The 1,067,662-nt window shown below is 36.7% G+C and overlaps 5 protein-coding genes, 1 long non-coding RNA gene, 3 other non-coding genes and 4 pseudogenes across 13 annotated transcripts; 9 read left to right on the forward strand and 4 right to left on the reverse strand.

Annotated features, from left to right (window-relative positions):
- The first annotated feature begins 88,439 nt into the window (after positions 1 to 88,439).
- Positions 88,440 to 132,647, forward strand: LOC143665189 (RNA-binding protein EWS-like; annotated as a pseudogene).
- Positions 132,648 to 132,768: 121 nt separating this feature from the next.
- Positions 132,769 to 135,300, forward strand: LOC143665190 (isoaspartyl peptidase/L-asparaginase pseudogene; annotated as a pseudogene).
- Positions 135,301 to 181,734: 46,434 nt separating this feature from the next.
- Positions 181,735 to 819,155, reverse strand: ADGRV1 (adhesion G protein-coupled receptor V1). Its single transcript, XM_077139161.1, has 90 exons — positions 818,978 to 819,155; positions 780,608 to 780,792; positions 778,515 to 778,664; positions 777,191 to 777,286; positions 774,872 to 774,976; positions 771,963 to 772,076; positions 769,659 to 770,224; positions 769,040 to 769,310; positions 768,329 to 768,658; positions 764,497 to 764,673; positions 762,152 to 762,375; positions 757,367 to 757,493; positions 757,083 to 757,268; positions 756,169 to 756,349; positions 755,435 to 755,598; positions 754,190 to 754,313; positions 752,842 to 753,108; positions 748,410 to 748,536; positions 747,571 to 747,788; positions 746,190 to 746,939; positions 742,596 to 742,969; positions 724,360 to 724,536; positions 708,406 to 708,586; positions 706,958 to 707,160; positions 699,501 to 699,630; positions 696,049 to 696,129; positions 694,473 to 694,612; positions 692,322 to 692,931; positions 688,982 to 689,197; positions 678,874 to 679,089; positions 677,931 to 678,175; positions 676,483 to 676,664; positions 674,858 to 675,669; positions 672,510 to 672,719; positions 665,360 to 665,490; positions 664,232 to 664,331; positions 663,296 to 663,475; positions 662,472 to 662,635; positions 660,367 to 660,460; positions 658,321 to 658,399; positions 658,074 to 658,212; positions 657,279 to 657,420; positions 653,833 to 654,095; positions 651,872 to 652,047; positions 650,962 to 651,086; positions 648,126 to 648,292; positions 647,888 to 648,034; positions 647,468 to 647,575; positions 637,631 to 637,895; positions 636,732 to 636,854; positions 629,932 to 630,154; positions 629,419 to 629,623; positions 626,481 to 626,627; positions 623,961 to 624,216; positions 622,336 to 622,538; positions 621,073 to 621,249; positions 620,529 to 620,711; positions 618,367 to 618,546; positions 614,814 to 614,978; positions 607,824 to 607,941; positions 605,958 to 606,078; positions 604,055 to 604,193; positions 603,719 to 603,904; positions 603,233 to 603,465; positions 600,635 to 600,783; positions 598,849 to 599,050; positions 598,136 to 598,355; positions 595,892 to 596,131; positions 594,625 to 594,774; positions 593,144 to 593,617; positions 587,239 to 587,382; positions 586,222 to 586,396; positions 583,750 to 583,885; positions 580,194 to 581,293; positions 574,975 to 575,086; positions 573,917 to 574,088; positions 568,287 to 568,529; positions 552,896 to 553,303; positions 542,476 to 542,660; positions 537,801 to 538,050; positions 537,050 to 537,189; positions 534,929 to 535,089; positions 527,688 to 527,788; positions 410,888 to 411,004; positions 393,257 to 393,435; positions 298,581 to 298,738; positions 272,574 to 272,695; positions 202,141 to 202,332; positions 199,568 to 199,745; positions 181,735 to 182,178 (listed from the first exon to the last, which is right to left on the reverse strand). The coding sequence occupies exons 1-90, from the start codon at positions 819,120 to 819,122 to the stop codon at positions 182,060 to 182,062; spliced, it is 19,050 nt and encodes a 6,349-aa protein (XP_076995276.1). The 5' UTR covers positions 819,123 to 819,155; the 3' UTR covers positions 181,735 to 182,059.
- Positions 337,598 to 337,704, forward strand: LOC143665859 (U6 spliceosomal RNA). The gene has a single exon (XR_013167254.1). It is a non-coding gene; the product is annotated as a U6 spliceosomal RNA (small nuclear RNA).
- A 14,783-nt stretch (positions 819,156 to 833,938) lies between the features above and the next one.
- LOC143665343 (uncharacterized) lies at positions 833,939 to 840,089 on the reverse strand. The gene is made up of 3 exons (XR_013166893.1): positions 839,956 to 840,089; positions 836,866 to 836,926; positions 833,939 to 834,128 (listed from the first exon to the last, which is right to left on the reverse strand). It is a non-coding gene; the product is annotated as an uncharacterized LOC143665343 (long non-coding RNA).
- Positions 840,090 to 846,866: 6,777 nt separating this feature from the next.
- On the forward strand, positions 846,867 to 846,970 carry LOC143665815 (U6 spliceosomal RNA). Its single transcript, XR_013167221.1, has one exon. It is a non-coding gene; the product is annotated as a U6 spliceosomal RNA (small nuclear RNA).
- A 10,863-nt stretch (positions 846,971 to 857,833) lies between these two features.
- LOC143665191 (solute carrier family 25 member 3 pseudogene) lies at positions 857,834 to 858,756 on the forward strand (annotated as a pseudogene).
- Positions 858,757 to 871,205: 12,449 nt separating this feature from the next.
- On the forward strand, positions 871,206 to 884,022 carry LYSMD3 (LysM domain containing 3). The gene is made up of 3 exons (XM_077139162.1): positions 871,206 to 871,503; positions 874,821 to 875,087; positions 879,978 to 884,022. The coding sequence occupies exons 2-3, from the start codon at positions 874,833 to 874,835 to the stop codon at positions 880,641 to 880,643; spliced, it is 921 nt and encodes a 306-aa protein (XP_076995277.1). The 5' UTR covers positions 871,206 to 871,503; positions 874,821 to 874,832; the 3' UTR covers positions 880,644 to 884,022.
- A 588-nt stretch (positions 884,023 to 884,610) lies between these two features.
- POLR3G (RNA polymerase III subunit G) lies at positions 884,611 to 930,713 on the reverse strand. Of its 5 annotated transcripts, XM_077139165.1 has the most exons (10): positions 930,586 to 930,603; positions 923,230 to 923,279; positions 919,447 to 919,595; positions 916,617 to 916,746; positions 915,832 to 915,921; positions 904,912 to 904,968; positions 903,144 to 903,194; positions 896,739 to 896,821; positions 892,989 to 893,135; positions 884,611 to 887,010 (listed from the first exon to the last, which is right to left on the reverse strand). In XM_077139165.1, exons 3-10 carry the CDS (start codon positions 919,561 to 919,563, stop codon positions 886,924 to 886,926), a joined length of 762 nt encoding a protein of 253 aa, XP_076995280.1. In that variant the 5' UTR covers positions 919,564 to 919,595; positions 923,230 to 923,279; positions 930,586 to 930,603; the 3' UTR covers positions 884,611 to 886,923. The 5 variants fall into 5 exon arrangements, with proteins under 5 accessions (XP_076995280.1, XP_076995281.1, XP_076995278.1 ...); XM_077139166.1 differs by lacking the exon at positions 923,230 to 923,279 and having other exon boundaries at positions 896,739 to 896,818; positions 930,586 to 930,713; XM_077139163.1 differs by lacking the exon at positions 923,230 to 923,279 and having other exon boundaries at positions 930,586 to 930,713.
- Positions 930,714 to 930,830: 117 nt separating this feature from the next.
- On the forward strand, positions 930,831 to 948,389 carry MBLAC2 (metallo-beta-lactamase domain containing 2). Its single transcript, XM_077139169.1, has 2 exons — positions 930,831 to 931,759; positions 944,953 to 948,389. The coding sequence occupies exons 1-2, from the start codon at positions 931,306 to 931,308 to the stop codon at positions 945,336 to 945,338; spliced, it is 840 nt and encodes a 279-aa protein (XP_076995284.1). The 5' UTR covers positions 930,831 to 931,305; the 3' UTR covers positions 945,339 to 948,389.
- Positions 948,390 to 951,785: 3,396 nt separating this feature from the next.
- On the forward strand, positions 951,786 to 951,892 carry LOC143665872 (U6 spliceosomal RNA). Its single transcript, XR_013167267.1, has one exon. It is a non-coding gene; the product is annotated as a U6 spliceosomal RNA (small nuclear RNA).
- Positions 951,893 to 955,122: 3,230 nt separating this feature from the next.
- LOC143665192 (SAM and SH3 domain-containing protein 1 pseudogene) lies at positions 955,123 to 957,283 on the reverse strand (annotated as a pseudogene).
- A 36,019-nt stretch (positions 957,284 to 993,302) lies between these two features.
- Positions 993,303 to 1,015,098, forward strand: CETN3 (centrin 3). The gene is made up of 5 exons (XM_077139170.1): positions 993,303 to 993,455; positions 995,272 to 995,407; positions 997,150 to 997,264; positions 1,003,147 to 1,003,338; positions 1,014,646 to 1,015,098. The coding sequence occupies exons 1-5, from the start codon at positions 993,439 to 993,441 to the stop codon at positions 1,014,687 to 1,014,689; spliced, it is 504 nt and encodes a 167-aa protein (XP_076995285.1). The 5' UTR covers positions 993,303 to 993,438; the 3' UTR covers positions 1,014,690 to 1,015,098.
- The last annotated feature ends 52,564 nt before the right edge of the window (positions 1,015,099 to 1,067,662 follow it).

Below are 1,067,662 nucleotides of genomic sequence, written 5' to 3' on the forward strand. Positions count from 1 at the left end.
CCCTCAAGAGATGTTTGACATTTTCTGCAGACATTTTTGGTTGTCATAACTTTGGAGGGCAGGGAGGGTTGCTACAGGGAGGTAGAGTCAGGGATGCTGCTAAACATTCCACAATCCATAGAATAGCCTCCCCCACAAAGAATTATCCCATCCAAAATGTTAGTAATGCCAAAGTTGAGAAACCCTGATAGAGACATATCTTTGTTTCTCCTTATTTCAAATATGCAATGTTATGCAAGAGGCCTTGGTACACAGAGAGAGAGAACAACTTAACACAAGCTCTGCCATCTGCACTACTGGAACCCTAGACTATGTCACAGTCAAGTCGTGCTCAGACTGTTGCAATAGCCTCCCTGCTTTGACTCTTGTCCCCCTCTACTCCACTCTCTATAGGGGCAGCTAGAGTGGTCTTAAATAACTGCCAGTTTCCCACAGCTGTTGTCCATGTGTTAAGGTCATTAGCCTATAAGAGTCTTCACCATTTGGCTCCTGCCTACCTTGTCAGCCTCACTCACTTTGAGTACCTGTTGCTTTCACCTCTAGCCATGATGGCCTTCTTTCAGTAGGTCAAATCACCATGATTCCTTCCACCTCAAAGCCTTCCAGCTTTGCCCCCACCCCCTATCCCTCTTTATCCCTTCTAACTTTCAGATCTAGTCTCACTTTTGGGAAGTCTTCCTAACCCATATTCACCAGATGTGATCAATCTGCTAAAAGCTCTTGTAACCCTCTATAAGTTTCCATCTTAATACTCTTCACAGTTCGCATTTATACACTTGTGTAATTTTTTTTCTTAATAAATGCCGTCTCTCCCAATTGACTATAAGCTCTGTGAGGGCAGGGTCGCCACATACATAATTTGCTTATTGTTGCCGCTCCAAATCTCAGCACGAATACCTGCTGTAGCAGCTCAATTAATATTATTAAATAAATAAATCCCAGATTTGCCTTCTGGGATAGTTAACACAATTGATGGGGGGTGGAATAAATGTCTCATGTTTGTTTATCTCTATACTTTAATGCATCCTTTTCTTATGTGTGGGGAAATAGGCTTAGTTTAAATGGGAAGAGTTGAGATAAAGTATGAAATTACTTTGCCTAATAAAAATAAGAATTTTAAGGTTCAGAGGTGAGAGGTGGCATAGAGGAAAGAGAGATCTGGGAACTCAAAAATATTAACTGGGGTGGGCCACGGTGGCTCAGCAGGTAAGAATGCTTGCCTGCCATGCCAGAGGACCTGGGTTCGATTTCCAGTGCCTGCCCATGTAAAATATAAAAAAATAAAATGTAAAAAATCTTAAAAAAAAAAATTAACTGGCCTCCATATGTTAAGGAGGTACAGAAATTCTCTGTGATGGAAGCTAACCATTGGATTTTAGGAGAGTGACAGTAACAATTTTAAAGTTGTTTCCTGTACTGCACAGCCCTTTATTGTTAATATATAAACTACAGTATTAGTTTGGGAAATGAGATAGAAAAAAAGACATCAGAAAGTAGCAGAGTCTGGGATCTCAACAGACACAGCAAATCGTACTCTCCAGATGCAAGCAGAATATTACTTTTACTGAAAAAAGTGGTGTGTCATTTAAATTTGAATTTGCCAGTCTTCCTAGCATTGTATATTAAACTGGTAACACTTTTCTGAGGATGTTTTTGGAGTGTAGTAATCATAGCAGAACATATGCTTTGCAATTTAACATTTTCTTATGTCAGCATGTCAAGTAACATAGCGTATTGTTAACTACATAGTTCATTAACTGTTTCAGAATGAGTTCCTCTCCCCACATTAATTCCATAGCACTTGGCACCAATCTCTGTTTTACATTTACTATGTGGTATTATAATTATATGCTCACATATCTGACTGTCCCACCATGATATGAGCAACTGAAGAACTAATGCCCTATTTTACTTGCTTCTGTATTGTTTGGTACAATGTCTGATGCATAGTAGGTGCTCAGTTAAAGTTATATTGAGAATTTGTGAATGAATACATGGATGGATGGATGGATGGGTGGATGGATGGATGGATTAATAATGGATCCAAGGGTACTGGTTTGAAGATGTTACATACCTCAAAAAAGCCATGTTCTTTTAATCCAATTTTGGGGGGCAGACCCTACTGTTGGGTGGGACTCCTTGATAGGTTATTTCCATGGAGATGTGACCTTATCCATTCAAGGTGGGTCTTAGTCCTTTCCTGGAGCCCTTTGTGAGAGAGAATTCAGAGCCAACACAGAGATCAGAAAGATGAAACCTAGGACACGCACATTTGGAGATGCTGAGAGAGCAGTTTGAAAGCAGAAGCTGGGAGAGAAGGACAGCAGACTATTGCCATGCACTTTCCCACGTGACAGAGAAACCCTGGATGTGATTGACCTTTTTTGAATGAAAATATTCTCTTGTTAATGACTTAATTTGGACATTTTCACAGCCTTAGAATTGTGACTTGTAACTTAATAAATCCTCTTTATAAAAGCCAATCCATTTCTGGTTTATTGCATTCTGACAGCTTTAGCAAACCTTAAACAGTTTTAAGGCTGGTTATCAGCAGTACATTGATTATATTCATGGCTGATCACAACTGCAGTCTGCCAAGGGGAGTGTTTCCTGCAATTAAAGACATTTAATCTAATTAGTTGAAGGCTTTAAAGGAGAAGTCAGAAGAGAGAATCTCTCTCTGCTTCAGCTAACCAGCCTCTCTGGGGGGTTCATTGAAGACTTCATTGGAGCAGTCAGCTTGCAGTCTGCGTTACTGAATTTGGACTCATGCATCACCACAGTTGCATGAGTCACTTTTATAAAATCTCAAAGTTACACATATCTCCTACTGGCTCTGTTTCCCTAGAGAACCCTAATATACCAAGGTTTGCCTGTCATCTTCATTTTTGGTATCTTTGAAGGCGGGACTGGGTCAGCTGTTTATTTTCACCTCATTCACGTATTAAGCATGTATTTCTTGAGTGCCTGCTGCATGCCAGGCACTATGCTGCTGCAGGAGATAAAGCAGAACAAAAAAAGAGAAAAGTCCCTGTCTAACAAAACTTAATATTTCTATTAGGAGGAAGACATTAATGAATAAACAAATGTCTTCAGATAAATGACTTCAAGTAGAAAAAGTGCACTGGAGAGAATAAAGCAGGGTCTTGTGAGCAGAGTGATTAGGCTGGAAGTGAGGGCACCCTGAGTGGGTAACATTCCAACCAAGATGGAGAATCAGTAGTGCAAAGATCAGAGGTGCAATTGTTACAGGCAGGAGTGGCTAGTGCTTGGCTTATTCAAGGAGCAAGAAAAAGGCCAGTGCACAACTGGGATGTGGTACACGAGAGGCGGTATGTTAGCACAGGAGGAGACAGAAGAGGTACTGCGATGTGGGCCATGCTAAGGGGTTTGGATTTTACTTTACTTACTTGCTGTAGGATACCTTTGGGTGGTTTTTAGAAGGGGAGTCAACTGATTTGAATTATGTTTTTTTTAATTGATAAATCTTCACACACACATACATTCCTTACATAGTGTGCAATCAGTGGCTCACAAAATTATCACATAGTTGTGTATTCATCCCCACGATCATTTTTCAGAACATTTGCATCACTGCAGAAAAAGAAATAAAAAGAAAAATGAAAAACTCATGAATACCATACATCTTACCCCTGCCTCTTATTGACTACTAGTATTTCCATCTAGCCAATTTATTTTACTCTTCCCCTCTTTTATTTGTTTATTTTTAATCCATATGTTTTATTCATCTGCCCATATCCTGGATAAAAGGAGCAACAGACGCAAGGTTTTCACAATCACAGAGTCCCATTGTAAAAATTATATCTTCATGCAATCGTCTTCAAGAATCAAGGCTACTGGGTCACAGATCAACAGTTTCAAGTACTTCCCTCCGGCCACTCCAATATACTATAAACTAAAAAAGGATATCTGCATATTACATACGAATAACCTCCAGGATAACCTCTTGACTCTGTTTGAAATCTCTCAGCCACTAAAACTTTATTTTGTCTCATTTCTCTCCTCCCCGTTTTGCTCAAGAAGGCTTTCTCAATCTCTTGATACTGGGTCCCAGCTGATCCTGCAATTTCTGTCCCACATTGCCAGGGAGATTTACACCACTGGAAGTCATGTCGCATGTAGGGGAGAGGGCAATGATTTCACCTGCTGAGTTGGCTTAGAAAGAGAGGCCACATCTGAGCCAAAAAAAGAGCTTCTCTGAGGGTGACTCGTAGGCCTAATTTTAAGTAGGTTTAGCCTATCTTTTGCAGGAATAAGTTTCATATGGGCAAACTCCAAGATTGAGGGCTCAGCCTGTTGATTTGGTTGTCCCTACTTCTTGCAAGTATATCAGAAATTCTCCAAATGGGGAAATTAAATATTTCCTCTTTCTCCCCAGTCCCCAAGCGGACCTTGCAAATTTTTCTTTATTCACTGCCCAAGTTACTCTGGGATATATTGAGGTATCACACTAACCTGGACAAAGCAACAAAATCTCACGCCCTATTCAAAATTCCGTGTACTTATGATGTTCAACTAAACTGACCATACAAGTCAAAATAGGAAATAAACTACTCAAAATATAAATTTTGCATGAAATATACATCTCTCCCTTTGGTCTTACACAAAAGTTGAAGTTTTAAAATATGGACAATATCATCCTATACTCTGTATTCTGATTTACCTTAGTCTTATCCAGATCAGCTTCATCCATTTATCTACTCAAAGTCTGATCACTTTTTCATCTCTTTAAACAGTTCCTGTATGGGTTACTGCTGACTTTCATAGCTTTAGAGCTCTAACTCTGAATCTCAGTTGTCACATAAATACTTGAAGTTTCTGCGAATCACCAGATTATAAACAAACAGCTCAGTATCTCAGAATTTAGAAACAACGTTACAACTTCTGAATATATGTGGCTGCTGTAAATCTAGGACCCTTTACAATAGGCCCCAACCTGATAATCCATGTTCTCAACTTCAGTTCACTGAGTTTCTATCTTATAGTTAGTCCATATGATTGAGTCATGATAATATTTGTCTTTCTTTCCTGACATTTCATTCAACATACAGTCCTTAAGGTTCATACAGCTAGTTGCATGCCTCACACCTTCATTCCTTCTTGCGGCCCCTCAGTAGTCCCTTCTATGTATACACCATAATTCCCTTCCATTCCTCAGTCATTGTATCTTTGGACCGTGTCCATCCATTGTGGATCTCGAACACTGCAGGCCATAAACACCAGTGTGCAAATGTCCATTAATGTCCCCACACTCACTCCCACACACCTACCCCAAGCCTCCTGTGGAACCAGCACACTGCCCTTCAAGGGACTGCACCTCTCAGTTTCCCTGCCAACAGGGCATAGGTACATCTCTTTCTCTGCATTTTCTCTAGCACTTGTTTCTTTCTTTTCATTTTTGAGCAGCTTTATTCACACATCATACAATCCAACCTAAGTGTATACACATGGTTCACCACCATAATCTATATTAAAACATTTCCTTTTATTCCACAAAGAATCCATACCCCTCCCCCATGAACCCTGCCTGTTGACATTTAGATTTGACACAAAATGCTTTGGTACATTCAGTGGAAGCATATTACAATGTTACTGTTGACTGTAGACCCAAGTTTGTATTGATTATACTACCTACTTTCAGCACCCTGCAATGCTGACATTTGTTCTCCCTCTTGCAAAAATGTTTTTTTATTTGTACATATAATCACCAATATTGTCCACTCTAGGCATTCCTAAACTATACTGTCTGTCTTTATTCTCCATCTTTCCTTTTGGCTTCATACGTGCTCCCAGCCCTTCTCCCTCAACCATACTCACGTGCAGCTTCATCCAGTGTACTTATATTATTGGGCTCCAAAGAGGTAGTATTGTGCTATCCATATCTGGATTTTTATAATCAATCCTGCTACACAATCTGTACCCTTGCTCAATATCTACCTTATTTCTATCGCTTGATAACCTGTGTTCTTAACTTCAATTCTCAAAGTTCACTCATTAATGTTAGTTCATATTAGAGAGACCATACATTATTTGTCCTTTTGTTTCTGGCTAATTTCACTCAGCATAATGTCCTCAAGGTTCACCCACGTTGTTATGTGCTTCATGACTTTGTTCTGTCTTACAGTTACATAATATTCCATCATATGTATATACCACAGCTTGTTTAGCCACTCATCCATTGATGGATATTTGGGTGTTTCCACCTCTTGGCAATCGTAAATAATGCTGCCATAAGCAGTGGTGTGCAAATGTCCATTTGTGTCCCTGCCCTCAGGTCCTCTGAATATATACCTAGTAATGGGACTGCTGGATCGCATGGCAATTCAATACTTAGCTTCCTGAGAAACATCAGAGTGCCTTCCAGAGCAGTTGTACCATTTTACATTCCCCACCAACACTGGATAAATTATGTCTTTCTTCAGATCCTCTTTAGCACATGTCATTTTCTGTTTTTTTTTTTTTTTATTATGGCCATTCTAGTGAGTGTTAGATGATATCTCATTGTGGTTTTGATATGCATTTCCTTAATAGCCAGGGAAGTTGAGCATCTTTTCAGGTGCCTTTTAGCTATTTGTATTTCTTCTTCTGAAAGGTGTCTTTAGTGTTTTTTGCCCATTTTTAAAATTAGGTTGTTTGCCTTTTTGTGGTTAAGTTGAAAAATCTCTTTACATAATCTGGATACTGAACTCTTATCTGATATGTGGTTTCCAAATATTGTCCCCCATTGTGTAGGCTGCCTATTTACTTTTTTTTCACAAAATTATTTGATGCACAAAAGTGTTTGATTTTGAGGAGTTTCCATTTATCTATATCTTTTTTTCAATGTTCTTGCTTTGGGTGTAAGATCTAGAAAACTGTCTCCTTTTACAAGATTTATAAGATATTTCCCTACATTTTCTTCTAAAAATTTTATAGCCTTAGCTCTAATGTTTAGGACTTTGATCCATTTTGAGTAAATTTTTGTCTAGGGTGTAAGACATGGATCCTCTTTCATTCTTTTGCATATGGATATCCAGTTCTCCAACCACCATTTATTGAAGAGGCTGCTCTGTCCCAGATGGGTTGGCTTGACTGCCTTATCAAAGATCAATTGCCCATACATGATAAGGTCTATTTCTGAACACTCTATTCAATTCCATTGGTCTGTATATCTATCTTTATGCCAGTATCATGATTTTTTGACCACTGTAGCTTTGTAATATGCTTTAAAGTTGGGTAATGTGAAAGCTTCTACTTCTTTTTTCTATCTCAAGATATTTTTAGCTATTCAGGACACACTTTCCTTCCAAATAAATTTGGTTATTGTTTTTCTGTTTCTGCAAGGTAAGTTGTTGGGATTTTAATTGATATTGCATTGGATCTATAAGTCAATTTGGGTAGAACTGACATCTTAACTATAGTTAGTCTTACAACCCATGAACACGGTTTGCCCTTTCATTTATTTAAGTCTTCCATGATTGCTTTTAGCAATTTCGTGTAGTTTTCTGTGTATAGATCTTTTGTATCCTTGGTTAAATTTATTCCTAAATATTTGATTCACTTGATTGCTATTGTAAATGGAATTTTTTTCTTGATTTCCTACTTAGATTATTCTTACTGGTGTATAGAAATACTACTGATTTTGGGACATTGTTTTTGTACCCTGCCACTTTGCTGTACTCACTTTTTAGCTCTAGCACCTTTGCTGTAGATTTTTCAGGATTTTCAACACTTGGTATCATATCATCTGCAAACAGTGAGAGTTTTAATTCTTCCTCTCCAATTTAAATGCCTTTTGTTTCTTTTTCTTGTCTAATTGCCCTGGCTAGAACTTCCACCACAATGTTGAATAATAATGGCGACAGTGGGCATCCTTGTCTTGTTCCTGATCTTAAAGTCTTTTCCTATTGAAGATGATGTTAGCTGTGGGTTTTTCATAAATTCCCTTTATCAGGTTGAGGAAGTTCTCGTTAATTGCTATTCTTTGAAGTGTTTTCATCAAGAAATGATGTTGAATTTTATCAAATGCTTTTTTGTGTGTCAATCAAGATGATCATGTTGTTTTTCTTCTTTGATTTGTTGATATGGTGTATTACATTAATTGATTTTCCTATGTTGAACTATCCTTGCATACCTGGAATGAATCCCACATGGTCTTAGTGTATGATTCTTTTAATGTGCTGCTGGATTCAATTTGCAAGTATTTTGCTAAGGATTTTTGCATCTATATTCATTAAAAAGACTGGTCTGTAATTTTCTTTTCTTGTAGTATCTTTGTGTGGCTTTGGTATTATTCTTCATAGAATGAGTTAAGTAGCTTTCCTTCCTCTTGAATTTTTTAGAAGAGTTTGTGCAGGATTGGTACTAATTCTTTCTTGAATACTTGCTAGAATTCACATGTGAAGCCATCTGGTCCTGGGACTTCTCTTTTTTGGAGGCTTCTTAATGACTGATTCAATCTCTTTACTTGTGATTGGTTTGTTGAGATCTTCTATTTCTTCTTGAATCAATGTTGGTTGTTCATGCCTTTCTAGTAAGTTGTCCATTTCATCCATGTTGTCTAGTTTATTAGCATACAGTTGCTCTTAAATCATTCCTGATTTTATTTATTTGCATCCTCTGTCCTTTTTTTTTTTTTGTCAACCTAGTTAAGGGTCCATCGATTTTATTGGTTTCCTCAAATAACCATTCTGCTTTTGCTGATTTTCTCAATTGTTTTCATGTTCTCAATTTCATTTATTTCTGCTCTAATCTTTATTTTTTGTTTCCTTTTGTTTGCTTTAGGATTAGTTTGTTTTTCTTTCTCTAGTTCTTCCCAGTGAACAGTTAATTCCTTGATTTTTGCTTTTTCTTTTTTTTTTAATATAGCCATTTAAGACAATAAATTTCCCTATTAACACTGCCTTTGCTGCATTCCATAAGTTTTGGTGTGTTGGGTTTTCATTTTCATTTGCCTTGAGATGTTTGCTGACTTCTCTTAAAATTTTTTCCCTGACCCACTAGTTGCTGAAGAGTGTATTGTTTACCTTTCATGTATTTGTGTATTTTCTGGCTCTCTGCCTGTTGTTGACTTCCAACTTAATTGCATTATGATCTGAGAAAGTGTTTTGTATGATTTCAATCTTTTTAAATTTATTGAGACTTCTTTGTGAACCAACATATGGTCTATCCTCGAGAATAATCCATGAGCACTTGAAAAAAATGTGTATCCTGCTGTTGTGGGGGGTATAATGTTCTATAAATGTCTAAGTCTAGTTCATTTATCATATTTTTCAAATTCTCTGTTTCTTTATTGATCCTCTATCTAGATGTTCTATCTATTGACGAGAGCAGAGAGTTGAAGTCTCCAACTTTCATGGAGAAGTGTCTGCTTCTCCCTTCAGTGTTGTCAGTGTGTGCCTCGTGTACTTTGTAGCGCTCTGGCTCAGTCCATAAATATTTATGATTGTCACATCTTGTTCAATTGTTCCTTTTATTACTACATAGTGCCCTTCTTTGTCTCTTTTAACTGTCTTACATTTGAAGTCTAACTTGTTGGATATTAGTATAGCTGCTTCTGCTTGATCTAGGTTTTAAAAATATCTCGTTGGCTGTCGTATGGAGAATAGATTAGAGGGGGGCAAGAGAAAAGGTGGGGATATAGCAGGCTACTACACTAGTCCAAGTGAGAAAGGATGGTAATGAGGACTGAAGGAAAGCAAAAAAAGAGGATGAAAGGTAGATTTTTGATGTAGAATAGATAGGACTTCCTGGTAGATTGGGTATGAGGTAGTAGAAAATGGATAAGTCCTTCACCCCTAGTTAGGTTGAACATTTTGTTTTTCTTTCTGACCCTTATTTTTATTCACAAATTTGGGGATGCCAGAATATATGCTGTATTGTGTTCTCTACTGCAAAATTGTTAAGAACTGGATTTATAAAGTCGATGAGACATAGTGAAAGAAGCAGCACCTGTTTTATAGTCTTAAAAGTGAAGTAAATTTACTGGTCTTGGCCAAGTCAATTTCTATATTTTAAAAATTGATACTATTCTTGAGTTTAGATTTAAAACATGCTTTATAATTGAGATTAAGGGTGCATGACTGTGAATTTGTATCGAAAGTTTTCTAGAAGTTAGTTTATGACTCCCTGATGTGATCCGAGCATCACAGCAGCGAATGAACTTTTTAAACTCTGCATATTCATTTTCAATGCCAATTACATGCTACAAATGCAATTTTCTAACCCACTACAATCAGCTGTGGCTTTGTAATTACGTCGCAAGCTAGATGTTACAAATCTTTTTTAGAAATACTTATTACCATCTTCTATTCTTTTATCTTCTGTTTAGAAACTTAGAGCCTATTTTTACATAAATTTTTTAACATTCACAGCTTTTAGTGAATGAAGTTGTAGGCAATAATGACATTTAAACATTAGCTTTTCAGGAATATTAAAGTTTACATTTGTGTTATGTTCTAGGCACGATTGAGCACAACAAAGGGAACTATTTGCTGTTATGAGGCACAAATAACCGAGACTAGGACTGAAGTAGAGATGAGACAGATGTATTTATTTTGCTGTGTAATGTGACTAGATGTGCTTAAAATGCAGCAGAAGCTGAGTCATGTCTTACATGGAGCTGGGGCACCAGTGAAAAATGGCTGTGTCTTATGATCATCTAACTGCTCGCTACAAAAGTTTGCATGCGATAGTGTATCTGTTCATCTATATTTTAAACAAGGGCTCCCTCAGCTCCAGGTCTATCTCTATACACTTTTTTTGGATGCATTTTATTATGCTCATCTTTCTTATCAGATGTGGAAACTGTTCCAGAAAGTTAGAGCAGATCTCAGGCCGAACCACAGGCCCAATAACCTGTCTTTTGCTGTTTACTTATAAATCAGGCTCTCTCTTGGAACAGGAATTGTTCTGCTGAAGGGACAAAATACTCCTAGGGCTGCCTGGCTTATAAGGATGAGATTAGGCTGGTCTCAACAATACAACCTGAGGAACAAACTTTTTGTACTTTTAAAATGGCGAGAATCAAAGGGGATTTATCAAGATACAAGATGCCGTAGAGAGAGAAATGGAATGCTATATTGGAAGAAGAAAGGAAAACTAAGAAAAGGGGACATTCCAAGTATTTTTGGTGGTTGTTCATTAGAGAAGTGATTTTGTAACATTTTTATGGGGGATTTTTATATCTTCCTCTTTTCCAGATTTGGAATGTGTCTTTCTGTAGTACAGGGAGTTACTGTAAATGCATAAGTCAATCTCTCTTCTTTTTGCTAAGAAAATTACCATTAAACACGCTGCTGCTGCTCCCTTATTTTGCACCATGTGAATGTTTAAATATTTTAAAATAAACATGTTTCGGCTGACTGCTGGGTGAGATTCACTACAGCCAGGAGGAACTCAGTGGAACTGTTCAAGGAGATCTGGTTAATATCCCCATGATTTATGCTTGTGGTAGAAATTGCACTAATATTTACACATACGGCATGGTTTGGGGGTAATGGCAAGGACTGATTGAAGTGGGAATTTGCACAGTCAATGCCCACTAATGAAAATAGCTTCAGTTCAGTGTCCTTTCCATAAGTATAATTAGATCCTTCAAATGACATGTTATTTTCACATTTTTACTCTTAAGCTGCAAACTTTTTTTTTCTTGTGTGAAAATCATTAAGGAGATAACAATAACCACTTGATAACTTCTAAAAAAGCTTAGTGGCGTTTCTTTTCTTTTCAATTAAAAATGAAAAAAAATGATTTTGTTGACAGTTATATTTAAAAGCTCAATAATGTGTTATCTTTATATTAACTGAGTAACATTGCATTACTTGGCTCTGTAAGCATTTGAACAAATTCTACTTTGGTGGAGGAGGAACTTCATACCAAAAGTTACACTGAAAATATGCTTGTGTTAAAGTCCCTGGAGATTTCTGTATTTAAATGATAATTGAGGCAGTGAGAAATCCCTATCACTGGGTTTGCCATGTTTTTACTTTTCCTTTTTTTTCCCTTTCCTTCTTCAATGGTTTTCTAACTTGTTCAGGAAGCACAACATCCTGGAAGTCAAAGTTCTCTTTACCACATTATAAAATGTGGATGATTTAATTCCGTTAAAAACCCTCCAATTAGTGCAAAAGACGTCTCTATATCAAGATGTAAATACCTACTTAGATTTGTAATCATTCATGGATTTATTCTGTTTATTTTTCACACTATTCCATTTAGGTGTTGTAAATCATACTCCCTTGATCTTATTTATCTAAATAAAACAGAAGTATTTCTTAGTTTTCATCTACGTCTGTTTCCATCTTTTCCTGATAATATTTATTTCCTACTTGTTCACTCACTTTTGTCCCCCGAAGATAAAATGAGAAAGCTGATGTTTCGTTTTGTTTTTTATATGCTGTATAGCAGGGGTCACACTTCATTCTTTTTCTATGTGAGACTCCCGTTATTGCAGCATCACTCGTTGAATTTTTGTTTGTTTTTGTTTGTTTGCTTGTTTTGTTTTGTTTGTTTTGGAGAGTGCATGGGCTGGGAATTGAACCTGGGTCTCCCACATGGCAGGTGAGGATTCCACCACTAAACTACCCTTGCACTCCCTCAAGGTGTGTCTTAATCCTCTTGCTGGAGAACTTTAAGAGGGAACCATTTTGGAAAAGCTTCAGAGCCAACACAGAGATGTTTGGAGATGCAGAAAGGAAACAGCCTTGGGGAAGCCATTTGAAATCAGAAGCCAGAGTATCAGCAGATGCCAGCCGCATGCCTTCCCAGCTACAGATGTTCCACATGCCATCTGCTATTCTTGAGTAAAGCTATCTCTCTCTGGATGCCTTAGTTTGGATACTTTCATGGCCTTAGAACTGCAAACTTGTAACTTAATAAACTCCCTTTATAAAAGCCAACCCATTTCTAGTATATGGTACACCAGCAGTTTTAGCGAATGAAAATAAGCAGGTTATGCAATCTTTCTGTGCCTCAGCTTTTTTATCTGTAAAGTAGAGATAACAGTTCATACCTTAGAAGGTTGGTACGAAGAATAAATGAGTTAAAAGCTGTAAAATATTGGAACAATGCATTCCATGTAGATGGTGCTGTAGAAGTACATGCCCATCATTATAATCAACACAGCAACCACGTACAGTGTCTACTCTGCGCCATGAACCCTTCTAAACATGCTACAAATATATACTGTGGCAATAAGTGACATGAAGAAAATAGAACTGAATAAGGGAAATAAGGAAAGACTGGAAATTGGTTCGGGGGTTCATGTAATACAGGTGGATGGGTGACATTTGAACAAAGATGTGACAAAAGCAGAGGATCAGATTATGTTGGTATCCAGAGAAAAGTTGATCCAGGCAGAGGGAACAGCATGGGGCTTCACATGGCCAGTTGTCTCCTGTCTCCTCCTCACTCCTACTATAATGTTCAATTTTCCTTTGCTTATCAATACTCGAGCCATATCGATTAAGGCCCATGCTGATTCAGTTTAGCCTCATCTTAATAGGATCTTAGAAGATCCTATTTACAAATGAGCTCACAACCCTAAAATGGGAGTTGAGACTTGAACATGTTTCTGCAGGGGACATTACTCAATCTATACAGGGATCACGGTCTGAGGTGAGGACAAAGGAAAGAAGGATCACATCAGGAAAAGCTTTGTAGGCTGTGATGAGTACTTTTATTTTAATTAGAACGTCTTAGTCTGAATAAAGGTAAAGGCCTCAGAAAAAATCCCTAATAAATTGCATCCTTCTTCCCCACCCAGGATTAAATAATTTGGGAAATACAATGAGAGATTTTTGTATAATTTTCCTTCCCCTCCATCCTTCATGTACTCCAAGCAGCAGAACAATTTGGGGCACAGAGTAGGCTCTCAGAAAAATACTTGATGAGCAAATGAAGAAATTTTGTTTTTAAAGTTACTGTGCTGGTTTGAAACTGTTAGCTACCCCAGAAAAGCCATGTTCTTTTCCTAATCCAAACTTGTTGGGGCAGACCTATTGTTCAGTGCAGAAACTTTGATTAGATTGATTTTCATGGAGATGTGGCACGCCCAGTTGATGAGATTGTTTCCATAGAGATGCAGCTCACCCAACTGTGGGTGTGACCTTTTGATTAGATGGAGATGTGATCCCACCCATTTAAAATGGGTCTTCATTAGTTTACTGGAGTCTTTAAGGGAGCTCATAGAGAAAGAAAGTTCAGAAGCAACAGAGACACAGATGCAGACATTTGGAAGTGCTTGGAGTGCTGACAGAGAAAGCAGACTCCTGGACGTGGACATTTGGAGGTGCAGAGTCCAGCAGAGCTTGCTATGTGCCATCCCATGAGATGCTAAGCAGGACAGAACCCAGAGGACTCCACAAGGGCTAAGAGAGCTGTGTAAAACCAGAAGCTGGGAGAGGATGCAGATGCCAGTCATGTGCCTTTCCATGTGACAGGGGAAACCCAGACACCATCTGACCCCTTCTTTGGAATCAAGGTATCGTTCTCTAGATGTCTTAGCTTGGACATTTTTGTGGCCTTAGAACTGTAAACTTGCACTGTAATAAATCCCCTTTATAAAAGCCAACACATTTCTGGTATATTGCATTCCAGTAGCATTAGCAAAGTAAAACAGTTACTACAGAAGCTAGAATATTAGCTTTATTATTGATAATGGTTCAATCGTTGGACATTGCTTGTGGTGAATTAGCCAAGTGAGCTTGGTTGATAATGAACCTCAATAATTGCAGAAGGATCAGTGTGTCACATGACTGGACAAGATTGCCTGGAGGAAGATCTACATAATGGAAGAGCAGAAGACAGCACCTGCTTTCTGGTGGCAGGCTCACTTCCAAGATGGTAGAGTGGCAAAGACTGATTTCCCTTCCCCTATTTATCAATCACATAGGGCAATCCATCTTCCCAGGAGCAGTCTTTGGACAAGGGTGTGCTTACGAACCCCTATCCTTCTGGAAACAGGGGAGAGGAAAAGGTATGTTTCTCTAATGAATGAGATGGGCACACACTGGAGAATCTTGGGCATAGAAGGAAATTCTCTGATTTAAATTTTAAAAGCATTTTTCCACAGGCCCCTCAAGGTCTCCTTTTCACTATAGCCTCTAAAAATAGATTCTAAGGGCTCTTCTTGGATGAGGACTGGAATTCCCCTTCTAGATTTTGGTAACCACTTCCTGTGCTCTGAGATACTACACCATTCCTTTTTTATTTCCCTGAAACCTGCCCTTGGCTGCTTTGTGAAGAAAAGATTACAGGATGGCAAATATAAAAGCAGATGTGGAGGAGGGGCCAAGATGGCGGCTTAGCAAGGGGCGTGTTTTAGTTCATCCTCCAGAACAACTACTAAATAACCAGAAACAGTACAGAACAGCTCCTGGAGCTACAACAGTGACCGAACACACAGCGTACCCCAGTCTGGACCAGCTGGACCAGCTACGACCCCCCCAGAACCGTGAGTTCCCCAAGCCATGGCAGCCAGCACCCAGTGCCCCTCCCCCACAGGCAGCTTCTCAGAGGGAAAGGAAAGAGACTCTAACAGTAGCAGGGACTGAGTCCAACCAAGCACCAATTGTGGCATTAATTAACAAATTCTGACTACTAAAAATAGGCTCCCAATCAGGCAAACCTGGTTAAGGCAGAGGTCACTTATTGGGCTAACCGAAAAAGAGGAAAGGGGATGAAACAGAGGTTTTTGTGGCTGTGTTTCTATGGAGGCTTGGCTGCCTCTGGATTCAGCAGCGGGACTACTCAGGCTGCAACTGCCCCAGGCATAGACAGAAACGGACTGCTTTCAGGGCTATCTCCCACCTGTGCCTTCCCCAGGGGAGAGGCAAAGCCCAACTCAGGTGGAATCCTTCTCTCAAGGAATTCAGAACCCAGGCTTCAGCAATTTGAAGCCATTAAAACCAGCCTACACCCTCTCTTCTGTCTCCACCATGCCCCCATCAGGGAGAGCCTTCCAAACTTAAAGGTGCCACAACATCTTTTGCTGGTGGGACCTGCAGGCAAACAAGTACCACATACTGGGAAGGATAAGAAAAACAGAGCCCAGAGACTTCACAGGAAAGTCTTTTAACCTGCTGGGTCTTACCCTCAGGGAAAACTGATGCAGGTGACTCCTTCCCCCTGATAGGAGTACAGTTTAGTCTGGGAAAACCTGGCTGGAGTCTATATTACCTATGTAGACCCTCCTAAGGGTAGGGAGGGAAAAAGCACCTTACAAGCAGGGCAAGAAACAAGAAAACAAGAACTGAAAAATTATCCTCTGTTAAACAAAACCTAAGCTGGAAGTCCAGAAAAAGCTGAACTAAAGGTCAAAGAACAGACAGACAACAAACTCATCTAGCAAGAAAACTCTAGGTGAGATAAGTGAAAGCAATCTCCAGAATAAACTAATTAAGGTAATTAAATGTCTAGATGCCAGCAAAAAATAACAAATCACACCAGGAAAATTGAAGATATGGCGCAGTCAAAGGAACAAACCAATAGTTCAAATGAGATACAGGAGCTGAAACAATTAATTCAGAATATATGAACAGACATGGAAAACCTCATCAAAAACAAAATCAATGAATTGAGGGAGGATATGAAGAAGGCAAGGAATGAACAAAAAGAAGAAATGGAAAGTCTGAAAAAACAAATCACAGAACTTATGGGAATGAAAGATACAGTAGAAGAGATGAAAAAAAAATGGAAACCTACAATGGTAGATTTCAAGAGACAGAGGTTAGGATTAGTGAACTGGAGGATGGAACATCTGAAATCCAAAAAGAAACAGAAACTATAGGGAAAAGAATGGAAAAATATGAGCAGGGACTCAGGGAATTGAATGATAATATGAAGCACACAAATATAAGTGTTGTGGTTGTCCCAGAAGGAGAAGAGAAGGGAAAAAGAGGAGAAAAACTAATGGAAGAAATTATCACTGAGAATTTCCAACTCTTATGAAAGACCTAAAATTACAGATCCAAGAAGTGCAGTGTACCCCAAAGAGAATAGATCCAAATAGATGTTCTCCAAGACACTTACTAGTCAGCATGTCAGAGGTCAAAGAGAAAGAGAGAATCTTGAAAGCAGTAAGAGAAAAGCAATTCATAACATACAAGGGAAACCAAATAAGACTATGTGTAGATTTCTCAGCAGAAACCATGGAGGCGAGAAGACAGTAGGATGATATATTTAAATTAATAAGGAGAAAAACTGCCAACCAAGAATTCTATACCCAGCAAAATTGTCCTTCAAAAATGAGGGAGAAATTAAAACATTTTCAGACAAAAAATCACTGAGAGAATTTGTGACCAAGAGACCAGCTCTGCAAGAAATACTAAAGGGAGCACTAGAGACAGATACAAAAAGACAGGAGAGAGGTGTGGAGAAGAGTGTAGAAAGAAGGAAAATTAGATATGACATATAAAATGCAAAAGGCAAAATGGTAGAAGAAAGTACTACCCATACAGTAATAACACTAAATGTTAATGGATCGAACTCTCCAATCAAAAGACATAGACTGGCAGAATGGATTAAAAAACAGGATTCTTCTATATGCTGTCTATAGGTAACACATCTTAGACCCAAAGATAAACATAGGTTGAAAGTGAAAGGTTGGGAAAAGATATTCCATACAAATAACAACCAGAAAAGAGCAGGAGTAGCTATACTAATATCCAACAAATTAGACTTCAAATGTAAAACAGTTAAAAGAGACAAAGAAGGATACTATGTACTAATAAAAGGAACAATTCAACATGAAGACACAACAATCACAAATATTTATGCACTGAACCAGAATGCCCCAAAATACATGAGGCAAACACTGAAAACACCGAAAAGGGAAATAGACACATCTACCATAATAGTTGGAGACTTCAATTCCCCACTCTCATCAATGGACAGAACATCTAGACAGAGGATCAATAAAGAAACAGGGAATTTGAATATTATAATAAAGAAGCTAGACTTAACAGACATTTATAGGACATTACACCTCACAACAGCAGAATACACCTTTTTCTCAAGTGCTCATGGATCATTCTCAAAGATAGACCATATGCTGGGTCACAAAGCAAGTCTTAACAAATTTAAAAAGATTGAAATCGTACACAAAACTTTCTCAGATCATAAAGGAATGAAGTTGGAAATCAATAATAGGCAGAGTGCCAGAAAATTCACAAATATGTGGAGGTTCAACAACACACTCTTAAACAGCCAGTGGGTCAAGGAAGAAATTACAAGAGAAATTAGTAAATATCTTGAGGTGAATGAATATGAAAACACAACATATCAAAACTTATGGGATGCAGCAAAGGCAGTGCTAAGAGGGAAATTTATTGCCCTAAAATGCCTATATCAAAAAGGAAGAAAGGGCAAAAATTCAGAAATTAACTGTCCATTTGGAAGAACTGGAGAAAGAGCAGCAAACTAACCCCAAAGCAAGCAAAAGGAAAGAAATAACAAAGATTAGAGCAGAAATAAATGAAATTGAGAACATGAAAACAATTGAGAAAATCAATAAAACCAGTAGTTGGTTCTATGAGAAAATCAATAAGATTGATGGGCCCTTAGCAAGCTTGACAAAAAGAAGAAGAGAGAGGACGCAAATAAATAAGATCAGAAATGGAAGAGGAGACATAACCACTGACCCCACAGAAACAAAGGAGGTAATAACAGGATACTATGAATAACTTTATGCTAATAAATGCAACAATGTAGATGAAATGGACAGCATCCTAGAAAGGCATGAACAACCAACTTTGACTCAAGAAGAAATAGATGACCTCAACAAACCAATCACAAGTAAAGAAATTGAATCAGTCATTCAAAAGCTTCCCAAAAAGAAAAGTCCAGGACCAGACGACTTCACATGTGAATTCTACCTAACATTCCACAAAGAATTAGTATCAATCCTGCTCAAACTCTTCAAAAAAATTGAAGTGGAGGGAAAGCTACCTAATTCATTCTATGAAGCCAACATCACCCTCACACCAACATGAGGTAAAGATATTACAAAAAAAGAAAACTACAGACCAATCTCTCTAATGAATATAGATGCAAAAATCCTCAACAAAATTCTAGCAAATCGAATCCAGCAACACATGTAAAGAATTATGCATCATGACCAAGTAGGATTCATCCCAGGTATGCAAGGATGGTTCAACATAAGAAAATCAATTAATGTAATACACCATATTGACAAATCAAAGCAGAAAAATCACATGATCATCTCAGTTGATGCAGAGAAGGCATTTGACAAAATTCAACATTCTTTCCTGTTGAAAACACTTCAAAGGATAGGAATACAAGAGAACTTCCTTAAAATGACAACGGGAACATATGAAAAACCTACAGCTAATATCATCCTCAATGGGGAAAAACTGAAAACTTTCCCCCTAATATCAGGAACAAGACAAGGATGTCCACTATCACCACTGTTATTCAACATCGTGTTGGAAGTTCTAGCCAGAGCAATTAGACAAGAAAAAGAAATACAAGGCATCAAAATTGGAAAGGAAGAAGTAAAACTATCACTGTTTGCAGATGATATGATACTATATGTCAAAAACCCTGAAAAATCCACAACAAAACTACTAGAGCTAATAAACGAGTACAGCAAAGTGGCAGGTTACAAGATCAACGTTCAAAAATCTGTAGTGTTTCTATACAGTAGTAATGAACAATCTGAGGGGGAAATCAAGAAACGAATTCCATTTACAATTGCAACTAAAAGAATAAAATACTTAGGAATACATTTAACTAAAGAGACAAAAGACCTATACAAAGAATACTACAAGAAACTGTTAAAAGAAATCACAGAAGACCTAAATAGATGGAAGGGCATATCATGTTCATGGATTGGAAGACTAAATACAGTTAAGATGTCAATTCTACCTAAATTGATTTACAGATTCCACACAATACCAATCAAAATCCCAACAACTTACTTTTCAGAAATAGAAAAACCAATAAGCAAATTTATCTGGAAGGGCAGGGTGCCCCGGATTGCTAAAATTATCTTGAGGAAAAAAAACGAAGCTGGAGGTCTCACACTGCCTGTCTTTAAGGCATATTATGAAGCCATAGTGGTCAAAACAGCATGGTACTGGCATAAAGATAGATATATTGACCAATGGAATCAAATAGAGTGCTCAGATATAGACCCTCTCATTTATGGAAATTTGATCTTTGATAAGGCAGTCAAGCCAACTCACCTGGGACAGAACAGTCTCTTCAATAAATGGTGCCTAGAGAACTGGATATCCATATGCAAAAGAATGAAAGAGGACCTATATCTCACACCCTATACAAAAGTTAACTCAAAATGGATCAAAGATCTAGACATTAGGTCTAAGACCATAAAACAGTTAGAGGAAAATGTAGGGAGATATCTTATAAATCTTATAATTGGAGGTGGTTTTATAGACCTTACACCTAAAGCAAGAGCACTGAAGAAAGAAAGAAATGGGAACTCCTCAAAATTAAACACTTTTGTGCATCAAAGAACTTCATCAAGAAAGTAAAAAGACAGCCTACACAATGGGAGACAATATTTGGAAACGACATATCAGATAAAGGTCTAGTATCCAGAATTTATAAAGAGATTGTTCAACTCAACAACAAAAGGACAGCCAATCCAATTACAAAATGGGAAAAAGACTTGAACAGACACTTCTCAGAAGAGGAAATACAAATGACCAAAAGGCACATGAAGAGATGCTCAACGTCCCTGGCCATTAGAGAAATGCAAATCAAAACTACAATGAGATATTGTCTCACACCCACCAGAATGGCCATTATCAACAAAACAGAAAATGACAAATGCTGGAGAGGATGTGGAGAAAGAGGCACACTTATTCACTATTGGTAGGAATGTCAAATGGTGCAACCGCTGTGGAAGGCAGTTTGGCAGTTCCTCAAAAAGCTAAATATAGAATTGCCATATGACCCAGCAATACCATTGCTAGGTGTCTACTTAGAGGACTTAAGGGCAAAGACACAAACGGACACTTGCACACCACTGTTTATAGCAGCATTATTTACAATTGCAAGGAGATGGAAACAGCCAAAATGTCCATCAACAGATGAGTGGCTAAACAAACTGTGGTGTATACGTACACCACATATGTACACCACAGATGGAATATTATGCAGCTTTAAGACAGAATAAACTTATGAAGTATGTAACAACATGGATGGACCTTGAGAACATTATGCTGAGTGAGACTAGCCAAAAACTAAAAGACAAATACTGTATGGTCTCACTGATATGAACTGACATTAGTGAATAAACTTGGAATATGTTATTGGTAACAGAGATCATCAGGAGACAGAAATAGGGTAAGACATTGGGTAATTGGAGCTGAAGGGATACAGACTGTGCAACAGGACTGGATACAAAAACTCAGAAATGGACAGCACAATACTACCTAACTGTAATATAATTATGTTAAAACACTGAATAAAGCTGTATGTGAGAATGATAAAGGGAGGAGGGCTGGGGACATAAATGAAATCAGAAAGAAAGATAGATGTTAAAGATTGAGATGGTATAATCTAAGAATGCCTAGAGTGTATAACAATAGTGAATGTTTTTGCATGAGGAAGAATAAAGGAATGTTATTATTGCAGGGTGCTGAAAATAGATCGTAATTAATATTTTAAAATGTCACCTTATGTGTGAGACTAAAGCAAAAAATGTTTATTTGTTACAAAATTTTTATTTTGACTAGAGCATTTCCTAATATAACTTACATAGATAGTTTGATTGAATGTCATAAGTACTTGGAATCTCAGGTAGGACATGAGATTTTGTTGGTTTGTCCAGAGTGATGCCCCGATGAATCCCAGAGTGATTTCATCAGTGAGTGGAAAAGTATTTGCAAGCCCCCTTCGGGGAATGGTGAGAGCAGGGAGAAATTCAACTTCTCCAAGTCGAATTCTTGATATTCTCACAAGCAGTGTGGACAACCAAAGCTACAGGCTGAGCCCCCAGTCTTGGGGCTTGTTCATATGAAACTTAACCCCACAAAAGATAGGTCAAGTCTACTTAAAATTTAGGCCTAAGAGTCACCCCCAATAGAGCCTCTTTTGTTGCTCAGATGTGGCCTCTCCCTCCAGCCAACATGACGAGCAGTCTCACCACCCTCCCCCTCTCTGCGTGGGACATGACTCCCAGGGATGTGGACCTTCCTGGCAACGTGGGACAGAGATCCTGGAATAAGCTGAGACTCAGCATGAAGGGATTGAGAAAAACCCTAGAATGAGCTGAGAATGAACATCAAGGGATTGAGAGAACCTTCTCGACCAAAGGGGGAAGAGTGAAATGAGACTAAGTGTCAATGGCTGAGAGATTCCAAACAGAGTTGAGAGGTTATCCTGGAGGTTATTCTTATGTATTAAGTAGATATCACCTTGTTGTTCAAGATGCAGTGGAGAGGCTGGAGGAAACTGCCTGAAAATGTAGAGCTGTGTTCTGGTAGCCATGTTTCTTGATGATGATTAAACAATGATATAGCTTTCACAATGTGACTCTATGAATGTGAAAACCTTGTGTCTGATGCTCCTTTTATCTACCATATCAACAAAAGAGTAGAACATATGGAATAAAAATAAATAATAGGGGGAATAAATGTTAAAATAAATTTAGTTTGAAATGCTAGTGTTAAATGAAAGCGAGAGGTAAGGGGTATGGTATGTATGATTTTTTTTCTTTATTATTGTTTTATTTCTTTTTTTGTTGTCTTTTTATTTCTTTTTCTAAATCGATGCAAATGTTCTAAGAAATGATGAATATGCAACTATGTGATGATATTAAGAATTACCGATTATATATGTAGAATGGAATGATATTTTTTTGTTTGTTGTTAATTTTTTGAATTAATTTAAAAAAAACGGAAAAAAAAATAAAAGCAGATGTGTTAGGAGCCTAATGCAAGAGTCCAGGTGAAGGACAATGTTGTTCTACAGTGGAGTGGTAACAATGGAGGTGGAGAGAAATGATCAGAGTAGGCATTTATTTTGAAGGAAGAGTCAACAGGATTCACTGATGCATTGGATATGAGCTTTAAGATTAAAAAGTATTTAAAAGGCTCCTCATTTTACAAATCTGTGAAACAGAAAGGTGCTATTTAGAGACCTAACAAAGAGGGAATTGACTGTGGTTTTTTTTTTTAGTGGCAGTAGGATATCCACCAAGAATTTGTAAGATTGCTTTAGCAAGTTTTCCGACTGGTAGTGTTCATCTCAAAACTGTTATTCCTAGTGCCTGTTCTGTGGTCTTCTGGGTTCCCCAATGATTTCTAGAATGTTGTAAATATCTCCACCCAAGGGGATGAATTTTAACCCACTTTAATTTAAAAAAGCAAACACTGTATATATGTCATGCAGCCATTTTAGGAGAGAAAGGGATCATTTTAAACCAAATTACCAAGGGATGTTCCAATTGCAAAATTCATAGTAACTACTGACCCACAGGATAAAACCTCCAAGTTTCTGAATAGTGTATCTTCTCACTGAATCCACTGGCCATAAAAACTTCAGACTGCTATGCTGCCATTTGTATCTGCTGAGCAAGTATGAGTAGCATGTTCAGTGGTATGCTGATTTTGTGTGTACATATGTGTATCTGAGTGTGTAGTGAAACAAAAATTGAAAAAATGTGAACCAAATTATTAGGATCATAGGGAACTTTTACTTTCTCTTTCTACTCATCCACATTCAAAGCTTTATGAAATAAACAGGCATTAGTTAAACTTTTTTTATTAGAGAAATTGTGGGTTTATGGAAAAAGTATGTATAATATACAGGACTCACATATACTGCCTAATTATTAACACTTTGCATTGGTGATGTGACCTATTTGTTCTAATTTATGAAAACACATTTTTATAATTGTACTATTTACTATAGTCCATAGTTTAACTTAGATTCATTGTTTGTGTTACACAGTTCCTTGAAAAATTTTTAAAATTTTATTCTAAGATATATATGACCTAACATTTCCCCTTTTAACCCACACTCAAGTATATAATTTGTACTAATTACAGTCACAATGTTGTACTACCATCATAATATCCATTAACAAAACATTTCCATTATCCCAAACAGAAACTCTATACATTACAAGCCTTAGCTTTTTATTTCCCCTCCTCTTCCCATCCACTCGTCAACTACAAGTTCACTTATTCTAATCACTTCATATCAGTGAGATCATACAATATTTGTCCTTCTGGCTTATTTCACTCAAAATAATTTTTTCAAGGTTCATCCATGTTGCTGTGTGTATCAGAACTTCATTCCTTTTTATGACTGAATGATATTCCATCCTGTACATAGATAACATCTCATTTTTTTATTCTTTGGTTGATAGAAAATTGGGCTGATTACTTCTTTTGACAATTGAGAATAATGCTACTATGAACATTGGTGTACAAATATCTGTTTGAGTTCTTACTTTCAATTCTTTTGGGTATATACCTAGAAGTGGAAATGCTGGGTTGTATGGTCATTTTGTTCTTAACTTTCTGAAAAACTGTGAAACTGACTTCCGCAGTGGTGGCACCATTTTACATTCCCATGAAAAGTGAGCAGGTGTTCCTATTTCTCTACATTCTCTCCAATACTTGTAGTTTTCCAACTATTTAATAGTATCTATTGTAGTGGGTGTGAAATGATATCTCATTGTGGTTTTTGCTTGTTTTTTAATAAATGGTCAGGTACAAGGAAATGAACCCAGGTCTCTGGCATGGCAGGAGAGAACTGTGCCAGTGAGCCACCGTGGCCCGCCCCTCACTGTGGTTTTGGCTTGCATTTTTCTAATGGCTAACGATGTTAAGCATGTTTCCATGGGCCATTGGCCCATTTGGATTTCTTCTTTGAAGAAATGTTTGCAAATGCTGTTAGAAATGCAATATACCAGAAGTCACTTTTATAAAGGAAATTTATTAAGTTGCTAGGCCATAAAAATGTCTAAACCAAGTCATCCAGGAATAGATACCTTGATGCAAGGACAACTGATGGGTCCAGAACACCTCTGTCAGCTGGGAAGGCACGTGGCTGGTGTCTGCTAGTTATTTGGCTTCTGGTTTCAAACTTTCTCTGGGCATATTTTCTTTCTGTATCTCCAAATCTCTCTCTCTGTCAGCTCTTAAGCTTTTCCCAAAATGATTCCGTCTTAAAGGACTCCAGTTAGTGACCCACCTAGAATGGGTAAAGACACATCTCCTGGAAGCCACTTGTGCAGGTTTGAAAAGGTTTATGTACCCTAGAAAAGCCATGTCCTAATCTTAATTCCATTGTGTGGGAACAACAGTTTCTTCTAATCCCCATTCAGCACTATAGGTTGGAAATTTGATTAAGTTATCTCCAAGGCAGGGAGATATGACTCAATGAATTGTGAGTATTAAACTTGATGAGGAAGAGACATGTCTCCACCCATTCTATGTGGATCTTGATTAGTTTACTGGATCCTGTAAAAGAGGAACCATTTTGGAGAAAGTGGGGAGATTCTGAGAGAGCAGAAATCAACATAGCCACAAGAAGCAGAGAGTATACCAGTCAGTGACCTTTGGTCCTGAAGAAGGAAAATGCCTCCTGGGGAGCTTCATGGAGTAGGAGGCCTGGAGAGGAAGCTAGCCGATAATACCATGTCTTTCCAGATGAGAGAGAAACCCTGAACTTCATCGGCCTTCTTGAATCAATGTATCCTTCCCTGGATGCCTGAGACTGGACATATATATAGACTTGCTTTAACTGGGACATTTTCACAGCTTTAGAACTGTAGACTTGTAACTTAGTAAATTCCCCTTTTTAGATGCCATTCTGTTTCTGGTATATTGCAGTCCACCAGCTCGCAAGCTAGAACACCACCTAATCAAAGGTCGTACCCCCATTTGGGTGGGTCAAATCTCCATGGAGACAACCTATTCAAAAGGTCTCATCCTCAACAGGAGATCTGCCCCCACAAGATAAGATTAAGAAAAAGAACATGGCTTGTCTGGGGTACATAGCAACTTCAAAGCAGCACAAATGGTCTTTGCCTTCTTGTTACAATCAATTGGTCAGAAATATGAGGATTGATTTCTGAACTGTCAATTCAACTCCATTTGTTTACTCTCTGTTCTTATGCCAGTGCATTGCTGTTTTGACCACTGTGACTTTTTAATAAGTTTCAATATAGAGAAGTGTGAATACCCCTGCTTCATTCTCCTTTTTCAAGATGGTTTTGACTATTTGGGGGTCCTTACCCTTCCATATACATTTTATCATTGGCTTTTCCATTCTGCAAAGACAGTTGTCGGAATTTTATTCATATTGCATTAACTCCGTAAATTGCTTTATGTAGAGAATTGACATTGTCACAATATTTAGTCTTCTAATACATCAACATGGAATGCCTTTCCATTTATTTAGGTCTTCTCTGAATTCTTTTAGCAATGTTTTAAAGTTTTCGGGGTACAGGCCCTTCACATTTTTGGTTATATTTATTCCCAGATATTTGATTCTTTTAGTTGCACTTGTAAGTGTATTTTCCCCTTGATTTCTTCTACCAATTGTTCATTACTATTGTATATATGCACTACTGGTTTTCAGCATTAATATTTGTCCCCTGCCACTTTGCTGAATTCATTTATTAATTCTAGGTGCTTTGTTGAGGATTTTAAAAGATTTTTGTATATAAGATCATGTCATCTGCATATAGGTAAAATTTCACTTCTTCCTTTCAAATACAGTTCCTTTATTTCTTTTTCTTACCTAATTGCTTTGACTAGAGCTTCCAGCACAATATTGAATAACAGTGGTGATGGTGGGCATCCTTCTATCGTTGCTGATTTTAGAGGGGAAGTTTTCAGACTTTCGCCATTAAGTGTCATTTTAGTGGTGGGTTTTTTATATATGCCTTTTATCATATTGAGGAAATTTCCTTTGATTTTGAGTTTTCTAAATGATTTTATCAAGAAAAGGTGCTCAATTTTGGCAAACACCCTTTCTATGTCAACTGAGATGAGCTAGTGGTTTATTCCCTTCATTTTGTTAATGTGGTGTACTGGCTAATAGATGTTCTGATATTGAACCTTGTGTGCCTCAGATAAATCCCACTTGATCCTGGTGTATACTTCTTTAAATGTACCATTAGATTTGGTGTATGGATATTGTGTTGAGGATTTTTGCATCTATAAATATGAGATATTGATGTGTAATTTTCTTTTCTTGTGGTATGTCTATCTGGCTTTGGTATGAGGGTGATGTTGGCCTCAGAATGAATTAGAGAGTGTTCTCTCTTCATCACTTTTTTAGAAGAATTTGAGCAGGATTGGGGTTAATAATTCTTGGAATGTTTGGTAAAATTCCCCCTGTGAAGCCATCTCATCCTGGACTTCTCTTTGTTGGGAGGTTTGCGATCATCTCTTTATTAGTTATTGGTTTATAAAGATTTATTTCTTCTTGAGTCAGTATAGGAAGTTTGTGTGTTTCTAGGAATTTGTTTATTTCATCCAGGTTATCTAATTTTTGGTTTACAGTTGTTCATAGTATCCTCTTATACTCTTTTTTTTTGTTTCAATGGGATCTGGAGTAATCTCCTTTGCATTTCTGATTTTAGTTATTTTGTTCTTCTCTCTATCTTTCTTCATGAGTCTAGCTCAAGGTTGACTCATTTTATTGATCTTTTCAAAGAGCTAAATTTAATTTGTTGCTTCTCTCTATTGTTTTGTAATTCTCTATTTCATTTATCTGCACTCCAATCTTTATCGCCTTTCTCCTGCTGGCTTTGGGTTTAGTTTGCTGTTCTTTTTGCAGTTCTTCTTAGTTGTGAGGTTATGTCTCTGCTTTGAAATCTTTAGCTTTTTTAATGTAAGCATTCAAAGCCATGAGTTTCTCTCTCAAAGCTGCCATTGCTGCATCCCTTTTGTTTTGGTACGTTGTATTTTCATGTTCATTCACCTCAAAATATTCACTCATTTCACTTGTGATTTCTTCTTTAACCCATTGTTTATTTAAGAATATGATGTTTCATTTCCACATAGTTATGAATTTCCCATTTCTTCATTTTTGTTACTGATTTTTAGCTGCATTCCATTGTAGTCAGAGAAGATACTTTGTATGATTTCTACATTTTGAATTTATTGAATCTTGTATTTTACCTTAACATATAGTATATTCTGGTGAAGGATCTATGTGCTCTTCAAAGGAACATGTCCTGTATTGTTGGATGACATGTTCTGCATGTGTCTATTGTCTCTAGTTGCTATAGGGTATTGCTCAATTCTTCTATTTCCTTGCTTATCTTCTGTCTAGATGTTCTAACTATTATTGAAAGTGACATATTAAAGTCTACTATCAATATAGAACCATCTACTTCTCCCTTCAAATCCATCAGTATTTTCTTCATATATTTTGAGGCTGCGCTATTAGGTACATATATATCTATAATTGTTTCATCTTCTCATTGAAAATACCCCTTTATCAATATAAAAAGACTGTCTTTTACCCTTGTAACAGTTTTTGAAATAAAGTCTATTTTACCTGATATTTGGATAGCTACCTCAGCTCTCTTTCTGTTACTACATGCATGGTATATTGTTTCCCACCCTTTTATTTTCAAACTACTATGTCTTTGAATATAAGGTGAGTCTCTTGTAAATAGCATAAAATTTGGTCATTTTAAAAAATTCATTCTGTCAATCTCTGTAGTAATGTCCTCCTTTTCATTTCTGATTTTAGTTATTTTGTTCTTCTCTCTATCTTTCTTCATGAGTCAAGCTCAAGATTCATTCATTTTATTGATCTTTTCAAAGAGCCAAATTTCAGTCTTGGCTGGATAGTTAATCCAAAAAAATTTTAAAACTATTCATAATGTAGCATTTTCCTTTGTCATTTTGCTATTTAATCTTTATAAGTCTTATTCTTTTTGACCTTCAATTCTTCCATTAAGGTCTTTCATATTTATTTTATTTGGCATTGTACATATTAAGTCATTTCTTATCTCTATCTGGATGTAATTTTATATATTTTCATTATGGTTACCATGTGGTTAAAATTTAACATCCTAAATCCATATCAACCATATTAGGTTTGATCTGAATGTGACTTCATTAGTATACCCATACACTATTCTTATTCCTCTCCATCCCCCCACCATTTTTTGTATTGGAACAAATTATATCTTTGAACATTGTCCAAACTATAAATTTGGACAAAACTATAAATTTAACATTACTTTCTTAAACATCAATATATTTTCATTTATGCTTTTCCTTTTATTCAATTTTCTTCATGTTTGTCTTTATTTTATCACTAATCTACCCATACACTGGATAAAGGGGTTGTCAGTCACAAGGCTTTCAAAATCACACTGTCACAAGGTAAAAGCTGTATAGTTATACAATCATTATCAAATTTCAAGGCTACTGGATTACAGTGCAACAATTTCAGGTACTTCCTTTTGGTTATTCTAATTCATTAGAAACTAATAAATAAATAAATACATAAATAAATAAAAACTATATAATGAGCCAGTGGTCATAATCATTTGTTAAATTCTAACTTCTTAGTTACAATTCCTCCATCTCATTTGATCATTTTCTTAATCACTAGAGATATCTGGGAAATGGCCATTCTAACTTCTTCATGCTGAAAAAGGGGTGTGCTGGTTTGAAACTACTATGTGTTCCAGAAAAGCCATGTCCTTTAAATCTCATTCAATATTTTTTTATTGTTTCCATGGAGACATGACCCATCCAATTGTGGGTGGTAACTTTTTATTAGATGGTTTCCATGGAGATATGTCTCCACCCATTCAAGGTGGATTGCTTGCTGGAGCCCTTTAAAAGGGAACCATTCTGTGAAAAGCTTTAGAGCCACAAGAACTACCAGAACCAACAGAACCAGCAGAATGGACAGAGCCCCAGGAAAGCCACTGAAGAGAAAGCTAGCAGATCTCACCATGTGCCTGTCCAGCTGAGAGAGAAACCCTGAACATCATTGACCTTCTTGCAAGGTGTCTTTCCCTGGATGCCTTAGATTGGACGTTTTTACAGACTTGCTGTAATTTGGGCATTTTCATGGCCTTAGAACTGTAAACTTGCAACTTGATAAATCCCCCTTTTTAAAAGACATTTCATTTTGGAATATCACATTCTGGCAGTTTACAAACTAGAACAAGTGGTGTTGACATTATGGGATAGAGGAATGAAACCTGGAGAGACTGGTACCTCTGGGTTTCAGGGCTTATCTGGCACAGGAGCAATTTGGAGGCTTTAAGTTTCTGAAAAATTAAACTTAATTAGTAGAACTTTTACAGAGTCTTAGATAGAGCCTAGGGTATACTTCAGCATTTTTAAGGATACTGTTTCATCACTACATTTTATGCATTTGCATTTTAGCATCTTTAGGAAGTAAGAAGTAGAGTTACATACCAAAAAATATATAATGCAATAATATTGGCTATTGCATTTACCCAAGTGGTTACCTTTACCAGAGGTCTTTATTCCTTTATTCCACTTTAACCATTGTCTAGTGACCTTTCCATTCAGTCAGAACTCCCTTTAATATTTCTTGTAGGGCAGGTACAGTGGTGATGAACTCCCTCAGCTTTTGTTTATCTTGTAAGGTCTTACTCTCTCTCTCATTTTTTTTTTTAATTTTTTTATTAATCAAAAAAAAGAAAAGAAATTAACACAACATTTAGAAATCATTCCATTCTACAAATGCACTCAGTAATTCTTAGTATCATCACATAGATGTATGATCATCATTTCTTAGTACATTTGCATCGATTTAGGAAAAGAACTAGCAAAACAGCAGAAAAAGATATAGAATGTTAATATAGAGAAGAGAATTAAAATAATAATACTAATAATATATATATATATAAAGGAAAAAGAAAAAAACAAAAACAAAAGATACAAACACACAAACAAACAAACAAAAAACCATATTTCAGGTGCAGCTTCATTCAGTGTTCCAACCTAGTTACATTACACTTAGGTATTATTGTGCTGTCCATTTTTGAGTTTTTGTATCTAGTCCTGTTGCACAGTCTGTATCCCTTCAGCTCCAATTACCCATTATCTTACCCTGTTTCTAACTCCTGCTGGTCTCTGTTACCAATGATATATTCCAAGCTGATTCTCGAATGTTGGTTCACATCAGTGAGACCTTACAGTATTTGTCCTTTAGTTTTGGGCTAGACTCACTCAGCATAATGTTCTCTAGGTCCATCCATGTTATTACATGCTTCATAAGTTTAGTCTGTCTTAAAGCTGCATAATATTCCATCGTAGGTATATGCCACAGTTTGTTTAGCCACTCGTCTGTTGATGAACATTTTGGCTGTTTCCATCTCTTTGCAATTGTAGATAATGCTGCTATAAACACTGGTGTGCAAATGTCCGTCTGTGTCTTTGCCCTTAAGTCCCTTGAGTAGATACCTAGCAGTGGTATTGCTGGGTCGTAATCCATTCTGCCATTCTATGTCTTTTGATTGGGAAATTCAGTCCATTAATTTTTAGTATTATTACTGTTTGGATAATATTTTCCTCTAACATTTTGGCTTTTGTATTATATATATCATATCTGATTTTCCTTCTTTCTACACTTTACTCCATACCTCTCTCTTCTGTCTTTTCGTATCTGACTCTAGTGCTCCCTTCAGTATTTCTTGCAGAGCTGGTCTCTTGGTCACAAATTCTCTCAGTGACTTTTTGTCTATAAATGTTTTAATTTCTCCTTCATTTTTGAAGGACAATTTTGCTGGATATAGGAGTCTTGGTTGGCAGTTTTTCTCTTTTAGTAATTTAAATATATCATCCCACTGTCTTCTAGCTTCCATGGTTTCTGCTGAGAAATCTACACATAGTCTTATTGGGTTTCCCTTGTATGTGACAGATTGTTTTTCTCTTGCTGCTTTCAAGATCCTCTCTTTCTCTTTGACCTCTGACATTCTAACTAGTAAGTGTCTTGGAGAATGCCTATTTGGGTCTATTCTCTTTGGGGTGCGCTGCACTTCTTGGATCTGCAAATTTAGGTCTTTCATAAGAGTTGGGAAATTTTCAGTGATAATTTCTTCCATTAGTTTTTCTCCTCCTTTTCCCTTCTCTTCTCCTTCTGGGACACCCACAACACGTATATTTGTGCGCTTCATATTGTCATTCAGTTCCCTGATCCCCTGCTCAAGTTTTTCCATTCTTTTCCCTATAGTTTCTGTTTCTTTTTGGAATTCAGATGTTCCATCCTCCAGTTCACTAATTGTAGCTTCTGTCTCTTTAGATCTAACATTGTAGGTATCCATTGTTTTTTCCATTTTTTCTTCTTTGTCCTTCACTCCCATAAGTTCTGAGATTTGTTTTTTCAGATTTTCTATTTCTTCTTTTTGTTCAGCCCATGTCTTCTTCATGTCCTCCCTCAATTTATTGATTTGGTTTTTGAAGAGTTTTTCCATTTCTGTTCGTATATTCAGCATTAGTTGTCTCAGCTCCTGTATCTCATTTGAACTATTGGTTTGTTCCTTTGACTGGGCCATATCTTCAATTTTCCGAGCGTCATCCATTATTTTCTGCTGGTGTCTGGGCATTTGATCAGATTTCCCTGGGTGTGGGACCCAGCTGGTTGAAAGGTTTTTCTGTGAAATCTCTGGGCTCTGTTTTTCTTTTCCTGCCCAGTAGGTGGCGCTCGTGGTGCTCGTCTGTCGGCGGGGCCCACCAGTAAAAGATGCTGTGGCTCCTTTAACTCGCCAATCCGAATCTCGCAGTCGGCCCGGGAAACTGCGCGTGGAGGCGGGGGTTGCTGGCCGCCGTGGCTTGGGGGAGTGCCGGTCCAAATTGCCCAGCTGGCCCGAGACACCAAGCGTGCCGGGAGGGCCCCACTATCCAACGTTCCCAGTTAGACCGGGGAGCCACGTGCATGGAGGGGACCCCAGTTGCCAGCCGCCCCGGCGGCCGGGAAAACGCGCGCCCCTCGGGTATCTCACCGCAGCAGATTCTCCCTGCCCGTTCAGCTGTTCCAGAATGGGGTACGCTGTCTTTTTGGTCTCTGTCGTGACTCCGGGAGCTGTTTCGTATTGTTTCTGTTTCTTTAGTTGCTTTTCTGGAGAAGGAACTAAGACCTGCGCGTCTTACTGAGCCGCCATCTTCTCCGGAAGTCTCTCTCATTTTTGAAAGAAAGTCTTGTCAGATATAAAATTCTTGGTTGGAAGTTGTTTTCTTTCAGCACTTTGAGTATTTCATCCTACTACTTTCTTGTCTCCATGGTTTCTGATGAGAAATCAGAACTTAATCTAATTGGGACTCCTTTATACATGAAAAATCTTGTTTGTCTTGCAGCTTTCAGAACTCTTTCCTTGTACATTGCATTTGACAGTTTGATCAGTTGGTGATGGCCCATATTTTTCTTTAAGTTTATCCTGTTTAGTGTTCTCTGAGCTTCTTGGATGCACATATTCATGCGTTTTGCCAAGTTTGGTAAGTTTTCTTCTTTATTCCTTTGAATGCTCCTTCTTCTTCTTTTTCTCTTTTTTTTTTCCCCCTTTAGGGAATCCCATAATGCATGTATTGGTATTTCTTAGGCTATTTTCACATTTTATAATTCTGTATTCTTTCTGTTCCTCAGCCTAATTCATTTCAATTTTCCTCACTTCAAGTTCACTGATTCTATCTTCTACCAGCTCCAATGGGCTTTTGAATGCCTCCTGAGAATTTTTCATTTTAGTTAATATGGTCTTCAATTCTAGTAGTTCTGTTTGGTTACTTTTTATAATTTCCTGTCTTTATTGAGATTTTTCATATTGTTCATTCATTATTTTCCTGATCCCTTTTAGTTCTATCTTTGTATTTTCCTTCATCTTTTGAGTATATTCAAGATCTTTTTTTTTTAAGTCTTTGCTATTTCCACAACATGAAATTGATATTCTCTGTATTTTTATCTTCCTCCTTTGGATGGGCCATCATTTCCTATTTCTCTGATTTATAATCTCTTTTTTTCTTTGCATACTGCAAATTTTACTATTTTAAAATGTTAAATCTGGGCTTATTCCCTAAGATATCTGTTTCTTGATTCTGTAACCAGCTGGTGATGTGATAGAGATTTTTCTTGACTGTCAGGAGCTAACAGATCCAAGCAAGCCTAAGCAAAGATCACTTTTCACCATTTTTGCAAATTGACTTTGTGTAGGCTAGTGCTCTCCATCAGAGTTCTGCCCTCCTTTTAAGAAGGTCAGTCCAAGGTGAATGCCTGTATCTTGTACTGGGTTTGTGCTTGCTAGTAGAGTTCCTTAGGAGTTCCCCTTTTTACAAGACTTTGAATGCTCCTTCTGCTTCTCATTTGGCAGAATTCTCCTTCTTCAGGGTGTTCCACTGCTGGAGTTAAAGCAGGTAAGCCTTTGCCCCAGGCCATCCACCTCAATTGTTCCTTATACTGCCTTTGTTGGCTCAAGTTACTTTTGCCTGGAGGGAAAATTCTGGGATGGGGCTGAGGGGGTTGTGGGGGGGGGGGCATGCTGGAAAGGAATTTCCCATGTCAGTCTTTCAAATAGAACAAAGCCAGGGACCTATAAGGAGCTCTAGCTGACTCCAAAGTGCCCTGGGGAGGAGCGGAGCAAAGAGCCCGGAAGGGCGTCAGAGGTTTCTTCACAGCATCACAAATCTGTGCTTTCTTGGCTCAGCCCTTGCCCAGCTAATGCTGACCTTCAACTATCTTCTGCAGCTCTGAGGATACATACAGTTTTTAAGTCTCCTCTTTCAACCTTCTTTGGTGTACTTTGGAACAATGACTATACTTAGAGCTGGGGCCCCAGTAATCCAAAGTAGATAATCAAAAGTAGTTATCAACAATTGTTCCCCACTCTCCTTAGATTTGGGGGAAGTGGATTTTTTTTTTTTTTTTTAAAGAGAGAGGGAGGAAAGGAAGGAAAGACAGAGAAGGAAGGAAGGGAGGAAGAAAGGGAAACATCTTTAAACATTTTCTTGTTTTATTATATTTTGTTTGTTTGTTTGTTTTTTACATGGGCTGGGGCTGGGAATCGAACCGGGGTCCTCCGGCATGGCAGGCAAGCACTCTTGCCCGCTGAGCCACCGCGGCCCGCCCGGGAAGTGGATTTTTATATCCCTCTCTGGCACCAGTAAGCTAGGGCAGTGGCCAGACCCCAATGCTGCCTGCCTCAAGAGTGAGGGATAGATTATGGTAACAGTGTACAGAGAAAGCAATTTAGCTATAGTACATAATTTACCAGCCTCTTCCTCCTGATATCCCCTGGATGTTGTACAGTGTTCTGCTGGACTCCAGAGTTTTGAAACCATTGATTCAGATAGTTCCTGACTGCTTAATCATTGTTCTGGTAGAGGGACCTCTTCTGCCACTTCTTCCTGTGCCATTTTCCCATACTCCTTGAGTATTAGTTTTAGAAACAGTTTCTACTCTGATATTGCACCCTGTTTAAGTTTGCTAATGCTGCTGAAATGCAGTATAACAGAAATGGGTTGACTTTTATAAGGGGTTTTATTAAGTGGCAAACTTACAATTCTAAGGCCATAAAAATGTCCAAACTAAGGCATTCAGAGAAGATACCTTGACTGAAGAAAGGTCAATGAGGTCCAGAATACCTCTGTTGTCTGGGAAGTTGTGTGGCTGGCATCTCCTGGTCCTTTGGCTTCCTGTTTTAAACAGCTTCCCAGGGGCGTTTGCTTTCTGCATCTCCAAATATTTCTATGTTAGCTCTGAAGCTTTTTCCAAAATGGTTCCCATTTAAAGTGCTCTAGTAAGCAGATTAAGATACACCTTGAATAGATAGAGTCAGATCTCCATGGAAACCACTTAATCAAAAGGTCCACCCCCAATTGGGTGGGTCGCATCTCCATGGAAACAACTTAATAAAATGTCCCACCCTAAACCATAGGAACTGCTCCCACGAGACTGGATTAGGAAAAAGAGCATGGCTTTTCTGGGGTACACAACAGTGCAAACCAGCACACGCCCCTATACTGGGCTTACTTGACCATCAATTTAAAGTAATTACATACGCATGCACACACACACGTTTCACTTTCAAAGAAATCCATACATACACTACTTCATTCTTCTTCGTAGCACACATTGCAACCTGAAATTATATTATGTGTTTATTGTTTAATTCCATCAGTAAACTTTCAGTTCCCTAAGAAATGGTCCTTTCCTACCTTGTTCACTCTTCCAGTGTCTGGAATAGTGCCTGGCACTTAGAAGGTGCTTAATGTAATAAATGTTTGTTAATTAGCACACACTTATTGTATTTTAAAGGTCTTGGGTAGCTGAGAGACGTCTTTGTAGGCAACTCTGAAAAGTTTTATATCATGTGTAGGAATATAAATTGATATATATTTTCTAAAGAGAAAGTTTACCATATATTTAAAAACAACACTTAAGAAAGATCATGACCTTTGATTCAGAAACACCCCCTTCTAGCCTTAATAAAAGACTCAGTCGAATATTTATGTATAAAGGTGTCTTTGTAACATTTATACAACAGTATGAAGAAAGGGTTTGGTTGAAAGTATTGTGAAAAAGCCATAAAATAACTGAGTGTTACATAAATTAAATTGCTGTACAAAGAAGTGTCTTACCTATTACTATTTTAAGACAGCAAAGTAGCATGCATAATTCCTGACATATGGGAACCCATTAGCATCCTAACTTGTGAGGCTGTTTTGATAATTACAGTGAGATGTGTTGCCTTAATAACAAGAATTTATTGGCTCATGGTTTGGAGGGCCAGAAGTCCAAAATCTGGCATTGGCAAGGCCATGCTTTCTCCATAAAATCTGTACATCTGTTGCTGGTTTGCTGCAATCTTTGGGGCTGTTGGTTGTATCTTTACCTCCCAAGACATGGCAATTTCTCCCCTTGTACCTGCTTGTATTTTTTTGTTAAAGCTGCTAGAATGTAATATAACAGAAATGGAATGGCTTTTTAAAAGGGAATTTATTAAATTGTAAGTTTACAGTTCTTAGGCTATAAGAATGTCCAAACTAAAGTATCTAGGGATAGATATCTTGACTTGAGAAAGGCCAATAGGTCCAAGAACACCTCTGTCAGCTGGGAAAGCATGTGCCTGGCATCTGCTGGGGTCTTTGACTTTTCGTTTCAAACAGCTTCTTAGGGGCATTTTCCTTCTGCATCTCCAAACGTCTGGGTCTTGTGCGCATCTGCTCCCTGTTGGTACTCAAAGCATCTATGCTTCCTCCAAAATGTTTCCGCTTTTAAAGAACTCCAATAAACTAATCAAGACCTGCCTTGAGTGGGCAGAGTCACATCTCCAGCTAATCAAAAATGCACACCCACAATTGAGTGGATCAATCTCCATGGAAACAATCCAGTCAGAGGTTTCCATTGTAACATGACATGGCTTTTCTGGAGTACATAATAGTTTCAAACTGCCACACTGCTCTTCCAGTTTCCCCTGACTTTTGGCTTCTTCTCATGTGTGGCCTTCTATGAATAACTGTCCAAATTTCTTCTGCTTATGCAGGACTTCAGTAACAACGATTCAGGAACACACTGATTGGGTTGGGCCACACCTCAACCAAAAATAACATCTTCAAAAGCTCCCATTTACACATGTGTTCACACTCACCAGAACACAGATTAAAATTAAGAATATGTCTTTCCTTCAGGCACATACATCAACCTCCCACAATTGGGAAGTGTGCATGCCAGAATATTAACTGTGGTTATCATATGGGTTGTGAGGTAATAGATGCTTCAGTGTTTCTTCTTTGCTCTTATCTACCCATTTTAAAATGCTTATAGAAAATTCACAGAACCAAGGAGAGTGAGTTGTTTTTTTGTTTGTTTCATTTTAAAATAGTCTTAAAAGTTATTGTAAGCAATCCAAAATTGATTTCCTAAGGACTTGCAAAGGCAGTATATCTCAAAGAGGAAAAAAGAAAAATCAGCAAGTGACTTAGAATTGCAAAAAGGTCTGAATATGTTCACTCTCTCCTTATTCCAGTTACCCAACATTTATCTCAAGAGGAAATTTCTCTCTGGACTCCATTATCCTTGAGTGGAATCTGCAGAGGTTGGAGGCAAGTGGAGAGCTCCTCTTTCAAATTCAAATAAGAAAATGCCATTAAGAAACTTTGTATGGACAGGACTAACTGACCTAAACTGTGAGAAAATACAGTGTCCTTGCTCACTGGTGTCTATACTGATGTAGCACAGGAAATTCTCATCAGGAAAGTTTTGAGGCATGAGTGTGAAGGGTGACATACTAGAGACGAAGAGTGGAGTTGGACAGTACAGTTTACTTCCTTAATCTAAACCAGGGGTTTGCAAAGAAAAGTGAGCTGAAGATCCAATTGGTCCTGCAGTCATATTAAACACTTACAGTGCTTGAAGCTTTTAAAATTTTGTTTCAGGCTTAGCACCTTGCAACTAACCCAATTCACAAATTTTAATTATCTTTCCCTGCAGATAGAATTTTTTATTCTTGTATTGGAAATATCCTTAGATTCTTACTTGAAAGCTGATCAGTGTAGTCAAAGTATCCAGAGAAGACAGTTTTTTAGTGACTGATATGAAAGTGTTGTGCTGCTAAATTTTAATAATGGCAACTTCCACAATTCTCAGGAAATAGCTACTGGTTAGGATTTCCTCCCAGGCTTCTTTCTTAACTTTGTTCTGCTACTGTATATCTGCCAGGGACAAAAACAAAGAAACAGACAGTAGCAAACCAGTGTTGAGGGAAAAGTCCAAACAAAACAATTACCTCCCATGCTGGCAAGGTAGGCATAGTTCGTGCAGGACCTTAATTGCCAGGATAAACAATTCTGACTTTATCCTGAAGATAACCTGGAAAATTTGACATGGAGATATCAGAATAGAAAACTGTATATTCGACAAATTTAAAATTCTCTTAAAATCAGCCCGTAACTTTCAGAAACAGGACCTATTGATGAGTTAATTTCAAAGATGAATCTCCAGGTTTGGGGCATGTGATCATGCCTATCAAACAATTTCTGTCAGTCTCCAGATTAGTAATGGGTGACTTGGCATCCTGGCTGACGGACGGGCTGACTAGAAAAAGTGTGTGTCATCTCAGAGACCAGCACAGAACCCCAGGGCGATGTGATTTGTTGCTTACAAAAAGAAGGCCTCCCAACAGCATCCCGTCCTTTGCCTGCTGAGTCATCCTGCTCTGGTAGCTATTTAAACAGAAGCCTCCAGCAGACACACAATCAACACTCAACGCAGACAATGCCCAGACCTCCAGAAATCATGTGTCCAGCTTGGATTCCCCAAGACAAGCTCAATTTTAAAAGAGCTTCCATTCTCTTTCCCCCCTATGGTCAGACTTTGAATTCTGACCTCTGGCTTCTTTCCTCAGAGCAAATCTATCCAACCAAAACTTCTATGGGACCTTGGCACCAAGAGGCCACCGATTCCTGTTTCAAGTTTTCTCACGGCCACAATGATTCTTTGTCAGCAGACAGTGTCTGGGGACCTGTTATAGGACCAGGCACTGAGCTACTGAAAACTGTTGGTTACAGGATGAATAAGACACATTCCTTGCCTTGGGGAGCTCACAGTCCAGTGGAAAACACAAGCGGGTGACCAGGTAACCACAATATATGATGTGATGGCTCTGAGATAGGTAAGTACAAGATGATGCTTTGGACCTGAATTTTTATTTGGGTACCACTACTCTTCTCTAAACTGGCACCACCCTCTGTTTATGATCACCTGGAAGGAATTGAAGGGACAGGGAAGTTGTTAAACAGAGATAGAAGAATGGCTATTTTAGAGGTGCTTCTCAACCAAACCTCACTTCTCCACTTGTCTGCCAGCCATTGCCCTGTTTGACCTGTGTCCTCATAGCTAGTCCATCTGGCAGTGAGAGCTGTTTGTGGTTCTTTTCCCTGTCTGTGCTGTAGGTGCTCCCTTAAGTGTGTCAGATGAGGACTGCTTTCATATTTGGCTATCATCTAACAGTCACAACTGTCTTGCCCAGAAGATCTGGCTTTGGCTTTAGAGCCTACTTCCTGGCTGGACTTCTCCCCGACTCTAGTAAGGAACTTTACTTGCCATTTGGTATCACATGTGATGCAGGTGCTGTTGATGAAATTGTGGATGTAAGTGACGCCTTTGGGAAGGATGAGACTTCACATGCCCACGTGGTTGTTGTGTCCAAAGGCTGTTCCTTTCTTCTGAAAGAAAGGTACTGTAAATAAACAGGAAGGGCAGTAGTTTTAAAGATCAAATATGAGCTAGGAGCTCGTAAGGCACTATGTAAAAGCTTTATTTAGTTCTCCAAATAATATCATCTTTGGGTTAAAATCCCATTTTATAGAATGAGGAAGTTATGGCTCAGAGAGGCTAGGAGACTTTCTAAGGCCACATAGCTCTACACATTTTTGTTGAGCTTGAATTTGAGCCGAGGTCTATGTAACTGTGAATCTTGTGTACTTTAAACTATGAAACTATCTTACAGATGGAGCTATGGAATATTAACATGGCATTGAGGTTTCAGAATCCACTCTGATGATCAGTCTTCTAAGAATGTTTATACTATAGGGCATTTAGGTTGAGTTCTGAAATATGCTGCAAATCTGAACAAAGTAGAACAGAAGGAAGCAGCAAACATACAGTAAAATCTGGTTCATCAGATGAAAATCTGGTTACATTTGTTTACATTCCTAGAACCTCTGAAACTGAAGAATTAAACACACATAGGGAAGCGGATGAGGGGGAAATATGCCTGTTTTTATGACTTGTTGATATCTGTGGGGTTTTTCCTTAAGCCTCAAAACAATTTACAGCATTGCCAGCAGCATTCAGTACATTCAGAACAGGATCATTTCACCCACAGCTGAGCGAGGGCCACGCTTGGGCCAGACCTGAGATGGCCTTCCAGCAGACATGCCAGGCAGCAAGCCGGGGTCAGTGAACATAAACGAGAGAGCTTGGCCATTTAAAGCAACACAGTTTATGTCAGTGTGATCTGATTGCTTCCACTAGAAATAGGGCAGATTTGGGTCCAGAGAGCTAGGGGCCTTAAGGACCCCAGTGAAATCAGACTGTGACTTTTCTTTCAATCCCTTCTGAGAATATGGCCCTGTGATGAAATAATGTAGCTTGGATTCATTCCCGTTTTCCTTTATTTCCCACTCCCTTCTTGCCTCCTCATAGTTAATTTTCTTTTTTGTTAAACACAACTAAACTAAACAGGATATATCATATGACAGACTGAGATGAATTTACTGTTGGGAATAGGGAAAAAGTATAGGATGGAGAAATAGATCTTTTTCGCCTCTCACGACTGTGATTCATTTCTGACTCAAAAGGAAGTGTGCCACCTACTGAATCACAAAAACCACTTCCTGTAGCTGTTTGGTTTCTTCTAAAGGGGCATCAGGCCAAATACTACCCTGCCCCTGACCCTGACTGGCTCCTCAGAGCCAAGGCGTTCACAGCTTGAGATGGTTTGGCCTCAGGCGCTTGAGAGCACTATATATTAAATTACAAGTGTTTTGTTTCCTAGCAAGGAGTCTTCAGCAACATGGAAAAGAGCATGTGTTATTTGAAAGCTAAGTGTATTATTACTCAACCTGAATATCCTTACTTTTTCATAAGGTATGTATTCTGATGACCACTCCTTCTGAATGTGATGGTTTGTGTTTTCCTGATGACAACTTAGTCTGTCAAATGGCATTAACCAGATAAGACTTCAAGAGTACTATTAAATTATGAAAGCAACACTAGATTTTATCCATTCGTTCAACATATTTTTTTTAGCACATAACTTATTACCATGCATGGTGCTAAGTGGGATTTGGGAATACAGTGACCAATAAACTCCAGAGGCTGACCTCATGGTGCTTATGTTCTATACCGCACAGAAATCAGACTCACCCTCCAGAGGTAGAGGTCATGCTTTGTTCATCATATGACCCCAGGATCTAGCACAGGGGCTTGCACATAGGAGCCCTTCAATACTTGTTAAATAAATATAGGAAGGAAGGGAAAGGAAGGTGGGAGGGAGGAGGGAGAGAGGGATAGAAGTGGTAAGAGGGAGGGACAAAGGGAAGAGAGAAGAGAGGGGAAGGGAGGGAAGAAAAGTGCCCTCATCATCTATTTTGTTGAATTTACAAGTAAAGACCAAAGCATCAAATCATTTGTTCTCTTCTATAATGATAATTCATTAGACTCAAGTTTTCAGCTCCAAGGTGGGCTCTCAACAAGGGAAATTCTGGAATGATAGAGGCACTCCCTGAGACAGGTCAATGTTAGAAGTCCTGAGAATCCCTTTTAAGGGGAAAGGGCTCTGTGTTCCCCTCCTCAGAATGGCTCAGAGTTCCTAATGATAGAAATCTATTATCCCTTCAGTTGACCATGCCCAACAGATGTGCCAAAGAATGACTACAAGTCTGTATAATACTGAGCAAGTTGTTTACCCCCCCATAGAAGAGTTGTGAGGATTCAATGAAACTTGACACCCAGTAGGCTCCTTGCAAATAGAAGCCATCACTATCACTACTTCTGTTATTGTCAACACCACCACTGCCTTTACTACGATGACTTACATTGCAGCTAATAAGACCTGCAGTTTTTTCCAGAATGTGACTAGCGGTCTTAAGCTCCATGGTAGGAATCAGTGGCTCAGTGTGTCTCAGCCTCTCTCAACCCATCCTCTCTTTTTGACAATCATAGACATGTTATATTGACCTCCAGTTGAAAAACCTGTCAAGAAGATATTGTCATGTTTAATGTATGAGAACAATATTTTTCCCAAACATAAAATTACAGTATTGAAAGCTTTAAAAAAATTGTGTAATCCTAATATATAGGTTATCTTGCCCCTGACCTAAGGCTGTTTTCTACACATTTAACTTAAAGAAGAAGATTTAAAAAAAACTAGAGGAAGAAAAAGACAAAAAGGAGGAAGGAGATGAAAAGAAGCAGGAAAAGAAGCAATGGAAAGAAAAATTGCCACCCAAATCACTGATGAGTGTTGGAGGTTTTGATGAAATTTTCTTAAGTACTGCCAAAACGTTTATATTATACCTCACACCACAATTACTTACTATCTTGTTTAAACCTTAACCATGTCCCTCAGAGTTCCACTTTCTATAGAAGCTCCAATATCTCCCTTCATATAGATCCTTCCTTACTTTCTTCCCCTCTATCCTCCACATTACCCTGGAGTCTGTCTTTCTGTTTTAAAAAAGGTCAATTTAACGTCCTCTCAGCTGCCCCAGTCCTCCCCACCTATCATATCATTTGGCTCATTAAGGTTGGGCAGCTAAACTCTAACAGAAGTTTTCAAAATCTAGGCATCATAATAATTATTAGGCCAAGAATTCTGATAGCGATGATAGCAAGCAAATAAATTAGTTCACAGTGGAGTTTCAGAATCCCAAGAATATTTTAAAATGTCATCTCCGTGCACAGTTTTGTTATTTGTTGTGAGTTGAATGGTATCCCATGAAAGGACGTGTTCAAGCCTAACTCCTGATCCGTTCAGATGACCTTATTTGGAAACACAGTCTTTGAAGATGTTATTAGTTAAGATATGGTCCGACTGGGTGAGAATGCACCTTAATCCAATAGGACTGGTGCCCTTAACAGAAGGGGAGAGCTAGACACATGCAGACAGACAGAGGGAACGATGTGGTGAATGAGATGGAGTCCCCGTGGATATCTGGCACGCCACCGCCAGAAGCCAGGAGAGAGGCACGGAACAGATTCTTCACTACAGACTTCAGAGAAGCAGGACCCTGCCAACACCATGACTTTAAACTTCTAGCCTCCAAATCTGTGAGACAATAAATTTCTGTTGCTTTAAGAAACAGAAAGTTACCCAGTTTTTGTACCTTGTTATGGCAATCCAGAGAGATTGCTTTTGTTTGTTCATTCATGTGTCTGAGGTGCTATCAGAGTACCTGGGATAGAATAAATGGTCAATAAATATTTTACTGAATAAGTAAGTTAGCTTGAGAGTTAATATTTCAAGTAAAAAATTAGCCTTATTCTTTCCACATTTTTCTTTTAAGCATTCAGTGTGAAACAGCCGTATTTTTATCTGCAGGAAAGAATACAATTTTCTGTCATCTTTCATTATGTCACTTTAGGTCAGATGTCACAGAAAATTATATTGAACTCTTGACCAATCTATCTATTTTTTTCCATTGGAATATTGGCCCAAGTAGGAAATAACATCAAGGAAAAAATTTTTGGCACAAAAATGTCCTCTCTAAATCCTTGTGTGTTTGGTTTTAGTTTTGCCTTAGTGACTAGAGGCCATTTCAATCCACTGAAGCACAGATTCCAAATTTTCAACATGGTTTTCTTGAGTACTGACTGAGAGCCAAGAATGAGACAATGACACAACATCACCACACACACACACACACGCGCGCGCGCGCACACACACACACACACACACACACACACACACACCAGTCCAGGGCATATTCTGGTGATTTGCAAGCATAACCCCAACTAATATTTACTTTCAAAGTCATATTGTCTTTTTCCTTCCTAACTGACCCACTGCCTAGATACCTAGCCAGTTCTCCAGAACTTTTTGTCCAATACACTGGTCAGTGTTTTCCAGACTCAAGACATCATAATTGAATCAGGTATTAACTAAAGATAAGTACCCTCTTCTTTCTTGCTTCCTTTAAAACTTTAATTTCAATATCATCAGGACTGGACCAATCACTATAATGTAAAGTAATTATTGAAGAAACATGCCTGTTTTGTTTTGACTTTTGAAGAAAAGGAACTAAATACATGTAGCAGCCCCAAGAGAATTGTGTTCGATGGGGTACAGGGGCAGTACCTAAAAAAAGGGTGGCATACAGGACAGCCAAAAGCACAGGCACCCATGACAAGTAATTTGGACCCCAGATTTGGATGAGAACCAACTCTGCTATGAGATTTTGGACAAGCCACTTAATCTCAGCAGTGGCATAGAGACATCGATATTTGCATACTTATTTTCTGAATCACTTTACTAATGCTAACTATATCTGTTGTTTCATGAGCCTATAACTCCTCAAATAGTCTTTTTCTATCATAATCAAGTTCTCTAGCATTGGTAGAGATGTTTACCTGGTGGTTTTGGCTTTTCTAATCCTGGTAGGGAAGAAAAAATTATTTGAAAAGAGATCACGATTCAATCACCAATATATATTTTAATATATATATTTTTTTATTTGGATGTAGTAACTTCCCTGATAATAATAGATGCTCACATTGGTTAAGCTCTTATTATATGCCAAGCCCTTTTTATGCAATACCTTATATAATCCTCACAGTAATCCTTAGTGACAGGGTTTTGACTATAAATTACAGAAAACACAACTCCCACTGACTAAACAATAGGGACATTTGTTGATATACATAATAATTGGTTGATGAATCCAAGTGGCTCCACATTCCGCCAGGTTCCTAGGTTCTGTGTGTCCTGTTATCCAGTGCTGTATCCCTTCTAATGTCATTTGCCCTCTATTGGTAGGATGGCTGTCAGAAGGAAATTTGCTTTCTTATTTATGTATAGTAGGGGAGAGAGGGTACCCTGCACTCCAATAATAAAGAAATGAAAAGAGAAAATCCTTCTCCTCATGATTGGCCTAACTTGAGTTGGCTGCTCATCTTTGAAACATTAGCTGTGGCGTGGGGGTGGGGGGAGCAGATCCTGTTATATAATTGACTAGGGTGCCTCTTCCTGAGCCCGGAGAAATAGGATTATCTTGATTGATTTGAATGAATTAGGATTTAGTTCCAGAGCTGGGGCAATTCCCTGAACCACATTGCTTGTTATACAATGAAAGAGGGATGAATTGAGTTTTGAGAGGCCAACTACAATGTGCCCTACAAGTAAATACTGCTAATTCCTATTTTTGCAGATGAGGAAATGGAGACAGGGAAGGGGTAAATAATTCGCCCCAACTCCCAATTGAACCTAGGCAGTCTATCTCCATTCTAACAATTTAAATAATTCCTGCAGGCATTTGGTGAAATCTTATGATGTAGAAGAGGAAATCCAAAATAAGAGGAGGGGGGGTTCATTGAAAGACCACAGCACTAGGCATCAAGAGATTAAGATTCCAATCTTGCCTCTTCCACTTACTAGCTGTATGTCTTCTTTGAAAATGGGAATATTAAAACCTACTTGGTGGAGTAGCAGTAAGTATTAAAATAGAGATGCTCACAGAGTCATGTAGAAGAGTGTTTCTCAAAGTGACATCACCTGGGAACTTATCTAGAGAGGCAAACACTCAGGCGCCACCCCAGACCCACTCATTCAGGAACAGGAGGAGGGACCCAGCAATAAGTCCTTTAACAAGTCCTCCAGGTGATTCTGATGCCTGTTAAAATTTGAGAACCTCTGGTCTAATACATGCCTCATAATAAGATTATTTGCTGTTCTAGTTCAAAAGACAACGAACACATTGACTTCTCTCTTCAGGAGTTCCAGAGATCTAGAAAAAGAAAGACAAAAGTTCTTTCATCCAGGACCATACTGATTAATAAATATTCTGATCAAGGCTGAATGTGCCTTGAGAGCACTTAAGAGATTGAACTTATTTCCAACAAGATGAATTTCAGAAGGCTTTATAATTAGATGAGAAAGAGAAAGAAAAAAATTAGGAACGATAGGGTTGTCCAGACAAACTTCCAGTGATTACTGCCAATTTGTTTCTGGAAAGTTACCTTAAAATATATCAGTACAAACAAATTAGAGACCTTATAATGTATTGAAACAAAAAACCCATTGAAAGTCAGAAAACAAGAAGTTTAGTCTTGATGTTACACTTAGCAGCTGGCCCTCACTGTCCTATCATTAAAAAGGACAGAGTATGGTCTAGATCCCTGGCTCTTTACCAAGGTAAATAGGTGGAGCCAGGGCATGTGTAGACCTAGAGATTCCACAGAGGAATGCCAGCATAGGCTGTTTTAGAAGCACTGGACTAAATGGTCTCTAAACTGTGACTGTAGTATAAATAATAATCAAATGTAACACATGAAGGAAACATGTTATTAAAATCTATAAGCCAATCTCTGCTTTTTTTGTTTGTTGGTTTTTGGCGCAACACCTCTGAAAATGCTCCAGTACCTGAACATCGAATTAATCAAAGGGAAACATCTGTAATATGTAGCAACTAAAATGTCACCTTCCCTGCAGGGATCACAAAGTCCTTGGCAATCACTTCCATACCAGACTAGTGAGTATTGTTCTCATTTTCCAGATGGATAAACAGAGGCAACATGAGGATAAAGGCTCTGCTCAGTGGCAAACATTTCAGTCACTGAATGAGACACAATGGATGTCAGTCTTCTCATCTCCTCAACAATAAAGACCTTTCAAGCTCTTGCTGTCAACAAGAAATTTTGGAAAGATTACACAGGCTGAAAAGGCATATATATATATATATATATATATATATATATATATATATATATATACATATGGAAAACATCTACAAATAGGAGGAAAAATCAATCTGAAGCTGAGTATCTAACCTTGCTGACTCTTTTAACAGTAGAGTCAGAAGGAAAGTAAAATTTTTGTAAGAAGAGTCTGAAAGAAAGTAAATTAAATATATCTAATTATCAAGTGCTACTTTTACACAGTAAAACAAGGGCAGAATTACTCTTCAAGTGGTAATTCATATCTCTTGATTAATTGCATGATTGAGTCATTCATTTGTTCAAGAAATACTTGTTGAGTGCCTTCTATGAGCCAAGCACTCAACTCTGTACTGGAAATACAACAATAACCAAGGCAGAAAATAAAAATAATAATAATAGCTAAAATAGTAGGTACTAAGAATTGCTGAATAAAGTGCTTATGTGAATCTCAGTGTGAACTCTTTTTTGGGTTGTATCCATTGACTATAATTTAACAACTAATCTACCTTGAAATTCTTCAGTTTCAGAGCTCTCTGACAGAAGAAGCTGTTGGGTCTGCCTCTTGCTGGCCATTCATCAATGAGAAAGGACTTATGTTTACTCTCATTGTAAAGGTATCAGGACAGACAGCATTGTGATTTTTATTCTGTGGCTTTTAAATTACTAGAACCAATTCTTTTAAACTTTTCTTCTTTGTAATACTGAAGTAATATGCAACATAAAATAAACATCATCTTAATATTACTTTAAAACAAACAAACAAAAAAAACCACACTGTTCCTTTCAACTGTGCTTGAGATGGAGTAAGACAAAAGACAAAAGCAATTTATGAAGAACTTTGAATGGTAAGTTCATTCCATATACATATATAAATATATAAAGAGTAAATGCTTTGGGGGGCTTAAAAATAAACATCTCTATTAGTCTTTTTTAATGTCAACTTACTCACCCTGATGATGCCCTCAAGATATTAGGAAATCTTTTGAGTCAAAAAATAAGGAGGGAGTGTTTTGAAGGGTAGAGTGATGCAATATTCCTAAGTGTGTAGGATTTCACAATTTGTTTTTCAATATGTTTTGACTTCCAAAAAGGCAGACACTCATATGTGAACAAGCACATGACCTACATTTTAAAATACTAGAAACAAAAATCACAGTATTAAAATATATATATTTTAAACAAACAAAAAAATCACAGTATTTCAAATATATGCACATATATGTATTCATATTCTTTGAGGGCAGGCTGGCTGGAAGTTCCACCTCTTCCATAAATATCCTCTGACAAATTTACTAACTTTCTTCATTTGAATACAGGAAACATAAACAAAGTCCAGTGAGAAAACTTTATATCTTCTCCAAGGTCAAAGTTGGATCAAGTACAGAGAAATTCATTTGTCCTTACTCTACAGTGTTCATCATGCTTGTATTCAATATGCTTATGAATGCAAATCTCAAAGTTAGTAAAAAGATGCAGCAAATTCTCAGAAATAGAAAGCCAACTGATTAAATTGTAAAGGTGTAAAAGCATTGTGACTGACCCCTTATAGTCCCAGAATTAAAATTTAAACTCTATGTCTTCATGTTAAGAAAAAGAGTAATTATAAATAAGAAAAAAGAAGAAACAGGTTCTGTTCTTTCAAGTTCTGTTGGGGATTGACTCATGACCCCCCACAAAAGGCAGGGGTGTAACCCCTGGTCCTGTGGGTGTGAACCCATTTGTGTGTAGGACCTTTGAAGATGCTATTATTAGTTAAGGTATACCCAAAATGAATGAGGATGGGCCTCAATGCAATATAGATGAAGCCCTTATAACAAAGGCAATTGGACACAGTAAAAAAGCCATGGAGAGTGGGGTGCGAGGGTAGTTCAGTGGTAGAATTCTCGCCTGCCATGCGGGAGACCCGGGTTCAATTGCCGGTCCATGCACTTCCCAAAACAAACAGCAACAACAAAAAACAAGCAAACAAAAATTCATCAAATTGTGCTGCAATAATGGGATACTCGCATGGAAAAAGAATGAAATGTGACCCTGCCAAACAGAATACAAAAAAAAAAAAAGCCATGGAGAGAAGCCAGAAGCCAGGAGCAACTGAAAGACAAAGGACAGGGGTATCACCATGTGATGGGAAAACCAAGGAACCCAAGAATTTTTGTTCAGTCAGAATTCTACCTGCCCCTTCTAGCCTCTGAAGCTGTGAGCCAATAAATTCTGGTTATTAGGCCAATCCATTGTGTGGGATTTGTCATAGCAGCCTGGAAACAAAGACATGTTCCACCAGTCCAAACATACAAAAGACTTTCTGGGGGCTCTTATCAGTTAAATTACTTACTCTTCCCAAGGTTTCTGTTTGCTTTCCACCTTTGGTTGAACATTTCTGGTACATAGATGTCTCAGTGAGGAAGACAGAAAAAAATTAAAGTCATGAAAGGGCATTAGGAGTAGCAGTGATAAAATATAATTGTCTGGAAATGACAGACTTGGAGGTAGATTGGTCAAATGAAATGCGTACTTGGTTTGACATCAGGAGATGGTTGGAGTTTCTATCCATTGGGCATTTATTTTGTGCCCGTTAACTAGTTTATTTAACTTTTCTGTGATTCCTGATTTTTACAACGAGGCTAAAAGAGATGAAGACATGGATGCATTTTTTAAATAAATTTAAAGTAAAACTTATCAATTAAATATAAAGTGGAATGAATATATTTTCTGAGAATAAAATGTAAATTGAACATTTTGTCAGAGCCAGAAGCAAGACCTTGAGACAATCTTTGTTATTCTAAGATTCTTCATGGTCTGTTTTCTCAAAATTCTTAGATTCTTCTCAGCTTTACTGTATCACATTGTATCAGTGGGTACCACAAACATATTTAATTACTTTAAATCATAGTCAACTCTTTCCTATAGATTAAGAATTATTCTACCATATCCCTGTAACCTAATCCCACAACATTTTAGATCCCATGCATTCAACAGTATAGAAAAGATGCCACCACATTTGAATTTGCTACAATGTTATGATAAATCACTATAGTAACAACCTATTATAAGAAGGTTTAAGCCTCATAGAGCAGGTATGGTATTAAAAATAAAATCCCACCTCCCCCTAAAACTCTCCCTTGACGTCATTATTTTCCAGTTAAATGTTGCAGATGTTCTTTTCATATCTTGCTTGTCTAAAGTGTAAAAGTACACTTTACAAGTGCACAATCATTACCAGGTAGTAATTTAAGCAAAGGAAGAAATCTGTCTGGGTGATTAACTTCTAAGCAAGGACTGAATCACAGAAGGTAGGTCTCTAGTGTATCCTTTGGTCCAGAAAGTAGGAGGCTGGTGGTCCAGTGAGCCAGGAATTGCCTGGCAGCATCAACATACTGGCTGTTGCACAGGGTAGGTTGAATTTTTTGGCTTTTGCTCCTGAACCAAAAGTTCAAGTGTGAAAACCAAGACTGAAGCCTCTCCTCTGCTGGAGCCAGGATACCCCCAGTTCAGCCAGAAGTTAGTTTGAGGGTGGAGTGAACCAGCATTCCAGGAGTGGCACATGTCAGCAGGAGGTATGCCAGGGCTGTGTCCCAACTGCAGAGCTGGGCTTGCCACACATCCTTCATTTCATTAATATACTGGATTTCTGGGTGACTGGGAAGAGACACTACTGAAACAGAATCAAAAAGTGGCTTACATGCTGAATCTATTATCTCAGTTTGGGGAGGCACACATTGGCTAAGAGCCAGGCCATGGCCTGTAGATTTTGGATCTCCTTCTCCACAGTGTTCCTGAAAGCTTTTCCTGTACCCTATGGTTTCATCTTTTGTAAAAAATAAAAGGCCCATGTTTGTCCCTGACTTCTCTTCCATAATCAAATGCTTTCTATAGCAGTGGCTCCCATGCATGACTCTCTATATCAGAATGAAGAAAATACCTCCCGACCTACCCTTCCGATGTGTCCCACTCTTTTATAAGGCTGGTATTTGATGTTCTTTTTAATAAACACATATTTTAAAAAGTAATAATAAACCACAATTACAGACTGTGCTCTTGAAAAAAATTAGAACAGCACTGAATTGTATAAATGGAAGGTCAAAAGCCTCCCTCCCCAACCTTAGGCTCCCCTGCTCTCTGGAGGTAATTGCTATTAACATTTTGGTGTGTGTTTTCTGGACTTTTTCTAATCACATGTAAATATATAGATACATAGATGTGGCTATGAGTTTGTGCGTGTTTTGGTTTTGGTTTGTTTTCACAAAAATGGGGCCACAATGTCTTCTTTATCTGCTGAAATGTGTATGGGACAGCCATTGGAGAGTGTGCCCAGTGTCATTTGCTTCCTTATCCCCTCTGCCTGGGACTTGCTCTGTGGTTTGGCTCTGGGCGATCTCATGGCAGAGGAGAGCTTTCTCGGTGGGCAGCGGTGGCCCAGCAGGCAGAGTTCTCGCCTGCCATGCTGGAGACCCGGGTTCGATTCTCAGTGCCTGCCTATGCGAAAAAACACAAACAGAACAAAAAAACAGAGGAGAGCTTTCTGGTGTATCTGCAGCAGGGTCAGGGCGCCTGCACAAAGAACATCTGGTTTTCAGATACAAGTTATGCAGCCAAGACTCAGGTACTTGCATTTCAGAGCCTTGCACAGTCCAGCATCCAGGTCCATTCACCCAGCTCCTAGTAGCATGTGAGTGAATTTGTGATACATGACTCAGCTGAAAATTTGAATGATTTACCTGCAATGAAATTGGAATGCAACTTCCCAGTGGCTAAAATTTTATGGTTCACATTTGCACTGCTGTCAGCACAAAAGACAGTTGTGATGTGTGTGGAAAACAGTAGCCTAATTAGCTGTTCACAAACAGAGTGCTTTTCACTCATGTTAATTACTTTTCTGTTTAAAAAAAGTATAATGGCAAATCATAAACGTGTAGGATGTTCGTTCCATTTCATTAGCAGGTAATATGCCTTGAATATTGGCAAAAAGGGAATAAAAGACACACTCATATTTATGGGAAAGTTGAGATTAAGTGGCTCTCATGGAACACAATTATTAAAAAATCATATTCACACACAAATACACAGATCTCTGTAGAGAAATATTGTGAAATCCTATTTTGAGATAAGTTCTGAGATTTTGTTTTCCTACATTTCTCTTGTTTTCCCACAGCAATCAGTAGGTTAGTGGAATAGATTGCCCTGTGAGGAGGGAGTACACAGACTAGAGTGAAAAAGTAAATCGAAGTGGATGGAGTCACTCTGAAAGCCCAACCTAGAAGAGACGAAAAGTGTTTTGCTTTGTTTTTAAGCTCTATAAGACTAATAGCCTGAAAGATCCAGAGCACCAAGTTTCTATCATAAACTACAGAGTAAGGAAAATGTCTAGTTTTCCCATAACCAAGAAAGGAGATGAAGTTTCTCCAGCTCAAAGGAGGGAGAGATTCAGAGGGAGACCCGACTGGTGCCTCCACGCTGCCCATGTCCCAGAGATCAGGCAATAGAAACCTCAAAAAGACTTAAGACTAGAGACAGAATGTATCAGGGTTTTTTGTCTCTATTCTCAGTGACCAGCCAGGGGAGACTGTAAGGCAATGAAACAGCAATGGATGAGGGAGGATCTGAGGTGGGCAGAGCTGAAGCACTCTTACCCCAGCAGAGAGCAAGAGAACACCTCTCAGATCCCGCTGTTGTGAAGAGGAGCACTGGTACGGCTGAAGCCAGGGAACCCAAGGGAGCCTGGGTAGTAGGGGGAGGACGCAGATGTCTGGACCTGACATCCAGAGTATGCAGGATGTGAGCAGCAGCTGTGGAGGCCATGGGGGTGGGGGACCGGTTCAACTTCAACAGAATCTAGCAGGGCTAGAGGATGATTGAAAGGCCAAAGGCTCCATTCCCTCCCTCACCTTCTCCCCCTGCTATGCCATCCCCCGGAGAAAGGAAAGCCAAGACAGAGAGTGCACAACCCTGAGTTAGGTGAGAATTCCCTAAAAGAGATTGAGTGTTCAACTGGCAAGAAGAACTTTCCTATTGGCAGCAAAACTGAGGGCTCCTGAGCAAGGCTAAGGTCAGTTGTAGAGAAACAAAGCTACATGATAGCACACCTGAGTCTGTGTTTTTCATTTTCATGCCCACTATGTATGTGCACACATATATACATGCACACATGACTAAACTATTGTTTGTGTGTCCTTTTTCACATCCCAGGCCCTGGAGGCAAACAGACCTGGATGTGATTCTTGGCTCATCCACTGAGCTGGCAAACTACTTAATCCACGACTCTGCTTCTATAGACTGGGAATAATCATCATGCCTCGTAGAATTATTGTGAGGATTAAATGAGATACAGAGCTTAGTCCTTAATAAGTGTTACTTACTATGATCATGAGACTAATAATAAATATTGTCATTGTGTGTTTGCTCATTTGACTATGAGTCTGAACTTTTGAATCAGACTTAATTTTCTATTTTACACATAGTATGGCACAGCTACCAATATTGTAAATGCTTACAGGCTAAGGGGACATTCATGCACATATAGGGTTCTAATGTCAGAATTTAAGACACACCCCTTTTTACCTTTTTTTATGTTAGTTTATTTAATTTTGAGAATTTACTCTTGGGGGGGGGATTCGTGCCTCTAGATCTGTAGACATTAGTCAAAAGGTAAAATCCCTTTTGAGCCAGGATAGAAATATAAATTTTAAATAGGGATTTAAACCTACCCGACCTCCCCCATTACATAGGTGGCAAGATGGCAGGTGGTCCGAGATTTCCTGTTGGCTGAGCTCATCAGAGCTTAAACCTAGCACTCACTGATGGGCACAGCTGCATGCACGGCATCGCATCCAAGGCTCTTGTAGGAGATTCAACCATGTAGTTGTTTTATTAATGCAAGCAAGAGCCCTTATTAATGCCAAAAGACAATTTGGAGTAGAGTTTGTAGACTACAACATTTTATTTGGGACACCAAAGTAGTTTTGCTGCAGCAAAGGAAGCCAGATCACTTGGAAGAACAGAAGCAGCTTCAAGCCTTAGGGATGGCAAACAATTTTTATAGGAAAAAAAAATAAGTTACCTGATTCCTGTTAATTGGATGAGGGTGTGCCCATCTTACAGGGGTGGGTTTGGGGCAGGTCAGCTTTGTTTTGCATTGGGCTAAATGTAATGAGCTAGGGGCGTGGTTGGTTATCTGGGTCAGTTGCCTAAGTGGAGATTCCAAAGTTCAAAAGATATCAAGAGGAAACTCAAGAGGGAGCCCAAAGAGGAAGTAGGACATGGATTTGTTTGTTTTATTTACTTATTTATTTTGCTCTGAGGGGTCTCCAGGGCTTTCTCTATATAATTTTACCAATAATAACCATATACTTACTGTATTTCAACATTTCTGATGTGATAGCAATATCTACCAAAACGTGTCTGGAGCTTCCTTCAGATCTGAGGGATTTCAGTAGACAAAACATCCAAGATGCCTCACCATCCCAATGGCCTAAATGCCACACTTCTTCTTATTCAAGGGTGGGTGGGCAATCCTGGTCCCACCCCCTCCCACCTCCTAATTCTATCAAAATGCAAAACCTGCAGGAACTCCTGGCTCTAAGTAATAAAGCAGCACAGCCTTCAGTTACAGTGGTCTCTGTTGTATTCAATTAAAAAAAAAAGGCCAAAAGCCTTTGGTTTCTGGATGACCTCAAAGAAAGCATTTAGTCTCTTAGAACTTTCCCTCTGGAAAGGAGGGCTAATGATATGCCAGTTTGCCTCAAAGGGGTATATGTAAAGCTAAAAGATTGCATGTTAAAGGAATCTATGCACTATGCAAATACTGTGATTATCATTAACTAGCACTGGTTTTATTCACGTGAATCTGTTTTGTTTTTTTTTTTAATTTGTATTGTTCACTACAGCCATTCCCTATATTAATGTAAAGTGTGAGTATCAGCATTTTAACTAGATAAGGCATCTAGATTTTATTCAAGAGTGACCTTTAGTTCATCTGGGTCTTTGAGCCTTTCACCTCCAGAGCCTGGAAAAAAACACCCTTTACCATGAGAAAGTTAGTTCTGTCCTAGGGAATACAGAGACTAGAGGCTGCAGGCATGGCCAGATGAAAGACAATTGACACCAAAATCCAGATGGCCAGCTGAATTAGGCTGCCCTCACATACTTCTTTCAGTACATCTGATTATCACATCAAAAAAAAAAAAATTAAGTTGCATGTAGGTCAGCATTTGGCAAATACTGTAGCGAATAGAACTGTTTTTCTCACAATTACTAAAAAGAAAAAAATGTTCCTTCACATACACTTGTTTTCAGACTACCAACAAATTCCTATATTTTTCAGAACTCATCTAGAAATTTCGAAGACTCGTTCTCCCATCATACTTACAAAAGCATATGCTGCGCGTATACTTGTAGAAGAAACACAAAGTTGCAAGTGATCATTTTTAACTCTAAAGGCAATTCTCAGACACTGGAAGCCATGGGAAAGAGTCTGGTTTTCGGCCATTCCTCAGGCTTCCTCAGGGTCTGTTGAACTGCCGAGGAGACTTGAACAAGCCCTAGTCTCAGTGCTTTGGTCTGTCTGTGGTAGATTTCAGAGTAGCTCTACGCATGTCTTGATTTGGGACAAGTGATTAGATCATCACCTTCATCAGGTTTCTAATGCGGACTCCTCCTTTAGATAATGTTTCTTTCTCACAGAGGGCCCTTGGAAAGGCCCTCATTCCCTTAAAAGCTATCCTCCCTGACTTAGGACCTGAGAGATAAGAAGGCCAGACCAAGTGGAGTCAAAGCCCGCTTGGCCACAGGATGCCGGCAAGAATATTTCCTAGAGCTCAGAGCATCCAAGGACAAAGACGGTTCTGCTATGCCCTAGAATTCCTCTCTCTTGACTTTATTCCATAAATTAGACTACAAACTCCTGAAGGCAGGAGATCATGGCTTTTCTTTTATGCATTTCATGGGCATCTGATATAGCTCCTTTGTGGGCTAAACCTTCAGATTCTCCTTCCCTGAGGAAGCTTGGGCTCTGATTTTTCAAATCATAATTTGAACTGCAGGCAGGGAGCCTTGTGCATTCTTTCTCAGAGATGTGAACCACATTGCTAGCACTTGATCTGATCGGGAGAATATATTTTATGTTCTTCCATTTTTTCTCATAAGCTGCCTATAAAGACACCCCTTTTAGCCCTGTATGTTCCCACATTTATGTTCTGGAATCTTTATTGGGCTTTTGCTTGGAATTGATGAGCATAGCAATACTTGAAAAAAAATTTCTAAATTAGAGGATAAACTAATTTATTTATTCAACAAACACAATCTACTATATTTGCTCTCAAACTACATTCGATACTGATGAACCTAAAACAACGCAACAGTCCCATTCTGAATATTCCTTGATACATTAGATACCTGAAGTACTGGTTTTGGAATCCAATTCCTCGATGTGGAATTCTGGTCTAGCCATGGTCTGTTTCTCTATAAAAGGAAGAATGAAATAAGGCTGGGTAGCATTATGGTTAAGTCCTTAGGCTTTACAGTTAGCCAGTCTGGACTCCAATTCTATTTCACTACTTACTAGTTGAGTACCCTTGGACAAGTTACTTAAACTTCTTATTTCCTAGATCCTTTATTTGCAAAAATGGGAATAATACCACCTCCCTCATAAATTTATTGTTTCAAGGATAAAATAAAAGAATGCCTATAAAGTGCTTAGTATAGAGTCTGTCTCATAACAATATTCAATAAACTACAGTTTTGTTTTTTTTTTAAAAAAAAAGAATCCTGAAAGAACTTTTGGGATAATAAGGTAGAAACCTCAAACCTCTTCATTTTTTTTCAAATGAGAAAGTGGAAATCCAGAAGCTAAAGATCTGTCCACTTCTATTTCCATGGCTACCCAAAGTTACTGAGCCAATGTGTTTGTGGTATGTAGTATCAAAGCTTTTTTTAAAAATGTATTTAATTTCTCTTTGAAGTTCTCTGAGTTCTGGATTCTCTGCTTTGTTTTTTTGGGGGGGGGGTATATTCATCATCATGATCATTTCTTAGAACATTTGCATCAATTCAGAAAAAGAAATAAAAAGAAAATAGGAAAAAATGTATACATACCATATCTCTTACCCCTCCCTTTCACTGATCACTAGCATTTCAATCTACTAATTTTATTTTAACATTTGTCCCCCCTATTATTTACTTTAAATCCATATGTTTTAGTTATCTGTCCATTCTGTAGATAAAAGGAGCATCAGACACAAGGTTTTCACAATCACACTGTGAAAGTCACACTGTGAAAGCTGTATCATTATACAATCAGCTTCAAAAAACAAGGCTACTGGAACACAGCTCTACATTTTCAGGCAGTTCCTTTCAGCCTCTCCATTACACCTTAACTAAAAAAGGTGATATCTATATTATGCATAAGAAGAACCTCCAGGATAACCTCTTGACTCAGTTTGGAATCTTTCTGCCATTGACACTTTGTCTCATTCGCTCTTCCCCTTTTCGGTTAAGAAGTTTTTCTCAATTCCCTGATGCTGAGTCCCAGCTCATTCCAGAATTTCTGTCCCACATTGCCAGGAAGGTCACACCCTTGGGAGTCATGTCCCATGTAGAGAGGTGGAGGGCAGTGAGTTAGCTTGTCATGTTGGCTGAGAGAGAGGCCACATCTGAGCAACAAAAGAGGTTCTCTTGGGGGTGACTCTTGAGCTTAATTTCAAGCAGGCTTAGCCTATCCTTTGTGGAGATAAATTTCATATGAACAAACCCCAATTTGGGGGGCTCAGCCTATTGCATTGGCTGTCCCCACTGCTTGTGAGAATATCAAGAATTCTCCACTTGGGGAACTTGAATTTTCCCCCTTTCTCACCATTCCCCCAAGGGGACTGTGCTGGTTTGAAAGGAAATATGCCCCTAGAAAAGCCATGTTTTAATCAAAATCCCATTTCATAAGGGTAGAATAATCCCTATTCAATACTGTATGTTTGAAACTGTGATCAGATCATCTCCTTGGATGATGTGATTTAGTCAAGAGTGGTTGTTAAACTGGATTAGGTGATGAAGTGTCTCCACCCATTTGCGTGGGTCTTGATTGGTTTATTGGAGTCCTATGAAAGAGAAAACATGTTGGAGAATGGGAGATTCAGAGAGAGCAGAGTAGAACGACAGAGCCACGAGAAGCAGAGTTCACCAGCCAGTAGCCTCTGGAGATGAAGAAGGAAAATGCCTCCCCGGGATCTTCATGAAACAGGAAGCCTGGAGAAGAAGCTAGCAGATGAGGCTGTGTTTGCCACGTACCCTTCCAGATGAGAGAGGAACCCTGAACTTCATTGGCCTTCTTGAACCAAGGTATCTTTTCCTGGATACCTTAGATTGAACATTTCTATAGACTTGTTTTAACTGGGACATTTTCTTGGCCTTGGAACTGTAAACTGGCATCTGGTTAAATTCCCCTTTTTAAAAGACATTCTGTTTCTGGTATATTGCATTCTGGCAGCTAGCAAACTAGAACAGGGACTTTGCAAATGCTTTTTTATTCACTCTTCAAATGACTCTGGGATATACTGGGGCATCACTCTGGACAAACCTACAAAATCTCATGTCTTACTCAAGGTTCCATGTAGTACCAAAGCTCTTATCAGTTCTGTGATCTGGGCAGAGTACTTCCTCTTCATGACTTAACCTCCTACTTACCAAATATATGGGATATTAAGCTAGGTGATCATCAAATTTCTGTTCATGTAAAAATGCCAATGATTATATTGTTATTTATTAAGCCCTTCATATGTCGCACGCATACTGCTAGGATTCTGTGGTGCTACAATTTATACACAGGAACCAGTTCCTAGTCTCAAAAGGTCTCTAGTTCAGTTGAAGAGACATTTATATAGACATTTGTGAGACATGTTAAACCATTGGTGATAATCACATGACATTGCCAAAGTTCAAGTGTCAAAAGGACTGGACACAGACAACGAATATGTGTTATGTGATCCTGAAGACAGTGAGGACCGCTTGGCTTGGGGCATTAGTATGGCTACATAGAGAAAGCAGGACTTTATCTAAAGCCTTACAATTTGAGTAGGATTTGGATACACAGATAAAAGCGGGGAAGGCATATGTTCCTTGTAACAGCCTGCACACAAGTACAGGGGTAGAGATAAGCACCATTATGTGTGGAGTGCTCACTTAAGCACTGCCTGAATCATTTCTTGCATCTTAGTCTTCTCAGTGTGAACTTCTATTTTCACAAGTGGCAGTGGTGCTTATGAGTGTGTGTGTGCGCACGCGCCTGCACATGTGCATATATCCACACTCATGGGTCAGAACTCTTAACTTGAAACAGTGACCAAGGAAACAATATGAAGACCTTGTGACTCCCCAGGTGCTCCAAACCCAGAAAGGTACATGTTATCTTGACTCCTTTTGTTATTCTCTTTCACACCAATTCATTAACTTTTTCTGGCACTTCCTCATCCAACATATCTAGGATCTGTCCATTTCTATTTCTATGGCTACTTTCCTGCCCCAACATCCCCTGTACCTAAGCTCTAGGCTCACCAATTCCTTTCCTATCTCCTGTGATCCATTCTCCACGCATCAGTCCATATACTTTTCTAATAATGTAAATCAAATCATGGAACTCACTGCTGAAAACTTTTCAGTGACTGCCAATTTTGCTAAGAATATAATTCAAACTCTTTGCCATGACTTTCAAGGCTCTGCAGGACCTGGGCCCCTACCTGACAGACAACATGGCATGCTGGTCTTCCCTTCTTTTTCTGTTTGAACAGGCCAAGATGCTTCCAGACACATGGTCTTTGTGCTTGCAGAGCCCTTTGCTTGAGATATGAAGTCCCCTGCTTTGTGCAGCCTTCCTACCATACAAAATTCAGCTTAAATGTCACCTCCTCAGAGAGGTCTTTTTTGATTTCACTATCCAAACAATTTCTCTCTCAGCTATTCTCTAAGATGTCACCCTATGAATTTTTCTTTCTAGCATTTATTGACTTTAAATTTTTAAATATTTGTTTTCCCTATCAGAACATAAGCTCTATAATCAGGGCCTTGGCTATGTTGTCCATTGTTCTAGTAGTGAAGATTGCTGAGATTATTGAATGACTTTATAAAATGAAATAAATTAAAAACCATCAAAGCAAATAAAATTTCCTCATGAAATTTTACTGGAGTGACCACATTCACCTCCTGGTTCCGTAAATCAGAATGACTTCATTCTTTCTTTTGGGGTAATTAAAATTATATATATATATTTTATTAAAGAGAATGACCATCACCTCTCATGAGTAGGTATTTATATTTCTAGTGTTAATCAGTGGGACACATGGGTCTATACATCCCCTTTCAATTACACTCACCTTCAGTATGGTAATATTACTTATAGAACCACTAGTAAACTGTCTTCACTTCTGTCTACTCCCGAATATTGAAGTTTAACCTCAGTAGCTAACCATTCACTCATCTCAAGCCTCCATGTATCTCTAGGCCCTCTATATTCTGTACTATAAACCTCTGATTTTATCTTCACCATTGTCACAAAAGTGGAATCATACACTATCTACCCTTTTGTGTCTGGCTTATTTCACTCAGCATTATGACCTCAAGACTCATCATTTTGTCATGTGCTTCAGGACGTCATTTCGTCTTACTGCCGTATAATAGCCCATCATCTGTATATACCACATTTTGCTAATCCACTCGTCTATTGATGGGCACTTGGATTGTTTCCATCTTTTGGCGATTGCGAATAATGCTGCTATGAACATCGGTGTGCAAATCTCAGTTTGTGTCACTGCGTTCAGCTCTTCTGGGTATAATCCAAGTAGTGGTATTGCCAGGTCATAGGGCAACTCAATATTTAGTTTCCTAAGAAACCACCAGACTGTCTTCCACAGCAGCTGTACCATTATACATTCCCACAGGCAGTGCATAACTGTCCCAATTTCTCCACATCCTCTCCAACATTTGTAGTTTCCTGTTTGTTTAATAGCAGCTATTCTTATAGGTGTGAGGTGCTTTCTCATTGTAGTCTTAATCTGCATTTCCCTTGTAGCTAACGAGAATGATCATCTCTTAATGTGTTTTTTAGCCACCTGTACTTACTCTTCAGAAAAATTAGAATCAGGCAGTTTTTTAAGCATCAAATGATAATGTATATACATAGTTAAATTTTAAAATATTTTATAAGAGAATAATTTGGCACTTTTTTTCAAAAACTAGCACATTAAATATATTTCGTGTTTACCAATAGGTTAAATATCTCAAATTCCATTTCTGGCTCATACTACTCATTTTGCTTTTCTGAACTTACACCGCTTCTCACATTTTCATATCTCCTCATTTTATCTCAGTTTGGTGAATTGCTCTCCCTTTTAACAACCGAGAAGTCATGCTTCTTCGTAACCCGGTGAGTCAGTTCAACCTCTAAATACTTCAGTCTCCATTTCTGCAATAAAAACAATCAAATATAAGAACATCGAAGGTCTAGTGTTGTCTCACATACATGCAGTGATGAAGAGAAATATAATTTTCTTGAGGAAGTAGAACTGGCAATAGGTGGCACAACAAGTTCTTAAGACCCAGTGTCTCTGTCTTAATCGGCCTCAAACTGTCACTAAATAATTATCCCATCTGTACCATGACTATCTCAGTGACTGGCTATACTAATGATAGAATGCCTGTTATCAACTTTCAATAAGATGTAATCATTGCCATTTTGTAAGACCAACTAAATATGATTTGTACTTCATTAGGACAGCTTATCTGTTATCTAAGGTACAGAACCACACAGGCCTGGCTGCCATATTCTTTGATACCCACATCAAATTATTAGCAAATTGACCTTCAGTCTTTAGAAGAATTTGGTTACTAGAGAAGCTTATTGGACAAAATAGGTCAAACCAGAGCTACTATTTGCTTTTTTACTAATAAACAGCAAAGCGGAACTGCGCTAACTCATTTTCAGTGGCCCAGCATTCACAGCTACAACTGTAGCCACATTATAATTTTAGACCCCAAAAGCAGAGTGACGATTTGATGCATACTTTTCAACACATATTTTATTAATGCATTCTTCCTGTGCTTCATTAAAAAAATTGGAAACTACAAAAAGATCAGCATGTTACTCCCCTGCCAGGAAAGGAGGGGGGGGGAATCAAAATAAAAAGAAAAACCCAGCAACACGAAAGAAAAGCAAGGGCCAACTGAAATCTCGGTTTTGAGGAAACACATGGGATTAAGGCATCCGCCCAAGCGCCGTGACCAGCCGTGACGCGTGACTCTTCCCCTCGGCGGAGAAAGCTGCGTGTCAGCGGGCTCGCCGTGCGTGCAGGCACGCGTGCGACCGCGGAGTCCCTGGTGGGAGCAGGAGGCCCCGCCGGCCTCCCGGCGCAGGGGACGGTCTTCCAGGAAGCCGCGGAGCTCGGCTGACGGAGCGGCGGCGGGCGGGAACCTCGGCCGCCTGCGCCGCACGTAGCGCCGAGCGTGACTCAGCGCTGACTCAGCCGCCGCGCTGCCCGCGGGCTTCCCAGCCGTCAGCTGCCGCCGCGCCGCCTGCGGGGGGGACTCGCTCGGAAGGCTGCGCAGCCACACGCGCGTTAGCTCAGGTCTTTTCCTGCACGGCCGACCAATCTGTCGCTTTAGAACGACTTGGGAGGAGGACAGATTTTACTGCCTTAGCTTCCCGACCCAGCAGGGAACGGTTTGCTTGGTTTTCTTTGCCTTTACGAGTTCAATTCGTTCAGCAGAAGCTTGTTTGAACCAGCCTCTGACACCGTCCTTCCTTGAGGACTTACGTAGAACCCCGACTCAGATTTTGCTTCTGTTGCGCCAAGTTCCCGTCTTATTTTAGTCCCAGATTTTGTGAGATTAACTTTTTCAGTATGTTTGATAACTAACCTTGGCACAAGCCCATAATTGTAGTGACGCAAATCAGGTTAGAACTTGGCATCTTGTGCGGGCATGAAGTGACTTACTGTAAAAACCAGGGAAGGCTTCATAAGGACGCTCTTATCTGCCATCTCAGTTGCTGATTAGATGCCATGTTCACTTTCAGTCTGTCACTACCCGTCAGAGGATCCTGTACTGACCGTTAAAATCGGCCTATCTGAGCCCTCATGCTCATTTCTTCCTCCTCAAGAGCGCAGTATGAAGTCGGGTGGTTTTCTCCAACGGAGGGGCGGGTGGAGAGGAGGGGGCAGCTGCGTGGAAATCGCGGGGGGGTGTTCGATAAAAATGCAGATTCTTACCCCCCACTCCAAACTACAGGCTCAGAATGTCCTGGGGTGGGGCCCAGATATCAACCTTATTAACCAGCCTATCAGTGGTTCGTGTGTACCCTTAAATTTGAAAACTACTAGCAAGAGGATGAAGATGTGAGATTACAGTCTACCGTGTAGACTCTAGGATAAATCCTTTTAATTCAGAGCACCTGGTGCTAACATTGATTTTGAAGTTCTGATGCAGGACAATCATATTTCTAAATTTGCGTATCTAATGTGTTTGGTTTAACTGTTTATATATATATGTGTATATATATATGTATATATATATTTCTTTTTATTTAGAAGTGTGTGTATAAAATAATATGAAGACCCTATAAAGTATTTTTTTCTTTTCAGAGTAGTATTTTCCAAACCAGACTTTGTATCAGAATTACCTATACAGCTTTAAAAACCTCAGATTTCTCCCCCAGATTCCCGGGATAAGGAGACTTTCTCAAGGTGGAGCCCAAGAATTGGAATTTTGAAAAGCTCCTAGTTCGTAGAACTTTGCAAGTCACCCCTAATTCCAAGTAGAGTAGAAATGATTATGGTGTTCACTCATTGTTTAGTCTGCAATGCTTTCCTCTGAAATCAGTATTTAAAAATTAAGATTGAAAGTGACCACATAAATACCAGTTTTCTGTTATCTTGACAAATTCATTTCTCTAGAAAGTTCAAAATTTATGTTTTCTTGATCTTTTGGGGGGGATGTGAGTGGGAAAAATATGGGAGTCTTTTTTGAGGTTTCCCTTAGTTTTTGCCCCTTGAATAATTTACTTGCTTACTTCTTTTCTTCTCATTTCACTTGATAAATTTTCTAAACTTCCTCTGAGCAAAAAAAAAAAAAAAAAAAAAAAAAGCCTAGATTTGACGTAGGCCTGACATAGATGCCTTAGTGCTGACTCGCATAGCTTCACTTTTCTGGATATGGTCCATGGACCAGCAGTGCTGCCAGCACCTGGAAGCTTGTTAGAAATGCAGACTCTCGGGCCTCACTTAGAGCTATTGAATCCACATCTATACTTGAGCAAGATCCCTACGTGATTTGTGTGCATATTGCAATTTGGCAAGCACTGTCATACAGTAATAAGAAGAGTTAAAATCTTGGGCTGTTGGGGGAAAGAAGAAGCAACATGAGTTGGGGCAATTTGGAGATTTTTTTCCTCAATAAGAAATGTAGGATGTGAAAAATAATATTAGAATAAACATCTTCAAAAATTAATCTGATAACAATTTCTAAAATAATTATGACATTCTTTCCCATTCTTTCCCAGTGCTGTTATTTCGCACTTTTTATCTTATATTTATCTTATATTTTCTCAGCTAGATGGTGAACTCTTTTCAAGGGCAGCCTTCTTTGCACCCCTTATAACATGGTGCTAAGTTTATAGTAAGAATTCAGTAGCTACTTATCATAGTATTCAGTCTATGACTTGGCAGATATACAATATCTCACATGTTTTAATCTGTCTATGGTAAAAAAAAAAAAAAGCAGGACAAAATTCTACAAAGGAGTAGTTTGACTATAAAAATTGAGCCCTAAAATAAAGAAAAAATGCTGGCAAAAATTATAAACACATTGACAGGACAACTAAAAATATTTTAGGACTAGGATAAGAACTTGAAAGAAATACTTATAATCTCAGAAGATGATCAGAGTAGACCCGAAAGGCAATTCCTCGGTATTAATGCCTTTTTTTAAAGCTCTTGAGAATTTGTGATGAGTATCTGTTTTCCTTTGGCTGGCATTCAATCTCCCTCTTTCCTTTGAGAAACCTCTCTTTTTCCTCATCAGCATTTCCATGTAGGACTTTCCATCCACAGGGCTTTCCTTTACCCCTCCCCCCAAGTGGGAAACACATACAACTCTTTATCCTATGTCTTGGGTATCTAAATCTGGAGTAGAGTCTCAAAAACACAGAATGTGGTTAAAGCTGAGTCATGTCAAAGATAGTATTCAAAGACACGGTTTAGTTTCTATTACTCGAGCAGATACCGTGAAATGAGTCAACTTGAACAATGGGAATGTATTAGTTTAGAGTTTTGAGGCTGAACTCCAAATTAAGGCATCATCAAGGTGGTGTTTTCTCCTCAAAGACTGTGGAGTTCAGGAGCTGGCTGCAGGTGATCCTGGGGCCCTTAGCTTGTCACATGGCAAAGGCACATGGTGGAGTCTCCTGATTCCAGGATCAGCTTGTGCTCCCGTGCTTTTTCTCTCTCTGAATTCCAGTCCGCTTATAAAGAACTCCAGTAATAGGTTTAAGACTCATCCTGATTGAGATGGGTCGCACGCTAATTGAAGTAGCCTCATCAGAAGGACCTGCTTCCAATGGGTTTACACTTAATTTAAGAGTATGTTTTTCTGAGGGGATATATATATCTCCACACCACAGACACCACCCAGGATTTTTTGTTTGTTTTTACCTGTAAGACCACCTGAGCAGCCCTGGTTGCTGTCTTCCTTAGGTCCCAATGAACTCTTCCTTTTGTTCTACTCAAGTATATCTTTCCTTATCTTATTAATTATTTTATTTTATTTTTTTGCTTTTTGTAGTTTAAACTTTTTTTTGAAATTTTTTTTTATTAATCAAAAAAAAGAAAGGAAATTAACACAACATTTAGAAATCATTCCATTCTACACATGCACTCAGTAATTCTTAGTATCATCACATAGATGTATGATCATCATTTCTTAGTACATTTGCATCGATTTAGGAAAAGAACTAGCAAAACAGCAGAAAAAGATATAGAATGTTAATATAGAGAAGAGAATTAAAATAATAATACTAATAAAAATATATATATATAAAGGAAAAAGAAAAAACAAAAACAAAAGATACAATCACACAAGCAAACAAACAAAAAACCATATTTCAGGTGCAGCTTCATTCAGTGTTCCAACCTAGTTACATTACACTTAGGTATTATTATGCTGTCCATTTTTGAGTTTTTGTATCTAGTCCTGTTGCACAGTCTGTATCCCTTCAGCTCCAATTACCCATTATCTTACCCTGTTTCTAACTCCTGCTGGTCTCTGTTACCAATGATATATTCCAAGCTGATTCTCGAATGTCAGTTCACATCAGTGGGACCATACAGTATTTGTCCTTCAGTTTTGGGCTAGACTCACTCAGCATAATGTTCTCTAGGTCCATCCATGTTATTACATGCTTCATAAGTTTAGTCTGTCTTAAAGCTGCATAATATTCCATCGTATGTATATACCACAGTTTGTTTAGCCACTCATCTGTTGATGGACATTTTGGCTGTTTCCATCTCTTTGCAATTGTAGATAATGCTGCTATAAACACTGCTGTGCAAATGTCCGTCTGTGTCTTTGCCCTTAAGTCCTTTGAGTAGATACCTAGCAGTGGTATTGCTGGGTCGTAATCCATTCTGCCATTCTATGTCTTTTGATTGGGAAATTCAGTCCATTAACTTTTAGTGTTATTACTGTTTGGATAATATTTTCCTCTAACATTTTGGCTTTTGTATTACATATATCATATCTGATTTTCCTTCTTTCTACACTTTACTCCATACCTCTCTCTTCTGTCTTTTCGTATCTGACTCTAGTGCTCCCTTTAGTATTTCTTGCAGAGCTGGTCTCTTGGTCACAAATTCTCTCAGTGACTTTTTGTCTATAAATGTTTTAATTTCTCCTTCATTTTTGAAGGACAATTTTGCTGGATATAGGAGTCTTGGTTGGCAGTTTTTCTCTTTTAGTAATTTAAATATATCATCCCACTGTCTTCTAGCTTCCATGGTTTCTGCTGAGAAATCTACATATAGTCTTATTGGGTTTCCCTTGTATGTGACAGATTGTTTTTCTCTTGCTGCTTTCAAGATCCTCTCTTTCTCTTTGACCTCTGACATTCTAACTAGTAAATGTCTTGGAGAACGCCTATTTGGGTCTATTCTCTTTGGGGTGCGCTGTACTTCTTGGATCTGTAAATTTAGGTCTTTCATAAGAGTTGGGAAATTTTCAGTGATAATTTCTTCCATTAGTTTTTCTCCTCCTTTTCCCTTCTCTTCTCCTTCTGGGACACCCACAACACGTATATTTGTGCGCTTCATATTGTCATTCAGTTCCCTGATCCCCTGCTCAAGTTTTTCCATTCTTTTCCCTATAGTTTCTGTTTCTTTTTGGGATTCAGATGTTCTATCCTCCAGTTCACTAATTGTAGCTTCTGTCTCTTTAGATCTACCATTGTAGGTATCCATTGTTTTTTCCATTTTTTCTTCTTTGTCCTTCACTCCCATAAGTTCTGTGATTTGTTTTTTCAGATTTTCTATTTCTTCTTTTTGTTCAGCCCATGTCTTCTTCATGTCCTCCCTCAATTTATTGATTTGGTTTTTGAAGAGTTTTTCCATTTCTGTTCGTATATTCAGCATTAGTTGTCTCAGCTCCTGTATCTCATTTGAACTATTGGTTTGTTCCTTTGACTGGGCCATATCTTCAATTTTCCGAGCATCATCCATTATTTTCTGCTGGTGTCTGGGCATTTGATCAGATTTCTCTGGGTGTGGGACCCAGCTGGTTGAAAGGTTTTTCTGTGAAATCTCTGGGCTCTGTTTTTCTTTTCCTGCCCAGTAGGTGGCACTCGTGGCGCTCGTCTGTCGGCGGGGCCCACCAGTAAAAGATGCTGTGGCTCCTTTAACTCGCCAGTCCGAATCTCGCAGTCGGCCCGGGAAACCGCGCTTGGAGGCGGGGGTCGCTGGCCGCCGTGGCTTGGGGGAGTGCCGGTCCAAATTGCCCAGCTGGCCCGAGACACCAAGCGTGCTGGGAGGGCCCCGCTATCCAACGTTCCCAGTCAGACCGGGGAGCCATGTGCGTGGAGGGGACCCCAGTCGCCAGCCGCCCCGGCTGAGAAAACGCGCGCCCCTCGGGTATCTCACCGCAGCGGATTCCCCCTGCCCGTTCAGCCGTTCCAGAATGGGGTACGCTGTCTTTTTGGTCTCTGTCGTGACTCCGGGAGCTGTTTCGTATTGTTTCTGTTTCTTTAGTTGCTTTTCTGGAGGAGGAACTAAGACCTGCGCGTCTTACTCAGCCGCCATCTTCTCTGGAAGTCCCCAGTTTAAACTTTTTAATGTTTATTTTATTTTACTTTTTATTTTTACACTGTTTTTAAATTACTTTAGTGTATTTCATTTTAAATTGTATTTTATGGGGCCAGTAGCCCCAGGTGGTTTCTGTTGCTTACAACAAAGGAAATCTAAGTGCTACAAAAATATTGATGGGAAGAGCACACATTGCCTACAGCTTCCCCACTCAGACAACCTGAAATAGTAGTCTGCATTCATGATAAACAGAATATGTACTCTTCAACTATAACAAAGCTCTTTTCAGTATGTTTCATCTGATTTTACAGCTAGCATTAGTGTACTTTAAGCTGAGTCATTCTTCCTTTCACGAACCACCCAAATTGCCTGAGGGCACCAAGAGGGAACCACTCTTTTATGCTATTTTTGGACACTAGTAATCTTTATGTTGTCTCCAATTCCTTTGGGTTGCCTTCATGATATTTGCAATATTAAGGAGATTAAAGAAAAGTGCTTCACATTTTCTAATTAGAGTTAATTTACCAAGAGGTAATTGACAACAGAGTCCCTATTCTGCCAGGTTGAATGTGATTCTTTCTGTATAAGCAAAGAAAGAAGTTTAGTCTGAAGTTGTCATATTGACCAACACTAAATGTGTCTTTTTTTTTCCTTCCAGTTCTACTGATAAAATCTAATTTGACCAAGCTACATCACCTCCTCCAAATCCTTACTCTTATCTCTCACCAGTCTTCGTCCCTTAGCATGCTTAAGCAAATGGTTGCAAGGTGGATGTGATTTCTTTGATTGGAGTGTTAGGGAGACTAAAGAGAATAAGCCCCAAAAGTAGTTGTTTTTGAATTGCAGTGAATCACAAATGTCTTGGTAAGGACTTTGTACTTAACTGAAATATAATTCTTTAATAGTTTTTGACCAAGGTAAAGGAAGTTACATTTATCAATGCATGGGCCTGGGACTACATTATCCATCGATTTCCTGCTTATGATGAATGAAGATTTAGCTCTCTTACACCAAATCTGACTTTAAAATATCTAAGCTTCAAAAGATTTTTTTCTAGTCAATGACGGACAATATGAATTCTCATTTTGTTAGAAGAGGGTTTATGTCCCCCATCTTTCTTTTCACTTTTGAAATTTTTCCCTTTTGAAATTCTGTCATCTGTATGTTTTCTTTTACCTTATTGAGATTGACAAGATTTGCATAACTATTTTGGATTTGTCTAGAAGTTGACACTGAAAGTTGAAAATTTATAGTCATATAAACACAGTGAGAGTAGTGTTGGTATCAGAGAAACTATTGTGATGCAGTTAGATATCATTATCCACAACCTATTGCTTTTCCTAGAATTTCTGTCCTTATTTATTTATTTATTTTTGCATCATTATCTCCCACAATTTCTTTAAAAAAAATCTCTAACATACTATTTGGTACATGGAAACATCTGTTTCTAGGAGATTTCCAGTCTCTGGTACCCTCCTCCTCTTTGATGCAGTGCTCGCTAGGCTGCTGCACAACTATCACTCAGACTTCTTGGCTTCCAAGTCAGTATTGGAGCCACTGTTGTCTACTATCTTTGCGCCTCATCGTATTCCCTCCATACTCAAATATCTTTTAAAGACAGATGGCCTGGGAAACAAATTGACTAAATTCTTGTTTACCTGAAAATGTTTTTCTTCCTTCTGTATATTTTTATATTTAACTGATATTTAAGCTGCTTATAGAATTTTCCTTCAAAAACTTCGATAGCATTGCTTCCTTATCTTTTTTGGGGGTGGGGGGGTGGGTGCATGGTTCAGCAATCGAACCTGGGTCTCCCGCATGGCAGGGGAGCATCTTATCACTGAACCATCACCCGTGCATCCCATCTTTTTATACTCTTAGCACTGCAGATGGGAAATCTAATGAACGACTGAATCTCAATCCTTTCTACTCCTCCCTCCCCACAATGCTTTCAATCAACTGTCTTTATTCTGAGATTTCTGTAATTTCCTAGTGTTGTGGGCATTTTCCCATTTGTTCTGCTCATCACTTAAAAACTCTCAGCTTGAAGGCTGGCTGGCCGTTTAACTCGTTAATCATTTCCTTTCCTCCATTCTCTCTGTCCTCCCTTTCTGGGACTACTATTAATAAGATCTTGGCACTCTAGCTGAAATCTCTATTTTTCTTAGAGTTAATCTTATATTTTCTGTTTTCTTGATTTTTTTGCCCAATTTTTTTGAGTTACATCCTTGATTTTATCTTCCAGTCCTATTGACATTTTCATTTGGCAATTATATTTTTAATTTCCAAGGATTCTTATGATCTAATTGTTCTTTTATTAGAAAATCCTATATGCTTGAATTTCTCTGATAAACTTATTAGATTGTTTTTAAAGTTCTGTTCACCAGAAAGACCCACTGGGTGCTCTCTGTGTTGTTCAAGGCAAGTCAAACTGACAGGCTTTGATTTAAGATACATACACCCTTAGGTCCTCAAAATCTGGAATGGTTTTACTCTAGGGTGTTAACAACCAGACTGCCACTCACTGCTATAGTTTTCCCCAGACAGTGTCTGCAATGCCTCTAGGTAAGTTTCTTTGGATGGGGACAAATGTGTGATTGTCAGATGTTCCGAGCTGGGTGGCTGGTAGGAGGAAGAGGTGGGTGGGGCTTGCTTCTCTGTGGTCCGTTGTTCTCTTTAGGACCTTCACTTTTACGGGATGTTGTAGTTCCACCTCTACTACCCAGTACCCTTTCCTCAGAGACTCTGGTTGTTCCAAGTATGCAGACTTCTGCATTTTCCTAGGGAGCGCTCAGAAAGTATAGATTCTTGGGTCTTATCTAAGAACCCTGATGCAGCACCTCTGAGATGGTGCCCAGATATCTGTATTTTTTTTTTTAACCTCTCCTGGCTCATACATGCATCCAGGTTTGCTAACCACCAAGTAGTTAGAAGTGATTTGAGAAAGAAGTGACTATGCAAGACAAAGCAGAGGTAGGATCTTTATGACTTGGCAGTTGATTAGATGTGGGGAGAAGGAAGAGGCTGGAATAAAAAGTATCTACTAGTTTTCAAGCCTGAGTGATTCCAAGAAATGAGAGTACTATTAGCATAAATAGGAAAGTGGTAAGGAGCAGTAGGTTTTACTTCCTTCTTGATTTTTTTTTCTATGAGTCACTGTAATAAATACCATATTCATAAAATATTAATGAAATGCCTCTTTTAAAACTAATAAGGTAATTATTAATAATAGGTAATATTTATATTCCTAAAGTGATCTCTAAGGAGAATAAGGTTAGGTTATAATAAGATGATAAATACATAGATGTATAAAATGAATAAATATGTTTTCAGGCCGGAAAGCTAGAATTTAGAGGCATAAGCTAAATAATTTATTTTTAACAATTTATGAAAGTAATTAAAAGATTTACATAAAGCATTCCAATCCTGAATGTGAACATGCTATTGGTAGGGAAAAAATTCCTTTTTTTCAATAAAATGTCCTAATTTCTTAAGAAAATAATAGCAAAGTTTCAGATATACAGTAGCTCTCATCCTGACTCATTACACCTGAACACAAATACAAAAAAGACAATGGTCTCTGCAATACTTTATAAGTTTTATAGCCTTACTAAAATATTGCTGTTCACATAGTTCAATTTCTATTAATAGAACAGCCTGATGACTCATTTTGTACATTTAGAGCCTAATGAGAATATTCAGATCTGCAATAGCAGGTATAATCATTAATATTTCCTTCTCATTAAAACACATTCCTTTTTGCAAATAGTTCTTTTTTAAACTTAAGTTATTATTTACATACAATACTTTTCATGCTTTTTAATGCCTATTTCTGTGAATTTTCAGAAACACATGCAGTCATGTAACCAACACCAAAATGAAGATACAGAACAGTTCCATCACTCCCCCAAGTTCCCTCCAGACCTCTTTATAGTTCCTTCCTACCTTTACTTCCAGCCCCTGGCTGTCAATGAGCTGTTTCTGTCTCTATAGTTTTGCCTTTTCCAGAAATGCCATACAAATGAGTTTGTATGTTTGGTTTCTTTCACTTAGCTTAATACAGTTCTGATTCATCCATCTTGTTGCATATATCAGTAGTTCATTCCTTTTTTTACTTTTGATAATATTCCATTGTGTGACCAAACCACTGTTAGTTTATCCAGAGATTGATATTTAGCCATTTATTAATAACTTAATTTTGTAGAAGAGATTGGTTTCATGATTGTAAACTTGTATATTTACTAAGAAGGGAAAAAAAATAAGTAATTTCCTTTGTTCCTTGAATTCATTAGTTAGTTTAGATTCCTTTGGTTATGTATTTGATACAATTATTTTAAAAATTTTATTTTTCATATAATGGAGGAAACTATATTTCTTCAATTCTATAATTGCGGCTATGCATTTGAAGCATGTGTTGTGATTCTAATGGTTTACTCTACCTAGAAAGGGAATGAAACATATGAATAACACCAGATAATATTTTGCTTAAATTTCTGAAGGTAAGTGCTTTTAGAAGACCCTACCCAACTTTGAAATGGCTCACTTCCCATTTAAACCCTATTAATCTTTTACCCCATGGAGGCAACAGGTGGTTTAGAAAATAGCCAATAGAGAGACAATTCTTGTCCTTCAGGATCAGTGCCAATGGAAAAAAGTGACCTGAAATACAGATCTCAGGCCTGACATGATGAAAATCTAATGCCACAGCTGTTGTCTCTCAGAGCTGTCACTCAACATGTTTTAATTCACAGTTTTGATTTAATCTTTTCTAAATACAGGCCTGGATAAATACAGAACAAGATAACAAGAGTTCCCAGCAAAGTAGGCAGGCTGGTATTAGTACAGTCCTCTTACACCTCCTCCCCAGCCATTTGGGCTTTATTTTCTGTGATGATTACCTCTCCAGGATGCTACTTTTTAGGTTATGGAATGTTGAACTTTCCCAGCTAGTAAGCCTAACAGGAATCATAGAGTTTTTGATTTCAGGGTGATTTCTTTACCTCTCTTATGCCAACTAGAATGCTTTTACCAGCATTTTAAGTTGTGACACGCTGTAGAGTTGGGTTTGTGGGCATGCACAGAGCTGTGAAATATTTAAATTGCCCAACTTGCTTGTTCCCAGCTGAGGTTGAATGAGGTGATGCCCTGACTCCTTGTTTCAGCTCTCTTACTGTAAACAAGTGTCCTTTCCACAGTGTATTTAGTGCCAGGCTTTTTGCATTTGGGAATTTTTTGTTGGTGATTTTACTGTTTAAAACCCTCGCCAGATGTAGCGCTGAGTACTGTCTAGTGTTCCTACATGCTGCAAGGCTGGGATGTGCAGGCATGAGTTATAGTGCTGTTGTCCATGACTTCAAAGTTAATTAATCAGCAAAACATATTAAATAATGTGTCTTTAAACAGAAACACAAGTAAAACAAGGTTATATATTGGTTGGTTGACAAAAACTTTGTGACTAGAAACTCCAGGCGCTGAACTCTGCCTTTTCCCATTACTCTTTTCCTGAATTATGTGTTCACCTTGATTTTATGGACGTAAGTACTGTGAGTAACATGAATCCACTGTACATGATATAGGGCATTTCTTTCCCCCACAAAACCACCTTAATGTCCCTTTTCAGTCAATCCTCCCTCCATCCCCAACTCCTATTATTTTCCATCCTAATAGATTAGTTTTGCCTCTTCTATTAACAGTATGTGTTCTTTAGGATCTGGTTTTTATTAAGCACACATATTTTGAGATTCATCAATAATGTCAAATGTGTCTGTGACCCACTCTTTTTTTTTTCTGAGTACTATCCCATGGTATAACCATATCATAATTCATTTATTCACTTGTCTATTGACTGACATTTGAGTTGTATCCACTTTGGGGTTATCACAAATAAAGCTGCTATAGACATTTGTATATAAGTATTTGTGCAGTATTCATTTCTCTTGCACAATTATCTAGGAGCAAATGAATGAGTTGTATGGTTAAGTTTATGTCTAATCTTTTAAGCAACTGTGAAACTCTTTTCTAGAGTGCTTGTATCATTTCACATTTCCGCCAATACTATATGAGCATTCAAATTGCTTCATATCCTCTACAACATTTGATTTTGTCAGGTTTTTAAAAATAATTTTAGCCTTCTGGTGGGTTTGTCGAAGTATTTTCACTGTGATTTCAGTTTTTAGTTTCTTGAAGATTAAATACATTGAACATTATTTCATGGCTCTCTGTATATCTTGTTTTGTAAAATATCTGTTCATATCTTTTTTTCAATTTCGTGTTCAATTTTGTCTTCTAATTATAGAGTTGTAGGAGTTTTTAATACAGGTGCTTTATACAGAACAAATATTTCCTCCCTGTGGTTTGCAATTTCATTTTCTTAAAGGTATCTTTCAAAGAGCCAAAGTTTTAAATTTGAATAAATTCAATTTATCAATTTCTTTCCTTTGTGATTTGTGGTTCTTGTGCCTTGAGAAATCATTGCTTGTGCCAAGTTGCATTTATTTCCTTTATGTTTTCTTCTAGAAATTTGTGTCTTTAGCACTTATATTCAAGTCTGTGATCAATTTCTCATTCTTTCTTTCTTTCTTTCTTTTATTCCATAATTTTAGGTTTTTATTTCTAGCTGCTCTAAGGTACTGGAGGCTAAAAGAAATATCAGTATAATGATTCCACACTCATACCCATTTGTTAAACCCTACCTTCTCTGTATAACCACCTGTATACTCCACCATCACCTTTAATCTTTCTCCCATTCTTTAGGGGTAATTAAGTTTCCTTTTACAGTGTAGGGTAAGAGTTGAGGTTCATTTGTTTTCTATTTGAATATCCAGTTCCATTGTTGTTGTTCCAGCACCATTTAGTAAAAAGATAAACTTCACTGAAAATTAGTTGATGATACATATTTGGGCCCATTTTTTAATAACTGTTTTTTAGGTTACTTTATCAATCTACATGTGTGTTCTCTGGTCAAAAACATACTATCTGAATTACTCTAGCTTTGCAATAAAATTTTTAAATCTGTCAATAGAAGTCTTCCAAATTTGTGCTTCTTCTATAAATTTTTTCGAGATCCTTTACAACTTCATATAAATTTTAGAACTGACTTGTCCATGTCTTCAAAAAAGTCTGCTGCAATATTGGCTGTGATTGCACCAAATCTATTTTAGGAGAATTTCTGTCTTAATAATATTGAGTCTACCAATCTATGAATGTGGCATATATCTCCATTTACTTAGTCTTTTAAAATCCCTCTCATCAATGTTTTATAAATTTTAAAGTGTGTGTCTACACATTTTGTTAAATTTAGTTCTCATGTTTGGGGTATTATTGTAAATGTAAATGTTTCTCTGTTTCACTTCCAATTGTTTGTGGCTAGTATGTAGAAATGTGATTGATTTTTAAATATTGGTCTTGTGTTCTACCACTTTGCTTAATTTATTTATCCTAGTCATTTATTTGTGGATTCCTTAAAATTTTCTAGTTATGCTTCACATTGTTTGTAAGTAAGACTATTTTACTTCTCTCCCCCCAAATTTGTTTGCCTTTTATTTATTTTTCTTGCCTCATCTCAATGGCTAAGACCACCAGTACATGTTGAACAGATGTGGAAAGAGCAGATGTTCTTGCAGTGAAGAAAATATTCATATTTCACTATTAAGTATGAAACTGGTAGGTTTTTCATAAATATCCTTTACCAAATTGAATGTGTCCCCTTCTGTTCTGTTTGCTGAGTTTTATCATGATGAGGTATTGTAATTTTGTCAAATGTCTTTTCTGTATCTATTGAAAAGATCATATTATTTTTATTTATTGTATTAATGTGATGAATTACATTGATTGATTTTGAATATTAAACCAACCTGAATTTCTCAGGTTAATCATTCTTGGTCATGTGGTACTATCCTCTTTAAACATTGCAGAAGTTTGTCTGCTAATAGTTCGTTAAAGGCTTTTCTTTGTCTGTGTTTAGAAAAGTTATTGATCTGCAGTTTTCATTTCTCACGATGTCTGTCTGATTTTAGAACTGGTATAATACTGGTCTTGTAAAATGTGCTAAGAATTGTTTGCTCCTCTTGTATTTTTTCATGGGTTTGTGTAGTATTGTTATTATTTCTTTACTGAATATTTGATAAAATTCACTGGTAAAGACATCTGGCTCTGGAAATTTCTTTTATGGAGAAATTTAAAAATTTGAGTTAAATATCTGTACTGCATGTTTGACTATTCAGAAATTGAGTTTTCTTTTGCTAGATTTGATAATTTATGTCTTTCAAGGAATTTGGGTACTTAACTAATGATTGGATTGATTGGCATAAAGTTTGGTTATGATATTCTCTTATCATTTAAATATCTATAGGATCTGTAATGGTATTTCTTCTTTCATTCCTCATATTAGTAAATTTGGTCTTCTCTTTCCTTTGATCAATCCAGCTAGTGGATTATCAATTGTATAATTTTTTCAAGGAAGATTTTAATTTCATTGATTTTCTTAATCATTATTTGTCTCCTTTCTAGTTCTTCAATTTCCACTCATTTTCAATATTGCCTTCCACTTGCTTTGGGTTTAATTTATTCTTCTTATTCTTTATTCTAAAATTGATTTTAGATCCTCTTTTTTTCTAGTGTAAGCATTTGTAACTATAAATTTAACTCTAAACACTGATTTAGCTCCATCCCACCAACTGCGTAACATTGCGTATTCTTTATCTTACACTTCAACATAATTTTTAATTTTCTTTGTGATTTCTTATTTGACCTGTGGATTATATAGGAACATTTTTTGTAATTTCCAAATATTTTTGGTTTAACTTGATATTTTGATTCAAATTTAATTCCACTGTAGGCAAAGAATATACTTTCTGACTGTTTTATGGCTCAACATGTGGGCTATTTTGGTAAAAATTCGACATATACTTGAAAATAATCCTTTCTGGAGTCATCCTAGTACTAAATAAATGTTAATTAGGTTGCGTTTCAGTGAATGTCATTCAGATTTTCCATATTGATACCAATTTTCTGCCTGCATCTTCTATCAATTTCTCAGAACTGTTTTTGAATATTCAGCTATTTTTGTAGATTTATGTTCTTCCCCTTTGTTTTATCAGTTTTTGCAATGCTGTCCTTTGAAGCTTTTTTTAAAGTTTATATATTATTATGATTGTTATATCTTCCTGATGTTGTGACTGTTTTATCATCATGAAGTGTTTTCCTTTGTTCGCTAGCAATATTTCTTAAATTGTTAGTTTTATCTAATATTAATATGGCCATTTTACTATGCTTACTGCATATGTGGTATATATTTTACCCTTCTATTACTTTCAATATACTTGCTTCTTTGTATTTAAAATGAATCTCCCATAGACAGCAGACAGCATATAATTGGGCCTTGTTTACTTTATCCAGTCTGACAGCCTCTGCCTTTGATTGGAAAGTTGAGTCCCTTTATAATAACAGTAATTATTGTTACGGTTGGATTTAGGTCTGTCATTTTGTTATTTATTTTATATTTATCTCATGTCCTTTTTGTTCCTCTGTTCTGCCTTTCCTGCTTTCTTTTGTGTTAAATTGTTTTCAGTATTTTATTTTAGTCGCTCTGCTCATTTTTTAGTTATATTTCTTTGCTCTAAGGATTATAATACATATAATTTATCACAATCTACTTAAAGTTAAAAGATACTTCCTAATAACTTTGGGTAAAACAACTTCAGGTAGAATATAGAAACATTGTAACAATATAATTCCATTTTATCCCCCAATCTTTGTGTTAGTAGTGTCATATATATATTGCATCTATGTTATAAACCCGACAACAAAGTCTTATAATTTTTGCTTTAAGTAGTCATGTATTTTTGTGGGGGGGTGGGGTGCATGGTCCAGGAATCAAACCCAGGTCTCCCACATGAAAGGTGGGCATTCTAACCACAGTCGTGTATTTTTGAGATCAATAAAGTAAAGAAAGTTATATTGTGTGAGTGTAAATATATATATATATATGCATATACACTTGCATGTACATATATTTTCCATTTCCACAGCCTGCCTGCCTTCCCTTGCTTCTTTTTTTTCCTAGTTTCCAGTTATCATTTGTGCAGTTTCGTGGTTAGACAAAGAGTTGGGTAAAACTTTTAATCAGGGCTCACACTCTTTGTGCTTCCCCCCTCTTCAAATTTCTGTTTCTCTGTCACCTCTTGTCAATAAGGCGTCAGCTTTCCGTCTACTAATTTGCATTCAAAATGGGAATAAACTCGGTCATAAAAGCATCAAAGTCATAAATCTCGCCAGGCCTGTTTTGTCTCTCAAAGGTAAAGTCCTCTCTCATTCTGTCTGATCGGGCTGTCTTGCTCATCCATAGTTTAGCAGTAAGCGAGGGATGTGGGTACAGCTCATAGTCAGAATTTGGATCTTAATACTTCTGTGGTTATCTTGCTTCTAGGGTTTCTTTCTAAAATTTCAGCTGCTATGCCAGATTTGTACTTTGTCTTTCCTATCGGTAAAACTAGGTTTCACCCCATGAGCTTTGGGCACTGAAGACCTTTCTCAGGGGAAAAAAGCCACAAATTTCCAGTTCTTACCTGTTTCTGTTGCAGTCTTTCACAAGTAAACTGCCCGTGGTTTGTGTCTTTGAATAATTGTTCAGAATAAATATTTTGTCCAGTTTTATTATTATCTGCCAGAGAGTTCACCAGACCTCTTCACATTGCAAGCCAGAAACTGGAGTCCTTGACTTTTCATATTTGACTTTATAGTCACATATTGGAATTAATTTCTCATGTGCATGTTTTCTAAAGATCGTTTAGGCTATTTTCTTTATAAGGATACAGTATAATATTTTCTTTGATATTCCTCAAATGCTTTATTTCATTCTAAATATTCATTCTATATTTCATTCTAAATAAATACTCATTCTGTTTATTTATGATATATTTTCTGTGTGCTATGGACTTGGATATGAAGATGCATAAGACAAGGCTTCAAGTACTTGTTTAATGAGGGAAAATGACAAATAATGGAGTAAGTATTTTGAATTCATCTTGGTATTACCCTAGCAGAAGTAACAGCATGATATGGACTACAGTGGATATAGGGAGTAAGATTTCAGAGGGGTCAGGGAAAGTCTTTACAAGAATAAGTGATTGTGATGGTTTGGAACTGTATATACCCCAGGAAAAACATGTTCTTAAAGTTAATCCTTCTTGTGGATGTGAGCTCATTGAAAGTGGAATATTTTGATGAGGTTACTTTGGTTAATGCATAGCCCACCTACATTAGGATGAGTCTTAATCTTATTACTGTAGTCCTTTATAAGAGAAGGAAATTCAGATAAATAAAGAGAGGAAGCCACACGAAGCAAGAAGCTGAAACAGAACCAGGAAGAGAAGAAAGAGACCAGAAGATGCATCCGTGTTCTTTCCATGTGAAAGAGGATCCAAGGATTGCCAGTAGCCAGCCCCAGAATGCCACAGTCTACTGGTGAAAGCATCGCCTTGATTTGGACTTTCTTTTTAACTCAAAACTGTTATCTAAAAAATTCCCTTTGTTTAAGCCAACCCATTTCATGGTATTTGCTTAAGCAGTCTAGGAAACTAAAACAGATACTTGAGCTGAGTCCTCGAAGATAAGTAAATGTTGGCCTACTCTTAAGCAGTTTGGGTGAATTCCTTTCTTTATAAATTTCTAAAAAAAAAAAATATGGTCTCTAAATTAGGTAACCATTTTTGGAGTTCATATCACCAAATTAAATCAGTCTGAATAGAAAGTAAATGATTATTTATTGAAAGCTACTATATTCCAGGCATTATGCTGTTGAGATTTACATATTTAATTTTATTTAATCCAACTACTCTTTGAGATATGTATTATTAGCCCCATTGTAGAAAAAATAAAACTAAACTAATTTTCAACTTCCTAACATCAGGCACCTAGTAAGTTATATATGTACATTCCTTAGCCAAACATTTTTGAGAACCAGCTCTGTACCAGGCACTGTTTTAAGTACTGACTGTACGAAAGTAAACAAAATATTGCCTGCCATGCCCGAGGACCTGGGTTCAATTCCCGGTGCCTATGTGAAAAAAAAAAAAAAAAAAAGTAAACAAAATAATCCTTAGCCTTTGGACTTATATTCTAATGAGGGAAAATAGACCAAAAAAACCTAATAAATAAATGCAAATATATGTATCTGTTGGGACTAAGTGCTACAGAGAAAAATGAAAAAGTGCAAGGATGTGGTGGGTTGTAGAGAAAAGCCAGAGAGGGCCTCTTGGATAAGAAGACATTTGAATTGAGACCTGGCTAAAGTGAGGGAACATGGCATGAAAATATCTGTGGGAACAGAATTCAGAAGGCAAAGGGAAAAAATAGCTTGTTCAAACGTGTATTCCTTGATGTATGTTTTCATTTATAAGCTGCCAGAACGCGATATACCAGAAATGGAATGACTTTTAAAAAGGGGATTTGTTAAGTTGCATGTTTACAGTTCTAAGGCCAGGAAAATGTCCAAACTAAGGCACCCAGGGAAAGATACTTTGGTTCAAGAAGGCCAATGACGTTAGGGTTTCTCTCGCAGCTGGAAAGGCACATGATGACCTCTGCTCACTTTCTCTCTTGGCTTCTTCAATGGCTTCTTTGAGGGCATTATCTTTATGCATCTCCAAAGGTTTGTGGCTGTGTGAGCTTTGTTGGCTCTAAAGCTTTTTCAAAATGATTCCCTCCTAAAAGGCTCCAGTAAGCAACCCCATCTTGAATGGGTAGAGACACATTTCCATGGAAACCATCTAATCAAAGGTTATCAGCCACATTTGGGTGGGTCACATCTCCATGGAAACAATGAAACAGATTCTACGCAGTAATATTGAACGAGGATTAAAGGATATGACTTTTCTGGGGTACATGATACCTTCAAACCAGTGTTGTGCATTTGAGGAATATCAAGCAAGTGGGGCTGCAGAGTGAGAGTGAGTACATTAAAGTTCTGAGTATATAAAACTACTTAGTCTACAAAATAACTAATAACTGAATAAAATGAGAAATACAAGAGTACCATGAAATATGAGATGAAGAACTATTAGCTAGTACTACTATTTAAAAAGCTAGAAATTCAATATCCAGATAAATGTATGACCCTTTGGGTCAAATCCAATGAGTGAGGGACTAGGACCGTGGTCTACTGATTCTAATTCTAGCCTAAGTATACTTTTTAGTAAGTTACTGACTGGTTCAAGGTTGCCCATCCTCTGCCTGTTTTAATGGAAAGCATCAAATATCAATACCTATAATGCCCATGACCAACATCCTGGAACACCAATAGATGAGAAGAAGAAGATTCAATATAACATCAGCAGATTTAGTCCATCAAATGATAGCTGAATGAAATACAAAGGACAAGGAAGAACCAGTTTCTGAGATGTCTTTATGACCTGTATCAGTTATCCTAAATATTTTGAAGCATCCAATGCTGTTATAGTTGCATAGATTTCCTTTCTACTGATTTTATATTGCCAAAAATGTGTTCAAATATATGTGGAATATTTTAGAAATTCACATAAAATGAGGATCTGCTAGTACATGTAAACTAAGCTGGTTTGGGGGCCTGTAATTTTTCGTTCTATGATGCTGAGCACATGGCATGATAATCACATTTGCCCTAAAATTAAAAAAATAAAAATAAAAGGGAGTCAGTGGATGACAGAATTTATATGTGCCAAGACATTTAAGTTGTGTTGGTTATTTTATTCTATTGTAAATATTTTGCATGTGTCCAGAGCAAGCATCAGTAATTAGGTCATAATGGTTTCTTGTCAGTCATAAACACAACAGCTGTGTATCTGGAAAGATTAAAGACAACTAGATTGTTCAATTCCGGAAGCATTATTTACCGAGCTAAGATGATTAGCAAGACTCAATATTTACTTGATATGGCATAAACATACTTTATTAAATATTAAGTATTTGAAAGTAGATTAAAATTTGAGGAAGGAAGCTTTCATGAAATTTTGAGGAGAAATAAGGTAGAACTGTTTTTTTCCAAGACTGCAGTTTTAACTTTCTTTATAGTGCCTAACAGTTTGCCATGTGCAATTGAATACTTGATATTTTTTTGTAATCAACCGTGATTCAATATATCTATACACACATATCTATTTTAGTATTGAATTTTATTTTACTGGATGTTCCTTGAAACTATTCAGAAGGTAGTTTTCAGTTTTATTTCGATTTTACAAAGGTATATTTAAATGTGATACGATTAATTAAAAATCACAAGTAGCAGAATGAGTGCTAGAACGGGGGATTCATTAATTTTGTATTTACATATCAGAAGCCCTAGACTGTCTCTGTTTCTGGGCTGTTCTTTTGGCAGGATGAATTAAGCTATATCTGTGCTTGCAGTTGGGGTGTTTTAGAGTGTCCAAATGCACACTTTGTATGTGTATAATTTGAAGGTGGGAAAGATCACCTTTCCCAGATAAAATCCAGGCATTTAAAAGCAAACAGTGTCATGATTCATCTAATTTTGGAACATTTGAATAGGCAGAATAAATAAACCGATAAATAAAATAATAAAGTTTCTTAGTGACTTTTCTCATTTTTGAGGCTCATTACACATCACGTTCATTCTGCTAACAATTTTGGAAAACTTACTAACCAGGAGAAATGTGGAATACGGAATTTAATGCGGTACCATAAGTTAACATTATGTAGCAAATTTCAATAAAATTCACTTAAAATTTGAGAAGATAAGCCCATTTGGAAAATTCTCTCATTCATTTAATTCACAAGGCCCTTGAACATCTATTTTATGTCCATTGATGATCTAGGGTGATGAGGGAGAAATTAGAAATAAAATGAAATGTTCTTTGCTTCTAATTCTTAGTGACTGTTTTGATGCAAGTTGGCAGAAATAAGCTTTAGGTGTGTCTTGATATATTTCTTAGAGAACTAAAGAAACTTTGTAAAATTCTCACAACCCTTTTGTAAGAATGAATGGGATGAATGAACAATACTGAAAACATTTGCTGCAAGCTGGAATTTTTTTTATTCGGTCGGTGACGATTTGATGTATTTGTTTGAAACACCTCAGTTTAGAAGAATCTTAACCAGCCAGGAGACCTTTGTGAACTTCTTTAGCCTCAGAAAGGGAAAATAATATTGATTTTGCTTACTGGTAGTGCCAAGAAACACACTAGATGATGCCTGTGCAAGTGTGTACCAAGTCCGTCAATTTCATTTGCATATGTATGTATATTTCCAGGGTACCAAAGATTGGCCAAGAGTTTAAATCCAGCCATTAAATTTTAAGAAAACAATTGAAAAACGAAATTTGATTAGTTCAACCTTGTTACACATTCTGCCCAGTCGTCTTGCCTATTTCCTACATCATCGAAACTGCTTCGTCTCAGTGTTCTTTAGAAGGAAAAAAAGAACGATTATCTTTTCATGCCCTGTCTTTGGTGAAATTTAGAGACGATCATCAGACCCAAAGATTTCTTATAGGTAGTCTTTCCTCATAGACATTATGCTGAATACCAACTGTGTTTCAATTAAACAATTATTTATTGTGCAAGTTTAAGGTGTGAGTCACTGTGACAAACATGGAAGGAAACACATAAACATAAATATTATTCTATTTTTAATGGCTCGACCCTTATAAGCAAGCAGAGATAATTATAGAACTAAACTCTATTGAGTTGATTTTACACTATTAAGATGTACCTGAGGTTTTATTTTATCTTTAAAAATAGATGGGGAACTATAAGAAAATATAGCTTTAGAGCTTGCTCAAATGTCTATACCATAAAAAAAGAAATACAGGAATTTAGTATATAGAGAAATATATTTTCGTGAAATTAGATTAAAAAACACATTATTGGAACATTCTTCTATTGAATTCAAAATATAAAAGAAATTATGTGTAGAATAATTCACGTTTAGGACCCAAAACATGGGAGCTTTTCTGAGTCAAACTTAGAAATACAAAAACTGCTATAAGAGTGAGCAACAAGTTTGTAAAATTTTGAAACCCAAATAGGAGTTTCTACAATCTTCCCAAATCTGTGCAAACTACCCCATTTAAAAAGATATCTTATTTTCAGACATTTCATATATCCTACTATTGTAGCTTCTGGAATGCATGCTGTAATAACGAAAATAATGGAAAAGGAGGAGTAGCCTTCTGGGTAAAGATGAAGGAGTGAATGCATGCATATATTTTTGCTACCTTTCTATAATCTCATCAAAATGACAGAAAAAGTGATTTTAAAAGAGACAGAAACTCATAAAAACAAAGGGCAGAAGAGGAGTCAATTCAAGAAAAAGTTAGAAACTAAAAGGCAGGCAAACAGGAGTGGTAATTACATCTATTAAAACTTGAGAAAGCAACTCTGCAGAAAGCCGAGACGAAAATTTGTTTCAGATTTTCTAAACGCTCAAAAACGTGTTGGGTACTAGGTGCTTTTCAAGTGAAGGAAGTGCAAGGCTGTAAGAGGAGCATGAGTTGAAAGTGTTTAGAAGATACAGTTAGACACCCCTCTCCCTCAGTTCTTTCTCAGCTTTGATTAATGGATCAATTCTGGTCCCACCTGGGACAGGAGCTTGCAGGTTTTCTCTGGAGACCATCTTTCAAAAGGGGTGTGCTAAACAAAGAGGTTAGGGACAATGTGGGAACAACAGTGGGATTAACAATAATTTCAGTATTTACAGGTCTGGCTCTGTTGTGGTGATGTCATTTTACTTTCCTGTTGTTCCTCCTACTCATAGTGGCTTAATTTGTTGTGTTTTGAGATTTTTCATTCTGCATTCTTGTTCCTTAGAAATGTATTTATGAAAATATTTTGAGACCCAGGCTTAAGCATCTACAAATTTTTGTCCCTGTTACCTAGGGACACTATCAAATCCAGGGCCACTTTCATGGATATTTTTAGCATGGGCATTTTGAGTCATAAAGAGTAAATTCTGACCCTAAACCCAGGTTGAGGACTGGCTTGAGATTATATATTATCAAGGAAGGCTTTACAACCTCATCCAAAGCTAAGGTCAAGGAATGTGTGTTTCATTGCTATTTCTCTTGTTCTTAGTTGTCCCATTGGAGGAAACAATTTTTTTTTTGATGGGGAAAAGTCTTAAATAAGAATTAGTACCCTAAATGAGTCTGCGTTTGTCTTTTATCCCTCACAGTAACCCACTAAATTTGAAGCTATAGACCCCCTAGAACTACTAAATCCTCTCGCCCGTCTTTACTCCCACTCCTTATGGTAATTACTGATTTCAAAACTACCTTGCTCACGTTTTCCACTCATGTTGTCTCATTGTGTTTGGACTCTGATAATTCATTTATTTATTTTTTCAGCTTAATTATGTATTTAAAAAAACACTTTTATACCTTTTTAGCAGTGTTTTATGGGAATTTCAGGGCTGAGAGAAATTATGCAGCGTTTACTCAGAGACATTCTCGAAACTAGAAGGAAGGTAATCTGTTTATATGAGCTGGGGAATCCTTTCCATAGGTTTTGAGGGGGAGGCAATTACTTTTCACCTATAAAGTCTTAGATTAGAAAGTGTAAAAACATGACTATCAAAAGGTAAATACTTTGGAAAATCTTGGTGATTGTATTAGTCTGGACATGTTAAGCTATCTCAATTGCTTAGCACAAGAAAGTGTTATTTCCTTTCATTACATTAATGTGTAATGTTCACATTCCAGTTCTTTATGGAACAGGCAGTTCTCCTCAGTGGCTTTCCTCCAAGCTACAGCTTGGTAGCCTGGACTCCTTTCCACTTGAACTTCTGATTTCCAGTGGTATTGTAAAAGCAAAGAAACACCTGTAGATTGGGATATTTTTAAGGGCCACTCTTCTGCTCATGTTTCCTTGGTCAGATTTCAGTTCCAACCTAACTCCATCGGAGTCGGAGAAATGTATCTGAGGAATATGCATAAATATTATTTGGTGATTACAGCATTATCTATGTAACTGATAATCACGCTGGGTAGATACTAGACCTGAAAAATGTAAATTTGTGAAATAAACAAAATCGCTCCATGATGATGTTTTGAGAATTATTGGGGTTAGAATTAGATGGATTTGGGGGGTTTCCCTTTCTGGGAGTTGTGAACAGACTTGGTTAAGCATTAAACCCGACCCTCAATATTTTCTCTAGGTTTTTTTTTTGTGTGTGTGTGTGTGTATAATCTATTATCATATCTTCTGAATACACCTTGCTTTCTTTCACTTTGTAATCAGTTGTGTTTCTTGTTCTCCTTACTTGGAATTTCCTGCTATATACTGTTTCCTCGCCTAATAAATTGTGATCTTCACAAGCACACATGTTATCTTTTCTCTAGAGAATTCTTGCAGCCCCCTAAAAAGAATTACTCTTTGTTTTTTCTCTATACTTTCAAATATTTTTGTTGTGTTACTTGCTTATATCACTGGGGTCCTCATACTCAACACATACATAGAATTAGGGCAAGAGCATATTGGGAGTGAAAACTGTAAGTTATTGTGCTCAATCTCCATAATGTAGGACAGTCCCAGACACATGGACGGTGCTCAGTGAATGTTTGTGGCTCAGCCACAAAATTTTACTTCACACACATAGTAAAATTGTGTAGTTCAGCCCAAGATTCAAGGAGATTAACCAACTCCTTGTTCTACACCACAGCCCTGTTCCATGGTCCACATTAGTGTGAGTTTGATCACTTTAGTTATAAGGAAAAGACAGGAGTTGATCTCTAACTGTAATAAGCTTTATCTCTACAGAGAGATATAAAATGCACCTAAATACACATATACAAATATGCAGAGAAATTACAATTGACTTTATAAGTTGAGTATTTATTAAGCAGAAAGTAAGGAAATATGGAGTTGACTTGGAGAAAAGGAAAGCTATGATTGCGGTGATTATACATAGGCAATTGTAGCAGTATACCCAGCCTGGCTGTCCTCATTCACCCTTTAGCCACATGACAAAACATTCACTCTCTCGTTGGCAGCTGCAACATTTTTAGCAGCCTTGAAGTCCAGACATGCACACATTTAGATCCTCAATGCTGCTCCTGATTGACAGCCCTTAAGGTAGAAATCTCTAGAAATTTAATCATTTATGAGTCTAATGTCTCATCAGAAAACACTGGAAGGCAAAAGGTATTGGTCCTTGTGGTTGTTTGAAGCTATATGCACCCCCCAAAAAACATGTTTTTAAATATAGTTGTTTCTATGAGTATCATCAACCCATTGTAAGTAGAATCTTTTGATGAGGCTATTTCAGTCAAGGTTTGACCCATCTCATTCAGGATGGGACATAATCCTATTAGTAGAGTCCTTTATAAAGACAATGAATGCAGAGAGAAGGGGAAAAGCTTTGGAAGCCAGAAGCTGAAAGCAATGAAACCCAAAAAAGAAGGGAGAGACCATCAGATGCTGCTATGTGCCTTCCTATGTGTCAGAAGAGCCAAGGATCACTTGGAGATATTCTCCAAGAAGAAAGCATCTTCTTGTTGCTGCATTGATGTGGACATTTTCCCACCTCAACTGTGAGTGAATAAATTCCTATTTTTAACCCCACCCATTTCATGGTATTTTCTTTAAGCTGTCTAAGAAACTAAAGCAGATTTTCATTTCAGGAGAGTGGGGTGCTGCTATTGCAAATGCAAAAAATGTGGAGATTGCTTTGGGTTTGGGTAATGGGTAGAGATTGTAAGAATTGTGTAAAGCTTGACAGAGAAAGCCTAAATTGCTTTGAAGAGATTGTAGAAATATGGATGCTAAAGGTATTTCTGTTGAGGCCTTAGAGGAAAATGATGAATGTCTTGGAAACTGGAAGAAAGTTGATCCTTGTTGTAAAGTGGCAGAAAATTTGGCAAAACTGAGTTCTGATATCAGATGGAAGACAGACTTTGAAAGTGATGGGCTGGAATATTTAGTTGACGAGAGTTCCAAGCTAAATGTGAAAAGTAAAGTCTGGTTTTCCTTGCAGATCATAGTAAAATGTGAAAGTAAAGGGATAAGCTGAGAACTGAAATCCTGGGCACAAAGAAACCATTTACTGATAGTTTGGAAAAATCTGACCTTTTGGAAAGCAGGACCCCAGAGGAAAGTGTTACATGTGAGAGGTTAACTGAACAGAGATCCAATCAGCCAAGTCAGGATTGGATGTTTAGGTATGCAGCAAGGATCTGTGGAAAGTCCTGCTGTCTGAGGGATTGGACCCCTGTGTACTACATGCAAAACCAGCAGGCTTTTTATGAGATATGTATGCATGGAACTCTGCTAGTCTGGGGTAAAAGGGACAGATTGAATGAAAAATCATTTTGAGGGCAGAACCATAGAATCAGAGGTCTGGAGCAAAGACATCTCCTTGGGTGAACAGCATGTAGGTGGAATGGAGGAATATGCCATGGAGCTTGGAGAGGGCAGGGCTTTTACCCTGATGCTCAGAAAGAGTACCACTAACCCAATTTTCTCATATGCCTGGGGTATTGTGGAGAGTCTGTCCACCACCATGGTGCTTGGAGTCTTGATTTCAGCTACCATCTCAATATCTGAAGAGGAACCTTTACCTCAGTGTTCAGGCAGAGCACGGTTGCTGTGCAAGCACTTGAAAAGGATGCGGCTGCCATTTCATCAGGTTTAGGGGACAAAACATTGTTCCATAAATGACTCTTAGGCCTTCACATCTAATGGAATATTGTCTGCAGAGTTTTGGAATTTCTTGGGTCCCATTATCCATGTTTTCATTTCCAATTTCTTCCTGTGGGAATGGGAACATTTATCCTATGCTTGTCCCGCCTTTGTATATTGGAAGCAGATAACTTGTTCTCTGGATGTGCTCCAGAGAACACATCTGTTGTGTACCCCAGAAAAGCCATAATCTTTAATCCTCATTCAATGTTGTTGGATGGGATATTTTGTATTAAGTAGTTTCCATGGAGATGTGACCCACCCAATTGTGGACCTTTTGATTAGATGGTTTCTATGGAGATATATCTCTACACATTCAAGGTGGGGTTGCTTACTGCAGTCTTTTAAGAGGGACCCATTTGGAAATGGCTGACATAGAGACCTTTGGAGATGAAAAAAGAAAACACCCTCGGGAAAGCTGTTTGAAATGAGAAGCCAAAGATGTCAGCAGATGTGAGCTATAGCCCTTCCCAGTTGACAGAGGTATTCCAGACTCATTGGACTTTCTTAAACCAAGGTATCTTACCCTGAATGTCATACTTTGGACATTTTTATAGCCTTAGGACTGTAAACTTATAACTTAATAAATACCCCTTTTAAAAGCTGTTACATTTCTGGTTGTGCCAGTTTGAAGCTATTATTTACCCCAGAAAAGTCATGTCCTTTAATCCTCATTCAATACTGCTGGATGGGATTTTTTTTATTGTTTCCATGGAGATGTGACCCACCCAACTGTGGGTGGGAGCTTTTGATTAGATCATTTCCATGGAGATGTGTCTCCCCCCATTCAAGGTGGGGTTGCTTACTAGAGCCCTTTAAGAGGGAACCATTTTTGAAACAGCCACCAGAAGTGACAGAGCCCACAGAACCAAAAGAGCTCACACAGCCAGAGACCTTCGTAGACACATAAAGAAAACACCTCTGGGGAAGCTGTTGAAGAAGCCATGAGAGAAGGCTAACAGATGTTGCCATGTGCCTTTCCAGCTGACAGAGGTATTCTGGAATCATTGGTCTTTCTTAAATCAAGGTGTCTTTCCCTGGATGCCTTAGTTTGGACATTTGCATGGCCCTAGAACTGTATACCTGCAACTTAATAAATTTCCTTTTAAAAGCCATTCCCTTTCTGGCATAGTGCATTCTGACAGCTTTTGCAAACTAAAACACTGGTATATGGCATTCCAACAGCTTTAGCAAACTAATGCACTGGGTTTCAGAGGTCCACAGATGGAGAAGAATTGTGCCTCAGGTCAGACTATCCCTATAACTGACTTGGGTAAGACTTTGTACTAAGCATTGTTACTGAAATGACTTAAGCTTTGGGGATGTTGTGATCGAATGAATGCAATCTTATCTGGAAAGAACATGTCTTTTTGCAGTCCAAAAAGTGGAGTGCAGTGGTTTGAAGCTCTGTGTACTCCAGAAAAACTAGTTCTTAAATCTATTCCATCCTGTGGGTGTCAGCTCAATGTAAGTAGGATCTTTTGATGAATCTACCTCAGTCAAAGTTTAACCTGCCTCATTCAGGGTGGGACTTAATCTTATTACTGGAATGCTTTATCAACACAGTGAATAAAGAGAAAGAGAGAAAAAGCCATGGAAGCCAGAAGCTGTAGGCAAAAAAAAACCCAAAAGAGAAGGGAGAGACCCGTAGATGCTGCTCTGTGCCTTGCCATGAGGCACTGGAGCCAATGATCGTGAGCAGCTGGTCCCTGGGAAGAAAGCATCTCCTTGATGATGCCTTGATTTGAATATTGTTTGGCCTCAACTGTGAATGAATAAATGTCCATTTTTTTAACCTGATGCATTTCTTGGTATTTTCTTGTAGGAAACTAAAGCAATCCTTTTTCCAGACAATATCTTTCCACTACATTCTTCTACCATACAGCTTTGAAATTATATGCTGCTAAAAAAATGAGATTTTTTTTAACCAAATAAGGGAATCTCAATTCTAATGTTAACTTCTTTTTCAATTACCCCAAGTAACAAGGAAGAGTACTCCCATGTTTGGAGTCATAGAGGTGAAGTTACATACTAGAAAAACAACTATTTTTCTATGGAGGAGTTGACCTGACTGAAGGAAAATAAGTGCATATATTTTTGTTTTTCCTTCTTATTTGTACAACTTAGCAGAGTACAACAAGTTTGTAGGTATGAAACTTCTGTCCACTGTGTCTGATACCTGCTCCACTAAATCACCCATTATTTTCCTAGTTTCCATCCCTAGGCACACTTTTATATTTCCTGTTCTACCTACTATTCCAATAATGCCAATCCTAACTGTGCTGGTTTGAAACTGTGATGTACTAGAGAAAAGCTATTTTCTTTTAATTCTAAACCAATTTTGTGGAGGCAGTCCTATTGTAGTGTGGTATCTTTTTTTAAAATTTTTTATTAATTTTAAAAAAATTACAAGAATGAAACACATTCTTAATATATGCTCATTCCATTCTACATGGGTGGTATCTTTTAATTAGGTTGTTTCCATGGAGATGTGATCCTGCCCATTCAAGATGGTTCTTAATTAGTTTCCTGGAGTCCTGAAAGGAGCTCATAGACAGAGAAAGAGGTCAGAAATGATATAGAGAGCAGAAAGATAAAACCAGACCCAGATGTTTGGAGATACAGAAGGGAAGCCCACTAGCAGAAGCCAGAATAACCCATAGAAGCTGAGAGAGCCATTTTGAAACCATCCCAGGAGGGCCAGTAGACTTCACTATGTGCCTTTCCATGTGACAGAGAAACCAGATGCTACCTTTCCTCCAAGAAGTTATCCTCTTTTTGGTGCCCTAATTTGGATATTTTCACAGCCTTAGCAGTATAAGTTGCACCTTAATAAATCCCCTTTATAGAAGCTAATCCATTTCTGGTATATTGCATTCCAGCAGCTTTAGCAAACTGAAACACTAACCAATCCCCCTGCTGTTTGTCTCTGCCCTGCTATTGAATGCTTTGAATAGATTCCCAAAGAGCAAACATATCAGTTGCTGTAGTGGTGGTAGTGGTGTGTGTATATGTGGTTTGGATGGGGTGCAAATCATGTTACATAACTGCTTCTTTCCATTCCATGTTCTCCAGTAATGATGAGACATCAAAAGTTAATATCTGGGGATTAAAAAAAAACAAACCCACAAACTTGAATAATGAATTTCCATTTCCAGTAATGGAAAGCTAGTGGCTCAGACTAAACTTCCTATTGGGTATAAATAGAAAAGCTGAAAAAAAAAACTACTTGAAGAGATAGTTAAAAATTACAACAAGATCTGGAAGAAAATAGAGGTATACAACTTTACTGCCCTATACTTGAGGCTGCTTTTTCCCTAGAGGCATTTGAAAATTCCAGAAGTTCATCTCAAAGGCTCAGAAAATGCTTCATACTTCTGAAAGTCTATTGAGGCTGGTATCTAAATTGAAGTGCAGGCCACCATAAGTAGGCTTCTGATAAAACTCTTTACACATGGATTTGGGACTCCAAAGAGCTATAACCTAGACATAAGGATGAAGTGGAAGCAGACTGCCCATCTCAGGGACTGTAGCCCAACTCCAGATTAATTTAATCCCTGAAATTGTATTAAGTGTTTTTAGATTGCTAGAGCCCCCAAGTGCCTGACAGAAGTAAATGCAAATTTTTTCTGGAAAAAAATAATATTATCTTAAGTCTTAAATTATGTCTGCAAATAATTTTTAAATAACAGGATCTGACCCACAATAGAAAATAATCAGGACCCTGAGAAGACAAAACTTTATGATAAATAAATAAAATAAGTCTCAGAAGGACTTCAGAAATTAGACTCATTAAACACAGATTTTTAAATACAATGCTTACTATATTCCAAGAGATAAACAAAAAATTTTGAGAACATAACTAACTGTAAACAACTAAATAAGCCACAACAGATTTGAAAAAGGACCAAAGAGAAGAACTGGAAGTGAAAAATGCAGTGACTGAAATTAAGAACGCAATGAGTGGGTTTTAAAGCAGATTAAACAGGGCCTTCTGGAAAGATAGCAGAGTAAAATAGACTGGATTCCCCTGCTCCATAGGACATGATAAGGGGCGAGATAAAAATGACCAGGGCTGCAGTCCCAGAGGGTGAGTGATTGAAGAAAGTCTCCAGTATTTCATAAGGAGGAGGGAGATGGGGAGATCAGAAGGGGGACAGAAGCGGGGTCTGATTGGCTGTGAGCCCTGCTGGGGGTGGATGGTGGCATATGGGGAAGTACAGATCTGAGGGAACTGACCATCCCTCCATTGCAACTTGCCCCAGCTGCTGGCTGGGGAAGTGTCCTCTAGTGCTGCCATAGCCAGCAGTGCCCACGGGGAACCTGGAAGAGTGCCTAGCCATCCATCATGAAAAGTCATGCCCCCAGATTGCTTGGCTGGCTGCACATAGCCCTCCCATAGGGCACGGTGAATGCCAGATGTTCTAGATTGCTAGCTGCCGGAAAGCAACACACCAGAGATGGATTGGCTTTTAATAAAAGGGGATTTATTTTGTTAGTTCTTCAGAGGAAAGGCAGCTAATGTTCATCTGAGGTTCTTTCTTATGTGGGAAGGCTCAGGGTAATCTCTGCTGGCCTTCTCTCCAGGCCTCTGGGTTCCAACAACTTTCCTCAGAGTGACTCCTTTCTGCATCTCCAAAGGCCTGGGCTGAGCTGCAAGTGCTGAGATGAGGTATGCTGAGCTGCTTGGGCTGTACTATGTTGAGCTCTCTCATTTAAGCACCAGCCAATTAAGTCAAATGTCACTCATTGCAGCAGACACGCCTCCTAGCCGACTGCAGATGTAATTAGCAACAGATGAGGTTCATGTACCATTGGCTCATGTCTGCAGCAACAGAACTAGGTGCCTTCACCTGGCCAAGTTGACAACTGAATCTAACTACCACAGCAGATTTGCCAGGCACTAGGTGCCGCAGGTCAGCTGCTTACCTGGGGACTGCAATTGGTTCCCCTGTCCCGCCACTGCGTGCCAGGAGCTACCCCCCACATTGCATGCCATCTTCTCAGCAGGTCACTGCAATTGGAGAGGGGTTGCCCTGAGAGGAGGAGGTTCCTCAGGAGTACCACTTTCTGGGAAAAAGCAGTAAATGCAGTCTGCCAAACTCCTTAACCGCTTAGGTTTTAAATATATATATATATTCTTTTTTCTTTTTATGTTTTAAAATTATCATTATTTGTATATTTTTTATATTATTATTTTTTACTTTCTTCTTTTTATTTGTTTATTTTTATTTTCACTCCCTTCTCTGGGCACCGGTCTGAGTTCATCCCCAATATATCTTAGGTATCTCCTTCTGACTTTGGGGCCTGCCACTGTTGAGGTGTGTTTTATTTTATTTTCTTATTTATTTACTTTTTGGTGCAGGCAGGTAATTGAGCCTGGATGTCCTGTGTGGTGGACAGGTGTTCTGTCACTGGAATACCTATTCATTCCCTCCCTCCACCTTTTAATAGAGTCTCAAGTAGAATTGTACCCCCTACATGAGATCCACGCTTTGGTATGGTGGGGAATTACTGACAAACCAAATGCAAAAGGGAACTTTCAATGCAAAACCAGATAAATATAAAACTTTAGACAAGTGAAGCAAACCAATTTGCAAAGTAACCTTATTAAGATAACCAAATACTCTGAACACAACAGAAAATCACAAAGCATATGAAGATACAAGTGGAAATGGCCCTGCCAAATGACCAAATCAAAACACTGGAGGGGACACAGAATACAGACCAATATTTATATTTATAGAAAAATAAAAGACATCAGGAAGACACTAGAAGAGCATGAAGAAGAATTAAAAAGATTAAACAGAAAAATGGCAGATCTATAATAGAGATGAAAGATACAGTAGACCAAATTAGAAATATACTAGAGACATACAGTAGTAGATTTGAAGAAGCAGAAGGAAGAATAAGTGAGTTAGAAGACAGAACAATTGAACTAGAGCACATAAAAGAACAAATGGCAAAAAAGATGGAAAAAATGGAACTGGATCTTAGGGAAATGATGGACAACAAAAGGCAAGCAAATGTAAGATTCATTGGTGTACTGGTTTGAAAAGAAATATGCCCCCTAGAAAAGTCATGTTTTAATCAAAATATCATTTCATAAAGGTAAAATAATCTCTATTCAATACTGTATGTTTGAAATTGTAATCAGATCATCTCCCTGGATGATGTGATTTAGTCAAGAGTGGTTGTTAAACTGGATTAAGGGATGACATGTGTCCACCCATTTGGGTGGGTCTTGATTGGTTAATTGGAGTCCTGTAGAAGAGGAAATATTTTGGAGAATGGGAGATTCAGAGAGAGCAGCACCACGAAGCAGAGTCCACCAGCCAGTGACCTTTGGAGATAAAGAAGGAAAACACCTCCCGGGGAGCTTCATGAAACAGGAAGCCTGGAGACAAAGCTAGCAGATGACGCTGTGTTTGTCATGTGCCCTTCCAGCCAAGAGAGAAGCCCTGACTGTGTTCACCATGTGCCTTCTCACTTGAGAGAGAAACCCTGAACTTCATCGGCCTTGAACCAAGGTATCTTTCCCTGGATGGATGTCTTAGATTGGACATTTCTATAGACTTGTTTTAATTGGGACATTTTCTCAGCCTTAGAACTATAAACTAGCAACTCATTAAGTTCCCCCTTTTAGAGTCCATTCCGTTTCTAGTATATTGCGTTCTGGCAGCTAGCAAACTAGAACAATTGGTGTCTCTTCTGTTGAAGAGAAGCAGAAAGTCCTGAAAGCAGCATGAGAAAAGTGGTCTGCTATATCCAAGGGAAAACACATAAGGTGAGTTCAGACTACACAGCAGGCACCATGGAGGCAAGAAGGTAGTGGTATGATATATCTAAGTTCCTGAAAGAGAAAGGCTTCTAGTCAAGAATTCTTTATCCAGCCAAGCTGTCCTTCGAAATTGAAGAACAGATTAAAAACTTCAAAAACAAAGACTGAGAGAACAAGTCAGCCACAGACCTGCCCTACAAGATGTATTAAAGGAAATCCTGTCTGCTGAAAAAAAAACCATAAGAGGGAGGTCTGGAGGAGGCACAGAATTGAAGAGTACTAGTAAGAGTAATTTAAAGAATAAAAGAGAGGGAAGAGAATAAAAGATCTGACAAATAAAAACTAAAGGATAAGATGGTAGATTCAAGTACTGATTTTACAGTAATAACTTTGCATGTTGATTACTAAACTCACCAATTAAAAGATACAGATTGGCAAAATGGCAAAATAAAACCCATCTATATGCTGTTTATAAGAGACTCATCTTAGACCTAAGAACACAAACAGATTAAAAGTGAAAAGATGGAAAAAGATCTATGCAACTGTAACCAAAGAAAAGCAGAAGTAACTATGCTAATATCAGAAAAATAGACTTTCAATGTAAAGACATCATAAGAGACAAAGAAGGACCCCACATATTAATAAAAGGGTCAATTTACCAAAAGGAAATAACAGTCATAAATGTTTATGTTCCCAATTAAGGAACCCCGAAGTACATGAGGCAAACACTGGCAAAACTGAGAGGAGATATAGAGGTTTCAACAGTAATAGTGGGAGACTTCAATACATCACTCTCCTCTATAGATAGAACAACTAGACAGAGGATCAACAAATAGAGAATCAGATTGGCTTCATTTGAATCTCTAATTAAGACCTAATTTCTTTTCAATTACTTTAACCGTTATTGTATATAGCTATGCTATCTTTCAGGGCTGAGTACTCCATTTCTGGGTCTTTGGTGTCACAGAGTTTCCAAAAGTTCCAGGGAAGTACCTGTTGATACACTTATAGCTCAGTGTCTCAGAATCTACAGATATACTTACAACTTCAGAATAGGTGTGGCTGCTATAAAGGCTTACAGTCTAAACTATTTTCTTTTAAGGTTTATTCAGTGCCTCTTGACACCCTTCCTTTTTTGGACCTACACTAGATTGCATCATATAAATGTATGACAGTTCGCCATTCTGCTTCTCCATCTATTGGGCATCATTGACAACATCCAAAATAAGCAAACCACATCTTACAGTCTCCTCACTTGGTACAATCAGCAGCACTCTCAATTTTAGACAGTTTTCATTGGTCCTTAGAGGCAAAGAAGTGACAAACATGGCCTCACCAAATATCAAATCAAAATTACCCCTTATCAATTCACCCCCCATCCCCAGTTGTGCCAATCTGGCTTGGATTAAAGTAAGTCAGAATGCGGAGTAAAAGATTATAGGGTATATACTCTAGACTTTCACTTACTGTATGAGATCAAAGGCAGAGAGGTTTATTATGTCTAAAACTGAAATTTTCTATAACACACAATCTAAACCAAGGCCTGGATAGCTCATTTAAACAACCCAAACTTCTGTACAGATGGGTATGAAGTCTTGTAATTCTGTATAGCTTAATGTAATGCCAGAATACATCTCAGACTATGGTGGGCTGATAATTAAAAAAAAATAAAGTATCGGTAGAGTCCCTTGAGGGTCCAAAGGAAAACAAAAAGGAACTATTAAACATTCCCATCTGGGAAACCCCACATACCCTCTCAACAACTGGGGACTCCTAATAAGCCAAACCCTTGATTTTAAAGCGTGCCCTTATGAAACTTATTATTTTTTTTTTGTATGCTGTATGGCAGGATAACACTTCATTATTTTTCCATGTGAGTATCCTGTTATTGCAGCACCGTTTTTCTGAATTTTTGTTTGTTTGTTTTGCTTGTTTTGGGGGATGTGCATAGTCTGGGACTTGAACCCAGGTCTCTTTCATGGCAGGTAAGAATTGTACCGCTCCAATTACCCAATATCTTACCCTATTTCTAGGGTAATTGGAGCTGAAGGGATACAGACTGTGCAACAGAACTGAATACAAAAACTCAGAAATGGACAGCACAATACTACCTAACTGTAATACAAGTATGTTAAAACACTGAATGAAGCTGCATGTGAGAATGATAGAGGGAGGAGGGCTGGGGACATAAATGAAATCAGAAAAAAGATAGATGTTAAAGATTGAGATGGTATAATCTAGGAATGTCTAGAGTATATAATAATAGCGACTAAATGTACAAATTTTAAAAATGTTTCTGCATGAGGAAGAACAAAGGAATGACATTATTGCAGGGTGCTTAAAATAGATGGTAATTAATATTTTAAAATGTCACCTTATGTGTGAGACTAAAGTAAAAACTGTTTATTTGTTACAAAATTTATATTTTGACTAGTGCATTTCCTAATATAACTTATGTAGACAGTTTGATTGAACACCATAAGTACTTGGAATCTCAGGTAGCACATGAGATTTTGTTGGTTTGTCCAGAGTGATGCCCCGATGAATCCCAGAGTGATTCGATCAGTGAGTGGAAAAGTATTTGCAAAGCCCCAAATGGTGAGAACGGGGAGAAATTCAACTTTCCCAAGTTGAATTCTTGATATTCTCACAAGCAGTGTGGACAGCCAAAGCTATAGGCAGAGCCCCCAGTCTTGGGGTTTGTTCATATGAAACTTAACCCCACAAAGGATAGGTCAAGTCTACTTAAAATTTAGGCCTAAGAGTCACCCCCAAGAGAGCCTCTTTTGTTGCTCAGATGTGGCCTCTCTCTCCAAAAAAAAAAAGGAATTGTACTGCTGAACTACTCTTACACCAAGATTATCAGGTAATTACTTCCCCCTGTCTTTTAGTGTGGACACTGCTTGTTAACATGAAAAAGTCAGAATGGGCACTGCCTAGAGATCCCTATAGATTGGGAAAAGGATCGAAGGAGAAGGAGGAGTTATAACAGAGAAAATAGGATTTAACAAATGAGTATGATTGCTGAATCATTATATTGATATTTCTTTTAGCCTCCAGTATTTTGGAGCAGCTAGAAAGAAAAATCTGAAATAGTGGAATGGTAACCCATAAAAATTCTGAAATGTGTTCTGTAGCTACTTGTTGAAATTTGTGGTTTTTTCTTTGGAAGTTATGGTTTTTTCTTTATTTTCTTTGTATATTTTTTATATTTCACAACAAAAAAATATTTTTAAAAAGATTAAACACAATAAAAGAGATTATCTATGATCTTTATTACAGAATGGGAAAAATATGCAGCTAAATCATAAACCAGAAAAATGCCAGACAAAAGGAAGGGAGAAATTTAGAGATCATAGTGGGACTTTAAAAGCAGAGGAGAGTGAAAATGAAGCAGCTGCACTATTTGAAGAAATAGTGGCTGAGAATTTCCCAAAGTTGTCACAGAATGATAAGTCTAGATTCAATAACAAAAATGTCATATTCATGAATTGGAAAACTCAGTACTGCAAAGAGGTCAGTTTTCTCAAACTGATCTATAGATTTCATGAAATGTTAATCAAAACCCCAAAACTGTTTGTGTGTGTGTATATATATGTGTGTGTGTAACTTGAAAACTGAGTCTATAATTAATGGAAATGCAAAAGGTAGAGAGCAAATAAGACACTACTTGAAAAATAAGGCAGTGCCCACCTTCCATGCAAGAGACCCGGGTTCGATTCCCAGACCATGTACCCCCCCAAAAAACAAAGAAAGTAAGGCAGAACTTCTACCACATGCCATAAAGAGAAAACACAGAGTAAGAAGGACGAACCTTCAAAACATCAACATTATGGAGTAGGTAAAATAAGAAAATCATTCAATGGAAAATTTTGGAGGAACAATCTCTGATATATATGCTATGTTCAATTAAGTACTTATAAAATGATTTAAATTTGGAGTTAAAAAAATCTGTTTTGGCTCTAGACTTGTTATATGTCACAAAAATTTCTTTCTTTCCACATGTGTGAAAACAGGTAATAATTCTAGAATCAGTAGAGAAAACATCTTTAAAACCAAAACCATTATCATTATTATTAAACTCAGTTTCCTTTGGGATAAAGGCAATAAGAATTTTAAGTAGTGACCCTGACAGAAAATTTGGGCCATTTAATGAGAAAAGTTTTCAAAATGATTGTTTGGATGACAGGCAAATTAAAATTAAATGAAAAATTTTTCCTCCATTTTCACCAAATTCTTTAAGAGACATGTAGATGGAAATAGAACAAATTTAAACTTACCTAATGCATAATGGGAAACCAAAAATTTTGTGTTTTGGTCTACTTCCAATTCATAGTTGAAGTAACTAATGGTTGAACTGAGAGTATCGCCCATGTATCTTTAATAACTATAATGTTGATGAACAAATATTTTCTGAATAGCTTCTTCAATACCAGCTCAGCATATGCACCATTTTGCATGGATGTATTGTTTACGCTTGTATGTTTCTATCAGTGACTTCTTGTTCAAAGGCCACTATAAACTATTTTCTTCCAAGCATGTACAGGGAATGCAGCTGGAAGATCATGATTAACACAGCTGTACAATGACAAAAATGACAAAAATAGTTTCTACTTGTGATTTCTTGCATTATTTGTATGCATAACATGAAACTTACTGCATTGCGTAATATTTTGGTGGTTTAAACAATTTCTAAATTTAGTTTTCCAGGCTTGTTAAAACACTCAATATTGGAGATTTTGCATAAAATCCCAAAATAGCTCATTTTAAGTTATTTTCAAGCAAAACACATTTTTTTCCTCCTTCAACAATAAAAATAGCCCAAAGGTCATTATGATTAAATATTGCTATGTTTATAATATTTTTATGTTAATCATGTGCTGACCAGCTGATAGCAAAACTGGCTAGTATTTTTGTATAGAGATGCCAAGAACAAAATTTCATAAGATCTTTACCTCTTAATAAAAAATAGCAGTGAATTACTGATTTAGAGTGAATTTGGTGGTACAAGTATCAGGAATTTGTAATTCAAATAAATGTTTAGTTCTATATTGAGAAATAAATCTTTAGTTCTTTCTTTTATGGTTTAAAATTATCATTAATAACCATTATTTTGAATGAAAAAGAAGACTGGACCTTATTAGTTGTTTTGTTTATAAACTAGTTTCCAAATGCAAATTTCTTGTTAATCTTCTCAAGTACAACCCCAAAAGCTGCCTTAAAAAGCAATCAAATGATTTTCATAGCTCAAATTTTCTGTGCCTTCCAGTGGGATGCAAAGGAATATGTTCTGTCTGGGTGTGCTGGAGCTGGTGCAAAGCACTCGTGAGAACCAATTGTAAACATCTTTTTCCAACTCCATGCTTAGATAATTTGAAACCAGCCATGACAGGAATAGTTGCACCACAGAAATCAGCAAACACTACAAATCAGCCCTCCCCCCACTCCTTGCCCTCCACCTCCCCTCCACCCCACTCCAACCCCTCCCCACCTGCAGTTATTTACCAAGACACCAGGACATTTGGGGAAGAAAAAAGGAAACATGGATGTGATTGTAACTATAGAAAGGCTGTGGAATTGGAACAAGGAGTTTAAAGTGACTTGTCAGGTTTAGAATGGGGAAACATTATTCAAAATGTCATGTATTTGAAGAATTTTTACTCTCTTATAAGATGAGATTGCTAGGAAATGAGTATCTAAGTTCCTTGGTTCTAGTCTGTTCCACGCTACCCTTATTTGAAACAAGAGCAGTCTTCTGTAGAACCTCAGCGAATTGGAGTGTGAAGAGCCAAAATACCCTCAGAGCTCTTGGTGCAGACCGGTCAGGATTATTATTAGGATACCTCACCTTTAATACGTAATTTGATGTGTTATATACAAAATATAGAACCATATATTCCACATATAATATAATTCTGTAGGGCATCCTTTCATATATATATATATATATATGAATGCCCTATATATATTTATTTATATAAATATTAATAAATAGACATACATTCAAACATGTGAAATCACCATGTTAGTCAGAACATAGATGGTCCTATTCTGGTTATTATCAATTTATTGTTAAAAAATAATCCCTATCCTCTTTCTTGGCTAACTTTTTCTTCATTGCACTTAACACCATTTGACACACTCTATTTTTTCAGACTCTTTATAGTGTTTATTTCCATCCACTGGAATGTACCATTGTTTGCAGATGGGGCTTTTTCTGTTCTCTTCTTTATTCCCAATGCTATGTCCTTATCATGGATGGGCACATGTCAGGTAATCAATGAATATCTGTGAGTTAATGGATTATATATGAGCATTGGCTGAGAAGTTCCAATGATTGAGAATTTTCAGGATTCAATTCTGCTTGAATTTTCACAGTAAACATTCAAAACTCAGAAAGAGAGAGTTAAGACATACTTGACAGAAAAAAAAATCATTTGTCTCTAACTCACTAAGCATGGAAGTTGGTTAATACATTGAAAGAATGCTTCAGATTCCATGTCCCAGCTTAGCATTAAGAATTAAGAAAACATCTTACTTGCATTTTGAGCTAATAAGAAATGGTAACTTTCCACAGAATCAGGTGAATCCATGATTCAAAGATCTGATTTCAAGGACCAAATTCAGTTATCCCTAAAAGTCCCAGATATAGAACACTTTTCAACAATGAAATGAAAGAGAATGGTTTCCGGAATTCCCTCTCTTGGAGATGTCCATTCTTACTGAGACTTTCTTTAAAAATATGAAAAGGTAGCCTTAGGAAAATTTACATTCCAGCATAGAAATGCTTTTCTTTTCAATAATATCCTGTATTTAGTTATCCTTACAGTTCCTTACAATTTTGATCCACTGTGGAAACAGGTTAAAGGGAAACTGGTAATTAATTAGTACATAAGAGTAAGATAGTGGGAAGTTTATCAACCAGGACAAAGTCATATTATCCAGATTTATGATATATCATATTAAAATCCATGAGAAAATGCTCTATTTTTTTTCACTTGGCTCTGATTATGCAAATTTGATTAACTTAATCATAAATTAAGCTATACTTCTATCTATTCTACTTATATGGTATTTTTAAAAGCAATTTATCTCATTGTATTTGTGTATGTATGTGTATAGGGTTGAAATTACTCCATTATCAATAAAAGTCTCCATCTGACCATGAGCTTCTTGGAGGGCAATGACTGTCATCCGTGACATATAGCATGGATCTAAGACCATAAATATGTCTTGGTAAATATTTGTGGAGTAAATATTTCATAACTGATTTTAAATTTGTGTCCCTGAAACTAGCCCTATAACTCTGAATGCAGAGGTAGACTGGATAGTTTGGACCCTAAATGCCATTTTCTTTGTTGTTGTTGTTATTTTGGTCTGCCTACCTCTAGATAAATTATTTTATTTTCAGCTCATATAGCTATTCATGTCTTCTAATATCTCACAAACACTATATGTTTTTGAAAACTGTTTGGTCCAGACTGCTTGATCCATATTTGATAATACTACTTCAACCCTCCCAGGTTCTTCTCTTTCTGCTTCTCCTTTCTCTGGGCTAATTATTTGCTAGACCTAAATTCCTCAGCTCCTGTTTCCAACCTCCTTTTTCCATTTTGCAGTGAGCACTACCTCAGAGTTCCTACACAATGCAGTTAGAAATGTAAAAATTTACTTATATATTTCTACCTGTTACTCTATTCATAGGCACACTGATTTCATGTAAGTTTCTCACAGGTAATTATTTATTGACTTTCATGTAAGTTTCTCACAGGTAATTATTTATTGACTTACTAGTATGTCTTACATATGGAGATTTTCTCCAACTAAGTTCAGCTTTTTCACCCATTTATCCCTTCAGGAAGTTTATTTCCAATGTGTTCTTTATTTCTATTCTTCATAGAGCTCCCTTTATTTTTTGTTTGCTCTATGAGAGGAATGTAGAATCAGGAGCCAACAAAGGAAATAGAAATGTACAAAATAGGGTTTCTAATACAAGTATCCATGTGACCTTTAAGAAGACTCCAAGCCCAATTGGCTGAAAAGTTTTCTGTGAGCAAAGCATTTCCCCAAGGTCACGAGAGTTCAAAGAACACAGCAAACTTTGAGGAGCATGCCAATGAATTTTGCAAAAGTTGTTTTTGTGTGTGTGTGAAGACACAGGGTTTGGCTGGTCATACTGGTCTCCAGATGGTCACAGGATACAGCCAGTAATGACCATGGAACATCCTGAAACAGATTATTAGTTTAATCAGGCAACATAGTCTCATTTGTTTGCTTGTAAGGGAGAATTTGTCAAATATTTTGACTCTGTTCTCCATCTTCCCTACTACCACCCCAAGCTAAGTGACCATTGGTTTTCAGCCAGATTATTGTAATGGCTTCCAAACTAGACTCTTTAACAATCTTGGTTCTTTCTGAAATCTATTCACACTGAAGCCAGAGATAATTTTAAAACCTAATTTGAATTTTTGTCACTTCCAGCCTTAGAAATTTCCTTGGCTTACTATTATAGTTAGGATAGGACATAAAAATCTTTACCATGTCCTCCAAAGCCTTGTTTGATTGGGCCCCTACCTCCTTCATCAGTCAACTCTTATGTTGCTCTCCCTTTGACCCATTGCTCCAGCCACACTAAACTTCCATGGTCCACCAAAGCACTGAACGCCTTCTTATCTTAGGGTCCTTGCTATGTGCTCTTCCCTCTCCCTGGAATATTCTCTTCCTTCAAAATTCAGAGCTATAGCTATTATTCTAGACATTTCTTTAGGGTGTTAGGAGGCAGCAGACATTAGTTACCTGGGTCAGGCTATTGAGGTCACATGAGAGAGGCAATTCTCAGACCTGAAGATGAGTAAGCTTTCATAGCAGACACATGAGACAAAAGTGTAATCCCAGCAGAAAGAATAGAATAAACAAAAATATGGAAGGCAAAAACCATTTGGTATAAAAATAATGATGTCATTTGTTAACATAAAGAAAGGCAGCTGAGGAGCAAATTTTGAGAGAAAGATGAACTCTGCTGAGGACAAATTGAGCTTGAATTCCTTGGGATCACACGATGAAGATAGAGACTCGGCAACTAGGTATATAGGAAAGGATATGGGCTAGAAATGTAAAAGGCAGAGAAAGATATATAGATCCAGGAGTTAGCAGAAGAAATTTCCAAGGAGAACACTGCATAGTCATCATAAAAGAAACACCAGTATTTACATAGCAGGCACCAATAAAGAAGATAAAGAGAGAAGTTGGATGTCTCTGGAAACAACAGAGGCAAGTGTTCCAAGAAGGAAATAGTCCACAGTCTAAAGGCAACAGATTATTTAATTAATTAAGTGAGAACTAAGAGGACCTCAAAGGGTTTGGCAATAGGAAAGTCCAATGAGTTTTTACAAGAAAATGTGAGAAACTGAGATATAAGGAAGTGCAGCGAGAAATTAAAGATAGGTCTTTTGTGGAGCTTGGCTGTGAAAAAACAAAGAAGGATAGAAGAATATGGAATCAGCTTTGAGGTGAATGCCAAACTAATGAAATGTTTTATCTACATTTTTGATAGTAGACAAAACCAAATCAGTTTTATAGGAAGAAGGAGGGAGGGGTTGAAAATTACAGTATTTGAAGAAATAACTTATGAAAAAAAGATATCGCAAGAGAGAGTAGGGGTTCAGCATTTGAGCCAAGAAGGGTTAACACTTAGGAGAAGAGGGAACTCTGAGAAGAAAAGGGAAGAAAAGAGGAAAGAGTCATGGGTTGGGTCCACATATCTTCCTGCAATTTTCTTCTGTGAAGTAAGGGATGTGGTTGACTGCTAAGAGGTTAGAGGACGTAAAAGGTAGCTAATTGCTTTGTTGCTGTATTTGACCATGCAAAATCATCCGAAGGATTGCATGTTTTATACATCAAGGGTTCAGGGTTATGAGGACTTGCTCCACACATGAAATAACACAGGCAAGGCTGTGACATCTCTGCAATGTGTACATATTCCTGACCTGGCCCAAGAATAGTGATGCAAGACAAGAGGAGGGGGTGAGAAGGACAAGGGCGGGAAAGCAGCTAAGACAGCGTGTGTGATAGTTTGTAAATGGGAACCTCCAACAGACACAGCAACTCATTCTTCTTTGGCTTTGGCCTCAACACAGCCTCCTTCTTGCCTTGAGAGTGCATTTTAGAATCAGCCACAGTTCTAAGCACTTTCTGATAATGCTTGACTTTACCTCCCATTTGAGCTTTTAAACATTTTCAAATAACCACTTAAGTTTGAGGGGTGTGAGAAGTTTTGGGGGATGAGTAGCATAGGGAATTTTATAATGAACAGCCATGCCATCTCTATAGAATAGCACCTCAAATATTTTCCTTTTTCTCTGATATTATTTAGCATATATTTGACATGTACATTTGATTTAAATTAATAGATTTTATCTGTGGGTAATTCTTTACTCCATATGTATGTGAACAGCTCATTCTCTCCTTCTATTTGCAGAGGTGCTAAAACTTTATTCAAATGTAACATAGTTTAAAATTTCAGTTTTTTTAAATGTTGCCTTTCCCCCCCTTCTCTCTAACTTTTTACCTTTGCTTGGTGTTTCCCCGCTGAGTTAACAGTATTGTGGGTGCCAGGTAACTGCTGGATAAATACTTGAGGATAACTACTATATAAATACCTGCTGATTGACTGGCCTGAATCCCAAAACAAGATCTTCAGTCACAGGATCAAATCAAGGAGAACACATTGCCATCTTAAACCTGTCTTCCCGGTAACTTCAAGCCACCGTCCTGGACTGGGTACTGTTTGAAGAGCAGACAGCTTTGCAGCATTGCTCCCGGGGAGTGGGGTAGGTTGTGCTATTGTTAACAGCATAGGAGGAAGAACTTACTAAAGTACAGAAATCTCTAGCTGGGGATTTCTTTGCCTCCAGCTGTAGTCTATAATTAGACTGTCAACCTTTAGAATCACAGGTACATATTTTTTTTATCATATAAAACATATACTTTTTTTAACTTCAGTTTCATTATTGGTAACAAAAATTCTTTTAAGACAAAGCCAATGGATTAAAGTGACAACCATAGGAAGAGAGATTGGTTAAGGTAATTATAGTTGAACACTTTTTTTTCTTAGTCCCTTGAAAAGAATATCGTGGGTGTTTCTCCCCATAAGTAGTAAGCTGAGGACTTTTCCTTCGTACATATTTCTGGCAAAGCCACGCTACCTATTGCTCTGCGGTATTGTATTTTTTTACACACTATTTGAATTAGAATATTATGATTTTCCTTCGAAAGTTTTTATTATTCATTTTTAATATGAGTTTAAAAAATATTTGCTTATCATTTCAAGTGAAATGTTTTTTTGGACCATATGTGACTTTTTCAAAACCAATGTCTGGAGGAACAGACTTTTTCTATAGGAATTCTCAGTCAGTCATTCGATAATTTACTCAATAAAGAGCTGATGAGGACCTAATAAGCACTAGGATACAAACAGTACACAAGACAGACGAAGACCTTGCCCTCGTGGAGTTTATCTTCCACTGGGAAAACATTAAGATGAACAAGTGAAATGACAAATCTATAACACAATCCCGGGTGGGGTTAGCACTGTGAAGGAGAATAAAACGTGGTTAAAGAATTGCGTGAGGGGGCAGCAGTGGGGTAGGGTAGACAGGATGATCAGAGAAGAGCCTTGCAAAGAGAGGACTTTATGCAGAAATCAGAACGAAGTGAGAGAGAGAGTGACATGGAGAAGCAGATCCAGGCAGAGGGGAAAGCCAGTGCACAGCCCGGGCTGGGAAGGGGCTGAGGATGGTGTGTTTAAGGAACATCACGAGGGCCAGTGTGCCTGGTGCAGAGTGGCCGAGCAGGGAGTGTGGTCACAGGCAAGGGAGGGTCTTGTTAGGCCTTTTGGGCAACAGTGGGAGTTCCGGATTTCATTCCACATGTGAAGGAAATCCTTGGAAAATCTTCAGTGGAAAATGTTCTGATCTAATTTCAGTTTTGAAAAGGTCACTTTTTTTAGACAATAACAGGGGAAGAGTTCAGACAGGGAAACTAGTTATAGGTCTAAAGCATCGATTCAAGTGAGTGATGACAGAGGCTTGCAACAGGATGACAATGGTGGAAACTGGGACAATATGTAGTTGGGCCATATTTTGAAAGGAGAGTTGCAAGGATTTGCTGGAAGTGGGTGGATGAAGGAATGAGAGGAAGTGAGGAGGACCAGACCTAGGTCTTGGGTCTGAGCAATAGGGTACATAGTGGCATCATAAACTAAGATAGGGAGAACTGGGAGAAGAAAGGAGTCTGGTGGGACAATTGAGTTGTTATTGTGGACACGTTAAGCTTGAGATGCCTATTAGACATTCATAGTAATTTGGAATAGGTAGTTAGATGAAATTCAATTTGTGAAATTTTGACTCACAACCAACTTTCTTAAAAGCATCTATTTCAGGGAGGCTACTTATTACTTAGTTATAAGCAATTGAGATGAACTCTAGTTGAATTTGGTAGAACAATAACATATTGGGTTTCTCACAGGATCATTGGGAGAGATGAAAAAACCACACTTTGACTTAAGTAATTAAGGAAATCTCCCCCCAAACATCCCAAACCAGAACTGGCTCTGAGAAGGAAGCCGCTAAATATACTTTTGAATGATTTTGTCCCTGGTTGGGCTTTAACTACTAACATTTTGGTTTTCATACTGTCTGGAGATCATCCAGCCTCCAAGTGGTAGATTGATTATATTGGACTCCTTTAATCATGGAGGGTACAATTATTTGTTCTCAATGGGATAGGTAATTAGACAATTATTCTGTATTTGGATTTTCTTTCCCTGTCCACTGTGCTTTTGCCAGCATCACCATTTATAAACTTACTAAATGTTGTATTCTTCATCATAAAGGACATATAACATAGCTTCTCATCAAGAAACTTATTTTTATGGTGAAAGAAGTACGAAAATGGACTAGGGTTCATGGAAGTACTGTTCTTACTATGTAACTCATCATCCAAAAACAATTGGTCTTATAGAAATTTGGAATGGCATACCACATATTCAGTTCTGCTGCCATCCAGAATATAACACTCAATGAAGTTGGGACGCTGTGAAGTTGGAATGCTTTCTCTAAGATGTGGTATATACTCTGAGTTTGTGACTAGTTTATGGTATTGATATTTCCATAGCCAGAATACATGAGACTAATGGTCAAGAGGTAGAACTGGGAGGGGCACCTCCTGCTCATTCACCTCTTGGCTCCCTCCCAATATTTTTGCATCACACTCTAGTCCTTTTTAGATTCTACTTGTTTAGACATCTTAGTAGTCATGGGAGAACCAACAAAGTTCTCCAAATTCCAAGAAGACTCAAGAAAAGTCTGGTTTAATTGAATTGGAAGCTGAAATTGCCATGTGTCTACTTCAAGTTCTGAAACCACGGGATGAATAGCTAAAAAAAAAAAAAAAAAAAGGTATTATGGTATGCTTCCTGGAATGATTGATCCTAGCTATAATGGGAAACAGCATTGTTGCTGTGGGTTTAAGAAGGGTATTAATGGAAACCCAATGACCCTCTAGGGAGCCTTGTAGTACTAACATGTCCAGTGGTAAAAGTTAAAGGAAATCCATAGCAAACGAGTACAGAAAGGATACAAAGGTGTCAGCTTTCTCAGGGTTGACAGTATGGGTAAATCCAGGAGGTTGAGAAATCTTGACTGAGGGAAAAAGGGACATGAAATGTACAGCAGAGGAGGCGAGTCATCACTACCAACTATAGCCCCAAGGTGCATTGCAGAAATAAAGGTGATAGCATCTATTAATATTTTATTAACATTTTAAAGGACTGTCCTACTTTTTTCTCTCCATTTTCCTATCATTTATATAGTGTAAATTAGTGGTGGCTAATTTCATGTTCTAGTTTATATAGCTTATAGAATATCAAGACAAGACCCTGGCACAACTCCAGGAGAATTGGGTGTCTTCCAGAAAGCCCAAATTGTCAGTGTGGATAAGAGTTAAGCTTTATATGGGGAGGGGTAGTTATTCTGGTGAAGTGGAAACATTTCTTCTGGAGCTTTAAGTATGGGGAGAAGCTCATAACCCTGAGTGAATAGTCAAAGTAAAGCTATAAAGCTTAGCTTATAGTGAACATTTGTGATTCATTTCACACTTGTGAACCCCTTGTTATATGTTGGGAATTCCCTGTTTATGAGTCTTGATGTAGGTCAAAGAGTGTTTATCATTAGAGAAGCAGAACATGCTACTACATGCTACTGCAGTTAGTAGCTTCCCTTGAAGATAGAATACTCTCATGTGACTTCAGTTCAGAGCTGGACTTTAACCAAGGAGTTAGTGATATGAGAAAACAAGAGTAGGGTGTCATTGATCTGACAAGATGGTGGTGGCAATGACAGCAATTATTTCTTTATGAAAAACAGGTCTAAGCAACCAAATCAATCGGCCAAACCCTCAATCTTGAGGTTTGTCCCTATAAAACTTATTTCTGCAAAGGATAGGCTAAGCCTTCTTAAAATTAGGCTTGAGAGTCACCCCAGAGAACCTCTCTTGTTGCTCACATGTGGCCTCTCTCTCTTTAAACCAACTCAGAGGTGAAGTCACTGCCCTCCCTCTTACGTGGGACATGACTTTCAGGGGTGTAAAATCTCCTGGCAACTGGGACAGAAATCCCAAGAGGAGCTGGGACTCAGCATCAAGGGACTGAGAAAGCCTTCTTGACCAAAAGGGCAAAGAGAAATGAGACAAAATAAAGTTTCAGAGGTTATCCTGGAGGTTATTCTTATACATTGTATAGATATTCTTTTTTAGTTTCTGGTGTATTGGAGTGGCTGGAGGAAAGTACCTAAAACTGTTGAGCTTGTTTCATTAATCTTGATTCTTGAAGACGATTATATAAAGATATAATATCTACAATGTGACTTTTTGATTGGGAAAAACTTGCGTCCGCTGGTCCTTTTATTCAGGGTATGGACAGATGAGTAAAAAAAGGGATAAAAAAATAGATAATAGGGGAGACAAAGGGTGAAATAAATTGGATAGATTGGAATTCTGGTGGTCAATGAGAGGGAGGTGAAAATATGGTATGTATGAGTTTTTTCTTTTTATTTCTTTTCTGGAAGAAATGCAAATGTTTTAAAAACTGATCATGGTGAGGAATGTACAACTATGTGATGATATTGTGAGCCATTGATCATACACCATGTATGGAGTATATGTGTATGAAGATTTCTCAATAAAACTATTCAAAGTATATATAAAAAAATTAAAGACAAGCAAACAAGTCTAAGACTTAATTTAGGTCTTTTTTTACCTGGATTCTTAGTCTAAAATTGCACTCTCCAACCTTCTCAATAGGAGAAGTACCCAGTATCCTTTTAATAAATTCCTTTTTGTTTAGCTCAGCCAGAGTTGGCTTCTGTTGCAAGAAACCAAGAGCCCCGACTAATACAGCATCTGTTGAGGTACTTCCCAACACTTGCTACTGTACTGAATCCTTTTTAAAAAGTATTTCCATTCTGGACTTCCTATTTAAAAATACTTTAATCTAAAGCAAAATGCACTGGTTAAGTCTGTGCAGCTTTAGCTCAGGTAAAATTATAATATTCATCAACTTTAAAATATTAAAAAGTACATATATGCTTCATCATTACTTCCAGCAACTCTTATGTTGAGAATTGCCAGGCTGAGAGAACGAAATGCACATGATGCCATGAAGCTTCATTAATTCACATGAATGGGAGAATGGACTGTGTGCATCAGTGAAAGATACCCATTTTTAAAGCAACAAGGTTTTATAATTTCCAAATATTCACAGCAAGTCACCGTGTCTAAATACCAACAAAGCATTACTAGAATTGCTAGAAATCTATTGGAAATTATAAAAAAATCTGCCAAGCTAGGTTTGTAGACTAGATGACCACATAATCAAATTTTGTTTTGTTGTAAGGGACCTGTATAATACAGGGTTCATTCTATTTCAGATGCTAGAAACTCAATTCAAACTGGCTTGAGTTTAAAAGGGAATGTGTTGGCTCACAGAACTGTGAAATCCAGGGTTAGTCTGGCTTCAGGCATCGCTGGATGTAGGGGCTAAAAGTCGTGTCAGAGCTCAGTCTACATCTTTCCACTGTTTGGCTGTGCTTTCCTCTGGTGGTAAGATGGCTGCCAGAAGTTCTGGGCCTGTATCTTATCCTTTCCACAGTCCTGTTAAGAAAAGAAGCTGCCCGTCCCCCCATCCCCTGCCACCCCACCTGCTCCAGCAGTTCCTAGAAAGTCTTAGGTCTGCTTCAAACTTACCCAGCAGGGACAGTGCATCCATTCTTGGTCAGTGAGACAAAGGACACTGAATGGCTACATCAGGATCACATGGCCACCGCGGAAAAGCCAAACATCATTTCTGCTCTATTCAAATCTCACAGAAGTGGGGGGGAGAGGGAGCTCCCGAAGAATATTGGGACGATATTAGCAGGAGGAGGAGGAACGGGATGCTGGCCAGGCAGAAATAACAACCTTTTCACTGGAGAGCCTTCAGTTCTGAGTATCCAGCTGGTACATAAAGCTCCTCGATGACATCACTGATTTTTGTCAAACTTCTACTTATATACTCCGTGAGTTGATATATTTTCTTTCTCACTTGGCAACCTATTCTGGTTTTGGACAGCAATGAGTATTAAAAGTGCTTCCTCACATTGAATTAAAACGTGCTTCCTTGGATTTCAAAAGCATCTGTCCATGCTGTGTTCTCTGGAGCACAGACTCCACCTCTCTCACTTGAAAATGACACCCCTTCAAGTGCTTGCAGTCACATAGCATGCAAATTATGCTTCCCATCCAGTATTCTTATTTTTCTCACTCTGACAAGTTTCCTAGAATTTCATTGTCTGGGACACTTTTCCCCAAGACATTTTCTGGTGATGTCCCTTTTACAAGGGTATCATGATAGCTGACTTCTTTAATGTCTTGGGGAAATAAATATAACAACAAGAAAACAAAATTATACCATGAAGCATAGGCTATGCTCTTTGCTAACCATGACCTATCTTCCTGTAAGCAAAAATAGCAATAGAAGTAGCAATTCATAGGAAAGGAAGGCACAATAGACCTGCTTCCTATTTTGTCATGAATACAGTGACTACAGTCTAGTTCACCTAGGACAGTTGTAAATTCTGCCTTTTGTCCTGGTATAATCATTAATGGTGCCCCTTTCACTTACAAAACAGTATTTTGGTCACGCTATTCTTGACCCACCATCTGTACAATTGCGTTCATGTTTTGAAATCTATTGCGGCACAAGTTCTGGCTCTATGCCAGAGGTGCGAAAACCTACACTATGTCCAAGTTTTGGGATTTCACCCAGGCAAAATGTGCTAGTGGAGCCTCGGAGTTTCCATATTGGGCAAATACGTTCTTTTGGTTGATTAACGTTGGGTAACTGTGTTAGTTAGATTCAGTTGTCAACTTGGCCAGGTGAGCATACCTAGTCTTGTTGCTGCGGACATAAGCCAATGGTATGCGAACCTCATCTGTTGCTAATTACATCTGCAGTCGGCTAGGAGGCGTGTCTGCTTCAATGAGTGACGTTTGACTTAATTGGCTGGTGCTTAAATGAGAGAGCGCAAGGTAGCACAGCCTAGCAGCTCGGCATTCCTCATCTCAGCACTCGCAGCTCAGCCCGGGCCTTTGGAGATGCAGAAAGAAGTCACCCTGGGGAAAGTTGTTGGAACCCAGGGGCCTGGAGAGAAGGCCAGCAGAGACCATCTTGTGCCTTCCACGTAAGAAAGAGCCTCAGTGGAAAGTTAGCTGCCTTTCCTCTGAAGAACCAACAAAATAAATCCCCTTTTATTAAAAGCCAATCCGTCTCTGTGTGTTGCATTCCGGCAGCTAGCAAACTAGAACAGTAACAATGCTTCAAAACTTCATCTACATATTTCAGTCATTCAGAGCACAGTGTGGCATTTGGTAATGTTCTGTGCTTCCTTACTTTCCTTATATGCCTTCTTTTAGATTGATTATATTTAAATTTCCACTTTTCTCATCTACTAGTTTGATAAACATGCATTCCTTTATTAGTCTTTTGGTAGTTTCCCTAGAGATTCCAACATATGCATCCTTGACTGATCAAATTCTAATATGTAGCACTTTTATGACTGAATAATTATTATTTAATACGAGCAACATTCATCAAAATATTTACCATTCCCTCTTGCATCTTCTAGGGTCCATCTCGGATCATTTTCCTTTGAGGATTAGCTTGAATTAGCAGTTCCTGTATCACTCGCAGTAGAATTCTCTCCACATAATTGCTTTGAACTTCATAGATCACTATGAAAAAAAAGCTGCTGGCTTTTAACTAAATTCTCCCCCTCACCCTTCAAATGTAGGAGAACTTAAATTGTACTTTTGTCATCTCATTTTCTGTATGCTGTAATTAGTCTAAGTGAAATGTGCATACAATATGGGAAGTGTTAGGCATTTTGATACCTGTTTCTAGGTGATTCCTAAACATATTGATATGCAACTACACCGTCTTGTTGAAAACTCAGGATGATGCCGACGAGTTAGCACAATACTTCTCCAGAATCTGCTCAGAATTCAGGGAGATAGCTGAACTCTCATTCTTATTTCTGATCACGGTGCTTTTACTTAGCGGTCCACATTATTTTACCCTTTCGGTTATTATACGCATTCTTGGTTCCTGCAATCCTCATAGTTAACTAAAACTTATAGGCCTTTTTCACAAAACCGACTGAAGGGCCAGATATTCCCTGGGTATAAATGTGTGCTGGATTGTGAATCTCTTGAGAGATGATGTTTTATTTGATTTTGTATTCTTAGACATTAGCTAAGTCCCAGGTCTCTAGTAGATATTTAATACATAGTTATTGAATAAGGGGGTGAATAAATCCAATTATTTTGTTTTAAGCTTAAGCACAAGCACTACATTTGTCCTTAGAATGTACTCACATAACTGGCACATTTATGATTTTTATCATGCTCTTTTTTTTTTTTTTTTTTTTTTGCATGAGCAGGCACCAGGAATTGAACCCAGGTCTTCAGGATGGCAGGTGAAAATTCTGCCTGCTGAGCCACTGGCACATGGCCCCATATGTGATTTTTAAAAAGTGACATGGTTTTGTGCCTAGAAAAAGTTCTCTAATTATTTTTCAAAATGGGCCTACCATTTCTTAGTGCTTTGAAAGATTTATTATCAATTTTTAGCTAACAGAGGCCAAACAACTGAAATTTAATTGTAAAAAGTCGACTAAGACTATCCATGTGCTTATCACAGAGTTTTACAGATGGTAAATATTTTTAAAATATTTGTTGAATCAAGATTCTCTTCAAAATATTTAGTTATGACATATATAGGTGATTGATAATGCTAAAAAAGATGCTGAATAAAATGAATTAAACAGATTTGGCATTAATGCCTATAAACTTAGTGTCATTTTAAATGTGGAATACACAAAAAATTGTTAAATAATATGCTTAGAGAAAGGTGCAGTCTGAGTCATAGAACTGTAGCCAGAAAGTTCTCAGAACCTGCTTAGTTCAACCCATTCTTTTTGCTTAGGAGGAAACTTGGATCAGAAAGAATAAACTTCTATTCCAAGGTAACATCGTTAGTTACTTACAGAAACAGCTATGGAACTCAGATTTTTAGCCCTTAAGTACAGGGCTTTTTATTTTCTGTTTACTGGGTTATTCTATCTTTATTGGGTTATTCAGGAAACCATTTTAAAAATCTTTTTTTTTGTTTTGAAAGAAAAAATGTCGTTCAACTGATTGATATTTCAATGGCTTTATTTTTCTGAATGACTCTTGAGGAGTGCTGTAAATTGAATAGGACAGCATTCCAATCGTGAGCTTTATCTATAGAAGTTGTAGAGGAGAAAGCAGGCTGAGTGGGTGATATATAGTCTGGCCAGATAATTTGTCACTGAAACCAAGACACTCTTGAGTGTGAGAGAGGGTGATCTCAACAATTATGCTGGAGCAACAGGGATAAACCAGGATTATCCCTGACAAATCAGGATATATAGTTATGCTAGCCAAATGTGCACTTAATTTGTAATCGATTGCTTCCTGATTGGGAGCTGTGGGCACAAATTCTGATATCGAAGTTGTAGGTTATGTTGTGCTTGCTCATCAAGTATGCACCCTAAATAATAAACAACTTCCAAGATTTGGATTTAATCCAAGCAGATTATACAGCTAGAATTTATCCAATTATAAAATACACATCTACTATATCATTTGGGGACAACAGGGTTAGTAACTACAACACGAATCAGGTTTCAAGTAGGTTGGGAAAAGTACAAGTTGTTTGAGACACATCACCCCCTCTCCAACCCCATTACTAGTCATGAAAGCAAGGGGAGTGTTTTTGTTTTCTTCTTGACTTGGGTCACATTCCATTGTGGGGTGATGCAAGAGTTTTAACCAAGCATAGAATGGTAATGAGCACTTTGGGAGATCCAGTTCTGAAACCTTGCCTTCGGTCACACGCAAATAGCTCTTAGAATCTAAAACGCGTGGAATCATTTGATTTGTAAGGTTAACTGCACACCTGTTTACTTTTGGCATATTTTCTAATAGTTTCAACTGGAAAAACAAAGAGAAGGTTATGGTCCACTTGTCCAAAAACAACAACAACAAAAAGATATAGGGTCATGAGTCTTCCAGTATTTTTCCTATCACATCAGCATACAGTGGCAGGAGAGCCGCTGTAACTCTCCTCTGCAGACCGCTGGGGCCTCTTGACTATTACTCAGAGCCAGCAGCTCACAATTTAACTGCACATTAGAATTACGGGAAAGTCCCCCTTTTAGAAATCCTAAAGCACAGGCTGCACCTTGGATCAAGTAAATCATCATCTCTGATGGTGGAGCCCAGGCATCAGTATCTTTTTTTTTCCTCCATGGGCAGGCACTGGGAATCGAACCTGGGTCCTCTGGTATGGCAAGCAAGCATTCTTGCCTGCTGAGCCACCGTGACCCACCCGACATCAGTATCTTTAAAACACTACAGGTATTCTAATGTACAGTCAATGTTAAGAACCTTTACAGTTGTCTCAGATCCATCCGCAGCTCTGGAATTGCTTTAAGACTGATTTAAAGAACTTTAGCCCAATGCTCTGAGGAGTCTGGAGAATTCAAAATCAAGTCACAAAATTTGTCTGTCTTACCAGTTCCCAAACTGAGTTTCTAGAGTATCAGGCTAAAATCTTTAAAAGAGGAAGAGCAGATGCAAGGGTAGTTCAGTGGTAGAATTCTAGCCTGCCATGCAGGAGACCTGGGTTCGATTCCACGCACTTCCCCCAAAACAAACAAACAAGAAAAACAAACAAAAACCCAACAAGTGGGTCTGCAGTAATGGAATATTCACATGGAAAACTAATGAAATGTGACCCTGCCATACAGCATTAAAAAAAAAAAAAAGAGGAAGAATTAGCTTTGGATTTAGGCAAGCTTTATTTAAAAATCAGGATTGAGGATGGTGCACTGGTGGCTCAGTGGCAGAATTCCTGCCTGCCATGCCGGAGACCCGGGTTCAATTCCCACTGCCTCCCCATGCGGGGAAAATAGAAAAAAAAATCAGGATTGGGTATTAAATTATCTGTGTGGCATTGGATAAGTGACTTATCTTCCCTGAGCTTCAGCTTTAAAATGAACCAAAACATCTGTTGCTGGGTTGCTGCTGTTGCTTGCTTAGCTAATGAAACCAAACTCCACCCCGACTTAACTAGCTCTGGAAGTTTCCACTTCTAGAAATAATTAGTTACCAGTCATGATAATCTGATATTCTACCACGTTCGTTTGGATTTCTCCTCAATGACTGTCATCTCCCCTGCCACCAGCTCCGTGGTCAGATCTTCCTCATCTTACTTTCCACGCACAGGTACATTTGTACACTGCCCCAGCGGACAGATAGCTTCTGCCATCTGACCACTGGTAGGTTCCAGAATTTTTCCCTCAATGTCACTTACACCTATTGCCCATAAGCACATAGATTGCGCAGCCAGTTCCAGCCATCTGACTAGTGCATGTTTACTTATTCAACCAATACTTATTGGGCATCTCCAAATCCACCCGCTGAGGCTCTGCGCTCACCGCGAACTTCCTGCAGAGCAGGGGGAGGTGGACAGCAGCGGAAATGGGGGTGACAGCGAGGACGTTCCACACGCGAACCATCGCTGCATCCTAGGTTCTCGTCAACGCTTAATTTACTTTAATGCCACAAGATAGGATCGTTTTAAGAGAAAAAATATTTTCATGCTTTTTTTTTCAGCGAGGAGGGGCTGGAGAGAAAAACATTATTGCCCGTATTAAGGTATTTTGGATACTTGCGTTTTGCTCTCCATGAAAGGAAAGGTTTGATTATTAACTTTTAAATAATTTTTCAAGGCTCATTTCCTACTCTTTGGCGTACTGTAAAGACAATTTCAACTATATTTTGGGGTCATCTTATTGAACCAAAAATGAACTCCATACTTTCCCTCAGGAACAATTCAGCGAGTTCTATGGTAAAGGTGTCCTGGGGGCTCTGTAAGAAGTTATTGATCTGGCCCCATCTTTCAATTTCTATAAAGAACTTGCAGGTATATGAGCGAACTAGTGATAGAGAGAAAAGGAATTTGGTTTCTTTTTTCATCAATATAACTTATGGAACAATCAGTAAGGATGTTATTTAAGGTACCCTTCTATTTCCATGACTGTGCCTATGAATCTGACTCTCTCCTCTGTGTATTTCTAATTCTTCCCTGTGTTTTCCCTGGCTGTCAGCAGCTTCAAATTATATACCAGAGGGGTGAAATGATGCTCTTGCAAGAGGCAATCGGGAAGTAGTACATGGCACGTGGGGGCAGTGGTGGTGACGCCACGACAAACAGGAGGACCACTATTATTTCGGCATTTTATAGAATTCAGAAGCAATTTACTGCCTCCTGTGTACTCTACTCATGATCTGTTAACCTTGATATTGCTCAGTGTGCTTTGTGGTGGCCAGGGCCGGCTTAGGAAAAGTGACAATGGAGAATATGGTTAGGTTCAGTAAATCTATCCCTTCCCCTTCACAAACCATTCTGTATCTGTCTCCTTGTGCTGGTTTCCTAGGGTGCCCTCTGCTGGGTCCCAAGTTCTTCTGACTCTGGGAAATAGATCATGCCCCAACTCTCCTTAAAAACTTGCCATTCTGTGCCACATGCCATCAAAAACCTAGTGTTTGCTTTCTAAGCTGACAGTCCAGGTAAAAGACTCCACATCAGTGTGTAACGTGCTTTGTTGTGCAGATGGGAAAGCCCAGCTCCTACAGATCACCTAAGTGTACTCTTCAACGGTGACTTTATGGAGATAAAGCCTCTACTTAGCGTCCCACTTATTGGTGAGTAATGGTGGGGATGGAAGCCAGGCATCCAGGGAAGACTATGTTCTGATAAATCAAAGGGAAAAAATATTTTCCAACAGGCAGGACCTTGTGGTTCTCTCAAATTGCTCATTGTGGGCAGTTGTCTACTCTGTCTATCTATATGGCTAATCCTCATGCAGGTAATTTTCACCCTGTCAGCAGGAAGAAAATGAACAACATTGTTTGCCTCTAAGTTTTTATGAAGAATGCCTTGAGCTCTTTGGAGGATATATAATAACAAGTAACTATGTAGCATTGTTTTGTGGATGAGCTTATGCATGAGATGTGGGTAGGGTGTACACTGGTTGGCATATTCTCTGCTGCGCTATGTGCTTTCTCGTCTACTAAAATCAGTTGGGCAATCCCTGTCTGTGAGCATGTTTCTCAAAAATGGATAAGAGCCAGTCTTCATAAGAGGAACCTTTATGAAAGCAGCTCCAGAGGATATTTCCACTGTTGAAGATTTTGAAGATCTACCGAAAGACGAATTTAGTTGAAAACAAAATTGCTTTCTTTTGGCTTCCACTTAACCCCTTGAACATCAGGGACACTTGGGCTCCAGTTAGAATTAAACTCATTGATCCTCTCCATCCTCTTGATTTTCTATTTTTAACTCCCTCCTTTCCTGCTTGGAAAGAGGAATTCCTTTCCCATTTTTTTCTCTCTCCAACTCTTGACCATCTTTACCTTGAAGACGAGAGGCCAGGAAGGAGAAAAGAGGAGGAAAGGGAAATTGCCAGAGCCACTTGGACACATATAAGACAGGGACTGGCATATATTAAAAAACAACATGGAGGGCATGAAAATATAAATACGTTTTTAGAAACAGCCCATTCATTAAATTCACTGAATTTTAAGAAGCTTTCTCCTGGCTTGACAGCTTTTATATGTAACAAATAATAAAGCTTATTACTCTCTGTGAAATTTAACTTTATGTAATGTTTTACTTGATGAAACACTTCTCTCGTTTGATCCGCTTCAGTCATACCAGCTAGATTTTAAAGTTAGATGATTTTCATTGAACTGAGAGAGAAAGAATTACAGATGAGGAATAAAGGTCTAGCTTAGTCACTAAATTGATATAGAATAAGCCATACATAAGAGTCATGTCTTCATATCATAAAAAATCTTCAATATGTTGTCAGGTCTGAGCTAAAAATGCTGCAATTTAGGCTCGGGTAGTTTTTATGAAGCAGTGGGGCACAATTGATTTAAATGCACCTGATCAAGGCAGGCAACATATTTGCCTTAAAAAAGACCTTCGGTGTGTTCCGCTACCTGCATTCGTGTGAGAATGGGAAAGATGCAGCTTACTATGAACTGGCCGAGGAACCTCGCTCCAGCTCTGGTGCTCACTGGCTAGCCATATGAGTTTGAATAGGTCAGAATAAGTCTGAAGGTAAATTTTCTCACCTTTATAAAATATGAAATCCTTTCTTCAAACAAAGCCACGATATGCATATTACAAGAGAGCAGACTGCCCAGATCAGGTGGGCTGGGGGTGGGCTGACAAGACCAGAATACACTGCCACCTGCGCCTCTTCCGACTGGCCCCCTCCTCTCCACCTTCACCCCTGGACATGTCCATGAACTCCTGGGGCTTTGCTGGGCATCCTGGAAACCCCTGGACCACGCAATCTCCACAGTACTTTCAAACTCATAAATTCTACAGTGCTATGAAGTCTTCAATGAAAGAAGGAGGGAAAATGGTCTGTCGTTTACTACAGTTAGTGTTTATGAAGACTCTCTGATGACTGTGAGATGATTAACAGGATGGGAAATCAGATTTCTATTGAAGCTGCCATTTTAATTGCTAGAAACTATTGTTTCTTGGAAAGAGAAGATGCCTTTATCCCTGCCCCACCCCAAATTAAGGCATTTCTTTTAATTATAGTCATCCATACTTTTCTGTATATCTTCTCCCAGCATTTATCACAATTCAAGTTTTGTGAATGATTTTCATTTAAGTTGTTTCATATGTATCTTCCCTACAAATATAGGCTCTGTGAAGGTAGGGACTTTATCTTTCTGTTCTCTACAACATTCCCTGTATTGAGCATGGTATCTTCCATGTGTACATAAAAAATGTATTGTCTGAATGAGTGAATAAATTATCTATCTATCTATCTATCTATCTATCTATCTATCTATCTATATACATGAGGCTAGAATTGATAGTATATTCTCTCTACTCACTCTTTTGGTCCACCCATTACTCTAGTGTAAGGTAACAATTTTAAAGGTAACAATTTCTTTAAATAAAAAAATATAATTTAAGAGTAACATTGGCCTCTTACAAGTTTGCTTTTAGCCTTTCTTTTAATGCACAGATAAAGAGTTTATTTTCTCTGTTTCCTTTCCAAACATTTATCACTCTCCTGTAATATTAAAGAAATATCTAAGAGTTAGATTGAAAAGATATTAGTATTCAATGGCATTCCTTGATTTACCTGAGTAACACTGTTCTTTGAGATATACTTCTAAGTTTTGTAAAACACAATGGGCTGACCTTTTTTAAAGCTCTAATTTAAAATAAATTATGGATGAGTATCAGTAGAAATAGTTCAATAAATTTTCTTATTGAGGTTTTTCTCTGGTCAGTGGTTGTAGTTGATATCATTGATTTTACACTAAAACCAAAGCAAAGATGTGGTTGCACTTGAAATATTTGATTTTTACACTATAAGCAAAGTGTGTGTGTGTGTGTGTGTGTGCATGTGGGCATTAGCAGAGGCTAACTTACTAAAGATTTCCCTTGCCTATAATGCTTTTGTCAATTCAGATATTAAATTGAAGGCTCCTCATCAGACTTCTACATCTTCTAAGACCATGATTAATTTTTTCCAGAGGCTATTCTACCCCATGAAGAACAATCCAGAACTTTAAACCATTCTACAGAGAATTAATTTCCAATCTCTTAATAATCCCTCCTGTTCTCTGAATCTCTCCAGGTTCAGAGAACATGGACCTTTATTTTATGGGTTATTGTTCTAGCCTGCTCAGTGCTGAGAATTGTTAGATCTGTTATCTTTCATTCACTCAAGCATTCAACAGCTATGGGTCAGGCCTGTGGTAGGCATTGGTGATAGAAATAAAAAAACAGTGCCAAGGCAGCAGAGACTGAATGACTGTTCACCAACACCATTTTTTCTTCTTAGGTGCACAGCTAAATCCCTCTTATAACCAGGTGTGCCCATATGCCCAAGGCCAAAGGCATCTGAGTAGGGGTAAGGTGTGACACTAGCAACCCTGGCCCTCAAACTTCCTTCCCCTTCTTCAAGTTAACCATGTGTTGAAACTGGCTGAGCCACAAGGTGGAACTTGGGACTCAGATTCATGCTTGGGGTAGAGCCACAATTAGGAACATCTGTTTGAGCGTCATATGGATAAGAAATATTGTGTTATCTACTTGGATGTATGAGTTTATCTCCTACAATAGCTAGGATTACTCTAATTAATATGCTGCACTCAAAATCAAATAGGAAGATGGATTAAAAACAAACAAAAGAGGGTGGTGCAATGGTGGTTCAGTGGCAGAATTCTCGCCTGCCATGCCGGTGACCTGGGTTTGATTCCTGGTGCCTGTCCATGTAAAAGAAAAAATTCAAAAGAACTAACATGCTTTCATGGTGGTAAAATGTGCTCTGATCCAGGTGCAGAGGATGACTTAGGGATAGAAGAAATGATATCTGAACTGAGTTTTGAAGGTTGAGTAAAAGTCAGGCTAACTGGGTGAAGAGTTTTCAGGAGAATTGCATAATCCAAGATACCCAGGTAAGAGGTAGCAATTTCAAAGGATTAAAAGAAGTTCAAAAGGATAGAATATTGACGTACTTTGGGGAGAATGTGAGACAGAGGTCTAGAGATGTGAAGGAAGAGCTTGATGATGAAGAACAGATAGGCACCAGCCAGGGGCAAATGGGGGCAGAAGTCAGAAAAGAGCATTCCGGGCAAAGCCCAGAGTTAGGAAAGAGCACAGTAAATACTAGAAATTAAATCTAAATTAGTAGAGCTGGAGTGAAGTGAGAGTGGAAGGTGAAACTGGAATGATAAGTAAAGACCAGATGACAGGAAGATGCTCGCTCTCTCTACCTTGTTAATAAAGATAACATACTGCCTTTGAGGAGTTTACAGCAAGGGAGTAATGGATCATATTTTTAGTTTAGGAATATTCCTCTGGCAGGAAGCCATGTGAAAGGCAGATTAGGGTTTATGTAGTCTCTTAAATATAGTTTTTTAAAAATTTTATTTAAAATAGAAAAAAATTTAACTGAGATGAGATTTCCCATTGAATTCCACCTTGTCATTTGGTAAGTGATAATGGCTTCAATGCAAATGGGTAATTATATAGATGCATTGATTAGGAAAAATTGAAAGTAGAGAAGTGAGTTAGGAAGCAATTGATAGTATTAGCTAGGGCAGGGTCAAAGAAAAGACGGAAGAGAGAATGAATTCAAGAAATAGTTTAAACAGTAAAGAGGGGACCTTAGGTGGAAGCAAACAGAAATGACCTAAATTCTTTGTCTTGGATAAACAGGAGACAGTGATGTTCTTTACTCAAGAAGGACCCAAGACATAGGAAGAAGAGCTTTTTGGGAAAAGAAGAGTTTGGTTTTTTGAATGCTGATTGTAAGATGACCAAGATACATACAAGCGGAGATGATGAGATGACAAACTCTCATTTGGAAAGAAATTCAGGCTCCAGCTCACAAAGATCAGAAAAGGAGAAGACAAATTGTAGAGGATCATCAGTGTAAAGAGATTGCAGAAAAACCCTGAATGAAAGCCAGGTGAGTAGAAAGAAAGGAGGGCCAGATATGGAAGCCTATGGGACACATATTTCAACCCCACCAGATAAAAGAAATAAAAGAAGAGAGTAATGAAGTAGGAGGATAACAATTTGAGAATAAGGCTGAGAGTCCAGGACAGAGCAATCACAGCAGGTGATCAAGTACTTCAAATTCTGCAGTAGTGAGGACCAGAAGAGGCTCCCATATTTGCTAACAGAGAAGTCCTTCGGGACTTTATGAGAAGTTAGTGTTGGAATGGAGTTCACATTATGGTGAGTGCGAGAAAGGCATAGATGTGCAGGCATCAAATGTCACTGCTCTCTCTAGAAGTTTTGCAATAAGACTGGAGATGGAACGAAATGCAGGATATAGGAAAGACTCCCTTAGGACGAAGAGACATTTGAAAATGTCTATAAGGATTGGGGATGGCTGCAAGAAAGAGGAAGGCATTGAAGATGAAAAAGCCTGGGGATAATAAAGAGTGACGCAAAGTCTTTAATGAGCTCTGTGGGTCAACTTGGCTAGGCCATGGTGTCCAGTTGTTTGACCACACACTAGCCTAGATGTTGCTGTAAAGGTATTTTGTAGAAGTGATTAGCAATTACTATCTGTTGACTTTAAGTAAAGGAGATTATCTTTGATTTCGGTAATCACTTAAAGGCCTTAAGAGCAAACAAAACAAAACAAAAAAGAGGTTTCTCAGAGAAGAAATTCTGCCTCAAGATTGTAACATAAGAAATCCTGCCTGAATTTCTAGCCTACATCTATCCTGTTGGTTCTGTTTCCCTAGAGAACCCTGACTGATTGGAGCTGTGCGGTATAAATGAGGCCTTTGTTTTCTTTGCTCAAAATTGTTTTGCACCTTCTAGAACTTTGGCTCTGAAATGCATCCATTTCTAACTACAGGTTCTAAGAGGAAGTGCCATCTGCTCTAATTCATTCTGTAAGGTTTAGAGATAATGGGATCACTAGGGTAAAAACTGAACAAGGGAAAATACTTCCTAGGAAGAGAGGTGTAAACTCAGCCTATGTATTAAATATTGATTTATTGACTACACCACAGTCATCTGAAAAAGAACATAATTTCAATAATTTGAAGTTAAATGAGCTACATATGGAGAAATTAATGTTGAAAAGTTTGGCTTAGAGGCCAAATATCAGTTTTTTTCTGTTTTCTACAATTGTACTCAGATTCCCAAAGATATGTATCTGAGGCATGAAGCAAGGTGTGATTTTACTTGCTTGTTTGTTTTATGAATTAATGGTGAAAAAATAAGTATCTCTTTAAGGGAAAAATAATTCTTTTTAGACTATCTGTTGGTGCATGTTACTTCATTCTTACTTTCCAATGTGTTTTCCAAGAGCCTTTCATTTTTATAATTAATAATTTAAAAAAGAAACCGGGTTATTTTCAATATCACTAGCTTTCTGTGTCATTTCAGTCAAGTTGATAAATTAAATAATTTTTTTTTTCAATTTTGTCTCTACTCTACTTAAAAGAGGATTTGTGCTATCTACCTGCTTTCCTAGACTAAACAGTTAATGAGATGGTTTTTATTCTACTTCTGAATGCTTGCGAGAACAAGAGGTGACAAGCAACTTTGAGTCAGATAATTCAAGTTGGAATCCCAGTTCAGCCTTACACTGAAACCTAGGTTCCCAATTTGTACGATAGGAATAATAAATATACTTCCTCACTGGGCTATTGTGAGATAATTTCTGTGGCGAAAAAGTCCTGTGCAAGGTTAATTCAGACTTCCATCAGTTTTCAAACAAGTAACGTGTTAATAGCCTTAATCGACTTGGAAGAATAAAACGTCATTTCTGCAGACAGTGTCTGCGTATCTGTCTGTCTGTCTATCTATCTATCTATCTATCTATCTATCTATCTATCTATCATCTATCTATCTATATCTATCTATCTATCAAAGAAAATTTTCACTACATAAACAACAAAAATTAACCAGCAGCAGGAGAGAAAGTGGCATCCACAGATTACAATACCCACAGCCAAGCTGCAGCCCAGCAGGGAGGGCTATGGTGCTTACACTGCCCACCTCACATAAAGATACGCACAGACCATCCAGGCATATGGCAATAAAGTTATGGAACTGATGGACAGTCCACTCATGTCAGCTACATCCAGGCTCAGACCACTGCGACGTACGGGGCAGACCACCCATGCAACTTCTTATTGACAGCCTCCTACTGGGTATACTACTCCAGATGCCCATCAGGCTCCCAGCCAGGGGTCCAGGGGTATGGCACCAGTGCTTATGATACCACCACTGCTATCGTCACTGCCACCCAGGCCTCATATGTAGCGCATCCTGCCCACGGCACTCAGCCTACTTTCCTGACCTATGGGGAGCAGCCAGCAGCCAACTCCACCTGCAAGATGGCGGGATGGCAGCAAGCCTGCGAGACTAGTGGACCTTAGTCCAGCACAGGGGGTTACAACCAGCCTAGCCAAGGATACGGAGAGAGTAACTGCAGAGATCTTCAGGTACCGGGGAGCTACCCCATGCAGCCAGTCACCGCACCGCCATTCTATTCTCCCACCAGCTCTTCCTCCACACAGCTGGCTAGTTACAATCAGAGCAGTTACTCTCAGCATTATGCTGATGGGCAGCTGAGCTCCTGCAGTCAACACAGCAGCTATGGGCAGCAGCTTCCCAATAAATACATGTCGGTGTTAGTTGATTTTATTTTCTTATTGCTTTTTATTCTTCATTATTTCCTGCTTTCTACTTACTTGGATGCTTATTTTGCTCTTATTTTTATATCTAGGAATGTTATATTTTAATTGGAAGGTTTTTTTTTCTTTTTGTATTACAAAAATACCAGTGCATTTAAAAATCAAAGGTGTTTTATATTTGATGAATTAATATTATATTTGATGAAATAATATTATTTTTGCAATACTAGATTTACAGAGATATTTTTGAAAAATATCACATCCTTATTGGTTCAAAGACATGGGTATAATTTCCCTAAAGCTCAAAAGAAGCACAAAAAACCTTAAGAAAACAATATTTTAAAAATAAATTAAAATGCTCGAAGTATATAAACAGGTAATACAGATGATTATTTAACATAAGAAAAGATGCAGATCAAATTATAAAATGGCAAATAAAACATATTTTCTTTCATTACTTAGATCTTCAAAATAAAAAGAGATCAACAAAACCTACCATTGGCAATTATGAGGAGAAAATACATATTCTTACATACTTCTGGTGTATTTTTAAAAAATATTTATCCATACATAAAATATCCAGTTCATTGGATCCAGGAGTTCGAATTATTAATCTACTTAGCATATATTTCAGAATTTACCATTAGGACAATGACTGCAGAAGTGTGAGTTGATGTCATCCTTAGGATAACAATGGTGATGTTGTATTTAATAGTAAAAAATCACAAATCACTCAAGTGCCTATTAGTTGAAGTCTTGTTAAATAATTAGATTACATCTGAACAATGGGAAATTTGGATGTAGATATGAATAAAGATTTTTGGAAGTATTTCCACAACCTATTTTTGAGTGGAAAAGTGAGCTATAGATAAGAGTGCAATAGCATCATCTTATTTATATAAAATGTATGCTTAGATGTATATGCAAATAGATGCATATTTCTGAAGTAATGTTCTGCAAAATGCCAAGATTATGACTGGGTGGTGAGATTTAAAGTGATTGTTACTTGTTTTCTTGTACTTTTTCATATTTTTGTTTATGCATTGAAAAACAATAAACAATTTAGGAAAAAAACTTGTAATTTTGAATAAAAATGCATGATAACCACGTGGAGGTGAACTCTCATATGTCAGCAGCAGGTGCTGGAATTTAATATTGATTTCTTTCAAGTCTCTACAGTTGCATGATTCCATTTCTCTGAGCAGGGTTAACTCAGAGATAAAAAGTCCTTTGTGGAATGTCTGTTTGCCCTCATCGTTTTCTGCTACCCATACAGCAAAGTGTTTATTAAAAAGTTTTAGTGATTTCCAACTGCTCACTGCAGTGGGTCTAAAACTTTGGTGTTCATCAGAACCACCCAGAACTTGGTAAAATGACAAAAGAATGGACTCCACCCTGGGAATTCTGATAGGGTATTTTACTCATTTTTTATTGTTTGGTTTACTTTTTAATGTTTGCATTGAGAAGTCTTCTTACATGTGTGGCCCATACACAGTGTACAATTAATGGCTCACGATGTCATCACATAGTTGTGTATTTCTGATACAGTACTTTTAACTATTACCTATTAAAGTCCACATATCACTGGCAGGAGAATATAAAAAGTGCTCTTAATCAAAAAGGCCCTTGTAAATATTACTCCAACTTTTGCATCCAATTAAAATGCCCAATATCCTCTAGCCAAAGTTTTCTCCCCACTTTCTTCCAAATACATGATGCTTATTTTCCCTGCTGTGCTTTACTTCAGTGAAATTACATTGTGTAAACTTCTGTCTCACTGTTTTTGTTTGTTTGTTTTTTCTGCTTAGTTAACTTTTTGCCTAACCTCTAAGGTCCTACCTCTATACCTGAAATTTCTCAGATAACTCCAACCAACATTAAATGAGTTTTTGAATTTTCTATATGATGGATTTTGAATTTCTTTATAAGCATCACTGTTTATTTAACTGCTTTATCTGTGTATGCATTGCCTCTCACATAATATCCCTGAAATGTGGTTTATATCTCTTTGGTGGGTCTCACAGTTTTCAAATTTTTGCTTTATACATAGAAATAGAAATACACAATGCATTTCTGTACAAAACTTTAACTGAATTTTCTTGCCCGTTAGTCCAAGCTTTAAGATTGAATATGATAAAGATAGTTGCCTCCAGGACTTCAAGGTCATGGTTAGATTGGCCAAAGCACAGCTGCCTGAATACCAGTTCGGTGGAGTAGCCAGAAGATTATCTGTATTTGTCAGGATTATCATGCTGGCTGCTGCAAGAAACAAACCCCTAAAATCTCTCTGGGTTTCATACAATAAAGATAGATATTTCTCTTTTACATCCTGGTTTGGTGTCAATCTGGTGGTCTTCCACCATCTTATATGAATACCAATGTACCAAATGCCTCCTACGTCACTGAGGCAGGGGAAGAGTTGTAAGGTTAGGGTGTTTTTAAGCAGCCAGACATAGAAGTGACTTATGTTTCTTCTGTTCTCATCCCATTTGCAGAGTTAGTCACATGGCACGGATCTAACTGTGAGAGAGGCTGGGGAATGCGGAAAGCACGTGGATATTTGTTGTGCAGTAATAGTCGCTATCCTCTAGTTCAAAACCACCTTTCTTTTCTTTTTTTTTTTTTTTTCAAACTAAAACTGGGGGTGGAGAAGCTTTAGCAATTTCCCATTATAGCCCCTTTAAGACCGAGAGCATTAGCAATGTTCACTTTCTACATCAGTGGGTTCCCTACACAAAACGTGTAGAAGGAAATAGAGAAAGAGTGGCAATGAGGGGATATAATCATAGGGTCTGAGCTATATAGATTCTATCTCAATAGCATATTCTATCTTATGCATTTGAGACCTCCTTAAGGTTTTGTGGAGATTCACTAGGAGTGCAAAGGCTGGTGTAGAATTCTAGATTTTGATGCTGTGCTGGTTTGAAATTGTTATGTCCCCCAGAAAAGCCATGTTCCTAGAATCCTAATTCAATATTGTAAGGCGGAACCTTTGATTAGGTTGTTTCCTTGGAGATGTGACCCACCCAATGTGGATTAGAACTTTTGATTAGATGGAGATGAGACTTTCTGCCCTTCAAGGTGGGTCTTAATTAGTTTACTAGGCTCTTTAAGAGAGCTCCCGGATTGGGAAACAGCTCAGAGCCCAAATAAACAGAGAAGCTTGGAGATGCAGAAAGAAAATGCCCCCTGGGAAGCTGTTTGAAACCAGAAGCCAAAGGACCGGCAGACACCAGCCACGTGTCTTCCCTGCTGACAGAGGTGCTCCAGATGCCATTGGCCTCTCTTGAGTCAAGGTGTCTTTCTCTAGATGCCTTAATTTGGACATTTTTATGGCCTTAGAAGTGTACATTTATAACTTAATAAATCCTTCTATAAAAGTCAACCATTTTTGGTACATTGCGGTCTGTCAGCATTAGCACGCTAAAGCAGATGCCATTGTCCATGCCTGCTAGCTATCCCAGAACAGGAGCAGCAGCCAATGAATCTGGGCTTCTGGCTCAATATTCTCTCACTCTTGAAATGAGAGGGGCCACATTGACCCTGGAAAAGTGATTAGAAATTGGCTTGCTACTCACTTAACATGGAAGGGGCAGGGGTGCAAGAGTAATTCAGTGGTAGAATTCTCGCCTACCATGTGGGAGACCCAGGTTTGATTCCCAGTCCACGCACTTCCCAAAAAAACAAACACATAAGCACAAACAAACAAAAATTTAACAAATGGTACTGCAATAATGGAATACACATGGAGAAATAATGAAATGTTACCCCACCATACAGCATACAAAAAAAAATGAAAAGGGATACTTGTCTTCAGTTATCTGGATTGAGAAATAAGACTGGACAGGTACAAGCATCCAGCAAAAAAAAAAAAGAAATATTTTTCAGGCTTTTGTGGTCCTCAGAAGGAAAAACAGATCCTGAAAGTACTACTGTGTAACACATACCCTGGGAAGAGTGTAGAATATTAATATCTAAACCTCACTGCAGCCTCATTGTAGCCTCATTTTAACTTGTTCCCCAAAGTATGGTCTCAAAATTAAGCAGGATAAGTCAGCCTATTTGCAATTTTGCTTGGTTGGGGAATTTAAATAATTTAAAACTAACTGGTTTAATTTTAAGTTTGCTTTAGAACCACTCTGTTATGTAGTCGAGTGAAGGGATAGGCAGCTGGCGGGTGTCTGCAATTGCTCTCCAAGCAGTACTTACCATCATGATATAACCTTTCACTTACAGCAGGTGTCTCTGAGGAGCTCCAGCACCAGAATTCTGCTTGGCGAGTGGAAACACGGCCCTTTAATGTGCCCAGTGCATTGAGGGATGATAGAAACATAACTGTGAGGATTGGTAACCCTTTTATGATATGGTTATCACATTATCTCTATTGTTATAATAGCATATCATTGGCTACCACTCATCAATAGATTTTTGTGGCTCAGAGTCATCTAATAAATTGTGGCAAATGAAATTTTAGTCTCTTTGGAAAACTGACTAATCCTACAGCCTGTGGAACTGCTCTCTTTACATTTGTACCTTGGCTTTTTTTCAGAGACAGCAAATGTGTATTATAGGGAAACTGACAGAGGAAGAAAACGAGGTGCCACAGCCTAGAAGCTGTTCTTTTGTAGTTACTGTTCAGGACTTGAATCAGATTCAAAACCTTAGTAATTTCTTTCCCATGCCAAACAAACTCACTACTTTTTTTTCATGTTGGAAATTAGAACTCTGCACAGTGCCCAGATTAGCAAGGGGAATATTTCCAGTCCCTCCACAGATGATTTTTTTTTTTACTTTCTCATGGAGTAGGAATACTCCGGTAGTTTCTTTTCTTTTTTTTTTTCAATTATATGCTCTGTTTATTGTCCATTCCCCACAGTAGTAGGAGAGCTCCACAAGGGTAGGGATTTTTGTTTTATTCAATACTGGATCCCCAGCTCCTAAAGCAGTACCTGGCTCAAAAATATCCAGCACCCAACAGGATAAAAGTCACATTGTCCGGCACCCAATAAAAAATTCCTCAGGGTGCCCTAGGGGCAAGACACCCACCAACTCCCAGGGGTTCTGGCTTTCCCCAGCAGCTGTTAGGAGGGTCTGGGGGACAGAGCTCTGAAGTACAGGGTGGAGCCAACTTTGTATGGTTTGTAACCTTTTGTTAAAACCTGGACATTCTATATTTTAATGTGTTATCACTGCAATTTTGACTCTGAGTCAGCTGTTCCTTAAGCTTGAATTCAGCTAGTGCTATGACAAGCTTTCCTTGAATGCTAGGAGATAAAAAAAAAAAAAGAAGAAGAAGAAGAAGCAGAGGAAGGAGGGGGAGGAGCAACACCCCACCTTTCCAAGAGTTTGCAGGTTGACCTGTGCCAGTGCTGCTCTTCCTGGCTTATCCGTACATTGACCTTGGAGAATCGCTCCAGGACAGAGAGTTGAAGCCTCCCAGGTCCTTTCTACAGGTATGGCTTATCTAGAATGTGTGTACTCCTCAGAATTCCCCCCTTTACACATGAGTGAATGTCCCTTCTTGTCCAGGAAACCATTTCCTCACAGTCCTGGGCATTGCACTGCAGGTCCCAGAGCCAGCAGTCTGACCCCAGGCAGCACAACTAAATGCTTTCCCACAGTGATCTGTAGGAGAGTCTGTGAGGTTTCTTTTATATGCAGGGCAAGTGCTGGGATGATGAGTCCCTCAGGCCCCCACCAGACAGCCTGGGCCAGACATGTTCCCAGTATGCGCCTAAGGGTTACTCTGCTCCATTCGGAAACTCAAGGTCCCTGTGAGCCTGAGGGCTGGCGGCCAGCCAGGGTGCCTTGAGAGCCTACCATTTTCAAGTTATCTTTTCCTTGATTTGGCTCTCACCCTGTGACTATAGTCCTTTAGCTGTTTTCTGCAGCTTTGAGAAAGATGTGTCTCCCAGTTTTTGCTAATTGTTCAAAGCTGCTGTGAGTGATGGCACCCTGGAGTTTCTCACTCCGCCATCTAGATTGGGGCAGTCTGGTGGGGCAAATTTTGGCCAATAAGAGAGAGGAGGTAGGAAAGACCTAGCAGATAAGTTACTCACCCCTTCTCTCCCACAACAAGACAGTTCCTAAATGCAGTAAGCGCAGAGTCTCTCTAGAAGAATCCCAAGTAACAAGTTGTGTCTCTGTGGAGCTGTGGCCAGTCCAGAAATGCACCATCTTACATCGGCCTTCCCTCCTTTCCTGCCTCTGGTAGTTTCTTAATTGATTTCCTTGTTCCTCATTAGATCCCTTCAATTTATTTTTGACAGAGAGAGATTTTTGAAAAATCTGAATAAGATTATATCACTTCCCTGCCCTGTTCAAAATCCTCCAGTGACTTCCCATCACATTTAGAAAAAAACATACCAAAGACTTCAAGTTTTCATGTGATGCCGACCATTCTTTCTATTCCTAGTTGCTTCTTGGCTCACTGCTTTCTTGCCATCTGGAATCTCTAGCTATTCCTCAGGTATATCAAGCTCACTTCTTCTTCAGGGCCTTTGCAATTACTCCCTCCTCCGTCAGGAACACGTTCCAGATTTTTGAATGGCTTACACTCTGTTTTCATTTTTCGTCTTCTCATTTGCCACCTTCTTTTTTTTTTCTTCCCCCCTATTATTTATTTTTATTCCATATGTTCTACTCATCTGTTGACAAGGTAGACAAAAGTAGCATCAGACACAAGGTTTTCACAATCACACAGTCACGTTGTGAAAGCTTTATCATTATACAATCATCATCAAGAAACATGGCTACTGGAACACAGCTCTACATTTTCAGGTAGTTCCCTCTAGTCTCTTCATTACATCTTGAATAACAAGGTGATATCTACTTAATGCGTAAGAATAACTTCTAGGATAACATCTTGACTCTGTTTGGAATCTCCCAGCCATTGACACTTTGTCTCATTTTACTCTTCCCCCTTTTGGTTGAGGAGGTTTCCTCAATCCCTTGATGTTGAGTCTCAGCTCATTCCAGGATTTCTGTCCCACGTTGCCAGGAAGGTCCACACCCCTGGGAGTCATGTCCCACGTAGACAGGGGGAGGGTGGTGAGTTTGCTTGTTGTGTTGGCTGGAGAGAAAGACCACATCTGAGCAACAAAAGAAGTTTTCTTGGGGGTGACTCTTAGGCCTAATTTTAAGTAGGCTTGACTTATCCTTTGTGGGGTTAAGTTTCATATGAACAAACCCCAAGACTGGGGGCTCAGCCTATAGCTTTGGTTGTCCCCACTACTTATGAGAATATCAAGAATTCAACTTGGGAGGTTGAATTTTCTCCCGTTCTCACCATTCCCCGAAGGGGACTTTTCATTTGCCACCTTTTTGAGGAGCTCCCCAGGTCTACATCTTCCCTAACTGTTTTTTTACTCTGATTAATTTATCTACTTTTTCTGCAAAGCCACTTCATAGATGGAACCGTTTCTTTTTCCCTATACATTCCTAGGGACTAGCATGGTGGCTGGCACAGAGTGAGTGTTCAATTAACATTTATTACAAAAAATAAATGGAAGCCAGCCTTGCCCTTGGGCTAGAGGGAGTGGTCACCAGTCACGTGGTTCTAACCAACCACTGAGCCTTCAAAAATATCGACACTGATGTGAGAGAAGGAGCTGGGACCCCGCTTGAAAATGATTCCAGGTTCAATGCACGTTGTGGTTCTGGGTGCATGTAAATGGTGAAGTTGAAATGGGTGCTAGTGCCATTAATGGAAAACATCTGTCCACAGGGGCAGTATCTGCAGTCCCCTGTATGGTAAATCCCATCAAAGCTGTGCATCTTTCTGACTGACCAAGGTGCAGCCAAATTTGCAGCTGCCATGGGGAGGCCAGAGAATGCTCTGAGCAATACCAGAGCAACTAGTAACAGAGAGAAACAAAGAGTTCCTGGAAAAAGAGAAGCTTGAGAAAGGTGTTAAATAATCAGGCTGTCAAAAAAAACTTGAGAATCGTGCATACTGTTTCCTTGGACTGTGAAGGAAAGGTAGTTTGCAACCTCTCAGGGGTATCATTAATAAATTGTTGGCTCAGTTGGTGATTCACCATGTTCAGCTTGTGGAGCGTCTCGCTGGCACCATTTCAACCACAGGGTATGGAGAAAGCATCCTGAGAGTGAATCTGGGCAGACTCATACTTTTCCCCACCGAACAAGGAAAGACATTAGAAGTGACTGCTATCTGTTATTGGGCAGTATGAAATCAAGACTTAAAGGTTTAGGTGGTGTCAACTTAGTGAACAAAACAAGAAACTGGGCAGAAAACTGAACCTTGGCATGGCCCTGGCAGCTGCGAAGGATGGCACTCTGGAACTGATGGTGACGAAACTACCACCACCAACCTGCCCTAAGCCCATGGGAGATCGTATTCTAGATGTTGGCGTGGAGAGAAAGTGCAGTTTCCTGGTGTGGAGAATAACTTCGTCAATTAGATCTAGAAACAGAAAAAATATGCCATCTGTCACTCATTTTGTTGCCTTGTCAGTGAATATCTGAATGATTGATTGAGGAATGGGTTTCGATGTGGTAAGACAGATGCTGGTATTGAGATAAAAAATAAGACCACTGAATATGATAAATTCTTTTATCATAAAGTAAGTGAGCCTTTCTCCTGAACAGTCCTCATTGTGTAGGATCAGAGAGAAGAAATGATACAATCTTGACATGACAGAAACTGCCTTGGTTCAGGGGGTACCTTTTTGGAATCTGGAAACCCAGAGCAATGACAGAGTCTGTGGGCTTGAAAGGCTCAGGCATCCAGAGGAGACCCGTGCTCCCAGGGGTCTCTTGGTTGCAGACTTTCCAACAGGACCCAGGGAAGGGCACAAGGTGGGAAGGAAATAATCCAACGGAAGTTTCTGAAAGTAAGACGGGAGTAGCAGCAGAATTGCTAATGGAGAAGTCCAAATGACCTTCCCAATGTCATGTGTTCATTTTGAGTCAGGGAAAATTATCGTGATAATTATCAGGTAAAATAATGAAAATCCTTTAAGGGAGCTGCTCCTTCATCTATGAGAAGATAAATTGATTTTTCTAAAAAAGTTCAAGTCATCTTAACAAATGTAGATATGTTTCCAGAAGCTCCTTGAGATGTGGGGACAAAGAGTCGTAGTGGAGACGGGCAGGCTCCACAGTGTTCCTGGAAGTCTGAGGAGTTTTCTGCTCACCTTGATCACACAGTGTCCTCACCATGGCAAGAGGGACAGCTTCTGCCTGTCACACACCCTCTGGGTCCTCATTTAGTGAGTAACCAGTCCTGTGACCTCTCCAGCCATCCAAAGGGCAGGGAGGAGCCAGTGGATGAGGAGATGACACAGGGATTGAATGCATTCTCACACAGTCCCGAAGTTTGGGATTTCCCCCTCCTACGGAATTGGGTGTTTGTATAATGTGGTCATCGTGGTGAAGAAAGCAATTTCCTTGGTAGAGAGTATTCCTGTTTGTCTCTCTTTATACTGGAAATAGCATTTCTGCTTGTGACGTATTTGAGTTTTTAGTTTGTCAGAGCTAACCTTCTCTCTGAAAAGAAATTGCTTAACTTTAAATTCCATGTGCCACTAATAAAATATATTTTGAAAGACAAAAAGAAAAAGGAAAACTATCCACATGCCAGTGACTCCCAAAATTATATTCCCATCTTAGTCCTCTCTTCTGAGTTCTAGATCTTTATACCATACTGCCTGCTCAATATCCCCATTTTGCTGTATCATAGACATGTCAAACTAGCAAAATTGAGCTCTTAATCTGTCCCTTGAAACCCGTATCTTCTCCCATGTTTCCCTTTGTATATATTAGTGGTTCAAGAGAAATCCGTTGTCACCTTTAATCTTTCTCTCCCCGCCTTACAGTTAGTTAAATCCTATTAGTTCTATTTCTAAAATACATCCTGACTCTGTCCTCTTTCCCACATCTCTACCCCTGCCATCCTTGTCCAAAACACTGCTGTCTGAGCTACATCTTCCAATGCCTCTTTACCACATTCATTCTTGGCACACCCATCCCCATCTGTTCTCCAAGAAGCAGCCCGAGTGATGCTGGGTATTTATTTTAATAACAATAGTGTACCAGTCCTGTTGGCCCATGAAGGTAAACAAACCAAACATGAGTTTTGCCCCCCATTCCCCAGAGTTTTAAAAATGAGATATCTTCCTGTGATGTCCCTCTTCAAAAATCCTTCAAAATAAGTCCTCGCCCTCGGAATATGATCCAGTCTCTTCAACCTGGCCGCCATTGCCTCAATGGCCTGGCACTGCCTACCTCTCCAGTGTCAGCGTGAGTTGCTCTCTTCCCCTGAGCTCTGGCTGCAAAGGCCCAGCAGCCCCTTGCTCCTACCACTCCCTTTGGCCCCTCAGGGTTTTCATATGGGATTTCCCCTGTCTAGGAAGATGTTTTCTCTGCTCTTGTCTGGAGTAATCCCTGCTTGTTTTGGCCTCGGCTTAAATGTCACTACTGAAAGAAACACCTAGTCCAAATTAGATCCCTCCAATACATTCTTCTCACAGCATTTACACATTGTCTTCACAGGACTTTATCACAGTTGGGAGTTTACAGATTTGTCTCAAGTTGCTTAATAGCTGATGCTGCTATTAGATTATAATCTTCTGCGATTTCAAAAGCTGCATCTGTTTTGCTCACTGCCAAAACAGACTCTGCTGGGAAGAGTAACTGGCACACAGTGGACATTCAATACTCATCTATTTATTTATTATTATAAACATTTATTATTGTCATAAAGTAAGTGGAAAAGCACCCAACATGCTTTTAACTGTGGTCCCTTGAGAAGTCTAAAAGAAAACATACTGACAGTTTGCTCCAAAATGTGCACCATGATATGTTCTAGTATACCAAAACTGCCAGAGTGCAACACACCAGAGATGGATTGGCTTTTAATAAAAGGGGATTTATTTAGTTAACAATGTATACTTCTTCAGAGGAAAGGCAGCTAACCCTCAACTGAGGTTCTTTCTTACGTGGGAAGGCACAGGGTGATCTCTGCTGGCCTTCTCTCCAGGCCTCTGGGTTCCAGCAACTTTCCCCAGGGTGACTGCTTTCTGCATCTCCAAAGGCCTGGGCTGAGCTGCTAGTGCTGAGATGAGATATGCTGAGCTGCATGAGCTGTGTCACGTTTAGCTCTCTCATTTAAGCATCCAGCCAATTAAATCAAACACCATTGATTACAGCAGGCATGCCTCCTATCCGACTGCAGATATAATCATCAACAGATGAGCTTCATATGTCATTGGCTCCTGTCCACAGCAATAGAACTAGACACCTTCGCCTGGCCAAGTTGACACCTGAACCTAACTATTACAATGAGTGAGAAAAGAGAGGAGTGTTTCATCCAGGCCTTTCATTGAAATTGTGAGGTTTTCTCCTCAAGAATAAACCTTTTCTGTAAATAGTATGATAGAATCATGTTTTCCTGAAGGGAATTCACTTGCTTTTGATAATATGTGTCAGTGATTGTTTATTTGCAAATCACAACTTTTAAATCTATTCTTCATAATAAACTGCCAATTTATTAATGAAATGCTGAGATTTCATTATCAAAGTGAAATACTGTGTCTTACTGTCTTTATAAAGGCATGAAGACAAATATCTTTTATCCTATTATTCAGTTATTCTTAGTCCAAACTACTATGACATATGCTAAAGCACCTGTGTTGGTTTGAAAGGATGTATGTACCCTAGAAAAGTCATGTTTTAATCTAAATCCCATTTCATAAAGTTGGAATAATCCCTATTCAATACAGTAGGTTTGAATCTGTAATTAGATCATCTCCCTGGAGATGTAACCCAATCAAGAGTGGTTGTTAAGATGGATTAGGGGTGATGTGTCTCCACCCATTTGGGTGGGTCTTGATTAGTTTTTGAAGTCCTATAAAAGAGAAAACATTTTGGAGAATAAGAGATTCAGAGAGAGCAGAGCAAACGACACAGTCATGAGAAGAGAGAGCCCACAAGCCAGTGACCTTCGGAGATGAGGAAGAAAAATGCCTCCCGGGGAGCTTCATGAAACAGGAAGCCAGGAGAGAAAGTAGCAGATGACACCTTGCTTGCCATGTGCCCTTCCAGATGAGAGAGAAACCTTGAACATCATCGGCCTTCTTGAACCAAGTTATCTTTCTCTGATGCCTTCAATTGGACATTTCTATAGACTTGCTTTAATTGGGACATTATCTCGACTTTGGACTGTAAAGCAACTTATTAAATTCCCCTTTTTAAAAGCCATTCCATTTCTGGTATATTGCATTCAGGTAGCTAGTAAACTAGAACAGATTTTGGTATTGGAGAGTGGGGTGCTGCTGCTGCAGTTTGCAAATACCAAACATGTTGAAATGGCTTTTTAAATGGATAAGGGGAAGATTTTGGAAGAGTTTTGAGGAGCTTAATGGAGAATGCCTGGAATGCTTTGAAGAGACTCTTGGTAGAAATGTGAACTCTAAAGATACCACTGACCAGGCTCTAGCCAGAAATGAGATGTGTGTCATTACAGACTGGAAGGAAGGCGATCCTTGTTTTAAAATGACAGATAATCTGGCAAAGTTGACTAGTGGCTTTGGCTGGAAGGCAGATTTTAAAAGCCATGAACTTGGATATTTAGCAGAAGAGATCTCTAAATTAAATGTGGAAAGTGCAGCCTGGTTTCTCCTCATAGCTTATAGTGAAATGAGACAGGAAAGAGATAAGCTGAGAACTGAACTCTTGGGTACTAAGAAAGCAGAAATTGATGTTCTGGAAAATTCTGGGCTTCCAGGAGGGGAGACCCCAAAGAATGGTGCCCCATGTGAAGATTTGGCTAAATGTGGAACCAGCCAGCCATTTCAGAGAAAGCCAAGATGGGACATGGAATTATCTAGGAAGGATTCATGGAAACTCCTTATGTCTGATGGGCATGATCCAAAGCTACTGCATAGAAAGCCAACGAGAGTGCTGTGGGACCTGTATAAACAGAGCTGCTGCCAGTTTGGACTGGGGGGTTCAGAGAAGGGACACATTGGAGGAAAAATAACTTCAGAGGCAAAACTATGGAGGCCGGAGTCTGAAGTCAAGAAGCCTCGGGCTAGGAGAGCGGACGCACCCAAGCATGTGGAGAGGGTGAGTTTGCTCCAAAGGCAGAGGATGGGCCTCCCACCTCATTGCCATGGAAGAGTCATGCCGCCTCAGGCCTTGGAGAGAGTGAAGCACATTCCTTGGAGTTTGGGGAGAGCCTGGCTGCCACCACATGGTGGGGTTGAGCGTGTGCCCCGGAGATGGCAGAGAGCCTGGGTGCAGCCCCGATCCTTGGAGAGGCTGGAGCCGAGAAAAAGGTGGTCTCCCCAGTGTCCCCCAAGGTTGTATTTGGAGAGAGGCAGTCCTCTGCATAGGCCCTTGGAAAGGATGGGACTGCTGCTTTCTAAAGCCCGAAGACAAACCACTCTCAGACTTTCAAATTGAATGGACTTTGCCCTGCAGGTTTTCGAAACTGCTTGGGTCCTTTGACCCCTGTGTTCCTTCCTCCCTGTGGAAATGGGTATATGTATCCTATGAATGTTCCTCTTTTGTATGTTGGCAGCAAATAATTTGTTTTGCAGTCCAGAGCCAGAGGAGAACCTTGCCTTAGAACAGACCATGCCTGTAACTAACTTTGATAGGAGTTTGTATTGTTTCTAACTTTGTATTTCATTTGTATTGCTACTGAAATGGTTTAGGGTTGCTGATATTGTTATGAAATTAATGTATTTTGCATATGGGAAAAACATGTCTCTTTTAGGGTCCAGAGGGTGGAATGTGCAGGTTTGAAAGGATGTATGTACCCTAGAAAAGTCATGTTTTAATCTAAATCCCATTTCATAAAGGCAGAATAATCCCTATTCAATGCAGTAGATTTGAATCTGTAACTAGATCATCTCCCTGGAGATGTAACCCAATCAAGAGTGGGTGTTAAACTGGATTAGAGGAGATGTGTCTCCACCCATTTGGGTAGGTCTTGATTAGTTTCTGAAGTCCCATAAAAGAGGAAACATTTTAGAGAATAAGAGATTCAGAGAGAGCAGAGCAGAACGACATAGCCACAAGAAGTAGAGAACCCACAAGCTCTTCCTTTGGAGATGAGGAAGGAAAATGCCTCCCAGGGAGCTTCATGAAACAGGAAGCCAGGAGAGAAAGTAGCAGATGACACCTTGCTCGCCATGTGCCCTTCCAGCCAAGAGAGAAACTGTGGCTGTGTTCGCCACGCATCTTTCCAGATGAGAGAGAAACCCTGAATATCATCGGCCTTCTTGAACCAAGGTATCTTTCTCTGGATGCCTTTGATTGGACATTTCTACAGACTTGCTTTAATTGGGACATTATCTTGGCCTTAGACTGTAAACTAGCAACTCATTAAATTCCCCTTTTTAAAAGCTATTCCGTTTCTGGTATATTGCATTCTGGTAGCTAGAAAACTAGAACAGCACCTTTGACACAGACTTTTTTTTTTTTTTTTTTTGCATACCATGAGCCATTGACAGATTTTTTTTTCCAGCATGGGCAGGCTCCGGGAAATGAACCCAGGTTTCCCGCATGGCAGGCGAGAATTCTGCCACTGAGCCACCATTGCACCACCCTGACATGGATTTTTAAAGCCCAAAATGTTGTTTTGTTTTAATAATAACTATTATTATTACTAATGACCACAAAGACCTCAACTTTCAATCCAGGCTTTTTTTTTTTTTTTTCCCAAAATACAAAGTAGCCAATCACAATAGGAGACTGTTTTAGAACCAATCGATTTTAACTGATCAAATTGAGTTGAAGGTCAAAACAAAGAAAGCATCTTCTGGCTTATGAGTTGCAATTTATACAAGGCTGAAGGGGTGAGCCCGGCCAGCTGACTGATTTTGTAGAGTCTATGGGCTAAGAACGGTTTTACATGTTTTCAATGGTTGAAAAGCAATTCACAGAAAAATAATATTTAATGACATTTGAAAATAATGTGAAATACAAATTTTGGGGTCTCTAAATAGAGTTTTATTAGAACGCTGCCATGCCTGTTCATTTACATGTTGTTTACCACCCACTTTGACACTAAAATGACAACAAAGACTTGCAAAGCCTAAAATATTGAGTGTCCGGACTTGTATAGAGAAATGTTTCTGACTTTCATCTAGGTAATGACTCTTCAAACTTTTTTGACTATTATCCTCAGGAATAAATTTAATGCTGAGAACTGTGTATCCACACAGATACTTAAAATTTTTTTCACAAAACAACTTCTATTATGTATAATGTACTCTGTTGTGTTCTGTTCTATTCTATTTCTTCTTTTCCCCTATTTAAATTTTTCTTTCACATTTTAAAATTAGATCTATTGTAAGTTAACAGAAAAATCATGCAGAAGGTACAGAGTTCCTGTACCCCTCCACACACACAGATTTCTCTATTGCTACCACTCTACATTAGTGTGGTATCTTCGTTATAACTGATGAAATATAATTACACTGCTCACTATGCTCCATAATTTACATTAGGGTTCACTGTTCTTGTTGTACATTTCTCTTTTTTTTTTCCAGACTTTTTATTCTGGTAGCATATATACAACCAAATGCCCCCTCTTAACCACATCTAAATATACAATTCGGCAATGTTAATTACACTCACAAGTTGTGCTACGCTCACCACTGTTCATACCAAAACTTTCTTGTCACTCCAAACAGAAACTCAGCACCAATGAAGAATTGCGTCCCTATTCCCTCCCCCCACCATTCTATTTCATTTAAAAATTATATATATATAGGAATGGGCAGGCACCGGGACTCCAACCCGGGTCTCTGGTATGGCAGGCGAGAACTCTGCCAGCTAAGCCACCGTGGCCCTTAAAAATGATATATTTTTAACCGTATTTCTGATCTGACCCACTAATGATTGCTATTGACAGTTGGAAAATTAACATATCTGCCTCAGGTTCGAATTGGATTTGGACCTGCAAGGGCAAAGTTTGAAATGGTAAAAAATAAAACGTAACCAGAGTTTAAGGCCATTTCTTCCTTATGGCAGATTCTACCTGTAGGAGGGCACCCAGCAGCCAAATAGAGTCATTGTATTTGGGGGGATCTAATAGGAGTGACTTCAAAATGCCAAGCCGAACCAGCCACCTACACTGGATTTAATGGTGGCCTGGCCCGCCCTCCCTCCGGTGCTCCAGGGGATCCCCTTACCCAGCTTAACCTAATCTCAACCTTTGCACCTGGGTCCAGACCCAACTGACTTCTAGGAATTGGTTTCCAGGCCCTGCTGCTGTCTACGTGATTGGAAACATCCGCGTGTTTAGAACCTGAAGCCCTCTGATGGGTTTCATCGCCATGAGATCAAAGGCAGAGTTTCTGCATTTTCTCTGGTTGCTGAGTCGGAGGCTTCCCGGGGACAGGGTGAGTCACAGAGGGGCCGGGGCGGGATGAGGTCGCCAGCAACCTACACAAACTCCTTGGCAACTGGAATGTTGGATGGAAAGTTTTCCCTCTGCAATTTCCTCAGGCCTCTTCTAAAGTTTAAACTATTTGTGTTCGCACAGCATTTCCAAATGCTGGCTTTATCCTCCACTGACCTGAGCAATTCTATTTGATGCTGTTGTTAACTTTTTAAGTGCCAGGAAGAGGCCGCGATACTTGGTTTAGGTTTCTGTTTTGTTTTGTTCTTGTTTTTGATGGGAGTACAGGATGTAGGAGTAGAGGCACTGGAATTAGAAGTTGGCACTGATGGGAATTTAATCAAATAACAATAGTTAAAGACGAGAGTCTTAAAAGCCATCCCTTTCTTTTCTTTTCCACAAGTCCCTTCCAAACAAATAAATGAACAAGAAAAATAAAAACAAAAAAAAAATCTAATGTAAAAAGACCACATCTTAACCTCTCTAGAGACGTTTTCAGAGTTCTCTTGAATTTTATTGCTGCTCTCAGTCCCTCCGGTGAGAGAAAGTTCTTTCTAGGACAGTGGCTCTCAAAGTGGGTTCCCTACCTAGGAGACTCAACTTCACCTGAGAACTTGGTAGGAATGCAGATTGCTTGGCCTCAGCCCAGACCTACTGAATCAGAAGCTCTGGGGTGGGGCCCACAACCCATCTCAGGTGATTCTTAGGTTCCCTAAAATTTGAGGACCTCTATTCTAGGAAATAACTCAATTCACACCAGCTACACTTTAAACTGGTCTCAAAGACTTGTTGATCTGCTTTGGAAAACAGCTAGTTACTATCCCCAACTGTCTTTGAAAAAAAGTTGGCCTTGTGAAAGAGGATTCTTAACCTGAACATGGATAAAAACATAGACTTTTTATGTCTACCACGGTACTTTTCCAATAAGAGCATAACAATTTGTATAAACATCACCAAGCCTCATTCATCCCGAGTGACCTTGTGGGTTGGCCACCTTTTGTTGAAGATGATGTTCTCCAATGGAAATGAATCTGTCAAACAGAAGAGAACACTTTGCTCTCATTTTGCAGTTGGATTATAACTTGTATTCAATAAATTAGATACATAAACATCCATCTGGAAAGAATTAAATGCCTTCAATTATTGAGAAGTTCACCTGTCAAAATTCAGTTAGCACAAAGAAACCTCTGCTCCTTCAAGTAGTGCTTTAAAAGCTAAAGGATAGAGACTTTGGAACAATGGTTGAATAGAGTAACTCAAGATTAGCCCTGCTTCACAGAAAAGTTAGAGAAGGGACAGGAGGGCAACGGAGGTGGCAATTCAGGAGTGCAGCTGACCTGGGAGAGCCTTCTGCACACAACGGGGCAGCCCTGGTTGCAGAGGCCAAGGAACTGAGAGGCAGAAAGCTGGAGCCTGGAGTGGAGGCACGGAGCTGTGGAGCTTGCGGGAGTGCACAGATGGGAGCCCGGGACTAGGAAGTAAGCCAGACCACGTTCCTTGGGTGCACTACCCTCACCAGTGCGGCCCTGTGACCTGCGACTCACCCCACACCCCACGCACCTGAGCCCCATCACCTGCTCCCATTCCCTGTGCTCCAGCCACCCCCACCCCACCAGCCCCCATTGCACGTATCTGCCCCTCGCCCCCACCCCAAGTGCAGACCAACCCACCTCTCCTACACCCCTCCCAAGCACTACTTCCCCTTCCCTGTTCCCTGCAGGCTGTTGCCAGTGTATAAAAGCTACAGGCACTAACCTCCATACCTACGCTACCCATGCCCACTTCCCCCCATAGTGTTGCTAACCTCACTCCACCCTGCCTGAGCTCTGCACATCCATTTATGGCACTCCCAGGCTCATGCATGTGTGTGGGCCCCCAATCACATCATTTAGCTCTGGGAATTGCACTTTATAGCAATCCTAGAACTGCTCAAGTATACAGCCCTGAGCCACATTTCTGCACAGCTGGGTGACATCTGCCCCCAATCCACAAAGGCATAATGCTGACCTGCTATGCATGCTCCATGCTCCATACATGTGCACAAAGGGCCCCGTGCCTTAGACCAGTGCACACCAGGGTTACCCCCCAGACCCATGCACCCAAACAGCTACATCCTCCCTGGCTGCTAGGCACCCATGTTCACAAGCATCAGTGTAACATCCCCAACCTGCACCTATACCTGCCCTGAAACAAATCACCACACTTAGTGCCCCACCCTGTGCCCTGTTCCCTGCTGTAAAACCATCCCACAAACACAAGGCCTTAGACTACTGAAAGAAATCAACTCCCAAAGTAAATCAATCAAGATGTTTACATGCCATGAAGGCAGCAGAAAATCATTAAGCATATCACAATGCAGACAGATATAGCCCTGCCTAATGATCAAATCAAAATACCAGAGGAGACAGACATTGGAACAACTAATCAAAGAGGTTCATACAACTTTACTTAATAAAATAAGTGGGAAATCAAATGACATAAGGAGATCAAGAAGACAGCAGAAGAGTGTAAAGAAGAATTTGAAAGAATAAATAGAAAAATAGCAGATATCACATATCTGTTGACCAAATAAAAAACATAATAGAGGCACACAACACCAGATTTGAAGAGACAGAAGAAAGAATAAGTGATATAGAGGACAGGATAGTTGACTTCAAAGATTCAAAACTGCAAATGACAAAAAGACGGATAAAACTGAATGGGAACTCAGGGAAATGATAGACTAAATAAAGCACATAAACATAAGAATCATTGGTGTCCCAGAAAGAGAAGAGAGAAATAAAGGTCTAGGAAGAGTAGTTGAGGATAAAATAGGGGAAAACTTTCCAACCCTCATAAAAGACATAAATATACAAGTCAAAGAAGCCAAGAATTCCAAACAGAAAAAATCCAAATAGGCCTTCCCCAAGGCACATACTAATCAGTCTGTCAAATGTTGAGGAGAAGCAGAAAATCCTGAAAATGGCAAGAGAAAGAAACAATATACCACATATAATGGAAATCAAATAAGACTGAGTTCATACTACTCAACTAGCATCCTGGAGATGAGAAGGCAGTGGTATGATATATTCAAGATCCTGAAAGAGAAAGACTTCCAGCCAAGAATTCTGTACCCAGCCAAATTGTCCTTTAAAACTGAGGGAGAGATTAAAGTTTTCACAGAGAAGAAGTCCTGAAAGAATTTGTCAACAAGAGACTGGCCCTACAAGAAATACTAAACAGAGTTCTGCTGGCTGAAAAAAATAACAGGAAAGGGAGGTCTGGAGGAGGTCACAGAATTGAAGAGTACCAGTAAGGGAAATTTAAACAATACAAAGAGAAAGGAAAAGTATATGTAGATCAGACAAATACGATAAAAAAGATAAGATGGTGGATTCAAGAAATACCTTTTCAGTAATAACCGAACGTTAATGAACTAAACTTACCAATTAAAAGATACAGATTGGCAGAATGGATTAAGAAACATAATCCAGCTATATGCTGATTATAAGAGACTCATCTTAGACACGAGAATACAAATAGATTGAAAGTGAAAGGATGAAAAAAGATCTTCCACACAAGTTGTAACCAAGAGAAAGCAGGACAAAATAGACTTTAAATGTAAAGGCATCATAAGAGACAAAGAAGGACACTATGTAATAATTAAAAGGTCAGTTCACTAAGAAGATATAACAGTCATAAATGTTTATGCTCCCAATCAAGGAGCTACAAAGTACATGAGATAGACATTGGCAAAACTGAAGGAAGCAATAAATGTTTCAACAGTAATAGTAGGAGACTCCAATACACCACTCTCCTCTATAGATAGAACAACCAGACAGAAAATCAATAAGAAAATAGAAAAGTTAAATAACTTGATAAATGAATTAGATCTAACAGACATATATAGGTCATTGCACCCCAAAGCCCAGGTTATACATTCTTCTCTAGTGCTCACGGAACATCCTCCAGGATAGAGCATATGCTGGGGCACAAAATAGGTCTTTATAAATGCAAAACCACTGAAATTATCCAGAGCACTTTCTCTGATCACAATAGGATGAAACTGTATCTCAATAACCAATGAAGAATGAGAACATTCAGAAATATATGGAGATTAAATAACACACTCTTAAACAACGAGTGGGTCAAAGAAGAAATTGCTCGAGAAATCAGTAGCCATCTGGAGATGAATGAAAATGAGAATACAACTTATCAGAACTTATGGGGTGTGATTAAAGGCTGTGCTGCAAGGGCAATTTATTGCCCTAAATGCCTATATTAAAAAACAAGAAATAGCAAAAATCAAGGACTTAACAGGACACCTGGAGGAACTCAAGAAAGTACAACAAACTATCCCCAAAGCAAATGGAAGAAGAGAAATAACAAATATTAAAGCATATATAAAAGAATGGGAGAACAAAAGAACCATAGAAAGAATCAATAAAACCAAAAGTAGGTTCTTTGAGAAAATCAATAAAATGGATGGGCCACTAGCAAGACTCACAAAGAAAATAAGAGAGAGGTTGCAAATAAGCAAAATAAAAAATGAGAAGGGGTGCATTACCACAGACCCTGAAGAAATAAAAGAAATCATGAGAGACTACTATGAACAGCTAAACACCAACAAACTAGACAACTTAGATGAAATGGACAGATTCCTGAAGACACACAAACAAGCTACACTGATTCAGGAAGAAATGGAAGATCTCAACAAACCAATCACAAGTAAAGAGATTCAGTCATAAAAATCTTCCTACAAAGAAAAGCCTAGGGCCAGATGGCTTCACAGGGGAATTTATCAAACATTCCATAAAGAACTAACACCAATCCTGCTCAAACTTTTCCAAAAATTTGAGGGAAAAGAAAATCTACCTAACTCATTTTATGAAGCTGTTCTAGTTTGCTAGATGCCAGAATGCAACATACATTTATTTTGGGGATTTATTTTGTTAGTTCTTCAGAGGAAAGGCAGCTAACTTTCAACTGAGGTTCTTTCTTACATAGGAAGGCACAGGATGGTCTCTGCTGGCCTTCTCTCCAGGCCTCTGGGTTCCAACAACTTTCCCTGGGGTGATTTCTTTCTGCATCTCCAAAGGCCTGGGCTGAGCTGCGAGTGCTGAGATGAGGTGTGCTGAGCTGCTTGGGATGTGCTACGTCGAGCTCTCTCATTTCAGCACCAGCCAATTAAGTCAAACATCATTCATTGCAGCAGGCACACCTCCTAGTCAACTGCAGATGTAATCAGCAACAGATGAGGTTCATGTACCATTAGCTCATGTCCACAGCAACAGAACTAGGTGTCTTCACCTGGCCAAGTTGACAACTGAATCTAACTCCCACAGAAGATAATATCATTTTAATACCAAAACTGGGTAAAGATGCTATAAGAAAGGAAAACTACAGGCCGATCTCCCTAATGAACATAGGTGCAAAAATTCTCAATAAAATATTAACAAATCAAATCCAACAGCACATCAAAAGAATTATACAGCATGACCAAGTGGGGTTTATACCAGGAATGCAAGGATGGTTCAACACAAGAAAATCAATTAATGTATTACAGTACATTAACAAATCCAAAGGGAAAAATCACATGATCATCTTGATTGATGCTGAAAAAGGATTTGGCAAAATTCAGTATCCTTTTCTGATAAAAACACTCCAAAAGATAGGAATCAAAGGTAACTACCTCAATATGATAAAGGGAATATATGGAAACCAATAGCCAGCATCATACTCAATGGAGAGAGAGACGGAAAGCTTTCCCCTTAAGATCAAGTACAAGACAAAGATGGCCACTGTCACCATTATTATTCAACATTGTGCTAGAGGTTCTAGCTAGAGCAATCAGGCAGGACAAAGAAATAAAAGACATCCAAATTAGAAAGGAAGAAGTAAAACTCTAATTATTTATAGATGATATGATACTATACTTGGAAGATCCTAAGAAATCTACAGCAAAGTTACTTGAGCTAATACACAAATTCAGCAAGGTGGTGGCATATAAAATTAATGTGCAAAAAATCAGTAACATTTCTATACACAAGCAATGACCTAGCTGAGGAATCAGTTAAGGAAAAAATTCCATTCAGAATAACAACTAAAAGAATCAAATACTTAGGAATGAACTTAACTAGAGATGTAAAGGACTTGTACACAGAAAAGTAACATAATATTGCTAAAAAAAAATCAAGAGATCTAAATAGGAGGAAAGACATTCCCTGCTCATGGATAGGAAAGCTAAATATATTTAAGATGTCAATTCTTCCCAAATTGATCTACAGACTCAACACAGTACCAATCAAGATTCCAACAACCTACTTTGCAGTTTTGGAAAAGCTAACTACCAAATTCATCTGGAAGGAAAAGAGACCCCAAATAGCTAAAAGCATCCTAAAATAAAAGAACAAAGTGGGAGGATTAATACTCCCTGACTTTAAAACTTATTATAAAGCCACAGTGGTCAAAACAGCATGGTACTGGCACAAAGATAGAAGCATTGACCAATGGAATCGAATCAAGAGTGCAGAAATAGACACCAAAACTATGGTCAACTGATTTTTGAAAGGGCCCCCAAATAGTCTGAACTATGACAAAATAGTCTTTTCTTTCTTTTTTTTTTTTTTTTTAAGGAAAGACAGAGAGAAGGAAGGAAGGATAGAAGGAAGGAAGGAAGGAAGAAAGGGAAACATCTTTAAACATTTTCTTGTTTTATTGTATTCTGTTTCTCCGTTTTTGTTACATGGGCTGGGGCCGGGAATCGAACCGAGGTCCTCCGGCATAGCAGGCAAGCACTTTGCCCGCTGAGCCACCGCGGCCCGCCCCGTCTTTTCAATAATTGGGCATGAAAGAACTGGATATCAATAGCCAAGAGAATGAAAAAGGATCCCTATCTTACATCCTACACAAAAATTAACTCAAAGTGGACCAAACACCTAAATATAAGAACTAGTAACATAAAGCTTCTAGAAGAAAATGAAGGGAAACATCTTCAAGACCTAGTAATAGGAGGTAGCTTCCTAAACTTTACACCCAAAGCACAAGCAACAAAAGAAGAAATAGATAAATGGGAAGTCCTCATAATCAAATGCTTCTGTACCTCAAAAGATTTTGTCAAAAAGATGAAGAGGCAGCCAACTCAATGGGAGAACATATTTGGAAATCACATATCAGAGAAAGGTTTGATTTTCTGTATATACAAAGAAATCATACAACTCAACAACAGAAGAACAAAAACCCAATTATAAAATGGGCTAAAGATATGAATAGGCATTTTTTCTGAAGAGCAAATACAGATGGCTCAAAAGCACATGAAGTGATACTCCTTTTCATTGGCTATAAGGGAAATGCAGATCAAGACTACAATGAGATACCACCTCATACCTATAAGAATGGCTGCTATTAAACAAACAGGAAACTATAAATTTTGGAGAGGATGTGAAGAAGCTGGGACACTTATGCGTTGCTGGTGGGAATGTATAATGGCACAGCCACTATGGTAGACTGGTGGTTCCTTAGGAAACTAAATATCGAGTTGCCCTATGACCCAGCAATAGCACTACTTAGTATATACCCAGAAGAGCTTAAAGCAATGACACAAACAGAAATTTTCACACCGATGCTCATAACAGCATTATTCACAATCACCAAAAGATGGAAACAAATCAAATGCCCATCAACAGAGGAGTAGATCAACAAAATGTGGTATATACACATGATGGAATATTATGCAGCAGTAAGACAAAATGATGTCCTGAAGCACATGACAAGATGGATGAGCCTTGAGGACATAATGCGGAGCAAAATTAGCAAGATACAAAAGGATAGATACTGTATGATCCCACTTTTATGACCAGCATACAGGTATAATCAGAGGCTTATAATTCAGAATATAGGGGACTTAGAGATTCATAAAATCTGGAGATGGGTGAACCGTTAGCTAATGGGGTTGAACTCTAAGGAATAGTAAGGGAATAGATAAGGAATAGATAGGAATGAAGGTGATTCTCTAGTGGGTCTAGAAGTAATATTACTATATTGAAGATAAACAAGATGAAAGGGGAAGTATAGACCTACATGTCCCAATGATTCACACTAAAATATGAATTAGTTCTTGTAGGAATTACTTCAAAGATATGATTCTTGTATAAAGAGTGTTTAAATCCAGGGTACTGGGGGAAAACTGTGATTGCAGGCTATGAGCTATGTTCAAAAGGAAACCATCAGCAGTACCACAGCAACAGCAAAGGTAAATAATGGGGGGAGGGACAAGAGTTAAGAGGAGATTTAGATTTCCTATTTGGTAAGGGTGTGTTTATTGGTTTTCTTTCTCTTGGGAACAATGAAATTATCTAAAATTGAGAATGCTGATGGACTGTGGACTTTGGGCCTTCTATATAATGCCTGATGAATGCAGGTGGCTGAAGGATGCACTGATGGAGAAGTAAATTGGCGAACAATGGTGTATACTTATGACCAAAGGTTGGGTTGCTACAAAAAGGAACAAAGTCGTGAGGCATACAATGATGTGAATGAACATGTGGGACATTTGGTGAGACAAAATAAGCCAGAAATGAAAGAACAACAATGGTATGGTAACCTTTAGAAAATGGTTATAAGAAAACAGGGGCCTAGATGTAAGCTTTTAGAGCAGACACTTTAAGTCTGGAGTGGTGATTATTATTTCTGGATTTTGAGAGGCTATTATATATATATATATAACCTGATATTTAGATATAAGAATGAAGCTGAATAGGTTGGGGTAAAAGTAAATAGGGGTAAGGAAGACAGTGCCTATATTTTAGAACCACACATACTCTTTGGGACCAATGGAAGAAAGGTTTATTTGATGTAGAACTGAAATTTTATGTATTGCATAATCTAATTCAACCTATCTGTATAGCTCATTTGAACAACTGAAACACAGGAAGCACAGAATAAGAAAGAGGTCCTTTAATCCTGTATAGATTATTGTACTGTCTGGAAACATCCTAGACTATATTAAGCAGATAATCAAAAAGTAATGGCAAAGTCCCCTGAGGGATGGGAGAAAGAATATGGAACTATTAAACCTTACCATCAGAGAATCCCCTGATACTATTTCAAACTTTAGGGATACCCAAATCAAAAGACCATGCCCTCGATCATGAGGCTTTCTCTTGCGAAGCTTATGTAGGTAGCAGAGAAGCTTAGACTACCTATAGGCATGCTTCTGGAGAACTTTTTTTGTTGCTCAGAAGTAGCCTCAGTCTCTCTAAGCCCAACTCTGCAAGTGAAATCATTGCCCTCCCCCCTACGTGGAACATGACATCCAGGGGTGAAAGTCTCCCTGGCAACGTGGGAGATGACTCCCAGGGATGAATCCAGACCTGGCACCGCGGAATCAACAATTCCATCCTGACCAAAAGGGGGAAAAGAAGTGTAATGAATATAAAATATCAGTGGCAGAGAGAGAGTTCAAATAGAATCGAGAGGCTACTCTGTGGATTGCTCTTATGCAAGCTTCAATTAGACCTTGCTACCTATCATAACATGCCCACCCCCAACCAGGACCATTCCAGCCAATCCTAAAGAACACCTAGGACAATATATAAGATGCCACAAAGGTTCCAGGCACTAGAGTAACTTTCCAGAAACCTACAACCTCCAGATGGGTCCCTGGTTCAGATAAATCCTGAAACCTACCCAGCCTCTCCAGAACGTCAGATAGTTCCATCTCCCTACCCGGTATTAGTGACAGACCTTTCCAATATCAAAAATTTAGAATTGCCATAGCCCAGACAACCCTAAAGAGAGGTGTGGAAAGATCAAAGGTGGTGGTGGAGTTATAATAGAAGATAGGATTTAACAAATGAATATGAATGCTAAATCATTAACTTGATATCTTTTTTAGTCTCCAGTATTTTAGAGCAGCTAGAAGTAAAAACCTAAAATAGTGAAATTGTATCCATGTCAAACTCTGAAATATGTTCTACAACTAATTGTGGTGCTGCGCTTTGAAATTTATGGGGTTTTTTTTATATATGTTATTTTTCACAAAAAAAAGAAGGAAAAAAGTCGAGCAGCTAGAAAGAAAAATATGAGAGGATCGTATGCTAGCCCATGACAAAGTCTGGAATCTGTAGTTGAAGAGTGCTTTGAAAACTATTGCGTTCTTATTTCTTTGCTTTTTATATATGTTGTACTATATAGTAACAAAGTTAAAATTAAAAAAAAAAAAGTGTGCCAATTTGAATCTATGGTGGACCCCAGAAAAACCAAGTCCTTTAATCTTCGTTCAATATTGCTGGGTGGGAGCATTTTGATTGTTTCCATGGAGATGTGACCCACCCAATTGTTGGTGGTAACTTTTGATCAGATGATTTCCATGGAGGTGTGTCTCCACCTATTGAAGGTGTTGCTGACTGGAATCCTTTAAAAGAAGAAGCATTTTGGAGAGAGAACCTTTTGCAGAGCCACGAGAAAGCCAGCAGACACCACCATGTTTGCCATTTGCCCTTCCAGCTGAGAGAGAAACCCTGAACTTCATAGGCCTTCTTGAACCAAGGTATCTTTCTCTGGATGCCTTAAGTTGGACATTTCTATAGACTTGTTTCAATTGGGACATTTTCTTGGCCTTAGAACTGTAAACTAGCAACTTATTAAATTCCCCTTTTTAAAAGCCATTCTGTTTCTGGTATGTTGCATTCCGGCCCCTAGCAAACTAGAACAAAAGGTTAAAGGATAAGCCAATATACATACAAATGCAAATGCACACAGAGTAAAAGATACATTTGCCCATCGAAACATAAAAATATGACTAGTGGGAATTTCTAAATAAAGTAAAGATCTAAAGTTAAGATTAAGCCTGGCACTTCTACAGGCCCTTGATAGATTTGAGTTTACACACACATGTTTTAAGTGTTGCTAAAAAATAAAAAAATAAAAAATATATGCAAAAGCAAAAAGACTAGAGGCAAATGAGTGGTTTTCCATTTAGAAAGAGCTTTTTAAAATAAAAGGTAAATTTGAGTAATATTTTAAACAAAAGACCTCACTTAATTTAGTGAAAACCAGAAAGAGGAAATTCTAATTAGAGGGAATTTCTTTCTCTTAAAATTTACATGTCACCCGTCCACCCATCCAGCCATCCATTTATTAGTAAGTCTGTCATTTCTTCATTTCTTTTTGTCACCTCCTCATGCTTTCAGGTCTCCTTGCCGCAGGGATCCAAAATCATTGAAGGGGATGAGAGTCTCACTTATAATTATTGACCACCAACGAAACACAAAAGGTTTGGTAGTTTAACAAGCTGTGTGATCATGAACAAGTTATTGAAGTTCTCAAGAGCCAGTTATTTTTGTTTCTGCAACAATAATTGTAATACTTCTTTTGGCTGGTTCTTGATACCTACACATTATATCAGTGTGATTTCCCCTATATAAAGTGGAACATAGTGGAGAAAAACAGCAAACATTTATTTGGGTATTTTGTTTTGTTTTGCAAACTTGATATCAATATGCCATTTTTTTTTCATTTATTCTATATATCTTTTAAATTCAAGATATCCAAAAAGGGCGGGCCGCGGTGGCTCAGCGGGCAAGAGTGCTTGCCTGCTATGCCGGAGGACCTCGGTTCGATTCCCGGCCCCAGCCCATGTAAAAAACAAACAAACAAACAAAATATAATAAAACAAGAAAATGTTTAAAGATGTTTCCCTTTCTTCCTCCCTTCCTTCCTTCTATCCTTCCTTCTCTGTCTTTCCTTCCCTTCCTCCCTTTAAAAAAAAAAAAAAAAAAAAAAAAAAAAAAAAAGATATCCAAAAAGAAGTCAATCCTTCACCCAACAACGGTTCTCTTTTTCTTACGGTGCCATATTTTCCCATTGATAAACATATCTCTTGTCCTACTTACAACCCGACACATCCAAAAAATATTGCAGGCCTACTGTTTCTTCCTTTGTCACATCTTCCTTATCCTGTCTTTCCCACTGCCTCATTATCTTGTTTCAGGATCATTGTAATGGTCTCTTATATAGGTTTCCTACTTTTTTTTTCTTGTATGCTGTAAGGTGAGGGTCACATTTCATTTTCCATATGAGTATCCCCTTATTGCAGCATCATTTGTTGAATTTTTTTTTTGTTTGGTTTTTCATTTGTTTGCTTATTTGTTTTGTTTTGGGGAAGTGCATGGGCTGGAAATCAAACCCAGGTCTCTGGCGTGACAGATGAGAATTCTACCACTGAACTACCCTTGCAACCCTAGTTTTCCTACTTTTATATTTTATTCAGTCTAGTCTTGACAGTGTAGGGGTTAATCAGACTAGCACTAAAACTATACTACATGGGTTTGACTCTTAGCTCGACCTCTTTACAGTTCCATGAACTTGGGCAAGCTATTTCAACTCAACTTCCATTTCTTTATGGAAAAAGGGGATGGCAAAAGTAGCTATTTCACATACAGTTCTTTTGAAGATTGAATAATAAATGAGATGTAAAATACTTATAGTACCCAGTACAGAGCAAGCACTACACAAATGTTAGCTGCCATGACTTTATCTATCGCCTTATTAATCTTACTAAAGTATATTTTATCATGGCATTCTCCACTCAAATTCAGAATGGTCTTCCTAATGCCATCAAGTTAAATTTCAGACCAGAATGTTCATAAATAGTTAATGGCTTAATTGGAGAGCAGGGAATCTAGTAATTCCTGAAAGTAGTGCCCGGACCTCAGGCGACCATGTCAACTAATACAAGAAAAGGAAGTGATTATCTGGGCCCACATAGAGCGGGATGGGGGAGATACATCAAGAACACCTCACAGTATAGGTTGGAGGGTCTGTGTGTCAGAAATCCTCTCCATTTCTTGTGGATGCTGTGTCATCTTTGCTTCTAGTTGACCATTGCTTAAACCTCTGAATTCCCCAGTTCCAGGTCCCCCAATTTCTGCCCCTTATCACAACTGTCTACGTGGTTTATTATACTTTACCTAGTTCTGAAGGATTTGAGAAAACTTATAAAAATGTGCACAGGAGAAAAAAATGATAACGTTAAAAAAAATAAAAAATATATTTTCAAATGGAGACAAAGGGACCGTCTTAAAATCTGCAATGCTCAATTTCCTCATTTCTTTGTTTAAATTAGGCCCAATATAATGCATCTATCTATCTATCTATAGCTATCTATCATTTCTACCTCTGCATCTCTCTCTATAAAAACTAGAGAGGCAGCTGAGGCATGGGGTGAGGCTGGTACTTTCAGGTACTCATGGTTCTAAACAGTGAGGCCATTGCATCTGGAAAATTTTAGGGGAAACTAGTATTGCTAGGGGCCAGAACACAATATACCAGAAACAGAATAGCTTTTAAAAAGGGGAATTTAATAAGTTGCTAATTTACAGTTCTAAGGCCGAGAAAATGTCCCAATTGAAACAAGTCTATAGAAACGTCCAATTTAAGGCACCCAGAGAAAGATACCTTGGTTCAAGAAGGCTGATGAATTTTAGGGTTTCTCTCTCAGCTGGAAGGGCACATGGAGACACTTTTTCAAGATCTACTTTTAAGTCGTTCATGCTAAACCTAATGCCTTTGAATAAATGTTGTCCAGTGGGAAGGACTGCAGGCATATTGAAGTAGTCTTCTGGAGGATTCACAGAAATCTAGATAAGTGGAAAACCTACATCTCAGTTTTACAGAAGTAAAGTATGTGATGAGTTTCAAAACAGATCAGATGAGATTTGAAATGCAGGATTATTTTCAAGAAAGTGAAACAAATTTACTTGTCAATATAAAAATATAAGTGAACAAAATATCCTTACCTCACTCTGGTGAGAAAAAAAGAAAATTTGAAGAGCAGAGAAAAGCTGTTTCAAATATTCAGTTATGGGTGCATGGGTGGTTCTCTGCCTTCCATGTGGGAGATTCGGGTTTGATTCCTGGACCATGCACCACCCTACTCCCCCCCAAAAAATTCACTAATGTGTAGGTTGACAATATGTCTTGTTTTGCCTTGGACAATCCAGGTTTACATCTGCTGTCCTGAAGTGATAGTAGTACACTCTTTCAATCTTAAAATTATACTAATTTAGATGATAAATTATATGTTCATCCTATCTTGCTATATACAATTAGATGAACATTTTCTACATTGACTCATTAAAATGTTTATTTGTCTAATTTGCAAAAACAGACTTGTAAGTAAAACTACTTGCTCCAGTTTACCATTACCTTTCTAAATCAATGCTGCTTCTAGGAGGTTTGGGGGCTCCCCAACTTAGTTTTACCTAAAATAATAATTCTGCTTGGATTTAGAACTTCCAGTGTCTGGTAGGAATTTTCATTGAGTACTTTCTAGTTGATAAACCACCTAGAAATGGCCTCTGGGAAAGTTAAGAGACTCTGGCAGGAGCACAGGGCAACTGGGAACATGAGGTCAAGCATTGATATAGGAATTAAGGGGAGTGTATTAATTTCCTGCAAGTCTCTTTGACAAATCCTAGAGAGACCAATATATTCAGAGGTCACAAATCAACTGAGAAGATTAACTAAATCCTTAAGTTAATGCTAATGATCCTGCTCCCAAATTATCCTTTTAAAAAAAAAAGAAGTCTTTGGCAGGCCACAGTGGCTCAGCAGGCAGAGTTCTCCCCGGGTTCGGGTTCGAGTCCCCTGATTCCCGGTGCCCGCCCACGTAAAAAAAAAAAAGGAAATAAAGGAAAAGTCTTTCCAAGTCCTTATAACTTTAATCTCTTCCCCATTCATGGTTGTCTAGATAAGCACTAGAGACTTCTAGCTGGTTTCAGGAGACATCTTACAGGTATATAACTGCATAGATTAGGGAAACAATCTTTGCTCTTTTTTTTTTTTGCATGGGCAGGCACTGGGAAACGAACCCAGGTCCCTGGAATGGCAGGAGAGAACTCTGCCACCAAGTCATCATCACAATGCCCAATCCTTTCTCTTTAGACGATGACTACAGTGATAGCTCTAATTCATGTTACCAGTTCCTCTCTGTGATTTTTACATGAGATAATTAACATGAAATTGCATTAGAAAACTATTAAAATGTGAAATAAAGGTAGGGAATTTTTTTTTTTTTAGTCAAGGTTTCAAGCCAATTTGGATGAACACCATCCTTCCTTTTTTCTTAGACCTCCTATACACCTTAATGAATGAGATAATGCAAGTGATTATACGAGATGTCACGTGAGAATATCGCGAAGAAGGTAAGCAAATGGAAGACATTATGATGGCTACAATTTCCCATATCTGAATCCTCCAGATTTCTTAGGGTGCTCAGCCCAGGATAGTGGTGTTGAGAGTGTGACTGCAACCAGTTGGACGCCGGGAGATGACGTTGACTATCCTGCTCTTCAACTAAGTGGGTGGGAGGTGGGGCAAGCGTTGCTGCAAGGTTGATGCGTTCACTTCTCGCTCTTTCTCAGGCTTGTCCAGGCAGTCAGGTGAACCAGCCAATGTCTTCTGGAAAAGGTTGGGGAGGGGGCAGCGGGGGAAGGGTGTTGGGTCAGAAATGAATCCTTGTCCTGTAGACCTTGCTTTTTCATCCTCCTTGAACAGCAATTTCAAGTCAACTCGGGTTGTACTTGTCTTATTTGACTTCAACATTCATGCTTCTAAGACATTGAACTTCTTGTTCCAGAAGCCCAAGAGGCAAGTAAAAAGGGGGAAAAAATCAAGAGAGAAAAGGAAGTTGCAGCTGAAAGAAAACTAGAAAAGAATCAAGAGGAAAAAGGGAAAAATATGGAAATGAAAATTACTATTGCACAAAGAGCTGAATTATTCTGGGTTTCAGTTTCTTCTGTAACATAGGAATAATAATACTATGTACCTTTTAGAGAGTTGGGATGATTCCATAAGATAGGGTATATAAAGGACATGAAACAGTGTCCTGCATATTGCTGGTGATCAAGAAATGTTATCTGTTATTGTCATTATAGAAAAGAAACTAAAGAGGGGGCAGTGGGGGTGTTAGAAATAGTTTTTAAAAAACAAAACAAAATAGTTACATTTGAATGTCTATCTTTGGCCAAAGATAGTGGGAATTTTTTGGTAAGTAACCCATAATCTCTGCCCTTGTGGAAACATATGGTAGAAATGATCTTATCTTTGCCCTTTGATCACCATCCTTGGTATCTATAAGCCAAGTAGGAGGTGAATGTGTTCAGATTGGTTTCCTCTGGACCCCGGCTATGAACTGGTGACTCCTGTGTGTGTGTGTGGCCATGGGTTTTTTATCATCCTTGATTTACTTTTCAATAAAAATGAAATGACTCATCGAATAATTCAGGGCTGTTTGCAATGGAAATAATTAGAAAGTAGCCAGAGATGCCTCATGGGGTTGGACTGATCTCACTGAAGAGTCACGCCCTGAGTCTCAAGAGTTGCTTGGTGCCAAGCCTGAGCAGCTGCCACCTGGATTCTGGATTCAGCCAGTTTGATTTTGGACAGTGTAAGAGGCAATAACTAGAAAAAGATAGATCATAAAAGGCCTTAAGAAGCCTTTTTCGACTACAAGTGTGAGTTTTCAAAATTACCCTGTTTTCAGTGAGCTCAGTTCCACCCAAAGGAGAGAAATGACTTTGTTAAATCTCTGCATTTCGGAAATAAGGAAGAAGGAAGCTGGTGACTTTCTCTGTACCCTGCGGTTCAGTGTTCACTTGATGCAGTCAATAGTCTAGACATAAGCTCAGTCATGACTTATTCAAGACACTCCAGGTCTTCCCTATGGTGCATCTCTGAGAGTCCCTCTCTGGTTTCTTGAATCCCTGCTTTTTCCCCAGCTAAGAAGAATTCTGTGTCCCCTTAGTTGCAGTCTAGCAATAGAAAGAGATGCAAGTGGAGTCCAGGACATTCTCTCTCTGTCAATTAAGGAAGAGTTAGAAATAGGGAATATAGTTTTCATATATCAGATAATGCTAAATTTTACCTTAGTCCTGTAATCCTGGAAAACATCAAAAGTTAAGAAATCTCCCCCACCCTTTAGATTCCCAAAAATGGCTTATTGCAAAGAACCACTCTTCTCCATATGACTGAGGTAAGACTCAGGGATGCCCCTTGTTTACCTATGACAAGGTCAGGCACAGGCCATTCAAATTCTCATTCTTTGCCTCATACATTTTTAGCTGAATTGCTTGTCCCCACTGGTCGATTGCAACAAAATGCTTATTAACCAAACTTTGGTTAAGCTTCCTTCCTCTTGACCTCTGAATTTTAAGTGTAAAACAGGCTGTGTCCATGGAAAATATTCCCAGATCTATTATCTGAGCATGTGAATTCATCCCACTTCACTATGGAGAAGCCTACAGTGTGATGAACTGAGGTCTCTTGCCAACAGCATTGTGAGTGAGCCACTTTGGAAGTGGATTCTCCAGTTCTGTTCAAGCCTTTCAGATAACTTCAGCCCTGGCTGATAGCTTGAGAGAACCCTCATGAGATTCTCTGAGCCAGAAGCTCCCAACTGAACTCCTTTCTGATCCCTGATCTTCAAAAACTGTGTGAGTTAGTAAATATTTGTTTTTTTAACTGCAACATTTTGGTGCCATTTGTTATGCAGCAATAGCTAACTAATATAATGATCCATAATTCCTAGCCTCCATTAGATTTTTTTTTTTTTAGCATGGGCAGGCACCAGGAATCGAACTCAGGTTCCCAGAATGGCAGGCGAGAACTCTGCTCTGAGCCACTGTGGCCTGCCCTCCATTAGTTTTTTGATGTAGTTGGAGAAGCAGGTTACATTTACATAAAAACAAAAACTATGAAAAGCTTTAAATTTTCTATGAAATGAACAGGGCTTCTGCCTAGTAGAATTCTAGAGGATGACATTCACAGCCTGTCTTTGTAAATCAAGTGCCCTGAAGCTATAGAATTCAGACCCTGTATGGCTGTACAGAATGGAGGAAGATGTATATCTATGTCTGTATCTATGCCTGTGTCTACTCTCTATATCTCTATCTCTATCTATATCCATATCCCAAAAAGTGCACACTAAAAACTTGTGAGGAACATTTAAAGAAGAAATAGAAGTATAAGAGCTTGAAGAACCGATTAGAATTTGGATATGTAGAGCATTCTAGGTCCTAGTAAGACAATTGTACAAGATATATTCATGATATAATAAAGTGACTGGTTTATTATAATAAATATGACAAGTTGAATCTATATTCAAATTCATAGATTTATTTAACAAGCAGACATCTCATATAGGGAAGATGTAAAAAATGAGACTAGACAGGTGGATTAATTACACTCAGTTATTATTCTAGGTAATGGTATACCATTGATGATTTAAATGAGATTTTATTTACATCTGTAGGTAGTGGTGCACCTAGGATGATTTGAATAATGGTCAGCATGGAAATGGAATATATGTTGGATAATAGATATACTGGAATATTATGATATTATAGTAATAATCTAAAAGTAAAATACTAAGAGCTTAAACTAAGGCAATGTAAATTAAGAGCTTAAACTAAGGCAATGAAAATTAAGGAGTAGATTTAAATGACATTGTCAAAGGAGAATGTCTACCCATTGACAATTTATTAGATAGAGGGACTGAGGAATAGGGAAGAATAAAATTTTATTTAACATATTTTTATTTAGGCAACTGGGATTAAATTTACCTCTGGCAAAAATAAAGAATATAAGAGAGGAAATGAAAATTAGATGCTCATAGGGAATGTTTGGATATTTCATTTCATCTGTGTTCGAATTGAATTATCCAATTGGAAACAACCAATTGGAACAACCAGCAGGAAGCTGTAGACATAGTCCTGGAATTTGATAGAAAAGAAAAATCTCAAGATCTAACCTTGATATAGTCTCATAGCCATGAGATATCTGAGGAAGTCAATGATGGAACTGGGTCATTAACATGGACCTTCAAGTAACACATTGAGGTTGCATGTACTATGCTACCAAAGCAACCAGTTAGATTAATAAGGATTTCAATTGAAGTAGTTGATTTATCATTGTCAAGCTTACTTTTCTAGGCTTTAATGTTAACATTTTTCTTGCTATTTTAAATTGCCATATATTGTCTTTTCTTTGATCTGTAAAAGCAGTAGATTTCTAATCAGACTTGAATGAAATGATCCAGCCCCCCTGCCACAGTTGATTATATTAGAGATTGAAAACCTGGTTCATATTGAAACACCTGAGATTCATTTTCAAGAATTCAAGATTGGGTCTTAGTATCGGACCTATTTTTGGCAGCCATTTTCTTCTGTGAACTTGGAAGCTCAGATATTTAAGAGTGAACAAGAGAGAGAGGTTCCATGATGCACCTGTAATTGTGTAATACGTTGTTAATTGCCTCTTATTACTAAAGCTGTTATAAGTGGAGCTTTTCTACAACCAGAAGAATCCAACCATCATACCATTCATGATTTTACAGTTTAGACAATGAACACTAAAAATGACTTGAACTTTGCCTGTTGCATATTATAGTAAGATCTCAATGGCAAAACATCTATTCTTTTGCAATTTAATGATTTTCTTTTTCCTAAATTGAACAACTTTCCAGAGAAATGGCACAAGTAATAAACAACATCTGTCTAACTCATGTTATTGGTTATTTGTGTGAAAATTTGTCTTATTACTCACAGAAGAATTTTTTTTTTTTACCCTTTGGAAAAGGGTAATCTATGATTTCCCATAAAAAATGTTTAACTTACAATTGGAGGTGGTTTTATGGACCCTAAACCTAAAGCAAGAGCACTGAAGAAAGAAAGAAATAAATGGGAGCTCCTCAAAATTAAACACTTTTGTGCATCAAAGAACTTCATCAAGAAAGTAGAAAGACAGCCTACACAATGGGAGATAATATTTGGAAACGACATATCAGATAAAGGTCTAGTATCCAGAATTTATAAAGAGATTGTCCAACTCAACAACAAAAAGACAGCCAACCCAATTACAAAATGGGAAAAAGACTTGAACAGACACGTCTCAGAAGAGGAAATACAAATGGCCAAAAGGCACATGAAGAGATGCTCAATGTCCCTGGCTATTAGAGAAATGCAAATTAAAACCACAATGAGATATCATCTCACACCCACCAGAATGGCCATTATCAACAAAACAGAAAATGACAAGTGCTGGAGAGGATGCAGAGAAAGAGGCACACTTATCCACTGTTGGTGGGAATGTCAAATGGTACAACCACTGTGGAAGGCAGTTTGGTGGTTCCTCAAAAAACTGAATATAGAATTGCCATATGACCCAGCAATACCATTGCTAGGTATCTACTCAAAGGACTTAAGGGCAAAGACACAAACGGACATTTGCACACCAATGTTTATAGCAGCATTATTTACAATTGCAAAGAGATGGAAACAGCCAAAATGTCCATCAACAGACGAGTGGCTAAACAAACTGTGGTATATACATACAATGGAATATTATGCAGCTTTAAGACAGAATAAACTTATGAAGCATGTAATAACATGGATGGACCTAGAGAACATTATGCTGAGTGAGTCTAGCCAAAAACTAAAGGACAAATACTGTATGGTCCCACTGATGTGAACGGACATTCGAGAATAAACTTGGAATATGTCATTGGTAACAGAGACCAGCAGGAGTTAGAAACAGGGTAAGATAATGGGTAATTGGAGCTGAAGGGATACAGACTATGCAACAAGACTAGATACAAAAACTCAAAAATGGACAGCACAATAATACCTAATTGTAAAGTAATCATGTTAAAACACTGAATGAAGCTGCATCTGAGCTATAGGTTTTTCTTTTGTTTGTCTGTTTGTTTGTTTGTTTGTGTCTTTTTTTTCTTTTTCCTTTTTTTTTACTATTATTATTATTTTTATTTTTTTCTCTATATTAACATTCTATATCTTTTTCTGTTGTTTTGCTAGTTCTTTTCCTAAATCGATGCAAATGTACTAAGAAATGATGATCATGCATCTATGTGATGATGTTAAGAATTACTGATTGCATATGTAGAATGGAATGATTTCTAAATGTTGTGTTAATTTCTTTTTTTTTCTTTAATTAATAAAAAAATGTTTATTCTGATCTAAGTTGTTTCATCACCATTAATTATCACACCTATTATTACCCTTATAAGTCAGAAAAATCTGAACTGGCATAAAGCTTTAGAATAATTTTCACTAAAAAAGTTTCTATAGAAATTTAAATCAAAAGCACTGTTAGATTTCCTTAAGTCAATGATGAGTTATTGATAAAAGCTTTAAGACAATACAGGTATAAAAGATTTGAAAAAAGCTATAACATGACCTATAAGCAAAATGTATTATTATTAAGTTCAGTGGGAATATTTTATTTTGCTATATATGGTAACTTAGATGCATTCATGTAAAAACTAATAAATTCAGTGATACTGCTTTCTATTATTTTTTTTCCAGCAATGATCTGGATGATTTTGTATTCCAGAAGAGCATGTAAAGTCTTTTCGTTTTGGGCTTATTTTTTCTGTTTCTGGGGTGGGGGAAAGTATCTGGTTTAGTGACATCTAGTGCAGAGATTGTTTTTCAGAATATTTTATCTCATCTTTTGAGTCATTGGTTTTTCAGATACAATTGTTATGAATAATCTAAGTTCATATTTCAGCTTCTCTCTCTTCTAGACTTTTCTTTCTTGTAGACATTCATTATTGTGTTTCTCACATCTAATATTAATGGCTATTAATAATTTCTTGTGATAATCAGTGATTATTCTATTGGCTTATTTCCTCCTTGATTTTTATTCCTTACTAAGATGGAAAGGTTTAGCCAATTCTAGGCAAGGATATTAGCTATGGAAGCATTAGATCCTTGCCTGGAATTTGACGTCAAGGAATGAGATTTGGCAGGGGGGCTATACTGGGATTTTAGGGGAGAATAAGTTATGTGGGTTAAAATGATAATGACAGAGAGGTAATGTCAGGCAGTGCGGATGGCAGAGTGGGTAAGTTTGTAAAAAGGAATGAACATGTAAAATATGCACTGGATAAATGTTTTTCACTTCAAGTGGCGTGATTGTAGAGAGAATTGGGAGAGTCCCTCTGTGTGGTAGAGACTGTTGGTGTCCAACTGTATCCTCTCCTTCCTGGCACACAGCTCAACACATTTTCTAAGCCCTCTTGTATTTACCTACGGTCACATAACTGAGTTCTGGTCAATATTCTAGTTCTGATCACAACAAAAACTTGAAAGCTTCCACACTCCTCTCTTTCCTAGTGCACAGAGCGAGAAGGGAAGTAGTCTGAGGGCTGAAAAGATGGCGCACCAGAGGATGGAAGCTGCTGGGATTCCTGAGTCACTGCTGGGGGTGGGTGTGGGGGCAGGGAGGTACACTGGACCTTGCATAGTAAGAAGTAATCTTGCATTATTAGTAAGCCATTGGAACAGTTTTTTATACTAGCTGGTATTAACTACCCTGATTAACATGTGACATCTCTTTGGTTCTGATTTTTTTTCTTTGATATCATCAAGGTAAGGGAGTAAAGAAAGCAACACAGAAGCGGGAAAATTTTACTCAGGAGAGAAAATTAGTGGGGACAGGAGAACAGGGATGGCATTAGGCATGGAGGGCCTCAAAAGATAGGAAACACTTTGTGGGTGGACTAACCTGATTTTGGAACTGAACAGCACACCTCTAAATGTGCCTCCATTTGTATAAAATATGTGGCCACATACTTTTAACAACTACAATTAGAAGAGCATGCCAGCACTTATTTTTTTATAACTTTAAATGAAGCACAATAAATTAAGTTTGTTGGAAATTATAAAAAAGGAAAATTCAGATCTCAACAGTCAAGTTCTTAACTATAAAGAAAGAATTTTTAAAAGTGCTGAAGCCTGTTACCTGTATTTCAAAATAACACAGGAAGAAATAGGAGAGGCCTGAAGCCCTGAGCTTGCTGCGTGGAGGGCTGCCGCGTTGACAGGTCTCGTATGTGGGGAATGTTCGGTTTGTGGGGAATGTTTGGTTTGCGGGCAATTAAATATGAAACCCAGAGAAAGTAGCAGGAGAGGACTGATTTATCCCTTTGCCTTTTCGTACTGAAATATATAGTCACTTAGAAGTCAGTCTCTATTCAACAACAACAAAAAGTTAGTGACTGGATTTGGAACAGGTATTTGACATTACAGAGCATTTGGAGGTAAAATGAAATGCTAAAAATTCCTTGGAAGTACAGCTTTTTTTTTTCTGAAACATGGAATCAGTCCAAAAGTCTGAAATAATAGCCCAAATGATCACTCTTCCATGAATGATTCCTTTGAGGCAATCAAATGTATGTCACTATGTTTAATAAATGCTACTGTTGTGGCACCCACTATTGGATAAAAGTGTTCCTTGTTCTTCTATGACCTGCAGGTGTAAGATCTTTCCCCTTCTTTTCTGAGCCTTTCTTATTAGGCTGAGAGGTAAGTGTGAGAGTTGGTAAGTGTGGTCCCGAGGCTCTTCCATGCACAGCTCCACTGGACAGGAGGCTCGTGTGTCCGAATCGCTGAGATCACCAATATCTTCAAAGCAGCTCACGTGAGTGCATTGCTTCTACCCGCTGCAGGGAGCGGGGCCCTCAGACTCTACAGACCTCACCGGGCACAACTGTTTGACTAGAGTTTGAGCAAAACAAACAGATGTATTAAAAACAACCTGTGCTAAACCCAGCGCTTCAATCACTTCCATCAAACTATGCATTTTCGTCTGCTTTCAAAGGTAGCGCACGTTCTCTGCAGAAAAATGCCAGAAAAGCCAAAGGAAATTGGAAAGTAAATTACACTCTTTTTGTTTGTGTTTTGTTTCTGAAAGTAAGTTTTATGTAGTTAATAAACTCTTTATTAAGTAAGAGTTTAAATATATTACATAACATTAAAACTGAAGGGGGGGGTGCCACGGTGGCTCAGCAGGCAAGAATGCTTGCCTGCCATGCCAGAGGACCCGGGTTCAGTGCCCGGTGCCTACCCACGTAAAAAAAAAAAAAAAAAAAAACTGACGGGGGAAAGAAAACCCCAAAACCAGTTTTTCTCAACATGGCATTGGTCAGCTGTTGCTTATAAAATGCAAGCGCTCCACCTAGCTACATGCCCAGCACATCAGTCTAAAATCTGTTCTCTTGTCACAAGTTGAACTATGGGATAGAAGGTTTGCCTGGCATTCTGGTGGCTCTTCGTTTGGACAACTCTTAGCTAAGATATTATGCCTGGGCAAAAAGAACAAAAATCTTGGTGGTAAGCCAGACGTCTCATCATCTCACTAGAGGGCAAGTGGCCTCTCCACGCTCTGTCCATCTGGTCAGCTTGGCGACACACCAGTTCCTTCTTTTGCTACCCAAATCCTCCCTTCTCGTGGAACCGCTGCGGTGGCTGTCTTACCCCATCTTTTCTCAGCTCCACCAAGGCCTGGTCAGGTGGTGACATTCTCTCAGGACAGGGAACTCTGCAGCGGGAGGGCCAAGCACAGCTGCCTGCGATCTTGGGATTCTGGGCGTGGCTGAAACATTGCATTATTGCTTTGTTTCAGGCTGGACACTGCCAGGTGTCTCTGCTTGACCTCTGTTTAAATGAGGGACGTGAAGACTAGCCAGCATGGCTCTTTTCAGTTTACTTTATGAAGGAGTTAGGGGACTCCGGGTTAAACACAGACCCCAAATGGTTACACTGTACAAGCTGTGAGGTTTTTAAACTTGTAACGAGGGACAGAGGGGAAATTTTCTAGTCATAGCAAGGAAATCCTCACTTAGGTGTTAGTGAGCCACTAGAGCTTAAACCCATGACCCTCAGCAGCCCGTCCTTAGCCTGTCCAGTTCTTGCGCTGGTGACCCCATCGCTGAATCACTTCTCCATCTTCTGGATGCTCAATTACAGAACCAGTGCAGGCAAATTCCCTCTTAAACGCCTACCTACGCTAGTTTCTTTGTATCGTAGTCAGCGATCCCCTGGACGGTGGTCAGGGTCTTTCTGCCGTGTCTCTGTTAAATTCTTCTGTGGATAAGACTCCTTATTCCCAGCGGGAAGCAGGCCATCATCCGTACTTTCATTAGCAAAGGGGTAGAAAGAGTGGAGGTTCTGGATAGCGGACATGCGGTACGATTCCTTTTCCTCTGTGGAAACGGCCTGCGGAGGGCGATGGTGGCCGGAGAAGGCGGGCAGCGGGGAGAAGGCGGGCAGCGGGGAGAAGGCGGGCAGCGGGGAGAAGGCGGGCAGCGGGGACGGAGCGCTGGAAGCGAGGGGGCCCGAGCCGGACTCGGAGCTCAGGGGCGGCTCAGCGAGTGGGTTGTAATTACACTCACGAGCATATATGTGTGTAGTAGTGTTGCTGTGAATGTGTAAGTGTAAGGTTATGTATGTTTATTTATATTCTAAATATAAGCATAGCATTTAATATAAATATATATAATTTTAATGTATCTTCACAATATATGAAATGTATATTATACATTTTATTGCTATATAAAATATGTACAACACATGAATATAGGTATATAATTTATTATGTATCTGCATAAATGAATATCTATTATAATGCATTATACATATTTTTGTTACCTGTAAACTTTGAATTATATTATAAAAGTTATCTCATTTAATCCCTAATATTTTTAAGGAACAGTCGAAATATTCTCTTTCAAGTGAATTCACAAAAGTTTCCTTCCTACTATTTATTTTATCCTCCAAAAATTTTGCACCATGAAAGAGCATCTATACTGTGTAATCTTCTAATCGTATCACTGTTACATTTTTGTTTAAAATAAATGACGGTCTCTTCTTTGAAATAAAGCTTTTGCATTATTAGGGAGAACTGAACTCAAACTCATCGACATCATCAAAAGGGGGTTTATTAAAGTGTTTTATCACGAGTACCTCTGTGCGTGCTATGAGCAAATGTAACGCTATTGGAGGTCCTTGTGGAGGCCTTATTTTTAAAAGTCTCCCTGATTTGGGAATGAACTTAATTGTTTGGGTCACTGTCGATGAATCTTTTATGGTCCTTCAAGGTTCGCTCCTTGCCAGAGGTGAATCAGTGGTCTCTCTGCTTTTCCCATAATGAAAATAATAGATGATAAAACATTTTAATAGTTTCCTATTTCATCAGAAACCTTGGCACTTTGAAAATCTATTTATAAAGAACATGCACATAAGTCACTTCTAAGTATGTGATGACATGCTGAGCTTGATTTTTACTCTGCCTTGAAGCAGGCAGAGTGTGAGCAACTCCTTTTCCTGCTTCTGGTTACACAGTTTGGTCCTAAAGCAGAAAGCAACATTGTTTACTCCAAAGGCCATGCAGGGTCTTGGGTTGTACAGACTATACAGCATGACACCCGGAGCCAAGCTGATGAAATGCATGACATTGATTATATTTCCAATTGCGTTTGTCCGCTCTGAAGGTCTAAGTAATCAGCAACCATGCCTAGGAGGTGTGGATTCTAAGAGAACAACAAATCACTGAAGTTAAATGGCTTGTCATCTTCACAGAGTTTCTAAATTGTGGTCAGAGTTTTATTTATTGCAATCTAAATCCTGTGAAGAATGGCTCTTCTCTAAGAAGAAGAAAACTGGCCAAATAATGTAAATACCAGAAAATGAAGGAAACGGTAGCTGTAGATGGACAACCTTGAATTCCAGAAATGGAATTTGAGCAAAATAAAATAATCTACTGAATTCTGCCTATATGTAGAGACTACTATAGGTTGGATGAGATAGGGGCATATAATGTCAATCCCAGTAGCCAGAAACCAAGATTATTTAATAGTATGTGCTTGGGTGATAGGAAATAAAAACTCTCTGTGAACCCATGAAGCAGTATCCGCTTGGGTTTGCTTCCATGGAATCATGGCATGCTAAATTTAATGGAATTTCAGAAAATGTTTAGTGTTTGCAAAGGAAGCTTCCCAGAGTATGCAATTATTTATTGAATTGTTAATTATTTAACAAATAATTCTGTCTCTTGGTAAAATCACCTTTAAATAAACTAGCAGATATTCATCTAGATTTGTAATACAATTTTCGAATTTTGTAACAATGCTTTTGTGTTTGAGATTTGTCAAGTATTTTTACAGCTTATATCTTTGACTCTCTGACAAATAAATATTTGAATTGCAAAACAGCAACAAGAACAACAAGAACATCTCTTCTTTTATTTTTAAGTCTTGTTCAATTCCTACTCTGTTTCTAATAAGTGCATCTTTTTGTGACCCTTTAAAATATAGTTTCTGAACTTGAGTAGGATCCATTTCTTTTATTATTAGCTCTTAATTATAAAACCATTATGACGGTCCATTATATATTCTACACATATTTTTTCAGTTGTGGAGTCCAGAATTAGTCATATTTATTTGTATAAGTTCCTTTGTTTCATATCCAGGAAAGTAATTTCCTTTACAGGGGTTCAGAGCGATCAGCGATCATAGTCTACCAGTCTGAATATCAAAGAAAACAGAGCACCATATAAATAAAATAATTTTTGAGTCCATTATAAGTCAATTTTTGGACTTAATTCCTAAAACCTACTTCAGACTACTTTAATTTTTAGGTTTTGTTTTATTTCCACTGGGGAGAGAGAGAGAGATTGGGATGTGGAATGGGGAGAGGGGAGGCAGAGAGCAAGAGGTGACGAAATCCACCTGAGCTTTGGCTATGGAGAGAACAAATGGTTTGTCCTATTCTGCTTGTTGGCTCTATCTTGTATCAAAATAATAATTCCCCGACACACAGGAAAACACTTTCTTTTGGCTTTGCCACAAAAACAAACTGCATCAAGAACATTTAACCATTGAGTTTGTCTCTCTACTTCATCTATGATGAAAATATATTTACTTTGTTGGTTAAATCCTAGAAGTCAGGAGATACCAACTGCTTTCCACCTCTCTTAAGGTAGGAACAGAGCTAATTTTATGATGCTTTTCTAAATACATCGAATGTATAACCCATGTTTCAGCACTTGATGGGCAGATGATAGGAGGGAATTGTGTGAAACAAAAATAATCTGATATTTGCTGCTCAAAAGTGGAAGAGATGTGTATAGGAAATACCTCTGGGAGAGGAGGAGAATATGCTGGTAATTTTGGCTCTTTACTAATGATCTGACTGGGGTCGGCCCTCAGAAATGAGCTTTCCCCAGACTTCTAGTATTTCCAAGCACCCGATGCATGTCTGCGGGTGTTGGCCTGGGGATGCCTGGAAGAGGGAAGGAGACATTCTCACTCTGTGCTGTGCATCGCCAAACACAGGTTCTCTGAGCACAGAGGACTCACCAGGGATATTTTAGTGTGGCTGAATTCTCTAACAGTGCCTATACTCCAGTAGCTTTTTCAATCTCAGTATCAAAATCTTTGGGTTAAAGAGTAACTAAATTGGGGTTTCAGTCCTAACCAAATCCTGAATAATGAGATAAAAACAGAAGGAAAACATTATCTTCATCACTCCACGTGCCCTCTCTGGCTCTACCCATGCTATGGTGCGTGAGCTCATATGTCATATCCAGCAACTAGGTCTTTATCATACGGTGACTAGGGTTCTGGGGGGAATTGGCTAAGCATCTTTCATCTTAATTTTTGTGATATCTCTTTTATCCTTCTGATGAGTAGATAGATGCACTTCATCTTAATAAAATTAATCTTTCATCAAAATCTTTATTTATTATCAGACTTCCCAAAAGAGAGTGGAAAATATGACATACTTTATTTAGAAATAAGATTTTACTGTAATTTTTCAGAAATTCTTTCTTTTACAAAATAAGTGTTCCTTTATGAGGAAAAAGGGGAAAGGGTCAGTAAAAAGAAAAAAAAAAAAGAGAAGGGATAATTGGAGATGAAGGGATACAGACTGTACAACGGGACTGGATATAAAAACTCAGAAATGGACAGCACAATACTACCCAATTGTAATGCAATTATGTTAAAACACTGAATGAAGCTGCATGTGAGGTATAGGTTTTTTGTTTTTGTTTTTTTTGTTTTTTTCTTTCTATTATTGTTTTAATTCTTATTCTGTTGTCTTTTTATTTCTTTTTCTAAATCGATGCAAATGTACTAAGAAATGATGAAAAAAAAAAAAAAGAATAAAAGTCAAAGATCCAACATTTTCTTTGCTATGTGAGCAGTCTTTCAAGGGAGATTATGATTTTAAAAATGCTTCTTTTTCTCTTTCTAAGTAGTGTATTCTGCTCTACTTGACAGAGATCTTACATGTGGGAACCAAAGATGCATTCAAATAAAATACTTTCATTTTGAATGAATGGTCATTATCAGAAAAGTAGAAAATGACAAGTGCTGGAGAGGATGTGGAGAAAGAGGCACATTTATCCACTATTGGAGGGAATGGAAAATGATACAACTGCTTTGGAAGGCTGTTTGACAGTTCTTTAGGAACTAAGTAGAGAATTGTCATGTGATCCATCAATCCCATTACTAGGTATATATTCAGGGTAACTGAAGGCAAGGACAGAAACGGATATTTGCACACCAAAGTTCCTAGCAGTATTATTTATGATTGTCAAGAGATGGAAGCAGCCCAAAGGTCCATCAACAGGCGAGTGGCTAAACAAGCTGTGATACATATATACGTTGGAATATTATGCAGCTGTAAGACAGAATAAAGTCATGTAGCATGTAGCAACATGAATGAGTCTAAAGGACAGTATGCTGAGTGAAATTAGCCAGAAACAGGAGGCCAGATACTGTATGGTCTCACTAATATGAACTACCATTAATGAGTGAACTTTGAGAGTTAAAGTTGAGAACACTGATTTTATCAGGAGATAGAGAGTAGAGATTGGGCATTTGCTGCTGAAAGAACACAGAATGTGCAACAGGACTGACTGTAGAAATTCAGAAATGGGTAGCACAATACTACCTGATTGTAGCCCAATAATATAAGTACACTGAATAAAGCTGAATGTGAGTATGACTGTGGGAGAAGGGCTGGGGCGCGTATGAAACCAGTAGGAAAGATAGAGGATAAAGACTGAGACGGTATAACTTAGAGTTGCCTAGAGTGGACAGTGATGGTGATTAAACATACAAATATAAAAACATTTTTGCATGAGGGTGAACAAATGAATGTCAACATTGCAGGGTGTTGGAAGGTGTCGAAAATGGGTGGTGACAGGAAAAAGGACAATCAATGCAAGCTAGGGTCTATAGAAAACAATAACAGTGTAATATGCTTCCACCGAATGTAATAAAGGCATTATGCCAAGACTAAATGTCAGCAATAGGGGACGGGGTTGAGGGGGGGGCAGTAGTATGGATTCTTTGCAGAAGAAAGGAAATATTTTCATATAGATTATGGTGGTGAAGGTGTGGCTATTTACTTAGGTTGGATTGTATGATGTGCGAATAAAACTCTTTAAAAATGAACAGAGAGAAACAAGTGGAAGAGAAAATGCAGAGAAACAGATGTCGCTATTCACTGTTGGTAGAGAAGCTGAGAGGTGCAGCCCTTTGGAGGGCAGTGTGGTGGCTCCACAGGAGGCTGGGAGTGGGTCTGCCATATGATCCTGAAACCCCATTGCTAGGTTTATACCTGAAGGAACTGAGAGTAGGGACATGAATGGACATTTGCACATGGGTGTTTATGGCAGCAGTGTTCCAGATTCACAATGGATGGAGGTGGCCTAAACAGTACAACGAGTGAGGAATGGAAGTGGGAACTGTGGTATATATATATACAATGGACTGCTGAGAGGCTGCAAGGAGGAATGAAGTTGTGAGGCAAACAACTAGGTGAATGAACCTTAAGGACTGTATATTGAATGAAATGGCAAAATCAAAAAGACAAATATCATGCCTCACTCATATGGACTAACTATAATGCACAAACTTGGTGAATTGAGTCAAGAGCCTAGGTTATCTGGTTGGGGCCTCTTTTAGTTTGCTAGCTGCTGGAATGCAACATACCAGAGACAGATTGGCATTCAATAAAAGGGGATTTATTTAATTAATGTATAGTTCTTCAGAAGAAAAGCAGCTAACTTTCAACTGAGGTTCTTTCTTACATGGGAAGGCATAGGGCAATCTCTGCTGGCCTTCTCTCCAGGCCTCTGGGTTCCAACAACTTCCCCCGGGGTGATTCCTTTCTGCATCTCCAAAGGCCAGGGCTGAGCTGCCAGTGTTGAAATGAGGTATATTGAAGCTGCTTGGGCTGTGCTCTGTTGAACTTTCTCATTTAAGCACCAGCCAATTAAATCAAACATCATTCATTGCAGCAGGCACGCCTCCTAGCTGACTGCAGATGTAATGAGCAACAGATGATGTTCACATGCCATTGGCTCATGTCCACAGCAATAGAACTAGGCACCTTCACCTGGCCAACTTGACACCTGAATCTAACTACTGCAGGGCCTACTGTAAAGTGTCCTAGATTGTAAGCTCTTACAGCACTCACATATATTCAGGAGCTATAAGTGTTATTTCTAAAATCTGAGATACTTAGCTGTTTGTATTCAACCAGGTTGTTCCCAGAAACTTTGGGTATTTATGTGACACCTAAGACTGAGAGTTAGAGCTCTGAAGCTATGAAAATCAGAATTACACCACATAGGAACTTTTTAAAAAGCTGAAAAAGTGATCAGACTTTGAGTAGAGATATGAATGAAGCTGATCTGGATAGGACTAGGGTAAATCAGAATACAGGGTAAAGGATGATATCATCCATATTTTAAAACTTCAACTTCTGTGTGAGACCAAAGGGAGAGATGTTTATTTGATGAAAAATTTATATTTTTGGTAGTGTATTACATAATTTAACTTACATGGTCCATTTAGTTGAACACCATAAATACATGGAATCTTAAATAGGGAATGAGATCTTATTTGTTTGTACAGGTTAGTGTGATGTCCTGATATGTCTCAGAGTAATGTGGGCACTGAATAAAAAAGAATTTGCAAAATCCCCTTGGGGGACTGGAGAGAAAGCAGGAAATATTAAATTTCCCCATTTTAGAAATTCCTGATAGTCTCATAAGCAATGGGACAACGAAATCAATAGGCTGAGCCCTCGATCTTGGGGTTCATCTCTATGAAACTTAGTCCTGCAAAGAGAAGCTAGGCCTGCTTATAATTATGCCTAAGAGTCACCCCCAGAGAACCTTTTTTGTTGCTCAGATGTGGTCTCTCTAAGCCAAATTGGCAGGTGAACTCACTGCTCTCCCCCCTACATGGAACATGACTCCCAGGAGTGTAAATCTCCCTGGCAATGTAGGACAGAAGTCCCAGGATGAGCCAGGACCCAGCATCAAGAGAAAACCTTCTTGACCAAAAGGGGAAAGAGAGAAATGAGACAAAATAGGTTTCAGTGGCTGAGAGATTTCAAACAGAGTCAAGATGTTATCCTGGAGGTTATTCTTATGCATTACATAGATATCCCTTTTTAGTTTATGGTATATTGCCATGGCTGGAGGGAAGTACCTGAAACTGTTGAGCTGTGTTCCAGTAGCCTTGATTCTTAAAGATGATTGTATAATGATATAGCTTCTAAAATGTGACTGTGTGATTGTGAAAACCTTGTATCTGATGCTTCTTTTATCTAGGAAATGGACAGATGAGTGAAAAAAAAGAATAAAAAATAAATATATAATAAGGGAGATAAAGGATAAAAAATTGAGTAGATTGAAATACTGGTGGTTTATGAGAGGGAGGGGTAAAGGGTATGGAATGTATGAGTTTTTTTCTTTTTTCTTTTTTGCTTCTTTTTCTGAAGCGATGCAAATGTTCTGAAAATGATCATGGTGATGAATACACAACTATGTGATGATAGGGGAAACTACCCATTTACTATTTAATATTTGTGAATTATTGACAGTGTACAACATTCAAGAAAGGAATCAAGGTGTCACTGATAGTTCTTCAGCATCTTGTGTCCAGAAGTTTCCCTTTCTAATTTGTGTTGGTGCTCATACCCACTCTTACAAGTTTTTCATTAAATGATCGATGCTTCCCTCCAATAACATGACAAAAGTCTTCAAAATGATTTTGATGGATGTTGGAAGGATATAAACCTTGGGGCAAGATGATGGGCATGAATTGCCATTTTAAGATACCTTTTAATCATGCATTGCAAATTGTCATTGGAATGTGTTATCATTGTGATTTTCCTGCTCTAATTCTCAGAAGTAGTCTTAGTCTGTCTCTCGGTCTCTCACACACACACTTATTAAATCATGCTCCAAAGTATATAAAAAACATGCTTCTGGAGTGATTTGTATGTGTCTCTTTCCATCATTAGTGTTACCAAAAAAAAAAATGCTACCATACATTCCTTAATTTAAAAAAAATCAAATTGTGATTTTTGCTTATAGATTTCTAAAGGCTAATGACAGACAAAAAGTATAGTTTGATCATGATTTCTCACAGATAAGGGAACTCAAGTTTAAGCAGGATCGTAGGTCTTCCCACAGGACTGAAATACTATTTCATGTAATGAAAAGTGGTGAGAATTTCCTTGATGTGTGCCATTTATAGAGATTTCAGCTCTAATGCTGCTGCTCATGGCACGGAGTATTGTTAGACCCAGCTGCTGAGTCCATTGCAGGGGCCACACTGGGAGTTGTATGAAGTTGAACTGAAGCCTCTTGTAGAACTAATCCTCAAAGACAATCTATGGCTACAGTATTTCAGTATTTGATAACCACATTGCAGTGTTGTAGATGATAGGGAGCAAGGCTATTCTCTATTTTTGGTCCTGAAATTTTATAATCTACTTTGATAAAATGTTTATTAACCATAAATCAATGATACTAAAGCATTAATAATATTTGAAATATCAATTTTTAAGAATTATTTTCTTCATTAACCCCTTGTTCTCTCCATTGTAGTAAACTCCCAATTAAGGTGGTCACAGAACTTGTCAAGGTGATTCGAATAGTTACAGATTATTATTTTTTTAAAGAATATTTCTTTAGGAGTATTGTGGATGTATTCATTGTCTGTGCTGGATAGCAGGTCTTATAGTTTGATAAAGTATCTGGGGTTTTCTAAATTTTTGGAAAGGTGTGTTTGGTTTGCCATTATAATGTTGAAATTGTTTTTATGGAGTAAAAGAGTAGGTGAGATGAACTGAATAAAAATAAAATCAATGTACTGATTAAATCAACATGAATATCACCGATCTGAGTTGTATTTTATTTGACCAGTCAGTCAAAAGTCTTAGAAGATATTTAAGATAACAGATGAGTTTCATAGCTTCAGTCACTTGGTCCAATCTTTAAATGTTACTCATGGACCTATGTCTTATATCCTGCTTGGGGAGACTGGGTTCGTGTCAGTAACAATAAATTCACATTGAATAAAAGAAGGCTCTTTGTCCTTTTTTCTGAAGTCTTCAGACCAAGGTCAAGCTGTATGTGGGAGAGCCACTCTGGAGTCCAGCCCCTTGAGAACATCAGCACCACCTACTTATCTGATAGAGACCTTCTTCCAGTGGCTTTTAGGAAGGATCTTAAGTACAGGTAAACACCTGGTGAAACTGTCTTGGCCCTCCATTCCTGAATTGCACTTTCTATTTTTTCCAGTCATACCCCCATTATGTATCTAAACATCTCTGGTCAGATTTGTTGACATGGAGATGGTTGATGAAACAGAAAACACCCGAAGGGATTGAAACCAACTCAAAACTAAAGTTCTAGAGTGAAACTTTATGTCTTGCTTACTAAGGTTTTCGTTTGCATGGTGTCTTGAATCTTGTTAGTAGGAGTTCGTCAAGCTCCACGGCCATCCCATCTCCTAACTGCTTTGCACTTATACTCAAATTAGGAGACATCCTTTCTTTACCATTTCAGAAAGACAAAAGTTGAAAAAAAAAACTTAAAAGAGGAAATAAATACCAGGGGGTAAAAATACAAAATAAAACTCAGAAGCAAAGACTCTGCTGCCCAGGAAAATGGTAGGTGCCCATTGACAGAGGAAAGAAAATGAAGGAAAAGAGATTAACCTCACAGAAAGACAAAAACCACAGGAGATCTGTTACAGTCCCAGCTTTCAGTTTTCATTTCGGACGCTCTGATTTGATTTGTTTCTTCCTAGATAGTAGAATATTTCCCTGGCAGATGTCCCATTTTAATCTACATTGGGAGGAAACAGGTTGGCAAAATATTGCTGCTATTGGAAAATGAAGCTTATTTGTGTTAGCACTGTGGTTTCTGGAAACCTTGGTTTTAGCGTCCAATATTTTAAAAAAGTCATCCTGAGCAGTGGCAGGGGGTCCTTTTGATCCCTTGAATTATCAAGCCAGTGCTTAGGATAGCAATAACAGTCCAATAACCTGAGGGGATAAAGGTGTCCACTATTGATCATGTTTTTTTTGCCAGGTTTTCCCAAATTCTGACAACACATAGAATCTAAAATAACTACAGTAATTGCCTTTGCAATTATCTCTGCTGTAAAAGTTAGCAATGAATCTGACTTGTGGATTCCACATGGTGAAATCTTATGTTTCTATAATCATTACCTAAGCCCAGATTTATTAAAATCCATTAACAATTTTAGAATGCATGTCAATTTCAAAGTTTTCATCTTCAATTTTTCAAATCAATTTCTTCTCTTCTCTCTTGGAATAGACTGCAGCCCAGTGCTGTAGGTTGAGACCACTAACCTGTTTGTTATTCCAGGTAAATTCAGTCTTATTAGCACCATTTCTTAAATTCCTAGAAGGGATTATAACTCCATCAAAGATGAAGCCCTTTTTTTTTTTTATGTTTTTAGATTTTATCATGCTGTTTTTGTTTTCTACCTGCAATGACAATCCAGTAATCAAACTCAATACAGGTGGGAGGGAATGGGGTGTGGGGAGGACTCACAGGAGGAAGAGAAGAAAGGCATTTTTAAATTTATTGTGGTAAATAGCACCTTAGGTTTGTGCAAATGTAAAGCCATACTTAGTGATGCTAGAGCAGTTGGAATGTTTTACTTATGGCTCTTAGGGGTATTACTAACAGAACACAATTTTCTTTTGGCTATAATTTTTCTAATTTTAATTTTTTCTTGGGATACCATACCGATTGTCTCAAAAATATTTAAGAATTCCAAAATAAAAAGCCAAAAAGGCTTCCTCAGGACAAACTTGCTCTGTTCCTAATGATTTTTCTGGAGCCATCGTCAATGAAATCATCAAGAACATAACAGTGTTTGTTCTGGGATAGACTTTCTGATTTCTCATTCCAAGACAAAGAAAGACTGAAAAATCCAAACCAAGAAATATTTCTTCAAAACATATTCTGTACTGTTCAGAGTGATAATCTTCTTGGCCGTGCTAAAATGCTTGACAGAGTTATTTTTAACTGAGGACAGAACACTCATTCTGAAAAATGTTCTGATCCTTAATTTTATACTGAGCAAAAATATATTTTGATGAAAGACTATCTAACTGCAGTACCCTCATCAGCATTCTGGTGCAGAATCATCAACAGATAATAAATTTTATGGTTTTGTAACCAAGAAATTAGGATTTAAGGGATGATTATGATTACTGAATCATTATATAGATACTTCTTTTTGCTTTTGGTATATTGGAGTAGGAAGAAATCTCTAAAATGTAATCCAGCTGCCTTAATCCCTAATAGTAATTGTATGACCTTTATCTTCTGTCCCTGTGATTGCAAAAACCTTGGGACTAACCTTCATTTGTACCCAATTATCCATTTTCCAAAAACTTTAGTCTTGTAATCACTAAAGACAGCCCTTAATGTTTATTAATGAAGGGTCTTGGTTCAGCCCAGGACTAACCCACCCCAAGTCCAAAGTTATCTTAAAAACTGTCATGGTCAGGGACATGTATCAACTTGGCCAAGTGGTGGTACCTGTTTATCTGGTTGGGCAAGTGCTGGCCTGTCTGTTGCAATGAGGACATTTCCTAGAATTAGATCATGAGCATGTCAGCTATCCACAGCTGATTCCATTTGTAATCAGCCAAAGGGGAGTGTCTTCTACAATGAGTGATGCTTAATCTAATCACAGGAAGCCTTTTAAGGAGGACTCAGGGGAGACAGTTTCCATTCCTGCTTCGGTTGGTGAGCCTCTCCTGTGGAGTTCATCCAGACCCTCCATTGGAGTTGCTGGCTTCACAGCCTGCCCTGTGGATTTTGGACTCTGCATTCCTGTGGTCACGTGAGACACTTTTATAAATTTTATATTTGCAAGTGTTCCCTGTTGATTCTGTTTCTCTAGAGAACCCTAACTAATGCAATACTGAGACTGGAACTAACCAAGGTGAACCTGCCTGACATGTGCAGAAGTTTAGACCTTAACTTACAAGTCACCTATACTTCATTCCACTATTTTCTTACATATGTTCTCTTAGCATGTAATCAATCTGCACATGCTCAATAATTATATCCCCTCTAATTGCAAAATTTGGGACCGCTGTGTTCATTATCCTAAACCTTGCCCATCTTTTTCACTAACAAAAGTATCAGAATTACTGCTTCTTGGGGAGATAGATTTGGGGCCAATAGGCCATCTGATCTCCTACTATGTGCCTAGTAATAAACTTTTTCTCTCTTTGAAACCCTGGTGTCTCTGGAATTGGTTATTGAGTGGTCAGGCAAAAGAATATCTGGCCTTTGTCCAGTAACAGTTTTAGGAATTAACATCTAGATGCATTACAGTCTAGAATCTAGCTCACCGGTAGCAATACTTGAAGAAACAGGGTGCCTTATGACATCTAGATACAGAATTCGGAAGGTCTTAGTGGCTGGTTGCATGGCTGAGAGCTATCCTCGGGTGGTCATGGTTGTACCACAAAATGATCCACCTCATTTTCCAACGCAGCCTTGTAATGTAGCAGAACCCTCCTCTCCCCAACTTGGGTGGTACATAGGCATTATCTGGATAAGAGATTTGTATTCTTTTTTTTTAAATATTATTATTATTATTTTGAGATGTGCATTCTTAACATCACCATCTGGACAGATTCTAGAACCACCTGGAAAATACGCTTAAAATGCAAATGTTAGCATGTGCTCTCTGAGGTTCTTTCTACCCTTTTCTTTCCTATAATCTAAAGGTTTTAGAAATTACACTTAAAAGCTTTATTTATATCAGTTAAGACTTAGGTTAAAAAAAGAACATGTATGTGGTTGAGAATGAGTATTAAATGGTGTGCATTACTAGCTTTGGTTTACAAACAAGTATTCTTCACTTGGAATCAATAAGCCCAACATGAGACCTACATAAATCATGACATCACTCTGGCTTTAATAGTCTGTAGAGGACCCATGATTTGAAAGTTATCTTTTTCTTGCAAGCATTAAATTGATTGTCACGATTTCTCAAAAGCTTTGAGAAGCGGGAATATAGTCAACATACGTAGGTTCATTTTTTACTTTTATGCTCATGCACAACATTTCCTCATAAATAATAAGCCTGGTTGACATTAAACAGATTCTATTGTTTTTATTGATTGTTAATATTACTTTTATTAAACATGTTAGCCATGCAGGATGATCAAAAAAACAACTAATAGTCTTGGAATATGTACATCCTATAACTGATATAAATCAATGCAGTCTTTCATTATAGCAGTGGATTTTCAAGTTGTATAAAGATAAGTAACTTATATTCCAAATATAACAATCACTTCTGGGTTAACCATCTAGTATAATTCATAGACTCCTATTACATGACTGCATGTACTTAACAGAGTTTTAGCACAAGAGCCAATACAAATACGAAAATATTCTTAGGCTAATGGTAAATGAAGAGCTAGAGGTGGGTGTCAGCAATGGGTATCCTCCTAAGTTCTACAATCTGGGAATCAGTCAAAGTGCCTCCCTCCTGGCTGCCTTGACCAGATTCATTATCACTGACATTGAGGCCAGCACCTACAAGAGAAAAAGAAAAATAATCATCACAAAGCCTCAAATGGTTAGTGTGGCGAATTCTTCGAAAGCCAATACCTATTGAAGTCTATGAAATTAGTAAAAAATGAGCAATACATTTAGAATACATATTATAAAACCACAAGTTATAAAACTATATTTTAAATTCCCTTTGGTATGTTTTTTAAGTATTAATTTCTAAAGACAAATTTGAGTTCTCAATCTTTTTGTTTGTTTGTTTGTTTCCCTGTGGTTGAAAAGTGTAGCCTACTCTTAAGAACAGCATCTGTCAGCATCTGGGGGATTTATCACAATACAAAATCAGGCAGGTTATTAGAATTTTTCGACGGGGGTGTAGCATGTACAATTAGAAAGCATACAAGTCCTAACCCACATGCACCATATCGAGAAGGCGCACGGGCCAAGACTCAGCGTTGGACAGTGATCTGAAAAGAAATGCCGGCACGTGAGAACACCCTGGCGTCATATCAGCACCCTGAAGGCACTGGCTCTGACCAAGGGAGATCTAATCATGAGATAAAAATAACCGTGTAACACGAGGCCAAAACAGAGAATCCTACAAAGCTAGCTGTTATTACTACATACAGTGCCCAGAATCTCTGTTTTGAAGATGCTCCACCATTCATTGCTTTTTTCATGACTCAGAATAACTCAGAAAACTTAAAACTATGCTAGAGTAACACCTTGTTCTTTCCTTCTCTAATGTGTGGAATACAAGCTCTCATGCTATTTCTCTCTCTCTCTCTCTCTCTCTCTCTCTCTCTCTCTCTCTCATACACACACACACACACACTCACACTCACACTCACATGCATGCACACACACAAACAGAATGGGGAGGTGGTCACAGACAGTCCTGCTTTGAACGTTCAAAGATTTCAGTTCCCAGCTCCTTCCCCTCTCCTGGACACTAGATTCTGCAAACAAAGAGGAAAATTGAAAACAATTGCCTGGGCAGCTGAGACTTTCCTTTCTGGCTGAGAAGTAGGATAGGTGATTGTGCAGAATTGCTATGGGAAAATGTGAATTACCTTCCTCTTAGCCTATTTGGAGATGGAAGCAGGAACCGCTAAAGATCTTCTAGTCAAATCCAGTGGTCCCTGCTGAGACTCTATTCTCACACCCTCTGTTAAAGGCTGCTGTTGAAACCCAACTTCCTTCTTCCTTCCTTTGCTTCTATGACACTGCACTTGCCCATTGCATCTTCTGATCTGCTGCCTTTTTCCAAAGCTCTTCTGCTTTCTCTTGCACCTCCTCCTACTGCCTAACCACCGGAGGCCTTCTCTTCAACCCTGTTTCAAGACCACAGGATGTGACCCTTGCTCACTCTCTAGCTTAATGTCTCACTAGCATTTCTGAGCTCAGGATGCAAAACTGCTTATCACTGCCTTTTCACACCATATTATTATGCTGGCACGTCTGCCTTGGATGCTCTTCTCATTCCCCACCTCCTGGATCTGGCTGCCTCCGCTCTTCCTATAAATATCAACTCAGGCATCACTACTGCTACCCGAGGAAGCATGGTGATTATCCTTCTAAATTCCTTACTCCCCCACTGGATTATGTCTTTCCTATCTTTGTGTCTCCTAGCTCATAGGAGAGTGCCCAGTACACCGTGGGTGTTCAGTAAATGTTTGTTGAACTATAGTCTGATCTTAATTCTTGAAAATGCCTTATCCATCTTTATTGCCCGTCCCACTCCTCTGGTCTCTTTTGCACTTCACTGCCCTCTCCTCATCAAGAACGAATATCAAGTGTGCACAGGTAGTCCTATGGTAGAATTGGACTGCCACGTGGGAGTCCTGGGTTTGATTCCCAGCCCTTGCACCAAACAAACAAAAAACAACAGCCCACAAAAGAACAAACATCAGTTCCTCTTGCCAATTGCATTGTGTCTGAAACCACCTGCTTTGACTTTTTAGACACTCCCTATCTGGCTCTACTCTACCAAATAGACATAATTTCAATCTTTCCCCATTGGAGAACTTTTTCTTAAACTGAGCAGAGTTCTCACTCTGAGTATTTCATTTTAATTCCAGCCTGACTGCCTTCCTGCCATTCCATCAAGGCCCATTTCCATTTGCTTTCACAAATATTTCTTTCACCATTCTGGTAAAGAGGGAGCAGGGGGGATATAATATCTGATACACACAAAAGAAAAATCCCAGTTTATACCTGGAAAAAATCATTAATCACACTCACATTTCTCTCAAAAATTGTGCTGGTATGGATGAGAAATAATATGGTAACACTATATATAAAGTGTACATGTAGCTTATGAAGCAAAATGATTACAAATACCCATAACTCTTTCCCCAAATTAAGAATTAGAATATCATCAATGACAATTTTTTTTTTTAAATTCAGTAGTCAAAATCTTTATGTTACATTTAACATAAAAAATCAGATTTCTGCTTTCTCTTGAAAAGTCAAGAGAAGACTGAACAATACTGGGGCTACATTTCTGCATGGCAAAAATAAAAACAGTGAAAGCATGGACTAGGAACCACCCTCCAGTTTGCCACTGTTTCCACCAGCCCTCTTGAATTAATTATATTTGCCTTGGCCCTGAAGATAACTATGGAATCGGCCACCATGCCTTAAAACGACAAAGGGCCCTCGCGTCTCTGCCCAGGAAAGCACAGAAGCAGGGGAGCTGTCCTTCTCGAAAGAACCTCAGCGGGGAGTGAAATAGTGGGCACTCTGAAACCCACTGAGACCCTGTGGCTTGTAGCAGCTGGAGCTGGAGTAGGAGCCAAAGGGCTGAGTAACAAAGTTGTTCGAAGGGATCAATTAGGGAGAAGCAGGGAGGATCCTATGGTGAACATCAGAGAGGAGTGGGGCTAACCAACCTAACTAGTACCAACTCCCACTAAAGTCAGTGTCTGATTGCTCCAAATCCCACTGAGAACACCATAACAAAGCCAGTTTGATGACCAGTGGGATAAAGCATACTAGAAAGACAAGTCCTGTGCTGAAAGCCTGCAGACTAGACTGCAAGGGACCAGAGCAAACAGGTTGGGAGGTTTAATGTGAAGTGCAGTTTCACAAGTAAGTGGGTGTAACCAGCTAGTTTAGTAGCCCAGGGCCCTGTGAGAAGTAAGCAAGCTCTTGATACAGCGTTCCCTTGAGTCACTACAACTATGTAACTCATCTCACCCTCCTTCCCAATTTCTTCCCAGTGGAAATAAGCACTTAATATCCAAATGCTCATTCCTCAGTGAGACTCAGAAAGGGCACAAGAACGACATGGCAGAATTGGTAGCAGAACCCAGGTCTGGGCAGATTTGGGAGTCTCTGTGGAATTTGGTCAAGAGGGTACGTTCAGCAAGTATTCTGATTTTATGAAAGGTGTTTCTTGTGCTTAAATTTTAAGTCCAAAATTCAAGAAAAATCCAGCAACTGGGATGGTAGTAACTCCCTATTGTGGAAGACAGAGCAAGAAATCACAAAGGAACTAGAGGTAATAACTTATATTCATGCTGAGCCTCAGCTTTTCTCAATATTTAACATGTATTAGTTAGGGAAAGGGTGGCGATTACCTCCATTTCTACACACACAGGGACTCAGGGAGGATCAGAGGTGTTGAATGACTTGCCCACGACACACAACAAAGAGGTCACAGAATGAAGACATTTATTCTGCCTTCTGACACCAATTATAGAGTGTTTTCTTCCATGATACACTGTTACTGGACAAAGGCTGTGGATTCTTTTGCCTGACACACTCAATAATCAATTCCTGAGACACTGGTGTTTCAAAGAGACAGAGTTTATTACTAGGCACATAGTAGGAGAGGAGATGACCTGTCGGCCCAAAATCTGTCTCCCCAAACTGCAGTAATTCTGATAGTTTTATTAGAGAAAAGATGGGCAGGATTTAGGACAATGAGTACAATGGCCCCAGATGATGTAGAGGGGATCTAATCATTGAGCACGTGGAGACTGATTACATGCTTAGTCAGAGTGTGTGTAAGAAAATGGTGGAATGAGGTATCAGCGACTTGTAGGTTAAGGTCGAAGCTACTACCCATGTCAGGCAGGCCTACTTTGGTTAGATCCTGTCTCAGTTATCAAGATTACTTTGGATTTGGGGAGGGTTAGTTCTGGGCTGAGCCAAGACCCTTCATTAATAAACATTCGGGGCTGTGTCTTTAGTGATTACAAGACTCTATAGTTTTTGAAAATTGGATAATTGGGTGCAAATGAAGGTTTGTCCCAAGGTTTTTACAATCACAGGGACAGAAGATAAAGGCTATATAATCACTATCAGAGATCAAGGCAGCTGGATTACAATTTAGAGGTTTCAGGTATTTCCCTCTGTCTACCCCAATATACCAGAAAGCAAAAAGGAATATGTATATAATGATTCAGTAATCAAAATCATCCCTTAAAGGTGCAGCTTTAATTGTATCACTTCCTTGTCTCTGAGGCGTCATGTGTTCAACTTTGTCAATAGAATAAATTTCAAATTCCTTGCACATATTTAAGTGCCCCCCATCCCATCTCATTCCATAGCCATGGTGCGGTGAACATTGGAGAGTTACAGAATTTAACTTTAAGAGCATTTAAAATTGGTTTTAAGTATAACAACAAAGTGACCCCAACAAGTAACTCCTAACATATACTGAACATAAACTTTGGTGAACACTGTACTAGATGCTCTACATAGATAATCTTTAATCCCCACAAAAACTTGTAAGCAGATTATAATATTCCTTATATGATATATGAGAAAGCTGGGAGGTTAAACTTGCTGAAAATCATAGAGCTGGTAGAATACAGAACTAGGATTTCAACTCAGGGCACTCTCCCCAAGCATTTTTTTTTAATATGGCCTTTTAAAAATAACATGGATATGGAAGTCATATTCCCTTCCTTTTTATGAGAAAAAAATTTTTGCAGTCTTTCAAAATTTCACTTTCCCCCTTTGATTCCCACTTAACTTTGTTTAATACACTGGGTTGCAGAGGTTCTTGATGTTCCATGAGTGATTGTGGATTGCATGTGATATCTCTGGAAAAGGAATTTATCAATGAGTCTTCGAGGAGTTAGAGTACTTTGGACCTTGATTCTGAATGCTTTCATTTGTGTTCAAGGGCCAGTCATTCTTTTTCTTCCTACTGAAAAAGGAAAGCATGTGTAGATTTCCAGTGGGGAAATGTTTGCCTCTTTGCTGTTGGCCTGAGGGTAAACTAAGGAAGCTGAGGAACTGGGGGTAATGGAGAATCCAGTCAGTCGGTCTGGGACAAGCACCGTGTAAAGAAAGACCCTGTTTCTAAGCCTAATATACTCCATGCTTGACATTTTCTAGAACCGGTCAAGTTTGGTTCAACATAAAAATGCCACTTCTTATTAGGAATGTAATGACTCCCTACCATCTGTCTCTCACCCTTGGTGCAGACTGAGTCCCTGTTCTAGTTATCTCAGTCCCAACACCCCTTCCAGAAAGGGGAGGCTGTCCCAAGGTGACTGCTCTCATTCTCCGATACTTCTGGTTGGGGACACTGATGCTACATTAGAAAGGTCTATTAAAGAAAAAATAAAAACTAATAATAACCAGGACACCACTAGTCTGGATCTGAGTGTCTTATTTTCCTGTGGAAACACTGATGTACTTCAAGAAAAACTAATTGAAGGACATTATGTCCTATTTTTAGAGTGAAATGTGGATTCTCATAGAAGGACATATTATTTTTAAAAAATAAAAAAAAATTCAATAGTCTTTTCTTTCTGTTTTTTTTTTAAGAACTCAAAATGGCTAAAATTCACATGGAAACAGAAGTCCCCAGCTGCCTATAGGGCCAGTGCATTCAATTTTATGACAAACTACTTTAATATACTTGCCTTTGTCGTTACTTCGAAATATGAAAAAGGCAACACCGACAACAACAGACTCAAAAACATTGTCTCCTTCACTGCATACTTCAACTGTAGCCATTAAATATGACCTTGGTCCCTGCTGACATATTTGCAAATGCTGGTAAAGAAGCGATGATGTTTTCCAATACTAAAGTGGGCTACCTGCTCTTTCTTTCTTAGAGGTCTAGTCTTTCTCACATATGAGGCTCTTAATGTAATTAGAGAATATCTTAGCTAAAAAGAGTGTCGTGCCTCCTGTTTGCCCCTTAGAGCAATGTCATTCTGACAATGAATTCCCTCTACTGCACCAAAGTAAAGGTATTCTACCTAATGAATTAATAGAAACATTTTAATATACACTTGAATATCTCAACATTATTGCCGACTGAAAGATGATGAGTTTGGAGAGAGATTACAAGGGCACAGGGAATGGTATCAAGAGAAAAATCTACTTAGCCCCCCTTCCTGTAACCTCTCAGTTTATCTATCCATCCATCCATCCATCCATCCATCCATCCATCCATCCATCCATCCATCCATCCATCCATCCATCCATCCATCCATCCATCCATCCATCCATCCATCCATCCATGCTTCCTTCCATCTATCCATTCACTTACCCACCCATCCACCCATCCAACCTATATGGAATATCAACTGAAGTGCCCTGTACTGTTCCATAACCAGAGTTACAGAGATGAGTCCTAGTAATCTTGCACAACATAAGCCTTGGCCCAGCACTAGCCCTGCTTACTATTTCAACATGTTCATTTGGCCAACCATTCCTGTTCTGTGCATGAATAGATCATAATTCACAATCTTGCAACTTACCTGCTTACTTGTGACTTACTAACCTCTGCCTGGGCTGTTTTATATTCTCTGACATGTATTTCGATACGCTACTTATGGGAAGAAAATACATAGGACAAATCTGATGTACAGGTGATGCAGTTAAAGGACAAAAAAAGAAATCGCTCCCCACCTGGTCCTACCAATAGTGCCTCAAGTCCCACAACTAAAGGATGCTTTTTTTTTTTCTCACCTTGAAGGTTTAGGTCCCTAAGAGTTTTCTATTAAAATATAAAAACCACAGTAATGTCTTTCTATCTATCACCTACAATTGTAGAATACTTTATTATGAATGGTTCTAAAGGTAAAAAGAGAGGGTTAAAAAGGACTGTCGCATGCTAAGGGCCAATTTTTACCTTAAATTTCATGTTCCCTAAGATCAGCTTTGGATCTAAAAGCTGGGAGGCCCTTCAGTAAGCCTGGGACACGAGGGAAACCTGTGGCTGACGGTTATAAACATTCCTGGTGTATACCAAAGGGAAATTCTCAGGTCTACTGTAGAAATTGTCATCTGAGAACAAAAAATCTTCTTAAGGTGTGATATTTAAGAAGAGAAAAATAGGAGTTACCTAGTCTAGTTGTTACAGTTGCAATGTGGTTAAGTGATTTGGCTAACACCAGTGGTTAGCCATAGCTGACTGCCCTACCTCATAATCTAATGCTAAAAATGCTCCAGTTCAGTGGCTCTGCGGTTCTTAAGGCATGGGAGGCAGAAGGTTTCAAATCAGAATTCCCTTAACTTGTAGTACAGGAACCTTCCCCAAGGGGTAAAAGGTAGTACGTCAGGCACAGCTTTAAGGAAATACATTTCCAGATTTTTCATTTTCGTATGCACTCTTTCTCAATCTTCATCTGTCTCAGAAAACACCTTTGAAACCCTTTCACAACTACCCTTCTCACTCTCATGCATCTTACTATGATGCTCTGCCCCAGGGATTCAAAGCTCTGGTATTCCAATCTAAAGGACACTCCAAATATGGGTATCATAACTGAAAAAGTGGGTGAATCCAACAATTGGGTAACATGCCCCTTTATACCTCAGATGTTTCTTATCCTTTGCTTTTGACAAAATTGAAAAAAGCAGTTTGAAGGAATCAATTGTTTGATTAGGAGGCAGTCCTAGTGTGGACTGCCATCTTTCCCTGGGATGCTAAATACATCGTGTGCTGAGGACCAGGCATGTTGGGCTGGTGGGATAAAACACAATCTCCCTGTAGACAAGGGGACGGCCGGCACAGTCATTCCCCTGTTGCCTTGAGCATATGTAAATTTCCACTGGAGACTGATTCTGGTGGGCATGACATCAAGCTTCCTCTTCTTCCCCCACCTCCGGGGGTGTACGGGTCCCTGGTGGGGAGGGGACAGGGTTTCTCCACTGTGGCACATAAACAAAAGAGAAGGATGCTGCCCACAGAACATCTCCCTGTGTTGGCCACCAACTGAGACCCCCTGGCTAAAGGGAACTGATGACCAGTAGTGAAGTTGACCTTGCTTTGTTTCTTCTCTATGCAAGTAAAATGTCTCGTCAGAGCTGTTCTGGTGACCTGTAATTGGAATGGATTAACACCTAAGAGGTGTCTTTCCTTGTGACCAACATTAAAAATAAGTTTTGATGGTAGCTCTCTATGTGACTTCATTTTATTTTGAAAGGAGTGGTATCACTGAACAAAAACTCTCTCTGTAGTGGATTAAAATACGAACATATCTCTCATTAAGAAGAGGAGTTCTACTTTTCTATCTTTGACTTGCTTTGACAAGTAACATTGTACACAAAGTTTTTGTCACTTGTTGCTCTGAGGTGACCATATAAGGAAGCCTGGGGCTAGTTTCCTCAAAGATGAAAGGCCAACTGGAGAGAAAGGCTTCCTGACAGCCAGGACCGATTGCTAGATACGTGAGTGAAGCCATCTTAGACCACCCAAGGATTCCAGCTGCCAGATGACCTCAGCTACACAAGTGAGCCCAAGTGATACCAACAGAATAACCACCCAGCTAAACCCATCCTACCGAGTTATGAACAAAGACATGGATTTTGTTTTAAGCCACTAAATTTTGAGTTGATTTTCTGTAGAGTAATGGATAACTCTCACACTTTTCATTTATCTACTTATATAAACAAGTTTTCTTAGCACTTACATCTTCAAAATAATTGTATTAGTTTGCTAGACTGCCCAAAGCAATACACCAGAAATGGGTTGGCTTTTACAATGGGGATTTATTAACTTAGAAACATTAAGTTCTGAGCCTGTGAAAATGTCCAAATGAAGACATCATCAAGACAATACCTTCTCCTGAAGATTGGCTGCTGGCAATCCTGGACTCCTCTATCACATGGCAAGGTACATAGTGACATCTGCTGGTCTCTCATCTCTCCCTGGTTTCCTTGCTTTCAGTGTTTTGCTTCATTGGCTTTCCTCTTTGTCTGAATTTCATTCTCTTATAAAGGACTCCAACGAGAGGATTAAGACCTACTTCGAATGAGGTGAGTCACATCTGAAGATCCTACTCACCTAAAGATCCTACTTACAACGGGTCCACACTCACGGGGTGGATTAACTTTAAGAATTCCTACTTTTCTGGGGTATATACAGCCTCAAACTACCACAATAATAAAAATACTAAAAAAGGAAGTAATGCTAAACTCTTTCTTATTAAATCAAGAGATTATATACACCATGGATACATGAATTATTTGGGAAAACAAAACTCAGCCTTACTCTTCTCCTGATAAGATTCTTCTTCATTTTTGATAACTATTTATCAATATTTAATATTTTTTATTAATTTTTATTCAACTGTAGACTAATAATGATGATAACGGAGAAGAAATTGTTAACGCTTTAGAGCCTTATGGTCACAGAAAAAAATACGTTTCAATTTATATACATGTTTTGTTTCTAAGAAGTATGAATGGGTAAAAATAAAATGACTTTTAAGCACAAAATATATTACATTAGTAAAATTCTGTGGAAAGTAGAGTAGAAATGTACATTCAAGAAGAAAACAGAATGATGTAACATTTCCATTTGTAAAAAAAGCTTGTTCATGTATTTTTTAAATGCATAATTGTAGGTATCAAATCGCTATGGTATTTAGACTCCTTTGGATTAATTTGAAAGAATAATGTAAAACTTTTATCTTAAAACACCAAAATTTATAATACAGTCGAAATTACATTACTTGGTACTATTTCAACTTAAGATGCTTAATTAAAACTTCAGATGTTTACTTAAATACACGCAAAGGGACACATAGATTTTCAAAGTTGTTCAAAGTTGTTCAGATACAAAAGACTTGGAAGACATGTTACTCTGAGTACATGACTTGGAGGGGGCCATAGATAAGACATTGAAACAGATCAAGGCTTGCAAATTTAGATGTCCACAGGAGCCAGAGAAACAAGCCTGGAGGGCACTAGACAAACTGGAGAAGTCATATCCTGACTGAAGGGCAGCCGTTACTCAACTCCAGCCAAATTAGCATTAAGCTAGATTTCAAGCACTCTGTGGTTACACATTTCAAGAAATTCTGGATTTTTATGCAATATCTCTAAATCTAAATGTTGGCTCAAAAAAATGTTAAGACACAATGTGGGTCAAACAAAGTACACTGCTGGGCTGAATCTGTCCTATGGGTCAAGTGAAAAATCTGCTGTAGATGCAACAGCAAGTGGACTGCTCCCTTTGATTTGACCATATGCTACAATGTAAAATGTCTCAAGGGATGGTGCTTGATTATTATAATATCTTTTCTAAAAATACAGGGAAGCAATGCTAGAGTCTGTTATTTTGGTCTTTCAAAGTATTTATTTCCTACTGATCTTAGTGAACTCTCAGGAATGCTGACTATATCTATAAGTGAGCCATTCCACACATTCCTAAACTGAATACATTTAATACTTGTTATATATTTAGGACCCAGATCTAATTTGATTATGCTAAAAGAATTCATTTTAGCATTGACCAGTGTTATAAGCTACAACAACAACTGACAATATTATTATAGTGCTGGGGACATACTCTATCCTTTTCAGTCCTAACACTCACCAACGATGTATGCAGCTGACCAATTCCTCCTTCAGAAAACCCTCTTCTCTCTCGATTTCTCTTTCTGACCATGTTACGCTTTCCTCTGTGGGATTCTCTTCTATTCATTCCTTAAACGTAGGTATTATCTAGACTTCTCTTTCTGTTTCCCTTCCTCTCCTCCCCTCCCTTTCTTCGCTATTTTTTTCCTCTTCTTTCTCCTTCCATTCTCCCAGATCACATTATTCATACTGAGCTTTGAATATACTCTCTGAGCTACTTCAATCTCAATTATTACCCCTGCCCTGATCTTTTGCTGAAGACCCGAACTAGAATATTTAGAAGTCTGCTAGTTATTTTCGCAATGGTATCCCACCAGGCCTAAAGATCAATATGTCCAAATCCAAACTCATTAATGATCTCCCCAAACAAACAACAAACATTCTATTCTCTTAGTCATCCAGGACAGATGCATGAGCTTTTGCTGATTGTCTCCTCAATATTCCTCTTGAGTTCATCTCATTTTCATTTCCACTGCCCTGATCTGAGGCCTTAACCTCATTCTCTTGGACCTAATAACTCCCCAGCCTCCCTCATCTTGCCTATAAATTTATTCCTCATACTTTCATAAGAGTTATTTTGCCTCAAAAAACAGTGGGAACAGGCCATTCCTCGCCTCCTCTGCCATGGGTTTACTATGTCCTATAAAAATCCCAACCTTCTGTAACATCCAAAAAGCATTTTTAAATTAATTAATTTTTTTTCCAAACGGCATTTTAATGTTATGCAAAGCATTAGTAAGCATCTCCCCGGAAATGAATCTATCAGCAGGTGAGTTCAGGAAACACCAGGTTAAATCATGTAAGGTGGGCTTCTTTATGCTTAGACTTTTCAGAGCCACTAAATGTTAATAGGAAGTGTGAATCTCTGCACTTTCCAAATACGTTTGGCCAAGGAGTACTCTCACTGAGGAATAATCATGCATATTTAAAGGGAAGTTTTCACTGAACCCCAGTTGGGAAACTATAGAGAATCATTAACAATGCAGGTAAACTACCTACTTGACCTTTCTTCTGCTGCCTCATCCACAGTCTGCCTCTGAACACTCCACTGCTTGATCTCTTTCACAGACCATGCTCCTGCAAGCCTCTGAGTTTTGGCTAAATCTTTTCCCACTATCTAGGAATGCCCTTCCCTATATCCTTTACCTAGTTAAAACCTAGACATACCTTCAAGGATCAACTGATTTTTAAAAAAATTTCCTTGATCTTCTCAATATCTAATAGCAACGTCCACTACTATTTTACTCTTCCTTATGTTATGCGTGGTTGAATGTCTATTCCTTCCCCCCAAAACTGATTTCATTTATTCATTCATCCATTTATTCGCTATTCAACAATATCTACCAAAAGGTTAACAAGTGCCAAGTTCTTTTCTTGAGTATAGGGATACGTTCTCACTCATTTCATTAGGATTTGCTGTACGTAACAAAATGCTTGAGAAGCAGTATGGCATACTGGTTGAGAGGACAGACTCAGGAGGCAGTCCACCTATATTTGTTTTGTGCTACCAACATTTCCTTATCATGTGACTTTGGGAATATTACATAACTCCCTTGTAAATAAGCATAATAATTGTTCTTATCTCTTAGGCTGCTGTGAGGAGTAAATGAATTAATACCTCTAGTTAGGGAGTGCCAGGCATTTAGTAAGCTCTTGCAATGGTTAGATTCTGGTGTCAACTTGGCCAAGTGATGAGGCCCAGTTGTCTGGTCAGCAAGCACTGGTCTGACAGTTGCTGCAAGGATATTTCCTGGCTGGTTGACAAACCAGAAAGCTGGTGTTCTAGTTTGCTAGCTGACAGAATGCAAAACACCAGAGATGGATTGGCTTTTAATAAAAGGGGATTTATTTTGTTGGTTCTTCAGAGGAAAGGCAGCTAACTTTCCACTGAGATTCTTTCTTACGTGGAAGGCACAGGATGGTCTCTGCTGGTCTTCTCTCCAGGCCCCTGGGTTCCAACAACTTTCCCCGGGGTGACTTCCTTCTGCATCGCCAAAGGCCTGAGATGAGGAATGCCGAGCTGCTTAGCTGTGCTACGTTGCAATCTCTCATTTAAGCACCAGCCAATTAAGTCTAATGTCACTCATTGCAGCAGACACACCTCCTAGCCGACTGCAGATGTAATTAGCAACAGATGAGGTTCACATACCATTGGCTTATGTCCGCAGCAACAAGATTGGGTATGCTCACCTGGCCAAGTTGACAACTGAATCTAACTAACACAGCTGGGTTATTAAATCATCAGTCAGTTGATTGTATCTGTGGCTGATTACAGCTGTGCTCAACTAAGGCATGTCTCCCATGGTGAGCTAAATCAGTAGAAGACTTTTAAGGAAGAAGAGACTCATTTACTGCTTCTTCAGTCAGCGAGCCTCTTCTGTGGAGTTTGTGCACAACTTCATCAGAGCCACCAGTGTCACAGTCTGCCCTACGATTTCTGGACTCTTCCATTCCCACAGTTGCATGAGACACCTTTATAAATCTTATATTTACAGATCTCTCCGGTTGGTTCTGTTTCTCTAGAGAACTCTGAATAACATAGCATTCAATAAATATTAGATCCTTCTATGTGTTCAATATATATAAATGCCTAAATGAATCAGGCAGCACAGGATTTTTCACAGAGATGATATTTGAACTTCACAGAACTAGAAGCAAGGAAACGTCCTTTGATCTAATTGTTCTGTGAGAATTTATGCCTAAAGGTAAGTAAGTCAGGATTCTGACTTTTCTAGTTTCAGGACATGAAATTTTTATGAGTGGGGCATAAGACTTTCATCATGATACTTCCCTATTTTAAACTCTGTTGAGTTCCTCTTTGCCTTTAGGATAGTGTCCAAAGATCTCAACTGCTCTTCCATCGTTGCCTCTCATAGGGAATGACCAGCCTGAAAAACGACCCTATCCTGCTCTACCTCTTCATGTCACACATGTTACAAGAATCTGACCCTACAAGGAGTGGCATGTGGTTTTCCAGCACTGGAGGGTGAGCTGGATGGGCCAATCAGCCTGCAGGTAAAAATCACTTGTCCACATCAGCTTTATCAGTAAACTTGAGATATTTTGATTTCTCTTAATTGGTTCTGGAATCAGATGGGGAACAGGAGTCTCACTTATGGTGGCCCCCAAACATCATCTCATGCCTCTGTACCACTGCTCATGCATATTTCCTCTGCCTCCTTCCTGCTCTTCACACTCTGACCACCTAGAAAATACAGTATCATCTTTCAAGACTCAGTACATCATTAGTTTCTCATTTTGAAGCGGTTCTTAACTATGTACATCCGTACCTTGAAAATACTTGTGTCATCCCACTTTCATCTCTTTATTACCCACTACGTCTCTCCCAAACTCTTAAGTTCTTTCTGGGTGGGGATGGTGCTTTATGTGTTTCTCTATCCATAGACCTTAAGACTGTGCTGTGGGAGACAATTTTTCTATGTTCATCTTGTGAGCAGAGGAGGTGCTGATTTCCTTTGTTCTAAACTATCTTTAAGGATGTTTTATAGCAAATAGCCTTGGAAGACAGTGTCTCCCTCCAGATCAGAGTGCTAATTTTCTTACTGCCAGTACAGTAATGCTTTTCTCTTTAGCAAATCTCTAAAGCAAACCTCTTTTGCTTTACTTACTGTCTCTTATAAGAAAATTGGGTTCCCTAGACTCAGGGCCCTCAGCTATGCTATAAGTTGTCTATATGTGCAGCATCAACCAGGGCCCCTTGTGTCACCCCCAAGAGACTTAGAGGGTAAAGGGAATCAATGTAAACAAGAAACTCAAGTTGCTTGCTATGATAAGAGTAATAAAATCCTTCGTCTCTGATGCATGACTCTGCCAGCAACCATGAAAACATGGCAGGCTAACTTATTAGCTTGAAATTGGGTAAAATCTCAGACCTTTCACACTTCTTAAAAAGTGACTAGAACATAGAAATCATTCAATTGATGTATTAATTCAATCACTTGAAAATAAAATCTATTTTGAAGCTAAAAAGTAATGAATTCTATTTGTAGTCTAGTGTTCATCATGTATTTGTAATAAATGTGTAAATGTCATATATTTATTAATCGAAAGGTAGAATTATGGCTGCTTTTTATCATACCTATCCTGTTTTAACTTTTGAATATAGATAACAGAAGAACACTGGGAATAATAGACTTATTGAACTTAAGAGCAGAAGTCCTAGATTTGATTCCTGGCTCTAACACTCACTAGCTGTAGGATCTGGTCAAGTAACTTTTGCATTCTCAGAATCAGATGCTTCTGTGTAAAAGCAAGAGCTAGACTAGAGCAGCAATGGCTAAGAGATTTTACTTCAACTGCAGTTGCAATTGATGGGGTGTGGCTACCTGGAGCACCACTTGAGAGGAGCACTGTGTCTCTGTGCAGGAGGAACTAGACTGCTGTTTAGATAGGAGCATTTTTTCAAGGGATTGGAGAGGCAAGTGGTGACAGCTAGCTAAGAGTCTGCCATCACTGGATGTGATGGTCTTTAATCAATCTTCCTTTCAGCTAGCATTATATGAATGTATCATGCAGTGATTGTGGTAGTGGTTAGAAATATGGGTTCAATTTTCAGAAGAATCTATTTTTTTTTTAATTAAAAATCCAAACTGAGCACCTGCAACGGTTAAGACATTGCACTGAACTTTATAGAGCCCAAAAAAGATGAATGAAAGAGTTCCTGCTAGGATGCCATAGTTCTGTGGGTAGTATAATATACATGGGAGAAACAGACTCACTAGATGTCCATCGGGCATTTACACTATGTAGATTATAAAAAATGTAAATTTGGTTGGGAGAACCCTATGTAAAAAGTAAATGCAATGTGCACTAAATATTTCATTGACTTCCCATTGGCACAGATAATAATTTTGCAGTATTCATGTGTATTGGAAATGGAAGGAATACTAAAAGTATATGATACGCCAATATATCTGGTATGCAACACTCAGCCTTGCAGAAATAAGATAAGAATACTTGGATTATTTGGTAAATCCCCATTTGCCTTTATTCTTCTCGTTTGATTACCTTTTCCTCAACTTTTGAACTAAACCCTGGGAATTCATGCTAGAATGACGATTTATATCAATGTCTAAATCAAATGAAGGAACATAGTAATCTACATTGAATATCAGTGTGAAAGAAGATGCCTAAAAATGTGCATCACAATGAATATTTTAAAATAAATCATAAGCAAAAGCAAAACATATGAACTAAAAAAAGCATAATGTCATTAGCTGATAATATAATGACAATTTAATTACTACAAATTTCAAAGAAAAGTATATTACTTTGAAGTATTTAGAAACTCATGAAAGAGAAGATGACATTACAATAAACTATGTCAAAAATAAACAAGAAAAAGAAAAATTACATATTTGATAATAAAAATTACTTTATTTTCAATATTTAAATAATGCTTTTGATAAATGATAATATGCTATCAATCCAGGTATCTTTTAGATATTAGAAAGAATAATATGCCATAATTGCAGGAGCACATAGCTTTCCATGGGGGTGGGTTTATGTCTTTTATGTGCCTTAGCATATTTCCAAGCACATGTGCTGCTGATTTAGGGCCTTTAGGACTACATTCCTCTCATTGTGAAGAACTATCCATTAGGTCTACTCATTGAAGGTGGCTGAATATTGTGGTCTTCTGAAGCTGTATGTACCCCAGAAGAAAAGTTGTTCTTAAATCTAACCCATTCCTGTACATGTAAACCCACTGTAAATAGACTCTTGGTAAGGCTACTTCAGTTAAGTTGTGACTCATGTCATTCAAGATGGAACCTAATTCTATTACTGGAGTCCTTTATAAATAGAAAGAATGGAGAGAGAGAGAGAGAAAGCTAAAGTAGTAGAAAGCTGAAACCAAGAAAACACAGAAGAGAAGGGAGAGACCAGCAGATACTACCGTGTGCCTTGCCATCTGATAGAGGGGCCAAGGATTGCCGGAAGCAGGTCTTCAGGAAGAAAGCATTCCCTTGATGAGCTCTGGATTTGGACATTTTCTTGACTTCAAACTGTAAGCTAATAAATTTCCATTGCTTAAAGCTGAACTATTTCATGGTATTTGCTTTAAGCAGTCTAGGAAATGACAACAGATTTAGAGGCCCACCCAATGAAATACTATGTGATAGTACTTTGAAAACTGGCAAGCTATACAATGCCCATCATGTTGCCCTTAAAAGTTTCTGCTTAGAAGATGCTTCATAAGAAGGTCTCTTTAGCAGGTTAGAAGCAAAATTCCCTCAGAGAGATAGATGTCTATTAGATTGTCTTACATTGAAATTTTCTCAATAGCATCTGGGTGTCCTATTAAGAGTTCAGGACAGAAATATTTACATTTAGCTACATTATATATTTTTCTTAATAAAAAGTTGTAAATTATTTTTAGGTTTTGTTTTATTTGGTGTTGAGATCAAAATATCCTGGCTGGAATTAGAAATGGAGCATGAGAATCAAGATGTGCTGAGATGCCTGCACTGTACATGACTTCACGGGGAGAAGACATAACACGCTGCACAGCAAGAGAGTCTACCTCTAATGAGGTTTGTGCATTCATACGTACCAGTTTTTAATGCAAAAATCAAATCATCAAACTCCTGCGACTCTTCATCGGCAACCAGTGAACCCTGGCCATATCCTCCGGAAGAAGGGAATGTGGCGCCATTTTGTGGACTTGGCTTCAAGTCAGGACTGGCCTGACTGGCTTGTTGGAAAGACGCTCTCTCCCAGTCAGGTGGCACCTTTTTGGGTAGGGTGGGGTTAAAGGAAATCATAATAGGAATGTATGAATATTCACTTTGAAAACTATATAAACAATTTACCTCTGACTCTCATTACAAAAATCTAGAGTAAAGGCTGTTGAACTGTTAAACATTAAGACGTTTAATTTTATTTGTGTTCCATTCAAAAGTGTGTCTCTCCATGACATGATCTAATCTGGTGATTTTAAACAATTTCTCTATTAGGCTTACTTGTAAATTTCTGTGCTATTGTGTGTGGCGAAGGAAACTAATTTTTTTTAACTCAATGGGTACAGTTTATTTTGTGTGTGTGTGCATATTGTGTATAAAGACAGTGCCTAAAAAAAATGTAAGAATTGGTGAGAAATCCTCCTAATCCTTGGTCAAAAATACAACATAGGATTTAAAATATAGTAGAGATTGATCAGGACATAGTGAATTGAAAAAAATGAATTGTTTCATACCGTTATAAGTTCCTCCTTTTTTGACTGAATGGTTAAAAATAATCTTATCCTGAAATGATAGGATGTATGCACTTCCTTTTAGGTTACTGGTAAGCAAGCCTAATCCTTCCTTTCCCATCCTTCCCTTTCTATGCATGGCTTTTCAGAATGTCTGACAGTCCCTCGCTGACAGCTGGAGCAAAGCCAATTGTGCACCTCTGAGGAATGCAAAGCACATGTTAGGGGATGCCATTGTGCAACACCCACGACGAATGCTTAAGCAGTGGCTCAGACCCAGGAAACAGACGATCACAGCTGTTCTCTCTCAATGTAAGGTTTTCTGAGATAGTGCAGACATGTCTCATACTGAGAAAAGTGACCTGGAGTCTTTAGAAATAAACCTGAGAGGAGAAGATAAAACCTGGAAAAATTTGAGTAAGAAGTTGAATATCTAGAGCAGCACCGTCCAATTGAACTTTCTACAATGACACACATATTTTATATCTGTGCTTTCCGATAGGGAGCTCCTGGAGACATGTGGCTATTGAGCACTTGAAATGTGGCAGGTGTGACAGAGGAACTGAACTTTTAAAATTATTACATTTTAACTCGTTTGAGTTTAAATATTCACATGTGGCTAACGGCTATTGTATAGGGCAGTTCAGATCTAGATATTGCTATAGTGGTTGAACTTTCAAAAAAAAAATTATTTTTTAAGATTCACTCCTGGGTTGCTACTCCTAAAAACATCCTTGTTTCTGTTGGCACCAACTGTGATTTTAAAATAATTCAATTTAACAGACTTTGGGGATCTAGACATGGCACTAGATTTCCAAACATTTAAGGTTGCTAAAGACATGTCCTGACTTTTAAATCCTGTACTTGATTTGTGATCATAATATCAACCTGGCATGTATAAAATTACTCTCTACATGGCTATGGAGTATAAAAATAATATCTCGGGCAAGTATCTGTATCTCTCTATTTATCTATCTAGTAAATATGTGTCTACCTAGCCAACATCTATTATCAAGCTATAAACTGTTTCCTTTCCAGACAGATGTTCCTTGATTTGCTTCCATTTTCCAGAATGCAGAAACAAAAATACTCCTCCTCTTGACTACATAACACAGATAGGACGATATGACTATATAAGATATGGTAGGCAAGCACATCTCAGGCAGTGCAGAAATTGTCAGGGACTTTGTATTACCATCTCTTCCTACCCAAATACCTTCAGGTACATTGTAAAATATAAGTGGTGGTCCCAGTGTTATGGGTAGCATGAGTGACAGGCCACTGGTAAAGTTATTTAAACAGACAAATCCAAATGATGTGGATAGAAGGCAGAGAGCAGTGGGAAGTAAATTTTATAGAGGAAATCCTGGCTGATTTTCCACTAGTGCTGCTGAAGCACTGTTTGGGGCCTTTGTTCTGAAATATTTTCTGGCATTTAAATTAAAAGGAATTTCCCTGAGTGAAAACTGGGATTGAATTAGCACATTGGGATGGTGAAAAAAGAGCTACAAAAGTAATTTTAGGAATACCAGTTTTTTAAAAATCACTTCTTAGGCAGATAAAGTCACTGCCATGACACATTAAGAAGATTTTGAAGACAGCGTCCAATTATTCTCTTTCTGTCTCATTTTCCAGTACAAACTGCTGGACCATATAATGAACCAGGCAGAGAAGAAAAAAGGAAGTAAATTCAGGTGTGATATCAAGTTAAGGAAATCAAATACCATAGATCATAGTATCTCAGAATAGGAAAAGGATTTAAAAGTTGGCTAGTGCCATTTATCTTGGCCCCTTTATAAGGTAGAGAGGCTGTCAATGTGTATGTGTGTGGGAGGGAGAGCCAGCTAGAGAAAGAGATAGGGATGGGGAGAAACAGGAGATGAGAGAGGGAGGGTGGGGGGGGGGGAGAGAGAGAAAGTGCAAGAACGAGGTACCTCCTCCATAGCGCTGATGAGATTTTGGGTGGACTTGCTGATCTCCCCTCCAGCGGGAGGCATTCCCCTCCCAGGCGTGAAGAAGGCAGTGCTGGGTCCCGGGTGTCCATTCATTTCCACTGTATAGCTGGCCTTCATGGGGCAGCATGTCTGGTTGTGTAGAATGAAGTAAACCACAAAAACATAGAGTCCCTGCAAAAGAAAAGAGCGCCAGCATGTCAAAGAAAGTCTAGGTAGAATGGCTGAAGACTAAACACAGTAAAATCAACATAGCTGATTTTTACAAGTGCTGCAAATTCTATCCAAAGCCAAGTATTATATGCTAGGAGACCAGCAGGAGGTCACTGTACATTTGAGGATATAACAAAAAAGTTAGTCAATGTCATTTAAGCAAACTGCTCTCTCACAAACAAATCAATTTTTTCTTAGTTAAAACATAAGTGCAATCTAGGCCAAATAATAATGAAAACTGAACTGCAGTTGAATTGAAAATGTAGGTTTTAGTTTCAGAAAGCAAATCTCTTATCTTCCAAAAACTTACACTCTTTTCCCATCTATGTCAACTATTCTCATTTTTTGTTAGCAAAGTGGTTGAAGTAGGATCCCATTTTATTTTTAACTTTAATCCAGTTGTAAATTTCAGGAAGGGCTACACTGATTTCATTTACGTATCTCACCTACTTATCTCATTTAGAAACAGAATCATTATGTGGGGGCTTTGAGGAATCCTAGGGATTGCTTAATACTTAGCATGTTCAATAAGTGTCATCCTGTGCCTCCCTAAAGACTTGCTGGCCCTTTAAATTCTTTCACAACCACATCAAACTCTTGACAATTGCTCTGCTTCCGTCACACATAGCAAGTCAAATTTCATACTGTGTTCCGGACACTGCCTACACTGGCTCTCCTTCATCATTTCTACAAGGGATCTACTGTATACTTCTAGCGGCGCCTCAGTAAAGCTTGGTAATTTTGACCTTTACAGCCATTCAAGAAAATGCATTAAACTGTGCCTTTTGTATCTCCTATTCCTGGTGTTTAAGTTTTGGAAGCAAATAAGAATCTCCTTAGTTTCTAAAATACTTAAATTAATCTTCTAAAATAAAAGCAAGGCATAGTTTACTAGAAGAAGAGTTAACATTAACATTTTTTAGAAAACACAAATAAGTGTATTCATTTTGTGAAATCTGCATTCTCCCCTGTATTCTAACATTTCTAGAAGTATAGGAGCAATGAAACACTTGTGGGCCTGAAACTTAACAACTGTTGGTATAAATAGTAAAAAGTCTATTAGAAAAAAACTCAGGATTTAAAAATTACAAGGAACTTTTACTATAAAGTGGAATTAGAGGACGCTCTGGATGAGATGCATTAGCACTGGAATACCGGTACAGATTTGGCCTTTCTCCCCTTTCTACTGGAATGACCTCTTATTGTTTGGCCTCTAGTCCAAATAATCCCCAAATATGTTTTAAAATCAGTAGTTCATCTGTTAAAATATTTTTAAATGAAAGTGTTCTAGTTATGATATAAAATTAGTTACAGAAACTTTTCCTTTTGAATCAGGGTTTTGTGGTTTGTTTGTTTGTTTTGGAAATAACCTTAATACTCTAAATAATGCAGAGCAATACAATTAATTTCACGTGCAAATGATATTGTGAATGTTAGCAGAAACAAAAGCTTCCTGAAAACACACATACAACTTCCAAAATTGTTCTTGTACAACTAATTTTTCACATGGGTATGACCTAATTTCGTTGGCCACGGTAATAGACAAAACAGGAAAAAAAAATTCAACTGTCCGCCTTAAAAATTGTGTATCGCTGATTTATTTCAGGATTTTTTTTCCCTAAGGATTGTGAACTGATAGGGTAAATAGCTAGATCAAGAAACAATAACCATGCTTTGAATCCATCTCTAAGGACTTATTTGTTAAAACAGTACATTCGCTCGTTTGTTTTTATATCTAGCCTTTTGTGCTTCAGGAAAGGAACCGCCTGCTGAAAATCACTTGCGTGTGAAAGCCGCATGAGTTTTTTTTTTTTTTTTTTTTTTCTTAAAAGCATAGAAATATACAGTAAATACTCTGAATCTTTTAGATGTGCCCCAGGAAACATAAACACTCCCAAGTGGAAAGAAAGGAATGTTTAAATGCAGATTGAATGACATTTGCCTGTGCCCAGACCAAGTTGGGCAAATATATAAAAAGGACCTTCATTATCTAAAGTATTCAGCTGTGGAGGTTTCTGACCTCAGAGTAATAACAAGTCCCCATTCCAGTCCTGCATGACAAATCTCAGGCTCTCCTTTTCGTGCGGGTCTGTGAAAGAACTTGCAAAAAGAATCCAGACTTTTTGTTTTTTAATGCAATACTGTTGAACACCCATCATGTGCCCTACCCGGCACTAGATGCAGGAATAAAACACTTGGCTGTCTTTTTAAAGTTAGTGACAAATACAATATTCTGCAACATAATACAGGTTGACTATTTTAGGAGTAGGAGGCATATAATCCATCTGTCCTTCCTATTTTTCACCTGGTAAGGGCTCACTGAGAAGAGAATTCCTTCTTTCTTTCCATGCATTGCTGTTTTATTTTGTTGGTTTTCCTGTTACAGTCATGAAAAATGCTTTCAAAGATCTTTGGTTAGACGCTATTCGTATTGATTATGCTGAGTAAGGTCACTTCTGTACTTCTTTCTTTTGTAATTTTTATTGTGATAATATATATACAACATAAAAATTTCTCATTTTAACCGCTTTGAAGTATACAATTTATTAATATTGATTTACTCACAATGTTGTACTAACATCACCACCATCCATTACCAAACCTTTCCCTCACCCCACACAGAAACTCTGTAGCCATTCAGCATGGACTCTGTCCCCCACTCCCTCACTACTCCCACTTCCTGGCAAGTGCTAACGTACTTTTCTTCTTTTTTTCTTCGTGCTCCTCGGACTGAATAATTTCAATTGTCTTATCTTCAAGTTCATGGATTTGGGCCAGCTCCAATCTGCTATCGAACCTCTCTACGGAATTTTTAATTTCTGTTATGGTGGTTTTCAGCTGTGTTTGGATCCTTTTCATAATTTCCATCTCTCTAATGAAATTCTCTTTGTGTTATTTCACTGTGTTCCTGCTATACTTTAGTTCTTTGCCTATGCTTTCCTTTAACTCTTTGAAAATATTTAGGGACATGTTTTACAATCTTTGTCTGGTATGTCCAGGTGTGGCCCTCCTAATTGATGGTTTCTATTGCTTTAAACTTCTCCTTTGCCTAGACCATCACTTCCTGTTTCTTTTCATGTTTTGAAATCTTTTGTTAAACCTGGACTCATTTTGATACTTTAGAGGTGTTATTGCTGTAATTTAGACTCTGAGGCATCTGTTCCTCAAGCTTGTATCCAACTAGCGTTATACAATAGAGCTTTCCTTGAATGCCAGGAGATAACAAAATAATAATAAAAATGATAAAATAAAAAAGAGAAGGAAGTAAAAAGAACACATCTTTCCCAGTCTTTGCTGACTGCACTGCAAGTGCTCAGGAGCTTATCTATACAATAAGTTTAGAGAACAGCTCCAGGCCAAAGTTTACCAGCCTCTCTGACCCTTTCTGTAAAGCTGTCTTGTCTTAGGCATGCACATGTGGCCCTAGGAATGCCCCTCCCTACCCCTTTACATGGATTTGAATGTTCCCTCTTTTCTAGGAAGCAGTTTCCTCATGGTCCCAGGTACTGTATGTCCTACAGCCAGCAATCCCTGCCCCCAGGCAGCCATGAGTCACTTGCTCTCCCGCAGTGTTCCGCAGGAGACCTCTACACAGTGGTCTTCTACATGCAGGGCAAGTTCTGGGAGGACCGGACCCTCAGGGCACCACCAGACAGACTGAGCCAGACATACATCTCCCAGTATGTGTTTCAAGTTACTCTGCTCTCTCTGGAACTGGAACTAGGGAGCCATACTGAGAATGTGGGCTGGCTCCACGTGAAAGTGGTGAGGGGACCACCAGGCAACTGTGAGATCCTACCGCTTTTATGATTTTTTTTCTTGATTTGGTGCTCGCCCTGTTACTGTAATTTTTTAACTTTTCTGAAACTTTGAGGAAGGTATTTTTACCAGTTCTTGCTGATTGTTCAATGCTTCTGTTGGGGGATGGAGCCTGAAGCTTCTCCATCTTCATTGGGGCAGGCCTTCATTTCTTTTTATGGCTAACTAATAAATTGTTGTGTATGTGCTGATTTGAAACTGTTAATGTACCCCAGAAAAGCCATGTCCATTTGATCCAATCTTGTGGGGGCAGGCCTATTGTTGGGTGGGCATTTTGATTACGTTTTTTCCTAATGGAGATGTGACCTTGCCAATGTAGGGTGGGTTTTGGTCAGGTTACTCAGGTCTTTTAGGAGGGAGACATTTTGGAGAAAGCACAGACGCTTAGAGAACCGACACAGAAAGCTGCCGATGCAGAAGCTCAAGAGAAAGCTGTGAAATCAGAAGATGAAAGAAACACAGCCCAGGAGTGAAGGGTCAGGACATGGCAGCCATGGACCTTCCCATGGGACTGAGAAACCCTGAGAAAAATCAGCCTTTCCTGAGTGAAGGCATCTTCTGGTTGATGCCTCAAGTTGGACATTTTCATGGCCTTAGAACTATAGATTTGTAATTGAATAAATCCCCTTTGTAAAAGCCAATACATTTCTGGTATATTGTATTCCAGCAGCATTAGCAAATAGAAATAGTATGTATATCCTTTCATCTGCTGATGGACACTTGGGTTACTTCCACCCTTGACTATTGTGAATAATGCTATGTACAGTGGTGTACAAATATCTTTTTGAGTTCCTGCTTTCAATTCTTTTGGGTATATATCTAGAAGTGGGTTTGTTTAGTTATATAGTAGTTCAAGGAACTTCAAACTCTTTTCCACAGCAGCTGCACCATTTTACATTGCCACTGAGAATGTTCTAAGGTTCCTGCTTCTCTGAATCTCTCTTAGTACTTGTTATTTTCAATTTTTAAAATAATAGCCATTTAGTGGGTATGAAGTGGTACTCCATTGTGGTTTTGATTTGCATTTCCCTAGTGGCTAATGGTGGGGAGCACCTTTTCACATGCTTATTGGCCATTTATATTTCTTTTTTTGAGAAATGTCTGTTCAAGTTTCTGCTGGTTTGAAACTGTTATGTACCCCAGACAAGACATGTTCTCCTAATCCAATCTCATGGGGACATATCTATTGCTGGGTGGGACCTTCTGGTTAAACTGTTTCCATGGAGATGTAACTCTGCCCATTCAAGGTGGGTTTTAATCTGCTTACTAGAGTCCTTTAAGAGAGCTGAGAGAATTTAGAGAAGCTAAAAAAGAAAATGGCCCCAGAGAAACATAGAGAGGACTCACAGATGCTTGGAGACAGAAAATGCTGGGAGATGCTACGCTAAGAGATGAAATCCAGTGTTTGTCCCAGAGAAGCTCAGTTAAATATTTTCTCCCTTTCTGTAGACTGTCTTTTCACTTTCTTGAAAATTTCCTTTGATGCACACAAGTTTTTCATTTTGAAGAAATCCATTTATCTGTTTTTTTCCTTAGTTGCTCATGCTTTTCATGTAAAGTCTAAAATTCCATTGCCTAATACAAAGTCCTGAAGATATTTCCCTGTTTTTTTCTGATAGTTTTTATAACTTTATCTCATATTTAGGTTGCTGATTCATTTTGAATTAATTTTTATATGTGTTATAAGGTCAGGAGTCCACTTTGATTCTTGTGTATGTGGAGATCCAGTTTTCTCAGCATTTGAAGACACTATTCTTTTCCCATTGAGTGAGCTTGGCACTCTGTCAGAAGATATGAAGGTTTGTTTATTTCTGAACTCGATTCTACTTCTTTGTTCTATATATCTGTTCTTGTGCTAGTACCACACTGTTTTGATTACTATAGTTTTGTAATATGCTTTTAAATTGGGAAGTGTGAGTCCTACAATTTTTCTCTTGCTTTTTCAAGATGGTTTTATCTCTTTGGTCTGCATTTTTTTTGACTCAAGGATTTAGATTTTTTAGCAAACATTTAGTTACACATAAAAGAGACCATAGTAGTCTAAAGCATTAATGCATACCCTTAAAATGTAATACTATCAAAGAATTAAATGAATGCAGAAGATTTTGGCTGCTTATGTCAATAATTTTATCTCATCCATATGATATGGGAAAAGAATCAACATTACCATTTCGCAAATTTCATTGAGACATGTTGGCAGAGGAGAAGAGGGTAAAACACGAAGGTGAACAGACTGCCTCTGAAAGAAGAGTTGTCTCCACATTGATTTGGATAACTCATCTGAAACTTGAGGATGACTCTTCTGAGGATTGTGTGGTAAGGCAGGGTAAGCCTTATAAGACGTGTGTTTTGGTTGCTAAAACTGCCGGAATGCAATATACCAGAAATGGATTGTTCTGTAAATTGGGATTTATTAGTTTATAAATTTATAGTTCTAAGGCCATGAAAATGTCCAAATTAAGCACTAAGAGGAAGATACTTTCTCTGAGGAAAGGTTGCTGGCATCTGGGGTTCCTCTGTCATGTGGGAAGGTACATGGTGATGTCTGCTGGTCCTTTTCTCCTGGGATTTGGTTTCAATGACTCTCTCAGCTCCTCTGGGTCCTTTTCTGTTTCTCCTGGAGGCATTTTTTTTTCCTAATTTCTCAGGGCTTTAACTATATTTTATCCTCTTCACAAAACACTCCAGTAAAGGATTAAGACTGACCTTGAACGGGCTGGGTCACATCTCAATTGAAATAGTCTAACCAAAATGTACCACCCACAGCAGGTCTGCCCCCACAAGAATGGATTAAAAGAACAGGATCTTTTCTGGGGTATATAACAGATTTAAACCAGCACAACTTGTAACAAGATTTCAAAAGAGAGTGTAAAACCCAGGTATTTCAATAATAATTGCACAAAAGGGGCCTAGTCAGCTCCCACTTTTGTTTCTACTCTCCCACCCATTTTTCCTTCAGGTACAGGTAAGTGATTAAAATATTAAATGCATTCAGTGGACCCACTTAACAGCTGGTCAGGCTCATTCCTTTAATTTTACCTATCTCTGAATAAAGGGAAACATTAAAGTTCAGTTGTTTCCCCATGTTCAGAATGCTGCCCTGTATTCACAGGCTATTTGAGTTAGTGTGACTGATTTCATACTATTTTCTCTACCAATGAGCAACTGCAAATCCATACTGAAAAAGCTCTCAGGAATCCTGAGTTAAATGTGTTGAGCACCTGAGTTACGGATTCCACTAAAGCCTCAATATCTGATATTTATGTTTGGTTCTGGCAAAGAGTTTGACCAATGATATATTACAAAAATATACAGGTGATAGTGCTGATCCTGTCATAAAAAAAACCAAGTAAAGAAGTGAATCAATCCAGATGTTAACATGTAAATTCTACAATGCAATAGAGTAGCTTTCAACAAAATGTTTTGAGGAATCAAAGCGTTGACATCTGTGGGCAATGAGGGACTGGTGGAAGGCAGCTGATACCACAGGCACCACATAGATCCCTGTCGGCTGTGAGACTTGATCCACAACTGTGCTATAAGTAGCCAGAAGTGACTATGGATTAGGCATGTCATGAATTTGAGGGTCTGGAGAGAAAGGAAGAGATTTTTGCTAATAGAAAATTCCAATGAATTGACTTTCAGGGGTGTAAATTTCCCTGGCAAAGTGGGACAGAAATCCCACGACCTGGCATCAAGGAATTGAGAAAGCCTTGTTGACCAAAAGGGGGAGGAGAGAAATGAGACAAAATAAAGTTTCAGTGGCTGACAGATTTCAGAGTTGAGAGGTTATCCTGGAGGTTGTTCTTACTCATTATATAGATATCCCCTTTTTAGTTTATGGTGTATTAGAGTGGCTAGAGGGAAGTACCTGAAACTGTTGAGCTATGTTCCAGTAGCCTTGATTATATAATGATATGATTATATAATAATATAGCTTTTACAATGTGACTGTGTGATTGTGAAAACCTTGTGTCTGATGCTCCTTTTATCCAGAGTATGGACAGATGGGCAAAAAAATAAGGATAAAAAATAAATAAATAATAAGGGGGGATAAGGCATAAAATAAATAGGATAGATTAAAATACTAGTGGTCAATGAGAGGGAAGGGTAAGGGGTATGGGATGTATGAGTTTTTTCTTTTTATTTCTTTTTCTGGAGTGAAGTAAATGTTCCAAAACTGATCACGGTGATGAATATGCAACTATGTGATGATATTGTGAGCCACTGATTGTCCACCATGTATGGAATGTGTGTGAAGATATGTCAATAAAAACATTTCTTTAAAAATTCCAATGAATTAAGATAAAAAAGACAGAAAAATGAAAAGAGTTAGAAAAATAAATAGTAAGAAAGTTACTCAAAGGTTGGCAATGATATCCCTGAATTTACAAATCAATAAGAAGAACTAAAGATGAATAAAAAGATGTAATACAAAAAAAGTTCCCTAAAAAAAATTATCTACAAGAAAAAAAAAAGAAAGCATAAAATCATGTACAGGGAAATTTTGATATAGAGAGGTAGAAATAATTTTTTTAATGTCCTTTATACTTAATGACTTGCTTATTTTTTCTGGTATTCTTCATTCCTTCCTGTAGAATTAGGTTTCTCTCATATCATTTCACTTCACCCTATACAACTTCTTCTTTTTTTTTTTTCAGTATTTTTATTGACAAAACAAAACAACATTCAAACACGAACATTCTTAACATATGTACAACATCCTTGGTGTACAATCAATGGCTCAAAATATCATCACATACTTATACAACTTCTTTCGGCATTCTTTGTTGTAGGTTTTTTTTTTTTTTTTTGCTGGAAATGAGTTCTTTCAGCTTTTGTCCCCCTGAAAATGTCTGTCTTATCACCATCATTTTAGAAAGATATTTTCACTGGTATAGAAATCCAAATTGACAGGAGCTCTTTTGGAGCAGGAAGGGTGGACTCTGACTTCCAGTTGATGGATCTCCGATGTATGGGTGTTCCTATTCTTTTTCATATGTTTAAAATTCTAAATATGAAGATGTTAAAATAATATGAATTAATGATGTTTTTAAAAATAAAGGTAAAATATGCAATTTCAAAGTCTCCAGGACTACGTTACGCCATAGCTCATAATTCAGAAATAGTTTATAATTCAGAAATAGTCAGTGGAGTCACACAACAGGTGACCCAATCAAAACCACCAATCTTGAAATTAAATCTAAGGAAGTTCAGGCAAAAAAGCAGGAAAAGGGACTTAGATTGGAGGAATGAAAACCTTCATTAAAAATAGGCTTTCTTTAGCTTCAAATTTACAAATTTGAGATTCGAAAAAATAATATTTCCCATTCAATTATCTCCTTGAAAGTAGAAACCATGTCCAGTTCACTGTTGTGTTATTTAGTTTTTAGTGCAGTGTCTGGAACAAAGTGGGAGCTTACAAAATATGTGTTAATTAAGAGAATGTGGCTTTAAAATTTTGTCTGTGGGTGAGAATAGGATGGGGAAAGGAACAGACATGGGTGTGAGGCCTGTTTTTATTTTAGTGTTCTAGTTTTCTTATGACTTTTGTAGTTACGTAATTCAGTAGTTGTTCAATAAAACTTTTGTTTCAGGCTTGTCTTTTTGTTTCATGTGTTATACGGGCCAAGACTCTTTTCATCAGAGGAGGCCTTCACTCCTGGCATGGGTCTCTGTTCTTGGGGTTGTAACTCGGGTGGGGAGGTTACTTTGTGCAGAGGCCTCAGGTGACGTCCTGGGCTTTATCAGTGGTATCTCTGGCTGGGACTGGGTTTGTACCCCCTTCTGCTTCTTGTGGCTACTTTTCCTTTAAAAAGCAATGCAGCTTTCTGAGTTGGTTCCCTCCTTGGCAAATGCCCAGGGAGTCACTGTGCTATCTTGTTTCTGGCTTCTGCACTGCTCTTGAGCTGCTGACCACTGTTTTTGTATCGTGAATCACCAGTAACTTACCAGCAAAGACAATGGATTGCTTGCCAGTAAATAATTGAAAAGTCAAATACAGCATTTATGCTTTTGTACACTTTTCAGGTGTGAGAAGAGTGTGAATTTCATCTTTAATTGCATCACATTTTTTCACTAATTCTTATTTTTTGCATTTAAAGCTACTTTTTGTTAATGCCCTTCTTTAGAATAAGACCCCACAATCTAATGTGTGCATTAAGTGTATAAAAATGAAAACTTTGATAGCTGTATATTGGCCAACACAACTGAAACACTAAGAAATCTATGAGAACAATTATAGCCTAAATCCTTTTTGAAATATTTGGATTAGGTAATTGCCTGTTATTCAACGTGAGTTTAAGTCATGTTCTTCTATAATTCCTTATTAATTTAAAGGACACTATCTCTTTAGAATAGAGTCAGTAAAAGTACAACTGACTTAGTATGCGGGTTTCAGACATGTTTAAGACTAAAATATCCAGGTAACAGCCTTCATTTTTAATGTTTGGGCTTAGGTAGAGGTCTATTCAAACCTTTACATTCCATATGTTTTTATCATGAATATTCAGTTTATGGGCATGATATTTTTCCTTTTACACAGCTAAGGTTTCTATTTGCAGTAAGAACATTTTCCTCTGTGTGTCACTTTTGGACAAAGGAAACATTTGGTGACAGTTCTCTTTGTGATAAATACTCATAAATTAAAAGACAATTATTAGGTCATGTATCCAGATGAGATCCTGATTCCTACAGCCTTTCTTTTTTGGTCTTGTTCTACAGTGCTTCATCGCTGAGACTTTTAATGTTCTTCAGATTTTTGATAAGTCTCAAAGAACGGGACAGTAGTCAGTGCTGACACCTACTTATCAGGAGCCAGACTATTTCTGACTAGATAGAAGGAATTGCAAATTAATTTTTTTTAAGCTATAAGATTCCAAACTTCATTACCCTTCAACAAGCCTGATTTTGAGAGTTTCTAGACTAGAAAATTTTCAGAAGTACAAATCAGGTTGCAGGGTAGGACTAAAGGGTATGGAAGATTGGAGAAGGTCATAACAGTATTGAGATGGAACTAAACAATGTAGAACAGGTTTGGAATCTGAGAAAATACATATATTTTAAGTTTCTAATGAAAAATGGAGAAAAGGAATACAGTTGGTGTGAACTTTGAATAAGAAATAAATTGAAATGATAAAACTACCAAACTCTGTGATTATTTAAATCTTATTATATCTGTAAATACTTTTAAACACAGTCTTTTTCGGTATCCTTTAAAATACCTTCTGAAAACAATGTCTTTCTTGAACATTTAGTGTTCAGGTATCTCAGTTAACCACTCTATGGATTAAGCATAATTATTTGGACAATTGTAGGTGACCAACAAAATAGTGCTGCTGATGGTGATAAGGGAAACTTGGATGGCTAAGTGCCAATAAAAATAACAGAAGAGAAGGAATCACTTTTCTGTGGGAAGCTAAATTGAATTCCATGCATTTTCAAGTGAAATCATGTAAAACATTTTGAGTACTAGACTGAGGATCAGGAGAGAAGGCAGGGAAGAGATAAACTGTGGAAACTAATTGGGTAAGGGTAAAGGCTGAAGCCATATGGGTGTGTGATTTTTTAAAGAAAGACACCATATAGAGAAAAAATCTGAGTGTTTAGGATTAAACACAGTTGGGGGGACATGAACAAGAAGAGGAACAAGTGGAGTAAACAAGGAATAACTCTCTAATCATCCAGTTTAGATAAGAGGAAAACCACAACTGTATCAGGGAAGCCAAGAGAAGATTCAATTCCAGACATTGGAATTGGTCCGCTTTTGCAAAAAACAGACATCAGGAGAAGAAGGAATGAAAAGAAGCATTTGCTTATTTCAAATGTAATTAATGTCTTTGGAAAAAAACAATTACAATAGAGTGGTAAGAATAAATGGAAATATATAATCAATAATCCTGTTAAACAAAAATTATTATTAGGTTAAAGGAATCACAGCTTGATAACTATAAAATAACATAGGATGGGAGAATTTTACTCCATCTACCCCATCTGCTGCATTCATTATTTTTCTTATTCAGAGCAAAAGACTGCATACAGCACAGGGTTCGATTCATTTAAACTATCAATTACATCAGGGGTTACATTTGAAGACAGACAGATAATGAATACACATTTCATGTTTTACATGCTCTGTGATGCAATGCTAATGTGGACATGTCTTCCTGTAAAATTTACAACCTTTCTCTCAGCAAGGATCCTTCTGGAGATGCCAAACTTTTGTATACTTGACTTATACCTGCCCTACAAGGTGCTGGAGTCAGTCACGCAGCCAGTCAAACACACATTTCTATTAGACTCTCAAATACTTCATATCACTTTTTTTTCCTTTTAAAAGGAAATTATAATCTACTGAACTTTTAATAAACTATTCATTTTATCATAATGTGGTTAATTAAATATCAAGGATGATCTAAACAAAAATGTTCAAAAATATATGTGCATGAATCAATTCCAAAACAATGAAAGAGCCTGTGTATGTTTTTATAGAAATGTGGAACTCAACACGCTATGCTTTCCTGCACTGAAATGCCTGCACACGTATAAACTATGCACTGAGGATATAAAAAAAGAGGTTTATCATTACAATTGGCAAAACTGACAAACTCTGGGGAGTCTCTCAGCAGAAAAAGATTCCTTTGAAGTATCATACTTCTTTGGAACCTGCACTTAAAGAGTTGAGATATTATAGCATCAAAATAGAAATTTAAAAATTCTGGGTATTAAAAGCTGCATGTCTATTGTCAAAATATAATTTGTTGAACAAAGATATTATATGTAACAGGTATAAAAAGAAAGGTGGGTGGGGGCAGGGGGCATAAGAACAGTGTATTTGTATGCTACTGAAGATAAGTATATATCAAATCAAATACAATTGTTATTGATTTAGTATGTTAAATTTTAACACCATGGTAACTACACAGAAAAATATCTGAAAAATATATTCAGAATGAAATGAGAAGGGATTAAAAATGGAACAATACAAAAAATATGCAAGTAGGTATTAACAGAAAAAAATGAGGGCCAAAAAGGGTGTAAGGTATATAAAGACAAACTAGCAAATTGGCAGAAGAAAGCCCTGCATTATCATAGTTACTGTAAATGTAAATGGAATAAATTCTTCATTCAAAAGACAGATGGGCAGAATGGGTAAAAAAGCATGACCCAACCATACGCTGTTTACAAGAGACTCACCTTAAATTCAAAGACATAAGTAGGTTGAAAGTGAAAGGTTGGAAAAATATAGCATGCAAGTAGTAACCAAAAGAGAGTCAAGATCACTATACTAATATCAGAAAAAGTGAATGTTAAGTCAAAAACTGTTTGAGGGTCATTTATATACTGATAAAGGGGGTCAAGTCAATAAGGAGACATAACAACTATAAATATACATGAACTTAATTACAAAGTCCAACAATATATAAGCAAATACTAACAGGTTTGAAGGGAGAAACAGAGAGTTCCACATTAATAGTAAGAGATTTCAATGCACATCTTTAAAAATGGATAGATGAATGAATATTACAACAATAAGGAAACAGAAGACTTGAATGATGCTCTAAACCAGCTAAACCTAGCAGACATTTTTCAACACTTCACCCAGTAGCAGCAGAATATACATTCTTTTCTAGTGCACATGGTACGTTCTCCAGGATAGGCCTTATCAGTCATAAAATGTCTTATTAAATTAGAAAATATTGAAATTATACAATATATCTTCTTCATCCGCAATGGAACCAAACAAGAATAAAAAACAAAATGAGAATTGAAAATTCACAAATATTTGGAAATTAAAAAACATATTCTTTTACAACAAATAAGTCAAAGAAGAAATCACAAGGAAAATTAGGAAATATCTTGAGGTGAATGAAAATGAAAACAAAACAACAAAAATGGGATATAACAAAAGCAGTCTGAGAAGGGAATTTATAGTTTCCAATGCCTAAATTAAAAAAAGAAAGATTTCAAGTCAGATATCTAAACTTAAAGTTGGAGGATCTAGAAAAACAGAGCAAAATAAACCCAAAGCAAGAAAGAGGAAGGAAATCACTAAGTTCAGAGCAGAAATAAATGTAACAGAAAATAAAAAAAAAACCATAGAATCAACAAACCAAAAGTTGGTTCTTTGAAAAAGATCAATAAAATTGACAAATCTTATCTAAACTGACAAAGGAAAAAAGAGAAAGGGCAAAAAATAACTAAAATCAGGAATGAAAAGGGAGACTTTACTACCAACCCCAAAGAAATAAAAAGAACTACAAGAGAATACTATGAACAACTGTACACCAAAAAATTAGATATCCTAGATGCAATGGACAAATTCCTCAAAAGACACAAACTACCTACACTGACTGACGATGAAATAGAAGATATCAACAAGCCAAAAACTAGTAAAGAGGTTGAAGCAGAAATAGAAAATGTCCCAACAAAAAACAGCTCAGGACCAAATGGGTTTATATTTAAACTTTAACAAATATACCAGGAAGAATTAACACCAATCTTGCTCAGACTCTCAAAAAACTGAAAAGGAGAGATGACTCCATGATTCATTTTATGAGGCCAACATCACCCTTACTAAAGCCAGATAAAGATGACACAAGAGAAGAAATTACAGACCTATATCCCTAATGAAAACAGCTGCAAAAATCCTCAACAAATATTGGCAAACTGAATAACAACTGTACATTAAAAGAAATGTACACCATGGTCAAGTGGTACACATGGTCAAGTGGTTCAACATAATAAAATCAATGTAATTCAACATATTTACAGAATGAAGGGGGGAAATAACCACATGACCACCTCGACTGAAGCAGAAAAAGCATCTGACAAAATCCAGTACCTTTTCTTAATAAAAACTTTAAAAAAAATAGGAATAGAAGGAAACTTCCTCAAAATGATAAAGGGCATTTTTGAAAAATCCACAGCTAACATCATACTTATTGGGGAAAGATGAAAGATTTCCCTCTAAGATGAGGAGCAAAAAAAGGATACCTGCCCACTGTCACCACTGTTGTTCAACATGGTACTGGAAATTCTGTCTAGAGCAATTAGGTGAGAGAAAGAAATAAAACGCATCTAAGTTGGAAAGAAAAAAGTAAAACTTTCTCTGTTTATAGCTGACATGATCCTATATGCAAAAATCCTAAAAAATCCTCCCAAAAGATACTGAAATGATTAAACAAATTCAGCAAAGTAGTGGGGTACAAAATCAACATGCAAAAATCAGTAGTGTTTCTATATACTAGTAATGAACAATCTGAAAAAGAAATCAAGAAAAAATTCCATTTACAATAAGAACTAAAAGAGTCAAATGTCTAGGAATATGCTTACCCAAGGATTTAAAGGACTTGACTTGTTCACAGAAACTAGAAAACACTGCTAAAAGAAACCAAAGAAAACCTAATTTAAGTGGAGGGGCATTCTGTGTTCATGGATCAGAGGACTAAATATTGTTAAGATGTCAAGTCTATCCAAAGCAATTTATAGATAAAGTGCAATCTCAATCAAGATTCCAATAGCCTTCTTTGAAGAAATGGAAAAGCCAATTATCAAATTTATATGGAAGGGTAAGGGGCCCTGAAGTTCCAAAGACATTTTGAAAAAGAAGAATGGAATTAGATGACTCACATGTCCTGGTCTTAAAAGCTCTTATAAAGTCACAGTAATTAAAACAGCACAGTACTGGCACAAGAACAGACATAGACCAATGGAACTGAATTGATAGTTCAGAAATCAACTCTGACATTTATGGCCAACTGATTTCTGACAAGGGTGCCAAATGCATTCAATTGGGAAAGTAGAGTCTCTTCAACAAATGGTGCTGGGAAAACTGATGACCATATGCTAAAGAATGAAGGTGGACCCCTTCCTCACATCACAGGAAAATCAACTCAAAATAGATCAAAGACCTAAACATCAAAACAGAACTATAAAACTCCTAGAAGAAAGCATAGGGAAGAAGCATCTTCAAGTTCTTATATTAGGTAGTGGTTTCTTAGACTTTATACTCAAAATACAAACAACCACAAATAGATAAGATCTCATCAACATTAAAACTTTTGTTCATCAAAGGACTTTAACACGAAAGTGAAAAGACAAGGGATATTAAACCCTTATCAGAAACCACATATCCAATAAAGGTTTATATCCAGAATTCATTAAGAAATCTTACAACTCAACAAGACCAACAAGACACTTAAAGAATAAGCAAAATAGTTGAATAGCTATTTCTCCAAAAATATGCAAATGGCCAAAAGCACTTGGAAAAATATTCAACATCATTAGCCATTAGAGAAATCACAATGAAATCACTGTTTCATACCCACTACAATGACTATAATCAGAGGTCAGATGACAAAAAGTATTGGGAAGGATTTATAGAAATAGGAAAACTCATTAATTGTTAATGGGAATGCAGCTACTAGTGAAGACAGTTTGGCAGTTCCTCAGAAAGTAATTATATAATCTGGTGATCCCACTTCTAGTATATACCCAAAAGGATCGAAAACAAGGACTCGAACAGATATTTGCACATATCATGTTCATAGAGGCATTATTCATAGTGGATAAATAAAATGTGTTATATACATACAATGGAATAATATTCATCAATAAAAAGGAATGAAATTCTAATACATGTAACAACAAGGATGAACCTTGAAGATATCATGTTGAGTGAAATAAGCCAGATGCAAAAGGCCAAATATTGTATGATTTCAGTTATATAAAATAAGTAGAATAAGAAAATTTCTAGAGTAAGAAACTAAATCAAGGTTACCAGGGGATGGGGTGAGGCTAAGGAATGGGAAGTTAAGGCTTAAAATGTACAGAGTTCCTTTTTGGAACAATGGAAAAGTTTTGGTAGTGGATGGTGGTGACAGTAGCAAAGCATTGTGAATGTAATTAACAGCACTATAATTATATACTTGAATGTGGTTAAAAGGGAAATGTTTAGGTGGAATGTGTTACTCCAGTAAAAATTTAAAGCAGAGAGTCCAAGATGGCAGCTTAGTGAGGAGTGGAGTCTAGTTTGTCCTCCAGAGCAGCTAGTAAATAGCCAGGAACAGTACAGAATAACTGCCGGGGCCACATCAGTGACCAGACACACAGAGTTCACCAGTCTGGACAAGCTGGATTGGCTGCAAGCCCACCCAGAACTGTGAGTCCCCCAAGCCATGGAGGCTGGCACCGCTCCCCCACAGGTTCCTTCCCAGAGGGGAAGGGAAAGAGACTTTACTAACAACAAGGGGCTGAGCTCAACCAAGCTCCAATTGTGGAATCAATTAACAAATTCTGACTATTTTTAGTAGTCCAGTTCAGCTGAACCTCCAATAAAAGCTAAGGTTGCTGGGTTTTGCCCTGGTCAGAGGGGGCAGGGCTGATGGAAAAAGAAAAAAACAAAACAAAGCAAAAGAAAAACACTTTTTTTTTTGGATGGGACAGCACAAAATACTTGAAAAGGTCTGGGGCTGAAGGAAAGAGGGGGACACATAGGACATGGAGATACATAGAGCAATGTACCAAATTAAGCTCTTGATTCCCAAACCTGAGGAATGGGGCTCCTACACTGAAAAGGATTTTTTTTTCTTTTCTGTGGCTGGGTTATAATAAGCTTGACTGCTCTTACATACAACTGCAAGGCCTCTCAGGCTCCAACCACCCCAGGCAAAGGCAAATTAAGCTTGTCCGAGAGAAAAAGAGGCTGGTCAGGTGAAAGGAATTAATTGACTGGAGGCTGTGCCTTCCCCATGACAGGGATGGGGCCCAGCTCAGGTGGAATCCCTTCCTCAAGGAATTCAGACTCCAGGGTCTGGAAAACTGAAGTGATTAAAGCCAGCCTATAACTTCTTCTCTGTCTCAACCATGCCCCCAGCCGGGAGAGTCTGCTGAAGTTAAAGATGAAGTTAAAGGCCTCAACCTCAGGAAAAATTAAGGCAGGTGACTCTTTCCTCCTGAGAAGAGGCCAGTCTGATCTGGGAAAATCGGACTGAGGTCTATGATACTTAAGTAGACCCTCCTGAGGGGTTAAAAAAAGGCACCATACAGGCAGGGCAAGAAACAAGAAAACAAGAACTGAAAAATTCTGATCTGCTAAACAAAACCTAAGCTAGAGGTCTAGAATAAGATGAACTGAATGTCAAAGAACAGATAGTCAACAAAGTCATCCAGCATAAAAATCTTAGATAAAAAACTGAAAACAATCTCCAGAATAAACTAGTTAAGGAAATTAAATGTCTAGATGCCAGCAGAAAATAATGAATCATACTAGGAAAACTGATGATACAGCCCAATCAAAGGAACAAACCAACAATTTAAATGAGATACAGGAGTTGAAACAATTAATTCAGGAAGTTTGAACAGACATGGAAAATCTCATCAAAAATCAAATCAAAGAATTGAAGGAGGATATAAAGAAGGCAAGGGATGAACAAAAAGAAGAAATCAAAAGTCTGAAAAAATAAATCACAGAACTTATGGGAATGAAAGGCACAGTAGAAGAGATGAAAAAAAAATGGAAACCTACAATGTTAGATTTCAAGAGGCAGAAGATAAGATTAGTGAACTGGAGGACAGGACATGTGAATTCTGAGCAAAAGAAAATATAAGGAAAAGAATGAAAAACCATGAACAGGGACTCAGGGAATTGAATGACAACATGAAGTGCATGAAAATACATGTTGTGGGTGCCCCAGAAGGAGAAAAGAAGGGAAAAGGAGGAGAAAAACTAATGGAGGAAATTATCACTGAAAATTTCCCAACTCTTATGAAAGATTTAAAATTACAGATGCAAGAAGTGCAGAGTACCACAGGCAGAATAGATCCAAACAGACATACTCCAAGACACTTACTAATCAGAATATCAGATGTCAAAGAGAAAGAGAGAATTCTGAAAGCAGCAAGAGGAAAGCAGTCCATCACATTCAAGGGAAGCCCAATAAGACTATGCATAGATTTCTCAGCAGAAACCATGAAGGAGAGAAGACAGTGGTATGATATATTTAAGATACTAAAAGAGAAAAACTGCCAACCAAGAATTCTATATCCAGCAAAATTGTCCTTCAAAAATGAGGGGGAAATTAAAACATTTTCAGGCAAAAAAATCACTAAGAGAATATGTGACCAAGAGATTGGTTCTGCAAGAAATACTAAAGGGAGCACTATAGACAGATAGGAAAAGACAGCAGAGAGAAGTGTGGAGAAGAGTATAGAAATGAAGATTATCAGTAAAGATAAAAAGAAGAAAAATTAGATATAACATATAAAATCCAAAAGGCAAAATGGTAGAACAAAGTACTACCCTTACAGTAATAACACCAAATGTTAATGGTTTAGACTCCTGAATGAAAAAATAAAGACTGGAGGGTTGGATTAAAAAACAGGACCCATCTGTGTGCTGTTTACAGGAGACACATTTTAGACCCAAGGATAACCACAGGTTGAAAGTGAAAGGTTTGGAAAAGATATTTAATGCAAACAACAATCAGAAAACAGCAGGAGTAGCTATACTAATATTCAACAAATTAGACTTCAAATGTAAAACAGTTAAAAGAGACAAAGAGGGACATTATGTATTAATAAATGGAACAATTCAACAAGAAGACAGAACAATCATAAATATTTATACAATGAGCCTGAGTGCTCTAAAATACATGAGGTAAACACTGAAAAGAGAAATAGACACATCTACCATAATAGCTGGAGACTTCAATTCCCCACTCTCATCAATGGACAGAAAATCTAGACAGAGGATCAATAAAGAAACAGAGAATTTGAATAATAAATGAACTAGGCTTAACAGACATTTATAGAACATTACACTGCACTACAGCAGGATACACCTTTTTCTCAAGTGCTCATGGATCATTCTCAAAGATAGACCATTTGCTGGGTCAGAAAGCAAGTCTCAATAAATTTAAAAAGATTGAAATCATACAAAACACTTTCTCAGATCATAAAGGAATGAAGTTGGAGATCAATAATAGGCAGAGGGCCAGAAAATTCATAAATATATGGAGGCTCAACAACACACTCTTAAGCAACCAGTGGGCCAAGGAAGAAATTACAAGAGAAATCAGTAAATATCTTGAGGCAAATGAAAATGAAAACACAACATATCAAAATTCATGGGATGCAGCAAAGGCAGTGCTAATAGGAAAATTTATTGCCCTAAATGCCTATATCAAAAAAGAAGAAAGCGCAAAAATCAAGGAATTAACTGTCCAGTGGGAAGAACTGGAGAAAGAACAGCAAACTAACCCCAAAGCAAGCAAAAGGAAAGAAATAATGAAGAGTAGAGCAGAAATAAATGAAACTGAGAACATGAAAACAAATGAGAAAATCAACAAAACCAGAAGTTGGTTCTATGAGAAAATCAATAAGATTGATGGACCCAAGGATGACAAAAAGAAGAAGGGAGAGGATGCAAATAATAAAATAAAAAATGGAAGAGGAAACATAACGACTGACTCCACTGAAATAAAGGGGGTAATGAGAGGATTCTATGAACAACTTTATGCTAATAAACTAGACAATGTAGATGAAATGGACAACTTCCTAGAAAGGCATGAACAACCAACAGTGACTCGAGAAGAAATAGATGACCTCAAAAACCAATCACAAGTCAAGAAATTGAATCAATCATTAAGAGGCTCCCAGAAAAGAAAAGTCCAGGACCAGTTGGCTTAACAAGAATTCTCACAAACATTCAAGAAAGAATTACTGCCAATCCTTCTCAAACTTATCAAAAAAATTGAAGAAGAGGGAAGGCTACCTAACTCATTCTATGAAGCTAATATCACCCTCATACCAAAGCCAGACAAGATACTACAATAAAATAAAATTGCAGACCAATCTCTCTAATGAATACAGATGCAAAAATCCTCAACAAAATTCTTGTAAATCAAATCCAGCAGCACATTAAAAAAATTATACACCATGACCAAGTAGGATTCATCCCAGGTATGCAAGGATGGCCCAACATAAGAAAATCAATTAATGTAATATACCATATCAATAAATCAAAGGATAAAAACCACATGATCATCTCAATTGATGCAGAAAAGGCATGTGACAAAATGCAACATCCTTTCCTGTTGAAAACACATCAAAAGATAGAAATAGAAGGGAACTTACTCAACATGATAAAGGGAATACATGCAAAACCCACAGGTAACATCATCCTCAATGGGGGAAAACTGAAAACTTTCCCACTAAGATGAAGAACAAGATAAGAGGCCCACTGTTATTCAACATTGTGTTGGAAGTTCTAGCCAGAACAATTAGACAAGAAAAAGAAATACAAGGCGTCAAAATTGGAAAGGAAGAAGTAAAACTCTCACTGTTTGCAAATGGTATGATACTATAGTCAAAAACCCCCAAAATTCCACAGCAAAACTACTAGAGCCAACAAATGAGTACAGCAAAGTGGCACGTTACAAGGTCAACACTCAAAAATCTGCAGTGTTTCTGTACACTAGTAATGAACAATCTGAGGGGGAAATCAAGAAAAAAAATTCCATTTACAATTGCCACCAAAAAAATAAAATATTTAGGAATAAATAACTAAGGATACAAAATTCCTCTACAGAAAAAACTACAAGAAATTTCTAAACAAAATCACAGAACACTTAAATAAATGGGAGGGCATACCAGGTTCATGGATTGGAAGACTAAATATACTTAAGATGTCAATTCTATCTAAATTGATTTATAGATTCAATGCAATACCAATTAAAATCCCAAAAACTTACTTTTCAGAAATAGAAAAACCAATAACCAAATTTATCTAGAAGGGCAGGCTGCCCTGAATAACTAAAAATATCCTGAGAAAGAAAAATGGAGTTGGAGGTCTTACACCACCTAGGTTTAAGGTGTATCATGAAGCTACAGTAGTCAAAACAGCATGGTACTGGCATAAAGAAAGATATACTGACCAATGGAATCGAATAGAGTGTTCAGATACAGATGCTCTCATCTATGGACAACTGATTTTTGATAAGACAGTCAAGCCAATTCACCTGGGACAGAACAGTCTCTTCAATAAATGGTGCCTGGAGAACTGGATATCCACATGCAAAAGAATGTAAGAGGATCCATATCTCACACCCTATACAAAATTTAACTAAAATGGATCAAAGACTTAAACATTAGATCTAAGACCATAAAACTTTTAGAAGAAAATGTAGGGAAATATCTTATAAATCTTATAATAGCAGGTGGTGTCCTAGACCTTTCACCCAAAGCACAAGCATTGAAGAAAGAAATAGATAAATGGGCACTCCTCAAAATGAAACACTTTTGTGCATCAAAGAACTTTGTCAAGAAAGTAAAAAGACACCCTACACAATGGAAGACAATATTTGAAAACAATATATCAGATAAGGGTCTAGTATCCAGAATATATAAAGAGATTGTTCAACTCAACAACAAAAAGACAAGCAACCTAATTACAAAATGGGGAAAAGACATGAACAGACACTTCTCAGAAGAGGAAATACAAATGGCTAAGAGGCACATGAAAAGATTCTCAACTTCTCTGGCTATTAGGAAAATGCAAATCAAAACCACAATGAGATTCAATTCCCGGTGCCTGCCCATGCGGAAAAAAAAAAAAAAAAAGCACAATGAGATAACATCTCACACCCACTAGAATGGCCATTATCAATAAAACAGAAAATGACAAGTGCTGGAGAGGATGTGGAGAAAGAGGTACACTTATCCACTGTTGGTGGGAATGTAAAATGGTACAACTGCCATGGAAGGCAGTTTGGCAGTTCCTCAGGAAGCTAAGTAAAGAATTAGCATATGATCCGGCAATACCACTGCTATTCAGAGCACATGAGGGCAAGGACACAAATGGACATTTGCACACCAATGTTTATAGTAGCATTATCTACAATTGCCAAGAGATGGAAACAACCCAAATGTCCATCAATAGATGAGTGGCTAAACAAGCTGTGATATATACATATGATGGAATATTATGCAGCTATAAGACAGAACAAAGTTATGAAGTATGTAACAACATGGACGGACATTAAGGACATTATGCTGAGTGAGATTAGTCAGAAACAAAAGGACAAATACTGTATGGTCTCACTGATCAGAACTAACAATGAATGAATTGGAGAAGTTCAGTTAAGAATAGAGGCCATCAAGAGATAGAAAATAGGGTAATTGGAGCTGAAGGGATACAGATTGTGCAACAGGACTGATTGCAAAAATTCAGAAATGGATAGCACAATACTACCTAATTATAGCACAATAATGTTAGTATTCTGAATGAAGCTGATTGATAGAGGAAGGAGGGCTGGGGACACAAATGAAATCAGAAGGGAAGATAGACGATAAAGACTGAGATGGTATAATTTAGGAATGCCTACAGTGTACAATGATAATGACTAAATGTATAAATTAAAAATGTTTTTGCATGAGGAAGAAAAAGGAATGCCAATATTGCAGGGTGCTGAAAATAGATGGTGATTCATATTTTAAAACTTTAACTTATGTGTGAGACTAACGCAAAAAATGTTTATTTGGTACAAAATTAATATTTTGACTAGTGCATTTCCTAATATAACTTATATGGACAATTTAATTGAACACCATAAGTGCATGGAACCTTGAATAGAGCATGAGACTTTGTAGGTTTGTCCAGAGTGATGCCCTGACAAATCCCAGAGTGATTTGAACGTGAATAAAAAAAAAATTTGCAAAGTCCCCTTGGGGGAATGGCAAGAAAGAGGGAAAATTCAACTTCCCCATTTGGAGAATGCCTGATATTCTCACAAGCAGTGAGGACACCCAAATCAATAGGCCAAGTCCTCAATCTTGGGGTTTGTTCACATGAAACTTATCCCCGTTAAGTTACTTAAAATTAGGCCTACTTTAGGCCTAAGAGTCACCTGCAGAGAACCTCCTGTTGCTTAGATGTGGCCTATCTCTCAGCCAACATGGCAAACAAACTCACTGTCCTCCCCCTCTCTACATGGGACATGACTCCCAGGGATGTAAATCTCCCTGGCAATGTGCGACAGAAATCCTAGAATGAGCTGGGACTCAGCATCAAGGGATTGAGAAAACCTTCTTGACCGAAAGGGGGAAGAGAGAAATGAGACAAAATAAAGTGTCAGTGGCTGCGAGATTTCAGAGTTGAGAGGTTATCTTAGAGGTTATTCCTATGCATTTTATAGATATCCCCTTTTTAGTTTAAGGTGTATTAGAGAGGCTAGAGGGAAGTGCCTGAAACTGTAGAGTTGTGTTCCAGTAGCCACATTTCTTGAAGATGAATGTATAGTGATATAGTTTTGTAATGTGACTATGTGATTGTGCAAACCTTTTGTCTGATGCTCTTTTTATCTACAATATTGACAGATGAGTAAAAAATATGGATTAAAAATAAATAATAAGGGAAACAAATGTTAAAATAAATTGAGCAGATTGAAATACTAGTGAACAATGAAAGGGGCTGGTAAGGGGTATAGAAAAAAGTAGAGGTATCAAAGGTTAAAAATCTATTGAGTAGATGGAAATACTAGTGGTCACTGAGAGGGAGGGGCAAGTGGTATGGTATGTGTGAGTTTTTTCTTTTTTCTTCTTTTTCTGGAGTGATGAAAATGTTCTAAAACATGATCATGGTGATGAATGTACTACTATGTGATGATATTGTGAGCCTTTGATTGTCCACCATACATGGAATGTTTGTATGTTAAGAATGTTATGTTTATATGCTCTTTTGGTTTGATAATATAAAATAAATTTTTAAAAATTATGTTAAAGAGATGTTGGAAGGTAGCATGTGTGTAGTTGTTGATTAATCGTAGAGATAATAAGAGAACACAGTAATTGGAAGGGGGCACAGTAGGAGTTCTGCAGAGATGATAACACTTTATTTCTTGATCTGGGTGCTGGTTACACAGATATATTCAATTTATGAAAATTCCAACAAGGAGTTATATTTTAAAAGTGTACCCCTTTCTCCATGCATTTTAAAATCCAATTTTTAAGCCCAAACACCCCTAAAGAGAGGGATAGAAAGACCAAAGGTAATGGTGGAGTTGTACAGAGAAGATAGGATTTAATGTATGGAGATGATTGCTGAATCATTAAATTGATATCTCTTTTCGTTTCCATTATCTTAGAGAAAGTAGAGGTAAAAACCTAAAATTGTGAAATTGTAACCCATGCAAAACTCTGAAATCTGTTCTACAACTAATTGTGGTGCTGTGCTTTGAAATTTATTGCTTTTTTTGTATATTTGTTATTTTTCACAATATAGAAAAAAAGTCGATTGTGATGATAAAAAAATATTTATGCATTCTAGCCTCCTATATTCTGGAGTAGCTAGAAGGCAAAATCTGAGATGATGGTATGGTAGCCCATGACAAACTCTGGGATCTGTCCTTAACTACTTGTTGAAGAATGTTTTGAAAACTATTGCTTTTTTCTTCCTTTACTTTATATATATTGTTATATTATACAACAAAAAAGTTTTAAAAAATGTAAAACATAAAAACATACAGAAAATAGAAGAGCGTATGTACTAGTTTGGAGCTGTTTTGTATTTCAGAAAAGTTTTGTTCTAATTCATTCAATATTGTGGGGTGTGATTTTTGATTAGGTTGTTTCCATGGAGATGTAACAAACCAAACTGTGGGTGTGACCTTTTTATTAGATGGAGATGTGATCCCACCCATTCAAGGTGGGTCTTGATTAGTTTACTGTAATCCTTTTAAAAGAGGAACATTTTGGAGAGAGCTCAGAGCTAACACAGAAGACATTTGGAGATGCAGAAGATGCAGAGCCCAGGAGACGTTATGACGTGCCTTTCCATGAGATGCTAAGCAAACCAGAACCTGGAGAGAGCCAATGGAAGCTAAGAGAAGAAATTCAGAGTTGCCCCAGAGAAGCTAAGAAAGGACTAGCAGATGCCAGCCATGCCTGGATGCCATCTGGCCCTTTCTTGAATCAAGGTATCTTTCTCTGGATGTCTAAGTTTGGAGATTTCTATGGCCTTACAACTGTAACCTTGTAACTTAACGCACCCCCTTTATAAAAGCCATTCCATTTCTGGTATATTGCATTCTGGAACCTTTAGCAAACTAAACAGTGTACAACATAAACAGTGACTGCTAATGTAAAATTATAAAAATGTTCTTCCAACAATTGTAATAAATGTACCACACTAAAGCAAAATGTTAATAATAGGATGGTATATGGGAACTCTATATTATGCATGACTTTTTGGTAAAACTACAACTTCTTTTAAAAAACTAAAAAATTAAATCAAACTTTACAAATATTATTTGTCATTATTTTGAAATACTCTTTTTGATGATTAAACAGCTGTTTAGTAGAGCCAAATAATTTAATATCTTTTTATCTCAGTTTTTGTAATCACTGAATAAAGGCACTAGGATTTCTTTGGGGATGCTCTAGCAAAACTCTAAAAATCTATAGATAATTTTAAAAAGTAAAAATTTCAAAGCAACCCAAGTTCATTGTTCATTTTTTTTTCAAAAGAAAGAAAATAAAATACAGAGAAGCCAAATAAAAATTTTATACCAAATGTTAAAACTTAGAAAGAACCAATCTGTATTGGATATGAACTTTCTAAAAACTACAATTTCTAGAGACTTCCCCGCCACCCAACCCATTAATTATATATGGACACAATTTTCTATGTAAGCACTGCTTTGGAATAAGAGCCGACAGTTGGATTTACAGTTGGGGAATAGCTAAAGTAACCTCACATCATGGTTTGCCTGTAAGTCTTGGTTTATCCTGGGATTCCTGTAATTTTACTAACATCATCCCTTTATACTCAAGCTCAATGCCAATATATTATATGGTCAATTTAGCAATTGCCCTCCAAAGGCGTAGCATCATGGAAGCTAGCCTCTTTAAAAAAGCATATATATCAATTTTACCCTAATAAAAATCCAGATTGGAACCAGCCAGCCTTCCTACATGAAGATGATAACGCAATTTGAATTCTCTCCTAACAATCTTCCATTCATTCAGATAATAAATAATAGCTAAGTGTCTACCTGTTAGTAGATTGTGGGTATCACATGGGCAGTGAACAGAACAGGCATGGGCATGCCTCCAGAGCACTTCATGCCCATTTGCATGGTCTAACCTTAGAGCTCTTAGGAGTTGCTTTGGCTCCTTGAACTTCAAATCACTGTCTGGAGGGGAAATCAGTAAGGTGAGCCCAGCGACAGGTCTTCCATAAATTTGGTGATACCCCTTCCAAGTATTTTATTTTTCTTTGACAAATGATGCTATGTATTATTCTTCAAAAGTTGTTGAGCATCTATTATACATAAAATGATGTAAAAGACATGATACCTGCTTCAAAGAATTTATACTAGGTGAAAAATCTGAGGCACATGAATAAAGTCAAGCCCTGTGGCCTAGAGTGCTTGCTACGATGTGGGCTCATGCTCTCCAACTTCTTCCTAAACAGAAAAAAACTCACCTTTGCCAAAAGAGGATAAGTTTCACATGTGGGCATGTGTCTCTCCTCTTGTGATGGAAGTCAAAGCAAAAAACGTACTATTTTTCATGTGCTTTTGCCATAGCCAACCTTGTCAGAACTCAGTTATTCTATGTATTATACTGGTAGCAAAGGATACAATTTCTAGTAGTGACTCTTTTAATTACAAAGGCCACAAATCATTTTCCTTTCTTTTTTAAAGATACATTTTTAAATAGAGCACTTCTTTTACCTTTGACTAAAACAAACAAGTCAATAAAATTAGTATTACCCTATTTTATATTTGGAGTCCAAGGACATTCCTCATTATTTTCTGCTCTTTAAGGAAATGGAGCGATTCATTTCTTGTAATTGATGATTTAATTTAAAATCTAAACAAGGATGATAGTCTAGTCCTAAACTTAATTTTCTTCATGGCTTGTAATACTTTTCTTAGAACGAGTGGGATTTACAGTCAGATATTTTGGACTGAATCTCAGCCCTGCTACTTGGTGAATATTTTTACATTGAACTCTAGCTTATATATGTGAATCTCAGGTTTTCCATTTGTAAAATGGAGATGTCAATACCATTTATCTCTATCTCCACAGATCATTATTAAGTGCAAATAAAATAAATGTAAGTTATACATTTGTAAGCTATAATTGTGCTTTAAAAATATAAGGTAGCGTGCATGGGTGGCTGAGTGGTAGAATGCTCACCTTACATGTGGGAGACCTGGGTTTGATTTCTGGACCATGCATCCCTCCCCCCAAGAAAAAAAAAAAAAAAATATATATATATATATATAATGTTGTTTTTATTGCTACAAAAGATTTGCATATAGTCTCATCTTTAACTTATTTAATTTTTTATATATCACATTTCTAGCAGTTGAGGTAGCTTGCCACAAGGTTGTCTTCGAATAAATAACGTATCACTATACGACCAAGCAGAAAATTTCACACGGCTAAGAACTACTTCTTTCTAGAACTGGCAAAGAATGCAAATCAAGGTGCTGTTAAAGCTTCAGTGTAATTCTAAACACAATTCTTGACCATCTTCCTTAAGGTATCAGCAGCTCTTTTTTTTCACTGCTGTGTTTTTTTCTTGAGTCATTTTTAAAAATGGAGATTAATGCTTTAATGGTTCCCTGAGACCTTTAGAGTAGAGACAACAGTTTTATAACTTGGCTAATAAAGCCTTCTGTGGTTTGGTTCTCATCTGTCCCCAATTCCTGCCTCTGACTCCATACTTCAGATACACTGAAGCAGGCAGGCACTTTGTATCCCCCAAATGTGTCATGCTTTCTTTCAAGTTTGCCCTATGGACCTGGTGTGTCTTTTGCTCTTTTTTCTCCCCTATCCTGGCTAGTCCTACTTATTAATTATCAGCTTCCTCTAGGGGGTTGAGAAATCTTCTTCGTCACTCTGCCACCCGGACTTGGTTAGAAAACCCAACTCTATGCACTTGCATTCTTCTACAGCACTTACTATGCTCTATGATAACTGCCAGTTTTCCTGTTGGTCTCCTACATTACTTAGACTTCATAAAGGAAGACAAATGAATTTCTTCACTTAGGGCAAGAGGGATTTACTGTCAGATATATTGGACTGAATCTCAACCCTGCTACTTGGTAAATATTTTTACACTGAACTCTAGCTTACTTATGTGAACCTCAGTTTTTCCATTTGTAAAACGGAGATGTCACGGTGCCCTACAAATAGGAAGTTTTGCATAAACGTATGCTGAGTGAATAAATAAGTGCACCAAGTTTCCAAAAGCCTGTATTACCTGTGGCCTAGAAAATGAAGACAAGAAAAACCAGTATCTCTTTTTAAATTCTGTAGTTTGTTCTGACTCTTCGATGACCTTTATACACAGAGGCATGTTCAGCTTCCACGCCTGAAGGGCTCACTCTTAACTAAGAAATGGGTCTTGTATCATCTATGTCATTTCCTTAGTACATCTTTCCAGAAATTTGGAAGACTTAAATTGGGCTGATTTTTGTTGTTTCTTTTTTTTTGGTAGCTGTGCTGGTTTGAAACTGTTATGTACCCTAGAAAAGCCATGTTCTTCTAATTCAATCTTGTTAGGGCAGACTATTGTGGGTAGGACCTTTGATTAGGTTATTTCCATGGCGATGCGGCCCCACCCATTCAAAGTGGGTCTTAATTAATTTACTGGAGTCCTTAGAAGAACTCATAGAGAGTAAGCTCAGAGCCCACACAGAGAACAGAGAAATGAAACCAAGGTACAGACTTTCAGAAATGCTAGGCTAAGGGATGAAGCACAGAGTCTGTCCCAGGGTAGCTAAGTGAGGCCCCACAGACACTTCCAGAGAAAGTCACTGGAACAGAAGCTGAGAGAGCCATTTGAAACCAGAAGTCAGGAAAGAAGGATGGCAGACATCACCATGTGCCTTCCCATGTGACACAGAAACTCCAGATGCCATTGACCTTTCTTCAGAATCAAGGTATCTTTCTCTAGATGCCTTAGTTTGGATATTTTTAAGGCCTTAGAACTGTAAACTTGTAACTTAAATAATTCCCTTTGTAGAAGCCAATCCATTCCTGGTATACTACACACCGGCAGCTTTAGCAAACCAAAACAGTAGCTATTCCAGTGACTGAGGTGCCAAGCAAGTTAAGGATGTGAGGGTATATAATCACAAACTTCTAGGACAGCTAACTTGGAAAGAAATAAAACCTAGAGTGAGAGGGGATGAAAGGCATGGTATGAGAAAGGCAATAAAAGCTAAACTGTTTTTTTAAATGTGTGTGTGTTTAAAGTCCTTCCAGCAGTGTTTATAAAAGAATGCCACATGTCATGGTCAGGTTCATGTGTCAACTTGGCCAAGTGGTGGTTGGGCAAGTGCTGGCGTGTCTGTTGAGATGAGGACATTTCATAGAATTAAATCATGAGCATGTCAGCTGCATCCACAGCTGATTCCATTTGTAATCAGCCAAAGGGGGGTGCCTTCTACAATGAGTGACGCTCAGTCTAATCATTGAAGGCCTTATAAGGAGGGTTCAGAATAGACAGGCTCTTCCTCTTTCGGCTGGTGAGACTCTCCTGTGGAGTTCATCCAGACCCTCCATTGGAATCGTTGGCTTCACAGCCTACTCTGTGGATTTTGGACTCTGCGTTCCTGTGGTCACGTGAGACACTTTTATAAATTTCATATTTGTGAGTGTTCCCTGTTGATTCTGTTTCTCTAAAGAATCCTAACACACCACATTTTAACCATTCTGAACATAACTTTAATTTAAATATATGAGGCAACAGCAACATTTAAAAAGACAATTTGCTAAAATTAAGGAGTCAAACACTAAACTCCAAATTTTGGTTTCCTTTATGCAGTTTTGAAAATGTTTTATGCAGAGAGTGATTTACATATTGATTTCAAATTTTACCATCCTTATATGAGAATATATATTTTACAGAATTATTCTCACCTATAAAACCATTTTTTAGAGAGAATTAAAATGTGGAATTTATAAGACAAAGAAATGAAATCCTCATAGTCTATGAAAATTTAATCTTTTTTTAAACTTTTAAAATTGTTAATACAATATGTATATAAAAAGAAAAGAAAGCAATGATTTTCAAAGTACACTTCAACAAATAGATACAGAACAGATTTCAGAGTTTGTTAAGGGTTACCATTCCACTATTTCAGACTTTTCCTTCTAGTTGCTCCAAAACACTGGAGGCGAGGAGAAAATTTTTGCATGTGTGAAAAATAATATATATACAAAAAAAAAACCCAATAAATTTGAAAGCACATCACAACAATTAGTTGTAGAACAGATTTCAGAGTTTGGTATGGGTTACAATTCTACCATTTTAGGTTTTTACTTCTAGCTGCTCTAAGATACTGGAGACTAAAAGAATAGCAATATAATGATTCAGCACTCACACTCATTTGTTAAACCCTACCTTCTCTGTATAACTCCATTATCATTTTTGATCCTTCTCCCACTCTTTAGGGGTATTTGGGCTATGTTCATTCTAACTTTTTCTTGTTGGAAGAGGCTATTGGTAATATGGGATGGGGGGATAGAACGATTTGATGTTCAGGAGAGGCTGGCTCCTCTGCCTTTCTGGACTTGTCTGGTCCAGGGACCCATCTGGTGGCTGTAGGTTTCTGGAATATTACCCTAGTGCATGCAATCTTTGTAGAAGCTTATACGATGTCTAAGGTGTTCTTTAGGATTGGTTGGAATGGTTTTGGTTGGAGTTTGGCAAGTTATGGTAGGTAGCAATGTCTAACTGAAGCTTGTGTAAGAGTGACCTCCAGAGTAGCCTCTCAACTCTATTTGAACTCTCTCAGCCACTGATAACTTATTTGTTACACTTCTTTTCCCCCTTTTGGTCAGGATGGCACTGTTGATCCCATGGTGCCTGGGCCAGGCTCATCCCTGAGAATCATCTGCCATGACACCAGGGAGACATTCACCCCTGGATGTCATGTCCTATGGAGAGGGGAGGGCAATAATTTCACTTGAAGAGTTGGGCTTAGAGAAAGTGAGGCTACATCTGAGCAATGAAAGAGGTCCTCCAGAAGAAACTCTTAGGTACAGCTATAGGTAGGCTGAGCTTCTCCACTACATACATAAACTTCACAAGAGCAAGCCTCAAGAACAAGGGTTTGGCCTATTGATTTGGGTGTCCCTAATGTGTGACATAATATCAGGGGTTTCTCTAGTGGTAGAGTTTGAAAATTTAATCTTAATAATGTAAGGAAACATTCTAGTTGTATGAGGAAATGTGTGTACAATTAACTTTAACTACTTTTAATATGTTACCTGTTATTGGTAAATAATAGTGAATCTATGGCAAAAGGATGATTGTTACCCTTTATATGAAATTTCCATTGATAAAAAGGTGTGGACATAGGGAAACAGAGGCTATATTCCTTTGAGATATGTTACATGAGGCAAAGAGCTTGATCTGTGCTTGACTAATTTTCCTCTGAGATATCAGATACTTTTCTCCCTAGTTTACACTCTGTTTCCTCTTCCCTACATATTTTACACTTTTGTGTGAAATTAATAGGTTGAAATATTAGTAATTTGTTCTTCTTCATTTAATAAATCTTTAATATATGAGGTTGAAGTTAGTGGCACACAGCTTTTAATTTTATATTTTATTTTTCTACAGTCAGTCCCAGTTTAGGTAAAGGTTGCACTCTTGGTGTCACAAGCAGAGTCACTGCCTAATAGAGAGTAGGTACATACTTTAAATAAGTTGAGTGTTAGAGTTTACCACTGTATAAAAGCTGACAAATAAAGTGCTGAATTAAAAACATACTTATGGTGTTAGTTTTATGTGTCAATTTAGCTAGGCTACAGTACGTAGTTATTTAATCAAATAATACAGATGTTGGTGTGAAGGTGCCTTGTGGATGTGGTTAACATCAACAATCAGTTGACTTTAAGTAAAGGAAATTAACCTTCATAATATGGGTGGGCCTCATCTAACCAGTAGAAAACTTTAGATAAAACAATTGAGGTTTCCCAGAGAAGAAGATATTCTGTCTTGAGACTGCAGCATCAAATCCTGCCAGTTCCAACCTGCCAGCCTATCTTATGGACTCAGAACTCACCAGTCTCTGAAATTGTGGGAGCCAATTCCTTAAACTTCTTCAAGTGGGTGTATTATACTAGTTCTTTTTCTCTGAAGAATGCTGGCTGATAAAATACTCATTGATTTGAATAGTTAATCAGACAAAGTCAATGGGATTCCCAGAAATTAAAAAATATAAGAACTAGCACTCAAAAGAGTACAGGTACTTTACTGCAAAAGTAGGAACTTTGGAAACATTATCACTCAAACCTATGAGGTAGGAATTATCATCCCTATGCACAGTCATGGAGAGGAAAATTCAGAGGACCTTGGCAACTTCCTCTAGTACACAGTTCTCCTCACCAGGCTTGGAAGCCAGGGTATGAAATGGCTGGAAGTACAGGTGTTTGTGGTCAAAGACGAGAATGCTATCATTGATGTTTGAGCAGTGAAGTTGTTCAGGGTAACAGCAAGTTCAAAGGTGGGACCAGGAATGTGGGTATTTGGAGAGGGCCAGGAGCTGAGAGGCCAGGGTGTAGAATGGGTCATCTCAAGGTATGCGAGTCACTAGAATGGCTCCAGACACCCCCTGATGACCTACTTTCTCTCCTCCCTCAGCCCCGAGTTCAATCTAACACCAAGTCCAATCAAGTTCATCTCCAAATTATGTCTTGAACCTTTGCCTCATCTCCAGATTCATTGTTAATATGCTAGTCAAAATACCACCATCTCACACTTTCACCAAGACAAAAATTTCTGTTATCAATTCACCCTCTTCTCTTCACCCTTGATTCCTACAATAATTCTCCAAAATAGAAGATGTAACTTCACCTCTCATAACACTTTAATGCTTAACACTGATGTTAAGAAAAAGGAGCAAATTCCTAACATGGCTCATAAGCCTTTGCACGACTTGGATTCAACCCACATTTCCAAGCTCACCTCTGGAAGCCTCCCTCATTCTCCCTATCCAGCTACACTAATCATGCCAAGCGCCCCACCTGGCAGCCTTTGCACTTTTATTCAATCATTCCATGAGTATTTATTACCCAGGTAGTATGGTCAGACACCGAACTGAGTGCTACTCTCTCACATGCTGTTTCCCTGCACTGGAACAATCTCCGAAAAGGCATAATTCCTCTTGGGCCTGATACAATTTACTCAGCCTCTGCTCTCAATCCTCAGCAATCTTCCCCATTAAATGATATTCTTCTGTTTATGCTTCACAGCATCCTATACTGTTCTTTCGTTGAACTTATCATGGTTAGTAACTGTTTTAACTATCAAAACTTTCCTGTGCTGCTTTGGCATCCATTGGACTTTGGCTAAGCCACTCGCCTCAGCACTGACCTTTGGCTACATCTGTGACCACCACCCACACTACCCACACACCTTGCCCCAAACCCACAGCTGGTCCCAAAGGAGAAGCTAACCACCCCCACTGCCCCAGTCCTTTTACTCTTTCATGTGAGTTTGCTTTGAGCTAACCATTCCTTGACTCCCATGGGGAATCTACTAACCTCCACCGCTGGACCACAGTAAAGGCGCAAGCCCACGGGGTCCCTCTCACTCTGCTTGTGTGCTCACCAACTGCTGACTGAGCTCACCACCCAACCCATCGTGCTTCCCGTAGCCCCCTCCTGACACTCTCTTCTCTCTCCAGGACCTGTCTTGTGAGGAAGAAATAATCTTTTTGATGCATAATGGAAATGGTTTCTCATTGGGTCACAGCTGACTTACACCCAGACCAAATTTAAATCCAACTTTACTAAATTGAAACAGTGACAATTTTGCATGACTATATGATTAAAATCTGCCTCCCACGGTAGAATGTGGACTTTGTGAGCTTATGCACGCTGTTTGAGACCATTCCCCTTTTGTGCACTACTGTACTCTCAGGGGACTTAAAATAAACAAGTGCCTTTAAATGAGAAAATGATGAGATGAACTACGTGTTGAAATCTTTTCAGAAATAACCTAAAATATTATTTGAAAATGTGTTGCTAATGGAGGCCACAAAAACTCAAACTTAGTAATTTAAAAGGGCCTTTTTATTAAAGCAACATTAATCTACAAAGGAAATAGTTGAAATAAACATATTATATAATGATAAAACATTCAGAAAACCAATGATAAATGGTCATTTAGGTAGTTAATGAAAGAGACAAAATTGTGAAAATTTCTTCATCACAAACTAGTGAACTAGGACTTATTTCTTAAAGTCCTATTCCAGTTTTTTTAATTTAAAAATACACCAGGCCCTCTCTCCTGTCAAATGTAGAGAAAGATGCTTTATCAGATGACTTCAGCTGGAAGGAAATATGCCTTTTGAGCATTTTTTTCTTATTTAATTTTGCACTCACTATAGAATTTGGACCATCTCTGGGTTGAACTTCCTAATGCCAATCTTACTTCAAAACCAGGGAGGCCGCAGAGGTGTGCGGGGTCCCCAGGCCTGCAGCTAAGAGCGCTGGATGCTACTGCCAGCTCAGCCTTTAAACAGTGCTGCCAACTCAGGGTCCTGATTCCCTCATCTGCAAATCCAAGATGTGTTGTTGATGGATTATATCAAAGCAAGTTTAATTTTTTTAAAATAGTTCAGAACTTAGTTGCAGAACTTAGATTTTTGTCTCCTGGCGTTTATCACTACGAAGGTTAAGCAAATTTACGTTCTGTAGACAGCTCGTCCATTTCTTCAAGCCAGGCATAAATCCCATTGTAAATTAATACATCATGAATATTTAAACAGTGAATCCGTTTCCTGGAGCCTGGTCAAAATTGAGTTTTTGATCCTGCAAAGCTAAGGATCAAACTTTGATTTATGAGATATAGGCAATCTCTAAAATATACTGAGAGAAAACAAATCAGCAATACCACATGCTACCGTTCATTAAAATACGGGTACATCTGATAAGGGCAAGTGATTATAGAATTCATAGGCAGAGAAGAGTTCTAATACTTTCCAAAATGATTTCTAATTTAGCCTGGCTGATGGCCTGCATGGCAGAGAATGTTGGGGGCGGGCGGCGGGGGGGGGCATCGTGTAGAATAAATAAATAGATCATTAATAATGAGCTTTGCTCTTCTTGCTCCATATATCATATTTATACATCTTAGAGAAGAAAGAGCACCTCTAATAAATGTCAACTATATTTGTTTATAAACAAAGGGAATGAGTTCCAGAGTTAGTTCTAACCCACAAATGCAACAAGTAAAACATTCAACATATATCCGCCTAAATAATTTTGATCTTATAACACCCACAACAGTATGCTTCAGCTGCTTGGTCCAAAGAAAATTAAATACTTTAAACCTAGACTTTTCCTAGTTTAGGTTGATTATTGTTTTTCCTCATCTATTCTATGGCTACTGGTTTTAATTATACAAATCTTGTTTCATTTTTCCAACATTAAAGAATCCTTGCCTCACTGTTTTTATAATAAACCTCTAAGAACTATGAGGGGATATTTATTTCTTAGTGAAAACTGTCCTTTTAGATTTGCCTCCCAACCGAACAATGGTGTTAATTCAGGTGTTAAATATTGGGAACACAGAGACCATTCTGGATTAGCCTGGTTATCATCAGCTTGCTGCAAAATCAACAAAATGTGCCTTCCTGTCTTTACCCTTTTCCAGGGTGTGTGTGTGTGTGTGTGTGTGTGCGTGTGTGTGTGGTGTATCACATGCTTTTAAAGGAAGATGATGAAAATGAAAACATCTCCATTAAAATGTTTAACAAAATATGTAACACCTAAAATCTTTGCATGTACTACCTATGGTATATGTACCACACTTTAGGAAAACACTGAATTCCCAAATCTTTGGATTTTTCCAGTGATGACAAGGAGATCTGTAGAGTTGTAATAATTTTCTCCAGCACCAGACAACTAGGCTAGTTTGCTATTATTTATCTTACCAACACTAACACATCTCCATTCATCAGAGTGGCTCTTCAAACCATTTTGTAGGTATTGTGCTGGGTATTTTAATAAAATAGAGTTTATTATTTACAACAATTCTGCAGATTTGGGACTACAGACATGTTCTAGTTTGTTAGCTGCTGGAATGCAATATACCAGAAATGGAATGGCTTTTCAAAAGGGGAATTTAATAAGTTGCTAGTTTACAGTTTTAAGGCTGAGAAAATGTCCCAATTAAACAAGTCTATAGATATGACCAATCTAAGGCATCCAGGGAAAGATACTTTGGTTCAAGATGGCCAATGAAGTTCAGGGTTTCTCTCTCATCTGGAAAGGCACGTGGCGAACATGGCATCATCTGCTAGCTTTCTCTCCTGGCTTCCTGTTTCATGAAGCTCCCTGGGAGGCATTTTCCTTCTACATCTCCAAAGGTCCCTGGCCGGTAGACTCTCTGCTTCTCATGGCTATGTTGTTGTGCTCTCTCAGAATCTTCTCCTTTCTACAAAATGTTTCCTCTTTTATAGGATTCCAGTAAAGTAATCAAGACCCACCTGGAATGAGTGGAGACACACCTCTACCTAATCCAGCTTAACAACCACTCTTGATTCAGTCACATCTCCAGGGAGATGATCTAATTAAAATTGCAAACATACAGTACTGAATAGGGATTAGAAAAAATGGCTGCCTTTACAAAATGGGATTAGAATTAAAACATGGCTTTTCTAGGGTACATACATCCTTCCAAACCAGCACAAGCCATATCGCTGTGTATTAAAACTGATAAAAATAGTTTATCAACTTGCCCAAGTGCACAAGAGCCAATATAGGAGGAAGCCAAGACTGGCTGACTTTAGAGCCTGCACTCTTTCCATTCATTACATATGAAAAGGTTGCCTTACAGACCTAAATTCATATTTCAATGTATTTTTGTCCTATGAATAGCTAATGTATCAAAGAATATCAATATAAGGAATTATGAAAACTCTGAACAACTTTATGACACTGAATGGCTCAATTCAAAGTAGAATGGCTGCAAAATTTCCTGCATTTCTCAACCAATGGAAATAGCCGAAAGTGAAAATGGAAAAAGCAGGAAGCCAAGGCATCTTCCAGGATCATGTGCTAAAGTAACCAGAGAAGAAGATCAGCAAGGTCTCTAAGACAGACTTAAAAAATCTTCATGTAGCACTTTACAATTAATAGGAATCACAAAGATTTACTTAAATAGGCCATATGTTTTCCAATGAGTTCACTATAAGTCCAAAATGAATACTGTTGATTGTTCAAAATTAGAATACTTAGCAGCATGGTTAGATTTTAGAATATATTGTAGAGTAATACTATGAGAGGTCATGAGGAATTCTGAAGACCTATAGAGCTAGAATCCTAGTGGGCTCAAGAAACAGAGTGACTGCATTTAGGAATGAGTTTAAAGGCTGTTTAGGTTGTGAATCAACAGCACGATGGTCTGTTGATTTTGAAAGCATCTCAAATTTGTATTATGAAAACCAAAAAGGCTTAAACATGGTTCAGGCCAAGTACTGATATCTCCTGTGAAGTTAACAACCTGATTTTCCTCCTCTGTTCACTTTTCATTGGCCATCCTGAAAGATCCATTGCCCACTGGCAAAGCTGCAGAAATCCCAAGTCTCTGAGTACCGTCTCCAAATTGGAGATCTCATCACTGTCTTCTCCCTTCTCTTTTGTTTCTTATAAATAAGGACAGTCCAGCAACATAGATTTTTAGATTACAAATTCAAGGAATAATAGCAAACAGCTCTGATTGGTGATAGGCTGCCTTCTGGGTGACAGCCAGCTCGTCTGACCTGAGGGAGTTTATAAAGTGTCAATTCATAGCATGCATAGGAAAGCACGCAAAGGTGGTTTTTGTCCAGGATATTGGGAGGTAAAATCAGGTGTTCACCCATATTACCTGGTTACCCTAGTTCTGAAAACAAAGAATTACAGTTTGCAGATCTGATATCTGGTTGCTGTGCAAGGTGTCTTGGGCTAGAAACTAAAAGTTATAAAATGGTGTGCTGCTTGTTGACTCTGCTTGGACACACATCCATTCAAACTCCAGATATTTCTCCTGTTGCTTCCACCCCTCCCTGCTCCCCACTCTTTTACATACAGAAGTGGCCCACAAATGACAGAGCCAAGTCACAGAACAAATCCTGTTTCCAGTTCAATTCTAACATAGATTAAGTCATATCTTGGAATTCTTCCACCGAAAAAACTTACAAGAAGGAAAGCAACTTTTCAAAGCATAGCAAAATAAACATTTGCTCCATGACTTACTGGATTTGGCACAAGGAAAATAAGCACTTCCAGTAAACTTAGTGAGTTAACGGAGGCACCGACTTCACCTTCCTGGTTGCTCAAGGCCACCAGACTACTCTGGGAAGGTGACCTCACTTGTACTTCTAACCCAACACCAAGTCTATTATTTTAGGCAAAAGATGTAACCTTCAGTTGCTTTAGTTCCTTTAAGTGGGACAATGCTGCCGGCTATTATTGCGGTTCTTAAGGAAAATGTTAGATGATTAAGTTCTTTTAATATAAACACTGTTTTGGTAGTACACACTGGAAAATTATGAAACATGTAAATAATTTGAAAATGTCAGTTTGGAATGAGGTGCTAAAACTTGCTTGTCATTTCAAGAGACTTTCCTAAATTGAGGGGATTCATGGGAAGGGAGTAGAGACACTGGAAATTTTAAGTAAGAGATTTAATTCAGCAAGAATTTACTGAGGATCTTGTGCCAGCCCTGTAATTAAGCTTTACAGGCTGTGCAAGCAGTACAAAAGGACTGGGAGAGTAGATCTTCAGGGAACTAGTTAGGGAGCAGCCCCAGGCAGTGTAGGCTGAAGTGCCAAATGACTGAAAATATGGGATACAATGACATGGGGGTTAGCAGCTGAAGAGATTACTGTAAACTAGTGAGGATACAGGAAACTTCAAGAAAGTCCTACATTTGAAGCTTGCTCCTTAAGGAAGATAAGATTTTGGGAAAAATTTAAAAGAAGATAGGATTATAGATGGACATAACACCATGGTCAAAGGCAAGGAGCTGGGAATGCAGTAAAATCCCTCCATATTGTGTATGACCACAGTCAGTGTATTTATTCATTCCAGCCAATATTTCCCAACCTGAAAGTATGGTACTTTCCATACTTTGTTGATCTGATTATCATGAAATCTCTTCCACAAAAAGCAGTTATTCAAAAAAAATTTAGAGAATTATTTAAGGCCATTTAATTCTCTTTTTCTCTCTCTCTTTTTTTAAGAAAAACCATAAAGTAGCTATTCTTTACTGAGTGCTTACTATGTGCTAGGCACTGGGCTAAGCACTTTACATGTGTGGCTTCGTTTGCTGGGACTCATGGATGGCACTGTACCTGGAATTCACACTTAGGCTGGTCTGATTCTAAATCATTAACTTTGCAATGTCATTTACCAAGATGGATTCCGTAGGTACCTTAGGGATTTTCAATGCATTCTCATGGATCAGGATATTTACCCTAACAATTCTCGTCATGATGTGATGCTCCAGATGACAGCTTTTACTACTTTCTAACTTTACTCTTGATCCTTACAGGAGATATATCAATTACTACTTCTGTTGCAAACGGTAGTTTGCATTACCCACCCAAAGTGAATGATATGCCCTTTCAGAGATCAGTGTTTGCATGTCATGGAAGCAGCCCATGGCCTAAAACACTATCTTGATAAATTTAGGGCGCTTCAATGGCTGCGCTTCACTACTGCTGTAAGATTCAGGGGAGGTGAATCCTAGAGTTGGGAAAATCTGTAATAGAGAATAGAGAGAAATTTAGATTATTTTCCTCCCCTGTTCAGTTTTCATTGGCCATCCTGAAAGATGCATTGCCCACTGGCAAAGCTGCAGAAATCCCAAATCTCTGAGGTACCGTCTCCAAATTGAAGATCTCATCACTGTCTTCTCCCTTCTCTTTTGTTTCTTATAAATAAGGACAGTCCAACAACATAGATTTTTAGATTACATTATTGCATTAAATAATTAAAATGTCTTCAGAAATCAGTTATAAAAATACTAATCATACAAATTCGAATGTGAGAAAGAATTACAGAAAACTTCACAGTTTTCTTTTCATGTAGTTTCCATGAACTAAACCAGTTCTTTTAGAATCTGCTTCCTGACTCTGTAACTAAAATGCTCAAGTTTGTTATGAATGGATTTTTAAAGGAGAATTTCTAGGTCTTATGATGACTTATTTTTGTTCCATCTATCATTTTTTCTACTCCATTATGCTAACTTTCAGTGTCTTGACTGGCAAGTTAAAAGTTTTTATTAACCACGATATTAAAGTCACCACTGGGACTCTTTATTTGACCAGATCCATATGTATCTTCTTTTGCTGGAAAGTAAATTCCAAGAAGACAGGTATTTTTGTCTATATCACAGTTAGTTTGGTAATGATATAATTTTAATTTCCTTTCGATGCAATGGTACTAGACTGGCCCAAACTTAAAATCAAATCTTACATAAGGAATCTGTCATGGTCAGGTTCATGTGTCAGCTTGGCCAAGTAGTGGTACCTGTTTGTCTGGTTGGGCAAGTGCTGGTCTGTCTGTTGCAACGAGGACATTTCATAGAATTAGATCATGATCACGTTAGCTGCATCCACAGCTGATTCCATTTGTAATCAGCCAAGGGGAGTGTCTTCTGCAATGAGTGATGCTCAATCTAATCACTGGAAGCTGTTTAAGGAGGATTCAGAAGAGACAGGCCCTCTTCCTGCTTCAGCTGATGAGCCTCTCCTGAGGAGTTTGTCCAGACCCTCCATTGGAATCATCAGCTTCACAGCCTGCCCTGCGGATTTTGGACTCTGCATTCCCACGGTCACGTGAGACACTTTTATAAATTTTATATTTGTGAGTGTTCCCTGTTGATTCTGTTTCTCTAGAGGACCCTAACTAATACAGAATCTAATATAAATCTCACTCAATTGTGAGAGAAAAACAAAGAAAACTGTTTTGTTTAATTGTGGTGCTTCTGGATAGACAAACTGAAATGTATTAAAAATATATGCAATAGGAAATTTTAGGGTAAAGGCCAAAAGATAGAACAAAAGATATATTCCCTTTTTAATATTAATAATGCAATGAAATTCACTAATGGCTATTTAAAAATAATACATATAGAAAAAATTCAATTCAAAATAATAAGTTTGGGAATTAGATAAGGAAGTAAAAGCAACTGAGATGGACATGGAGATACTCCCTTACTTCATTCTAGATGTGGTCATTCATTGCCTACTTGATGACATTCCGTGACCACTCTATTTAAAATTGCAACCACCTCCCCACCTCTCACTCTCCTGAACCTTGGCACTTATCACCTTTCCAACATGCTGCACAATCTACTTACTTATAATGTTTATTTGTATTGTTTGTCCAGACTCCAAACACCCCTCCCATCCCTAATGTAAAGTTTTTCACTAATTTATGCAAAATACATAAAATATTTCTTGGAATATAGTAGATTGATTAATTAATTAATTAAAATTAGGTATCTTCTAGTGCTAACTACAGTTAACCCATAGCTCAGGATATGGAGTCATAATTACAAGACAATTCAGAAAACAGGGTTTAGTAAAGCAGGAATGGTGTAAAACTGGGAATTATAATAATAACATAACAATAAATAACACTGACCATGTTGCTTACCATGTACAATCATTCTTTTAAATGCTTTACATATTATCTCACTCAATCCTTACAACTCTGTGAGATAGGTATCATTATCATTCTTACTTTATTGATGAGGAAACTGAGGCAAAGGATGTTAAGTACCTGTGCAAGAGCACAGAAATAGTAGAGGCAGAGCCAGGATTTGAACCCAGGAAGTGTGGCGAAGAGCTTGTGCCTACTATCCCCACTCTTTGGAAGGTTAGATGAACAAGGCAAATGTTTTCACATATTCACTTTCTCTCCAGGAGTAAGAGACGAGGGTCAGATGTCTAGGAAACCTTCTTTAAATGCCAGTAACTTGGGGCAAGGGACATATCCAGAACCAACACTGAGAAATCTTTAATTAATTGACTGAGACCTCAGCCAAAAAACCCAAACAAACCCAAAAACAAAAAACACAAGTTAGTGGGGTATGGGGGAGGACAGGCAAGACAAGGAAAAAGATAGGGAAGCCTAGTGGGGAGCTACTAAAACAAGCTTTTCCTAATTCTATTTTTAAAATGTCACTACTGCTGGAGACCTGGGTTTGATTCCTGGTTCCTGCCCATGCAAAAAAAAAGCAAAGTCACTACGATATGCTCTATCAGTGACAAGAACAACCATACCCTAGCCTACAGTTTGCCAGACTACTTTCAGCCTTTGAAGTAGGATTACAAGGTATAATTCAACAGAAATTTATGACTTAACACTAATATTAATATTACTATCCTTTTATTATTTTCACAAAGAAGGGTATGCGGTAGTAATGCATTAAGATTAGATCCATCAGTGCTAATAACTAACATTGGTTATGAGAAAGTTACCTTGAACAAAGAGTGCTTTCTCTTTCTCTAATCATGCACTTGTGCAGTGTGTGTGTGTGTGTGTGTGTGCAGTTGTCCATCCAGTTATAAAAAGGAGCTGACTTCTCTGTTGGAAGAGCAGGTCCCTGGCTACTATTTGGTAAATGCCATTATGAAATGTACTCATTAAAGGAATTTTATTTCCATAGCTATATCCTGTTCTAGATATCTAAGATCAAAACAGTGTAAGGAAAAAATTGATACCCCACCAGCCAAGGCAGCAAATTATATTCCACATACACTTCTATGTACACATATAGAGTAATCACAAATAACTGTTGTTGTCAAAACAAATTTTCTCCTTGTCGTTTTCAACGAAAGGCTCAGAAAGAAGAGGAAAGTCCCCCAAAGTAATTAATTTTATTGCAACTTAATCTCCTTTCAGAGCCACCAAAAACATTTCTAGACTTAATTTTCCCAGTAAATAAAACACTTCTGAAGTTCAATAACAAGTTAATGGTCCAAGATGGGGGTCTTTTACTCTTTAAACCATAGTGACCTTTATAGAAGCCAAAGAATATTTGACATTTTGCTGAAAATAAGGAAACATAATTTAGCAATTTTCAACCAATTGCTGCACGCTACAGCTTCAGAGTTGCTCAACTCTTTCCAGACACAAATATCTTACAGGCATGCTTCATATTCTTTTTAAAATCACAAATAAATAAAGAAGAATTTTAATTAGAAGGGTCTGCATTTCATATTTAGCTGATGTCATCCTCTCCTCTCCGGGAAAAAAATCTATTAAAAAAAGCAAACAAACCAAGAAACACAAGACACAGATGACATGGGGCATGTAGGACTTGTTTTTGCCCCAAATGCCATGCTGATTTCTAAATTGCAGCTTGGACAAGGCCAAAACATGCCAGCCCTGACCTATGTGTTCAGACTCTTAGACCAACCCTCACATTGTAAAGAAGAAGCACACGCATGAGCTCAGGGGCTGATGTTTCTTTTGACTTGCCCCTTGTTTTCATCTGCTCACATGACCTTTTCCTCCACTTCGAATAAAAATAGTTTGTTTCTCCACCACAGCCACTGGGCCACTGGCATGACTTCTCTTTTTGGTGAAGATTTCCAACAGCCTGGTGTATGGATGGGCACATTCATAGAACAAGGAAGAAAAGAAGAAGCACTGAGCATTTCCTATGATTCAGCATCTTTACGCTTGGTTTTGATGGCTTTTTTCTTATTTAGGGTTGAAGATTGGGAATAAGAAATGTTCCTTTACACTCCTCACTCTACGCCTATTTTATCTCTTTCATCTCCCATAGCATCTCACCTCCTTCCGCAAAGACACATCACACATTATCAAGCACAAATGAGAGGATTCTGGCCTGAGTTATATGCATTTCCTTTCCCCTATATTTTGAGGATAAGGGGATCTGTGCCTGTCCCAGGAGCTATAGGTCTGCACTCAGCTGAGCCCTGTAATTTGTCCTTGTCTTGAATGGGCCCAGAATGTCCAGTTCCTCCCTCCTCCCTTCTTAAATCAGCCATGGACTTGAGGCCACAAGAGGGAATGGATCATCCTGAGGTCACCCTGGGACTGGGGTTTGTTCCAGATTATGTTTAGAAAAGGGGTCCAAGAGTTCTAAAAATGATTATGATTATTTTTTGCTTTGTTTTGTGTTGTTTAATGTTCAGTGAGAAAAATGTAAAAAGGGAGACAAAGCCAGAAAAGCCCCACCCTACCTAAATGTCAGGGACTGAGAGATTCCAGAGTTGAGCGGTTATCCTGGAGGTTATTCTTACGCATTATACAGATATCATCTTTTTAGTTAAGGTGTAATGGAAAGGCTGGAGGGAAGTGCCTGAAAATGTAGAGCTGTGTTCCAGTAGCCCTGTTTCTTGAAGATGATTGTATAATGATACAGCGTTCGCAATGTGACTGTGTGATTGTGAAAAAACCTTGTGTTTGATGCTTCTTTTATCTACCTTATGGACAGATGAGTAAAACATATGGAATAAAAATAAGCAAATAATAGGGGAACGATTGTTAAAATAAATTTAGTAGATTGAAATGCTAGTGATCCTCTGTTTTCTTTTTATTTCTTTTTCTGAACTGAAACAAATGTTCTAAGAAATTATCTTGATGATAACTATGTAACTATGTGATGAAAAAAAGAATGTTCACATTGTATGTTGGTTGGTTTTATTCATAAAAACTAAAAACAAAAAGCCCCACCCCCCTTCCACGTGGATTACAGTGGGGGTTGGGGGACTTTCCTTTGTGACAAAACCTCTAGGGAGCGCCTACTAGGAAAACCAGAAGATGCAAACTGGCAGCTAAAACACTGTCAGCCAACAGGTTTTGATTGGCTTACACGGTGTTTAAAGGTTGCCTTTAAATAGTTGCCAACATTAACAAATTAGGGGCTTTCACATAAAAATCTGGTTTCTGGCTTCTCTAGAAAAATCTGAAGATCTGGCTGACACTGGTTCTGCTTCCTGTCTAGCAAACACCTAACTCTGAGCCAAGGAGCTGCTGCCCCCTTTAGACAAGGCATGCTCGGCTTCAGTTCTTCACCAAGGTTTTCAACCCAGCTCTTCCAGGCCCAGGAGACTCTGGCATTCTGCTACTTATGGTGCAAGGAAGTAATCAAGTAAATATACTTGGTGTAAGTACTATGTCCTTGCCAATAGATGTTTTGCAGGATTCAGCTCTTGCTAGTCTCTCACCTTTTCCACTCCCATTTCTACTTTCCTCTTTTTGCTGCCAGGAGGCTGCCAAGGGACTTTAGTAAGAACCATTTATCCTTCGCCAAAAGGGTCAGAAGGCTACGTAAAACCAAAGTGCCACTGCTTCTGCTGCCCTTGTATCTGCAAATCCGATTGCTACTTTGGCTGGAAAGGACTTTTATTGGTGAGGTCCTGTAGATACAGAACTTAAACTTCAGCCAAGTATTTGCTAATATAAAGATATAAAGTCAGGGGTGCGAGGTTAGTTTAGTGGTAGAGTTCTTGCCTGCTATGCCAGAGACCCAGGTTTGATTCCTGGCCCATGCACTTCTCAAAATAAACAAACCAACAAAAACAAAACAAACAAGACTTCAACAAATGGTGCTGCAATAATGGGCTACTCACATGGAAAAAGAATGAAATGTGACCCCCACCATACAGCATACAAAAAAAGATATAAAGTCATGGAGAGAGAGGGAAAGAGAGTCTGAGAGCCAAAGAAGAAGTGTTGTGGGTGGTTTTATTTTATTTCTTCATAAAATGATAAAATTGGGCAAGATGGCTGGAGTCAAGAAAAAAAGTGCACTGAAACTTTTTTTCCACTTTAACCTGAAATAATGGAGACAACATTTAGATTCCATGTTCAGTACAATTGCCAGTTCTACTTATAAAATAGCAGAGGTTAGCTTTTGGTAACACGCAGCATGAGGGCCACTGCAGGGCTAGGTGATAAGTTGGTAAAAAGGAGGCAAAAGACAATTAGGAGTGATTTTCAAAGTGCTTCAGGGCCTGCAGCTGTAAGTCTCCTGTTGACTTCACAGCAGTGTTGTGGTTACATTTCTCTCATTCACACAGCTCCAAAAACATAAGCAATCAACGCTTGGCAGACTTCAGGATTGTGCCTGTGAGGATTCTTTACAGCACCTGCCATCATTAACTGCTACTACGAATGCCACTGGCATTCTGAAATGGCCCAAATCTGATGTTTCATTATTTATTTCACCTTTTCTGGTTTGGAAAATTTACCGGGTCTTCTAACACAAAAGATTTTACTTACTGAACACTCTTGAGCATTGTTTGGTTTTTTAATGGCGTAGTGGGTCCTTGTGGGCTGAAGGCTTGCTCTCTGAGGGCACACGGCACGGTTATCCTTAGGACACTAATAGCCCTCAGTGTATGATAATGGCCAAGAGAAAGCGAAAGGAGGAGAACAGTAGGATGAAATAGAAAACAGATGCTGCAAGGAAAAGAAAAATAAGAACTTCCAGCTGATGAAATAGTGACAGAGTGAAAAACAAGAAAATTGCCAGTGATTTTAGATGGGTACAGAGTCAAATTCAGAGAGCCCCACGATGGAACCATTCTCTATGCCTTAAGAATTAGCTAAGGCTCTTTCACTTGCATGTCTATTTCTCTGGCACCTTAAACTGCAAAAGTTCCTGGGGATTCAATTCAATTGGTTCTCAGCACAGTAGGAGGTGCTGTGGATGTGAGATGCTTGGAAGATTTATGGGTCATGGCCTATGCTCTCAAAAAAGATGACACTCTGAATTATAATTTTATTTTCTGTACATTTACATATCATTCAATTATGTAAATTCCTTTCATGGTGCTTGGAGCTCATACTCAGTCGATGACAGAGGGAGGAGCCAGAGCATTCATCATGGTTCTGTGTTCCAGCAAAACAGACTCCCTGGTAAGCGCCTGTCTTTGTCTAATGGAACTTGAGAGGCCCAGATTAAATATTTGTGGTCGTTAAGCTATTTTTAAGCACCTCAAATTATTTTAATAGCTCATAATAATAGGACCCTTTGGGGGATTGAATCAGGTTCCTTTCAAAAGACATGTTCAAATCTTAATCTACGTTCCTGTTAGTGTGAACCCATTTGTAAATAAAATTTTGGAAGATGCTATTGTAAGTTTAAGTGTAGGCTCATTTGTCTTCATAGAAGATCCTGTTTAGATGAGGCCTGTTTAGGTGGGTGGACTCTGATCCATAGGACTGGCGGCCTCACGAGAGGGGGAGGTTGGACACAGTCAATGGAAATGAGCACAACAGACATAAGGAAAGGCAGGCTGCCATCGGACAGAGGACAGCCATCACCAGAAAGCTACTGACTCTGGGAGAAAGAGTGGCCTTGCTGGCATCCTAGTCTCCAAACTGTGAGTCAACAAAGTCTTGCTCTTGAACCAACCTGCTGTATGGTATTTGTCATAGCAGCTCTGACATACTAAGACAGGCACAAAGGCTTAGGTCTTATCACCTCTTCCCTCCAAGTCCTTTTCAGTGCTATTCCCTACTATGCTCCGACATAAACTTCATTCCAGCCAAAGATAACTATATTCTCTTCCACCAAATGCCACTGCCCATCCTTTTTCCTATTTGAAGAACCCAAATTTCTTCTTCTTCAGACCCATCCAAATTTTGCATCCTCTGAAGCCTCGCTCAAGGACCACATCTTTCTCGAAGCTATCTCTTACTTTTCTAGACCTCCCTATAAACATCTCTAATTATTATTTTATTGTTATTATTAATAATAACAATAATATATGTAATTGCTGAGAATAATTTCAAATAATGCTAGACAACTGCTACTGCCACAATAAGGGTAGCTCCTATTTTCTAAGTACTCATCCAGCTATACACACTTGCCATTTCTTTACAAATATTATGTTACTCAGTTCTCCCAACCACGCTAATGTAGGTTCTACCATTATCATCATCACCACTTTTTAGAGGGAGAACTGAAGGGTAGAGCAATTAAGTAACTCTCCCAATGATACCTAGTAAGTGATGGACAATTCTTGTCAGTTTCATCCATTTGGTATTTGTGCTGGTTTGAATCTATTATATAATGCAAAAAAGCCCATGTTCTTTTAATAGATCCCCCTGGGTGCAGACCCATTGTGGTTGCTTAGGTTGTTTCCATAGAGAAATGACCCAGCCCATTCAAGGTGGGTCTTAATCACCTTACTGGAGCTCTTTATGAAAGGACAAAAGGCAGAGACATTTTGGAAAGAAGTCAGAGAAAAATGCCCCAGAAGAAGTGAGAAGGACCCACAGGAGCTGAGAGAGCCCAGGAGAAAGGACAAGCAAACATCGCCATGTGCCTGCCCATGTGAGAAAGGAACCCCAGATACTAGCAGCCTTTCCTCAGAGAAGGTATCTCCCTCTTGATGCCTTAATTCAGACATTTTCATGCCTTAGAACTGTAAATTTGTTAATTAATAAATCCCCTTTGTAAAAGGTGATCCATTTCTGGAACATTGCATTCCAGCAGCTCTAGCAAACCAAAACAGTATTTAATTATGTATCTATCATTTGTGTCTCATGAATGGCTATTTAGCCTTGTCTATCTCTGATCATGTATTCATCCTTTCATTTGACAAATATTTACTGAACATTTACCACATTCCACGGGATATTTTAGGTCCTAGGAATGCATAGTGAACAAAACAGACAAAAAAAAAAATCCCTACCTTTATGGAATTTACAATCTAGTAGGAGAGAGAGATAATGACAAGGTAAGTAAGTAAATTACAAACGATATTAGGTAATGATGCATTCTAAGGAGAAAGAATGAAGCAGGAAAGAGAATATAATTTGGGGTGGGGGTAAGGTACTGTAATTGAAATTTTAGTAGCCAGGGAAGGCCCTGGTGAGAGGGTGATTTTTGTCTTCAAGTCTGAAGCTGGGAGAAGTAAGAATGGGAATGTATGTAGAAAAAGCCTATGGAAGGTTTCCAGCTCATGAGCGACATGATCTGCCCTGTGATTTTAACAGGATCACTCTGGTTGCTCCCTTAAGAATAAATTCCTGGGGGCAAAAGTAGAAGCAGAAAGGACAAGTAGGAGATTGTCTTGTGAGATGTAATACTGGCTTAGATCATCTGATGGTAATAAAGTCAATTTATGGATATAATTTCAAAGGAAATGCTGACAGGATTTTCTGATGACTGGGGTATAAGAGAAAGTGTGGAAGCAAGGAAATGCCACCGTTTTTGACCTGAGCAAGTGGTAGAAGGGAGCTACTGTTAACTTAGATGGGGAAGACGGAAGGTGGGTCAGGTTTTGGGGCAGGGAAACCAGGAACTTAGTTTTAGAGAAGTGAGGTGCCTATTATTAATGGTATTGTTAAGAAGGCAGTTGTACATAAGGCCCTGTAATTCAGGGGAAAGCCAGGCTGAAGATATATTGGGGATCATTAGCATACAAATAGTATTTAAAATACAAGTCTAGATGAGCGTGAATGTAGATAGAGAAGAGGATGTAGGAATGGCCCTGGGGTAATCAAGATTTAGAGATAGAGAAGATAAGGAAGAATCAGCAAGAGAATTAGAACGCATGATTGGAACATTATGAAAACAAAGCTATAACAACAAATAGGTGTGTGAGCCACTTTGTAAGCCAAGCAATGGACATTTTTCAATGTAGAGAGGGAGTAACTTCCTGAGATGTAGAATGAGAGGTAGTCATTGAATTATGCAGCATAGAGGTCATGTACCTTGAGAAGACATATTTTGACGGAGCAAATCCTAAATGGAGTGAGAAAAAGGGAGAATGGAAGAGAAGAAATCAGAGAAAGCAAATTTAAAAATTCTTTCCTGGAATTTGGCTCAAAAGGAAGAGGAAAAATTGAATGTTGTTGGTAGAGAAAGTGGGGTAGAAAGTAGGGGGTTTTCCTTTCTTGTTTTAAGATGGCAGGAATGATTATGACTTTTATCTTGACAAGTAAGTTCACTGAACATTCAATTATTGAGCTATATTATGTAAGGTGTCAGATCGTAAGAAGGCAAGAGAATAGAGATACTGTGTTCGTGTTTACATTTGCACAATTCTTATTAAAAGAAGGAAAGATGCACATGGGATAGTATTCTGTTGTAGCGGAACTGGCATTCTACATCTTGCAAGTTTCAATTATCCCCAAGCATCCCTCATTTGAAATAGACATAGTATCAACCAGGGCCAGACACTTTTTGTTGAAGCTTACTAAAAGGAGGTCAAATTGCTACACCAGCACCATTCATGTTAGAAGGCTTTCCATTTATCAGAGTCATGAATAACTGTCTAATAGGGAGGACAATCCCTTAAAGGCAAGTAAGGAATCTCTTATAGATATCGAGAGAGAGGTGACAAGGGAATGTGGCCTGTTGGACATCTGTTCAGGCTGTGAATCTACTGATATGCTATTGTATCTATCTGAGCAGGAAAGAAGAGGATCTGTCCTAATGCAGACTGCACAGACCCCACCCCTCAGTTTGGCATTGCAAAATGTTTTCTGTGCATCTTATGGACTCTGTGAAGTCCATGGGCTTGTACCATTTAGCGGATACTCCATGTTAGAAAACTGCCTGCCGGGTTGAGAACTCTAGAAGAAAGAAGCTTTGGGTTGGGGTGCCAAGCAGAGTGAAAGAAGTCTAGCTGAGCCAATCACTACCTCATGGAACTGACCAGTGGGAATATCCCATGGAACCCTCTAAAGGATGGACATTTACCTATTGGTTGCTCACTTGTCTCCCAGAAGGAACAGGAACTTACTCAGTCTCATCCAGGAACGCAGACACCCAGTGGGGGAGGAAGGGTAGTCAGGTACACCAACCAATTTAATCAGTTTTAATGCACTAGGTCCTTGTCTTCTTCCTCATCCCAACCTCAATAACCTGCAAGAGTTTATTCTTGAAGTAAATAAGGAAGAACATTTCAGATCAGCCAACACTTAATTCCACACCAAATACTCTGAATCTGGCTTCAATTTGTGTTCCTGTGCTGACTAGGGAGGAAGAAGTGAGATTTAAATTGAACCCAGGTCTCCCACACGGCAGGCGGACATTCTACCACTGAACCACCCGTGCGTCCAGACATTAAAAGTTTAAACTGCACTGAACCTTAACAACTGAATATGACCAAGAGCTACATCATCTACTCAAAACATTAATAAGGTATGTGAAAGGGAGATCAGATAGGCTTTAGTTGAAAGCCGTGACTGAGAGAAACAAAAGCATTGTAAGTTGTTAACCTCACTGCATGGAGACTCCTCACGAAATCATGCACATGTATATACCTTTACCTCTTGTCACAAATCTAAAACTATAAATGAATACATTACATGCTCAGTTACTGTCCAATAAAAAAATATGGAGCAAAGTTATTCAAATATTTTAAATGTTGTGTTAAGGTGCCTGATTTTAGTAAAAAGCACAACGGGGGCTTCAAGTACAAAATGTACTCTTCTGTTATTCCTGTGACTGATATTTCATTGTTCTAGGAGACTTATGAAATACCTGAGATTGAGCAAAGAGAAGCTTAGAAAGTTCCTATGCATGACAAAAGAAGAGTGATATCCCAGAGATCTCTGAGACCAGTGGTTGTTTGCTAGGAAACCTGGGTTTAGTTTCCAGACTAAGCCCTTAATAGCCTACTGCTACTCTAGAGGTTTGCCTCTTAGATCTCAGTTTTGCAGTATGAAATAAAATGATAACAGAGAACATGTGTACTGGCAAAAACTATGAAAAGAATGAATGACAAAATCAAGGTTTATAAAGCCTTTTGGTTTCTCACACAAAACATTATTCATTTTTATAAAGTTTTAGAATAGAAAAAGTTCCAAAGTTAGGCAAGACATTGTCTGATTCTATTCATTTTATAGGTGAAGAAATTCCAGCCTGATGCTTGGTCAAGGTCACACAATTAGAGTGACTGTTCTGTTCTTTCTAATTTTTAGTTCAATGCTTTCTTTGTTCATGGGTCATCATGACCCATAAGTACCCCTCCTTTCACAGGTGATTCGTACATATCCGTTTATATTTAGGTTGTATAGTAATAAAATTTTATTTCCTTTTACAACAAACAGTGTTCTAAAACATTCACTGGCCCTCAATGTAAAGAAATAGGAATAGCAGAAATTTGAAAAAGAAAAATGCATTAATGACTTTATATGTCAGCACCTCCAGACCTGGTTCCTCATCTGTAAAATAAAGTCATTGATCCAAGATCACTAAGGTAGCGAGAATCTGGTAGAATGATAAAAATACTTTTGGTGTATCCACACGAATCAAGAATGGCTTACGTCATTGTAAGTAAAGGAGCAAAAAGGCAATACATGTTAAAGGAGGTAATAATTCAGTGAAGCAGAAAACAAAGAAAAAGATAAGGCAGGAGCTGGTGGCTGCTACAAATGGAAGAAGGGAATTATAAGAAGTGGGGGTACCAGTGGAGAGAAGTACAGGATCTCTGGGAATTCTGGACACAGAGAATGTGAGTTGAGAGGTCTTCAGAAGAAGGAATGTATAAGCGAAAGAACAGGGCTGGAATGAATTCTATAGATGTGAGAGACAGTGACTATGGTCAAGGAGGATTCCTGGAAAATTCCCATTGGCAGGCAGAAGGGGTGAGCACTGACCTAAGCATACTGTGACAGAACCAGCCCCTTTCCCTTCTTCTTCCTTATAGGCCAGCAAAGGGAGGGAGACATAGGAAGAGTGTTAGCTGGCATCAAGCTCAGAGGAGTATATAATTTTACATTCACACTGACTAATGAACCCACTTGGTGATTCAAACAGAGCCAGATTTCAATCAGATTTTATATTTGGTTTCTATTTACTTTCACATTAAAATCGTGCATTCCACGCCTGAGAGAGAAGCATAATGACAGTATTAATATGATCGTATATTATTTTATAGCGATGAAGGGCTAACAAAATGTGGTTTTGGTAGAGATGACCTTTCTCTTTCTCTGACTCTACCTTCCTTAATAAAATGATTGATTTAGATGTTTTAGTGGCATTAAAAAACAAGCAAACAAATGTGGATTCTGTCCAAAAATAAAGTATGAAATTACAGTTTACTAAAAGAAATCTGCCAGTTACAAAACACAGTGGTTTTCACCATTTAGGCATCAATAACTACGTATTGAAGCCTGGAAGAAGTGACTTTACCAATAATTTTACAAGCACATCTTTTTAAAACTAAGAAAAATGTGGGTGATAAATACAGTAAGTTCAAGAAACTTGGAGCATTGATTCAGAGGCAGGCATTCTTTAAGAAATATCTTGAATTTGAAGATCATGTTTGTGTCATGCTACTTTAACATTTTCCTGATAATTTAATTTTTTTAATGGTTCATGACAACATTACTCTCAAAAGCCAGAAACTATAAACAATTCAAATGCCCATCAAGAGCAGAATCCTGTGTTGTGCATTTGGACAATGCACTGCCACATGCAACAATGTGGGTGAATCCCAGTAACACAATGCTAAGCAAAGGGTGTATACAGGATATGAGTAATATAAAACATTTTAAAAAACAGGACAAAACTCATCTGCAGCCTTAGAAGTCAGGATAGTGGCTATCAGTGGGGAGAAAGAAAGGAGGGGTGCTCCCTAGGAGGGGTGTGAGGCGGCTGGGATATTTTTTACTTGATTCTGATCATTTAATTTTGAAGTGAGGCTCATGGGTAAAAACCAGAACCATGACGGGCTTGGATCTAATTCTACAATTGTTAACTGGAATCCGTTGATCTTCATTGACTTGTAACATATCATTTCATTTTACTAAAAATTGTACTCACAGCTACATTGCCAACGATGAGAGACATTCATAACACTTTATCTTAGGCCAATATGCATTTGGAAATAAAAAATGTATTTTCTTGGATATTTCCTCAAAATACTGAGACTGGTTAGGAAGTAAACAAATATGCAAGTAGAAAAGATTCAAGTAAATATGAAAAATTTCTGCAGTTTTTTTCTGTAATGGCTACTTAATTGGCTTATTTGGGAGAAGAAAGCAAACCTTTAAAATATGATGAATGAGAGTCACTGAATAAATGAACACCTAAGGCTATTACAGAGAGTTAAATTTCGTGAAAGTATCTCATAGGAATATAACATGATATTTCCACTGGGGAGATTACTTTTAAATTTATTTTAAGCATGCATATCTCTGAAAGAAAAACATTATTAAATATATTATTATTAATAATATGAAATTATTAACTCACTACTAATACAAGTGTTATTATAATAAAAAAAAGGAGATTCCTCACAGAATCAGAAAAACCTAAAATTTTCTTATTTGAGGTGAGCAATGAAAAGGCAGGCATCCCTGAACAACTTTCCTTTTCTTTTTATAGTGATTCTTTATGAAAAGTAGCTAAATTAAAATTATGTCTTTGTAATTAGGTAACATTTACAAGTGGTATAAAATTCATTCATTTAGTAAGACTAGAGCTCCTCCAACTCATTTCAAATAGTTAAAAATAATAAATACTACATGATTAATTACTCTGTCAAGATTTGAGGGGGGAAATATTTGGGGTTTTTTTGGTAAATAAAAAATGATGGGTGAATTTATTCTATTTTAATTTGCCTATAAATCTTCATTAAACATTTCAGCACTGTGAAAAAAATTCCTTTTAGAAACTTCATTTTAACAGATGATCAGGTCACTAATACATATCTATTAGGGGTCATACAATTCTAGTAAATGCTTTCCTCGCCATTTCACTTGAGATTCTCCAACTTTTGCTAGTGCTGAAGATGAAGAAGGATATTTATGATAAGAAAACAAAACTTCAGTGTAAAATGCTGCAGCCACTTCAACAAGAGGTTGCATATGCATATGAAGAAGAGAGAAAGCAGAATTGCAGACAACTTCTTATGCAGCAGTTTCCTCACTTCTTTTTAGGAGATGCAGACATGTTTCGGACAATTGCTCCCTGCATTAAATACTGCTGGTGGATCCAAAATTTCCATTCTCTTCTTTGCAATTTGATCATTTCAGCTGGCTTCTCTAGCTCTAGTTACTGTTAACTTTATGTCTTTGTCTTTACACAGCACTGATCAATTAAGAGGAGAAAAGTAGTCAGAGACTTCCAGTGTTTTCCTAGAAATGTTAACAGCACTGTGGATTTGCTGCCATGTTTTAATTCAGTTGATAACCATTGAAAAATATGTATTACTGGTAGCATTAACAGCACAATTCATGGATGTGATAGGGTTAGGGGTTTTGAAAACCCATTTCACTTAGTCTGTTTGGAGACGATTTAACTTAATGTAAATGGCCTTTGGAGCTCCTCTAAAGGCATCTTCCTAGATGTGTACTATTGCATGCGTCATGCAATCCATTGCTTGATTTCTTATAGCATTGTTTTAGTCTTTAATTGGGTCTCATATGTAATTTTTCTACCCAATAAGGTCTATCTTGTATTTTATAAGGTGGAGTAGGTAACTGGTCTAGATGGGAGGCAGTACAGTATAGCAGATAAAAGCATAGGCTTTGGAGGCCAAAAGGATATGAAATGTGTGATCATGGACAAGTTATTTAACCTCTACTATTCATTTTTTTTGTAATTAAAATGAAGATAAAAATAGGAATTCAGGATTAAATGAAAAATATAAAGAGGAAACCAATTACTATTATTTATTGATTACATGGTTGGTGAGAAAGGCCCCATATCCTTTCACTGCAAAAAAAGCCCATCTTTTGACTCAGAGCACTGACAAACTGTCAAAATGAAGATATCTAGAGAATAATATAAGAATTATTATCATCTATTAACACCTTACTCCACATTAACGTGATTTGCTATAGTAAAGACCATAATCTTGAAAAGAAGCGTAAACTTTGTTGACAGAAAGAAAAGGAAATGCTACTGCTGAAGGCAACAGATCCAACTAGAACATCATTGCAGAGCATGTGGGCAATTGGGGGCATCCAATCTCTTAGAAAAGAAGGCAGGATGGGGGAACAGTGAGAGATGGGGAGAAAAAGCAAGGTGAATGCAAGGAAGTCATAGACACACCATCACCTTTACACTTGTTTTTTTGGATCTCTTCTTGCATTTCATTTTTCTCAGTGCTTACCAATATCTTGAGCAAGCAGTGAGAGTTTGCTAACTTGGTGTGTTGCTCAAGATAATTTACATTAAGACTGACCAAAATACAGAACTAGGGAACTGAAGGATGTAGGATAACTTGAGGGGATCATATTCCTTTGTGGTATCCCCAGTCTAATCTGGCCCCAAATTTTCCATGACCTAGAGTATTAATCCCTCTTTCAAATTAGGAATAAAAATCCTTATTACAATAAACAAGATCATCAGAATTTTAAATATTAAAGCAATAAGCCAAGGATTTAAGGTGTTTTCAGACTGTATTAAGTGGGAGTTATGAGACAAAGTACAACTTTATTGTAGAGTAGGGTGTTTAGTTACCAGTGTAGCCTCTTGTACCAGACTGTGAGATAAAAATTTCAGCTCCACTTTTCAGTAACCTTGAACAAAAGACTTCAAGTCCCCATCCCTCAGTTTCTTCACCTGTAAAACTGGGCTAATAAATAGAGATGCTATGATGATTAAATCATATATGTAAGGTGTATGGAACTATACTTCCCTCAAAGTAACAAGTCGGTAAATGCTGTCATAATAGTATTAAACTTTGTAAATTCTAAGGCATTAGGATGAGGAAACATATTACTGAGCTGTAGGCATAAAGAAAATTATTTTGATTAGGCAAATAGGGGTAACTGGAGGATATTGGTAAAATAAGAAAACGTTGCTTAACATCAAAAGTGCTCTAGGATAAAAAGGAATCACTTAGCACAGGATCTAAAAACTACAGGCATTAAAGCTGCCGTAAACAGGTGGCACCTGCTATATCAAACCGCTGCCCGCCCGCTCTCTCAATAACAATTTGCAACTAGCCCAGAAAGAGACTGATCTTTGGGGGAAACTATTAAAACAGATGAGCAGTTATTGAAATACGTTAATCTTTATAAATGAAAGCCAACAGAACAATATTTCATATGTTAATTATGCTTATTTATACATTTTAATGGATTTTGCTTTTTTTAAAGCATTTTAATTCAGTGAAAAATTTTAATTCAGCACGTATTTGTTGACTAGCTACTACAAGCACTGCCTTCTGTAAGGGACTGTGAGAGAAATCATATATGAGAGGTTTTGTGATCTCCCAGCATTGGATAACCTATCGGAAGAACTGATTATAGTTTATGGAATCCCAGAGCCTCAGATCCTAAGTGTGGGACCTTGCCTAAGTTACTTTACTTCGCTAAGCTTTTCTCTCCATGTGTAAAATGGAAAGAATAACAGTCTGGGACCTACACTGTAGGGTTGTCGCAAGGATTAAATGAACTAAGCACAAATTCACATAATAAGTACCGTGTAAGGATGAATTGCGGTTTTTATTATATTTTGAGCATTGGAGCACAGGTCTAATCTATACATACCTGAACATATTCTAGGTACTTAATATTCTTAAATGACTGATCAAATGAAAAGAAGATTTCTAACATTATGATATTGACTCAAACAATAAATTAAATATATATATATAAAACCTTCATTGTGTTTTTCCTATTTCAAACTTTCTACAACAAATATTTTATTATTAAGTTTTATAATTGATTTTACAATGGAAAATATTCTGATAACTCTAATTCTTTTTTCCCTAAATATTACATTTTTCCTGCAAGTCTTTTCAAATGACTATCCTAATATTCTACTTTAACGATCTTACTATTTTTTATAATTTCAGCAGTTAATTTTTTCCTTGGATAGATGGTACTTACTATGCAGCACTCTTCCTGTCTTTGAATACCCAGTTCCAACAACTCACATAGAAAAAGCTCCTGAAAATCTTTAAGAAGGTAATTAACTGACCATAATTTTACCAATTTTCTTTCTAAGTATCATATGTCAAATCAAATATTATTTATTACTTAGGGCAGTTGACCCCCTTTTCACAATACTTGACGCTAAACCCACTTTATAATGAGAATTTCCAATCTGACCGAGTCTGCAGTGTTTCTTACAAATGTTCCAAAGCATTATTTATCAAGCAAAGGACAAAATACCACTAAGAAATTTTATGTCTATGTCACATTTATTAGTATCTATACTTTGGGTCCTTGTTAACAAATAAGATCACTGAATTGTCAGCTCACTGAATGTCACCTGTGACATCATCAGGGTTCTGAACAGACCAAATAATCAGCAATTAGAGAAATGCTGCTAACTGATTTCAGAGAAACACGAGGAAGATTTGAGGTTCAGAGGTGTTCTTCATGGGAAGATAATCTTAAATTAAATGCGTATGCAATTATGGTGTCATATTACTATGTTCAGGGGAAAAGCAGTTAATGTTGCTATATATATATTATGTGCTAAAAATTTTAATATATCTTTTCAGTTAATTTCCATGGTTACTTTATAAGGTAAACACCGTTATGTCCATTTCAGAGATGTTAAATAACTTGCCTAAGATCACAAAGCTAAAAATTAGCAAGACAGGATTTGTATTCCAGCTACTTTCTACTCTTGATTTCATTCTATTTCTTAAACTAAAGAGAACATTACTTAAAATATTTGTAATATTTTATTTGTAAGAGAAGCAGGGATGTGAAATTAATTCATTCAGAAGGATGAAAGACAGAATTTCCAGGATATGCCTATTTAACGAGGTTAAAAAAAAAGAGTTAAATGTATATTTAAAATCATTCCACTTAACTTTTAGTTCACTTTTTTTTTTTTTATCTATATTCTGAGGGCAGACCTTATTCCTGGAGTAGCAACCTTTTGGAACATGTTCCTTCAGGTGTCCTTAGTCTGTTTTATTTCTACTGGATTATTAAATAGGCATGTGGTCATTCTGTAGCCAGAATATAATTTCTAAATCTCAATTAGAGTCTAAGTGTTGGATACTAGACTCTAAACTTTCATTTGGATTCTTCTTCTCTTATATATTTTTGTGATATGCAAACGTTTTAGTTTGTAAAAGCTGCTGGAATGTAATATACCAGAAACAGAACAGCTTTTAAAAAGGGAATTTATTAAGTTCACAGTTCTAAGGCAGTGAAAATGTCCAAATTAAGGCATTCAGAGAAGATACCTTAACTCCAAAGAAAGGGCAGATGAAGTTCAGGGTTTCTATCTCAGTTGGGAGGGCACATGGCCCATGTCTGCTAGCTTTCTCTCCTCATTTCATAAGGCTTCCCTGATAGGCATTTTCCTTCTGCATCTCCAAAGGTCTCTGTTGTCTCAAGCTTCTTCCTAAATGGTTCCTTCTTAAAGGGCTCCAGTGAGCAACCCCACCCTCAACGGTTAGAGACACATCTCCATGGAAACCATCTAATCAAAAGTTACCGTCCACAATTGGGTGGGTGACATCTCCATGGAAACAATCAAAAAGATACCACCCAGCAATATTGAATGAGGATTAAAGGACATGGCTTTCTTGGGGTACATAGCAGCTTCAAACTGGCACAGCAAGGCAGAAAGTAACCTAAAAATGTTGCATGCATAGGCGTGCAGTGTGCCAGGAGCACCTAGCACGGTGTCGACATCCTAAAAGGTGTCCACTAACTATGTGATGAATTTCAGTGGCTCTTATTATCTTAATTTATTAATAAGCATTTGATGTATATTTAAAACATGTTAGATATTTGTTGAAATAAATTTATCGAGACTTTTACACCTGGCTTTGATGGAACAGTTTATATTAGATTAAGCCTTCCACTGAATACAGCTATAAAATAAGATAAAATACTTCAGACACACACATGCAGTAACAAAAACAACAACAATAAAAACAAGAAAACAGCAGCTGGAAGGCCTCAGAAAGTAATTAAGAGAGGGTCAAGATTCTAGAGAGAAGAAAAACTGATTGAGGTGAGCCCTACATTTCCTGCTGCTCGTTCTCTTTGGGGGCCTCTTCTGATTCAAGGTAAGATGCCTAGAAGCTGAACACAAAGTTGCCATCTGGTAGATGCAGCCATCTGACAAGACTGGGGGGACAAGACGTAAGGTTTGAGGCTAACAAGGCAGCCAGAACTTGAGGAGACGAGATTCCAGAGGAAAAGGAAACTCTTGAGGCATCTGCCATTTCTAAATCTGCATGTGTATGAGGTGAAAGGAAAAGAAACTAAGCAGAAAGCATCTGCTAAGATACTAAAAAGCTAAGTGGAGAATCCAGCAATCGAAAGTGCTTGGGAGATGAAAAAATGAAGTCCAGAGACTATCAACGAGGGGATCCCAGAAAGTACAAAAGGCTCTCTGTTGAGTCTGCCGGGCCCCTTGAACAAATCCTCAGTAAGTCTTTAGAAGAAGAAGCAATCATAAACAGATTAACCCTCAAAAGCCTGAAACCCAGTTTCTTTTCATCAGATCAAGGTGATCTGTTCATACTCTGTTTGCTTATCAAAAGAAAATTAATATTTTCTAGCAGAAGAAATTCAAACTTATTTTTCAGCGGAGTTTGCATACAGGCTGCCAGCTCATGCAGTATTTGCTTCTGTCATCTGCATTCAAGCACTTTTAGAAGTCTTTATTCTCCAGTTCTTCCACAGTTCCCACCAATCCCTATAGGCTCACACACAATAAGTCCATTTCACCCATATCAATTATTTGATTGAACCTAAATGCATTCACTATATATTTTAAAGCAGGTGAACACCTATGACAGATATTTGATGTAAACTGAGAATTGTGATGGCAGTGTGGAGGGAGCTTTTGGGTGTGCATGAAGGGCATGAGTGGATGAGATCACTTCCAGGAGAACCAGGGAAGGAGAAGGTCTGAAGACTAAATTTACAATCTGATCTCTTCTGCCTCTCATTTGTCTAATATTGTTCCACTCCTGAGACCAACAATTCTTTGTGAATGCTCTGCATTTGTGAAATGATATGTAGCTTGCAAATTATATTCACATACATATATTTTTACAAGATCCTTAGAGCAAAACTAGGGCAAGAATCAACACCTCTGTTTGGAAAGTAGACGGTTACAGCTTACAGCCATTAAAGCACTTAGTAGAATTGAGGTTGTCTGACTTAATTGTACGCTCAAGCTACAATACCTGGAAGACCAACATAGCAGAATATTACAGTAAAATATGTATAAAAAAACATTTACCTAAAATGTATCCCCCTCATAAATTTAAGTAATACAAAAGATAAGATCCTAGAAAAATTTATCAACCGATGCAAAGGCAAAGAATCTGACTGACCAGGTGAAGACTTCCCCCCCATGTTACTGCTTTCCATATTGTTCCAAAACGATTTTAAAGAGGATGTATGACTCTTGCTTACTCTAATTCCTGTAGGTTTGTTATTTCAAGTAGAGAGTGTGATAGATCTTTTCATAGGTAAAATAAAATCCTATACAGCCCAAGAAAAGTATGGCATAGGGTTAAAATGCAAAAAAAAAAAAAAAAAGTAGAAATAGACATAGAAAAAAACTCTATAAGTGGAAAACTATGGATAAGAAACTAAAAAACTGAATGGATTATGGCAGGGGAAATGGAGGCACTTGTTTTGGAAGGATGAAGCCAGATGTCAAGGGGTAGAGTCTGTTCAAACCCCTCATTCCTAAAACTGTATTCATGGAAGATATTTACTGGCAGTTCAAACCTCTACTCTGTTAAGAGAACCAAGTTCAAACAAAAGTGAAAATCCTGCAGTTCCCTCAACAACAAAAAGACAAATGAGCCAAATAAAAAAATGGGCAAAGGACTTGAACAGACACTTCTCCAAAGAAGATAAATAAATGGCCAAAAAGCACATGAAAAGATGCCAAACATCACTGCTTATCAGGAAAATGCAAATCAAAACTCAGTGAGAACAAATAAAAAAAAATTTTTAATTAAAAAGAAAACTCAGTGAGATAACACTTCACACTCACTAGGTTGGCTACAATCAAAAACAAAACAGGAAATAATAAATATTGGTGAGCACAAGGAGAAAAAGGAACTCTTAAACATTCTGGTAGCACTGTTGAATAGTGAAGCCACCATGGAAATGAGTTTGGGGGTTCCTCAGAAATTGAAAACAGAATTTCCATATGGCCTGGCAATCTCAGCTCTTGGTACATACCCCAAAGAATTGAAAACAGGGACTCAAACATATTTTTACACCAATGTTTAGGGCAGCATTATTAATAATAGCCAAAAGGTGGAAGCAACTTAAGTGTCCATCAGTGGGTGAATGGATAAACAAATGTGCTATATGCATACATTGGAATATTACTCAGTTGTGAAAAGGAATGAAGTTAGGGTGGATGCAGTAATGGGGATGAACTTTGATGACATCATGATGAGCAAAATAAGCCAGACACACAAAAAATACGGATATATGATCACCCTTAAATGAAATACCTAGAAGAACCAAACTTCATAGAGACAGATAGTGGTTAATAGTTTACCAAGGGCAAGAAAAGTGGGGCAGGAAGAGGAAATGATAGATTAATGGGTGAGAAGTTTCTGTTTGAGGAGATGAAAAGGAGGGGAAGTAGATGTCAGTGATGGTTGTACAGCACTGTGAATATAATAACACTACTGAATTTTGTACTTGAATGTGGTTAAAATGGGAAATTTTGTGTTCTATATTGGTTACTGCAATAAAAAGTAAAAAAAAAAAAAGTGTGTTTATAAATATATATTAGCTCTCTAGAACTTTTGGAGACGATTAAAGCAAGACATTTTTCTCTACCAAAACTGCATCAACAAAGTCATTTTGATTTTCAAAGAAAAAAAATTCCCCTGTAGTCTGTCAACAGGCTAATAAGGAGCCAATATTAGACACTCGTTTATTGTCAAATGGAGTAAGAAGTTTATTGCATGAAAACATAGAGATGTTCCGTCAGCCCAGATGCTACTGAACGCGGGGCAGAATGGCACAGTTTGAATGAGACAATTTAAATGCACTTTGTAGTCTTTGCTTCTGTGTATTTTTGTTGTAAACTTATAGAAAGGTTCAGGGATGTTTCAGAGAGCACATAAGGCATTCATTAGTCTCTCTGAATCTCACTCTACAAAACAAGTGTACCCATTTATTTAATTTTTTTTTTTTTTTTTACTGAACTTGATATAGGTCTGGGATAAATCAGTGATAGAGTCCCAATATCCCCTGGCTTCTACATGTTTATTCCAGGATTTTCTGGGAAGACTGCTTTTCCACTCTGCATGAATAGTTCATGTGCTAGTCTCCAATGGAAACAAAGCGCCATTTCTTATTCCTGTTGGCTGTTGGAAAGCAGTGGGAAAGGGAGTGCCTTGAAACAATTAGTCCTCTGTAACTGATTATTTAACAATGTGTATTTCCCAAGAGCTGTTTATCCTCAAAAGGAAGCAGCCAACATTAAATATGTACTGTGTCTAAGCACACACCTGCAAAGGACCCTCTGGGTGCTAAATGGGATTCTCACAGAAGGTAATTAAAGGGGGAATTATTAGTTGCTCCGACTGTTCACTTGGAATGGTCTCTGGACCTTTTCATTAGCAAAGAAATATGTCCCATTTCTTATGATACATCAAAAATCATTTTCCTTTGGGAAAATCTTTTCATAAAGATAACTTCAGTTTTAAAGCTGAATTTCAACACATATCAACAAGCGCTGCCACAGAAAACACTGAAGGAGGGAAGGAAAGAGGGGAGGGAGGGAAGGAAAGAGGGTAGGAATGAGTAAAGAAAAGAGGGATGCAGGGAAGGAAGGAGAGAGAGAGAGAAAGGAAGGAAGGAAAGAAGGGAGGGAAAGAAGACATAGAAAGAAAGCAAGAAAGAAAGGGGGAAAAGAAAGAAAAGCTATTTTTCTGTCTAAAGCAAATGCTTTATGTTTTCAAAGCACTCTGGTGGCCACCAAAGACAGAAGAAACTGTTCTCACCTTTAAGTAATTTATTTCCCTGTTATTTAGAAGCTTAAAACATGGGGCTAGGAATGAAAATGATTTTAACAAGCTGATCCTTCCATTTGAATACAGGCTATATATTTTTAGCTACAAATTCCATGTTGTGACTCCTTTCCCTGAAATAGGGAATGATTCAAGAGCTGCCATGGAACATCTCAAGACCAGATGCTTGTATAAACGAACATGTTCAAGTCAGTTATAGGGAGATGCTCAAAAAGCACTCTGGAAAGGCAGTCTTATAACTGACATACAGAGAAGTGCCATTTTCCAGTACGATGTAAAGTTCTGCTCCTTGCCAACTTATGCATTCCAAGAAGAATGCATTTTCTTTCCAAAAGTTTCTTCTGTGTATATGTCCCAAAATTCATCATCTAGCATTTCTAAGAAGCTCATGCTTCTGACTGCTGGTTACCCTCATTATCTTAATGGGATTCTCTACATGTAAAAAAAAAAAAGAAAAAAAAAAGCCAGTAAAATTTTGCCAGAGTAAACGGGCTTTCTCAACCCAGGATGAAAACCTGAAGTACATGCTATATGTCAGTTTGAGGTTGAATGGCTCAAGTTAAAAAAAGAAAAATAGTTCAGAACATAATTACAACTAGGAGTGATACACAAAAATATTTAACTACTAGTGTAGCATACACACTGACCAATTAGAATGGCTGCAGGTCTAGCCGTGGAGGAGTCCTGACAGCTCCCTGCCTGGCCAGGCACTGCCCTTTCCAGGGGAAGCTAGGGTAGAGGCCTGAATGGCTGGGAACCTCCAGTCTGGCACACATGCAAGGGGTTGGAAAGTAGATATTTCAATAGTTTAACAATTGGAAGCACCTTACCAGTGCTGACCAGTTCAGTATCAGGCCTGGTGATTACCCCCATCCATCATTATACAGATTTGGATATGCCTTGTACTAAACAAATTCAGAAATCTGTGATCCATAAATATTAGCATGAATCCACTTAGAAATGACAAACTCAACTCATTCACTTTTTAAAATAGAGGTTATTAGACTCATGGGGGTTAAAAAAATATTAACATCATCCTTTATGAATTCCTTGTGGACAGTATAGAGACATTATATGATGGATCCCCAAGATATGCGTGATAAACTGCTGTTACACTGAAGATGCTTCCTAGTAGTTTGCCAGTAGTTGCTCTTGGCCTTGTCCAAACTTCTATCAATGACCAAGATAATTTAGAAATTACGTTATGGTGCACATCTGTCGCTATTACCTATCTAGTGCCATTCTCCTGCTGCTGGTGAGAGAATTCTTTCTTTCAGAATACGGAGTTTTTGCAGAAACTTCTACCACTTCCACAACAGCTTCTGACACCAACTGCAAACTTTGTAATAACTCAATTCAATTCAATTCTGACTTTACCCAGAGTCAGGCCAGATTTCACAGGTTCCTCACTCAGATATCTGTCACAAGTGTGGGGACCCAGGCATTGTGACCAATTGGCTACAAATTCCAGGGTTCCCACCTCCCACTCAGGTTTGATAATTCACCAGAATGATTCACAGAACTCACTAAAAGCACTATTCTTATGACTATAGATTTATTATAGCAAAAGGATATGAATAAAAAGTCAAAAGCAGAGATGCATAGGACAAGGTCTGGTAAGATCTCAAATGCAAGCTTCCATGTCCTCTCTAAGTGGGATCAGAAGGTGTCCTCTTCTTGGCACAATAGTAATGTATTTTCTCAATGATGGTAGCTCATTGTGGTATCCAGTGTCCCAAGTTTATGTGGGGCTTCATTATATAGGTATGATTAATGGAATCAATTTCTACATGGTTGAAATCAATCTGCAGCACCCTCTTTCCCTCCCAGAGGTAAGGGAGGTGGGCTGATACAACATGCCCAAAAGCCCCAACTACCCAATCACACGATTGTTTTTTCCAGTATATCCAGTCCCCGCCCTAAGGCTACACTTATGGCCAGCCCTGCCCTATAACTATCAGGTATGGTCCTGGGCCAACCACAAAACAAAAACACTCCTAACAGGGAATTCCAAAGATACAGAATTTGCTTTCCCAGAAACTGGAGGCAAAGACCAACCAAGCTTTTCATTATTCTACATAGAGGGAATTCCATTCCCTGTGGTTTTTGTGAGATCAGTTTCACTTTTTCCACCACTGGAGTTTGCTCATGACACAGGCCTGACCAGTAGAGCTGTCACCTTGTGACTGGTTCCTGGAAAGGATGTGTTTCTACTTGGGGCAATTCAAGTCCTCCATGGGATTTCTCTATTGAGGAATGAGCTCTTTTCCTGTTGGCAGGGGTTGAGGGTGGTGCTAGTGGTGACTACCAAGTTAGAGAGCTTGATCAGCAAATAGATACACAGAGGCCCAAGGCCACTGAAATCTGGGGATTGTCTACCAAGAGAGGACAAAACTGCTTTTTTTTTTTTTTGAAGTTTCAGAAATCAGAATTTTTCACTTGACATCAAGTGCACCGAAGAGAAGTTACAAAAACAGTAGTATCATGAACCTGCTGACAAGTTAATGAGAAGCTGCTGGAATCAGAAAATTCTCAAGAAATGAACTTAAAGAACATTTTCACTTTCATTCTCTATATTCTGCTCACCCTCAACACACAACAGTAAAAATTTCTTTAAACAAGTAAGATATAAATAATAAGGATAGAGCAATAAGAATTTGAGCAGAAGCATAGAAGCTCTTGGAAATAAAGTTTCTGTATCCCTAGGAAGATTATTAATTGATAAAAATATTAATTGACTTACTTAGAATGATTTTTTTTTTCTACCTCACTTCTGCATTTATATTGTGCTTTACAAAGAATTTCGTATACATTTTCTGAAATGTTCAAATGTATCCCAGGTTTGGTAACCCAACTTTGGAACTTCAGGAAGAGATCAAGAAATTCCTGAGAATATTTCAAGTGACCAAGATTTTCTTTGAAATGCATGAAGTAATAAATATCAAAATACTAGGATATTATAGATACATATGCCTTCCACTCATCAGTCTCAGAGTATCTAAAACATAATAATCTGGATAAAAAGTGAGGGAGTAAGCAACGATACTTCTGAGCAAAACACAGCAGACAAGCATAAGACACATAATATGTTTTTGTGGTCACCAATGTTAACCAAAGCCAGTAAAAATACCTAAAACCCCATGGATCAGCATTCCCAATGGCATAATCCATAACTCATAATTCAACTCACCAGCTTTGCTGCACATTCCCTTACAACCCTGCTCCATTTTGACTAAAGGTGCCAGTGCCCAGCCATTCACCCATGCCAGGCATTTCCAGTGGCTCTGCTTTCTCACTCCCAACATTCCTATACTTAATTGGCTAACCAAGTTATGCTAATATTATCTGTATATCTCTCAAACCTGCTGCCTACGGTCTATTCCCAGGCACACTGCCTGAACATCTGCAGTCCGGAATGCGAATAGCTTCCTAGCCTTTCTTTCTGCCTAAGGCTGCTCTTGTTTTCAATATGTCCCCCTAAACATTTCTAATTATCCTTCTAAAAAGTAGGCAAGAGCATGTCACTTCCATCCTAATAAAATTAAATAAACAAAACAAAACAAAAACCCAACTTTGCCTAAAGGCTGAAAGTAAAGGTCTGGATCTTGGTGAAATGGCACTTGAGTTAACCTTACTCTTTCTCTCATCTCCCACCACTTCCTTTTTAACTGCAAAATTGTCCTTCCCCTCTCCCAACCCTATGCTTATTAGAATATAGGCAATAGTAAATACTTTCTCTTTTTGCAGCATATGCTAATACTGTTTCCTCCGCATGAGATACCTGTCTCTACCCATACACTCATCATTTATTTAATAAACACTGAAGAGTACCTGTTTCAGGTATTACAAATGCAGGAGCTGGACAGGTGAAATAAACAAGTGAAGTACATCGGGTGTAACTTGGGGTCATATGTCCCATCTAAAGGGGATGGCATCTACTCAGGATTTGAAAGCAATTTTGTGAAATTATTATTATTATTAATAATTATATTAAATAATATTAGCAATAATTATTATTACTTGTGAAGTACTGCTTTTAAAGAAAAGCCAGGGATCCAGATTTTTATGTAAAGTGTCTCAATTTTAAAAGTTGACAGCCAATATTTCAAAAATCTAAAACACTGTGCTATGTATCATTGCGTGTTAGCAAAAAAAAAGACAACCACCGGCTGTCATTTTGGACCTCGGTCCTATTTCCACTAGCCCTTCAGAATTCAAAGGTGACTAAGCCAGGGCCGCTGACTGGTGGCCTACCTTTGGGACTCAGATCAAATGCCAGCACAGGCAGGATTAGACAGCCTCTTCACACAGCTTTCATAGCATTTTGCTTACCTGGCACCTGCCATAGTATATTATTATAATTAATTGTTTATTTACTCTCCTGAGTCATCAGATCCTAGAGGAATAGGGCTGTCACTTTCATCCTTTTATTGGCTGTACTAGCACACTGCCTGGCAGGTAGTGGTGCCAAATTATGCCTCTATCTATAAAGAGAATATGTCAATTTAATTCCAAACTTTTAAGTTATATTATTGTATTTTTTTCCCCTCTTAAATTTATATGAGTCTTTGATTAGGCACCCTCATGTAAGCTATTATCTCAATAAAGAATTGAACTTCTAAAAGGCAAACCTAAATATGCTTTCTTTTGGACATTTTTTAGTTGTATGCTATAATCCTATATTATATATATATATATATATATTTTTTTTTTTTTTCCCCCATACTTGTTCCCTGTAAGAAGGTGGTCAAATAAGATTGCTTAGTGGTACCCTTGGTAAATTCACAAAATTATTTTAGTCTAGGACATACTTTTTCACTTTGAAAAATAAGGAAAATATGTTTGTTACATTTGTTAATTTCAGGGTGCAGATTTTTGTCCATTTAACAAAAGCACTAAAATACACAGCTTTCACTTCCGCTACAGTTTCAAAATTTCTAGTTATGCTATCTAAGCACTCTCATAAAACTAATTTAAACTAGGCCCTGTTGGACTTGGGGGATGTCAGTCATTTTTCAATGAGTCAAAACACTCTCATTTCACTAAGTACTCGTCTTAAGAGTGGACTGCTTGAATCTCAATTTATCTGATTTCTAGACATAACCTGGTTCCAAATATGTGCATAGGGGCTACACTGCTGCCATCTCCAAAGCTTATAGACATCAATCCTGCTGCAAAAGAACTATATTTCTGAAGTTACTTGGATGTTATCAAAATGAAGGGAAGTAAATATTTTTTGTCTTTCCAAATATCTGTATAATGAGCAAGTTAGAACCCAAGCCATAGTTCAGCTAGCCCCCAATCACTTTATTCCACAACACTGCCTGATATTATTGTGTGCAGAGACTCATCCAAGAGTGGATGGACACTTGAATCCTTCACATTGCAACTCCATGTTTTGTGTTCCGTAGGACAAAGACGTTGTCAGTAACTAAACGATGTCTTACCTGCAGACTGTTGAAAATGACAAAGAGGATCAACATCCAGAAGTGTCTGTAAGCCATGTGCAGGCCTCCCCAAAGCCATGTCATTGAAATCAGGGCAAAGAGATATAAAACCAATGGAATTTCTAGAAATCATAAAAAAAATAAGAATTTTTGAGATTCAGAATACTGCATAGCCACACATACACACCAAATTATTTATGGCTGCTTTCTTATGATACTCTCTATGCCTAAGTATCCGTTCTGGAAGAAGAACCTTGGAAATCCCTTTCCTATGCCAGAAAAGAGAAGGCACATTGCCGAGTCCACATTCCTTCTCTTTTGCAAATAGGTTTGCTAATAGGCTAGGGGGATGGGGAAGGATGAGGACGTCCTCTCCTAGACTACCACCTGCTGGACGGTTCAGGAAATACTACAAACGACTAGAAATAAAACTACACTTTGATCTCAGTGAAAGAATGGCTGGGGAAATCTCCTTAAAATAGTGCTCCATGAGGCAATGGCAGCAGAACTGTGGTCCTGATATTAGGATATTCCCACCCGGAATATTTTAAAACAGAAATGATCTAAAAACGATTTTTTTTTGCCTAATGGAAAAACAGGTCCTCATCTCATTTTTTGGACTGAAAAGACACCTGAATTTATAGCTAAGGCTATGAGCCAAGATAAAGTCACTGATTCACTACTATGAACACTAGCTTATACTACTCTATTTTCCCAAGCAATTGGCTTCATTTTCAGAACATATTTCTTCAAAAAATTACCTTTTTTAATTTGTGTATTTGGGATTTTCTTTCTTATATGTTTTCAAATAGTAATTTAAAAAGAGGATTTTAATATTTAAATGACACGTTATGTAAGATTGAGAAAGTGAATCAGATCTTTCCAAGCTGTTGGACGGCCATGCCACTGACAACTCTCAAGATATATCTCAAAGTCCATATTTACCCACCATCAACAATTAACACACAAAATCCACATGCACTGTGAAAATTGAACAGTTAAATAAAACTTCGGCAATTTAAAAATTTTACCTTATTTTGAAACAATCTCAAACTTACAGAAAAGTTGCAAGGGTGGCACAACAAACTTTTTTTTTCCTGAACCATTTGAAAGTAGCCAACTCGATCTCACAGCCACCCCTGAATGTGTATTTCCTATAAAGATATTCTCCTACATAAATGTACTATAACCATCAAGTCAGGAAATGAGCACTGATGCATTACTACTAAATCAGATTCCATTTAAGATTCATCAGTAATCCCAGTATTTTCCATTGTAGCAGCAGGAACCAGTTCAGAATCACTCTTTGCATAGGTATGCCATGTTTCTGTAGTCCTTTTGAGTTCCAAAGGTTTCCTCGTTGTGTACTTGACTTTCATGAACCTGAGACTTTTGAAGATTACCGTTCAGTTTTTCTAGTAGAGAATCTTAAATTTGGGTTTTGCCTCATGTGTTCTCAGGATCAGATTTAGATGATAAGCTTTGGCAGAGATATCACAAAAGTGATGCTGTGTTCTTCTTCTTGTCCTTTGCTGGGCGGCACAAGATAAAATTTGTTCTCTTATTTATGACACTCATTTTTGTTTCTTGATTAAGATATTGGGGCTGCATGGATTTTCCACTGTAAAGTTGCATTTTTTCCCTTTGTAATTTAAAAGTATCTTACAAAGCATTACTCTGAAACTATGTAAGTACCCTTTTCTTGTTGCTGGACAAAGGTAGTAGATTCTTTTGTCCGACACACTCAATAACTAATTCCTGAGACACTGGGGTTTCAAAGAGAGAAAGAGTTTATGACTAGGTGTGTAACAGGAGAGCAGATGGCCTATCGGCCCAAAATCCATCCCACCAAACTACAGGAATTCTGTTAGTGCTATTAGTGAAAAAGATGGGCAGGGCTTAGGATAATGAGCACAGTGGCCCCAACTGATGCAATTAGAGGTGATCTGATGACTGAGCATGTGCAGATTGATTACCTGCCTAGTCACAGAATGTATATAGGAAACTGGAGGAATGAGGTCTAGGTGACTTATAGGTTAAAGTCTAAGCCTCAGACATGTCAGGCAGGCCCAGTTTGGTTAGATCCAGTCTTGGTTATCAAGATAACTTTGGATTTGGGTGGATTAGTTCTGGACTGACCCAAGACCCTCCATTAATAAACATTCGGGGCTGTCTTTGGTGATTACAAGTCTCTAGAGTTGAAGAACTGGATAACTGAGTATAAACGAAGGTGAGTCACAAGGTTTTTTTTATAATCACAGGGGCGGAAGATAAAGGCGATACGATCACTATCAGAGATCAAGGCAGCTGGATCACAATTTAGAGATTTCAAGCATTTCTCGCTTGTCTACTCCAATATACCAGAAAGCAAAAAGGAATATCTATCTAATGATTCAGTAATCAAAATCATCCCTTAAATCCTAAGTTCTCAGTTACATTCTTACCAAATGTTGGATTTAATAATTTATTTTTATAATATGGGTGGATTCCTATCTTATTTAATGGGTTACAATCTACTGCTATCATTACTCATTTCGATGCTCAAAACTGTCCTAGGTTTGGTGAGTGGGAACCCCTTCACGATGGTTTCTGTCCCTCTTGATACGTCCCCATCATTCTGTGAGCACTTTTTTTGCTTTTTTCTTTAGCCCAACAGATGTTCCAAAATCATTTTGTACTTTGCCCTGCCCCAGTCCTGCGGTCTTTCAGGGGAGAATGTTATATACAAGCCAGGGTCGGCGCACTAGGTGTTACCGTGAGGCCCTCACAGTAGACAGAGTCAGGGCATGGATTACGCGCACATACGAATGCACACACATCTATATGTCTATAGTTTTATATGATGAAAACTACTACTTCACACCAATACTTCTAATCCTCATCCAACACCGCAGGCTTAATTCTAGTTTCCTCCCTTTCTGTATTTGTTATTCTCATCTCTGTTGGTAAAAAAATCTATTTCTCATTAATATATTTACCTATTTCATCATCGCCTCTGTAGGTAACCAGTCCCTCACTGCTGTCACCCCTTCCCCTGCCCAGATGCCCTACTCAGCCCACTCAGGCTGTCACCGCTTCTGCTGGGGCTGCATCCCAGCCTCACCCCACTGCCCGCTTCACAGGATTGGGTTCTGACAGCCTATGCCAGACCCCGTCCCTGGAGGTGCATACTTCTGTGCCAACTAATAGCTTTAGGGTGAGATTGTCCAAGAAGGGAAAAGAAAGAACAGGAACAAAAAGGAAAGAAAGGGAAGAGGATGGGGGAAGAGGATGAGGCAATCTGAGTATTTTTAGAGAAGAAAGAAGGCTTAAGAAGGAGACTGTGCTGATATCTTGTTCAGATATACCCTTCATAGAAAAATATTCAAATTATCTGAGTTCTTATTATAACTGCAAAAAGAAAACCAGAATAGCATAAGGAATAGTTTATATAGATGAATAATTTCTTGGTCATTGATGCCTTGCAGCAAGACAAGAGATTATATATTAAGATTTATTTAATATTATAAAACTTCAGTTAGGCTTAACAAAATCATACAATATGATAAAGGGTCGCAAGGCTCATTTTTACTTCAGATCAGATACATTAATAAATGAAAACTGCTTAAACCATGCTCACAAAAGTTTTCAAAGATTAGGTATCAAGTCTGGCAATTACATTCTTTGCTCTGTGTGAAGTACAAACATCTATTTATAGCTTTGTGCAGCGTACAAAAGGACCGCACTCTTTGTATGAACGACTAGGAACTGATCTTTCAAAATCTGGCCTCTCTGTTCCCCTAAGTGCCTAGGGCCAAGCATACCAAAAGCAAGTGCTGTGTGCTGAGACAGCCCAGTGGGGAAGCAGCAGAGCCCTTGGGAACTCGGCCGAAAGTGTGGTAGTTTGGCAAACCAGCTCAGAACCTCTGCAAGGAAAAAAGCCGGTCATAAATAATGCCGTGCTCTGAGCAATAGACCCCAGGCTGGTTCTCTAGTACTGCAACAATGATGAAGATGTGATTTCAGATGGGAAAAACATATCCAGAGGCACATCGAGATTTTTATGAGCTGGAAGCTTTTACAACTTGCAGAGGCTTTTTTAAAAGTGCAAAAACATAATTAGGTACAGGATCTTGGAAGGGGTCCATGCAAGCAAGAGGCCCTGAAACTTAAGCTTCATCAGCTTTATGGTAAATCCTGCTCTCTGAAGGTGTGTCATCCTTTTGGGGGCCTAGTGTAACCCTGACCAAAATAGGAAGGGGTGGCGGGAAGGTGTGAGTGGATGTGGGTGAGTGACAGTGAGGAGCGTCGCTGTGTAACAGGTGCTGTGAATTCCATTTGGCAAATTGAAAATCAATGCGCCATTTAATGCAAATCATTTCAGTTTCATATTTCCTCAAGTTGTCAGTTCATATTTGGTGAACTACTAGTAAACTTCTCTGTTGTCTGTACAAGTCAGCATTTATCAAAGCAGACATCTATAATTGGCAATCTTAGAAACTTCTGTTTAGAGTGAATTAGTTAAAAGAAAACAGAATCTTTTTAATGTTCTCAATAAAAAAAAAAAAAACCTTAAAAGCATACTATTGAGCCCAAGGAATAAGGGGGGTCTATATAAAAGACTATGCTAAGAAAATTAAGCTTATGTCAGGATGAAGTTCCTCTACTGGGAGAAACAGTGAAATCATCAAAGTACTTAATTTAAATACTTAAATTAGCAAGGAGTCACTAATGTGGAAAACAAAGTAGTTTGAAAAGGTGTTAGTGAAAGAAATTTCTTGTGGAAAAGAGAAAAGAAAGGCAAGTGTCTATGCCATTTAGTGTGGCTGTCATTAAGAAAGACTACTAACGGGCTTGAGGAGACTCCATGGAGAATACATAACATCTCTTTATTTTTAGTAGAAAATATGATTTCAATGATGTTAATTGCCCCTTTTAAAGAAAGCCTAGTGTTGTTTTATTTATTTTCTTTGAAATTGAAGACTTGGCTTTATTACTATGTACGAATGACAACAATAATGGCTTTATAATGGAAATCACACTATTTACATGAGGCGGAAATTTATTCTGTGTTTACAATCGTCTAAAGTACTTGCTTTAATGTTACCTCACTGACCTACTGATTTTAACAATTTGGGATGTGCTACTAAAACAAACTGTCATCAGTGTAAAACAAGGAACATAACTGAAATAATGTATGGGCCTATTTCCAACAACAGGAATGTATTATTTTTTTAATTAGAAAAAGGGTAAATTGTGAAAAAAAAAGGTATCATGAGGCCTTATTTTTAAAACATGGACCTTTATTCTAAAATTAACAGACTGAGACAAAGAAGTTTCAGTGATCTGATCTACTGGGTAAGGAAACACCAATTGCATTCCTGAGCTTTCTTAACAAAGGATCATACATGTATGTATGACCATCTATCAACGTACACAGCTAATAAATTGAAAGTCACATAGGATAACAATGAGGCATATACTTTACAGAACTGCCAAATCAGCATCAAGATACCGTGGGCAAAACAGGTAACAACAAAGTTTATGGACTAGGTTTGCAAATTATTCAATGAGACATGCCATACTACCCCCAGCTAGCTTGATTTCCTAAGATTTAGTCATCAGTTCTATATTTGGTTCCACACTGCAGAATTTCCTTTTGACCTCATTATTTTCCCAACACATTCCCAAGGGAATTCTTGAAAACCACTCTAAGTCCTATGGATCCTGTCACCAATGTCAGTTGCAAACGCTTGTTGCAGCACGTTGGATTTTGCACATCTCAGAACTTCATTATATTTCAGGTTCTTCCTGAATTTAGGCCTTCCTTCCTAAATTCATAATCTCTAGCATCACTTTCCTTCAATGAACAGTTCAGGGCCAACAACTTCCAAATCTGCATTTCCATCTCTCCTGAACTCCAGACCTTTAATTCCAGTGGCCTAGGGTCCCCAAAGCATCTCAAACTCAATTCATTCCAAGATGAATCAAGTATCCTTCTTCTCAAGCTTTCTCTTCCTTCTGAGTACTAGTTCACCATCCACATGGTACAGTTTATCTCAGTACCTTGTTTTCCCTCATATGCTATACTACAGAGGCCCACAATTCTTAACTCTTTTATCTCCTAAATTCCTCTCAAGTTTGTTCTTTCAGTCCTTCCCAGGACAATGCTTTTATCAATGTCTCCACATCTTCTAAGGAGACCATTCTGACAGCTTCTTAGCTGGGGGTCTCTGTTGCGTCCCCCACTGCAGCCAGAGGTATCTTCCCCTGCTCCAACCCAGAGATACCTTTTTAAAAGATATGCATGAGAAAATAGATATGCACAGATGCATTTGTGTCTGTGTATGCCCACAAAATACCTGTATGGGTGTGTGTATATCTTCATGTCTGATAATATCATTTAATGGCTAAAATTCCTTTAACTGGCTTAAGATAAACCTCACCACCCGTCCTCAGTCCTCAGCCTATCTTCCAGCTGATGCTCTCCATGCTTCGAGGAGCCCTGAGCGCTGTGTTCCTTTCCTGCCTCGGTCTTTGTTACTACTTGTAACATGCCTGTCTCCTTCATTAGAGGTTATTAAGTACACTGACTCAACTCTATCTTATTTATCTTATCTTTATATTCTGGTATAGGTCAGGTACTTAATTACTGTTTGTTAAATAAAAGAATTGTTGATGTGACTTGGAACGCCTTCCTTTTGCTGCTACTCTTGTCTGAAGGTTTGGATTTCTCTTTAGAGAAGCCCTAGGTGTTGAAAGCCCCGAGGAGAGTGCATTTCAGAGGAAAGAGAATTTGCACAATAGCAGTGCTTCTGCAGTACACTGGTCCTTTAAGGTGATCTGTGGAGGAAAAGAAATGTTCTGTGACAGTCTTGTAAACTAGGTCAGAGCTTCAGAGTTATATCTGCATCCTGCTTCAAGATTCCTACTGTGTGACCTTAACCAAACTACTTAGCCTCTCTGTGCCATAATTCCCAGTCGATAAAACATAAAGGACTAATCTGTGCATCAATTTGATGAGGATTTATTGATGCTGTTAGGACAAACGCAATGTTCTTTATTGAACAGCTACTGTGCTAAGTGTTGGAAGTCAAGTGGTTTGTCAAAGCGCCGGCAGCGTCCAACCTTGCAGGGGCACCCTCCAGCGGAGATCATTTACATAAAACACTTAGCACCAGGCCTGGCACAAAGCACGTGCTCAGTGAGTGTTAACCATTATCCTCCCCTTCCTCCTCCTCCTTCTCAACGTCATCATGAGTTTCCGTCAAGTCACAGAAGCACATGGCTACCCTCTTGTATATTCAAAGCTCGAAAATATCACATAATAAAGAAATATGTTTAACCTTTTTTTTCTTTTGCATGGGCAAGCACCGGGAATCAAACCCGGGTCTCTGGCATAGCAGGCGAGAACTCTGCCTGCTGAGAGCCACCGTTGCACCGTCCAGTTTAGCTTTTTTAATACCAGAATTTCCCAAACTTATTTGGCTATGGAACCCTTTTGTTTATTCTGACATAGCTGAAGGTCACACCTTTAGAAGGGCTGCTCTTGAGTGTGCGACTCTAAGTTCTACCTCCCCCGAACTGCCACTGAAAACTTCCTATTACAAATGGGCCTCTCAGAATCTTCTACTCCCCTCCTGCCTCTTTTCTCATTCATTTTCTTCACAGCACTGATCAACGTGCAATATACTATATAATTTACATATTTGTTCATCATTTACTCCCCTACTAGCATGTGAGCCACATGAATGCATTAAATAAGAATACAGGATTGAGCCTTACTTATCATGGTAAGGGCTCAGTACATTAGTTGAATGAATAAATATAAATCTTACTGGACTGGCTAAGCGGATATGCTATAGTTAAGGGTAAACAAGTGCTAAGCTGTAACCCCACTATGCCCTTCATTACCTCGTTGAAGAACTGGGGAAGGTGGAAGGAAAGAAATGGACTTCACAGCCAGGATGACGCAGGGCTGTAGGGGCAATGATAAGGAGCTTTGGTTGGTGACTCGCAGGCAAAGCTGCCGATGAGTATCATTCCCATGGACAAATACACTTCCCTAGATTTGTTTATTTTTCAATGGTAAGGAAAAAGGGAGGAAGGGAGGAAAAGTATGAGAGTGAGACCAAAGCCCTACCATTTCCCAGAATCAACCCCCTTTATCCAGAACTTGGTAGACCTATGTCAATTCCAGGGCCACGGAGGAGTTTAATCTACTTTATAGAACTGGCTTTCAAACTTTTTTGACCACAAACCACAGTCAGAAATGCAATTTACATGTGAGTCACTCAATCTTCAGAGAAAAGTTATATGAAGCACTAAATTAATATATAGCACACTTTGATCTATTCCCCCCCATCCCATCTCACCCCTCTTAAAATGTGCTGGCAATGGGACTCACCAGTGTGCTGTGACTCAAAGTTTGTAAATCACTGCTCTAGAAGGTAATTTATGTAGCTGGAAGGATATCTCAGGTGGAAAGGCAGGCAGGAAACAAAACCACTTCCTTCTGACATGGATCTACCCTGACCCTTTCTAATATATGAAGGATTCAAGCCAAATTTGGAAGCAACTGTGCAGGTGAGGTATTGGATCTGCAGGCAGGGAGGTGAGTCAATACTGGCCTACGGTTTATTTTCCAGGGGCAAATTCTTCGTGCAAGCAAATTCTCACTGGAGTCTCAAGGTCTGCTGAGAAAGCTAAACAGTCATACTTTGTCAAAAGATTACTTAGGGCTTTCCCCAGTGCTACAGGACAATCCAGTGTCAGGCCTTCTTTGAGTGTGGTTTATTGGGACTGAAAAAAAATTGATGCAAGCCTAGAATTATGGTCTTGCCTTGCAAAAGCTATATATAATTTTCAATTTGTAGGCTATAATTTTGAATCTAAGGAGAATAACTAAGTTAGATGAGACATACCCACATGGACCTGCCACTAACTGCTATTAGAATAATTCCACTTGAACCATGTACTTCAAAGTTGCCAGATAATATCATACTCAGGGGCCTGAAAGTAGGCCTGTGACTTTTAAGGAAAAGGTCAAATGATCTGTTTTCATCTTGTACTGAGAAATATTTTAGAACTATGGGAAAGGGGATTATTTTTGGGTTCACAGCCTATATAGTAATTTTCTACACATTTCATAAATGTTCCAAAAAAGGATATTATGACAAAAGCTTTTAGAAGATCAGAGTTCTAAAATAAGCATGAAGTCAGCCAACTAACAATTGAAGACTAAGCCTAACCTAGTTTTTATTTTTTTGACTACATTACCAGTTACTCACCAGTTAAAGAGCTCAAAACACTCATCTCCAGGCATGCTCAGGCACCTAATAACAATTTTCAACACACTTAGCTTTTATAATGCAATGAAAATATACAATGTACCCTTTAACCTGCTTACATGTATGTTTTGAATCTTACTAGATGGTCTTATAATTTTTGTAAATTAGTTTACTGTTTTACTATGCATTTGGCTGCAAATAACCTACTGACAATATGACAGTCATATAATCATTACTATTTAATTGGTTCAAACACAACACTCTAGTCTTTTGAGTCTATATCTCCAATGTCTCCAAAAAAATGAACACTAAAGATAACTCACTGTGCACAAGGAAACGTTTTTAAGAGGGTGTTAGATAATGTCAGTTTCCAGAGCTGTTTTCTGGTAGACCCTGTGTGCCTCCATCCAGGTCTTGATGTCTCCATGCCAGCTTGCCCCAATGCATACTTTGTGTCCTTAGGTGGGTTTCCTACCCATCACAATAAAAAACTGTAACACAAATTTAACATTTTATTTAACTTTTTTTTCTCAATCTCTTTTGCCATGTCACTCTTCTTAAAGGTCTACTTGAGCTAAACTCTTTGGTTCTACTCGGTCAGTGTGACTAACTGCAACTCTTCTTGCAACAGCTATCAGATTATCAAGGCATCATTTGCTCTAAGAAATATTGTACTTCCCCAAAGTTTTAAGGATGTTACGTATAATCTGCTGTTAAGTAAATTCATCTGTAAATAACAGAAAGCTGATACCAAACACATGGATAGCCATTTTTGAGCACAAAGCAGTCTGATATCTGTGTTATATAAAGGGTTATCATCATCCATTTAAACAATGGCACAGGACCCACAGGTGTAGCAGGAACTTTTAAGCATATGAGACTGAACTAATATCTCTCATTCTTACAAACAACCTTGGATCAAACTATTACTGAGAAAAGAAAGGGACATAATTATGTTAAGGAAGAAAGGCAATCCCTGGATTGAATGCCATGTGTATGATCTTAGGGAGAAGATATGTGTCTATAAAAAATAATAAACTATACTGACAGCATTTGTATATTAGTCATTAAAGTATTTTCAGCCAATGATAGACCACTAACATTTTCGTTCTCTATTTGTTAATGTCATACATATAGACCTTAAAATTCATGAGATTTAACTTTCATTTTTTCTCTTTTTTCTTCTCTTGCATGTGGAATCCAAATTGTTAATGGTTGGACTGGTTCACAGGTGTCAGTTATTATTAGCAAATGTGAGGTAGATGCTACAGCTTATTTTTACCCTAAGCTCAAAACTATAAGTTTCCACTTTTTTTTTTTTTTAATTTACCAGGTGCAGTTTATCCAGTTACAAGGATTGTGAAACATACTTGCAAAAAACAATTTTTTTCATGGTGACAAAGCAGCTTTAATATAGCTATAGATGAAGTATTTATTTGCAGATACTCTGGTATTAGGGGAAAAAAGAGCTGGGGGAGGGGAACCATCATACTTCATGGTGATTGTATAATTATATAAGGATCAAATATTGCTCATTTCAATTACTTGTTAATTTACAGCCATATCGATTTATACCGCTTTTATAAAACTTTACAATAGGGGTTTTAAATAGCTATTCAGCACTTTAGTCCTTCCTGTGACCCAATTTCTACTTCTTCCTTGGAATTGATACATCCTAATTATAAATCATATTATTTCCTTTCTTGAAAGTTATTTATTCCAAATTTTATAATTTGCTTCTGTCAAAACTAATTAAAAGAAAATTATCTGTTTTGAGTATGGGCCCACAGTCAGTTAAATAAAGAAAAACAACATCCATGCATTGAAGTTAAAAAACATGACTGGGGAAGGAAGATACAGAATTTATTCATAAAAGAGATAGAATAGCAGAAGTGTGTATTCTGGAGCCTCAGGAATGGAGGACCATTCTAAATTTGTGACCTTGAGCAAGTTACTTAATTGTACGGAGACTCAATTTCATCATCTACACTAATTATATACAATATTAGTACCTCCCAAATGAAGTTTTGTGCATTCAATGAGGATTCTGTTTCTTGAAGATGATTGCATAATGATAAAGCTTTCACAATGTGACTATGTGATCGTGAAAACCTTTTATCTACCTTATGGACAGATGAGTAAAACATATGGATTAAAAATAAATAAATAATAGGGGGAACAAATGTTAAAATAAATTTAGTAGATTGAAATGCTAGTGATCAATGAAAGGGAAGGGTAAAGGGTATGGTATGTATGAATTTTTTTTCTTTTTTCTTTTGATTTCTTTTTCTGAATTGATGCAAATATTCTAAGAAATGATCATGATGATGAATATACAACTATGGGATGATATGAGTTATTGATTATATATCAAGAATGAATGATCATATGGTAAGAATGTTCATGTTTATATATTGTTATGTTTAAAGAATATATAAATTAATTAATTAAAAAAGATTACAAGACAAAGAAGGAAAGAGAAATTATGGCTCATCCAAAGGAACAAGATAAAAATCTAGAAACCATCATGGAAGAAGACCAATTTTGGACTTAGTGGACAAAGAATTTAAAATAATGATCCTTCCTCAATATGCTCAGGGAGGGAAAGGAAAACACAGAAAAAGAACTAAAGGATTTGTGGAAAACAATGAATGAACAAAATGGGAGTCTCTTTGAGATTCTCATTAGAAACGACACAGAAATACTGGAGTTACAGAACACAATAACTGAAATGAAATACTCTCTAAATGGTTTCAACAGCTGACTGGAGGTAGCAGGAGGAAGAATCTGTGATCTCAAAGACAAGACAATTCAAATAATTCAGGCTGAGGAGCAGAAGAAAAAAGAATATAAAAAGGGAATCGAACGTAAACGACCTTGAGACCATCAAACGTGAGGTTCAACATCATTAACTTTAGGGAAATACAAATCAAAACCAAAATTAGACACTATTTCATTTCCATTAGAATGGCTGCTATTAAGGAAATGGGAAATAACAAGTACAGGAGAGGATGTAGAGAAATAGGAACCGTCAGTCATTGGTGGGAATGTAAAATAGTGCAACTGCTGTGGATGACAGAAAGCTTGGTGGTTCTTCAGAAAGATAAGTATAGAATTACCATATGACCTGGCAATTTTCTAGGTACATACCCCCAAGAATTACCATATGACCTGGCAATTTTCTAGGTACATACCCCCAAGAATTACCATACGACCTGGCAATTTTCTAGGCACATACCCCCAAAATTTAAAGCAAGGACTCAAATAGATATTTGCACACTGATGTTCACATCAGCACTATTAACAATTGCCAAAAGTTGGAAGCAACCTAAGTGCCATCAAGTGATAAATGGATAAACAATGTGGTATATATATTTACAACGGAACATATTCAGCTGTAATAATAAGGACTGAAGTTCTGATTCATGCAACAACAGGGATGAACCTTGAAGACATCACTTTGAATGAAATAAGCCAGACACAAAGGGATAAATATTGTATGACCTCAATGATACAAAATTAGAATAAGAAAACTCTTAGAGTCAGAAACTAGAATACGTGTTACTGGGGCCCATAGTGGGGAATAGGCAGGTCATGCTGAAATTGTACAGAGTTTCCATGTGGGCTCGTGGAGAGTAATGGATGGTGGTGATGACAGCACAACACAGCGTATATAACTAGCTGCACTGAATTACATATTTGTATGTAAAGGGGGATATTTTAAGTTGTATATGTGTTACAAGGATAAAAATTAAAACAGCGAAAACAACATAGGTCTGTACAACACAAACAATGAACCCTATTGTAAATGATTATTACTATGGTTAATAGAATTATAAAAATGTTCTTTCATCAGTTGTAACAAATGTACTACAATAATGCAAGCTGTTAATAGTAACAGTAGGGTCATTTATGGGGACTCTGTATTTTATGCATGATTAGTCTATAAACCTACAATTACTCTAATAAAAAAGAAGCATCAATTAAAGATACTCCAAAGGATTTCTGAGGAGTAGAGATGAACCAGTTCAGGTGACTTAGAATAAATTTGTATCTATTACAGAGTAGCACTAATTGGTAAAAAGAAGAGAGCTGTGCAGCATAGGCAGGACTGGGGATTGGTACAGTTTGTTAAGGAAGAAGCCAAAATGGCAAGGAAATTAAGGGAGCTAGGGGAAATATTCCTAAAATATCCAATTACAGGATCCCAGTGGGATTCTGCAAGGACAGTGAAGGGTCACAAGGAGGTTAAATAACAAGGAGGAGAAAGGAACTGGGAGAGGTTGTGTTCAGACTGAGTTGTGCAGAGGAAAATGCTGACATAGGATGAGGGTATATTATGAAAAATGGTAACCACTGTAATATGAATAAGCAAAAGACATTGATTTAAAAAAAAGAAAAAAAATTTAGGCAGGGAAATAGTGGGCTTGAAGTGCTGGAAGGAACAAAAATACTTTTGATGTCCTATTAGTTGGATGGAGTGGCCTCTTGGAACTGGTTACAAGGAAAGTAATATTTTATGAGGCGGGCCATGTTAGTTATGGTCAGGCAATGAAGGAGTAATTGTGGGAAAGGATCCGGCCAAGGATGTCGCTGGTCCAGTGAAATTCAGACATCACCTTTGACATGGTGTAAATTTCTTCTGCTAGAAATTTTTTGTATATAGAAAACTAGATATTGTAAAGCCATTTTCCTTTAGTCAGCATTCTAAGTTTTATAACATATAAACTATTAATTATGGCAATATGACCAAACACATTGTTGCAACTATAATTTTTCAAAGAAATTTATGACTCAAGTATTAATCTCCCATATTACTTGGCCCCACTTCCTATTTCCCCAGACACAGCCACTTTATTTTTCTTTATTTCTGGGTCTTCCTTTTAATATTGCACCAGTTGAATAATATTACAATGCTATCACACCGACTATTGTTTTGTGACTAAATATAATTTTTAAAGTACCGTAAGGCACTGAATCATAAATTGGAAACTAATTTCAATAATGAGAATGGCCAATAAATAATGCATGTAAGAAGTTGCAAATCAAAAATGGAATTTATACCTCAAAACTTGGAATTCGGCTGAACGGAGAGCCATGGTGCATGACAGGTTCACAACGTTGAGGCCAATTGATCTGACTCAGTGACCCAGGTCAAAAGGTTGTTCAGTGTCATAAATATTTCAAGATAAAACAGCTCTTAAAATCAGATTTTTCCACCCTATCGCCAAATTTTATATGCTATTCTTTGGCAATGTTTTGAATACAAATTCTAGAGAGACATATTTTAAAAAATTGGACTTTATTTTCATCAGCCAAGAGTTGAGTGAAAACTTCAGTCATGCATAAAATAAAAAAAGAGAATGAGCATTTAGCTCAAGGCAATAAAACTGAGCAACTGTTTTAGGTAGGTTTCAAAGCAGTAGAAAGCAATTCCTTACTGATAATTTTTTCCAGGACAAATAATGTAGGATCTGGCAGGAGAAAAGTCCTTTAAAGAAGCAGGGTATGCCAAGAACACTAAAATTTAAGCTTTCTATTAATTTGGAGAAAAACTGCAAGGAACCATATGGGTAACTCATTGAGCTTAGGTACGAAAATCATAAACAACTGGGAATATTTCACTGCCTTTCTGGTCAGTGATGCTGAGGGATGGCAATAGCATGCAGATGTCAACAAGAGATACCAACCACAAGAAGGTCAAAGAGAGTACAACGTAGTTGGGCAAAAATTCAACTGGGATCCTCTCAGACATTGGTTTTAAATGCACACCACACTAACCAGACTTTCACTAATAACCTGCTGAGCCATATTCCTGAAGGGTAGCACATTCATTTCAACTTCATTCTCCTTCCCCTAATTCTGTAAGAGAAGAATTCAATCAGTGAGAACGCACTCAGTTGTGTTGTTTAATTCCAGACTTAGAAATCATGTCAAATTCAGGCAATAGCACATACTTCATTATGTCTGGGACATATAGAAGGTTTATATGGGGGAAGTGGTGGGAGGTGGGCAGTGGGGACGGGTCAGCAGGGTATACATTGCATACAGTGTATAAGAAGGACTTTGTATACATTGTTTTGGAATTTGCCATGGGATGATTTTGATAGTGTGATCAATTTTGCCTTTCATTATGCTTCAATGTGGAATGGGGACAGACAAGAGCCAAAGAATCTCAGTCTCAAGACTGTGGCAGTAGTCTAAGAGTTGAAATGATGGGGGATAAAAACCTGGGTAGTGATCATGAAAAAAGAAAGAGGAGGGCATATGGAGAGATATTTATGAAGTATCCAGAATAAAGGAGTTAAGAATCTAACCATGTTTTGCACCAATCACATAAGAGTTAAAAAGAGTTATGTTAATAAAAATTCAACACGAATACTTAGCATATTTTCAAAGGAGGGTACTAAATACTTTATATGCATTGCCATTTAATCCTTCAAACAACCTATATATTTAAGTATTATTGTGAGGGAAATAAGGTATGATTCAGTACCATAGAGAGAATCTTCGTTTTTTCCAATCTTTCTTGGAAATCAGATGATGGAGGAATACTTTTCCAGCCCAGATCACTTCAAATTTCTTCTGGAAGTAAAGTCTAATAATTATTTTTATGGAATTAAAGTTTTCTAGTTTAATTCAATCTTTATGTGTTATGATCAATAAAAGTTTCGGTAACCTAAAATAACTAAAACTGGTGAAATGTTCGTGCAAATAGTACTGGTAGCTCTGGAGAGCTTGTGAGTGGGTCCAATTCCTTTTCCACAATTTAACAGCTTTGTGAATTTTGGACACAAAATTCTTTTCTTTGATTTTCTTATCTGACTACAGAAAAATAATACCTACTGCATAGTGTTCTTGTTAAAATTAACTGGGATAACACATACAAAACGCTGTGCCCAGGGCACAGCATGAGGTGAATAGTGATTGTAGCAGTGATGATGGTGATGATGGCTATGGTGACAATACCCAGGGCATGGGGCTGTGAGGGTGGCTCAGTGGTGGAACTCTCACCTGCCACATGGAGACCGGGTTCCATTCTTGGTCTATGCGCTTCCCAAACAAACAAACAAACAAACAAAAATTCAACAAATGGTGCTCCAGTAATGGGATACTCACATGGAAAAATAATGAAATGTGACCCCACCATACAGCGTGCAAAAATAATAATAATAATGATAAAGAAATAACCAGGGCCCAAGTAAATTCACACCTGCTGCATATATGCAGTTCCTGCCCTTTCTTTTTTCTTTCAACCCTGCAATATCCAGGTTCTCTGTCCTCTGCCCACCTAGAAAACAAATCTAAATCGAACGTAACAGCTTAGTACTGAAACAGCCTGACCAGGGAACTACCTGTGTTCTCATCAGTATCCAGCTGAGATGAGATAAAAGGCAGCTCACTAAGGTAAAGATCATCAGGAAATCTGAATTCTAGAAAGGCCGGCTCTGCCCCAAATCATCAGTTCCTTTTCTTCTCTGTTTGCATGTGTAAATCCAAGGTTTAAATAGAAATTTAAGCTTTCTCTCAACTCCACGATTTTATTTTTTACTCTTCTTGTGGATGTGCAAAGGCTAAGGAAACTGCGGATCTTATTGTTCTCAGAATTTTTAATGTAGCAGTAACAAATCTCCAAAGCTTTCAAAACCAATAATTAAGACAATGAATGAATACACACCGTCTCTCAAGCTCAAAGACTTCCAAGTTTTAATCTTTGAAAACTGAAGTCACAGACATAAGTCTAAGCATAGATCTAACATACAAAATGTCTCTTGAAATAATTAAATAATAATACCTGAATAAATGAATAATTTGCCCACCACTACAGGCAAACAAGGGAAGTTTGTTGGAATCTCTGCTCAAGTGGAAGAGATTGCTCATTGTATGGTGGGAAGCTCTGGGGTTTCCCTTAGGTCCCTAGGCATTGTTTTTTATTTTCTTTTCAGCAATGGAAATTTAGGAGTACACTGCAAACAAGAAGCTTACTGCCAAGGACATGTGAAACCTGTTATGCTGGTCATTTTGGATTCTATTCAAGTATGTTATGTTAAGAGGTAAGATCACTTTTACTTGGTTTAAGCTGAAACTTCAATTTTTGCTTTGGGGAAAGAATGATCTTCTATTTTTCCACTTTTATTTATATACCCTGTATGTTTCTGCAAACAGTAAAATTTAAAATGACAATGACATACTTACAATTATGATGTGAGAATAATGAGGACCCTCGAATCAGAGTGTTTCAATTATTGATTGCTATGTAATAGACCATCCCAAAATTTAGTGGCTTAAAATAAGACTTTATTATTTTTCACAATTCTGCAATCTGGGCTGGGGAGTATGTCTGCTCTGTGTGATGCCTACTGGGGCTGTGATGTAGATGAGGGCTTCTTTGCTCACATGTCTGGAAGTAGAGCTGGGATGCCCAAATCACCTGGAGCAGGGCAAGCAGCTGTCTCCCCGGGGCCTCTCCACATGGCCAGCTTGGGATTCCTCTTATCATGGTGGTCTCAGGGTAACTGGATTTCTTACATGGTAGCTGGCTTCCAGGAGACAGGAAGCTGAAATTGCTAGCCTCTTGAAGGCTAGACCCATTATAGGACAGCATCACTTCTGTGTCATATCTTAGTGGCCTAAGTAAGTTCAAAGCCAGCCCAGATTTAAAAGGAAGGGAAACAGAATCCACAGCTTGACAAAGGAAAGGGAGGGAAATATTTGATGGTGGCCTCCTTTGGGAGACTATAACACAGTGTATTCTATTTACCAGGAGCGCTTCCCTCTTCCTCTTTCTTTTTTTTAATTCAATGAATTTATTTAAACTTTATTTGAAATTTTAAATATCAGAGGATGTAATTTAGAATATAATATTTGTTATAACAAGTTTCCGTTGATTTTCATAAGAGCACTGGCATCTTAAATTATATTATGGCTTGCTGTTCACTTCACAGATGAAGAAATGGAGCCTCAGATGATATGGAAGTGTTTGCCCTCAAATACGCTGCAGAGTAGAGGCTGGAGACATTACAGAATCAGCAGATCCCAAGTATCTCAGATTCACATCACACACTGCTAGCTAGATCAAGCCTCCTTTTAATTTTTATCTAGCATATTGAAACTTACATGTGGGACTTTTATAAAAGAAGGATTTGCAAGCAACCTACTTCCTCTTTTTATTCAAATTAATTTTCTTTCCTTGATCCATGAATCATTCCTCACAGAAGGACTGCCTGATGAATCAGAAAGGAGCCAGTAAATTCTAATGAGCCTAAAGGGAGAGACAAGCTTATCATCGCCAGAGATCAAAACCAAACCCTAAAATTACAGGCTTTGTTAAAACGCTGCTTGAGACACAGAAATTCAGTTCAAGGAACATACCTTTACATGACTCATTCTCACTGCACATCCACCCCATTGAAGGGAGGGGGAGGCCAGTGAATCTCATTAGGAGCCACAGACCTTCAAAAACTATGGTTCCCAGCGGTCAGGCAGTAAAAGAGCCACAAAACCCAGTGTCAGAGCTGCCTCTGGCCACTCTCACAGAGGCAGGGACTCAATGGTGGCCACCTTCGGAAAAGTAAAGCATAGACTGTCTTTAATTTTCTCGGAGCTCTTTTCTCACCCCCCACCCCCTCTTCCTTTGGATTCCAGTGAGTTTATTCGAACTCTATTTGAAATTAAGGAATGTCAGGAACAAAGAAGTCACTCAAAATGTAGGGCGTAAAGGGACTGAAATCTTAATGTTAATTGTATCCAATAATCAAATTTGTTAATGTAAAGTTGATCCTGCTGTCAGGCACATGTAATCTGCACAAGGGAGAGATTAGTTTGAAGAACACTTCTGTAGAAATCATGGAAAATTCGGGGCCTAATGAAAATGACCACTGACAGTTCAAATATGCTAACTAACTGCATCCGCTCACTGAACTTAACATTTCAGGGTAAATAAATAATCCTAATTATTCTACTCATTTATAAAGATCAACAGCTTGGCTATATTAAAACTAGAAATTGATTGTTCTTCTCATAACACTTCTTACTTATTATAAAAAGTGATATATATATAAGCAAATAAAAAAAATCCTTGGCAACATCTGACCCAAAATACTCAAGATTGAGCATTATTCGTAAAAGTAGGAAACTGTATATTTTTGTAAGAAAAGAGGATTTTGTGCTTGTGATTTAATTGATCTACTTGAAAATATATTTCTCATGATACTATTTAATATATCTAAAAATGCTCATCCACTTCAAAAATGCAGTGCAAAATATAACTAAATTATAAACCAGCTGAGACACCTTAGGAGCAAGGGGCTGCTTTTGCAGGCTTGGAACTTCAGAGTGCTAAGCCAGATCTTGGGAGTAATTAGAAGCAACCTCCTTCTCAGGTATTGAGTGCATGAAATATGTTATTTTTTACAAAAAAGAAAAAAAAAGTTGATAGTGATGATAAAAGAATATCATGCCTTCTAGCCCACTATATTCTGGAGCAGCTAGAAGGCAAAATCTGAGATGATGGTATGGTAGCCCATGACAAACTCTGGGATCTTCTTGTAACTATTTGTTGAAGAGTGCTTTGAAAACTATTGCTTTTTTCTTTCTTTGCTTTGTATATATGTTATATTATACTTTATTATACATCAAAAAAGTCAAAAAAAAAAAAAAAGAGTGCCAGAAACTGTAAAAAGTATTACAGGAAAGGAGAAAGGGGCTGAATGTTGCCTTTTAAGCTGAGATTTTCAGAATACTTAGCTTCATCTGTTTGTCCCACAGAGTCTGGACACCTGAGTGGGGCTTATGCCACTTATAATAACAATATAGAATATTAGAAGCCAAGAAAAGGTGCTTAATGTCCACTTTTTTGTAATATATAGACATGGAAACTTTCAAAACATAATTTTATGCTTTGCTTTTTAGCAACTAGACCTCTCAGCATCGACCCTCTTTTTTGGAATGTAGTTATTTATTTTACATGTAGATATGTTACCTTTTTAACTGTGGAAAATTCTAAATCATTACCTCTTTGAATCTTACTTTTCTTCCATTCCTTCTATTTTCTTTTCTGGAAATTGATCTATTCTCATGTGACTTAGATTTGTCCAGATTTTCTCTTTTCTGTATGCTTCCTTGGTGAATTCCTTAACCCAACCTTCAGATTCTAATTCATTAATTTCTCCTCTCTGTTGCTCATCTAGAGTTGATTTCATATATTAAGATATTTTCAATTAGTTCATGGATTAGTGTCCTAGGGTTACCATAACAAATTGGGTGGCTTAAAACAAGAGAAATGTTTTTCCTCACAGTTCTGGAGGCCGAAGGTAAAATCCAGTTGTCGGCAGGACTGGTTCCTTCTGGAGGTTCTGAGGAAGAATCTGTTCTATGCTTCTTTTCTAACTTCCAGCAGCTACTGGCAATCCTTGGTGCTCCTTGATTTTCAGATGCATCACTCCAATCTTGCCGCTGTTTTCGTGTGGCCTTCTCCCTGGTGTGTCTGTGCATCTAAATAATTTCTGCCTCTCTTAAGGACGATGATCATTGGATTATGGCCACTATAATACAGTACGATCTCATCCTAACTTGACTGCATCCGCAAGACCCTAATTCCAAATAAGCCCACATTTCACAAGTACCAGGGATTAAGACTTGAATAAAAAATATATATATATATATTTTTTTGGGGGGGGAGGTATAATTCAACCCACAATGCTATATTTTTTATTTTTAGGATTTCTAAAATTATTTTCCTTTTATACTTGTCTGCTTTTATTTTATTTATATCCTTTAAAAAATATGTTTACATATTTTTAATGGATGTATCTTCCTTTATATCTGAGGTTGGGTAGCAAGCTTTTCCTGTAAAGAGCCAGATAGTAACTGTGTTAGGCTTTGGAAGTCATATGGTCACTGCTGCAACTATTCAATTCTGAAATGTAAAAGCAGCCATAGGCTGCTGTAAATGAATGAGTGTGGCTGGGTTCCAAACATATTTAGAAAATGGTCCACTGCAGACATTCTAGGAAACAGTTTAACATTTCCTCAAAATGTTTAACATAGTTACCATATAAGCCAGCTAGGTATATATCCATGAGAAATGAAAACACATGTTCATACAAAAACTTGTTACATGAATGCCCATAATAATATCCACAGTAGTCAAAAGATGAAAACAGCCCAACGCCCATCAACTGATGAATGGATAAACAAAATATAGAATTTCCATGCAATGGAATATTATATAGCAATAAAAAGGAACAAGTTACTTTTCTATGCTACAACATGGATGGATCTTGAAAATGTTATGCTAAGTGAAGGAAGCCAGACACAAAAGACCATTGTGGTTGTTTGGAGTTATGTTTCCCAGAAAAACACTCTCTCAATCCATTCCAGTGGGTATGAATCCATTGGAAATAGTTACCTATGGATGAGGTTACTTCAGTTAAGGTGTGGCCCAATTCAATCAGGATGGGCCAATTCCCTTATAGGGAAGGTCACAGAGAAAGAGGCCACTGGGAACAGCCTGAAGCTAAAGTCAATGGAACCCAGAAGAGAAAGAAGAAGACACTTTCATGTGCATTAGTATGTGACAGAAAAGCCAAGGAACTCCAAAGATTGCCAGCCAGCCAGAAGATACCTACTTCAGGACAAAGCAAGCTTTCTAGCCTCAGAAACCATGAGCCAATACATTCCTGTTGTTAAGCCAACTCAATTGTAATGGTATTCGTTTTAGCTGCCAATAAACTAAAACAATCATATATTGTATTATCTCATCTTATATGAAAAGTCCAGAATAGGCAATTCTATAGAGACAGAAAGCAGATTAATTGCTTCCAGGAGCTGAGGGGAAAAGATAATGTGGAGTGACTGCTAATGGGTATAACGTTTCTTTTTGGGATGATGAAATGTTCTAAAATGAGATTATGGTGATAGTTACACAGCTGTGTAAATATAGCAAAAATCACTGAACCGAACACATTAAAGAAGCGAGTTTTATGGTATATAAACTATATCTCAATAAAACTGTTGATAAATAAATAACTAAAAGTGGGGCAAAAAAAATATGGGGGTGCCTCATGGTACTGTAGTTTCCCTGCTTTATATCTTTGAGTATCTTAACATGTTTACTCAAAGTTATTTTCAGATCATTGCATTAAATTTTTTTTCCTGGATTTAATTCATCTTTTTGATTGCTCTTTTTGGGTCCTTCTTGATTTTCCTCCTGCATTTGGGCGTTTCATATTGCAGCTAATCTTGAGTAGAAGCGTGTTTCTTTGCTTGTTCTCTCTCTGGCTATCTCTTCCTATCTAATGGTTTTGTGGTTGCCTGAGCTCAGATCCTCCTGTGGCTTCCTGTCTCCCATGGTGACATCAGAGATATGGCAGATATGGTCTGTGAACTCTAGAGAGCTTGACCCAGATACTTGCAGAGATACTTTGTCTATTTTCTCATTGGCTCCCAGACTGATATAAGCCAAAGACCCAGGCTACTGTAGCAGCTTTTCTTTTCTTTCAGGTTCCTTTCATGAAGTAGCCATTGCTTTGGCCTACTCACCTTGGATAGGATCTGTTAGTCCTTGTTTCACCAACACAGTAGTTGAGATCCTTCACCATCCACCTGCTAATGGACCCAGCACACTTTGTGTTTCCACTCTATTCCTGATCCACTGAGATGTTCATCTTGTTTTTATCATTATCTTGTCATATCTTGTCTATAACTGCTATGTACATTGAGTGGGACAGTGGGCAAAACACGAACTTATGGTATCATCTTGACTGGATACCTTACCAGTGCAATGAAATTTTAGAAGAAAGATTCAGAGAGAACATCAGCAACCCCAGGGTAGAGGAGATAAGCATTTGTTCTAGAAGTTTTGAATTTGAAGTAAGCTGAGCACATTCAAGTGGAAGTGATTTACATAGTGACATAGTTTCAAATAAAATATGGAAGACAAAGTTAGAGGTTAAAGCTTGAGATGTAGATTTGGGAATCTTAGAAGTCAAAAAGAAGAACAGAGTCCTAATAATAATAACTTTCAAATGGATATATACAATCAGATCAAGTCTATAAATCACACAATTTTGACTTTTGATGATATAGTAGATTCTTCTTCTTAAAGCTATATTTAGCTTGGGTATCCATACCTACAATTAAAAGTTTTTATGATGCATTGCATGAATATTAACCCATTCATTTATTCAACAAATATTAATTATGCTCCTGTTATCCACTGAGCAGTTTACAAGGCCCTGGGGATATAGAGATGAATAAGAAATAGTACTTGCCTTCAAAGAATGCATAATTTATTAAGGGAATCAAACACACACATATCAAAACAAGTCACCATCCCATTATAAGGCAAATGTTAATAATGGTACAGGTACAAAGTGCTTTTAAGGCATGGATGAGGGAATGTGTGATTCTTTGTGTTGTAGTATATAAAGAGGGATTCCAAAAGTTTCAGAGGAAGGGCATATTGGGCGCTTCCAGAATTTCAGTAAAGGAATGAATGATACCTTTTTGTAAGTGGGATCTGGTGGACTTGTGTTTTCAAGCACACCATTTTTACTTAGGTTATGCTTTATTTCTAACAGCTTTGGGAGAGCTGATGGAGATTTTTATAGGTGGGTGATAAACTCCTTTCACCTCTTGCGTACCCAAATTTTCCCAAATCAGTTCTGAGCACAAGTTTTTTCTAATTAATGATAAGGAATATGTTACATTCAAAGAGGGTTTATTACATGAGCAAAGACTGACAGTATTGGGCAATTTTAGTAAAGAATGAATAAATAGAATCATGTGGTCAGAATGTAGGATAAACAATAACTAAGCTGGAGGTAGAAAGATGGTTTGGGGTGGACTGTGGTGACTACTGCATTGAAGGATAAAGAAACTAAACTTTTCTTTTGGGCATTGAGAAAGACCTTGAATGGTTTTAAGGCTGGAGAGCTAGGGGATCAAATTTATATTTTAAATATATATATATAGACACTTGAGATAATGAAATGGAGAAAAAAGGACTAGAGCTAGAGGTAACAATCCTGCAAGAGTCCAGATATGAGATAATGACAATTAGACTGAATTGTCATGGGAGTAGAGAATTAAAATACTGTAAATAATTTTTGTAAATCTAAATTACCTAACTTAGGCAAATATAAATTGGAAAAACAAAAAGAGAGTAATGCCTCAATTAATACTTCATTTCAAGAGCGCTTTCCCTAGTTGAAATACAAATGTGCTGGAACTTTTAGCATTATGTTCAATGCTTGAGGGCTATATTTTGCAGTTAATAGGATATTGTTTTACCTTCTGTATCAAGAGACAAAATTGGTTATTTGGGAATGCAAAGGATTACCCCACAATATTAGGGATCCTTATGCTATCACAACTGAAAATATGCAAACCCTGGCACTTTGACTTTGCATATAAAACAAAACAAATCTTGCCATTTAGGGAAAGAAGAGAGCAACCCTTCCCTCTAAAGGAGAATATGCACTGTAATAAAAGGAATCCTAAGTAGAATAAAAAGCATAGCTTCTGAATAAAAATCTATGTTCCATGTAAAAATAGGATTTCTATATTGAATATTGCTTTCTAATTGAAGAATTTAAAATTCATCTAACCTTATATAATATTTCTTCCTATACAATGACAGAATGCTAAATAAGGGAGAAAAAGAGAATAGTTGGCTAAAACAATAGCTGACAAACGACTCTACGAACTAATATTAAGTAAGTCTCTTGTCCTTATACCATGAGGAAAATTCTTTTCTCATCTTGCCTGATTCAGTTCAGGGTCTTAGAGGGCTTGTCTTACATTAGGGTGACTCTTTTCATTACAGCGTTAGTGATAGTATCTATTGGGCCTCTAATAATATATTAGCCTTATTCTAGGGAATTCATAAACGGTATTGGAATCTGAAAGGGACTTAACAATGGAAGAATTCCACTAAGACGATCATTCATGTAGCTTCAGATTTGTAAAAGGTTAGGAAAGAGAGATTCATCTCCACTGGCCCAGTAGGGATCTCTACCCCCAGCTCATATGATTCTCCTTGGAACCCCACTCAGGCATACATTTTAGAGTTTTTTCTATGCAGGTGTGTGGTTATTGTTCCACTTAAGAAAATTCCCAAGAGGCTCTAACCTAACAATAACAACAAAAAAAATGAATCAGATCATAAAAACCTGTGCTAAGTATGATTCAAAGGGAAAAAATGAGCTGCAGTGAAAGCCAATTTGAGCTGGAAAGATCTGTACTCTTAAGTAAGCAGACATGTGCAGCCACTTATGAAGCTGTCTGATTACATATGTTTTTAAACATCTGTCAGCAGAATCAGAATTCCACATGCAAAATATAGCACTCAGAAGCATTGTGGAGGTTTGTTTAACTCTAAAGAAGTTTCAGAATCTGAAAGAAATGAACAGATTTCACCAGGTGAACACAGGTTGGCATTGCTTGAGTTGAAGAAAGCTTGGGAAGTAGCTCCCAAAGGCTGTGACTCATTTACTTGGATATTAATATCTTAAAGACAAAGTTGGAACCAGCATTAAAGCTTAGGGAGACCTGAAGAAAGACAGATGTCAGAAAGTCCCCAAAAGCAAGAGAAGTTAGAAATCTACAGCTGAACTTGTAGCTTCAGAACTGAAAGCTGAGCCTAACCCCACTCCTTTATAAAAAATATTCAGTGACATTTCCCCACCATTAAAAGCTTCCCATCTCCAAAGTGCAAATGCAATTCCTTTCAAACCTGCAGCATTTGTTCTTCCTCTGAAGACATCATCATATGCTTTCCACTGTGGCTTCACCTGGTAGGCATGGATGAACACCACAAATACCACCACAAGGCACATTAAAGGGATGAGGGCAGCAGTGAACAAAGCTGCATAGATGTTTGGGATGAAACACCTGAAAGAGAGAAGAGAAAGGGTAACTCAGACACCTTCAATACCAATGTTTCTAAACTCAGAATGTATTTTACTACTTTATACTAGCTCTTTGTATCTAGATGTTGGCAAAAGCAAATTTTTGATCTGCCAAATTGAAGCTTTGTTTCAGTAGAGGCTACATGATGAAATCTAGCCTACTGCTTCACAAAGTAGGCTCCATGGAACATTAACTTTTTTGAGATGCTCACAAAAATGTTTAAAAGCTTTTGGCTAAAAAAAGTTAGGGAAATTCATGCTATATACACCTTGTGCAGATTTAGGGTACCTATTTATCATTAAAAAGTTTATGGAAAGTCATGAATTCTGGAATCAGACTGCCTGGTACTGAATCCCAGCATCACAACTAAACAAACTAATAACTTTAGGTACATTTCTTCGTTGCTCTGTACCTTTCATCATCTTTACAATCAGGGTTATAACAGTATCCACAAGAAAGGTAAGTTGTAAAGATTAACTGAAATAAACCATATAAAGTACTTAATTTTCAAAAACTTATCATTTCTAGATTTAAATGACAATTGGACCCTGTTCTATTTGCCACCCCCCCCCCACACACACACACAGCACACACACACAAAGCGTCATGCAATAGAACTAGTGTCCTAGTGTCCTCTGGAAAACACTTTAGGAATCACTGATCTACTCATATCCACATTATTTTTCCAGTCATTTCAGTTGGTGAATTCTGGAGTAACCTAAGCCTCCTTTCCATTTCCTTCCACATTTTAAGTCCCAAAGAAAAAGAATGCTTTGTGGCCATGGAAAGAGGGTGGAGTTTTACTGTGCTTGGTCAAAGGTTGATCTTGCTTGCCCAAGCCCCTCTTGACCCCTCTGGGTCCTCAGGGTAGGGAAAACAAGGCAGATCAACTCCTGCATAGGAAGGGGTCAGGCTTCCCCAGTTTTTTTCTCTCTCCATTTGGATTTTTTTCCCAAGGATGAGTCTCATGGAGGAAATAAATGAGGAGGGATCATGAAATTATTAGGAAGCTAATAAGAAGTCATTACTTTGCCTTCTTTTCCAGCTCCACCTTTTTTGGCCTACGTTTCCCTTGAGGACCACATAAGGTAAGATATTGTTTGAAAGTAAATTTGAGGACTCCTACGGCTCCATTCTGATATCACCCACAACTTTTTTTTATTGTTTAGTGGTTGAGATGGTTAGGTTTTGTGTCAACTTGGCCAATGATTATGCCCAGGTGTCTGGTCAGGAAAGTACTGGTCTGACTGTTGCTGCAAGAATATTTCATGGTTGGTTAATTAAATCACCAGTCAGTTAATTGCATCTGTGGCTGATTACATCTGCGATCAACTAAGGCATGTCTCCCACAATGAGATAATCCAATCAGTTGAAGGCTTTTAAGGAAGAAGAGAGACTCACTCCTTCTTTAGCCAGCAAGTCTCTCTATGGAGACCCTCTCTAAGGATCTTCATCAGAGCCACCAGCTTCACAGCCCGCGCATGGATCTTGGACTCTTCCATTCCTACGCTTGTGTGAGACACTTTTATAAATCTCATATTTACAGATATCTCCTGTTGGTTCTGTTTCTCTAGAGAACCCTGACTAACACCATGGTTGGCAGTTTTGTCATTCCTAAGCTATACATTTTCCCAAGAGCCTTCTATTCTCGTGAAAATGAAGAAGAGTTTTCCAATTTGAAGCCCTACTGCACAATTGAATCTATTACTTCTGGAGTTTATCTAGAATCATGGAATCTAAGGTAAATTTACATTTTGTAAAATCTCTTTTGTAACACTGATAGTTCAAAGAAAATGGTTTTAAGAGGTATAAATGGAAATTTGCACTCATGAGTTGTAAATCCTTTTGTCCCTTAATTGAAGTCTTCCACAAGAACCTTACAATGGAGGACTTCTACGCAGGTTCTCAACATCTAAAACTGTGACTCTGAGGTAATCTTATAAAGGACATCGCATAGATTTTAAAAACATAATACTCTTAATGAAAAGACAACTTAATAGCGAACAGTGTCTCTTTTCAAATATTTTCTTTCAAAACTTCTTTCTCCATTTAAAAATACATAATAGTTGATGACAATAAATCCATAAATAATGGATTTTGAAGAAAACATAAACACATCACACTGTTTAGAAGGAAATCTCAAAACCCATAATCTGGGTAGTCAAGGGAAGCTAACTTTCTTGGTTTGGGAAAACAGTGCCTCACCTTCATATTTAAAAAGAGACATTATTAAAGGCCTTCCTTAGAAATTATTTCTAATTAATATGATCTGCTAAATGTATTCCTCACATAAACAAGACTCATTTCAAGAGATATTTTATCACACACTACATTTGCAAAGAGATGCCAGACTTATGAATTTCCTGGCTTTTAGGATTTAATTTGGACAGTATAATGCCTAAATCCTTCCTTGTATACTCATCAGTATGCAGTGACACCTCATCTTCCAGGTAAAAGGCCTGTGGCTAAAACGGGGAAGAATTAACATCCTTGATTGTAAGTATATTTCTGCACTAAAAATAGTGGTTGCATTGACTACTTATTATTATTAATTACATTGGGTTTAGATGATCTGTTGTTTTTATCTGGATTATGGATTGATTGGCATTGCAGTGCTTAGACCAATTCAAATTCTGGCAAAGGAATATACACACAGGCTTCACTGCTTCATTTTTACCCTGAAAAATGTCATCAAAATTCAATTCCGGGCTGTAAAATCTTGAAAAAGAGTAAGAACAGGGTTGGAGGATTCACACTTTCCAATTTCAAACTGTATTAAAAGTAACAGTAACCAAAATAGTGTAATACTGGCACAAAGATAGACAGATCAGTGGGACAGAATTAAAAGTACAGAAATAGACCCACACATCTATGGCTACTTTAATTAGTTTTTGAGCAGGGTGCTAGTATATGCTGTGGTTTTGGGAAAATTGGATATACACATGCAGAAAAATGCAATTATACTCCTATCTCACACCATAAACAAAATGAACTCAAAATGGATCAAGGATTAAATATAAAAGATGAAGCTATAGAACTCTTAGAATATAACATTGGGACACGTTTTCATGACCTGGGATTCGGCAATAGATTCTTAGATATGATATCAAAAAAGCACCAGTAATAAAATAAACAATAGATAGATTTGATTTTATCAAAATTAAAAATCTTTTTGCATGGAAGGAAATTATCAAGAAAATGAAAAAATAACCTGAAAAAATAAAATGAAGAAAACAGTTTCAAAATATATCATATTAATATCCAGAATATATCAAGAGCTTTTACCATGCACAACAAAACCCAAACAATCTAATTTAAAAATAGGCAAAAAAGCTTGAATAGATGTTTCTCCAAAGATATACAAATGGCCAATAAGCACAAGCAAAGATCTCAGCATCATTAAGCATTAAAGAAATACAAACTGAAACCACAATGAGAAACCACTGTACACTTACAGTGATGACAATTATTAAAATAAAAAGAAAGAAAAAAAATTAAAGTGTTGGAGATTGCAGAGAAACTGGAACTCTAGCGTGTTGTTGGTAGGAATGTAAAATGATGTAGCCACTGTAGAAAGCAATATAGTGGTTTCTTGAAAAGTTAAATAAAGAATTATCTGACCCAGCAATCCCATTTCTAGGTATATACCCGAAGAGAGTGAAAATGGTCAAAGGTACTTGTACATTAATGTTTATAGCAGTATTATTCAAAATAGGTAAAAGCTAGAAACATTCCAAGTATCCATCAACAAATGAATGGATAAACAAAATGTGGTACGTGTACACAATGGAATATTATTTGGCCATAAGAAAAAAATGAAGTTCTGAGACATACTGCAACATGGAAGAACCTTAAAAATATTATAACTGGTGAAATAAGCAAGATGTATAAAGACAAAAATTTTTTGATACCATGTATAAGAGATGACTAGAAGATTTCTGCAAATTTGCAGAAATAGAAAACAGATTAGAGGTTACCATGAGAGGAGAGATTGGGGGAGGGGGTGGGAAGAATGTTTGTTAAAACAAACAAACAAACCTAATAGATATTACTCTAAGTTTCTGAACCACATTTCTGAATGGGATTCCTATTGATGCATAGTAAAATTTCCTACATCTAATTAAATATGCTCAAGATACATGAACCATGTCCTTCCCTTACAAAGAAATAAAAACAAACAAGAAAGATACCTCATGAAACAGAATTTCTTTCAGTCCAACTGATTAAAATGTACAGTACATCCAGGCAGTTTGAGGATGAGCTCACACAGAAGTGATGGGGGGATTAGGAAATTGTGAATATCATGTTAGGATAGTTTCTGAAATAAGACCGGGAACAAATTCTTGGAAAAAGTGAATGCAATGAAAGAAATGAGTAGACTGAACACTATACTTACACTAGGACCAGGGAAGTAGTTGATTAATGTATTGGCAACTATTGCTTCAAGAACAGAGCTGGCAGACACCAGAAGATGAGACAAAGGCCATGTGGATTTGATTTCTTAAAAAGGGCAAGGAAAGTGTGCTCCTTCTCATTACCAGTTCATACAGCTTCAGAGTACTCCAGCGACTCCTCTCTCTTCTTTTTTTGCAGGGGCAGGTACCAGGAATCGAAGCTGGGTCTCCAGCATGACAGATGAGAATTCCACCACTGAGCCACTGTCGCACTGTCCCCGCCTCTCTTTTTGTGTTTAATACTCTTTTGGGTTCCTGCAATCATCTAACTAACATTTTATGTTTCCTTTTTAACTTTCATGGGTAAATTTTCTTTTTTATTATAACCCATAGACAATCCTAATTTATTTCAAAATCTTGTCAGGACTTTGGTCATTTCAGCCACATGAAACAAGTAAATGCTGCTTCATTACTTTCAGGTTTTTCTCCGCCAGGTTTACCCTTGGAACACTGATGGTGTTGTGCCTCTTTCTAATTCAAAAAGACGATTACCTTTCCTAGGTAGCCCTTTATTCTTACTGAAGTATTTTCACTTGCATGGCCTAACTTGATTTTCAAACTTTTGTGCTGGTGGTTTAGGGTAGTGCAGTTTCTTTATTACCATACAAAATCAGCATGAGAAGGAGTTCAGAGGCAGAGTCTAGTAGAGACAAAAGCTTCCTCTTAGAAGTGCTGAAAATATTGGAAGGGACGCTGGGTACTTTTTGTACATGAGATTGTGATTTAAGTCCATTTGAATTATATTTTAAAGAACAAGGTGACCTAGCAAGCAGGAGGACTTGAAGAAATCCAGGCGGCTGACACTAGGTTACATCTGGGCTACAGAGGTAATGAAAAAACCTCGGTAATGAAAGAGAAGTAAATGTTTGTTTCTATGGTCATCTTGTAAGTACTTCTCAACAAGACAATGCTAATAGTTATGATTCATAGACTCATGTCTACCCTGATGTGGGTTCCTTAGCACTTCCTTAATGGTGGGATTTATATCAATCTGCCTTTGTTGCTTCAATCAACTTTTTCTTCTCCATATGAGAACTCATGGTGAAGTCTTATTTTAATTGAGGAGTAAAGAGGATGGTCTGTTGGTTTCATTCTTTAACTTTATTTAATGTATAACTGCATTAGTTTGCAAGCTGCCAGAATGTGACATAATTTTTAAAAAGGGAATTTAATAAGTTATAAGTTTATAGTTTTAAGTCTATAAACATGTCTGAACTAAGACATTGAGGGAAAGATACCTTAATTCAAGGAAGGCTGATGGGTTAGGGACACCTCTGTCAGCTGGGGAGTCACATGGCTTGCATCTGCTGGTTCCTTCCTCCTGGGCTCCATTGCTTTCAGCCTCTGTTTCTGTGGGGGTTCCTCATTCTGCTTTTCCAGGGTTGGTTTTCATCTCTTGGCTTCCCTTTGCTCTCTCCAGGTTCTGGCTTGTTTAACATCTCGCGGTGACGTGTGCTGGGCTCGAGGCATCTCCAAACATCTGTGTCTCTGTTCTCCAGGTGTCAACTTCTATGTCAGCTCTTTCTCTCTCTGTTGGCTCTGAGGCTTCTATTGTTTCTGAGTTTTCTCCAAAATGTTTCCCCTTTTAAAGACTCTAGGAAACTAATCAAGAGCCACCTGGAATGGGTGGAGCCACATCTCATCAAATCAACAGATCACACCCACAGTTGGGTGTGCCACGTCTCTGTGGAGATTAGCTAATCAAAAGTTGCATGCTATGCTATTGAATCAGGATTAAAAGAAATACCTGAGCCTACAAGGTTGGCTGAGGATTAAAACATGACTTTTCTAGGGTACATAATACTTTCAAATTGGCATAATGATCAATCAATAATTGCTCATCTTTTATTGCAAACTGGTTTCTACTTTGTATAGAAATATATCTGTTTATTGGTGTTATTGTTTGAAACAGATGTTCTTCATTATGTTGATATTTTTCATTTATAAATAAAATCTAATGTTTATGATTTCAATATTTCTTTCTTTTTGTCTCCAATTTACCTTCTCCAAAGTGATGCTCTTAGCACACATTTTTAATTTATTTAAGAATGTATGCGTGTATTGACATATGTATATGTGCATATGTATGCATGTGTATATGGATATGTGCATTTATTTTCTGGTCCATCCAAAATGGCAGGAGCAATTCAGAGAAACATTTTAAGTACATTATTTTTTTTAATGACTAATTTATGAAGACATCAGAGTGAAGGAAAATAATAAGTTTGGGTCTACTGGTTTCAAAGAAGGAAAATATATTCTAAATTCCATTTTCTATTGCAGTGAATATAGCCGTTTTCATGCTAAAGGGATTCAATTTAATTGTAAAACAAGCATTTTTCTTTAAGTTTAAACTTTAAACAAGAACAATTCTAAGATTAAATTGCAGATGTGCCCTACAAAATGAAATGGAACATTAAGATTTATATATGGATTTAGCAAGGGAGAAGACGGAGGGGACAAAGTATTTTCTTAAACTGAATTAGCTGGACAATTAAGACTATTTGAAATACTTCTACTACTATAAGCAACAAATATTTCTTACATGCTAGGCATGAAACTCAATCCTTACATACATAATCACACATAATCATCACAACAGTCCACTTAGTCCCATTGTACCTTTGGGAAAAGTGACATTTAAATTATACAAGGTAAACTTAGTAGCAGCAAAAATGGGCTCAATCTCCTTCACAGCTGCCTCCACGATTCTAAAATTATTTCCACAGTTCCAGCAAAGATGTATTAGTTTTGAAGGGTAAAGATGCTAGCATTCTCCTTGAGGACAAGGGCTGTAACGTTTTCTTTGTACTATTCTTCCTAGTGCTTTGCACGACCAGATACTTAAAAATGTTTATTGATTTAACTGGTTTTTAGCAGTCTTTGAAAACTACTCACTTGAAAAAACAGGCATAAATATTCTGTATTTCATGCGTGCTCAGTTCAATCAAAATCCATCAACCAATATTTGGTTATCTATCAGATATTAGAATATAGTGCTGGACAAGGAAGGGGATATAAAGATGCCTACAGGGCCATGGTGGTTCAGCAGGCAGAGTTCTCACCTGCCATGCCAGAGACCAGGGTTTGTTTCCAGGTGCTTGGCCATGCGAAAAAAAAAAAAAGATGCCTACAACATGGTCCCTTCTATCAAGGAGATTGTATTTACAATAAAAGCACACACTTCAGTATCTAGTCTTTGACCCAAAGTGTGGTTCTGATATCAGCAGCATCAGTACCACTTGGGAGTTTATTAAGGATTCAGAATCTCAGACTCACCCAAGATTGCCTGAATCAGAATTCCCTGGTGTTTCTTGTCCATATAAGTTAGCCTAATGTAATTTAAAAATTAACTAATTATCTTTATATGTCTTTGACAGTGACTGTAAGGGATTATATGTTCCCCAGAGCAACAGACACCAAGATTTCACAGCACATGATGGTCACAGCAGCCTGAAGAACCGGTGAGATGATGATATTGTGAGTCATTGATTGTATACCATGTATGGAATGTCTATGTGTGAAGATTTCTCAGTAAAAATATTTTTAAAAAAGAACTGGTGAGAAAGAAAAGCATCAGGAAACACAGTGGAGATGTAGAGATCTTTGATGTTTGCAAGCTTGGGATAAGCAATGGGAGAGTTCACATTGCAGAAGAGGGACCGTTCTAACAATGAAGTGAGAGGACATAAACCAACCTGCAGATTGGTGGATGAAGATGGGAACGGTAGCGTTGGGGTGTAGGTGGGAGGTAAATATTCAGTTCCACTTGAAGGGACCATGTTTCTGTAAATGTGAATGCAATCAATTTATGCCACAGTTTACTGTATTGCTCAAGGCTTCTGGAAAAGGCAATCCCATATGTTATTCTATCTTCAAATCCCAATCCACAGGTGACTAGTTCTGAGATGGATACCTGAACCAAAGACACTCATTCTTCTGGCTTCCACCTGACAACTGGTGACCCGGCTCAAAAAGTTGAGCTGAACTAATCAGCTTTTCTCTCTTGAGAATCTGCCAGTGGTAGGCACTAGAGTTACTGTAAAGTTAGGGGAGGAGAAAGAAGTGGGGAATGGAGAGGAGGAGAGCTTAGAAGTTCAGAACAACCCAGATGTGAAAGATATTCTGTGGTTCCTGTGAGGTGAAGAGTGTGGCCTGGTTTCCAGCATTCTAATTCCAGGTCCTGGGAGGTCCAGCTATACCTCATTTCCTGCTTTTGAATGCCCATGAACATCCCATTGGTGGTTTTCTGTTTTTGTTGTTGTTATTTGTTTGTTTAGACTCTCCTTTACTTCAAGTGGGTTTAATGGGTCTTTAGATGCAACTATAAAGGTCATAGCAAATACATAGCTAATGAGCAAGTGCAAATAATAAAGAGAGAAAGAGGGAGGAACACAACCTGTACTGGACTTCAAAATGCATTGCTCTTGAAGATATAGTTGGATGTCTCTATCAAGTCTCCTTGTTTTAGACTCTGGTTAGTGTTTCTAACACTGTGCATTGACACCTGCCTCAGAAGGAAGCCAAAGAATCAAAGGATAAGGGTCAAGCTAACTTTTAACTACTTAAATATGTGTCCAGATGCTTTTATTATTTAAAAAGATTGAGCAAAGAAAAAATGTGGACATATCAGAAGACTGTTTCACCTACATAAAAAAGAGAAGATATTTTAATTGTTTGAATTAAACTAAAAATTTGGAGTCAGATATATTATCTCTACTAAAACACACCATCATATTGTATGTAACTAATACTTGATGACTATGCATGAGCTGCCAGTATACTTGGCTTATTAAAAAGGTAAGGTATATTTACAGATAAATCACAATGATGAATAATGAACTCAAAGTTTTAATAAGTCAGAGATCATTGATGAGAAGTGCCTGAAAATCATAATAGCCTAAATTATTTTATTTTTCCTTTTCCCAAGAAACTCAAATATGAGCAGTCTGTTCCCTGAACAGTTTGATTATATTGTTACAATCATGCTATTGGACAGTGGCTTGAAAACTTTGATCTGGATGGGTTTTGGTGAACCAAGGCCCCTTCAGAAATTAATCAGAACAAGGTCGGGATGACTCCTTTTTTTTTTCTTTTGCATGTACTAGTGCTCCGTGTTCTCATAAAACAAAATCATTTGGTACTGGAAAATGTTATTGTGCTAGAAAATTCAAAGATGCCCTGTCTTTAACTCTTGCCTGTGAATGGATGGCTGGTTTTCTGACTAATTATATCAACTGTATCTGAACATACTACAGGTATTTGCAGTATTGAATGTGGGAACACAAGATTAATGCCTGCCCAAAATATTCCATCTTTTTGCCCCCTCTATCTGACTTCACTGATAGTACCTGTAGACAAAGGGCCTCAGAGAACAACTAATATTAACAAAGTGACTTCAGATGAGTCTGTGCTTCATCGGACAGTTAAGATGCAGAAATTTCTAATCTTCATTTAACATTAAAGATGCAAGTTTTATGCTTTATTTTTAAAATTTGTTATTTCAAGAAACTCAAAACATTTAGGAATAGTTCAGAAGAAAGTGGGGCAAGCTTTCACATTCGCATGAATGTTATTTCCTTTTCCTGATGAAGAATTCATAGGCTTTGAAGAATTCTCTTCCCAAACACTCTTATAAGACTTCTACAGTCTTCATTCATAACCCATGAAAAATACGAGAAAGGTAGAAGTGTCGGTGTTTGCCTGCAAAGGTCTCACTGTGGGCCACTTTATTATGGATGTAGTTGTTTTGAGTGGCTCTGACAAGTATAAAAATGCTGAGCGCAATGGTGAAGACTTCTTGAAGGGGCAAAGATCACTTTGAAGCAGGATGCCTCAATTTTTAATTATCTACCACATTTTACAGAAAAGCAGCTGTGTCACACTGTCCTGGAGATCAGGCCCACTGATTCCTCTCATTTCATGTGAAATTTGCAAGTACTCTAAGAAAAAACTTCCAAAAAAAAGCCCTGCAAAGGTAAATGCTCAGTTATCCCATACCTTGTGCCATATACAGTCAAGTTAGCATTTAACAATTTAATTGCAATAACTGATGTTCTTAAATGTTGGCTTAAATTTATTAAGCAATTGTTCATTGAAGTTACTCATACTGTTTAAAATATACTATGCACTTCTTTGCACTATTGTAAAATTTAGTTCTTAAAATCCTAGAACTAATAGGTTAAACTTTCAACTATTAAAACCAGGTGAGGATAAAGCCAATAGGTAAGTGATTTTCTAGCAAGCATTTTAAATTCACTAATTTCAGTTGTAGATAATACAGTTTTTGCTAAACTTTAATCCCCAGCTGTTTTCCAGTCCATTTCCTAAATTTTATAGAGAACATATTTAAGGATGTTTGTCTTTACCAAGTAATGGATTAGCATGTCAAAAATGTGTTTTAAAAAATCGAAACTATTTTAATATGCTCATACTTGGTCGTTGCTAGGTTGGCCTATGAAACTATTATTAATTAGTATTTAGTGAACATTTTAAAATTAGAGTAATAGCTGGTAACTTAAAAAATGTAAAAGATATGACTCCTCTCTTTAAAAATATACTATAACAATAAGGAACATATAAAATCCCATTATATAACGTCAACATGTGAGGCATCTCTATTAAATGTTCAAAGGGCTAGGAAATATGGGCAAAAATAACTGGGGAAGGCTTGTAATAGAGTTCCTGGGTTAATTTCAGGAAAGGAAAGTAAAACTGGAAGTAAAGGAGATGGAGGTCAAAATTCCATCCACCCTACAGGAAATCTTCAATTTTGGGAAGAAATAATACATTTCATTTTCCTTAAAGCTTCGAAATCTTAAGCAGTATATCACAATTATATAAAGTGATTTTTTAAAAATGTTTATGTAAAGAAGTTTCTCAGAAGAAAAGGATGTTCTAGATATGTGAGGGCATATACGTTGGGGAAAAGACAAAGTGGGATGAAGTCTTTTTTTATTAGAGAAGCTATAGGTTTACAGAAGCAGCATTTATAAAGCAGACAGTTCCCAGCTACCCCTCAGCACCCACCCACAGTTTTATCTATCATTAGCACTTTGCATTAGTATGGTACACTTATTAAAATCGGCGAAACAATATTCTAATTATAGTATTGACTAAAGTCCATAGTTTACACTCGGATTCACTGTGTTGTATAGTTGTACGCTTTTTAAGAAATTTTTATTCTGATAACGTATGTACGAACAAATTTCCCCCCTTTTAATCATATCTAAACATATATTTCCTGATGTCAATTACATAAACATTGTTGTGCTACCATTACCACTATCCATTACCAAAACTTTTTCATCACCCCAACAAGATCTAACCTGTATAAAAAGAAGATAGCACAGTGTAGACAGGGCAGTGTGAACTTCCATCATCTTTCATGTGTTGGGGAAAGTGCTGAGCTGTATGTGTCAGTGATGGAAAAATTTTTCATGAAAGAGGTGGAATCTGAAACCTGCTTATCCCCCTCTCAATTCCTAACTAACCAGCAGATGGTTAATGCAACTCAGTTATGCAAATAACTGTGTTTGAGTGAGGGGAAAAAGGAGAACTTTCCTTTTGCAGCTTTTCCCCATGACTCATGTGTGTTTCTGGAAAACCTGTTATTGCAACTTGGTTCATAGGCAGACCGATCTTTCCAATTTAAAAAGCCCAGTTAATTGTGGGCTATTCAAAATGAAGTAGGTAATACTCAAGCAAGTCCAACAATACATGGTGTTCTAGTTTGTTAAGCTGCTGAAAGCAGATACCAAAAAAATGTGTTGGCTTTAACTATGGGAATCTGTTATTTTACAAGCTTGCAGTTTTGAAGCCATGAAAACGTCCCAATCAAAGCATCGTCAAGATGATGCTTTCTTCCTGAAGACCAGCTGCTGGCAATCCTGGACTCCTCTGTCACGTGGCAAGGCACGTGGTAGTGTCTGCTGGTCTCTCCCTTCTCTTCTGGGTTTCACTGCTTTCAGCAACTTGCTTCTGCGGCTTTCCCTCTCTTTGTTTGAATTTCATTCTCAAATACAGTAAGAAGATGACAACCTGCCCTGAATGAGGTAGGTCATATCTTAAGATCCTACTCATGAAAAGATCCTCCCTACAAGGAGTCCACACCCACAGGAATGGATTACCTTTAAGAACATACTTTTCTGGCAAACACACAGCTTGAAAACATCACACATGGTCATACTACCACAGACCGATGAACTAGTCTGGCCCCAAGTGTCAGCAGCAGTAGACAAGGAATTGTTGCTTCAGGGGCTTCTTAAAGAATTTGGGAATTGGCATTGGCAGTTTCTCATCTCTTGCACTCCTGAATCGCCACATTCTCCTACTCTACCAAAGCTTCCAAAGAGAGGACACAGGGAAAAGAATGATTTGTGATGGTTTCTAGAAGGGAGAGTGTTTTTAGCATCTTAGATGCCTGAATGCTGGATTGGGTGGCCGCTGGAAGATTCCAATGATGACCAAGAAAGCAGGGCATTTTGAATATCCCCATCTAACCTGAGCTGCCCTTTAGAAAGATAACAGCACTTCCTCCCTTCATTAAAGCAAAATGAAACAAAGATCTTCATAGAACTGTAGAGGTAGAAGAGGTAGTAGAGGTCATCCTGTCCTCTCACTAATTTCATAGTTGAAGAAATTAAGGTACAAGAGCTTCTGAGGCTTGCCCAGAACTCCATAGCCCAAACTCTAAATGAGGCTCCAAAGAATAAGCCAGATCCAACAGAAAATCATGTAATTTTTTTTTTTAGGTCATATTCTGACCATAATTTAAAATACCCTTTATAGGAAGTGTCCCAATTGTTTTACTTTACTTTGCATATGAATTCCTAGGGTTTAGGTAGCTATTGAATAAATCACAGAATGAAACTCTAAATACATGTTTCTGAGCATATTACTCAACAATACTCAATAGTGATAACCAAGCAACTTAAACCATATTTATTCATACTGTGAAACAGTTCTTAACGATACTATTAAAATTTTTGCAGGTTATAAGAATCCATTCAAAAGAACAAATTGCATTTGGTTAGAGAATAAATAAGGATATGAACATAGGACAATAAATCCAAAATGGCATTCAGCCATTCATAAGACCCCTTCCATCCATGGCCATATCTTCCGCTCCCCCCACCAATGGACTTCATTTGAATCAATATTTTATTATAAGGAATTTATTTTTGTCAACAGGATGTTCCTGTTATTTTCAGGTCCTGCAGTTTCAACAGGATTTCAGGGCAATGAAATGAAATGGGAACAGTAGAGTAATATTAATTTCTGGGCATGCTTATAAATGTGCAAGACAAATCCACACAGATGCTTTAAACAATTTAAGGTTGTCTCCTTCATGAACTTTCTGAATTTCTTTCATTTTTAAAAAATATAATGATCTAATATTCAGTAAAAATTTTGGCTGAAATTCTTTTTTTTTTTTTTTTTTTTTTTTTTTATTTTATTTTTTTAAAGAGGGAGGAAGGGAAGGAAAGACAGAGAAAGAAGGAAGGATGGAAGGAAGGAAGTGAGGAAGAAAGGGAAACATTTTTAAACATTTTCTTGTTTTATTATATTTTGTTTGTTTGTTTGTTTTTTACATGGGCTGGGGCCGGGAATCGAACCGGGGTCCTCCGGCACGGCAGGCAAGCACTCTTGCCCGCTGAGCCACCGCGGCCCGCCCTTGGCTGAAATTCTTAACTTCTTTATTGTTGCTGAATTTACTAACTTTAGAGCTGGGCTGGCTATTGTCTTCACAATGGTACACATTTGCTTTTTCCTTCTTTTTCTCTTTCTCTTCAAATAAAAATAGCATGTGCCACAAAATCGAAATAATTTTTTAAAGACCCTGAAAATTCAAGAGTATGATATGCATGTAATCTGGAAAGATATCAAGTACCTTTTCAAATGAGAAATTCTTAAAATCAGAGCTGTTCATAACTCATTTGGAGGCCTGTCACTCAGGTGTGCAGAGAAAAGTAAGGAGAAATCATCTCCTCTAAATCAATCAGACATTTGCTTCAAGATTCTGCTGCTGTTATCATCAAGAACATAGACTGGGTTTGATTGTGGGCGGAAATACACCAAAACCCTACGTCTGGCACATAATAAATTAAAGACAGGAAGAACGTGATGATGTCATAAAACAGTGAGAACTCAAAATGCTTACACATGTGAACTCTAAATCAACTAGGTGTGACTTTGAACCCTGGCACTGTTATTTAATAGCTGTGTGACTCTGGGTGGGTTATGCTACTTCTCTGATCCTCAGTATCCTCATTTTTAAAACAGGAATAAAATATTTTTTTCCCATGTTTGCTGTGAGGAATAAATGGACAGGTGTAACCCAATACATGAGAGCTGTTATTATCCATAACTTTAGCATTTGCTTTGGTTTAATTACTCTGTTGAAACATTGTAATGTCTTCTCATGTGTAGATATTACCCATGGCATTTAATTGTACTCATATTCTATTTCACATGATACTCAAATACTTGGTGATTACCATTGATCTTTGCAACAGTAAACCTATCAGAGGTCTTAATCCACAAAGTCATCATAATCTCTGGGATGGTCAATTTTACAGGTCAGTTTAGCTAGATTATGCTGTACAGTTTGGTTAGATAAGGGCCTACTTGTTATGGTGGGTATATTCCATAAAAGGGAATAACATCTACAACCAGTTCCCCTTGCAAAAAGGAGATTACTTTACAGAATGCGGGTGGGCCTCATCTAATCAGTTAAAAGTCTTAACAGCAAGAACTGAAGGTTTCAGAGGTCAGAAGAATCTCTGCCTCAGAACTTCAACATCCACTCTTAAGAGGATATCCAGCCTGCCTGCTTCCCCTGGGGAATTCAGAGAACTCAGGAATTCAACATCATCTTTACCGAAGAGTCCAGCTTGCAGCCTGTCCTACAGAGGTTGGACTTGTCAAACTCCCATGACCCTCACGATCATGTCAGCCAATTCCTTATAATATATTTCCTAATATATCTATGTCTATATCTGCATCTGTCTGTCTGTGTGTCTGTGTGCCTATACTCTATCTATCTATATATGTATCCTGCTGGTTCTGTGTGTCTGCAGAATCCTGCAACTGCTAAACCAGGGTCTCATACCATTTATTAGAAAAGCATGCATTTTCTTCACAGCACTCACAGCAGTGACTTAATTGTGAACGTTCTGGATCAATGTTGAGTCATTTGAAAGCAAGAAAGACACAATTTTTTTTTAAAATGCACGTTTAATCTCCATTTGGTTCTGCCAGGTAACCCAAAATACCTACACTAAATCCTGGTTTTGCGAGCATAGAAAGATGAGGTGGCAATTAAATTTTCATGTTGGGATATAGATTACTTAACTCTTCAGGGGTGTATTTCCCTGGCTGCTGTTTTGGAAAGTAGGGGCACACAGTGGTCTCTACTACTATGGCTTAGCTCCAGTTTTCAAAGCTACTTACTGTATTTAGAATTCTGAAGAAATATGCTAAGAAAGAAATGATATGAGAATCGAGGGTGACATCTGTATCTTAAAAGACCTGATGTAAAAATGATTTGCACAGTCTTTGGAGAGCTGCATCCCCTTTCCCAGACAATGGCAAAGAAAGGACAATGCTGAAAAATTTCTCAGCTTTGTTTCCTGTTGGCCCAGGAATCATCTGTGCTGTTAAAAAGGGAAACAAGGTTTGAGATTTTCAGGAAGACTGCATAATTATGATTAATCTTTGTTTCTCTGGGGCTATAAAACATTCAAGGCCAAAGATTTGTGTATGTGCCTTGGATGCATGGGGTTGAGATGGGGGTGGTACAGAATTAATGATGACAAAAAGTTAAAATACAGGCTCAACTGGCCCAAAGTTACAAAGACTGTGTATTTTATTAATTTTAGGAGCAGGGTCTAGAGAGTAAGAGAGACATGTTTTAAAACCCCCCCCAATACAGTTCACATGGGGATAATTATAGAGGAAAAACCAATACAGCTACCATATAAGAATTTCAAAAGAACCTCAGACAACCCAGAAATCACAGCTACATCAGGAAGGAAGCAGTTACTGAATGAGTGTTCTCTTCTCAGGAACTTTCAATCCAATGAAAATGATAAGGCTTGACCCATACTACCAAAGCTGAGTAGAGGAGAGTGAGGCTTGGGAAGTGCAAACGGGTGAAAAAGTTCACCACCTTCTGAAAAATTCCCCTTTCCTTTATTAGCCTGTGACTAACCAAAACCTAACAACTTAAGAAAGCACTAATATTGCATAAAAGTAACAATATCGAAGAATCAGTATTTCCATGGGGCAAAAGAGGCCTTTAATGGGTTCTCCCCTACCCCAAGTCTTTCAACTTAAAGCCATACTTTAATAATAAATAAAAATTTCAAATAAATTATAGCTGTAATATGACATACACATCTTTAACCAGACATAAGATAGTGAAGAAGCTTTCTGGATGACACCACATAGATTCTCCTGCTAGCCCAACAGCAGTATGGCCATCAGCACGCAGGTATCCCTGTAACAAAATCTCCTTTTTATTAGTGCTATTAACAAAAACAGAGCACACAGCACTATAATCCATTTAATAAATGCTATTACAATGCAATTTTTGAAATTTAGATTCTAAAATGGATCTTTTTTAGGAGGAAAGTTAAAAATATATATATAGACTTGCAGATTATCATGCAAGCTAAAATCAGATGTACCCCAGACACAAGGAAAATATTAATATTTGCTTAGAGTTCCAAGTGGAACACTGTATCTGCCCTTCCTTGAGAGTAAAGAGAGAGAGAGAGAGAGAGAGAGAGAGAGAGAGAGAGAGAGAGAAAGGAAGGAAGGAAGGAAGGAAGGAAGGAAGGAAGGAGGGAAGGAGGGACGGAAGAAAAAGAAAGAAACGTTCTATGGTTGGGTGCAATCATTATCAAGACAGTGCCAAGATACAGGTCACATAAATCACTAGTACTTCTCATATATGGTTAGGTAAAGCATTTAGAATATCTTTCCATCTTTGATATGAAAGAAGTTTTTATAAACCAAACATCAGACCAAATGATTACAACATCATAATGAGATTCTCACTGTTGTAAAAAAAATTCACTTATAAAAACAAGGATACTGAGTTTCATTTTCAAAAGCAGAATATTTTTAAAATACACATTTAATCAGAATCCTCCAGTTCATGGTTTGAAGTTCATTATTAGAAAGTCAGTTTGTCCATTTCTGGATACCAAATGGCTCTCTCAAAGTTTTTGGATTCCATACCCCATGCCAGATATTGCATTACCTACTTTTGGATATATATTTAACTAAATATTCATGAGAAATCCATAAAACAAGCATCATTACCTCCATGATTCATTCTTTCAGTCAATGAATTTTTACTGAGCATCAGTGAACAATAATGACAAAAGAAAAAAAAAGCTCTTGTCCTCCTGGAGCTTACACTCTCTTAGATTCTGTTCTTTTTGAAATTATTTTCAATCCTTTTTTGTCCTGAAGCTAAATTATTAGAAAGACATTCAGAAAAAGTGCAACATCCTCTTAAAGCACTGCTGGAATCTAACACAAACATTTGAGAGACAGAAAATATGCCAAATACACATAAATATATACTGTATCTGATGTGATAATGTCATAATAGAAAATAAAGTAGATAAGGTCACTCTGAAGAGGTGAGAATTGTCAATTTTATGTTATATGGTCAGAGAGGTATAAAGTCCCATATTAAGAGGCAAAATTGAAATTTTTTATGACCAAATCAGTGAAGTAGACCTTTGATATCTACCAGAAAAAATGAAAAATACAGCAAATTAATACTCCATGTTCTTATGAACATGCTATTAAAATAAAACAAATGTTGCACAACTTTCTGGTAAGCTACTCCAGACCCCAGGGCTCTTTGAGACACTAGCCTCTATAGGAGCTCCATAAAGTCCACTTTATTTATTTATTTATTTTTAACTTTTTAAATTGTATAATATAACATTTATACAAAGCAAAGAAATAAAAAAGCAATAGTTTTCAAAGCACTCTTAGTAGTTACAGGACAGATACCAGAGTTTTTCATGGGCTACCACACAGTAATCTCAAATTTTTCCTTCTAGCTACTAAAAACATTGAAGGCTAGAAGGAATAAATATTTTTTATTGTTACAATTGACTTTTTTTCTTTTTTGTGAAAGATAACATATATACAAAAAAGCAATAAATTTCAAAGCACAGTGAAACAATTAATTGTAGAACAGATTTCAGAGTTTGGTATGGGTTATAATTCCACAATTTTAGATTTTTACTTCTATCTACTCTAAGATACTAGAGATTAAAAGAAATACCAATATAATGATTCAGCAATCATACTCATTTGTTAAATCCTACCTTCTCTGTATAACTCCAACATCACTTTTGATTCTTCTCCCACTCTTCAGGGGTAATTGAGCTATGCCCATTCCAACTTTTTCATGTTGGAAGGAGCTGTCAATAATATGGAGTAGGGAGATGGGATCAGCTGATGTTCTGGAGAGCCTGGCTCCTCTACATTTCAGGACTTATCTGGTCCAGGGACCCATCTAGAGGCTGTAGGTTTCTGGAAAGTTACCCTAGTGCATGGAACCTTTTGTAGAATCTTACATATTGTCATAGGTGTTCTTTAGGATTGGCTGGGATGGCTTTGGTTGGGATTTGGGAAGTTATGATAGGTAGAAATATCTAACTGAAGCTTGTGTAAGAGTGACCTCCAGAGTAGCGTCTCAACTCTATTTGAACTCTCTTAGCCGTTGATAACTTATTTGTTACACCTTCTTCTCCTTGTTTTGGTCAGGAAGGCATTGTTGACCCCATGGTGCCAGATTCATCTCCCACACCACCAGGGAGACTTTCACCCTTGGATGGCATGTCCCACATAGTGGGGAGGGCAATGATTTCACTTGCAGAGTTGGACTTGGAGAGAGAGAGGCCACATCTGAGCAACAAAAGAGGTCCCCCAGAAGTAACTCTTAGGCATGCCTATAAGAAGGCTAAATTTTTCTACTACGTACATAGCTTCACAAGAGCAAGCCTTAAGATCAAGGGCCTGGCTTATTGATTTAGGTATTCCTAATATTTGACACAGTATCAGGGGTTTCCCCGGTGGTAAGTTTAATAGTTTCATATTTTTTCATTCCTTGAGGGACTTTGCCAATACTTTTTGATTATCTGCTTAATATATTCTAGGATGTCTCCAGGTATTACATTAAACTATACAGGATTAAAGGCTCTCATTCTTATTCTGGGCTCCTTGTGTTTGGATTGTTTAAATGAGCTATGCAGACAGGTTGAGTTACATTATGTGCTACCAAAATTTTTGATTCCAGACAAAGTAAACCTTTCTTTCTTTGGTCTCAAAGATTAGGTGAGGTTCTAAAATATAGACAATGTCTTCCTTACCCCTGTGCTCTGAATTACCTCAATCCCAAACTGATCAGCTTCGTTCTTATCTCTAAATACCAGGTTAAATATATATAAAACAGCCTCTCAAAATCCAGAAATAATAATTACCACTCTAAATGCGACTGCTATAAGAGCTTACAATCTAGGCCCGTGTTTTCTTATAAGCATTTTCTAAAAGAGACCATACAATAATTGCTCCTTTGTTTCTGGCTTATTTGGCCTCACCAAGTGTCCCTACAGTCCACTTTAAAAGCTGTCGTGCGTCCCTATCCACCAACCTGATCTAATGACATTAGTATGATCCTAAGTAATTTGGGTGGCTAACATTTACTCAAGTCCTTGTAGGCAGTTTTCATGTAACTCTGTAACACCAGAGCAAGTTACATTTTATTGTCCCCATTTACAGGTTAGGAAACTTAAAAAAGATCAAGTGTCTCACTTTAGGTCATGTAGCTGATAGCAGAACCAGGGTTCTGTGGACCCAAGTTTTTTTACTCTAAATCCTGAGCTCTTCCCACCATACCGTAAGTCCAGTCCTTGAACTTGATATTTTTAGACTATATCCAGCATAATGAATAAAAACAACAACAACAACAAAAGAAACATGCTATTGCTCTAAAAACTTAATGCTAATTCTGAAATGGCACAATACCACCCAAGGAATAGTTACCCAACCAGGAAAAATATCCTATCCTTTTATCTCTAAAACTTAAAGAGCCTCATTGTCACAGTATCTACCCAAATAGGTTATGGTTAATTACTTTTCTATTCCATTATCGGCAGGATCTGTGGGGGAATCTGGAATTCTCCCTGGCAGACCAGTACATGACTCATGTCAGTGGAAAAACTATATTTGGATATCTGACGAGGCTGTAGATTTTTATGAGGTGTTCCTAGACCTCATATATTGTATTATTATTCCCAAACACCCAGTTATTTCTTTTATCTAAAGCAGCCTCCTTTCAAAAATAATCAAACACCAGTGATTGACTTAGAATTTGGCTGAGGCTGACTTTTTTTTTCTATCTTATTGAAACCATTTCATATGATTATAGTCATCCCTTAAATTCCAGTATTTGCCTAAACCAGCTATTCAGTAATTACCCTAATTAACAGAATTTATGATTCTGAGTATGTATCAGCAATTTTCCATGTGTGACCATTTAAGTGTTATTTGTGTAATTATTCAACTTTATCTATTCCAAATGGGCTCCCTAGTTCCAAGGAGACCACCATAAGGAAAGTACATAATTCAAACTTTTAAAAGTGCTGGAGTAATTTGCTTTGATTTTAAGGGTGAAAATTCCAGCCAGTCTAGACTTCATAATCTCCTCAAAAAAAAAAATGGAAGAAATGTTATACATCATCAAACAATGCATTTAAATAGAATATTAGGTCTGACAAATCCATAAGCGAACCTATAAATTTTGAGAATCACACCCAGGAATCACTGAATATTTGGAAATATATGAGTTTGCAAAAACTTGAAAATCCTAAGCATTCCACTTTCTAGAAAAATCCATTTTCTACCCTTTACTGCCATTTCAATGATATATATCATCATCATCACCTCAAAAAGTCATCTTGGAATAAATGGAAATAATTACAGTACACATTAATATTAATTTTGAATATATTATGTCACTATTTCCTTTATTTATTGTGCCAAATCAACTACCTTATGAACATCAAAACAGAAAAAAATCCCCCCCAATTTAATTTACCTCCTACATTCTTCACTGATGAGCCACCAACTAATCTCACAGTTTGGTGAGAAGGATTGCATTGTCACCTTATGCTTTCAAATAGGTCACAAGTTGAGGATAATTTAATTATTTTCTATTAAGGCTTATGGAGATTAGACCAGAGGTATCTAATGTTAACTGTAAGGTAAGTGAAACAGGTTTAATAGTCTAGTTATTATAAGGGCTCTAAATCATATCACTCTTTAAAATATACTTCGATATAGTAGTTAGCAATCAATTCAGAGCAGTGGTCTAGCATTATTTTTATTTTATTTTTTTATGGAAAAAGAGAATGTACTAGATAGACTGTAATGTGAATATACCACCAAGCCTGGGTTATTGAATAACGAGGTTACAACTCAGTCACTTCTGTCCAGCTGGGGATGGCTTACTAAGTAAGCCTGAGGAGCAGCAGGCAAAATTCCTGAAGTAAAATAATCCTTTATTAGTGTTGCCTAAATACTGCTGATGTAAATAAGCTGTGAATTTTTTTTTCATTTTATAAATCATTTTTTAAAAGTACATCGAATTATAATGATCATAAAGGAAATAAACGTGATGAAGAAAGCAAAAAAAAAGCACATGGACTAGGGCGGGCCATGGTGGCTCAGCAGGCAGCTTTCTCACCTGCCATGCTGGAAACATGGGTTCGTTTCCCGGTGTCTGCCCATGCAAAACATAAATAATAAATAAATAACAATAACAACAAAATACTTAGAAAAAAAAAGTACATCGACCAGATTTGCTTTGAAATTTATTGCATTTGTGTACACATGTTATTTTTCACACACAAGAAAAATTGTGATAACAAATGCACAGCTATATGACGATGCTGTGAACCACTGATTGTACACTGTGTATGAATACATGGTATGTGAATAGATAATAAATCAATAAAAAATTTCTGGAAAAAAATAGTACATAGACCAGGTTTTAAGTGGAAGTTTTGGTCTAGACTCTAAGGTATCTGATATCAAAATAAGTTCAGAAGACAGAAAACCTTATGGAACTTGTAAAACAATGTGGCTTAGAACAGGCTAAATATCACTTAAAACCTTCATATATCATGGGTACTTAACAGTCAGGGGAGGGAGAAATGAAAACATGTGGAAAGGGTTGTTTTTTGTTTTTTAAAAAAGAGAGAAAGCTGTTATTGGGTGTGTAGTTGCTTCACACTAGATGTGACCTCTGAAGGTGGGGAGAAATGAAAGTTCTGCTATGACTTCCATTTGAAAAATCTAAATGGTGAGACACAAACTGGGCTTGCTACTCTCCATTGGACTAGAAGTGTTCAGAGGTTTGCTAAGGTTTTATCTAGACGCAGAGCACTTCCTCTTTTGATCCAATTATAAAGAAACAGTGAGTGGCACAAAAACAACAGTGTTGTTTTATCAGTGGATCCTATGAATCTTAACATGTTAGTAACACGTGGAGGGGGTAAACCTGATAGCTATGGTTAATAGTCAGAAACAAATAGCCTTATTTATCAGATCGGTCGGTGTACATCAGAGACCATTGTTTAGTTTCACACAAGGTGCTTAGTGTGGAACTAAGCATATTTGGCGATACTAACTTACCACTATAAGCTTGTAGGGTATTGCATGGTTTACAAAAAGCACTTTCACCCACATTACTTACCCTTCTAGATAGGAAGGGTTGATATTATTACCCGTCTTATGAAGAAAATTAAATTGTTTGGCTAAGAAACCTGCCCACAGTTGTTAGATGATGAAACTAGAGTGAAAATCCAGATTTTATACAAGATCAGTGTTATTTTGTGGCCAACAAATATTGATAGATGAGGTCTAGGATGGGTCGTGTTCATATCGAATTCTATTGAAAAGTGGTTTGGCCACAGGCCCATATATTTTTTGGTTGCTTGACTTTGATTTCCATGAAACTCTTACTTTATCCTTAAAAGAGTATCTCCTTTTATAGATTTAGCTGCAGAGGATTCTTTTAGGTCTGACCATAAGAGCTGTAACTAAATATACTCATTAATAATACACTGCATTTAAAAATATATATATATATATATGCACTTGCCAATGTACTAAAATGTATGTCTAGTATTCACTGGAAAACTTTAACAGACAGGTGCAGAAATTTAGTCAAAGAAAGGTGATATTTACACTTGTAAGGGATCAATAAACTTACAATACACATTCTGACCATCGCTGATCCCTGGTTGGAACCATCTGTGTGGCCTTCCTGCCATGCTGTTTTGTCCATTTTTATATTTTCTCCTGCTACGGTTCATGTATGCGATGTCTACTCTTTCTACCACTCTACTAGTAAAATGCTTTTCATCCTTTAATGCCTGGCTAAAGCATCACTCTCTTCTCAAGTCCTTCTCTGACTGTTTCCTCTTACAATGATCTTTCACTATCTCAACTTCTATAGCACTAATGATTAACTGATTGGTGCTGATCTCTTATTGTTTTTCTGCCTGAATTTTCCAAACAGATCATGAGCTTTTCAAAAACAGGGCTTCAGTTTCTGCATTTTTGTATCCTACTCAATACTAAATATATTGGCATATGATAAAGGCTCAAGAAACATTTGTTCTTTGATCTTTATGGTGCTGTCAGTCTGTATTTAAATGAGAGTCAATTTATTTTTATTTGAAAATATTGAAATAACAATATCAAAGCAAGTGCAATTCTAATGGTGGGTTTGGTGGTCTCTTATTTACTTGACATCCCATTTTTACTTAACCTGCTTAGGTAAGATTAAAGTGCCTTTGATTTTTTTCCCCTTTCTTTTTACCTTGTGATATGGTCCAAAGCAATGGCTTTAACTACAATTCCTTGTTGAATTATTCAGAATAGAAAATGAGAAAATACTTGAAAAAGTAATACTGAGAAAAAAGGGACATACTAAGTGATTGCTACTTAAACTGACTCTTTCTTTACCAGTAATAGAAAGTATTGCCATCTTTATGTGTACAGAAATGTCTTATCTTTTTTAAAAAAATTTTATTAAAGTCTGGAAATAGTGATAAGGTTGCACATTATTGTCAATGGACTTAAAGTCAAAGACTATTCACTTAAAATGGTTACAATGATTCTATGTTATGTATATTTCAACACAAGTAAAACTACATCAAATTTTTTAAGTAAATTGAAAAAAATTTTATTAATAAAACCAATCAACATACAACACGAACATACTTAACATATGGACATTCCATACTTGGTGTGCATTCAGTGACTCACAATATCATATAGTTGTATATTCATCACCATGATCATTTCTTAGACATTTACAACACTCCAGAAAAAGAAATAAAAAGAAAAAACTCACACATACCATACCCCTTATCCCATCCTCTCATTGATCACTAGTATTTCCCTCTACCCAATTTATTTTAACATTTGTTCCCCCTATTATCTATTTATTTTTAATCACATGTTTTACTCATTTGTCCATACCATAGATAAAAGAAGCATCAGAACAAGGTTTTCACAATCACACAGTCACTTTGCAAAAGCTATATCATTATATAGTCATCTTCAAGAAACATGGCTACTGGAACACAGCTCTACAGTTTCAGGTACTTGCCTCTAGCTTCTATAAGACACCTTAAACTAAAAAGGGGTTGTCTATATAATGGGTAAGAATAACCTCCAGGATCACCTCTTGTCTCTATTTGAAATCTCTCAGCCACTGACACTTTATTTTGTCTTATTTCTCTCTTCCCCCTTTCATTCGAGAAGGTTTTCTCAATCCCTTGATTCTGAGCCCCAGCTCATTCTAGGATTTCTGTCCCACATTGCCGGGGAGGTTTACACCCCTGGGAGTCATGTCTTAGAGAGGGGGAGGGCAGTGAGCTTGCTTGCCATGTTGGCTGAGAGAAAGGCCATATCTGAACAGCAAAAGAGGTTCTCTGGGGGTGTCTCTTAGGCTTAATTTTAAATAGGCTAAGCCTATCCTTTGCAGGGATAAGTTTCATATAAACAAACCCCAAGATTGAGGGTTCGGCCTATTGATTTTGTTGTCCTCATTGCTTGCGAAAATATGAGGCCTTCTCCAAATGGGGAAGTTCAATTTTCCCTCTTTTTCATCATTCCCCCAAGGGGACTTTGCAAATACTTTTTTATTCACTGTTCAAATCTTGTCATTTAATTTGTACTACTTTTCTTTTCCTCTTTCAAGTGTATGCTAAACTTAATGGATATTAAAAACAAAATGGACTTTGATAAAATAAACTAGAGGGTCAGAATTATGCTGTGAATCCTGTAGCTACTCGAGTGTTGGCTGTGAACTTAATGTTTTTCATGTTTTGCAATCACAACCTAAAACCTAAAAATGAAATGATCTAATTTATTTTGGAGTAATTGTGATTATTTTGGGCTCTAGGGAATTCTGATAGAAAGATCCATGTACCTATAGAAATGCATTCTGGTGTAAATATCTTTTTTTTTCTTTTATTAAAGAAGCTCTGGGTTTACAGAACAATCATGAATAAAATGCCAGATTCCCATATACTGCCCCTATTATTATTGCCTTGCTTTGATATGGAAAATTTGTTACAAATGATGAAAGCACACTTTAATAATTGCACTATTAAATATAGTCCGTAGTTTAACTTAGGGGTCACTATTTGTGTAGGGCAGCACCATGAAATTTTTAAAGTTTTTATTGTTAGCATACAGCCTAATATCTTCCTTTAAATCACATTCAGATATGTTTTTCATTGCCGTTATTTATATTCACAATTTGTGCTACCATTTCCATCATACATCACCAAAACATTTCCATCATACATTGCCAAAACATTTCCATTGTTCCAAATAGGAATTCTGTACATTTTATGCCTTTACTTCCCGTTCCCTATCCCCACCCTAACCCCTGGTAACCTGTATCCTAGATTCTGACTCTATGAGTTTGCTTATTCTAATTATTTCATATGAGTGATATCACATATTATTTGTCTTTTTGTGTCTGGCTTGTTTCACTCAACATATTGCCTTCAAAGTTCATCCATGTTCACATCTGTACCTTGGGTATAAAGTCTATAAATTTAGACTTTTAATAAGCAAATTCAAAGACTGCTGAGGTCTCTAAAATCTAACAAGATTTTATTCACTCTTTAAAACCTTATAAAATATATATTTGACTCACAGAAAAGTTGCAAAAATAGTTCAGAGATCTAATACACTCTTCATCCAGCTTCCTCTAATGTTAATGTGTTAGTATTTCATTCCTTTTATTGGTTGAATGATATTCCACTGTATGTATATACCACATTTTATTTTTCCATTCATCAGTAATACTTGAGCTGCTTCCAGCTTTTGGCAATTGTGACTAATGTTGCTATGCACATTAGTTTGCAAATATCTATTTGAGTTCCTGGTTTTAATTCTTCTGGTTATATACCTAGTAGAGGGATTGCCGGGCCACATGGTAATTCTATAGTTAGTTTTCCGAGGAACCACCAAACTGTCTTCCATGGCAGCTATACCATTTTACATTGATACCAGCAATAAATGAGTGCTATTTCTCAGCATTCTCTGCAACACTTGTAATTCTCCATTTGTTAATAGCAGCCATTGTAATGGGTGAAATGGTATCTCCTTGTGATTTTGATTATCATTTTCCTAGCCTGATGGTTAATGACATTGAGCATCGTTTCATGTGCTTTATGGCCATTTGTATAAATATTTTTGGAGAGATGTATGCTCAAGCCTTTTCCTATTTTTTAATTTGATTGTTTTTCTTTTTGTTGCTAAGTTGAAGGATTTCTTTATGTATTCTGGGTAGTAAAGCCTTATCAAATATGTGGTTTCCAAATATTTTCTCCCACTGTAAAGGCTGCCATTTTAATTTCATGATAAAGTCATTGAAGAAACAAAAATTTTTAATTTTGATGAGGTCCCACTTATTTATTTTTCTTTTGTTGCTTGTGCTTTGGATGTAAAGTCTAAGAAACCCCTGCCCAACAAGGTCCTGAAGATGCATATTTCTTATTTCTTCTAGGAGTTGATTTGATAGTCCTGGCTCTTATATTTTAACTCCTTGACCCTCTTTGAGTTGATTTTTTTGTAAGCATGAGGTAAGAGTCCTCTTTTTTTTTTTTTTTTTTTTGGCAACTCTATTTTTGCAAATCTGTTCTTTGCAAATCTATTTTTGATAAGGGATCAAAGACCACACAATTGGGAAAGAATAGTGTCTTCAACAAATGGTGCTGGGAAGACTAAATAATTTTTTATAATAATTTCTTCATTCCTTCATTCATTAGTTCATTCACAAGATATTTGTTGAGTCTTTGTTCTGAATATACCAGACACCGTTGTAGACTCTAGGGATATAGCACTACACAAAATGCCTCATTAGATAACATTTTTTTTGAGCAAATAGACAGTAAAAAAGATAAGTTAAATAAAAAGCATAATAGTAAGTAATGACCAGAGCTATAAAGAAAAATAAAGCAGAGAACAGCATAGAGTTAAACAGATGATCAATCAACAAAGGCCTTTTTGGATAGTGATATTTGTGAACAGACCTTAATGAAGTGAGAAAGCATGGCATGTGGATGTCTGAAAAAACATTCAAGACAGAAGGAACAGGAAGTACAAAACCTCTGAGACAAGAACAGCTATAAAAATATCCAAATGTAAGTATTGCTTACTAAGCGCTAGGTACTCTTCTAAGTAATTCTTGCAGTAACTCAATCTTCACAGAAACCCTAAGAGGTAAATATAAGCATTATAAAAACGGGGGTCCAAGGCAAGGAGAGGTTAAATAAGTTGTTCAAGGTTAGTCCTTGGGAAGACAGAGACTTGAGTTTGAACACAAACAGTCAACTGGATTCCAGAGCTCTTCTCTAACCACCTACTACACTGCTTCTCTGTACAAGGAGGCTGCTGTGGCTGGGCACTGAAGCAGCCTTATGAAAGTTGTACAAAGAAGGTTGCAAAACTTCCTTATGAAAGTGGAAGCATGAATTGCTATAACTTTAAACAGTATTACCACTGAGATTCAAGGATATTAGCTTTAATTAATTAAAAAAGGCTGATCAACTTGAACCAATATAACACTTAGTAAAACCATATCTGGCATAGAGATTCTTTTAGCAGAGTAACAGTGAGGGATTTGTTTCCAGGCTACGGACATATCTGCTGTATGATAGCTAAAAACACACTTTAGTTTCACTTCTTTGTTTACATCTGAAATAATGAGGTAGAGATGGGACTTTGATGCCTTTTGTCATAAGACAAGAGCTACATCTGGCTTTCCCAGATGGTGAATAGGAAATTGCAGGTACACAGTGAACTGTGGATAAAGCAACCAAACTAGGCTCAGGCTGCTGCTGAACAAACATTAATAAAAATGCTTGGGGTTAATACCGGCTTTAACTATAGCTTGTTTGTTCTCATGGGATGGGGAAAAAAGCAAGAAATAAAGTTTTAAGGAACTCAATAAAGAGTTGGAGCAAAGCAGTGAACCCTTACAGCGCTGTGAATCACATCTAAAACCATCATGGAGGCTGCTTTCTAGTGTGTCTGCCATTTGTGGGTCTATAAGTTCAAAAATGTTAAAGCTCTAACATACATAACTTTGGAACTGCATAAGGGAAACAGGACAGAGGTTGTTTGCTAAGGTGTAAGGCATTATTTTTTAAAGACTACTATATTTTCTAATATTGGAATTTTATTCAGATTACATTTTCCTGATTTAATATTTAAAGACAGGTCTCTGAAGTGTGATGGGATAAAAACCAAAATGCATCATGCTTAAGCAATGTAGCATTTGTATTAAAGTAAGTGGTAGTGGAATGTCTTGTGGTATCTAAATAGATAATTCTGGCCCAACAGCAAATGAAGAAAAACAGTTCACTTTATGGCTAAGTAAGAAAGCTGTTACTTTGATAAACGAAATGTACTGATACGTATAATTTATTTTCTTTCATGGTGACTCCAAATGGGATGATTCCTTGATTAAAAAAAAAAAAATTACTTAAAAAAGGCCAAAGATTTTCTGCAGTAAAGTGCTACCTTTTCATAATGCAGTAACCATTCAACTGATTTCACGGAAATTCAGGGAGGGTATCGTAGTTTGAAGTTGTTACTTACACCAGAAAAAGTCATGTTATTTTAATTCATTCCTATGGGTGTAGACCTACGGTAGGTGGGACCTTTCGATTCGGTTATTTCAATTGAGATGTGGCCCACCTCATTTAAGATAGCTCTTAATCTTCTGACTAGAGTCCTTTATAAGAGAATGAAGGATTGAGAAAACAGAGGAAATTCCGAGACACTTGTGGTGAAAACCCTCAGAGAAGTGAGAGGACCCACAGAAGTTCAGAGAGAAAGCCACTGGAACCAAGCTGAAAGCAATGAAACCTGGGAGTGAAGTACCAGCAGACACTGGTCATGTGCTTTCTCATGTGACAGAGGTGCCCCAGATGCCAGCAGCCTGTCTTCAGAGTCCAGGTATCATCCTGTGATGCCTTGAGTTAGACATTTTCATGGCCTAAGAACTTAAATTGTGAGTTATTTAATTCCTATTGTAAAAGCCAGTACATTTCTGGTATACTGCACTCTGGCAGGTTTAGCAAATCGAAACACAGGGTTGTGGAGATCTGTTTTGAATTGAATAAGTGTATTTTCCTGGCCCAGTGGCATATGGATTAGAGTAATTAGATTGCATGTAAATCATTAAAGCTAAGAGCCTCAAGCTTAACATATCTGAAGAAGTTCAGTATCCAAATTTCTTCATCTGTAACAATGCCCCCTAATAGAAAACTAATTTTACTAACATCATCTAAATTCTCCTCTAATCAGAGACTTTCCTTATATGTTAGGCAAAGGAAAGCAAACACATAAAGCATGTGCTTAGTTGCATATATGTGGAATTTATTTTCATAACATCATGAAAAAGAAAATTGCAAATCAATTAAGTCTCATGATGGTATTAAGCAGAGATTATATTAAGCAATTGAACCTGATATTTTACGATATGACATGACATCCAAACACTTTCTTCTAGCAACAGGAAATTTTCCTCTTTCAAGTAGGTTTTAATCCAGGTTCTGCCATGAAGAGGTTATTTCATATTGAGCAAGTCACTTAACATACTTAGGCTTCAATTTCATTATCACTTATATAATAAAATGAGTAGAGGGCGGGCCGCGGTGGCTCAGTGGGCAAGAGTGCTTGCCTGCCGTGCCGGAGGACCCCGGTTCGATTCCCGGCCCCAGCCCATGTAAAAAATAAAAAAAACAAACAAACGAAATATAATAAAACAAGAAAATGTTTAAAAATGTTTCCCTTTCTTCCTCCCTTCCTTCCTTCTCTGTCTTTCCTTCCTTTCCTCCCTCTAGAAAAAAAAAAAAATAATAAAATAAAAAAAAAAATAAAATGAGTAGAGAAGAAGAGAAGGTTGGGTAGAAGATGGTCCTTAAGTTTCTTTGCTGAATCCAAATTGTATTGCTCAATTCCATTCTGACCTGGATTCAATATTGAGTCAACTAATAAAGGCACTATGACCATGTGCTTTGTTTGTTTGTTTGCTGTATGATGAGGGTGATATTTCATTTTTTTCCATGCGAGTATCCCATTATTGCAGCACCATTTGTTGAAATTTGGGGGGGTGGGAAGGGAAGTAGTGCAGGGGCCAGAAAGAGAACCCAGGTCTCCTGCATGGCGTCAAGAATTCTATCACTGAACTACCCTCGCATCCCCAACCGTGTGCATTTTATTCAGTGTAACTGATATTAACAAACTCCTTTCTCTCATAATTACTGCTAAAATGAACTCTTAGTTGGTGATAATAATAGATGGAGACAATGGCCCAGATGATCCAAAATTGCAGAACAATGGAAATTATTTATATCAGTATGTATGTCAATAATTGATTTGGATTAAAAGTACATCCAGCTTTTACACTGAAAACACAGTAGCCAGGAAGTTGGCAGCCTAGAAGTCTACTGTGTATGATGATACCACCAGCACAAATATATCGTCCTGTCTATTCACAAATAACATTCCATCACATATAATTAAGAATTGGGTACATATATGAATTCTCAGCAACATGCATTCACCCAGCAAATATTTTGGAGTATATTATGTTCCAGCCTCTGAGATGCAAATTTGCCCAACATGTGATTCCTGCCCACATGAAGCCTATCATCTACCTTATCACTCTTCTTTTAATTAGTATAGTGCCTACCCCAACCAGACACATGAGAAAGACCTATATTTTAAACAATCCAAGAGAAGGCTCACAAATCACTCCAAAAGTTTATACCTCCAATTGAGAGAAAATGCCACTATCTCAAATCCAAATATTTCATGGTGCTGCTTGAATCTCTTTTATTGTTTTCTCTTAAGTACAGCTGCAGAGAGAAACATGGTGACTTTTTCTGAATTAGACCCATACATGTTAAAGTAGTAAATTGCTATTTTACTACTGCAATAATTTCACTTCTTTTATCTTCTTCAAAAGGGTTTATTTTGCATAGAAAAAGTACTACATACATATTTATTGGATTTTTAAATTTTATTTTCTAACCATTACTCATCTATGTGGAATGCTTCTGAATGCTTTCCATTTGTTTTTGGTCTTTTTCTTTAGCTAAAGAGTTCCAACTTGGATGCAAGGATTCAATTTAAAGTAGTAAAATAAGAAAATCAAATCATCATTCCCATATTCTACAGTTTTTTTTTAAATATACAATTCAGTGGATTTTGGTTTATTTATAGTTGTACAACCAAAATCTAATTACGGGACGTTTTTGTCATCCCCCAAAGAAACCCTGAAGTAAGCCAGTCCTCATTCCACCCCTGACAACCCACCAACCCCTGACAACCACCAATCTACTGTTTGTCTCCATGGATTTGCCTGTTCTGGGTAGTTCATATAAATTGAAACATATAATATGGGGCCTTTGTGACTGACTTCTTTCACTTAGCCTTATGTCTTCAGCATTCATCCGTGTCACAGCTTGTGTCAGAGCTTTGTACCTTTTTATTGTGATAAGTTGGTTCTTTTGGCTATATGGTCCAGGTCTCAAACTTCAAAAAGCTAAGAGTCTTCGAGAGACTAGGCAAACCTGTACCTGGTCTGGTTCACCTAGGGTTGACCTCTGAGGTTCTTTGGTTTCAACCCTCTGGATAAAAAGTTCTCTCCATCTGGCTTTCCTGATAGCGAAGAGGTAGCCAGGGCCCCAGGGTTGGGGCTGGCCCCAACCCTCTGCCCAGCTCACCTCTTCAGCTAGGTGGAGCTGTTCTAGGATGGAAGGTGCACCTTCTCCACAGAACGCTACATTTTCCTTCTGTCCTGGAGGGGAGGACCATTCATTCATTCCTTCATCCATTGTTCATTTTTTTCTCCATATTTTTTTACTCACCTGTCCATACCCTGGATAAAAGTAGCATCAGGCACAAGTTTTTCACAATCACACAGTCACATGTGAAAACTATATCATTATATAATTGTCTTCAAGAATCAAGGCTACCGAAACACAGCTCAACAGTTTCAGGTACTTCCCTCCAGACATTCCACTACACCATAAACTAAAAAGGGATATCTACGCAATGCATAAGAATAACCTCCAGGATAATCTCTCGACTCTGTTTGAAATCTCTCAGCTACTGAAACTTACTTTGTCTCATTTCTCTCTTCCCCCTTTTGGTCAAGGGGGCTTTCTCAATCTCATGATGCTGGACCCAGACTCATTCTGGGAGTTCTGTCCCATGTTGCCAGGAAGATTTACACCCCTGTGAGTCATGTCCTATGTAGAGGGGAGGGCAGTGAGTTCACCTGCCAAGTTGACTTAGAGACAGAGGCCACGTCTAAGCAATAAATGAGCTTCTCTGGAGGTGACTGTTAGGCATAATTATAAGTAGGCTTAGACTATCCTTTGTAGGAATAAGTTTCATAAGGGCGAACCCCAAGATTGAGGGCTCAGCCTATTGATTTGGTTGTCCCCATACATAAATAGTTGCTTTTTATCCTTGTATTTCCTTGTTTTTAAAGCTCTGGTACCTACTGATTCACAAGCAACACACTATAGTTTTATCCATCTTCTATTTGCATTTTTACATAGATACTTCTTCTTGGATCTATGTGCCTGGTCTTAATTTTCCAGATCTGCTATTCTATAATCACCCTTATTGAAATCATTCTATGGCATCTCAGGATTTTTCCAATTTATCTATCTAAAGTGGATATTTACTGTTTGTTAGCTTACAAGCCCACACATCATCCTTTTCTTATGTTCTGAAATCACATCCCTCTTTTCCTGTGGAGAACAGATACACAGTTCTGTTAGGCTTGCCAAGGGAAGCACGAGACCCAGGTTGGACAGTCAATGCTTCATTTTCTGGCTATAGTGATTGGTTCAGAAATGGATACATGATTCAAACTGTCCCAGCGTCTTCCTTCTTTTGGTGTTGGGAAAGAGACACACTATTCTTTTGGGAAGCCAGAAGCACTGCATAGGCCAGGAGTTGTCAGTGAGTGGCCTATTTTTCTGCCTCCTGGAGAGAGCCTGCCCAATAGTAAAAGAAACAGAGGAACCCAGAGATGAGTCAGAGAGCAAGGCAGATCCCTGATAATATCTTTTGTATCCAGAGATGCTGGAATCCTACCCTGCTCCTTACTTACATGAGCCTTATTTTTCTTATTCTGGTTTGAGCTGGATTTTTGTCAACTGCATTTTACAAAGGCCAAGAAGATGCTCTCCGTAGGTTAGTTCACTGATCCTAAGGAATACGTAAATATTGGAACTTCAGGCTCGACACACACTTGACATCGTTGAATATCTACTATATATTCAGAAAGTCTACAGGTAGTAAGACAACCTGAGAAAAGGACAGATGCCTCATTAGAATGAACACATTGAGAATTCAGGGAGCATTAATGATGGCATTATATATTAACTGAAATCACAGTTTGAAAGGGAGCATACTGCTAGGAAAATTTGGGGTGTATTTTTTTTTTTTAACCAATGATAGCAAAAGAGCATTTTTTTCTTTAATGAATTCAAACAAAAAAGAGCTGTATATTGAGGTTAGAAGGTACGTGTGACATCTCAATCCGCTACAGCTCATCTTTCATCTCCACCAAAGTCGGTTCTTAGAGCTCTGGAGAGAATCAGGTTCCCTATGTGTATATATCTAAAATGCTTGCTGTCACTGAAATAGAAGCAAATTTACGAGATAAATCCCTAAGAGGCTAGTTAATTCTTCCTAGGCACTCTTCCTGCACAGTTGCCCATGCCAGAAATCTGAGAATTATCCTTGAGTTTCTTTTTCTCCCTCAAAACCAAATTAATCACCAAAGCCTGACAACTATTTTACAAATGTTTTTGAATCCATTCATTTCTCTTTTTCTACACTGCCCCCATCTATGATGCAGATCACTACCACCTCTTGCCAGGCCTATGGCCATAAAGTCATGACTTTACTGCCTGCATCCACCCCCCTCCCCTACAACCTTTCTCCTACACAGCAATCGGGGGTCATTTAAATATGCAAATATAACCAAGTCATTCTCTTTCTCAGTGGTTTTGCATTGTTATCTGACTCTAGTCCTAAATCCAATCTGGCTCCTATTTATCTTAATCTGTTCTAGTTAACCTGACCTTTCCTAGTTCCTCCAAAAATCCAGGCTCCTCTCTTTTACTTCTTCCAGTACAAGTCTTTACTTTTTTCCTGGAAGGAAAGCCTTCTTTCCACAAAGAATGTTTTATTTCCTACACTTAACCTGATAACTTCTATTACTCTTATTAGGCCTTGTTACCTTCTTTGACCTCATAAACTAGATCAAGTCCCTCTAATATATAATTTCAGAAATCCTGTTGATTTCTTATGGCAGAATTGATCGAAATTGTAAATTATTTTCAGGCTTATTTGTTTAATGGGAGCTTTACTATCACTAGCATTAGACTAAGTTTCCTAAAAGCAAGCACTATGCTTATATACATTCTTTTCACATCCCTTCTATTATAGTGAAGATAATAAGTAATACTGCCTTCCCAGCCCCCACATATGACATTATCTTTCACTCCTAATTTCAGTGAACAAGTGTTGGGACACAGTTCTCCAAGGGTCTCTGCATATCTTGTGAGCAGAGGTACTGACAACTTTTGCTCTGGACTATCTTTTCAAGAAAGTATAGACAGCTGTGGAAAAGAGAGAGTACTTCCTTCTGGAGCAGTGCATCCACAGTACAGTATAATAAAGATAATGGGTTCCTCCAGTGCAAAAGTCAGATAGGTTTTCTTGTGTTTTATCATAGAAGATTGAGTTTTTCTAAGCTTGGAAATTCTCTGCATCTTATTTGTTGGAAGCAGAAGGAATATTTCTGCACATCAGTGCAGTGCCCCATATGGAATTGAAATTCTCCCCATTTTTACTTTGAAGTAATATTCAGATCAGATCCTTGATTCATATTTCTGATGCTGCCTTAGTCAAAGACACTGTCCACTTAAAAATTTCTGTTCCTCTTATTTCAGGCCACCCAACACTGATTTCCTTTTTATAAGGTGAATAAAGTTTAGTGGGCAGAAATTCCTAATCAACTGAGTTTTGTGATAACTTGATTTTATTTATGCATACTAGAATACAAAAATTTTTAAAACTTTGCATTTGACATTTTGTGGAGTGCTCTTAAGAACATGGAAACAATGATTGCTTTCTGACCCCTAAATCTTTCAAAATGGATCTGGAGATCAAGTACACAACAGACCTGAAGGTTACCCAAGCACTTTGCTGAGGCTTGGGAAAACAAACCATTACATTCAATCAAATAAGATCTAGTTTACAAATTGTAAATAGGTTAAAATTTGTGTAATAAACTCATGGAAGAAACTGTGCTTAAACAAATGACAGGACAACCCAAGCTAACCAGAAAATGTGAAGAGATGATTCAAGAAGTATAACTTATCACAGCAGATTATTAAAACAAATTAATCTGCTTTGTTTTCGAAAAGGATGCCTTCCAGAACTATTAATTATCAACCGCCCCATTCTTCTGAGGTCACCAATGCATATAATGGTTTTGAGAGCTTGGCCTGATTCCCCATCATTGGAAAGGCGGGGAAAACAGTGTCATCATCAGTATCTCCACTGAAACTGAATTGCTCTGACTTCTTGTTTCCCTGATTTTTCCACTCTGTATCTAGCTTCTTTTAGGTATTTTCTTCTCTCTGTCCCTATCAACTCAAATATCAAACAGACACCATTTGTTTTTTGGGGGGTCTGGTCAAATTCTACAAGGATAAGGCAGGGTGAAAAGCAGGAAAAAAAGTGTAATGGGTGACAACTCTGCTTGACATCTTTATTTTTAAAGCCCCCTGTCATCTGCAACATAGGGACTTTCTCAATGGCCATGTTTAGCAGACTAGCCCTGCCCTTTTCCCATCATCTAAGCCCACCATATGTTCTCTGTCTGCCACCCTCTTCTCTGTCCTTAGCTCTCATTTCCTCCCTCTCATGCTGCCCCTGGAAAGGAACCAAATTTTTCTTATTTTCTTTTCAAGAGCAATTCAACTTTCCCTTGGTTCCACCTTTTCTTTCTCTTGAGACTCATGTTTTACTTACAAATGACCTAATTTGCTTTAACAGATTTAAATAGTGTTATTTTCTTCCCCAACATGTTTTAGAATCATTTAATAACTTTTTGCTTGACTCCAATTTGCAAAAATGGTTTAATACTACTCATGGTGGTTTTGTTAGCTGATAAAGTTTTCAGGAGTGTAGTTCTTATGATTGGCAAGCTATTATTATTTGATATTTGTATTATTTAGTAGCTTTATTGAATAAGATCAAATCTAATAACACACCTGAGCCAATATGCATAAGCAAAAGAAATTCAAAAATATGTTGCATTTTTTATCAAGTTGAGAAGCCAAAATAGCTTGGGTGTCAAGATCATAGAAGTGTTGATACATTTGCTTTGACTACTTTTAAATCTGGGCTCTGTCACTTACTTGCTCTGTGATCTTGAACAAGTAACTCTGCTCTTCAATTTACTTATTTGGAACATCCAATAATAATAATACCTACCACATATGGATACTATAAACAATCAGTGAGTTAACATATGTAATACTCTTAGAACGTTGGTCATGTTAAAAAAGCACTATATACACATGTTGGCTGAGATTCATAACCTCACACCATGTACATTATCTCAAGGAGTTGAGAACAAAACATCAGGTACAGAAGGATGCTGACAGGTGTAGATTTAGATTAAGTATTACAACTATTTGACATTAAAAATATACTTAATGAGGGGCGGTGCAGTAGTGGAATAGTAGCAGAATCTCGCCTGCCATGCCAAAGATCCGGGTTCGATTCCTAGAGCCTGCCCATGTCACAAAAATGAGGAAATCACTACGTTTAAATTTATTCTAATATACTCAAAATAAATTTAAAATATTCAAAAGGAGGTAAGGTAAATGCCCTTAAAGAATTATTAATATTTACTTTTTTACTGGATCCTTGGAAAATCCAATAAAGGCTATATTCCATCTTCAAAAACTATGTTAACACAACAGTGCCTTGCATAGGGGCTTCGCAATGCCCACAAATTCCATCCATGTACTCCAGGTAAAGATGGAGTCAGTACCTGACTTTAGAGTTTCTAGCAGGAAATAAGATGCAAAAACTACAAACAAAAAACACAAACATTTTGAGGATTAGAAAACATAGATGACCTCATGGTCAAGAACTCTGAGATCTGAAATTTTACTTTAGTAATTTGAATTCGAGAGTGGATTAAAATAAAGAGGGTTTGTCCAAGGACTTTTAAAATGGTTTAACATTATCGATATAATCTTATTAACAAAGAAAGCAGAAATATCACCTTGTAATTAAAAGAGCATGGTGTTGGTACAGGATAAACAAATGGAAGAAAAGAGAGAGCCTAGAAACTTCCACACACATGACCGGGAATTTAGTACATGACAAATAAATGGGGGAAGAATAAATTGTTCCATGAATTGCACCGAGACATTGGTTATCATTTAAAACAACAGATCTCTGCTCAACACCACTCACAAAAATACATAGCAAATAAATTAAATATCAAGATGTAAAAGGAAAAATTTTAAAGGTTTTAGAATTTTTAGAATATAAGAACTATAATAATGGAGAAGATAAGGATTTTTTAAGAAAGGCATAAAAACACAAGGTTTAAAGGAAAACTTTGGTTAATATGACTGCATCAGACTTAAACACTTCATTTGACATAGACCTTAAAAGATAAAGAACAGTGCTTGCTTCGGCGGCACATATACTAAAATTGGAACGATACAGAGAAGATTAGCATGGCCCCTGCGCAAGGATGACACGCAAATTCGTGAAGCGTTCCATATTTTTAAAACTGTTAAAAGAAATCACAGAAGACCTAAATAGATGGAACGGCATACCGTGTTAATGGATTGGAAGACTAAATATAGTTAAGATGTCAATCCTACCTAAATTGATTTACAGATTCAATGCAATACCAATCAAAATCCCAACAACTTATTTTTCAGAAATAGAAAAACCAATAAGCAAATTTATCTGGAAGGGCAGGGTGCCCCGAATTGCTAAAAACATCTTGAGGAAAAAAAACGAAGCTGGAGGTCTCGCGCTGCCTGACTTTAAGGCATATTATGAAGCCACAGTGGTCAAAACAGCATGGTATTGGCATAAAGATAGATATATCGACCAATGGAATCGAATAGAGTGCTCAGATATAGACCCTCTCATCTATGGACATTTGATCTTTCATAAGGCAGTCAAGCCAACTCACCTGGGACAGAACAGTCTCTTCAATAAATGGTGCCTAGAGAACTGGATATCCATATGCAAAAGAATGAAAGAAGACCCATCTCTCACACCCTATACAAAAGTTAACTCAAAATGGATCAAAGATCTAAACATTAGGTCTAAGACCATAAAACAGTTAGAGGAAAATGTAGGGAGATATCTTATGGATCTTACAACTGGAGGCGGTTTTATGGACCTTAAACCTAAAGCAAGAACACTGAAGAAGGAAATAAATAAATGGGAGCTCCTCAAAATTAAACACTTTTGTGCATCAAAGAACTTCATCAAGAAAGTAGAAAGACAGCCTACACAATGGGAGACAATATTTGGAAATGATATATCAGATAAAGGTCTAGTATCCAGAATTTATAAAGAGATTGTCCAAATCAACAACAAAAAGACAGCCAACCCAATTACAAAATGGGAAAAAGACCTGAACAGACACCTATCAGAAGAGGAAATACAAATGGCCAAAAGGCACATGAAGAGATGCTCAATGTCCCTGGCCATTAGAGAAATGCAAATCAAAACCACAATGAGATATCATCTCACACCCACCAGAATGGCCATTATCAACAAAACAGAAAATGACAAGTGCTGGAGAGGATGCGGAGAAAGAGGCACACTTATCCACTGTTGGCGGGAATGTCAAATGGTGCAACCACTGTAGAAGGCAGTTTGGCGGTTCCTCAAAAAGCTGAATATAGAATTGCCATACGACCTAGCAATACCATTGCTGGGAATCTACTCAAAGGACTTAAGGGCAAAGACACAAATGGACATTTGCACACCAGTGTTTATAGCAGCATTATTTACAATTGCAAAGAGATGGAAACAGCCGAAATCTCCATCAACAGAAGAGTGGCTAAACAAACTGTGGTATATACATACGATGGAATACTATGCAGCTTTAAGACAGGATAAACTTATGAAGCATGTAATAACATGGATGGACCTAGAGAACATTATGCTGAGTGAGTCTAGCCAAAAACTAAAGGACAAATACTGTATGGTCCCACTGATGTGAACCGACATTCGAGAATAAATTTGGAATATGTCATTGGTAACAGAGTCCAGCAGGAGGTAGAAACAGGGTAAGATAATGGGCAATTGGAGTTGAAGGGATACAGACGGTGTAACAGGACTAGATACAAAAACTCAAAAATGGACAGCACAATAATACCTAATTGTAAAGTAATCATGTTAAAACACTGAATGAAGCTGCATCTGAGCTATAGGTTTTTGTTTTGTTTTGTTTTGTTTTGATTTTACTGTTATTACTTTTATTTTTTTCTCTATATTAACATTCTATATCTTTTTCGATTGTGTTGCTAGTTCTTCTAAACCGATGCAAATGTACTAAGAAATGATGATCATGCATCTATGTGATGATGTTAAGAATTACTGATTGCATATGTAGAATGGTATGATTTCTAAATGTTGGGTTAATTTCTTTTTTTCCATTAATTAAAAAAAAAAAAAGAGAAGGGGTAATTGGAGCTGAAGGGATACAGACTGTACAACGGGACTGGATATAAAAACTCAGAAATGGACAGCACAATACTACCTAATTGTAATGCAATTATGTTAAGACACTGAATGAAGCTGCATGTGAGGTATAGGTTTTTTTTTTTTCTTTTTCTTTCTATTATCGTTTTAATTCTTATTCTGTTGTCTTTTTATTTCTTTTTCTAAATCGATGCAAATGTACTAAGAAATGATGAATATGCAACTATGTGATGATGTTAAGAATTACTGATTGTACATGTAGAATGGAATGATTTCTAATTGTTTTGTTAATTCTTTTTTTAATTAATAAAAAAAGATAAAGAACAGACTAGAAGTAGATATTTATAACATATTTAATCAACAAATGATTATCACGAAAAATATTCTAAAAAACTATAAATTAATAAAAAAAAGAAACAACGTATTAGAAAAATGGGCAATGAATGGAAATGTCAAAGCACGAAGTGTTGGTGAAGCCATGGGCCTCCGGCATGGCTGGGAAGAGTATGACTGTGTGGGGCGAATATTTTGGAGAGTTATTTGTCAATTTCTACTCATGTTTCAGGTATCCCTATATGAAGTCTAGTGAGTTCACTTCTAGTTCTCTATTTCAGAGAAACTTTTGCAAATATGCATATGGAATTGTGTTCATGAGTTATCCTTTGTAACAACGAAAATTTCAGGAAATCTACATATCTATCTATTGATACTAATAAATTACAGAAATAAGTTGTATTGTATTCATACCTTAGCATACAGACTAGCAGTTAAAATGAGTGAACTAAAGGTGCATGTTTCATCTTGCAATAACCTCTAACATTACATTCAGTTAACAAGCAAATTGCAGGAAGATAGGTATATTTACAGAAATTAATATTCTATATAGTGCACAAAGAGTATAACAACATGGATGGGGAAGATATACACTGATCTTCATAATATAAAGAAGGGGAAAGGATAGTTAAATTGTACGTATGATACATTTGTTTTAAAAATCTAAAGCAAAAACTATTCATGTGCTCACTTGTTGGATTTTGGCTCGCTCATGTTTGATGACATGGTATGCCTGCTGGAACAGATTGTGTCTAGAGAGGTTGGTCCTTGATGACAGAAAGTCTTATCCTGGAGCAGGGAGATGGCATGACCCAATGACTATGAAGGATCTAGTTTGCTGGGTAAAGTTGGTTGTGTACAAACGGGTGCTGTTACTGGAAGCATACACTTAAGAGTAGGGTAATAAGCCAGGTCAGAGAGAAAAAGGATAAAATGAAAGAATATTAAAATGGACTTTATGGATAGCAAGACCAGCTTTAAAATCTTTTTTAAATATGGCCACAAGCAAATAAGCAATCAATCAAGAAGGAACAGTGAAACAGATCTCAGTAAGTGTTATTTTCCTGTACAAACTAGCATTGTTAATTGAAGCCAAACTTGGCTCTGTTTGGTACTCTAGGCGTTATGGGTCAGGTCCTCTATCTGGATTTATAGGTAGGACTGGGTTTAAATGAGACAGAATAGTAGAGTTGGTTCATAGTTGTAAGGCTCTTGGTAGGAATCCTTTCCTATACTGTGATCCAGATGGCCTCAAACAGATTCAGAAGAATCTATAGATATACTATAAATCAATCTTTTCTGCTACTTTTTATATGAAATGAAAATGGAAAGAAGTTAAAATTCAGCCATTCATTGGTTTAGGGAATTTAAAAAAGAAAAAAACGAAAACTAAAAAACAACTAGACCTGAGTAGCAAGTGGGTATCTTATGTCCTCTGGCATTCAAAGCCTGCTACTTAAGAATTACTGATTAAGGAAATAAATCCCCTTAACAACAAAAGATAGTCTGCTAGTTTGGTCAAGCTTAGAAACCAATAGGCTTTTAAAAAGTTCATGGTAAGATTTAGTGTTTGCACCACCCACAATATTGTCAATCAATTAGACTTACTATTGTACAACACAGGAAAAAGCAATGTTCCTTGTTTATCTTTGGCTGCTGTTTACTTTTAGCTCTGCTGTGGGAAAAAGAACTCAAACAATGCTTAGCTTTTCCTTAATGAGATCTTGATTAGACAGTCTGGATCAATGTGTAAAGCACAGTGATACTAGAGCAGGAGAGTAAAAATAAAATCTCAGACACCCTCTTCCTTGCAAGCAAACTGTCAAGTCATTCCTGTTTGTCTACAGCATAGCAGCAGAGCCCATGTGACTCCAGTGATGTCCCTATTTCTACCACATGCTGCCCCAACTAGCCCAATGGACTTGGCTTGTCCTTGATGCACATCTCATCCTCTTTCCATATTCTGGGCTGGTCTTGCCCTGCTCCTAAATAAGGAAATGCACCTATTGAATCTCAACTTCTCAGCATTACAAATTAACTAGGATCATCAAAATGGGTATCATAGAGAATTTCAGGATTTAATCTATAAAGTTTTAACCTAGGTTCTTCGATTTGATTTGAGGTGCCCAAGAACTCCCTGATTTATGCGTGAGCTCTTCTAAACAGACAGTGTTCCTAGCTTTTATTAGATTACCAAAAGGATGAGGTGGCTGATTTAGTCTACTGCTTACTTTATGGGTTGGAAAAGGAAGAATCTAGAGATTGTTCCAATTTCCCAGTTAGACAGCTTGTTAATGGCAGAGCAAGGACTAGTTTCTGGTAGTGTGGACTTCAGGTCCTCATCACAAGGTAAGGGCTGAAGTTAACCAGTCTTGATGGAAAAATGAATTCTTACTGATATCTAATGACTTTTATTGGAGGCCCTCAGTGTTTTCATTTCTGTTACCTGCCAGGCCTTTTCTGGCACGCCCCTAAAATCCACTCACAGCACAAACAGCTGTGCCACCTATGAGTTCAGGAATGCTCAAGTTCAAAGTGCTATTAAACCTCCCTGAGAGCATCAATAATGAGCATTTCCCGCTATAAATTCAAATTCAAGCAGGTACTAATTCGAAGTCATCCCTCGCTGATAATGTATACTTATTTCCCTCTAATTCTCAACACCAGTCTTGAAGTTTCCCACTATTCAGGATTTATGATGGAATGTAGGGAAAAGGAAGTGTACCAAGATGAAAACAAAACAAAACAGTATTTCATAATTAAACTTCACGATATTTTAAAAGTGTTTGATTAAGATTTATAGAACAAAGCAGTCAAATGATCTTTGCTTTTTTTTTTTAAATGCATTCTTTATGCCTTGTTCAGAAGAAATATTTTGCATTTCCTTTGCTGGCATCACATCTATTCTTCTTTAAAGTATTTGCAAGCATTTTATCTTGCCTGTAAGAAGGTACAGAAAGTTTCATAAAGGTTAGCAGAACTGTGTGCCGTGGTTTAAAGCACTGATCCAGAAGCAGGTTCCAACTCCAGCTAAGCCCCTGGCTAGCTGTGTGACCATGTACTAACTTTATGTAATTACCCTGGGCTTCAGTTTTCTCATTTCTAAAATGAGGAGAATGATAATAATAATATGTACTTCATAAACTCTAAGCAATGGAAACTCATAGTAAGCAACTGATAGAAAGCACTGAAGTATTATCATTAGATGGAAATTTCATAGTTATCATCTTATCAATGCACTATGTCCAGCTCTTCAAACTTGTCTCCTCTGCCTTGTTTAGAACCAAAGAGCTAAGCAATAAAACCTGCTGGGTTTTCTATGTACCAGGGCTTTATATTTAAAAGTAATTTCCAGAGTTCCCAGACCACAGTGGATCAACAATACTAAAACAGCTTTGGTTCAATTTCATATTTGGGCTATCAATGGAGACAACTTGAAAAAATGCAATGGCTCATCATGGAAATGAAAATCTGTGATTCTGTGCTCTCTTATAACTGTTGCTAGTTAGTGGTGGCCCTGGTTCCCAAGCTGCCTTTGGGAACATGCTGCAACAGGTGAGGGAAAGAGTACTGGCTTTGTCTTTTGCCAATGGCAGTTCATTGAGAGATCAGTTAAAGCAAACCATCTTATCTGACAGCTTTCCTTCCCTCAATGTCTCTCAGAACAGGAAAAAAAAAATCCTAGATATTCAAAACTAATTATCTATTTCTCCAATTTTATGTCCACAAACATCACTGATTTTCACACTAACTCCCATGTTCTTTTGGGTATTTATGGATCAGGTTTGATAATTTGTATTAAAATGCTTAACTATCTGGTTTAGGAAAGATATGGCCTCAAAACTTTTCCTCTGCCTTTAGGTAACATTATTGCTTCTGCAATATGCTAGTTCCTGACTTTGCCCCTGAACAACTGTGTGATTTTTATGCAAGTTATTTACAGTGTGCAAAGAGGTGGAAGTGGGGGAAAGGGTTAAATGGAAGAACTGAACAACAGAATAACAAGGGACTATTAGAGAGAGAAGAGAATTACGTAGAATGGGAGTTGTACTGTAATTTAATTTAGGGGGTCTTTTACTTTGATGGATCAAGTATGGTCTCAAGGTTGCCAAGGCACCTCAGAGAAGCTTGCCACAAGCAATCAACTTTCCTAATCTAATGGGAGCACAAAAAACTGCAGTTTATAACCCAGAAGCAGCAATGGAAACTCTAATGTCTTTTACGTTGGCACCATTCCCAGGGAAGTCAATGGGGAGACCCACTAGCTATGAACACCCTTCTGTGCAAATTGAGGCATTTCATTTGACGGAATATTTTTGCCAAGGCTCTTGCATCAAGTTACTGAAATCTTAGTAGATGTAAATGGTCACATTGGCCACTTAGGCTGGTAAGAAATTTAAAGGACAAGTGTCCTTTTGAAAGGAAAGATTTAACCTCTTTAGCCCAATATAATAAGCAGTATTATATGGAAAATTCCTGTTATAGTTTGTATCTAGAAGAACAAACTGATTTTTCTTTAAACCAGAAATAAAAGATTTTAGTTAGTGGAAACTAGTACCTTCCCTTATGAAATATGCATACATTCTGAGGTATTTTCTACGGATTGGGAATTTCACTTGATATCTTTTAATTATTTTTTGTGGCTCAGCTTTAAAAATGTGTATGGAAAATGCATGAGATGTCGAGTGCTGCTTTCACCTAAATCCTGAGAGAGAAACAAATCAGTGCTGATTTACAGAGGGTGCAAACAAGGGTTTAATGTTCTCAAATCCTAAATTCTGGCAGAGTAAAGAGAGTAATTAATGGAGCAGTACCTTAAACCATATTAATCTACTAATAATTCAGGGAATACAGAGACTGGTTCCCTTTTAAAACAGGGTATTATTAAAATGAACTTTCTTTCTTCCCCCAGGCAAAAAAAAAAAAAAGCTCAAACCTTCAATTTCATTACCTTCTTCTCTGTCTTGAATCATCAGGTATTAGACAAAAGTGGGAGCACAATGGAGGAACTGATTAAAATCACCAGGAGAGTAAACGAGACAAAGTAATGGTACAGGCCTGAGAGGCTGCAGTGGAGGACGCAGGTCTGGTTGCAGATTAGAAACAGCTGGAGAGAGGGTAGACCATACACCTGTCTGCACCCCAGGCTCCAGGCCCAGAAAGTCAGATCATATTTAGGATGGGGCCCATTCATCAGTACTTAAAAAGAAAAAAAAAGCCTCCCAGGTGATTTGAATGTGTCGTAAGGCGTAAGAATCACTGGCCTATAAAATAAAAACAAAATAAAGGGATATGCTTTAATTTGCATTATTGTGAATAGTTCCTGCCTATTATATATTAAATATTACATTTAGACCCTAAACATAAACAAATTCTATTTAAAGAATTTTAGTGGCAGACGAAATAGTATTAGAGACAAATTAGTATTTTCTCTATTTTCAAAAAAGGAAATGGAGCTTGCTCGTAGCCCCAGGAAGAAGCACTGCTAGGGCCCTCGGTGTCCTGCCCGCCAAGGCACCCCGGGAGCGTAGGATGGCCGAGGATCCTTTTGGCATTATGAGATAGACATCATGGGGGTGGGGGCTAGAAACTGTATTCCCAAACCAGAAAGCAGTAACAACTGAGTTTAACCCAGCATTCTGGTAACCAGATCTGAAACAGCTCAGGGAGATTAACCTTAATTCAAAACCAAACAAAAGATAAGGAGAGGCAGAAAAGTATCCACCTAGGAGACTCCCGGCGCCCACACTCGCCCTTCCTTCCCTCTCCCTCACCATACCACAAAGGCAAAAAATGGGAAAGAAGCAGAATAGAATGAGTAAAGAAGGTGAAGAGGCTGAGCCTGAAGAATCTGTGGTGGGAAAAGTATAGGACTGATGTGTAGTGAATGGGAAGTATTTCCTGAAGTGGAAGAGATTTACAGGTGCTGACAATACTTGGGAGCCTGAAGAAAATTTAGATTGCCAAGAGTTAACTGAAGTATCTTAATTCTCAATAAGCCAGTAAAGGAAGATGGTACAAAAAGACAATCTTTATATGACAGTGAATCTGATGGCAGCAAATCAAAGAAGAAAAAAGATGCTGCTGACAAACCAAGAGGCTTGGCCAGCAGTCTTGATTCTGAAGACATAATTGGTGCCACAGACAGCAGTGGAAATTAATGTTTTTTGTGAAATGGAGAAGTTCAGATGAGGCAGATGTGGGGCTGGCAAAAGAGGCAAACATGAAGTGTCCTCAAATTGTAATTGTTTTTTATGAAGAGAGACTAACTTGGCATTCTTGTCCAAAAGATGACAAGAATGCTCTGCATTGCTCCTTATATGTAGGAGTGTGTCTGTGTATGTATAAGATCTGGGTCTTGGTTTTTTTAATTTATTAGTGTGAAGAATAACTACTTTCTAATGGAAATCAAGTGTGATTTTTGTTTTAAAGTAGTAGTATTGGGGGAGTGATTAGTTTTTTTTGTTTTTTGTTTTTGCATCAATATCACTGGTTACTTTGAAGAAATAAGAGCTTTATGTAGTTACTTCATTTATCAGACAGAACATTTGATACCACGGTATAGTATTTCCTTTGCATGAGAAGAGCTTTTCTAAATGTGGGAAAAATTTTCATAGTCACTACTGAATCAGAACTTGTGTTTAACCCATAAATGCCTAAGGACCATTCTGGCCATTCTGTCTTTTGTTTTGTTTATTTGTGTGTGTATATATAAATGCATATGTAATTCTTTTTTTATTAATTAAAAAAAGAATTAACAAAACAATTAGAAATCATTCCATTCTACATGTACAATCAGTAATTCTTAATAACATCACATAGTTGCATATTCATCATTTCTTAGTACATTTGCATCGATTTAGAAAAAGAAATAAAAAGACAACAGAATAAGAATTAAAACGATAAAAGAAAAAAAAAAACCTATACCTCACATGCAGCTTCATTCAGCGTTTTAACATAATTGCATTACAATTGGGTAGTATTGTGCTGTCCATTTCTGAGTTTTTATATCCAGTCCCGTTGTACAGTCTGTATCCCTTCAGCTCCAATTATCCCTTCTCTTTTTTTTTTTTTTAATTAACGGAAAAAAAGAAATTAACCCAACATTTAGAAATCATTGCATATGTAATTTTTATTTTTAGCTATTTATTATTTTTTTACATCCATCAAGAACAAAATTATTCAAGACAAAAATTACAATTCACAACCATGGATAAGCCCACTGAGCAAACCAAGAAATCATAAGTTAAACTGAAAATTTTCCCCAAGTCATAAGCTTTCAAATCAAGTGGAAGATTTAGTAATTGATTGGAAAATTTAAATATAATAGAAATAATTTAAGTGACATAATTTAAAGCACCCAGATCAAAATCCGTGTCTAGTTCTATAGTCAAATAAATGCAAATTGTTTGCAAAACTCCAAGAGGAAAATCTACCACAACCAAAAATCTCCCCACCCAGATGAGAAAACAAGATAAATACTGTTGTGTTTTCATTAGTCAAGCAAGGCTGAGTTAAATGGTATTTAAAAGTTCCTTTCTAGAGAGCCATTCCTTTATGGAAAGATGAAATCATGCTGTATTGATTAAAAAGGTCATGATTTATGGAAACCTAGTCAGATGGTTAGCGATGTCGCAGTTTAGGACCTGTTGCCATAAATCGGTAAACAGACTTTTGTAATCTAAGCTATTAACCTGCATGCTTTTCCTTTACCCCCAATGCATTCCTTACATGTAGGCAAAATCTTTTTAGTACTTGGGTTACTGGTTCTGCAGAAGCCAAGAAAATAACTTTGTAGTAATCAGAATGTCATCCAACTGCACATTGTTTATTGTAAACACTGCTGAAGAGTGTTCAATAAAAAGTTTTATATTCCTTAACAAAAAGATAATAAGAAGACCCTTAGGCCTTTTACTTTGAACATAAAACAAAAGTGGTTTCTCTGGTACCAGGTCCTTGCTATTTCATTCTCCTGCAAACCTATGCAAGGTCTTTATCACCAGGACCTCCTAAGTGATTGCCTGGGCTCTGTTATCCCATCCCTAATTCAAGCTGTGAACATCTGCAGATGAAAGCTTATGCTCAGAGTATGTAGCACTTACATTTATCCACCCACTTACTCTTGATTTAGCCACACATTACAGTGTTTTTAGTCACAAGAGTGTATTTTAATATTTAAACACTGGCTCTGTTAACAGCAAAACGAACACATACATTTGCTTATAAAGGACAGTTTCAGTTTAAGCATCAATTCCCCCTTTAATCATTAGATCTTCAAGTTTATCTGTGGGCTCTTCAAGGGAAAAATAAATCATTTCTACTTTGACCTATGCAAAAACGAAGTAAGACCTGAGGCAACTGGGAGCTTAAAAATTATAATCCACAGGATTCCAAATTTCCTTTCAAAGTCCCTAGAACTTCACACCTAAATTAAGTGATTTTTAGCTCTTCTGTCTCCTTTAAATGTAGCACCTTAAAATAGTAATACAGAAAGCTGTAGGCTAAAATTATAACTTATAATCCTGTTGAAACAAATTCATCCCTCACTTGAAGGGAAAATAAATTACTGTATTCATCCCCTCAAAATTGTTTCCCCACAAATAATCAAATTTATCTGTGACCCACTACGTGCTCATAATTGGGGATGGGGCTCCACAAACCCCACATGGTCAAACACTTGAAGGATTTACAAGCCTGTAAATGGGTGATAGCCATTTCAAGAAAATGCACTTCAGGCCAAACTCTTAGCCATCTGTGTTTAGCCTTTATTACAGAGGTTCCACAAAATAAGAACACAAATGTAATCAGGACTTAGGAAACTACATAGAAGCTTTTCTTCCTATAAATCTGAAGCACAGGGTGGGTATCCTATACTAAGACTCTAAATCAAATCTTTTAGTCAAATACTATTTTCTGCCTATTTTCATGGCCACAAACATGTTTTGAGGAGTCAATAAAGGATTTTTGCAGCTTAGCTATTCAACTTTACCATAATGGTAAATTTTGTGGTTCCTCCCCCTTGTGTTCCCAGGACATGCTACAACCAGGAGGAATGTGGCTAACTTTAAATCCTGCTTCAGCACAAATATTATGTTTACTTGGCTATAAATTCTACTCATAGACCTGTCTTCATAGAACCTAGACTGTACTGATTACACACACACACACACACACAAACACACACACACACGGTGGTAGCACCTGCTATTATGGGTCAGATGGAAAAGGCTAGAACACAGACAATGATTATGAATTTTAACTAGTCCATAGTGAAATTGTTTTGAGGGTTGTGATTAGTGAATTGACAATTTCACTGTTTATTCCAATTTCAAAATGTTTTCGAATTACGTGCTATATCAGCTATCTGCATGATTGTAGAATCCCTTGTTACTATATTCATACCCTAATTGTCATCTTTGCTCACTGAAGAGTACGCTGATAGCTGTGCTGCCCAATCTCCCAGGGAGGCAGTCATTTAAAAATTGACCTTCATTGGCTCTTCCTTCAATCTATGATATTCTTGCTCACATGAAGCAGCGAGGCCTGAATTCCAAATGCTTCAGCTGTTCCCAATGCAGATAATATAAGCTTTCTATTATCTATTTTATTTTACAAAATAAAATTCAGATCTATCTGGGTATTTTCTGAAAAGCCTGGACAAGGATCACTGTGGGTCTATGTCCATGCCAGATGCAAAGACTTAGGGATGCGACCAGATTACATCTACCTGCTGCCATCTTTTGAGGATAGGCGGTATGATTTATTCTCATATCAGTTATGTATTTCCATGGTAAACATGCACATGAAAGCTGGTGACATCGAACAGGACTATTTCATTTCAGGAAATGTGAAAGATAAGCAATCTCTAGCCTGATTCTTGGTGTGGGCTTAATTAGGTCTTATTTTTTCATGTGCACAGAAATTACTAGTCTCTGTTTTGATTTCCCCAACTAATATGAATAAAGCTGGGTTCATTAAAGCATTTGATCAGTCACTCAAATTGGATTTTCTGTATTTAACTTGGTAAATTCAACGTCATGAGGAAATTCAGAGAAAAACAATGCCACCAAGGGAAAAATAGTAGACCTTGGCTAGAGTTCAAGTCATATACTGTGCACCGATGAATGAAACCAACAACCTTATGTCTTTTCTACATCACAGCCTTTCAAAAATGTCAGTTGTGACAGTTGTTACTGACATTCTTAAAGTGAAACAAAAATGAGGCTAGCTAAAATATTTTCCTTCTACAATTGAAAATAAGTCCCAACAATAAGTTAACTGACTTAAAATAATTGCTCTTAGGGATCCAAATCATTGATCTGTGTCTGTTCATGATATGGAAATATTTGCTTTATATTTACATAAAAGTTTGAGAATATATAGAAAAGGCTCAAAAGAAAATGCAAATTCTCACTTGCATCCTAGGGTATTGGTGACAATAATTAATACATAAAAGATAAGTAAAATGTATTAAATGAAATTAACAATAAAATATTAGTTTATTTTAATTAATAAATAAAACCTTGTAGTATTTCAAAGTTAAACATTATTTATTTCCAACTAAGTCATATTCAATACAAATATTTCTTTCGTTTGAATTGTGATACAAGTAGTTCAAGAGCTAACTCACACCCAAAGTTAATACCTTGTTAATAATATTCCAGAAATTTAGATGTGAGTGCAATGGCCTTCAGTAGGTTTAATGTCCTTTAAAATGTTTCCTGGCTGGTTCACTCCTCTTCCCAGTGTCTCCAGCATCTCATTTCTGTCAAGCCCCTATGCTTCCAACCTAAATGCCTCACATTCCTTAGCTTTGCAGCCCTCCTGATGGACACGCACAATGGCAATGGGTCTGTCACACACGCTTAGCTCTGTCTCACAGCTTGCAAATGCCAGAATGGATTCCACACATGGCATGATGGATGGAACACAGACTCAAACCGGAGTCAGAGACCTGATTACAGTTATTCCCCAGTTATTTTTTAAGCAAGTCACTAAATATTCCCAAACTAGACTCTTAGCTGCAAATTTAGGGTAATAATACTTCATATACGGTGACTCTCAAGTGGGGCAATGCACATAAAGTTCTTTCCAAAAGTCAAGGTCACATACAAATAGAAGCTGTCTAGCAGATTCGGTTCTGTGATTAGATGATTAGGTAATGCACGCCATGGTCTAGAGGGCTAAAAGATAGAGCAGGAAACATGTTGGATTCCTAGTCCCATTCCTTGGGATCTTGGCCAGTTTACAAAAGCACGCATCTGCGGCAGCCTGACAAGAATGATTATTGGAATCTGTCCAGGAAAAACATAAACTAGCTAACATGATACAGGTTGTAGGGACATTTGCAATCTATGGGGGAAAAAAAAACAACACAGCCACCCTGCCATAACCTAAGCCATATAAAGTCATATACTACAGAAACATTATTATTTTCTCTAATACTTTCTGACACATGACATACTTTGATCACTAAGGCCTAGAAAGGCCCATTTATTTGGTGAGAATTTTGAGAGGAGGAAATAGCTAAACAAATGAATGAGGAAATGCAGAGGGGAATTGAATTTTTCTCTCTTTATATATATTTAAATAGTTTTGATGAATCTAAAGAGCTAACATCTGAAGAACTGAAAATAATTTTTAAGAGCTATTTTATTTGAATGGCATCGATCACTGAGAACCCTAGAATTTTTCTAATTAAAAAAAAAACAAAAACATTTCCTAGTCACCAGACTTCTATAAAAAGGGGAGGGATCCAGTAGAATCATTTTCAATTTTCCCCAACAAAACAAACAAATTAATGGCATAGGTAGGTCCAGGATTAAAGACAATGGTCAAGCTAGCACATCTCGATGTGGTACCATTAACCAAAAGAACAGAATAACAATCTTATCACTGGTCTCAATTTGAGCTGAAGTATACCATACTTATCAAATATTTTAGGACCATAAGAGATAGTTAAAATGATTGTTGCTACAGATAGTTTATCATCACCAGATCACCAAATAAATGTACAGGGCAACCAGAAGGGTGAATGTCAATAAGCTACTCCCCTCACCTTTCCTAACCCCTAGGATTACATTCATATAAATTTGACATATTATTTAGCTATTATGTCAAACCTATGTAATAGGCACAGAAACTAGATTGCCCATATTTATTCCCTCTTCTTCTGGTAACAGTAGTTCAGAATTTTTTTTGAGATGCATGTGATTTGGCCTTAGTCTCACTGATCTAACTGTCCCTTGCTACAGGGGTGGCCCTATGACTTGGACAATCAATGATAGCTACTGTTTGTCCTCAGCGATAAGGGCAGGGATGGACATTGACTCAATGAAGCCAATGAGGCAGATATCTAGAACTTGGGTTGGAACTCTTGGAAGTTCTTTCATCTGGATTGTTAGGTTGAAAGGATGAGAGTCTGAAGCTGCCAGCCAGCATATTGTCACTCAAGGGAAGCATCTTGCAATGGTGAAATGCTCAATGAATGCTACACCATTCATTCAACCATAGTATGGTGAACAGTCAGGATCCTATGACATTTTGAACCCCTGGATTCAGCAAAGCCTGAAGCCAGTAATTCATAGATAATTAACTTACATAGCTTTAAGGTTTATGCCATGCCAGTTTGCACTGGGTTTCTGTCATTTGCATTAGCATTCTGAGCAATATAAATTTGCTTCACAAAATATTGTTGCTGTCTTTTTTTTTTTTAATCAGTTTAAATGTGCTCTAGGACACCTTTTAGAAGATCTAAAAGTTCCCTTTCACACCTACAAACCCAGAGCAAAAACTATTTGAGGTCAAGATATTGAGTAACATAAATCTCAACTTTTCTTTCAACACCTTTCTTGAAGAGGCTCTGCCAAAAATTCTATTCTGCTATGCTGCTCTGTAAAACTCCCCTATCTAGTTTACTGAAGGCATCTCCCATGGAATCTCTGGCTAGGTCCTAGGACAGCCGAAAGAACTGTTGCAGACACTCAGCTGACTAAACGTCTGGAGCTTCCATTAACTCCAAGTATTTAGGGGCAGGGAGGCTGGCAGAGTATGAACTTGCATTTAAGGGAGCCCACTGGCATGAGGAATCTGTGCAGGACATGCAAATCTCACAACAGACAAGGTCAGAAAGGGAAAGAGAAGCTAGAATAGGTTTGCAGGAAAGATTCTGTTTTCCCTTTCAGCACCAGGTTGTCTGAGGTCTCTATATATTGTTTTCTTTTTCTAAATGGATATGAAAGACTTAGGTTGTATATGGTAAAAACCTGATACAGCAGATCATGAATATCTTCAATATTATAAGTTTGTTTTACATTGTCTTGCAGTATATCATTTACATTGGGTACTTCTGAACATGTAATAACTACAATTTTATTTCTATTAACAATGTGGTTATACTGATTGATAGGAGATTCTTTTCCTTCTAGGTTGAGAATGTTCAAATTTAAATTTGAATTAGAATTACCTGAAGACTTGCTAAAAGTGCTGACTCCCAAGGCTTAAACTAGACTAAGTATCAGAATCTCTGGAGGTAGACCCTAGGAGTCAATTTTCAAGTAGCTAATCCAATTTATCTGACACACTGTGATACACTGTGCTGGGGGGGGGAAAAATTCAAGTCCAACTGTATTTTAAAATTCTAATTAAAAATTGACACTGCTTGTGCCACATCTACAACTTGATGCTTTTTAACATAAAATCCTATTTATCAAGAGCCATAGACTGAAAAAGAGCCTGTAATATTGCTCTGCCTGGTTGTTTTCTCTGAAATCACCCCTTGTATTCATGCCATGGAAGGATAAAGTGTCCCTGACTCACTGCTGAAGTGGCGGCACAATATGAACAAACAGTTTTAGTTCTACTTCAGATAGCAAAGCAAAAGACCTTTCATACGAGTGCACTGATACATTTCAATTTGAAAATTTATCATGGATTCTTGTGCTTATTTTCTACTCTAATTTTTAATATGGATTAACAGAAAAGTGCCTGACATATTTAATCTTTATGCCAGAACACAGTTGCCCATTGTAGTCTAAATGTAGTTCACAGGGTTTTGTAGCTGGTCTATCAGCATTACAGAAGAGAATACTACCTCCTAATTAAATTTCAAAAAGAGAGATGCGTCCAAATTGAAAGTTTAGAAACAGGAGATAGAAGAAGTCTATGAGCCATATATTTCCATTCTGAAAGATATACTGGCAATAAATCATGTTTAAAATGGTGTATCCGTTCTTATGGACTGCTAAGTACCCTTTAGTGCAATGCAACAATAGTTTCATAAATGGTTCTCCCACCAGAACTCCTACAACTATATCCTTAATATCCCTGGGTCTTACAATCATATGACATCACATCAAAGTACTCTTCTCTGTTCCTCTGTTCTCCCTTCATCTTGTCGTTTTCATCCCCAAACCATCTCTCTTTTTACTGCCATGTACATTAATAGCAGAGACTATTTCCATTAGTGCATCTCCAAAATTTGCCAGAGTGCTTGGTACATAAAAGGTCCTTAATAAATATTTATTGAATGAATAAATGAATGAATAAGTGGACTAAATGACTTTCTCTTCTTTGGCCACACTGTCTTTTATTTTGTCTTAACTTTACCCCCTCTATCTACTCTAGTTGCAGTGGACAAGAGAAATCTCTCATTTTTATCTGTCACCACAAGACACGTAAAAAATCATCACCTGGCCTTTGGCAGACTCTTAGGATTGCATGTCTGCTTCTTCTACTAATGATCTTGGAGGATGGAGAATGTTTTTTACAGAATACTGGGCAGCATCTTCCTTGAAAGTCCAAAGGTTTTCTCTTATTTAGTTAGTGATCAGCTTAAGGAAATTCAGCTAGAAAAAGAGAGCAAGAAAGTAGTCTTGATTCATGGATGTGGGAACTTCTCTCTGGGTTTGTGTGTGTATGCATGTAAGACTCTCAGGGGCTTGAAAGAATGATGGCTAGAGTGTGTAAGAGCAAGAACCTTTCAGGATCTGGCAATTTCTGAAGAAATTCCCACCTCACAATGCCTGGCACCAAAAGGAAAATCAGTAAATCTTTGTTGAACAAATGACCAAATAAATTTTTGTTATGGATTGACTTATATCAGACAATTAAAGGTTAATCAAATACTACCAACAAGTGCAGATTTGAACATAAATATTTATATAATACATATTTTAAACATCTGCAAACATACTTTAGCACAGATCCTATCTCAGGAAGGAACTGATTGTATTTAGTTTTCCATTGTAACCTCAGTATCCAGGGTAGCACTTGACACACAGTAAGTGAAGAAAGTAAAAAGGAGTGAAAACCTATATAACTGAAGATACAAATAAAAGTGTTTTAATAAACAGCTATTCAGAGGTGAAAGAGACCACCTATGATGAAAATGAAGCAAGACGAGAAAGTCATGGAGTTTAAGCTGAACCCCACAGCATATACAAGATTTTAGCAGACAGGGAGTTGGGAAGAAGAACTGAAGGTGAAACAAGTGGCATGAGAGAACAGATTGGAAAGGGAAGTGTGCGTTGCACAAAGGGAATACTATCAAGCATTCCAACTAGACGGAATGAACGCAATGTCTAACAGCTATAGACCACACCGAAAAGTTACCCAGGGACTTCGGAAGTTAGGCTATGAGAAATCAAATTTCATTTAGGAATAAGCAGGAAACTGCCATTTGATGAACGGCACAGAGGAGGTTAGACTAACTTGGTCTTAATGTGAAGAACAAATGAAGTGTGTGGCAAGCTATTCTAACAGTTTGTATTTCAGTATTTCAGACTATGAATTTAAGTGGCAGTAATAGGATTGGGAAGAATAGGTCAGATATAGATATACACAAAAGGAAAAATAAAAGGTGGAAGGATTTTATTAGATGTGAAGAGTAGAGAGTGGGGAATGGAGGTAAGTTCAGATGTTTGGGAGAATTCTCAGCATTGAAGGCTCATTTCCCAGGGAGAGAAGTGTTTTGATGTAAATGGCTAAATCAGTTAATTGCTATTACTATCAATGAAATTAATTCCAAGCTAATAAAGTCGCTTTATTAGATGAGAATCCACAAGCTAGTACTGCTTCCCCCCCCTCCTTGTTTTACCAAATTGAAACAGGAAAGGTCTTTGCAAATGGAAAGCAAAGCCTCAATAAAAAGAAATTGGTAAAGATAAGATGATAGTGAAAGGAAGAATGGAAAACTTAAAGCCACAATTTTCTAGTTTAGGAATATTGAATATTTACAAAATAGACTAATAAACTATTACATACGAAGATTCTGCAGGAGTAAATATTAGGAATTCTCCTAGGATCTAGGCAGTGGTGTTTGATGCCACTTAGTGTGATGATGACTAAATGAGGAAATAAAGCTATGGATGAAAGGGAAATGGACACAGGACTGTGAAGAGAAGCTGAATCCAAGAAATCAGAAAAGAACTACAAATGACGTGTTCTTCATGACAAAAATGTTCAAATTCATTTCTCTTCCTCAGAAACAAATGAAGTGGTAACATAATTTAGTGAAGACTCCTATTTTGGAGTAACAAAGAGTTAGATATTTGTAACAATGTAACAAAGAATTAGATATTTGCCAATTATTAACTATAGTCCATAGCTTACATTAGGTGTATTTTTCTGAATATGACACTATATTATTCTTTTATCAGTGTAACAAAGGTATCACACTATGCAAAGTGTGACCAATAGGGGAACATTGCATTTTTAACGTGACTTTTCTTGTAAAACTACAACATGTATGATTCCATTTACATAAAATAGAAATATAAATAAAACCATAGTGACAGAAATAAGTTAGTAGTTATGTGGAGATTGGGAAGGATAGAGGGATTTAAAGATGACTGCTAAGGGGTGTGGGTTTTCCTTTTTTGGTGAATGAAAATGGTCTAAAATTGATTGTGATGATGAATGTACAACTCTGTGAACATATTGAACACTAATGATTGTCCACTTGGGATGGAGTGTATGGTATATTAATATATCAATAAAATTGCTTTAAAAATTTTTTTAAAAATTCCACGTGAACAGATATGTGAACTGATTTTCTGGTTTCCAAATGTTTTAAGACCAGAAAAAACTGAACTTAGGATTCAAAAATATGTCTGTACAGGCCAAACAAGAGTCAATGAAAAGTGTCTGAAGGAACGTCAGATCTCTGTGAACAAGATTTGTGTTTCAACACGGCCTTTGTATACAATCAAACATTTCCTTTCTTTCAGAAGATGGAGAGATATGAGGTCATATTTAGAGAGTTCTTTTGATCTGCCCCAGGAACTGCATGAAACCACTGCTTCTCAGAAACACTGAATGTGCTCATTATTCATGACTTAGGAAGCCTGTGTGTCATACTTTATTTAACTTTCATGTATCACCATTCATTTTGTTTCCCTACTAGCATATACTTCCTTAACACACTCATTTTTTAGTAACTCACGTTTAAAGACTGTTGTGTGTGTTACCTATGATAGTCTAACTTTTATGAATGAGATGCTAAGATGATGATAAGAATATTTCCATGGTGGCCCTGATTAGTCAAAATCTATTTGCTTCTGTCTTGCCTTAATAGTTACTCAGAAATTAAAGCAAGGGGTAATGTTTTAGAAATCCATGAAAAATATACCTATAATTCTGTACCTGTGCTTAATTTATCTAAACATATTTAAATGTATGGTCTAAAGTTTCTGATGCTTTTAGTTTCTCTTCGTCCTTGACTCCAAATACCTTAGAAGGGCCCTGATAGAATGTTCTGAAATCCATCCAATTTATTGTAGTAAGCAGTGTGGCACTACTTAATAAACACATATTATAAAACTTTGGTTCGTGGCATGACTGATTTGCCTTTCTTATGCCATTATACAAGGGGAAAAAACCTAAAATATGATTCTTAAATTAAAGCTATACTCAAAGTTATAGCTTTTCAAAAGCAACAGAAGAAAAAATAAACCGGACATCAAAATTAAAAACTTTTGGGCATCAAAGGACATTATCAAGAAAGTGAAAAGACAACAAACAGAATATGAGAAAATATTTGGAAACCACATGTCTGGTAAGGTCTTAATATCCAGAACTTCTACAAATAAATAACAAAGATCAACAATCCAGTTTAAAAAAAATGGGCTAAGGAGTAGAATAGACATTTCTCCAAAGACGACATATAAATGGCATGGAAAATGCTCAACATGATAATCCACTAGGGAAACGCAAATTAAAATCACACAGTAAACTGGTGCAGCTTCTGTAGAAAACACTTTATTTGTTTGTTCCCCCAAATATTATACATAGAACTACCATATGGTCTGGCAATCCCACTTCTAAGTGTATTATATCCCAAAGAATTGAAACCAGGGACTTGAACAGATATCTACACACAAATGTTCATGGCAGCATTACTCACAATAGCCAAAAGGTAGAAGCCACCCAAGTGTCTATCATCAGATGAATGTATAAACAAAATGTGGTATATATATATACATACACACAATGAAATATTACTCAACCTTAGGAAGCTGCATGACTGTAGTACATGTTTCTACATGGATGAACCTTGAATACATTATGCTGAATGAAATAAGTCAGACACAAAGGGACACATGTTGTATGATTCCAATTATTTGTAATAGCTGGAATATACAAATTCATAGAGACAGGAAGTAGAGCGTAGGTTAGCAGGAGCTGGGGGTAAGTAGGAGGAATGGGGGGTTAAAATGTAATGGGTATAGGGATTTTTTGGGGGGGTGATGGAAAAATTCTGGAAATGGATGGTGATGGGAGTAGCACAACAATGCAAATGTGATTAATCCCCCAGAATGGTACTGGAAGTAACTGAGATGGGAAAGTTTATGTTGTATATATCCTTTCACAATACAAAAAAGAGCAACTCAAGAAATAATGACAAACTCAATATATGATCATGGGCTAGATCTAATCATGTGAAGAAAAACAGGCCAAAAGGACATTATTGAGGCCCATGAAAAAAATGGAATATGGACTGGAAGCTTTTTCATCAATGTTAAATAACTATACGTAAGGTGGTTCCATAAGTGAATATCCTTATTCCTAGGAAATGTACATGGAAGTAGTATGTGCTCAAGGAGTATGCTGTATATAACCTACTATCGAATATTTAGAAAATAGATAGAATGATAGATAGACAGATAGACAGTTGGATGGATTGGTGGAAAAAGCTACAGTTTTAAAAAAGAAAATCTTCACTTTTCATTATCTGTCACAGAACAAAAGCAAACAGAGCAGTGAACACTTAGATGAAAAAAAATCATTCTAAAATCTCCCAGGAATATCTTATTTTGCATGAATGCAGGCAGTAAGCCATTTGGGGACCGCCATCATTGTATGATTGCCTTGTTTCATTTCAGTTCTCTTCAACAAGACCAGTAAGTTCAAGCTGGGGACTTGTTACCTGACTGCAATGCTGGGCTAGGAAAAACCTTATTAAACCTAATCAAAGGAAATGTTGACAATTTTGGATAACACATCTATTCTTTTTATCCCCTCCTCGAAGAAACAGAGATTTTGATAGTTGAAGGTCACAGTTGCTCCCTTTCATATCATATCTATACAAGAAAAGAAGTCACATTTGATCAATAGTTTTAGCATCACTCTAAATATGATTTGCCCCATAGACTACACATTTTGAGGATTTTATGATTGAAAGAGATAGCAGGTCATATACAAATGCAACAAATTATCTGAGGCTAACACAATTAGAGGTTTACTACCAACAACATTTTTTTTCTAGAATACTCTTACAGTGATTATTATATGTCAACAATCACTTCCAAGGAGCTACAGGCAGTGCTCTGTTAGATCTGGGCTTTATTCAAATTCATGAGAAACAATTGTTAAATTTCAGGAATTTTGTGGTTCAGTTGTTAAAACACAGCCATTAACAAAAAAAAATTATACAGACATAATTAAATGAATTATATTAAAAAGCAAAAGTAATATACACAAAACGTACCTCTTCCTAATTACTTTACTACAGAATACTATCACCCATGCATTTATTGGGAAATACAATATAATGATATGCTATTGTGTTTTTCATTCTAACTTTGTGTTCAGTGATGCTGTACTGGTAGGTTGAAATCAGCCATAGTGGAAGCATTTACTACATGAAAATGCACTAATATTACAAATTTGTTCACTCTCTCTAAAAGTTGATTTTTAAACATTTAGCAACACACCACTGGCAAGCAAATGATTCCAGGATCACAAAGAAGAATAAGACCTTGCCTTCACTGAAATTATTATCTAATTCAGAGACAGTAAATATTTAACTAAATGTCGTAAAAATGAAAAAAATTGTGGTTAAAACTGTCACAGAATAAAAGAGATGAAATTAATTTTTCTTGAAGTGCTCAAAGAAGGTCTCATAGAATGAACCACCTTTGAACTAGGCCTTGAATGTACAGTAAAAATTTATTCAGCAGAGAAAGATAGAAATGCTTTTATATTTAGGACAAAAGGTGAAGTATGAAAAACGTTGGCATGTTCTGGAAATGGCCAATAACTGAATATGTCTAAAGCAATGTCTCTCACATCTTTCCACTTAGAACCATCAATGACAAAGAGGAATGAATGGAAATCTGAAGTTTACTTCTGGTAATCTGAAGTTGTTGCTTGAAAAGGTCTACCATTAAGATGAAATTTTTAAAATTCTTGTATTTCACCCTAAAAATTCATAGAAATTTTCCATTATCTTTCTGAAACATTTTTACTTGTGATAGGGTTCTGGCCCCCTCACCATTTTTTTTTTCTTTTTGGCCTCTCCATTAACGGGGTAAAAGTCTTTTAGTACATCAAATGATCTATCTAAAGCTATGAGGGAAAATCAGTATTATCAAGGAAAAGTTAGGATTTCTTCTATACACTTTGCTTTGACTGTAAGGATCTATTAATAACCTCCTAGAATAGAGATAGAATTGGACACCCATGACAGGGGCAGCAGGAAAAAGAGACAGAAAAAGAAGTCGTCAGGGAGAGATCATGGGAGGAAAACACTAAGCACTGAATGCTACACTATAGGTAAAGAAATGCTTTCCATCATCTTCTGGATTACAAATATATTCATGATAAGGTGCGTGTCAGGGTCAGATTTATGCGTCAACTTGGCCAGGAGGTGGTACCCGTTTGTCTGGTTGGGCGAGTGTGGGCCTGTCTTTCGCTATGAGGACATTTCATAGAATTAAATCATGATCATGTCGGCTATATCCACAGCTAATTCCATTTGTAATCAGCCATGGAGAGTGTCTTCTGCAATGAGTGATGCTTAATTTAATTACTGGAAGACTTTTAAGAAGGATTCAAAAGGGACAGGTTCTCTTCCTGCTTCAGCCAGTAAGCCTCTCCCGTGGAGTTTGTCCAGACCCTCCATGGGAATCACCAGCTTCACAGCCTTCCCTACAGATTTTGGACTCTATGTTCCCACAGTTATGTGACACACATTTATAAATTTTGTGTTTATGAATAGTTCCTGTTGATTCTGTTTCTCTGGAGAACCCTAATACAATTTGGTATACCAGGAGTGGTTCTTAAGAAAACAGAATCTTAAAAATGGGTTTTTATGAATGGTTTTCTAAACTGACTGGACTCAAAGGCACTAAAGACACTGATTCCCACAACCAGAATGACATTGACAATCCATGGAATGAGTTGGCAAAAGAGATAGTCAAAATAACACCATTCGATTCTTCTAATGCTTCGCTTGTGTGAAGCCAGGCTCTGGGGATAATGTTTTGACACCTTTACAGAGTTTTGTGAAAACAGTAAGTATAGAGATGCTGGCTGGTTGTTGTTAGATACACTGTATACATTAATGAGTGAAAGGGATGGGCTTAAGGCTTCAAACAAGAAGCTTAAGCGCCGTCTGACAGATGTAGACTTTTTTTGTCAGTGTCCTGAAGGAAAATCTTATTTCCTGTGGCCATAGACTTGAGATCTCTGAAAATCAGACTCAGAATCTTATTATTAGAGTAGCAACTTTACAACATAAACTGAAATCTCAATCTTGCATGGTGTCTGCCATTAAAGTGAAGGCATTGATTGGAAAGGAGTGGGACCCTGAAAAATGGGATGGCGAGATATGGATTGATGATGTTGGTGGAGAGGTTGAAACCCGAGGTCATGCTGAGTCTTCTCTAGATAACCCTGCAATAGTGTGCCCTGAGGACATAGCTGCCCCACCTCCAGTCTGCCTTGAGGAGTTGGCCACCCAACCTCTACCTGAAGGGATTAGCCCCAGAGTGATTAATCCTGTCTCACCAGATGAAACTGCAAATGAATGCCCTGAAGCAAATTGCTTGGAAGATACTTCTAATTCTTTTCATGACCCACCCCCACCACCCCTCATTTCTTCCAGACCTATAACTAGACTAAAGCCCAACAGGCCCCTAAAGGTGAGGTACAAAGTATCACACATGAGGAGGTACGTTATACTCCAAAAGAACTGTGTGAGTTTTTCAATTTATATAGACAGAAATCAGCGGAATATGTGTGGCAATGGATTTTAAGGGTGTGGGATAATGGTGGGAGGAATATAAGGCTGGATCAGGCTGAACTTATTGATATGGGCCCACTAAACAGAGACTCTGCATTTAATGTTATAGCTCAAGGGGTTAGAAAAGGCATTAACAATTTGGATAGTTGGCTGAAACATGAATCAAAAAATGGCCGACATTACTTGAGGTTGAAATGCCAGAACTGCCCTGGTATAATGTAGATGAGGGGATCCAGAGGCTTAGAAAGATTGGAATGTTAGAGTGGATTTATCATGCAAAGCCTGCTCTTACACCTCAGGAATGTCCAGAGGATGCACTTTTTACCAGAACAGTGAGAAATAAATTTGTGAGACTAGCGCCATCACCTCTGAAGAACTCTGCAGTTGCACTTCTCTGTAGGTCAGACATTACTGTAGGAAGTGCTGTCACAGGGAATCCTTAAACACAATAGGGATGACTGGATCCCGAGTTGGCAGAAGCCAGGTGGCAGCACTTAATTGCCAAAGACAGGGTGGATGTGGCTATTATAATAGACAGCAAACTCAAAGCAGGAGCCAAATAATCTAACTCAGAGAGATTTATGGCATTGGCTAGTAAATCATCACCTAGAAATACAATAGATGGGCAGTCTACTAAATTCTTGTTCAAGCTATATAAAAAAAAGAGTTCTAGGTCAAGTGAACAGAATCTGACTTGAATTACAAAAACACAAAGTCATGGCTCCTTAGTCAATTTCCAGACTTGAGATAGTTTACAGACCCAGAGCCCCTCGGATGAAGTGGAGGCCAGGTCCCTTTGGGGGAGAACCCTGTTACACTGACACAAATCTATACTATTAATCTTCCTCCAAGCCTACCCCAAGGAAACTGACAGCCTTTTACCAGGGTAACTGTGCATTGGGGAAAAGGAAATGATCAGATATTTTGGGGATTATTAGACACTGGTTCAGAAGTGACATTAATTCCAGGGGACCCAAAAGGTCACTCTGGTCCACCAGTCAGAGTGGGGGCTTATGGAGGTCAGGTGATGGATGGAGTTTTAGCTCAGGTCCATCTCACAGTGGGTCCAGTGGGGTCCCAGACCCATTCTGTAGTTATTTCCCCAGTTCTGGAATGTGTAATTGGGATAGACATACTGAGCAACTGGCAGAATCCCCACACTGGCTCTCTAATTCGTGCAGTGAAGGTTATTATGGTGGGAAAAGCCAAGTGGAAGCCACTAGAACTGCCCCTACCTAGAAAAATAGTAAATCAGAAGCAATGCCAGATTCCTGGAGGGATTGCAGAGATCACTGCTACTCTTAAGGACTTGAACAATGCAGGGATAGTGATTCCCATCACACCCCCATTCAACTCTCCTATTTGGCCTGTGCAGAAAACAGACGAGTCTTGGAGAATGACAGTGGATTACTGTAAATTCAACAAGGTGGTAACTCCAATTGCAGCTGCTGTTCCAGATGTGGTATCATTGCTTGAGCAAATCAATACATCCCCTGGTACCTGGTATGCAACTATTGATGTGGCAAATGCTTTTTTCTCAATAGCTATTAGTAAGGACTACTAAAAACAGTTAGCTTTCAGCTGGCAAGGTCAGCAATATACTTTCACTGTCCTACCTCAGGGGTATATCAATTCTCCAGCCCTATGTCATAATCTTGTCCACAGGAAACTTGATCATTTCTCCCTCCCACAAGACATCACGCTGGTCCATTATATTGATGATTTCAAGTTGATTGGACCTAAAACTGAATGCTTAACCTTGGGCCACCAAGTTACCATAAGACCCAAGTTGCTTATCATGAGCTGGGTGTTGTCTGACCCACCAAGCCATAATGTTGGGCATGCATAGCAGCACTCTATCATAAAATGGAAATGGTATGTACAAGATAGGGCCAGAACATGTCCTGAAGGCACAATAAGTTGCATGAGGAAGTGGTCCAAATGCCCATGGTCTCCACTCCTGCCACATTACTTTTTCTTTCCCAGACCAGAGCTATGGCCTCTTGGGGAGTTCCTTAAAGTGAATTGACTGAGGAAGAGAAAATTCAGGCCTGGTTTACAGATGGTTCAGCAAGATATGCAGGTACCACCCGAAAGTGGACAGCTGTAGCACTACAATCCCTTTCTAGGGTGTCCTTGAAGGACAGTAGTGAGAGAAAATCCTTCCAGTGGGCAAACTTTGAGTAGTGTACCTGGTTGTTCATTTTGCTTGGAAGGAGAACTGGTCAGAGGTGTCTTTGTATACTGACTCATGGGCTGTTGCTAAAGGTCTGGCTGGATGGTCAGGGACTTGGAAAGACCATAATTGGAAAACTGGTGACAAGGAGGTCTGGGGAAGAGGTATGTGGATAGAGCTTTCTGAGTGGGCTAAAAACATGAAGATATTCGTCCTATATGAATGCGCACCAGAGGGTGACTTAAGGAGAGGGAAATTTTAATAATCAAATGGATAAGATGACCCGTTCTGTGGATTCCAGTCAGCCTCTTTCCCCAGCAACCCCTGTCATTGCCCAATGGACTCATGAACAAAGTGGCCTTCATGGTAGGAATGGAGATTATGCATGGGCTCAGCAACATGGACTTCTACTCACGAAGGCTGACCTGGCTACAGCCACTGCTGAGTGCCCAATCTGCCAGCAGCAAAGACCCCCACTCAGTCCCCGATATGGCACTATTCCCTGAGATGACCAGCCAGCTACATGGTGGCAGGTTGATTACACTGACCACCCCCTTCATGGAAGAGGCAGCGATTTGTTCTAAGTGGAAGAGACACAAACTCTGGATATGGGTTTGCTTTCCCTGCATGCAATGTTTCTGCCAAAACTATCATCCGTGGGTTTACAGAATGCCTTATCCATCATCATGGTATTCCACACAGCATTGTTCTGATCAGAACACACTTCACAGCAAATGAAGTGCGGGAATGGGCACATGTTCATGGAATTCTCTGGTTTACCATGTTCCCTATCATCCAGAAGCAGCTGGATTGATAGAACGGTGGAATGGTCTTTTGAAAACTCAATTATGGTGCCAACTAGGTGGCAATACCTTGAAGGACTGGGGTAATGTTCTCCAGGAAGTTGTGTATGCTACCAGACAAAGAACCACAGGCAGATGAAGGGCTTGCTGAGGGTAAAGGGAACATGGAGTGAGTAGTGGAAGAAGGTAGTGATAAATATGAACTATGACCACGTGATCAGTTACAGAAATGAGGACTGTAATGCTGTTTTCTTCATGTAATACTATTTAAATTGTAAGATACCAAGTTTAAGAATGAATATTACCCAAGGATTTACCCCCTATTCTGGAGAGATTTAATGTGTTTCCAGTTATATGCAGGACAGTTGAATATTGTTAGGTGAGGAAAAAAATGCGTCTTTTATTGTTTTCTATTTAGAAATTAGGTATGGTTTAAGGTGATGAGTATAGCTGCCAAGTTGACAAGGGGTGGACTGTCATGGTCAGGGTCATGAGTCAATTTGGCCAGGTAGTGGTACCTGTTTGTCTGGTTGGGCAAGTGCTGGCCTGTCTTTTGCTATGAGGACATTTCACAGAATTAAATCATGAGCACCTCAGCTACATTCACAGCTGATTCCATTTGTAATCAGCCAAGGGAAGTGTCTTCTGCAATGAATGATGCTTAACCTAATCACTGGAAGCCTTTTAAGGAGGATTCAGAAGAAGCAGACTCTCTTCGTGCTTTGGCCAGTGAGCCTCTCCTGTGTTCATTCGGATCCCCCATGGAATCATCAGCTTCACAGCCTGCTATACAGATTTTGGACTCTATGTTCTCATGGTTACATGAGACACTTTAATAAATTTTATATTTTTGAATATTTCCTGTTGATTCTGTTGCTCTAGAGAACACTACCTAATACAGTGCCCTAGAGTGTGGTCTTTCTCATAATGAAGCAGAGGTTGATCTACCATGAAGCTAATGAAGCTTATGCTTCAGGGTCACTCCACTGCATTGGTCTCATCTAATATGGTCACAAGGATTTCTGTAAAATTTAAAAATTCTGATTGAAATCAGCTAAGACTAATGTTTTTCCAATTCCAAATTCCCTCTGTCATACTTCCTCTTGTCTGGAATGACTGGCAACTTTGGGGTGTGGCTAAGGGCAAGTTCAGGGGGAGATACATTTTGCTAGAGTGTGGAGGATACAAACTGAGGTGTTTTGCAGTCACTTCCACTTATAGCTAAATTATTGCTTGAAATCACCCAGTTTACCACCTCACTGGGCATCAATGACTTGGACAGAGGTTATATGGCAATATGAAATTGTCCTCCTCACTCCAGCCACAGAAGAATGGTGGAGGGGAAACAGAATTTGAAATGTACATAGACAGAAGCTGTCTGTGGAAAATGCTTCTAATTATCAGATGTATAAAACTATAAGTGATGAATTTGGTTCTCATTGACCCATATTTCTTTTCTGTCAAGAATATATAGATATAGAAATGTAGAAATGCACTATATATTCATTTTTAATGAAAAATCACATGGAATAGAATTTATGAGAATTCTGTTTTTGTTGTACTTAAACCTGTAGCAGTAATACAAACGGGGAGATCATCTGCATGAACAAATTCCAATCAAACTTGCTATAGGAAATATTCATTAATCATTTCAGTTTCTCTATAAAAAATATTACCAAATGATATCAGGCAAAGAGGTGATCAAAGACTATACAGACAAAAATTATAGGAAAATATTATAGAGGTCTGTAAGACAAAAATGAAACTATTATGTTATATTTTAGGATTCTGAGTTTGTGGTATTTGTCAGCCTTGTAAATGCAAATTCGTTGTGTGTTTTTCTCTCTTTGTAAATTAATATCCATTTTTGTACCTTATTTTGTATTTATAATTTTGAATCCTTTTTCTTTAGGTCGGTCCCCAAATCATACAAGCTTCAGGCCCCTCTAAACCGGCTCTTTCCCTTTAAGGCTTTGTATATGCATACTGATTCAGATGTCACAGGGCATACATTATAGATTTAATATAAAAATAATATTTCAACTTATTTACAGGGTGAACTACTTTTTTTTTTCTACTCCAGATATTTAAGTTAAATAAAATTTCCAGGAAGATTAGCCATGTCTATTCTGTGGCTTTATGATTGTGGAGCACTCTACAAGTACCCTAGTTTGAAAGCTATAGATTCAGTGCTTAGCATGCCTGACTACTGAGAGCTGGAAAAATATAAGTTGGGGCCAAAGCCCTAAAGGCACTGCCAGCTGTCTGTGGGAGTTTGGTACCTTAGGAGTAGCAGAAGGGTTTTAGAATGAACTTGGTGATGGTTTAAAGGAAGGACTAAACTTGGGGGTAAATTATATAACTGAGTTTGAGGTTTTTGCAAAAAGACTTGGTAAAAGTCCATGAGGACCCAATTGAATTAGGCCTCACTGTAAGAATGGACAGGATGGAACAGGTTTCAAATGTTATCAAAATTATCAATGGCTCTTGTGACTAACAGGATGTTGAAAGCAGGCAACAGGGGACTACTAAACATGACTCCCAATTTTCTAGCTGGAGCACCTAGAGGAGTACAAGAGGTGATAAAGTTGGAGAATGCAACATAAGCAGATGTTTAATAACATAAATAATGACAAACAAATTGAAACCGTTGCTTCAAAAAAAGTTTTAAAACAAATTAAAAATATATTCAAAGAGTATTAAATTTTCTTCTTTATATGAATACCACTTGCGTTATGTTTCACCCTTGGGAGAAGTCAATTTTTAGATTATCAGTTATGATCTCGGCGAGTCTTTAGCAGCAACCAGGATCTTAAAGCAAACTAGTCAGGCAAACGGTACTTACTGAGCATTCATCCTGAAACCAGCATAGATAAGCTAAAAAGCTTAAAATGAATTCTGAGAAAATATATGAAGGATCCACCTTTAGTATAGGAATTGAATGTAGTATATTGCATTTAAAGGCAATTATTAAAAACGTATAACCAGTAGGTTCAAGGTCTATAAAAGAGAACCAAATTATAAAACATCCACGGGAGAGGAACTTAAATAACTTTTATTCAATGTTTGACATTCCCAGTTCTCCTTTTTGTTTTGTTATATTTTTGGACATTTGAAAAAAAAGGATTATTTTCCCTAAGATTTTTTTACAGACAAGGTCCTGCTTCATTCAATGGCCATCTACATGATGTCATTTGACATCCTCCTAACTTTTATGACAATTCTCCTCCTGCCCTTGTTTTCCAGCATTTGTCTTTAGTTTTAGAATTCAAAACCAACTATTAAACCAATACTTTTTAGATATACCTATTTACCAAACAACACAACTACATCTACTCCATATTTCACTATTTTGTCCTTAGGAAAATCATGAGAGAATCTGTCAAAGATCAAAATGTCTACAGCATTCTCCATTTTAAGCACCTTAAAAAGGAAACTGGTATAATACTGTGTGTTACCTTTTAGTTTATCACCACTTACCTTTTGCAAGTGCTGCTAAGGAATCAATTTAATAAGATATTTTAGGAATTTTTTCAAGACCAGGAGGATTCAGAATCCAATTTATGAAATTGAGGGACAGTATTGAATTGCTTTCTATTTGTCCAACTCTCCTGCAATTCACATTCCTCAATGTTTGGCTATTGAGTTTTCTCATACTTACATATTATCACTGATGCAGGAAGAGAAATGCAAATATATGTAGAACATCTAAATGTTCTCTTAATCAGCACAGAACTTTAAGTTTCTTACCAGTAGCTCATTCCTGTTATTTTTCCTCTAAAGATTCATTTTATTTGGCAGAGAATATTAAAACAAAATAGGATTTAACCATTTCTTCTTTTTCTAATATTATAAACCCTTCCTGTAGTAGTGGTTCTCTCCACTGCTGAGTGCATTTTAATGTACATGCACTTTAAACTGCCTCTCCATCCCTCCAGTTATTAATCACTTCCAGCAAGTCTCACTTCATTTTTGGTCTAAGCTTTCCTTCTTCTGTAATCAGCTATTCCCTTTATGTTAACAATACTCTCCTACTTTCTTTTATTACATCCTTCTAACGTGGGAGACACCTGAGAGAACACACATAGCTTTATTGATTTTGATGACTGTCTCCCTTTTCTCACTGATTAGAATGAATTTCAACCATTCTAACTGAGTTTAATTTTTTGAAACTTTCTTTTTTCTTGCATTATCTTTCCTTTCAGAGTCTCTGTTCACTAAACGTCATTCACTAATTTCAGAGTTGGTCATCCTAAATTTTATAGTGCAGTGATATCGGATTATATTTAGGATTCCCTCCTTGTTTGTCAAGGGCTGCATGAGACAAGTACTGTTTTCTCCTGGGGTCTATACCATTTCTATTTCTAGAAATGAACAGAATTATGTCAAGCAGCTTGCTTCACTGCTTCCTCAACCTCCTAAGAAATTTTAAGATACTCAAATTAAATTTTATTAGGGACTCTGTTTTAAGCAGAATAGGATTTCCATTGTGTGTCTATCTGAGAACAGATAAGGATCAGTGGACAAGTTAAAGAGAATGGGTTTGAATACCGGCTGTTATACATAATTGTTGTGACCTGGTACCATAATTTCCCATAAAGAAAGAAATGATCCAATTGTTCACACTGCATTCATTCAGCTAAGCAGAGCTAAGATTGATATCACCCAGAAAATGAGCAGTCCTCAGGAATTTCTTTCTGAGGGCCCATCAGTACTAATACCTTTAGACACTGTTACAGAGCCTGAAACTCACCAAATCTACAGGAGCAGCAGAAACATGGGATGCTGTTCAGGTTAGTGCACAGTACTCTGGGAGGTATGGTTCTAAGGAAAGATCCATTAGGTGAATATAGAGATAAGAAAAATCTTGGTAGCTGTGGCTATTGGGGGTTGATATTTTCATGCATCTCATTGGTTTAAAGTGTGGGTTATGGAGGTAGATGAAAATGCTACCTCTTCCTACAGACCTTCAGTGGATGAATCCTTATTAATTACTTTAATTACACTACTACTATGTACAAATATAAAGTTACACTTTACATGTGAAAAGGAGATTCAATTAAGAACGGAATGACCAGAGCCAAAAATCATATCCTCATGTAATGGCCAACACAAAGCCCCATAAAGTTCTCATTCTAGGATGAATTTAAAAAAAAAAAAATTTAATTAACATGGAATACAAGAAAAAAGATGAAACCCTGAGAATCTAAAGAAGATGATGGTTTTGAAAATTATTTGGGGGCCAGAACAAAGTTTAGAAAATTGCTTGGAATCCTGAATACAACAAAAACAAAGTTGAAAGAAAAGAAGCAAAATAAAGTCTAGACAAAGTTTTCTAAGTGAGCTAACAAAGGGGAAAAGGAATGTGAAAAAATGTGGTAACAACTGAAATCTGCCTTGGAAGTTGTAATGCACAGAAAAGCAATGCAGAAGTCTGAACACCTGACATGGCAGACATGAGCAAAGCTGTGACAGGATGTACAGAGAAAGTCAGAATTGAAAATTGACCAAAAGTATGATTATTCTAAGCATGGAAGATAGTTTGGTAATACATTGTAAACTTTGGTATCTATGATCTTAGAAATGAATGGAAAAGTAGCAAATAAAATGTGCAACACTGGACAATGTAACAGAACACTTCATGTCTTTAGAAACAAGGGCCCATCACATACCACATAAGAGTATAGAAAAAAAATAGTTATAACTATACGTCACCCAAAATTTTAGATTATAGAAACAAAAATTTTAAAGATCTGCAAGCATCCAAAAAAGTGGAAAAAAGTTACTTAAATGGAAAATATTACTAGATTAATCTTAAATTTTTTCTCTATAGCATGACATCCCTCTGATAATAATACAATATTTTCTGAGTTCTTATAGTAAAAATAATATCAAGAAAAAATAAGAAATGATTTAATACCATAGGAAATAAAGTAAATACAGCATGTGATTGAATTAGTGATGTGTAGGTAAAGTTTGAGGGAAAAATCACTAAGAGAAAGGAAATTAGGGAGACCATAATGTACATGTGAGAAAGACAAACAAAATCCAATAATTATACAATAAAGAGCATCCTGCAGATAAAACAGAATAAAAGAGCATTTACAGATGTAATTGAAGAGATTTTAAATAAAGGAAAAAAATAAACCCTCATAGTGAAAGAACATACTGATCTTGGAATGTGCAAGAATTTTCTAAACATAAAATAATAGAAGAAAAATATAGGAAACTACGGATAGAATTTACAGCAATTTAAAAATGTAAATCACAACCTTGGACAAATATTTTCATCAATTACTACAAGAGGTAGAAATTGATTTTAGTTTCTTAGGCTTCTCAAAGCAAATTCCATGAAATAGGGTGGATTAAACAATGGGAATTTATTTGTTCATGATTTCGAGGCTGGCAAAATGCACAAATGAAGATATCATCAAAGTGATGCTTTCTTCCTGAAGATTGGTGATCTTTGGCTTCTCTGTCACAAGGCCAGGCACATGTGGTCTTTTCCTTCTCCGGCAGATTTCATTATTTTTGCTTCTTGCTTCCTTGGCTTTCTCTTTCCCAAGCTGAATTTCATTCACTTATAGAGCACTCTAATAATAGGATTAACACCCATCCTGATTGAGGTGGGTCACACCTGAATTGAAGTGGCCTTGGCAAAAGGTCATAGATAGAATGGATTCATACCTACAGGAATGGATTAAATTTAAGAACATGTTTTTTCTGGGATACTCACAGCTTCAAACCATCACAATTAACCTTAATAGGAAGAAAGCTTTCACAAATCAAAAATAAAAATTGAAAATGAACAAACAATATGAACTATTTATGAGAAGTACAAATGGCCCATATGCATTAAAAAATACTCTGGTCTCACCAAAGAGACTGCAATAAAACCAGTAACATACCAGCACATTGATCTATTAAAATCATAAAGCTAATAAAAATGGCAATCTAGACTGGCAATGTTGCTGCTAAGAGACCAGTAGTCTTAAAAATGTTGTTATGACTGTAAATTTTTAACCTTTCTGGAGGACAGTTTAGCAGTTTCAATATTTCTAAAAATTTCCTATCTTCAACCCTGTAATTTCATTCCAAGGAATCTGTAATGTGGAAATATGACATAACACATGCACTGCAGGCTTTTTAAATACTAAAAATTGGCATGGGGCAACTTACATATCCAGCACTAGGGGATAGTAAAATACATAGTGATAAATTTTATCTTGGGATAGGATACTGTGAATCCATATACAAAGTGATAGAGGTTTACTTGACAACAATATAACACTAAGTGAAACAGGCAGGGGGTAAAACTGTGATCCTGAACTTGAAATACAAAGGCAAAAAAAACCAGACATAAACAGAGGCACATCAATGATGAGAAGTGCTTATTTTTGAATTAGAGGGATTGATCTTTTACTTTTTAAAGTATATTTCCTCTACTTTCCTAAATTCTAAAACACATACTGATTACTTTTATAAGGATAAGAGAATATTATTATATGAACAAAATAGCGGGTAGCTCCTCTGCTCATGAGAAGCTAAAGTAAAAAATACCAAAAATCAACTGTTAGAAAATCCCGTAGAGCCAGGAATGGTTTTCTTACATTGTACTAAGTATCCTGCTTGACAAACTGTTTATATTTGTGTGCACTTCCTTTCTCATTAGAGGTGTCTTCAACAGAACTTCCTCTATAAATAACTGCTATGTTTCCTGAGCAAATACATTTGACCATTTGTGGCTGTATAAACTTTGTCAGTTTTCCAAATGAGACATTTTGAGAGATTGCAAAATACCTTGAATACAGAGTTTCTGAATGAAAGCTAAATAAATTTTTCATTTTATTCCTAAAAATATTCATGTAAAATAAGCCAAATGAAATGTAATCTTGTAAGCATCTCTATCACTACAACTCCACTTCCTGCAGTTTTAAAATAGTACTCTGCCTGTATTCTGTCTGATACTTCAAATGCCTATCTTTTTAGCACCTTGCATTATAAAATAATCATTCATCTTCCTGATTCTGACTTAATAAGTTAGGATGAACACAGACTGAGGTTCCATGCATGCTTTCACCGTTTTGACCTCAGTAAATCACTTTAAATGTTTTCGTGTTAACTATACTATTATTGTATTTAGTAACTGAACTAGCAAGCAAAATATTTAAAACAGTTCTTTGAAGCAATTTGATTTCACATAAAAGCTCATCTCATATATTAAAAATGTAAATTTTCCTTAAAAACAGCTAGAACACAGATGTGTTAATGGAGAAATAAAAATTCAAGGGAGACAACTGCTAATAGCCCTATTATAGTCCATCTCACCTCCAAAACAAAATAAAAACAAAAAAACAAAAGGACAAAGAAATGCTCTTCACATCAATGAAAAACAATAGCAAAGAATCAGAAAAATTAATACAAGGACACGAACAAGCAATTCGCAAAATAAGACATCAAAATGCTAAATGAACCTATGCAAAGATATTCAAACTCAGGGTTTTTATCAGGGTAAAGGATATCATGTATTTAGTATAGTATCTGGTACACAGCAAATGGAGCTGTTAAAACATAACTAATAATTAAAGAAATGAAAACTTTAATTATATAAGTATATATATGCACATATGCATTAACATATTATCACATTGGCAAACATTGAAACATCTTATGATTCCCAAAGTTTACCAGAATGTGAAGAAACAGGCTCTGTCACAATTTGTGATTTGTGTGTATTTTCTTTTTAGAAAATATTTTGGCAATATCTTTTAAAGTAAGAAAAAAAATCTGTATATAAGCATCCTTTGAGAGCTTCCACTCCAAAATTAATTCAACAGAAAATATTAACACATTCCGGGAAGATGGCTGGATAGGATAGTTCGAGTTCACCCCTGCTCCAAAGAACAGGTAGAGAAGGGACAGAAAAAAGACCGGGAGAGCAATTTCAGGGTGTAAGTGACCTGGGAAGGTCTTCTACACCACATAGGGAGGCCCTGGTTGAAAAAGCAGAAATACTGAGCTCCAGGGAACCAGAGACCAGCCAGCTAGTGCAAACAGCCTGTACTTCCATTTCCAGATGGCCGGGAGCCGACGGGAGGGCACGGACAGGAGGACGGGGACTAGGAAGGAAGCCAAGCCCCATTCTTTGAACGCGCTACCCTCACGCTTGCCACTCCTGCCCCGCGACCGGCGACTCCTCTACACCCCACACACTGGAACCCTGTCACCGGCACCCCCAATGCGCTCTAAGCTTCCCTGCCCCAACCCCCCTCCTCACGCATCACCTGTGCCACACAACTGTCCCGCACATGCGCACAAGCCTGTCCCAGCTATCTACCTCTCCCGCACAAGCGTGCAGTCTTACCTCACCCCACCCCTCCAGCAACCCGCTTACCAGTGGCCAGCCCTTTGACCCCCATCTCCCTCACCCTACCCCTGCGCATCAGGGCTGCAGGTGCTCACCTTCATACCTAGGCCACACCTGCACCCAGCCCATACAGTTGCTTACCCCCCATTGCGCCCCCTGACTCATGCTATGCCCCCTCAGCTTTGGAGAAGCGCTGACCTGCACATCTAGGCCACAACCACCCCCAGCCCACACAGGCACAATCCCACTCCAGAGCTCTGCACACGTGTGCATAAGGGCCCCACCCCACAGACTTGTGCACACCAGGGACCTGCCCTCCAGATGTATGCACCAGCCCAGCCACATCCTCCCTATAGGGTGTGAGCCTCTTGACCCTCGCATCCCACCCCCCCTACCCTGCCCACCCGTGCCCCACCCCACAGCACAGGTGACCTCTCCCACACCTGCCAGGTGCTCTTGGGCACATCTGTAATAAATAACCTCTGCCCTGCACAAGCAGGCACCTCTACTCCCACCCCCATATCTGTGGACTCAAGCCAGTGCATTGCCCACCCCTCTTCACCCACCACTGACACATGTCCCACAGCCTCCCTGACATGTGCCCCGCCCCAACACACTCATGCATTCGCATCCCAGCCCCGTGGACTCCTCCTCCTACATGACAACACATCCATGCCCCAACTTCCCTGTGCCCTGACTTCTATGCCCTGATCCCACATCCTGACACACACGACCCACATACTTCACACACCCACCTGCATCCTGCCCTCATACCAGCCTCAGCACATCCATTCAGCCCCCCAAGTCTGACTCCTGCCTAGCCCCATCTCTGTGTACCCCATGCCTCACCTTGCTCCTGCACTGCAAGGCTGCCTGAGCTGCACCTCACACCTATGGCCCCTGCACTGCACAGCCACAACCCCATGATCCACACCCAGTGCTCACGGGCACCAGTGGAGAGTCCCCAACCCGTGCATATATCCGCACTGCAACCTGTGACCAGACTGTTGTGCCCCTTCCCACACCCTGCATCCTGCTCCATGCCCACCCCAGAAATACAAAGCTTTAGACTACTGAAGGAAATCAGAGGGGGCAGGGATAACGGAGCAAGAAAAAAAAAACAGACTTTTTTTGATCAGACAGCACAAAATACTTGAAAGGACCTGGGCCCTGAAGGAAAAGAGGGGGCACATAGGACCTGGAGATACACAGAGCAATGTATCAACTTAAGCTCTTGACTGGCAAGCCTGAGGAATGGGGGTCTTGCTCTGAAAAGGATTCTTTTTTCTTTTCTTTTTTGTGGCTGTGTTTCTATGGTTTGACTGCTCTTTGGATACAGCTGCAAGGCTTCTCAGGCTCCAACTGCCCCGGGTATGGGCAGAATTAAGCTTGTTTGAGAGTTTGTCTGGAGGCTGTGCCTTCCCCAGGAGAGGGGTGGGGCCAGCTCAGGTGGAATCCCTCCTTCAAGGAATTCAGACCCCAGGGTCTGGAAAACTGAAGTGATTAAAACCAGTTTACAATCTCTCCTCTGTCTCAACCACACCCCCAGCAGGGAGAGTCTGGTACCATTTTACCTTATGGTGGTGGGACCTGCAGGCAGACAAGCGCCACATACTGGGCAGGATAGGAAAAACACAGACTCCAGAGGCTGCATAGGAAAGTTTTTCAACCAGCTGCTGTCTCACACTCAGGGAAAACTGAGGCAGGTGACTCTTTCCTACTGAGAAGAGGCGAGTTTCATCTGGGAAAATCTGACTGGGGTCTGTAATACCTAAGTAGACCCTCCTAAGGGAAGAAAAAAAAAGGCACCACACAGGCAGGGCAAGAAACAAGAAAACAGGAACTGAAAAATCATGATTTGTTACACAAAACCTAAGCTTAAGGTCTAGAAAAAGCTGAACTGAATGTTAAAGAACAGATAGACAACAAAGTCATCCAGCAAGAAAATCCTAGGTAATCTCCAGAATAAACTAATTAAGGAAATTAAATGTCTAGATGCCAGCAAAAGATAATGAATCATACCAGGAAAATTGAAGAGATGGCCCAGTCAAAGGAACAAGCCAACAATTCAAATGAGATATAGGAGTTGAAATATTCAGAATGTTTGAACAGACATGGAATACCTCATCAAAAATTTTATGCACCGAGCCAGAGCGCTCCAAAATACAAGAGGCAAACACAGAAAACACTGAAAAGAGAAATATACACATCTACCATAATAGTTGGAGAGTTCAATTCTCCACTCTCATCAATGAACAGAACATCTAGGCAGAGGATCAATAAAGAAACAGAGAGTTTGAATAATACAATAAATGAACTAGACTTAACAGATATTTATAGAACATTACACCCCACAACAACAGGATATAACTTTTTCTCAAGTGCTCATGCATAATTCTCAAGGATAGACCACATGCTGGGTCACAGAGCAAGTCTTAATAAATTTAAAAAGATTGAAATCATATAAAACACTTTCTCAGATCATAAAGGGATGAAGTTGGAAATCAATAATAGGCAGAGGGCCAGAAAATTCATAAGTATACGGAGGCTCAACAACACACTCTTAAACAACCAGTGGGCCAATGAAGAAATTAAAGAGAAATCAGTAAATATCTTGAGGCAAATGAAAATGAAAACACAACATATCAAAATTTATGGGATGGGAGGAGGGGCCAAGATGATGGCTTAGCAATGTGCGCATTTTAGTTCGTCCTCCAGAACAACTACTAAATAATCAGAAACAGTACAGAACAGCTCCCGGAGCCACGTCAGTGACCAGACACATGGCATACCCAACTCTGGAACAGGTGGACGGGCGGCCGGCACCCGGCACCCCTCCCCCACAGGCGGCTTCCCAGAGGGAAAGGAAAGAGACTCTAAACCTGGTCAAGGTGGAGTTCACTCATTGGGCGCACGGAAAAAGAGGAAAGGGGAGGAAACCGAGGTTTCAGTGGCTGTGTTTCTATGGAGACTTGGCAGCCTCTGGATTCAGCGGCGGGACTTCTCGGGCTGCAACTGCCCCAGGCATAGGCAGAACCGGGCTGCTTTCAGGGCCGTCTCCCACCTGTGCCTTCCCCAGGGGAGGGGTGAAGCCCAACTCAGGTGGAATCCCTCTCTCAAGGAATTCAGACCCCAGGGCTTGGCAAGTTGAAGCCGTTAAAACCAGCCGACAACCTCTCCTCTGTCTCCACCACGCCCCCAACAGGGAGAGTCTTCCAAAGTTAAAAGTGCTGCAACATCTTTTGCTGGTGGGAGACGCAGGCAGACATGCCACATACTGGGCAGGATAAGAAAAACAGAGCCCAGAGACTTCACAGGAAAGCCTTTTAACCTGCTGGTTCTCACCCTAAGGGAAAACTGACACAGGTGACTCCTTCCCCCTGATAGGGGGCCAGTTTAGTCCAGGAAAACCTGGCTGGAGTCTCTATAATACCTACATAGACCCTCCTAAGGGTGGGGAGGGAAAAGGTACCATATAAGCAGGGCAAGAAACAAGAAAACAAGAACTGAAAAATTACCCTCTGTTAAACAAAACCTAAGCTAGAGGTCTGGAAAAAGCTGAACTTAAGGTTAAAGAACAGATAGACAACAAATTCATCTAGCAAGAAAACCCTAGGTAAGAGAAGTGAAAGCAATCTCCAGAATAAACTAATTAAGGTAATTAAATGTCTAGACGCCAGCAAAAAATAAATCACACCAGGAAAATTGAAGATAGGGCCCAGTCAAAGGAACAAACCAATAATTCAAATGAGATACAAGAGCTGAAACAACTAATTCAGAATACACTAACAGCCATGAAAACCTCATCAAAAACCAAATCAATGAATTGAGGGAGGATATGAAGAAGGCAAGGAATGAACAAAAAGAAGAAATGGAAAGTCTGAAAAAACAAATCACGGAACTTATGGGAATGAAAGGTACAGTAGAAGAGATGAAAAAAACAACGGAAACCTACAATGGTAGATTTCAAGAGACAGAGGTTAGGATTAGTGAACTGGAGGATGGAACATCTGAAATCCAACAAGATATAAAAACTATAGGGAAAAAAATGGAAAAATATGAGCAGGGACTCAGGGAACTGAAGGATAATATGAAGCGCACAAATATACATGTTGTGGGTGTCCTGGAAGGAGAAGAGAAGGAAAAAGGAGGAGAAAAACTAATGGAAGAAATTATCACTGAAAATTTCCCAACTCTTATGAAAGACCTAAAATTACAGATCCAAGAAGTGCAGCATATCACAAAGAGAATAGATCCAAATAGACGTTCTCCAAGACACTTACTAGTCATAATGTCAGAGGTCAAAGAGAAAGAGAGGATCTTGAAAACAGCAAGAGAAAAGCAATCCGTCACATACAAGGGAAACCCAATAAGATTATGTGTGGATTTCCCAGCAGAGATCATGGAGGCGAGAAGACAGTGGGATGATCTATTTAAATTACTAAAAGAGAAAAACTGCCAACCAAGAATTCTATATCCAGCAAAATTGTCCTTCAAAAATGAGGGAGAAATTAAAACATTTTCAGGCAAAAAATCACTGAAAGAATTTGTGACCAAGAGACCAGCTCTGCAAGAAATACTAAAGGGAGCACTAGAGTCAGATACGAAAAGACAGAAGAGAGGTGTGGAGAAGAGTGTAGAAAGAAGGAAAATTAGATATGACATATGCAATACAAAAGGAAAAATGGTAGAGGAAAGTACTACCTAAACAATAATAACACTAAATGTTAATGGATTAAACTCCCCAATCAAAAGACATAGACTGGAAGAATGGATTAAAAAACAGGATCCTTCTATATGCTGTATACAGGAAACACATCTTAGACCCAAACATAAACATAGGTTGAAAATGAAAGGTTGGGAAAAGATATTTCATGCAAATAACAACCAGAAAAGAGCAGGAGTAGCTATATTAATATCCAACAAATTAGATTTCAAATGTAAAACAGTTAAAAGAGACAAAGAAGGATACTGTGTACTAATAAAAGGAACAATTCGACATGAAGATATAACAATCCTAAATATTTATGCACCGAACCAGAATGCCCCAAAATACATGAGGGAAACACTGGAAACACTGAAAAGGGAAATAGACATATCTACCATAATAGTTGGAGACTTCAATTCCCCTCTCTCATCAATGGACAGAACATCTAGACAGAGGATCAATAAAGAAACAGAGAATTTGAATATTACAGTAAATGAGCTAGACTTAACAGACATTTATAGGACATTACACCCCACAACAGCAGGATACACCTTTTTCTCAAGTGCTCATGGATCATTCTCAAAGATAGACCATATGCTGGGTCACAAAGCAAGTCTCAACAAATTTAAAAAGATTGAAATCATACAGAACACTTTCTCAGCTCATAAGGGAATGAAGTTGGAAATCAATAATAGGCAAATCACCAGAAAACTCACAAATATGTGGAGGCTCAACAACACACTCTTAAACAACCAGTGGGTCAAGGAAGAAATTACAAGAGAAATCAGTAAATATCTTGAGGCGAATGAAAATGAAAATACAACATATCAAAACTTATGGGATGCAGCAAAGGCAGTGCTAAGAGGGAAATTTATTGCCCTAAATGCCTATATCAAAAAAGAAGAAAAGGCAAAAATACAGGAATTAACTGTCCACTTGGAAGAACTGGAGAAAAAACAGCAAGCTAACCCCAAAGCAAGCAAAAGGAAAGAAATAACAAAGATTAGAGCAGAAATAAATGAAATTGAGAACATGAAAACAATTGAGAAAATCAATAAAACCAGAACTTGGTTCTATGAGAAAATCAATAAGATTGATGGGCCCTTAGCAAGATTGACAAAAAGAAGTAGAGAGAGGACGCAAATAAATAGGATCAGAAATGGAAGAGGAGACATAATCACTGACCTCACAGAAATAAAGGAGGTAATAACAGGATACTATGAACAACTTTATGCCAATAAATACAACAATGTAGTTGAAACAGACAACTTCCTAGAAAGGCATGAACAACCAAATTTGACTCAAGATGAAATAGATGACCTCAACAAACCAATCACAAGTAAAGAAATTGAATCAGTCATTAAAAAACTTCCCAAAAAGAAAAGTCCAGGACCAGACGGCTTCACATGTGAATTCTACCAAACATTCCAGAAAGAATTAGTACCAATCCTGCTCAAACTCTTCAAAAAAAATTGAAGTGGAGGGAAAGCTACCTAATTGATTCTATGAAGCCAACATCACCCTCATACCAAAACCAGGCAAAGATATTACATAAAAAGAAAACTACAGACCAGTATCTCTAATGAATATAGATGTAAAAATCCTCAACAAAATTATAGCAAATCAAATCCAGTAACACATTAAAAGAATTATACATCATGACCAAGTAAGATTCATCCCAGGTATGCAAGGATGGTTCAACATAAGAAAATCAATTAATGTAATACACCATATCAACAAATCAAAGCAGAAAAATCACATGATCATCTGAATTGATGCAGAGAAGGCATTTGACAAGATTCAACATCCTTTCCTGTTGAAAACACCTCAAAGGATAGGAATACAAGGGAATTTCCTTAAAATGATAAAGGGAATATATAAAAAAACCACAGCTAATATCGTCCTCAATGGGGAAAAACTGAAAACTTTCCCCCTAAGATCAGGAACAAGACAAGGATGTCCACTATCACCACTGTTATTCAACATTGTGTTGGAAGTTCTAGCCAGAGCAATTAGACAAGAAAAAGAAATACAAGGCATCAAAATTGGAAAGGAAGAAGAAAAACTATCACTGTTTGCAGATGATATGATACTATATGTCGAAAACCCTGAAAAATCCACAGCAAAACTACTAGAGCTAATAAACGAGTACAGCAAAGTGGCAGGTTACAAGATCAACATTCAAAAATCTGTAGTGTTTCTATACACCAGTAATGAACAATCTGAGGGGGAAATCAAGAAACGAATTCCATTTACAATTGCAACTAAAAGAATAAAATACTTAGGAATACATTTAACTAAAGAGACAAAAGACCTATACAAAGAATACTACAAGAAACTGTTAAAAGAAATCACAGAAGACCTAAATAGATGGAAGAGCATACTGTGTTCATGGATTGGAAGACTAAATATAGTTAAGATGTCAAATCTACCTAAATTGATTTACAGATTCAATGCAATACCAATCAAAATCCCAACAACTTACTTTTCAGAAATAGAAAAACCAATAAGCAAATTTATCTGGAAGGGCAGGGTGCCCTGAATTGCTAAAAGTATCTTGAGGAAAAAAAAGAAGCTGGAGGTCTCATGCTGCCTGACTTTAAGGCATATTATGAAGCCACAGTGGTCAAAACAGCATGGAACTGGCATAAAGATAGATATATTGACCAATGGAATCGAATAGAGTGTTCAGATATAGACCCTCTCATCTATGGACATTTGATGTTTGATAAGGCAGTCAAGCCAACTCACCTGGGACAGAACAGTCTCTTCAATAAATGGTGCCTAGAGAACTGGATATCCATATGCAAAAGAATGAAAGAGGACCTGTATCTCACACCCTATTCAAAAGTTAACTCAAAATGGATCAAAGATCTAAATATCAGGTCTAAGACCATAAAACAGTTAGAGGAAAATGTAGGGAAATATCTTATAAATCTTATAATTGGAGGCGGTTTTATAGACCTTACACCTAAAGCAAGAGCCCTGAAGAAAGAAATAAATAAATGGGAAACACTTTTGTGCATCAAAGAACTTCATCAAGAAAGTAGAAAGACAGCCTACACAATGGGAGACAATATTTGGAAACGACATATCAGATAAAGGTCTAGTATCCAGAATTTATAAAGAGATTGTTCAACTCAACAACAAAAAGACAGCCAACTCAATTACAAAATGGGAAAAAGACTTGAACAGACACCTCTCAGAAGAGGAAATACAAATGGCCAAAAGGCACATGAAGAGATGCTCAATGTCCCTGGCCATTAGAGAAATGCAAATCAAAACCACAATGAGATATCATCTCACACCCACCAGAATGGCCATTATCAACAAAACAGAAAATGACAAGTGCTGGAGAGGATGCGGTGAAAGAGGCACACTTATCCACTGTTGGTGGGAATGTCAAATGGTGCAACCACTGTGGAAGGCTGTTTGGCAGTTCCTCAAAAAGCTGAATATAGAATTGCCATATGACCCAGCAATACCATTGCTAGGTATCTACTCAGAGGACATAAGGCAAAGACACAAACGGATATTTGCACACCAATGTTTATAGCAGCATTATTTACAATTGCAAGGAGATGGAAACAGCCAAAATGTCCATCAACAGAGGAGTGGCTAAACAAACTATGGTATATACATACGATGGAATATTATGCAGCTTTAAGACAGAATAAACTTAACTGTAGTATGTAACAACATGGATGGACCTTGAGAACATTATGCTGAGTGAGACTTGCCAAAAACTAAAGGACAAATACTGTATGATCTAATTGATATGAACTGACATTAGTAAATAAACTTGGAATATTTTGTTCATAACAAAGACCATCAGGAGATAGAAATAGGGTAAGATATTGGGTAATTGGAGCTGAAGGGATACAGACTGTGCAACAGGACTGGATACAAAAACTCAGAAATGGACAGGACAATACTACCTAACTGTAAGCTAATTATGTTAAAACACTGAATGAAGCTGCATGTGAGAATGATAGAGGGAGGAGGGCTGGGGACATAAATGAAATCAGAAAGAAAGATAGATGTTAAAGACTAAGATGGTATAATCTAGGCATGCCTAGAATGTATAATAATAATAGTGAAATGTACAAGGTACAATTTTTAAAATGTTTTTGAATGAGGAAGAACAAAGGAATGTCATTTTTGCAGGGTACTGGAAATAGATGGTAATTAATATTTTAAAATGTCACCTTCTGTGTGAGACTAAAGCAAAAAATTTTATTTGTTACAAAATTTGTAGTTTGACTAGTGCATTTCCTAATATAACTTATGTAGATAGTTTGATTGAACGCCATAAGTACTTGGAATGTCAGGTAGGCCATGAGATTTTGCTGGTTTGTCCAGAGTGATGCCTCGATGAATCCCAGAGTGATTCGATCAGTGAGTGGAAAAGTATCTGCAAAGCCCCCTTCGGGGAATGGTGAGAACGGGGAGAAATTCAACTTCCCCAAGTTGAATTCTTGATATTCTCACAAGCAGTGTGGACAACCAAAGCTATAGGCAGAGCCCCCAATCTTGGGGTTTGTTCATATGAAACTTAACCCCACAAAGGATAGGTCAAGTCTACTTAGAATTTAGGCCTAAGAGTCACCCCCAAGAGAGCCTCTTTTGTTGCTCAGATGTGGCTCCACTCTCCAGCCAACACAACGAGCAGTCTCACCACCCTACCCCTCTCTACATGGGACATGACTCCCAGGGGTGTGGACCTTCCTGGCAACGTGGGACAGAGATCTTGGAATGAACAGAGACTCAGCATCAAGGTATTGAGAAAAACCCTAGAATGAGCTGAGACTTAGCATCAAGGGATTGAGAAAACCTTCTTGATCAAAAGGGGGAAGAGGGAAATGAGACAAAGTGTCAATGGCTGAGAGATTCCAAACAGAGTGGAGAGGTTATCCTGGAGGTTATACTTATGCATCAAGTAGATATCATCTTGTTATTCAAGATGTAATGGAGAGGGTGGAGGGAACTGCCTGAAAATATAGAACTGTGTTCCAGTAGCCACGTTTCTTGAGGATGATTGAATAATGATACAGCTTTCACAATGTGACCATGTGATTGTGAAAACCTTGTGTCTGATGCTCCTTTTATCTACCTTGTCAACAAAGGAGTAGAACATATGGAATAAAAATAAATAATAGGGGAAATAAATGCTAAAACAAATTTAGTTTAAATGCTAGTGATCAATGAAAGCAAGGGGTAAGGGGTATGGTAGGTGTATTAGTTAGGGTTCTCTAGAGAAACAGAACCAACAGGGAACACTTGCAAATATAAAATTTATGAAAGTGTCTCACGTAACCGTAGGAACGCAGAGTCCAAAATCCACAGGGCAGGCTGCGAAGCCGATGACTCCAATGGATGGCCTGGACGAACTCCACAGGAGAAGCTCACCAGCCAAAGCAGGAATGCAACCTGTCTCCTCTGAGTCCTCCTTAAAAGGCTTCCCATGATTGGATTTAGCATCACTAATTGCAGAAGACACTCCCCTTTGGCTGATTACAAATGGAATCAGCTGTGGATGTAGCTGATGTGATCATGACCTAATCCTATGAAATGTCCTCATTGCAACAGACAGGCCAGCGCTTGCCTAATCAGATGAACAGGTACCACAACTTGGCCAAGTTGACACCTGTCCCTAACCATGACAGTAGGTATAATCTTTTCTTTTTTTTTTCTTTCCTGTGTTCGTTTTATTTCTTTTTCTATTGTCTTTTTATTTCTTTTTCTGAATTGATGCAAATGTTCTAAGAAATGATGAATATGCAACTAAGTGATGACATTGTGAATTACTGATTATGTATGTTGTTTTATTTTGTTTCTTTATTTTTTTAATTAATAAATAAATTTTAAAAATTTATGGTATGCAGCAAAGGCAGTGCTAAGAGGGAAATATATTGCCTTAAATGCCTACATCAAAAAAAGAAGAAAGAGCAAAAATCAAGAAATTAACTGTCCACTTGGAAGAACTAGAGAAAGAACAGCAAACTAATCCCAAAGCAAGCAAAAGGAAAGAAATAATGAAGATTAGAGCAGAAATAAATGAAATTGAGAACATGAAAACAATCGAGAAAATCAACAAAACCAGAAGTTGGTTCTATGAGAAAATAAAATTGATAGATCCTTAGTGAGGGTGACAAAAAGAAAAGAAAGGATGCAAATAAATCAGAAATGGAAGAGGAGACATAACCACAGACCCCACAGAAATAAAGGAGGTAATGAGAGGATACTATGAACAACTTTATACTAAGAAATTAGACAATGTAGATGAAATAGACAACTTCCTAGAAAGGCATGAACAACCAACACTGACTTGAGAAGAAATAGACCTTAACAAACCAATCACATGTAAAGAAACTGAATTAGTCATTAGGAAGCTCCCAGAAAAGAAAAGTCCAGGACCAGATGGCTTCACATGTGAATTGTAACAAACATTTAATAAAGAATAAGTACCAAACCTACTCAAGCTCTTCAGAAAAACTGAAGAGAAGGGAAGGCTACCTAACTCATTCTATGAAACCAACATCACCCTCATACCAAAGCCAGACAAAGATACTATAAGAAAAGAAAATTACAGACCAATCTCTCCAATGAACATAGACCAATTTCTCAACAAAGTTCTTGTAAATCAAATCCAGCAGCACATTAAAAGAATTATACACCATGACCAAGTAGGATTCATCTCAGGTATGCAAGGATGGTTCAACATAAGAAAATCAATTAATGGAAATCAACACACCAACAAATCAAAGCGAAAGAAACACATGATCACTTCAATTGATGCAGAAAATGCATTTGACAAAATTCAACATTCTTTCTTGCTGAAAACACTTCAAAGGCTAGGAATAGGAACTTCCTTAAAATGATAAAGGGAATATATGAAAAACTCACAGCTAATATCATCCTCAATGGGAAAAAAACTGAAAACTTTCCTCCTAAGATCAGGAACAAGATAAGGATGTTCACTATCACCATTGTTATTCAACATTGTGCTGGAAGTTCAAGTCAGAGCAATTAGACAAGAAAAAGAAATACAAGGCATCAAAATTGGAAAGAAGAAGTAAAACTCTCATTGTTTGCAAATGATAAGATACTATTTGTCGAATACCCCGAAAAAGTCACAACAAAACTACTAGAGCTAATAAATGAGTACAGCAAAGTGGCAGGTTATAAGGTCAACACTCAAAAATCTGTAGTGTTTCTATACACTAATAATGAGCAATGTGAAGGGGAAATCAAGAAAAAAAAATCCATTCACAATTGCAACCAAAAGAATGAAACATTTAGGAATAACTTTAACTAAAGAGACAAAAGACCTCTCACAGAAAACTACAAGAAATTGTGAAAAGAAATCACAGAAAACCTAAATAAATGGAAGGGCATACTGTGTTCATGGATTGGAAGACTAAATATAGTTAAGATGTCAATTCTACTTAAATTGATTTATAGATTCAATGCAATACCAATTAAAATCCCAAAAACTTTTTAGAAATAGAAAAAAAAAACAATAAGCTAATTTATCTGGAAGGACAGGGTGCCCTGAATAGCTAAAAATATCCTGAGAGAGAAAATGAAGTTGGAGGTCTCACACTACCTGATCTTAAGGCATACTACAAAGCTACAGTGTTCAAAACAGCATGGTACTGGCATAAAGATAGATATACTGACTAATGGAATTGAACAGAGTGTTCAGATATAGACCCTCTTATCTATGGACAATTAATCTTTGATAAGGCAGTCAAGCCAACTCACCTGGGACAGAACAGTCTCTCCAATAAATGGTCCTTGGAGAACTGGATATCCACATGCAAAAGAATGAAAGAGGATCCATATCTCACATGCTATACAAAATTTAACTCAAAATAGATCAAAGACCTAAATATTAGATCTGTGACCATAAAACATTTAGAAGAAAATGTAGGGAAATATCTTATAAATCTTATAATAGGAGGCAGTTTCCTAGAACTTAAACCCAAAGCATGAGCAATGAAGAAATAAATAAATAAATGGGAACTCCTCAGAATGAAACACTTTTGTGCATCAAAGAACTTTGTCAAGAAAGTAAAAAGACAGTCTACACAATGGCTACACAGTATTTGGAAATGATATATCAGGTAAGGGTCTAGTGTCCAGAATATATAAAGAGATTGTTCAACTCAACAACAAAAAGACAAACAACCTAATTACAAAATGGGTAAAAGACATGAACAGACACTTCTCAGAAGAGGAAATACAAATGGCTAAAAGGCACATGAAAAGATGCTCAACTTCCCTGGCTATTAGGGAAATGCAATCAAAATCACAATGAGATATCATCACACACCTACCAGAATGGCCATTATCAGTAAAACAGAAAGCAAGTGCTGGAGAGGATGTGGAGAAAGAGGAACACTTATCCACTGTTGGTGGGAATATAAAATGGTATAACTACTGTGGAAGGCAGTTTGGTAGTTCCTCAGGAAGCTAAGTATAGAATTGCCAAATGATCCGGCAATCCCATTGCTAGGTAACTAATCAGAGAACATGAAGGCAAGGACACAAAATGACATTTGCACACCAATGTTTATAGCACCATTATTTACAATTTTCAAGAGATGGAAACAGCTGAAATGTACATCAACAGACGAGTGACTAACCAAGCTGTGGTATATACATATGATGGAATATTAGGCAGCTGTAAGACAGAATAAAGTTATGAAGTATGTAACAACATAAATGGACCTTAAGGACATTATGCTGAATGAGATTAGCCAGAAACAAAAGGACAAATACTGTATAGTCTCACTGATATGAACTAACATTGATGAATGAATTGGAGAATTTCAGTTAAGAACAGAGGACACCAAGAGATAGAAATAGGGTAGATTTTGGGTAATTGGGGCTGAAGGGATACAGATTGTGCAACAGGACTGATTGTAAAACTTCAGAAATGGATAGACTAATGCTACCTAACCATAATACAATAATGTTAGTACACTGAATGAAGCTGAATGTGAGAATGATAGAGGAAGGAGGGCTGGGGTGGGACACAGATGAAATCAGAAGGAAAGATAGATGATAAAGACTGAGATGGTATAATCTAGAAATGCCTAGAGTGTACAATGATAGTGACTAAATGTATAAATTAAAAAATGTTTTTTGCATGAGGAAGAACAAAGGGGTGTCAATACTGCAGGTATTAAAAATAGATGGTAATTCATATTTTAAAACTTTAACTTATACGTGAGACTAAAGAAAAAAATGTTTATTTGGTACAAAATTTTTATTTTGACTAGTGCATTTCCTAATATAACTGATGTGGACAGTTTAATTGAACACCATAAGTACATGGAACCTTGAGTAGGCCATGAGATTTTGTAGGTTTGTCCAGGGTGATGCCCAGATAATTCTCAGAGTGATTTGAACAGTGAATAAAAAAGTATTTGAAAGTCCCTTGGGGGAATGGTGAGAAAGGGAGAAAATTCAACTTCCCCATGTGGAGAGTTCCTGATATTCTCACAAGCAGTGGGGACAACCAAAGCAACAGGCAGAGCCCTCAGTGTTGGGGTTTGTTCATATGAAGCATATCCTTGCAAAGGACAGGCTAAGCCTACTTAAAATAAGGCCTAAGAGTCACCCCTAGAGAACCTCTTTTCTTGCTCAGATATGGCCTCTCCCTCTCAGTCAATATGACAAGCAAACTCACTGCCCTCCCCCTCTCTATGTGGGACATGACTCCCAGGGGCGTGGACCTTCCTGGCAATGTGGGACAGAAATCCTGGAATGAGCTGGAACTCAGCATCCAGGGATTGAGAAAACCTTCTCGACCAAAAGGAGAAAGAGTAAACTGAGACAAAATAAAGTGTCAATGGCTGAGAGATTCCAAACAGAGTTGAGAAGTTATCCTGGAGGTTATTCTTATGCATTATATAGATAGCACCTTGTTAGTTAAGGTATATTGGAGAGGCTGCAGGGAAGTGCCTGAAAATGTAGAGCTGTGTTCCAGTAGCCATGTTTCTTGAAGACGATTGTATAATGATAAAACTTTCACAATGTGACTGTGTGATTGTGAAAACCTTGTGTCTGATGCTCCTTTTATCTACAGTATGAACAGATGAGTAAAACGTATGGATTAAAAATAAATAATGGGGGAACAAATGTTAAAAAAAAGTCAATTCTATCCAAACTATCTACAGATTCAACGCACAACATTGTAGCATAGCATTGTGAATATAATTAACACCATTGAATTATAGAGGCTAAAATGGGAAAATTTTAAATTGTGTATATGTCAGCACAATAAAAAAAGGTAAACAAATTCTTATCATATTTCTCTTACAGAGCTTTTATTTCTATCTACTTCCAATTAAAGTATACAGACTTGTCCTCTATATTACCAGCACTTTTCCTAACATCGCTAGCAAAATTAGCTACTGAATTCAACAAGTATATAATAATTGTATTTTAAATATGCATGGAACATGTATCAATATTAACCCTATGCTGTGCCAGAAAGCTAGTGTCAGCAAATTTCAAAGAACTGAAATCATATAGATACATGCCTTAACCAAAGTGAAATTAGTTCAAAATTAATACCAACAGATAAATTAAAAAGTCAAAAAGTTTGTAAATTAAGCAGTACATCTATAAATGACCCATAGATCAAGGACAGAATCACAATGGAAATTAGAAAACATTTTTTTAACTGAATTATTGTGAATCATATATTAGAAAGAAGACTGAAAATCAATTATTTAAGTATCCATTGCAGGAAATTAGGAAAAGAAAAAAATAAAGTCCAGACAGTAAAGGTAAATTTTCAAAAAGATGGATGTAGAAATTAATTTTTTTAAAAAAGTGTAAATAGCGAGTATCTATAAAATCATAAGTTGTTTTGGGGAAAGAACAATAATATTGATAAACCCTCAGTGAGAGAAAGAGAGAGAGAGAGAGAATATAGAGAAGACATGAATTACCAACATCAAGATTAAAAATGGATACATCATTACAGATCTTAGAAACATTAAAAAATTTGAAGTCAGAGAAATTCAAAGAAAAAAATTTGTAAAACTGACATAGGAAGAAATAGAAATAGAAAATATGAAGTTTACATTTTAAGAAAACGGGACTGTAATTAAAGGCTATCCCACAAAGAAAGCCTAAACCATCGGCCAAAACGCCCTTTTGAAGCCTTCCAAAATATTAAAGATTAAATACCTCTGAATTTGCAAACTTCTTCAGTTAATAGGAAAAGAAGGATTACTTCCTAACTCTTTTATGAAATCAATATGCACTTATTTCAAAATTTTCCAAAAAAACTTACATAATAACAACCAGTGTATGCTATCTCTCCAGAGATCTATTTAGATATGCAAATTCACTAAAAGGCCATTTATTATAACTATGAAGTAAACACTACATAACAGAGGTGCTGCTATGTCAACAACCATGAAACTTGTCATTACAGGGCAGGCCACAGTAGCTCAGCAGGCAAGAATGCTCGCCTGCCATGCCAGAGGACACGGGTTCAATTCCCGGTGCCTGCCCATGTTAAAAAAAAAGAAAACTTGTCATTACCTCTAGAGAAATATCATGTTTTAAAATAATGGTATAAGTATAGTATATAATATATATAAGATACCAGTTTATATCCATATGTTGGAATTGAAATGATACTGAGAAATAGTGTAGAAAAAATTGAAAACTGGAATAAATTCACATTGGGTGATGATTTATAATTATTCTACATGAATGCTGGAGGAAAGCATCCTATAACACATATTTTTGATACAATAATTTATTAACATTAAAATAAGGTAAAGAAATATATACCGTATTTGATATTGCGCTTATTACAATTTAGCTAGTCCTAGAGGACTTTTTGTGAAATCTGAAGCAAGCAACTATTTTAAGAGTGAGTTGATCAGGACTTTCATATATAATAGTTCATTTGTCCTTTTAAATATCCTTTTGGAAACACCAGGAAAGAGTCTTCTCTAACTAACATCATGCTAATCTGGTCCCATTTATCAAGGCTGGGTGAGCACCGTGTAAAGCTAAATTGCTGCCAAATAAGTTCTGTCTTGCCAGGGAGCTCAGGAAAGGAATGGGCTGCTGGCCACCAGGGCATGCCTCATGGTTACTTAGTATTTGACAAAGAATGATGCAGAAATTAATCCTGGCGGCCCAAGATTTGAATTTATGCCAGTGGTAGTAAAATGTAACAAGTCAAAATGTAATTCTGAAAAGACAGGATTATTCTTTTCTAAGAGATTATAGGCCTTATAGATTTTTATATGAAAAAATTTATTAAACTACTTTGAAGTAATGATTATGATACAATCTTCTTGAATCCCAATAAAAAGATGAAATTGCTATACATATATGATATCAAAGTGTCTATGTGTCTGTGTGTGCATGTGAGACACAGTAAGTCTTGTTTGGCTGAGTGTGCTATAGATAGGGGTCTGTGATTGCCGGTGTGTGAGATACATGTGCAAATATCAATAACAAACATTTACTAAGTAAATAATGGATAAAAGAACTAATCAGAGATGATAAATAGTATTAAATTAACTTATGGTTATGTAGTACTTTTACTTTCAAAGATTTTACATATCTATTAACTATTTTTAAATTTTTTTTCTTTTTGTTTTTTGCATGGGCAGGCACCGAGAATCGAAGCCAGGTCTCCAGCATGGCAGGCGAGAATTCTACCGGCTGAGCCACTGAGGCCCACTCTATTAAGTAATTTTTAAAGCAATTTTATTGAGATAAATTCACATACTGAACAATCCACCTAAAGTGTACAACCAATAATTTCTAATAAATTCACAGAGTTCTGCATGCATCACCACAATCAATTCTAGAATATTTTCACACTCAAGAAAGTTTCCTACAGTTTACAGTCCCATGCTTCATCCTTTGGTCTATTAACTAATGCTTATCCCTACAATAAAGCCATGAGGCCATTAGGAAATATTGTCCTTATAAGATTGTGAATGCACTATTTTTTTTTCACCTAGAATGCTACTTTTTCTCTAATCTTCATTAGATGGTTGTGTTATTATTACAAAAGGTGTTTTCTGCATGTGGAGTGAATAAAAGAGGTTGAGTTGTTCCCCAAATTATAAGATACCAGATTCAGGATTAAGTCATGTATGCATGTGTGTGTGGATGCAAAATAATATATAAATTGACCTTGTCTCTTTCCCATGTACTTTTTCAGATACTCTCCATTCACTTGATATTATTTTTTGAGATTTAGGGATCCTATGGATGATGGTGACTGCCACTTCCACCCACCCAACAGATTCCTTAAATAATGTCCCACACCCCAATTTTTTTTTCACTTATGCTATTCCTTATCAAAATTTTTATAGTGCCCAAATTTTGCTAGGTATTATTGTTTATCTCAACTGAATAAACTAAATTATACCAAGGTACACACTCCTGTAAACTGTTTGATACACTAACTCACTAAGAAAATAGCATGTGTAAAAGGAACTTGAGAGGCAATTGTTTCTTACTGAAAGACAGTGTTAAGAGGAAGGAGAGCTTCAGGCAGTGTGCCAGGTGAGTAAAATCTTCCTGTGATACTCCTGAAATCACACCTCTTGGTACCGCTTCCACCATCTACTCATAAAGCAGCCAAGATACGAGAAGTCTAACAAGGCAATGTGTTTTGCCAGGATGTACTTACAGGTCACCGTGGATGAGCCCATAGATCTGCTGCATGCTCTGATGATAGAAGCCTCTTAAAACGACTATGAGGAGAATGACCACAAGGGCTGGCAGTCCCCAGCTCAGAAGGAAGAACAGCAGATATCGCCTTTCTGTGTGTTCATCGTTCATCACCAGCACATACCAGAAATTCACCGACTAAGGAAGGAAACAGGACATAAAATCACAGCCTCTGGTTAATGCTATAGGATACAAACTCACCTGGCTTAAACATAAAGTTACTGAGAAACAAAGGGCTAAGATCAATTTAATAATTATAGTATTCATTGAATTTTTTTTAGTTCATTCATTCATTCATCCATTCATTCATTCCTTCATACATTCAAGAAAGTCGGGATGCCCCCAAAGTTTGAAAGCATAAAGTAATACTTAGTTTATTTTACTTAATTTTCTTTTACTTAATCTTGGTCACAATCTGTGATTGTTTTGGTAAATGTATTTTTGAGGAAAATTATACTAATATTCAAACCTATTTCCCATGTGGACAACTTCAAGATAATAATGAAGTAAACAGCCTAGTTTCTAGACTTTTTGGACAAGCTTTACTTGTTGAGAACCTATCATATGCCAAACAGTGTTCTAGAAAATAGGGACATTAAGTGCGACAACAGCTCCAATCTAATTCCCTAAAGAGATCTAGCCAAGTAAACAGAAAATGATCAAACTAAGAAAAGTACTATGATGGAGTAGGTTTTGTGATCCAGTCTTCTTTCAAGTTGATACTATCTCCTTTTTGTTCATTCGCCTGACACACATTCATGGAGTACTTACTAAAATTTCAGCGGCCAGTCTAGGTGTCAGAGATACAGTAGCGCAACAGATGAGGGCGGTATCTACTCTCTTGATTCTAAACTAGTAGGAAACTAATAATTAAAGAAAAATTAATTAATTAATTAATCTATATCATATACCTATGTTATCTTATAAAAAATTTAAAAAGGACAAGTGTACAGAGAGTGAGGAACTGAAGCAGTGTTATGGTTAACTTGAAATCCTATATCTATCTTGTTTCTCAGCTACATTTAGACCTTTCTAATGAGGAAAACTTCTGTTTATCATTCAGGACAGGAGTAACACTGATGCCATGCAGCACATATTCCATGCGGTAATACCTATTCACTAGAGCAATCCCTCTTCTCAATTTGGCATGGTGGAAAGACTGTCAGTTCAAATGAATTACAAATGAATTATAATTTATGCTTTTAATATGTATTAACAAGATAACCTTGGGCAAATAACAACCTTACCAGAGTTGCAGTTTCCTCATGTGGAAATGAGGTTGTTGTAAAGAGAAAATGAGACATCACAGGTAAAGTACTGAGCTCAAAGTCACCACTGGAAAATGTTGCCATCTCCCTTAAATCCCTTAATAGCATGTGGGACAGTGTAAAAGCCAAAGGATAACAGCTAGTGTTGATAAAATGGCAAACCTTTCAATGTGAAAAGTAAGCATGCCTAGTGTTTGTGGAAAGGCTTTTAGGCCTTGTTTACTGAAGTTCCTGACATAGATTCTATCTAGACGAAATAAGCCTTGAGGGATTAGTATTGGGCTATCCCTGGGGAAGGATAAAAATGTTTGACTATTTGGAGATTTTTATGCCTGGATTTTATTTCCTGTTGGTAGTCCTTATCTCCAAGTACATCTGCTTATAGTTATAATTATGAAGCATGTTCTGAGTTGTTGTTTATATCAGTTTATTCCACCTCCTTTTAAAACATTTTTTGGTTCAAAAAGCCTCCCTCCCCCTTCTATAATTACTACAGTTCACAGACCTAAACAGCTGGGATTGCATCAAGTGTCTGGTGCTGAAGTGATCAGTACTCCTGTCCACACTGGACAAAAGTGGTGGGTTCTCTGGCTTATGTGTTCAAATGACCAATTGCTGAGACACTAGGCTTTCAGAGAGAAAGGGTTTATTGCTCAGCATGAATGGGAGATCAGATGCCTATCGGCCTAATAATCTGTCTCCGATGGGTTATATGCTTAGTCACGGAACCTAAGGAAGAAAATGATGGCATTCATATGATGGCATGATCTTTAGTATTATAATGAGGTCTAGGTCACTTATATAAAGTCTAAGCTACTGCACATGTCAGGAGGGCCCATTTTGGTTAGATCCAGCTTCGGTTATCAAGATAACTCTGGAATTGGGGGTAGGGATGGGGTTAGTTCTGGGCTGACCCAAGGCCCTCCATTAAAAACATTAGGCGCTGTCTTTAGTGTTCATAAGACTCTAAAGTTGAAAAAATGAATAGAAGGGGTACAAGTGAATTCCAAGGTTTTTACACTTACAAGGGCACAAGATAAAGGCTATACAATCACTATCAGAGCTCAAGGCAGCTGGATTACAGTTCAGAGATTTCAGGCATTCCCCTCTGTCTATTCTAATATACCAGAAAGTTAAAAAGGAATATCTATATAATGATTCAGTAATCATAATCATCCCCTGAATCCTAACTTCTCAGTTACACTGTTAGAGGATGAAAATTCACACAAAGTAAGAACCATTGATTAACACAGTTCCAAAATAAAATGACTAATTATTTATTTTAGATACATGTTTGTGTACATATGTATCACATGGTAACTCAGCGGTGCAGTACGTAGAAGAATCAGAACAGAGAGTACAGATTGATAAATGACTTCTAAATTGATTCATCATGATAAAGATCAGGACATTTCCAAAATGTCTGCTTTTACACAGATGGACATTAGTTCCAATTGGTCAGAATCACTGAACCTTTCATCAACTGTCTGACCTTTACCATAGGCACAGATAAGAGTGAGACATGTGAAATTGGTTTGTTAGATTTATAGGCTAATGATTCTGCTCCAAACAGCTCAAGGCACAGTGTTGCTGAATTCTTAAATACTCAGTTAAGAAAAACAAACTCCAAAAGTCATAGGCATTTGTCCATATATTTTTAAAAAATCCTTTTCTTCTTAAAAGAAACCAGTCACCGAGGAACACTCTAAGGACGTTATTTCCTTAAAATGTATACTTAAGTATTTTAATATAGTATGGTCAGCACATTTTGGGATATATACCTGGCTCATGAGATCCCTTCTCTTAACACTGTCCCCACATGGCATACAGGGTGGGCTCAGTAGCACCAAGTGTTCTCATGATCTTGCTCCTTGTGGCCACAGCTAATTTGATCAGGGGGAGAAACCTGCTTCAGGCTGGGACAATCATCTATCTCTGAATTCCTTGAAGTTCAGTGGTAATCAATCTGAGTTTGTTAATGGCAAAGAGAGGACATATAAATGCTAGTGGTAGGACAGCCTCAGGCACACTGAAGAGAGAAAGTGTAGAGAATAGGAATGGACAGACACGGCTTTCCATTCTTGCTCACAGTCCCTTGTAAGATCCAACTGCATACAGCTGTTCTTGGATTCAATGAGTGGGCCATATACTTATAATAGATTCCTTTTATTGTCTGTATGTTTGCTTAAACTAGCTCAAAAAAATTTCTCTTACTTGCAACCAAAAAACCTTACTGAAGCACTGCTACACTGAAGCAATGGGTTTAAAACTTCCAATTACTGCCATGCTCTAAGCAAACAGAAAATGGTACAACATTTGATTATATTCTTTTCCCTGAAATCAAGGCTCTTTCTTTGTAACCTACAAACAACAGTAATAAGACCATTATGTTTGCACAACAATTTTATGTTGACACATATGCATCATATATGATCTGTCTGTTTGTGTGTTTACCCAATGTTGGAACTAATACAAGTACGAGAACTCAGTACATGCAATAACCAAACACGCTTCTTCTGACTGAGCATGGCTTATCATTCATTCAGTCTGTCTTACATTTTTTTGCTAAAGACTAGGTATGAACTGGAAAATTTAATACCAAGATCCCTATTTATATTTCTCAACTTTAAAAATGTTAGGGCCATTTTATAAACTATTACAAGATCAGCCATCATTGCTAAGTAGTCACATTATATTTTTAGCCAAATTGTCATTATACCAAAATTTAAACAACTATATTAATCCACGTTGACTGTTTCTACAATTTAGATGTACTTAGAATATAAACGTTTCCTAGAACGAGGTTCTTCAAACTGATTCGCTGTTCTGAAGGTAAATCTAAAAGGATTCAAAAATACTTTCAGCATTAGAAACCCTCAAATTAACCACTGAAAGGGACAAGTGAATATAATGGTTTGCTGTAAAGTTACTACCTAGTCAAATTTTAAAAATCAACTCTAACCATTGGCATATTTGAACAACCACCTGCTATTTTGTATTGAAGAATGTTTAAGAATTAGTGAAGATGATATATTTGAATTTGCACATTTATCACAATTACCAGCATTTCAAGATTGCCTGGGTGTCTATAACTGAAGTAATTAAAATCCCATTTCAAAAATGGGAAGAAAACTACTTACTGATATTATTTAAAACTTCCTGGCATCAACAAAATCTACAGAAATATAGGAAAGGAAGGTTTACAAAGCCACATATACACACACACACTCAAAATAAATTGCCAGGTGAATAATGAATAAATGTTTATAATAAAGTGAAGAGTGAAGAGTATAAATAATGATTTTTTTTAATTATACAATTTGAAAAGACATGATGATTACCAATTTGACTGGAGTTTTTGACATGGCTGTGCATTGATGAACTGTATGTTTGGGTTCCTTCTCTGGTATAAGGAGAAGTTAAACTATGCTACTAATTTCTTGACTAACATCTTGAGATTCAGTTATCCTAGATATTAACACCCTTAAATAAAAACATTAATGACCTGACAGTATAGGCTACAAATTTTTGAATTGGTACAAACCATACAAGTCATCTGACCGTGCCCTCTTATTTGGAAATGAGGAATCTGAGACAGTGAAGAGAAAAACATAGCTTTATCATCTATTTAGTTACAGATCCTGGAGTAGAACAAAGTGCCTTTTGTGAGGAATGATTACATTTAATGTTGGTTTCCATAGAAATTCACATGAATATTGGAATATTATTTGCATGGCATCTTTTTTTGTTATTTTCCCTCACTCACTTTATATGCTAGCAGAGATGTATTTCTCTGTAAAGTCTAGAGATAACCCTTTCTCTAAATCTATCTTGTTTTCTGCTCAATTATATGAAAACTTATAAAGGTTTATCAGAAGATTAATGGCTGAAATTTAATTGTGGCTGTGGCAGATGAATTTCTATAGACCTCATAGGACCTAGTAAAATGTTTCACATATTCTTATTGAGAAATGGCAATGAATGAAGATGCTCCCAATTTGCTTTGAGTATTTAACATTTTTATTGATTTTAACTTTCAATTTATAATTTGGTCTAGTTTCTGAGTTTATTCATTTTTATATTTTATTGTTTCAGAACGAATTTTAGAATACTTAATAATTTGATTTGATTTGACAGGACTTCTAAAGAAGAGAGACAGGAGCTGACCTTAAATATGCTAAATGAAATAGTTTAGCTGAAGAAGAATAAAACCAATAATCACTGGGTGATAAATGAAAGTTCCACATCACTAAGGCTATATCTCATTCAATCAAGACAACAGCTCTCCTAATTTTACTATGAATTCTTTTTACACATTAGGAAACTGAGAATAGGAAAAGTATCTTTTCTAGAATTAGTATTTCAAGATGTCGGAATTTAAAATGATTCTGATTAAGAAACAAACAAACCAACTAAGAAAGTCATACATAATTCAGGTCAAATATAGGTAGATATAAACAAAAAAGATCTATCTGTAAGCATTTTTAATTACATTCCTACATAGACATGTCAATCTCTGTGTGTGTGTGTGTGTGTCTGTCTGTCTGTCTATCTATCTATCTATCTATCTATCTATCTATCTATCTATCTATTTACGTATCTATCTTTCTTTCTTATTCCTTTGTTAAAGAAGTCGTGGATTAACAGAATAATCATGCATAAAATACAGGATTCCTATATGCCACCCCACTACTTGCACTTCGTACTGGTGTGGAACATTTGTTACAATTAATGACAGCACATTTTGATAATTATATGAATAACTAAATTCCATGGTTTAAATTAGGGTCCACTATGTAGTGTACCGCCATGAATGTTTTTTTAAATTTTTATTTTGTTACCATATATTATATAATCTAGCATTTCACCTTTTAATCATATTCAGATACATATTTTAGAATTGTTAATTGCATTCCCAATATTGTGCTACCATTGCCACCATCCATTACCAAAACATCTCCAGCTTTCCAAATAGGAACCATGTACATTTTCATGGCTTTACAGTCGCATTCCCTATCCCCTCCCACCCCGCCACGGTCCCCCAGTAACCTATACTGTAGAGTCTGACTCTGAGTTTGCATATTCTAATAGTTTCAAATCAGAAAGATAATATAATAATTGTCCCTTTGCTCTGGTTTAGTTCACCCAACATGATGTCTTCAAGGTACATCCAACTTGTTGTACATATCTGGACTTCATTCCTTTTTATGGCTGAATAACATTCCATTGTGTTTATATTCCACATTTTATTTATCCATTCATCAGCTGATGGACACTTGGGTTTCTTCCTTCTTTTGGAAATTGAGAATAATGTTGCTGTGAACACTGATGGGCAACTACCCGTTTGAGTACCAACTTTCAATTCTTTTGGGAATATACTTATTAGAGGGATTGCCAGGTTATATGGTAATTCTATGCTTAGCTTTCTGAGGAACTGTCAAACTGTCTTCCATAATGGCTGCACCATTTTACATTGCCACCAGCAAAAAATGAGTGTTACTATTTCTTTGCATCCTCTCCAACACTTATTTTGTTTCTTTTTTTTAATAAAAAACACTCTAATGGGCATGAAATGGTATCACATTGTGGTTCTGATTTGTGGTTCTTGATGTTGCACATCTTTTCATGCTTTCTGGCCATTTGTACATCTTCCTTGGAGAGATATGTTTTTTAATTGGGTTGTTTGTCTTTTTGTTGTTACATCAAATGACTTCTTTATACATACTGGATATTAATCCTTTATCAGATATGTGGTTTCTGAATATTTTCTCCCATTGACTAGGTTGTCTTTTTAATTTTTTGATAAAGTCCGTTGAGAAATATTGTACATTATATGTCCCTAAACCTAGATTTATCATTATTTTTTATGCATCTGAATTTTAGCAGCTGTAGGAAGTAAGGAGTAGAATCACATATAATACCAAATGCTCTAGTTTACTAGCTGGCTGAATGCAATATATCAGGAATGGAATGGCATTTTAAAAGGGGAATTGAATAAGTTGCTAGTTTATAGTTCTAAGGCTGTGAAATTGTCCAAATCAAAAGAAGGCTATAGAAACATCCTATCTAAGGTATCCAGGGAAAGATACCTTGGTTCAAGAAGGCCAATGACATTCAGCATTTCTCTCTCAGCTGGAAGGGCACATGGCAAACATGGCTGCGCCTGCTAGCTTTCTCTCCAGGGCTCTTGCTTCCTAAAGCTCCCCAGGGGCATTTTCCTTCTTCATCTCCAAAGGTCTCTGGCTGTTGGACTCTGGTACTCTCGTCATTCTGTCGTGGTTCTGTGGCTCTCTCCTTGTTCTCAAAAGGAACTCTCTGCTTTTTGTTGAGATGTTGTTCTGAAGCTTTCTCCAAAATACTTCTTCTTTTATAGGATTCCAGAATCCTAATCAAGACCCATGAATGGGTGGAAACACATCTCCAACTAATCATGCTTAATACCCACAAGTGATTGAGTCATATTTCCATGGAGATAACCCAATCAAGTTTCCAACCTATAGTACTGGATAGGGATTAGAAAAAAACCATTTTCTCCCACAAGATTGATTAGAATTAAAACATGGCTTTTCTAGGGTACATAAATCCTTTCAAACCAGCACACCATACAAAACAATAATGGCATAAAATTACCCAAATAGTTGCCTTTACCACTACCATCTAGTGTACTTTAATCCCAATTTGGAGATCTTCTTTTGTATTGCTCATAGGGCAGGTCTAGCAGTGATGAACTCTCTCAGATTTTGTTTATCTGAGAATATTTTAATCTTTCCATCATTTTTTTTACAAGCTTAAAACAAGACAAGGTCATTATCTAACAATTCTAAACATCAGAAGTCCAAAAGCAGCTTCACTGAGCTGGTGTTGGCAGAAATGTTCCTTCTGGAGGTTTTAGGTGTTAATCTGTTTCCTTGTCTTTTCCAGCTTCCAGTGGGACCTGCATTAGTTTGGCTTGTGGCCCTTAAGTCGTTCTTCAAGCCTTTCTCCCCCTCTCTCTTATAATGACTCTTGTGATTACATTGGGTTCTTGCGGCTTTCAGAATTCTCTTGTCTTTTTTTTTTTTTTTTAACTTTTTGTATTGTACAGTATAACCTATATACAAAGCAAAGAAATAAAAAAACAATAATTTTCAAAGCACTCTTCAACAAGTAGCTACAGAACAGATCCCAGAGTTTGTCACGGGCTACCATACGATCCCCTCATATTTTTCCTTCTAGCTGCTCCAGAATATAGGAGGCTAGTCTCTCATTGTCTTTTGCATTTGATAGTGTAATTAATATATGATGGGGTGCAATTTTATGTTCATCCTGTTTAATGTTCTCTGAGCTTCTTGGATGTGCATATTCACATCTTTTGCTAAGTTAGGGAAGTTTTCTGTCATTATTTCTTTAACTATTCCTTCTGCCACTTTCTCTCCTTCTGAGACTTCCAAAATGCATCTATTGGTGTGCTTGATGGTGTCCCATAGCTGTCTTAGAATATTTTCACTTTTAATATTTCTTTTTTCTTTCTTCCTCAGCCTAACTCATTGCCAAGTATCTTGTCTTCAAGTTCACTGATTCTTTCTTCTGCCAGCTCTATTCTGCTCCTAAAAACCTCCTGGGCATTTTTCATTTCAGTTATTGTGGGCTTCTGTTTGGTTCCTTTTAAATTTTTCTGATTCTTTATTTACACTCATATTGTTCACTTATTCTTTTCCTGATATCCTTCAATTCTTTCTATGTACCTTCTTTCATCTCCATCAGAATTTTTAAGATTTTTTTTTAACTCTTTGCTTGATATGCCCATATTCTTGTCTTCTTTGTTGGTGTTTTCTGTGTTTTTTTCCTCTTCCATTTGATGGGCCATTATTTCCTATTTCTTTGTATCATGTACTTTTGTTGCACACTGTACATTTTAATATCTTAAAATGTTAATTCTAAAGATATCTGCTTCCTGTTTTGTACCCAGCTGGTGATAAGACAGTGATTTTCTTGAGCTTCAGCTCTCCTATCAGAAAGTTCTTCCCAAGCCAAATGCACTGTTCAGTGTTTTCCATGTCTTTTTGGACCTCTGTCTTATCCTAGGCTTTTGCTTATTAGTTGTTTTGGAGTTCCGCTGTTTATAGGAGTTTAATTGTCCTCCTGTTTCCCAGCAAACAAACCTCCCTTTCTCTGGTATCTGAAGCTGACAGGCCTTTGTCCCATACTGTCTACTGGTACAGATTTTTACACTCCTTTCATTGTCTTATGCCGTTTTTGTCCGGAGGGCAAATTCTTGGAGGATGGTCACCTTAGAGAAGGCTTTCACGAAATGGTCTTTCCAAGTCAAAAGACAGCCAGGAACTAACAAAGAGAACACACACCAGCTTGAAAGTGCCCTGTGGAGGGAGTCAGAAAGGGTGCCAAAATTCCCCCAGTGGTTCCCCAAAGCTGAGCCTTCTTGGCCTACCCAGTAAATGCAGCCCTTTGGCTAACTTTCCCCCACAGCCCTGAGGAAACCCTAGGTCTTTAAATCTTCACCATCTCTGCTCCTGTCTGGGGAGGGTTGAAACAATGGCTGCTGCTGCCTTTGTCCTGGGTGGGGTTGAAACTACGGCTGCCCTCCAAACTGGTGACCCAGCTATCCAAACTCACTGATCACAAGCCATGATCGGTGACTGGCCATGCACACCCCTGTTTTTGGAGAAGAGGATTTCTATGCCTTTTCTGTTAGCAGCAGCTAAGCAGGAACTGGACTCCCTGGCAGCCTGCCATGCGAGTAGGGGATGGGCATCAGTAGCTGCCATGTGGATTGAGCAATTTATAGTTCTTTACTGTAATTTATCAGCCTCGTCTTCCTGCTCTTCCCTGTATGCTATACAGTGTTCTTCTGGCCTCTGGAGTTTCAAACTATTTGAGTCAGTTAATTCCTGCCTGTTTAATAGTTGTTTTTGGAGAGAGGACTGAGTCCTGGAGTTCCCTCTCTGCCATCTTCCCTGGATGTCCTGTGGCTATGTTTACAGATCATTTTCAGTGACTATTATTTTCCAAATGCCCACATAGGAAAATTGATGACATATCTTGTTTAATTATTTTTTTAAATATTTTTATTGACTGTCCTTCAAGAATTTGTCACACATATGCAGTCCATACATGGTGTACAATCATGGCTCACAATATCATCACATAGCTGTGTATTTGTCACCATGACCATTTTAGAATATTTGCATCACGCCAGAAAAAGAAATAAAAAGAAAAAAGAAAAACGCATACATCCTATACCATTTACTCCTCCTTTCATTGACCACTGATATTTTAATCTACCCAATTTATTCTACTCCTTATCCCCCCTATTATTTATCTAGTTTTTATCCATATATTTTTACTCATCTGTCCATACCCTGGATAAAAGGAGCTTCAAACACAATATTTTCACAATCACACATCATATTATAAAAGCTATATTGCTATATAATCATCTTCAAGAATCAAGGCTATTGGAATACTGCTCTACAGCTTCAGGTACTTCCCTCCAGTCACTCCAATACACCATAAACTAAAAAGGGATAACTATATAATGCATAAGAATAATCTCCAGGATAACCTCTTGACTTGAAATCTCTCAGCCACTGAAACTTTGTTTCATCTCATTTCTCTCTTCCCTCTTTTGGACAAGAAGCCTTTCTCAATCCCTTGATGCCAGGTCCTGGTTCATTCTGGGCAGCCTGCTCCTCGTTGCCAGGGAGATTTATACCCCTGCGAGACATATATCATGCAGGGGGGAAGGCAGTGAGTTCATCTGCCTAGTTTAGAGAGTTGTTTAATTGTTTTGATTTTCACAGATCATAATTGTGACTCCATATGCTCCCTAAACACAAATTCCTTAGTTTACTCAAATATTTTCATATAATGCATATTAGCATATTTGTAGAATATAAAGGAGAAATTTCCTTTCTTTTTTTTAAATAAAAGTTTAAAACAGGCTATTTGAGCTCCATATATTTTCACTGTATGTGTCCAGGTTGCTGTTTAATATTTGGAAATTGTTTCACCAGAAACCTTGGCCTGATTTGCAGCATTAACTTTAGTCAGAGATCACAGCTGCTATTAATTTTGCCCATTACCATACATTCTTAGTCACTCATTTCAGATGAAGAGTCTAAGAAATGTTACCACATGTCCTTGGTCCAATTATCCTCCCTCTTTCTTGACATTTATTACATGAAATAAATTGCAAAGCTTTTTCGAGAATTTGAGAATTCAGTATTTCCTGGGTATGTCATTTTTATCTTGGTAATCACCAATCTGTTGTCCTTAATACCTTTGATGTCCTGAAAATCAATCAATGATGAAAGAACAGTGCTAATTTTAGGATTTCCCTTCCTGTTTCTATGCCTGAGCGCTAAGTAGCCTTTCTACCAAGGAATAACACGTGCATTTCCTTCTTAGCCTTATCATATGGAGAAATTAAGGTACAAGATGTGAATGCTCAAGTACAAATTTGAAGATGATTTCTATCCTTTTTCTGCCAACTTAGTAAAAGTTTTCCAAGTAAGCTTTAGTTTCAAAATAAAACATTATATTTTGAATTAAGTTTATCCCTGGGGTGAAATGAACAGATTGCAAGGGCAATCCAAGGTTTGGGTATTTTTCATAACTGAAACAGATTGCTACATAACTGTTTTAACTCGGTGGCAGGAAATGATCATAAAGCTGGGCCAAACGAATACGCAGGCAAATTATGCTTCCATTTACCTATATTCTATACTAGAGTCCCAAATAATTGTGATTTATTTTCCTTCGTGGATTAACCCAAAGTCTGGCAGTTCAACTGGTATCATGTTTTACATAAACATTAATAGTAAAGGCATAATTTCTAAGAATTTATTCTATAGATACTCTATGAGTAAACTGAGCATAAGGACATTGAGAGAAAAAAATTATAACCCAAAAGCAAATGGATTTAAACAGAATTTCATCAATAAGAGACCATTCAAATAAATTATGGAATAATCATATTTAATATATTAGGCAACTATTAGAAAAACACAATATATAAATATGCATACCCAAAATATTTATACACAATATGTATAACTAGATACACACACAAGAATACATATACGGCCTTGTTTATAAATTTATAAATATTTGTATATTCATGGCATATATCTGGAGGTATATACAGGAAGCCATTAACAGTGTTTACCTCTGGGAATTGGGCTGAGGATAGCACAGAGGGTGGAGAGTGTGTGAAACAGGAAGAAAGGGATGCAGTTTCCATTTCTTATTCTCTGCAGTGTTTGATTATATTATTCTATTTCTAAAATGAAAGCAAACGAAAATGGAAAGAGGAAATGAAACTAGAATAACAACTACCATTTAAAAAAAAAAAAAAAAAACAGAAGAAACCAGCATAAGAGAGTAAGGATGTCACAAGATTTTAAATTCTCACGGTCAATCTTTCTTAAAGTAGATATGACCCTGCTGTTTTAAAGAAATGGAAAATGGGTGCAATAATTATACGGAATGATCTTACATGAAGAGGGTGCAGAAACATAATATCCACAGCCAAAGAAGAATTTGTGAGTTGTTGGTTTAAAAAAAAAAAAACCACTACAAAATAAACAAATAACTTGTTCCTATATTCCCATCAAGTGCTGCATGGTTTTCCTCTCGAAGAAAGAGGAAACCTGGAAAAACCCGAGTCAAGGCCCTCAGTTATAGAAGTTCATAGGCAATGTGTGTGCTATAGGAAAGAGGTTAGAGGTTATCTGCCTTGCTAAGACTCTGCTGCTAGGGACGGCCTCAATCAAAAGTCAGTCTTCTCTTTCAACTATAAAAAACTGATTTTCTGTTGTAAAAGGATGTAAATTACATGGAAAAGCAAAGCACTCCAAACGTTTCAAAATACATGAACTTTTAGCCACAAATACTTTCTTAACCAATAATATGAGCAAATATGTATAGAGTGCTCAATCTGTCAGGAACCATTCCAAATTCTTCCCATGAATTAACTCATTTTTATCCTCCCACAATCCTCAAAGAGGAACTGTTATTATAAACCTCATTTTACAGATAAGAAAATCAAGGCTCAGGAGGTTATGTAATTCCTTTCTAATACATTTTTCTTTAGCAATTCTAAAATACAATCTAACTTTGCTATCAGGGCTTAAAAGTATATGATAAAAAAGTAGGGTGGGTAATGGTGGCTCAGTGGCAGACTTCTCGCCTGCCATGCCGGAGACCCAGGTTTGATTCCCAGTGCCTGACCATGTAAAAAGAAAAAAAAAAAGTAATCATTTGCACTTACATAAAGTTATTTAAATGTTTTTATTCTAGGGACTGGAGATATGGTACAGATCAAAATAAACTAATAATTCTGACACACTTAACACAATGATTAAAAGCTAATGTTTAACTTATTATAATTGTTAACTACACATATTGCCAGTCTTTCCTACACTCCTATGAAATATGAAGTGGTATTATTAAGGCATTAATATTCCTTCACGTTTTTCTACTCAATTTGACTAACAGCGTTGTCTAACAGTAGTTTTTTCTTCTACATTGTGCTCTAAAAATGGATTCTAATAAAAAAGATTTCAGTACTTTTCTAGTTTGCTAGCTGCCAGAATGCAATACACCAGAAACGAATGGCTTTTAAAAACGGAAATTTAATAAGTTGCTAGTGTACTGTTCTAAGGCCGAGAAAATGTTCCAATTAAACAAGTCTATAGAAATGTCCAATCACAGGCATCCAGGGAAAGATATTTTGATTCAAGAAGGTTGATGAAGTTCAGGGTTTCTCTCTCAAGTGAAAAGGCACATGGTGAACACGGTCAGAGTTTCTCTCTTGGCTGGAAGGACACATGGTGAACACGGTGTCATCTGCTAGCTTTCTCTCCTGACTTCCTGTTTCATGAAGCTCCCCCAGGAGGTGTTTTCCTTCTTCATCTCCAAAGGTCCCTGGCTGGTGAACTCTGCTTCATGGGGCTACAGCATTCTCTGCTCTCTCCAAATCTCTAAAATGTTTCCTTTTTTATAGGATTTCAGCAAACTAATCAAGACCCACCCAAATGAGTGGAGACACACCTCCTCTAATCCATTTTAACAACCACTCTTGATTGGGTTGCATCTCCAGGGAGATGATCTAATTACAGATTCAAACGTACAGTATTGAATAGGGATTATTTTGCCTTTATGAAATGGGATTTTGATTAAAACGTGACTTTTCTAGGGTCCGTACATCCTTTCAAACCAGCACAAGCAGATAGGTTTAATGCATTTTATTATTCCTATTTTATAAATGGGAAAACATAGGTTGATAAGGCAACAACTTCAGACCACAAAGCAACTCATTGAAAGTAATGTACCTAGAATTCAGAAGTTACTGAACTTTTCTTTGTGGTCACACCACAAACCATGAAAAATGTGTGGTGTGCCATGTGAAACATGTTAGATGTCACTGATACTTTAAACAGGTTTCCTAAACCATTAGCCATTCAAAACTCTAATTAGTTTAAATGTACATCAGCTGCAATTATTTTTCACTAAAGACTGGAAGAAGAGATATAGAATAAACCAATATCCATTAAGTTGGGTGAAATTTTATATGTCATCTTGTCTAAGCCTCTTCCGAAGCAGAGAAACATCTCAAACATGTTTGAAAGTTGGTCATTTCTGTCTGAGTATATTTCAGTGATTGGATGATCTCTACTTTTAGAATACAGCCTCTTTAACTTTGACAGTTTTATTGGCTGTAAAAGTTCTTAAGCTGAGTCAAAATTTGATTCCCTCATTTTTGACACATCTGTTGTAGTTTGGCTACACGAAATTATACAGCCCACCCTTTCTTCCCTGCAGCAGCCTCTCCAGTATTTGTAAACAACCATCACATCTCCGTAAATCCTTTCCAGGTTGGCTATTTCCAACTGTCTCAAAGTTTCCTATAGGAATTTTTCTGACTTCTCATTGGCACATTAATTTTTTCCTGCTGAAATATGATCCATTCATTAAAGTGGTTACAAATGCCCAAGGTAGTCTGAACAGTGTAGATTACAATGAAAGCAGGGCTACCTCTTACACTTATTACTGTAGCCTATGTATGGGTTGTTTCTGTAGTTGCTGTAATTGCTATTTTTAAGCAAATCTGGTCACACATTTGATTCCTACTGAGTTTATGCTAAACTAAAATGTCAAGTCTTTCACATAAATTTCTACCAGATAATGTTTCCTTGACTCTACTTTTCAATCCATCACAGTATAGCTTCTTTTTTTTTTTTTTTTTTTTTTTTATTGATTCTACCAGGAATCTTAGGATGGGCAGCTAGCTCTTTTAGCTATCCTCTCGGCTCTGCATCATCTGGATATCTGATATGTTGGTTTCCTGTGTTTTCATCCAAGTCATTAATCAAAAACTTTGAATAGTTCAGGGACATGGACAAAAACCTTCAGCACATCACTAGGGCAGACAGAGAAAAGCATACATAGGGTACACATAAAAAAAGGTCAGCTTAGATGAGCTCCTAAAGAATTTTGCAGAGAGGAAATCTAGTAAATGCTATCTTAATTTCATTAGATATTTAAGTTTTATGTTATATGGCTTAGATTTATTTTTACTTTTCAAATGCTTGGTAGGGGAGGAAGTTGGAAAACATCATATATTTTCCATAATTAGAGCTGCTCAAGGAGCTGTAAAACAATAATCTCCATGTATAGACTTACAAACAGGGCTTGGAGAGTGTAAATAATGTGCCTAAGGTTACAAAGTGAGTGGTAGAGTCAGAATTCAAACACAGATCCTGGGGGTGCACCAATTGTTCCAACAAGCATAATTAATTCAATAGCTCAGCTCTCTTCTCCTGTAATCCCCAACATTATCATATCATGACTGGGAAAATATTCATTCTTTGAGTCTATCTGATATTTTCTCATAACAATACCACTTGACTTTCTTTTTCCTTTTACCATCATTTCAATATAGCTACATAGCGCAAGTTCCATATCATTCTTTTTTTTTTTTTTTTTTTTTTTTTTTTTTTTTTTAGAAGGAAGGAAGGAAGGAAGAAAGGGAAACATCTCCAAACATTTTCTTGCTTTATTGTATTTTGTTTTTCCGTTTTTGTTACATGGGCTGGGGCCGGGAATCGAACCGAGGTCCTCCGGCATAGCAGGCAAGCACTTTGCCCGCTGAGCCACCGCGGCCCGCCCCATATCATTCTTATATATACAAGTGTGTCAATGCATTTGTCTACATAAAATGGTTTATGTGTGTATTCAGAAGCACATATGAAATCATTTCTATTGTATAAAAGATTTCACAATAGCATCATACGGAAAACATCATTTTCAATTTTATCAGACACCTTTTCATGAGCCATTAGCAATATTAATTACACTAAAGTGGGTTCAGCGCTCACATTAGCCTCTTTATCAAGTCAATCAGCATAGGACAATACAAAGAAAAGCCAGAAGAGTTCACACCTCTCTTCCAATATTTACTGGAGTTCCTCAGAAGACCGCGCTAGGTCTTTTCTGGTTTCACTCTATGCTGTTCCCAGGTGATCTATTTCAAAGCAATGGCTCCTTCTCAACTGTATGCCAACAGTTCTCTAACATATTTTTAGAGCATAAGCCTCCCTTCTGAGCTTCAGCCCTTCGAATCCCATTTCTCTCCAACTTCCCACTGGTGGTCTCACAGGCACTTGACACTCAGCACATCCTCCACAAGCTTGCCATCTTTCCCCTTTCCCAGTGATCGTTATTTCAGTCAACAAAGCCATCATTCACACAGATGACCATGCCAGAAACCTTTTACATTTTCTACAACCAATCTCCATATTCTGTTGTTCTACTGTAAATAAAATCTCAAAAGCTGTCCAGTTCACTTTGCCTCCACTGCCACCTCTCTAGGTCAATCACTACTTTGTACTCTCCCCTGGATAGAGCTAAAAGGCATTTACTTTTCCCGGCACCTTAATCCATCTCATTTTTTTCTATCTCTCATTTACTATAAACTGGGAGATCTTTTTAAAAACCAAATTTGATCATGTCATTCCCGTGTGTGAAATATTTCTATGATTTCCCCTAGAAAAACATACAAATTTCTTACTGTGCCTTATAAAGCTCATACTATAAGCCTAATCTCCTGTCACCACCTTACTCTATTTCTCTCATTTCCTCAAAATCACTAAGCTTTCTAATGTTGTACAGCCTTTCTTGCACTGATCTCTTGGGAATACCGCGATGGATATGTGGGACTACTTCCATTTCAGTATAAAGAATATCAGACACTTGGACCATTCCACCCGGGTTCATAGGAGGTTGAAGAGGTAGGGGAAGGAAGGGAAAAGAGTACCAACCTGAATGAGCATCCAACTGAACTGGCAAAGATACAGGTAATGTGTGATAGCAGCCACAGCCGAGCAGCTCTCATCAGTGAGCTGGGGACTTGCATACGCAGACACCAGAAACACAACCTGTGAAAAACAAATACTTCTGTTATAAATCATGTTAAAATCAATGAAGAATATTAAGATAACAAACTGTTTTCTCATATGAATTTATGATTCAGTGACTGAAAGGCAAATATATTGATTTGTTGCCCAAATTGATTTGACTAAAAATTGCAATGCATAGATTTTTATGACTCTAAGAAACAAGGAATGATATGAAATTATGCTACGTGTTGCTTTGACCTGTCAAGAAGAAATTCTCAATGTAAATTCTGTTCAAATCATTGCTGAACAAAAGCATATGAAATATATTTATTTTAGCTAAGGAGAGAAAGAGAAAATAGTACTGAAACAATATTCAACAGATTAAATATTAGCTTAAGTAAAAGCTAATGGGAGAGGAAAAAAAGACAAGCAAACATTCTGATTTTGCCATCATCTTCATCTTCTTATATATAATAACAAATAACATATTTAACAAAAGAGACATACTAAATTAAAACTTCAAATCCTATGATTACCATAATTCTTGGATTGGATTTTATTTACACTGCCTTCGAGTCTTTATTCAAATGTCACTTCCTCAAAGAGGACCTTGACCACTCTATTTAAAACAGCACCCCCCCTTTCTTCTCTCCTTCCCACACACACAACTTCCTGACCTTATTTTGCCTTTTAAAAATATAGCATTTAAAACCTTATGCTCTGTAATTTGCTTATTTATGATTTTTTTGTTGTTCTTAATACCACCTACTAGAATGTAATCCTGCAAAGTCAGGATTTTGATGGTTTTACACACTGTTGTATCTCAGGCACTTAGTTCAGTGCCTTGGCACACAGTTGGTACTTACTAAATACTTGTTGAACAAATGAATAAGAGAATGAAGTGAAATACTCTTGTGATTTCTATCAACTGGTGTTTTCTCAAAATCATGGCCACTGTGTCAATTCCATAATAAAAAGTGTAGATGGCAAGGAAAAATTTGGAGCAATAATAGTATTGTACTATAATCGCAAAATAAGTAAGCACTCTCTTTCTTAAGGTCAAGGATCGAATCGATTGGACTTATATTTTCCAAGGCTATCACTGTGCCTGGCATACACACGTACTCAATAAATGTTTGCTGAAAGAATGAATGCTTGCTTCCAAAACAAGACAGAAAGGTGTTGCAAGGAGAAAACTGGGTGACTTATGTCTCAAAACCCATGAAATTTTAAAAAGGAAACATGCGTTTAATGTTCAATTTTTTTTAAAATGGATAATGTGCTTGAAAAAAAATCAAAGCTATGGTACAAAACATCTTTTGTTTTCAAATTAATATGCCCTGCCCTAAACCTCTGTTGTCTCAAAGATGAATCACTCATTCTCCTGGAGGATTTCTCCCCAAGAATATTTATAGGATGTTGTGTTGGTTTGAAAGGATGTATGGACCCTAGAAAAGCCATGTTTTAATCTAAATCCCATTTCATAAAGGCAGAATAATCCCTATTCAATACTGTATGTTTGAAACTGTAATCAGATCATCTCCCTGGAGGTATGATTTAATCAAGAGTGGTTGTTAAACTGAATTAGGTGATGACATGTCTCCACCCATTTGGGTGGGTCTTGATAAGTTTCTGGAGTCCTACAAAAGAGGAAATTAAAGATGCTACTCCAGTGATTAGATTGAGCATCACTCATTACAGAAGACATTTCCCTTGGCTGATTACAAATGGAATTAGCTGTGGATGCAGCTGAAGTGGTCATGATTTAATTCTATGAAATGTCCTCATTGCAACAGACACTTGCCCAAGCAGACAAACAGGTACCACCACTTGGCCAAGTTGACACATGAACCTGACCATGACAGATGTTATCACTGTGTTGAATTTGCCAGAATCTTGAATGAGGTACTGCAGGTTCCTAACATCTCTATTTTTCAGGGGAAAACTCATCTTAACCAGCCTTCTTAGTAAATTATGTAAGAACCAGAATGCTAATTTATAAATTTATAATAATATGTATCTCATACCATTCTAAAGTGATTTTTCCTATAGGGAATTATGTACTGAGTGCATCCTATACCAGATGTGGAGGATGGAGGGGGAAATATCCTTTTTTCTTTTTCTAATTTTGGGCTCTGAAGAAAATCACTTACCCTGTGGGTTTATCTCATTGGTAGTAGAAAGCAATAGTAAGTAGTAGAAGGAAGTTGGAATTGATACACTCCAAAGTCCCTTCCTATCTCCAAGATTCTAGGATTATTTTAAAATGAGAAAACATTTCTTATTATCTTTTTGCTTATTTGGAACATTTATAATGTATGCTATCAAAAAGGACGAGTGCCACCATTTAAAGCAGAAACCAGAAATGCACGTCATTATTTTCTAACAATCAGTACAAATGATTTGCCTGAAAAAATAAAGTCAACAAATTCACTTTCCAAAATACACCACAAATACCTTTTAAAACATGCTTAGATTTTCCCTGACTTTAACTTCCAACTAACTTCTTCCTTTTTTTTTTTTTTTACATGGGCAGGCAACGGGAATCGAACCCGGGTCCTCTGCATGGAAGGCAAGCATTCTTGTCTGCTGAGCCACCATGGCCCGCCCCTAACTTCTGAATACTGGCATATTATTGGTTAAATATTTAACCTTCTTAAGTTCAACAAACATTCAGTGAACAACTTCTAGGCACGGAAATGATGCCTTAAAAGATGCTGGAAACATAGAATTATGTAATTTGGCCAAAAAAGATACCATTTTAAAATTTTACATCCTTTCTTTTAGCAAAGTGGCATCTATTTCAGTAAAGTCTTTTCTTTTAGCAAAGTGGTATCTATTTCAGTAAAGAGTGTGTGAAGTTTATTTTGCAGTTCTGTTTTAATCAACTTCGCCAGTTTGCTATGTAAAATAATTGTGTTTACTATGTGATGATGTGGTGAGCCATTGATCATACACCATACACGGAATGTTTAAGAATGTTCATGTTTGTATGCTGTTTTGGCTTGATAATACAAAATAAATTAAATTTTAAAAAATAACTAATTCAAATAGTATTTGAATAAGCACAGTTTTTAGCTTTCTCTTAAAACATTTGTAAATTGCATTGTAATTTAAATAATTATTTTTTTCAATATGTTTTCTCTGACGTAATGAAATCATTAAGTTGTTTAAAGCTGTATTTACTTTCAGAATGTGGTTTTGAGCTTTCAAAAATTTTTGCATCTCTTTGGATGATTTTTTTTAATGACGTAAGTTGTAGGTTTACAGAAAAATCATGCATAAAATACTGAGTTCCCATATAACATCCTATTATAAACACCTTCCATTAGTGTGGTATATTTGTTACAATTCCTGAAAGAACATTGTTATAATTGTACTATTAATTATAAAGCATCGTTTACATTAGAGCTCAATATTTATGTTGTAAGTCACTGGTTTTTTGTTTTTTTTTTTTTGGCTTGTTTTATTTAAATTCTAATCTAGCAGCATATTCGCAACCTAAAGTGTCCCCTTTTAAACACATTCACAAACATAGGTCAGTGTTGCTAAATATACTCAATGTCTTTCTGCCTTCACCACAATCTATTACCAAAACTTTTTCAACAACGCAAATAGAAACTTTGTACAATTTTAAACACAAACTCCCCATTCCCTAACCATACTACAGAACTGGTAATCTATTCTCTAGTTTCTGAATATATAAATTCACTTATTCTAATTGTTTCATATCAATGAGATCATACAATATCTGCCCTTTTGGATCTGGCTCATTTCACTCAACATGATTTCTTCAAGGTTGATCACTTTTGTCACAGATACTACAACTTCATTCCTTTTCATAACTGAATATTATTCTCCTCATGTATATACCACATTTTGTTTATCCACTTATTGCCTGATGGCCACTTGAGTTTCTTCCATCTTTTGTCAATACTGAATAATTGGTGTGCTAATAGCTGCTTGAATCCCTGTCTTAATTCTTTTGGGTTTATATCGAGAAGTAGAATTCAGGGTCATGTGCCAATTCCATACCTAAACTTCTGAGCAAATGCCAAACTGTCTTCCACAGTGGCTGCAACATCTTACGCACCCACCAACAATGAACTAGTGGTTCTGTTTTTCCACATTCTCTCCAACACTCGTAATTTTCCATTTTTTAAATAGTAGCCATTCTAGTCAGTATGGAAGGTTATCTCATAGTGGTTTGGATTTGCCCTTTCCTAATGGTGATAATGTTGGACATCTTTTCATGTGGTTTTTTTTTTTTTTTTTTTGTCCATTTGTATATCTTCCTTGGAGAAATGGTTATTTAATTCTTTAATTGGCTTGTTTTTTTGCGTTGAATTGTAAGACTTTATTATATTTCTGGATATTAAACCCTCAGCAGATATGTGGTTTCTGTTAAGGGTTTAATATATCCCTTGCCTTTTTACTTTCATAATAAAGTCCTTTGATGCACAAACACTTTTAATTTTGTGAGGTCCCACTTATGTTATTTTTTTCTTTTTTGCTCATACTTCTGGCGAAACATCTAAGAAACTATTGCCTAACAGAAGGTCCTGAAGATGCTTCCATGTTTTCTTCTAAGAGTTTTATAGTTCTGGTTCTTATATTTAGGTTTTTGATCCATTTTCAGTAGATTTTTATATATGGAGTGAAGTAGGGGTCCACTTTCATAATTTTCCATGTGGGCATCCAGTTTTCTAGCACCATTTGTTGACTAGACTATTCTTTCCCAACTGAGTAGAATTGGCATCATTCTCAAAAATCAGTGGACCATAAATGGGAGGGTAATTTCTGAAATCTCACATTAATTCTATTGGTCTATATGTCTATCACATTGCGAGTGACATGTTGTTTTTTTAAAACAATTTTACTGAGAAATCTTCATACACATACAGTTCCATATATAGCGTGCAATCAATGCTTCAAAATTTCATCACCATGATAATTTTTAGAATATGTGCATTAGTCCAGAAAAAGAAATAAAAAGAAAAAAAAAGAATTGATATTTCCCATAGCCCTTACCCCTTCCTCACATTGACCACTAGTATTTCAATCTACCCAATTTTTTTTTACCCCTTATCTCCTCCCCCTATTTTTTTTTTTTTTTTTGGCATGGGCAGGCACTGGGAATCGAACCTGAGTCTCCAGCATGGCAGGCAAGAATTCTGCCACCATCGCACCACCCCCACCCCATTTTAAATGTATTTTTCATCCTTATTTTTTTTACTCATTTGTCCACACCCTGGATAAAAGGAGCATCAGACACATGGTTTTCACGATCACATGGTCACACTGTAAAAGCCATATAGTTATACAACCATCTTCAGGAATCCAGGATACTGGAACACTATACAACACTACACACAGGTTGAATAGTTTCAGGTACTTCCCTCAAGCCACTTCAAATACACCATAAATTAAAAAGGGATAACTACATAATGTGTAAGAATAATCTCAAGGATAACCTCTCGACTCTGAAATCTCTCAGCCAGTAAACTTCATTTTTTCTCATTTCTCTATTTTCCCTTTTGGTCAAGAAGATTTTGTCCCACATTCACAAGGAGGTTTATACCCCTGGAAGTCATGTCCCATGTAGGAGGGAGAGCAGTGAGTTCACCTGGTGAGTTGGTTGAGAGAGGCTACATCTGAGCAAAAAACAAGGTTCTCTGGTGGTGACTCTTAGGCATTATTATAAGTAGGCTCAGCTTCTCCTTTGCAGGAATAAGTTCCATAGGGTTGAACCACAAGATTTAGGCCCCAGTCTATTGAATTGTTGTTGCCACTGCTTGTGAGAATATCAGGAATTATCCAGATGGGGGAATTCAATATTTCCTTTTTTCTCCCCAGGCCCCCAAGGGGACTCCGAAAATACTTTTTTATTCTCTGATTAAATTACTCTGTGATATACCAGGGCATCACACTAACCTGCATAAACCAACAAAATCTCACACATTATTCAAGATTCCATGCAATTATAATGTTTGATTCAACTGACCATAAAAGTTAAATTTGATAATGCACTACCCTAAATATAAATTTTGCACTAAATAAATATCTCTCCCTTTGGTCTCACACAGAAGTTGAAGTTTGAAAATATGGACCATATCATCCTTTACTCTGTACTCTGATTTACCTTAGTCTATTCAGATCAGCTTCCTTCATACCTCTAGTAGAAGTCTGATTCATTTTTCAACTTTTTAAACAGTTACTGCAAGGGATAATGCTGACTTTCATAGATTCAGAGCTCTAACACTGAGTCTCAGATGTCAAATCAAAAGCCGAGTTTCAGGGGACGACCAGGTTATTCACAAATAGCTCAGTATATCAGAATTTAGAAATACCAGTTACAACTCCTGAATATACGTGACTGCTGAAAGAGCTTAAAATCTAGGATGCTTTACAATAAGCCCCAGTCTGATACCCCATGCTCTTGACTTCAATTCACTGAATTTGTATATTACAGTTAGTCCATATGAATGGGGCATGATATACTTGTCTTTTTGTTTCTGACATTTCCTTCAAACTGTCCTCAAAGTTCATTCACCTAGTTGGACACCTCACAACTTCATTCTTTCTTGTGGCCAATCAGTAGTCCATTTTATGTATATATCAGTTCCGCCTTTCATTCCTCAGTTGATATACCATTAGGCCACCTCCCTCCATTGAGAATCATGAATACAGCCGCCATAACACCAGTGTGCAAACGTCCATTCAGTCCCCACTCTCAGTTCCTCCAGGTATATACCATGCAACAGAGATGCAGAATCACATGGCAACCCCAGGCCTAGCCTCCTACAGAACCACCACACTGCCCTCCCAAGGGGTTGCACTTTTCAACTTCCATAGCCACAGTGAATAGATAAATTTCTTTCTCTACATTTTCTCTAGCATTTGCTTCCCTCTGTTCATTTTTAAAGTTTTATTCATACATCCTACAATCCAATGTAAATAGACATACCTTCACCACCATAGTCTATATGAAGTTCTTTCCTTTTCTTCTGCAAAGAATATATACCCCTCTTCTATGCTCCCTGCTTGACATTTAGTTTTGACATAATTTCTTTGTAACATTCAGTGGAAGCATATTACAGCTTTAGTATTAACTATAGACCCTAGCTTGCATTGGTTGTATTTTTTCCTGTGTACCATCCATTTTCAACATCTTGTAATGTTGACATCCATTTGTTCTCCCTCATGCAAATACATTTTTATGGTTATACATTTAATCACAATCACTGTCTACTTTAGGCATTCCTAAGTTATACCATCTTAGTGTTTATACTCTATCTTTCCTTATGGTGTCATATGTGCCCTTAGCCCTTCTCCCTCAATCATGCTCACATTCAGTTTCATTCAGCGTACTTACATTATTTTGCTACCATACAATAGTACTATCTTATCCATTTCTGAATTTTTATAATCAGTTCAGTTGTACATTCTGAATGCCTTCAGCACAAAAGCCCTCTCTACCCTATTTCTATCTCTTGATAACCTGTGTTCTTTCTTTCAACTCTCAAAGTTCACTCATTAATGTTAGTTCATATCAGTGAGACCATTACAGTATTTGTCCTTTTGTTTCTGGCTAACTTCATTCAGCATAATGTCCTCAAGTTTCAACCATGTTATTACATGCTTCATTACTTTATGTTGTCTTACAGCTGCATAATATTCCACCATGTGTATATAACACAGCTTGTTTAGTCACTTGTCGAGTGACGGATATTTGGTCTACTTCTATCTCTTGGCAATCTTGAATAATGCTGCTATAAACATAGGCATGAAAATGTCTGTTTGTGTCCTTGCCTTCATTTCCTCTGAATATATACCTAGTGTATTAGTTAGCATTCTCTAGAGAAACAGAATCAACAGGAAACACTCACAAACATAAAATTTATAAAACTGTCTCACATAAATGTGGGAACACAGAGTCCTAAATTCACAGGGCAGGCTGTGAAGCCAATGATAATTATGGAGGGTCTGGACGAATTCCACAAGAGAGGCTCGCCAGCCGAAGCAGGAAGAGAGCCTGTCTCTTCTGAATCCTCCTTAAAAGGCTTTCCGCGATTAGATTAAGCACCACTCATTGCAGAAGACACTCTCCTTGGCTGACTGCAAATGGAATCAGCTGTGGATGCAGCTGAGATGATCATGATTTAATTCTATGAAATGTCCTCATTGCAAAAGACAGGCCAGCACTTGCCCAACCAGACAAACAGGTACCACTACTTGGCCAAGTTGACACATGAACCTGAGTATGACACCCAGTAATGGGATTCCTGGTTCATATGGCAATTGTATATTTAGCTTCCTGAGAAACTGCCAGACTGCCTTCAAGAGTGATTGCACCATTTTATATTCCCACCAACAGTGGACAAGTGTACCTCTTTCTCTGCATCCTCTCCAGCACGTGTCATTTTCTGTTTTTTTCATAATGCCCATGCTAGTGGTTGTGAAATGATATCTCTTTGTGGTTTTGATGTGCATTTCCCTAATAGCCAGTGATGTTGAGCATCTTTTCATGTGCCCTTTAGGCATTTGTATTTCTTCTTCTGAAAAGTGTCTGTTCGTGGCTTTTGCCCATTTTTTATTAGGCTGTTTGTCTTTTTGTTGGTGAATTGTTGAATCTCTTCATATATTCTGGATAATAAACCCTTATGCAGTATGTGGTTTCCAAGTACTGTCTTCCATTGTGTAGGCTGCCTTTTTACTCCCGTAACAAAGTTTTTTGATGCACAGAAGTGTTTAGTTTTGAAGAGATCCCATTTATCTATTTCTTTTTTTATTGCTCATGTTTTTGCTTTAAGGTCTAGGAAGTCATCTCCTATCGCGAGATTTATAAGATATGTGCCTACATTTTCTTCTAAAAAAATTAAGAATTATGATCTTAATTCTAATGTTTAGGTCTTTGAGCCATTTTGAGTTAATTTTTATATAGGGTGTGAGATACGGATCCTCTTTCATTCTTTTGCAAATGCATATGCAGTTTTTGAAACACCATTTATTGAAGAGGCTTCTCTGTCCCAGAAGGGTTGGCTTGACCATTTTATCAAATATCAAATTGTCTGTAGATGAGAGAGTATATTTCTGAACACTCAATTCAATTCCATTGGGCAGTATAACGATCTTTATTCTAGTACCATGCTGTTTTGAACACTGTAGCTTTGTAATGTGCTTTAAAGCCAGGTAGTATGAGACCTCCCACTTCATTTTTTGTTCTCAAAATATTTCTAGCTATTTGGGGTACCCTGCCCTTCCAAACAAATTTGGTTATTGCTTTTTCTACTGCTGCAAAGTAAGTTTTTTGGATTTTAATGGTGTTGCATTGACTCTATTAACCAATTTGGGTAGAATTGATATCTTAACTATATTTGGCCTTCTAATCATGAGCATGGCATCATCCTTCCATTTATTTAGGTCTTCCATGAATTCTTTTTAGCGATTTCTTGTAGTTTTCTGTCTTTTGTGTCTTTAGTCAAGTTTATTCCTAAATATTTGATTCTTTTGTTTGGAATTGTAGAGGGAATTTTTTTCTTGATTTTCTCCTCAGACTGCTGACTAGTGTATAAAACACTACTGATTTTGGCATGTTGTTCTTTCACCTGCCACTTTGCTGTACTCATTTATTAGCTCTAAAAACTCTGTGGTAGATTTTTCTGGATTTTCAACATGTAATATCATATCATCTGCAAACACTGAAAGTATTAGCTCTTTCTTTCCAATCTGGATGTCTTGTATTTCTTTTTCTTAACTAACTGCTCTGGCTAGAACTTCCAACAAAATGTTGAATAACAATGGTGACAGTGGGCATCCTTGTCTTGTTCCTGATCTTACAGGGAAAGCTTTTCAGTCTTTCCCCTTTGAGGATGATGTTAGCTGTGAGTTTTTCATATATCTCTTTTATCAAGAGGAAGTTCCCTTCTATCCCTATCCTTTGAAGTGTTTTTTTTATCAATGAATGACATTGCATTTTGTCAAATGCCTTTTCTGCATCAATTGAGACGATCATGTGGTTTTTCTGATTTTACTTATTGATATGGTGTATAACATTAATTGATTTACCTGTGTTGAATCACACTTGCATACCTTAATAAAATACACTTGGTCATAGCATATAGTTCTTTTAATGTGCTACTGGATTCAATTTGCAAGTATTTTGTTGAGGATTTTTCAGTCTATACTCATTAAAGAGGTTGGTCTGTGATTTTCTTTTCTTGTAGTATTTTTGCTTGGCTATAGTGTTAGGGTGATTTTGGCTTCATAATACGAGTTAGGCAGTTTTCCCTCCTTTTTTTGAAGTATTTGAGCAGGACTGGTACTAATTTCTTCTTGAATACTTGGTAGAATTCACATGCAAAGCCATCAGTTCCTGGACTTTTCTTTTTGGAAGCTTCTTGATGACTGATTCAATTTCTTCACTTGTAATTGGTTTGCTGAGGTTGTATTTCTTCTTGAGTCAATGTAAGTTGTTCATGTCTTTCTAGGAAGTTATCCATTTCATCTATGTTGTCTAGTTTATTAGCATATATTTGCTCATAATATTCTCTCATTACATCATTTCTTATGCAGGGTCAAAGGCTATGTTCCCTCTTCCATTTCTGATTTTATTTATTTGCCTCCTCTCTTTCTCTCTTTTTCATCAGACCAGCTAAGGGTCCACTGATTTTATTGATTTTTCTCAAAGAACCAACTTCTGGTTTTATTGATTTTCTCAATTGTTTTCACATTCTCTATTCCATTTATTTCTGCTCTAACATTTGTCATTTCTTTCCTTTTGTTTTCTTTGGAGTTAGTTTGCTGTTTTTCTCTGGTTCTTCCAAGAAAACAGTTAATTCCTCAATTTTTGCTCTTTTTTTTCCTTCTTTTTTAATATAGGCATTTAAGGCAATAAATTTCCATCTCAACACTGCCTCTGCTGCATCCCATAAATTTTGATATGCTGTGTTTTCATTTTCATTTGCCTGGAGATATTTACTGATTTCTCTTGCAATTTATTTCTTGGCCCACTTGTTGTTTAAGAGCATGTATTTAGCCTCCACATATTTGTGAATTTTCTGGCCCTCTGCCTCTTGTTGATTTCCAACTTCTTTCCATTATCATCTGAGAAAGGGCTTTGCACAATTTCAATCTTTTTAAATTTAGAGACTTGTTTTGTGACCCAGCATACGGTCTATCCTTGAGAATCATGCATGAGTACTTGAGAAAAGTACTGATGTTGTGCGGTGTAATGTCCTGTTATGCCTGTTAGGTGTAGTGCATTTATCATAATATTCAAAATCTGTTTCCTTGTTGATCCTCTGTCTAGATGTTCTATCCATTGATGTGCGTGGGGAATTGAAGTCTCCAACTATTATGGTAGAGATGCCTACTTTTTCCTTCAGTGTTGTCAGTGTTTGCCTCATGTAGGTAGGGGCACTATGGCTTGGTGCATAAATATTTATGATTTTCATGCCTTCTTGTTGAATTGTTCCTTTTATTAATACAGTGTCTTTCTTTCTCTAATTGTTTTACAATTGAAATCTAAATTGTTGGATATTATTATACCTACCTCTGCTCTTTTCTGGTTATTGCTTGCATGAAATATCTTTTTCCAACCTTTCACTTTAAACCTTCTTTTGTCCGCAGATCTAAAGTGAGTTTCCTATAGACAGCATAAAGATGGTTCTTGGTTTTTAATCCATCTGACTGTATGTCTTTTGAATGGGGAGTTTAATCCATTAATGTTTAATGCTATTACTGTAAAGGCAGGACTTTCTTCTACCATTTTGCCTTTGGGTTATATATGTCAAATCTATTTTTTTTTCTTTTTACCTTTATTGATAGTCTTTGTTTCTACAGTATTTTCCAGACCTCTCTCTCCTGTCTTTTCCTATCTTCCTGTAGTGCTACCTTTAGTATTTCTTGCAGAGCCAGCTTCTTGGTCACAAATTCTCTCAATGACTGTCTGAAGATATTTTAATCTCTCCCTCTCTTTTTTTTTTTTTTTTTTTGCATGGGCAGATACCAGGAATCAAACCCGGGTGTCTGGCATGGCAGGTGAGAGCTCTGCCTACTAAGCCAGCACAGCCTGCCCTCCCTGTTATTTCTGAAAGACAATTTTGCTGGGTATAGAATTTTTGGTTGATAGTCTTTCTGTTTCAGAATTCTAAATACCTCATACCACTGTTTTCTTGCCTCCATGGTTTCTGCTGAGAAATCCACATATTGCCTTATCAAGCTTCCCTTCTATGTGACAGTTTGCTTTACTCTACCTGCTTCCAAAATTCTCTCTTTCTCTGACATTTGATAATTTTATTAGTAAGTGTCTTGGAGTAGGTCTATTTGGCTCTATTCTGTTTGAGACATACTGTGCTTCTTGGATCTATCATTTTATGTCTTTCATAGAGATAGGAAGTTTTCAGTGATTATTTCCTCCATTATTACTCTTTCTGCTTCTTCTCCCTTCTCTTCTTCTTCTGGGAAACCCATAATATGTATATTCATATGCTTCGTGTCGTCATTCAATTCCCTGAGAACCTGCTCATATTTTTCCATTTTTTTCCCTATATTTCCTTTTGGGTGTTGGATTTCAGATGTTCTATCCTCTAGTTACCAATCTTTTCTTCTGCCTCTTCAAATCCATTCTTGCAGGTCTCCATTGTTTTGTTTTGTTTTTCATCTCTTCTATTGTGCCTTTCATTCTCATAAGTTCTGCAAATTTTTTTTCAGTCTTTCAAGTTTTTCTTTATGTTTGCCCAATGCCTTCATCAATCCTCAACTCATTGATTTGATTTTTGATGAGATTTTTCACGTCTGTTTGAACATCCTGGATTAGTTTTTTCAACTACTCTATCTCATTTGAAATGTTGGTTTGTTCCTTTGACTGGACCATATCTTTGATTTTTCTAGTAGATGTTATTTTTTGCTAGTGATTAGGCATTGAATTCCTTAATTAGTTTATTCTGGAGGTTGTTTTGACTCTTTTACTTAAGGTTTTCTTGTTGGATGGCTTTGTTCTCTATCTGTTCTTTGGCATTCAGTTTAACCTATTTTAGACTCCTAGCATAGGTTCTGTTTAACTCATCACAATTTTTCAGTTTTTATTTTTCTGTTTCTTGCCCTGTATAGATGGAGACTTTTTTAGAGGAGGGTCTTCTTAGATATTACCAACCCCAGTCAGATTTTCCCACATTGGACAGGTTCATGTCTCAGAAAGAGAGAGTAGCCAGTATCAAGTTTCCTCGAGGATGAGTTCCAACAGGTTATAAAACTTTCCTACGAAGCCTCTAGACTCTGCTTTTCCTATCTTGCCCAGCATTTGGTGCTTGTCTGCCCACAGCTTCCCACCAGCTTAAAGTGATGTGGTGCCTTTAATTTCAGCAGCCTCTACCTTCTAGATACATTGTTGATATGGAGGCTGAGGTAGTAGGCTTTGGCTCTTTCTGTTTTCTAGCCCCTGGTGCCTGAATTCCCTGAAGGAGGGACTCCACTTGAGCTAGGGCCTGCCTCCTTTCTTGGGGAAGATACATTCTTTAGGGAATCCTCCCCATCCACCTGTCTATTTACTTTGTCTTTCAGACATCCTTAATTCTGCCCTTGCCTGGAGCAGTGCTGAAGCCTGAGAGTGCTCACAGTTCTATCCAATGAGCTATAAAGAAGTTAAAAAAAGAAAGTCTTTTCAGAGCCAGATCCATGCTTCTGGAGTTTTCCAGTCAAGAGCTAGAGGTGGTACATAGCGCTGTCTCTCCAGGTTCTGTGTGCCACCTTTAATTGGGGTCCAGCCCTTTTCCAGGATTTTGTGCTGCCCAACTCAAAAAGCCTCTGGTTTTTATTTTTTTCTGTCAGTCCCACTCCCTCTCTGCTGGGGTGAAATCTCCTGGCTCCTTTAGTACTTACTTCAGTCTATCTGTGCTTGAGGCCTGTTTCAGCAGCCAGAATTTGTTAATTAGTTCCACCATTGGAGCTTGGCTGAGCTAACACCTTGCTACTAGTAATGGCTGTTTTCTTTTCCCTTGAGGAACCAGCCTGCTATACTCATGGGGGAGGGTCACCGGCATTTGTGGCTTGGGAGACTTACAGTTCTGTGTGAGATCTTAGCCATTCCACACATTCCAGACTGGTGTACAAGGCATGTCTGGTCATTGAGGTTCCCCAGCAGTTGTTCCAAACAGTTTCTGGCAATTTAATAACTGCTCTGGAGTATGAGCTAAATTCCACACCTCTATACCACCATCTTGCCCACCTCCATATCATGCTATTTTGATTACTGTGGCTTTGTAATATGTTTTAAGATGGGAAATGTGAGTTCTCCAATGTCATTCTTCTTTTTCAATATGGCTTTGCCTATTAGGGACTCCTTACTTTTACAAATAAAATGGATGATTAACTTACCCATTTTTGCCAAGAAGGTTGTTGGAAATTTTATTGGTATTGCACTGAATTTTTAAATTGCTTTGGGTATAAATGGCACTTTAATGATATTTAGTCTTCCAACCCATGAACCCAGAATTTATTTAGGTCTTTGTGGTGGTTTGGAACAGTATGTACCCCAGCAACTCATGTTCATAAAGTAAGCAATTTCTATGGGTGTAAACCTATATTAAGTAGGATGCTTTGATGAGGTTACTTCAGTTAAGGTGTAGCCATTGATGGGTCTTACTCTCTCATAAAGGAGTCCTTTATAAAAGAATGAAATTTAGACAAAGAGAGAACATCATGGAAGCAAGAAACAGAAATCAACAAAACGCAGAATAGAAGGGAGAGACTTCAAATGCCTCTGTATGCTTTGCCATATGGCAGAGGATGCTTTGCCATTTGGCAGAGGAGCCAAGGATCCTTGGCAGCTGGTCTTCAGGAAGAAAGCATCGTCTTGATGATGCTTTGCTTTGGATATTTTTTTCGACTTCAAAACTGCAAGCTGGGGGTGCAAAGGCAGCTGGAGTGGTAGAATTCTTGCCTGCCATGCTGGAGTCACAAGTTTGATTCTTAGCCCATGCACTACTCCTTACCCTCCCCCCCCCCCAAAAAAAAGTGTTAGGTAATAAATTCCCATTGTGGAAGCCAACATATTTCATACCTCCTTTGAGCAGCCTAGGAAACTAAAACTGTCTTCTTCGATTTCTTTTAGCAATATTTTGTATTTTTCAGTGTACAAGTCCTTCACATCCTTGGTTAGATTTATTCCTAGATATTTGACTCTTTTTGGTTGGTAATGTGTTTTTTATTTCTTCTTCAGATTGTTTTTTACTAATGTACATAAACACTAGTGATTTTGGCATGCTGATCTTTTACCCCACACTTTGCTGAATTTGTTTATTGTGTCAGTTGCTTCGTGGTGGATTTTTCAGGATTTTCTGTACATAGAATCATGCCACCTTCAAATAGGGAAAACCCCACTTCATTCAGTTTTGATGATTTTTTTTTTCTCTTGTCTAATTGCTCTAGCTAGAACTCCCACTATGATGCTGAACAGCAGTGGTGACCATGGGCATCCTTGTCTTGTTCCTGATCTTAGAGGGAAAGCTTTCAGTCTTTCACCATTGAATAAGATGTTAACTGTGTGAGAATCAATTAATTTGAAGCAGCATGGAACAAAGGACTACATGCACTAGGTCACATAAGTTACACAACAGGGCATCCAGGAGGGAGTGAAAGTATATTTCAAAGAAAGTAGAGGGGCTTTTACTCAAACTCCTGTAAAATCTAAAGTACAGAATTCCTAAGGCCACCAGCAACCACAAGCCCAGGTAAAGAAGCCGGTTCAGAGGTTCCACATAGGCTTAGATAAGAATTATTCTCTAAGTATTTTATACATAGGCAATTATGTCATTTCGGAATAAAGGCCTTTTACTTCTTCTTTTCTGATCACAATGGCTTTAATTTCTTTTACTTGTCCCATGGCACTTGCTAGAACTTCTGGTACAATATTGAATAGAGGTGGTGAGAAGAAATAGCCTTGTCTTACTTCTGATCTTAGAGGGAAGGCACTTTTCGCCATGAGTATGATGCTAGCTATGTTTTTGGAGATACCCTTTATCAAGTTGAGAAAGTTCCCTTCTATTCCTACTTTTCTGGAAGTTTGTCAAAAATGGATCTTAGCTTTGGTCAAATACAATTATTCTACTGAGAATACTATATATTTTATTCCTCTTTTAATTTTATTAATATGGTAAATTACATTGATTTTTAAAAATATTAAGCCAACTTTGCATTCCTGGCATAATGACCACTTAATCATAATGTATCATTCCTTTGTTTTGCTAAGATTTTATTAAGACTGTTTGCATCTATGTTCATGAGGGACATTGTTGTAGTTTTCTTATAGTTTTCCCCCCTCATTTTGGCATTTTCCCCCTCCTTCTGGCTTCACAGAATGAGTTAGGAATTATTCTTTTCAATTTTCTGGAAACTTCTGTGTAGAATTTGTATTGTTTTCCTTAAATATTTTATATAATTCACCAGAAAAACCATTTAGGACTAGAGTTTTCTTAGTGGGAAAGTTTAACTACAAATTAAATTTCTTTAATAGATATGAAGCTGTTCAGGTTCTCTATCTCTTCTTGTTTCCTTGAACAAACTTTGGTAGTTATGCCTTTAAAGAAATGTGTTAATTTCATTAAAGTGGCAAATTTACTGATATGAAGTTGTTAATAATACTACTTTTATTATTCTTTTATTACCTGAAGACTCTGTAGTGATGTCACCCTCTCTTTTTTCATATTGGTAAATTTTTATCAATTAGTCTAGCTAGAGGTTTATAATTTTAGTGATCTCAAAGAATCTTAATTTCATTAATTTTATCTATTGTTTTATTTTTTTTAACTTAGTGATTTCTCTCTTGCTCTTTACTATTTCTTTACTATTCTGTATTTTGAGTTTAATTTTTTCTTATTTTTCTGAGGTCATAGTTTTGAGACCTTACATCTTTTTGTAATACAGACATTTAGTTCTACAAATTTCCTCTTAATACTGCTTTAGTAATACCTCACAAATTTTGATATGCTGTGTTTTCATTTTCATTCAATTCAAAATACTTTCAATTTTTCCAACTGATTTAGTTTTGATCAGTGGATTATTTGGAAGTGTGATAGCTACTTTCCAAATATTTGGAGATTTTCCAGAGACTTCCTGTTGTTGATTTATAATTAAATTTATTGTGGTCAAGACAAACTCTTTATGAATTGAATTATTCTGGACATACTGGCCTATGCTACATGTTCCCTTGATAAGAATGTGTATTCCACTTTGAGTGGAGTGTTCTATCAGGATCAATTAGTCAAGCTGGATGAGAGTGTTTTTAAAATCTTCTATACCTTACTGATTTTCTTTTCATTTTTTCCGTTACTGAGAGAGCATTCTTGAAAATCCTAAAGAGCCACTAAAATAATTTTTTTAAAAAAAGAGATAACTAACAGTCCACAAAGGAGGTAAGCGAAGTCAGAAAAACAATCCCAAAGAAGGCTGTTAAAGAGTAAAAAAAAAAAATGGAACAAAGAATTTATGGAATAAATAAAAAACAAATAGCAAGATAATATACTTAAGCCCTGGCACCAAAATAACATCAAATGCAAGTGATCTAAATGTACCACTTAAAATGAGGAGATGGCCAAATTTAATAAAAAAAAAAAAAAAGAAAAGAAAAGAAAACAAGACCCAATTGTACACTACCTAAAAGAAATACTCTCTTTCTTTTGGAATCCCTAATTACACATATATTAGACCCTTAATTTCCGCCCCCACACCTCACTAATGCTTTGTTGATTTGATTCTCTCTTTCCTTTGTCTTTCATTTGGATATATTGTTTATTCTTCAAACTCACTGTTTTTTAATTCTGCAATTTTTAATCTTCTCTTAATCCCATCCAGTGTATTTTTCATCTAATGTATTGTAGCGTTCATTTCTAAAAATCATTTGTTCTTTGTTTTAATATCTTCCATGTCTCTACTGAACTTTTGAACAATGGAATCATCTATAATAATTGTTTTATGATTAGTGTGCCTAATCTAATATCTGTGTTAGTTCTGTGTCATTTTTGATTTACTGATTTATCACGTAATAATGGGTCATATATTCCTGTGCATTTTTGCATGTCTGGTAATTTTTTATTGTATGTATTTTATCTCTTTGCATCCTGGATTTTTGGATCCCTATAAATATTTTTGAGCTTTGTCCTATGATGTGCTTAGAAGAAGCTTGATCTTTTTCAATTATTGCTGCTAAGATTTGTCAGGCAGGATTATAGGGACTACAGCAGTGCTCAGCCTACTTCTAATTATTCCCCGCTACTGAGGCAAGAGCCTTCTGTGTACTCTACCGAATTAGTTGTAAATCTTGAGGTTTTTCAGTATAAATGGTAGAGGGAGGCACTACTCTTGGCCTTGGGTAGAAAATTGGCATTGTTCTCTTTTATCCTTTCAGGCAATTATTTGGTCATAGGTTTCTTCACATGCACAGGCTAATCAGTACTCAGCTGAATATTACGAACTCTCTGTACATCTCCTGAGTTTACTCCATGCACGTATCTCTTCTCCAGTATTGTGTCCTGCAAATTGTAGCTATCTTGGTCTTCTCAGACTCTCATCTTTATCTTTTCATCTCTGTGAATCTGATGGGAAGTACCTGAGTTTCTTCTCCTTGTGTCACAACCTGGAAAATCTTATAAGGCAGTATTCCATGGCAATTGTTGGGATCACCTCATTTATTTTCTATTCTTTAGGGATCACTTATCTTTCATTGCCTGATGTCCAGTATCTTAAAAACTGCTTTTTTTTCCCTATGTTTTTCCATTTTGGGGTTGTTTCATGTGGGTGGGTAAGTCTGGTTCCTGTTATTCCACGTTGGCTTGAAGTAGAAATCCAGTAGGCATTTAAAACTTTTTATATTATTATATTGTTATTATATATTTTTCCTTAATGAAAATATTACATTATTATGGTGCTATATTTCGAGTTTAACTAGTGAGGACTTAAATATAAATCATCCATATATTCATAATTTGTTCTGTCAATTTTTATAGCTCATACTTTCTACTCCATTTGGGTTCTTTTAACCACAAGAAGTTTTGTCCTCTCTTCTTTCAAAGTCAGCTGATGGGTAAACTATTTTATACATTAGTTTCAATGATGAAGGCAAGATATTTCGAACTTAACAAAAGTTATAAAATGCGAAGCTCTAAATTATCTTTGTTATTTGTAAATCATTTATGTCTAGAGAATCCCTTCCAGTAGAAAATAGTTGTGTAACTTTAATCTGATGCTGAAGACAAAGATACCTTTGCATGGGGTTGATTCGCTGGCCAATGTCACATTGCCAATGATCATGGTATTTCAAATGGAATGACATTTCCTCAAGACTAATGCATTCTGTGCCGACAATCTCCCCCCTCTGCCCTTTTAAAAAAATCTTTTTATCAGCACTATCTATGCAACCTTTAAGTGTTTATTTAATGAGACAATAAAAACTGAGGGCTTTATAAAAATTTTAAACATATCAATAAAATTTAGTGATAATCTTCAATTATCTATGCAACAGGGTAGAAGCAGAAAATGGAAAAGTAACTCTAAGAAAAGGCTACCAATTTTTCTCCTGCTTGAGTATGTTCAAAGGAGATTGCCTAGAGCATGTTCTATGAACAAAGCACTTGGAATAAAGTCATACTTAATTTCATGTATCTTTCCCTTCATTGGCTTGGGACCACATAACATGTTTACCACAATTTTTTCCTGAGTTAATATCTTTTTCACTATGTCTTTTTTTTTTTTTTTTTTTTTCTGGCATGGCCAGGCTCTGGGAATCGAACCCAGCTCTCTGGCATGGCAGGTGAGAATTCTGCCACTGAGGCATCAATGCACCACCCCATTGGTGCTTTCACTCTATCCTTTAAGAGAATATTTAAATTTCAGAAAATATTCTGTTGATACTGAATCTTAACTTTCACTATTATTAATAACATCTTACTTATAGCTATTTACACTGATTTCACACAGCTATTCATTTTTTCCTATATTGGCTAGAAAACTAAATACTCAGCTAACCCTCCTGTGGTCTTCATGTCAGGGCAAGAAAAATCTAATATGCTTACTTTCATGAATTTCTTTCTTTCTTCTTAATCTTAAACAAATCCCTATTTCCTATATATTTTTTACTTTGGTTGCTATTACTTAAAATGTGCAGAATCAAAGGAAAAGACCCTTGAATGCTAAACTGAGTTTGTGTCTGAAGGTCTTAGGTGTGTCAGGGAGGTATGTTACGCAATGCAGTCGTTTTTGGCTACTACTGAATTCCACAAACTGGTCTGAACAGGTTTTTATAATTATTACTGTTTTACAATTGCCATGGTAAAAATACAATACAAAAATCATCAACATAGTTATAGTTTTCAAACAGCACATTCTGTATATTGCCTGTTTTTAGTATATTGTTGTCCCTGCTGCTGCAAATAACAGAGGACACAAATCTATGCCTGCTAAATATTAGTGACAACATTAAGTATGTTTCTTGTTTCCTCATCACATCTAACAACTTAAATATACAAACATACACCATGAAGTAAATCAGTGTCTATTACTTAGAGTCAGAGGCAGGTAAGGATTGGGGGCATTCTTTTGGATAATACATGTGCAGAGTTAGATTAAGGTATTTGGCTAATAAAATAAATTCATCAATTAAAACTTGCCAATTATCATTTAAAAAATCCTTAAGGCTTTGGTAAAGTATTTAAGAATTTGGGATATCTACCACGCACAGATAAAGACATTTAAAAGCTTCATTCTATAAGACAACAGTAGTTGAATTTGTCAAAAGCAAAAATCTCTTAGCTCAACTTCAGAATTTTTATTGAGGTAGTCTATTGTCTTTTATTTCTTCTCTTTTCTTTAAAAAGTCATTTTTTCCTTAAGAAGCAGCTCCTTGCTTGTGAGTCATTTACTAACACCAAGAGTAGTCTTTTTCACTAGGTACACAGCAAAGAAACAATAACATTTTTATCAGTAGTAACAAGCAGAACAAAAATGATAATTACAGTTATTATGTGCCAGATACTTGGCTAAATGTCCTGTAAACATTATTTTATCTTATCCTTAAATAACCCATGTGATTTAGAGATCACTGCCTCCAATTTATACATAAAGAAACCAAGGCTTAAGTAAAGTAAATGAAGTTCCCCAGGTCATAGAACTAAGAAGTGGCAGAGCCCGGACTTCAGCAAGTCTGTTGAATTCAAAGCTTTTGCTCTCAACCACTTCTAATACTCAAAATAACCATTTATAATGCTCTTATACACCCAGAAGGTGGCTTAGGCTACACGCTTCCTATTATCGTAGGAGGTTTTCTAGGAAGCATGTAAATCCTTCCATTTGAAGGAAGAAGAACTGGGTTATATTTAAATAAAAAATAGATGGTTTACAGCTGAAATATCAAGATCATTTGGATATTATAAAGGTTAGCTGAATGTTTACATATAGATTTAGATTTTCAAAGTCACTTTTCTCATTTCTTCGAAGACTGAGTTTAGAAATACTGATGGTTAAAGAAAATCATTTAGCTCTGAGGTGGCCACAAGTGAAGTCTTCACAGTAGGGTTTGCATTTCACTACTTTCCCAAGGAACTGGGTCATGACTCAGAAACTCAGGTTATGGACAATGCTGTTGGTATTCAAGAACTGACTTGGAATAAAGTCATGCTCCTCTTTCCATTTTATTTTGGCAGTGAACACATGGCTAGAATCTGGTGTATGATCACCAGAATTCAGACCGGTGCAGGCACTTCAAAGTTGTGTGACAAGTTTATTTGAAAACTGCCATTTTTTTTTTTTTTTTTTGCTCCATAAATCATTAGTTTGGAATATTTTGGTACTACTTATCATGGGATTCCTTGGACTTAAAATAAACAAGACTATACCTGAAAAGGAAATCTTATTGAGTACAATTTAAGGAAAACTGAGCAATTTAAATACAATTCTACACAAACCTAGCTATAGTGTTCATTAACTCAAAGGCCATAATCCAATTTTACCATGCAGATTTTCCAAAATTTTTCACATTTTCTGCATGACAATGTAAAGAAATCAATATGCTCTAAATCCAGGATCTGGAGAGAGCCAAAGGAAGCCAAGAGATGAAAGCCAGTCCCAGAGAAGCAAAGGGAGGAACTTCCACAGGAGCTGAGGCTGAAGGCACTGGAGCCCAGTAGCAAAGGACCAGTGTACCTTCCCAGCTGACAGAGGCGTTGCAGATGTATCAGCCTTCCTTTGAATTAAGGCATCTTTTCCTGGATGATTAGTTTGGACATCTCCATAGGTTATTATTGTAAACTTGTAACTTATTAAATCCCCCTTTTTAAAAGTCATTCCATTTCTGGTATATGGCATTCGGCAGCTTTTGGTGTGCTCCAAAAGAGGCAGTTATTAAATTACTAGTTCCGCTTTTTCATATCTTTTTCGTTATTAAAAAAGTAAATTATCACTTGTATATGATATATTACGACACCTGTTAATCCACATTGATCCAAAATTAATTGAACACATATATATAAGTCAAGGCATTAGGAAAGTTGCTTTACACAAACTTTTTTCTTTAATCACTGTCCCTCTCAACCCCCAAACAGGCTTTTTACTTTTACTAAATGGGAAAGTATTAAAAAAATACTGGGAAAACAGATTTCTTTTCAGTGCCATCAGATGTCTGGTTCTTGAGAACGTGCTAAAGACATTTATTCTTTGGAACTGAAGTGTTGCGAGAGTCTCAACTTTTCAAATCCCCTCCTCACTTTAAAAAAAAACAAAAACAGTATAACAATATGGTACTGTGATTACAATCATGTGCTTTAGAGTCAGAACGCTTAAGTTCAATCCTGGCTCCATTATTCATTACTTGTATGAATTTGGGAAAATTATTTAACCCTCTGCCTTTTCTTCCCTTCTCTGCATAGGATTAAAAGTACTAATAAGTGTGACTCCTAAGGACAATGTCATAAATAAAGCGTGGATAATTTGTTCAATGTGGTAAAATTTATCACATGAAATTGAATACGTTGATAAGCAGCTAGCAAGTGAAGACCCCATTTATTTCCAACTGGCAAATAACTTGGAGCTCAATAAAAGCATATTTTAAAGAAAGATAGTATTCTGTCTTTCCTGAGTTTCTAAGATTTTGATGAGTTGGAACTGTGTTTAATTTTGTATGACTACTTTTGGAGTAGAAACATTACCATGTTTCTTAATTGTTAAGAGTCTGAATTATCTGAGTAGGTCAGTTAAAACAAAGAAAGAAAGAAACAACAGATTGCAGTAAAAATGGAATAGTTCCTCTGAGAAGATTCAGTATCCCTGGAAGTGAAGAAGTGATCACATGAATTCCAGAATTGTCCTAAAATTTTGAGTATTGTGGGTACATAGGGTAATGTTCTGACTTAGATACATGGGAAGGGGAGTTATCAACATTTACAGGATTCCTAACATGCAGTAAGCTTACTGTGGTTTCTATAGAGAAATTATTTCATGTTAATCATTATAGGAGTCCTACAAGGTTATTATTCCTGTATGATAGCTGAGGAAACAGAAACTCAGAAAAATCACAACTAGCCAATGACAGTGCTCAGATTGGGCTTATTGACTCTAATTCAATTCTTTTTGCCATTCTCTGCTGCTTATATGCTGTGCTATGAAAACTGCTGAAATCTAGGTAAGGGCTGCCATTAATTTTTTGAATGTGGAGACAGAATTGAGATTTGCCATATGGTTTTCAAGTATATTTCTGTTACTATATACTTGGTCAAAGCTGATTAATGACTTTCACTAAAGAGTCAAAAGATTTGTTCTTTTCAACAAATATATTTCATTAAACTCCTTTTCAATTGTTTTAGACTGATGCTAAAATTTATATTCATGAATTGATAAAATAGATGACACAATAAAATTTTTTTAAATATAAAATTTTCTAATATAGATAATTCAGTAGCACATAGGAAATAACATAAGAAAGCGGGACAAATCAATTTAAAATAAATCAAGAGAACATAAAAGTTCATCCCTACATCTAAATGGTAGAAATTTGAAGGGAGATTTGGGCATTTTCCACTTATTATTATCTGCACAAAGAGTTCACCTGAATTTAGGTCCCAAAGGAGAAAATCTGGGGCCATAATTAAACTAGCCGAGTATCTACAGGATAGATGTTAATTAACTTTCAAATTTCTATCTGTGCTATATACTCAGAATCAGCCTCTTTGTTTTATTTTATACACATATCAACTTGTATTCTTCTGGGATATAAAATACTATTTGGAGTAAAACTAGGACCTTTGGAGGCTGAATTGTACTTTGACCATATTACATACCTTGGATATATATACATATAGCTAAATCTTCCAGCAACTTCTTGTGTCCAGAAACTCTCCAAAACTCAATGTGGCACAGCTTTCCACACACCCCAGTCTTTCTGGAGCTCAACTCCATAGCACAAATGAGTTTTAGCATAAATATATCACCACTGGACAGCAAGTAGCAATGAAAATTAAAAGGATCAAAGATAATAAATGGTGTATCATGACTGACCAGAAGGAAAAGAACGTGCCAACTACCTATTGATGTCCATAAATAGTTAGCTGTTTTGAATGAAAGTGAAGAACCTCTGGAGAAGTGGCAGGAAGCAAAAGAAAGGCTGAGAGAAAACAGATGAGATGGAGCAGGCAGCAACTGGCAGCAGAGATTAGAAGTGGAGACACTATTTTAGAGGGAGTGATAGCCAGTATGAAAAACAGAAAGAAACCATTTTAAAAAGGTCACTGTAGACTATGGGCAACTGTCACTCCTTAGTGTAATGGAGTTTTGGACCTCCACGTAAAATGTTCAGTAACTTCAATTCTATTTAGAAATTTCAGTCCTGAATAAATGCAGATAACAGGTTTTCAGTATTGCCATTGATGTGTCTGAGAGCATTACAGCAATTATCGATCATCTGGATAAATCAAGATAGCTTTGTAAACAGCATAATTTATATTCTTAAAAATAGCTCCAACTCCATGTAACTTGGATTCAATGAATTTTCAGTTGCGATTGTAAACATCTGTAGGCAGGAAACATGCCTTGGTTATTGATATATCCCTGACATGTAGCACATTAACTGGTATCTAGTAAAAATTTAATAAATATTTGTCACAAAAAACATTTGTTGTACAAGATACTAACTCACTTGGAAATATTTCTAAGTCTGTGATTTAGAAATTAAATTTGAATTGGAGACCTGTTATATTGCTTGTACCATTAAAAGTCATCTGCTTTAAAAATTATTATTATGTGTCAACTACCCTTAGCCCTAGTTTCTAATAAAAAAGAAATTGCATTAACTTATGTGAGATGCTAATTTTTATAAGTAAGCAGTGAGAAGACTAAAATTTTATTTTAGTCACTAGACTGTTTGCTTGAAATATGTAATGATCAGATGGCACTAAATTTAAAACCTAAACAGGATTACAAGGGAATGTTTAAAATCATACTGTTTTCAAGGACTCAATAATTATAGAATATTTTTCATTCTTTCCTCAGTAAAGCGAGAGTACAATCTCTTTAGAATTTTGCGTCTGTGCTGGTTTGAAAGGAAGTATGTCCCCTAGAAAAGTCATGTTTTAATCAAAATATCATTTTGTAAAGGTAGAATAATCTCTATTCAATACTCTATGCTTGAATCTGTAATCAGATCATCTCCCTGGATGATGTGATTTAGTCAAGAATGTTTGTTAAACTGGATTAAGGGATGACATGTCTCCACCCATTTGGATGGGTCTTGATTGGTTTATTGGAGTCCTATAAAAGAGGAAATATTTTGGAGAATGAGAGATTTAGAGAGAGCAGAACAACATAGCTACGAGAAGCAGAGTCCACCAGCTAGCGACCTTTGGAGATGAAGGAAAATGCCTCCCAGGGAGCTTCATGAAACAGGAAGCCAGGAGATGAAGCTAGCCAGGAGATGAAGCTAGCAGATGACACTGTGTTTGCTGTGTGCCCTTCCAGATGCGAGAGGAACCCTGACTGTGTTCATCATGAGCCTTTTCAGCTGAGAGAGAAACTCTGAACTTCATTGACCTTCTTGAACTAGGGTATCTTTCCCCAGATGCCTTAGATTGGACATTTCTATAAACTTGTCCTAATTGGGACATTTTCTCGGCCTTGGAACTGTAAACTAGCAACTCATTAAATTCCCCTTTTTAAAAGTCGTTCCGTTTCTGGTATATTGCATTTTGGCAGTTAGCAAACTAGAACAGTGTCCTTTTAAAAATAACCCAAACTCCGTTTCCCCAATTCAGGGTTCGAAAACCAGAAGTTTCATGATCTCTCTACTGCCCAATTAAATAAGTTCTTATGTAGCAGGCAGAGAGTACATAGCAGTGAGGTGGGCTCTCTGAAAGACATTAGGTTCAGAATAAACGTTCTCTACTTGGGAAGAGTGGGCCATCTAGGTATGAAGATGAGCTGATGCTGCACCAATGCCTGGGTCACACACAAGCATCCCTCTCTCCTTTTGTTTCTATATGTCTTACCTACAAACTGTACAAAGTAATTTTTGCTTTAGAAAGTAGGAATGAGGATATAAAAGAAGAGTGAGGCTTATCTCTGCTGATGGCATTAAAATGAAATATTCAGTATTAATTATTATATTCAATTAAGCCATATAGGAAGAATGAGAGATATAGAAAACATAAATTTATAAACTGACTATGTTTTAATCAGAGACACATACTCAAATATACCCACTCCCTATAAGCCCTCAAACTGAAGTTTCTGTCCTCTCCATCTTAAGTGCCTCTACCAGCCTAGTTTTCTGTATCTCAGTCCATGGCTCCAAGATCTATTTGGTTATTCAAGGCCTCGACTCCTTTCTCTTCTTTACCTGGCACAATTAGTTCTCAAATCCTTTCAGCTCGACTTGTTTAAATGTCTCTTCAGTATGTCCATTACCCACCCACTCTCTTTCCATTACTATCTCTCAAGTGGACTACTTTCTCTTCAGACACTACGCCCAGGGATGTAATTAATTTATTATTAATCATTATATCTTGAAAGTAGGAATGATAAGATGCTCATTTTGGTCCAGGATAAAAACACATGAATGTTAAAATGCTACATGAAATTTCATGTACTCATTACTACATTTCTCATTGAAATGACGATCATACTTTAATGGATATATCCTAGTTCTCCTACATTCAGAGACATTCAATTGTTAAGATGTTGATAGGGATGATGAACCAAGCATTGAATAAAGTTGATGTTTAACAAAGCATTATTCTGGAAATGATTTATCAAAATTGAGAAAAGGCATCCTTCTTTTGTCAAAGAAACTCCACATCAGAGCCCTGTGTACACTACAGATGGACTTTCAGTCAGTGGAAGACAATTTATTTTAAAATGAGAAGCCTAGGCTAGTTGAAAGCTGAAGTCCCTTACCATAGGACTCTAAAATTCTATGACTTTTTGTTTCCTTCTAGATTTTCATTCAAAAGCGTCTTTGATTACTTGGGACAGACTCTAAACCAAAACCAGCTGTTATATTCAAAGCCATCCTTTTAATGCAAAAGACCCATACAGAATTTCTCTGCAATAGTGGAAGGATGTCCTCCCTCCTTTCTTCACTATCTGAACTTATGATCACATCACTCTTTAAGTAAACTATTCCAGGACACTGCTATTCCATTTATTACCACCGCTATCTACGCTGTTTACTGCTTCTCACTAATTTCCTATTCATTTTTTAAATTTAATTTTTATATTCACTAAAAGGAACACTTCTACCTGGTTGTTAAAATCAAATAGCTTCATTAGGTTTAGTGACCAGTTGCTCTCATGGCTTGCTGCACAGCTCTCATCTGAGGACTTCCCTTTGCCATCATCTTATGGATTCCTTTTTTTGTCTCCCTATGCATGTGCTTCCTGGATTCTCTTTCTTTTCATATTTTTCCCCTCCTTCTTTAGCAGAAACACATTTCTAGTGGGTACTCGATATAAGGCATATGAGAGATAATTTTCTGATATCTTGCATGACTGGAAATCTCCCTGAGGTGAATGGTAGTTTAGCTGGGAATATAATTCTATGATAAAAATTATTTACGGTCAGAATTTTGAAGTCATTTTTCCACTGCCTTCTAGTATTACTGTGAAGTCTGACACCCATATTATTCCTGATACTTCATATGTGACCTTTGTTTCTCTTTTTTTCTTTTGTATGTGTGTAGCTAGAGAAACTCATAGATTGTCTTTTTATTCATAATATTTTGAAATTTCATGATGATTTGTGCCTTGTCTTTTTGCTTATTTATTGTTGGACCGATTTTGGATTCACTATGCACCTATAGCTTTTACATAGCATGGTCTTCAATTCTCGGAAACTTTATTTTATTATTTCTTTGATAATTTTTTCATCTTCTAAATCTCCTATTAGCCAGATTGTTGGACTCCTGGTCTGACTCTTTAATTTCTAAATATTTTCTCTTTTACTTACTATCTTCTATTCTCCATTTATCGCCCCAGGACACCTGTAAGAAAAATGTTTGTTCTTTAATGTTTTATGAAAGTTGCTTTATTGACACCTAACGCTCATAAGGTAGGGTGCAATAATCCTAAACCACCACCGAGGTCAAACACAGAACATTTCTGGCACCCCAGAAGGTTCGCTTGTGACCATTCCCAGTCAACACCCACATGCTGAAGGTGATCACCATCTAAACCTGTACACTTGTTTCGTTTTTCCTTGAATTTATGCATGTGGAATCATATAGTATGTACTATTTTGTGTCTGCATTATTTCTCTTAACAAATCTATGAGATTCACTTAGCTTGTTGCATATAGCAGTACTTCACCCTTTTTTTGTTGTTGTCGTGTGTGATGTGTATTCCTTTGAATGAATACAACAAAATTTATCCATTCTATTTCTGATGAATATTTTGGTTGTTCAAATTTGGGGTTATTATGAATAAAGCTGCAAAAAGCATTTTGCAAAAACATTCACATGCTTATCTTCTAGTGGACACTTCTCAGGAGTGATGAGTCACAGGATAGGTATGTGTTTACATATTTCATAGACATTCCTGCTAGTAACACTTGGATTTGTCAGGTTGCTCGTTCTAAAAAGTTTAATCTTTCTGGTCGGTGAAGAGTTGTATATCATCGTGGCTCACATTCAGTTTTCAGTCTATTTTAATCTAGGTTCCATGGTTACCAAGGGCCAAATGCCGAGACTATTTTTCAGTCCTCATCCTCTGTTTATTATTCTATATTATCGAGCTGTCCTCCTTTTTTACACTTGCTTGGTTATGGCTCTCCTTCTTATAGAAAAAATTTCCAGGCTTTGAAATCAAAGAGTTCTAGGTTTCTGCAACACCCTCCCATTGAAGTCTCTCACCAAGGCCCTCTCCATTTGTCAAGTCCATGTGGTGGCACACTCCTCAGGGACACAGGACCCCACTGGCTCTGAAGACCTGTCCTGCCTACTTGGTTGTGAAATGAGTGGGCATGACTACCACTCAGTTCTTGTCCTGCCAGCTTCCCAGACACTGGGGACTAAAACTTTTTCTCTCCCTGTGGGAGTTATTAGTTTAGAATACTAAAAATATAAAAAGAAGAATCTGTCTCTAGGATAGGAAGTATTCAATATTGGCCTCATATTATTTTGCTTTATATTCCCAGCATTTAAACAGGACCTGGAAATATGCTGAACTGCTGACATCTAATTTTTATTCAACATCATAACTACGATAATGTTGGTGATATTTCTAGCAAGAAAAATGCCATGGACCATGGCAATAGCCATTTTTTTTATAATCACCAATTGCAGTAGCCTAAAATATTAATATATTAGTTATTTCCCATTTTGACCATTTCATCTTTCCTTTTCAATTATAAGCATTTAAGAAGTTTGGAACACCATTTTAAAATACAGGCATTCTCGAAATTAAGGCAACCAAAATGTTTAATTAAAAGGACTATTTTCTCAAGAGTAGAATTAAATGGATCTCTTTCTTCCTGACAACATTTAAAGACCCCACGGAGGATGCTTCAGCAACATCATGTGATAAAACTATAAAACCTGGTGAGAAATGTCCAACAGTTTGTGAATTAAATAATTCAAGCTGATAAACTTCCATGAGAAATAACTGTCTTACCCTTTCTTAAATTGAAAGGAAATGCATAATATTATAGTCTAAGCCCTAGGAAATAAAATTGCTTGATGTAAAAATGTGTTTTTTGCTTTTTTTTTTTTTTTGCATCAATCAATTTGAACATAAACCTGAAAGCTGTTTGGATTGTATTTAGATTTTGGGTCTAGTTTTCATTATATATAGTGTATTTACTGCAAAATCCAGAATAAGTGCTTATTACACTTAAAACTTCAAACTATCCGAATTTAATTGTCTCTTTAATCTTTAATCTCTTTCTCCTCAACATTAGGCAAACTAATTGGTATTCCAAAGACCTGAGTTTATTTTTTTCTTCTCCTTGAAGTAGAACATAGGTGAAAGATAAAGCAGTTTAAATTTATTTTTAAGCCATATATGTATAAAACATTCCAATGTCCAAGGCTCTAATTCACAGACCAAATTGGAATCACTAGCATTTATGGAAAGGATCGAATCACATATTATCAGAACTGCAAACCCTACCTTTAGGGTCAGCGATTCCAACCTTATCATTTCATCAACAAAGAAAATTAGTACAGGGGAAAGGATATGATTTACTCACTGAATAAATCCTTTTTTGCTTGTTTGTTTTTTTGTTTTACAATCCACAAGTATTTTATTTTATTTTATTTTATTTTTTACCTGGGTAGGTACTGGGAATTGAACCCAGGTCCTCTGGAATGGCAGGCAAGCACTCTTGCCTGCTGAGCCACCTTGGCCCACCCAGTATTTTATTTTTTTACACCTCTCATGCCATGAATTCATAGGGAATAGGCTCCAGAAGCTCAGGCTCCTTCCCATTGGTTCTCACAGACTGCTCTGTGTGCAGCAGGCTGGCGCATCCATTGAACCCAGGGATCTTTCTCTGTCGGCTTTCCTTTTTTTTTCTGATCATTTCCCTTTACACGCATCAGGAAGCGATCTCGGCTCTTAGAGTGCTTAATATGCTCAATATGCACATTAATCCCCTTGGCAAGAATCTTGCCCTTCCCTTGTTTACAGCCATACCCATGACATGCTGGGTAACGCTGTAGACCCTTCCAGATTTGCATGGTAACATTTGTGGGCCATTCCTTTCCAACAGTACCCATTCCCTTGATGTCTACAATATCACCTTTCTTGTAGATTTGCATGTATGTGGCTAGAGGAAAAACTCCATGTTTCCTGGAAGGCCAAGAAAACAGAGTGGTTGCCTCTCCTCTTTCCCTTTGTGTTCCTCATTTTGGCGAATTACTGCAAGATGGTGGTTCCGGCCGAAAGGACTGAATAAATACTTTTTAATTAGCTTCTAGATATAAAAAAATACTCAGGCACTGGGTATACAGTAATTAATATAACAGACATGATGTGTGCCCTCACAGAATTTCTATGCTAGGATGACAAATCAAAAAACTAATACGTAACTCTAAATAGGGTAAGTATAATAAAGAAGAGAATTAAAGCGAGGCCTCTCCCTTGGATGGGAATGTCATGGAAGACCTCTCCATGGAAGTGACACTTCAGCTGTGATCTTAAGGACAAAAAATGAGTCAGATACATAAGAGATTTTGCAGAGCAAGGGAACAGCATGTGCCATGGTCCAGGGGTGGGGAAGAGCTTGTCAAGTTTAAGAAGCTGTCTTGGATTTGTCCAAGGTCACAGGCCAATAAGTAGCAGAATCGGAACTTGGTAACAAATCCCAGATTTTATATTATAAGGCCAGGGGCTAAAGGTTTTCCCACTATGTCCCAGATTTCAGAATATAGAATAAACCACTCAACCAACACCTCACTGTTGAATTTTCTGGGCAATTGCAAAGTGAAGTGTGGCTAGAGACAGGTGGTACAAATATATTTCTGACAGAGGACATTTTTATAAGCGATGGGAGAAGAGTAGCATATAACAGTTACTCTATAATCTGCATGCCTAGACAAAGCACCTTAAAAAACACAACAAACGAAAAAACACCATACTCAAGGGCCAGTTTAACCAATCACCGAGTCTGGTTGATTATTTTTTGAATAATTTTTTCCCCCTGTTTGGGCAAGAGGCAAAAAGATTTCCCAGAGTCCACAGTTTAGTCTTTCCTGTTGAAAATCACCTATTGAGATTTTTAGCCATTGTAATGACATTTCTAAAATATTCATCTCTCTGGCCTGTCTGAAAAAACTCCAAGGCTCACATTTTCCTACACCATTTGTGGTTGAAGTATGATGGGCTAAAATCAGCCTCCAGATGTTTTGCTTGATCTGCTCAGTGTATTAAAAGTCCAGAAATTTCACGCAAAAGTTCAGAGATTCGATCTCTCTTGAGAAATAAGAAACCCTGGCCACAGGAATGATTATTCGGAGCTGAATAATAGTTTCCACTTATAAAGTGCACGTATTCATCAGCCACTATGCCATCCCTGCCCCCCACCAGTTCCTAGAGCCTCTGTTAAAAAGTTTATCTGGCTTTTTTGTAGGCATTTGGGTTTTTGAGCCCTGATCTACATGGATATAGTTTAAATTTTTCAATATGACTCCACTCTATGTACACTCTAACTTTTTATTAGTCTCAAATTCAGAACCCTACTATTAATTTGGAAAACTCCTCCATCTTCCATAAAATGCTTTATATTTCTTCCCCTCTTCTCACCAATCACCAATTTTCTACCCCTCGTTCATGGGACAACTTATATTATGGCTTTTTCTCCAAATACACTTTTCCAACTATTTTTCCCTGTACTAACCTAACTCTCTTATTGACTCTGCCACTTAAGAGTTTTCTTAATTGAATGAATGCTGCCTAGCATTCCTAGTTAATTCCAGGTACATAGGGTTCCCCAAAGATTATAGGAGCCTCATAAACCTCTTTGTCATCTCATTAGCACTTAGCACCAACAATGCATATGCTTAGCTTTCATAAAATGTTTGATGAATCAATAATATCAATGAGTCATCGCCAAAGAAAGGTTGGCTTGCTATTAATTCTAATTATTCTCTTTTGGATCAGCTGGTCTTTTTGTTTCACTCTCTTATTTCTGGACAATTCTTTGCTCTATGGGTGCATACCAAAGAGTGGGGAGAATAAAAAAGAGTATGGTGGGTGGGCCACGGTGGCTCAGCAGGCAGGAATGCTTGCCTGCAATGCCAGAGGACCCGGGTTCAAGGACCCGGGTTCGATTCCTGGTGCCTGCCCATGTAAAAAAAAAAAAAAAAAAGAGAGAGTATGGTTTTCTTATGAATTGATTTAATTTAAGGGTTGGGGGGAAGGAAGTTTGAAACCCAAAGGCTAAAATAAAATTACTGGATTATCCAGGCTGTCTGTGCCCACAATTAGCTGTGAAAAATTTAAAATTAATTGCATCATCACATTTTGACTTCCGAAGCAAAATGAGTTAATACTGGGTGGCTTCTACTAAATGACATGCCGAGATAAAATATCAACTTAGCTAAGGGTTTTATTTCACATGGACCTGAATTTAGATTATTCCTGTTCTTTATGAAAGTCTGCCTTGAAGTTGCTGAATTCTTAAATTCCTAAGTATGCCTGCACGTGAAGTGCTCGGATAAGGCAGTTCTCCCAGTTCTGTCTCCATTCCCTGTGTTTCACTCGGGGATCTGGGCTGGCAGTGACTTTTAGATGGAAACCATCTAGCAGGTTTTAAACTGTTTTGAATGGCTGCTTGGTCATAGTAAAACCCAAAATTAATGAGATGGAACTGATTTGAAAATGATGAGTTTGAAACCTAACAGAAGTCCCATATCTATCCTCTTACCCACTCTATTTAATTCATTCCTGAAGGTTATTTTCATTTTTCAAAATAGCTATTTGTATTGTAAATTTTTACAAGACTGAGCACACACTATCAGCCAATTTCATTTCCTTTACTTAAAAAAAATCTTTGGTTATTTCAATCCCCACAGAGGATTATAAGTGATTTCTTTGCTTTTTGTTGATTTAGAACAAATGGAAGTTCCTTATGCACAATCTTCAATATTGCAATTAGACGTCACGTTGAAGTGAAGTTTTATTTGCTTTTTTTTGATGGTGATATTTGCTTAAACTATTTTAAAGAAGTGCTTTTACTTTCATTATCTTACTCTGAATTCTTTATAAGCAGGTTTCTTTTTTATTTCTCTCTTAGGAAACGTTCAAAACTAAGGATGCTATTTTGCCAGTAGCTACATTCTTCTGCATTAAAAGAAAAAAAATAGGCAAAACCCAGGGGACAAAATGCAGAAGCCTCTGCTGTTACACAAATGGCTATTTCTGTGTCTCTTTTATAGTGGAATAAGAGTTTGTGAGAACATTGTGCCAATGAGGATGCATTCAAGTGAGTGCCTCTAAATAGCCTTTAGAGTGAACCACTGAAATGAGGCACTGGCTGAATGTAATTCCCGTCTGAGCACTCCTCTTCTCTGCTGGTCCCACCTCTTCTCTCCTTGTCCTTACTAACTAGTGCCAGTTCAAACTGGCTAGCTCCAGTCTTTGCAGCATCCTTCCTCTCTTTCTCTGAGCTTTTGCTCCATTTAGAACAGAATACGGTTTATAGCTTCCATGGAGCTAGTAAAATTAACCCACAGACTGCAAAACACCGTTGCATATTTTTCAGCAACCTACTGATGACTTAGTTATCTGAAAAGGCTATTTTTAATCTAAAGCAAGTATAACTGTATATCACCTACTTATTATTATATATATATTTGTATTTCATCTTCTCTTCTGGTTCTGGTAGGTCAGTGCTTTTATTCCTCAGATAACTGTAAGTCATTCTCTAAAATTGTTCTGTTCACCGATTATAGGGTCATATTGAAATATTTACATAGAGAATTAGAAAAGAATCCAAGAAAAGTTAATCCAAGTATCCTGTCTTTTTCTGCCTTTCCACAGACAAAGCAGTTTGGTGTATATAAAATGTGAGTTTATCTGTATGTATGTTTACAGTAAAATAGAGCATGTGCTGAAACTCAGCCAATTCACCTGTGTATTTTCCTTTGACTATAATGGACAAGCCTGGAATAAGAAGCTTCATCATAAAAATCATGGATGACTCATAAATTCAGAACAAGTGCCAACTATATCCTGCCTTTCAACTTATCTTGGGTTCTTGGAGAAAACTAGAAAATGACCAGATAATGTATTTTCCCTTTGTGGAAAAGTTTGAACGCAAATGCGCTTCCACATTTCACAAAATAAAAGCAAATCATATTTTGGATATGGTAGAATCAGATTCATATCCAAGCCTCAAAAGACAGTCAGTGGAGATTTATAGGTTCTTAGACTATTTACATTCCTTCCCTTTTGCTGTTCTGCTAGTTTGCAATAAATACTTGGAGCTATTTACATGAACAGATCTTAAGAGAAAAAAAGTTTACCACGGCAATTTGAAGGCCGAAAGAAAAAAGAATACCAAGTTATTTGCCTGGTGAATACGTCATTTCTCGACTGCATGAAGAAGTGATGTGAGATGGCAGGGTTTTCTGCCTGTCTGGGGAACTCCAAAATGATATCAGCTATAAATAGGTCCAATCTCTCTTAAACTTTATGGAAAAAGATTATCATCTCCTATTCATGAGCTCACACAAAAATGGTCTAATTTATGGGGCTTTTGTAAGAACCACATGAGCTCAGCATGGCAAAGTGCTTAAAAATCTGGATGTCATATTCAATTCAAGTATTATTATTTTAAAATCAAGTGAAAGGAAATGCTACTCTTTACTGTAGAACACAATATCTAAGTTTCCACTGAAAAGTTGATTAATTCTAAATATTATTCCCAGGTGAACAAGAAAGTTTTACTCCATTATCATCACCAATTTTTTTCCATATGTGCTTTCATAGCACTTTATATCCCTGTAGTTGAGAGCATTATTCACAGTAACATTAATCCATAGTATTTTTATAAAGCAGAAAACAATTCAAATTGCATGGAAAGAAGGCAGTGAGCCTAGAATGGAATCCACATTTCCTGACCTTCAGTTTAGTAGGCCGTCTGTTAAGCCCTGGTATTTGAATAATGAACTCAAATCAACCTAATCCTCATTGCTTAAAAACTCATTAATCATAGCAGAAATCAGAACAAAATGAGTCGGTCAATGAAAACTAATACCCTAAAACTGCTTTAAGTGTCATTTTCACACAGCTATCTAATTAATGAAACTCTAATCCACATCTTGTACTTCATTAAAAATGGGCCCCTTCTTTGATCATTATATTTTAACATGTAATTTTGAGGCTCAAAATGACAATATGCTTTTATTTCATTTCTTGGTTTAACTTTCATTTCTAAGCTGGAAGTCTTGGCCACATGGTTTCCTAAAACTGGCCCAGTTGATTTACAGCCAAATCAATATTCTCCTGGATTCATTTTTTAAAAAAATCCATAACTACAGCACTAGAATAACTGATAGTCTTCTGCTTGCATAGATTTTCTATCAAAAATGTAGAGAAACAAACATGTACAGATATGGTTAGTATATGTTTCGTGTCAATTTTCCCTTGCACATAACAAGAAGAATTCAGGAATGTATATCATTCCTGGGTTTAAGATAATAACAACAGATCCTAGAATTAATAACTGCATTTCCCATACCAATATTGTACATCATAAATAATCCTCAAATTGTTACTTTCTTCAGTGTTTCAACAATTAATAAAAACCTTACCCAATCAAAGCTATTATTAAAAATAAGCTAGCATAATGTTCCAAGATGATAGAGATTTTATATGATTTATCTGCTGTCCTATATTCAGGGTATAGTACAGTGTTCAGCATATAGTAGGCATTCAATAAAATATTCATTGCGTGAAAAAGAGTACACACACCCAGAACCTAAGGGGGGTAAAAATAGCAGTTAGAGTCAATACAATAAAACATTTTCATGAATGTGACATCAAACATAAATCAAGACATTGGGCAGGGACTGAAGAGGTGATCATGTGGGCTAAGGGTCTGAAACTATACTATGACAGCAGAAATTTTGGCTTCTGTTGGATACAAAGGAATATAAAGCATTTAATAGGTGATGGTGGACTGCGAATAGTATGCCCTGATACCTCCTCAACTCAGCTTCCAGAAAAACAGGCGGGAAAAGTTTTTGCCAACTAATGCCGAGGTTGTATCTTAAGGAGCTGGAGGACTGGGAAAACAAGCTTTCTGACCAGAAATTAAGCCAAGTCCTCCTCTGGCTCCATAACTGAATTGACTTTATCACCAATAGTACTTTAGATGAATGTGATAGGTTGAATTACAAGCCCCAGAAAATCCATTTCTGTGGGTATAAACCCATTGAAAATAGGAACTTTTGAAGATGTCATTTGGGTTGAGGTGTGGCCAACTGAATCAGGTTGAGCTTTAATCTGTATTACTGGAGTCCTTGTAAGCAAAATGAAATTCAGGTATAGGGAGAGAATGTCCTGTGGAGGAACAGAAACTGGATGTCAAGAAAATCTGAATCTAAAAGAGAAAGGAGATGCCATTGTGTGTATATCCATGTAATGGAAAAGTCAAGGACCCAAGGATCACCAGCATCCAGTCCCAGAATGCCCCAGCCTTCTGAAAGAAAGTACTGCCTTGCTTAAGACTTGATTTTAGACTTCTTAGTGTCTCAAAACCATGAGCCAGTCAATTCCCATTGTTTAAGACAACCCATTATATGTTATTTGTTTTAGTAGCTGGGAAATTATCACAAGGAGTAACTTAGAAATTTTATGAGTCTGGGTTCCCAGATAGGGGCTCTAAGTTCTGGGTGGAAACTACCGCAAAACTATTAAAACAGAGAGTTTATGGAGGGAAGAAAAGAGAGAAGCGAAGAAGGAAAAGAAAGCAAAAAATCTGCCACTCAAAATAAGTCAGCCATCCAATATTTCAAACCACATGAATAAATCTAATGCAAAGAAAAGGCAATCAATAAACTCAACAATTTGAACACAAATGCACTGCACATGAAGCTAATTTTATGAAAAAATATGACAAAGACCTGAAATAAGTATGTTGACAATGGCCTGAGATTAATGAAGACAAAATTAAGAATAAAAAGACCAAGAGTATATAAAGTAAAATAATTGGAAATGAAACAAGAATAGATCAGTATAAAAGACAAAAACCTTGAAAATTTAAAATGCAGTTATTGAAATTAAAAGATGCTATAAATATTAGACTGGGATTAGCCAAAGAGTGAATTAATGGAAAAAAAAAACAATAAAACTGAGGTGCTCACCAAAATGCAGTATAGAAAGACAAAGGTAAAAACTGTGAAAAAGTATTTAAGATATATGAAAGTATCCCAACATATTCTTTCCAGAGAAAGAAAATGGAAGGAATAGTTAAAAAAAGACCCTGAAGAGACCACTTGATGAGAATTTTCCCAGATTAAAGATAAACAGCATGAGTTGTTAGGTTGAAAATGCCCTCCAAGAACTAAGCTGAAGAATTAGGCATAAATTTAGACTTAGATACATTATAATGATACCTCAGAATCTTAAAAACTACCAGAGGGAAAAAATACAAATCACCAACACTAGAATCTCACTAGCTGCCACAGATGCTAACAGAAAAAAAATGATATTTTCAAGGTGCTGAGGGAAAATATTTTATACCCAAACTATTATTCTAACTAGGGAGAAATAAAGACATTTCATAAATACCAAGACAAAGATAGCTGGCACCAACATATTTACTAACAGATTCATTAAGTAAATTCTTCTGGAGAAAGGAAATTAAATTCAGAAAGACATACTATACAAGAAGCAATGGTATAAATAAAAAAAGTAACCATATATTCAATACCTCTATCTATTTATTGAAAAAAATGATAAATTATTGTCAAAAAAATCTATGCAGAAATACAGTAAAATTGAGAACCTTGCTAGATTTAGGAGGAGGATAAAAATAATGAATAACTCTAGGCAATGTTAAAAATTTTTACAATTAAATATATGTTTGTATGTCAAGATTTACAATATAATTAAATATATATGTTAAAATTTGAGTAAACATTAATATTATCCATAATTTCCAACTTATCAAAGTAAAATTGCAAAAGGAAATTATGAATTCAACACAACATAGGGAAAGAAAAAAATAGAAAATTTAAAAAATGGTAAACAGAAAACATGAAATGATGCAGTAGTTGTTCACCCAATACATCAGTAATCACAATAATCTACATAGATTAAAGCCATTCATTAAGAAATAGAGATTATCTGGTTTGATAAAAAATCAAATTATATATTGCTTACAAGAATCACATCTAAAACAAAAACATACAAGAAGCTAAAAATAAAATATGAAAAAAGATATATAATACAAATATACAAATACTAAAAAATTGAAGAGGCGGGAACACTCCCTAATTGATTCTATGAGGCCAATATTACCCTCATACCAAAGCCATATAAAGATACTGCAAAAAAAAAAAATTACAGACCAATACTCCTTATGAATATAGATGCAAAAATCCTCAACAAATTACAGGGAAACTGAATCCAACAGAACATTAAAAGAATTGTACACCATGGTCAATTGGAATTTATTCCAAGTATACAAGGGGGGTTCAACATAAAGATGTCATTGATATAATACACCACATCAACAGAACAAATGGAAAAAAAAATACATAGTCATCTCAACTAGTGCAAGAAAAGGCATTTGCAAAATCCAGTACCCCTTCTTGATAAAACATTTAGAAAACTAGGAATAGAAAGAACTTCCTCAGCATGATAAAGGGCATATATGAAAAACCTACTTCAAGCATACTCATGGTAAAGGACTAGAAGCTTTCCCTCTAGGATCAGGAACAAGACAAAGATGCTGTCAACTTTGTGACAACACATATTCGAAGATGTAGTCAGAGCAATTAGGCAAGAAAAATAAATAAAAGGCACCAAAGTTGTAAAGGAAGAATTAAAATGTCCCTACTGCAGATGACTTGATCTTATATACTAAAAATCTTGAAAAATCCAAAACAAAGCTAATTAACAAATTCAACAAATGGGCAGGGTAAAAGATCAACATAAAAAAAAAATCAGTAGTGTTTCCAAACACTAGTAATGAAGAAGAAATCAAGGGAAAAATTCATTTACGATAGCAACTAAAAGAATCAAATTTCTAGGAATAAATTTAACCAAGGATGCAAAGGACTTGAAAACAGAAAATTGTAAAACCTTGCTAAAAGAAATCAAAGAAGACCTAAATAATGGAAGGACATTCCAAGGTCATGGATTAGAAGATGGAATGTTATTAAGAGGTTTCTACCCAAAAGGATTTAGAGATTCAATAAAATCCCAATAAAAATTCCAACACCCTTATTTGAATAAAGGGAAGTGCCAATTATCAAATTTATATGGGAGGATAAAGGGCCCCAAATAGCCAAAGCCATCTTGAAAAAGAAGAACAAGGTTGGAAGCCTCACTCTTCAGTATCTTAAAACTTATTATGAAGCCACAATAATCAAAAGAGCATGGTACTAAAATTTATATTTTGACTAGGGCATTTCCTAATATAACTTCTGTAGATAGTTTGATTGAACGCTATAAGTACTTGGAATCTCAGGTAGGACATGAGATTTTGCTGGTTTGTCCAGAGTGACGTCCTGATTAATCCCAGAGTGATTCGATCAGTGAGTGGAAAAGTATTTGCAAAGCCTCCTTTGGGGAATGGTGAGAATTGGGAGAAATTCAACTTCCCCAAGTTGATTTCTTGATATTCTCACAAGCAGTGTGGACAACTAAAGCTGTAGGCTGAGCCCCCAATCTTGGGGTTTGTTCATATGAAACTTAACCCCACAAAGGATAGGTCAAGTCTACTTAAAATTTAGGCCTAAGAGTCACCCCCCAAGAGAGCCTCTTTTGTTGCTCAGATGAGGCCTCTCTCTCCAGCCAACACAACAAGCAATCTCACTACCCGTCCCCTGTCTATGTGGGACATGACTCCCAGGGGTGTGGACCTTCCTGGCAACATGGGAAAGAAATCCTAGAATGAGCTGAGACTCAGCATCAAGGGATTGAGAAAAACCCTAGAATGAGCTGAGACTTAGCATCAAGGGATTGAGAAAACCTTCTCGACCAAAAGGGGGAAGAGTGAAATGAGACAAAATGGCAATGGCTGAGAGATTTCAAACAGAGTCGAGAGATTATCCTGGAGGTTATTCTTACACATTAAGTAGATATCACCTTGTTATTCAAGATGTAATGGAGAGGCTGGAGGGAACTGCCTGAAAATGTAGAGCTATGTTCCAGCAGTCATGTTTCTTGAGGATGATTGAATAATGATATAGCTTTCACAATGTGACTGTGTGATTGTGAAAACCTTGTGTCTGATGCTCCTTTTATCTACCTTGTCAACAAACGAGTAGAACGTATAGAATAAAAATAAATAATAGGGGGGAAAATGCTAAAATAAATTTAGTTTGAAATGCTAGTGACCAATGAAAGTGAGGAGTGAGGGGTAAGGGGTATGGTAGGTATAATCTTTTTTTTTTCTTTTCTGTTTTTGTTTTATTTCTTTTTCTGAATTGATGCAAATGTTCTAAGAAATGATGAATATGCAACTAAGTGATGATATTGTGAATTACTGATTATACATGTCGGTGTTTTATTTGGTTTGTTAAATTTTTTTAATTAATACATAAATTTTAAAAAAAGAGCATGGTACTGGCACAAGAACAGACAGAGATCAACAGAATTTTTTTTTTTTGGGGGGGGGTGCTTAGGTCTGGGAATTGAACCCAGGTCTCCCACATGGCAGGTGCGTATTCTATCACTGAACCTCCCATGCACCCTTTAACCATCACATTTTATGGCCAAATGATTTTTGACAAGGGGGCAGAGATTCATTAGGAAAGAATGTCTCTTAAACGAATATAGCTGGGAAACTAGATGTCCATATGCAAAAGTATGAGGGTGGAACCCTATCTCTCATTATATACAAAATTCAACTCAGAATGGAACAAAGACCTAAATATAAGAACCAGAACTAGAAAACAGCTAGAAGAAAACACAGGAAAGCATTTTCAGGACCTTGTGTTAGGCAATGGTTTCTTAGACTTTATACCCAAAGCACAAGCAAAAAAAGAAAAAACTAGATAAATGGGACATCATCAAAATTAAAAACTTTTGTGCATCAGTGGACATTATCATCAAAGTAAGAAGACAACCTACACAATGGGATAAAATATTTGGAAACCACATATCCAATAAGGATTTAATACCCAGAATATATAAAGGAATCATAACTCAATAACAAAATAAAATTAACCCAATTTAAAAGTAGGCAAAAGACTTGAATAGACATTTCTTCAAAGAAGATAAACAAACGGCCAAAAAACACATGAAAAGTTCTCAACATCATTAGTTATTAGTGTAATGAAAATTGCAAAACTGCAATAAGATATCATTTCACTAACACTATAATGACTACACTAAGAAAACAGAAAATTACAAGTGTTGGAGAGGATGTGGAAAAATAGGAACACACTCATTCATTATTGTGGAAATATAAAATGGTGCAGCTGCTGTGGAAGCCAGTTTGGTTAAGTATGGAATCACAATACGATTCTAGAATTATACTGCTGTTGTATATACCCAAAAGAATTGACAATAGGGACTCAAACAGATTTTTGCACACCAACGTTTTTAGTGATATTAATCACCATCACAAGAAAATGGAAGCAACCCAAGTGTTCATTAACAGATGAAACAGATTAACAAAATGTGGTATATACATACAGTGGAATATTATTCAGCCATATAAAGGAATGAAGTTCTGATACATGTGACAACATGAGACTTGAAGAGACCACAATGAGTAAATTAAGCTAGATACAAAAGAAAAATCATTATATGTGTCAGTGGTATGAAATAATTAGAATAGGTAATGAAATTGAGTAAGATATTAGAGTATAGGTTTCTAGGTTCCAGGTGGGGTGAGGGAATGAGCTTCTATTTGGGCAGACTGTAAAGTCTTAGTAATGGATGATGGCTGATAGTAGCACAACATTGTGAATGTAATTAATTTTAAACACTGAATTATTTATGTGACTATGGTTAATAGAGGAAATGTTAGGTTTATATATGTTACTAGAATAAAAAAATTTTAAAACCTGTAAGACTATAAAACATAGTGAACCCTATCATAAACAATGGACTATAATTAATAGCACAATTATAAAAATGTTCTCTCATGAATTGTAGTAAATATATTACACTAATGCAAGGTATTAATTAATGGGGTATATTTTATGCATGACTTTTCAGTAAACCTACAACTTCTTTAGCAGGAAAAAAAAGGAGATAGTGGTAAATATTCAACAATAAGGGAAGTTTTAGAACACTGATTCATCAAGCACATATAAATTAGTAAGAATAGAAAAGATTTAAGCTACTTAATACATCTGAGAGAGAATAATTTACAAGAAGAATCTCCAAAATTTGTCTATGTAGTGGGTACCCCTATAATTTCAACAAATATTTTTAAAATGTCATACATACTATCTTTTCTGACTCAATTCAATTAAAATAGAAATCAATAATAAATAGCAGTAAACCAAAAAACAACATTTCTCTAAAATCTAAAAATGTATATCTTGGTTTGCTAAATGCTGCTGGAATGCAACATACCAGAAATGGAATGGCTTTTATTTTTTTTATTTTGGGGGAGGTACATGGTCCAGAAATTGAACCTGGGTCTCCCAAATGGCAGGCAGGACTGAACTACACTTGCACTGCCCTGGAATGGCTTTTTAAAAGGGACTTTATTATGTTACAAGTTTATAGTCCTAAGGCCATAAAAATGTTCAAACTAAGGCATCCAGAAAAAGATATCATGATTCAGGAAAGGCTGATGTCTGTCATATGGGAAAGCACGTGGCTGGTGTCTGTTGGTTTTTGTTCCCGGTTCCACTGCTTTCAGCTTCTGACTCCACTGGTTTTCTCTCTAAGCATCTGTGGGCCTTCGCTTAGCTCCTCCAGGACACAACTCTGGTTTGCTTAGTGTCTCATGGGAAGGCACACGGTGACATCTGCTTGGCTCTGCATCTCCAATAGTCTGTGTTAAGGCATCTGCTCTCTCTGTCAGCACTCCAAGCATCTCCAAATGTCTGTATCTTTTTCAGCTCTGGAGTAACTGTGTAGCTTCTGTCGGCTCTCTCAGCTCTTGGTGTCTCCTGGGTTTTTGCAATTCCAAATGTCTGTGCCTGTGTCTGCATCTGAGGTTTCTCCAAAATGCTTCCCCTTCTAAAGGATTCCAGTAAACTAACCAAGAGCACCTTAAATGGGCAGAGTCTCATCTCCATCTAATCAAAAGGTCACACCCAAAATTAAGTGGATCAATCTCCATGTAAACAATCTAATCAAAGGTTCTACCCTACAATATTGAGTCCACATTAAAGGACTTGGCTTTTCTGGGGTATACAACACTTTCAAACCAGCATAATATGTTCCTATGACATCAGTGAATTTATTTACAAAACAAACTGATAATTAACAGTTTAATTCAAGAACACAGTAAAGATAAAAAAAGTAATCTAAGTTAGATAGAAGGATAAAATATTTTCCAAAAAAAAAAAAAAAAAAAAATACGCCAGCAAAACCATAGCTTGTTCTTTGAAAATAAAACCTTGAGAAAGGCTGATCAAAATAAAAGGAAATAAAAACAGTATGGGTGATAAAATGTGACAGATTTTATAGACACCACAGGTATTACTTGAAGAATCATAAACACAGAAAACTATTTTATATTAACAAATTTGAAAATTAGAGCTATACATGTAGATATAGATTTGGGCATAGATAGAGAGTGAGCATGTGTGTGTGAGAGAGAAAGAACACCAAAATTGATGCAAGAAAACAGACATAAAATAAAGAATGGAATTATCCAGTAATCATTAACTAAATTGAATCCACAATCAAAATTACCCTGGCACAAAAGGAATCAAAGAGGTTATTTGGAAGAACACAGAACAGGCTTTACTCACCACTAAGAGCAATAGGATAGAAAGTCTAGGGTAAATCATCATCACCTAGAAAAGCTTTTAAAAATTCAAATTGCCAGGTCTCATCATGGTAGATTCTATTTCAAAATTTTACCATACATGTATTTCGAATAAGCATTCAGGTGATTCTAAGAGAGTTGGCCCTTTGACCACATTCTAAGCAACAATGCTTCCAGATATAACATATAATGGATATGTATCTGGAAAACTCAGTTCAACTTCCTAAATGTGAAAGCAATTACTACAGGTATGTGTACTAGGGTAAAGGTACTTTAAACTTATAGTGTCCATGGACTCGAAAACAAAACAAAATAAAACAAAACAGCACTATTAGAAAATCACATGCCTATTTTCTAAGGCTTTCTTTTCTACTGAAAATATAAACTATGAATTCCCTATGTTACAAGAACATTATCAAGCTCTTCTCGCTATATTAGAGAGAAAATCTGGCCCAAATATGTGACCAACCCCTCCTACCAGTCAGATGAGGAGGAGTGGGGGTAGTGTGCAGAATTTGGGAGTGGACTGTAGTGAGGAGATGAAAAAAAGAACCACAACTACTCACTCCTGGCCGTAAGCCACCTCAACTGCTAATGTATTTGATCATTTTTCTATATTTCCTATGACATAAAAAAGGCTGAAAGTCAAAATCTATAGAATAAGTGAAATCGTTAATTTCTGGTTTGATAAGCACTAGAGCTAAAAATTCTAATTTCCCAGCTAGAAGGCCTTGAAATTTACTGACAGAATCTGGAAGGCTTTCCTGTCTAAGTGGACATACTTAACATTTTCTCTCATTCAGCGTTTATTTCTCTCCTTCACTATAACTGGCACTATCCTAAATGCCAGAGGTTAAAAGAATACAAAACAAAACCCTATGAAATCATGGTCCTTGTTATCTCAAGGACCCAGCAATTCTAAGTACGTAACAGCCATTCAGAAGGTGATCTGATACCAGGTCATAAGAGTCAGAATAAAGAACATGTTACAAAATACAGTGGGAGTGTAGAAGAGGGGCCTCCTATGATGGGAGAAGTCAGGAGCTAAGGGCAGGCTTCTCAGAGGAGCTGATAGTTGAGATAAGTCTGAAAGAATAAGTAGTAGTTTACTAGACTTAGAAGTCTAAGAATTCTATTATTTCAGAATAAACATTCTGAAACAACCAAAGTTTCTCCCCTTCTGAATTTTCTCATGCCTTCTAACCTCTCCTGACTTGTCCATCAAGAGTTTGAGCAGCATTAATTGCCTAGAGAAGTCATGATAAGGCAAAATGGAGATAGCTAAGTGGTCAAAGATCTGGAAGAATATTGAGCAGGGGCTAACCTTTCCAACTTATACTAGAACAGATCTACAGAACTATGAGGTGGGAAGCGAAGAGATGGAGAGGAAAGTGAAGAAATAAGAGGATATCAGGGAGAGGCTATGCCAACTCCCAGGGGGGAAGAATAGAAAGAAATCCCAGACAGGTTTGGGGATATGAGGTCAGCGGGAATCTATGCCCACTTTTCTGGGAGTAGGTTCTAGAAAGAAATGCCTACAAACTTTGCATAGGCAATTGGACCTGACACAAGTTCCGCAGGCACAATGGGGTTGCAAGAAGGAAATGATTCTCATCTTGCTGCAGGAGCAGAAGCAAACCCCTTAGCCACACCCCCACCCTCACCCACCCACCCACTGTGGGTACCCGAGCAGTTGAATGCCAAACACCTCAGTGATGCCAGAAAGTATGGAAGCACCAGTGAATGAGCACTGTTGGTCAGACTTAGGAGCTGCCATCTACCTCTCAAGATGATTTCTTATTACAAAAGTCCCCAAGAACCTAGGTATAGCCACAAAAAAAGGACCAACAGAGACCAAGAATTGACAGGCTGTTTCCACCACCCAGAAGAATGGTGCTCTATTCAGCTATGATCAAATTGAGCCGCATTCTTCCCTTACCTCTGTGTGGACTGAGAGTCACACACTCTCCAAGGGACAATCCAGGCAGTAGGGACCTAAATAAAACATAACCAGTACAGAAGGGTATGGTATAGCAAGCAGTTATGGTGGTCTAAACACAGAAAGAATGCAACTAAATAGTGAAGCCTCCTGAAAGCTGAAGTCCAAGAGATCTACCTTCAAATTGAAGTTTCTAAGAACCATTACAGGTTATGGTGGAGTGTGCAGACAAAGAAATACAGAACTGTGTTGAGAAAGATAACTAATGTGGAAAAGGTATTTGACAGAGAAGACAGAAAACTGAACGAACAGACATTGGAACGACTCTTGTAAGAGCCATAATTTTGATTGGGTGAAATACACATTTTTTTTTTAACCTAAAGATCACCTTCTGAATGAATAAGGTCCATAAAGCCTTACTCACTGTCATCAAGGATAGAAGGAAGAAATAGAGAGCTGGAGAACTAAATGGATTTATCATCCATTTAGTTCATTTAATCATCAGAACAAGTTGATACATAGGTCCCATGGTCCCCGCACATTAAGGTGAGGGCCCCAGCAAAATGAAGGAAATTCCCCAAATTTATGCAGAGCTACAGTCCTTGCCTAGACAACTGCAGAAACTACTTTAACTATTTTCCTTCTTTTAACCTGGATCCATATAGTTGTTGTTTCTTGTTTTTTGTTTTTGTAACTTTTTTCAATTGTATAGTATAACATATATACAAAGCAAAGAAATAAAAAAGCAATAGTTTCCAAAGCACTCTGTAACAAGTGATTTTGCAGGACAGATCCCAGAGTTTGTCATAGGCTACCATACGATTCTCTCATATTTTCCTTCTAGCTGCTCCAGAATATAGGAGGTCCATATAGTTTTAAATGCAATTCACAAGCTAAACCGGATTAGCTTGTGATTTGCTAATTTGCACACTCTTCTGTGCAAATCCTAGCAGTCATTTTCCATCTCATTTGGAGAAAAATCCTACTGGGCCCTGCATGGCTTCCTTGTTTCCTTCAGCTCTTCTGTGCAAATGATACCTTCTCAGAGAGAATTCCCTTGACCTCCCTATATAAAACAGCTCTGCGTCTACCACTCTCAATCCTCTTAAAACTGCTGTATTCTTTTTCATTGTACTTAAGCCCAACCTAAGATATATATTAACTTTTTTGTTTATGATGCAAGACCTTTCCTTGCTAAATGTAAGCACTAGGAGAAAAAGGATTCTGTCTGTATATTCCCTGCTATATCCACAATCTAGAACAGGGCCTGGAGTATGTTAGGCATCCAGGAAGTGAATGAATTGATGGAGTCAGAAGTCTGATCTAAAAATGTGAAAAATTACGGTTTTGGAGTAAACCAACATGCCTATTTGAAGTGCAGTTCAAAAGTTCAGATATCTGTTGATAACAGAAATTTTAAACTACCTAAAAACCGGATAGCGGTATTACTTACCACCCCTAAAATGCAGTGTGATTCTTTCTGGCATCACTAATAACTTCAGCCCAATTTTATGGTGTAATTATGTGGCGCCTGCACATCAGTGTGTGACCAGCAAGGACAATATCGCCTTTCGTGTGCTACAAGGAAAACGTGCTCTTTGTAATCTTGTCGCTCTCATCTACATGTATACACACATACCACGCATAAATCATATTTGCTTTCTGCAACATTGCATTTCCTTATAACTTAATATCCCCAATTATTCACAACCGAAATGTACTTAGGAATTTACAGGTTTTCACCTATGAGGAAAAAAATATTGTGCATGCACTAGTTTAGAAGTATTAGTAGACTTTTTCATGAATATTTGGCATCAGAGAAAAAATTTCTGATAAATTAAATATATCTCTCTATAAAAAAGTACCTAGTAAAATAGGTATCAATCTAAACATTTATAAGTTTTATTTTTACTGTTTTTTACAAAAATAAGTCCACCAGCAAATAGAAGCTGGGTGTAAAAACCTTCAGCTTAAAATTAAAAAAATAAAATAAAATAAAAAAGGAAAGGCAAGCAAACGCCTGAAGGATTTATTGGGAGAAGGCTTCCGTGTGCTCTGAGAAAGAGAGCTTGGAAACAGTGCCTCCTAGCGGGAAGGCTTAATGTAGACGTGATGAGATGGAAAAGTACCTTTTACATGAAAATGAAATGGGATATTTGGGAAATCATACTCCTAACAAACACACATTCACAGCCTTGCAAACTCATTTCCTAGCAAGTCCCACTTCCTTGAATTTTCTCACCTGTTAAAATGATTACATACAGATTGATCCACAAGGAAACTAAGCTAAACTATCCAACAGTGCTTGAGTAATCCCTTCTAGTGAGTGGAAAATTTATAACAATTTATGTGGATGCGGCGAAGGGAAACCAAACAAAGGCGAAGTTAAGACATAGAGTTGTTCATAGACGGCCTCTTTGGGCCTCTGTTCCTATGGGTCATTCACTTCTGACCATTCAAATTGTAATTAAGGTGCTTTGTTTTTTGTTTTTGTAATTAAGTTTTAAGATTCAGGTGCCCAGATTTAGATCAACAACAAATTGCCATTGATTTTTCTCTAGGTCAATATAGAGCAAAGGGTTATTAGGCATATGCCTGACCAGAGATGACTATCCCTGTTCACCAGCTGAAAACACCACTAACCATGTTGCAGAATGACTAACATGTGAAGTAGGAATGGGCAATTATTAAGATAATTAAGATATTTGTCTTAGGAAATTGTACTGGCAATTTTAATTACAAGTTAATTAAATTATACTTTACTTTCCATAGTTGATTTTAGTCATTTATTTAAAATATGGCTAATAAATAATCATAAAAAAAGTTAGCTTTAATTAAAATTTGTGATTTTTAAAAGATTTGCTGATTTTTAAGGTAGGGTTGAATTACTTTTAGGAAAGTAAACAGTGGCCATCAACAGGAGAACTTAACTAACTTAAAAGAAATCTGATTTATAGAAGCTATTGAATGCATCTAGCTCCATTAGGATAAGTGAATAACTTATTGGATAATTGAACCCTCCGACATCACCCTTTTGCTCTAAACTTTCACTGTCTTCTCATCAATGGCAAAATTACAAGCTTAGATATCAGCCCTTGATGACTAAGTTGTGGCTGACCATTCTAGTTTGATGCGTACTACTTCCAAATATTGCTTTACACTCCGATCATCTGAAACTGCTGTTTGATCCTCTTTCCCCCTATACACCTGACATATTCTGTCAGAGCTACCTACTTTTACCAATACTACTCACTCTACCTGGACACACTGCCACCAGTATTTCCTCTCCCCTTCCTCCCTTGCTTCACTGACTGAAAGTCTACTAATCCTTCAGTACTCAGCTTGGGTGTCATCTATTCCAAGTCACTTTGGAGGAACTAAGTGGCCCCTTCTCTGAGCTCTCAAGACACACATTTATAACTTGTATCCTAGCACTGGCACACTGCTACTAAATCATCTGTTTGAGCTTCTCTTCCTCAAAGTCAGCCTTAGTTCCCAGCATGGTGGACACTCCAGAGGGGACAATGCAAATCTTTATTAACCTGAGTAGCCTATATTATTAGATTCTCACACTGTGATATTTCTCTAAAACTTAGGTAAAAATGGTTGATATTGCACCGAAACGACAATACTTCCTCATTCCTACTAAATGGAGCCAGTTTTTCCTTATATATTTTAATTAATATTTTAGAATTTACTTAATAGTGTATAATAAGTACAGAACAAAGTTGATTAGGACAATAAACAAGTATTCTGCACGAAAAAAAAAAAAAAAAGAGAGAGAGAGAGAACTATGGCTCCCATGCAGAAACTTAGAATCCTATGTGAATTTACAAACACCTCTCTAATATTTAAAAATTTTAAAACTGACTAACACCAAAACACTGAAGGTATGAAGTTCAGGATTACCCCATTCAGCAACTGTTAAAAAAGCTGAAAAAGTGATCAGACTTCATCTAGAGATATGAATGAAGCTGATCTGGATAGGACTAAGGTAAATCAGAATACTGGTAAACGATGATATGGCGCATATTTTTAAACTTCAACCTCTGTGCAAGATCAAAGGGAGAGAGATTTATTTGGTGCAAAATTTGTATTTTGGGTAGCACATTATCTAATCTAATTTGTATGGTCACTTTATTTGTATACCAGAATTACATGGAACCTTGAATAGGCATGGGATATTGTGCGTTTGTAACAGGTTAGTGCGATGCCCTGATATATCCCAGAGTAATTTGGGGACAGAATGAAAATGTATTTGCAAAGTCCTCTTGGGGGATTGGGGAGAAAGGAGGAAATATTAAACTTCTGTATTTGGGGAATTCCTGATATTCTCACAAGCAGTGGGAACAACCAATTCAAAAGGCTGATCTCTCAATCCTGGGGCTCACTCACCTCTATGAAGTTTGTTTCTGTGAAAGAGAACCTAAGCCTACCGATAACTATGCCTAAGAGCACCTCTTTTGTTGCTCAGATGTGGCCTCTCTCACTAAGCCAACTTGGCAGGTGAACTTGCTGTCCTTTTCCCTATGTGGGACATGACTCCCAGGGGAGTAAATCTCTCTGGCAATGTGGGACCTGACTCCCAGAGATGAGCTGGGGCCTGGCATAAGGTAAGAAAACCTTCTTGACCAAAAGGGAGAAGAGAGAAAAGGCAGAAAGTAAAATCTCAGTGGCTGAGAAATTTCAGAGTTGAGAGGATATCCTGGAGGTTATTTTTATGCCTTATATAGATATCCCTTTTTAGTTTATGGTGTATTGGAGTGGCTAGAGGGAAGCACTTGAAATTGTTGAGCTGTGTTCCAGTAGCTTTGAGTCTTGAAGAAGACTGTATAACTGTTCAGCTTTTACAATATGACCTTATGATTATGAAAACCTTGTGTCTAGTGCTCTTTTTATCCAGGGTATGGACAGATGAGTAAAAAATGATAAGGTTAAAAAACAGATAGTAAGGGGAAATAAAGGATAAAAATTGGGTAGATTGAAATACTGTGGGTCAATGAGAGGGGTATGGTATATATGAGTTCTTTTTTTCCTCTTTTTATTCTTTTTTTGGAGTGAAGCAAATATTCCAAGAATGATCATGGTGAAGAATACACAAATATGTGATGATAATACGAGCCACCGATTGTATTATATGGTTGGACGCTACGTATGCAGATGTTTCTCAACAACAAAAAAAATCGGCTAGCACCATTTGACCACTTTTTATTTGCATAAAAATACACACACACTCAGACACAAAGCAATATTTTATTTACACGAATTCACACATCAAATACTGAGTTTTAAAAATCCATGTATAAAGCTACAAGGACAATGAAAAAGCACTATCATTTGGTCATTATGAATTCGAGATTAGGAAAGAATGTTCCTAGTCAATTAAGTCCATAGTGAAAACAATTCAAATTAAAAAAAAAAAAAGTTGGCATTCTTATCCATTATGTCTGTTTATTTTCTCATTCAGAGAATGCCAAAATGACCCATCACATGCCTCTGGCAACATACTTGTTTTGTTAGACCAACCTGGGCGATTAATATCTGCATCAATATTTCTAACAAGGGAGTCAGACATCCGACCCTGTAACTCAGGAAGCCGCTGCATCAAGAGTCACCCCAGGATGAGCCTTTCAAAAGTAATATAAAGATATGTGTTCCTTTCCCAAAGCTTTTTCCACACAGACCATCTTAAATAAAGAGAAAACAACAACAAATCAAAAATCTTGACCGGTCAGGTCACTCATTAATAAAACTGGAAAGTCCAAACCTACTGCTGTGATTAGTACACGGTTTAAATACAGATGAATCACTTAAATTTCTTCTGTGTAAAGTAGAATGTGAATGAACAAATAAAGTAAAATATAAATGGAAATACAGATACTCCTCAAAAAAAAAAAAAAAAGATTTTTTAACGTTTTTGAAGTCCATGGTCATCAACCTATTTTTCTTAACATTTTACAGGAAAAAACTATATATGTATTAGTCAACAAGTTGAATATTCTCAATACAGTAATACCCATATTAAGCCAACTGATAATAAAAGCTCTTTTATTATCAGGGAAGATTTTTCCTTATCAGAAATGACAAATAAAAAGAGCAGCGCTAATAGTTCCTTTTAAACTTCCAGACTGTTCTACGGATATATTCTAGTAAGATAGATAAATTTTAAATTATGCTTCTCTGCACACATTCCTTTTAAAGAAAACAATGCCTTTTACATTGATTTCATGGGAAATCTGCAACTTGTAATGGAACTTTATAGCATGTATTAAGGATTAGAGGTAGTGTCTGCAGTTAAAAAGATAATCCTTGATTTATATACACAGGAATAAAAAAAAAATCCCTAAAAGTGTACATTTACCTACTAGGTCTTACTGTACTATTTGTTTATGAAATTATCATTTTAGCTAATGGTACCATTCTAGGCATAACAAAAATTTATAAGCATAAGCTCTAATTATTCTTTCTCACTTGTGATGCATACATATAAAGCTCACAGTTGAAAAGGATATGGCCTGGGAGAGGCAAAAAAAAATGCTTCTATTCCTCATGGAGATATATAATGTGATTGTTTCAGTGCTGAAAACACCCAAATTCCAAACATGATTTCCAATAAGACCAATATCCCCCAGAGAAGACAAGATAAAGTACAAATAATTCCCTCCATATAAGTATTCTCTGAAAGCCCCTCTGTAGCAGGTGCTTTGTGGAAGTTTTCGAGGACCCACAATAAACAAGATGCAGTTACCACAGGAGCAACTTACAGTCTACAAGAGACAATCCACCAAGAAGCCACTATCCCTAATGGGGTAAATATTGTTTCTAAAGCCTGAGCACCAGCAGTGGAGTTGCAAATGCAGATTCTGACTCAGCAGGTCGGGCTGGGCCCCACGCTGTGTGCGTTTAGTAGGCTCCCAGCTGATGCAGCCCCCACTCTGAGGAGCAAAGACAGAAAATACAGGGCAGCACAGGGCAAGCAGCAATTAATGTGTCCTCAGTGGAAGGTTTTCTAGGAAAGTTACTGAGAGGAGTGGGCAATTGTACACGATAAAGAAGAGAGAGCTTTGGGCACATTAGACTTCAGAAACAACAAAACACCAGCTGTGAAAGGATAAGTGACAGTGAGCTACTGAGAGTGCTGAATGCATGACAGGAGGCAGGTCAGGGAAATATCTTGAGGACAGGCCACAAGTCTTCTTCTGTCACGTTCCACAGAGTCTCACAGGGTTTATCTTGTAGGCATTTTAGAGACCCCCCCTAGAGATACTCAATTTTTTCATTTTCCTTAAGGGAAATGATGGAACACCAATATTAGAAAGATAATTCTGACCACAGCATAGGGAATGGATTGGAAGAAGTAACTGGAACCAGGTAAAAGATGATTTAAATTGATTATGCAAGAGATGTTGAAGTCTCAGACTACAGCAGTGACATGGAAGAGAAGGACCCGAAAGATATTAAGGAAACTACACGTAGCACAAACAGCAGGCAGTCCACAAAAATCCAGTCTCCTGAGCGGTCCTGGTATGGACTTATGGTTAGGGGGTGGCTGCCCATTTAGGAACAGTGTTTCTTAGATCCCCTTGCAGCCAGTAGAGTGTGGACGGAAGTAATGTGAACTTAGGCCTTCCTTAAGCGGAAATTCTTTACTCTGGACTTCCGCTGTTCCCTCTCTCACTAATAAGGGCCTTGGAAGTCCATATGTTGAAGATGGAAGAGTCGTTACAGTCTGAGGCCCTAAATGGCTGCACGAAGTGCAGCTGTCCATTTCCCTGGGATACTTCCCTCAGAGTGCTTATGATACAAAAATAAAACAAAATTCCCCAGGTGTAAGTGTGCATATGTGTGCCTTGTTATTTATCTTTTTTCTAGCAGCTTAGTTTTTACTTTTAGATCCTAGAAGATTTAGTTACTTAGCAGTTGTGAAGCATAAAGAAAACTGGATTTTAAAATGACTCTAAATTTAACTGCACGTACCACAGAGTTGATGATGTGCCATTATCTGCATTAAAGTAAAGTAGAAGAAACTGCAGGGCAGGGGAGAAGATAATGAGCTCACTTTTTAAGGAATGAAGTTTGTGGAACCTGTAGGATATCTTGCTCGAGATAGTTAAGTTTTAGACAAACTAGCCTGGCAGTCTGAAGGCATTTAGCTGGGGAATGCACAGGGAGAGGCTTGCAGTAAGAAGAGAAAGCAGTGAATTACAGAAACTGGGAAGCAAAACCACTGGCAGATTAGGGCCCAACCAAAGAAAATGAGGAGGGGAGGAGAGGGACTTAGTACAAAAGCAAGAAAGATTATGTCACAGAGGTTAAAAAAGAAAATGTTGGGCAAATCTCACATGACAACTTCAAGTGAAAAAGCAAAAACGGTTGCTAAAGAACACATATACTCTATCATTTATATAAAGGTTAAAAATATAAAAACATGACATATTGCTCAGGAGTGCACACGTATATGGGAAGAGTGTAAAAATGCATGGGAATGGTAAAATATCAAATTTTAGAAACTGGCTATAGAACTGTTCGGGTAGGGAGGAACATACAGGGAACTTTAACTCATTTTTTTAAGTTTATACTTTTTCATAATAAAAATTTGAAAATAAAATGAAAAAAGGAAAGAGAAAGTTTCACAAGGTTGGATACAGTACACAATATCAGAGGAAGATGAGAATGGAGAAACAATTGGATTTGGTAGGCAGCAGTTATTGACATTTATGAGAGGAATTTAAGCAAATGGTAGGTGCAAAAGAACTAAGGTTAGGTTTTTTTCACCATTTTTACATTTTAAATGTTTATGCTATTTGTGCTGAAATAGTCACTTTATGGGAAATTATGTAATTGCTTTATAATGAGGGAAAAATTCTGTTTCTGAAGTAATTAGAGAAACAGATACTAACGGGATTACAACTTCTATAATTCATCTAATAAAATATAGATTCCTTGATTAGCTTAGTACAGGTTCATTATTGGAATGAACTATTAAATGTTAATTGTTCTCCACTAGCATATTAAAAACAACTCAAGTCTGATAAAATTATATAAACTCCAGCAAGCAGCTGAATTTTAAAAAGTAAGTAAAAACTGACACTGAAGGGAAAAGTCTTTTTTCATTTAAGAAGCCAAAAATATTTTCAAGAGTACTGCAAAATATTTCTTTTTTCAAAATATTTTTCTGACTTATTCTAAGCAATACTAAAAAATAGTAGTGAAAAGCACTTGATGAGATCTCAAGCTATTATTTTTATTTCCTTTAAGGGAACTAAATTCTTAAACTAAACCTCACCTGAATCACAGATAAATGCATTAAATAATCATAGCATGCTTTTTCAATAAAAGAGATTACCTTAAATAAAAATTTTAATTTTTCTAACTAGTTATTTTTCCTCTCATTTAAAATTACAAAATCGCTCCAATGAGAACCCAACTTTATTTTCTCTCATGAACCTAAATTTTAATCTTTAATTTCACCTACCTACCATCTCTTCAATCATTAGAAATACTGCTATTATGACTGTGCAAGTCTCTGTTTTTCACCTATTGTTTGGGAAGACAGAGAAGCTGCTGAGAGCCATTTACGAGAGAGGAACAAGGGTACAGATTTGGGTAAAAAATAAATTGTACGACAAAAGGTGTTCTGAGGCCCTGTGTGACTTTATGGTTCTAACTAGGAGTGACAAGAGGAACACTATTGGTGAACAATCTTATAAACTAGCCAGAGGTTTGGGTTTGATATCTGGGGAAGTGGGTAGTTCTCATGTTTTATGTGCAGCCAGAAAGCCTTCGTTAGTAGGCAAATGGAAAGAAAAATGGTTTTAGAGAACCATAACCCAAAAGCTATGTAGGAAATAATGGGCTTTCAATTAGCTTTAAAAGGTATAGGTGGAATTCTGTAATAATTGCAGGATGTTTCTTCAAAGCTCTATGCTGCTATAGCCAAAAGGCTAAGCAAAAACCAGTGTACTAGAACCAGCCCAGAGAGGAAAAGTTCTTATGCTTGTACAAAGCCAATGCGCTGTAACACCCGAATCACTCAAATAAAATGATCTAGGGAATAGAACAGGTGTTTCAGTAACTGCCTCATAAAGTTAGGCCTCAGGAATCAAGAGGAAAAGGTGAGTGAGAACAGGATCAAATTCTATAAAATCATAAATATGGATGGGATGAGCACAAATGAGCCTGAGTACAAGGGCTCATTTTAAAATTTTAAGGGCCCACTTCAAAATAAACATAATTTAGTTTTTCTTTTAAAATAAAAGATAGCAAATTAGGGGGTGGGTAGCTTATAATATGGCAGATAAATGGGGTAATGGGAAAAAATGGATCTACAGAAATTAATGAAGTGTTATTACAAGTAAGGAATGATGACTATACCGGGAAATGTATCTTCTCTTCTTAAAGAGAAGAGAACCTAACAACCTAACAAAGTAGATTGTGACTAGTGTGTTTAGACACAATATATTTCCCAACGTCCCTATCAGAAATAGATGCAGCAGGCAGGATGGCCCAGTAGTATGACTTAGGGCCAGATTAATTAGATCCTGGCTTGAAAAGACTGTGAATTCCTAAACTGAAAAGAAAAACAATTGAAGGAGCATTTAAGAAAAATCTCTCTGACTGGTAATATATACCACCAGATGCGGTATATATATATTACTTATATACATATATTCCACTAAGAAGTGAAGAGAGGGAGGTCTTGATTGTAATAGTGTTGGAAACGGAAGCAGAAAAAAAATGGTTCAAAAATCATTGTGGAGTGAAAAATACCAGGGAGGAGAGACTACCATGTGCCAGATACCATACAGAAAGATTTATATACAGATATTTTCTTTAATCCCCACAACAACACTGCAAATTTCTTATTATCTACATTTTTTTTTTTAACATGGGCAGGCACTGGGAATCAAACCCCGGTCCTCTGGCATGGCAGGCAAGCACTCTGCCTGCTGAGTCACCGTGGCCCACTCTGTTGTTATCTACATTTTAAACACAAGAAGACTAAGGTGCAGAGACCTTAAATAACTTAGCTGTCCAAAGTCACAAAAACAGTAAGTAATAGGGTGGGATTTCAAACTCAGACGTACATTCAAAATCTATAGCCGTTCCACTCTTCCTTGCCATCTACTTCTCCTACAGAATTTGGTGACTCATGAAGATTAAAGAGATAAAATCACTGAATATAGCCGAAGCCTGAAGCTAGTGCTGTGAATGTCGATAAAATAGAACTGGCCCCTGGGAAATGGATGTTTAAATCATTTCTCTCTGGTTCTGGGCTTTCATTTACTCTAGTGGAATTGATCTGTCATAAAATCATTGCAGGGCAGGCCACGGTGGCTCAGCAGGCAGAGTTCTCACCTGCCAAACAAGACGCATCGTGTCCCGGTGCCTGCCCATGCAAAAAAATAATAATAATAAAAATAAATAAATAAAATAAAATCATTGCAGGCTTCCTGAAAGTCAAAGGAGGCTTCCTGAGGGTCATTAGAAGCAGAGCTGGTCCAAAACTCTGAAACTATATTCTAAGAATTTGCACCTTCCATGGCCACCAGATTGGACTGATCCAGCTTCCAAACCACAGGAACTGTGAGAACCAAATGGCCTGAGAAAGTCTATTTAGATATTCACTTACAGGGGTTGGAAGGACAGATGCTAGGATCTTATACTCCTGGGTCAAATTCAAGCTCCTCTCTTTACAGTCTGCGTAAACTTGGATTAGGTACTTCTCCCCTCCAAGCTCAGTTTCCTCTTCTGAAACATGAAACAATGAAATGTAACTCCCCAAGGGCTATAGTAAAGTTTGAATAAAAGAAGGCAGAAAAAGCCCTCAGTATAATAAGCACTTTACAAATGCTTCTCCAGAAATGATGATGGTGATGATGGTGAAGGCGATGATGATGATGTTATCGAAAATGATGGTGGAAGACCGAAAAGAGGAGTTCAATTTAAAAATGCAGAGATATTCTCTGAATATCTGAATTTCTGGGGTTTTGTTAGCCAATAGCTTGCTCTCTCCTTGCTACCAAGTTTCTATAGTCAAGAAATAATAACTGACGCAAGATGAGACTCTCTAGCTGATTTATTTTTTTAAACAAAGAAGCTGGTTCTCTCAATTATAGGGTTTCTCAGACTTGAAACTGACTTCCTCAGCAGTTAGTCAGATTCAGAGCTTAAAATAGACCTTAAGAATGTGAAGCAGGTAACATCTGTTGATTTTATTTTGATTCACTGCTATTCTGTTTGCCTATTTGGCATAAGCCATAGTAGTTAATTTTTATCCATTCTTGGTTACTGTAGTTAATTTACATCAAAAAAATTTGTTGGTAATTATTTAGGTCACTTTTATATTTGAATAATCGACCTCTAACTATCTGAGTATAGACAGTACTATACAGACATTCTTTTTTTAGGGCAGAAAACAATGAAGATTTATAATGTTTTTAGTAAATGATAATTGCCAATTCCAGGAAAGTTGTGGTGAAACAGGCACTCACTGCTGATAATACTGTGATTGCTACATCTCTTATGAAAGCAATGTGGCAACCATGAGCAGCAAGGTTTGTTCATTCTGTTTGATTTGGTCTGGAAATGATTCAACAAAAATCAAATGATACTGCACCATTGTTCTTTTACGGACTTAAACATGAACAGTCGACATTAAAAGAATGATTTACTTGTGATAAAGCAATTCATGGACATTGTAATGAAAAATGTGAAGACTATGAAGAAGTATTGAAAATATCTGCTGTAAAGTTAAGTGGAATAGAATACATAAAGAGAATATAAAATATTATAACACACTGTGGTTGATACTATGTAAAACACTGGTTCTTCACCCTGGCTGTAAATCAGGTCACTTGCAAAACTTTCTAAAAATTCAGATGCCTAGGCCCCACTGCAAAGAGGTCTGATCAACTGATCTAGAGTTGTCTACAGTTTGGTGATGAGATTATCAATAATTTAAATTTCTGTAAATTTTGTTCAGTGTAACTATATTAACAATCCAAAAACACCTTCAAATTCTTACATCACAGTCATTAAGTCACATAGTTATTGAAGCAACACTTCAATTGAAATGAAAAATTGTTATATTAAATCCACATTTAAAACGATTGTCATTTCCTTATTAAACAGAGCCTTGGTTTCAATTAATTCACTGGAATAGGACTCTGGAAGAAAATAAAGGTTAGATTGTGGATACTCCAAACACTCAGTGGGAAACCAGATGTAACCTCCATCCAAATATCCTCCAGGTTTCTCACACTCTCCAGCCCTGGTGCTAGTTCATGCCCATTAAAAACTTTCTTGAAAGACTGACAGGCCAAGACTCTCGGCCCACATCCATCTATCCCTGACATTTCAAATATAAGAGGATCAAAAACTTTCATGGGCTTGAAAGTACGAACAAATAATGCTGTTACGTATGGCCTTGGCAACGAAGTCTAAATATTTCTACAGGTGAATTAGTCAACGTTGAATTATTAATTATGCGTATACTCATGAGCAGAGCCAACCCACTTGCTCTCTGCTGCTATTAACTCGGGGGCTCCTAAGGACAAGGCACGCCCACAAGGCACAGCACAAAACCTGGGATCAGGAGGCCGAGCTCCTCCTCCCCAGAATATCCCTTGGGGAGGGTCCTCCCCCCAAGGGCCGCCAACAGCTCCTGGTTGGCAGCAATTTAATAACAAGGACTAATTTTAGACCTGGACGTGTTTTTTACTTTTACTTTGTTCCCACCCACTTTTCTACCAATCTCCCAGTCAACATGAATTTCTGCAGAGTGCACTTGCATTTCAAAAAGAGTTTAGCCTTCAGACACAATGGTCAAGCAAACAAATAAGGTCATGGACCTTGTTATGCTCTGTTCATGTGGCTCTTCCTCAGATTTCCGACCAAAGACCACAGAGATTAATAAGTGATATTAAAGTTACAGGAATAAACAACCACTGAAATCGCAAACCAAACTCCAATCACTCCACACATCTCATAATAATTTTAGTATCAGTGTCCTTTACACTGGAATTTTGATTAATTTTAATTTATTTTTTGCTTTTAGATGATAATGTACCCTATAACAAAATGGTGATTAAAGTTTTCCTAAACTACCTCTGAACTTTGTATTATGTTTTCTAAGATGACTTTAAGAATACTACCTTAGAAAGTTAGCATATTCTAGGTAAAAATGATCACAACTTAAAAATAAATATTTAAAAGAAAGTTTAAATATATTTGTAACGTCTTATAAAAATAACTGGAAACAAATATAACAACAATGATTTATTCTAGAAGTGAAGATAGAGATAATTATCATATTCTTTGCAATTTTCTGTTAACTGTTAAATTTCTCAAAGTTAAAAAATGGAAAGAAAGAAAAAGGAAAAGTTATAAACACAACAACTCATCCAGTTTTGAAGGAAACACAGAGGCAGAGACCATAAAATCTTTATTCATAAATGTTCCAATACTAAGAGAACTTGAAGGTAATTTAAATATATTCTGCTGTGATCCATGACTACCATTAATTACAAAAGTTTTCATGACTGATTGTTTTTGTTGTTGTTAATGAATAAACTTAGATGGTAATTTATAGGTCTGTTTAAAGATCATTAACCACTTGCCCTATAAACTTAATGAAAAGGTTCTAGCAGTTGCTGGTAAGTGAAAATCAGTGAGAAATGGGGTAAATAAGATTTTTATTAAATGTTAATTTTTAGATTAAAAGATCACACAGCATTTACAAACTTTTACTTATACAATTTTAACTAATACACTTCTTACATAGATCTGTATTAATTTAGCTAATTTTCAAACTCTTTCACTCTGGAGCTAAGAACAATGCAATTTATTTCCACTGAAACAATTGTGTGTGACATTAGACAAATGAAATAACTCATCTGAGCCATAGTTTTATCATTTTTAAAATAGGGACAAAAACAGCACCTCATTCAAAGTTTTTGTTACAAAGAGTAAATGTTATAGTCTCCATGGAAGGTTTAGCATGGTAACTGGCATAAGGGAAGAACTCAAATGCTAGTGTTATTATTCAGTTCAGCCTGGCTCCATTCCTGTAGCCCCACTTCACTATTATTTGTCCATTTGGTAAGAGAGTCTTATGAAAACTTAAAGATTCATGACATGACAAAATATTTACTATGGCATGAAATGCACCTGCAAAAAGATTTGTGACGCTGAGACTGGCAAGGTATCTTGTATCTATGAGCAACTAATTATAATTACTTTCAAATAAAATGAACACATGGATATTGAAGATGCCTTTTCTCTGTCTCCCTATAGACACTCTCATGGAACTCCTTTCAGAATAAGATTTTGTACTTTGGGACTATATTAAGAGAAAGACTCTGCAGTGGGGAGAGATGCATGTCTTGTGGCAAAACGACCGTCTATGCCCAGAGTTGAAACTCTAAATAGAGGATACCTAAGCTTCCTCATCAAGTTTAAATTCCTTGCAATGGAGAAAAAATAAAACTTGGATGATATTTTAAAAATTATATTGTAATCTTAATACTATTAAAGGCATTTTACCATTCCAATTGCATATTAATAATTGAATTTTAAAATATTTTACGCTACCACTTTTAAAAGTAAAATTTCTATTAGAACTAATGGGTTAGAATTTTCACTTAAGATATATATCAGGATATTTGTAGTAAAAAGTGTAGAAATTTAAGTTTATCAGTAGTGAAATTCATCAAAGTGCTGATTCCCTGACTGCCACTGCAATGGCTGCCTCTGTGAGAGATGATACATCCATACCAAAGTTGAACAAGAATAAATGCAGAGCACTGCTTTTATTACCTGCCTTCGATAATAACTAACTGATTACTGAGAAGGCATTGGGCTTTCATTTCATGGCATAATGTACATAACTGCTTGGGGCCCCACAGTACCAATGCAAAAATCACAAATGGTTGGTTAAGTCTCTACATTGAGACTTTTAAAGGTACAAATGCCTGTATATTTTATTAACATAGAACAGGGGTTAAGCAAGGTGAATTAACACAGTGGTTGGACATGGGCTCTGAAGCAAAACTATCTGCACTCAGATCCCTGCTGAGCAGCTTTATAGAGGGTTGACTGCAGGAACACTACTTAAATCCTTTGTGCATCAATGTCTTCAACTGTAAAATGGTAATAATAACTACCTACTCATATGGGGAGTGGCCATGTTTAAATATGTTAGATATATATATGTAAAGGGCTTTGAACAGTTCCTGATTAATAAACCCTTCATATGCATTTCTAATAATAAATTTGTGAATACTCCTATCCCTTCAAAACTTGTAGGACTTGCCTCACCTCTGACTTAGAGTTCGTTTTTGAACTCTCTCATTCAAATCAATCTAAAAAATGGTTTTTAAAGGCCTGCAACGTTTTTCCAGCTTTGCTTTTCCTGCAGGGCTAGGGAGAAAGAAAATATTTTTCAAATCAAAATCTCAAAATCTCAAATTTCTACTGTAGAAAAATAAATTTTGACAAAATAGGTTTGAAAACTGGACCTTTTTAATGTTGAGCAAAAGATGATGCTGGCAGGGGGTCAAAAGCAGTGCTTGGTATTGTCATGTAGAATACCAAAGGCCAGTCAAGCCTCAAGTCCAGATCCTCCTACCCAGTTTCTTTTTCTCTTCCTCCTTTCCCTTCCTTCATTATAAGAGGACTTGGGATGAGCACTGCAAAAGACTTTCTGCTTTCCAATGCTGATCTTTTTGGGAATGCAATTATCTCTTTAAACACCAATCTTAATAAGGTTACCTCTGCTCCAGTAATTATAATGACAATAATAACAGCTTTTACTTATGAAATACTATGCATCAGGTACCTTGCTGGGGATTTTACATATTTTACCACATTTTATGCTCATAACAATTCTATAAGATTGACTCAATGTAACTAGCAGAGCCAAGATTTGAACATAGGTAGCTGGACTGCAGACTCGCCACACTGATTGCTTCATTGCTGCTCAAAAAAGAACTTCGATACTATTCCCTTACGTCCCCTGAGTAAGGATTCCTCAACCTCAGCTACTGCAAGAAATTCTTGTGGAGTTGAGACATTCCCATTTTAATTAAATTCCTAGAGAACAAGGGAAAAAAATCTATGACATTGTCTCTGATTCAAAAAGTCTATACTTTCTTGATGATGCAGGATACTAGAGGTCAATGCAAAAAAACAATAAAGGGGTAGATTAAAATAAAATTAAAATTATATTAAAAGTTTAAAGTTTAATATTTCTTATTTTAAATTCAACAGCACTAATTTTAAAACCACTGATATAAAGAAATGAGACATTTCAAGGAAAACTTCTTTTGTGACTCATGTTATATATTCCATATTAATAAAAGTTTGCCATAAATTTTAGGGAAGGAACAAAGGAAAGGAAGTCTTATCCTGGAGGAGAAACAATTGCATGAAAGTACAGTCTTAAAAACGGTACTACATATGCAGGGCAAGAATCAGATGAAATTACAGGCCATACTAAGAAGTAGGAAGACATGCCTCAATCAAGAGCAAAAATTAAAAATTCAGAGCATACACAGAAGTTGGAACAACTAAACAAAAAGTCCAAACAAACATCCTAAATCAATTCCAGGAGATGAAAGAAAATATGGATATAGAGCTAAAGGATATTAAGAAGACAATGTGTGAACATAAAGAAGAATTTGAAAATTAAAAAAAAAAACATAATACTTAGATTGTAAGCTCTTATAGCAGTCACATTTAGTCCAGAGTGGCAATTATTTCTAGATTTTGAGAGGCTATTTTACATATGTATACCCTGGTATTTACAGATAAGAATGAAGGGGTTAAGGTAATTCAGAATACAGAGGTAAAGAAATTGTCTGCATTTTAGAACTTCACCTACTCTATGAAACCAAAGGAAGAAAGGTTTACATCGTTCAGAACTTGAACTTTCTGTAGCACATAATCCAACTCAACCTGCTGGATAGATCAGTTAAACAATCCAAACACAGGGATCCCAGAATAAGAATGAGGGCCTTTAATCCTGTATAGCACAATGTAATACCTGAATATATCCCAGAGTATATTAAGCAGATAATCAAAAATATTGGCAAAGTTCCTTGAGGGATGGGAGAAAAAACATGGAACTATTAAACTTTACCACTGGGGAAACCCCTGACACTGTGTCAAACATTAGGGACACCCAAATCAATAGGCCAAGCCCTTGATCTTAAGGCTTGCTCTTGTGAAGCTTACATATGTAGCAGAGAAGCTTAGCCTGCCTAAAGGTATGCTTAAGTGTCACCTCTGGAAGACATGTTTTGTTGCCCAGGTGTAGCCTCTCTCTCTCTCACCCAACTCTACAAGTGAAATCATTATCCTCCCCCCTATGTGGCACATGACATTCAGGGATGAAAGTCTCCCTGGAGGTGTGGGAGATGATTCCCAGGGTGAGCCTGGCCCTGGCACCATGAGATCAACGATGTCATCCTAACCAAAAGAGGGAAAAGAAATGTAACAAATAAGGTTTCAGTGGCTGAGAGAGTTCAAATAGAGTCGAGAGGCTACTCTGGAGTTCATTCTCATGCAAGCTTCAGTTAGACATTGCTACTTATCATAACTTGCCAAACCTCAACCAAAACCATTCCTGCCAATCCTAAAGAACATCTAGGACAGTATAAAAGATTCTGCAAAGTTCCATGCACTAGGGTAACTTTCCAGAAACTTACAACCTCCAGAAGGGTCCCTAGACCAGATAAGTCCTGAGATGCAGAGGGGCCAGGCTCTTCAGAACATCAACTAATTCTATCCCCCATCCTATATTATCAATAGTCCCTTCCAGCACAAAAAAGCTAGAATGGGCATAGCCCAAATACCCATAAAGGGTGGGAGAAAGACCAAAGGTGATGGTGGAGTTATAAAGAGAAGGCAGTGTTTAACAAATGAGTAGAATTATTGAATCATTATATTGATGTTTCTTTTAATCTCCAGTGTCTTGGAGCAGCTGGAAATAAAAACCTAAAAATGTGCAATTGTAGCCCATATCAAACTCTGAAATCTGTTCTACAAGTAATTGTTGTAATTTGCTGTGAAATTTATTGCTTTTTGTATATATGTTATTTTTCACAAAAAAGGAAAAAAGTGATTGTGATGATAAACGCATGGCTATATGATGATATTGTGAACCACTGATTGTACACTTTGGAGGATTGCATGGTATGTGAATAAATAATATATATCAGTAAAAAAATAAATAAGAAGAAAAATAAGAAATTTAGGGGACTCTAAACCATGAAAAGATTATGGGACAAAGTTGCTATATTTAAAAATGAATAAGTAGTAAGTCATAATAAATAAGAAAATCAAACACAAGTTTGAATTTCCTCATGATATCATGCCAGTATTTCTTTTAGGTTGGTATTATAACTTTATTACAATAATGCTATAGGTTAATAGAAACAGCAAAGAACCAAAGAATTAAAATGTAAGCTATGTAAAATCTCAACTAAAACCCAAAAGTGTGTAATGTGTCCTTCACCAGCTAACTAAAAGTCAAAGAAAGACAAGACACCCACTATAAAAAAGTACTGCAAAATAATTGGCAAAAAAATAAAAAATAACAGAAATTATGGGGATGAAAGTCATAATAAAAGGAGTTAAAATATACTAGAGGCATAAAAATTCAGATTTAAATAGGCAGAAGAAAGAACCAGCCAAGTAGAAGACAAGACAATTGAAATCATACAGTCAGAAGAACAGCTAGAGAAAAAATTTAGAAATAAATGAATAGTGCGTCAGATATATGAATTACAGCATGAATCATCCAAACATACACATCATGGGTAAGCTAAAAGGAGAAAAGAAGGGAAAAGGGGAAGAATGAATATTTGAGGAAAAAATGGCCCCAAATTTCCAAACTGTTATGAAAAACATGAATATACATGTTGAAGAAGTGCAAACGACTCCAAATATAATAAATCCTAAGAGACCTACTCCATGACACATATAACTAGAATGTCAAATGCCAATGATAAGCAATTTGCAAAATTTTCTTTTTGAAAAAGAAAAGCAATTTATCACATACAGATCTTTAATAAGACTAAGTGCCAATTTCTCATTGGAAACCACGGAGGTAAGAAGCCAGTGATTATATTTCAGGTATTCAGAGGGAAAAGCTGCCTACCAAAAACTGTCCTTCAAAAATGAGGGAAGTGTTTTAAAATATTCACAGGTAAACAGAAACAGTGTTTCTCACCAAAACATCTGCCCTACAAGAACTACTAAAGGGAGTTCTGAAGCTTGAAAGGAAAAGATAGGTGAGAGTGGCTTAGAGCAGTATGAAGAAATGAGTATCTTCAGTAAAGGTAACTGAAAGGGTAAATGCAAAACCCAATAGTACTGTATTATCAATATACAATTCTACTCTTTAATTCCTATGAGTTGAAATAAAGTTGAACAAGAATGGGGCATACTTTCTGATAATGACAGGCAAAGTGTAAAGAGGGACAGTGTGACAAAAAATATGTATAAAAAGGGGAAACAGAGGAATATGGGAGCAGAGAGCACGTATGTTGTTGAAACTGAGTTGGTATATTTCAGATTAATAGGTTATAGGCATAGATTATGTACCACAAACCCCAGGGTAACCACAAAGAAAGTATTTAAAAATATACAGAAACAGAAATGAGAAAGGGATCAGCTGTATGAATCATAAAAGATTAACTATACGAAAAAAGAAATTGCAATAACGGATGACACAATAAGACATGACATATAAAAAACAAAAGACAAAACAGGAGAAGTTCTTTATGGTGATAACAATGAAAGTTAATGGGTTAAACTCCCAAGGTACAGATTGGCAGGATGGATTTATAAAGCACCATCTAACAATATGTTGATTACAAAAGACTCACCTGAGACCCAAAGACACAAAGAGGTTGAAAGTGAAATGACAGAAAAGAATAATCCATGCAATTAGTAAAAGAAAATTTCTTTTATGAGCTGGGGTAGCTATACTAATATCGGAAAAACAGATTTTAAGTCAAAAGCTGCTACAAAAGATAAAGAAGGACACTATATATTAATAAAAGGGTCAATCCACCATAAAGAAAGAGCAAACATAAATATTTATGTACCTAACCACAGTGCCCTAAAATACATGATTCAAACACTGGCAACACTGAAGGTAGAAACAGTTCTACAATAATAGCTACAGACTTCAATACACCACTCTCATAAATGGATAGAACATCTAGACAGAAGATCAATAAGGAAACAGAGAACTTCCCAATAATGAAAGGACCAGGAACAGATAGTTTTACAAGTGAATTAATTTCAAAGTTCTTCAAACTCTTCTAAAAATCGAATAGGAACAATCACTACCTAACTCACTCTATGAGGCTAATATCACCCTAACACAGACCAGTTCCTCTTATGAATATAGATGCAGAATATATAGAAAAATCCTACAACTCAACAATAAAAAGACAAACAACCTAATAAAAAATGGGCAAACACTTAGACGTGTCTCCAAAAAAGGATATACAAATGATAAAAAGCACAGGAAAAGAGGTTCGACATAATTAGTTATTAGGGAAATGCAAAACCACACTGAGAAACCACCTCACACCCACTAGAATGTGTTAGAATGGCTACAAAATTGTAAGTCTTGGAGAGGCTGTGGAGAAAAAGGAACATTCACTCATTATTGGTGGAATGTAAAATGGTGCAGATGCTGTGGAAGACCATTTGGCAGTTCTTCAGAAAGCTAAGTATAGAATTACCACAGGACTCAGAAATCCCTCTACTAGGTGCATGCTCAAAAGAATGGAAAGCAGGGATTTGAACAGATACTTGCACAGTAATGCTCACAGTGGCATTATTCATAATTGCCAAATGAAGGAAGCAACCCAAGTGTTCAGCTACCAAAGAATGGATAAACAAAATGTGGTATATACATACAATGGTATACATATGTTTTTTTCATACAATGGGATATTATTCACCATTGAAAAGGAATGAAGGGGTGGCCATGGTGGCTCAGCAGGTGGGGTTCTTGCCTGCCATGCTGGAGACCTGGATTCGATTCCTGGTGCCTGCCCATGCAAAAAAAAAAGAGGGACTGAAGTTCTGATTCGTGCAAAACCACGGATGAACCCTGAAGAAATTCAGTTTAGTAAAGGACAGATATTCTATGATCTCACTGACATAAAATAATTCGAATAAGCAAACTCATAGAGTTAGACTCTTGAATACAGGTTGCCAGAGACTGAGTCGGATGTAGGGAATGGAGAATAAATGTTTAAATTGTACAGAACTTCTATTTGAGTCGATTACAAAATTTTGGCTATAGATGGTGATGGTAGCACAATATTGTGGGTGTAATTAACAGCACTTATCTTACATATGAATGTGGTTTTAAAAGGGAAATTTTAGATCATATATACAATACTAGAATAAAAATTATGAGATGAAACAGGACTGTACAACACAGTAAACCCTATTGTAGATAATGGACTATGGTTAATAAGGACAATCACTAAAAACATCCTTTCGTGAATTATAACAAATGTACAACACTAATGCAAGGTGTTAATAATAAAGTGGTATATGAAGGAAAAATATACCTTAACATAAACTGTGCAGTATATAGTTAATAGTACAATTATAATATTCTTTCATCAACTGTAACAAAGGTGCCACACTAATGCAAAGTGTTAATAACAGAGGGGAAGTTATACGGGAATGTTAAATTTTCTACATAATTTTTCTGTAAACTTATAGCTTCTCTCATTACAATAAATAAATATAAATAAATAAATAAATAAATTATAAATAAATATATAATTAAGCTGCCCTGAATTATGCAGTCCTCTAGTTATGATGAGCAGGAAAGTACCAGCCATTCAAGAACTCAGTCCTGCAGTGCTCTTCTGCTGCTCATCTGATAATGCTTTTTTAAACCGAAACGAACAGGAATGAACATAATGATCAGCACAGAGAGCAAGCCAAAAGGCTTACTTCTCTGCCCAAGATTACACTACACAAAGCAAAACTCAGATGCCTAATACTCTTTTCAGTTAGAAAAGAACTTACCAATGCCTTACTCTCTCAAGGAAGAGAATAAACACATGTAGTTCAGGAAAAAACCATAATCAGTGTACGATTATAATTGGATTGCTATCATACTATAACAAATGTCCACTAACACACCCAAGGCTCTGTGAAACAGGTATTTACAAAAAGGCAGTAGATTGAGGCATAAGAGCACAGATTTTGGACAAGCCCGCCTGGATGAATATTTCAGCTGTATCACTTACTAGTTGTGGGACATCTGGCAATTACTAACCTCCTCATGTTTCAGTTTTATCATCTATTAAATAGAGATATAGAGGGGTAGAATTCTCACCTGCCATGTGGGAGACCAGGGTTCGATTCCCTGCCCATGCACTTCCCAAACAAACAAGCAAACAAACAAATGAAAAACCAAACAAAAACTCAACAAATGGTCCTGTGATAAGGGGATGATACTCACATGGAAAAGGAATGAAATGTGACCCCTGCCATACAGCATAAAAGGCAAAAAAAAAAAAAAAAATAGTGATACAGGGATATCTATGTCAAAGAATCGTAATAAGGGTCAAATCAGTTAGTAACAAGTTGAACTACATGAAATTTCCATTTTTATAGGCAAAATATCATCAAATATGAGCAATTTCACATGATTTAATAGAAAACAGTGAAAGCGCTTATCAGTGCCAGGCACAGGGTAAGTGGTAGAAGGGTAACAGTCATTATTATTATTATTATTATTTTTATTTTTATTTTTATTATTACATCTCAGCACACTATAGGATGAATGAAAAAAATTACCTTAAGCTAAAATAAACTTTATTTCCCTTCCAGGTAAACTATTATGCAAGCCAATATGGTGGACCAATTTTTACTTTTCTACTGAAAATATTACTAGAACAAATCCCAAACAAACCTTTTAATGAACTCTGAAAAAAACAAAGGTAAATGCTCATGTATTCAGCATGTGAGGCCTGGAAGGGAATGTTCGGTTCAGAAGACAAGCTGGTGCTTCCTAATGCTTACAGAACATGAAAGCATTCAAAAGCTAGATGCCTAGTCGTGTGTCTGAAAGGCTCACTTCACTATGCATACATGAAAGTTCAGACCTAAGTTAAAAATAGAATTCTTATTATTCTGTCTACTCCCACTTCCTGAAGAATCTCACCTAAAAATAGAGCCATGCCAACCTTACAAACATAATTACTTTTCCTTGGTAAATCCATTAAAATGTGCTCAAGATATTGCATGTCTCTCTTAAAATTTATTTACTTGGTTTATTTGAAAAATGGAAAGAAAATAAATTAATCAGAACTCTATTTTTCAGTGTTTAATGATATGATCACTACTTAGTGGACCATCTCAGATTGGGTTAATATTATCAACCTTTCTTTTATGAGTTGCAAAGTTCAAATATCTGACCAAATTTGTAATATGAATAGACAGGAACACCTTCAAATAAGATTTAGTTGCAAGAACCATATTGGTAAAGGTGCAATATTTTTGAAACTCTTAAAGTATAAAAGTATCAATTCCCATAAAAGATTAGACTTCAGTTAGTTTCTCGTTATTAAAGAGAAAATAAAATCTTGAGATTTAAAATTTAGTTTTGGGCGGTGCAACAGTGGCTCAGTGGCAGAGTTCTCGCCTTCCATGCAGGAGACCTGGGTTTGATTCTCAGTGCCTGCCCATGCAAAAAAAAATTTTAATTCACATAAAACATATTTAATATTCAGGATAATGAATGAAAGACTATTTAATTTTCCTACAGTACTAAGTTCTTTCCTAAAAAATATTTTCAGAGATAGGATGTAAAATGAGAATTTAGCCATTATATTAATGGTGCTCCCTATTCAATCTTTTCAGGATAAATTTGAGGACATTCTAAATCCATTTTCTCACTCCTAGATTGAAACCACCTCCCGCTGGGAGTATTTGTGCTCTCCAAGTATTAGCAACCAGATGACCTCAGACCTTGATTATGGAAAAAATAACAATCATGTGCCCAAAATATGAACATTGTTTATGTGTAAGGTATATACTAATATTTCCAGTATATTCTAAAGTAGGTACATGTATGAATTTTTATTAATTCATATACTTTGCTCTGAGTGTGTATAAGGAAGAATTTCAGCATGAATAGTAGCTTCAATCTGCACCTTCTTGGAAGAATTATTTTCAAGATATTTGATCATTTTGTGGATGTTTAATTATAAAAGAGTCTGCAAATTTAGGTACAACTTAACTGCAATACCTTAAATATGCTGCAAATGAATAAACAAGTAAGGTCCCCACTGCCACCATTCCGTATCATGGAGTTTATTCTCCTTCCTCTAGAAACTTGTTAGCAAACTTGATATATGACCATCTAGCATATGGAATGACTTGGGTCAATCCATACACTAAATATTTATATTTTACATTTATTTTATTATTTTAAATACTTGTGGTTTTCATTTCTTTTGTGCTTTAACTATTTGGATTATTTTTTAAAACTTTAAGACAAAACACATTGAAGTTATTATGATACTTTCATTCCACACGCCTATAGATCATCTTGCACACCTCTGAAGGCAAGCCCCCGACTCTGAAAACCACAGTCCCAGAAAATGAAACATAAACTCTTCGACTCATATTACCTTTCACAGGCCTATCCCACTTATCTAGCTGTACTTTTCTGTATTTCCACAAGTGAGTACCGCATGGCAAGCAAACTGGTTGTTATGACATAACAAGCATCTATGCAGAACATTCTCTGGTTGGGAATTTAGTCTATATAGTATGTTGGCACTCAGTAGTCAGGAAGCCAGATATACTTACAAGACAAGTTCTGAAACAGAACAGCAAACCAGGAAGCGCAGCCAGGCAGAAATTAGAGCATATAGTTCATAGGAGTTCAGAGACAAAAGGTAGAAAAGAAAAATAGAAGACAGAGCCCCAAGGCATAATGGCAAAGCTTTGGGAATGGTCAAAAGGTCAAGCAGTCAGGAAAGGAGATCCACGAGGGTTGGTGAACGGAGAAGGAAACAGATGTGAGGTCCAAACAACAAAGCAATTTAATACTGAGGCAATTTTCTGTTATGGCCAGGAAGTTTCTTACACGTTTCCTACTGGATACTTTCCCAGAACTTGGCTAGTCTGACCCTGTGCATAGCAGCAGGCATTGGAGTGAAGAGGGGGGACCAAGGGAAATATTCCTCACCCTAAAGAACAAGGCTTTCCATAGTCTGGACCTCTGCTATGACACTTCCATTCTCTTGGAATATCCTACTTTCCTATTCATCATTCTAAATCACACTCAGATCTTACCTCCCCTCCTTAGTTCTTTAACAACCTCAATTCAAAATTCTCCGAACTCCCTAGCAAGTATTCGTTCCCCTGAGCATTTTAACACAATTATGTGCAGTTCCTTGCACTTATTATTATTATTATTATTATTGAATTTCATGCATCAGCTTCCTCAAATAAATTCCAAGTTATTTAGAGAGCTGTGGATTCATGTACACTTATTTTTTTTTTAGTAGTGAATGCTTCTTATATGTTTGAGAATTCCCTGAACACTATGATATGACCCTTTACCCAGACAAATGCACCAAAAGGCATGTGCACAAAATGTAGCATATAATTATACAATTTCAGGTGGTTCAGAGACCATCACTTTAGCCCAACTTCTTTAACAAAGATATCCCAATAAGACCTGAAGCAATTTTTATTGTTTGGGAAAAGGTTTTTCACTGTTTTTTGTTAATAGGATGGGAATGTTCTTTGAGCAACATTATATTTAAAAACTAGTAATGGAGTGACTCAAATATTAACTTCTTCTTGCTTTTATTGTTTTCAGTGTGAATGACCCAAACTTGGCCCTTCATTCCTTTCAGAATTATTTTTATATAATTAGTTAGATGCATTATATGTTCACACACTTCTAAAGATCCTTATTAGAGAAAATAATTAGGAGCTTGGCAAATTGTAGCAGCTTTCCAATAATAATATCACTTCCTCTTCCTCCTCCTCCTCCTCCTCCTGGTCATCAGTTATGAGCATTTCCTAAGGGCCAAGTGCTCTGAATATATTAGCTTATTTAAAGTTCACAACAATCCCATGAAGTTAGTGTCATTGTGTTCTCTAGTTCACAGATAAGGAATTGAGGAACAGAGAACTTGAGAAATTTATTCAAGGTCACAGAGATGGTAAGTAGAGGAACCAGGATTGAAGCACAGACAGCTACTTGCCTCCTGAACTTGGAGTTAATTATGAGCTCTTCCTGTACCTACGACCCACATGCAAAATGTTTTAGAGACTCTTGAGACTGTCATCATGTCATTCTCTCCCTGCATGCACATGCTGCTTCTCTTTATGAAGAGTATACATCCCCTCTTCTTGAATCTGGACTTGCTTCATATCTCATTCTTCATAAAAGAATGCTTCGTAAATGCTTCGTAAAAAAGCATTTCCTAAGGGCTAAATAGCAGAAATTATGTTCTAGGACTTCCAAGGATAATCATAAGAAGCTGTGACCCCTTGGGTCTCCTGAAGCACTCATTCTCAGAACTCAGCTGCCAAGAGGAAGAAGGGCAACCCACTTGCAGTGATCATGTAGGGCCTCTGGCCCACAGCTGAGCTCCCAGCTGCCAGCCCACAGTAAGTCCTGGCCATGTGAGTGAGACATCTTGGCCATTTACGTAAGCCAACCTGAACCTCCAGCCCACTGGTATTCAGATGACAGCTGCCCCAGTCAACTTCTGAATGTGACCACGTGCGAGGCATCAAGTGATAAATGACAGAATCAGGAGAGATATTAAGTCATTGTTTAAAGCAACTACTTTAGGGTAGTTCACTATGTAGTAGTAGATAAGCAGAACATTGAAGACAGTCCTTTTTGTGAGTTTTTTTTTTTTTCAATATTTCAAACAATTTGCTTTCCCCTGTCCTCTTGAGGAAAACACTGAAAATCATTGTTGTTGTTTTTCTCTTTCTCTGCCTTAAAAGATCTGGTCTTTATGTTGTATTTTCTTCTTGAGCTGATATATTACAAATCTTATCCCTAAATTGCTGCAGAGACAGCATTTCAACTTAGCAAATGATAAACGAGATAAGTGCTTCTCAATATTGCCTTTTTAACTGCTTTAAGCTGGGCTAGTGATTAGAGTTGGTTATTATTTTTGTTAAGGCTAAAGACAAAATGTACTGGGAAATGCAATGACAAAAAAGAAATCCTTTTCTGTCACCATTTACTCTGTACCTTCTGGTACAACTGGAAAGAAGTGAAAACTTAACTATTGGTAAATATCATAAGTTTAAATAAAAAGAAAAGTTAATTTACCTTACAGTAAAATAATATATACCATTGATTTCAAAGTAAAGGTGAGTGAAAAAAGACTTCTGTACCAAAATAGAATAGATACAGATTTCATCACTTACATGAAATATAATGGATCAGAATAGGGAATACTGAACACAATTTATGAAACACAGATTATTACTCACTTACAAGGTGGATTAATATTCATTTATTAATTTATCCACAAATTCCATGAACACTTATATGTGCCTACTATTGAACACCCAGCAGAAAGAGAAGGGATTAGACATAAGTAAAACACTATCTCTGCCTTAGAAAACCTCAAAGAATAGAAAATACTTAACAATCTCCTAGTCAAGTCCAGAAAGATTACTGAGTAGAAATTTGTCAGGCAAAGAAAGGAGAGAAATTGCAACAGGCAACAGGATCCACAAAGGCAAAGATGTAAGATAAGTGGAGTATAAGGCTAGGGACAGGAGAAGGCATGAGAAGGGGGAAGGATGGAAGACGGGACTGAATAGCTTGGTGCCAGAGTATACGCTGAGTTAAGGAGTTCGGACTTCATCTTAGAGGCAATGATGAAATATGGTTAGTTTTAAAGTAGCAAATTAGTAAATTAGGTTGGAGTCGGCAAAGAAAATTAGTATTTATTAAGTTGTGATTATTTAACCAGGGACTTTTATAAAAAAATATTTTTACTGAGAAATATCCACACACAGAGAGTCCAACTGTGTTATATCAATGACTCACAATATCATCATGATGATCATTTTAAGAACATTTGCATCTCTCTAGAAAAAGAAATAAAAAGAACTCATACATCCCATACCCCTTACCCCATCCTCTCATTTCAATCTAACCAATTTTTACCCTTTACCTCTCCCTGTTATTTATTTTTTTTAATCCTCATTTTTTTTTCACTCATCTGTCCATACCCTGGATAAAAGGAACATTAGACACAGGTTTTTACAATCACGTTGTCGTACATAAAAACTATATAGCTATATAGTCTTCAAGAATCAAGGCTATTCACCAAGGACTTTGCTTTTTAATTTTATTTTTTAAATACCAAAAAACACCAAACAAATGCAAACATTCCTATTCTGATCATTCCATTCTACGTATATAATCAGTAATTCACAATATCATCACATAGTTGCATATTCATCATCATGATCATTTCTTGGAACATTCACATCTATTCAGAAAAAGAAATAAAACAAAAATAGGAAAAAAAATCATACATACCATACCCCTTACCCCTCCCTTTCATTGATCACTAGCCTTTGAAACTACATTTATTTTAACATTTGCTTCCCCTATTATTTATTTTTATTCCATATGTTCTACTCATCTTTTTACAAGGTGGATAAAAGGAGCATCAGACACAACATTTTCACAATCACACAGTCATACTGTGAAAGCTATATCATTATATAATCATCTTTAAGAAACATGGCTACTGAAACATAGGCAATTTCCTCCTGCCTCTCCATTACATCTTGATTAACAAGGTGATACCTACTTAATGCATAAGAATAATCTCCAGGATAACCTCTTAACTCTGTTTGGAATCTCTCAACCATTGACACTTTGTCTCATTTCACTCTTCCCCCTTTTGGTCAATAAGGTTTTCTCAATCCCTTGATGCTGAGTTTCAGTTCATTGTAGGATTTCTGTCCCACATTGCAAGGAAGGTCCATACCCATGGGAGTCATGTCCCACATAGACAGGGGGAGGGTGGTAAGTTTGCTTGTTGTGTTGGCTGGAGAGAGAGGCCACATCTGAGCAATAAAAGAGGCTCTCATGGAGGTGACTCTTAGGCCTATTTTTAAGTAGACTTGACCTATCCTTTGTGGTTTAAGCTTCATATGATCGAACCCCAAGACTGGGGACTCAGCCTATAGCTTTGGTTGTCCACACTGCTTGTGAGAATATCAAGAATTCAACTTGGGGAAATTGAATTTTCCCCCGTTCTCACCATTCCCCGAAGAGGACTTTGCAAGTATATTTTTATTCACTGTTCAAAACACTCTGGGATTTATTGGGGCATCACTCTGGACAAACCAACAAAATCTCATGTTCTACTCAAGGTTCCATGTACTTATTCACCAGGGACTTTTAATAAGACAATTGCTAATATGTAGGCTTATTCTTTTGTTTCTATTTAGTTTTAAAAGTCTGTTGATTTCCAAACTATCTTTGAGAAAAATTCAAAATACACACGCCATTAGGTTGAAAAGAGAAATATCAATAGTGGCACTGTTTATTTTATTAGTAATGATGTGCATAATGGCTAATTTTCACATTAATTATTATTTGGACTATTTACTAGTTACATTTATTAGACGTATAACTTTAAAAAGTTGGCAATTAAGTCTTACCTGGATTATCATCTGAGAATTATTGATCACAAGCAAAAGTCACCTGCTGAGAAGTTTAGAAGGTCCCGATGTGCATCTCCAAATTATTTGAGAAAATTACTTAGTTTCTTATTCAAGTAATTCACATTTTCATGGATTGTGAATCTACCAATTCACCCTTTTTTTACATTAAAAAGACGGAAATGAAAAAAATAAAATGAACATTGATCCACTTGTGTATTGCTTTAAAGTACATTCTAATTACTTTGTAAAGTATATCTGACAAATGATCCACAGTACATAGCATGTTCCAAACAAAATATCACTATTCAAAAGACTAGTGGAAGTTACCTAAGTAAAAGAAAATATTTCTATCATGTAAACTTGTGCAGAGCTAGTAGAAATTTCCCTGTTGAAGGAGATAAACATTACTCAACACTTTTTTAAAAAGTCAACTTTGGTATATATTATAAAACAAACAAGGAATTTATCTCCATCTGAAATCTTGCATGCATGATATTATACTTTCATGGAACTATTCTGAAGTAATGACTTTCAAATGAATACAGGAAGAATGTTATTAAAAAGAACAAAGATTGGGAAATATACTGTAGTGCGTAATCCTGCAGTGGGGAAAGGAATAGATGCTTATGATCTAATAGGATTTTTCCATTCTTAATTGGTTGATCTTAGACACAAATAAATCATTCTTGGTTTCTAAAAGTCCATCGTGATGCTAAAAGGAAATTAATTCCCCTGGCTAAACACGGTTCATAAAAACATGTTATTAAAGTCAACTAAATGAAAACTGTAGATTTATTACTACAATGGGATGCAATTTTTCCTTAACATAAGGGACTTTTCCATCTCTTTCCAAATTGTTTCTAACGCAAAGGTGACTTTCCGGTATAGGGAAACAGGGAGCCCCTGGTTGCAGAATGGTAAAGATCTGATGGTGACATAAAGAAGATCTTAGTAACCTTAGAGTGGTAAAGAGGCCAGCACTTAACAAATGAAGACACAAAGTTGCCTACTGAATAAAAACTGGGTCTCCTAAAAGATACCAGTATTGTCACCTAAATTTGGGCAGATAAAAGATGGATTAATTATAAAACCAGACATTATATTAGAACCAAAATGTTACCATATTAAAAAATATTTATTTAGAACCTAATTGCACAAATAGAAGGCAGGAATTGCTTTCTAGGTGTTAAAATCTAACACCTAGAAATCATGGAATTAAAACTTGCAGGGCAAATACATGAATGGAAATAAAAGCATTAGTAGTTTTAGAATAAGAGGTAGATACAATGGAGCAAGGAGGCAACATATGTAACTGAACTGAGGACAGAATTAACTATGGAAATTCTTCCACTCAACTGAATAAACTATGTGGAAATAGTTTGGTCTTTGATCAATCAGAAGAGTTCTCTGAAAGAACAAAGGATTTCAAAATCTGTTAGAAAGTTCACAGAACAGGTATGGTCTGGAAGCTTCCAAAGATCGGTGATGACAGAAAGGAGAGAAATGAGAATCAACTGAGTAATGAAGTACGGCTCAAAGTTGATTTCATAAAGGAAAGATAATTGGTGTGTTGAAGAAAACAAATCAGTAAAGATTAAGTTATTTCAAACCAGGAGTCTTCCTTGTCTCTTCCCACATCAGCAGCAAATATTACTGTCTTTACCTTCAAAATACAATGCAAATCACAAACATCTTTTTGTCACTACTCCTACACAAATTCAAGCCACCACCATCTTTCACCTGGACTCCTATAAAGGCCTCTCAAGTGTTTCTTTCCTTCCACAGTGCCACAATGTCCTTCCACTTCTATCCTTCGGCCCACAGCAGCCAAATCTTTATGGTGACTTCTCATCACACTTACAATAAAGCTCAAGTTGTTCCTCATAAGCTTCTCTCACTAAATTCATCTCTAAGTTTCTCTCTCCAAATTCATCTCTTTCCATTCTCTCTCTTGCTTTCTCTGGTCCAGCCATAATGGACTTCCCACTGGTTCTCTAAGTAAATCTCAGTTAATGGCTATTCCATGAAATATTCAGAGCTGACCATGTACAGACACTTTTCTTCTTTTTAGGTAAGGGAACTGGCTATTGAATTTAATGACAGGAATTTATATTTGAGAAAAAAAAAAACCCACGGTGATTTACCTGATGACAAAACAAAAAACACAGTACAATAAAAGTATTTCCAGATTCGTTTTTAAGATTATAACAGCAAACATTTGCTGCTCTACAGACAGCTAGATACATAGCATCAGCCTGTGGCTGTGGGTGATATGTTTCTTCTGAAGAATGAGATCTATTCACCAATGTTACATGTGTGGGAAAAGATCGGGGGAGAAACAATGGAAAAAGAGAAACAGGGAGGGAGATGTGTTGCTGGTGCCAAAATGCTTCTCAGAATAGCTGTGGTAAGTAGAAGAGAAAGGGCCCTGTGTGAATTCCAAGGCATGGGTGGTAAGGGTCCCAGAGCCAGCACGTATCCTCATCAGCACAGGTGGCTGCCTCATAGACCTTACCACCATGCCCAGAGGTGGCAGTTGAGTAAGAAATATATAGATTGCCAATCTCTATATCCTTTTCTGACATGTATGTCACATAATGAACTTCTCATGTACTTTTGTTTCTTTGTGGCTAAAGCAAATGCCATGCAGTGGGTTGGCTTAAATGATGGGAGTTTATTGGCTCATGGTTTTGAGGCTAGGAGAATTCAAATCTTCTTCTAGAAGATGGTGATCTAAAGCTGGCTGCCAGTGACCCTGGTTCTTGGCTTCTCTGTCACATGGCAATGCATATGGTGGCCTCTCCTGACCTCTCCCAGATTCTGTTGACTTCCAGCTCCTGGTTGCTCCCTCCATGTCTCTCTCTGTGTATCTTAATGCCATCATGTTAAAAAGGACTCCAGTAATAGGATTAAGACCCATCCTCATCCATTTGGGTCACACCTTAACTGAATTTACCACATCAAAACGTCTTACTTATGATAGGTTCACACACACACAAATGGATTAAGATTAAGAATATATTTTTCTGGGATGCATAGCTCCAATCCACCACACTATGAAAACAATATGAGAATACATTATTTTAATACATTATTTTGACGGGATACTGCATATTTTGAGCAAGGAAGAAACTGACATCATTTAAACACCAATTAAGTGCCAAAGTGCTGACTCTATAGCTTATCTCATTGAAATAATCTATTTTATACTTTTAATGTGTATTTGTTTACATATTACAGCCATAGCATGGATTAAATATCATTTGGGAAGCAAACCAAGGAGCCAAAACACTAATAAAAAAAAAATGAGGGGCGGGCCGCGGTGGCTCAGCGGGCAAAGTGCTTGCCTGCCATGCCGGAGGACCTCGGTTCGATTCCCGGCCCCAGCCCATGTAAAAAACAAACAAACAAACAAAATACAATAAAACAAGAAAATGTTTAAAGATGTTTCCCTTTCTTCCTTCCTTCCTTCCTTCTCTCTGTCTTTCCTTCCCTTCCTCCCTCTTTAAAAAAAAAAAAAAAAAAAAAAATGAGTTCTAAACATGAGTATGAATGAATTGCTCATATGCACAAGTACAAATCAGAGTCGATAATTGTGTAAATTGAGTAAAATTCAAAATAGGTTCACACTCATTACAAGGGGAGGGGTCTCGGGTGTAAAAGGATGGAGGCAATGGAAATGATTCGCAACTGGGGTTATCATGCCACACTGGAAGGACAGATGTATTTTCCAATGCAGTCCAGCTGAATACTTGATCATAGTTACTCCTTCCTTCCACTGGCCTCAGAGCTGGGAAAGATACACCTCCCTAGCCTGGTAGGATCAGGTCTAAGACGAATTCCACTGCCTCCACTATTTATGAACATTCACAAGTTAACCCACTAAAAGGACTTGTGGCCATGCCTTTATTCTATGACAACCCCTCTGAAATTAATTGATGACAATAATTTCCACATGGGCCTAGTGACCAGAGAGAAGCCCAACTGGAAACACTGGAGCTCCTGATTTGGAGGAAGTCCAATGTCTTTGGCACAAAGTGACTAGAATTTGCAAAATGGAGATCATTACAGCTCCTATACAAAAAGACAGTAAAACCTTTAAGGCTGGGAGAGATTAGATGAAGGAGAAATTCTTCATATAAAGAAGAAACTTTCTACAGGATAAGAAATGGTGGTGGGTAAGGGAAAGAATGCAACCTGAAAACAAATATGCCAAAAATTAACGGTGATTTTTTACTGGGTAATGGCAGTATGGAAAGTGTTGTTTTGTTTCTCTGTATTTTTTTTTGCATGTTTTAATTTCTTAAAAAAAAAATACAGTGTTGCAGTAGGGAAGTCCATGTCTTTACGTCTCTGTTTCCAAACAATTTCTCCTTTTAAGACAAGGATCACATATTCAAATGCCTAAAAAGCAAGGCAGCTAATTTAAGTGAAAGAAGCCCTCTGGATATAAGCTATATCAAACCAGAGAGCATATCCTCATAGCAAGCTGCAGCTGCTGCTCAGTGCCAGCCTATAGCTGTCACTAAGAAAAGCAAGCTCCACTGTTTCAAATTTTGAATTTTTTTACACTGTTAATCTGTATTTTGTGTAAAATTTCCTGATTTTTAAATCTTGGAAATGAATTAAATTAAAAAAAAAAAGATAACTCATTGAGGGGCCAAACAAAACATAACTGCAAGTTCCCTGTGGCCCAAGGGGAGAGTAACCATCTAATTTATCACCCAAACAAGGTTACTTTTGAGAGTTAAAGGAGGCATTATTAATAACTAAGCTAGGACAAAAGTTTCACATCAGGATTGTCCCAGGAAAATTGGTAGAATGGTCACTGGTCATATTTTATATCTGCTTAGATTTTTAAAATCTGATCAATAAAAGTTATTTTTTTTCACACACCTTTCATTTCCTTCTCTGCCATGTGGTCACAGTGGAGTCACATTTTATGATGATGAAGACAGGAATGTGTGGCTATCAGTTCTATAGTCAATGTCAAAGATGGAATAGCAAGTGGTCAAAATCACCCCTGAAAATCCTTTAAGTTGCCAAAAAAATACCAGGTATGTATCAGTTTATATGTTTAAGTATACAGACTTACATGCTCATTAAAGTTGGAGAAGCACAGATCATGATCAAAGAAAGGAATAACTGTAATCTATATACATAAAACTGGGCATTCAAAAATGTCTTTAAGAGAACTATTAAATTCCTATCTAAATGGAGGATGGGTAGAAAATTTTAAAGTATTATTTTTTGCCAGTAAAGCTTATTTAATTCTATTTATTGTTCACCTTCTATTACATGCTAAAGATTAAACAAGACAGTGTAGTAAAATCTAAAATGGGGGATACGTAGTATAATTCTACCAAAATAGTATATGAAATAAGTATGTTTCATTCTTATGTTGCGTATTTAACATGAAATTTTTGGTGTGCAAAAGTCCAAGGATTAGGTGACTAAAAGAAAGGAAACCAGAGAAATCAGTTAGGACAGGTCCTCACAGTAAGAACTTTTTCTCCTAAGGAACTAGCCCAGGTAGGCAGGAGGCAAGGCTGATGAGGCACATTAGGTGGTGGGGGAATATTAGCTGGCCCCAAACCATCAGGCTCTAATGGAATACTCCTCACTCTTATCAGAGTGCTCATATGAGGTAGAATGGACAGGGTGGAGAGGATGGGGCAGATGGAAAGTGAGAGTCTGGAAGGGATATGAGGTTGGGAAGACAGACCCAGAGAAAACCAGTAAGACCATCCAAAGAAAGGAGAAAAATACAAAGTGTCTGGAGTAGAAGGACTAGTGGTAGAGTGAAAAGAAAGAGGTTGCACAAGGCAGAGAGAAGAATGTCAGAAGTCATATATTAGATGGGGGTTGAGGTCAAGGTTTGGATTCGGCTGGCAAAAAAAGGTGCCCAGGAATCTAACCCTGGGAAAACAAGTTGGAATGCAGGCTCCGGTCCAGGAAGAGGCCCACTATTAACAGGTTTGAGATTTGGCCAGGTTGTTCCAAACTAGTTGCTTTTGGCCAGATAGGGGATGTTTACCTATTAAGGGCCAGATGGGGTAAAGAACATAACCCCAGAGTGGTACGTAGGGTGATCTGTTCCTTAGGTAGACAGAGACCAGAAACACTGTTCCAAAGGCCTGGGGCCAACCTGGAGCAAAACAGCGTATCATCATTGTACATTGTACAAAGCTGTGTTTAATCTGCCAGTGAGCCTCATAATCTATTTTAGCTAAAATTAGGTATCCAGGAATTTCAACTGTTTCATTTACTTTGCAAACAGTGCATGATCATGAAACTTCCAAAAAAAAAGAAACAGTTTTGTAGAAGCAAATTTTTTCTTTGTCACATGTGACCCCTGGACTTTATAGTTACATAAAAAAAGACAGGGAGCAGCAGAATCCATTTTAATCTTTAACCATACTGATTTCAAAGAATCAGTGACACCATCTTCAATTCCTCTGGTTCAGTTACTTTTAACCAGTTACCAGCATTTAAACTTATTCAAGCATGCCTGAAAATCAAACACATTGAAAACATTAACCTATTAATCTGTGCAACTTTTTATTCAGAAGGATAGTAGTTCAGTATACTAAATCAAGGTCCACATTTACTATGGAAGTGAGGCTATGGTGATGACTCGAGCATTTACAAACCTAATTTCTATAATCAATGTGAACTGTAGGCACTAAACTGAAATATGTTCACTGATTAAGGCTATGGAATGAACATTGAGGTCTAAAAAATGGTGATTCAACTGTCAAGGTCCTCTGCTTCTTGGCCCAGGCCTAGTAATTGGGGTAATCAGAGAACCTTATGCTCTAGTTCTGGACAGAAAGCATTATCCGTTATTTTTTATTTTCTGGCAAAGGCTCTTCTGCACTAAATATTCAAACCTGATAAAAGGAGATCAACTTGAAATTTACATTACACTTTATGGTGCTTTTAGAAATTGATACATATAAATGTACCTCCATGCGTATGAAACTTGAAACATTTGCAAAAGTAATACTGCACATGCCTACAAAGAAGAGTTTTTCTTAGTGGACATGTCGAGCAATTTCACTCACCAGAAAGCTTTTATTTTACTCTTAAGATCCTGCTGAGCCTCGTGGGAACTGGATAAAAGCAAAGGCAATCAAACCTGGGAAAAGTCAGGTTAAGCACAACAGACCTGGGTGACAAGGAAGGAACACTCTAACCTCATCCACACACTACGGTCCTGGGGTTTTGTCAGTTGTGGGGAGCACTGAATCCCCTTTTCCCTCTCCTGCAGTGGTAAGTAATGAGTATGCTGTTCCTTCCACACATACTCTCAAGGAAAGGCAAAAGAGAACAAATGCTTTCTTGCCTGTCACTTCAAGAAAGTCCAACAAAAGGCAAAACAATAGTGCTCAAAACAGGAAAAGCGGGGTGTTTAAAAGGATAAAGTCAATAAATGTAGGCATTATAAATCCTCATGTTCTGGGATATGCTAAAAAAAGGAATACAAATGTTATTCCCCCACCCCTTTCTTTCTTTTCTGCTAACTGCACATGAGTAAGAGCTATTCTTTTTTCCAAGTTGACTCAGTCCTGGCTTGATAACTGAAACAGTAGAATGCAGAAACCCTAACTCCTTTTTGAAGTACAAAAAAGGTGAAATCTTGCCTATTAACAAAAATTAATATTTATAGAGACACAGTGCTAAGCTTGCTGCACCTCACTGTCTCTTCATTTAATGAATTTAATTCTTAAATATGTGTATATTATATACATATATATCTAAACGCATACGTCAATATCCCAAATACTTTGTTCATTATGAAACAGGCACAAAATTAGCAAGTGGAAAGTAGGAGTAAAAGATCTAGATCTCCTGAATCCCATACAAGATTAAATATGAACAATGCTTTTATCCTACTTTTCCTTCAGTAGGTTAACATTTCTTCATCTGGACTAAATTAATTTATAAAATTAAATTCTAATGTATATAATACATATATAATTAAATGGCAAAAAAAAGACTTTAAAGGTGCTAAACTTTATGCTAGTGACGCTCTGGTCTCAATTTTATTTCACCAAGCTGGGACATTTTCCTCTCTAAAATATATATACAAACAACCAAACAGCAAGGAGACTCAGTGAGAAGCAGCTATTTCAAAGTAAAAAGTATATGCATATATGAAAGAAACCACCTACTGTTAATACAGAAATGCTCAAGTTTCATAATTTGCTATAGATTAGGTCAGTGCCTTTTGAACTTCACCGCCCACACCGGGTGCTGGTCATCTTGACAATAAGATCCAGTCATAGGTACACTCCCCCCAGCCCTGGCTGTCCCCTCCTTATACAATTAATGTTATTTTGCATTAGTCCAATAACAAGGAATTCATGACAGGATTATTTTCCATGAATAAATATTTTTTTCCTTAAGAAATCCCAGTGTTTACTGTTTCACTCACATTATTTTATTTATATAAATTTCCTTTCTATTATATGTATGTTTAACCATGAAAATGAACCACATAATCCATTACAATGCTCGACTAGGGAATTCAGTCAGGGACCAAACAACCAAATAGATAATGTTGTTCTATTATCTACAACAGAACAAATTGTTTTCTATTTGATTTTTAAGAATGCATCCAAAGTCTTAAACAGTGAGCAACAAATAATTCACAGTAAAATAAGATTTGTCTGTTTTAAAATTTGGTTATTGCAGGCTAAACTTGAAAGACTGAGAAACATAAAGAGATGTTTTTTTTTTCCCTTAGACTCTGAAAGTTCTGAGAAAAGAACTTCAGATCTACTGTATTAAACTAATTTATGATAGTTTAGAAAACAACATTTACACAGTCCAATGATATGTATTTTTCAACTGCAGTAAAACCCAGTTAGCCTGACCGTTTTGATAGCTGACCCCACCTCAGAGGCTGGAGCTCAAGTCCTTATCAGCAGCCCCATCCGCAGTACAGAGCTAGGGTGCAAGACAGCACATCTCACTCTAGTGGATGGCACAAATCCACAGACAAACAACTTCCAGCCGAAAATATCTGTACGACATTAATAAATAAATGAAGTTCACAACTAAAGCAAAGCTGTGGATTCTACATATCTTTTTGATATGTTACTCTTGACTGCTTGCTTACAAATAAGATCCTGGCTATAAGCCCCATGTTACAATGCACCTCCTAAAAAGCAGACTCAGCAAATTAAAAGTTATTTCAATGTTAAGAGGTCAAAATAATGATTTTCTCATCGGTTAGTTCTCTATCCTGAAATTTACTTTGCTGAAAAAGAGGCGGATAGTCTATGTATTTGTTAAACTCAGGAAAAGAGAAGAGAAACGGTAATTTTTCTTCTTTATTAGAGAAGTTGTGGGTTTATAGAACAATCATGCATAAAAGACAGGATTCCCATTCACTACCCTATTATTAACACTTTGCATTGGTGTAGAGCATTTGTAACAATTTGTCCCATCCCTCCAGTTACCTTCCAATTACTTTTTTTTTTTTACCATATACTTTGCACTATCTAAATCTGTGCATCTGTAAACATGGCTTCCTGGTGGATATTAGAAACTCAATGAATACTGAACAAGTTAATGAATGATTAAAAAGGACCTAATAAAAGCATTTTGATCTAAAGATAAGATTTAAGAAATAAGACATGGCTCCTTAATATTGACATTCCTCATTTACCAAAATTTACCTTGAAGAAGCTCAAAGTAAAGATCAAATTAGATTCCACATCGATTCTTAGGAATAGACACCAGGTGCCCTGGGGTCTGCCATCTGCTGTGTCCATGCTTGGGTAAGCCTGTGCCAGTTAAACTCAGGGAACCTGCTGCAGTCTGGGAAGACAATGTACCTTGCAGAGTCAGTGACTGCTGTGCTCTTAAGCAGGTCATGAAATATGAGTTAAATAAAGAGTTATCTTGGGAACAGAATAGTCAAACTATTAAGTGGCCCATTGGTGTCAGTGAGCAGACAAAATATTTAAGGTCTATTGAAACAATGAGGAAAAGTCTTCAACTTACCAAGCAAAGGCAAATTATTTCACTACTTATTTCATATGATGCTCTGTTTTGGGGTGGAGTTAAAATGAATCAAACTGTGCAAGGACTCCTGATGTTTTATAAAGTGATCTTCATAAGAGCAGATGATGAGGAAGTGGGATAGGGATGTGAAAACAATAATGAAATCAAATGTAAACCTGGAAGTTTGGAGGAGGTTTGAGAATGATACAAATGTTTGCCAAAAGTTCAGCTTTAGAATATGTTGCTTCTACCTTGGGAACAGCATGTGCTATAGGGAGGGGCAAAATTATTTTACTGCCAGATTTTTTGCTGCTGTGCTCAATTTAGTTTTCATTGTTTGCATTTGGGGGCTTATTTTGAGTTACATATCTATTACTGCTAATATGTGAGAACATCTATTAATATTTTGTATCTTTATTAGAATTTAACTGTAAGCTATAATTTAGCTTTAGATGATCTCTTAAAAGCATGCTGAATTTCTAAGTAGGATTTATTTTTACACTCAAATACTCTTCTTTATATTTTCCCAAAACTGGTTTTCAAAGCAACATTAAGAAGTAATTTTTAAAATATTGGGAAAACATTGAAAAGTTTAAAAATATAATAACAGTTTTCAAAATGAGCAACTTTTGCTACTTGCAGGGTTTGGGAAAAACAAATATTGTATTAGCTAACCTTCCTTAATTTAATGTTTATTATTGATCACTTCTGGGTAGATTCTTTTATAACATTGTAAAGGTTTAGTCTCATAAATACTTATATATATTTATAATAAAAAGAAAGCGCAAAAGGCCCAAACCCACCAGATTTAGCAAACATTTTTTGAAATAGAGAGTACTCCTAAAAGGAATGCATCATTATAATTCCCAATTCCTGGCAGAAATTGGGTTCTTTTTTTAAAAAAATATTCAACAAGTTTCAAGCCTCTCGTGTAATGAGCCCATGATATTAGGCAGATGGACACTGCTAAAGTGAATTCCTAAAGTAGTAAAAAATACTTTGACTTTAATTGTAGTAGCTCAGACATATTGTGGTAGCCAGCCATCAATATGGCCCCCAGTGATCTCTTTCTGGTACATCCTATTAGAGTCTCTTCCCACATTGAACCATAGCTGATTGGTGTGACCAACAGAATATTAGAGATGAGAGGAAATGTAACTTCCAAGACTCAGCTGTCAAAGACAACGTGGCTTCTGTCTCAGTCATGGTCCTTCTCTCTTGTATCACTCTCTTTGGGGGAAGGCAGCTACTATACTGAGCAGTTCTATGCAAGATCCACATGGCAAGGAACTGACGCCATTTGACAATAGAGCCAACAAGGAATTGAGGCTTTAGCCAATGGTCACATGCGTAAACAAACTTGGAAATAGAATGTTTAGCCCCACTCAAGCTTTCAGATAACTACAGCCTGGTCAATATAGTGACTACAGTTTAATGAGACAGCTTGGGCCAGAACCACCCAGCCAAATCACTCCTGGATTCCTGATACTCAGAAACTTTATAAAATAATAAAGTTTGTTGTTTTAAGCTGCTAAATTTTGGAATAATTTGTCATACAGCAATAGAAAGTTAATACAAATATACATTCATAACCCACATGTCCTTGTTACCCCATCTTGGCCAGAAGCAGAAGTCAATCAGGCAAGTTATGATTAAAGAGTATGGTTACAAATTAGGTATGCTAAGAACATTTATTAAGTTTATTAAGTATGCATGGGTATATAAAAACTATTTATAATTGGTATATCACAATTATATACTGGGTGGGAACGGTTCCTTGCAGTTTTAATGAAAATAGTTAACATGCAGAAATGCATACAATTCTAAAAAATGCAAACTAATATTTGTGACATAAAGCAGATTATTTTTAGGGGATGGGGCTAGACAGGAGGAACAAATTACAAATGGGTAAAAAAAAATTTGAGGGATGATAGATAGGTTCACTATCTTGACTGCTATTGCTTTTACAGGTGTATGCATATTTCAAAACAATTTAAATATGTATTGTTTATTATTTTTCAATTATACTTCAGTAAAGCCATTTTTAAGGAACTATCTGATTAATGCAGCCACAATTACCAAGATCCCCAACTTACCAAATCTGAATGATATTGGACTGTTACTTTAAGATCTGGGAAGTTAAAAGACCAATTATTCTATTCTTATTAACATTGAAATGGTCTCACAAGCTATCACACCATTAGGCGCAACAATTTCAATCAAGAGTACTAAAACAGTCAAGTGGGAAATCATCTCAAAACAACAAAAATTTATCCTATGAAACATGTTAAAAATATGAAAGAAACCTGATTTCATGTTCACATGCATTCATGATCTCTTTATAGAACTGAGAAAGTGGGCACTTCAAATCAAGGGAGCTAAATCTATAACCAACGATTTTTAAGTCCATGTAAAATCCTATGACACTTTCTCCAAAAATCCATGATGTAGAGTTGATGTCACCTTTTCTGGAAATTTCACATTCATCTTTTAAATTGTAAAATCAAATGGATAAAATTTAAGGTGAGAAGATTTCTGGGGAAGATGGCAGAGGAGAGAGCTCCTGGACTCAGCCCTTCCACCAAAACAACTACTGAACAGGGAGGAACCATTCGATGCAACTATTTTGAAACTCCAGAGAGCAGAAGAACACCGTACAGCATATGTGGAAGAGCAGAAGGAAGAGGCAGACCAATTCAGGTAAAGAACTGTAGATTTCTCTCTCCACGTGGTGGCTACTGGTGCTGATACCCCATTCTCACAGCAGGCCACCACAGGGTCCAGTCCCTGGCTAGCTACTAAGTGACAGAAAGGGACATAAAAATACTCCTTTTGGGCAGGCAACGGTGGCTCAGTGGCAGAGTTCTCACCTGCCATGCTGGAGACTCGGGTTCGATTTCTGATTCCTGGAGCCTGCCCAGGCAAAAACAAACAAACAAACAAAAAACCACTTTTCTTGTGCATGATTTAAATGTGTACTTATCATCTCCCCTAAAAATACTTCTTTCCAGGAAAGAAGTGTGTGCATGATCAATCACTAATCACAGCTTCTGACTGAAGTATTTGGAACACTGGGTCCTAGCTTTGAGGTCACCTATTGTTTCAAACCTCCCTGGACAAAGGGGTTGACAGCCACTGTTTCATTCTTGCCCTGACAAAGGCACTGGCAGACTTGCTTTGGCCCTCATCAGATAGGGGCAGAGGCAGTGGACATTTGAAAAAGCAATGCTTTCTCAGGACTGCCAGACACAGTTCTCTGAAAGCCTACATTTGCTGAGCAGGCCAGGAAAGCTCAGCTTTACGAAGCTATCAGAGAAGCTTTGAGCATTTTCCCGACCCCCTCCACAGGACACTTTGGAGTCAGCTGTGCCCCTTTCATGAGTCCCTGGCCCTGGGATGGCTGGGAAAGACCAACTTCGGAAAGTCCTCTGGGTTAACCCTCCTCCAGAATGAAAGGAGTGTAAAAATCCACACAAGTGGAGAGTGTGGGACAAAGGCCTGCTGGCTTCAAACACCTGGAAGAGAGCTTTGTCCCCTGAAAAAGAGAGGGGACAACCAAACTTTTGTAAATAGCAGTATGCCAAACTGAGAAGGAAAAGTCCAGGACAAGACAGAGGCACAGAAAGACAAGAAAAACCCTGCACGCTACATTTGCCTTGGGCACAGCTTCCTGATAGGGGGCCTGATGCTCAAGTAAATCTCTGTCTTATCACCAGCTGGTTACAAAATCAAGAAAACAGACATTCCTCCAAGTAAATCCCAGAGTTAATATTTTAAAATATTAAAATGTATAGTGCACAAAAAAAGACTGCAAGACAAGCAAAGAAATAGGAAATGATGGTCCATGCAAAGGAAAAGGATAAAAATACAGAAAATACCAGCAAAGACAAGAATACGGACATACCAAGCAAAGCCCTAAAAAAGTTCTTAAAAGTGCTCAAGGAGATGAAGGAGAGTACAGAGAAAGAACTAAAGGATATCAGGAAAACAATGAGTGAAGAATATTAGAGTGTAAGTAGAGCGATAGAAATTCTAAAAAGGAATGAAATGCTATAGGTATGCCGAAGAGTTACTTCTGGAGGACCACTTTCATTGCTCAGATGTGGCCTCTCTCTCTCTAAGCCCAACTCTATAAGTGAAATCATTGCCCTTCCCCCTACGTGGGACATGACATCCAGAGGTAAAAGCACTGTGGGATCAACAATGGCATGCTGACCAAAAGGAGGGAAAAGAAGTATAACAAATAAGATATCAGTGGCTGGGAGAGTTCAGATAGAGTGGAGAGACTACTCTGAAAGTCACTCTTACATGAACTTCAGTTAGACATTGCCACTTACCATAACTTGCCAAACCCCAACCAACCCTAAAGAACACCTAGGGTAGTATATAAGATTCTACAAAAGTTCCACACACTAGGGTAACTTTTCAGAAACCTACAACCTCCAGATGGGTCCCTGGACCAGATAAGTCCTGAAACTTAGAGGAGCTAGCCTCTCTAGAACATCAACTAGTTCCATCCCCCTATTCCATATTATTGACAGCCTCTTTCAATATGAAAAAGTTAGAATGGGCATAGCCCAAATACCATTAGAGAGTAGGAGAAAGATCAAAAGTGATGGTGGAATTATACAGAGAAGATAGGGTTTAACAAATGAGTATGATTGCTGAATCATTATACTGATATTTCTTTTAGTCTCTAGGATCTTAGAGCAGCTAGAAGTAAAAACATAAAATTATGGAATTGTAACCCATACCAAACTCGGAAATCTGTTCTACAACTAACTGTTGTGATGTGCATTGAAATTTATCATTTTTTTGTATATATGTTATTTTTCACAAAAAAAGAATATATAGGAGAAACAACAAAATATAAAAACAAACAAACAAAAGTAATAAAACAGAACTACTGGAGTTTAAACCATAATAAGTGAAATGAAAAATGCTCAGGAAGGTTTCAAGAACAGATTGAAGCTGGCAGAAAATGGATTCAGTGACCTTGAAGACAAGACACTTGAGGTAAATAAAGCTGAGGAACAAAAAGAAAAATATAAATATATTAAACATGAAAATAGCTTAAGACAGCTATGGGACACCACCAAGCACACCAATATGCACATTATGGGAGGTCTGGAAAGAGAAGAAAGAAAGGGCAAGAAGGAATAGTCAAAGAAATAATGACAGAAAACTTCCCAAAGTTAGCAAAGGACGTGAATATGCACATCCAAGAAGTTCAGAGAATACCAAACAGGATAAACATGAGGAAAAATACACCCCAACAGATATTGATTACACTATTAAATGCAAAGCACAATGAGAGAGTTCTAAAAGCTGCAACATGTTATGTGCAAGGGATTCTCAAATAGATTGAGAACTGATTTCTCATCAGAAACCATGGAAGCAAGGAGGCAGAAGTTGAAATATTTAAAGGCACTGAAGGAAAACGACTGCCAACCAAGAATTTTATATCCAGTGAGGCTCTCTCTCAAAAATGGTGGAAAGAGTAAGACAGTCTCAAATAAGCAAAAGTTGAGGGAGTTCATCACCACTAGATCTGCCCCACAAACAATGCTAAAAGGAGTTTTTAAGGGTTGAAATGAAAGGACACTAGACAGTGGTTTAAAGCAGCATAAAGAAAAAAAGATCTGAGGTAAAGGTAACCATTTGGGTAATTATAAATGCCAGTATGATTGTATTTTATTGTTTGGTATGTAAGTCTACTTCTCACAGGTGCTAAAATGCAAATGCAAAAAAAGTAATGATAAATCTAATATTTGGGACATACAATACACAAAGATATAAGTAATAAAAAGTATAAAAGAATGCTGGTGGGGGGAGCAGAGGGGTACAGGAATAGTACATATTCAAACTATTGAAGTTCAGTTGATATCAAACCAAATATAATTATTATATATTTAGGACATTTAATTTTAGCTCCATGGTAACCTTAAAAAAAACAGATTAAAAATATATCCAGGTAGAAATGAGAAGGAATTTAGTATGTTGTGACATAAAAAAGCAAACAAACATAAAAGCAGGATTTAACAGGAGTGAGGGACAAAAAAGTTGTAAGACTTAACAAAGGCTAAATAGCAAAATGGCAGAAGACAGTCCCATTATCAGTAGACACTTTAATTATAAAAGAATTAAACTCTCCAGTCAAAAGGCAAAGACTGGAAGGATGGAACAAAAAGCATGACACAACTATATGCTGTCTGAAAAAGACTCACCTTGAAGTCAAAGACACAAGTAGGCTGAGGGTGAAAGGATGGAAGAAATATATACCATGCAAGTCTGGTATATATTGACCAGACAAACAAAAGTGCTGGGATGGCTATACCAATATCGGACATAACAGACTTTAAGCAAAAACTTTACAAGGGACAAAAACGGTTATTACATACTGATAAAGGGGACAATTCAGCAGGAAGATTAACAATTATAAATATATATATGCACCTAACAATAGAGTCCCAAAATATATGAAGTAAATATTGACAGATTTGAAGGGAGAAACTGATGGATCTACATTAGTAGTAGGAGATTTTAAGACCCCACTCTCAATAATAGAGCATCTAGTTAGAATATCAAGAAGGTCATAGAAGACTTAAATGATACCCTAAAACAACTAGATCTAACATATATAGAAAAATGCACCCGACAGAAACAGAATACACATTCTTCTCAAGTGCACATGGATCATTCTCCACGACAGACCATTTATTTGGTCACAAAATAAGTCTCAATAAATCCAAAAATATTGAAATCATACAATGTATATTCTCCAACCACAATGGAATGAAGCTAGAAATTAATAACAGAGGGAGAAAGGGAAAATTCAGAATACATGTAAGTTAAACAACATACTCTTCAACAACCAATGAGCTAAAAGGAAATCACGAGTGAAATTAGGAAATATCTTAAGGAGAATGAAAATAAACATACAACATACCAAAACTTATAGGATTCAGTGAAGGCAGTGCTGAGAGGGAAATTTATAGCCCTCTTTGTTTGTTACATTAACAAAGAAGAAAGACTTCAAATCAGAGACTTAACCTCAAAACTAGAAGAACTAGAAAAAGAAGAGCAAACTAAATCTAAATGAGCTGAAGGAAGAAAATAAAAAGGGAGGTGATAAACGAAAAAAAGAAAACAATAGAAAAAGTCAACAAAACCAAAAGTTGGTTCTTTGAAAAGATCAATAAAATTGACAAACCTTTAGCCAGAATCTTTTGAATCTGAATAAATAAAATGTTACTGATATACCTAGGCCTTATTTTCCCATTCCATTCCTGCTTCTCCCTCCAAAAATAAACAGTGTCTTGAAGTTGAGGAGTTTCTTTATATTTTAATTTTACAGGCTTATATCCAGTATTACATATTTTGTTTTGAACAAAGGATAGTAAATGATAATTCCCAGAAAGGTCAATTAAAAAAAAAAAGATTTTCAATGTCACTCCTTAGGAAGGAATGCAAATAAAATAATAGAGAGATATCCTGTCATCCATTAGACCAAAAAAAAAAAAAAAATTAAAAGATAAATAACAAAGATGAGGGCAAACAGGAGGACACTGAATGGTAGGAGTGTAAATCAGTAAAATGTCTTTAAAAAACAATTTAGCAATTTTTTTATAAAGTTGAAGACAATCTCATGTTATGACTTAAAAATCCCCTGTCTAGGTATTTACTGAAGAGAAAGTGTCACATATGTAAAAAGATAATATTAATAAATATATCATCAACACTTGTACAGTGCCTCTTAGATACTAGATACTATTCTAAGGCCTTCACAGGTTTTTACTCAATTTTCCCATAGATACTTCCTACAAAACAAGCCCATTTTGCAGATGAGTGAACTGAGACACAGAAACTTATGACTTGCCAAAATCACATAATAGTGATAGAACCATCAACCCAAGCAATCCAGCTCTGGAGTCTTTTTCGTTAGTCGCTATGTAGTACACTGAAGTATTCTGTGTGAGAGCAAAAGTGTGGAAATAATCCAAGAGCTCATCAGGAGAGGAAGAAATATCCAGTAGTATATTCATACAGCACAGCACAGCACAGCCTTTAAAATGCATAAGCCAAACCTGCATACAGTAGCTTGTGATCATTTTGAAAACTTAACATGGAATACATAGTCAAGTTGCAAAAATATTTGCACTATGATACTTAAAATCTTCTTTATGATTTATTTCCAATAGTCAAAATAGCTAGAGTAATCTTAGACTATATAAATAAAAATATAGACCCAAGAGCAAAGAAAGGGATCCTTTTCTTTCCCCTGGGGTTAAGGACTAACAACACCTAGAACAGTGTGTCAATTCTGGGAACTGTAAGTTAGGTGTGAGACTGATCAGCTAGACTGGGTCTAGGAGGGAGCAGCTGGAACAATGAAGGATTTTGTGGCTGTTTGGAGCATGCATGCAAAGACCCTTAAATGAGGGAATAAATCTGCTGTGTGCAAGAAAGGAAAAGGGTCTCCATCATTCCTCTCTCTAGACTTCCCATCAAGTTTGTGGGCACACACTTAGAACAGGACTTACCTTTAATTGATAACAACCATCCTTATACAAAACATAGAAACCTATGTTTTAATAAAACAAAAACATCTATTTTTACATAATCAAAAAGGTGAACAAATGTTGAAAAACAAAACCGCATAGTTTTCACATTTTATAGTCTTAGAAGATATGTTGGCCAAGGAATTTCTCTTCTACTGAAACAAATGAACAACAACAAAAATTCCCCTTAAGAATAAATATTTAAGAGGATATTCTAGTACCAAAAACAACACTCTCTGTACACAGTCACCATATTGGTGTCTTCCTTGTCCCCCAAATGAGCATTTTCTGTGTAATGAATGAAGGATGGCCTCCCAAGAGACCACGATGACATCAGTTCATCTAGGACATCAGCTCCACAGAACAGGGCTACTCTTTATGGAAAAGCAATTAATATTTTAAAATGAGTATGTTGAGAAAAGACAAAACTCATAAAGACATCTTTAAACCTCAAGAAGTTAAACTTACACACATTGCTTACATGTTATTTTTTCATGGAAACTTAAAGGGCAAATAAGTGGGGGTATATGAAATGTTAATTACTCTTAATCTTAGCTATTGAAAATGCCCTAGGTTTGGGTGTGGCACCCCTTTTTGAAAGACTTTTTGGCACTCCACCTGTGCTATGATTTCTTTCCAACATTGGACACACCTTGTTCAAAAGACAAATGACTCATATGACTCACATCTTGGGATGTGATATTCAACATTTCACTTGCCAATGATGTTAATGATATCCCAGATGTAGCCACAGTTTCTGTTATGAAAATAATATTAGATGGAGGATTAAAACTATGGCTTCTATATTTCACTACAGTAAGTTCTGCAGGAATAGTAAAAATACACCATAAAGAGTATCAGATAAGGTAATGAGGATAAAGGCCACAGAGGGATTGTGAAAAGTGTGCCAATATCAATAAATGTTACTCAATATTTGTACCACTTAACAAAAATAAGGCACCCATAAAAGGTGAAAATGCCCAGATAAGAGAGAAGAAAACAAAGGCAACTAATATAAATGTTAACTAATCAAATCATACTATAATGATAAAAATACCAAGTGACACATAATATCCAACATCAAATACCTTACTAATTTTTATTGAAAAAGATTAAGAGAGTTTTTTTCCCCATCAGAGTTCCTAGACACATTTATGTATGTTTTAATATAACATTCCAAGTTTTGTCAAGGATATATTTTTGTTTCTTTCTAAGCACCCTAACCAATACAAGAGATAGTAATATATATTTAATTCATTATTCACTCATTCTTTCAAAAAAATTTTGTGAATACCTATGATGTTATAGCCTGAAGATGCAAATATGAGAAAAGATCCTTTTCAGTGTTTTACGAGCTTATAGTGCAGCAATGAGACAGAAACTTAAACCAGTATTTCTACTTAACAATGAAATAATGCTATCATACAGTTACAAGGGGGTTAGTTTTCTCTTGGGGTTTACACTTCCTTATGAGGAAAAAATAAATATATTTTAGTATTACCCAGTCTTGATAGTCAAGAAAAATAATAATAATCCAACAGATCTCATGTATATTGAATTGTGATAATGCATTGATTTTCCATGCATATATGATTTTAAAAGAATCCCAGGGGGAAGAAAATACTTACACTCAAAATGATGGGATTTTAAGAACAAAAATCAAGAGTTAAAGAATATTTCCTGGTTTTATTTGCTTTTATAACCTCCCTCAAGTCAGAGTATGTAGGGGACTGCCTATATTGTACCTGAATCTAAGGTCAATCTATGTACTTTTCCCACATAGATGAAAAAAAAAATAGTTTTTGTGCCTGGAATGCTGACTTAAAAAAAAATGTGGTACAAAAATCCCACTGTGAATTATGCAACTAAAGGAAGTGAGTGTTGGCTAGTTAATATTGTTGAATATGTGCATATAAATGAGAGATGAAGGATAGGATAAAGTGGAGTTGAATTATTACAACTCTAGTTTAGGTTTTAGTTTTTAGGGTTCCACTTTCAAAACCATAGTTTTTTTAAAAAAATCTTACCCAAATTCTATTTCCCATCTACTAGTTTTTTGGCACTACATTAAAAATGTAAACAAACAAAACTTAAGAAGTCATTTCATAAATATGTCTTGTGTGCTTATTATTACTAACTAGACACTGTGCTAGGAAGAGTATACAGTGGTGATTAAAATAGCCACAGTTCCTGCCCCTAGGGAGTGTATAGCCTCCGAAAAGAAACAGAAATAAACAAGTAACCACAAAACGTCAATTACTATAGAGAAAAGGAAAGACAAACAGAGATAATATTGTGTGCTGGGTAGGACGGAGTGTTAAATAGAGTTAAACAGAGTAAAGAGGGAAGGCCTCCCTGAGAAGGTGACAGTTAACCTGATCCCTGAATTGAAAGAAGTAATATGCAATGTGAAGAGGGAAGGACTAGGGAGAAGAGCATTCCAAGCAGAGGTAACTGCGCCTAAAGAGATTCCATGGCAGGGACCTTCAGGGAACCAAGAGAAAGCCGGTGTGGCTGGAGCAAGGGAGTCCTGGGGCCACGGAGAGGAGACTGGACAGATGGACTGCAGCTGGCCATGCAGTCTTCAGGATGTTAAGAAGTTTTAGATGAATTTGAAGAACAACAGGAAGCCATTAAAAGATTTCAATAGAGGACACGCATAGCATTTTTAAAAGATACTGGCTTCCAAATGTAGAACAAATTCAAAGGCAGTTAGAGAGGTAAGGGAAGCAGACCAATCAGGGGCCTCTTTCAGAATGCATATAAGACACGATGGTGGGTTGGACAAAAGATAATGGATGGATTTGGAAAGAAGTAGATGGCATTATTTGGAGTCATGACATAATTTGGAGGAAGTATCACCAAACCTTGCTGACAGACTGGATAAAGTGACTAAGGCAAAGGGAAGGATGGAGAATGCTTCAGAAATACCTTGAATGATGGTCCAGATTGCTGAGATATGGAAGACTGTGAGAGGAACAGGTTTGTAAGGGACATTAAAAATTCTGTTTGTACATGTTAAGTTAGAGATTTCTCTAAGATGACCAAGAAGAGTTGTCAAGGGGAAACAAAGTATACAAGACCAGAGCTTCAAAGACATATATTTACAAGTTGTGAGCATATAAATGGTATTTACATCTATGGCTAATGATGAGATCATTAATGGAGTGTGTATGGAGCAATATTTCTATAATTTTAGTATGTAGAAAAATTGCCTGAGGAGTTTCTGGTTCAGTAGGTTTGTGGTGGGGCTTTGAAACCATATTTTTATTAAACTCCCCAGGTGAAATTCACCCAAGTACCATTTTGTAAATACTACTGTAGAGACAGAAAAAAAAATATTAATGAGCCCAGTAATGGGCCAGGAAACTCTAAGAGTTGATAGCTGACCCGAAAAGGAGGAGTTTGAAAATCTGGAACCAGAATCCAAGCAGGACTCTGCCATTTCTACGATCATCAAGGAAAACAGAAGGTATCTTATCATTAGTTATTACAAGCAAGAATTTAGTCAAAGAGCTCCTTTTAGAAAGTTCCTATAACATAGTACCAAGAACAGGCCTTCAGAACAAAAAACTGTGTCAAAGGAATCACTCCTGTTCAATGAATTTGTTGTCACTGTAAGAAAAAAAATGGTGTACAAAAGCTGAAATAGCACTGCTGGTGCCTTCTAAGTTGAACCACTTATATTGCTATACCCAAATCAGGAGAGGGTATCATGGGATTAGTACTGGCCATATTGAAGTGAATGAGATCTTGACCAACACACTTCATATTACTGAGACAGGAAATGTATTTACACCACTCCTCCTCGTTCTATGTAGCTAGCTAGTATTTAAGCTCTTTAAACACTAAGCTAAGAAAACTAGAGTCAGACAAATTATGAGGCTGATCCATTTCTATCACCTTCTCTTACCTTATGTTTTCTTACCAACTCCTTTCCTAGCATTCCTTCTCCAAACTTTTCTAACTGCTTAAAACTGCCACCCACCATTCAGTCCTCACTTTGTGTCAGACAAACCAAAATTGTCTCCATTGGTTACCTCTCAAAGCCTGTTATATCTCACCTAGGCTTAGTTGATCCATAAAATTATTACATGCTGATGGGTTTGCTATCGCTCATAAATTTTAATTTTAACAGGGAACTTACCTGGAGAAAAACTTTAATTTGAAGGAGTGAAGCTATGTTTGAACATTTCTATGTCATGTTAAAGATGATATAAGTCTGGAGGAGATAACTTTAACAATCCTCAATCAACACCCTGCAGATTGCCATTTATTTCACCTGTCAAGTCTTGACAGACAGTTTAGGAAGATTTTGAATTAACCAGCTAGGAGCAAGTAAACCTTTATAAAGATTGCCAAGAGATTATAAATTGCTTCAGAAAGCTGATTTCACATTATGTGATAGCTGAAAGAAGTCTTGAACAACAAACAAGTACAAATATGAGTCTGCCTTATAAAAATGTATACAGAGCCAAAAATTTAATTTAATAGAGAAGCTAATCTCTTTGCTTCTTTGAAAAAAATCTGCAGTTTTCTCCCATACATGAATTTTAGAAGTTCTTCCACTCTTTAGTAAAAGTTGCTTTATTTTTTAAAGCTTAAAGATGAAAATGTCTCACATTTTATATTTGGTGCCTCTTCTTTCCAATCTCTTATTATTTTCCTTATGCCTATTATTTTTCTAGATTCATTTTCCATAATTTGTATTTAAATACTTCAGGAACTGTGGATAATTTCTGAGCATCCCTTACATACTGTACCCAATCTTTACTTTTTGTTGTGATCTTCTGGTCAAAGTCCCCTCTCTTGAGTACTCAATGGGATGAATTTTATGGAAAAATACAAGGTTTAAAAAAAAAAAACACCTTCCTATGACTTTTAATTAAGGTTTGTGAACAGCCAAGGCTATTAAATGGTAGAACATTTAATGAGTGCTTAAGTAATATTAGCAGCCCAATAATTAGACCTCTTCCCCCCACACACACACAAAAAAGTCAAAGTAACAGTCATAATTTCCGGCAACACTGGTTACAGGTGCTCTGGTTCAGCTGTTTTGTTTTCTTTTTCCTTCCCCCTTAACTTGAGTAAGCCAGAAATAATGAGCAAATGTGAACCCTTCCTGGAACACATCATTTAATTTCTTCTCAAAAAAGACAGAAATACTAAATTATAATTGCACAGGGCATATCCAACAGTTTCCTGGCAAGGTATTGAGATAGAATTCAAGAAATACAAAATATTTCATCAATTATGAACTAAGGATGAGATATACAATGAAGTTTCTTTCATAGGTATTTACCTTTATGGTCTGATTTTGATAAATGCAGCCCAAAATATTATCTAGCATTTCCCCAAAGAGCTAATGCAGTAGATATCACAATCTTAAGCATGCCAGACAAAACAATGGAGTCTATAGAGAAGTTGTTGGTCAAGGATGGGTTGATGAGAAAATGTCATTGCAAAACCCTGTCCACTTTTAAATGCAAGCTTACTTATGAGGGAAAGAGGCTACTAAAACAACAACAACAAAATATGAGATTCCTATGGTATCCTGACATATTGCCAAAACACTAACATGATGGGATTGTGGCTGCTGTTGATATGAGTTAACAACTTGCTTTTGTAAGTTAGTAATTGCATAATGCTCAGGAAAGCTGAGCTAACAGGTGGTTCCAGGATGGACTTATTTGTGACCTCTTCTGATCATGCCACTACTCTAACAGAAAACTTCCAATGCCTAAAAAGTAAAGCCTCAAATCTAAATAAAGCTTTCGAGGTCCCTCATAAATTGTTCTGAATTTGTCTTTCCAAGCTTTTGACCCAACACCTTAATTCAAAGACAATGTATATCATTCACAACATCCTACTCTGGGGCTCCTTAAGTACGTCCTCTACTTTGCTAAACCCAAGAGTCATGATATATTTTATTTACTCACTTAATGCATTCTCTCCACTGACAGGTACCCTTCAACCCTGACAGTTCAAATTTCAACTTTCTGACTAAAACCTCCAGAAATTCCAAGAAAAGGGTAAAGGAGCTACTACATACAGCACATATCTATATACAATGGCACACATTAATGCACACATTTGTATGTACAGCATAGCGATCAAAAAAGAATCAGATACACATGGGTCCAAATCTTAGTCCTTCTGCTTAATAGCTATGTTACTTTGGGCATATCTGGTTATATTCTGTGAGACTCATTTTACTTAGCTGTAAAATGAAGATAATAATGCCCACCTGTAGCACCGTTGTGACAATGAAATAAAGAGACATATATAAAGTATTGGGTATATGGATCAAAAAGAATACTATCATTACTAATTCCACTGCCTCTGTAAGAATCACAAAATGAAATGAAAAAAAAGAAAATTTCTGAAAATTACTACTTAAAAATTTATTTTAATTCAATTAAATTTCAAAACTTTAATATATACCAAGTAAAATAAAAGGATAAAACTAAATCAAAGCAACACAATTTAATAATCAAAATTGACGAACAAGGCTAAATCTTGGAAGGAAGTGAAGAATCTGCTTTGATGAGATGAATCAGTATCTCCATAATCAAAATAACTTCATATCACATATTTTAAAAGTTAAAAAAACCTAACAAAACGTTCTATTTTACCCCCATGTCATTCTTCTTTGTTTTTCTGAATAAATATTTCTTGTTCTTTTCTTTTTAAATCTTCTTTCAGATCTACAACTTAACTTATTTCCTGATCCTTCTCTTGCTTTCAAAATGTACATGGACCACTTCTCAAATGTATATGATAAATGGGTTTACTTGTGAGTACCAGAACTTTTTGCTCTTGTGGATTCCAAAATAATTTCTGGAAAGATGGTATGAGGAGGCCAGCTTGGATTCCACACCTGAGTAGAGAACCCATGGAGTGAGGCTAAAATCATCACCCATCTTTTGCTGTAATGTTCCCCTCCCTTCTCCTGCCATGCAGACTGGGAGTCCAGGAACAAACCTTTGTTCCAAACATGTCTGAGTCTCATTTCCATGACATTTTCCCCATGAAATTTTCTACCTGAAAGCTGAAGTAGGCTTAACATAGAGTGATGAATTACTCACATACAGTCAGCCAATGATTTCTCCTACCATTTGTTTCAATTTGTCCACAAAAGGAGATTTAACACAATCAAATAGAGTCCTTACCCTAAAAGACTGAAGTAGGGAAATAAATGTAAACGTGCAATAGAGAATGTGTGACAACTATACTCACTATGTAGATTATTTCACGCTCCTCTCTTTCCCCATTTCACATCTGGATAACTCTCTCCAGCATTTCCTAGACTATAATCTTATTGAGGCCAGGTGCTGACTACACTGGGGTTTGATATCAGTTTGTTTATTCTTTAATTTCTCATTGAATTTATAAATGACTGCAAACACAGAGGTATTTATTATATATACGCCTTTGACTTCTTATAATTCCCCCCAAAGGAGCAGTATGAAAATGAGGTTCAGAATAAGACTCTAACATTTAAGACTAGACCCTAAATAACTCTTTCAGGAAACTCTATATTTTTAAAAACTTATTCAAAACAGCATTCCAAAGCTGTTCTAGACCACTTACTTTAGTCTTCTAATTCCATTTTAAGTGGTAAACAATCTTTTCTTCAAGTTGCTTCCTCTTTCCTGGCCATCACTGACGCAGGCTACAGCGAGAGGACAGGCCTCTAAGGATTAGCAGTGTGCATTATACGTAACTTGGCAGCCACTTGGAAAACGCCAAAGAGAGTAAATCAAATATCAGCCACTGATTGTGAAGCTGAATTGCTTCCTCTTTTCCAGTTTCTCACAAAACTGTTTGAATTCAGCTTCCCTTCTCCCTAACAGCAGCCAATTCTGACGGAAGTCTATTCTCTCAGGCTTGCTTCTATTTAGGAGAAATTTTTTATATTGTTGTACTCAAGCCTATTAATAACCTAGAAAAGAGCTGTATGTGCTGAATTTCTAAACAACAACATAAATATTTTCCTGAGGTATTTTGAATGTATTTCTTTATGCTCTGAAATTTATCTCTACCTCAAGAGTATGAATTCAACAGTAAATTCACAAAATGTCACAGAAAATATAAACAGGACGTATTTCCTAGTTATACAGTCAGGATTATCAAAATTTCATAAGTCTATGTTTTCCTGAATTTTGTTTTTTATCTTAATGCACAGTTAATGTTCCAGTTTCTAAACAGTATCACCATTAAAAAAAAAATCTGAAACCCACTGACATCTTACACAAGGGAGGTGTCTGAATTTCTATGAGCAGTTGTGTAATAACTTTGGCTTTCTCAGATTAAACCAGTCAACACGTTTCTCAGAAAAATGTTTATTAGACATGAAAATGCATTTATGGAACCAAAATTCTCATCCTAGAAAAATCTACAAGAAATTTCTGTGTGCCGTTATTCCCCGACATCAGTTGAGCTCAACTCTCGAAATTATTCTCCCTTTTTCCCAGGTCTGCACCAGCAGTAGGTCCCCTCGACTCATCACCAACCCTTAACCAGTTGAACCACCACTGAAGCCAACATAGAACAATGTTTTTTGCATCACTAATCCTGCCAGACACAGCCCATTCCTCTTCCTTTACTAATGTCTGTGTTTTAATTATATAGAGATTCTACCTGGTGAGAAGGCTTCTTTCAAGACAGCTTAAGCATTCTCATCTTTATAAAGATTTTGCTGACCGCACTTCTCACGCTGAGTAGAATTAATAACTCCCTCTTTTATGTTTCCGCTGTATGCTGCACAGATTTCTAACATATGCTTTTAACACTCGACTGCATTCATGCATTTATATGTTTATCCCCATTGTGGTGGACTGTAAATTGCTTGAGGGTACGAACTATGTCTTATCTTTATGTCTGCAGTTCCTAGCAAACAGCCTGATACATTACATATGACATTAAATATTTTCTGAACAGGAATACTGAATAACTATTATATACGATGAGATAAATTTAAATTGTGCCTCCACAAAAATTTCAGAAAAGGTCTTCTTCTTGTTACCTGGAGAATAAATAAAATTTTCTGTTACCCTGAATAAAGACTCAAACAAGAGGTGATATTCAGAATTGCCTGCCCTCATCTGGCCTTTCCATATTCACACGATTCTTCAATAATAACCCTGACAAACGTTTTCAAAAAAGCAACTGCTAATCCTTAAGAGTTTAAGGTTGCTCAGGTGTGGGTTATTGTACAATATACAGCTGTATTTTAGGGGTCTCTCAAGTACCTAATGGGTTAACAGTAATGATGACAAGGAGCTAAGTTAAAGCACCATCAATCTAGGTACCCTGACTTCCTCAGGTTAATCTCAGATTCCTCCGGACTTTGTACCTCTCTGGGGTAAGAAACTGTGTAAGCAATGCCTACACACCTATATTTGTGTGCTTGTGAATGCTAATATTGCCCTTCATATATATATATATAGAACATATTTCTACACAGATTTGAGACAGCAAGAAAATTAACCAACACTTTCACTTTTTATCTATAGCTTTCCAAATTGCAAAACAGCCCTCCTTAAGTGCAAATATTTTTATTTTTTATTTTTTAATTTTTATGGGGAGGGAATGGGGTTTTGTGATTATCATATCTCATGAACCCAGTTATTTTCAAAATAGACAATCTTTTTTTTTTAGCTGGAGACCCAGGAGATGAACTCGGGTCTCCGGCATGGCAGGCAAGAACTCTGCCACTGAGCCACCGTGGCCCGCCCCAAAATAGGCATTCTAATGAATGCCTTCAGCTACTCATGAGTTAAAAAGGTTTTGGAGGTGTAGTTTTAAACATAATAAACTCAGAAACCAAAAGTGGTTTCATCATAATTATAAACACAACTTACATATGGTAAGATTGCTCGTTATGTCTAGACACATTGCAGTATGTTGTGGTATTTCATTTCAGCCCCAATTCTAACACGCTATCAAAATGAAAGCCTTATAACTTATATCCTTACTTTAATGGCCTATATTAATTACTTTGGCACTACAGACACTTCGCAGTTAATTATTTATTAGATAGTTACTATAATTAGTCATTATCTGTCTTGAACACTGCCCTCAGTGTTACTAAAAAAATTTATTGCCATGATAACCATGTGGAATATAGGAAGATCTTACTTAGGAAAACTTGTTCTGCGTCCTTCAGTGGTTGTCTCATTTCTAGGGCTGCTTTCAGTAAGAAGTTACTAAAACTGCTAAGCCGCATCCTTATGCCCACACCATGTTTACAAGCTTCAGGAACCTTAACATCTGTCATCCAGTTCACTTGCAGAAGGATCTACGTGAACTCAGAAAGCTGGGTTCCAGGAGTCTGCCTCCTCCCTCCATTCTACCTCTCCCGCCCGCCATTCTGCCGCCCTCGCCATCCACTTCTAAGGACTTTTGAAGGAGGCAGAGCCATATACAGAGGCTACAGGAGGAGCAAGCATTTTCCTGAAATTTCCAATCAGAATTAGAATGTGATTTAACATGAAGAAAAATAACAAAGTACAGTTACAATCCACAATAGTCTCAGTCTTACCAAGGGATAAATGGGCTTTGGTAGTTAACCTGTGATCTTAATTTCCCTTTGCAATTTCTTTTTTTTTTTCTGAAAAAACAAATTATGAATTGGACTTGTTTTCATTATAAACTAAGATTCATAATGCAATTTGTTTATAAGACAGAGCACTTCAACATCACACTTCTCTAAGAATATTAGTAATCTATTTGGCATAATTCTACTTTTTTTAAGAAATGAGGATATAGGAAGTTTTTATTTTCATGAGAAAATGGTGATAGGTAAATTTTAGATTTCCCAAAATGTTATTTAGGGGAAAGTTCCTTTATCCTCAATTTCCTTTATCCTCATTCTTTCTTTCATTTACTTAACCAGTTTTTTGAAAATCTAACGTGTACCAAAACGCTTCTTGTGGGTGCTAGAAGCATAGGAATGAATAAGAGAGCCAATCCCTGATCTGATGAGCTTTCATTCTAAGAAAAGTAAGAGAGGGGGAAGGGGACAGAATATAATAAATAAACAAGATAATTCAGATATTAACATATGATATGAAGTATACATAACAGTGATGTGATATTTCAGGGTAAGGGGACTACTCGGTGAGGCTGCTCTCAGGAAGGGAAGACGGAGCTGAACGTGAATGAAAAAATGAATATAGGGGATGAGAAAAACACTGGGGGTGGAGCAGTCCAGGATTAGGATTAACTAGAACACAGGACCCAGAGCAAGAGGGCACTGAGCATGCTTATGGAACTGAAAAGTGTCCAGTGTGGCTAGTGTGAGGGAATGAGGGTAGGCGGTAAGAGATGAGTTCAGGGGGCAGGCAGAGACCCATCTGGAAGGGCCTGTTGGACTAGGTCAGGATTTCCTCTTTCATGTGCAATAGGAAGTCCCTGAAGGGTTTTAGGCAGGCAATGGCCTGACTTAATTTAGTCTTTAAAAGGACCACTAGGGGCTACTGAGAAGACAGCTGATTATACAGAAAGGGGTCAGAGTAAAACCACGGAGAGTTGTTTGGAGGATATTAGAGAAGAGAAGTGGCTTGGACAAACATGATAATCTTGATAATTGAGAGTAAGGGACACACTAAGGATATACTCCAGGAGCTGGGAGAAAACACATTAAATTCTCAAATATGGTTAGCTCTATGCATGTATTTTTAAAAAATGAATTCTTACCAAAAAGTTTTGAAAGTATGCAAAAATAGCAAGTTTACACTCAGAGGTCAATTTTCATTTAACTTTGATTTCTGTATTCTAGAAAGGCGGAGGGCATAAAGGGGGCAGAGTCCCTTTCAGAGTACCTTTCAAATCCAGAGATCTGGGTTTGCATTGGAATTTCTCAGTTTCCAGGCCCCAAGCCCCAGAGAATCACTTGCACATGCCATCATGCATAGATGAAATTTGTCCATGACATGTACTTGATCGTTGATAAGTGACATGCAAATATTTCAGTTTGGCAATAACAAAAATAACAAAACACCATGCCTGAAAACAAGTCCCTCCCCATCCCTGGCAGCACACAGAGTATATTTTCCTGGGGGGGCAGGGTGAGGGGTGTATATCCTAATGAGATAGGCAAGAAGGCAGATCTAGGCTACACGCAGCCAACAAGCCCACAGGAAAGGATGTTTTCTTTTTATGGCTGTTGTTATTTTGGTTCTCTTATTTATCTTTTGGCAGGTATTTGATATTAATAACAACAACAAAAATTTCTTTTCCATCAGGTACTTAAAGCTTGGCTAGGCAGATAACTGCATATAAGATATTCTATTCACAAAGGAAAAAAGCAGCTAAATCTCAGGGGATACAATTCCCAGGACATAAATATATACACATTTAAAAATCAATTTCGTGGCCTACTCATTGAAAAGTTTCACAAAAGAAAGCAAAATTGCAGAAAAAATTTAAAAAGAGACTGAAGAGAGGCCTACTAGTACACTAACAGAGTAAATGTTAAATCTGTCTGCAAAAGACCATGCTCTCATGCTCTAAGGAAAGCAGGGAGAAACACAGAGCTACACATTGACCACTGAGAATTCTGGGGTCTGTGGTCACTGGCTCTAGAGCTGATGCTTACATGATATGGGAGCTAGGGAGAGTGACATAACCTTTTCATGTCTCAGATTTGTGTAACAGAGACAAATGTTCTGTGGATTACACGGAATTTTGCATATCAAATGCTTATCATAGTCTCTGTCAGTATTGTGTGTCCCACTAAATAAATATCTCTCTATTTTAAAATATATGCCTATCTCAGATTTCAAATGTATGTGTACAAACATGCACAAGCTCATACTCTGTTATACATGCACTCTGATACAGATCTTAAGGTTCTAACAATCCAACACAAGCAAGATGGACACAAACACTTAGAAAATACCTCATTTGAAAACTATGAGCAAAGCAAAATTAATGAGTGTTAACAGATAATGAAGACCAACAGAAAAGCTTTTGTGGGGCAGTAGGGTGAGAGGTCTGGTAGCAGGCTTGAGAAACTGGCCTATTTGGAAAGGGTGAGGCTGAAAACTCGCCACCTCCCTTGCAGTTGATTCAAGAAATCCTCAAGAACAGGAAAGGAGGTTTTGGTTCTCCAGAAAGCAATCAGAAATGTTAAACTCAGAACAAAATCCAAAGGGACTCTTGCATGTTGCACGGCAGTAGTTATCACCCTTGCTCCCTCCCCACCCCTCACTCCTTTTTCTCCCTCCTCCTTCCCCAGCACTCATGACGCACCTACTTTATACCAGGCCATGTTCCCTGCCTTTTAAACATGATCTGCTATCCTCTTAAAAACTTTGCAAGGCAGGCATTCTTATTATTTTCCCAACGAGAAACCTGCAGCTTAGGGATGTTACCCCATTTGTGCTTCTAATTCCAAAACTAAGGCTCTTCCCCCTACACTCTATATTTATTACTTTTTTTCTACACAGCTACTTACTAAATATTCATAAAAAAAAGTTTTTCTCAAATGCTGGAGTTTTCCCGGTTAGAGACATCAAAGTAAGTCTTTTAAAAGTCAAGGATAGTTTATGTTTTCTGAGGCTGTAACAGAAGATTCCAAACTGGTATTTTCTGGTAAAGGCTGGATTTGCCTCACAAATTTTCCCAGTAACAAAAGCCATGTTGCAAACAAGAGAATGTCACTGTAGCCTCATTCAGAATATTACTCACTCTTTCTGTTGCTTTGCCACTTCAGCACTTGGGAAAGTTTGAATTTCCCAGTAGTGTGACCATGATACTATTTTTATGTCTTCAGCATCCACTTATTTTCAGTTTAGTGAGAACAGTCTATGATTGAGCTGAATTGTGAAAACTTGCTTTAAAAAAAGGGAGCTGGATTTTATTATTGAAAGATTTTAAGAAAGACAAATTTGATATATGAAGGAAATTGCATACTCAAATAAGAAAGCAAAAATAAAATACATTCTTCTTTTAAAATTCAACACTTTGATCAATATTTAAGTTTAACTCCATTATGAAAAAAAAAAACGTAATTCCTCAGAGCACAATAACATAATATTTTTGGTGGTAGAAGGGATCGTCAAATTATATGATAATCACAAAGTTGCCTTGTGACTGATTGTAAATTCACATGAAGTTCAATAATAATATAAAAAATATAAGGTCATCACAGAAACTTGGGTTCAACAAATGGGGGAAAAGCAAAAGCTAGAACTCTAACTTTTTCCTGGATGAAACAGGACTAGGCTAGATATACTAGCACACCACTTGCCCTGGGCATAAAAATATTCAAAGCAATAAAAAATTATAAATAAAAATATGGAACAAAGAGACAGTTTACTAATTTCTCTTACTTTTCCATTTGACTTCTATAAGAGGCTGTCTTTTCAAGAAAAGGAAACCACATTTTGATGGAGAGGGTGTGTGTGGGTAGGAGAGGAGGAGACCTGCCTCTTCAGTCTTGGTGGAGTTCAACTTACCCTCAGCAAGCCTGCTATGATTACAGCTATGCTTAGAGATCTCCCTGTCCCCCCAAGGACCCCCTTTTTTCACTGCCAAACTTCTCTCGAGTGTGGTCTGAGACAATCTCTTCCATTTTCTCCCCCCCCCCCCATTCACTCCATAACCTTTTATGTCTAATTTTCATCATCACTCTGTAAGGTTTCCATGAATCTTGTTATCAAATTTGAGGACTACTTTCCCACTGAAGGCCAATCTCTCCCTTGGGACACCCTTTTTTTCCCTCTTCTTGTCTTCAAAACTTTCACTATGCTTTATTTCTCTCCTTTCAATGAGCCTCCTCATTCCTTACAAGACAGTGTTTAAATACATGGGTTTTGGAGTCAGGAAAACTTGGGTTTGAGTCTTTGTCCCTTCACTTTCTACCTATAAGGGTTAGGGCAAGCAACTGAACCTCTCTGAGTCACATTTTTTCCATCTATAAAATGGGGATGATAATATCATCCTCCCTCAACTGGTCCTTATAAGGAGTAAATTAGGCAACACATGCAAAGCACTTAGCCCAGAATGCCAGGCTTTTGGCAAGCCCTTTTAGCTATGCACAATCTTTATTCAAAGGTTCTCTCAACATCCTGTCTCAGGGAACCTATTTTATAATGTCAAGACCTCCAATTTTAAGACAATAACATCTAGATCTCTATTAAATAGAGATCCTATTAAAATTTTAAGTTCTTGATGTCCAAAGCACTTATCCCCCTCCGTCCATTAAATCCTCCAGTCTTTCCCTAAGTCAAATGAAATCATCAATTTTTAGTCACCTTAAAGTTGTTTTTTTTTATCTTTTAGTGATAGATACAGTAAATGTTATCAGTTCTGCATTTGTGAGGCAGCTGAGCATAGTGGTTAACAGTGAAGACTGGAGCTTGGTTGCTTGTGGTCAAACACCAGTTCCATCACTCAGCACTATGTGACCTAGAGAAAGTTATTTAAACTTTCTTCTTTCGATTTCCTCATTTGTATTATAGGAATAATATTGGTACCTACACATCATAAGTCACTTAGGACGATTAAATGACAATATTTATAAACTGAATTGAACAGCATCTAACATTTAGGAAATGCTAAATTAATACTTATTAAGTAAAATAAAATTTGTAACTTTTTTTATTGATTTAAAGAGATCAGGGGTGAACTGCAAAACTTACATAAAACAAAACAGGGTGGTTTTATTAGTTCTTATTTCTTCCTTTGAAATTCATAGCCACTAACATTGCCCAAGCTCACAACTCAATAGAAGATGATGGTAACAGCCGCCCACACTGCCTCCCTAAATGGATCTCCCTAATTCTTGCCTCCCCTCTCCTCTGCTTTAATGCATTTCTCATTTAACCCCGCCTTGCCAGATAATTCCTCAAAAACCCTCATTTCATCCTGTAATTTTGTGGGCTAACTCCATTGGCGACTCAGTGACTCCCTACAGTTCTCAGACATTATGCAATGTTCTCACCTGAAGCCTTATTTATTTCTCTACACACATCTCCAGGTCTCACCCAGCTGAACTCTGTCAGGTGCACTGCCCAGGAATCGAACCCAGGTCTCTGGCATGGAAGGCGAGCATTCTACCACTGAACCACCCGTGCACCCTGTCAGATGCACTCTTATCTCCATGTCCTTATACTGGTTCTTCTCCCTACGAACAATGTGCCACATTCTAACTCTTCAAATCTTACACACCTTTCACCAGCCAGTTCACATTCCACTTCCTCTATGGATCAGCCTTTTCAGACTGAGGCTCAGCCACACTAAAAGAGATCTTCATACAGGGACCATGAGGTCACTGTTTTTGAATTTCATGTTTCACGTATGCATGTCTTGCTTGCTGCTTCTCATTGCACAATCTCAACACTGTGTATACGGTAGATGCTGTAGGGGTGAGTGGATTGACGGCTGAATGAAGTTTCTGACCAGGCTAAGAAGGACTTGTATGAGTTTTATTTTGTTTTAGCTTGATTCGGTTTTACTTTACCACTGGATGATGGAATGGGCATTTGTAGTCACGAGTTTGATAACATGTTTGCCCATATTGATGAGCATAACTAAAGCAGGAGTCAAATAACCTAATAAATTCAAGTTAAATATATTCATATCTGTGTGCAGAATGTTCTTTATTCACTTTCAAAAAATTAATATTTACATGAAAAAAGATACAGTTAAATAGCTCAGACTTTTTTTTTTTACAAAGAATATAAATAAAAACTTTATATGCTCAATATCACTAAAGCAAGGACATTAACAACAAGTTCTATATAGGAAAAAAAGAAATTTGGGGTGAGGGGGTGGAACTGGCTATATATCTTTCTAGTGGTTTATTTTACATTCAGAAATTACACCGAGACCTTCTGCAAAGTGTGAAATGCCTTGAGAAAGACCAGAGAAAAAGCATGGTCTACACTTTGCATTATACATTAATTTGCCTGCCTCAGGACTTTTCCCTTTCTAGGTAATCCAGGGGGGAAAAACAAAAAGGAAAAGCAGAAAAAGCAGCAGCACAAATTTATCTTAAGGAGGAAAAGGTAAATAATTTAATTAATGGAATATATATACAAGTTTTCACAGAAAGGAAAATGTCAATTATATAACATATAATAATAATAGTAATAAACTACAGCATAAGTGGAGGTCACAACAACAACCAGAGATGTGTTTGGGTCATAGTATAGCTAACCCAACATCTTAACAAGCAGGAACTAGAAACCCATTCTAGAATTCAGTGTCTGAATTTTAACAAGAAGCTAATATCGAAGTTTAGGAAACGTTTTTTTAAACCTTTTACATCTGCACTAACATAATTATAAAACATTCTACTAAATGTGACCCTTTGTGCTTCTCAAGTTTCCAATCTTCAAAGCAAGATCCAATTTTGAAACTTGTATTTAAACTCAGTAACAAAAGTATAAATAACAAAGGATATTCCGGTTAATAAGTGATTAGCCAAACTAATGGAAAGTCTGTTCTGATTAAAGAACATCTTACAATCTTTCTTAATTTGTTCAATTGATAAAAATTATGAGAGACATGTTTTCAGTTCCTAAGCACAGAATAAGTTCTTGAGTTGGCACTATCAACAAACTTGGGAGCTCCTGGGAGAGAAACAAGGCCCTGTGGTAGCAGCAGGAGCTAGCGTTTGGGAGCTCGCACATGGTTTCTGGCCTTGGTCATGTGTTGTCAATGATTCTCAAAGATTCTCAAAGAGGCTACTTGCTCAAAACAAGAATGTCATAAATTCCAGATTTAATCAGAATATTTTGGCAAGGATGTTTGAGTAGGAGCCTATGTGGGAAACAAGTAAATGCAAAATGATTTATCCTATTTGCTCAGGAAACTGAGCAAAATACAACTGACACCCCAAATACTGCTAAGTTCCAGAGAATTGTCCTCCAAATTTTAAGGCAATTTCCTTTTCCTGTCTTAAGAAGAAGGCTTATGTAACTGAAATGCCTGCATATCCAGTGATCCCCCAAAACTTAAGTTTAGTATTTCAAATTTTCAAATATTCACAATGTCATCTGAATTTAGGCAATATAAAGTTAGGTGGTAAATTTAAGATTTTTAAATACATATTTTTTAGACACAATTGCCCTTTAGATTTAGGAAATGTGTTTTAAAGCAAATAAACAAAAAGAAAACAGAAGAAAAAAACAATTATTTCCTCCTTGCTAAATATTATTAATCAGATTAAATGCAGTTCTATCTTATCATCATGTTTTCTATGCAGAAACTTCTGATCTTTTTTTAGATTTGGAGAATTGCTTTTCCTGATAGAACCCCGAGAACTGAGAACCCTGAACTGCAAACTTGCTCTTTGTCCTAGTTGTTTACCAGTCTTATCAGAGCATACACAAGTTGGCAATGTGTTTCCAAGATAAAAATCCCAAAGATATAATTAGATGTTTTTACCAGAAATATCACCCAATGCCATGAAAATTTTTATGTTTTTCGTTTTCTACTTGAACTAACGGTCCCACAATTTCTTGCCATTTAATCATCTTATTTATAGATAAGTCAGATCAACTGACTTGGCATTGAAGAAAATAACATAGTTTTTTTGATAAACAATATTGAAAGGACAAATCTCATCTAAAAACTTCTGTGGCATTTCAATAAACACATTACCCTGTATCAGTAACAAACTCCTTGAAGGTCATCATAACAAAAATATAATGAAGAAAATAAATGTTAGGTCCTCAATTTAAATGTAAATGATAACTGATGGAAAGAAACATCCCAAACCAATGATGTACGAGATTTCTTATGGCACGTTACTGATGCATCTACTTCATTTCTGAACAGAGGAGATGAAAAGACAAATGTAGGAAAGCACAAATGTGTTCATGTTTGTTACAGACTAACACTCTCTAGCCTAGGCAAAGAAATGCTGTGAAAGTATCTTTCAAACATTCTAATGAACTCCGTCTTTGACAGAGAATGACAACCAGTTTTGCAAAAAGAAATCTTCTACTGCCTCCTGTTGGTCAATGTTTCTCAAATATATGAGCATGGCATACACTATTAAAGCAGAGTCTTTTGACTTCTAAAGCAGAAACAAACTCTAGATTTTCATCTGTCCTCTCCATTTATAATTAAACTCTGCAGGTAGAGAAACACGGCTGAATTTGACCATATTTTGCCCAACTGCTGCCTCACTGACCTCGGTTATATCACACTGCTTAGAAAGGAAGTCAGGGCATATCACCTTTCCATTCCTCCTTTCTTCACAATAGCCATTCAACTTGGTCCTAGGTCAGTAATAAAGATTTGGAACAGAATGGGGTTGGCAGAAGCCTAAAGCTGAAGTCAAAAGCTTTGGGATGTGTCTTTACTAGGAACACAGCTCCCTCAACCCCCATTGCAAATTATTCACAACTCAAACATAAGAACAGAAAGAAGTTTCACTCACTCAACTAAAGAAACACAAAGAAACACACGTCAAGCCCCTAATTTTGAAGATTTCCTTATAGGAAATCTAAACTCAACATAAAATTGATGGAAGATCCCAAATGAGAGATCCAAACTGGAACTAGAATAACCTCTATTGACAAGACTCTGGAATTATACACATGACTTAAAATTCAGAAAATGTAGGCCCAAGCATCTGCAGTCAGCTTCATTTCTTTTCTTTGGAGGGAAAGAGTTAAAAAGGCTTTGCTACAATATTTTAGGGAGGCAATTATTCCCTTTAGTTTATGGGCATTTGTAAAATCATAGTCACTAAGTATTCTATTTTCAGAAAACAGTACTTTATCAACAATATATCAATTCTTCTGGCCACAAATAAGGTAAAGGAATTATATTTAGTTATATTGTCTCACAAGTCATAAACTAAATGATTTTTAATGCCACATTGTATTGTATATGCTGAAGATATATCAAAGAACATGGATTTGACCAACCATTTTCTCCAAAATTAATATTGAGCACAATGTGAATCAGAAGGCAAGGCTCCAACGTGTAAATCCTGGCTCTTTCTTACACACCCCTAAGACATGAGGAAATTTGTCTGCTAGGACGCTGAAGAGTCGTCTGTAATTCTACAGTGCTATAATTAAGTCTTAACAAATTCTGCTGCCAAAAAAATCACCCAAGTGGGTGGCAAATACAGCCAAGAAAACTCTAATTATGGAAGGCAGGTTTTCTAAGATCTTGCATACAAGAAGCAAAAGCAAGATCAGACACTAAGACAGGTTACCAAGGCAGTACAAATAGTCTTATTAAATTCAATGGAAACACCTTTTTGGTAACAGCTTTAACTCTCTTAGTACAAAGGTAGTTTACTTATACATTTTGCTCAAGGATCATAAAAGAAGAAACATGAACACCCCATGAGAAGTGGGAATGCTGGAACTCTCCTACCTGTGTTCCTAAACTGGTTGCCATCATGTGAATCAGAAGTTTAGCTGCAAACATGGAGTACCTGGCACAGAAGATATGGGAAAGAACAACCAGGCAAAGACCTGTAGGAACAAAAGCAATATCCATGTGTGGTTTTATGATCCATGAACAGGCAAACAGTATCACACCGAGAATCTCTAGGACATCTAAGCACACAGGGCCTGTAGCTTGCCTATGAGAAAGATTTTCATTTACTCCATTTTATATAACATAAAAATCTACACACTTATCAATTAAGTCCAAAGGATAACTTCAAACTTTAAAATATCTACACATTCACTTCCCTGCTAAAGCTAAATTACAAATGAAGGAGATTAATAATTTTCATTAAGCATTTGGTTTTCTATGTTGAAGTCAAGTTTTACCGTTTAAGAAAAGCACAAAATTCTATCTAATTTTCTAAGAATAGGTGACAAAACTAGAAAGAGATATTCAGGTAGGTGTATATTTTCAAACATAAAGTTGTGAATGAAGCTACCAAAATCCAGGTTTGGTAATTACCCCTTATCTACTAGGAATAGTTATATAATTACAACAGTGGTAATTATGAATTTTAAAGGCAAGCTCATGCAACCAGGTGCCAAAACCAAGGCCAAATGTGTTCCTTCGCCCTGCAATTACTTTTAACCTAAAGATCTACATTTCTAAATGGTACAAAGAAATTTATTATCTTTAAACCTGCTTGATGTCACCTATAAACATTACTTCAAGGGAATGATTAGAATGTCAGCGCTAAACCACAAACCTTTTATCTTGCAATTCACATAAATTTCTTCTAAGGCTAAGTTTGAAACTCTGAGTATATACATAGTTTTTAAATATTTCCTGCCTTTTACATTTTAAATGTGCTGCCTACAGGGAAAAAAAATCATTGATAAGCCATTTGTTTTCTTTTCACTTAAGTCTTTTGCTTCCAAGTCTCACCCTCAATAATTATTTTATCTAAGAATTATCAAAACATAACATCAATCAACATGTGTATTTTGCCTTGCCATGTACTTAGCATACATTACATCAATTACTTATATCAATGTCTCCTCGATACACAGGAGACACATGCAGTTAACAGTTTGTTTTCTTCCATTACCTTCTTGGATGTTGGGAAACAGTTAAAGTAGTATGATGGCATAAGTGGACTAGGTATCTTGAAAATGCCCACATGGGGCCTAATGGCTAATTTTATGTAAAAATGCCTCATGATTCCTTTGAAAAAAACTTTCAATCATGCCTTCAGATTTTAATAAGGTAGATAAAACTCCACATAGGAAAGGAGGGTTTGCATTCATTAATCAAGACTTTCAGCTTAGAAATTTGGCCAAGAAATCTGGGGCAATGCATTTTTAGAAATTCTGCCAGGGAGTGTTCTGGGTCAAGTGTGTAGGGCCTGGGGTTGCCTCCAAAGTCCATCCACACGTGGACACAGGATCTTCAGAAACTGCAGAGTCTTGCCCACTTCTGAACCTTTACTTAGTCTAAAAACTATTGTCGTGCTGATGCTCAGCCCTCACTAAGGTATGCTTTGAGCTCACTGGGACGGTCAACACCAGCTTTTACTGAAGGTTTAAGTGGGTGTGTGAGTGTGTGTGTTGTGTGCCTGTGTGAACAGAACATACTGACTTAAAAGCTTCATTGTAAGTTTACTGTGACAGATGATAATATGTGAAGAAAAGGGATAAGTGTTGGACAAGGGAGAAATACAAATGGTTCAACTTTCTTCTAATTCACAAAAGAGCTTATTCATAGGCATTTCTCTTAACTTGGTAATCCCCTTCATACTTCTGTTTCATGATATAAACTTAATACACGATATAAACTTGACCAGCTCAGAAACATCTAATTAATGAAATTAAGCTTCAATTAAAATGCTAGCATGACACCTGGCGGCAGTGCAAAGCTAGTGGCAAGAAAATGGGCTACAGCCTGTTGGCCTACAGCTAAGGTGTGATGGATCTTTAGATGCAATCTGTATTGAGAGGAGAAGAATATTGCTAAAAATCTCAAGCAGGCTGTGCTCCCAGCCAAGGGAAGCTCATCTTGCCTTAGGCCACATGCTGAATATTTAAGATTTAAAGAAATTTAAATTTACTATAGCTACCAAGCTTCTAAAACATTAGATGTTAATTTTTTAAAAATTTTCTTAGCTGAAATTGCATAGCCAGATTGGGCATAGATGATTTAAATGTACAAGTCAAATCTTATCAAAATGTTAAAAAAAATCTTAATATAATGAAAATTTGCAAATCACAGTATACAAAATCTTGTAACTACAAATAGAACAGTTTAAAAAAAAAAAAGAATAACAATTACAGGTATTACCTAAAGTTATACTCTAAGTGGCTTTTAAAAAATTGATTCCTTGGCAATTTTATAGACAAAACAATCAGCTAATTGAGAATTTTTTCCTTTATCTTTTCTCCTAGCAGTATGTAGATTACAGACTCAGTTGGAAAAGAACAATTAATTAATTCACTGGCATGAATGACTTTTCTACAAGATTCAAAAGCAAGAAGATAAATTGCCCTTAATAAAATGATAATCTTTGGTTTTAATAAAAAGTGTGAAGAACTGCTAGATTATTTTGCTTATATCAACCTTGGCCAAAGATCTTATCTACAATATTTGAATCTTTATGTGTGTATATATATATAAATCATTTTGCATATGAATATGCATATTTAGTAAATACTTCTGTTGTTTCACATCACTTCAGAACGGCATACTTTCCAAATAACTAAAGTTCACCCTTTCATAAATATTTTCCCATGAAAATTTATTTATATCTGCCTTCTTGGCAGATAAATCCAAACAAAATCATATTACCATGAGATCATTACTAAACCAGTTATTAGCTTTTTAGCTTAACTGTTTTTTCTAACTCACCACCTATTATCTCTCCTTTTTATTGATCATCACTATTTAGTCCTATATTCCTGCACTGTTCCCTCAGGAAAATGCTACTAATAAGCTGAGTGCAAGAAAATAAAATAGTCAACTCCAAAAGGTCTCCAGGTTGAATAAAAGCAATTATGATTCTAAAGCACTTTACAGTACACCAGTTCTATGTAGCTGGTAAGGATTTATTCCAGAGGGATGCAGTTGCCAAGAGACCTGCCCCTAGTGAGCCAGGGTGTTAAATCTGCACTGTCTAATGCAACAGCCACAAGCCACGTGTGGCTATTAAAATTGTAAGTTTAATCAATGAAAACGAAATAAATTACAAATTCAGTTCCTCCAGCCATATTTCTAGATCCCAAGAAATGCTGTGGTCAAGGACTACTATACTGGACAGTACAGGACACTGCCGTCATCACAGGAAGCTCTTTTGGACAGTGCTGTATAAAATTTGTGAATGAAAGCAAGGAGTATGCTACATTCCAGAAGAATTTTAGCAATGGTAAAAATAAAAAGGCTTGGCACTTGAATATGAACTTTATTATATAGGCACAAGGACATTTTATTATCGGAGGGTGTCAGATCAACACTGTATATTCATTATTTATTCATTCAATAAATAGTTATTGAAAACTACTATGTGTCAGGGGCTATATTAGGCATTGGAGATTCTCACTGCTCTCCTACTACTTATTTCTCTGTACTTCTATCCTTATCTTCTTCCAGGGAGTGACTGCTTTATGCCCAGTTATAGGACATGATTTTGGTCAAAGAGACATAAAAAGAGGACGCATTCTAGGTGACTTTCAGGAAAGTTTTCATGGCTCTTAAAACAGAACTCAAATAAATGCTTTTCTCTTGGCAAGCCTAGACATTGTTGTGTATGTGATGCTTGGAGCTGCTATAACCATCTCAAGAACATATAAGAACATGGCTGAGGATAAAAGAACAAAAAAAAATCTTTGAAGATAGCAAAACCGAAAAATGAAAAGAACCTGGACCCGTGATGATATCAATGAAGTGATGAACCAATCACCCTTTGAGCTAAATCCCCCTTCTTAAAGCATTTTGTGTTTTCTGTTACTTGCACCCAAACTCATCCGAAATAAAAACCTATATAAACATAGCTACAGAAATCCAGTACTTTTGTGTCCAAATTAAAACTAAGCTCTCCAACTTATTTATCATCTACAATTATTCCTTCAAACTGCTTCTTTTTTTAAAGTTCTTAGGTGATTTTTTCTATTCTTCTTGTGAATAACTTTGATAGACGTTAGAAGATAGAAGACAGAACTTTGATAGAACTCCCCATAATCATAATAACTGCCTTAGGACAGTGAATATGAACTTGATATTTTTGGAAGAACTTGCTGCAAACTTTTAGACAATATCTTTAAAACTGATTTTGAAATGAATGGGTGGCATATGGCAAAGTTATTTTCTTCTGGAAAAACTATCAGAATCTCAGTTTATAAAATATAAAAGGCACAATTAGAATATTCTTGCAGTTTGATAAATCTTGTACCAAAGATTAAATATGCTTCAAAGGACTTTGAATTGTGCTGATTTACCTGTTCTGTATGCCCTATTTTATAGATGATTATTACTTGTTATTTACTATAAAATTGACATTATGTTGTCATACAAACACAATAATCTACTAAGAGTAACTAAAGCCATTAGCCATTTAAAAAGAGATGCTTTAGTTTGATTAATGTGTTAAAGGATTTCTCAACCATAACAGAAAACAACTAAACAAACAAAAAGACCCAAGTGAAGCAAACATGAGACTGAAGCCCCAGCTTGAATTTCAGCTTTAAAACCACTCCCAGGCTAGGAGACTCATTTCCCAAGAGCATCAAACATGACCAAGTTCGTTTTATTGATGTTAAAACTGAAAATGAGAGATGGAGTGTTACAGAGTCTCATTAAGGTCATATGATCTTAGGAATAGCATTCAGGGTCAAAACTGGGATGGATCCAATTCAAATTCTGTCTTTGATAGGACAACATCAAAAAAGTTAAGGGTAGGTAAAATAGTCTGACATTGACTTTCGAATAGTAATGTGTACCTAAAACCATGCTAAGTTTTCTTAACTGTTATATGATAAAATTATGGCATTAGCACCTTAAGTTATTTAAGTTGTATTTTCCCCAAGTCATCTTTGAAGTGAGTTCCATAATGTTAAACCCTAAAGCATAGAGTAATACTTTACTTGTTCTCTTGTCCCATCATTTTAGCCTCAAGGAATGGTCTCAGTTTAATTTTCTGGTATTTGAATATTTTATAGGTCATTGGTATATTTCATATTTCTTAGCTGAGGATATAACCAAATTTTTTAGGCTGGTGCCTACTGTGCACATTTTATTTTAGTTGTTCTATCTAATATACCATGGTACCCAGAATTGCAAGCTAGAATTTGTACAGATATATTTGTTATCCATCCTGAATTTAAAAAAAAAAAACGTTAAATTCCTATCTAATCATATGTTACCACAGTTCATGTAAAGAGTTAGATTGTTACCAAATTCAGAGGGATACTTGCTGTGGTCTGATCTAAATTATAGAATATATATACATGAAACATGCACAAAATTCTCTTTTCTGGTTCCTGGGATCCCATCAGAGCAATAGGCACTCAACTTCCCTTAAAGCTGAAACAAAGACACAAAACAAGCCTTCGTGTCTCCTGATCTACAAAACATACATGTAGGTAATAATATGTTATGGACAGAGGGGGAATAAATCATTTCCAAATGACCTCAAATCATGAGTAATAAAAGCAGATACAGTTTTTGAGTTATTGATTCTCACTTGGGCAAATCTATGCATCCTTTCCTAGAGTGAGTTGCATAAAATACATATTCAGTAATGATTCTACTTGGAAACACTATGTAGTCCTACTCATTTTCTGTAATGTCAGGATAATTTTGTATTTATGTTCAGTATTTGGAACAAGCAAGAAGTTTTTTGTATGTCATAGCAGAACTTAAATTTATGTCTCTATGGAAACATTGTAAAATGACTTCTAGATTTCATCTCAACCTTGTATCTTCTGGCTTTATTTCATCATTCTATGAAATTTCTGGATTCATTAAATATATTAACATTAAAGAAAAACAGGATATATTATCTGATTTTGGAATTATAAGGGTCTAAGAAGATCTATTATGTCAAGAAATGTCATCCTTAATGAAAGATATTATTAAGAATAAGAACTTATTGACTTTTGCTATTGAATCTAAGTATAGGTTCTGAATTAAGAGACATTAAGGAAAATGTATAACTTTATAAAGTGAGACTACATTGGAAAGATTTTAACAGCCAAAACAAAGCACAGTAATTAATTACTTTCTAATACATAAAGATTACTAGAGGGGCTGTTTACACACCAAATAAAAAAGCCATATATTCAATGACAATTACACATGGAGATAAAAATACCATTAAAGCGGAATATCAGAAATTTCTGAGTTAATATACCTATTACTCTATTAGGTAGATATAATTATTAACTATATTTTGTTGCTGAGGAAACAGAACTTCAGAGAACTAAGTAATGTACTCCAGGTCCCAAAAGCAGTTAATGGCAAAACCAGAATTTGAACCCCGGCAATCTTGCTCCACAGTTCCTCCTTTTAGCCATTACCCAATACCCAGTTCTCTCTATCACACATTGGTCATAGAAGCTAACAGTGGAACTATAATCAGGGAATGGAATAGGTGAGATTGGGGGATAAAAATATAGTTTAAGGAATTCTCAGATCCCAACCATGTAATTAATCCAGGAAATGAAAATAATTCTGCAGATATGCTCAGGTTAAATAGTTGGACAGACATTAATACAATTCAAGTTTCTAGAAAAGGGGTCCAGATGCAGAGGGTGAAAGGCAGAAATTGCTAACATGGTAGTTGGCATATTTAGATGAATAAAAATTTACAATACAAATCAATCCATAGGTTAGTAATTTGTTTTGGTTTTTTGATAATACTACATACAATGTTTTGTAAGTATTATCTCACATAATCCTGACATTCCAACTCCAGAACCTGCCCTCCGAACCACGGCACTCTGAACTGCATCTTTCCTGTTACCCTGCTTCTGTCCCACACCGTGTTTCTCCCCCTTGTGAACTGGAAGTATGTCTTGTTCTTCACCATATTCTCAGTACAAAGTTGACCCTCAATAAACATTTGCATTAACTTAATGAATTAAGACAATGGGAAAGTGCATATATTAAAGGACTATGGCAAACAGACATTCATTATAATAATTTAAAATTATTGACTCAAAAATACTGCAACTGACCTGAGATACATATAAATCCAGAAGAGAAAAAGGCTTCATTGTATGAAGACAAGTTGTCAGTCTGGGCGTAGGTAGCGTAAACAGACATGTGAGAACAGGCACATTCCACGTAGCCTGAAGTGTCCTCAACCACTTTGCAAAACTGACTGTCAGACAACCAGCTAGGGCAAAAACACAATCATCAGTATTCCTTTTTTATCAGTACTTAAGGTGTTATGATGTTTTCTAAAAGAAAAAATAAGTTGTTGAACTGAAGTGTTCTTCACTCAAGACTTAGATGACATTTTCAATAACACTGTAGAGAATATATTGTCCAGGATACGACATGACAAATACCACAAGACACTTTAAGCAGCAGCCTAAATATTAACCTAACCTGCCAGAACATTCCAGGTAATGAAGAAGCTGGTCCTCTCAACATAGCAGCACCAGCCACTTCCTAATTTTAAGCAAACACATCCCAAAGTTTTCAATAGAAGCATTCTTCTAACATTAAAAACATTTCTAATGATGGTGTTCTAGTTTGCTAGCTGCCAGAATGCAACACACCAGAGATGGACTGGCTTTCAATAAAAGGGGATTTATTTAGTTAACATATAGTTCTTCAGGGAAAGGCAGCTAACTTCCACTGAGGTTCTTTCTTACATGGGAAGGCACAGGGCAATCTCTGCTGGCCTTTTCTCCAGACCTCTGGGTTCCAGCAACTTTCCCTGGGGTGATTCCTTTCTGCATCTCCAAAGGCCTGGGCTGAACTTCGAGTACTGAGATGAGGTATGCTGAGCTGCTTTGGCTGTGCCATGTTGAGCTCTTTCATTTAAGCACCAGCCAATTAAATCAAACATCTTTCATTGCAGCAGGCACACCTCCTAGCCAATTGCAGATGTAATCAGCAACAGATGAGGTTCACATGCCATTGGCTCATGTCCACAGCAATAGAACTAGGCACCTTCACCTAGGCAAGCTGACACCTGAATCTAACTACCACAGATGGACATAGACATTATAAATGTAATGCTCCCTTCCTCATTTTTCATGACTCGTCATAGTTTGAATCATTTCCCTTTTCTTTTTGTACTTTGGAGCCATTTAACCTTAAATGTACCAGGGTTCTTTCAAGAGTTTCCTTCAATAAGATTTAACCAATATAGCACAAAAACCTTATAATTATAGCAAAGACAGTCTCACATGTCAAAACTTCTGAGCATTGTTCAGTGACTATTGGTTGATGATGTTCTTTTTAGTGTCTTGTGAGTCCCTTAATTTTCTAAGCACATAAAATTTGCTAAAGCAAACTGCAGACTCAAGCTTGAAACATTCATTATAAATTAGAAAAGGAGAATTGCAGTATACCTGCATATCAGGTTTAACATTGGTCATAGGCATTAGGAATTTCCACTAAAAATTATTTCTTCACAAAAAGGGAGACCCACTGGCATCCGAGTGTTTTGAAGGGCAGTTGTCTCCCCAGCCAAGCTGCTAAGCCTATTTAGAACTGTAGTTTGTGGCTGAAACTCAGTAATAAACAGAATCTGGTGCCTGAATCTTGAACCTAGATCCCTTCGGCCAATAAGGACCAAGCTCTGAGTAAGGATAACTGCTCAGGAACCTGGGGTCATAGACCAAGGAGATTCAAGGAAAGAATGACTCTCGTCTTCCAATTCCTGTGCATGGCTATAATCCCAAAATGCACTTCAAGCCATAAATGGACTTAAGAGTTAAACATCCATGCTCATCCTTCTAAACACAGAGCATCAACTCAAGAACCACAAGCCCAGCTGAAGGGATAAAAAAAAGAAATTTCCTTTCCTGTCCAACAAATTAACTGATAACTTCAGAAGAGTTATCTGAATTGCATAGGTAATTGGATAGAATTACCTCCTGTGAAAATAATAATCATAAAGAAATAATGTGTTTCACACATTTGAATCACATGACTGCATTTGCCATCTGAACAACGCTAGACCATTCCCTATACTTCTCCCTATTCTTTATGGTAGATACTTGTTTCCAGTCTAAAGTCTCACTTGAGGCCACCATTTATGCTTGGTACAAAAAATTGGGCTTAATGGTACTGGAAAGGAGAAGAAGCAGATTATGATTATTAAAATTACTATGAAGTACCTTGCAGCATCTTGATTCCAAAGAAGACACAGAGATGTCTGAGGCACAATTCTAGGCTCTGCCGAATAAATCCTGTAGTGAACCTCATTGTTGTCAGTCAGAGGTTGTGAGCTCTGACCTTTCACACTCAAAGATAATACCTATGCATCAAAAAGAAAAGAAATTTCAATGAAATTTTCTAATTAGTGTTATGAGTGCATCTACCATTCTGAACTTTGTTTTCCCAGTCACTATAGTCACTGGTTTACAAACACTATTATTAGCTAGTTTACTTATGAATGTAGGGCTCTGACAGGACTTTCATGGTAGACGAGCCACCATCATCTCAATCAATCAGCTGTCTTCAACTGACAGTTGTCACTTTGAGTATAATTGATTGACTTCATCATAAGTGAAGTATATACAAAATATCATATTGATTTTTACTTTCCCCTCTCTTATATATGTTTTATTCAATAAAACACGAAGGAAATAACTTCCAACCATTTTTTTTTTTTAAGATGGGCAGGCACCGGGAATCTAAGCCAGGTCTCCGGCATGGCAGGTGAGAATTCTGCCTGCTGAGCCACCGTCGCACCACCCCCAACTATTTTATAAACTAAACATTCTACAAGTAGTTCATAAAGATGGAATTTGCTTCATAGTCAGTTCACCGTGTGTAGCACTAACCACAAATCTGATCATTCTGAGGAGTACACCTGCTGAGGAAAAGTCAGATTTCAACTACATAATTCTTTAAATGATAGCTTACCTTATTTTTCAGAGCAAGAAGCTTGTTTTCAGTTATAAACCACTGCTGGCTGCTATACTCTGTAAATTGGACAAATTTACACGCACTTTCCCCAGCCATCGTTTCTGCACTGGGGACATCTAGCAGCCTCTCGGGTACTCGAATATAATCACCATCTTTTCCTTCAAACTTGTGCCCATTGATTTGCTGGGGATACCAGTGAAGAGCCAATATTGACAAATATGGACAACTGTCAAAGATGGTTTTGCTTCTACAACAGAAAAGCAAAAACTCTGTGAATGCATATGCGTATGTATACGTGTGTCCACTCATATTTCTTAAAGTATATTACACTGGGGTTCTATTTTCTATGTATAACAGTAATTCTATTAACCAAGAATCATTAGAAAGAATGTGCTTTCAGTTCTGTTATGATTGTCATGATTTTTACAGAGTTCTCTGTATTTTCTTGCTTGATCCTCCTTGTAGCCTAAAACATGAATTTCTGAAAGGTGTTTCAAGGATATCAGATATAATTTGTGACCATAAAATGTATTCTCCTAGTTTGGCCACATTAATACTGGTTGCAATAAGCTGAGGAAAGGGTGTCACCCCTTTCTAACTCACCAGAGTACTGCTCATCTACATGCATGACTGATTAAAGAAACTGTCTTGAATGGTGATCTTTATTTCTACGATGATTATTTTAATGATCTCCTAGGCATAAGAGCCTGTACTTAGAAAAGTTGCTTCCAACCCTCATTGTTTGTTAACATCACTTGAAAGTTTGTTTAAAAAGATAGATTTTGAGATCACGCCCAGATTTACTACATCAGAATTCTTGTGTGGGGAGTGGGAACAGGGTAGGTCTTGGAATCTGTATTTTTAACCAGTCCCCCAGGATAAATCAATGCAACTTGTCTGTGAACTCACCAGGCTGAGAACAGTGAAGAGATACAAAGAAGAACCAGAACTGAAACCTCACTGAAAAGCTTTATTGTTAGGTTAGAATTATGCATTAAAGGTTAAAAGTTATATGGACCATGATGTAAAGACTAAGACCATGGATCTACCTTGTCAAGACCCCCTTACCTGGGGAATGGAACAGGGAATTTTAAATTGAAGGGCTAACTTCTTCCTCTAGCTATGCCCCCTCACTAAAAAGTCTTGTTCATGATTTTACCGTATTTGATTAGTGAATTCAAAAGTCTTTCTTTAATCCAGCCATTCATCCAGGGCTCTGGCCCCTGTATCCAAGCCTCCCACTAAGACATCTCAATCTGTACGGGCTACAGGCACCTCCACATCTGCTTGTCAAAAGCTCAGCTCTTAATCTCCTCATGCAACCTCCCACATCTTCACTGGTAACTCTCAGCCTAATAGCTGCCAGGCAGACCCCAACTGGGTCCCAATGTGGATGACCTCAGAGACATGGCTACACACTTTTTCTGTACTCCCCAGGGTTCTGCTGAGGTTTAGTCCATTCAGTGCCATTGTGGACTCGATTACCTTGGCAAACTGAGAGTACACCACACGCACAGTGACTCTACCCAAGCTTGACATGAGTGTGACACCACCTGACCCCACTTACTTGCTGATACTTCTGTTTCCCCTGACACCTTACCCTCTTATATCCAAGTCCTCCCACTGCACTCATCTTGAATAAGCCCACAATCCTCCTTAAACTGAAGGTAAAAATAAAAAACAACACACATTAACAAGTAGACTGACACACTATAAAACCACAGCAACCAACCTTTGCTGGGCCCACAATGTCACTTAACATTGTGGCTTCCAACCACATGGCTTCCAAGTGGTTATTCAAGACTCCATCACTTTTCCATCTCCCTACTCAACTCTCAAATCCTTCACTCTCAGCAGAGGCCCCTAAATACTTCCTAAGTCAATGTAAAAATAATGTATATCAGAATGATCAACGTATATCAGAATGATCAAGAATTTTCTAAGAAACCTGTCTTGTTCTCTCTCTTACATCCTATGTTAAAATTGTCACTAAGGTATTAACTTCACCACCTAATTATTTTCAGGGTACCACCATCCTACTCCTCCACTGTCCCTGCCTTAGTTTCAGCCCTCATTGTCTCTTGCTTGAACAATTATCCTCTATGTAGCCTTCATATCTCTTGCTTTGTCCTATTTTCTAACCTTAAACACTCTCTCCAACAGCATGTCTCTAAGATTCTAAGTTTAATTCTTTCATATATATCCAAACATACACACACACACACACACACACACACACACACTACCTAGCGTAAAAGCCATTCTTGATAGACTTGCAGGCTAAAGCCTTAGGGGTACTGAAGTCCAGTCTCTGAAGTAAAGAATATTAATCCCTTCAGCCATTTCCCTTGCTCCCTTTCTTCTCCACCACTCTACATCATACTCAATGTTCAGTCTCTAAGACATTGATGATCTCTTCAATAGACCATTCTCCTCTTGCCTGTTTGCCTTCAGGAAACACATGCTATTTCCTCCTCCTGATCAAAGGGAAGGAAGGCTATGGAAAGGAATCTCATGGAAGACAGCATATTGATTTGTTCCTTCATTCTATTCATTTATTTACAACATAACCAGTTGAGAAACTACTATGTACCAGACACTATTTTAGACTTCAAAAATATACTGGGCAATAAGTCAGAAAAGGCCACTCTTCTTGTGGATCTTATACTCTGTTGAGTTCTCCCTCAGCCTTTCAAGGCACAGATATGGAAACCAACATTAAGAGAAGGATAGATGGTTCCTGTATAAGACAAATTTGATATCCTAATAACCATAAGGAACAAAAGGGAGAGGAATGGGATTATGGGGAATTCAAAGCGATATACTATTTGATTTCCTTGATGAACATAGTTGAACATAGTTCAAGAGAGAAAAATAAGAGAGTGTTTCTATACATGTTTGTACTGTGCCTTCAGTTTAAACTTATTTCAAATAAAGAACTGATGAATTTACAAGCTTCTGGAGACATAATAAAAGAATAGAGGGATCGAAACTTGTAATTACTGGCTTCAGATTCACATTTAGGAACAGAAGCAAGTACTAGAGAAGGTGTCTTGTGAAAGGGCATGCGGGGTTTTCCGATTCTTTGTTCACGCTCCTCCTTGAGGAAACTTCAATCCCCAGGATGCATTCATCAGAGTTAAAGGAATACAGTGTTAGGCGATGATGATTTTGCACCTTAACTTCATGTCACACTCTGGTACTAGCATGGAATGAAAGCATGGGGCACTGCAGCCATGGGTCTGGGGTGGAGATATTGTTACAGTGAAAATGGTGACAATCTCTTGAGTACGTAGCATGGTGAGCAGTAGAGGCTGTGGAGTCAAGCAGGTTTAGGATCGAATTCAGATCTCACCATGGACGAATGGTGTATCTCTTGACAGGTAGTGCACGATCCCTGTCTTGGTTCATGTATTTGTAAACAAGAATAATAAAGCCCTAAGCCTCACCATGAGTGACTACCTGAAAAAGTCACTGTAATCATGAAATAATGCATGCACAACTTTGGACCAGGATTAGATTGAACTATATGAAACTGCCAATAGCACACATTTTTTGACCTACAAAAAGAGGCACCTTCATATAGTTTGATGTAACACAACAGAACTACAGTCTAGGTACTGTTGATATTGGCTGTCTCATTATTCTTTTTCTGATGTCTTGTTCTCACTTATAACCATTTTACATCTGCACTGACTCTTTAAACTTCCCATGTTTTGTGCCCTAAGAACTAATGTTACAAGTATTACAAATCCAACTGGTTTTTAATTAACCTGTTAAGAGTTCATAAAGGGTTCCCTAAATGAATAGATGAGTTAAATTATTATTATACTGTATTTTTAAAATTTATTCTTCAAAACGTCTCTGAATTTCAGGGTGACTTGAATGCATGATAACAATATACATTAAAGGAATAAATAATGAACTTCATAGAAATTTATACAAACATTCTTAACCAGAAACTTCCTATTAAATAATAATCATTAACTTTAAAATAACATGGATTACTCTGTGAGAACTGGGGGAGAATTTCAATCCACAGCCATGTTTTATTATCAGACATTTTTATATCCAGCAAAATAGAAATAAAATATTTTCAAGTCTTTCTACTGCATGTATCCAACTTATCTTATGAACATAATTTGCAAAAATGTGGCATCTGAAGAATATTAACATGCACTTATAAAATTATACAGTTTTAATTACAAACATTAACCATATTTTATTTTTTCCTTTTCATCTTGATAGCTTTCTGTTATGAACCTCCAGCCATGAAACAACTGATTTAAAGACAAACAGTATTCTGAGAGCTACCTCCAAATGGGTGAAACTGAACTCCAGGGGGGAAGTACAATTAACAGCACATCAAAACACTCCTAAAGTTGTAATCATTTTCCTTTTTCATCTATCAGGATATATTTCATACTCATAATATAAATAAGAATAACCAATGAAGCCTTTCTTATTTTTAAAAGACACAGCAAAATGAGGAATGTATTGTTACCAGTTTAAGTTTATTTTTCTTGGTGTAGCTGCTGTGCTTTCTTCGAATAATTAAACTCATATTATCCAATAGGTACAATGCATTGATTTGCATAATTTTTAATTACACCATCATTTGCATTACATGGCACTTTGTAAACATACTGCTGTTATATTAAAAGATACTTACTTTTCACCAGGTGAGCCACAAGTAACTCCAGTCAGGAGAGAAAAGGCAAAATTCTCAATTACTTCAGAAAAGTCACTGAATCCTCTTGTATCTTTACGCTTTGGGTTAATGAGAGCACAGAGAATTTCATAGAAAAGATTTCGGCTTTCGATACTGAATACTTGATTTTTTCCTTCAACGGTTATCTAGAACAAAATCCAAGGGTGAATATATATCATCCTTTACAATAAACCTCTTAAAATACATGCATTGTTACATAATATGTATTCTTCATTAACAGTTCTTAAAGTTAAAAAAAAAAAAAAAAAGATGAACCTGTGAAGAATTTAAGAGAAAATTAGAATCAAAATTATCTTTTAAGTACATGCAATTGTACTAGAAAGGCATAAATGCTCATTTACTAAAGAAAAGCTTAATTACAGAACTATTTCCTATATAATTATTAGATTAAGCCTAATATGTTTGCATGGATCGCCTAATTTGAACCACAGTAAATAATATCATAAATCAAAATTAATCCCACTTTTACATCCACCCAAGAACTCTTGTTCTTTTAGCCAACAACTAAGGAAATGAATATCTCAAGAATATTTGTCAATAACAGACATAAGATTTTTCTTGATTCTCTTTTTCAGTGAACAGAAGTCATCATATGCCACTACATTTCTGAAGCATCAAATGAGAAAATCCCTTCCAAACAAGTACAGTCCAGAGTTCCGGGCACTCTTGTCCTTATCAGTGAATACAACTCCTCCTACCAGAGGAAATGGATTATTTGGGAAGCAAGAGGAGTAGGAGAAAAACATAGCTTTGTAATTCATTTTTTTTTTCTTTGCCAGCATGATGTGGACCAAATCTTTACTGCTGGCTAAGCTTGAGAGTGAAGCCATGGATGTACTATTTGATAACATGTTTTTATTATAGTCCCTGTTGATTCTACAATACCCAAATTCATCATCACTCACTGTGCCCCACCCACCAAGACACATGAGCACTGTTTGTGTAACTTGCACATACACTAATGAACTTAACCTTGTAATGATTTGTCTGTTTCTCCTACTAGATGAACTCTTTGAGGAAGTAGTCCATGCTGCCCCTAAAAAAATTTTTTTGTAGCCCTGTAATCTAGTACAGTGCCAACCTCAGAGCAAAACTGCAGATATGAATTTCTAAAAGTACCCTTCTCTAAGACAGTAAGAAGGAATGAGAAATAATCCACAGGGAAAATATGATAAAAGGTACAGAGTAAAAATCTTAACAGGAACAATTACAACCAAGCAGTGAACAGGCCACTAAGTATAGAAGCAAACAAACTGAATGCATTAAATGGAAAAGAAGCTCAAGAAAATCTCCCAGAACTCTGAGCAAAGATAACAAGTAAGGCAAAACCATAAAATCCAATAAGTATATAAAAGAACAGTTAGAAGAAAAAGATAGCGTAGCTGCTTGACAAGCTAAATACTACTCATGTCTAAAAATATAGAGACTGGCTTTATACCACTGAAAATTGGGAAAAGAGATACCATCAGATGTATCTTTTTTTTTTTTTTTTTTTTTTTTTTTTTTTTTTAAAGGAAAGACAGAGAGAAGGAAGGAAGGATAGAAGAAAGGGAAACATTTTTAAACATTTTCTTGTTTTATTGTATTCTGTTTCTCCGTTTTTGTTACATGGGCTGGGGCCGGGAGTCGAACCGAGGTCCTCCGGCATAGCAGGCAAGCACTTTGCCCGCTGAGCCACCGCGGCCCACCCCCATCAGATGTATCTTGCTAATTTTTTTTAACTTTATTTCAAGAGTTAAATATATATATCCACCAGAAACCAGACTGGAAAAAAAAATTGCTAAAAGACAAGCAAAAATTCCGTTAGACCACTTTTCTGCAAACAAAATGCCAGAAGACAGCAGAGCTAATATGAACAGAGTTTTCAGGATTAAAAGTTGTAATTCAAGAATTCTAGAGCTATTCAACCTTTCATTCATATTCAAAAGCAACAGAAAGTTTCTGTTAGTAAAGCACCCACAAATAAACAAAAAGCCTATTTCTATATAATACTTGGTTTGTATGAGTACTGTTCCCAGCATGTAATATTAACTTTTCTAATCCTCACAACAACCTTGTGAGAAAAGTACTATCATCTTTGTTTTGTTTCCAGATGAGGACACTGATGCAGAAAGAAGATGACTGACTCGTCTGGGGGTTCAGAGCTTGTAAATCAACAAGCAAGGGAGGTGCTTGGGGCAGCCATCCTGCACTGCCACCCAGCATTCCCCACATGTTCACCCTAAAATAACAGATTCACCAATTGTAGGACAAATCAATCAAATTTATTGCAAGCATGAAATACAAAAGCAACCAATAAAATATAGAGTTCAGTCTAAATTATCGTTAAGGTGGTTATAGCAAAAGTCAATTGTATGTTTCCAGGTGCCTGCCCATGCAAAAAAAAAAAAAAGTCAAATGTAAAAACAATTCTTAGAAAATAAGATCTTTAATACGAAATAAAAAGTATATAGGGTGGGCCACAGTGGCTCAGCAAGGAGAATTCTTGCCTGCCATGCCAGAGACCCAGGTTCTATTCCCAGTGCCTGACCATGCAAAAAAAAAAAAAAAAGTATACGATAAAAAGAAATGCGGGAGAACCGGTTGGATTCCCGGACCATGCACCCCACCCCAGCCCCAAAAAAGAAAGAGTCAGACTGATTCTAAAAGGCCATTTTACATAAACAACAGTAAAGAACCCAGAAAATTATAAAAATTGGTTTGCAAAAAAATAGAAAACCTATAGCGAACCATGCAAAAAAATGAAAGAGCCATGAGGACAGAAGAAAAGGAGAAGAAAAGAAGAAAAGGAGACCTTTCAGAGGGAAGACCCTTCAAACTTTCACAGAATCCTTGAACCCTGTCAAATATTCCAGAGCACAGGTTAGAGGCAACACCTTTTCACTCGTGTTTTACCAAGGTTAAATAATTCTGAAACCAACCTGGTAAAATTAAAAGTTAGCATATCAAATCCAGCAGGGTCTTAAAATATTGATATTATTATTAAGGAAATCAACAGCTTTTAAAATAATTGTCATTGCAGCATGCCTGGAAATGTGGGGATAAGAATATCATGCCACAATAAAGTGCTGCCCAAACCCACAGCTGATATGTTCCCAAACACCTTTACAGTTAGTTATTTAAAACTATTGCTCCTTTAAACATAGTATTTGTATTCTGAACATAAATAAGTAGTCATTTTTAGTGTGCATAATAGTATTTTCTAAGATTTAGTCAGGTCTTCCTATAAACAAAAAAATGATGTAGATAAGATTCTATTTCAAAGACCTGAGAATCTTTGGTAGAAAATAAAAAATAAATATGAAACAATTTTATTTAAATACAGGACCTCATAGAATGAAGTTCAATCAGTACTTGGAAGTGCTGTTCTGCACTCCTGAATCTGAAAATATCTTCCAGAGTATATTAATTACATAGGGCATAGATCCATGATAGCCCCAAAAAAGTATTGGTCACCCAGTTAGATCTGAATTACAGATAAATAATAATTTTTTAGTATAAATTTACCCCAATTAATGTGTACAAAAAATATTTTTACTTAACAGTGTTTAGGATATACATATACTGAAAAACTTATTCCTTATATATTTGAAATTCACTTAACTGGGCATCTATATATGCTTTTATATATTGCTTATCCTCACAACAATGTGTATCTGTACGTAACTATCTGCATTTTCAGTGCCTATTTCATTATTCTCTTGTCCTCATCATTATAAATACATCTAAAACACATGATACAATTATAGAACAATAAAAGTCAGTTACCCAAATCACCAGATTGCAGTGTTCATGTCTGTGTGCCAGCTTAAGTGCATGAATCAGGTGCCCAACATAGCATGTGCTTAATAGTCTGCATTCCTGTGGGTGCGAACTCATGGCAGATAGGACCTCTTGAAGATGTTATTTCTAGTTAAGGTTTGGTCAAACTGAATCAGTCTCTCTTAATCCATGCTACTGCAGGCCTTATAAAGAGAAGAAACTGGAAGCCAGAAGTTGGAGAAGGCCAAAGGAAGAGGCCAAAAGTCAGTAGAAACTAGAAGAGTAGACACAAAGAGAGAGGGATGCCAGGTGACAGGAAGCAGAGATGCAAGCCAAGGAACCCCAAAGTTTGTCTCAAACCAGCACCAAAACAACTAGTCTTTAGGGAGAAAGCATCATCCTGTCAAAACCTTGATTGTGGACTTCTTCTGCCCTCAAAACCATGAAACAATAAATGCTTGTTGCTTAAGCCAAACCAGTTTGAGCTATTTGTGATAGCAGATCTGGCAAACTAAGGCAAAGCACATTTGAAAACAGTACTTGAGAGACAATTCAACATAAAACTTTTCAAAACATTTCAGTGACAATACCTGATTTGAAAATAAGAGCAAAGAAGACTTCAGGTGGAATATGATAATAATTTTCTTTAAGAATTCAAATGTGATATTATATTGATTTTGTAATATTTTATAACATTTGAAATGATTCTATTCCCCAAATAATTCCAGGTTATTTATCATATATATATAATAATATACAAATAATATATAAATAATAAATATACAAATCAAAATAGTTACTCAAAAAAGTTAACTACATCTTCCCATAGGAGTTTCATAATTCAGTTTTGTTATTCATAATAGAACCAATAAAAATAGTAGAGATGTACTACTTGACAACTCTACTTAAATAAGTGTTGACTCTCAACCAGTAATATGTAGCTCTTTTAGACACTTACTAAGAAAAAAAAAAAACAGCAGAACTTCCTTATATCATCTCTAAATCTTGCAAAACAAATTTCTTTTTTCTACCATAGAATGTAGTTTTTATACAGTCTACAACCATACCTTCTTGCCATTGTCCTATGCCATTTTTATACTTAGAAAATTAAAGAAACAATATTTTTGGCAAGTGAGTTTCTATCTTTAGAAATTTCTAAACATAAAATAGCCATCATTTCACTTTACAAGTTTTATAAGCCATTTAGCAAAGCCTCCTCTTCCTGGCTATATACTTTAAAATCTTCTGCTCTTCCCTAGGCATTGCATTTTAAGAGATGACATAGGAAGTAAAATAAGCATGAAAATCTGAAGCCTTGATAAACAGTTTATTCAAAGGTCACTATATATATAGACTCTAGCAGTCATAAATTTGTATGTATGTACTCAGAATTTTTCATATTTGTATGCAAATATGTTGATAAGAAATATATTGATAAGAAAGCCCAATTAACTCCCCCCATGAGTGTCTTTTCTTTAGTGATTATTATTATTATTATTTACTTTTTTTTTTGCATGGGCAGGCACCAGGAATCGAACCTGGGTCTGCAGCAGGGCACGTGAGAATTCTGTCTGCTGAGCCATTGTCGCACCACCCTATCCTTTTTTTTAAGTGGCAAATTTTATTGAGATATACTCACATACCATACAATCCATCCAAAATATACAATCAGTATCTCACAGAATCATCACCTAGCTGTGCATGCATTATAACAGCCAATTTTAGATCATTCTCATTACTCCAAAAAGAAAAATAGACATTAAAGAAGAAAACCCCAAACAACTTTACTCCTTATCTCTTCCTCTATTACTGACCCCTAGTGGTGCAGTACATTTGTTATTGTTGATGAATGAATATTAAGGTACTACTGTTAATTATAGTCTGATGCTTGTAATAGGAACTTTTCCTCCATATACTATTCTATTAGTAATTCTTTGTACAGCTGTCACATATTTGTACTTGTTCCTGAAATAATTTATTTATATTTATATTTATATTTATAGTGCTAATTATAAACGAGGCCCACCACAAGGTTCACAGCATTATACAATTCCATATTGTAACCTCTGCTTCCTACTGGTGACATACAACCCCTCTCAAATAAATTCACCTACAATTCAGCACTATTACTTATAGCCCAAACAACGAGCTACCCTCACCTCCATCCATTTCCAAACATTTAAGTTCACCCTTATTAAAAACTTCTTGAGCGTTTGATAAAATTCCCCTGTGAAGTCAGAGATTGACTGATTCAATACCTTTTACTTCTGATCTTTTTTTTGAGATCTTCCATTTCTTCTTGACTCGGGATAGGTTGTTTGTGTGTTTCTATGGAATTGCCCATTTCATCTGTGTTGCCTAGTTTGTTGGTATATAGTTGTCCATAGTATCTTCTTATGATTTTTTTTTATTTATCCGGGGTCCTCTCATTTTTTATTTTATCTATTTTCATCTTCTCTCTCTCTGACTTTGTCAGTCTAGTTAAGAGTTTGTAGATCTTATTGATCCTCCCAAAGAACCAACTTCGATTCTATTATTCTATTGATTTTTTTGTTCTCTATTTCATTTATTTTTGCTTTTATCTCTAGCTTTTTTTCTTCTATTTGCTTTGGGATTAGTTTGCTGCTCTTTCTCTAGTTTCTTCAGTTGTTTAGTTAGGTCTTTGGTTTTAGCTCTTTCTTACTCTTCAATGTAGGCATTTAAGTTATAAATTTCTCTTTCGGCATCACCTTTACTGCATCTCAAAAGTTTTGATACGTTCTGGTTTCATTTGCTTATGCTGCCAAAATTCAATATACCAGAAATGGAATGCCTTTATAAAGCGGATTTTTTAAGTTACAAGTTTACAGTTCTAAGGTGTTCTAAGGCTTTGAAAATGTCCAAACTAAGGCATCCAGAAACAGATACCCTTGTCAGCTGGGAAGTATGTAGCTCACATCTGAGGTCCTTGCTCCAGGTTCATTGCTTTGTGCTTCTGATTCCAGTGGCTTCCTCTCTTAAACATTTGAGGGCTCTCACTTAGCTACTCCAGGGCAAAACTGCAGGCTTCATTTCTAGCTTAGCATCTCCCAGGGCCAGAGATTTCTTCTCTTTAGGTCTGGTTATTTCTGTAAGTTCTAGCAGAGCACTGAGACTTTCTCTGTTTCAATCTCCAAATATCTGTGTCTGGGTCAGCTCTGAACTCTTTTCCTCTCCATGAGCTTTGTTAAAGACTCCAGTTAGCTAATTAAGACCCACCCTGAGTGAGCAGAGTCACATTTCCACCTTATCCAAAGGTCATACTGGCAATTGGGTGTGTCACATCTTCATGGAAACAACGTAATCAAGCGGTCCCACCGTACAATATTGGATCAAGATTAAAAGAACATGGCTCTCCCCCCAAGATTGGATAAGGATGAAAAGAACATGACTTTTCTGGGGTACATAACAGTTTCAAACCAGCACATGTTGTATTCTCGTTTTCATTTGTCTCAAGATACTTACATATCTCTCTTTCGTTTTCTTCTTTAACCCACTGATTGTTTAAGACTGTGTTGTTTAACCTCCATATATTTGTGAAAATTCCAGTTCTCTGGTAGTTACATTTCCAGCTTCATTCCATTATGATCAGAGAAAGTGTTTTGAATAATTTCAATTTTTTTTATTTATTAAAACCTGTTTTGTGCCCCAGCATATATTCTATCCTGGAGAATGTTCCATGAGCAGTTGAGAGGACTCTATATATGTCTGTTAGGTCTAATTCATTTATTGTATTATTTAGGTTCCCTATTTCCTTATCGATCTTCTGGATACGTTCTGTCTATTGAAGAGAGTGGTGTGTTGAAGTCTCCTACTATTATTGCATTAAAGTCTAGTATTCCAATCAGTTTTAGGTGCATATATACTTATGATTCTGGGTGAATTACCCCTTTTATTAATATACAGTGTCCTCTTTGTCTCATAATAGTTTTTCATTTAAAGTCTATTTATCTGATATTATTACAGTTACTCCATCTTTTTTTTTTTTTTTTTTTTTTTTTTTTGGGCTATTGCTTGCATGGAATATCTTTTCCCATCACTTGCTTTCAACCTATTTGCATCTTTGGGTCTAAAAGTAGTCTTTTATATCCCTTGGCTTTTATTTGTCAGATCTAGTATTTTTCTTTTTTTATCCTTTTAGTTATCCTTACTGATAACCATTATTTCTATACTCTCCTCCAAGCCTCTATTTTCTGTCTTTTTTTTTTCCAGCCAGCAGAACTCTCTTTAGTATTTCTTGCAGGGCAGGTCTCTCGTTAAATTCTCTCAGCATTTATTTATTTGCAAAAATTTTAAACTCTCCCTCACTTTTGAAGGACAACTTTGCAGGATAAAAAATTCTTGGGAGGCAATTTTTCTCATTCAGAATCTTAAGTATATCATGCCACTGTTTTCTTGCCTCCATGGTGCTTGATGAGTAGTCAGCACTTAGTCACATATGGCTTCTCTTATATGTGGTGAATCACTTCTCTTGATGCTTTCAGGATTCTCTCCCTCTCGTCAGAACTTGACAGTCTGATTAGTTGATGAGTTGGCATGGATCTATTTGGATTTATTCTATTTGGAGTATGTTGGGGGCTACTTTGATTTCTATATTTATTTCTTTTATAAGGACTGGGACATTTTCTGCAATTATATCCTCAAATAATCTTCCTGGACTTTTACTCTTCTCTTCTCAGACAGCTATGATTCTTATATTTGTGCATTTCATGTGTCATCATTTCCTTGAGATCCATTTCACATTTTTCCATTTTTTCAACATTTGTCCTTTTGTGCATTCAAGTTCAGTTGCTCTGTCCTCTAGTTCGTTTATTCTTTCTTCTGCTTCTTCATATCTGCTATTGTGTGTCTCTAGTATATTTTTTATTTGATCTACAGGATCTTTCATTTACATAAGACCTACTTTTCTACTCATTCTCCCAAAGTCTTCTTTATGCTCTCCTAGCATCTTATTCATATTGTTCATCTCTTTAAACTTCTCCTTGAAGTTACTTAGATTTGTTTGAACATTTTTGATTGATTGTCCCAAATTCAGTGTCTCCATTGACTTTCTGATTGGCTCAGTCATACCTTCTCATTTCTTCATGTACCTTGTGATATTCTGCTTGTTTCTTGGTGTTGTTTATCTTGATAAGATTATTCTGAAAACTGGTTTCCCTCTCTTGTTTAAGATTTTATTGTTGCTTGGGTTATCATTAAAGGTCTCTTTTTTTGGCATTTGTTTTGTCAGTAATTCCCAGCCAAACCAGAGCCAGGATCTCACACAGAGGGTACAACTGCTTTAGGAGGGCTCTTAGAGTCTGGGTAAAAAAGCAGCTTTCCAGACTGTACTTTCCCAGTCTTCTCAGCAGAAAACACTCTCAGACCAGCTATTCCGCACAACCTTGCCTCTCCCTAACTGCAGCAGCTGCTGGACAGGATGCAGACCAGGATAAAGTCCAGTTCAAGGCTGCGGACCCCAGAGAGTTGCAGTCTCTAAACTATTATCTCAGGTCTGATCTGCTTCTCCTTCTTTTCCTGAGGAGGGGCCTTCTGTCTTTTCCAGGTCCTCGCAGGCTGCCAGTTCCAGAGTTGGGATATGAACATTGTGCACAATAGTGAAGACTTCGCTTGTGGGTACAATGGAGCTGGTGGTTCCCAGACTCAGTGTAGAAAGAATCTTGGATGCGGGCCTGAGAAGGTCCAACTTAAGTGGCCGAGGTGAGCATTGTGATTCACTGGCCGGCAAGACCCAAGCTCTTACAAAGCCACAGCCTCAGGGATGGGGGGAGAGGGCCTGGCACTCCAATGCAACTCCCTCCCTTGCCCCGCATCTCCATTCATGAAGCAGCTAAGCCATGAGCGCCCTGGTCCCACATGCAGAGAGGATCAAACTGTGGGACCCAGAAGGTCTCCCTTCCAGGTGACTATTCTTTTCAGATATCTTCTTTCATTTATCATTCTTAGGATTTCAGGTCTTATTTAATTCCGTCATTTGTAAAAGTGTAAATAAGTAAGTATGTGAGAAATAGAACCTGGTTGGTCCAAGTCCATACAAATTTGAAGACCTGAAATCATTTGTTCTTCTTTTCCTGTGAAAGACCTTCTTTTCTGTGGAAGCTTTCACTGCCCAGGAGGAGCAGTGAATCAGCAGAGAGCAACAGTTTCCATTTCATGGCATTTAAGCTGGAAAGGATGGGTAGGTGATCTAGTCCAAGTCCTCTTTTTATAGATTCAAAAACTGAGGTGCAAACCCCAAAGTTAATCAGCCAGTTTCTGGTAAATCAAAGGGAGCTTTTAGCTTTGACATCTAGTGCTTCTTTTCAGATACTGGACTGTCCTTACTGCTGTGGTAAGCACAGCAAGATGAGGTTAAGCATGGTTCCCTGAGCTAAAGATAGATTTCCAAACATGCACCAGTCACATTCAAGCAAAGTACAGTGTCAGGTAGGATGAAACCCATTCTTAGGTTCATAAATTTAATTCCATCATAATTCCATTATAACTAATAGTATAACTGACTGTGGATGTTTTTTGTTTTATTCCTTTAATTTATGAAATTTTGCAAAATTGGCTGCATACAGCTGGAGGGATCACTTACCTTGTCTATTAAATGCAGCACAGCGCTGAGCTGTTCATCTGTGTTCTCAGTAGCCACTTTCAGGTTAATGTCATGAAGCACTCTGCTAAGGATGGCATCATCCAAGGGCTGGTGCAACCAATCCGCAAGCCCCCAAACTGCCTGAGAAGCTGAGTCAGAGACAAGAGTGATGTTGGCAGTGCCATACACTCTGTCAATTCTGGCACCACCTCTTGGGTCAAAAAGCACAATCTGGAATCGTTTAGGAAATGGATTTAAAGACCCTGCCTCTGGGGTTAGGATGATATCCAATACGGAGTTTCTCTGGCCGGGTTCAAAGACCAATGTGCCTTCAGTTCTCGCAAAATCCTTCCCAGAAATAGCTGGAGATATGAGAGTACGGCCAATTGTTTCAGCACTCCTCAACTCCTAGAAATAAAAGATATCATTTAAATGCATGTATAAACACTTCTAATCTTGTCCTTAAAAAAAAGTTACCTTGAACAAATTCCATTTCCCTTAAACAGTCACTGTTTAATGGTTAATAACACTATTATTAAAATATAGGGTTTTGGGTTTTCTAATCTCCTAAAATACAAACATACACAGAGAGAGAGAGAGAGAGAGAGAGTGCGTGATAAGATTAGAAAAGGTAACTGCCTTTAGGAGAGAATAACAAAGAAATGATAATCCAAGATCAGAGAACATACCAAGCAAATAAATTAGAAAAGAAACATCATTATAGAATTTCTCCAACTGTGAATACAATAAAAACTGTGCCTTAAACACAAAATACAATGATCGAAGAAAAAAAGGAAATATCTACATTTTCATTCTCATCTAGGATTTTTTTTGTTTCTGTATTTTTGTAATTGGTAGGGAGTAGGGAAGAGGCAGAGAAGAAGGAGGAGAAAGTGGAAAAAATTGATCTCTTGTTATTTATACCTAGATACCGAAATATCCTAAGGGATAAGGTCCTAGAAATATATACCCCCTCATTTCTTCAAATTCTTCAAATTAGGGTTATCAAAAATGTTATTTTGAAGCACATAGGAATGTGCATGCATTTATCACTGAGACAACAAATAATGAACTCATGGTTTCAACCAGGTGATATGCTGACTGGGGTGAATAGCAGAATACCTACACTTATGGAACTTACTGCTCTGTGGAAGATTTAGACATTATAAAGGCTTCAGATAATCTTCTATGAAGATGAGATTTATGAAGAAAAATGAAACTGGGTAAGCAATTGCAGGGTGATGGTAAGGTAACTATTCCAGATAGAGCTGGTGATAGAGGGTCAATGGGATATTTGAACAGAGGCCACAGTGAAGGAAGGGAACAGGCCATGTATGGATCTGGAAGGAAATATTTTAGGCAGAGGAAATAGCAATTTCAAAGGCTGTGTGATGGAAACCATCTTGAAATGTTAGAGGTAGAACCAGAAGGCCAGAGTGACCAGACTTAGGCCAAGAGTAGCAGAAAGATAGGAAGAGTTCGTATCTTGTACTCCATTACTCTAAGTGTAGCAGGAAAGCACCACAGGAATTGAGCAGGTGAATGTCACATTTTATTTTACATTTTCATGAGTGCTCTGGCTATTGCATTTAGTTAGGATGTAGCAGGGAATGAGCATGGAGGCAGGCAGAACAGATAAATGGCTTTTTCATTAACACATGCAAAAAATAATGGTGGCTTGGAATAGCCTATGACTGGGAAGAGTCTGCTCCATTCAGATAGAGAATAGATTCTGAACGCAGAGTCTGCAGGACTTTCTGATTTTGGGTGGGGAGGAAGAGAAGAATGTTCAGTTTGCCTGAGAAACTGATGAACGGCAGAAAACTGGGGGAAGTATTAGGAGAGAAATCAAGAGTTACTTATCATACATGTTAAATTCAAGGTGCCTTTTAGACATTCAAATAAAGATACCAAGTAGGAGCAATGAGACATACAAGTCTGGATGAAGGGAATGCATTAAGGTAAGAGATGAAAATTTAGGAGTTAATGGCTTACAGATGATAATTTAAAAAATCCATCAAAGAGTTTTCACAGTTCTGAATGACCTTACCTGAGGAGTGAGTCTTGATGAATTCCAACATTTACTCTCAAAAAGAGACAAGATATGTGACAGGAAGGAGCTGTCAGTGAGGTAAGAGGAAGCAGGAAAATGTGGTGCTCCAGAATCCCAGAGCAGCATATTCGGGAAGAAGGAAATCATTACTTGTGTTAAAAACTAAAACATCTATGAAGGTGAGAGCATTTTCAGTGCAATGGTGGAACAAAAACCCTTACAGAGAGGATTTAAACAGAATAGTATTATAATAACAGCCCTAGGGCAGATTAGATAGCCTGAATAACCCTCTAATTGGCATGACTAAACATGCTGGATAAAATATCAAAAACACATTTAAAATGCATTGCTCACTTGCAAAGAAAGAAGGGAACTCACGGGCCAAAACAAGAAATGAGAACAGTGACTCTGGTAATAAGTGAGCATCAAAGAGTTTTCACTCTAAACATTTCTGCTGAACCCTAGTCATGTGGATCTTCTCTGTCATGACAAGAGACATGTTGTGCAGGAGATAAAACCTAGATCCTGTCCAATGTAGGGAGTCTCATTAGAGAGCCTGAGTCAAGAGCTACGCTCTCAGAAAAGGAAAGAAGAACAATAAGAAAACATTCCTGCTCAACCTCAGTCCAGAGTAAAAGAGAAAAAATAATCTCCCTTGAAAATCTGCAAAGGCAGACTGGCCTTCATACAGGTCTATGGTCTAAAATCACACCACCTGACAGAGAAGTTTTGAGTAGACAATTTAATTTAAAGTCACCTGGTGCTGCCATCAAGTGACAGGCAAAAGCAATAGCTCTGGAAAAGTACAACTTAATTCAGTCTCAAAAACTTTCCACAGATAAAGTCCTCAAAAAAAAAAAAAAAGAAGCAATTTCTACTACAAAAACTGACAAAATAACAAGGCGCAATGGGTGACAGAGAGAAAGAAAAAAAAGGGAGAATCAGGCCTGCAAACAATTCACTTATATAAACAAACCATATTTAACATATTTAAAGTAACAAAGAAGCTGCTATAACATAATAGTAGTGAAAAAATGGATTAGAGATTGTGCTAGAGACAAGTGAGCGGAAATAAGTACCTTGGAAAAACAGGACTGAACAAATTATTGAGAAGGTAGTACAGGGATTAAAAAAAGAATTAAAGTAAAAAGAAAACCCAGACAGGAGGGATCAATTGAGAAGTTCCAACAAATACATAATCAGCATTCTAGAAAGAAGAGTTATGCTGGGTAGGAGGTAATAGGCAATATTTGAAGAAAGAGTGGCTAACAATTTTCAAGAAATTATTGATAGGCAGTAATCCTCAGACCTAGGATGTCCCCCAAATCCCTCATAGCAGAAATTAAGAGAGAAAAAAGGCGTAAAGAGTATAGAATATCAAAGATAAAATAAGATCTTGAAAGGAGCAAAGAGAGGAAAAAACTATGATTTGCACAGAAACTGCAATTAGTTTAGCATTTCACAACTCACCAGCAATGAATGCCCAGAGAAGTAAAACCATATCTTCAATATAATGAGAGAAAATAACTGTCAACCTAAAACTATATATATCTAGTCAATCAACCTCTAAGGAGCAAAGTTAGAAAAAAAAATAGAATTTCAGAAAAATAAACAACATATGATCTCTCTAAAGGAAATTCTGAACTATATACTTTATGCAAAAGGAATATACCTAATAGATGGAAATATAAGATGCAAGAAGAACAATGAGTAAAAATATTTGTACATATGTATATAAATCTAAGAAAACATTGGCCATATAAAGCAATAAGACTGTCTAATTTGGGAGATTAGAAAACATTTCAGAACAAAAATACTGGATGATGAAAGCCTGAAAAGGAAAGGGGTCATTACAGTTCAAGTATTTTTAAGGTACATACGTTTTTCAGTAAGGTAAATAAATTGATTGACATACTTTATAACTTTAGAATGCAAGTAAAAATAGCTATGTTAATCAACAAAAGAGGCAGTTAGTGCAATAACTTACAAATTAATAAAGAGAAACATGGATGTGAAAATGAAAAACTACCTAATCAGTTCATTATTTATTAAACAGTTAGAGGATGTCAATTATGTGTCAGGAATTTTTCTAAGTTCTGGAGAAAGTGTGAAACTAGCAGACAAAAATTGTTACCCTCAGTTTAAAGAAAAGCAAGAAAAGAAGACAACACACACACACACACACACATCCCTATACACAAATCAAACAATTAAAGAAAAACAAGAAACGAAATATTTAGAAAGCATAAAAAGATATGAGAAATAAATCAAATCAAATATATCAGTAATCACAATCAATAGAAATAGAATACAGCAATTAAAAAACAAATATTGCCAGACCAAAAATTAAAAAATCCAGCTGTACATTGCTTCTGTGTATCTTGCATCATATATCATGCATATAAATGAGGATATAGAAAAGTTGAAAGTTAAATGGTGAAAAAAGATATATGAGGGAAATAATAACCAAAGGAAAGCTAACATAGCTATAGAATACCAAAGTAGACTTTCACTTAAAAGACTTTTCATGAGATAACAAGATCATTAACTAAAGAGAAAAATTCAAGTTTGCTGGAACATATAATAATTTTTAAACATGAATATTCCTAATAGCAAAATATATAAAGCCAAAATTTCATAGAATTTAGAGACTAAATTTATAATGACCCTATCATCCTGACCTTCCTTGAGTATTTAATGGATCAAGCTGACCCACTCACCTCCCAAATCTCTACGGTTACAGAAGAATTAACATCTCAATTAATGAGCTTAACATAATAAACATTTCTCAGTCTTTTTCATGACATGGAATTAATAGAAATGATATGATTTGCATGATGCACTGGGGTAAATGCCCTGAGAGCTGACACCGTTACATCTCAGCACAACTATACCCATTTGGGAAGAAATGATCATACAGAATATTCAGACCATTGTACCCAACAGTTCTGATATACGCATACTTTGGGTGGCAGTGGGGGGGTAGTTATCATATGAGCGTTTACAAAAACTGACCATGGACTAAGTTATAAAAGAAAATCTCAAAAAATGTTAAAACAATTATCCTACCACAAGTCAATTAAAATAGAAATAGATAAATCCTCAATATATTTAGGAAATATAAACTATATATCTAAAAATGGATTGAATTGAAAAAAAATCAGAGTAGATATTAAAAATATTCAGAACTTGATTTAATGTATTAAAACTTACACAATGCAGCTGAAGCTAAGACGTATAGTGATAGACTTCAATCTTCACATTAGAAAAGCACAGTTAAGATAAACATTAAATTGGGTGGATAGAAAAGAAGAGCTGCTCTTTAAGAAGACTAATGAAATACAGAAACATTTAACACAATTAATGAGAAAGAAATTGAATTATGAGATATAAACAATATTAGGAATGAAAAAGGAACATAATTTCAGATGCTACAGAGATGAAATAAATGAAGAAGATTTTATACCAGTTCATTTTAAGGCTTAGATCAAATGGAAAAATCCCAGAAAAATACAATGAACCAAAACTTATTCATGAATAGAAAACTGTATGGTCCTATAATCAATAAAATAATTGAATCAGTAGTTAAAAATATTCCCATAAAATCACCAGAAACATATAAAAAGATGTACATGGATTAGTAATCAGATATGCAAATGACAAACATAATTAGATACCATTTCAGACCAACCAAATTAGTACGTGTTAAAGAGCTAAAAATTGTTGCTAAGGAATATAGAATAGTAGATATTCTCATCCTCTCATTAAAGGAGTTTAGATTAGAACAACTACTTTGGAAAACATTTCACCAGTATCTAGCAAAGTTAGGCATGCATATATTCAATAACAAAGCAATCTTTCCTTCCATAGCTCTAGTTTTTTTATATCAACGACCTTAGAGAAAGTCTTCTACTTAGGTACTGAGAGATGTTTATGAGAAAATTTGACTTTAGAATGGATAAATTAAAATATCTGTTGGAATAATATGGAACAGTAAAAGTGAAACAACTACAACTGCACACATCAACAAGGTGTTTCTCAAAAATATATTATTGAGCAAAAGGCATGCCACAGAACAGTACAATTGGAATATTCTCATTTGCAAAAATTGCAAAACAGGTAAACCCAAACAACATATTGTTTAGAAATACATGAATGGGTGGTTAAACTATAAATTAAAGAAATGAAAAATTAAACATGAAATCCAGGACAGAGGTTACATAAAAGATGGGGAGAATCAAGGGAAACATGAGACGACATCAGAGATGGTGGCTAGTTCTAAGATCCTGGTAAAGTCAGATTTCTGGTGGTTTTATTGCTATTCTTTAAACTTCTTATGTACATTTTGGCCTCTATTTTCTAGTATGATTTATTTCACAATTCAAGCAGAGTTAGTTCAGGTTATGAAAGGACAGAAAGTCAACAGGGTTTTTTAGAAAGTAGGAAAAAATGAAAGGAAAGCTTTTTTAGAAGGAAGGAAAAAAGGAAAAGGAGAGAAAATGGTAGAAAATGGAACAGCCAAAATGTTTTGTGTCTACGCAATACAGGTAATGAATGTAAGCAACAAGTAATATGCAATTTAAAAGTGACAAGAAAAATCAATATAAAAAAGTCTTTGACTAATAAAGCATCAGTGGCAGACAGAGTTTGATAGAGTTGAGAGGCTACTCTGGAGCTTGCTCTTATGCAAACTTCAGTTAGACCTTGCTACCTATTATAATCTGCCAACCCCCAACCAGGACCATGCCAGCCAATCCTAAAAAATACGTGGGGCAACATATAAGACTCCACACAGGTTCCAAGCACTAGAGTAACTTTCCAGAAACTTACAACCTCCAGATGGGTTCCTGGACCAGATAAGTTCTGGAGGGTCCACCCTCTCCAGAACATAAGATAGTTCCATCTCCCCACCCCATATTATTGACAGACCCTTCCAACATGAAAAAATTACAATGGCCATAGCCCAAACACCCTTAAAGAGAAGAGAAGAAAGATCAAAGGTGATGGTGGCATTATAAAGAGAAGATAGAATTTAGCAAATGAATATGAATGCTGAATCATTAAATTGATTTCTCTTTTAGTCTCCAGTATCTTAGAGCAGCTAGAAGTAAAAATCTAAAATTGTGAAACTGTAACCCATGCCAAACTCTAAAATATGTTCTCCAACTATGTGGTACTGTTCCTTGAAATTTATTGCTTTTTTGTATATATGTTAGTTTTCACAAAAAAGAAAAAAGTCGATTGCAATGATAAAAAGTATTTATTTCTTCTAGCCCTCTATATTCTGGAACAGCTATAAGGAAAAATCTGAGAGGATCATATGGTAGTCCATGACAAACTCTGGAATCTGTCCTGTAACTACTTGTTGAAGAGTGCTTTGAAAATTATTGCTTTTTTCTTTCTTTGCTTTGTATGTATGTTATACACTAAAAAAAGTTAAAAAAAAAAAAAAAGCCTTTGAATAAAATAGGTAGCATAAGAATAAGAAGGAAAATACAACTTCTTTTTTAATTGGTATGCTTTGGCCTACTACACACATATGCAGATGAAAGCATCTGGAATCAAGTTTAAAAATTGCTTTAAATACTGGTATATTTAATTTAAAAATGATTGGAGTAGGTTAAGGTTATTTTTTTAAATCTCAAATATTAAGGACCAGAAATTTCTTCTTAACTTTTTGTCATGTATTCTTTGATAAAAGGGAATTTATCTAAGACCACAAAACTTACTTATGCATATGGGAAAAGTGGTCTATCGAAAGTTATGTATGTGATAAATACTGATTTAACTGCTTTATTAAAATATATTTAAAGTAAAATAAAAATCAATTTGTAGTAACAGAATAGTAATTTGCTAATTAATTTCTCATCTTTGCCATCTACTGGAAAAGAGAGTAAAGTGTCCTGTCTTCTAGTAAGGTGTTTAGCATTTGGAGAGACAAAAATGCATAGGAAATTAAAAAAAGATGCACAGGAAGAGAAGCAACAGAAAAAAAAATTAAACTGCCAGAAGGGACAAAATTTTTATGTATAAATTTTTTTAGTTAAATCTTTAATTTTGAGATAATTTGCAGATTCACACGCAGTTGTAAGAAACAATAAAAAGGACTCATGCACTTTTTATCCAATACACCCCAATAGCAATACCTTGCAAAACTATTATAATATCACAATGACGATATTGACATTGATACAATCAATATACAGAACATTTTCACCACCCCAAAGATTCCTAGTTTTGTCCCTTAATAGCCACACCACATCCCCTTCCCATGGCCCAATCCCTTCTTAATCTCTTGTAACCGATTTCATCTCCACTTCTATAATCTTGTAATTTCAAGAATGTTCTGTAAGGTATTAATGATATGGGAACTCTGTATTTTCTGCCGAGTTTTCTGCAAATCTACAACTTCTCTAATAACAAAAGAAGAAAGCAACTTTTAAAAAAGAATGACGTGAATAAAATCATACAGTATATAACCTTTTGGGATTGGCTATTTTCATGTAGCATAATTCTCTGGAGATTACTCCAGGTTCTTGTATCAATAGTTTACTCCTTTTTATTACTAAATAGTATTCCATGGCATGGATATAGCATACTTTGTTTAACCATTCACCCATCAGAGAACATCTCAGTTGTTTCCAGTATGGGGCTTTTTAAAAACTGTATAAACATTGGTGTACAGATTTTTGTGTGACTCTGGAATAAATGCCCAGGAATACAATTGCTGGGTCACATAGCAGTTGCATGTTTAAACTTTTAAGAAAATACTCAAATGTTTTCCAGAGGAACTGTTCCATCTTACAGCATGTAAGTATCCAGTCTCTACAAATCCTCACCAGCATTTGGTACTGTGTCACTATGATTTATTTCAGTCATTCTGATGATTTCAAAGTGATATCTCATTTCAATTTCCCTAAAGAATAATCATGTTGAGAAGCTTATGTGTTTATTAGCCATATGTGTCCTCTTCATGTCTTCTGTCCATATTCTAAATGGATATATTTATGGTTGAGTTTTGAGAATTCATTATGTATTTTAGATATTAGTTCTCTGTCAGATATGTGGTTTTCTAGTATTTTCTCCCAAATGGTGGCTTCTCTTTTCACCATTGTAATAGGGTCCTTCCCAGAGCAAAAGTTTTTAATCCTGATGAAATCTAATTTATCATTTTTTCCTTTTGATGACTGTGCTTTTATTGTCTAAGGATTCTCTAAACCTAGCCCTAGATCCTAAAGATTTTCTTCTATTTTAATTCTACTAGTTTACACATTTACATTTCCCCTTTAAATATGTGATCTAGTCTGAGTTAATTTTTGTGTAAAGTGTGAGACTTAGGTTGAGGGTTTTTGTTTGTTTGTTTGTTTTGCCTATGAATGTCCAAATGCTCCAGCACCATTGGAATTCTGATCTTCAAAACTGTAAGATGACAAATTTCTGTTGTTTTACTCCACTAAGTTTGTGTTAATTTACTACAGCAGCAACAGGAAACTAATATACTCTTCAAAGTGGTATACAAGTTTAATACAATTCCTGTTAAAATCTCTGCAAAAATTGTGTAGATACATTGTATAGATATATACACAAGATTTTTCTAAAATTTATTTGCAAAAGCAAAGGAACATGTTTCAAAAACAATTTTGAAAATGAAGATAAAATTGAAGGAGTCAGTTTATCCAGAATCAAGACTTTTGATTTATCTACAATAAGTGTGATTTGAGCAGAGTAATGGACATATAGATCAATGAACAGAATGGAGATCCTAGAAACAAACCCACACAAGTAGGCCCCATTAATGTTTGCAAAAGCAAAAAGCATTTAAGTGGAGGAACAATAGCTTTTTTTTAAACAAATGGTGCTAGGAAATATTATCTGTCTTCTATTTTCTAGAATTTGTGTTAATTCTTCTTAAACGGTTTGCTAGAATTCTACAGTGAAACAATCTGGACCTGAAGATTTCTATTTTGAGAATTTTTAAATTATCAAATCAATGTCCTTAATTGGAATAGATTCATTTAAATTATCTATTTCATGTTGGATGAGTTCTGATAGTTTATGTTTTATGAAAAACTTTTCCATTTCCTCTAAGTTGTGAAATTTATATGTGTGGAGTTGTTTTTTGACTTCCTTTATTATATCCTTTTGATATCTGCACGGTATCTCCTGTTTCATTCTTGATACTGGTAATACGTGTCTTCTCACCTTTTTGTCTCTGTCAGCCCTGACAGAGGGTTATGAATTTTATTCATATTTACAAAGAACCAGCACTTTGGTTTAATTATTTTCTCTACTGTTTTTACATTTCCAACTTCGCTGAGTTATGCTTTTATCTTTGTTAGTTCTTTCCTTTTGCTTGCTTTGGGTTCATTTTTCTTTCTTTTTTCTGGATACCTGAGGTAAAAACTTAGATTACTAATTTGAAAATTTTCCTCTTTTGTAGTATATGTATTTAGTGCTAAAGAGTTTCCTCTCAGCACTGCTTTAGCTGTTTTCCACAAGTTTTGATATGCTTTATTTTCACTTTCATTCAGTTTAATGAATTTTTATTCCCTTTGAGCTGTCTTCTTTGGCTCATGGATTATTTAGAAATGGGTTGTTTGTTCTTCAAGAATTTGGAGATTTTTCTGATATCTTTTTGTAATTGATTTCTAGTTTGATTCCACTGTAGTCAGAAAATACTGTATGAATTCAATTCTTTCAAATTTTTTGAGGTTTGTTTTATGTCCCTGGACACTGTCCATCTTGGTATATACTCCATGTGCTCTTGAAAATAATGTATTTTCTGCTGTTGTTAGGTGAAGTGTCGTAGAAGTACATTAGATCCTGTTGGTGGTGATGTTGAGATTTTCCATATCCTTGCTAATTTTCTGTCTAATTGTTGTATAAATTTTTGAGAGGAATCCTCAACTATAATGGAGAATTTCTCCTTTCAGTTATATCTATTTCTGAAGCTCTGTTGTTTGGTGCATATTTAGGTTTGTTATGACTTCTTGGCATATTGAACCTATTATCATTACGTGATGTCATTATCTCTCGTAATTTTATTTGCTCTGACATCATTTTGTATAGTATTAATATAGTTACTCCTGCTTTATTTTTTATAACATTTGCATATTTTCCCATCCTTTTACCTTGAACCTGTGTATATTGTGATATTAGAAGTGAGTTTTGTATAGACAGCATTTTTAAATTCACTCTGCCGAACTGCTTTTCAATGAGTACTTGGTTCATTTACATTTACTGTAATTACTTATATGCTGGCTTTAAACTGCCATTTTTACCTTTTTTATTTATTCTCTGTTTCATTTAAATTTTTTTAACTCTAATAATTTATATTTGAAACAGAAGATAATTTTAATTTATATTAATATTGTAAAAATCTCTTATAATTATTTAATTTTATAATTGGTCAGGTATTATTTTCTAAAAATCTAGGAAATAAATCACTACTAGAAATTGAACTATTATCTTTCATTCTATTTCCTTAAAATTTCAACAAAATATTAATTTATTTTCTCAAAACAAATAAAACTTGAATTTTAACTCAGTCTAGAAAGATGCACTAAGCCCTCTGACACTGAAGATGGTATACAATCGTAAAAAATTAAAATGTATCCACTTCAATGCAAAAACATTGTATGTTTGATGGTATCGCTTGGTAAAGGTTTTCTAGTGTTTTTTCTAGGTATTGTATACAATACAACTTATTATATGTCATGTGTATATCATACACACATAACTTATCACATCTACTGGTCTCATCATTTCACCAGTTCCTGTGATGTCTAGAAAGTTTAGCTTTCTTTATGTCTCTTTACCCTCTATCACTGTAGTATGATTTTTTAAATATATCCACTACCTATATTTGAGAACCATATCAGTGTTATAATTTTTGCTTCAAAGATCAAATATAATTTAGAAAACTCAAAAAGATAAGGGATGTCTACTGTGTATTTACCCATATTTTTGTTAATTGTGTTTCTTCTTCCTTCCTGATGTCCCAGGTTTCCTTTCTTATTTTCTCTCTGTTTAGACAACTTCCTTTAGCCATTCATCTTAGGGTACGCCTGCTGGTGACAAATTCTCCTAGTTTTTCCTTTATTCCCGAAGGGTATTTTTGTTGGATTTTGGATTCTAGGCTGACAGTATTTTCTTTCATCACTTGAAAAATGTCATGCCACGTCCTCCTGGCCTCCATACTTTCTGCTAAGAAATTTGCTGCCTAATAGTTTTTCTCCTGAAATTAAGGTGTCATTTTTCTCTTATTGCTTTCAAATTTTCTCTTTGCCTTTAATTTTTGGAAGTTTGACTATGATTTGTATTAATGGATTTCTTTTGGTCTATCCTTTTTTGGGGGGGTTCATTCAGCTTCTTGAATCTGTAGGTTTACATCTTTTCCCAAATTTGGGGAGTTTTCAGCCATTATTTTTTCAAGTACTTTTCAGTCATCCTTTCTTTCTTTTTTACTTTGGGCCACTGATACTCAAAGGTTATATATTTTATTATAGCACCACAGGTCCCTGAGGTCCTGTTCATTTTTTTCTCAGTCTATTTTCTCTGTTATTCAGATTGTTTAATTTCTATTGTTTTATCTTCAAGGCCACTGATTCTTCCTCTAGCTCTTCATTCTGCTGCTGATCCCATATGTTCAGTTTATTTCATATATTGTAGTTCTCAGTCGTAAAATTTCTATTTGGCTCTTCTTTATGTCTTCTGTTTCTTTTTGAGATTTCAATTTCTTTGCTGCAACTTTCAATTTTTTTTTCATTTCTTTCAAGTATGTTTGTAATTGTTAAAGCATTTTTATGATGGCTGCTTTAAAGTCTGTCAGATAATCTAACATCTCTGTTGTCTTGGTGCTGGTATTTATCGATTGCCTTTCTTCATTCCCTTTGCAGTCTTCCTGGTTATTGGAATGACAAGTGTTTTTTTATTGAAATCTGAACATTTTGCATATTATATCATGAAACTCTGGATCTTATTCAAACTTTGCTTTAGAAAACTTCTTCTGACATGACTCCAGTAGGACAAGGGGTGGGTGTACAAGTGGGTTTTTCCACTCGGTCTCTACTGATACTGAAGATTGATGAGGTTCCTTGTTACTCAAATGCAGGAGTGGGAACTGTGGCTCCCCACTAGGCCTACACTAATATTTCCCTGACCAGGTGGGTTGAGACTCCCTCACTGCTGCTCCCCACATGGCCTCCATTCACACCATGATGAGGGCATGGCCTGATTACCATCAAGCCACGCAGAAAGTCTGACTTTCCAGGAAGCATCCTCTGACATCACCCCAGAGGGTTTTTGGAGTCCCTGGCAAAGGTGAGGGTTTAGGCTCCCAACTCTGTCTTTGCTGGCATGTGTAGAAGTGGTGCTGCAATTGTTTGTGTGGTGTTTAGTTAGAGTAGAACAGTTATTTTGTAAAACTTCTCTTTCTTGGCTAGCCCTTTTCTGGTCCTTTGACTAGAGAAGACAGGTTTTTGGGGGGTATTTCTATCTGTTCCCATTGACATGTCTGGGCTGCTGCTGCTTCAGGTTCATGTCTGGGATATGAGGCAAAGAGAAGCCCGAGGGAATTCACCACCCATCTCAGTCTTTGGGTCCCTTATTCCCTAACTGCTTTGCTTTTTTTCTCTCTATCTTTCAGTGTCTCCTTATGTTAACTTTATATACAACATCTAAGGTGTTCATTTGTAATTAGAAGAAGGTATAGAGAAAGGTATGTCTACTCCATTTTCACAGAAGCAGAAATGTTCTGTATTTTATAAATCTTCAGTTTCCATTCTTCACTTCCATTCCTTTTATAAAATGTTATGGTATTTAAGGCACTGTCACTAATACTTTTTGTTATGTCTATACTTACAGGGTAGAATGGCAAACTGGAAAACTATGAAAATATATGTTCCATAAATAAGTGTCTTTTATGAATTACATGATAGTGACAACATGTGATTTGCAAGGATCATTTATGAATAATCTATAAAGACTGTAAATGAATACGATAGAGATGTTGACATTCTTCAGTGTCTTTTAGTTCCCTTGTCATGAGTGTATGAACCAGTTTAAACTGTGCCTCAAATCCCTTTATCATCTGTTCATCTTCAGTTCCCTTTCTTTCACTCTACCAAGCAGTAAACATATGATGATATATATTTAATGGAAAAAGAGGAATAATTAAGCACTTTTTTTTTATTCATTTCTCTTCCTATCTTAAGAACTCAGTACAAAAAAATGAAAATCTCCCACTGTGAACCCAATACTTCTCATTGCATTCATACCACCCCTAGGCCATTTAAAATGGAGTTTATTTTTAGGATTTCATATAATAGAGAGATTTTTCATGTGTTTGCTGAGCTGTGGACTCTGTCAAACTGGCAAGCTTTTCTGCTTGGCGAGCTCCCAAGACAGATTACTATCCACAGCTCTAGACCCAACTTCCCACCCCTCAGGTGGTTGCTCTAGAATATTGGCCATATATATGTTATATTTTATGCATAGAATGTTCTACTTATTGGAGTCACCCAGTAATGACACACCAAGCATTTAAATAGGACTTTGCAACAAAATTTTATAACCTTGAGGCCTAAAGAGTGTCAGAGTTGGAATTTTGAAATTTTAAGTTTCCTGGAATTATATGATTCAAGGTTAAAAAGAGAAGGAGCTAAGGTGGGCAAGCTCCAATTCCCACAATGTGCTTCAAGCAGATCAGACACACCTTTTTTTCCTTATTATGTTAGGGTTTTGCTATCAAAACAATGTATGAAAAATGCCACAAGTCCAGAATTTGATCACTTAATGTCATGTAGACTTGATTTACTGGGTCATTAGATACTCAACAGTTCCGTCCCTTTCCGACGCTGTCACTTGATAGGATGGATTGTGAAAAAAGAGGCAGTGGGATCAAATCAACTTATGGCTTTGAAAGAATATACAGATCAGTTAGTGTTTGCAGTACTGAGAATATAAATTTCCAACTAGTTCAGGTATATTAACCCTAAAAAAATCCTTACTTCTACCTCTACTCTTATACAATTACATCTGAAAAATTTTAACTCTCTAGACATTTTCTAGAACAGATTTATGTAAGACAATTCACTGTGTATAATCAACTTCATCAATGAACAAATAGAAAAACTAGCATTCTGAAACATGTTCTATGTGTTCTTGATAGGTGAAAAATTAAACTGCTTAAAGGATAACTATCAATATAAATAAATATAATTTCAATTCCCATGATATCTTCAGAAAAATGAAGTATCAACTATTCTTTGTTTCATTACCCTTGCTTTAGTTAAGTAAGAAAACCTTCATGTGTATTAATAGGCATTCCATGCTTACCTGAGTACTGAAGTTTACAGACATCATGAGTCCTGTCCCAAAATCTCTAGCCACCTGCAAACTGATGAAAGTGGCCTTTTTATGAACGACGGCTAGCCGAGAACCCACAGAAAAATATATGAGGCTCTGAGATTCATCACTCTGCAAGATTTTAATCTTGGCAAATCTGGCACTGCTGTTTATTGCTGCTCCAGAGGTTACTTCATAAAGTTCCACAAAAAAATGCATTTCAACTTGAGGAATCTGATATTGGTAAAAAATACAGAAAAAGGGTAAGCTATGAGTAACGTATTTCTCATTTTAATTATGATATTAACAAATGATATGATTCATAAATATAATTACAGAAATATTCATCTAGAAATACATTCTATATAATTATAGAATTAAAGTCTTATGCTGTTACCATGATATTTATTTTTTCAATCTCTCCCTAAGAAACACTTTCACATTCTCTGTGAGCTTCTTACTAGAAAACCTATGTTAGTAGACAAGCTACGTGTCCTTTAATAGACAAAAGATAAAATCTAGTATATTTGTACAGTGAAATACTATTTAATAGTTTAAAAAGAATGAACTAGTTTGATATTTTTCAACAGATGGATCTCAGAAACATGATTATGAGTGACAAAAAGCAAGTTGCATAAACGATATGTACAGTATGACACCATAAATGTAAAGTTAAAAATGACACAAAGCATACTATGTATTGTTAATGGATATATATTCACATAAAGATTTTTAAAAACCTGATGACAGCAGTTGTCTTAGGTGGAAGGAGCAGAGTGAAGAGAGGGAAATGTCTGTAGCTAGAGAATGACCCTGAGGATAAGGGAAATGGGAGCTTCAACTTTGTAAAGTTTTATTGCTAGTTCTTTACATATAAAGGATTTAAAATAAATATGACTAAATACTGCTAAAGGTTAATTCTGTAAGTTTTTGAATTTTAGGAAATTTAGAAAAATACATAATCAAATAAAGCTAAATTTAATCTGCACATTATAGTCTGCTCATATGTTACCTTGGTTCTTTCTCAATAATGTCAAATAATTTTTTTTCTAAAGTCCAAATTCAATTTTATAATACACTGTTAATCACCTGTTTTTACTAATTATTCACTCTTACACAATAATCTAAAAATCTTAGCAGTATTGTTAGTATTCCTAGCATCTCCCAAAGAAGCTAAGCTGGTGTATTTTTTAACTGTGTGTTTCTTTGTCTAATCTGATATAATGTATCATCTTTATCTGTCGGCAAGGGCTTTATATATCATCTGTTCTGTGATCATTTTATCAATCATCATGTTATGAAATAATACAACAAACCCTTTAATACTATGCAAAAATAAGTTGTATCTGAGTCGCACAGTAAATGGACTTTCATCTCCTTTTGTGGTCTGAAGAAATGTGGTTAGCTTTCCTATAGTATGTATCATTCTTTACTTTTGCTGATCATCTGTCAAAATGATCAGACATATTTTAATGTTTATTAAAATATAGAGATAAAATATAGAGATTAAAATATTAAAATATAGAGATAAATATATTCTTCCTACTTTTTAGAAATAAAATTTAGCAAATATGATAAACTAAAACACAAGTAAAGTATGTGGGCAAGTATATTCAAGAGCTATTACTCATTAATGGCCAGGTGAGCTTGAATTCACAATAGGTCTTTTAAACTAAAAAATTCAGCATAATACATTTCCAACGAAGACTCATATCTTTATTTTCCAGTAAAAAAAAAAATCCTTTTCATTGTGATGATGATGAGAACAATACTTACAAGCACTTACAGTCAAAAGAATATGTTACAAATCTAAGTAAAGAACCTTCTAAAATTGCACAGTGTACAGATGGATGCCAACACAAAATTAGAATAGAGACAAAGGAATTTTTCAGACTTAAAAAGAAATGCTCAGTTCAAACAATATGCCTGAAGTATATTGGGAAACCAAGACTCACAGATCATGTCTGAATCTCTCTAGACTCTTAAACATGACTGCAGACCTCACAAGAACCCATTTTATGTGTAGCTGCCAGCAAGTTCTTTGCCTGGTATGCTCAGAAGCTCTTTAGAATGATCTTTTACCCTATATAATATGAAATGTTTCTTCCTATGCCCAGAGTTGCTCAAAAGCAAAAAAAAAAGATCAATAATAAACAATATCTAACTTATTTAATTAAAAAAAATATTTGGCACAAATGCTCAAACAATGTTTAGTTTCAATACATTTTCTGGGTTAGCACATGCTTCCTAATTCCTAGTTTTGAATATTTGGCTAATACAAACAATAAATAAAGGAGCAGAAGGGAGAATGAACTAGACTTCAACAGAAGGAATTCTAATCTTGGCAAAATAATTGCCTAGGCCAAATTACCTAAATTCTTTGCATCTTGAAAATGAAAGTACTTAATAGCTTTAGAGATGGTCATAGTCAAAACAGACTAGAAAACCATTTAGATTGAGGGTCTTGAGTTTAGGAGACACCACCATTAATCAGTGCTGTGACTTTGTGGGGGGGAGCTGGTAATGACTTCCACTAGCGAGGACAAAGTCCCTGAATTCCCTCAAACTCAATTCCCATCCATTTGGAATGACAGTAATTCCAGCCATCTTGTATGAAAACTAACTCCTTACCAACACTTGTTCCTCTCCATTCATTATCTCACTTACTCTGCTCATAGCCTTATTATTAATTGCATTTCACCTGGTAAACTCAGGAAGGTTAAGCAACTTGTCCAGTGTAATTGGTGGCATAGCTAAATTAGTGATATAGCTAAAAATTGAACCCAGTTCTTATTGACATTTGAGTTCAAACTCTTAACCACTATACTGCCTCCCAGAATAAATTTGATATAATTGAAACCCTTCTTTTAATGAAAATAATGATGGTTCTTGGGTCAAAAGTCTAGGAATTGTTGTCCTGCTCTGCTTCTATCTCCAAATAATCTCTCAAAGGCCATTTCAGAACACAGTCGCACAGTCAATCTTATTTACATCTCTGGGTCTTGATTTATTAAACACAAAAAGAAGGATTTGAACTAGATAAGTAAAACATTTTTTCTAGCCATAAAATTTCTGATGTTACAATGCACATTAGAAGCTCACAGTATTTTGTAAAAATGCATATTGTTTCATTCTTATAAGAATATAATCTTCCTTTTCCCCTCTTTCTAAATTTCCTCTTACTGAAACTAGAATGTGTATTGTTCTCGACTATATCTTACCTTTTAACAGCTGGGAAAACAATGAGAGCAAAATACCTTGAAAATTGGCTGCTTCTCACCATGAAGAAGAAAATAACTGACTTGAACATTACATTAAAAAGAGATAGGAGGTGAGACCAAATTCTTTCTCTTGCCTAACAGAAACTACCTAGATAGCTCAGTAGCATTTCCTTGATAGGAAAATGGATTTATACAATTAACATCCCATGTACTGCCTATCGTTCTCTCCCCGCTTAGTGATGATAGCTTTAGCACTGAGGAATTTCTTGCAAGGAAGACAAGTTCAGAGAAGCAGCCTCTTCTCAATTCCACCTAAACCCTAATTTTCTTATTTCCTTTTTTTTCAGCTTGTCCAAGTCCATTCCACTCAGACCTTCACACACTTTCCTACAGGTAAAGTTACTTGAAAATAATATTAAAGCACAACTTCTCTTTCAGGATCTTTTTTTTTCAACATAAACCCCATGTGAAATGTAAATATATACACATTGACATAGAAAAAAGTCTGAAATGATATACATTCTTGAATAACGGAATTTGACTGTACTTTATGCTAGTATATATTTTTCTTATTTTTGTAAAATATGTACAATGTATATGTCTGAATTCATAAGTAGAAAAATTAGGATTTTTGTAAATGTAAAGTAACTTCCTGTTTTTAGATGGCACCTATCAATCTCTTTGATCACTTTAGAAAGTACAATGTATACCGAGCTACTTTTTCACCTACTTTTTAAAAATTTTTACAAATAAACACTTCCCTTTTTACCTCCCCATTCCCCACATTCCCGGTAACTTTTAATTTATGTTCTACCTCTGCAAATTTGCTATCTCCAGCCATCTCTTATAGGTGATATCATACAATTTTTGTCCTTATGTGCCATGGTTGTTTCACTGAACACAATGCTTTCAAGGTTCTTCCTTGAAAGAAGAGATGGTATTAATTCTTTAAATGCTTCACAGAAATCACCAATGATTTCTAGTTTAGTCCTGGAACTCTCTTTGGTGGAGGTTTTTTGATTGTTGTTTCAATCTCTGTACCTGTTATAGGTTTGTTGATATTTTCTATTCCTTCTTGAGTCAATATGGGTAATTAATATATTTCTAGTTTAATTTTTCCATTTCTTTTACATAATCAAGTTTGTTGTACAATTGTTCATCGTATTCTCTAATAATCCTTTTTATTTCTAAAAGGTCAGTAGTGATACCAGCATTTTCTTCTCTGATTTTAGTTATTTGCATCTTTTCTCTTTTTTTCCTTTGTCAGTCTAGCTAAAGGTTTGTCAATTTCATTGATTTTTTTCAAAGAACTAACCTTTTGTTTGTTTATTCTTTCAATTGACTTTCTGCTTTCTATTTCATGTATCTCCACTCTAATCTAAACTTAATTATTTCCTTTCTTCTGCTTCGTGTTTACTTTGATCTTTTATTTTTTAGTTCCTCAATATGTAAAGTTAGGTTTTTAAATTGAGACCCTTCTTCTTTTTTCAACTATAGGCATTCATAGCTATAAATTTCCATTTGAACACTGTCCTTACATAAGTTCCACCTGAACTTTTGTATCCCATACGTTTTGGTTTATTGTGTCTTTGTTTACATTTGTCTCTAAGAATTTTCCCATTTTTCTTGTAGTTTCTTTAACCCACTGGTTGTTTAAGAGTATACTATTTAATTTCTATACTTTTTATTTTTCAGTTTTTGTTCTTTTGTTGATTTCTAGCTTTATTCCATTGTGCTCAGAGAGGTTACTTTTATGATTTCAATATTTCAAGATTTCTTTAGACTTCCCTAGTGTTGTAAAATATGTCTATCCTAGAGAATGATCCATATGCATTTGAAAAGTGTTTACTTCACCATTGTTGGGTGAAGTGCTCTAGATGTTTGGTAGATCTAGCTGGTTATGGTTGATTTGGGTCCTCTATTTTCTAACAGATCCTCTGTTTATCATTTATCATATAACATTCCTCCTGGCCCAAGGGCTCCCTGTGTGAATGATCCTTTGAGTCATTTTCACTCAAGTTACACTGAACATTTAGTATTTTTAGTATTCAACTTTTTGTATCCATAAGTTTGAAATTTCTCTCATTCATTATTCATAAATAAGTGGGAGTTCAGGTTTTGATCCATCAAAGAGTCTCAGAGGCTATGCTTGATGGGCCACTTATTTCACTTAAATGAAATGATTTATCCACGCAAGAAAAGGATAAAACTGATTTGCTTATTTATAAAAATTCATACTATAATATATTCTAAGTCTGAAGTCTGTTGTCCAGCAAAGAGATTTAGACATTATGGCTAGACAAAATACAATCTGGGTACGTTGCAATGAAGTATTTTTAAAATTACTGATTATAGCAGAATCTAATTAGAAGCTGATAATTCCATCTCATCATTTCTTACCTTGTCTGGCTTGAGCTCAATGGTGAGGAAGCACTTAGTTTGCCCTGTCATGCAAGTTGTGGTTCCTGACACAGAGACGAGCTCGTCTATCAGGCTCACGCCATCCTTCTGCAGCACGACGGCCGTTCTGTTCAATGTGGCTCTCCAAAGGACCGTGACATCTTCAAAGGACCTAGGAACAAATCAAGCCCATGTAAATGCAGTGATGTAGTGTGTTGTCACTCTTAGTTTCATTGTCCCTCTTTGTCCAAAATATAACACTTACCTTACCACTAATAAGGCTGAAAATGACCAATTCATCTCACTGTGGATAACAGAATTATTAGTGGCCTTAGAACTCTAAGGCCTAGAGTTTGCACACCATTCTTTGACCATACACTATTCAATACTGAAGATGCATTAATTGAACTAGTATGTATAAGGAACTGGAAAACAAAAAATCCATATTTCCTGCCTATTATATACCATAAATGTGAAAATAAAAATTACAGAGAATGCTTGCCTTCCAGTAAATGTTTCCTGTATCTCTTTTAAAATTCTTCTTCTAAAGGAAAAATGCTGAAAATGGTAATTTTAAAGATAAAGTTGGCATATATTTTCAAAGACTATTTGGGCCCCAGATGGAAAAAGTAGTATACACACATGTACATGAGTATGCACCATAGTGCATTACGTGATGAGCATACAAAATACCTGAATGATAAAAATATTAAGTTGAAAGTAAACTTCAGTATTCCAAATCTACCTCACATAAAATGGCTGCATATGCAAAGTGATTAGAGAACAGTAAAAACGATGAGCTAATGACCTACATCCTAATAATCTGACATTTTATAGTACTCTATGAAACATAAAATGCTGAAGGTAACCCCAAGTCATGATCTTAAATCAAATGTGTTAAATAACAAATTAAAATATAGAACTGACCACTAAAAACACTAAATTCCACTATAGCTTCTTCCATCAATATTTCATCCTGCTTCTATCATTTCACGAATTCAAATTAGATAACTGAAGGGACACACAGAACGGTACATCCTCCACATATGTACACGTACCTGTTTGGTTGCCTTGTGACAATAAGGCGCAGTTTCCTTTTATCAGCACCCAGTTCTAGGCCACTCCAAGACTCCTCATTAAATCCTAAAATGCCGTTCTGAAGATCACTCCCTGAAAAGAGAGATGGAGACTGCAATATATTTAAGAATCTAAAAGGTTTCCAATGCTTTACTAATCTCTCCAGTTTAGAAGACACAAAGGTGATATGGAAGATTGAATTATGTATCCCAACAAAAGACAGGTTCTTAATCTTAATCTGCATTCCTGTGGGTGGGAACCCACTTGTAATTAGGGCCCTTTGATCCTCTAGAGACCCTACCTATCAGGTGTGGCCAAACCGAATCAGGGGGCGCTTTAATCTGTACTCCTGGAGGCCACACAAAGATAAGGTCAGAGGAAGAAGACATAGAAGCCATCATTCAGAGAAAGACAAAGGAGACCAAGGACACTGACATTTAATGGAACCAGGGATGCAAGTCAAAGAACCTCAAGGATTGGGGCAAGCCATCATCAGAATGCTAACATCTCTGAGAGAAGGTATGGCCATACTAACACCTTGGTTTTGGACCTCTGGCCTCTCAAATCATAAGCCAATCAATTCCTGTTTTAAGGTATTTGTTATAGCAGCTCTGGGAAACTGCAACAGGTGAGATATTCACATTTGATGTGCATAAGTGTGGGAAGGGGAGGGCACATACTGATGGTACTTGGCATTTTATACATGTTTATCTGTTTTTGGTCTGTATCTTCCTATAGAATATAAGTTCTACCAGAGTGGCAACAGTTTTATTCACTGCTGTATTTCTTGCACCAAGAGCAGTACCCTACATATTGTGTTTAATATATACATGAAAGAAATGAACTACAAATAACAAATTAACCTTCCTACAAGACTTAATCAAAATACTATTTATGCTACATATTAGGTTATTTGTCACAGGGAAAACAGTAGAACAATTAAGAAACTCCTGAGTATTTCTGTGTATCAGAAACTCTTCTGAGTAACACTCAAGACTGTAGGAATTTAATATTAAAAAATGTGTTTCAGGGGACAACCAAATCAATAGGCTGAGCCCTTGATCTTGGGGTTAACCCCTATGAAACTTATTCCTGCAAAGGATAAGCTAAGCCTACTTTTAATTATGCCTAATAGTCACCCCCAGAAACCCTCTTTTGTTGCTCAGATGTGGCCTCTCTCTCTCTAAGCCAACTCAGCAGGTGAACTCAGTGCCCTCCCCCACCTAAGCAAGACATGACCTCCAAGGGTGTTAATCTCCCTGGCAACATGGCAAAGAACTCTTGGGATGAGCTGGGACTCGGAATCACAGGACTGAGAAAGGCTTCTTGACCAAAAGGGGAAAGAAAGAAATGACACAAAATAAAGTTTCAGTGACTGAGAGATTTCAGAGCTGAAAGGTTATCCTGGAGGTTATATATTATATAGATACCCCTTTTTAGTTTATGGTATATTGGAGTATCTGGAGGGAAGTATCTGAAACTGCTGAGCTGTGCATTTCAGTAGCTTTGATTCCTGAAGATGATTGTATAACGATATAGCTTTTATCATGTGACTGTGTGATTATGAACACCTTGGGTCTGATGTTCCCTTTATCCAGGGTATGGAAAGATGAGTAAAAAAAAAATGGATCAAAAATGAATATGAGGGGGGATAAAGGATAAAAAAAAATTGGGTAGATGGAAATACTAGTGATCAATGAGAGGGAGGGGTAAGGGGTTTGGTACACATGAGTTTTTTCTTTTTTTTTATTTATTTTTCTGCAGTGATGTAAATCTTCTAAAATTGATCATGGTGTGATATGTGAGCCACTGAACATGCACCATGTATGGACTATATGTGTGTGAAGATTTCTCAATAAAAAGTATGTTTTTAAGTGTGTTTGTAAAGTGGAAAAAATTAGAGCTCATACTACACTGAAATAACTAAATAACCACAAAGTCCAGACCAGCACATAAGCCATCTTCTCAGACTAGAAAAATCCAGTGTACAGTTCCTGCTGGTTTCTGTTTCTGAATGGCACAGCCTTTCAAAGGGATCCTAGAAGCTATGACCCCAAAGCAATCAGAAGTTAAGAAAAAAACACTTTTCCCCATCACTCATATCTGATTCCTGAGACTCCAAGGAGACAGAACTTACAAAGTTAAGAACATGGCAAGGATAAGAAAACAAAGAAACATTTCACTGTCCATACGGAGGAAAGCTAACAGTTACCAGTCCTGGGTCTATTTCTCAGATCTGAAGTGTGAGCAAATATAAAGACAGTTGATTAACGATATATAAGGACCATATTTGTCCCAGTGTCTCATGTGGGTTTTGTCTCCAACATATTGGCAACCCTCATCTTCACCAATTAATCACCGTCACCACTTCTTGGTCCTGTATCAGAACCTGAAGTCAACTCTTTCTCTTCTGCAGCAATTATTCTTCTATTTGCCCTGGGTAGGAATTTGGTCTCTCCAAGTAAATTATTAGCTTCTCACAAGCAGAGCTTTTATTTACTTTTCTAATCACAACTAGTTTAAATTAAAATAATACTTCCCTTGCCACATCCACAATAATAAATTTGATGTCAAACTTCTAAAACAATGCTTTGAGACTACTAGTTTGCAAATGATCAAAAACCAAACTAAATAAACTCTTCCCTGATTTATTTTAATAGTTTCTTCTAAAATCTAAATGTGAAAAGATCATATAGATTAAAGATAAGAGGAATCTGCAAAATAAAATTTAAACAGAATAATCAGTTTAAAAAGACAGGTGGAAAGGAGATGAAAGGAATATTCACAGGCAGATTAAGGAAAAGTGTTTTACTTAGAGTTTCATGACTACATGAATGTGCCAAGTATGTTGTAAGGTAAGTTACACCATGTGACGTTAAGAGTTGTGTATGATAAGGAGTCAATCACTTGCCTTTTGTGGATGATCAGTTCACCTTAGGTAGGGAAGGCAAATGCGAGAGGACCTGGTAAGGATCTCACAGTCCTTAGCTGGGGGGATACTTGTCTGGTGAACTATTTTCAGAGCTAATATGCAGGTAGGCTTTGGATGCCATACCATACTGACAGACAAAATATGGAAGCACTTCCACTCAAGTTGGCACACATGTGCTGTCCTAAAGCCCTAAAGAGCCCTCTGCTACTCTCCGGACCAGCAACACAAGAGTTCCCCATTATCCAGTAACTCATGGGGCAATGCCTTGTGTGGTAAAGACCCTCCAGCATCCATTTATTTATGCCCGTGACAAATCAAGCTTGTCCTGCCTGGTCATAGTCAAATAATTGCAATAGAAGGTCCATGTCATGAAATAGGAGGCAGGGGTGATACTGAGTACCAAAATATTTATTTTGATAGAAATCTGTAGATGGCATTAAGTCAGCATGAATCAAAATCAGTAAATAACTTGTATAGTATAATTAAAATTTAAAATACTCAAACTGTAGGAATAGGAATAAATGACATCAATTATGATCAATGTACATTTATGGGGTAACATTCATTTGCTGATGCTTGATATGAAGGTAAGCTAAATGATTGCAAAATCATAACTGAACTGTAATTGAATGGCTAAAACAAAAATTCTAGGAACCATGAAATTCTAAAATCATATAAAGGTGTTTATTCTAAATTTATTTTTATAGAAAAGGAAAATAAGGCACAGACACTGAATGATTTGTTCAAAGTCTCCCAATTAATGACTGATCTGGCTTGAAAACAGGGTTGTGACATGTAGGGCTCTTTCCACTACACTGTTCTATCATAGTGTCACCTGAAAACTCTAAAACACTATATAAACTCATGAATCAATGTTTATTTGCTCAGAGTATGTGAGAATCATGAGATGGCATTTTCACTACTCTTATTAGTGTAATTTATTTTCAAGCTATGCTATACTACTTAAGGAAATATAGTATAATTTCAGAGGAAAACTGTGTGCCAGTTTGAAAATATTATGTACCCCAGAAAAGCCATGTTTTAATATTGATGCGATATTGTAGGAGAAGCCATTTCTTTTAATCATGATTCAGTACTATAGGTTGGAAATTTGATTAGATTATCTCCACGAAGATGTGATACATCTGATTGTGGGTGTGACTTTCTATTCAATGGAGATATGACTCCACTCATTCCAGGTAGGTCCTGATTAGTTTACTGGAATCCTTTAAGAGAAGAGACATTTTGAAGATAGTCTACAGAAAAGACAGAGCCAACAGAGAGGGAAAGAGTTACACAGATGTTGGAGCCCAGCAGACATTGCCATGGGATGCTAAGCAAGCTGGAACTTGGGGAGAGCCACGAGAAGCTGAGAGATGAAAGCCAGCCCTGGAGAAGCAACGTGAGGAACCCCCACGGGAGCAGAGGCTGAAAGCAAAGGAATCCAGGAGCAAGGGACCAGTAGATGCTGGTATGACCCAGCTGATAGAGGTGGTCCTGACCCACCAACCTTTCTTGAGTTAAGGTATCTGTCCCTGGGTGCCTTAGTTTGAACATTTTTATAGGCTTAGAACTATAAACGTGTAACTTCTTAAATTCTATTTTTAAAAGCCATTCCATTTTGGTATATTGCATTCCAGAAGCTTTCAAACCAAAACAAATTGCAAATTATCATCAAATGATTTTAAGATAAGATTTATGGGGAAGTCCTAAAAATAATTGAATTTTTAATTTAGAGAAAAAGCTGAGAAAGGACATGACAGAACAATGGATATATAAGCAGCATTAAGTCAATAGCAGAAGACAAAAGAGTTTTAATATTGCATAATAGATACAAAGAATTTCTTAGCAATGATAAGTTTGATTTTAGGATGGATTATTAAAAGTGGTTGGGAAATTTAGAAGAGGGTTTCAACAAAGGATAGACTATCCTATGTTTAAATGATCAAATTAAATATTTTCCCCTAAAGAACAATAGATTAAAATATTTTTAAGGTTTTCCCTATATTGTATAAATATAGATTTCTAGATTGTGTAATCAGCTCTGGATTCTGACATTTACTGTCCATGAAATTCTAGCCTGGAACCTCAGCACAACATTGTTAGTTCACGTTATGGGTCAAGGCACAAGAAGAAAACATATTTTAATGAATTTCTGTGAATAGTTCAAGTAATTCACCCTTTTAAATTAAATTTAAGTCAGATGTATTTTAGTTCAAATTCTATATCACAAAAGTACAGTCTCACCTCCATCACTTAAAGATATACCTGCAATAATAATCATGGCAAAAGCTGCAAATCCAGTGTCATCCTTTCCTTTCACAATCTGTGCTCCACCTTGAGGGTCTGTGAGAAACACAAAGAAGAATTCCTGTCCTTCAGGCTGATCGTCATCCAAAATGTGAACTGATATTCTGCGTTCTCTTTCTCCATCTAGAAACGTAAGGACAAGAGTTTGTTCTTTGAAGTCTTCTTCTTCAGTTGCCCATGTAAAGTTGGAAATTTCATAGATATCTTGAAAAGGCAATATATCGGGTTCCTTCTGAGCACATCTTTCTCCAAAGGTTTTAACTGTTATGCTGACGTTGCCAGTAAACCCACCAGTTCTTCGTATAAGAACTTCTGCAGTATTGAGTGTGTCATTTTTCATCTCCTCTTCTACGTAAACAATGGGTGGCCCAAGACTAAACGTTCCATAAATGGAAGCATCAGCAGTTAGAGTGTCCACATAAGGCTTCTCAGACATGGTAGATGTACTAGGAAGGGTGACAAGTTTCTCAGGAATGGCAGATAAAACAGCTGCCTCAGTAACAACAGCAACCATTTCAGTTGACTGTGGAATGGCAGTTGTCTTGGTTGTGTTAAGTTGCGTGGTGAAAGCAGATTCTACAGGAATGAGAGTTATGTCTACTGCTGCCGTTGTCTTGGGGAAAGAAACATCCATTCCTACCAGGTCATCATTATCCAGTATTGTGATCACTGCAACACTGAAATCTAAATTCAAGCGTGGTCTCCAATTGGCATCATGTTTTTGTAACCCGCTAATTTCCACAGAGGTTAGATTGATGTAAAAAAATTCTTCTATCTCAGGAAACTGATCATTAATTATAGTTATTTCAAAATCAGTCTCAGTTTGGAATTTTTTAAAAAGCAGTTCCCCATTCTGAACAGGCTCAAAGTCTTCGAGTGGTTTTGCACTTCCTGCAGTGGTCTGATATGAAACTTTAATAAGGTCACTGTGGAACCCAAAAAGTCTTTGCACATGTAACCTGATCACCTGCGTGTCCTCTGACACTACGACATTTCTTGAACCGGGGGAAAATTGAAAGACTCCCATTGGTTCAATTTCAGCAACGGTGAAACCTGATCTGGGGGGAGAAAAAGTTAAACCATGAAAGAACTGGTAAAATCAGGAAAAGCACTGTAGAGACTCATCTCTCACATATTTAAGACGTTGCTCGCAAAGACAACATGTGAAAATGGCATGCCCTTTCAAATACCTCAAAACCCTACTTACTTATTGATGAGAAAACCAGAGCACAAGAAACGTAAGAACAGAAGCTGCATCTGCAGGTTATGGGACCTAACAAGTAAAGATTTCATAGGTCTCTGGTCTGCTTGTCAGGTCAACCCAGAGCAGCCCTGAAGTGTCTGAAACATCAGGCTCTCTCTTATGTACCAAAACCTTTGTGATGTTGGACCTTTCCAGCTTCCTTACCTACCAGGTAGAAATAGTCGTCCCTATGAGGAGGCAGTAATGGGACAAAAGTAGCTAAAGACTTTATAAATGAATCGAAATTAACATCCACGACTGAACAATTTATCTTTAGCTCTTTCCTATGGATTTTTGCCATGAGTTACTTGTTATGTCAGAGGTTACAATCGCTGGGCCATCAGCCTAATCCAGACCACAGGCATATTTTCTTTGGCTAACTGGAAAAAAAAATGTGAGTTTCAATCTAAATTTGAACACCTTTATGGAGAGCCAGGCCCCATAACTCTTGTCAAACACATCACTCAGCACATAGCCTAGTGGTTAAGAACACAGAGGGATCAGGCGGGCTGGGTTCAAATCACAGCCTCAACCCTTATTACCTGTAGGACACTGGATTTGTTATATAATCTGTATCTCTGTGTTTCTTCATCTGTAAAGTGGGACTAACAATATATCTACTTCATAAGCTCCTTCTAATGGAGAGTCCATTAGGGTATATATAAATTAAAATAGTGGCCGCGGACACTATAAAACTGTTAGTTCTTATTTCTGTTGTTAAAGGTATTTGAATTTGTGATGCTGAAGTATGTTCTGTGGCCCAACAGTTTTTTAAAGTTATATGTACAACATAAAACCATATCCTCCCTACCCCTATTCCCCACACAAATACATATACAAACAGATGTGAGCACAGGCTGGTTTGGCCCACACAGTTTTCCTATTCCACAAATAAGTCAAGTGAAGAACAGTGAGAGCAGGAATTTCCCCAAAGCTACACACTGAGGAAATGGCAGAGCTGGGACTCAGTCTGCCCTCTGCCACTCTGCTCTGCTCATCCTGGGCAGAGGGAAACCTCTTATCAACTAATTTTTTTCTCTCAATTCCTATCAGTTTTCTATCTAGTTCAATGACCCCTTGTTAACATGCTCTATATTTCCCTTTTCAGAAAGCAATAAAACTGAAAAATAAACCCTCTAAATTATGCAAATAAACAGAGGGTAATAGTTAAAAATATAAGGGCTAGAGACAAAAGTCTTGTGTTGGAACCTATCTCTTTCACTTACTAGCTATGTGTTCTTGGAAAACTTATTTAACTTCCCTGTGCTTTAGATTCTTTATCTGTAAAATGAGATACTAACAGTGCCTATAGGAGGCATGGATTAGTTGCTGCTGCTGCTGTTTTTGTTCTTGTTTTTTTTCCAGTGGCCCATAATACAGTAACCCATGGCTCCGTAAAAGCAGGGTTCTCAAATTAGTTTCTATAATATGTAACGTATACCCGCACAAAGTCCACCTAAAGGCACGTGTGCAAAAACCCGCCCATTCGTAGATAACGGTACTGCAGATCAGCCTTGCTTCAATTCAGGAAGCAGCAAGAGCAATGAAGCTTGATACAGAATGTTGAAATTGCCGTAAACATCAATTCTATGATTTTTCTATTGTCATATTATTTCATTAAAACCATCATTTTAAAATCTAAATTCCTCAAAACATAACTTCTAATAAATACTTTTGAATAGGCTCAAGACAAAAGGAGATAATAGTTTAATAGTTTATTTATATAAGTTGAAGGAAAAAAAGAGATTCACAGTGTTGCTGCCTGGGACCTCTTTTACTGCAAATAAACTGGTTTTGATACAAAGTTGTTATAGATATACCACAAAATAGAATAAAATTAAGTTAAACTCAAAAGAACTCTTGGTTTAAACAAATAACATTATCACCCTACCATGATGTCTTATTCTTACTCTCAATCACTTGGGAAAGCAGGTATTTTCCAACTTCTTCCTCAGGAGATAGCCCTCTTTAAAACTAAGTGCACCTGCTATGGTGTCTTATCGGAAAGGCTATCCCAGGACAATCCTCTTGAGTTAGAGGTCCGGATACCATCTCTTTAAGCCCAGCAGTGGATGCAACTCCAATGAAAGTCAGCTTCCCTAAACCATGTCTTTGGAAGGCAGGTCATGTGTTGCTGACCCCATCTTGCAGTAAAAACTGCTTTTGCAACTACTTTGAGGAAAGCTATCCTCCTGACTTTTTCCTGACTTGACCCATCCTTTCCAGGTTCCTACTCCAGGAACCCCTTGGGTGGCGTTGGGTGGCTCTTACCGAAGGCGAGCTCCGCCGGGGGCAGCGCTGTGCACGCCAGACAAGTGAGTAACAAAGGTCTCGGGGCGTCCGGGGCTCGGAAAAGCCCGCAGCAAAATTCCTTTACTTCGCTCACCATGAGAAAATGAAAGGTTCCCTGAAAGGAAACATGAAAAGGAAAAGACGGGGTATTATCGCCTAGTTCTTAAATTAGGATTCAAGTCATTAAACTGTAGTGTGATATTCTCTCCTCTAAAATTACCTTCCAGTCTATAAAGAGCAAAACAGACAAAAAACGGCGATGGTAGTGGTGGTGGTAATGAAAGTTTTAGACGCTCCCTAGGCCAGGACAACTCTTGCCTTCAACCTTCCTCTTCCTTTCTCACTTTCCTTTTTCCTTTTCTGACTCAACTTCGAAATCCAGTAACGGAAGGAGAACAGTGTAAGGCAGGCCTCGGTTTGACTTTTGGCCCCTGCATATTCTTTAGACATGCATATTCAAATAACACGGGGTGAAATATCATAATCTATGCTTTTTACTTTAAATTACTTTTAAAAATCATGTACAGTTCCAGTAGCCTGGATTCTTGAAGACGATTGTATGAAGATGCGACATTTACAATGTGACTGTGTGATTCTGAGAACTTTGTGTCTAATGCTCCTTATACCCAGGGTATGGACAGATGAGTAAAAAATATGGATAAAAGCAAATAAATAAACAACGGTGGGGATAAAGGGTAAAATAAATTGGGTAGATGGAAACACCAGTGGTCAATGAGAAAGTGGAGTAAGGTGTATGGTATGTATGAGTTTTTTCTTTTTATTTCTTTTTTGTGGAGTAATGTAAATGTTCTAAAAAGTGATCATGGTGATGAATACATAATGATGCGATGATATTGTGAGCCATTAATTGTTCACCATGTATAGAAAATATGTGCGTGAAGATTTTTTCAATTAAAAAAATTTTTTAATAAATTAAATAAATAAATCATACAAAAAATCATGTATGTATGATGGAATGTTAATAATTGTTAAATCTAGTCAATGAGTAAAAAAGTGCTCATTGTACATTATAATTCCTTAACCTTTATGGTTATAGTCGAAAATGTTTATTATAAAAAAATAGATTAAAAAAACTGAAAAACGGTGGCTCAGTGGCAGAGTTCTTGCCTGCCATGCCGGAGACCTGAGTTTGATTCCCTGCCCATGCAAAAAAAAAAAAAAACCCAAACTGAAAAAAACCTCCTTGAAGATACTGATGATCAATTCTTGTTATTTTAGTATGATTGACTTATTAATAAATTGACCAAAGCTTTGGAAGACTAATTTTATATATAAGCCTAAACTCACATATGTACTCATATAGAACATTTCCGCAAACAGATTTTTTACAGACCTAGCAAGTGGTTACTTTTTCAAAAAAGAAAGAAAAGCTACTAAATTATATGGAACTGTATATATATCACCCAAAGTGACAGAAGGGGGAAGGGAGTTAAAGATAAGAAGGGTTTCTGAGGAAGAAAGGCCTAGAAAATAGACAGAAAAGATAATTACATACCTTTAAATAAGGGACATGCGAAAAGGAAAACAAAGAGTCAGAGTTTGATACATTCAGAGAGGGGTGCCCATTAGTGGTTAAAAAAAACCCAGTATCCAAGTCAGTTCTAGTGCTGTGGCATCTCTCAGTTGAGCATCTAAACTCAAACTGTATCTATTAGTAGGAATCCTGTTGGGATAGAAACTGGCATGACAATGTTGTCATCTCCACTGTTCCGAGCTGAACCATATCTTCTAAAGGACTGCAGATTCCAATCCTTATTATCTCTCAGTGATACTAAGACTTGAGAAAAATGAAAATCAATCCATCCTCACTGAAAGACTGAGTCTCTGAGCCCATGATGCAGGTTCATTAGATTTATTACTGAAGTCCAGTGACCAACAGGACATTGAATCAAGGAGGGGAACCTCACCGTTTCTGAGTCCCCTGGAAAGTCCTTTATAAAGTAGCATCACCTCAATTTGTACTGGAGCTTTCTGTGACGTGGTAGAGGGCAGACATCAAATATTTGTGTCTTACTAACTCTCCAATAATTAATGGTACAATTCAAAACTCAAGCAGATGACGTAAAGCCTGCTCTACTGTCTGAAATGTTCAGATGAACATGTAAATTTATCCAAAGTGGTATCTTATTATTATTGCATAAACTGAATAAGGTTTTCTAGAACTACTTTTAACAAATTCCTAATGCGTAGATAGAGCAGTCTGCTTAGTGATCACTATTCTGGGGTGAGGTATTAAGTTTTTAATTTGACCAAACAATGTTTCTCTGATTCTCACCAAGCAGCCTGTACTGATCAGCCTCCCTGATGCCTCAAACTCTGGGAGCACTGTACTAAAGGACAACCATTTCCGTGTCCACCATAAACATGCCCGAGGAGTTAGTGCTCCTTCACGTTCCACAGGGCTGACTTTAGTAAAAAACTACCACTCACCCAATTTTGGTGTCATGTTACCGACAACAACGAATTCAGAGGCTTCTAACCCTGGAGCATATCCAGCAGTCCAGGCAACTATGAGAGAACCGTATGTTCCTCTCCTCGAAATTACAATTTCACTTGTTCCAGCAGTAACGTCCCTAAGTCGAAAAGCGGTAGATACAAATCCAACCTAAAGGAAAAACAGGCTTAGAGTGTTTTATTTCTCTCTCAAGTTTCCTATGTTCTGAAAAAGCGGATTAAATATGAACTTTCTCTCTTCATAAAACACATTTTCTTTGTTTAAAAAAATATTCAATTAAAGAGAAATGTTTGACATGATATCTGAGAGTTGAAAATTTATTCTATTTTATAATGCAGATAATAGTTTTGAACCTTCATTTATTAGCAAAATGTAATCCTCTGATTGAACAATATCTCAAAGAGATAAGTTGTGCTTATTTTATAAATGAAGTGATTTATTATTATAATATCTAAAAAGAAGTCAACTTTCAGTTCTAGACAAATCAGATTATGGAAAGACCAATGAACAAGCAGATTAAAATGCCATTTTAAAAATCATTTTATTTAACCATAATTCAATTTATCTCTTTGCAGAAACTTAGCAGGGTAAATTGAAGTCCTAAAAATAAAGACAAAAATTCACATACTTGAATGAAAAAGACTGAAATGCTAACTGATGTTTCACTCTAATTGTAATTATTTAAAGTAAAATATCTCAATAGTTAGTCTTTGCTATCAAGAAATGATCTGGAAATTAAAAATTCTTTACCTTACATTCAGATTCTGTAAGATATAATTTTTGTAAAACTTCAAAAGGAAACATTTTTCTATTGAAAGTTGAAAACTGACTAATTATTTTCATATAATGTATTCCTAAAGTTTACTTTCATATTAACAGGGTTATTTAGATTGAAGGAAATAGCTAATCTTATAATTCTAAAACACTCAGTCTTTCCTATAAATGCTGCCCTCTAGTGGCTCGCTAGGAATACAACACCCAGGATCAATTACCTGAGAATTGGCAGCTGTCTCAGGGACAGGAAGGACAGCTGACTTTGCTTCCTGGAGAATCTGTGGCATTCCATAGACAGGTCCCCTAACAAGCCTCACAGTCACCAGTTGCAAAATTATTTTAGAGTCTAGTAACAGGAAGACCTACAAAGAAAGTACCAATGATGCTTTTAATGGTAAGAAATGATTTTCAGAGAAAAATACAAACTTTGAAATGAGCTGTTGGCTCATTGCCTTTAAGTCTCAAAACATTCTCATTAATATATGCTCTGTCCCCTTACTTTAAGAAAAATGAGCATGAAGACTGTGGGGTGCAGAGTGGTGGTGGTAGCTTATAAGAAAATAAAATTCGCAAATTATCCAAATTACCCAAATGGCATCAAGAAAGATAGGAATAATAGAAACAGTATTAGAGCTTATGTATCAAGTTTTCATGCATCAACTATTAGGGATCATGTATCAAGAACATCCTGGAGAATAGTGCCAATTCCTGAAACCTGGCAAAAAACATTTTCCTCTTCATCAAGTAATAAATAATAGCACTGTGATATTTACTCAAAATGTATAATGAATTAGGAGTTCTAATTATTTGAACATTTGAATAAATAAAAAATTACTCAGCACCATGCAAAATATTACCAAGTTTTAAAGTTTTAGAGTCAAAATTTGTTTCCTACATATTTCCCCTGATTTTTATCAGAGGATAAAAATCCTAAAAGTTCCGTTTGAAACTTAGAATACATTTTCCATTGAAACGTTATTATTGATAATGAATTATTAAGACCCCAAGTTATCCCATAACCTAGAACATCAATAAACACTCTGTTCATCTTCACTGGCTGTAGAAGCAACCATTTCTGTGGAGTTCCTAATTCTTTTAAATATAATGTACTTAAAAATACATCATTTCCCAATGTGCAAAATATGTAGGCTAGCAGGTGCAAACACTGGGCAACATGAAAGAAACGAATGTTTCATTCATTCACTGGATCACTGTCCATTTCAATTGACATTCATTGAGTATGAACCACAGGCCAAGTGATAAGAAAACAGAAATAAATTATGATAGCCTAATTTCAACCATGTGTGCCTGCTTCTCCTAGAAGCATGTGCTCCTTCCACCTGCTGGTCACTGCCTAGACAGTTAAGGAGCTTTTATCCACATTCCCAAAGACAGAAGGACCAGGCATTGGCTTAAAGCCCGCGGTCATTCACGCCTTCCCGCCAGGCACTCTGCCCTTGGGCCTGCCATCTCAGCTCTCCCAGCACACACGGACTTGCCTGAAGTGGCACCTTCCTATGGTAAAGTAATTAAACACCGAGTGGAACATGAGTAACAGCAGATTTGAGGAGAAGCTGGTTTACCTACATAAGAAAGTGGGGAGACAGAAACTTCTGATTTAATTTACAAAGGCAACTGGGAGGTTTTAGGAGTCGGTCACGTTCTGCCACTTCTCTGTTCAGGTCTGCATCACCAATGCGACTATATTTCTCATCATTCTTGAAGGCACGTGCCCATAACACTCTGGGCACACGCCCAACATTGCTTTTCCACATTGTTTCATAATTGGCTGTCAATGGGTCTGTCTCTGGGACTACACAAGGAACAACCTGATGACAGGAAATGTATCTTAGCCAACTTCACACCTGCCACATGGTAAGTGCTCAATAAAAGCTTAAGTGATCCGATTGCAAATGTAAAATCCCTCTCACATTCCGACTTAATTTTTTTTAAGCTTATATTTCTTTGTTCCTTAGCATACCAGTGATTCTTATCACCAGTGTGCGTCTCATCTACAAAGCCACTTGTTAACAGGGGTGGAAACAGTTTACACCTCCACGTCCTTATGTTAAACCAAAATCAGGGTCTTCTAGTTCACAGAGCCCAAGGGACCCTTGCCCTGTTCAAAGACCCACTTGAAGGTTAGAACAAGGTGGTTAGAAACAACGAGGCTTTGATGTCCTTCTCTGGGCGGGGGGCGTCCTGCTGGAAGTTTTAACTTTTACCTAGGAGGGTGGAAGTGAGAGAACTGTATGTCAACCTGGTAACTAATCTCCCTCATTTCAAAGAGCAATGCGTTCTATCCATTGTGGGAGGGAGAGGAATGCTCAGAAAATCCTATGCTGGACTTATGCACATGTCACACCTTGCCTGGAAACAGTTATCTCGGAAGACTGCTCACACTGGTCCTTCCTACAGCACCTAACCGTCTGTGTGCAACCTCACACCTCGCACCCTGGTGTGAGAGAAGGAGAAGGAGCCCAAGCAAATTGAAAGCGTTTAATGGAAAAAGTTAAAGTAAGCAAACCAGACGAAGCTTTCATTTATGTCTAAGCCAGAAAACTTTTGTATTCTTTACTGAAAATAGATAGAAGTCATAAAAATAATTTTTAAAAGTTCAGAGGAGACATTAAGTATTTCATAGATGGTAATTCAAATAGTTACTAGGACTTCTATGGATCTTCTTAAGCTACACCACTAAGCTTTTAAAGCAAAATGAAAAAAAAACCTATCGTCCTTCAAAATGTCCTGAGATGACATTTAAAGAGACAATCTCAGAGCCAAGCAGATCAAGAGTCTTATTTCACGCAATGTAAATCACATTTGTTGGTTTTCCTTTGTGTAGTCTAGAGTAATTTTGTACTACCCACTTTGCTTACTTAGTAAAATAATAGAATACTACTAATAACTAACAGAATAGAAAAATAATCTAATCTTCACAGTGGCAAGTCTTATTGCCAAATGAAATGTTCCTATAATATGACTCAAATTTATTCCTAGAAATGTTAAAGGAATATTCCCAATGGCTCATTGGCAGAGATATAACTTGAATGTGCTAAAATGGCGCTATATACAGGGGCATGGAAAAATGTTTCAAGTTACAGAATTTCAGCATACTCTTTTTTTAAATCCTTTAAATTTGTAAACAAGACTTAATACAATGGTATTCTGGTTTACTTAATCCACCTCTCATTTTCTCAGATCTGTACTCTTTATTCCAGTCTTAGGAATTTATGGATATAGATATTGGAGGCTAGAAATGGATAAATTAGAGCCACGGCATTGCATCAGTTTCCAAAAGGACTAGAGTGTCATAGGAATAGCCAAAGAACTCCTGTCTCACTAAGAGGCCTCCATTTTTCTATTTAATTAAATAACAATAGAAGTAAAGACCCTGAAGGTACATAAGAGATCAAACACGCCCCAGAGCAGACACAGTTAGTGTCCTATGCTTGCTGTACACACTGCTGCATATTCATACATGTGGATGAAGAGGTCTACATTCTATCAGCGGTAAGTTTCTATGAAACTAAGATCATTAGTTTATTGAATATGCTAAACTCAGCGGAATCCAAATGGGAAACTCCTTAACTTTTTTTCTGCTACTGTTTTGCAGGGTTTCTATCCATTAACCTTTGACAATGTTGTGGGAGATCACAAAGCTTTCAGTCACTTTCAAGAATTTCAATGGTCCAAGCCATATAAATCAAAATTCCAATTTCCTCAATTTTTGAAAGCTTCCCTGTTTATATCAGTTCTTGCTTGATCCATGGCTCAGAATCTACAAAGGGAAAGGGGTCACAATCCAATTTTTCAGTACTCCTCCAGCACCCCATTTTGACCTTTCCACCAATCTTCTGACATTTCCAGGTTTGGGGCAAGGGACTGTAACTTTGAGAAAGAAGGTCAAAAGGCTTGCCTCACTGCTGTAGTTCTTTCTTGGCTAACACTGGCTGACTACCATGCCTCCATTAATGGCAAGTCCCCAGATGTCTGACTTTTTATGTAACAGATTTAGGATCTCCTTGGAAGCTTCTAAAGAATTCTACTCTTCACTATTTCTTGGCATGGATGATATACTCTCGTATGACTTTTAAACCCTCTCCTAGCTTCACAATCCAAAGTTCTCAAGATAACTCCAATCTGGCTACCCTCTGAGGCAACCTATCTTAACCGTGACGTAATTAAGCCCAATGCCAAAATGTGTCCAGTGAATGAAATGTCAACTTGTCTCCTATGCATATAGAAGGATATTAGTTGTGTACAACTCTTGGGAGAATTGCAGAAAGTAGTCACTCAAATCATGATCTGTGGTTCACTGTGAAAGGCTGCAGGCATTTATGTACTTGACCCACAGGAAATCCATACATTCTTGTCACACCCATCCCAAATACCGGAAGAGCAGCCCACTACCCTCGCCTCATCATCCCAAAAATCATAATCAATTTCCTATATTCCAAACTCCAAGGGCAGAAGCAGGTACCCACTTGTGTGTTTAAGAGCCAAACCCACTGCACCATTCTTTGGTAGCAGCACAAGGATGCCTATAAATTTTGCTCTTCCACAAATATCAGGCTGAAAATAAGATACAAATCTGTATTTTTTCTGGTGGTGAATTTTTGTTTTGTTTTGTTTTGTTTTTAACATTCCCCCATTTCTAAGACCAATTCTACTTTTTTACTCAGCTTGGATAGGAGGAAGGAACAAACCATTCTCTCCTCTCCAACAAGTAGAAAAAAAAATCTAAAACACATTTCTCCTCAGCTTAGATTGCTGATACCAACTTTGAATTTCTTTTCATATCTTAGATATATATAGACTAGAAGAGGTGATGGTGAGACAGCCATGAGTTCTACTATCTTTAATGAATCCAGTATAGATACATTATTATCTATTTATTGACTGTGGGGCAGTTATTATAGCTTATAGGTTTAGCTTTGGGATTCAGCTGAAAATGAGAAATAATATGAAAAGCCCAAATGAACATGCACTTTTACAAAAAATTCCTGACAGAGTTAAGAGATATTAAAAGGATAAAGTAGAATAAAGAGGAATTAAAAAAATCAGGAAACTCCCTTATTTCATTAATGACTGTGCACACAAAACAGGTTAGCTTGCTGATACTCGACATTCCTCTGCAATTGTGAATAAGAAAGTTACATGAAAATTCAATTCACTCAATTCAATACTGTCAATATAATACATAGTAACAGTAATGTTATTCCTCTTGATGTTACACAATAACTGACAGTATAAGAATTATCTCGATGGTTATAAAAAAAATTAGAACTGATCTTACTCCAGCAATGAAGGACCCATTAGGTAACAATAAAACGGAACTCTGGAAAAAGAAAATTTGAGCTATTAGTTCTTTCTAGGATCCCATAAGATTTCTAACAAAACTTGTAGCTACTTTTTAATGAATTCAATATTGCTTTAAACATAAGCTAAAACATGTATTAGCTTACAGAAGGAAAAAACTGACTAAAATTAGAATAAATTTCCTAAAGCTATCTAGGTTTTATATATCCATTTATATGCAAGTAGCTGGATGCCTACCACCATTATTATAGTTTAATTATATCAACAGAAAAGCAAATTTAGCATTGATTTAAGGAAGTAATATAACACCATTCTAAATCTGAAGAGGAATAATTAAGAGCCCAGATTTCAGACTTTGTCCCTTGGGTGTGAATTCCAGTTCTGCCACAATCTCAGACCAGTTACTTTACCTCTATGTGCCTTTGTTTCCACATGTAAGAAAATAAGGATATTAGAAGTTATCTGTTAAAGTGGTCGTGAGGATTAAATGATTCTATAGGTATGTATATGTAAGTGTATATATGCGTATCTCACTTGAAACAGTTCACTTCACTTACAAGTACTAAATATTTGCTGCTATTTAGACAAAAATATTTTATCTGCAAATAGAAACATACTTATTCATTTGCAATCTGTAAATATTTCATTCAGTGCCCATATTACCCAATAACTGCTTTGCATTTCCTAAGGTACTTTTCATTTTGCATTTAAATATCTGAGTAATCTTTTAAACGAATCATGAGGTAAAACTCTCATGGAGTTTTACCGGAATGATCAGAAAACTGAAGAAATGTTACCAACCTGATTCTTTACTGGTACTATGTCGACTACATATTTGACACCATCTTTGAGTACCAGCTGCCTCTCTGCATTTTCAGTAACAACTGGCTGTTCTTTATGGTCAGATGATATTTGAAATCCAACAGCCACATCTCCAAATGTTCCAGCAAGTCGGGTTACATTAATTTGGATGTATCTAGTAAGGTTCTTTCCAACAAGTATTGACTGGTGATCTGAATACAAGGCAAATACACCATGTGGGTCATCATTTGCAGAAACAGAGAACCAGGTGATACATCTTTCTGGATCCAGGTCCGCTCCTCCCTCTACAGAAACAAGTTGGATCATATAATCTTTTTCAATCTCAGGTATATCATCTGATATCAAATGAACATCAAAGCTCACTTCACTCTCTCCGTCAGCAATGATAAAAAATCCTTTCGTGGAAAGGAAGTCTCCGGTGATATCAAACTTGCTACTTAATTCCCAGTAAACCTAAAATAAAAAGAAAAAAATCAAAATTAAATAATTCAGTATACTGAATTAAAATCCTTTAAATTTTGGTTTCCTCTGTAATACGCAGAAAAAGAAATTTTAATTGTGTATCATATTTGAAGTGAAACTTTCCAAGCACAAGTCAGTTTGGAAATTACATGAAGTCTTCCAGGCTGTCACACCTAATTTGCAGGACATGATTAGAAATCGCATTATTTCATCTGCTTCTAAAATAAAAACAGAATTTGAGGAGAAAAAGAAGAGCATTTTGATTTTAAAATGCTAGTCCCACAAATGCATTCATCAGTGATCCATGAATGGGCAATTTTGAAGATAAAAAATAAGTAGATTCTCTGATGACTTATATCAGAATAGGTCTTAGTTTGTTTTTAAAGAAAAGGAAATGTCTCCGAGATTTCATGACAAGATTTCTTTTCTGAGAATTTTTGACCTCCAAATCATGAAGTTTCAGCTGAAGAAGTACTAGCTAATCTCCAAGGAAGATAGATAAATATTCACATAAATTTCACAAAATTATTTTGTAGCAAACAAATTACCTTGATCTGTTAGCTGAGTATCTATACGACGTCCCAAAACATTTACACTCAAATGTAACCACCTAAAAAGCAGTTACCACAGGGAAAAATTCTACTGAGGATAAAGGCTTAAGGAATATATTGAACGATCCATCGAATCATTGAGAGGCTTAATAGGAAAGTTTCATGTTATAGCAAATAATGAAATACGAAATAGTTCAGTGATATAATTCACAATTAAGTGCGAGGAATACTCATGGTCTACACGTAGCTGAATGTAATGAAGCAGCTGGGGGTTCATACTGCCTGGGGATTCCAAAGGGGCTTATGGGAAGCCTCTCAGCTTCACTGAAAACTCATAGAACCTCAGTTTATCAGAAATGTCCTTTAACCAGGACACCAGGGTTTCTCTGTCACATTTGTTAGGCAAATTGTTACTCTGCTTAGTAAAATCAAAAAGAGAAACGATACCATAATTTCTCCTAAGAGGCCCTTGACTCTTTTGACAAAGAAAGTAATGCTCAGAGGCCCTTCTGAGGCCAGTGGCTCTGAATAGGTCTTCTTGGATAAGGATTCAGGAGCAAACTGAACAACGCCATTTGGATTGCCAAACTTCTGAATCTAAAAAACATAAAGATAGCCAAGTGAAAAGCACATCTGACAACCATGGATGAAATTACAGTAAATAAGACATTAAAACACAGATAAGCTAAGGAAACTAAAGATGCATAAAAATAACACCTGCCTATATTCTACTGTAGTAGACCGAAGATGTCCCCCAATTTAGACATGTTCTTAATCTTAACCCACATTCCTGTGGTGTGAGCTCATTGTAACTTACAACCTCAAGATGTCACCAAGGTGCGGTGCAACTGAATGAGAGTGGGTCTTAATCCCTACTGCTGGGGGCCTTACACAGAGAAGAAATGAAGCCAGAAGTTGGGGAAGGCCACACAAGAAGAGGCCGGAATTCCGTGGAATACGGAAGAACCACACAAGGAGAGAGAGACATCACCATGCGATGAGAGGCAGAGATGCAAGCCAAGGAGCTCCGAGGATTACTAGAACACGACAGACTTCGGGGTGTAGCACTGCCTTGAGTTTGGAACTCTAGCCTTCCAAATCAGGAGCCATTAAATTCCTACTGGGAAGCCAACCCAACCCATTGTGTGCTATTTGTCATAACAGTCTGGCCAACTAAAACATCTACTAGCTACCCCATTTCTTAAAGCCTTCTTTATTACCCTGACCGTTGTCTAAAACAAATACGTTGCTATTCCCCATGAATAATGGGAATAAGTGTCCAAAAAACCACACCTTGCAGAATTGCAGAGGAACAATACTTTCGTGTCTGAATTTAATCTTCAGCTCACGTTTGCTTCATTTAATCAGTTAATTTTAGCCAACATTTCCTATTAGCCATTATACCTCCTCCCTACAAGTGCCAAATAGCAACAAATAACAGGCCCCACAGATCAAACTTTTTCAAACATTGTAAAAATAAGCAGTATTAAATGTATTAAATGTATTAAAACTTTTTTAAAAACTTATCATTAATCAGATTATGTAATGAAGTAATACAACGTAGTAAGTTCGCTCTTCAGAATTATTATGGTTTCATTTGGTTTTATAATTTTTAGTTCATCTTAAGTCTAATATGGTTTCAAGAAATGTAAATATATTTCCCGATATATCCTTTAGACCCAAAATTTTGTTGTAAAAACAAAGTTAGGCTTACTATTAACGTGACTTCTTTAGCTCTGGAGTCTAATTTAGCTTTTCCTTTCACAAGTTTAAGTTTAATAATGAAAGTTTCTTCAATTTCAGCTTCTTCATGAGGATAGATAGTGAGAATTATGGTTCTCAGTCCACCTTCTCCCTCTCCAAAATAGATGAGCCCGCTCACAGGATCTGCAAAGTCACCATTCCGTGGCGGCACGGCCTCCAGGGAATTGGGTCCTACTATCTCCCAGTTCACCTGCAGGGTTTTAACAGACGTTAGTTTTAAAAAAAAAAAATTATTGGTGAATATGTAGTATTTATATATTCATATATATGAAATTATTCTGGGATATATCCAGAAAGTCCTGATTCATCAAATCATTTATATTTTTGCTAAAATGAATTATAATTGCAAATATAAACTACACCCCTATGGAATATCAGTTTTCATGAATAAAATTATCTTAAAAGAAGAAAACTATTAATACTTGATCATTTGCCATTACTAGAGGATGACAAAAATATAACAGGTAATATATACATATTAGAGAAATAAATATATATATATGTGTAGTACAACACTATCCTACTGAGTATACAGGTTCTGCCCATTAAAACCTATCTGAAGAAGACAATAAAATGATGTAAAAAGTCTGCTGGGTGTACAGTCCCTTCTAAATATACTTAAATAAATTCCTAATATAAAATGAACAGAAATTTTCATAAATTTTTATGAGAAACAATGTTTTCTATTATAATAACCATAATAATATTGTTTCTGCAATTTAAAATTGTATAGTTTCCATACAATCTTACGAAGAAATAAAATTGGCCACTTCTCTTGCAACTTACTCGACCTTGCATCAGCATTGGACAGACCTGACCACTTCCTTCTTGGAACACTGTCCAGTGTTCTTGGCTTACATGATACTCTGTCTTCTTAGTTTTCCTCCTTTGCTTCTCAGTCTTATTGCTAGTTCCCACTCCTCTGATCCCTAAATACTGGGAGCTCATGGCTCAGTTCTGTGCCCTTCACATCTCTATCTTTGCTCCTTAATCCCCATGGTTTCACAGGCCTCCTTATGTGTCAACACCTTCCAAATGTGGATCTGAAACTTTGGCCACCCAACATGCATGCATATCCACCTCCCACTTGACCCTTCCATCGGGATGTCTGACAGATATCTCAAATGAACACAGCCAAAACAGAACTGCAAGTTTCTACATCTCAGTTAAAAGCAATACAACTGAATGCATTGCTCAAGCTGAATTTCTAGGAGCTAGCCTTGATTCCTCTCTTCCCCTGAGCCTCTACTTTGAGGCCAATAAATTTTCCTCCAAAGCATGCTCCATGCCTATTCATTTCTTGCCCTCTCCATCCTCACCATTCTCTTGACTGTCCCCCTTGCTTCAATCCTGGCATCTTGACAATCCATTTTCCTTACAGCAGCCACAAATGGACTGTTTAAAGTGCCTATACAGTAACACAATTCCTCTGCTTAAAACTCTCACATGGCATTCTATCTTCCCTTGGTATAAAACATTAACTTGGCTTAGGAGGCGCCGTGTGACCCACAGGTGTTGCCCAGTTTGATCACTCTTATTGCCCAGTCCGACTTATCTGGGCCACGATCCCCTCACCTCTACGTCCCCCACCACAGGGACCTCTCAGACCTCAAACATGCCAAGCTTGTGCCTCTGCACTGCCTAAATCCTCTTTCTTCTGACAGCGACATGATCATCCTTTTCTCCTCATCGAGTGTTCAGCTTCAATGCCGCCCTCCCCACCCAATCTAAAGTAGCCAGCGGGTCACTCACTAGCAGGTCTCTAGATTTCACATTCCAGCAGAGCGCTTATTGTCATAAGATAGGTTTTTTTATTCGTTTAAATGTTTACTGTACAGATTTTCCAACTGGAACGAAAACTCTATGAGAAGAGAGTATGAAGTCTGCCTTTTCCACCAGTGTTTACCCAGGGGCCTAGAACAGGGTATTCGTAATTTGTTGTCCTCAACAAATACTTACTGAATTAATGCATTTCACCAGGATCACTAATTTAATTTCCATCTTTCACTCCAGAGCACCATTAGGACAGATGTATGCCTCACACATTTTTATCTAGTCCATAGGAAACAGAATCTACTTTATATCAACTTGGGAATTAATAAATACTTATTGACTGTAACTAAACAAATAAACGTGGGGAATACGAAAATCCAGCGCCATAGTCTGTGTACCAAAAATTATTTTTAAAATCTACCTGAATCTCTCCCAAGAGTCTTCCAGTCCTCTCCAGCACCAAGGATAGAATCATTGTCGAATCAGGGTTCGGAAGAGAAATTTTGCTTTGATTGAGAAATCTCAGAACACCAAAGGGAGACTCACTCCTGGCAATCGTGATTCTGCTCACTAGGTGGCGCCCAAGGACTGCTCCACCAGTAGCGCCCGCCAGCAGAATTTCAATAGGCTCCTCAAATTCACTGCAGAGCAAGGAGTAATTTAAACATATTAAAATGCTTCTAAAATCCAAGTAGCTAGTCATTTTCCAAATGGGTCATGCATATTCAAGGCACAGTAGTCATACGTCAAGTGGTAAGAAGAGGGTGCTCAGCTAAAAGCATCAATATCAAAATCAATATTATATAACCTGAAAGAGTTAATACACTTTCCTCTTCTCTTTTTAATTAACTTAAATGCGTTAAGAAAGTGAACTGAAAGGAGACATCCACACTCTGTTTAGACTTCTTCAAATCTAAAACAACCAAAATGATCATTCCCTCTAATTGAAAAAAAGTGATATGTGTCACCACAAATGGTCTCTCAGACTCACTCCAAAAGTTATTTTTGCTTCTCAATGGGTACATGCATTATCCAAGAGTCTATTATCAAACAACACGTATATAAGGATTAGATCACAATATTTATGCTTTAGATTTGCTCCTAGTATTTCCTGTTATCACAGAATATTATTACCTTTCATTGTCATCAATAATGGAGATATTTATAAAACTCAAGTTCTGCCCATGCTGGAAAGTGACTGAACTGCCATGCAGTAGGTAATCAATACCGCCAGCAGCGGCAGCGGAGCCCCGAGAGCGGACATCAGCTGTCACGTGGCCGTAGGTCCCTTGCAGTCTCACCACTGGAATCACGATCATCCCGACATCTTCCTCCACTGCAACAGGAATTTGGAATTAACTGGTAAGCCAGATAAAGCAACTGTTACAAGAGTTCAGAAAAATTAAATGACAATTAAATATGATAGCTCAGTGTAAGCACTCAAATGTTTCCACAGTTCATTCATCATTTAAGAACAATGATAAGTGAAAATTTCATGACTGATGTTTTTGGAGGAAAATAGTTTATCAAAAGCTGGAATTTATAGTGGGCTAAATTAGAATTTAAATAACCTATTTAGTCATTAGCATAGACATTCTTCTTCTGTATTTTACATATAAATAAATGACCTTTGTTTTCAATGATAATGCAAGATGGATAAGAAAAGCACTAAAATATGTGTACCCAAAGGAAACCATTCTGTTTTGCTTCTATCAATGTTTAGTTGATATATATGAAATAAGATATTAATAAATGAGCTTTGTTATTTATATCATATAAATGTTTAAAAGTCTAGAGACAAATACCATTTTATTACTTTTCCAGCTCTTATAAAATCAACTTGTGAATTTCAATATGCATGTTCAATATTTTATTTCAACTTAAAAATTCTTTTCGAAAATATATTTCTTACTAACCTCTCACATTAAAAAATATTTAATAAAGTTCACATTAACTACCATATGATAACACTGAACTTACATTGTAAGTGTAAATATGCTTTGTCCAAAGTTCCCCTAAGATAGATGGTCAAACGGAAATCAGTTAAAAGGAAAAAAAAAAAAAATCCAAGGTCTTATTTCTTTATCAATGCAAAAATGCAACACAAGCATTTACTAGCTTTAGAATGAAGTTCACAAAATGATGTCTTCCTTGACTTTACCCATAAAGTCAATACAAATCAATTCATAAAACAATTTTTGAAGATTTTTTTAAATGGCTAGATATTCAGAATTTTAACAATGAAGCCAAAGAATTAACTGACAATAAGAAGATAACATGTTTATTTTTAAAGGTTTATTCATATTCTGCCTTTAAGTATAATCATATTCTAGAAAGGCGGTCACTTTTTTCTACCTAGGAGAGAAGATGGCCATGTATTCTGCATTGTATAGCAGGAGTGAAGAACTGGCCATAACAGGCAAGCTGCTCTTAAGCTTTCAATAAAGCAAGATCAAGGATCCAACTAACCCTGCATTTGTGGTTCAGGAAAATAACTAATTTCAAAGGGGATTATTTATTAGAAAGTAAATATTCCTTGATTTCTAATCTCAAAGGAAATTAAATACTTAACACGTCAGAAAGATTTTTTATTTCAATGTTTGAAACAGAAAGCTTTTGAGTACCCTAAAGTTAAAGAAACTTTTTATCTAGATTACCTTATTCCTTAACCATTCAGCTTTGTCATACAAAAATAAGGCTCATCACTGACCAAACAACTCAAAACATATTTTAAACATAAATATATAAAACATACAAGAATGTTTTATCACAAAATTACAAGAATGTAAATTTTAAGTCTATCTACTGAACCTAGAAAACTTACACACGGGAAATTCAAACTGACAAAGTCATGTTCAGGTACTTTGTAATTCAGAAAATGGTGGTAAACTTACTCATAAGTAAGGGCAACTGAGCCTACCTTCAAAGGCAGTATATCTTGGGTCAAATTCAATGATGCCCTCTGCATTATCATTTTTCATTATTACGATTCGAACAGTAGAGATATTTCCTATTTCAGGAGGTTGATCTACCTGAAGTCCATTTTCTTGGATGGTAAAATCATACCCTCTTGCAAAGTCACAGAAAAATAAAAATAAAATAAAAGGATTATGTAATTGCTTAGCATGAACTGAAAGATCCTCTGTCCTCCTATAACAACTGTATTAGACCTTTTCTTCCTTATAAATAGGTTCCCAACACTAAGATATCTTTTTTATTTTTGGAAATGAAGTTTGAAAGTGATTTTTTGTGTTGCTTCTAATTAGCACTGTCCTCATGAAATGAAATTAATACATAGTTACTCAACTTGGGCAACGGGAAGATAATAAAACTGTTAAGGTGGGGAAGAAGCTGTGATAAAGAAAACCCAGGCATACGTTAATACCTACTTCGGTCCTGGGCCGAGGAAGGGAAGATCCATTAAAGCAGAGGTGCTCAAAGACAACAAGCCAGCCAGGTTTGAAATGGATAGTTTCAGGTTGAGAGAGTTACTTTAATGCAATAATGGGTGTCATTCCACTAATGAAATTTCAAACCAAACCATCCAGATTGGAGAAAATACATTAATTTCTGAAGAAACCAGTTACAATCAGTGTTTCTATTCTCTAAAAAAGGGGGTTCATTTATATGTCTAAAACCACATTTCTGCAAATTTTCTATATTGATATTATTCCCATAAACAAAAAGTTTTGACTTCCAGGATTTTATACCGCTCTTTCATTCCTAAAGCTTAAAAATGATATAAAAGTCATTTTAGTATTTCCTTCAATTCCCAAATTCTATTTACTCTGTATTTATACACTACCCACTTTCAAAAGGTCAGAAACTGATTAAAATGAGAAAACTGGGGACTTAGCTATTCCATGATAGGAGTAACTGCTATCAGGATTCTGAGATGGGCTGTTGATTAACAGATTATGATAACTGAATATCAAAGCACAAATTTTCTCTAAGACACTAAATGAAATGTGTTTATTAAAGAAAGCTTTGAAGTGTAACATTATATAAGAATGCAAAAACATTTTATGCACAAGAAGTTTTTTTTTCAGGCATATACAAAGGCAAACATGATTCTTGCTGAAGGCCCCACCTGCCCTCTGTAAATTAACGATGCAGACGTGCTTTTAGGATGGCTCAACCTGCAGTCTGAAAGTGAGCCGGAGGTGTCTGCCGCCCTTGTCAACAGGCCTGCCCTGACCACGCCAGAGGATGACAGGGGATCAATACAGTCAGTTACCGGTCTTCCGTGGAAACACAGTATGTATTAAATGGCCAAATATCTCTGGAATTTACTTCCCATTTTAAACTGCTATTAACACCACCACACTGGGTGAATTCATAGCACAGAAAGATTTTTTTAAATGTTTTCACTAGTTTTACATTGGGGCATTTTATTTCCTAATATTTGTTTAGCCCAGGATTTGAAAATCTGTGATTGTGCTAATAATTCCTTTCACATCTTTCTGAAAACTTTCTAAAGCAACAGATTCCTTCAAAATGATAGTATTTCACTTCTTATGCAGAAACTGGATATCGTCTTAAAGGATTTTGAAGCATCCTTTAGCTTCCATGCAAAATGCTAGAGAAAATAAGCAGATCCTCTGACAGAATGTGCCTATATAACATTACTTTTTCTGGGTAATGCATAGATTTTAGTTTTTGGAGCAGTTTTAGGTTTTCAGAAGACTTGATCAGAAAGTACAGATAGCTCCCACATGGCCCTCCTTCCCTCACACAGTTTCCCCTACTGTTAACATCTTGCATTATAGTATGGTACATTTGTATTAGTATGTATGTATTGTATTTGTATTAATATGGTACAATTGCAAACCAAGACCAGTACATTACATTAGGATTCACTCTTTGTTATACAGTTCTATGAGCGCTGACGAGTGCATGACATCATGTGTTCACCATCACGGTATCATTCTGAACAGTTTCACTGCCTTAAAAATTCCCAGTATTACACCTTTCCATCATCACTCCCTCCCTGTGAACCCCTGGCAACCTCTGACCTTTTTTTTTTTTTTAATTTTAGTAACATATATACAACCTAAAATTTTCCTCTTTAACCACATTCAGATATAGAATTCAGTTGTGTTAATTACAGTCACAGTGCTATGCAGCTATCACCATCATCCATTTCCACAACTTTTCCATCCCCCCAAACAGAAATTCTGTACCAATTAGGCTTTAACTCCCCCTTCCCTAGACCTCTCCAGCCCCTGGTAACCTGTGTTTGGTTTCTACCTCTATGAATTTGCTTATTCTGAATAAGAAACATGCTTTTAACGTTGGGGAGGTAATTTTATTTTGGAAAATGGAAAAAAGCAATGAAACTTAGCCTTTGTCACAATTTCCCTACTATGCTCTGTGATAAGAAATATAAATCTGAGAAAGAACAGGGAAGGAACCGTTTTACAGTCCAACATCAATCGCTACACGATTGAGTGTTTCTCTTTCTTTCCTTCTTTCTTTCCCTTCTGTTTTCATTTTTCCGATATTCTTTCTCCTTTACCTTCCTTGGAGTTCCACCTTCTTAATTGACAGGGAAAATTCCTCAAAGCCTTCAGGAAGGTTGTCATCAAGTATTTCGACGTGCAAACTTTTTGCCATTTCCCTTGGTTCAAAAAGGAGTTCCCCAGCGACAGCGGTGAAATCCAAACCTGCTTCTGCCGAGCCGCTCACGGTCTCATACCAGACTCTCACGTGGCCAAAATATCCGCCGGCACGAATGACCGTGATGTTAATCTATGAAAAAAACATGTTCCATATTTGATTTGAATGTTTAATCTACCAGACGCCATTTAATTTTTTGTCTCAACTTAAAAGATTCTGTTCACCAAGATTATGTTTAAAATAATATGTAAAAACCATGATGTGAGGAGCAAACAGACTCATTTTGTGATAACCTTGGAATATGACCAAGAACATACATTTTAAAGATACTTCACAATATCAAGACAAAAACTGTATCTAAGATCTTGAGCATTTCACACTTTACCCTTTGTGCTTCTTCTGACACTTGAACTTGCTCCTGTGAAAAGGCAAATCGGCCATAGGGAAAGTCACTGGCCGCCACTGTGATATTGGCAGTCCTGCTGGAGTCACTCAGAATTCCTTCCTCACTGACTGCAGTGAGTTGAAACTCATAGAAACACTTTTCCTCGGGAATGTCATCATTCAAAGCCTAGAGAGGGACAAAATGAGCCATTAATAATAGAATCTATAAATTTTAAAGAAAAATATTTATCACCCAAACAACTAACGTCATATTAGCTCCCCCTCTCACCACCCACACACACATACAGGGCATGATAGAAACCCTTATCGTCGATACCTGTATTAATACAACAGCCGCAGACTGTCCATCTTGCATTGTCAGTTTTCCTGATGTTTCTGCAAATTCCCCCACTGAAGGAGGGACTATCCGCCAGAACACTGCGACTTCCCCCAAAGTCCCCGGGCCACGAACAAGGCTACAACAACACACACACATATGTTGAATTCATTTCTATGGAAGGAATTTTTCCAAAATATTTTGCCTTTCAACAATAAACAATTTCCATTTATTTCAAGAATATTTGTGCTTTTAAATAGCATCAACTACAAACAGAGAAAGGTATTATAATTCCAAGACCGTTACATCCAAAGTACTAAGATAGTGTAAATATATATTGACAAGAAGACTGACAAAATTTCACACTAAAAGTGGATGGCTCATCTTTCATTGCTCAGATGTGGTCTCTCTCTCTCTCTGTCCAACTCTGCAAGGAAAAGCATTACCCTCCCCTCTATGTGAGACATGACATCCAGAGTGAAAGTCTCCCTGGCAACATGAGACATGACTCCCAGGGATGAGCCTGGCCCTGTCTCCATAGGATCAACAATGCCTTTCTGACCAAAAGGGGGAAAAGAAATGTAATGAAAGAAGGTATCAGTAGCCAAGGGCGTTCAAATAGAGTCAAGAGGCTATTCTGGAGGGTAATCTTATGCAAGCTTTGGCTAGGATATTCGTAATTGCCACGGTTTGCCAAACCCCAACTAACATCATTCCTGTTGACCCAAAAGAACACCCAGGGCTCTATCTGAGATCCTAGAAAAGTTTCATACACTGAGTTTACTTTCCAGGAACCTATAACCTCAGATGGTTCCTAGGCCAGATAAGTCCTGAGGCCCAGAGAGGCCAGCCTCTCCCAGAACATCAACTAGTTCTACCCCCCTAAACCATATCATCATCACCTCTTTACAACATGAAAGAGTTAGAATGGGCATAGCCCAAATACCCCTAATGATTGGGAGAAGATCAATGGAGATGGAAGAATTATAATGGAGAAGTTAGGATTTAACAATGAGTATGATTTTTGAATCATTATATTGATATTTCTTTTAGTCTCCAGTATCTTAGAGCTGCTAGAAGGAAAAACCTGAAAATGTGGGACCGTAACCCATATCAAACTTTAAAATGTGTTTTATAACTATTTATTAAAATGGACTTTAAAATATATTGTTTGTTGGTATATATGTTATATTTCACAATAAAAAATGTTTTAAAAAGTGAATGGTTCAAAGTAATAAAAAGAAGCATTTATAGACGTTTTACAGAACACACAAGGTACAAAATATAAACAGGTTAATAAAGTATTCTAAAGAACAGTAAATATTTCATACATGTTTATATTAATGGAAAAACAACAACAAAAAGATAAAGTATTAAAGTCAAATCCAGCTACTTCATTGATATTTGATGTCCCATTTCTCATGAGAAAATTGAGGGAAACAAACTTGCCTATGGTCATACTAATTCAGTTACATTGTAGGCCCCAATTTCAAAACTTAGAATCATCAAATGTTTGATTCAGATTATTTTCTTCAGAATTACTTTGTACTTAAGACAAGCTTCGCAGAAATAAGTAAAGCTCTTATTAGCACATTTAGTAACAGAATGGGACCTAAAGCATAGACCTTCCAATCTTATTTCACTGTTCTTTCCTCTGCACAAAGCACCCAGGGAGTCAGAAGCTTCCACACAATCCCACTTTAAGGTAAGTAAAGGCATATTTTCAATTTCTGCCAGTAATTTGTTTTACATTACCAACCACAAGATGCTAACAATATATAAAATGATAATTTGATAATTATGTAACTATTGAGAATAATGTATTTAAGGCAGTAATATGCTGATTATTTAAGTAAAACTCCATAAACCCCCACCTAGGTAAAAAAAAATTGGATGACTTTACCTAATTATAGCAGTGCCATTGTATTCTGTTGAGGGCTCCCCAATGAGGACATGCTGAGATGACGGAGCTATCCCAACTTCTGATGCTCCCTTATGTCCCCGAATGATTATTGATGCACTACCTAAATTGAAGATGATACATACCACCTTTATAGCAAATAAGCAAATGCACTTAGTATATACCAGGCAATTTTCCAAGCTCTTTATATCTACTAGCCCATTTAATCCTCATGGCAATCATGCAAATTATGTACTCACGTTACCCCCAGTTTACTAATGAGGACACTTGAGGCAAGGCGACTGAAGACACAGAGGCAACTCTTTCATCCAAGATCACACTTAAGTAATGCTTAACAAAAGGCACAAGAGAAAGTGGGCACAATGTCCCTCCTCCTCACATGATAAGCAAGTACTTTATCATTGGCATTAATTCACTTCTGAGCTAACAATGTCGCAGCTCAGTGTCAACTTGCATCACAAAAGCAAGAAGTCCTGGAGGTATTTTTAACTTTCTAACTCTACTACTTGTCTTACCTTACTACAAGCATTTATAAAAATGTGTCAAATATTCCTAGAATTTTCTTATAATTAAAAGCATATAAACAAAATGGAAATAAAAACTATGCCAAGTAATTTGAGGACTTTTCCAACACTACATTGCATTGTTCCTATTCTGTTAGACAGAAATATATTTTGAATTATACTTTTGATATTGATTTTGATTTTCCTTGACCATATATTTATGTTCTTGTGTCTAGTGAGTCTATATAATATCAGCTCTGTAATTTTAATGTGATTTGGACAACTGAGCTATTTTAAGACCTACAGAGGAATATGGAGCAATGATGTGATTCCCTGATAGGCTTGATGGGAAGTAGTCATATAAAAATGGAGAAACTATAAACTACCCCAGGTATATATGGTGATTATCTCCACAATTTTGACAATTTCCTTGGCCATAGAATTCTGCTTTTGGCCACAGACCTCTAGATAGGAAGGAGTGCTTAGTTGCAAAAAAGACATTTAGCAGTCACCAACCCCTCATAACAAAACTTCTGGGTCAATTTTTTTTGCATGCTTATTATTATTTATAGTACATTAAGATCTTTTAGAACCATTTATTCTTTCTCTACAGATTCAAGAAACAGATTATCATATGGACCATAGGCAAATGTGAATTATTATGCCTATTGCTGAAGGTCAAAATATCTAAGAAATTACTTTCAGATGAAAATAGATATAGATAGGCTAAGCATTATACATAATAAAATGCTGCTTTTAAATAACTTTTTATTACAAAAACAATATGTGACTACTGTTAATATGCTTAAAAATACATGTAACTAAAGATCACTATTAACATTTCAAGTAAATAATTCCAAACACATGTATACCAGACACGAATGGGATTATACTGAATATGATGCTATGATCCTGCTTTAGCATTAGAATTATCCATCTAATTCAGTGTTCTTTATTTTTAATGTAATTAAGGTTTCCTCTGTCACTCATTTTGAATGGTTACATAGAATTCTGTCATATTTAACCAGTCTCTTGCTGTCGGACCATTTAAGAATCTTCATATTTTATTGTATAAACATTACTACAAAGAACATCTTTATTTTAAAAAGAATTGCAATGCTAAGCAGTATGAAATCTTTGACCAAAGACCTAAAACACGGCATATTGTAATTTTTAAAATTTGTTACCTACAATATAGGTGGAAAATGACACTGTTGTGTTTTAATTTGATAATATACACACATTTCAGGAGTTATAAAACCTAACACTGGTTATCTTTGTAACTATTGGCTATATTTTTCTGAGGATCTACTTTTTAATCTCCCAAAAGGTGAATTTCTCTTACCTTTCACTGGGGATATTTCTACCTTATCAACTGCTGTCAGCTGAATGATGAAATGCCTGTCCCCCTCCAACACAGGGCCTTGAAGTGTGTGCAATAAAATGGTCTTCTGGAACTCGGTCTACATTAAATCAGAGTAACAACAAATTTTCCGGATGGACCAAAGCATAATTTTGAATCTTCTTATTAGCAGAATCATGTTTACATCCATAGTCATTTTTTAAAAAGTGTGACCTTTTTGTTCTTTAGAATTATGGGCTGCTTCTAGAGAAAATTATTATAATAAAGATTAGCTCTGACTATAAATCTCATTTAGGCTCTTAATGAAAAAAAAATTTTAATTTTACCTTTTACCCTACATTTACCAAAAATTGTCAACCACGGGAAGTATAAGCTCTTCAAGAGGGCTAAATGGCGAGGGCATAATGCAAATGGGACAAAGGTCACAGGTTCAAAACTTTTACAGGACCGTTAGCTCCATTCAAAGGAGAAAACACTGTACAGATGGGCTTGGATGACCCACTGCTCATCGTCACTGGAGACCCAACTCATCCTCTGTCTTGCTGATGCGAGGTCAGTGACAGCACCTCCCTGGTTAACAAAAAAGCATCGGAATGCAGCTTAATGGGGCTTAACTCATACAAAGAATTTTCTTTTTCCACCCAAAACCTGGTATTTTGTACACATCTTTTTTTTTTTTAACCTGAATCTGTTTTTTTATTTTTCTACATGGGCAGGCACTGGGAAGCAAACCAGGGTCTCCGCAATAGCAGGCGAGAACTCTGCCTTCTGAGCCACCATGGCCCACCCTACCTGAATCTTTTAAATTCTGTTTTGCTTCATTTTCACATAGGTCCTACTTGGTTTCTTGCCAAATTCATTACTAGTTATTTTATACTTTCTCCCCATTGCACATTGTTCTCATTATTGCTAAATTAGGGCAAAGGCACTGATTTCATTTTTCATTTCAAATTTTTTTTTGGATCCCAGATACACCGAGTTCGGACTGCTCCTTTTCCTGTGGGTAGCACCATTTTCACTGGACGACAACCGGCTTGTCTCTTTTTCCTTTTTCTTTTTTTCAAGAATTGTGACTTTTATTTGACTTGTTCCCAGACTTTATGTAAGTGCTTTTATTCTTTTTAACCCTCCTTTTCTACATCTGAAAGTGGAATTCCTCAAGGATCTCCAAAGGTCTTTGTCACTTGTACCTATTTCCTCATAAACTACCCCAAAACTTCATGGCTGTAAACAACAAATATTTACTAATTCATAGTTTCTCTAGGTCAAGAATCCAGGTGTGGTTTAGTGGGTGCCTCTGGCTCAAGGTCCCTCATGAGGTCCTTCAAGCTGTCTGCTGGGGATGCATTGTCATTTGAAGGCTTAATTGGAAAAGATCAGCTTCCAAGCTCACCCACGTGAGCAGGCTTCAGCTTCTCAAGCAGATTGATAGACTGAGGGCCTCAGTTCCTTAGGGGTTGTTGCCACGTGGTGCTTCCCCACAGGGAGCTCACAATGTGGCAGCTCGCTTCTGCCTGTGTGAGTCACCTGGAGGTGGAAGAGTTCTTCTCGCCTGTCATGATCACCAAGTACTTCAATAAATTGCTTGTGCTGCCGCACGGCCCGCCAACCTGGGGCCCAGCCAGTGTGCTCCATGCCAAGTTCATCTCACAAGTCACCAGCTCGCACCAAGCTGCTATGCCCATGGTGCTCACACAGCCACATGCATTTCCTTTTATTTATTATTATTTTGATCGCTTCTCAGCCTTTTGGCTAAGATCAAATCTCTTTGAACATGGAATCATTTATTTCCCTTAAAATTCAGAACAATTATTATTATCCTACAAAACAACAGTGTAAAGCAGCTGTTTAGGAAATACCATTATAGACTATCTCAGGAAAATATAAATATAAATTGTTTCCTAATGTTCTAAATTGAAAACTCTTTAATTTTTAACTACATAATATAAAAAAAGTTGAGGTAGCAACCTGTCATTTCATTAGACATTTTCTAAATAACAATGATTTTATAAAGAACTTTCTAAATATCAGGAAGTTGGTTACCTTCCTCATAAATATTATTTACTGTAATTCTCGCAATTTCCTGTTTGTATTTAGCATTGTTATCCTAATTTTGCAATTAGGAAACTAAATGTGAGAGAAATTAATGAATTTTCCTAAAGTCACATGGTATTAAATGGTGCAAGGAAGATTTGAATTAAGGACTGGCTAGCTATAAAAACCTGTACACTTTTAATTTTTCAGTGGCTATTTCCAGATTTGTAAGGCTGAAAAGACCCTAGAATGACACAAATGGAAGTGACGGACAATATCTATGACAGCAGACATTCTGGAAAGGGGAACCAGAGAGAATGGAATACTAAGCAAGAAATGTGGAATACAGAAGGAGATAATATGTTTCAGAACTATAAAACTGAGGGTGAAACAGTGTGCCCATGAAGAGGTGATGATCGATAGTATTGAATAATGAGGGGAATCCACAGAAAGGAAAATATGTACCCACTTTCTTAATAAAGTAGATTTTGTTTACTATGAAAAAAAGATTAAGATAGATTGTAACATAAAAAGAGCAAGTTACAGAACAGATTGCAGCGTAAAATTCCGTTTGTGTAAGAATAAAATACACACGCTTGAATATGCATGAAAATTTTTGGATGAATATATAAAAAACTTTCAGTGGTAGCTACCTCTGAGATATAGGAATGGGAGAACAAGGAGGATCCTGAGGTATTTGCATTTTTATTTGACATCTTTCTATATTTGAAGTTTTTACCATGAACATACATATTTGCATAACAGATTAAAACAAAAAGACAGGCTAGAGACTTCTGAGTTAAGTTAGGTAAATTGTGTCTTCTTCAAATACACATTTCAGTTAGGTAACATTTCAGTTAGGTAAATTGTGTCTCCTTCAAATACACAAGTAGACACCATAAATGGTCTAACTGTCAACAACAATAGGAGCGAAAGATAAAAGAAAGTTTCTAAAATCTAGGATGAATTTCTGCTAATAGAGGAATCAATTTGGGGTAGACTAAACAACGCATACCCATTACACTCCATGACACCAAATAACAAGGAGAAACACAGAAGAGATGTGATCCAGTCACTTGACTTTTCTGAATTCCAAGCCACAGAAACTGCAATGATCAAGCTATCCAGCTGCCACCCAACAAAAGAGCTATTGTATTCTCATTGGCTTTTTCCCCTCCACATCAATTCAGAGTTTACAACTTTCAAAAGGCAGACAGTGTAAGGGATGGGAAGCTATACTGTATCAGAGTTATAAATTTCTCATGAGTACATTTAGTAAAATGTGAGGCAGGAAATACACATTTTCCTAGAAGCCCTTTTGAAATTAAAAGAAAAATGCAGACGTTGTAAAATAGGAATATGGTACTATGAAGAGAGAACAACTTGAGTGAAGAGAGACACTGAAGTAATGCTCTCTGAAATTAAAAATCTCAACGAAAAAGTGCAATTTCAGAAATGAAATGTCCATAGAAATCAATAAACAGCAGAATTCAAACTGCAGAAATTTTTATCAGTGATGCATGGGACAAACTGTAGTGTTTTATCAGAATGCAAAAGAAAAGGAAAAGATGAAATGACATGTGCCTGCTGAATAGAGCCACCCTATCCAGGGCCTTCCCGGCATTTTTCGCATCCAATGACTGGTCAACACAAAAATACAAAAAAAATGACTCTTGCTCCCACTCAGGAAAGCTCTAACGAATCAATCCATCTTCAAACAAACTTTTGTGGCATTTTAAGATGGCATCATGCCTTGACTTCACCCCTGCCTAATCCTGCTTGTTTCCCATAGGAAATCTCGATCCCAAGAGCATTCCCTAAAAAGTCTCCTGACATTAATCTCCACCTCAAAAGCTTCTCCTTAGGAAAGACAACCTGCAATACTCACTGATTTATCACCTGCAGACCATTTATCATTCATCAGTCAAGAAGAATTGTATATTCCTATAAATTAGAATGGAGATTAAGATCTTCTGCATGACAGTAGAAATAGGAAAAACTTCACCCTCTTACCAGGGTAGGACTGAAAAGAACATGTAGGAGACTGTCCCTGTAACTGGAGCAGTGGGGACACCACAGTCACTTACGTTTTGAGGCAGTGCGTGATACCATTATACCATGAAGCTATGGTGCAGCCAGGGAGGGGGTCCTAGGTGGAACAGCTCCTGTACGGCAGCATTCCTATTGTCAATCTGAGCACTAAGATGCTATGAGAATGGAGCTTGGGAATAGAGGTCCACCAGTCTGTTTCTGTTGGAAGGGATACTACTAGCTATGATCAGGACAAGGAGAAGACTGCAGACATCATCAAAACCAAATAAGAAGCCTTAGAAACATATGTAGTTCAGAGATGGATATACAAGAACAATGGCGTTTTTATGCAACTGGACATGATATGTGGCAGGTCACTGACCAAAGAACTAGATGGAGAAGGTAGAATTCGGAAAGTGAGAAATTCATCCCGCCTGATGAAGCACACTGAAAAAGGATGACCTTACTCCCGAGAGAAAAGATGATACTGTCTTCCATTTGGCCTGGATGTAATGCTCATAATTAGAAACCTGGGAAGTGGAGTTGGTAATTACATACCGGTATCAGAAATCATTGCTAATTATCACTACAGAAAGTCTTTATAGAAAGTTGAGGACGATTTCCAAATTCCACTCTTATGTCAGTCAGATGAGAATTTTCCAGAGCATGGTTAGGAAATACAACTTAGATGTTTGAGTGTCCAATTATCAGAATCTGAGAAATGAGTAGACAAACATCTGAGACATCTACCTGGTTTAGGGTCATTAATGTACTCTCACCAACACCTCAAGAATGGTGGTAGAATGTTTAAGTAGTGAACATATTGCCAGATGGCATCTCCAATTTATCTCTTAATGATTTGTCAGAAAGATTGGGAAAAAGGATTTGTCCCCGTGCTGAGATTGGTGCAGAAATCTCTAGAGAGGGGTCATGAGACTCCAAAAAGAGTAGAAATGGCCCATGTAGCATTGGGATTACATGGTCTTTAAAAGTTTGGTGGAATTTCTTTGGAAAACCATCTGAGGAGCTTTTTCCTTCTTCTTTAATTTTTTTTTCTATTTCTTTTATAGAAATATACCTGTTAAGATTTTCTGAATCTACTACGGTCAATTTAATATGGGTTTTAAAATGTATTTGCCTAGATTTTTACAAAGCAATCCCTTACAATTTCCAATATTTCCTCCATTTTAATGGTTATTTCCTTCTTGTGCTATTTTATTTTGTAAGGTTATTTTTATCAGTTTTTAATTTCAGACAACAGTACATTTATTTATTTTTCAATTCTACTGCTTTTCTTTTTTCTAATTAATTGCCTTCTGCTTTCATTTTCATTCATTCAGGAAGGATTTGTACATGACTCTAAAAGCAAAAGTCATAAAGTGATTGAAAAGTTTGGACTCTCTTTTCTTCTATTTGGTCTACTTGTCTATCCCAGAGCCAATATCACACTGTCTTATTTACCTTAGTGACATACTGTCTTAAATTTGGTTAGGCAAGTCCAACTACCACATTGTTCTTTAAGAGTTTCTGGTTAGCCTTGGTTTTTACATTTCCATATACAAGTTAGGATCAATTTGTCAATTCTCTTCTACACCTCACTGCCCTCCCCTTCCCAAAAAAGACTGTGAGTCTGATTTGGGATTATATTGGTAAATATCACTTGATTCTGGTTAGGTTGGGCTTATTCCCAGTGAAACTCTGTGCTCAGCTTAATTGAACATGGTGTCCTGTCTTCTCCCAGTTCTTTCATCTTTTAAAGTTGGCCAAGGAAGGGGAGGTGGGGGAGAAAGCTGAATGGATAACAGCAGACATCAAAACTACATCCTCAAAAAGGTTTGGTTGATACTCCAGATAAAGTCCTCATGGTTAATGTTGGTAAGTTCATAAATAAATAAATTATTTATGATCGTTCTACAGGGCTTTGGACAGAGGTAGTATTCTCAGGAGTCATAAGAAACCAATTTCTGGGGTAAAGAGATCTTAGCCTCTTTCAATGGTGTGCTTCCCTTTACTTGTTATCACTGTGGGAGGCTGGGACACAGATGGATTATAATGTGCCTTCCATTGTTATTTATTCATTTATTTTGAAATCATCTACAGAAGAATATGTTTTCAATGCAATTGTAGAAAAACAAAACACATAAAATTATAACCTAGATAAATAGAAATAGGATGTGGAAGCCATGATGTTTTATATAATTATTTAAAAACGAACATTATATTAAAAGGAATCCATGAAAATCCCTCATAGAAAAAAGAAATTCAGAAAATATAATCAGTTTAATAATTTCTCAATTATGATTTTGGAAAATCTTCAGAGTAACGAATCTTTATCAGACAATATCATAAGGGGAAAAAATATATATATATATATATCCTTAACAAAAAGTAGTGAGTAAATAAACAGGCAATAGCCTCCATCTATCCCTATAATAATGCCATAGCATTTCATAAGATATCCAGTAGACTATAATAGCAAATATTACATTGTAAATTGAAGCTTGCAGAGCTAGACCACTGTAAGGTAAATAAGATATACACAAACACACAAACACACAGATCTCATCATATAAGCTACACCATTATCATTTATTTTGATTCAGATTTTTGGGGTGGTGAAGCATATCAAAATGTTGAGTTACGTAACTAATTTTGCCCTCAATGAAAAGAGGAAATGAGAGAAAGGCAGTTTTGATGGTGGGATGGAAGAAGGGTCTGAATTAGAGAATCCAATTTCAAATATGTAAGGGTTTTATTTTGTATTTTTCATCACAGGGCATATGGATTTCAAAAAAATTGCAGACCTCCTGAGTTCCATCATATGAATTCATAAGTACCATTACAAGAAAGAAAATTAAACAAAGACAAATCAGAAAAAAACAACAGAAGTCATGATGCTGACTATACCTCATCAAAATGAAGTGTCCCGTTCAAAGGCTTGAGCTTATTTTTAGCCATTTCATCTATGGTCCATTGAAGTTGGACAGCTCCTTTTCCTTCAGGGGACCGGACAACAGTTAATGTCACATATGAATCAGGGTCATCGGTTATAAGGGATTCATCAACTATTACCTGAAAGAAAGAAACTCCAGTAAGGTGAAAAAAAGACTAGAAGAAGCAAACATGAATTTATTGCTATTTAAAATGACTTCAAATTTGCATTTAGAACTCTGTTTATGACATGTTACAATCATGTGGCAGAAAAAGGGCTTATGTTCACCAAACCCCATTTCCTTTTTGTTCTAGATGCTCAGGTAGATGATATTTTCTAGCCCTTCTTTCACTTTAGGTCGAGTATGTGGCCAATTTCTGGCAGAAGTGATGTCTGCCACTAACATGTTGGCAGTAAACTCCATGCACAGTTTTACACACTCCGTCTTTCCCCATCTTCTTGCTGAATGAGTGCACTCCAAGGACCTAGAAGGCCTAGAGGAGGACAGTGCCACAACAGGGAAGGGGATGGGCCCCTGAGTTGCCACTTACAGAAGAGATGCCCAAGAAAGGTTTCCAACCAGGAACACTGGCATAAGATCTGTGGTATCCCAATTTAGACACTTTCTTAATTTTTAGTCACATTCCTATGGTGTGAACCCACTGTAAACAGGACCTCTTGATGATGTAATTCTTAGTTAAGGTGTGAGCCAAGTGAATGAGGGTTGGCCTTAACCCACATTACAGGAAACTTCATTGAGAAAAGACCACAGGGGGAAGTGGGAAGTCAGTGTAAACCAGTAGTGCAGAGAGAAATGAGAGGGCATCATCATGTGATAGAAAAGTCAAAGAGCCCCACCTAATGCCTATAGTCAGCCCCAGAATGCTGCTGCCTTCAGAGAAAAAAGCAAGCCCTGCCAATATCTAGATTTAAGACTTCTTTTAGTCTCAAAACCACAAGCCAGTAAGTTGCCAACGTTTAAACCAAACCAACATGTGGTATTGGTGATAACAGCTCTAGCAAACTAAGACAAGAGCCTTGCATGAGGAAGAAATAAATTTTTGCTGTGTTAAGGAACTGACAATTAGGGGTTCTTTGCTATAGATTTTAGGTTTCCTGCCTAAACTGGCCTCTAAATTATCTACAGTTTGCTACCTTTAACAAGTACAAATTCCAAAGAGGTTGTATTAACCTGACATGAAGAGAGAAGATTCAATGTGTCAATTTACATGTTCTGTTCCTTTTTCACCCAAGACCCTGTTTCAATTGAATTATATTTATTGATTCTGTGAAGCACAGTCCAAATTGAACCTATATTGACAACCTCCTATGTAAACACAAAATATAACACAATGCTTTCTATTTTCAAGATAGACAGAAGTTGAACAAATATGCAATGCAATAATGTTTTGATCTCTTTCCCTAAAATTTTGCAGAGATTTGGAGACAACTAATATTTATTGAGTTCATAGCTGCTGTGTGCCAATTTTGTCATATACTTTATCTTCTTAAAGCATCACAGAAACTCTAAGAAGTATCTCTGCTATCTAGACCAGATATATATATACATATATGGAGAGAGAAGAAGAGCCTGGGTTCTAACAGGTTTATGACTCCATGCCTCATGCTGTTCACACCACCTCCTCTGAGACCAGATAAATTTTATAAGAAAGAAACAAAAGAAAAGATTAGTTTTGAACATACTAATCTGTATATATATCATATTTGTTTCCATGTATATTTTAATTTAGGTTTCAAACATAGATTTTCATGTCCTATCCAACCATTCTCTACATTGCCCTCATGAGTAGGTTTGTCTATTTCGACAGATTTATATTAACAACATTTTCTCAATGTTTTCAGGTTTGTATTTAATCTCAGGGTCACCAAATAATGTCAACAGAATGTTCATTGTGTGTACAACACAGAATATCAAAATAAACTTCAGGTTATGAAGAGAATTTTGCAATAAGAAAAAGATATGTTATGAGGAAGGCAGTCACAAAGAGTTGAGCAACAAACTATTAATACTATCAACAATAAAAACAGCATTTGAGGGTGGTGTGATGGTGGTTCAGTGGCAAAGATCTCACCTGCCATGCCAAAGACCTGGGTTCAATTCCTGGTGCCTACTCATGTTAAAAAAAAAAAATAGCAATTGATACCCATCGAGAATAAAGCTCAGTTATAAGTGTTTTACCTATGTTAAATTTACCCCTGATAACATTGGTTCTGATGAGGAATAGTAACACAGAAATTAAGTAATCTAAATCATGTTTATGCTGTAAAACAAATGGGAAACCAGAACAAGAGTGCTTAATCTAGATTTAGAACACACAAACATAACAACAGCAGTTAAGTTAAAATGAATAAACAAAAATTATATTTGAATAGTAATGTAGGAAGCTCTTCAATTTCCCTAACAGTGAGAAGAGAAGCTTATAAACACATTGTCCAACAGCCAGTCTAAAGACCAAGGCCAGAAGTTAAGAGCAAAACACTGTCATAAAAGTTGCTGGGTGGTGCACTGGTAGTTCAGTGGTTAGACTGCCTGCCTTCCACGTGGGAGACCTAGGTTTGATTCTCAGACCATGCACATCACCCCCCCAAAAAAATTGCTGAGTACGTAGGAAATTATTTAAATATTTTTATGCCTATTTCATCTTGGAGTTTACTTTGAAAGGGAAAGTCAAAATAAATAGGATATAATCATCACATAACAAAAATTATGATATAGTTTATGATGCTGTATTTTATTTCTAAGACATAGAAATGATTTATTACCAATCACTAAACCTGAAGATTTAACTCCAATAACTGGTTAAATTTTCTTTCTACTTCAGTGGTTGAAACAATAATAACTGGTCTCCCTCCAGCAGGTCTTAGACATAGACAGCCTATAAGAAGTAAATCAAAGAGGGAGAAGAAATATAAAGAAACACATGACCTGGAGTGACTGCAGTGTTTTAATCATTATAAGATACAGTACAACAAAGGTGAGTAATATAAATCCCTCTCCAGCTAAACCCATCCTGGGGTAAAACACCCAGTTCATGAAAGAATTCTGCTTGGCAAGTAGATGGTAGTCTGGAAGTTGGGCAGGCAAAGAATAGAAGGTATGGGCAAACAAACAAGCGAGAAACACTTTACCTTTTAAATCTTGGTCCACTAGACTCAATAAATAGGAATTTGTTCCCCTTTGTAATTGCAAGAGCTCTCATTACTATTAGGTGTGGGTATAGCTTAGAAGAGGAGTAAACTTGGCCCTAATTCACTAATCAACTCAAAATACACTCCAGAAAAGAAGCATAAATGAAGGGTAATGAAGAGTTTCAAAACAGAATTGAGGGCCGGCCACGGTGGCTCAGCAGGCAAGAATGTTTGTCTGCCATGCTAGAGGACCCGGGTTCGATTCCTGCTGCCTGCCCATGTTAAAAAAAAAATTTAAACAGAATTGAAAGACACTTTTCTACTAAAAACTTTGCAAAATTAGCTTTTGGGAACGTGCCCCTTATATATTTAACTTACAGTCGTTTCTTCAAATCCGAATACTCCAAATGGAGAATCGTTTTGTGGAATAGCCACAGTTACCACAACATCTTTGCCAAGTCTGCCACCTCCAGTCGCGTTGATTAAGGAAATATTGAATGTCTCCCTGAGTTCAAATTCAGCATCATCGATTATGCTGAGTTCCATCACTGCAGTAACCTATGAAAGAACAAAAGAAGGAAGGAAAGAAGCAAGAAAGGGAGGAAAGGCAGAAGGGAGAGAGCAAAGAAGAGAGTGGGGAAGGAAGGAGAGAGGGAAGGAAGAAAGGAAAGAAGGAAAGAAATAACTGTCATAATTTTTTAACATATAAAGCTTTTTTTAGTTGAAATTTAGAAACATCATACCAAAGAGCAAAGCAGATTTTTTTTGGTCTGCTATGTTCACCATAATATTTTAAGGTCATATATATTCTATAGCACTTCAAAGTCAGAAATTTATAAAGTCTATTATTTTCATGAGAAAGGAAACCGTAATAAAATAAAATACAGTATTATTCATAATGCATAAAAAATGACTCATCCTTGTACAAAAATTCTTAAAATGCTAGGCAGTGTTCTAACATTGTATAGGCAGAAATGTTAACACGCTTGGTATTAATATCACATGGATATAAAATGGCACCAAAAAATTACCATCATGTACTTCAATTAAAAAAGAATTGTATCAGTTTCAAAAAATGTAGAGAAAATGAGAGGGAGAGAGAAAACTCATTTGTTGTTCTTACATGTTTATGATCAGAACTTAGTTTAAGTTAATACAGCTTTTGCTAAATATTTTATAACTTATAGATAAATAAAACTTTGTCCGGCTTATGATTTCACTATTGGTCATAAAAATATCCTAGCTGAATCTCTATATTTCAAATATTTTCTGTATCCCAGAAGAAAATTTAGGTATTTTGACACAAACTTTTACCAAAAAATTACGTTCTTCTACCTAAATCTACCTGACTTTAAGTTAACAAGGGGGCAAAAGTGAGAAATCTGGATGCCACACTCAGAATGGCAGAAACCTGAACAAAATCAAATGCTAAAATGGGAGCAATTCAAATCTGTCCTATAAAATTCAGAATACCTTTTGTATAGGAACTGAACTTTACAAAGGGTGATGATCCTAATGATGTTGGTAAATGAAAGGACCTCAACTTCATACCTGGAATAAAATGCTGATAATATAATTGAACTTAGGAGGCTACTCCTATGAAAACTCAGCTTTTGTTTTTAACAAAAAAATCTCATTAACGTGCATTCTCCCTCATTTCATGAGGCAATGCTTCAAAGTTCTAAATTTGTTAAAACACTCATGGTTTCAAAAATATTAGCAATAATAGATCCTTATGTATAAGAAAATCTAGATTGGTATAGTTATTTATGAACAGTATTTACTGTTATCCCAGTAGTCTAATAAATTGAAGCACACTGTGCAAATCTGGCAAAGCAAAATCAGACTAACCATAGGTAGATACTGCCATTTCAAATTACTGACATATTTTTGCTTTTTTCACATGCTTTTTCTCGTTCAATATAAAAAATTATGAAAACAACTTATTCTTATACATTGCAAAATGCCCAGTTTGCAAAACTTAAAATTCTTGGGGAATATTTTATCATTTTAAAGATTGGTTGGCCCAAATCTAGAATGTCATGTTTTCAATTTTTCCATTTTAATTATATAAAATTCTTTAAGAATATTTTGCATTTTCTATTATTTGAATCTTTTCTTAATCATAAAGGAAGTTTGGGGTACTGAATAATAAATGTGCATACTTTTACCAGATTCTAAATTTAAAATATCTGTATTTATGAGCATTACAAAATAAATAGAATAAAAATTTTAGGTAAAATTCACAGGAACAGTCTAGCTCATCAGGTAGTTTCTACATGTTTAGGTATCTCTAAGTCAATTATCGTTCCTTTCTCTAATGTCCATTTTAAATAAAACCAAGTGGGGAAGTTTAGAAAAGGCAGAGATTTTGTCTTTTAATATTCTCTTTCAATGCTCATTAATGAACTTTAACTAATAATGTTTCTGTTTGGAGTATTTCAAGTGATTTAGCAATCACTAATGCACATTCATTGATAGATGCTGATGAAATATTTCAAGTCAGTCATCAAATGCTTAGGTTTTCATGACTAGCATACTTGTCCATCTGCAAATTCAAGAATCCCATGAGATGGCGTGAAGTCCTCCAGGCCAGCACTGAGTGGGGTTGCTTTCCAATGAACATTCGCCACCCCAAAGCTTCCAGCCAGCCGGACCACAGGAACTCGTAGAGCATTCAAGGGTGGAGGCATCTCATAGGCACTAACAACTCCATCAATGTCCTTTATGTTGAAAAGCAAGACAAAAGCAGCAACTATTGTTAAGTGATCACTTTCTAACTTCATTACTTTTACACTACTCATATTTCTTATACCTCACCATTCAAAGTGATATAAATATGCACAACAGGTCTTCAAAACTCTTATAATTCAAATTTAATAAAAATAAACTTGTTTAATCCCTTGGTTTAACTAAAAGAAAACTAAGAATTCATCTATAACACAAATCTGGTTACTTTTCTATTTATAAATACATACAAGAAGAGCTCATTATTTTGTAGAAAAAGAATGATACTATAAAACACCAGCTAATCAGCAGGGACAAGCCTCTACATAACTATAAATATATAAAAGTTCATCTCACTCTGGTCACATGGAACTTAAAAATTCCATTGGGATCATCATTTTCTTCTATCATTATCTCAGCTATTTCCATCCCAGGCCTCTGCACACTTGGCTGTTCTGCAGAGAAGTCAGAGTTTACCAGATGTACCTCGGTGATATTGACAATAAATCTTTCCTCCAACTCAGGAGCATCATCCTATGGGGGGAGGCAGGGGAAAGGTGTTTTAGTTTTCAAGAGATATAAATTTGCATTAGAAATCTGATTTTTTTTCAGTAAGGAATAACTGCCTTCAGGAACAGGCAGTGCTGTCACACAAAAAAATATTACGTTATATTTTAATATATTTCCACTGACAACTTCAGAACCTTATAGGATATTCAAGTTTACTGGTGATGCCTTAGTGGAATCCTGATACTCTTATCAAGTTACATATATTTAAAAACTATCCCACAATTTTGGTCATATTCTATTGTATAAGTTTCACATATATAATATTCCAAAAGAAATTTAAGACAAACTGGTAAATGCTACAAATATTTTAAAAGTGAAAGCTCTAGATTTGCGAACCTAGATGTTAAGCCTATTTTTTAATTTTTTGTTTTTATTTATTTTTGAATAGGTAATAAACAATTTCAAAAGATAAAAGGAATGTATGATAAAATGAAGGGAAGCATCCTTTCTGCTCCATTCCTCACACTTTTCTTAGGTTGTCCTCCTCAGAAGCTACCATCTTTACCACCTTCGGTTTCTTGTACATCATTACAGGTATAGCCATTCATTCATATTCTCCCTTTCCCCATCCCCCCTTTCTCTACACACACACACAAACACACACACATACACAAACTATCAAAAGACAAATCTCAACTCAATCAATCTTAGCATAAATGAAAATCCTCACCTATCAAATGAATAGTGAATATTTCCAGATTGTGTTGGGGTATTTCATTCATTTGGTTGTTAATTTAAAACAGATAATCAGTCAAAATACTAGTGGATCCAATCAGACATATACCCAACCCAAATTCGCATGCTTCAAAGTTTATTCATCAATATTTCAGTCTCAAAAAATAAATATTAATATTTGATACACTTGCATATTTTAGAGCCAGATATTAAATATTTAATTTGGGGGTGGAAAATTAAAGGACATATTTTTATTTTTGTTTGAGAGCATCTTTGTTTAAGATTTTATTTTCCTTTAAGAGCATCAAATCAAATTTTTACCTTTAAGTCTGTTTACCTTTATTTTACAACATATTCACTACAGCCTAGACTTACCGGCAAAATGGCAATCTTGGCGAATGTTTCTTTCATGTTTTCTTTCATTATTATTGTTGTTTCTTGTAGTACATAGTCTTCACTTTCAGTAGCTTGATTACTGATGTGCAGTAAGAAGCTGGGTTGAGCCATCAAGTGAATGGCAATATCCCCAAATAGTCCTTTATCTCGAACAATTTGCAATTGAAGGAGGGTGACATTCTCTGGAAAAGAAACATGACTAAGCAAATAAGCTTCGCTATTTGCTGTCATTGCTGTATTGAGTTTAAGGAGAAATGTCCTGACTATTCCTTTGAGACAATTACAGAAAGGGTGGTAAGACAATTTATTACTCTCAAGGAATAGTTTATGCCTTGTCTCCCTAGTCCCTAAGTTATGATGAGAATCATCTTCACCTCCTAGCATTATATCCCAGTTCCAATCCCTTATTTCTGGCTCTTTAACGTAACTTCCACTGTTGCATGTCATACACTTTAACAGAAATTACAGAAAATCTAATGAAAGGGAATATATGCAGGTTCAGCAGAGGTGCTGATTACAAATGCTCAGAAGCTTCTTCAAAACTGGAAAATTAAACATGCAAAGCCATCGTTTATATTTAATCATTAGAAAAGCGATTTTGTTCCTCTAGTGAGCTATCATAAATTATATCACAGCACTTATTTTTTATTCCATTTGTTAGATTTTAAATTTTATTTGCCATATAATATGAAAAGCTACATGTGCCTTTTAATCTCCCCCTACTGTTCTGTGAGGTCCTATAACCAAAGACCAAGTCTTTGTTTCCAGAGCACCCAGCACAAGTGCCAGCACTTACTAGGTGCTCCCAAAATGCCTGTTGAATGAATACATGAACAGATCATTTTACTATAAATGCACTGTCTCTATTCCCATCTATATGGGTAGATAAAGCCTCCTATGCATAATTACATGTCATTTTCTCCATCAACTATTTAAATGAATGGTCTTCTGAAGCAGAAAATCCATGTTATTATCCAAAATTTTAGAACTTTCGCATAATGTATTCTAATAAACACATATTATATATAATCTGTTGTTCAAATAAGTCAAATGACCTTTATACAATATGGGCTATTTATTCTATAGTTTATATGAATATTCTAGTGAAGATTCTAGCACTAGCCTAAAGGAAATAGGGACTGACCACTGTACACATCACAGGAAAAACTATTCAAATTCAAGCTTCAGGTTAAACAGTAAATACTTTGAATACCATGTGCATTTCACTATGTTGCCCATACTTCCCTGTAACCATTGAAAATCTATTATAGAGAGGAAATCCAAGTGAGGAAAGAGATCAGATAAAGGAGGATGAAAAAGAGAAAGGAGAATAAAAAGCAATCACCTCTACTGCAATAGCCTACCAAAATTTTAGTATTTCAGTTATGACAGTTCTGTCTCAAAAAGTCTTTCCTATAGCATTGCTGTTAAGTGATTATGTGATTTAAAATGTAACAAAGATAAACAAAAAGTAAAAGGGATTGTGCATGACCTGTCAAGATGAAAAAGTCACATGAAAAGAAACTCTTTATTCTTTGCAGGTATTAGAATTAAAGTATCCAATAAAACTTAATAGAATCTGGGAAATATTTAATAGGAATTACCTTCGGGTTCTGCTACTCTATTGAAGAGAGACCCAGCATGCCAGCCCACCAAGCCGTAGGGTGAATCATTAGGTAGAGTAGTTATCACAGATGTTTTCCTTTTCTGATCTATAGCAGCACCTTTTGATGGGTCCTTAACCCCTTCTGTGGTAATTCGTGCGAGTGTTACAATCACCACCTCTGACAACTCTGGTTCATCGTCAGCCAGAACCGTCAGAGTGATGGTAGACAGTGCCTGGCCTTCAGAAAATGAAATCTAAAATGTTAAAGAAGGAAATTTTAATTTAATTGGCAATTATCACTGAATAGTAAGAATATCAAAAGTTTAATTTTTAAAATAATGGCCACAACTTTAAAAACAAGAGATATTCAAGAAGCATACTATGACTTTACAAGTGAATGAAATGTTTTTCATACTGGAAGTGGAAAGTTGTTAAAAAAAAAAAGAGAGAGAGAGAGAAAATTAAACCATTTCTGAAACTTAAGTTAATAGATTATGGAGCCAAATTGTCATATCCTGAAGCCTATATTCCATTTTAATATTGAGTACATAGTCTGTCTCTGGGAATCTCAAAGTCCAAATTCACATATAAAGAGCTATAAAAGTCAAAGAAGGTGGCATGCTAGCTTAAACATTTTTCTCTGCAAAGCTTTCGGCAGCATTGCTATATCCTTTGGACAAACTGAATAGCTGTATCGTTCAACAATAAATCAACCAATATAAATATATAGAGAAATATAAGAAAGAGATACAAATTGGAGAGAGCATCTCTCTGCTCTGGTTTAAAATGTTTCCATGTGTTTTCAATGTCAAATCCAAATTGTCTAAACAGCATCTCAGGCTTTTTCTGACAGGACTTCTGTGTGCTTCTTGAATGTCATTTCCCACAGTTCCCAACCTCATACCCAATTCTCCAAAAATACAGGTACAAACTATTTACAGTTACCCAAACTATCACTGCAAACTGATGCCTCCAGTGCTGATCCTCACCCTCCCACCTAGAGAAGGCACTTGAGGAGCAGAACTCAAGAGCTTTGTTAATAAAATCTGGGATCAGCAAACTATGCCAAATCCAGCAAGTTGCTCATTTTCATAAATGAAATTTTACAGAAACAAGCCAAGCTCATTGGATTACAAATGGCCACTGTAAGACTACAAAGGCAGAGTCGAGTATGTGTGAAAGAGAACTTATGGATCATAGAGCCTAACATATCTACTATCTAGCCTTCTACAGAAAAAGCTTATTAATCCCTGAATAAAATAATTTATTCTCCCAATAGTCTATACTGATGATACTATTATGCACTCAAATTAGAAACAATTCTGATTATGTTTATATTGAGATCTTAAATTTTTGGGAAAAATATAATAATTCAGAATACAGAGAACCTGTCTTTATCTGAGGCAATTCTATGAGAGGTCTGTTACACGAACTCTTCAGGGAATCACTCAGATAAGATGCACAGATTAATCTCAATGCAAGCCACAGAGAAAATCCATCTTCCAACCAGGTACTAAATACTCCCCAAACCCTCCTTTTTGCGAGTCATTTACTTCTTTGCCTTATTCTGACTCCATTGTTGAGCATGAATTCCAATTTTATACAACCTTTCCACGTGGATATCATGATCCTCTGCCCAGACCCCTTCTCGGGGTTGATGTACCCACTTTCACCTTCTGGAATAAATGTTTCTCTGTTGCTCATTAAAAATCACATTCAGTGGCAGTGAACCGCCTCACCAGGATTATGCTCCACCCAGAGTGCGGCCTGAGGTCAAGGATGGTTAATAAGGAGTATGAGGGCCCAGCTCCCTCGCTCTAAGTCCGCAGACCTCCGAAGGACCACCTCGGTTTCAGAAATTCCCCAGAGGGTCGACCTCAGTGCACTGGCCTGGGGACCAGCTTCTCCCTCTGCATATTCTCACCTTCCAATAAACCTTCTGTCCACAACCCTACATGTCAGAGTTTGTGTAAAGGAAACAAGTTTCACCACTCCTCAACTGTGACCTACTTTTTTCATAAGTCTGGCTATATTATACAGAATTATTGCCTATTTACTGCTTCTTTTTTTAACCCAAATCTTGATCACCACATTTCTATCTCCAATTTGATAGGTTTTATCTTTCCTGACCATGCAATATCCCCACAATTTGGCCAACCAATGTATTAAACCTCAAAAGGGATGACTTTTTTTTTGGCATGGACAGGCTCTGGGAATTGATTCTGCGTCTCTGGCATGGCAGGTGAGAATTCTGCCACTGAGCCACCACTGCATTGCCCAAAAAGATGACTTTTATTACAGATAATTTTGGCATTATAGAAAAAAAGGAGGACTAATCACCACAATAAAACTCAATTTAAATTGTACCCCTCTCTACGGTGATTAGAGTCACTGTAGAAAGCCTGTGTTTACATGGTCAAACTCAAACACTTCATCTCTAAGGCAGGCATTGGTCCCATGCAGCAACAGCAGCCACTATTTAAAAGTGATTCTCTCATAATTTTTGAAAATTACATACCACTCCTGAGGAAGGAAATATATCATTAATACTTCCATCAGCTTCCCAAGCTACCGTGACATGACCGTATGATCCTCTTAAACGCTCAACATTCAAGGTTACTAGGCTGTCTTGCTCCATTTCTTCTACTTGTTTATACAAGGAATTCTGGAAAATGCACAGAAACACACATGGGGTTATCTGAAATTACCTAAGCAGACTTTATTTAATATTATTACTCATTCACAAACTTCAGAGGACTACACAATATGATACATTAAGTGAAAAACAACAGTTACATTTATAGGATTTTATTTTTAAACATGCATGTTTAGATAAGCAAATGACTGAGTTAAAGAAAAAGCAAACGCTAATTTTTATTTTGTCTTAATACTTTCCTATATTTTTCAAATTTTCTTCAATGAACTTATTTTTATACTCAGCAAAAATATGCTTTTTAAAAAAATAGCATACTTAACATGTAAAAAGCATATTATTATGGAAAGGACACATATAGTGTCAGAAGAACTAGGTTCTACCCCAGTGTAACCTCTGGATGTTCCTCCAGGTCTTTGCTTCTGTTTGTAAAATAAGAGTTTTTCCTACATGGTCTTCAAATCCCATCCAAATCTAACAATGCTCGTGAGAATCAGGACGCTCCTTCCTACACTGCAAATGTCTCATCCTTAAATCCATACCCTCTGAAAGGCTTCTACTGCTGTTCCCACTGAAGGTGTCCCATCCTTAGCTCTGGGCCTTTCAGACTGTTGTTCTTGCCAAAACAGAAAACAACAACAACCTTTCCCATACGTTAGAATTTCTTACTTTCTTCTTGTTCTCACCTATGTTTCCTAGTCTCTTCCTCTTTTTCCAAACTGACTGCTATCTCTGCGTGATTAAAACATTCTTCACCGGATACTTATAAATCTCCTGCCAGCTATTTAAAGTAGTTTTCCTACTTTAAATCAATACTTCAAAGAATCCCATCTTATACAACACCCCTGGGTCTCTCCATAGGCAATAGGGCAAAAACAAAGAGTATATTTTCTTTGAAATCCTTCCAGTAAGATTTATCTTGTCTTTTTAGTATGGTGATCTGAAGAGAAAGTCCCTCATTAATTTCTTAATGCTTATGAAAGCTTCTATTTTGAATGCTAATTTGAATAGAGATCCTATCTTATAACGCTATTTTTCACAGTATTTTAACACATTTTTACGGATGTGATATAGTAATAAAATCTTGCTCAAAGCAATCAAACATCCTTTTAGAAAATGACTTGATTCTAAAATATGCATATAATTTATTCACAAAAGACAATGTCTTGCAAAAGAGAAGTATCTCTGTGACTCTATGCCGCCCATAACGGGGGTTGGTAGCATGAGGATTTAATGCATCCAGAAAATATTCAAGAAACTTTCAATATCTATTAACTGTCTTCTTGGAAGTAGGTTTCCCAGGCTCAAGAGGCCTGAATTGAGGAATTCTACTGAAGGGACTGAATGAACACAGGATTCTCTCTATTGCCAAAGATTAAACCATCATCATATCATGTCTATAGAACAACTTTGGAACAAGCTTCATACAGAGACGCCTGGTTAACGGGCTTAAACAGCTGATAGACAGAGCGTGCTCTCCATCCACAGCAAGAGCTTGAGGCGAGAAGATGAACGTGAGCCACAGAGCACATGGGTCCTTCCCCAGGGGCCCCAGTGCCACCCTACATACTTGTATGGGATCCTGAGCGGGTCATGGGGGTGTTCTCTTCCCTCCTTGTATAATGCCAGGCACCAGCTCTGTGCTGGGCACTTGTCTGAGTGCAGGGACAAAGCTGTGGCAAAGTAGTATCCCAGGTCTCATACTCGGCTTCACACTCACTCATCCTTCTTCAGGGAACTTGTAATCGCCTGGTTTTTCTATTCTATGTGTCTTTTTTTCCAAAACTTAAACATACCAGAAGAATAAGGCAGGATAAGAGAATGAAAAATGATGAGGAGGATTTGCTATTTTAAAGCAGGGAAGGTCTTTTTGATAAGGTGATTATTTGAGCAGAGACCTGCTCAATGAGGTGAGGAAAGATGTCAGTGAGTATCAAGTGGGAACAGAGGTCCTCTTCTTTCTTTCTAACCCACCTCCACACAGTTCTTCTGTCTGGGAACTCCACTATTCTAACTATCCTATATGGCAGCCACTGGACACATGTGCTATGAAGCACTGAAATAGGACTAATCATTAAGTATAAAATGTACACTAGAGTTTGAAGACAAACTATGAAAAAGAATGTGAAATATCTCATCAATAATTATTATGTTGCTATAGCTATAACTCTAGTTAAGAAATTATGATGCACTTTGCAAATAGGAATAAATGATACAATATGGATGGCTATTCTTTTGCTCACTGGTAAAAGCATATGAAGTCTGGGGATGGGAGATGTGGACCCAGGAAGATCTGAATGGTTCTCTTTCCTCAAGAAAAAGCATTTGCATATGTACAATACAGATACAAACATCTCTCTCTCTCTATCTCTTTCTCTGAATAGACAGAAATAACAAAGGAATAACAGGAAAATAATACATCTCTATATGATGTGGAATGTGCTTCATAAGTGTCCTCTAGTAATTGGGCTAGCAACAAAACCAAACTCCTCGTTTGGTACAAGTCTTGGCCAAGACCAACTGGTACCATTTCGAATTCAATAACATAAAAAGGAATCAGTACAGAAAATGATTAGGGCAAGTTGACCAAGAGGGTCCAGTTAGTCTCGCAGTGTCAGGCTGTAATTCACATGACATGAGCATTCACCTTGGAAAGCTGAGAAGAATGAGAAGCGGGGAAAGGGACTGCAGAGAGACTTAAGATAGTCAAAGTATGACTCACTGAGTCCTGATAACAGCTAATACACAAATGCAATAAATAAATAATTCTGACTTCTCAGTGTGAGATCTTCAGTATAATTACCTGAGCAAACACAACAACGCCGTGGGCGTCGTCGTTAGACAGAATGGTGATTGTCACACAACCATTACTACCAATCTCTGCTCCTCCCTTGGGATTTTTAAGCTGTACTTTGAAGGATTCTTCTTCTTCTGGAACTATATCATCAAGGATATTTACTGCTATAATAGCTTCTCTGTCTCCAGGTTCAAATATCAGTTCACCTGAACTAGCATAAGAAGCATATATAAATTAAGTCAACTTCAACAAATCATAGCAGACTATTTATGAATTCTTACTATATTGATTAATATTAAGGTTTGGGAAAATCACATTTCATAAAAAAATTTTAATCTAAAATGTCCATATAATACTGATTAATTTGGTAGACATTAGAAATATGGATAATAATCAAATTTCTGGCTTATCAGTAGCCCTTGTATTTTTTTCTTTGTCACTAAATAAAGATTTAGAAATCAAGTGGCATACAAAATCATGACAAGCATAAACGCATTTCCCATCTACTGTGGAGCCTACCTAGGAATAAAGTCAGACTGGCTGGAGATGTAGGCCAGTTCATATACGTGTGAGTGGGAAGCTCCTGTCAGAGCAATTAAATTCTTGCTTGAATTAAGAGACTTCACTGTAAGAGAAGCTGCATCATAAGCAGAAGGTGCTCCAAGAACAAAAGAGAATTTATTCAGCTCGGAATTCCAGCAGTAAAGAGCAGACCCATGTTGGCCAATAAAAAGTATATGGCCTGCAGGAAGGAAAGAAAAAGAAAATGAAATTAAATATAGCCACCTCACACTCCCTACTAAGTGATTTTGCATTACAAGCAAAACCCTTACAACTCCCATAGTCGCATTTTGATTTCTGAGGTAACTCAATATACTTCAATATCAAAAACAATCGAGTATATAAAATAATCTTTGAATGATGTGGAATGGTCATGCCATCATTATAATATACCTACAATCCTTTTAACAGAAAAGAAATCACTGGCTCATAAAAACCCTAATGTATTTTTGTCAAATATTTATATATTGGATAGCATGGCAGGATATTTTTTAAACTGAAAAATACCCATAAACCTTCAATCAAACGTTTCATTCTGTATTTTCCCTTCTAATTATCATCATATGAATTTATAATTGCTTACTATGAAGTGAAACTATAAAATATTCTTAATTAAAAATGTTGTTTTTTGACATCGAAATTTCAACTTTAATGCATAAAAAATAATCTATAGAACTAACCTACAAAATATAATTAATAATTTCCCTACACTGGATGTCTACAGTTGTTTTTCTTTTAATTTTTCAATATTAAGATGAATTATAGAAACAGACTGTCTTCTCTTTAAATGTTTTCACTTGACAGTTACTTAAGGGTGGTGAAGTAGACCATGGAATATAAACAATTTTATGACTCTTGAAGTATACTCTGCCAATACTCTTATAAGTGTCACTAGGAAACCACGTTTTTAATATTTCAAAGCAATAGTACATATTTGTGTCTACAGAGGTTAGGAAGAACAGAGGTTTGCTACATTGCATATACCACTAAACAATCTTCAGACTTAAAACTCTGGACAAAATGAGAAAACATAAAGAAATATGTAATAAATTCCAGTTCTTACAGAAACACAGAGGAACTTAAAGATATCAAATAAGAATAATTAGGTATCAAAATAGCACATAAACCAGAAACCCTGAGTGTCTTTAAAAGTTTAGCCCACATTTTATAGGAGAAAACCCTACATCCTTATTCTCACATATCAATTACTACTGATCATGTTTATAGTAATTAATATAAATACTATTGCTGTTTAGTAAATACAATTAAAGCTAAAGACTGTCAAGAAAAGTGTTGCTATTAATTAACTTTTGTTTTTAAATGATCATATATTTTTCATAAAGCTTTATAAAACTGGAGGCACTCAATAAACAGCAAACTCCTAAGACGGATCATGGCATCTCTCATGTTTAACTGATTTCACAAACTCAATCAAAATCGCAAGCTAAAGATAATTAATCATAAAGCAAATCAATTTAACAAATGAGTACAGATACAGAGAAGTCCTAGGACTAAGTGTTAACAGCAAGAATTCCCACCATTAGAGATATGGAATATAAGAAGGAATGAGGAGGAGATAGAACAGACAGAGAGGGCTTCATAGGAAATAATGTCCTGGGGAGAGAACTGAGTTTCAGAGCAAGGGGTGAAGGGAAGATCCATTGAGATACAATGGATCTGTTCCACATGGCAAAATGGAAGGGTTTAGGGAGTCTGGAGGTGAAAATTGGGCATCATATATATAATACATAGGGGGATGAAAGCCTCTTTATCCCCAGGGGTCCTGAGCTTCTTATGGTGACTACACAGTGATGAAGGGAGTGATGGGCTTAAGGTAGATGGTTTCCAAAGGAGACAGCTTTGGTGAAGCTGAGAGCGTTGGGTAGAAAGAGGGAGGAGGTGGGGAGGAAGGTGTAAGTGTCTTTCCTGCAATAGACAGAGTTAGATCAAATGAGTTAAAGAAAGGATTAGAAGAAGTCTTGGAACATAGTAAATGTTAGATAAAGATTTCCATATTTTCTGACTCCTTTGCCCAGATCTTCTATCTGCCCTTTAAAAAGTGGAATTCCGGGCGGGCCACGGTGGCTCAGCAGGCAAGAATGCTTGCCTGCCATGCCAGAGGACCCAGGTTCGTTTCCCGGTGCCTGCCCATGTAAAAAATAAAAAATAAACTAAAAAAAAAAAAGTGGAATTCCACATGGCTCTAGATCTCTTCTCTCACAGTACCTGGTCTCTTTCTAGACAGTTTCATTTCTGCCAGCATTAAAATGACCCTCTGCACTTAAGAATCTGCAATTTCTATCTGCATTCTTGGACTCTCCTCCAAGCTCCAACCAGTATCTCTTCATATCTGCAAATGGATGATTCAAAAAGCATCTCAAATTTTACATATCTCAACCAAGCTCATTATATCCACCCCCACCTCCACCCCCACCCCACAAAAGCCTGGGCCTCTCCTAGCGACCACTGTGATAGTTATGGAACCACCATCCATCCATTCATTGCAAAAACTAGGGCTCATCCTTGACATTCTCTCTCTCACCTACCCCATATCTAATCAATAATCAACTCCTGTTGATTTTACCTGATAGACATCTTCTGAATCAATCTATTCTCTACTTCCGTTACTCTCCACCTGTATCACCTACCATTTTCTAAACTTCACTATCCAACATAATTAGCCTGAAATATGACAATAGCCTCCTAATTTGTCTTAGGGCATCTTCTCTTACCAGCCTGTAAGCTTTTCTCTCCACAGCAGCAGCCAGAGTTCCCTTTATAAAACACAAGCACACACATGGCATGCACACACACATAGCGTCTCTCTGTTTCTCTCTTTCTCCATCTTCTAATCACCTACTCATAGAAGGCACATCACTACTTTAGGATCAAGACATAATCCTTTAATCTCTATCTTGACTACCTGCTGATTTTATCTTCAGCTAGAAGTTGTGCCACTCTTCCCTCTACCTATGTGTGGGCCACAACAGCCTCTTCCAGGTCTTCCCCTAAGAGCACGTGCTCAAGCTCACCACTTAACCCTTTTGGACATACTTTCCCTTTATCTGGAGACTGTCCCATGCTCAACTCTACTTCATTAGCTATGACTCAACCTACAGATCAATTTAAGTGATCCTTCCTTAAGATCCTTTAAAGCTTCCTGTGCCCTCCTTAAACCAGGTCAAGTCTTCAACATCCTGTGTTTGAGAGTACCTTATTCCATTCCTTCAACTAGAAACTTATTTGTGTGATTTTATACTTAATGTCCCTCTCTTCCTTGCTACATATGAAACTTCTTCGGAGCAGAGAATGAATATATCTGATTTGCCTACCCTTGCTTCCCTCAGGGTCTAGCATCATGCTTGACACATAATTGGCAGTTAAAAACATCTATTAAATAATAAAGGAGTGGAGGGAGAAGGGAAAGATAAATTTATATGGCCTTGTAGTCTTTTTCATAATCATTTTGCCTCTTCCATTTTAAGAATTCAGTCACCCCCAACAATCTCTGTCAAGTCCTTCACCAGAATAAATATGCGATCATCACAGTCACGGCTCCGATCTAATACTTTAATAACACATTTGACACATTCAAAATAAGAACGTGCTTGAATATTATTTAATGCATAATTTCAGCCTTCAGTAGATCTATAATAAGCCATTCTAAATAATTACCTATAATCTTTTCAGACTTCTACAACCTCAAGTCACAGAAACAAAAGAAATAAAGAGACCTCACAATGGGTCCTGTAATAATCCTCTGGCAGAATTTTTCAGAAATTCTTTTGGAACATGTGCCTATTATATGTTTAAAAAAAAACTTTAAAGGGAATTCTATAACCCCAATTAATGGCCCATTCAGACAGCACTTGTCATCATTAAAAACATTCATTAGGCAACTATTTTAAAGAATAACAAGCAACTCAAGTAGATTCAGTTAGTCACTTGAAAACTTGTGGTATAAGAGAAACTAAAATGGGTATAAACAGCACAAAATTAAAGGTCAAGCAGACAAAAACTAAACAAAACACACAATAAAAGATACATAATTTATTCAGGAAATCATTAAGTGAATGAAAAGAATGTCAATGGAGCAGAATATCATAGGATAACCTCACAAATTCATGGCTTGTCAGAGCATTGCCAGAAGTTATTTCAGAAGCTGAGCCCACATTAGACAGGTGCAGGACTCCAGCATGGAGTGAACCTTGCATGAAAGCCAGAAAACATTATAATAGTTCAGGTGAGAAGTGGTCAGAGAATGTGATATGGATGTAAGGTTGAGGGAGAAGGAGTAGGAAATATGGCAACATGAACAACAATGAGATAAACTATTTAAAAAAATGAGAGAAAATAAATAAATAAATATGAAAAAAAAAGATGAGAGAAAATTAACCTCCAGTTCCTGGTCAGCAATTATTGGGGACTTAGCTGTGACAGTACCTGAATGGTACAATGTCTGATAGAGAAAGCAGCGGCTGGGTACCTAAGAGAAACAATTGAAGAAGAGATTCCTGTATTTGGGCTAATCCTCCACTCTTCTCAATATTATTTACTTTTTAGTTTTATTAATCTTCATGAATTCAACTATCTGGACACATCAGTGCCTCCAAAAGCTAAACTTCTGGTTCTGATTCTCTGCTGATTTTAGTTCCACATCTTTAACTTTAACTTAAATTCTTTAACTATCTGCAAATGCTTACATCATCTCCAACCAAAGATACCTATAACCAAAAAAACTCATCATATTTCCCACTTAAGTCATTTCCCCACATCCTTTTATAATTTCGATAGTACTCTCCTCCCAATTTTCAACGTGTGATAACCTCTGCTCCCTATGTTGAAACATTCATGAAATCCTGTTGACTCATTTTTTCTCACTTCTCTTGCATACAAAACTTCCTTTCCATTGCTACTGCTGCCACTCCAGATCGGGACCTCCTTTACATCTTGCCTGGGCACTGCACCCAGTGTATTCTATGCATCAAAGTTAAGAAGAGTTTTAAAATGTGCATTTGATCATCACTTGCCCTTGAAATGCCTCAGTAGTGCTCAGAGTGGTGAGAGACCCCTGAGAGACCTTGAGATTCCTTTAGGAGGCCTGCAAGGTCAAAACTATTTTCATAATAATACTAATATCTTCCATGTCTATTTCACTCTCATCCTGGTAACATAGAGGCTCCATGATTGGTAACATAACAACTAACTGATTGCAGAAGCAGACACGAGAATTCAGATATCTTCAATCAAACCAGACAAGAGACTGGCAAAAATAAAAATCAGTGCCACTCTTCTCACAACGGTTTTTGTTTTAGAAAGAGTTATTTTTCATAAGCCATAAAGTATTTAAGTTCATGTTCACTGTTGTTATTTTTAAAGGAAATACTAAATAAATGTCTTTTAAATGTCTCAGTTTTAATTTCTAACATAATAAATATCTTTAGATATAATACACCCAAATAAATATTGAACAGAGTGAAAAGTTCCTGAGACCAGGATATTTGGAAATCACCACAGTCCTTCTCTGTGACTCCAGACTTAGCACCACTCATTCCTCATCAGATTCTCTGTCCCACTACTCCACTCCGCTAATTGCGCCCATGGGGCCATGACACTGCTTTCTCCTTGGCTAGCACCTTGCCCCCAGCTCAAAATATTTCCATCCTCTATCAGTCGAAATCATACCAGTCAGTCAAGGTAAAGCTCAAGCTTTCCTCCTAGGCCTCTTGACCACTCCAATTTAAAATTATCTTCCCCTTCTCTGAAATTTTCCTTTCACAGAGCAAATAGTATTGGTACTCCATCTTGAATTATCATCTCATTATTTTTTTCCTGTTACTCCAACCAGGGTAAAGAATTCTTTATAACTTTAAAGTAGCGTCTTGAATACAATATTCAATTAATAAATGTTTGCTGTTTCATTCACACTGTAAAGAAGCAAGGAAATAAAACCAGAAACAGTTTTGTATCTCAATTTAAACGTATGACTTCGGCTCACTCGGACTCCTGCTAAACCACGCAGGCCTGGCTTCCAGGTTCCTTTCAGTGCTTTGGCAGGGAACACCACGTCCCCAGGTCACGCACCTTCACTGCACTGTCCACTTTCCACCTGAACAGCAGCCCGGTGGGCTCCCCACACCGACGGGTCCTTCTTTTCCTTACTACGCTTGCCCATCCAAGTGCTTCCTCATCAACCTTGAACTAACCCTGCAGCTTCCAGAACCATTAACCCTTGGGCTCTCACTAACAGACTTTGTTCCTGAAACCAAAGTGATTTAAAATATTGTTTATGCTTCTGATGTGTGTAGAAAAGTACAGAGAACCAAGAAAGGATTTCAAATGGGAAGAAGTCTGGGAGGATCAAGGGCAGCAGAGCTCTCACAAGCATTTTCTGACTCTTCTTTTGAACTTTTAAATGCAAATTACGTGCTATCACTTATAAATACTTTCATTTTTTAAAAATATAAACTTAATGTTACTCATCTTCCTCCAGACAAAACAAATACAGTATTTTTCTCTATTCCTCTATTTTCCTATATTTATTCATTTTAATTACTCTCAAGCAAAATGCTCATTTAAAAAGTACATTAACCTTTGAAAGTCAAGAATTTCTGGAAGGATTATTATTTTAAAAGTTATTGAGTTTTACATTCCTATTAAATATCTGGTGACTGGCAATGTGACTTGACATCTGATTCAATCAGAATAATATCATTCTATCTCCCCACACTGTTGGTTAAAAATTTAAAAGCTCTTACCTATTCCTGAGGCTGGTGTGAAGGAATGGACCTTGTTAACAGTAGTAAAATTTAGGGATTGAAAATATCTGAAAGAGGTGTGTCCTGTCTCCCAGATGAAAATATTGATTAAATTCTGAATGCCTGCAATAATGGAATAAAGTCAAATCTGAAGGTAAACGTTATAGAAAAAAATGACAAAATTACACAGTAAAACCATGTAAACATCAAACTTAATTTAAAGCAAACAAATATAATAGAAAATTCTTCAGCATTCATTTACTTAAAAAATACAAATGTAACTTAGTAGGAAGCACTTCAAAAGTCTTTTTCAATATGCCATGTAAAGTATATGCATGGCTAGTCACAAAACATGACCTCAAGTTTAAGAAAGAACAGCAATAAAATGTTTCATTAAGTTTTGGGAATACTGAAATTTTACCTATAAAGTTCCACTAAGCAGAAATAAGCATATTTGTATTCAGAGTATATTTTTAAACAAATATTACTTTCATTTAATATTATTATTTGATAAGTCTTACCAAACATTGCTAAACACTATTTATTACTACCATAAATTATCCACTGCACCCCAAGTATACCTATATGAAAAGTTACCTATTTTCACTCTAGGTGTAAAATCTTCATAGATCTTTCCCCTTTACCCGCCAACTCCAATTTCATTTTAATATAACTTTAAAGTGGTGATTCAAAACACCACAAGATTGTATGAATAAAGATTTATATATATTTTTTCCCCTAAACCCATTTCTAGCTGACAACCAATCTTGTCACCCATCAAGAAATATTTTATGGGTTAGTCAAAATATTACCGCCAAACCATTTGCATGTGACACATACTATACAAGTGGTAGATCATTTGCCAATCACTATATATTGCAATATCTCTATTTTCTCACCTGGAAATACATTTTTGGCAAAAATTAAGTAAACATCATCGCCTGAAGTCAAAGCCTCAACTTGGGTTGTCTCACTGACTGGCACCTCTTGAGAGTGAATGAACTCACTGCCAGACCATCTGAATAAAAGGGAATTCAGCCTGGTATGAGCCTGGGAAACAGCTAAGAACACGGAGCCTCCTCTGGTGAACAAGGTCATACTCAGCACACCTCGAAGAGGGAGTTTTTGATGCAACACGAAGCTTCCTCCATTCCACCTGAAGACCTGTAGGAAATGGCCAAATACAAAGCCTTTTACCACCAGGAATTTAGCACATGTGAGAATTGAAGTAACATCATGATTTTATGCTTATGGACCTTTTTATATAGTTAGGAGGATAATTTCATAAATGAAAAATATCAAACCCAAGGCTCTCTCTCTTGCTCTCTTCCTCTTTTTCTGTGTTTGAGCGCACAAGCATACACACAGAATATGTGAAAGAAATGTTATTTGAAAATCAATCCATTTCAAATATACATCCTGATAGAAATCAGTGAGAACAGGGCAAAATAAAGGCCAAAGACAGGAGAAAATTGATTCAAAATTTATTTAAATATGAACAACTTAGAATTTCTAATACTGTAATATCATTACCCACTAATCAAGAAATAAAACATAAAGAGAAACACCCAATCTTTTTTACTCTCTAAGGGGGGAATGCATAAAAAGTTTCAGGGTGGATATTCAGGTATTTAAAATTCAGAATCTACTTGGTTATTCATACAAACCAGAAATTTCAGAAAGATTTATATTTATTCACTCAATACTTGAGAACCTTATATAAGCAATGAATGTAATGGTCTCTCTCCTTAAGGATCTTTTAATTATCAGGAAAAGACAAACAACAAACAGACCAATGGCTGAATAAATGTATAGCTATAAATTGAGATAAGTGTTGAAGATAACAATTAGGATGTGTGATAGAGAAATATGAGTGTATTTTGGAATTCACGTTGAAAGGAATGAAATGGGCCAAATTTCAAAGGCAGAAAGAATTCTGCATATCCTGAATGAACACTGGTCCAAGTAATTAGCAGGAAGTTGGTAGTGCTCAGAGAGCGAAGAGAGAGAAGACTATAGAAGTAATATCTGACGTACCCTTAGGGTGACCATATAATTTATCACCCAAAAAAAATCCAGATCACTTTAGAGGATGAAAGAAGCCAACAAGCATAATTCAGTACTGTCCTGAATAAATCAGCTGATATGGTACCACACTTGTAATCCATATTGAATCATTTAGAATTTATTCTGAGTATAATTGGAAATAACTGAATAGTTTTAAACTGAAGAATACCAGGAGCCAATTAATATTTTAAAAATATTACTCAAGGGGGCCAAGATGGCGGCTTAGTAAGGTATGCGCGTCTTAGTTCCTCCTCCAGAGCAACTACTAGGTGAACAGAAACAGTGCAGAACAGCTCCCGGGGCCACGGCAGGGAATAGACAGACAGCGTACCCCAGTCTGGACTGGCTAGACTGACTGCGAGACTCTGCTGCGGTGAGATCCCCGAGCGGCACGCGACCCCCCGAGCTGCGGTAGCTGGCAGCCGGAGCTCCTCCCTCCCTCATTCCTGGGCCGGCTGACAGTCTCGGAGAGGCAAGTTTCCCAAGCCGCGGCAGCCGGCGCCCCTCTTTTGCGGACGGCTTCCTGGACCAGCTACGAGTCTTGGATCAGAGGGCTACCCAAGCCACGGTGGCCGGTAACCAGCGGCCCTCCTCCGGGGGCGGCTTCCTGGTCCGGTGGCGAGTTCCCCAGGCCACAGCGGCCGGCGCCTGACGCCCCTACCCCGCGGGTGGCTTCCTGGTCCGGTGGTAAGTTCCCCAGGCCGCGGCGGCTGGTGAATGACGCCCCTCCCCCGCGGGAGGCTTCCTGGTCCGGTGGTGAGTTCCCCGGGCCGCGGCGGCCGGCGACCGGTGCCCCTCCAGGGAGAGGAGGGAATTTCCGACAGTGGCAGGGACTGGGTCCAACCAAACACCAATAGGGGCATTAATAAATGAGCCACAGGGTCCTCTCAAGCCGCGGCAGCTGGCGACCCCACCACACACGGCCCCCCAGACCAACTGAGAGAATTGGATCAGAAATCCCCAGGCCGCGGAGAACAGTGACCGGGGGGGGATCCCTTCCAAACACGTGAGACAAACGTGTGCCAAGAGTGCCACCTACTGGGCAGGATAAGAAAAACAAAACCCAGAGATTTCACAGAAAAATCTTCCAAACGGTTGGGTCCAACACCCAGGGAAATCTGACTAAATGGCCAGACGCCAGCAGAAGATAACGGACCAGGCTCAGAAGTTTGAAAATATGGCCTAGTCAAAGGAACAAACCAAGAGTTCAAATGAGATACAGGAGCTGAGACAACTAATGCTGAATATGCGAACAGAAATGGAAAACCTCTTCAAAAACGAAATCGATAAATTGAGGCAGGACATGAAGAAGACATGGGCTGAACAAAAACAATAGAAAAACTGAAAAAACAAATCACAGAACTTATGGAAGTGAAGGATAAAGTAGAAAAGATGGAAAAAACAATGGATACCTACAATGATAGATTTAAAGAGACAGAAGATAGAATTAGTGATTTGGAGGATGGAACATCTGAATTCCAAAAAGAAACAGAAACTATCGGGAAAAGAATGGAAAAATTTGAACAGGGTATCAGGGAACTCAAGGACATTATGAACCGCACAAATATACATGTTGTGGGTGTCCCAGAAGGAGAAGAGAAGGGAAAAGAAGGAGAAAAACTAATGGAAGAAATTATCACTGAAAATTTCCCAACTCTTATGAAAGACCTAAAATTACAGATCCAAGAAGTGCAGTGCACCCCAAAGAGATTAGACCCAAATAGGCGTTCTCCAAGACACTTGCTAGTTAGAATGTCAGAGGTCAAAGAGAAAGGGAGGATCTTGAAAGCAGCAAGAGAAAAACAATTCATCACATACAAGGGAAACCCAATAAGACTATGTGTAGATTTCTCAGCAGAAACCATGGAAGCTAGAAGACAGTGGGATGATATATTTAAATTACTAAAAGAGAAAAACTGACTCCTATATCCAGCAAAATGTCCTTCAAAAATGAGGGAGAAATTAAATCATTCTCAGACAAAAAGTCACTGAGAGAATCTGTGACCAAGAGACCAGCTCTGCAAGAAATACTAAAGGGAGCACTAGAGTCACATACGAAAAGAAAGAAGAGAGAGGTATGGAGAAGAGTGTAGAAAGAAGGAAAGTCAGATATGAGATATATAATACAAAAGGCAAAATGGTAGAGGAAAATATTATCCAAACAGTAATAACACTGAATGTTAATGGACTGAATTCCCCAATCAAAAGACATAGACTGGCAGAATGGATTCAAAAACAGGATCCTTCTATATGCTGTCTACAGGAAACACATCTTAGACCCAAAGATGAACATAGGTTGAAAGTGAAAGGTTGGGAAAAGATATTTCATGCAAATAACAACCAGAAAAGAGCAAGAGTGGCTATACTAATATCCAACAAATTAGACTTCAAAATAAAACAGTTAAAAGAGACAAAGAAGGATACTATCTCCTAATAAAAGGAACAATTAAACAAGAAGACATAACAATCATAAATATTTATGCACTGAATCAGAATGCCCCACAATACGTGAGGAATACACTGCAAACACTGAAAAGGGAAATAGACTCATATACCATAATAGTTGGAGACTTCAATTCACCACTCTCATCAATGGACAGAACATCTAGACAGAGGATCAATAAAGAAATAGAGAATCTGAATATTACTATAAATGAGCTAGACTTAACAGACATTTATAGGACATTACATCCCACAATAGCAGGATACACCTTTTTCTCAAGTGCTCATGGATCATTCTCAAAGATAGACCATATGCTGGGTCACAAAGCAAGTCTTAACAAATTTAAAAAGATTGAAATCATGCACAACACTTTCTCGGATCATAAAGGAATGAAGTTTGAAATCAATAATAGGCAGAGTGCCAGAAAATTCACAAATACATGGAGGCTCAACAACACACTCTTAAACAACGAGTGGGTCAAAGAAGAAATTGCAAGAGAAATTAGCAAATACCTTGAGGTGAATGAAAATGAAAACAAAACATATCAAAACTTATGGGACGCAGCAAAGGCAGTGCTAAGAGGGAAATTTATTGCCCTAAATGCCTATATCAGAAAAGAAGAAAAGGCAAAAATGCAGGAATTAACTGTCCACTTGGAAGAACTGAAGAAAGAACAGCAAACTAATCCCAAAGAAAGCAAAAGGAAAGAAATAACAAAGATTAGAGCAGAAATAAATGAAATTGAAAACATGAAAACCTTAGAGAAAATCAATAAGACCAGAAGTTGGTTCTATGAGAAAATCAATAAGATTGATGGGCCCTTAGCAAGATTGACAAAAAGAAGAAGAAAGAGGATGCAAATAAACAAGATCAGAAATGGAAGAGGAAACATAACCACTGACCTCACAGAAATAAAGGAGGTAATAACAGGATACTATGAACAACTTTACGCTAATAAATACAACAATTTAGATGAAATGGACGGGTTCCTGGAAAGACATGAACAACCAACTTTGACTCAAGAAGACATAGATGACCTCAACAAACCAATCACAAGTAAAGAAATTGAATCAGTCATTCAAAAGCTTCCTAAAAAGAAAAGTCCAGGACCACATGGCTTCACATGTGAATTCTATCAAACATTCCAGAAAGAATTAGTACCAACTCTCCTCAAACTCTTCAAAAAAATCGAAGTGGAGGGAAAACTACCTAATTCATTCTATGAAGCCAACATCACCCTCATACCAAAACCAGGCAAAGATATTACAAAAAAAGAAAACTACAGACCAATCTCTCTAATGAATATAGATGCAAAAATCCTCAACAAAATTCTAGCAAATCGAATCCAGCAACACATTAAAAGAATTATACATCATGACCAAGTAGGATTCATCCCAGGTATGCAAGGATGGTTCAACATAAGAAAATCAAGTAATGTAATACACCATATCAACAAATCAAAGCAGAAAAATCACATGATCATCTCAATTGATGCAGAGAAGGCATCTGACAAGATTCAACATCCTTTCCTGTTGAAAACACTTCAAAAGATAGGAATACAAGGGAACTTCCTTAAAATGATAGAGGGAATATATGAAAAACCCACAGCTAATATCATCCTCAATGGGGAAAAATTGAAAACTTTCCCCCTAAGATCAGGAACAAGACAAGAATGTCCACTATCACCACTATTATTCAACATTGTGTTGGAGGTTCTAGCCAGGGCAATTAGACAAGAAAAAGAAATACAAGGCATCAAAATTGGAAAGGAAGAAGTAAAACTATCACTGTTTGCAGATGATATGATACTATACGTCGAAAACCCGGAAAAATCCACAACAAAACTACTAGAGCTAATAAATGAGTACAGCAAAGTAGCAGGTTGCAAGATCAACATTCAAAAATCTGTAGCATTTCTATACACTAGTAATGAACAAGCTGAGGGGGAAATCAAGAAACGAATCCCATTTACAATTGCAACTAAAAGAAAGAAATACCTAGGAATAAATTTAACTAAAGAGACAAAAAACATATATAAAGAAAACTACAAAAAACTGTTAAAAGAAATCACAGAAGACCTAAATAGATGGAAGGGCATACCGTGTTCATGGATTGGAAGACTAAATATAGTTAAGATGTCAATCCTATCTAAATTGATTTACAGATTCAATGCAATGCCAATCAAAATCCCAACAACTTATTTCTCAGAAATAGAAAAACCAATAAGCAAATTTATCTGGAAGGGCAGGGTGCCCCGAATTGCTAAAAACATCTTGAGGAAAAAAAAACGAAGCTGGAGGTCTTGTGCTGCCTGACTTTAAGGCATATTATGAAGCCACAGTGGTCAAAACAGCATGGTATTGGCATAAAGATAGATATATCGACCAATGGAATAGAATAGAGTGCTCAGATATAGACCCTCTCCTCTATGGACATTTGATCTTTGATAAGGCAGTCAAGCCAACTCACCTGGGACAGAACAGTCTCTTCAATAAATGGTGCCTAGAGAACTGGATATCCATAAGTAAAAGAATGAAAGAAGACCCGTATCTCACACCTTATACAAAAATTAACTCAAAATGGATCAAAGATCTAAACATTAGGTCTAAGACCATAAAACAGTTAGAGGAAAATGTAGGGAGATATCTTATGAATCTTACAATTGGAGGCAGTTTTATGGACCTTAAACCTAAAGCAAGAGCACTGAAGAAGGAAATAAATAAATGGGAACTCCTCAAAATTAAACACTTTTGTGCATCAAAGAACTTCATCAAGAAAGTAAAAAGACAGCCTACACAATGGGAGACAATATTTGGAAATGACATATCAGATAAAGGTCTAGTATCCAGAATTTATAAAGAGATTGTTCAATTCAACAACAAAAAGACAGCCAATCCAATTACAAAATGGGAAAAAGACTTGAACAGACAACACTCAGAAGAGGAAATACAAATGGCCAAAAGGCACATGAAGTGATGTTCAAAGTCCCTGGCCATTACAGAAATGCAAATCAAAACCACAATGAGATATCATCTCACACCCACCAGAATGGCCATTATCAACAAAACAGAAAATGACAAGTGCTGGAGAGGATGTGGAGAAAGAGGCACACTTATTCACTGTTCGTGGGAATGTCAAATGGTGCAACCACTGTGGAAGGCAGTTTGGCGGTTCCTCAAAAAGCTGAATATAGAATTGCCATACGACCCAGCAATACCATTGTTGGGAATCTACTCAAAGAACTTCAGGGCAAAAACACAAACGGACATTTGCACACCACTGTTTATAGCAGCATTATTTACAATTGCAAAGAGATGGAAACAGCTAAAATGTCCATCAACAGATGAGTGGCTAAACAAACTGTGGTATATACATATGATGGAATATTATGCAGCTTTAAGACAGGATAAACTTATGAAGCATGTAATAACATGGATGGACCTAGAAAACATTATGCTGAGTGAGTCTAGCCAAAAACTAAAAGACAAATACTGTATGGTCCCACTGATGTGAACCGACATTCGAGAATAAACTTGGAATATGTCATTGGTAACAGAGTCCAGCAGGAGTTAGAAACAGGGTAAGATAATGGGTAATTGGAGCTGAAGGGATACAGACTGTGCAACAGGACTAGATACAAAAACTCAAAAATGGACAGCACAATAATACCTAATTGTAAAGTAATTATGTTAAAACACTGAATGAAGCTGCATCTGAGCTATAGGTTTTTTTTTTTACTATTATTATTACTTTTATTTTTTTCTCTATATTAACATTCTATATCTTTTTCTGTTGTGTTGCTAGTTCTTCTAAACCGATGCAAATGTACTAAGAAACGATGATCATGCATCTATGTGATGATGTTAAGAATTACTGAATGCATATGTAGAATGGTATGATTTCTAAATGTTGGGTTAATTTCTTTTTTTCCGTTAATTAATAAAAAAATATATATTACTCAAGCTACTCAGGAGATAACGGATCTTAGGAAGTCAGAGAAATTCAAAGACCAACAAGGAGGTTACTCGAATAGCATGGGTAAGAAATCATGGGGACCTGGACTAGGAAGAAAGGGGTAGAGATGGAAAGGTAGAAATGATATCTCTATAATTCAAAGATATAAGCAATAGGACAATGATAAATTTGATGCGAGTGAATAAAAAGGAGAAATCAAGCAAGCTATACCTCAAGATTCTAGATTGAGCAACTGCATTTATGAAATTGCTGTTTCCTGAGAATAAGGTAAGTACAGAAGTAACAAGTTTCATAGAGAAAATAAAAAAGTTCAATTTGGAATGTGTTAAAAATTATATATGTATGGGATATCCAAGTGGAGTTAGATATTCAGATCTGGAATTCAGAGGAAAAGCTGCAGATACAGTTTGAAAGACATCAGCTTGTTTGTATCTTATATGTAAAGTCATAGGATTGATAAAATAACCTACAGTGTGGAAGAGAGAGAAAAAAATTGAACTAAAACTCAATCCAGAAAAATACCAATATATCTAAGTTCAGAAAAGGGAGGAAAAGTTAGCAGAGAAATCTGAGGATGACACAGAGAGATAGAAAGAAAGTCTGTGTGGTATTATAGAAACCAAGAGAAGAGATGGGAGGAAGGGTAAACTGTTGCTTGAAGGGTATAGAGTGTTTGTAAATTTTAGAATTTTAAAGATTAGACATGGTTTAAAATTTGAGGATAAGGTGGCAAGATAAACAGAGAAAAACATTCACTGGATTCGGCAACTCAGTCATTATTGGTGACTATGAGTAAACAAAGACAAAGCAAGTAGATAATTCTTTCAATTGCCTTATAATAGAGGGGAGAAAAGAAATGAAATCAAAAGGGATAAGTGATCATGGAAGGAATCTCTTTTCAACCTTGGTGATACTAGAGCACTTATGTTCTTTATAGTGATCCAATATAGAGAGCCACTATAGTGTTGAATAGCAAAAACGGAGAGGACAACCAAACCTTCTGAAGGCAAGACTGGCATCTAAGTGAGGGAACTGCCTTTTTTTTTTTTTAATATTTCCATTAAGCTATCTTCTCACACCATCCCGTCCATCCAAAATATACAATCAGCGGCTCACAGTATTATCACATAGTTGTGTATTCTTCACTATGATCATTTTAGAACATTTGCATCACTCCAGAAGAAGAAATAAAGAGAAAAACCATACATTCTATATCCTTTACCCCTCCTTCTCATTGACCACTAGTATTGCAATCTACAATTTTCTTTTGCCCTAATTCCCACCCCCCTCATTATTTACTTATATATTTGTCCTTATTTTTTACTCATATGCCCATAGCCTGCATAAAGAGAATGTCAGTCACAAGGTTTTCACAGTCACATGGTCACATTGTAAAAGCAATATGGTTATACAATCATCTTCAAGAATTAAGGCTACTGGAAAACAATTCAACAGTTTCAGGTACTTCCCTCTAGCCACTCCAATACACCATAAACTAAAAAGGGATATCTATATACTGTATAAGAAGAACCTCCAGGATAACCTCTCAACTATGAAATCTCTCAGCCACTGAAATTTTTGTCTCATTTCTCTCCTCCCCTTTTGGTTAAGAAGGTTTTCTCAATCCCATGATGCCAGGGAGATTTACACCTGGCAGTCATGGACCACATGGAGAGGAGAAAGAGATACTTACTCTATTGTACCCGAAGGGAGAAATAACACCTGGTTACAGGTGGCTCTCTGAAATTGGTGTTGGGAAGATCAGTGATCTACTGATCTGCCTGGTAACTTTCATTTCAACAAGGTCATTAACTTAATGAGAGCATTAGAAGAAGGTACTGTAGCTTGAGAAGTAGCCAAAAATTATAAACAAAGCATTATTGGGATTATGAGTTTACTAGAGAAATGTTTGACTGATTCCTGGAATGATGTGAATGTCCATTTGGCAATGTTAATCATGAATTTTTCTTGATACTATCTGTTCAGCTGTGTGATTTTCTTCCATGATACTTTCCAGTTCAATTAAATTTTTTAATGTCCATATTTATTATTTTATATGCTCTCAGAAGCAATGTAGCATTTATAACTTTGTCTAAAATTTAACTGTGACTAATCACTATCCACGTCCTATTTTACTACTTTCCCAGAATCAAATTATTGTTTTCTTTTATACTAGAGCTAAAGATCATATCTTGGATAGTTTCAATTATAGTATTAAAAAGAAAAGCACTTCATTTTTAAAGAATCAAACCTGAGTTAATTCAGTATCATCTCTTTGACTTGCAATAATTAAATAATCTTGACCATCTGAAGTAAAGTACTTTACTTGCGAACTTTCCAAAATAATGATTGTTTGTACCTACAAGGGAAACAGAAGAGTGGGAATGAAAAATTTTAAAGTATACAGTAACAGTAATAGTATGAATTAGTAAGTTCAAGACCTGAAAAATCATCTGAACCCTAGATATGCATATTTTAGTGTCATTTTAAGAAAGACAAAAAAAAAATCCCTGGTTTAAGCAACTTTTAATGTTTATCAACTTTTACATAAACAAAAAGATCCTTTTTCACATTAACATAGTATTCTCTTCCATTTCAATCAACCTTAAAATCTGATTTTCTTTTAACTGAAGCAATCCATAATAAAAAAAAATGTAGGATTTTTTTTTACCAGGAATAATTTGAATCCTGATGTGAATGTATACACACTGTTCACAGAAGGCTTTTCTTGATTTTCTTCTTCATGAGTAATCACAAGGTAGGGCAAAAGACCAATATTAAAGGTCTCACAACTCTTAGGATTCTCTATTTTTAAATTCTATGAAAAGAGAAATAAGAATATCAGTAACTCATGATGCATCTAAAATTTACATGTACATTTTATTTTGTCTGAAAGAAATGATGTCTACCTCAACTGGAATAAAAATTCCTTGCCATCGGTAAACAGTAGAAAATCCGATAGACAATTTTCTTAACATTAGAGCATATATTGAATCTTCCACAGTAAAGAAACACCAACCAGAAGCCGAACGATCCAAAAAACTTTGAAATATGGAAAACACAACATCCATTCCCCCTGAAAAACATGAATCATATTTGTTAATGGGTAAGATTTTCTAAACTTTATCTATTCTAAATTTATTGTTTTAATGATGAGACCAGTTTGTCTGTTACTATAAACAAAGATCCTTCCATGATTTAGCTACATGTAAGTTTGTGTAAGAGTCAGAGACAGAGAGAGAAGACAGAAAATAACTACAACGATTTAAAAAAAAAATAAGAAAAAATGTTAATACTCTGCTCTACACATAACCTTCACCAAGGTATATATAAAAATGAATTCTAAATGTTTACTTTGAAGGGAAATATGCTGGATATGATTTTATTAACTTTAATAAAAATGATGAAAATATCACTGAGAAATTTTTAAATAATAAATATTATCTGTAGAAACATGCCAAACGTTAGATTTAAAAACTTACACTATTAATTTGAAACCACATCCAGCCAATGATTTATCATTTACATTTTGTATATTCTATGAATACCAAAGCAGACTCACATACTTGAAATGGTTGCCTAGGTCTTCTTATTAACCTGCTATCACAGGTACAAGTCCTAAAATTCTGTACTAAAAAAACCCTCTACATAGTGAATATAACCATAAAAAAAAAAAAAGCTCCAATGTTCTGTTATCATGACTCTTTCCCAAAGAAAGTAAGCTCTTTTTTAAACTTTATCCAATGGTATTGATACAAAGTAGTAAGAATAAATGTCAAGGTCATTTTTAGATTACCAATTCAAAAAGTTATAATGCTTTAGTAGCATTTATGTAACATTCACTGGCAATTTCCTTTCCTAGAATTCAATACTTAAAAATTTCTATTTTGCCACCTTTGAAGGCAAAAGTGTGCCACAGCTTTTTCATTACGTGCCTTCAGTGGTCCTGACCACATGGGCAAATGTTTCTCTCCCATAATTCAAGAGGCAGAATGAAGAGAAGGCAAAGACTGGTGACATTTAAGAATTTCCAATAAATATGCCCCCAGCACTGGAAGAGTCTATATAATGAAATAACTGAATTAGAAATCATAATCTTCCTTTATTGGATCCCATCCCCTCCTGCCTTTAGGCAAGGTTTACCAGTATTAAATATTCCCTTTCTCTTCTGAATTTTAAATCTTTCTCTATCTACTAGGTCTTTTCCATCAGTATTTAAAGATGCTCAGTCCTCTCTAAACTAAAACAAACAAACAAAAAACTCTCTGAACCCTATACAGTCCCACAGCTAACGTCTCTAGGTCCTACCTTCCCAGTGAAAATTCTTGCAATAGTGCCATACATTTGAAGTCTCCATTTCTTCACCTCCCTCCAAAATGTTATTTAGTGCCCACCCCTCCATACAAATAGCTCTTGCTAAGATCATTAATGCCTTCTATATTGCTAACATCAATGAATATTTTTCAGTTCTCATCTTTCTAGACATCCCAGCAGCAACTGACAGAATTTACTCCTTCCTTTTTGAAAGGCTTTACTGGTGGTGATTGCAATCCTGTTTTCTCCTGGGTTTCCCACCAGATCTTCTAAAGTCTCCTTTGTTAAGTCAGCCTCTCTCCTTACACATTCAATTTGAACCTTCTAGCACTCAGTTCTTGGTCCTCTTCCCTTCTCTATCAATAGTCTCTTTTTCCAGGTTATGACATCAATTTCCATGACTTTGGATACAATACACATTCCCAAATTTATCTCTCCAGCAGAGACCTCTCCTTTGAGGTCTAGAAAAGCTTCCTCTCAAAAGCAGCTCAAATTCAAAAAGTTCTTAACATGTTTCTTTTACTCCCTTCACCAAAATAACACCTAGTCTTCTATCACTATACCATTTCTCAGTGAATGACACAACTCTCCATCCAGCCAGATAAGAGGAAACCTAGGTGTCATCTCTGATACTCCCCTCTCCCCCCCCCTCAGATTCAGCTCACCACCTAGTCCAAGCAACCATCATCTCTTGCCCTTGTACTTGCCTCCATATATCCATCCTATTCTTCCATTACAACGCAGTCTCTATATGGCACCCAAAATATTATCTTGCAAATGCTATTGTGTTCGAACCACCCATACATCCATGTGGTAATCCTCCTCCATGGCTAAAGCATTCAAAGGCTTTCCATAGCTCCTAGGATAAAGACTGAAGTCCATAGCATATTCTTTGAATGCTTAAAAGAATATGTTAGCTCTACGAGCCCCCCACCCCCCCACACACTTACTTCTATACCTACTCTCCCTTCTTAACTTCTTCATTTATGATATATTCCTTATGCCTCAAGGATTCAATTAGACTGCTTCCCATTCTCTCTTACATGTCCCTCCAACCCAGATCTGTACTTACATAATCAAGCTTTACTCATCATCAAGTCTTAATTCAAACATCAATATTCCTGGGAAATAAAGACCTTATGTTCACAAAGCATCTAGAACTTCCCCGACACTTAGTAGAATTAAACTACACTTCGATTTTTGCTTATCTGGTATTTCTGTCTCCCCGTAAACTCTAAACTGCACGAGCTCAGTACCATGCCTGACACATGACAGGCACACAATAAATATGTGTGGATGCAATGACAGAATTAGAGGTCTGCTCTCCATTTCTAACAGATCCATAAGATACAATTTATGGGGGGAAAGTAAACCTTTTACATAAATCTTTCTTGGTTATAGAATTTTTTTCTCATAAGAAACTAAACATACTCATGCCAAAGGCTGTTTCAGATATTGTCTCCCACTCCACACTCACAGCTAAATCAACGCCATTAGCACGTGACACATTTAAATATACAGTCCTGTTGGCTTCTTCGATGGCTACAGAGGTGGCTCTAAAAGAAACAAATGGGTTGTGGAAAGAGGAAAAAGTATAATTTCTACATATTTAGAAAAAATCACATTGTTACCATATATTTAATACGTATTTAAATTTATACAAGCTAAGGTAAGCTCTACAAATTTAAAAACCAGACTAGACTCTAGAGCTAAAAAAATTCACTGATAAGATTTAAAAATCAATGCAAGTGCAACACTCTCAACTATGATATAAAAAAATACTGAACATCAGTAAATTCACAGTATATAGTCTGAAAAAATAAAACCTTATCATTGCTAAGCGTCTCCCATAAATGAGAAACATGTTTGCATGAAAAAGATGAGTCAGGAATTTTTCAGCAAATTAATAAAGCTGGATCTCTTGGAATACTTTTAAAGCATAAAAAAATTAAAACTTGTCAGCTTCCAAAGGAAATTTTAAATGACAATTATGTTAATATACATTTGAAGAGTCATTCATTTGGTTTTAGCAGCTAAAGATAGTAGATTATGTTTTGTTTTTTATTATTATTGAAAAGACAAAATAGTGCAGGTGTTTGCCTGAAAGTACGAACTCTGAGAAAATTAGAATGCTAATCACACCATCATACAGGAGATGTTTAGGTTCTAACATTCCCTGTTATAGAGGGACTAAGGCCTCTCTGATGATATCTGCTAGAGCTCATTGCAAAAGTCCCCTTTAAAATAATCAGAGATCAATTTCCTTCGGCATTTTCTTTATATCAAAAATATTTCCTACTTAGCTTCAGAAGCACTAACTTTCATATAAATATAACTATACCTGCTTTCAGCTGCAGAGATACTAAATAAGCCCCAAGGGGCCTGGTTTTGTAAAACTGTTATCAGGGTTTGAACAGGCACCCCTAGTCTAGCACCACCAGTCGGATTAAACAATGTGCAAACAAAATGCTCATCCATTTCTGGTACCGTGTCTAATATGGCAGATATGTGTAGAGCCTAAAAAGAAAATCATAAGATAAAGTTACTAGAACACAGTATTTTTTGCAATACATACAGATATGCTAAAGATTTTTGACAATAAAATAAAATATTTTGGAAAATGTTACCTCTTTTTTCATACAGATCCCCATCGTGATAGCAACAACTATTTCAAGTTACTACCTTCAGGATTTTAATACTGTGATATATATATTTTTAATACTGTAATATTTTGCACAGAAGTTATGAAACTATAAATATTTATGCCATTTAAAAATATCATTAAGAATAAAAATTAAACTTATCTCTTCATTTTAGCTAACCCTGGCTACATAACTTCATTAATCTCATTATAGCCTGGGTTTCACTATCCAAAAGCTGTTCTAGCCATAGCAGCTGCAACTGGAGGCAACCAAACATTTATCAACAGGAGAATGGATAAAGAAATAGAGATCTATCCAAGGAATTACAATTCAACAGTAAATAAGAATCAATTACTGACACATGCAGCTACATGGATCTTAAAAATTAAGTTGAATGAAAGAAGCCAAACTGAAAAGAATACATAACATATAATTCCATTTATAGGAAGCTCATGAACTAGCAAAATGAATCTTGAATGACAGAAACCAGAAAGCTGTTTGCTCTAGGCTGGGCAAGGATGCTCTTAACTGGAAAGAGGCAAGAAACTTTTCAGGTGATGGTAATGTTCAGTATCTTAATCCATGAGGGAATTACACAAGGTTTTACCTATCTCTAAAGTCACTGAGAGTTATCCAGTTAATATTTGCACATTTTACTGCTTATACCTCAAAATCAAAGCAGGTGAAAAAAAGCAGCTAGTTAAAAGGAAATGCTATTTCATCCAATTTACCCTAACATTTAATTTGCTTAATGAACTGAAAACTCCTTAAACAAAGTGTGAAAAAGAGTCTTTTATGAAGAAAAAACATAAATGTAAAACAATTAAAAATTCATAAAATATTTCATACTTGAATTTTTATATATATATCAAAATTTAAGCATAAATGCCATTGAACAAATCAACTAGTTTCTAAAATTCCAAGATGAAAAAATGAGCGTGCAAATGAATATGCATTCAAAAATCTGTTGATGTTTATACAAACTGTTCACTGAGCAAATTATTCAGTTATTGGTTAGACTGTTTTTAGATAAAATAGCTTTAAAGTATAATATTTTAGAGTTACGATATTTTATACAGCATATTTAAAAACAAATCAAAGCTAACGCAATTAGCTATGCTTAACTCAAATGGTGTTTTAAAAAGTAAAGCAAAAGAAAATTGTTAATATATAGATAGAAAGGTTTTGAAAGTCAAACTTCTGAGTATAGATCACATTTATATTAATCTCAAATCCAGCATTTTTCTTCATTGAGCTACCCCTCAGCAGTCTCGAGTAAGCATGTATATTTTGTTCAATTAAAATATGGCAAAAGGAATGATTGGCTTGTGTGGAGTGAATGGCTTGGAATTTATTTTAACTTATGGCTTACAAACAACATAAAGTGAACTACACCATCTAAAGAGGCTAAAAATTTTCAACATTAATTAGTACATTTTCTTTATTAGCTGCACATTCTACTATCTCATTAACAGACCCATCTGCACTTTGTAGGGATTCCCATTACAGCACTCATCACACAGTGATCCAGCCATGGGTTTACCTACCACCTTAACTCAAGGACTGTTCCCTTCCTAACACTCAGGTTCTCCCCTAAGAGAAAACGCTTTTATAAATATTACAGGTCATCTTTCATTCTCATTAAAAGTGCACACCGTACCTTGAATCGAACGCCTTCTTCTAAAACGATAAAGCCTCTGGAAGGGGTCAGATCTTTAGACTCACTTGAAGTATTTAATTCTGTCACAGTGAACTGAACTGTCACAGTCCCAAACAGTCCTTGTGCAGGTTCCCGAACAACGTACAATACTGCAACACTTTCTTGTATGTAGAGAGCTGTTGGTTCTCGCAGGAAAAAGTGTTCACTGTTGTTAAATGACAGAACTCCGGGGCCATCATCATTAGCAAGGACAGTAATGAGCGCTGTTGAAATGAAGATATTAAAGCAATAAATCACATTTAATGGGTTACAAGTGCTGGAACAGCATGGCTGTTTGACTGGAAACTAGGCTGTCTTCTAGATCACCTTATAAATGAGGGAAGCTTTAGAAAACATAAAATTCCAAATTCACTCTTAATATAAAAATGCTCAATAATCTTGGAATATAAAGTGATATCTATCAGAAGCTAATAGCAAATACCAACCTTAATGTTGAACGTTAGAATCACTGTTACTAAAAGCAGGAACAAGACAAGGATGCCTGTGATTACTGCTATGATCCAACATTTTCCTGAAGGTATTAGCTAAAGAACAGGTATGAAAATAATGGAATGGTAGGGTCAGAACTGTCACTATTTTTAGATGACATTATTTAGATGATATTATTTACTTAAAAAATATTAGAACTATTAGAGTTCAGAAATATAGACTGATCAATCTTCAATAATCGAGAGCTATCTACTTACTGCTACTACTACCGATACTAATAACAACTGCAACAACTAATACTATTGAGCACTTACTAATTGCTTAAACTCAAGTAACTGATTTAGCTCTTACAACAACCCTATAAGGTTGACTCTGTTATTATTCCCTTTTTACAGAGGAGACAGGTAATTTGCTGAAGTTCACAAGCTAGAAGGCAGCAGACTGGTGCACAAACCCAGGAAGTATGCTTCGGAAGCCTGCATTCTTAAAGACTTACAATACCTTTATACAGCAGCTATAACCAATGAGAAAATGTACTACAAAAGGGACCTCATTCACAATAGCAACAATGCCTTGGAATTAATCTAAAATAAAATGTATAAGACCTATATGAAAAAATATAAATGTTAATGTCTGACTATGGCAGATGCTACTGGTGTCCCACCCACATCCCTTCAGCCTACCTACAGCAGTTCCTATTTTTCCCAAAGTCCTCTCCAGTCTCTGCCTGAGGGTGGTATCAGCCCATCAGAATACATTTGCTGGAGACTCAACAACCAAGAGTGACTCACAAACAATGGGGGATTGGAAGTCACCATATAAGAAGGCTGGCAGCAGGACTGAGTCCCAGTTGCCCATGGCAGTATCTGCTCATTAGCGTATCTTCTATCAGCTTTCCTCTCTTCTGCATCTCATTTCCTCATTTTCTTACCATGCCTCCAGAGATCACCTCATAAATAAACTGCTTATACCTAAATTCTTGGCTCAGGGTTTGCTCTTGACAGAAACATGAACAAAGGCAGTGATTTAGAAGATCCAAATAAATAAAAAGACATATCATATTTCTAAATGGGAAAATTCAATATTATAATGATACCACATTCCTCCCTATTAAACTGTAATTTCGATTCCACTCTAATCAAAATACATGTCTTTTTTTTTTTTAATGGAACTCAATATGTTGATTCTAAAGTTCACTTGGAAGTGATCATGTGCAGGAACAGATGAGAGGAAGTGGAAAAAGAAAACATATCTGCCACCTCCAAAATACTAATTGGTACTGGTGACCCACCCATATGCCTTCATTTATCACAGGTTCTCTTTGAAACTTTCATAAATAAAACAATATGGTATTAGCATAGGAATAGGAAATTAGAACAGAATAGAGTCCAGGAAAAAATATATACAAATTTATCATTGAAATCAATGATTAATGGGCATCTCATTCACTAAATGATATTAGGGTATGGATTATATATTTTAGGGGAAAATAAAGTTAGATCCCTACTTCACAATCTCCCAAGAAATAAACTACTGATAAGTTAAATAATTAAAAATAAATCAAAACTATGAATTTATTAGAAAAATTTTGTAAATGATTTTATAAACTTCAGCTATAAAAGACCTACATAAGAATTAAAAAGCATACAAAAAAAAATTTGACTTTTTAATTTTAAAATTTTTATAATAAAAAATGTTTAACTAAATGTTAAAGATAACTGACTAGGAGAAACTATCTGTAACATTTAACAATTAAGGGATTGAATTCAGAACTCCTACAATTACCCAAGGACTTCTTTCAGGAATGCTTGTATTTATGTACCCTCTCTTTCCTGTTAGGTGGGATGCAGATGAATGATGCTTGCCATCAGCTTATGACGATAATGAATGTCAGTCTTGCGATGAAGCGAATACTCCAAAAGGCAAAGAGGAGAGACAGAAAACAACAGAGTCCTGGACAGCACTGGTTACGTTCTGGTCCCACCTGACCTAAACCACGTCTCTGGACCCTCAGATTAAACAGTCACTATGAACCCTTTACATATATCCCAATACTCTCTCCAAGAAATGATTACATCTTGAACACACAAGTTTTGGAACAAAGACCACAGTCTCAAGGAAATGTTTCTGGGACCTTAGAAATATTATTTTATATTATCAATATGGCAAGAAAAGTAAAACCCAATCTTTAAGTTATCCAAACTTTTTTCATGCTTTATACTAGAAATCAGATATTCACATAAAGGTAAATAACATAGGAATTCAATGATCATTCAATTTAAAGGAATACTAAAGAACACTCAGTTACTGGTTAAAATAGGAGGTTGAAGAACCTATAAACAGTCAGTACTTTATGCTTACTTAGCTTACCTATCAGGAAATTGGTGACTTGTTAAGGTACCCTCCATACCAAAATTCTGTATGTCCAGGAGCTTTCCTTTTTTGCCTCGTCTTTACCTCCCCTAAGCAGTTAGAGGGTATCTGGCATGCAGAGAACTAGGATGGCTTTTAATAACAAGTTCAGATGGAAAGAGGTATTGCTCCTGTAATGTCTATGTTATCAATACACCTCAACCCTAAGGAGAAACACTGCAGCATTAGATGACACCGAAAGAGCTAACTTGCTAGTCCTTCCGTTGTTAAAGGGGAAACCAGAAACAGAACTCAAATTCCCAAAGTAAGTCATCTCTACAGTAAATAAAATCTATCAATAGCTGTGGAAATGATTAACATGTCTTTTGGTATCAATTCACTTTTTTCTTACATACTCATATAGACGCACACAGGCCAGAAGTACTGTTGCACTGACCCAGAAATTTAGAAATGCTTAATTGAAAATGTATTTCACTCTAAGCACAGAAACCATCAATACTCTGTAATTCCTTTTAGATCTGTCCCTACATTAGAGAAAAAAAGAATGAAGGAGTGGGAGTTATGTATAAGAAATTGCCCTTTACCTATTGTATTTGCTCCCAGCTCCAGTCCAGGGGAAGGATTTGCTAAAATCAGCTGAAAATTTTCATCTCCTTCTGGACTGTCATCATCAAGAATCCTGATATCAACATCTTTATACGTTTCTCCATCCGCAAAATAAAGAATCTAGTTGCAAAATTAAGTGTAGTTAGCATCACATTTTAAATTGCACTCAGAAGTTTTATATATTTGGAAAGAAATAAATACAACTGTGAAGGTAAAAAAATAAACTATTTTACAGGAAACCCCCTCTCTTTTTCTGTTTGTAGGTTCTTTTTATTTGCAATTGACAGTATTAAGTGTACTGGGGTATGCAATGGGGGAAGAGAAGAAAGCATACATTGGGTAAGGAATAAAAAGCATATAAGACACGTAAAAAATATTTAGAAACATTAAATGTGCTTCAGTAAATCAAGACAAAAAAATAAACAATCTTTTCAAGTAGTGTAAGAAATACTCTGACTGGAAAGGTCAAATAATGAAATAAATTCTTTATTTAACACAATATGCTTCCTTCTATACCATATATTGCAATAAAATAATGAATAAACACAGCATAATCTTTAGAATAGTACTGAAAATTCAATTTATCTCTAAATAAAATAGTGAAAGGGAAGCTATCCCATCAGGTGGAAGCCTTTTGCCAATGGACAGTAGAATATATATTTTATTATAAGATTAATTTATTTACACAGAACCTAAATCACTGCAATTCTCAAGGAATAATGATTATAAAATAATTTTTGCAAAACTGATCTGCAATTGATCTCAAGCCCTACCATTGCCGTGAAGACATAATCCAGTCCTACTTGTGCTTCCAAATTCTGTGCATACACAAACAAGGAAACATGGCCAAGGGCCCGTCTGCTTCTCTGGGCTACCAGCGTTAAACTTCCCTGGGTTTCATTTACTTCAAACCTATAACAAAGTAAAGAGACTACATTCATTTTTTTCCTTATAGGTGTATTCGGTAGATAGTCAAGAATCTGAAACTCAGAAAAGTATCCTGACAGTATCTCGGACTACCTGCTGTGCTGCCATTCAATTACACCGCGGGCTCCATCATTGGCATCAATGACGATTTGCGCAGTCAGGCCTTCTGAATCTGGCCAAAATACAGAAATCCCACTTTTAAATAAATGCAATTGACTAACAAAATCACTATTTGATAAAGAATTTCAAGACAGTGTCATTGAGAGTATACTGTTCCTAAGATATAAGTATTGATGACATGATTCGAAAGAGGCTTAACAAAATAAAGACATGAATAATTTATCACATCTGAATAGAGAAACTTTAACAAATTGAATGATTTTTAGAAATTTTAGCAACTGAGAACAATATGAAATAATAATCAACTGAAGTTATGGCATTTTCTGTTATTTTAACTATTTAAAAATATATTTGGTACCTCAATTCTAAAATATCAACAATTCAGTAGGAAAGGAAAATGGGAACAGTCAGAAGGAACAGAAAAGCAAGAAAAAAGGGAAGAGAAAGGCAAAGACTTCTGCAGAGAGAACTACAGATGGGAAAAGAGAAAGAGAGATAAAAACAAAAGTTGGGACAAGTGGGAAAGATGATATAACGTTCTTATCCCTTTTTATGTTGTATTCTTTCCACCAAGTTTAATATTACCAATATGTATTATTTGTCCTCGTAATTTTAATTAGACCTTCAATGCTTTTTAAAAAATATTTCAACTGCCCTTCACCTTTGAAATTTCAGAGGCTCTATCTTAGTCCAGGATACTTATAGTAGCTCCCTGGGTTGGGCAGAGATAATAGAAATGTGATTTTCTTTGGAGCAAAGAAAGCATTTTTGAGGAAAAATTATAAATCAAGATCTATGAAGCTAGAGGCCTGCAAAGCTCAGATTCTAAAATCAGTTCGTGCCCTTTGAAGCCCAGCTCTCTCCCTTACTAGCTGTGTGACTTTGGGTCTGTTACTCAACATCTCTTAGCTTCAGTTCCCTTGTCTGTAAAGTAGGTTTATGTAAGTGATGACGTTCCCAAGTGCTAATATAAGAAGCACTTGGAACAGTGACATCAGTAAGCATTCAACAAAAGTCAACTATTCAAATTACCTTTAAAATTAGTATGAAAGAAATATGAAATATTTTGTTAATTTTCGTAGGGTGAACAATTATCTTCTAATAATTATTCTAAAAATTATTTGATGTACACAGTCCAGCTTTTGAAGTCAAATACTTCTTTTGCCAAAGAATTGAATCTTTTCAAACAATAATGTTAGAAATTTATTATTCTCCTTTGATGTTGTCCAAGTTGTCACATTGAGCTTCAGAAGGAGAAGGAGAAGCACCTGTTTCTTAGGCCATACCTCTTGACCATGCTCCCGAAACTCAGCTTAATTTCACCTCTGCTCAGGTCACCTTCTAAGCAAGCCTTAGCAGGCAGGCTGCCCACCACCTACTACTGAGCCATCCCACCTACAAGCATCAGACGAACTTTCCCAATAGTAAACATCCAAACAGGAGCCTGCATTTTAAAAATAGGAACACATCTTTTTAGAGTAATCTACTTGTACCTTGTACCAAAATTCAGGTTTTACCTTTCAGTCTGTAGCGGATTAACTGAGTCTTTTCTAAAAGCATGAAAAGAAAAGATAAACGGGAAAAAAAGATGAGGATACAACAAACAAACAAACAAAAGCTCTACTTAACCTAAAAGAAAATGAAATCATCTGACAGTCTGGAGAGCTGACAAAAATAACTAAGGAAATATTAAAAGGAAATGAAAGGAGAATGCTTTCCATAGAGCCAATCAGGTAAAGAACGGATTCTATTTTGAGGATTGCAGATTTATTTACAAAATCAATCTACATTTCAAAAGGCTTCACATAGCAACTCTTACATGTCTTTATGGTGCCCAGTGTACACAAGTACAATATGTAATAGTCTTTAAATCAAATAAATCTAAAAGCCCATGATATGTTCACACAGGGCAGAGAGCAACAAATATCACAATTATTATCCCCGACTGAAAAATGTGCCTTTACTTCATTTGAAATAAGTGAGCAAAAAGAAGCAAAGAAACAAACAAAAGTATCATACCTAGTCTGGGGGGAAATGAAGTTAAAGGAGCCATGATAAGTTCAGCATGAGTTAAATTCACCAGGAAATATTCTTCTAACTCTGGTATATCGTCCTGCACAAAACACACCCATTAAAATCCCTATAATTATTCTGCCAAAGTAATTACCTCTCATAAACTGTTTTTAAAGTTATCTTTTAAATATATATGCTTAAATGGCATACATAAAATATTAAAATGCAAACATATAGTAGAAAAGAGCTAAATTAGTAAAAATAAGCATAAAATTATTAAACTAATAACTCGGTGTGAGATAAGTTGTTAAATTAAAGCATATGAAACATAATATGGTGTCATTTTTATCTAAACTAATCTAATACGTAAAACAATTTTCTAATTTTTTTGGTAAATTCACAGAAATAATATATTCAAAACAAAATATTTTAAATGACTTTATCTTAAATATCCCATGTTTGGAATGAGGGAAAATGATATCATGAGAAAAGTACAGTCTGTGTAGTCAAGATTACCTTGTACCAAAGTCTATAATTTTAGGTCAGTTCTTTAATTTTCAGGACCTCGATTCTCTCTTATTTATGATGGGAAAAATAACAGTTACTTTGTGGGACTGTAATAATGAATAACATAATATGTATAGTGTGTCTGGCTCAGAGAGGGTGCTTTAAAATGATAGTCACTAGTAAGCAAACACTTCTCTCTTCACTTTATATTTAATGAACTTATGGTTCCATGTGGAAAACATAGTTTCTGAACTATTTCATGTACTATATGAACCAACATGAGCTACAAAATTAAATGTTAGGGGACTAATCCCATTTCCCCAAACCCATGCAACAACTACCCACCTTTCCCCAAATCTACACAATTCCCCCTCACTCACCCCAGGACAGCTTGTCTCCTGCATATACAGGCCTTCAGTCTCTTAATCTAATGCTACTCAGGGAGCAGAAAGAGCTACAAATAGCTAGGGAGAAAGAGAATTGGAATTGGATCCCTCAGGTTCATAAAACTAGACTTTGCAAAGAAAAGAAGGGCAGCTATACATTTTCTGCTTTAAAATCTAATATGTCTAAGGAATGATCCATTTTTATATTCAGTTACACTAATAGATTACACATTTGAAAAATGACTTATCTGTAAGTTTTATCAAATCTTGAGTTGTATGTCCCTTATGAAATAATATTATCTTTCACCTTGTGGATTGAGAGTTCTCATAATATTATATTAGATCACAGTTCCAGGGTAATCAATAAAATGAGAGTCACTAACTTCAGATGGTAGATGATTCACAGTATTTGCAATTTTTACTTGTAAAGTAAAAATTTTCTAAGAAAATAAATCCTTTTTAAAGTAGAACCCTCAAAATACTTAGTAATCAAGAAATATTCTTTGAAGGCAATATTCATTCTCTATCTTTCTCCCTCTTCCTCTACCTCCCCACTCCTATATATCACCTCTCACTACCACCACTTGTACTCTTGGACATGTATTTAGAAAGCCAAAATAGGACAAGATTTCACAATGCAAAAAAAGAAAAATTTTAAATGCATTTTCAGGCACCAACTTCAGGTTGACTGTGATCACATTTATGCCATCAGTGTCTAGTAAGTTTATTGCTACCTCTAATTTAACCAGTACTACTGAAAGAGATTTTGACCTACATGGATTTGCTGGCCCAGTGAGTACTTTGGCATAATCAAAATGCATCTATGGAATCTTTTAGATCTTAAGGGAGAGTGCACTAAAGAAATTCTCTTGATTACAAGGGGTTTCTATAATAAAATTCACAATAGCAGACCAGACTATCTAAACAGCAAAATGCCAGTATAGTTAAAAAGAAGTTGTGAAAAGAATTAAGCAGATATAAAGGCACCAGCAGGGAAAACCAATTAGCAATTAAATCTCCAAGTTGTTGGGGATAACTGTATGGCTCCAAAATTTATACTGAAAGTAGAATAGTAAAAATACCAGGTGAACTCATTCTGCACAAAATTTGATGTCTTAAAATGCACAACTTATATTATGGATAGAACAGGCCACGAATTTCTAATTTCCATATGGTTACTTCAGATTTGATATCATAATAGGGAAATAAGTGTTTCACCTCAAGTATAGTAATGTTAATGGCTGCTGATGTCTCCCCTTCTTCTAAAATCAGAAAGCCAATCACAGGTACAAAATCAGCTTCAGGCTCTGCTAGGTCTCCTGCTGTTTGATTCTTTAGACTCAGTATTCCAGGAACCGTGGTATATGTGACATTGATGATTCCTGATAGAGTTGGTAAGGAAAAGTGCAAATATTTAAACTTTAAAAATAATATCACACTGTAAATGTTCTGCTTTTCCTAAACGGACCTTCAGGAGATTGTACAAATGGTCCAATTCCTCAAGCCTTTCCACGACCAAGGCCTCTGCCATGGGACGGCTGAGTGATCATCCATTGCGGACAGGGCACAATCCCTGCCTCCGGACTCTGAGTGTGGCCTCGGGGACTCGTTCTGGCTAACAGTAAGAGAGGTGAAAGCGATGGTGTGCTAGTGCTGAGTCTAGACCACAGGAGGCCTTGCATGGTTTTGCTTGCTCTCTTGTGCCTCTGCTGGCCCCAAGAGTAGAACGAGAGGCAACGTGGAGAAGAGCCTCCACTAGCCAAGCCCAGCCTAGGTTTGAACCCCAGCCAAACTATCACCGTATCTGCTGAGATTCATGATTGTCATACAGCATTTTATGACAATAGATAATTTCTTTAATCTGTAGAACAACAAAATTATAAGGCCCTGTCCTCAACTAATACATATTATTTTTGTCCTGTCTCAGATTTATTTTAGTAATGATTTTCATAAGTTATATATATATATATATATATATATATATATATATATATATATTTAAATCAACCTAGAAAAACCCAATTCACTCAGAATACACAAACCTAGAGATCCAAATTCTCTGTTGATGAAAAGCTGTATGGTTATATTAGCCTCTTGTACTAAAACAAATCTTGATGAAAGAGCAAAATTTAAAACTCCATGTGGTTCGTCACTGGCTTCTACTGTCAAGGCAGCAGCATATCCTTGAGCGTCAAGCAAAGCAAATCCTGCTGCTGGAACTCCTAAAAATGTCAGGAAGCACGTCAAGAAATCGGACAGTGACTTAACACCAACTTCTAAAACTTCTATAAACACTTAAAATAAAGTCCCACTCTCTAAAAAAAATTAGAGTAACCAGAAAGTACTCTATCCATTTCTCTAACAGAACTCTTCAGATGGGTCCACAGAGCCTACATTCTGTTTTCTTTTTTCTAGACAGCAAATCATGATTTGTTTTCATTTGACATTATCATCATTTGCTATGTTGGTCATCTACAAACTGCAGAAATTGACTAGACACTGAGGAAAGTATGCAAATAGTCTGCACAAAGACTGATTAAATTTGAATTATCAATATAATTGCTCCAAAACACAAACTGTCTACTAGTATAAAATTGATTTTAGGAAAATTCTACCTTTGGAAACATTTTATACTATAAGCAGCTATTAATTAAAACTTTTATAGGGCTTTCTCCTCAGTCCATAAAGTTAAATATTCCCAAGTGGTACTGATGTTTTTTTAGACAGAACATTTCTATAGGCAGACAATATGTAAAATAACATTTTTTTCTAATTGGTATTCATCTATTTGTTAAATATAGAGGTATCAATTACCGCTTTCTTTTTTTTCAGAAAAGAATAATTTACTAGAAAAAATTAAAATCGAATTTTGAGTGTGCACAGGTGGTTCAGTGGTAGAATGCTCTATCTACTTCCATGCTGGTTTGGTTCGATTCCCAGACTGTGCACCCCCCCAAAAAAATTGAATTTTGAATTACCTTGTGTCCTGACATCATGCAGAATGATCTGGTAAACTTCCTTCTCCTCAGGAATGTTGTCATCCAATAAATGCACAAATATTGTTTGATTCAATGACCCCTATATCAAGAAAAAAAATCCATACTCTATTATTACTGAACACAAACTATATGATGCTTTTATTGGTCTTACAAATTGAGCATTCAAAGATATTTTCATTTAAAGAAAAAGTTCTGTGGCTTCAAATTTTTTTTAAATTAAAAGCCATTCATTCACGGGGAACGAGGCTTAAGATAGGCAGGGATGATTAAGAGCGATCTTGAATGCTGAGGTAAAGAATGGAAACTTTATTCAATGAGCAATGAGCACTATTGAAAATTTCAAACAATGCAATACATTGGGAAGATTTCTATGGCCGTGGTGAAGGGATAATTAGAACAGGGAAAAGAGGATCAATGTTGCAGAGAGATCAGTTATTAGAAATCCAATGTAGTCCTCAAGAGAAAAGCTAACAGGGACTTGGATTAAGGTTGAGGCAGTAGAAATGGAGAGAAATAGAATTAAATACCTTATCAAAGATTTCATACCAAATATGTGTGACAGAGTGACAATAGTGCAATATTGACTTCCTATCTAAGAAATGTTTCATAAAGTTATTTCCCACCAACTGTATTTTTTCAAAGTCCCAAAAAGAACATTTAAATGGAACTTCCAAAATACATTGTGATTCGGACTTAAAAGACGTGTGTTTTTAGAGATATATTTGCTGCGTTATGTAATACACTTAAAGTTCTTAGGCAGTGAGGAGTCAGAGGAGAGGGACAGGGACTGCCCATTATATTTAAAATGGCATAGTTGACACCAGCTGTGGGAGGCCAGGAGATAACCTGGCTCAAATTAAAAGCTGACAACTTCGGTCTCCTTAAAGGAGGATCTACCAAAGCACAGACGGAAGAACAACCCCCTTCCTTGAGTCTTAGAGCATCTTCATCTGTGTTATGTTCTACCCACAGGTTGTCTCTGAGCAGTCAGTCCTCTATATAAATCTCCTTTCAGCCTTGAATTACACAATATGTTCTTCCTTATTTCTTCAAAACACATTATTTACTACACATATTACTTGGTTAAGTTTTTCTCTGTGGTATTACCTCAGGAAAAAAAAGTTGTCCATTATAGTCAGCAAAATTGAGTTCTAGATTTTGCCCAATAATTTTCCAATTAACAGTGACATTTCCTAGACCAGGGGGTGTTCTTATCACATGGCATTGCAAAATCTCTCCTGTAAGTGAAATGTACAGATTGATAAATGCTTAATGGAAAATGAATTTAACATTCGAATTCAACAAAACCCAAATTCCAAACATGCAACTATTACAGCACCTTTTCTAAGAACCTTACAAAGCTGTTCTGTTTTGAATTTTTTAAAAGCTTTATCCATGCTTATTGTTTAATTTTTAAATGTTTAACAGGGACTTACTTCCAAATGCTTTCATTTAATAGAATTACAAGAAGTTCAAAATGTAAAAATTACAAAAATTACATGCTAAAATGGAAACACAAACTTAACATACACTCCAAAACATGCACCAGAACATGAAAGTTCTGTAATTTAAAGAAAATAATAAATTTCTCATGGTCAAAACTAGTAAAAGCAAATTCTTCCTTCACTGCTCAAAAGAACACAAATTCCTTACACTGATAGGCAATGTGATTTTACCCAAGGCATGCATAAAAATGCTTGCAAATACCTGAAAATCACATTTCTTTAGATTGTAACTTACATATACCATCAATGATTTTGTTTTATAAAAAGAAATACAAAGGAAAGGTGTCAGACCTGTAGAGCAATCTCTGTAACTTCACCAAAGTTACAGTTATCCTTCCCAGATAATTGAGGCATTTTAGATACTTTCTATTTCTAGCTTTTATCCCCAAGTAAAACTTCAAAAAATTGAAAATAATCATGGTAGCCATTTCTTCTAAACTGCTAAAAGTGTAAACTAAGCTTCTAAGCTTATCACCACAAAATGTCAGTCCCGTATGATGATGAAGACAAGCTAAAATACACTAATGAACTATGTCACTAAAACCAATTTTTATTATGAAATAATTGACAGAATGATATGTAATAGAAAAGTATAAATGTTTTGCATAGTTACATAGTAGAAATCCTTGAAATTCATTACAATTATCACTTCATTTAATTATGCAGATATCTTTTGTGTCTACATGTAAACACTTTTATCTAACACTTTTTAAATAAAGGGAAATAAAATGAAATAATAAATTATAAACACCTTTTTCAAACTTTCTTTAAACTACCACAATTTTTTTTTATTTCTGAAGATAGTAAAATTAAACAAATAGCCCTAAGAGATAAAATTAAACAAATAGTTCTAAGATAAATTAATTTAAAGACTGTCAATTTAAATTACGAAAAGCATGAAGTACATTTTCCACATGAACTTTAAGCACACATAATTTTAGTACAATGTATTGTTTTGGGAGCGCAAAGACTAAAAGAAAGCATAAGAAACACTTCTAAACAGATTGCCCCAAATATCGCTATGTTCAGTGGTTCAATGTGTATATTTTTAAGTATCCCCATGCAGAGGAAAAATTAGTCAACCACCACTTAGAAGAGTGTGTGTTGAATTTTTTTAAACATATAGGGACTTCTAATAAGCAATCAGATTATCCAAGGATTACAATATGACTGCAAGACCATGTACAATCAGCCATAATTGCCAGCACACCATTTAAAATGTTTAAACTTACATAACTTATGTGAACAAAATATGAGCACTACCATGAAAAGTAGAGTCTCCCTATCACACATTATACATAACTCATTATGGAGCAGGTTTGTACTGAATAATGAGGGTTTGTACTGAATAACAAGGGTTTATTCTGAATAACTGACGAGTATAGAGAGAACTTTATAGTTATTAGGTTGTTTCTCCTCAGATGTTGTCTGATGCACAAATAACTAGTTTAGAGGGTCATGGTTTTCAAATTTTTTTAATTACAAAACCTGGTAATAACTCCAAAAGAAAATTATAGGGGTTTGATCAAGTGCTAAAAATGCAGACAGTACAAGTGGCATTAAAAACAAAAGACAGGTCAATAAAGATTCATGTTGAGGGAACCTGTATTCACAATAAGAAAAATTATTACGGTTATAACCTTATGAGGTTATACATAGAAATGTGTGAATAAATACTGTATTAGAAAGTGGAAATAAAAATGAAATGCTGGGAGAGAAAAAAATAAACATCCTCTTATAAATTTACCATATATAAAAATCCACAAAGTCTGATACTACTTAATAAATATCACCTTTGAAAATACAGCAAATTACCATGGAAATAACTTGTAAGAAAATATTTCAAGCAACACAATTTGTACATGGTACACGCACACAGAGATGAATAAAAGGTAAACAAAACTTTCCTTATATACAGAATCTTGTAAGGCTTATTTGCAATAAATTGCAAATTTATTTTGTCTATGACAAGAATAGTGAGAAATTCTTTCTAAGAAATTATTAATCGAAATGGAGGTAATGATGTGCATCTTTTAAGGCAGACCACCAGAAACCAGGTCCATTTAAAATGCCTCCTGGGGAACTGACTGCATATATCAAGGAGACTAACTTTAACCTGGATGGTGAGTCAAAGTGTTTGTAGGAAGAAGGAAAACTGAGAAACAAGCGCTTAGTTTTCTAAACCTAAGAGGAAGGACCGAAGAATGGTCTCAGGGGAGTTATGTCTAATTTTCTGGTAACATGCATTTTACTATCTCCTAAACTGCCTTCAAGTTTTTGCCCAGGTTGAAAGCCTGAGAGAGGACCATCAACTGCCAGAAAGACTGACTACTTTTCCAAAAGATCATTTTGATATGAAGTCCACAGGGATACCAAAGGTGGTGAAAAAGATTTTGACTCTTAAGTAAAAGATCTAGCATCCAGTTTCTAGGCCTTGCCTAATGTGGATAAAGGAATATGAATTCAAAATGTATTTTGATAACCCTGAGTGTTTTGTACACTTTTTCCTAAAATAAGTCTGAATTGTTTTTGCAAAAATAAACAACATCAACTATAGTTTGTGCAAAAGTCATGGAAGATTGAAAGACAGGAAATGCTTTAATAAGATACATGTATTCACTGCCTACTATCTGATTGCATTTTCCAATTTAAAAAAAGTGGTTAAAACAACTAAGGAATAAGAAACAAAAACTGTCTATATAAAGTTAAGAAAAATGTCGCATGTTTCTAATATAGTAGTTCTATATTTTGCTTTAAAAAAAATTGTATTTCTTGTTCAAATCTTTGCCTAAAGAAGATTTGTGTGTCTCTATGATAAAACAAAGTTTTAAATCCATTGAACATGACATGATGATTATGATGTTGCTGAGCTGGATGACTGAGTGAAACATCTAAAACAGATTTATAAAGAGCACATTTTTACATAGGTTGCAACCATAGAAAAACCCATCCTCCCATATTTCTAGATTCTATCTATTACATTTGAAAGAAAGTAACATTTACCACTGGGCATCTCTCCAATTGCTTTAGGACAAACACACAGAAATAGGATTGTACAATATTCAATACATTGTTTAAACACTAAAGCGATTCCTCCTCATGAATTAAAAATGCATTCTAGAGCCAGAAGTTCAGCCTAGTCCACATTTTAAACCTATTCACATAAATACAATTCCAATACCAGGTCAAAAGCAATGTTAACATTGTCAAGAGCTCGCATGGCAGAATTTTTTCTTTAACCCCATTTGTTTAGCAGTTGTCTTGGAAGAATCACCGTGAAGTTTTCATTAATTCACTTAAGTAAACTCATGTTTCATATACATTTCTATATGTCATTTTCATAGTAATATAAGACATGTGCAAAGTACTGAATTCTTGAGATTCAAATTAATTTAGACTTTAGGAAAAGGCTTACGAAGAAATGGAAGAAAAGTAACTAAAATACAGAAATCACCAGAATTTTTATTTAGACAATACAAAAATCTAGGGTGTACTTATGCAAACAATGAAAGCATTCCACTTTTTCTTTCCTATCCCAAGCTCATGCTCATACAGCGATATGCTAAAGCAGTTTTTCAGAACAAAGAACACAATCCAGACCATCTGCTTTAATTATTGTCATGGTCAGGTTCATGTGTCAACCTAGCCAAGTGGTGATACCTGTTTGTCTGGTTGGGCAAGTGCTGGCCTGTCTGTTGCGATGAGGACATTTCATAGAATTAAATCATGATCATGTCAGCTACATCCACAGCTGATTTAATTTGTAATCAGCCAAAGGGGCATGTCTTCTGCAATGAATAATGCTTAATCTGATCACTGGGAGCCTTTCAAGGAGAATTCACAAGAGACAGCTTCTTCCTGCTTCTGCTGGCCAGACTCTCCCGTGGAGTTCATCCAGACCCTCCATCGGAGTCGTCGGCTTCACAGCCTGGCCTGCGGATTTTGGACTCTGTGTTCCCACGGTCACGTGAGATACTTTTATAAATTTTAGATTTGCGAGTGTTCCCTGTTGATTTTGTTTCTCTAGAGAACCCTAACTAATCCAATTACTAATCCTTTTTCCTCTTTGCGTCTCTTGCATACATTTAGCTGCTTGAAACTAAAGCAACCACAATATGGTTCTCAGGTTAAGTTCAGGCTAACGAGAGCAGGAGTGCCAGTGTCAGCAGTTTGGCGGAGGTGCTCTGGTATGCAGCAGGGGACCTCCGTTTCTTCAGTGCCCTGCAATCCACCACCGCCATCAGCACACAGACCTGCAAGGCTGCACTTCCACCACACTAGCTGCCTTAAAGTTAAAATCCCTTTAAACTGAAGCTGGACATCCAAATTCTTCTACAATTATTAAAAAAAAAAAAAAATGTCCACCATATTGCTGGAAATCGCTTGGCTAGTCTACCTCTAAATTTCTGCTTAAATATAATCTTTGGTTTTTCTTCTTCTACATTATTTTCTTTCATATATTTGTTTAACAAAAAGCAACCAAAATACTTCCCAGATTAAAGAGATCTGTTTTCTCCACTTGTATTCCTTGCTTTCATAGTTAGTGAGGAGAGTATGCCTTAAGATAGTGCTTTTCAAACTTTCTGTAGGGAAGGTCCAGAGTTGTTCTGCCTGTTTTGTTTGCCCTAATCCATCGTGGACGGACATGATTGGAAAGTACAATAAAATGAATGACCCAATTAATTAGACAGCAAAAAAAGAGTGGAAATAGAAAATACAAGCCCACAGATATCCCTTTCGGTTGTCAAAGAAAAAATGAAATCATTATAAAAATTTCTAAAGGCTGTCTCTCCATTTCTGAACTTACACTGTCTCAGGTCAGCAGCAAACACTTGGCAAACTGGAAGCAGCCCAGGGACAACAAGTCCTTTCATCATCCTTTTACGTTTTCTTTCTTTCCCCAACTCCCCTTCAAAATTCCTCTACATTCACTATTGTTTTCTCTATCGCCACTTGAGGATCTAACTCACTTGTTGGACACGTTAGTATCAGACATTCTGCTTATGTTATTCTTTCGATAACTAATGAAAACATAGTCTCTCCTTGGTCTGTTCCCACCTCTCTGACTCAGACTTCTCCTTCTCTTTCAGCTCTCTCCCTCTTCTCAAGTCTCTTTTCTCAGCATGTTCGCCTTGTGTTCCACATGGCACCATCCATGATAACTTACTGTTCTTCCTCTACCCAAAAAAACTTATTCATTTCCTGCTTTCAACTATTATCTCTACAAATCCAATTTCTATCCCTAAGCTGAGACAGTCAGATTCTCTCATAAAAATATCTTTCACAGAGACATTATTTTTTCAACTCAAGAGCATTATTCTTCCAATTCAAATCATTTCAAATATTTACGAAAGTTCCTGCACTGTTAGATCCTGCAGCAGACATGGGTTCAGCAGGACAAAGTCTCTTCTCAACAAGGCGTCCTACCACACAAGCCATGGACTCAGATAGAACTGGGTTTAACCTCCACTATTATGTGATATTTTAGCCTCTAAACTTCAGTTTCCTAATGTGAAAACCTGGGTGTGTACTATTATACCAACTTTGTAGGACTATTAGTAAAAGCAAGTGAAATAATGAATGTGGAATGTCAGCCACACAGAAAACAATAAATGTCACCGTCATCATTAAGAGCAACCTCTCCTGCTGTGACCTTTTACTTTTATTACATTACAAATAATTTTTTGACTATTGATGATCTGTCTGTAGATTGGACTTACAGTAATTTCTTAGTTGCTATTACTCACTATTGCTATGATGGCACACCATTTTAAATTGTTAATGAAAGATAGATAAGATAAATAAGCATGGAAGTTGGGAGGATGACAGTACAGTGAAATGTAATGCACACGAAAATACATTCAGTTTCCAGCACAACCACTAATTAGCTATACGATCTTAAGTCACTTAACTGCTCTCTATCACAGTTTTCTCATCTGTAGAATAGAATTCCAAATGGATGATCTACAACTTCATTTCTTAATTCTATGAAGCACAATTCTTTTTTTCAATTCTAAGCCCAAACTTCAAAGTGAAACACTGGCTTAAATACATGTATCTCAAAACAGGTTTATTCAAAGACCAAAAATACTACTTATATTTTATTAACAAAAATTAGCCTATATGTGCAGAACTCTATACATGATCATAAATATTAAGTAAGGATTCAAAATAATTACTGTTTTCTGTATTTTAAGAAAAATATACATACTTCCTATTATATTGTATAAGATTATCTAGCTTGGCACTTTGTCAATAAAATATATAAACACAATATAAATCTCAGGTTAAAATAATCACTGATTATAAGCTACTATGTTTTTAACAGGGAGCCAATGTTTCAGTGTTTAATATCAAATAGCTACCATTGAGCACAAGTTACACTGCCAGGAACTGTGCTGAACACTTTCCATTACTTAGCTCAGTCCATCATCACAAAGAAACCTATGAAGCAGGTAAAATTTCCCCTCATTTAACAGATGAGAAAGCTGAGCATCCCAGGTTTGACTAACTTCCTTCAAATCGCACCAATAGGAGGGACAAACTGGGACAAATCCCAGTCTGTGAGGCTCCTAAACCTAGTCAAACATTTCACAATTTAGCTCCCTTCTCCCAAAATTTTATGCAAATTAATACACACAACTCAAAAAAATAATGAAAGGTAAAAAACATTAGACGCTTTTAAAAGACAAGAGTAATAATAATATCCTTGGAAAAGATAGCGAATATGCTCCATAAAAAGTAGAACCCACCTTCATGGCCTATGACAGATCTAGAAGTTGTCTGAAAACTCACAATTCCTGCCACATGGTCATTGGCCAAAATGTTCACTCTCACAGTGTCAGAGCTGGGCAAAATTCTACTTCCGCCTTCGGTGTATACCAAACTAACAATGATGTTTTCATCATCCTCTGGCTCAAAATCATCCAAAATGGTTAAAATGACTGGTTTTTTTGTTTCACCTATAAACAATTAATGGAATTGTAACCAAAGTAACTAAACCATCAACACAGAGGACTCACAAGGTCCCCAAAATATGCCTATTTAAAAAGTTAAATAAAAATATTCAAGTAAGTTACAATAATGCATCCAATGTCATAAGCAATATTAGCACCACACTAAGAAAAAAATTCATGTTATTCTGTAGATCCTTTCTCCTATAAAACACTAAAATTTCATTAATATGAGATTGTGAAGAAGTCCATTTTGAATCATGGAAAGTTAAGTGCAGAATTATTTCAAAGAATCATGGTTTTACTTCCTGATCTTTCGCCAAGAACAATGAGCTAGGCAGGAAAGAGCTTCCTCAGCCCCCTGAAGGAGAGTGGATCCTTATGCTAGCATTACCATGGATAACTTTCATCAAATAACAGACCAGGAACACTTCCCAAATCAAACGGGAAACAGAAAAGACAGGGCACATTATGAGCAAAAGAACCAGCCTGAATGAGATAAGTCTTTGGAAGACTACAGGACAACATCAACTCCTTCTTTGCCAAATTATAGTGTGTGGCAAGGAAAAAGAGAGGCAGAGAGAAATTCACAGGGGAGTGACAGTGAGAAGGGCCAACAATCTACTTTGCAATTTAGCCTGGGACCCCACTAGTGGATAGGGAACCAATGAATATTCCTAAACCCAATGATACTTCAGCTGTTAAATTCAAGGTTTTCATCATTTAATTTCACCCACACCCATACCCTTTTCTGGAAAGAGGCTAAAAAGGTAAGAAGACAAAAGGTAGGGAAAAGGAGAAAGGGAATATGAATGCATGTTCTCTCTCTTGTGGCTCTTGTCTTTTTTTATCAATTCAGCAATATCAAGATTGCCCCAAGAATGTATGTATGTATTATCTAAGGCCCTGGGTTGGCTATAAGGTGGTGCATTTTTTTGTGATCCTAAAGTAATAACTCAAGGTACTAATAATTTGTATAATGTTATTACTTTAACTTTCTCTGTAGTTACCAAAGCCACTGGAAAATCTGTCTTTAAATTTTCATCTTCACTCCCTCCTCATTAAATTTTCATTATGCCTTTTGAAATAAGGAGAAATAATACCAATTACCAAACTGCCCCTATCAAATATATCAGATTTCATCATTCTATTCCAAAATTATTTAGCAGAAAATAGCATGATAGATGTTTCCAAAAGTGTACTATATATGCAAAAGGATCTCAATCACTGTTTACAAAAAAACTATGCATTAAAATGTTAGACTAAAACAGACACAAAGGATTGCTCTAGGATATGGGAATTATGCATAATATTTACTTCCTTCATTTTGTTTTTTATCTTGAGGTTTTCATGAGTATACATTACTTATAAAATTAGAAAAATTTCTTTTTTAAACTGTACAAACTCAATAATTTTCTAAATCAGGATTTAAACAATGATCTCGTAAAGATACCAATCCCCCTCCACAAGAAAATTATTTTTAAACCTATGATCTTTACAAATTTTCAAATATCAGATGATTTTACCAGTCTTGAAAAAGAATCAGCAAATCTGACCCTAATTTACTGGCTATGAAATCTATAATTATATTGTTTATGAAAATTTATATAGTGAGTCCAAGACTAAGAGCAGTATTATAAGTTGATATATTATTAGTATTAATTTAATATGAATGCAGTACCCAAAATTTATACTGTTATTACTTACATATCATTTTCACTGAGGATTCATCCTGGTATGTCTAGTCATATGAAAAACGTTACCAGTTAATACTCATTTTCCAAGCCACCACTACATCATACCCATAACAATCTTACAGTTTCCCTTACAAAATTAGAACTTGCCTGATAAATGCCTCTATATTTCCTTAAAGGCACTATCATACATAAAGGGGTAAAATCCACACATTTCCTGGAAAATCATATTTTTAATAAATTATAAAGAAACTTATGTAGGGCCATACCAGGCAACATATGGCTTGTCAATCACTAAAAGCCAACTAATTTCTATTTTTTCCAAAACCATATTATACTTTCATATAGATAAGAAAATATACAGTAAATAAGAAATCTTGCAAATATTATCATAAGAATTGACCATATGACTTTAACAGGGAAGACTGAAATCCATTTAGAATTATTACTCACCTTCAGCAAAAGTCAGAATATTTCCAGCTCCTATAAAATCTAAACCTTCAGTAGCTGTTCCACCAACAACACGCCATTCGACTGTCACCTGGCCTAAGCTGCCCCCTGTCCTGTGGATCATCAGCTCCACTGTGGTTTGAGGCTGTTCCTGAACTTCCACATACGCGCCATCTTCTGATGCACTGGGACTAATACTGTAGATCATAAACACTCCAAAGGCATCATCATTTAATGCTATGACAACTGAAGAACTATTTGGCTGGCCTATAGTTGGCTGATTTTTAAAACTGGCTGTGATGTTCATGAGCTGAACTTCAAGGAGAGAAATTAGGAAACGCTCATCCATCTCTGGAAAATCATCAGGAAAAACAGAAACTGTGAGATTTGCAAATTCATCGCCTTCTAGCATTACTGCGCTGTGCCTTGTTACAGGCTCATAGTCACTACCGGCCACAGCCTGACTACTGTAAAGAGACCCTACCCTGGTCATGTTTTTCTTGTAAGTCCAGAAGTCTGAGCTGTTGAGAGTTGGGCTGACCCATGATGTCATCCAAAAACATTGGGGGCCCCCAGGAGCCCTGAAAAATGAAAACGCTGAGCAAGCAGGCTCTTTGAGGCACAAAGCGGCACAGGTGTATCGGGGTTCCCCCACTGCAGAGACATTCACCCAAGTTCTCCAAAGCGGGTCAGGCACCCCTTGAATTGGCGATTCATAATAGGACAGTAAATCTTGACCTTCCTCAACTGCAGTAGCCACTACGTCCACATCGGAAGTATTGTAGAGCAACAACAGCCGACCAAAGCGTCCTCCGCTAAAACGTGGAGTGACAAAAGACAGGTTACGCACTCAAAGGAATCTCTGCGTTACATATAGAGAAATGCTAACTGTGGTTTACACTTCCTTCTTAAAAAGTGTTCAATGCATTATTTCAACTGCAAAGATGTTTATTACAATTGCAAAGATGTTTCTCAATTACATTCATCTTTGAATATTTTGTTTTCAATCAAACAATACTTATTTTTAGCTAAATTATGCTAAATACAAATAGTATCTGTCCCAGAATTGTCAAACAGAATTTGAAAATTCATCAAATTTTCATTATTAGATTTCACTGAGGCAAAGTAACAATGATGACAGCATGAGTATGTTTTGAAGGGAGTTAATTACTTGTTACATCAACCCGGGATCCTATATTTCCTATTTCTGAAGCAGTTCAATGAGCAGGATGCTGCCTCACAACAGAAATTCAGGAAAAGGAAAACCTGAAAATCAATCATTTCACACAGCACTGTAGTGTTCTCTAGTTTAGATATTAGTTGTATATAAGTTCTAGCTGTAACAAACAACAGATTAAGGCAATACGTTTGGGTTTAGAAAGATCAATGACATACAATCTATAATGTATTTCATTATATTGCATCTGTATTTCATTATAGATACGATAAATGTGCTTGGCACCAAATATTAGCAGGCATAATTCAATGAACAAATTGTAATAATCTATAAAACAATGTACAGTGTATAAAAACCTCCAAATCTAAATCATTTAAGTGTTCAAGAAGTCCTTCCCCACCAGCCCACAACTCCCATCACTCCCACAGATACCAGTAGCCATCTCCAGTACCTTCGCCTGACAGTTATGTTCACACAGGAACTTCTCTCCAGGGGCTCTTGGATACGATAAACCGACTGAACAAATGCTACCGTACCATAAGGATTATCATTGGCATGAATAATAACATTTGCCACTCGATCTAACCCAATAGTACCTCCACCAGAGACATCAGTTAGCTGCACCTGGATAACCTAAAATACAGTGAAAACTTCCTTAACAGTATCCCAGTTCTGAAATTAGAGTAAGAATGATGAAGAAACAAAATATCAAGCATACTCACACAAGCATAAAAACAAAATGGAATGAAATATAAATGAACCCAAAGAAACTCTCCCAATTACATTTACAAGCCCAGCATGAAACAAAATAATCCATCATCAACTTTAATAACAGAGCACAATTAAATGTATAAAATATAAGCTACTTAAATTGCTTAATATTCAGTTATACAAGTAACTTCATGACTCAATGTTAAGATTCCTGCTTAGGTTTGCCATTTCAATAATATGACTTTTATGTTCTATGCCTTTCTTAAATTCAGGGAAAATATTGCATATATAATGGGCAATTAATCTATTTTGCTTGATTTTCCACATATGTGGAAATTTAAGACAAAGAACACGGTATCATTAGTGCTACCTAAATTTAGAGAAAATGAGAAATATTTTAGATGTATTGATTAATATTCAACACCTTTAAAAGTGAATAAAAACATGATTAGCATTCAAAACAAATTTTATGGACTTTTCTCCTATGAAAATTTGATACTATCAAAGAATAAATGCTATTAAAAATAATTTTATGAGATGTAGGCTTCGATTTTTGAGTTTCATAAAATAAAATTAACTTCAGCTAATTATGTTTGTGATGAATCAACTTTTCCATTGAGACTATATTTTTAGTTGCAACCTTGCCACCTCATCATAGAAAAAAGAAATGTTTGGTGTTTGTCACACAGTGTTGAATGAGCAAATGAATGAATTAGTAGAGAATCAAAAATCTACCTTTAGTGAAGATCAACTAGCTCACTCTCAAACCAAAAATGAGTATGGACACAAATAGATTAAAAGGATATATGGGACAAATTCCATAAAAATTATAACAGATGCAAAAAAAAAAGTTAAAAGTGATTCCTGGGGTCTGCCCATGCCAAAAGAAAAAAATTATAACAGATGCATATATATTTAATCAATTAGCCAAAATGCTGAAAAACACAAAGTAATTGTACAAAAAAATCTTGCACTAGTAAACTGGTATGTGCACACGATGTGTTTCTAAAATATTCTTGCTTTTGTCATTTATAAGCATCACTTTCACACTACCATATTGTGAACAGTCTTGCAAAAATAATTTATTTGACATCCTCTCTAAAATATCATAATAACAGCCATCTGCTTTAGTCACTAGAAGACAAGGCATGTTTTACAGTGTCATTCTATACTAGCCGTTCCTCTCACCTCTTCAGTCTCCGGAACGTCGTCAGCCAGGACCTCTAACAACAAGGTTTGAATGGTTTCCCCAGGGGCAAAGGTCACATTACCTGAGACAACTCGAAGGTCGCCAGTAGCAAGCTGTCCATTAATGGTGGCAACCCACTGAACAGTAACATTGCCGAGTGTCCCAGAATTTCGTATTATTGGCAGGTTTACCTTCACTGAGTTAAACTCAGGTTCCTCTACAATAAGCTTAGTTATCTGGAAACCTGAAGGGCAGAGCAGAAGTAATTTCAAATACAAAGTGAATCTAAATCAACACAGAGTTAACCAACTGCCATCCTGTAGTCAATTCTTTTTCCTCCCTAACCAACCTAAGCAGCTAACCCCCACAAAAATCCAAGGCTGTGCTACAAATTGGTTAGGCTTGACAAAATTTCCAAATTATTTTTCATTATGATAGAAACCAGAATCATAAACTCGGAACCAGGCATCTACTGGGCATGAGGGAAGTAGGACGAGTCAGTTCTGTGGCAAACTGGACAGTGCAAACCTGGTCCAATGGGGAAGATGCTATTTAGCTCCCATGTCTAATGCTATGCAGGAAAGGGAGTTCAACACTGTCAGGATTTTCTATTTATCAAAAAGCCCAGAAATCCAGATTTTGTTACGTATAATCTGATTTAAATTAATATTTTAAAGTATTGTCTAAGATTCACAATCTAGGAGCCAGATCCGACCCAAAAGGCAACAATATGCCATATCCATATATATGCTAAGAGGTTGATTTATTTTTTTTAGTAACCACTAACCACGGGCAGCAACTGAAACACAGGTCCTATCTATATACATTAGCAATAGCAGTTTTAAAAATAATAACATTATCAAATTAACTCAAATAAAGAAAAAGTCATTATCCATGACCTTTACAAACAAGTGAAGGAGAGACACAAGTTAGTCTGGTTACCAAATAATCCATAGGGGTCATCAGAGGCCTCAGTAATAATGACTGCCTCTGTTAAAGCCCCTAGTTTGGCTCCTCCTGTTGTCTCATTCAACAGTTGCACGAGAAAAGATTCTTCCAACTCAGGGTAGATGTCATCAATGATATATATTGGCACAGCTTTACTGGTTTCCCCTTCTAGCAAGACCACATCTGATGAAGCAATACTATAATCTTCACCTACAAAGACGAAAAGCAAAATGTTAGTGTGCTTATTCTGAAACACAATAACATTCCATATAATAAGGAAACACTATCATGCATCAAATTTTATGCAGATTTTATGTATATGTTTGGAGAGACTTTCTTGCGGATGTTTGCTGCATCTATTATAAATGAGATTTTGCCTCTCACCAGAAAATGAGTTCGATAATACCACAAAGTAGCAAAAAAGACCTCTTAAAAGTGTTTTGAATTCATTCTTTCTGACAATATCACAAAGTAGCGAAAAAGACCTCCTAAAAGTGTTTTGAATTCATTTTTTCCCTTTCAAAAAGCTATGTAGTACTTTGTTGTTTGCCATATATACACAGAGAGAGAAAGACAGAAAGAGAGAGAGACAGCCAAAGAGAGATGGAGAGAGTATCACTCATCACTACAAGAGCACCTCTTCTCCTCTTCTCTACCAAACACAAAAAAAGTGCACAATACTTTTAGAACAAAGAAAAGAACTAGAATCCTGACCTCACTGGGGAGAAAAATTACACCATTGCACAGAAATGGGCATCTTAGCATCATCAATGATACAGCTGGAAACTGTGGACTTTCCTGCAAAGTTGAATTAAATGCTATCACTGCTCAGGGTGGCGAAAACTGTGTTTCTGGGCAAACAGTGGCTGGAGAAAGGAGAGACATTCCCTAGGGAGGCAGGCAAGGGGGACTAATTTCCTAAAAGCATTGATCAATGCACTGTCTGCCCATGTATAAGGGCCACTGGAGGCATTCCAGTCAGCATTCCTCAGGGCTGCCCACCTCCACCAAGGGACTAGGTGAGCAGGACTCATTGTCTTTTCAAGCAAATATCATGTCCAGATGATTTATTCAAAAAGCCAAGCATGCTACCCCACTGCATTCATAATCATGTTTCTTCAGTGCAGGAGGATTCTAACTGAATAGCTCTTAGTTTAATCTCTCTCTAAATGAACTGCACTACCAAAGAAGGCAATCTCCTGATGTTTGCATTTGGTAATAAAATCATTTTCCCTATACATAAGTAGTTAATTCTAACCATTTGTCTATTCTGTGTTTCCTCTCAATAAACAAGCAAGATAAATGGGTCCAGAAATGAGGCTGTTACCAAGAAATGAAAGCAAATGGCTGCTTCTTTTTTCCTGTATGCCTCAAGTCATGCACAGAAGAATCCTTTACAAGAAACTCAAAAGTATACACAGAGAAAACTCAACAATGTTTTCCTTAGTTTATCTTCATTGATTTCTGCATATTTTGGTAATCATAGCTTTTAAATTCATATGTAATTTTTAAACATTTTTATTATGAAATATAGTATATATACAAATGAAACAAAGAGCAATAATTTTCAAAGTACCCTTCAACAGTCATTAAGAACAGATTTCAGAGTTTATTATGAGTTACCATTCTACTACCTTAGATTTTTCCTTCTAGCTGCTCCAAAGTACTGGAGGCTAAAAGAAATATCAGTATAGAGATTCAGCAGTCATACTTATTTGTTAAATCCTATCTTCTCTATTATAACTCTTTGTTCTCCTTTAATCTTTCCCTCAATCTACAGAGGTCCTCAGGCAATGCCTATTCTGACTTTTTCATGTTGAGGAGCATCCACACTGAAGGATAGGAAGATGTAATTCGTTGATAATTAGTTCCATATTTTTTTTTCTACTAATACTTTTAAATTATCAGCCCACCATAGTCTGAGATATATCCAGGCATTACATTAAGCTGTACAGATTCACAAAGACTCATCCCATTCTGAACTCTTAAGAATGTGGGTTGTTTAAATGAGCTATCCAGACAGGTTGATTTAGATTGTCTGTCAAAGAAAATTTAGGTTCTAGACACAATAAGCCTCTCTGACTTTGATCTCATACTGTGGGTAAAGGTCTAGAGTACACACACTATCATCTTTTACCATGTATTTTAATTTACCTTAGTTCCAGCCAGATTCATTTTGTTTTAATTTCTAATCGAAGCCTGATCTCTCTTTTGGGTACTTTAACTGTTGTCATATGGAGCTATGCTAACTTTCAGGGCTGCAGCACTCCATTTCTGGGTCTTAAGCATCACAGAGTTATTCGAAGTTCCAGGGAAATACCTGCTGATACATATAGCTTAGCGTCTCAGAATCGAGAAATACACTCACAGCTTCAGACTAAGTGTGGCTGCTATAAGGATTTATAATCTTGGCTCCAATATTCTCTTTAAGTATTTTCTGAAAGAGACCTTAGCATATTTGTTCTTTTGCTTCTGGCTTATTTTGCACAACACATTGTCCCCAAGGTTTACTCAGTTTATTGTGTGCCTGGCAACACGTTTCCTTTTTGTAGCCATACCACATTCCATCATATAAATGAATCACAGTTCACCATCCTACTTCTCAGTCATAGTACCCTTCGGCTTCCTTCATCTACTGAGCAGCCTGGATAATGTCCAAAATAAACCAATCACATCTTACAGTATCCTCACTTGGTTGTACAATCAGCAGCATTCTCAATTTTAGACAATTTCCATGGTCCATAGAGGCAAAGAACCAACAAAAATAATCACACCAAATATCAAATCAAAACCACCCCTTATCTCTTTTTTAGTTGCCTCTAGTAGTACCCCAGTACTGCTGATGTCTTTCTGTTAACTACGGGTCATAGCATGCAATTTTAGTTTTCCCCCTATACCCTCTACTATTGACTCTGTCTAATATCCAACCTTTGAAATAGTTCATGTGAAAACTTAATTGTATATTTAATCAGTGGGATACATGGCATTATACATCCCCTTTCAATTAAATTTACCTTCAATACGGCAATGTAACTAATAACCCCACTAATAAGTTGCCATCACTTTTATCAGTTCCCTTGCATTTAAGTTCAAACTCATTGGATAATCTTTCCTCCATCTTTAGCTTCGTGTACCTCTGGGTCTACAGTGTAACCTCTAAGATTACCTTTACAGAGTCATAATAGAGAAATCATACAGTATCTATTGTTTTGTGTCTGACATTTCATTCAGCATTAAGTCCTCAAGGTTCATCCATGTTGTCATTTGCTTCAGGACCTCATTTCATCTTACTCCAGCAGAATATTCCATCATTTAAGTATATACCACATATTGCTTATCTACTCGTCTGTTGATGGGCACTTGGATTGTTTCTATCTTTGGACAATTGTGAATAGTGCCGCTATTCACATCAGTCTGCAAATGTCTGCTTATGTCACTGCTTTCAGCTCTTCTGAGTATTGTTATTGCCGGGTCATAGGGCAACTCAATTACTTAGTTTTCTGAGGAACTGCCAAACTGTTTTCTACAGCATCTACACGATTATACATTTCCACCAACTGTTTTTCAATTTCTCTACATCCTCTCGAACATCTGCAGTTTTCTGCTTGTTTGATAGCTGCCATTTATATAGGTATGAGGTGATATCTCATTATCATCTTGACTTTCATTTCCCTTATAACTAATGAAAATGGGCATCTCTTCATGTGCTTTTTAGCCATTTGTATTTGCTCTTCAGAAAGGTGTCTATTCATATCCTCCACCTATTCTATAATTGGGTGGTTTATTCTTTTGTTGTTGAGCTTTATAATTTCTTTATGTACACAGGATATCAATCCATTATTTGATATGTGGTTTCCAAATATTTTCTCCCATTGAGTTGGCTGCCTTTTCACCTTTTTTTGGACAAAGTTCTTCATGGCACAGAAGCTTTTAAGAGGTTTCCATTTATCTATTTTTTGTTTCCTGCTTGGGTTATGTGCGTAAAGTTTAAGAAGCTACCTTCCTATTACAAGACCTTGAAAATGCTTCTTTATATTTTCTTCTAGTTTTATGGTACTTTACTGGCTCTTATATTTAAGCCCTTAATCTACTTTGATTTAGGGTGTAAGGTAAAGGTCCTCTTTCATTCTTTTGCCTGTTGATATCCAATTCTCCCACGCTCATTTATTGAAAAGACTACTCTGTCCCAGTTCAGTGGTTTTGGGGGCTTTATTGAAGACCAATTGTCCATAGATTTGGTGGTCTATCTCCATACTCTTGATTTGATTCCATTGGTCGATACTTCTATCTTTGTGCCAATGCCATGATGTTCTAACCATTGTAGCTTTATAGTAAGCTTTTAAGGTCAGGAAGTGTTAGTTCTCACACTTCATTCTTCTTTTTTGGGATATCTATAACTATTTAAGGTCTCATTCCCTTCCAAATAAATTTTATAACTAACTTTTGAAAGTCTTCAAAGAAGGTTATTGGGATTCTGATTGGTATTGCATTGAAGGTTATTGGGATTCTGATTGGTATTGCATTGAAGGTTATTGGGATTCTGATTGGTATTGGATAGAACTGATATCTTGAAGACATTCAACATTCCTATCCATTAATATGGAATGTCTTTCCGTCTATTATATCATTTTTTATTTCTTTTAGCAATGTTTTGTAGTTTCCTGTACACAAGTTTTTGGCATCCCTGGTTAGGATTATTCCTAGATACCTGATTATTTTAGTCACTATTTTAAATGGATTTTTTTCCTTAATTGTCTCCTTAGGTTAATGCTTATGTAAAGAAACATTACTGATTTTTGTACAGTAATCTTTGCTGAATTTGTTTATCAGCACAAGTGGCTTTGGCATAGATTTCTCAGGGTTTTCCAAGCATAGGATGATATCATCTGCAAATAATAAATGTTTTACTTCTTCCTATTTGGGTGCCTTTTATTTCTTTCCCCTGTCTAATTGCTCCAGGTAGGACTTCTATTACAATGCTAATAATGGTGAGAATGGGCATCCTTGTCTCATTCCCAATCTTAGGGAAAATGCTTTCAATCTCTCACCATTAAGTAAGATGTTGGCTGTGGGTTTTTCATATATGCCCTTTATGATATGGAAGAACTTTCCTTTGATTCCTACCTTCTGAAGTGTTTTTATGAGGAAAGGATGCTAAATTTTGTCCAATGCTTTTTCAGCATCCATCGATATACTTGTGTGATTTTTCCCTTTCGATTTGTTAATGTGCTATATTACGTTGATTGATTTCCTTATGTTGGATCATCCTTGCATTCCTGGTATAAACCCCACTCTGTCATAATGTGTAATTCTTTTAATGTGTTGCTGGATTCAGTTTGCTAGTATTTTATTGAGAATTTTTGCATCTATGCACATTACAGAGATTGATCTGCAGTTCGCCTTTCTTGTACTGTCTTTACCCACTTTTGATATTAGAGTGATGTCAGCTTCAAAAATTGAGTTAGGAAAAAGCATTCCTTTTTCCTCAATTTTTTAGAAGAGTTTGAGCAAGATTGGTGTTATTTCTAAACTTTGGGGAATGTTTGGTAAAACTCCCCTGTTAAGGTGTCTAGTCCTGGGATTTATTTTGTGGGGAGATTTTTGATGACCAATTGAATCTCCTTATTTGCAATTGGTTTGTTGAGATCTTCTATTTCTTCTCAAGTCAGTATAGTTAGTCCATGTGCTTCCAGGAATTTGTCATTTCATCTAAGTTGTCTAGTTTGTTGGCATATAGTTGTTCATAGTATTCTCTCATAGTTTTAAAAATTTCTTCAGGATCCACAATAATGACCCCACTCTCACTTCTAATTTAGTTTATTTGCATCTGTGTTGGTAAGCTGCTGGAATGTGGGATACCAGAACTGGCACAGCTTTTCAAAAGGGGAATTTAATAAGATACAAGTTTACAGTTCTAAGCCTATAAAAATTTCCAAATTAAGGCATCAACAAAAGGTTACCTTCACTCAAGAAAGGCCGATGGGTCAGGAGCACCTCTTTCAGCTGGGTAGTCACATGGCTGGCATTTGCTGGTCCCTTGCTCCTGGGCTCTGTTGCTTTCAGTCTCTGTTCCTATAGGGGTTCCTTACTTTACTTCTCTGATCTGGCTTTCATCTTTCTTTGGTACTCTCCAGGTTCTGGCTTGCTTAACAACTCAGGGCGATGTCTGCTGGGCCCCAAGCATCTCCAAACATTTGTGTCTCTGTACTCCAAATATCGGCATCTGTGCCAGCTCTGCTCTGAAGTTCCTATTGGCTCTCTGTTGGCTTGGTTTTTTTTCTGTTGTTTCTGAAGTTTCGCTCCAAAATGTTTCCCCTTTTATAGGATTCCAGTAAACTAAATAAGACCCACCTGGAATAGGCGGAGTCACACATCTCCATCTAATCACACAATTGGGTGTGTCACAGCTCCGTGGAGACAATCTAATGAACTTTCCAATTGACAGTACTCAATCAGAATTAAAAGAAATGGCAGCATCCACAAGATTGAGTCAGGATTAAAACATGGCTATTCTGGGGTACATAATATTTTCAGACCAGCAGAGTTTTTTTTCCTTTGTCACTCTAGCTAGGGGTCCAATGATTTTATTCATTTTCTCAACTTTTGGTTTTATTGATTCTTTCTATCATTTTTTGTTTTCTAGTTCATTTATTTCTCCTTTAATCTTTGTTATTTCTCTTCTTTTATTTGCTTTAGGGTTGGTGTGCTGTTCTTTTCTAATTTCTCCAGGTGAGCAGTTAAGTCCTTGATTTCTGCTCATTCTTGTTTTTTAATATAGGCACTTAGGGCAATAAATTTCCCTCTCAGCACTGCCTTTGCCACAACTTGTAAATTCTGATATGTTATATTCTCATTATCTTTCCTCTCAAGTTATTTATTGATCTCTCTAACAATTTTTTCTTTGACCCACAGAATAAGAGTGTGCTGTTTAATCTCCATATATTTGTGAAAGCTCTGATTCTCTGGTGATTATTAGTTTCCAGCTCATTCCATTGTGGTCAGAGAAAGTGCTTTGAATAATTTCAATCCTATTAAATTTTAAAGATTTAGTTTGTGTCCCAGAATATGATCTAACCTGAAGAACGTTCCACGTTCACTAGAGAACAATGTATATCTTGGTGTTGGGGGTGTAATGATCTATAAGCGTCTATTAGTCTAATTCATTTACCACATTGTTTAAATTCTCCATTTTCTTGTTAATCCTCTGTCTGGTTGTTTTGTCTATAGTAGACAGATGTGTATCGAAGTATCCCACTATTATTGTTGAAGCATCTATAGTTCTCTTCAGTTTTGCCAATGTTTTCCTCATGTTCAATGTTTTCCTCCTTGATTAGGAGTATAAACATTTATGATTGTTATTTCTTCTTGGTGAATTGTCCCTTTTATTAATATGTTGTGTCCTTCTTTGTCTCTCATGACTTCTTTACATTTGAAGTCTATTTTATCTGTTATTAGTATAGCTACTCCTCCTTTCTTTTGGTTACAGCTTGCATAGAACATCATTTTCCATTCTTTCACTTTCAATCTATGTGTTCCCTTGGGTCTAAGATGCACCTTTTAAACAGCATCTAGATTATATTTTTTGATCCATTCTGCCAATTGTATCTTCTAATTGGTGAGTTTAGTCCACTAACATTCAAAGTTATTACTGTAAAAGCAATTCTTTAATCTATTATCTTATGGTTCAGTTATTTGTCAGATCTCTATATTCTTTCCCCTCTCACTCTATTTGTCCTTTGATTTATCCCTACTTGTACTCTTCAATTCTGTGCCCTCCTCCAGGCCTCCTTCCCCTTTTTTTTTTCAGCTGACAGGACTCCCTTTAGTACTTCTTGTAGGGCAGGTCTCTTGTCGACTAATTCTGTCTTTGTTTGTCTTTGAAGATTTAATCTCTCCTTCAGTTTTGAAGGACAACTTGGCTGGATAAAGAATTCTTGGCTGGCAGTTTTTCTTGTTCAGGATTTTAATATATCATATCCACTGCTTTCTCATCTTCTTGATGGCTGTTGAGTAGTCCAAACTCAAGTTTATGTGTTTTTCCTTATATATAGTAGATCACTTTTCTTGTTCTGCTTTTAGGACTTTCTGCTTCTCTCTAACATTTGACAGTTTGATTAGCATGCATCGTCAGATAGGCCTATGTAGATTTATTCTATTTGGGGTTCATTAGGTATCTTTAATTTACATAATTATATCTTTTATAAAGGTTAGAAAGTTTTCCCAGACTATATCTGCAACTAATCTTCCCAGATCTTTACTCTTCTCTTCTCCTTCTGGGACATCAATGATTCTTATTTTTGCATGCAATTTGTTGCCCATCATTTCCCTAAGATCCAGTTCCATTTTCTCCCTCTTTCTTGCCATTTGTTTTTTTGTGTACTCTAGTTCAACTGTTCTGTCTTCTAGCTCACTTATTGTTCCCTTGCTTCCTCAAATCTGCTATCAGATGTCTCTATTCTAATTTGTTCTATAGTATCTATCATCTCTGTGAGATATGTTATTTATTCTATTTAATCTTTCAAATCTTCTTTATTCTCTTTGAGTGTCCTCCTGATATCCTTTATTTCTTTATAAATATCCTTGAGTAGCAGTTCCATCTTCTGTGCTCACTCCAGTGTTTGCATTTGGTCATTTGGCGGGGCCATTTCTGCCTGTATCTTCATGTGCTTTGTGATTTTCTGTTGTGTTTGGGGCATTTGGTTATTTTGCAAATTGGTTTCCTTCATTCGTCTAAAGTTTTGTATTTACTTGATTTTGTGTTGAAGGTTCCCTTTTGCACGTTGTCAGTAATTCCCTGCAAACCACGGCCCAGTTCTCATGTTGGGAGTACAACTGTACCTCAGGGTCTATTAAAAGCTGGGCAGGGGCTGCACGGGTGGTTCAGTGGTAGAATGCTCACCTTCCATGCAGGAGGACCATGTTAAATCCCAGACCATGCACACACACAAAAAAAAGCTAGGCAGGGTGCACAGGTAGTTCAGTGGTAGAACCCACCGGCCACATGGGAGACCTGGACTCAACTCTCAGCCCATGTACTACCAATAATAATAATAATAGTAATAAATAAAACACATTTCATCAATAGTATCCCCCAAAGTCAGAAGGAGACACCCAAGATATATTGGGAATGAACTCAGACTGATGCCCACAGACGAGAGATAATATAAATAATAATAATAAAAATAATGAATAAACAAAAACATATAAATAATAAATAAAGAAAAAATATATTAAAGAAAATTAAAACTAGGCAGTTAGGGAGTTTGTAAGACTGCACTTACTGCTTCTTCCCAGCAGGTCCCTCAGGTGGACCTGAGGGACCTCCTCCCCTCAGGTCCACCCTCCCCGACTGCAGGGGCCAGCTAGGAAAACTGCGTGCATGACAAGGCAGCCACTCCGGGCGCGTGCACAGCAAGAGGACGGGTCACAGCACACAGGGTGGGGGAGGTGATCACAACGCCCTGCAAAGAGCTGATGGTGGCACCCAGTGGATTTGCCTGTCACTGCGCCTGATAGGATTGCTATCCGCGCTGTCCAGTGAGGGCTGATCCCAGCAGCCAGGCCATGGCTTTTCGGAGGATGGCTAGGCACACCTCTGAGGTCCATACAGACACTGCCAGCTGCGAAGCCACGCTGGGAGATTTCCACAGCCAGCAGCTGGGGCATGCTGGAGTGGAGAGCCAGTCCACTCCCTTGGATCCACACTTCCCTGCGTGCCACTGCCTTTTCCCAGTGGACCGAGCTGACTCATCTTGCTCTTCATGTCCCAGTCTCCCTGCCTCTCTTCCCTATGGAATTTTAAAATCCTCTTCAATGACTCACCCCAAACCCCGGGATTGTAGTCTCAGGCATTCTATCCCCGTCCCCTATCTTGTCCTATGGACCAGCCTGCCCTACTCTGCCATCTTCCCAGAAGTAAGTTCATGTGCAATTTTGCCAACAGTTTTCACTCAGTGTCATAAATATATGATATACGCTCTAGAGTTAGGCCTTAAAAAGAAGCAGGAATATTGTCATTTTCTGTATCCTTGAGTGGTTTTGTTAATCAAAGATACATTGACCCTCTAAAACACCTCATTGCTCCTTGGATAGTATTTCTCACCAGCTATTGCAGTTATTGGCACAGCTTTAAACTTCACAGAAACATCTGCAAATGCTCCTCCTGTTCTAGTCACATTGATAATGGGTCCAATGTGATTTTCTGCCACTCGAACGATTGGCGCTGAGAGCTGCAGTATTCCAAATGCATTATCATTGGCAATGATAATTAGATGAGCAATAGTTTCTACTTTAGGCCCAAGACGTGGTGAATTTTGAACTAAAAGACAGAAGAAAATAGTTAAGAGCTATATACCAAAATTCTAAGAACTGGCCAAAAATCATCACTTGCCAAAAATAAAATGTATAAAAATTGTAAGAACTGACCAAAAGTCATCGAGAAAGCTTCAGCAAGATTCCATCACCAAATGAGATCATCACTTAGTGTTTTCACTCTATTATCTATATTTACATACATATAATATGTATAATATACATACCATATATGTATATATGTGTGTGTGTATATATATATGCTATATATAGACTACTGATGTTCCAACCCTTTTCTAGACTTTGGGAATACAAAAATAAGCAGAAAGTCCCCACTCTCTTGTAGCTTACATTCTAGGGAGAATTTTTTAATAAATTCTTTGCAAAGGAACAGTTACCCAACAGGAATATTTTAATAAGTTTTAGAAATATGTCAAAGGAAAAAGTGATCAGAGTATAATTAATCTCTGCTTTGCATAATATTACAACACATAATGATAAAACCTGCAGAATTAAGGTCTTCTAATTAGTTCGCCATGCCACTAAAGAAAAAACCAAAAACAGTATTCAAGTTACAAAATTGAGTAGGGATGTAAATTAGTTTCTTACTGTCAAAGAACAGCTGCAAATCATCACACTGTAATTAAATTACTCTCAAAGGACTTCACTACCTTCCTTGCCAAACCTGTTCCTCTCTAACCGATCTTAGTTAATTTTTTCACCCCCAAATCAGTTACCTTCAATACTGCATCAATACTGCTATAATATATAATTTTAGGGCTAATAATTTTAGGGCTACCTTCTTATTTTCCACTGATTCCAGAGAGAGCAAAGCTTAGTTTGAAGGCATTTAGAGCCTCCACAAATTCTCCCTAATTCATTTTCTAGGTTCTATTACAACCAGCACCCTTGCCAAATCAATATAAAAGGTGACCCTTTAAGAAAAATGAAGCATCAAGAAATTATTACTTGAGGTAAACAATTTTGAATTTTTTTACAATACTTTCTAACAATTATGGTATTTGGAAATGTGATTATGAATAAAATTGCATATTTTCAGACCATTTAACTTGAACACTAGTAATGGCACCACTTAATATCAATGTTATAGGCATAAACTATTCTAGATTATATCACAGTAAGAAATCATAAATGATAAATCAACATAAATTAATTCAATTAAATTTGAAATAAATGGCAGTATAATAGAGTTGAAACAGCCAGTGATGTTTTTTTGACATATGTTAGGCATTGTTCTAAATGCTTTTCATGTATTAAACCATTAATTCTCACACCATCTCTATATGGTAGGTGACACTATCTGCATTTTATAATGAGGAATCAAAAGCACAAAGAAGTTGAAGAAATCATCTATGGTCTTATACTAGCATGTGGTAGACACAATTAAAAGTAAGGATTTGCCTAATCTCTTGCTCCTTACCTACAGTTCCTCATCAAACCAGGAACAAAACCATTGGTTATCCATGATTGTTCAACCTACCCTTACCCTAGATGGTGATCTCCACTCTTCTCACACTACTTTGTTTATTCACAAACACTGAATCTTGCTTTAAAAAAGGTAGTGTGTAAGAATTTTTAACCTTGTTGTAATCTGAAGACAATATTAATGATTGTGGTAGCTTGGAACTATGCATTCCAGAAAAACAAGTTCTTGAACTTAATCCATTACTCTGGTGTGAAACCTTGTAAATAAGAAGTTTTGAGGTTACTTAAGCTAAATTGTGGTTCAGCTGAGTGAGAATGGGTCTTAATCCTATCACTGAAGGTTTTAAAGGGAAGCTCAGAGAGAGAGAGAGAAGCAGCCAGAAGCTGAAAGTCAACAGAACCCAGAGGGGAAGGGAGAAGCCAGGAGAGGCCACCATGTGTATTGCCATGTGCCGAAAAGCCAATGACCAAGGATCACTGGCAGCCATCCCCAGAACATGACAGCCTTCTGGGATAAAGTATCACCTTGACGATGGCTTGATTTTGGACCTTCCCTCAAAAACATGAGCCAATCAATTTCTATTGTTTAAGTCAACTCATTGCACAGTATTTGATTTAGCAGCCAGGAAAATAAAACAGCATTTGTTATATAATGTAAATTTCCTTCTACAACTTCAGACTACAATTACTTACATTGTGAACTAGAACGTTTCTGACTTTATACAGTATAATCACCTACGTATTCCAAGTAAGGTGAAGAAACTTACTTATAAGACCCATATGGCAGAATACAGTCAATTGAGGATCTTGTTTATACAATTTTAGTTTCCTTACAAAGGCTTTACTTGTTTTCCTATACATGTTGTCCTCAAACTGATATTAACTTCATATTAAATTAATATCACAGATTGTTCTTCCTTTCCTTGTTTCCTCTATTCCAGGAAAAATAAGATTCTTTTCTCTATTTAAAAAGTGTTATATGACCTCTTACAAAATGTGACTAATGAACAAGCTTTAATAAAATAGCTGCTTTGTTTCAAAATTCAAGTTCTGCTACTGACCAGGAACCACCCACATTCTGTACACAGTCACTGAGTCATCACCCTAAGGGAGCATCTGCTACATCTCTACTTCCCAGCAGAGCTTCCCTAGATGTTCTGCCCAATACATGAGATTCCCCATTCTTACCTCCAACCAGGGTCTTCTCAAGTCCCAAAGTAGTCCAAAAAGTTTCAGGATTTCTTACTGCAGCAGAGCCCTGTCTCCCCCTTCCCTACAAAGTTGCCAGATCTACATGACCCTTGCCCATACCCAGCACTCTGTTGGTTATGGAATCTTCCTGAAATGGATCAGGGAGAGAAAGGAACAGTCTCTTGCTACAAGACTGTCCTTGAAATTCCCAGATAGATTCCTCCAATATATAGTGCAACAGTAGTAAAGGTCAGCTGCACATGGATTAAATAGAGGCTTTTAAATTTAAGTGTGAGAGCTTAACTGGCATTTAAAACATGACTTCTCAGTGAAAATGTGTCCTGTTTCTAATTGCCTTTCAAGTAAACTTCTGTAAGATGATACTTTCAAAGTAGGAGCTGGTTATGACGTTATTTTTACAGATTTTTCTAAATTTACTGTTTTAGGCTTCCCATCTCTCATAAAATAAGAACAGCACACTGATGGGTACTTACTCGAACGATCCTGTACTTTCTCTATTAAAGTAGAATTGAGTAGTTCAATAAACACAGACTCCGACCTTTCTGGTTCATCATCATCCAAAATTGAAATACTTATCTTTGCCTCACTCTGGTTAGCTCTGAAAACAGCAAATCCAGAAGCTGGTCTATAGTCTCTTCCTTGGGTTGCTCTAGCTAAATTAGGTGGAAAATAAGGTGATTCACCCATGTCGTTGACTGTTGCATATGTGACTATGACTTTTCCCATGAGGCCTTTCAACCTCATTATTGACAATGTAATGTTCTGTGTAGCTTCCTCCACTTTAATGGGTCTGTTTTGCTCAGAAAAGATGAGTATCCCATAAGGATCATCACTGGCCAACACTGTTAAGGTGGCATTAGTACACACTCCCAAGGAGCCACTGGAGACACTGAGGATTGACACAGAGAATGCCTTATCCAGTTCTGGATCTTCATCCGGCAATATTTCCACTGTGATGTTGGCGCTTGTCTGCCCAATCTCAAAGGTGATGTTGCCCGAGGTGACGGCGAGATCGCCATCAGGATCAGCAACTACGTTCCAGTGCAAAGTCACCTGAGACAGCGCGCCATGACTTCTCATAACCTACACGATATTTAACATTATAATGAATTAAGAGAGGAATTAAAATAATTAAACTAGAATTTTGTAAAAAAAAAATAATGACAGCAGCACAATAATTTTTAAATCTTATTTTATATAGGTTGTTCTCAAGCCTATAAGCTTCTTGAAGATAGAAGCCATGTATTATCAATCTTTGAAGACTCTCAGAATCGTACAAGTAGAAAGCATACCACAAGTTAAATTGAATAAAATTTGCAAATTGAACACTTTTAGTTTCTACCTAATTATAACATAGCAGTATCTTTCTGTAATTCTAATATATACTAGTAATAAACCAAATGAAATTAACAATGTGCTATATTTAAACATACTCATGAAGATTTTTACATTCACTACAAGGATGACGTATACCTTAAGGTAAGAAACGAATGATATTTTCCCGAAAAACTCATTTTTAAAACATAACATTTCATTTTATCTTCAGTACAACATAGAAAACAAATTCATAGGCAAAAAAAAAAACACAAGTTATAAAAAAATACATTTAAGAAGGAAGAAATTATTTTGTCAATAATAAATTAAGATGCATGAAAAGCTGTAAAAAAATTCTTCAAATAATCCCAACTAAAAGTAAATTTTATTTGTACTTAAAATATGAGTGTTAAATCAAAATAAAGTTAGGGATAGTAATTTCATAAAACTTTATTCTCTCCCTTAATTCTTATATATTTTTTTCCTTGAGTGATTAGTTATCTTGAAGTTATTTCATTCATACCACAGAAGTTTATCAGACCTCTACTATAAAAGTCATGAAGGAATATTTTTTGAGTGACCTTTCTTCATTATTTGTATAAAATCTAAGGAAACTGGCCAAGCTTCTAGCTCCTTGGAGTCATTCAACAACAGAATCCCACACAATTCCTACTTGGAACCCAGCAGAGTAGACACCCATGCGTGCACGCGTCATACAGTCATTACTGCTGGTCACACATGTTCTGGATTTTCTTTCCTTCCTGGCAAGAGACAGGATAGAATTGCACTCCATACATGTTGTTAGGAAGTGTAAATGATGTAAATAACGTCCAGAAAGAAGCTAGAAGAGACAGTGTGCCTTTCTCCATATCCATGCTTTCTCTTCTGTGTGAAGGCAGAAGCATCTGCTGAGATACAGCCTCCGTGAACCCTGGTCCCTACTATGATCAGAGCCCCTCGATGATCTAAATTGGACATATACCATTTTTATGAAGCCACTGAGATTTTGGAGACATTTGTTACCACAGCCTATCCTAATAAAAGAATCTGTGTAAAACAAATACTTGTGACAAAGCTTCATTATATTCCATAAAAGGCAAAGAATCCTAAGATTTATGAGTTTAATCTAAATGTAAAACTAAATACAAAAAACTACTAATCACTAGTTATTAAATGTTATTACCTATGCCACTAGCCTCATTCCCCTCCACTCACCCAGAAAAAAACAACAGAACACATTTTCATAACACAATAAAACATCTTTAAAAATAACACGAAGTGTCTAGAAATAGTAAAAAACATGTACTCACATTTAATATAACACTGCTGTGGCCATCTTCTGGTTCAGTTCCATTAACAAAGAGTGACTCTGGACTAAATTCAAATAAGCCATGAGCATAGTCAGAGGTTGCAATTGTCACTAGAATTTGGGAAGCCATTCCTAGACTGGCTGCATGAACAAGTGCCAACAAATAGCAAGAAAATGTTAATTAGGAATTTACAAACCAAAGGAAAAGCCATGGAACAACTTTTTGAAAAGAGTTGTTCCATTCATTGAATAAGTTCTAATTTGTTTTAGAAAGAAAGGCAGACACAAATGGTTGCCACACATATTCATGTTTTTATGACCTTTTTCTGTTTTGGCACCAACTTGATATACAAGTGCTGCAGAAGCATTCAGAGATGAATAAGGAAAACTTGTTTTTCTTTTTCTCCTCTATGAAAGAGAACATTCTTCCATACAGAGTATATAAAAAAGGTCTCCCACGACTTCTGTTGACCTCAGGAGAGCACGAGCCAAAATGGCTCTTACCTTTATAAAGCAGTTGCTTCCCTATGATTTTCATCAATATGAACAGTTTCTTTCATATTGCATTAGCAATGTGTGCATTTTTCCATATGTGCATTAGCTTTAGGCTTATTTTATCATCATGTTAAGATATTACTTCTATCTCCTGGCTCCAAATAGTCTAATCCCATAACTAAAAAAGATGCCAGGACCAAAAAAAAAGTCTCTACTTGTTGCCTGAGAAGTACGTTTAATTTTTAAGTTGCATTAATGTATGGAAACAAAAAAACAAACAATCCCCAAAGTAACAGATTAATTAAAGACAGAGGTTGTATGAGGCATCCATCCAAGTTAGGAATGAAGGGGATTGGGTTCAAATTCTGACAGTAGATTATAAAACCTGACTTTGTAAAAAAGGATGAGAAAGAATTTTCCTGTAAGAAATATGTATTCAAAGAATTCTCTCTTAATATGGTAAAGTATTTGGGGAGTAAAAAGCTGAACCATATTTGTATATGAATTCACTTCAAAAGAATTAATTGCCAACTGATTTTTCACATTTATTTTCTTCTTAATTTCTTTTTCTCACTTGTCTTTATTAAATGCTACATATAATAACTCATAATTCCTTTTGCATAGAAAATAAGCTTGATGCATGTCAAATGAAAAATATGAATGTTCTATTTATATCTTTTTAAGAATTCAACGCTATATAAAATGTTTTTCAGTAATTATTTTTCAATAATTCTTATTTTTAAAAATGGAATTGCACCAGGTTAGAAAATGAAAGCAATCTTATTTCAAAGTGTGAATATGAATAATTTTTCATTTCCATTATAATTAAAATCAGGAAACTACATTAGGTTCACACGGGGAGGAGAGTCTGGGCTTCGGAGGCAGGCAAGGATTTGATTCTAAGCTGATCACTTTCTAGCTGGGTAATGGTGGCATGGAGTAAATAATACCTCATAAAGTTGCTATGAAGGTTAAATGAGATAAAATTTATGCAGGTGCTGAGAAACAGTCACTTTTGTTGCCTCTCAAAAGAGAAAGTAAAATGAACGCTTATAATAAAGGGCCTTGGAACAGCTGCTTACCACGTCTGTGAACAGTTGGAAGGAAGAATTCCATGTTCCCATCACCACTACCACTGCCATCCACCCTAAAGAGTTCAGCCACTTCACAAGGAGACACACAGAGACACAACCACACAACACACATTGACACAATGAGAAAATTGAGAGCTCTTAAAACATACCAAGCAAAGAGCAAAGTGCAATGATATCTGCCCAATGATACATGTTCTTCCATAGAAAATACATTATTTAAATGGAAAAAGTATTAGTCAAACTACCAATTTACTAAAACCTCATTTATGTCTTCAGGAAATTAGTCCTTATAGGTTGTAATCAATATTTCTCATTTCTTCCCATTTCATTTTATTTTTAAATTTTCACTTATTGGCAGCAATCGACATTGTTTTACATATTTAATAATTGTTTGTGTATATATAAACATACACTTAGGCCTATATGCCTGTGTCAGTCACCAGACCACGTTACAACAACAAATTCAAAATTAGGAAATGTATTTAACATTTCCTTCTATCCACACATTCAAACCCATCATATTTACTACCATACTTCATCACACTTTTGCCATTAGGACGATGGAAAGAGTCCTAAATGAGCAGTCTAAAAAAACTATACTTCCATCCTACCTGGGAGAATAACAGTTGTAAAACCTTCAGTAAGGCACTAAACCTCTGGGTATGTCAGTTTCTCACCTAAAAAGGTGCTATTTTTATAGAAGTTCCATCAAATAAAATAATGAAAATAAATAACACTGTACAAATGTAAAGTACCTTGCCAAATGATAAAGAATATAACAAAGAGAAAGAGGTTATATCTTGGTTTCCAATATCTTATTCTCCAACCATTATTTTATCACATGTTTGCAAACAAAGACACAAACAGCAGCAGTGTAATAGTGGAAAAGAAGGGCAGTGAGAGAAGCAATGTCACATTCACACATGAACTTCTACCAGTATCCTTGATGAACATTACGCTAGTTTAAAATGTGCCCTGTTCTGTTTTACCCCTCAACTGAACTGGACTATACCAGACATGAGAATTCATAACCTCTTAGAACCTACAATCATCTTACAGACTTTAGAGACAAAGTAGAATTCCAGGAAATAGCAAGTCACAAGACTTTGCTCCAATATTATCCAGAACTCAGGAGAAAGAGGGTGAAATTGAACACTAGTGCCCTTGGGCTAGTATAAAGCATCTATTATACATAAACAGCTACCTTCTGTAGAGGCAGTTTTACAAACAAAACTGCATGGGATAAGGGGTGCCCCTTGGCCCTCAAAAAAATTTGCCTCTACAAGCTATCTCACTTATTAGGCAGTCCCTAGTGATAGTCCCTGAGGACTCAAGCAATGAGCCCAATGCCTAGATTCCTTCTCCTCCAGTTCCAACTCATTGGTGGGGGTGGGGGTGGGGGGAATCAGGTTCTTTACTACTACTGCAAATAGGTACATATGCCTACTTAATAAGTAAGTAAGTAACAATTTTGGAGATTTGAGGAAAAGTTACATAAAAAGTCACTACAATTACAAATATAATTTCTGAAGAATACCTGATTCTCCTTTATTGGCCAATATTAGGTAACGATCATTAACATTTCTTTTATTACATAAGTATTTTTGGCTATCAAGGATACAAAGTACAAGTTTTCAAATGTCTACAGTAACCTTTATATTAAGGAAAGTACTGTCATAAAGACAATGATTTGATACATAAGGATTTGTTTCTGGAAGACAAGCAAAAATGGTATTTTTCACATACTACCTGCCAGACAGGTCCTCCAGCATACTTTTACTGTTTTAGGCATTAAGCCAACCTGTGGCACTATTTAATCATTTCCCTGATCCCAAGCACTGAACTGGTTGCCTTTTCCTTTGCCTGTGCTTTAGGGATATGAGAATGGAAAATTTGGGGAAATTTCCGATGCTTAATCCAAATTCCCAAATTTCAATATTTCTGTTCTACTCAATTTCTCCCTTTGGATGGTGTGATGGTTTAAAACGATTATGTACCCCAGAAAAGCCAGGTTCTTTAATCCTGATTCAGTATTGCTGGGTGGGATTTTTTGTTTTCATAGAGATGTGACCCACTCAACTGTGAATGGTAAATTCAGATTACGTGGTTTCCATGAAGATGTGTCTCCACTGATTCAAGGTGGGGTTGCTTACTGGAGCCCTTTAAGAGGGAGCCATTTTTGAAAAAGCTTTAGAGCCCACACAGCCAGAGATCTTTGGAGATGAAGAAAGGAGACACCCCCAGAGAAACTGCTTGAGACAAGAAGCCAAAGACCCCAGCAGATGCCAGCCACGTGCCTTCCCAGATGACAGAAATGTTTTGGACCCATCGGCCTTTCTTGAATCAAAGTTTCTTTCCCTGGATGCCTTAGTTTGGACAATTTTATAGCCTTAGAACTGCAAACTAGCAACTGAATAAATTCCCTTTATAAAAACCATTCCATTTCTGGTATATCGCGTTCTGGCAGCTTTAGCAAATTAAAATAGATGGTTAATAACTTTTTTCATCAGAATGAAATTCTACAATAATTATAGCAAATTTTGTAATAGAGATTCTGTCCTGGTGAACATCATACCAACCCTCAATTTCTTAAACTTACAGAGGTAATAAGGTGCATATAACATGTATTCTATAACGGCTCCAAAAGCACCTCATAATAGAATGCTTTAATACTTATGTAAGAAATATATATAAATAGTGACTGACTCTAAGAAAGCTAAATAAAGATTATAAATAGCCTCACTTCAATTCAGTTGAGTTTGTGTCATGAAATAATCTTTGGTATTATACCTCTCTGAATAACAGGTATTATTTCATAATATACCATCAGGTATTGAGGATCAGGTATTATTTCATAATATATCATCTAAAGGGGTCATTTTTTACCTATGCTATGCCTAGAGATAGCTCAAAAGGAGCTAGTGTGAAATTTGGAAAAAGGAGAGAAGTGATTTAAAGGGCACCTATTATGAATGACAACTACAATTTGGTCATTCAGTACAATTATACTATTTCATGTTTAAAGCACATCTACCTGACGAAAAGACCACTGGGTTATAAAAGGAAACCACAGTACTAACAGATGGTAGCCACATGATAAACATATAGAGATATTAATTCAGAACTAACTAAAACACCAAAAGTATATGCAAAGAAGACTGTGAGCTCAATACTGATTTATAAAATTAATAATCACATTTATATAGAGAAAAGGGACTTTTTAAATAAAGATAAGGATTATCAATCAGAAATTTTCCACCAAAAACAGTAAGCAATTATTAATTTTCAAAGTACTTTCTCCAAAAACTAATAATTTATTCTCTGAGAAAAAAAAAAGTAAGGTTCATTAATTCAAAGGAACAGATTTCCTTAAGTGAATTTACTGGCATTATTGTGGCTGTCAGGGAAGCAAATACATACTGTTGAATAGCCAGTCTTACCTCCTCCCTCTGAGTTTAACAACTCAACTTTAAAAGATTTGTCCAGTTCAGGTATAGAATTATCAGTAATATTGATGGAGATGTATTTATATCTCTCTCCTGGTTGAAATTCTAAGGTGCCAGCAACACTCTGAAATACAAATAAAAGATTTTTTTTTTTTACATGGGCAGGCACCGGGAATCGAACCCGGGTCCTCAGGCATGGCAGGCGAGCATTCTTGCCTGCTGAGCCACCATGGCCCGCCCACAAATAAAAGATTTTTCTGTTAGACTGTAATAGTTCTGGACATGAGTCTGCAGAATGAGTATGTGCTTATGTCCCAAATTATTATAAATATGAAACAGAGTAAAAAATTTTGAAAAAATGTATAAGGATATGTATGGTGTTCGGTGCAAATGCTAATTAAGTATTCTTTAACTAAATAAAGTAGAAAGATTTTTTTTCTTATTTACCTATCTTCATCAGAGAAGTAATCAAGGCAAATCTAATAGATGGTATCCAGAAATTCCTAAAGAATTAATTCAACGAGACACAAGGAATTCTCTTGATCAAATATATCTAGAATTATTAGACTCATAGCACTGGGAAATATAAATATAAATATAAATATTCACACTGAGAATCTCTCCAAGCAATAACAAAAATCAGTCCATTTGGCATTATCTTTCCTTCACCATACTTGCAACGGTAATTCGTATTACAAAAAGTTCACATATTAGAAGAAAAACAGACTTCTGGGAAGATGGCAGAATAGGACAGGCCGAGCTCACCCCTGCTCGAAGGAACAGCTAGAGAAGTGACTGAAAAATAACCAGGACAGCAGTTCTAGGGTGCAAATGACCTGAGAGGGTCCTCTACATAGGGAAATTCTGGATGAAAAAGTTGAAGAATTGAGACACAGAGAACTGGAGGCCACTGAGCTAGTACAATGAGCCTAACACACCCCTTTCCACACGGAGGCCCAGAGCCCTCAGGAGTACATGGACAGGGAGATAGGAAGAAGGAAATAAGCCTAGCAATGCTCTTTGAATGTGTCAAACCCACATGCGCCTGGCTCCCAGTGCCCACGCATTCGAGCTCCATACCCCTACCCTATCCTCCTGAGATGCCCAACCTACAAACCAGGCACCTTCAACCCATCCACACCTCATTCCCCCCAGCATAAGCTCATGTGCACATCTGTGCCCCACAACCCCTACCTGTGCATACACACACCCACACACCTGCACGATGGAACACCCAGTGAACCGAGTATGTGCTTGCCCATACCTTGCTCCCCTCATGGACCAGGCATCCCCCCATGTCCGCACACCTGTGCACTTTGCCCCGCAACTGCACCCCACCTCCAACCCCAATACCCCAGCCCCTGGACCTTGTGCACATGCGCCTGCCCCCTGTACCTGTGCCCCAATAACTCCTGATCACAGAGCCCCTACTCAGTCCCACACACACTTGCACACCTGCACCCCATGTCCTGTACTCCAAATCCCATGCCCCACACATGCGCGCACTTGCGCCCTGCCCGGGCACCCACCCCATGCACCTGCACCCCATCCCAGAAGCAGTTCACCCCTGCCCAGCCCCTGCTGTCCACTTCCTGCCATACCTTGACTCCATGTAACCCCACCATGCCCTGCCCCTGTGCTCTGAAGCCTGCCTGACCACACCCCACCCCCACAGCTGCCACATTGCCCCCCCACAACCCGTGCCCCACTCTCCCTGGTACCAGCTAGTGCTGTTGCCCCATGCCTAGTCCTGCACTGCACCATTTCATCCCATGCCCCATTCCCTGCCCGATGCCCAACCCACAAATGCAAAACCTTAGACAACTGAGGGAAATCAATTTGCAAAGTAACCCCACCAAGATAATTAAATGCCACAAAAGCAACAGAATATCAAAAATCCCAAACCATATGAAAATGCAGATAGATATAGCCCAAACTAATGACCAATTTAAAACATGGGAAGAGACACAGACTTTGGAACAACTAATGTAAAATATTCATACAACTCTACTAAATAAATTCGATGGGTGGATTACTGACATAAAGGAGATCAAGAAGAAACTAGAAGAGCATAAAGAAGAATGTAAAAGAATAAATAGAAAAATAGCAGATATTACAGTGATGATAATACTGTTGACTAAATTAGATACTAAATACTAATACTGTAGACTAAATTAGAAATACACTAGAGATAAACAACAGTGGATTTGAAGACACAGAAGAAAGAATAAGCGAACCAAAGGACAGGACAACTGATTTTGAATGTGCAAAATTAGAAATGTCAAAAAAGATGTAAAATTTTGGATTGGATCTCAGGGAAATGACGGAAGCACACAAATATAAGAATCATCGGTGTCCCAGAGGGAAAAGAGAAGAGTGAATGACTAGGAAGATTAGTTGAGGAGATAATGGAGAAAAACTTCCTAACACTTAGAAAAGAAATAAATATGTAAATCAAAGAAGCCCAAAGAACTGCAAAGAGAAGAAATCCAAATAGGCCTACTACTCCAAGACACATACTAATAAGTCTGTCAAATGTAGAAGACAAGCAGAAAATCCTGAAAGTGGCAAGAGAAAAGTGATCTACTGCATATAAGGGAAACCACATAAAACTGAATTCAGACTACTCAACAGGCACTTTTGGAGGCAAGAAGGCAGTGGTATGATATATTTAAAATGCTGAAAGAGAAAGACTTACAGCCAAGAATTCTGTATCCAGCCAAAATATCCTTCAAAACTGAGGAAGAGAGTAAAAATTTTAACCGACAGACAAAGGCTGAGAGAATTTGTCAACAAGAGACCAGCTCTACAAGAAATCTAAAGGAAGTTCTGCCTGCTAAAAGAAAAAAGACAAGAGAGAGATGTCTGGAGGAAGGCATAGAATTGAAGATTACCAGTAAGTGTAACTTAAAGGACAAAAACAGAAAGAGGAAAAAGAATATATAGATCTGACAAATAAAATCCAAAGGATAAGATGGTAAATTCAAGAAATGCCTTTACCGTAATAATTTGAATGTTAATGGACTAAACTCACCAATTAAATGATAAAGATTGGCAGAATGGATTAAGGAATATGATCCATCTATGCGCTGCTTACAAGAGACTCATCTTAGACCCAAAGATATAGATAAATTGAAAATGAAAGGATGGAAAAAGATGTTCCATGCAAGCTGTAACCACAGTAGTAGCTATACTAATATCAGACAAAATAGACTTTAAACCTAAAGAATGAAGAGACAATGAAGGACACTACATATTAATAAAATGCATAATTCACCAAGAGGAAATAGCAATCATAAATGTTTATGCTCCCAATCAAGTGGCTCCAAAGCACATGAGGCAAACACTGGCAAAACTGAAGGGAGCAACAGACGTTTCAGAAATTATATTGAGACTTCAATACACCACTCTCCTCTATAGATAGAACAATGAGAGGAGGATCAACAGAAAATAGAGAATTTAATTTGTTAAATGAACTAGACCTAACAGACATATATAGATCATTATACCCCAAAATACCAGAATCTACATTCTTCTCTAGTGCTCATGGAATGTTCTCCAGGATAGATCTCATGCTGGGGCACAAAACAGGTCTCTATAAAATTAAAAAGAGTGAAATTATGCAAAGCACTTTCTCTGATCACAATGGAATGAAGCTGGAAATAAAAAACCACCAAAGAACCAGAACTTTCACAAATATATGGAGATAAAATAAAGTCTCTTAAACAATCAGTGGGTCAAAGAAGAAATTGCTAGAGAAACCAGTAACTATCTGGAAACAAACAAAAATGAGAATGTGGCATATCAAAACTTATGCAAGGCAGCAAAAGCAGTGCTGAGAGAGAAATTTATTGCCCTAAATACCTATATTAAAAAAAAGAACAAAAATTGAGGACTTAACTGCTCACCTAGAGGAACTAGGGAAAGAATAGCACAGTAACCCCAAAGCAAATAGAAGATGAGAAATAACAAAGATTAAAGAGAATTAAGTGAATTGGAGAACAAAAGAACAATAGAAAGAATCAATAAAACCAAAAGTTGTTCTTTAAGAAAATCAAAAAAATCGATGACACCTAGCTACACTGACAAAAAAAAAAGAGAGAGAGGATGCAAATAAACAAAACCAGAAAGGAGAAGGGGATCATTACCGCAGACCCTGAAGAAATAATAAAAAAAAAATGTCATAAGAGGATATGATGAAAAAGTATATACCAACAAACTAGACAACTTAGATGAAATAGACAAATTCCTAGGAGCACACAGTCTACACTGACTCAGGAAGAAATAGGTGAGCTCAGAAAAATAATCAAAAGTAAAGAGATTCAATCAGTCATCAAAAATCTTTCTACAAAGAAAAGCCTAGGGCCAGATGACATCACAGGGAAATTTCATCAAACATTCCAAGAAGAACTAACACTGATCCTAATCAAACTCTTTCAAAAAATTGAGGAAAAAAGAACACTACCTAACTCATTTTATGAAGCTAATTTTACTCTATTACCAAAACCAGGTGTGCTGGTTTGAAAGGATTTATGGACCCTGGAAAAGCCATGCTTTAATCCTAACCCAATCTTGTGACAGCAGCTATTTCTTTTAAAATCTATTCAGTACTGTGTGTTAGAAACTTGATTAGATTACCTCCACAGGGATGTGACACAACCAATTTTGGGTATTAGCTTTTGAATGGAGGGAGATATGACTCCACCCATTCCACATGGGTCTTGATATCTTTACTGGTATCCTTTAAAAGAGAAAGCATTTTGGAGAAAGCTTGAGAATGATGAGAGCAGCAGAAACACAAGAACTGCAGAGTCCACTACCCAGCGACCTTTGGAGATAAAGCCCCTGGGGGAGATTCATGAAGCAAGAGGCCTGGAGGGGAAGCTAGAAGACATCGTTCACCATGTGCCTTTCCATTTGAGAGAGAAACCCTGAATTTCATCAGCCTTTCTTGAGTGAAGGTAACCCCATGCTGGTGCTTTAATTTTAGGCATTTTTTATAGACTTGCTTTAATTGGGACATTTTCTCAGCCTTAGAACTGTAAATTAGCAACTTATTAAATTCCCCCTTTTAAAAACCATTCCATTTCTGGTTTATTGCACTCTGGCCGCTAGCAAATTAGAACACTGGGTAAAAATGCTATAAGAAAAGAAAACTACAGGTCAATCTCCCGAACGAATATACATGCAAAAATTCTCAACCAAATACTAGCAAATTGAATCCAATAACATATTAAAAGGATTACACACCACAACCAAGTGAGGTTTATACCAGGAATGCAAGGGTAGTTCAACACAAGAAAATCAATCAATGTAATACAATGGTGAAGAGGATATGGAGAAATTGGGACACTTGTGCAATGCTGGTGAGAATGTACAATAGTATAGCCACTGTGGAAGACAGTTTGGCAGTTCCTTTGAAAATTAAACACTGAGTTTGTCCTATGACCCAGCAATACCACTACCCGGTATATACCCAGAAGAGCTAAAAGCAGTGACACAAACAGATGTTTTCACACTCAAGTTCATAGCAGCATCATTCACACTTGCCAAAAGATAGAAACAATCCAAGTGCCCATCAACAGACAAGTGGATAAACAATATGTGGTATATACATACAATGGAAAATTACAAAGCAGTAAAATGAAATGATATCTTGAAGCATATGATAACATGGATGAACCTTGAGGACATAGTGAAATAAGCTAGACACAAAAGGAAAGATAATGTATGATTTGACTTCTATGACGTTGGTAAAGGTACATTCAGAGGCTTATAATAGAAAATATAGGGGAACTAGAGATACACAGAAGCTAGAAATGGGTAAACGGTTAGCTAATGAGATTGAACTTAAATGAAAGGGAATAGATAGAAATGAAGGCAATTCATTAGTGGATCTATAAATAACACTGCCATATTGAAGGTAAACATGATTGAAAGGGGTTGTATAGAGCCATACATCCCACCAATTAACACAAAAACATAAGTTCGTGCATGACCTATTTCAAAGTAGCCTGGCCCTAGCACTGTAGCATCAACAATGCCTTCCTGACCAAAAGGGGGGCGGGGAAGAATTATAAAAAATAAAGCATCAGTGGCTGAGAGAGTTCAAATAGAATACCCCTCAAGATTGAGAGAAAAATCAAAAAAGAAGGTGGAGTTATAGCAGAAGACAGAACTTAAAAATGAGTATGACTGCTGAATCACTATACTGATATTTTAGTCTCCAGTGTCTTGGAGAAGCTAGAAGGAAAAACCTGAAATTGTGGAACTGTAACCCATACCAAATGCTGAAATCTGTTCTATAACTATTTTTTGTGGCATGCTTTGAAATACATTGCTTTTATATATATGTATACATGTGTTGTTTTCTACAATAAAAAATGAAGAAAAAAATAGCATTCAAAATCAAAGTTTTAAGGACCTCTTTCCTTCTGTTACCTCTTATATAAATAATTTTCTTCTCTAGTTATAAGATAAATTTGAGGTTATTTAAATTTTTCTAGTGTTAACTTTTATGGGCAACTACACTTCTTGTAAAGCAATTAATTAATGATCTTAGAGCTAAATTGAGGAGAACTCACGTACTGGTTCACCTTATCACTCAATGTCAATCACTTTTTAATATTCAGCAATCACACAGCATGTTCCTGGAACTATTTTAGATGACTGGTATTAAAAATCAACCAAGTCAAATCTTGGCACCCATGAAGAACATTCTAGAAGGAGTGTCAATTGTATAATAAGATAATTAAAATAGAATAATGATTGCTATAAAAGATACATGTTTAGTTCAAGACAGAAGTGATTAATTCTGTCTAGAATATTGTATCCAATGAAATAATTCTAGAATTACAAACAAAGTACTACTATATGTGTATCACGGACACTATGTATTGTCTTTCTTTACAAATAAGGAAACTTAAGTTAGAAAAGATTAAATGAGTTTCCCAAAGCCACACATTTAGAGGAACAGTTAAAATCCAAGTCTATCTAGTTCCAAATCCCAGGCTTTTTTGCTGCTGTCACACTGCTTCTTACTTGAAATTTAAAAAAAAAAAAACTAAAAAAACAGGGAAATATAATTTCTTTGTAAAGTTGGTTTTGTTTGATGGATGTAGGCGGGAACATTTAAAACACATGAGATATATAATTTTCAATATATTGTATCAAAATTTATATTTTATAATATATGGCAATATAATAAAAATACAAATGACATTTAAGACAAATATAAGATACACAAGAAATCACTATTTCTACAAAGCTATTTAAGTGTCAGGCTTTAACGCTATGAAGCACCTTAATTTATTAAATGAAGTAAAAATGTTGGAAAGCCATCTTATCAATTTTGTGACAGGTACTGTGCAGATCCCTTCCCATCTTCCATGGGAGGTATTATTTCTGTTTTACAAGTGCAAATACAAGCTCAAAAGGAGTAAGCAGTTTACCTGATAGTCCTCGGGACTGAATGCTGTGAATGAAATGGTTCTAAATTCCACCATAACCCTCCCCAGCAGTCCCTGTGCACGGACAATCAGTAACTTGACTTCCCCATCTTCCTCCTGCACGGTGACGTGTGGGGCACTGCTGGCAGGCAGGGTCATTGTGTCCTCAGGCTGGGGAGGCAGTCCTGTGGAGAACTGCAGCAAGCCTGGCAGAATCAAAGAAAGACAGGTCACTCTGTCCGCACCGATCTGTTGAAGAATGCCTTACTCATTTGAAACAATCTTGTACAATTATTTTGATCACCAAGCTAAAATCTTGAGGACCTTCCTTTAGAAGACATTTCAGCAAAAGTTTGATTGACATCCTTTTTTAGGATGAAATGTGTTTGTAAGTCATAAGACTGTTAAAAACGATTGATTTTCCTAGAAATTAAAACTAAATTATTAATTTTCCAAGGAAAGCTTTTTATTCATAGAAGCAATACAAAAAGAAGAGTTATGGAATTTAAAATGTATATTAACAAAACATTTACTCATATTTTTTTTTTTTTTTTTTTTTAAAGAGAGAGGGAGGAAGGGAAGGAAAGACAGAGAGAAGGAAGGAAGGATGGAAGGAAGGAAGGGAGGAAGAAAGGGAAACATCTTTAAACATTTTCTTGTTTTTATTATATTTTGTTTGTTTGTTTGTTTTTTACATGGGCTGGGGCCGGGAATCGAACCGGGGTCCTCCGGCATAGCAGGCAAGCACTCTTGCCCGCTGAGCCACCGCGGCCCGCCCATTTACTCATATTTAACTCTCTACAATTCAACCTCAAATTTACAGGAGAACATGATAACTGTACCCTAAAGGATTTGCAACACTTTTAAAAAAATTAACTATGAAAACCAGACTTGAAGAGTTTCACAGGTTTTCTACCCAGTCCTTTTAACAGATGTACTTTTTGCTTTGGTTCCAAATCAGAAATATTACTTTTCAATACGGAAAACATTCTCAGTTTATTAGGACACATCTCTATGACAATTCCCCCAATAAAATAACCACCATTTTTCAGTCTAAGACAAAAACATACGAATATAAATAGTGAAAACTCCACTTTTTGAAGTTTAATAAAATATACATTTAAAAGTATTACAATTATTTAGGTAACATACCAAAAGGATTCTTGAAAAGTTTTTTCAGATTATGATAGCCAGAATAGTAAACAGGTTTCTTTCATTTTAAGTGATCCTGCATAAACTTTTCTAAATATCATATCATTTACATTCACATAATTGATTTATATATTTTTTTGTAAACAATGTCTCTCAAAATGGCAATGTTGATGCTAAGGAGCTTAAAACTTAGAGGGCCTGAAAGCATTCAAGCTTTTGAGGTGTCCCTTAAGAAATTCTAATCAAGACCAAGTCCACGCAGAGAAAAGAGGGTTATGTTTGCAGATGAGTCTGATTACCATATGGATGATCACTAGCTTTGATGGTAATATCTGTCGTTTCCTTTTCAGGGTCTATACTTGCATCACTGGTGGGAGTTGAACCTAGTTTCCCATCTCCAGAAATGGCAGAAACCAGTGTCACACGGAAATACTCATTAAGCTCAGGAATATCATCATCAAGAACATATATATTCAGGACCTATTAATGTAAAAATCCAGAGGCATTAAGCAATGAATGGTATGGAGAAATTACATACGAGAAGAAAACAAAATAGTAAATTAAATTACATTTAATGGATGTTACTCTTTAGCATGACTTATTTCTACACAAACGGAAACATTCAAACTCTATGTATATATAGAAAGGAGGGTAAATCTGAGAAGATTAATTATTTAAACGATAATGGGTGCTGAAGAGTGACATTTTCTGTCTAAAAATATTCTAGTCACCCATTAATACCATATATGACATACTGATATATCACTAAAATAGTATATAGTCTTTATAGAAAACACACTAGTATTACCAACCTGAAGATACAGAGGTCTGAATTAAGGAATTGCATGCTCTCTGACAGGTAGTAAGGTAAGGTAGTAAAAAAGGGTAATGCATATGTGTTCAGCGCCTGCCTAAGGAAAGCCTGGCATACTCAGTAGTAGTACTTTTTTTTTTTTTGGCAAGGGCAGGCTCAGGGAATTGAACCCGGGTCTCCAGCACAGCAGGTGAGAACTCTGCCACTGAGCCACCGCTGCTCACCCTCACTAACAGTATTTTTGAACATAGATTCACAATGAGCCTTAGAAGTCTAGTATAGCAATATGTCCAGAAATGTTAAGAAAGAAAATAGGAAAACCCAGTCAGGCTCTACAAAATTTAAGTCAAAATTTGAAGAGAAAAGGCAATTCTCCTTCCTTTAAATTGATCAAACTTGCTTGGACAACTATAGTGTGCCAGAGTTAGATATGGCCCCAGTCCCTAGGTGGCTCACAATCTATTGGAGGAGACAGATCTACAGAAAGTCACTTAAAATACAAAAAAAAAAAATGTAATAAAGTTAGGAGCAAAGTAAACTGAGGGAGAAATAATCAACTGTTCCTGGGAAAGCTTTTACAATAGACATGCTTGATTTGAGTCTTAATTGACTAACTGCAGTTACAAATAATAACAGAAGGGAGAAGAGATTCCGATCAAAAGAAACAACACTGGCAAAGGCACACAGGCATGAAAGAATATGGCACACAGGAAACTTCAACTAGACCACTAAGGTTGGCGTGAGATACAAGGCTGGATGGCTAATCAGGAGTCAGATCATAGGCACCTTTTATGCTTTCATAAAAAACCTGGACATCATTCTACAGGGAGTAGAGAAATTGAAAAATCATAAGCACAGGCATGACCAAATGAGAATGTTTTAGAATAAGTATTGTGACAGAATGTAAATGAAGTGGCTAAAACAAGACAGGGTGCAAGGATCTGAACTAGGAGACGAACGACAAGAAATAATCAGATTCTGAACTAGTAGAGTGACATCAGGAATGAAGATAAGTGGATAGATTCAAGATTCGCTCTGGAGACGGAAGCCACAGCCTGATGCCCCACTAAGTATGGGGAATGAGAGGTAGGTGTGGAGGACTGAAGGGTGACTTCCTGGTTTTTCCCAGAAAGTCTAAAAACAAGCTCTAAATCAGAATGCAGTTTCTAAAACTACTGGTTGGCTGTTTGGTCAAAAGCACCTGGAGAACTCATTTAAAAAAAAAAAACATGTTTTTTCTAGAGATTTTGATCAGTAGGTCCAAGATAGAACCTAAATTTGTTTTAATGTTCATTTTTCTTATTTTTTAATTAAGAAAGGAATATATGGTATGGCCAATATGTCCAGAGGGGAACTATGAAAATGACACCAAATACCCAAATTACATCCCTTTTTTTTTTTTTTTTCTATGTTGTATGCCGGGGTCATATTTCATTCTTTTTCCATGTGAGTATTCCATTATTGCAGCACCATTTGTTGAATTTTTGTTTGTTTTTTCTTTCTTTCTTTGCTTGTTTGTTTGTTTTTAGGGAAGTGTATGGGCCGGGAATCGAGCCCAGGTCGCCTACATGGTAGGTGAGAATTCTTCCACTGAACTACCCACTATGTCACTGTTTTTTCTTTGTTTTTTTTCTCAATCTACTCAATTTATTTTAACACTTGTTCCCCCTATTATTTATTTATTTGCAATCCATATTTTTTACTCATCTGTCAATATCATAGATAAAAGGAGCATCAGACACAAAGTTTTTACAATCACACAGTCACATTGTGAAAGCTGTATCATTATACATTCATCTTCAAGAAACATGGCTACTGGAACTCAGCTCTACAGTTTCAGGTACTTCCCTCTAGTCTCTCTAATACACCTTAAATTAAAAAAGGGATATCTATAAAATGCGTAAGAATAACCTCCAGGATAACCTCTTGACTCTGAAATCTCTCAGCCACTGACACTTTATTTTGTCCCATTTCTCTCTTCAGCCTTTTGGTCGAGAAGATTTTCTCAATGTCACTGTTTTTTAACTAAAGGGAACAATAAGTAATTTGAAGATATACAATAACTTGTCCCTAGAAAGTAAACTGACAAATTTTGGCATGCAAAGTAACATCAAGACACACATTAAAATGAAGCAATAGATATCTTTAATGCTTTCAGTGTTAAAACAACAAAACAACAAATTAATCAAAATAATCATTAGTTTTAGTGGAATGAGAGTTCAAAACTGAAGATCCTATCGAGATATAAAATAGAAAATTGGGAGAAGGTGAGAGATAAAGGAGATACCCAATATGGTCTTAGTATCATAGTAGTTGAATGGACATAGTTGATTAGTGCTCGATATCCAATTCACCTACCTCTTAATTCAGTGGTGTTTAAACTTTTTGACTGTGATCCACAGTAAATGTATATGGCATGGCGATTCAGTACCCAAAACAATACTTACCTCTACTCTACACTATATATTCTGTTTTCTTAATTCTCTGAATTTTTTTTTAAATCTGGGTCATAACTCACTAAATCAATTTCATAACTAATGAGTCAAAACTAAAATTTGAAAATATATTTACTTTCCTATACTGCAAATTAAAGAAAACACTCTCTGATTTTTTCTCTCTCTTTCTCCCCCTCTTTCTCTCTGTCATACACACACACACATACACAATTTCTAGACTCCCTTGCAGCTAGATTTGCAGATGTGATTTAAGTGCATTTGGTTAGATGCACTCCCTGTAGCAAAGCGGAGGCCACAGCTAGATTTGCAGATGTGATTTAAGTGCATTTGGTTAGATGCACTCCCTGTAGCAAAGCGGAGGCCACATTACTGTAGTTTGTGTTGATACAAACGTGTGTTGGTAAGAAGTACTATGTAGGATCTCCAAAGTAGGCATGATAGAGCTTTAGAACTCTAGGATTAAAGGCAGCAATGGTGACTTCCTGATCCATGGCAAATGGTACATTCTTGTAGGAAGAGTCTGGCAGAGGCTTCCTGACCCCTAGAGAGTAGCTAAAGGAATTAAAGTTATCCTGAAGATAACTGCAATGGTGACTCCCTGATTCTCCAGCTTTCTGACTATAGCAGACAGACAACAGAATCCCTAGGGGGACAATTCTGCAATATTGTTCTGAGAATTACTTCTGCAGGCCCAGTCCAGAGCCTATTCTTCTAATTATTTTATAGGCTTCCAATATCTGTATTAAATCCCTTTTTGCTCAAAATAATTTCCACTATCTGCAACTAAGTTAGCACTGATGGAGTTTTAGGGATAATTCATCAAAAGCAACAGACTCTTTAAGTTCACTGAGCCTGACTTATTAGCAAAAGGAGCCCTTCCTACTACCATGTCTGATGAGGTTGGCCATGATTTGTTGAGAGTTCTGTAATGATCCTACCTGAGGTAGGTACCCTGCACAGGGATGTGAATTGTCCCCTACCAATTCTAGGAGGACAAATACAAAACAAAAATAACCAGGGGAAAAAGGCTTACCCAAAAAAGAACAAAAGGCAAGTTTTTACTAATTCATATTAGAAAACCCCAGAGAAAGCCGACACAGCAAGTGAACTTACTGCCCTCCCACATACATGGGACATGGCTCCAGGGGTGCAAATCTCCCTGGCAATGTGAGACAGAACTCCCAGGATGAGCCAGAATCCAACATCAAGGGATTGAGAAAGTCTTCTTGACCAAAAGGGGGAAGAGAAAAATGAGACAAAATAAAGTTTTAGTGGCTGCGAGATTTCAAACAGTCGAAAGGTAATTCTGGAAGTAATTCATATGCATTATATAGACATCCTTTTTTAGTTTATGGTGCATTGGAGTAGCTGGAGGGAAATATCTGAAACTACTGAGCTGTATTCCTGCAGCCTTGATTCTTGAAGACAATTGTATAACGATATAACTTTTACATGTGACTGTGTGATTGTGAAAACGTTGCGTCTGATGCTCCTTTTATCTAGGGTATGGACAGACGAGTAAAAACTATGGATGAAAAATAAACAAATATATAATAGGGGAGACAAAGTTTAAAATAAAGTGGGTAGATGGAAATACTAGTTGCGAATGAGAGGGGGGGTAAGAGTTATGGTATGTATGAGTTTTTTTCTTTTTACTTCTTTTTCTGGAGTGATACAAATGTTCTAAAAAATGATCATGGCAATGACTATACAACTATGTGATGATACTGTGAGCTACTGATGGTACACCACATATGGGTTGTTTGTAGGTTAAGATTTTTCAATAGAAATACGTTTTTTTTAAAGCCACAATGAGAAATCACTATGCATATCTCAGAATGGCAAGTAAAAAAGTGACAACACCGGTGTCTATCCATGTTAAAAAAAAAACCTGACAATACCAAATGCTGGCAAAAATGGGGAGAAAATGGATCACTCTCATAAATACAGCCACATAGGAAAAAAGCTTGGCATTTTCTTTAAAAACTAAACATGCAACTACCACATGACCCAGCAATTACACTCCTGAACATTTAGCCCAGAGAAATGAAAACATATGTCCTCACACACAAAAAAAATTACAGAAGTGTTCATAGCAGCTTTATGTGTAATAGCTAAAATCTGGAATTAGCCAACATGACCATCAGGTGAATGGTTAAACATACGTACCATAGTATAATACCCAACAACGAAAATGACTGCACTGTTGATAAGCGCAACAATTTGTATGACCGTCTAGGGAATTATGCTGAGCAAAAAAAGCCAACCTCAGAATGTCATATATAGTATCAATTCCATTATATGACCTTCTTGAAATGAAAAAAAGTTAGAAATGGAGGACAGATGAGTGGTGGCCAGGGGTTAGAGATTGGGAGGGTGCCTGGCATGGTCATGAAAGAACATAAGAGATCCATGTGGTAGATAGTTCAATATCTCAACAGTTACAAGAACAAGTGGCAAAACTGTACAGGACTGAATACACACGTGCACAAAAATGAGTACAAGTAAAACTGGGGACATCTGAATAAAATTGATGAATTCTGTCGATATTAATAACTTGGTTGTGGTATTATACTATAGTTTTATAAAAGGTTTACACTGGGGAAACTGAATAAAGTATACAAGGGATCTTTCTGTATTATTTCTTAAAACTGCATGCGAATCTATAATTATCTCAAAATTTTTTCAATTAAAAAAAAATACCCCATTGTCCAGAGTGATGCCCCGATAAATCCGAGAGTGATTTGAACAGTGAATACAAAAGAATTTGCAAGGTTCCCTTGGGGGGATGGTTAGAAAAGGAGAAATTCAACTTCCCCAAGTGGAGAATTCCTGATATTCTTACAAGCAGTGGGGACAAACAAAGCAATAGGCTGAGCCCTCAGTCTTGGGGTTTGTTCATATGAGACGTAACCCTGCAAACGATAGGCTAAATCTACTTAAAATTAGGCCTAAGAGTCACCCCCAGAGAACCTCTTTTGTTGCTCAGATGTGGCTTCTCTCTCTCAGCCAACATGACAAGCAAACTCACTGCCCTCCCCCTCTCTACATGGGACATGACTTCCTAGCAACATGGACAGAAATCCTAGAATGAGCTGGGACTCAGCATCAAGGGATTGAGAAAACCTTCTCGACCAAAAGGGGGAAAAGTGAAATGAGACAGAATAAGGTATCAATGGCTGAGAGATTCCAAATAGAGTCGAGAGGTTATCCAGGAGGTTATTCTTATGCATTATATAGATATACCTTTCTAGTTAAGGTGTAATGGAGAGGCTGGAGGGAACTGCCTGAAAATACAGAGCTGTGTTCCAGTAGCCATGTTTCTTGAAGATGATTGTATAATGACATAGCTTTCACAAGGTAACTGTGTGATTATGCAAACCTTGTATCTGATGCTCCTTTTATCTACCTTGTGGACAGATGAGTAAAACATATGGATTAAAAATAAATAAATACTAGAGGGAACAAATGTTAAAATAAATTTAGTAGATTGAAATGCTAGTGGTCAGTGAGGGGTAGGAGTAGGGGTATGGTATGTACAAATTTTTTCTTTTTTCCTTTTATTTCTTTTTCTGGATTGATGCAAATGTTCCGAGAGGTGATCATGGTGATGAATATACAACTATGTGATGATATTGTGAGTTATTGTTTATATACCAAGAATGGAATTATCACATGGCAAGAATGTTTGTGTTTGTATGTTGTTATGTTTAAACAAAAAATCATTAAAAAAAGTAAAAAAAAAAAAAAAAAAAAGAGCCAAAAACCCAGAGAATGTATATAGGAATGGAGGCTATGTAGAACAAAAAGGGGGAATCAATTTTGAATTGGGCTGCATTGGTATTCTCAATATTTTTAATTACAGCCAGAGTGGTATGTAGCAGTACCCGATTGTGTTCTTAATTTGGATTTTCCATGATGAATGATGTTGCTCATTTCATTTTCTCTTTTTCTTCATTATCTCTCTAAGTGTTCAAATCTTTTGCTCATTAATATACTGAGTGTTATATTTTTTTCTTTTCGAGTCACTTTTGGTAATTTGTATCTCTCAAGGAACTTGCCCATTTCCTCAAAGTTGTCAAAATTTTTAGCATAAAGTTGTTTATAGTATTTCCTTATAATCCTTAATGTCATTGGGTTACTGTAATAATGGCCTTTCTTTTATTCCTGATATGAATAATTGTCTTTTTTTCTGGATCAACATAGCTAGAGTTTTAAAATTTTTATCTTTTCAAAGGACCAGCTTTCAGTTTCATTAATTTCCTCTGATTCTTCACCATTCTATTTTGTTGATTTCAGTACTTATCTTTACTATTTTCTTCTTTCTAGTTTCTTTGGATTTAATTTAGCCTTCGTTTTCCAGATTCTTAATACTTAAGCATTGCCTAACTCCATCCCACAACTTTTATATATCTTATAATTTCAGTAAAGTGTAAAATATTTTCTGATTTCCCTTGTGATTTTTTGGCCCATTTAGAACTATGTTGTTTAATTTTTAAATATTTGGAGATTATCCAAATATCTTTCTTGTATTGACTTCTATCTTAATTCCATACATTTGTTTGGTGTCAATCCTTTTGACTTTATTGATATTTGTTAATGTCCAATATATGAGCTAATTTGGTAAATGTTTCATGTACATTTGAAAAGAATACATATTTTCTAAATGTTGAGAAAAGTATCAAAAGTCAAGGTGGACAACAGCTGTCATTTTGTTACTACAGCTGTCATTTTTTAAATTATTTTATTTTAACATTTGTTCCCCCTATTATTTATTCTTATTCCATATCTTCTACTCATCTGTTGACAAGGTAGATAAAAGGAGCATCAGACACAAGGTTTTCACAATCACATGGTCACATTGTGAAAGCTTTATCATTATGCAATCATCATCAAGAAACATGGCTACTGGAACACAGCTCTACATTTTCAGGCAGTTCCCTCCAGCCTCTCCATTACATCTTGAATAACAAGATGATATCTACTTGATGCGTAAGGATAACCTCCAGGATAACTTCTCAACTCTGTTTGGAATCTCTCAGCCATTGACACTTTGTTTGATTTCACTCTTTGCCCTTTTGGTCGAAAAGGTTTTCTCAATCCCTTGATGCTGAGTCTCAGCTCATTCCAGGATTTCTGTCTCACGTTGCCAGGAAGGTCCACACCCCTGGGAGTCATGTCCCACGTAGACAGGGGGAGGGTGGTGAGATTGTTTGTTGTGTTGGCTGGAGAGAGAGGCCACATCTGAGCAACAAAAGAGGCTCTATTGGGGGTGACTCTTAGGCCTAAATTTTAAGTAGACTTGACCTATCCTTTTTGTTTTAAAGGTCAATTATTATTATTATTATTATTATTATTATTATTATTATTATTATTATTAATCTTTTTTTTTTTTTTTTAGGTACATGATCTGGGAATTGAACCCAGGTCTCCCACATGGAAGGGGAACATTCTACCACCGAACCACCCATGTGCCCTCAATTATTCTTTTTAGAGTTTTAAATGATGGAGGAAAATATTTTAAATAAATCCTGGCTGGAGTATTTATATCTAACTGTCTTCCCAAATTTAACTCTTACCTCTTCCAAAATATACATGTATCTACTTTATAAAACAATGGTTCCCTGTTATATTTTTCATATCATAGTTGGTAAATTTTTCATGAGAAAAATTGAGGAGGACCAAGTCAATTTTGCCAAGTAAGAGTGTTGCCATTTACTACCACATTATTTTATAAAAGAAAGGTCACTTTAACTCCCCAAAAAAGTGAGCACAACAAAGCATAAGAATAAAATATAGTTCTATAAATTGAATAATTTTAGCTTTATGAAAACTTATTAGTTTTTCCAATTTTCCTCATTTTACCACAGACCAGGAAAATCTTTATCAGGAACCTAATTTTTTAAATGCAAAAAATTATGCTCTTATAAACACTCGAACTGAAGGATGTATTTAGAAATTTACAATTTTCTAAACTGTAAAAAGACTAAAAGTATTTAGAAAATTGTGACATAAGAGGAGTCTTATCACAATTCTACTTATAGGAAGTGTCATTTAATTCAAGAGCATCTAATGAAAAATGAGATGTTGGTTCATGAAAAGTTTTTGATGAATCTAGAGATCACTTGTACATTCAAAACACAGAAAAATTACCTCATTCCTCAAAATTTAAAGCAAGCAAAATGAGATTATAATTATAAGGATTTTTATTATTAACTCATTATGAATTCATGGTTTTCCATTGAATCAGGAATATCAAATTAAAAAAACACAATAATATATCCTCAAATTTTACCCTATTTATTATATGGGAATTACAGAATAGATAAAACTAGTTATACATAGTACTCAAAATCTTTGGCTTTGGGACTTCCTGGAAGATGGCGGCTTAGTAAGACGCGCGGATCTTAGTTTCTTCTCCAGGACACTTACTAGGGGAGTAGAAACGATACAGAAAGCGCCCAAAGCCACAACAGAGATAAAAAAGACAGCGTACCCCATCCTGGAACGGCTGGCTGGCTGAGAGAAGCAGCTCGGGTGAGATCGCCGAGGCGCGCGGGCCTTACCGGGCGGGGTGGCAAGCGGCCGGAGTTACTCCCTTCCCCCTTCCCGGGCCGGCTGGGAGAATTGGAGAGGCGGTCCCCTGAAACAAAGACGGCTGGCGCCCACACCACGTGCAACCCCCGGACCAACTGAGAGAATTGGATCGGAAACCCCCAGGCCGCGGAGAACGGTGACGGGTGGGGGAGGCCCCTTCCAAACCCGTGACTCCCGGGGAACATGCACTCTCTTGGGCGGGCCGCTGCCGCTGTCGCCCTCCCGCCACGCTTGTTGCCCAGGGCCGACTAGGAAATTCAGACGGGCTCTTTCCCTGGCTGCGGCGACCAGCAACCCTCCCTGCGTTCGGACCCTGGGCCGGCTCAAGCCGTTTCGGCTAGCGAACCCCCAGGACGGCGAGAGTTTTCCAAAGTTTAAGGTCCCACAGCACCTTTTACTGGTGGGACCCGCAGACAAACGGGTGCCACGAGCGCCACCTACTGGGCAGGATAAGAAAAACAGAACCCAGAGATTTCACAGAAAAATATTACAACCTTGCTGGGTCCAACACCAAGAGAAATCTGAATAAATGCCCAGACGCCAGCAGCAGAAGATAACTGTCCACGCTCAAAAGATTGAGAATATGGCTCAGTCAAAGGAACAAACCAATAGCTCAAATGAGACACAAGAGCTGAGACAACTAATCCTGAATATACGAACAGAAATGGAAAACCTCTTCAAAAATGAAATCGATAAATTGAGGGAGGACATGAAGAGGACATGGGCTGAACATAAAGAAGAAATAGAAAAACTGAAAAAACAAATCGCAGAACTTATGGAAGTGAAGGATAAAGTAGCAAACATAGAAAAAATAATGGATAGCTACAATGATAGATTTAAAGAGACAGAAGATAGAATTAGTGATTTGGAGGATGGAACATCTGAATTCCAAAAAGAAACAGAAACTATAGGGAAAAGAATGGAAAAATTTGAACAGGGTATCAGGGAACTCAAGGACAATATGAACCGCACAAATATATGTGTTGTGGGTGTCCCAGAAGGAGAAGAGAAGGGAAAAGGAGGAGAAAAACTAATGGAAGAAATTATCACTGAAAATTTCCCAACTCTTATGAAAGACCTAAAATTACAGATCCAAGAAGTGCAGCGCACCCCAAAGAGATTAGACCCAAATAGGCGTTCTCCAAGACACTTACTAGTTAGAATGTCAGAGGTCAAAGAGAAAGAGAAGATCTTGAAAGCAGCAAGAGAAAAACAATCCATTACATACAAGGGAAACCCAATAAGATTTTGTGTAGATTTCTCAGCAGAAACCATGGAAGCTAGAAGACAGTGGGATGATATATTTAAAATACTAAAAGAGAAAAACTGCCAACCAAGACTCCTATATCCAGCAAAATTATCCTTCAAAAATGAGGGAGAAATTAAAACATTCTCAGACAAAAAGTCACTGAAAGAATTCGTGACCAAGAGACCAGCTCTGCAAGAAATACTAAAGGGAGCACTAGAGTCAGATACAAAAAGACAGAAGAGAGAGATATAGAAAAGAGTGTAGAAAGAAGGAAAATCAGATATGATATATATAATACAAAAGGCAAAATGTTAGAGGAAAATATTATCCAAACAGTAATAACACTAAATGTCAATGGACTGAATTCCCCAATCAAAAGACATAGATTGGCAGAATGGATTAAAAAACAGGATCCTTCGATATGCTGTCTACAGGAAACACATCTTAGACCCAAAGATAAACATAGGTTGAAAGTGAAAGGTTGGGAAAAGATATTTCATGCAAATAACAACCAGAAAAGAGCAGGAGTGGCTATACTAATATCCAACAAATTAGACTTCAAATGTAAAACAGTTAAAAGAGACAAAGAAGGACACTATATACTAATAAAAGGAACAATTAAACAAGAAGACATAACAATCATAAATATTTATGCACCGAATCAGAATGCCCCAAAATACATGAGGAATATACTGCAAACATTGAAAAGGGAAATAGACTCATATACCATAATAGTTGGAGACTTCAACTCACCACTCTCATCAATGGACAGAACATCTAGACAGAGGATCAACAAAGAAATAGAGAATCTGAATATTACTATAAAGGAGCTAGACTTAATAGACATTTATAGGACATTACATCCCACAACAGCAGGATACACCTTTTTCTCAAGTGCTCATGGATCATTCTCAAAGATAGACCATATGCTGGGTCACAAAGCAAGTCTTAACAAATTTAAAAAGATTGAAATCTTACACAACACTTTCTCAGACCATAAAGGAATGATGTTGGAAATCAATAATAGGCAGAGTGCCAGAAAATTCACAAATACGTGGAGGCTCAACAACACACTCCTAAACAACGACTGGGTCAAAGAAGAAATTGCAAGAGAAATTAGCAAATACCTCGAGGCGAATGAAAATGAAAACACAACATATCAAAACTTATGGGACGCAGCAAAGGCAGTGCTAAGAGGGAAATTTATTGCTCTAAATGCCTATATCAGAAAAGAAGAAAAGGCAAAAATTCAGGAATTAACTATCCATTTGGAAGAACTGGAGAAAGAACAGCAAGCTAACCCCAAAGCAAGCAAAAGGAAAGAAATAACAAAGATTAGAGCACAAATAAATGAAATTGAAAACATGAAAACAATAGAGAATATCAATAAGGCCAGAAGTTGGTTCTATGAGAAAATCAATAAGATTGATGGGCCCTTAGCAAGATTGACAAAAAGAAGAAGAGAGAGGATGCAAATAAATAAGATCAGAAATGGAAGAGGAGACATAACTACTGACCTCACAGAAATAAAGGAGGTAATAACAGGATACTATGAACAACTTTACGCTAATAAATACAACAATTTAGATGAAATGGACGGGTTCCTGGAAAGACATGAACAACCAACTTTGACTCAAGAAGACATAGATGACCTCAACAAACCAATCACAAGTAAAGAAATTGAATTAGTCATTCAAAAGCTTCCTAAAAAGAAAAGTCCAGGACCAGATGGCTTCACATGTGAATTCTACCAAACGTTCCAGAAAGAATTAGTACCAATTCTCTTCAAACTCTTCAAAAAAATCGAAGTGGAGGGAAAACTACCTAATTCATTCTATGAAGCCAACATCACCCTCATACCAAAACCAGGCAAAGATATTACAAAAAAAGAAAACTACAGACCAATCTCTCTAATGAATACAGATGCAAAAATCCTCAATAAAATTCTAGCAAATCGTATCCAACAGCACATTAAAAGAATTATACATCATGACCAAGTAGGATTCATCCCAGGTATGCAAGGATGGTTCAACATAAGAAAATCAATTAATGTAATACACCATATCAACAAATCACAGCAGAAAAATCACATGATCATCTCAATTGATGCAGAGAAGGCATTTGACAAGATTCAACATCCTTTCCTGTTGAAAACACTTCAAAAGATAGGAATACAAGGGAACTTCCTTAAAATGATAGAGGGAATATATGAAAAACCCACAGCTAATATCATCCTCAATGGGGAAAAATTGAAAACTTTCCCCCTAAGATCAGGAACAAGACAAGGATGTCCACTATCACCACTATTATTCAACATTGTGTTGGAGGTTCTAGCCAGAGCAATTAGACAAGAAAAAGAAATACAAGGCATCAAAATTGGAAAGGAAGAAGTAAAACTATCACTGTTTGCAGACGATATGATACTATACGTCGAAAACCCGGAAAAATCCACAACAAAACTACTAGAGCTAATAAATGAGTACAGCAAAGTAGCAGGTTACAAGATCAACATTCAAAAATCTGTAGCATTTCTATACACTAGTAATGAACAAGCTGAGGGGGAAATCAAGAAACGAATCCCATTTACAATTGCAACTAAAAGAATAAAATACCTAGGAATAAATTTAACTAAAGAGACAAAAAACCTATATAAAGAAAACTACAAAAAACTGCTAAAAGAAATCACAGAAGACCTAAATAGATGGAAGGGCATACCGTGTTCATGGATTGGAAGACTAAATATAGTTAAGATGTCAATCCTACCTAAATTGATTTACAGATTCAATGCAATACCAATCAAAATCCCAACAACGTATTTTTCAGAAATAGAAAAACCAATAAGCAAATTTATCTGGAAGGGCAGGGTGCCCCGAATTGCTAAAAACATCTTGAGGAAAAAAAACGAAGCTGGAGGTCTCGCGCTGCCTGACTTTAAGGCATATTATGAAGCCACAGTGGTCAAAACAGCATGGTATTGGCATAAAGATAGATATATCGACCAATGGAATCGAATAGAGTGCTCAGATATAGACCCTCTCATCTATGGACATTTGATCTTTGATAAGGCAGTCAAGCCAACTCACCTGGGACAGAGCAGTCTCTTCAATAAATGGTGCCTAGAGAACTGGATATCCATATGCAAAAGAATGAAAGAAGACCCATCTCTCACACCCTATACAAAAGTTAACTCAAAATGGATCAAAGATCTAAACATTAGGTCTAAGACCATAAAACAGTTAGAGGAAAATGTTGGGAGATATCTTATGGATCTTACAACTGGAGGCGGTTTTATGGACCTTAAACCTAAAGCAAGAGCACTGAAGAAGGAAATAAATAAATGGGAACTCCTCAAAATTAAACACTTTTGTGCATCAAAGAACTTCATCAAGAAAGTAGAAAGACAGCCTTCACAATGGGAGACAATATTTGGAAATGATATATCAGATAAAGGTCTAGTATCCAGAATTTATAAAGAGATTGTTCATCTCAACAACAAAAAGACAGCCAACCCAATTACAAAATGGGAAAAAGACTTGAACAGACACCTCTCAGAAGAGGAAATACGGATGGCCAAGAGGCATATGAAGAGATGCTCAATGTTCCTGGCCATTAGAGAAATGCAAATCAAAACCACAATGAGATATCATCTCACACCCACCAGAATGGCCATTATCAACAAAACAGAAAATGACAAGTGCTGGAGAGGATGCGGAGAAAGAGGCACACTTATCCACTGTTGGTGGGAATGTCAAAGGGTGCAACCACTGTGGAAGGCAGTTTGGCGGTTCCTCAAAAAGCTGAATATAGAACTGCCATACGACCCAGCAATACCATTGCTAGGTATCTACTCAAAGGACTTAAGGGCAAAGACACAAACGGACATTTGCACACCAATGTTTATAGCAGCATTATTTACAATTGCAAAGAGATGGAAACAGCCAAAATCTCCATCAACAGAAGAGTGGCTAAACAAACTGTGGTATATACATACGATGGAATATTATGCAGCTTTAAGACAAGATAAACTTATGAACCATGTAATAACATGGATGGACCTAGAGAATATTATGCTGAGTGAATCCAGCCAAAAACTAAAGGACAAATACTGTATGGTCCCACTGATGTGAACGGACATTCGAGAATAAACTTGAAATATGTCATTGGTAACAGAGTTCAGCAGGAGTTAGAAACAGGGTAAGACAATGGGTAATTGAAGCTGAAGGGATACAGACTGTGCAACAGGACTAGATACAAAAACTCAAAAATGGACAGCACAATAATACCTAATTGTAAAGTAATCATGTTAAAACACTGAATGAAGCTGCATCTGAGCTATAGGTTTTTGTTTTGTTTTGTGTTGTTTTGTTTTGATTTTACTATTATTACTTTTATTTTTTTCTCTATATTAACATTCTATATCTTTTTAGGTTATGTTGCTAGTTCTTCTAAACCAATGCAAATGTACTAATAAATGATGATCATGCATCTATGTGATGATGTTAAGAATTAATGATTGCATGTGTAGAATGGTATGATCTCTAAATGTTGGGTTAATTTCTTTTTTTCCGTTAATTAAAAAAAAAAGAGAAGGGATAATTGGAGATGAAGGGATACAGACTGTACAACGGGACTGGATATAAAAACTCAGAAATGGACAGCACAATACTACCCAATTGTAATGCAATTATGTTAAAACACTGAATGAAGCTGCATGTGAGGTATAGGTTTTTTGTTTTTGTTTTTTTTGTTTTTTTTCTTTCTATTATTGTTTTAATTCTTATTCTGTTGTCTTTTTATTTCTTTTTCTAAATCGATGCAAATGTACTAAGAAATGATGAATATGCAACTATGTGATGTTATTAAGAATTACTGATTGTACATGTAGATTGGAATGATTTCTAATTGTTTTGTTAATTCTTTTTTTAATTAATAAAAAAAATTTATTTCTTAAAAAAAAAAAAAATCTTTGGCTTTTCTTTTGCATAAACACAAAAATATTTTATCCCATGATATATCTATCTACTCTCTTAAGTATTTTAAATTGCTTAACTAATAAGAAGCTGCAAAGATTACAAGCAAACACATCAGCTAAAGCTTTCCAGAAAGCTTTCAAGGAAACAAAGAAGGTAGGGTTTACCTCTGATCTCTGCCAAGGAAGAAATGTGATAGTTCCACTGGCATTAGCAAAATCCTCAACAAGGTAATTAATGCCGTCAGATTCGATCTGTGAGATGGTGTAAAAAACATGCACGTAATCCAGAGCTCCTCTGGTTCTCTCTACCACACATGAAATGGTGGAACCCTCCTCTGCAATCTGAAATTGAGCACAAATTATTTATAAGCACATACTGATTCCAATTAGTTGATAAAATTACAGTGCTTTCATAAAATCCTTTTACCATAAACTCAATTCTACTACTTGCTACCTCTCTAAAAGGGACTAAGGAGGTCTCTATATTTCCAAGATCTATTTTTTTACTATTAGAAAGTAATTAGAATCATTCATATTTTCTCATTCTTTTGAAGGGAATAAATAAAACACAAAGATTATAATCAGTTAACTGTATAGATAATTCACTTATTAATCCTTCCTGTGTGCCAGCCGCTGTGCTAGATGTCATGGTTAAAAAAGATGATCCTTTCTCTGGGAAGCTGATAGTGTAAAGAGGAAGATAAACTACAGATTGCATGATGGCAGCAACTCAGCCAGTCTAAATGGGGACTGGGGTTGGGAATAGAGGGTGGAGCATGACATTAGACAGAACTTTACAGGCATCGACAAAAGAAGCAATATTGTGCATTTGTTGAAATCATTTTGGAGGTGGTATAAAGTACCAAGTGGGAAGGGCATGAGAAATGCCCAGACCAGATGAAGGACGGCATTTTATGTCATGCTTAATATATTTTTTTACATTTTTGTCATATATGTGTGTGCATATATAAACACAGAGACATATAGGCATGCACATGCATATTTTCTCATTTGGGAAGTGTTTTTTCTAAATCCTTTGAGATAATGCTTAAAAATTATATGGAGCAAGAATTTGGAATATCTTTTAGAATAAAGTCGCCTTACTCTTAAATTTTCAGTCTCTCAATTCAATATTGTATTTATATTAGCTAGCATATCTTATAGGAAAAAGGAACTAAAAGGAATAGAAATAAAAATTACAAACTTCAAAATTCACAAGTGTCATTCTTTTTTAACCTCATGCTAAACAGGATCAATCACCTCTGCAGCGATATTGTAACTTTATTTGCCTACTGGTCCCCTGCCATGAGAAGTCCAGAATGATCAGGTAGAACTCTCTGTGTGTCTCATAGTGGATATGCCTCACCCCCAGCCCTACTTTCAGAGCCAGAATTTTTAATCCAGTGGCACCCAAAGCCTGGAAGAAAACACAAATTCTGGTAGTGGGTTCACAAAGAATGATGGGCTTAGGTGCCAGTCTTACTTCCACCTCTTATTTCCTAAGCTTGTGTGTCCCGAATTACTGGGGATACAAAACCAGGTATCAGTGATTGGATGTACATGTGTCAGATGGTGAATTCTGTGGCTGTGTGCACGTTCCTTCAATTGCACATAAAATGTATCCCTTGGGCTGTCGTGATACAGGCTTCCCTGTGGATAAAGCAGGCATTCTTTAAGCCTTCAGAGGATGGTGGCGGCTAGGAAAGTAAACCCATAAGCTAGAATGTAAACTGCAGTAACAATGAACTGCTGCCCCCTCCAGGTGAAAGGGTCTAATTAGGGTCCACCTGTCAACCAATGGCTCATTGGAAAGTGTTTATCTTTAGTTGGGCATTCAGCTTCAGGGGTCAGTTGCTAGAAAAGCAGCCTTTATACGAAGAGGTGCCCACTGTCAGGCCCATGCACAGCCTCTGTCCTTGCCATCACTCTGTTAATGGCTTGATGGTGGCTGACAGGGGAGTCTGGTCAACAACCAACGGACACCGCTCCTGTCTTGCTGGCTGCCAAGCACCTCCCTGGGAAATGCCTTGCATACTGAGTGCCTAGTCCTAGCAGTTCAGTCACACATTCCCCCTCTCCAAACTTCTGACTGATCTGCCACACCATTATCACTACTCAGGAGTCTGCTTTCAGGCCATCTCTTCCTCTACATAAGATGAAGAGAAGCCTAAGAGGACTGTTCACAACCCATTATCCTTCAGCGCCACCCCAGAATGGGGCAGCACTGCAGCAGCAGCACCAAAATATCAAGCCGAGACATCTGTACAGCAGGCTTGAAATTTTTCCTCCTCTATCATCAGCCACAGCATTTGGAGGGAAGATCAAAGAATTTAGTTTTAAATATGTCCAATTTGAAATGCCTATTAATATCTAAGAGATGTGTCAAACAGGCAACTGGATAAATGAATCTGGAATTTTGGAAAGAGGCCAGGACTGACATTATAAATTTGGGAGTCATCAATACATAAAAACATATTCATACTTAAGGCCACATACAAATGTTATATAAATATATAATTATATAAATGGCATTTTAAAACCAGATGAGATCACAAAAGAAGTAAATATAAATGGAAAACAGTACAGGGCTAAGTACAATCAGTTCTCCCCTAATACTTATTTTGAAAATGTTAAATTGTTCAAATGCAATTATTTACTAGGGATCAATTTGAACATAATATGCCTGATTTTACCCACAAAAAAAATGTTCCAGAAACAAGTCACATAGGAATACACAAATGCACAAACACATACACCTCAAACATCTACCAGTTACCTCATACTCACTCTGCCATATCTAGTGTGACAACTTTCCCTCTCGTTTCAGATAACATTCCTTCCATCACTTCACAATAAAGCACAAGCTGCAACCCTTTTGATGACCCCTTCACACAAATGTCAGCTGTTTTTCAAAATAATATGCCACATTTATTATGGTAGTTAAGTTACTGAATATTTAATATTTGCAAAGTTGTGCTACCATTATCAATAGATCCCCATTTTTCTCTCCTTCAATGAACAAGTTTTTGAGCATTGCGTTTCTAACCCCATTTTTTCCAGAAGTCGTGTGAGTTTTATTATGCAAAATTGCATTGCGTGGTGATTTTTAGGAACCCATGTATCATGTTATGGCATAACTGACTTGCTGAAGCATCCAACCTTAATAGGTTGGAGAGAAGAGGAGGAAGCAGTAGGAAGACTCAGGTGCTGAGTACCAGCACCCTATTTAACTTCCACTATGGATCTGCATCAGCATTTTCTTTATTTTTTTTTTAAACTTTTTTTATTAACTAAAAAAATTAACAAACAAAACATTAAGATATCATTCCATTCTACATATACAATCAGTAATTCTTAATATCATCATATAGTTGCATATTCATCATTTCTTAGTACATCTGCATTTATTTAGAAAAAGAAATAAAATGATAATAGAGAAAAAAAGATTATACATACCCTACCCCTTACTCCTCACTTTCATTTACCACTAGCATTTCAAACTGAATTTATTTTAACATTTGTTCTCCCTATTATTTATTTTTATTCCATACATTCTACTCTTCTGTTGATATAGTAGCTAAAAGGAGCATCAGACATAAGGTTTTCACATTCACAGAGTCTCATTGTGAAAGCTATATCATTGTTCAATCATCATCAAGAAACGTGACTACTGGAACACAGCTCTACATTTTCAGGCAATTCCCTCCAGCCTCTCTGCTACATCTTGAACAACAAGGTGATATCTACTTAAGACATAAGAATAACCTCCAGGATAACCTCTCGACTCTGTTTGGAATCTCTCAGCCATTGACACTTAGTCTCATTTCACTCTTCCCCCTTTGGTCGCGAAGGTTCTCTCAATCCCTTGATGTTAATTCTCAGCTCATTCTAGAGTTTTTCTCAGTCCTTTGACGCTGAGTCTCAGCTCATTCCAGGATCTCTGTCCCACGTTGCCAGGAAGGTCCACACCCCTGGGAGTCATGTTCCGCGCAGAGAGGGGGAGGGTGGTGAGACTGCTCATCATGTTGGCTGGAGGAAAAGGCCACATCTGAGCAACAAAATAGGCTCTCTTGGGGGGTGACTCTTAGGCCTAAATTTTAAAGATACTCGGCCTATCTTTTGGGGGGTTAAGTTTCATGGGAACAAACCCCAAGACTGGGGGCTCAGCCTATAGCTTTGGTTGTCCCCACTGCTTGTGAGAATATCAAGAATTCAACTTGGGGAAGTTGAATTTCTCCCTACTCTCACCATTCCCCGAAGGGGGCTTGCAAATACTTTTCCAGTCACTGATCAAATCATTCTGGGATTCATTGGGGCATCACTCTGGACAAACCAACAAAATCTCATGTGCTACCTGAGATTCCAAGTACTTATGACATTCAATCAAACTATCTACATGAGTTATATTAGGAAATGTCCTAGTCAAAATATAAATTTTGTAACAAATAAACATTTTTTGCTTTAATCTCACACATAAGGTGACATTTTAAAGTATTAATTATCGTCTATTCTCAGCACCTTGCAATAATGACATCCCTTTGTTCTTACTCATGCAAAAATATTTTTTAAACTTGTACATTGTACATTTCACTATTATTATACACTCTAGGCATTCCTAGATCATACCATCTCAATCTTTAACAGCTATCTTTCTTTCTGATTACATTTATGTCCCCAGCCCTCCTCCCTCTATCATTCTCACATGCAGCTTCATTCAGTGTTTTAACATAATTACATTACAGTTAGGTAGTATTGTGCTGTCCATTTTTGAGTTTTTGTATCCAGTCCTGTTGCACAGTCTGTATCCCTTCAGCTCCAATTACCCACTATCTTACCCTATTTCTATCTCCTCATGGTCTCTGTTACCAACGACATATTCCAAGTTTATTCACTAATGTCAGTTCATATCAGTGAGACCATACAGTATTTGTCCTTTAGTTTTTGGCTAGTCTCACTCAGCATAATGTTCTCAAGGTCCATCCATGTTGTTACATACTTCATAAGTTTATTCTGTCTTAAAGCTGCATAATATTCCATTGTATGTATGTACCACAGTTTGTTTAGCCACTCGTCTGTTGATGGACGTTTTGGCTGTTTCCATCTCCTTGCAATTGTAAATAATGCTGCTATAAACATTGGCGTGTGAATGTCCGTTTGTGTCTTTGCCCTTAAGTTCTCTGAGTAGATACCTAGCAATGGTATTGCTGGGTCGTATGGCAATTCTATATTCAGCTTTTTGAGGAACTGCCAAACTGCCTTCCACAGTGGTTGCACCATTTGACATTCCCACCAACAGGGGATAAGTGTGCCTCTTTCTCCGCATCCTCTCCAGCACCTGTCATTTTCTGTTTTGTTGATAATGGCCATTCTGGTGGGTGTGAGATGATATCTCATTGTGGCTTTGATTTGCATTTCTCTAATGGCCAGGGACATTGAGCATCTCTTCATGTGCCTTTTGGCCATTTGTATTTCCTCTTCTGAGAAGTGTCTGATCAAGTCTTATTCCAATTTTGTAATTAGACTGGCTGTCTTTATGTTGCTGAGATGAACAATCTCTTTATAAATTCTGGATACTAGACCTTTATCTGATATGTCGTTTCCAAATATTGTCTCCCATTGTGTAGGCTGTCTTTTCACTTTCTTGATGAAGTTCTTTGATGCACAAAAGTGTTTAATTTTGAGGAGCTCCCATTTTATTCATTTCTTTCTTCAGTGCTCTTGCTTTAGGTGTAAGATCTATAAAACCGCCTCTAATTACAAGATTCATAAGATATCTCCCTACATTTTCCTCTAACTGTTTTATGGTCTTAGACCTAATGTTTAGATCTTTGATCCATTTTGAGTTAACTTTTGTATAGATACGGGTCCTCTTTCATTCTTTTGCATATGGATAGCCAGTTCTCTAGGCATCATTTATTGAAGAGACTGTTCTCTCCCAAATGAGTTGGCTTGACTGCCTTATCAAAGATCAAATGTCCATAGATGAGAGGGTCTATATCTGAGCACTCTATTCATTTCCATTGGTCGATATATCTATCTTTATGCCAATACCATGCTGTTTTGACCACTGTGGCTTCATAATATGCCTTAAAGTCAGGCAGTGTGAGACCTCCAGCTTTGTTTTTTTTACCTCAAGACACTTTTAGCAATTTGGGGCACCCTGCCCTTCCAGATAAATTTGCTTATTGGTTTTTCTATTTCTGAAAAGTAAGTTGTTGGGATTTTGATTGGTATTGCATTGAATCTGTAAATCGATTTAGGTAGAATTGACATCTTAACTATATTTAGTCTTCCAATCCATGAACATGGTATGCCCTTCCATCTATTTAGATCTTCTGTGATTTCTTTTAAGTTTCTTGTAGTTTTCTTTGTATAGGTCTTTTGTCTCTTTAGTTAAATTTATTCCTAAGTATTTTATTCTTTTAGTTTCAATTGTAAATGGAATTCTGCCGCGTCCTCTTTTTCCTCCCCCATTTGACATGGTTCCCTGGAAGGAAGGGCGGTAGGCAAGGCCTTCAACGCCCCAAAAGAGGACGAGGCATAAAATGGTGTAATAGAAAAATACTGGGAGAAACGACACTAATTGTGTGTTTCTTGTTGTTGGTTGTGCTCCAAGCATTATATCAAAACGAATCAGAAAGCAAAAGAATTGGAAAAAATGATACAAATTGTACAAATTGCAAAACCTTGTTAATGACTGTTTGGAAAAAATTAGGTTGGGACGCCCCCATTAAGCAAGTCATGCTGCAGATGCAGCAGGCAGAAGTGCTTTTAGAACAAGTCACAGAAAAGTACCCCATAGAAAGTAAACACTTACAATTAAAAAACCCTGCATTGAGCCATCCTAGAAATTTACTCCCCACCACGGCACCGGTCCATTGCTATAAAACAATAAAAAATCTAAGTAAACAATGTAACCTTTTAATCAAAACAAGCTAACCTTTAACCAGATTAAAATAGGTCTTGACATATTGCCTCACCTGGTAGAATAATAGGAAAAGAAAGTCTAAACTCAGAAAACTGCAACCACAATGTCTGCAGTTTAAGCCAATATCTTGCTGCTATTAAAATCTTGTGCAAATGTTCCTAAGAAAATCAGAATGTGTACTTTCACTTTGCTTCCCTGAACCTGTAACTTTACCTAAAACGTAAGCCATGACACAACCATGATCCTGTGATACCTGTTTTCTTGCCAAGAATAAGGGTATAAAATCAGTTAAGCAAAAATAAATCTAAGCAACTCTTCTCAGAGGAAAATTCTCTAAGCTGTCTCTTGGTGTTCTTCTCGCGCCGATGACCCTCCACACCTTCAAGCCCATTCCCTCTGCTGCGGCTGGACCGCGGCAGAATTCCTTTCTTGATTTCCCCCTCAGCTTGTTCATTACTACTGTATAGAAACACTACAGATTTTTTAATGCTGATCTTGAAACCTGCCACTTTGCTGTACTCATTTATTAGCTCTAGTAGTTTTGTTGTGGATTTTTCAGGGTTTTAAACATACAGTATCACATCATCTGCAAACAGTGATAGTTTTACTTCTTCCTTTCCAATTTTGATGCCTTGTATTTCTTTTTCTTGTCTAATTGCTCTGGCTAGAACTTCCAACACGATCTTGAATAACAGTGGTGATAGTGAACATCCTTGTCTTGTTCCTGATCTTAAGGGGAAAGTTTTCAGTTTTTCCCCATTGAGGATGATATTAGCTGTGGGTTTTTCATATATTCCCTCTATCATTTTAAGGAAGTTCCCTTGCATTCCTATCCTTTGAAGTGTTTTCAACAGGAAAGGATGTTGAATCTTGTTGAATGCCTTCTCTGCAATAATTGAGATGATCATGTGATTTTTCTGCTTTGATTTGTTGATATGGTGTATTACATTAATTGATTTTCTTATGTTGAACCATCCTTGCATACCTGGGATGAATCCTACTTGGTCATGATGTATAATTCTTTTAATGTGTTGCTGGATTCGATTTGCTAGAATTTTGTAGAGGATTTTTGCATCTATATTCATTAGAGAGATTGGTCTGTAGTTTTCTTTTTTTGTAATATCTTTGCCTGGTTTTGGTATGAGGGTGATGTTGGCTTCATAGAATGAATTAGGAAGCTTTCCCTCCACTTTAATTTTTTTGAAGAGTTTGAGGAGAGTTGGTACTAATTCTTTCTGGAATGTTTGGTAGAATTCACATGTGAAGCCGTCTGGTCCTGGACTTTTCTTTTTGGGAAGCTTTTGAATGACTGATTCAATTTCTTTACTTGTGATTGGTTTGTTGAGGTCATCTATTTCTCCTTGAGTCAAAGTTGGTTGTTCATGTCTTTTCAGGAACCCATCCATTTCATCTACATTGTTGTATTTATTAGCATAAAGTTGTTCATAGTATCCTGTTATTACCTCCTTTATTTCTGTGAGGTCAGTGGTTATGTCCCCTCTTCCATTTCTGATCTTGTTTATTTGCGTCCTCTTTCTTCTTCTTTTTGTCAATCTTGCTAAGGGTCCATCAATCTTATTGATTTTCTCATAGAACCAACTTCTGGTCTTATTGATTTTCTCTATTGTTTTCATGTTCTCAATTTCATTTATTTCTGCTCTAATCTTTGTTATTTCTTTCCTTTTGCTTGCTTTGGGATTAGTTTGCTGTTCTTTCTCCAGTTCTTCCAAATGCACAGTTAATTCCTGCATTTTTGCCTTTTCTTCTTTTCTGATATAGGCATTTAGGGCAATAAATTTCCCTCTTAGCACTGCCTTTGCTGCATCCCATAAGTTTTGATATATTGTGTTTTCATTTGCCTCAAGATATTTACTGATTTCTCTTGTAATTTTTTCCTTGATCCACTGGTTGTTTAAGAGTGTGTTGTTGAGCCTCCACGTATTTGTGAATTTTCTGGCACTCTGCCTATTATTGATTTCCAACTTCATTCCTTTATGATCCGAGAAAGTGTTGTGTATGATTTCAATCTTTTTAAATTTGTTGACACTTGCTTTGTGACCCAGCATATGGTCTATCTTTGAGAATGATCCATGAGCACTTGAGAAAAAGGTGTATCCTGTTGTTGTGGGATTTAATGTCCTATTAAATGTCTGTTAAGTCTAGCTCAAATATTGTAATATTCAAATTCTCTATTTCTTTATTGATCCTCTGTCTAGATGTTCTGTCCATTGATGAGAGTGGGGAATTGAAGTCTCCAACTATTATGGTGGATGTGTCTATTTCCCTTTTCAGTGTTTGCAGTGTTTGCCTCACATATTTTGGGGCATTCTGGTTCAGTGCATAAATATTCATGATTGTTCTGTCTTCTTGTTTAATTGTCCCTTTTATTAGTAGATAGTATCCTTCTTTGTCTCTTTCAACTGTTTTACATTTGAAGTCTAATTGGTTGGATATTAGTATAGCTACTCCTGCTCTTTTCTGGTTGTTATTTGCATGAAATATCTTTTCCCAACCTTTCACTTTCAACCTATGTTTATCTTTGGGTCTAAGATGTGTTTCCTGTTGACAGCATATAGAAGGATCCTGTTTTTTAATCCATCCTGCCAGTCTATGTCTTTTGATTGGGGAATTCAGTCCATTAACATTTAGTGTTATTACTGTTTGGGTAATACTTTCCTATACCATTTTGCCTTTTGTATTATATATATCATATCTGATTTTCCTTCTTTCTACACTCTTCTCCATATCTCTGTCTTCTGTCTTTTTGTATCTGACTCTAGTGCTCTCTTTAGTATTTCTTGCAGAGCTGGTCTCTTGGTCACAAATTCTCTCAGTGACTTTTTGTCTGAAAATGTTTTAATTTCTCCCTCATTTTTGAAGGACAATTTTGCTGGATATAGGAGTCTTGGTTGGCAGTCTTTCTCTTTTAGTAATTTAAATATATCATCCCACTGTCTTCTAGCTTCCATGGTTTCTGTTGAGAAATCTACATGTAGTCCTATTGGGTTTCCCTTGTATGTGATGGATTGTTTTTCTCTTGCTGCTTTCAAGATCCTCTCTTTATCTTTGACCTCTGACATTCTGACTAGTAAGTGTCTTGGAGAACGCCTATTTGGATCTATTCTCTTTGGGGTACGCTGCACTTCTTGGATCTGTAATTTTAGGTCTTTCATAAGAGTTGGGAAATTGTCAGTGATAACTTCTTCCATTAGGTTTTCTCCTCCTTTTCCCTTCTCTTCTCCTTCCGGGACACCCACAACACATATATTTGTGCACTTCATATTATCATTCAATTCCCTGAGTACCTGCTCATATTTTTCCATTCTTTACCCTATAGTTTCTGTTTCTTTTTGGATTTCAGATGTTCCATTCTCCAGTTCACTAATCCTAACCTCTGTCTCTTGAAATTTACCATTGTAGGTTTCCATTGTTTTTTTCATCTCTTCTACTGCATCTTTCATTCCCATAAGTTCTGTGATTTGTTTTTTCAGACTTTCCATTTCTTCTTTTTGTTCATTCCTTGCCTTCTTCATGTACTCCCTCAATTCATTGATTTGGTTTTTGATGAGGTTTTCCATTTCTGTTCGTAAATTCTGAATTAGTTGTTTCAGCTCCTGTATCTCATTTGAACTATTGGTTTGTTCCTTTGACTGGGCCATATCTTCAATTTTCCTGGTGTGATTTGTTATTTTTTTGCTGGTGTCTAGACATTTAATTACCTTAATTAGTTTATTCTGGAGATTGCTTTCACTTATCTTACCTAGGGTTTTCTTGCTAGATGAGTTTGTTGTCTACTTGTTCTTTGACCTTCAGTTCAGCTTTTTCTGGGCCTCTAGCTTAAGTTTTGTTTAACAGAGGGTAATTTTTCAGTTCTTGTTTTCTTGTTTCTTATCCTGCTTGTAAGGTGCCTTTTCCCTCCCTACCCTTAGGAGGGTCTACATAGGTATTATAGACTCTAGCCGGGTTTTCCCGGACTAAACTGGCCTCCTATCAGGGGGAAGGAGTCACCTGCATCAGTTTTCACTGAGGGTGAGACCCAGCAGGTTGAAAGACTTTCCTGTGAAGTCTCTGGGCTCTTTTTTTCTTATCCTGGCTCTTGTCTGTCTGCGGCTCCCACCAGCAAAAGGTGTTGTGGCTCCTTTAACTTTGGAAGGCTCTCCCTGCTGGGGGCGTGGTGGAGACAGAGGAGAGGTTGTAGGCTGGTTTTAATGGCTTCAAATTGCTGAGGCCTGGGGTCTGAATTCCTTGAGAGAGGGATTCCACCTAAGTTGGGCTTCACCCCTCCCCTAGGGAAGGCACAGGTGGGAGATAGCCCTGAAAGCAGTCCGTTTCTGCCTATTCCTGGGGCAGTTGCAGCCCGAGTAGTTCCACCGCTGAATCCAGAGGCAGCCAAGCTCTGTAGAAACAGCCACAAAAACCTGTTTCGTCACCTTTGCTCTCTTTCAGTTAGCCCAATAAGCAACCTCCGCCTTGACCAGTTTTGCCTGAGCTGGGGGCCTATTTTTAGTAGTCAGAATTTGTTTATTAATGCCACAATTGGTGTTTGGTTGGACTCAGTCCCTGCTACTGTTAGAGTGTCTTTCCTTTCCCTCTGGGAAGCCTCCTGTGGGGGAAGGGCGCCGGGTGCCGACCGCTGCGGCTTGGGGAACTCACTGTTCCAGAGACTCGCAGCTGGTCCCGCTGGTCCAGACTGGGGTACGCTGTGTGTCCGGTCACTATCGTGGCTCCGGGAGCTGTTCTGTACTGTTTCCGGTTATTTAGTAGTTGTTCTGGAGGATGAACTAAGACGCGCACATTGCTAAGCCACCATCCTGAAACCATATCTGCATCAGCATTTTCATAATGCAGAATGGTACATGAACAAATTTGCAGTGATAAGAATATGGCTTTAAAGGTTAAACAATCCAGAACTTCCTGACTCTATCATTTATCAAGTATTCTCAACCTCAGTCATTTGTTCTTAAAATGAAGATCATAACATGCCATGGATTTTGGTGGAGATTAAATAAGTGCCTTACAGAGAGACTAGTAATTCAGTAAGTGCTAATATATATCTGTATAAATATTATATATAAAGTGTCTCCCCTTTATTGTAAATCTTGACATGCAAAAATGTCTTCCCTTTAAAATACAATCATACACAGTAGCAAAAAAGTTGCATAAAATATTCTTACTTTATAAAGAAATATATATGCTTATATAATGAACAGCAAAGTGATTCCTATGTATTTGCACTCTTATTTCAATGAAAATGCTTTTTGTTGCTTTTACTCATCCAAAACTTTAGTCAGAATGAATATTTTCAATGAGTTGAATAAATCATTAATCCCAGCATGTGAATATTTAAACTCCCTTTTCAGCAAGAGGCATGTATTAAATCCAAAGATTCACCCAGGAATGTGTGATATTTCCATATGGACTTTAAATTTTTACCCAATCAATGAACAATACATCTAGCATCCAAAAGGACTAAGAGAGAATCTTCTTGTTTGCAGGAGTCACATGGGGAAAAATTATCTAACCACACCTTCATCTAGTAAAATCTTCATCTAAATCTATAGCTTCCTGAATGTTTTCAGTGTTAAAAAGAAAAAAATCACTATCCATATCTAATAAGAGGGTGCCCAATACATCAAAATTTTATATAAAATTTAATTAATCAGCACTTTATTCAATAAAGCAAACTTTTAAAAGTCTCAATAGGTAATAGCTTTCAAACAGTCCATAAAATATCATCAAGGACACTTGGTAAAAATTTATGTTCATATGTATGAATTTACAGAGATATGACATAATGTCTGAGATTTGCTAAAATACTTCAGCCATAAAAAGATGAAAGAGGATTGACAAATGCTGATAATTGTTGAAGCTAGGTGATGGGTATAGGGATCCACTATTCGGTTTCCTCTATTTTTGTGTACATACAAAAATTTTCATAATAAAAAATGCTTTTAATTTAGGTCTTTTGCCTCCCCCACAACTAAGATTCTGATTCAGTCATGGGGTCCTGAATCAAAGGATGATGAACAGGAATATGAATTAGATAATTCTGACCAAGAGCATCCATAGAAAACACTTTGAGAATTATTAAGCTAAAGGATGTAATTAGCACTAGAAGATGAAGACATGGGGAATAAGCATTTAAAAGCTTTTTTTTTCTATTAAACTACCCATCTAATTGACTTTAGAATCATAACACAAGCAAATGCTTTGACTAGTAATATGAATGCTCATATTATGTAATATCAAAACTAGCACCACTCTGTTTTGCAGTAGAAATAAATGGACCCAGGACTATTTCCTCTTTTGAGTCAGGAGTTTGACATACCTGCAGCTCAGGAGAAGAGTACTAATAAAGGCAAACAAGAAGGACAGTTTTTGGAATCAATTTCCCAAGGAAAAAAACTGCACTAATCTGAAACATCAACAGACTTTCTCTATTGAAACAGAAGATCAAAGCTAAACAATTACACATCCAATTAATTTTTAATTTTGTTTCATGCTTGGTTGATGATCTGTGATAACAGATGATATCAATAGCACTTATATCTAATGAAATCTATTGCATAACAGATGGCAGGCACTTAAATATAAGCATAGTTCAAGTTGAAATAATAGTCTCCTTTTCACAAAAACCTTCCTAATGTCTCTAAATTTATTCTTAAGTCATAAATTTATAAATATAATCCAAGTATTCATCGTAGATAGACCAATGGAAGTGAACTGAGAGTTAAGAAGCAGACCCTCACTATGGCCAATTGATTTTGGAAAAGGTTGCCAAGTCCACCGAATTGGGAGAAAACTGTCTCTTCAACAAATAGTGGTGGGAGTCATGAATATCCATTGCAAAAGAATGAAGGGGGAGCCCTACTTCTTACCATATACAAAAATTAACTCAAATGGAGCAAAGACCTAAATATAAGTATCAGGAATATAAAAACCCTAGAAGTAAATGTAGAGAAACATCTTCAAAATCTTGCATTAGGCAATGGTTTCTTAGACTTTACACCCAAAGTACAAGGAAGAGAAGAAAAATTAAATAAATGGGACCTCATCAAAGTTAAAAACTTTGTGCATCAAAGTACTTTATCATGAAAGTGTAAAGAAAACCTACACAATGGGAGAAAATATTTGGAAGCTGCATATCTGATAAGAGTTTAATATCCAGAATAAACAAATAAAGCTAACAACTTTGCAATGAAAAGAAAACCATTTTTAAAATGGACAAAAGACTTGAACAGACATTTCTCTAAAGAGGATATACAAATGGCCAAAAAGTATATGAAAAAATGTTCAAGATCATTAGACGGTAAAAAAATGGAAATCAAAACCACAATGAGATATTATTTAATACCCACTAGAATGGCTAAATTAACTAAAAAGAAAATTACAAGTGTTGGAAAGGATGTGGAGAAATAGGAACACTCATTCATTGCTAGTAGAATATAAGATAGCACAGGTGCTGTGGAAAACAATTTAGCAGATCCTCAAAAAGCTAAGTATAGAATTATCATGCAACCTGGCAATCCCTCTACTAGGTATATTCTCAAAAGAACTGAAAGCAGGAACTCAAACAGATATTTTACCACCACTGTTCATGGCAGCATTATTCACAACAGCCTAAAAATGGAAGCAACCAAAGTGTCCATGAACCAATGAATGGATAAGCAAAATATGATATATACAATTCAGCAGTAAAAAGGAATAAAGCCCTGATAAATGCAACAATATGGAAGAACCTTGAAGACATCATGTTAAGTGAAATAAGTCAGAAGGACATTGAAGGACAAATATTATATGATCTCACTGATATGAAAGAATTAGAATAAGCAAACTCATAGAATCAGATTCTAGAATATAGGTTACCAGACTGGGCTGGAGGTAGGTAACAGGAAGTTAATGCTAAAATTTCTATTTGGGTTGATTATAAAAGTTTGGTAATTGATTCTGGTACTGGTGGCAAAACATTATGAGAGTAATTAACAACACGATTTACATATGTGAATGTAGTAAAAAGGGGAAATTTTAGGTTGTATAAATGTTACTAGAATGAAATTTTTTTAGAAAATCGACTGGTCTATTCTGCAATTTGAACAGGATCTTTTACTCTACATGATTTTATAATATCACACATTGGTCATCTGGAAAATATTGGTTCACTGATTTATATAGATCTTTCACATGTTGATACATTTCATGACACAAAATAAATAAATCACACTTGTTAATATCACTATCAGTCTTATCTGAAAAGTCTTTAAATATTGGGAGGCAGTCTAACTCGCTTTGGTGGACACAAGTGTCCACCAAAAGGAAAACTCTAATTTTCAATTGAAAGCTTGGATTTTTATCATTGGTAATAATTCCTGTCAGTTTTTCCTTGAAATCATTTGCTCACTTCATTCATTTTCAAGAAAGTCCCAGATACCCAACATTGAATAACCAGAGATTTTCAGTTAGACTTTCAAGTGATAACAGTGTCCCATGAAGAGAGTTATCAGTTCAATTCAAAACTCAAAAATTGCACGTGTTTTCTTTTGCTGGTAATGCAGCAGAAGTGTTTTATTTGAAAGCTTCCCATTCAGTGATGCAGAATATTAAAAAAATAAGTACTCCAACTAAAGGTTCTATAAAACCACATTTTTAACTGCTTCCTCAAAGACATTTTTAAGTGAAACACATACTTTTCAAACTGTGGGTGGGTGGGGATAAATAATGCAGTGACAAATTCAGTTTGGTATTACTGCCTTGAGGCATACTAAGGTACTAAACAGCTTTATCTTCCACTGTTTTTGCAGTGCAAACGTCAATCAAGTGACATATTGGTATTTTTATGAAAATTGGTTTGGCCTTTTAGAATTCCTGAAAGGATCTCAGGAACCTCCAAGAGTCCTTGGACCACACTTTGAGAGCCACTTCAGTAAGCAATCAATAAATATTCATAATGATGATGATGATGATGATAATGCTAACAATTTTTAAAAAGCATTTTGTCTTACTCTTGTTTTCATATCGCACCAAAATGAAAGTAAGAATTCTACATTTCTTAATATTTTCAGAAATGAAAATTCTGTAATCTTCCTGGAAATCAAACTCCAATTTTAATCTTTTAGACTCCACAAAACTTTTCTTGTATTAACCATCTAAATAGTCCTCTTTCCAATACAGATACATTTCATTTTTATCCCATAGAGACTTGGAGAATAACCAGTTAAGAGTTATTTTTCTCTGCAGCTAGTTCTACTAATAAGGGTGTGGTAGCTTACATTGGGAAGTTTTCTCTTCCATAATCAAATGCTTAACCAGCCATGTTTAAGTTCAGATTTCCAGAAAGAGACAAAGTTGCATACTTCAGTGGTGTATACCAACATCAACCACAATCGATCAATGGAACTGAGACAAGTCAGCTTTGAAGAATTTATTATAACGGCCCAAAAAGCAAGAGAAACACTCAGAAGCTATTCCTTATTGTAGACAGGTTATTTTATTTTGTTATGCATCACTTTGTTGTTGTTTTTTTCACATGCCTGTTTATGCAGTTAAATGAGTCTAAACAACTTTCATATGCGAATTGCTATGAGCCTTTTCATGCCTTGATAGTAAAAAAGATTCATGAACTCAATAAATATTTATTAAGCACCTACTCTGCTCCATTCTAAAAACTAGATAAACAATAATGGAGAATAAGATTTTATTACACTAAGAGATACCTCAGTGCTCTTTTATGTTTGTGGTGGAAAGAGAATAGGCAATAAATCGGCAGACCTAAAAATAATAAAGAAAATTTGAGAGTAATCAACGCTATGAAAAAATTTAAATTAGGTGAAGGGATGGAGAGTAACAAGTCGGGAAAAGGGAGGGACACATTAAATAAGAAATTCATCACTGAGATGTCTTTGGACATTTGAAAAGTAGCCAGATGTATGAAAAGCTGGAATATGAGTGTTCCCGACAGAGAGGATAGCAAGCACAGATGTTCTTACCTTGGAACTGAAACAATCAAGTCTGGCTGAAACATTCTGACCAAAGGGGAGAATTACACAAGAAGAGGAGTTCAGAGCTACAGACATAGGCCAGATTGTGAAGGGAACTGTAGACATGATGAGGAAAGCTGACTTTATTTACAAAAAGGTTCTCAGACCCTGATGGAAATCCATTTGTCTTTTTAAAAACAGACATGATGATACTAAGGTTACAGGGAGAAAGCCAATAGGTTAGGAGTTGCAAGACAAGTGGGATCAAATCCCAGTTCATTGTATCCTAAGAGAAAAAAAAAATGAAAAGGAATATTTATCAAGCATGACTGATTGCCAAGCAGTGCACCAGGCATTTGATCCTGTCTCATTTAATTCAATTTGGGTTATTTTCTCAGGACACTAAGCCTCAATGCTGACCCTATAAAATGGAGAGAAAAATAATTAATATTTTGCACCTATATTATACATTATCAGAAGGTACTAAGTAGTAACATGTATGTTCTTCAATGACTGAATTGCTCTTTAAAGGTGTCATAATTATAAGTAAACATATCTCTTTTTCAAATTTTAGATTTGTACAGCATTCATATTCTCTGTTGTAGAATATTCCATATCTGACGTGGAAGAGACCTCTTCTCATTATCTCCAAACCAACTATCTAAGAAGGGACCAATAAGATATTCTAGAGAGCCAGGCCCTCCAATATGAGGCCTAGAAACTAGATATTTTTTCAAGCTCTACCCATCCAGAGTTTTTTCAGTCATTTCAATTTACAGATAAAACCTTCTAAGCCTATTAGAAACCATTTGTAAAGTGAAAGGCTCTCTAGTTCCTTGGCATCCTTTCATGGACACTGAGCCATTGCTGTCACATATAACACCTGTGAAGTAGTTTCATAAGATCTCACATTACTGAACAGGAAATCAAGATGATTACAAATCTTTAAAACTTGGAAAGAACTGATAAGAGCAGTAAAACAGCCTAATGAATTGAGCCAGCCAAGAAAGTGGGTAAGAAAGACATTTATACCGAACACAGAGGAATGTTTAGCTACTTACGTGCATTTCAAATGTGATAAAAACTCCCCCCAAATCATATTTTAATAAAATTTCAATTAAAAAATTTCATACAAGCTTTCAATATATATAATTTCCTTTGCTTATACACTACCCAAAACAGCAGCCAAAAAGTAAATTACACTTGGAATATAATTGTGTGCTCTAAGAAGTGCATTAGCTTTAAAGTTAATTGCTAGCTTCATTTGCTATTGTTGCTAATTGCTATTTCATTATACTTCTATCAGCTCATAATAAGTTTCTGATACAAACTGTGAACTCATGAGACAGGGACCTTTCATTTATCTTTGCAACCACAGGGTCTAGCATATTTTGGGGCTTAGAGAAGATGCTCAAGCAATCTTACCAAATTAAAGTAAGACTACTAGCAAATTCTACAGTGAATTTTGTAACTCAAAATTCTCTATATTCACTCCTTACCTCTGGTATGCAGGCCCCCGTGAAACCAAACAAGCCATTGGCATTGTCACTTCTTTGTATTCTTAATCTTGCTGTTGTATTTTCTTCAGAAATGCGAGCTCCTCCATATACAGAGACTAGTTTAAGAAGGAATAATTCTTCTCCTTCCTCTTCATTGTCATCTCTTGCAGAAACAATGAATGATTTGTTTGTTTCTCCCTGTCTGAACTCCAGATAACCAGAAATGGGGTGTAAATCATTCTTGGCTGGCATGGCATGAAGTTCATAAATTTCTTCAAGGGTCAGTTTCCTCTCATAGGACCTCACATCCTGCATCCGACCTGTAAATCTGTCATTGCCATTGATCCCTGCTCCTATTCTCAATATTCCAGGACCTGAAATCAGAGATGATGTAAATGCTATAAGATCCACAACTGTCCTTTCCTAAATTACAAGTTTGATTTAGAAAGTGAAACAATCTTAATGAAATGTGTTATTGGAGAAGCAAAACTTTGGCACAACAAGTACAAAATCTAATCCATGCTATCTTCTGTTAGGACGAATAATGAATCCATAAACTAATCAATGAGATTTATGATGTTTTCTACACAAGGAATTAGCAACTACCTTCAATTTAGATATTTTTAAGGTAAATTTTATTAGTCTCTCAAATTACATTTCTGTACATAAAAAGAGCTAAATATATACATGTGTATGTATATATATGTATGTGTTAAGTGTGTATGTATGTGTGAATATATGTATTTGGATAGACATGTCTTCCATGACAATTTTTAATATAATTGTACCTCTAAGAATAGAATATACATATATATGAGCCTGGTAGTGATTTTGCAAATATCTGATATATCTGAAAACAAATATTTCTTATCAATAGCCTCAGCGGAGGAATAGCTCTTTTCCGGTAGTCACACGTACTTCACATTATTATCACTACTGTTCACACGCCTGCTACAGCAGTTCTGTGCCTGTGCAGCAAAACCACACCACCCACTCCCTGGAACTCCAGGTCAGGTGGGAAATCCTATGACATTGCCCTTCCTATTTGATTATCTGGCAGCTAAATGATATAAGGTCTCCTGATTCTCACAAAACCATGTCACAGGTCTTGCCAGCTAGGAGACTGTTCAAAATCAATATATATAAACGAACTTTTCTCCTTTAGTTTTGTTTCTATGATCTACTAGAAGGAACAATGACCCAGGACACAAAGGCTTAGATTCAAGTCAAAGGCTTAGACACCTGTCTGTATCATCCTATGCAACTTATTTACTGGCTTTGAACTCTATTTCTTTATCTGTAAAATATTTAATATATAGGGCTATGGTGAAGTCCAAATGAGGCAACGTATGTTAAATGCCTTATAAATGAAACACACTACGCAAGCTTGAGGCATTCTAATCCATTGTTTCTATGTCTAATTCTCCAGAACAAACATGATCTCAGTTTCTCTGATTTCAGTATCAACTACTTTAGTTACAATGCAAAAACATTCAAAATGAAAAGGTTATAAAGATGCCAATATATTATAGTGATTCCTTTAGAGTGGAGGGAATATGGTAACTTTCACTGTGCTTCTTAAAGCTATTATGTACTTTTCCAATTTCATGGAATAAACATGTTACTTTTTTCAATAACGGAGAAAACTGAGTAAATATATATTTCATGAATGTAAAAATTTTAATAATATAATTAACGTTTATAGCTGTAATCTCCAAATGATGGTACTGTGAATGATTTTTGTCCTACATATGTACTTTAAAATTTTTCTGTAGTAACCATAAATTTATCTGTTTAGAAATAACACCTTTTTTTTTTAAACTACAGTGAGACACCACAACCAGAATGGCAAAAATGAAAGACAGGAAATACCACATTAGTGAATATGTGAACAGCGAAATTCTCATACACCACTGGTGAGAGGATATATGGTTCAACTATTTTGGAAAACTGTTAGGCAGTATCTTTTAAAACTGAACATATGCATACTCTAAGACTCAGCAATCCCACTGCTAGGTATATATGCAACAGGAATGTAGAAATGCAGAATGTAGAAAGACATTCACCAAAAAACATGAATAAGAATGTTCATAGACACACCTTATGTAAAAGCTAAACTGGACACAACCCAAATGACAATTCAAAGTAGCATGAATAAATAAAGTGTGATTAAGTTACACAATTGGAACCCTATATAGAAATGAGAGTGAAAGATTTACAACAGGGGAAAATATGGATAAGCAAAATACTGAATAAAAGAAGCCAGACATTTAAGTGTACATACTGCTCAATCTATTTACATAAAGAAATAAAAGACAGGAAAAGCTAATCTTACATTCTTAGAAAGGAAGAAAACAGGCACCCTTGATGAGCAGGGTAGGTTAGTAATTGCAGGAAATCCAAAAGGGGTTTGGGGGGCCTTGAAAGCTCTGTTTCTGGATCTGGGTGCTGGTTACATGGTTGCTAAAACCAAGGAATTTTAAATTTCTAAAAATTCATCTCACTGCACACTTACAATATATACAATTTTATATTATATGATAACAACTTTTAAAAATATATACACACTTTTGAAATTTACTTCAAAATATTAGTTCTTAGCAGTGAGCCAAACAGAGGGGGGGAAAGAACTCTCACTTTCCCCAATCTTCTCCGTTCTTGTTCTATCACCACTATCATCAAACAAAGGAATCAGTTCTAACAGATGTATACACACAATCAGGAGGTGAATAATTTCATTCCATGGAGTATTCTAAGTCTGTTCTCAAGGTTGAAATCAGTAAAGAAATGCATGCTGTTTCTTTTGCCCACCTTTGTTTCTGATCAAAAAAATAATACAACCAGATGAGTAATGTAGGTAATTCAGAAGGGAAAAATTAAATTAAGCTACAACAATATTGCTCTGCCCTACATTGTTTCTGGATATAACATAGAATCAGAGCACAGAGAGACTAGGAAAGAACTGTGATGACAGTGGAGGTAAATCAACATTTGTGCGCATACATGCATACAACTATTTCTTTAAAAAACAGCATATAAGATCTAGCAATAAAAATTATGTTTATCTATTCAAAGCACTCCACGGAATTTATAGATTTTTTTTTAGACTCACCTCCCGATCTTATAAACCTTTTATAATCTTTTTCTTACATGATTTTTTCTCTTCTACCTTCCTCTCCAATCTTATACCCACTGCCCTATACTTCCAGTAATACTGAACTACTAGCAGTTTCCCATGCACAATATGCTATTTCACATTTCTGCACCTCTGCACTTTCCTCTGCCTGAAATGCTATTCCCCATACCTCCTACTCCCCACGAGAGGTAGAAATGTTTCTCCTCTAGTATTCTTTCCTTTCCTCCCACAGTGTACTGAAGTGATGTTTGCACACCTCTTCCATAGAGCCAGGTTCCTCAAGAACAAAGACTTGACTGAAACATTTCTGCAACACTCACCACAGAACTTACCATGATCTTCATAGGCTCGTAGTTTTGTTTAAAGAAATTAAACCAATATACAAGTGAAGTTTTTAAATACCTACTAGCATTTTAAAAAATTGAAACAAAGGTCCTAGTTGTAAAGATGATACTGACCATCAGTGATGGCTTCTCCTTTCAGACTCTTGATTCCTCTAGGCATTGCATTTCCATCAAGGTAGAATTCAATTATGCCATCATCCAGGACAATTAGAAAATGAAGCCAAACATTTTCTTCTAAATATTTCATGACTGTTGTCTTGGCAATATATGTAACATTGGAACCCAAGGTTTTGTAATGAAGTGAAAGTGTCAAATGGGATCCATTTGTCTGTATTTTTACCCCATAGTAGATGTTTCCATTGCCATCATCCTTTGCTATAACAAATCCATTTGTATTGACATTAGGCATTACCCAAGCTGAGAATGTAAATCTGGTAATTGTGTTGTTTCTGGAGGTATGGTATTTGGGACCAACAGTCCCAAATGCACCCTCTAAACCAGTGAAGTACAAAGCATCTGTTCCGCTGTGGTGACGCCGCATCTGTGGTTGTAAATGCACAGTGCTAGGGAAAATTCCAACCAGTAAAAAATCTATCATTGGAGGCAACCCAGCAGTGAACTCACTAGACAGTATTTCCCAGCCAACTCGTACATCACCAAAGACACCCTGTTGCCTCAGAATAGTGAAGTTGGTTATATAAGACATATCATCTTCGGAGAGAACATCTTCCGCCACTTCTCTCTCTAAGCACTCTGGCTCCAAGAAGAAAACTCCAAAGGGATCATCACTGAATGGAATCATTACTGTCACCTGGAGATTGGTTTCTGCTAGCTGACCCCCAAGACCTGGAGACCCAGACCCACCTGTGATTAAATGAGAAATTATTACAGTGAAAAACCAGAACTTTAATTATTTTCTAGTGTAAGGCAAAGAGAAAGGAATTTTTTTTAGAAGACAAACTTCTTGGTTAAATTATGTAACTCACTGATCACTCAACAATAGTGTCAGTATAGTTTTCACCACATTTTCAGAGGCATAATGAAAAATAACACCAGTTCACTTTAATCTCATTAATAGTTAATCAAGCCTAAAAAGAGGATATGAACCAGAAAGGTTTAATTATTCTGCTTAAAACCAAAAGAGATGGGAAATTGATTGCTTAAATTATGGTACAACAGTAAAGCTTACACTACCATAAACCTGTATTGCCTATCTTCCATGAATATTAATAGAAGACTCTACAGTGGGTGGGGAAAAGGTCCATTTACAGGCTTGAGAATGGATGGGGAAGCTTCTATGAAAATGAACCAAGATAAGATCACAAATTTGAATATTTAAAAATAACATTTCTATCAAGAAAGATATTTTGGCATTTAAAATCAGACAAATCAAGATACACTTCTTCATCAACTGCCTTTGGCACACAGCTCTAATTCTTAAGTATAAAATATAAAATTGGGGTGGTAAAACAAAAAAGATGGAAAAACACAGCACCTGAAATGTTTACAAGCTTTAGAGTATAAAATTCATTGAATTCAGGAATTTTATCTGGAAAAGCATGGAGAATTATAGGTTTGGCTCCTTCTCCATCCACGAAGTTAACATTCCCTGAAGTTTCATAGAACTCTTGTCCAGGTTGCAAAGCAGAATCATTCTGAAACAGCTGCCAAGCCACAGAAACATTGCCAAAGTGTCCCCGGTGCCTCAAAATCCTACATAATAAATTAAATTATTTTTAAGAAAAATTTATAAATGGTGATTCTAACTCCAATGACAGCTTTCTATGCCATCTAAGAAATATACTTTTTCTTTTTCTCATCCTTAATATAAACCAAACCAGCCAGTCTTACAAACAACCATGAAGTAGCTCATGGAAAGGGAGAAATAATAATAATATAAAGAGAAGCAGCCTTAAAAGTCATGATCTTCAAAATCTAAACTAAAAACAATCTCTAGGTCCAATCAGTAATAAATTTAGATGAGAATTAACAAAAGATTTTCAAAAACAAAATGCAGGGTAAGAGTAGTCATGCGTAATTTGAGAGAAGAGTTCCTGAAAACCTAGGATAAGTCAAGTCTCTCAGTGCGAAAATGGATGGAAGTTTGGGATGAGGAGGAGATAGAGAATAATTTCTGCTTACCAACTAGTGCTTTTTCTTTTTTACAAGTGGTCACAACATATACAAAGTTTATAATTCATTCACACAGTCCATTTTGACATTATTCCATTCTTGACCAACTTTTTTTAATTTTTAAAGGGTCAAAATATTTTTATTTTTGCATAAAGGTTTTATTTTATCCAATTTTAATTTGCCTCATCTAAATATGCTTACCAAAATGAATTAGTCTTTCCTTCTTCTACTGCTTTGTCTATGGGCTCCAGAGAAAAGATACCATTTGTATCATCATTAGCTTCAATTATCACTGTAGCTATCCCATATTGATATACTACTGTATCACCTAAATTTTAAAAAGGAAAAGTCAAAATAAGAAAAGTGCCTGACTTACTCTTACACTTACATTTTAAATTAAGAAACAATTTATAGTTAAGTTCAATTTTTCAGCAAAGACTTCACCTCTGATGGTCATACAATAAATGCAAAACACTGCTGAATTTCTCTAAACATGTTATACAAACACACATACATACTAAACTTATATATGGAAAGAGAGATGCCTAAATAAGCTTAATGTGAAATAGTTCCTATTCTTTTCCTTTGAGGAAGTTTTTAACTGCAAAAACTATTTCATTGAAAACATACAAGACTCTTCTTTTCAAAGTAGGAAGAACTCCAATAGCTTAATTACAAACCAAACCAGCATTTTATAATTTCCAAGTTTTTACGTAGAGATTTTCATTTTATAAAAAATAGTGAAAGGATTATCACATGATTAAAAAAAAACTCTTATATGTATTAATTGAAATCATTGGCTCAAGCTTTTCCTTTTAGAGCTCCCTCTTTAGACAGGAGAACTTTACCTGGTCATACATAAAATTCTCTAGAAATTCTCTAGTGTATTGAACTTGATTCCACTCTACTCCAATAATTTCCACAGCATGTTAGCAACATTATTACATTAGGGATCTGCTCATCTGGAGTGCTCTGGGGTACACAGATCTCTGCCTTTGCTCCAGCTGTGCCCTGTGTGAGTCAAAGTGCTTCCATCCTTACTCAGACGGCTAATTCATGCACTACTCAGGACCCAGGCTCAGGAAACAACTCTCCCAGGGACTCCTCCCTGAATCTCCAGGTTAAGCTAAGTGTCTCTCCACTATGTTCCCACAGCACTTTTTACTTTGTGAGTTTATCATAACAATTATCACACTGTATTCGCCTACACACACATATACACTCACCCAAGAGCACGCACATGCACACACACCGTTTACTGCAAGCTTCATGGACAAGTATTCCTTATTCAAATCCATGCCCTAGCAAGGGAGATGCTCAATAACTGGTACATAGAATTTATTTATGAATATTGGCTAAACTGACACAGATAAAACTTTCAAAATTAGATGAGGTTAACACCTAAATCTAAAATTACAGAAAAAGAATTATATAGTCTTTTTATATTTTTTAATATCATAATATTAAAAATAACTTACATAAATACAAAACTGTATTCCTTTTCACTTAATAATTATCCAAAGGAAAAGGGAAAAAAAGCATTAAAAATCACCATTGGTGATTTATATTTTAAAATAACTTAAAAGAGTATATCATAAAATTCAAAAAATAAATAAAAATAGCAAAATCTAATTTTGGCAGGGTTCTGCTATTATGTACATTTGTGATACAACATGTCACAGGTAGTGCTAAAACTTCATTCTGTTTCTTGCAAGGCAACCTGACAATATCGAATGAGCACTCTAAAGATGTCCACACCGTTTGATCCAACAATTCAATCTCGGGGCATATTCCCTGAACAATAATTATTTAGCATAAACACCAACTGCCAACACTAGGACATGTTAGAGATGCTGCCCCCCACCCCCACCCTCTCATCAGAGGCCATACAGAACCTCGATGTTTGGAGATTGCAAAGGAAGGTAGATAAAGAGAACCAACAAAGGATGAATAAAAGCACAAACTGTAGAAATATCTGTCATCCAACTCTAAATAGCTCAAGTCATTAGATTCTCGGATGCTACCATTTCTAGAAAAATGAGGGCAAATGCAAGGCAGTATGTAGACACACAGGCCCGTCAGCCAATCACACCTTGCTCTCTCTTTCCCTCTTCTCTTTCTCTCCATCTGCCTTCCCCTCTACCCCTCCTTCTCTCTCTCTCTCTGTCTAAAATCAAACTATATACTTCCCCAGTGATATATTTTACTAAAAACCTAAACCTCTCCTTGCAGGGAAACCTCTCCTTTCCATTCTTTTTACAAAAGGTTTTTTGCCAGATTTCTTAATTCCACGTGAGGCCAGAGGTCCCTTCACCATACAGTCTTTGTTTTAGTCCCTCAAATTTCTTTTGTGCTTCTTTTACCATCTGCTTGAAAGCCTTCTCTTCCTCATCTCTTTCCTTGGTATAGCTTGGGCAGCTTCAGAGGCTCTTTCTTGCTACTTTTGCAGCCAGACATGGCGCCTCCCGCCCCTTCCCCAGACCCTGCCCCCAGAAGCAGTTCAGGACGTTTCCATCTACTATTTCAAACCTGGCAGCATTTTGCTCCTAAGGATAATTTAACCCTAATGATTATTTTGACTCAAAAGATGTTTGGGATTAAAAGCCTTTTACCAGAATTACACCAAGTTAATAAATTTCATCAAGAACTTATTTCTAGAGTGAATTGTTAAGACAATGTTATTTCTTCATCACCTTTCTATACTTCACAATAAAAATTCATTAGATCCACTTTTACTTCATTAAAATTATTTTTATCTGTAAAATCTGTTTTTTTTTAAATTTCAGGACAATGGTTTGATTCACCAAATATTTTTGGTCTTTAAGATTTGGCTAATTATGATTTTAATTATGATTTAAAATTGTGAAATTTCTTTTGTGTTCATTATTCTATACAGTTGATTTTTCTCCTCACTAGATGATAATTTCCACCGTTAACTTTGTTTGGTTTTCTTAGTTAAGCCAAGACAACAGGAAAAAGAAAGTGCACAAATCTGGTTTCTAAATATCTATATATATTATTCATTAAAAGGAGCCAAGTCTTTTTGGAAAAACGACTAATTTCAGGGTTGTGACAGGAAAATACAAGATGAACTTGGAACAGGTTGCTGTACCAGGAAGTAAGCAAATGCTTAACAAGTGATAGGGATATATCAAAAAAAAAAAAAAAAGAAGAAGCTATCTCAAACAGGTTATGATTGTCTAAACAATTTGAGTATCAACTAACTAGTGACAGTAGCAAAATATAATTCAATGCATTAAATAGAAATTATGAGTCCACACTGATAAGCATATAAGTTTGATGAGTAACAGAGTATTTACAGAGTTTTAAAAGTAACTGCCCACAAAATATTTATTAATTACAAAGGGGACAAAATAGTTTTACAGAGGAGAAGGCTGGCAGTCACCACCTTAATCTCACTCAAAGTGAACAGCCACAATAATGGAACAAATCAAAGTTGTTTGCTAACTGATAGGATACAATAAAAATACAGTATCACTTCTGTTAAATATTAGATGAAACCAAAAAAGGACATTGTACAAAATAACTGGCCTCTCTTTGTCTACATTGCCAAACTCAGGAAAAGCGAGGGAACTAAAGAGACAAGGCAATTAAATGCAACGCATGATTTGGAACTGGATCAGTTTGCTGGGAAGGACATTAGTGGGACAACTGGAAAAACCTGAACGGGGTCTGAGGATTAGATGTCCATAATCATACTATTGTTAACTTCCTGGTTTTGGCTATGTAGGGAAATGTACTTGTTTGTAGGAAAAGGAGTAAAGGGGCATTATGTTTGAAAATTACTCTCAACAGGTTCAGAAAAAAAAGAGTTCTTTGAAGTCTTAAAAAAATAAAATAAATATGAGAGAAGCCACAGCACTTCTGGCTTATGAAAGGTGGGGTCAAGACATTCTCAGGGCTCAAGGAGTGGGGTCAAAATATTCTATTTCATCATGGAGAAGAAGAAGGAGCCTATATTTTCCCCTTGCAGATTGCCACTCATTTTTTTTACTTTTATTTTTTTATTTCTTTTGTTTAAATTTCAGGATAATGGTTTGATTCACCAAATATTTTAGCCTTTAAGATTTGGCTAATTAGGATCTTTGCCATTGTGAAATTTCTTTTGCGCTCATTATTCTATAAGGTTGATTTTTTTCCTCACTAGATGATAATCAAACAGCCAATCATGATTAATCACCTACAGGATGTAGCTTCCCAACTAGTGGACTCAGCACCCTACTGTGAGACACAAAGCTTTTAAGACATTGAACCCTTAAGTCCTTAGGTGACTAAGATAAGGCAAGATCTAGGCAGCCATAATTCCAAAGGCAGCCTCTTTTAACTATGTTCCTCCTCCTTATAGAACACAATTTTCTATTGCTGTCATATTGTGAGAAAACTTTGAAAAAAAAATACTGCCATAGAGAATACCGGGTACATGAAGCTTGAACACACTTATTCTTCACCCCAGGCCTTAAGAGAGCAATGAAACAAGCAATTTCGCTGTTGAAAAGTCACAAAAGACAGTAAGCACTATTTGGTACCACTACTGTACAGGAGTACTTACTTACTGTCATCTTAATAAAGCACCAAAACAACAGACCTGCCATAAAAACATAATTTTTTTTACCTGTAGAATTAAAGAGGATTATATAAAAGGATTCATCTGTTTCTGGGATATCATCTTCATTAACAAACACAGATATGCTCTGCTCCCTTCTTCCAACCTCAAAAACAAGCGTCTCTCCTTTTTCAACAGGAACAAAGTCTCTCTCCCTTGCAGTCGCTTTCCCATCCATGGATGCATATTGAACAGTGCAGGCAACATCAACAGATCCATTCCTAAGGACGGTGAAGTTGGCAGTCCCATCTTCCTGCACCCTTATTACACGAGGCTCTGACATATCCACAAAGGAAAAAAAGGAATCTATGAGCTTTGCTGATTCTGTCCACAAATTTTCAGATCTTTTATGGTTTCCCTTTATATTTGTCCTTCCCCCTTCAAGAAATGTGCTCTGCTGTCTTTGCTTAAAGGATCATTTCTGTTACCAACTCTTACTTGAGGTTCCTGATTTCTTCAACACTCAATGGCCTTCCTCTTAATTCCTACAGAATTCACAGTCTCCACTATCCAATTTTTCAATAATTGCATTCTATTCGAAACCCAATGCCTACTGCTTCACAAACACAATTCCAAATTTAGCCTATATATTCTTGAGAACGGGCCCAGCCAGTATCTCTTTTTTTTTTTAATTGTTGTTTTTTTTTTTTTTCATGTGGGCAGGCACCGGGAATCGAACCCAGGTCCTCTGGCATGGCAGGCAAGCATTCTTGCCTGCTGAGCTCCCATGGCCCGCCCCCCCAGCCAGTATCTTAATGCTTTATTTCTACCACAGCAGTTAACAGAAGACTGAGCACAGGACCAGTTCATTAAATATGTGCTAATTGAATAATATAAATATGATTCACATTCATTAAAATATGAATCAATAAAAGTCAACTCCTGCAGCTTACCAAAAAGTTTAAGAAAGAATTAGACACCAATTAGATCTCATAAATAAAATGACAGGATGCCTCAGGGGCAGATGGCAGCTCTAAAAAATAGCATTAAAATAGCAAAACTGAGGAAACTGTAATTGATATATACACTAAATATTAATTACTTTAGCATATGGCTAGTCATTAAGTATGAATCATGTGGGAGAATGATCTTCTCTGCACAAAGGAAAGAAAATACCTGGTATTAAAAAGGAGAATGGACTCTAACAAAATAACACTTATTTTCTCTTCTTTTTCCTTCAGAAAACGTATACAAATATTTGTAAAACTCAAAGCGAACAAACAAGGACCATCAGAACAAATCATGAAATCATATTTAAACAAGGATCAATTGCACTCCTTTAAATGTTAACTTTTAAAACTTCACTGAAAACATAGACGCTGGTAAGAAACTCACTCAAATAAGATAGGTATACCACCTGCAAAATAAATGGGGTCATCATTTCTTCTAATCCTCAGGGCTGCAGTTGTTTTATTTCCTATTTTAGCTCCTCCAGTGGCATTAAGAAGGGTGATGGTAAATTCTTCCAACTCCTCTGGAATCTTTTGGAAAATAAGTTATACATGTTCTAAGTCAGGCAGCCTTTTGCATGTATAATTAATTACACTACATACTCCTAATGTTTTTTGTCTTTTTCAAGGGCCCTAATAATAGCACTAGTATTAATTTCCATTTCTGAGTTAGAACAACCCTGAAGTATTCATTCAATTAGGATCCAGAAAAAAAAATCAACATGTGCCCATCCAAACAACCACAGTACTTTGACCAACTACAAAATTTAGTGAGAATAGTGATATTTGCCTGATATAAACTAAAAATAGAACTCTTAAGTAGCCCATACAACTTTTATAAGAAATTGAAAAATACATTGTTTACAAGATAAAAATGAACAGAAAAATATTTTTGATACTTAGTTAGAACATAATTCAGGATACTAACTAAAGCTCAGCTAACTGAGGAAGGCCTCTTAAAAGCCTCTTAAAATCCTCTTAAAATTCCTGACGTGTCACCCAAGTGGATCACAAAAACTTCTCCTATGTCATAACAAGATGAGATTCCCCGTAGCTCTGGGTAAAATGGATCCCAGGTGCACACTGTCTTTCACTTCAGGTGAGCTGGTTCCCTCCCCACCATAAGAGAAGTGATTTGGGATGTACCTCCCCAGGGGTGGAAGAGAGGTACAGCAGACAGCTCACACTCAGTCTCCTAAGCCCAGATCTCCATTGTCACTAAGCTCTCTATGTACAGTACCTACTTTCTCTTCATTATCAATCAGAGGACCCACACTGGATCTGTGAACCATCTAGCCCAGTGTCCTCATCCTGAGAATGGAAACCGGTGTGAAATCTTGATAAATAGTGGCCTTCTCTTCAAATGGCCCACCTTCTAGCCAAGGACGTAACTTCTATCACAACTGGGAATCCCTGATGTTTGATACATAAACAGTATCACTGACAACTACCATTTCTAGGAATTTAAAAAAACCCTTCAGGGGAACTAAAAGATAACATATTTCTTTTGGCTTACAGTCAGACATTTTCATACCCGAGTTTTTAAATCACATAGTCTATTACAAAATATATTTCCAGATATTTATTCAACAAAAAATAATTATTGAGTCACAAAAACATGTAAAGCCAAATGTTGTATATGCAACATTTACCTCATCTGGAAGGGAGTAAATGGTGATATTCTTTGAAAATTCCTGATCTCCAAAGAAAGTAGTCCCTTGGACAGGAAATACATCTTCTGTAAAATCTGGAGTAACCAACCACGATACACTAACATCACCAAAGTTACCTCGATTTCTTATTACACCGTAAACAGCTGTAAAATACAAACATATGTAAAATACATGATAACAGTTTTAAAACAACAAAGAAATTCCTCAAACAAGCAAAAGTAAAATAGGACCTCTTTTTAATAAAAGTTAATTATTTGCTTAGCTCAGCTTCCAAAGTACTCCTGAGTAACAATGTATCAGCCTAGTTCTCCCTCTGTAGGCATGCAATTGATAAAATGAATGGATTCCATTTTTTCTATGACAGTTTCAGCCATTCGCCATAAGAATCAGAATTGCTAGCGACAACTAGTGATAACTCTTAGTTTTAAAGTTTCTCCAACTTGACTTGACTCACTCTTGAGTGTTTGAGTTCCACTGCATATGATTAATTGAAATTAAAATGCAACCAGTCATCAATATCATCACAACAATACGCATGAAGTTAAAATAGCAATTCTAAATATTATTGACAAAAAAAACAAATTTTTGCATTATATGCCATTTCTAAGACAGAATGGACAAGTGATAATAACTAGGTGCTAAAGAGATAAACTAAAAAACAGTATTTCCTCTTTAGTAAACACCGATAGATTATAAGAAGTAGAATATATTACCACTATAGGTATCATCCCCTTTACTTTCATTTATCACCATAATTAAGCTATCAGAAACAAATTCTATATTTCCATGAGGATCATCATTTTTCAGAATCATTATGTTCACAACCGTAGCATTTCCCAACTTGCTTTCCCGTTCACCATGGCTGCCAAGGGCCACCCGATAGGGTTCATCCAACTAAAATGAGAATGTCAAATTAGGAAAAAAGACAAATTTGAAATTTTCAGAACAAATGAAAGATATATAGTCAATAATATTAATATACCATGTTTTCAGAAACATACAACTCACTGAAAAGATAGCAGAACTGATCTTATTCCTAAAATTTCTTTTAACATTCTCTCATAGATTAAGAGAGAAACTAGACATAAGTATACATTGCCCAAAAAGAGAAAAAATAAACCATAATACTATTATAAAACAGCAAGACCATACTTTATTGCTGATGATTTAAACTAATTAGACTAAATTAAAAAAATTAATTTAAAACCTACATATACATTAATGCATAAATATAAGTGAATTATCTCTAGTTCCATTAATATAAAATTTTATTTCCTTTCAACATAATTTAAAAATAAAACTTCTTCAATTCAAAACCAAATCATTAAAACCAGTCAATAGAGGTTACATAGCATAAGGCTTAACAAGTTAAAAAGGTATGAAAACATCACACAACGGCAGACTGCTTGGTATTTCTTTACGTAGGATAAAAATACACCATTCAGATTTGAATTACTCTTATAGCTGATTTTGTGCTTTTTGTCCTCAAACATAATAAGCACTACTCACTTATTTCTTCTCTACCTCTTCCCTGTCTCTCCTTGCCAATATTCAAAATATTTATCTTTATAATACACTAGATACCATAAATTTCCATAAAAGCAATTGGAAAAATAAAATCTCATACCTCTGGTATCCCATCCAATCTTGTTAGCAAGGTGATTACAATTTCCCTTTCCCCAGGTTTAAATTCTAGTACCCCTGAGTTTCCAAAGAATTCATTGCTATCTCTCGGCTCTATCCAGTAGTGTAGAAATTGCTTAACGAGAGCTCCCATGGTTCGGATGATGTGAAGCTCTACGGATTCTCCTTCCTTAAAAGAAAATAAAAATTCCCAAACGTTCAAATCCTTCTCAATATCATTCTTCGGAAGCTGTGAGTACAAAGTGTATTGAAGTTTCCTATACTTACTTTTATAACATAGGGTCCTCTGGAAGCAGGAGAAAATTCAAAAACTCCCCCAGGATCGTCATTTTCGAAAATAATTAAGTCACAGCTAGTATATCCAGATTTCAGCACTTGATTTTCTGCATTGACCCTGTAGAAGTTAGAGAGAAAAATGGTACCTGCTACCTATAGGTTTTACTTGTGATTTTTGCAGGCTTCTAAAGGCAATATTTACAGTATTCTCAGGTAAAGGGAAAGGATACTTATTAGGAATGAAAACCTGTAATTGAATTAAGTGTTTTAAAATCAAAACAGCTTATTTCTAATAGTTATGGAAGAACTTCCATTTGTGGGAGTAGGAAAGTGCATGTGCCAGGAAAGAATCTCCTTTTTTGAATTCATCGTATCTTTTTTATCTGATTGAAACTAACACTGCATATGCAATCAAAAGTTGTAAATGTACTATATTTTACTTCTATAAAGCACCAGAATTTACAGATCTGTTTCCATAGTTTTAGAAAAAATTTAGTTTGTAACATGCCATGAGAAAATATATTTAAACAAAAATTGAATTTTAATTTTACATGCTCTTGAATGTCTTTTAAAAAATCATTGCATAGGATTATAGCAAAAGCTGGATAATTGCATGGACTAAATAAGCTAAAGTGATTGAAAATAAACACTGTTAATGAAACTATAATTAGATTTCAGAAATATTTGGTGACTTTTCAAATGCTTTCCACTCACCTTCACTTTAACCTCATATTTTCTGTATAAAAGAAAATATAGGACAGATAAGAAAATAATATATAGAACAGAAGGATTCTGAGATTCATGGCACATTATAACAATTTCTATAAATATCTCAGAAGAACATATTAAAACAAGATTTTTTTTTTTAATTTCTGGCTTTTATTGCTCACTGTTTAATTAGAATGATCAAAGGACTTGGATTGCAAGGCTCTAAGGATTAGAAAGCCAGCAGGCTTTTTGAGAATTCTCAATCCTGCAAGCTGCTCTAAACCTTTCCAAATGTAACTTCCTATTGAACCAAAAAGTACTGGTGATCTGACCTCAAAATGGCAATGAAGCCTCGATTAATATGTAGAAACGATAGCTCACTTCCTATGTAATGGAGAATCTGAATTAATATCCTTCCCTTGTTTTGGACATCTGGCAAACAATACCTAGAATGCCAGTGGTCCCAGGGGAGATAACTCAAATAACAGAACAGTGATTTATCATATCATTAATACAGTCATATGAGCTTCATAATATTTCACGTATCAATGTTTTCAGTAATTAAAATTTCCTATGTCCACACAGCTAGAAGACAAGAAAACTGGATCAGAACGTAAAATACAAAAGTCCATTCTGAACATTAAACAAGTGAATTTATTTTTAGACTTTCTTAAAATATACTACTCTTCAGTAAAGAGACACATTTTGTAAAGTTCTGTATACAACTGAGAAGAAGTACGCAAAACATTTAGTAGATGCACTCAGAAAACCAATGGTAGAGATAAGAGCATTGTTTGCTAATTCTCTGTTTTACCAACGACAAGATTCATAAAGGATGGTGTGTGAGAATTTCACAATTAAAGCACAATTGCCCTCCAGGTAATGTGTAAACTATAACGAACATTAAATTTCTAAGTCCTTCAAACTTTAAGGCAAGTATCCTAAAGGTACTCATAATTTAAAACTCTTAGGACAAAAAAAATGCCAACTTCATATATGCGTTATCATTGGAAAATGAAACCGCACACAAAGCATGCACAGGCAGGTGGACAAAAAAATTACACAAGAACCGTGGGGTCATGCAGAGCAGAAACCATGTCTCAAACAATCGCTTGCAAAGCAAAATGTTGAGTCACCAAAAGTAAGGCATTATATTTGCACACTTACCCAAAATATACGACAAACCTTTCGGTTTCTACCCTGTCAACAAAGAAAAAAGTGTGGGAGGGGGAAAAAAGAGGTGGGGCACCAGTTCTCAAAAACCTCACTAATAGTCCTAGAAACTTAGAAAGACAGGGTAAAAACAAAACCTAAAAAAATGCCTTCTTTTTCTCCCAGGAGCTAGTAACGTTCCCTTTATGGGAACAGTGCATACTGCGCACGTAGCTACTAACAATTGCTAGCAAGCAGTTCAGCAGTTCCCACTTATAGAAGCTGACCCATGGCCAGCAAGCATGTCAGGACCCATTCAAGAAATTCCTTTCCAGGCCTCCGCCAAGGCGCTTGTGCCTGCCAAGCCAAGTACATGCTCACAAACTGCAGCAGCTGAGCAAACGTTATTCAGCCCTATTTATAATTACTTAGTAGCTTTAATTAGGTTAAAAAAAATAAAATCCTCAGTCCTCAGATCTAAAGCCTATTGTTCTTTAAGTTAGAAAAAGTAAAACTCTATAAGCAGAGAAATATTTACCTTTCATCATTTGCATGGAAACATACTCAACAAGCCATAACATGTCATTATACACTTTAATTGTGATACCTATTACTCAAATACAATTCCACATCAAGAAATCTAAATACTTTTCCAAATCCCCATTTTATTGCATTTTCATGCAGCCTTGAAAAGCACATATCGAAGTGTAGAGTCCTTGAGCTTCATTTTAAAAGTCAAATATACTATTTATAAATGTGGAGTTATATAATACATATATTGAAAATTTTCTGAAATAATGTGGCATAATGAAATAGTGTATGAATTGGGGAAAACTAAACAAGATATTTGTAACTACTGTGATACTGGAAGCATCATAAATTATTTAGTTCTAAGACTATTTGTATCTACACTTAATTGAAATATAGAGAATTTGAATTTGATGTTAAGAGAAAATTGTAAACTTTACCACAATAAAGTATTAGTTTGTTGTTACTGAAGTATTGTGATTTACTGCAATCACATTTTACTATTACCACTGATTCTTTCATTTTAGTTTTTTTTTAAATAGCAAAATCAAAATAGAGGTTTTGATAAAACAGCATGCTATCTCAAATCATTGATTTTATTATCATATTTATTTAACTAAATATTTTAGAAATATCAAATGTAATTTGCTCATTCTTTTTCACATACAATTGCGATAATACAAGTATGTTCTAGCTACTAATTAAATAAGAACATTTTAATAAACATTGGAACTAATTTCCCCTACTTGAAAAGAGAGGAACCAATAATTTCTGAAATCTACCCCATGATTTATACTACCTTGTGTACTGTTTTTACCCATAAGAGAAAAAAAATTTTTGAAACGTAGAACACTTAAAAATTGTATTTAATTTCAAATGTTTACATGATGCAGTTCAAAATGAATATTCTGAAAACATGTAACTTTAAATAGTCACCAGGAATTTGCACAGGTATTATTTAAATCATTTTTTAAACATTTAGTTTAGAGCAGAAACTCTAAACTGAGTTTAAAAAGTTTCTAAGGATTGCTATAGCTTTAGTTTATTATCATTGGTCATTTTTTTTAGCTCTTTTTCAAGATAGTCCACTGATTTAATAAGTCCTTAAACTTAAACAGAAAAGGACATAAATGAAAAAATAATTTCCAATTTATATTTCACTGATATTTTTTTCATCATATGAAATATCTTCCCTTAGGATTTAATCGAACATACATATTAAAATCACAAGTAATCTAGACAGTTTTTTTTTTTTTTTTTAATTTGTATTGTGTTTGGGTTTTGCTTTTGGGATTTTTTGTTTGCTTTTTTTCTTTTCCTTTGTTTTTTTTTACATTTTGCATAAGAAAGGAAATAAATATAATGTGGTTCTGGAAGCAAACAAAATTGAAATGAACATTCAATAAATTTGTTTCCTACATTCTATCTCTTTTTTTCACATTAAAAAAAATACTCATCAGATTTCTAAGGCTGTGTGATTCTCTTGTTTGAGTAGTAAAGAAGATTGAATTAAAACCTGAATGTTTAGACAAAGCACCTACAGAGAAATTAAGGGGATTATAATAAAATATAGAGGATGACGAGTTATATAAACTTTATTATTACTACTTCAGTCCTGATAAATACAGAACAAAACAATATCTGTTGAATTTTTATTTTTTTCTTTCTAAGTGTGGCCCACATGCCACACTTCTCTAGTATGTTGCAACTTTAATATAAAATTTAGATCAGTAGTAAATAGGTTTGCTTTTGATTTAAAAAAAAAGAAAGCATTCATTAAAATCAATTAAAAACAGTATTTTCTTCATTAAAAATTATTTTTTGACTTACTGAAAAAATTCTGATTGCACAATTTTTAATATAAATTACCTACCAAGGAATGCTATGTAAAACCTAAGTATTACTGTAAAAGTACCACTTAAATTTGCATAATTTTTAATCTCTGAAATATAAGTATCATTTGTTTAAATTCCATTTTAAAAAGATAATTTCATATAAGATTAAAGCTTTCTTTTTCCCTTACCCGAACATCTGTAACCATCTCCACTATTGAAAACGAAGCTAACAGAGCTGTTTACTAAACTTAACATATTAGATTTTTTGATGCATTTCTTTAATATAGTGGCATGGCTATGCTTAAGACTTATCTGATACCTCCCATTATTCTCTATGCTTCTTCTCAACAAATAGTACAGTAAAAACTCACTAAAGAATATGACAGCTATCATAATCTAACCAGAAGCTATCTAGATAACAGGGAAGTCAGGCCAGTATAACATTACCGTCTTGATTTGTTTATTTTATGTGGACAAACGAAAACAAGCAAAAATTATGTAAGAGAAATCCTACTTATAAATGTTACTAAACCTTACCAAAATAGGTTATTACCTGTCTAGAGAAAGTGTTATGGTTTCATTCATTTCCGGTATGTCATCAGCTTTGACAGTAATGTTGATTGTTGTGTCACTTTGCCCAGATAAAAACACAACAGAGCCATTAAAGGGATCTATATCATTCAGAGTCACTGCTTTTGAATTAAAGCCAGAGGGCTTCAAACTCCAATAGACAGTAGCCTCACCATCAGTTCCATCTCGATGTAGGGGAATGTATATCTTTTTGTAAAAAGAAAAAACAAAACAATTTCTTCTAAAATACATGCTCACAAATAATAAACGCTTTGCATATAGTTCCTGCATATGTTAAATTATATGAATATATGTATTCTATATGGAGAAGTGAACTGTTAAATGACAACAAACACAACTGAACAAGCCTCATTGAGCATGAAAATAATTTTAGATATAATTATTTCTCAATCACATATAATTATTTATCTTAGTTTTTTCTAATCAAATTTAGCTGCAAAATGAACCCTACCCAAAAATGTGCCTCTCCAGGGATTTATCTTAATAAAAAGTTTGAAAGAGTTCAAAAGTCAAAAGAAGCATGAATAACACAGACTAAGATTATTAAAGAATAAATGTCTATCAGAGGCTCCCTGAAAAAAATTTAATTTAATGGCAAAATATCAACTGAAAAATAAATGTTTGTGATTAAAACTGGAAAATTATGCATAATGTAAAATGCATCCCAAAAATCCCATTTTTTATGCAAATAAAAAAAAATTCTAACCAATACACTACACAGAAACAGAAAGAAAATCAGATACTCAAATCATGGCTCTAATTGGGAAAGTTGCTTAACCTTTCTGACTTCAATTTCCGCACGTGAAATGAAGTTAATGGTCCCTATTTTGCAAGTTCATGGTGCGCGTTACAGATCATGTGAGTAAAGCACCTAGGACAGTGTCTTTCCATAGCATGAGCTAAATAAAGAGAAGTTATTTTCAATAATGTCAAAAACAAACTGTATTAGGTAGTATATAAAAACAAAACTGTATTTTGTCCAAATGTAGAACACTTTAAATATACATAACAAAAAAAGATCACTGTAGCTCAAGAAGTTTTTCAAAGAATATAAATGAATATTTAATGATAGTGATAAATCACTGGGGTTTAAGCCCCTACAAGAGGAATCCTGTTTTCCCTTTGCCCTTTCACACAGCTCATCTTGATAAAAAGGAAGACGTTTTCATCACTATTTTCCTGCTGATTTGGTTGGTAATGAGCAGGGCCCCAGAGTAGGGAGCAAAGTGAGATTCACAGCGAAGTAACAATGCCCATAAATAACTCTGGGAATGCGGGTGGCCAGAGCTGGGATGGGGCACAAAGAACAAAGAGGACCTCCTACTCTTTAGGCTGCTTACTAAGACGAAAAATGCAGATTCACAGAGCCCAAAACATTCTCTGAAAGCTAATTTGGAACCAAGGGAAAAATACTACATGGTAAATGTATAGCTTTATGAAATAAATGAATAAAAGCGATCTAAAATCTAATTTAATAAAAGCAATTAAATGCTCTTCTAATATATCAGGAAACACTAATTACGAAAAAATCAAACATCTTAAAAAAATGGAGACTCTCTGCCTATTTATAGAATCAAAGAGACAAACAAAGGAAATTGTGAGATCTGAACCCCAACACAACGTTAATCCACTCGAATGTGAGGGATTGGGAGGGTCTCAGGGACAGGTTGTGGACAGAGCCATCCCTATCTACACAGGCTAAGGCTTGGCCAGGTCAACAAGGGGGAGTGTGTTGAAGGGTGGGAGGTGGTGGGGGGAGGGGTGTGTGAGTATGCTTTTATATGTGCATGTGTGTGTGTATATACATAAAAATATATAAATATATACATATAATACAAATATGAACATATTTAATTTATAAAGAATATAAAATTCCTAAGATTCACTACCCTACAACTTCACCCACATCATCTCTACCCAGTCCTACTCAAAGCATATATAGAGAGGGCTCAAAGATAGAGGAGGTCAAGGTTACTTATGGTGCACATCACTTGGCCATTAAAAAAAATTGTATTTGCCCATCACTGAGACTAAATGGCATATCACTGCTATCTAAAACAGACATATCACAACAGCCTCCTCTCACTGTGAGCAATTAATAGTAATTTTATCCTATCAAACATGGCAAAAGATGATGGAAAATCACACTCTCATCAGTTACTTGGGACAAAATTAAATATTCAAGGCTTGCTGTAAATGGTGAAGCTTTCCAAGAGCTGTTAATCCTATATGCTAATCCCATAAAAAACTATAGTGTCTGTATATTATCCCATTGGGCCCTCCATCAATAAGAGAATGTCTGCTCACCACTTCAGCGGGGGAATCTTCTGGTTCATACAAAATGATCGGAAGATTGTTCATAAAGCCAATTTCGCCATTCGCAATGTCTGGAGTAACCAATAGAGAAATATTTCGTGTTTTCCCAAATCTAGGACTTATAGGTGGGATTGGGGGAATTATGTTCACCAATTCCACAGTTTCCATCTATACAAAAACAAACAAACAAAAAATAATAAAGGTTGTTAGATAGAAATTTTTTTAATTAATTACATTTTAACTGTTATTATCAGCTAAACTGATAGTACTGCTTAAAACACCACAGAAAGAGACTCAGTATGGTTTTACTCAAACCTTTCCAAAAAGAAAGAAATAAAATAAGTAATAATTTGCTTATTTATCAAAAAGGTTGAAGAATTAATTCTAGATATGCCATGTGAAATATATATATACATATATATATATATATATAGAGAGAGAGAGAGAGAGAGAGAGAGAGAGAGAGAAGATGTAGAAGGCTCCAAAGTGGACTCATCAAAAGGAAAATGCTAATTTTACGTGGCTTATTTTCTAGTCTCTATGGGTTTTTTTTCCTGAGATCCTCAGACATCTGCTAAATCAAACTGCTCCATTCATACAGTCGTTCTTTGCTTTCAGACAGTTTGTAACTACGACAGCACATCAGTAGCCCATGACTGCCAAAAGTCGAATCCCAGACTAATGTATTTAACAGAGAGGGTTACTAAAGAATGAGGAGCTCATGTCTCAGATTCTCCTTTCTTCAGTTTCATTCAACTTTCCATGCAGAGTCTGATGCCGCCTATTCTTGAGTTGCTCATTCATTACGTACTATACAAACTACACAGCCTTCTACTTCTAGCCAGTTTTCCCAGGCCTACAGCTGTTTTGAACCTTAAGGAACTGTGTCAGTGACTAATAATTCCTTTTTTCTAAACAGGTTTTAAATTAACTGTCTGCACTGTAAGACTTTCGTTTTTTATCTGAATACAGAGATGCATGAAGAATTAAGTCTGGAATTAGTGGTGTAAATAGCTGTCTAACACAGCTTGGAACGCCAAAATTTAGCTACTAAAGGCCTCAAGATTTTTCTTGGTTTTCAAGTACTATCCAAAACAAATTCTGTCATACTCATATAAGAAGCTGACAGGAAGGTGACTAGGACAATGCCAGACCTACAGAAGTTTCTTAATAACAATTTGTTTACAGAGGGATTCTTCACAGATACATTGCTAGAGCCACTAGATATTTTCAAAAGGCTAAAAGTTAATATAGACATTACTGATATGAACATAGACATAAGGGTCTCCACCCACAGTAAAACCTGGTATGGAGTCAGCAAGAGAAAAGAACTGAAAAAACCACAATGGAAACAGAAAAGCATTTCTTTATTTCAAAGGATTTCTCTAAAATTCAAAACAATATTTCTGCATCATCAATTCTCAAAATCACACACCATTACTCCAACTACCGCAGAGATACCAGGAAGCCCAGGCCTCCATGAAAACAAAAGCAATTGTGTAAAATCTTTGCCTTATTTCACTTATTTTAATAATTTGGTTCTCATATAAGTTGTAGTGCATGCAAGAATGGAGATAGACAGAAGGAAGAACAGAATAAAAGAGACAAAGAATCGGACACATATATTAATGAGAATGCTCTAAATCCAGAAGACACAAAATAGCAGAGATAGATGAAAGAGAGTGCTGGTCTGCCCCTTCACCCCCAAACAAAACAAAATGGAAAACCTCCAATAAATTCTAAAACTCCATTCAACAAGTTATCTTCAAGACTTCTGCTAATTTCCCCAATTGAGAAATGCTCTTAATCAGGAACTGGTAAAATAGTATCCACTTCCATAATAATAGCACTGACATTAAAATGCAAACAAGTTATGAGATGTTTTGGTATAGGCTAAGCTTAAATAAATCTAGTTTAAAATTCCAAATATATCTAGATATGTTCTGGTGGCAGCATTCTTCTTGTTTTAACTTCTTGTTCAACAGGGCCAGGGTCATAGCCTTGACCACTTGCTCGATTGCACTTCACAGATCCAGACCCAGGGCTACCTGTCCAGTCATCTCACAGGTGAATTGAGAAACCACACAGTTTATTTAATTGTGAATAGATCATGTACTGTTTCCCTATTATCCCAAGAAAAGAAATGCAAGGGTCCTCCTGAGAGTAGGCTGCCCTCACAGACAAAAGCTTGGCTAATATAAAAGCTTCCCCAACTGGAGGAGACACAATAAAAAACAATAATAAAGTTGAAAACAGGATCTCTTTCCTCTAGTGACAAAGCCTTTGGGGGAATTGGCAAAAGGTCAAATTATACATCTCCAGAGCGGGATCTCTCTCCAGCTCCCTCAAGGTCAGTCACAGCTCTGTGAAGTTTAGAACAACAAGGAGAATGCATAAAAAGCTTTCAGGATATTTAAAAATTAATAAAAGTTTTCAGAAGATATTAAAAAGCAAAGGCAAATAGATTCTTTACCCTCCCATGCCTCGTCAGCAACTCTGGACACTACCTAATCAGGAACTGGTGAATTTAGTATCCATCTCCATACCTTCCAAGTTCTGAGGAAAAAAATTATTTTAATCTAGAAATTTCTACCAAAGCCAAATTATCCAGGTGAGTATGAAATAAAGAATTTTTTAAGTGCTCAAAGATTCAAAGTGTTTACCTTGCTTGTATCTCTTCTATAACAAAACTAAAACAAGGGGAAGGCAAGAGATAAGGAAAATCCAGGAGTTCAGTAAAAACGGCCACAGAAAGCAGGTGTGAAGCAAGAGTAAAAAGCAATTAATAGAGCTAAACTCAACATTCAGAATATATAATAAGACGGCTGGGATATCTCAATAACTTCTTGAAGATGGCATATAGAAACTCCAGAACAAGCAAAAATAATGAACTATAATAAAACCAAATCTTTGAAAGAATATCAAACATTTAAATTTAGCATGATTCAGAGAAGGTGATAGAATATGAGCTTTCATTCAATATGTACTTTGGCAAAAGGTATGGTGGCATTAAAGCTCTTTATTGATCCATTTTTACTACCTGATACTGCATTCAATTTATTTACCTCAGCAATATTCTATAAGCATGCTTTATTTACTCTCTAATTTTCAGAATCAACTAATACCAATTGCATGGAAAACAAACCACAGTCTCATAAGTGAACACAAATATTTAGTTTTTGACAAGAAAAATAATGTTTGGGTTAACAGAAGTTAGGAAATAAGGTGGAAAGATATGTTATAGAGTGCTCATTTCTTCATCTGAAATAATTCAAAGTTCAGAGATTCTGTCTATAATTAATAGACAAAAAAATTACTGTTTTAATATATTATTTAAAAGTATCTACTAGAATTTTCCTCCTATTGCTTTTCTATCTGGAATGCCTCCTCTGCAATATCCATTGTGAAAATTACATCTATCCTACAAACCCATTCCAATGTCACATTTTCCCAAATCAACTTAAAAGAAGAGTGGAGCGCTCTCTCTCCTAGCCCTCCCCTATAACAGTTTGTTAGTTACTTCATTATTGCATTCATTATATTCTGACTTGCATTATCATATTTGTTGTACTGTTCATTATCACTTAATTAAAATATAAACCTTTGTCTCATTCATCCTTATGTACTTCAGAAACAGCATAATCTCAGTTTGATGCCTTTGGACTACCTAAATATTATTTAGAAATTCATAGTAGAATACAAAATACGAATGAGGGCAAAAAAATAACAAAGGTATAATCAAGGTTATTTAACTCTTTCACATACATATATGTGTACCCTCATAGCGTAACCAAAATTGAGATTATTTTAATCATTAAAGTACCTGTACTAGGAAGTGGGCCCCATTTTGAAGGAATGCATCATCTCTTATCAGTAATTTTGTAGTGACTTGAGTCTTGTGTTCTGGAAAGAGAAGGCTATTTCTCCTGGATATATTTAAGATGCCATCTTTTGCTTGCAAAGGGTCCACAGCTCCAGCAGGAATATAAAGCACAGAATAAAGCATCCTCACATCTCCTTTAGTCCCTCCTAGTCTTGAAAAACTCAAGGATAAAAGTCGTTCACTTGGTCTACTTTCAATCTTCTGATTTTCCATAGGAGAAAATGTTATTAGGCCGTAAACATCATCACTATCCTGGATATAGAAGAAAAGCTGCAGACAGAGAAGCAAAAAGTTAGAATGTAGACTAATCTCAAATCTTGAGATCACAAAACTCTTTAATTTTCTAGAATACTGATTTTAAGATTAACCTTTTTATAGATCATATCTAAAAATAGCACTTCTCTGGTAATAGAGTAAAACACAATTAAAAAATATTTGAAAACTCTACTAAATTATAGTTTGTGAGGCTTCTTAAATTAATTTTTTTTTTGTATAAGCACACCTTTGCGCAAGGGAAGCAACTATCACTTCCAAAGCTAGTGTTCTTCCTGTCATATAAACACTAAACATAAATTTGTTATGTATGACCAAATTCCTTGGCTCTTTTATAGCACAGAAATATTCGAAAGAGAAGTACAACAAGACATCTACCTCTGCGGGTTCGCTCACTTCTGCACCTCCACGTACTGTATGAGGCAGAATCTGAAGTAGATAAACTTCTGCCTCTTCTGGAAGATCATCATCAACAACAGTGAGAGGAATTGATGCCACCATCTGCCCTTGAGCAAAATGGAGAACTCCAGAACTCGGACTGATATCTGCTGTTCCTGGAGAGGGATCACTGCTGTTTCTTGTCAACACCCAACTCACAGAAACATTCCCATGAGTGCCACCATTTCTAACCACTGTGATGTCTTCAAATCTAGGATTTTTTAAAGGAATATAACACAATCACATAATACATTCTATTTCCCTTGGGCAAGATTTCCTAATGTCGAGTTGGCCATCAGACACTGGTAAAAGCAGAATCCATATCACAAAGAATAATTGTTTTTAATATGAAGTAGATACATGGATGTGTCCTAGGGAACTGTTATAATATGAGTTCATCTGCATATTTAAATCATATCTACAGTAAGAAAAAAGCAATGAAGTCATAGTAAAGGGAATGGCACATCCCTAAGCATCCATTGTGTCCAACACAACAAAAATTAAATCTTGATATAACATATTAAAATAGTTGCAGCAAAAGGTTTAAAATAAACCGTACCTTGAGACTGAATCTTCATCAATTATAACTGTCCTTTCGAACAAGATACTGTTGAATGAGAGGACCCCATAAGGTTTGTCATTTGCCTTGATGGTGACTTGTAAAACAGAAGGGACTAATAGCACAGCATCTCCTCGTAAGGTATCCTCGAGTAACACAATGTGAAAGGATTCAGCAATCTCTGGTAAGATATCATCAACAATTTGAAATTTTAGGTGTGATTCATGACTGAAAGATGGAAAAACAATAGTTGTGTTTGGCTGAAGATCAATGAAATCCAAATTTGGCTGGGCATGTGCTGTTGAATTCCCAGTAATAATAGCATAACTGATTGAAACTTCACATTCATCAGATCCAATCAGATTTCCATTGTCATCCTTCCCACGAACCACTGGAATCCTGAATATGTGGTCTTCTTCAGGTACCAAATAAACACTTTGAATGAATCTCACAGGACTATCATTTTTCTTAATGATGACCTCAACTGAATTCCTAGAAGTGTTGATCTCAGCTCCTCCTTTTACACTTTTCAGGTGAATTAAAAACATTTCATCATTTTCAGGTACCTATCAAAGAAATATAAACAGTCACATCAATTACCCAAAGCACCTGCAAAGAAACAAAAAGTGCAAAAGGTGCTAGGTTTTCCAATACAATCACTCCATAATTAAAAATTAAAAATCTTTAAGTGCTTAGTTTCTATTTTCTAAAACATTTTTCAAAGGTAGATTATGTACTTTAAATAAGGAATGAAAATTAAAGTAATTGTGTGAATTGGTAATGAAAAATAGGCAATGATGTCTTTCAACCTTGATTTGATTTTGCATAATCTTAAGATTACATAATAAAAATTAACATAAATTCTTTTCAGTTTTACTAGGTTGGTAGGGTCAGAAGCAACATATAAGGTCTAGAAATGTGTAAGAATCTGGAACAGTACATTAAACATCACATAAAATTTGCCAGTTTTCCACCACGTGAGTTATTCCTGTTTCTCTCTGATTTCTAATCCATGAGTCAAACATCTGATACCAATCAGATGATTTCCAGCATGAATGCCATGCCCCTCACTGGAGAACGAGCTGTAAGATCACTAGCGGGCAAACTGCTAACACTGTTAAAATGAACCTTTTTCTTTTGCACAGATATCATTGTGCTGCTTCAGCCTTTCCTTCATTATAAATTCTATTCTATAAATGATGCTAAACATATAGAATCCCATGTCTTTTTACCTACATTAATAGAAACATAAAAAGTAAAACGATCTCAAAAAGTTAAATTTTATAATTTCATCAATGAGCTTTTAAATCTAAAATTAAAATATGTAATTAATCACCACTACCACTTCCAAAACTGAAACCTGCATCAATGCTCTGGTGTTTTAAAACTTTTTTTATTGGCTTCCAGAATCAGATAAATAAAGTGTTTTCAATGCTAACTATATCTCAATTTCTCAAGATAAATACTGCTTTCTAAAATGTCTTCTAACGTATTTTTTTTCTTTCAGGGGTTTGTTGTGATCGATTCTAGGGTTCTTGTACGAGGATGAGGGAAAGAGTCATCAAATCTCATCTACTTTCTATTTTCTTTTTTGGCAATATCTAGATTCTTTTAAACAAAATCATATTTCCTCTTGCTTAGCTCATGGGGGACATCCTAACACATTATTACTCAAATTCATTCTTTCCTTAGCTGTTAAGCTAGCTATAACATACATCTCAATCCTTAGTAACTTCAGTGTGAAATGTGAAAATGATCAAAACCTTATAATGTGAAACACTTAAAATATTTAAATAGAAGAACATAAGTTGCAGTAGAATTCTTTGCTTTAAACTAAAATATTTATGCTAGATAAATGTTACTGAGACTAACCACATGGAAAATCATTAGTAAAGCTCAGGATGCACAAGTGATTCAGTGGTAGAATGCTCGCCTTCCATGCAGAGACCCGGGTTCGATTCCAGGACAATGCACCCCCCCCACCAAAAAAAAAAAAAATTCAACCATCAGAGTTTACAAAAGCTTAAAATTTTGTATTATGTGACTGGCCACCAGTTATTCAAGTTCATCAGCTTCCAGACTTACAATTTATGTGAATTATGTAAGGTTAAGTATTAAGACATATTCCAAAATATACAGCTATTTATATCTCAAGTATGATTAGCCACAATACCGCTAACTTTATATAGGATTGTGTTCATGATTAATTTTAAATACTGAAAGCAATTTAATACTTGGCATATGTTCTCTAATACTTCTACTAGAAAGGGAGAGAGTTCTTGTTAAGTATTTCACATCACCCACCACATCGTCAAGCACTGTCAAGTTATAAACTACTGTTGCTCTGCCAGGGGGAAAGGTAATGTTTCCTTTAACTGGACTCAAATCTTCTTCGGGTGAATTAGGACCATCCTTTATCTGCAAAGAAACACACAGTGCCATCAATAAATACAAAATATTAGATGACTCAAGGAAATGCAAATCAGAACCACAACAAGATAACACCTCACACCAACTAGGATGGCTATTGTCAAAAAAAAAGAAAAATAATAAGGGTTGGCAAGAGTGCAGACATTGGAGCCCTTGTACATTGTTGGTGGAAGTGTAAAATGGTTCAGCCACAGTGAAAAACAGTTTGACAGTTACTAAAAAATTTAGACATAGAACTACCTACCATATGATTGGTAATTGCAATTCTAGGTATATACCCAAAAGAAATGATATCAGGGACATGTACAGGTATTTGCGTACCGATGTTTATAATAGCATTATTCACAACAGCCAAAAGATGGAAGCAACCTAAGTGTCCATCAACAAATGAATGGATAAACAAAATGTAGTATATACATACAATGGAATATTATTCAGCTGTAAAAATGAACGAAGTTCTGATACATACTGCAACGTGGACGAACCTAGAAAGCACTATATTGAAGGAAATAAGCCAGAAACAAAAGGATAAAAATTGTATGATTCCAATTACATAAAATATCTAAAACAAGAAAATTAAGCAAATTAATAGAAACAGAAAATAGATTAGAGGTTATCAGGGTTTGAGGTGGAAGAAATGAGACGTTATTGCTTACTAGGTATGGAGTTTCTGCTCTGGTAATGGATGATGATAATGGTAACACAAGATTGTGAATGTAAATAAACCACTGAAAGTGGTTAAAATGGGAAATTTTTTGTGGTAACACACACAAAATATATATATATTTTTTTTTATATATATGTCAGCTCATATATATATACATAAGCTGACAAAAATCTGAAGTTTATTTAAAGATGTTTTGGAAGATGAATTATACTACCTGTATTTAATTCTGCCCTTCTAAATAATAATGAGGGCCTAGAATATAAATTATAAATATCAACAACAATTACATTAAACAACGTGGTTTCTAAGACCTCTCTTTTTTTCTTAACCTGAGAAAAGAACACTATGAATATTTCTTATTGTGAAGGGGATATTCAGGAGCAGTCAATTCCCTTAGACAATAAATCATATCAAACACCAGCTCCACCACTGATTACGTGGCCCGGAGCAAATTATTTAACAACTCTGTGCAGCATTTTCTTCGTACTTAAAATAAGCATAATAACATCCACTTCAGGATCTTGACACAAAACTTTAATGAAAGTATTCATTTTGAAAATTATTTTTTAAGTATTCTGTTCCTGATATCTTCTAGGTGCTAAGGATATAACTACGAACTAGGCAAACTCCCTATCTTGCATTCATTTACTTGAAGGGAAAAAATAATAACCAAATAAATGTGTATGTGTCAAATGATAATAAGTAGAATAAAGAAAAATTCAGAAGGGCCTAAGTAAGACTGAGTGCTAGGGAGAGTTGCTATTTACATGCAGAGATAATCAGTGTAAAATACTTAGAATAATGTATGACAATAGTAAGTGTCCCACAAATGCTAGCTGTTATTATTTGACCAAAACAACAAGCTAAACCCAATAAAATAACTCAAACATCCACATGAAGTTGAAAACACTGTAACTTGGATTCTTCTTTCTAAAGCCAATTTTTTTCTCAATTCTTTCCTGTCGAAAATTTATTATTTAAATACATATTTGGGGCGGGCCGCGGTGGCTCAGCGGGCAAGAGTGCTTGCCTGCCATGCCGGAGGACCCCGGTTCGATTCCCGGCCCCAGTCCATGTAAAAAACAAACAAACAAACAAAATATAATAAAAACAAGAAAATGTTTAAAGATGTTTCCCTTTCTTCCATCCTTCCTTCCTTCTCTCTGTCTTTCCTTCCCTTCCTCCCTCTCTCTAAAAAAAAAAAAAAAAAAAAAAAATACATATTTGTAAGTATATGAAATATTGCTTGAGGATTCCCATATAACAAGCCTACTGCTTGTTTATTTTGTATTTACTATATTTTCCATTTAATATTACTTTATCCCATTTTATTTTAATATAATTATTATAATCACCAGATAATATAGGTACCCATGAGCATAAATAAAATTATTCTGTGCTTCCATAGAAGTATGTTAAATAAAGCCGAGTATCCATTTTATTGGATATTACAATTAATAATTAAGATAGAAACCATTATCAGAACTTTCTAACATTGTTTGAAAATAGTTATGTGATTATATTCTGGATCATACAAAACACAAAAATTAACTGAAGATTTGAATGTATATTTCACAGAACAGCAATGTGGTGGGTAAGCAATAAAATGGAATGATTCTAGGTAGCACTCTGAGAAATGCGCCTCATCCCCAGACTACCTTATTCATGCCACATCCTGTAAAATCTACAGACCCCCATGGCAGAGTGCAACACAGGTAATAAATCCCTTAAGTGTATTTTAGAAATGGGGAATATTTTTGAAGATTACATATTAATTTTATATATGCCTAATTAATTCATCGACACTTTACAAACTTATATCCTTGAAAAGATTGATAATAGAGGCCCTAAGAATTTTGAAGAATTAATATTTTACTACTCCATTTTGTGATTTATGACCATAAATCTGAAACCGCGTTCCATGTAAGCATAGTATATTCAGGCAGCGAGGAAAACACTTCTGTATTAACCATTAAATTTATCAGACAATAAAGGTATTTATTTTAATTTTATTATCTGTGCCATATTATAAAACAGATATTGATTTATAAAACTCTAGCCATCTAGTACAACCTCTAAAGTGTTATCACTTAAAATGATTTCAGAGTAAACTTACCTCAAAATTCAGAATGACTGTTCCATAGGTTCCTTTTTCCCTAATTAGAGTAAGAGGCACGGACTCATTTCTGCCCCCGGGCTCACTCACTGTGACTGAGGAAGGCTATTGGAAAGAGGAACAACAGGCAATCAGGTGCTTATCCATCAGAAGTTGATGGAGCTATAAACTAATTACCTTAGAAGTACACATTGCCACAGAAAAATCAAACATCATAGTACTTAAACAATGCAGTATTTCCTAGCATTAATAGACTGCAGCTAACGAAAACACTTAAACAGTTAAAAATAACACTACAGAAGGATCATAAGACTAGGCAAGCAGGAGACGTAAGTGCGTGCCCTGGTTCTTGTCCGGTCTTATCTAGCCGTCCCGCTGAGGAATGCTTTACCTACTCCAAAGATGGCAAACTCAGACGCTCACAGGGGCTCAGGAGGTCAGGTAATTGAGCTGCCAGACCAGGGTGGCTCACTGGGGCCACCACTCAGCCCAGCTTCCATGAGCTTGTCCTTCCTCATCAGTCAGCTCTCCATTGAAGAGCAGGTGACTCTAGTGACTTTTTTCAGATCATTATCACAGTGATAATGTGATAATGGGAAAAAAAAGTCAGGACTTCAAATGTTAAAATGCCACCTTGGCCAGCACGACACAGGGTAGAAGAGGCAGAACGGGAAGCATCCAGGTACACACTTACTAGTCTGGCAGTGTCCATCTCACAGGGTGACACTAAGTCTCAGAGACCCCCTCCATAAATGCTGTAATGAGGTTTCAATGAGATAATTCATGTAAAGTGCTTATCCAAGTACCAGTTATACAGTGAGGATCCAATAAAGTTGCCAACTACCATTATCATCGTCAACATCCTCATCAATGTCAATATAATCATCACCAATGTTGGAAACAAAAGCCAGTCTACTGAACACCTACTATGTTCAGTTGCTGTTTAGTTTAATTTTAAGCTCAAGGACCAGGTATCCAGTCAGAGGTTGCCTGGCAGCACTGAGATCCTGCCAGTCATGGACCTGGGAACAGCGTCAGAGGCTAAGGAGTATAATGTCAAAATAAAACAAAAACTTTAAAAAGTTAGTATGAGGTTGGGGGGGGGGGGGTGATAGGTTTGAAGGGAAAGCAGTGTGGAAAGAAATCACTCTAGTTTCCTTTCAAATTAGGTGAAGTCCCAAATCTGAACTTGCATCAAAAAGCAAAGTAGCTATGTTTAAATTAGTCTTTTTTTTAATCAACAAAAAAATTTTAAGGCAATTCAAGCCATAGAAATAGTATGCAATTAAGGGAGCCAGCTTCATTATTAATAACTCCCTATCGCTCAAATAGAAATAATGAATTTTATGAATGGAAAAATAATGGCAATTACAAAATGCCTACCAAATCGAGATTGCCTAAATACCCATTTTACTACAAAGATAGTATTTATATATTATAGTATTTATCTGTAGCCCATCTTGTTACAAAGATAATTTAAGGTACTAATAAAATGACATGCAAATGCATGTGATCTAAGTTGGGAAATAAAAGGCTGGGGAGCATTGCATCATTTCTTACTAATGAAAATTAGTAACAGGATTCCAAAAAACTCCATATCAGGAGAGTTATTACAATTTAAAACTGGATGACCATATCCACTTGTATTGGAAATAAATTTTGATTTATTTTAAGAGCTGGAAGCAATGTATTTCAAAGGGAGATCTGTCTTGTGTGTTTCAAAAGATAAAACACTTTGAACATAATTAGGATTGGCCAGGGGCACAGGAGTTTTTTGATAAGGGAGAAAAATGAAATAATGAACAAAACCAAGGGGGATAAGATAGAGCATTAACCTTCAAAAAATATTAGAAAAATCCCAGCATGGGGATTGGCAACAGAATTTTTCAAAGCTGCTATGTCTGCTATTTGATTTTAAGTTTACTATTTTTTTTAGTATTTCTTGTCTTCCAAAAAATCACTCCAAAAGAATCGGACACACAGATAAGGTCTTCTTTAAGTGGTGTGTGGGGAAATCAAGCAAAATTCACTGTGCTGCCCATCTAAATTAGAGAACAAACGAGATAAAAGAATCAGGTGGAATAATCAACAGAAAGAGGAATTAGGAGAAGAGATGACCTTGACAGTATATGCCTCCTGCAGAAAATTTAGGTAGAAAAAATTGATATTCTACCAAATGTGGAACAGGGAGGGAGTAAAAGCAAATTTTTTTTAAATATCAAAAGACAGGATGATAGCAACTGATATCATGTAAAATAATTTTAAAAATTAATAAACCATTATCTAGAAACCACCAGATTAATCAAATTATAGCCATACCATATTAAATGAAATAATTCCAAAGGCATTGTCATTTGACAATATTATCACAGAAGTAGTTCTTGGCCATCCAAGCTTCACATTTGCTGATGGTTTCTAAAATCAAAGCCAAAAACTAAATCAATAAAATAACAGGAAAAAATAATCATTTAATAGAATTTCTGTCTTTAAGTAACTACTGAGAATATAAATAAAAATGCAAGCATACTTCTAATTTTAATGTGTAGATTAAGGAAACATATTCAGATTAACTCAACATGGTAAGGAAGGCCCAAACACAAATTTGAAAATGAGTCAAGACTAGTAAGGATACTAAAATACAACTATATATAAGTAATTGCTGGTTAGTATATTCTAATATCATTATAATATAATTATATTATAATTGCTACATGTTATTACTAATATTATAACAAAAAATTGAATACTTAGATGAAATTCTGTTCATTTGATTATTTTCTTACACTACCGAAGGTGCTGAAATCTAAGAATCAGTTATTCTATAAGTCATAAAGCCACAGTAAAGATTGGCTCTCTGCATCAATACATATGCATAAATATATATTATATATATTTACTATAGTGCATATAGAAATATAATATTTATATATAAATGGGGAGAGTTTTCTGCAACATCGCTGTTGATATTCAACAGCAGTATAAAAAAATGCGAAAAAAGTGATTTAAAAAAGCAAAACACGACTGTTTCAAGCATGAGAAATGACTGTTTCAAGCAAAACATGACTGTTTCAAGCATGGAAACTTTAATCATAATTCCAAAAAAATTCTCATTGCCTTTCAAAAAAATTAAACCAATGCTATCATAAGTCATTGCTTCAACCTAACATAAAGGACAGTTAAAACATGAGCTATCTATGTATTTTTCCCAGAGTACTTTGAATTTATTCTAAATAACAGGGACCTCCCATTCCCATGCCTGCTTTTTGTACCCTTGTTTGAACTCAGAATTCATGGTCATTCTTTACATCTATTAGCAGGAGAGGGACAAAAGAGAATAGGGCCAAAGGGAAGATAAGGTTCTCTTGAGCGTTTGCCAAAGCCAAAGGGAAGATAAGGTTTTCTTGAGCATTTGTCAAGGCAATTCCTAAAGAAACTGTACAGATCCCAAAATTAGCTGTAGAGCTTCCAAACAAGATTTATAAAAGGTTTTGCCAGATGGTGGAACTGCCAAAGAATTTGTTCAGTTCTGGCATCTACAAAAATCACTGCCAGTTCCCTGAACTTGCTTGTCTCTAGAGAAACAATTTTTTTAAGTTTTGCAGATTTTTATGAATTTAAGTTTAAAAGGGAAAGAAGGGCTTACCTGTAACGTTAAATGAAAAATAAAAGTTTCATCGGGTTCTGGTAAGTCATCATCACATACTGCTAAGTACACTGTCCTATTTGTTTCACCAGAAGGTATGAAAGCTGCAGCATATGTGTCAAAAAAGTCACCAGTGTCTTCACCATGCAACTATCCAATGCAAAATATAGGTTAATCCTTACGTAACACAGAGTTAGAACAAACAAAACTAATGCCACCTGGAGCAATTCACAGGGAGAGTGGTGTGGTGGGGTGTGAATCATTAAGTGGCACTAACATTTTCAGATAGCATATACAAAGTATAAAAATTAAATACTTAACAACTGGTAAAAAAAAAATTTCCCCCAAAAAAGTTATAAAAAAGAAATGTTTCTATCCAAAAGCATGTGTTGATGCTCTAAAAGGAAAAAGAATGATTCCATTAAAAGTATTGATGCATATCTTCTTCTCTGACTTTGATCTGGAGTAGACTATAGCAAACCTAACAAGAAGACAAATTAGCAGTTAAAACTCACAAAGAGGTAAAGCACCCTATCAAAAAGTTTCAAGAAAATCAACTGTTTTCCCTATCAGTTTCAAAGAAACTGCCCTTCCCATAAATGTCAGCTTGAAATTATATTTATATTCTCTCACAACAATCCTACTAAAGTTTCAATTCTTTTAGCTCTCCAAAATTTCTTGGTCATTGTAAACTTTAACTTCTTAAGACCCTATTCTGTAAAATCAAGAATTGCTAAGAGGAGTAATAATTATGGAATTGTAAAAAGCACTTTCTTGTGCAAACCAAAACAGATTTTTTTTAGCCAAAGAACTCAAAATGAATAATTTGACTACTAGAAAAATAATATGATTTAGTACAAATAAAAAATGTAGGGCAAGTATAAGTAAATTTTAGCCAATTTCTAGGTTTCCCATTTATAAAAATAAATCAGACTTTAAATACTGGAGAAGCTTAAGTAAGTTGGCAAAGGTTTTTTAAATCTTAGTATTAAAAATATCATAGTTTTTAAGAAAGCATTAAGTACAAGAGCCAATGGAACAATCAGAGCAATCCAACTTATGAAAATCATTTAAAAATCTAAAACATATAGAAAGTCGATATATATTTAAAGAGTTTCATCAGAGCAACATTCATAACAGCTCAATTAGAGGATATCTCAATGGAAAACATTTGAAGAATGATTAGTAAATGATGAAACCCATCCTCAAGGAAAGTTGTGAAAATATTCAGCAAACTGAAAAATTATTAGGATACAATCAAAGTTAAATGAAAAAGTAAATTATCAAATACAATGTACATTCAAACTAAAAAATTCAATAACTACATACATATTGTATATTACATAGATTAATATATAATAATATATACATAGATTAAAACTAAAAGCAATGCACAAAATCATATTATGTTTGTTTTATTGGTAGCTTTCCTTCTTTCTTTCTTTCACAATGTTTCATAGCATGATCATTTAGCTTATTGCTTAAAATTTATATTTACAAACAAAATTTCAAGTACTTTGGATCTCAAATATAGCAATATCCTTAGTGTTCTTATTATATTACTTCCTGGTTAAAAATAGATACACATAATGATAGATTAATAGTTTAACAAATTCTATTTAACTTCCATTTAAGTTAATATACTTAGCTTTCTCCCACAAAACAGCTCTTTGACATGTCTCAGTTTTTCTGTTGCTAGTTTTGTACTTTAAATTATTTCATGCATTTTCTCTAAGTCACCCTATAACAGAAATACACCTGAGTAGCTATTAGACTCTACACTACCCAAAATAAAATGTGCTTTTACCTAGAACTAATTATTGATAATTTTGCTTTTTCATTTGTTTAAAAATACATATATGAACATTAAAATGATCAGCCTATATCTTTAAAACACTTTGTGAAATGCAGACAGCTACCTTAAAGCACTCTATAAACCTGCAAAATACATGAATGGGACAGTGTATCCGCAAATCATTTACCATAATGAAACTACTCAAAATAGCAAATATTAAAAAAAAAAATCCTCGTCATTGGAGACTAAAAAATTTCAAATCAATTTCAGTAAGAATAGAACTACAATCATTTCTTACCGAAACAATTGCAGTGGCATTTGCTGGATCTCCTATCCTTTCGATGACAAGACGAATAACTGTTGTACTTGTTTCATTAACAACAAATTCTGTCTGTCCAGCAAACCTTACTTCTGTTTCTCCAAACACAAAGGGGATGAGTAAAGCTGAAAGAAGATTTACTAATAAAGATGCAGAGGGCATCCCTATAGAAAAAAAAAAAAAGATTTTATTCACAAAATATCCGTTCCCATTAGATTGTGTTGTCAACATATTTAAACAGAGTGAAGAGTTAGACAAAAAGAGACTAAGACACAAATACTTAAAAATGAAGTAACCTAAATCGACTGTATGACCACAGAGATAAGTTTTAGAAAGTCACAATTTCTTATTATAGCTTCCTTTTAAAACCCCATCTAGTTTTGTTCATTAGCTTCTAAATCAAGAAAATAATTACAACTAGTCTAAACTGACTTACCAAACGTAGCTTATTAAAAAACTTATTGATTTCCACTTTACTCTAAGACAAACTTAAGCAACAAATAAAAATTCAGCAAAACCTGTCCCCAGGTGACTGTAGAATATCAGACAAAACTAAAAAATTACAAAATAGATCAACAATCTTAATGAGACTTGCCACCTATTTACTTGATGAACATGCAAATATTGAAAAACTCTTAAAGCTGGTTTACAAAATAGCTGAATTAAAGCTTTAGCAATAAATTAATAGTTTCTTGGTTGGTATCTCCTTTTCCCTTAAATTTGTTTGCCTTATTTGACAATGCTTTTTAAAATTTTAGTTCTTGCAAAGAAATGCTAATCCTTTTAAAGAAGAGAGAAATTTCTTTCATTTTACTAGCTAGATACCAATATAACGTCTAAGAAAATTTCCCTGTTGTGCTAAAAATAAGCAAATTTGGCAAAATGTGTATTTCTTTCCTTTCCATAACTTCTACTGTTTTCCTCTTACTACAATGTATGTGTCTTATGAATAATTAATATTGCTCCTACTTTCAGCACTGGGTGATTTCAAAAGCACAACAGTGAAGAGGCCTCCTGAAAGTTCTGCTTTTTTGTAATGTAGATACACCTCTAAAAACGTGAACAGTTCATCTCATGGATCATTAAGATTCCAATGGATCTATGTGGTCAGTCACACGAACATAATAAGTTCACGCTTTTTAGAGGAGTGTTGCATTATGGTACTCTATGAGCCAAAATGTTCCCTATTAATCTTTACCTTAGTTAAGTAACAGAACTTTCGTGTATATGGTAAACTCTCTTTTATTTCCTACACATGGCTTTAAATTTAGGAACCACCAAATACATTGGTTCTTGATATATCTTCAGATTGAAATGCAATTTTCTCAGTCAAGTATATTCAAACAGTGCAATCTGAGACTGTTTAGAGGTGACTCACATACTTATGACGAACCACATAATGCATAGGATGGCAATGCAGAGTTCAGACAGAGTCCAGGAATGCAACTGTAGGCAACATGGAAAGAGATTCTGGAAAACCAGGACTCTTTGCACCTGCCTTCTATCCAAGCAAATCTGCCATCGGGTTAAAGGGCCTGGGAAAAGAAGTAAAACAGCTCCCTCTCACTAACTTCAAGTTCTTCCCTGACTTCTAAGCCAAGAACATTCACCTAAAAAAAATAAAATGAAATGAAAGAGAAGGAAAAAAGCAAATCAGAGGTGAGGCAGGAAATTAAGAGCAGTTCTGAGCCAAACCAACCCAACCCAAGATCTTTTGCGGAATTCTAAAACCACAAGAATTTCATACTCTTACAGCTACAAGCTTTAAGCATATTACTGAATTCTTTAATGCTATATTCTTGGACTTACTAGAGATTTCCCCCTGTGTTTCTCTACATATATTTGCATTGCCTTTGTGTGTGTGTGTGTGTGTGTGTGTGTGTGTGTGTGTGTGTGTGTGTTTGCATGGGCTGGGAATTCACATTGCCTTTTAAGATCCTGAAGAAAAATTATAATGACCTAGAGAAAGTAAACTTAATAGTAAATGCTTATACAGCACTGTTCCAGGTATGTTATACACATCAATGCCTTTAATCCTCAAACAATTATGAGGAAGATGATAGTACATTAAGCTCATCTTCGAGTGACGAAACTAAGATCCAGATGGAGAAATAAACGTGTGCAATGTTACTCAGCTAAGTAAGTGGACAGGCAGGATATGAACCCAGGATCTACCTCCAGACTCTCTGCCTAACATCCACCCTATACTGCCTCTTACATTTTATTCCTATAAATCACACATTTCTATCCTGAATAATGCGATAGATAATTGCTGCTCCATGTCGACAAGCATTCAAATATTTTAAACTTATGCACAACAATCAAAATGACTATAAACACATAATTACAAATCTATTAAAAGATTGCACCTTATTATTCTGATAAACATTTGATTGGTTTAAAGGAAACTACAGTTCTCTTGACTACTTTAAATATTTAACAGCATCTTTTAATGTCAGGACCAATGCGCTCAAATGCTGCATGCTGTAACTTCCCAGCAATTTAGATCTTGTGTCTAAATCAGTAAATTCATTTTAAATTGGCCCACATCAGTGAGTTTTAAGATTATGGGAAATGAACAAACAATCATGACTGGAAATGCCTCAAAATTCAGTGACATCATTGATAATTGTGTCTCCTTGCCTTTCATCTTTTCACACTTGTAAGAAAAGTGGCTGGAGCCAAGTTGGCTCCCAACAAAGCTAAAAGATGAAATAAAGCTTTGAAAGTAAAGCACCAATTAGAGGACAAGGCATAATTACACAAATGCTGAAAAGTTTAATAGCAACTAGATACATTTTCTTTTATCATCTTAAAACTCTAGTCTTTGGAATGTCCTTTATTGCACTCAGAAGACTAAGCATCAGTAACTGACACATCACATGTCTTAAGTCTATTTCAGGTCAGTTTTTCTCTCATTAGATTTAATACAAAATATACATGCCCCATACTTCTTCATTTTAAACTAGTCTATAAAATTAATTTAAAACATAGTATGTTTAAAGATTATAATATGCTTAATTCATATTGTCACAATAGTGAAAATAATTTTGGCATTACTGATGTACTTCCTTCTTTCCGCATTAGCATGATATTCCAATACTCAAACTCTCTCTTTGCCAAAAACCATCTATGTTCTCCTCACCTCTCGCTCTTGCTCAGCATGATTCAAGGAAAATTAAAACTGTTCCAGCCAATAGGTATTTCCCCTTCTAAAGCAATATGAGGGCTACTTTTCTGGCTTCTTATTTTCTGAGTTATACCATGTAGCTTTTATATGACTTTTAACAGAGTCCTAATAGCATGCAGGCACAAAAGCTTATATTCTTGGATTCTATTAATCATATTCAGTCTACCAACAAGTCACCTTATTCTGTAGAAAATTATATTTCAGAATTAAAATCTGGAATATATTGGGTAGCTCCTATAATGCAAACCAGTTGCTTTCAAAGGAGAAATTTACTGTTCAGTATAAAATTTGTATACTGAGAGCCTACTTTATATTGTGCAACACTTTATGCAAGTTATTGTGGATACAAAGATGCATAGGACATGGTCCTTGACTCTAAGTACTCACAGGAATGGATATCTGATTCAGATCAAATCAATCACAGCCAATAAGTCACAATTCTGGGACTTTTGCTTAAGCATAGAGATGCAGATTCCCTCTTCTGCTGGATTTGAAATTGTGATAATGGGAGTCAGTTTTCCCCATAGCCTAGAAATGAATCTAACACAGTCAAACACAAAGCAAAAAGGTGGAAAGAAGCCAACTCTTGATAATCAAGCTTGGGTTCCTGAATTCATGGATAACACTGAAATTTTCAGTTACCAAGAACAATAAATCACATTTTTTCACTCTGGCCTGCTAAGTTTGGATTTTCTATCACTCTCACCATCTTTATTTATATACCATGCTCCAGGTGGTGTGAACTCATGTTAGGGAATACCAAGGGGAAGGTTCCCAGAGACCTGATTCAATAGTCTTGGTCTTCTCTAAGCCTTGGTGAAAACACCACTCTAGCTTTCTTTCCAGATCGCTTGCAATTATTATCACCTCCCGTCCTCACAGTCTAGTATTTCCCCCTCTACTTCAAAACTGACAATGATGAGTAAGGAAATTCAGGGCACCTGGGCAAACCAAGGATATTTTCACAATAGATAAAAGTAGGACCATGGTATAAAACATTGTTTTAGTGTCCTGATGCCCTTCTGAATGTTACCACGGGCCCCAACATCATGCTTTTGTAAATTGACCTGGTGTTAATTCCTTTCCATGGCTGTTTTCCAGGATACCTAGCTCTTTCTTTCCTCTTGAAAACCTACTTGGATTTCTGAGTGCATAAGCATATTAAATGTCATTTATAAACAACATTCGCCAACCAAAATGAGTCATCATAACTTAATTCTAAATCCTGCTTTTCTAGGGCAGTGTCTTCCTACCATCTTGCCTCTTATTGAAAGGGTACCTCAGGAAATATAACAAGAAAAGTATATTCTGAGTAAATGGGAATAGTCTTCTCTTGCAGGCTTCAAATAAGTCTATAGAAGCAGAGTAGAATAAGGAACAGAAAAGAATAAATGAATGAAATCCAGGACCCAGGAGATGTCAATGTAAGGAATAACAGAAGAATTCAACTGATGTAGATGATACTGCAGGAATCACCTTTCATACAGAAACCTTTCCTCACTGTCTTCTTAAGCATCAGAATAAACAACTATACAACTTCTGTGAACAGTGGGACAAGAACCTCAAAAGAAGAACTTTATTAGGGCAAAATTGAAGGGATGTATTGACTTTTCAGTTTCACTGCTGTCTTGTATGCCTTAACAAGTATCTCCCCACAATGTGACCACCAGGTAATTAATACAGAAAATATGATCCTAATGGAGCAAGGTTTTCAAGTTTAGAATTACGTGAATTCTAATACATTTACTACGGGGCATTATAAAACTATAGAATTACTCCTCTGGAACAAGAGAAGTTTCATCATTCATATCATCAATTATTCAACCTCTGAGAATTCTCAATCTCTATTATTTGTATTTGGAAAGTACTACAAAAACCAGACCTTTCCCTTCCTTCATACCCAAACAGAACTTCAATTTGCTACTTTCAAAAGAAACCAAATAATCTAACATTACAAATAGAGGTAATGATAAATATTATTAAAATGATAACAAATATAGTCTTTCATAGTTTTCAGGACTATACGGTAATGTCATTATTTTATTTATTTATTTTCAACTTTTAAGGAGCGTAGTTTTCAATAATTTATATATGCACATAACACGATATTAAAAAGGTACAAAAAGGCAAACAGTGACTAATAAGTCTCCCTTCTCCTACCGTTTCCCAGCTACATGCTTCTCCTACCCACAGTCAATCACAGTGGTTAACTTCATATCGCTCAAGAGATAATTTATGTGTCTACCAAGATGTATGTCTGCAAAAGAAAATTTCTCTCCTGGGACAGAGTTTGTGTTCTTCTGCAAAACCACTCCAGGCATCAGCACACCTTTCCAAGATGCTGGTTAACAGAAGGGAAGCAGGACTCAATACAGACATTCATCTTGGGAACATATTTATTGTCTCAGCTATATATACACGATCGTCATTTGTAGATCTCAAGGGGAAAAGTGGTAGTTTCCATTGACTTTTACTTTGCATTCCCTAGGGAAGGATAAGACACAAACATTTACTCAGAATATACTTGCACTTTCCTGCAACACACACATTGTCAAACCTAAATCAATCAGAACTGGTAGCTCTCTACTCTTAAGGCTTAGGCATGCTAGAATCCTGTTCAGATGATCCTAGTCCCCCCTTTGATTCCTTCCCACATTTGATCTTGTGTCTGTTGATCCCATGTTTTCTTCTTTCTTGGTTTAGTCCCTTGTTTTGAAAGATTACATCTTCCAGCAACTTCCTGAGAAAAGAAGTTTGGCGATAAATGCTTTAGATTGTGTATATTACGAATTATTGTGATATTGCCATTCCACTTCACTAATAATATTTATTGGGAATAGAAATTTAGGTGCAAATAATTTTCTTTTGAAAGTTTAAAAGCCTTGCCATATTGTTTAACAAGCTTCCAGTGTAATGGTTGATTAATATCAAAAATTGTGATTCTAAAGAGTTGTATGTAACTTGTTTTGCTTATTTTTTCCCTTTGGAAGGTTCTTCTCTTTGTCTCTAGTCTTCTGAAATTTCTCAAAGATATATCTTGGAATGGGTTTTGTTTTTGTTTTTGTCCATTAGTCAGTCCTCTTCAATCTGAAAACTCTTATCCTTCAGTCCCAAGAAATTTTCTTAAAATTGATGACCAAAATGATGGTTGGAAGCTCTGATTATATGAGTCTGCATATCTACATATGATTAAGAAAAGGGACAAAATTATAATTGGGAAGCTCTGAGCATGCGAAAGAGTATAGTGAGGCAACTCTGAGAAAAAATGGCAGAACCATTTATTAGAAAGTCCAAGTTTTAGAATTTTAACATGGTTGAGCAGGGTCCCCAGAAAAGAATCTTCCATTCCCTTTCTAGAGGAAAAAAGATATGAATATTAACACTTCTGGAATGAAGAGGGGAAAGGACTGCAGGTTTTGGCATTCAGTAATCAGATGGCCACTTAATTTTGTTCTCCTTAGGGATCCTCACCCATAAACATGCCTCACACCGTCAAGAGACCATGTTGTTACACTTCCCAGAGAATGAGGACCAGATTTGTAGGGAAGGGAGGAGATGTAAAGTCAGCAGGAGAGTAAAATGCAAGCAGGGTTGAATGGATGAGAATTCAGGGGATCTAACTGCTTCTGCAGAAGGCTTCTCCCCATCAATCTACCCGGTGTCATGGTTTTACTGACAGACTTCAGACACACATCTGTCAATACTTGCTATCCCTCACTGACTCTTTGCCTGAAAATTTCTGGATTTCCCCACATGATTATTCTTCCAGATGAATTTTAAAAGCATTTTATCAATCCTTTCTGTATCTACTCCCCAACTAATTGGAATTCTACAGAAATTAAGCTTGTAATTAGGAGAAATTAGCTCTTATACAACTTTGAGTCTTTTCAATGAGGAAATGGAATGCCAATTTCTTCAAGCTTTCTTCTGTGTCTCTCATCAAAGTTTGTCCTTTTCCCCATTGTTTCTGCATGTCTACAAAATAAATTCCTCAGCTTGGTAGTGGTGGCAATAATTCTCATAATTGATGTCATATTTGTTGTTACAATTGTGAACAAAATATTTTCTATTACATTATCTAACGTTGTTAGTATAAACAAAAGCTATTTTGCATACTTATTTTCTAAACAGCTACCTTTAAAATCATGTAATTAGCTCAAGTAATGTTACAAGTGATTCTCTAGGGTTTTCCAAATCCAAACAATTACAAATAATAAGATAGCTCACGACAGTTTTTATCATTTTTTCCACATTCATCAATCTATTAGATTTTTCAGTTTCTTCTATGTTTTGGCAATTTATACCTTCTTTGAAAACCATTTATTCAATAAAAAATTTTACAATCAGCACAGATTATTACATAACAGTCTTAACTTGTCTAGAGTCTTAACTCCTCTAGTTCACAATTTTCCTGTTTTCTAATTCATCGATTTCTTCTTTGATCTTCATCAATTTCTCTTTCTGTTTTGGTTTGTTATTATAATTTTAAAATTGAAAACCAACTTAATTTTCATCATTCCTCAGTCTTAAACCTATAGTTTTGTTCTGAGTATAGCTCAAATTATTAACTCCTTGACATCTTTAGAATATAATAAGAACGAACTAGTCCACAACAACCACGGCACAAATGTGCAACGACTCCATTATTTCTCCAAGTTAAATTAAATCCTACTCAAGACACCATGTACCATCCTGGCAGGACACCCAGTTTTTCCTCCTGGAATTCTCTTGCACATTTTTTCCAAGGATTTCAATGGCTTATCCATTCCCACAGGAAATCTGGTGTCTCCCAAACCACAGTTCTCTGAGCCTAGGGACCCGGTGTCCTGTCCAAAGCTGGTCCTCCTCCACCTGACAGGGCCTGCTATTGGCCCCTGCTCCTGGCACAGGTCACAGCATGATCTTTCAGAGGAGGGCAACTCCACTGAACACACCACCATCTCAGTGCTACCTTCAGCCCACAGAGTTCCTACAGGGCTCCTCCAGTTACAGAGTTCAATGCTACATCTTTTCAAGACTTAGTTGCTTTTCATGAACACAAATTAGGTTTTCAGCAGGACACCTCTGTTTCTGCAATTATTGAAAATAGCTTACAGGAATCTCATGTATGCCATGAGGACACTATCGATGGCCTTTGGCTATCTGTCATTCATCGCTCAACCATATTAAAAAAAATACTGAACTTCCTACTATGTACCAGGCATTCCCTGAGGCCTGGGGGATGCAGCAGGAACTATGACTAAAATCAGCACATGAAAACCAAATTCCATCATTAGTAAGATTTGTTTCTAAGTAAAGAAAAGGTAAATTCTCTTTAGATGAGTTTTTACTCCCCAACTGTAGCCTCCACATCAATGAATGATCATAGACAGGAAAATGAAAACTGAACATTTTAGTACATTTTAAAATAGAGTAGAAAAAGGTTATTCTTCTTTGCTTTGATTACTCCATCAGAATCTCCATCGATGTAAATCATCCACCCTTAAACTTTTAGAATAGCTCAAATACTGAAGCAATTTTATTTCCCTTTCCTCAAAATCATTTTCCTCCATCTCCATACACTGTTTCCATCTTGTCTCCAAAAATGAAACATCCATACTCCTCTCCAAGAATATTACACAATTTATGTTTTTGACCCCATTATTTCTTCACAACTTTGCACCTTTTAAAGTTTCTCTTCCTCTTCATTTTTCTCTACTTCCCACTTCTTCTCCTTGCCCCCTTAAATGTATTCCTCTTATCTACAAACAAGACTCCATATTCAGCCTTGTTTCATCTTCAAGCTTCCACCTCATCTCTCTCCTTCCCTTTGATAAACATTACCTCTGAGCTAGCTCAGCTTTTTATATAAAAGACTTTCAGTGCCAACTCTTTTTTTTCCTTTTTTTTCTCAGTGCCAACTCTTAATCTCTTACACAGACTTCAACCAATGTTCCCCAAAGTGTATTCTGTGCAACACTATACCCATATTTTTGTAACTGAGAAATTAGGATTTGGGAGATGATTATGATTACTGCATCATTATATGCATATTCCTTTTTACTTTCTCAATATTAGACAGAAGGAAATACCTGAAAATGTCTGAACTATAATCCAGCAGCCTTGATAGCTGATAATGATTGTATAACCTTTATCTCGTGCCCTTGTGATTACACAAACCTTGTGACTGACCCTTGCACCCCTTTTATCCAATTTTTCAGCTTTTAGAGTCTTATGATCACTAAAGACAGCCCCTAATGTTTATTAATGAAGGGCCTTGAGTCAGACCTGTACTAAGCCACCCTAATTCCAAGCTATCTTGATAAACAAGGCCAGATTGAACCAAAATTGGCCTGCCTGACTTGCACAGTAGCTCAGACTCTAACCTATTAGTGACCTAAACCTCACTATAATTCTAAATATCACATCCATTATCATATCAAGGCCACCATTTTCTTACATACTTTCTGTGACTATGTACTCAATCTGTGCAAGCTAAATAATTAGACCATCACTAACTTTGTCATCTCAAGCCATTGTACTCATTATTCTAAAATCTGCCCATCTTTTGATACTTTAAGACTATCAGAGTTACTGCAGCTCAGAGAGGCATATCTTTAGGCCCATAGGCCACTTAATTTCCTGCTTTGCACTTAGTCATAAACTCTCTCTGTGAAACCCTGGTTTCATAGATTGGCTATTCTCCACAACGGGCAGACAACTCCCTGCTTTTGATCAATATCACAACCTTACAATTGGAAGTATATATGATTGTATTCCCAAGACATAGCCAAGCGGAAACTTCCAGATATATTTGGTGCCCAGAGTGTTTTTATAAAATCAAATAGTGAAATCAAAAAAATCATTTAATCAAAACAAAACATTAAAACAAATCTCTCATCATCTGTTGTACTTTTCCCAAGCTATTTTCTTCCTTATCTCCCATCCCCCATTTTGCTCTTGCAGCTGCAATGCATATCTTGAGGGGAGAACCCTCAGCTCCCACCCCTCTGTCCCCAATATTTCACATCATTCTGTGAAATCCTTTGTAACTAAAATGCAACTTTGAAGAAAATTCACATGGGAAAAGAAAGCCCTTAATAAAATCATTTGTACATCAACTATGATATCTTTCATCTCTGGAATTTGCCTTAGGAGCTCTGGTGCCTTAAACTGAAATAATGGGAGGGTTTTTTTCTATTAATGTAAAGACTCCTCTAGACTTGCTTTCTTTAATACTTAGTCTTTGATCAATGTGTCCAGGGTACCCAGTACTTTGAAGTTCTACCACCCACTCTGCCCTCATTTTCTGTCACAGTAATTGCCCCTTCCTTCAATCACAAAATTTAGACAAATCAATTGACTTAAAAAAAAAAAGATATCCATATCATTTGTCTCTTTGTGTTTCTTATAATTCATTAAATGAAAGACTGCTTTTGTTGTTGTTTCTTCTTATTCCTCCTTTAAATTTCAATTTCATCCTCCTTTAAATCAAGAGTTCCATTTAAGCTTAGAAATATCAACTGAAAGTTTTGAATTTAGAAGGTCTTTAAGCTAGGAGTAAAGCTTTTACAAGAATTTGGCTTACTTGATTTTCCTTTCTAACTTGGACTCTCCTTTCCATTATCAGAGTACATCCCCTCCCACTCCAGATACTTCCCACTTGCCTAATTTCTACTACTTTCTATAACTCTTTAAATACTCACTTTTGGTTTAGATACACTGGAAGGGTAACAAAACAGAATGTGACTAAAAGGGCAGATAGTCAACTTCTCCTTCTTGAGTTACTTTTTTCACATGGCTTCCTAAAGTTATTCGCCTCTGATTTTCCTTCTATCTCACCAGGCACCCCTCAGCATCTTTGCTGAACCTTTAACTTCTTCCTGACCTCTACATAATAGAGCATTCCAATTTTCAGCCTCTTGACCTCTTCTCCATCTGTATGCACTCTCACTGTGGTCTCATTTGCCCCACAGCTTTAAATACCATCTCCCAAACTCCATCTCCAGATGAACTTCTTCCCTAAATCTAAACTAATATATCCAATAAGCTATTTGACATCTGTAGGTGATTTTTTTGATACACTTTTTATTTTCTGAATACATTACACATTTACATAAATCTAAAGCCAAACCTACATAAAAAGATATAAAGAATTCTTACCTCCATTCACCTATTCCTTCCCTCCAATCATTGTTACTACCCTTTGAGTTATAGCACCAATTTTGTTTTTGAAAACATAAGCAAACAAACTGAAACAAAGCGATAGCATATCAAGCAGTGACATAATCACACAGAAAGAATAATTTCTATTGTCTTTAAAAAAAATAGTATTTTGACTATCCATACTTGGTAGAATAAATTCTAAGGGCAAATAGAGCTACCAAGAAGTTTATAAATCTTTCAACATTTTTATTGTTAGTGGTAATATCAGTATTATGATGTTGAATTTAAATTTTTTTGTATTATGTAATCTATATTCTGGAGCCATATTTTATATATCATGGAACATATATTTTTAAACTATACGTTATATGTTGAGGAAAGAACAAAAAATAAGCAATTATATAAGAGAAAAATGACAATAGAGTCCAAGAAATTTTATAAAGCCCATATAAGGTTAAAGTTAAATAAAAAATATCAACATCAACTCATAAAAATGCATTTTTCTGACTCTGTCCACTATAATGGATTAAAAGTAATGACAATTCAGTACCAATAGGCATTACTAGTGTCTAGATTTTTGCCTCTAACTACCATTCACCACTAAAAGGGACCATCACCAAAAGGCTCTTTGAAGAATTGGCTGATTCCAAATCTTGGATAGGAAAATGCAGACTAAACCAAAACATCTTGGGTCTGCAAGGAAGCTATCGAAGACTAATGGGGTTGTGACAAAAGGACCCAAGAGGAACATGAAAATGTTCCCATTGGCCAAACATTAGAAATTTTGAACATCTAAAACGATAATGGAGGCAATTGTTTGAAACACACTGACTATATAAATGTATGTGTTCATAAGGAGACTAAAAAAAAGAACAAAGAAAGTTCACTGGTCACCACTGGAAATAACTAGGGCACCAACTCCTTACTCTGGAATTAACATTTAAAGTGGAATAATTAAACATTTATCCTGCCTATCCTGTGTAAACTCTTCTTCAGGGTAACCAAATAGCCTAGTCGTGAAGGAAAAAGTTCTCTAGAGAAGATTCCAGCTAATAACAGAGGAGTAACAAAATTAGAAAATCATTTGTTTGCAACCTTTAATAAAATAATTAAAGAAATGACCACTAGTGGATGAAAAAATTAGATAAAGCTTGATGGGAAACTTGAAATGAAGGGTTTGTGCTGTCACTACATGAACCCACTAATGAATCCTAGCTAAAGTAAAAGAACCAAATATGTGTTCTGATGATATAAAGTTCATAGCATCACCTAGGTATCATTCTTGCCCAAAAAGCTGAACTTGAATCTAATCAAGGCTTTAGAGCTAACTTCCAGTGTACAGAAAAAAAATGGGGGAAACATAGTAAATAATTCTAACGGAAGGAAGTAAACAAACGCTGAACATGGAAAATTCTACAGAACAAATTACCAGTGTCTGCAACAAATCAATGGCATGGGGGAAAAAACATTCAAGGAGAAAGACTTAGGAGATTGTCAAGTGGAATATATAGCAATTTATTTATATCCTAATTAGAGGAAACCAATCATAAAAAGGCATTTTTGAGACAAAAAAATTCAATATAGATTTGGTATTGAATGATATCAAGAATTGCTTTTTGTTTTAGAAATTATAATAACACTGTGGTTATGTAAGAAAATATTCATATATGTTATAGCTGCATTCTGTAACATGTAAAGCTACATGAAGTAAGTATCACAAAATCTTGATAAATTATGATTCTGGGTGATGGGTGGAAAGGGGTTAATTTTATTAGTCTCTGTACTTTTGTGTATGTTTGAAAGTTTTCATAATAAAAAATATTTTATGGTAAATACCACATAATAATCAAAGCTCTAATTTAACATTAACTCTGTTTTAGTTTTCTTGGCTGTTCAAGCAAAATCATGCAATGCATGACTTAAACAATGGGAATTTATTAGCTTAGGTTTTGAGACTAGGAAAAAGTCCAACTCAAGGTATCATCAAGGCAATGCTTTCTTCCCAAAGACTGGTGATTTGGGGCTGGCCCTTGGTCCTGGGATTCTCTGTTGCATGGCAATGCATATGGCCACCTCTCCTGGCCTCTCCCCTTCTCTTCCAGATTCCACTGACCTTCAACTTCTTGCTTTCCACAGCTTTCTGTCTCTGTGAAAATTTCACTCTACTTATAAAGAGCTAAAGTAATAGGATTAAGACCCATTCTGACCGAGTTTGTCCACACCTTAACTGAAGTAATCTCATCAAAAGGTCCTTCTTACAATGGGTTCACACCCACAGGGATGGATTCAGCTTAAGTTTAAGGACACATTTTTCTGGGGTAAATACAGCTCCAAACCACCACACTCCTCTTTCTACCCAACTAAGGACTGCTACAGGTGGGTGGCTTGCAGTTGGAGAAGGGACTGTTATCCTTCTTTTTCTCTTTGCCCACTCATCGTCCGCTTTCTTCCTCAGCCCAGGGACTGGTTTCCCATTCCCGTCAAAGCCAAAAACGTGGGGGATGCATGAGGTCCGGAGTAGGGGAGGAGAAATAAAGAAGTTAGAAAGGTTCTTATTTGATTGAAACTGTCATGACACAGCTTTAGGCTCTATGTCTTGGCTGTGTCTTTCTCACAGACATTTTTTCAGTTCCACAGAGGTTTCACTGCCAGACCCCAACAACTGCTATCCTCAAGGTGCTTTAAGCCAACTGAGTCAGATCCACCTTCAGCTTCTGCCCCTGGCAACATCCCCACAGCGCATTCCTGCTGGACTCCTCTTCCTTTATAAGCTGCCCTCTTGGGCAAGGCACCTGTAGTAGGTCTCATGTGGCCCTCACTTCCCTTTGCCCTGCGGTGGGAGATGGCACAGTTTATCCCACACATATCCCACCATACTGTTCTCACAGTTCTCTCAGAAATTAATCAATAACTTGTTGCTTGTAGTCACACCACAGATCACCTCTGCAAGGGGTTTTGCTGAAGCCCTTTTTACCACACTTAAGATAAGGCAGATACACTGAAAGGAGATACTCATAGCCCTTCCACAGTTCCCCAAATATAAATTCTCTTCAGAAAATCCTCTCAGATTTCACTCTTTTGAATTTTTATATACTCAACGTAAATGAGGAGGTTTAAAATTTGCATAATTGGCTTTCTGTTACCTTTTTCAAATGCTGTGTCTCGGTAACCTATCTCACAACCCACTTTAACATCTGATATATATATATTTTTGGTGCCCCAGATGGAAATTCCAATTAAAAAATGCATGACTGTATTGATATCAGGATTCAAAATGCTTTTCCCTTTTCTAAATAATTCAGAAACCACAGCTGCTACCAAATTGCTACACCTCAGCAAAGTAGTCATGATAGCAATTTTTCGTTTTATTATTTTTATTAAGAACAGCAGTGTGGTGGTTTTAAAATGTGGTTTCAGGGTTTTTTGACACTTCTCCATTGAGGTGGGATAGGTTTCCTCCCTTCTTAAGTCTAGGCTCTGTGATCACTTGACCAGTAGAATACAGCAGCAGTATTCTAGGCCCACGCCTTAAGAAACTGGAGCTTTCAATTCCTGTATCTTGCAACATTTGCTCATGGAACTTATCCACCATGCTATGAGAAAGCCCCAGCTACGCTACAGGGAGAGAAACTGACAGCCAACATCAACTTGCCGGACATTTTGAGTAAGACATTTTGATGGCTAGTTTCGTCTGTCAACTTGGCTAGACTGTAATGTCCAGTTATTCAACACTAACCTAGGTGCTTTTGTGAAGGTATTTTATAGACATGGTTAACATCTACAATCAGTTGACTTTAAGGAAAGGAAATTATCCTTTATAACAAACTAGGTGGGCCTCATGGAATCAGTCAAAGGCTTTAAGAGCAAAACTGAAGTTTCCCAGAAGACAACAGTGTCAGCTCCTGCCAAAGAGTTTCTAGCCTACTGACCTGTACATTTCAGGATTGCCAAACCCAACAACCAGGCAAGCCAAGCCTTTGAAATATATTTCTTCATATATATAATTTATTTCAAGCATATGTATACACACACACACATATCCTATTGGTTCTGTTTCTCTGGAGAATGCCGGCTGATACAGACATCTGGAAGAAGAGCCACCAGCCATGTGAGCTGCAGCAGGGAACGCAGTGGGGAGCAGAGACAAGGTGTGTTACCAAGCCCTACCCACACTGCAGTTTCATGAGCAAATTAATTGCTTTTTTTTTTTTTTTTTTTTTTTTTTTTTTTTTTTTTAAAGGAAAGACAGAGAGAAGGAAGGAAGGAAGGAAGAAAGGGAAACATTTTTTAAACATTTTCTTGTTTTATTGTATTCTGTTTCTCCGTTTTTGTTACATGGGCTGGGGCCGGGAATCGAACCGAGGTCCTCCGGCATAGCAGGCAAGCACTTTGCCCGCTGAGCCACCGCGGCCCACCCTGCTTGTAGTTTTAAGCCATTGAATTTTAAGGGGCTTGGTTATACCTGAAGCGTGCAGAATTTGGAACGCGTCCTCAAGTAAGAGTATAAAATATAAAATTGCTAGATTAAGCTCTAGTAGCATCAAGCAGATCCTCTTCAGGGACAGAGAGGGGAAGAAAGTACTAAAGAACGAGGTATCTCTTAGGCATCCTAATTATTAATAATTCTGCATTTTATATGTGACTATATTAGCTAATAGCAGCTAACATTATTAAGTACTAAGTGTGGCTCTGTTAGCTCAATTGATCCTCAGAACAACCACATGAATACGAGATAGGTACTATTATTATTCACAGATGAGGAAACTAAAACACAGAGAGATTAAGCAATTTTGCCAAGATTGTGCCTTGGAACTGCAAAGTCAGGGTACAAACCCAAGCTAAATTAACATTCTCCATTAACAAATGAATCTTGCTAATAGTTGTAGATGGAAGAAAACTTCTGAAGTCATTAAATCTATATCACTTCGCAAATTAAAAAAAGGCATGAAAAGTATATATCTTTATTTTATTCTCTCTAAAATCAAACTCTCCCTCTTATTGCCAGCATAGTATGCTCTTTCCAACACTAGTGAATAGAAAGAACCTCTCTATACCTAATGATTATCATTGTAAATAAACTCATATTAAGTACAATTTTACGCGCACAGTAGTTTGCCACGGTAATTAGTTGTAAGTAATAAAAAACACATGTATTTTTGTTTGAAGTGTTACCTATAAAGAACAGAAGAAATGAAGAGAGACAAATGTATCACACTAATACTATCCATGATTACATCCATCTCCTCTGCTTAAAGAAGTATGCCTGAGGAGGGAGGGAAAAGGTGCTGAATGACTGAAAGAGTAAAGTTAGGTTAGGATTTTTAAATGTATGATCCCATGTGTTGGTTTGAAGCTGTTAGGAACCCCAGAAAAGATCACGTTATTTTAATCCGTTCCTGTGGGTGCAGACCTATTGCAGGTGGAACTTTCTGATTAGATTATTTCAATTGAGCTGTGACCCATCTTGAATGAAGTAATTAATTCTCATTCAAGATTGATCCTCTTATTGGAGTTCTTTTTGAGAGGATAAAAGAGAGAAAAAAACCAGAGAAGTTTACAGAAAAGCCCCAGAGAAGCTCAGAGAGGACCCACAGAAAATAGAGGGGAAGCCACCAAAGCCAGAAGCTGAGAGCAACAAAACCCAGGAGAGAAGGACCAGCAGACCCCACTATGTGCCTTCCCATGTGACAGAGGTGTCCTAGATGGCAACAGCCTGTCTTCGGAGTCTGGTATCTTCTTGTTGACACCTTGAGTTGAATATTTTCACATCCTAAGAACTGTACACTGCAAGTTAATAAATCCTCATTGTAAAAGCCAACCCATTTCTGGTCTATGCCCTTCTGGCAGCATTAGCAAACCAATACCTACCATAAAACACTGGGATCTTAAAAAAATCATTAAAAATCATTATAAAATTCGAATACATTTTGAGATCAGTAATCAATAATAAAATGTGGAAATAGAATTTACCATCTCAGTGTTTTATAAGCCCCTTGTGGAGTGCTTTAATAAATAATGAGTGTCCAACCTCCAATATAACATCACTCAGAAATAGGATCAGAAATAAAAAGGGGATGAACTAAAATGCCTTGCAAGATAAAGCAGCATCTGTAAATCTTATTTGCCATATTTCCCCAAAGTTAGTAAACATACTTATAGAACCAGAGCAATGCAATTCCAGTTAGCTAAAAAAAAATTACTATTTCCAAAGTTTCCTGACTTTCTTTAAGAAAAGTATTTAAATATTATGTAAAAGGGCCACACAATGGTCAAATTCCTTTAAACAGATATTCAAAGATTATTTCCAATTAATTATAGTTTTGGGGAACATTTTCAAAAGATGTGAACTCTTGGCTCAGGTACAGAAACATTTTTGGGAACCTCACTGCAATAAAAAGGTGTTCTACAAATTTTTTAACTGGCAGTTATAAATTTATCTTTATTAGGGGATTTAAGATAAGAAGTCAATTCATTTTAAAGTTAATAGAAATGTTTTGTAAGACACCAAAATATTAATACTCACAAAATATTCCATTATCCTCCTGATTGTGATTTTTAAAAATTTATTCCTGTTTTTATTCGTTTTTGTGTGTGTGTATGATGTCTGGTGGGGTCCATTTCATTCTTTGTCCATGTGAGTACCCCATTATTGTAGCACCATTTTGTCAAATTTTTGTTTGTTTTGGTTTTTTGTTTGTTTGCTTGTTTTTGGTTTTTGGGGGGAAGCATGTGGGCCAGAAAATGAACCCAGGTCTCCCACATGGCAGGCGAGAGTTCCACCACTGAACTACCTTTGCACCCAATGACTATGATTTTTGCATGGTCAATTATTGGACATGGAATTGACGGTCTGGGCTTGTTTTGTTGTTCCTGTTATTGTTAATTTTTTGCATCCTCTGTGTACACCGCTTTTCTTTTATGAATCTTAGTTTCCTCATCTATAAAGACAGTTGGAAATTTACAATTATTTGGCTATTAGAATTACACAAATCAATTTATGTGAGCATCTGTTGCAAATCATCGGACACAATACAAATACATATTTTAGTTTTTTTCAAAAGATCTTAAAATATTCTGCCTCCACCATAATTAGACAAATTGGTTCAAATATAAATTTATTTTATAAAGTTTATCAGGCCTTTTCAGGAAATTAATTAAGGTTTCAGAAAAAACAAACACACAAATATACCCACAAATACACATGAATACACAAGTACATATATACCAGAATGAATAATATATGACAAACTATACATTAGTGAATTGGGTTTATTTTGCCCAGCTCACAATCAAGTGACTTGCTGTCATCAGCAAAATAAAAAGTAATTTAACTCAGAAGAAAAAATAAATATTTCTAATTTTGGCTGTTCAACATATATCATTTAGATGTGGCCCTATTAAAAAGCCCATAGGGAACTGGGTTTAGTGGCATCATATAATGTCCAATTGCATTTTTTATTTTAGGCAATCATTATGCCTGTCACTTCCATACTTCCCTGGCACTTCCATTCTCCCCTTCTTAGAAAAACATTCAGCTCACCACTCAGTGAGAAGCCATATGATGAAAAGTATTACTTTATTTTATTTTCTCACAATTGGCTGGCCTTTCTTAGTTAAATGGCAGAGTTCTATGCAAGGAAAGTTCTGAGTAATAAACCCTCAAAACACACTTCTCACATTTGCCCATTACTAAACTCTTGACCCAACAGTGTATAGAAGAAAAGGGACAAAATCCTCCTGCATGCATCCTGGCTATTTCATTTACCTTCCGCCTTCATGAAGGGAAGAGGGAGGGATAGATTCTATGACACATCACCCCTTCAATCCAGCCCTTTCTCCTTCTACTTCCTACCAGTTACATTCTTTTTTCCTTTCTCAGATGCAAAGGACCCTTCTCTTTTTAAAGGCTACTCATAAAATGCACACTCTTTTGTTCTCAACGATAACCCTTCTAATTTCTTCAGGCTGTTTTCCTATCAGTTATGCATTTGCCATCTTTTCTAGTCATTAAATTCTTCTTTTCAGCATCTATTCTTAATGCTTACATCTCTACACCAACCTAAAATATCATCCCTTGATCACAGCACCCAACAAATCACTGTCCCATATCTTTCCTTTCCTTCACTGAAAACTTTTAGAAAGAGTAGTCAAAACTCACTGCCTTTACTTCCTCTATACATGGATCACAAATTCAAAAGACTTCAGAAACCAGGCAAATAATATGAATGGGTCAGTCAGTCTTGGTGTAAGACAACTGGGAGTGGTGGGGATTGTTGTAACCTAATGCATTCAGTTTCCATCACCTTAATTCAAGCTGGTTGCTGGCTTATGGGACTGCTAGCAAGAGAATCTTAGAAGCTGGATTTTGATATGAAATCTCAATATTTGTAAATGTTGGCAAGTATTCAAATTTAAAAACAAAGCATGAGGAAAAATTAAACAAGTTTAGAGTCCCACCTATAGCCTCTGCTTGCGAATCAATCCTTGTCATTTGAATTGTTCCCAATATTTCTGAGACTATCTCAAAAGTTGCACTCTACTAACTATGTGTGACTTTGAAAAATGACTTAATATCTCTGAAACATAATGCTCCCTTCCATAAGATGACAAAATATAGATAAAATTTACAGGAAGTTTGGAAGGAACAATGAAGAACGCATATAAAGCATCCAACGTAGTACAGAGCACACTGTAAACTTGCTATGAACGTTTTGCCTTCCACTGCTTCAAACACAGGGCAATCCTGGCTCCTCTGAGTGTGTCACACAACAGTAAAACCTCTATTCTTTTGCCTATAAATTTCCCTTTGCTCTGAGCATCCATCCTTCTCTCCCATTTTACACTTGAACCCCCATTCATTTGCTGAAGTATTTTTAATTTGCAAATTGTTTGCCCCCATTCCCAACAGACATTACAATAGCCAACACATATTTGGTGAATTAATGGATGACTGGATGGATAATATATTCTTCAGAATAACTTACCTTCCTTTCATTTTACAAACACCAAGCTTGCCTAAATACAAAAGTCAGGCAAAAGGTCACCAAGTACTCTTAAAAATGTCTCAATTACCCCTCATTTTATATGATGTCTCCCTGTGCTGGTTTGAATCTGTGATGTGCCCCTGAGGAGCCATGTCCTATAATCCTTATTCAGTACTGCTGGGTGGGAGCTTTTTGATTATCTCCACAGAGATGTGACACACCCAGTTGTGGGTATTAACCTTTGATTAGAGGGAAATGCAACTCCACCCATTTCACCTGGGTCTTGATTAGTTTACTGGAATCTTTAAAAGAGGAAAACATTTTGGAGATCCATCAGAGCCACAAGAACCACAAAAGCCTTAAGAACCAGGAGAGCCCACACAGCTAGAGACCTTTGGAGATGAAGAAGGAAAACACCCCTGGGGGATGTTTCATGAAACAAGAAGTCTGGAGAGAAAGCCAGCAGATGTTGCCATGTTCGCCATGCGCCTTTCCAGTTGAAAGAGAAATAAAACTTCATCGGCCGAGAGTTGAGCGCTGCAGCTCTGTGCGGGAGACGCCACGTCGCTGCAGGGTTCATGGTATTCTACTTCACCAGCAGTAGCGTTAATTCATCTGCTTACACTATTTACATGGGAAAGGATAAATATGAAAATGAAGATCTAATAAACTATGGCTGGCCTGAAGATATTTGGGCAACTACTAGGTGAACAGAAACGGTGCAGAACAGCTCCCGGGGCCACGGCAGGGAATGGACACACAGCGTACCCCACTCTGGACTGGACAGACTGACTGAGAGACTCTGCTGCGGTGAGATCCCCGAGCGGTGCGCGATTCCCCGAGCCGTGGTAGTTGTGGCAGCCGGAGCTCCTCCCTCCTTCCTTCCCGGGCCGGCTGAGAGTCTCAGAGAGGCAAGTTTCCCAAGTCACGGCGGCCGGCGCCCCTCTTTTGCGGGCGGCTTCCTGGACCGGCGGCGAATTCCCCGGGCCGCTGCAGCTGGCGACCGACACCCCTCCCCCGCGGGCGGCTTTCTGGTCCGGTAGCAAATTCCCCAGGCCGCTGCGGCCGGCGACCAACGCCCCTCCCCCGCGAGCAGCTTCCTAGACCGGCGGCGAATTCCCCGGGCCACTGCGGCCAGCGACCAATGCCCCTCCCCCACGGGTGGCTCCCTGGTCCGGTGGCGAATTCCCCGGGCCCCGGCAGCTGGCAACCGACACCCCTCCAGGGAGAGGAGGGAATTTCCAACAGTGGCAGGGACTGGGTCCAACCAAACACCAATAGGGGAATTAATAAAGGAGCCACAGGGTCCCCTCAAGCCGCGGCGGCTGACGCCCCCACCACGCACGGCCCCCCGGACCAACTGAGAGAATTGGATCGGAAATCCCCAGGCCGCGGAGAATCGTGATGGGGGGATCCCTTCCAAGCACGTGAGACAAACGTGTGTCACGAGCGCCACCTACTGGGCAGGATAAGAAAAACAGAACCCAGAGATTTCACAGAAAAATCTTACAACCTTGTTGGGTCCGACACCCAGAGAAATCTGACTAAATGCCGAGACGCCAGCAGAAGATAACGGCCCACGCTCAGAAGAATGAGAATATGGCCCAGTCAAAGGAACAAACCAATAGTTCAAATGAGATACAGGAGCTGAGACAACTAATCCTGAATATACGAACAGAAATGGAAAACCTCTTCAAAAATGAAATCGATAAATTGAGGGTGACATGAAGAAGACATGGGCTGAACAAAAAGAAGAAAAAGAAAAACTGAAAAAACAAATCACAGAACTTATGGAAGTGAAGGATAAAGTAGAAAAGATGGAAAAAACAATGGATACCTACAATGATAGATTTAAAGAGACAGAAGATAGAATTAGTGATTTGGAGGATGGAATATCTGAATTCCAAAAAGAAACAGAAACTATAGGGAAAAGAATAGAAAAATTTGAACAGGGTATCATGGAACTCAAGGACAATATGAACCGCACAAATATATGTGTTCTGGGTGTCCCAGAAGGAGAAGAGAAGGGAAAAGGAGGAGAAAAAATAATGGAAGAAATTATCACTGAAAATTTCTCAACTTTTATGAAAGACCTAAAATTACAGATTCAAGAAGTACAGCACACCCCAAAGAGATTAGACCCAAATAGCCATTCTCCAAGACACTTACTAGTTAGAATGTCAGAGGTCAAAGAGAAAGAGAAGATCTTGAAAGCAGCAAGAGAAAAACAATCCATCACATACAAGGGAAACCCAATAAGACTATGTGTAGATTTCTGAGTAGAAACCATGGAAGCTAGAAGACAGTGCGATGATATATTTAAATTACTAAAAGAGAAAAACTGCCAACCAAGACTCCTATATCCAGCAAAATTGTCCTTCAAAAATGAGGGAGAAATTAAAACATTCTCAGACAAAAAGTCACTGAGAGAATTTGTGACCAAGAGACCAGCTCTGCAAGAAATACTAAAGGGAGCACTAGAGTCAGAACCAAAAAGACAGAAGAGAGAGGTATGGAAAAGAGTGTAGAAAGAAGGAAAATCAGATATGATATATATAATACAAAAGGCAAAATGTTAGAGGAAAATATTATCCAAACAGTAATAACACTAAATGTTAATGGACTGAATTCCCCAATCAAAAGACATAGATTGGCAGAATGGATTAAAAAGCAGGATCCTTCTATATGCTGTCTACAGGAAACACATCTTAGACCCCAAGATAAACATAGGTTGAAAGTGAAAGGTTGGGAAAAGATATTTCATGCAAATAACAACCAGAAAAGAGCAGGAGTGGCTATACTAATATCCAGCAAATTAGACTTCAAATGTAAAACAGTTAAAAGAGACAAAGAAGGACACTATATACCAATAAAAGGAACAATTAAACAAGAAGACATAACAATCATAAATATTTACGCACCAAACCAGAATGCCCCAAAATATGTGAGGAATACACTGCAAACACTGAAAAGGGAAATAGACTCATATACCATAATAGTTGGAGACTTCAATTCACCACTCTCATCAATGGACAGAACATCTAGACAGAGGATCAATAAAGAAATAGACAATCTGAATATTACTATAAATGAGCTAGACTTAACAGACAATTATAGGACATTACATCCCACAACAGCAGGATACACCTTTTTCTCAAGTGCTCATGGATCATTCTCAAAGATAGACCATATGCTGGGTCACAAAGCAAGTCTTAACAAATTTAAAAAGATTGAAATCATACACACACTTTCTCGGATCATAAAGGAATGTAGTTGGAAATCGATAATAGGCGGAGTGCCAGAAAATTCACAAATACGTGGAGGCTCAACAACACATTCTTAAACAACGAGTGGGTCAAAGAAGAAATTGCAAGAGAAATTAGCAAATACCTCGAGGCGAATGAAAATGAAAACACATGTCAAAACTTATGGGACGCAGCAAAGGCAGTGCTAAGAGGGAAATTTATTGCCCTAAATGCCTATATCAGAAAAGAAGAAAAGGCAAATATGTAGGAATTAACTGTGCATTTGGAAGAACTGGAGAAAGAACAGCAAACTAATCCCAAAGCAAGCAAAAGGAAAGAAATAACAAAGATTAAAGCAGAAATAAATGAAATTGAGAACATGAAAACAATAGAGAAAAACAATAAGAGCAGAAGTTGGTTCTGTGAGAAAATCAATAAGATTGATGGGCCCTTAGCAAGACTGACAAAAAGAAGAAGAGAGAGGATGCAAATAAATAAGATCAGAAATGGAAGAGGAGACATAACTACTGACCTCACAGAAATAAAGGAGGTAATAACAGGATACTATGAACAACTTTACGCTAATAAATACAACAATTTAGATGAAATGGACAGCTTCCTGGAAAGACATGAACAACCAACTTTGACTCAAGAAGACATAGATGACCTCAACAAACCAATCACAAGTAAAGAAATTGAATTAGTCATTCAAAAGCTTCCTAAAAAGAAAAGTCCAGGACCAGACGGCTTCACATGTGAATTCTATCAAACATTCCAGAAAGAATTAGTACCAACTCTTCTCAAACTCTTCAAAAAAATCGAAGTGGAGGGAATACTACCTAATTCATTCTATGAAGCCAACATCACCCTCATACCAAAACCAGGCAAAGATATTACAAAAAAAGAAAACTACAGACCAATCTCTCTAATGAATACAGATGCAAAAATCCTCAATAAAATTCTAGCAAATCGTATCCAACAACACATTAAAAGAATTATACATCATGACCAAGTAGGATTCATCCCAGGTATGCAAGGATGGTTCAACATAAGAAAAATCAATTAATGTAATACACCATATCAACAAATCAAAGCAGAAAAATCACATGATCATCTCAATTGATGCAGAGAAGGCATTTGATAAGATTCAACATCCTTTCCTGTTGAAAACACTTCAAAGGATAGGAATACAAGGGAACTTCCTTAAAATGATAGAGGGAATATATGAAAAACCCACAGCTAATATCATCCTCAATGGGGAAAAATTGAAAACTTTCCCCCTAAGATCAGGAATAAGACAAGGATGTCCACTATCACCACTATTATTCAACATTGTGTTGGAGGTTCTAGCCAGAGCAATTAGACAAGAAAAAGAAATACAAAGCATCAAAATTGGAAAGGAAGAAGTAAAACTATCACTGTTTGCAGACGATATGATACTATACGTCGAAAACCCGGAAAAATCCACAACAAAACTACTAGAGCTAATAAATGAGTATAGCAAAGTAGCAGGTTACAAGATCAACATTCAAAAATCTGTAGCATTTCTATACACTAGTAATGAACAAGCTGAGGGGGAAATCAAGAAACGAATCCCATTTACAATTGCAACTAAAAGAATGAAATACCTAGGAATAAATTTAACTAAAGAGACAAAAAACATATATACAAAAAACTGTTAAAAGAAATCACAGAAGACCTAAATAGATGGAAGGGCATACTGTGTTCATGGATTGGAAGACTAAATATAGTTAAGATGTCAATCCTACCTAAATTGATTTACAGATTCAATGCAATACCAATCAAAATCCCAACAACTTATTTTTCAGAAATAGAAAAACCAATAAGCAAATTTATCTGGAAGGGCAGGGTGCCCCGAATTGCTAAAAACATCTTGAGGAAAAAAAACGAAGCTGGAGGTCTCGCGCTGCCTGACTTTAAGGCATATTATGAAGCCACAGTGGTCAAAACAGCATGGTATTGGCATAAAGATAGATATATCGACCAATGGAATCGAATAGAGTGCTCAGATATAGACCCTCTCATCTATGGACATTTGATCTTTGATAAGGCAGTCAAGCCAACTCACCTGGGACAGAACAGTCTCTTCAATAAATGGTGCCTAGAGAACTGGATATCCATATGCAAAAGAATGAAAGAAGACCCATATCTCACACACTATACAAAAGTTAACTCAAAATGGATCAAAGATCTAAACATTAGGTCTAAGACCATAAAACAGTTAGAGGAAAATGTAGGGAGATACCTTATGAATCTTACAATTGGAGGCAGTTTTATGGACCTTACACCTAAAGCAAGAGCACTGAAGAAGGAAATAAATAAATGGGAGCTCCTCAAAATTAAACACTTTTGTGCATCAAAGAACTTCATCAAGAAAGTAGAAAGAGAGCCTACACAATGGGAGACAATATTTGGAAACGACATATCAGATAAAGGTCTAATATCCAGAATTTATAAAGAGATTGTTCAACTCAACAACAAAAAGACAGCCAACCCAATTACAAAATGGAAAAAAGACTTGAACAGACACCTCTCAGAAGAAGAAATACAAATGGCCAAAAGGCACATGAAGAGATGCTCAATGTCCCTGGCCATTAGAGAAATGCAAATCAAAACCACAATGAGATATCATCTCACACCCACCAGAATGGCCATTATCAACAAAACAGAAAATGACAAGTGCTGGAGAGGATGCGGTGAAAGAGGCACACTTATCCACTGTTGGTGGGAATGTAAATGGTACAACCACTGTGGAAGGCAGTTTGGCGGTTCCTCAAAAAGCTGAATATAGAATTGCCATACGACCCAGCAATACCATTGCTGGGAATCTACTCAATGGAATTAAGGGCAAAAACTCAAACAGACATTTGCACACCAATGTTTATAGCAGCGTTATTTACAATTGCAAAGAGATGGAAACAGCCAAAATGTCCATCAACAGATGAGTGGCTAAACAAACTGTGGTATATACATACGATGGAATATTATGCAGCTTTAAGGCAGGATAAACTTATGAAGCATGTAATAACATGGATGTACCTAGAGAACATTATGCTGAGTGAGTCTAGCCAAAAACTAAAAGACAAATACTGTATGGTCCCAATGATGTGAATCGACATTCGAGAATAAACTTGGAATATGTTATTGGTAACAGAGTCCAGCAGGAGTTAGAAACAGGGTAAGATAATGGGTAATTGGAGCTGAAGGGATACAGACTGTGCAAAAGGACTAGATACAAAAACTCAAAAATGGACAGCACAATAATACCTAATTGTAAAGTAATCATGTTAAAACACTGAATGAAGCTGCATCCGAGCTATAGGTTTTTATTTTGTTTTGTATATTTTGTTTTGTTTTTACTATTATTATTTTTATTTTTTCTCTATATTAACATTCTATATCTTTTTCGGTTATGTTGCTAGTTCTTCTAAACCGATGCAAATGTACTAAGAAATGATGATCATGCATCTATGTGATGATGTTAAGAATTACTGATTGCATATGTAGAATGGTATGATTTCTAAATGTTGGGTTAATTTCTTTTGTTCCATTAATTAATAAAAAAAAATATGACTGTTAAAAGTCAAAATTAAAAAAAAAATTGAGGTATAAATAAATACCTATATAAAAAAGGTTATATATTTGGAAAAAAAAAAACTTCATCGGCCTTTCTTGTATGAAGGTTACCCCTTGCTGGTGCCTTAATTTGGACATTTTTATAGACTTGCTTTAGTTGGGGCATTTTCATGGCCTTAGAGTTGTAAACTGGCAACTTTATAAATTCTCCCTCTTAAAAGCCATTCTGTTTCTGGTATATCACATTCCAGCAGCTACCAAACTAGAATACTCCCCCAAACAAGACCTTATCAACTCACCCATGATATGATCATAATCTCCTGGTTTACCTTCATTAATCTCCCTCTTCTGCCTATTCCAATCAACCTTCCTTATACTACTACCCAGGTCAGTGATAAAGAAATCTATTTTTATATCAATCTGTTGTTCAAAAATTGACTGATTCCCCAATATCTATTAGGAAAAAAAAAAAGAAAGAAAAACTAATCCTTACTGTGAAAATACAACCAAAATGGAGGTCAGTAAAAATAGCAGGTAACTGACTTCTGAAAACCCTTTCTCCATAAAAGCAATGGGAACACTGGCAAAATTTGTCAACATCAAGTTTTTCAGAACATGGAAATTAGCCAAAGGCTTGCAGAAATTTGGCAAGTGTTTATTCAAGAAAAAAATGGATGAATATTTTTGGCTGTTTAACTTGTCCTAATCCCATCCTTCCTTCCTAAATGTCACAGCAATCTTAAAAGCCAATAGCTTGGCACTCACTGGTGGAGACAGAATAGGTCTGGAAATCCTTCAAAGCCCCATTTCCCAAGAAATGTCACTATCTGAACTATCATTCTGCAAATATATTCCCAGGACCTGGAGATGCCATTCCATGAGAGTTTTTACAGACACATTTAAAAGAACTAGCCAAAGTATAAGCAACAAAATTTAAAAATTAGATAAGACTTCATCAAAATTTATAAGTTTTATGCATGAAAGGATGCTATAATACAGCAGCAAAAACAGACAATTCAACAATAATGTTTGGAGACTTCATGAATCAATATCAATAATGGACAAAACAACTACACAGAGGATCAACAAGGAAAGAGTAGACCTGAGCCAACACTATAAACCAACTAGACATAACAGACAACTCCAGCACATTCCAATCACAATAGTGGAAAATACATCTTCCAAAGTGCACATGAAACATCATCCAGGACAGACCATATATTAGGTCAGAACAAGTTGGAATAAATTTAAAAGAAATAAAGTCACCCAGGGTATAGTTTTCAACTACAAGGGGATGAAATTAGAAAGCAATAACAGAAGGTAATTTGGGTAATATGCAAATATGTGGAAATATTTTTTTTAATATTCAATGCACTACTAAATAACCAAATACTCAAGGAAGATATTATAAAGGAAATTAGAAAATACTTTGAGGTGAATGAAACAGAAACACAACACACCAAAATTTATAGGATGCAGTTATAACAGTGTTCAGAGGAAAATATAAAGCTATTAATGCCTATTTTACAAAAAAAAGTTCTCCAATCAATAACCTAACCTTCCACCTTAAGAAATTGAATATATAGAAGCAAACTAAATGCAAAGCAAACAGAAGGAAATAAAAATCAGAATGGAAATAAAATAGAGAATATAAAAATGATAGAGAAAAACAACCAAGCCAAATGTTGGTTCTTTGAAAAGATCAACAAAACTGACAAATCCTTAGCTAGACTGACCAAGAAAACAGAGAGAAGACTCAAATGACTAAAATCAGGAATGAAAGAGGGGATATTATTACCTACCTTACATAAATAAAAAGGACTGTGATGGAATACAATGAAGAGGTGTATACCAACAAATTTAACCTATATAGAATGGAAAAAATTCCTAGAAAGACATAAACTACCAAAACTGACCCATGATGATATAAAAACAATGAATAGACCTATAATAAGTAAAGAGATTGAATAAGTAATCAAAAAAGTTCCCACAAAGAAAAGCCTAGGACCAGTTGACTTCATTGGTGAATTCTACCAAATGTTTAAAAATCTTCCACAAACTCTTACAAATATAAGAATGCAAGGGAGCACTTCCCAACTCATTCTCTGAGGCCAGTATTAAACTCATACCCAAAACCAAAGACATCACAAGAAAAGAAAGACAAACAGCCCCTATAAATATAGAAGCAAAAATTCTCAACAAAAATCCTAGCAAACTAATGAAGTAACATATAATATAAATTACACACCACAACCCAGTGGGACCTGTTCCCGGAATGCAACATTGGTTTAACATACAAAAATCAGTCAATGCATGCACAATAATAATGAATAAAAAGGACCAAAACCACATGATTATCTAAATAAAGTGAGAAAAATCACTTCAAAAATCCAATACCTATTCATGATTAAAAAACACACATACACTTGGGGCGGGCCGCGGTGGCTCAGCGGGCAAGAGTGCTTGCCTGCCATGCCGGAGGACCCCGGTTCGATTCCCGGCCCCAGCCCATGTAAAAAGCAAACAAACAAACAAAATATAATAAAACAAGAAAATGTTTAAAGATGTTTCCCTTTCTTCCTCCCTTCCTTCCTTCCATCCTTCCTTCCTTCCCTTCCTCCCTCTCTCTCAAAAAAAAAAAAAAAAAAAAACACACATACACAATAAATAAGGAATAAAAGGGAAATTCCTCAAACTGATGAAGGACATCACATAAAATTTCACAGGTAACATTATACTTAATGTTGAGAGATTTAGAGTTTTCCTCCTAAAGTCAGAAACAAGATGAAGACGTCTGCTTTCCCCAGTTTTTTTCATCACTGTACTGGAAGTTCTAGTAATGGCAATTAGGAAAAAAAGAAAGAAAGAAAATGCATACAATTACAAAGGAAGAAGAAAACTATTTTTGCAGATGGCATGATTTTGCATATAGAAAATCATAAAGAATCCACCAAAAAACTATCAGAGTAAATAAATGAATTCAGAAAGCTTACAAGGTACAAGACCAATATACAAAATATTATGTGTAGTTCTATACACTGGCAATGAACTATTCAAAAATGAAATTAAAGGAACAATTCCATTTAAAATAGTATTAAAAAGATAAAATACTTAAGAAAAATGTTAACAAAAGAAGAGCAAGTCTTATACATTAGAAACCACAAAACATCACTGAAAGAAATTATACATATAAATAAATATGAAGATATTTATGTGTTCATGAATTGGAATTAATACTATTAAGATGGAAATACTCCCAAACTGATCTATGAATTCAGTGTAATACCTGTCAAATCAGAGCTGCTTATTTTTTTTTCATAAATGGACAGGCTGTTCCTAAATTCATACAGAAATATAAGGGATAGAGAATAGTCAAAGTAACCTACGAACAAAGTTTGAGGACTCATACGTCCCAATTTCAAAACTTATTATAAAGTTACAATGAGACTGGGTTAAGAACATACATATAAGTCAAGAGAACAGAATTGAGAGTCCAGAAATAAACCCATACACTTATGGCCATTTGGTTTCCAACAAGGGTGTCACAATCACTCAGTGGGAAAGACTAGTCATTTAAATAAATGATGCCTGAACAACCGGCTATCCAAATAAAAAAGAATGACATTGAACCCTCATCTCATACCATATTTAAAATTAAATGTTAAGAGCTAAAACTATAAAACTCTTGGAAGAAAAAAATAAGTGCAAATTTTTGTGACCTTGGATTAGGCAATGGTTTCTCATTTATGACACCTAAGGCACAAGCAACCAAAGAAAAAAGTAAATAAACTGGACTTCAACAAAATTAAAAGCTTTGTGCTTTTGTAATTAACAGCACTGAATTACATATTTGAATGTGATTGAGAGGGGAAATTTTAGGTTATAAAATTTAGGTTATAAAACTAGTAAAATTATACGCTACTAGAATAAATTCAAAAATAACATAGGACTGTACAACACATATAGTAAACTCTACTGTAAACCATGGACTATAGTTAATAGTATAATTATGGTAATATTTTTTCATATGTTGTAACAAAGTTATCACACTAATGCAAAATGTTAATAATAGGAAAAACTATATGGGTAAGGGGGTGCATATGTAAGTTCTCTATATTATTCATGATTTTTCTGTAAACCTACAACTTCCCTGATAAATAAATAATTTTTAAAAAAGCTTTGTGATTCAAAGGTTATTACGAAGAAAGTGAAAAGTCAGCCCCAAAATGGGAGAAAATATTTGGAAATCACATATCTGATACAGGACTAGTATCCAGAATATATAAAGAATTCTTCAACTCAATGAAAAGACAACACAACTAAAAAAAAGACAAAGAATGTGAATACCATTTATCCAAGGAAGACATACATATGGCCAATAAGCAAATGAAAAGATGCTCAACATCAGTAGCCATCAGGGAAATGTATTTCAAAACCACAATGAGAAACTGCTTAACTCCCACCAGTTCAGTTAAAATTAAAATGGAAGAAAATAAATATTAGCAAGGATATAGAGAGACTGGAACCCTCATATATCGCTGGTGGGAATGCAAAATGGTGCAGCCACTTTTGAAAATTGTTTGGTAATTCTTAAAAAAATAAAGCATAGAGTTACCATATGACACAGCAATTCCACTCCTAAGTACATATGCAAAATAACTGAAAACCTATGCTCATGAATAAATTTGTATACAAATGTTCACAGCAGCAGTATTCACAATAGCTAAAAAGTGAAAACAACCCAATGTCCATCAACTGATGAATGGATAAACAAAATGGAATATCCATACAATGGAATAGTACACAACCATAAAAAGGAATGAAATACTGATTAATGCTACAATATGGATGAAGTTTGAAAACATTATGTGAAGCAAAAGAAGTTAGACATAGAAAGGTCATATTTTGTATAATTTCATTCATGTGAAATGTCTAGAATAGGCAGTCCCACAGAGACAGAAAATAGATAAGTGTTTCCAGGTATTTAGGGTTGAATTGTGCCTTCCAAAATTAAAAATTCAAATCCTAACTCCTGGTACCTTTGAATGTGACTTTGTTTGGAAATAGGGATTTTACACATGCAATCAAGTCAAGGTCATACAGGATTAGTGTTGGCTCTAAATCATATACAACTTCTGTCTTTATAAGAAGAGGGAAATTTGGATATAGACGCACAGAGAGAATGCCAAATGAAGACACAGTCACGTACAGGAAAGACGTTGGCCATTGATGATAGAGGCAAAACTGGAGTGACTACAAACCAATGAATGCTAAGAACTGTCAAAAGCCACCAGAAGCTACGACAGTCATGGAACTGATTCTTCCCAAGAACCTCAGAGGAAAATGGCCTTGTCAACACCTTGATTCAGTCTTCTAGCCTTCAGAACTGTAAGAAAATACATTTCTGTTGTTTTAAGCCACTCAGTTTATTGTACTTTGTTACGGCACATTAGGAAACTCAAACACCAGGATCTGGGCTGGGGTCGGGGTGGGGAGAAAGAGATAGGATGTGAAAGCTAATAAGGACAGGGTTTCTGAGTTGATGAAATTGTTCTAAAATTGATAGTGGTGATATCTGCATAGGTTTGTAAGTATACTTACAGAATTGTGCACTTTAAAGGTATACATTTTTGTGAATTACATCTCAAAAAATGTGAATTGCACTTTAAAAAAAAATGCAGTCCTCCCTGTCACTTCCACTTATCGTCATCTCTTCCTTGAACTGTTCCAGTCAAATTGATGTAATATGTGTAGGATAAGACACCTGAATCATTCTCGCCTCTGACCCTTTGATCCAAACTACTTCCCTTCCTCTCTCCCTCTTCCCACTTCCTCTCCTTCACCATTCTTCAAAGTCCAATGAAGTCCCACTTTTTTCCAAAATACTTTTCATCCTTAGCTGATTGACCTTCTTAGTTTCATTCCCGCTCATCAACACTGCTGAATTTATTCATTAATATATGAATAACTTTAATTGTAACTGCAGATAGGGCTTTCTCTGTATAATCACGGATTCAAAATATAGGAGATTATGCAATTCTTTCATATCTGTTCTCAAAATTATGTCGATCATTTTTTGCAAGGTTTCTATCTAAAACACTTGTCTCTATTATGCCTTCTTTCACTTAAACATTACTTGAAAAATGAGAGTGTATTATTTTACTTCCAAATAATTATATATAAGTACAACTCTGCAAAACAGTGCTGCATTAAAAGATGAGCTAAATTGAATTACTGCCCCATGACATAGATTAAAGGACATCATTCCAAGTATCCTAACAAAAGGATTTTCTAGAGAGGAATATGAGTATATACTATGAAGAACATTAATATTATCTAATTATCAGAGTTCATGACTGAAGAAGCGAACAAATTTATTTATTTTAAAATTTTAATTTTAAATTTAAATTATTTTAATTTAATTTAAATAAATTTAAACAAATACAAAACCTCAAATTATTTCCACAATATGCTTCAGAACACTTGTTCATTTGTTACATTTAATAAAAGAAGTCATTTCTCTTTTACACATATTCCCCACAGAATTATTCTTTGTAGAAAGAAAGCAAAGTCAATATAAATAATTAAGAATTGCTTCTGTTTTGTCATTTTGAGTCATATTAGCTCAGTTAATTCCAGTATATATGCCCTCTGTTTACTGTGCAAACCACATGCAGAAACAAACTATTAACAGTGTTACACAACACCTTTTTGGAGTTGTATTTTATTAAAGCTACCCTGTATCTTTCAACCTATGCCACACTGCAGAAATGACTATTTAATAATTGCAATCTCTTCTTATTAGCTTAGCATTTCATTTTCCTTGCCCTATGGCACCCTACAGTTGTAGGTAAGGAAAACTCTTTGTTGATTAGTTATTTAAGACCAGCAACAATCACTATGCTGGAGAAGCCTACTTGGAGAGAGAGTTACATAAGAGCTAGCACTCAACAGCCTCAGACCCAGAGCAGCAAATTATAAACCCAAATACTTCGCCACACAGAACCACATAGGCTAGTTGAAATGCTAATTGCCTTTCAGCATAACTAAAGACAGACAGGAGAGCTTTTGCTTCAGAGAATGAAATGGATTTTTTACTCCACTTCTGCACCATTGTCTTGCTGAGAATCATTTGCAATCTATTCATAAAGGTAGCTCTTTCCCTAACCTTTAAAATGTGGGAAATTTATTTCACCCCTACCAGCACCTCCAATGTGCTGGTGTGCCAAGAAAGGAACAGATGGTTGGATTAATGCCATGTTAAGCCCCTAATAAAGTAAAGCATGAAAGACCTTGACACTCAAACATATAGTACAAAATGGGGAAATGTGCCTAGAGAAAAAGAGTTTTGAACAACAAATAAATGTATTCAAGTAAAATGATCAAATAATATAATCTTTAAAACATGAATATTTTTCAGGTACTCACATTCAGGTGCATAAGAAAAATTAGCTCTCAAACAGATACCAGGCCTCCTTTTATACATAATAATTTTGTGAGTAATAGTTCAAAACTCATTTATGGAAGGACAATTATTTCTAAAGCCAGTTTTTCCTTTTATATGAATAGAGATCCATTTCGGGTTTTCAGAATTCTGAGTGAATGAGTGAGGAATTCCCTATCAGCATCCTGCCCTTATTTTGAGGTATAGTCAGACTTAACGCCTGACTGCACCAGAAAAGGGCCCAATAACCACCTGCCCAGCAGCTGGGGAGGGACTAGGTCTGGGACATTTTAAAGTGTATAGTGTGTCACAGTGGAATCAGAAAACACAGCCTTCGTAATACCACAGCCTCCCATGTCCCAGCTCCACACTTCTCCTCTGCCATACCTCTTTCAAGGCGAAAGAGCTGGGTGCTGAGGCTCTTGTGAGGCCTGACATCCTGACATATTGAGGGAACCCTCCATACATGCACAAGATGCCACCTGTTCTCCTAACTCTGCTTGTGGAGGGAGAAAAATGGGCAAGCATGCTTGGTGAATTAACCTCTGTACTACTTTATTTTGCGTAAAGTATAAAGAACCCAGTTTATTAGTACTGTTTATGTTCATTTCTCAACAAATTTATTTACATGAGGTTTGAACTGCCTGCAAGTAACAATATATGAAGACTAAACAGAGCTTTAAACTATAAATAGTTTCAATTAATAATCCCATTCTCATCCAGATTCTGCAGGAGTTAAGGTAAGAAAGAAATTTCTCTGGGTGGATGTTCACCAAAACCCTTGGACAGTAGGGTTTCTGGTGATTTTTCGTTATCTTTGTACTTTTTGAATTTCCTATATGCTTTCTGTACCATCTTTATAATTAGTCAAAAGTTATTCCCAAGTCAAAGAAAGAAGAAGGAGAGGAAAGAAAGAAAGAAAAACAGACTCAACTGTGTGTTAGCTGTGTGAATTTTCCCACAAATCAGGAACATACTCATCCAAATCTCTCCATGGTAACACACTACATTCTATAATCAAATTAAGCAATCACCATCTAAGAAGCTCAATACCCTTTCCAAGCATCCATAAATCACCTAGCTGCCCTCCATGTGAGGTAAAAATGGTGATGGCACAGTGCTTCCACTGTGCAGATTTCAGACTTGGTGAATAAAATAATGATTGTCATAAGTAAATTTGTAAGAAAGTCACTTATTAAATATATTAACCACCTTTATCAGGCCTCAAGATACTACAGAAGTATATAATAAAGTTACTGGAATTTTGTATTCCGATTGGGGAAAGAAAAGGCAACCCTGAAATTTCTAAAACGGTAGGGTCAGCAATATAAGGCCATGAGGTAGCATCTGGTTCAACGGCAATAATCAAACATTTAATGGTCAAATCAACTTGTTAAGCTGCTTCTCATTTAATTTACAGGTATATAGAAGTGACTAAAGTCATAATTAGAAAATGGAACATGTGAAGTTAAGTGGGCCTCTTAACTTTTTTAGGTCTCAATTTCCCCAAATATAAAATACAGAGGTTAGTCCAGTTCTGTGCTTCAGCATTTTATGTTACATCCACGTACATCTATCTACGTATATCTGAACTACCTTATCTAAAGCAAAAAGTAATTCTTGTAGGTCCTCCCAGGGCACAGAGCTTTCTGCCTCATTTCTTCATCTGTAAATCCAATAATACTATTTAATTCATGATTAAATAGAAAACTATTCTATTTAAAGAGCTTTATACAATTTCTGGTACATAGTGAGCATTTAGTAAATGTGGCATACTCTTATGAGTCATCATGGGAACATGAACAAAAAAGTTTGGTCATAACAAATTCTGCTGTGAGCAGTACGCTTTTTCTTTGGGAGTAGCATCATGAACACGGGCATGGAAAACTCCAAGTAGAAAGACATCACTGCCTAATACTGGCTTCTGTTCTCCTACATAATTTCTAATCGTTATTTTTACTAATATTTTCCAATAATGAATACAATTGATATTCAATATCTGCTAAGTATATATACTGTATAAAAACTATCATTGTTGTAACTAAAACATAATAAATGTGAACTGATGCATCATTTCTCTATCTGATGGTATCCAGATTCAGTGTTGTTACATAATTTACCTTTACCATTATGGGTTGACATGGTAGTCTAAGATTACTCCAGTTTATAGGCAGTTTCAACTTTTAATCATTACATTTGGTACAGTGTAGCTGCTAAGAGCACTCAGAAAAAAATTTCTTGATCCAGCTCCTACTAACTAAGTAACTTGGAACAAGAAGCTTAAACCTTCTACACTTTGATGTCATTATCTACAAATTGGAACAATACTGTTTAATATTGTGTTGTGAGTGCTCAAGATAATTTATACAAAGGGCTTTTTAGAATTCATGAAATAGAGTATGTATTCAATAAGTGATTGCTACTACTCTCATTCATCATGGAAATAGGAACATGGAGATAGGAATCGGTCATGCATTTTCTTTAGTGTATACATTTGAGTTACTTCTTTCAAAAGTTATAATCTTGAGAGAGAACTTTTAGTTGAAACAAATTTCAGTAACCACCTAGTCTGGTCCCCTTATTTTATAAATGAAGAAACTAAAGCTCCAAAAGATGTATAGTTCAAGTCATTAAAAGTTAATGGCAGAGACAGGATTTTACATCAAATAACATATTTTATTATAATGCAATTCAGACAGTATTTGGTACTTTCCTACAGCCTACTTTTTTCTCAAATGTTACATTGGCTTAAGAGTTTGCCACTTATCTAGAAAGTTAGCCAAAAAGAAATTGCCAGTGTTCACTGGTATCCTGACACTAACATTCTTTTTTCCTTTCTTGAAATTCTTTGTTATTGTTTGATCTTGTTCTTTTGATAAAAGACACATAAAGGGGGCAAAAAAGACACTTTAGTCATTTAAAGTGATAATAAGTTAAGCAAAATTGTTTTAAATAATGCTGTATTAGTTAAAATACATTTTTGAGCTTTATCCTAATCCTCAATAATGATACTGTTAAGATTTGATATCAATAATTTTTAAGAGTATGTCGCTCACTTATAAACACATTACACACATTTTAAAGGGTGCGAATTTGCAAAATGTGAAAAGTTGTTTTAGGACAAAAATGACATAGGAAAAGTTAATACTGAACGGTAACATTTTCTTTGATGAACATCGCCTTGCTTTCTGAGTTTTAGTTTTAGGGAAAGTCAGAATATAGTTTAAGGCATTCAAAATTTGTGAGGTTTTTAAAAAATTAATTATTCCATAATCTCAAGGGTATTCCAAACTCTCTGAAATCAGTACAGCTCGCTGGCAGTGCTCCGACCAAGCGGTTATCCTGATCACAAACAAGACCCTTCAAGTCTCTCTCAGTCCAGCCCATTTTTAACATTCCCTACGGCACGCCGTTCTCGGTCATTCACCGACCTGACTTCTTAAAATTAAGGTTAGAGTTCCGATTCCAAATGGGATGAGAAGAAAGGGAACTTTCACTCCGCTGACCCAGTTGTCACCTTCAGTGAGGTCGCGCAGCTTTCGGAAGGGCGGGCGGGAAGGAAGGGCGGGCTGAGAGCACGGCGGCGGGCAGAGGCGACCCGCAGCCCCGCGGGATTGGCCCGCGCCGCCCTCGCCGCTCATCCCCGCAGCAGGTGCCGGGGCGGCGACCCCACACCCGCGGACCCTGCGGCCGCTTCCCGAGGCAGCGGGATGCTCGCGGCCCCGTCCCCCGCCCAATTCATACCTAGCCCCGGGGACACCGACATCCGCGCGCGCCCGGCAGTCCCCGCAGGTCCTCGCTGGCTCGGCCTCTCGCTCCAATCTCCACGGCTCACCCGGGCTGCCGGCTGACTGCTTCTCCCGCTACCCGGCCAGGAGGGGAGAAGCATCCTCCGCCCCCTTCTCCCTCACCCCCGCCCCCTTCTCCCTCACCCCCTCCCCGCACCCCCATCCCCCCTATCCCCCCCAACCCCTCCATCTTCTCACAGCTCCAATAGGGCCGGTGGCTCCCGGGGCCGCGCTCACCTGCCTAGCGGAGCGGGGGTGGCCGCCCGTGGCAGCGCGCCCTCCTCTACGCAGCAGGCAGCCAGGTCTGCGTGCCGGCGTCGGTAACACCCTGCCTTGGCCATCCCTAATGGACTCTTCCAGCAGCCAGGCGGGGAAGCTGACCCGCCCGCGAGCAGGGAAGCATCAGCCCTGCGGCTGCTCCCGAGCATCCCGGGCGAGTTGCGCGACAGGCGGTTACCGGTGGTCCCTTCAGGCACCAGGAACCCCCCCACCTAGGCAAGCGAGGCCCTCTTTCCTGGAGCCCTGGGTTATCCAATATAAACAATTCCCCTTTCTTTCCCAGGGAGAGAGCCCATTTTACTGAGTCTATTTCCTAAAAGGCGTATCTTTTAAGGCTGAGAGAAACACTGAGATTGCTCTGTGAAAATTTGTGCATAAATTTGTGAAATTTTAGAAATGAAGAGTCTTCTCACGCACACATCCAAGCAGGGACTGAGGTCAACATCTGGGATAAATTATCTGTCCCCTCGTTTATAAAATAGGATTAATAATTGCTACCTCATAAGACTGTTAAAAAGATTAAATCACGTGTGAAGTGCAATTTACAGTACACCTGACAAGTGGTAATCTCTCAACGAATTATTCCAAGGACTTAAAGCCCCCAATGTCAGACCATAACATTAACAACAGGCAAAATCCCATCTGCATCAGAGATTTTTAAAGCACATGCAGAATTCTTAGATCCATATGTTTCAAACAGTTGAAAGAGGTTGAAAATTAATAGTCCAACACCTTACCACCAATTTTATGAAGGAAAAAACTAAACATAAAAGTTGAGTGAGTGGCTGATGTAAAGGCGGAGGCAGGGCTAGGTCCCCGTCTAATTCTAAATCAGTACATATGGGTGATCTTTGGAATGAATCGGGAAAGGAATAATAACTAGACAGTTACATCTGAGTTACAAACTGCTGTCCAGGAGAACTACTTCAGCATTATCACAGCCTTGATGAAAGCCTGATTCCAAAACTGCTGCAGCCAACAAAGAGCTGGGCACCAAAGACAAGGTTCATGCAGACAAAAAGGTTTTCATACAGAAAATGCATGGGAATGCAAATGCTGCACTGAAGGCACTAGGAAAGGTGGAGAGAAGAGCAACCTAAAAGATGAAGGACATGAACAGCTTTCCTGTGAGGCTAATCTGGGTTTAGAAACTATGCTGCAATTGAAATCTGTGAATCCCCGGGGCATATTAACAGAGTAAACACAGACAGTCATGCGTACTAAATCCCCCTGTACAGGAACTGAAACTGGAGACAATTTAAAGTCAAAGAGTGAATCAATTATACATTGTAGCCACAATGTGAGACAGAAAATAATAAAAAAAATACTTTCTAATTCACTCTTACTAAAATATATATTTGACCAACAGTCTTATTAGTATGGTTAAGGGCTCTATTTGTGGATAAATATTATTTCAATTTATTAAAAGCCTTACGGGGCGGGCCACAGTGGCTCAGCAGGTAAGAGTGCTTGACTGCCATGCCCGAGGATCCGGGTTCGATTCCCGGTGCCTGCCCATGTTAAAAAAAAAAAAAAAAGCCTTAAGAAGTAAGTGACTATCAATCAAAGGGTCAATTTTAATCCATTGTTTCACTGAGATCCATGCTTAAACACATTTTCCATAATTGGATTTACTGAGCATGCATATTCACTCTGGTATGGCACTGCCCTTGGCACTGTGATAGGTTAAAATGAAAATTTACAAAACCTCTTCTTCCTCTAATCTACATAAGGGAAGATTAACACATATTACTGAGTATTTAGTTCATAGAAGACTCTGGAAGACCCTGTGGGAGAGACAAAGATCTCTAAAACACAACCTTGACTTCACTGAATTTGCACTTTATGCTGTAAAATTTTAATCAGCCCCAAAGCAGAATATGCCAAGCAAAAAATAAGCAGCCTGGAGAATGAAAGAGGTGCTCTAGGAGAAAGCGATCATATGGATTGGTGGAAGGCTTCTCCAGAGAGTTGATGATCTTGTCTTAAAGAATAAAGCCACAGGAAACATCATTACTGTTGTTGTAGCATAAATATTAGGCAAAGTAGCATAATGCTGTTGGATGCTGAAAGGCTTCCAATGAATGTCCAGTGCACTTAAGTCCAAACTCCCTAAATGGCCTAAAAAGCCCCACACAACTCTGTGCCTCTCTGCCTCTCCAGTCTCACCTTGTACTGTTCTCCCCCTTTTCACTATATTCCCATCACAGTGACCTCCTTTCTATGGCTCAAACACACCAAAATCATTCCTGCTCAGAGTCTTTGCAGAAACTTTTCCCTCGGCCAGGCACACTGTTCCCAGAGATCCTCAGATGGCTGCCTCCTTCTCATCGCATTCCTCATTCGAGAGGAAATTCAACTATTCCTTCCTTAGAAACGCCTTCCTTGAGCCATTCTGACATATTACTCTGTTTAGTTTTCTTTGTGCCATTTATTCCTAACAAATACTTGATCTTCTTGTTTAGGTATTTTTGTCTGCCCATAAGAATGAAAGCTCCATAAAGGTGGGTTCAATTTCTATCTTACTCACTTAGCCTAGAAATAGGCTCTGACACATCATAGGAATTCAAAACATGGAAAGAAAGAACGGGGGGTGGGGGGGACGGATGGGGGAAAGAAGGGAAGGAAAGGATAGAAGGAGTAAAGCATGGTTAGCAGGGCTCTGGAAAGAACCTATAAGGCTGTCATATCAAAGTTTACCAGGGCTTTATTTCCTTATACTTCAAAAATCAACCTTAGCAAAATATATGACCTCATCCCCTGTTAAGATATAACTATACCTAAATTAGAGATATTTTAAACCTCATTTATCATTCACAGCTTAGAAAATTTTTGTTCTTAAAATCATACTTTGCTCTTTCTCCGCCCGCCCGCCGCGCGGCGCCCACACCCCGCAGCAGCCGAACCGCCCGCCCTCCTTCTCCCCTCTCTTCCCCCTCCTGCTCCGGCGGCTCTCCAACCACCACGGTGCCCTCTTCCCCGCCTTCACCGGCTCCTCCGCTACCAGCCTCGACAGCCTTGCTGCCCTCACCTTTCCTCCTCCAGAACAGCTACTGAGGGAGTGGAGATAATACAGAGCAGCTCCCGGAGCCACGAGGGAGATCAAAGGGACAGCGTACCCCATCCTGGAACGGCTGGGACAGCGTACCCCATCCTAGAACGGCTGACTATCTGGGAGAACCAGCTCCGGTGAGATCACCAAGGGGCACGGGCTTTCCTGGGTGGGACGGCAAGCGACCGGAGTCCTTCCCTTCCACCTTCCCAGGCCAGCTGGTAGAATTGGACAGGCGGTCCCCTTAGGCCGCGGCAGCTGGTGCCCCCACCACGCGAGGCCCCCCGGACCAACTGAGATAGTTGGGTCGGAAATCCCCAGACTGCGGAGAACAGTGACTGGGGGATCCCTTCCAAACACGTAACTCCCCCATCCAGCTGGGAACAGTGCACTTTCCCGGGCTGTGACAGCTAGTGCCCTCCCGCCACGCTTGGCGCCCTGGGCCGACTAGCTAATTCGGCCGGACGCTCTCCTGTGCTGCGGCGGCCGGCGACCCTCCCCGCATTCGGAACCCCAGGCCGGCTGGCATTCTTCCAAGACGCTTTGGCTGCCAAACCTCCCCTACGGCGAGAATTTTCCAGAGTTAAAGGACCCACAGCAACTTTCACTGGTGGAATCCGTAGACAAACGTGTGCCACGAGCGCCACCTACTGGGCAGGATAAAAACAGAACCCAGAGATTGCACAGAAAAATCTTTCAACCTGTGGGGTCGAACACCCAGGGAAATCTGACTAAATGCCCAGACGCCAGCAGAAGATAACGGATCACGCTCAGAAAATTGAACATATGGCCCAGTCAAACAAAGAAACAAATAGTTCAAATGAGATACAGGAGCTGAAACAACTAATGCTGAATATACAAACAGAAATGGAAAACCTCTTCAAAAACGAAATCGATAAATTGAGGGAGGACATGAAGAAGACATGGGCCGAACATAAAGAAGAAATAGAAAAACTGAAAAAACAAATCACAGAACTTATGGAAGTGAAAGATAAAGTAGAAAAGATGGAAAAAACAATGGATACCTACAATGACAGATTTAAAGAGACAGAAGATAGAATTAGTGATTTGGAGGATGAAACATCTGAATTCCAAAAAGAAACAGAAACTATCCGGAAAAGAATGGAAAAATTTGAACAAGCTATCAGGGAACTCAAGGACAATGTGAACCGTACAAATATACGTGTAGTGGGTGTCCCAGAAGGAGAAGAGAAGGGAAAAGGAGGAGAAAAACTAATGGAAGAAATTATCACTGAAAATTTCCCAACTCTTATCAAAGACCTAAAATTACAGATCCAAGAAGTGCAGCGCACCCCAAAGAGATTAGACACAAATAGGCATTCCCCAAGACACTTACTAGTTAAAATGTAAGAGGTCAAAGAGAAAGAGAGGATTTTGAAAGCAGCGAGAGAAAAACAATCTGTCACATACAAGGGAAGCCCAATAAGACTATGTGTAGATTTCTCAGCAGAAACCATGGAAGCTAGAAGACAGTGGGATGATATATTTAAATTACTAAAAGAGAAAAACTGCCAGCCAAGACTCCTATATCCAGCAAAATTGTCCTTCAAAAATGAGGGAGAAATTAAAACATTCTCAGACAAAAAGTCACTGAGAGAATTTGTGACCAAGAGACCAGCTCTGCAAGAAATACTAAAGGGAGCACTAGAGTCAGATACAAAAAGACAGAAGAGAGAGGCATGGAGAAAAGTGTAGAAAGAAGGAAAGTCAGATATGACATATATAATACAAAAGGCAAAATGGTAGAGGAAAATATTATCCAAACAGTAATAACTCTAAATGTTAATGGACTGAATTCCCCAATCAAAAGACATAGATTGGCAGAATGGATTAAAAAGCAGGATCCTTCTATATGCTGTCTACAGGAAACACATCTTAGACCCAAAGATAAATATAGGTTGAAAGTGAAAGGTTGGGAAAAGATATTTCATGCAAATAACAACCAGAAAAGAGCAGGAGTGGCTATACTAATATCCAACAAATTAGACTTCAAATGTAAAACAGTTAAAAGAGACAAAGAAGGACACTATATACTATTAAAAGGAACAATTAAGCAAGAAGACATAACAATCATAAATATTTACGCACCGAACCAGAATGCCCCAAAATATGTGAGGAATACACTGCAAACACTGAAAAGGGAAATAGACTCATATACCATAATAGTTGGAGACTTCAATTCACCACTCTCATCAATGGACAGAACATCTAGACAGAGGATCAATAAAGAAATAGACAATCTGAATATTACTATAAATGAGCTTGACTTAACAGACATTTATAGGACATTACATCCCACAACAGCAGGATACACCTTTTTTTCAAGTGCTCATGGATCATTCTCAAAGATAGACCATATGCTGGGTCACAAAGCAAGTCTTAACAAATTTAAAAATATTGAAATCATACACAACACTTTCTCGGATCATAAAGGAATGAAGTTGGAAATCAATAATAGGCAGAATGCCAGAAAATTCACAAATAAGTGGAGGCTCAACAACACACTCTTAAACAACAAGTGGGTCAAAGAAGAAATTGCAAGAGAAATTAGTAAATACCTAGAGGCAAATGAAAATGAAGACACAACATATCAAAACTTATGGGACGCAGCAAAGGCAGTGCTAAGAGGGAAATTTATTGCCCTAAATGCATTTATCAGAAAAGAAGAAAAGGCAAAAATGCAGGAATTAACTGTCCACTTGGAAGAACTGGAGAAAGAACAGCAAACTAATCCCAAAGCAAGCAAAAGGAAACAAATAACAAAGATTAGAGCAGAAATAAATGAAATTGAAAACATGAAAACAATAGAGAAAATCAATAAGACCAGAAGTTGGTTCTATGAGAAAATCAACAAGATTGATGGGCCCTTAGCAAGATTGACAAAAAGAAGAAGAGAGAGGATGCAAATAAATAAGATCAGAAATGGAAGAGGAGACATAACTACTGACCTCACAGAAATAAAGGAGGTAATAACAGGATACTATGAACAACTTTACGCTAATAAATACAACAATTTAGAGGAAATGGACAGGTTCCTGGAAAGACATGAACAACCAACTTTGACTCAAGAAGAAATAGACGACCTCAACAAACCAATCACAAGTAAAGAGATTGAAGTAGTTATTCAAAAGCTCCCTAAAAAGAAAAGTCCAGGACCAGACGGCTTCACATGTGAATTCTATCAAACATTCCAGAAAGAATTAGTACCTACTCTCCTCAAACTCTTCAACATAATCGAAGTGGAGGGAAAACTACCTAATTCATTCTATGAAGCCAACATCACCCTCATACCAAAACCAGGCAAAGATATTACAAAAAAAGAAAACTATAGACCAATCTCTCTAATGAATACAGATGCAAAAATCCTCAATAAAATTCTAGCAAATCGTATCCAACAACACATTAAAAGAATTATACATCATGACCAAGTAGGATTCATCCCAGGTATGCAAGGATGGTTCAACATAAGAAAATCAATTAATGTAATACACCATATCAACAAATCAAAGCAGAAAAATCACATGATCATCTCAATTGATGCAGAGAAGGCATTTGACAAGATTCAACATCCTTTCCTGCTGAAAACACTTCAAAAGATAGGAATACAAGGGAACTTCCTTAAAATGATAGAGGGAATATATGAAAAACCCACAGCTAATATCATCCTCAATGGGGAAAAATTGAAAACTTTCCCCCTAAGATCAGGAACAAGACAAGGATGTCCACTATCACCACTATTATTCAACATTGTGTTGGAAGTTCTAGCCAGAGCAATTAGGCAAGAAAAAGAAATACAAGGCATCAAAATTGGAAAGGAAGAAGTAAAACTATCACTGTTTGCAGACGATATGATACTATACGTAGAAAACCCAGAAAAATCCACAATAAAATTATTAGAGCTAATAAATGAGTACAGCAAAGTAGCAGGCTACAAGATCAACATTCAAAAATCTGTAGCTTTTCTATACACTAGTAATGAACAAGCTGAGGCGGAAATCAAGAAACGAATCCCATTTACAATCACAACTAAAAGAATAAAATACCTAGGAATAAATTTAACCAAAGAGACAAAAAACCTATGTAAAGAAAACTACAAAAAACTGCTAAAAGAAATCACAGAAGACCTAAATAGATGGAAGGGCATACCGTGTTCATGGATTGGAAGACTAAATATAATTAAGATGTCAAATCCTACCTAAACTCATCTACAGATTCAATGCAATACCAATCAAAATCCCAACAACTTATTTTTCAGAATTAGAAAAACCAATAAGCAAATTTATCTGGAAGGGCAGGTTGCCCCAAATTGCTAAAAACATCTTGAGGAAAAAAAACGAAGCTGGAGGTCTAGCGATGCCGGACTTTAAGGCATATTATGAAGCCACAGTGGTCAAAACAGCATGGTATTGGCATAAAGATAGATATATCGACCAATGGAATCAAATAGAGTGCTCAGATATAGTCCCTTTCATCTATGGACATCTGATCTTTGATAAGGCAGTCAAGCCAACTCACCTGGGACAGAACAGTCTCTTCAATAAATGGTGCCTAGAGAACTGGATATCCATAAGTAAAAGAATGAAAGAAGACCCGTATCTCACACCCTATACAAAAATTAACTCAAAATGGATCAAAGATCTAAACATTAGGTCTAAGACCATAAAACAGTTAGAGGAAAATGTTGGGAGATATCTTATGGATCTTACAACTGGAGGCGGTTTTATGGACCTTAAACCTAAAGCAAGAGCACTGAAGAAGGAAATAAATAAATGGGAACTCCTCAAAATTAAACGCTTTTGTGCATCAAAGAACTTCATCAAGAAAGTAGAAAGACAGCCTACACAATGGGAGACAATATTTGGAAACGACATATCAGATAAAGGTCTAGTATCCAGAATTTATAAAGAGATTGTTCAACTTAACAACAAAAAGACAGCCAACCCAATTACAAAATGGGAAAAAGACTTGAACAGACACCTACCAGAAGAAGAAATACGGATGGCCAAGAGGCACATGAAGAGATGCTCAATGTCCCTGGCCATTAGAGAAATGCCAATCAAAACCACAATGAGATATCATCTCACACCCACCAGAATGGCCATTATCAACAAAACAGAAAATGACAAGTGCTGGAGAGGATGCGGAGAAAGAGGCACACTTATCCACTGTTGGTGGGAATGTCAAAGGGTGCAACCACTGTGGAAGGCAGTTTGGCGGTTCCTCAAAAAGCTGAATATAGAATTGCCATACGATCCAGCAATACCATTGCTAGGTATCTACTCAAATGACTTAAGGGCAAAGACACAAACGGACATTTGCACACCAATGTTTATAGCAGCGCTATTTACAATTGCAAAGAGATGGAAACAGCCAAAATCTCCATCAACAGAAGAGTGGCTAAGCAAACTGTGGTATATACATACGATGGAATATTATTCAGCTTTAAGACAAGATAAACTTGTGAACCATGTAATAACATGGATGGACCTAGAGAATATTATGCTGAGTGAATCCAGCCAAAAACTAAAGGACAAATACTGTATGGTCCCACTGATGTGACCGGACATTCGAGAATAAACTTGAAATATGTCATTGGTAACAGAGTTCAGCAGGAGTTAGAAACAGGGTAAGACAATGGGTAATTGGAGCTGAAGGGATACAGACTGTGCAACAGGACTAGATACAAAAACTCAAAAATGGACAGCACAATAATACCTAATTGTAAAGTAATCATGTTAAAACACTGAATGAAGCTGCATCTGAGCTATAGGGTTTTTTTTGTTTTTGTTTGCTTGTTTGTTGTTATTTTTTATTATTATTACTACTTTTATTTCTTTTCTTTATATTAACATTTTATATCTTTTTCTGTCGTGTTGCTAGTTCCTCTAAACCGATGCAAATGTACTAAGAAATAATGATCATGCATCTATGTGATGATGTTAAGAATTACTGAGTGCATATGTAGAACGGTATGATTTCTAAATGTTGTGTTAATTTCTTTTTTTTTTCTTTCCGTTAATAAAAAAATAAAAATAAATTAAAAAAAATCATACTTTGATAAGGAAAACAAAAAGAAAGGAAAAGGATCACTGGGTGGAAGGTGGCAGGTGCCACTAAGAGAGAAAGATGCCAAAAGGAAAGTTGAAGTTTCTCTAAACAAAGTTGATCTAATTCCTAATTCTGACTAAAAGCATCACTGATGGAGTGTAAGCCTTTTTTCTGACAGTAATCTTCATTGAATCAATTTTTAAAAAACTCCAAATTTCACATAGTAAAAAGCAATTCATTTTTTTTAACCCTAGAAGAAAAGTACTTATGTCACAAATTGTCCTTCCTACTCCAATGTAGTTCATCTTACATACTAAGCAAGCCTTATAAACCTTCTTAAAAGATTTTCTTGTTCCTTGGAAAAGGTGCTTCTCATAGCAGAGGTTTCACATATCTAAGTCTAAACATGCATAAGGGATTTTCACCAAAGCAGCAAAGCCAAACTAAGGAGTGTCAGGCACCCCGTCTATGCAGGATGGATGTTATTCAAGAATGCCCAAATATGTCTGCCAAAGGCTTCTTCCATTTGGGTGTTGAGACTCATTCAGGGAAAAAAAAATTAAGTGATTATCAGGAGATAGTCACAGCCCTGGGGTCCTCTTTCTCTCCCCACTCTAGGTTCGGACCCTCTTGGATTCCAAGAACCAGGCAGCTAGCCACCCGAATCGTCCCCCCTTGCACACCAATATAGAGTAAGGTTCTCAATATATTTTAGTGCTTAGCTTTTTCCATAATATGGGGGAAAAACCCCAAGTTCTCTAAGAATCTGGCACATAGTAGGAGCTCATTAAGCAATCATTGGATGTGGTGGGACAAAGAAGTGACAAGGAGTTCCCATTGTCACACCCAGAAATAGAACTTGTGAGCCAAAGGGAATAATTTTCTGTCCCAAGGGGATCAGCAACTCCATTTAATAGTTGTGAATACTTTAAACTATTTTAAAGTTTAAAGCCTGAGATTCTGCTCTTGGGTCAGAGAAAGCCAAATTAATATTCTTGGACCTCTGGAAAGAAAAAGTCTCAGCAAATCTGAGTGATTCCCTGAAGAGTCTCTTACACAGTGAAACCCAGATCCTCAAACTCTTTACTCCAAATTGGTTTTCATTTAACTGATCTCTTGCTTAGTAACACTTAAAAGCCTGCCACCTCTGACCTGCCAGACCTGACTTTTCCTCTTTTTCTGGCTGCAGTGCATATTTTAAATGAATGCCTATTTATTCAGAAGCACTACTAGACACTCAGGATATGCATATGGACATGGACCAATCGTGTTCTCTGCCTTTATATAGTTCACGTGTAGAAGAAAGAAGGCATAAATCATGATAATCAAAAACGCAATGCCATCAGAGAGAGGCAAACAAAGATGGTTCAGAGATGGAACAGAAGAGATTACTTGTTTGTATCAAGATGACCAACCCTGTTTTGGTTCCCTCCAGATGCTCCCAATTACCTCTACTTAGGATCTCCTGTAGGACCTGAGTTAGCCATGCTGTGACTGAGTCACACTCAACATGAACCACATGTAAAGATAGTTTTAAAGCTCTGTGCCATGGATCAGCAATTTTTTTTTCTATAAAGGGAGATAGTAAATATTTTAGGCTTGCGGGCCACACAGTCTCTGCCACAGCTACTCAGCTCTGCCATTGTAGAATGAAAGCTGCCAAAGATAATGCATATATGAATGAGCATGTCTGTGCTCCAATAAAACTTACTGACAGAAACAGGTGGTGGACCATCAGTAGCCCCAGGGCCATGTTTTCCCAAACCCTGCTCTATTCAGAAGCAAGAATTACTTTAGTGATCAAGTTCTTTCTGATATTTGGTGTCCTAACTTGATTAATTCACTCAACAAATATTTATTGAGTACCAATTATGCATTAAGTCTCAGAGATAAAAAGATGAATGCAGATGTGGTACCAGATCTCAGGAAGCTGTGGGAGAATTTGTTGTCCTGTCCAATAAGGTCGCTCTACTATATTACATCAAATGGATACTCTAGCTCTGATTTTGTTTGAAATCTGGGCTATACCTTGCCCTAGGTCCTGCTTCATTTTTCTGTACCTTGTTTCTCATTAATATTGTGATCTGACCCTAACAACTGCTATATACCTTTTTTTTTTTTTGGCTTACTCTGGCCTAAAATTCTGATTCTTAACTGACTTCCCCGAGTTCCTCATCTCTCATGCCTCATTCCTTCCATCTCTTTTTTTAAAAATACAATCTAACTACTATTTTCAACATCCGCATTGGTGCTTCTTGTCTATCTGTGGTGTACATTGTATAGTTTAACCAATGCACTGAATGAGCCATTCTCTGCCCCTCCAGAATCGGTGATATAGGTGATATAGATTTGACATAGGATACTTAAGGGAAAAACTTCTAAAGAAAGCTGCCAACCATTGGTACCAGATTCTGACTCCAGGGTTTTCTATGGGGTGGAAGAACTGAATATATAACAATCATCTGCCTCCAAAGCTGGAGAGGGAAAAGGAAAGGTGAAGCAGCCATTAGTAGTTAGCCTAGGGGAAAAGCTCTGGCATTTCTCTCTCCTCCAGGAGTCAAATGAGATGGAACTCCAGAAGAACTGTGGTAGAGATTAGACATTGTGGTAGAGAAGGGGGATAGGCAACTCATTCCCTGTTGGATGTATGCTCAAGCCAATGGATTTGTTGATATGTTCTGACCTGAGCACTACGAAGAATATTTGGTAGGACAGAGATAAGGATGTATAGGTTTCCTATGAATTAAGTGACAGCAGAGAAGCTACACTTGAGCAAAATCTCTCCAATTCCTGCCCCAAGAGAACAAACAACTTATGCTATAAGAAGATCCCAGGAACAGGAGGCTGTGTATTTCTGGGAAGTAGCTCAAGGGGATAGTGAAGGAGAAATCTACTTCAAGAAACCATGAAATGGGGAGAGTTCACATAACCCACCAGAACTTACCCATGTGCCTCTGAGAAAGTCAGTATGCTAGTCACCCAGAAGATAGCTAGTCTGTCTTATATAGAGAAGGAGACATAACCATAAAGAAGGGGACAACACAGGTAGGCAGTTAAGCAAAGGGATGTTTGTCCTCCTATTCTCCCTCTATACTCTCAGTATCAGAAGTGTTCGGTCTTAAAAAGGAACAGATAGAAAAGCAAGAACTTCTAAAAACCAAAATCGGCATATACAGCTGCACACACTGAACACATTTCAAGACCTGTCCATGACTCCTCCCCATTTCAGGTCTCCAGAACCAGTGGTCCAGCCAACAATCAGGAGGAAAAAACTTTAAATATGATTTGAGCTTGGTGTTTTAAACTATATAAGTTGTGGAATCTGCCCAAGAGATGTGCTACCCATTGGGAAAGAATGATTTAACATAGGACACTTAAGGGAAAAAAAGTTGAGAAAATGATGATTCTTGTTTGGACCCCAGTGAATTAAAACCCATCAGTAAACCAGTTATATCAGCATTTCCCCAAGTTTGTAAAAAGGCAAATCATTCCATAATCAAATTATCAAGGTGGGATACAGTCTTAGAAAATCAACAAGCACAATAAAATATGAAAAGATCTGAGAACTGTAGGAAGGAAACCAGTTTAAGTTTGCTTAACCCACTAATTCATAAATTTATTTGGTCACATAACTCTTTTCTCTATGTCATTCTTGTCAGTAGCCTTCAAAATACACTTGTGGAAGTGCTATTCAAAAGAAGCAATGAGTCCTGGCTATGGATCTAAACTCAAAGTCATATGAATGCCAAATTACCAGTCAATGAAAAGACTTTAGGTTTGAGATCCTTATGGTTTGGGAGCATGCTTGTCTATACCAAACCCTCCAGCACCACAGGAGTTGCGCAGCTCTAGGGAATGCCTCTCACCTGGAAATTTATGTGAGCAGTGCCCCCTGCAGTTGTCCCACCAAAAAGAGCTAGTACAGGGAAGTACAGGGAAAACATGTACCTTACTTATAAAGTGGTAAAAAGCTAGAGATGGGCTTGGAAAACTGCAAGTACTTCTGGGGGGCAGGGCAGGGGACATAAGATATATCAGAAAATAACAAAGTTGGAAGCCTGGAAGGATTGGAAGTCTATAAAATGGTTCCTGAGAAGCATTTTTTTTTACATCTTTCCTACCCTACACCAAGACTTCCATGATCACACTTCTACAGATGAAAAGCAAAACAAAACTGAAACCAAAACCACTACCTGACAGTTGAAATCTATTCAGTTCTGTGAGGGAAGAGGTAAAACAAAGGATTATGGCTGAAAGGGTTCAAACACTCCTCCAGCTGGAGATGGCACCACGTCTTCCTGGGAAAGAGTTACATATGAGGAGTGTTTCAAGCTCTGGTTGGTTATGATTAGGTAAGTTTGGGTTGCTGAGAGCTGCTTCTCAGTAAGTTAAAGAGTTATTAGAGGAAAGAGGCTGAAAAGGTATGTAGGAGTCTCAGTCTCCAAATTTCCCTGTCTTGCCAAAACATTTCATTGCCCTGAAATGTATCTAGATTATTTATGGGTCATCTAGAAGTAACCAGTTTTATCACAATTTATCATGATTGGTTTGAAATGCCTAATCTGCCTTGAAATTTAGTCCCTACATAGATGAAGTATATAAAGAATAGTTCTTCCTTAATTTAAAATGTAAGATGCTTGATAAACTAGCAGTCAACCTAGACTATCATAGACAACAAAAATTAAGAATTTTAAACCAGAAACATGATGTATTAGCTAGGGTTCTCTAGAGAAACAGGATCAGCAGGAGATATCCATAAATATAAAGTGAATAAAAGCATCTCATGTAACCGTGGGATGTAGAGTCCAAGGTCTGTAGGGCAGGCTGCAATGCAGCAGCTCCAATGAAGGTCCTCAGTGAACTCACAGGAGAAGTTTGCTGGCTGAAATAGGAAGAGTGACTGTCTCTTCTGAATCCTCCTTAAAAGCCTTCCAGTGATTAGAAGACACTCCCTTAACTGATTGCAAATGCAGTCAGTTGTGGATGCCACCAACACGGTCATGATTTAAGTCCATGAAATGTCCTCATAGCAACAGACAGGCCAGAACTTGCCTGACCAGACAACCGGGCACCACCACCTGGTCAAGTTGACACATGAACCTGACCATGACACAGGATGACCAAAAAAAAAAAAAAAAAAAATTTCAGCAACAACCCCTTTCTTCTCTCTCTCTCTTTTTTTTACTTGGTTACAGCTTCTTTTCTAATACTCTCCAATATTTAATTTTTCTAAAATTAATGAGTGTTCTAGTTTGCTAGCTGCCTGAATGCAATATACCAGAAATGGAATGGCTTTTAAATAGGGGAATTTAATCAGATGCTAGTTTACAGTTCTAAGGCCGAAAAAATGTCCCAATTAAAACAAGTCTATAGAAATGTCCAATTAAGGCATCCAGGGAAAGATACCTTGGTTCAAGAAAGTCAACGACGTTCAACATTTCTCTCTCAGCTGGAAGGGCACATGGTGAACATGGCGGCATCTGCTGGCTTTCTCGTGGCTCTACCAAAAAAGGGACTCTCTCCAAAATGTTTCCTCTCTTAAAGGATTCCAGCAAGCAACTCCACCTTCAGTGGGTAGAGACACAGCTCCATGGAAATCATCTGATCAAAAGTTACCACCCACAATTGGGTGCGTCACATCTTCATGGAAACAATCAAAATGCTCTCATCCGGCAATATTGAATGAGGATCAAAGGGCATGGCTTTTCTGGGGTCCACCACAGATTCAGACCAGCACAATGAGTAAGAAAGCAAAGGATTAAATATGATTTTTATGTTCTACGACAAATATTTTAAATCTTTATTTTCTTAAGTTCAAAAACATTCCTCAATCTGTTTGTAGAACAAAAAGTCTGAGGCTTTGTTAAGGTCAGTAGTATAGTTTCTATTTCTCAAGAAACAGAGGAAAAAATAAAAGCATTTTACAAGGTTAAGTCCAGGTGATGCCAAAAGATAGTAGAGTATAGGTAGGTTGAGCAACTTAGATAAGTTTATTAATCTTTCACAACTAAGTTTCCTTATCAACAAAATGGAGATTCTTATTATACCTACTGCACAAGTTTGTATGTAAGTTAAATGAAATAATGTAGTCTGATACATAGTAAGTATTCAGTAAAATGAAAAAATTAAAGATATTAATTTCTTACTCTAGCTATATTTAAGATGCAATTGAGAAAGTTTTACTTCTGAGTTAATTAATCCAATAGTGAAGAACTACAATGTTAATTTTACCTAAATAAATTTGACAAATTCATAATCACATATTTGAAAGCATTTTCATGTTTTTCATTGCTGTTTATTTTCATTGTTATTATGTGTATTGTATTTGCCTTTACTATATCTAGATATATTTTATACTAGTGGAGAAAAGAACATACACATAATTGCTCTATGCAGTGAATAGTAAGATCAAGGAATAGCCAAATACACATATTGCTTTCTAACAAAGAGTCTCTTCTCCTTACAGATGTAAACATTAATCATATTTGATCATACATATTGTATTTTTATTTTAATTACGGCCATATAGAATATATTATTATTATTTAGCAAAGGATTAATTAGGTACAATTTTTATATACCCTGGGGAAAATATTTTAAGTCTTAATCTTTCCAAGTTAAAAATATTTTTTCCTCACGAAGTCTGTTTACAAACATTTATCAATAATGATGTCTGAAACTTTTTAAGATCAATAATAGTTTTTATTTCTTAACAAGAATCATGTCAGTTTTTCTCATATTTTAAAAGGAATTTTCCTCATAAACCAGACACTAATGTATATGGAGTTTGTAATCTTTTAAGAATAGCTAATTAAATATTTTCCGTTTTTTTTTTTTTTTTTTTCTTTTTTTAAAGTTGCCTCTGGTTTAGGACCGCTGTGGGTGGCACTTCCCGTGGTTTGTCATTTTGCTTCAATGGCAGGGGGAGGAAACCAGCAAGGCTCAGTAACCACACTGCATATCAAAATGTCACCATGGCAGCATTTGTCCACTTGTCAGAGTTCTTCTGAAATGACTAAGCCATTCATTTTGTTGAATCAATATTGAAGCTTTTGAGATTTATTACTTGAGGTTTGGGAGGAGGCAAGACAAACAAATTCTTCATTCCTTAACATCAAGTTCTAGTTGAATCAAGATTATGATTTCTGTCTGAGCTTTATTTATCAGGATGGACTATAATGTTTCTACTGCTTATATAATTATTTTGTAATATGTTTGCAGTCATATGCCTAATACAGTAAAAACAAATTTAAAGTACCCAAAAGCATTCAGCGGGCTGTGGTAAACTTATCAAACGCTAAATTCAAATAGCTAAATTCCTGAAAGGTGGGTAAAGGGGATAGGTGTGGATGGGAATGTAAATCTTTTGATATGAAGTATTTAAATCTTTTATATAAATTTTTTCAAATTCCATTTATATATCCCACCTGAAACCTAATTAGTAAGAACCAAAAGGCATGTTATCTACCAATTTTTTCTGTTTAATAACTTCCATTTATTCATACCTTCCCCTGCCCAACAAATATGAAATTATAAAACTGACCAAAAGTATTTTAAAACACTGAAATTTCTTCAAAGATTTTTTATAATCACATAAATTTCTAGTGGATTAGGTCATAAAATGAATCTGATGTCTCAATCCCAGCACTGGTTGTGTATATTTTCAGCTATTGCTGGGCTTAATTCAGAGAAGAATTTATCAATACAGTCCCAGAAGGAAATTATGAGAATTTTTCATAATTACACATCTGACTGACAGGATCCTGAAGTGTGTCAGAAGCTTCATTGATATATAGGGCCAGGATAAAGTAAAAGAAGGCAAGTTTCTCTTCAATAGTCTTCCTTTAGATCTCTTCCCAGGGGTGGGAAGTCTCTCACTTAATATCCCATGGCCTAAGCTAGTTTTATACTGATCTGCATAGGATGCTGCAATCCAATTATGCTAGATGAGGTAAGTTTACAACCAGATAATCTGATGAAGTCATCCGTGTTGGGTTATTGGAAAAGCTCTCCCAGTCCTCCAAGCTCTACCCAGGACTTGGCCAATTTGAGTATTGTTTATTTTACCAGTGGCTGCAAGCAGACAAAGCCACTGGAAACAAAGCTCCCACTGTCTATTTCCCACATTTTCCCAAAGGGTGGGAAAATGAATACAAGTGGGAAAAGGGGTTTGAAGGAGGGTATATTTGAAGATTTTGCAGGGCCTTGCAAAGTTTATATCCTATGTGTAGGTGCCCAGTCAACTTAACACATGCATCTTTGCCAAGTTTTAGATTTAAGTTTAAAGTGTTCTACCTTTAAAATGTCCAGTTAGCTTCTTAATTTAAATAACATTGCACAACCATAAGAATTTCAAATCATACTGAAATGCATATGAGAATATTCTTTGCAAAATGCTTTAATAGTCTGTCTACAGTTTTTATGGAACATATCAGAATACTTACCCTGGAATTGTCACACTTTTCAGAAAATAAAACTTCTCTTAGTTTTCTTCTCTGTAGGGTTCTGAGAAAGTAAAAAGATTTTTAAGATTGTGCTTGAAAGAATGCTGTGCAGGCAAATACAGTGTTAGCATTGCATTGTGGACTATTCCTAAGCAAAATGGAGCTCTCTAATTTTCCTTACTATTTTTCCTTTCCTTTTCTTTTCTTCTTTTTTCTTTTCTCCTTTTCCAAAAGCAAGGAGGTGAATTGTGAATATTTCCTACAAGAAATGCTGAGCTAGTTAATTTCTGATAATTATAAAATCATGGGTGGTCACTAGTTCAAAGGAAATCTTTCTCAAATAAAACCGATTATGAGCATAGACTTTAGCTGTGTCCCTTTATCCACTGCCAAAATGCAGTATCAATAGAACAGAATGTGAAAGCTGTAGCTTTGATATGGAAGGTACTCAAAGTATTCATCTTTGGTAGTTGTTCTGCCACCATATGGAATGTAATAAAAGGAAAAAGAATTATGCAGCATCAACTTGAATTATGCAACTGGAGAAAAGGAAAGGCAAATCATAACCAGATGCCTCTATACTTACATTTTATTTTTGAAATTTCCAGTGATATCACCAAGTGGTCAATGCACTCTACTGGCAATGTGAAGTAATTGAAAATAATATTTAAAAAAAACTTAGACAGAGTAAATTAAAATTGAAAAACATTTACAGAAGAGAAATATTATCAGAAATTTTTGTTTTTAAAATATTAATATTGGGCAGAACCACACAAAATTGACATTTTCTTTTGCTAAAATGCTCAAATATTGGCAGAGTATTTGAATAAGAGAAGTTTCATATGCTTGAACCTAGTACATAATTTTCCTTCTAATTTAAAATGGCAGTTTGTTCTGTTCTTTGTCATCATCCTTCAATGGAATAAAATACATTTATTTAAATTTATTTAATTTTAAGCCAGTTCATATAGAATGATTCCATAAGCACATTGTGCCAGTTTGAAACTGTTGCATACCCCAGAAAAGCCATGTTCTTTACTCATGGTATAATATTGTAGGGTAGAATCTTTTTGATTGCATTGTTTCATGGAGATGTGATGCACCCAGTTGTGGGTGTGACCTTTTGATTAGATGGAGATGTGACTCCACCCATTTAAGATATGTAGCTACTGGAATCAGAAGCTGGAAGCAATGGAACAGGGAATAAGGACTAGCAGACACCAGGCACCTACTGTCCACGTGACAGGCATCAGCCTTTCTTGAGTCAAGTATTTTTCTCTGGATGCCTCAGTTTGGAAAATGTTATGGCCTTAGAGCTTTTAAACATGTAACAATAAATTCCCTTTTAAAAGCCATCCTTTCTGGTATATTGCATTCTGGCAGCTTTAACAAACCAAAACACACATGAACTAATTAATGTTGTTCTTTCTCTCTTAATTAAGAGATATTTTAATTTGAATATAAACAAAATTTCCATTCCTCACTCTGTTTGCACCTACTTTCATGCAATTATAAGGCACTTTAAGGGAGCCCTTCTCTATTGCAGATGAAGGGAAGAGGATATTCTTCTCTGTTGGAAGAAGTAGATCAATTCTGCTCCTATATTCTTCTACAATGTGGTGCTGTAAGCAAAATACCGGACTTCCTTCCTTTGGTACCTTGAGGAGCCCAGAGACAGGGCAGTTGGCTGATTGAGGAATCAGAAGATTTGAGAGGGAGGTCTTGGGGTGGCTGGGGTAGGGTTGAGTGAACTTTGTACTGATGGAACAACAGGGAAAAAGGCAAAACCTCTATTTATGGAAGATCATTCCAGCTCTAATCGGGAATACGAACATCTCCTCTAAGGTCTAAGAGAAAGCCTAAAGCTGGAAAAAGGAGGCAAAGCTAAAGGTTAGAAGCTGGTGTATCATAGGTACAGTGTAAAAAGGAGAGGGGAAGAAAGTAGGGAGGCATTAGAAACAGAATGGGACTGAGGTGAAATGGAACAAGAACTTTGCCACTGGGTGCTGCCTGTACAACATAGTTATGAAGAAATGGCACTGGAGGATGGACAGGAACTGTCCGCATTCCAGAGCCCAGCAGCCAGAACAGAATCAACAGCCAAACAAGTGTCTAGCCTATGCGCAGCCAATTGCAGTTGGTTCCCATTGTAGAGGAAGAATTTGGGTGGCATTCCTGAGAACATTTCATGTTGTCAGTGATAATCTACTCCACCCAACAATTGGAAGTGTTCTATTTGCAGTTCACACAAAAGCAACATAGCACACATTCTGGGCAGTTTCCCAGGGGAAAAATAACTCTTAAGCAGTTCCTCCTAAATTAGAGTCAAAGGTGAGAGAAAGCCTGGCGGTTGCTAAGAAAGTAGTTCTTTCTCAGAGTTCAGTTCTGGAACTGGAAAGGGACGCAATACTTAGGCAGCCAGTGTACTGAATTAATTAAATCCAGTTCTTTCTCACTACTGACTCTTTAACCTGCGTCGTTATTCACGCTTTTATGTCCCTGGATGAAATCTTTAGGTAAATCCCATATTTCACATTAATTTTCAATTACTAACATTCTCATTTCTCAAGTAATATACAAAGATGAGTCCAATTTAATTGTACACCTTAACCTCCCATTTAAACTTTGATAGTTAGTTCTTTGCCTGCTTGAGCCTGATACAGGTTACAAGGCTTACAGTGCAGAAGAAGGCATGGCCATTCTTCCCCATCCCTCCCAACTCTTAGACTTATCTTCTTTTACTATGCTCTTTTCTGAATCCTTCAGGGTTGGGAAGCAGAGGAAAGAGATAAAAGAGGTAAAGCAAAGTTCTTTCCCAAATACGTTCTCTGAAGACTCATCTGTAGGGATGCATGTCATGGGCTATGTCTTCCTGGGAAGCCCCTTGAAATTGCCTCCTAATTTCTACTTTCTGGTAGCCCATCACAGAGGCTCTTGGTTGGGGTCACTTTATCCCTTCAAATAGGTCTCTGTGATAGGATACTTTTAGATAACTTAGACTCTTCTGCAGTATCCACAACCGATCCCTCAGAGCAACCAGACCTTTCCCCTGCCATTATTCTCTCTATAAGGATATATCGTCAAACTTACCTTTTGATTTTCTTAGGGTGAGTCAGGTCCTTCTGTTCCTCAAACTCCATGTTAAACTCTCCAGGTGGTTCTCTGACTCTCTACCACTTTTGCCTGTAAATGGTAGAGGTGGAATTCACAGCACACAGATAGCTCTGGAGGAAATGACCTCACTTCAGGCCTTGAGATCAATCTCCTGGCCTTCACTTACATTTCTTGGAAGCAAGTGATGAACAAAGAATTACAAACTAAGTTATTAGTCTCTAGTGGCTCAATTTACCAAATCTGGAGCAACTATCTGGGTTCAAAAGCCTGCTTTACTATTTACCAGCTATGTGACCTTTGTCAAGACACTTAACCTCTCAGTGTCTTTATGTAAAAAATAGTGTATTCTATAAAAAATAAAAGCTATAGTTACAGCATAAGGTAGTTTAAAAAACAGATGAATAAAGCACTTAGGAGAGTGTCTGGTCACCAACAGTGAGGCATACTGACACATGTGTTTTCTGATATGATGCACTGAGAAGAAAAACATCGCCCAGGTGGTATTTTTGCCAAACAAATAAAAAATTGACCCTGAATCTAATCAGGAGAAAACAATCAAACAAATCCCAACTGAGGTACAGTCTGCAAAAACAAATGCACCCTACATCTTTAAAAAACATCAAAGTCATGTAAGACCAGTGAAATTGCACAGTGGGTGGAGCTGGTGAACTTCTAGAGTAAAAGAAATTAACAATGAATTGCAATGCATCAGACTTAATTAGATCCTGAACCTAATTTTTTTTTTTTTTTTTTTTTTTTTTTTTTTTTTTTTTAAAGGAAAGACAGAGAGAAGGAAGGAAGGATAGAAGGAAGGAAGGAAGGAAGAAAGGGAAACATTTTTAAACATTTTCTTGTTTTTTATTGTATTCTGTTTCTCCGTTTTTGTTACATGGGCTGGGGCCGGGAATCGAACCGAGGTCCTTCGGCATAGCAGGCAAGCACTTTGCCCGCTGAGCCACCGCGGCCCGCCCTGAACCTAATTTTTAAATAAATAAATAAATTCAAAAAGAAAGTCAGATAAAGGATATAATTGGAACCAACTGGGATATTTAGATGTAAGCTGAATATTAGAGAATAATATGTAGCAGTATTATATTTCTTGGGTGATATATTACAGCTATAAAGAAAATCCTTGTTTTTAGGAGGCACATGCTAAAGGATTTAGAGGTAAAGTCTCATAATGTCTACAACTTGATCTCAAATGGTTCTTAAAAAAATCTATTTATGATATATTACAGCTATAAAGAAAATCCTTGTTTTTAGGAGGCACATGCTAAAGGATTTAGAGGTAAAGTCTCATAATGTCTACAACTTGTTCTCAAATGGTTCTTAAAAAAATCTACTTAAAAAAAGAATAGTTCCAGATACATAATAAATCTCCTAGAAGCTAGCACATAATAAACAATTAGTAAGTCTAAGTCATGTACTGTTAGCATAGTTAACATCTAGATAACAGAAAAAAACATATTTACAATTTTTAAGTTTATGAAATTGAATTAATGTACTGAATTGTATTTCCTAGGCCAATGCTCTCTTCACCCTCCACTCACCATTTCTCTAGTCCCAAATTCCAACCCAATGCCATGACTTTATGGCTGACAATGCCTGTGCTTCTAAACTTTTCTTCCTTCCTTCTGATGGATCTCTGAAACTATGCCCTTCTCTCCTATCTCCACTCCAACCGTAGAAATAGAGCCCCCTTCGCTTTTTTCACCCTCTTCCTTATCTCTCCTCATTGTTTTCATTCCTCCCTTCAGACCATACCGCCCACTATTAGCATAATTTCTAATACTCTAATTTATATTTTGGTAGCTAACATGATCAGAGGAATCATAGTTCTCCTAGTTACGCTTTAATCTGAAACATTTAGATTCACAACTTATTTATATTAGAAAATCACCGTCCCCTAAAACCCACGCAGTAACTTGGCTTAGATAACCCTCAGGCTACATCTTAGAATACAGCCAAGCAGTTTTGAAATTTTTTAGAGTATGAATGCCTTTATTCTCTTAAAAATTGAAGACCCGAACTTTTGATTATGTGAGTTATATCTATCAATAATTACCATATTTAAAATCACAAAGTAAGAAAAATTTAAATATGGAAATTTAAATTGATTCAATTAAAAATAAACCATTTCATGTTCATATAAATAGTATGTTTTATGAAAAATATAACTTTCAAAAACAAAAATATTTAGTGAGAACAGTGGCATCATTTTACATTTTCACAAATCTCTTTAATATCTGGTAATATTAAATTATTTTTGCATTTAAGATGTTGCTATATGTTGTATTGATGGAAGTTTATGAAGAAATATGACTACACACAGATATGTACTTGGAAAAGGGAGAGGGATTTTAATAGTTTTCTCAGATAACTATACATATTCTTCCTTGACACTATACCAAAAAAACTCACTAAAAGTGAAAGTTTCTTAAAGGTTACTTGCAATGGGGCATTGAAAACCATATCAGTTAGCTTTTATTATTCTGTCACATTAAAATCCCTTGGTCTATCTTACTCTTTGAATGGACCTTTAACCCATCAATGATTTTGTAACATCATACATTACTCATAGGCAAAATATTGGTTTACTGACTTACAGATTTTCTAAGTGTTGACATATTTCATTATTGTCATTATTAATATCACCACTGATTGGCTTACAAAATTCTTTCAGCTTGGGGAAGTTGCCAACTTTATAGAAGGAAGAAAACTTTTCCAAAATTCAAATTTTTGCTTGAAAACTCGAGTTTTATCAAAGGTAGCAAATTTTATTTTGTTTTCCTTGAAATAAAATGGCCTACTTTGTTCAGTTTCAAGGTAATGTCTGCCAAATATCCAAGTCCGATTGATCATAGTTTTTATGTAAGTCATTCTTTCCATTTAAAAATGGTGCCTGTGATAAAAATGGCTCATTCAGCTCCCAACTCAAACAGCAGCACAACAGCTCTTCCTCCAAACAACCATTGAGTGCCAACACGGAGCAGAAGGGCTCTATGCATGCTTCCCATTTCATCAAAAAGAATAATAAAAAGTGTACACTCGGTGGCTAAAGTTTAATAAAATTAATGATTTTCACTGTTTTATCACAGAACATTCTCCTTTTTTTAAAACTGTGTGTGGCAGTGGAGAATATAGTGACTACCAATAGAATTTGGTGCCACTGCCTTGATTCACGCTAAAGACTCACTATTAAGTGCAAATAAAAACATACTGAATGAGACAAATAACTTCATAGAATTTCTACAAAAATGGTTTTGACATCAGGGGCCCCAAGAAGGAGACTTGGGGACCCTCAGGGGTCCATAGACCACACTTTGAAAACAGCTGGTATAGGTATTAAAATGTAAGCTTTATACAGATTGCCTTAACTTCCTAACTGTTGAAAGCAGTAGATGCTACCTTTTCTTACCACAATCTCCTTGCTGAAAACATCCAGACCCTTAGCAATACATTTGGGTGATCTTATTATACACATCCGAACAGCCACAACCTCTCTACTTTCAGTTCTTAAGAAACTAGGATTTTAATGGGAAAATATTTAGAGAAAAGTGAACGTGGCTCATAGAAGACAGCACAGGGCAGGGAAGAAATTATTATAAACCCTTTTGTGTACTCACAACACATTCTCCTCCAAACTCCATCACATCCAGTTGCTTAAACCAAATAAAGTGGAAGGGTTAACATCTCTGTTTTGCTAGTATAGATTATATAATAGTTTATAGTTTATGAGCAACCATAATAATTTTATATAAAGAATCATTCTTTCTCAAGCTAATGCCTTATTTCATATCAGCATTAATTATAAAGCCTATATAAAGTGTCATTCCCAAAGCCAATAACACACGAGAAATTTTCTTTTGAGGATTAGTAAAATAATTTTTTATCTTTACAATGAATCAACTGAAACAATAGGATTTAGAAATCTTTATAAACCAAGTATTCATTTACATTATGTTACACTACATTATGTTACACTACAAGTATTCATTACATTAAGTTGCACAGATAATCAAATCTGTAGTACGTACGACCTTAAGGATGGTGTAATGAAAGAGAGGTTAATGCAATTTCAGGTGATATTATTTGATTCCCTCACAAAATAACAGCACTAAATCTAAATACTCCAAAGGAAAATAAGTCTTTTTCAAAACAACAAATAAAAGAAATGAGTTTCACTATATTTCTTCTTAACAGACTGCTTATTGAACAGCATATATCACTGACAAACACAATATTATGCATGGAAAGGAAAGAGGGTTCCACTATTCTTGCTATATACCCCAATGGAGTAAATCCAAGTGTGAAACACTCTTTTAAATCAGCAGGTATTCTTTGCTTCAAATAATCCTTAAGGGATTTAGAATCCAGATAGGATTAAATTTTGAGAAGGGGAAAAATCAGCTCAAACTTAACTGCAAAATAAAAGAAAACATGGTGAGAAGGCAGAAGGGGAAACTTACTTAGATCCAACAATTGCTAGAGTGGCAAGGCTGCTTAGAGTAAATGGGAAAAGAGACACTAAGTACAGATTCACTGATCAAATCAAGTATTTAACAAGCAATAGTGGGGGAAAAAATCTTTAAAACTAAAATTGGGAAGTCTAAAGGTATTAGGTACTTTGAAAAAATAATTTTAAATCAAATATTGTAATCCAAATTACTCTGATTCAAGTCAATCTGCCTCTTGCCTAAATTACAATAGTATCCTCCTCACTGATTTCCGTGCTTCTCCCCAGCTGTACTTAGCAATCCTTTTAAAAGGCAGATCAGGTTTATCCTCCTCAGCTCAAAATTCTCCTACAGTTTTCCATCTGGCTTGTAGTAAAAGCAATGCTTACAAAATTCTATGTGATTGAGCACCCTCTTACCTCTCTGATCTCATATCCTACTGCTCTTCTCTCGCATAATTCACTTCGTCCTTGCTGATCTCCCAGAACACCAGGAATGATTCCTCTTTCAGGGACACAGCACTTGGCTGTTCCCTCTGCCTGGCATGTTCATTGCACCAGGTATCAACATGCCTTTCATGTATGTTCTCTTTGGGTTTTTGTTTCAACCAGATGTTTCCCAGCTCACCCTATTTAAAATGCAACCCCTCTCTTCCAAAACACTCCAACCTTCCTCCCTCCTTCCATTCATTTATCACTATTGAAACACCATAGGGGCTCAGGTATTACATATTGAATGAATGGATGTATTTTTGCCAGATAAGCACTATCTTCACTTTAGGTATGTGTTCTAGTTTGCTAGCTGCCAGAATACAATATACCAGAAATGGCATGGCTTTTAAATAGGGGAATTTAATCAGATGCTAGTTTACAGTTCTAAGGTCGAAAAAATGTCCCAATTAAAACAAGTCTATAGAAATGTCCAATTAAGGCATCCAGGGAAAGATACCTTGGTTCAAAAAGGCCGACAATGTTCAACATTTCTCTCTCAGCTGGAAGGGCACATGGTGAACATGGCGGTATCTGCTGCCTTTCTCGTGGCTCTACCAAAAAAGGGACTCTCTCCAAAATGTTTCTTCTTTTAAAGGATTCCAGCAAGCAACTCCACCTTCAGTGGGTGGAGACACAGCTCCATGGAAATCATCTAATCAAAAGTTACCACCCACAATTGGGTGGGTCACATCTTCATGGAAACAATCAAAATGCTCTCACCCAGCAATATTGAATGAGGATCGAAGGGCATGGCTTTTCTGGGGTCCACCACAGATTCAGACCAGCACAGTATGAATACCTAACCATTCTATGATTCTTTATATTGATATCGATCAAACATAGTGTTCTCTACCCAATGCACATAACAGCTACTCTATGACACCAGGGTCTCAAAAGGGAGAAGAGCAAAGAGATCAGATGGCCTAACAGCCTAAAATCTGTCTCCCCAAACTGCAGTAATTCTGATAGTTTTATAGTGTCAAAAGATGGGCAGAATTTAGGATAATGAGTATAATGGCTCCAGATGCAAAATTAGAGATGATCTAATGATTGAGCATGCTCATGTTGACTAGTTTAAAGTTTAAGCTACTGTGCATGTCAGGAGGGCCAATTTGGTTAGAACTAGCTTCATCTAGTAAGATAGTTTAGGAATTGAGGGGGTTAGTTCTGGGCTGACTCAATTTCCTAATAAATATTAGGGGGTGGTCTTGTGGTCATAAAACTCTAAAGTTGTAAAACAGGATAAGAGTTCAAACAGGGCCAGTCACAAGGCTTTTACATTCACAAGATAAAAGTTATAAAGCTGTACAATCATTATCAAAGATCAAGGCATCTGGATTACAGGTCAGTGGGCTTCAGTAATTTCAAGTATGTCTTTTTGGCTATTCTACAATATACTAGAAACTAAGAAAAGGACATCTATATAATGATTCAGTTACTTTAATTATTTGTTAATTCTTAATGTCTCAGTTATAATTCCTCCCATTTTTTGTCCATTCCTCAATCTTGAGGGATATCTGGGCAAAGATCATTCTGATTTCTTCATGCTGAAAAGGGTCATCAATTTTGTGGAGTAGAGGAATGAAACTGGTGGCTGTCCTTGGAGTGACTGTTGCCTCCAGGGTCTAATTGGCGTAGGAACAACCTAGAGGCTTAAAGTCTCTGAAAAACAGACTTAATAAGTTATAGAAAATTATAGGTTTAAATAAAAGGAGAAGAATTAAAATTAGGTTATTTACAACAATACATTGGGAAAATAACCTTTTTATAGATTTTTAGATAGAACCGAGGGTGTTCCTTAGGTTTTTCAGAAACACTGTTAGCAATATCTGGCTAAGATTGCATAAGAGTAACCTTCAGAATGACCTCCTGATGCTATCTGAAATCTCTTAGCCATTGAAACTTTCCTCCCCATTTGATCAAGAAAGGATTGATTGTTGTGCTTGCTTCAGCAGCACATATACTAAAATTGCAACACTACAGAGATTAACATAGCCCCTGTGCAAGGATGGCACACAAATTCATGAACAGTTCCATATTTTTTCTGAAAAGTTCATTAATAGGTTTTATTTTTCTTCTTTTTAAATATTTTTATTGACAAATCACACATGATGTACAATTAATAGCTCATAATATCAACACACAGTTGTGTATTTATCACCATGATCATTTTTAGAACATTTACATCACTTCAGAAAAAGAAATAAAAATGAAAGAGAAAAAACTCATGCATCCCATATCCCTTACCCTTCCTTCTCATTGACCACTAGTGTTTCCATCTATCCAATTTATTTTACCCCTATCCCCCCTATTTTTTTATCCATATTTTTCTACTCATCTGTCCATACCCTGGATAAAAGGAGCAAGAGCACAAGGGTTTTACAATCCCACAGTCACACTGTAAAAGCTATATCATTACACAATCATCTTCAAGAATCAAAGCTACTGGAACACAGCTCAACAGTTTCAGGTACTTTCCTCTAGTCACTCCAATATACCATAAACTTAAAAGGGATATCTATGTAATGCATAAGAATAATCTCCAGGATAACCTCTCAACTCTATTTGAAGTTGTCATGGTTGGTTCATGTGTCAACTTGGCCAAGTGATGATACCTGTTTGTCTGATTGGGCAAGTGCTGGCCTGTCTGTTGCGATGAGGACATTTCATAGAATTAAATCATGATCATGTCAGCTACATCCACAGCTGATTACATTTGACTGTAATCAGCCAAAGGGGAGTGTCTTCTGCAATGAGTAATGCTTAATCTGATCACTGGAAGTCTTTTAAGGAGGACTCAGAAGAAACAGGTTCTATTCCTGCTTCGGCTGGTGAGTCTCTCCCGTGGAGTTCGTCCAGACCCTCCAATCGGAGTCGTCAGCTTCACAGCCTGCCCTGCGGATTTTGGACTCTGTGTTCCCGTGGTCACATGAGACACTCTTATAAATTTTATATTTGTGAGTTGATTCTGTTTCTCTAGAGAACCCTAACTAATACAGAAGTCTTTTAGCCACTGAAATTTTGTTTTGTCTCATTTTTCTCTTCCCCCTTTTGGTCGAAATGGGCATGAGAGAACTGGATATCAATAGCCAGAAGAATGAAAGAGGACCCTTACCTTACATTCTATACAAAAATTAACTCAAATCAGATCAAACACTTAAACATAACAACCAGTAACATAAAGCTCCTAGAAGAAAATATAGGGAAACATCTTCAAGACCTAGTAGTAAGAGGTAGCTTCCTAAACTTTACACCCAAAGCACAAGCCACAAAAGGAAAAAAATAGATAAATGGGGACTCTTCAAAATCAAATGCTTTTGTGCCTCAAAAGACTTTGTCAAAATGGTGAAAGGCAGCCAACTCAATGGGAGAAAATATTTGGAAATCACTTTGGATAAAGGTTTGATATCCTATATACATAAAGAAATCATACAACTCAACAACAAAAGAACCCAATTATAAAGTGAGCTAAAAAGAATAGACATTTTTCTGAAAAGCAATACAGATGGCTTAAAAGCACATGAAGAGATGCTCATTCTTATAAGCATAAGGGAAATGCAGATCAAGACCATAATGAGATACCACCTGTTCTAATTTGCTAGCTGCCAGAATACAACACACCAGAGATGGACTGGCTTTTAACAAAAGGGGATTTATTTCATTAGTTCTTCAGAGGAAAGGCAGCCGACTTTCAGCTGAGGTTCTTTTTTATGTGCGAAGGCACAGGGTGATCTCTGCTGGCCTTCTCCCAGGCCTCTGGGTTCCAACAACTTTCCCCGGGGTTATTTCTTTCTGCATCTCCAAAGGCCCAGGCTGAGCTGTGAGTGCTAAAATGAGGTATGCTGAGCTGCTTGGGCTCTGCTACTTTGAGTTTCTCATTTAAGCAACAGCCAATTAAGTCAAACATCATTCATTGCATGAGGCATGCCTCCTAGCTGACTGCAGATGTAATCAACAACAGATGAGGTTCACATGCCATTGGTTCATGTCCACAGCAACAGAACTAAGCACTTTCACCTAGCCAACTTGACACCTGAATCTAACTACCACATGTCCACCCCTTGTCAACTTGGCAATTACACTCATCACCTTAAACAATATTAAAGTGCAAAAAATTCTCTTCTAGCTGTGGACCTATGAATCTCAAAACAAGTTACCTGGTGCCAATATGCAAAGGAGGATATTCACAGGATACAGGTTTTCATTTCCATAGGGAGAAATTGGAAGGAACACAGATGTAAAACCCGCAGGGCAAACGCCATGGGATTTCAAAGTCTGAAAGTCATTTATTCTTCAGCTTTAGAAAATGGCAGTCCCACCCTTTCCAAGGGCCTATGCAGTGGCCTGCCTCTTTCCAAGTCAACCTAGGGGAAACATTGAGGAGACCACCTTTTTCTTGGCTTCATTCTCTCCAGGCATCTGGGTCACTCCTGGAGCTCACTGCCATTTCCAGGGCACACGCTCAGCCCCTCCATGTGGTGGCAGCCAGGCTCTCCCCAGTCCCCCAAGGAGCGTGCTCTACCTTCTCCAAGGCCTGAGGCTGCACAACTCTTCTACTGCAACAAGGGGGGAAACTCATCCTCACCCTTTAGGGTAAACTCACCTTCTCCATGTATATGGGTGGGTCCACTCTCCTGGCTCAGGTTTCTTGGCTTCAGACCCAAGCTTCCAAGGTTCTCATTCTGCAAACTCTAAGTTGTCCCTTTTGTGTCCCCCTTTGTCCAGATGGCAGTGGTTCTGTTTATACCAACAGTCTCTTCAAGCACTCCAGGACTCTACATCATTCTCCTCACAGTTCCTCCAAAATCTTCATCTTAGCCATCCAAAAAACCATTCCAACATATATGGTATTTGCAAACTGCAGCAGCACCCCACTCTCTGGTACCAAAATCTGTTCTAGTTTGCTAGCTGCCGGAATGCAACACACCAGAGATGGATTGGCTTTTAATAAAAGGGGATTTATTTCATTAGCTCTTCAGAGGAAAGGCAGCTAATTTTCAACTGAGGTTCTTTCTTATGTGGGAAGGCACAGGGTGATTGATCCCTGCTGGCCTTCTCTCCAGGCCTCTGGGTTCCAACAACTTTCCCTGGGGTTATTTCTTTCTGCATCTCCAAAGGCCTGGGCTGAGCTGCGAGTGCTAAAATGAGGTATGCTGAGCTGCTTGGGCTGTGCTACATTGAGTCTCTCGTTTAAGCACCAGCCAATTAAATCAAACATCATTCATTGCATCAGGCATGCCTCCTAGCTGACAGCAGATGTAATCAACAACAGATGAGGTTCACATGCCATTGGCTCATGTCCACAGCAACAGAACTAAGCACTTTCACCTAGCCAACTTGACACCTGAATCTACCACACCACCTCAAACCTATAAGAATGGCTGCTATTAAACAAACAGGGAACTACAAATGTTGAAGAGGATGTGGAGAGATTGGGACATTTATGCACTGCTGGTGGGAATGTATAATGGTACAGCCACTATGGAAGACAGTCTGGCAGTTCCTCAGAAAGCTAAATATCAAGTTGCCCTGTGAACCGGCAATATCACTACTTGGTATATATCCAGAAGAGCTGAAAGCAGTGACACAAACAGAGATTTGTACACAAATGTTCATAGCATTATTCACAATCATCAAAAGATGAAAACAATCCAAGTACCTATCAACAGATGAGTGGATTAACAAAATGTGGTATATACATATGATGGAGTATTATGCAGCAATAAGATGAAATGATGTTCTGAAGAACCTAAGAATATGGATGAGACTTGAGGACATAATGCTGAGTGAAATAAATCAGACACAAAAATATAGATACTGTATGATTCCATTTTTATGACCATGGTAAAGGTAAAATCAGAGGCTTATAATACAGAATATAGGGACCTAGTCATACATGTAAGCTAGAGAGGGGTGAACGGTTTTTATCATATAAGATAGAAAGTTCCCATTTAGCTTATATGAGGCTGAGCTGATATACAAGGGAATAAATAGAAATGAGCATTCACTAATGGGTCTATAAGCAACATTATGGTATAAGGTGAACATGGTTGAAAGAGGTTGTATAGATTCATGTGTTCCACCAATTAACTCTACAAATACAAATAACTTTTTGCATGAGCTACTGCAAAGGTATGAATCTTATGCAAAGAGTGTATAATTTCGGAGTATAAGGAAAAACATATGATTGCATGCTATGGGCTATGTTTAACAGGAAAACATCAACAGTACCACAGCAACACCAGGGGTACATAATGGGGGAGGGACAAGAGTTGGGAGGAGGTTTGGATTTTCTATTTGGTGAGGGTGTGTTTATTGGCTATCTTTTTCATTGTTCTTGGGAACAATGACATTATCTAAAATTGAGAATGTTGATGGACTATTGACTTTGGACATTATACATGAGGCCCAGTAAATGGAGGTGCTGATAGATGCACTGACTGAGAAGTAGACTGGTGAATGATGGCATAAACATATAATGGAACATGGTGCTGCTACATAAAGGAACGAAGTTGTGAGGCATACAATGATGTGAAGGAACCTGTGGGACATTTGGTGAGACAAAATAATCCAAAAACAAAAGAGCAAATATTGTATGATCTTATATAGAAAAATACTTATAAGAAAACTGGGGCCTAGATTGTAAGCTTTTATAGCAGTCACATTTAGCCTGGACTGCTAATTGTTATTTCTGGATTTTGAGAGGCTGTTTTATATATGTATAACCTGGTATTTAGAGAAAAGAATGAAGCCAATCAGGTCAGGATTAAAGTAATTTAGAATACAGAGGTAAGGAAGACATTGCCTGTATTTTAAAACTTCACCCACTCTTTGAGATCAAAGAAAGAAAGTTTTATTATGTCCAGAACCTAAATTTTATGTAGCACATAATCTAAATTAACCTGTCTGAATTCATCATTTAAACAACCCAAACACAGGGAGCCTAGAATGAGAATGAGAGCCTTTAATCCTGCAAAGCTTAATGTAATGTCTGGATAAATCCCAGACTATATTAAGCAGATAATCAAAAAGACTGGCAAACTCCATTGAAGGATGGGACAAAAATTATGGAATTTTTAACTAATTTTTAACTAACACAACATTTAGAAATCATTCCATTCTACATATGCAATCAGCGATTCTTAATATCATCACATAGATGTATGATCATCATTTCTTAGTACATTTTCATCAATTTAGAAAAAGAAATAGCAAGACAACAGAAAAAGAAATAAAATGATAATACAGAGAAAAAATAAAAATAAAAAATACAAACAAATATATAAAAAAACAAAAAACAAAAACAAACAAACAAAAAACTATACCTCAGACGCAGCTTCATTCAGTGTTTTAACATTGAATTACAATTAGGTAGTATTGTGCTGTCCATTTTTGAGTTTTTGTATTCAGTCCTGCTGCACAGTCTGTATTCCTTCAGCTCCAATTACCCATTATCTTACCCTATATCTAACTCCTGATGGTCTCCGTTACCAATGACATATTCCAAGTTTATTCTCTAATGTCGGTTCACATCAGTGGGACCATACAGTATTTGTCCTTTAGTTTTTGGCTAGTCTCACTCACCATAATGTTCTCTAGGTCCATCCATGTTATTACATGCTTCATAAGTTTATTCTGTCTTAAAGCTGCATAATATTCCATCGTATGTATATACCACAGTTTGTTTAGCCACTCGTCTGTTGATGGACATTTTGGCTGTTTCTCTCTCTTTGCAATTGTAAATAATGCTGCTATAAACATTGGTGTGCAAATGTCCGTTTGTGTCTTTGCCCTTAAGTCCTTTGAGTAGATACAAAGCAAAGCTATTGCTGGGACATATGGCAATTCTATATTCGGCTTTTTGACGAACTGCCAAACTGCCTTCCACAGTGGTTGCACCATTTACATTCCCACCAACAGTGGATAAGTGTGCCTCTTTCTCCACATCCTCTCCAGCACCTGTCATTTTTTGTTTTGTTGATAATGGCCATTCTGGTGGGTGTGAGATGATATCTCATTGTGGTTTTGATTTGCATTTCTCTAATGGCCAGGGACATTGAGCATCTCTTCATGTGCCTTTTGGCCATTTGTATTTCCTCTTCTGAGAGGTGTCTGTTCAAGTCTTTTTCCCATTTTGTAATTGGGTTGGCTGTCTTTTTGTTGTTGAGTTGAACAATCTCTTTATAAATTCTGGATACTAGACCTTTATCTGATATGTCATTTCCAAATATTGTCTCCCACTGTGTAGGCTGTCTTTCTACTTTCTTGATGAAGTTCTTTGATGCACAAAAGTGTTTAATTTTGAGGAGCTCCCATTTATTTATTTCTTTCTTCAGTGCTCTTGCTTTAGGTTTAAGGTCCATAAAACCGCCTCCAATTGTAAGATTCATAAGATACCTCCCAACATTTTCCTCTAACTGTTTTATGGTCTTAGACCTAATGTTTAGATCTTTGATCCATTTTGAGTTAACTTTTGTATAGGGTGTGAGATACGGGTCCTCTTTTATTCTTTTGCATATGGATATCCAGTTCTCTAGGCACCATTTATTGAAGAGACTGTTCTGTCCCAGGTGAGTTGGCTTGACTGCCTTATCAAAGATCAAATGTCCATAGATGAGAAGGTCCATATCTGAGCACTCTATTCAATTCCATTGGTCGATACATCTATCTTTATGCCAATACCATGCTGTTTTGACCACTGTGGCTTCATAATATGCCTTAAAGTCTGGCAGCGTGAGACCTCCAGCTTCGTATTTTTTCCTCAAGATACTTTTATCAAATCGGGGCACCCTGCCCTTCCAGATAAATTTGCTTATTGGTTTTTCTATTTCTGAGAAATAAGTTGTTGGGATTTTGATTGGTATTGCATTGAATCTGTAAATCAATTTAGGTAGGATTGACATCTTAACTATATTTAGTCTTCCAATCCATGAGCACGGTATGCCCTTCCAACTATGTAGGTCTTCTGTGATTTCTTTTAACAGTTTTTTGTAGTTTTCTTTGTGTAGGTCTTTTGTCTCTTTAGTTAAATTTATTCCTAAGTATTTTATTCTTTTAGTTGGAATTCTAAATGGGATTCGTTTCTTGATTTCCCCCTCAGCTTGTTCATTGCTAGTGTATAGAAACACTACAGATTTTTGAATGTTGATCTTGTAACCTGCTACTTTGCTGTACTCATTTATTAGCTCTAGTAGTTTTCCTGTGGATTTTTCAGGGTTTTAAACATACAGTATCACATCATCTGCAAACAGTGACAGTTTTACTTCTTCCTTTCCAATTTTGATGCCTTGTATTTCTTTTTCTTGTCTAATTGCTCTGGCTAGAACTTCCAACACGATGTTGAATAACAGTGGTGATAGTGAACATCCTTGTCTTGTTCCTGATCTTAAGCGGAAAGTTTTCAGTTTTTCCCCATTGAGGATGATATTAGCTGTGGGTTTTTCATATTCCCTTTATCATTTTAAGGAAGTTCCCTTCTATTCCTATCCTTTGAAGTGTTTTCAACAGGAAAGGATGTTGAATCTTGTCAAATGCCTTCTCTGCATCAATTGAGATGATCATGTGATTTTTCTGCTTTGATTTGTTGATATGGTGTATTACATTAATTGATTTTCTTATGTTGAACCATCCTTGCATACCTGGGATGAATCCTACTTGGTCATGATGTATAATTCTTTTCATGTGTTGCTGGATTCGATTTGCTAGAATTTTGTTGAGGATTTCTGCATCTATATTCATTAGAGAGATTGGTCTGTAGTTTTCTTTTTTTGTAATATCTTTGCCTGGTTTTGGTATGAGGGTGATGTTGGCTTCATAGAATGAATTAGGAAGCTTTCCCTCCACTTTAATTTTTTTTGAAGAGTTTGAGGAGAGTTGGTACTAATTCTTTGTGGAATGTTTGGTAGAATTCACATGTGAAGCTGTCTGGTCCTGGACTTTTCTTTTTGGGAAGCTTTTGAATGACTGATTCAATTTCTTTACTTGTGATTGGTTTGTTGAGGTCATCTTTTTCTTCTTGAGTCAAAGTTGGTTGTTCATGCCTTTCTAGGAACTTGTCCATTTCGTCTACATTGTTGTATTTATTAGCGTAAAGTTGTTCATAGTATCCTGTTATTACCTCCTTTGTTTCTGTGAGGCCAGTGGTTATGTCTCCTCTTCCATTTCTGATCTTATTTATTTGCTTCCTCTCTCTTCTTCTTTTTGTCAATCTTGCTAAGGGCCCATCAATCTTGTTGATTTTCTCATAGAACCAACTTCTGGTCTTATTGATTTTCTCTATTGTTTTCATGTTCTCAATTTCATTAATTTCTGCTCTAATCTTTGTTATTTCTTTCCTTTTGCTTGCTTTGGGGTTAGTTTGCTGTTCTTTCTCCAGTTCTTCCAAGTGGACAGTTAATTCCCGAATTTTTGCCCTTTCTTCTTTTCTGATATAGTCATTTAGGGTAATAAATTTCCCTCTTAGCACTGCCTTTGCTGCATCCCATACGTTTTGATATGTTGTGTTTTCATTTTCATTCACCTAGAGATATTTACTAATTTCTCTTGTAATTTCTTCCTTGACCCACTGGTTGGTTAAGAGTGTGTTGTTGAGCCTCCATGTATTTGTGAATTTTCTGGCACTCTGCCTATTATTGATTTCCAACTTCATTCCTTTATGATCCGAGAAGGTGTTGTGTATGATTTCAATCTTTTTAAATTTGTTAAGACTTGCTTTGTGACCCAGCATATGGTCTATCTTTGAGAATGATCCATGAGCACTTTGGAAAAAGGTGCATCCTGCTGTTGTGGGGTGTAATGTACTATAAATGTCTGTTAAGTCTAGCTCATTTATTGTAATATTCAAATTCTCTGTTTCTTTATTGATCCTCTGTCTAGATGTTCTGTCCATTGATGAGAGTGGGCAATTGAAGTCTCCAACTATTATGGTAGATGTGTCTATTTCCCTTTTCAGTAATTGCAGTGTATTCCTCATGTATTTTTGGGCATTCTGATTCGGTGCATAAATATTTATGATTGTTATGTCTTCTTGTTTAATTGTTCCTTTTATTAGTACATAGTATCCTTCTTTGTCTCTTTTAACTGTTTTACATTTGAAGTCTAATTTGTTGGATATTAGTATAGCTACTCCTGCTCTTTTCTGGTTGTTATTTGCATGAAATATCTTTTCCCAACCTTTCAATTTCAACCTATGTTTATCTTTGGGTCTAAGATGTGTTTCCTGTAGACAGCATATAGAAGGATCCTGTTTTTTAATCCATTCTGCCAGTCTATGTCTTTTGATTGGGGAATTCAGTCCATTAACATTTAGTGTTGTTACTGTTTGGGTAATACTTTCCTATACCATTTTGCCTTTTGTATTATATATATCACATCTGATTTTCCTTCTTTCTACACTCTTCTCCATACCTCTCTCTTCTGTCTTTTCGTATCTGACTCTAGTGCTCCCTTTAGTATTTCTTGCAGAGCTGGTCTCTTGGTCACAAATTCTCTCAGTGACTTTTTGTCTGAAAATGCTTTAATTTCTCCCTCATTTTTGAAGGACAATTTTGCTGGATATAGAAGTCTTGGTTGGCAGTTTTTCTCTTTTAGTAATTTAAATATATCATCCCACTGTCTTCTTGCTTCCATGGTTTCTGCTGAGAAATCTACGCATAGTCTTATTGGGTTTCCCTTGTATGTGATGGATTGTTTTTCTCTTGCTGCTTTCAAGATCCTCTCTTTCTCTTTGACCTCTGACATTCTAACTAGTAAGTGTCTTGGAGAACGCCTATTTGGATCTATTCTCTTTGGGGTGTGCTGCACTTCTTGGATCTGTAATTTTAGGTCTTTCATAAGAGTTGGGAAATTTTCAGTGATAATTTCTTCCATTAGTTTTTCTCCTCCTTTTCCCTTCTCTTCTCCTTCTGGGACACCCACAACATGTATATTTGTGCACTTCATATTATCATTCAGTTCCCTGAGACCCTGCCCAAATTTTTCCATTCTTTTCCCTATAGTTTCTGTTTCTTTTTGGATTTCAGATGTTCCATCCTCCATTTCACTAATTCTATCCTCTGTCTCTTTAAATCTACCATTGTAGGTTTCCATTGTTTTTTTCATCTCTTCTACTATATCTTTCATTCCCATAAGTTCTGTGATTTGTTTTTTCAGACTTTCCGTTTCTTCTTTTTGTTCATCCCTTGCCTTCTTCATGTCCTCCCTCAATTTATTGATTTGGTTTTTGATGAGGTTTTCCATTTCTGTTTGTATATTCAGAATTAGTTGTCTCAGCTCCTGTATCTCATTTGAGCTATTGGTTTGTTCCTTTGACTGGGCCATATCTTCAATTTTCCTGGTGTGATTTGTTATTTTTTGCTGGTGTCTGGGCATTTAATCAGATTTCCCTGAGTGTCGGACCCAGCAAGTTGAAAGACTTTCCTGTGAAGTCTCTGGGCTCTGTTTTTCTTACCCTGCTCAGTAGGTGGTGCTTGTCTGTCTGTGGGTCCCACCAGCAAAAGATGTTTTGGCTCCTTTAACTTTGGAAGACTCTTGCTGCTGGGTGTGTGGTGGAGACAGAGGAAAGGGTGTAGGTTGGTTTTAATGACTTCAAATTGTGAAGTCCTCTCTCGGCCAATGGGCGCCGCCTGCAGAGCAGTATAGCTGTGACTATGGATCTGGCAGATTCTTTATCCTTTGTGGACTTGGAGGAATTATTAGCTGTGGCACAACACATACAGCATTGGTTCCTCTAGATCTGGCTAAATTCAGAATGCAGGTTTGTTTTGCATGCTGGACTAGAGCATATTGTTGATGCATGGCAAATTTGCATTACAAATCAGATGTAATCATCTACTAACAAGCTGTGTGGAAACCTAACTGTCCAGGAGGATTAGAAGTCTGCTTACCTAGAAGAAAGCAAGGTGAAATATTAGGAGGGAGAAGAAGGTGGACCCACAAAAGTACAGGGGCATATTTAATGGATTCTCCGTTACATTTAAAGAGGATGGTTTTCGTGGTTTGGCTAAAGGAGAATGCCTATCTCTGGCACACATCACTGTATTTGGCTGCCTCTGCCAGTGTTGAATTCTTTGCTGACATTGCTCTGGCTCCTATGGAAGCTGCTAAGGTTCGAATTCAAACCCAACCAGGTTATGCGAAGACTTTGAGGGAAGTGGTTCCCAAAATGTATAAGGAAGGAGGCTTAATGGTGTTCTACAAGGGGGTTGCTCCTCTCTGGATGAGACAAATACCATACACCATGATGAAGTTTGCCTGCTTTGAACGTACTGTTGAAGCACTGTACAAGTTTGTTGTTCCCAAGCCCCGAAGTGAATGTTCAAAGCCAAAGCAGCTCATTGTAACATTTGTGGCAGGTTACATAGCTGGAGTCTTCTGTGCCATTGTTTCTCACCCTGCTGATTCTGTGGTATCTGTGTTGAATAAAGAGAAAGTTAGCAGTGCTTCTCAGGTTCTCCAGAGACTTGGATTTAAAGGTGTATGGAAGGGACTTTTTGCTCATATTATCATGATTGGCACTTTGATTGCACTACAGTGGTTCATCTATGACTTCGTTAAGGTCTACTTCAGGCTCCCTCGTCCTCCTCCCCCTGAGATGCCAGAGTCTCTGAAGAAGAAGCTTGGGTTAATTCAGTAGATAGAACGGAGCAAATGTGGACTGAATCTGCTTGTTCTGATCAGTGTTGAGGAAAGTGCAAAAGGAAGGAACTTTTATATATTTGACAAAGTAGGGAATTATCTATTCCTGATATAATTACTGTAGTACCCTTGCCTAAGGCAAGAGTTTCAAATTTATTGTTCCAATAAACCCAACTGTTCATGAAAAAAAAAAATTGTGAAGTCCTGGGATCTGAATTCCTTGAGAGAGGGATTCCACCTGAGTTGCATTTCCCCTCTCCCGCAGGGAAGGTTCAGGTGGTAGAGAGCCCTGAAAGCAGCCCACCTCTGCGTTCGGGGCAGTCGCAACCTGTGTAATCCCAGTGCTGAGCCCAAAGGCAACCAAGCCTCTGCAGAAACAGCCACAGAAGGCTCTGTTTCGCCCCCTTTCCTCTTTTTCAGTTAGCCCAATAGGTGACTTCCGCCTTGATCAGTTTTGCCTGAGCTGAGGGTCTATTTTTAGTAGTCAGAAGTTGTTCATTAATGCCACTATTGGTGTTAGGTTGGACTCAGTCTCACTACTGTTGGAGACTCTTTCCTTTCCCTCTGGGAAGCCGTGTGTGTGGGAGGGGCTCTGGTCGCCGCGGCCTGGGGAACCGCTGATCCGAGGCTCCCAGCCGGCCCGGGAAGCCGTGTGGAGGGGAGGGGCACCGGCCACCGGCCGTCACGGCCTGGGGAACCGCTGATCCGAGGCTCCCAGCTGGCCTGGGAAGCCGCGCGTGGGGGAGGGGCACCAGCCGCCGTGGCTTGGGGAACCACTGATCCGAGGCTCCCAGCTGACCCGGGAAGCCGTGTGTGTGGGAGGGGCTCCAGTCGCCAGCTGCCGCTGCTTGGAGAACCGCTGATCCGAGTCCCTCAGCTGGACCGGGAAGGAGGGAGGGAGGGGGGCCGGCCACCAGCCGCCGCAGCCCGGGGAAGCGTGCACCACTCGGGGACCTCACCGCAGCGGAGTCTCATAGCCGGTCCAGCCGGTCCAGACTGGGGTACACTGTGTGTCTGGTCTCTGTCGTGGCTCCGGGAGCTGTTCTGTACTGTTTCTAGTTATTCAGTAGTTGTTCTGGAGGAGGAACTAAGACGCATGCACCTTACTAAGCCGCCATCTTCTCCGGAAGTCCTTGCCTATGTGCATTTTTACCAGTTCCTGGAGGCTAGGGGAGGGGGTTTCTATACCAGGAAATGAACCATATCTCACTTGCCTGCAAGGAGAGGGGGTTTGGGGATTTTTCACAGAGAGCACAGCTAAACCAGAAAGACGGAAAGGCCTGCCTGCTACAAAACCTTACCACCAGGGAAACCCCGTATACTGTGCCAAACACTGGGGACACCCAAATCAATAGGCCAAGCCCTTGATCTTGAGGCTTGCTCTTGTGAAGCTTACATATGTAGTGGAGAAGCTTAGCCTACCTATAGGTGTGTCTAAAAGTGACCTCTGGAGGACCTCTTTTTTGCTCACATGTGGCCTTTCTCTCTCTAAGCCCAACTCTGTAAGTGAAGCCATTGCCCTCCCCACTACCTGACATCCAGGGATGAAAATCTCCCTGGTGGCATGGGAGATGACTCCCAGGTATGAGCCTGACCCTGGCACCGTGGGATCAACAATGCCACCCTGACAAAATGAGGGATAAGAAGTGTTACAAACAAGGTATCAGTGGCTGAGAGAATTCAGACAGAGTCAAGAGGCTACTCTGGAGGTCACTCTTACTCGTGCATCCCCACAGTTGTGTGAGACACTTCTATAAAATGTCTTACTATTTATATTCTCTCCTATTAGTTCTGTTTCCGTACAGAGACCTCACTAATACATATAGGAAGCTATGCTTTAAATATTTGGTTTTAATTAGGCAGTTCAGTAGCATTTTTCCAGTCACCCCTGTTATAGTTGTTGATTGGTTAGAAATTGCATTAGGTTTTTATTTGATCTCCTGTATTAAGAAAAAATCAACTAAATGTTTTCCACTGATATATCTCCTGGCAGGAGATTGAGAGAAGTGGTGATTTTTTTTCTAACAGAGCCCCAAGAAGTGCTGTTTGCCTTCTGAAGTACTGGCGTTTTATAACTTGATCCCTGTTGTTATAAACTTTAAAGGTGATTTCAACTGACCTACAGATAGGCAGTCTTAATTCACCATCAATTTTCTGTGGCTTTCTCTCAATATCAGGAAAACTCTGAGTAATAAAGGTCATATTTAAATTTCTGGAATCCTTTGGACTTTCTGTGTCTATATTAATATACTGCTTCTAAGTAGTATAAAAACTTTCAAGGAGAGCTGAGGGACCTTCCTTTGGTTCTTGTATTGTTTCATTAATGTTCTTGTAAGTTTATAGATTTAAGAGCTGCTTTTTGTAGACTTACAATAACAATTTTTATAATGCTCTAATTTAGCCTGGTGTTTAACATCATTTGGATTCTCTTCAGGATCCCTTACTGGTGCTGCTAAATTTGCTTTAGCATACATTGGGTTGTGAGGATTTTCTATTTTTTTTTTAATGGGCAGGCACTGGGAATCGAACCTGGGTCTCTGGCATAGCAGGTGAGAACTTTGCCACTGAGCCACCATGGCCCACCCAGGATCTTTTCTTTTCTACTTTTTTTTTTTTTTAACACTTTCCTGCTTTGCTTTTCTATTACTATTATCCATTCATCTGTTCTTCTCCTGTTATTAAGTTATTTAATATGGTCTGAATATTAGCCCAATTTGGGTTATAGATTGCTAATATTGATGCAAGTAAGTTTTCTATTTTCTTTAGATCTTCTCTATAGAGTGGGATATTATATTTCTAGTTATATACATTTGATGTAGAGAATGGGGTATTTACATATATAAAATCTTCTTGGCATTCCCCTTTTGTCCACTCCTTTAAACACTTGCCTGAGTAGCAGAAGTTTTGCAAGTGGCTTGGCTGCTGGTCTTAGAAAGCAACCCTAGTGACTTGAGTATAGAAGGGGAGACTATTTTTATCTCAGGTAAAGAGGGATACAAAGGAGGAGTTAGTAAAAGCTCTATTAGATCATCTGAACTTAAATCAAGGTGAACATTTTTCTTTTCTCCACTAATCTTTACAGATACAATTTTACATTTTCTAATCAACACTGGTTGCTGGGAAAGACAAATAAAAGATTGAACATATAACATCTCATTCCATTTCTGCTCTCCTTTGCAGAACAACTCTAACTGTAATACAGTGTTCTTTTCTATATATTCTATATACAATTTCTCCTGATTCTAAATCATATTGAGGTCAGACTGTGTTACAGAAATAAAATATTTTTTGTTATTTTCAGAGGCTCTTAATTAAAATCATCCCAATTTTTCAAAATATAGCCCAAAGGGCTACATTCAGGAATGCTATTAGAATTAGAATTTCCTATTTTAAAGAATTTTAGTAATCAATAACCAGTTAGGAGCACTTGAGCAATACAAATGCAATAACACACCAATCAACAATTTAAACAGACACTAAGCACTCAATTTCATTAAACATTAATTAATTACTAGATTACTTATTTCACTATATATATAGGATTATACTCAATAGACAAGAGTTGGGGCCTCAAACCCCATACAGAATGATACTCAGAAAACAGAGAGGTGTACAGGTTTGAACAAGAGGGCTCATTCTGGAAGTGGGACTGAAGGTCCTCAAATACTGGTCCAGGAACCTCCAACTCCTGTACTAACTACCTGATCTACTTTCACCGTGAGGATCTACTTACCCAATCAGATGCTGGACCTGGAACTCTGGAACTGTTTCTCCCTTTAAAGCTTCAAGGCGCCCATGAGCCTGGGGTGCTTGCAGGGCAGGAAAAACATGGTTGCTGAACCTCTAGACCTACAGGCCTAGGCAACCGCAAAAGACTCTATTACTGGGCTTACTTGTCCTGTCCGGGCTCCAGAACTTCAGACAGTCGGACTCTTTACTCCTTAGGTCCCATCAGAGTCATCTGATACCCATCAAATATGGGGTTCTCTGCCTGATGCACATAATAGCCAATCTCTGACAGCAGAGTTTCTAAAGGAGAAAATGTTTGTTGCTGCAAAAAGCAATGAGATAAGATGCCCTATTGGCCTAAAATCTGTCTCCCTGAACTGCAGTAACTCTGATAGTTTTATTGTCTCAAAAGATGGACAGATTTCAGGACAATGAATTTAATGACTCGAGATGACAAAGTTAGAGATGATCTAATTATTGAGCTTGCACAGATTGATTAGGTTTAAGTTTACACTACTGCGCATGTCAGGGAGGCCAATTTTGGTTAGACTGAGCTTTGTCTAGTAAGATACTTAGGAATTTCAACTTCCCCAAGTTGAATTCTTGATATTCTCACAAGCAGTGTGGACAACCAAAGCTATAGGCAGAGCCCCCAGTTTTGGGGTTTGTTCATATGAAACTTAACCCCACAAAGGATAGGTCAAGCCTACTTAAAATTAGGTCTGAGTCACCCAAGAGAACCTCTTTTGTTGCTCAGATGTGGCTTCTCTCGCCAGCCAACACAACAAGCAAACTCACCACCCTCCCATCCCACTGTCTACGTGGGACATGACTCCCAGGGGTGTGGACCTTCCTGACAACGTGAGACAGAAATCCTGGAATGAGCTGAGACTAAGCATCAGGGGATTGAGAAAACCTTCTCGACCAAAAGGGGGAAGAGTGAAATGAGACAAAATAAAGTGTCAATGGCTGAGAGTTTCCAAACAGAGTCGAGAGGTTATCCTGGAGGTTATTCTTACACATTAAATAGATATCACCTTGTTAGTCAAGATGTAGTGGAGAGGCTGGAGGGAACTGCCTGAAAATGTGGAGCTGTGTTCCAGTAGCCATGTTTCTTGAAGATGATTATATAATGATATAGCTCTCACAATGTGACTGTGTGATTGTGAAAACCTTGTGTCTGATGCTCCTTTTATCTACCTTATCAACAGACGAGTAAAACATATGGAATAAAGATGAATAATAGGAGGAACAAATGTTAAAATAAATTTAGATTGAAAAGCTGATGATCGGTGAGGGGGACGGGTAGGGGGTATAGTATGTATGAGTTTTTTCTGTTTTCTTTTTATTTCTTTTTCTGAATAGATGCAAATGTTCCAAGAAATGGTCATGATGATGAATATGCAACTATGTGATGATATTGTGAATTACTGATTATATATGTAGAAAGGAATGATCAAAAGTTAGAATGTTTGCGTTTGGTGTTTTTTTGGTATTTTAAGAAAAATTTTAAAAATTAATAAAAAAATCAATGCTTCTACACTTCACAAGACTTTGTCAAAAGGTGGAAGAGGCAGCCAACTCAACGGGAAAAATTATTTGGAAATCACAATCAGACAAAGCTTTGATTTCCTGTAATTACAAAATCATATAACTCAACAACAAAAGAACAAACAACCCAATTATAAAATGGGCTAAAGATATGAGTAAAACATATGGGTGAAAAATAAATAAATAATAGGGGGAACAAATGTTAAAATAAATTGAGTAGATTGAAATGCTAGTGATCAATGAAAGGGAGAAGTAAGGGGTATGGTATGTATGAATTCTGTTTCCTTTTTCTGAACTGATGCAAATGCTCAAAAAAATGATCATGAAGATGAATATAAAACCATGTGATGAAAAAAAAGAATGTTCATATTGTCTGTTGATTGGTTTTATTAATAAAATTTAAAAAAAGATACTTAGGAATTAGTTCTGGACTGATTCAAGTTCCTTCACTAGTAAACATTAGGGGTTTGTCTTTGTGACCATAAGACTCTAAAGTTGTAAAACAGGATGACGGGTACAGCGGGGCCGGGCAGGGGGCTTTTATAATCACAAGATAGAGGTTATATAGTTATACAATAATTATCAAAGATCGAGACATCTAGGTTAGTTTCAGTAACTTCAGGTATTCCTTTTTGGCTATTCCACAATATACCAGACAGTAAGAAAAATCATCTATATAATGATTCAGTCATCTTAATTATTATTTTTTTTTTAATAATTTTTTATTAATTAAAAAGAAATTACAAGAAAGAAACACAAACATCCGTAATATATGCTCATTCCATTCTACATATATAATCAGTAATTCACAATATCATCACATAGTTGCATATTCATCATCATGATAATTTCTGAGAACATTTGCATCAATTCAGAAAAAGAAATAAAAAAGGCAACAGAAAAATAAAACAAAAACAGAAAAAGAAAAAAAAATTTTACATACCATATTCCTTATCCCTCCCTTTCATTGATCGCTAGTATTTCAAACTGAATTTATTTTAACATTTTTTCCTCTATTATTTATTTATTTTTTTTCCTGAATCTACTATGTGCTTTTATTTTTTTATCCAATTTTTAAAAATTTTTTTTAATTAATCAAAAAAAAAGAAAAGAAATTAACACAACATTTAGAAATCATTCCATTCTACACATGCACTCAGTAATTCTTAGTATCATCACATAGATGCATGATCATCATTTCTTAGTACATTTGCATCGATTTAGGAAAAGAACTAGCAAAACAGCAGAAAAAGATATAGAATGTTAATATAGAGAAGAGAATTAAAATAATAATACTAATAAAATATATATATATATAAAAAGGGAAAAAGAAAAAAAACAAAAACAGAAGATACAAACAAACAAACAAACAAACAAACAAAAAACCATATTTCAGGTACAGCTTCATTCAGTGTTCCAACATAGTTACATTACACTTAGGTATTATTGTGCTGTCCATTTTTGAGTTTTTGTATCTAGTCCTGTTGCACAGTCTGTATCCCTTCAGCTCCAATTACCCATTATCTTACCCTGTTTCTAACTCCTGCTGGTCTCTGTTACCAATGATATATTCCAAGCTGATTCTCGAATGTCGGTTCACATCAGTGGGACCATACAGTATTTGTCCTTTAGTTTTTGGCTAGACTCACTCAGCATAATGTTCTCTAGGTCCATCCATGTTATTGCATGCTTCATAAGTTTAGTCTGTCTTAAAGCTGCATAATATTCTATCGTAGGTATACGCCACAGTTTGTTTAGCCACTCGTCTGTTGATGGACACTTTGGCTGTTTCCATCTCTTTGCAATTGTAGATAATGCTGCTATAAACACTGGTGTGCAAATGACCGTCTGTGTCTTTGCCCTTAAGTCCTTTGAGTAGATACCTAGCAGTGGTATTGCTGGGTCGTAATCCATTCTGCCATTCTATGTCTTTTGATTGGGAAATTCAGTCCATTACCTTTTAGTGTTATTACTGTTTGGATAATATTTTCCTCTCCCATTTTGGCTTCTGTATTATATATATCATATCTGATTTTCCTTCTTTCTACACTTTACTCCATACCTCTCTCTTCTGTCTTTTCGTATCTGACTCTAGTGCTCCCTTCAGTATTTCTTGCAGAGCTGGTCTCTTGGTCACAAATTCTCTCAGTGACTTTTTGTCTATAAATGTTTTAATTTCTCCTTCATTTTTGAAGGACAATTTTGCTGGATATAGAAGCCTTGGTTGGAAGTTTTTCTCTTTTAGTAATTTAAATATATCATCCCACTGTCTTCTAGCTTCCATGGTTTCTGCTGAGAAATCTACACATAGTCTTATTGGGTTTCCCTTGTATGTGACGGATTGTTTTTCTCTTGCTGCTTTCAAGATCCTCTCTTTCTCTTTGACCTCTGACATTCTAACTAGTAAGTGTCTTGGAGAATGCCTATTTGGGTCTATTCTCTTTGGGGTGCGCTGCACTTCTTGGATCTGTAAATTTAGGTCTTTCATAAGAGTTGGGAAATTTTCAGTGATAATTTCTTCCATTAGTTTTTCTCCTCCTTTTCCCTTCTCTTCTCCTTCTGGGACACCCACAACACGTATATTTGTGCGCTTCATATTGTCATTCAGTTCCCTGATCCCCTGCTCAAGTTTTTCCATTCTTTTCCCTATAGTTTCTGTTTCTTTTTGGAATTCAGATGTTCCATCATCCAGTTCACTAATTGTAGCTTCTGTCTCTTTAGATCTACCATTGTAGGTATCCATTGTTTTTTCCATTTTTTCTTCTTTGTCCTTCACTCCCATAAATTCTGTGATTTGTTTTTTCAGATTTTCTATTTCTTCTTTTTGTTCAGCCCATGTCTTCTTCATGTCCTCCCTCAATTTATTGATTTGGTTTTTGAAGAAGTTTTCCATTTCTGTTCGTATATTCAGCATTAGTTGTTTCAGCTCCTGTATCTCATTTGAACTATTGGTTTGTTCCTTTGACTGGGCCATATCTTTAATTTTCCGAGCGTCATCCATTATTTTCTGCTGGTGTCTGGGCATTTGATCAGATTTCCCTGGGTGTGGGACCCGGCTGGTTGAAAGGTTTTTCTGTGAAATCTCTGGGCTGTTTTTCTTTTCCTGCCCAGTAGGTGGCACTCGTGGCGCTCGTCTGTCTGCGGGGCCCACCAGTAAAAGATGCTGTGGCTCCTTTAACTGGCCAGTCCGAATCTTGCAGTCAGCCCGGGAAACTGCGCGTGGAGGGGGTGGGTCGTCGGCCGCCGTGGCTTGGGGGACTGCCGGTCCAAATTGCCCAGCTGGCCTGAGACGCCAAGCGTGGCGGGAGGGCCCCACTATCCAACGTTCCCACTCAGACCGGGGAGCCACGTGTGTGGAGGGGACCCCATTCGCCAGCCGCCCCGGCCAGGAAAATGCGCGCCCCTTGGATATCTCACCGCAGCGGATTCTCCCTGCCCGTTCAGCCGTTCCAGAATGGGGTACGCTGTCTTTTTGGTCTCTGTCGTGGCTCCGGGAGCTGTTTCGTATTGTTTCTGTTTCTTTAGTTGCTTTTCTGGAGGAGGAGCTAAGACCCGCGCATCTTACTAAGCCGCCATCTTCTCCGCATCTTAATTATTTATTAAGTCAATTTCTCGGTTACAATTTGGGCATGGAAGTTTGGATTTTGAATTTCTTTTAGATTTTCACAGCGAAAGACCTAAACAAGAAGGAGAAAACGCTGTGGCCTCTTCCATTCTCCCTTTATTCTTCCCCAGCCCCTAGGCTTCCCAGTTTCCTAAACATACTACTGACCACCTCAGACCTAGGGGTCTTAAATGCCCACTTTCTGGACTCCATTTTAAATTGTTCTCCATCTCCAAAAGATCCCCCAATTCCACGTACTGGCCATCCCTCCTATTTTCCCTCTGGTGAAGTGGACTTCATTAAATTTTGTATGGACTCAATGAATTTTGAATGGCCATCTTTGGTCTTGGAGGAGTAAGCACAAAAGCAAGCAGGTTACAGGTTCTGGGGCATTCACGGATTTGCAGGTGTGGCCCTAATGATTATAAAGACCATGGAAACAAAGCATGTTAATATGATCTACTTAATTACAAACATGTAACTCTTCCTTTCTATACAGATCAAACTGTTAGCTAAAGAATTTAAAAATAAAATTTGTGAGGCTGGTTTTCACATAACTTCTGTATGGTATGGAGACATTAGAATTCATAATGTTCAAGTCATATTTAATATTCCTGAATTACTGGCATTTATAACAACAATTCCTGAGTGCCCTTGACTCTTCTCTATTTATATTATGGAAGAGCTGTGATTAGGATAATCACTATGTTTTAAAATCACACAAGTGAAAGGTAACTAGAAAGTTCTCTGTTTCCTCTGCTGACAGAACATGTTTAAAACATGTAATCTAGTTTTGTCAAGACTTCTAAAGAGGGGACAATAATTTTCTTTCCATACAGATTGTTCAAAGACCAGATATGAGGGATATACTTTTTTTAGGTTTCATCCCATATTCCAGTTTTAAATTCATGTGAGTTTACTTTAAGTATTTTCTTAGTGTACAACAGTCTTTCCCAGTTTTGCTTCTAGAACATAGAATTAATAAGAGAAGGTTAATAAAGGGATATAGGAAGGAGCTGAGAGTAAAACAGCAGGGCTGACAGAAATCAGACAGATAAAAATATAGAAGAAATGTCAAAGGAATTCAGTGTTGCCTTCCTCTTTCATTTTATGATTTCCAAGGGAATATTTCTGGCTCTTTCTTCCAGGCAAACACTACTTAAATACAAAGTACAAATAGACTCAGGAATGATTACAAGATGTATGTTTGACGATTGGTTAACTATGGATAAAATAAGCCCTGATAGTCAACAATAAAATATGTTCAGTCTTAAAATATTTTAGTGTCATAGTTTTTAATAATAATAAAAGCACAAGGTGATAAAAATTCAACTTATATAGAAAATTCTAGGAAAAAGTCTCCCTCTCTCCCCTACCACCTCTAGTCCCTTTTAACCACCCACTGTTAAAAATTCTTTGAATGACCTTCCAGAAACAAAAATTGAATGCATATTCTTTAAGATATATAAGTTGTGTCTATGTGTGTTTATACGTTTCAACTTTTATTCCAAAAAAACAGTGTCATACCCCCTACATAGCAACTTACTTTTTTCTCTTACATATACATTTTGGAAATCTTTCCACATGCCTACAGCAATGGAAGCTCTATAAATAAGGGGATTTTGTCATTTTACCACTGAATCCCCATGCCTAGAACAAGACTTTCACATACACTTTTTCTTCAATAAAAATTTGTTAGATAATCAATGAAAAAATTAAGAAATACAGAGTAATTTCATTCTTTTGAGCAGATGCATAATATTATTGTTTAAATGTACCAGAAATTGTTTATCCTGTCTGCTACTGATGAACATCTAGAGTATTTTCACATTTTGGTTATTTCTGTAGTAAACATTTATGAACATGTCTATTAAATATTCTACATATGTATCTGTACGTGAATCCAAGACAATTATTTAGCAATGTAATAGTTCGACTGAATTTTGAATTTTGATAGAAATTGCCAAATAATCTCCCCTAAGAGGCTGCATCAATTTACATTCTCATTACAATACAGTTTTGATTCTTGAGCAAATCTCAAAACCTAAAAGTTACCGACAGAAACACACATTCTTAGAAGCTACTTATTCTTTCATCTACAGCCTTTAAATGGAAACTGTTGTCAGATGGGGTCTTAAAAAACTGAAAGTCCTTTTGGCTTTGCTGAACAATAAGAACATCTTTTTTTTTCTCGAAGATAAAGTACTTGTTCCAAATGGCCAACTTTTTGGAACATGGCCAAAATTCAGGCTAACTGCTTCCTTTGTACATTCTAATAAAATATAATTCTATTTTGCTTTTTGTAAAGAAAAGTTCAATGGCCAATCCTTTGTTAAATACAAATAATGATTCAATAGCAAGTAGACATGATCATGAAAGTATTTATACAAAGGAAACAGGTAGAGCTCCTGTAGAAGCTCTTGAAATTCTATCACTCTGATTCTCATATGGATTCCATTGTGTACTGCCATTAAAATAAGAAAAGTAACCTATATGCAGAAAGAAGGTTGTATTCACATTAACATTCATGAAGCCTGAGCAGCTGAAGCTCTACACATCAAGTAGGGAATATATCCTTTGTCTACTGATGAGAAAATGTCTCCGTGATAAATGGTTACAGACGAGAGTGTCACAAGGGCAATCGCACACAGAACAGCTCACAGAACTTTTTTTTTTCAAGTCTCCTTCCCCTGCAGTTCTTTTTGTAGCATTGTGGAGCTCAGTGCCTATTTCTTCCAATAAAAGAAAAATGTTGCAATGCAGAATTCCTAAACTTTGCTAAGCACTTTTCAGAAAACCAAAAACAAGCCCTTTGAAAACAATTTAAAACAAAACTTCAAAGGCTTCATGATGCATAAATATTCAGACATTCTGAAAAGAAGCGCTCTCAGTCCTGCACCCCGGCTGTTTGGGCTTAAAGTGGATATTGTCATAAGACTTAGCATGGTCGTCAAAGAGCAATGTCTGTAACGTTAACACTGGGAGACTCTAAGGGCATCATTAAAACGCTTTAGAACTCGTTTATGTAAATTCAAACACATCATTCTTAGTAAATCTGGTGAGAAAAAAATCATATATGAGTTATATGTTCATTATTTAACAAACTATCTTATACAACCCAACAGTGGCTATTAATGACTTTCAGTTAATTTTTTTTTTTAACCGAATTAAGTTAGTTTGTGGACAGCCTCGTCTCGTACAGAACGGGGAGCCTGAGAGCAGGGCTCCAGGAGCAGACGCTTCCCCCGGCCTGACTCTAGGTGGCTCACTTTCTTCACCTATAACAAAAGGCCTGAAAGAAACTCCCCCAAGCGCAACCTTCCATCACAGGACTTCTCTCCAGTCTTTTGCCCCTTTTGCAGCAGTCTGGAGGGTTCGGCATGAAAAGGTAATAAGCATAGCATAACTTTCTAAAACAGAAATGTCAATACCGCTTTTGGAGTGTCCTTCCCCACGCTACAGAAACCTCCAGATGCAGAGCAAGAAGAAATGTATAAGAGCTCCGCAACAGATGCTCAGCACCAAACCCTCCTCAGTGCTTTCCAGGGTCTGCCAACTGGACACAGACTCAACCAGCAAGTCGCCCAAGGTCGCACGATTAGCGCGGGGTCACGGCCTGCAAAGTTATTCAACTAGCGGCGAAGGGGCGGGACCGAGGGCGGGGGGCAAAGGCCAGGGGCGGGGTTGAAAATCGGACCCGCCCCCGGACCCCGGAGGCGTCCCTGCGCCTGCGTGCCAGGAGGGGGCCGGTGGCTGGAAGCCCAGGGTTCGGAGTTCGCCCTCGCGCTCGGCTCCTCCACCTCCTCCCCCGCCTCTTCCCACCTCCGCCCACTTGACGCGATGACGCACGACAGGTTTGCGGACGTGGCGGCGGCGCACGACCCGGAAAGCGGAGTTGTTGGTGGCGGCGGTGGCGGCGGTAGCGGTGGTGGCGCTGGTGGCGGCGGACCCGGGCAGCCCAAAACGGATACTCGGTCATGAATTTGCTTGCGTTGGCCGTGGCGGCAGCGGGTCCGGCAGCCATCTTTTCGTTGCGACCCCCTTGCTAACCAGACAGGTAAAGATGGCGGCGGCTGGGGGGGCCCCAGCTGCGCTCCAGCCCGAGGCAGCAGGGAGCCCGAGGCGTCCGGGAGTCCTCGGCCGCTTGTGCAGCGAAGGCGGCTGTGAGGGGCCAGGATTCCCGGGGCAAAGGAGAACTTTGAGACCGGCACAGCCAAAACTCTTGTTAGATTGTCGTGGAAACTGAGGCGCAGACCAAGGACTCCTACCTGCCTAACTCCCGGCACAGCGCATTTCCCAACCAGACACCACGTTCTCGCACATCTCTGTGTCAGCATTGTATATCTGTGGTGACATCACCTCAGCGTCCAGGTGTGCTGGTATGACATGAAAATTCCCACTGGGCATAAAAGGAAAATAAAACTAGACGTACGAAATGGAGAAGGGAGAACTGTTAGGTTTTTAAAAACTGAATTGGCCCCGGTGGATGTGGTCCCTGTGATTGTGTCCCAGTGGTGAACTGTCTTGTGCTCTGTGCCCTTTTATTGCTCCCTGCTTAAGAAAGGTCAAACCGAAACACCCAACAGCATTTAGTATACAGTAGAAAGGTGTCTAGGAAACCATTTTTAGTGACAGAGTTGATGAATGCTTTAACGCTGTGTCTATTGGTAATTGCTTTTTGTGACTCTTGCAGTCTGTAGCATGCAGGATTGCTTTAGTTTTCCTGTCTGTTTGCTGGCCCGAAACAGATGACTTGAATTCTTTGTGCTTGGTAATCTCTAAATAGGTGGCCAGATAATTATCTGCCTGGGCCAGAGTTCAGCTTTTCATAACCGACTTCTGATTATACAGAAACAGAACACCCAGTATTCTGTCTGTATTTCATTACAGAGGGGAGTGGAAAGATGGAGACAGGTGAAGTTTTGTTCTTTAAATATTATTTTGCAAAATATATTGGAGAAAAGTGAAATATAAATATCTAAGATAGTTTCGGGGCATTCCTCAGTGACTTTCAGTTAGCTGTACCAATCCAGTTTTGGGAAGTAAGAACAAATTATCAGGGAGGAAATCTAAAGGACAGCATAATTGGGTCAATAAAGCCACGTGTAAATAGCTGTACATTAGTGATTCTTAACATTTTTGATCATGGACCCCTTTGGAGCATATAAAAGCAATAAATATTCTCCCCGGAGAAATGTAGATATGTATAAAAATTTGCCGGAGGTTCCACAGTGTTCAGAGACATCCCCTAGGTTAAAGAGACAGTATAAAGAGACTCGGCAAAGTAAATGGAAATTGTTAGCCATTTGGTGAAGAGCTACTTTTTCAACTTTTTTTTTTGAGAATTAAGTAAAAATAAAGCATCTTTATTAATAAAGCATCTTTACTCATCAGTTGTTAGAGGCTAATTTATTGAAGGAATAGGTGTGTTCTTGATTTCAAAACTGGTTTTGAAATGTACAATGTGGATAGCCTTCTTTAGTTGTGAAGTTAGGAATCCTAGTTCTTGGTGATAAATAGTGTAAAATAATGTAGCTATTATTTACCAGTGTTATTTAAATAGGAACTCTTGAGTTTTTAAATTATTACAGTGGTGACAGAGCTGAGTCAGAAACTGTTTTTCAAGGGTTGGGTTCAATAATATGAAATAGTTCTAAAAAAATTGTAGAAGTATGTACCTACATAGAGAGTAAAATTCATCCTCATCCATCTAACTAATTAAGACCATGGAGTTGGTCTCTTCTGATTTTTTTCTTCTTTACTTGGTACTCATTTTACTTTATCTCGCTGTAATATTCAAAACTGAACTAAATCTTTGAAATATCATTTTTCTTGGCATCCTGACACAACACTGCCATGGCTTCTTCTGGACACTTCTTTCCCATATTCTTGGCAGGCTGATTTTCCTCCACCCACATACTAAATGTTGGATTTTTTTCAAAGCTTAGTCTTGAACCTTCTTTTATTCTGTATTCTCTTTGTAGGAAATCTCATCCATACTCACAGCTTCAGTTTTCACCTATGTGCATGAGTCATAATATATTTCTAACCCATTCTTTTCCTCTGATTTGACTGTATGGCCTGCTTACCTACTTGAAATTGCTTTTTGCTGTCTTACAAGAGTTTATATACACAGGTTCTCCCCTACAAGTCCCTCTTACAGTGTTCCATATCTTAAAGAATGGCACCACAATTTATTCAGTTAGACAGATTAGAAATCTTGGAGTGGTTCTTCTTCCCTTACTCTTCCTTTTTGAGCCACATTACTAAGTCCTATGCATTGTATCTCTGAAATGACTCTTATAATCTGTCTACCTCTGTCTTTCACAACAACTGAAAGCTATCCATTATCCTTTGTTATATGAACATTTAATTATGAAGTTAAAGCTGTGAATGTGGAATTAGTTTTTTTATGTTGTTTTTGTTTTTAATGAGAATAGATCAATTTGGTGAAGGTGAGTGGAGAGTGAGTGTTCAAGTAAACAGTATTCATTGATGCCTAGTTTTAACATCAGCTCTCAGCCAGTCTTAATTTTTTTTCAAGTACAAATGAATGAGTGACTTAAAATTTGTACCCAGTCTTTATGGGCCATAAGTGAATTTGATGAGAACTCTTAAGGTGGGTGAAAAGCATCCAGGAAAAACAATACCTAGCAGAGAGTAAAATCATGACCTGGCTCAGAAAAAGTCATCGAAGACATATATTGTAAAAATGTACATCCAGAAGTCCACATGATCCGGGGAGGGAGGGAGGTAGTGCAAAAGTTATTTCAATCCCAGGTGAATTTAAAATGCATAACGAGCCAAAAAGCTTTAGATTTTATAAAAGTATTGTGTCTCCATGTATGTATAAAGCATGTACTTTAATTTCATCAGAACTATTAATTGTATATATGGCCACACGTTTTTAAAACAGGGTTGAAAATTAATTATATCCCTAAGATTTTTCATCTAGTTAGAATAAGGGGAACTTAATTTTTGGACCTAAAAAATATTCTATCTGTTTGCCCTTGTTAAAACGTAATTACCTCTACATTTTGTGGAATAGGTCTATTAGAATGGATTACTTCTTCCACCCGTTGCCTTGACTTCACTGCCAGATATGTTCATTGTACTTCAGCAAAATTAAATTTCAGTTTTTGAATAACAAATCATTCTTTAAAGAAAGAAAAGGAGGGCAGTGTGACGGTGGCTCAGTGGTAGAATTCTCGCCTGCCATGCCGAGAGAACCGGGTTCAATTCCCGGTGCCTGTCCATGTTAAAAAAAAAAGAAAGAAAAAGATCAAGCTGCCCTGTAAGTAAGGTGCATGTACATCAGCTAAATGAAACAGCTACATTATAAAGTTTTCTCTGCTCTATTTATTTGTTTTGCAGATTTTTGACATTATGGCAGGAAGGAAGCAGAATCGTAGTTTTCCTCTTCCAGGGACTCATTCAAGTGGGCAAGTACATGCATTTGGAAATTGTACAGATAGTGATGTGTTGGAGGAGGATGCTGAAGTCTATGAGCTTCGATCCAGAGGAAGAGAAAAAGTCCGAAGAAGTACATCAAAAGATAGACTTGATGACATTATAGTATTAACAAAAGATATACAGGAAGGAGATACTTTAAATGCAATAGCCCTTCAGTACTGTTGTACGGTAAGTTTTAATTTAATTTTGCATAATGTAGACCAAAATAAATTATTTGTTCATTTGCCCAAGTTGAAATAAATTCCTTTTTCTTTTATCTTGTCCCTTCCTTTTTTTCCCTTTTTTGCTTTTTTCCTTCTTGTTGAAAAATCTATATCATGTTGGTGGATGTTAATTTTTTTTAATTTTAGGTGAATACCCAAATTTCTGTTCATTTCTAAATCCATGATTCTCTTTTCAGTATTGAAAAACACCTCAATATGTTATCTTTGTTGTAAGAGAATGTAGAAATAAGTAAGGAGAAAAATTTTTTCCATCCCAGTTTCCTGGGATGTATTTCTTTCCATACCTTTTTTGTTAACACTTTGGTGTATTTCTTTCCATACCTTTTTTGGTGCTATTAAACATATATACACACAATTATTTACATGCATATATTATACATACATACATATTATTTTACACATATATTGCACAAATTAATTATATGTTAATATTTAGGGAGGGAGTTATTAATTTTTGTTTTTAAAATTTTTTTATTCTGTGCATATTGTGCTACAAATTATCTTTTTCATTTCTTAGTATACTATCATGGACATCCCTTGTGATGCTCCCTCATAACCACATAGATCTAACACATTATTTTAAATAGGTATATGATGTCATGTAATACAGATGTACTATAATTATTAAGCCTGCTCCCCTACTCATGGATAGGATTTTCTCAGTGTTTTGCATTGTGCAGTATCATTGTTGTGATGCATATCATCATGACCATATCTTTTAGTGGGGGTGCCTATATTTCTGTGGGACAGATTCCCCAAATTGGGATTGCTAAAGGGAGGATTTTTTTTTTCGTTATATGCTGTATGGGGGGGGGGGGCACATTTCATTCTTTTTCACGTGAGTATCCCTGATTGCAGCACTGTTTGTTGAATTTTTGTTTTTGTTTGGTTTTCATTTGTTTGCTTATTTGTTTGTTTGGGAAGTGCATTTGAACCCGGGTCTACTGCCTGGCAGGCAAGAATTCTACCAGTGAACTACCCTTGCACCCCCTAAGGGAGGATGCATTTTTAATTTTAATAAATATTAAACTATCTTTAAACCCATTTTACATCTGTGTCGTTTCTATCTTGACTCATTAGCAAGGGAATCTGTTTTCACATAAGCACACTATTACAGAAATTGTTTAGAACACTGATTTTCAAACGTTTTATTCTCATATTCCCAAGAAATTTTGAAAAACTATAGTACATCATTGTGCATTTTAAATAAATTTCTTAAATATTTCCTAATGACTTTGAATAGTTAACAAAAGATATAATTTCCAGGATGTTGTCCATATTGACATTTGAAAATAACAGTGTTAGAACACTTTAAATCCTATTAATTATACAACCTGGATATGTTACCTGAAATCATTCATTTTTTGAACTATACAGATACATGCTCTCTTTTAATAGCAGGAAATTTTATATCATTCCTTTTTCTCATTGATCCATGTATTTTTTTTTCTAGAGGTGGAAGAACTGAGGTTTTTGTTTTGGGGGAACTTGTTCCTTTATCTGGATGAATATTATTTAACTACTAGAGTCTGTCTTTCTTTTTTTCATTTTTATAAATGAAAGCACTGAAAAACTGTCCACACAGAGTAGATGCCAATGAATATTTTGTCATAGCAGTGTAAGTGATTTATTTACATTCCCAAGTTATATGTAAAACTAATTGTATCATCAAAATTATTTCTTATCACCCCACATGTGATAAGTTAGAGGTTTAGAAACTGCTTTATATGCAAAAGGTTTTGTTATCTTATGATAATTCTTTCAGTCTATGAGATTCTCACTTAGAGGAATCTTGTTTAACCCAGTATACTCAGAAACAATGAGTATATATTGGAACAATAGTGTGAATTTATGTATGCCCTTACCAATGTAATTTTTTTAATAAAATGCTTTTATAACATCTTATATTTGTGTCAAAAATCTTACATATTGAACTTTTTCAGTTAATGGAAGATACACGCCCTATATGCAGTTGACCATGCCATTCCTCGAATTATTAAATCAGAAAGCATTTGACTTCATTTTTTAAAGCAAATAAACATGTAGATATATGTTTTACAGAGAAATAAAACCACTGAGAAATAAATTATAGAGTGTGTCTTGTAAGGTAGATGGTCGAAATTAATCAAGACTTTAAAATGAGAAGCAAGGCTAAAAATATGAAAGTGGTGATCCAAGGGGAGTGTATTCTACTAGCTTTATTAGAGAAAGACATTGGCTTTCCTTTCATGTACTTGGAAAATTTTTCCTAGATGGGTGATTTAAAAATTGAGGTGAAAAGGGGAAAGTACTTCAGGTACATGAGTGATGTGGAGAGGAAATAAGGTAAACAACAGTGTAAGTTTTAAAAGGTGTTTCAGAGATCTGCAGTACTGACTGGGATGAAGTGTTTTGAGACAACTGAAAAAAGTTTGCTCCATAAAGTGAGAGAACACCATTGTGAGGTTGTAACAAGAGTGAGGCAAAATGGTAGTGGAGCCTGATATGAGTTGGAGGGGTTCCAATAAAGAGGTAGGTTATTGAGATTATTCAGATGAAGATGATCAAGGCTTAGACGGCAATATTTGTGATAAGGATAAAGAAGAAGCTGATAGAAAATGTCCATTAGGGGAAATCACAGGATGTATCTGCTGTTTATCTGAAATAAAGAACAATGAAAGGAGACTAGCCTAACTTAAGAGGAAAGAAGGTATTGGCCACAGTAGTGGGAAACATGGTAAAACAGTTAAGGAGATAAGAAAAGCAATGCTTTCTTTCACCAGGAGCTCAACTACCAAAAAAAAAAAGTATTAACTTTACAAAAGGATTTATTTTGCTGTATTCCACTTAGAAATATTCAATATTAGGAATGATTTAAAACATACCTATTATAAAACAGATGGTAGAAATAAAAAGTTCAAGGTTGAAATCCTAAAAGTAGCCAAGGAATTGAGCAGAGGACGTGGGTATTCAGAGAGAGCTAAACCTTGGGAGCTTAGTTCAGAAAGCCAAGGAATTGAGCAGAGGACGTGGGTATTCAGAGAGAGCTAAACCTTGGGAGCTTAGTTCAGAAAGAGTTGAGTAGTTATTGGAGATAATATAAAATGCCAAGCATTTAAAGAGAATGGAGTCAGGCTTTGGAGCTTTTAAGTCAATCTTCATTCATTTTAAGAAGTATAGAAAAAGTAAAATGCAAAGCACCCTTTCTCTTTACTGTCTCACCTGGTTGATTCAGTTTTCTCCTTCACTCCCACTCCCACACATGCACTACAAAGAAACTATTTTTTCCAGTCTGACCTCCTTCAGTCTTCACTGGACTTGATCACTCATCAGCATTTGATCCTGTTCACAACTTCCTCCTAAAAGCCCTTCTGCTTGACCTTGATTCTGCAGTTTTTGGTTTTCCTACTAGATTTACAAATGGCTAACACTCACATAATACAAACTATCCCTTACATACTATGTAAGCACTTTACATACATTTTAATTCATTATTACAGTTATTTTACAGATGTGGAAACTGCAGCACAGAGAGGTTAGTAAACTTGCCCCAAATCACAGGGTTAGAAAGTGTCAAGAGCAGTGCTTCAAACCCAGATAGTCTGTGCTATTGGCCACCATCATATGTATTCCTTTCCTGATCATTTTTTATTCATCTCGTTTGTGGATTTCTGAACATATCCCTTGATGTTGGTATTCCTTGGGGAGCTTCCTTAATATCATCTTTTTCTCCCCAGTCTTACTAATCTATGTATTCTTGTGACTTTACTATTTTTGCTAATAATCCAGAAATACGTATTTCTAGCTAAGATCATTCTGAGTTTCAGACATACCTACAACTACTTACTGGACATTTTCCACTGGCATATCTCTTAAGTGCCTCAGATTCAAGGTGTCTACAAACTCCTATCCTCTTACCATATCTTCTTGAATGGCATCATTATCCATCGAGTTGACCAAAGAGGAAATTTGAGTTTTATACCAGAAGTGCCTCTCAGACATTAATCAGGTGATAAATGATCCAGAATTAGATGAAGGCGTCATAAGGAAATGATGAATGGGATAACTTAAAGGTGGTAGGAAAGCCTGATATACCAATTAAGAACCTGAGAATATTCATTCCCCTGCTCCTCACAATGGCAGGTAGTTAGGATATACAGATGAGCTGAGGGCTATATATTATATATGGCAGGTTAGAAAATGACTGATTTTGAGGTTAATGCATTTAAACTGAGAAGTTTGGGGAAAATTGCTTCAAAAGACAACCAAGGGAATAAGTTACCTTATTTTATAAATTTTAAGGTAGAAATATATATTTATCCTTACACACATTTTAACATCTCAATTGGAATCATGGTATCTTCATTAATTCTTGGTGGATTCTCGCCACACAACCCCAACCCTCCACCTGAGGATAAAATTTAAAAAAATGATGCACCTTACTTTTGATAAAATAGCTTTAAGTTGACATTTGCCTATATGCCAATTGCCAAATTGAAAGAATGTAAATATCTATAATCCTTCCTCTAGAACTTGTTTACAAACAGCACAGGTGTGCTATTTAGGCATGATACACAATTAAAGGACATAGCAAAGAATCCTAGTATGTAGCTGGACAGCTAGCACTAATTAGGTTTAATAATATATGGGTGATATTCAAAACTGAAGTAATTAGTGATTTCCTAAGACTGGTAGATTAGAAGTGGTATAGTCTACCAAGCAAATCAAATCTCTCTGGGTGAGGTAACAAGACTAAAATTAAGCTCACTTTTTGTTTTTCCTCCAACTGAATGAATGAATATTGCAGCCTTTCTTGATTTGGAATTCAGTTGAATATTGCTTTTTTTTTTTACAGGTAGCAGATATCAAGAGGGCTAACAATCTCATCAGCGATCAAGACTTTTTTGCCCTTAGGTGTATCAAAATTCCAGTGAAAAAATTTAGTTCATTGACTGAAACACTCTATCCTCCAAAAGGAAGACAGGCTTCACGTCCCTCACCTGTCCAGTATGCTCCAGGAAAACAGGAAAATTTGCCAGCTAATGATTGTCTTTCTTCCAGTGAGTCAGCTGGCAGCTTTTTAAAAGAAGTGGATCGAGACATAGAACAAATAGTAAAATGTACAGACACCAAAAAGGAGAACCTTAATGAGGTGGTGTCTGCCTTAACAGCACAACAAATACGTTTTGAACCTGATAATAGAAACACTCAACGTAAGGATCCCTATTATGGAGCAGACTGGGGAATAGGGTGGTGGACAGCTGTAGTGATAATGTTGATAGTAGGTATAATTACACCAGTATTTTATTTGCTGTATTATGAAATTTTAGCTAAAGTGGATGTTAGTCACCATTCAACAGTGGATTCTTCACATTTGCATTCAGGAATCACACCCCCATCACAGCAGAGAGAAATGGAAAATGGAATTACTCCAACTAAAGAAATAAACTTTGGCCAACAAGATAATCATAAACAATTTAATAAAAATTCTCAGTTACCTGCTGCTCAACACAAAACCTAGCAATTAGCTCATGATCACAGTGTTAGTGATCACATGGGCGTCTGGGATGCAGTGAATGAATTTTATTCAATAACCACTTCAAAGGCAGTATTTAGGGAGAGTGAAGATTATTTGCTGTGTGTGTGGTTTCCCCCATCTTTTTTTTTTTTGAGCCATTTACAGTGGATTGTGTATATGAACCCTAAACTTCTAGTTGATGTTGTGAGTAGTCAGTCCATAATTTCTGTTATATCATTGCTTAAATTAATTTAAATATGTGTTAGGAAGTTCCTGGAAAATGTATCATTTTTCTTATTCAAAACTATGTTTAAATTTTAGTTTTTAAGGTAATTTTTGGTTTAAGGTTATTAATGTTAAATTAAGCAGAATGAATGATAGCATTGGATTTGCAACTGAAGAAAATTTACTACTGTGAACTATCAAAATATTAGTTGCAAAAAAAAGTTTGACTGAAATTATTTATGATAACATGTACTTAATATTCCACTTGGAAACTTTTAAAAAACGTTTAATAATACATATGCTATGGAAACAATTGGGAAAGTAATGTATAATTTCTGTAATAGAGGCTAAGAAATAGATGGTTTTTAATGCATTATGGTTGGAAATTGCCATTTGGTCACTAACACACTGGAATAGGTCAACATGAATGCTTTCTTCCCTAGACAGACCTTCTCTCTCTCTGCTCCTGTTTTTAAAAGGGTTCTATTTGCCTCTGATATTTTAAAGCACTTTTGCAGTTCTTTAGTAAAAAGTATTATACATGTACAAATTAGCATTATTTAGGAAATGCTTACATACTGTGATAAATTATTGCTGATATACTTAGTAACATGCCTTAATTACATTTAATGCCTTAAAATATTACTTCATGTAAGTTAATATAATGTTTTGAATTAAAATTAAGCATTACTTCAGATGGTCAAATCTGATTCATTAATAGCCTGTATGAATTCATCTCCACCTTCATATCAAGCACAAGTTAATGGGGGCAAAACAGATCTTTATTGTCTGCCTCTGAAATCTGTTGTAGGAAATGGTTCATTAAGCTAGAACAAGGGGGTAAAGGGACCTTTTAGCAATAGCAGATAAAATTGCTTTATTTATTGCTCCTGAAATCTCTTTGTTTTTTCAAAGAGAAAATGTTCCACTTAGGCTGTTTTTTCTGAATTGTAGCATCAAATTGAGGAATGGAGACCAAAGGTTTGTGTGTGTATTGGCCTCAAAGGGCTTGATAACTGCTGCTTTATTATAGACTTGCAAAGGATCAGCCACATTATAGCTAAATAAGAAGCATTTACATACCAATTCCATTGTTTAATTTTTTCAAGTATGTGTTTTTAAAATGTAACCAAAATGATGCATTAGAAATAAGATTTGGAGGAGTCTGGGATTGCCTTTATTGTGTGTAATAAAGTGTGTACCTTAAGATATATAATACCACCTTATTTTCTGGGCATTATTTCCTGATTTTTAGGGTTTCAACTCTTAGATCAACTTTTAGAATTCCAATCTTAAAACAAAAGGGGGTGAATAAATAATGAACATAAATGATAAAAGGGGGGTTTATGTACCTTAAAGAGCAACAGGACAAAGAAGTCAAACATTAAAGCCCTTGCGAAGTTTAGAGGACTTTAGAATGTTACCAAAGCATGTTAACAGAGACATAGCAAATCGATTCTTTGGGTAAATCTTTTAATTAAAAATTTTTTAATTGTTTTAATGTGCCTGGGGTATCCTGAAAACAGGAACATTGCGAACTTTCTAATCTGTATTCAGTGTTAACTTGGTCAGTTTACATTATATTTATCAAGGCTGCTAAAAAATTGTTTTAGGGAAGAAAGTACAGTTTATTTTAGAGTGGAATGGACTAGAAATCCTTTGAAGAACTTTGTTTACATCAAACTGATGAAACTACATAGTCAGTGATTCCTTTAGGCTGGTGGTACTTCAAAATTCTGATGGACGGGTCTGATTTCCAAAGTAAGTACTTTTTTAAAGTAATGATGCATGCCTGTATTTATTGATTGAGAATCATTTCTGTCTTGGAGAGTATCCTTTTTGAAGGAAAAATACATCCTTATGGTACAATCAGGCAGTTTCCTTTTTCTATGTATTTGAAAATATATATTTTTGAATTGATGAATATAAGTAGAATTATTTATAATTCTATATACATTATATATATAGAATTACAGATTCTAATCTTTAAATGTCATTTCAAAAGAAAAAAAAACTTCCTGAGCATTTACTTGATTATAAAATGGTTTTAACTTTTAGGAAGTACTAATATACATCAAATTTGTAGCAAATGCAAATTACTGTTTAACTTTAGTAAATAAGCACAATTGTTTGATATTGTAGATTTTGAAAATGAACTCGTTTTAATTGTGTTGAAACCCTTTTTGCAATCACTTTGAGGCTTTATTTACATTAGAATATTTACACATGTATGAAAATGTAAAAGTAACAACTGAATCTTTGGCATTTGTTTCACTTAGAAATTGGAGGTTGCAGTGAAAAAATCTGGTATTTCTAGAACAGATTCCTTTGTTTTCTTAATCTAGGCAGACATAGGTAAGGTTGTTTTTTATGAATATTATTTGAATTAGATATTTTTTGCAACCCTACTTCCAGGAAGCCATGTAATTAATGTCTTTGTTAAAGCAGAACAGCATAGAGTTTGCTGACATTAAGAATTAGAAGACTGTAATGTTAAAGTCATTTCTTCAGAGGACTTTATGTTTTTTTTAAAGCATTCGTTCTCGGAACTCTACCTGCTTGTTTAATGGCCTGAAGAGTGATTTAAATGAACCACTGCTTAGTAATTAGGATTTTTTTTTTTTCCACATGGGCAGGCACCGGGAATTGAACCCAGGTCCTCTGACATGGCAGGTGAGCATTCTTGCCTGCTGAGCCACCTTGGCCCACCAGGATTTTTTTTTTAAGGTATCTACTTCTGGAGTTTCTTAATTGGAAATATGAAGGATAGAGTTAAGAGTTTCAGAAATATAAAGAAAGGATCCAGTCAAAGTGGTATTCAGGTGGAGTTTTTTAAAGTCTGCACTTAGATGGTGCATTATGATAGCATAGTTATTTTGAATTACAATAATGTTGCTCAGGAAATCAGTATTTTTCTTCCACAGATGTATATAATGCACTCTTAGATCATAGAAACATCTGAATGCTTTAATTTTTTATGTATGTGAACACTAAATCTTTTCTATAATGTTTTTTATATAAATGCAAAATGTAATTGTAGAACATTATAGTAGTATGTACATTTGTAAAACATTTTTAAAACTTTTTGCCCCTTATTTTTCACATTTAAAAGATCTGCAAAATGTAATAAATTTCTATTTTATTATCCAATTTAAAATGAAGCTGGTGCATTTAATTGAATAAAGCAAATCTTTTCTCCTGTATTTTCAAACTATTTGACCTAGAGATACTATGTAAAATAGATTAATCGCTAAAGGATTACCATTTCAGATTTCCCACTTGTTAAAGCAAGTCTGGGATCAGGGTTATTCAACACGTGTTAGTTTATTATGAAAAAAACCTTTTAACTTCAAGAATTTTTTTAAATTACCAGTAGCAAAAAATTCGAAGAAGTTCTTTGAAGTATTTATTTACTGAATGAAGAAATCTGTGTTGTAATCATGTATTAACCATTTAAGAAATGTATCTTAAGAGTTGTATTCAGTGCAAGTCCATGGCGCCGATGATTACAGTAATATTACCATCTGCCAAGTCTCTTAATTATGATTTTCCCCTAATCACACACCTAGAAGGGTTTTGTTATTTGTTTGTTTTTTAGTTGTGGTTTGTTCAAGAATATCCTTGCTCAAAAGACACATGACTGTTTTACTAGGTAAAATCTACATTAGGGTACTTTTTTTTAACCAAATAAATAGTACAGACTTAAGTAGATTCAAAATGAAGCATCTTAATATAAAACAAAGGATCAAGTTTTATAAGAATTTAATTTGTAAACACATACAGAAAAATAAGCATTATAGCAACAAAAAGTTTTGCTTGTTTTATAGCAATTTTAGACACTTCAACAAGTATATTTTTATATATACAAGGCTCGCAGCATTAAAATTTACATTACTATGGAACTGAGATTTTAGTCTCTGGAGATTTAAGGGACAAATACTAAGATTCCTGTGGGTAAAGCAGGGCAAATACTTCCTGCTAGTACTCGCTATTAGCCTATTTTACAATCACAAAAAGACCTTCCAAAGTGGGCAATACAGTGCATGCAAAGGAAATATTTGGGGTCCTCCATGAATAAATCCTTACTATCAGCAGGGCTAAAATGGAGACAAATTGGAAGGCTAAAAAGAAATACCTTTGCCTTTGGTAGCCTGGTTATATGCAGATTTATAATAAAGCAAGTAAACAGAACTGTAGAGATAATATTTCTATAAATTAAATGGTATTTGGCTAAGATACTGAAGGAGAGGGAGGTGAGACACCTATGATAATTATCTGTCCTAAATGGCAATTTTATTTGCCCATTACTACCTACTGAAAAGTTTATGTGAAGCTTCTACTCTAAGTACAGTAGCTTGCTGTTTTAAGGTACACTTGTTAATATCTTCCAGTTTGAATCATTTAAAATTTTAATAAGCTCCTTTAAAGGGGAAATAATTCACATAAAATCAACACAACACTAACTTACTAGTGGTCCTCAAGCCCATCTTGAGTTATTTGAAGAAGTATTGCCATTGAAAGTGATCTTCCTAAGAAAATCATGGTACAAAATGGCACAAGACAATTTAAATTTTCTTCAATTTTCCCCACCAAAATACAAGATGAAAAATAAGATTATAGAGCATATTCTCTGAGGAAAATTTTGTTCTGTTTCTTAAAGTTGCGTTTTCAGTCATTTTCCAAACTATAGTGTTTTAGAGTGTGACGGCCAAATTCAAATTAAGTAATTTTTATAAAACAATGCATAAGGTTAAATTTTGGTTGGTGTTTAAGCATTTTTTGTAGGATCATTTACAAGTAGAGAAATTAAGGCACAGAAAACTAAACTAAGCTCAGTTTTAATATTGAGTCTAACAGTACAGGTAGAAATAGACTCTTAGGTCTCTGATTCTCATGAATGGCTGTGGTATTTTCCAAAAAGGGAAAAATAAACTATTTCTTTTGGTAGGTAATATTAGTAAATAAATTTTGAAAAACATAACATAAGATTCCTTGAAAATCTTTGGCATTTTTGAAAGTTTTTAGAGGCTGAGGTCCTTAGGTATTTTCTCCCCCAAATATAAAAGGGCAAGGGGGAGCTTTTCAGTTAAACAAAAAGGATTCATCTCAATTTCAAAATGACCTGAGTTTCATTCTGCCTTATTATATATATTAATTGTACAGCTTATTAGTCCTGTGAAACATAATAGAGGCCACTGTGCCTCAGATTTCACACAATCATTTTAGAGACATAATGACTGGAACTTACTCCACACTTTTGTAAAATATGAACAAATACAATGTCTCAGTTTGATTTTTCATAATCCCAAATATTCAAAGATGCCAAATTTATCACAGTGGGTTGATTAATTCATATATCATAGGGCATGAAGTTAGCCCCAAATTCAAGAATTCATCATATTCATAGTATGTGAAAGTGATTTTCTACTGGCTGAGCTTTGAGCTATGGAATTCATATACCTCAGACTGGCATTTTTCCCTGTAAATTTGCTTTCAAACACAAAATTTACCATCTCAAAACTGTGGATTTGTAAGAGCTCAGGTAGGTTTGTGCAGTCATAATAAACTAGTAGAGGACATAACATGAAAATATTTTTAAAAGCTATTTTCAAGTTTCTTTGTTTTTAAAGTGCTCCATGTGCAATAAGTAGTATTAAGTCAAATTTCAGATTATAGAAATGCATTATGATCACCGGTAATAGTTTTACAAAAGAGTAGTATTAAATAAGAATACTTCGTTCAAGTACTAATGCATAGATTGAGATGCAAAGGCTCTTTAGGCACATTCTAACCCACATAATACTCTTAAAAGTCCACCTGAATACATAAAGGATGGCATGACAGAGATGCCTGGAGGGAATGTCAGAGTGTCAAAGATTAATTTGTATGCCGACTGGTATGTAAACTCAAAGTGGTTCTGGAAGTTTTGTTAACAAATGTTTGTCCAATAAAACAAGAACAAAAAATAGAATACTTATTTCTTAAAAATAAAATAGAACACAAGTCTGTCCAAATGTTCAGAAGCCACATCATAAAATATTTTTTAGAAATTTCATGGCTAATAGGTTGCTTCATCCATGTTGTCATCACTTTCTGCACCAAAATCATCGCCATCTTCAAAGTATGAATTAATGTAGTCATTCTCCTAAGTGAAACGATATATTCCTCAGTAAACATTAACATGAATGAATAATATTAAAGAATACATGTACGTTCCCATTAATCTATAAATACAAAATTGTGTAATAAGAAAATATATCAAGCTTTAAAAAAAAGTCTATTAAAAAACTCCAAAGCTTTTACCCCACCTTACCTGTGCCATTTTCTTCTTCAAGGTGATCACTTACTACTATCCTTCTGGCATCAACTAGCTAAGAGAATACGAAGGATTTCCCATTCTACCATAGCACAACGGTATATTTCACAAGTAAGCTAAACCATTAAACACCTTTTCCAACAAATGTACGGACACTCAATAAAACAAAACCAACTAACATTCATTAGACTATTCCAGAACCAAGTCTTTAGTCACAAGGCATAAGCAGAGGGACTTTTAGCTTGCTATCAAAAAAAGGCCTCCGAGTACCAGCCACCAAGTCGCATTCAGCTGGGTCTCCGTTCTTTTTCTTCTCCACAATCGGGTGAGCATTTATTCACTTTCAAGTATGGTGTTCTTTCTAACAATTTGGGGACTCATCTGAGGCTTCAGAGGAGGACCCCCCGGGAGGACGGAGGGAAGGCCGCCCCACCAATTGAGTGGTCTCAGACTCTGCCACTGGGGGCCGGCTTCTGACAGCCAGAAGGACCCAAGACTGGATGCTTGGATCCGCTGATCGCGGACGAGGAAAGGGAAAGGCTGCCTCACAGTGACCAGGCAACTGTGCATGGGCCAAGGTAAGAAAAGACAATTAAGTATTGCCTTGGTTGAATTGGGATGAATTCTGATGAGCCTGGCAGTGAGTAAGCAAGTGCCGAGTCCCAATCTGCAGTATCCTCCCGCAAGGGAAGGGGCTGGAGTTGGACAAAGTGAAAGGACATTGAGACAAAGGAACTTAGGCAAGATTCGAATGAGTAGAGGCAGTGGCCAGCCGGGGAAAAAGGAAGGGTGTAGCTATAAAATCCCCCACCCCACCCCACCCCAGGAGCATTCCCCTGGATAGTCCATAAGAAGAATGTTGGCAGACCCAAGGAAAGAAAAATGTACATTTGGACAAAAGAAAGCATTATGCCTCCCTATGTATTCTGGCTAAATATGGGGCAGATGAGGATTGGCTTTATGCAAGATCTTTAAGGCCTCACTATACAGGGGATAAAATTGGCTGTACCTAAATCTCAGAACTTAAATAAAGCCTTTGAGGTGGCTCGAGGGCAGTAGAGGAATGGTGCCACCCTAGGCCTTGGAGAGAGGGTTGAGCACATTCCTTGGGGATTGGGGAGAGTCTGGCTGCCACCACATAGAGGGCTTGAGCATGTTGGCAGAGAGCCCAGGTGCAACCCCAAGGCTGGGAGAGGGTGGAGCCAAGAGGGGTGTGGTCGACCCAGTGTTCCACAAGACTGCATTTGGAGAGAGGTGGGCACTGTATAGGCCCTTGGAAAGGGTGGGACTGCCACTTTCTAAAGCCCCGAAGGTAAATGATTCTTAGACTTTGAAATCTAATGGAGTTTGCCCTAATGGTTTTTGAAACCGCTTGGGTCTGGTGACCCCTGTGTTCCTTCCAATTTCTCCTTCTGTAAATGAGAATGAGAATATGTATCCTATGACTATCCCTCCTTTGTATGTTAGCAGCAAATAATTCTGAGTTTTATAGGTCCAGAGCCAGAGGAGAATTTTGCCGTAGGACAGATCATGCACCAGCAGCTGACTTTGCAAAGGACCTCTTCCTTAAGAATTATAAACTGGCTTTGTCCTCTGCTCTGCCATCCCTCAGGCACCTTGACTTGCTGGCCCAGACCCCAACTCTTGAATTTGCTGCCCATCAACTTCAACCCAGCAGTTGGGTCATCATCAAATTGTGGAAAGAGTCCAAACTCCAACCGGCCTGGAAAGGATGTTGACAATTGAAATGGCCATCTGGATGGCAGAGAAAGGCTGGACTCACTACACCCAAGTGAAAGGATCCTTACCTAAGCCAGACAATAATTACCCAACAACACAGTCCAATTCCTGAGAAATAACTCCAACTTTGGACCCTTTAAAATCACGTTAAAGAGACAATGGTTGGGAGGGTAAAAGGGGTTTTTGGATTTGGAGTTTAGATTCTGTACTTTCTAACATAGTTAATAGTGACCCTGACCAAAGAAAAGTATTACTCAAGGAAGACAGATGAGGGATCTGGGGCCCAATTTAAAAATGAGAATAATTATATTAGTCATAATGTTCCAAATTGGGGACACAAGAAGCACTGTCAAATGGGTCAGGAGGCAGCAGCAGAGATGAGTGATAGTTGATAGAATATATGGGATGGGGGCAGACCTCATTGGAAAAGGCCCTGTAGGAAGGTTCAGGATACATATCCTGTCCCCAATACTAATAACGTCCTCCCCAGTTAACTCTTCAATAGCCCCAATACAGAATAATCCTAAAGTTGTCAGGGTGGACAGAACAGAAAATTTGGAGCAAACCATAAGGGTAGGGATAGGGTGCAGAGATACAAATGCCTGGGTGGAATGGATCAAATATACAATGCAGAGTGTAAAGAAAAGCAACTGTTATGCTTGCGCAACAGGCTGACCCGCTGTTCTTGCTGTGTCCTTTCCAATGGGTATGGAGGAACACAATAAAAAAGGATTCAAGTGCATAGTACTCCTTTTGCGGAATACTACTCCTGGTGAAAATTGTAGTATATGGTCCTCTCTTTTCCCCCCAGTCAGGGGCAGAAAAGTCAGGTTCATATCAATTTCTCACCTCAGTTCAGGAAACCACTCTGCCTGTCTCTCTGGATGGGAAGAAGGGCTCCAGGACCTTAGGACCATGTTTTCATGTCCTAACATGGTTTTCATGTTCAAGCATGGGATGTGGCTGAGGATAGCACTGGCAATTTCTCCAGTTTAACCACACCACAAGATGGCCTTTGATGGTACTGTGGAAAGGGCATCCGCCAACCAGTATTACCCAAGAAGTGGAAGGGGACCTGGGCTCTGGTCCAATTGGCCACCCCATTCACCCGGGTATTTGAAAGGGAAAAGGAAGTTCTAACCCAAGGAAAAAGAAAGAAAAGAAGCTTACTTGGTTTCTTTAATGATACAGATCCCAAGGGGAATCCCGGATGAATTAAAGCTAAGAATCAAGTAGCTGCAGGATTTGAGTCATCCTTATTCTGATGGATCACCATCAACAAAAACATGGACTGGATTAATCAGTAAAGATTTAAGGGAATAGCAGAACAGTTAGATGCTACTAGCCAAATAACATGGGAGAATAGGATGGCCCTAGACATGATGTGAGCTGAAAAGGGAGGCATTAGCGTTAGTTAGGTTGGGGATAGTTGTTATACATTTATCTCAATAATACAGCCCCAAAAGGAACCATTGCCAAAGTTTTACAAGATCTGAAGACCTTTTTCTGGAGAACTGGCGAAAAATTCAGGCATTGATAACCCCTCACAAGATAGTTAGAAAACTGATTTGGGGGATGGAAAGGGGTGGCACTGTCCATGCTAACTTCTCTAACCATTGTAGCTGGGGTACTCACAGCACTTAGGAGCTGCATTATCCCATGTGCCTGAGAGTTAGTTCAGAGACTCATCAAAAACCCCCTTAAAAGGAAAATCCCTATGATGAAGAATGTGAAAAGGCTCTTTCTTACTCTTATCAAGTTTGAAGAAGACTAAAATGTGAAAACTAAAAAAGTTCAGAAACAAAGAGAGGAAATTTGTAAGAAAATTAAGTTTAGCTTTCACACACGATGGCACAGGAAAGAGCTGCAGAATAACTCAACAATTTTGCAGGCAGGGAAGGAGAGCACCTCTGACGTAAGGCTAGAATTGTTGTCAAACGAGTAGAAACAAGTTTAACTAAGTAATGCCAGGGTCACTGAAACATAAAGCGTAATCAAAAGTGGGAACCTTCCTCTGGAAATTTGAATTAGTTAGACTATCCAGATAGGCTGTAACCTCTGTAGTATCCAAATCAGCGGAGAAAGAGGGGAAGGGCTGCGAACTAGGCGCACGTATAACCGTTTTAGAGTTCTATTGTTGGGTGTGCCAGCCACCACCTTGTGTGCAGCTGGGCGCACATTCTTGCAAGATCGTGAATAAATTCTTTTTTACTCCACCAAAAAAAAAAAAAAGGCCCCAGGAAACCAAACTTCCTAGAGGATGGCACATTACATTTCTTCCAGAGACCCTCAATTTCCTTTAGATTAAAAGGGAGCAGGCCCCTGAGAATGTTCCAATTCCTATGGCTCAGGAATACTAATTTCTATGAAAATGACTCAGAAGATATCTCTGTGCTTTCTCTGGTTAAAGGATTAATTCCAAATCCATTTTGGATATAGATTGAAAGATATTTAAGAGTTATCAACCGGTTGCAGGTTATGGACTGTATTTGGATTATGATTAGAACAAAATTTTGAAAAAAAAAATTCTTGAGACAATTGGGAAAATTTGAGCACTGGAAGAAATTTAAATTGTTGACTTTGTAAGCACAGGACATGAAATTAAGAGGTTTCCTTTTGATGTGTTCATTTTCTGTGTGAAAGTACAGTCATCTGCTAACAGTAAAAGGAACAGTAATAAAGTAGAGGAATAAGACTGGAGATCATTTAAAATAAATACTATAGAGAGCTGTTTTAATAAGAGAAAAACAGAAAACATGTTAGCCAGAAAGTTTTAGTGGCATCTATTTCTGTGATTCCTTGGAAATGCTCAATGGGCAGGTGTGGGGAGAAAAAATGAGAGGGGGCAGAAATGATCAAAAGTTGCTTTGGTTTAGAGTATGTGCTGGGAGGACTAGGGTCAACAGTAATGGCAAGAAAGAGGCTGAAGAATGCGCAAGAGACTATTCTCCTTAGGGAAGGAAATGAAGACAAGGAACCAATAAAGCAGAAATAGAGATCAGAAGGACTGAAAGTCTCAATCATTTCAGAGTGCCGTAGGAATAAGAAAAGTGAACTATCTAGAAGCAAAGTTGGAATCAAATATGACATGTTTAATTTTTAAATGTTTACAGAACCTTTATCTGGAAGAATAAAAAAATATTTGGGAAAATTCTGAAAAAGAATAGCAGAAAGATACACCCTACAAATATTAACAAATAACTAGAAGCTGCTATTAACCACAACAGCTTAACGTTGATTCACAAATAGTCAGACAGAAGAAACAGAGTCCAGAAACACATCTAAGTAGATTTAAGATAATCTACCCACTGGTGAAGAATTTCAAATCAATGAGGAAAACAAATTATTTAAACAATGTGGTTTGTTACCTCACTAGCCATTTGGAAACATAAAACTATCCATACCTCTTCCTTTACAACATTAAAAATTTCAAAAAAGAATCCAAAATTTAATGAAAAACAATGCAAGCATCTAATAAAGGATAATAAAGGATTTCCGAGATCAGGCAGTTGCAGGTAAAGAAAAGGTTCAAAGTCCCAAAGAGGTGGTGATTAATAAAGTTACCCCGCTCAAAAATATCCTGATTGACTCCAGCTTATTTTGAAATTTAAGACATTTCTAAAAGTTACAAAACCAAATCCTGAACACTGAGTCCTGACCGAGCCTGAGGTTACATTTTAAACATCCCCTAATCGGGCCCACATGCACTTTGGGATTTGAAACATGATGTGACTAAGCCCTTAAATTCCTTGATTTCTGATTTAAAATTTCATGTAGATAAATCTTAATCACTAATCTGAATTTCCCAAACTTGTAGACTTTCAGTTTTACCTATAAGATTTGCCTATAAAGTTACCTGGACCTCCCATATTCAATGTGTCATCATTACAATTTCAATGCTTTAGTAATTCTCTTGATACCATGGAATTGATGCCAGTGATGATAGCATAATTCTGATTCCCTTAAACTTAGATTTTGTTTGTCTGTTGATTTTAATTAAACACCATATATCCAATTCCATGATCCTTAAACTTAGCATCTGTGTTAGCATCCCAAATGGCTGTTACCTCCTCCTGCTCCTCTTCATCATACTCCTCTTGTTCTGCAGCATCTTCCTCTTCATCCTCATCACCTTCTTTACTTTTTTCTTTGCTTCCTTCTTTCTCTTCATTTTCCTCATCTGATTTTTCGGCATCACCTCTCTTTTCCAATTCCTGTGTGAGGGAGTTTCATTAACTTACATGGAACCACGAGACTCTGACCTGCTGCTAGCCTCAGGAGAACACAGTTATCCATCACCCTATTCTGGTCCCCACTTAGCACCACTCGAGAGCAACACCCAGGAAACTGTGAGTTAACTGAAGAATGGAGACCTCACCATTTCATCATTCAACTGGTATTTTCTTTGATTTTGTTACTTAATAATTGTGTCTCAGGTAATGCTGGTCATTGGCTATAATGCACAATGACTTATTTTTATGATTAGCCTACCTCCTTCTAAAATATTTGAGGTGAGTCAGTTTAGTGAGAAGAACTTTCAGAATGTTATTTCTTTTCCCTTCTAACATAAAAGGAGAAAAGGGGATGCAATGTTAATACTTCAAAATATCTTGATTTTAGTTTTTAAGTCAGATCATTTAAAACATTAATATTTTTATCCTAGGGTAAATTATTTTAATTGCAACCATCCATGTCCCTATGCGTTTTGTCTCTGACAAAACTTTCCATTCCCAGGAGTTTTGGCTTCTTAATAAATCTGGCAAGTTGGAAAGGAAGAGAAAAATCAAAACTCAAATCACAGTCTATGCTAGCACTTATTAGGAAACCTAAGAGAGGAGCCAAAATAGAGACGCAAGTTGGAATAAAGCTTTCAATTGCCTAATTTGTTCACTCATCCGCTCTGTTAAAATAACTATGACATCTTTTCACAGCACACAACTTTTATCTTTAAAATTGTTATGTTTCTATCATGACTACCAACAATTTTTCATTTGATAAACAAGGTGATCTATTGTCATTACTGTCACTATCTGTTCACATAAATTTACTGTGCTCAATTTATACAAGCACTAGAATTTCATAAGGTTTCTAGGATATTGGTGCCAGCAATAATTTTACATATTAACAGTCATAATTTATGCATAAGATCATTTTAGTTGAGATGTAATTATTCTTAAATAGTAATGAGGGTACATGAGTCTACAAATACACCATCTCTATTTTAAGATATTTGCTTTGCAGATTACATATAGGGAAAACACATGTTTATTTGGCATGAATACTATTTAGATATTTCTTTATTAGTTTTAAATACTTATTCTTTAAAATCCTTTTAATAATATTCAAATTTGAATTTGAGGAATCAAAGGGAATAGAAAGATTACATCAGATAGACTCACTTTCTAATCAAAATTCAAATTCCACCTTTACATTTTACTCACCCCCCAGAGGCAGAACAATTAAGATAACAGAAACAAGATGATTTGACTCCTATGCTGCCTTATGAGTTATTATAACAATATAATGTGTACACAATTTTTCCAACTGGCAATATGTATGGAAAACTGTAAGTAAAAAAATAATGTATATAGATCTCATGATGTATCTATAATAAGGAATATATAAACACATACATGTTAGATGCTATGTATATAAGAATTAATATATGGTATTTTAAATTTCTTTTCTATTTTCATCAGATCATACCAGGGAAGACCTAAAATTGTAAATGTGTGGACTTTAAAGGGAATTGTAGTGCTAGATATATCTAACTCTGTGCAAGGTATAAACTATATTTGAAAAATCATATGATTAACACTATTTTATAATTAGTAATAGAATTACATAAACCAGTTTTGTAAAAAGTTTATAAATACAGAATTCATTCAGTGTGAAGTAAGGAAAAGGAAGTCTTCATTTCTATTATTGCTACTTCAAATATCTTTAAATAAATAATTTTTACCTTCATGTCTACTGCACAGACCTAAACCAAACCCATAAAATACCTAAGCAGGTTAATCAGTAGCAGATTTATGCAACTTAAAAAAAATTATCTCTGAGTCATATACACTGTCTTACAACCTCATTCTTTTTTCATTAAGCTACCAGTTTTAGCCTTTTTATTTAGTCTCCATTTTCTCTTCTGTGAGACTTAACTATCTACCCCTAGTACTTTATAGATGTTGTAAGAATAAAATGAATATAATGTGAAAATACTTTGAAAAGTTAATTAATGTTGATAGGAAACGAGGTCTTCTTCTGTTACTGTACAACCACCATACACAGCCTCCTTTATATCATGCAGAAATGAAATGCTCAAATATTAGTTTACTGATTATCCACATAAATTAACCACAAGTTTTGATTCTATGTTGCTCCCTCTCCAGCCACAGATTCTTTGTTATAAGAAACCTTGCAATTGCTTTTGCTGAAGAAATGAACATAACAGGGCCACCTATTATTAAAATTGCTATTTTACTAGAACATCTAGATTTAAAATCCCAGTTTTAACAACGTATGTACTGAAAAAGGTGTGTATGTGTAGGAAAGAAGAAAGACACAATTTAATTTTTTTTCTGAGGAGAAACCACATCCAGAGGTCCAGATCAATCTTCCTTAGAGCACCTCTCATCTCAGCAACTTATCAGGCAGCTTTAAGAACAGCCAGAACCTAGCTTCAATCAATATAAGACGGCTAGTCCTGCAACCCCAATTATGATTTCACCCAAGTTAAAGGAACAATAATATCCACTTCTCTTTGTTCTTATGAAATCTAAAGGACATGATATATGTTTAAGAGCTCATCACAGAGCCTGGCATATAATAAGTTCTCAGTAAGGACTGGCCACTATCAATGCCATCATCATCGTCATCAACACCAGACAGTACACGCACTGATAAGGGAGTGAATCGCTATAACCATATGGAGAGCAATCTGTCAATGCACATAATATTTGACCCAACAAATCCACTTCCAGAAGTCTACCTTATATATGTGAAATGACACCGCAGCATTATTTATAACAATAAAACACTAAACAAAACATAATGGCCATCAATGGGGCATTGATTAAATTAAGTTTCTTTCTAACACTGCAGAAAAAAAAATGAGGTACCTCTATACGTACTCTATATGGGAACACCTCCGATATACTTTGTTCAATGATAAAACAAAAATATAGAAGAATATAATTCACTACCATTTGTCATTTAAAAAAAATAAGGAAAAATCTGTATCTGCTGTATATAAAATATTTCTGAAAGAATATATAAGAAACATTGTCTATAGGAGTAGAAGTGGACAGCTGGTACGCAGGGATGGGAAGACAAATTTTCAGTGCATTAACCTTCTGAAGTTTACATCTTTTTTTTCTGGAATATTTTAAAAACTAAATATATAAAACTAAGTTCCATAACATGTAGCTTCCCTCCTGATAGAATCTTCTACCTTAACATAAGACAGAGAGAAAGGCATTTAAAACAGAAAGAAAATATGAGAGTTTTAAAAAGAAATATATTTTAGGTATGTAACTCATGTTTCTTTCCCCCCTGCATAATTCAAATGTAAGGGGAAACTCGGGACACTGGAAAAGAAAGCAGATTACAGGAGGCAAGGCATGTTGACAGGTGAGTGGTAAAAAAGAGCAGGACAGAATCGCCACATCTCCCAGCCAACAATGATCAAACTTTACAGTTACCCCATGTGCTGGGCCATGTCTGGGAGAAGGGTAAAAGATTGAAGCGAGAAGAGAAGGCAAAAGGATGCATGACTTTCTATATTTTATCGATTTACTTTTATAGTAAAAAGAAAATCTTACCTCAATTTTTTTCAACACATCTGCAGTATTACTGAGTGAAGTGACTTTGCCTGTGTCCTTTGCTTTTTTAGATTTTGGGTCTGCTGAAGTAAAACAACTAGTTAACACATTTTTCTATAACAACAACTGTGTGTTATATTTCTTTGCCCTTCATATACTACCTAGTATAGTGATACATCAATCAAGCAGTCACTTAATTTTCAGACTGAATTAATTTTATCAAAAGCTAAACAAACTAAACCATTACAACTCACAAATTTTCCAAAGATGAGGAGTAAATGATAATCACTTGATAAAATACGAATATTTTCTAAAATTGTTTCCAGATTTATGTACACTAGTATTGAAAATCTGTACTGTGAATTAATATCATTACGTTCAAAACTGCTAGAAATGCTAAAATGACACCTCAACTGGCAACACTAGAACATCAGTGAAAGGCACTCACTAATCTGTCTTCCACACTGGCTTCCTGTTCATTGATTGGTGTACTATATATATACACCAATATATAGTACAAGAATATATATATATATATTCTTTTTTCATGAGCAGGCTCCAAGAGTAGAACCCAGGTCTCTGGCATGGCAGGCAAGAACTCTGTCACTGAGCCACTGTTGCACTGCCCATTGTGGTTTCTTCTTGCCAACCATATGAGGTATGGTCTTATTTTGTCATTTAAGACCATCTAAACTATGGCCACAACCAACATTCATTCATTCATTCATTCATTCATTCATTCATTTATATATTTGGCATGGGCAGGCTCCAGGAATCAAACCAGGGTCTCTGGCATAGCAGGCAAGAATTCTGCATCTGAGCCACCGTTGCACTGCCCCTGGTGCACTATTATTTTAACCAAAACAATTTTACCAGATTTTTAAAAATAAAAACAATGCAGGATAAATATACATCCACCAAATAAAGACAGTGCAGGATAAATATAAATCACCATATACAAATGGTGACAGAGATGAGAAATAAGTTAAATTCCTTCAGTGCAACATAGTACTATCTCTGGAATGACAATTAAAATGGTTAAACACCCATACTAGGAACCTGGAAACCCAAAGTGCTATACATGAAATGAAATGTTTTAACAGCTTTGGGATACATAATTTCTTTAGCCTTATCAAAACACTGCATTTTGAGGCTATTCTCAAACAGCAGGGAGTAGAGAATTATTTCACAAATAGATCTTGTCAGTTCTTACAAAATCATCATAATATACTACAAAATTTTCCATTGTGACCAGAGAGTATTACAGTGCTTTTCCAAAATCAAACTAAATATCTAGAAATTACTTGGTAACAGAGTAAAGCATGGCTCAGAAAGATGTAATTTTATTAAAGATTAACATTTAACCTAAAGAAAAAGACATTTTTAGCTTGTGGTGGATGGCCCACAAATTATGGAATTATAATTTACTGTGTTGTTCCATATTGCCCATCAGAGACTCACCAAGCACACGGCTCTCAAACATAAATGGGAGTGAGGTTTTGCTGCAAAAAAAGTAACAGATTTAATGATGGGTATGTCCCAAATCCTTGAGAGCAAAGGCTGTTTAATTTGAACTGTTGTACATAAAATATAGTATCATAGATGAACAAGATTTCAATAAATATTATAATACTGACGCAAAAAAAAATTAGCTAAGAATATACTTTTCTTGTATCATGAAGTCTTTTTCTCTAAGGACCTTTCATCAAACTAATTTCATAACACATAAGTCTGCTAAAAGGATACTATAGCAAATGGTCAGGTAAATACATATATTAAAGATTGTTCATCCAGGGCGGACAACAGTGGTTCAGAGGCAGTGTTCTCGCCTGCCATGCTGGAGACCCAGGTTCGATTCCTGGTGCCTGCCCATGCAAAAAAAAAAGATCATCCTTTAACGAAGAAATCAGTGACAGACTCAAGTCTATTCAGCATTTTTTGTCACTTCTCATTCTGGTTTTACATAATGCCTAAACGTTATATGAATCCTTTGAAGGAGAAGTATTATAAAAAAATTTTTAAAAGACTGTTCTAACCCCAAAATATCAAAACGAATAACTTTTTTCCATTTTTGACTAATTATATGCATCTATTTGAAATTTTCTGTTGTTTCTTTCAACACTTGCTAGTAACTGATTCTTTAGGAAACAAACTTGACCCCCTTGACTCTTTCGCTATTACTTTCAAGGGAATCAATGCTGAACAAGTTAAACAAAAGGGAGAGCATAGCTTATCACAAACAAAACACAAAAATTACACAATATGCAATAAAAAAAATTATAGCAGAATGGAAAAAGATAGTTTTGTTGTTTTGTTTTGTAACAAGTGGAAATCCTGACCCAAGGGAAGCTTTGACTAATGATTAACGTGGAGTATGAAGCTCTTGTAATGAAATGGCGGGTGGGATGTATGTAAAAACATTAATTCTTCCAAATCAGATATATTCTTTACAGCTTTTTAAGTCTGCTAAAGATTTGTGACCCACTAGGACATGAATCACTCATGTACATATTATTTTACTATGAAAATAATACATTTGCCCAAGAAAAGCCAAGGGTATAAAAGACAGTAGATAATCTGCAGTCAGGCTAAATACTCAAGTACTTCAGCTCTGAAATAAAATTAAAATACTCCTACCTTCAATTCGTATATATTCTATTATAAAAAAAAAGATTAACTCTAAAGCCTCCATTCAAAATCCACGTGTAATGAGCTCCAATTTTGATTAGGGCAGCAATGGACCCAGCCCAGTTGAGATTCTCATTTTCCCAGCCCCCTTCAAACTAGGCACAGCCATGTAGTGTCATATTGGCCAATAAGATAAAAAAGGAAAGCTGACGGAGGGCTTTTGCTATTCCTTATAAAATGCCAAGAAGAGGTCACTTCTTATCTAAAAACTGTATATGATGTCTGGAGTTGGGGCAACCAACTTGTAACCATGAAGCAACAAGCATGAAGAGAAAAGTCAGCTTGCAAAAGATGGCGGGCAGGAAAGTTAGAAGGAGCCAGGACCCCCAATCATAATGTGGAGCAGCTATCACACCAACCACCACCACTTATTTCTAAAATTCTTTTTTACTAAGAAAAATAAAATCTTTATTAAGCCAATGTAAATTAGACTTTCTGTTACATGTAGACAAATGCATGCTTAATTGATACAGCAATTTTTATTGATTGATTTCCATCTTTCAAGACGATTTGTTACTGAATATTTTTCCTTCCTATTGGTGGAATCTTCATTTCCATTCTCCATTAAATTCAAGTTACTCATCCTGACTTCCAGACAGCCTTTATTTTTGCTTTTATCTTTTCTCCCACTTCACCACAATTTCAACTCATATTCTCATAATTCACCTAGGCTTTGTTTCTAGAGCTTTCTTGGTTTCTCATTTAATAACTAACATGTACAGAGTAAAATCTGAAACGAGGGATTCTGCCTTTGCCCCAAAGAGTAGTGGCCCTCCATAGAAAAACAGTGCAATCAGAAAGTTTGATGAATAAAGTCATTATTCACTTATTACATATACAAGTGATCAACTTATTCTTTATTCTGTTTAAGGTGAGTGAACAGGGTAGTAATTAAGAATTGCCTCATTAAAAAGTGTAGACAGCCAAATTAGAAAACTTTGATACTGTTGCCATAAGGCAAGAGTTGTTTTGGACTGATACCATTAATAGTAAACTTTTCCGTCTATTCCATACATCTAGGTTTTATGCCTGTCAGCTATCTAATTCAAAGATAAAACAGAATGGAAAAAAAAAAGTAAAATGCAGTAGTAATAAAACTTTGTTCCACTCTGTTTGTTCTTTCAAAAACACTACAGTGAAGGAAGATAGTAAAAGTGAAATTTCTGTACAAAATTAAAGTCTTGTTAGACCCCTCAAAAAAGAACTGAAAATCATGTTATTTGAAGATATGCCAGAGACAAGAGATAGATAGAAATATGTAGACAACTTATCAACAAAGTCTTTTCAACAAATGGTTCTTCAACAACTGGATATCCATGTGTAAAACTGTCTCAAAAAATAAAAACACAGAAGAATACTTCCTGACCTTAGGTTAGCCAAACTTTCTTACATATGTCACCAAGAACATAAAAGAACAAATAGATAAATTGTACTTCATCAAATTAAAAACTTCTGTTCTTCAAAAGACTGTCAGGAAAAATAAGCCACAGACTAGGATAGAATATGTGAAAACCATATCTATGATAGAGTACTTGTATCCAGAATATATAAACAGCTCTCAAACCTCAACAATAATAAACTACCCAATTTAAAAATGGGCAAAAAGGCTGAATAAATTTAAAAAAAGAAAATTAAAACCACTCCCCTATAAGATGGTTAAAATTTAAAATTGACCATCCTAAGTGTGGGTGAGGATGTAAAAGAACTAGAAGTCTCCTCTAGTGGAAATGGAAAATGATAAAAAACACTTTTGAAATCAGTTTGGCAGTTTCTGAAAAGTTAAACATATACCTACCATATGATTCAGCCAATCTACTCCTAGATATTTACTCAAGAGAAATGAAAGCATATGTCTATACAAAGACATGCATGCAATGTTCATAGTAGTTCTACATGTAATACCAGAAACTGGAAACTAGCCAGATATTTATCAGCATGTGAATGAATAAGCAAACTGTGGTGTAGCGAATTCAATGGAATACTACTCATCCATAAAAAAGGAATGAAATACAAATACACATCACACTATGGAGGAATATCAAAATAACTATGCTCGATGAAAGAAGCCAGGCAACAAGAGTTCATGTTTCCATTTTTATAAATTCTAGAAAATATAAATTAATCTATAGTGACAGAAAGCAGATCAATGGCTGTTTGGGGACAGGAATGGTGATTTGGGAGGTGAGGGCAAGTGAGAGGGAGGAATTACAAAAGGACACGAAGAAACTTGGGAGCGGTGGATATATTTATTATCTTGACTGTGGCGATAACTTCACAATTGTTCATGTATGTCAAAACTTTGCACATTATACATTTCACATATGTGGATTTACTGCATGTCAACAATACCTCAATAAAGCTGTTACTAAAAGGGGAAGGGAAGAATTCCCTCTGTTCTCTTAGTTGCCAACCCCAATGTTCTTAATCTCTTTGGCTATTCACTCTATCTCTCTTCATTCTTCACTGCAAAATGCTCCAAAGACTCAGTTATTCTAGCTGTCTCCTTTTCCTAAGTGTCCATTCACTGTTTGACCCCATTTCAATCTAGAGTCTATCACTGAAAATCTTTTTAAAAGTTCTCACATAGGGCACCAATGACCTGTGTGTCAAAAAATTAGTTTATATTTTCCAGGCTTCACATCACCTGACCTCTCAGCAACATTTAACTCTGCTGACTTCCTATCTGAAATACACTTTCCTTCTGTAGACTATGGCTTCTGTAACTCCACTCCCTCTTGGCTCTCCTCCTTCCTTCCTCTATTTTTTCTCCATTCCTTTGCTCATTCAATCTCCTTTTCCTGCCCACTATATTTTGGCATTGATCCATGCTCAGGCTTAGGCCTTCATTTCTTCTCATTCTCTAATTTCACCCGAGACAATCTCATCCTTTCACACAGACTTTTTTACTGTATCTATGCTACAGACTACCTTCTCCATTCTTGGCACGCATTCTCCTGTGTCCAACAACTTAACATCTCAAAGGCACCTCATATGACACATATGAACTGACCACTTCCTCACAAACGTTGTCTTCCTCAAACGTTCCTCTTCTAACCTCATCCTCGTAAACTCCTACTCATCCTTCAATCTTGACTTCAAGCCAATTTCTTCAAAGAATGTTTTTTTGACCTACCAAAGAGAACAGTGTGTTTGTTTAATGTTTTTAGTTCTCTTGGCTAAAAAAAAAAAGCCCTTTGGGGCAAGGATTCTTCCCACTGGGCTCACGGGCTTGTTCCTCTCAAGACAGTGCTTGGCAACAGAAGATTTTCAACAACTATTTACTAATGGGAATTATTAAAGAACAACAGAACGGAAGCATTCATTTTGGTATTTTTATGTGCGATATAAAGCTATATTCTACCAGTTCTCAAATTTTAAAGTGTGTTAGTTGAAAACTTAGCATGCAGCTAGTATAATCATTAAAAAATATTGAAAATATGCAAATGTAAAGCACTGCATAATTTAAAAGATTTTTCTAACGTATCAAAATTCTACAATTTAAACAAGGATAACTAAACAAACAACAAAACAAAACTCAACAAAAAAATTAACAACAAAAACAGAAAACCAAGCTTTAGCAAAATAATCAAAATGCCAAAAATACTTCAGGCAAAAGTATTCAGACATTGAGTGTAACTTCAGGTTGACAACTTTATATTAAATGAATTTAAGCAATAACCTTTTCCTACCTGGATTACCATTATATGGTCAATGTACCTTTTTTGCATTTTTTCCTTGGCATCATCTCTCTTGGAAGTCTTCTCCAATCTATGTGTACAAAAGAAATACAAAAAATGCAGTTCCCTCAAGGAATCATCAGAGAACACAATTATTTAAAGAATACAATGATAGTTGCTCATGCAATGAAAATAAAATTTCTTAGTATCTAACTGTATGGATTTTAGCCTGGGAATCAAAATATAGCAAAAAGTGGTATTTTTGCTCCTATAAAGAAAAAAGTTCAACATAACAGCTTTGAAGTAGTGCTATAAAATTTATATAGTATTTTTTAACAGCTACATATATTTTACATAATCGATTTTAAATATAGAAGTTTCATAACAATTACGAATATTGATACAGAAATATATTTATGGACAGGAAAATTATTTCTTGATATTTTGTTAACTAAAAGTTTTTTAAAATATGCACAGAATTCCATTTTTTTAAAAATAAAGCTAGCAAATATTTTATATATGTTATATTTATGCAAAGAAAGTTCTAGCTTAGGAACAAAATCTTACAGTAACTATTTGTGGGTATTTGGATTACAACTGTTTTTCTTAAGTATTATTAATTTATTATATGACTACTATAATTTATAGGTTTTCTATAGCTGACATGTATTTCTTATGTAATACAGGAGTTTTTTTTACGAAAATTAAAGTATGTAACCACAATCCCAACACACATAAAATGAAATAAACAGTTCTAATAATTATCTGAAAACTTTAAAAATATAAATAGCCATGGTAAAGTATATTCCCTCCAATAAATGACTTTGCCTAAGTTAGCAAAAAAGTTCTTTTAATTTGTCAATATCTTAAAAGATATTTTCTTTTTAAGCAATGAAAAAGCAAAAAACGAAGAATATAAAAATGAATATAAAACATTGCCCACTAATAAAGAAATCAATGCATTTAACAAAACTTTAAAGCTCATGCCTTTTACCTGGACTAATAAATTTTGCTTTGAATATATTTCTTTTCATAAAGTACTCAGAGAAGATCATGAGAAAGTATGTAAAGACAGTCAGACATGAAAGAAATGAGAGAACCCCAAGCACGTTTTCAGGGGTACCCACACTTCTCAATGATCAACACTGAAGGGTAGTTTCAATAAAACACTAAGGTCAGGGAAGTAAAAAGAAAGTGAAGTAAATTCAGGAGATCTAGTTCTGGGCTCTAGTACTGGCCTCTGTCACCTGGAGAAGTCACTTCATTTCTACACCAATATTTTTTATCTGCAAAATGAATGAGCTGCATGGGATCACCTCTTTTTCCTGTTTCCAAGGTAAAACTGCTGAATGTTGAAAACAAAATCCTCTATGGTTTTTTTGAAAAGGCATCTTAACAACTAAAACTAGTTTATGTCTGCTTGAAAGAAAGGAAGCTCTAGGAACTTGGCCTAAAATATCTTTAAATTTGTATTTTTTTCATCAAAAGCTGTAAATTCACTCAGCAGCAAAGAAGTAAGCACCATTAATAGTAAGGATTAAAACTGTGATTGCCACAAAAGAAATTAGACAACCGGAATGGGTTTGACAAATCCTATTTTTATAAAAAATGTATTCTAAGACCATCCACAAAAACACTTGAACTCTTCCTTCTTACACTATAAAAATCTTTTCATCTCAGTTTCCAAAATATTTATATTACTGGACTCTATTTTTCTATGGTAAAAATAAAAACTGCTCTCAAAAAAAGATATGGTATAGGGAGACAGCCTTTAAAAATTATTTTAACATTGTCTATTTTATTATTACCTGGTACCCATTCTTCTTTGTATACTTTCATGTATCTTTTACTATATCTTTCAATATCTAAAGAAAAAAACAAAAAAGTATTTATCAGAAAAATCCAGAATAAAATGAAACTTAAGTCATTCCTTTCAAAACACCAGATAACATCTTTTATTTTATAACTGAGAGTTAAGAATTAACAAATAATCATGATTATTGAATCATTATATAGATGCTTTTCTTCCTTTCTTATAGTGCAAAATGACCAAAGGGACATGCCTGAGGTTGCTGAACTGTAGCCCAGCTGCCTATATCTTTGATAATGACTGTATAACTATATAGTCTTTATCCTGTGATGGAAAAACCTTGTGACTGGCACCACTTGTACTTCCTTGGGCCAGTTTAAATCTGTTGTGTACCCCAGAAAAGCCAAGTTTATAAATCCTCATTCAATATTGCTGGGTGGGAGATTTCTGATTGTTTCCATGGAGATGTGACATCCAAGTGTGGATGGTAACTTTTGATTAGATAGTTTCTATGGAGATGACTCCTCACCCATTTAAGGTGGGGCTGCTTACTGGAGCCCTTTAAGAGAACCAAGTTGAAAAAAGCTTCAGAGGCACCAGAACCAACAGAGCCAATAGAATGGACAGAGCACTGGGAAGCCATTAAAGGTTCCTGGAGAGAAAGCTAGCAGATGTCACCATGTATCCTCCCAGCTGAGAGAACCCCCAAACTTCATCGGCCTTTCTTGAGAGATAGTAACCTCTTGTTGGTGCCTTAATTTGGACTTTTCACAGCCTAAGAACTGTAAACTTGCAACTTAATAAATTCCCCTTTATAAAAGTCATTCCATTTCTGGTATATTGCATTCTTGGCAGCTTTCAAACAAGAACAGATTTGGTACCAACAGTGGGGTGTTATGGTTTGCAAATACCAAAAATGCTGGAATTTTTTTTTAATGTATAAGATGATTATAGAGAAGAACCAGAATGCTTTGAAGAGGCTGGTGGTAGAAATGTGGACTCTAAAGATACTTCTGATAAGACCTGACACAGAAATGATGCACGTGTTATTGCAAACTGGAAGGAAGGTGATCCTTGTTTTAAAGTGGCAAAGAAACCAGAAATTGATGGTCTGGAAAATTCTGGGCTTCCAGAAAGGAAGACCTCAGATAATAGTGCCCTACATGAGGATTTAACCAAACATGGAACCAGCTGGCTATTTCAGAAAAGCCAAGATTAGAGATGGAGTTATCCAGGTAGGATTTGTGGAAAATCCTTTTTTTTAATGAGCATGATCCCAGTCTATTGCATAGGAAACGAATAACAATGTTGTAGGATCTGTATAAACAGAACCACTGCCAGTATGCACTAAGGGGACAGAAAAGAGACACACTGGAAGAAATATAATTTCAGAGGCAGAACTATGGAAGCTAAAGTCTAAAATCAAGATACTACAGGCCAGGAGAGCAGACCCACCCAAGAACTTAGAGAGAGTGAGTTTGCCAAAGGCAGAGGATGGGCCTTCCACCTCATTGCATTAGAACAGTTGTGGCACCTCAGGCCTTAGAGAGGATGGAGTACAATCTTTGGGGATTGGGGAGAGCCTAGCTGCCACCACACTGCTCCAGAGGGGTCGAGTGTGTGCCCCGGAGATGGCAAAGAGCCCAGGTGCAGCCCTGATGCTTGGAGAGGGTGAAGCTGAGAAAAAGGTGGTCTCCTGAATGTCCCGCAAGGTTGCACTCAGAGAGAGGAGGGCCATTGCATAGGCCCTTGGAAAGGGGGGACTGCTACTTTCTAAAGAACTGAAGATAAATTACTCTCAAACTTTGAAATCTAATGGAGTTTGCCCTGCAGGTTTTCAACTGCTTGGGTCTGGTGACCCTGTGTTCCTTCTAATTTCTCCCTGTGGAAATGGGAATATGTATCCTATGACAGTCCCTTCTTTGCATGTTGGCAACAAATAACTTGTTCTGAGTTTTACAGGTCCAGAGTGAGAGGATAATTTTGCCTTAGGACAGACGATGTCTGTAGCTGACTTTGATGAGATTTTGTACTGCTTCTGACTTTGTATTGAACTTGTATTGTTACTAAAATGGTTTAAGCCTTTATGATATTGTTATGGAATGAGTATATTTTGCATTTGGAAAGACCATGTCTTTTGGGGTCCAAAGGGTGGAATGTGCTGGTTTGAATCTGTTCTGTACCTCAGAAAAGCCAAGTTCTTTAATCCTCATTAAATAGTGCTGGGTGGGAGCTTTTTTATTGTTTCCATGGAGATGTGAGACACCAAATTGTGGATGGTAACTTTTGATTAGGTGGTTTCATGGAGATGTGTCTGCACCCATTCAAGGTGGGGCTGTTTATTGGAGCCCTTTAAGAGAGAACCATTTTGGAAAAAGCTTCCCAGCCACCAGAACCAACAGAGACAACAGAATGGACAGAGCCCCAGGGAAGCCAATGAAGATTCCTGGAGAGAAAGCTAGCAGACACAGCCAAGTGCTCTCAGTTAGGAGAAACCCCAAGCTTCATCGGTTTTTCTTGAGTGAAGGTAACCTCTTCTTGGTGCCTTTATTTGACTTTTTCACCACCTTAGGGCTGTAAACTTGCAATTTAATAAATTTCCCTTTTTAAAAGCCCTCCATTTCTGGCATATCTTATTCTGCAGTTTTTTAACTAAAACATCCCTTATCCTGTTTTTCATGTTCAGAGTCTTATGATCACTAAAGATAGCCCCTAATGTTTAATAATGAAGGAACTTGAAACAGCCCAGAACTAACCCATCCCAATTCCTAAACTATCTCACTAAAGGAAGCTGGATCGAAGCAATATTGTTCCACCTGACATGTGCAGAAGCTTAAACTTTAGCCAATAGGTGACCTATGCCTCATTTTAATACTAAAAAGCATGCCCCTCAGGCCATCACTTTCTTAAATACATTCTGTGACTACTCATGTATTCTAGTTTGCTAGCTGCCAGAATGCAATATACCAGAAATGGAATGGCCTTTAAAAAGGGGAATTTAATAAACCGCTAGCTTACAATTCTAAGGCCAAGAAAATGTCCCATTTAAATCAAGTCTATAGAAATGTCCAATCAAAGCATCCAGGGAAAGATACCTTGGTTCAAGAAGGGCGATGAAGTTCAGGGTTTCTCTCTCAAGTGGAAAGGCACATGGTGAATACAGATACAGTTTCTCTCCCAGCTGGAAGGGCTCATGGCAAGCGTGGCATCATCTGCTAGCTTTCTTTCCTGGCTTCCTGTTTCATGAGGCTTCCCAGGAGGCGTTTTCCTTCTTTACCTCCAAAGGTCACTGGCTGGTGGACTCTCTGCTTTCTCTGCTCTCTCAGAATCTCCCTCCTTCTCCACAATGTTTCCTCTTTTATAGGATTTCAGTCAACTAATCAAGACCCACCTAGAATGGGTGGAGACATGACTCCACTTAATCCAGTTTAATAATCACTCTTGATTGAGTCACATCTCCAGAGGGATGATCTAATTACAGTTTCAAACATACAGTATTGAATAGGGATTAGAAGAAATAGCTGCCTTTACAAAATGGGATTAGGATTAAAATAGGGCTTTTCTAGGGTACATACATGATTTCAAACCAGCACATCATGTTATCAATCTGTACATGCTCAATAATGAGATCATCTCTACCTTCGTCATCTTGAGCCACTGTGTTCATTCTCCTAAAACCTGCCAATATTTTGATAATATAAAACTATCAGAGTTACTGCAGATTGGGGATACAGATTTTTAGGCTGACAGGCCATATGGTTTCCTGCTTTGCACTTAGCAATAAACTCTTTCGCTGCTTGAAGCCCTGGAGTCTCAGAAATTGGTCTTTTGAGCATTATCTGGTAGAACACCAACCACTTTTGATTTGTATCCATTTCATTTACAGGGAGTTTCCTGTATTTGTACATAGTGTGTTCCTGAACACACACTGAAAAGTTCAATGAAAATTATATGTTTAAGAAGGTAATAAGGAACAAAGGTCAGCCAAGACCTAAGCCTCAATTATGGTCCTAAGTGACAGATAACCTGACACCTGTGAGAATCTTCACAAAAGCCCAGCGAGGTCAGGAAACCACTTGCACCCAAGGGCAGAGAGGTCTACATAGGTGTCTCCTACTTTCTAATTGTGAAATTTCTCTCCCAGCTCATAATCTTACACCCTGTATGTAACAGGGATGCATTAAGAACTTAAACAGGCACTTGCTTGCCTCCAGCACTTATACACATAATCACTCAATTAGGCTCTTTACTAAACTACCTTCCACAACCCACTGGGGAAGTGAATGGGGAAAAGGGAGAGGACCAAGCAAAGTTCGGGCCTGGCGGGGGGTTAAAAGAAATTAATGTAATATGTTAAAGGAAAATAAATTAATGCAATACAACACATTTGTGCTGGTTTGAAACTGTTATGATACCCTAAAAAGCTTTTGTAATCCAGTCTTTTGGGGACAGACCTATTGTTGGGTGGAATCTTTTGATTAGGTTGTTTCCAGGGAGATGTGACACCTCTTGGGTCTTAATCTGCTTACTGGAGTCCTTTAAAAGACAGATATTTTGGAAAAAGCACAGATGCGTGGAGAGACGACACAGAGAACAGACGCTTGGAGACAGAATGCACCGAGAGATGCTAAGGAAGAACCCACAGGAGCTGAGAGACCCAACCTGAAATGAACCCAGAAGACAGGGGCCAGCAGACATCACTGTGTACCTTCCCTTGTGACAGAAAAACCCTGGGTGCAATTGGCCTTTCTTGAGCAAAAGTTATCTTTTTTTGGATGCCTTGATTTGGACATTTCCACAGCTTTAGAATTGTAACTCGAAACTTAATAAATCCTCATTGTAAAAGCCAATCCATTTCTGGTATATTGCATTCTGGCAGCTTTAGCAAACCAAAACAATCTGTTAAAAGTCATTCATTCAAAATGACTTTTTGCAAAGTATCTACAAAACTTATCCCAGTCAAGGTAAGAAAAGGAACATTTTTGTTTGTTTGTTTGTTTCCTCCATGGGTAACTCTGGATATACAAGTGAGCTCCTAAACAGGTCTCCCTTTTATTTTATTTCTACACATCTTCCTACCCTCATTCTTGACCTTGCATCTATGATAGCAGTTATATAACAGAGTTGATAAGTAGATGAAAATTAAAAGATGATACCACCAAATCAAAACATGAAAAAAGAGCATTAAGGAAAAAGAAACACTTCAGACTTGATATAGAAGATGAATCTTAAAACTCACTCTTGCATCCCAAGTTATAAGGAAAGGCATGACCAGGGATTTATAATGTCAGGAAGAATAAAAACGAATGGTAAGGTGACATTGACAGAAAAGGCAAAATAAGGATTTCCAAAATTCTCTCCTCAATAAAAGAACACTGGCAAAATCGTCAGAATCAACTTTTTCAGAATGCTGGTGTGCCAGATACAACAAAACTATTGTGTACCCCAGAAAAGCCATGTTCTTTAATCCTGACTTAATACTGTAGGGCGGGATCTTTTTTATTAAGTTCTTTCTTTGAAGATGTGACCCACCCGATTTGGGTGGGGCCTTTTAATTAGGTGGTTTCCATGAAGATGTATCTCTGCCCATTCAAAGTGGGTCTTAATCTGCTTACTGGAGCCCTTTAAGAGGGAAACATTTTGGAGAGAGCTTCAGAGCTGACACAGTCAGAGACATATGGATATGCAGAAAGAAAACGCCCCCGAGAAGCTGTTTGAAACCAGAAGCCAAAGGACCAGCATATGCCAACTACGTGCCTTCCCAGATCGGCCTTTCTTGAGTCAAGGTATCTTTCTCTAGATGCCTCAGTTGGACATTTTTATGGACTCAGAACTGTAAACTTATAACTTAATAAATTCTCTTTATAAAGCAAACCAATTCTAGCATATTGCATTTCCGGTAGCATTAGCAAACTAAAACAGCTGGAACTTAACCAAAGTTAGGCAAAAACCCATACAACACTTACCAAGAAAAAGAGGTGAATCTTAGTAAGAACAGAAAGTTTTGCGTTTTAACTTGCCTTAGTTCAACTCTCACCACTTACATTTAGCACCCATTCCCCCAAAATTACTTAGGCATAAATCTTACAAAATATGCACAAGATCTATATGCAGAAAACGTATGAGACTCTTATGAAAGAAATGAAAGAAGATCTAAATATAGGTCCAAATATAGATCTAAATATAGTCCATGTTACAGATACAAACATTCAATATTATTAAAATATCAATTCTTTTCAATTTGATGTACAGATTCAATATATTGCTATTCAAAATCCCAGTAAATTATTTTGTGGATATAAACTCATTCTAAAAAAGTTTACATGGAAAAACAAAATAGTCAGAACAGTCAATATAATACTGAATAACAAAGTGGGGGACTGACTCTACCTGACTCCAAGATATACTATAAAGCTACACTAATAAAGACAATGTAGTAATGACAAAAGAATAGAGAAACTGATGAATGGAACAGAATAGAGAGCTTAGGAAGAGAGTCACATAAATACATGCAACTGACTTTGGATAAAGGAACAAGGGTAATTCAGTGGGAAAAGGATATTCTTCTCAACAAATGGTGCTGGAATAACTGGACATCCACATAAAAAAAGAAATGAGTCTAGATACAGATCTTACACCTTTCAAAAAAATTAAGTCAAAATGGATCATAGATCTAAATATAAAATGCAAAACTATAAAACTTTTAGAAAATAACACAGGAGAAAATCTAGGTGATCTTGGTTTTAGTGATCACTTTTGAGATATACGATAAATCTCAAAAATTGTTAAGTTGGATTTCATTAAAATTAAAAACTTGTGCTCTGCAAAAGATGCTGCTCAGAGAATGAAAGACAAGCAACAGACCGCAAGAAAATATCTGAAACTCCTGTATCTGACAAACTTGTATCCAAAATATACAAAGATCTCTTAAAATTCAAGAATAAGAAAGTAACCCAATTAAATAAATAAGGAGCAGTCTGAACACACCTCACTGAAAGAGATATACAGATCACAAATAAGCATATGAAAAAATGCTAAGCGTCAAATGTCATTACAGAATTGCAAATTAAAACAAAAATGACATGCCATTACACATCTATGAGAATGACTAAAACCTAGAGATCTGACAATATCAAATGCTGATGAGGATGTGGAGTCACAGGAATGCTCATTCATTTTGGTGGGAATTCAAAATGGTACTACTACAATGGAAGACAATTTGGCAGTTTCTTACAAAGTTAAACATAGTCTTACCATATTATCCAGCAATCACATTTCTAGGTGTTTACCCAAGTAAGCTGAAACTTATGCTCATATAAAAACCTGCATACAAATATTTATTGAAGCTTTATTCATAATTGTCAAAACCTGAAAGCAACCAAGATGTCCCACAATGACTGAATGAATAAACAAATTTGGTATACTCATATAATGGAGTATTATTCAGGAGAATAATCTATTATGAGGAGAAATGATCTATTAAGTCAAGAAAAGACATGGAAGAAACTTGAATACACAATTCTAAGTGAAAGAAGCCAGTCTGAAAAGGCTACATACTGCCTGATTCCAACTGTGTAATACTTTGGAAAAGGCAAACCTAGAGAGACAATAAAATTATCAATGGTTGTCAGGAGTTCAGAGGGAAGGAGTGAATAGGTGAAGCAGAGGAATTTTTAGATGGTGAAACTATTTCGTATGATTCTGTAATGGTTGATACATGACATTACATATATGTCAAAACCCATATACCTTTAAAGCTCAAAGGGTAAACTCTAATGCAGGCAAATTTAAAAATAATCACTTATAAAGCATAGGGATCCCAGGAAGGAATGCAGACTGTAACATCAGAATCTACCTTTAGTACAAATATATGAAACAACCTTATTGAAAAGGGGGAGGGGGGAGGTACTGACCTAAGTAACTGGAAATGAATGGAGTCTGTAAGACTAAAAGCAAAAGGAACTAGCACGTAAGCATTATACTCTAGTTGATAAACTTGTTTCCTGCAGGGATACTGATGAACAATTCTGACATGGCTCTATGTGTATAGTGGAATTGAACAATTAAGTATATGGATAATGGATGGTGGCAGCCAAGTCTCTCACAGCTGAAATGGGAATTTGAGATAAGGGGCAGAAGGTAGAATGATTGACCATATGGAATGGATGAGAGACAAAGATAGCAATATAAATTCATGTTTACTTAAATATATATACATATCTATAGATATATGCATATATATGGCTTAGTATACATTCATATATTTCCTTTATTGGTCAGCTGAGAAGGCACAGAACTAATGACACCCAATAGCAATGAGTATACACAGTACCCGGCTCTTGGTTTGCCATACTGGTCTCAAATAAAAGGAACGAGGGCTCCTCCAAGAAATGGTGCCTTCTCAGACCAATGCAGGAAGCACACAGTATGAGTGTGGAGAACTTCACAGCATCAGAAAGTAAAGAAGTGCTTAAAAAAAAGTTCTACATTGATAAGGGTATGTCAAAGGTACATAAGGAGCCAACTGAAAGAGTTTTCAATGGCCAAAGTTGAACAATTTGAGTAATAAAATAAAGTGGCATTGCATTATAACCCAAAGTACAAAATCTATGAGTCCATACTGATATAAATGACTGAATAATATTAAATAAATAAACGAGAGCAGAGACAAATCTCCCATGCAGTAATTTATGCAGCTACTCTGCCCTGAAGGAATGGGAGCATAACCATGTCCCTCTCCATAGTGACTTCCTTCCTTCCTTCCTTCCAAAAGGTATAGTATGGAAAAGTGAAAAAAAGAGTAGTTTCAAAGCAGAATCCTAACAAACACTACTTCAGCCAGGTGATCAAAGTCAACATCAACAGTGACAAGTCATGTTAATAGCATGTTAATATGACATAAAGAAAACGGCATTTTACCTCTGGGGTCTTAGTCCCCTAAAAACAGTAAGCCCAGTCTAAGTATGTGAAAAAAAATAGACAAATTCCAACAGAGGGGCATAGTACAAAATACTTGACCAGTATACTTCAAAACTGTCAAGATGATCAAAAAAAAGGAAAGTTCTCCAGAACATCAGATAGTTCCATCTCCCTACCCCATATTAGTGACAGACCCTTCCAATATCAAAAATTTAGAATTGCCATAGCCCAAACACCCCTAAATGGAGGGATGGAAAGACCAAAGGTGATGGTGGAGTTATACAGAGAAGATAGGATTGAACAAATGAATATGAATGCTGAATCATTAACTTGATATCTCTTTTAGTCTCCAGTATTTTAGAATAGCTAGAAGTAAAAATCTAAAATGGTGAAATTGTAATCCATGTCAAAGTCTGAAATATGTACTACAACTAACTGTGGTGGTGTGCTTTGAAATTTATAGCTTTTTTGTACATATGTTAGTTTTCAGCAAAAAAAAAAGAGGAAAAAAAGTTGATTGTGATGATAAAAAAATATCATCACAGTGATGACAAAGAAAGCCCTACCTCCTATATTCTGGAGCAACCAGAAGGAAAAATCTGAAAGGATCATATGGTAGCCTATGACAAACTCTGGGATCTGTCCTGTAACTACTTATTGAAGAGTGTTTTAAAAACTATTGCTTTCTTATCACATTGCTTTGTATATATGTTATATATGCCATAAAAAAGTTAAAAATAAACATATATATATTTACTTGTATATGTGATCATACATTATATAAACATTAGGTGTATATATATTATATAAGCTTACATGCACATATAAAATATATATATTATATTTTTAAACACTGTTATTTAAACAATAGTGGTTTTTTAACTAGACCATATCAGGAAAGAAGAGATTTCCAAGAATTTCCTTGTATCAATTTGGAAAATTCTGTGCTAGTGTTTTCTCCGAAAAGGAGCAGAAGCAGAAGATCCCTTATAATTTGAATACTTTATTGCACAGTTACCAAAGATAAAGAGCCCTTCGACCAAGATATAAGCCAATCACTCAAAGAAACTGACAATAGAACTATGTTCTCAAGGTCCCTGTCTAAAAGACTCACATAAATATTTTAATAACTTAATAAACTTTTAAATTAGACATGAGCTTTAATAACAATCATACTTTTAGTAAATCAGCCCCTAATCCAGATCAAAGATAAATTTTAAATGGACTGAAGCATAATTTGCACTATTATTTTTTCTAACAAGAATGAATATTAGGGGCAGGCCATGGTGGCTCAGCAGGCAAGAATGCTCGCCTGCCATGCCAGAGGATCCGGGTTCGATTCCCAGTGCCTGCCCATGTAAAAAAATAAAAATTAAAAAATTAAAAAAAAAAAAGATGGTACCAGTTATATAAAATTAAAAAAAAAAAAGAATGAATATTAGTACATTTAGACATACTTTTTTTAACCTTTAAAATGAGAGCTTTAATTTCACTTTGGGATGTAGATGAAATCATGTAACACAACTACAAGAGTTAAAAATTCAGCACATTTGAGGTAAAAATATTTCTTTAACCTTTAAAATGAGAGCTTTAATTTCACTTTGGGATGTAGATGAAATCATGTAACACAACCACAAGAGTTAAAAATTCAGCACATTTGAGGTAAAAATATCTCTTATCAAAGCATTACAAAACTTCAAGCAGCTATGTTTTAAAAATTAAATAAAATGGTCTAAAATACTTCTCATAATTATGAGTATGTGCAATATCAAGATACAAGACTTCTTTTTGACTCTTAGCCAATTCTAAGTCTTTTAGAGAGAGGAAAAATGGAATACATTTTTAATACTAGTGGAATGGGATGATACAATATAAATTTCTTATGTTCTAATGAGTTGTTTTGAGAATTCAATGATGATACTGATCTCTCTAATTTCAACAATCAAGAGCAGAAACTGAAAACCAATAAATTCTACTCTATTGTGCTAAAAATAATTACCCAGGTTTGGGTTTTTTCCCTCCAAAACCACTTCCCACTTCCAGTCTGAGACTGTCAAGCCTTCTCCAACTGTATTTTCTCCTCTCTGCCCTAGTATCACAGAAAAATATATATTTTATATTTCATAGCATATCTGATACATGAGTGTTAAATCAGAAAATAGTCAAGGCTTTAAAAATTGTTAGCCCAAAATAAATGATCAGAGAGCTGCCTAAAGATTTATGTATAAGGATAATTATTACAGCATTATAAATATGAACAAAAAACTGGTAACAACCGTAAAAATGGAATTATCATTTATACTGTCATATTTGTAAGCAACAGTCATTAAAAATGTTAATTTCCTGGAATAGTCAATGATATGTGAAAATGCTAATCATACATTAAGTAAAAAAAGGAAGATACAAAGTAATACATGCAAATATGAATCCAATTTTATAGAAAACATGCATACAGAAGAAAAAATCTGAAATATTCTATAAATTAACAGAAGTTTCCTAGATGTAGACCTTGTGGGATTTTTTACTTTTCTTAATACTTCTGTACATTTTACACAATTTTCACTTAACATATAAAACTTTTATCATGAAAGATTATTTTTAACAATAAAACACAAAAAAATGCAAAGTATTCTTCTGTTAAATCAAATAAATGTATTTCAAAGTAGTTGATAATTTCTGATGAAATCATCAAATCAATCAGTAGTAAATGATAATATATATTGTGCCTTAACATTGTTTCATATGTGTACATTAAGCCACAAAATCATCAAGTTAAATACTCACCTTGTTTTTCTTCGGGTGTTTCTATAAAAAAAGGCATCCTTTTCATTGTTTCTCTCAATTCCTGTTTCAAAGCCAGCATGTAGTCTTCATCTTCTCCTGTTTTCAGTGGCACTGGTTTATAATCTATATCCTGTTTAAATTGAGAAATGAATATTTTCTAAAATAAAAATTTTAATATCATTTTTCTATACTGTGTAAAATGTAATATATTTAACCTCTTAGCCTACTTCCTACTTTTTTCTTACTTTAGAGGTAAGAAAGATGCATAATTTTCCTACTGGCCCTAAAAACTACACTGATAACCACTTTGTTGTATTATCATAGTCTTGATTAATGGGATTATACATTTTAAAAATCAAAATCTATATTCAATATCCATCATCTCATTTAAAGTATTATCATCATTCCCCCCTTTCCTTTTATAGTGAAGAAATTCAGATATGAAAACTTTATAAACCTGTACAGCTAGAAAAAAGGCAAAATAGGAGTTTGAACCTATACATTCAATTTAAAAATGTGTTTGTGTGTCTATAAGTACATTTATATGCATACTGTGCTAGTTTAAAGTGTTGTAGACCCCAGAAAAGCCATGTATGTCCTTTAATTCTGATTCAGCATTGCAGGGCAGAAACTTTTGATTAGATTATCTCCATGGAGATGTGGCATGCCCAACTGTGGGTGTGGCACTTTGGTTAGATGGAGATGTGATTCTGTACATTCAGGGTGGGCCACGATTGTTTATTAGAGTACTTAGAGCGAGGCACACCTTGGAGAGAGTCTGCAAATGCAGACATCTGGAGAACAGTTACCTCAGAGCTGACAGACAAAGATATTAGAGATGCCTGGAGTGCTGACAGAGATGCCTAGACACGGGCAGAGCCCAGCAGACGTCACCATGTGCCTTTCCGTGAGAAGCTAAGCAAGCCAGAACCCAGAGTTGTGCCTGGAGGAGCTAAGCGAAGGCTCACAAACGCTTAAAGAGGAAACCACTGGCATCAGAAGTTGGAAGCAACAAAACGGGACAAGGACCAGCAGACACCAGCCACATGCCTTCTAGCCGAAAGAGGTGTTCCAAACGGCATCAGTCTTTCTTGAGTGAAGGTAACCTCTTGTTGGTGCTTTAATTTGTACATTGTCATGGCCTTAGAATTATAACTTGTAATATAATAAATTCCCTTTATAAAAGTAGTTCCTTTACTGTTATACGTACTGCACTCCAGCAGCTTTAACAAACTAATACACAAACACATGCACATTTATTGAAAAAGTGGATCCACAGGGTACATGGTGAAAACATTTCTGGTTTCAGAGGATAAGGATTGGGAATATTTTCAAAATTTGACTCAGAATGTAGTCATTCATTCCACAACTATTTACTGAATGCCTGCTATATACCTGATACTGTGAGACAACGGTATACTATGGTGAGTCAAAATCCCTGCCCTTGTGGAATTTACATTCTAGGGGAAAACCACAAAACAAAGTAAACAAATAAGATAATATGTAATTTTAGGTAATGATAAGTGTAGTGGGGTAGAGGAAAGAGTGACCGACAGATTATATGGAGGACAGAGGGTAGGGATGGTTAATCTAAAGAGTGAACATGGACGGCCTGTCTGGAAAGTCACATTTGAGCAAAGATTTGGATAAAATTAAGAAGTCATCCATGCAAAAATCTGGTGGACAGATGGCACCAGGCAGGGAAAACAGCAGGATCAAAGGACTGAGGGAATAAGGAGGCTGTATGGGTGGGGAGAAGGGCAAAAGAGTCAGAGAGAGATCAAACAAGCCAAATCAGGCAAAGTCTTTTAGGTCATAGAGAAGAATTTCAATTTTTATTCCAGGTAGAAAACAACTTTGTACCCTAGCATTCCCAGAGTTCAGAAATAATTTCCAATAAGGCACGGAGCAGACAATCACTATAAGTGCATGACCATACCTAAGATACTTGTCTTTGTTTTAAGGCTCTACTGAATAACAGAAAGGCAAATATCAAGAGCAGAGACTAACTATACGAGAAATCTAGATCCCAGATATATATGTTTGGTGCAATCTACTTTCATAAATCCTTCAATGGGGAACTTTTCCTATTGAGATAGGGAAAGGATTCCTGAAGGGAGGGGTGCCTGCTTGCTTTGTGGGTTTTTTTATTTATACATCAGGAAAATCAAACCTGCTTTTTAAATTAAATATAAAGCAAAACCATTGGATTAACCATGAAGTCAATTATGCTTACAGCATATTCATTAACTTTAAAAGTAACACTAAATGTAGCTTAGATGCTTATATTTTGAGAAACAGTAACATTCAAAGTGACTTTGATAAAAAAGGGAAATAAGTAAAAAAAAACAGCAAAAGTTCAGTGGGGAAGAAAAGCCAAGTGGTATACTAAGAGCAAAATTAAATCATATAGACATAAGATGAAAAGAAAATCATTAAGCAAAATTACGGCAGTTTAGGATAGGTACTGAGAACCATTATAAAGCCTAACTTGACTTTTTAAAATATTACTTTGGTAATAGTATATATCAATAAGAGCAATAGAAGATTAAATAATTGAAAGGTACTTGTTTCTTCATTTACACAGTACTGAGTGCACTCACAGAATGGTATATACAATTTTGTTTTCTACACTTTAAGAAAGTCTGGAAATTAGAAAAGGTTCAGGGAAGAATAGCTGAAATATTTAAACTAAAGGTAAGTGAAGTTTGTGATACTCTCTTTTACTTTCTTATACTTAGGATATCATACATTCAAGTCCTATATCAAATTTTAATATTCTTTGAAACATGAAAATAAACTGCGATAATTCAGCTGTCCAGGTACTTACAGGAAATAATGGGGGTGGTTTCAATACTACATCAGGTAACTTTTCTCCTCTGGTGAATCCAACTGCCTCTATATTAAAGGTATAAGCAGCACGACCTCTTCCTTTATTCCCAGCCATCAGAACTGGTTATACCAGAAAAGTGGAAAATTCTGAAAGACATAATTATCAAGATGTATTGGATCATATAAAAATGAAACTAACATTTTAGAACAAAATCTAAAACTCTAACCCTAAAGTAGCACGGCTTGTTTAAAATACTTCTGGAAAGCAAATCTTGTGAAGAAATAAACACATCACAACTGATTCCTGAACTATCATACCCACTCAAGTTTTGCAAGTCAGACCAGACAGAGTCTCAACCAACTCATCCAAGGTGCTGGATGGCAGGTGACACTGGTGCTTCTTGGAGGAGCAAGAGGAGCTCACGCAACAGGAACGCAGGTGAAAAGTTTGCACAAGGCTGAGCTAATAGTCTTGCTTTTTCATAACAACTTGAAGACTATCATTAGTCCAACATATTTTAATTTCGAAATATTAATTTATCCCAGAAGTTTCATGTTAAAAAGGATTTTAGTGATCCAGTCCAATGCCCTCCTTTCAGAAATGGGATCAATAAAGACTTCTGAAGCGGTCCAGCCAAGGGGTAGGGGGTAGGGAGAGTTTAGGGCAAAACAGCTGAAATAGTTAATGTACAGGTAAGATAAATATATACTCTTCAAGGGGATAGTAGTGATACCATATACTCAAGTCCTATATTGAACGTCCGAATCCTCTGAAACCTAATTACACTTTGATGTGAGACGTATGCCTGCAGGACGGTTACAGGGATTCTGACACGGGGTTCCTTCACAGAAACGCTGCATTCAATTGTAGTGATGATTATAATGATTCTTTAAAGCTCTTCCCCACTGACAATATGGAGTGTCATTTACCCCTTTGAGCCCAAGAGAACAACGTGTTCTTCAGTACTAACTGGAGGTAAGAGAGATGATTTGATCTCTGCCTCTTCAACCTCAATTCTGAATCCAGTCAATTGCCCTCCATTCAAAACTACATAAGCCACAATTCTTCACACAGCTGTTGTAGAACTTAGCCCAGATTTCTTTCCAGGATAAAAAGTCATTAATGTTCATCTCGATTTTGCCATTTTAATAGTGAAGGTACAGCTCCAATAGGGGATACTTTTTGTACCTTTCTGACTGCAATTTGAATATAGGCTGGTCCAAAAGCCTGAGGAATCCCACTTACTTTCTCACAGGGCCAACACTAGAAAGCAAGCACTTCTTCACCCATGCCGTCTGTGAGAATCATTTAGGTAGCTTAATAATTATAGCAGTGGTAGGTAGATGGGTGGTTCAGTGGTAGAATGTTCCCCTTCCATGTGGGAGACCTGGATTCGATTCCCAGACCATGCAGCCCCCCAAAAAGTAAAACAGAGCAGTGGTTCTCAACGAGCCTAACCTGGGCCAGCAGCAGTATAACCTGGGAACTTAATGCAATTTGGGGGCCCCAACCCAGACCTACAAAAACAAAATGTTGGCAGTGGACCCAGAAAATTTTTAACAAGACCTTCAGGCAACTCTGATGCATGTTGAAGTTTGTGAAACACTGAACTGGACCAGTCAAATCAAGATGTCTGGGGATAAGGCTTGGGCCTGAGGTTTGCAAACTTCCTGGGTGATTCTTAATATTTAGCAAGCGTTGAGAATATCAGGACTGCTAAATAACAAGAGTGTCAAATCTATAGATCAGGTGCTTCATAGGTACCATTTTGAAGTGTAAAGTTATACAAATGATCCTCAATGATTTAAATAAATTTAAATAAATTACTTTAAAGGCGAAATGACCATGGTGACTGATGTAAATCTATACAGCATTCAGGATGTGGTAGCCTGACCTTTTAACCCATTTGCATGGAATATAGTACCATGCAGTGGTACCTGGAATAGTACCAAGGCATTGCACTTTAAAGGTCCACTGATTGGCCATTTTAAACATCCTTAATATATTTAAGGCTTTAATTACACACAAAGAATCACTGGCCATTTTAAACATCCTTAATACACTTAAGGCTTTAATTACACACAAAGAATCAAATCAAATGTTCATCATCTTTCTATCCTAAAATATTGTTTCCTCTTTTCTCCTTCTGTGAGTTGCTCAAATAGGATGGCATTCATTTTGATATGATGGCTAAGATACCGACAAGATTTTTAGATATAATTGTGCATTGTATATTTTGCAAATGCATTCTTCCTTATATGCCTGCATATTTGACAGTTTTCCCTTCTTCATAACTGCTTGAACATTAAAAATTATTTTATTATTGTTATGTTTAATGTTGCCATTTTAAAGTACAACTCTATATCTTTTGTTTATTACTTTTTATTATGGAAATTTCAATAATATACAAATGCAGAGAGGACAGTATAATAAACCTCTATGTACCCACCACTCAGCTTCAACAGTAATAAAATATGGCTAATCTTATTTTATCTATACTCTCTCACTCCCACCCCCACAATGTCTTCTCTGAGAGGCAAAGAGCTTTCTTAAAACAACAACAAAAACATTCTCACAATTATCTCATACCCCAAACTTTAACAACTCCTTAATATTATCATCTATACGGTCACTATTTGAATTTCCTCAGTAGTTACATAAATGTCTTTTATATGGTTTGTTCAAATCAGGAGACAAAAAGTTCATACCCAGCATTTACGGCATTTGATCAACCTGTCTCTTAAACCTCTTTTAAACTGTTTCAGATGCCCCCTCTTTTTTTTTTTTTTGTTATTTATTTGTTGAAGAAACTATGTCATTGTCCTGTAGAATGCTTCTCAAAACTTAAGATAAATGCAATTACCTGGGACTCTTGTTAAAATGCAGATTCTGCTTCAGTTGGTCTAGGGTAGGGCCTGAGATCTGCATTTCTAACAAGTCCTCAGAGGATGCCAAGGCTTCTGGTTTGCAGACCGCACTTTAAGGAGCAAGGCTGTACAATCTTGCATATTCTGGATTTGGCAGATTGCATATCTAACAGATGGATTAACACATATTCTCTATATTTCCCATAAACAGGTGGACTGGAAACTTACTCAGATTTGGGTTTGATTATTTTACAACAATATTTAAAAGAGATGCTCTATTTTTGCTACTGCATCACTTTGGAATACACATGAAGTCTGGTTTTCGCTCTTGGTAATGTCAGGCTGGTTACTGGGTTCAGGAACTGCCAGTTTGTTTTACCTCTTATAAAGTTCCCCATCAGCTATTCACCTAATGATTTTAGCAGCCATTGAGGATAATTGCCAGGATCCATTATTTTGTTATGGATTGCAAAATGGGGATAAACAATTTTTTAATTCTTTCTATATTTATTAGCTGGAATTCTATCAGGAATCAGTTTCCTTCATCCTGTAATCCACCTTGAATTACAGGAAAGGTATTTTTAAAAAACAGGAAAGGTACCTTTTAAATTAACCAAGCTCTTTCCACCTGTCCACATTAAGAAAGGGAAAAACATCCAAATGAGCGTCTTTCATTTGCTGAGTCAGTAAAGGATATGCTGAGCCTACAGGCCTCCCAAGAATGAAAATTGCTGAACCGAACAGCTCGCACCTTCACTCTAAGAAACTCACTGCAGGAGCCCAATAGGCATAATCAAGACCACTGGGCTGTATCCCAGTTCAAATTGCCACTAATTAAAGATTAAGAACAAGTCTAGGTAGGATTTCCCAAATTTGCCTAATCATAAGAATTACCTTAAATGTTCAAACCTACCGGATCAGAATCTTCAGAGGTGGGTACTGGAAAGCAGTTTGGGAAATAAACTATAGAGAAACCAAGTATATCAGTTACCACTGTTTGATGGAAATATCCACTGAAAGATACAAACTCTGTTGACCCTTAAATTCTGTATTTATCAAGCAATCTTTGAGTGTATAAATAGATATCATTAGTGAATATTCTTCCCTTGGCAGAAAAATCAATCCTAGCTCTTGAGACACCCTTAATTACATAGCATTCTGGCCAAAAATTCCATCTGTTTTTTCGTTTGGTTATCATGAGTCAGTTCCCTCACACCAGGGGAAGCTGGTAAGTTCACTTTCTTGATCTGCAAAGCTGAAAAGCAGTCTCTGGACTCTGGTAACTGTCTCAGGAAAAATGGCTCACAAGTCAAGTCCAAGCATCACTTTGAAATTCATTAAGTGACTCAACCATTAACTTGTTCCATTTTCACCTTGCTCAAGTTATTGAATGAAGGTTTACACCAACTTTCCCCATTTCCTGTTTTTCTAAATCTTCCTTAACTTCATAAAGCCTCATTTCATTCAGTCATTTATTTAACCACCTTGAGCATTCCAGGTACTATACTAAGAGTCAGAGAGCACTGAACAAAATCAAGTCCCTGCTCTCAGGGCTTACATTTCAGCAGATGATAGAACATACACAAATAAACAAATACATGTGCAATATAACATTATGTGCTCTGCAGAAAAATAGATCATGAGAAGGAGAATAAGGAAAGGGGATGGTGGTAGCTTTTTCCACAGGGTAGTCAAGGGAAGGTCTTTCCTTTGAGGATAAATCTGAGCATGGTCCTAAAGAGGGACCATGAGCCACAATATGGAAGGGTAGGGTGGGGATGGATACAGATGGGAAGTACAGAGGCCCGGAGGAAGCCACAAGCTGCGAGCACCTACAGAGCAAGAAACCAAGGTAGTTAGTGAGCTGCAAGAGGAGAGGTTGGCTGAGGCCAGATCTACTGAAGCTCTGTGAGCTGCAGTAATAGATGTGGCTTTTATCTGACTTGTAATGAGAAGCTATGTCGACAAGGATGCTAAATGCAAGTGTCATCAATGGTCCCCTAAAGACAAAACCCACTGGCTTTTCTTCTTGTGAATGCTCTTGGACTTCTTAAGCACATGGCTCCTTATTGCCTCCTCCCTTCTGAAACTCTCTCGCCCCTAGGCTTTATTAAAAGTATGTTTTCTAGGATCTTCTGCCACACTGACTACTTCTTCTCCTTTCTTTATTAAACTCCCTAATAATGGATTTCCTCAAGGTTCAATCTTTGGTCTTCTGCTCTTTTTCTATCTTTGGAAAATGCACCTACTCTCAGGGTTTCTTACCTCACCCAGACCATTATCTCTGTCACTGACCTCTGTCCTGAGTTACAGCCCATTTTCTCACTACTAAAGGAATATTTTGATGTCACTTTAAACTCAAAATCCTGAGATCATCTTTCCCCTCACTATCTTGCCTTTCATATAGAATATCCCTATTTCTATCCATGGTGCATTATTTTTCCAGTTACCAATATTTGAAGATTTGGACAGAGCCTGGTATTGATTCCTCGTTCTGTTCCTCCCCTCCTGTGCATTCAAGCATTTGATTCTTCTGCCAAAATGTCCCTTCCTTTCCATGTCCTTTACCACAAGCCAGCTTGGCCCTTTCCATCCTACTCCTCATTAACTGCAAGAGCCTCTTAGTGGTATTCCTAGCTTCTTCCTTTATATTTTAAGTCTTCCACATTATTCATCAGAAAGCATAGCTCTGATTTTGCCACTCCAGGATAGCCTCTTGACTAGAGAAATAAATCCAAACTCCCTATCCCAGCTCTCAGAGCCAATTAAGTTGGTTTCAGGCTAGGTTCCTGACTCAATGGCCTTGACCTGAGTCACGTCTTGACATCCATTCTCCCAAATTCAACCTAGACCCCCGTCCTTTCTGCCTAACTGTATCTCTTTTCAGTTTAAGATACAGCTTAAGTCCTTCAACATCCACAACACTCATTTCGCTGCATCCTGCTTAACATAAATGGACATATACTGCTACACTCCTGAATTCTAGAAGAAATATAGAAAATGCTCCTTTTGGGAAGCTGGTCTTTTCCAAGAGGGACGTGTTTCACTTACATTTTGTATTTGTGTGTTTGTTTCTTTGACTGTATTTACAGCAGAGATTTTATATTTTTCACTACCTAGTGCAATGCTTTATAAAGAGTCATGGCTCCAAAATTAATGGTCAACTCCATTCTTTTTTCTTTTTGTTTTGTACTGATTTAACGAGCAAAACTACCCAGAGAAGTATAATTTATTCAGTCTTTTATTAAGATTTTTTTTTAACTTTCTGACCATAACATTTGGGGTCCTGGCTGTTCATGAGAATCATGAGCAGAACTACAAAATATTCCCACATTTCACACGGAACAGAAAGATCAGAATCACTATGGGTAGGATTTAGACGGTAGGCCTTTCTAAAAATTCCCAGAAGATTACATTTTGCAACCTAAATTTTAACCTCCCATTTTACAGATGAGGAAAGTGAGGCCTAAAGTGACTATAAGGACACAAAGTTAATTTGTCAGCAAAGGCAAGACTGAGTTAAAGCCTCAGGATACTTTTTCATTGTCCTTTCCTCCACATTACATTGCCTGAAGCATATTTCTAGGCTAGGTGAAAACCTTTTTAATCCCAGGGATATCATTAATCTTTGCAGTGAGGTGAATTATGGCAAAATGGGCTGGATTTAAAAATGTAGTCAGTAGCATTGATTCCTCCACCCCCTTTTAGGATGCCTCTAGAAAATTCCTATGCAAAATTTTCCAAGATGGTTTTGTAATGGATGTGGTTCAAGCATCCAAGTACTGAAATGCAAAAGCTCATTCTAATCAACTATAACCACCTCGCCACAGGAGCTGAGCTGATCTCTGAAATTCCTCCTAGGTCTAGCATTTTGAGTTGTGATTGTGGCTTAAATGTATTGTCCTCCATGACTAACACAGTTCCTTGCACAAATTAGTTAGGTGAATAAATGTACAGATAAACAGACAGGCACAAGCATGGAAGCTAGGGGGAGCCCGATGAAGGTATTCTACAGGAAAAAAATGCAGGTGACTTTCTTCTAACATGTTTTCTCATAGAATATTGCAATTATATACTTAACCTATTCAAAATTCCTACCCTTCCAATTCATTTTGCATCCAGTCTGTAGACTATCATTCCTAAAATATTATCATTTATCAAACCTTTATTGAGTGCTCTTAAGTGCCAACCATAGTACAAACAAAGGATATAAGGCATAAGACATCCACACATCACATGTAATTGCTATCGTTCCCTAGGGCTCCAGCTCTAGCCTTGTTTTCTTCTTACTACAGAAGAGTGAAATTAAAATATTTTTGCTTGATTATGCCCAAAAGAATTTTGAAAAACAAATTACTTCTGCACACACTGGTGAAGAAATATCTAGAACTATTCATAAGTGTAAACAGTTGAAAACTGTCACTTTCAGCATATTAAAATTATTGGCATTTTTTTCATTAAACTGTTGTATCACTCTTACAAATGTACCTAGTGGAATCTAAATACTGTAGTGACTTGACATTAATTCTCCATCATCCATTTAAAAAAATAAATAAATAAAGTACATGAATAAGTTCTTCTTAATTAGTGAGAAATTTTACATTTCAATCTTGTATTTCTAATCTACCTCTCACAGAATTATATCCTAATAGGGTGGGCCACGGTGGCTCAGCAGGTAAGAATGCTTGCCTTGCCAAGCCCGAGGACCTGGGTTCGATTCCCGGTGCCTGCCCATGTAGAAAAAAAAAAAAAAGAATTATATCCTAATAGATTACATTTTGCTGAAAGTTTTTTGAATATCTATCATATTTGTTGCAAAAATACGTACATAAATTAAGATTAAGCAAATTTTAATTTTCTGTTAATTCAACAGTCTGTTTTTCTAAATTATTATAATTATTAGAACATAACTAATAAAAAAACACTAAATGTTGATCAATTACTAAGCATAAAAAAAACTATTAAAAATTCATCTTTTGATTTGATTGATGGGCCTTTCAAAAATTAGTTTAGGTATTACATTTTACTTTCTCAATTTAGTTCATAAATATATTTATCGCCAGAATGAACAGGTTTTAGCATTAATTACGTTTTCCTTTTTTGTAGCTGCCCATGCTGAAACTCATCTCATATTCATATACATCAGGATATGGAAAGAGAAGATTTTTTGATACAGTAATATCATTAGATTTTTGTACCTAGATAGTCACATAGTAACCTATTTTCTTAATTATTTTTAATGATCTATCAGCTGACAATTCAATTTGATCTTCCAAAAATTTTGTTGAAAGCCAAAAACTAGAAACCACCAAATTTTCTTCACCTTCTTAACAAAGACACCTATAGAACTTTCCTTTGTCTTGGCAATCACACATTGTTCATAACGCCAAGCAATGCACCAAATCCAGGGTGAATAAGAGGTATGCCTTTCTTTTGTAAAATGGAAAAAGACAAATGGGAAAGATAAGTTAGGAATGGAAAACTAGCAAGATGTAGACCTCCAGCCTCTAAGGTAGGTGAATTCTGAACGTTAGAAAGGAGTACATACAAAAGTTGAGCATCTGGGAAGCAACTTCCATAATCATTTGAGCCTGGGAGCCGTTAGGAAACATGTACACCTCCAGTTCATGCCCCACAGCGGTGACACTACTCTAGAAACTCTTCCCAGTGAGTCTATCCACTTTACCTCCCAATGAGGGAGTCCATCCACTTTAGGTTCACTTAACCTCTTTGGAGAATTCTCCAATCTTTTTTGTTGTTGTTGTTTTGCAGGGGCAGGCACTGGGAATCAAACTCAGGTCTCCAGCATGGCAAGAATTCTCCAATCTTTAAATCCAGCCTTGTTCTCTCTCCTCTTTTAAGAACTCTATCTTGACCATCTGCATATTTCTACCTATGTATCTTACAAATATCTCAACTCAGTGTGTCCTGAACTGAAATTTCCAGCAAACCTGTTCACTATCTGCAGCCCCTTTCTTGATGAATGACACCTTAGTAGCCCCAATCAGAAACCTGATAGTCATCCTCACCTCCTTTCTCTCCATTCCCTCATCTAATTATAGAAGACTATCAGGTCTGTGTGCTCTCCCACACACTCCCTTTCTTTCACCTCTCCTTTAGTTTACTCCCTCATGGTCTCTCACCTGAACCTCTAAAACAGAACAAACTTCCCATGGACAGTCTTTCAATGCACTCTCCATTTGCCTTTCTACAAAACATATCTTGACCTGTCACTCTCAACCTTATAAACACCCAAGAGAGTTTTTTTGAGTCTAACTTTCTGCCTCTAGTCCTCTGCATCCCAGACTCTAACCACAGCAAACGCTGCTACCCTAGTTTTGCACAGTGTACCCTCCGCCTGGAGTGTCCTCCCACATCCACTTGAGGAAGCCCGAGCAATCCTTTTAAGACTCCTTGAAAATGTCACTTTCTCTGTGACTATTTTCAACACCCTACACAGAGGTAGTCCTCTCCCTTCTCAGCGTTTACCAAGTAGTACATGCTTCTATGGCTGGTTTTAGAATTGTAATGTAATTGTTCATTTCTTGCCTGTCCCCCCATTATGTCTCTTCATTCATTTATTCATCAAGTAGTTACTAAGCACCTTCTATGAATCAGGACATCTTCTATGCATTGGGAACATAGCAATGAACAAAACGAAGTCTGTGCTCTCATGGAATTCATAATCTAGTATAGGAAATGGAGAATAAATTTAAATTAAACTCAAGGCCTACAGTGGAAAGAGTGGAAACTAGATTTGGGAACACCCCGTCTATAGAAAGGATGGTTGAAGAAGTCTTTTCTTCATTCAGTAATATCTGAGCACCCTGAAGAATGTAAGGGAGAGAGGCTTTCCCTGAGGAAGGTAGGGGAGGGAACCATGCAAGGAATTTGGAAAGGATATCTAGGGAGAAAATGGGATATAAGGAGAGGGATCTGTAAATGCATAGGGTCTCTATAAAAACCTATTCTTCTTTTTATGTCCTATCCCTAACCAGAGCCTGGCAAAAAAATACAATAAATGTTGGGTGAATTTTTGCTGAGATTTTGGTCTCACAAGGATATCATTTCATTTCAACTCCAACGGTTTCTTTCTGCCTAGATGAAAAATACCCGAACTGCTGGGAGCGCTGTATTTCCCTGCTGAGAATGTCCTAATAAAAACATCTTTTAGCTGTACTCTATTGCACCTAATTTCGACTCCTTCTGTGGTCTATACCCCATATTTGCTTTGTATTGCAAAAATTTGTGTACAGATATTGTTTTCCTTCGCATTCTTGAGAACTCAGATCATGTCTTTCTCACACAATTATTTTCCTCATACAGCATCTAGCTCAGGGTCATGCACATAAAAGTGCCCCCCTAGGTGGTGACTGGATAACCTCCAAGGATTAGTAAAATCTTCAGAAAGGTCGCATCCCCACCAAATGCCTTAAAAATGTAGAAGAGCATATACCTCTGTTTCTATTAAGGCTTATTAGTAACTGCCAGAGTAAGGGTTTCCATAATTATCTTTTATAATGTTGTCTCATGGGTCCCTTAATAATTTTTCCTGACTGAGTGGGGAGGTAAATCAAGCTCTCAAGGGAATTTTCTAAGCCTAAATGGATGTTTCAAAAGCTGCAGATAAGGAGAGGGGAGGTTGCAGGCACCGGGTGTTAATAACAGAGGTGATTTACGTGGCTGGCGGGACCACACCCAGTTATTATTCACTTTTCCAGGCGTCAGAAGGGCTGGCTGCCTCCACCTTTCCTTGGTTGGGCATGCCTACCAACTTTCCTTGCTCTCTTCCAACAGCGAACCAACTAACCAAAAATGAGGGGCGAGGGGAGGTGAAGAAAAATAAAGAATTTTACTTTTCAAAAAGAAGAAAAATCTTAACAAACTCCCTCCCCACGAAGGGTAAAATGCCCACAGTTAAAAACAGATCCTGAATAATCTGTCCTTAGGGGGCAAGTCTGCGGCAATGACTAGTACCTGAAAAATCGCATAGTCACAGGATTTGGTAAATCTCCTACCATCAGTAAGAGTAAATAAGTTCCCCCCTAAATCACTTGGTCCCAGGAAGTGGAGACCAAGTAAGATCCAGAAACCACAACTAAAAGATTTTGAATGGAGCAGAAGAGGATAAAGCTATCTCTCAACATTTCTCCTCCCAGAGGACCTTAAATCTCCACGCCTGGCTTCCCCCACCCACTCCATGTGCCTCTTTAAACTCCCCCCTAACCACCTCGTCCCCTCCCAGGGTCCCGGTTGCTTCCTCAGTTACCTGCTCACTAAGTCTCCCGGCTCGGGCAAAACTGCAGCCGAGGTGCCGGCCGGCAAGGAAGGGGTGCGGATGGAGGGAGCCGGCGCCGCCGGCCGGGGGATCTACCTCTGGAGCAGCGCGCCCCGCCCTCCACGCGGCCGCAGGCCCGCGTTCTGAGCCCGGCCATCTAGCCCCGCCCAGCCCGCAGCCAGGCCCCACCTCCTGGGTTAAAGGTTTTTTAGCCCTTGGCAGGCGCCGTAGTTTTCTTCCAACCGGCTTGGCCTGACTCTTTCGGCGCCGGTTGGGAGTGAGCACAGTGCTGCGCGGGTGGGCGGACAGACCCGGGACTTCCCACGCCTCTGCAGTCAGCCCCCAGTGCCCCTCTCCTCGCGAGGTGGTGAAAGTATCGCCTTTTGGATCTCCATTCTGTTGAAGCGGCCCCTGCATTGACGCCTCCCCTCCCCCGCCTTGTGCTGGACAGCTAGTGCTCCTGCGTCCGGGTGCGGGCAGCGAATCCTCTGCTCTCTGCGGACCTGGTGGGAGGGTGCGGGAGGTGCGAGGCGTCCTTCCTGCTCCCCCCTCCCCACGCGTATCTCCGCAGCCCCCGCCCCCCTCCTCGCTCTGCGCTTCTCCGGCCTGTGGGCACCGCGCTCCACACCGCCGCAGCGCCGCTCCTCCGGACAGCCTGCGGGAAGCTCCCACGCCCACACCCGCCCACCCCCGGCCGCACCCCTGCCCACGATGTCAGCGCTCGAGTGGTACGCCCACAAGTCCCTGGGCGACGGCATCTTCTGGATTCAGGAACGCTTCTATGAGTCGGGCAACCGCGCCAACATCTGGCTTGTGCGCGGCTCGGAGCAGGACGTGGTGATCGACACGGGCCTGGGGTTGCGCAGCCTCCCGGAGTACCTGTACTCCTCCGGTCTCCTGCAGGACCGCGGAGCCAAGGAAGACGCGGCGCGCCGGCCGCTGCTGGCGGTGGCCACGCACGTGCATTTCGACCACGCCGGCGGCCTCTACCAGTTTGACCGAGTGGCGGTGCACCACGCCGAGGCCGAGGCTCTCGCTCGTGGGGACAACTTTGAGACGGTGACCTGGCTGTCCGACAGCGAGGTGGTGCGGGCACCCAGCCCCGGCTGGAGGGCCAGGCAGTTCCGAGTGCAGGCTGTGCAGCCCACCCTGGTCCTGCAGGATGGTAAGGGGCCCCCATGCGCGCGCGCTCTCTAAGGGAAGGGATGGGGGAAGAGACGGCCCTAGGGATGCATGTTGCAGACCTGCGTGGCTGTAAGGGGCTTGTTTTGGCACGTCGCATAAACACCACTTCAGTTGCAGCACTCCTTGAGTAAAAGCCCACCCGATCAGAGGCAAGGCCATTGCAGCTTTCCTTGCCGAGCCCGGCTTCGGCCACTGTGTAGCGGTTGCGCTGCTCGAGTGAAAGCCGTCCCCACCCCCTAGTCACTTTCCTCGATCCGTTAACAGTAGTAGCGCTACAGGGACTTGTGGCTGGGATTTCCCAGTGCTTTTCCGGGCACCTGTCTGACATTTCTAGGTGCTTTTGTAACGAGAAGACTTCTAAGGAGTGACACCTCAGGAAGAGAGCATGCCATGCGCTATGCTTTTGAGAACTGCTGACTTCATCTGCTTGGTCACCACTGCATGTGGGCGATTACCACCTGTAGGTTTAGAAGACCATTAAGAGAGTAGCGGTTCCAATGTGATCGAGCACCATTATCTTCAAAATAGATTTCTGTTCTTGATGTTGCCTCACGAGAAAAAAAGCGTGATTGCGAACATAAAAGTAAAACATGTCTGAGTCTCAAACCTGAGAATAATTAATTAGGATGTTGCTTCCGGTAGAGGAGAGAGATGTCGTCTAATGCCTAGGTAATCCTGATCTTTTCTGGCTCTGTGAAAGAATGGGGTTCAGAAAGAAATTCATGGAATAAAACAAAATAGAGGAAGGTGTCAGCCCCTGCCTCAAACCCTCTACGCTGGTGCTTAAATAATTGAGCTAAATAGCCATAGTAGCAATGTTTGGTTTATTAAATTTTCCTTCTTTGTAGGATGCTTCCATTTTCTTCTTTTTACCCTCACAACACAATTGAAATGAGGCCATTGACACCCAGTTAGATGACTTGGCTGAAGTCTACCGAGCAAAATAGTTAACAAAATGGATTGGAGCCAAGGTGCAGTATATCCAAGCAAACTGAACATACATGAATCTCCTCCCGTAAATATATTACGATAATTCTGTAAAATGAAATCCCCTTTTTCCTTTCCCTTTCCAAACCATTTTAGTTGCTACCAATATATCCCTCTATAAGGTAGAAAGACCCACTTGTTGAAGTACAATAGGTACCAGACAGAGCTCACTTTTTGACCCAGCCATACTGCCAAATAAAGAATAAGCACTTTTATCTTACAAGATTTCATTAATTTGCAATATTAAAAAATAGAAAACACAATTCTATAAATTGCCCACACCACCCAAAACATCTTTTCATAACAGTTCAAGATGAAAAAAAGTACATTCACATTAAATGTCCTTTTAATTTATGTATTTCTTGATAAAATTCAAACTTTTAGAGGTGAGATTTACATGCAGTTACTAGGTATTCAGAATTAGTTGATTCCAGTGAATTATATCCCACCTAGACCAAAATATGTTTATAATAATATTAAATGTATTTAAATTTTTTAAAGAATAAATTACTTCTGAAGGCACCAAGGGAGATTTATAGATCAAAAGAATAATTGGGATCAACAAGTGAAACTCCCTTGTTTTATAGATGAAAACAGGAGTCCCAAGCAGATCAAACATAACCAGTTTGATCAAGAGCTGAGATTAAACCCAGGTTTCCTGAATTCCAATTGATGGTAGAATGTAGCATTTTGAAACTGCAAAGGACCTGCAAGTTACTTGTGTGGAGCTTTAAGACTTTTGAAGGTGTAATCAGAAAGCTTAATATTTACCAAGCACTTTGAAGGTGAAAATACTGTGTTATCAAAAGTTGTTCTTCATTAGGAGCTGGTTGTCTCACACTCTCAAGTAGTATCTAATTTCCTCCCTTCTCAGGTATGTTAATTTCCTGTCTCTTCTGAATGATGTGGCTTTCTAACTTGCTATTTTTTTTTTCAGAGAATGTGTACATTTTTATTCTCATGACATGTCTCCAAAGAGAGGCAGAGCTTTGAATAAAAAATAGAGTCTGGTTCATTCTAGCCAACAATGTCATAAAATGGTACACACACATTTTCCGGGGGGGCAGGGTGGCAAACAAATTACTTCAAAAATTCTAACTTGCTATTAAGGATCCAGATGACTGGAAAAAGATATAAAATATTTATAGTAAAAATTTATAAACAGTTACACACACACGCACACATACAAACACAAATAGCACAAACCCAAACAGGATAAAGTCTTCACTGCTTTCATTAGAATGCAAGGAGATTGGAGTCATTTGTTTATTACATTTCATTTAGTGTATGGAGGATCACCTGTCATGGAGAAGCATAAATCTGTGCACAGTATTCCAAACTCAAAAGCTGACTTGTAAATGAGGTACAAAGAGGCCAAGACACCAGCTATATCATCCAGTGTATATCTTTGATGCAAAAGCAATTCACCCTAATAGTGAAATAATATCTACTTATAAGAAGATAGTAATATACTTTAGATTGATATAGCAGTTTCCTCTTGAAATGGGCAGATATCATTTTGCCTGTTTTTCACAATATTTAAATAATATGAAGTGCTATCAAGTGATGTGAAGAACGTTTATACATGTTTAAAGCAATTTGCCCAGAGTACCAAGATATTATCTGAACTGACACTACAATGATTGTAAATATTGTGTCAGAGGAGTGGTTCCAGTAGACTTAAATTGCTTAGAGAGGTTAAAAACAAACATACAGATTCCAAGAAGGTAGCAGATTAAATAGACCCATGTAATTTGGCTCCCTCCCAAAACCCCATTAAGACTATTAGAAAGGGATAGTGGGTTATTTGTTTTAAGTATAAATCCATATTGACCAGGGAACTATTGCAGATCTGGAAAGCAGATATAGGGACTGAGTTAGTTTTATCCTGTGCCTGCACTAGGAAATCAGGAGCCAATGCCATTTATGTTGCAGGAGCCTTAAGATGCTCAGGAATTATTAAGTACCTCATTGGGTGAAGGAAAGGATACTAAAATGAGTAAAATTGGTTGGAAGACATGTTAGAAGCTGTTAAAACCCTACATTGGTTGCTGAAAATGAATACCCCTCCCCCACTCTTTAAAACTGAAGAGTTTTTTGATTTCAGGATAGGACACCAAACATTATTGAGTTTAGGACTTCATTGTGGAAAACATGAGGAATATATGCACATATGTGTCCTCACTGGTTTTCCAGAAGGATAGCAGCCAGGCCTTTCCTCCCCAGATAGAAAAGTAGAAGAATTTTTATCTGGGGTTCTGCCCAGCTCCAAAGGAAAAAAACCAAGATGCCTGTGACACTAGGCCCTAGGCATATGCTTCAAACAACCTTTGGATCCCCAAATCTTAAAATGCTTAAACAAGCGTTTTGGAAAATCCTCTAACGTGAGATCAAGTTTCAAAACAAACAATAATGCAACTCAGTGGGAAAAACTATTAACTCATCCAGGGGATAACAGAAGCTATTGAATCCAAGACATCGAAGAGATAATAAGGATGCTTTAAAATTGAGTAACAGAACAAATCAATCAAAAAGGAGCTCTTGTGAGTTAAAATATCAAAAATTATTTAATAGAAGTTCTGGAAGATAAAGTTGAAAAACTTGCAAAAGGTAGAAGAGATAGGTAAAATGGAAACTAGGAAAGAAAAGAACAAGATATATAGATGACCAGTATGGAAAATAATCCAACATTGGAATAACAGAAGCACATAGAGAGAAAACAGAGGAGAGGAAATAAATATACAGATAATTCAAGAAAATATCCCACAATCCAAGGATGTAACTCCAGAATGAAAGGGTCCACAGAGCTCCCAGCACAAAGGATGAAACACATCTACACCAAGGCACATTATTGTGAAATTTCAGAACACTGGAATCAGACTATTCCCCCAATTTTTTTTTTGAAAAGTCATGTGTATAGATAAAACGGCTTTGGAAGCTAAAAAAGAAGAGCTAGACCTTCACAATCTGAATGAAACCAATTTCCAATGTAAAATTCTGTATCCATCCAACTATCAATCAATTTCTCAAAAGTTTTTCCCACATACTATGACTTAGGAAGCTACCAGGGTATATTCCATCAAAATATGGAGGAAGGAGGAAGACACAGAATACAGGAAATAGGAGAGCTAATACAAGAGAAAGTCCAAAGAAAGCATCTAGATGATGGCAAATGTTACAGGTTGAATTGTGTCCCCAAAAAAGATATGTTGACGCCCTAATCCAAGTACCTCAGAACTTGACCTTATTTGGAAAAAGGGACATTGCGGATAGAATTAGTTAAATTAAGATATAGACATCCTGGAGTATGGAAGGCCCCAAAACAAGTGTACTGTCCTTAGAAGAAGGGGAGAAGAGTTGCAAACGTACCCACAAGATGGCCTTGTGATGACAGAGGCAGTGATTGAAGTGCTGTTGTTGCTGCTGCTGCTGCAAAGAAGCAACCATTGCCATGCATTGCTGGCAAACCACTAAAAATAAAAAGAGGCAAAGAAGGATTCTCCTCCACAGGATTTACAGGGAGTAGGGCCTTGCTGACACCTTGATTTCAGACTCCAAGGATCCATTTTTGTAAGACAATAAATGTCTGTTATTATAAGCTGTCCTTATTGTGGAACTGTGTTACAGCATCCCTGGGAAACAAATACATCCTGACAATGATAGTACCCAGGCATGGAGCGCTCCAGTTTGGGGCAGTTAAAAAGTCCCTAGAAGAGACTACTTTGAGAAAATAAAACACTTGATGTGAAAAAACATCTTGAGAGGTGACTTAACATACTTAGTAAAGAATGTATTTGAATTACTAATGATTGTTTTTCCAAAGAAAACAAAAATTGCATAGGAAAGGTAATTGCAGTTTGCAACATGGCTTATCTGTGAAGAGCATACATAGTCATAATATAAACATTAAGTATTCTAATCAAAATCATAACTCTTTGGGGAGATAAGGGAATGATAAATATGTACATATTTTGTAGGTGGAGAGTAAGGAGTAAAGAGATTTAAAAACCCTTAAATTTCATGTTGGAAATCAACAAATAACACCTAAAATTGAAAAACCAAGAAGTGGAACTATATGCATGAAATTGGTAGAATATATCTAATTTGGTAAGTCAAAAAAGGTGTATAAATATTATTTGGAGATAACTATCAGAAGAAATAGCTAAATTTTTAAAAAAGTGGTTGCCTCTTGAGAGCAAGTTTGGGGGATTGAGTCAGGGAGTAAAAAACTTCTTGCATGTTAAGCCCTTCAGTAATATTCTATTCATTATTCTTTGATTAAAAAAAATAAAAATAAAGGGATTGGAATGCTAAAATGGAAAAGGGCTTAATGCATTGAGAAGTCAAGAGAAGCATGGTATGACTGGCAATAACTAGGTCAAGGTGAGGCTGGAACAATAGGCAGGGACTTAGATTCCTTGAGATCATATTTAGGATTTTGGCTTGTTCTACATACAGCAAGAAGGCTCTATAGAGGAGAATGACATAAAAAGATGTCTTTAAAAGATGTTTCTGTTTGCCATATAAACAATGGATTGAAGGAAGCAAGAGTCAATGGAGGAAGAACAATTAGGAGACAAGTGATGGTGATGGCTTGTACTGGAGTGGTGCCAGTGTGTACGGCAATACGTATACAGATTTGAGATCATTTTGGAAATACACCCAACAGCCATTGATGATGAACTGGATATGAAGGGAATGGTGTGGGAAGGGAAGGAATTAATGTCAAGTCTTTGGCCTGAATAACTGGGTAGAAAGTGGTTTTGTTTACAGAGTTGGGCAAAGAATGGAGAAGAGCAGATCTGAGAACAATTTGAAACCCCATTCCTGGGTATATTATATTTTCCACCTACTCCATGTCTACAGATGTGTGTGGAGAAAAACAGACAACCAGGCTGTAAATTCATGGCCATGAATCCCAAATAGGCTCTTAGAGCTGCCTGCCTTACCCTATTTCCCTAGTGAACTCAATCTTCCATTCCTACCACCATTTCTATCAATATTCCATATTTCTATCTAAAGCCAACCTCACTGTATTTACTTTAGTTACCCCCCTCACTTAAAGATATAGCTTCAGCAATTGTCTGCTTGATTAAATTTTTCCTCTCTATTGAATCATTTCTGCCAGTTAAAAAACATGCTGTCATTGCTTTCAAATTAAAAGAAACCCCTATAAATGGTTGTTTGTACTCATTGTCTGCTTTTGCTCTCTTCCCATTCTGTGTTAAGCTCACTGCCTCTTTTCCCATTCTCTCTTAAACTCATCCGTCCAGGTAAGCTTTCATTCTCACAACTCCCAAAAACTCTTGTTATGGTCACCAAAGATCTATATGTTGTTAAATGCATCGTTGCTTCTTTGCAGCCGCATTTGTCACAGAGGCAACTCTATCACTTGGTATCCTACCTCACTGGATGCTCTTTTTAGTCTTCATTGGTGGTTCTTCCTGTGCTCCAAACTTCGATCACTCTTGGGATCTCATCTCTTCTCTATTTGTGATCACTCTTTAGTTGATTCTCATGGATTCTCATGGCTTTAAAAATCATCACTGATGACTCCCAAATTATACCACCCTGATCCAATTCAGCATCATCTCCCTCTTGAAATATCACAGTAACGTTCCAACTGATATTACTGCTTCTACCCTTGTTCCTCTGTAGTCTGTCCCTAACACCACAACCAGAGCGATTCCTTAGAATTTAAGTTAGACCATGCTACTACTGCTTTTCTAGAAACTTTGCAATGGCTTGCCATGGCACTTGGAACAAAATTCTAAACCATGAGAGTGGCCTAAAAGCTTCTACATGATCTGGCTCCTTTACCACCTACCTCTGCATATTCTGCTCCAGCTTCATTCACCTCTTTGATGTTCCTTGAATATGCATAGTATACTCCTGTCTTAAAGCCTTTGTACTTTCTGTTCCCTCTGTCTAGAACACACTCCCTGTGGAATCTCATGGATGTGTTTCTCCCTTCAGGCTTTCCTAACAACTCTAAATAAAACAACATCCCCTAACTCTACGCCACTGATCTAGTGTGTACTTGTTTATTGCTTTTCTCCTCCTCTAGAATGTAAGCTCTATCAGGGCAAAGAATTTATGTTTTGTGCCACTATATTTTCAGCAGCTAGAATAGAATCTAGCATACAGTTGGCATTCCATAAGTATTTGTTGAATGAATGAGTGAATCCAACTTTAGACATCATAAATTCGGTTTAATAATTAAGGGAAGATGGGTGGATTTGGTGTTTAAAATGTGCTAAATCTCCATCATATCAAGAAGTCAATAGAAAATGAGTTTGGTCAATAAAATGTGAATAGATTTTTCTAGGCCTTGTCACCCATTTCTGATGCTGTAGAAATGTAGCATCTGTGTAGGTGTGGGATGCAGGAATTTCACCTCCAGCCTAAGTGATTCTAACTTCACATACTATACTTTCAGAGTTGTGGTATTATTTTATAAAATTGTATAGTTCAGTTCTTACTGTGCAGTATTTCCACTTCAGCCTTTTCCACGTTATCATCATTGGATGGAAAAATTCCCTAAGCCAATAGTTCTCAAATATGTGGCCCTGGATCAGCAGCCTCAGCATTGCCTGGGAACTTGTTAGAAGTGCAGAATCTTAGGCATTACCCCAGATCTACCAAGTCAGAAATTCTGGAAGTGGGGCCCAGCAATCTATGTTTAACAGGCCCTACGGGTAACACTGATGTACACTAAGCTTTGAAAACTACTGGTCTAGTTCATTGCTTTCCAGGCTTGCTTTATAGTGGGAATCACTGTGGTTATTTGTTCAGGATATATATTCCAGGGCTTTTCCTTGGAGACTGATGCAAAAAATCCAGAAAGGGGCCCAGGAATGTATATGATTAAAAGCATTGCAGGTCATCCTTATTGTCAGGTAAATTCTGGAAACTGCGGTGGTGTGATTTTCAAATATATCATACATTTTTAAAAAGCCGCTGCAGTTGCTGATACTATGATCTTATTTGTCCTCAGATCATACTGTAAGAACACTATTGTAGAGGCAAATCATTTAACAATAAAAGAAAAGAAAAGTGATACAGATAATGACACATATAGCATTTCAAAACCAAATAATTAGAAATTCAAAGTATTAAAAAGAAAAACCCTTAGGAAAATTGATGAAGCCCTTGAATTTTTGCCATTCCTATTCCAGGCCCCAGGGAACCACTGATCTGTTTTTTTATCGCTAGGATTTTGTTTTCCTAAAAATTCATGCAGTTGTAATCATACAGTATATAATTTAGTGTCTCCCCTCTTTCACTTAGTATGATGTTTTGGAGGTTCATCTATATTATTGCAGCTATTAATAATTCATTCATTTTTATTGCTGAAAAAGTATTCCATCGTATGGATATACTACATTTTGTTTACCCGTTCACCAGTTGAAAGCTGAGAAATAATGCTGTCAATCACATTTGCACACAAGTCTTTGTGTGGACCTATGTTTTTATATCTATTGTGTAGTTACCTAAAATGGAATTCCTGGGCTGAATGGCAAATATATTAATTTTTAAAGAAAAAAAAATTTTCCTAGTAATTATGCAATTTTACGCACCCAATTGCATTGTGTATGGGTTCCACTTTTCCATATCTTTGTCAGCACTTGGTTTTGTCAGCTCTTTAATTGTAGCCATCCTAGTGAGTATGTACAGGTATTTCACTGTAGTTTAATTTGGACATCTCTAATGACTAATTTTGTGGTCATCTTTTTAGGTACTATTTGCTTTTTTTACCTATCTTCTTTCTTAAAGGGTCTTTGATCTTCTGCCTATTTTTAAAATTGGATTTTTGGTCTTATTGTATTGCTAGAGTTCCTTATACTGGATATAAGTCGTTTATCAGATATATGTTTTGCAAATATTTTCTGCCAGTGTGTGGCTTACCTTTCCATTGTCTTAATGATGTATTTTGAAGCACAAAAGTTTTCAATTTGAATCATGTCCAAGTAGTCAATTTTTCCTTATGTTTTGTAATTTTTGTGTCATATCTAAAAATTCCATATCTAACCCATTATCTTTTCTCCTCTGTTTTTACTAGACGTTTTATACTTATAGCTCTCACATTGAGGTCTATGATCCATTTTAAGTTGTGTTTTTTGTGATATTGTAAAATAAGGGCTGAGGTTCTTTCTTTTTTTCCTTTTTTTTGCACATGAATACCTGAAGTGTTCCAGCTCAATTTGTTTTAAAGAATGTCCTTTACCCATTGAGATACCTCAGTTGGAACTTCGCCAAAAATCCATTGACTGTATATGTGAGTGTCTATTTCTGGACTCTCTTTTCTTCCATTGATTATGTGCCTCTCCTTTTGCTAGTACCACACTATTTTAATTATTATAGCTCTGTCATAATTCTTGAAATTCTCTAATTTGGTTCTTTGTCAAAATTCTTTTGGCTATATTAAGTTCTTTGCATTTCTATGAAGTTTAGAGTCAAATTTTTAACCTCTCCAATCATGTTGAGATTTTGTTTGAGATTGTCTTAAATTTATAGATCTGGACTGACCAATGCAGTAGCCATTAGCCACATGTGACGACATGAACATAAATTTAAATTAATTAAAATGGAATAAAATAAAAATTTAGTTTCTCAGATGCACTCTCATTTCAAGTGCTCCTTACCCTATTGGGCAATGTTGATACAGAACATTTCAGCCATTATAGAAATTTCTTTTGGGTAGAGCTGCTATAGAAAAAATTGGAGTAAATTATTATCTTAATATTGAGTCTTATAATCAATGAACATGGCATCACTATCCTTTTATTAGGTCTTCTTTAATTTCTCTTGACAATTTGTTTTTAGTTTTCATTGTGTGTTATACAGATGTAATGAAACATTTTGTGTTAAATTTATTCCTAAGTATTTCATTCTCTTTGATGCTATTATGAATGGAATGTTTTCATTCAGTTTACAATAGTTCATTGCTAGCATATAGAAATATGTGATTTTTTTATGTTGCTCTTGTATCCGACAACATTGCTAAACTTGCTTTTAGTTCTGCTAGCTTTTTCCTGGATTTCTTGGGACTTTCTAGATATAAAATCATGTTGTCTATGAATAAAGACAATTTTACTTCTTTTCCATTCTTTCTTTACTTTATTTTTCTTGGCTATACACTGACAAGGACCGTCATTACAATGATGGATAGAAATGGTAAGAACAGACATCCTTTTTTTGTTCTTAATCTCAGGGAGAAAACAACCAGTCTCCATTCAGTAAGATGTTAGGTATAGAGGCTCTTTGTACATGTCTGTATCAAATTGGGGACCTTCCCTTCTGTTCCTAGTTGGTTAAATGTTTTTATCATGAATTATGCTTGGATTTTGTCAAATGCTTTTTTTGCAACTATTGAGATGATTGTATATCTTTTCTCTTTTATCTTATTAATGTGGTATGTTACATCAATTTATTTTGAGAAGTAAACCAAATTTGCATTGCCAGGATAAATCTGCTTGGTCATTATTCTCTTTACAAGTTGCTGGATTTTATTTGCCCATATTTTGTTAAGTATTTGAGACTATATTCGTTATGGAATAATAAGGAATTAATAAGGAATTTCTATATAATCTTCTTGCTTATCTTCATCTAGCTTTGGTATCAGGGTAATGTTGGTGTCAAAAATTGAGTTGGAAAATTTTCCATCTCATCTATTTTCTGAAGTCTTTATATAGGATCGTATTATCCCTTTCTTAACTTCTGTATCATAGAATTCACCAACAAAGTCATCTTTGAGCTTGGGCTTATCTTTACTGGAAGATTTCAAATTATTAAATCCATTTGTTTACTTGATATATATTTATATTTTCTTCTTTTTTTTTTGATCAGTTTTGCTAATATGTTTCTTCCTTAGAATTTAACCATTTTGTCCAACTTGTTAAATTTGTTGACTTGTTCATAATAGGTCCGTTTTATTCTTTTTTTTTACTACTCTCTTTTTAATTTCTTTAGGGTCTATAGTAATATCTCCTCTTTCATTTCTGATTTTGGTCATTTGTTTCTCTTATAATTTTTTCTTGATGTGTCTAGCTAAGGATTACAAATTTGTTGCTCTTTTCAGAGAACCTACTGTTGTTGTCATTGATTTTATTCTGTTGTTTCCTATTTCATTTTTTCCTGCTCAGGTCTTTATTATTTCTTTCTTAATACTTTATGTTTGATTTGCTCTTTTTTTTCTAACTTCATAATGTGAAATCTTTGGTTATTGATTTTAAGTAGTTAATCCTTTATAAAGTAAGCACTTAAAGCATAAATCTTCTTCCAAGTATTGAGTTAGCAGTATTCCATAAATTTTATTATGCTTTGTTTTCATTTTCATTCACTTCAATTCAAGATAGTTTCTAATTTTCCTTGTGATTCTTTGATCCATGCGTTATGTAAAAATGTGTCGCTTACTTTGTGTATGTTTGGAATTTTCCCATACTTTTATCTCATTGATTTCTTAATTCAATTGCATTGTGTTCAGAGAACATACTTTGTATGATTTATTCCTTTCAAATTTATTGAGACTTTTTTATGGCCTAGCATATAGTGTATGCAGGTGAATATTCCATGTGCAATTGAAGAGAGTGTGTACTGCGCTGTTTTGAGGTAGAGTATTTTCTACATGCCAGTTAGGTGAAGTTGGTTGTTAGTATTGTTCAGGTCTTTTGTATCCTTTTTTATTTTTCTTTCTACTTGTTTTATCAGTTATCAAGGGAGAAATATTGAAATACTTAAGCATGATTGCTGAATTGTTTATTCTTATTTCAATCTGCATGTTTTATTTCATGCATTTTGGGACTCTGATTTTAGGTTTCATGTAAATGTGTAATATTATAATTTCTTAATGTGGTGACCTAATGTATATCCTATGAAAAATACTTCTTTTCTCTGTAATATTCTTGTCTAAAAGTCTATTTTGCCTGATATTAATATAGGCACTCTAGCTTTCTTGTGTTAAATGTACATGGTAAAACTTTTCAACATACTTTTTATAACTACTGTTCCTCTCTTATATATTGCCTATAATTGAATCTTGTACTTTATTCAGTCTGCCAATCTCGGCCTTTGATTAGAATGTGTAGTCCATTCATATTTAATATAATTATTGATATAGTTGTTTCTGGATCTGCCATTTTGCCATTTGTTTTCTAGATGTCTCATTTTCTTTCTTTCTTTTTTGCATGGGCAGGCGCTGGGAAGTGAACCCGGGTCTCTGCCACTGAGCCACCGTTGCCCGCCCCTTGTTTTCTTCTTAACCCTCATTTTCTTCTTTACAGTCAATTTTTATGTTCAACAAATTCTGATTACTACACTTTTAATTCCTCTATTAACTTAAAGTGTTATTTCTTTGATTTTTATCTGTTATCTATGTGTTTGCACTAGCTATAACAATGTGAATCTCTAACTTTCCACAATTTACTTCAGGTAGTACCAACTTAATTCCAGTAAAATATAGCATTTTTGTACCCGTATATCTCCTTATGCCCCCTACTGTCAAGAACTGTGAGGTGTTTACTGCCACAGTTTAATGGATTTTACCAAAAGAAATTGGGGCTCCAGGGTAAGAAACAAGGACAATCTATTACTCACAGTAATAATAGTAGCCTGAGCGTTATCATTTGCACCTATTCCCCAAGCTCCAATTCCCCCACGGCGAAAAATAGAGGGCCAAAATATAATACTATTTACAAGATTGGCATTCACAAATTTGTCAACACAGATAATGGTACCATGGATGTTCTGAAAAATAAGTTTGATGGTCAGGTAAGTTTGAAAAACTCTACAACTATATCTACCTCATATATATCCACAGTGTACTCTGGCATACTAAAAGCTCCAAAACATCTTGCCATAACGAAAGCTATTAATTTCCTTAGAAGCAAGATTCTCCAAATTATTTAACCATAGAATCTTCTACTTTTCTTTTACACATCATAACAATCTGCAGAAATAGTGTTACCCTTTGCCCACTCTGGCAAACATTGGTTTACCAAACGATAGGTATGAAATATAGCTAATTTGTTGTAAAGTCATCATTAGAAGATACAGTATTTATAAAAGGAAAGTAAAATAGGCACCAACCTTCCCAACTTTTGAAAGCATTTAATCTTCTTTTATTCTTTAAATAATTAAAGTCAAATATATGACATGTCTGTCTGTAAACTCTGTTTCCATTTGTAGGGGATGTGATCAACCTTGGTGACAGACAGCTCACTGTTATGCACATGCCTGGTCACTCCAGGGGCAGTATTTGCCTACATGACAAAGACCGAAAAATTCTCTTCAGTGGAGACGTCGTGTATGATGGATCACTGATTGACTGGCTCCCATACAGCAGGATAAGTGACTATGTTGGAACTTGTGAACGACTGATAGAATTAGTGGACAGAGGTCTGGTAGAAAAGGTGCTTCCTGGGCACTTTAATACCTTTGGTGCTGAAAGGCTTTTTCGATTGGCTTCCAACTATATCTCAAAAGCTGGGATATGTCACAAAATTTCTACTTTTGCCATGCGATCTCTTGCTAGCTTAGCTCTTCGTGTAACAAATTCTAGGACCTCACCCTAGTATCTGTACTGATAATCTGTTTTGATTAATTCTATAAATTAGTCCAGTTCATTTTGTGCTGTTTGAATGATTGATAGTGAACATTTCAAGAAGTGCTTTTATATTACTACTGCATATTGGAGAAAGAAAGATGAGAATGAATATGCCAAAAAAGGGAAGTTTATACTTTAAAGTCTTTTTCTTTCTTCCAAACAAGAAACCATTGAAATAAGCTTATAATTTTCCAAAGCTGTCATCTTTTCATATTTACCCTAGAAATTACATAGAAATATAAGAAGATTCAAGGAGGCATCTTACAGGAAGAAAATGAATTGTCTTTGCCTCACATTTGTCTTATTTTATTCCTGTATGTCCTAGAAAAAAAAGGCATGTATTAAGAAAGTTTTATGTTTGTACTCCAAACTTAGTATTTTCAGTATGATATTTAAAGATAAAGGTTCTTGGGTTTAAACTACATTAGAAATCAGTACAAACATATAAACTAGCATTTATAATGGCAGCGAAGCATTCCACTGTTATGGCCCTGAATTTTTTATGCTTCATTTTATTTATTCATTCCTTATGTAATAATAGTATACATTATGTGATGTGTAATTTTACTTATGAAAAGTACAATGAATTTTGTTTTATTGCAAAGCTTTAAATATTAACTGCAGAAGTGCTTCAGTAAAAAGCTACTATATTGTTGTTTGTTATTATGTAAGTGTAATATTTTCAATCATAAAAGTGAAATTTAAATGTCTGTTATCTAACTAAAAATTTGTCACTTTTCTCAAAAGGACACTGTCAGGCAAATTTGAAAATATACACATTGAGAATAATTTTTTATTATATCCTATTTTAATATTAACAAGTATTATGAACACAGTTTTTCTTGTTGAAGAACAACTTCAATATATGTGTCATATTTTATAGAATCAAAACAACCATGGGGAGCTGCAGCATTCTGATACAAACCATTCTTTTATCTTACATAACATGGATCTGTACCACAGAAGGCTTTTCAAATTAATTGCAAAATGTGCATCATGTATTGACTTAGAGTGAATTACCTTTTTTTTATCCTGATTCACAACACCTACTCCTGTTCAGTATTCTTTGTGTGGAATGAAAAGAAGTCTACATATGTAAAGTCATAGGAAAGGTTGTACTCCTGTTTAGTAAAATGTTTTAGTTGGGTGCTCTTAATAATAATTTATTAAAAAGCCTTTTGAAATATTTCATAAAGGTTTTTTAAACTGATTTTTTCACTGCCTTTCTATTATTGACATGTCTAAAACCAAAATGCGATAGCTTTGGAAATTAGATTTTTTAAATATTAGGAAGGTCTAGCATTTTGTTTTCTGGAAAAATATGAAACTTTTCTATCCTACAGCCACCCAAGTTCTTTAGTTTTTTACTCATTCACACCACACACATACACATACTCACACTCACACAAACTACATACATACACAATACTGTGCTAAACACTGTGGAAACCTAAAAAAAAAAATGAAAGAGACTACATTCTAGCTGGAGGTTGTAGACCAACATAAAGCATGAACAATAATATGTACAAGTTGAAGTTTATATAAATTATGCATGAGCATAAGGGACATAAATGAAGGGGTATGCTTCATTTATGTTGCATTGCTTAGAAAAGGTTCTTAGAGGAGGTTGTTTTGAGTCAGATTTGGAAGGGTGTTGACTTGTTAGATGGTCAGGGTTGAAATTTAAAAAAAGACCCAAAAGTAGGGATGTAAGCATTGCTGTCTAGAGTAGTCTATTTCTTGTGAAAATTTAAATCTAATTTTAGGAACCCCATATCTTCCAAACACCATGTATTTAGCATGAGAAAGATGGGGTTGTGATTGTGTATATAAGAGGCATCCTTAATGACAAGCAAGCTGTACTGCTGTTCACTTGTACCACCAATGAATCTTTACTTAAAATCAGAATGGAAATGGATACCACCGCAATTTGCTCAAGGGTAGAATATCATGGAAGTTTCTCTATGATGGTCATTCAAGGTAGTAGATCTGTTTTAACTGATAGTACAGCATCAAGAACATGGTTTTTGGTTCAGGGCAACTATGAACAATCACTTAATGAGCCTTAAATATAGCCATTATTTTTATATCAGTAGCACAAAAGAATACCAAAAGTCCTTAACCATTGACCATTTTATCATACTTTAGGATATATATTTTTAAATCAGGGTATAGTAGGCACTAAGTTTTACTGGCAGATATTTAAACCTGTTGAAGGATTTCCTTACTTAATAAAACTACAGTTTATCAAGACACATCATTTTATTTTTCTCATTTCCTGATTTTTTTTTCACTTTTTCAAATTTTACCATAACACCACTGTGATATTTTGCTGTTATTTCAGTGTGAATAAATTGGGGAAAGGATCTCTCATCCGTTGGGTACCCATTCCAGTAATTTAAAATATGCATTATTTAAGGTAATCCTGGCCCCTGTACTGAGAAATAATTCACCATCCTCACACTACACAACTTTGGACACAAAGCTGGTATTTGAACACAGGCCTGTCTGCCATCCAAACTGTGCTCTTTTTCTTATATCTGCACAATAGCATAAAATTGGCAAAATGTAGTTTTACTTTTCAATATGCCACATGTGCCAAGAATGAATCATATGATGTTAAAGCATAATAATAGCATATTTTAAAAAAAGGTTTAAAAATACATATTTTCACCCTGGCAGTGACCCTTGTTGTAGTTTATGATTTTTTGAAATATTGGTATGTAGGTATAATTCTAAGTTGTCAAATGTAAAAGATTTAGAGATAATTTTTGTTATTTGTTAATACTGAATATCTGAAAATTCGTTTTCCTTATTTGATGTTTCCTTCTGACTAAAAAGTTTAAAACAAACAAAAACTCTGTGTGTTATCCTGATATTGTCAAATAAAGTTATGTGTCTTTGTTCTTCTGTGGATAGTAATATGAATGTGACATGCACAAATTGTCTTCTTATAAGTTTCAGAAAACTGTAAGTAAACATTTGTGTAATAAATATTAAAGTGGACATTTTAATTTCATCTCTAATTGACATTTTTTATAAAGTTAGCAAATTTCTATTCAGTTTCTTGAAAGGATATTTCCAATATGAAGTACAGTTTTGAAAAGCTTGTGATAAATAAGCTGTCAGGTTGGTAGGAAAGGATAGAGAATCCAGAAACAGAAAAATATCCAGATAAAGCCTTTAGTAGTTAATAAATATGGCATTCCAAATCAATATTAGCTCTTCAATAAATGTTCAAGTTTTTAATATTGAAAAAAAGGTTCCTACCATTATAAAAATAAATTCCAAATGGATTGAAAACCTAAATATGAAAAACAATACCACACGTAATTGGAAGAAACTTTAAGAGAACATATTTTAAGTCTTTAGGATAAGGAAGATCTGCTTTATAAAGAAATAAGAAGCATAACTGCATCAGAAGTTAAAATATCTGAACAACTAGATGCCATAAAGTTTAAAAAAGAAAGATTAAATACTCACAATATGTATAACAGGAAAAAAATTAGCAAATATAAAAAAATGCGAACAAATCAATAAGTAAAAGATTAATTACCCATCAGAAAAATGGGTAATTTATATAAACAAGTTATGTATAGAAGAGAAAATGCAAAGGACCAATAAATGCAAAATAATGCTGATCCTGACTTATAATCAGGGAAATGCAAATAAAAACAATGAGATAGTTTACACTTGCCAGAGTGGGAAATTTTGATAATAACACATTAACAAGGATAAGGGGAAATGGATGTTTTCATGCTGTGTTGCTAGGAATGTAAAGTGACCCAACTATTTTGGGAGCATGACTTGACATTTTCTGACTGTTGAGTTGAGAACAAGTTGAACACACACCTTGGCCTCTGCTCCTTTCTGGAACTCTTGCTAAAATCACAGTTTAGGTCTTTTTAGAAGGCATAAACCCATAAGACCAAGAAAGGTAAAGGAGGAAACAACATTTTGGACACTGGAAAACTGATGGATGAATGAAACTGGTTTGGCAAACCCAAGAAAGCTGAAAACCAGGCCAGAAATGGAGAAAGCAAAAAGCAATCTTATATAGTGCCAAATGTATCTCAGAGTGGGGATGAATGTCTTTAATTCAAATATGTTTGACATTTATACTGCCAAATCCTTCTCTAAGTCTATACCACTAAGCAATTTCCCCACCTTAGGAGATATTGGAGGCTAAATGGGATTTACCATGAAGTTAAGCAATTATTAACTTCAGGGCCCTGCCCTGGCATAAGCCCCTTCCTATGCTCTGGGAGGGGTCAGAGTAATGTTTTCAAATGGTCTTTCTTTTACATAGGATTTTAAAAATTATTTGAGTTGAAGAAAGCCCAATATTGCATGAACTCAGGCCCCACAACAGTGGGACCTACTCTTAACTAGAGGATTATTATGTGGAGAGGGTAAAATAGGATCTCTATTCAGAGGAAATCAGAGCCTGATAAAATGGGGGTCATTTTAGCAAAAGTTCACCCACTTGTAAGAGTTTGTATACTTAATGGTCAGACCTCCAGTTCCTTACAACTCAGCTAAAAGATTACTGGCAGCGAGGATTATGCCCACCAAGCAGGAGACCGTAAGAGCCTTTTCTCAGGAATTTGACCCCAAGAGAAAAGATCTAATGATACTTCATCTGAGGTCCCCAAGGAAAGTGAGACCACCCTACTATGCAGCCCACAATTTCTGAGCCTCCTCCTTCTGTAGCCCCCACTCCCACCCCATGGAACTCTTAAATTAGACACATACACATCCAAAACCATCTTATGGAAACATCAAAAGAATAAATGTAAATCAGTGGAAAAATTACCAAAAGCAGTAAGTAACAAACTAATAGAATATAAAACCAACATTAAAAATCTCTAGTCTGCATTTACACAAAGAAAAATGAGTTCAAAATATAACTTATAATGCACAATATTAAGCATTTATAATATAGAATATTTTAAAAATAGATAAGCGCAAATATAAGAGATGTTCAAATCTTATTTAAGGAAAACTAAAACACTTCTGAAGATAGAATGGTAGGCTTGAAAGTATAAAAAAAAATTATACTTGGATAGGAATATTAGTAGACAATTCTCATGTTTCTGCACATCTTGCAAACAGAGGCACTGTCATTGTCCCACTACTTTTCAAGGATTTTTTAAAAGTAATTTTTTAAATTATTGAGGTATAATTTACATACTGTAAATATTTTACCGGAGCGCGGTGCGATGGTGGCTCAGTGGCAGAATTCTCGTCTGCTATACCGGAGACCTGGGTTCAATTCCCAATGCCTGCTCATGGGAAAAAAATTATTTTTTAACTGGGAAGAGGGGAGAGGAGAGGATCAGTGGCTGGTAGAGTAATGACCCAAAGGAATTTTAGCAACATTCATAATGCTTTAATTTTTACAAAGATAATGTATTCATTTATGAATTGTGTGTTAAACTTTTATTAGTCAGGGTTCTCCAGATAAACAGAGCCAACAGGATATAAGATTTATTATAAGAAATTGGCTAATGTGACCTTGGGAGATGGCAAGTCCAAACTCCATGGGGCAGGCTGCAAGCTGGAAACTCCAATAAAGGTGAGACCAACGTCCTTAGCCTGGATTCCTGAGACTGGCTGGAACTTCTGACAAGACCCAATGCTGAGGGTGAATCTGAAGTCTTCTGATCTCTGAAATCCTCAGTTTGGGCTTTTAAGACCTCCAACTGCATGAATGAGTAGACTTCCTACATTGCTGAGAGCAATTGCCTTTGTTGGTCGTAGATACAATATCAACTGATAATAGATGCAGATCCTATCTCCAAATGGCCCTCACAAACAGGACAGTGCTTGACCAAACAACTAGTCACCATAACCCAGTCAAATTGACACACAGAATTAACTATCATAAATATTAATAAAAATAAATGATAGATCTTTACTACACACGCTGAATTTTTGCTTTCAGTTTAAGTGAATATTTTTTATAAGCCTGTTGTGTACCAGAACTCAGGAAAGGTATGCTGAATGTATAAATGGACTCCCTCAAAGATCCTAGCAAAGTAGGTACTTGAGTATTTTTACATGGCTGGGGTCAACAAAGACTTAGTGGAACAGAGAGGTAAGGCAGCAAGTAAAACTCAGATTTATTTAAAATGTTATTATTGATGAGTTGCATGGAAGAGTTGTCAAATCAGAAGAGACAACTCCACCTTCCCTAGGTTAAGTTTTTTATGTCTTGCAGTAATTCTCTAGAGATTTGTCAATGACCTTGCTTCCCATAATAAGTTTTAATCTTAGCAAAAACACTGATCAAAATGTTTATAAAATAATTCTGTAGACTTCCATAGTTCTAGAAGTACTTTGCCTCATGATATTGGGCAACCCTTGTATTATAGGTCATAACTTCAGTTAGAATTTAAAATGCTCTCTTACCATGCTCACTTCAGCAACACATATACTAAAATTGGAACGATACAGAGAAGATTAGCATGGCCCCTGTGCAAGGATGACATGCAAATTCTTGAAACATTCCATATTTTTAAAAGAAAAATAAATAAATAAATAATAAAATGCTCTCTTACGAGAGAACAATAGTTTTCACCCTATCCAATATGAATACCATTGTCCAGGACTTATACCAGACATACTGAATCTCTTAATAGTCTTATATATGCTTGGTATAGTCTTATTTTTGGTATTCTATGTATATTGCTTCTCAGGATTATTATTTGTTATATCTCAATATTTTTTCCTTTATAAAATCATGTTCAATTTTTTTTATAAATCAGATGTCACAGTCGCTGACTTCTTTGAAAATAAGCTTAATCATTCTTCTAAAATACATTTTGTTTAATTTTTTTGGTGGCTTTATCTTGGTTTTCATGCTACAGAAACAACCAAGTTTCTTTGTCAGTTGCATTAATCTTGTTATGAACTCTTATCAGACATTTTGCATTTGAAAATTAGCAGTAATAAATTCACCAAAACCATTTTAAGTCTCTCATCTACAGACAGCTTTGTTTCTTCTGATGCTCGCCTGAAGGCTCTGCAATCAGCTCTGGGCCAGAGATCATGTCTTCAACAAAGAAGGACTGTGTCCGAGTCTGCCGGAAGGGCTGGGAAGGGGTGTACCAGCCATTTCAAACTATCAACACTTCAAAGAACAGACTGTTGGGGACAAGTTTCTGATGGCATCCCTTAGAAAATGTTCAGATCATGCCAGTCATTTGAGTCTGGATTGGAAAAACTTATTTTAACTGAGAAGCAGAAGGTTTAATGAGACTGCAATTTACAGATCCAGTCAGACAGAATTACGCAGTAGTGTATGGATTTATAAGGGAAATCGTATTGTGTTATTTGTTTAAAACATTGTTGGTTTTTTATATTTTTGAGAATAAGCAGGCAGAAAATTTATTACAAGCACATGTAAGAGGACATGGGCACTCTCACAACTCACAGACAGAGGTGAGGAAGGGGAGAGGCAATCGTCAACATGGGGCCATTTCCTTTTTGGGGGAGTGGGGGCGTGCATGGTCCAGGAACGGGCCATTTGCTTTTATAGATTAGCTTTACTTACTCCCCCTTCCTTGTTTGGGGCTTTCTCTCCCCCTCCCTTTTCTCCAGGGCGGTGCCTGGTGGTAGATAGTGCATTGGGTCAGTTGGCTGCACCCCTTCTCTGTGGGTGGGGGTCATATGGTTCCAGATGCTTTGGCTGCTGCAGTGTTTTCCATAAGTGGGTAGCCCCTGGGCAGGGTGTCTGTGGGGACAAGGGCCTTCTTCTCCTTGACAGTTGTTATATATTAGAGTTTTCAACCACAAACCATAGCAGAAGTTTTGACCTGTTTAACTTTTACACATTTGCTGGAGTTGTTGATTAACAGGTAGAATATAATTTCTATACTTGCCTTGCTGCTCTTTTAAAGTCCTTTTTGTTGAAGATGAAATTTTGACATATAGCTGACCACGTGTCATTTTAGGGAAGCTTTAGAGTAAAGTAGTGTTCTACTTTGCTAAAGCTGCCAGGATGCAACACACCAGAGATGGACTGGTTAATAAAGGGGGATTTATTTAGTTAAAGACGTATAGTTCTTCTGAGGAAAGGCAGCTAACTTTCATCTGAGGTTCACTCTTTCACGGGAAGGCACAAGGGTGATCTCTGCTGGCCTTTTCTCCAGGATTCTGGGTTCCCACAGCTTTCGCCAGGGTGAGTCATTTCTGCATCTCCAAAGGTCTGGGATGAGCTGTGAGTGCTGAGCTGCTTGGGCTGTGCTGCATTGAGCTTTCTCATTTAAACACCTAGCCAATCAAACTAAACATCACTCATTGCAGGAGGCACTCCCCCTAGCCGACCACAGTGGCAGTCAGTGACAGATGAGCTTACATGTCAATGACTCGTGTCTACAGCAACAGAACAAGGCACCTTCACCTGGCCAAGTTAACACCTGAACCTAACTACCACAAGTATTGTAACTGACAAGCATATTTCTTTGTTTCTATGGTTTGACATTTTTTTGGAAGTTTACTTCCAAACTTCTTCACTGTATTATTTACATCCATCTACTAGAATACTTTGAAATACAAATACCATAAAAGAATATTTAATAACAGAGAAACAGATTCATGACCCACAAACTAGAACAACCAGGTTTCAAACAGCATGTTCACCATTGTGTACATCCACAGAGAAAGCGTTAGCCATACTGGGATGAAGGATGCTGCCCATTTTTTTATTTCTAAACTATTTTTAAAATGTCAAGGCTGAACTCGTATAGCCTCCCTCGGTCACCTCCCCTCTGCAACTCGAGCGAGCAGTACCCATGTGTGAGTCCCAGCCGGGGCTGCTCCTGCTGTCCGCCATGCGGTGCTATTTCTGCAGCAGCTTCCCATGGATTTAGTTCATGTGGGGAGCCATGTCCGTCTCGGGTTGGTCTGGGTCTTCTGTGTATCTCTGGACAAAGGCTGCAGGGATCCTGCAATGGCTGTGCTGCAAGCAGAGCACAGACACGGCGTCACAGGAGCAAGGACTTGGGTCCACCAAACACAGGCAGGCTACATGGAAATACCGGCAGGAGACCTCTCCGGACACTTGATTTCTCTATTATCAGAGTGGACATTCTGGAGGAAGCAGTCCTACACCCTTATCTTTCAAATACCAGTGAGCTCAAGCAATGTGTGTGAAGCAGCGTCACATCATCCCATGCTTTCCAGGCCAATGACCCCACCTCGTTCCACTGGACCACTCCCGGATGTTCCCGCAGAGAGTGACCAAAACTTCAGGGGACAAGGACAAACCTCTACCCAGAGATGTTCCACTGTGAGGCTTCAAGAAGTGCGTGGCTGTGCCCATTACCCTACAGAGACCTGGACAGTTACTACATCCCGGGAGTTTCCTACAGTTTCACAGTGTTCACATCTACTTTATTTGTTCCTAATATGACTTATTTAAGGTAAGTTATTCAAATTATCCATCTGTCTTATATATAGGGAAATGGGGGGGTGGGGGGGAAGGGAGGGGAGATATTAGTGCCTAAAACCATGCCGAAACACAGAAACTAGAACTCGGGTCTCCACTAAGTGCCCCTCATGGGAACCAATTCTAGCACCAATCATCCTCCCTGCAAAGAATGGCTGTCGAACATTAACAGTAAACAAGCAAAAGCCAGACAAAAGTGAAGGAAGCTCCAAGGCTTTTGTAAGGGTGCTCTGGGACTATGCTCCCTGATGGCCAAGGGGGTTGGCAATGAACCCCTCCAGGGGCTACCAATGAGCGCCTACCTCGTGGCCTGGCCTAGGGGAACCGAGGCTGTGCAAGGGGACAGGGCCTTGGGTAACTTATCAGAATAGGGTTCCTTAGTGAAGTTGATCCTCTCGAGCTGCAACTTCCTTTCTGCTAGCATTTCCAGATGGACTCCTCGAGGGCAAGAGACTTTCCTGGCTAATACCAGGCCCAGCTTCAGGGCATGCTCCTGCAAGCTGATGCTCCCCAGGAGCTCTGAGAGTCAGGTGGGTGATCTGGTGCCTGGTAAGGGAGGCTGGGATGCTGGCACCGTGGAATAGCCCCTTGGACTGGTGGGGGGGCACTCTTCTTGACTGGTATGCGTGTCATGCTGGGGCTGAGGGGGCCCTGCCAGGGCCTGGGGGCAGGGAAGAGTCCACTGGCAAAGTGTTCCCTGGCTTTTTTGGCAGGAATGGGTGGAGGCTGTGTTCTCGCGTCTGGGACCCTCTGCTCAGCATCTACCAGGGGTATGATTTGGTCCTTCAGAATTGTGTCTATTCTTGGGATTCCCAAGAGGTGTCCTTGTTAGGGTGTGCTGAACTCTGGGAGGGTGGGCTCATCGCTTTCGGGTGAACACTGAGGGGGCAACAAGTCATGTGCAGGGACTGCACTCAAACCATCTGGTTTCTTCATCATAATTTTCGGAGGATCAGAAAACCTCTTGCTTTGGGTCAGTAGCAATGCATTGTCTACAGCAGAATCTTGCCTAGGGGGCTGGATATTTATGGTGGAGGTAGCTGTCTTTTGTGGCACTTCCAGTACATTCTGAGGGCAATGGTCCATCACCCCACAAGGCACTTCTCTGCCAGCTGTAGGCTCTCCTTGAAGGTCATCCAGGAAATGGGACCAGGGTTCAGTCTTCACAGTTGCAGCACCCTCCAGGGTCTTGCAACTCTGACAGATGGAAGCAGGAAGGCTTCTTTGGTTTTTGTTCAGCTGCTCAGTTCTGACAGATCACAGCTCTGGGAAGTGTGAAGGATGAGACCCCACTGCCTGGCCGGCTGCCCTTCTGAACTGCTTCATTGCATCACCAGCTTCACTGAAGGCAATGCTGGGCAGTCACCCAAATGATTCCTGCTCAGAGACTGGAAGCTGGGGGCTGGTGACATCTTGATGGGTTAGGACCCAGTTTTCCATGCTTTGCCATTGTCCAGGGTCTCGCTGCTTTTGTAGAGCCCCAAGTCTCACAGCAAGCATCCGTTCAGGCCCTGGCAGTCCACAAGCAGCTCCTCCTGTGATCTGACTGGTCACTCTCACTGTCAGACTCCTGTAGCAGCTTTGCTGCCATCAAGAGAACAACTCTGTGCTCTGGGTCCCTGCTATTCAGCTGGTCCAGGTCCTCCTCCAGGAGCTTGAATGTGTCACATCCTCATAGCCCTTCAACAGGAATATGGGCACAGGCTCTCCCAGGTTGATCCCGTTGAGGAGATCCTCCACGGACTTGGACTGGGGCAGCCTTCCCCTTCTCTTCCTGGTGGAGCACTTGGGCCACTCCTCCTCACTGAGCATGCCCACATAGATGAACTTGAAGGTGCCAACCTTGTTGTCCAACAGGCCCATCCAAGTGCCCACTGATGACATCAGTGATGTCACCTTTCTTGAGATTGAGCGAGTCCGTGTCATAGGGGCTGAGTGTGAAGTCCGTGCACACCCTGACACACCCGCAGAAGGGGTCCCGCAGATCGGGGCTCCTGATTGTCGCCATCTTCTGACTTGACACTTTCCTTGTTGCGGATGGAGGAATCAGTGGTGCTCACTGTTTGACCACCGATTGAGCTCTGCCAGCTGCGGTAGCTCCGCAGGCTCTCCACAGGAGCCCCAACCTTGAGCTTGGGCTTATCTGAGTGGGCAGCATCAAGCTGGGGAGATGGAGGGGAGCCTCGAGCCGGGTCCTGCAAGCGTCCCTGCCCGGTTCTGGCCACCGGCTGCCTGCAGCAGAGAGGCTTGCCTGGCGGGGGAGCCGGGGGTGCCCCACGGCTCACGGGGAGCAGGGTCCTCCCGGAGGTGGAGCGCCACCAGGGAGGCGTTTCCTGCAGCGACAGAGCAAGCGCAGGCCTAGGCTGACGCGGCAGAGCTTGGGGGTAGGCAGGCCAGGCACCCCGAGCTCGCTGGGCTGTAATTTTAACGTTACATATATCAGTATTAGGATAGAACATTGTCAAGTTCTTAGGAATTTTAAATAGTTTCTAAATATATGAATAATATGTCACCCATGCAAATTTAACTAACAGAAGAATAGAAAATTTCTTTTAATTATTGTAATACTTCTTAAAGACCTTTTATATGTAATATGTTAAAGTATTTTAGCACCTTACTTTTATAAGATGAGAGAACAGATCTTTTATAACAGTTGTCTTTTAAGAGTGAGAAGAATTGCTTTCTGAAATAAAGGATGATAATGTTAATATAAACATTAGCAAGGATATTATTTTGATACGATATAAAGTTTTTATCTTTTAGACAGAGTACTCAAATGATTAAAAAAACTTCTCTATAATTTTCTTTAAGAGCAGTTTAAGAGAAGCATCAATTATAATAGAGAGAATTCACTTTTGTAAACTCTTTATAACTTCTTACAGTCAGCAGTGACTATAAAGAAAACTTACTTTCTTAAACTTTTCATAACTTTCCACATTTATCCAGGGCCTGTAGTTGCAATCGATTACAAAATTCACCTTTGTTTTTTAACTTTTTGCAACTTTCTATATTCATTCAGACAGTAATTCCTACAACAAACAAAATTCACTTTTATATTAGGAATATGTTAGTTCACAAAGTTAATACCTTGCAATACTGAGCTTTGAGGCAATTGGAGGTTAGTGAGGTCTGATGCTAAGGCTTTCTGAAAGATTTGGGGATTCATTTCAAAACTCCTGGGGCAGCACTGTTTAAGTGAGCTGGGTGGGACTTTTGTCTTTAACTATTTTGCCATTGAAAAGCAAATAGTATTAATAGTTGGGGTTAAAGAGGGATACAAAAATGATTTAAGATTTAGGTCTGAAAACTGGATGCAGACAGGGCTACTCAGTGGGCTCACTCTGGGATGCCTTTATTCCAGACAGGCAGGATTATTTGCTTAAGGATTCTTTTGAGATGCTGAGAAGTGTCAATCTCGCAGGGGTCTCCAGTCAAACAAAGGGGTAAGCATTAGCCAAGTTTATTAGTCTTAAAGTGGTCCCCCAGGAGTGAAGAGGATCCCTCCCTAGAAAGGGATGGGGCATTCATCCTTAGAAATTGATAAGACACTAGAATGTCCTCAAGCCTACAAAGGAGAGGGGTAGTGAAGTTTTTAGTTTTGGCTTTGCCAACAACTCCCAGTAGACAAATCTTAGTGGAGGCAGACCCGAGTGGCAGTTCAGGACTGAGTGGATCGAGTGTTAAATAAGAAATTAATCATTTTACCTGTCTCGTCAAATGTCATCTGGGGCTCCTCTAAATTGGTCACATGTGCAATCAGCAGAGCCATACGTGGCCTCAGGCTCTCTCAGTCTTCTTCACTTGAAGCAAGCAGGGCTAAAGGAGCTGTCCCCAACACCCCTGTGGGAGACTGTGCAGTCCTAGGGCCCGAAGCCTATGTTGGTGGCGCTTTGGGCAAGGCCGTGGTGGGTCCCGAGGTCAAGGATTGTTTCAACACCCTTTTTGCCAGTGATTTTGACTCAGAGTTGAGACAAGTGCTTTGAGCCTTGGAATGCCACGATTTGACCTCGAGAGGACAAGGTGCTGTTACCAGTGACAGCAATAAGCTGAGCCTGTTCTCTGGTCTCTTGCTTACCTCTCTTTGCCTTCTCCTCCTCGGCTTTGTTTTGATAAATACAGAAAGGGTAGTTCCTAATAAGTCATTTGTGGGAGTTTGCAGGCCCATGGAGAGCTTTTGCAAATTTCTCCAAATGTTAGGGACATCTGGCTGATGAAATGTGAACGAAATTTCCTGGGAACTCGGGCTTACATTAGTAACATTTTTGGCTTCCATTAGCCTCCCCTGGAACAGAGCTGGATTTTCCTCTTTCTCCTGAGTGATCTCTCTTAGTTTATTACAATTAGCTGGCTTGGTGATACATTTCTCATACCTTTTAGCAAACAAGTTTTAAAACTTGTTGTTGGATCAACAGTGCCATCCTGACCAAAAGGGGGAAAAGAAGGGTAACAAATAAGCTCTCAGTGGCTGAGAGAGTTCAAATAGAGTTGAGAGGCTACTCTGAAGGTCACTCTCCTGCATGCTTCAGTTAGACATTGCTGTTATCATAACTTGCCAAACCCCAATCAAAACCATTCCAGCCAATCTTAAAGAACACCTAGGGCGTTATATAAGATTCTACAAAGGTTCCATGCACCAGGGTAACTTTTCAGAAACCTACAACCTGCAGATGGGTTCCTGGACCAGATAAGTCCCAAAATGCAGAGGGGCCAGACTCTCCAGAACATCAGTTAGTTCCATCCCTCTATCCCATATTATCAACAGCCCCTTCCAACATGAAAAGGTTAAAATGGGCATAGCTGAAATACTCCTAAAGAGTGGGAGAAAGACCAAAGATGATGGTAGAGATACACAGAGAAAGTAGGGCTTCTCAAATGAGTATGATTGCTGAATCATTGTATTGATACTTCTTTTAGTCTCCAGGACCTTAGAGCAGCTAGAAGTAAAAACCTAAAATGGTGGTATTGCAACCCATACCAAACTCTACAATCTGTTCTAAACTAATTGTTGCGATGTACTTTGAAATTTATTGCTTTTTTTTGTATATATGTTATTTTTCAAGAAAAAGAGAAGGAGGGTATAACAGAGAAGGTAGGATTTAACAAATGAGTATGACTCCTGAGTCATTATATTGATATTTCTTTTGGTCTCCAGAGTCTTGGGGTAGCTAGAAGTCAAAATGAAAAATTTTGGAACTGTAATCCATACTAAACTTTAAAATCTGTTCTGTGACTACTTGTTAAAACATATTTGGAAATTTATTGCTTTTTTTGTATACATGTTATATTTCATAATAAATAAACATTAAAGGGGGGTTATTAAGATTGTTTTTTCAAAATATTTGGGCCTAGGGAATTTTTTTTTACTCCTTTCTGTGTCTTTTACAGATTGTATTTGAGAGTTCCACTTCAGGGCTATGCTTTTTCCACTTTTTAGCTTATATTGACTGTTAGAATTTCCCATTTTCTCTGGAAAAGGAAAAAGGGGAGCTTTAACTTTGACTGCAAAGGATTTTAATAGAGACTAAACAAGGACTCTCAGAAGGAGTGTGGTGGGGGTGGGGAAGTATTTTAAAGGGGATTATTTAAAAATTTGCCTCCTTCCACAAAGGGGAGTTACGAGGAAGAAGTTCTTGGCCATCCTTTGGGGCATAACATAATTTGAAGAGCGCTTTAAGGCTTTATTTTACTATGAGGCCATAAAAAGCTATACATAAGGAATTTTTTGCCACTTTCCCTCCCTTTTACAAAAGATAACTGACTGCCCCATTCATGAGCCAATGCTGGCCATCCTTCAGGCAATACTGTGGCCAGTATTTTATATTGCAGTATAAAATAAATATCAACTATTTCTAAGGAAGAGAGAGAAGAAAAATTTCAGCATGAAATGCCCAGTGGGTCACTGGCCTGCAGTTCTGAGCATTACTCCCTTGGTACCATGGGGTCAGGCTCCCTATCCCCAGGCGTCCCCAGGGTCCTTGAAGACTCAGGAGATGGATGGTCTGGTATCATCCAGATGTTGCTAAACTGACCCACTCAAAGTGCTTGTGCTCTTAATTTACCTTTTAAGAGAATGGAAATGATTTTCCCAAATAAAGAAACCAGGAAGGGAGTCTTCCCAGGTGTTGCCACGACTGGGCTAGAGGGAAGGAACATGCAGCAAAGAAATCCAAGCTCCTCTTAAGGAAGAATGTCCTGGGAAAGGCCTGGCACATATAAAATGTGGTTCAGTGTACTTTTCAGGCAAACAGAGGTATATAGTTATGGATATATTGAAGGACAGGACTAAGAATGAGGCTCTCTGTATTCCTTATAGTACAGGTCTTTTTTAAAGAAAAGAAACACACACCTAATTGTTAGGTCAGGGGAATGGGGAAGGGCACTGCAACTGGAGCTGTGGAGGCTGTCGCCCCTCCCAATCTGACTTCCAGAACTAATGAACTGCCCCTTCCGGATGTTACCTGACCTCCATCCTTAAAAGCTGCCAGTGCTGAAGCCCATGTGGGCACTCACCTCCCTTCATCTTGGGTTTGGTGAGCTCTGCCCGGGAGCGCAGAAACACCCCCACACACACACACTTTAAATTTCCCGGTCTACCTTTCTTCTTTCTCACCCTTTCACCTCCTAAACCTTTCACTAATAGCCTATTTTCCCCAGCCAATGTTTTTTCCTGCCCTGGGCGACAGCTTCAAGGGGGCTAATAGCAGAACATGCTGGGACTCAAGATGCTGTAGTAAAGAGATGGTAAGACCAGGAGGAAAGGACATCCAGGACTTTCATTTACCCTGCCAACCTCACTTCTGGCTTTTGTGGGGAGACATTCCCGTTGTAAAGTCCCCAATTCCAAAGGGTTTAAACCAGAGGTGACTTCCTCGAATGTCAAAGACAACTCTTATACCTTATTTAGTATAAGGATTCTTAGCCCAGAATCCTGTGTTACAAAAGATGGAATGACTCAGAAGGCATAGAAATCCAGAGAGAGGAGAAGAGATTCTCTGGAGGAGGGGGAGAGGATCTCTTGGAGGAGGAAGTGAAAAGAGGGATAGATTCAGTAGGACGAAGTGTCTGGGTCCCCAGAGGGGAGGAAAAGAGACAGTGTGGGGAATTTTCAGAAAGCTGAGGGGAGAGAGAGAGAAAGAGAGAGAGAGAGAGATTGACTTTTGCTTGACATGGGAAGAAGCCCCCAGTCAGGTCCCAAAGGGCAGTATCGCTTGCCACCCTGAGCCTCCTGAGATCTATATGGCATGGAGACAGGATTTCTGCCACCTCTGAGGAAGGAGCCAGTGGCTCAGGGTGAACCAAGCTTATGTCCTGGGGGAGCCACACTTGAGCCCCTAGATTCCTAGAGAGAACAGTGAAATTGATCCCACCCTTTCCAGAAGACACAGTTGCATGAGGACACGGAAGAAGATAACAATGAGCAAAATGAGAAGGAAAGCAACAGCACATGGCCAAGCTTCCCAGTGCTCACCAGTCCAGATAGTTGGAGAGAAGTGTCTCCTGGATGTCTCAACAAAATCCTGGTTCCTGGCCATGCTGTGAGAAAGAATTCAAGGGTACCAATAGAGAGTGAGCAGGCAGAAAATTTATTAAGAATGCATGTAAAGGTGGGGAGTGCAAAGGTAGTTCAGTGGTAGAATTCTTGCCTGCCATGCGGGAGACTTGGGTTCAATTTCCAGCCCATGCACTTCCCAAAACAAGCAAACAAAAAAAACCAACAAAAACAAACAAACAAAAAACTCAGCAAATGGTGCTGCAATAATGGAATACTCATGTGGAAAAAGAATGCAATGTGACCCTGCCATACAGCATAAAAGAAAAAAAAAAAAGAATACATGTAAGGGGACATGAGGGCACTCTCACAAAGACAGAGGTGAAGCTGAGATGCGTCAACATTGTTTTAATGTTCTATTTTCTAGCTATATAAGGAAACCCCTCTGTAAACAGAAACAAAACCTTTTAAAATGATATCTGATTCTCACTGACCCTACCCCACCTAAAAACTCAGAAACTCTTATTGAGTCTCCTTTTGTTTTCATGATATTATAGTTATTTGCATAGGACCACTAAGAATCTTTTCTCCTTTTGCCAGATATAATTGGAAAAATCACCTGTGCAACCAATGCCTTGCCTAGAATGTCACATTTGAGAATGATACTCATTTTAAACAGATATTACAAGCCTCTTTTAAGAAACTAAGATTGACCTTACAGAGACATTGCCTACAGAGTACTCTCAGAATAGCTGCCCCATACTTGGCTTACAGAAACTACACTTACAGAAGGTAAATGATACACTTCCTGACTGGCAAAAACATTAGGATATTTTGGAGACCTCAAGAAGTGAGGAATTTGACCAAAATTATAGGTATTGTCCATGCATCATGCTGTGAAGAGTTTCTTGGGTTTCCTAACCATTGGATAGTACATATTAGAGGCGATTAAAGATTGAATCTGAGATCTCATATGAACATTTTTAGACAGAAGTTTATTTAATATTTTTTTCAATACTGCATGGCTCTATATTTTGCAAAGCAAACTTAAAAAAAAAACCTATATGATAATTCACTTTTTGCTGCACCTATATAAATAACCAGAACAAACCTATTGAGACTAATCTTATTTTGTGATCAAGAAAAAAATCTTTCTTTGAGATTATTTTGATCAAAAGAGGGGAGAGTAAGAGAATGAGCAAACTAGATGATAGAACAATCAAAACCTCACAGATAAAAGAACAGAGAGAGAAAAGAATGGGGAGAATTGAATAGGGTCTCAGGGAATTGAATGACACTGTAAAGTGTATAAACATACACATCATGGGTGTCCTAGAAAGAGAAATTGAGGGAAAAGGGGCAGAAAGAATATTTATGGAAATAATGACCAAAAATGTCCCAACTGTTATGAATGACATAAATAAAAATTCCAAGAAGTGCAACGTATTTCAAAAAGAACAAATCCTAATAGACCTACCCAGGGACACATACTAATCAGAATGTCAAATAACAAAGATAAGGAGAGAATCCTGAAAGCAGCAAGGGAAAAGCAATTCATCACAAACAAGAAAACTGCAATAAATTTTTAAGTTCCAATTCTCATCAGAAACCATGCAGGCGAGAAGACAGTGGTGTGATATATTTAAAGTACTGAAGGAAAAATACTGCCAGCCAAGAATTCTGTATCGGTGAAACTGGCCTTCAAATATGAGGAAGAGTTTAAAATATTCACAAATAAACAGAAACCAAGAAAGTTCATTTACAATACATTTGCACTATAAGAAATACTAAAGGGAGTTTCACAGGCTGAAAGGAAGAGACAGGAAAAAGAGGCTTGGGAGAGAGTGTAGAAATGAAAATTATCAGTAAGGGTAACTAAAAGGGTAAAAAGAGAGACAAAAATAAGATATAATATGTAAAAAACAAAGGATAAAATGGTTGAAGTAAGTACTGCCTTTACAGTAATAACATTGACTGTTAATTAAACTTCCCAGTCAAAAGACGGGTTGGTAGATGGATTAAAAAAAAACAAAAACAAAAATAAGATCTATCTATATGCTATCTTCAAGAGACTTACCTTAGATGCAAGGATACAAATAGATTGAAAGTGAAAGGCTGGGAAAAGATATTCCATGCAAACAGTAACCAAAAAGGAGCTGGGGTAACTATACTAATACCAGACAAAGTAGACTTTAAATGCAAAGCTGCTATAAGAGACAAAGCAGGTCACTACATATTAATAAAAGGGGCAATCCACTAAGAAAAATAACAATAATAAACATATATGCACCTAGCCAGGTATACATGAAGCAAACAGGAGCAAAATTGAAGGAAGAAGTAGACATCTCTACAACAATGGTTGGAGACTTAGTAAACCACTCTTATCAATAGATATACCATCTAGACAGAAGATCAGTAAAGAAAAAGAGAATTTGAATAATATGATAAATAAACAAGACCTAACAGACCTATACAGAATATTGCAATCTCAAACAGCAAGATATACATTCTTTTCCTATGCCCATGGATCATTCTCCAGGATAGACCACATGTTGAGTCACAAAATAGGTCTCAATAAATTGTAAAAGGTTGAAATTATACAAAGCACTTTCTCTGGCCATAATGCAATGAAGCTGGACATTAGTAACAGATGGAGAAATGGAACATTCACAGATATATGAAGGTTAAACAACACACTCTTAAACAATCAGTGGGTCAAAGAAGAAATTGCAAAAGAAATCAGTAAATAGCTCAAGACAAATGAAAATAAGAACACTTTTGGTATATAGTGAAGGCAGTGCTGAGAAGTAAATGAATATCCTAACACCTACATTAAAAAGGAAGAAGGAGATACTATCAAAGACCTAGCTACATACCTGGAGAAACTAGAGAAAGAACATCAAATTAACCCCAAAGCAAGCAGTGGGAAAGAAATAAAGATTAGAGCAGACATAAATGAAGTTAAGAACAACAACAACAAAAAAAAACAGTAGAGAGAATTAATAAAGCCAAAAGTTGTTGTTTGAGAGGATCAATAAAATTGACAAACCTTTAACGAGACTGGCAAAGAAAAAGAGAGAAAGGAGTCAAATAAATAAAATCAGAAATAAGAGGAAGGGACATTACTACTGACCCCACAGAAATAAAACGATTGTAAAAGGATACTATGAACAAGTGTGTGTCAACACCTTACATAACCTAGATAAAATGGCAAATTCCTAGAAACACATGAACAACCTACATTGACTCTAAAAGAAACAGAAGACCTGAATAGACCAATTAGAAGAGATTCAATCTCCCAAACACTTCCCAAAAAAGAAAAACTCAGGAACAGATGCCTTCATAGGTGAATTCTACCAATCATTTCAAGAATTATACCAATCCTGCTGAAACTCTTCCAGAGAATTGAAGAGGCAAGAATACTGCCTAACTTCATACTATAAAGCCAATGTTGAGTGGGCCACGGTGGCTCAGCAGGTAGAGTTCTTGCCTGCCATGATGGGCATGCATTCGATTCCCAGTGCCTGCCCATGAAAAAAAATTAATTAATTAATTAAAGTCAATGCTACCATATTACCAAAGCAAGATAGAGATACTATAAGAAAATAAAATTACAGACCAATTTCTCTGCTAAATATAAATGCAAAAATCCTCAACAAAATATTTGCAAATTAAGTCCAACAGCATATTAAAAGAATTATATACCATGATCAAGTGGGTTTTATCCCAGGTATATAAGAGTAGTCCAACACAAGATAATCAAATAATGTAATACACCACATAAACAAATTGAGGGGGGAAACACATGCAATCATCTCAATTGATGCAGAAAAGGCATTTGACAAAATCCAGCATCATTTCTTGATATAAACACGTTGAAAGATAGGGATAAAAGGAAACATCCTCAACATGATAAAGGGAGTATAAGAAAAACCAGCAGATAATGTACTAAGTGGTAAAAACTTTCCCTCTAAGATTTAGAAAAAGGCAAGTATGCTTACTGTCACTACTGTTATTCAACAACCAGCTAGAAGAACTAGCTAGAGGAGTTAGGCAAGAAAAAGAAATAAAAGGCAACCAAATTGAAAAGGAGGAAGTAAAACTTTCACAAAAAATCTACACCAAAGCTACTAGAGCTAAGAAATGAGTTCAGCAAAGTGGTAGGATACAAAATCAACACAAAAAATCAGAAATGTTTCTTTAAACTAGTAATGAGCAATCTGAGGAGAAAATAAAAAAAATTCCATTTATAATAGCAACTAAAACAATCAAATATCTAGGAATAAATCTAACCAAGGATGTAAAGGACTTATACACAGAAAACTACAAAACATTGCTAAAAAAAATCAAAGACGACTAAACAAATGGAAGAATAATTCACATGCATGGATTGGAAGACTAAGTAACATTGAGATGTCCATTCTACTCAATCAAGTTACAGATTCAATGTAATCCCAATCAAAATTCCCAACATTCTACTTTGCAGAAAGGGAAAGGAAATACACATAATTCTTGTCTATAGATATGCAAATATTTTGTCTGGCAGAGGGACAATAGGATGCTCCGTCTTCCAAAAGAGTCAATTTTGCATCTGTCCGCAAATTCATTCCGATATTTATGCTCTTTAATTTTTCCTTTGAACCCATTGTAAGATCTTCCACACTCCTGCATTAAGAATTAGTTAAATAAAATATTTGATACATGTTAATTTTCTATCTATATGAGAGTCCTAGTTTTACTTCTTCTAAAAAATATCTTTTAACGTGATTCATTCCCTTTTGACCGTCTTATACATGCAGCACTTATTTTTTTTACAGCACTATCATACACCCAACACTGTTTTGTTTTATGCATATTAACTTATATGGACTTTACAACAAAGTACTGTAAAGAATGTACTGTTAATATCTTGCCTCCTTCCACTCTTTTTTTCTTTCTTTCTTTCTTTTTTTTTTTTTTTGGTAGATGGGGAACCTGAGACACAAAAGTCACAGACATATGAACCAGGTTTAAAATCCAGGTAGTTTCAATAAGCACATGAAAAGATGTTCAACATCATTATCCATTAAAGAAATGCACATGAAAACCGTAATGAGATACCATTTCATACCCACTAGAATGGCTACTATTAAATAAAACCAGAAAATACCAAGTGTTGACAGGGACGCAGAGAAATAGGAGCCTTCATACATTGTTGCTGGGAATAAAAAACGTTGCTGGGGGTGCATGGGTGGTTCAGTGGTAGAATGCTTGCCTTCGATGCAGGAGACCTGGGGTGTGATTCCTGAACCATGCACTCCGTCACCCCCCCCAAAAAGTCGCAGCAGCTGTGGAAGACATTTCAATTGTCCCTTGGAAATTTAAGTATAGAATTACCATATGACCCAGCAATCCCGCTTCTAATTATCTACCAAAAGAATTCAATATCAGGACTTGAACAGATATTTGCACATCAATGTCCAGAACGGCATTATTTACAATTGCCAAATATAGAAGCAATCCAAGTATTCATCAACTGAGGAGTGGATAAATAAAATGTGGTGTAAACACACTATGGAATATTATTCAGCAATAAAAAGGAATGAAGTTTTGATACATGTGACAACATGCGTGAACCTTGAAGACATCATGTTAAGTGAAATAAGCCAGAAACAAAAGGACAAATATTGTATGATTCACTGATTTGAAATAGTTAGAATGAACAAACTCATAGAGTCAGAATGTAGAGTTTAGGTTACCAGGAACAAGGTTGGGTAGAGGGAAGGGGAATTAATGCTTGAGTTGTACAGAGTTTCCATTTGGGTTGGTTATAAAATTTTGGTAATGGATAGTAGTGATGGCAACACAACATTGTGTATGCAATGAGCAGTACTGCATACTATATTGTGGTTTAAAGGGGAAATTTTAGGTCATATATATGTTACTAGAATAAAAATTTTTAAAATACGTAAGACTGCACAACACAAAAGGTGAACTTTATTGTAACCAATGAACTATAGTCAATAGTTCAATTATAGTTAATAGTATGATTATAAAACTGTTCTTTCATGAATTGTAACAAATATACCACACTAAAGCAAGGTGATGTATAGGTATCTGTATTTTATATATTTATGCATGACTTTTCTATAAACGTATAATTTCTCTAATAAATAAAAAATATGCAAATTAATATAGTAAAAAAATTAGAATACAAGGTTACCAGGCATGAAGGGAGAGAATGAAGAGTTGATATTTAACTGCTACAGAGTTTCTGTTTGTGGTGATGAAAAAGTTGTGGTGATGGATAGTGGTGAGAATAGCACAGCATTGTAACTTTATTTACACCACTGAATTATATACTTGAAAGTGGTTAAAATAAGAAATATTATGTTGTATGTATTGTACTAGAATAAAAATGTTTAAAACTCCATAGAACTGTGCAATACAAAGAATGAACTCTAATGTAAACTATGGACTATCATTAATAATATAATTATAATAATACTGGTTTATCAATTGTAACAAGGTACCACCCTAATGCAAAATGTTAAATAAGAAAACTGCACATGGGTATGGCTGTGTGGGGGAGGATGCGATGGTTTGGAGCTATGTACCTCAAAAACAAACAAACAAACATATTTATCCATTTTTGGTGAATGTGAATCTTTGTAAATAAGACCCTTTAATGAGGTTACTTTGGTGAATGTGTGACCTAGTTGAGTCAAGGTGGTCTTCATCCTATTACTGGAGTCCTTTATATATAGAATGAAAGTCAGACACAAGAGAGAAAGCCACAGGAAAAAGCTAGACGTCAACAAAACCCAGAGAAGTTAGGAGAGGCCACCGTGTGCATTGCCACATGACAGAAAGCCAAGGAGCAGGGATCTCCAGCGGCCAGGGTCACAGCACCACAGTCTTCTAGGAGAAAGAATTGTCCTGATGATGCCTTGATTTTGGACTTCTATCCTCACACCTGTGAGTCAATAAATTCCCATCGTTTAAGCCAACCCATTGCATGGTATTTATTTTAGCAGCCAGGAAACTAAAACAGAGGGTACATGAGTACTCTATACTTTCTGCATGATTTTTCTATGAACATATAATTGCTCGAATAAAAAAATTTTAAAGAAAACAATCCTTAGTAGGAACATTTAAAATTAAAAAGAGAGTGACATTCTGATAGATACTCCAACTTGGATGAACCTTGAAAAAAATTCAGAACAATTTGACTCCAGATCCATGTTTGTAAAATCCCTATTCATGCTTCCAATAAAAAGAAAGACTTTAGCTTTAAAAACTAATATTGAGTCCCCTGAGACAGAGATTTGTCAGGACAAGTTAATAAATTAGTTTCGAATTTTGATTTGGCTTCCCTCAGAGCTTGAGTAACTAGAGAAAATGTGCTAGCTTTCATAACACCAATATTCTGGTTATGTTGGAAAATGTAAGGCCGTGATTGTTAAGAATTTGGTATTCTTGGCTTATCCTCTTTACTCCTCCAACCCCGTCCAATGAGTGTCCCATGAGCTTTATTTTATGTGATCTCTGGAAGCTTGACAAGCATTGGGAACTGATAAGAATGGACCGCTAGGCATTTAAGGTAAGGAGCCAGCTTCCATTCACCTGTCGTCCTTTGGTGACCCTTCTTCATCACCCTTTTCAGCTTCTACTACTCTTTCTTGATTGATTTCTCTACAGTAGGTGATAGTGATGAAGATTCTGCGTGCTCAATAAAAGATTAAATTGTGTTCAATAAAATTATTAATTTAAACATTTGGGATGCAATTTAGGACCATTTGCATCCCAAATGTTTATAGTAGGTTTTCAAGCTTAAAGGAAGGAAAATCCAGCTATTCAGAAAGCTGCCACCCAAAATGCTTTATTTCCCAAAGTGTCCAAGCAGCTTATTAAGTAAAATTCTGCTGCTCTTCCCCCTGGAGCATGCTCATGATATATAAGGCTTCTTTAAAACTGTGTGAAGCAGCTCATCATATACTGAATTCTGTAGTTACTGTGCAGATGACTGTCTTTTTCCAAGGTAATCCCAGGTAAATCCCAAAGTCAATTTAAGTATGCCATAAACTCTGTAATTGTTAGACCATTCCAAATGTCTTCCAACTTTTTTAAAGAAGCTAACCCAGATGTGTTTGTGTGGCAAGAAAATAAATAAACAAATTAAAATTCCTTTCTTGAAGAGAGAAATAACAATTATCTTCCTTGATTGTGCATTTGAATCATCTGGGAGTTAAAAAAAAAAAATCAATGCCTGGGAAGCACAACAACTAATTAAAACTGTATAACTGGGAGTCTGCCTAAAATTTCCAGAGGTGGTTCTAACACTCAGAGTCAGGGGTTGAAAAAAACTGAGAGAAACATTATGTTGATATTTAAAATGCTAATTTAGGTAAAGTTAAATAATAGATCTGTTACTATCTCCCCTTCCCCTTTTCAAGATGCTCAGTCTTTGGATTGGGGAAATCAACAGGTTTTTAAAATTAAAAAAAATCCATTTGCAATGACTGACAATTTCATCAGTAACTTCTTCTCTTCCCAGACTAGACAGAATGCTCAGAACAATTATCTAAGCTTACCTCCATCCTGATTAAAGTGGACTATGACCATCTAAGAAAAAGAGAAGGAACTTGGGTTCCTGATGACTTTAGATAGGTACCATACCATCACCGGATGGCTTACTTTTGGAATTATTTTACTTTTTTTTTTTTGCAGTAGCCAAATTCTAACTGATTTCCTGCCACGGTTCCCTCACAGCATGTTCTCAGTAAGTAACCAGAGAGACTTTTGAAATTCCTGTGGTAGATCATGCCATACCTCTGCCTGAAACCTTTACCAGTTTTCTATTTCATTCCAAGAAATAATTAAGTCCAATTAATGGTAATATAGGTTCATAAAAAGCAACTTATCTACCTCACTGTCTTAATTTCCTGGCTGCTAATACAATACCATACAATGAGTTGGCTTAGACAGTGGGAATTTATTGGCTCATGGTTTTGAGGTGGGGAGGACCCTAAAATGAAAGGTGTCAGCAGACAGTGCTTTCTTCCCAACGACAGTGAAATTTCAGGCCTGGTTGCTACTGACTCTTAGTTCCTTGGCTTCTCTATCAGTTGACAGTGCACATGGCTGTGGCTTTTCCTTTCTTTTCTGGTTCCTTTGACTTCCAGCTTCTGACCGCTCCTCAAGGCTTTCCTCGCTGTGCCCTTCCCTGTAAGGACTCCAGCAGCAGGATTAAGCCCCAGCTTGATTCAGTTAGGCTACACATTCATTGAAGCAACCTCACCAGAAGGTCCTATCTACAATGGGTTCACACCCACATATTTTCTGGGGTACCTAACTCCAAGTCACCATACCCCCTTAGCTCTCTGGCCCCGTCTTTTACTACTTCACCTCTGTCCCTCTACTCCTGTCCCTTTTGCCCCCTTGTTGTTCTCTGAATGTGAAAAACATGCTCAGGGCAGTTACTCAGTAATAAATTTATGGAATGAATAACTGAAGAAGCCAACCAAAGGCTGTTTCAGGCCACTCTTTGCTCTAGGCTGGAATTATAGCATTCAGGATAGTAAGCCATTCCAAATGATCAGATTGCTACATGAAGTATTGGTAACATAATCTTTTATGGGGCCATTTAGAGAGAAAAATAACAATTAAAGAGATCACTGATAGTGAAAGGAAGAAAGGAACAGCTAAATAGATGTTTTTGCCACAAAACCAACTATCTTGATTTCCCCACTTCTTTTATTGATACCCACAGTCAGTTACCTTGAACCTTTCCTGTTTAAAATGCTATCACCTCTCGCTATCTCTCAAGTTCATCTCTTACTTTTCACCCCTTCTTACCTGCTGTGTAGTTCAGGCTCCCTTCATCACACACACGGATGGGATCAGAGTCTCCTCTTGTGTTTCCCTTCATCTCTCTTCCTCGAATCCTGAGCACCATCATTAGATGAAGTTCTCTAAAATAAGCGTTTAGCAAGACACTCTCCAGTTCAATATCCTTCAATAGTTCATACTTTATTTACTAATGGTAAAAACTGTGTAATGAAGATTGTTTTGAGAAGCTGAGACGTCTATTTGTTCTTATTGCTGTATTCTAAATTCATAGTGAAATAATGATGGAATTTAATTATATGCAGCATATTAGTGCACATAGTTGATATATTCAGTATAATTACAAAGCCACTTGTAAGTAAAAGAGTTGGGAAAATAAAATGTGATTTAAAAGACTGTTTTATGCTTATGTACACATTCTCTATGATTCATTTCAATTTTTTTATTTAACACTAACAAAATAAACAATATCAAACAAAATGCTATGGGAATCAATAAATTAATAAACAAATTTAAAAGGATGGGAATGTGTTCTATCTAGTCAAATAGAGATTGTGGTAAGCTATTGGGAAAAATGAGACACAATGGGGAAAGAACAACCAAAAAGTACTTGAATCATTGATCAAAGAATCAAGGAGAGAGATTTATATTGTGGCAATGATTTGCTTTCATTGGGCTACTTTGCTTATTTCAAGGTTTTAAAAATATCTGACCATTAAATAGACAATAAAATGATTAATTTAAAATATTAAAATGATATTTTTCCTTATGGCTAAAGCTGCAAAAATTACAACCTTTAAATGTAGGCCTAGGAGCCAACAAGAATGTGGTATTTATAATAGAACTACAAGATGTTGAAAGAATTACATAGAAAATGTCAAGGAAGACTCAGTTTGACCCAGAGATTCTATTTCATTTCTTTTTAGCACATTTTAATTTAGTCTTCAGAGTCATAAGGATAAAAAGCACTTGAGAATCAGCTGTACACATTACCATGGAGACCATCGTGTTCTCAAGTCACGTCAAGGAGTTCTTTCCATTTCTTCAAGAAGAGTTTCCTGCATCTGGCAGTGCTGCCACTAATAGACAGGGATTATCAGTCATGGTTGCAACTACACACTCGAAATTAGCATCAGTAAAGAGGGGACTTATCAAAAGATAAAACTGACCATTTCAAAAATATTTGAAGAAATAAAGCACAGTTGGGAGAATGCAAAAAGAAAGTTAGAAATCAAACACTTCCATCTCTCTGAAAGTCTTAGTTTTTGCTTTTCTCTATGCTTCTGGGCATTTCTGAAGTCCATAAATTAACTGTATTTGGCTTTGATTTGCTCTGACCTTTCAGTTCAAGCCCTTAGCATTGTCTGACTTATTGTTTTAGTGTCCCTATTCAAAGTCCTGGGAAAGAGGCTCTGATTGCTTCAGTTTAGAACAGATGTCCCCAGTGCACCAGGCTGGGACGGGAATAGAGGCCTTGGTATATGTACTTGTAGGGGCTGAGGCCAGTCAAAATGCACTTTCCATCATCCACAGTTTTGTGAAATTCTAAGGGGGAAAAGAAGGAATAAAATAGGATATGATGATAATATGCTCCTAGGTCCATCCTGGAATTTTAGTAACAATTCTCTCATACCTTTTCTTAGCAACCGATGTTAGGAAATGCAGAAATAGTTCAAATGCACACACACACACACACACACAGAGTCAACTATAACACAACTGACAAGAAATTAAGGTTGATATATTGATCTCTCCACTTGACTTCTTTCTTTGAATGACAACTCTATCAGTAGATATTTGTTGATTCCCCATAGCGAATTCAGCACTAATATAGCATTGGGGTAAGGGAATGGGGGAGGACAATAAATGATAAAATTGGTCTTTGGTATTCAGTTTTTTCTAAATTATGAGTGCTCCAATTCCCAAAGACTTTTCCATTTCTATTGGTTTTCAGTTGATATATAGTCTACACATTCTTACTGTTAGCTGGCTCATCACTGTTGCTCAATTTTTGTTACCACTTCTTTAATTGAACCCTTCTCAGAACTTGTCCCTTTAATGGATTTCAAATGGAACAGGACTTCTAGAAAATTCTCTCAAGCAAAAATTTTTTTGGAGGTGGGGGGGAGCCATATCATCTTTATTTATTTATTAATTTAGATTAAGTGGAGAGGTCTTTAAAAAATCAGAAGAATACTTCTTACAAATCAGAGTAATACTTTTGTAGGCATTTGTGCTTGAGAACCATGACCTTTCTTAGTTCTAGGATGTACTGTTTTTACTTTTTCCCCAAATCTACTCTCTGGAGAAATCTCCAGATGATTTAAGGATGTTTTATGGTATCTTTCAGAGATGTCACATTACACTCAAAATAGTGAACCAGGTCAGAGCTAAGTCATTTCTGTTCCCTTTTAACATTCTTTGCTCTTTTAACAATTCTTTGCTCCCCTCCTGGCACATCTACTTCTGGAGCAAAAGAAACCCATTGTCTGCTCAGTTTGTTCTCAAACTTAATGGCTGTGTCCCTGACTTACTCACCAGTCCTGCTCACTATCTGTGGGGAAATTTAGTGCAGGAAATGCCTCCTTGTGGTTTTCTCTATTATTGCAGTACCTGGAATAAAGCTATTTTCTGTAACTATACTGTTCATTCCACAGATATAATTTTTTTTAATGACAGATAATATCGGGTAAAAATGACCACTACTTGAAAATGGCAAGAAAGAGTATCAAGTTTAGCAGATCTTTTGGGAATTATCTGATTTTATAGGGGTGAATACCTTTTATTGACATTTTATGGAGGAGTTTTTTTTATTTATCAGTAGGGTAGAAATGAACTTGAACAAGGATGATAGCAATGCAAATAATTCTTGCCCATAACAATGCAAATTAATTAATTCATCTGGTAGAAATGCAATTGATTTCTGCTTTGTAGAAGATATATCCACAAACATTACTTTTTAAATTAATTTTTAATTTTTTAAAAATACCAGAAAACACCAAACAAATGCAAACATTCTTAACTTTTGATGATTCCGTTCTACATATATAATCAGTAATTCACAATGTCATCACATAGTTGCATATTCATCATCATGATCATTTCTTGGAACACTTGCATCTATTCAGAAAAAGAAATAAAAAGAAAACAGAAAAAAAATCATACATACCATACCCTCCACCCCTCCTCCTCACCGATCACCAGCATTTCACTCTAAATTTATTTTAACATTTGTTCCCCCTATTATTCACCTTTATTCCATATGTTTTACTCATCTGTTGATAAGGTAGATAAAAGGAGCATCAGACACAAGGTTTTCACAATCACACAGTCACATTGTGAAAGCTATATCATTCTACAATCATCTTCAAGAAACATGGCTACTGGAACACAGTTCCACATTTTCAGGCAGTTCCCTCCAGCCTCTCCACTACATTTAGACTAACAAGGTAATATCTATTTAATGCATAAGAATAACCTCCAGGATAACCTCTCAACTCTGTTTGGAATCTCTCAGCCATTGACACTTTATTTTGTCTCATTTCACTCTTCCCCTTTTTGGTCGAGAAGGTTTTCTCAATCCCCTGATGCTGAGTCTCAGCTCATTCCAAGATTTCTGTCTCACATTGCCAGGAAGGTCCACACCCCTGGGAGTCATGTCCCACATAGACAGGGGGAGGATGGTGAGTTTGCTTGTTGTGTTGGCTGGAGAGAGAGGCCACATCTGAGCAACAAAAGAGGTTCTCCTGGGGGTGACTCTTAGGCCTAATTTTAAGTAGGCTTGACCTATCATTTGTGGGGTTAAGTTTCATATAAGATTGGGGGCTCAGCCTATAGCTTTGATCGTCCACACTGTTTGTGGAAATATCAAGAATTCAACTTGGGGAAATTGAATTTTCCCCCTTTCTCACCATTTCCCGAAGGGGACTTTGCAAATACTTTTGTATTAACTGTTCAAATCACTCTGGAATATTTCGGGTCATCACTCTGGACAAACCAACAAAATCTCATGTCCTACTCAAGGTTTCATGTACTTATGGTATTCAATTAAGCTGTCTAAATAAGTTATATTAGGAAATGCACTAGTCAAAATATAAATTTTGTACCAAATAAACATTTTTTGTTTTAGTCTCACAGTATAAGTTTAAATTTTTAGGGCGGGCCATGGTAGCTCAGTAGGTAGAGTTCTCGCCTGCCATGCCAGAGAGTGGTGCCTGCCCATGCAAAATAAATAAATAAATGAATAAATTTAAATATTAATTGCCATCTATTCTCAGCACCCTGCAGTAATGACATTCCTTTGTTCTTCCTCATGCAAAAACATTTTAAAAATTTGTACATTTAGTCACTATCATTATACGCTCTAGGCATTCCTAGATTATACCATCTTAGTCTTTATCGTCTGTCTTTCCACAAACATTACCTTTTATTGCCCTGTAGAATTTAACCACTCTTGCATCTATCAGCAAATTCTTTTCAATATTCCTAATTTTGTGTGTGTGCATGTTTGAAATTCTCCTTTGAACTGTTTCCCCCATTATTGAATGAGTTGAATAAAATCTTTCACAAGTTCATTTCAATAGGTCCAATTAAAATAGAAACCATTTTAAGTTACTAAATATGTAAACCTAAACTGCACAAAAATTAGTGGCCATAGTGACCTTGAAGTAAAAAGAACATCTTTGACACAGTGACTATAGTTTTTGCATGTAGTATACAGCGTTTTCTGCAATAGAGCAATCTCTTCAGCAAGGGTTATCGCCTCTCAAACTCTTCCTTACACCTTTAGCCATAGTTTATAATGCACAAGAGGCAAAGGAAGGTCTAAAGATGGTGAAACTAGAGCAGAAAGGAAAAAGCTAGTGGAAAGAAAAGAAGGCAGATTCGAGAGCTCTGGTTCAGCTGTTTTTTTTTTTTCGATATGAAGTCTCTTTACAAGCTTAAAACCTTGGAGGGCTGAATGCTGCAAAGTGAAGCCTCTCTTTTGCCCCTCAGCAATACAGTGACTTCTCTGATTATTAAGAATGGACATTAATTTACTGCAACCTGAACACAATAAAGTACTCTTAATTGTACTGGAGTTTTCCCTTCTGTAGTTTTCTTTCTTTAAAATTGAGGAATAGCAATTTGGCAGCTCAGGAAAGCTTTAAAAAACATGATGATTGAATGTTTTCTTCAAGAAAACATTCTAGTTGATGCTTGTTGATTCACAAAGAAACCAAGAGATTGCCATCTAGTGGTTTAATTGTAGAAATTCAGTAAAGTAATGATTCTCATGAAATTGCAAATTATTTTCTTCATGTGATCCTGAATACAAAAACTTTCATTTCTAGAAAGCAATTATTAAGATACTTTTTCAAATTAAGGTTTCTGACTTGGCCATTCTTCTTGATCTTTTCAGTTATATTTTCTTTCCATCCAGATTAGTAGGATAAAAATCAGAGCATGCAAAAACCTTTTCATAATTGAAGAAAATATTAGTGAAAGATGATGTTTCACTGAAAAAATTCTCAGATTTTAAGCAGCCTAAGCCAAATAATAACATCAAGTTAATAGGCTATAAATTTTTTAAAGGATCTATATAAAATACATAGTTTACATATTATGTGTAGTCATAACAACAGTGTTTTCTAAAGTATGCTTTAAAGCAAGAGTGCTATACTAAGACTAGTAAGATTCTGTTAAATAAATTGGTATTTTATTATTGACCTGTTACACTATAAAATAAATGTATTTCTATAAAACTCTCCAAACCAAAAATCTTTACCTTTAATGTTTTTGAAAATTTTATGTAGAAGTCCAGCAAAACTTTATTTACAGATAATCCCAGAAAATTCCAAGAAATCATTTGTTTTCCATATTGATACATATGTGTAATTCTATACAAAACAGACTCACTCTATTCACAGCATGAAGACAAAAACTCTGACATATTCTGACTCCTTCTGGCCACAACAGGGATTGTCCTGGGTTCCCTATAGACATTTTACAACATGTGAGCCCAGACATCATAAAAAGGAAACTATGTTTTTTTTTTTCAGTCTGTGAGTATTTTGATTCCTTTGTGTTTTTTTGGCACATGCGGGCTCCTGGAATCAAACCTGGGTGTTCGGCATCACTGAGCTATCTCTGCACCGCCCTTGGATTCCACTTTTAAAGCAAATTTCAAATTTTGGAGTCCAATTAAGCAGAGTAGAGCTCCCTTCTGAGCCTGGTCTGGAGAGTGCTGTGCTGGTTTGAAAGGATGTATGTCCCCTAGAAAAGCCATGTTTTAATCTAAATCCCATTTCATAAAGGCAGAATAATCCCTATTCAATACTGTATGTAAATTAGATCATCACCCTGGAGATGTAACCCTATCAAGAGTGGTTGTTAAACTGGATTAGGTAGAGGCAGGTCTCCACCCATTTGGGTCTTGACTTGTTTCTGACGTCCTATAAAAGAGGAAACATTTTGGAGAATAAGAGATTTGGAGAGAGCAGAGAATGCTACAGCACCATGAAGCAGAGAGCCTACAAGTAGCAACCTTGGAGATGAAGAAGGTAACCGTCTCCTGGGGAGCTTCAGGAAACAGGAAGCCAGGAGAGAAAGCTAGCAGATGATGACTTGCTCGCCATGTGCCCTTCCAGCTGAGAGAGAAACTGTGACTGTGTTTGCCATGTGCCTTTTCACAAGAGAGAGAAACTCTGAACTTCATCGGCCTTCTTGAACCAAGGTATCTTTCCTTGGATGCCTTTGATGGGACATTTCTATAGACTTATTTTAATTGGGACATTTTCTCGGCCTCAGAACTGTAAACTAGCATCTGATTAAATTCCCCCTTTTAAAAGCCATTCTGTCCCTGGTATATTGCATTCCAGCAGCTAGCAAACTAGAGCAAGTGCCTATGATGGAATCAATCCATGATGGATCAAACAAGGTTCTCAGTCTTTTCAAGACATTTTTAAAGGTAGATATAAGAAGGTAAAGGGGGGACACATAACAGACAGAGGGACGGATAGGCTCAATTTACCATCCCTGTGTGAAATGATAAACCATCTAATCTGAAAACAGATGAGGGGCAGAGACTGTTCTCTCAGCCCCAGAGAGAGTAGGAGAGGGAAGGCGGAGAAGGGGTAGTATTGTGTATGGTTGGCCTCATTGTGCAGTTCCACTCAATTATTGCCAGGGTCCATGTAATTCCAGATCCTGCTGAGGATATTGTGGAAAATAACACATCCTGTGAAAGTTTGGAGTAAAATTTGATGTTGTGTCATTAACTAGGGCTGCATGACTTTGCCAATACTTTTTGATTATCTGCTTGATATACTCTAGGATTTTTCCAGGCATTACAATAATCTATACAGGATTAAAGGACCTCTTTCTTATTCTGGGCTCCCTGTGTTTCAATTGTTCAAATGACCTTTACAGATAGGTTGAATTAGATTATGCATTACAGAAAATTTCAGTTCCAGGTCAAATAAACCTTTCCTCCATTGGTCTCAAAGAGTATGTGTGGTTCTAAAATGTAAACATTATCTTCCTTATCCCTATGTTTTGAATTACTTTAACCCCAACCTGTTCAGCTTTGTTCTTATCTCTAAATATCAGGTTATATATATATATAAAACAGCCTCTCAAAATCCAGAAATATTAATCACCACTCTGGACTTAATGTGCTTAAAAGCTTATAATCTAGGCCTCTGCTTTCTTATAAGCATTTTCTAAAGGTGACCATACCATTGTTGTTCTTTCGTTTCTGGCTTATTTTGTATCACCAAATGTCCCACATGTTCATTCACATCGTTGCATGCCTCACGAGTTTGCTTCTTTTTGTAGCAGTACAACCTTCATTCATAAGTATACACCATTGTTTGCCAATCTACTTCTCCTTCAGTGCATCCTACAGCCACCTGCATTCATCAGGCATCATGTATAGGGCCCAAAGTCCACAGTCCATCAACATTCTCAATTTTAGATAATGTTATTGTTCTCAAGAGAAAGAAAACTAATAAACACACCCTCACCAAATAGGAAATCTAAACCTCCTCTTACGTCTTGTCTCTCACCCATTATTTACCTCTGTTGCTATCCCACCGCCCTGGTATAAGGTAGATGAGGGGATCCAGGGGCTTAGAGAGATTGGAATGTTAGAGTGGATTTATCATGCAAAGCCTGCTCTTACACCCCAGGAATGTCCAGAGGATGCACCTTTTACCAGAACTGTGAGAAATAAATTTGTGAGACTAGCGCCATCATCCCTGAAAAGCTCTGTAGTTGCACTTCTCTGTAGGTCAGATATTACTATGGGAACTGCTGTCACTGAACTAGAATCCTTAAACACAATGGGCATGACTGAATCCCAAGTTGACAGAAGCCAGGTGGCAGCACTTAATCGCCAAAGACAGGGTGGATGCGGCTACTATAATAGACAGCAAACTCAAAGCAGGAGTCAAAAGAATCTGACTCACAGAGACTTTTGATGTTGGCTAGTAAATCATGGGGTACCTAGAAGTACAACAGACGGGCAGTCTACTAAATTCTTGTTTGAACTGTGTAAACAAAAGAGTTCTAGGTCAAGTGAACAGAAGTCTAACTTGAATTACAAAAACACAGAGTCACAGCCCCTTAATCAATTTCCAGCCTTGAGACACTTTACAGACCCAGAGCCCCTTGAATGAAGGGGGGGCCAGGTCCCTTTGGGGGAGAACCCTGTTACACTGCCACAAATTTATACCATTAACCTTTCTCCAAGCCTTCCCCAAGGAGACCGATGGCCTTTTACCAGGGTAACTGTGCATTGGGGAAAAGGAAGTGATCAGATATTCTGGGGATTATTAGACACTGGCTCAAAAGTGACATTAATTCCAGGGGATCCAAAACGTCACTCTGGTAAACCAGTCAGAATGGCGGTTTATTGAGGTCAGGTGATGGATGCAGTTTTAGCTCAGGTCTGTCTTACAGTGAGTCCAGTGGGCTCCCGGACCCATTCTGTTGTTATTTCCCTAGTTCCAGAATGCATGATTGGAAAAGATGTACTGAGCAATTGGCAGAATCCCCACATTGACTCTCTAACTTATGGAGTAAGGGCTATTATGGTGGAAAAGGCCAAGTAGAAGGCACTAGAACTGCCCCTACCTAGAAAAATAGTAAATCAGAAGCAATAATGGATTCCTGAAGGGATTGCAGAGATTACTGCCACTCTTAAGGACTTGAAGGATGCAGGGGTGGTGATTTCCATCCCCATTCAACTTTCCTATTTGGCTTGTGCAGAAAACAAATGGGTCTTGGAGGATGACAATGGATTATTGTAAGCTCAAACAGGTGGTAATTCCAATTGCAGCTGCTGTTCCAGATGTGGTATAATTGCTTGAGCAAATCAATACATCCCCTGGTACCTGGTGTGCAGCTATTGATCTGGCAAATCCTTTTTTCTCAATAGCTGTTAGTAAGGAGCACCAGAAACTGTTTGCTTTCAGCTGGCAAGGTCAGCAATATACTTTCACTGTCCTACCTCAGGGTATATCAACTCTCTAGCCCTATATCATAATCTTGTCTGCAGGGACCTTGATTGTTTCTCTCTCCCACAATATATCACACTGGTCCATTATATTGATGATATCATGCTGATTGGGCCTAGTGATCAAGAAGTATCAACCACTTTAGATTTATTGGTAAGGCATTTGCATGTCAGAGGATGGGAGATAAATCCAACAAAAATACAGGGGCCTTCCACCTCAGTGAAATTTCTAGGTATCCAGTAGTGTGGGGCATGTTGAGATATCCCTTCTAAGGTGAAGGATAAGTTGCTGTATCTGGCCCATCCTATGATCAAAAAAGAGGCACAATGACTAGTTGGTCTCTTTGGATTTTGCCAACAACAGATCCCTCATTTGGGTGTGCTACTCCAGCCCATACATCGAGTGAGGAGAAAAGCTGCTAATTTTGAGTGGGGACCAGAACAAGAGGAGGCTGTGCGACAGTTCCAGGCTGCTGTACAAGCTGCTCTGCCACTTGGCCCATATGATCCAGCAGATTCAATGGTGCTGGAAGTGTCAGTGGCAAATAGAGATGCTGTCTGAGCCTTTGGCAAGTATAGGAGATCACAACACAGACCCTTAGGATTTTGGAGCAAAGCCTTACCATCTGCTGCAGATAACTACTCCCCTTTTGAGAAACAGCTTCTGGCTTGCTACTGGGCCTTGGTAGAGAGGAACGCTTAACCATGGGCCACCAAGTTACCATGAGACTAGAATTGTCTACCATGAGCTGGGTGTTGTCTGGCCCAAGTCATAAAGTTGGCATGTGCAGCAGCGCTCCATCATAACATGGAAATGGCATATACACGATAGGGCCAGAGCAGGTCCTGAAAGCACAAGTAAGTTACATGAGGAAGTGGCCCAAATGCCCACGGTCTCCATTCCTGCCACATTAACTTCTATTTCCCAGATCAGAGCTATGGCCTCTTGGGGAGTTCCTTACAGTGAATTGACTGAGGAGGAGAACTTGGGCCCAATTTACAGATGGTTCGGCATGATATGTAGGTACCACCTGAAAGTGGACAGCTGCAGCACTCCAACCCTTTCTGGGGTGTCCTTGAAGGACAGTGGTGAGGGGAAATCCTCCCAGTGGGCAGAACTTTGAGCAGTGCACCTGGTTGTTCATTTTGTTTGGAAGGAGAACTGGCCAGAGGTTTATTTGTATATTGACTCATGGGCTGTTGCTAATGGTTTGGCTGGATGGTCAGGGACTTGGAAAGACCATAATTGGAAAATTGGTGACAAAGAGGTCTGGGGAAGAAGTATGTGGATAGACTTTTCTGAATGGGCTAAAAACACGAAGATATTTGTGTCCCATGTGAATGCACACCAGAGGGTGACTTCAGCAGAGGAAGGTTTTAATAATCAAGTGGATAAGATGACCTGTTCTGTGGATACCAGTCAGCCTCTTTCCCCAGCAACTCCTGTCATTGCCCAATGGGCTCATGAACAAAGTGGTTGTGGTGGTAGGGATGGAGGTTATGCATGGGCTCAACAACATGGACTTCCACTCACCAAGGCTGACCTGGCTACAGCCACTGCTGAGTGCCCAATCTGCCAGCAGCACAGACACACACTCAGCCCCCAAAATGGCACCATTCCCCAAGGTGACCAGCCGGCTACATGGTTGATTACTTTGGATCACTCCCTCCATGGAAGGGGCAGCGATTTGCTCTAACTGGGATAGATAAATACTCTGAATAAGGGTTTGCTTTCCCTGCACGCAATGCTTCTGCCAAAACTACCATCCGTGGGCTTACAGAATGCCTTATCCATCGTCATGGTATTCCACATAGCATTGCTTCTGATCAAGGAACACACTTCACAGAAAATGAAGTGTGGGAATGGGCACATGCTCATGGACTTCTCTGGTCTTACCATGTTCCCCACCACCCAGAGGCAGCTGGATTGATAGAATGGTGGAATGGCCTTTTGAAAACTCAATTACGGTTCCAACTAGGTGGCAATACCTTGAAGGGCTGGGGTTATGTTCTCCAGGAAGCTGTGTATGCTCTGAATCAACATCCACTGTTTGGTGCTGTTTCTTCCATAGCCAGGAACCATGGGTCCAGGAACAAAGGGGTGGAAATGGGAGTGGCACCACTCGGTATTACCCTAATGACCCACTAGAAAATTTTTGCTTCCTGTCCCTGCAACCTTGAGCTCTGCTGGTCTACAGCTTTTAGCTCCAAAAGGGAGAGTGCTTTCACCAGGAGAAACAGCAATGACCCCATTGAACTGGAATCTCAGACTGCCACCTGATCACATTGGGCTACTTATGCCCCTGGATCAACAAGCCAAGAAAGGGATTACTTTACTGGCTGGCGTGATTGACCCTGACTATCAGGGGGAAATAGGACTGCAACTACACAATGGAGGTAAAGAAGAGTTTTTCTGGAATATAGGAGATTCCCCTAGGGCATCTTTTAGTACTACCATGCTATGTGATTAAAATCAATGGAATACTGCAACAGCCCAATCCAGACAATACTACCAATGGCTCAGAAACTTCAGGAATGATGATTTGTGTCAGCCCACCAGGCAAAGAACCATGGCCAGCTGAAGTGCTTGCTAAGGGTAAAGGGAACATGGAATGGGTAGTGGAAAGAGGTAATGATCAATATGAACTATGACCACGTGATCAGTTACGGAAATGAGGACTGTAATGCTGTTTTGTTCATGTTATAATATTTAAGTTGCAAGATATCAAGTTTAAGAATGACTATTACCTAAGGATTTGCAGCTTATTCTGGGAAGATTTCATGTGTTTCCAGTTGTATGCAGGACAGTTGAGTTTTGTTAGGTGAGGAAAAAAATGTGTCTTTCATTTTTTCTATTTAGAAATTAAGTATGGTAATGAGATGTGTATAGCTGCCAAGTTGACAAGGGCCAGTCTATCTGTTGCTATGAGGACATTTCATAGAATTAAATTATTATCATGTTGGCTGCATCCACAGCTGATTCCATTTGTAATCAGCCAAGGGGTGTGTCTTCTGCAATGAGTGAGCTTAATCTAATCACTGGAATCCTTTTAAGGAGGATCCAGAAGAGACAGATTCTCTTCCTCCTGCTTCGGCTGGTGGAGCAGGGTGTGTGTGTGTGTGTGGGGGGGGGGGGGGGGGTGGCCTGGAGCACAGGGAATGGGAGCAGATGACAGCATTCGCATCATGGGGCTGTGCTGGTGGGGGTAGCATGCCCAAGGAACAGGGCCTGGCTTACTTCCTAGTCCCAGGCTCCCATCCATGTACTCCCATGGGCTCTGCAGCTCCGTGCCTCCATGCCAGCCTCCAGCTTTCTGCCTCTCAGTTCCTCAGTGTCTGCAACCAGGGCTGCCACATGTGGTGCAAAAGGCTCTCCCAGGTTAGCTGCACTCCCAAATCGCTGCCTCAGTCGCTCTCCTCTCCTTTCTCTAACTTCTCCATGGAGCAGGGCTAAGCCCAAGCTAGTCTATTCAGCCATCTTCCGGGAAGTTGATTTGTACATATTTCATGCACAAGTGCAAGCATATTTAAAGGATAATTTCTGAGAAGTATACATGGTGGTTCAAAGGTTATACATTTTGAGTTTTGATACCCTTTCCAAGGAGATTGCCCAAAATTACTTTCCCATCAACAATTCTTCTGACACATACTCCATATTGTTTGTTTACTGAACTTAGATCTTTGCACAAACAGTAGGTGGAAATTTTATCTTGTAGTTTATTTGAACATTTTTCTCATTTTTAGAGAAGTTGAACAAGTTTTCATATATTTAAAAGCTATGTGTAGTTTTTATGCAAGCTCTCTTTTCATATAGTTTTGGGTAAGTTATGTATAAAGACATTATATATTATATATAACAATACATAATGTATAAAACATATAATCTTTGTATCTTATTTCACGTAGTATCTTATTCTCTACTGAACTATGTGAAATAAGATACACGAGAACTTGCAGGGTTTATTACATAATTTCGAAATATATATATATATATATATATATATATATATATATATGCATTTCTTCACCCTAGCTTATGAAAACTACTCCTGTGATTCTTAACTTCTTTTATCTACATTGACAAAGTTTATCTTCACCACAATCAAATATCAATTGGTTTAAGTCCTAAATATAATTCTTTCAGTGTTTCGTTTCTTTTCTAGTCCCCAGTTCCCACAGTCTATTCTTCAATAATAAAACTTTTTCTTCTTTGAATTACCTTTTTTGTTGTTTAATAACCCAATTCTCCCCCCCCCACACACCCTTTCTGTCTCTCTTCCCCACCCCTCTTCATATCTAAGCTGTTGTCACAGTAATCACTTTATATAATTACATGCCCCAATTTTGGAAAGAAAGAAGTTTCTTTTCCAGGAACATTATGGGTTATTAAACTAAAAACCATTATTTCCCTACTGCTATTAATGTTGTCTTTCTACAGTATGTAGATGGTAGCTAAAAATAACTCTCAAATTCTCTTCTATATTGTATTCACTAGCATATTTAGTGGCTCATCACTAATGAGACTTCATCTAAAAATAATGCAAAATTTTTTGTTTCTGACAGTTGTAATAAGAATACCATTTGAGTTCAAAGACATTCTAGGACTCCACAAATATTAACATCTAAGTAAACTTGCTTTTATTTTAAGAAAAATAAAGCCAGACAAAGAAAATAAGTTATGAAATGTCTTTTTTCTTTAGCCAAGGCTCACAAAATTTAGTTATCAGACCACAGCTAGCTACTGAATATTCCAATTTCTTTACCAGATCTTCTATTCTGACTACAGAGTATTCACTGTTTTTACCAAGCTTTTTATGAGGAGTAATTTTCAGCAGCTCTAGTCCTTTTTGAGAACATTTACTGATGACCTTCTGTGGACACTTTATATACATTAGCTCCTTTAATCTTCACAGCAACTCTGTGAGGTGAGTGTTATCCTCATGATACGGAAGAGGAAACTTAAAAAGTAGGATAATTTGCTCAGGATTTTACAGCTAATGAAGTAGGTAATTGGCCTCATCAAACCCTCAACTTTCAGCCATCTTTTCCTCTCACCTCCTGATTTTTAGGGGATGTCACTTACTTCCTATTTTACTAAGTAGTTTGAGACTGGTACAATGAAAGTCTTTAAATTTATCTTCTCCCTCACAGTCTTCATTTTTTCCCTATAGCTCTTTCTTTGCCCTACTTCATGAGGTTGATATCTTCCTTTTCTTTATTTGGCTAACACCTCCATTTTTGTTCTTCAGTGCAAGACATCTAACCTTATCAACCGTTTCTTCTCTGTCCCCATTCCCACCTCCCACCTGTCTTCATGGTCTTCTTCAAGCATTTCCTATTCAAAAGGAATCTCAAAAACAATTTTTTTTTGTCCTGGCACTGTGGGATCAACAATACCATCCTGACCAAAAGGGGGAAAAGAAGGGCAACTAATAAAATATCAGTGGCAGAGAGTTCAAATAGAGTCGAGAGGCTACTCTGGAGGTTTCTCTTATGCAAGCTTCAATTAGACATTGCTACCTATTATAGCTTGCCGAATCACAACCACAACCATTCCTGCTGATCCTGAAGAACATGTTGGGCATTATATAAGATTCTACAAAGGTTCCATGCACTTGGGTAACTCTGCAGAAAACTACAACCTCCAGAGGGGTCCCTGGACCAGATAAGTTCTGAAATGCAGAGGGGCTAGCCTCTCCAGAATATCAACCAGTCCCATCCCCCATACCATATTATCAACAGTCCCTTCCAACATAAAAAATTTAGAATGGTCATAACCCAAATATCCCTAATGAGCGGAGAAAGATCAAAGGTGATGTTGGAGTTATATAGAGAAGGTAGAGTTTAACAACCGAGTATGATTTCTGAATCATTATATTGATATTTCTTTTAGTCTCCAGTATCTTAGAGCAGCTAAAAGTAAAAACCTAAAATTGTGGAATTGTAACGTACACCAACCTCTAAAATCTGTTCTATACCTAATTGTTGCAATGCATTTTGAAATTTTTACTTTTTTGTATATGTTATTTTTCATAAAAAAGAAAAGTTAATTGGGATGATAAATCCACAACTATATGATGATATTGTGAGTCATTGATTATACACTTTGGATCATTACATGCTATACCAGTAAAAAATAATAATTAATGATGTGAAAAAATACATATGGTAGGATCCCATAATTCTTAAACAATAGTGAGTTCTGGTAGTGGAATTACTGATGATCTTTATTTTCTTTAGACATTTGTGAATTCTTGCACTGAGGTATTATTTTCATAATCAGTAAAAAGTATTAAATTAATAGCTATGCTAGAGACTGTCTAAAAAAGTTTGAATGAGCTGGATTCTTTTTATTTTGGATTATAGGTCTTTGGCATCTGTTTTTCAGATCCTTCTGCAATTATTAATCTAATTCACTTACCTTTTTAGAGTCATGTATAATTAGTTTTTCTTGAAAAGTAATTAATTCATTTTGACGTTAATATCCATTGGCAGCATTGGTACATTATTTCTTGTTACTACTCCTATACCCCCACAGAGGTCCAGAAACCTCAGGCATACATGGATGGAGAGGTAAGGCAGAGGAAGCCGACTAAACTGTGTGCTCCAAGCACCTGTCAGATATTTCCAGATTTGGCTGTGTGCTGGGGAAGCTGAAATAACCTCTCCCACACCCCAAGATTATCCCATGTGAGAGTCTGCAGACCTTCAGACCCATTGGGTATGCAAGCAGTGGGTCCTGACTGGAATTACATCAGGTTTCTAATTATTTAGCTGGCACCTGTAGTTGGGGACAGGTGGGCTCGAAGGGAAGAGGTGGCTCAAGACCACCATCTGCTGGGAAGAAGTAGAAAGTACAGTCTGGCAAACCGTCTGTCTGTCTAGCTCTTATAAGCTCTTATAAGAACTTTAAGTAGAACTGCAATCCCCAAAAGTGGACTTTCAATGCAAATCTAAATAAATACAAAGCTTAGATGTGTGAAGGAAGTCAACTTGCAAAATAACCTTATTAAGACATTTAGATGCCCTGTGTGCAACAGAAAATCATAAAGCATGTTAAGACTTGTGCAGATATGGGCCAGTCAAATGAGTTAATTAAATCACTGTAGGGGAAACAGAGGAACAACTAATCAAAGATGTTTATAGCGACATAAAAGATATGAAGAGTGGTATAATGGTGGCTCAGTGGCAGAATTTTGGCCTGCCATGTCAGAGACCCGGGTTCAATTCCTCAAGCCTGCCCATAAAAAAAAAAAGATATTAAGAAGACACTGGAAGTGCATAAAAGAAGAATTTCAAAGAATAATTAGAAAAATAGCAGATATCACAGAGATGAAAGATACTGCAGAGAAAGTTAAAAGTATACTAGAGACCACAATAGAAGATTTGAAGAGGCAGAAAAAAGAATAAGTGAATTAGAAGAAAGGACAATTGAACTTGAATGCATACAAGGACAAATGGCAAGAAAGACGGAAAAAGCCAAACTAGATCTCAGGGAAATGATAGATTACATAAAGTTCACAAATATAAGGATTATCAGTGACCCAGAAAGAGAAGAGAAGAGTAAAGGGATAGGAAGGCTAGTTAAAGGGATAATAGGAGAAAATTTCCCAACTCTTATAAAAGACACAAAGATGAAAATCAAAGAAATCCAATGAACCCCAAATAGTATAAGTCCAAATAGGCATACTCCAAGACACAAGCTGATCAGAATGTCAAATATTGAAGAAGAGCAAAAAATCATGAAAGCATCAATAGAAAAGCAATTAACTACATATAAAGGAAACCACATAAGACTGAGCTCAGACTACTCAACAGCCACCATGGAGGTGAGAAGGCAGTGGTATGATATATTTAAGATTCTGAATGAGAATGATTTCCAGTCAAGTATTCTTTAACCTGCCAAGCTATTCTTTAAAATTGAGAGAGAGATTAAAATCTTCACTGACAAAAAAAGGCTAAGAGAATTTGCCAAAAGAGACCTACCCTGCAAGAAACACTAAAGGGAGTTCTGTCGACTGAAAAAAGAAAAAGACAAAAGAGGAAGGTCTGGAGCAGAGTATAAAATTGAAGACTTACAGTAAGGGTAACTTAAATGATTATATGAGAAAGAAGGAAAAGAATATATAGGTCTGATAAATAAACACTAAAGGTTAAGACGATGATTCAAGAATGGCCTCTACAGCAATAGCTCTGTATGTTAATGGACTAAACTCATCAATTAAGAGAAAGATCAGCAGAATGGATTAAAAAATAAGATCCATCTATATGCTGCTTATAAGAGACTCATCTTAGACATAAGGATACAAATGAATTGAGAGTGAAATGATGAAAAAAGATATTCTATGTAAGCTCTAACCTAAAGAAAGCAGGGGTAACTATATTAATTTCAGAAAAATAGACTTTAAAATGTACCGACATCATAAGAGATGAGGAAGGACACTATATATTAATAAAAGGGACAATTCACCCAGAAGAAATAACAATCATAAATTTTATGCTCCCAATCAATGAGCTCCAAAGTACACGAGGCAAATACTGGCTAAATTCAAGAGAGTAATTGACATTTCAACAATAATAGTGGAAGATTTCAATACATCACTCTCCTCTATAGGTGGGAACAACTAGGCAGAGGATCAGTAGAAATCAAGGAGAATTTAAACAATGTGATAAATGAATTGGACCTAATTTATATATATATATATATGGATCGTTACACCCTAAAATACTAGGACATTCTTCTCTAGTGCTCATGGAACATATTTCTAGGATAGATCATATATGGGAAGACAAATCAGGTCTTTGTAAATTTAATAAGATTGAAATTATTCAAAACACTTTCTCTGATCACAATGGAATTAAGTTGGTGTGCTGGTTTGAAAGGATGTCTATCCCCTAGAAAAGCCATGTTTTAATATAAATCCCATTTCATAAAGGCAGAATAATTCCTATTCAATAATCCCTATATATGTTCAAAACTGTAACCAGATCATCTCCCAGGAGATGTGATTCAATCAAGAGTGATTGTTAAACTGGATTAGGTGACAACATGTCTCCACCCATTTGGGTGGGTCTTGATAAATTTCTGGAGTCCTATTAAAGAGGAAACATTTTGGAGAATGAAAGAGATTCGGAGAGAACAGAGAATGCTGCAGCACCACAAAGTGGAAAGTCCACGAGTCAGTGGCCTTTGGAGATGAAGAAGGAAAATGCCTTCCGGGAGCTTCACGAAACCAGAAGCCAGGAGAGAAAGCTAGCAGATGATGCCATGCTCGCCGTGTACCCTTCCAGATGAGAGAGGAAGCCTGACTGTATTCGCCGTGTGCCTTCTCACTTGAGAGAAACCCTGAACTTCATGAACCACGATACCTTTCCCTGGATGCCTTAGATTGGACACTTGTATAGACTTGCTTTAATTGGGACATTTTCTAAGTCTTAGAACTGTAAACTAGCAACTTATTAAATTCCCCTTTTTAAAAGCCATTCCATTTATAGTATATTGCATTCCGGCAGCTTAGCAAACTAGAACAGTTGGAAATTAACAATCACCAAAGAATCAGAAATTTCACAAATACATGGAGATTTAATAACACACTTTCAAACAATCAATGGATCAAAGAAGAAATTACCAGAGAAATTTGTAAATATCTGAAGATGAAAGATAATGAGAATATGACATATGAAAACTCATGGGATGCAGCAAAGGCAGTGCTGAGAGGAAAATTTATTGCCCTAAATGCCTACATTAAAAAAGAATGAGTAAAAACTGAGGACCTAACTGCTCACCTGAGGAACTAGAGAAAGAATAGCAAACTAACCCCAAAGCAAAAAGAAGAGGAAAAAAAAAAAAAGATTAAAGCAGAAATAAATGAACTGGAGAACAACAACAAAACAATAGAATCAACTAAACCAAAAGTTGTCTTTTGAGAAAAGCAATAATATTGATGGATCCCTAGCTAGAGAAAAAAAGAGAGGGTGCAAATAAACATAATTAGAAATCAGAGGGGGTTGTTACTATGGATCCTGAAAAATTTTTAAAAATTATAAGAGGATATTATGGAGAACTATATGCCAACAAACTAGACAACTTAGATGAAATCGACAAATTTCTAGAAACATATGAATTAACAACACTGTCTCAAGAAGAAATGGAGATCATAACAAAGCAATTACAAATGAAGAGATTCAATTAGCTATCAAAAGTCTTTCTACAAAGAAAAGTCCAGGGCCGGATGGCTTCATAGGGGGAATTTTATCCAATGTTCCCAAGAGAATTAACAATTTTTCCACATTCTTTCATAAAATTGAGGAAAAAGGATCACTACCTAACTTATGAAGCCAATATCACTTTAATACCAAAACCTGATAGAGACACTACAAGAATAGAAGATAGACCAATTTCTCTAATGAACATAGACGTAAAAAATCTCAACAAAATTCTAGCAAATCAAATCCAACCATACATTAAAAGAATTATACATCACAACCAAGTGGGATTTATGCCAGCAATGCAAGGGTGGTTCAACTAAGAATATCAATTAATGTAATACAGCTTATTAATAAATTCAATGGGAAAAAGCATATAGTCATATTGATTGATGCTGAAACAGCATTTGACAAAATTTAGCATCCTTTTCTGGTAAAAGTACTACAAAAGGCCACCCCCCTTCAAGCTTTGTTTCCTACGCTGCTGTGCTCTTTCCCTTCTCTAAACTTATGCACATTCCTTATACATGTTAGTGTTACAGATTGTTCATCTTTCTTCTCATTTATCCTATCGCCAGTCTAGCTTATTCATGTTTCTAATTTGCAGTTTAGTTCAGTAGTTTGTGAAATTTCACAGCAAGATTCCAATTAATGCAACAAATATTTATTGAGCAACTATATATGTCAAACACTGTTTTAGGTAGGCACTAGGAAGAGAGTTAAATGGAAGAGACAACCCTGGGCTTCAAGAAATTCACCTTTCAGGGGAGTAAACACAAGCAAACACATTAAATACCAAAAGGAGCTTCGGAAGCTTGCTTCAGTGGTGAAGATAACAACAGGTGTAAAAAGCGCTTACAGCACCAGAAAATAACAAAGGACATTAGTGAACAAAACCATTCAAGTGAAGATGCGAGGAGAAAGTGCAATTAGGTACAGCTTCACCGTCAACAGCCAAATAATTCAACCCAGTGATTATCCAAGATCTGCTAGGTTCACTTGGACAGTCTATAAGGAAAAAAAAAGTAGATTTATACCTATTGGAATCAGGGGGGTAAGAGGTACTTAAATTTGCGGTATGAGCAATCTCCCCATGTATATAGGCCACGCAAAGTTTTAGAACATAGTGGGTTCAAATTCTATAGCTATCGTGCCCCAGCTGCACTCTCTCTATCTGGAGGGTAGCTTGGGGCTCGTCTCTACCATTCCTTCCTCCGAGTAAGCGCCCTGGCTGGCTTCCTCGCGTGAGGCCAGGGTCACCCACCCGCCGCCTAAACCGGCCGCGCAAAGGATTCAGGGAAATAAAGCATCTGGCCAATCTAGAGGACGAGCAGGGCAGTAAGCGACATGCGGCAGGAAGTTCCTTTGATTGACGCTAAATTTGCCCAATGGGAACATAGAAGTAATGGGGCTCCCGCCCGAATAGGCAGGACATTAGTGATTTTCAACCAATCCAGCTCAGAACTGTATCTTGTGGGAGGTCCTCGAGGACTGTGAGGTCGTTGTTGTCTGTTGAACGGCTTGTTGAAATCGTGCTGCCCTGGGTAGGGGGTTAAGATCGTTTTTGAGGAACGTCTCTGTCCGAGGAGAAAATGAGTTTAGCTCTGAGGTCGGTAATGAGGAGGCCGTAATGCCGGAGTGGGACCGGTTTGTGTGTGAGTGTGTGTGTGTGTGTGTGTGTGTGTGTGTGTGTGTGTAAGGGAGGTAGTTTGGGTCCGAGGCGAAGAAAGAGAGGCGGGAACGGTGGACGGAGAAGGAGCCACGGCCAACATCCTGGGTCTGGATCCCTCACTCAAGGGTCCCGCGTGTCCGCAGCTGTTGAGTCCTGTGCATTTCTGCCGAGTTGGTCTTTTCTGTCACCCCTTGTACTTCGGCCCACCTAAAAGGTGGTTGCTGTGCTTACGAGCGAGGAGGGGATGAATTATCGCGAGATTTCTACTCAGGGTGCTCCTGGGAGAAATCCGGCTGTGTAGCAGCTTTTAATTCAGGGGCTTGTTGCCAATTTCCAGCCTCCACCTTTTCTGTCCCAGTGCTAATGTCATCCAGCCGTACATTTTGGAAATATCACAAAACTCGCTGTTCTCCTGGGGTATATGGCATAACTGGGGATCTGTTTTACTGATTAATAGCCCATCTTTATCTTGGAGTTCTTAAATGTCTTTTCAGTTCTAACCTCTAATCCTTCTCCGCCTGTTTCCCCCCTCTCCTAATTCAGTCATCAGTGTAAAAATTTTCAGATAGTTAAGTCACTCTAAAAGGTTCCGTGTTTTGCTAAGGGACGACTGTGGTACCTTCTGATGGGGTCAGTTGTCGGTTGCGGATTTTCTTCTCGGAATCTTGGAATAGGAATGACTGACCCCGGGAAGTGTCCAAGCTTGTGTGAAGTCAGGTCTCATGTGAAATAAACATCTTTCTCATCCTTCATCTCCTTGTCACTTTCTAGCCATCTCTTCTTGCTTTTTTGGGGTAGATTTCAGAGACCAAAATGACCTTCAAATGCAAATAGATAATGTGTTCCAATAAAATCAACTGGGTTTACATTTTAAAGTTTTGTAAGAACCTATTGGCTTTTAAAAACTTATTCAAGTGTTATAGCTTATTTGAAAATTTGGAACATTTTTAGATCTCTTAAGATACTTGTGCTTTTTTAAATATTTTTTTCTTTAGACTTTTCCATAGTTTATGAGAAATTTAACATATAATTTACTTGTTAAATGAGACCTAGAAGACCATTGACTTTCAGCAATTAATATTCATATATTTAGACTCAATATTTTGGCTAAGTTAATGTCAGTGGAAGAATTACAGATACAATGCTAATCTATTAGGAACGTGTAATCTAAAACATTTTGAACCTGTAGTGCCAAAGTACTTTATAAGTTAGTAAATAAATTGTATGTTTTGTTTGTGGTAATTTTGATAACTACAAGTACTATCAAAAATACATAAAATATATAGCGATATTGGTCATTTATCATTTGACTTTGACTTGGAGGTTTTTTAAAACACTTTGTATTGTAGCGTGATGTAAATAATAAGTACAGGTGCTACAAGTGCTTTGCTTTTTTTTTTTTTTTTGACATTTCTGACTTGAAAGTAATGTTTCTTATTTCCAGTTCTTGTTTCTTCCACAGTAGTATTAGTGGTGTTAGAAGACTAAGGAAAATTAGGTCCTTAATTCTTTTAATAACCTGTAATGCAGTTCATTCTTAGGAAGGGCAAATTTATAGCAGCTAAAATTGTGGAATGAGCAGAGAATTCACTGGTAAGGAAAATTTCTCTTTCTCTAAAATACTTCCCTTTTAGAAATTTAGAAAATCATTCATTGGCTGTTTTTTCTTTGCACTTTTGCAATCTTAGTCATTTAGAAGCATACGAGAATAGGATTAAAATGGTCTAAAGGCTTTTTTTCCCCTCATTTATAGAAATGAGTTTGTAGTAGACAAAACAAAAAGGAAAAAAAGAAGAGAACTCTCTGAGGAACAGAAGCAAGAAATTAAAGATGCTTTTGAGCTGTTTGATACAGACAAAGATGAAGCAATAGATTATCACGAATTAAAGGTAATAGTGTACTTTAGAAACTATATTTCTCAAAATTATTTGCATTCTTTACAGTTGCTTAAAATACGTTTCTAAATAATTTGACTAACAAATTTGTTTTGGAAATATGAAACCATTTTAAGCATTCATAGTAAGGTGCTATAATAAGGCTGAATAGTCTCCCTGATCAGGTTTTTAGAAAATCCTTTTCATGTGGTATTAAAATAATTCGTATTTTAAGTGTAAAAATATATCCCTATCGAAGGTACTTGTTTTTCATTTACATAAATAAAGGATTTCAAACTATGGGATGTAAACAGTTCTTATATTCTTCCCACTTTTTTTTTTGACATGTTCTTTTTCAGATTGGGGGGAGTGTTATTTGTTTTTTAATTTGAACATTTATTAATACGGTTTCAACCTACTTTCTCTGGTTGCAAACCTAAGTCTTGTTTGATGTTGACACAGTGCTAATGGAGGAAATTGTCAACTTTAAAGCCTAGTATTTATAGACATGCAAAGGAAAATTGGCATTTAAGGTAGTAAGGGTCTTATACTAGGTACAGTGAGAAAGGTGGTATTTTGAGATTTTTTGTAGTCTTTGGATAGATGAAAATAAATGTTTATTTGATAGTTTTAATTTTGGTACTTTTGTAAAGAGGGAATTTTTAAGCACAAAAATTCTGAGTAGGGAAAGTGGCTATGCAGTGACAGGCTAGAGAGCAGTAATAGGCCTATAAATCTGACTTTCCCAGTCTCAGGTCCTCTATCGCTCCCTTCCCACTGCTTTTTAGTCACCCAGATTTGATCAGTTCTTCCTTTATAATGTCTCTTCCATTTGTTGACATTATCAGCATCTTAGATTGGGACCTTATTTTATACCTAAACTTCCTAATTCCTAAATGATTTCTCTGTTTCTAGTTCACCCTGTGCAATACCATTTAGAGTCATCCTTCTAAAATTCTTCTTTCACCATGTTGTTCATTGCTTGTAAACCTTTAGTAACTTCTTGCACACAGCATAAAGTTGACATTCCTTTGCTTCCTCTTGAATACCCTCTCATTTATTGACTCTTTCTGTTTGGATTCTTCCCATTCAATATGCTTCTCTATTTACTGTTCTTCACATCTATTCTTTGCCTTTAAATACCAGTTATCATTTTCTAAATGCCCTTCTGTGCTTCTTTATCCATTCATCAAGGAACAATTAAAATCTCTCCAAATAAGACTAACCAGTACCATGTCTCTCCTTCCTTTTTACTAGTAATGAGATCTCTTTTTCCTTTAAACTCAGGGTACTAGACATGATAACTAATCATGTAGGGTCTAATGGTAGTTCTTATTTTAATGTTTTATTTCTTCTAGAATTGTATAACTTTTTAATATTTGTGCCATGCCATTTTCCATTTTGATTGTTAATCCTGAGAGAACAGAAAGCTTTAACAATGATCAAATAACAAATCATTTGAATGATTTGTGCACTAAACTATAAGTGCTTATATAGTGTATTCTATAAATACTTGTTGATTGGTTTATCATGTAAAAAAATAATATAGAAATAAATGACAAATTTCCGTTTACTTTCAATAGTAATGAATGGCTGTATTTACTTTGTTTTTTTTTTAAGAAACATAAAATATGCAAAAGAATTACATGCTTTATTAACGTGCTATCATCTCTTAAGATGTAAAAACTTATTTAAGAATTGAAAATCACTTTTGTAAAGAGTGCTTTATAATTTGCTTTTCCCTTTTAATCCAAAAGGTGGCAATGAGAGCCTTGGGATTTGACGTAAAAAAAGCTGATGTACTGAAGATTCTTAAAGATTATGATAGAGAAGCCACAGGGAAAATCACCTTTGAAGATTTTAATGAAGTTGGTGTGTATTTTAAAAGTCTTTGTAATCAGCAGTTAATATCAGTATTTTTTACTTTTGTGGATTATGGAATTTTATTATAGAACATTGCTGTATAATGTGGCTTGTATTCAGGTGTGTGTGTTTTTTGTATTTTTGGTGCTCTTTTTACTGATTTTCAGAGAAAAAATATGATTTATAGCTTTGCTGTGGGATATATAATTTTGTTTTTTGTTTTGTTCTAAAGATTCTAACCAAGAAACTATCCTGTATCTTTTTTTTTTTTTTTTTTACATGGGCAGGCACCAGGAATCGAACCCGGGTCCTCTGGCATGGCAGATGAGCATTCTTGCCTGCTTAGCCACCGTGACCCACCCAATCCTGTATCTTTTCATGGAAAGATGTCTTTCCAAGTAATAGGTATTTATATTGTGTGAGAAAACTAAAAGGGTTATCAAAAATTATTTTCTCTCAGTAAAACAGAAAATTTAGTATCCTGCTGTTTGGAAATTATTCCCAAGACCTTTTTGGTATGTGATTTTTTTGTTGGCAAAGTGGTAGAGGAAACTGGTAGCAATTGGTATCTTTGACTGTATTTAACCCATGGCTTCTGGCTGATGAGTCCTAGTCTGTATGACTGTGATCTCTGCATTAAGTCATGTGGTTAAACTTGGAGGATGGGGAGAAGGTTGTAGTAAGGGATGTTGGCTGAGTGGAAGGAGAAGAAAGTGTTTTAACGCAGCCAAGAAAATGCATTGTGGTTTAATCTGGTTGAACTTCTGTATATTTGATTTTGGTGAATTTTTTATAGTGTATATATCAAGCTTTCTTGGAATAGAGGATTCTGGTAGGCAAGGACTTTGCTATTTTTATGGATATGTTGCCTAAATTATTATGCATACAATATATAAATATTAGATTTATTTTTATTAATTTTATAAATGAAGTTATACCATTATAGATGGGTTGTGATATGAACATATCAAGTTATTATTAGGTGTAATTTAAAAAATTTGTGAGCAAATTCAATTATACAAACATGCATATATATATCACACCCCTTATTTTCAATATCTGGTATGAGGCAGTTTGGAAAAGAAACAAAAAGAGATGGCAAGTAATAGGCATAGAGAAGTAACATTCTTACCATTATTATTATTTTTTTAATTTGAAAGCTCCAAGGAGAAGGGGAGGAGAGGTGAGATAAGGAAGAAACCTAAAAGAGCAGGAAACCAGAGCACAGAAGAATCGAAGCTTATGGTCTAACAGGTTACCGTTTCAAGAGGCAGCTTGTCCTCTTTGGGAGCATATATATATATATTTTTTCCTTCTAATTTGTAGAGTTATATACTATTGGAGAGTGAGACAGCCACCTTTATTCTGCAGCTTTGGAAGCTGTCCTGAGCTTATGATCATAGAGTATTCCATGTTTCAACTTAGATGGTTTATTTATAGGAACAAGGTGCTAGGACATAGTAGAATTGTTGCTGTTAGGGTGGAGCTTTATATAATTCAGATACATTTACATTGTAGTGATTTAGCATGGATTACTTTGGAACCTGATTGCCTGGATTCAGATCCTGGGTTTGCTACTTGCTAGCTGAGTAACTTGGTCATTTTACCTCTGTGTCTCTGTGTCTCATTTTCGTCAACCATAAAATGGGAATAGTTGTATTGTGTCTTAAGGATCTTCTAAAGAGTAAAAAAGTTAATGATATGTGAAGTTAAATATACTGTTTAAGTGTTTGCTGCCATTATTATTACTTTAAAAAGTAATTTTTTTTCATTTTTTAGAAGGCTGGAGATAATCATATGCATTAGTGGATATAAAAATAATTTTACTCTGTGTATTTATATTTTTCTCATCTTTCAGTTGTAGGCTAGTTAAAGCCATATATAATTGTAATTAATATTTTTATGAGATATGTTATTTCATCTTAAGTGCATACAATTTTTTAATTGTGGTTTTATTAATAGTCGAGACCAGAGTCCCATGCCACTTCACTCTGTATACAGTCTCCGTCTTTTCCATGTTATTAACAGCAGAGATACTGGGTTCATTTTTAGAGTAAATGACCATGGTTAAACTTCAATTTTGGCTCTTAAAGATGAACATTTTGATGGGCTGAATGCATATTTTAGCTGTCTTAAGTTACCAGTTGAGAATACCAGTTGTCAAAGAAAATTTTTTATTTTTAGTTGGGAAATCAAATAGTCAAGAACTACATATTTTCTCCATTTTCTATTAAATTTGAATAATATCTAACCACAGATGACTATTTCATGCTTTTGGACAAATAACTTCAAATCAGAGCATTTAAGTCTTTGGTTTTATGCACCATCTATTATTGTCTGAGGATACTTTCCAATGAGTATTACTGGTTGAAGAAGTCTGGCCCTACTTGGGATAAAGAAGTCTGGTACTCAATGGGATTTCTCCCAATGCTATTAAAAATATATTTAATGTAAGTTTAGAATCAAAGTAACCTGAAGCTTAGTGAGTAACATAGGTATTTTAGGAATTTTTAAGACCAGGCCGGGTAAATTAGTTCTTTATACTTGGTCTTAGTTTGCCAGGGCTGCTATAACAGCATTGGCTTAAACAATAGAAATTTCTGTCACTGTTCTGGAGGATAGAAGTCCTGAATTAAGGTGTCAGCAAAGCCATGCTTCATTTTAGGAGAGGAGAATCTGTATCATGCCTCTCTCCTGGCTTCTGTGGAGGTAGTTGGCAATCCATGGCATTCCTTGGTTTATGGCAGCATAACTTAAATCTCGCCTCAGTCATGTGGCAGTCTCTCATCTCTCAGTCTCTCCATCTCGTCTCGTAATGACACTGGCCATATTGACTTAGGATCCCCCCTAATTCAGTTTGTCCTCATCTTAACTAATAACATCTTTAAATATCTATTTATAGTAAGTTCACATTCTCAGGACCAGGGGTTAGGATTTGAACATATCTTTTTAGAGGACACGGTTCAACCCATAACATACTCTATTTATTTTGGCATACTACTCATTTAATGGCCTTTTTGGAATAAATGCATTATTTTTATTTAGCTTATTTTACAAATATTTGCTGAACTTTTTGATGTTAAGGACTCCAGTGAGGGCAGGAGTATATAAACTACAGCCCTTGGACAAAATCTGGTTGCCCTTTGTATACAGCCATACCCATGCTTTTTTGCTGTTTTTGTTCCCTTTTAGGCAAAATTTGTCAATCTTTGTTCTAGAGGAATTGCAAAAGACTTTGCAGAGGGGATTTAAAATTTAGTCCTTTGGGAATATGAATAGGATTTCATCCTGTGGAGAATATTGTAGGAGGAGTAGAGAAAGCATTTCAGCACCAAAAACAGCAGCAATAAAGACTGTTATCAGAAATATAATATGTTTGGGAAACTTCAAGTGAATCCCCTGTGGCTAGAAAAGGGAAATGTCTGGAAAGGTAGGGTTGGGCCATGTAGAGTTTGTATTTTAGTCAGCAGAAGCTCATCAACCATTTTTAAGGAAAGGATTATGATATGTTTTGGAAAGTAAACTGATTATTGAGATGGGTTGGAAAGAAGACAGACTGAAGTCACAAGAGAACAGATTTTTTTTTAAATGCTGAGGAAAATGAATTATGAAAAGAAAAGAATATACATTTAAGGGTAAAAATAGGTAGGTAATCTCCTCAGAGAATTATGGATCTTAGTAACTGATTAGGTTTAAAGGATTGAAAAAAATTCAGGGTTTTCAAATATGGGAAATTAGCTGTTATGATATTAATGTTAGTGTAAAGCTGTTCACTTTGGGAACTGTAGGGAAAATACATAACAATAGCTAGCTTGGTGATAGTGGGAGGATTTTGGGTTCCCATATGATGAATTCTGATTAACTGGATAGAAACTTTCAGAAGACAGAAATATAGTGAAGCTATATTTTTAGTTATTACCTTTAATAATTTTTTATTTACTTTTAATATATTTTTTGATTTTCTGTATTCATAAGTGATTATTATAATGTATAAAAGATGCAGTTATTTTGATGAAATGCATTTTTTTATATTCTAATTAAATCATTTGAAAATAGAGTTACCTTAATAGAAATTGAGAATTTTGTGAAATGAATTGAACCCGGCTTAATAACTTGCATGTCAGCTGACTTTTCATTGAAGAAAAATGTACTTCTTATAATTAATTCTACTTTGTGGAACAGAAATAGTGTGAAGGCGTGGGGGAGAATCACAATAAAGTTATGTACTGGATAATGTTTTAGCTGTCCAGAATGATGGGAATTTATAGTTCCCAAGAAAAACTGTATTCTTAGCCAGAATATTGATAAAAGATTATATAGACACATAAGTCTGAAATAACTTTAGCACAATTAAACACCAGTGGGATAAGGATTTATGCATCTTGGAGCCCCATCTGTTCCTCAGTTCACCCTGTTGCTTAAGTACATTAATACTTTCAGCAAGCTGCTTCTTTGGTTCACCTGTCATGTAAATTATTTAATTGGTGAAGAAAATTTCTTAACACTTTTTTTCCCTGTCCTGCTTTTTTATTGGGACCCAATTCAAAATAAGTTGAGTATGAGCCACAGTGTTAAGTGTGGTATTTTATTTTGGTGTTATGTCTGTATATATGCCAACTCTTTTTTGACTGAATATTTATGAGCTTTGATTTGCATATTTATAGTAATATACTTCAATTAGCTACTTGGAAGGCTTTTTGGATAACATTAATAGATAAAAAAGACTTTTGAATATATGTGTCGATGATATAACATTAGCTTGAATAGGTGCTTATTTTAAAGCTTATTCCATTTGGTTGAAACAGCTGCAAAGCAACAATAGCTTATTGGGAATTGAATTGTTATTTTTTTCTGTTGGGTTCATTGTGCTAACACTTTCCATCTCCAAATACTTGTAAGTTTCTAATGATTATAAACCTCAACAGGACTAAGTTATTTTTAATGGCATAGTGAAACATAAATGCCTTTCCTTATAGTGCTAGACTCGTGTGTAAAATTACTTGGCTATTTTCAGAATTTTGTCTAGTAGTTAAAAGTTTGTATACCACAGATTTTTGCCTCAATTTTTTGTTATTGTGTACTGATTTAAGGCTGTGGTATATTGAGAATGTTGTTTGTTTATTACATTATTATATTTAGTATATTAAAATATGCTGTTAATATTCAGGTCTGAAATTATTCACATTTATTTTTAGTTAGTTGTTTTAAGATTAATATCTTGCCGAACAAAATGGATATGACTTTCCAGAGCTTTTTTTCACTACAAGATTCAATCCTTTTAACTGCTTTACATATTTTGGAAAACTGATAGGTTATTCTAACTATGAAGATATCAGTGGAATTTTTAACTTTTTGTCTGAGATTGTGCCTGTATCAATGATGTCAGTACATTTTGTTAATTTGTCAGGTTTTTTGTTACTTGTTTTTAAGTTGAATTAACCTGAAGAATCACTGTTAGAATTAGACGTAACCAGCCAATAGCTTTTATCTGTTATCTCTATTTGTTGGTATGCCATCTCTACAACTAAGTTAAAAACTATTAGACTTTAGTGCTTAGTGTTAGTGGAGCCTAGCACAATTCTTAATATTAGTAAACCTTAAATATGGTATAAATATAGTACTTTGCATTTTGTCTTTGTGTGATAGAAATAGTTTTGCTTATTCTTACAGTAAAACAAATTGTTGATAATATAGTGGCTAAACTTTTGAATATGAATTTGATCCTTTTAATTCCAGGTTTATAACTTTGGGGCTTTCGACTCTGATTTGGCATTTTGTTGCCAAACTAAATGTTGACAGATTTTCGCATTAATTCTTATCTGTGGTTTGGTTGATTTTCATAAATGAATATCTTTGTGATTATGCAGGTTTTTTTTTTTTTTTAACTATAGTGACAGACTGGATATTGGAAAGAGATCCACATGAAGAAATATTAAAGGCATTTAAACTATTCGATGATGATGATTCAGGTAAAATAAGCTTGAGGAATTTACGACGTGTTGCCCGGGAATTGGGTGAAAACATGAGTGATGAAGAACTTCGGGCCATGATAGATGAATTTGATAAAGATGGTGATGGAGAAAGTAAGTTTTTAGTAAAACATTTTTCAAGTGTTCTTGATGCTACACATATAGTACATTTTTCTAAAACGAAATAAACTTTCAGAACCCCTTGCAAACTCTCTTTTTTCATTCATTGTTATTATTGTTCTTGTATTTTCCTTATTGCATAAATATTTTAGGTATTTAATTTAGACTAAAACAGATCTTCAAAACCAACTATATATATTGTAATATGAGGTTCTTTACTTCAAAAAGTTACTTTTCTTTTCTTTGAAGTGAAACATCAAAATTTCCATGCAGAATTAAATTTTGGTCTTTTAATATCTTTTCTTATCTTACATGCATTTCTTACATGTTACTAAGTTCTGTTGAATCTGTCATTCAGATGTTTTGAATCTGTATTATTTCTTTGTTTACTGCTGCTTTCCTACCTCAGGCCCTAATTTCTTTCCTTTTTTTTTTTTTTAGTTGTGAAATATATATACAAAAAAAAATTTCATTAAGAAAAATAGTGATTTCAGAGTACATTTTAACAAGTATTTAGAACAAATTTCATAGTATTTTATCAGTGACAGTTCCACAATTTCAGGTGCTTCCTTCTGCTCTAAGACATTGGAGACTGAAAAAATCAATTTAATGATTCCGTAGTCATACTAATTTGTTAAATCCTTTCTCTGTTACACCTCCTTCTTCTCCTTTGATCCTTCTCCCAGTCTTTAGGGATATGGGGTGATGACCATTCTAACTTTTTTATGTTGTAAATGGCTGTAGAGATTATGGGGTAGGGGAATGAAACTAGTTGATGTTCTTGGAGAGGCTGGCCCATCTGGGTTTCAGAACTTATCTGACCTAGGAACCATCTCAGAAACCATAGGTTTCTGAGAAATAAACTTAGTGAGTGAAATTTTTCTAATGTCTCAAATAGATCCCTGTTATTCTTTAGGGTTTGCAGAAATACTGTTGGTTGGGGCTTGGCAGGCCATGGCAATTAGCAATATGTAGCTAAATCTTGGATAAGAGTAACCTCTGGAATAGCCTCTTGACTCTATTTGAAATCTCTTAGCCACTGATACCTTATTTTGTTACATTTCTTTCCCTCCTTTTGTTCAGGTAGGCATTGTCGATCCCATGGTACCAGGGCCAGGCTTATCCCTGGGAGTCATGTCCCATGTTGCCAGGGAGACTTATACCCCTGGACATCATATCCCATGTAGTGGGGAGGGTAATGATTTTGCTTGTAGAATTGGGCTTAGAGAAAGAGATGCCACATCTGAGCAACAAAAGAGGTTCTCTGGAAGTACCTCTTAGGCATAATTATAAGTAGGCTTACTCTTCTCCATTACAGAAATAAATTTCATAAGAGCAATTCTCAAGGTCAAGGGTTTGTCAGGCCCAAATTTCTTGCTCAGAATATTATAGTAGCTCATTTATTGTATCCTTGGGTGCCTATGGGTGCCATGTCCAATGTACTAATCAGTGCTATACCAGGGAAAAAGCAGGTGTGGACCCTGCCCTCACAGAGTTTATAGTTTAGCATTAGCCTCCTAATTGCCCTCTTTGCCATTTATCCTATAATCTCTTCCATCTTCAGCCTACTGATAGCGTTCTCTTCCTGAAATACAGAACTGATATAATTTTCCTGTTCAAACACTTAGAACTAACAAGAACTAACAGAAGACAAGAATATGAAAGTATCAGAACACTTTGTTCCTCTAAATACCGTGGGCTGTCGATGAAAGCTCCATACTTCACACCAACAGAGCCACTGGAAAAGACTTTTTAGAAAAAAAGATGACGTTTAAAGTGTACCTAGAAGAGTGCTTAGGTTTTAGTAGTTAGAAACTGGCAATGAGAGCATTCTGGGATTAAGGAACAGTATGAAGAAAGACAATGTGTAAAGAAAGGCACAGTATAAAAAAGTGTCTTCAAGATAGAGTACATCTTGTCAAAGTTGTATACATATGGGAGGTGAAATTGAAAGTATTAAAGTAGAGGAATGTGGTAGAAATGAAAACTACAGACATACCTTGGAGATAGTGTGGGTTCAGTTCCAAACCACCCCAATAAAGCGAGTATCGCAATAAAGCAAGTCACGTGAATAGTTTTCCCAGTGTATATAAGTTATGTTTACATTATACTGTAGTCTGTTAAGTGTGCAATAGCATTATGTCTAAAAAACAATGTACATAGCTTAACTTAAAAAAGATTTTATTGCTACAAAATGCCAACTGTCATTTGAACCTTTGCTGGTGGACAGTCTTGCCTCAATGCTGATGGTTGCTGATCATGGTAGGTGGTGAATGTTGGGGTGGTTGTGGCAATATCTTAAAAATGAGACAACCATGAATGGAGTTTGCTGTATCTACTGATTCTTTCATAAAAGATTTCTCTGTGTATGCAATGCTGTTTGTTAGCATTGTACCCACAGTAGAACTTTTTTCAAAATTGAATCAGTCCTCTCAAACCCTGCTGTTCCTTTATCAACTAAGTGTGCATTCTAAACTTTGTTGACATTCCAACAGTACTCACAGCATCATTGCTAGGAATGGGGAGCCTGAGGACAGAGAGAGAAATGGGGGAATGGCCAGTAAGTTCATCTTCTTAAATGGGCATGGTTTGTGGCGCCTCAAAATAATTCAAGTAGCAGCATCAAAGATCACACCATAAAAGATGAATTAATGAAAAATTTAAAATAATGCGAGAATTACAAAAATATGACACAGACACTAAGTGAGCACATGCCATTGGAAGAATAGTGCTGACAGACTTCCTCAATGCAGGGTTGCTACAAGCCTTAAATGTGTTAAAAAAAACCAAAATGTCCCGGAAGCACAATAAAATGAGGTTTGCCTGTAGATACTTAAGGTAGGGCAGATCATAGAAGGCCTTGAACTTTATTCTATAGGCAGTGAAATATTCCCTTGGAATACTTTAATAAGGAGGTAAGACAGCGACTTGCTAACAGTTCAGGTTTATAGATAGTAATTGATAATTGTGCATTATTGTGCTTTCTCATTGTATTTGTGTGAATATTATATAAACATTATAAAACTTTTAAATTATTCTTACACTAGTCTTTTGAAGGGTATTAATATAGTTATATTTTAAAATAACAATGACTAAAATCTCAGGATATTGAAATGACTTCTTAAACTATTCTAATATTTGGATTTAAAAGAGATCTGTTGCTTTCATATTATTAGAATTTCCAAGTCTTCTCTAGCTGTCAGTATCACCTCAGTCTCTTAAGTTAACTTTAAAGGAATTCTGTTTTTAAAAGTTTCCTCTTCAGTGGCGTAGAGAATCCTTATATGTCTATTTCATAGGTCTTGAACAGTGGTGTCTGGGTGTGAATCAAGAGTTACATATATTTTTTTTTCTATACAGGATACCTGCAAATTAGATTTTGATTATTAGCTGCATTTGACATTAAAAGAAAAATACATTTAAAAATATATTTAATATTTGACATCCCCTCTGAATGTCAAAAAATTTTAAATTAGGAAGCCACCCCATAAATTCAGAATTGATGTAAAACATTGCTTAGGAAATATATCCATTTCTTGCATCTCCTGTTAGATTGCTCTGTCTTCTGCTTTTGATTCTCAAGAATTTACACCTCTACTCCATTGCTTGAAGATTTATACCACCACCTTCTTAAAACATTTCTTCTGCCTTCACTGCTTAAATAGTTACTCTATTTAAAACAATCTTCACGTGTTGCTTGAGTATTGTTCTCATTTATTCAAATGACTAACAGCTAAAAGAACATTTTTTCTGTTTTTCCAAATGATTGATTACAAATGGAATATATCTGAGGCATTCTGTTGTTAATTTGCACTAACAGATTGTTAAAATTTGTCTGTTTATTGGGGAATGGGGGGTGGAGGTGAGGACAGGTCTTATAATTTTAGAATAACCCAATCCAGTAGTTGCCAATCTGGCCCATGAATCTCTAAGGTAGAGGACTTTTTAAAGTATTGCATAGGGCCTGGGCATTCATGTATACATCAACTATTGTCTGCTGACCATATGAATAATTGCATATGTACACATATTCTGGTATTTTTCATTTATGTCTATAGATGCTATTGTAATGGACAAATACACTTATTTTACAGAATTCATAGTAGCTATTTGTCATTATATATTTTGTCAAACAATGCATGCTAAGTACAACTGTTATTGTGGCAAGTCTAGGCAATTGTCTGTAGTTGAAAAGGTATTCTTGGGAACGACAGGTATAATCTATTTGGTCTGGTTTTAGGATACTGCCTTAACTTAAATGGTCTCTCTAGCTGTATGAAAATCTGCCCATTTTTGAAAAAGCAGGAAATTACATTTCATAATGATTTATTAACGCCATTACTTAATTTATCTATAAGCCAAATTTTATTTATAGCTATAAATTGCTTTCTTTGTACAAATTAAATTGTTAAAGATCATAATATTCTGCTGCCTTTTTTGAGGACTTTAATAATTCTTCTGTCTTTATGAATATTTCAAACTTCGGTATTTAAGAGCAATGAAATGTTTTAGTTTTCTATTATGTATATAGAATAGTAAACAGTGACTAAGGAATTGAAGGAAAAGAAGATACAATACATGGTATAAGGGCAATGATATAGGAGTCTGTTACCCATCACTCTTTCCAAAATATATAAAATAGTAAATTTTATTTTGAAAAATAAAAGCAGCATTTTAAAAAGCCAAAAATGGATAAAGTTTTATATATAATGATGATAATGATAGTAGTTAGTATTTATTTAGCAGTTACTATATATTAGATGTTGGACTCAGCTTGTTATAGTAGAGATTATGTCAATTCATTTTCGTAATAGTTTTTGTGAAGTAGACACTATTATTCCCATACGTGCATGGGATAGATGCATGTATAGATGAGGGGATTAAGACTTTGAGAGGCTAATAACCTGTCTAAGGTTACCACACAGCAAATATCTGTGATAGAGCCAGAACTCAAACTCAAATATCCGTAATTCAAAGTACACAGTGGGTCAGTGGCAGAGTTCTTGCTTGCCAACCCAAAGACCCAGGTTCGATTCCCAGTCCCGGCCCGTAAAAAACAAAACAAAACAAAACAATACAAAAAACAAAGTACATGCTTTTAACCATAATAACACTGTATTGCCTCTTGGTCTATAAAGTAAAATATTAGGTTTCTATGTTTATGGATATTTTAAAATTATATACAATTATAGGAAGCAATATGTTAGCAAAATATTCAGCTGGCACTTCAGATGGTAAAGTTTTTCTCCCTTCTGAAACCAGATGGTCTCTAAGGTGTTTAATCTACTTAGTTCCCTAAAATTCTTTATTTTAGTGACTTGTAATAAGATTTACTCTGTGAAATGGTTGATTTTTGAAAAATTTAAGTCTGTAGAAGAAAATGAAGTGTCATGTGTTTGATTCAGTAAACATTTTAGCAAATGCCCATTTTATTTTTGACATTGTGCTAGATTTATTAGATATAGGAACTTGATATTATAAGATGTTGTGGCTAGAGAAGGGTATAAAACCATATGTGCAAAGACATCACAGATTCCTTTTACTTGCCTTAAAGGTTCTCTGGTAGTAAAGGAGCTAGCTTAATTTCCTTAGCCACTTTCTTCCCCTCTGCTTTTCTTTTTTTCAACTTAGATATTTTGTTTGTAGGTAGGAAGTTATGAAATAGCTTAAAATACTTTTGAAATGCTATTATACTTTTAAAAACTATGTACATATAGATAAATACCATAAAAATGAAGTATGAAGCTTTGCTTGAAATTCAAGTATTAAAATTTTGCAGATTGGGGAGAGGTATAGATCTTTAGCAAAGCATGAGTACTTTTCATATTTTGGATATTTACCATTAAGATAATTTATAGTCAGGTCATTCTAAGGCTTCTTTTATTATGTTATTTTTCTTAAGAATTTAGTCTTGCTTCTGGTTTTAGTCAAGATACCTCAGTCTAGATTGACTAAATCAGGAGTTCTTAAATTTGGGTCCATATGGGTAAATTATTTTAATTTTTTTCTATTTGATTTCTGATTTCTTGAGGGGAGAAGAGAGGACACAGCTTTCATAACATGTTCAAATATGTCCATTTAACTGGAAGGTTAAGGGTCACTACTACAATTTGTAAGATCCTTGAAAGTAGTTTAAGAGTTTTGTAAGGTTTTAGTAAGTTTTTTGTTCTTTTCTCACCGTGTCTGTCATAGTGCCTTGTAGGTGTTTAATATAATATTGAATGCATAGATACCGGTTTCTGGATAACTCACTCTTAAATCATTATAGCTTTTATTTGTCAGGCACAAGCTATTCTCTTTCTTTAGGTATATTCTGTTGCTGTTCTTTTCAACTTTATTTCTGCCTCTTGTCAAATCAGGTCCTATATTTTTATTTTAGAGCCTAAGTAAAAATTTATCTTTACTCAGATTTTTCTCATCAAAATAAATTTATCCAGTATGATAGATTTTTCTTTGCCAACACTAATATGTGGCCCTTATTTTAACAGTAGATCATGCTTTGTGTTAAATTGCAGTTATGACTAACATGATTATTGAAACTAGTTTTCTTCTTGACTTCTAGAACCAGTGCATTTTTTCATTACTTTTATATGTGTTTTATCTCCTCAACATTTTTGTAATTAGTTAATGTTTCCTGTTCATTATGAATGTTCTCAAGCACAGAGAAAAACTGTTGACTAGTATAATGAACACCATTTTACTTTCTACCTAGGTAGAACAGTTGTTAAATTTATATATTTTATCTACGGTGTATATATATATATATATATATATATATACAGACATATCTTGTTTTATTCACTTTGCAAATATTCTGTTTTTTACAAATTGAAGATGTGTGTAGCTCTGCATTGAGCGAGTCTGTGGGCACCATTTTTCCAACTGCATGTGCTCACTTTGTCTCTGTCATATTTTTGTAATTCTCACAATATTTCAAAATTTTTCGTTAATATATCTGTTACGGTGATCTGTCATCTTTGATATTACTTCTTTGATGTTACTGTCATTATTTTGGGGGCACTACTAACCATACCTATATAAGTGTTCCGTGTGTTCTGTTTCTGAGATTTAAGATAAGTGTTCTGTGTATTCTGACTGCCTCATCCATGGGCCATCCCCCAATCTCTCTTTCTCTCTCTTCTGGCCTCTTATATCTTGAGACACAACAGTATTGAAATTAGGCCATTGAAAAACCAATGGTCTCTTAAATGTTCAAGTGAAAGGAAGACACACACATCTCTTACATTAAATGAAAAGCTAGAAACAGTTAAGCTTAGTGCAGAAGGCTTAGTGTTGAAAGCTGAGATAGGCCAAAAGCTGTGCCTTTCTTTGCCAAACAACCGAGTTATCCAGAAAATCAGTTGAGATAATTGATTGAGGTAGCTGTTCTAGTTTGCAAGCTACCAGAATGTGATATACCAGAGACGGAATGGCTTTTGAAAAGGGAAATTATATTAAGTTGCAAGTTAACAGTTGTAAGGCTGTGAAAATGGCCAGTTTAAAGCAAGGCTATAGGAATGTCCAATCTAAGGCATCCAGGAAATGATTCCTTCGTTTGAGAAGGCTGATGATGTTCAGGGTTTCTCTCTCAGCTGGAAAGGCACATGGTGAACATGGTGCCATCTGCTTTCTCTCCTGCCTTCTTGTTTCATGAAGCTTCCCTGGGGGTGTTTTCCTTCTTCATCTCCAAAGGTCTGTGGCTGTGTGGGCTCTCATGTCTCTGAATCTTTTTTCGAAATGGTTCCCTCTTAAAGGGCTCCAGTAAGCAACCCCACCTTGGTTGGGTGGAGACACATCTCCAAGGAACCCATCTGATCAGAAGTTTCCACCCACAACTGGATGGGTTATGTCTCCATGGGAGCAATTAGAAGCTCTCACCAAGCAATATTGAAAGAGGATTAAACATGTGGCTTTTCTGGGGTCCCCAAGAGATCAAACGAACACAGTAGCTATTCTAGACAGCAGATTTTCATTGTAGAAGAAATAGCCTTCTATTATAAGAAGATACCATCTAGGACTTTCATAGCTAGAGGGAAGAAGTCAATGCTGGGGATTTTGAACATCCTGGGGCCCTTAAAAATTATGCCAAACTTATTCTGCCTATACTCTATCAGTGGAAAAACAAATCCTCGATAACAGCGCATGTGTTTATAATATGGTTTACTCACTATTTAAGCCCACTGTGGAGCCTACTGCTCAGAAAGATTCCTTTCAAAATATTACTGCTTTTATAAGTATACTGGTTACCTAAAAGCTGATGGAGATGTACAGCGAGATTAATGTTGTTTTTATGCTTGCAGTTAATATCCATTCTGCAGCCTGTGGAACCAGGAGTAATTTTGACTTTCACATCTTATTACTTAAGAAATACATTTTGTGTGGCTATAAAATACAAAATACAAAGCTTCCAGAGATAGTGATTCCTCTGATGAGTCTGGGCATTTGAAAACCTGGAAAGGATTCCTCATTCTAGGCTATCGCTTCCAGAGATAGTGATTCCTCTGATGAATTTGGGCAATGTAAATAGAAAACCTGGAAAGGATTCATCATTCTAGATGGTGTTAAGAACACTCATGGTTTGTGGGAGGAGGTCAAAATGTCAACTGTAACAGGAGTTTGGAAGAATTGAATTCTAATCCTCATGGGTAACTTTGAGGGTTCAAGACTTCAGTGGAGGAAATACTTGCAGATGTGGTGGAAATAGCAAGAGAATGCTGTTTCCTCCTGAATATGTAACTGAATTGCTACAATCTCATGATAAAACGTTCATGAGAGGAGTTGCTTCTTATGGCTGTGCAAAAAAAGCAAGTGGTTTCTTTAGGTAGAAAAGATGCTATGAGCATTGCTGAAATGACAAATGTTTTAGAATATTACATAAACTTGGATGATAAAGCAGAGCAAGGTTGGGGGAATTGATTCCAATTTTGAAAGTTCTGTGGGTATAATGCTATCAAGCAGCATTTCATGCACAGGGAAATCTTTCCTCAAAGAGTCAGTTGACGCGGTAAACTGCATGGTTGTCTTGCCACAGCCATTACCCAACCTTCAGCAACCACCATCAATATCGAGGCAGCAAAAAGATTATGACTCACTGAAGACTCAGATGATAGTTAACATTTTTTAGACTTAATACTATTACACACTTAATAGGCATATAAATATGTAAACATAATACTTATATACATTGGGAAACCAAAAAATCTGTGGGTTGCTTTATTAATTATTACTATTATTACACTTTGTTTTGGTCTGTAAACCACTCTCAGTATCTCCAAGGTATGCCTGTATTTTTCTGAACCATTTGAAAACAAGCTGCAGGTATTGAAACATTATTGCCTAATATTTTAACATTTATCTACTGAGAGTAAGGACATTTATGATCTGTCATAATCATGATACTATTATCATACCTAGGAAAATTAACAATAATTTTATATCATCTATCGTCTTCATTTCAGAAAATATTGCAGAATAGGAACCCTGTGGCCCATTTTGATATACCACAGAAAACCTAGTATGTTGGGCATTTGGTAAATTTTTAAAAATATATTTCCCAATGGATTTTTTTTTCTATTTTAGCATTTAGGGTATTAAAGTGTTAGAAACAATCTGAAAGATGATCTGTAAATTTGGTGCTTTTACCTACAGAAAGTGATATGCAGAACCATTCTGTGTTTAAGAGCTACAGCTAGAAATCCAAGTCTCTTCTCAGTGCAGTGTTGTTGTTTTGCTTTTTTTTTTTTTATTATTGGAATTATCATTCATAACTTAGGTCTTGGTATTGTATGTATTAACTCTTAGGGTCCATGAGCTCACTTGTTCTACAAAGAGGAAGTATTTTCTGAACACTTTTACTGATAACTGGTGCATATCCGCGTGTGTTTGATTTTTAAACATTTGAGAAGATCTGCTATTTATTTCTGTCTTTAACATTATGTTTTATAAATTGCAAGTTCCTATTGAATTTCATTCATAATTATTGATTAATTAACAATGTCTTCATCGATGATTATTTCCTGTATTTATATCAACTAATATATATATATTAGTTGTTACATTACTTTGATAATTAAGATTTAATTACAGAAATCCTCGAATGAGCTGGGACTCAGCATCAAGGGATTAAGAAAGCCTTCTCCACCTAAAGGGGAAAGAGAGAAATGAGACAAAATAAAGAGTCAGTGACTGAGAGATTTCAAACAGAGTCAAGAGGTTATCCTGGAGGTTATTCTTACGCATTATATAGAGATCCCCTTTTTAGATTAAGGTGTATTAGGCTAGAGAGAAGTGCCTGAAACTAGAGCTATGTTCCAGTAGCCATGTTTCTTGAAGATGATCGTGTAATGATATAGCTTTCGCAGTGTGACTGTGTGATTGTGAAAACCTTGTGTCTGATGCTCCTTTTATCTACAGAATGGACAGAAAACTAAAACATATGGATTAAAAGTAAATAATAGGGGGAACAAATGTTAAAATTAAAATATATGTATTGGATAGATGGAAATGATAATGGTCAGTGAGACAGAGGGGTAAGAGGTATGGTATGTATGAGTTTTTTTCTTTTTTCTTTTTATTTCTTTTTCTGGAGTGATGCAAATGTTCTAAAAAATGATCATGGTGATGAATATACAACTATGTGATGATATTGTGAGCCATTGATTGTACACCATGTATGGAATGTTTGTATGTTAAGAATGTATGTGCTTGTACGTTGTTGTATCAATAAAAATAAAAAAAGAGATTTAATTATGAATATCTTTTTTAATTCCCATTTACATTGATATTTTTAGTTTAGTTTTGAAATATGCCAATTTATTTTCAATTTTTTCCTTTAAAAAACACTTAAACTTTTAAATATATAAACATTTTTAAAAATTTGATTTTTCTCTAATTTTAATGTATTTTCTTCTTTCAGATTTCCACTCATTTTTGGCATTTGTTCAAGCTTACTTATGATGGGTCTGCTAAATGAACTAGTAGAATAAAGATTAACTATTTAAGAAATTAAAATCTCTAGCTCTTTATTTTAGCAAGTATGTGCTAAATGATTGACGTATGCCTTTCCCCATATAGTAGTACACAATACTAATTTATTTTCTATGTGCCTTCTTTTGTATTCACAAAGTTCTATTTAATAAACATGTTCAAAATCCTAGCTGAGAAGTAAAAGCAAATTTTTTTAATTTATTAAGAATTTTGTATAATATAATATTAAAAAAATACTTATTAGAAAATACTACTGTCCTCTTAAATTGTAAGATACCTGCATTTCTGACTGTTACGCTTTCTTTCTTACCACAGTAAATCAAGAGGAGTTCATTGCCATCATGACTGGTGATATTTAAAGAAATAAAAGGACAATCACTAAGAATGTTGCAGTTATCATCTTATATTCTATTTTTGTGCCTGGAGCCATGTGAAAAATGAAATCAACTTAGTTCTTTTTTCAGAAGGACCCAAAATAACCATCTATGTACTTGTATTTTACTACTGTTAAGTTTTTTTGTATAAATAGTATTGTTAGTACATAAATAGTAATAACCATCTATGTATTTGTATTTTACTACTGTTAAGTTTTTTTGTATAAATAGTATTGTTAGTACCTAAATAGTTCTGTTTTCTATTTGTAATACAGCTTTTATATAAAGTTAAGAAAATTGAATCATGTGATACAGATTCTTTGAAGTTTTTAATTTAACATTAGTATTCACTTTTGTTTTGGTATGCAAGTTTTTCAGATTTTCATTAATAAAGTGTTTATTTTATTAGTATTTTGTAGTTTTAGAAATCTGGTTTACTGTTAATGTGTATACTCTTAATATCTTTCTTATATCTTACTATATTTTTACTAGTTTCTAAAACAAAAATTGAAATACCAATAGCAAATAGAATGGCATATTTTTCTGTTACTTATATTTCATCAGACTTGATATTCTATGTTTCAGTGCAAGATGATTCAATATAGGCAAAATTCCTTTTTTATAAATCATATCTTTTTGTTTGTTGGGAAAAGGTGTTATGCATATGGGCCAATTTACCCTCCTGTATTATGTTCTATAACTCTTAGTATTTTAGCATAAATTTTGATAGTTAAAGCTGTACATTTTTTTCTTAAATTAATTGAACGAATACAGCTTGAATCATCTAATTTCTTGACAAAGTGAAAGATTTAGGTTTGGGAATTTTGATCTGCTAAGATAATTATCATTCAATTAATGTCACAAGGTAAAAATGAAAAACTGTAAGCCACAGAAAGAATTTAAGGCTGTGTTTTATAGGGGAATGTTCCATGAACCACAAGGAAATAGTTGATAGACTTTCCAGGTAACAATGGACTTCTCTGCCTTGTAGGAGGAGTGCATGTTAGAGGGGAACAGGTGGTTGTGGAAGATAGGTCATAGGGAAATGGTACCTTTACCTGTCGTTCACTAATAATCTAGTTCCCGATGGTATTAGGCTCCCCCAGGAAGACCTCACATGTCTGTTTTAGTCATCTTCCCTTAGACTTACTGTTTTAAAGCACAGTATAAATTGAGGCCTCCATAAAGTTATCTGCTAGACATTTAACAAAATTCAGTAGGGAATAATAAATCAGTGGTAACATTTCAAGCAGTTGTCTAGAGAGAAAGCAAATTAATCATGAGCCCAGAATAAAATTTAATTCGAATGTTAAATTGGTGTTCACTGTAGTAACAATATCCGGAGCAACAAGTAGGCTGAAATTTACAAATTTTTATTAGTCTTAGTGATAAATTACCTTCTGTGTCTTGATCATGGCAATATTGATTTACAAGATTGACTACAAATAAAATGCAGATAAAAATAAATTTTATAGCCAAAGATAGCACACTGAAAAACTAGATGAATTGGGAAAAGAAATGCATTAGTTAAAAATATAATAAGCATATACCTACTGGGAAGGTACATGTTAAGTAGTGAGGACTCAAAATGTTCATTTTTAGAATAAAATTTAGGAACTTTTTTTCCCGATTAAAATTTGTGGAGGAGATTTTATTGTAGGGACTACAATAAATAATGAGTAAAGAGTAACTAAATTCTTAGGAGAAAATGGAAGGAACTTTGGGTTTAGGAGTATGGTCTGAAGAAGTTTGTGTGAAGATGATGGTTCTTGAGAAATCAAGCTGGAGAGCAGGGAGCAAGGTTTATGGACCTGGACCTTAGGGTTTAATTAAAGCGGTTATAGGTCTCAGTGGAGATGCCTTGTTCAAAAACAGGGTTATAAAGGTCATTTTAATAGTAGAATTAAGAGTTTGGGTTGTAAGCAGGAATTCTTGGAATGATATATGGCAGTCATCTGGATTGAGGCCTTAGATATCTTGGTTAAACATCCTAGGCTCATATATTCAACTGGATTATGTTTTCAGTTGAAATAGGTAATTTGTCTACATTTCCCATTTCTGAATTCAGTCATATTTCATCCTGTAGGTAATTCATTGAAAATTTCATCCTAGAGGCTATGAAAGTTTGCCAAGTAAAACCTAAAACTAGTAAAACCAAGTCTCTTAACTGAGATAATTTGTTTACATTAGTTACCTCTGTGATGCATATTCTAAATATCAAATGTAATAATGTTATCAAATTAAAAAAAAATCCAAATGATCCTTTTTTAGAACTCTGACATCCTAGATGTCTTGTGCTATTGTGAGAATATATAAAATATTTTTTCAGTACATGATAATTTGGGGAAAATTACTGACATTTTATAGAGTCAAAGATCTGTCCTCTACACCATTGTGTTCTCTGAAAAGAGTGATGATCATTTTTGCTATCTGGCACAGGTTGCCTATTTGAAGAGGGACTTCATATAAGGCTGACAGCAAGGAAATATGTACTGCTGTAGAACATGAATTCTGGTGACTTAATGATGAAAGCCTAGTACTGATGGATGGTTCTTTGTAGTAAAAATTATTCCACACATATCAGCTAAATGCTCAATGCTAAAAATATTTCCAAATCATGTTTTCTACCATTAGGTTAAAGGTTTGGGGGTTGGCTTGCCGAGAAGTAGTCTTTCATTAGAAAATATGCTTTTTGCTGTTTTGAAAGTTCCTGCATTTAAAATCCCTGCCAAACAGGTAGTCTTGACCGTATTTTAAGCAAGATCTACATTTTCCTTTTGAATTTTCTATTAATGTTAAAAATGTTCAGTTGAATCTTTAATAGCTGGCTAAGAGGCTTTTTCCATACCTGTCTTGTTGGGAATTAATTGTTGCTAGTCTAAGTTTTAGGGTTTTTGTGGAAAGTCTTTAAGCATTGCAATGAAAAATAAAATGAACTCCATCAAAGGAAAATTAAGTTTTGAGTTCTAGAAATTTTCCTCATAAAAAAAAAAGTGTTCAAATGTGATTAGTTGGTTTCACTGTCATAGCAAAGATTGAACAAACAAAACTGGGAGATTTAAAAACTGGAAAATTAATAATCTGTCCTAGCTACCTCATTGGTTTTGGAACAAAATTAAATGAGATAACTGAAAATATTTTGTGAATTGCAAAATTATGTTAAAATATAATTATTATAACTAGTCTTGTCCTGTAATTTGAGTTATTGGGTTTTAGGCTCAAGTGATCTACAATGTATAATCTGATCCTGTGAGTTCTGGGACCTCCAGGGAGTTTGGAAGATTCTAGTGTGTCCTTAGACTCAAGTAGCTAGGGTATTAACTAGGGGTGAATTCTAAACTAAGATGTTTCTTCAGAGTATTCATAAACAGATGAGCAAGCCAACCCTTCAGTGCATTTGAACGAAGTTTTTTCTTGGAATATTTCAAAAGTAGAAAACTGTATAAATCATACACCGTCAACATTGGGTAAAAATAAGCTTAAAAATTATAATTTGTATTTCTACCCAAGTTTTTTAAGGTCAAAGTTAAAAAGTATTTCAAAAAGCTATCCTGATTTCTAGCAGCTATTAGGGTCTCCACTTCTAAAGTTTAATTCATGTGAAGAAGAGATAGAAAAGGCAAATCCTTTTTTTTTTTTTTTTAGGGTTCTTAGTTTCTACTTTAGAATTTATCTGATCTTTTTGCTTTTTTTCTCAAAAGGATTTGTAGCAAATTTCTGCACAAATTAGAAACAGGTTACAAACCAGATGGAAGAAGAGGCAAATGTAGAATTAACTTACTGTTTGGGTCAGATGAAAGAGTATTCAGGTTAACTCTGGTTAAGACACAGCAGACCTGGGACAAGTCTCATTTCCCCATCACTAACTGCTGCCTTTTATGGCTTACTCTACTCTTTCCCCTCATATCTTCCATGAGAAGTGCTGAATTAATTGAGAAGCATCTCTGATCGAAGTAGGAGTTGGAAACTTAAAACAACACCTCCTCATTTTGTTCTCCAACACATCCCCTGAACTTCCAGCACCATCGGGGAGGTAAAATGCTGTATACTTTGATATTGTTCATCTACAGACTAGTTAACCTACGCTACATAATTACGAAACTTGTTCTGGGAATCCAGGCCAAGGTAAAAGATGAGTGAGAGTCTACCTGAAAAAGAAAGCTTGACTTGGAATATGGCTTATAGTATGGATGTAGAGGTTTCTGAAGTGCGAATTATTTCAATACCCATTTGGTCAAAGACATACTCTATATGACTTTCTAAAGAAAACTGAGGAAATTGAAATGAAAGGAAATTAGGATTGTCATAATTTATGCCTCAGGATCTTAAAACATGGCCCAAGATGCTAATGAATTAAGCCTTTAGGAATAAACCATATTGAGAGCTGCTCAGGGGTTCCAAAGCCTCCAAGGAAGCCAGAGATTTACTGGTAATGTGGAGGAATGTGGCAGGAATCTCGGGAATGGAGAGGGGAAGTGGGACACTGTTGCCAAAAAAGGACAATTGAGTAGAGTTTCTGGTCTGTGAACTCTATTTGCATTCTACTAATCTGATCTTGGAAGTTCTGGAGTCTCCAGGACCTGTAGGGTGTGTAATCAACTGAATAAAGAAATATCCAAATCTCACTTTTTTTCTGAGCTGACTGTGCTTGAATTGCATTTTCAAGAGGACATGAAATCTGAATGAGTTCCATAGTGTTCCAAGGTAACTGTGCTTCTGAGTGAACATTTATTGATAGAAATGAATGAGAACATATGATTCCGATTTCATTTCAAGACCTGTTTTATTCATGCATAGAAGAAATCAGTGCACTTATTCTTCCATGATATATTACTTGTTAGGATATCATCCCTTGTAAGTTAACAAGTATATTTCTTAGTATTTCAGTTTGGTTTATTCTTGTGAATTTTCAATAAAAAATAATTGTGTTTTTCTATCTAAGGAGCTATTCACCTTGTGTATACATTAATAAATAGAGACCAATAAGAGGAATCATTAGCTAGATGCTATTTATCTATGACTCTAAGCGTTACAAGATTTATTATGTGGCATATTCTACTTTGTTAATCTATTAACTAATTCTTTTGTTTCTTGGTGTGTTCTTTTTAAGAGTAGGAATTTTGATTGCTATAATTATGAATGTATTAAGTACAAATTCATGTGTGACAGTCAATCCACAGGCCTTCTGATCTTGTTTAAGCAGCCACTTTTTCTCTTAAACATTTCTCTGCATTTCTTCGAAGAAGAATGTGCTGCATTCACCTGTTTAAATTACAGTAGTGATTTGGAAAGAAAGAAAAAATAGGACAAAATATACTTTCAGTCTCCACCAGGGGGACCTATTGCTGCAACTAAAAAAATGAATCTGAGGAAGAAATTGTATTTCACATGACAACTATGTGATTTATTTTTAATTTTTAAAAAGTACACACCTGTTTGAATGAAATGCTTTAATATCCTGTATAATGGAATTTATTGTATTATAAATTTTATTTTTGCACATAAAATTTGAAATAAAAAAACAAGAAAATAAGGGATAAGGATTTTTGTTGTTGTTCGAGTTGACATGCTTTTTAGTAGAATGACTATGAGTTGAATATATAGCCTTTATTTGAAAATAACCTGTATTTAAGATATCTATAGGATTACCTCACAGAAAATAGAAAAAAAAATGCATCTTTTTCATAGAACACACACTTATAAATTTCAACAATTCATTATATTTTATTTCCTAATAAATTTCCTGGCTTTTGTCTGTAAAGGGTTTTCTTTAAACGATTATAGTTTGTGTTTTTTCCAAAGAGAGAAAGAGTTTATTACTAGGCACATAGTAGGAGAGCAGATGGCCTAGAAGCCAGAAACCTGTCTTCCCAAACTGCAGTAATCCGGATATTTTACTCGAGAAAAGATGGGTAGAGTTTAGAATAATGAACACAGTGTCCCCAGATGATGTAATTAGAGTTGATCTGATTATTGAGCATGTGCAGATTGAGTTCATGCTTAGTCACAGAATGTACAAAAGAAAATGGCGGAATGAGATATAGGTGACTTGTAGGCTAAAGCCTAAGCTACTGCTCATGTCCAGCAGGCCAGCTTAGGTTAGATCCAGACATGTTCATCAAAATAACTTTGGACTTGGGGTGGGTTAATTCTGGTTAGACCCAAGACCTAGAGGGTTATAGTTTTTATGAAAGGTTTTCGTGCTATAATATTTATGATCACAAAATAGGTAAGTTCTTTAGTCTTTTCCCCCTCTCTTCTAGTTATTGAGAATATTCTATTTTGTGCTTTCAGATTATGCATGTTTTCTTAGCATCAAGTTCTATCATATATATTTAACTCTTAAATCTCCTTGATCCTCAATATTTTTAATGGCACAGATATTTCCTTTCTGAGGGCTCTTTTAACTTTTTATATTTTAAGACTTTTCATTTAACTGACATTACTGTCTTCTTCCTGATTTTATTGATCGGGAGTAATTTACATTAATGGCTCTCAGTGGTGAACATAGCTTACAAACACTTTTACTATTCCCATTTTTCAGATCAGGGAAATTGAGGCTAAAAATGATTACATTACTTGGGAAGTGTAATGTACTCTGTCTTCTGATTCCAAGTCCAATATTCTTTCCATAATACTAGATTTGATTGCAGCATGTCCCAAATGTAGACCAACCATTGTTTCAAGCATATTTCCTCAACACAGACTACTGAATTCATAATTTGAGCATTAGTGGCCTTCTTTCCAGACATGTTCTATTTTTTTTTTGTATGCTGTATGGTGGGGTCATATTTCATTATTTTTTCCATGTGAGTATTCCATTATTGCAGTACCATTGTTTGTTTTGGTTGTTTATTTTTTGGGAAGTGCATGAACTGGGAATTGAACTTGGGTCTTCCGCATGGCAGGCAAGAATTCTACCACTGAACTACCCTTGTACTTCCCCAGCGTGTTCTTTTGTGAAGACCATGCCTTGCTATAGATAACCTATTGGGATAATTTTCATAGTTCTTAATAAATATTAATTTAACATCTGTAACTTCAGATGCAGCAATAATTTTTGTAGGTACTATTATGGATTTGGCTCAACAATGTTGTAATGATACCTGTCAACTTATGCTTATGGGCACAAACACACACCATATTTCTCCTCAAATAAAAGATTTCACTTTACATTATGAAAAGGGGATTGTAGCTCATGCAAAAGGAATGAAAATGTTTCTTAAATATCTGAACTTCACTCATACCAGGAGAAATGCAAAATCAAACACCGAAATATCGTTTTCACCAATTAAATTTTTTAGAATATACTCTTAGCTAGGTGGTGAGGGAAAATAAAATAAATAAACTAGGCATTCTTAACACTATTGGGATTAAAAAGTGGTAAAAAAAAAAAAAAGTGGTGCAACCTCTATGGTGTGCAGTTGGCAATATCTCTCAGCATTATAAATGCACGTTATTTGTCCCAGCAATTCAGTTTCTTTAAATTTAACGTATGATATACTGACACACATGCAAAATTATGTTTAAGACTACTAACAGTTTTGTTACAGTAAATACTGGAAACAAATGTCTCTTGATAGGAGATTAATTTAACTACTACATAGCTGTTGAAAAGAATAATCTTATCCTGACACAGAGCTTCAAGCAATATTAAATGAAAGCTGCAATGTACAGAACAGTCATATAGTAAGCTACATTTTGTATAAAAATGGAGAGTTTAAGAATATTCATTTTTGCTTTTTTTGGTGGGAGGTGGGGGGTGGGTGGTGGGTGGTGCATGGTCCAGGAATCAGATCTCCTGCATGGAAGGCAGGCATTCTAACCACTGAACTACCCACGCACCCTCTCATGTTTGCTTTTATATGTAAAGGAACTCTTGAAATATACACAAAAGACTAATAAAAGTGATTACCTGGTTGGGATTGGTGGTGAGAGAGCATAGCTGAGAGATAGGAATGGGAGAGACACTTGTTTCTATGTATTTCAAATTCTTGCTACTTGAAAACATAGAGACAGAGAGGGACTATATACAAGTAAGTCAGGGATTAAGTACATGCATATACTCTTGCTCCCTAAAATGACAGTAAAAGTATTTTATAAAAGACATAAATCCACAAGAACAGAAAGAATGGAAGAGGAAGAAATAGAAAAATGTTGAAGCTAGATCTTCAGGATCTTGTGTTAGACAATGGTTTCTCAGATTTTACACCAAAAGAATGGGAAGCAACAGGAAAAATTAGATAAATGGGACCTCATCAAAATTTAAAAACTTTTATGCATCAAAGGACTTCATCAAGTAAGTAAAAAGACTACAGAATGGGAGAAAATATTTAGAAACCATATATCTGATAAGGGTTTAATTTGTGGATTTTATAAAGAAATCCTACACCTCAACAACAAAAATACAAAATACAAAGAAAAAAATGGTCAAAAGATTTGAACAGGCATTTCTCCAAAGAAGATATACAAATGGCCAAAAAGCACATGAAAAGATGTTCAACGTCATTAGCCAACAGGGAAATGCAAAGCCAAACCAAAATGAAATACCACTTTATACCCACTAGGATGACTACTATTAAAAAAATGAAATCAAGTGTTGGAGAGGATGTGGAGAAACAAGAACATTCATTAATTATTGATGAGAATGTAAACTGGTGCAGTCACTGTAGAAAATAGTTTGGTGGTTCCACAGAAAGTAAAGTATAAAATTACCATATGATCTGGCAATCCCACTTACGAGTATATGCTCAGAAGAATTGAAAGCAAGGACTCAAACAGATATTTTCACTCTTACGTCCATAGCGGCATTATAAACAATGTTCAAAAGATGGAAGCAGCCCAAGTGTCCATCAACAAAAGAATGGGAAAACAAAATATGGTATATTCATACAATGGGATATTATGCAGCCATGAAAAGGGATGAGGTTCTGATGCATGCAACAATACAGATAAACCTTGAAGACGTGTTGAGAGAAATAAGCCAGATACAAAAGGACGAATACTGTATGATCTCACTGATCTGAAACAATTAGAATAAGCAAATTCATAGAAACTGTAATAGGTTATCAGTGACTGGGTGGGCTAGGGAAGAGGAAGTTAAATTTCAATTGTTACAGAATTTCTTTTAGGTGATGGTAAAGTTATGGAATGGAAGATGGTGATAGTTGCACAACATTGAATGTAATTAACACCAGTAGAATCATATGCCTAAATGTTTTTAAGTGGGGGCAAATTTTAGATAATATATATGTTACTAAAATACAAGTTAAAAAAATAAATAAAGTTAGAAATTAGATGGGTGAATGATACTTCCTGATTAAAGCCAAATCCTTTACTGACAACGAGAAAAGCCAAGAAGATTTCACATTGTAGAATATCCAAACAGTTCAGGAATTGGCATCACCAGGTACCTCCAGAAATGGGATTGAACATAGGGCTAAAAATTGGAGGAATGGTTAAAAACCTCTTTTAAAAAGTAGTTAACCCCCATTCTTTTTCTTACTCTGCATAGTCCAACAACTTCCCTGCCCCAACCTGAATATTGGAGGTCTAGAACTTTCTTGAAACTGCATCACAGCTCAGCTTCTCAGTCTGCCCATTCTTGCTTCTCTTGCTCCCTAATTGGGGAGTGTCCCTGAGGGTACTCTCCAATAAACGACCTGCACTTAAATCTTGGTTGCAGGAAACCCTATCTATGGCAGATTCCAAAATAATCAAATAGAAAAAAAAATGGAAAGAAACAAATTAATGACCTCAAATGAATCAGAAGATATTATATCCATGATACAAAAGCAAGACCCCATATAAAGGAACATTGAAAGATCATAAAGAGCTTCTGGAAATTAAAAATATGATGGAGAAATGAAAAAATATTGTCCACAGTTTGAAAAACAAAGTTCAAGAAATCTTAAAATAGAGCAAAGAAAGAGAAAACAAAGGGCATTGGAAGTCCAGTCTAAATATCTGGCCCCTGAATAAAAGAAGTTTCAGAAAAAGAACACAGGAAATGGGTTGTCTATTGGGGAGGAGAAGGAGGAAATAATCATCAGCAAAATAACTCAGTTTTTCTCAGAAGTTAAGGATATGAATGTCCAGATTGAGTGCTTGGCCCAGTTTTCAAAATAGGGCACTGCATACCATAACTTTAGAATAGTGAGGGACAAAAAGAAGCTTCCATTGAGACTAAATAAGTCATATTTTAAGTATTAACATTCTGAGTGATTTCTTTTTGGGGAGCTTCTTAATGACTCATTCAATTTCTTTGCTTGTTTGTTGAGGTCGTCTATTTCTTCTCAAGTCAATGTTGGTTGTTCTTGCCTTTCTAGAAAGTTGCCCATTTCATCTACATTGTCGAATTTATTAGCATAAAGTTGTTCATAGTATACTCTCATTACTTCCTTTATTTCTGTGGGGTCAGTGTTATGTCTCCTCTTCTATTTCCGATTTTATTTATTTGCATCCTCTCTCTTCTTCTGTCAACCTTGCTAAGTGTCCATCAATCTTACTGATTTTTCTCATAGAACAACTTCTAGTTTTGTTGATTTTCTCAATTGTTTTCATGCTCTCAATTTCATTTATTTCTTCTCTCATCTTCATTATTTCTTTCCTTTTGCTTGCTTTGGGGTTAGTTTGCTGTTCTTTCTCTAATTCTTCCAAGGGGACAGTTAATTCCTCTATTTTTGCCCTTTCTTCTTCTTCTTTTTTTTTTTTTTTGATATAGGCATTTAGGGCAATAAATTTCCCTCTTAGCACTGCCTTTGCTGCATCCCATAAATTTTGATATGTTGTGTTTTCATTTTCATTTCCCTCAAGATATTTACTGATTTCTGTTGTAATTTCTTCCTTGACCCACTGGTTGTTTAAGAATGTGTTGTTGAGCCTCCACATATTTGTGAATTTTTTGGCACTCTGCCTGTTATTGATTTCCAGCTTCATTCCTTTATGATCTGAGAAAGTGTTTTGTATGATTTCAATCTTTTTATACTTATTGAGACTTGCTTTGTGATCCAGCATATGGTCTATCCTTGAGAATGATCCATGAGCACTTGAGAAAAAGGTGTATTCTGCTGTTGTGGGATGTAATGTCTATAAATATGTCTGTTAAGTCTAGCTCATTTATTGTATTTTTCAAATTCTCTGTTTCCTTATTGATCCTCTGTCTAGATGTTCTGTCCATTGATGAGAGTGGGGAATTGAAGTCTCCAACTATTATGGTAGATGTGTCTATTTCTCTTTTCAGTGCTTGCCTCATGTATTTTGGAGCATTCTGGCTTGATGCATAAATATTTATGATTGTTATGTCTTCTTGTTGAATTGTTCCTTTTATTAATACATAGTGTCCTTCTTTGTCTTTTTTAATTATTTTACATTTGAAGTCTAATTTGTTGGACTCCTGCCCTTTTCTGATTGTTATTTGCATGAATTATCTTTTCCCAACCTTTCACTTTCAACCTATGTTTATCCTTGGGTCAAAGATGTGTTTCCTGTAGACAGCATATAGATGGGTCCTGTTTTTTCATCCATTCTGCCAGTCTATGTCTTTTGATTGGGGAATTTAATCCATTAAGATTTAGTGTTATTACTGTATGGGTAGTACTTTTTCTAACATTTTGCCTTTTGGATTTTATATGTCATATCTAATTTTTCTTCTTTTACCTTTACTGATAGTGTTCATTTCTATGCTCTTCTCCACACCTCTCTCTCCTGTCTTTTCATATCTGCCTCTAGTGCTCCCTTCAGTATTTCTTGCAGAGCTGTTCTCTTGGTCACAAATTCTCTCAGTGATTTTTTTGCCTGAAGATGTTTTAATTTCGAGCTCACTTTTGAAGTACAATTTTGCTGGATATGGAAAGCTTGGTTGGCAGTTTTTCTCTTTTAGAATCTTAAATATATCATCCCACTGTCTTCCTGCCTTCATGATTTCTGCTGAGGAATCTACACATAGTCTTACTGGGCTTCCCTTGTATGTGATGGATTGCTTTTCTCTTTCTGCTTTCAAGATTCTCTCTTTCTCTGACAGCTGACATTCTGATTAGTAAGTGTCTTGGAGTACATCTATTTGGATCTACTCTGTTTGGAGTATGCTGCGCTTCCTGGATCTGTAATTTTAAGTCTTTCATAAGAGTTGGAAAATTTTCAGTGATAATTTCTTCCATTACTTTTTTTCCTCCTTTTCCCTTCTCTTCTCTTTCTGGGACACCCACAACACATATATTCATGGGCTTCATGTTGTCATTCAATTCCCTGAGTCCCTGCTCATATTTTTCCGTTCTTTTCCTTATATTTTCTTTTGCTTGTCAAATGTCAGATGTTCCATCCTCCAGTTCACTAATCCTATCTTCTGCCTCTTGAAATCTGACATTGTAGGTTTCCATTGTTTTTTTCATCTCTTCTACTGTGCCTTTCATTTCCATAAGTTCTGTGAATTGTTTTTTTTCAGACTTTTGATTTCTTCTTTTTGTTCATTCTTTGCCTTCTTTATATCCTCCCTCAATTCATTGATTTGATTTTTGATGAGGTTTTCCATGTGTGTTCGTACATTCTGAATTAATTGTTTCAACTCCTGTATCTCATTTGAATTGTTGGTTTGTTCCTTTGACTGGGCCATATCTTCAATTTTCCTAGTGTGATTATTTATTTTTTGCTGGTGTCTAGACATTTAATTACCTTATAGTTTATTCTGGAAATTGTTTTCACTTATTTTAGCTAGGATTTTCTTGCTGGATGACTTTATTGTCTATCTGTTCTTTGACATTCAGTTCAGCTTATTCTGGGTTAGATTTTGTTTAACAGAGCAGAATTTTTCAGTTCTTATTTTCTTGTTTCTTGCCCCGCCTGTGTAAGCCTCTGTGTTTTTCCTATCCTGCCCATTATGTGGTGCTTGTCTGCCTGTAGGTCCCACCAGCATAAGGTGATGTGGTACCTTTCACTTTGGCCAACTCTCCCTGCTGGGGGTGTAGTGGAGACAGAGGGAAGGTTGTAGGCTGGTTTTAATCTCTTCAGTTTTCCACACCCTGGGGTCTGAATTCCTTGAGGGAGGGGTTCCATGTGAGCTGGGCCGCACCCCCCTCCTGGGTAAGGCACAGGCTCCAGACAAGCTCTCAAACAAGCAAGCTTGTTTCTGCCTATGCCTGGGGCAGTTGTAGCCTGAGAAGCCCTGTCTCTGTATCCAAAGGCCATAAGGCCTTTGTAGAAACACAGCCACAAAAAGAAAGAGAAAAATCCCTCTCAGAGCAGGATTCCCATTCCTCAGGTTTGCCAATCAAGAGCATAAGTTGGTATGTTGCTTTGTGTAGCTTCAGATCCTGTGTGCCCCCTCCTTTCCTTCAGGGCCCAGACCCTTTCAAGTATTATGTACTATCCGATCCAAAAATCCTCTGTTTCTTTTTTTCTTTTTTCTTTTTCTGTCAGCCCTGCCCCCTCGGCTCCAGGGCAAAAATCAGCAACCTCCACTTTGACCAGGTTCAGCTGAGCTGGGGGCCTATTTTTAGTAGCGAGAATTTGTGAATTAATCCCACAATTGGAGTTTGGTTGCACTCAGTCCCTGCTGCTGGTAAAGTCTCTTTCCTTTCCCCTCTGGGAAGCAGCCTGTGGGGGAGGGGCACTGGCCACCGTGGTTTGGGGAACTCACCGTTCCGGGGCGGGGGGCTCGCAGCCGGTCCAGCTGGTCCAGACTGGGGTACGCTGTGTGTCCAGTCACTGACGTGGCCCCAGCAGCTGCTGTGTACTGTTCCTGGCTATTTAGTAGTTGTTCTGGAGGACAAACTAAATCCCACACCTCGTTAAGCCGCCATCTTGGCACTCTCTCCACCTCTGAGTGATTTCTTAACACACTGGAAGCTTGAGGACAACAGATCAGTAGGCTCAAAGTGGTGAAGAAAAATAACTTTCAAACTAATACTTTATACCCAATCAAGCCATTTAGTATGAAGTAGAGTAAAGGTATCTTCAGAGCTGTGGTATCTCAAAAAAATTAACTCGTTTGTTTCCTCTGGAAATTCCTGGAAGACTCTCCTAACATGAGGGAGTAAAATAAGAAACTTAAAGATGTGATGTCCATGAAAGGAGGAAGCCAATACTGCAGCAAACTGAAATCTGTAGTGTGTGGGTTAGGGGAGAGAGTGGTAGATCTCTGGTCTTAAAGGGTGACAGATCCAGGTTGGAGCAGGTCTGAGGGCTCTAGAAGATGTGATTTGAAGAAGACAAAGTTGCTAGAATACCTGATATGAATAAACAAATTAAGGTTTAGATAAATGTCAGAGAATTTGGGGTTAAATTAGTGATTAACAGAAAACTAAGTAGTAGGTAAAAATAAGAAATGTATTAACTCCAGGATAGAAAAACTTGCACAAGACATAAAAAATAATGACAGCTCTCTATTGTTTGGCTGTAAAAACCACTTATATTGTCATAATTATATTGATCTAACCAAAATTTATGAAATAATAAAATTGGGAGAATGGGTAGAAGGGAAGCATGTGTGTGCTTGAGTTGGGGTTGGAAAGACTGCTGAATGCTTCTTTTCTTTAGAAAGAAGCAGCCCCATAAGGAATGAGCATACTTTAGTATTAAAAACATTAACTTGGGTTCCAGACTGCCAAGGTTGGAATTACAGCTCTGCTTCTTTCTAGTGGTATGACCTTGGGTAAGTTACTTGACACTGCGCATTAGGGCTCATCTTGTAAAATGGGGATAATGATAATATATATGTGATCTTAGAACATGATGACACATAGTAACTACTATATAAGTGTTTGCAATTTATATTATCATACTGTTGGAAGATTTGGAAGTAAATACCAAAAGAACCGATTTAAAGACCTGAGAGTGGTTGCCTCTGGGGAGTAGGATATGATGGTAGGGAAGAGGGACCCCCCCCCCACATTCTTTTTAAATTAAAAAGCTTATGGAATATGCTTATTCTTTAAACTATGTATATTTTTAAACTTTGATAAAAACATTAAATAAAAAAACATTAGACAGCATCTGTTAAGTTAGAGTTATCTCTTGTCTGTTTTCATCTGAGTGTTTAAATTTCAGGTGGGACTCTCTGGAACTCTCTTTCAAGCATTGTGAACCTCTGGGGTCACTATAGAAGCTGGCAGACAATAGGGACTAATTGAACTTTGGGCAGTCTTTATTAATGCAGACAGTCCTAGTTTTGATTTGGGCAAGCCTCAATAATATCCAGGTAGCTAATTGGGGCCCATTGTTCTTGGGTGGGAAGCTGGATCTACCATAACTTTTTTTTTTTGTAGCTGAGGTCTCTCCCAGAGAGAAATGTGATATACCACATCTCTCTCACATCATTTGACATGAGAGACTGTGCGTTCGTTATAGAGATAATGTTTTTTTATATTGTTTCCTTATATTTTTCTTTTTCTGACCTCTGCTTTTCCTTCCTGCTGCCTTCTGACATTTTTACTCCAGGAAAGAGGTATTAGCATGCTTTTGGCTGCAAGTAACAGAAAGCCAAATGGAAGTGTACAACTACAAGAAAATTTCATGATCTCACATAGCATGAACTCTTGAGATGGGTGGTCCGAGGCTGGGTGTCTACAGCTGGCTAATTCAGTGACATCAATGATATCATTAAGGACAAGCTTTTTAAAATTTCTAGGCTGTCATCCCTAGCATGCTAGCTACTCTTTTCATGGTTGAAAGATAATTGCTGCAGTTCCCAGTCTCTTGTCCTCATAAACAATATCCAAAGGCTGCACGGGGGAGATCTGTTTTTAAGAAAGGAATACTTTCCCAGAAGCCTCCAGCATATTTCTCATATCTCATTGGCCGTACTTGTTATCCCTAAATCAACGAGTCAGAGTAATAGAATTACTATTTTTGGTTTATTTGAATAACATTCACTCTCTGAGGCCAGGAGAGGGCTCAGACGCCCCTGAAACACACTTCTGACCCATACTTGACCCTACCATCACTGTCTGAGGATAGTAAAATTTTACCTTGCACTCCTCTCAGAAAGGGGAAAGGAAAATGGAAGGTGAAAAACCATCCTGATAGGGACTTTGAAGTGGCTCAATATTTACAACTTTGAAACTTTGCTACTTTGAATTGAATGAATATTTACAGTTTTAAGTATGAATAGACTGAATTACATTTAACTAGCAAGTTTCTGTCACTTATTGTAGCTCCAGAATAAGAAGAAATCAATGAGAGAGAAAAATCACCATTTTTCCTCACCTCAGTCAAAGCATGAATTTTTGTCCTGGTTGTAATTTATGTATGTTAGGATTATCATCCTTTCTCACTGTTGGGGGAACATTGTGGGTAGGCAGAAAAGGAAAGAAGGAACGTGAAGATGGCCCTCTTGAGAAAAATCTAATGCTAGATTTGCATATTTTTAGAGAACATTAATTAGAATTATGTAAAAATAACCTAAACTAGACAACCACTTTTTCTCTAAAAAGCTAATATGGTTAATAAAATGTTTTTTAGTATAAGCAAACCAAGTGTGACCTCATTTAATTACATTTTCAAAAATGTATGTAGTAAAATGCCATGTAAAGATAACCATGATTCAGTAAAGAAGCAAGCTACCAGGTTAGTTATATTTATTCTGTTTTCATTGTATTTCTTTTTATTGCATATGTTCAACCAGGTGGAAAACAACAGAGAATTCTCATTTTTAAAAACAAATATAACTTGGTCAGGAATCGAATTTACATTCTAATTGTATTATAGTCAATCAAGAATGTTTATGGTTGCATGTAGCACCGAGTTAAAACACAACTCATGTATAACAATAATAAGAAAATTTGTTGGCCAAATATTGTAATAGCTGCTAAAAATACACCAGTAAATTTTGTTATCCAGACAAGAAACAACAGACATCCAGTGTGCATTTGAGGCACATGTATCATTTGAACAGGTGCCAGAGCTAGGGAGCTAAAGATTAAAGTGTGATTTAGACATACATTTCACTCTTTTTGCATGTGGATCGCCTCCATTAGCATTAATACGATTTACACGCACACAGAGAAGAGAACTGAAATTTGTCGACAGGTGAAGGAGGAATGGTTTTTAACTTTGCCTATAATTCCAGGAGCATGGAACTGTATTATTAAAAGCTCTGTGAAAGGCCTTAATTTAGGAGCTGAGATATAGAAACTCTATATCAAACTACTACATATATACTTCATTTGTAATATTTAAGGAAAAGTGAGCCAGGAAAGCTAAAGGAGTTGTCAAAGGTTATTCTGGGATCATGATACTGTGTAGAAATGGGAAAAATGTATGCTTTTTGATGTAGATTAATTTGTGGAATAAGAACAATTTTTTATCTGTGATTAAACGTAATTGATGTTACTGTGGCCATTAATTGCCTATGCACAAATGAAAAAACAGTTACTTACCCTAGCTATGTTCACCTCTAAGTATCTATTCTCCACCTAGGCTTTAGGAAAGTAAAAATGTTTTGACTCTTGAGTGTATTTCTTTTTTTCATTCTTTTTTCCCCTGTAAGATAATCAAATAAATTGTTGAATTTTCAGGTCCCAGTGAAAGCTTTTGGGGAATGGAAGGAAAACTAAATTTACATGGGAGAAGGCATTTAGTACTTCCCAGAATATGGCTCTCATTAAATGTACTTATCCCTTTAGTGGGTATCAGGAAGAAATAAATTGGCTAAATAATGATTCAGGCCAAAAGGGTGACAAGTGATAGACTTAACTTTCTGTGGGAGTAATTGTATTTGAAAGTACAGTTTATTTTGGAAAGCCCTTGGGCAGTGTATTCATTCATTCATTCTGCACATCCTAGTGAGTGTCTACTCTGTGACAGTCACTTTTCTGGCGCTAGTGACCCAGAGGGAAATAACGTAAAGTTCCTAACCTTGTGGATTTTACAAGTGGGCAATGTGCATTAAGAACTTTAAAAATGTCCACACTTTTGACCTAGTTATAACATTTTTATTAATTTAATTTGAAACTTAGAGATTTGCACAAAGATTGATGTACAAGAATTCCCATTGCATCACAATGCAAAAAAGCTGTAATGTCCTTAAACACCTAACAATAGGAAAATGTCATGTATCAGATGCCTGGACACCTTTGCATATGCTTGAAATTCTCTATAATAAGAAGAGGATATTTCTAGGTAGTAAGGTCTGCACTACTTTTTAAAAATTATTTTAATTGTTTTTAATTAGGGAAATTGTAGATTTACAGAAAAATCATGTAAAAAATACAATGCTCCTATATATGCCTCTCACCCCCTTATTATTGACACTGCATTAGTGTGGTACGTTTGTTATAATTGGTGAAAGGATATTGTAATTGTAGTGTTAGCTAAAAATAAAGTCCATAGTTTACGTTAGGGTGTATTTTTTTTCCCAATATACTACTCTATTATTAAAACCTTGCATTAGTGTGGTACATATGCTATAATTCATGAAAAAACATTTTAGAATTGTACTATTACTATACTCCATTGTTTGCAATAGGGCTCACTGTGTTGTACAGTTCTATGTTTTATTTTTTATTTTTGTTCTAGTAATGTATATATGACCTAAAATTTCCCCTTTAACCAACACTCACGTATATAATTCAGTGCTATTAATTACACTCACAATGCTGTGCTACCGTCACCAACATTCATTTCCAAAACTTTGCAATCAACCCATAGAAATTCAAAGTAAGCATTAACTTCCCATTCCCTAGCCCCAAACCAGGCTCTGATAGCCTATATTCTAAATTCTAACTCTATGAGTTTGCTTCTCCTAATTATTTCCTATCAGTGAGATCATATAATGTTTGTACTTTTGGTCCAGCTTATTTCATACAAAATAATGTCTTCAAAGTTGTTGCATAAACTAGAACTTCATTGCTTTTAAATGTTGGATAATACTCCATTGTATGTATATACCACATTTTATTTATCCACTCATCAGTTGATGGAAATTTGGTTTGCTTCTACCTTTTGGCATATGTTAATAATACCCCATAAACACTAGTGTGCAAATACCTGTTTGAGTCCCTGCTTTCAATTCTGTTGCGTTTATACCTAGTAGAGGGCTTACTGGATCATTGTTAATTCTATACTTAGCTTTCTGAAGAACTGTTAAATTATCTTCCACAGCAGCTGTACCATTTTACATACCTACCAGCAATGAATATTCCTGTTTCTCCACATTCTCTCCAACACTTGTAATTTTGTTTTGTTGTTGTTGTTGTTTAAACAGTACCCATTCTAGCTTGAGTGAAATAATATATCACTGTGGTTTTGATTTGCATTTTCCTAATAGCGAGTGATGTAAAGTATCGAGAGTTGTCTATTCAAGACAACTTTTTTGCCCCTTTTTAAAATTGGGTTGTTTGTCTTTTTGTTGTTGTAGTTTTTTTATATTTATATTTTGGATATTAAAGTCTTTGGTTTCCAAATATTTTCTCCCATTGAGCATGTTGTCTTTTCACTTTCATAATAAAGTCCTTTGATGCACAAAACTTTTAATTTTGAGACAGTCCCATTTATTTCTTTCTTTTGCAGCTTGTGCTTTGAGGGTAAGTCTAAGAAACCATCACGTAACTCCAGATAATTCAAGATGTTTCCCTACATTTTCTTCTAGGAGTTTTATAGCTCTGGTTCTTAAATTTAGGTCTTTATTCGATTTTTAGTTAAAAAACCCTGAGATCGTATCCTCTTTCATTCTTTTGCATAGGGATATCCAGTTCTCCCAGCATCATTTGTTGATGAGACTATTTTTTTCCCAATTGAATGAACTTCACAGCCTTTTCAAACATAAATTGTCCAAAGATGTGAGGGTCTATTTCTGAACTCTCAATTCAATTCTGTTGGTCTACGCACCTTTACTAATGCCAGTACCATGCTGTTTTGACCACAGAAGTTTTGTAGTAAGCTTTAAAGTCAGAAAGTGTGAGCCCTCCAACTTCATTCTTTTTCTTCAAGATAGTTTTGGCTATTAGAGGCCTCTTATCCTTTCATCAGAATTTGATGATTGGCTTTTCCATTTTTTTGCAAAGATGGCTGTTGGAATTTTGATCGTGATGGCATTGAGTCTGTAAATTATTCTGGGTGGAATGGACATTTTAACAATATTTGGTTTTCAGTTCCATGAACATAGATTGTCCTTCAATTTATTTAGATTTTCTTTTAGCAAATTTTTTTAGTTTTCCATGTATAATGCCTTTACATCCTTGGATTGATTTACTTCTAGATATATGATTCTTTTAGTTGTAATTGCATAATTTTTTTCCTGATTTCCTCCTCAGATTTCTCATTACTAATGTATGGAAACACCTTTGATTTTTTCATGTCATTCTGGTACACCACCATTTTGCTGAATTTGTTTATTAGCTCTCTTAGTTTTTCGTAGATTTTTCAGGACTTTCTATATATAATGATCATGTCATTCTACAAATAATAAAAGTATTACTTCTTCCTTTCTGATACATATGTCTTTTATTTCTTTTTCTTGCCTGACTGCTCTGGCTAGAACTTCCAATATAATGTTGAATTAACAGTGGTGATGGTACACATCCTTGTCTTGTTCCATATCTTAAAGGTAAGCTTTCAGTTTTTCACCCTTGGGTATGATGTTAGCTGTGGGTTTTTAATATATGCCCTTCATCATGCTGAGGAAGTTTTCTTCTATTCCTATTTTTCTGCATTTTCTTTTTAATAAGGAAAGGTTGCTGGATTTTATCAAATTCCTTTTCTGTGTTAATTGACATGATCAAGTGCTTTTAACCTTTGTTTTATTAACATGGTGTATTACATTAATTGATTTTCTTGTCCTGAACCACCCTTGCATAAATGAGATAAAACTCATTTGATCATGTTATATAATTCTTTTATTGTACTGTTGGATTTGATTTGCAAGTATTTTCTTCAGGATTTTTGCATCTACAGTCATAAGAAATTGTTGTGTAATTTTTTTTCTGGTAGCATCTTTTTATCTGTCTTTAGGATTAGGGTGATGTCTTCTCATAAAATATGTTGGGTAGTTCAACTTTTTGGAAGAATTTGAGCAGGATTGGTCTAATTCTTCTTGGAAAGATTGATAGAATTCACCTGTGAAGGGTTTTGGGAGGGTTTTGATGACTGATTCAATCTCCTGTAATTGTTGAGATCTTCTCTTTCCTTTTGATTCAGTGTAGGTTGCTCACGTGTTTCTAGGAATTTGTCCATTTCATCTGGACTGTCTGTTTAGTTGTGCATAGATACTAACATTACATTTTTATTTTTGGGAGGTCAATATTAATGTTTCCCCTCCCATTTCTGATTTTATTTATTTTCTTTTTTTCTCTTTTTTTATCAGTCTGCTTTAAGTGTTTGATAATTTTATTGATTTTTTCAAAGAACCAACTTTTGGTTTTGTTAATTCTCACTTGTTTTTTTCTCAATTTCATTTATTTTTTGTGTTAGTTAGATTCAGTTGTCAACTTGGCCAGGTGAGCATGCCTAGTCTTGTTGCTGCGGACATAAGCCAATGGTACGTGAACCTCATCTGTTGCCAATTACATCTGCAGTCGGCTAGGAGGCGTGTCTGCTGCAATGAGTGATGTTTGACTTAATTGGCTGGTGCTTAAATGAGAGAACACAACGTAGCACAGTATAAGAAGCTCAGCATACCTGATCTCAGCACTCTCAGCTCAGCCCAGGTCTTTGGAGATGCAGAAAGTCACCCCGGGGAAAGTTGTTGGAACCCAGGGGCCTGGAGAGAAGACCAGCAGAGACCATCTTGTGCCTTCCACGTAAGAAAGAACCTCAGTGGAAAGTTAGCTGCCTTTCCTCTGAAGAACCAACAAAATAAATCCCCTTTTATTAAAAGCCAATCCGTCTCTGGTGTGTTGCATTCCGGCAGCTAGCAAACTAGAACATTTCTGCTCTAATCTTTGTAATTTTTTTCTTCTGCTTTCTTTGATTTTAATTTACTGTTCTTTTTCTGGTTCCTCTAGGTGTCCAGTTAGATTTTTTATTTTAGCTCTTTCTTCCTTTTCAATGTATGCATTTAAGGATATAAATTTCCCTTTCAGCACTGCTTTTGCTGCATTCCACATGTTTTGATATGTTGTGTTCTCATTTTCATTCTTCTTAAGATCTTTACTGAATTCCCTTGTAATTTTTTCTGTGACCCACAGATTGTTTAAAAGTGTGTAATTTAGCTTCCAAATATTTGTGGATTATCCAGTTTTCTGCTTGTTATTGATTGCATATTCATTCCATATGGTCATATAAGATGTTCTGTGTAATTTCAGTCTTTCTAAATTTTCTGAGAATTGTTTTGTGACCAAACATGTGGTCTATGCTGAAGCATGATCTGTATGCACTTGAGAAGAATGTATATCCTGCTGTATTGGGGTGCAATGTTCTGTATATGTCTGTTAGATCTAGTTCATTTATCATATTATTCAAGGTCTCTGTTTCCTTATTGATCTTCTGTTTATATGTTCTATCTGTTGATGAGAGTGGAGTGTAGAGGTGGCTATTTCTTCAGTTTTTCATGTTTGCCTCATATATTTTGGGGCAACATGCTGGTTTGAAAATATCATGTACCCCAGGAAAATCATGTTTTATTCCTGATCCAATCTTGTGAGGGCAGATGTTTCTTTTAATCCTGATTCAATACTGTAGGTTGGAACACTTTTGATGAGATGATATCCACAGAGATGTGACACCCAATTGTGGATGTGATCTTTATTTAGATGGAGATATGACTCTACCCATTCCAGTGGGTCCTGATTAGTTTACTAGAGTCTTTAAAAGGGGAAACATTTTGGAGAAACCTCAGAAATGACAGAGCTGACAGAAACGACAGAGCTGACAGAAACTTCAGAGCAGAGCTGACACAGACCCCAAGACTTGGAAAACAGAGACACAGATGTTTGGAGATGCTTGTAGCCCTGTGGACATTGCCATGAGCCCAGAGACTGAAGGGAAGCCAAGAGATGAAAGCCAGCCCTGGAGATGCAAAGTGAGGAACCCCCACAGGAACAGAGTGTAAAAGCAGTGGAGCTCAGGAACAGGGGACGAGCAGATGCCAGCCATGTGATTACCCAGGTGACAGAGTTGTTCCTGCCCCTTGACCTTCTTGAATTAAAGTATCTTTACATGGATGCCTTAGTTTGGATATTTTTATAGGCTTAGAATTGTAAACATGTAACTTATTAAATTCCACTTTTTAAGAGCCATTCCAATTTCTGTATATCACATCCTGGCATCTTTCAAACTAAAACATGGTTAGGTGCATAACTATTTATGATTGTTATTTCTTATTGGTGGATTGACCCTTCTATTAATATATAGTATCCTTCTTTATGTCTTGTAACAGCCTTTGACTTAAAGTATAATTTGTCTGATATTAGTATAGCTCCCCAGCTCTTTTTTGGTTCCTGTTTGTATGGAATATCTTTTTCCATTCTTTCGCTTTCAATCAATTTGTGTTTTTGGGTCTAATATGAGTCTTTTGTAAACAACACGTACTTGGATCATGCTTTTTTATCCATTCTGCCAATCAGTGTCTTTTGATTGGAGAATTTAATCTATTAACATTCAGTATTATTACAGTAAAGGCATTACTTACTTCAATCATTTTGTCCTTTGGTTTTTATATGTCCTATCTTTTATATATTTTTTTGGTATTTTTTCCTTTATGCAATCTCCTTTTCTGTATAGTTGATCTTTTATCATGTATTTTACTGATCTCTTTCTTATTTTTGCTTTGTACCTCTTAAAAATACTTTCATGTGGTTACCCTGAGGTTTGTATTGCACAACCTACATCTATAAGCTGCTAGTTTGAAAAGATACCAAAACATATGCACTCTCTGTTACTATATACTTCTGCTTTCCCCTCTTTTTGTTTTTTTTTGTTTTCCATTTCCTTTTTATATTTTGCATGTCATTGTCAAGAAATATGCCGTTTCCTTATTTAATTGTATTCTGACTCTTATAGGAATTGAAGAGTAGAGTTTTGTATTGTTGGGTTTTTGCATTTACCCTTTTAATTACCTTTACTTAAGATCTTCATTTCTTCACACTGCTGCAAGCCTCTTTCTCCTGTCTTTTCCTTCCAGCCTGCAGAACTCCCTTTAGTATTTCTTGTAGTGCAGATCTCTTGTTGATGATGTTGTGTCTCTCAGTTTCTATTTGTGGATATTTTAAACTCTCCCTCATTTTTTTTTTTTTTTTTTTTTTTTTTTTTTTTAAAGGAAAGACAGAGAGAAGGAAGGAAGGATAGAAGGAAGGAAGGAAGGAAGAAAGGGAAACATTTTTAAACATTTTCTTGTTTTATTGTATTCTGTTTCTCCGTTTTTGTTACATGGGCTGGGGCCGGGAATCGAACCGAGGTCCTCCGGCATAGCAGGCAAGCACTTTGCCCGCTGAGCCACCGCGGCCCGCCCTCCCTCATTTTTGAAAGACAGTTTTGTCAGATAAAGAATTTTTTTTACTGGCAGTTTTCTCTTTTAGTATCTTAAATATGTCATACCACTGCCTTCTCACCTCCAAGGTTTCTGATGAGAAAACGGCACTTAGTCTTATTGCAGTTCCCTTGCATGTGATAAATTGCTTTTCTCTTGCTGTTTCCAGAATTCACTATCTTTGGCACTTGGCATTCTTATTAGTGTGGGTCTTGGAGTGGTTCTATTAGGGTTTATTCTGTTTGGAATACCTTGTATGTCTTGGTCATTCTTATATCTTTCATAAGAATTGGGAAATTTTTGGCCATTTTTTTCTCAAATATACCTTCTTCCCCTTTTCTCTTCTCCATGTAGGACATCCATAACATGTGTGTTTGTATGCTTCATGTTATTACACACATCCTTGAGTTGCTACTCAAATTTTTCTATTTTTTTCTATTTGTTTTTCTGACTATATGATTTTGTTTTTCCTGCCTTCTAACTCACCGATCCTTTCTTCTGCCTGTGCAAATCTGCTGTTGTGTACCTCTAGTGTATTTTAATCTCCACTATTATGCCTTTCATACCCATAATTTATATTGCTTTTTTAAATTTCAGATTCTTATTTATGCTCACACATTGCCTTCTTAATATCCTTTAGCTCTATATCCATATTTTCCTTCATTTCCTTGAATTGATTTACGATATTTGAACTTCTTTGATTAGATGTTCCAAATTCTGTGTCTCCTCTAAAGTTTTCATTTGTCCTCTTGATTAAGCCATATTTTTCTGTTTCTTATATAGCTTGTAATTTTTTGCTGACATCCGGGTATCTGATTATTTTGATGTGTTAACTCTGAAGGTCAGATTTCTCTTTTAAAATATGGTTTTATTATTGTTAAATTTTTTTTTAAGGCTCTTCTTTGATGCTTGGTCCAACTTGTTCTGGACCACTAGAGTAGTCATGTTTAACTCTTTAGATATTCTCAGTTCTTCTTCATCTGTTTCTTGCCCTGGGTATGTGGTACAGTTTTTAAGATTACATGATTTGTCCAATTGTTTCAACTCCAGGAGAAATCCTCCTTTCCTCTGTTCCTTCCCTGGAAATCTTGGTCTGTTCTGTTTGTTTTCATATAGGATTTTCTCCCCATCTCCTATGATTTGTTTAGATTTTCACCTTTGCCCAGTGTCTTCCTTACACTTTTCATTTCTGGGACCCATCCTGTCTTACAGCAGTTAAGTTTACCATACCCCTATTTTACCATGAAGCTTTTCTGGCTCCAGTTTCTTCTCTGTTAGGCTATCCTACCCTGAGGACCCAGATGGGGGTTAATCCAGAAAGGCACGTTAATCCAGAAAGCTCCATTTTGCATTTAGATGGTATGGCGAAAAGATACTGGATTAAGGGAGTCTACCTCTTGTCAACAGTTTTGCCATGGTCTCTCTCTCTCTCTGTCTTTTTTTCCTTTGGAGGCCCCTTTATATGTGGCACTTCTCAGCTGCTTGTGCTTTGCCCTTGGCCCCTGAAAACTTGGGTCCTTGTGCCTGGAGATATGTAGAGTTCTAACTCACTGTTGTGAGTGGCTCCATAGGCTGCATTTGCGGCAGGAGGGACCCAGGCCATGCTGCCTCCAAGCGATTCCCAAGTTGCTCAGGACTGAGGAGGAGGTTTCCATACTGTTGGTTCCAGGAAGAAAATATCCTATCTGATCTTGGAAATCTCTTTTTCTTTGATTCAACATTTGTGAAGTTCCTTTCCAGTCTGTTGTTTTGTGGAATTCTAAACAAGAGGAATTTGTCCTTTTATTCAAGAGTGCTTCCAAACTTGATGTTTTTCTGTCCTTTCCAAAATTTCCAAGCATTCATTGACTTTTCATTAAAAATGTGGTTATTTTTAATCTAAAGATATAAAATTGATAGACTTTGGGAGGAGAAGATTTTTGTTAAAAGGAAGGCTCACTATTTTCCTTATATACAAAAATAATCCTCCCCTAAATTCTCAAAGGTTGTTAGTTCCTTTCCCAGCAGCTCTTAGAGCTTTATTCTATATTATAAGAAGCTAGCTAGCTCTGAGATGTTTTAGTGGTTGGATATAAGTAGAGATATTTGGGCCAGAGTAGAGACTTAAGAGAGGAGACCATAGAGAGAGAACAAGAATGTTTTTCTATTTTTTAACAAGAAATGTGAATTGTGAGATAATCAAGGACAAAATATGATATAATACTTACCCATATTCTGTTACTTCCAGGGGTATGGAAGGATTGAACTTCCCATCCCCTCTGGAATTAGGTGGGCTATGTCACATCTTGTGGCCAATGGATTCTAAGCAGAAGGGGTATCAGCCAGAAGTGGGAGCATTGAGAGCCAGTGTGCAATCTATTGTGTCCTCTTACTGTGCTGATCATTGAATTATATATAGATAAGATGAAGCTTCCACAGCCTGGGTTTCTTAGAGACTTTGTGACTTTGAAATGGAATCTCCTACTGATCCAATTTTAATATTTAGCATGGAAAGAATTAAAATGGTTGTGTTAAACTAGTAAGTTTTGAGAATTTATTAAGGTACCTTAGTTTTGTCTGATTGGACCAGTACAAAAAGTAAAACACAAATTATGAGTTTTAGATATCTTAGGGATTTTCATCTACATACCATTCAGGGCATAGTTGGTCTTTCAAATGAATAGTTTTTTTTAAAACCTCAATTGCTTTCATATACTAATACATCAGAAAAAGTTGCTAATCTTTAAAATTTCAGATGTCAAATAGTTTATATCAATCCCTTCTAGGTTTTAAGTTTAGCTTTCTCTCTGGGTGATGCCAGTACATGCAATTCACAAGACAGCTAAAGTAGTTTCAACAGGGACCCCTAGCTATAATCAAAGGTACCAACAGAGAGACAGAGAGCAGCATGTGAGTTAATTTATATATGTTTAACCAGAGGTTTCTAGGTGTGATTCTGTGGGTCACAATTTACCTGCCACTTTATATAAACACCCTATTATATTTCAGGTAAATTTTGATGAATTGCATGGACTGTTTCTTTATTAATCTGTAAAGCATGCATTATAAAGAAATGCCATGCTTTTATAATAAAGATTATTATGTAGCACCTTTGAAAGATATACCTTCTTTGTTGTGTCTAATTTATTTCTCTGCTGATTGATTTTTCCTTTCCTATATAAATAATCATCCCAAAGTTCTCAAATTTATATGGCCTCAGTTTTTATCACCAGCAGAGCAAGCTAGAATTGCTTAACTTAAATACAATTTCCTAGAAGGAGAAACTATTGAACAACTTTTGGTCCAGTATCCAAACCTGGCTCAATTAGTTGTGGCCAATGGCACCAGGTCACAGAGTAACCCATGGATGCCATGACCCATTTCTGGATGGGGTGGTTTGTTCTCAGAGATAGAACTCACACCCTCGAATGTGTGTGCGGCCAATAGTGGTTGGAACACAGTACGTTGGAAATCATTGCCCTAGTGTATTGTTAGACAATTAAATAGATATTAGTATACTCTCAAATTAGTATTCTCTGAAAGGATTTGGTTTTCAGTTAGTTTCTAAAAATGTTCCTTTGAGCTATTATAGCTATTAAAATATTTCTATATGGTTTTTATTTAAACTAACAATATGAAGGGAAAATATTGATGTGCTTTTGGGCATATCATTATAATAAGTAAGTTGGACTTTATAATAAAGGAATTACTTTACATACAATAAATCAATGAAAATGCAATAGCATGTATGGAGGTGGGAATAGGTATTGAGTGATGTTTATAGAAAATATATGAAATCATTAAAATAATTTAAATTTCATGGGAGAGATATTTTATAAGTCAAACGGCTTAAGATTTCAAATTCAAAGAAGTAAATAAATTGTTAAAGATTTATAATAAGACAGTCTTTTCTTATATTAACTTTACAAGGTGCTTCTCAAAAAAGGCCTCATGTTTTATATGTTTAGGAGCTATTCATTATATTCTGCATCTTGGAAATTCATATTTCATATAAGCATATCAAAAGCTCTGATATGTCATGTACAAAAAGTTGTTTATATTCTTTTTTTAAAAAATTTTTTATTAATTAAAAAAAATCACAAGAAACACAAACATTCCCAACACATACACTCAGCAATTCACAATATCATCACATAGTTGCATATTCATCATCATGATCATTTCCCAGAACATTAGCATCAATTCAGAAAAAGAAATAAAAAGACAACAGAAAAATATAACAAACAGAAAAAAAAATTTTATATGCCATAGCCCTTATTGATCCCTTTCATTGATCACTAGCATTTCAAACTAAATCTATTTTAACATTTGTTCCCCCTATTATTTATTTTTATTCCATATGTTCCTCTCATCTGTTGACAAGGTAGATAAAAGGAGCATCAGACACAAGGTTTTCACAATCACACAGTCACATTGTGTAAGCTTTATCATTATACAATCATCATCAAGAAACATGGCTACTGGAACACAGCTCTACAACTTCAGGCAGTTCCCCCCAGCCTCTCCATTACATCTTGGATAACAAGGTGATGTCTACTTAATGCATAAGAATAACCTCCAGGATAACCTCTCCACTCTGTTTGAAATCTCTCAGCTATTGACACTTTGTCTCATTTCACTCTTCCCCCTTTTGGTCGAGAAGGTTTTCTCAATCCCTTGAAGCTGGGTCTCAGCTCGTTCTAGAGTTTTTCTCAATCCCTTGATGCTGAATCTCAGCTCATTCTGGGATTTCTGTCCCATGCTGCCAGGAAGATCCACACCTCTTCCCATGTAGACAGGGGGAGGGTGGTGAGTCTGCTTGTTGTGTTGGCTGGAGAGAAAGGCCACATCTGAGCAACAAAAGAGGTTCTCTTGGGGGTGACTCTTAGGCTTAATTTTAAGTAGGCTTGACCCATCCCCTGTGTGGTTAAGTTTCATGTGAACAAACACCAAAACTGGGGGCTCAGCCTATAGCTTTGGTTGTCCACACTGCTTGTGAGAATATCAAGAATTCAACTTGGGGAAGTTGAGTTTTACCCTGTTCTCACCATTCCCCGAAGGGGACTTTGCAAATACTTTTCCACTAACTGATCAAACCACTCTGGGATTCATCAGGGCTTCACCTGGAAAAACCAACAAAATCTCATGTCCTATACAAAGTTCCATGTACTTAAGGTGTTCAACTATCTACATAAGTTATATTAGGAGATGCACTAGTCAAAGTATAGATTTGTACCAAATAAAGTTTTTTTTTGCTTTAGTCTCACACATTAGTTGAAATTTTAAAATATTAAGTACCATCTATTTTCAGCACACTGCAGTAATGACATTCTTTTGTTCTTCCTCATGCAAAAACATTTTTTAAATTTGTACATTTAATCACTATCATTATACACTCTAGGCATTCCTAGATTACACCATCTCAATCTTTATCATCTATCTTTCTTTGTGATTTCATTTATGCCCCAGCCTTCCTCCCTCTATCATTCTCATATGCAGCTTCATTCAGTGTTTTAACATAATTGTATTACAGTTAGGTAATATTGTGCTGTCCATTTCTGAGTTTTTATATTCAGTCCTGTTGCACAATCTGTATCCCTTCAGCTCCAATTACCAATATCTTACCCTATTTCTATCTCCTGATGGTCTCTGGTACCAAGGAAATATTCCAAGTTTATTCATTAATGTCAGTTCATACCAGTGAGACCATACAGTATTTGTCCTCTTGTTTCTGGCTAATTGCACTCAGCATAATGTCCTTAAGGTCCCTTCATGTTGTTACATACTTCATAACTTTATTCTGTCTTACAGCTGCATAATATTCCATCGTATGTAAATGCCACAGTTTGTTTAGCCAACTGTCTTTTGATGGACATTATGGCTTTTTCCATCTCTTGGTAATTGTTAATAATGCTGCTATAAACATTGGTGTGTAAATGTCCATTTGCGTCCTTGGCCTCGTGTCCTTTGAGTAGAGACAGCATATAGATGGGTCCTGTTTTTTAATTCATTCTGCCAGACTATGTCTTTTGATTGGAGAGTTTAATCCATTAACATTCAGTGTTATTACTGCATGGGTAGTACTTTATTCTACTATTTTGCCTTCTGGATTTTATATGTCATATCTAATTTTCCTTCTTTTTACCTTTACTCATAGTCTTCCTTTCTACAGTCTTCTCCACACCTCTCTCTTCTGTCTTCATATCTGTCTCTAGTGTTCCCTTTAGTATTTCTTGCAGAGCTGGTCTCTTGGTCACAAATTCTCTCAGTGATTTTTTGTCTGAAAATGTTTTAATTTCTTCCTCATTTTTGAAGGACAGTTTTTCTGGATATAGAATTCTTGGTTGGCAGTTTTTCTCTTATAATAATTTAAATATACTATCCCACTGTCTTCTCGCCTCCATGGTTTCTGCTGAGAGATCTGCACATAGTCTTATTGGGCTTCCCTTGTATGTGATGGATTGCTTTTCTCTTGTTGCTTTCAAGATCCTCTCTTTCTCTTTGACCTCTGACATTCTGATTATTAAATGTCTTGGAGTATGTCTATTTGGATCTATTCTCTTTGGGGTATGCTACATTTCTTGGATCTGTAATTTTAAGTCTTTCATAAGAGTTGGGAAATTTTCAGTGATAATTTCCTCCATTAGTTTTTCTCCTTCTTTTCCCTTCTCTTCTCCTTCTGGGACACCCACAACATGTATATTCGTGCGCTTCATATTGTCTTTCAATTCCCTGAGTCCCTGCTCATATTTTTTCCTATAGTTTCTGTTTCTTGTCAGATTTCAGATGTTCTGTCCTCCAGTTCAGAAATCTTATGTTGCATCTCTCGAAATCTACCATTGTAGGTTTCCATTTTTTTCATCTCTTCTACTGTGTCTTTCATTCCCATAAGTTCTGTGATTTGTTTTTTCAGACTTTCAGTTTCTTCTTTTTGTTCTTTCCTTGCCTTCTTTATATCCTCCCTCAATTCATTGATTTGGTTTTTGATGAGGTTTCCATGTCTGTTCGAACATTCTGAATCAATTGTTTCAGCTCCTGTATGTCATTTGAATTGTTGGTTTGTTCCTTTGACTGGGCCATATCTTCAATTTTCCTGGTGTAATTTTTTATTTTTTGCTGGCATCTAGGCATTTAATTACCTTAATTAGCTTATTCTGGAGATTGCTTTCACTTCTTTTATCTAGGGTTTTCTTGCTGGATGAATTTGTTGTCTATCTGTTCTTTGACATTCCGTTCAGCTTTATCTGGACCTTTAGCTTAAGTTTTGTTTAACAGAGGAGAATTTTTCAGTTGTTGTTTTCCTGTTTCTTGCCCTGCTGTGTGGTGCCTTTCCCCGCCCCCCCCCCCCCCACACACACACACAGTTAGGAGGGTCTACTTAGATATTATTGGCCACAGCCAGATTTTCCCGGACCAAATTGGCCTCCTATCAGAAGGAAAGGGTCACCTGTGGGCCACGGTGGCTCAGCAGGGGGCCACGGTGGCTCAGCAGGTAAGAACGCTTGCCTGCCAAGCCCGAGGACCCGGGTTTGATTCCCGGTGCCTGCCCATGTAAAAAAAAAAAAAAAAGAGTCGCCTGCATTGGTTTTCCCTGAGGGTGAGACCCAGCAGGTTGAAAGACTTTCCTGTGAAGTCTCTAGACTCTGTTTTTCTTATCCTGCCCTGTGTGTGGCACTTGTCTGACTGCAGGTCCTACCAGCATAAGATGATGTAGTACCTTTAACTTTGGCAGACTCTCCCTGCTGGGGGCGTGGTGGAGACAGAGGAGAGGTTGTAGGCTGGTTTTAATGGCTTCAAATTACCAAGCCCTGGTGTCTGAATTCCTTGATGGCGGGATTCCACCTGAGTGGGGCTTCACCCCTCCCCTGGGGAAGGCACAGATTCCAGATAAGCCCCCAAAAGAGCTCACTTCTGCCTATGCCTGGGGCAGCAGCAGCCTGAAAAGTCCTGTCACTGTATCCAGAGGCAGTCAAGCCTTTGTAGATATACAGCCACAAAAACCTCTGTTTCCTTCTCTTTTTTTCCCCCTTTTTCTGTCAATCCTGCCCCCTTGATGCCGGGGCAAAAATGAGCAACTTCCGCTTTGATCAGGTTCATCTAAGCTGGGGGCCTATTTTTAATAGTCAGAATTTGTTAATTAGTTCCACAATTGGCGTTTGATTGTGCCCAGTCCCTGCTGCTGGTAAAGTCCTTTCCTTTCCCCTCTGGGAAGCGGCCTGTGGGGGAGGGGCGCTGGCCGCCGCAGCTTTGGGAACTCATGGTTCAGGGGGGTGCTCACAGCCAGTCCAACTTGTCCAGACTGGGATATGCTGTGTGTCTGGTCACTGATGTGACCCCAGGAGCTGTTCTGTACTGTTTCTGGTTATTTAGTAGTTATTCTGGAGGATGAACTAAAATGTGCACATTGTTAAGCCGCCATCTTGACCCGGAAGTCCAGTTGTTTATATTCTTAACCCAAAATATTTGAACATGGATTTTTTTCATTTAACTGATTAAAATGCTATATGACACTAATGTTAAAACTTCGCAAGTTGGCTGATTTCCTATACTCCTAAAGTCGATTGGAGTGACCACATTCAAATCATACATATTTTAGAAATTCTGAGAACAGATGTTAGGCAAATTTTAGCATTTTTTCAGGTGCTGAGAACACTCTTGATATTCAAACAGCTTCTAATATGGATAATAAATCACTAAGATTTGGCTAAGACTTACATAAATAAGGGGTGTGTAATGCATATTATTGATAATTGATGGAATTCAGTTTGTGTTTAATAATGCCACAAGGCACAGAAGTTAGCCTCTGTTATGAAGTCAAGTGTTAGGCATTTTAATCTTTACTTTCGTGGATGAATAGCATAGCACATCGATGGATACTATAGCAAACCAGTGTTCTTGGCTGAAGGAAGACAGTTCATGTGTTGATACAAGGGAAAGAAAAAAGATAAGACTTTGTTCTAATTTTCATCAAACAATGGTTATGTATCTAATGATTCATGTATTTACCTAACTAACATTTAGTTAACATTTACTATGTTCAAGACATTATGTCAGGCACAATTCTGAGATAGGCATTCTTTGCTCTTGCAGACTTGACATTTTGTTAAGAGAAAGAAGACTGCTTGCAGTCTGATGCTGTTAGTGTTATACTATATTCCAAGAATAAATACAAGTTTTGCAAGGGAGCTAAAGGGTGGGGTCCAATATTAGTCAAATTACTAAAGATTTAGAGTAACGGTTCCCAAACTTTAGTGTGTATTAGAATCATCTGGAGAACTTGTTAAGACACTGCTTGCTGTCCCCCAGTCTCAGAAGTTCTGATTCAATAAGTCTGGTATGGAGCCTGACAATTTGCATTTCTAACACGCTCCCAGGAGATGCTAATTCTGCTGATTCTAGGACTACATTTTGGGAATCCCTGACTTAGGAAATGTACTAGTAATCTATTGCTATTATAATAAACAAAAACCAACTTAGGTTACTTAAAACAATATTTATCTTACCCAGTTTCTGTGGACCCAGGAATCTGGGGGCTCTTAGCTGGATGACTCTAGCTTGAAGTTTCTCATTAGGTTGCTCCAAACCTCAGCCAGGCTGCAGTCATCTGAAGTGTTGACTGGGGCTGGTAGATCAGTTTTCTAACTGGCTCACCCACATGATTGTTGGCAAGAAGACTCAGTTCCTTATTAGATGTTTGGAGGAGGACTTGTGTCCTTGTCACATGGATCTTTTCACAGGGGTGCTTGAGTGTCCTCATGTTACAGCAGCTGGCTTCCCCCAGAGCAAGTGACCCAAGAAAGAGAGCAAGAAGGAAGCTGCAAATCCTTTTATGTCCTAGCCACACACTATCACTTCTACCATATGCCATTTATTAAAAGTGAGTCACTGAGTCCAGCCCACATTCACGGAGAGGGGAATTAGGGTCCATCTTTTGGAGGGAGGATTATCAAAAAATTTGTGGATATATTTTAAAACCAATTTAGGGAATATTAACTCTTCAAAGATGATAATACAAGAAAGATAAAGTAGAAATACTAAATAAGCCAGAATTCATTATTACTATACTTTCACATTTAGTGATTCCAAAATAACATTGTTGTTCATATTTTGAATATTTCCATTTTATAAAAATGTATTTTGCTCAGTAGTAAATACCAGGATGCTTCTTTATCTATGTATGCATGTAAATAGTTCAGAACTATTTAGTTCTTCACTTAAGTTTGATTCAGTAATGGTTAAGAGCGAGAGTTGTGGAGTTTCTAATATGAGCTGTTTGACTTTGGGAAAATTATTTAACCTACTTAGAGTACCCACTTATAGAGCTGGTTTGAAGATTAAATGAGATAATAAATGTTTAAAGAACTTAGAATGTGCTTGAAAAAAGACTTAGTAAATGTTGGTTATTATTATTATTTAATTTAGTATGGGTATATATGTGTATGGGTACTTTTATGTATGTACATTCTAGAACAATCCAGAAGGGATTAAGATGAAAAGTATAAGTTTACAGCATAGTGATTGTGTGGGAGGTATAAAGAGCTTTTATCTCAGCCAATGGGTAACTTTAAATTGAGAATTAAGCATTACTGTGCTTAAAAACAAAAAACCTTAGGTATTTCTTACATTAGCTCTAGCCTCCTACCATATTCGTTAACTTTGTCCTCTTTCATTCTACCTCCACTCTGAAGGAATGCCCCTTTTCCAAATTCCATCTATTTTTCATGCAGAACAATTTATCTCTCCCTTTGCTCTTTTTTAATTTATTTTTTGGGACCTATATTTTCACAACCGAAGGACTCATTAGAATGTTTACTTAACAGACAGTTCCTTCCCATTCTGAGTTCTGTTTTCTGCCAGATGTTTTTTATATATTTTAAATCCTTCTGCTTTTAGGTTAATTCTTAAAATAACCATTGGCAACCCATAGATGCTGACCATGAACACAATGAATTTAATTATATATGTGGTAAAATTGAGTACATTGAGTCTGTGATCAACTCAAATATGAAGGTGTGAAACACATTTGTGTGATGCTTGCATATTCTTGATAATTCTTGAGTAATGATGTATCATGAACATTGTTTTTAAAAATCTCAGTTATCACTTTGTATTCCATTCCATATAAATCTGACCAATGAAAATTTCAAAGCCTTGATTTATTAGAAGGAAACTACAGTTTGAAGTTTTAAAATACACTTTCTTTTGGGAATTAAATCATGTCTCCATGCCACCCCCCAAAACACCTGTTCAAGTCTTAATATATGTTCCTGAGAGTGTGAACCCATTTGTAAATATGACCTTTGAACCTGGCATTATTAGTTAAGGTGTGTTTGCATTGCGAATAAGCTCTTTGAAGAACCTACTTACATGAGGTCGAATTGAGTCAGAATGGAACTTATAAGGAGAGGAAATTTAGGCAGAGACAGGTGACTGAGCATATTAAGTAGAAGCTGAAAGGAGAAACTATGTGATGGGGGCAGAAATACAAGCCAAGGGCCCCCAAGGATTGTGACTAACCAGCAGCAGAATGCTACAGACTGGGAGAAAGCATGGTCTGCCATGACAAATCATGGTTGGTTGTGACTTGAATTTTGGAATTTTAGCCTCCCCAAATCATGAGACAGTAAATCGTTAAAGCCAACCCATTATGTGGTATTTGTCATAGCGGTCCTACCAAAGTAAGACACTTTCCAGAGAGTACAAGAATGAAAGTTAGGGTTATTGGCTCTTAGATTCTGACCTAGGATTTTGTGCCTTCAACAACTAATTTCAGATAACTGAAAAAAGTAATTAGTGGGCCGGATGATGGCTAAGGTGCTGTCAAGTCTTGCCATCAAAACAACTGTCATTTTTGTTAGTGTGATGGTTTGGAGGTTTTATGGATCCAAGAAGATCATGCTCTTAAAGCTAATCCATTGTTGTGGTTGTAAACCTATTGTGGGTGGGAACTTTTGATTAGGTTATTTCAGCTGAGGCGTGCCCCAGGTGGGTCTTAATCCTCTTGCTGAAGTCCTTTATAAGAAGACACAGAAGTTCAGAGAGAAAGCCACAGAAACCGAGAGGAAGCCACTGAAGCCAGAAGTCGGAAGCAGTGAAACCCAGAAGGGAAGAGAGAGACCAACAGATGCTGCCATGTGTCAGAGAAATTCAAGATCAGCTGGTAACTTGTCTTCAGAGAAAGCATGGGCTGATGATGCCTTAATTGGGAGGTTTTCAATGGTTTCAGAACTGTAAGCTTGTAAACTAATAAATCCCCATTGTAAAAGCCAACCCATTTTATGGTATCTGCATTCCAGCAGGTTTAGCAAACTAAAGCAGTTAGTATCCCTTACTTAATGCTTCTCATGACCCCAGATATACACAACAAATTTGAATAAAGGTGGAGCCCAGGAATCTACCTTGTGGCAAGTTCTTCAGGTGACATTTTTCTGTACAATAAGGTTTGAGAAGCACTGCTTTGTTTAGTTAAACAGAGTTAGGAAGATGTCTAATAGCAAGCTTGAATATAAAAAAGATTTTCTCATTCATGATTTGTTAATCAAGGATATATAGTAATAAGAACGATCTCCTTAATGTTCTGATTAATTGAAGCTTTGTTGTACAATGGTTTGTCGATTGATTCTGTTTTAAGGATTCTATCTGCATATTTTGGTTAGTCAGTAAGTGGGGCAATAAATAATTAATGAGTGTTTTTTATAAACCAGGCATATGTTATGAGTGGAGAGGTACAGGATGAACTGTCTAGAACTCAGGTGTCCTTACTTGAGTTCCATACTATTTATGTTGGTTTTGTTTTTCTAAGATTGATTTTTGCCTCTTATACTCTGCTTTTAGTTCTAATACAATTGAAATGTCATTCAACCATTTTGATGTTATCTTTTTCATTTTTATTGGGAGTGGTTCTCTTTGTGATATAGAAGAAAGATTATTGGCTTTGAAATCAAACTGAATATAAATTTCATTTCTGCCACTTACTAGCTGAATAACTGAGCAAATTTAGCAAGTTCTCCTAGCCTCAATTTCCTCATCTGTTAAATAGGGCCAATAATGCCTATGTTACAAGGTTATTGTAAGGATGAAAAAGGTAAGGGCTTACATTCCTGTTTCCTTCACTTTTTTCTTATAGAACTTTTCCCCAAGTTTTGTTTAATTGTTTAGATTAATTTAACTTCACTAAAGGTATTTATCATTTTCAAATTCCCATTTGTGTTTACATTTTTCTAATAGGCAGTTTGAAAATGATTAAAGGTGTTTTTTCTGATTAATTGTGGTCCTTTCTATTCATAGTATGTAATATCAATCTATCTTCCTTTGTGAGAAAAACACGTATCAAAATTGCAAAGTAATGAATACTCTCTTACTCAAATTACACCTTCTTCTTTAAGTAAGCACTGTAGTAGATGCTTTGTGGGGTGCAAATAAGAGAATGATAAGATTTGGTTTCTGACTTCAGATATCTTGGATTCAGCAGTGGGGGAGAATCATATACAAGTGGAAAGAAAAATAAAAAGAGGAAAATCAAAGGACATTCAAAGCAACTTCAGAAGAGTTGCTCCAGATACCACTCGAGTAACTGCCAGGTCAGAGTTAGCATGAATATTTGTTAATGTAACTCTTTGAAGAATGGTGAATTTTTACACAAAATAAAGTCATTCATCTGAGGCTGATAGGGTCAACAGAATTATATTCCCCCCATCCTGCCCCCAGGGTAATGAAAGAAGGATAAAGGAATGCTGTCTATAGTTATTTACCAATTGCGATTGCAAGATCATGAGACACAAAACCGGACCTTCCTTTTTAGTGTTGGAAATTATTCCTGAAAATACATTGAAGCATGCAGTATTTAATCTTTATTTGTAATGACTGTAATAGGCAAACAGAATTACAATGGTGAAGTTGGTGGAATACACTTTTTCCCACTTATGGTATGAGAACACATCCTGTAAATAATGTTATGCTTTGATTCTCAAACATCTTTCAAAAACGGGTAGGGAAGCTGAATCTGTCTACCCAGGCAATGTTAAATCAAGTCAATTAATAGTCAAATGAGTTTACTTATTATAGGCACCTGATTTGAGTATTTGAATGTGTTAGGATCCATCACCCCAAATAGAAATTCTTTACCAATTAACTATTACCTCCACATTTTACCTACTTCCACTCTAGCCCCTGGTTACCTATATTCTAGTTTCTGACTCTACGAATTTGTTGTTTCTATTATTTCATATCAGTGAGATCATGTAATATTTGTTCTTTGGTGTCCTGCTTATTTCATTCAACATAATGTTTTCAAGATTTGTCCATATTTGCACCAACTAGAATTGCATTCCCTTTTATGGCTGAAAAGGATTCCATTATATATATGTGTAGTCCATGTTTTATTTATCCATTCATTGGTTGATGGAAACTTGGGTCTTGGGTCACTTCCGTCTTTTGGCCACCATGAATAATGCCACCATAAATACTGGGGTGCAAATATCTGAGTGATTCCCTGCTTTCAATTCTTTTGGGTATATACTTAGTAGAAGGCTTGCTGGGTCATATGCTAATTCTATACTTAGCTTTCTGAGGAACTGCTAAATTGTCTTCCACAGTGGCTTTAACATTTCACATTCCTACCAGCAATGAATGAGTATTCCTGTTTTTCCACATTCTCTCCAACACTGGTAATTTGCTGTTTTTTTTTTTTTTAATAGTAGCCATTCTAGGGGTGTGAGATGATATATCATTGTAGTTTTGATTTGCATTTCCCTGATAGCTAGTGATGTAGAGCATCTTTCCATGTGCACCTCTTTGGAGAGGTATCTATTTAGTCTTTTGCTCATTTTTGAACTGAGTTGTCTTTTTATTGTTCAGTTGTAGGATTTAAAAAATAAATTCTGGATATAAAACCCTAATCAGATATGTGGTTTCCAAATAGTTTCTCACATTGTGTATTTGTCTTTTCACTTTCATGATAATATCCTTTGATGCACAAAAGTTTTTAATTTTGAGGAGGTCTCATCTATTTTTCTTCCATTGCTTGTGCTTTGGGGGTAAAGTCTAAGAAACCATTGCCTAACACCAGATCCTCAAGATGTTTCCCTACATATTCTTCTAGAAATTTTATAGACTTGGTTCTTAAATTTAGGTCTTTGTTAGATTTTTAGTTAATTTTTGTATATGGCATGAGAGAAGTGTCCTCTTTCATTCTTTTGCATATAGATATCCAGTTCTCCCAGCACCATTTGTTGATGAGCCTATTCTTTTCTAATTGAATGAACTTCCCAGCCTTGTCAAAAATCAATTGTCCATAGATGTGAGGGTCTATTTCTGAACTCTCGATTCAATTCCATTGGTCTGTATGCCTTAACTTCTCCCAGTACCATGCTGTTTTGACCACAGAAGCTTTGTAATATGTTATAAAATCAGGAAGAGTGAGCCCTCCAACTTCATTCTTTTTCAGGATGATTTTGCCTATTTGGGTCCTCTTACCCTTCCATCTAAATTTGATGATTGGCTTTTCCATTTCTGCAAAGAAGGTTATCGGAATTCTGATTGTGATGGCATTGAATCTGTAAATCTCTTTGGGTAGAATTGACATGTTTATGAAATTTAGTTTTCCAATCTATGAACACAAATTTTCCTTTCATTTATGTAGGTCTTTTTTTATTCCATTTAGTAATATTTTTGTAGTTTTCAGTGTATAATTTCTTGGATAAATTTATTCCTATATATTTATTTCTTTTAATTGCTATTGTAAATAGGAGTTTAAATTTCCTGTTCCGATTATGCATTACTAGTGTGTAGAAACACTACTGATTTTTTTTCAGTATCAATTCTTACAGCCTTCCACTTTGTTGAATTCTTTTATTTACTCTAGTAGCTTTGTTACCTACTTTTCAGTATTTTCTATATATGGGATCATTTCACGTTCTAATAGGGAAAATTTTACTTCTTCCTTTGCAATTTAGATGCCTTTAATTTACTTTTTTCTTGCTTAAATGTTCTGGTTAGAATTTTCAATAAAATGTTGACTAATAGTTATGACAATGGGCATCCTTTTCTTGATCCTGATCTTAGAGGGAAAGCTTTCAGCCTTTCACCATTGAGTATGATGTTAGTTGTGGGTTATTCATATACACCCTTTATCATTTTTCATAAATGCACTTTATTGTGTTAAGGAAATTTCTCTCTATTCCTTGTTTTCTAAGTGTTTTTCTCAAGAAGAGGTATTGGATTTTATCAAGTACCTCTTTTTTTGCGTGTCAGTTGTGATAATCATGTGTTTTTTTCCCCCCTTTGTTCTCTGATTGTATGTTACATTAACTGGTATTCTTATCTTGCCCTACCCTTGTACACCTTGGGTAAATCTTAATTGGTCATGGTGTATAATTATTTTAATGTGCTGTTGGATGCAGTTTGTTGATATTTTGTTGAGGATTTTTGCTATATTCTTAAAGGATATTGGTCTGTAATTTTATTTTCCAGTAGCTTTGGTAATAGGGTATGTTGACTTCAAATATCAATTAGGAAGTCTCCTCTTCTATTTTTGCAAAGAATTTCAGCAGGGTTGGTGTTAATTCTTCTTGGACTGTTTGGTAAAATTCACTAGTGGAGTTGTCTGGTCCTAGGGTTTTTTTGGCGGGGGGGGAGGTTTATGATTATGGATTCAAACTCTACTCATTTTTGGTCTGTTGAGATCTTCTATTACTTCATGTGGCAGTGTAGGTAGTTTATGTGTTTTTAGAAATTTGTCTATTTCATTTAGGTTATCTAATTTTTGGCATACAGTTGTTCATAGTATCCTCTTACAATCCTTTTTATTTCTATGTGGTCAGCAGTAGTAATGCCCCCCTTTTCATTTCTGATTTTAGTTATTTGTGTCCTCTCTTTTTTTCCTTTGTCACTATAGCTAAATTTTAGTTGATTTTATTATGTTTTCAAAGAACTAAGTTTTGTTTTTGCTGATTCTCTCTATTGTTTTTATTCTCTATATTGTTTTTTTATTCTTTATCATCTCCACTCTAATTTTGTTATTTCCTTTCTTCTGCTCACTTTTTTTAAAGTTTGTTCTTCTTTTCCTAGATCCTCCAGCTGTAAAGTTAGGTCTCTGATTTGATGTCTTTTCTTCTTTTTTTAATGTAAACATTTAGAGCTATAAATTTCCCTCCCAGTACTGCCTTTGGTGTATCCTGTAAGGTTTGGTGTGCTGGGTTTTTGGTTTTCATTCACCTTAAGCTATTTTCTGATTTCCCTTTTGATTTCTTATTTGGCCTACTATTTGTTTAAGAATGGGCTATTCAATTTCCACAAATTTATGGATTTTCCATTTCTCCCTCTGTTATTGAATCTAGCTTCATTCCATTGTGGTAAAAAAAAAAAAAGATACAGTGTATGATTTCAATATTTTAAAATTTATTGATACTAGTTTTGTGGCATAACATGTAGTCTGTCCTGGAGAATGACCCATGGGCATTTGAGAAGAATGTCCTTCATTATAGTTTTTGACTTAAAGTCTATTTAATCTGATTTATGTATAGTTACCACAGCTCTCTTTTGTTTACTTTTTACATGTCATTTTTTTTTCTATTCTTTTACTTTAATCCAACTTATATCTTTGAATTTAAGGAAAGTCTCTTTAGAGAGCATGTAGTTGGGTTATGCTTTTAAACTGCAGAGTTTAGTCCATTTACATTTAAAGTAATTACTGTTAATGCTAGGCTCTCTTCTGCCATTTTGCTATGTGGTATTTGTAAGTCTTATACCTTTGTATTCCTCATTTCTTCCATTAATGCTCACCTTCATATGTATTTGATTTTTTTGTCTTGTACCATTTTGAGTCCCTTCTTCTGTATATATTATATATATATATAGTGGTTACGTTAGGCTTAAATTTAACATTCTAAATTAAGAACAATCATGTTTGACTTGACAGCAACTCAATTTCAATAGCATTCATGTATACTGTCCTATACCCTCTGGCTCCCACCTTTTTGTTGTTATTGCTACAAATTATATATTTATACATAGCATATCCCAAACCATAGACTTATTATTAATTTTTATACATTTGCATTTTGGAAATGGTCTGAAGTAAAAAGTGAGGTTACATAAAAAAATACAATACAATAGTATTGGCATTTATGATTACATGTACAGTTAGCTTTACCAGAGGTCTTATTTCCTTCATGCCATTTTGACCCACTGTCTGGTGTCCTTTTCTTTCATTCTGAAAAACTCACTTGAGCATTGCTTGGTAGGGCAGGTGTAGCAGTAATGATCTCCCTCAGCTTCCGTTTATCTGGGAAGACCTTAGAATCCCCCTCATTTTGAAAGGCAGCTTTGCCAGATATAAAATTCTTGGTTGGCTATTGATTTTTCATCAATTTAAATATTTCATCTCACTGCCTTATTACTTCCATGGTTTCTGATGAGAAATCCAGGCACTTAATCTGATTCAGGCTCCCTTGACCATAACACTTTGCTTTTTTAAAAAATATTTTATTCATACACCATACAATCCTTCCTAAATGTACAACCAGTGGCTCTTGATATAATCACAAAGTTATGCATTCACTACCACACTTAATGTGAGAACATTCTCATTTCTTCTGAAAAAAATCCCTTAGCTCTTATTCCCTCCTATTATTGACATTTAGCTTAGGTGTAGTGCCTTTGTTATAATTAATGGAAGAATATTACAATGTTGCCGTTAACCAATATTTATCATTACACTTACAGTATTCTGCTACCATCACACATTATTGTTCTATCCATTTCCAAACATTTACAATCAAACTTAATAGACATTCTGTACTCCTTAAGCATCATTTGCCCAATCTCTACCCTCTTTCCATCTCCTGATAACTTATGCTCTTGAATTTAAATCCCAGAGTTTGTTTATTATAATTAGTTCATATTAGTGAGACCATACAATGTTTGTCCATTTGTTTCTAGCTTAAGGAAAACATAATGTCCTTAAGGTTCATCCATGTTGTCACATGGATCATGACTTCATTCCTTCTTACAGCTGCATGATACTCCATCATATGTAAATACCACAGTTTGTTTATCCATTCATCAGTTAATGAACATTTGGACTGTTTCCGTCTATTTGCAATTGTGGATAATGCTGGTGTAAACATCAGTGTGCAAATGTCTGTTCGTGTTCCTGCTTTCAGTTCATCCAACTATATGCCTAGAAATGGATTGCTGGATCATATGGCAATTCTATACTTAGCTTCCTGAGGAATTGCAAAACTGTCTCTCAGAGTGGCTGTACCATTCTATGTTCCCACCAATAGTGAATAAGTGTAACTATTTTTCCATATCCTCTACAGCACTTGTAGTTTTTTCTTTTTTGATGATGACCATTCTAGTAGGTGTGAATTTGGGGGGGATGGGGAAGTACATGGGCCAGGAATCTAACTCATTTGGTTTTGATTTGCATTTTCCTAATAGCTAGTGAAGTTGAGCATCTTTACATATGCTTTTTAGCTGTTCGTATTTCCTCTTTGGAAATGTGTCTGGTCATGTGTTTTACCGATTAAAACAACTTTCTTTTTATTAGAGAAGTTGTGGGTTTACAGATCAATCATGTATATAATGCAAGGTGCCCGTGCACAACACTTCCACCAACACTTGCATTGGTGTGTAAAATTTGTTACAATTGATAACACATAAAAAAAATTCTTCTATGTTTTTTTAACATGGACAGGGACCGGGAACCAAACCTGGGTCTCTGGCATGGCAGGCGAGAACTCTGCCACTGAGCCACCATTGCCTGCAATTCTTCTATTTTTAAACAGTCTTTACTTAGTCACAATTAATGAAAGATTATAAAGTAGTATCCTGTTGTCCATAGTTTACTTAGGGGTATTTTTTCCCCATATTCCCAACTTATTATTATTATTATTATTATTATTATTCATGTGTGTCTTTATTTTGTTACTCATCTACCCATACACTGGATAAAGGGAGTGTCCATCACAAGGCTTTTATAATCACATGGTCACACGATAAAAGCTATGTAGTTATACAATCATTATCAAAGATCAGGGCTACTGGATCACAGTTCAAGAATTTCAAGTATTTCCTTTTGGCTATTCCAATACACTATAAACTAAAAAGAAACATCCATAAAATGATTCAATAGTCATAATCATTTGCCGAATCCTGATTTCTCAGTTATACCTCCTCCCTTTCATTTGATCTTTCTGTCAATCTTCAGGGATATCTGGGTAATGGTCACTTTAACTTCTTCCTGCTGGGAAGGGGTGTAGATCTCCTGGGTTAGAAGAATGAATCTGTTAGATGTTCTTGGAGAGACTGGTACCTCTGGTTTCAGTTGCCCATTTTTTTTTTGTTTGTTTTTATTTCAGTTGCCCATTTTTAAATTGAATTGTCTTTTTATTGTTACATATTCTGGATATTAAACCCTTATCAGATTTGTGGCTTCCAAATATATTCTCCATTTGAGTAGGCTTCCTTTTTACTTTCTTGACAAAATCATTTAATGCATAAAAATACTCAGTTTTTTTAATTAATTAAAGAAAAAAGAAATTAACACAACATTTAGAAATCATTCCATTCTACATATGCAATCAGTAATTCTTAACATCATCACATAGATGCATGATCATCATTTCTTAGTACATTTGCATCAATTTAGGAAAAGAACTAGCAAAACAACAGAAAAAGATATAGAATGTTAATATAGAGAAAAAAATAAAAATAATAGTAAAAAAAGGAAAAAGAAAAAAAAGACAAACAAACAAACAGACAGACAAAAAAAAAAAACCTATAGCTCAGATGCAGCTTCATTCAGTGTTTTAACATGATTACTTTACAATTAGGTATTATTGTGCTGTCCATTTTTGAGTTTTTGTATCTAGTCCTGTTGCACAGTCTGTATCCCTTCAGCTCCAATTACCCATTATCTTACCCTGTTTCTAACTCCTGCTGGACTCTGTTACCAATGACATATTCCAAGTTTATTCTCGAATGTCGGTTCACATTAGTGGAACCATACAGTATTTGTCCTTTAGTTTTTGGCTAGACTCACTCAGCATAATGTTCTCTAGGTCCATCCATGTTATTACATGCTTCATAAGTTTATTCTGTCTTAAAGCTGCATAATATTCCAAGGAGATCCATTTTATTTGTTTTTCCTTTATAACTTGTTTTTGGGTATAAAGGTCTAAGAAATCACCTATACTACAAAATCTTTATGATGCTTCCCTATAAGTCAGAGGTCTTGCACTACCTGACTTAAAGGCATATTATGAAGCTACAGTGGTCAAAACAGCATGGTACTGGCATAAAGATAGATATATTGACCAATGGAGTTGAATTGAGTATTCAGATATAGACCCTCTCATCTATGAACAATCAATAAGGCAGTCAAGCCAACCTAGCTGGGACAGAGCAGCCTGTTCAATAATGGCATTTGGAGAACTGGATATCCATATGCAAAAGAATGAAAGAAGATCCACATCTCACGCCCTTTACAAAAATTAACTCAAAATGGATCAAAGACATAAACATTAGAGCCAAGACCATAAAACTTCTAGAAGAAAATGTAGAGAAATATCTTATAAATCCTGTGAAAGGAGTTGGTTTCCTAGAACTTGCACTCAAAGCACAACCAATGAAAAAAGAAACAGACAAATGGGACTGACTCAAAATTAAACACTTTTGTACATCACAGAACTTCATCCGGAAAGTAAAAAGGCAACTTAGATGATATTTAGAAACCACATATCAGATAAGGGCTTAATATCCATAATATATAAAGAGAATCTACAATTCAAAAAGACAAACAACTCAATTTTAAAATGGGCAAAAGGCATACATAGACACTTTTCAGAAGAGGAAATAGAAATGGCTAAAAGGCACATTGGAAGATGCTCAACTTCACTGACTATTAGGGAAATACAAATCAAAACCACAATGAGATATCATCTCACAACTACTAGAATGGCCATTATCAAAACAAAAAACAAAAAACAAAACAAGTGCTGGAGAGGATGTGGATAAACACACACACTTTCCCACCATGGCAGGATGTAAAATGGCACACCCTCTGGAAGATAGTTTGGCAGTTCCTCAGGAAGCTAAGTATAGAACTGCCATATGCTTCAGCAATGGACATTTGCATACCAATGTTTATAGAAGCATTATTTACAATTGCCAAGACATGGAAACTGCTCAAATGTCCATCAATGGACAAGTGGCTAAACAAGCTGTGGTATATATATAAAATGGAATAGAATATGTATATTCATATTCATACATACACATACAAGGTTCTGCTGTGGATGAACCTTGAGGACATTATACTGAGTGAAATTAGCCAGAAACAAAAGGACGAATACAGTATGGTCTCACTTACATGAACTAACAATGAGTGAACTTTGTGAGTGAAAGCTAAGAACACAGGTTATCAGGAGATAGAAATAAGGTAGAGATTGGTCATTTTGGTGCTAAAAGAATACAGAATGTGCAACAGAAGTAATTGTAAAAATTCAGAAATGGATAGCACAATACTATCTGATGTTAACACAATACTATACGTAAACTGAATGAAGCTGAATGTGAATATGGAAATATGTCTGTCCATATCTTTTGCCCATTTTTAAAATTGGGTTGTTTGTCTTTTTGTTGTTGAGTTGTAGGATCTTTTTAAATATTCTGGACCATATCATCCTTTACCCTGTATTCTGATTTACCTTAATCCTATATAGATTAGGTTCATCCATAGCTCTAATCAAAGTCTGATGTCTTTTTCAACTCTTTGAACAGTTGCTGTATGGGGTAATGCTGATTTTTTGGCTTCGGTGCTCTAACTCTGAATGTCTGTGTCACATAAATATGTGAAGTTTCAGGGAACAAGCAGGTTAAATATAAATAGATCAGTATCTCAGAATTTAGAAATAAGAGTTAAAATTGAATATATGTGACTGCTATAAGAGCTTACAATCTAGGACCCTTTACAATAGGCCCAAACCTGATAACCCATGCTCTCGACTTCAATTCTTCAAGTTTAAATATTATAATTGGTTCACATGAGTGAAGCAGGATATTTGTCTTTTTGTCTCTGACATTTCATTCAATATACTGTCCTCAAGTTTCATTCACCTGGTTGCATGCCTCACAACTTCATTCCTTCTTGTAGCCGCCCAGTTGTCCATTGTATGTGTTAGCACACTTCCCTTTTCAACTCAATTGTTGTACCCTTAGGCCACCTCCATCCAATGCAAATTACAAACACTACCACTATAAACACCAGTGTGCAAATGTCCATATGTGTCCCCACTCTCAGTCCTCCAGGTATAGACTGAGTAACGGGGTTGCAGGATCATGTGGCAACCCCACCCCTAGCCTCTTATGGAACCACCATATGGACCGCCAGAGGGGCTGCACCTCTCAGCTTCCCTACCAGTAGTGAATAGGTACATTTCTTTCTCCACATTTTCTCTAGCACTTGTTTTTCTTTGTTCACTTTTAAACAGTTTTATTCGTATACCATACAATCCAACCTAAACAAGTAGTCATGCCTTCACCACCATAGTCTATACGATGGCATTTCCTTTTCTTCTGCAAAGAATCCACACCCCTCCTCAATATCCCCAACTTGTTGACATTCAGTTCTGGCATAATGCCTTTGTTACATTCACTGGAAGCATATCTCAATGTCACTATTGACTAATGACCCTAACTTGCATTGATTATATTTTTCCCTGTATACCATCCATTTTCAACCCCTTGCAATGTTGACATACATTTGTTCTTCCTCATGCAAAACCATTCTTATATTTGTATGTTTAATCATCATCATTGTCCTCTCTAGGCATTCCTAAATTATACCATCTCAGTTTTTATCCTCTGTCTTTCCTTCTGATGTCATATGTGCACCCAGCCCTTCTCCCCAATACTCATTCTGGCAGTCTGTCTTTTGATTGGGGAATTTAATACATTAACATTTAAATCATTAACATTTAATCCATTAACATTCAAAGGCAGTACTTTCTTCTACCATTTTGTCCTGGATTTTATATGTCATTTCTCATTTTATTCTCTTTTTACCTTTACTGATAGTCTTCATTTGTACATTCTTCTCCAGACCCCTCCACTGTCTTTCTCTATCTGCCTGTAATGCTCCATTTAGTATTTCTTGTAGACCTGGTCTCTCAGTCAGAAATTCTTTCAGTGACTGTTTGTCTGAAAATGTTTTAATCTCCCCCTTGTTTTTAAAAAAATATTTTTATTGAGAAATCTTCACACACATACATTCCATACATGGTGTACAATCAATGACTCACAATATCATCACATAATTGTGTATTCATCACTGTGATCATTTTTTAGAACATTTACATCACTCCAGAAAAATAAATAAAAAGAAAAAAGAAAAATCTCACATACCATATACCTTACACCTCCCTCTTATTGACCACTAGTATTTCCATCTACCCAATTTATTTTACCCTTTGTCCCCTCAATTATTTATTGATTTTTTTATCTGTATTTTTTTACTTATCTTTTCATACCCTGGATAAAAGGAGCATCAGACCCAAGATTTTCACAATCATACAGTTACATTCTAAAAGTTTTATCTTTATACAATGATCTTCAAGAATCAGGGCTACTGGAATACCACTCAACAGTTTTACATACTTCCTTCCAACCACTCCAACACCTTAAACTAAAAAGGGATAGCTATATAATGCATAAGAATAACTCCAGGATAACCTCTTGACTCTGAAATCTCTCAGCCACTGACACCTGATTTTGTCGCAAGTCTCTCATACCCCTTTTGGTCAAGAAGGCATTCTCAACCCCTTGATCTGGGTCCTGGCTCATCTTGGGGTTTCTGTCCCATTTACATCCTTGGGAGTCATATCCCATGTAAGAGGGAGGCAGTGAGTTCACCTGCTGAGTTGGCTTAGAGAGAGAGGCCACACCTGAACAATAAAAGAGGTTTTCTGGGGGTGACTCTCAAGCCTAATTTTAAGTAGGCTCAGCTTCTCCTTTGCAGGAATGTTTCATAGGGGTGAACCCCAAGATCAAGGGCTTGGTCTATTGATTTGGTTGTCTTCACTGCTTGCTAGAATATCAGAAATTCTCCAAGTGGGGAAGTTGAATATTTCCTCTTTTCTCCCAGTCACCCAAGGGGACTTTGCAAACACTTCTTTATTCACTGCCCAAATTACTTTGTGATATGTGGGGGTATCACACTAACCTGGACAAACCAACAAAATCTGACTCCCTATTCAAGATTCCATGTACTTATTGTGCTCATCTGAATTGACCATACAATTAAATTAGGAAATGCATTACCCCAAATATAAATTTTGCACCAAATAAACATTTCTCCCTTTAGCCTCATATGAAAGTTTAAGTTTTAAAATATGGGTGCTATCATCCTTTACCCTGTATTCTGATATACTTCAGTCCTATCCAGATCAGCTTCCTTCATATCTCTACTCAAAATCTGATTACTTCTTCAACTTTTTAAACAGGTCAGTTTAAAAAACAGTATTGCTGACTTTCATAGCTTCACAGTTCTAACTCTGAGTCTCAGATGTCACAAAAATACCCGGAGTTTCTGAGAATGACCAGGTTATATACAAATAGTTCAGTGTCTCAGAATTTGAGTGAAGCAGGATAATATTTGCCTTTTTGTTCCTGACATTTCTTTCAGCAATACCGTCCTTAAGGTTCATTCACCTAATTGCATGCCTTACAACTTCATTCCTTCTTGTGGCCACTCAGCAGTCCATTATATTTGTGTGCACCATAGTTTCCCCTTCCATTCCTCAGTCATTGTACCCTCAGGGTGCCTCCATCCATTGTGGATCGGGAACACTGCTGCAAATAAACACCAGTGTGCAAATGTCCATTCCTGTCCCCATACTCAGTTCCTCCAGAGATATACTGAGCAATGGGGTTTCAGGATCATATGGCAGCCCCACCCCTAGCCTCCTGTGGAACCACTACACTACTCTCCAAGGGGCTGCACCTCTCAGTCTCCTTACCCACAGTGAATAGTGAATAAGTACATCTCTTTCTCTGCATTTACTCTACCACTCGTTTCTTTCTGTTCATTTTTAAACAGTTTAATTCACACATCATACAATCCAACCTAAGTATATAGACATACCTTAGTCACCATAATCTATCTCAAGACATTTCCTTTTCTTCCACAAAGAATCCATACCCCTTCCCCATTCCCCCTGCGTGTTGACATTTAGTTTTCGCACAATGCCTTTGGTATGTTCAGTGGAAGCATATTACAATGTTGCTGTTGACTATAGACCCTAGCTTGCATTGATTGTATGTTTTCTCATACACATTTATTTTCAACACCTTGCAATATTGACATTCATTTGTTCTTCCTCATCCAAAAATGAATTTTTATTTGTAGATTTAATCACCATCATTGTCTTCTCTACGCATTTTTAAATTATACCATCTCAGCCTTCATCCTCTATCTTTCCGTCTGTTTCATATGTACCACCAGTCCTTTTCCCTCTATCACACTCACATTCAGCTTCGTTCAGTGAACTTATATTATTGTGCTATAATCAGGTAGTATTGTACTATCATTTCTGAATTTTTATAATCAGTCCTGTAACACATCTCCTTTGTTTTTTGAAGGAAAGTTTTGTTGGGTATAGAATTCTTGTTTGGCATTTTTTCTCTTTCAGAATTTTTAATATATCATTCCATTCCTTCTCACCTCCATGGTTTCTGCTGAGAAATCCACAGATAGTCTTAATGAGCTTCCCTTGTGTGTGATGGATTGCTTTTCTCTCATTGCTTTCAGAATTCTCACTGTCCTTGACATTTGATAATCTGATTACTAAGTGTTTTGCTGATGGTTTCTTGAGATTCTGTCAGGTTTTATGATTTTTTTTTGTCTCAATCTTAAGGTATTTTCATTCATTCATTCATTCATGTATAAGAAATATTTTTGAATGACCTCTATTTCCTAGCCAATATGTTAAGACCCAGTGCATTCCCTCGAGGAGATTACTGACAGGGAGGAAAAGTACACATGTAAGTGAACACTTGCAGGGCAATATAATACCTTAGTGTTGAATGTGGGGCTGGGATGATGGAATCAAATATAATGTATTAGTGAGCTCAAAAGAGGAGCACTTCAGATTTTCAAGGGACTTCCTGGAGGAAATGACTTCTTAGCTGAGTGACTCTTTAACAGGAGCAGGAATTAACCAGTAGAAAGGGAAGGTAGGGCTGCTGGTACGCTCCGTGGATAGAGAGAACTATGCATGTCCAACACTCTGAAGCGAGTGAAGAGGGACCTACATTCTGGAATTGCAAGTAGCTTAGTGTGACAGTGTGATTGGTGCACAAAATTCATGTGTATACTTAGAGATGTGATGATAGAGAGAAGTAGTGGGAAATGGGTTCAAGAGGTATATTGAGAAGTTTAGACTTCATTTAGAGGAGAAAAGAGGCTTATTAAGAAATTTTTAGCAGGGTCATGTTAGGATCAGGATTTTAAATCATTTCCTGAATTTCTGAAGCTAATGATATCCAGGAAATGAATCCCAAGTGGAGAATGCAGTTGGGGGAGTGAATGATGGGCTTGGGAGGAAAGGAGAAATGATAAAAAAAAAAACTTCCTTCTCATCTCTAAACTTTCATGGCACATTTTGGGGGCTACACTTGGAAGTAATTTCATTAACTACTCAGCTCCAGATGATAATACTTTTATTATCTGAAGACATGCATGTTGATTAAAGGTACTAGGAGTTCAGTAATACTGTTAAATTCATTTATATAGGAATAACAGTGAGTTATTTCCCCAAAATTTGAAGTTTGTTTCAAAGAGTTAAATGAAGTTGTATATATAGAGATATGCTAAGTCAAGTAAAAGAGAGGAATGATCTCTAGGCCGAGAATTGACAGTGATCTTAAGGAAAGTAGTTCAATAATTTAAGAAAGAAGAGGCTGATCTCATGTTGGGTGAGCAATGCTATGAGGTAAGGTTGGGATCTGAGAGAAAACTTTCACCTCCTTTATGGCTTAGTTAATGTGAGTCCTTTTCTGACAAAACGAGCTGCTTTTTGTGTCCTGGATTTTTCAGTTGAATTTTGAAAACACTGCTAGTGTATATATTGAGAAGCAAATCATTTGTACCCATGTAACTTACTGTTTACATAAATATGACTTTAGCACTCAGATGCTTCATTAATATGACTATTATTCCACTGTCTTCATAAACCTGATTTTACTATTTCAAGAAGATGATGTTGTTATTAATTTTACTATTCATTTCAGAAAATTCATGAATATCCATTTAAGCAAACACAAGACTAGTCAACTTGAAACAGCATCAAATATTGTTTGCTCTTCAAGAATTGTTTTGAAAAATTTTTTCAAAAACCCCTCTCTCTGTGACCACAAACCCTAAACTATTTTATTATGACTTTTCCCAATCATAATCAAGGCCCCTCTTCCCATACCATAAGAGCCACCTTAGCAACTGTCCTCCAAGCATCTGCATCTGAGATTTCTCCAAAGTGTTTCCCCTTTAAAAGGACTCTGGTAAACTAATCAAGACCCACCT

The sequence above is a fragment of the Tamandua tetradactyla genome, chromosome 21 (assembly GCF_023851605.1).
Source record: "Tamandua tetradactyla isolate mTamTet1 chromosome 21, mTamTet1.pri, whole genome shotgun sequence".
In the NCBI taxonomy this organism is placed as follows: domain Eukaryota; kingdom Metazoa; phylum Chordata; class Mammalia; order Pilosa; family Myrmecophagidae; genus Tamandua; species Tamandua tetradactyla.

Bases quoted from the DNA above. Each gene is read 5' to 3' on its own strand.
- LYSMD3 (XM_077139162.1), top strand. From the start codon at position 874,833: ATGGCAGGAAGGAAGCAGAATCGTAGTTTTCCTCTTCCAGGGACTCAT. The intron at 875,088-879,977 runs GTAAGTTTTAAT...TTTTTTTTACAG, and splicing joins CCCTTCAGTACTGTTGTACG to GTAGCAGATATCAAGAGGGC.
- MBLAC2 (XM_077139169.1), top strand. From the start codon at position 931,306: ATGTCAGCGCTCGAGTGGTACGCCCACAAGTCCCTGGGCGACGGCATC. The intron at 931,760-944,952 runs GTAAGGGGCCCC...TTCCATTTGTAG, and splicing joins CACCCTGGTCCTGCAGGATG to GGGATGTGATCAACCTTGGT.
- CETN3 (XM_077139170.1), top strand. The intron at 995,408-997,149 runs GTAATAGTGTAC...TTAATCCAAAAG, and splicing joins TAGATTATCACGAATTAAAG to GTGGCAATGAGAGCCTTGGG. The intron at 997,265-1,003,146 runs GTGTGTATTTTA...TTTTAACTATAG, and splicing joins TGAAGATTTTAATGAAGTTG to TGACAGACTGGATATTGGAA.
- ADGRV1 (XM_077139161.1), bottom strand. From the start codon at position 819,122: ATGCTTCTCCCCTCCTGGCCGGGTAGCGGGAGAAGCAGTCAGCCGGCA. The intron at 636,855-637,630 runs GTGAGAAAATAG...CCATTATTGCAG, and splicing joins TGCCAAAAATGTATTTCCAG to GCATTCAGAATTTAATCAAT. The intron at 298,739-393,256 runs GTAAGTACATCC...TCTCTCTTTCAG, and splicing joins GGGCTCATCCACGGTGACCT to GTGTTTCATCCCAAACATCT.
- POLR3G (XM_077139163.1), bottom strand. From the start codon at position 919,563: ATGGCTGGGAATAAAGGAAGAGGTCGTGCTGCTTATACCTTTAATATA. The intron at 904,969-915,831 runs GTAATTATTTTT...TTTTTTCTTTAG, and splicing joins GGGAAAAAACCCAAACCTGG to ATATTGAAAGATATAGTAAA. The intron at 896,822-903,143 runs GTACATTGACCA...GTTTTACTTCAG, and splicing joins AAGGAAAAAATGCAAAAAAG to CAGACCCAAAATCTAAAAAA.